Source organism: Camelus dromedarius, chromosome 13 (genome assembly GCF_036321535.1).
Source record: "Camelus dromedarius isolate mCamDro1 chromosome 13, mCamDro1.pat, whole genome shotgun sequence".
NCBI lineage: Eukaryota > Metazoa > Chordata > Mammalia > Artiodactyla > Camelidae > Camelus > Camelus dromedarius.
This window is the reverse complement of record NC_087448.1, coordinates 7,298,919-8,228,025: the sequence shown is the minus strand read 5'-3', so window position 1 is coordinate 8,228,025 and position 929,107 is coordinate 7,298,919. Positions and strand designations below refer to the sequence as shown.

At 39.8% G+C, this 929,107-nt stretch overlaps 6 protein-coding genes across 12 annotated transcripts; 2 read left to right on the top strand and 4 right to left on the bottom strand.

The window, feature by feature from the left end:
• Positions 1-15,609: 15,609 nt before the first annotated feature.
• ITGBL1 (integrin subunit beta like 1) lies at positions 15,610-176,829 on the top strand. 2 transcript variants are annotated; one of them, XM_010986049.3, is made up of 11 exons: positions 15,610-15,942; positions 16,848-17,065; positions 80,907-81,053; positions 85,817-85,939; positions 88,277-88,417; positions 91,480-91,620; positions 99,001-99,147; positions 154,327-154,443; positions 168,018-168,164; positions 174,928-175,041; positions 176,085-176,829. In XM_010986049.3, exons 1-11 carry the CDS (start codon positions 15,845-15,847, stop codon positions 176,174-176,176), a joined length of 1,485 nt encoding a protein of 494 aa, XP_010984351.2. In that variant the 5' UTR covers positions 15,610-15,844; the 3' UTR covers positions 176,177-176,829. The 2 variants fall into 2 exon arrangements, with proteins under 2 accessions (XP_010984351.2, XP_064349062.1); XM_064492992.1 differs by lacking the exons at positions 15,610-15,942; positions 16,848-17,065 and adding an exon at positions 35,294-35,315.
• Positions 176,830-178,969: 2,140 nt separating this feature from the next.
• FGF14 (fibroblast growth factor 14) lies at positions 178,970-713,217 on the bottom strand. Of its 3 annotated transcripts, none has more exons than XM_031466283.2 (5): positions 712,231-713,217; positions 288,204-288,314; positions 282,162-282,265; positions 185,722-185,920; positions 178,970-183,459 (listed from the first exon to the last, which is right to left on the bottom strand). In XM_031466283.2, exons 1-5 carry the CDS (start codon positions 712,436-712,438, stop codon positions 183,323-183,325), a joined length of 759 nt encoding a protein of 252 aa, XP_031322143.1. In that variant the 5' UTR covers positions 712,439-713,217; the 3' UTR covers positions 178,970-183,322. The 3 variants fall into 3 exon arrangements, with proteins under 3 accessions (XP_031322143.1, XP_064349063.1, XP_010984350.3); XM_064492993.1 differs by lacking the exon at positions 712,231-713,217 and adding an exon at positions 566,894-568,239; XM_010986048.3 differs by lacking the exon at positions 712,231-713,217 and adding an exon at positions 329,235-330,468.
• A 77,141-nt stretch (positions 713,218-790,358) lies between these two features.
• Positions 790,359-849,167, top strand: TPP2 (tripeptidyl peptidase 2). 3 transcript variants are annotated; one of them, XM_064492989.1, is made up of 30 exons: positions 790,368-790,608; positions 797,103-797,231; positions 805,723-805,818; positions 807,574-807,678; positions 808,410-808,534; positions 812,568-812,731; positions 814,264-814,418; positions 815,076-815,152; positions 817,071-817,198; positions 819,231-819,330; positions 820,967-821,115; positions 822,838-822,953; positions 823,475-823,643; positions 824,317-824,474; positions 824,777-824,853; positions 824,974-825,080; positions 826,742-826,896; positions 827,502-827,618; positions 827,862-827,962; positions 828,560-828,656; positions 829,491-829,628; positions 830,442-830,686; positions 830,944-831,022; positions 832,848-832,886; positions 837,971-838,122; positions 840,406-840,502; positions 841,485-841,615; positions 843,771-843,978; positions 846,388-846,507; positions 848,213-849,167. In XM_064492989.1, the coding sequence occupies exons 1-30, from the start codon at positions 790,444-790,446 to the stop codon at positions 848,300-848,302; spliced, it is 3,789 nt and encodes a 1,262-aa protein (XP_064349059.1). In that variant the 5' UTR covers positions 790,368-790,443; the 3' UTR covers positions 848,303-849,167. The 3 variants fall into 3 exon arrangements, with proteins under 3 accessions (XP_064349060.1, XP_064349061.1, XP_064349059.1); XM_064492990.1 differs by lacking the exon at positions 832,848-832,886 and having other exon boundaries at positions 790,359-790,608; XM_064492991.1 differs by lacking the exons at positions 846,388-846,507; positions 848,213-849,167 and having other exon boundaries at positions 790,366-790,608; positions 841,485-841,626; positions 843,771-843,950.
• Positions 849,168-851,605: 2,438 nt separating this feature from the next.
• METTL21C (methyltransferase 21C, AARS1 lysine) lies at positions 851,606-859,590 on the bottom strand. The gene is made up of 4 exons (XM_010986046.3): positions 859,464-859,590; positions 856,324-856,475; positions 853,433-853,550; positions 851,606-852,366 (listed from the first exon to the last, which is right to left on the bottom strand). Exons 1-4 carry the CDS (start codon positions 859,588-859,590, stop codon positions 851,972-851,974), a joined length of 792 nt encoding a protein of 263 aa, XP_010984348.3. The 3' UTR covers positions 851,606-851,971.
• Positions 859,591-886,892: 27,302 nt separating this feature from the next.
• On the bottom strand, positions 886,893-915,406 carry CCDC168 (coiled-coil domain containing 168). Its single transcript, XM_064492911.1, has 7 exons — positions 915,056-915,406; positions 914,895-914,928; positions 914,763-914,796; positions 900,428-908,826; positions 892,438-899,512; positions 889,720-892,245; positions 886,893-889,608 (listed from the first exon to the last, which is right to left on the bottom strand). The coding sequence occupies exons 1-7, from the start codon at positions 915,284-915,286 to the stop codon at positions 887,220-887,222; spliced, it is 20,688 nt and encodes a 6,895-aa protein (XP_064348981.1). The 5' UTR covers positions 915,287-915,406; the 3' UTR covers positions 886,893-887,219.
• A 4,336-nt stretch (positions 915,407-919,742) lies between these two features.
• On the bottom strand, positions 919,743-926,495 carry TEX30 (testis expressed 30). Of its 2 annotated transcripts, XM_031466289.2 has the most exons (6): positions 926,383-926,495; positions 923,122-923,195; positions 922,393-922,623; positions 921,558-921,609; positions 920,879-921,084; positions 919,743-920,207 (listed from the first exon to the last, which is right to left on the bottom strand). In XM_031466289.2, the coding sequence occupies exons 2-6, from the start codon at positions 923,134-923,136 to the stop codon at positions 920,034-920,036; spliced, it is 678 nt and encodes a 225-aa protein (XP_031322149.1). In that variant the 5' UTR covers positions 923,137-923,195; positions 926,383-926,495; the 3' UTR covers positions 919,743-920,033. The 2 variants fall into 2 exon arrangements, with proteins under 2 accessions (XP_031322149.1, XP_031322150.1); XM_031466290.2 differs by lacking the exon at positions 923,122-923,195 and having other exon boundaries at positions 926,383-926,481.
• Positions 926,496-929,107: the final 2,612 nt, after the last annotated feature.

Below are 929,107 nucleotides of genomic sequence, written 5' to 3'. Positions count from 1 at the left end.
TTGTTGTTGTTGTTAAATCAGAGTTGGCTTTGCCGCGGGGGCTGGGATGCTGGATGCAGCTGGGGCTGAAGGGAGGAGAAGGCAGAGGAGGCTGCGCTGCGGTGGGTGGGGAGCCGGTGCGAGCAGGTTCCTGCTCTGGCTGCCACCGTCAGCCTCACAGCAACAGCTGGGCTCTCCTCCGCCAGCTCCTCCCGTGGTCTCGCCGGTGCGGCTGTGTGCACCGGAGACGGGCGCACGCGGGGCACACGCGGGGCCACCGCAGAGAGGCCAGCAGGGCCCGCGTGCGTGCGTGTGCATGTGCGTGTGTCTGTGCGGTCTTGTCTTCCCGGCTGCGGTGTCTGAGGATGCGGACCAGTTTCACTCCTAAGTGTGAAATGGCTAGATCAGGAGGGCATCGGTGACGTTTATCATAGCTTCTAAGCATGTTATTTTCCCGTCACATTCAAATATTTTGTTATATGGATGAGGCTGGATGTCCATTCACAGATTGATGGTCACCTCCAGGTGCCATAAGGATACCCGGACAGGAAGCTGAATCTGATGTTTCCTGGGGCTTCTGGCAGAGCAGGTTTGGAGAAATCTTGGAAACTTGAGCGCCCTTGCTCAGGCCCAGGGAACATCTGCCCTCTTAGTCGCACTTCTTATAAAGTTTAATCAGGGGCTGACATCTTGCTTTGTAGTTAGATATTAAACCCACCAAGGAATTCTTGACAGTAATTTAGTCCTCATGTGTGGTCCCCACACACATCATACACGCACAAGCACATAAATACAAGGAGAGAGAAAACTGAAGGAGACTTCCTCTAGAAGAGAAATCAGAACCTCTAAACAAAGAATAATTCCCTATTACAAAATCGTAGTCCAAGGGATGGAAGTAAAGTCACATACACACATTTTAAAAATAAAGTGTCTGGTTCTGTATATTTAATTAACTTATCATCTAAAAAAAACCTTTTGTACAATCCATTCACATTAAGCCAATCTTAACACTTTTGTATTATTTAAAGGAAATTAAAAAGTAATTGGCATTTCATGAAATACAGAACCATGTGGAATTTTTTTCAAATTTCTGAAGATTTCAGAATGATCAACTATATAAAAAGCTAAGTTCTAAACAAATGATGAAATTGTATGGAAATATTCTTCACAACACAAAATGGAAGGTAATTTCAACAAATCTATAAATAATTTGTTTAGAAAAGTCTTTACCAATTTGTCTAGTCATCTTAAGTCACTGCTCTTAATCGTTTGATCTGAATGCTAGTTTATTTCCCTCTGTATATTAAATATATGTAGTGCTATATCTTTGGAATTTGTCAAGTTAGAATTATCAGGTAGAAAATCATAGTAATGAAACAAAGACCAAGATATTTACAAACTTTTGGAATGAGGTGATAAAACCAGCAGTTCTACTAGTCTCAGCACCACTCCTCACTAACCAGGCATTTCAGATCCTTCTCTGTCCATATTTGAACTACTACAATGCAAGTATCTATAATTCATGCTCAGGAGCCAAACAATCCCATGGATGATGAAGAAAGTCTTGGGAAACCCGTGGGCTTCCACAAAACAGTGGGAGAAACTCAGTACTCCTGTCTTGGAGTCTGTAGGAAGTCCCTGTGTATTGGAGACGACAGTCATCCTAAAAGGCAGACACTTTTGTCCCAAATATCACATCACTCCTTCCACCTGCCCATTATCCTTGTAGTTTCTTATAAGTAAAATTAGGGAGGATGGGTGAGCATCTCTTCCAGGTCTAATGGGCCTTGTAACGCTACCCATTGCTATAATATAATGAAAGCAAATTGCTGCCCTATGGGTTCAAAATAATTCACAGGTGTGTTTTGTTTGGCTTACAAAATATTTTTGACAAATTGTAATCAGTTACCAGCATTTGAAAACCATGAGATTTTTAGTTTATTATTTAAAAAAATAAGAAGATCTGGCCGAGTGAGATTTGCATTTCCACAGGGCAAAGGCAGTTGGAATAGTCCTATGCCTCCCAGAGACAAACTTCTCATTTGTCCCTGCCCTCTAGTCCACTCCAATGCCCACCCCTAGAAGGCACTGAGGGTGTGAGTTAAATCTATATTCAAGAGTGCGAGATCAGAGAAGGGGCACTGTCAGACAGAGAAAACAGTCAAATAGAAGGAATTTGACAATACAGAGGATGAAGCTGGGCCAATGTGCAATCAAGACAGTAAACCGTAAATTACAGAAAATTGTGTTCATAGTCCAGCAAGAGCTTTGAAATAGAAGTAACTCTGAAATGCAAGCTAGTAAGAATTTGATTAAATGGGATATTTGTTTCTCATGAACTCATCTGTCCCTACTGTTTATTTCCATCAAAAATTAGTGTTTCATTTGACACCATAGTGAGTAGCCGAGAAAACAACATCCCTGCTAAAAGAGAAATTTAAAACTCCGTGGTGGGTGGGGGAAGTGCCGCCTGCTCTTGGGAATATAGGAACCAATTCAACTGCAGAAGGATTCTGTTAGATCAGATTTATGGGGGGATTACATGGAGGTAACTAGTCCAGATGCTGTAATATTTTTGAGACCCTTTTTAAGACTGACTTTAATCTGTACACATTTTGCTTATATTGTGTGATTTCAGGGCTCACATATGGCCCCCTTGCCACCAAATATGGATATGATTGAATTTCCTCTGTTAGAGACACTTTGGGCAGGGAAAATAAGACTTTAAAAATAGAAACAGGCTAACCAGGAGGCATCTGTTGCTTGCTAACACACTAGCATGGATTAGCAGGTACAGAATTTAGTCTAGGCAGAATAGCAGCATTTTGAGGGTGGAGGGCCTGGAAGAGGTTTAACACTGTTTCCTATACCTCGAACAGGACGTGTGATATTGATGCCTCTGGGGTGTCCTTGTCACTACATGAATCAACTTTCCAGGCAACCACAAAACATTCATTCATCATTTAAATATTACGAGGTTTTGGAAGACACCTCACATCCTTTTCCTTAAAGCATTGTTTCCTAAACTTTCCTGAGAATAAAGATCACCTGGGTGATCTTATATACGTTCATGAAGATTCTCAGTGTCTCTGGAGTGGTACGTGCACCTATGGAGAAACTCTCTTAATAAAGCAGGAATCCCTTTGAGCAACAGAGTTCCCGTAGTTGGCACCGATTCACAAGCATTCTTGCCTGATAGACCAGAATGGACTCGCCTGCTCTCTTCCCTCTCCTGCTGGTCCTGTGCACATCCCTCATTAGTGATCACTGAACCAGTTCTGGAATCCGAGTAGACCCTGCACTTAAGTTGTAGCCTGTTACCTGAAGCACTAAAAACATGTTAAGTGCAACTAGGTGTAAAAGACCATCTGCTGAGTAAGATTTGAGGTCTTTGCAAGGTTGTCACGTGGGTGTTTAATGTGTCATTACTTCCTCTTTGCATTCAAATCAGCCAAAGGTAGGTGATAGGCTTAGTTTATCCTTCAGCAGCAGATAAAAGAAGGAAAGACAATGTTAAAAGTCAAATAGGCAGAAGCTACGATTCTTAAACTGGATGGAAATATACAGGGGCAAGGAATGCAATTAATTTCTCTTATAGAAAAAGAAACTGCCAATGATATGGGAAAGATTCCAGAGGACAAACTGGACTTAGAAAATCATACTGTGTAGACCAAAGTGTGATGCCTACTTTATGGGTTAATTGAAAAAATTCCTAACTCATCATTTTGTTCTACTTTAAGATGGTATTTTCAAGGAAAACTCGATTTTAGAAGGAAAAAAAGAAAGACCATGAAATTAGGAATAAACAATAGTGCCAATTAAACACTCCTGTGGGGAGCAAAACAGAGGTCTCGCTGTCCCTAGCAGCGGCGGAGTCAATCACCGCAAGGAACTGGAGGACTTCTGAAAACAAAGGTCATGTTTCAAGAGAAACAGTAATCAAATGATGCATATTTTGAGTCCTTAGTAATAAAATCTGCTACAAGATAGGAGTAAAGCTTTGAGTTCTGAAAATAACCTTGAATACCTCGTTTACTGTGTAAAATGTCTTAGTAACCAGGGGCACAGACCTCTCAAGGCTGTTGGGGCTGGAGCACTCTGTACGGCAAAGCACCCAAAAGTCCTTCCTGAGGAGGAGGGGGTCTAGGATGCCTGGTGGACAAGAAGGCTGATAAGCACCAGGGATCAGCTTGGGACCAGCTGTAGCCATGCGGCCGTTCTCACCTTGCTAATTCTCCTCTTACAAATTTCGAGAGACTGGGACCAACCAGAATACTAGAGAAACTGTGCCTGGATGGAATAGACGTAATGTGAGAAGCGAGTGGATCTGAGTAGCACTGAGAGGCAAAGGGTGGACAGTGTTGGGTACTATTGATGCCACATCCAAAGCCTCCTTATCCAGGCCAGGACCCCCCCCCCCCCCAGTGCTGTTAGGAATAGTGTTGACTTCTCAAACCTCTCTCCTTCTGCAGAGAATGGCCCTCTTTTAAACGGGAAGATATGACCTCTCCCCGACCCCACGGGCCTTCTGAAGCCAGTGATGAATGAACATTTTTGTACAAAAAGCTGTCCCTCTTGCCTCTGTTGAGATGGACCAATTCTCCCTTTCTCCTGGAAGTACCTCTTGGGTAAATCATGTGCCCCTGAGTCCACGTCTCGGTCCCTGCTTCCGGGTCGCTGATCCGAGACGACGTCCTGTTCTGCGTGCTGCTGGAGTTGGAGGTCGCAAATTTCACTCTCTTCCTCGCTGGTTTTGAGTCCAGAAATCTTGTCGTACTTTAGTCCTGCAAATTCTGAAAATTTAATGTAGCTTCTTTTTAGATTTCCTACATACATAATTATTTTCTTTGCAAAATGACCATTTGTCTTTCCCTTTCCAACTTTATTTTATTTCTCTTCCTGGAATTTCTGTGCTGGCCAACTTGGAAATACTGGACACAGAGGTCATTCCAGATCTCAAAGGAACAGCTTTCCCTAATTAACCTCTATGTGTGATACTTGTTGGAGGTTTTTTGGTTGATAACTTTTTTAGATAAGGTTATTTCTATTCTTAGTTTATTAAAAGTTTTCTCTTTTTATATTGAATAATTTTAATTCTTTTAAAAAAAACCTTTTCCCACATCTATTGAGATAAACATGCTATTTCTCCTTCAATCTGTTAATGCTGTGAATGACAAAATCAAAAGATCTTATAATGTTATCTTAAATGATGGCCTCCAATGAAAGCACAAACAGAGAACTGGAGCAAATTAACAACTAGAAAAAAGAGTTTTATCTACAATTACCAGCTATTTTATATCTGGACCAAAACAAGATATTACAGCTTTTCTCCACAGAATAAACTTTTTTTATTAGATGGTAAATAGTCCTTACCAGGGAGGGTGATTTCTGAAACAAGTCTTAACCTATTCTTGTTTTCATGCTTCCTTTTATGATAATTATTTATAAACACATGTCTACTTATTTAGATTTTAAAGCCCTTAAGGAGAGTAACCTAACCTCACAAGCCTTTGCATCCTTATTTCACTTTGTCTAGTACTTTTTACCCAGTAAGGTGCTCAATCAGCATTTGTTTAATAAATTAGCTAAATACCAATTAGTTCGCAAATTTAATTGTTCAAGATTTAAATGCTTTGTGTGAATAATTTTCCCTTTGATGCAATAGGTATTTTTAGAGAGGCAATCAAATATTTTTATACTAGGAATTGAAAAATTTTCATTCCCTGACCAGAAGTCAATCTCAAAACACAGCTGTGATAGTGTCTAATTACTAAACCACCAGGGACCTGAAGCTTCTTACTTCAGTGTGAAAATAAAATAGAAGATGATATTGAATAAGTTATGTCCTCATTAGTCTGCAACACATTCTCACATTGTAAGACTGGAAAAAGCTTTCAGAGGCCATTGGATCTTGTGTCTACATCTAGACAAGATGATACTTTAAGTTACACAAAAAATATTGTTGCCTCTCTTACATAAGAATCTTTAGTGGAAAAATTTATAAAACTGTTTCATCTATAAGTTTTCACAGCATTGCATAACAAAATAAGAATTATAGACATGATCCGGTTTTTATGTTTATATAACATTAAGCCATTGATGTAATGAATCTTTTTAATTAAAATTGTGGACTCCAGCAATGGTTTTCTTGTTATTAAAAGCATTCCAGTGATCCAAGGGTATATTCATTTTTCTAAAAGTCACCAGAAATCTTCTTTGATTTAAGCCGATTTCCTGCCCTTGTCACATTATAAGTGGGTATAAAATGGTTGCTTATCATGAATTCCATCATGTATTTGCGTGTATGCCTATATGTTATTATGATGATGATTACATTTATATGCATTTTTAAATTCACAAAGGCAGTTTGCTAAGTCTAGCCTAATCTACTTTTTTTCCAGATTAAGTAATTCATTTCCTCTTAATCGTTCAATATTCATCACAACTATTAGGCCGCTAGAAATAACCATCTTTATTGCTCATAAACAGTTGAATAACAGCAACAGTTTATGGCTCAAACTAACATATTCCACATACCATTAGGTGCTACAGATAGTACCCAGGAAATATATGATACTTTATCTTAGTGTCAATTTCCCAGAAGCAGACACTGTGATGAATATGTGTGCAATTAATTCTAAAAAATGCTCCCGGGGGAGAGCCACAAGGATGCAGGACAGGGAGAGGAAAAAGATAAGCCATTTGAGACATGAGACTTACAGAGAGTAGGATTTAACACGATTATGTAGGGAAATGCTGGATTATAACTTATACCATGAAGATGTCTACATCTTGGCAAATTTTCTGGGCTTTCACTCATAATAACAATTGGTTAATGGCTTCAGGAGGGTACGTGTTGCGGTGGGTGGCAAGTGGAGAAGGGGAGGGAATATAAATAAACATCCAGGTACTTCTGACTCTCTACACGTATTGACAATATGGTCATAATAGTCTGATAGCAGTGCCCTGAAGGAGATCAGCCAGTGCTGGCCTTTGAACGTTTACCGGAGGCACACCACCTACACCAACAGAATCTGTGAATGTGAGGGGGCCTGGGCAAGGCACCAGTAACGTCTGCCACCCATGCTGGATGCCTTCAAGGTGCTGAGAAAACACAGCCAACACATAGAAGGCAGTTACTGCACGATGCAAGAATTAGCTAAATAGCTGTCACTATAACTCTGATATGAGTTGAAGCTGTCAAGATTATCTACATGGGCTGGAGAAGACTGAACAGACTTGCGAAGGGCACTGAACTAAAGACAGCCTTTAAAATGTGGAAGATGTAAATTGCATGGAGGGGAAGAGAGGACATTTCAAGTGGATGAAAAACAAAATTTTGCAGATTGGGAAGCAAATGTTGAAAAGGAATTAGGAGTAGAGAAGGTTTCAAGGGGAGTAACACCTGGGGAAGGGAAATGGAGGAAGCAAGTTTGGGGAAGGGGAGCCATCCGACTCCTCTGCCCACCTGACCTTGCTCCATGCCAGCCCCACGGGTGGCTCTTATGCAGTGATTGTCCCTTAGGGATTCCACATGGAGCAGAAATGGCTGGACTCTCACACCACTCCCCTCAGCAACTAGTGGTCAGCCATCCTGAGAAGAGCCATGACCTTGGCTGGAAAGCTGCGGTAAGTCTCTGAAAGGACCAACAGCTGGTGACCTTCAGCCAACTACCCCCCACCCAGATGGTTAAGGAGTCTTTTCTTGAAGGGAGTGCCAAGCAATGTATGTCCATTTCTGCACTCGTGACAAGATGTCAGAAATCATGGAGGCATGTAACACAGTACCCCTGTAGGGACAGAATAGGAATCACTTTTGCAATCGTAAGAAATAGTAGAAACTGTGAGAAATATCCCTTGGATCTGTCCTCCTTGTGGGGATTTTTTTCTTGAATCTCAAACTTGATATCATTCTTTATGGTGATTAATAGATGGACCCTAAATGTTTTTTCATGACTAGCTGAGTGATTTCAGGCAGTAAATGGTGCTAAAGGATGGGTATAGGAATGAGCCAGTGTTCAAGCTGAATCAGAGAGCACTGAGTACCTGCAAACAAGTGGCCAGGAAAGAGAAAGAAAACAACTGAAGTGGAAAATGGAAAGTGTAGGACAAAGTGTACCTTCTTTGTCATTTGTCCTAAGACCAGTTCTGTTCCAAAAGAAGCAACTGTCTTTATGTACAAATGCTGTATCTACAATTTGCTAACGTTTTTATCTTGGTTAATTTGTCTGACTTTTGTGGGCAACACAGTCCCACCTTCTGAAGTTGTTGTCATGATTAAGTAAGATAAAATATCACCTATTGCTGATGCTAAGAGGCAAACATTTTGTTTGCGTTCTTACCAGTCTGAAATCAGATCAATAGCAATTGATGGCATCTTGCAGTCTCTGTTGACCCAGGCAGTCATGATGATGCTCAGACATCGAAGCTCTAAAATGAAACTTGCAAAAGTGGTGTCAGCTTCCTGGGATACAATCCTGGAGCCAGTAGCAGAGCAATCTCGGAACTCAGTGGGTGTGGTGACCAGGTGTGGATCTTGGTGATTCAGATGAGTTTAGCAAAATTCTAGGAGTTGGGACCAAAATTTGGCTAGCTATACAAACATGGAAATAATTCAGCACCGAAGGAGTTTGACTTCTTTTATAGATTGTTTTAAGTAAAATGGCATTGTTGACACTTCATGATACAGAAGATGATGTGATATGAAAAACAGTCATAAAATTCCAAGTTGAATAGTGAATTGTTTTACTGGATAGAATAGTGGATAAAAAGGAATTTTAGGACTATCTCAACCAATTTATTTCACTTGTGTTTTCCTTTTGATTTAAAGAATAGAGATATGATAAACTAAACATAAATAAACTAAAAAGATCTCTCTCAGTAAATATAAAATAAAACATCTGCTTGAAAAACATATCACAGGTTAGTTGGCCATATTTTCTCTTCCTTATTGGTGCATAAAATGATAATGAATCTTACAATGGATGGTGTCATATTTGATGACATATGGCACAGAAAATGACAGACACATCATTGGTTCTCAATGAAAGTGAATGGACTTGATTTTTCAGTTATTTGTAACTTCATCAATCTTAAAGAACTTAGGCATCTAAGCCATTGCAATCATGCTTTGGAAGAGCAGACACAATAAAAAGTAAAAACTGATCATTTAATTAATTAAATTAAATATTAAAGATATTTAGGTTGTCAAGAACTGTTGAGAGTGAGGCGTCACTCGAATCTACACTGCCAAAGCAACTGAGGTAGGGGTAGAATTAACTAAAAGAATGAGTCGTTTGACCATTTCATCCAGAGCTTGAAAGGTAAGACAAGTTTAAGGCGTTGCCACGGTCAAGAGGAAAGCAGAGGGTGAAAGGGGATGCAACTGACTGAGTTCCTCAAAGACAAATGATGCCCTGCTGTCTCTTCAAAGAGTGGCTTCACCATTTTGGTTCTCACTCAGCTACTCAGCAATTCTTCTTTTTGGTTGTTGGCCTCATTTACCCCCTTTCCTTTTTCCTAAAGCAATTTAATTCCTATCCTGTTCACAGGAATTTATCTAGATTGATTACCAGGCTTCTGTCAGATGAGATTGCTATAAGACTGAATTTCTTCATTCATTCATGAAAATAAAAGGTTTTGCTGGCAACTTTCATCACAGTAAGAAAATGTTTATAAGCTACCTAGTCCACATAGTACATCAAAGTCCACATACTGTTTTTTTATACTTATAATTTCAGTTTAAAAGTTGTGTACTATTGTGGGAAAAAGTTCCTCTCTGATATGGGCGTTTATACACTGCTATTAACCATAACACTTGTCAGTGTCTCAGACGACACACTCAGATTCCCTGATTAGTGCCAGCATCCAACCTGCCAAGCATCTCTCTTCTCTTAGATAATCTCTCTTTAGTCTGCTGGGTTTTTTTTTTTTCTTCTGATTTATGTAGAATGGATTCCACTCATGTTGGAATAATACTGAAAATAATGGAAATGGTAGTGTAAATAAAAATTGTAAAATGGAGTAGTGTGCTGTATACACCGCACACAAACCCTGAGCAGTGCTGTGATGAGGAGGAAGCTGAGGGGTGAAGCCACTGAGCAGATTTATTGACCAGCCAGCCGAGTGGGAAAGGCACCAGTGCAAATAAAATATATGCATGAATGAAACATATTTTTAACCTTTGGAAACTTACACTACATAAACTAACTCTATCTAAATGCCCATTACCAGGAAACTAAACACTGGTTTCCATCATTTCCGTCTCTAATATATGTGCATATGTAAGTGAATGTTTACATTTGCTTGCATCTATATATTCCTATCCCTCCTTTATTCCTGGAAGACTTTGGACAAATATACAAAGAAAATAGAATCACAGAAATTTAGAATGGGAGAAAACCAACATTCCCTTCGACCATGTCATTTTGGAAACTGAAATTCAGCAGGTTAAGGAACCTGGCCAAGATCAGGCAGCTAGCGGACGGCGGAGCCAGCATCAGAGACCCTTCTCTGAACAAATAGCTCAGTGTTCTCTGCACTTGTCCGCTCCTGATCGTATCCCCCAGTTGTTATTAATTGACTAACTGCTGAGCATGACTTTAAGACTTGAGACTATTAGTCGGGATAAAATAATATTGAAGTGATAAATCTTTTTGCCCTGAAGTCAATGAAAACAATCTCTCCATTTTTTTTCCTCCTAAAATTTCCCTTCAGCATCAACGGGAACTGCAAAAATACTCAGAAGACTGAGAGATTAGTTCTTATCCCAGAAGCGCCTAATATTTCCAGGTGTTTTTACTACGTGGGAGGAAAAAAAAAAATGCCTCCGGCTCTGCACTGATGTCTGGAAAAGATGTTAAGTAAACACCTTTTTATTCCACAGCCCTGGCCCAGTTGAAAAGTCCTTTTTCTTGGAAATTTAAACTTATTTTTATTGCTGCCCGGGAATATTTAGCCTTCCTGAAAGCTTCGGTGTATACCTTTTACTGTTTGAAAACCTGGGCACCTCCTTTTAGCTGAAAATATTATCCAAGTGGATTTTGAGTGAAATTGAGTTTTTTTTTTAACTGCAAACTTGACCGTAAGTGATTCAACAATTAGTGTGACACATATAAATGGGGAGTTCGGGAAGAGCTGTTGGTTATCTGACTCTACATTAGCTTTCTTGATTTTTTTTCATGACAAATACAATTTTCTTGCTGAATTTTAATATTTTAGTAGCCTAAATTTATCTCCTAACATTGGTGTTAACTCTTTCCTTCTATTAAACCTGAAATACTCTCCTTTAGTTCAAACTGTTGAATCTAATCAAGGTGTATTAAACTTTTAAAAGTCATTCATTCATTCATTCACTTAATCATTCTCTAAGCAAATATCTGTTGACGAAATTTGCAAATGTCATCTGAAAGCTGATCCAAAATCCACTATACCACTTGTATCCTTTGTTGACTCCTAGATCTATTATTCATATTGTATATCATTTCCAATTAATTTATTCATAAGAGAAACGTGTATGGAGTATATAATATGTACTGGGCACTGTTTTAGGCACTGGAAAAAAAGACATAAAAGCCCAAGTTTTACCTGGTAGACTAAGATTAATAAAGCAAAATGGTGGGATCTTTCATAACATTCTTGTGAACAAAATGAAGATACAGGTTGATTCCATAGAACTCAGTACACAGGTAAATGGTTGGGTTTCTTATTCAACATGAGCTTTTGTCTTGAAGGAAGGTCTCAACTAAGATTGGCCCTCAGTCTAATTTTTTCCCACTACTTTATCAATTATTTGGATAAAGATACAGAAAGGCACATCATATTTACTTTAGAAAAGGTGAGAGAAATATGAAACCAGTATCTATAATGATTTTGACTTTCTGGATAAAAGAACTGAGGCTAAACAAAATTTAACAAAGATAAATATCAACTTCTATTTGGGGCACTTCTAAAAGCAGAAGACTGGAGTAATGAGACAGTCAAAAAGTCAATGTGATTTTCAGTTTATTAGCAGAAATACAGTATATGAAATAAGAATGTTGAAAACACCTATCTGTTTCTGTCAGAAGAGATCATGGAGAGGACTTGACCACCGATCGACCCATGAGCTGGTCCTGGACAATGAGAGGCTCCTCCTGTGTCCTTGGAATGTATTTTGTGTCCGGAGTTCCCGCAGTCAGAACTGTTTTCAAGGGCGCAGTCTTGAGAGAGCAATGTGTCATTGAGACCCTCTGGACCATGATGTATGTTCCGGAGCTCTGTTAAGGCCTCTGTACAAACTTTTAAGATTCTGCTGGGCGGGGACAGAGATCTACTCATTTTGCATCACCCAAGACCAGACTTGTATATATGTTCCCTTGCCTAGTACACCTGCCATCTACCAATCTGGAGTGCTCTGCATCTTTCTTTGGTCTCTCCCTGCCCTCCTGTACAGGGCTAGCTTCCAAAGCAACAATTCCACACCCAGTCATCCACATCTGCCTTAAGGTCTCAGTGGTGCCTGCCATGATTTGCAGAAGCATCCACACCAGACAAAGCAAAGCCACTCAGTAAACCAGGCTATTGGGGGCTCAAAGCTGTAATACACAGGGAAGAGGTGATGGAAATGAGGATGTTTATCTTGACAAGGGTAGAATTATTTGGGTGTTATGTGGACAGGTGGTGGGACTGTGGATCATACTCATTATATATCTTAAAATATTTTAAGCAACTCATGGCCAGGACATTATTTTGAAAGACCTTTTAGAGTAGATCTGGAACCAAGGGGTAAAATTTTAGAGCTGCCTTCAGGTAGGGATGTGTTCCCGTAGTTTTCATTTTCTTACTGGGTAGACTCAGTTCCTAATCATTTGGCAGGTGTGTTGTACATTGTCAATAAATTTAATTTTGGACTAGATGAACTTGAAAATATCCCTTGAATCTCAGAATCTATGATTTTGTGACTTGATGATCCAGGACTAGGTTCAAGGACTCAGATGTTTCAATTCCCTTGAGTTTGATTCCAGATACTAAGGAGACCCCCCCCTGACTTGCCCCCAGAGCTGTCACGGGGTCTTCAGTGTAGGTGAGGAACTCAGGGCCTTTCACATAGCAATTGGGTCCTTCCTACGTTTGTCTTCAAGAGACGTGTGTCCTTGAGTTTCCTGCCGTTGGGGAGAGGGAAGAAAGTAGGTCATTCCAAGGCATTTAGTACTTTGGCAGAGGAAAAAAAAATAAAATAAAAGTTTGCTAAAAAGAGAAAATGTTAAGTTATTTTCTTTTATTTTGACAGAGTTTGTGTGGATCCAAGACGTTCTACTGAGTCACCAGGTCAGCCACAATATAACTATTTCATCTTACTGAGAATCTTATTTCTGAGTCACAGTGATATAATGATCTGAATGTTTAAATGCTTTCAGTCACCTAGGACAGACTATCTTTGCTCCACAGCTGCACGCTCCTAATGATAACGTTCCTTTTAATCGGTATGAAAATACCACCAATTAAAAGAAATGTTTTAATTCATGCAAGAAATGTTCAAACATCAGTTCCCTTTTCCATGGCTTTTTTCCCCTCAGAAAATATGCAAAAAGTAATACATGACTCATTTATTAAAAGTTCCATGTTTTCATTGCAAATTCCTAGTGAGGCTTTGGAATTGATGCTTTTCTTGTACGATTCCCATATTCTCTGAGTCACCAAGGTTTTTAGATGTTGGCAAGAGAGCCTGTTCCTACGTCCTCACAGAGTTACACGTGGCCGGGAAGCAGTATGTTGGCAGAATTTGAACTAGGAGTGAGCCTTGGGTCCTGTGCTTTGTAAAACTTCCCAAATATGATGTCCAAATACAGTTTTCAGTAATATTATTAAAATGTAGCTGGTGATTCTGTATGTCTGGGGGTGGGGCCTGAGAACTTGCATTTCTAATGAGTTCCCAGGTGCCACTGATGCTTCTGGTTCACAGATCACACATGGGAACTGACTGGTTTAGTGACCCCCCCCGTCTCTCCTCCAGACACACCCCTCCCCCACAGGATGCGTAGTTCATGTGACGAGGGCACCTGCCAACCCAGAGCCTTCACTGCTCCTTCTAAACCACATTCTGCACATGCAGGACTCCAGAATCCCTGCCCGGACCACTCTGGCCTGTGTACACCTCTCCCCAGTCTCTTCTCCCAGTGCAGATCCCACCACCAGTCAGCACATGCCTGGGCCGAAGGGTTAACAAAGCCTCAGCCTGTGAAGGGGGCTTAGCTGCCTGGGCTGGGAGGTGTCCCAGGCAGAGCCCCTTCTGGTACAGATGAAGTCTGGGGAAGCAAGAGAAGAGAGGTGAGCTCTGTCCAGGGGACCTCCATTCGCCTTCTTGTCCCAGCAGGTAAATGTTGGGGGCGATCTTAGATCTGTTCAGGTAAGTGACAGGGAGAGAGAGCCCATCCTGTTAGAACTTATCTCTGATTTCAAAGGCCCGAGACACAGCTTGGATGGTTCTAATTCACAAGGATCTATTGCATCTAAAGCTCTTCTCAGAGCAAAGGAAGAATCTTGCTTCCCTTCCATAAAGCCCTCCACAGCCCCTTCCCAGTTGACTACACAGCGTAGGGGGCTGTGTGTGGGCTTTGAGGGCTCCCAGCTTCTAGCTGAACTCTAACTTCCCCTGTGAATGTGAGCAAGTCAGTCACTTTCCAGCAAGAGGTCATTTTTTGCCCTCAGTTTCTTAATCTTTATAATGGGATTAAGAATGCTACCCCACTCTCTTCCAACCCTTCCTTTCCACCCTGACTCATTTCTACTTCTCTTTCAGCCTTTAGCTCAAGCACCACATTGATTAGATCAGGTGCCTCTGAACTATTCTGGAAGTAACTTGCAATCTTTCCTCCTTTTGTGTTTGTGGTTTTGTTTTGATGAATATCTACCAGCTCAGTGGATTCCAAGAGCAGAGATCATGTTTCCCTAATCCCCTGCTGTATCTTCTCTATCTGGCACACAGCCTGGTATCCGATGGATGCTGAACCTGTATTTGCTAAATGACTAAATGAATGTGTGGTTAGCGTCACAATCGGAGATAGAACATACTAAGTGACTGGCACATGATGGTTTTTCAGTGCCACTGACACTGTAATCACACATTTTGTTTTCTCATGCTTGATCCCTGGAGGAGAATAGGGTGAATTTGGGACAACTATGGTTTGAACTGTCCAAGGCAAGAAAAATGTGGTGTGATAAACTACTGGCCCGGATGACTAGAAGCATGACACTCTGTTTAAAGGTTTCAGAAATGAGAGACCCATAATTGAAAACAAAGGGTCAAAACTACAAGAAAATAGTCAATTTCGTTTGCCCCTCACAACTCATACCCCCAAATAGTAAAAGAGGGCGTCCTGAGAAGCATGCGGTGAAAGTAATTCCCTCTCCAAGCGTTCCCGCTGACATCACCAGCCGCCCCCGTCCCCCTTCCCACCTCAGGGATTATTTTATCTGTCCCTTTAACGTCAGCCAGCCCAAATATCCTCTTGTCAAAGATTTCTGGGGCCTGTACTTAAAGAAAGAAGCGATTTTCTCAAATCTGTGAACAGGACTTTTTTTTTATGTCAAAATAAACCATCTGCTTGTACAACTGTTTCTAATTACTTCCCTGCCTAGACGCTCCACTTGAGGGGTTTGGTACCAGCACCCCGCCCAGAGCGGTGCCGCTGCCCAAATCCTCGCAGGCGGCTCATCCACGGACTTGCAGCTCGGGGTAGAGCCCGGGACCTGCACGCCGGGGTGTCTGTGGGTCCGTCTGCCCGGCCATCTGCCGGTGGCACCTCTCCCCCCCGCAGCTTGCCCTCCCCGCGCGAGCCCCACCTTGCAGAAGCGCTGCTCGCCTCCGCAGCCCGGGAAGCTCAGCATGCGTCCCGCAGGCTTCAGGAACTTCTTGCTGCTGGCGTCCTCCCTTCTCCTCGCAGGGCTGTCAGCTGTTCCTCAAAGCTTCTCGCCATCTCTGAGGTAAGTCTGGTTTGTTTTTCTTTAAAGACAGACCTACCCAGCCTTGTGTGGCCGGACTCAGGCTTCAGGATGGCTGCCTGAAGCCAAGAGCAGTTAGGAAGTTGGACACGGGATAAACTGTTTTCAACCTGTTCCTATTCCTTTCCTTATATCCACACTGCATGATGCTTTACCTCTGTCCCTTTGCTTTTCCTTCGGAAAAATACAGTCACTGAATAAATATATAATTTCCTCCTATCCCAATACCTATGAGGAAGAACTTTTGCCATCTTCTGTGTTCCTGTACTTTCTCACTGCCTATAAGGCAGAATTATTTCATGGGATCTGCCTTACATTTTGAAAGAGAATTTGGGGCATATCACAATAACTAAACTTCTACATTTTAAAAGTATAGTTCATAAGTATCGCTTATTGCAACCTGAAAAAGCATAATGCTCTATGCTATCAGAACACGTATAGCTCTTTCTACATATTCAGCTCTTCTTTTTCATAAAATAACTATCCTTGGCCACTAGATAGCAATGGGACTTAATAAAGAGAACTGAAATGTCAGCCAAGGGTCAAGGTTTGGATTAATTTGTATTTAATCTAAGTGTGCATGTAAGATTCAGTGGCAAACTGCCCAGAGGCAGGGCTGGATCACCTAGTCTACCTGGAAGACGGTCCTGTTCCTAGGTGGGCAGGTCACCACTTTGGCATTTTGGGTCGTGGTCTTTTCTTAGGTGATGTCCGGTGGGTGGCATCAGCGTGGCACCCAGGGAAATCGGGAGGAGGGCTCAGGATTCCTCCTCATGGGGCTGTACATCTCCGTTTGGGGTGGACACTGGGAGGCAACGTGGGCTCCGAGCAGAAGGGGCAGTGTCTGGGCTTGACCGTGACCCCGCTGTGGTTTGTCTCCCTTGCAGAAGCGGGCCGGGCGCCGCGTGCAGGCTGACCCGGGCGGAGTCGGAGCGCCGGTGCCGCGCGCCCGGGCAGCCCCCAGGGGGCGCTCTGTGCCACGGCCGCGGCCGGTGCGACTGCGGGGTCTGCATCTGTCACGTGAGCGAGCCCGGCGTGTACTTCGGGCCCCTGTGCGAGTGCCACGAGTGGGTGTGCGAGACCTACGACGGGAGCACCTGTGCAGGTAAGGGGGTGGCGCTGTCCCCTCGGCGGGGCCCGGCGCGCCCGCGCCTTCTGCCCCTGCGCCCAGAGAGACGCGCGGGGACCGCCCCTCCGACAGCCCGCGGGGAAGTGACTGCCGCCTGAGAAGGCCGTCCTTCTGCCAGTCAGTTCTCGAACCGTCTATTATAACACTTTCCTCCGCCCTGGGGTCCAAACTTCGGTGAAAATAATATTTGTAACATTCGCTCACTTACTTATAAATCTCACTTAGCCTTTTAGTTCCTTGTTACAGACCAAATCTCCCAACTTCCTCACCAATCGAGTTATTTTGCTGGGCTCTCCTACCCCAGTCGCGAATGTTAATCATAATATTTGCAGAATGTAAGCCTGTATTTTATTTTTACCAAGGAAACACGGGAATGTTATTTTCCTAAATTCCAGGGGAGCAGACTGAGTCTTTGAACTGGTATTTGCCCTCATACTGCGGGTGGAGTTCACGGACAGAAGTGCATATCAGAAAACTGCTAACAAGGAAAATATAAGCAGGCCCATAGTTACTTGGAAGCGATGGCTTCTGTATTGTTTTAGCTACTCGAATTTTTCAGCTGCAGTGGAACTTGGTATTTGGTAAGGGTGGAGTGAAAATTAATTCATTTCCATTGCACATTTTAAAGGAGTGATTCAGGTTCTGATATTGAAAAGGGTCAAGGCTATTTTTTTTTTTTTTCTTAGAGACCATCCCTAGCTTCTACCAGGTTCACATAACCGTGTCGTTTACTTAAGGCCAAGAACCTCAATTAGGTCATTGTGACTGATACGGGCACTCTGTCTGTAAAAGGACAACACAGTGCATTCCCACCAGGGTTTGGCAAATTTGTAGGAAAAAGAAATCACAACTTATTTTACCCACAGTGTGGCTGAGAATGAGAGTCCAACGCTAATTGAGAGATCAAGAATGAGTTTATAGCAAAACTTTTTTTTTCCTTGGCACCTGGGTCCAGAAGTGCGGTGAAGATACTTAATATGCAGACTGTTCAGTAGTTGAAAAAAAAGTCGTATAAGTAATCTGGAGGTGTACAGGTTCTTCTGCGTGTTTGTTCAGCTTTGAAGGCTGTGGCTCGACACTTTAGACAAATGAATGCCACAATTTATTTTAACTTCACCATTTCCACAAAGCTGTGGCATTATTAAGGGCAGCCCTTTGGAATGAAAGCTAAATATTGTCTAATATTTCATTCCAAATTCAGCTGTTACCTGGCTTCTCTGGCTTTTATTGCCTCTGGCAAGACCTCTTCAATATCATGAGTTCTGAGCACATTTTTCAGGGCCTTTTGTATGGTTCTTTCATTGGAAAAGTAAGAAGTCAAATGTGGTCTTCAACCAGTGAGCTGGTTTGGGTTGCCATGAGATGAAACTCCCCTTTTGAAGAAGCTGATCTGTTTCCTTTCTGTAAAGCTCTGCGGCGGGCATGCTCGGGGTATACGATCTCGTTCACTCCCATGGGAAGCAATTTGTTGTCTCCTCCTGACGTCTCAGTCACCGCGTTCCTTCCTCCCTGGTACAAAATGCAGATGGTTTTGCTTGCTTGTGTGAGCCTTCCTGCAGAAGGTGGAATGAAAGCCTTTATTTAAGGCTGGATGAAATAACTGTGTTCTCATCTTTCTGACTGTTGCTGGCCAGGGCCTGGTGCAGAATCTGCCCTCACCAGTGCACCGCTACACTTGCCAGGCCTGGAGGACAGCCTTACACACGGGGTACATGGTGGTCTTGCCAGCTTGCCCTCTTGTTCTGTGCTTCAGTTGTGGCTACTCAATTCTGTTTTCAAGAAATAGTTCCTGTATTATAGCCAGTAAGATAAAAATGTAGCAGGTTGTCTTTTATGTTTTTATGTGCACCTGGGCCTTCACCTCTACAAGAAACCCCGGTAGGTGCTTTCCAGAAATAGAGTAGCTTCCAGAGACTTCCCCCATCTCCATGAAGAAAACAGAATCCTTCTCTGGCAGTGTATTGTAGAGTGGTTAAGACACAGGACTCGGGGGGAAATTTTCCAGGATTTGAATCCCAGCCCCACCTCTCAATGGCTGTGTGAACTTGGGCAGTTACTTAAACTTCCTGAGCCTTGATTTCTTCGTCTGTAAAATGGGAATATTACAGAATGTTGGTGAGGTTTAATGTATGTAAAAGACTCAGAAGAGTGTTTTGCACAAAGTAAGTAGTATGCAGATATGGATATAACGTATTGTTACAGAAATGCACAAAAGGTGAGCGAGGATGGGAAGATGGATGGATAGAAAGATAGAGAGGGATGGGTACAAAGTCGGGCTTTGTATTTGTTGGGCATTGGATGCAGTGAAAGCAGTTTAGTTTTGTTAGTTTTCCAGACCTGTTATTGATCCAAAGCTCAAAAGGTTGAGCAATGATAGCTATCTTGGCCCAGCCTCGGAGCAGCTGTAGTAGATACACTGTGCCCTTTTACAGTTAAGTCCACTGGCATTCTTCTACAGTGAATCATAAGAAACATACTTATTTTAGTTGGAGCTGGTTGAGATGATGACGTTCACACTGTCACAGGTGGTCTGTTTCTCCCTGTCTCCTCTTGCTCTCAGCACATGCATCTTCCTCTGGCTTCTGTGACATAAAAATCTGGCCCGGTGATTATTCCTGAGGGTGTGATGATCTGATGAGGAGTAAACTTATTTTGGTGAAATATTTCTTTGAGAACAGGACAATGTTTGGTTACATAAAAACAAACTTCCAGTTAGTACTTCCAGGCATCCTGGATAATCCCCAGAATACCTGTGATTATAATTAAATAAAATATTGGCTTTTTAAAAATCTTTCTAATCACTTTTGAAATATATCCCTTAGAAGAGTTTGAGGGTTAGGAACTTGGAAGAGCTAATTGATTTCAGTTTAGCAAATTCTATGAAGTGCTGTATATTTGCTGGACTATCCGTTTGCTGTTGAAGATGCTATAAAAGATGAGGAATATGTAACAATTTCTCTTTGAATAGAGGGGTCCAAAGAAATATCATGTACCTATAAGGCAATGCAAAATACAATTTCTACAGATTTCTTTGAGGGTTCCATTAAGGTAGGAATTAAATATTGTGATTAAAAGTTCTCAAGAAAAAGATAGCATTTTACATAAATCTTTTTTAAGTATAAGGAGGTTTTTAATCCCAAAGGTAGACTCCTGGAATTGTGAATGAAGAAAAATTCAAGAACTGTCTTAGAGGCAGAAGAGCATGTGGGTGTGTTTGGAGAACAGTGAGGGATTTTAGCTGGGTCTCAGGGCTACGGAGAAAGTAGCCGAAGATATATTGAGAGTTACAGTTGGGCAGATGGTGGAGAGCTTTGAACCTGAATGTGAAGCTTGTGCTCGATTAAACAACAGGTAGGAGCCGTGAGGCAGTTTGAATATGGGAATGATGGTTAATGCTCTGACTCATGAAAGGTAATATGGTGCCTGCGGGGGCAGGGCAGGTTGAGGTAAACCCCTGATGGAGAGGAACTCAGATTAGATGCTATGCTTTTAAATTGAGTTGATTTACAATGTTGTGTTAGTTTCTGGTGTACAGCATAGTGACTTAATTATCTATCTATCTATCTATCTATCTATCTATCTATCTATCTACCTATCTCTCCTTTTTCAGATTCTTTTCCATTATAATTTATTACAAGATACTGAACATAGTTCCCTGTGCTGTACAGTAGAAGCTTGCTGTTTACCTAGATGTTATTTAAATTACAGTCCAAAGAGAGAGATTAAGGATGGAATTATGATGAATTTTAAAGTCAGTTGCCAGGTAGACCAAGACGGAGTAAAATGGTGTCAGTGACCGGTGTGTGACGGCACTGATGGAATAAAGTCAGAAGAAAGAACCAGATAACTCCTCAACAGAGAAAAGTCCCTATTAAAGAGAAAAAACACTTATTTTTGTTTGGAGTTGCTGTAAAATGAAGAATTATTGCTAGAGGAACGAGTCTGAACTTTGTGGCAGAAGCTCTGGAGTTAGATGGGAACCTTGTCTGAATTGTTATCGCGGGTTATCTTGCTTCTGTCGTTAACCCTGAGGCGGTCATTTGATTTCTCTGCAACTTAGTTTCTTTTTCTGGAACATCTTTATGGATTTCAAGAACTTTACGCCCCGCATGGTATTATTCAGAATAATTTTTAATATTTATGTATAAATATATTAACTATCTTTATGATTTATGCATTTATACATTTATTCCGACTATAAAACGTCATTGTAAGCATTGATTTTATGTAACTAAACACTCTTGGTGTGAAGATAATTAAAATACATGGAAACATCTCTAATACAGAAATGGTAGTAATTTTTTTTTCTTGCAGATATTTCTGCCGTTTACAGTGTTAAAGAAATAGTATGAGAACTGTGCGTGATTATTCATGAGCACTGGACTTTCCGGCTCCTTAGAGTCTGTCCCAGGACTGTTTGACCTCCTATTTCCTCGCAGTTGCATTTTCCTTAGATGAGTAATTGTCTCCAAGCCTATTTCGTGAAATCACTCTTTGGTTTTTCCTTTCTTAGTCATTTGCCATTTTCCACCTTCTCTTCCTTCTTTCAGACCCTACCCTGTCCTGATTGCCCACTCCTTTGTCTCTGTCGGGGGGCCCCCTTGCACTTTACCATTGTTTGTTTCTTTTCTGCGTCTCCTCTGCACCCCTGCTTGGGGCACCAAGCATAGAAGAGCATCCACTGCTCTTTAACGCCCTCCCCAGGAAACAAATGTGTCGAACAGGCCAGTTTCCACGTTGCCTCTCTGCTTGTGTTTTCATCATGGTCTTAGTTAAGTCCTGAAGCTTTGGAGGGCAAGTTCAGGAGCTCCCACCGCCAGCTCCCCCATGTCATGCAAACTTCTTCTCTGAGTTCTGCCCTCTTAAATTCATCCATTTTGGATAAATGCCTTTTGTCTTACCCCAAGGGACGCATAAAAATTAAAGATTTCTCGCTCTCAAAGAAAGTGCCAGGCCTGCACGCCACCTGTACGGCTCTATTGGGACGGTACCCTGCGGCTCTACTGCAAAGACCGAGATACCTTGGCCTTGGACCAGGTCATCCCCACACCGTGAGAATCTGGAAGAGCGTATTTATAACATCACAGTGTTTAAATCAAATCTTGTCAACGCGACAAGTTCAGCAGTTATTTTTTAGGTAAAATTTCCCCGGAAAGAGAAGGGAACCTATGGGAACAAATTTATTTGTGTTACAGATTTTCAATTTGCGGAGCATAAACCTTCTCAAAGACTTTCAGTGTATTTTAAGACATGATGCTAAAGCTGACATCCCGTGTCTCTTGGTGTCCTAACCCGCACCCCGCCCTCCCAAAAGCTGCCCCTGGGCCTCAGACACAGATCATTAAGTCTGACCTCGTGACTTGTGATACTCAGGGCCTAGAGGGGATGATCGGGCTGTAGGAGCAGAGACCCTTGATGTGGTCCTTTGTCTGGTGAATTCCCTATCTGAGGAGCTAGACAGTGAAACGACATTTTCATAGGTTCTGTCTCCTGCCTGCCGTTGTGTTGGTTTTCTGTGACTGCTATAGCAAATTACCGCAAACCTTGCGGCTTCAACAACGCAAATGTATTTTCATGTAGTTTTGTAGGTGAGAAGTCCGACAGGGATCTCCCAGGGCTTAAGGGGTTTGCAAACTCTGTTCTTTTCTGGAGATTCTTGGAGAGAATTCACTGCCTGGTCATTGGATATCAAGACAATTTAGTTCCATGCTGTTATAGGACCAGGCTCCCCGTTTCCTTAGTGGCTGTCAGCTGGGGTGTCCGCTGTCTCCCAGAGGCCTCTCTTGGGTCCCTACACATACCTGTCTACACCTCAGGTGTCACACCTGGTGGGGAGTCAGATCCTTCTCATGATGCTGCCTCTCTGAGCCTCTTCCACTGGCACATCCCTTTCTCACCACAGCCTGGTAAAGTGCTTTACTCTTAAGGAGTCAGGTGATTAGATTGGATTCAATCAGATAATCCAGTGTCATCTTCCCATCTCAAGATCATCATCTTAATCACATTGGCAGAGTCCCTTTTGCCATGTAAGGTAACGTACTTACCTATTTAAAGGAACAAGGGTGTGAACATCTATGGGGTCTTCATTCCTCTAATACTCGCTATCCTTCTGTAAAGTACAGGGCTGCGCCAAGATGTGTGCATGGCGAGGGACAGGGGTCCAACTCCGCTAATCCCTGGCTGTTCTGATGCTCCATCCAGGATGCAAGGACTGGGTCTTTTCCATCTTTCCGAGCTGGTCCACACCATCTAATTTTCCTGGCTCCAGACTGTCCCCTGTCACTGCTGGTGAGGACCACGAGGTTCTGGTCCAGAACATGAAGAGTGATGTACAGCCCAGCAGCTGCTGAGGTTCAGTGCCTGACACTGTCACTTGCCAGCTGTGGCGCTCTAAGCAGGTTACTCAAAGGCTTGCAAATTCTGTTTCCTTTTCTGTGAAATGGGGGCAATAACAGTATCAGATGGGACTCATCATCATGCCAGGCACATGCGACTGATGAGTAAGTCACTCGAGTTACTGTCCTTGGTTATGTCAGATGCCCCACTTCTACCCTATCTTGATACTTGGTCGTAAGATATTTATTCCCCCAAAAGTGATTTTCCTTCCATGTCATGTCTTCCTCTGGGTCTGAACCTCTGTTTCATCTTTCCTCCTTTGACTGTCAGTGAGTGTTTGAACGTGTCTCATCTCAGACATGCCCGCTCTGTTGTGACAGGGCTGGAGAGCTTTCAGGAGAGGACAGACACTCACTGTGTCGCGTTCTGGCTCAGTGGATGTCTGGGTTTCTGACCCTCGTTTCTGTCTTTGTCTTTGGAGCTTGACTTCTGTGTTCCTTTGGAGGACATTAAAGGAACAGCCTGGAAATACAGACGCCTCAGTAGAAGTGAGAGTCAGAAGCAGAAATACATTGAGTGTAAAAAATCTGCAATATAAATTTTATATATATAATGTATTCAATGTATATATACCACATTGTGTGTGTGTGTGTATGTGTATGTATGTGTGTGTACATATATACATATATACCTCATCTCCTTTATCCAGTCATCTGCTGATGGACACTTAGGTTGCTCCCACGTCTTGGCTGCTGTAAATAGTGCTCCAGAAGCCCTTTGGAATCAAGGGCCTCCTGTGAGGTATGTGGCCACCTATGAGCACAGCTCAGCCAGCAGACAGGAATCTGGCTTTTTCTGAGACACTGTGGAGCTGCCATCCCCAGTCCCAGACTGCCTGCCCCTGGAGTGCTTTCGCACATAAGAATTCTAATCTTTGATCTTGCTTGAGCCCCCATCATTTGGGGGGTTTTCTGTCACTGGTAGCTAAATATAACCCTGCCTGAAACAATGACTTTATTAAAAAGTTCAAGTTTATTAAAGTAGAACAAGAGTAGAGCGTACACAGGGGTTGTGAGCTTGAGCCCAGGAGACCAGCGGGGCTGGATTTCACACCCGTTTACGTGCTACGTGGGTTTCAACAGTTTTGGTAAACTCAGTGAGACTCCATTTGCTCATCGCTAAGCTGGGGTATGGTTAACAGTCTGGGGACGGTTACTGCAAAGTTTAAGTGAGGAAATACGCATGAAGTGCCTCATGGAGTAACTGCCTCTAAATGGAAGCCATTATTACTGTTGTTATTAAACCCAGTATCTCTAAGGGGATTGTTCTAAGGGAAAAGGGACTACGTCTTTGCCTTTCTAGTATTTACCAGTATATATTTACTAGTAACCCAGTGACCAAATATAGATGTATGTTCCGTGTACCTGTTTACATAGCCAACATATACTACTTTTTTGCCTAGCAGTTTTTATGAGGTTATTATTCTGTGAGAAGGTATAATTTTTAAATATCTGGTCACCAGAAATTAAATTTGCAGAGAGAATACAAAAATTGTTTATGTATTTTAATATTTAAACATTTTCACTTTATTTACCTGTTTATTAAAATGATTAAAACACAATAATACATGCTTGCTACAAAAAGTTAAAAAAAATACGTATATGGGTGAAGAAAAAGAAATACAGCAGCATTGTGTTTTATGCAGAGAACAAGTTGTACGTCAGCACAAAATTCAGACATTTGACATTTAAATATTACCCTGAGAAGTCTCCGAGGAGGGCTCCAAGTCTGAGTATATTACATGGTCTCTCAGTTAGTGTAGCTCAGTAAACACGAGTAAATGAGGGTTTACTCCAAGGCTAGAAGACAGTTTTTGGTTTTTGGCTGGAAGTTAGATGAGTATTAGCTGAACTGGTCTTTTGGGACCACTCAGCCCGGGAAGATGCTCACGCACGGAGATTCACACCAAGAACCTCAGCCCGTGGAGGCAGTGTCACGTTCACACGCATTTCCTACCCACGTGGGGCCTCCACTCAGGGACTGGGATGACATGATGTTTTCCCATGATTATATAAATATGTGTGTTATAAACACACACGTGTGCACATACACACAAGTAAGTTGTTTCCCTCCCTCTTTCTTGCTTTTTTTTTTTTTCTATAAGAATACATTGTGGCCCTCACTTTAAATGTGTATATGATGAAGAATTCTCATTAGAATCTGATGTTCTGTAGTGTGGGTGTATTACTTCTTTATTTGCCTGTGAGTGAACATTCTGGTTGTTCCCAGCTTTTGTCATTTCTGTGTTTGGTTTTTTTGATAGAGGAGACTTTAAGCAGTATTGGGGGTAAAATTGCTCACACACACTCGCATACACGCACAGGTGCACACACGGCTCTCTAGCATGTGGGCTCCGGCACAGGCATATAAACCTTGCCACCAGAGCGAGCTGCGGTCTAAGACGCACGTGCGGCTGTCACCAGTCACCAGAAGTGTCCATAAATGTGTCCTCCTGCTTGAGAATCTTGGCAAAGGAAACTTCGAATCCAGTGAAACTGGGAGATCTCAGGCTTTTGTCCTTTGGGAAACCTAATTCCAAGGCTGGTCTGGGATTCAAGGTCAAGAGTCCCATCTGAGAAGGGGAGAAGTGTGGGACTGCTGGGACTGAGAGGACCTGGAGGACGTCCCAGGGCACTTTTAGGCCCCCCGCAGGGGTAAATTCTCAAGCTATTTTCCATTAACTCTTAAATCAATACAGCTCCAGAGCTGCAGGAAGGGTGCCAATGTCATTTTCTTTGGAAAAGAGTGCTTTGTCTTTTCAAGGATCACATTTCCTGGCAAATAAGAAACTATATTTTGTAATAGAACTCACTCTTCTGTGTGCTCTAAATCATCTTCCTGCAGGCTGGGGGAGAAGGACGGCTTTGTAAAGGGAAAGGAAAAATAAGACCTTGATAAGAGTGCTCGCCGGCTTGACCTCGTGTCACCGAGCCCTCATTTATGCGGTAAAACGAGTTTTTATGCCAAAGGCCTGTAGTCCTAATTGTACATAGTCACTCGTTCAAACAGCAAATTATTCCAAGTCAATAGTTGCCTGCTCTAGTTTCCTGTTTTATTACTTTATCTGGATATTTCCTAGGAAAAAAAATTTTTTTTAAGAAGTCAGTGAGTTTGGTATTGCTTAGAAACTTCCCTAATAGCAAAGCATCAAGTTAAATTTGTGATTTAGTCAATTGGAGTGAGTCAGGAGCCAAACTCAGAAAATCACAACATGGTGAATGTATTTCCTAATTGGCCATTACTGCTCTTTCAAAGCTGTCATTTTCTGCTGTGCAAAATAGCTAGACAAAACTGGTTATTTTTCTAAACAAAATGACTTGGCCATTTAATTAAACCTTTTCCTCTCCAAAATACAAAAGACAAGTTAGGGACTTTGTTTTTTTAACTTTCTTGGTCAACACCATTAGTTATACAAGCTCAGTACTGATGTGAAAATAACTCATTTGTTTTAAGAAAGAAAATCTTTGATTAGTTAGCTATGTGCTGGTTACACGTCTTTCGATTGCTTGCTTAGATAGATTTGAGTCCTAGAATTAGTGCTGCATTAGTAATACCAAAGAAAATATCTACTTATACTTGGGTACCTTTAGCTGGAAAATCCTTTCATGTGTATGAATTCATTGTCTTCTCACATGACTTTACAGACGTAGTCAAAATTATTCTTCTCCATCTGTCATACTAACTAACCTGAGAAGAAATCTGTCCCACACATCAATAAGAACATATGAACATTGTCCTGAAACCACATATTTAGGGAAAATATTTTCATGAATTTGGAGTCTTGAAATGAGAACATAATTTTCAGGGGCCTCATTCTTAGGTTTAAAGCCTACCTTCTGTTGATTTTTTTTTTCTTGGAGAAGCAGATTTTAACTCTCATTTCTGTCTTATGTCAGAGAGAGTGTACGTTAAAGCTCAAATACTGGGCAGAAGAAAGAACACCTTATTCATTTAACATCACAAGAAGTCCAGGTAACAGAAATCACTGGGACTAAATTACTTGCCATACCAACAATGAGCGTTCCTCTCAGCTGTAACTGAAATTCTTAGAGCGATTGCATTTAGCACCAACTATTATCCGAATAAGAAGGATTCTCTGGAGTCAGCAGTGGGAGAAACTCTTTCACAACCTTTGATTTTCCTTGTCTGTAAAAGGGAAAGAAGAGGTCGGTAAGTAGAGTTGAATATATGTGTTTGTTTCTTTCGTGGACATTAACTAGGGTTATTTTGTGTAATAGCTATTTTGGCTATGTTGAATAAATCACATTAGAGATTATCTTTTCCTCTTATAAAATTAAAGTGTTCATAATATGAAATCTAGAAATTCAGGTACATGCCATTTTTAACGTACATATAGCTTTTTGAGAACAAAGAGGTGTGAATAGACAGGCATGCTCAGTGAGAGGAGCAAAGTGTGTGTAGAAAGCTGAACAACTTTGATTAGATCACCCTGAAGGTTTACTTCACTCCTTGAAGGTGGGTATGTCAACCTTTGGGTCACGACATGAGGCTTCTGGGGACATTCTGCAAATGTCACTCATCAATCTGCCTGGCATTCCTGAAGCTCTGCTCCTTCGATGTCTCAAATATCCCTGCTTATATGCCAGATGTAGGGTTTTAAGTCATGTGAGTGGCAGTACACTGATCTGTTATTAATAGCCTTTATTGAATTTAATCATCTTTCCTTTGGGAAAGCTAAGTGACATGGCTGGGAGAGGGTGGAAATGCAGGGGCAGACTGCCCTCGAAAATGCCTGGGAATTGGAATTAAAAGACAGAACAAGCTGTTCATTCTTTCTCCACTACTGTTATTTACTGTGTGACCTTGGGCAAGTCACCTAACTTCTCGGAGCCGCAGTTAAATTTAAATTAACAAGCATTTATTAAACTTCTCCAAAATGCTGTCTGGAGGAGGACTGGGTATTGGTAGCTGTGCTCTGCCCTCTCCTCTGCTCTGTGAGGTGAGTAGGCAGGAGGCAGATGGGCAGGCAATTAACAAAGATATCTGAATATGGTGGCTCCTTAGTGAAATTAATGGGTTGATGTGACTGTGAGTATCTGATATTTAAATTTAATTTGGGGTAATTATATTTCATTTTTAAGTGTAACCATATTAAACTAATTACATGGAAAATTATATTGGCATCTTGATGAGTTTTATGAGAGGGCAAGAAAATTAACAAGAAAAAAGCAAAAATGCATCCAGAAACTAATATTAAATGAGGGGATTCATATCAACCTCACAAAAGAGAATTACCTAAATATGGATGCAATGTCCTATGAGTCAAAGGGAAGTGTTCTTTTCCACAGTACTTAAATATACCAAATCTGTCATTTTTATGACATCTTCCAACTGGTTTTCTATACGTGCATGCTCCAAATGCCCCAAACTACAACACTTTGATGAAAAGCAAACTATTGGTACATGTCACCCTGTAAGGAGACAGGTTTAGTGGTTGTCTGTTTCCTTTCTTTTTTCTTTCTTTTTTAGATACTGTGCAGTAAACGATTTATCTATTTTTTTGTTAAATTACTCTCTTTAATTTTCACACTTATTTTTCTACCTTAGATTATTTTTTGTGGCATAATGTGTTTGGTTTTTTGAACAAACTATTTTGGGAACCTCTTGTGTTTCCTGAGAACTTCAAAAAAACATTGGCATCAGTAGACATATTTGGTATTATTAGAATTCTGTTTTTCAGATTTTTTTAAACAATAGAATTCAACTGACTTAAGAAAAGAGAATGTAAACAGTTTTAAATTGTCTGAGCTATCAGTACAACCACTGGTTGGTTAGTCAACCATTGTAAACTTATTGACAGCCCTATTGTGTATGTAGTTTCATTAATTTAATGCAGAATATATCTCCTGTTGCTGATGAAGAACATCAGGGACTAATTTTTCCATGAAATTTGATTGATTATGAAATTCGAAATATTTACAGTTTTATTGCAAGTCCATATGAGTATAAATATTTTTGAGAGAAATATGTGTATAATTATTAAAAAGGATTTTGGTATAAATTAGTCACTGTCTTTAAAAGCTGAAACTGAAAATGGACCTCTTTTTCATATATAAAGAGCCAAAATCTTATGGATACATAGATATATGAAATACTGATCTTTGTGTTTTATGTGTATAATTACTATGCCATTTGTTTGTTCTATCACTGCCTATTTATTATACAACTGCTATGGGTAAGACCCTGCACTGGCAGGTATAGGGGCTGTAAAGATTAAAAGATATGATTATTTTCCTTGAGACACGGGGTAGTGGGTTTAAAATACTGTATAATGTAGCGTTAAACAGGTCCAGAGTACCTCGCACATGAAGAGCCTGAGCTGATTTGAAGATGAGTAATTTACTAACTAGTGGGTCTGAGAGGACCGGCACTTCAGCCAGAGGGAGAACGTGAGTAAAATTTGGAAGTAGAACATGATGGATACTGCTGTTGCTTCTTTAAGTCAGTGGATTCTTTCAGAAGGGTTATCGTAGAGAAGCCTGCAGAGATCAGTGGAGACAACACATAGGAAGTCTTTCAATGCCCAAAATTTGACTGGGAGCCCTTGGCAAGTAATGGTGAGCAGAGAATTGGCTTTTCTGCATAGAAATTTTGTGGACATTGCTCTTAGGATGAATGGAAAGGGGAAAGCCTTTAAATGGAGAGAAAATTGAGAAAGTTATTTTAATAGCCTGTGGTGAAAACTAATAATGTTCGGAAGTCTGCTGATGACCATGGAAGGAAAGAGAAAGAATGTTAGGTGCACTGTTAGATGGTGGAACTGACAGGCATTGAGGATGGGGCTGGAGAGGTAGGGGCGGGACTTATTTGGTAAATGTAATGTTACAGTCATAATGGTTTTCAAATATTCCAAGGCTTGCAATGTCTCACCCTCCCCTCTCTGCTCTAGAGACACTTGGATCTCTTCATAATTTGAAGTTAAAGGTTCATTCCTGCATACCTAGAGAACTGCTTTTTTATTCAGCACTGGTTTCTCATTCTTGGTTAAATACTTCAAGTATCTCCCACATGGGAGAGTGAAAAGGGATGTGTTGGGACCACATAGGAAACTGGGCCCTATATATTCCCATATAGGAGGAGGAAATTCCTATTTTCCAGATAGGAAATTGGGAAGAAAGTGCTTTGCGGGCAGAAGGATGAGGAGCAGTTATTCATGAAAAAGCCATCTTAAGATGGCCAGTGGTGACCAAGGAATGCATCAGTTCCCAAAGATTGCTAGTTCGTCTCCTAATGAATGTGTATTAGGAGCCAGAAGACTTTGAACAGTTACCCTCTTGAGCTCAACTCATTTTCTCTAAAATATCACATCCAGATATGTTTTCAGCTATTTAAATGTGTGTTTTTGTTTGTGAGTGTCTAGCACACTTTGACTCTTTAGACATAGGTGACCATTTCACTACAGTCATGAAAGATAAATGATAAATAAAATTACAGGTTGTGTGTTAAATACTAGTTGTAAGTCTTGCGTGTAGCATTATTTTTACGATATCCAAAGTAAAATAAGATGTCTGTCTTGTTCGTTATATTCCTTATGTAAAAATAGATTCAACTTAAGTTTACCAAAATAATATTCCACATGAAAATATCAGAACCTTTTTATTATAAGAAAAAGAAATCTAAGTATTAAATAGTTTTTGTGTGGACCTCAATATTTGATTACAGGATGTGGTGAACTTTAATTGTAGCATAGTACAAAGTGGGAATAAACCCTAAATACACTATGAAATATGTGCTATTTTGTATAATAATTTCCTCACGACTTCCTGTCATATACTTTCAATGTATAAACACTTAAATGAGATGGAATAATTATATGGGGGCAGATGTCTTTCAGATAGTTATAGGTTTATCAGGTAGGACAATTTTCTTGGGTCAAAGTAATAGAGAACCCAATCCAAACATGATTCAGAAAAAAAATTCCAATTCACTAGCCTACTTAATTGAAGTATTTAGGATAGTGGTCCCCAAAGTGTGGTTCTTGAGCTAGCATCCATTGGGGACTTGTTAGAAATGCAGATTCTGCGGCCCCACCCCAGATGACTGCGGGGCTCAGCCATCTGCTTAAACAAGTCCGCCATGTTGTTCAGATACGCGGTAAAATCTGAGAAACACTGGTCTAGGACTGAATCTGTCTTCAGGTGCAGCTCAGTTTCGTGCTCAAAGGATATTACCAGGATCTAAATGTGGGTTCTGCTACCCCCGGGATAGCCCCTTTTCTAGGCTTCACGTGGTAGCCAGTGACAGCTTTATATGCCTGTTCCCACAGCACGTTGTCCAGTGGACAAGAGAAGTGGTCTTACTTCCACAGAGCCTTTAGTACCAGAGAGAAATGAAGAGAACTAGAAATCGTAACCATATGGGTCAATATATATGATACGGTTTTCTTTTACTCAGATTTCTTTAAAAGGGATGGTCAGAGAGAGAAGAATATGACTGCAATAAAGACAAAAAGATGAGCTATTGGAGAAAAACAGGAGATTAGGTGACTAGGGGTATGAAGACTATTTGAAAAATGGGGGAAAATGGTAAACAGGTACAAATCTGCAACATGGGTTTCATATTTTAAAAGTCTAGACCCCTTGCAGCTTTAAAACTTCATAAGCTATTTAACTGCCTTGTTTAATATTGCAAAATAATGATGATTTTAATCATTCATGCTATTGCTGTTCTCTGTGGCTATATTACTATTCATTTATTCAGTCAGTGCATGTTCTGCACTCGAAGGGACATAAGCATACATCCAATATTCCACACTTAGGTTAGTTCTGCACAAATCATTATTTTACTCTGGACTGCAAGTGTCAGCTTTTTTTTTTTTAAATTCTTTTTAAATTGCATCACCCAAATGTGAAAAAAAGTGTAAAAATATGTAAGGAAGTACTAAAATACATTCCTAGGGTCAATATTTTATAGTAAAATTTTCTTTATAGTATTCTTCATAAACCTTGAATTTGTTTTATTCCTTCTAGGCACCCCCAGTGATTTTGATAACTTGTCTTATTTTTTTCTTACTATGTATTAGGTAAAAATGTCCAGATTTAGCATATTACCCAAGCACATTAAACTTCACAAGAGAAATGTGTAGTTATAGCTTGAAGGCAGGTGCTGTGATCCCGTCAAATTGCTCAAGCTAATTTCGAGCCGTGTCAGGGCAGTTGCTGGGAGACGTTCGAAGAGCACAGGAAATTATATAAAGCCTGTTGATAACAGCCTGTCCTTGTACTATGACCTAAAATAATAGCAAACCTGCCACATAACCAGTGCTCTTGTTAAAAGGGAAGGCAAGTCCTATATTGGACTTAAAGCATCACTTAAAAAGAGAAAATTAGGATGATTTAAAAAGATGGTTGTACCTATTGAAAAGTTGGCAGTGGAAATATGGATAAAATAGGCAATTATTAATTTGTATTTGCAAAAAATTATTTTAAAGTAAATATATTTGGTATATAATTAAATTATTTTGGTTGTGTTTTCCAAGCTTGGGTAATCATAAGGATGAGCTGTGATGCTTTTGTGTCATCGGCCTCCTAGGCCCCTCTTCTTAGAGAATTGCATTTCATAGATGCGTCTATTTAACCAGTGTCCCAGGTGAGTGTTGTGCTCAGACGTATTGGCACAGCACTGGCCTGAAGTATGGAATTCACTTACTTTTCAAGGAGTTGAATGTAGGGAGCTCATAGAAATACATCCAATCTCAGCTTATACATTTTATCTCGTTACCGATCATTCAGGTCAGAAAGAAGGGGTTAGCCTTCAATGATGCCTGGGAAGATAGACGGAAAGTTACTGAGGATTATGTCCCATGTGTAGTTGGCACAGAAGGAGGTGCGGAAAGGTTGAGGCCTAGGAGGTGGTGGTAACAGAAATCCTGGGGTCTGAGGAGATGATCAGGTGGGCCTCCACTGTGATGGGAGAGGGGATACAGAGGAGGAAATTGGGGCTCCCAGGAAGCGGAGATTGATACTGCTGTTTCCCAGAGGATGCTTGGATTACATAAGCCAGCCCTTGCGTTGGCATTTGGGGGTGAGTGTAATTCCAGATGAGGCTGGAGGCACATGAGCAATGGCTTTTCGGATTAGAAGACATGGTCTTTTCAGAGCAATCTGCTCATTCTTCATTGTCATGGTAAAGGGAGTATAGCTTGTAGCTTGACGTACACATTCAGCGGACCCTGTATCTTGACTTAAAGGAGTGGATGGCATTTCAGAGTTCATGCCCTTACCTTTAAGTAGGTGGAGGACACACCCCCGCTTAGTTGTCCCATGTCTATTGTAAGATCGAGATGCATCCAGGAATTGACGTGGGAGGAGATTCCAGGTCACAGGCTTTGCAACCGGGAAGACTTGAGCTGACTCTTAAGTCTACCCTGTGAGAGCTGTGTCAGGATGTAAAAACTACTAAACCTGCCCGGCAAGTTTCCTTGCCTATAAACTGAAGAACAGGACAACTTAATAGAAAGTGTTATTTCCCAGCCTATGCTGTGTGGCCAGGCATTGTGCTGGGTACCCTATATATTGTTCATGGAATTCCCACTACAGCTTTTTGAGGTCAGCACTGCTGTGTTCTGGCAACAGTAATAACTATTAATCTTCCTTATAGGATTTTTAGGAGTAATCAATAAGATGTTAAACCAACCAGCAAGTCATGTTCCAAAGGAGGGATCAAATTCTACTTCTTTTGAGATGTAAACTATATACAGCTTTGAAATAATAGATTTTTCCCCCAATTCCCACCCGTTAAATTTTTGTGGAATCCTTCCTCATCTCTTAGAACATGGCAGATAGGAGGTGCCCAGTGTATTTCAGTTTCCCTCCAATGCTTTGGCACGTGACTCGGAAAGACCAGATGATACAGCTGAATATGTATGGGCTTCATAGTTAAAAATTGTGGATAGATAGAATCTTGTCTGTCTTGGATTGGCTGTGCAACACCGAACAAGTTGTTTCACCTCTTTTGAGTCTGTTTCTCATCAGAAGAATGAGAATCATCTCCTAGTGTCCTTATGAAGCTAAAATGAAATAATATAAGGTGACCTATCACAGGGATTGACAAAAACTGGATAATATTTAAAATGAAATGTCAGGCTTACATGACAGTTTGCAGAATTTTTTTTTTTTTTTTTTTTTTGGTAAATGGAAGTCTACATCATCACATCAGGAGCAGAAAGATGTGTTTTCTGAAAAGTGTGAGTGTAATAGTGGCAGAGTAACATTCAGTAAGATCCATTCTGAACAAAGGAAGTTAGTAAACTTTCATTTTATTTGGTTTCACACTAGAAGAAAAAGCCTAAAGGTACTGCTAGGGATGAGGTCAGGGACATCAAAGGACACTGCCATACTGGTGCATGCTGATGAAGTAGCAGTCGGCTTGTCTGACTCACTGGTGAAAAAATAGAAACCATTGAGAGGTGGACTGAAGGTCTCGGTGTGAGGATTGCTAGCTTTTAGCACAAGTGAAAAACAAAATGTTTTCATTTTAGACTTGGCTTCAAGAGCTTACTTGCAGTGATGGGAACATTCACTAAGGGTAAATCGTTTTTCCATTCAGTTTAATTAGAACTTTGTTATGGACTGGAAGTTCCCCACCCGAAATTCACGTGTTGAAGCCCTAAGCCCCCATCTTAGGAAGTGGGACCTTTGGGAGGTAATTAGGTTCAGATGAGGTCACGAGGGTGGATCCGGCGTGATGGGATTAGTGCCCTAACAGGAGGGGGAGGAGACGCCAGAGCTCTCGCCTTCTCTGCCATTTGAGGACACGGTGAAAAGACAGCTGCCTGCAAGCCAGGAGGAGGGCCCTCCCCGAGACCCAGGTATGCCAGCCCCTTGATCTTGAGCCTTCCTAACCTCCAGAACTGTGAGGAACCTCCGTGTCTGTTGTCTAAGCCCCCCAGGCTGTGGTATTTTGTTAGAGCAGCCTGAGCTAAGACACCCTGAGTGGACAGCTATCACGCACAGCGTTTCCTTAAGCAAAAATGAATACTCCAGCCCCCAAGCCAGTGAAACCAAGACTGATTAAATTAATACGGTAAACAGAAGTGTGAGTAATTGGCTGTTCACGCACAGTGTGAGAAGCCATTAGTGCTGCCTGGGATCGCCCTGTGGAGGTATCCTTGGAGCTGGGTCTTGAAGAGTGAGAGGGAGTCATATCCCTGGGATGTGACAGCTTTAGAGGGGCACGAAATTGTCAATGAGCACAGAGAAGGGGCAGGACTACAAATAAACGTATTGACCAAACAGGCCAAGCCTAACAGATGTGGGCCAAGTCAAACGCAGTAGCTCTGGTTCTGTTGACCTTCTGGCTTCAGATTTTACTCTGACAGATTTGCAGAGAAAGGAAGCAGAGTTTCTTGGTCATTAGAGAAATCATCACTGAATAACACACTCCTGTTGATGAGCTGGAAATCCCTTCGTATTCCCAGCATCAGCTTTGCCCCAAAGCCAAAGACACTTACTGACATTCAGTAAAGACCTCAAAAATTTCTCCTTCATCCTGGCTCCATTGTTAATAAGTGGTAGATTATTCTGTTTCTGGGTAAACCATTTGGCTGAAAATTATATAAAATGATTTTTTTAAGGTTCTAATGACTTTTCTGTGCTATAATTTGTAAGTGCTTATATGCCTCCAACTTATAATTATGCAAATCACTGTGAGCTAGATGTGTTTGAATTTTGGTCTGTTTCTCAGTCTCTGACTAAAGATTGTGAATAAAATTCATTGGTCTCCTTTGCAGCCGAATTCTCTTCTTCCAGGTCAGCAGATGGTGGAGCTGGTCAGGGCCAAGTTCTCCTTCTGACTGTTCTCTTAAATCTTTTTACCTTCCCTGTCATGGCAACAACTTCCCTTATAAAGCTGACGGCTTCCAAATGAACCCACTCTTTGGCTTTCTCATCAAGAGAGTGTTTGTATAAACAAGTATAAGCTGTGAAGTTGAATTTGGATTGTTAACGTTGGAAGGGATTTTAAGACAAATTATGGTAGAGGCCCCATGTCTCCACACTAATTCTTTTTTTTTTTTAATTCACATCACAGTTGAAATTTTATTTTATTTATTATTTGTTTCTTTTTACATTAAAATTTTTAATGAAATACAGTTGATTTACAATGTTGCATCAGTTTCTAGTAGACAGCATAGTGATTCAGTTATACATATACATATATTCCTTTTCATATTCTGTTTCATTATGATTATTACGAGATACTGAATATAGTTCCCTGTGCTATACAGTAGGACCTTGTTTATCGATTTTATATATATAGTGGTTAATATCTGCAAATCCAGAACTCCCAGTTTATCCCTCCCAGTTTATCCCACGCTAATTCTAACCTCTCCTCCATCATCCATTGCCGTTCTCTTCTGCCACTCATTCCTTTGAGGGTTTTAAATATTGCACTAGATTTTTAAGCTGCATTATAAGATGGCAAATTCTGAGTCACCCAGATGGACATTCTCTTACAGGAGAATCTGAAATGTAAGCAGTACCTTCTTTTTCAAGTTCAGCTGCTTCAAATATGTGATGATGTCTGTGGTTGTGTTCAACTGTTACTCAGTTGGGAGGTGATTTTGCTATTTTGGGAGAAGAGGGAAATGGATTAACAGGGGTTGTGTTTAGAGTCCAGAAATCCATTTGGCTCAATGGAGCTGACACACTTTATTGCAGTTTTTAGGGCCCCTTTGTAATTTACAGCAGATACTAATTTCCTGTCCAGATTTCCTAAGGCAGCTTCTGCTGGTCAGAAAGGAGGGGGGAGCCTGGCAGGGTTACCTACAAAAACAACCTGAGAGGGGTGGTCAGGACTCCCTCTGGATCTGCCTCCTCTACCCTCTTGTCTTTGGTCCCTTGTTTCTTTGTCTTTCTTTTCCCAGAATTCCTTAGCGCTTGAAAGGATGAGCTTTTCCTTTCTTGCCCCTTCCTGTGCTCCTGGAAACTCCATTTGATAAGACACCAGGATTTAAGTCACTAGTCTCAGCTGTTGATAGATTAAAAGGTAGCCACCAAAGGAATGTAGAAAATCTCTTCACCAAGTATGTTGTCTGGCTGTACAATCCTCTTTTGACTTTGAGAAGCAGAGTATTGAGTATTAATTCTTTCATTGTCTTTGCACTGCTTTTCTAACGATCCTGAAGGTCTCCCACTCCCTTTCACCCTCCAGGTTCAAATGGAGAAGCTTCGAGCTGCCTAAGGGTAAATGCATTTAACAATATTATTTAACAATAATCTCTCTACGGAGGCACTTTCTGAGAGTAAATCCCAAGGTTACTTGCTAAACATACATTAGATGCACAAATAAGTAGATAAGTAAATAGATGAATGGGTGGAAGGGAGGTGGAAATGACAGATTTTGTTGAGTGAGCAGATTTTGCATCATCCTAAGAATTTTCCAAATTTTGCTCATAGGAGTTGCCGTTTAGAGCTAAGAAACCCTCTGGTAGTTCATAACTAAAGGGCTATTTGAATTCTCTAACTTCCTTCCCTAGCAAAAATGGCACTCTTGCCTTTTGACCTTTTACCCTCTCTCTCCCAACAATTTGATGAAGGATGATGAACCTGATGAAAGCTGGGGAAACTTTAAGATACCAAGTTTCACTTACTTTTTGAAAGAAACAAAACAGAACATTAAGCTGTGTCCCATTAAGTCGTGCCTTATGTCACGTGTCCCCTCATGATTCTCAACATTGCAGTAAACTGTGCTCTGAGTGGCTTTGACTGAAACTTACATCGCGCGTGCACTTCAGGGGACTGGAGTGGCCCTGATCTGCGGGTGGGGAAGTGACATCAGCATCCTGGACGCGCTTCGGCCGCACAGCAGCTCTTCTCCCGAGTGATGTGTCAGCTGGGCCTTCATCACCTGTTCGTCCTGCCAATATATTTTCCACATCTGTCCTCCCAGTCACCCCAAGATTTATTTTACATGCCTGATGGCCAAATGTCCTTGCACCTGGGGGCCTGAAGGCCCTGGAACATCAATCTCCTCTTCTGTCTTTGACACAAGTCCATTAGCTTCATCTGTCTTGAGGACACTCCCGGCTGAGAGCCTATCTGATTTTTCCTTCTTCGGGGACCTTTCAGAGTTTCAAGGTTATAGAGAAATTGGCTTTGTGCAAAGCGTGTTGCCATCTGTTGCTGGTTTCTAACCTCAGATCCATTTAAGAGATTTGCCAGGTTAGATTTATATGGCCGCTTTAACTAATTATATTTCCTTCTACTGAACCCAAGAGCACATATTTAGGTTTGTCCTGTCAGTATCATTTATCTAAATACCCGAGGATGCAGCCATCCTGGGGGGACATAGTGTTTACCTGCCATCAGTTGTGAGAAGACATAATATGTAGCACGTGTGTATTTGGTAGTCACACAGTAATACCATGCCTGAGTGCAGAGCCAAAAAGCGAGCAGGGGGTTTAGAGATTTCTGTTTTGTTTTAATTGAGAAAATTGAGGAAGCTAGAATTGAGGCCATTTAAAGTGGTCTTCTAGGCTCTGGAAGTAAATTTGCCCAATAAGCATCATATTCATTATTATAACTAGTATTAATTGACCACTACAAATGTGCAAGTCACTGTGATAAGTACTGCAAGAGGATTTTTTTTTAGTTCCTCACATTATTTCTTTTAGGTTAATGCTTTTTAAATTCCTAAATCATAGGTCAAGGCTCTAAGGTGTAGAGATTTTAGGAAGCTTGGGTTTCGTTCCACGGGTAGGAGGTACCAGAGCCAGCTTTAGGAAATACCTGTTTTAGGCACAAGGAGAAGACATTTTCTTTCCCCTCCTGCTTACCTTTCACCACCTACCCGACCCCCTAAACATGTATCTGCCGTGTCAGTTTTCCCTGTTGCACTGGGCCAGGACACTTAAAACAGGAAGCCATCTAGAGGCTGGAAGTTCCATGTGACTGAGCAAACTAGTCCTAAAGTGAAGAAAGAAATGAAAGAAAAACTTTGATTCCACTTGGCATCTCTTAGTTGAAATTGGCCACATGGAATTCTTAGCAAAGATGCTCTGTGTCCCAAGTGGCCCGGTACTTGTCTTCCTGATCTGGAAGCACATTGTGTCCCTGGTCCCGTGTGGCCACATAGCTCCTCTTAAGGACTGTCCCTTTGGATGATGACCGAGTGGCCTCTAGAGAAATTATCTGGAAATTGATTCTGATGCTGAGGAGTCCTTAAGAGAAGTAGCGTCTGTCACTTTTTTTCAAAGTAATTCAGCTGAGAGATATTTTCCTTTCAGGCAGATACAGAATTCCCTGCTGCTCAAAGATGAGTGTTCCTTATGTAGGGTATAATATTTTGACAGTTCCCGTAGAGGTGGGGGAGATTTAGATGCCAACCTCTGATTGGAATATTTTCCCAATAGTAGCATCTGGTTCCGTGGTAGGATTTCAGTCAGTAAGGTTTTCCATTTAGTCATATGATTTGGTGCTTCTGGTATTTACATCCTAATTTAATATATCTGACCCATCATTTAAAATTTTTGTTGCACCTTCTTCTGTTTTAATTTAGTACTGAAAAAAAAAAAAGTTCTCCACCTAAGACCTCATATGACTTCCACTGGGAGCTGTCTCCACTTTCAACTTACATTGCGTTTGAAATTCCACTGGCTGGCCCTACTTTCCACATGTGCAGACGAGAAGTCTCTTGTATGAAGCCTGCTCATTGCATTTCCTTTGCAGATGTGAGTGCACTTTTTAAAAGTTCTCAAATACGGTGCATAGCCAAGACTGTTAAAATAATCTGTGACTGTGTGTTTTAGGGTGGAAATCTGAGGCATATTTTTCTGTAGAGAAATATATTACAATCATTCTGTTGTAGATCAAATAATACCTGTGACATACCTTTATGAATCAGCATGTTTCCCCAGGTCATTTGGGCAGGGGAGCTATTTGTGTTGGCGTATGTCTAGAAGGCTGTAGTGAAATATTCAGTGAGATTCATTTAGGATTCAAGTAGTTTTGGGACACCAAGGCTTTAGGATTTTACAAAAATAAAAGAATTATGGTGATGGATGGAAAGTAGACTTTTGATAGTGAGCATGCAGTTGTGTACACAGAAGTTAAACTATAATGTTGTATGCTTGAAATTTATCTAGTGTTATAAACAAATGTTACTGCAATTTAAAAAGGAGGTAGTTAAGGAGAAGCTGAATATCTTTCAGTTTAAAAATATACAGGTGGTCTAATAATTTATTCAGATGAATATTTATGTACATGGATATAGTATATATATCAGCTGATTAAACTGCTAATCCTGCCTTCTTGAGCCTAGTAGCGTAAGTGGCCCCATGGTTCCCGAATGTCTTCTTACAAGCACAGTCTTGCTTTGCATTGCCTGTGCCTTTAACTACATAGTCATATCCTGGCTGTCTGCAGAAAAGGGAACTTCAGACTTCAGCATTTACCTCGTATCCTCTTACTGTGGTGTATGAGCCCTACCCCGTGTACTAAAGAAGAGCTGTGGCTGGGTGTTATTTCCTACTTTGGGTCCTACTCCGACCGCAGGTCTTTGCACTTAGAATTAATTACACAGGGGTACTCGACACAAAATTTATTGTATCAACAGCATAGGAGGCTGCAATAGTGATTGCTCTACGGTGGAAGGTTGTACAGGTTTTTATGGTTTAATCTGGAGAAAGAGAGCAGGCTGTTTGCTAGCACTGAAATATTCCTTTCTCTGTGTTCCGTCTGTTCATATTTTCTCTTTGACTTTCACTATAAAATGTCCCAACTCAGTTTTGGAACTAGATCAAAGAGAAGAAGGAAAGTCCTTAAAAGTTGTCATTTCTGGCTTGGGCGATTAATTTCTCGTGTCGTTCCCGTCCCCTTAATGTGAGTCACATGTAAACAAATAGACTTGAGCAATTGATTTTTCTACTTGTAATCAGATGCCCCCATAGAGCTTATTAATGGATGGCATTGAAAAAGGAAAAAGTTTCCATGTGTTTGAAGTTTTCTCATAATGGGAGGAAAGAGAAAGAAGAAACAGGCCATGGCTCAGGACTTGGGTGTCTGTGTCCTGGTTTCCTCCTCAGGTGGAACCGTACCGTGTGCCTGGAACACGTTCCTACCTTCTGCTGTTTCAGCTCCTGCCCTTGGCTCTTGGTCCTCCATCCCCTCATTTTGGCTCTCCTGGTGGCCACTGACTGATCTGGCCCCACTCCTTCCTCTGATGCCACATCCTGCTGCCCCTGGGGGCTACAGGTGTATCCCACTGCACCAGTCCCCTTACCAAAAGTGGCGTCCTAGGCACTTCATTCCCTGTAATCTCTCAGGACACAACCAGAAGGAAGAAGACAAGTGTGTCCAAAATAGCCTTCATTTGATTGATCATGTTTAAAATAGTTTTTGATCATTGCCTGCAAGCTTCAACTCACTGGCAGAAACTCCACTAAAATGTATCATGAAGTGTCTCTTTGTAAAACTGTTTTCTCACAGAGTCTGTTGGATTCCTATTTATAACAGTGAGCTTAATGCAGTGAAATTTCTGCTGACCGATATTGGAAATGAAAGTTTCATTTATAAGGATGCAATTAAAGCACCGCCAAGTTAAAATTGTCATGTCGCTCTTTGCCAGTGAGGGTCATTATGCTGTATGATTATATTTGTATGAATCCTTTCTTCTCAGGAGCTGAATGTTCTCTCTGAACATTAAACAACTGCCACAAAATTCTTGTGAGATTATTCTTCTTCCAAATTACATAAAATTAAAAAATTATTTACTAACTAATCCTTCTGAATTCCTCCAAAGGAGGGAGAACTCAAGATGTCAAGAACCTCCCCCTTTCCAGTGTTGGGTCAGTTACTGCAGGTCCCACGCTCACCTTGCATGTAAACCAGTCCTGGATACGGAAGAGGCATTCTGCTGGGGAACGGCATTTTACAGCCTTCCAACAGCTTTTTCAAAACAAATAATAATCACAATTGGACACATGTGTAAGTCCTCTGGGAACCCTGTGTCTAGCTAAGGGATTTGAATTGACTCCGATATCCAGTCCGGAAGCACCTTGGACTTTTTCAGGACAAAAGCAAAGAAATCTTGGACTCCTACCTAGTTTGTTACCAGTTGAAGTCCCTCATAATTTATCTAACTTAATTGCTCTTCCTGTTTCCTCTTGGCAGTAAAAAGAATAATAATTAAAAGTTATTTTTAAACAGCAAAGTGATATAGATCTCAGTGATTATTATTATGATTATTACCGGGTCCCTCCTGTTGTGTTTTGCGGCCGGGACAGAGTTTGGCTTCACTTGGGTTCACCTCTTGGCTCCTGCTATTTGGCTTGATATCTTTGGTTTGTCCTGCCTGGCCTGTATTGTAGGTTCTGGAATCTATTCTAGGAGGAATTCGGGTAGCCTGGATCTGATTAGTTTTATGGAGGGAAAGAGGGTGAGACCAGGAGGTGGTAGGAAGTCCTTCCACAATTCCAGTGTTTCCATGGCAGCCAGCTTCTGGAGATGTCTGAATTACCCTCCTCTACTGAACTGAATACGCACAGTAATGGTTGGCCCTGGTGTGATGAGGTGAGGTGTCTGGCCCTTCCTGCCACCTGCGGCCAGTGCCTGTCCTCTTATGCTCAGGGTCCTGGTGGGATGTGACCCTCATGACATGCAGTGCCCTGTCACTCTTCTAGGGGTTCAGTTTCCAGACAAAACCGAGGATCAGCTTTCCCATTGAGGGCCCAGCTGTCCGACACTGACATCCTCCATTTAAATACATTGAATTGCAGGAAACCAAAAAGAAATCTTGTGAAAAGGCAAATGACTGTTAGATATTACCCAGCATAGAAACCAGAGTGTTCCAGAGAATCATAATGTCCCACAATAGCCCTTAAAGTTGCTCCCCACTTAACGATTTCTGATCGAAAGACCTGTAAGAGCTGTATGATCTTAAGTTTTACCCTCCAGTGGAGTCAGTGTCTTCCACAAAATAGGTTGTCCTCTTCATTGTTGGGCTCCCATGACGTCAAGATTTTGCCAAGGTCTGCCCTGAATCAACTTTTGGGCCAGTGATGAGCAAACTGTAGTTCAGGGTGCACATCTTGCCTAACCGGCTTCTGGAAGTTACTTATGATCTAATTTTTGGAAATCTCTTATAAAGATGGAGACACTGGGGACCACAACATCAAGTGTAAGCCAGTTACATCCTGCTTCCTCTGCGTGTATCCCTCGCAAAGGCTGCAGTGATCTATCTGACTACCAGGGGAATACTCAAAGAGTAGCCCCATTAGCAGAAGCAAGTGCATGCAGGCAAAATGAAGTGAGGATGTGCTCTGGCCCCCAGGAGGTACCCTCATGTAAGGGTTGAATGGATTTCATAAGCATAAGTACACACTTAAAACAAAACTGATGCTCTTTGACAGATGCTCTTATGTAAGAGAAATACTTTAAGCTCTTAACAGTCTTTAATTTTTATATATGTTGGTATTTTTATTCTCCAATTTTAAAAAAGTGTGTTTTTAAATAAAACACAGAGTAAGATAACCACACAAAACCATATATGGCATAATGAGGTATGAGAATTTTGAACTCTCAGGCCAAGAAACTGAAATATGTAGCCATACCAAAAGCCATCCCAAACTGGACCTCACTCTCTCCTTTTAAAAGTAACCATTAACTTGCTTCCCATTCCTTTAGTCATTTATTCACCACTTGACAAACATTTGTAGAGTACTTGGCATACATCAGCCTTTTCTATTCCATCTGAAACATTTAGAATGGCATTACAGGTATCCAAGACATAGTTCTAAATAGATTTGATTCTCCTGGCCCAGAAATTCATTCTGAAAAACTATTTATGTGGCCGCTCTGATTACTTGGGTGTAGAGAGGCTGGTTCATTTATTGACTAATTAAATACCTTTTTATTGATCATTTTTAATATTCAATAACTTGTGCTGGCAATTATGAGGCAACCATGATTAAATCATAACATTTGTTTCTGTAGTACTTATACTGTAAGGGCAACAGACATAGTGCAAAGGAAATGTTAGTAGTAAATGTCAGGGGCTCTTTTTCCCCTAAATTCTAACATGCCTGATTAGAGCTTTTGAGATGGAAAGAAAAAAGAAAAATGTGTTTGGAATGTTTCTTTTCTCTGCCAGCCTTTTCCTGGGAGAGAAGAGAGAATGAGCAAAATGAATAGGATTGTTCTTCAGTCTTTCCCACTATACCTCCATCTACAGATTCCATCCTCTGACAGTGTCCTTCCTCTGATCTGCACGCAGTGCTCCTGGGAATTTATATTATGTGTACCTAACAACACAGCATTAGTCTGACGGTAGTTTGTTCAAACCGGCACCAAATTTGAAGCCAGCACTATTTTCAACCTGCCAGATGTCATAGTTGGTAAAAGAAACATGGGATACTCTATTTTAAAGTCTCCAGGATCTTACTATCCTGTGAAATTTAGGGAAGTAAAAATCAGGATTCAGGCAGAAGAATCCAGAACATGAGAGGAGATCAAGTTGTATGCTGAGCCATCAGCACTTCTTTTCTAAATACGTGAACCCACTCATTTAAGGCTATTTGTAGTCAAGGTCAGGGATGAGACCCTCGTCCATCGGCACGGCCCCTACAGACACTGGGATATAATAGGAGTTTAGCTGGTGTCTTCTCCCTGGAAGGGGCTGCTGGACCTGTGAAGAAATGGTGGCAGGAATTTGAACTGATAGTCAAGCCTTGGAGAACGGAGCATGTTATTCTGAAATAACGAAGGCAAACACACTATGTTCCTCCCAGTGGAGGCCGGGATCATGGAAGGACCTCCCAGAGAGTCAGGAACTCACTCTTAAGCTGTTCACGGTTAGTGGAGAGCCTGCCTTTGAATGTGACACTGATGGGCAGCTCTGAAATGACCTCCAGTATGGCCCCTGGAGGATGCGCCTCAAACTTCTCAAAAAATGAAGAACCACTAGAAACTGGAGGAAGTGGTTTCATTTGAGGGAGGCTTTAATTCCAAGTGGGGAAAAATCCTCTCTTAGCTTCAACAGGTCATGTTGGGTGGTGATCAGTGACAGTGCTGAGAGGGTCTTCTTTTGCCATTAAAGGTGACAGAATAGAGTCTTTGGGCATCAGAGCGACTGATAACTAAACAGCAGTGCATGCGATACTGTGACGGATGGTGATTGGAAGAGGAAGAGTATTCAAGTCTGGGTATTTGTAAACCCTGAAGTTATTATTCTAATTCTGATGGTCATCTTAGGCTAATGTGACCTGGTAAAGCAAGGATTATGTGAAAAATTCAGAGTGTAGCTGAAATATGGCCACACCCTTCAATCTGTAAAACACAAAAGCCAACTGAGAAAAAAAAAAAAACATCTGATTTTAAAAGAAAACATATTTTTGCTGAATGTTGGAATAATTACTAAAGTATTTTATATTTTATTAAGATTTATTCCCAGGAGAGCTGTCAAAGCACTACGGTTAGGATAGATCCATTTTTTAAAAAACTGAAAATATCTATTTTTGTTATAAACCTGTTTATCCCTTTAGTACTCAATGTCTCCATCAAATACTTGGTCTCCAGGTAGATGCAAAGTAGATGGAAGGGAATCAGTCTTCTTACAGTGTCATGTTCAGTGAGGGATTTAAACGTGACAATGTGACTTCCAAGCCCAGTAACTTAATTACTATTTTATATTACATCTCAGATTGGTTTTGAAGACTAAATAAGATAATGAGAGTCCACTGTCACATGATACACAAGTCAAATACCATCAACTAATAAAGCAAATGCTCTGTGCATTTCTCTGAATATCCACACCTAAGTATTCTTCAAGAACATCGAAGTGCTACTATCCTTCCATTGCCAGCATTTACAATCAACCTTTTGACAAATTCATTTTAGACACACAAATCTAAGCACGACCGTTTTAAATGAGAGGAGACTATTAGTAAAATCAGTACTGAAATCAGAAATGTTACACCTGTTTTGCAGGAAAATAATTTAAAGAAGCCAAAATAGTACATGGCCAGTGATAGCTGGCTGGCTGACTCATTGCTTTGACTTGCTTTGGTAGCTGCTGCTTCTGTCTTGGCTGTGTTTAAGGGGAAACTATACATGGCACATTTCTCTAATGTGCATTACACTCTGCTTGGAGAAAATGACATCTTCCCATAATGTCAAAGGAAAAAACAACATCACTCAGCCTATTTGTACAATTAGGGATAATTCTATGTAAGTGGAAGAAAGTGGGGGCAAAATAGAATGTTCAGCAGGTCATCTCTCCATGCAGTGTTAATACTGAGACATTTTGGGTGTCCATGCTGTGTTTTAAGCTGTTACCAGCTCTCAAGCTTGCCTACTTATTTATTATAAACATTAAAAGCTGAGACCTTCACAAAAGGCCAAAATTAACAGTGAGTGCATTCACACAAAGAAAATGTATTTGAATGAGATGTCTCTACTGTTAGATGGATTGTGTAAAAGGATATTTGTGCTTCTCTCCAAGTCATTTGGCTCTGACAGTCAAGAGCATGTAGATTCCTGTCGTAGGCATGTGCACCTAAATGTTATTTTTGCCAATTTCATGAATACTTTTTGAGCGCCTACTATGTACTAGATGTGTGTGTCTTTGAAGAACTCAGAGTCTAGCAGAAGATATAAATAAGTGAATAAATATAAACACAGTATTTGGTACTGGGAATACACTGATGACAAACATAACAGTGTCAAGAACAGAAAGGGTCTGAGACTTTTGCTGTCCTTGGAAGCTAGCAAGTTAGCCTGGCAGTTTCATAGGTGCTGCCAGGAGACACAGAATTCCCAGGTCAGAGACAAAAGACTTCACTTGTTACTCATGTCGCAGCAGACAGCACAGGTTCCGCGCTCATACCAGTTGCTCTTGCTTTCCAAATCTCACGGAGAATTGCAATAAGGGTCCTCATGGATACTCTGCACACAAGTGTGAATTTAAATTTTCTACTTCTTGAGTAAATCTTACTAATTTATACCTTATCTAAAATTACTTGTTACATTAAATTTTTCAAGTTGTATTAGCATTCATGGTGGTGCGATTATTAGCTTTGTATTATTAGTGAAAAATATCTTAATCTGTATTTACTTTTTATTTGCAACAATAATTTTATTACATCATATGACCTCAGTTTGTTCTTTATAAATATCTGAGTTTTACCTTTCCTTTGGTTAGATTTTAAATAACAACCAATACATTTTAAAGAACTCAATAAATTATTGAATATATTGATCAATTTTATTAATCTTATCAGTTTATTTTCTATATATTTATATTTTCTTCCTCTGCTTTTATTAAGGCTTTGTGTTATTCTTTTTATTACTTTTTAAATTTAGAGCTTAATTGATTTCCATTCTTTTGTTTTTACCTGTTTAACACTGTGGATCTTACTGCACACTGATGTGTTAGCACGGATAACAGGCAATGAGGGATTTGTGGACTATCTGGCAGACACTTATGTACCTAAACAAAGGAGTTTAAACCTTTGAGTACTTACGATGGCATTTTCTATCACCCTTTGCCCTGATGAGTTGGCTTTTATGATCAGGGAAATGACCTGTTTCTTTGCCCTGAAAGGTGATTCTCAATAAAGGATGATTAAAAAGGGTATAATATATTGAAAGAATGAATTGTATAAAATATTTTTATTCTTGTATTTTATTTTAAATACAGCACAAACAGCTCATTCTTATAACATGGAATGCAGTAGTGTATAAAGAAAAAAGGTGGCAGTCTCCCCCGTGTCCCCCGACCCACGGTAGTAAACCCTATTTTTAATTCCCTGTTGCCTCCCATGACCGTCTCTGATGTGCACGGAAGGTCTTCTCTCAGCCTGAAGGACCATCAGGAGCTGACTTTCCCATCCTCCTCCTGCTCGCTAACGCCCACAGAAGCAATTATACCATGCCTCAATCCAAGCACAGAACGGGGGCAATTTGGGGTGGCAGTTTTCCAGTTCTTCAGAAACTATTAAACTGAAAGAAAGAAACTGGACTTGCTGTAACCAGGTCTGTGGATTTGAAAGTTGCTTCGGCTCAGAGCTTGGGCGTCTCTGTTCCCTTTCTTGGCTGCACGTCAGCCCCGGGATGACAGTGCCGTCGTGACATGAGAGGGATCTATTGCTGAGGGGCTCGGCTCCTTCTGAAGAGGTGGGTTTTCCTATCCAGTGGATGTTCTTTTGATGACGGGCCTACTGCAATGTGCTTAACGTGGAACTAACCTGAGGACATTTGAGAAGACTTCAGATGTCCTAAAATGTGAAAATATCCCGCTGAGCTAAACAAGACATTCCTGATGTGTTAAATTTTACTCCTTGGGTTGACTTAGGACAAAATACCAGGAGGCATCACTTGCTACTTTTATGTAGCTTCTGTGACACTGAAGATAGAAGAAATGTTAAATTTTTTGAATGTTAAAGACAAAACTACACTTCAATAAAAAGAAGAAATAAAAAATAAAGTTATTAAAAAAGAACTAAAATTTGTCAACTATAATGCCATATTTTCTTCATTTTGTTTATTTTGGGGTAAATTTCTAGAGTCATGTGTCAGAATGGTAGTAGGATTTTGATTTTGATGGGAGGCATTTTTCATGGAAAAGCATAGCAACTGCAAAGCCCTCACGCAGCAGGATATCAGGATACGTAGAAGACGTGCCAAACGTTCAGGGTGAAGTAGCAGGTGCATAAATGCGCGAGCAGGGCAGGTTCAGGTCAGCGGTCTGGGTATGTAGCTACTTTACCCACCCTCTGCCTGCAGGCTCCGCAAAGCATCTCCAAGCCGGGAGGGTTCCTGACGCAACAGGAAACCCAAGAGACTCACTGACGGAGATAAAATTTGCTTCAGGTTCTGCATCTCCTTTTTTTGGCTTCTGACTTGCATTTGATTTCTGATTTCCTTTGACTGTGTGACATGTAGGATTCTTGTCTCCTGAGATCTCTCTTGACTCTTCACTGATTACCCAGTGTGACATTGAAAAAAAATGAACAGTTTCCAGTTTCTAAGTTTTGTGGATTTTAAAGTGAGTCATTTGTTTGTTCAGTAGAAATCATGATTTGAAGGTATAATTGGGAGAACTAAGGTTTTCTGCAGGAGGAAAGACAGTATAAAGACACTGGGGAAGCTCTGCGAGAGGAGGGGACTGCCGGGGTTGGGGAAGAGGAGATGGAGGAAGCCTGGTTGCTCAAGGGTGGATGTAAAGAACGCTCCCTCCCCACGCGGCAGCAGGCTTCCCACGTGGTGCAGTCAGCCCTCCGTTATCCTCGGGGCCCGAATCTGTGGGTGCAGAGCGGCCACAGGCACAGAGGGCTGGCCGACTCTACTACACCATTTCATATAAGGGACGTGAGCGTTGGTAGATTTTGGTATCTGTAGGGGCTCCTGGAACCCATCCCCCGCGGATACCCAGGGACAACTGTGTACAGAGTAAACCCTTTTCCTACTAATCTCATGAAATCTTTAGGAAGACATTGCTTCCTCATCAGTCTGTTGTGAAGTCAGACATGTTGATTTTCTGCTTCTCCTACCAGAAGTCCCATAAAGGAAGAAGGACAGCTTTTTCTGACCTCTGCTTTAATCCCAACACCAAGGATGGTGCTCGGCACAAAGTGGACACTCAGAAAATACCTGTTGGACAAATGAGTTATTTATTTAGAAGTAGATTGTTTTATTTTATGATTGTATTGACAGATAAACCATTTTTTCTTTATCGTCCCACTTCAAATAAGATCTATTCTAGTACATATGATTTTTAAATTTTTTCTTATGATAAAAAATATAAAAATCCTTCAATATTTTTAAAATGCAGAAACATATAGGGCAGGGAAAGCATAATTTCATCTACCTTAGGAAACCATCAGCCCTTTGACTTACTTTTTTCTAGTTATCTTGTGTGTTTTTATATGGCTGACATTAACTTTATCATCATTCCTATAATGAACTCTAGCTTGTGTTTTAAGGAGGCATGGATATAGCAAGCTCACCATGACAGAGCTGAGCTTTTGGAAATAACCTCCCATTATTCCTATTTCCTTTCCACATCTGCTTCAAAAAACTTAGATCTTGTGAAGGCATTGCTTGCAAGGGATTCTGGGAAATGTAGTTTTAACACCCCAAACTCTTTCCTGTGAATTATTCCTTGTTCTTTTATTTCCTTTGTCTACAATGCTCTTCTTGCTGCAGTTCACAAAACTGACCCGTCGACATGTTGTAAGTCTCAGTTCAAAAGTCACCTCTGTAGAGGGACCTCGCCTGCCCAGTGACTCCCTCGTGGCCTCTCTCAGTGTCTGTCCCACCACCCAGTTCATTTTCTTGGCAGCATTTCTGACAGTCTGTAATGATTGTGTCTCTTGGCTCTCTCCTCCCCTAGAAAGTAAGCTCCAGGAAGGCAGCTGCTTGGTTTCATTTGCTGCTGTATCCACAGTAGCTGGCACTTTGCCAGGGCTTTACTATTTTATCTGCATTTGTTACGTGATGGATTCACTCAAAGTTGTACCTTCTGTTTCTTTCCAACTTACCACTGTAAGAACTTCAGTGATGGGCATCTTTGCATGAAAATCTTTGTCTACATTTCTGATAATTTCCTGGATTGATTAAGAGAAGATGAGCTATTGGATGGTCAGGTCTGGAACATTTTGCATTTGCCTAACTGCTTTAGAAGAACACCACCCAGTTCACTTTCTTAGCATCTAATCACGTCATCATGGAACTGAATGTTTTCATGTTAAAATCTTTGCTAATCTTCTCTCGCTGAAGTTTAGAGGTTTTTTTCCCTTTTTTTATGACAACTGTTTTCAAGTTTTAGTATATTACGGATATTCATTATTGGTCATATTTTTAAAAATAAAATTTACATGGTTTTGTTCTATGCTAAAAGTTTTAAATGTCTATGTAGTCAAACAAGTAATTTCTTTTATTGAAAGAAAGTCTTTATCCAGAGACCACATGAATATCCTATTTTTAATTCTTTGATGTTTTCAGTATTTTAATTCTTTGAGATGCTTCCTTTATCAAATTTATTTTCACGTATTATATTTTAAGGGCTTTTCAAGTTATCTTCTTTATCAAATTTGAAACTGACTTATATTAGTAGGTAACAAAAAACATTGGCTTAGAAACCAAACATAAATCACAGGCGAAGAAAGACTATAAAACTAAAGTGCTTATATCTTATATATTTGTCTATTTTTGTACCAGTATGAAGCAAGTCTGAAAATCATATTCAAACACTCATCTTCCGTTTTAATTGTATTTGCCAACATGAATTAATATTGCGTCCATGTTCTAAATGGAATGATGCCATCAAACCTGGTTTGCTTAGCACAACATTGTGATTGTTTCTATATTAATTTTATTGGGGAGTGTTATTGTTATTGGGTGGTAAGGTTTGTATGTGGACCTCACTGAAGCTTTGAAACTGATCACAGTGACTTCCCACAAGCACGGATGAATGGGGGAAATTTGATTTTAGCAATGCAGGAAGCCAATCATCCTCAGTGTCTGACTCTAGAGTGAATGGAAATAATATACACTCATGTAATTCCTTTAAAGTGCTAACATAGCAACTGAAGCCCTGAGACTAATCTCTTTGCAAAGCATTCCTTTCCAATTTCCTGTTGCAGACTTCAGGCTGGAATTGAAATACCAAGGTTTATAGCTGTGATTAGTTACTATGGTGTTTAGTTCAACTTAACATTGTGCCTGCCTAGGCGTGGATTATGCCGTGACCTTGATAGAACAATTAAATATGGCCAATGCTGATTTCTTACTTTTCCTCACTTACTGGCTTTTTTTTTTTAAAATAGTCATTCTCTTCTACTCTATTTTTGAAAAACTCCAGGAGTAGAATAGACAGTGTTTTTTTAATTTGCAGACACTGTGGGTTTACCTATTTAGTATTATAAATGAGAAATGTGAAAGGAAGTTCAGAAGTGAGTGTATAGGGAGAGTAATTAAGTGCAAGGGGTTTGACAGACACACCCTGAGGTAGCAGCATCCTTGTGTAGTCTGTTCCCCTTGAATGGAACCTGAGCGTTGCCTTTAACTGGTAGAATATGGCAAAAGTAATGGTGTGTCACTCCAGTGATTATGTTAACTTATATGCAAAGGTGATTTTGTTGATGTATTCAGTCCCTGGTCTATTGCCTCTGAGCTAATCAAAAAAGAAGGTTATACTAAGTGGAAGTGACCTAATCAAGTGAGTCCTCAAAAGGAAGGTTCAGGCCTTCCCTGAAGTCAGAGAGTCAAAGCAGCAGAGCCCTCCCCCTGCTTCTCCAGCTTTGAAGAGATAAGCTGCCATAAATCCTACAGCCACCAGGAAATGAACTTCACCAACAACTGGAGGGAGCTTGCAGGTGGACCCTTCCCCATTTGAGCCGCCAGATGAGATCACAGCCAGACGTACACCCTCATGTCAGCCTCCTGAAACTCTGATCAGAGAATTCAGACTGCTGATCTACAGAAACTGTGAGATAATGAGTGGGTGTTGTTTTAAGTCTCTCAGTTTGTGGCAATTTTTTATGCTGTAATAGAAAATTAGAACAAGCCGTCTCCTTGATGGCATCAGCTAAGGGAGGGAGAATTTCATCTCTCAGATGCTGCAAGATGTGCAGTTCCTCTCTTGGTTTGCAGATTAATTTAAATGCTGTTGTTCTAATTTGAAGTTATGTTTATGCCTGAAGAACGGTCTGGTACTCCTTCTACTTCTTTCTCTGTGGACAGTTTTCAATAAGGGATGCTGATAAAAACACCAAAGGAATCCTTCTTGGAATAATACCCCCTCTGACTAACAGATGCACTTATTTCTGTGAGTTTTGAGTTTTTAAAACTTTTTTGGGTCTAATTTTTGTCTGTTCTCATTTAAGCCATTTTACTTCCAAGCTCAAGTGACATGCCCTTTGCACTTGTCATTGTGTTTGATCATCTGCTCTCCTCTTCCCCTGGTTTTTTGTTCCTTGTCTTTACTGGATAATGCTGTGTTTCCTCTTCACATCTCCATGGTCAGTTGCTTATTTCAGTTTGCACCGGCTTCCTTCCCATTCTGGGTCCATTCTTGGTCTTTGCATCTTCCTCGTGCCACTCAGCATTCCAGAAATTTCTGATTCCTTTCCTCCTTAACGTTTATCTTCGCTTAAGAATTTTCATTTCTGCTGGACAAGTTTCACATTTAGAAATGTGGAGCTTAGGCATATTCCTTTGTGAGATTCATGTTTTATGTTTACTTTCCTTGAGAAGAAGTGAACAAATCAATGTGCAACTTTGAGTGAGCCTGGGATTTTTCACCATCATTGGATACAGATCACGTTTGATCATCTCATCCAAGCTCTAGGCTTGTGGACTATTAATTACAGGTTATGAGTGAGCATGAAGACCATTCCCAGTGGATGTATGATGCTTTGGAACCAGAAGCATTGCAGGGAAGGTTGGTTATTCTTTGACTACAGGATATCTGCTATAGATTGAAAGTTTGTGTCCCTCCGCCCAGTTTCATTTGTTGAAATCCTAATCCCCAGTGTGATGGTATTAGGAGATGGGGCCTTTGGGAAGTGATAGGTGATGAGTGTGGAGCCGTCATGAATGGGATTAGTACCCTTATAAAAGAGGTCCCAGAGAGCAACCTTGTTCCTTCCACCACACGAGGACACAGCAAAAGGCAGCCATCTGTGAACCAGGAATTGAGCCCTTACCAGACACCAAATCTGCTGGCATGTTGATCTTGGAATTTTCAACCTCCAGAACTGTGAAAAATAAATTTTTATTGTCTATAAGCAACTCAATCTGTGGTTTTCTGTTGTAGCAGCCTGAACAGACTAAGACAATGTCTTTTCTGCTCTGAATGCTCTGGGGTTTGTGGTTTCTCATCTATGATTACCTTCCCTTCAGTCGATCTGTGTGCCAAGGTCTCCTCCAGTTCTTACATCTGTGCCTCATTCTCTGAAGCTGGGATTCGGAATATATTATAACAGAATACATTATAAAGATTGCTTGGGTGTTTCCTGCACCAGGACATAGCAGTGGCTTGGTGTCCTGCCCATTTGTGTGGCAGGAAATACTTTCATTTGAGCTGGTGAATTCATTTTGTCAAGGACTTCTTCCTTCACTAAAAATCTTACATTCTTTTACTTAACAAACATTTAGTGACTAATTATGAGTTTCCAGGAAAGGTGCAAAGGGCTATGGAGAGGATAAAGATGAAAAAGAGTTTCCTTTCCCTTCCCAGATGTACCAAATGTGAAATATACTGGGAAGGTGACACTGATGTCTGGTGGGTACACATCTGCTATGGCATAAGGTCAGACATAGTGAGGCTTAACGAAATTAGAATTTCTGGGTATGGAGCTTGGGCATCCAAAACGCCTCCCTTGTGATTCTTGTGCACACTACAGAATAATAACATTATCACCTAGTGACAGAATAACATCATGGATGGTGATGATGATGATGATGATGATGATGATGAATATGAAGAAGATGAGACAAAATACCAGAAATTCCCCCAATTTCTTATTATGTCTTTAAAAGAATATTATAATTTTAAAACAGAAATCATATACTCTTTAAAATTATTTTCATTAATCAAAATTAGCACTTGGGTTAGGACTAGAATTCCTGTGATTTTATAATTCTCTTGTACTTGTAAGTCTAAAGTTTTTAATATGATCTTTCATTGTTATACTTCAGATTAATTGAGAACCATTGACCCTGTGAAATCAAGTTCTGAAATTGACCTACAAGTAATGAATTCTTAATAAGGATGTATTATTCACATCTACAGTAATTATTTTAGACTAATAATATTCTAGATTAAAATGATCTTAGAAAATACCTCACATGCAATACTTCGTGATCTCAAAATACAACTTAATAATGAATAATGTATAATAACTTTCATTTTTCTGTAGTAACTAGGAATGAAATACTGCCCTGAGTGTGTATAGATGTACATATATAGCATTCACTGGGCTAATGTTTTAATTTAATCACACGAAATCAATCCCCTAAATGGTAGTGCTTTCTGCAGTATTAATCATTGCTTTGTATTGTGAGATTTTAAACATATCTAATGTTTAATATATGTTCTTTGTTTTCCTGTGATGATATACAAATGAGGACACATTCTGAAATTAGAAGCAAAGTAGCCTATATTTAAATATTCCATCCTAGACATCCTCACCTTTTTGCACTGTGTGAAGTGTGTTGATTGGCTTATGCAAATTTTATAATTAAATATATATTTATTGCTGGATTGAAGATAAAAGGAAATGTGCATCTGAAAGTGGTCAAAGTATTGTCAGCATCTGTTAAAAGCTTGCTAAGTTTCATCATTTGAAATTACCATGACTTAATATTCTCCAATAAATAGAATAAATGTCTCCCTTGGAAATGACTCTTCCAGGTCACCAGGGTACTATTTAATGAATCATAGCCAATTATATTTATTTTTCAGTTAGGAATCATTTTTAGCAGTTAATTTTCCTAAAGTTTCTCATTTCTTCTTTTGATGTCATTTATGTAGTGAGAGATACATATTTATAAGTGATGATAAATATTTAAACAAGTTACTTATATCTATTAATAGTTAATCTGTTAATATTATGAAATTACAACTTTCCCTCCAATTGTTCAAAATCACTTGCATTTAATACCTGAATTTCAGTTCCTCTGACATCCCTTTTATATGAAAGTTTAACCTTGAGTCTAAAACAACCACTAAAAATATTGCCTTCAAAACTTAAAAACTTGAAGACATGTGGAATGTGCACATCCTCATGTATCTGAACTTGGGTGATGAACCTTCCCTCCATCCATTTTTGCTTCTGATGTCCCCAGGCTAGGGGAAGTCTGAGCTGTACTGACATGCACTTTAATATTGGCCGCCAGAGGGCTCTCATATTCCTTCCATCTAAACAGAAATATACAGAGTGTGACAACTCACATAAAATTCACCATCGAACAAAAAGGATTTAGGTGTTTATGATAAAGTTATCTTTCAGGGGAAAATGTTCCAAACCCACTGTGTTCTTAGACAAAAGGAGTTCAATGAACAAACTTGAGAAGCTAAACACTTTCATTAAAACAAAATGATTAAATTGTGTGGTTGATTTTGTTTTTGTTTCTGGAGACTATGGTACAGACCGACAGTGCTTAATACTCGGTAACTCCATTTAAAAAATACTGACCTTGGTTCATTTGTGTATAAAACCATCATATATTTATGAATGATGTAAAAGTTAACTGATTCTAGTCATTGGAGTAGAGTTTTTTGTTTTTGTTTTTGAAATCACAGGCTAGCTGCGTAGATTATCCTGAAATAAAGCCCTACGTATTTTTGTTAGCCCAGCTTTTGGTATTTCATCTTATAAAACAAGATGGTGGGGTTTCTTGGGGTGGTCTTTGGCAGTAAGAGGAATAACGTGATAAGCAGTGGATATTTCCACTGGAGAGGAGGGAAAGAATTGTTTCCTTTGGGGGTCTTTCCACTGGTTATTTTGGAGTTGTCTTAGCTGAAAACCAGTCCCAGGAGCTGAGACTTGTGAGAGTAACTCTAAGGGTTTCTAGAAACAGCAGAGGCATTTGCCATTTTCCTGTTTTCTTTGATTTATGGTCATTTGTCTCCCTTTGACAATGCAGGAGCTGCCCATAGAGTTTATGGTTGCAGACACATTTCTGCCATGAGCTAGAGTGTAAGGTCAGCATTTAATGGAAATGTTATAATTCACAGCAGAACAAACTTCGAAAACAAGCATCTTTAGGAACTCTTTGAATCCAGGTGAAGCACTTCCAGGGAGTTATCAGATTGATCTTCTCTGCGATGTTTTTAAACCACAATCCATTTATCATCAGTCACTGAAAACGCGATTTAACCAATCTACCTCTTTCAGTTACTTTTTTCTAGAATACGTTAGTTATTATTTCTGCACTTAAATGTGCATCACAGAGAATAACAACATGGAGGGCCTGACTGATTCAATTATACACCCACACCTAGATGCCGTCTTTTTGACTGTGAGACTGAAATATTGTGTTACAGAAGAAAATAAAACAACCTGTTCCCCCTTTTATCTATTATGTTCTTCTGGTGTAAGAATTATTTTGCTTTTTCTTTAGAGAAAGAAAATTTTAAAATAGAGCTAATTCTATTTTATCTTGTATTTATTGAAATAGTTTTAAAGCAGGGTTATGAATTCTGTTTTAATCTGTGTTTTTGAAATGCTATTTCTCAATGCAGGCTTTCTCTGAACGCTCCCCTCTTCCAAACATTATTTTCTCTCCCTAAGACGCTGGTGATTAAAAAGCACTGTAATCTTTAGGCTTAGATTACCATGACTAAATGAAAGGTGCTTGTGAAATTATCAGAGTGTAAAATTTATTTTGGAAGTTCAAGTAGAGTTAGTTATATTTACAGCCACACAGAACAAATCTAGTATAGCTCATGCATCCCCATGATTCACTGGGTTTGGATTTGGCTCCAGTTTTGCTCCAGGAAACCCACAGTGTTGCCAGTGATAATTAACTACATTTCAAACCCTTGCTTATCTCTAGTTCAAAATATGCACAAGCAAAAGAAAATATTCTAAAAATTTATAGTAATTGTATATTGCTGTAGCCCATAAGCTAATTATATTATGTTTTATGTTGCTTATAGAGGTCTTTGAATTAAAAATGAAGGACAGTTTTCTCAGTTAGGTAGACTTCACTCAAGAAGGTCCTTGCTAATTGTCATACTTTTTCTAAGTTTCTGTTATTTAGGAATAAAAGGATCTGGAAATATTTAAATTGATATGTCCAGACAATTTTATGTAAGGTGACTGGTTCCTAGGTGTCCTGAATAGATATTTCAATTCTGAAATTCAGTGTGGTTAGATACTGCCCCAGTTATATGTATTTACCGTTTAGAAAGAAAGTTGGTTCCTATCTAGACTCTGTGAAATCAAATTGGCATAAAATGAACTTTGGCTCAGAAGCTTCTCCTGACATTTATTTGCAAAGGTTTCTATGGCCAATATTCCTGCAGCTGAGGTGACATTAAGCCTCGTTGGTCACCAGGGAGAAACGTGGCTTTTCTCCTCACTCATTCTGGGTGTGAGAAGAAAGGAAATACTTGGGGATATGCCAGCCTTGATTTTGATTTGGCTCTTTCCACCCCAAGCAATACTTGATATTTACATTTCAGCAAAAAACCCAAGAAGTCCTGAATTCCCAGCGCAGGGAGAAGGTGATCAGGGAGAGAGCTTGCGCTGTCTGGCTCTTTAAACCTGCATGATTCCCCTTCCTAAAGCCACTAGTGGTGCCGGGAGCCTCCATTACTCAAGCTGTTGAAGCATATCGTTCTTTCCCCAGGATTTTGGAATCTCTTACAAAAAAAAAAAAAAAAAAAAAAAAATATATATATATATATATATATATATATATATATATATATATATATATATAAACATTATCTTAGAATACTGGCGCTCAATCTTGGCTCTACATGACAGCCACCTGGGAGTGCCTTTTAATTCCTAATATTCAGACTGCATCACAGACCAGCTAGCTAATCAGAAAATCTGCCCTTGAAACCAGGCATCCATTTTTTTTAAGCTCCCAGGTGACTATAATATGGAGCCAAGTTCGAGAATCCCTGTCTTATAAGCACAAATCCCCAAATGATACCATAATTATACCTCCTGACATATGTAGTGGATGGAGATCTTCAGCTACAGATCCAGATGGTCCAGAAATACAAGGTATTTTCTTATAACCTAGTTTAATTTTGATTATGAGTGTACACTCAGACTTCTGTAATTCAGCCAGTGCGGGAGAGAGTTGATCTTGGCCAATTTATGATTCTTTTTTCCCCTGGGATGGCAAATGAATTCCAAGGCACTTCCGTGGTACTCACGTGTTTGGGGCTGGGGCCGGAGAGAGCTCTGGTCTAGGTTGCTACTTAACCATCCATGCTGGCCTTGCTGAAGGCACACCAACGCGTCTGTCCTATGATGGGTCTCTGGTCCACTGAGTCCCCACAACTCTGCCCTTCCACTTGTTCTTTCCCTCTTCAAGGGTCCTTTCCTTCTCCCAGGACCGGTCATGGTGTGAGGCATTAAGTGAGCTGGCTGAGTCTGCCTTGAACCGCTGTTAATGTCCCCTGCCCCCATCTTCCCCACACTTGGGAAAACGGCCACGGGTCCCCTGCTTCTCAGAGTGTGATGCTGAATGAAAATGTTAAGAAAGGAACCAAAATTAAATGGGAGCTTCTGGTCAGTAAAACCAGAGTCTCCTCTTCTTTGTAGTTTATAAGGAACTAAACAATTATGCCTCTTGTCTTGAAACCATTTTTTAGCATGGGATTATTTGATTAAAAATTCTAATTAAAGAATATATTAATAGAAATATTCAACTCCAAATTGTTTTGCTGGATAAATCTAATTTGTCTCTGTCTTCCTCAGGGACTTTTGTCATCTGTCTAAACAGTATGAATCACCTTTAAAATGGTCACAACTGGGGCCGCCTCCAGTGGAACAGGGCAGACATGTCTTAATCCTATTAGTGCCACCTCTCTTGTCATTCAGAACCTCTCCTTAATTATTGACTTGGATTAATTACTTCATTTTAGTGATGATTTGAAACTGATCCAGGAAGAGAAGAATGGTTTATCAATTAATACTATCGCTGAGTACATCTTCTCAGCTTGTCTAACTTAGGGAACCTCCAGGCCTGCATAACCTTGGCCTTCAGAAGGTATGAGTCCCCCTTACAAAGTCCAAGTCAAATACTCAGAGCACTTATGTTACTATTATTGTAACAACAGTGTCCATTAATCGTGTGCTCATTATGTGTTGGACACTGCGTTCAGACCTTATAAACAGACCTCTTTAATTTAAAAATCTGTATTTTACAGCTGAGGAAACTGCTCAAATCACTTGTCCGAGTTCGCTCATTATTCATGGTTAGGGCTTGCTTCACACTCTTAACCATTGTAGACATATAGATTGAAGGTGGTTCTTGATGTTTGAAACAGATTATTTTAAACACACACATACACAGACACTAAAATATGCTTTTCCTGGCAAGTACTAAACTTAGAGATAAAATTATGGGCATGCACTAAAAATAAATATGTTCAAATTCATAATGAAATATTAAGAGAAGCTTAGAAATATTTTGGGAATAAACCTTCTGAAGGTTATATGATGGATGCTCCTGAGGCTTCCACAAAAAGTACCTGTGTCTGGTACTGTGCTGCGGGGACCCGGGTCTAACCCGGAGCTGCCTGATAGAACCACATGCTTGATGGAAATGTTCTCTTTTTTACTGTCCAATATGGTAGTCTCTTCCTTCCTTCCTTCCTCCCTCCCTTCTTTCCTTCTTTTCTTTCTCTTTCTCTCTCTCCTTGTTGAGTAAAGCAAATAAATACAAGCTTTGAAGTCAGGCAGACAAAAGTTTAATTCCTAATAATAATAATCTGAGTAAATAACTGAGCTTTTCCTTTCTAAGTGCAAAGAGTAAAGTAGTAGCCCCAACGTAGATGGTTAGCTTTAGGATGAACGCGATGATAGAGGTGAAGCACCCAGCAGAGCTCCTGCTATAAATCATCTGCGGGTGATGATTTGCTTACAATGATGGTCATACTGATGCCGACGGTGTGTCCATTTAGCAAACTGGATGAAAGTGTGTCTTATGTGCTAAGTCATGTATTTCCTCATTAATATAGTAACATCTCACATGGTAATGATGCTGTTTGTATAGTCATTTAAGAGTACAGAGCAGGTTATCATCCATGAGAATGTGCATGTGCTTTTTGAGGTAAAGGTTGAAATATTAGGCTTATTTTATTAGTGGTAACATCAAAACCTAGTAAAAGACAGATTTGCTACAGATCACATAGAACTTGCACTCAAATTCCCATCTTCTGTTTTCATCTACTTTTCTCTCTGCACTGTCATATTGCCTCCTAAAAAGTAATATGAAAGACTCTAAGACCCAATGAACAGTATAAATGTTTGTGGGTGGGACTGTATTAAAAACTTCTGTTATGAAAGAAAACAATAACATAAAGATGGAATCAGTGACTTAGTATGATAAAAATCCCAGATGAAATTATTTTTCAGTAATGTCTTCACTTTTTTCAACAGATTATTAGCAGTGCTTTGTAGAGGGTAACATTTATTTTGTTTAATTGTGCAGTTGGGCAGTGAGAAGGTGTCAGCCCAAGCCCTTGAAGTCCAGTAGTGACAAGCTGTAAGGGGAATCCATTGTTCTTAGGGGATAAACATTAACAAAGTAACCTTTTGTCCAGGAAACATGCCAAGTCATGAATTAGCTTCCACTTTCCACCACTGTCAGAGCTCCATGGAGGAGATGGCATGTCATCGTGTGCTTAAAGGATAATCATTGTTCTGTTCAGGGTGTCCTGCTGACTCCAGGGGGATGCTAGCAGGATGTGAGGGACACCACGAGGCTGACTCACTGTTACTAAAAGGATTTAGCAAATGGCAGGAAAGGAGAGCAAGTTTAAGCTGAGAATGCAAGGGATTTACTGAGATTCCAAAGCAAGAAGAGTGAAACCAGAGAATCACTGGGAGAATCACTGGGTCCCTCACAAATCCATGGGGCACGGGGAGGGTATGCGGGATGTTAGAGGCCAGATGTGCTTCTAATCAAGCACTTGGTGTCTAGGGCTTGAGAAGGAGGTAGAAATGAGGAACACACAGGACGATGAAGTGGTGAACTCAACTGCTATCTGTCTGCTTGGTATAATCTTCCTGTATCTGACTTCTGTCTTAAATAAAAATGCCACTTGAGAGATAGGATTTTGTCAGAAATAAATAAGAGAGGCTTACCAAATGAAGGGATGACAAAAGATACTGGAATGACCTTGGGTAGACTCACACAGAATTTTGCTAATGTGGGAGCTGTGTTTGGTAACATAGAGTTTGGGGTAATGTTGGAAAGTTGTCCCAGATTCATTAGTTACTTTATTCTTTCACTTATTCATTTCCAGGTACTGTTCTAGAAGTGGGAGACACAGCAGCAAATAAAAAGTGATAAAATCTCTGCTCACAGACAACTTTCATTGTAATATGGGAAACAGACCATAAGCTAGAAAAGAAGCCAACACTATAGTAAGTTAGATGGTGATAAATACTACAGAAAAACTAGCTGGGGAAGGGGAATAGGGATTGCTGGGCGGAGGAGAACTGTGGTTTTAAATAGGGTGGCTAGGAAGGACCTGCAAATACAAAGGACCTTCCTTTGTATTCAAGGAGGGGGAACCATTGCAGCTGGAGCTGGGGTGGATGGAGTGAGGAGGGAAGAGCAGGAGTTGAGGGCAGAGGGGTGGTGGGTGGGGCAGACGATATGGTTGAGCCTCAGGGACCCAAACCAGAAGACCTGGGCTCAGGACGACTGGTTGCTCCATCACCCACGGCAGCATCTGGGAGGGCTTTGCTCCTCTGGGACTGCAGGAGAGCTTCCCTGTCCCTTTTCCTGACACATTATCCAGCCACTATGAGCTCAAGTAAAATCATAATCAAAATATTACACTGACTCTGTCTGTCCCTCTGGACTAGTTATTTTTCAACCAGAAAACTACACACGAAAAAATTTTAAAAGATGACACTCTGACTGTTCCATCCAATTTATCTCTGTCGTCCGAGTGCTAGAAGTTATAATCTCTCTGACTCGTCTGCGGCGTATCATGGAGGAACCTGCGTTCAGCTGTGAGATGCCAGTAAAGTGCTCCCAAAAGTGAGAAGAGATAAAGCTTTCCCAGAAGCATGATTTAGGGAGAATAACATGGACCACCCCTTCGTGGGAGGCAGAAAGATTAGGAGCCGAGAGACCAGTCACCCAGCTTTTCGAGTGCTCTAGGAAAAGTGTGATGAGACTCGTAAGTGGGAGGCTGAGGGAGGTTCACCCTGTCAGCAAATTTTTATTGATCATCTACTATGTCCTAGTGTCTGCGGTGTCCCATGTACAGGGTTCTAGGTGCCAGAACAAGTCTGGGTTCCTTGCACTCATGATATTTATATTTAATGAAGATAACGAAAAGTCAGATTTGAAGAGCTTTAAACCCAGACACAGGAAGACACTTTTTTTTTTTTTTTGATCTAGGCAGAAAAGTGGCAAAGAACAAGAGCAAAGAGTAGCAATTGCATAAAGTCTTAGAGTTAGGAAAATGAAGCAGTGTCTTCAAAGGAAAAGAGAGTGATTGGTTATCCAGCTGCAGGCAAAATAGTACTGATGAACAGACACCTCAGTACACATTCACTTCTCACCCAAGAGCTCACCTCCAATCATGCAGGGATTTTTTTTTCCTTTTGTGTAAATTCAAAATGTAAATGAACTAGGAGTACTGTTGCTGTGGGAAAATTCACTGTTCAGCTACCTTTCCTAGAACATATCTGTTCCATCAAACAAAAGTGATTGCCCTTCCTAGCTGAAATAAATATTTGGTCCTAGATTCAAAGTTTCTGGAGAAATAGATGTTATTGCTGGACGTGTTCTAGGAATGTGTGAATGACCCGCTATGACCGCTTCATGGGAAGAGACAGCCAGCGCTGGGTGGCAAACACAGTAGCCTTGCCTTCTCGTGGCTCCCTCTCCTTGGCAAACCCTCCCAGTCCTCCTGGCGGGAGCCCAGCCCTGCGTTTCTGGCCAGCGGAGCTGGCTTAGAACACGTCCTGGAGCGTGGAGCTTACCACCCACTATATTGAAAGTGCAAAGTGTTTTTGCTAACTGAATGTCAAAATAATGAGATTTTACTACCTAGATAGCATATTTCGACAAAAATACTGTCTACCTTTATTGACAGTGAGCCTTCTGCTCTGGACTAATGTTGATGTAAGCCTGCTTGTTTTTCATGTGAGAAAATCATAGCCTTGTAATTAATGTAGGTGACTTCCGAAATGTCAAAAACTGAACACTTTGCTAATTCACCAGAGGAGGAGTGTGTGTTGCTCACGTTCAGGGTCACTTATTTTTAGACTCTTGACAACACTTTGAGCTTAAAATGTGGAAGAGCATCAGGCAGTTTTTGGAGTGTCTGTGGCTGTAAAGAGAAAATCAAGCCACGTGCTCATGTGTGGCTCCTTGTTCCAGAGCCAGGCATTCAGGACCAGCTTGTGGGAGGGACCGCCATTCCACGCTGCCGTGAGCGATGGCGGCGCGGACCGCGATGATTCTCCCGAAAGCTTTACTCCTTGCTCCTCAGACCGAGTCTGTTGTGGTGGAGGTGAAACGTGATGGCTGAGAGTTGTGGATCATGGCCAACTGAGTTGTCTAACGTGGGTGAGAAAGAGAAGGTGACGAAACCATTTTTTTTTACCGCGGTTAAGTGTGATTAATCTTTGTCTTCCTAAGGAGATTAAGGGGGGGAAAACTATTTTCTTTTTTTTTTTTTTCACCACCTCCCGTCTGGGCTGCAAGTGGCATAGCAGGGAACAGCTGCTCCCTCGTTGGAAATTCTCCCAGTTAAAAGCATAACCAATCTTTAAAAGAAAAAAACAACTAATACTGTTGATGATACGCTTCAGAGACTATAATCTGCTCGCGTTGCCTCATGGCGACTTACTTTAGAGAGGGAGTGGTTCAGTTCTTTTACTGGTGAGAGAGAGATAAGTCAGTCCTTCCTTATTCATTCCTTTTGCTATTATTCTTAAATCAAAAAATTTAAAATATGACACTAGAGCATGATATCTAAAATAGGGAATGTCAAAAACCAATGACTCCATCTCCTGTCTGAGGAGGATGTGGATGGTCATTAGGATAACTGATTTATTTAGATAGCCACCATCACTGGTGTAATTGTGCATGTGTTTGTGTAATTACTTGGTTACCAGCGGACTTCTGTACTAGAGTATCGGATGTGTGGAGGCAGGAATCACAGATGTGCGGCCTCACCACTCCTTTCAGAGTACCTGACGCAGCCCTCGGCCCAGAGCTGCCATGCGCGTGAATGTTTGTTGAGTTAAAGACTGAATGAATGAGGGGAGGGTATAGCTCAAGTGGTAGAGTGCATGCTTAGCATGCGTGAGGTCCTGGGTTCAATCCCCAGTACCTCCTCCAAAAATAAGTTAAACGTAATTACCTAATCCTGCCAAAGATGAAATAACTAAATAATAAATAAATAAAACATTTAAAAAGTGAATGAGTGAACTCGCTATTTATAACTGGAGTTTTGTGCAGTTTCTGTTTAAGGAGGTTGTCTAAAAATTTTTGAAGACTTCTGGTGAGGAGGAACCCTTTCGTCACAAGGGTGCGCAATGCATTTTAAACAGTTTTGTTTGTTAGAAAGTATTTTCTCCATTGACCTGAAATACGTTGATGTATAGACTTTTCTGTTCAAAAATAGAATATGGTATTGTGTTAAGAGAATGACTGATAATGCTAATGTCAGAAAATGACTAAGAAAAGTAAAGTTAAATTTTTACATGTGTGAAAGTACCTGGGGCCTTTTTTTTTTTCGGTCAGTATTGGAACTGCTCGAGGTGTTCCCACTCACTCTAGAAGGATATATTACAGGAAAATGCTGGTGATTGTCAAAACCTTTGGCGGTATATGGGATAAACTTTAAATGATGGCTGAGTTCATTAAATTCAACTGCACTATTTAAACTATAAATTTAGCTTTAATTGTTGATTTTTAAAAATCTTTTACTAGTTGGTTCAAATCACAGATCTTCAGTATTACTTCATGTGATTAAAATGTGACTAAAAAGTTGCTAAACAAGAAGCACAAAGAGTTGGTACAAGGTAAGACTGCAGGGGGCTACTTCACCGCCATGGGACTGAATTCCTTCGTGGAGCTTCAAGTTTCAGTTTAATCATTTATAATCATTAAATTTTTGTAATCATTAATATTCCTTTACTCATTCAGTTGCTAAGTGTTTATTCAGATCCTCCTATTTCTTTTGGGTTAGATATTGTGCTGTTGTAAAGCAATGTTCTGAAGGGATAAAAATTAGCCGTTTACAATATCGCGTGAAGTCAAACTCATTGGGCAGGTTTTCACAAAAATTAGAAGGATGTCAGGTACTAGAAAAGATGCCACGCCCACTTGCTTCATAGTTTTGTTGAGACTCTACCTTATCTGTTAAGTAATTTATCTGCTTTCATAGTGATTTGGACTTTTCTTGAAGGTTCCATACTTTTTAATTTGCTCTCAAAAATTCAAGACAAGTGTGTACATCTTAAAATAAAGTGTACACCTCTATTTAAAGAACTAATCTCCCCAAATTATTCCCTAGAAGTAAGCTGTTTATTTGAAGAGATGTTAATTTTTTAAAATGATATGGGTACCATTAAGTGCATTAAAAAAAAAACAAAACAAAAAAGTAAGCACAAGAAATCATTTGCAGTAATTCTCTACTTATCTAAGAAGCAAATTTCTATTTTAAGAACATACAGAGGATAAATATTCAGTACATTATCTGACAAGTGGTGTGTTTATTCATCGCAAATTAAAAATCAAGTTCACGATTGTTCTGCTTAATGGATGCTTAAATATATTTTAGCAGATTCCAAATATATGTTAATGTATATTTTTGGAATTCAGTATCAGTATATTTAGATGCTAATTGCGTATGAATCTATCTTCCTATCAAAATGTAAGCTCCATATATTATAAACAACATCCCTATTGCAAATTTTCTAAATAGTGTATCTCCTGGTAAAGTTCTCTTCACTTCCTGACACTTAAGATTAGATAGAGGAAAGGAAAGTGGTTGAACATATGAAATTCTTCTCTGAACATGAAATTATAAAGTGAGAATGTACAAATGCAAAACAATTTTAAACTGTTACCTTGCAAAATTCTTTGTTTTCCATAACACTATTGTAATAAAGTAAAAAGATTGATCAACATAATGAATCTAAATAATAGCCTTTCACTATCATAAAGATGATTATAGTTATCAGTGGAAGCCTAGAAGTGTCAGGTCCTAACTCCTAACATTAGGTCCAGTTTTTATTGCATGGTTATCTAAAGGCATATAATTAAACTAACCTATGATTATTTGGAATAGAAAAATTTTAAAAACCCTCTGTTTAAGCAATATTAACAATACATAATTGAGGCACCATATTCCTAATGGCTAGGTGTTAATATCAACATTCAGCTGAGTTTAAGCCAATGCTGAATACCATGATCACAGAGCAAACTTCTAGAATTCCAAGAATATATCTGAAGGTTGACTTCTAGTTTAATTCTATGAATTTGATCACTGAAAGTTTTATTGGTCAAATTTCAAAAGACATCCTGATCAAACTAGCTGAGTTAGAACCTTTAGCATGTTTCAAAGTATCTTTGAAACCCTATGAAAATCATGACTGGAGGCATTTTTCTAAACTTCCTTTGACTTCCTGGAAATGTAGGCTGCCTCAGTGTGTTTCTGTGCGAACTTGATCTAAGCTTCAGTTCCAGACTCATTCCTTAAGGGTAAGCTGAGAGTTCCTCTGAGATTGGTCCGGAAGTGAAAACAAGTTGACACTGATTGTCATTATTTTCACAAACAACGACAACAAAACATGTCCCAGGCTGCCCTTTAGCTCTTTGAAGACAATTTGATTCCCCAGAACTTTGGTGGAGGGAATTACAAGAATATTTTCCTTGCAAGATTTCCCAATTCAAAGTCTTTCTTCATAATCATTCTACTAAAAGTTCTAGCTGAATATTTTTCATGTGACCCTGAGGACCTGTACATCAAACGTTGTCAATAGGCTTAATTTTTGTTGTGAAGAAGTTTCTAAAGCATACTTCTCATGGTTACTTCTGTTATTTAGCTTTTAGTCATAAATTTTGCATTTGGTCCTCAGTTTATTCTGTTGTTCTTAAATATGGGTACCTGGGGATGGTTGGTGGCCCTATATTTCAGAGGACCTTTCCTGGCAAGTAATTATGAGACAAGGCTATAGTTATTTCCTCTGAGAACTGTGTTAACTGCCTTCCTATCCCCCAAATCAGGCTTACTACTAAAATAACATTGCATTTTTTTAACATCTAAAAGCATTTAGCTTTCAGAAGACAAAATACATAAAACAAGATCCAGTTTCTCTAGCATAATCAATGTAGATAAGATTATATAACACAATCTCTTAACAGGCATTATTCTAAAATAACCACAAAGGCATGTGCATTCCTGAAAGTTACGTTGGAAAGAGTAACTGTTGGAGCTAAGTGTGGTAGAAAATACAAGGTCAGGGATATTGGGTTTGAATCAGATTTTATGATTTGAGACAAGCCAGTTGGTCTCTCTGAGCCTGTGTGTTGGCTTTCTCATTCTAAGCTCATAAGGTTTTGGTAACTAACCTAATGAACACGGAGTACCTAGCATGGGGCCTGACATATAGTAAGTACTCAATGGAAGTTAATTTCCTCCTTTCTTACCCTCATTTTTACCTTATCTTACGGAAGCTGTTAAGTAAATTGATGCAAGCCGTCTATTCTTTTCCAATGGTCATCTCACTAGCAAATATCGCCTTAATCACAGAGAATGACTCTTGGTCAAATTAGCTTATGTTAATCACATATTAATAATTGTTCCCTGGAAAATACCTGGAAGAATGATATTTGTGCATATTCAAGAAATCAATGGCCTTTAATAAACTTTTAATACATAGCTTTTCTTGGCTGATCTCCATATTGAAGATATGGAGATATATATATATCATAGATACATTTTTCTATGATGAGCATTATCTACATTTTTTCAATAAATTCTTCCCTAAACCCATTCTGGCATCCAATGTTTCTCTCCCTGATTGTGATCACACATTTCAGTAGAATGGTAGGCATACAGAGGTGACAGTGTTCAAGTGATACGTCCTGTCTCATTCCATGATCAGTCCCCGGAGATATGTGAAATTCATAATATTTTAATCAAATTGACTAGTACAGCCCTGACTGTGGAAAAGTTATATCAGCTCTGACTGCCAGAAAGCACCTCTTGGCAGTCAGACTGACTCTCCATGCTCTTCTATCTCTTTTTTTCCAAGAAGAACACCAAGAACTAAAACAAATTTTGGCTGAGTAATTTAGGCAAAATTAAAAATAGAATACATATCTTAAGTGATAGAAATATATTAGATTAAGATGATTTCATGTACAACTTAGTCTTTAGAGCTACATAACATTTCAGAGAAAGGCTTTGAGCTCAACTGTTAGGTCTGACAATATGTAGCAATTTGACGATGCTGTGGCCCATGGTGTGGCTTTGGCAAAAGCTAAGTTGAAATGAAAGGATAAATTTGGACAACTGAGCAACTTATTTCATTCAACATACAGCCTTATAATAATCTCACTGAATTTCCTAGATTCTGGGTTGATTCAGTAATCCTAATTAAACAAAACTATTAATTTAAAAACATACACATTTTTTTCATGTAAAGCAGAAATGTTCCTCTCCTTTCCTAGATAATTAAAGTTGTCATATGGATCACAAACTATTAAATTGCTACAATCAATTCCCAGTCAGTTTACCTTAGAATGGACTGTAAATATTGTCTATATCTTCATTTGGAAAGAGGTGTTCTGTAAGATTGTTTGCATTGGAAGCAACTGAGTTTTAGTCATAATTCCCCTATCTATAGTTGTTTAGTTGCAGCTTAATCAAAAAAAGAATTATGCAATACTTTTATGAGGGTTTATTAATCCTATGTCAAACTTTAGTTACCTAGATAGAAACTATATTTGAACCAAGCTTTAAAATCTCATATGAATTAAAGCTTATTATTAATGTCTATGCAAACCATACACCATAATTTTGCCAGCATTAAAATGACTGAGTAATTTGCAAGTCATTTGAGTGATAATTATAATTTCAAGGATGTAAAACAGGTTTTTGACCTAGACTTGAGTCCCTTAATTTATATTCATATAACTGAGGAAAGTTATAGTGAAAAGATATGATTTGTAGGAATAAAAAACTGGATTTATATTCTACTTTAACTATTTCCCAGTGATGTGTCCTTGGACAGTAATTTTATGCTGCCTTTATCATTTATATATTTATCAAACCTTTTTTTTGGTAAATACTATGTGCCAGAAAATTGGATAGGAACCAAGGATATAAAATTAAGATGACACAGTCATGGTCCTAAAGAAAATAACAGTTTAGTGGGGCAAAGAGCCATGTAAAGAGATAATTATGGGTTAGTGAAGTAATAGATATGTACATAGTGTAATGGGAGCCTGGAAAAGGTTTTTCTTCCAATTGAGGGTTGGGGAGCATTTCAAGCAGAAGAGGAAGCATAAATAATGCAAGTTAAGAAGAAGCAGTGACTTAACAATTGTTGGCTGAAACAAAAGTCATTTACAGCCATTTTAGAAATCATTATGGCCATATCTGTTAAACTTGCATATTCATATACCATTTAATTCACCAAATTTACCTTTAGAGATTGACAATAAAATATTTGCATGTTTGTGCAAAGTAATATTCATAGAGAAGTTCACTCTGATTCCTTTCCACATTATCCTTTCAAAAATAATTATTCTAGGAAAACTCCCTCTCATTCAGTAATGAATAATAATTAAGAAGTTAGCATGACACCTGTGGAAAAAATAATACAAAAAAGAAATATAGAATATGAGTAATAAACAAAACTCAAATAATAAATCAATACCTGAATCATCTTACTATGAAACTGATAAAAATTATGAATAATTTTTCATGTTATAAAATTATAAAGAAAGAATTCTTCATAATGGATATATTGCTTCCAGGCAATGAGCTCAAAGAAAAGATGCAAGTACTCAGGGAGGAAATTGTAGGAAAACAGAGAAAAAATTTTTAAGGATTTTTAATAATTACTTACATAGTGCTTATTATGTGACAGTCATTGTCTTAAGCACTTTACAATTGTCATCTGATTTAATCCTTACAATAACTCTATAATGCAAATAATACTATTGTTCCCATTTTACAAGTAAGAATTCTGAGATATATAGATATCTCAGAAATTATTATGTATATATATATATATATATATATATATATATAATAACTTGCTGAAATTCACACAACAAAGCTTTATAGTGGGGATTGATTCATACACCAGCAGTACAGTTACAGAGTCCATGACTTTAAGCTTTATGCTCTGCTGCCTCAAAGAAGGTAAAATTATCTGACAGTATATGGGGGAGGCTGGGAAGATATATAAATATCACAGAAATGAATATATAGAAAAGAAGAATAGATGCTCCCCAGGCCAGTCAGCAATGAGGAACACAGACTTGAGAATATTAACAATGAAATGAGAAATAACCTAATGTTATATCCAAAATTAGGAAATGGCATATGAAGAAGGATAGAAAAAGGAGATCCAACATAACCATAATTGGTGTACCTATAGCAGAAAATAAAAATGAGGAAAAGAATAATTTTTGAAGATATAATTTAGGATTACTTCACTGAAATATGTGCACTTTATAGAAAGGGGACAACATATTCTAGAAAAAAATGCAGATCAACCAGAAGTAAAGTATGGTGTGGTTAGAATTATTGGACTTGAAAGATAAGAAAATAATTCTACAGGAGAATCAGGCTAGATATAAATGAGGAAACAAAAATCAACTTCAGTTTTACTGAAGGTGCTAGCAAGTGAAGTAAGAAAAAATAGTGTAAGAATTTGAAAGAAAAATATTCTCAAATAATGTTGTAGGGTCAGTAGTTCTCTATAATTTTAAAAATAAAATAATAAACTAGATAAAATAAAACACACAAAAGAGTCTATTGATTATAGGTGTAAAAAATTTCTCTTGAAACTCTTGTAAAACAGGAAAATAAACCAAAACTGTGACCTACTAAGACTTTAAAAATAATCAAAATAATGATTATCAGAATTTTGTATGTGTGTATATAACCTGTCTTTATTTATGTATCTTTTATGTACTTTATTTATTTTTCTCAGAATTTTTCTTTTTCTTTTTAAAATTTATTTTGTAAACATCTTCGTTTCTTTTTTTGTATTATGGTAGCTAATGGCTTTGCCTTTTATTAGCAATTAGATTTATTAGGCCCACATGTTTGTATGACTGTTTTCTAATTTATTAATATCCACTTTCATCTTTAATGGATCCTTCTTCCCTAAAAATTGTCTTTTTATGACTTTGTTATTTTATTTGTTAATTAAAAGCTTAATTTCTTTGTGTTCTTTCTTATTTAGTAATAAAGCTATTCAAGGAGATAAGATTTCCCATTAACACTTCCTTAGAAATAAACAAAAGGATTTGATAGTGTAAACAAAATAATCTTGATGAATATAAATTTTAAAGTCTAGTTGAAATGGATGATTTTCTAACATTTTCTAAAATGAACACAAGAAGAGATAAAACAAGACACTAAATAAGCCTACTAACCATAGTTACAATTTTAAATTTTTAAAATTCTCATTATCCCCAAATGCTTAAAAAAAAAAGCAGCATGTTAAAAGATATTATGCCATTTTCAATGGTGTCTGTACAAGAAAGGCAAGGTTGGTTTAATCTTAGTATCTTTTAACATAGTTTACCATATTGATAGGCTAATCTAGAAAAAAAATCATGTGATCATTTCTAGAGAGGTTGAACAGATATTTGATAAAATTTAACAATCAATTCTGATTTTAAAAGATGAATTAATTAAATAAAATAGATTAGTATTTTCTGTATATGAAAATAATATATATCACAGTTCCTCTTAAAAGTAGCATTAAGTTTAGTGTATTAAGTGAAGAATAGGGAACATGTATCCATTCTTGGTACCATTTTAAACAGTGTTTTATAAGTAAAAGGCAAGATAACTAAACATAGGAAATAAGTAGTTATTTCTAGTAGTTTAATGATCATTAACTTTATGCAGATGTTGAATATCTAAAGGAAAACAAAACAAAATATCCATCTAAAAAAAATGATTCTTGTAAGTAATAAGAGACATGTCATAGTCAATTAATTAAAATTGATAGACTGTTTTACATTATACATTAATGTACATCTGTGAATATACCCTAAATTAATCTTTATACTTAATGTAATTAAATCCTCCCTCCCCAAAGTTGTAAGAAGATTTATTTTTGGAATTAAATCAACTTGAGTCTAAAGATAAATACTGAAAACAAAGACTACAAAAGAGAGACCAAGAACTACCAACATTTTAAAGACACATTATTCCACTTGAGCATTTAAAGTAGTTTGGCATTAACACAAAATTTACAAAGATATCAATATAAGGTTATATAGGGTTGAATGTAGTATTTGATAAAAGTGGTGTTTCAAATCAATGAGAAAGGAATCAACCATTTATTAATAATGTTGGAAAACCTATCTAGCAGCATGGAAAGATAAATATGGACTTTTCTTACCTTACCAAAAAAATTCCAAATTTATGCATAAAATGAAATTTTCAAGAAGAAAACATGAGAGAATTTGATCATATGATTTAGGAGTATGAGAAACTATATATGTCATTAAATATTTGCAAAATAATGACAGACAAAAGACTAAATTCATTAACATGTAAAACCTAATGCTCATAAAAATCATGAAAATATCCAACAACCCAATAGAAAACTAGGCAAAATATTTAAGTAGAAAATTTTAAGAAAATGAGACAAAAATGATTTTGTTTTTAAAATAAAAATTATTTATAAACCAAAAGAAAGATGTTGAATGTCATCCATCATTGGCACATGCCAACAAATATATCCAGTGTAATTTTTAATGCTCAGATCAACACAGGTTACTTGATAATGTTCCATGTTATGTGTTGGCAAGTGTATCCTCACACATTGCTGGTGGGAGTGTATTTAGCATAGTTTTGGAAACAAATCTGTCTTTATCTATTAAAATTTTAATGATATGCATACCCTTTCTTCCATAAACTCCACTTATAATAATTTATCCCACAGATCTGGTCACACTTCTGCATAAAGATGCATGTTTAAGGAAGAATACTTATTACAACATTGTTTGTAGTGGTAAACGATCAAAACTAGTTTTGTGCGCATTAGGAAAGGATGGCTACATTGCTGTGGCTATCTACAGTGGAACATTTTACATCTTAGAAAGAGTGAAATAGATCTCTATGGGCTAAAATGTTGATATGAATAGGTGTTGGGAGATAATTCTCCATTACCTTTTGTGAAGACAGGCACTGATTGCGTCCATTCTGGGATATCTCTTCATGGATGTCTGTACAGAGAGCCTTGGAAGATAGATCTGGTGTTCCCCTTTGGAGCAAAGGGAAGTTTGTTTATAGTCTAGTGTAGTAAAATAATGTACCCTTCCAGGGCATGTTCAGGCATGCTTACTCCCCATGCTGAAAGAATCAGGTTCTCTACCCTGGAAGTGCCTCTCTCATAACACAACCCACTGCATGAGCAAGAATCACCTGCTCCTCACTGTGTTGTCCTGTGTGAACAGGGGCTTAGATAACTGACTCAGATGGATATTTCAGTGGCTGCTATTGATGTGTGTAATAAAGTTCTTTGACCCTGACCCAAGAGACTCATATTTCATGCCAGAGTCCATGAAAATGTAGCAGGATAATTTGTTAGTTTCAAATAAGGGAAAATCAAATCTCAGCTTCTCTCCCCACTTCTTGACAAAGGTTCTCCAAGATATATTTTAGGTGGAAAAAATAAATCAAAGGTCAGAACAAAATAGATGGTATATTTATAATTTCAAGGAAGCTGATACATGTGTATGTGGAAGATTTATCTTTACCTTATTTAACTTAAAACTTGGATATCTGGATAAGCAAAGGAAATATTGCTTTTAATTCCTTTTTTAATTTTCTCTGATAGTCCTCATGAGCTTTCCTTCTAGTTTCCAACTGCTCACTGAATGCCAAGGGGAAAAAACAAAACAAAACAAAACAATTAACCATAACTTAGTTCAAGCCTGCTTAAAACTTAGTGTGATTCAGGAATGTAAAGATTATCTTAGGTTTAATTAACTCTCCTCAGAATAAATGCTCCAGTCTGTTTTATTCCTCTTGTTTTTCTTGTATTGTCTGAGATGCACTGGGGATTATGGGTTTCACTGATGCTCTGTGTTTAGGCATGATGGAGGAGGGCAAGGAGGCAGAGAAGGACAAAGAGGAGGGTGGGAGAAAGAGAGGAAGATGCCAGAGGATTAAGAAGCAAAGAATAAGATAAGGATTTAAATGCCAGTTGAATTCAGAAATAAAAAGCATATTAATTTTTCTTAGTTAGAAAAATGTCAATAGAATGATGGGATTAAAATTGGATTGTAGATAAAAAGTGAGACTGGGAATGAAAACTACCTATTTGGAGATTTGAATAAAGAAGGGAGAATTGACTTGACATAGAGACAAAAGTAGGGACATGTGTTTAATAGAGGGAGTTTTGATTACCTTTTGTAAAGCCCAGGAGACACTTGTTCAGTTTTACAGTATAAGAGGAAGGTGCTAATGATGAAGCTGAGGTTGAAACAGAGGAGAGAGAGGAAGTAGGTCCCCCAAAGTACCAGATGGCAGTGAAATCATGGCTCCTTGAAAGGAATGTGTAACTGAGCAGGACCCTATTGTCATCATTGGTGATCATCTGATATCTGCAATAGTGTTTGTAACTGCTTAACTTGATGATGGTTTAAACTTTTTTTTCTCATGCTCTTGCTGACCAGGGTTGGGCTGGAGAGGAGGGAGACTTGGGTGGTCTGCCCCACCCCCTGGTGTTGCTCTGTGCTGGGACCATGCTCAGTGCCCTGCTTTTGACCCCTTGTGGTTTCCTTGTATCCTGTTATTCGATCTGCAGGTCCCAGCCTGCAGCAGGAGAGCCCAGGCTTCAGCCTGCTTTAAAGTCTAAAAGCATTTATCAACTTGACTTTAAACTGCACAAGTTTTTCTCCAGAGCTCTTTTCCATGGAGCCCCTTCCTATACATCCTTTGTCTTAGGTACAAGAATTTAAAGAGAGTCCCAAAACCAGAGGTGAATTTCATACCCAGCAGAGGAAGGGGACCACTGACTGCATCTACAAAAACAGGAACAACTTTGCAACAATTTGTTACCCTGTACCATCTCTATGGAAATTAGCTCTGCCCTTTGAACTCTTTGTTATAAAACCCCCTGCCTTCTCTCCTCAGCAGGCTTACAGTCTTAGAGGCATTAGCCCACTGTGACTTCCTTTGCCTGGCAAAGAAATAAAGCTGCCTTTTCTGCTTCATCTAAAACTCTGACCTCGAGTCTCAGTTCAGTAAGCGGGGTCCAGAGGCTGTGTTTTGACAACAAGTGGACCTTGACACAGCCTTTGGAGCTGGAAAGAAGGAGGCAGTGTGGATGAAGGTTACCTAAGAGGAAGAAAGGACAGAAAGTTACGGGATTTTATTCTTATTCAAGTTTGTAGGTACCCAAGCTGAGTGGGCAACTTGAGATTTTGGTTAAAAATTTGGAGGGCCCGTTTAAAGACAATCCATTCTTCAAGGACCATGAATTTCCTCTTCTGTAAGTGAGGATGGTAATATTTGTTTTCTATTTTTTCATGCCATCTTGAGAATCAAAAAAGATTATGAGTTAAAGTGATTTGTAACTCAGAAGTTTAATATATATTTGTTATCTTATGCATTATGGTGTAGTTTGGTAAAGCTGTTTTCCAGAGTAAATGTCTGCATACCAATGTAAAAAGAAAGACAAGATAAATTATCTAAAATGGTTAAAAAGTGGGATATTTTTCAATTGAATGATAGGTGAAACTTATCTATTGTGAATTATGATAAGTATAAACTTTCAGAATGGGGAATGACATAACTTGTGAGTCAAGAACGGGGAGGGACAGACCTAGAGGTTATCACCCTAAGTGAAGCAAGTCAGACAGAGAAAGACAAATATCATATAATATGACTTATATGTGGAATCTAAAAATAAATGACACAAATGAACTTATTTACAAAACAGAAAGAAACTCACAGACATAGAAAACAAACTTATGGTTACCCAAAGGGAAAGGTGGGGGGGAGGGATGAATTAGGAGTTTGGGATTAGCAGCTACAAACTATTGTATGTAAAATAGATGAACAGTAAGGTCCTACTGAATAACACGGGGAACTATATTCAATAGCTTGTAATAATATATAATGAAAAAGAATATGTATGTATAACTGAATCGCTATGCTGTACACCGGGAACTAGCATAACATTGTAAACCAACTACTTTTCAATAAAAAGAGAACCAGGAAGCCATCCTGGACAGGGGTCAGCACATTTTGGATTGTTCCTATTTTCACAGGAAGATATTCCTTCTCTTTGGAGCAATGGCTACCACTGTTGTCGTGCTGTTTTCCTATTGTCCAAATATCTTGCCTTCAGCAATTTCGGAACAAGTGAGTGGCTATTATAGTAACTTTCCCTTTCTTTTTGATCATCTCAATGCACACCTCAGTGAAGTTTGCCCCTCCTCTTACCAATACACATTTCTATAAGAGCTACTTGTCAATGAGCTGTGTCCAGTTTTTCTTCCTCCAGAAATGAGGTAGGGATGTCAGAACAGTGTGACAGAGTATTATATCCTAAAATACCTGGCTTGCCCTATAGCCTTATTTCCAGTTCAATTTTTCTGTCTACTGATCTAGAATTTTAATGTTTTAAAAGGGAATCAAGTGATAATCCATTTAAAAAATACTTTGCCTTGTCCATGAGTTACTTTTTAAAATTTTATAAGCTACTTCATGAATTACTAAAAAGTTTTAAAAATGGATAGTAATGAGCTCAGTTTAGTCTCCATGCCAACGCCTGATATGTACTTTTCTTTGTATTGTAGAAAATGTCATGACTTAAAAAGTCCTTTTACCTGCTTGCAAGAGAGTAATTTCATTTTTTTTCCATTCAAGTCAGCCAAACTGTCAACAACTTTTATTGACTGCTCACTTTATAACAGCTTAGAGCAGAGGTACCTAGGGTGTTACTGAATTAATGGAAAAGTCCTTGCAATTACAGGATTTACATTAAAGTTTATTGAACATATACAGGTTTGCTAATTTCCAAACTAAGTGAGAAGGAAATAAAAAAATAGTTACCATCTGCTTCTTTTAGTTGAAGGAGGAGAAAGAACCAAAGAATTGCTTGATTATAACATTTGAAGATCATGAGGTGATCATAAAAAGGCTTTGATTTAGCCAGTGCACAGACTTGTTTAAGGAGAAATGAAAGAATTTTTTTTAAAAAAAAGATTTGTTTTTAAAAGTAGACTTTATTAAAAAGTCTTTTATTAAGTCTACTTCTGGGCGTATTTTGGAAGTTCTGTATAAGGGAGCCTTCCCACAACCCACTGGCGTCTGGGAAAGCAAGAGAGCTGAAGGGAGAGGCATGGTATTCTTTTCAGACAAAGGAAAAGCTGAAAACACATCAGCTGACACAGTGTGTGCCTAAATATTAATATTGGTTATGAGGGAAATAAAAAATATTTGTATATTCTGAGCTAAATGAAGTCATAGTTTTCTCATGAAAGGACATCTATCTGATGGGCTTCCGCGTGTAGGTATGTATCGTGACACACTACGCGAAGAATGTGGGCTCTCCTTCCCATGTTAATTTTCTCGTAGAACCTTTTATGGAAGAAGTTTCTGAAACTGGATCTCCGTGGACTAACTTTGGGGTGTAAACACCTAAAATTTTGCTTCTACTGGTGCTTCCTTGGGTCAGTGTGGGATGAATGGTTCTTTCCCTATCAATTGTCCATTTTCCTTATTTTTCCTTTATTTTTCCAAATTTTCCTCCCTTTAAAAAAATCTGTAAACTTTAACCCACAAACCACTGCTCATCTCTGTTACATACGCCTTAATTTGGAGTCTAAGAGGTTCCATCCAATATGAAAGAAGCATTGAATATTCTTTTATTCTGGATATTTCCTTTTCTTCTAAATCATTTTTGTTTTCTTTGCAGTCAATTTTTTATTGGGAAGAAACATAAGAAATAGCTGATACTTAACTTATAAAAATGGCTATTTCATATGGCTTAACCTAATACACTAATATTATTAAAGTGTCATTACAGTTACCGAGATACTTAATTCACCAAAAGAAGCTTAGCCACTTCAAGAATGTGGCTTAATACTTTTATAAATAGACTGGATGGTTGGCAGGAGAGCTCACTTATGCTTATAAGTGATACCAAGTTGGCTGAGATTGACAGTATCACGCAGGACCAGACAAGAATGCAAAATGATGCAATCAGTTTAACAGAGTAATGTGCACTTGATAAAATGAATTGCAATTAGGGTGCATGCAAGGTTTTGTTTGTAAAATGGAATAATTAATTTGAAAAATATAACAGGAATAGAAGCACTTCATGGACCAGGCCACATGCAGAGGAGTTTTAAAGTCACAGCCAATCACAGATTCAGACACTGCCGAATCTGCCCAAATGGCATCCGTTCTGACTGACCATCTGGACTTCATCATGTAAATTTGGCTGTCACATGGAATGACTGTTGGCCCCAGATCAGTGATTCCACTCCACCCTGGTCTATGAATTTCAGGCATTAAGACGTAGTACTATTATCTTGAATAACATAAGATTATTCTCCCTGCAACCCATTCAAACTCTGCTCATTTTTCAAGTCCCAGTTAAAGGTCAAAGAAGTCCAGAAAATCTGTCTCCTCTTATTTCTATCAGTCATTGACTATATCAGCTTAATACAAGATCAAACAAACATTTCTGGCTGAAGACAACACAATCCTCTTTGCATATTAGCCTTGGCTTTGCAGTTCCTAAGTTCCTTGAGGACAGACTGAGGATTGTATCTGTTTTGCACTTCTGTCTAATATGTAGTCAATGAAAACGTTAGAAGGCTTCTTCCAGCAGGGCTTAATACAGTTAATGACCGCAGTAATAAAAACAGCAAAATGTTGATTGCAGAACATGAAAGATTGAGAAATTTCTGTGGTGGTAGATGAATATGACTCTTACTGATTCTTGAACCAGATTTCGCCATCAAGAAACAGAATGTATATTTACTTTTCATCTCAATCTTATTCCAAGGTGGTATCTAATATATCTATAAAATGTTATTACATATCAAATTCAAATAAGTATAAGGGCAATGTTTAGTGGGATTTCCTGTAAGATTCCTTACTCAGAGTTGGTGGTTTTATGTGTTGTAAAATACAGTTAAATGGAAATTATTTTTATTAGGCTTTTGTGTTTTGAATGTGTAGGTGATTGGTGGATGTTTTTTCATGCTGTTTTTTGATTATGTGGTTTACTAGTCTTCTGTTTTATCTATCTATACTAATGTCTCTATGAGTTAATTTAATATTTTTAGAATGATTTATCAAAGTTGGTTGTTGAAATAAAATTCACGTATGTCATTATCCTGTTTATGAATAGAATAACCCCTCAGCCACAGTCGTATACTTGTGTTTGAATTTATTATTGCTCAGTCCTGAACCAACATCCCTCCTAAGACTCTTGATTACCATCATGGTTTCCTGTGGAAAACAGAGTAACCAGATGTTGTTAAATTCTCAGGCCATGGGAAGTGTGACTGTGGCAAGTGCAAATGTGATGAAGGATGGTCCGGGGATGCTTGTCAGTACCCGACTCACTGTGACCTAACCAGGAAAAAAAGTAACCAGATGTGCAAGAATTCTCAAGATGTCATCTGCTCTAATGCAGGTAAGAGTTCTAGCCTACAAAAGTTTTTAAATGAAATAATCAAATGTGGGTTCTTAGTGGAAATATGGAGGCGTCGAGAGATGTTGAACCTCGGAGCAAGACTACTTTTGAGTGTATTTTTTAGAAATGAAATTCAGATAAATCAACAGGGAAAAAATTGTCTTCTTGCCGAGACTGGCAAGTTTGATACTCTCCAGCTGTTCCAAGTGCCTCCTTCTTCAAGCAGGATGTTCACTGGAAACAATCCGCTAACAACATTTGATATAAATTGTGAGTCATGATTTTGAATGCTGGCATAACTATTTTAAGAGGGATTGATACAAACCAACTTAATTATTTTCGGTTACAGATCAAGAGTGCTTTGAGTTGATACCTTAGCATCAAATAGAACCAAACTTTTCAAATTTGATGAAGGTTTCAATGCCCTGGATGTGAGATCCATTGAAGAATATACTGACTGCAAGATTTTTGACTAAATCATTTTGTTATCTCATAGAAGTCATTTAAAAAGATTTCTTAGAAATTTACAGAGGAGCTGTTAAAATTAATTACCAAAATCATGTAAAACAAAAACAGCTATGGTTTTGGTTTCAATGGTGTTTAGCCAGTGTTACTGTAATTAAATACTCTTGTAACAGTTGGGCCCATGGAGCCTCAAAGTCAGTTTTTTCTCAGTCCTGGTTGAACTTCACAATCCTCCTGCCCCAGAGGCTCTGATTCAGTTGCTTGGGGGTATCATATGGATGTAGTGGGCTTTACAAGTTCTCTGGGGAATTCTTACATAGATCCAAGGGTGTGAGCTATTGCTACGTATGTTGTTTTTCATTTTTCCTGCGCAGAAGGTAGCCATGCTGTATGTGCTCTTTGGAACTCTGTTTTTGCTACTCAACTGCACCTCCTGGGATTCACTTCATATTAGTACATGAAAATGTTTCTCATTCTTTTTTTCAGATACTTCACACTCAGTTCTGGGCAGGTGACATAGTGTATTCTGTCAGTCTCCTATTCTTGGGCATTTAGGCAGTTTCCAATATTTTGGGATTATAAAAAATGCACAGAATGAACTGGTGCATATGTATTTTCATATTTTTGGAGGTGTATCTTTAGGATAAATCATTAGAAGTGAGATTGTGGGGCCAAGAGATAAATTCACACTCAGTGTTACATTTAGTCTTTTTTTTTCTGTCTCTCTTATTCTCCTCTCGATTTCTAAGCCTTTCGCGTTTACTTTGGGCATCTCGTGCTCACATGGCTTTCTTTTAATGCCTACTTCTACCAGCCTAGTTCAGGACCACTGCCCCCAAACTGCATCAGTCTCTGAGTTCTCTGTACCAACTTTCCTCCTCAGACCTCCTCTGTACCAACTTTTCACACCTCAGTGTGGTTTATAGGAAGCAGCTTGGGGCAGAAAGGGAAGCAGAGATGTATGGAGGGGACATAAGACTGAAGGGCAGAGGGAGAATGGAGATGGAGCTGGGGACTGAAGGAGTTTCAAAAGCTGACTCTGTAGGGGTGCAGAAGGGCAAGGCACAGTCTGCAGAGCAAACCGAGGCCCCAGCACCACTGCCTCAGGCATATAGGCTGGTGTTCAAGACAGGGAGTCATCCTAGAAAGAGACAGCTATATTAAGCAGAATGAAAAGTCAGAGCTAAAATAATCTAGCTAAAGTAGAAGACCAATCCTCGAGACTGAGTTAACTGGCAACCAAGAAAGAGCTGCAGGATGACACAGCACGAACACCCAAGTCTGGCACTTTTGCCTGGGTTCCATATGCCATGTCTTGGAGCCTCTGTTGCAAATTCTACTCGATGAGTAAGACAGGAAGTCTCTGAACTGTTGTAAACTTTGCGCCTCACCCAGGAGCGGTTCAGATGGGTGGACTGGAGTGAGCTCGCCTGTGGGGGACATCAGAGAGAAGTTGTCTCATTCAGAGACAGAGGCTGTTCCTGCAAACAGCGGCTGCATGCACAGTCCTGACTGTGCGACCTTCGCTCCCTCGCCGTGATGGGCTCCTGGTTTTCTCACAGACAAAGTCTAAAATCCTCGAGCAGTGTCCTAGGGCCTGGTCTCCAGCATTCCCTTTTCTCCAATCTCAAGCCAGACTCTTCACTGTTCTTGAATTCTCCATCCTTGTTTCTTATCCCAGGCTTTTCCCTCAATATCACAAGTCTTCTCTCCATTTCTACTTGTTGAAATTCTATCTATACATCAAGTGCCAACTCAAGGACCTACTCCTTCACTGTGTATGTCTTCCCTCTCAGAGCCAGACTGAGGTTTATACTTTTCTATACAGCATTTGTCACAAATCTGTTGCAAGTGCCTTTGCGTCATCTGGTTTCATATATACATATAAATTACCCATCATTTAGCTCTTTCTTCCTGGTCTATGACTTAGTTTTAATTTTATTCATCTTATTATCTCCTATAGCACCTAGGACTTTGCCAGTAAAATAATAAGCAACAAGGAAATTGAATGAACAGATACGTGGATGGTTGAAAGACACCATGAATAAATGTGAAAATGAACAAGAAGGGTGATAATTAGAGAAAAAATGAGATGAGGCAATACCACGAATTGTAGCATTAGATTTGAAATGAATTTTTATACATTGAAATAGTTTTCAGGAAAAAAAAAAACCGCAAGAAAACGAAGTTTAATAAAAGCAAAATTGACACAAGTATTCTCAAGGTAGAAAAATAACAAGCTCCAATTCTGCAGAATCACCATCTATACGTGACTGAGAGAGAAAAAAACTCTTACTGATGATAGCAAATCACAAGTGACCTGGGTAACCGAATTGTGCAGAGGGTATGAAAACAGGAAATGGTGGGCTCCATAAATATAAAGTGAATCCAGAGGAAATATTTGGGAATATGACTAATATACTCGATGTCTTAAGGGGAGAAGGCAACCCAACACTTTCTGAAAGCCTACTATGCGCTAGACACGGTAGTGTTGGTAAAAGATGACTGGGTGATGTATTTATCATTTGATCTTCACAGCCACTCTATGGAGTAGACATTATTTGCAAGTAAGGACTTTGAGAGTTGGAGATAAAAGTCATGACCTCAAAAATGTTTATCCCATGGGGATTAAGACCTGAATTTGGCTACAAGTCTACCTTAATCCTAAATGCATGCACTTCCTGGAATCCACATACAGAATTGCCAATAGCCAGTGGCTCATTTCAAATATCAATATTATCTTTGGTTCCACCTCATTCTTTACCCCTCGTAATCAGTCACCAAGTCCTTTTCTTTCTCCTGAAAATATCCCCTTTGCTTTTTTCTAAACTCATGGCCATCACCCTTGTCAGCCTGTATCTTCTTTCCAGCAGACTAATGAGCTGACATTCCCTTCTGTCCTCTTGTGCCTCATTTCAGTTCATTCTTCATATAAAAACCAGAGTCATCTGGTAAAAACGGACACCTGATTACATGGTTCCCTTGCTGAAAATATTTCCATGGTTTCTCATTATTCTTGGGTTAAAGTTGGGAATCTTTAACATGACCTAGGAGATTTCCGCAAACTGCATGTTTAGGTGCCTTATTCCTTTCCTGACGCTTTCCTCATGATTTTCTGTACTCCAGCTGTCTTTTTTCCTGCTCTTATTTCCCTTTTACTGCAGGGCCTTTGCTGTTTTCTCCTGCTGGAAGTGGGCCTCTTCGCCGTCTCAGTTCTCTTAGCTCCTATTTCTGCTTGGCGTTCAGTCTCAGCTTAAGAGCTCTTCCCCAGGGGATCCGTCTTTGGCCACTGGGTCTCAGTTAAATCCCCTTACTACGCGTTCCTGCTACACTATCCACATCTCCACTTATTTTATCGCCCTGGTATTTTCTCATATAAAACTGTAAGAGGAGGATTATGCCTGAATTGATTTCCTGTTGCATTTCCAGAGTCTAGGATGATATCTGGTGGATGGCAGAGTCTCAATTAATATATGGTGACTGCCGTGATGATCAACTAAAATTTTAAAAATAAGTATTAAAAAGGAAGTTCCTCAAATGGACATTCTACTTCTCAATATCCTTTGAATGCTGTTTTAATGTCAGTGAAATGACTCTCAGGGGTTGTAGGCAAATCCTCAAATCTGGCTGAGTTATATGGTGTGTGGTAGACCAGATGACGCTGGTGTGCTTCTGTGTCACTCTGATCTGCCCCGAGGTTTTGGTGAGTTCCTAAGACTCTATGCCTAAGAAAACCCACTGTGGTCCCACTGTCACGAGGACGTGTGTATCAGTTTAACACTGTGGATATAAAATTATTAGGAACCTCTAAGTTTTTCATTTATGCATTTGATAATGACTTCCACAAACATTTATTATATAAATAATATGCTCAAATATTGTGCAAAGCATTGAATAAATAGTGGTGAGGAAGATAAGCAAGGTTACTTCTTTCACAAAGCTTAGAATTTTCTGCTTTAGTTCACTTCAGACCCAGGTGTAATCAGAAGATATTCCTTCATGCGTTGGTTGGATGGGCATGTATAAAGCAGCTCTGCTCTTGGGGAGGTCAGATTTACATTCATGAAACTATGAGCGGTCAGTCATAATAGCCCTATGCTGTAAAATATTAACTGCTGGCCTATCATAATCTCAAGAAAGAGTGTCATTATCTGCCCCATCATACCCATAGTAATACCTAATTTGAATATTAAATCAATGTGAATTGTCTATACCCATGAAAGAGATAGGTTGGAAATTCATTCATTGTAATTTATATGCATTTAACAAATAATTCTTGCTTTGTTTAAATGCTTTAGGTACATGTCACTGTGGCAGGTGTAAGTGTGACGATTCAGATGGAAATGGACTCGTTTATGGTAAATTTTGTGAGTGTGATGATAGAGAATGCATAGATGATGAAACGGAAGAAATATGTGGAGGTAAGACTATTAACTTGGCAGAAATTAATGAAAGTACTTGATGTTTTCATCTGTTTCATTGAACTTTTATCTCATAAATTTCAATTTCTGCACGAAGTTTACTCTTTTAAGTGGTACCTGTGTTTACTTGGAAAACACGTCTTATAAGGAAACCTAGACTAGGGTGTTCAGAGCTGACTCGAATTTTTGAAATGCAAAGTCAGATTGTTCCTTACAGAGAGCCGGGTCCCTGTGGCGCCAGGCCAGCTGCATGGTTCGCAAGTGGTCCTGGTTGGACTCCATCTTCCCTGCTCACCATAGATGCTTGTATTTTGCCTCTTCTCTTCCAATCTCTCCATTGCCACAGCAGAGGGAGGTCAAGATCAGTGAGAACCCCTTCAGTTTAGATAAATTCTTCTCGGCTGCTATTAAACATTTTAGCTTGGTTGCCTCTGGCCTTGCCTCTCTATTCATAAGCAACTACTCCTTTCATTTATCTCTGAAAAGATCCCATCCATGGGATCCTGTTCTTCATGCCAGATGGGTGATTTCAGGAGAGTATTTTCCCTGGAAGGATCAGGAGCAAATGGGGCCAGGAGGAACCAGAGGGTCACAATGTGTCACTAACTACAACAAACTCCTCTTGTTTACAAAAACAGATTATGGGCTTCAATTCCCGTGGTCTTCCACATACTCTTATTTTAGGGCTGCTTGGTTCTTTCTCTCTGATTTCCTTGCTGTCCAACCAACCAGGATAAAATAAACACAAAAACCTTCATTTTTCAAGCCAGTGACCTAAGCTAGACGCTGTGTAGACAGCTCCGCTAAGGGGCTCGTTCCAAAACAATTAGAACAATCAGATAAATCCACCCACAAATATTATGTATTTGTCCTCCTGATATTTTATTTCCAATGATCACAGATCAAAAAAGAGGAAGGGAACATGTGTGGAGCCAGTGTGTTCTAGTGCACACCACCAAAGCAAAGTCTACTTGCATGTGTAAATATCAACATTTAACTGAAATCAGAAGGAAATGTTTAACTCTCAACGTTTCCACTTATTATTTCCATTTGTTTGAGGCTAAAGCAATTTCATGGTGCAAAGTCTCAGACCACAGACACCTACTCCAGTAAACATCCTCTGGGGGTGACATTGACCGGGATTCTAGACTTTTCCGTGTATCATGCACGTGAAACCAGTCTGTTGAGAGGTGCTTCTACAGCCCAACAGTGAAGCAATTCAAAAGGAGATTTTCTTACTCCATCAATTGCCACAAGGCAAAGAACATTGTTTACTGTCTGGAGTGTTTATGTCCTGAGGTTATATTTTATCTCCATTATCCAGATGTGTCTTATTAGAGTACTTTCATCTGAGTTATGAAGATATCTGCTTAATTTTCCACATCTGCATGTGGGTATAGCTTTCCTTGATTTAGCGTAATAATTTTTATTCACCTCCAGCAAAATGATATTTTAGTAAAACTCTAGTTCCATACTAAATTTTATAAATATACAAAGAATTTGAATGTGGGGAATGTAGATTTATGATCATTTGTTAATATCATGGTAAGACTTACATAGGTAGCATCTTAAGTAAATTTCCTGCCATGACAGAGTAGGTAAGTTTCTGAAGATTTGTGAGATTATAGAGGAAATTCTAGTATAAGAAGTTAATCTAGTCTTAAAAAACAAGACGAAACATTGTCTCATAGGAAAAGCTTTTTAGCACACAGTCATCTTGCTTTCTCCCAGTGTAATCCTCAATCTGGTATTTTATTAGTTTAAATGACTACTAAACATTGATTTAGCTGAGAATCTCTTCCACTTTGTGAAACACAACAACTTGTGGGATCCAGTTGACTGAAAAGATAAATATTTCCTCTGGTTTAAGAAATGGTTCAGTCATTAATAACATGCATCCAAGTAAATAGGCACCATTGGCTTCTCAATGGTTGATTTCAAGTGAAATACTTCAAGAAATGCCCTTAGAGTAAATGCTTCTATACATTTGAGTTTGATGCTCATGTTTGAGATTGGAACATAATAGACTCACAATCTTTCATGCCATTTCTTTAAAATTCTGTCATTTTTATCAGCTCCCTGGCTAGGGCAAGTTAGAGGATACCTTGGCTGGCTTTATGTGGCTTTACATAATTAATTATGCAATTATGTAGGTATAGGCACACCTGTGATGTTTTGGGGACAAACTGTATAATTTGATGATGTTAAGCAAGGACCATGGACCAGGTAAATGTTTTCAAAAGGCAAAAATGATCACAAAGAGATAGAAAGTTAATTCTGCTTTGAAAAGTTCCTTTTTTTTTTTCCCTCACGGTATAAAATTCATTTTGGGTAAAGGCCACGGAAAGTGTTACTGTGGAAACTGTTACTGCCAGGCTGGTTGGCATGGAGATAAATGTGAATTCCAGTGCGACATCACCCCCTGGGAGAGCAAGCGAAGATGCACATCTCCAGATGGCAAAGTCTGCAGCAACAGAGGTGTGTCCTTCATCCTTGTTACTACCTAACTGGGGAGAAGCAAAGCTCTTGTTAACCTGCCTTTTCTCTGTGTCCTCTTCCGTGTGGGAGGAAGTCTTCTTTCACAGTGTTTGACTTGGATGTAAATCAACATTTACAATACCAACAAGCTTCTCTTTCTTATTTTTTTTTTTAATTGGGCAGAAGGATAAGAAAGTTGCTGTCATACTTTCAGCTTTGCTGAACCAATAGTTAACACAGGGACTGTGATTTCTCTGGCAGCCATCCAGAAATGGCATAGTGCAGCAAAAAGGCAATTCTTGTAGATACTTCTGTTAAATGTCTCGACTAACAGAACCGTTGACAGCATGAGCATCTGATTATCCAGAGAGAATTCAGAAGACTCTCTTGTCTTAATTATGGGTAAAGTGAAGGCTTGGTTGCAATACAGAGTTGATATGGAGTCATTTAACTTTTACAGGCAATGATAAAAATATGATATTGGACACGATATAGCCATATGAAATTGAGACAGACCCTAGGCATAAATTTCAAAAAATATATTAGTATTGCTAACATATACTTTAAAGTGAGTTAGCTAAGTGTTGACATCAAATCAAATAGTTTGAAACACTTTTCAAAAAATCTTTGAAAATACTTGTTCTTTTTCCCTTTGTCAGCTGTGCTGGTAGATAAAAAGGCCATGCTGGAATTTTCTGACTACTTGATGGTATCAATAAATGGCCATATTTCCTTCTATAAAATCATAAAAATCTAGAAAGCTGGAAAATATTTTTTTATTTCTGTAAATGAATGGTACATTTTAATAGATAATGCTTACATGGAAAGCCTTAACACTCAACCAATTTTATCTTTTTAAAAAATTGCCATAGAAGACTAAAATGTGCCGGATTTTCTGTACATATAGAAAACAAAGCAAAAGGCCTGAAATTGGGGGAAAAATTATAAAGAAAATTCCTCTCTTTAAATTATGCAGAATAGATCTGACTCTACATCACACTAATTCACTTTTATTTTCCTTTGGTAGATAAGGACATGTTTCTGCTAAGTCCTTTTTATTTAATAGGGCCAGTGGTCACCATGATGCTGTCAGGCTATGCAGTGGGAGCTGTTCCTGTGGGAAATAAGCATTCAGGTGTTTACATGAGAGAGGAAAAAGTGAAACTGGGCTGGGGATGGAGCTTGGTTCTGCAGCCCCCAGGGTTACATGGGCTGTGAGAGGCGGATCTCCTTCAGAAATACAGCCTACTTGCCACCTTTCCGAGGTCCCATCCCCTGCCTCCCCTCTTCTTTTCAGTCTATTTTTATTTATTTATTTTTAAAAAATGATCACCTGTCTGCCCCCCTGATGTGTATTTTCTTCTCATTTAATACAAAAATTGAATCATACTAGTCATACTAATTTGTAATTTGGTTTTTTTCATTTAATCATTATTTTGGCTATCTTTCCATGTTCACAGAACAAAAACCTAATGATTACTTCTAAGCTATGCATTATTGCACAAATTCCCCATTAATGGACATTTAGGTCACTAGTGGTTTTCAATAACATGAGTAACACTGTATTTAATATTCCTGTACATGTACTTCTGTGTATGTTTCCTTTCCTTTAGATACGTGAATTGAAGTGAGCTGTTACATTATATACAACCCACATTTAAAAAATACATATTGTGAAATTGTCACCCAGAAAGTTGTGTGTTTTGTATTCCATATCCTCACCCACTATTGATCCTAACAATCTTTTTTTATTTCTGTCAATCTGACATCCAAAATAATTCTAACTCGTGATTGTTAAATTCCAACTCACTATTGTTTATTATCACCTTTAACAATGGTAGGTTGAGTGGTAAATATTTTCATGTTTTCCACTCAACAGTACTTCTCTCTACAAAATTTCCAATTGGTGTTCTTTCCTTTGTCTATTCTGTTGTAGGTGTATTTGCCCTTTGGATATTAATTCATAAGGATTGTTGATATGTTTGTGAAAATAGCTCTTTTTACATACATGAGACTACTTGTTTCAGCTGTTTTAATCTTTTAGTTGGTGTCTTGCCCCCAACCACAATTTTAGATTTTTGTATGGTTAAATCTTTTCTTTTTTTTTTTTCTTTAAATAATTTTCATTGAGGATTTTGAATAAAATAAATTTATTTTATATTTTATGGTTTTACTTTTATCTCCTTAAATCTTTAATCTGGCTGGAATTTACTTTGATGCAAGAGGTAAGAAAGGGATTTAACTTTGTTTTTTTCCCCTCAAATTATTAGCTGGTTGCCCTAAAGATGATTGCTGGTAATTCACACAAAGTTAATATGATTTGCAACTGAGTAATTCTCCTATGCAAATCTCCAACCAACCAAAACTGTATCTCTCTGCCTAATCACCAACATCCTCTGTAACTTGAGCTCATCTGCTCCAGAAAACCTGACTTCTTAGTCTTCCCGACCATGCACCTTCTGCTCCGATGAGTCAGGACTACTCAGGATCCACATCCATCCTCACTCGCCTTTGCCTGTTCTTGCTTTCTTGACTTTTCTAGAGTTGTCCCACCTCCACACCTCCTAGAACATTTCCCCTTCTCTCTGCTGATCCAGACCATCTACCTTAATTACTCCAGCCCACCCTGAGTCCCCCTTTCCTAAACTCTTACAATATGTCCTAGTTTACAAAACCTTAGTATTCATACTTTGTTTGCTGATTTTTCTTTTGTTGGCTTTTATTTTGTTGTTGTTGTTGTTCAAGTAAATTGTAAGCTTTTTGAGAGCAAGGATTATACCTTATGCTAATTGCTTCGGTATTATCTTTTGGTCAACACAGCACAGGGCTAATGACACATCCTTCAATCACAAGGAAGTATAGACATAGATAATAACTTGTGTTTACTAAAGAATCTCTAGTGTGAACTTTAGATGGTGTTTTCCTCAATACAATATTTTTCCTGACTATGTGTATTTGCCAAATATAAAGTAAGCAACAGAAAAAAGAGTAATATTTAAGATGCTTCTTCCCTTCATGATTTTTCTTCATTAAACTCATGTGAAATTATTTTTCCCATCTAGGGATTTGTGTGTGTGGTGAATGTTCCTGCCATGATGTTGACCCGACTGGAGACTGGGGAGATATTCACGGGGACACCTGTGAGTGTGACGAAAGGGACTGCAGGGCTGTCTATGACAGATACTCTGACGACTTCTGTTCTGGTAAGTGCTCTCCAAATTCCTGTTTTTAAATTTAAAAATATTTGTTTCTCTGTTTTCAAGATTCATCTTGATTCTCAGAGAACCCGTAAGAGAACTGAATGTGTGGTCCAAAGCATTTGATATTCACAGGGCTCCTAATAGTGACTTGAGAAACTTTTGGAGACTTCCCACATTGGGCGAAGACTCGAGATGAAAATGCCCCCACGCTTTTAAAAGTAGCCTATTTTCTCACCAAGGAGAACCATTACATTTAGGTATCTAACACTCAGCCGTGAGAATCCAGAGCTAGCAGACCTGACAGTGAACAGGAGAGGTTCCGTTATGACAGCCATATTAATATATTACAGAACTTAGGACAGTATACCCTTTCACATGGATATTTTATTGCATTGATTCTTTGATATAATTTATATACTAAAATGGGTCTGCAATTCAGTTTACAATTGAATATCAATTAATAGATTCAAAAATGCTATTCCATAATTCTTTATGGAGTAGATACTATCGGTCAGGGTCTGGACTGTGTCTGGGCTACGGTTCCAGCAGTGAGGGAGACAAACATGATTCTTGACATTAGAGAGCATGTAATTTAAAAGAAAAGGGGAAAAAAATACATCCTATATCCTTCCAGAATTTCTAATAGTGCAAAGAAAAAAAATTCAGATTTATCCAAGAAAGTGTCATTTAGTAAAAATACAGTAATAGACGTTCAGTCTGGTTGTACTGGACAATCCAGAAGGCAGAGACACGGGCGTGTTCATGTCTTTACACTTGACTGCTTGGTTGGTATAAGCAGATAAGAAACTCCGCTGGTCTCTGGAAAGCTTGCCAGCAAAGAGCCGCCTTATTTACTTATGGTTATGCAACTGCAAAGACATCCCTGGCCCGGCTGCGGGGAGCCTGCTGCTAAAACTTCCCATCGCAGAAGAGTTCCTCTCTTCTGATTATCCCTTGTGCTCCAGAGAATTTCCTAAACATTTTGTGAGCGCTGTTCTCTGGAGGGGATGCCCTGTGCAGGTTTTGCTGCTGTTCGTTCTGTGCGAGTGTTTTTATTATCCCCATTACCAACACCATGGGCATAAAACAGCTCACAACTGCCACACGACTTCCATGTGCTGGCCACTGTGCTCAGCCTTTTCCAGACTTGTATTTGTGCCTCGTGAAAGTCTCCGAGGTAAGGAACATGTTTATTCTCATTTTACATTTGGGGAACTGAGTTTCAGGGAAATTTCATAACCTGCTGAAGACTCCACCACTAAGAGAGAGAATTGGAATGCTAACAAGGTCTCTGAATCTGAAGAAATCTAACAGTTCTTTCTTTACTGAATGAATCTTTGTTTAAACGTCAGTGTAATATAGCATTTATTGAGAGCTAATTATGCTAGAGGCAATGTGTGAGATAGTAGGGCATAAAGTATAAAATGGCTTAGGCTCTGCCCTCAAGAAATTTACTGTTTAGCCAAGAAAACTGCCGGATAAACATATAATTTCAATATACTGTGGGAGAGTGTAGGCTTTTATGGGAGCTTGGCATATTCCGTCATGTGTTTGCTTATACCGGGGACCTAGCAGTGAACACAATAGCCAAAATCCCTCATGGAGTTTACATCCTGGTGGGGGTGGAGAGGCAACCAATGAACCAACAAACAGAATTTGTAGTCGGTAAGTGCTACATATTTTCACAGCCATCGTGCTACAGACTAAAGCCGGCAGGGAGGGGGTTGAGATTGTTGGGGTATCGGCTTGTCTGACATTTTAATTAGGGCGGGAGGCTCTTCCCAGAGATGGTGATGTAAGGCTCATGTGTCATCACAGGATGCTTTTGGATCACTACGCACGGCCAGTTCTGCTCTAAGGGTACCTGGCTTTCAGGTCAAGAGGGGTGAGATGGGCATCCAGGTTCAAAGAAATTAAGTAACTTGACAGCGTTCACACTGCGCTTAAGTGTCACGTGAAAACACAGACTGCCTAAGTACTCATATAATTCAATCTCCAAGTGATGCAAATAAAGTTCTTCAATTTTACCTTATTTTGGTAAGGAGGAACTGTCCTTTGGATGCTCTGAATTCTTATAAAACTCAGCTTCACTGAACATCATTGTGATCTTTGGCAGACATCCATCTCTGGAGGACGTCTTCACTGTTACTAAACCTGTAGAATTCTGTACACTATACTTAGTGAATTATTAGTCTTCACAATTTTCCTAGTTGCCAGTGTAAGGTGCACCATGGGAAGGGAGCCATGCAGGTGATTACTGAGTATGTTAATGCCTTAGTGATAGGAGACGAAAGTCCCCAACTACGTAGATATTCTCTGGTGACTTATGCCAGGCTGCTGTGTAATGAGGCTCAGATGAAATGCAGCTTTATTTTTAGCTCCCACTCTTGTCATGCTGAGTGTTGATCTTATTTAGGTCCAAGGGAAATCTCCCATTGGACTGTAGTTGGATTGTAGTTGGCTTGTTTAATTGACCTTCTCATTTCATTACTTCATTCCCACGCTGTCCGTTCATCTATTCAATAATGAACTTAAATGTAAATATTTTATGCCTACTGCATCATGGGTACAGGGCATGGGATACAAAATTTAAAACATGATCCCTGCTCCCAAATAAGTCAGTTGTATTTATTTATTCTTTCATTCCTGTCAACATTCCAAATGAACAACATTTAGGAATGTTGACTTGTGTGTGCAGGAACTCATCCATACAGAAACACGACTCGTACACCCCCAAAGATACACACACACACACACGCTCAAAGATGATACTGTTGCAAAATTTGTGTGTGACAAAAATGACAAGGACATGACCGGCTATCCTGAAGTGTACCACCTGCTCTGTTACTTCAGTTTTATGAGCTGCTCCTCAGAATCTACTTTCTGATTCTGAAAGAACTCTGTTATTCCTGATGGCTGCTTACCACTCTGGTCTATTTCCCCAAATCCCTTAATTGGAAAAGTAATGCTGCAGTGTGACTTTGAACTCTTTCAGCTTGTTCTTGCCTGTCGAGATGATGAAAAGGTAAGATTAGTCCTGGCTTAGAGTTCCCTTAGTTTGGAAAATGGAATCATTCTATAGAACCATATAATGTCGGGGAATTTGTCATAGTGGATTACCAAAGCATTAAGAAAGGAAACCGAAAGAAATGGTTACGTATATTCAGTTTGCATTGTCTTGAAAGGGAAACTAATATCTCAAATGACATTTTTTAAAAAAATTAGTTAGGTCTAATTTATCCCCCTGAACTTCTTTTCTGTTGATGGTCTTCATGTTACTTTGTAAGAAGCTCATTGTTAAATATCCAGTTCCAAACCAGCACTGAAGCATTACCCTTCTGATCGGTGTAGTGAAATTTGCTTCCTCTGGTTCTCTCATTTTAAAGATAAAGTGAGAAACATGAGTCGGTGGCATGATTAGATAGAGACTCAGATCTTCTAATTTCTTCACTTACGCTTTTTTCACTATTTGTTTATAAAAGACTCTGACATAGTATGCTGTGGCAGTCTAAAGGATTTTCATGCTAAGTAGATCTTATCATTTCTAAACTCTGCTTTATAAATCAAAAGCCAAGCGTTTTCATCTTCATTTTATCCCTATAAAATGATTCCCTTTCTCTCTCTTTGGCATAACTTTTATGCTGGAATTGAGAAGCTAGTACCCCCAGAAGAGAAATTGCAGTTTCATTTTTTGATTTTCTGTCTATTCTGAGAGGCTAAATACTTGCTTCAGAATCTGATGTCAACACCTTGCGTTTCTAACTGATTTCCTAACTCTACCAATGAAATATCATAAAGGATTTTATAGAAAAAGGTACGGTTTCATTTAAAGTGAGATCCATGGCATATTTTTGACAGCATGGGGCTTGGAGTTATTGGAAGATGTAGAATATAATTTTTATGACTGTGAAAGCAGAAGTTATGTTCATGTGTTCATTTGTCAGATTAAGCTTGGGATCAACGCTTAGGTCAGGCAATGCCACCCACTGTCGACGCTATTTTTCATCATGTTAGACTAGAGTTATTTAAACCTTTCTCTATTACTTTTACATTTGCTTCCTCTGTGATCTTCATTGGGGTATTTGATTTAGGTGTTCCACTGTCCCAAAACAATGAAACTTTCGGGAAAAAATCCCGTTCCATATGCCACTATTTCATCATTTAAACTGGTTGCCGTGTCTTCACCGACTCTCAGGAATTTCTTTTGTTATGAATGGCTTACTTAAGTCATTCATACTTTCATAACACTTCTTTTCTTGACTTGAACTTGTGTCACTGAGGTTGGATGGCAAAGTGTGGCAGACACATCTGTGGATGATTTGAGGAGGAGCAGGGGCCATCCTCAACTAGACAACGTTCTCCCACTTTAATACTTTTCCATTGGGAGGCAAAGCCTTTCATCCCAAGCTAATCACAGCAATGAGACTATCCCATCAGTTTATTCCAGTGTCTACACAATCGACTGCAGCTGGGTGACTGAGAGGGCCTTCTGTTGAGACGAGGCAAGACCTGGGGTACAAGGCTGAGGCAGAAGCACAGAAGCTTAGAGATCACCACGCACGTGGCAGGAGGGAGGACATGTTTTATATCTTCTTCCCACCTTTCCCTGGAGTTGGCAGTGTGTGGAGATGATGCATAAATTTATAGAAGTCCTTGAGAACGTTTGTGATACGGCATTAAATGCCCAGGAAATAGAGGCAAAGACCTTATAGGCCCCGTTTTCCCCTGGAGTTTGTGGAAGAGCACAGAAATAGCAAAGGGACAGAGAAATGAGGCTGCATAACATTAGGGAGGAAGCAGAGAGATGAAAGGCTGGGTGAGGAAAACAGAACAGCAAGAAAACAGCCAGTGACTATGAGGGCAGGAAGGTCAAAGACTTTTAGAGATTTCCCGTAGGTCCAGAGCACCTGCACGGTTCTCAAAATTTGTTAAAGCACCCACCATTAATCTGACTTCTTCGGATACTAGCTAAACCAGGTTTTAATTCTAAAAATCTCTATTGGTAGCTTCTGATCATCTTCAAGGATTTGTTTTATGCCGCCACAGTCTTTGTTTTATTGTTGACATACGAGTGAACCTCAGATAGGAAGTAATGACAGCTCTCAGACCAGCTGTCAAACTTGAGGACCTTCTCCCTCTCGTCCCGTCTCCCTCCACACAGGCTCCTGCTTTATTCCCTGTGCCTGGGGATCTGGTCCTCACTGCCTGTGAATCCCAGGCACCTGCAGGAGCAGGTGGCATCCCCCGGGGGAGTTAGGGATTTCCTGGCTTCCTCGCCTACTCAATGTTTTATTTTAACTTTCACAGCTCTTTTCAGCTTTCAAGAGTAAAGCCTTTTCCCCTTCAATGTAACTCTGTTTTTCAGTTTTATTGTTGAAGTGTCACCTTAGTCTTCTGCAAATGGCAGCATGTTCTGTACTTTGTCCGGCATCCTCGTGGCAGATCTGCCTGCCCTTGAACCTCTCGTCCCCAAGAATTTCAAAGCTGCTGCTCCCATAAAACAGCAGGATTGATTGTACTTTAAACGTTAAAGATTTTGCTTTAAAAACTTGTTTAACTATGCATCTGCAATATAGCTCTGTTTGCAAATTTTTCTGTAATTTACATGAGGATTGGGAAGATGGTTAGGAATTTCTTCAGCCAGGATAAATGGCAAAAAGCATGGAACCCAATAATCTCTGAGACAGAATTGCTAGAAAGTTAAAGTATTATAATAAAAATTCTCATATTTGGAGGTCCAAATGATCATAGTCACATGTCATACATATTTATTAGCAATCAACTTTTCCTTTAAAATGATGAGCTCTAAGGCAAAGTATTAATATTAACAGCAATTTGTTGTGTAGACTCTGTTACATAATGATTGCTCACTACATGCTTGTTGAGTTGAATTTGGTGTTAAATGAGAGATTTGGATTCAGTGATCTCTAATGGCTCATTCTACTTTGACCTATGATTTTATGATTTGTTCCACAAAGAGCCAGGTTTATAGCTGGTGAAACACTTCCTGATACGTTATGTGAATCGTCCAATTCTTCACAAACTCAAAAGGTGGACATCTGCCCACGAACCTCACAGAATACTGACAGAACAGGCTGGTCTTCACTGGAGGCCAATTTCCATACTGTGTGATATACATTAACATCAGATCCCAAAGACAGAATTGCATGGATTTTCATCCATTAATATTATATTCGGCTTATTACAGAAAATAGAATTCTACTTCCTTTAAAATCCTTCATACATGTTTTCAGAATTTATAGAAATCTGCTTTATTTTGCATCTGTAACGATGGGAATCTGGATGGTTATTAAGAGTTAGTAAAAGATCAGCTAAGTTATCCTGATTTCATTTCTATTCTTATGTAGTTACATATGTGGGCTCAAATGAATGAAAATAGTGGTAGCTCACTTTTATGCAGCATTTTAAGACATATTATGTACTTTCTGGTAAATATGGATGGATAATATATCTTATCCTGTTTTAAAATGAAGAAACTAAGCCTCAAAGAGGTTGTCATTTGACTAGCCCTACTCTGTAGGGATCAGGGTCAGGATTTGAACCCACTTAGTTAATTGATCGCGGGGTCTATTTTTTTGCTGTAGCACATCACAACTCATCACGGTTCTTTACAAGATTACGTCCACGTGTAAAGAAATTTAATTTCTTCCCTGACCTCCTTTGTGCGTATGAAATAAGTCTTCAAGCATTGTGAACTCCACACAGGTTACTGGTTTTAAGCTAAGGGTCTGTCTGTAGGCTGAACAAGTAGTGTGTGGTAAAAAGGTAATGAAAATGAAGTGCGGGGGACTCTAGAAGCGAACACCCTGTTTCTAAAACAAATTGTTTTCCATTTCCCATGGCTCTCCTCCGCCTAAATTAATTGCCAAATCCATCAAGGCCTCCATTTGGGCCCCAGCAGACCAATACAGTCACATGCACTTGCATTCTGATCGACTCAAATTTCTGGCCCTGTGACCCTGTTTATCCGATCTGGGTTGTTGCTTTTCTTTAACCTTCATGATCAATCAGTGTAGACCAGGTACTGAGGGGAGCGTATAGTTCAGCGGTAAAGCACGTGCTTAGCGTGTACGAGGTCCTACCCCCGGTATCTTCTCTAAAAAAGAATAAATAAACCTAATTACCTCCCCCCTCAAAAAATGACCTATAGAGCTGACATTTAAGAACACTGAGAAAAATGGGCTTTTGCCTTAATGTTTTATGTTGTGTGAATTGAAATCTTGACTCGTTTGTGACATCCATGGTTGAAATGAACACTGATTCTGACCTCCGTATGTTTTTCTCTCACATACATGTATATATATGTGTATATTGCATATATATACGTATAATAACGTGTATATTCTCACTCTCATTGTGAAGGTCACGGGCAGTGTAACTGTGGAAGGTGTGACTGCAGAGCGGGCTGGTCCGGGAAGAAGTGTGAGCACCCGCGTTCCTGCGCGCTGTCGGCCGAGGAGAGCGCCCGGAGGTGCCAGGGGAGCTCCGCGCTGCCTTGCTCGGGGCGGGGTAAGCGAGGGCCTCGGCCCGGCCCCCCCTTCTCACCCTGGGAGTGGGATGAGTTCAGTTCGCCTCTATCTTATTGAAAAGGTAGCTGAGATCCCTGAATAAGGGAAAAATCCGTCTTTTCAGAGCTAACAGTGACTCCAGTATCCATGAGTGAAAGCACGTGGAGAAATACAATCTCTGTCACACACACACACTCGCTCTCTCACACGCACGCTCACCGTATCAGTCTGCATCAGCTTTGAGGTCTGTTCAATTTCCATTCAGCTCAGTTCAGTTCAATGCTACGTTAAAAAAGGGGGGAAAAAAACCAATTTAGATATTTGCTCAAAGCTTTCTGAGTAAGACCATCTAATTGTCCACTGACATTTCTGAAACTCAATAACATTCTGATGAGTTGTATCGTTGGCTTTTGAAAAAGCATCACATATAAGCAGATAGCTCAGAATAAGCTTGTCCTGTTTTAGAAGGCATGTGGCCTCAGGTGTGCGCTTGGTACCAGATCAGTACAAATTGGAGGAGAAGGAAGAATTCATCTAGAGGAAAGCTGGCTTCATTCTTTATGATTTATCGAAAAAAGAAATACAGTTTCACCTCTGACATGAAAATGGCAAAGTTAACGTGAAATATGCCTTCAGAGGAACTAGTAATTAAAGTGATTACAAATTTTGTTCATGAAAGAGGAAAAGGAGAAAGATTTCCTTTACCTAAATGTTAGATCAGAAATTTAATTTTATGTTGCATAGATTTTTTTTTGGAAAAATGAATTTTTAAATTGAAATACAATTCAAATGTTATAAAATTCACTCTTTTAAAGTGTACAGCTTAGTGGGTTTTTGTATATTCACAGAACTACCTGACCATCACCACTACCTCATTATTGTCACCACGGAAAGAAACCCCGTACCCCCTTCACAGGCTCTCTCGTTATCCTCTCCACTCAGTCCCTAGAAACCACGAATCTACTTCCTGTCTCTGTGGATTTGTCTAATCTGGACATTTCACATACATGGAATCATAAAATATGTGTTCTTTTTGTTTCTGGCTTCTTTCACTTAGCTTCATAATTTCAATGTTGTAGCATGTGTCGTTGTAACATATCTTCATTTTATGGCTGGGTGATATTTATTTATATGGATATACCATATTTGTTTATTCATTCAACTGTTGGTAAATATTTGCATTGTTTCTACTTTTGGCCATCATGAATAACATGCTGTGGATACAAGTTTTTGTACGCACGTGTGTTTTCAATTTCTCTTGGATATCTACCTATGAGTGGAATCACTGAGTCAGGTAGTAACTCTGTGTTTACCTTTCTAAGGTACCACCAGGTAGTCTATAGAGTGACTATACATTTCCTCCAGCAGTGGCTGAAGGTTCCAGGTCCTCCACATCCTCATCATTATTTCTTATCACGTGTCTTTTTCATGACTTATAGCTTCCTCTGGGCGGAAACCTCCCAAAGTGTCCAAGATTATTTGTAACAGTGTTTTCCCATACTGTGATATTCATCCCTAATGATTATAGGAGGGAGGACAGGTGATGGGTGGAAGGAATTTTTAATCTCAGAAGCATTTCTGAATTGCCCAATCTTTCGCTAATAATCCCAGACAGGAACCACTGTTCTACCGGCATTCATAAAATGTTGTGATTCTAGTGCTTAAGTAAGCTTATTAAGCTTTTAAATAGCAAAGACTAAAAATCCCTCTGACTACTATTATTTATTTATTGCTAAAAATAACAAATATATAATGGAAAACTAAGAAAAGCATATAAAATATCTATGAAATGTAGAAAGTGACTTTAGGTATATATGTATATATTTGCCAGTGGTTTTTCAGCTGTCCTGAGATTTTTTTATACAATGCTAGTGCAAGAGAATTATTTTTGGACTTTATATGTCAATTTTTAATGGACTCTGACAAACATATATTTGTCTCCTACCTTTCTAGAGGTTCACTGACTTATTAGCTATCATTTTAAAGCAACAGAGTATATTTAAAGTTAATTTTATTAAAAGAGTGTTGACAAGTATAGAATTATATTTTTTATTTTGGTTTTTGTAATTCATTCAAGGCTTTTGAAGCACTTTACAGATAAAATATGAGCTTCTCTGGTTTCCTGCAGGGAAATGAAGGTATTGATGAATAAAGTGATTTTTCCAGGGAACCATTACAAAATATAGGAATTCTGAGAATGAAGGCCGAGGATTAATGACAGGCAGTCCAGTGCTCGGACCAGTGGTCAGACACTCTTCCTTTCTCCTCGGGCTGTGTCTGCAACGCATGGGCATTGCAGGTTTCAAAGCAAATAGCCAATGTGAAAACTGCCAAAGGATTGGTTTAGCAGTTTATGAATGACACCTGCAGCTGTGGTTACATGAGTGAGGAAAGCAATTACAAGGCCCGCTGGTTCTCCAGCCAGAGCCGCAGCAGCTCGCTTGCTGGGGCCGAGGGGGAAGAACAGTTCTCCTGGTGGTACTCGGGCTCCTCGGTGTAGTCCACCTTGGGGGCCAAATGCAGGCATTTTTTCACCAGAAATTAGCTCACTTGCTTCTGCCAGTGATGACTAAGTGTGATCATGATGTCTTAAAGTTAGAGGGATAATTTAGATGCTCTCGTCAATTCCCAGCTTTAACTCCCTCATCTAGTTAAGTAACTCTCATAGAGTCAGGATGGACGTACAGCGATTCATCCTAATTTCTGCTCCTGGGGTTGGGGGGAGGAGGGAACTTTCTCAATTCTCCTGTCAGTGTTCTGCTCTAAAACTTAAAATGGTTTACGATAGTCTACACGTTAGTTTTAAACTCTTTTTGACTTAAAAATACATGTTTGGTATTATTGAGGGTCTCCTGAGTATGTGTCTGGCTTTGGCCAAAAAATGTGAGCAAAGGGATGTGTGGTGTTGGGAGTGGAGGTTTAAGAGGCTGTCAGAGATTGGTCATTCCCTCTTTTTCCCTGGCGAGGGGATTGGTAGTGTTTGAGATGGTGGCCGATGCATTAGCCTGGATCTCTGAATGAGGATGACCACCAGCAACCTTTGTGGACCCACCAAGGACCTGTAACGTGAGTGAGAAATAAACCTTTGTTGTCTTAAGCAGCTGAGATACTGGGGTTGTGTGTTACGGCCGCAGAACTCCTGACCCCTGCTCGCTTCCGCAGCTCAAGCAAAGCAGACAAACAAGCAAAAGCAACAAAAATCACACTGAAATCCAAAGGGATGGGCATAAAAACTTTGAGGTTTATAACCATGTATGTACATCTTATCAGTATCAATACTGAAATCAAAATAAGCATAAGCATCTATATATATGACGGATGATATGCTTATACTATTCTGTCAACAGCATCAACAGGTAAAATGCTAAGGACTTCAAATGTATTATCTTCTTTAATATTCCCCAAACACAATGAGGTAAGAAGGAGCATAATTATTATTCTTTTTACAGAAAAAGAAATTGGAAATTCGAACAGTTTGCCATCTTACATAGTAAGTGCCTGAGGTGCAGGTTTAATACCAACTTTTAATACAGGCCCTCCGACGTCAGAGCTGTCATTTTTGGTAGTTTACTAACATGCCAGTTTGTGAACATGTTCTTTTAGCATGCCAGTTTGCTGGACAACTCATAATGAGTATATTTTCATGTTATAAATATTCTTCTGCAAAATTATTGATTTGGCTGTATAGTATTCCATAACATGATTGTAGCAAAAAAATTTAATGAACCCTCTTTTCTTAGACGTCTAAATTGCCTCTTATTTTATTCAAGTTACAAATGTCATAATTTACATTCGTCTAGCAGAATATTTGCATAAATCCTAAGTATTAATTCTTTGATGTGGATTGCATAGATCTAAATGAATAAAAATATATTAAAACTTTTCAATCAAAAAATTGCCCAAAGAATTTATATTCTCTGTAATAATTGCACCAGTATACCCCCTACCACGAGTGGAAAGAGGGGTTCCTTTAGCCCACCAACAGTGACGATTTAACTAATCAATTTGCTTTCATGATGTATTTCGCTCTTAGCGTTATAAACTTTTACCATTTATCCAACTCATCCATTGACTTCTATAGTCATCAAAACAAATGATTTATCTGCAGGCATTAATATTCAGAGGCTTGTGTTTGCAGTATTTGCCTTCTTTGATCATCATTTGTCCTTGTGTCTAAGTCATCTTTTTGTTTGGTGCCACAGTCCCATGTGCTTCTGTTGTCTGTCCTCTGTGCCCTTCGGTTTTCTCTCATCAGACTTGTTCTAGGAGGTGTTGCATATGTTTTGGTCCTTCAGCACACATAACCATACACCCCCACGAGGGGAGGTGTAGAATGGAAGAAGAATGTTAAATTGAGGCTAATTACTTAATATTGTAGCTTCTAGAAAATAGAAACCATGTCCTCATTTTTATCAATTAGTATGCTTTAATTAATTAATTAAGCAAGTTCATCCAATTCCCTCACCTAGGAACATACTTTCAAAGAATGATGGCATGCCAGATTCCCACCATCTGGAGATTTTTCACTTTAAGCCATAATTTATCTCCCTCTTTTACTGGCAAAGCACACCTTTAAATTCTCTTGCTTTTATTTATCAGAGAAGTTTTCCATGATACCTGTTATTTTTTCAACTTATGAGACTTTTACTCTATGTGATTTTTTTTGACAACTAAATCATTTTTATTCTTATTCACATATACAGAGATACAGTTATTATTTAGAAGAGAAAAAAAATTTAAAAGCTTGAAAGTCCTCTAAATTTCTAAAAAAAAAAAATTGGGGAGGAGGGACTTTTCATTTTTTAATTAAAATTTTTAACAGCTTTATTGAGGTATAATTGATGTACAAAACACTGCGCATGTTTAATGTATACAATGTGATGAATTTGGATATATGCCTACACTTGTGACGCCATCACCACAATCAAAGTGATAAGCAAATTGATTACCTCCAAAAATGCTCTTGGATCCCTTTGCTTTTGTGTGTGTATGTGTGTGTATGTTAAGAATGCGTAATGTGAGAAATATCTAAAATAGTCACACTTACAGAAGCAGAAAAGAGAATGGTGGTTGCCAGGGATGGAGGGACGAGGAAATGCGGAAGTTGGTGTTGTTACTCAGTGGGCGTAAGTTTCAGTTACACGAGATGAGGAAGCCTTAGAGATCTGCTCTACAACCTGGTGCCTATAGTTAACAATTTTAACTTTTTTGTTGTATTGTGGACTTAAAACAATTGTTAAGAAGATAGATCTCCCCTCATTTGACATTAAGTACCACACCACCTATTGTGAATTTGATTGTATTTTAAAAATCCCCAGTGGCCTAATTAGATATCTTATTGTAAGTTAACTAAAGTGGGAAATTATGTATCGAGTTTTCAAGTGGCAAGGAGACCCCGTGTGTCTTCCAGTCGTACCCTGAGAAGGAGAGTAAGTTCGAGTTTTCTCTAAGGGTTTTTTTGATTGATTGATTCACTACTTGTCAGCGCTTGAGAATCCTGGAGGAGTCATGCGCTGAATTATGGCCTTTCAAACATAGTTGTTAAGGACCACTGTCGAAGAAGATGAAGAAATGCCTCTGTAAAAATAACTTCTTTACTCTTCCGTGTCCAGAAGGACTCATCCCGCTTTCAGTGATGCACCAAATGGGGATAATATCAGTGAACTGGTAAACTATACCAGAAGCAGAAGTCTATATTTTGTCATATTATAGACATTAAATGATGAGAAACCAGTCTGTGGCTCCCCAGGGAGTCTTTCATGGCTCTCCGAGCACACCTTAAATTTACAGCGTTCTCTGCTATGGCTTTTAGATGCTCTGTTATCATGGAATGACCCAGAAGAGTAAGACGATGTCTAGGAAAAGAAAAGCCTGTGTATTTTTTGCTTTCTTTGTACCCAGAAGACACTTATTAGAATGTCTTAAACTGTGTATGCATTCTACATTTCACAAAACCTCAGGAATGAAAATGCTATTTATTATGACCTTATTAAAGCTGATATGGAGACAAAGAGATTGGGATCAAGGGAGAACCAAATACGGTGCCTCCAGCGTCCTTCACGTAAACCTCGTGATGTGCTGGGCTTTCTGTGTGTTGGGGCATTTTCTGTCCGCATGAGGAAGCCAAAGGAGCAGGTGGGCAGAACTGGTGTTTTACTGGATGGTCCTGATTCAATCCAGTTCTAAATCTCACAGTCAAAGGAGGAAGCAGAATTTACTAAACTGAAGGCATAATTTGTGTACGTTGAAAGAAATTGCTAAAATAATGGAAAAGAGCCAAGAAATGAAGATTTCATGTAGGGACTCCCCTTTCCAGTGGATAAATAATTATCTGTGTGCCTTATTTCCCCGCCTTTATTTTATCTTGCCTTCCCTCTTTCTATTTTTATATTTAACAGAGCAGAGAGGAAAGGAAGAGATTCAAAGCTGAATTGAATAATTTTGTCTGTCCTTTTAAAAGGTGGTAGAAAATAATTCAATGGAAAATAATAAACACAGTATTTTTTTTTTTTTTTGATAACCTGAGGTGTTTCTAATCCACAGCCCAGGAAACTATATCACTCCCAAGACAGAGTGAATATTTTTTCGTGTTTCAGTCAGCGATCTTGCTTAAATGTTTTATCTACGGCAACAGAACACTGTGTCAAAGATAAGAATCGATCCAAATAAACAGACAATTTTTATTACGTTTTGCATACTTTTATGTGGTAAATTGAAAACCGGTGAAATTTTTGGGCCAAGAAAACTTCCTAGTAAAAGGCTGCAGCAAATATTGTCAAAATCAATTTGAAATGAAAATAGAATATGGGACATGAATCCAATCCCAATTTCTTTAAGTGACCTTAAAATGAAATGTGTGACAACTATGACAATTTTGTTACTATAATTATATATTTATTTCTGTTACAACATTAAGCACATAGCGAAGGATGCAGTGTGGAGCTCCAGTGGCCATTTACTGGATTTTATTCAATATAAACAGGAAGACCAGCTATTTTTAGTGAGAAACAATCTGTTCTGGCTATCAGCCATAATCTTCATAGAATTATGCATTCTACAGACTTTATTTTTAATAGAAAATCAGTGAGGCAGAATGTCATTATCTTGTCTAGGCTTTAGGATCATATAGATGATCAGAACTGTATGATTCCTTTCTTCCACACATAAGATGTTGTTAAAAATTTATAGGGTGGGTCACTGTGTTAAATTTGCATAATGAATATATATGCAAATTTATATTCAGTAACAATTAGTATGTTTAACGTGTAATCACACTAGAGCGTATAGCCATCTTAAGCTTCATATTTTCATGTTTAATGTTGCATATCAAATTTAATAAATCTAATATTTCTTGATCACCCTACCAAGTATTTCCATGCTAAGCTGAGAGTCAGGAAACTGGGACCAAGAGACCCACATTCTGTTTTTGGAAATGAAGTTTTATTGGAACACAGCTATGCTCATCTGTTTACCTATGGCTGCATTTTTGCTATAATGGCAGAGCTGAGTAGTTGCCACAGAAGGCATTTGGCACACAGGTCCTGTAATGTTTACTCCCTGGCCCTGTGCAGAAAAAGTTTGCTGATCCCCATGCTAAGTATTTGTGACAAAAGTGACAAATAGTGGGGAGAGAGGATTGAGTGTCTTGTGGGTCAGAGGAAGAAGATACTGTTTTCTAAATAAATTTAGGTGCAAATATGGCCTGAAGTGAGTGAAGCCAGAATTGGATCTGCAGGGATGAGTAGCATTAGAGATAATGATTTAGAAAAAAAGGGCATTCCAGGTAAAGAACCGGCATGGAGAGAAACATTGAGTTGACAAGGGAATAACCTTTTCCAGGAACAGTAAAGAAATTCACCTCTGATGATCGATGAAGAATGAGGCAGGGGAGGGAGACAGCCTGGGGGCAGATGTCACTTCTCCCATCCCCCTGTACCCCTCCCCAAGCCGTGATAGGTTTGAGATAGACAAAGCAGCTCTTTGCAGGGCTCTTGTTCTCATTAATGTCTTATGAGGTTAGTGTTAGTAAGAAGGACACGTATTGCAAGTACGAATTTTAAATAAGCTAAAATGATGTCATGGAAATGTCAGGTTAACCTTTAGTGCCCACTCCATTGCATCATTGCTAAAATACCAAGTTTAATGTAATTAAAGTGACCGAGATCCAAGCCTTTCCATGAACAAGGCAAATAGGTTAGCATCCACTCAAGTGCTTTTCTTCCCCTTCCTGCACCTCCAGTCATGTTTACTTACCTACTGACAGAATAGGGGAAGACAGACACTCTTCTAGTGTTTTATTGAGTCATTCATATTAACAAAATAGTAAGATGACAACAGTCTAGCAGTTAGATTAGTATTTGCGGGTCACATTGTCTGTACTGGGTATGAGTGCACATACCCGAGTGTTGTAAGTGGCAAAGGGACTCATGTCACAGTGAGGCAAGACAGTGAGTGATTGGTATGGGGGTGAGAGACTCTAGATTTAATCTGGGCTCTGCCACTAGTTCGGTGTGTGAGCCACCAAGTCACAGGCTAAAATGGCAGCACAATCCTAATGGTGACTTTGAGCGTAGCTTCCTCAGGCTCCTTTTTCTCCCCTTCACTTCTCTCTGCAGTAAGTGAACTTGACTCTGTTCTGACTCACTGGGACTCGTAGATTGTATGTTTACTTTCATGGGCTCTGTGCTTTTCATTTACAACTCAACTTCTTAACAGACTTCGCCTCTGGTTTTGCATAGCCAACTAGACAGAGAGCTGACTGCTCTTCACGAGAATCAGGTGACTAGCCAAGCTGTTTTCTAGACTCTGCTTTCTACCATGTGACTGTTTTGGGTACAGACTAATGTAGTCTTCAGTCGTGGCATCCTTTCATTTGGAACATGACAGTTAAGATGGATGAGATTTTGGTTCTCCATAAATATTTATTTCTCATGCGATGCCTTTTATTTCAATAAAGGAGGAAAGACAGCATTCTTTGGCTTCTTATTTAAGTTTCTAAATAATTTTGGCCTCGTTGCTGCTCAAAATATCCATGCCATGTGGATGCTTGTAAATAGTACCAAATGGTCTGGCATGGTACCGTGGTAAGCCCTTTCAGGTCTGAATGGTCCCAAGGATGAAACAGCAAACATTTGAGGTCATATGTAAAATTCTTCACAAGGACATTAAATCATTTGCCAGGATTTCTTTCTCTGGATTTTCTTCCTAAGCCAGCCCCGTATTGCACAATAGCTCACTGAAGGAGCTTAAAGAAATGTGAAAAAAAAAAAAGCAAGCAGAAATAGAGTATTTGGTGACTAGAAAGATCTCTCGCACAGCTTCTTTGATTAATTTGCTGGAATGCTGCATATCATTAATATTACTATTGAATTATACTCACAACAGTGAGACAATCAAGACAATCACAGGACTTAGTGTAGTTTATACAATTTGAGTGTGATTAGAAAAGAGGTGGCAGCAAAACCCAAGTGGTGTAAGTCAGGCTCGATTCTAAGTGCCCTGTTCTGGATGATTCTGCTACACGACGAGGCACATGCGGAGGGATTCTTGAGGATGAGATCCTGGCCGTGTTGGGAGGCCTGAGCGCTTGTGGCTGCACAAAGGCATTATGGGGCTGGGACATGATGTTGTTCAACCCTGTTCCCAGATGTTACCCCCATCGTTCACTTCAGTGATTCCTGGGAGAGCTCTCGACAGGCATCGACCTCCTGTCTGGGGAGAGGGGCTCACACACCCTGCCCCCAGCGTCTGTGGCCTCATCCCATCAGTGAGGGCGTGTGCCTCTCTCTGCAGGGGCAGGAATCACAGAGAGGGCGGTATGGCCTGTGAAAACCTCACAGGGCAGATATGCTCGCCCCACTTAGTGTTTGTGTGGCCCTGGGAAGTTTTATTTTAGCTTATGGACCATCCGTTTTGTTAGCCATAAAAACAGTATTATTATAAAAGCTGTTTCCTCTAGGATGTTGTCAGGGACAATTAAGATGGTGCATGTGAAATTGCTTTGTTAACTTTAAAACAAACGTGCAATTGTGAGAAATTGCAAGGGTTTGAGTAATGACATAGCAGATGAACTCAAGGCCAAAGAATTTGCTAAAGAAAACAACATCAATGTTCATTCAGTCATTCACTTATTCATACATGCAATGCACATTTATTGGGGTCTTACTATGTGCTAAAACCAGTCTAGATGCTGAGTATAGAATAATAAATAAGGCAACCATTGTCAGGGCTCTCAGATAACCTGGGGTAAGTTTGGGCGCAGAAGGATTTAAACAAGAAAATAAATCATTTCAGTTAGTGCCCGGAGAAGAAAATCAAGATAATATGATAGAATGACCAAGGCAGGGTTTGGAGCTGGCTCCAGGAAAGGCAGTTAGGGACCCTCTCTGAGGAGTCCTACTGGGCCAGATCTGCGTATGGAAAGAGGGCCAACTGAAAACTGAGGGAGGATGGTGGGAAAGCAGGAGAAAAATGGTTTATGCAAAATTTTCAGACTCAAGTCGAGTGGGCTTTGTCCTTTACGAATCCATAGAGGAGACTTCGAATTTGTTGAAGGATTTTAGAACTACCCATGTGAGTTCCCACCTGACTTAATTTGTCTGCGGTGTGGCCTGGGCATCGGGGATTTGAAAAGCTCACTGGTGATTCTGCTCTGCAGTGACATTAAGAATCGCTGCTCTGCGGAGTTGTGTAATGGGCAGAGTCCCGCCGCAGAAGGACGGACACTTTCGTTTTTGCCCTACTTCCCACCGAGCAAATGGGGCTTCAGGGAGTGCTTAAGAGTTGCAGAAAAATTCCTGTCGTGTGGGGTCTTTTCCGGATGCTGTGTTGACTAGGTGGAAAAGCAATGAGGCAGGGGTGGGGAGGGGACCACAGAGGGGAAGGGATGCTCTTGGAGAAAGAGATAAATAATATCTAAAACAGGAAGTCACATCAGGAGACACAGAAATGGAAAAGAATATGGTATGTTTATTCAGGGATTTGCTCCATCCCAGTTTTTGTATATCTGAGGTGGGAGTGAGAATCTGTATTTTTAAATAGATCCGAGGTAATTCCAAAGCATTTAGGTGTGAATGCTGGAGGTGTATCTCTTTCACAAAAATACCCTTCGATGGTCCTTAATTGCCCAGAGCCCTTAGACCTGCATTCAACCTTCACAGATCTTTTTCTGAGAACTAACCTGGAATGTGTTTTTTTCAGCCAGAATAATTTGTATTGTAATGAGGGATTCTTGGAATTCTACATCCAAGGATTCTTAACTTAGAATCCATACAACTCTGGAGGTTTGTTTCCGTATCAGGGCAACAAGAACCTCTTTTTTTTAATTGAAATATAGTTGATTTATAATGTGCTAATTTCTGGTGTAAACGAAGTGATTCAGTTGTATATACATACCTATTATTTTTCAGATTCTTTTCCATTATAGGTTATTGTAAAATACTGAATATGGTTCCCTGTGCTATAGAGTAGGACCGTGTTGTTTGTGTGTTTTATATGTAGTGGCGTGTATCTGCTAATCCTGAGCTTCTGCTTGATCCCTCCCCACCCTTTTCCCCTTTGGTGACCATAAGTTTGTTTTCTATGTCTGTGACTCTGTTTCTGCTTTGTAAGTGAGTTCATTTGTATCATTTTTTTATATTCCACGTATAAGTGATATCATATAATATTTGTCTTTGTCTGAGGTTCTATTTATTTTTGCTTTCATTTCTTTTGCCTTGGGAGATTGACCTAAGAAAACATTGGTATGATTTATGTCAGAGAATGTCTTCTTGCCTCTTATAATAGCACAAATATATTGTATGTACCCTTTTATATTTTTATAAAGAGAGGGTCTGTGGCTTCTTTTACCAGATTCTAAAAGGGCTGTATAATACCAGCAAAAGGTGGAAATGATTCAGGAACCAGTGCATAACATCAAAACACTTTTAGAGAGATGTCACAGCAGATTATTAAGGAACTTATTTGAGCTAGATATGCCTTAACTATACATTGTATAGTTTAATAATTAAATTAGTAAATTATCAAATTAGTTACCAGTTATAGAAATACTTTGTGATATCTAGTTGTATATGTAACTTATGATGTGGCTTCTTTTTTCTTTATTGAGGTACAGCTGATGTACAATGCTATTAAGTTTCAGGTGTACAACAGAGATTTACAATTTTCAAAGGTTATGTTCCTTTTATAGTTATACAAATTGGCTATATTCCTTGTGTTGTATCTTATATCCTTGTAGCTTATTTATTTCGTACATAGTAGTTTGTACCTCTTAATCCCTCACTCCTACTTTACCCCTCCCACCTTCCCTCGCCCCACTGGTAACCATTAGTTTGTTCTCCGTATCTGTGAGTGTGTTTCTTTTTTGTTACATTCACTAACTTGTTTTATTTCTTTCATTCCACATATAAATAACACAATATTTTCTCTTTCTCTGTCTGACATTTCACTTAGCATAATACCCTCCACATCCTTCTTTGTTGTTGCAAGCGGCAAAATTTCATTTTTTATGTCTAAGTAGTATTCTACTCTGTGTGTGTGTGTGTGTGTGTGTATAAAACATCTTCTTTGTCTATTCATTTGTTGATGGACACTTAGGTTGCTTCCATATCTTGGCTATTATACATAATGCTGCTAAGAACATTGGGGTTCATGTATCTTTTCAAATTAGTGTTTTTGGTGTTTTGGATAAATACCCAGTAGTAGAATTGCTGGGTCATATGGTAGTTCTCTTTTTAGTTTTTTAAGGAACCTCCATACCGTTTCCCATAGTGGCTGCACCAATTCACATTCCCACCAACAACAGTGTGCAAGGGTTTCTTTTTCTCCATGTCCTAGCTTACATTTGTTATTTATGGTCTTTTTGATGATGGCCATTCTAACAGGTGTGAGGTGGTATCTCATTGCGGTTTTAATTTGAATTTCTCTGATTATTAGCAATGTTGAACAACTTTTTAGCCATCTGTATGTATTTTTTGGAAAATGTCTATTCAGATCTTCTGCCCATTTTTAAATTGGGTTGTTTGGGTTTTTTTTTTAATGTTGACTTGTATGAGCTGTTTATGTATTTGGGATATTATAACCCCTTGTTGATCATATCATTTGCAAATATTTTTTCCCATTTAGTAGATTGTCTTGGCTTCTATTTTTTAAATGTGTTCACATAATTCAAGTTTGGAACAAAAAGATGGACCAAATTCAAAACCATTTTATTCTAAGTCATGAGAATTTGTCACTGAAGTTTATTAGGATAATTGGAAACATTGAGAAAATTTCAAGCAGAGAAAAAAATTCCATTGCTATTTTTCTCCGGGAACAGAATGACATTTCTTCTATAATGCTTTGGGTTTTAGTCTCTATGCCTGACAGGTGTCCATTCTGATTAATGAGGGTTGCAGTACTGAATGCTCATAAGAGCACAATGTGCCATTTTAGAAACAACAGGAGTATAGGAACAAGAACAGAAGGAAAGTTCATTTGTAGGCCAATCAAATTTTATTCAGAATTGTTTTAAGGAGACCCATCTCATTATGTAAAAACAAATTCTTTTATTAACATATGTAAAATTTAATGAAGAAATAGAATTGGTGTTTTGCAATTCCTTCATGGTTCCAAGCTGAGATTTAGCCAGTCTATAAACTGATTTCCAATCAATATTCAGTCTATTATTATTGTTTTCAGTTTGGCTAATTAATATCCTATCCATATGAGTCTTGGAAATCTGAGGGATAGGGCTAAACTAGCAAAGGAAATTTCAAACAGTGTGACAGAGCACGTAACTTGAGGAAGCAGTAGACTAGATTGACACACAGTTTCGTGAAGCGGTAATAACTGATGGTTATTAATACTGAACGATCCAGCCCCTACCCCCTGGGCTCACAACTGTTTGCTCATCATATATCCATCCATGTATTCATTTCTTTATTTAATGCAATTAATTACATTGGCAATATAAAGTGACAAGGAGGATCTCCCTAACACTTCCTCTAATGGAATGACTTGGGTAGCTGATATTTTTAACTTTGATGTTGCTTATAGATTCTGGTTGAGGCCAAGGGCTTAATTTCTATGTTACAAACTGGCTTCACAGACAGAAATGATGTGTAATGAGACTATTGGCTATTATTTGTTCAATGTAGGCAATAAATATGGAAAGTGTTCAGGAGACCATGGTTGACACTTACTATAGATCAAAGACGCTCAGTAACAGAAAGATGTAACATTACTAATGCCAGATCACATTTAAGAACAATCCCCAGTATTGGACATATTAAGACTTATTTGGTTTTTATGTCCTGAAAGAAGTCTAGCTTTCTTGATTATGTTTTTAATTCCTTTGTCATTAATTACAGTGCTGAGGATATAACAAATTTACACAGCATCTATTTTAATTAAGAGTCTTTTGGATGCAAATGGCAGTATCCCAGTTCAACCAGAAACAGACAAATGAGTTATGTGCTTATATAACCAAGAGGGACAGGGGTAAAGATGACCTTTAGGATGAACGGAAAAGGGATTTAGACAACCTCACATCAGTCTCTCTCTCTCTGTCACACAAACATACACGCGTGTGCACACACATCCCCCAGCACACATTTCTGCTCCTGTCAGAATTCTGGTCTCAATCTTACCTCCTGCAGATGAATTTTTCTCCATGTAGGAGGGACATGGATTTTAGTATCATCTAGGATTAGATTTTTACTGTGCCCTGACCAAGGAAGATGTGAGATTTTTCCCTGGCAATTCAAGGAAGAAAAAAATTGGCAGATTGGTTTAACTTGGAACCAGGATCAATTTTGAACCAATTCATAAGTCCCAAGAGAGGGCTGATGGAGTGTTAAACTTGGCTTAGCTTGGGGGCAATGCTGGGGTGGTGAGATGTAAGACTTTAAGACTTCAAAGAGCCCTTCTGAGCAGACGAAACAGTTTTTACTGGCTACAACTGTGTTTCAGGTTGGTATTGATCTTGAGAATCTTTGATTATATGTAAAGCCTTCTTGGTTTAGCAACGATTTTCAGATTCATAACCCTGGGACAGCACCACGAGATTAGGTGCAATTCATTAATGATGGTGGTAGGCAAAATAATGATCCTGCAGACACATTCATGCCCTGATCCCTAGAACCTGTGATTGTGTTAGATTACATGGCAAAGGGGAAAAGTTGGCACATGGAGTTAAAATTGCTAATCAGGAGATTATAGTGAATTACCTGGGTTGGCCCAGTATAATCACAAAGGTCCTTACAAGTAGAAGGGGAGACAGATGTGGAGTCAGAATCAGAGGAATTTGACATGGCAAGGACTTAACCTTCTGTTGTTATCTTTGAAGTTGGAGGAATGAGACCAAGAGCCAATGAATGTGGTTGGTCTCCAGAAATTAGAAAAGGCTAGGAAATATTTCCCCCAAAAGCTCCAGAAGGACACAATTCTGCTGACACCTTTATTTAGCTTAGTGAAATCCATTTAGACTTCTGATCTCCAGAACCATAGGTAATAAATCTTCTGTTTTTTTAGCCACCAAGTTTGTGGTAATTTGTTATGGCAGCTGTAGAAAACGAATACAGTGATCTATGGAAATATTCTTTGGCGCAGTCACTAGAATATACACCAGAATCTCATTCTGGGTGAATAATGTATTCCCGTGACTTTTTAAAGACTTTTTACAGACAATCTGAAAAAGAATAATGTTAAAAAGGTATTTCTTTTACTGCTAGTACTTCATTTACAAGCATAAATGTAAAAAGATTAGCTAATGTGTAATTTCCTGGTTGACTTTCCTCTTGTGTTATTTTAAAGTAATGGAAACCAGTTCTTAAACAGAACTTCATATCCTAATTTTTGCACTTGTTTGAGTTCTTAACATTTTATTTCACATTGTAATATAGTCTGGGTATATTGTCTTTAGTGGCTGTAAACTGTTTTAAGATATTTTGACCAAGCATAATATTCATCTTTATCTCATTATTTAATCCATTAGTCTACTTAAATGACCCATGAACACAGTTATATGATTTTATGAATTACATGATCTGAATTTTTTTCCTGTTGCTACATAATAATTCTACATTGTAATTTGGGTGTGCATCATTAGAGTTAAGTAAGTCGATCCCTACATTTTGGGAGTCTTTTTTAATAAAATGAATTAGTTCAGGTGAAGTTTTATTTAGGATGAAAAGGGAAATCAACATACATTTTTGTGTTTTTCTTTTCCTCTATTGAAGTACAGTTGATTTACGATATTGTGTTAGTTTCAAGTATACAGCAAAATGATTCGGTTATACATATATATGTGTATGTGTATGTCTGTATCCTTTTTTTTTTAAATTCTCTTTCATTACAGTTTATTATCAACATACGCTTTTTAAAGCAGACAAATACCACAAACATCACAAAATCCAGAACAGGATGTTATTATAATTTTATGCATCTGCTGTAAATGGCTCTGTATACTTCAAACTTGTCTCTTCTCAGCTTTCCAAATGTGGAAGTTCTCAAATGCAGGCTGGGCATTAGAAACTGCATGCAATGTCATGACGTGATCTCTGGCCGTACGTTGTTATGACCCGATACTTCCATCAGGAGTAGTCCTAGAAGCCATTCCTACACTGTGAAAAGCTGTGGTGACGACTACACCCCACTAATCCTGAAGCAAATGTGTCCTCAGTCAACTTCCTCTGGCTGAATCCCCAAAGTGCCTGGAGCCATTTCAGTGCCACTTGACAAGAGGGGACATGTGGCTGAGGGGAAGTTGGAAGTACAAAAGAGATCTGGGGATTAGTTGCCATTAGCTCTGTTGTCAACGTGCCTGTGACTCTCTGATGGTTGACACTGAAGTCCTGCATTGGAGGCTGTACCCGAAGCAGCAAACAGTGGGTTTCCACTTCCTGTCATTAACTTTCTGTGTTTTCTTCTCCAAAAGAATAACAAGCAAACCAATTGTAAAGGTGGAACACTTGCTGTGTCTTCAGACTTCTTTAGATCCCAATTAACGGTGAAGTCCATCTGTAACTGTATGACGCTCCCCTGCTCCCCCCAGGCACCGATGACACCTTTGCAGGCTGGCAGCTGTCCGTTGCACGATGTTAATATCATAAACATCCTTCTGAACAATTAACAGGAAGAACAGCTTTGTTCAAGTAGATGTCTCCAGCCCAGGCATCCTCCCACTCCCACTGGGCATGTGTGGAATTAGAAATATTTCTCACATTACCAGCCTCCAAATACATCAAAAAAATTTTTTTCCTTTAAATCGGCCAGTGTAGAGCCCGAAGCCTCAGTATTTCTATTTTTGCTTATCTGTCAGGCAGGATGTCATTTCTTACCAGAACCCCTTGCAGACGTCAGGCTCTCCCAGCAAAATATAATCATGACCTTGGGTCTTGGTTTCAGTCTATAAAAAGCTAGATTTTAGGTGACAGAAATTCAGAGTTAGAGCCCTTCTGACTGTTTTTCCCTCACTTAAAAAGAGCTAAGGAAGCTGGTCCACCCTAGGTTGATGCTGAGCCTGAAAGGAGCTTTGCATACTCATTGAAAAGTGTTCCCACACTCCAGTGTCTTCATTCCTCCTCTTAAAATGTTCCTGTCCATCTCTGCACAAGACTTTGGAGACCAGAGATTTTCAGAGTCTTAAAGCATTGGTAGGAAGATAATAGAAAAAGAAAGCTTTTTCAAAAATTTTTTAACCTCCATGACTTCTCTGGGGAAAAAAAGTAGATCTTTATCTTCGTCAAAAGGGAATAAGACTGTTGGTAACAACAAATTAAGGTTTGAGGGGATAATTGAAATCAGGAAGTGGAAAAGTTTGGCAGATTATCCCCAAAGCTTGGGTCAGACAAGGAAATAAACTGGAGGCGGTGTTGATTTAAGTGAAGATGCGCCACTTCAGCTCAAGAGCCTGGGCTGGTTGGGAGCAAAGAGAGAGAACAGAACAAGAAGAAATGGGAGGAAATGTTTTAATAGACTGAAAACAGTGGCTTTAATAGACAGCGGTTATGTTTTCTATTTCTTTTCTTTCCTTTGCCTGCACAGAACCTAGGAATGTACTAGAAGCTCAAGCACTGATTGAAATAAACTTTCCCTAAATGCAAAAATCTGATTAAACCTTTGTTTTTATGCAGTGCTTCCAATATCAGATTGAAGATTTAGTGAGTAAGAGTAGTTCACATTTAATGACGATTTACTACGTGCTAGGCATTGCACTGAGTGCTTGATATATTTCCTTTAACACTCTCTCGACCTCACAATGGTGGTATTATGTTTATCCCCACATAGCTAATAACAGTGTCTGTCTCTCTTTCTTTGTATAAATTGTCTTATTTCTATTTTCATCAATACTACTCTAGTCCAGTTTCTTCCATGTGTGTATCCTTCTTTCTGCCTAGAATATCCTGACACATTGTCTGTTGGGGTAAATCAGATCTCACATGTAGATGTGATCTACCTTTTCCATGCTACGGCTAACCCTGCGGACACTTTACTAAAATTATTTGTTTATGTTGGTCTCTCTTATTGTTGGCTTCATGAGTAGTGTCATTTTTGTCTCTGTACTTCTAGATTCCAGCATCAAAAAGTACTTGGCTGAGAGTCCAGAGCAATGCTTGACTGTGAAATAAATGACTAAATGAATGCACAGACGAATCCAGTGTTTTCTCCTTTAAATAAATGATCATGTTACGAGTAATTAAAGAATTGGTTCTTATATGTATAACTGAATCATTTTGCTGTACACCTGAAACAATGTAAATCAACTATACTTCAAGTAAAAAATAATCATCTGCAAAACAAAACAAAACAAAACAAAAGAATTGGTTTTAAGCATGGGATCCTAAGTTGTTAGAGAACCATGAATGGAAAATCTTTGTTTCAGTGAACACCAGGCTTCTTCTCATGGATTTAGTTCTGTATTCCCAGCACTGAAAAGGGAAATTGAGCCTAGAATGAGGTTTGTAGGCACATGTGAATGCATTTTCTTATACTTGTGACTTAATTCCAAAATCAGTTAGCAATAATATGAAAATCTTCCATTATTTATGCTTTTTTCTCTAATTGGGAATAGACTACATTTGCATTTTGCAGACAGATGAACAAAATTTTAATTCATTAATACTATGCAATTTCTATAAATCACTGATATTGCTAACATTATTAAGATGGACTTTATTCTCCATTTAAATTTTGTGTTTTAATCTTTGCTATTAAAAATAACTCATCACAAATTTGAATAAAAATTTATCAATTGATAAAACAGTGCAATCTGTTGTTTATCAGTTTAACTTGATCCCTGTGACAGAGTGGTATAATATTTAGTATATAATCAACAATCTGTAAGAAATTTTTAAAGATTACCCTAAGTTATTCTAGGGTTATAACTACCTAATGTTTTCTCTAAAAGTCAAAAAAAAATTATTAAATGAGTCATTTCATGTTTTCTTATACTGAAATGGTTTTCTTATTTCTGTCCGAATATCTAATGCAAAGTTCTGTTTTATTTCTCATTCCACATAGAGAGACATGATGCCATTATTTCTGTAAAAGGCATGTAAAAAAATTTAGCTATTCCTTCATGTATGGTTCTCACAGATTCCTGACAAGATGATGCTATAAACTTATAAAACCTAGGTATCCTGTTGACTTTTCTCTGAGGACAGGTAATGAGTTCACCTGTGAGTCACTGCAATTCCAAAGATGTAAAGAAAATCACTGCAGTCACACTTAACCTTCACATTACACGGATCTAAGAGGAAGGGCAAGATTTAAAAATGGGCAATTAACACAAGAACTTCCTCCTTCATGCTGGATGAGATCAGCAGGGCAGTCTAGGGAATAGTCTGATTGTAGAACATTTTAAAGGAATGAAATAATACATTTTGAACATACACTCTAGCCTGTTGAGTCTATTTTAAATCTCATTTCAAAAATGCCCCATCGCATAAAACAACTAAAGGAACAGATTTTGTAAATATTCCACTGGACTGGTTAAACATGTCCCTCTGCAGTGCGTGGAAAATAGCAGTAAATGCAGGGCCTTGTATTCACTCAGAGCAGACCCCAGGGTTCCTAGAGAGACTCTGGAGATATCCTGGAGGTACTTTGGAAAGAAAAAATCTGGAGTTGATGCTGTTTAACCACACCTCCCCCTTGCTTCTTCCAGGTAAATTTCACTCGCATATGTTTTATTGAGTCCAGATCTATTAATGATTTGATTTGGAATAAAACGTTTCTCCTGGTTCCTAGTTGTTGCTGTTCAAATGTGAAAACCTCTGCTTTAGTGAAAGCAAACACCATTTCTTCCTGAATTCGTCTCCACTCTAGGCAAACGTTTATATTCTGTGCTCCAATGACTACAACTCATTTCATTTTCCCTGCTCTGAGCCTTTAAATGTTCACCTGAAATTATTTAAAAATAGACTGTCACTCCAAAAGGAAATGGAGTGTCTGTGGAAGGAGGGTAGGGAAGGCTCTGGATTACAGCTTCACCTGGGGTTGGTCAGACCAAAAGCCGAGGTAGAAAAAAGCCAAAGGGATGAGAATGAGCGCTGTGCTTTCTCTTTGTCCAGTGCTGACATGCGGCTCAAAGCCTCTGTGCGTTTTATTCCTGTTAAATCAGTGACCCTTCTGAGAATCAGGCAGGAGAGCCCAGCATCAAGGATTTCCTCTCCCTTCAACTCCTGGTCACTGCAACCAGCTGGAGCCGCCCACAGATTCCTTTGTTGTGAAGTGTTTCAGGAAGGTGAGGGGAACCCTCCCCATCAGTAGGCTGCAAATGAACTCCACTGCAGCCCCATTCACGATGTGGCTAACATTTACCCTCATTTTCGTAGCGGGTGGAGAAGGCATTTTTTATAGTAATAAGGCGCAATCTGTGAATCCTGCCATATACCAAATTAAAGGAGCTGCCGGAACATCAGTCCACAGAGAGAAGAAGCAGGTAATTATTCAGAGATAATGCCTCTGGAACAGAATGTTGTCACCACATAATGGTCCCCTGCTGGTAGATAAATGTAGAGGCACAGGCAGTGAGTGTACTTATTTTTTAAAGCCAGAGATGTTTTTTCGGTGACACAATTGCAGCTCTTGTGATTACTTTTCTTGTTTTACCAAATGAAAGGTTGTTGATTTAATCATCAGACCTGATGGAGAACTGGTGTCACAAAGCGACAGAAGTTGACAGTAGCCTTCAGTGTGCAGAAGGACTTAGTCAACAGTCTTGGCGCAGACTTGGAAGAACTACTTCATTATAAATGGGTAGATTCTTGATTATGCACCTTCTCAAATTCTGACTTAGTTATATTCCTACCAGTTAAAACTTAGTATGTCTTTGCTTTGACAATGAAAATTCAGTAACATATGAGATGGCATTTAATTTGATTTCAGGGGTGACACTGTTTCATCTGTAGGTCGTGGGTTATGAGTAGGGCTGGATAGCTCTGTAACTACCCTATACTGCGAGACCTCATCTCTCTCAGCTCTGTATTTATACCCAGTAACAGTAACAGCTAACTTTCAGTGAGCTCTTACAGTATGTTAGACACTGTTCTAAAGACTTCCTGTAAATGTATCAGTTACACTCTAACATTAAAAAATAATCAGTAGATACTGTCAGTCCACCCAGGAAGAAATTAAACTCAGGGGAATGACTTGTGCAAAATGTCATAGCTGATAAATGGCAGGATTTTTTAAAATTGTTTTTTATTTTCCTAATGGAGGTACCAGGGATTGAACCCAGGGCCTCATGCATGCTAAGCACCTGCTCTACCACTGAGCTATACTGCCCCACCCCTGCCATGATGGGATTTTGACTCAATAGTGTTGAAAGCAATACCAGGCCTCAACCATTATACCTTTGCCGTCCAGAGTGTGGTCCTTGGACTAACAGTATCAGCATCACATGATCTAGGGGCTCAGAAACCAGACCCCACCTCAGGCCCACTTAACCAGAATCTGCATTGTAACGCCATCCGCAGGGGACCGGTACTCACCATGAGGACTGATTAGGACTGCATTGTTCCTTTGTTACAGGTCTGCCAGCAGGTTTGGCTTCTGTTTGCCAGAGGAAGGGTTGAGAGGTCTGGGTGGGTGGTAATGACCGCTTTGGAGGCCCTGGGAATTGTGGCAGTGCCTGGAGGTTGAGCCTTCTCTCTTAGCATGTTGGGAACGTGATCCTTCTAGATTCAATGACCAGGGGCCAAAGAGTGCCCTGGGCAGTATTTTTATGAAATCCTAAAAGAAAATAATGATAATAAATTCAGAATGATATTTTGAGGTACCCAAACATATTTTTAAAATAATTTCCTCTCCTGGTACCAAATGGAATCTTTTGATTCTTGATTACTCTCCTTCGTGTCTTGGCTCTATACTCCCTCCCACTAGAAATGCATTTGTAAGGTCATTAGGAGGGCCTGCATTCAGGCCTGATGGAGCCAAATTACTGATTAAGGTATGCTGGTTCCTGCTACGCTAGATGGTAAAGTTGAAGAGGAAATTGAAAACTGGAATTTAAATGCATTAGTAATGTGCCTAACCTTTACATTTCTGAAATGATTCCTCCACGTGCTACAGACTAAGGTTGATATTTAAGCATTTGACAAATTAATGTTTAAAAAGGAAGGTATTTTTCTTTTAATTTTGAAAGATTGCATTAATTATTGGAGAGAACAGCAAATATACTTTAAGCGGTTTTTCATCATGGGGTGATATTTCAATTCAGCATTTGAAGAGACCGTAAAATAACATGACAGTAAATGGATTTAAATATCAGAAACTGAAAGCAGTACGTGCACATCCTGAAAAAATAAGCCTAATTATCTTTATCATGTTGCATCATATTACGTTTGTTGTTAACTTTATTTGAACACTCAGGAGAAATAAAACTGTTATCTCAGGCTCTGTGATGATTAAAGCCTCTGTCAGCTTTAATAGCACCATCCTACTAGAATAAATTTGAGTTGGAGTGTTCAGTGAAATAACCACAAATTGAAACTTCAGAAACAGGAGGAAGTGGATGGATATCAATTTCTTTTCTGATGACAGTTGTCTAGAAAGGAACAGTGCTGGACCAGGAAAAATGCTTACATCCCCAATACACCTAGCATAACCTCTTTCCTAGATTTAAGACATTCAGATAAAGCAGACCAATGGTTGGCAACTATGTAAATAACAGGTTTGGGAGTAGAAATGCTATATTAAATATCCTCATTTAAACAAAATTAAAAATGGCAAATATTTATCAATTTTATTATCAAAAAAACTAAGCCTTCTTCATAGATAGTGCCTGCAAATTCTTTATAACTTTTTTGCTATTTCAAAATATGCATCATTACAACCCATATATTTTTATAGCCTTTTGCATAGTCCTTAATCTATGAAGCATTTTGAAAATGATGCTGTAAATTCATGGTGCAAAAAAAAAAAAATAACAGATTTTTGTGGGCATTTCAGTTTTTTTTAAAAAAGTATTTGTAAGAGAATAACAACTTTTTCCAGGACAAGCAGCTTACCTTAAAAGTCACTGATTGGTGTTAGCACTTGAGTGACGGTCCTTTTGAAGAATCACCCATGTCTCTCTCTCCTAGTTTTAAAAAGTACTCTCTACTCCAGGAAACCTGGCAGTTTCTACTGCCTTGAACTAAATTGATTTTTCACTTTGCTCATGGCAGTTTTTTGCAGGCACAATAGCTTTCTTGTGTTTCAATGCTTTGTAAAGTTTTTTTTTTTTTTTTAAAACAAATGAAGGATTTGGATTTAAATTAAAATCCAGCCGCACACATTCTTATTAAAGTTAATTCAATTGTGGAGAAATCCTAATCAGATATTTTCTATTGATGTTAATTTGCCTACTCGCAGGCAATGAAAGTACATAATTTTTTAGAGAAATTATTTCAAGATTCATCCTAACTTCAAAAACTGAAAAAAAAAAAGTCTTAGAAGCAAGGGATTAGCTCATTAAATGCTTTCCAGTTGTGATCTGAGTTTTCTCAATAGAGAGCCAATGGAGCATCTTGAAAATTTTTCTGGAATAGGAGACAAGATCTGGGTTGAAGTCCTGCTTCAGCCATTTTCAGGCTGTGTGACTTAGCAGAGGTCACTTAACCTTTCTGATTCTCCTTTATCTTATCTACAAGTAAGGATAAATCTCTTGTTAGGATTAAATGAGAATTACTTGTGGAATTTTCTCTTCTATTTCAGTAACTTCTATGATAGGTTTTATGGTTTACTTTCATTTGCACTGCTTCTCACAGTGTAGTCTGAGTTGTAGAATTTCTCTTTCACTTACTTTTTTTTTTTGAGGGGGAGGGTTATTTCTTTCTAGGTTTATGGTATTATGATCACATAATATAGCTTACAGAAACCATGTTTTGGAATATTTCAATGATTTTTATGTGAGCCAGTATGTGATATATATAACCAATTTTGGTACATATTCTATGGATCAAGAAAGCTGACATATTTAATAAATTAGCCCTATTGATGATTTTGTTCTGATCCCATATGATCCTGTTTAGATATAATTTATCTAAGACGGAAAGAAGAGTACTAAATTTCCCATAACGATAATCAATTTCTCATTTTGTTTCTGGTGGTTTTATGTCATATGTATTGATCAGGCATGATATGGGCAAAAAATTCACGACTTCACATATTCATTAATATTCAAATTATAAAAGAAAAAAAATTATATGACCTTCTTGTTTAGTTGCTTTGTATTAAATTCTACTAGGTCTGAAATTTATTACCATCTGTTTTTTCTATATGCTTGATAAATCTTTGCCAACCTTTTACTTTTATTCTTCATTCTTTAGAGTCTAATTTGTCTTTTGGGAGCATGACACATTTGAGTATAGGATTTTGTTTAATTTTTATCTAATCTGTGAATCTTTTCTGTAAGAGTGCAGATTAAACTCTTTTGAGTTTATTATCCTGATATATTTGCTTTTATTCCTGCCAAGTTTTTTTGTCCTTTTTTCATGCCATTTTTTATTTTCTGAGTTTTGTTTCAATTACTACATGAAATACATTTGATAGGTTTGAATCTCCAATGCTCTGCAAATAAATATATCTATTTTTTACATTTCTGAATTGTTACCTTATACTGACAATGTTTTTAAAGTAATATAAATTTTTGCAAGGATCAAGGTCTCCAATTAAGTGGTATCATTTGCCCTTCATCTATTGCAAATGAAATATTTAGCTTCATTTTATTTTCCTTTCATCTTTACTCACTGGAAACTATTATAACTTTGGATTTTAGAACTCATTAAATACACTTAAATTATGACTATTTCTAGTGCTTCTGTTTCAAGCACTATTTTTGACATTTTCATTAAGCTGTGTAACCCTATCTATAATGGTCATTGAATCTAACTACTGTAAGTAATGATTACAGTGCTTATAACCTGTCCCACTGTCCACTTCTCCCAGATTTTTGTTACCTTTGATTCACAGTTCTCTGTTATGCATTTTGAAGTAAATTTTGAAAGAATTTTATTTGGGTAATTTACTTGTCAAAACCTTGAATATCTAAGATTATTTTTCTATTGCCCCTAAACCTGAACATCAAGTTCCCTCTGGAAATCAGTATCTTAAATGATAATATTTTATCTCTAAATGTTCCATCTCCTCCTGATATTTTTAATGATAAAAAAAATCGGATCCTTTGTAGGTGATCTACATTTATTTCCCCTCTGTATATTTAAATTCCATCATTATGTGAATCTCTTTTAATTGCTCTTTCCATGGAGCATGGTAAATTGTGGCTTCAATCTGAGCTCTGATTTTAGGTACCAAATGCATTTGTCAAGGATGTCTTCAGCATCGCTTCTGTACTGTTGTGCTTCATTCTCCCCAGGAAGACCCATGACTTTCAGGTTGGGTAGTCCTACATCCAGCATCATCCTCCAGTAATTTTGTCTTTATTCACTTCCTCTGCATTTTTGGAAATATTGTCGACTTTATATTCCAGATCACTGGTGAGACCATCCCCCCCTCAGGTGCTGCCCTCTGTTGTTTTCACTGGAGGCTTTAATGTCACAAATGTGCTTGACTTTCTGTGTTCCTCTCCCTGTCTCACCCTGTTCCTTTCATTTTAATTAACTCTCCTGTTCGGCTTTTTTTTTTTTTTAATGAAACTATATCTCTTGCTGCAATCAACGAAGAAAAAAGTCTTCTTTTAGAAGCATATGTTTTCCTGAATTTGACTTGTGTTTTGCTTGTTCTGTAGTTTTTCTTATCATCCCTGTGTGGATTTCTCTGGTTTTTTTTTTTTAGAAATACACAATGTCCATCAGTTTGGTAAAGGCAGTGATGCCTCCCACAGTAAGGAAACATCTTAACTCTGTCCAACCTGATAATAATGGATTGAACCTAGAGCATTTCTCCCCTGAAACGTTTCACAGAGCCTGTGTTTCATGAAATTTTATTTGACCATAAATGGCTAAGAAGCTGTCATTTTATAATCTGTAAATATAATGAGAAATCCTTAGATGGCTATAATTATCCACTGGTATTTGTTTTCACTTTAAGGCCAATTTATTATGATTTTATATTTAGTTAGGGTTTCTTTACAAGTGAAAAGAAATAGTGATGCAGAGTTTCCCAATGTTTTCTCTTGTTATGTAAAAATAATGTGTAGATGTTAAGTATATATATAATTCTTTAAATGATGAAAATCACCGAATGAGGTTTTTATAGACACATTTTCAGACACCCACTAGAGAAAGTACAGAAGAAAATTGCAGACATTTATCACACAGGTCATACTCTCATAGATCACGTTGAAATATTGTGAGAGTGGTAAAAGATGTCAAAGTAACAAATGACAGCAAGTGAAGTCATGTTTTGGCCTAAATTTGCCAACCGAAGAACTCTGTGTGTGGTAGGGGGGGCATTGCCATGTCCATGACTCATTTTTTGAGTATCAAAAAAATTATCTCCATTATTTTTAGTGACATAGAATATGAAAAGGCGTGTATACAAAAGTATATAAAAACAAAAGTGAAGAGGATCTCCACACACACAGCTGGTCATCAGGACAAGCCAATGACGAAAGGAAACCTTTCAACAAATGGTGCTGGAACAATGGAATAAATGTAGGAAAAAGTGAATAGACACCGTACATAACCAAGTGTAAAAGTTGAAAAAACCAGTTTCTAGAAGAAAACATAAGATGATATTTTAGTGACCTTGGGTTAGGCTGAGATTTTAATAGGGGATGCCAAAGGCACAAACCATAAAACAAATAGTGATAAATTAAACTGCCTCATAATAAAAACAATAAACTTCCAGTTATCAAAAGACACTATTTATAAAATGAAAAAGAAAGCCACACATAAGATACAATATTCTCAATACATATGTCTGCCAATAACTTCCTTGGACTTCAAATGTAAAAGCAACACTTATTACTCAGTAATAAAAGATAAACAACCCACTTACATAGAAAAAAGACTTGATTAGGCTCCACAGAAGAAGACTTACGCTTGGCACAACCATGTAGAAAAGTGCTCAATATCATTATCAGGGAAGTGTCAATGAAAACCCCGATGATTACCCCTGCACAACCATTGGAATGGATGGAACTCAAGAGGCTAAAAACACCAGATGTTGGTGAGAGTGCAGAGCCCAGAATTCTTGTCCCTTGCTGTTGGGAGTCTAAAATGGAACACCTACTGTGAAAAAAGTATACTCTAGTCTGTGACCCAGCCATGCCGCTTAAGTTAACCCAAGATAAATGTCTACAAAAAATACTTAATGGGTATGGAAATGGTGATAATTCATAAAATGAAATATTACTTGACAATAAAAAATAAGACATATAAATTGGGAGTTCGAGGTTTGCAGATACTAATATATATAAGATAAATAAACAGTAAGTTTATACCGTAGAGCATAGAGAACTATATTCAATATTTTATAGTAACCTATGGTGAAAGAGAATATGAAAACAAATATATGTATGTTTTTGTATGACTGAAGCAGTATGCTATCCACCAGAAATTGACACAATATTGTAAACTGACTATAGTTTTATATATTTATATATACACACCTCAAAGGCATAGAGAAAGTATCAAGTTTTCTCCAATATGCAGTTTTCCAGGCATGCGTGCCTATTATCAGAGGTTTAGAGTTAAAAAAAAAGACGCAATGTACACAATAATATACATCTGTTTATACTGCTTTTATTTTATCTCCATTCAAAAATAATTTGGGGAGGAAAATGTGTTATTTTCTTTCTTGATCTTAGTTTTTCTTAAGACAGACTGTCAGGTTTTCAAGTTTGGAAGTAAAAATGCTGCTCTTCTAACATACTGATTCAGAAAAGGTCAACTTCTGAGTCACAGGCTAAGTTCAGCCTTTGGTTTAATTTCACCTGGTAATAGTGTGTTTAAATCTCTTGCTGTTAATGACAAAGCAGTGGTTCTCAGACCTCACTGTACCTCAGGATCACCTGGAGTTTCAGACGCAGCAGGTCTGGAGTGGACCCTGAACTTTTTACTTCTAACAAGTCCCTGGGTGTTGCAGATTCTGGTGGTTTTGGAACAGAGGAGCACTGCTAGAGAATGGGCTTTCTTGGTACTGAATGAAGAGCTGAAAAGAATAGTTAACTTTCTAATTTGTATTTCAAAGTGTACGTGAATATCCGAGTACAGTGGGAGCGCCTGCTGAGTCTTGAGCTTCAAGGGATATCGCTGATCTGACTGTTTGAGTTCTTGTAAGCCACTTCAGGCACATCCCTAAAGCACAGATCTACCCTTGGGCACAATTTACTATTTTCATATCTACCTGGCCTGAAAAGACGCAATCGTGAAATGTTATTAAGCCATGTCACTGATTTATTGAAGGAGGTGGGATGGTGTGAAAGAGTGATCCTGGGGTGGTACCAGCAAGGGGAATGCCCTAAGGCAGCTGTGATGTTTTCATGTTCCGTAATATCAACAAGGCCAGTGTTCCCTACATTTAATATAAATACATAGATATAGATCCTTTTGAAAATTAGGGTGTGTGTGTGTGTGTGTTTCCAGTCCAAAGAATTTGTTTTATAGGCAAGTAGGTTTAATTTCTATTTTAATTTCTTTTTTTTTTCTTTTCTTTTGTAGCTTCATGGGCATGTCTTCACTGTAATAGCCACATTGGGAGCATGTTAAATTGTGTATTATATGATCAAAAAGAAACTGAGAATGTACAATTATCTGGGAAGTTTCATATCGTTTGTACAAACTTAAAAAAAATAATTTTGGTTGCCTAAATTATCTCTGCTGCCTCTGCAAATAAGACTTTCTCAAGCTTTTGTAGAACAAAGTATTCTATGAAGCAAATGATTTAGTCACTGGGCTATCCCTACCCCTAATCTCCCTCTGAGGGGAAAAAAAAAAGAAAAAACTCAAACCAAAGAAAATAAAACACATGTTAAATATATGGATAAATAAACCAGAGCCAAAAATAACATCTATTTCAATAGATTGAATAAGAATATTATCTCTTTGAAACAAACTCCAAGTTAGTCATAAGCAAATTACTTTTGTTAGTCACAGCATTATTCCATGTCCTATAGTTGTATGAAGTTAAAAAAAATAATCTCAAAGCTTATTAAAGAGAGTATAATTGTGTTATTTGCTTCAAGGGTTAGAAATAGATAAAATGTGGCCCCATTTCAGTTCTTGCTTGTTGTATAAATGCTCGTGCCCACAGTGGGGACAGGAAACACATCCCCGAATCTCAGGTAGAGAAGATTAAATGCACGACTCTTTGTATATTTGGATTAGCGCCAATAGCTACTGGAAACCTGAAATGTATAGAAGTTAGTGATTATTTGTGAATAAAGACAGGCATAGTGAGCCTTTTCAAATACTCTAAACAGTTCCAGCAGTAATTTTCTACTCCCATATGAGGATATGAACTGAAGAAAATCCAGACAATAAAATGCCTCACCATTTATATTCATCATAGCTTGATTTTGGCAGTTCAGCCAGTACCCAAAGAAAACTTATAGAGGAAACAATGACTGTTTATCTAACCATCAGCGCCCAAACCGAGAAACCAGGTTTAAGTGACATATTTTCCAATGAACTATTAGAAAATGCAGAACCTGTAAAACTCTAATTAATAATTTATTCATTCATGAGATTGAATGTTTTTTCCGATGGGTGAGAGACACATTTTGATATTTTTCCTTCCATTGTATTCTCTTATGTAATACATGTAAAATTTCAGAATGCATGTCCTTTTCAGTTTGTTCCTAATGTTAGCCAAGAGATTCCCAATGGCAATTCAGAATAGAAGAACATGTAAAACTAGAAATAAAATCTGGGGAAGCAGAAACCTTTTGCAGATGCTTTTCTTGACAGGGAGAAAGGTGACTTTCTAATTAGCCAGTGGCAAATCCACCTGCGCCTCTCATCGAGCATATATCTCTGTTTAGTGGGAAAGTTACCTTAGTTTATCATCATTTAATTTTATGATTCATTTTCAAGCTGAATGAATCAGAAACTTGTGTGACCTCTTGTTTAATGAAGGGTTACCAGGAGGAACTAGCTCATAAATGCAGATTCTCCATATTTGATTAGAAGATTGTTCAAATGTTTATAGAGTATAGGCTTGTCAATATACTACTTATATTTCCTCAGTAATTTTTATAAAAGGAAACTATTTAAAATTAACTGGAACCTTTTCTTTGACTTTCTTTAGAGACACTGAGTTCTAGTCCTAGGTTAGCAGGGTATTTTTAAGTGCATTGAGCTACTTAAAAATAGCTTCAGCTTGTGCTCTGCAGCGATGGAAAGGAGAAGTAATAGCAGATCATGACTCCTCACTTCCACTGTGTGATAAACTAGTCGTGATGATTTTAATATTTCAGTGTGTTCCAGCATTTCGGACGATATTGCTCTATCTTGTACTGGAAATGTCACGTCATGGTATTTGTTTGGACGTCAAAGATTCAGTCCACTGCCTTGATAAATTTTGTACTAATTCATTACATCAAAAATGCTTTATGAAGAAATTTAATTAGAGTGATTTTACATATGATATAATTAAATAATCACATCCAATTTAATTCTGAAATTAACTCTTCGCTGAGGCAAAGGTTTGAGTCTAAGTCTAGACAATTCCACGGGTACTAATTAGAGAATTCTCTTTTCATAGTCATAAAGAGCTTTATAAATTGATCACCAAAAATAACAAAATGGGAAGATACATCAGAAGTCGTTTACAGCAGGCTTTGCTAAACTTGAATTTCAGGGCACGTTGGCACTTTCGATGACTTACAGGTGATGGTATTTTCAAATGAAATAATTTTCAAATAGAACAAAGTGTGCTGTATATATACATATAGACGTGAGTAAGTGTAAGTGTGTGTGTGTGCGCGTGCGCTGGCGTTGAAACCAAATCAACGATGGGGGACGTGAACTCGGAAGGATTGGAACAGTCATTTTAGGCCCATCATTGTTACATTGGCTGCATCACACAGACAGAAATACTCCCATTACTATAAGCCAAGTACCTCTACTTCGCTTGGTTTTCATGGAAATTCCGTATCTGGCTAGAAGGGAAGTGTACTTCCTAGGAGTGGGTAGGAAACTTTCCCGGTGTCCAACCCTGCTAGCGCTTACATCAAGGTGATGTTGTTCAGCTGCTCATGACTGAGTTGAGTTGATTTTGCATGGTAGGGCTTAGTTCTGGAACAAAAACAAATCCTCTTGTGGAGGGCATAGCTCAAACGGTAAAGCGCATGCTTAGCATGTAGGAGGTGCTGGGTTCAATCCCTGGTACCTCCTCTAAAATAAATAGAATAAATTACCTCCTCCCTCAAAACACACACACAAAACCCCTCCCTTGCATTGCCCCATTTCATTATTACTGAGTAAAAATTCATTAAAATTTTAAAAAAGCCCTTTTTAAGAGGAAAATTCCTAGTACACCGCAAAATATATTACCAAATGTTCGTGTAAGAAGAAGGGAAGGACATGTAATGAAAAAAATATATCAAAAAAGACTCTTACTTGACATTTGCACGATTTCAGGGTGTGCCTTGAGGTTCTGATGAAAGTGTACTGCTCGTCTTGAGAAGCTTAACTTCCCCCTCTTCAAAGAAAGTCAGTGCCATTATTTTATAGACAGTTTGGTAGGAATGAAATGTAACTTAATGCCATGTAAAAGTAAAGCATCATATCTGCACTTGCTTCATAGTGTGTATATTATAAGTTGCTTCTGTCCTTAAGGGACAGCATCTGAAGAACAAAGGGAGGAGAACATGGTGTCTTGTCTTAGCGTGAGCTGAGGACAAAATGAACTAGCATTTGGCTTTCAGTGTCTGTTTATTTTCTTACTCAAAAAAAAAAAAAAAAAAAAAAGATCAGCCACTGCGTTCATGTAACATAATTATGGAATGCAAAAATGAGAGAGAACTGAAAATCTTTCACAGTAATTTCTTTCGGAGTAAAAAAGTAACTTTGTCTTCCAGTAATAAACGTTCATAGTATTGCATGTTTTACTTAACTGTTTGCATTTATTACTAAGTTTTGCAACATTATTCAAAAGTGCCCGACTAGAAAAAAAGAAAAGAGAAGTGAACACAGTACTACATAAAAGTGGATGATCTGGTTTACAGCGTCTGGTTTTCTCTCCGAGGGCCAAGCGCCTGTCTCTCAGCTGCGAACCCACTGTTAGGAGCCCACATCTAAAGCTCAACCCTTTCTATCTGAAATCAAGACTTAAAATAGCAGTTTACATTTAGAAGATAGAAACATAAATGTACTGTTTTAAACACTTCATCTTGAAATGAAAAAAAAACTTTAAAAAATATTTCAGACATCTTATAGAGGGAAAATATGAGTTGAAAATGTATTGTCAACTCATGGCTGATGTTCTTTTGAGGCAGAATTTTCTTTTGTTCTGAGATTCATGGGATGAAATTGCTTGAACAAGTGGTATGTGAAGGTACTGATGAATGTTTCACAAGAAGCAAAAATACACGTATTTCATCGTCACTAGGGTTTGGGTGAGTCATCTTCCAGTTACTTCATGGGAAATATGATCAAGTCAATTATTTAAAGTACAGCCTACAGATATTCCTGAAATGGCTGTTCCTTCAAATATATTTTAAAAGAAATTAAATACTGACATTTAATATTTCATATCTAATAATAGATACAAGATTTCAATTTGGGTTTGTAGGTATAAGGCAGGCTCTCCTTCCTGGCTTTTTGTTTTTAATTTTATTTAAGTTGTCTTTATGCATCCACCATCTTTGCGCATTTCTAATTACATCATTCCATGGGATTCTGTCAGCTTTTTACCACATTCTGTTTTTGTTTTTGAAATATTTTGTGGTTGCCTCCTCTCTAAAATGCATTAACGCGTTTCATTTAAACTTCAGATCATCCAATTATCAGAACAGCACTATGTAGACAACACATGAAGAAATGAGTCATTCACCCATTTCCCGTCTTTTGTCTCCTTTCTTGATTGAAGGGTTCAATACATTGCTTCAGCTCATAATGACGATGAACGTTAAATACTATTTTTATCCATTCAGCTGGGTTTTAAATACAGCATGTTGGACCCATCATTCTGTCATGGGCAGAAGCTCTGGAAATTCTTGACAGCTTATAATCTTCCCTACTCATATTCACAAGTAAAATGATTATACTTCAAAGCAGGAACTTTACACACTAATTTTTGAATCAACTTTCAGAAAGGCAAGAACCCCATGAAAAGACCCCCTCTTGCTTTTGAGAAAGTTCTTATCTCAGGGAACAAAGCATTCAGGGTTTAAGGATTACATTTATTACTTGTCATAATTGAAAGTATAAAATGTGAAATCTAATGGTTTGTGATAACACTTTTGATTTACTTACATGTACGTGTTCTAAGATTAAGGTTGAGAAAAAACATTTGGGAGTCTATATGGTAGAAAAATTGTTTCTCCATTAGGAGAAGAATGTAACATCCTGGTCCACTCCATCCAGTTTTCATCAATCTAAGCCCTCTCCCTGTTCATTCCTTACCCTGATATGTACTTTTTCATAGCACTTTTAGTACCTGAAATCCTATTTTTGTTTACTTCTTGAAGTCTGCTTTACCCATTAGAACAGAAAAGACAAAAGAGGGCACGCTCTCTGAATGAAGGAAAACTGCATTGCTAGGTTTATTTACTAGGAGTGTACGCATTGCTACCAAGTACTTTTCACACCTGGCATCTATGACTAAAGGTTTTGGGATCATCACTGTAGGACTTCACCATCGACCTTTATGTCAGTCAGTACATCTTCTTACGTCTGTTTTCTGAGTGTTATTCTTTTGTGGTTGTTTTTTATAAATCTCAACTAGACTGCAAGCATGCTGAAGGCAGGCAGGAACTTGCCGTATCTTCATCTCATGAGTTCTGTACTGTCTGACACAGAGTAAGAAGATCGTGATGACTGGTGTATGCCTGGGTACATGGTGGATGTCAAATGCTGGTTGTTGAGTAAGTGAATTAGTTCAATAATAACCTGGCAGCCAGTTCATGAATAGGGTGGCACTCTCTCCGTGTGTATATACACGCATATACATCTACATTCATAAAAAGAATATAAATGTATTCCTTCTCATTTCCTTTTTGTATGCATAATAAAGCAGTTAAAACAGATGCTTCCTAAAACCTCTTCAGTTTCTTCCATCATCTATTTATGTAATTCTGGTTTTTATTCTCAGTTCTGCACAGAACTCCTTCATAACTTTATGTGTATTTTTCTATTCTGTTACCATGTTTAAAGTCTAGGGCTTCACTTTCTCACCTGTGAGTCTAAGTCACCAGTGAGAATAATTTCTGCTTTCATTCCCTCCAAACTCTTGGTACAGGGTATTCGTGGCCTGTGGTCTGTGTAGGCACCCTCTTCCCCACACTCAGAAGGGCTGAGATTGGTTTAATGCTCTGCTACCACTGTCCTGAAATTCTTAATACATTTAGAACAATGGGCCTTGCACTTAATTTTGCTTTGGAGCCTGCAAGTTATGCAGCCTGTCCTTGATGTGCAGTGTTATAAAGATTTAATTAAATAATATTACAAAACATTTAGAACTATACTTTGTTAATAATAAATTCTCTCTTCCCATTTATTTCCTTCTTTTCATCCTAAAATGTACAGATCTGTGTATTTCTACAGGCTGTTCAATAATCCAGTGACCAATAGCTGTATAAAATAATAACCCAGGACTGTGTGTAATACAGTCCTCAGTAAATTGGGCCACTCTCAATGTGGGAACACAGCCTGCTTTTATAATTCAGTTTGGTACTTAAGAGTTTTGCAAAGAGCTGTTTGTTTTCCGAGAGTGTATAGTTAAAAAAACTATAAAGAAAAAATATTCAGTTCTTCTCTTAGGGTAATGATTAACCTTTCACACTGGGCCATTTCTTTTGCTTTTCTGTATTTCTGTTTTCATATTATATCATATACTATACATAATTATATAATTGTATATTATATTGTATATTTTAAAGAGAATACATGTAAAACAATTGGCTAAAATAATACTACAAAAAGCAATAGAAGCCACGTCTCTGTTTTCCGTGTTAAAATAGTTTATAAATCAAAACAAAATGGAAAAAATACATATTTATAAAATAAATACTCAGTTTGTAATTAAGCAAAACTTGACAAAATTTTAAAAGGACAAGATTACAAATTGTGATAAATGAATAATTAAATAAAATCAAAAAATGTAATGTCTACACTAAGTATGTAAGAATAAAACTGGCAGAACAAATGTAAGAAAAATGAATCCAAACTGAGAAACATAAAGTGTCAATAACATGAATAAGTAATTCAAATACTGTGAAAATCCCAGGGAGGTGGGCTCTTGCAGGGCGGGGGGGACTGTGCGCGGCAGGAGCTGGGCAAACCCCATGGCTCCGCCAGGTCTGCAGAGGAGCGCTGCGCCCCGGGGCCTCAGCTGTCCCCTGGGCTTTGGGCACTACCGGCCTCGCGTGCCTTCGGGATCTGGTGAAGGGTCCGTGGGGGCTGTGCTCCTCTCTGTCTGGGGCTAGAGGCGTGGGCCAGGGGTGATACTGCAGCTGTCACTCCGGGATTATGTGTTACTTCTTCTGGGTTTGCAGTGAGAAGCACTGTAACTTCTTAGTAAATAGCAGAATGTTTTCTCCTCTTCTTGGGGCTGTAGCTAGTCACCCTCCATGCTGGCCTGCACTGTGTCAGCTCCATTTCAACATTAGGATCAACATCCAGGTTTCTGGAAGCTCTTGAAAAAGAGGAAGATCTGGCCCCATTGTCTAGATCCCTGACTGGCCACATGCACTCAGCAGAGTGACTGTGTGAATGGCCGGTGCCTTCCTCCGGGGCCTGCTTCTTCTTTTTGCTCCCTCATCTGAACCTTAGTAGCTGCCAGCCGTCCTCACACTTGTTTGGTACAGGCAAGAGGAGAAGAAACATTTACTCCATGCCTTCACTCGGTGTCCAGGCTTGGTCAGTGAAGATATTTGAATTTGTCCTTTCTCCACCAGAGTGCAAAAACAGTGGAGTTTTATGTATAAACTGGAGGAAGATGGCTAGGTTTATTTCTGTTCTTTTCATTGCATTTGGAGGCTGAATGATATTCACAGAGAGGACACCCCCAGATCAAATACTAGAAGTAGTGTCTAATACTTACTGCAGATAATGATAGTAGCAAATGGCTGTGATATATACAGATAGATAGTTACTGATGGACCACCAACGGTACCAAGTAGGAGATCCTCAGATTTCTAAGTACTTTGCACCTACAATGAGACTATATTAAGAAAAATAAAATTCACCAAGTCCACATAGTAAAAGGAATTTGAAATAAAATCTGCCAGATAAAGATTTAAATTTCTCTTTTAGGGATTCAGCAGTTACTTAGAAATCAAAGCCCTCTTTGAGTGTAAATTGGTAGTAGTGGGTAAACACAATCTTATAGTTTATAAAAGGCACAATCTTATAGTTTTATAAAAGGTCTATAAAAGTTACTCACAGCTTCTGGAATATCTTCCTGATTATAACACCAATTTTTTTTTTTCATTTCTAAACTAACCATGTCTCTGATTTTCTGTTTAATAAAAATGTGGTAACTCTTTTTCAAATGAGGATTAAGTATTTACTCATTTATGCAGATAAGAGGTTGACAAACAAAGGAATAAATTCATCGATGTGAAACACCCGATGAAAATGAGACTTTATGAGTAAGAAGGACTTCTAAGTCATGTGACACATTAAGCACCAGGTTCTGGGAGGAAATACTGAGTCAATTGCAGAGAAAAGGGTACTAGAGGGAACAAAAACAGAACCAAAATGGAGAAGCGGCCGAGGAAAACAGAGATGAGGTAGCTGAATGGGTATTCAGAGAATCACATCAGTCAGGAGTAACTTTTGGCTCTGATTAGCAGACACCCCTCCTCCCAATCAAAGGGTCACTTCAATAAATGTGGGGGGAGGTCTCCTGTTAAAGGAGTGTAGGCAGTGTAGGGGTGGTATGGCAGCTCTACAGTGTTACGGGGGCCCAGGTGTGCTTTGGTTTTGTGGTTCTTAGGGTGGGACCACCTTTGCCCTCACGCTTTCAGGGTATCTGTTGAGACTCCAGACATCATGCCTGTGTCTCAGGAAGGATGAAGTTGAAATGCCAAGGGCAAAAAAGTGACTTGCCAACTTCAGTTCTTTAAAAGAGTTTTCTCAGGAGCCTCCCCAGTGGGCTCTGTTTGTATCTCATTCTTCTCTGTATCGTTGGCTTGTGTCTTTTTAGACAGGGTGCTTGTCACGCCTAGCTACGAGGGAGCCTTGGAATAGATCTTTCTGTTCAGACACATTGCAAACAGGAATAAAGTAGTTTTGTCATTAAAAATTGAAGGGACCATTATACTGTGTAGACTTCTAGCATCCTGTCACATTTCTCTCATTCCTGAAAATTAATTATAATAGTATCTTAATACATATTTGGCAGGTGTTTTGCTAGAACCTTATCTGGTTTGAGCCTGACAGTAGCCATGCGAGTGAGTCAGAGATTCTGGACACAGATCCTTCAAGAAGAAGACAGAAAGCCCAGGGATGGGTTATAGCACGGCCACCTCAAGACTCAGACCCTGAGACCACCTCATGCAGCGGGGACACATGGTCTTTTCTGACACGTGCCTAAGGACATTGACTTTCCATAAGTGTGTCTTATAAGAGTTTTTCATTTTTTTGTCTTTTATTGGCTGGAATCATTTCTTTTCATTTTTTTTGGAAATTAAATGGGAGGAAGGCCTAGTATTTAGCTTTTAATATTAGAATTTTCTCTCTTCCTCCAACTAAACTTCTCTTCCACCTGACTCAAGAAGCAGTCTCTAATTCTGGTGCAGGGACAATATAATGCTGTTCTCTGCCTAATGAAAGCAGCTAATGATGATTAATGCCAATGAGTGTGTGCTCAGTGGGAGGAACAGAACTACAGATACTAACCGCAACTCTCCATTAGACTGATGTGTTTCCATTGGCTTTAACTCTCGATTTCCTTACACCCACAACTGTCGGGAAAATATCTTGCCTTTCGTTGTACATCACCAACTTAGCATGTCTTCTGCCACTCCACTGAGTTCTCAAAGAATGAAGCACTGTTCTGGTAACAGGTGTAATTACATTCCCTGGATGGAGTTCATCAGGAAAAAAATAATCATTTTTAATATGGAAAAGCCTAAGTATTATATGGAAAATACAAAATTACACAAAAAAGAATGGTTGAAGGACTTAAACAACTTACTCAAAGGAAAAAATAATGAAAAATGTTTATATAAAATTTCCTTTGAAATGCAAATTTAAACTTGTTTACATGTAAATTGGAAAAATATTTCATATGCTATTCAGTGTTGAGATGAGGATTCACTATGAGTAACAGTCTGTGGCTTAAAGTTTCTTAAGGTAATTTGCCAATGTAAGTTATAAGAGCCTTAAAAATTTACAGCCCTGACCCAATAGGTTTATTTCAAAGAATTTACCTAAACAAAAATCCCCAAAATGCAAAGATTTCTATATATAAAGATAGTCTTTGAGATTTTATTCCAATAGTGGAAAAAAAGGAAGATAACTTAAATATAGGAATAAATAGTTAAATGCAATAGAATGAAGATCTGCATCAAAAAAAGTTTTCAAAGGATAAATGAAAGACATGGACAATGATCGTAATATAGTAAGTAAAATAAGCATGATTCAAAGTATATCTTCACATTTGAGAGTGTAAATCTTATATATAATTGGTTTAAAAGAAAGAACAGAAACAAATAGGCCTGAAATGTAAAACTGATAAACTCTGAGTAATGGACATGAAATTATTATTTTTTTATTTTCCAAATTTGTATTCAGTCAGTCATTAAAATAGGATAAAATGTCTTGGTTAACATGGTGTTTATCATTCGCTGAACTAGTACAGAGCGGCTTCCAGGACAGATGAGATAAAAAGCACCACATGATCATGAGAGTCGCTTTCAGACCTCTGTTTGCCAAAATTATATAAATCAGTTGATGTCAAGCAAGTGATTCAGTAGTGTTAGAAGTAGTTATCTAAATTAATATTTTCCATTTTCAAAACCCTCTGTGATGAAAAAAATAACATTTGTTTTTCTTTGTAATGAAATATAAAATTTTGTGTGGCAAAAATTCATGATAAACACCTTTTAAATATGAATCAATTCTTCTGTTTCTCACTATGATTAAATAGTTTTAATAGACCAATGCAGCAGCCAAAGACAACAAGAAAAGCTGCATCAATACAAAAAAAAAAAAAAAATCTATTTGAAGGAATTGGAATGCTGTTGAGACAGCCAGGGCTTGAGAAGCCAAGGTCTCACAGAGAAGAGAATTTAGGTGTGAACCTACTATTCTGTACAGTGCTTTCCCCTGAGGTCATTTGATGATTTTTACCTTGTGCTGGGAAGGAGGGTGAGAAGTCAGAAGAGGCGTTACCTATAAGAAGAAAGGACATTAGAGCTTTCTGGAATCCTAAAGGGATGGAGACAAAATATAGAAGGTTGAAGCTGCCAAGACTGCCAGGACTTGAAGGTCATGATCTTGGAGATATGGGAGGTGCAGAAAAGTGAGCCAAACACTCCACCCTGGCTTTCTCTCCAAGGCATTTGCCAACTCATGAGCAGTGAAAGATCAGAGAATAAGAAGCCAAGAAGAGAGTGACTCACAAGCTGAGTAGAACGCCAGGGAGTCAGGTGGTGCTCGGGAAACAAATACTGAATTTCAGGACCTGCTGAGAGCATGGGTCATAGAAGTCTACAGAAACTTTGGTAAATTAGAGAGATACCAAATCCAGCAAAGGCTGCAGCTTAATCAGCTCAGCTCAGTCCCTTATTGGACTGGGGAGCTCTGCCTCTCGTTTTGATGCCTGCTAGAAAATAAGAGAAGTTATCTCAGGAGAAATATTACACAAGAGCTTCTTCAGTGTCCTGCATTGAATAAAAATATGTCAAAGCAAACAAACAAACAAACAATGACCAATGAGGACCACTGAAATACAGTCACTAGAAACAGACCCATAGATGCTACTGGAATATCAGCTATATATGATCTATGTTTAAGAAAAGACATAGAAAGATGTACAATTTCAACATATATTTAGAATCAACAAAAGAATACAATTGCCAATACTGAGAGCTCAAATAGTGGATTTAAGAGCAGATTGGGTATAACAGAAGATAGTCAAAAAAATAAATAATATATTTAATGGTGAAATGTTGAAAGCCTTTTCCCTGAGATTTGAAACAAGACAAGGATGCCTGACAGTCCCACTTCCATTTAACTTTGTTTTGGTGAATTTAGTGTGTAAAGGCAAGAAAATTATTAAAAGAGGTAGAGAATAAAAAAGGAATAAAACAACCATTATTCACCAATGACATGAATATCTATTAATCTAGATATTAAAAAGAATTTCAGGCCAACCATGAAAAATATTAAATGAATTTGGAAAGTTTCTAGAAAACAAGAAAGAAAAAATCAGCTTTATAACTTTATCCTGGAAAGAATACTAGAAACAAAAGGGTATAGTCTATGTGATTCTGTTTACATTAATTGTTTCAAAAATGGATCTAGCATAGTCGTAATAGAAGCTAGATTAGCAGTGATTTTTGGGGGCTGCTGAGGGGGCAGAAAAGGAACATCTGAAGGTGTAGGTAATGTTATATGTCCTCATTTAGTTACATGGCTCTGTTCACTTTAGGAACACTTTAGGAAAATTCACTGAGTCATATGCTCATGAATTGAGCACTTTCCTGTATCTGTATTATAATTACTTTAAAATTAATATACTACAAATATGAGACAACTACATAAGATCCTAAGATTTTAAAGATTGAAAAGAAGAACCATAATTAAAATTATGATTAATGCATTTCTCCTCTTAATAAAGAGGAGTATACATATGAATCAAGAAATGGCTCATTTTAGTTTTAGAATCTTGTTGGTTTCAAACATCTGTTCACTTTTGTTTCACAGGTTTTTAATTTTTATTGAAATTCAAATGTGAAAACACATCTGTTTCCCTGATTCATATTTTTATGCTGAACTCCGAAATGAGACAATTGTTGAGAACCAAGAAATCATTCAAAACCCAAGGGATGTGTCTTCATATTATTTATGGGGAAGACGTATGAAATAAAGTCCTGAAATCAGCAACTTGTATTGCTGGCTTGTTTACATGAGAACTTATATTAAATATTTACCTTTTTACTCATGTATTTCTGTCTTTCTCAATTAGAGTATAAGACTGAGGTGAGTAGGGTCCCTAAATAAATGATTGAAAAAGAATGAAAGCATGAGTGGCTAGGTTGTCTTTTGAATTAGAAGTAGATTTTTAAAATTATTTTCAGATATTGGCCATATGGATGATAGTATTTCTTATAGAATTGTATATGTCTTTAGATATTCTCCTTTTCAGTCAAACGAAGAAATGTCAGATGCTCGCACATCTGTCGTAACCCTCGCCCAGATCCATCACCTCTCATTGCCCTAAGAACCTCTCACTTGGTGTCTCTATCACGTGTCTTGTGCACTTTGATTAAGTTTTTCTCCATAGTGCGCTGTGAAGGTAATCTTCCCCAAATGTTCTCATTTTCCAGCTTAAAATATATTAAACCTTTAGGAAAAGGTCAGACTCCTATCCTCTCCCACATCCACTTCGGCTAACTTTAGACCTCTGCGCATGTCATCTTTTGTGAGAAGCTACCTGGATCTCTGTGTTCCCCTAGCTACTTTTATCACATGCCGTGCGGGAATGTGTAGGCTTCTTTGTCTGCTCTGCCCAGTCAAGTATAAGATGCCTGAGAAGCAGTGAGAGTGAAAGAGAGACAGACAGACAGACAGACAGACAAACACACAGATTTGACTGTTTTCTTAAAAATCGCTCTCAAGTTCAAGGAGCTGCTGGGTCTTAATTTTCTCATCAAATCTTCAAATACCCAAAAGGTCTTTGAATAAGGTAAATATGATTGATGCCCTATGCCATGGTTTTACATTTTGTCCAACATATACCAATAGCATTAGAAGATACGCCTTATTTTCTTTCCTCTAAGAAGCATTAGGCTTATTTTCAAAAGGAACAAACTGGTTTGCAAGTGTGTTTTATAAAGAGATGATACAAAGCTTCTTCCCCTATACTCGATGTTATTAGATACTTAAATATTTGGGTTAGACATTTCCCCAGTCCCTCCACTTGCATTTAGAGTGATTTTTATATCTATCATGACCCTTATTTCATTTTGAAAAGCAAGAAATACATTTTATGCTGCTACTATTAATTACTTACCTGTGGCATTTGTTTAAAACCAATATGTGAAAAATCCAAATTCACTGTCTGAAGACAGTGAAGATCTCCGTGAATGTCTGTTTCCCTGTAAGTGCTTTGTTACAAATATTTAAATATATCAACCGCTAGATGGAAAAAAGTGGGAGAAGGTTTAGGAAGTGATCACTGAGAAACACAAAGAATGCACAAGGAGGAAATGGATACGCCAAAATTACCTCTTTGATTGACGGCATAGAATAGGTGTTTGGTTTATCATCTCTATTTCCTTATGTGGGAGGAGTGGACATATTTCAAAAAGCAGTTGTTAGACATGCATATTTAAATGTAGTGAAAATGAGGTGGTAGACAAGATAAATTTAGTCAAATTAATGCACTAATAATTTATCCTCAGAAAATGCAAATCCCTGTTGTAATTCTCTTCCTGGTCCTACAAATGTAATTAAAGCTTTCATAATGCAGGGAAACCACAGAACTTGAGTTGAGAGCATCGTGGTGTGTAAGGAAAGAAATGGTGATGATGTTAAGTTTCTTTCTCCTCTGCTTCTTAATATTTCTTTAGCTGTAAAACCAATTTTCCCCTTTCTATGATACAAACCACTTGATCTTATCTCTTTCTCTATATTTAAACAAACATCCATTCATCTCTTGATGGACATAATGGAAAGAATCTGAAAAAGAATATATATATATATGTATGTATAACTGAATCACTGTGCTGTATATCTGAAACTAACACAACATTGTAAATCATCTATACTTTAATTAAAAATTGAAGTAAATTAAATTAAATTTTAAAATCCACTATTTTACCTTTAAATTTTGCATCTCCATTGTTAACTCAGATGCACACAAACTCCCACTGATATGCCATGTTGTGGGGTATGAGCTGGCTGATTGCCAGCAGTTCTGGTCACAGGGACCATGCCTTTCCCCGTGGATTGCTGCAATTGGCAATTGGCAGTGCCCTTAAGATAAGCAATTGGAAGCCTTAATGTCCAGAGAATGTGATGTATATTCATAGAGGAATTGAAGGGTCACCAGTGTAACACCCTACTTTTCAAATGTACTCACAGTTTAATTTGTTTGTAATAGGTAGCAATACTTTGGGGATAACTAACCCACACTCTTATTGAAAAGGTTTTCGGGGAGCAGTCTTACATTTTTTTGCAGCTCCAAGTGTACATAATCTATTTTCTCATCCTCCTTATTTACTTTTTTGTTTTGGTCAATACATTACATCTTAGATATATTTTCAGACACCTCTTTTGCTCAAATAGTGTTGATTACATTGATTAGACTACGTTTCCAGTATTTCCTCTGGTGGAAAACTAGCCCAAATGCAGAAAGGAAAGCGCCTTGACTTTGACTTAAACATAATGAAGTTAATACAGTGTGCATTGGGTTTAAAATTTGAATATGAATATAATTGCTACATTTAGGTTGTATTAAATCAGTGAGCTTTAAAATTAGGCTTAGCCCAGTATGCCTTCAGTTTTTAATTCAAGTTGCATAAAAATCCATTTAGTTTTTTAATAAATTATTTATTGTTAACATTTCATTTAATTCATTGTTTTAAGCCTTTATTAAACATGCTGCCTGTCTGCTGATCTGATGTGATCTTGGTAAAAGGTCTAATGTAACACATATACTAAGTCTATAAACAAATTACACCAAGGGTGTTATGGGCAGATGTAGTCGCTTCCTCCTCACCTGCCCATAACATATTTTAAAAAGCTTTTAAAAAAGCATCTTATGATACATTCTTATTCCCATTCTGCGTGCTACTCTGGGCCCCTTTCTTTCATTTTGATTTTTTTTATTATATATGACTCCCCTTACACATTAGCTATGCCTTCCCAAAGCATAGTAGTGGTTCTCTTTAGAGTTACAAAATATTTTGAGATCAATTTTCATTCTGTGGTAATTGGAATTCATATGGGAGGGTAACTGTCTCTTCCTTGGGGCCATTAATCTTCACAGACTCCTCTGCTTGATTTAGATTTTAGACACTCTCCCTCTGTGCTCTGTCCAGGACCTAGAATGCTGTCCACGTGGTTGAATATTAATGATTGTCTCTGCAGACTATAAAGCAGGGAACAAATGGTTCTCAACTAAATGACCTACATGAGCCCCATCCTGAACGAAGGTAGCAAAGTAGAGTTCCCCTGGCCCTTCCGTCTCTTCTTTCCCTTGGGTGGCACACACAACCGAGAAGCTGATTTGTGAGAGTTCATTGGCAATTTCAAAAGAGTAGTGTAGAAAGATGAATTTCTTCTCCCAGAGATGGCCTACTTACTGGTCTCAGCGGCTAAATCAGCATTCTGTGTCCCCTGGGAGTGAATAGCCAATTAGTCAAGCTTTAAGTAAATTAATTTACACTTGAAATTCTGTCTGCAGGAGGAATTCAGATGTGTGCAGCAGAGGTTTTGGCTGGTACCAGATGTATCTGCTCTTTAAAAAATATAATACCATACTTTGGGATTAAGTCCAAGCACAGTTTAGGTCATGAAAAGGGCTGCTGGAAAAATGATCTCAATTAAAAAGAATCCTTTTCAAAGTGCTTCTAGCTAAAATATTTATGTTACAAGTTTAGATAAAATTATATTGCCTTGTTTACTCACATATGTAAAAATAGGTGTATTTGAAAGACTAAAAGGAAATTCATTACAACGTTAACAGTAGTTGACCCTGGAGCTGAGTTTTTCAGGGGATTTCCTGTATTATGTATATGCATTTTATTTTTATTTACATCAATCCTATATTGATTTATGATTATGTATTGTTTTGATAATAATTACTTAGATAAGTTAAATCATAATTTTAAAAGTAAAAGGCACTTAGTATTTTAGTATATGTATGAGTGTGTGTGTGTGTTGATATTTAAAAATCTTGATTTGAAATTAGGGAAGTGATTTTTTAATAGAGGATAATGGGAGTATCCATTAAAAATACAGTGAGTGGAGTCTTAGGTAAGGGTGTAAAGTTTTAATGACTTGCATAAACACTGAATACAAGATACAAATGAGTAGTTTAGATTTAAAATTATAAAACAGACTTTAACACCATGGAGCACATGTTAGATCAATCCATATCTATTTAGATCACTCAGTATCAATCAGTATCAACCCAGAGTACTGCCAAGGTTCTGTCTTAAACATCATAGTGACACCTAATCAAGCCTTCAGTGGTGACTGCTTATGGGGGCTGAGAAAGTGGCAGACAGTGCTTCTTAGAGGAGGGGACAATGATCAGTCTTAACGGAGGAGGTGTTGACTTAAGTGGGGTAATTTTCACGTGAGCAGGTATATGTACACATGTACGTGGGCACGTGAGCGCAGGTGCCAGTGTGTTGGGACCTCTTGGTAAGGGGAGAGGTAAACAAGGAATAAATGCAGCTCAGCCTCAGGTGAGGTCATCTCCGTTTGGATTAAGGTGATGTGCCCTCCTTATCTTAATAGTTAATCATTAATGATTATTAATATCTTAATAATCTTTCTCAATAGCAGCACTCTTCATATATTGGGCTGGATAATTCTTTGTTGTGGCGGCTGTCCTGTGCTTTGTAGGATGTTTAGCAGCATTCCTGGCCTCTTTTATTAGATGTCAGTAGCACCTCCAACCCATATTACACTCAAAAATATCTCTAGACATTGCCAGATGTGCCCTGGAGGGCAGAATTTCCCCAGGATGAGACACATTGCTCTGTCAGCTTATAAGAAGTGAACTATTTCCAGGGAAAAGACTATCATTCAGAGGCTCTGTAATCTTTTCATATATGATTTCTGACATTTGGTCAGAGAAATAATAAACAGGACCAAGGAAACAACCACAGACAATAGAAACAGATGCGTAAATGACCTGGTTACTGGGATTACCAGATACAGATATTAGAGTAACTGTAACAAGTAGATTCAAGGAAAAAGATGGCAAGACGAGTATCTAGACGATATCCAGTCTGCAGCACAGAGCTAAAAATAATACTGTTTTTGCTGACTTTCACTCATGGTGGTTTGTTTCCTTGTGTGTACATTTGTTGGTCTTCAATTGTGAACTTATATGTGATTTTGCCTAAACTGGAAAATCTTGAAGCCTAAATTCAAGACACCTTTCTTCAGTGAAGATTTGTGTTAGATTCTCACAGGATGTTACTGATCTTTGATCTCTTTAGCCCTCTTGCCGGAGCCCACAGTTTGGAGTCTCAGACTCAGCTTCTCCTCTTTCATTGCTTAAAGTACTGATGTAGGCTTTTACCCCGAGGACCTTTTTCATATGAGCTTATGGTACTTGCTCTCATTCCAACTCATAGGTTTTGAGTTTCTTGAAGAATTACGTTACTTGCCATAAGTCTAACAATGGTACAAACACTTTATTTTAGGTCCAATGTATTTTTATTCTTTGTATTGCTGGAAGCTAGAGCCCACGTACTAGGTACTTCATTGTAATATATATTTTGTAATACTACTTCAAAAAGTGAAAATTAATAAAAGCTCAAATGCAAAATCACATCTCCATACCAAAAAAATTGAAAATTAAGTGGAAGATAAACAACTTAGATTTGGAGAAGAGTAAGTTTGAAATGTTTATTAACTATATTTCCAACAAAGCACTTGTTTGCTAGCTAAAAAAAAAAAGGAATATGTGAATTAAAATTCCCGGTGGAATTAATGCAGTTTCTCATTATATAACACATCATGGGCATGCAGTCAATCTTTTGGACACTCAGGCAATCAGATGTATTTAAGCCAAAGATGTCGGAAGACAAGAGTAATCAGGGCTCCTCTAACACAAATACTGTGTCATTGTTCAGAGCCTTTCTTGGTTTTCTCTTATTGCCTCATTTCATTCCCTGAACAGCTTCTGCAGTAGCGATGTTAACTGTTATTGCTAGGACTGATTGAATAGCCTGTTTCTTTTGATACGGCAGGTGAAACAGGTCATTTCACTGCAGAGCTGACACTGCAATTTCCCGTTACTTCAAAAAAAGACTGCTTTTCAAACAATGGCATAAATGTTTTTGACAATTAGCAATTACGTGCGATTTTTGTTTTGTTCTGTTTTTGTTATTTTGTATTCACTTCTTTGATTTTATTGAAGGTTTGAATAAGAGAGATGCAGAAGCACAATTTAACTCATTATATAAATGGACCCAAAGATCAGGTTTTATTTCAAACAAATGACTGTTTACCCTACATCTTCCTGTAGTCCGGGAGATGCGGAGGCTTGCGTGGAGGACCTGCATTCCGAATACCTTTGTTTTCCATTGCCAGTATAAACAGATAATCACATGTATTCGAGGGTTCTTTCTCTCTTTTTCAAAACCTTCCTTCTCTTCCTGTTTCCTTTAATTGAAAGCCAATTTCTCTTTCTTCCTCCATCTCTACACTACCCTTTGATGTCTTATCAAAATGGAATGTTTCCTCTTGTCTGGCAGCGTCCAGGGAGCATAGAGCGCCCTCATCTATTTGGTCATCATTCAGTTTTTCCAGGTAGCTAAGGTTCGCCTTGGGAGCCCTGACGGTCTCTCCTATGACACAGTACTGAATTACCTTGAAATAGTGAAAAAGAAAGCCAGGCAGTTTTTCTCACATGTCTCCCCACAGTCTCCGAACTGTTTCCACGACTTTTAATTACTCTCTTTTGCCTTTTCCGGCAATATTCATTAGGATATACTTTGAGAATATATCTGTATTCCCACAGATCTGGATTACTTGTGGTCCTAGTAAGTTCCATCACTTGAAATTATGTTTCTATATTTAACTACTTTTACTTTATAGACAGTGGTAGGAAGTGTTGGTCCAGCTTAGTTTCTCTAGAAAATAAATTGATTTGAAGGGAACCACAAGCAATTGGCTATCTGTTTGTGGTGGAAGGCAATAATTTTAATATTTAAATACAAGTTGTATAAACTAGTGTGATTATGTGTTGACACTCTTTATGCGATTTTTAATTTCAGTAACTGTATTTTAAGGTCCATCACTGACGATTCCAGTCTGGTCACCGGTATGATTTTTGGATCTCTCTGTCTTGTGTATTTCTTCTCTTTCATTTTTAGTCATTCTGCCTGTCTCTTGACACACAATATACCTGTTTTTTTTAATTAAGTATCAATATTGTTTAATAAAACTGGTAGAATTTTGTGAATGATGTTATCTTCCTTGAAAAGGTTATTTACTTTTTTTCTGGCAGGCCTGTGTACAAAGGCAGATAATAACCTCAGTCCAATCAGGCATTAAGATGATTTCTAAAGTGAAAACCTGGAATGTTTATGTGATATTTATCAGTGCCCTCTTTCTCAAAGGTCCGTGAGTTCCGTACTGTCTTTCCAGCCAGATGAAAAAAATAAAAGCTCTGTTTAATTGATTCCTCTTTTAGATGCTGCTTCCTGCTTAATGTTTTATCCTCTTGTCCTGAAGAGTTTCAGGCCAACAACTGCATGGAGGGATTATTTGCCCATTGGGTAGAACTCACTACCCTATGGTTTCCTTTCTCTCTAGGACCGTGGCCACTTAGGAGGCCTTGACTTAATTGTATACATTGACTTTTTGCTAGTTAAAAATGATTTCTGAGGCTAGAGACCAAATGGAGATAGGACTTTTAGGTGCAACAGGATTTTGTTGAAAAATAATGTGTCAGAATAAAATACTCTTTAAAAGAAGTAGCATTACTGAAATATGTTACTGGCAAAAAAAAAAATAAAAGGAAGTGGACATTCATATTGAGGGAGAAACATATTAGCTGTGAAAAAAGGGCACACTACTTACATTTATTTAAATTGTGTGTGGGTCTATTTGTGGAAGCCATTTACTCTTTAAGTTATACATTTATTTATTTTTAAAAATGTTTAAACACTGTGCCACAAACAAATATCACAGTGGTACTTAGGAAATCTAAACAGTAATACTTAAAAATATATATTTCTATTTTAGTCTATTTAAAGTTACTTATTAAGTAGGTTTTCCCAATTTTGAAAATTGTTAAATAGGCAGGTTTAGTTATTTCCTAAGATTATAGGACATGTAAGTGGTAGATATTAAATTCTATCCTAGGTCTGTCTGAATCCAGAGCACAACCTCCTAACTCTTATCAGAGACTACTTTCTTATTCTTGTGTATATATACACTTACACATATACACAATGTCCTTTCAAATGTTTTATGATTTGGGGAAATCAATACTAGTAGATTCAGAAACAAAGAATAATAAAAAATGTTACCAGTAGAAAAGATTGCTTTCTGGTGTATTTTTTCTTAATTTTGAAAGACTAGTTTGTTATTGATGGAAATGTATTATTGATTGTTAGATGGATTTCATTGTTCAACTTGTAAAATAAATTTTCTAGTTATCCCTGATGTGGGAAGAAAGTCCATACTTGTTTCAAATCAATTTCATTAGGCCTCCTGAAATGTGTATTAAGGAAGTGATACATTTACTCACACTTTGAATTTTTCAAAGTGACAACACCAAGCAAAAATTTTAAACTGACTGGGGCCTGATTCTACCCTGTCCCTTTGTTGACCAGGTTTGGTTTATCTTCAAGAGATGTTCTATAGAAATGCTTCTCTGATTGTATCAACCACAGCACTCTCTTTCACTGGTGAATAGCATTTGTTGTTTGTGTCTATCTTTTGACATTTATCCCACAGAGTCTTTCGTGATGAATTACATTGCATGTGTTTATTTATGACCTAGAATGGAATCACTAATTCAATATCAAGCATAGAAGCATAGGGCCAGATGTGATAGGATTTTTGTTTGCAGAACCCCAAAACCTTGTATCAGAAGCAAGGTACTGGCCACTGTCCAGTCAATGGGCTTACCCAGTAGGAAGGAGGAGATTCTTTTTCTAATTTATATTGGCCAAATCAGGATGGGCCACATTGATTAATTACTTAAGTTCCACATTTACAACCTCAGTCATTTGCTGACTTTTTAACCTTGGGTCTATGACTTAGTTTCTGAGTTGTATCAGAATGTGTGTAATACAAATGTTATGTGTGTGATGTAAGTGTAAATGCATGTGATATCGCTACCTGGTTTATACATTTTTTGTTAGAAATAAATGAATCTTGAGTAATTTTAGTTGTTGTTATAGAAACGAATCTTAAGTTTGAAGTAATGAGATAATCTCAGTTAGGGGTCTAATAGACCGCCCCTGTGACGTTCTGTTCAATACCTTGGAAAACCTTGAGAGAAAAGTGAAGCCTGGTGCTTCCGCATCCCATTTTCAATCTTAGACCCTCCAGGGTAAACAACAGGAAATTTTATCAGTACAACATGCGCTTAAATGTCTTGCTTCCTCACGAAGGTCTGTGACTGATTACTTTAATCCTTGTATACTGAGAAAACACAAACAGAATGACTGACATTTCTCCATGTTTTAAAAAGTCAAGAGCAGCCCTTCCTGGGCTGGCAAATGTAATGTCAGTGTGGCCTGAATTATAAGAAGCCTCTCTGCTCCTTTTGAAATGGAAGGTGAAAGGTGCGTCTTCACTTTCAAACGTCTGGTGGAAGATTACTTTATTCTCACACGCACAGAAAATATTTGTACTTAGATGAAATGGTACAGAATATTATAGTTCTCCAGTGTTTAATTCTTCCTCCTAGAAATTTCAAGGGAACTTAGGATGCATTTGGCAGGAGCTTTTTCTAGTGCAATGAGGTTGCTATGGTAAACCCATTATTTTAGGCAAAGGAGGACTGTGTTAGCAAAGTGCTAATCTCTTTTCTGTTTTATGTGAGCCTCTAATTACTCTTCAGCTATTGAGCATGTGCTGCGAGTGTGGTTTTTGCTGTTTTAAAAAGTGGAAGAAAACACGATTGCAGAGAGTGAGCCTGCTGTTACCCTGCTGGCAGGTGCATTTGATGAAATGGTTCTTCTTCAGTAATCTCATTCTGGGTCAGGAAATACAGGGTTTTTTTGGGGGGGGGGGGGGGGAGGGGGAAACAGAATGATAAAGGAAAGGAATGGGTTTTATGTGAGTAATTGAAATTCAAACCTCCCAACATGTTTTTATTATAAAAACACGAATAATAATATCTATTATTTCTTGAGCACTTACTATGTGTCAGGTCCTGTCCTGTGTACTTGCCGTGCGCTGTAACATTTAGCCTGTACAATAAACCCTATGTGATCAGTATTATTATTACTCTCATCCTCAACCATGATCAATGGGGTTTAACTTACTTTTCCAAGGACTCACATTTAACAGTGAATGTGCCAAGATTAAAATCCAGATTTATTTAAAGTCAGAGCCCTTCCTTTTCATTGTATCTTTACCGTAATTTATTTTCCTTCCTATTTGCCTGATTAACATTTAATAAACCCTTTGAGACTCATTCCCAGGTCAGCTTTGCCAGGAACCTTCTCTCACCCTATAGGGTGTGTGTTCTTGTGCATTTTACCTATTTTCCCTCTACTATTAAGTTTTTAAATGTCCTTCTTAATGTTATGTCTTCAGTATCTAGCACCATACTTTCCCAATAGTTGATCTTCAAACTGTGTTTGTTAAATGAATGACTGAGGGAGTGAACAAATTAATGCAGATATTGCACAGGTTGCTAAGCCTGGTTGACTCTATTCTTGATCAAGAACACGTGTGTTTTCTCTATGATGTAGTCTGAAGGAGGTTAAGATCGTTCTCCAGCTAAATACCTCCAATGTGCGCATATAGGGTAGAAATGATGTGTGTTTTCAGCTATGGCTTCTGGAGGTGATTTCAGTCTTTAATGGTTGAAGTTCAGGTCCGCAATCTACCATGCAGTGCCTGAAAATTTCAGATTTTTACTTCTTCACAACTGCACCACCCTATTACTGGCAGTGATGGAGAAGACAAGACTGAGTTGGTCATTAGCATCCCGTGGAGCGTGCGTTTACCCCGGACGCTCTCCTGCCTGTTAATCTGCGAGATTAGGGGGTGGTGTTCATCTTGTGTATCTTGGTGGCTCCTTAGCTTGCATGGAGTAACTCGTCACTGTTGATTCGACGGCTGTGCGCCCTGACAAGGAAATCTTAAAAAGATGAGTTTGAAGAGAGTGGGAAAGGAGAAAGCAGAGTCTAACGCCTGAGACAGTTGTCAAGGTTAAGACTGTGCAAAAAGAGGACTCTCAGAAGAAAAGAAAATGAAACCAGTGAGATGTAGGTATTTAAAGACAGTTGCTGGTGGTTAGTTCATCCTTTTCAAATAACTCAATTATACATATTCAGGAAACTTCCTGTACACCTAAAATGTTGATAAAGTGGTCACCACGAAGACACATGCCCTCAAGTTTAAAAACTGATGTTGTCTTGGTAACTGGGAGTGTATTACCTCTCAGGAATGATGTGGTTGACGTTTCCAGCATCTGTCCACCACGGACTATTTAACCATACGCGGCCACACCGCTGACAGTCCTGTAGTTTGCCTCTGTCCACGGTCTGGATCGCTGTTGTCATTCACATGTCTGCCCACGAGAGTGCAGGTGTGTTTCTGCGCACCAGGAGATAACCAGGGCTCAGAAATCTGGGTTCTAGTACCAGCACTGCTCATGTCTGCTTTGCTGGCCTGAGGCAAGTCATTTGGCCTCAGCATCCTTGAGTTTCCTCATCCATTCAATAAATGGTAGAAAGTCATGGATTTTTGACTTTTTTTAAAAAATAAATGCATGGCTGGTATTTTTTTTCGGGAAGAAATCTGGGGTCTACCAGTTAGGGTTCTTGACTGCAAACAGCAGAAACTGACTTCATTAACTGGGAGGCAAAAGTATTTTATTAGAGGGTTTAAAACGGCTCAGAGCGCCAGCTTGGACAATCAACTCATGCAGCGCCCTGGGGAAACAAAGCACTGCCAAGAACCAGCCCCAATGGCCATCACTTTGAAGGCCAGCCTCTGTGCGCCGAGCCCCCTGCCCTGGACAGTCGCTGCTGTGCTGGTGAACTTGCCACTCTGCTGCAGACCCTGGGCCTTGCTTTCAGCCTCAGGAATCCAAGCCCTGGCCAGGAGTGGCTGGGGTGTCCCTGTTCCGTGTGCCCTGCTCCGTAGGAAGAGGGCATGTCACTGGGGGATGAGGGAGGTCCTGCCTCCTGCTGAACTTGGCACTGCCTCCAAGTAGAAGGAGAGACAGGCTGTAGGACAGCCAGGGCCACACCATCTATTGCTGTATCTTTCACCAGATTCTCAGAGGGATCGTGACCCCGCCACTGCTGCCAGTAAAGATTATGAGTCACTGCATTAAATTATCTTTAATTACAGCTCGGAAATTATATGATTCTAAATACCAATTTTTCTTTCTTCCATCAGATACCAGCTCCGAATTTCTTTAACAAGATACAAATGCAGCAACAGAATGACTAACAACATTGCAGGGTCAGCCCTGAAGTATCTTATGATCATTGCAGTGGGTGTGTAATTATGATGGTTGGGATAATGATGGAGAGTAACAGATGTCTCCGAGCAGTCACTCAGCTGAATTTCTGGCAAACCAGTACCAACCCCTCCAAAAACAAGACATTTACTTTCTCATCCAGCCTCATGGTGCTGCATTTTGAGTATATTAAGATACAGTATGGCTTAATGTTTAGATGCACAGACTTTAATGAGAATGGATATACATTTTTAATCTATCCCTTTAAGAGCCGGTTCATCATGGAAAATGTCCTGGCCTCAATATGTCTCCATTTCCTGCTTAGTCGAATGATGGTGACGATGCTGCTCCATGTGTGGTCTTCTGAAAGCACAATGACGGAACTGAGGAAGAAATTATAGTGTTTGAGGCATGGTTCCAGCACGAGAAATGACAATCTATAATGATAATAGTTAAGAAATCCCCAAACTGTGAACTGAACTCATTCCCAGAAATGTTTATCCTCTTCAACTCTAGGTCAAGAACAATAAAGATATTTAGGGCATGCACTCTGACATGTGTTGTGTGTTAAAATCAGTTCTATGAATAATGAAGTTAATGCCAGATAATCACCAAAATATCAGGTTGAAATGAACCTATGAGCATTTTTTTCTTATGTGGCAGACAGACCCAAACTAAAAATATTGTTAAATGATCACATTATGTCCAATTATGTCAAAATATATAAAATCGACTCCATTATGTTAAATGGTCTCATCATAAGTGGAATAATGATTGAATTATTCTTCAAAAATGTGTGAAACAGAAAGTGGAAAGTGGTGGACAGGAACAACTTACGAGCCGGCCACTGTCCCTTCAGCTCCCGCCTGACCTCCTTGGCGTTTGTGCTCGACCTCCAGGGAGGGTCGGGAAGGGATTTGCTGAGCTGTTCTTGGACACAGGCTAGAACTGGTCCAGGACATCTGGGTCCGGCAGGATGCCTGTTTCCTTTAAAAGGGAAGGCAAGTCTCCTGACTGTTACTGAGTCTCCTAATGAGTGTGCGCTCTTCGTGTTTTGCAGGTAAGTGCGAATGTGGCAAATGCACTTGCTACCCGCCGGGGGACAGCAGGGTGTACGGCAAGACGTGCGAGTGTGACAACCGCCGCTGTGAGGACTTGGACGGCGTGGTCTGCGGAGGTGAGCCCTCCTCACAGCCTTGCTCCCGGCCTGCAGCCTGCTTCCCCCGCCTTTCTTATCCCACTGCTCCTTTTCTTACATAAAATTCTGTTACAAAGAGGATAAACACAAGGCAACATACAAGTAGACCTCAGAGCAGTATCTAGGTGGGTTTGGGCATGACCTCAGTATTCTTGGACCATTGATTTAGTCCACGTGTATGTATGTCAAGGGACACAGAACGCTGTTGATAAAGGATTGTTGAGACCAAGTCCTTTGAAGAGAGTGAAAGGCTTTGCTACAACTGAACAGTTTAAAATGACTTTTATTATCTTACTAATGAAAACTGATAGGGGAGGTAAGTATTGCCTGAAACTTGAGGGGAAAAAAAGCACTTCAAGCTTACAAATTACACCATCACAAGAGATGGAATTCCGTTTCCATGATGGCTCTTAGATCCAAACAAGAGTTTACAGAAAGTCATAAATGGTGCAAAGAAAGAATGAGGCAGATAGAAGGCTGTCACAAGGGTAACACAGCAGAAATGAGAGACCCAGAGGTAGAATGGTGACAGTGTCCACCTGAGCTTCGGCCAGGGAAGAAGATGGGGATCACCATGATGCTTGTATTTCAGTCTCGCGAGAGCTCATGCTGTAGAGAGGGTGCATTCCGATTACAGCTCCTCCCAGGTTTCCAGGACAATGGAGGTGAACTAGACATGGAATCATACTAAAAGAATATAACTGTGTCTCTTTAAGATAATCACCATGATGCAACTGGGCACTATTATTTTGGGGGGGGAGCCCTCAAATGCATGTACGGTGGATGGAAGGCTGGCACACCATCTATTTTTATCATCTCTCTGACATCCGTGTGTGTCTATCCAGCTGTTCTCTCTCTAACCAACTATATAACACTTGGAAGGTGACCAAAAATATTTTCTTCTTTCTTTCTCTGTGAGCCAAGGGAAAAAGCCCCTTTTTAATAACTGTTGGGCCGGATGGTTTATCTCTTGCTGTTCCCATGACAGCCATCCTCAGATATTGCTCTTGCTTTATTCATTTCACAGATGGAAAAGTGAGTGAGGTTTGAGGCGTTAATGTCCCGTAACTGAAAAGTGGCAGACCCAGGGTTGGAGCTGTGGAGGTCAGTTCGCAGAGTTCTCTCTAAACCACAGTTTTCCCCAGAGAGACATCAAACTGTTCTGACTTCATGTCAATATTATTTTTAGCTTAGATTCTCCCTTCACTGGTGTTAGTTATCAGAAATATTTAAACAGATAATAATCTTTTTTATTGTTGTTGTTAAGCAGTAACTATTGTATGTTACATCTACATACCCATTAAATTATAAATTCCTCTTCCCACAGTGAATCTCTCTCGCCAACTTTGGGGAGGAAATCAAAGATGCAAACAAATTTCTATTATCTACTTGTTAGATGAGATCAAATGTTTACTAGGTGAGTGAGAAACATCTCACAAAGTGATAATTTTTTAGACTCATCCTTGACTATGCATGTCTACACTCTGTATTTGTCTGTCTACCCAGAGTTGTCTGTGCCCCAGGGGGAACTGACTTCCGTTAGCCAAGCTGGTAAAAGACCAATGTATAAACCAGATCACCAGTTACTTGATATACAATGAGGAATATAATTGCCTCAGAGAGTAGAATTCTTTGTAAAGAAACTCTCTGAGAAGTAGGATTCTGAGATAAGGATTTGGATTCAAGTAATTCATCAGAAAGTGGAAGGAGTTTCTGGTAGGAAAGTGGAAAGTGTAACAAGTAGGGGAGGCAGCCAGTTAAGATGGTGCCGTCCATCCAGTTACTGCTGAGGTCACCTGGGGCTTCACCCCCATACAGGGGATGAAAGTCTAGCAGCTTGAGTAAAATACACAATTCTTACATATCCATTGGTCGTTGGCTCAGGGTTGCTTCTAGGACACATTAACTCCATTGCCATATGCATCCCTCCCAGTACGTGATCAGAGCAGGCTTCCGTGGCTGGAGAAAACCTTGGGGCCGAGAACCCAGAGGGCACCAAGTGGAAGGCATCAAAGCAGTAAGGACAACATTGCTGGGGCATGACCTGCAGAAGGACCACAGCTCCCATGTCGGGCGGTCGACTGTCCTCTCTGGATAGTGCAGAAGACACACCGGCATGTTCTCATTCTGCAACACTAGATGTTGCCAACCATCCAACCCAACCCGACCTCTCGTTGGTTGGATACAGGATGTAGCCCAATAAATTAGGCAATAGCTGAGGATGTGCTCATGCACCTTATCCTCCTGGGGCAGCCTTGATACGATTTGGGCGGTCCTTGCTGCTCACACATTTAGAGATTAATTCTTAGCTGGCTCATCTTACTGAACAGAGATGCTATCGGAACGTAATTATCAGAGGACGAGTGTGTTTTCAGGTTTGGGGAAAACTTTGCTGCTGCTCCTGTGTGTCTGCCGGCAGCCAACAAACAGTAACCAGACAAGCATAGCATCTATCATCCCTGGAATTAGATGGATTCTCTCGGTGCTTTTTCTTAACTTTCAGCAGCCAGCTCTAAGAAAGCACCCGTGCATTTAATTGCACATTTGAAATGGTATTAAAAACATTTTATGGACCAAAAGATCTCGGAACACTTGTCAAGGATATAAAGGAAACACACCTTGGAAATTTTGCTTGAAAATATTTTATGTTATTCTTAAATTTCCCTTTGATATTCAAATAATGTCCTTGAGAGGTTTGGGGTGAGAATAATGCCAGTGAGTTAAATGACTGTCTGGAGGTAATAATGATTTGCTTCACTTACCTTCTCCTACTTCATCTGAGGTGACGGTGTGGAGCCTTAAATTCTGCCCCAGATGCTTCACTAGGGCCTGGGCGCATGTCTGTACACATCCCAGTGAGCAGTTTCTTGCTTTCCTTGTCATTCGCTGGTGAATCTTCACTGTGACAGTCAGTCCTATTGCTTGGAGGGGGACAGTCCCAGGAGGGAGAGATGTCCCTGGCTCATGTGTCTCCTGAGTGGCATCTGGCTAGAAAAGCTGCACATAGTTTCCAGTCCACACCGACGCTCTGTTTAGTGTCCCGCAACAGGACACTGTCTACTCTTGGTGGTAGTGGCGGTCATGGTCCGTAAAGTCCTGGTGAACACGGAGTCAGCGAATACGGACTCACTGCTCCTGAGGGAAGATGGGTCTGGGTCCTGCCCCTGGTGGCAGCGTTCTCATTAACCGATCAATACATAACCTTGTTCTATGTGTGTTTCTATGGAAAGGCACCTTGTGATGTGTGTAGTTGATTCATTAACATTGAACTCACGGCCGACAGCCCCATAACTCGTGCCGCAACAAAGATTGTGTAGTGCACAGATTTTCCCCATAAGGCTTGTGGCAGCCTTTTGCACTTAGGAACCCTGGAGAGCACTTCAGCCCATACTTAGGGGCTGCATAAAACATCAAAATCACCAACGAAAAGCACAAAAATGTGGAAGGTATGGCACCAAGTATACTGGGGAAAGGACATTTGTTTACAGCATAAAAGTGGAAACAAGACGACAGAGCATGACCTTCTTTGACCCCAGCTGGGCAAATGAAGCAACTCTGTTTTTTCACCATTCGGCCTGTGTTCCCCAATGACCTGGAAAGCTTCTTGAAGGTTGATTTTTGGGGACACAAATACATTTTGGTGAGCGGGCAAGTTCTCAAATATGGAATCTTCAAGTAAGAAGGGTCAGCTGTGGTTCATGTTGTCACTGGAAACATCACCTCCCGCGTGAGTTTTGCTCTTGGCCGCAAATGACGACTTCTTTAAGACAGTTAATCAAGGGGCTGTGATTTTAATTCCTCTGTTTTCTGAGCACGGCTTTATGGCGGAAATTATTTGTACCCTGGCTTGTAGTCTTGGATTTAATTTGTGTCTTAAATGTTCTCTGGAAAGAAATGACAGTACGCATACTGAGAATTAACATGCTTGAACCTGTGAAAATTTTAGCACTAACGTCCCCAGCACACTAAGCCAGTTGATCAGGAGATCACAAGTTCCTCTCATGAATGTTCATGTAGATGTCTTTAGTATTTAGACATGTCAGTGGCAACACAGTACAGTAGTCAAGACTGAGACATGAGGCTTTGTTGGTTCCACCCTTGGCCGTAGCACCTACTCCCAGTGTTACCAGAGGTCATGTACATAACCCCCATTTCTCACCATTGAAAGATGGTTATGATATGCCTTTCTCGTAGGGTTATGGTGAGATGAAATGAGTTAATGCGTGTAAAGTGCTCAGGCTTGTTCCCTTGCGTCACCCTCTCTATCTGCGTATAACACTAATTAATGATAATAATACCTAATTACATGTATCTTTTATTTTATTATTTTTATTTAATTTTATTTACATTTTTATAAAATTCAGTAATTTTTATTGAATTAATTATATATCATTTATATTTCTATTTAATTAGATATTATTATTATTAGTGTTCACATGCATACAGAGAGCATGTCAGATACAGCCAGCTCAGGTGGAATTTTGCGCTGTGGTTTACAGTAAATTCTATGGGACATGGAACGGAGCTCCATGTTTGCTAATTAATTCTTCTGTAACAGCAGTTTATTCAGAACAGCGACGTCCGGTCTTCAGTCCGGGGTGGCATGGATGACTTCTCCTGTCTTCCGTTCATAAAGCAGTCTTTCACTCACACTTGATGCTGAGCGACCAAATCAAAGTGGCCACGTGCATCTCAGAAGTATTTTTAGTGGCTCTTTACTTAGCAGCGCACCTTCCTTGGGAAAGCTTCTCATGGATTTGCAAGCACGGAGGAGCACACGTAAGAAGACACTGGCCGTCAGGGTTCAAGCCACAATGTGCACTGCCAAAGTTTCTGTATTTCTCAGTCCATCTACAAATATCCATCAGCAGAAGAACATCTCTTCTTACTTAGTAATATCCTATCGTGCATATGACACATAGTAATAATTAATCAGCAAATGCATATGGCATACTGAGTTCGTGGCACGGCCTGCCCCACCCCTCAGACGCACACCTGCCCTTGAACACTCTGGATCCCTCAAAGCCTTTACCTCTGACCTGTGTGCTCATATTCCTTTTGGTCCCATCTTAAACCCATGGAAACTGGCTGTCTCCCACTCTTCCACATCACTGACTCCTAGGGTTATTCATAATTCCTAGTTGCCCAAGTGTGGGGTGGCATTCAGTTCTCATTCTCTGTGACCACTTTTTAGCCCCAGGTTGTGGTCACTTCACTCTGAAACCCCCCTGACACGGTCTCCTCCCTGGGCCTCAGAAACACCTTCCCTGTTTCTCCTCTCACATCTCATAACCACTTCGTTTTTTTCTTGCCCGTCTCTCAGAGCTCACCAATAAACCTTAGCATTTTTCTAGAAATGGCCTTTGGACATCTTTTCTGCTTCCTGTTTGTGGTCCTCTTGTAATTTCAGCTTCTCCCTCTTTTATCTTTCGATCAGTGTCTGTCAAGATGATTTCTTAGCATCATTCTCCCTGGCTTCACACGCTTCTTTTCAAACTCCAATTGAATACTTCCATATGGAAATTTCTCCAAATTCTGCATGGTTGAAATGGAAATAATCATTTCTCCTTCTTTAATTCAGTAACTATTTTTTGAGCCCCCTCTGTTTGCCAGCACTGGAGACTCAGTGGAGAGTCTCTGGGAGTTTATGATGAAGCTTGAAGGGCAGACCTTGACAAAGGAGAGGCAATGAGGTGAATGGTCTGAAAGGGGAAGCACTAAGTTCAGTGGGAACCAACACAACAGGGGAACTTGACAGAGACTGGCGGCTGTGGAAGGCTTCACTCATGTCGCCATGCCTGGTGATGACTATATGGTGCGTAAAGGGCTTTGGCGTGTATTAATCAGCCGAGCATCCTGACTGCCCTACTGGGTGGTAATCCGGTGCATGGAGTTTAACCAGGTGAGGGGAGGTGAGTGTGACACAGGGGTCACCGAGAGCAGTATGCCGAGGGAGGCACATGGGGAAGAGAGAGGGTGACATGTTCCAGGGATTTTTGAGAACTGGAGAGAAATCCTGTATGATTGGAAATGAGCAAACAAAAAGGAGAAGGGTAGGACAGATTTTGTAAACCACGTTAATGATTTGGGACTTTACTCAAAGGATGGCAGGAAGCCATAGAAAGTATTTAAATGAGGCAACAGTATGATCTCTCTGTTTAAAAAGTACCTCTGGCTGCCTGGTGAAGTATGGATTGCTGGCAGGAGTGTGTGTTTGCGGGGTTAGTGGGTCTGTACGGGTGTTAGGAGATGAGTCTTGGTGAGCAATGAAGGTGGTTAGCTAGATGGAGGGCAGTAAGGATGGAAAAACCTGGGTGTACTGGAGAAAAACTTGGGCACATTGGGTGTATTAGAAACAAGAGAGACAACAGGCTAACAAAACCTTTTACTTTGCTGTTAAACTCCCTGAAAACAGATGAAGATGGTAGATGCCAACGTTACCAGGCAACGTTGCTCATGCTAATAGTGACCCATGATTGATGAATTTCAGCTGGATTTGGAGGGATTAAGAATGAACTATGAGTGTCTTATGGGAATGCCGTGCTTTTCAGCTTCCATGAGTGCTGTGACTCTCATGCCAGCAGGCAGGTCCCTTGCTGGTTTTCTGGAAGCTTTGCTTAAGGAATCGTTAGAAGAGATTTTGGCTCCTATGGGGCATAAGGCTTCTTGCAAGCCAGGGAAGCCTCAACATCTGTGCACACAGAAGTCGTCTCTGTGCATCTGAGCTGCGATACCTGAAGAGAAGGTTTTCCCTAGACCACTGTGTTAAGCCGTCATCCTCAAGAACACCTGTGGACAGGAAAGTTTGATATTGTCGTGCTTCCAGGATGTGGTTCTTAGCCTATCCTGTAGCCTTCTAAGGAGACCAGTGGCAAGTGTCACTCTAAATGTTCAGCTAACTAGGAAGAGTGCCCCGCTCCGCCTCGCCTTGAGAGCAAGAGCGGCATTTATAGACACTCATGATTGAATGCCGTGAGCAAGGGGCCGGGGAGAATGAAGGATGACTCCCAGGTTCCTGGTTTGAGCAGTTGGATGGGTGGGGGAGCCTATGTTTTTGTAGTACTAATTGTCTTGAATGCCATCTTCACAGAGGACAATAGAGATGGAGAAATTTGGCTGTATTACGATTTTGTTTTGTTTTGTTTTTACCTGACCTTCTGTTCCTTTTTCTGAATAACTCATCATTTTTTTCCCATTCTTTCACCATGCTTTCAAATCACCTCTTTTAGGAAGCCTTTCTGAAATTATTTTACACTTCCTCCATACCGCAGTACCTTCCTCCATTACGACGTCATGACATTTTAGTGTCCTGGTGTCTCTTTTCCTCCATTCTGTTCAGTGCTCATGGATCTAATCAAACTCTCTCTCTCTCCCCCAAATTATTTATTGTCTCCTCAAGCTTAGGACAAAGGCTGATGCTTAAAAACTGGTTTTTGAATAAATTATAAATTAAGGAGTCACAAATAAGGGGAGAGAGAGAGAGACCAAGAGAGTTTTAGATCAGAGAATTCTTCAAGTTGACATTGACATTTGACTTGGAAATTCAACAGCTAATATTTAGATGTGTGGAAATTGGATATGAAGAACGTTTTAGGCCTGGGAAGGCTAAGCAAAAGCAGAGTGAAAATATTTGCTATTTCGAAGGAATAGATTTATTTCACTTTCTTACATCAATGCTTTTTCTTACCTGTTCTTGGATCCATCCTTGGGAAGGATTTTTTTCAAACTATTTACTCATTTATCACATAATCTACATTATTTCACTTCCATTTATTTAACTTTTTAAATCTTAAATATCAGGAAAATATTTTTACATTAATAATTTTCAACATTTAAAAAAACTTAAAAATATGAAGAACAAAATAAAAATCACCCTTTGAACATATGGTAAAATTTTGTTGTATTTCTCTCTAGGGTTTTTTTTTTTTTTGATGGGTAAGACTTTTTTTTTTTTGCATCTAGATTTTTTTTAATCTTCTTTGGGTATTTTGATGTTTTGTCTACATTCTGTGATATGTTTGGTTGCTTTTGTGTGTGTGTGTGTGTGGGTGTGAGTGCACACACAAGCACTCTGCTTATTTTTCCAGCAAGATGAGTGAGTAGAAGTAACTTTTTTTTTTAAGCTAAGGGAACAGTGCCCACAGCAGGATGGGCATGAACCTCATATTCAGACAGGTCAGGACTTGGATTCTGGCTCTATTTCCTCCTAGTTGTAGTAAATTGGGCAGATTATTTGCTCTCTTTGCCTTGGCTTACTCATGTGTACAGTAAGGGTAATAATGCTCACCTATTGGCTTTATGGTGAGAACAAGACAGAAAGAATGAAAAGTCCCCGGTGGGCATTCAGTGAATGCCGGATGTGTGTAGAAGTCAGTGTTCACCTCCAAAACAAGACAAAAAACACTACATCTGTGTTACATTTCCTGAAGCACCATCTACAGAATGTTTGGAAAGGAAGTTGGCATCGTACAAATCAGCAGTTCTGTGCCTTGAGGACGGAGTGGCAGCTACTTTGTTCAAAGCCCTTAGTCTCCCCAGCATGTGGCAGCTGGTGGTGCACAAACCTTACTACTAGGAGCGTGTGACATTTACTAACATCATCCCTCTGGTGTAGCTTCCGAGGAGAACAAAAGTGACATCACCCCTTTGGGTAATTTTCTCTGTTCATGGCTATTCGCTGAGCCCCAGTGTCTGTGTTTGTTCACCTGGAGGGATGGACAGAAATCCCAGGTAGATATACTGTGTGGCCAGAGATCAAAATGCGGGTCCCTGACTCCAAGGCAGGGACTCTTGGAGCATTTTAACAAATGAGGAATAAATAAAACCAAAAATATCTGTAAACTTACCTAATCAGTGGGCAGGTGAGAACTAATAGCCAATGATGTTTATCTGCCCTCCTGACAGTAACACCGAAGAGGATCACACCAGTTCTGGTCGGCTGGCACAAATTAGCAACTGTACTGGAAGGTGAATGTAGGCAATTACATGATTTTAAGCAGCTGACTTTTGATTACACCGAAATTACAACCTGAAAGTAAGTCATGGGAATGACCGGCAGAGAGAAAGTCAGTAGGAAGTAAGACTGTTCCTCACTTCGTTACCTTTTTGGTCTGTCGTGTTTGATGATCGCAGACCACGTGTGGACCTTCTCAGAACATCTCTATGAATAATAAAAATTTTATGTGACCTATAAATGCATGGATTTTTTTTTTATCAGATAAGTCACTACTGAAGAAAAAAAAAAACATGTTTTGTCCAGAGTGATAATCCCTAAGATGTAGTCATTTTTCAGTGGTACTTGATTTTAAGGTTTCATAAAGAAAATAGAGGTACATATTGGCTCATGTGTGTTTAATTGTTTTAAACAAATATGCTTAACCAGGGACCTGCCTCCCGTATTCCATCCACCCTGGATGAGAATAAAAAGTGGACTGCTTATTGCTTTTCTTCTTTCCTCTGTGCTCGTGGAATAGCCACCCATGAGTCCAATTTAGGAAACAAGAAGGGATAATGAAGAGCCATCGCTTAATTAGACAATCAGTTCACATTTCTTCGGGGAGTTCTTTGGACTTAAGCCATAATTTGAAGGAGATCAGGCACCTGAGGAGTATGTCTGAGTGTGGTGACCCCCGGATACTGCTGGATTTCCCACAGGGAGGAAGGCACAGACCACTGACTCAGGCCAGGCCTTCTTAGCTGGACAGTAGGGGTGACTGTATGATTGTCTCCAAATTACATCTTAAAATCACAAACCTCTCTCCTGAGTTTGTAAGAGTACCAGTGTTGGGATACACCCTGCAGGCCTGCAAGCCTTGTGGTTGCCCAGCCTGGAGACCAGAAGAAAGAGTCCAGAGACAGTGACAGAGACATCAGTGGTTTATTGGTTGGATGATCTTACAAGTTCACAGCAAAAGGTCCTGAAAAGACAGCCCCACTGGGTAGGGCAGATGGCAGGCAGGACATGGCAGCAGTCTTCGATGCTCATGGGAGAAGGAGACTGCCATTTGTAGGGGGAGTTGATATCAGGTTGGCTCATTAGTTAGCCAACAAGCAGAGATGTTGTTCTCACTGAGGGTGTACATAGATGATTCTCCCACAGTTCTCCCACCCCTGGGTGTCCCACACATGGGCCTAAGAGGCAACAAAATAAAGTTGGTCTAGCAAAAGTTGACTGATTCTGGTCTTACGGTCTTTATGGTCTTTTTTTAACTCCGACTTTCAGGAACATTCTACATTGTGGGCCTTTCTGGAACATTTTCCTTGTCATCTTACAACACAGTCATCTTACTGTTTTCTTTCTTTGCTGGGTGTTCCTACTTGTCTACTTCTCCCCTCTCTCCTAGCCCTATTGGAGTTTCCCAAGCATATTTCTCCCTAGGCGAGCTCAGTCACTTCCAAAGCTTTAAATGCCATCTCCTTTTGGAAGCTCCAGCATGTATAAGTTTAGCCCCAATCTGTCCTCTGAACAGCAGGTTTGTGGCAATTGCATACTTGACCTCTGCTTGGTTGTCTTAAGAGTATCTCAGACACACGAGGTTCAAAACAGAACTGACTTCCTGCTCTCAACCTCTCCCTCCTGCAGCTTCCATGTCTAATAAATAGCATCATTATTCACAGTATTTCTTGAGCCAGAAAACTAGTCCTTTCTCTCGTGTGCCACATACAATCCAACAGCAAGTCCCAGGGCAATCACCACCAAAGTAGATCTCCAAACACTTCTTTCCATTTACACTGTCACCACCCTACTTTAAGCCTCCATCACCTTTCCCTTGGATTTCTGTAACACTGTGTCACTTTTCCTCATAATTGCTTCCTCCTGACACACCTTAATCTCTCCCACCCAGTTACCAAAATGAATTCGCAAACTGTAAATTATTGCACATCACTCTCTTCCATAACACCCTTCTGTGATTTGCCATTCCTCTTACAATGAAATGTAAATGCCTTACCAAGAATAAATAATTTGCTATGTTCTCATTCCTGAATATTTCTCCAAGTTTATTATTTATCCTTTTTTTTTTTTTTTGCTGATTATTCTTCAAATACATCAGACTTTTTTCCACTCCCTGTAACATGCCAAGTTCTTTCTTATTCCAAGACCTTTCCTTAGCTTTTCCAGAACATTGGTTATCTGGCTCTTTCTCAGCCACTGGGAGTCAGAGAGCCCTTCTCTGATGATTCCAGTTAATAGTGTTCTCTCTGTTGAGTATACCAACACCCTCTTTAATTCTTCTACAGCACAAACATATTTGCTTGCTGTCACTTGTTTTCACACCCCCCCACCCCTGATAGACTGTAAACCCTTGAGAATAGAGCTAGTACAATGCCAAGTGCCCAGTAAGTAGTTCTTACATGGATGACTAAATTATTAGAATTTAGAAAGAAGATATTATTGAAAGCTTTAAAATTTTTTAAGTAAAGAGAAGTCATGTAAATGGCAAAGAAAAACATTTGAATTCCAACACATTTTGACCATTGTCTGGGCTAAATGCCAATTTAACTTTGTGGAAGGATGTGATAAATGAGCTAATAAATGAAAAACAATCTCCTATTTCCTTGTGTATAAATTTTATATTAACTTACTTGTGATGAGGAGTCATTTAGTCATTCTCAGTGATGTCCTAAATCATAGGCAGACTGTCTTTCTCTGCAATAGAGATTAAATTATTCCAATTATGTCAGATTAGAGTAATTCTTACTGACACAGGGTTAGTAAGAAACAAACATTTGAAAAGTCCATAGCTTGATGGGATTGGTTGGTACTTGAAGCTCCCTTTCTCTTTCTTTTGCTTCCTCTTCTTTTTTTGTGCCACACTTTATGTGCCTCCATAGGTTGATAACTTTTTTTGAACTTCTAAATTAGACTTCACTTTAAGTGGACTTTTGTTTTATTGGAGGAGTCAAGATATGATCCGTTTAATAGCTATTCATTGAGTATATAGCTCTTACACAGATTTGCTGACCTCATTCCTCTCTACAGGAAGTAGAAATAAAACAGCGACATCTAAGAACTGTCCATTGTCTTTGAATGACAGTTTATTAACCAGATAACCTGTAAACATGTCCTGGATTCAGTATGGTTCTCAAAGGGGATTTGTGGAAAAAAAATAAAAAAGAGATTTTGTTTAAAAAACTGGAGTCGAGTTCTGATCCTGTATGACTGAGTTATGTGATTTGAGGCAAAATTACTTAATCTCTCTGAGCCTTAGTTTCTTGTCTATAAAACGATGACGATGCTTGACTCAAAGTGTTGTGATGAGATTTAGTTCAATAAATCAGCATATGGACAAGAAGAGGCTGGTGAAAATAGGTCTGTTAATCCAGGTCTTTTTTAAGTTTTCCTCCCACTTGCTTTCCATTAACTTCCAGATGATCGTGTGTTGTGGCGAAACATTACGTGGGCTCATGCGTAGTTGGGTTATGTTAATCTTCACAATGAATTGCAAACAAATATTGGTGCTAATCCCTCTTTGTGCATAACTGAGTGTAGGAGGAAGCAGATGGAAGAGGTTTTCTCTTAAAGGTCCTACCAGAGCAAATGGTCAAGAAACAATGGTGTCAAGACAGAGCTGCTGATCAGTCTGAATGAGGATTTTATATGTCCCTGGGATTAGAGCTGGGACCACCATGCTCATCATGCTTGATTTTGTATCCCTTGGTGCCTAGCAAAATACTCTGTTCCTAATAGATAATCAGTAAATTTTGCTGAACAAATAGCTATATTGTTTGTCCCATTTGGAGAGATCTGGCTGTAAGGTAATGCACATGTAGGAAAAGGAACAGACCACTGCTTGGAAAAAAAATGAAATTAACATGGAAGATGATGTAATCTACCGGGGTGTTGGCGGCCAGCTACTAGACAGATGTACGTGCCAGTGTATAACTGTCACAGATCTAATGCTGTGTATACACCAGAAGATAAACATCCCCAGACCAGGAGCCAAAGACAGAAACAAAAGGAAAAACCAGTGAGATAAGAATCTAAGTTTCACGCTGTTTTTAACGTCTACACGATGCTAGAGAGACATCATTCCTTACAATTCCATCTGTTCTTATTAGTAAGCAGAGAAACACAGAGTTAAAGTAATATAATACTGGATGCCATTTGTATGGATGTTAACCTTTGTTTTTATTCATAAACAACAGGAGAGTAATCAATAAATGGTGCAAGCAGTCACGTGACTTGCCTTGCACACTGGTCTGGGTGTCACGGTGTGCCCAAAGCATGAGGACTTCATACTGATAAAAATGCAAATGAGAAAGTGTTGTGTGTCAACAAAGGATGGTCGAATTCCCTTTTAAGTTGTTTCCAGGCTTCTTTCTCTATGCAGTCCATCTCTCATGTGACATTCAAGACTACTGTGTTAAACCAGGACTCTGTTGTCAAGTTCTTTTAAATCATCACATGCCAAAATTCTGCCTAAGAAATAAAGCGTGTTTGCTTGATCAGAAATGAGATTCTATGGTTTACATATTTCTTTCTTAAAAACAGTGATTCAGGTGGATATTTACCCATCTCCTCCTCTCACCCCCACCCTGTGATTGCTTCGCAGGCCACGGCACGTGTTCCTGTGGTCGCTGCGTTTGCGAGAGAGGGTGGTTCGGAAAGCTGTGCCAGCATCCGCGGAAGTGTAACATGACGGAGGAACAGAGCAGGAGCTTGTGTGAATCAGCAGACGGAATACAGTGCTCCGGGAAGGGTGAGTATCTGCGGGAGCTTGGACAGGATCCCTGTCCTGACACGTGGTTTGCACAGCAGCACGTACACCCATCGATTCCAGACTGCACGCTGCCGAATGGAAACCACTCGGTCCTCTGCTCCAACCAGACTTGAAGCTTGAAAGTCACCGCATGCCGGTCAGGATCTCAGAAAAAGCAATATCTGCAAGTCATCGCTGAATGAGATAGAATTAATGATGGTATAAAGAAGAAAGACAACAAGATGTTCTGGGCACTGAATGTACAAAAGAAGGCGAAAAGATAATTATAGGGTTCAGCCGGGAAAGAGCACTGTCCAGAACTGCCGAGGAGCGATCTCAAACATCTCACCTGCAGACGAAGAGGCTCTGGGAATTTCAGAGGCTGAAGTAATGTGGATGTGTGTACGGAGAAGGGGTGGGTTTGGGGTGTGAGAAAGACTATAAAATGAGGCTAAATCTTTTCATTTCATAGAAAAGGAAGGAAAAAGTGCAGGGGTCCCAAAATTCTAATATAATTTTCTTTGATCTGAAAATCAGCAGTTTTCCAGCCAGACCTACATAAGCTCATATTAAAAAAGAAAGTTTAAGCCCCCAAAGTGGTTATAATCTGCAAGCTGATTGAAGAGGAGCCACGAACCCAATGGAACATTTACCAACAAAACAAATTGAAGAGGAAAAGTAACCACCTCCCCAGGGCGTTTCCCCCACCCCCTCAAAAGCAGAACTGGTCTTTTTTGTCTGAGTAAAGCAAGAATGCTAATTAGCAGATTGAATTTTACATATTTTGATGTTGAGCCTTCCATACAAATTCTCCAAGAGCCTTTAAAATCCTGCTCTCACAGTGCCCCTGGGCCCCTCCACGGGGCTCTCAGGTCCCTCATTGCTAGCAGCTGGGAAAACACGAAGGAAGACTCTGGAAGCATGGGATTCTGGCTAAGTGTTCAGGAGCTGCCCTGCGTGGGACTCAGGGTCGTGGGGCCTCCCAGCCTCCTCTTTAGCTCACTAGCCTCCTTGTAGAACAGGCAACCCCCCTCTCAGACAAGGCACAGCTGTAGCTAAAGCTGCAGTCACCCTGAACACCCAACCTGGGGCAGGATGAGCACGTCGGTGTCTTTCGGAAGAAAGGGAATGCTACATAGGGTTGGAGGAGTTCTCAGAAGCAGAATGTGCCTTGGAGATGTGCCCCTGAACGGTGGCTGTTGCTTCAGCTCTCACTCACGGCCAACGCAATCAGCTTAGAGGAAGCTTCTTGACATAATTGCAAAGATAAAAATCAGATGGATGCTGGGACCACATATGGTGCCGGGAGGACGGCTGAGAATTGATACAAACATGATCATTTCAGTAGAAAATCAAGTCTTTGGTTTCCAGGAAGTCCGTGTTTGAGACTTGTGTTTCCCTTGCTCAGGCAAGGAGGCCATGCCCTCAACCTAATGCAGTTACAACAGTCAGGTGGCACTCAAATGAGTTTAAAGCTGTCCCTTTGTACCCTGTTTGTTCTCCCATTAAATTCAATCTAATTCCAAGTTCCAAACAAATATTGTACTGGCTCGCTCCTCAGCTCCTGGAAACACTTTGCTTTGGGTTCAAACTCTGTTGGGAGAACCAAAAAGCAGGAAATAGAGTTAAAAGGAAGACACAAAGGGAAGGAATTGGGGAGGAGGAGGTTAATAAAGAAAACAAGGAAGGAAGTAGGGATGGATTTAACCTGCAAGGAGGAAGCAGGAGAGAAGAAGAAAAAAATGCTATCAGATCAGAATGGAGTGCCCTGTATATGAAAAAGTACTAAATTGGATTTTTTTTTTTTGAGTTTAGGTCTAAACATAGGATCACAAAGTTTAAGTCATTTTAGTTAATTTTCCATAATGGCATTATGTTTGAAATTAAGTTATTAGCTTTTCATATAAACCCTACTGAATGAAGACACCTATTCATATTGAAGCATTAGTGTGCTTGTTTATATTCATTTATTGTTTGTATATAAAACCAGCAATTGAGTGTGTGTATGTGTTTACTAGACACACCGTCAAATCGTCGTGTCCATGAGCAGCCGTTCACTAAGTCATGTCCAGTTGCAGCTACAGGAAGGAAACACAGAGCCACGCTCACTGGAGCAGTGAATAGCAGTTGCCTAAATCGAATTTCATGCAAAAGGAGTCATTCCTTTTCAAGAAATAAACATTCTTATTAAAAGCATTCCATTCTGAGGAGAGGTAATCATTTTTTTTTTGGCGTCATAAATGTAGAAAATGTAAAAAAGAGTAGGTTGACTAGATAGTGGCCCAAAGGCATCTCCTCAAAATGAAACAAGAAAGTGTCTCCAGTTAATGCCTTTTCAAATTGTTGGCTTTGGGTGGTGGAAATAGATCCATGTATCAATGGAGGGTTGAAAGCATATCTGTCTAAACTATCTGTTTATCCTTCAAGGAGTAGAGAGTTTTAAACCCAAAAGGAGACGTAGAAGCGGCCTCCAGGCTGTAGGTTTTGAGGTTGGTGTTAGTGTTGACGCCAGCCATGCCAAGTGCTGGCAGCAGCTGGCTCTGGGCTCCTTTCTTTCTTCTTCTTCTGGAAACTTCCATGCTGGATTATAGAGGCAGAAGGGGCCACCCCTGAGCTCACGGAACTGTGCTACTTCAGGGAAGAGTGGGGACGCAGGGGTTACTCTCATCCCTGTGGAGGGCACCACCTCACCCCACCCCAAGACCCACAGGAAAAGAGCTCATGAAACAGACCAAGGGTCTTCAGCATGGTGGCAGAGAAGAGAAATCTGTTCTGAGCTGTTTAAACCAGGACATGTATTTCTCAATAGATCTCGTGGACTGGCCAGAATCCCATACACTTTTTCTCACATTTGTAAATGAAAACCCCTCACCCTGACGCTCACAAAGGAAATCAGAGTCGTCTTCTTCTCCGATCACGGGGCAGGTGCGGGCAGTGAGCCTGAGCTCACCAGGACACACACTTGGCAGCCCGCACCCGGCTGAGTGACTCCGCCCAAGACAAGCCTGATACGTGCCGCCTCCGCGAGCTGTGAATAAAGCCGTCACGTCAGGAGACGATGAAGAAATAGCGTTTTATTTCTTTACAAATTTATAGCCAAGACAATAAATCACTCCATAGAAAAATTTAAAACAAGATACATTATTGTGACCTTCGTAACAGATGGAGTTGTTAGTACAATAGTGAAAACTGCCTGCTGGGATGTCAGGTTGCAGCATTTTGTCAGGCTCGATGAATGAAAAAGAAAGTCCGACTCTGTTAACGGGGCAGCTAACAAGGGTGCCTCACCCTTACACTCAGGTGTGTGTTTGAGCAACCAGAGAGACATACGCAGAGCCAGGTTCCCCCCCAAGTTGAGCTACCTTTTCGGAATACCTGATATAATCCATAGGCTGTTTGTTTGGGGATTTATTCATTTGGATCCTAGTGTACACAAGAACCTTCTTACCTTGATAACTTCAACCCAGATCTTGGCCATCCCCTCTCAAATCCTTAACGGTGCTGTTGTGTGAGTGGTTGTAATTGCATGTCATTCAATGTCCCCTAAAACTCTCACAATGATGCTTGTTGAGTCCCATATCGTTCAGATTAAGTCCGTGGTACACCCACCACCATCCCTCACCTCCACCCAACCTGGCCCGTTCTCCATCCCTGGAAAAGAGGAAGGGTGAAACCAGCCTCAGCTCAGTGTGCTAGCTGCCTCACCTGATATGACTGTCCACTCAGGTTTGTAGGGGCACACAGCTCATTTTTGAAACTATTTGAACTTTTTTTTTTCCTGTGAAGGGGCATCACAGATAGGTAGATACAAGAGTAGACTGAAGCAGATCGAAATCTTAAGTTAACTGATGTACTTTCACTGTCTTATCTTTGAAGGCAGAATCTTGTTTGTTTTCCCTCCTTAAGTCCTAAGGATGCTCTGAAGACAAATGAGAAAATGTGGCTGATTGCCCAGGAGTGGAAGCCAGCAAGAGGCCCTCTTTAGAGTTCTTATACTAAGAAAGAAAATAAATAGGTTAGTGATGGTGTGGTCATGAACTTACTGCCCTAAAGGTCCTGCCAAGAAGGGCCAGCTGCTCCCTCCGGCTGGACTGGGTCTCGTGGGTGTGAGTGGGCCTGGCCAGCTGAGCTGCACAATTGGTCACCTGTTGGCAGTCACGTGGCCTATGTCTGTTGACAGAATCCTTTGCCTAAGGGTTTCCCTTTCCAGAGGTGGACAGTTTGACCCCCAGTTATTGATGAAAACACCCAGAGAGAACTGTACAGCAAAGGCTCTGCTCTAAGAGGTCCTGATAACTATCACACTGTGTTAGTGTCACATGCTAAGCTAGTCCTAGTTTCACAAGCAGAAGGCTGTCCTACCCCTGAGATGCAGAGAGTTGACAAACAGGAAAGAACAACACAGCTGGGGAAGATGCTGACCGAGAGAAGCTGCTTTTTCACAGCACATACAAAAATCAGTCCCCATTTTTCCCTCCAAGTATTTCAGTGACTAGTAGATTTTCAGAAGTGGAATTGACTTGTCAAATGGTCCATCCATGTACACTGTATTAACTTCAGCTGAGCTTATCAGTTTTCGGAAATTACTTTGCTCTAGTCTGAAGCTAAGCGTTCCAGAAGCAAGAGCTGTGATTAGAATAGTGCCAAGGCCAGGGGTAAGTTTAAAGATGAAATGTGAGATCATTTCATGAATTGTGACAAAATTTACAAAATGATATTCTAGGCATAACAGATGAATATCATGGACGTATCAAGTCATTTACTTCTGTTCCCATGTGGAATAATTTTGGAATGTAAAGGAGATACTATTTCAGAAACAACTGAAAACAAGCAAATTCTTCCAATGGTCACCCATGGAGACAAAGCACGAAATACGGTGCTTTCGGAGGGAGTTTCAAGGAAAAGTCAATGCAGTGTCCCAGGTTTTCTTTGCTTGCAGATACACGGCTAGCCACTTATTAAATGGAAGTTGAACATTGAACATTCCCATGCCTAGACATTTGAAAGAAAGTCTTTAAAATTAGGATAAATACATTTCTAAAAGAAGTTAACACTGTGCCTGGATGAGACCAAGAGGGAGACACTCTCTGTCACAGACTGAGCCAGAAGGCCCAGCTCCCGTTCTGACGTGACCATCAGACCAGCAGGTCATTCATCAGACCTGAACGTTGTCTAGATTTTGCTCAAGAGCATACAAATCAAGCATGACCTTCAGGAAAGTGAGTCCAGACTAAATAGAAATCTTTTCGGTTAACATAAAATAAAACAAAACAAAATTGTAAACCAACTGTACTTCAATTAAAAAAAAAAAAAGACTAAATGAAGTCATGCTGTGGGGCTAAGCAAGGACTTCATGAATGCGAGCACAGCTCTTAGGCCATAATCAGCTCTGACCACTCTCTTACCTTCTTGAGGAGGAAGACAAAGGATGTGGAAAGTTTAACTCGGCCATGGGGCAATTGTTGCAGCTAAAATGCGTATAGCAGTTTCTGTGATATGAAATATCATTTAATGCTTAAGGCTTGAGCTACATTGAAATGGCTCCCTTCCCGATTCCTGTTGTGAGGAAATCTGTCTCTTGAGCCACCAACTCAGATTAACTCTTCTTCAATCACTGTGCTTCGTCGGTAAAGGCACTGATGACTGATTCCCGCCCTTCTTCCGATGTATGCTGAACTTACCACGTCTAGAATTTTGTTTAAAAAGGTCAACATACTTTTCTCTACTTCACAGTCTCTTAAGGTGATTTTTGATCAGAACAGTTTAGTGATAATCATCTTCTAGTGAAAGGAAAACACATTTGGAAATAGAAGGGAAAGTCCTTGGCATGCGTTTTTCTTTCAGTTTTAAAGTTGTCTTTACTGTTGTTGTAGATGCACTTTTGCTACGTGAGGGATTTTTTTTTTAGCCCAACAGGTGAAGACATTTAGATTGAGAGAAATTTCTTCTCTTTGTGACACCATTTAATTCATATAGTTGCTTTTCTTTTAAATATATCATTATAAAATTATTTCTCAGCAAACCAAAATGTCTTTAATAACCAAAAAGGAAAATTTTAATTAGTTAAATTAATTAAGTAATTAATTTAAAAGAAGTGGGTAAAGAAATGGAAACGTGGTTGGACTGAAATCTCATAAAAGATGAACATTTGGGGGGATTAGCGCTATTCTTGATTATGGCAGGAAATCCAGAGCATGAGATCTGACAAATCGAATGTACATCATTTTTACACTTTAAAGAGCTTCCCAATATGCAGTCATGTCTCTATTTTAAGGAAATCATGTCAACAAAAAACCAGAATTATAAGCACAATAACTTAGTAGTTATTTTAATTATCAAATGCAGCCCCACTTAATAGAACTTGCTATTCATTTCCTAAAACAAACACAAAGATCACTTTTAAAGCATGATACAATTCAGAAAAAGGGAAAAAGAAAACATCTATTTTTGAACACCTTTGAGGAAGGCCGTCTACAAGAATCCACCACATTCTGCTTTCGTTGACATTTCAACCCGGTTAGGCTGTGGAACATTTGCTCGGGGCTAATTACAACTGTCTAGATCCGTAATGAAGCCTTTCCTGGATAACCTTTGTGAATTACAGTGAGTAAGGCTTGCCTCTGAGTAACCAGCTGTTCAGTAACCTTTTACCTTTGGAAGCTAGGTTATTAGAAGCCTGTTGTCGCTGCCCTGACGATATTCTGTTCTAGGCGGAAACCGTTAGTGAAGTAGTGACAGCAAGTGTTACCCTTTGTGATTTCAGGTTCTTGTCACTGTGGAAAGTGCATCTGTTCCACCGAAGAATGGTATATTTCGGGAGAATTCTGCGACTGTGATGACAGGGACTGTGACAAACATGACGGCCTCATTTGCACAGGTGCAGTACTGACCTACCCTACTTGCTCTAGGTCACAGTTTGCAACAAAGACAAATGACACCCACCACGTACAGCTGGAGATGGTGGGCAGGAGAGCTTTCTGGTAGTCAAGGGCCAACTATTCATGTGCAGTCCCTAAGGAAGGGGAGGGGGGCACCGGGGTAAACGCGCTCACGGGAGTCCCAGGCACAGAAGAATGCAAAGGAAAGAAGCCAAATTGTATGACTGTCAGGAAACGTCCACAAAGTAACCGCCGCCCTCAACTTATAACATATGCAGTTACAGATTGAAAAGGGAAAATAATTTTCCTGACAGCCGTTTTACTTTGAGCACCATCTAAGGAGTGCTGTGTGATTTTAAACAGGATCCAGGTGCCACTAATTCAAAGACGGTGGATGTGTTGGTTGTTCGCAGGGAGTGGGGTTTGTGTGTGTTGGGCGGTGAAAAAGACTTAGCCGTGTAACAGCTACTGCTGTCCCGAGTTACGGAGTCCTGGTGATCCGTTATGAAATACATCTGCCTGAACAAGTTAAGAGGGGAAAGAGAGACAGCTACGTTTGTTCTCCTCATTTCTAGCTGAAGGTAAAAGATGCCTGTCTGGGTCATTCAGCTCAACATTCACTTCCTGCCCGTCCCTCGTACCCAAGGCTCCCCTTCTAGCTGACCCTTCAGCTCACCTCACTCTGTGTCAAGGAACTTGATTTTTTTTTCTTTTTTTGCATTAATTCCTAAATCAGACATAACTTGCCCTCCCCAGGCAAACAGAATTATGACATGGACGCCTACCTGGAGTGACACAGGATGGTCACTATTAGATGCTGCATTGACGGTGGCATCAAGCAGATGCCATTAACCATGTGAAAAGATCAGATTTCCCAGAACTGCTTACTGAGATAACAATAAGATGGCTACAGAATAAGAAAATCTGCAGAGGATGGATGGATGGGATGGTTTAGATTATGAACAGCTGTGGTTTATAATAACATGTTTTAACTTGGTGCTTTTCGATCACAATAATGACTCCCCTGTGAACTTTATTGCAGGGAATGGAATATGTAGCTGTGGAAACTGTGAATGCTGGGACGGATGGAACGGAAATGCCTGTGAAATCTGGCTTGGCACAGAATATCCCTAACAATTACATGGGGGAGAACTGGATTCTTAATTTTCGAGGCCATTAGAACACATAAATGCGAAGGAAACCATGTATATTCAGCACTAGGACAGCTCAGACAGACTATTGTATGTTTTTCTATTTCTGAATGCCTGAATGAAATCAGGGTACCCATTAAAAATGAGTTAAGCAAATTCTGATGTGAATAACGCCAGAAATAATTTTTCTTCCATAATTTACATCAGTGGTTCTCAACGAGGGCAGCTCTGCCACCCAGAAAACGTTTGGCAATGTCTACAGACAATTTTGATTGTCACACTGGGTGGGGTGGGAGGGTGTGCTATGCACATCTATGTAGTGAGTAGAGGCCAGGATGCCACAAACGTCCTGTGGTGCAAAGGACAGCTCCCCACAACAAAGAAATAGCTGACTTCAGGTGTCACTAGTGCTTGAGTTGAGAAACGCTGAATTAGATGGTTGTTAGAAATACGCATCCCTATACAAAAAAGACCATGTTAGAATCTAAGGAAAAGATACAGCCTCACATAGATTCATTCATCATATTTTGCAGGATTCCACATCTCTCAGCATTTCCATATGGAGACTTGAGGTGTACAAACACACGTGAGGTATAATGGGGGATGGGGCAGAAACTACGTCACCAGTGCTTTGGGGGAAAAAAAACCTGGTCATTTTTAGCCATTAAGTCACTTGTCTAGTCCCACTTTAATTCACAAAGAAAGACTCTCTTAAGATGAAGGTATGAAAAATGTACAATTCAACATTTTTAATAAATAGTGACATAAGTTGTTTTATTCTGTGTCAGTACATATTTACCTCCTGATGATTCACCCCCAAGTGAATTGTTATTCAAGGGTATGGTTTTTCTGTGGCTAGAATATTTTTTAAAACTGGGCTGGGGTTATATGTACAAGAAATCTGATTTTTCACTGTTTAAATTACTCCATGGTAACGTGCCTTTTAAAAAGACAACTTACAGTGAGATTATATGATGAGCCTGAGATATACATTCACTTCCCTTAATCAACTCTTGTTTATTAGGAAACATTACTTACTGGGAAAGAAGGGTCATGCAAAGAAGTCAAGAAGAGATGCTATGTAAAATGGCCCCAGTCTCAAAAGCTCAGAAGATTTAAAATCTCCAGAAATGGCTGAAATAGAAATTACAAATATTCACTCAAGAATAGGAACAAAATGTTTATTTTCTTAATGGTGAAATTCTGCTCTGTATGAAATTCACATTGAATTATGAAAATGTACAATAATTCAGACTTCCCTTACATATTTACAGTTAAATCTACTTAAACACATTAATCTAGGCAACCTTTAATTATTTAGAGCTAATAAAAACCCCACTTTTTTTTTTCTAAACGTGATTTACATTTTGTAAAATCTTAGAATAATGTAACAAAATCATTTCCATATTGTTTAAGATGAAAATTTTTACTTGGAAATTTTATTTGATGATGTAACTATTCTAGAGTCATCGTGGCTTGGACTTTTATAAGTCAAATTGCCAAAATAAGGAAAATTATGCATCAGCTGAATTACTTAAAAATGTAATATTGAAAATCATTTAAAAGAAAATTTAAGTGATGCTGATTTTTATAGTACTAATAGTGTTCTCATACTTTGCAAGAGATTTATAAAATTGTCATCTCTATCCTGAGATTAAGGAGTGCAACCATATTAATTGTAGCTCTATTACTGAGTCTGTCAATTGATGAAAATCTGTCAGTTCTTGTAAAATATAAGCAGTCAATAAATAACACAGATTATAGTCTTTCCTCTTCTCCAAACATCTTAAGCCTCAAGCAAACCTATTATAGTTGTTCAGTTGCAATTTTGATGACTTATTTGGTGATGCGCAGATGTAGGAATTCATCACGTTATCTAGCCATCAAAATACAGGGGACGTTCAGGTTCCCCTGTTGCAGAACTCTGCTTCTTATAAAGGATGAGATAGTAAATATTTAAGACTTCCTGGGTCACATATACATTTCTGTTGAAAATTCTTGTTTGTTCATGTTTAACCGGAAAAAAATAAATACAAACCTCATCTTGAGCTTCTGGGCCGTAAGAAATAGATCGTGAGCTGGGTTTGGCTTGCAGTGGAGCGGTAGCTGGCCAGTCTCTGCACCTGTTGGAACTGCTCTTCGCTCCCTGGCTCGTCACGTAACCCCAGGTGTGTCTTATTTTTCTGATTATTCTCTATATTCATTATCCCTTTTCATTCACAACACTCCAAGAAAAGAGCTGCTCTTTTTATATTTTCACATAAGAAAAATGTCCTCAGCATTTATGTTTTTTTCAGAAAAAGTTTAAATATGGAGAAATTACTATACTATAAAGTTCAAAATGTGACTTGTCCAGATTTTGTGACCAAGCTGAAAATACAGTCAGCTACATTCTGAGGTTTATTTAGCTACAGATTATTGACCCCAAACTGAATTATAGCCTGGCACACCTAAACTCTAATGAATAGTTTTCTTTTAGAACAGTCATATTTTCTTTTTACCTCGTTCTGTCTGCTCTAACGGTTCTTGTGTGTGTTTATGTGTGATTTTGTCTAGCAATGCAAGCATCAATAGCTCTCTGTTAAGAAGTGATTTAATTTACATGTTTAAGTTGGAGAAAAAGAAAACAAATATAGTTATATGTAGACATAAATCCTGCACTTCTTAAATATGATTTTGTACTTGGACTTTTGATTCCATTACTAAGATAGAAACTTTCTCTTTAAAAAAAGGCAGGGCAAGAACAAGTTTGTAATGGGGTGGGGGAATATGCAAATATGTAATAGGCACAGGGATAGTATGGCTTGTTCAAGTTGGTTGGAAGTTACAGTGGGATTGGTGTCAACTGGGAAGGATGCAACAAGTTTGCAGATGGGGTTGACATTAACCCTGCTTGCTTGGCAAACCATCACTGAGGAATTCTTCCATAAGGACTTTTCAGTAAGATGCTACTAACATCGCGAGACCTAAGAGGAGAATCACTGTATTCCATTGTCTCCCTGGACTCTGAGCTAATCTTGAGTCCTACAGCACATCTTAAGGAATGGCCTCCGCCCCGCAGATGCAAACACAACATGGGGAACTGGATCACATAAAAAAACAAAACAAAACAAAACAAAACAAGAAAAAACAAAAGCAAAACATAGCTCAACCTTTATTTGTAGACTCACGATCAAACCTTTGAAACCCTATTCAGTATTCAAGAGAGTCAACAGGCCCTACGTGCCATTGTGTAAGCTAAGGAAGCTTCGCTATGGAATGTATTTTACTCCAAAGTAGCCCAGTTCACACCTGGAGTTTGATGCGCCTACATTTAGTTCAACAGCTTTCCCTGGATATAGTTTTCTTCTGAAACAACATTGAAAATCATCTTTAATTATTGTCAATTCTTTCTAAAATGGCTTTCTTAGTCAATCTGGTCTCTCAAATTTTAATTTTCCCTCTAATATTAGAGAGAAAACTTTAAATGAAGTGATCCATGTCTAACTTAAAAACCATGAATTTTTTTGTCATTTTGTTTTTTTTAAAAAAAGAACAGAATCTGATACTGGTCATCCTGAAAACATCCAACTTGCTTTAGTGCCTTAGGCATTCATTAAGCATCTGGCCAGGTGTGACAAAGAAACTCTTCTTATTTTCCAAGAGGCAAACAATTAGGACGGCCCCAGGAGCCTTGTGGGCCCATCTTGGAGTTCCTGAAGCCAACCCCTACCCCAGAACACTCAGATCAAGAGAATATTTAGAGCAAGAATCTCTAAATTCTCCAAGATCTGCAGTGAAATGATGTCAGTTCCAGTTTACTCTTTATATAGGCTGGACCACTTGCATCTTTTCTATAATTTTTACAAGTAAAGTTGTAGCAAAATATTTTAGAAAGCAAACTTATAAGAAATTAAAATGGTGTCACTAGAAATATCAAAACAATGAGCACTCCGGAGCATGGCTGAGGAACGGGTGAAGAAATTAGCTACCGTAACAAATCACTAGAAATAACCCTCCCACAGCATATACGCATGCAAAAGGAATGTGATATTAGAGAGACTCAGTACAACTGACATATGTACATGGAGGTACAAAACACATGGTGGTCTGTAAATACAAATGAATTCCATCAGGTTGACTGTACAGAACATCAACAGAGACAGATTGCACTTACTTAACAACAGCAATTTTTGAGGGGGACAGTGGGGGAGTCTCATCCCGGAAAAATTAGCAAGAGAGGTATCATCAAAGAGCTAAAATTTTCTTTGGCATGGTAAAGGGGGAAATTGAGTTTACCAACTTATTTACATGACACTTCTCTGTATTTGTGGGTGATGCAATGCCATTTTGTTACATAAAGTTGTTCAATGTTTCTGAATATGCCTTCATATAAATATTTTATTCAGTATGTTGTATTTATGAATACAACAAACGATATCAAACACAGAAACTGTACAACGCAGACACACTCTTTGTATGTAGATTGAGTGATACACACCAACGGGTCTTGATAAACAGGTCTTACAACATGCAGTTCATCAGTGCTGTCCTCGTCCTGCAACAAGTCAGACCACACACAGAGGAAATGATCTAACTAAATTACAAATAACAAGGGACCCTCTTCAGTACGTCTAAACATATATTAGAAGAAAGCATTTTGACATCCATTCATAGGGATAAATGCCCTTAGAGACAACTCATGTAAAAAACAAAACAGAGGTACACATCTACTGAAATCTCAGTCACTTACAAAAATAAATCATGTCATAATTTCAACCAATAAACAAGCTTGCAGGGGAAAAAGAAACCAGCAAGTTGGGCTATTACCAAAAACATATAGGTGGGGTTGTTTGGTTGTGTGTGTGTGTGTGTGTGCGCGTGCACATGCACGCTGGGGTAAGCAGTGTCTGTAAGTCCATTTAATTGGAATTTCAAGTTAAGTTACTCATAGTTTGCCACATGTTATGGAATATAAGTCTTCCCTAAACAATTGCTTAATGCAATGCCTCTAATGTATTTTATCTTATCCTGTTAAGAACAATCGGGTTTAAAAGGTGTAAGGGGAAACTAGGAGTGATCAAAAGAACCCTTTGTTGTATTTGTACGTTAGTAGTATTGACAACAAAGCTACTCAAATGTTACGCTAACTTTTTATTTATTAAAGTAGAATTCTATATGAAAATGAAATAAGCATGAACAGTTAAATTGATACTAAATCTTTAAACAGCTAAGCAGGCCAAAATTTTAAAATGCTGGGCAAGGGCTGTCATGGAGACTCAGAAAAGCGGAGGCAAAATAATTTCCCAGTAGATACAGTGCAGATGGGAGTAAACGGCGACTGGGTCACCCTTCCACGTGGAAATAATGACAAGAGGCCAGTACATGGATCCCGCATAGTTTTCTATAAATTGAGGTTCAGTTTGGTCTCAGTTAACTCTTCTGAGGAGAAAACATTGAAATTTATTAAGTATACACAGAGTTAACAAATATATTTCCAAACAGTTTAGTATGAAACATTTTGAAACTCTTGGTATCCAATACTGCGCATTTTGCAGGGTTTCTTCACTGTGTGGTCAACTATTGCCAGACTGGCCTTCCAGTAGTTAGGGGTCCTCCCTAAGCTCAGCGTTCAGCTATTCAATTCAAAAGGAAGGTAAGAAAGCAAAAGAAAACAACGGCAAAAAACAAAAACAAAACCAAAAACCTTGGATGGACTGAAAACCTGCTGTGTGAACGTGTTGGTTTGCCTTTATTTTTATCGAGAATAATCCAACAGACTGCATTCTGAGATCATGGCAAGGCACCTCTGACTCCGCCTTGGGACCGCGTGGCCCGGGAAGCCGAGTTAGAGGCATGGACCGGTGGAGACAAGTACCTGACTCAGCATGCTGGGCTAAAAAAAATACCTTTTGTTTTCTAATATGTTGAGTTTAAAAACTTGTCGTTAAACACCAAAAATATTAAAGTCTAATTTATAACTACCGTTTGCATTGCTGCTGCAGAAAAGAACACAACAGCGGCCTTGCCCATGCTCTGCTGAGTGAGGGAGGAACGCAGCCACAACCGGGGCGGCATTCAGCGCGGCTCGTTAGAAACGGGAGGGATTCGATCTGAAGTGGATTTAGGTAGCGCAATTCTTGTAGGTTGTAATTACGGATTTTTCTTTTTTTTTTTTTTTTTTCCAAATAATGAGGATTCGTAGATGAAAAATGAACCTTAATCAGGCCTACAAGGCCTACAGAGTTCTTTGGACCCACTTTCCCAAAAACCAGTGGGTCTTGCTCGCTGGGCAAGGCAAATGTTACCATTACCAGTAAGCTTGTGATATGTAGAAAACACACACACACACACACACAAAGAAACTAGAGGGGGATGTCAAACCCAGATCAGAGAGGGCATCCCGTGACTGCGTTTGACCCCGCTTCTCACCCCGGCCGCGCCGGCCACCACAGCACAGTGTCTGCTTGTGGGTAGGGCGTATATGTGTGTTTAATTGATCGTGTGAGCCGGAGTCAACGCTCCTAATCTTTATAGATGCAATTTGTCATTATAGGTTTAGAAGGCCTTCTGATGCCCTGATCGCTCTCCGAACTAAGCCCACGGCAACCGTCACTATTCAGAGGAACACAATCCCTGCCAAAGGTCACGGACAGTGGAGCCAGCAGCCCTGTAAAAACGGGGAGAAGAGAAATCCAGAACAGCACAGGTTTACAGCATCTAACTAGAAATTACTCCAGAGTATCTGTGTGCTACAAAAATTGAACTTAAACACATGGATTTCGCTGAAACAGGACTCGAAAAGGATAATGGGTAGCTGTCAGCAGGCAAGGTATCGAGTGTATTTGTGAAAGTGTGTCATTCACATGAAGTGCCACAGTCACAGAAAAGAGAGTAAAAAGGCATTCCATATCTGGTAGGGCATTCCATGGTCTGAGTTGAGCTGGTTATCCAGGTGTCTTCTGGCTGTGGGGGCGCAACCCGTTGAGATGAGATTTATCTGCTGGCGACCAGGAAGTTCGAGGCAGCGCAGAGCAAGCTTTCGCTTCCCTCCCGCTGCTCCTCGGCCCCGGGAGCAGGAATGTCTGGCCAGGATAAATCGCTCAACGGTGCTCGGGGCGAGTGAGTCACAACACCTGTGGGGATCTGGCTATGTCGTCTTACTTTTGTTGACTGGTTTGCCTCCATTCATGATTGCGGACGCGCTTGTGCTTTTACTCGGCGTCACCCCGGCCTTCGGGACCGTTTCTCCCACGTCATGCAAAGATGGTTCTCGGTACATGGCGACTAGTGATGGGAGGAGGGCAGGGAGGCGGGGGAAAGGAGAGGAGCTGGTTAGGTTCACGCCCAGACCCCAGCGGTTCGCCCAGTCCTGTTTGCCCTGCTGTAACCCCGCTGGGAGGGAATTCCTGTCTGAAAGCAGTAAAATGCAGCCCCCAAACAAGCTGTTCCTTGCTTTGCATTCTCTGCTTTGTGTGACCGAAATACGCACAAAGTTTCGTCCAGGACTGAAGGTGTCACTGGGAGCTGTGGCCTCTGTGTGGGCTAAGATGTAACACACCCACACGCACGCGCCCCCCACAGGAAGGAGGTGAGAATGGGAAGCGTTTAACCTAATTCTCTTTGTTCAGAGAAAAAAACCCCGACTCCCCTTTCATGGCACACTGATGTCAACACTTGGACCCTCATTCCCACTCGCCTTTTCCAGTCTAAGTATTTTCACTCCTAGGTCATTCAATCATTTTTCTCTCAAGCAGTGCAAAAACAACGTAATCAACACGACTGCCATCTCCAAAGCCACACAGAACAGTGAGAGAGGACTCGCTTTCCTTCAGCCAGAGCCTTCAGGAGCTCAGATTTCCACTCTTGCAATCATGCAGAGACCCTTACATAACTGAAGGCAAGTGGGGGGTGTTTTATACTTTATGCCTTATTTTCAGATATAATATTAAAAAATCCGAAATTGATGTCACATAAGGCAGAGGTGCAGATGGCAAGAGGGAAGTGGGAATGACGTCTGAGGGAGTTCTGAGGAGTTGCTTGAGTTGTATCTGGGGACATAATTAATCACCATACTTGATGTGGCTTTTTAGAAAATGATTCTAGGGAACACTGGGGAAGGGCATTTCAGGGGACTGAGGCTAGGGGAAAACTAGCTGCGTTAAAATCATCTGCCATCAGAAATATAAGTGAATTAGAGCTACTCAATCTCCTTTTTAGGCATTTGAAAGCTTATGATATTTTATGAAGACACCTTCTGTTTAGCTAGCAGGAAGCACCATATGCGTTCTGCACGTTCAAGGCGGTAGGATTTTACCATTTGCAAATGCATCACGTGATTTCTCAGCAGCACGCACACTTGAAAGTGCACGTGTACTGGGGCCGACAGTAAGTGACTCGCGAGTAGTGAAAGGGATTCATCCATATCCTTGAGGTTCTTTCCAACCCCTCACTCCCACTAGTCGTTCAGTTAGGAGAAAACAGCCTCACACTGTTACCCCTGAGTGTCTAAGACGTGAAGTTGTGTTAAGAAATACAAATGCCCAGAGCATCAGTAATCAATCAAGAATCAAATTTGCCTTAACACATCCAATGATGGAATTTACATCCTGTATGAGTTTGGAAACTTCAAAATTAATTTTCCTCTACCAATTACACTATGTGATAACCTCTGTCTTTATACTACCCCCTTAACTGTTTTTAGAGTGCTTCTGTCTACTAATTACTTGAAATAACTTTCTCTTCTTCACATATACATAAACACACAGACACACAACAGTTCAGTATATGCTTAAAATAGAGAGTTATATTGTTCCACCACATCTTTAGAGTCTCAGCCTCCTCTCTGGAAATCTGATCAAAGGAAATGTGAAGGCTTCAGTGTTTTTAGGTAAACGTAAAAGAACGAAGAACCACATTTGAATTTACTAAACAATTATGCAGTCTGGAAGGGAGCTATCTAACATCAACAAGTTCTTTAAAGACCAACTATTAACTCTTCATTTCCTGTAATTATGCTAAGTCACAAGCACGTGGTTACTTTCAGCCGGATAACAGCAAAGTGAAAAAATACTTTAAAAATCCGTAATATTCAAAACTTGGTTTTTCTTATACATCTATTGTCACAGTTGCAGATTTGTAATGTCATTACAGAGTCAACATTTTTTAATTAATTAAAATTATTTAGGGGCTAGAGAGGTTGGGGCAGTGAGGAGCTGAACCATTAGAATGAGTAGAGAGGGAGTTTTTCTGGTATTTTTAAATTAATGGAATATATATATCTGTGTGTGTGTGTATATATATAGAGAGAGAGAGAGTGAGAGACAGAGAGAGAGAGAGAGAGAACATACACACATATACATATATACAGTAAAGCGTACAGATCTTAAATGCACAATTTAAGTAGGTACCTGTGGGATCACCAAGCAGATCAAGATAAAGAGCACTTCCACAATCCCATGAAGGTTCTTTGTGGCCATGGTAGAGTCATCAATGTGAAAAATAAATGTGTAAGAGATCTGATAGGAACGATGCACCCATGACACTCACCTTCCAATGGCTTGGGTAGAAAATGGGCTGCTGGTTTGGTTTTCTTTACTCTGTTTCCTTTCATAACTTGCCCTTCCTTATTCAATCCCAAAAACCAGGCTCTACCAGATTCCTGTTGTCTGTACAGCATAGATGAGTAGATTACATAATAGTTTTCAAAAACAGATTCTTTGAACTTGCATTCAGGGGTAAAAAGTTCCTGTGGAGAGAAAAGGAAGAAATGAAAGAGGGAAGAATGTGAGATTCCAGGTGCCTCCTCTTCATTCTTCCAGAAACTTGCCAACCACGGCCGACGAGTCAGCCCTTGGGCAGGGATGACCAGAAGGACCTCTTCCTGCAGGCGCTAATGTCCATTCACTTCTATCAGTGTACAATGAATAGAGAAGACAGGGCTACTTTGGGGAATAGAGATATATATATATGTCCAAATGTATGGATGTCTTTTAATTAGAAAATAGAAGACACGCGCAAACTCAAAATAGTTTCACTTGAACAGAATACAATTCAACCAGGGTATAACCAGAAACAGCACAATAAAGTAGCCTCCTTTGTCCACAATAAACTGAACAAAAATTAAATACACATTTAAGCTATTTGCTAACCTATTTACAGTATTTCCAAAGGAATGATTGTGTGAAACCTTAAGAGTTGCCAGTTGTTCACTGGCTCACTGATATTCCAGGGTGATACATTGTACCTACAAAGAGACCAACTGATACCTCAGACTAGCATCATGACAATCAGCTGGCACACAAACTAGACCCTGGAGCTGAGGCCCAGTGTCATGTTAGCTGCTCAGAGTGACAGGAGCCAAAAATAACGACCGAAGTCCATGGTTTGGGGCCCTCCCTGGAACTCTTGAAGAGAAACATCAACAGCTGGCTTGACTAAAACCCACCCAGCATTTCTGGAAAGAGTACCGTGAGTTAAACACTATGATTCTCGATGCCATGAACTGTACTGATGGATGAATAACACACAGCTTGCTACTTTACGATTATCACTAATAACACAAAAACTGGTGGTTGAGTTTTGCATACTTCTAAAATTTAACTCACAAAGGCATTTCTGATAGAACTCTATTACAAATAATTAAAAAAACCAACCCTCCTAGGTACAGACCATGAAAATCTCTTAACTGGTTTTTGTGGCTATTCTAAATATGCTCAACACAGCTATTCCATATTTAAGAAATACTGACGTCAAACAGAACTTTATTGTCATTGCTTTAAAAAATATCACATACTTAAAAATTTTTTCACCTTAATAGATATTTATGACTGCAGAAAACAGTAACTCTCATTTTTCTTTTAAAAAGTTATTTTCTATATACATTCTGAAAAACACATCCTTTAGGGTCTAAAAAATAAAATTTCTTAAGAGTTAAAGTTATGCTAACCATAATAGAGAATGTGACATTATGGCCTGTGGAAATGTTCTTTCGGTATTTCCCATGAGAGTGTCAATTATCAAATAGTGTCTCTTGCAGGAGACAATTCATTGAGCGTCCCATAACTTTAATTCACTGAAAGCTAATTGTTTTCCAAAGGGAAAAGGTTTTGTTAATCGCAGAATCTTTTCCTGACAAAGATGGTAGCTAGGTGATTAATCTGATGAGATTAACATAGCCAAAAGACAGGGTGAGCCCCCTCCCAAGGGGGTTTATGTAGACCTTCATTTCTTCCAGATGATGCTACCTCAGGTTTGACTAAGATGCCATCCTAATAAATGTTCTGGTCTTCCACTAATTCTGTTTCTCCAAATATCCTCCGATCAGTTCTCTCACTAATAAATGATGGTCTCGGTGAGTCAGTCTCCAGGCCATGCCTCAGAGAAGAGACTGATAAAAGGGTTCATGTTCACACATTTGTGTGGTGAGAAGAAGAAAATGGAAAGCTGTAAATCTGGCTTGTGCTCAAAAGACTAATAAATATAACATATTGGCTGAACAGTACCTTCTAGAACAAACAGATCAGACTTTGGCAGGTCATTCGTCTTTGTATTGAGATAGGCCAAGGCATCCAAGCGTATTATTTACTGGTTAAAACCTGTCCTGGAACCAACTGGGACTGGGTTTGGGAAAAGCTGACCCAGTAGGTCGCTCAGGGCAGAGAAGCTGGTCCTGCCTGCTAGGATTTCTGGTCTCTGCCCAGAGTTTACCTTTACCTTATTAAGAGGATCACAGACCTTACTCTCAAGACAGGAAGGCCTCCAGCTTTGGGAATGCAGGTTCCCAGGGGAGTCAGCCTTTCCTTATGTCCGTCTGATCCCCACGGCGGTAATGCAGGAAACATGGCGGACGCTGCGTGAGTTACCATCAGCAACTGAGAAGTGTGCTGTCTCTGTTCTAAACTGACTGAGTTGAATATGAAAGATGAAGACCCTTGGTGTGGAAGAAGCCATTTATCTCAGAGTATAGCTGAGTATACCTCTAACACAGTCTTTTTAGATAAAATGTTTGCATCTTAGGGCTCTAAGGATGTCAATAACACAGCCCCTTTCTGTGAGCTGTGCCAGTGACTTCACAGATAGGTGGCTCTGTCTTCCACAGTGAGAGCCATTGCCTTCAGGTGATCGTGATGGCAAATGCTGGTTTGTCCTTCTTTAGTCTTGGTTAAATAATTAATTTGCATACACATACTCATATGCACGCACACTACATTCAAAGCTACTTCTGTCTAATGCTTTTTGCTAGACTTCTCTAGACTTCTCAAGAATATACACTGCTCATCAATTATTGGAATCCAAATAACCCTACCATTCCCAGGAGAACTGATAGGACTAAGGAAAGTTGAGACTGGCTACAACTTATCACTGTCATAAGGGACAAAGATACTTTCAATATGCAAATGGGAGGCGGACGAGTAGAGTGACTACAAACACATCTGTGGAATCAGACCTGCTGGGTTCAACCCTGACCCCACTCCTTACTAGCTGTGTGTCCTTGGGAAAATCACTTAATCTCTGGGCTTCAGTTTCCTCATCTCTAAAACTGGTACAAAATTCATAGGATAATAGGGTGGTTGGGAGAATTAAGTGAATTAATACATGCCACATATTTAGAAGAGGACCTGACACATAGTAAAAACTCAGTATTTATTCTAAAAAAATTCCCCATTATTTATAGTCAAAAATAACCCTGTATCAGTTATTCCAAGCCTATCAACATTTCAGCAAACCAAAATTCAGCTAAATGATTAGTCAATGAGCACGAGTTTATATCAGATACCAAGCTTGGCATCAAATCTAGCAACATGAATACATTCAAAACAAACGAGATTCTTCTTGGAAGAATCTTATAAAAGCGCATGTGCTTAGAAAAATAACAGTACAATGCAATATTTGCTGTGGCAAACTTACCTTCCAAATACTAGACCAACTATAGGTGGGGCAAATGGTATTGTGAAGGATGAGAGCTAGCCAATGCCTTGGTACACTGGGGAAACTACAGTTATTCCCTCACTGAGGCTCTGTAGGGGCAGAAGTGCAGAACAATGTGGCAGCTTGGAGAATGGGATAAAAGGTCTCACACACACTGATAAACAGGTTAGACTTATAAGCGAGAGGCAGACATGCAGTTCTCGCATAAGCAAGGGAATAATTGACTGACCAGTGTTTTATAAATCTGTTGTCCATGTGGAGGATGGTTTGAGAAGTTAATAACACTTATATATTGATATATTGAAGCCTAATCTCTTGCAAAATGGACTTGAAATCTGCTTGTAGAACATGGGCAGTTGTGTATTCATGTAAGTAATTAATATTAATTTAATAATCAAGGACACACAAAGTAAGGGGAGAGACACCACCAGAATTATGATGTTATTAAATTGATTTCTGAACTTCTTAGGAGCCAAGGCAAAAAAAGAAAGGCCGTATGTTACAAAAATTACCGAAGAGAGAAAATCTTTCCTTTTTCTTGGCACTAAATTCTAAAAGGTACTTCCTTGCAAGGAAAAAGTGATATTGACCAAATAAACAAAACATAACACACAACATGAGCACAAAACGCTATTGATGGTAACATATGATGGCCACAGTCCCAGTTCTGTACGCTTTAGACGGAGCAATGGAGGGAATAGCCCCATAGGTGGGATTGGAGATGATGGGATTCCCCAGGGATCATGGCCACAGCCGGGACGACAAACTCAAATGCCTAAACTGACCAGGCAGTTACAAGAGTGAAGCAAGCTGGCGCAACCAGAGCACCCAGCACTGCGTGAGGATAGATGCCTCTACCTCAGGCTCAGACTTGAGGAGCCGGAGAGAATGGTAGAAAGGATGATGGTTCTCATGGGAAAAGAGAAAACAGATCTTTAGAAGGTCTGGTTTTTCAAAGGAAGTAAAAAAATCCAGGTTTTTGGAGAAAAATCTCCTTTTTATGGTGGCAACTATTTCTTTGTTCTTGTTTTTGTTTTTCAATACAGCATGGGCCAAGGGTCTGAGATGGACCCTTGGATCACTTTGAGACCTCCGATGCAGAGTGACAAGAGAAGTACTAAAGAAAGAAGGTCCAGGATTAACAGATACAAACTACTGCATATAAAACAGATAGAGAGCAAAGTCCTACTGTATAGCACAGGGAACTACATTCAATAGCTTGTCATAACCTACAATGAAAAAGAATATGAAAAAGAATATATATATGTATAACTGAATCACTAGTCTGTCCAATAGAAACTAACACAACATTGTAAATCAACAATACTTCAATTAAAAAAAAAAAAAAAGAGAGAAAGCGAAGTCCCCGGGTGGCTTATCAGCCCAGCCCTAACTTAATCGCTGGTTTTTATACATTTGAGTAATACCATGATTGTGCCAGTGACATACTCTGAAACTGGCAGGGATAACATGGGAATACTTATTTAAATTTAAGCTCAACTATAAACGCCTCGGAACTGCCAAAATGAAATAGACAAGGAGTTTGATGTGTCTTTTTCTCCTCTTGCCTGCCTATATTTAGAGCCACCAACACCACCACAACTAAATCAACAACAGTTGAGTTCCAGCAGAAGCTTAAATATTAATTTGTAGCCTTGCCAAACGAAATCGTCAAATCACAGAACAGAAAAACGCAACAATTAAACAAAAATTTCATATCTCCTTTTATGTTGTGGTTGTTTTGAAATGAAAGCTCCATCTGCGATGTACTCATTATCTTAACAGTAGCAGCAGGATTCCTCTTGGGAGGGGAACGCCTTTGTTGAGGAAAATACTGCGGTGGGCCATTTGTATGCTCAAGGCTGGGCTTCTGGGTTCAGGATGAAGAGGAGACGGTGGAGGGAAGAGAGGGTCCATGTTTCATAATTTGTAACCAATGAATGAGCCATAAACCCAGATAGCTGAGCAGAATCATAACCTACTAACTAACAGTGACCTTAGAAATCTCACCCAGTGGTCAGCCACCTACAGTCCCCGGCCAAGTTCACGCTACAAAGTCCAGAGGTGAGTTGTTGAGATTGTCCAGCCTGAGAAGCTGCAATGTTTACTGTACGGTCTTTTGATTAAAAATTCTGCCAACCTCGATCTAAAGTAAATTTTGAAGACTTTCCAACCCAGGGGATTGAGGGAGGGCTTGTTAATCTAGTATCAAATGCTCCCAAACTGAACTTGGATTGCACTTATCTTCGTGTATCCAAATGCATACAATTTGAATCAGAATTTTCATCAGAGTTGCATCCCTGGACAAGCCTTTATGATGTGTTACGAGCCCAGGCTTCCTATAAGAGTACGTAAGTGCCAGTCCACAGATTCCACGCTGTTACGGCCTCGCCTTTGTGGTTACCTATGACTACATGAAAATTACATTTGTTTAATAATTACAGGTTTGCCTAGCACCAGTACCACCATTATTTTGAAGGGGGAATATAAAAAGAAACATTGCAGACAAATTTCTAGCATTTATCAGAATACAAGGCAATTCCAAAATAGATTAAAAAGAGAGAATAGAGAAATGATATTAGACACAGGGCAGCAAGTAGCACATAATGAATGCACAGTAAATAATAGCTATTAATATTCTATTATTCTAATCTATATTCTGGAATCAAAAACTCAGTCCCCTCCCATAAACAGCCTAATAATGGCCCTGCCCCTGGACTTCTTGTGATTATTTCCTCCTAGACTTAAACTGAGAGGAGGAGGGAGCTTCAGGTTCAAAGTTCTTACTTGAAAAATAACAAATCAGAAAGGTTTCTTGCACATATCAAATAAGAGGGGTGGGAAATTATTGTAAGCTATAAATTGAATTCTAAACTGTAGCTATTTTTATAATCTATGGCTGAATTTAGAATCTAAAAATTGAATTAAAAAGTACAACTCAAATATTAGTTATTATCATGAACAGGGTAGTAGTTTTTTATTCTTAACGGGTTTCAACTTAATTAGACATAACTTTATATGTAAATCTCAATGACCCATTTAGCCTGTATTCTCAGTTAGTTTTTCCTTCTCTTTCTACTTTGTGGAGATGTAGTCTACAAGAGTTTATCATGAAGTCTGCAGAGATTTATCCTAATCTCTTTCATCTTCTAAAATTTTAAAATAAAAAATATCCTTTAATGCTACTCGTCTGATATCACCCAGTTCTTTAAAAAGAAGTGCAGAACACTCTTAAGATTACATACAAAGGGAAGAATAGTCTGACCTTTTGAAAGATTTTAGTCATGAATTTTGAAATGAAAAAGAATTTGTAGTTAATGCTCAGAAGCAGAAAATTTAGTTGACCTATGCACTGTATTTATCTGAAATTCTACATAATCAAATATATATAATGCTGGGTTGTGACTAATGTCCACAGGGAGAAAAAAATTATTTCAAACTAAAGCATAATTATTTAAATGTTTAAAAGGCAGCTTTTGTTTAATTATAGGACTAGTGATTTTAAATATATTCCCACCAACAAAGCAGTCTCCACAAGTACACATACTTAAAGGGCCAGAAGCTGTTAATAAAGTAGCTTCTGTGGAAACAAAATTGTAAATAAAGGCTTTCTTTTTTCCAGTAAAGATATTATTTGACATTTAGTGATGTCTGACATATATATTTTTTAGATATAGTATTTCATTTACTAAATATTGTATTTTTAAAATATTATTTTATATTTAATATGTATTTTATTTTTATGCCCTATGTTTTTTAAGAAATTGTGGCAAGAACAACTTTTACTTATTATAATGATTCAATATTAAATAATTTAATTATTTTATGTATTTAATACAAGTATGTACTTTATATATTTTAATATACATTATACGTATGTCTAGAATTATATATATGTCTGTCATTGCTACTTAATTTGTGGTAGTCAGGGATCTATAGCAACTTCCTCCACCTGGGAACTTGTTAGAGATGCAGATTTCCAGTCCTGGTAGCTGACCTACAGAATCAGAATTTGCATCTTAACAAGACCCTAGGTTATTTGTAAGTTTAGGATGAGAGCTTAGGATGCATTCGTATATGTTCTTGTTACCACACAGAAAAAATAAATGATCATGAAATTTTAGTAAATATCAATTAAATTGGCCTTATTCATAAGCTTGGTACCATTTCTTAAGATTAGTATAAAATTTATTAAAACAAGAAAATGGAAACAAAATATAAAATATTCACAGTACATCTTTAAATAAGAAACCTTAAGACTAATATTAAAATATGTGCCAACTGGTTCTATAATGTTAAATCTGTTTTCTCTAGAATATAGACATGTATAAATTCTTAAAATAATAATGCTTTAACATGAACAGATGGTATCAGTGCTATAAATATTAGCAAAAAAAATCACAAAATAAATATGCTTAAGAATGTATTAATACGGCCATATAACATTCTCACAATTTGTCAGTGCTTAAGAGTGAATGCCTCAAAATAATAATAGTAATAGTTTAATAGCTACAGCTGAAACTTAAATTATGCATACTTTTGTACCCACCACTGTTTTACGCATTTACATAATCAAAGAATTATTCCTCACGATAATCCATTGAGATTGGTACCATTATTATCCCCATTTTAGAAATGAAGAAACTGAGCCCAGAAGGGTTAAGTAACTTGCCCAAGAACATTAATTATAGTCAAGATAAATAATTTAATTATTCCTATTCAATTTATCATTCAACCGAAGAGATGTACTTTCTGAGATATGTGATCAATTACAAAATGGCCCAAATTCTTCACCCTCCTCAGATCAAAGCTCTTTAGCTATAATTTGACTTGTCTTCTCACTGTGCACTAAGGTGAAGCGCGTAGAGGCTTGATAAGCACTTGGACAATTGGGTTTGCCCTCTCTCTGCCTCCTCCACCGTCAGGAGAGCATGCCTGGGCTAGTCTGCGGGAGGAGACACGTGTGGAATAAAATAGAGCATCTTGCTGGAATAAAAGAGGTCAGCTTCTTATGAGAATCACTGACACTGAAGGGGTGACATGCAGAGGAAGCCCGCGTAGTACGGAAATAAAAACCTGAGGATAGTCTTGCTTTGATGTTGCTTTGGCCATGATTTCCCAGATTCTGGTAGCAACTTGTTCAATAATTTCAAAGGTTAACACAAAAGGACACAAAAGGACCTGTCTGAAAAGGGAGAGGTCCGGAAAGTGAGAAGAGAGGCAGTAGCAACACTTTCCGGGAAGAAGAGCGGCTGGGGAGAGGGAGAGGTCAGCCGGGTGGCTAACTGACTCCAACCAGGTAAAGCTGACACTATAGCTGAAGTTCAGTTCTGCCCTGGATTTAACTGTTTAATTAGCAATGAATTATCGCCATGGTGTATTTTGAAATTTTACAGGCATTCACAAGTTAAAATTGTCTTATTTTCCAGGTTGTCAGTTGAGAAGGTGACACTAAGAAATGGAAAAAATTATATTATTTAAAATTGGTTAAAAAATATATAATTACAAATACTAAACCAGATATTACATAATAAATCTGAAAATTTGAATACTATGAACATATGGAAACCGATTTCCATTATTCTATACTTAATAATGTCTAAAATTCATGCATTTGTTTGTCCAATAAATATTTAGTGAGTTTTTACTACTTGCCAGTCACTGTTCTTGCTCTGGAGATAGAACACTGAGCAAAAATGATATAATCTGTCCTCTCTTGGGGCATATAGTTTAGTGGGGGAGATGGATGTTTACACTATTGATCATGTCATTACAAAACAAGATAAATTCCTATAAGAAAAAGAATAATTTCTATGAGAACATACAACAAACAAGTCTGACCTAGCCTGAGTTGGTAAGGAAAAACATCAAACTCTGAGCTGAGATCTAAAATACCAGTATGAGCTAACTAGCCTTAGAACAGGGTGAAGAATATTCCTGGAGAGGGCAGTACCATGTGCAAAGGCCCTAGGGCAGGAACAGAGACAGACCACTTCAATGACAAAAAGAAAACTGAAATTGGAATGCAGAGTGGGAAGGAGACAGCAGTAGAAGTTGGGATCTGGGTGCTAGGTGGTCATGTTAAGAGTTTTGATCTTTCCCTAGAAACAATGGGAGAACATTACAAGTTTGTATGCAGAAGCAAGTCACAATCAGGTAGGCATTTGGAAAGACCCTTCTGGCTAAAGTGTGAAGAATGGGAAAGACAGCCTTGTATTCCTTAGACACAAAAATTTGTCTACTGCAGTACCAGGCAGGGACATGGGCAGTGGAGATGGAGATAAAAAGGCAGACTGGGGAAGTATTTAGGAGGTCAAATCGTCAGTACCGTGTGAGCGTGCACGGCAGCTAAGGGGGTAAGAGTGCAAGCACCGTGTGCAGGTGTTTTGCTTGTGGAACTGGATGACATTTGGTGTGTGCTCATTGCTGTTTTTGAGAGGTCAAATACTGCAGTTCTGTATCCCTGGGCAAAATAAAGCTTCCGTGTATAACTTAAGTTTAAGTAGTACTTTCTGTCCTTTCATGGAATATTATTTCAAATATCTATAGAGTAGTTTCCCACAATATTTAAATTTTTTCCTTCAGTAGCTTGTGCGTGTGTGTCTGTGCCTGTGTATGTGTGTGTTTTCAAGTTTCAGTTTCATTTTAGTAGAGGGAATCAATATTACATTAGCAGTCACAAAACAGAGCTTTCCGTGCTGTGCTGAGGACATGAGAGTCAGAGTCTAGAGGAAGAAACAGCTATTTCTGCCTCTGAGAAGAGGAAAATCTTTTTACATGTGGTGCCATTTAGCTACATTTTGAAAGGCAAATCGGAGTTTGTCAGGTGAAGAAGAAAGAGAAAAACATTCCATTTAGAAGAAAGAGAGCCTTCTAGAAATTAGAAGCTCTTTGACACATAGGAATCCTAGGAAAGTGTGGTTGGAAGCTAAGGTCTCTGGGGTCCAGTGAAGATGGAATACAGCAAACCACAATGGCCACGCTGTGGAACTGTGACATTCTAACAAGCAGAGATGAGCCCCAGAGATTTTCAAGCAAAAGGAAGATGTGCTGAGATGGAGTTTTAAAAAGATAACTGGTCATATGATCCAGCAGTCATGCTCCAAATGAAGTGAAAATCTTCATCCTCACAGAAACCTGCAGGTGAATGTCTACAGAGACTTCATTCATAATTTCCAAACATTGGGAGCAACCGAGGTGGCTTTCATTAGGTGAATGTATCAACAAACTGCAGTAAATCCATACAATGGAATTCATACAATTCGTGCTAAAAAGAGATGATCAAACCATGGGGTATCTTCAATGTATGTTACTAAGTGAAAGAAGCCAATCTGAAAAGGCTGCATACTGTATGGTTCCAACTCTGTGACATTCTTGAAAAGGCAAGATTATGGAGAGAGTGAAAAGATCAGTGGCTGGCAGGGGCTGTGGGGGGAGGAATAAATAGGTGGAGCACAGAGGACTGTGAGGGCAGTGAAATTGTCTGTGATACTGTAGTGACACCTGTCCTCAGCCGCCATACTCTGTCCATACTATGGAATGTACAACACAAAGAGTGACTGCTGATGCAAACTGTGGACTCTGATTAATAACAGCGTATCAATATCGGTTCATCAACTGCAATATTTGTACCACACTAACGCTAGATGTTAGTAAGGGAAACTTTCTTATGGGGCGAGGGGGTCTATGGGAACTCTTTTTACTTTCTGCTCAATTTTTCTATAAACCTAAAACTACTAAAAAAAAAAAAAGGATAAAGTTTATTCATTTACTAAACTAAAAAAGAAAGATAACTAACTCTGGGTGGAGGAGGATTTTGGTCCAGGGGCAGAGATTTGCAGGCTCTGTGTTGGTTTTTCCATGAATGTCAATAAATTCCACAGAAGGAATCCTCAGCGATTATGCATTAAGGAAGATACCCGTGTTAACAGTTCTCAAGAACAATATTTGAATGCAGGTTGGTGAAGCAAAAATGAAATCTCTAGATCAGTGATGAGCAAACTACAGAGCCCAGGCCAAAGCTGGCCTGCCAACTGTTGATGTAAATAAAGTTTTATTGGAACACAGCCAACCCCGTTAGGTTACATATTGCCCACGGCTGCTTTTGAGCTGCAAGAGCAGTAGGTCAGAAGCTGAGACCATATGACCCACAAGCCTAAGACATTCATCTGGCCCTTTGAGAAAAAGTTTTCACCCCTGCGCTAGACTCTTATTGGGGCTGGCTGAATGTGTACAGCTTTCATGGGATTCCCTTATTTCAGAATAAATCATACTGCGATACAAAAACCTCTAGAGAAAAAAAGAAACAACCGTATCTGTGGACAGATCCCTCTGAGAATATCTTAGGTTTGGAGATATGGTTCTGGAGAAAGCTTTCCAATCTGATCTGTCGAGATAATGCAGCAGTTACGTTGATACATTAAATAGCCCACTTATGGAGAAGACTGAGTTGCATTTGATGTTGTGTATGCTATTCCTATTTAAACTACCACATGAATACACTTTAACTTCTATCTGTAAATGTACAGAGGCACATTTCTAGTGAAATCTGTAGTTAAAGTATCAATCATTAAAGAGAAAAGCAGAAATCTGAAGAAGCATTTGTCTTTGCCTAACCAGGAACATTTGAAAAGCAGGTTTATAGCATGCTTATGTTCTCAGTGGTCTCCTGCCCTGCTGATCAAAGAAGGAAAAACAAAATAGTTAGAATCTGATGTAAATAGATTTTGAAAACATTCAATATAAACTTTAATTGGTTACATAAGGTACCGAAGGAGAGCAGTGATAACACCAAACAAGTCTTATTATAATGAGTGATGATCAAGTGAGCACATCTATGAATAACTGAAACAGTTGATAAAGTCAGTATCATTCCAGAATGCTTGCAGCTGCAAGGAATGGGCTATCTAGATGGTAGTGGCTTATATACTAGAATCTGAACTTCTCTCTCATCTGAAAAGTCTCTAAAGGTATGTGCTTCCAGCTTTGGATCAGTGCACCTGACTTCATCAAGGACTCATATTTCTCTCTCTCTTTCTTTCCTTTCTGTCTTCCTAAGTGTGTTGGTGATTTGCTCTCACAAAATGGTTGTTATAGCTCCAGCCATCCTGTTTTCATAGAACAGAATCCCAATTAACATGGAGAAGGGCAGGGGAAAGGAAAGCTGTCTCCCTTTTTTTGAGGAAGGAAATATTTTCTCAGAAGCTCTTTAATAAAGCATATTATTTACTTGATTGGTCAGAACAAGGGCATATACCCACAACTAGAATAATTGCTGGTTAAGTAAAATGCAACTGCTATGATGGGCCTAAAATTTAAGTCTTAAATCAAGCATTATTAATTTCCTGGATTAGAGGATACGGCCCACTCAAATAAAAGGGGGACTTTGTTAGTGAGGAAGAAGAAGTTACTTTGAAATTGATGTAACATGAAGCTAAACTTCTTTCTCTTGCAATATTTTAAATATATGAGTAATACATGTTTAATGGCATGATTTCATTATGTCCAACCCAATTTTTAACTTCTGATATGCAAATGCAACTCAATAATACCACGTATTGTAAATGTGACAATTCACACATACTATACATTACTTTTTGCACATATATAATATATGGTATTATATGTGGTCTATAATTTAAACTTTGATGAAAGGGGACATTAATTCCATTTTATTTCTCCCTTCTCAGCTTAAAATCTTAAAGAATTTTATTTCTAAATATTGCTTTTATTCCTTTCAATTTTGTGGTTTGCAAATTTTTATTGTTGTTGAAACTTTAATTTAAAAAATTTCTTACTAGTGGTTGGAAGGCTGCTAAGTCCTAAGATATTCCGTACAATTTGACAACATGGGTCACTCTTTCTGGACACTGTGCTTAGTTCTACTCACAAGTTCCTGTGTTGAAATCTAATCCCCAATTTGATGGTGTTTGGAGATGGAGCCTTTCATGGGGGTGGAGCCTTCAGGAGTGGGATTAGTGCCCCTGTAAGAAGAGGCCAGAGAGCTAGTTCACTCTCTTTCTGCCGTTTAAGGACGCAAGGAGAAGACAGCAGCCTGCAACCAGATTAGGGCTCTCACCAGAACCCTACCATGCTGGCACCCTGAACTTGGACTTCCAGTCTCCAGACTGTGAGAAATAAATTTCTGTTGTTTTTCAGCCATCCAGTCTACAGTACTTTGTTATAGCAGCCGGAACTAAGACACTGTTTAAGAAATCTCTCTACATAGGTGAATCTTGATGGCATATGTGATATCAAATATTACATAAATCCGTGGAGAAAAATCTTCTTATCTGTTGCTGACAGTTATAACAGCGTTCTGCCCAGAGGGTATCCTTCCCTGCTGTCCGCTCTCATTTTCTTTTAGTGTTTTCAATGCCTTTATACCTTATGATTAGAGCGCACCTTTATTCTAATGATAAAAAAATAAGTTGTCTTCTTTACAAAAACAATCTGACATTGCCTGTGGCTTCCATTCTGTAAATGGAGAAACTGAAAATCCAAAATGCCACTAATAATTTAGGTGAAGAAGATGATAGTTCTTAAACCTGGAGAAAAATCAGTAACCAGTCCTCCTCATTTCACTATAAACTAGAGTTAAAATGCTAAGTGGAGTACACTTCCCAGGAGAAATGGAAGTTAAAATAAGTATCTTTCTGCTTCAGGAAAGTAGCTAGGCAGGAGATAATATACATTTGCCATATCAACAGCCGGAAGGAAACAGAGAAACAGGCGTCAGAGTACACACATGTGAACCCCTGCAAACACACTACAGGCGCATCACTATTTATAACATAGAAAACATAAAAATGTCTGGAAACGTAAACGGTTGAAATATTTCTGAGTTTTCTTCACAAAGAAGGTAGAGGAGACAGTCTAGTCATATTAGGAAGAGCCAAAGTCATCTACATTTTCTCACAAAGATAAGCAAGATGAGAATAAAATAGGAGACAATTCTCCCTCCACGCTCCCTACCCTCTTAACCCTCCCATATTCCCTTCCAGCTAGCGTTCCTTGCGTCTGTCAATTATCTCTTCAACTTAACCTTAAACAGGAAGAATCAAAACAGTTGGCTAAAAATAAATAAATGAAGCCTTCAGCTTTCAAGGAATTCAGAACAATTGGGGCAATCTAATCTGACACTGGGGAGAGAAGTGAGGACTGTGCCCGATTAGTGATTAGCTGCTCTCTGTATGCACAGGAGCTGTCAAATCTTAACAGGTGATAGACAATTAGGCAAATGAGTCATCTGGTTTAGCCATAGGTTACAGTTGGAAGCAAGTATGAGTGGCGCCATCCCAAAGTAATTAAATTGCACGTTCCTCTCCTAACTCTAATTTGCAAACGAGAGTTCAGGTCCACATCATCCTTAGGCCGGGGTGGTTATACATAACCCCACATCGTTTTCAAGAATGCCTTCTATAGCTTTAAAGTGGGAGTTGTTTAATTAACAGAAAAATACCTAATTTAAAACATAGGAGTAAACTTTTGCAGATAAAAATGATGCACAAACCAGAGAAATGTAAAAGTTATCAAAGTAGGTCTTACCAATTCTACATAAAAACATACGCGATTGCACATAGATACTGTGTTAATATGAAATCACAGAAGGCTTATTTTTCTGAGAAGAAAGATTTCAATTCAGTCTGCAACTTCTTCCAAGAATATAAAAATGATAAAACCACCCATTCTTCAAAGAAAGACTGACTTCTTTCCAAAGGCAATCTTTTCTCATGAACTTAGATGCAAGATAAAAATTGAATCAGACTAATTCGTGTCACAGAAAATCTTTCTTCATGTTTTAATAGATACGCATTTTATAAGACCGTGGGGGTTTTTTGGTTCATAAAGGTATTTAAGAATAAAATCATTTGTATGTAGGAACCCAGCTTTAGTTACTGTAGTCTTCTTTTGCATGAGGTTAATTGATTTCATTGATAGGACAGCTATCCTGTGCTCTGGAAACATTCTTTGCAATAGTTTGAGAAAGCAGCAAATATCAGTACAATCTACATATTTGAATGGAATTGGCACTCTCCTATGCTAATCTTTTCTGTTAAAAATTATCAAAAATCAAAGTAGAAAAAATCAAGTCAGTATATAATGCATGTAGAGAACATAAATATTACTTGAATTCAAAAGTTGAGTTAAGTATAAATGCTACAAAAAGGCATTAACTAAGATGGTTTTTAAAATAACACTGAACTCTGATGTTTAATTGGAAGGTTTTTAGAGGCATTATTATTATAACATTTACAAATATTTTACTTCTTAAATCTAAACTATGAAAGAGAAACCAAATCTGGTGTTCAATATTAATTTCTTAAGGTTTGATCTAAACTGACTCTGATCACATTTGGAACATCTTGATTGTGCTCTTATTCTTTGGTATCTAAAGAAGCTATTTGTCACATCTTTGAATCACCAAGTGGAACTTTACCAATTCCTATAGCCTTTTGCTTTATTTTGATTTTACAAAACAAGGTTCTCTTTCTCATATTTTCAGTTATGTTATTTTATTGGGTGGGGGAGGTGGGCATTTGAGAAGCAGAATTGAAACAGATAAAGAACTTTTAAAATTCAGACTTGTATTTATTAAGAAGGAATTTTACCTTATAAAATACAAACCGAGAATACGCAACAGCTCAGGTTTAAAGGTCCCCAGCAGACTGCGGATTATTTAGAAACAGGCAGTTTTGCAGGTCTGAGTTGGCTTGAATTGGCACCTTCGGCCTCTTGCTACCTTGAATAAACAGCCACACAGTCTAGTCTTGAGATGGCCTCAGAGGGTGCCCTTAGTTTCTCTGCACCCCGACTCAAGGTTAAGGTCACCCTCTAGTGGGGTTGACACGTATTTCAATCTCAAGCCTCACCCTTGGGGAAGCGCCACTCACCATGCATTTAAATCACAAAACGGAAAATCAAATGCAAGTCCAGATTCAGGGATTTTGATCTGGGTGTCAGGGACGAAGTGGTAAAGATTATTGTACTTTGCCTTAAGAAATTGGTCCTCACCTGAGATTAAGAAATTGAAAGCCCCACTAAGCTTATTAACGCCATGTTAAAGTCACCTGTGAGTAAGCCGTAACATGGCTTTAAGTGACAATAGAAAAGTAGATAGCTTTGCCCTTATTGTTTAAATGGGGAATAAAAAAACTCATTTTCCTTAAGGAGGACAATCTTACAACATCAGGATCCCTTCTGTAATCATCATATGGAACTTGTAACTTGATGCTTATATTATAGGCAACCAATGGATTCACTGGGGATTAAGCAATGAGAAAATAGAAGCGGCTTGAAAAAATTAAATACAGACTCAATGCTATTCTTACTATGTACTGAACACCTTCCTCAGGCCAAGCGTTTTTTTGTGCATTAGCTTGGTTTTATAACGACAACAGGAAGTAATACGAAAGACACCTATGAGGTCTAAGTTATTATTATTTCTATATTACAGGCAAGGAGTCTTCACGCAAGAGCCCGCAAACCTCAGCGAGCATCAGAACCATCTAGAAAGCTAGTAAATACGTCAGTCTGGGATGAAGCAGCAGAGAATTGCATTTCTAACACGTTCCCAGGTGATTCTGATGCTTCTTGCCTGGGGACCACACTGAAAATCACTGCACCAAGTTCAAATGCAGATGTGACTTTTGCAATGGAAATTCCTTCAGTGTAGCTATGATCCGTGCCTAGCAGGAGCTGAGTATATTTTAGTTTTCTGCCCTTGCAGAACGGAAAGACACAGTGAATATAAAGATAAAGTAACCATACAGACAGTCACTAAATAATTTCAGGGGCTTTTAACACTTTCTCCCACTTCTGGATCTACCTACAGAACTTTCTAGCTCTCTGTGTGATTGGCAACAAGTCCAGGGAGTTGGTGAAAGAATGTTATGTCCTACAGGAACATTGATGCTGGACCCTGGGCGGAGATCAGCAGTTCTCAGAACGCAGTGTGCATCTGTGTCCAGGCCCCGTGGACTTGGCTCAGCAGTTCTGGGTTGGGACAGGGTATCTGCTTTAAGCACCAGATGATTCTGATGTGGGGAGTAATCCAATCTGCTCTGAGAAACTCGAGTTTACAGGTTTAACAGATGTCTGGTTGCTTCTGACATGAGAAAAATGGTAACAATGACAATAGTCACAAAAGTGCCTTTTCTATCAGGGCTGCAATTTGGAGCCAGATCTTGGTTCAAGCTGCTTTGACCATGCCTTACCCAAGCTGTGTGATGGCTTTAGGAGTCAAGTGCCAAACAGAGCCACATGCAGAAGTGTACAGACCTCTGCTAGATATTGATCGTTGGAATACCCCAAATCTGGGGAGAATATCAGTATAGACAAGAGGAAGGAACCCACGCGCCTCCCCTCACCCCACCTCCCAGCCCCAGCCCCAGCCCCAGCCCCTAGGGCACCACATGGGATCTAAGGCGGCTGGTCAGATGATCCCAGGTGGGAGTCTGAATCTGGAGGGAAGGAAGCACATGGTCAGTTTATTAAGGATCCTGGGTGAAGTAGAGATTGCAGGGGTGAATCAGAGCGTGTGACTGGGGCAGCTAACGACCATAATGACATTGGAGGGCAGTGAACGGTCAGCAGAAATGGCATGAGGTGTACATCATATACAGCCCATCTTCTGTCTGGACTGTGCTCTTGGCTCCCATCAGAGCCTGGTTATGCAACACTCATACAGATTCTCCGAGTGCCCAGCGCACTGCCAGTACGTTTCTGTAACTCTTAACCCCTGAGCTCTAGGATGGAGAGGTAGGTTCACATCGTACAATGAATGGCTGTCTCACCTATTTCAGTTTTACATAGGACCTTCCTACCCGTGTTACTTTTAGGGAAGTAATTGAATCTTTCAGGTCTCAGTTTGCTCAGCTGTAGTTAAGAGAAAGGGCTCAGTGCTCTCGAAGACACTTCCCAGTCCTCGTGCTTTCATCCTATTTAGCCTTAGACTGGATGCCTTTGGGTGGGAGCTGTTACTGTGGAGGGAAGAGGATCAGATTTATTATCGGACTCTCTTCTGCAGAAGTAGAAATGGAATTTAGATAAATGAGAGGATCAGTCTGGAAGCTTTAGAGGCTGCTTCCATTTCTTCTTATAAACTAAACTTAGTGGCAGCTAAATCATGTAATAAACTCCTAAGAGGGAAAAGGATTTCCCAGCTGACAGGGAAAGCTCGCATCTCTTCATCTAATACCACCCCCTGAGCCTACCAAAAATAGGGGTGATTCCAGTGGTTCTTTCTGCACAGACTGCAGCACTAGCAGCTAAAGAGAAAATCGACTTTCTCAGTCAAGGTAAGTTAACAAAGTGTCCTTAGATGAAGCTATTTTTGATGGAGATAAATCTGAGTGAAATATGAACCAGTACCTGAAAATGAAAGGCAAAACTCTTCCAACTAACTTCTTTGGAAGCATTTAGTTCCTGGAGTCTGGGGAATAAAATGGATCTCTCTGGGGCTGACCCTGTGTTTACTGCTTCTCGTCCAGCCTGTATATTGTATTAAAAAGGCCTTTGTTTAAGACCTCAGGTTATTGGGTGATTTAAATATTCACCCTATCGACACCTACTATTAAATGTTGCCTATTCACATAGCTTTCAGAGTCGCAAAGATTGTCACAGGGAGAATTAAAAGGGCAACAAAAATCCGTAAGAGGTAAGCAAAAGTGCTTTTTAAAAATGGCTTTCCAATGATTCAGGTGTTCAAAGCACTCACTTGCTTCCCTTGATCAAAAATTGTCAAGATATGGAAGCAACTTAAGTGCTTATCAACAAACCAATAAAGATATATTTCTATGTGATAGACTATTACTCAGCCATAAAAAATAATGAAATTCTGCCATTTGCAACAACATGGCTGGACCTAGAGTATTTATGCTTAGTGAAATAAGTCAGACAGAGAAAGATACTCTGTTATCACTTATATGTGGAATCCAGAAAATAAAACCAACAAATCTATATAACAAAACAGAAACAGGCTCACAGATATATGAGAACAAACTGGTGGCTACTAGTGGGGAGAGGGGAGTGGGGAGAGGGGAGTGGGCAGAGGGGAGATAGGGGTAGAGGATTAAGAGACACAAATTGCTATGTATAAACTAAATAAGCACAGGCATATTTTGTAGAGCACAGGAGAATATAGGTATTATTTTGTAATAACTCTAAATGGAATATAATCTATAAAATATTGAATTACTATGTTGTACACCTGAAACTAATATCATATTGTATGTCAACTCTACTTCAATAAAAAAAAATACATTAAAAAAGCCATCAGTGGTTCCCCCACAACTCAAAGTGTAAAATTTGAATTGCTTTAACATGTCATATGAAGACACTGCCATAACCAATCATCTCATCGATCCATGTATTCATTTTTATAGCAAGTAGTTATTGAGCATCTATTGTGTGCTAACAGACCAGTAATACTGTTTTCCTTAATTCCTTCTATCCTGCTTTATACCCCAGCACATGGCATTTTCTCATTCCTGTGTTTCCCTCCACCTGAAACAGCCTCTCATTCTTTTTATCTTCAGTATCACAATTCTTCAAGCCTCAGATCATGCCGCCTACACCACAAGTCACTCTACAATACCCAGATGTGAAGAACAATTCTCTGTGCTTCTCCCATGATGGTCTTATAATTGTATTACAACCATCCTGGCCATGTTCTGAATTGTGTCATGTTTACTACTATATATGTTTTATCTATAAATCTGGATTGTAAAGAAAATGTCTAGTACTTGCAAACTGTTACTTGTAAAATTGACTTAATTACTAGGTATCTTGAAAAATTATTCCCACTGTGACTAACTAAGGCAAGAGTTATATAAACTGTCTCCCTATGACCAGTCTTGTAATTTCTCTGTATCTTAATTCCCTTCATGTGCACAATATAGCATTATCTTCTGATTTTTCATCTTCTATTAAAATAGTGGTGGTATTGGAATTATAAACTCAACTCTTAAAAATTAAGAAAAGCTATCACTGCTATCTCTGCAAGTATAGATGACAACCTGAGTACAACATAACACTGAGTACGGTGTTAAAAGGAAACACTAGAAAACGGGGTCACAGAAAACTAAGGCCATACCACTTCAATTTTGTTCAAAACAATCACTCAGACAAACTTTAGGAATTCCCTCAAAAATTCTTATAACAACAAGTAGCAAGAGACAACGTTATGTTAAATTTTACTTAGTACGTTTTAATGATATGATTCCTAGTTTCCAACTGCTAAATTTTGAAGTCTACCTGAGGGAAAAAAAAAATGAAATCCAACAAATACTAGTGTTTGATTGTTAAAAGTTTTCAGGTTTACCAGAAGAACAACTTACACACCATCACTGGTCTTTGCAGATCTGCGGAAATTGGTGGTAGCATTAGAATATCAAGATAGCTGTACCTTGAGAAAAATGAGAAAAAGTAGATCCTTTAACCACATGCCAGTTATCTCAATGTACACTCTGAGCAAGAATCTAGAATTAATTATTAAAGGGAAAGGTTTGTGATAAGTGAAAACAGTCAATATCCTTAAACCTAGGATGTGTACCTTAGAAGAAATCATTTCAGACTCTCACCATCTTTTTCAAAAGGATGACCAGATTGTGGATGAGAATCATGCAGCAGGTACAGTATATGAGACCCCTGACCAGGGAAGGCATCCACTGCAAGGCAACAACTTTTTGGTCTAGAAAGAAGTCACCTTGCATGGTCCTATCTCAAAGATCTTGAATCTGTCAAGCTGAGCAGGGTTGGTGGTGATCTGCCCTAAGCTTCCACATTTGATCCAATCTTCTTCTGTGCTTTTCCTAGTGAATATGAAATGTTTCGCAAAATTGAAGATACCACGAGACTAAGAGGTTCAGTACATATGTTGAGTGATAGAATCTAGATCTCAAAAAATTCTATGAACTTGGAATGGTAGTTTAGATATAATAAAACGAGATTCAAAGAGGATGGAAATGAAGTCCTCCCCTTGGGTCCAAGTTTCCTCTTCACAAGTACCTGATGGGATCTGCATTTAGGAACAGATCTGAAAAACATCAGAAGTTTATAGTTGACAGTAGGCTCAATGACTCAACAGAGGGATACGGCAGCCAAGTCAAGAAAATTCAACCTGAAGTTCTAGCTGGAACAAGCACTGTTAAGACAGCACTTCTCTGAGCACTCCCTGACTAGGTGACCTAATTGGGAAGCAGATTGGCAACTGCTATGTTGGCTGAACTTGTCTGGCTCAGAAATCCTCTTCTTAATAATAACTAAAATCATTCCTAATTTAATTCATGACTTCTTAGCATATGACAAAGTTCAATGAAAAGAATGAAACATATAATTAATGAAATTTGTGTTCTAATGGATTAAAAAGGAGGAACTTTTGTTAGTTACAGCTGTCTGAGATAAAGTCATGGGAGTTCTTTATTAGAAGAGAGAAAACCATATGTCATTAATGTGTTAGAAAAGAAAGGTTAAGCATTTGATGGATGCTGTAGGTGGTGTTATGGGTGAACGTTTGTCCCCCTCCACCCCAAATTCATATATTGAAGTCCTAATCCCTAATGTGCTGGTATTTGGTGGTGCAGCCTTTGGGAAGTCATTAGGTTTAGACGAGGTCATGAGTGTGGGGCCTTCATGATGTGATTAGTGCCCTTATAAAAGAAGGGAGAGACATAAGAGCTCTCTTTCTCTGCATGCACAGACACTGAGGAAAGGCCACGTTAGGACACACTGAGAAGCCAGGAAGGGAGATTTCACCAGAAACCAACCCTGCCAGCACCCTGATCTCAGACTTCTGGCCTCAAGAACTGTAAGAAATAAATGTCCATTGTTTAAGTCACCCAGTCTGTGGTATGTTGTTGTAGCAGCCCAAGCTGACGAGGACACATGGCCTCTGGGCTCTCTTCCGATGACTCTATCTTTTTAATATCAAAAGAAGCAAAATCATGCCTATTTTAACAAATTACCACTTTAATTTGTTTCATTTAAAAATGTTAGTCTTTCATTTGCATTATCATAATCAATCTCCATGAAATACCATTTATAAGCTTGATTTTACTTAAACTGCTAAAAATTTTTCATTAAATTCCATTCACTAGGAATTAATATAAGGTTCTAGATCATCTAGAGCCCTGCTAATTCCCTGACCTGCCCTTGAGCCAAATCCTTCTTACTTAGCCTCCTCCAGCCATGTTGGTCTCCTGAGGCCAAAGGCCTCGTTCTACTTCTCCCTCCATTCCAAGGACTTTCTACCACAGGGCCTTTGCACTTGCTCTTTTTTTCTGCCAGGAATGCTCTTCCCCTCGTATCCACAAGACCCACATTTCTCCCTCACTTTCCTCATGTCTCTGCTCAAATATCCCCTTATTAGAGGAGTTCTCAGAATCACATTTTTTAAGATAGACCCCTCTCCTCACACCTGACAGGCCCCATCTGGCGCACATTGATTTATTTTTCTCTTGCCAATACCCAATGTTTTTTGTTTTTTTGTTTTAATTTGTTTATTAACTGTCTCTTTCCATTAGAATTTAAGTTTCAAAGGAGCAGTGACTTTGATTTATTTGCTGGTATCCTCAGCATTTAGAACAGTCCTTAGCATACAGTAAACATTCAAGGAGGATTTGTTGAATAAATTACAAAGCATTTTTTTGAATTTTAAGTTCAGCATGCTGGATACTTTATATAATTAGTTATTGTCTTGAAGGATAAAAAAAAAAATAGTATTATTTCCCCCAGACCTCTTATTACAAACTTAGGCCTTAGATAAAATTGTAATATAGTAATCTTACTTTTCAGGCTAAAATATAAATTAGGTACATTCCTTTTCCAATACTTTTATTAACAAAGGTTATAAAGCCAAAGGCCTTAAATTAGGGACTTTTGTTATATAAAACAATAAAATAACGCTGTGTTAGTCTGTGCTTAACCTATATAAAAAATAACTTTTGACTCAAATAATACATTTTCTGAATCTCCAAATAAATCAAAGATCATGTAGGGTAAACCATAAATCAAACCCTCCACTCTCATTTACATAATGTTCGAAAATGAGAACAAGCAAGATAATGACACACAGAGAGATTCTCTAGCTGTAAAACTCTAAAGAGAATGTCATACCAGTCTAGGTTGTACTTCGGGATATTTTAAAGTCCCAAGTGCCTAGTGTCTGTCGCTTGGCAGCCAGCAGAGAGGTCAAAGCCGGGAACCCCTCTGACAAGGGGGTCCCTCAATCAAGAGCCCTTTGGCTTTCTGAGCCCTGCAGGAAGGCCAAGGGCAGACGCCCGCTCACTTAGGTTTCTTGGGCAAGTTCACAGCAATGAAAAACCTCTCTCTTCCTCACTGACAGCAAAGGGATGAGCGAATATTCAGTTCACAACCCAAAGGCTTGAAATCACAATTAAAGGCTCCCATCTCTGGGGAAATAAGCCGACAGGAAAGTCACAGAGAGAGAAACACTGGCAAGGAGTTAGACCTAGAGAGAAAGCAGCTAACTCCAGTCCTTTTGATTCTTCTCATTTCAGTCGACGTTATGAAAACACAAACAGGATGTACTGATGGGCTGTGTAGGAAAAAACACCGGGTACCTTACTGTACTGTAGGTTGCAAGACTCAAAGCTGATGAAGCCAAAACCCAAACCATAGGTCTGATCCCTAATTGCACTCTTAAACATGTTTTGAAAGGGCTTGTAGAGATGCGTGCTCACTTGAAAAAGAGTTAAGTTACAGATCGCTGCATTAAATCTCATGCGGTAATGCGATATTTTGAAACAGCATGCCCTAATATGAAATTGGTGGTATCTGCCTTCAGCTGGATAAACTTTTCAGTCAACTCTTCTGACCCCATTGTGAAAAATCCAGACTTTCAGACCGCATTTGATATTCTAACCAATAAACTTACCAGTTTATTATACCAAAGCGGCTTCTGTTGGAGCACTACCCTCAAGTAAAGTAAACGCAGAGTCATCGCCCCCTTTCACTCCGTGTGCTTTAAGCTGTTTATTGAAAGACTAACAAGAAATATAACCCTAAGTAACACACATAAATATAACACCAATTCAGCCAGCTGCTGTTCGTCAGTGTGATTACACAACATGGGGGAAGAAATTAGAAAATGACAAAACCAAACAGCTGGCTCATAAGGCGCTGTCGTAAAGGCACCCCTAGTTCAGTGGAGAGAACCCTGCAGTCAACGTAATTTTGAAACTTTTCTTTACACTTTAATATCTATACAGTTAAATATCTGTTGGGAACCTGAAATGTGCCAGTTTTCATTGAACTGCAAGGTATTAGCAGTTATCACATTTCATTTTCCCAAATCTGTATCATGTCAAATCCCACCTCCCGCCTTGTCATATTTTCCCTCTTGCCCTGAGGAATATTTTCCTGCTAGTCAAGGAGCTGTATTTTGGCAGGCTGCTCCCAGAGCCGCAGGGAGTATCTTTTAGTGCTGCGCCAAACACACCCCCAACTCCAGCCTCTAGCCTTCCGTCCCATCATGAACAGGTCAGGGGCTCTCTTTCAGACTACCAACTGCCAGTTCCCCTCTCATCAAAAAGAAAGTCAAATATAGGGCACTGAGTATGTTGGAAGTTTGTAAGATGAGCAGAAATAAGAGCATGTGGCCTAATGAGTTTGGGGGAAGGGTGTTGGAATTTGAGAGAACAGCACAGGGACCTGTGATTACAGTTATAACGCATTATTTTACCTGTGACAAGAGAAGACTCATAAAATTCCCCAGCTAATTGTCCCCAGGAGTGGTAAGGCCAGCAGAAAGGCAGGAAGAGTCTTCTAGATCATTGATTTGTAGAAAAACGTTAGTTGATTTAGCTGGACTCAGTGTACCACTATGAATACGAAATCTGCCCCAACTATTGAGATTTAACAGTATTTTAAGTGCTTAGTTCTTCTTTACCTGAAAAGGTAATAATGCTTCAGTGATAAGATCTAGACTAGGGTGGTGAAGGAGCTTTGGGTCTAGAGAACTCAGATCCCATTCCTGTGCACTCCTGTCCCCTCTCTAGTTTTAATTTGGGGTAAGGTACTCAGCTTCCCAAAGCAGCGCCAGACCAAGGGGTGGCCGGGCTGGGAGAGGTCTGCCTCATGGGAAAGAGTGTTTCATCACTGACGTGTTTAGAAAGGTAATACAAAGCAGAGTCAGTTTCAGTTGCTTTCATTATTACTATTTCTTAATTCTCTGCAGACAACTACTCTCCTGATGCTTGAACCCAGGGCCTGCTCCCAGTGGCTGTACCCTCTCCCCTTAGTGAGTCTCCAAGCTGTCTCTAAACTTCTATTCTCTAATCTGCATGAGACAATTTTAGGACCTGCCCCCAGTACTTCACAGAACTGTGAAGATCAAATGTGATAATGGGTGAGAAAGAGTGTTTTGTAATTGTCCAGCAAATTGCAGCAGTTAAGCTCTTGATTATCTTGAGGTGTGGAGCAGAGAGAATGTGGCAGGAAATTGAAACTCACGGGTGATCTCCTAACCCCATCTTTGCTGCTGCTGTAGTACAGTCCTCCAACCCGCAAGTGAGGAACAATGCAGTGGGACTGACTAGCCTGAGACCCAGTTTCTTCCTTCTCCCCTTCCCTGATTATTCTAAAGCACTGTTGACATTTCCACTAGACAATTCTTCGCTGTGGGGACTGTCCTCTGTGGGGCAGGGTGTTTAGCAGCATCCCTGGCCTCCCATGAGATGCCATCAGCACCCTCTTCAAACTGTGATAAACAGAAGTATCTCCAAACAGTGCCTGGCGGGCAGAATCGCCCTAGGTTACTAACTGATCTGAAGTTCATGTCACTATTTAGAAATGAAATGGGCAAAAGGTGGAGGTGGTGAAGTAAAGGAATCCAGCCAACTTTCAAAGTACTTAAATTTTTCCCCATAATTTCAAATTTTTTAAGGCAACTGATTCTACATTTTTAAATTGTTTATATGGAGTTTACTTACCTGGAATGAGAATTAGCATTTTAATATACCATTAAGTGACAGTGATGCCACTGCGTTCAGTACAAGACTCACAGACAGTAACTCCCCTCATCTGAATTCTCTACGTATCTGCCATAAAGTGACGCTTCATGCACGCAATATATAATCGGCATTCTGTGAGCCAGCAGCTCTCACGGTTCCATTTTGGATTGGTTCATCCAGTCTACAACCCATATGTGAGAGCTTGGATCAGTGTGATGAAACAGTAGACCACAGGATAGTACCATGCTTCTGGCACATGCACCCCTTCTGCTAAGTCAGTTCTTTTCCCTCCTTGCTTCCTATTTCAGTTGTAGGAAATCTGACTTAATGAAACTGACTTGATTACTAAGATACTCATACAAAAGAAAAAAAAAAGAGAAGTAATTTTCTGAATGTCCGACTATGCCAATTAAGTGCAGAACCTTACTTGGCCAAAGCTGTAAATCCATGAAGCCTCTACATGGCAGGACGCAACAACTGAAAATGTCAGTCAGGGGACCACTGCCATAGACTAGGACAACTGCAGTAAAAAGAAGCTTTGCTGTCAACCCTCAAACTGTGCTGAAAGGCAAGGACAGCTTCCACTAACACCTGCAGGTCGGCTGCCTGATGAGGTGAAAGCTTCGGACTTGGTCTGTGTTAAACATTCCCACACTTCCCCTGATAGAATTTCTGTTTGCTGAGTAAATACTTCACCCTGCACATTCCTCAGTTGTGGAACTGAAGATCACATTGATGGATCAGCATTTAAAATAAAATCCTAATGTGTAAATATAGAAGGCTTTTATTTCTTGAGCAAATCGATGGAGGTTATATTTCCAAAAATCTGAGGCTCTGTAATTGAAAAAAACAGGTCTCGATAGTCATGAATCCTGATCGTTCTTCTTTTTAATAACCAGAAACATACTAGCTGGCATAGTACATTTCAAGTGTAGGACAGTCAATATGGGTAAGAAATGCCAATACTGAAAAAATAATTGCAAGAGGTCCACCAAGTCAAGGTGGTGCATGTACATTTCTGAAACTCTGGGGAGCTTTGGAAAAAACAAAAAGTATAGCATCTTCACATGGCCTTCTCCACTCTGTGTGTATCTGTGTTTTCACGTGTCAATTGTATTTAGGGCTTGCCCGAATCCAGAGTGACCTAAATTTAACTTAAAACTAATTATGTCTGCAAAGAGCCTCCTTCCTAGTCAAATCACACTGACATTCTTATAGGGAAATACTCTGAATAAAAAGGAAACACTTCCGATTATTACATATGACACTTCTTATTTTACTAATGGAAATGCCATCTACCACTTTCCTGGAATTTTTGTCTGTTTGTCCTCAACTTATATCAACGGAAAGTAAAATAAGAGTTCTTCCCAAGTAGCCCAAAAGACCGCAATCCAAAAACTTTCCTAGCACTTCTGTGATGACGAATTAATGAACACTATGATTAAAATGTATAAGGAGGCAACCTGTTGTATGGGATGGAGCCATGGTTTGCCACCATCACTGCATTTGAGAATCACCTGGGGAGCTGTTTTAAATACCGATGCCAGAAGCCTGGCCCCTGGAGATTCTGATTTAATTGGTCAGGAGTGATACTAGGTCATACTTTTTTTTTCAAAGCTCCCCAGAGTTTCAGAAATGCAGCCTAGTTGAAAACCACTGATATAGAGCAAGGCTTTCTTAGAAACACATATGCTGTAGCAAGGGATGTTAAATGACCCCCTGAAGGCACTACATTGAAAATAAAAATAAAATTCAAGAATAAGCTCTAAGTTTGTGTTTAGGTTTTATTAAATCTATATTATAAACTTATGCAATATTTTACCCCAATATGATTTCAGTAGAAACTGGGGAAGGTAGAAACAAACACAAAAGGGAATGTGACCTGAATCAGAGAGACAGCATTATCATTGATTTGGAGACAGGGCTGACCACCAGCTGGAGGCAGGGGGAGTGGTCCTCCCAGAGGAACAGAAATAAAGGGTGGAAATTTAAAAACAATAATAAAACCATTATCACCATGCTGCCCATTTGGGACAAACCTCTCCAGAGTTAGCAATTAAACAGAAGAGAAAAATGGTCACTTTTGTTACCAAATGTGTTTTTCTAGAAATGACTATATTGCCTTTTTTACATCTTTAAGTGTGGATTTAAATTTAAATGTGGAATCCAATAATGATATAGAACTCACTATCAAGGAACTTACTGGGGAAATACACAACAAACAGCAGGAAACAGACACAGATTTAAAACCACCTGAAAATGAAAACCATGCATCGAAAGTATTTTCAAACTGCCAATTTGATAGTTGTTGGGTCTATGGAATTTGTCTCAACATATCTATAGTGAAGAAGTATGTTTTGGTGCAAATCGGCTTGAATCTTCATACTTCACCGTGTTTTAAAAGACTCAAGTGTCTACAGGCTTAACTTCAGCAGGCATTTCATTAGCATACATGGTGCATTAGCATTCTGTCTCTGCATGTGCAAGGCACAATGCACAAAGAGGGTTTAAGAAAGCCTCAGCAAATACTTTGAGGCTAATAAGACATATGATGAAAGGTTAATTTGGCATGTTGCAAGGCTTTAATTATTTAATGTGATAAATGACCCTTTTTTTCAAGTATTGACCTGAAAGAAGAGATTTCTTCTTGTTACAGTTAGGCTAAAAATCAACATAAAAGCATTAGCAGATAATTATCATTTATGTAAACCAATTTTACTAAGTAGGAAGCCTATTCGCCTCACCAAAATAAAAACTTGGCATGACATACAGAGCTTCACTGAAATTATATTTACTTAGAATTTTGGACTCTAGACAAATAAACATCTTGCTTTTTACTCAATCAGGGTTGTTGTAGTACTGAATATTTATTTGGTCCCCAGTATTTAACAGGTAGCCCAAATCTCTGTGCTGTGAATTTAAGCAATGGGCTGACAGTTACCTGTAAACTCTCTAAAGTTTTTCAGTTTGAGTTTTGTGAAACTCTAGGGATTTTACATATTTGGTTTTAACTTCTGTTTTCAAAACATATTTTAATGATTTTCAAAATAAGAATATACATAACTTAAAGGGAATCACCTTTAAAAACTCTTAAATTGCTAAGTACTTGTACCATCTTGCCTTTGCACATACATTTATTAAAAAATAGCGCTATCAAATATTATTTGATGCCTGCCTTTGATACATTTCAATGAAATGCAGTAAATAAGAAGTACTATATTTGAATTCAGCAGCATCCATAGTCCCAAGAAAGAAAAGACGTTATTGGAATAGGGCATGGACTGCTGTGTGGATGAGGACACCGGGGAAGCTCTTAGACCAGAAACGGCTTGGCTATATTATGAGACGTCTTCAAAGAACTGAGTAACTGCCGAGTGCAAGAAGAATTTTTTAGTTGCACAATCTAGCAGCTAATTCATTGTTATTTGTTAATTAGTCCACCACAGTTTCATATAATTATCACAAAGTCATCTTTGAATGGAAAAATAATATTGCTCAACATAGACATGCAGTCTGAATAGTGTCTCTAAACCAGGGTACCAGGACAGAACTCCCCACGTTGCAGATTACTCATCACATTCTGGGGTGGGCGCCGTCTTTATTTTCTCTTCCCTCAGGATAGAAAGCCTTTGGTTTCTGTAATGACTTGCCATTTATCCCTGGCTGAAAGTGGTGACATTTTCTATTAATTAAATTTGAATTCTCTCTAATTAGCAAGTTTAAGATAATGACAGGAAAAGATTGGAGCACATATTGCAACCAAAATAGGGCTAATGTAAAACAGATACATTATGTGACTTAATGAAGCAATGTTAAGAAAAGAGAATCCACAAATTACAAGACATAAATAAATAGTATTAGGTTAGAGTTAGAAACTAAGAATTCCTTTTATTAGGCAGATTTTAAAAAGAAGCCTGTGAGGGGTACCATTTGTAGAATCAAAGATAATTTTCCTATGTAGGGGGAGGGGAAAGGGGACTCACCAAAGACCCCAAATTACAGACTATTCTTAAATAACTAATTTGGTTTAGTTTTTATAATGTTTATTCATTATCGGTTTCTAATTTTTTTTTTTTTAAGACAGTAGAAGAGACTACTGGGGGCTTCACAAAATCATTGTCTTGGATTAAGGCAAGGTTTGGTAACTATTACACTTTGGTCATTTTGTATGTCTTTTAGGCCAGTGTTTGCGAATTTGCTTTCTTTCATTAGTGGAGGGGGAAGCGATGCCCATCAGTTCATATCGGTACATGCTCTGCGTTTCCTTTTTACCACACCAGAAGAGAAAGATTTAAAACTCAGCATAACACTTTAAAACACATTGGATCATAAAACTTTTAATACAGGGAAATCCTTTTCGACATTCCTCAGCCAGGTTTCTTCATTTCACAGGTGAGTAATCAGATGCTCTGCGAGAGGAAGCTATCTGGTCACTTGGCTGATAGGCAATCTAATTTGCAGCTAATGACAAATGTAAGTGCACTCTTTCACACAAGCACTCGTGGACATTTTTTTGCTAATGATATAGGTGAACACAACAATTTCATAAAACTTGCAGATAAACAGAAATGGAGAGAAAGAGCTAATATGCTAGAGATGATTAAACAAGGGTTCGAAAGTTTGTTGGCAAGTTAGGATGACAGGAAAAAAATGGCAAAGGAAAATTTGATAAAAATTGATGTAAAGGTCTCCTCGACGTTGATCAGACCTGAGTAGACACCACCCAACTGTACACTTACAGAATAGAGAGGCTCAGTCTTCAAAAGAGCTCATGCCAAAAAGACCAGTTGCCAGGAAGACTAAGCGGACTTCATTAATACAAATGAATGTCCACTTGAATGAAGGCAATAGTTCCACTGAATTTTTCTGGAGGCAGAAGACTTATGCTCAAGTCCTAACTGTGTCACAACTGTGACTGTTATCTGAGTAACATCTATAGTGATTTTGTAAATGCGTGCCACCCCCACTAGATTATATGAGGTACAGGGGTGGCACCACATTTGTTTTATTCCCTCCAACATCCCAGGATTTTGCACTGTGCCTAGCAGAGATTAGGCACTCAGTAAGTACTTGTTGAATCAATTATCAAGGTATGTGACATCCTTTCTGAGCATTGGTTTCCTCATTTGTAAAATTGGGAACCTACAGTTGTTGCCGCACATGTGAAATAGAAAAGTACTTGGGAGTGCTTTGGAACCTCCAAAGTGCTATAAATAAATAAGTGGTCACTACTGTTCTTGATAAATGCTACCAATGATGCTTAAAGAAACAAACAACTTAGCCTGGAAAATCTAAGGTTAGTGGGATGTTATAGTTGCCTCCAAACAATTGAAGGAGCATTGTATTAAAAAGAGACTGGACCCACTTTTGCATATTGCTCCAGAGGAGAAGACCAGGGGCCAACTGGCCAGGCAGGTGTGTTTTAATGTAAGGACAATGTGTAATGATTAGAATGTATTCCATATTCTTCTATCACTGGAAATCATTCGAGACTTCAGAATTTCTCAATGCAGGGGCAGGATGGGGTAAAGTTGGGTAGGGTTGGAGAGAGCCATCTTGAACAAGCCCAATTTATCACATAGGAAGCTCAGTGTTTACTTAGCTTTTATGTGTATTTATTGTGTCCAAAGGGCCTGAAGAAGATTATGTTGGCTCTGAAGTCCTGCCAACTCCCACCCTCACACCTGCCTCCGTCACACTTTGATACTATCATTGGAGGAAATGTTTAAACAGAGACTAATATGGATGGTAGAACGAATCATGCATTGTGCAAGAGAGTGGACTTTTGAACTTCAAGGTCACACTCCAGCCGCAAGTTTCTGGATATAAGTTGGAGAAACTAAAAACTTAGAATTTGGTGATGAATGAGCTTGAAAAAGGATTGGAAAGAAGGGCTACAAAATCTTCTTTCTGCTTCCCTGTAATGGAGAAAATAGTTTAAGCAACGATTTATATTGGTTGCATCTCCCCTCTTCCTAAAAAAAGTTACTATATAAAACTCTATGTAGGAAATAAATACAATTTTGTATTAATATATTTTGGTACTTATGTGGACTTAGTTATCAAAAGCACTAACCCACAGAAAACTCTTAGAGATCTGAAGAACCTTGAATCCACTTAGAATTTGTCTTCTCTGCTAGAAAAAAAAAAAAAAAAGAGTATGTTTTTAGAAAAACATTTGGCCCAAAGATGATATAAGGAAAAGCTTTTCCCGTTTAAATAGCTGCTATTTTTATAAATGGAACAAAATCAACTTCTCCATAAGGAGAAAACACACTTGTGAAGAGCTAAGAAATTGTGAGTGGCTGGGGGAGGGAAGGAGGAGTCAGAGTTGCCAAGTTGTTTTCTCTTACATTTAAGCAACATATCTTGGGGGAAAAAAAGAGATGCACTGAGACTTATTTCCTTGCCTCTGTGTAGATCAGAAGAGCAAAGAGTGAAGTCTTGAGGGAGGATGAGGATACAAGGGAAACAGAGCAATTATGCCTAAAGGATTTCATGGAAGTCTACAGGTAATGTAAAATGAAATCGCAAAGGCAAAGAGGCCACATTCCCCTTGATGCCAGCGTGTGCTTTCATTTGATATTAATAGTCACCAAGCCAAGGGGAGAAAGTACCTTTGCCTTTTGCAATTATTCATTGCTACCAACTCTGCACGAGAACTGGAATGCTCAGGACACACACACAGACTTCTCGATTCGAAACACTGTATTTCTAAGAGTAATTATATGATACATCACATGGCGATATTTTTTCCCAAATCAAGGCAAGTTCATGAAAGCGTTCTATAATTCCTTAAAATTAAACACCAGCCCAGGCCACGGGGACTCTCTCCTAAACTTCTATTTCCTTCCTCACATGACACATTGGGCAGGTCCACTAACAGAGATGTAAATTACACACAGGTCTCCCGAAAAGATGTCTCGGGCTGTCAGTGCTTTCCATTATTACCAGAGGGGACAGGACATCAGAGGCATCATTTCTCTCTCTGAGTGAAAGCTAGTTGTTTAACTGCATTTGGTGGTTAATCAGTCAGAATGTAAAGATATTAACACTTAGAATGGGGCTCCAGAAAGGGAGTTGCTCTGTGAAACACCAAAATGAAAACTGCCTGGTGTTATTATGGACATCTTAACTTGAAGCCGTAATTACGAGGATGCCTTTCTCAGGGCAGCGTCCAGGGAGCACATAGATAATCATCAGACTTTATTTCTTCCCAGAGCTTGCCATTCAGGGACTCTGTTGCTTTCAGTTCAGGGATATTACAGTAAGTCCCTTCCCAGTTTCTACAGATCAGTGTCGGGTCTTGGCTGGCAAAAGGCAGCTTTCAAGCTGGCCTCATGAAAGTGTAGAAGGCCATCGCTCAGATACAGTCACTGAAAACCGAGAAGAGCTGAAGGAAATTGTAGCCACTGAACAAAACCCACGCTTCTTCAAAGCACATCTGTGTGGAGGTCTGGTCATGTGCAGCATGCTCTAAAGCTGTGCTTCTGGGTCCCCGCCTCGCACCCAGCTCCCGTGCTGTGCGGAGCTTCACAACCCACCCTACTCCTCCCACTTGGAATTAGCGGTCAAAGAGCCAGGCCGGTGAGAAAAGAGCAGGCTCCTCGTTCGGCCCCAGTCAGCTCAGCTCGAGGGCCAGGTCAGTGCACACCTTTCCCAACGTTCCCAACATATGAGTCCGAATGCTGGCCAGAGGAAGTGTCAGAGCGTGCCCCGCCCTTCCCATCTACAGGTTGTCAGAGAGCGTGAGTCAGGCTTGGAGGGAAAAAGTGATCAACAGAATGAAAAAAGTATGCATTGATTCCTGAGTCTCAAACTCCAGTTATTTTAAACCAACAAGCTGGACTGATGATTCTGATGATCTACAGCAGAATAAGGCAAACGGCTTTCCTTCTGAAAGAAGAGCACTGAGAGCAAACTCCATTCATCTCACCCTTAGAGCAACCCAGCACTGCAAACTCTTTTATTTTTTGGTGCTATTTGTCTTATCTCTCTATCTAATTTCTAGCTTCCTGGAGCAGAGTACCACTGTTGGTAGCCTGTCTCCACTGAGATTTCTCTAGATGAGAGTGGGTGGAAACCTGCTTTGTTACAGAAAGGATTTGTTCTGCGCTAGCGAATGAAGGAGGAATGGTCATTAAGAATGGTCATTTGTTAAAATGCCAGTCTTTGTTAGGCAGCCTTTGTAATATCATAATTGGCAAAATTCAGAAATTGATGTGCGACCTAACGTAACCATGTTACACTCCAGGGCTGTCACCAGAGAGCCAGGCTGACATCTGAATTTAACTGACACTGTTTTCTTGCTTTGAGGCTGCCTTTCTATTGTGTCTCTAACTGCAGAGGAGAATGACTCCCTGGGGGAAGCCTTTGGGATCACAAATGCATAAACATCTGGGCTTCAAATCTCTTTCAATTACATTAATGATCTACTATGTGCAGGAGAAAGTTTTGAGTTTAAAATAACATTAATTTCATCTCAAGGTTAGAGAGGGAGATTTCAAACTTCCTCTAAACCCCAAACGCCCTTTAAAACCCCAGAGGGGAAAAATCTATATGCACACTGTAATGAGACTGTGATTAGACATGTTAAGGGAACCATATCCTTGAGCTACTTGGTGAGAGTTGCTGATAAATCAAATGGCTATGATCCTTGCTTCCGTAAATCAGGAACGGAAAGTCCAGGCAGTCAAATTATTAACATAAGAAGTGGTTGTAGTATGTTATTCTGCCCAATAGCAACGGTCTGCCCACACTAGCTTAACGATCGAATATAAATTATATTGGTCCTTCTTTAAAATCTCACTTTGTGTTTTTCCAATCTAATAATCTCCACTGCCATGAGATCAGCCAACCTATTGTCCACTTCTTGCCAATACTAGCCACATCATGTGACTATTAACAGCACCATTTCAGCGTGGTCCTCCTTGTGCAAACAATTCCCCTATCGGAGGAAGCCTGAGCCATCATCAACTGGCCTAAGCTCTTTCTCATCATTCCTGCAGGCAGCCTCTTCCCGCAGGCAGGCAGGCAGGCTGACCGCCTTGCCAACTCCCTGACCTTGACCTACAATATGCTCACTGACTCCTGTTTTTGCCTCTGCCGATGCTATGCTGAGCTCACCTCTCCTTCTCCCCCTCCCCATTATCACATGCTCATCAAGATTCTCAAGGTGCAGTTCAAGTTCTGCTCCTTTTATGAATCCTGGCCCTTTGGGTTCACACAAATCTCCCCTTCTCTATAAAGTGTGTGTAGACTGTACCATGGGTTTTGAATATGGTTGTGTGTCTTTGTATACATATGTGAACATACGCATATTTGTGGATACATAGATAGATAGTAATTTCTTAAAGAAAGTGGCTTCAACTCTTTCTACTGCTTCCAAAAGATCTAAGACCAATGTGTCAGTCCCTCTGTTCTCATAACATATGCCTGACAACAAAGTTATAGCCTACTACCAATTAACAAAAGATGCATGACTGAAAAAGTCATGGAAGATGTCAAAGCATCATTTTCTCTTCCTCCCCTGGCCTCCTAATCCTGGTGCCTTCCTTAGTTATTTCATCCTCTTATCTTTACACGTTATTAAAGGATCCTTTGAAAGGGCCAGAGACTGCAACTGGGGCTAAAAGTCAGGCAGACGAGGATGTCATTTGCACATATTAACAATAATAAAAGTTCCTTCCTAATTCAGAAATCAGAACGTGGTTTCACCACAATCAAAAATAAATAACAGACCCGGTACTCTCAGCCTCAGCTTCAACGATTTTAGTCTATTTTGGGGATTAATAAAACTTCCAAAGAAATAACAGTTGAGGGAAAACTGCCTCAAAGATATTTTTAGATTAAAATAATGTGTTTAAATTACTATTAATTCCATTTGAAATATGTCTCATGTTTCTTATAAATGTAAAATGTAAAAAATGCTGAACAGAAAAGGCACAGAAAGCAACAAATTTGCATGAAGTTATACATATTTGGGGTTTGAACTGTTGATCTGAATATTCCACGGAAAACTCATCCTAACATTATTATGGACTTAATATGTTCATTTAGTGTCCAATGTTAATATGGCTTAATTAATGTGCTCCAGTGGTAATTTGATTTGACTATTACATTTATAAAAAGAAAGAGTGGCACCTTCTTTTTGGTCAAATAACAATGTTACGGAGGAGCAATGAGAAAAATTATATGAGCTATGTGTTTCTCTATATTTTCAGCAAATATAATGCCCTGAATGACCTCTCACTCTGTTGTTCTATGTGAGATATGAAAGCTTTGGAACCCAATGGACCTGAGTTGAAGTCTTGGCACAACTTACTTATTAACTGAGTGGCACTGGGTCCCTTAATGTTCTGGAGCATTGGTTTTTGTATTTGGAATGGACTGAATGGCAGTGGTTCAAAACTTACTTTTCAAAGTTAAGATAAAGTTAAAATAACTCATCACTAATAAGTTGTCCCAGTCGTTTGACAGAATTACCACTACCAGCTAAGAACCAGAAACTGTGTGGCGCTATAAAGGCTCCCTCGGGTTCTTTGTTACCCTTGATCTTTTGGAAGTAGTTGTTGTTACAGTCTCTCGGCAGCCAGAAATACTGCCGCCGATTTTGTGATTTTCCAGCAGGCACTTGTGAAGAAGCATATGTTGTCATTTTTTTTCTAAGAAATTCTTGCAACATTTTAAAAAAAGATTCATTATGTGCATGCCAGTTTACAACTTCAAGTCTTTGCTACTTTTTTACTTGAACATGAAGCCAAAGTCTCCATCACTAACTTGTAACGACTGGTGTCTGTCTAAAGAATGGGACTGTGTATCATGACACATACTGAGACTTTCTTTCCTTTGTCTGTTTGAAGTAGGGTAGGGGACAAGTGTGGTGCCCTGGAAATTTATTTCATCTTTTATTTTCTTTTTTTAAATCAAATCTTCATAAACCATTTAAAATTGTGATTTTTTTTTTTTACCTCCATGCAGACTTGGAGTGATCTTTGCCGCTGTTCACCATGAACAAAACTCAAAGCGCAGCACTGATATACAGGCTAAGGGCTGGAGGGGGAACGAGAGGCTTAGAGCAGCACAATATAGCATTTCTTTAACTGAATTTAGGAACTCTAATTTTCCTCCAAAGCAGATGATGGTACCGCCTTGCTTTAAAATCCCCAGTGGCATCTCATCCCTCACAGAAAAAAAATGCAAACTCCTCATTGTAGCTCAGAGGACCGACATGCTCTTACTGTGGCTGGCAGCCTTGACCTCTGCCCCGTGCCCACGCCACTCCAGCCATGACAGCTGTCTCCTTGCTGTTCCTCGTACGGTCCACTCAGCACCACCGCATGGACCCTGCACAGGCCGTCCACTCCCCATGGCTGGCTCTCTCTCTCTCATTTATTTCATTTTAAGTCTTGTGTCCCTCGAGTGTCACATCTAAAATAGAACTACTCCCACACAGATCTTGTCATTCTCTTATGCTGCTTTATTTTACTTCAAAGAGTTTGTCACTGCCGAAAGTTGTATGTATTTTCAGTTTACTTGTTTATTTTCTCTTTCTTCCACTAGTCTGTGAACCTCAAGAAGACTAGCTTTTGTTCCACCCTCTGATGTATCCTCAGCACCGAAACATGTGTAGTCATGATAGAAACTCCAAGTCTAAATGACTAAATGAGTGAACGCGTGTAATGAATAAATATTGACTAATGGCCTCTTAATGTTGCATTTTCTAAGGAAATAGGGAAGAGTTGGGAGCTAATATTTATTGGGACACAACCTCTTTTTCTGCATCATCACAGTTGCTTTCATATATACATATATGCATAAAAACATTATGAAGTATTTTTCATCCTCATTTTATAGCTGAAGCCTCAGATTTTAGAATTTAAGAAACTTGCCCAAGGGCATCTTCTCAGCAAATGACTGCCAGAATTTGAGACCTGGTTTTTAGATTCCAAACTTGACAGTTTTGCCATGAGACAGAAGTGAAAGAACTTTTAAAGAACTTTAAAGAAATGAACAGACTTTGTTAATTCTTAGGTAAGTGTTTAATATGATAAGGGAACTCTGATTCAGAAACTGGGGTGAGAGAGGAATAATTAAATAAATGTTTGTATAAGCAAAGACTCAAACCCCAAGTGAATGAATAAAATCTAGTATTTCTCATTCTTCTCTGTCTCTCCTTCTTTTGAATTTCCCTTAATTATAGGTATCCCTCTAAAATTCGGCATGTGTTCTTTTCAGTCCATAGTCTTTCCCTTAGACAATTAATCCTTTTTTTTTAATGACTTCACAACCTTAATTCTGCATTTCTATAACTGACCTTCCATTTGAACTCCAGTTCTGTCTCCTAATATCTAGTGAACATTCTCACATTGTATTCTAGCCATTGTGTCCCTAAGCATAGTCAATATTTCTCCGTGTCCCCAACTGGCTCCTTGCCCTGAATGTTCCCCACCACCGGCGTCATCGTTCAGTCACTAAGGATAAGCCATATTTAACACTTAACCAAAAAGTAGTTATATTCTATCAATTCTTACTGAAATGATGGCTATGCCTTGTATTCATCCCAGTTTTACTATTTTCGTGGCCAATCATATTGCAAATCTATGTGGAACCCCCTGGGTTATTAAATCATTTCTTAATTGATCTATTTCCTGTTTCTCCCTGTTAGAATTCATCCGATACCTCAATACAAATTAGTATTCCTTACGGTTTTCTCAAAAAGTTACTGCCTACAGTTCAAAGTTTGCACATTGTAGCTTAAAAGTAGCCACCTACAATGTGGTCCCGTTATATCTTTTCATGCAAACTCTTACTAGTGCTTAGTATCCTCCCACTCAGGGAACTATTCCAGATATGCCCTCCTCATTTTTGTCCTCAGGACTTTTCCCACTGCTTGGAATGCAGTCCCTTCTTCTCTCCATTAATTCAGATCCCTTGGGGCTCAGCTAATGACCTACTGTCAGGAAGCCTTCCCTGGTTGGGTTGCCACACGGCTCAACTGCAGGAGACACCCTTCACATGATCATGCTCCCGGTGCACTTTTTTTTTTTTCCACTGTTGGCCATAAGCCTTTCTTCCTTTTAGGCTTTAATCTCATGTAATGCTTAGTTAATGCCATTCTGAAGACCCTTTAATCATTGTAATGCTTGAATTGTACCAAGTCCTAATGTAATCTTTCCGTTCCGCGTCTGTTTTTTCACTCCTATCTCATCTTTCCCTTCTCCCACTTGTCAACTTCCCCCTTGGCTTTTGGAGGTCAGAATGTGCTTACTAAACACCTGCTGCTCATCTTGGATTGTTTAAGGCAACGAGTATACAGTGTTGAACAAATCAGACCGAACTGTGCATCACTCACATGGTTGCACATCAGTACACGCGACCTACAGGACCAAGTGCTGCGAGGGTGGACTGCCTGGTGCTGGCGGGCTGAGCAGCGGGCTGGTGGGGTCGTGAAAGGCTTAGGCTGGGCCTCAGCCATCTGTGTCACGAACAGCCCTCAGGACCACTTCTAGCTTTATTCATACGGCTCCCCATAAAAAGGGAATGGCAGAGTCCACATCTGCCAAAATATATTCATGTTCCCTCGTCGCCCCTGGGATGCTCTCTCTGTGTGAGCATAATGAAAAGTGTGATCATTATTCCTCGACATAAAAACACACTTCTCCCCAGTGTATGCATGCAGTGTGCACGTGGATGTGACACTGACATATCTCTAGTTCTAATTTTTTAAAATTACATACAGATACATAAACTCCTCAAAGGTAGGGAGCGTAGCTGCCCTTCGCTGTGGATGACTCGTTCATAATGAGGTTCAGCAATTCCAGCCGACAACAGCCTCTACTTACGTATTCAGAGTTTCAAAAATCAGTCTCCCTTACAAGCTAAAAGGAAGATAGGAAAAGCAGGTAAAAATATAACATTAAATGACACTATTTTTGAGTGCTGGGCAATTTGATGTACAGGTTTTTGCAACTTTAATGTCATTTTAAGCCATTCTTGACTTTAGTTTAGTAACTGGGCACTGCAATTAAACATATCTGGATTTAAATTACAATTAAAATGCATTTTATTGCTACTTTCCTCCTTCACCCTATTGCATTATCAAGGTATCTGGCTTGATAGAAATACTGTGTTAAGAAGGCTTCTTCCTTCTTTCATAAATTGTCCCTGGGTCTTTTCTAGGTTACCACCTAGAAAGAACTGACTATGAAGGATTAAGTTAACTTATTGTGAGTGTTTGTTTGTTTGTTTTGGCTCCCAGTACGCTCCTGAAGCTTTAACAGTCACACTGCGAGAGCCCCACTGCCTGGGCTTTGGGAACGTGGACTAATCACTAGCTTTTTCTCAGGTTTCATTGTGACCTGTCGTGGACCTGGACTGGACACTGATCGGTGATCCGAAGCCTCTTCTCCAATATCTGGCTCACTCCCTGGGTCCACGTCCGGGAGCCTGGCTGATACAACCAGCCCCTGGATGTCTCTCTTCCTCTACACCAGCTGGCCCGGACTGGCTGCTAGTAACTCCATCAAAGTGCCCATCACTGGCCTGATGCCACAGACCACGGCATCGGCTCGTGACACCAACCACGCACTTCATCCCATTTCACGGAATTGGAAAAGCACCTTTACTCACTAAAGACCATGACGCGCCTGTTCCTGTTGTCTTACCCACTTTTCTGCCAGCACAGGGATTTTACACCGGCAAAGACGTAACCGTTTGCACATACAGAGCTCCACTGGTTCTCACTATGAAGAGGGAGCGCCTTCTGGGCTCGTTGCTGGGGCTGCCGTAGCAGTACCGCAGACTGGCCGGGTTTACACCAGAGAAACTTGTTTCCTCGTAGTTTCTGGAGGCCTGAATTCTGAAATTAAGATGCTGGCAGGGTCGGTTTCATCTGAAGCCTCTCTCCTTGCTTCACGGATGGCCGTCTTCTCTGGGTCTTCCCCTGGTCTTGCCTTTTGTGTTACTGTGTCCTGCCGCCTCTTTTTATAAGAACACTGATCACATTGGACCAGGGCTCACTCTAAAGAACTTATTTTAACTTAATTGCTTCTTCAAAGAACCCCATCTCCAGATGTAGTCGCATTCTGAGGTAGTGGGGGTTAGAACGTCAGCATGTCAATTTGGATGGGACACAGTTCAGCCCACAACACTTTTCTTTTCCAATTTGTCTGACTTTTTGGGTTTCCTCCCATGGCTGCTGACTGTTAAACCAAATGGCATGTATACAGGCTGCTAGAAGGTTCATGGTGTACCTTTTAAGAAACTTAAAAAAAAAACAACAACCTGTCTCCATGATGGATACGCACTCCAGGGAGGTCCACACCGATACAAGTCACGTTGCTAATTAATCCTGTTCCATCTGCAAATATATAATCTGTTTTGTCTTCCCAATGACACTGCGGTGTGTACTATCTAAAAACCAGAACCCAAGGCTAATTCTGCATTTGGGTCCCCAAGTCATATTCAAAACACAGAATATGCAAGTGTGGAAAATCCACTAGACTAGAATTTAGAAAATGTTACTAATGAATGGTATATTCGTTAATATATATTGGTCAAGACTGTATTGTAAAATGAAGCCAGTAATACTTTCCCTAACTTTTTAATACTGTGCTAACAAAGAAAGTAAGACTCTCTGTGCATGTCCTCTGGAAGCCACACAGCGTTGTCTAACCTACTGGGTAGCTATTACCCATTTTTGTGATCGCTGTTGTAGGAGCGAATGGGAGACCCGCTGTTTGTACACGTCAAGCTCAGTAATCGCCCCTTCCACGTATTCCCATAACTCTCTCCGCTTCCCCTTCTTAGAGGATTCATCGCACTGTATTTTAACTGTGCATTTGCTCATCTGTTTTCTCACTGGATTATAAACCCCTGAAGTAAAGGGTCGTGTCAGCGCTGCCTCTTCCAGGCACAGCCTTGCGTGGTTGCCAGTAGACACTCTCCGGTGACTGACTGCATCTCCCCAGAACACGCTGGCCTGCTTTTCATTCTGGGGAGAACACATCCTGTCCTCTGGCCTCCCTCCTCTCCAGACGGCTCAGCCTCCATCCATCAGCTGTGGTTGTCCAGGCCCACTTCCAAGGCACTCACACGGTCACCCGCCAGTGTGGGGGACTGTCGTTGGTCTGGTGGTGGTTCTCACCCCATTGCTTGCTTCTGCCTACTGAGAAGATTAAATCACACAGAAATACCTGGCTGTTTCCAATTACCTATATTTTTCTCTAAAATCCCCAGGGCGGTTCCGCTGGCAAGCAGAACGTGGGGAGTGCAGGCACGCTAGGGTCGGGTACCTCAGTGACTTGGGAAAGCCACTCAGCTACTCTGAGGATGCTGAAATGTCTGCCTTCCTGATTTCCTGTCCAGGTCGCTGCTGTCAGATTAGAGCAATTAACTGGTAATTAGGACTCTGAATGGGAAAATGGATCTGGGGGACTGTAATCATCGTCCTCCCTCCAGGAAACCTGCAAGTGTACGTAAGCACTAAGGAAAATTCTGAAGTATCTGCAAGTGTAATAAGACGCAGCAGTCCTGAGACGGAGCACTTGGCTAAACTAACCTGCTGAACCCAGAGCTTGGGGCTATCGGGGACCGAATCAGTTCCTTTCACGTGACTTGGCCATTACATGCTTGCCTTCAGCTCTTACTTAGAATGCGATCAAGTTCAAAACCAAATATAAGGGGGAAGAGTTATAGGCATTTATTGAATTTTTCAGACTGCGTTTTCTACATATTTCCCTGTTGTGCCTTTGTGACAGCAACCAGAGGATCGGCTTTAAGCTCTGGAAGTGTCAGCAGCCTCACCTGAGGCTGAGTCTAAGGTTTTGAATATTTCTGTGCTTTTTTTTTCTCCAGGATGGATGCTCCCTGATTTAATTGAAATCCTACTCCTTCGTTGTTCTTTGTGCCTTTCTCTTCCCACCTGGGTGGCCTTCCATGAACACAACATCTCTCAAAACCTGCTTCTCCTGTTAGTGTAACGTGGGCCTGGCACCCACTGCATTCTGCAGGGTTGCTGGGGGGACTACATAAGAATGTGCCCCAAGGTGCTGTGTGCAGGAAACAAACATTCAGCATTAATATATCGGGGTCTGAAGCACAGTGAGGTTTAATATAGTGTATGCGGTCCTCTGGCCTTCAGGAGCTGACAGCTGTACTCTCCTGCCATTTCCACAACCCCCACCCCACCACCTTTGAATTAAAATGTTCGTAAGTTCAGAAATCTCATCTCACTCCCTGGGAACTGCACATTAAGTGGTCTGTAGAGAACACTTGTTCAATAAATATTTCAGGTGAGTGATTTTACAAGCACATCTATCCTTTGGTGAAGCTCTTCTTGCTAATATTTTCAATATTTCCAATACTTCCTATCAGAAAGGAGATTATTATTAGTGTATCTACCACAATCTTCTGCAGTAGCTCAAAGACAGTAGAATAAGAGATTTCTAGAAGCCTGGATCCAGTCAAGAGCCTTGACCTTACTCATTCATCTGTTAGTGTTAAATTTGAAAACTTTCATGGCCAATTTCAAGTCAAGTTTACCTGAGTTTAAATATTTTCCATCAGCACTGCCAAACTTTCACTTCATTTGGCTTCTTGACTGAGCAAAAGAAAAACTAGCACAGGCTTTCAAATGCAAAGAGTTCTTTGGCAAAAATGTCTGTACCAAATCTGCATTATAGTTGGTATAACAAAAACAAGTTTGGTAAATGTTTGCTGAAAACCACACAGATAAAACGCTATCAAAAAATGTAGGATCTGTGAGCATTAAGGCAATGAGGCAGCTGGGTCTAATGTGTCCTTTTGGAAAGTAAAGTTCTCTGGATGTCAAGTGACAAGCTGGATGTGTTTATATATTGGCATTTAAAACCAAAATGAACACAGCATTAACGTTTCCTAGAAAACGAGTGCAATGAATTACAGCACCTAATAAAGGTCACCAGAAATGTTATTAAAGCCTCGTTTGGCCTTTATCTGTGACAAAGGAGAAAAAAGAAAGTGTAAGTCAAAATGATCATGGTAAAAGGGTATGGAATTGTCACAGGGAATAATATTACAACCAGAAGCCATCTTACTAAGAAAAATTTGGGTAGAAAAAATGAAAAGAAAGAAAAACAGAGGGTGAAGGTGATATGAAGATGACCAATTACAGCTGACAACTGTAAGCAATTTTCTTATTGTCAGATGAAATCGTTAGATCGGAGCTAAGAGTCTTGATTCACATCCAGGAACCACCATCACTTTGGATCCCCAAAACAACAGGAAATAAAGTGAAGAAGTTTCTGGTACAAAATGACAGCTTTTCATTTTAGTGTCACTTGGGCTGACAATTGATATACTGGACACATGTCACAACTCATCACTGCCCATCTTGCAGATACGGAACTTGGAAGTTTCCAGCAAAAAAATAAAAACTCTGAACCACACAGTGAAATCTTATTTCATGAGATGAGCTAAGAGCAAGATCATTTTTGGGAAGAAAAAAAATCATAGAAAATAGTTACTGATTTACACCCCGACTGCCATTGCAAGAGGGCTGCCAAAAACTCAGGCTTCTTGTGAGTGGTAAATCCAACATCACAGAACAAAGCTTGTGCACAGATATTTTCTTTGCCCCTTTTACTGTTTTTGTTTTTTTCAGCTAATGGAACCCACATTTAAAAATCAGGAAAACTCACATAAAATTGACATTTCTAGCTTCTCTTAAAAAAATCAGAAGATTTAGCAGCACAAGCCCGACATGCCTTCGACACCCAATCACATGGTGCTGAGTGGCCTCCTCCGCTGCCACCACTGCCCCCTGCTTCTCAGACCCAGGTTGATCCGCTTGTTTACCTGCCCGAACTTATGGACACGAGAGGGAGATGCTTCGCTAAACCAGAAGCAGGGCTGTATTGTGATTCATTGCCTCTACATCTTATTGTGCAAACGATCAGTTCACTGTACAAACTAGGGGGACTCTAATGTCAGAAGCTCTGCTGACGTTAGGTGATAAGACTTCCTGGAAAGATGCAAGGAGATACACGGCACTAGGCAGACACTGAGGGAGAACTGGGATGTTCCCCGTGTCACTCACTCACTCACACACACACACACACTCACACACTTCTCCGATGTCACACTGGCAACTCAAGCAGTCGTCTCCTTGGAAAGAGTGCAGTCTGCATCTGACCACATCTACTTTGTCATTCTTAGGACTCCACTGCTTTCCTTGCATCACTTGTTTCTACTTTATTTGCTCTCTCTCCCTCCTTCCTCCCCCCAGGTCCCCTCTGTACTGCCGTACTTCTGTTTCCGGCTGGCAACTACCAGGTTCTCAGTGAGCCGTGGTATGCTCTTGTTCTCCGTAAGTCTCTAGTCATTCCTACCACTTGGCAGTCTGTCCCCAGGAAGCATCTGCTCTGGGTGGTAGTCAGGTGTGACTCAGTGTGGAATGTTCCTATGGGCAGGGTCCTCCAGGGCTGTCGGGGAGCCTGCACACGGCTGCTATTAGCTCAGCTCCCCGTTCCCGGTCCCAATCAGGGGTGACTAAGATAAATGGCCACATGGTGCAAAACATGGCAATTTATGGACGAGGAACTGCCTGTGGCTCATTTTTCCTGAGCCAAATAGCAAGCATTTTGTCACATGTGCGGTTAATACATGAACTGTGTGTGTTTCTACGTTTAATCAGCAGTTCAAAGCCTGAAATTTCTATTCTGGTGCACATTTTTGTGCACCTTGGGGCAGCAGGGACTCAAAACAACAACAATGACAATAAACAACAACTCATATTATATTCAACTGGATATTCTAGTGTATTTTCTTGTAAATTTCACCTTTATTGAGGTATAATTGACAAAAAATTGTAAGATATATAAAATGTACAGTGAATAATTAGACACACGTATATTGTGAAAGGATCCCCCATCTTGGGAATTAACACACCCATCGCCTCACATGTTTAACTTTGTGTGTGTATGAGAGCATTTAAGTTCTAGTCTCTTCCCAAATTTCAATTATATAATACAGTGTCATCAACTATAGTCACCATATTATATATGAGATCCTCAGACCTTATCCATCTTATAGTGTTTGTACCCTTTTACCAACCTCCCCTTGTTCCCCTTCCCCACCAGCCGCTGGCAACAAGGACCTGTGCTCTGACTTTTTTTTTTTTTTTTTTTTTTTTAAGATTCCACATACAAGTGATGCCATGCAGTCTGTCTTTGTCTGTCTGGCTCCTTTCACTTAGCATAATGCCCTCAGCATCCACCCACACTGTCACAAACGGCAGGATTCCCTTCCTTCTCAGGGCTGAACACTATTTCACCTTCTTTATTCCTTTACGTTGTTGAACATTTTCGTTGTTCCCACCTCTTGGCTATTGTTTGCTTTCCCACTCCCAGCAAATAGTGTGAAAGTACAAACATAAACAAATGGTCAAACTTCTAGAAAATCTCTACAAAATAGACGGCAGGATTGGTGGGTAGCAGGGGGAAGCCACAACAGAAGCTGACCAAATACGTATTGGGAGGTGGTTTATCAAGAAGAAACACATCACATTAGCAGGCAGACCAAGCTTTGATTTCAGCATTTGCTTTTTAGTGTTATGTACTGCTTTGAAATTGGGAGTTTGAGATTTGCAGATACTAACATATATAAAATTGATAAACAAGTTTATACTGTATAGCACAGGGAACTATATTCAATATCTTGTAGTAATTTATGGTGAAAAAGAATATGAAAACAAATATATGTATGTTCATGTATGACTGAAGCATTGTGCTGTACACCAGAAATTGATACAACATTGTACACTGACTATACTTCAATAAAAATATATATATTAAAAAAAGAAAACAAATTGTAATCCATTTCATGTTTAAACTTTATGACCTGACCAAAGAAAATGAAGATTATCAACCTTGAGGATACACTAAAGCAATTGTTATGAATTGCTGTGTGTGTGTGTGTGTGTGTGTGTGTGTGTGTGTGTGTGTGTGTTTGTGTTTAAAATCAATAGAAACATGGATGCTTAAAGTCGGTGAGGAAAGAATATCTTGGAAATTGGGAGTCTTTAAAAGAAAAACAAAATAATGTTTCATTGTCTTGAAGTTGTTTCAAAAAGCAATTTTTTGTTCAGAGACACAAAATTATAAGGAAAGTTTGGATTAAGAAAATGCATATGTTTATCAGAAGATAGTAATGTTTTTAAAAAAAAATTATAAATGCATCTACTAAAGGCATTTCCTGTCCTTAGATAAGCTCTGGTCTGAAATTTCTTCCCTTTTTATCTTCTCTCAGTGCTTTGGAAGGATTGGTTGATTGACTGATTGATTTTCAGATTTGGTTAAGGACCTCTGCATTGTCATGCAAAAAAAAAAAAGAAGAAGAAGAAAAGAAAAACTAAAACAAAACCTGACTTGAATGGCTGTTTTTTTTATCAGAAGAAAACAAACAAATCCCAGTCTCCATGTATCTTTCACCTTTTCCCCTCGAGTAATAATAAAAATAAAACATTTTAAGAGCATGCAGTGGGCTATTTAGTTCCACACTGATGTTCTGCTATGATGCAAATCCAACAAATAAGGAGGTAAAAATTAGTGTTTTAATTAAGGATGCATGCGCTAGAAAAGCTCTGGGAAGTTTTCTGGATTTTTATCTCAACCTGTGATCTGAAAAATTTCCTGTGATAAACTAATTTGACCTTAGAATAATTATTATGTCGATCCATAAACAGCTGACTTTATTGGCAGTTTATTGTAACTCGTGTCAATTTGTCTAGAAAATAATAGGTGAGAAAAAAAATCTAAATTTGAATAACTTTCTACATCTTGATGTCCGACTGGTCTTTGGGGGAGGAAATGGTGGCCACAACTGAATATGCCTTGATTAGTTGATGAGAAATTATGATGCCTTAAATTTTTTAAGACAACCATTTTTCTTTCATCTAGGTCTTCACAACTAAGCTTTCAACAAACTAGAAATGCCAATTACTTTTCACATTCTAATACGGAAAGAATCTTGAAATGAAATAGCAAAAAATGTCACTTAAAGCATTTCTGACTGATGTTTCTTTTAAGAAGTCATGGCGTTCTTAGACCTATTTTTTTCTCTTTAAGCTTTTTAAAAATCGTCATTGATACTGAGATTTAAAACCACTCCTAAAGGTCGTATGTCTATAAATTAAGCTACCATACGAGACACGCAGATCACATAATATAGTTTAATACTCTGATCACTGAAAACTTAGAAAGTTTCATATATTTGGCCTACACAATTAATAGCAAATGCTGTGTTTTTCAATGATATATTATCAAATACAGGTGGGCCAAAACGGAAAATAAATCAAAATATTAAACTATTTATGTCTTAAACATAGGAAACCACACTCGTATGGCGTTATATGTGAATCCCAGAGATTTACAGACTTTAAAGCTCGAAACCCAGCCTTAGGTCATAATCTCCAAGTATCACATCACGTTAATACTCTGATCACTGAAACCTTATTTGCACCCGTCCACTGAATATGGTGTTTTGTCTAAATAGTGGAGAGTAAAATCTTACTCACCACATATGATTGAGCAACGGGATGGAGATCTCTGGGAAAGGGTGAGTTTAAAATCAAGTTTCTTCTCAATCAAATTGCTTAACGTGTAGGTTAGTCTAATTTTATTTTATGATTTATTTACATAAATAAAAGTCATTCTTAAAAACACAACTGAATATGCCTATGGGCCAATGAACAATCTTACAATGAACAGGCTAATAATCCAAATTTTAAATCATATGCACCTTGCAAGCTGCCATTTTAAGTTTTATGTGGGAACATAGGTTGTGTGTTCCTGTGTTTATGGGAGGGCTGTTCAGATAAATAACTGTCCGTGTTAACAACTGAAATATGGGATTAGGTAGAAAGGTGTGTGTGTGTGTGTGTGTTGCCCTTATGACCGTGTGGGTCGAAGTAAAGAGAAAGTCAGCATAACAAATGATCTTGGCACAACAGTTTAAAATCTTGAGCCGACTTCAATTTTGAAGTGTTCCCTAGTTACAGTATTTTATTATTAGGCAGAGGTATAGTTAAGTAGAGCATTAATCACTTGGCAATGAGTTGATCTGAGGCAAAGACTATCTTGTACAGATACGGTAAATACAAAATATTTGCTGCATATGAAAGACGTCCAGTAAATTTTTAACGCAGTTTTTGAGTGTACAGAATTTGTACACATCTAGTTATATCTCGGTGTTCAGCTTTTTCTTTAACTAAAGTCCATTTGGGGATGGAAGGTTTTTTCTTTCCCTGTCTGATCTTTCTCATTTCACATTCAAAGCTGTTCCCTCTGATATCCCTTTTGTCTTTCAAATCTGAAGTTTCTTAGGATATACGAGCCCAAAGGATAGAGAAGTCACATCAGTGCCTTGGTGTGACATTGATGTGATGTCTCGTAAGCCTTCCTTCACTCCTTTCCAAAGTCAGCTGTTGTTTTCTTGATAAGCAGAGGGGTGCCTGCAAGCAGTGAGGGCACGTGCACTGCGGAGGCGATTTGCTCCAGCAAAAATTCTCTTTTCATAGTTTGCTGCTAGAAAAAAAAAGATCTAGAGGAGAGAAACATGGCTTTATGTCAATTTGAATAATGTCTGGCACTGATTAAAACACTGAGCAGTCAAATGTTTTAGGGGAAATGAATAAATATATAGTGTATGTACTTTTCTGCAACAGTCATTACTTTTTCTCATTATCCCAGATTCAGACTTTTGATTCTGTTCTACCTGGAAGACCACTTCCCACTCCTTTCTCAAAGTGACACATTCTTAGGATACCAAGAAGACAACCCAAAGCAAGGAGGGATATGATATAATAAAACACTAGAAAACAAGCCTTTATAAAAATGCTTAAAGAGAGTATTTCAAGGGGAAGAACACACCTAAAAATGGTCTTTGGAATCGTCAATTGTAATCATTTCACAGAAGGTACGACGGGAATTACACGGTAATGGAGAGAGAAGCCTGTGTGTGGGTAATGTCAGCCTTAGGAGTGAGTATAGGCAAGTGCACTGTCTGTTAGGTAAGCTTCAGTAGACCACACGGCTATTTTTTCAGGATGTTCTCTGCCTAGCCCTCCACAGAGACATTGAAACAGTGCCATGATATAATAGGCTTTTATTCTCATGAATTCAGATTTTAGAGTTTGCAGATACAAAGAGTCTCGTGAATTAAAACTCAGTATCACAAAAATCATCATGGGCTGCATGTCAGCTGAAGATTTCTTTGACTTTCCTTTGGGACTACCTTCTCCTTTACTATTAAATGGTTTTAAAAATAGTTTATAATTCAAAGACTATTTCCCATCCTCAAAAATGATTTAGGAACATAAAATATAAAAACTAATGAGACTTGATACCTATTCTTCAAACTTAACTGATGAATATAATAATCATAATTTATGTATGTAACAATGTGATAATGTGTGTGTATAGTAATGATAATGCATATTATAATAATCATAAAATATATCCAAACCTAAAGAGACTTATCCGACTATTGTTTGCATTAGTATAAAAAATCTGGTCCTCAATTATCCCTCAGTTAGGATAGTAACTGATCATAATACTTAATCTTGACTGTAATACAAAAAATGCTTCCATCTGTAAAACAGATATCTACTTCACCAAAATGAAATCAGATTTTTTATCAATGATCTCTATGCTCCGCGTGTTTGTGTACTTCCAACCAACAGTTTTGGTGAAGTAGATGGCAAGACGACTTGACGAAGCGCAGCTCAGCTGTATCGTAAGCGTCCACCTCCTTCTTGAGAGCTTTGGATCTAGAGTTAGCGCCTTATTAGGGCATCTCTTACAACCATAATCAAAAGACAGGGCATTCTGAAGCTTCACAAATGTTTATTTAATGATGAAACTGCTGCTGGAAGAGCCCAGGAATGATTTATGTCTGGTAATCCATTCTGAATGGAGAATGTAAGGTTTAAGGTTGGTGCAGTTAAAAAGCTGCAAATAATGGCTAATGAGCAAGGAATATGCTTTATATTGTTCTCCTTCACAGAGCTTAGTACTGTGCTTCGTATCTTGTAGGTACGATATATGTTTATGGAATGAATGAAATAAATTAAGGAACAAAGATGTACAAAAATAAGTAGTAATTAGCAAGTCACAGCTCAAATGATTTTCAGTATAAGTAATTATATAAAAGAACACCATTTCCTGGGACTTACGCATATCTGTGACTCTACTGACTGTCTGTCTCATCCCTATTCCTCCTCTTTTTTCCTGTTCTTCCACATTTCTCTCTTTGTGTGCTTCTTTACTTATAACGTTTCTCCCTTAATCATTATTTGGAAACCAAGTGATATGTTTTTAATAGAATAAAAAATTTGTAATCTCATGCTTAATTTTATAAAGCTCTTAATTTATTATTTTCTGTATCTTAAAATTACAAGAAATTTAGTTAAGATTCCTTAATAAATTATTTAAAAAATTGTCTCCACCCCAGATGAAGAGTATGACAAATCAGCTTTTGCTAACAGAACTAGTGCGAACTATTAGTAACAAAAATGTGGTTTGAGGCTCTAATTTGCCATCACTCTTTTTTTGTCAGAAGGCATGACCCTGCAATATACCTGTTATTACCTGGAAATACCTACTGTGAGGTTGGTGTCTAAATAGATAAGATATTACGCTAATTTATTCCTTTAGAAATTTTTCCGGGTAAAATTTTTGAGTATATGAGCTGGATGAAGTCGGCAATGTCTGGATATCAAACAGAAGAACCCAAAGCTTATGCTACTTTTTCATAGTTTACTATTAATATAGGGAAAACACATTCATAAAACATAGTAATTTAGTGCACAATGTAATTCACGATTTCTTTTTTTCCCTGTATCACATGAAAATTATGTTTTTGTCCTCGCTACAATTCTTGGATACTCTGCTATTAACTCGTCTTACACTCTCCCACTGTAATTAGTTACCAGAATGCAGACAAAATTTGTGTGCAATTTTAAAGCCCTCTGGAGTTCTTGATTTTTGATCGATTGGAGAATTGATCCCACGCTATTTCGCTCGAGTGTATATGTCCTATATTAAAAGTGTGACAGTGATGCCTATATTTTCACAATTCAGGCAAATCTTTTCACCTATTTTATATGTTTACAGTGAAGTAATATGTCAAACTGAATTGATGAAAATGTACATAGTTAGAAAAAAATACTTCATATAGAAAAAAGAGCTCAGCTTACACTCCAGGTTTTTATTTTTGTTTTCAGAAAACATGATTAAAAATATGTAGCCATGTGCGTCTTTACACTGGCCAATAGCCACCACAGCAGTCATTAGCCTTGTGCCATATCTATAGATGGCATCACACACACACCTGGCTGTCCCAGGTGCAGGATCTGAAGAGCTTATCGTAAAATCTAAAAATAGCAAAACTCACAATAATGAAAAAACCCAGCCTTACCTGTCCTCTCTAATTCACAATTTATCAATTATCCTACCAATGAGTGCAGAGGGTTGACACCAGTCAAGATGACCCAAACTAGCAAAGTCAAACAGATAAAGGGACTTATAAAAAAGCAGCAACTGCTCAAAACAATTTTGCACCCTGGATCTAGGGTAAAAGATCCATTCAAGGTGCATGACAGACTAAAGGATTTTTAATATAACGGAGCATGAAAAGTTCATCGAGAGTCTAGGACTCTTAAACTAAGTGAAATTAACACTTGGCTAAATGGGTCATGGTGTTATCGATCCGACACACAAGGCTGACTATCCAATATACTCATTTAGTCCTCACACTAGTCCTGTATGGTGTTTTCATTATGATTCAAAATTTGTAGAGGAAGAAGCTCCCTAAGGTCACACAACTAGTCAATTAGCTAGTGAATTGGTAGAATTTACATTTGAACAGAGAGTTTGACCTCTCACCTAATTTAGATTTTGTAAGCGTCTTGAAAACAAAATCTACATCTTAATCATTTTTGTATTCCTACAGTATTTACATTGTATAGTAGGCATTTGGTCGTTGTACACAATCAGACATAACTTCAAAGATCCCAACTTAATCATTACCTTCCAAATGTACACGTTATAATAGTCACAACTCTGTCCTACAAATTCATCTCAAGTGAACACACCATAATTCACTCTACGTGCTGCTCACTGTGTGAATGAAAAATACTGCAACCATATCAGTAAACAAAGAATGCTAAAGCCATCAAGTCATCAGCGGCTGCCGCCACCCCTCAGGGAAGACAAGCCTGCAGCCCAGCATCCACAGCCACTCACAATGGTGCACCCTGAGGGGACTCAGAATAAGAAAGGACAGGATACTGGCCCTAGATAGCTAGGTGCTTGTCAAAGGAATGAATTCAATGAGCTCAAATGTTTGCTCCCTCCCATACAAAGAAAAGCATTAAATTCTTTAACTTGAGATGTCTGGTTTTCTTCAGTTAACAAGTAATCTTTTAAGGTTCCAACTACCTGGTCTTTGTTTTAAAGCTCCTTTATGTCCTAGCTCCTCCCCTACCGCTTCGGAGCAGTCCCTCAGAGCCATCTGAGAGGCTATCATCCCAGGCTTGAAGGGATTGAGTCCTCAGAAATGCCCGCCAAATAAAACATAACTCTCAACTTTTAGGCTGTGCATTTATTTCAGTCGACACTTGCATTAGATACAGCGCACTCACTGGGCAGCCTAGCAATGCCGATGCCCACATCATCCCTGCTGTGCCCGGCGGTTTAGCAATCTCCTCCCGTCTCCTTAGCAGGCGTCCGTCCCCATGACTTCGGCCTCTCTCATGCTAGCTCCGTTCACCTCTGTCTCGCAGCCTCCTCTTCGCATGATCCCAAATCTGCTCAGGTGTTTTGGATATCACTAACCAGCCCTCAAGGGGGCTGTTTCTTCAGGCTGGTTCACTGTTCATTCCTACAGACACAGATGCTTATTGTATAGATTCTAAAATGCACTGTTCTCAAATTACTTCTGACTTTCTTGGATTTTCAGAGAAATCTCTGAACCCTGTCCTTTCCATGATGGGGAGCTGATAAGCAAAACTGGAAGAGCCTGGGCCATCTTCTAAAAGTGTGACCTTGGGCCTGACACTTAATTTCTATGAGCCTCACTTTTTCATCCATAAAATGAAAGGACTGGCCTAAATATTTAAGTTTATCTTTTAGTCTGAAGTTTGAAGGTCTCTAACAAGTAATTTTGTTAATGTTCGAATTACACAGTGAAAGATGAGCAAGTAAATTCGTTATTTAATTTCCTAAATTGAAGGATGATAGGAAAAAGGGTCCTGGAGACTGTGAGATCTGGTACCAAAGGATTTATCATTAACCAGTTATATGACTGCTAAACCACTTCAACTTTATCTAAGGTCCCTCATCTACAGTAAAAGAGATTAAAAGACACTCTACTTCCCCAGTAGGGTTGTTCTCTGGAAAAGATGTGATAGTATTCTGAATTATTTAACATTGTTACATGATTGGAAACTATTTTATTACTCAAATCAGCATCAGTTAATTGCTGAATTTCAGATCTTGGAGACATTCTAGGGAACATGTTCTTAGTCTGGGGACCACAGACTCCCAAGCAGTTAGGGAACAGGGCACAGAGGATTTGCAAACTAAAATGGGAAATAATGCATCTTCATTTTCATTAGCCTTTTATTGGACTTTTAACATTTTCTTTCACTACGCACATAAGCAGTGAACCACAGTGGTATTATCAATACCTAACATTTTGTTACCTACAGAAATTATAGGTATTTGTATTTTGTAATTAGTTGCAGGGATCTCAAAATATTTATGCTCATCACTATTCAGATTTGCCACTGTGTCTTATTTAATATGTTAATTTGAAAAATACATACATCACTGTATCATTTTTTATATTTTGAATAATGTATTTCAATATAATTGCTTTCCTTAGCAATCTATGGAACTTTTTTCTGTGCATTTCAAAATGCTTTTCTTAGAAGGGGCCCAAAGTCTTCAATAGACTGCCAAAGGGGAGAGGTCCATGCAAAAACATTTCTAGTTTACAGGTGAAGACAGGTGTGGTACCGTCTTCAGCAGCAGAATCAGTACCCAGATCTCCTGAATGTTAGACCAGCATCCTTTCTCCCATGCCACACCTTCCCTCCAAGTCACCATTACAATGCCCTTGGCATTTGAACCTTAAACACTGTTTGGCCATGAAACAGAAAATTTCCAACTGACTTGGCATAAACTGTTCTAGAAACTGATATATTTAAAATTAAAATAAAGGTTTCAGGTATTTGAGGTACATTACCACTAATGGAAAAGTGTATGTAGGTAAGCTGTTCCTTCAAAACTCTATCCTCAGAGCCACTTGTTCCTAAAACAATCTTAACAACAGGGCTTTGATGAGGAATCAGAGGAACTAAGATGATTGATGATCACTGGGCTTAATTTAAAGGGCCACTGAGAGCATTACAAGCAACAACATATATTTTAAAGGTCAGAGGACCTGAATACTGACACAGCTACAGAATCTAATCATCAAACAAGTTCTTCCTGTATTGTTAGCTGGTGGATGAAATGATGAATGTTTCTGTTATTTATAATGCTGCTAGTCAAGTAATCCTTACAGACCAAGAAAGAGGAGAGACAACTAAAATCTTCCTACAAAAGCATGGTCCCCAGACTCCAGGTCCGATGGGCATCATCTGGGAGCTGGTAAATGCAGAGTCTCAGTTCCCACCCCAGAACGACTGACCCAGAATTTCATTTTAACAAGATCCCCAGGTGAGTTGTGTGCACATTAAGAAACATTGTCCAAAGAACTGGAGCTGAGAAAACAATGTAAAATGGACATATGCAAAAGCATAGTTTTGAGGACTTAAAAAAAAATGTATCTGCACCATTTTTAACATCTTTATTAAAACAGAATTTGTATACCATAAAATTTACCCATTAAGGATGTAGTCCACTGAGTTTTAGTAAATTTAAATAATCATGCCATCATAACTACAATTTAGTTTTAGAACACTTCCATAACCCCTGTAAGTTCCTTGGGTCTCTTTACAATCAACCCTCTCTTCTATTCCTGCCCCTAGAAAACTAGTGATTTGCTTGTGGTGGCTATAATTTTGTCTTTTGTAGAAATCTCATATAAATGGAGTCATATTGAGGGGTGTTTTGCTCTGACTTCTTTCACTTAGCCTGATGTTTCTGAGGTTGACTTAAGGGAATCAGAAATATGTTTCTTTTTATTGTTCAGTGTCATTCGCTGTATGAATAGCTTGCATTTTGCTTATCCATTCACCAGTTGATGGATGTTTGGGTTGTTTCCAGTTTGGCGCTGACTATGAATAATAATACAATTAACTTTTGCATATCAGTCTTTGTGTCTCCAAAATGGCTTTGATGACTATCAGTCAGCAATCTGATTTACAAGTAATGAACAAGTTAAAAAAAAAAAAAACTAAACTAAACAGACTTATGAGTCTCCTTGACAGTTACCTGTTATTTTTACAGTAACAATTTGTACCAACAAAGTGGGGATCTCCTAACATGGAGAGAGAGCGCAGGATGTCAAGTAAAGGAAGGAAGGGGTCAGTGTGTAACCCTACAAGAGGGTTAGAGGAAGGCTGACTTCGCTACTAGGTCTGGATACTGATATTTGGGCTGGTGGAAAGCAGGCAATATAGTGGGAGTTTATATTAAGCAACCACTTTTATGGGAAAGTCCAATAATAGGACTGTGATGAGGAGGTACAAGTGTAGAGTGAATCATGAGTCTCGGAAACAAATGGCAGTAGAGGAAAGGTACTCAGGAGGTCATTTTAAGATGAAAGGTAGGTTTACTAAGTGTGTCCAAGTCTGAGGTCTTTGAAGAATGCTCATTACTTGAAAAATATGGCACCCCAGAGGGCTAATCACAGAGAATCACCATCAGCTCGGAGATTCCCACCTGGAATTCTTTTGTGACACTTCAGCTACTAGGGATGTGACTCAACGTAATTGAGGCTGCCCTTAACCTTGTATTTTAAGAAGCACTGGAGACAAGGGAAGAGCAGATTGGAGACGCAAAAGCAGATGAATGAAGCCAAATGAGGGATATCACATTGCTAATCCTCTCCCCTCATTGACTGACGAAGGATGTGTTTGGCTGCTAGGCAGCTCGCCCAAGATATGAACCAGTTGCAGCTGGAGGAAGAGGACAGTGTAGCCACTGGGGTAACACCCCCTTATGTAGATTTCTCCTAAGCACTTTTCCAAGAAAAAAAGGAGGTGTGAACTAGGTGAGAGCGGGGATGAAGAGTTGCCATGTACCTGAGTATGCAGAATTCAAGGATGGCTTGAGAAGGAAACTAAGGAGTGTCGTGCTGACAGGTGGGTGGTGGGCCATTAAATAGAGCAGGGGAAGCTCTCTTAGCCACAGAGAAGAACAATTGTTCAAACTTAACACAGATGAATTCAAATCCTGATTATTCTGGCATTAGTGTGAGGGCTAGAAAAAGGTTGGCCTACTTTTACCTGAAATCTAAAGGCAGATTTAAGGAGTTTTGTTTAATGTTTACCTCTTTGACTTTTGGAAGTTTTTGCTCTCCCTCCCCTACCTAACATAGCAAAAAAAAAAAAGGGGGGATTAAAAATCCATCAAGAAGTGAAATGATATAATTGTCTAACAAGTAATATAGTATTAATTTATGCCCTAAGTTATAATAACCTGGGTCACCATTTTGATATGTCATTTATGAAAACAAAACTATATACAAAGCCCTACAGCCACAGAGAGTTGAAAAAAAATTACAGAGCATAAACAGTACTTCAGTTTGATTGAATTAGAAAAAATTCAGCTTATCTCAGCATGATTTTTGCATATTTTAATAAAGAAAAATATGCTATCTTTGTACTTCATTAACTTTCTTGTACCCTCACGCATTAAATGTTATTCTATTGTATAGATGTCTCATTACAAAACTCTGAGTTAAAACAGGGAAATCTAATGTATTACTTATAATTATTATTTTTATCAGAAAATAAAAATCCTACATATTCACACACAGAAAGTATATTTTAACATTTTATCTTTATTCCTACAACATGAAGATAAACACTGTTAACAATGGGGAAAATTTCTCTATTGCAATGTTAAGTATAATTGTTACCTTGGCAAGCTCAACTTCTTTATCAGTTCTGACTAAATGAGCAGGTTTTAAAAATTATGCAAAATCATTTTACCTTCTTTCAAAGAAACATGTATAAGGTCGCATCTCACCTGCTTCCTCCTCTCATCTTTAAAGAATTTCGTAAAAGGATGACCAGAGCATTCCTGTTCAATTGTTCTAAGAACTTTAAGTGGCCATTTCCAAATATGCACACGAGTTAATCTCTGGTTATAATTTTCTCTCAGGATCATGGGCCTGGTTTCTCAGTGCGTACCTGGAATACTGGCCATTTTCAGGCCACAATCACTTCATTTAACAATCCAGCTTCCAACCCCCACTCCCTCACCTCATTTTTCTGGCTCCCTCCTTTAATTGATGGAGGTGAAGTTTTTCTTCCAACAAATAAGTTAACAAAAGAAGCTTTGAAGTGTCTGAAATATAAATGAAAGAATATTAAATAAACCTTAAAGATGAACTATTCTCTAAAATGTAAACACTGATTTAATTATTTGGGACTTTTCTACACTTAAAAATATGACACATTATTCAAAAGGGCAAGGCACAGACAAGCTATGCTCTTTCCTTCTGTCCGTTATAGCCTCAGGGACACAATTTCATCATTACTAATGCTATTACTTGGTTTGGCACTTTCTTCTTTGAAGACGCACTTAATCTTTTATTTTTCATTTTAATTCATTTTTTTCTCTCTTACTAGCAAGGAACTAGAGAAATAAGAGGTTAAATTTAGCCTCTGAAGTTCTGAGCAAGGATGCTCTATTAAGTTACACTGCCTGCCTTTCTTCCTGTAAACTTAATCAGCATCCTGGATGCCATCAGGACCCAGCTGCTGCCTGAGCACGAGTTTATATAAAACAGAGAAAAGAGTACAGTTGCCTAGCAAACATAGTATCCTGAGAAACATCTTTACTCTTTGGTCTCATAGATGTCAGCTATGGTCTTGGTGACCAAAAGAATAAAAAAGAGAACCAGAGACTAAAAATTAGTTACTATGCACAAATGTATAGAACACAGATGATCTAAACAACTTGTAGGTCAATCTCCTCATCTTCATTCCCTTACGCATTCAATCACTCAGTCAAGATGCTCTGATTAAGTGCTTACTATACACCAGGAACTGTAGGCAAGGCTCTTGCAAAGTCAAAGTGACGAAGAGATGAACCATGACTTGAAGATGCTCTTATTTTCAGTGTCTAACCAAAGCCTTTGTCTTGGGAAAAATATCTGCTGACACACGAAACCTTCAAAAGTTCAGTGAAGCCTGAATCCACTAAGAATACTGTGTGTCATACTGTCAGGAGTGAAAGATGAGGTTTCACTTCTTTTCTCATTTTCTTAAAACTTCTTTAGTTGGAAATATTCTTGGACCAAACCCAAACTCAGCAATTGTGATAAAGAAATCATGCCCAACCAAACTATTCATTTCTCTGTCAGCTTTGGCTCTTCCAAAGGACTTGAGGTTGGATGTCTGCCAAAGCAGGTCCTCCCTGTGCTATGTAGGGCTTTTTGGATAATATACTCCAACCTAGTTTCTGTTAATCCTCTAGCTTTCTTATAATGGTGAAAGGCCATTGGGAATATATATATATATTCACGTGCTGTGATCAACTCAAGAAAGACTGTCACAATGGGGGGAATCCCTGTTCCAACCATAACACTAATGTGAAATCCTCTTAACTTCTCTCGAGTATCACAACTATACTCTTACGTGTTTGGAGAGTTTTATCAATACTTATTAAGAGGTATCTTAGGCAGAATTGCATTCTACCAGCAATATTCCCATTAAGTTATATTTCTAACCATTCTAGAACAGTTTATAAGCTTTCAAAGAGTAACACAACTAAATCGACTTAAGACGAACAAAGGTCTATTTTACCAAAGGAAGTGCAACATGAACGTTTAAAATTCAATTACCCCTGTGTAGAGCTAAGCCTACCTGATTTGTTTTTACTAATAGGATTTCCACTCTACCTATTTTTCCCAACCTCTGCTTGTCTGGGCATCGTGCACCTGTTGCTCCACATCCAAAGAATGGATCACCTCTTTATCCTTTCTTTAGCTCCCTTCCTGTGAGGCTTACTCCCCAGGGCATCTGGAGTAGTTATCAATTAAAAATAGAACAAAGACATCACAGCAGCCACTTGCGCCCTTGCCTATGCCAAATGCTTTGTACCCATTTATTCCTCATAATAAGCCTTAGGGTAGGGAGACGTATCCAGAATTGAGAGGAAAGGAAAGCAAAGCTCAGAGTTTAAGAAACTCATCTAGTACCCCTGAGTTCTTACATTAACTGAGGTATTAGATTAACTGGTGACAAATTAAATTGTTCAGAGAAAGGCAACAAGACATGGGGTGGGGGTGTGTGGCAGATGACAGAAAAACAGCCAAGATCCCTCCTTTACAGGCAGTTATCTTTCTTAAGAAAAACTAAATAGACTCAACTGATGAACTGAGAAGGTGGCACAAATTAGCCCAGAGGTCCCTTGTGAAAGCCTTGGGTAGCAGTGGGAAGGCTGCCATCAAAATTGGGTCCAAGGACTGGGCGAAGAGGAGAGAAATTTGTGTTCTAGCAAAAAAATAACTATCTTCCTATCATTATATTTAGCTATCAATAACTTAAAAGTTAACCTATATGGCAGACAAACAGGAAAGGAATAATATGTTATATAATTCTAGTATTTAAGAATGTGAAATTGAATCTTTCAAGCAAACTGCAAACCCAATGATCTGCTTAATTTTAAACCAGGCATTAGAAGTGATGCAAGTATCTGCATCTTTTCTGGTACTGTCCACAAACTAGCATAATAATGGATCTTTAGGATTTTCATGAAGATACATGACAGATCAACTACAGTAAGAGAGAAAAGATGCCTTTACATCTTCCATCTGGGGACTTGAGATCCTCACTTTTGTAGACATTCATCCCTCCCTCTAATGTGGAGGGTGCCCCTTGATGTATGTGACTGGCTTCTGCGCCCGGGCACAGGCTGGATAATCAGGGAAAAAAAAAGGGAGTGCTTGAGACCCAGCTGCATCACTTCTGTCATCAAAGATCTACCAACGTTGGCAAATCAGCTTTTCATAGCTAGTTCTTGGCTGACAGCAGGTGAAAAGATTTAAGATGAGAATTAATAACACCGATATAAAGCTACCAAGGGACATACCAATGAGAGCTGCTCATTGGTCCCAAAGGATACAAAATGTCAGAGAAACAGCAGCTGCAATATGCCAATGGATGGATGTTTCTGATGCTTGACAAAACACATTATGTCAATAAAAGACCTATGTCCTGTAATGAAATCGTTCACGAAGAGAAAAAAACCGCACCATCTTTCAGCACACAGGGTATTTAAAATTAGATGGTTTCTTTATACAGAGCTCTGATAGTGAATAGATAAGACCTATAAAGTTTTAATGTTTTTGCTATTAAAGATGAGGGAGAATAGATTAAAATACAGTAAGCATTGACTAATAAGAAAGTTAAAATCATGAAGTAGGACCAAAATTAATACATCCAACGGGAAAGTGAAGACTTCATGTTTAGTTTTTGGTTCGGAGTTGAACTATTACAGCAAAGTCAAAACATTTTAACATTTTAGAAGAGAAGTTAAACTTGAATTTTGGAAAAAAAAAACTATTTCTCATACCAAAACTTATCAAAATGTAGTGAAAAGGAACATGTTTATACACCATTTTTTCTGTTCTATTGAAATAGAACTTACGCTTTATTAAAGCATCCAAATATTAAGGTTTCTCCTACAGCTTCATTATACACACACATATACACAGCCATACGACACTTATACACAGATAGACACATAGACACATGCACCTACACACAGACATACACACACACACACACACATACACACATAGACACAACACACACACACAAACACTGCATCCAGACACAAAAACATACACACCCACAGACACCAGGTCAAGATATAAGGCATTTTTTTTTCACCTCAGTAGACTCACTTGTATCCCTTCTAATCAATAATCTCTCCTCAGCAGTGGCTACCATTCAGACCTCTGTCATCAAAAACCAGATTTGCCTGATTTTCAGTTTCATATATATTGAATCACTCAGGATGTACCCTTTAGTGCCTGGCTTCTTTTGCTTCTTATTATGTCTGTGAGATCTAGCCATATTCTACTGTGTTTAGTCTCACTGTTGTGTGATATTTAATGATCTGATTATATATAATTATACTATAATTTATATAATATAATTTATAATTAATATAATTATTAATTATATTATAATTATAACATTTAGGGTGTTACAGTTTGGGGCTATTATTAATAATATTGCTATTAACATTTTCATACCTGTCTGTTTAGTAGAAATAAACACTCATTTCTCTTGGCTGTGTACTCAAGAATGGAACTGCTATTCTTTAAGATATACGTATGTTTAACATGAGTAGACCTTCTCAAAAAGTTTTCCTAAAGAGTTGTATCAACTGGCATCCCAGTAGCAACATAAGAAAGTGGGTTTTTGTTGTTTTTGTTCTACAGCACTGTCAACACTTGGGGTTCTCAGTTTATTAATGTTAGCCATTCAAGTCAGAGCAGAGGGGCATCACTTTATGGTTTTAACTCACATTGTCCTGGTAAGTAATGATTCTGAGAGTCTGTTCATAAGCTTATTGGCTATTTGGATACTCTCTTTTGTGAAATGCTGTTCACTTCATTTGCCAATTTTTAAGTGAAAGACTCCATCTTCAAAAAACAGCACTAGAAAATGCCCTTCTTTACATTTAAAATGCAGATGACTTGGTACTGTTGACAAAACAGTTACCAGAGGTAATAAAAAACATTAGTAAGTGTGAACTCTTAATTAATTAAGGAGAATAAAATGTTATATCAACCTTCCACTATTTCAGTAATTTGGCATTTCAAATTAAATGTGTCTTCGTATTTCTATGTAAAAATACACTGTGTAATTTGCCAGCTAACACTCGTTTTCTATAAACTCTCTTATAGGTGTTTCTACACTTCTTTTAATCTCCAGAAAGTAGATCTCTTCATAAGATAGATATGAAAATATCTGTGAAAGTATGAACTTACATTCAGTCCAATTATTTCTGTGTAGCTTATTTATAAAGAAAGTTGAACAATAAAAACAGTAGCTTTAACTTAGACGTTATTACAACACAGATTGTCTCTGATCTTAAGACCATTCATGGTAACCTCAATTTTGGAATGTGATAATAATTACTGAGCACTCAGTTGTAGTAAAACCAAGGTACATTTCACTTTAGGTTCATGAGTTAAATGAAGCCAATATAGCTCTTTGCTACTACAAGTCACCCTCCAGTGCTTAGAGACATTAACCTGAGTCATTATAGTTGAATTTAAGCAAGTTATCTGCAAATTTGACTCTTTACTAAAATAAACGTGGCACTCTGGGAATGTCAAAATATGGATTTCAATGTCATGTCTGAATTATTGTGAAATCTACTCCTTTATTCTCCTATCCCAAGTATTACTCATTCAAATAAACCATTTGTATATTACAAATGAAACACATTACGTATATACACACATATATTTCCCATACGTGTATATTATTACAAATACTTTTTAAAAGATAAAAGCCATGATGAGATGATTCGCAACTGTTTTAAAGCCATAGTTGCACCACCTACTCAAGTCAAATTTACAAATCTCAGTGTGTCCAAAATGCCAGGAGTTTTGCTTCTCTGTGGCTGATTCAAACACAGTACCGTACATCATGTCCGTAAGTCTGAACTGGAAGCCTCATACTGAGAACTGAATATCCCTGAAAGATCCTCCAAGCCATTTAAAATGAACAGATTCATCCCTGGTAACTGTTGTCATCACCGTATGACACTCATTAACTGTTGAACAATTCCTACAGCTACTTCAAAGACTAAAAATAAAACAGACTTTTTTTTTTTTTGGCAAGGAGATGAGAGAAAGCATGCCTCGTAACAAGTGCCTCTGAGTTTACTGGGTGATCAATGTCACCACGAAGTTTCCAGACTGAGGACTGAAAGGAGCGCCGGCATCCTCAGTATTCAGCACAGCGCACTGAGCTCTACACGGCCGCACGGCCAACACTGATTTTCGGATTAGATCCATAATAACCATGCTATCCCAAATGGACGGGTTTAATCCATGGATTAATTCAGTTCCTTACATGCTCTAATTTTCTTCCAATTATGCTTGCTGGGTTGAGATAAAAATATCTCTGGCTTAAAAAAAAGAAGAAACACATTTTAAAGAAATCTCTACCGATTTGCTCTTGTTGGTTTTATTTTTCTTTACTTGCTAAGGGGAAGTCAAGGAGTGGAGCCCCACCCAGGTTCTCTCATCCCTTTCCTCTCTTCTCATTAGAAACGCATTACCAGAGTCACACTGGGCAACAGAAATTCCTGATGGCCGCTAAGTCAAGGTCAAGAAAACTCATTTGCGGTCTCTGCCTTTCAGGGTCTGCACTGCTGTGTTCCTGATGCTTCCAAATTCAAACTTTTGCAATTTATCCCTGAGCTGCGGCCTGGATCTAACTGCAAATGGGCACCAACATCACAAAAAGTAAAAGCAGAATTAAGAAATAATATTATTTCCACTCAAAACTCTTTATAGGGAGCACAGATGAAAGAAGTTAAGAACCAACTACTCACAGCCAGCCTGGTTATTACACATCCTCGTGAGGGAAGCACCTTCAAACTACAGATGTCAAAGAGCAGGGAGAGATCAACTTTGAATGACTGTGTGAAATCAGTTCTATGTAGTATCACAAGATGCCTTCATAGGGTTCTCCTGTATTTAATTTATAAAGAAATGCCAACCACAATAAGAGAATAGAAATTATATAATTAAAACCAATGAAAGCCTGAAAACAAGTGTTTTAATAGTGGTTTTATAAGTAGCAAATTACTTTTCTTACACCAATTAAGAATACATTAACCAGTCAATATTGTCAAATACTCTTCAAAGTGTTTATGATTCAACTGTTCTGGAGGTATGGGGAACAAATAAGAGTCTACCCTGGGGGAAGGCAGAGCTCAGCAGAAGAGCGCATACTTAGCATGCACAAGGTCCTGGGTTCAATCTCCAGTCCCTCCATTAAAAAAATAATAATAATAAACCTAGTTTACTGCCCCCTCCCCCTCAAAAAAAGAGTCTACCGTAACTAAACCCCAATCCTGCATCATGAAAAAAAAAATCCATGTTTGTTGGGGAAACTGATGACCCAGAGCTAAAGTAAACACCAGCATCTTTTGAGCTTGGGAGAATTCCAGAAATAACTGACTTGGCTGAACGGCCCTATCACTAACCCAGAGTAGACCCTAGATCCTCTAGAGGATAAGAGTTCAAAAACTACTCACATTCAATTAACTCCTACTAAGAGATAAACGTTTTAGCACATGATCCTATTTCATGCTCATAACAAATATTTGAGGTGGGTCAGTTACCTCCGTTTTGTAGGTACTTTAAATGAGCGTCAACATAGTTAAGTGATGTTTCCATGAGCCTTAAGAATTGTCTTAGAATCAAACCAGGTTTACAGACTTCAAAACCTTTGCCTTTTTCACTGTAGCACAAGGCACTGGATGAGGACAGGTGGTCCTTACTGCCACCTCCTACTCCCCGGGCAAGCTACCGAATCTCCTTGAGCCATAGTTCTCTTCCATGTACAGTTTATATGCCTGCCTATGGCATAGAGTTGTGGTCCCTGAAATAAAACAACGGCCACAGTAGAAACTACTATCAGACTCCGGCCTCCAGAACTGTGAGGGAATAAACGTCTGTTGCCACAAATTTTTGATACTTTGTTATAGCAGCCGCACAAAACTAATACAGGTGGTACTGACCACATGTGGGATTTAGATGTTTACAGAGAAGGGAAGTCATTCCATCTCAGCATAAGAGGGTTGAGTTGGTCATTTCTGAAGAAATTTTAGAGATCAGCTAGTCTTTGTAGAAGAAGAAACAAAACAAGAAGAGAAAGCAGGATGAGCTCCAGGGTGGTTGGCATTTCTTAACCACAAAAATTAATAGAACTGAGGAGCAGAGTGGAAGTAAAACATGTAGACCCAAGGTGGCAGCTGAGACTGGAATCATGCTGCCCTCCATGACTATTGTGCACTCTGGAAATGAGACCATTGTCCCATGATACTGACGTTATAAAGAGGAAAAGTGCACGCCCTTCCAAATAAACAGTACAAGAAGGAGCCACGAGAGTTCCTGAGGGAAGGTTGTTGAAGTCACATGAGATGAGTTTGATCACAAAAGTTTAGATAAAGAAGATTGGAGTTGTTCATAAAATGGTTTGGAGTCTTACAAAGAATTTCTCAGTATTGCTGTTCTCCTGTGCTTTTTCTCACATATTCTGGTCAATTCCGTGTAAGTAAATGAATAATTTCTCTGCCCAATCTCATAGGCACCACTGCCAGAAAGCCGTGGTTCACTGTCCCGGAAGCAGGGGTCTAGCCTGGTAGCTGGCAGCAGAGATTGTTTCCGGTCCTCGCTCTCACTCAGGATGCTGCGTCAGGCCAGCGTGGGGAGGAGGCAGAACCCTTTCACCCAGGATACAGACCCTTTTCTCACTCTTTTCCAAATGGGCATGGCTTTAAAAGCTTATTTGTTTTTAAAATATAAATACAGCCTTGCTTCTAAACTATTTTTAGACAAAAATACTTTTCAGAATGGGAAGCTTTTGTGCGATAAGTGCCCACGAAGACAGATATTTAGCAAATCCATTGCTCTTTTATGTATACTTTTCTTTTTAACTTGTGAGTGAAAGAAGCAGAATTCCCATTTAAGAAACATTTTCAACTGTATTGACTGAATAGTTACTACCAGCAATGATCACTCAGCGCTTGAGGATACAGAGTGAGGAAGTAGGGTTCTTGTTCTCCAGAAAAAAATATGGTATATAAGTTTAGTTGATTTATAACTGGAAGACTAGAAGGCAGTCTCTTGAAAGTTGTTCAATTATCTAAGATACTTGTGTATTTTCAAAGGACTATGTAGCACATATGGTATATAGCATATATAGTGTATATATATATATAGATATATCTATATATATATATACACACATCAATAGAGGAAACCATAGAGTGTTTGCTTTATGTTGGCTAGTCTGCACAGTTTAATTCTGTAAGTAATTCATCATCTCCACTGGTTTAATTACAATTCAGCATCCAGCCAATTGCCATAAAAATTCAAAGGCTGTTATTGTGTCTTGTTGCTTAATTGTAGACTTGGGGAAACCAAACTTACGCTGAATGCAGAAGTGAGCAAACCTCCTAAGCTGATGAATGCACTTTGTTATATCCTGATACAAATCCAAGAAATTTAATGCAATGTTCTACCCAAACAAGATCATAGACCTAATTCATACACAGTGCTATTCAAAAGTGAACACCATAGCTACTTTATTCCTCAAACCAACAACAAATGTCTCTAGTGACCAAACAATTACCTCCCAGTGACAGTATGACACAGATGGAAAGATGTAAATGGGAAAGTGTTCCTAGTAAGTTTTCACCCGTAGGTAGTACATCTTTATTTAGTATACAATCTTTCTTATTTTGCAAAATTCATTCATTCTCTTTTGCAATAACCTGTTATCACATCACAGTGTTGGCTCTCCAGCGACTTTCCACATTTGTATCAGAGCATTGTTCTAATCTAAACATTTGGGACTGCAGTCTCCTGCCACAAACAAAATGAGACATTCCAAATCAACGGCAAGCAGAAAGATGGCAAATATGCAAATCCGTGGTGGTCCACCTCTCTAGATAGGAAATACCATAGACACAGACTTTTCACTAACTCAGTGTTGATTCCTTAAATGAGGTCAAAAGGTTTTTCCAAAGACCCACTTATATGTACTAAGTGGTAAGTAGTATATATTATTATTTTCAATGCTAAAATAAGACTGAGTACCATTCATCATAAAATAGGATTTCAAAGAAAAATCTGTTCAAAGAACTAAGTACTTTCAAATCTCTATTCTCAATAGAACAACCACATAGGATGTAATTCTTCCTTTCCATTATGGACAATTCAAGACAAAACAGGACTGAAAATGTACTATAGAAGGCAGTTAGTCACTCAAAACCTCCTAGACATCAAGGTGACAGGGTACAAATAAATGTGTAAGAATCAGAGTCCATAATTCTACCAGCAGGAGAGTCATATACGAGAAATGAGTTAGGGACCTAAATATACTGGTTAATATATCCTGGAACCACTGCTTTCTTGCTAATTTTGATCAAGCCAAAGTAAATATATAACATTCCTATAAGTAGTACTCATATGCACAAGCCACATATGGTCTACGAAGAAAATGTTTGTTTCTGGTTCCACAGGGAGAATCAAAGTTTAACTATAATGGCATATAGTCATGTGGAAGCAAGAGAAAGAGTTACGTTAATTGTGACAAGGAATTGCACTTTAAATCCCTTAAGATGAATCTATATTCAGCTCCTCTTATTGTCTCAGAATAAGAAAGCTTCAAATTTGCTCTTAGATTGGCAATAAACTTTTCTGAAGATAAAGTGTGGCTTCCACTCAGTCTTCCTGGATGTGTGTTTGTGTGATTCATTTTTTTCTTTTTCAATATCCTCAATATTTAAACAAACTACTTCTAAATTAACCCAGCCAAGATCAATTTAGATAATAAACTTTTGACTCCAAGAGAATCATAAATCATTGCAAAACCAAATATGACTACATAGAGACATATTAAAGTTCCCTAAGCTTATAAAAAAAGGCTAGAACTAAACAAAGACCATGAAAATAGTAGAAGAAATGCACACCATTCTTCCAGCATGTCAGAAATCAGCTTCATTGATGAGAAAACTTACAATTTCAATTCAGATCTTCTCTTTGGGTTGGTACCTACCCCCCTCCCCCAAGCACACATACAACTTTACGCTAGTTCTAAAGTTCACAGGGACAATGACATATGCCTATTTTGGTCACTATTGTATCCTCAACGCCATGAACAGTACCTGATACATGGCAATAACATAAATACATAAAATATAAATAAATATTTGGTGAATGAATGAGGGGGCACATTTCTCTGTATAAAGCTATGAATTTAAAGATGCAAATTGCACGTGTTGATCTTCAGAAATACATGTTTCATTGGCGTTGACTCCACAAAAAAGGCCAGAACTTCTTTTCACTTGCTTAACTTCCCGTAAAACAGAAGATATCTGAAAGGTTTTGTATTTTTTCTTTCTTTTTCTTTTTGGTATCGAGTTAATTAAACTGTTTTTTAAAACTATGTTCAAATGAATGTTGCATGTCTAAGCAGTCATTTAGGGAGACAATGGATTGAGTCTAATCATGCTGCCGCTGATCGAAAATTTTTAAAACCTCTTTCCTTCTCTCCATCTCTCTGTCACTGTCTCTGTCTCTCTCCTTCTCATCTTAATGCAGGCAATTCTCAAAATACTCACCCAGTCCTGTCTTCTGACCAGCCTCCTATTTTACATTCTCATTTGTTAAAGCCAGGACCATGCTATTGCGTTCTAAGTACACACATTGCAAAAATAAAACAATTCTGGAAAACCTGTGAATATTTATGGTTGCCCAAGTGCAGGTCATTCATAAGCTTATCTCAGTCTTAATTATCAACCAAGTTAATATTTCTATACCAGTTAACCAGGTTCCCTCTCTGTTTATTCCATCTTTATCTATCTATCTATCTATCTATCTATCTATCTATCTATCTATCTATCTATCTATCCTGACTGAATAAATCAGACATATCAAATAGCTCTTATATAAAATACTGACAGGGTTGCATTTATGGAAACTGTATGAACTTTCATACATTTTATAACAAAGGAATCGTAAATTTACACAAGAAGAACCCATAAAACGCCAGCAAATCTTACACTGTTGGTTCATCAGTTACTTTAAGCTAAGTTAAAACATCTGAGCTCACACTCTTTATCAGTAAAAAATTACACTGCATATTAAAACCATGCAGTGAAAGTCAATGCCGGCCTCTACGAGTACACTATAAACCACCAAAGTAATTCGAGATCTAAGGAATAGCTTTCAGCTACTGCCAGTGGGACCAATAAAATCTTTAAGGTTTCAAGCCTGCATCAACTTCACATTTCAGAAAAGTTTGCAGCGAAATGTTCAGGTATAGCCTGCCAGTGTTCTTGATGAAAATCAGCAGTATTGCTCTTTACTGTATATTAACAGAAAACCAGAATATGCCGTCCTTACATGCTCCAAAACAAAAATGCCAACAGCAATGCTATATGAAATACACAATCCAAACTACTCCATTAGGTCAACCATTCATTTTTTTCCAGTAATATGTACTTTAATAGCTATTGTTTTAAAGCACTGGGTGCTTCTAATATTTTCCCGACTGTAATACTCAGATGACTGAATTTGCAGAAAAGTGGATGCAGGAAGATTAAAAAAAATTGTCCTCACTACCCTCACCAAAACAAACAAACAAAAAGCAAATTTTGCATAGCACAGATGACACAGTACTAGCATGTATTATTCCTTATCCAAATCACCGCCCTAAGAGAGGGGCGTTAAAAACGACCATTTCACATATGAAGAAAGCTCAGTTGAGAAACCTACCAAAGGCTCCACAGAGAGTAACTGTCAGACTTTAACTGAGACATTCGGAGACAGAGTTGAAGACGTTTACCCTCTACACCTCAGTAACTGATTAAAAACCGCCGAGCTATTTAGCAGCATATGTAAAACTACAAATCACTTCTGCTCTGGCATACCACCTCAATCCCAATGGAGAGTCAGCGGAAAGAAGAATGCCTACTCTATGCCTGAGCCTACACAAAGCAAATAAACACGGATGGCGGTTAAATAAGAAAAAACAGTGCCATAAATATTTATACCTAAAACACAAGTCGTGGAAGCAAGGACAGAATCGTCTAAGAACAGAGCTTAAGTTTCTTGGAAGTAAATGTCACATCGTAAAACCAATGGTTATCAAACTCTAGTGTGTATAAATGTCACCTGAAGTGCTTCTTAAAATGCAAACTACAAGACCCCACACCCATCTGGAGATTCTGATTCAACAGGCTGGGTAAGATTTAAAGCAATGTTTCCCAAATTCTGCTGTATATAAGAATTACCTGGGTTGCTTTTAAAAATCCCAATGAACAGGCTGCATGCAGAACAATTAAATCAGAATGTCAAGGGGTAGAAGTCACATAGTATTTTTTTTCTCATGGATTAACCCAAAATGAGTATTTAAGTGTATTTATTTTGAACAGAGATGAGAAAATTTTATATATAATTATACCTATTTATTCTGAAATATATTATAATTGTCCTTAATAGGAATTTCATCTTAACCCTGTTCATATTCCAAATAAAAGAGGTCGTGCAACTTTTTGCAGCTCCGGGGAGTTCTGTTCGGTGATGTTCTACTTTTCCTAAGAGGCTCCCCGGTGATTCCTGATTTCTCCTGGATGCTCAGCTCCATCCCTGAAAAGATTTTGCTACAGGCACAGTGATTCACCCTGAAACCTGAATCCAAAATGTGCTTGGAAATCACTATTTGCAGCTTAAAATGTATATTTGAAACAGAAATGCTGATAGAACTAATGAGTGTTTATTCAGAGAATTTTGGTTGCTTGGTAATCACATACCCTTCAAAAGAACCCTTGGAAGGTAAATGTACTTTTATGATTTCTGTTCTTATAAGGTTATGAAGTTAATAGCAAGAAGTTGTGGGGCTGTGCAAAGTAGACCAAAAGTCAAGTCCTCATATAAATACCCTTTGGCATAAAATTAGTTTAAACTATGCAAGCAACTCAGTAAAAACAGTTATACAGAAGGAGAAAACTGCAGATAGTACAAATGATTTTTTACCTGATTATCACTCCCCAATAACAAGAAAGTTGATAAGCAAAGAATGTTTAAGTAAAAATTCCAAGGGGCCTGGATGATCAGTGGGGCAAGAATTTATATTTTCCAATTGTTTTCAAATCTTTTTTCTGTTTGTCTTTTGTTTGCTTGTTTGTTTTGACTTGTCTACTATTTAAAGCCACAGGCAGATGAAACCTGAGATAGCCATTCAAAAGGGATCTTTCAAAATGATCAGCCCAAATGTCCATACCCCTTCTAAGACCAATAGCATCATATTCTCAGGTGATGCAGCCAGGAATATTTTAAAAGGTGCCTAATGTGTAGCCAAGTCTGAAATCCACTGCTTTACAATAACATGAAAGATATGATCATACTGATAATGGTGTGTATCTATTAATAAATAGAACCTAAAAAATGTTAACGCCTCTCTATTGCTCTGCACTGTGCAGTGGCTGATGAAATCTACAATTGCTAATTTAGGATTGCAAAGGCTTTTTAATGAACTTTAAATTGAATGCAAAGTTAGGTTCTCTCTGGTTCGTTCTAGCAATAATGGCTCATGAAACACTATGTGAAATTTAACTTGTAGCCCATATAGTATAAATGTGATTCTGAGAGGAGCCTTGGCTTTTGACTTTAAAGAAAATAAAAATTCAATATGTGAAGTGGATATTTAGAAATAAAGAGAAAGATAAAATTATAACTCATAAAAAAGGTAAAATTAAAGTAAAATCAACTCTCAGTGCTTCCAGCTTAATAAAGGCCACAACAAACTGACAGATGAGCTCAGAATCATCTCAAAAAAACATAATTTGAATATAAAGTTTTATCTAGGTTTTGTCTACTGTGTTTTCTCATTTGCTCTCTTTTATTGTTTAACTGGATTACAGTTCATGAAATATTGAAGAAAGCCCCAGGTAAACGGCACATGATTAAAAATGTCGCTCCACATGTACGGACCCAAAATGAAAAGAATGTAATGTTTGTTCTAAGCCTGGAAATCCTAACAGATAGTTCTTCACTCTAGAGATGTTTTTGCCTAAATAAGTAAGACAAGAACCTACCGTCCTAGACAGAACTGGGAGCAAATAGAATCAGTTCTACTCATGAATAATGGCTGATATGTTTGTGTCCCCTTAATGCTGGCAGCCTGTATACACACTTAGGATTCAATGCCCAAGGAAGACGTCATTGAAGGAAAACTGAGACTCAGTCTCTTCTCAGCAAATGAAAACCAATTGTCCTAAAATGTAAATACCAGTTCAATTAACTCCAAGGTAAGGTGGTTTGCCATTCATATTTTGAATCTGATTTCACAAAAGAAATATTGATTCTATTTAATAAGGGTTCTAAATTTGTTTTAAACTATGGAATGATTTGCAGTTTCTCTAGTCTATTTTTTCCATCCACAAAAATTAATACAGTCATTTTATACACATAAAATTTAAAACACATTATAGAGAAGCAATTCCTAATTTCTTATATCTTATTTTATTGCTTGAAGGCAATTTTTCCTTATTTCTCAATTACTTAAAATAGGTATCTTAACTGTCAATTATTTTATTTCCCTCACAATTTAAAAACATTTATGATGTCTTTTCAGTGAGGTGTAACAACTCTCCTAATCCACTAGTGTAATGATACACTTTCTAGTAAGTTGGCCAACTCCATTACGTAAATGAAGATGCACATTTGTAAACTGATGGTAAAAGATGCACAGGATATTATTGAAATAATACTGAAAGAGATCATGCATTTAAGTCAAAGAATCTGCCACCTGTATTTAAGACGTTCACATAAAGTAGCAAATGCTGTGTTTCGTACATGTGTAACAACCAAATAAATATTGGTTGAAAAATACACAGGTAGTAACATATACACAACACACCATTTTTCTCTAAAATGCCTTATACACTTCTGTTGTCATAGTCTTAACTATTTGAACCCATCTATATCCAAAGACAATCAAGGAAATGCGCTTTTAATAAATATTCTAACCATACTTTAGTAGTTTTCAATTTTTTATCTCTAATTAAAATATGGATTGATCCCAATATATTATTAACAGGGCAATTATCATCTAGACTTCCGTGTAATAAAAAGTTCACACTTTCAAGTGTGGGACTGTTTACGATTTCAAGTGTGGATCTCAAGTGGAAAAGTCCTACTGGGTTAAGTATCAGGGATTAATTAAATTTTCCAGTTCTGACACTATGAAATCAGGAAGCCCAAATAACATATAGAAACACTGCACCCCACTGGTATTTGGTACTTCTGCCATCAGAAATAGTTACCCTTTGAGGGGAGGGTATAGCTCAGAGGAAGAGTGCATGCTTAGCATGCACAGGGTCCTGTGTTCAATCTCCAGTACCACCATTAAAAATAAATACATAAAAACCTAATTATCTTCTCCAGAAAAATAAACAAATAAATAAAAATAAAATGTGAAATTGTAAAAAAAAAAAAAGTTACCCTTTGATTTTAGAAACAATCTTATGTGGCATACAGAATTAAAAGGACACTAACATTGCTTATTTTACTGTTTTGTCCCTTTGCACGGTGTTGTCCACTCAGAATACACTGTGGGCATGGCCTAAGTGCCTAGTGCTTTACCAGGAAATACCCGCAAGGGCCACAGATTGAACTCAGATCATCTGTTATACTCTCACAGTAGTTTCAAGAAATCAAAAATACGTATGGAATTTTTTTTCCAGTTTAAGTTAGATTTTAGCGAATGGATTTGTTCTCCAACATAATTTATTATTAAGCACACATACTATTTACCTTTCTGGCATACACAATGCAAAAATCTCATCATGTTAAATTCAAACAAATTGAGCCTCTTCCCATGAAATCATGAAACTCGAGACTAGTAGCAAGACAAGTGTCCAAGAGAGAAAGCAGTGGCCAGCATTTACTGGCATTGGAATGGCAGAGTGTTCCTAGAGTTAGCTGCCAGGAGATCAATGGTGACCCAATGGCAGTTGCACGGTGGCTGTGTTCCCATGACTCCTCTTGTAGAACACACAAGCTGTCACTTTTGTCAACTCTCTGTGAGTCACACCCCAGACCCTGCGTTGGACCAGTGGATATTTTGATTGCCTAGTGCCCCCAAGTCCCAAAAGCAAGAATTTCTGCTTCTTCCAGGTCTCCTCTGAACCTGCCACCTTTTCTACAGCAGACTACGAAAATACTTACTATAGTCATTGGTGGGAACCACCTGATTACTAAGTATGCATACAATTAAATATACATTCATTTTTTAATACATCAAGATTTCTTTGTTAACATTACGGTCTGCTTATGATAACTTGGCTATAGAGTTTATTGCTTTTCTGGTGTAGTTTGAGGATGGTTATCTCCCCTTTTCTGAGGAACCTTGCATGCAAAGTCATTGGAAAAAAGCAGTTAAGCTCTATAGGGTGTCAAATCCTCCTGCCCCTCTTCCAGTGTCCCCTCTGCCCCCAGACAACGTGCAGGGGTGGCTGTTCGGGCACCCTCCTTTCACCCTGGTGTCTCTTCTCTCTCGCTACTCTCTTTGTCTTCATGACGAATCTGGCCCTTTCCTTCCTTCTTTTATCAGCACATTAGCAATTCCTTTTATAAGGTTAAGCTTCCCTTGTCAGTGTTACCACCATGACATGAAATATTACTTTTACAAATGATAAATGGAGCAATAAAGATGCTCCCGGACATGCGACCCCAGCGGGCAGGAATACTGACAACGTCCGTAAGTCAAATCCAGACTCAGAAGAAAGGATGGGTGAAAAACGCCAACACATTTTCAAGAAGCCAAAGGATAAATGCTACTGAATGACTGAAGGAGATGTTTAAAGTGTTCTGCGGAAAGAAAAGGGCTGCAAGAGAGTATTGTTTCATGTGAAAAGTAATGGTGTTCATCTCTGCACCATGTAAGGAGAAGGAGAGAGTTAAGCAGCGAGAGCAGAGGTCAGGTAGGCAGGTGTGGCTTGAAGAGCAATGAGCGCCGTGCGTCAAGCAAGTCTTAGCTCAGTTGCGTCTTTGGGCTGCAGCATTGTTCATTTCCACATCATGCATGCCAACGCTCAAATTAAAAAACACCATTTCAAATATCATTATACTTATGGTGACCATATACTGTATCCTCCAGACTTGGAAAACTTTAAGAATGAAAGAGGGCAGTATTAATGTTGATACCAGCACAACCTGTGTGAACTAAAATTGCCTGGGGCCAAACTCAGACAAATGGTCATCCCAATGACTGTTCTTCCACTAGGAGACACACACAGAATTGAGGCTTTCAACAATAAATACGTGTCATGCACCTGCGACACGCTGGGTGTACAGTAGAGCTGAATCTAGAACTAGGGGTGAAATTAGCAAGCAAGACAGACATTAAATTCGGCTAAATTTATTCTTGAGCACATCTTAGGGCTAGAACACTTTGGGAGATTAATGTATCATTTCAATATGTTCAACAGAGCCAGTTTTTCTCTCCAGCATTAAAACCAGTCATTCTGCCCCCCTCCTCATTGTGTACCAGGAGGCTTGCATTCAGGGGCCAATGTCTATTATAGTCTCATATTGGTACATGTGTTGTACAGTGAATTATAGTCACTGTGTAGATCCTTATGAGAGTTCCTGGAGCTGAATCCAATAGAAGGAAAACAGACCAGTGTCTCTGCCGTATGCTTGCTCTGGGTACATGCTTAACATCACATGTATGGGGGACTTTGCTTAAGTTATGTGTAATGTGATATTTTCACACAGCCGAATAATACACACTTAAGTATTTATATACTTAAGTAGTCCAACTCTAGTTGGAGGAGGAGATGGCACTGTCAACCAAAACTTATGATGAAATATCATAAGGAACAAAAGGATTACTTATCTAGATACAAGGGAGGAGGGAAGAAATAATGACTGAATGAAGGATCAGTGAAGGTGACCCTTGCCCAATCTATGACTCACAAGTGGAAGTTTTCATGAAGGAGCAAATGACCAGTGGCTTGGAGAGTGGGAGGTGGGAAAAGGGGGATATTGAAGAGAGTAAATTTCATGTAAAAAAGAGCTCTCTCAAATTCCATAAGACTTACAGTAACAATATGGGACATAAAAATAAGTGTCAGTTACCTATGTCTATATCTAATTTTAAATTTTTATAAGATGAAAGGACTCTAATATGAGATTTACAAAACTAACCTATACTGTCCTATTGCAAAGGCCTGCTACGGACAAGATAGGAACATAATTTAAATTACATGAGTGTACAGAGACAGAGTGAGTTTCAAAGGTTTAAGCTCTTTCAACCACAAAAATACTTCGGTGTGTCTTCTAAGCCTCACTATTACCACAAACATCAGGGTGCAAATTGAAGCCATTAAAATAAAACATTCTTAAAACTATAACAAATAAGTCACAGAAGGAAGATCCCTGCATTGCTGCCAATTACAGACATTTACTAAAACTAGGAAAGCCAGGTACACAGCGAGACTAGTGATTTTTAACTGATGACTTTTGACATTATGTCACCCATACATAGACTTGCTGTCCCAAAATGCTGTGTTCCCTGCACTCTCATCCTCACTAAAGGACATCATTCTTTGAAATTGGCATGAAGACCATGCATGAGAATGTCACCTTCCACAGACACTATTTTGCTTTGGAGATCTGGTGAATAAAAAGCATACACTTAAAGCTCCTTTATCATTATAACCACATATTTATGGGCTCTAAGCCTTTTATTCAACATATGTCACAGCTCCACACTTACAGTGTGGCTGAGGTACCTGTGATTTTCATTCTTTGCTCTACGGAGGAACAGAAGTGTCCATTTAACAGCACATAGTGCTCTGGGCTTAGCATAGGCTGCACAGTTATGCTTCCCCCCTTTAATAATTCCCAAACATTAAGTGATAAAATTTAATCATTACATCATTCTCAATGTATATCCTTACAGACTTTTGTTTTAGAAAGAAAATACTTCCCCTAAATCATGTGCAACTATTTGCTCGGGAGACGTTCCCCTGGAGGTACACGTGCATTCTTGAACATACCTTGGCAAATTTAACACAATTAACTCAGAGCACAGAGCTATGATGTTGGAAAGCTGAAAGATTGTACTGTAAGTGCCAGAGACCAGCATTCCCACTTCCTCTGACGCTGTAGAAATTTACAGGAATGGATTCAGATCAAGAAAATCTTCGTTTTGAGCTAATGTTCTCTAGTATTTGGTAGAATAATGGAAAATCTCCATGATCTACCTGAAATGTGAACTCTCAGCCTGGAAGGACTTGTCTTACAAGGTCCTTGTCACCACACATCTGCTAGTATTTTGTAAATGTCATGTAATGGCAATAATACAGAAGACAGTCCAGAAAAAGAATTTACAAAGAAATTCCTTACGCAGTAATAAATATAATGTTTTAGGATTTAGTGATATTTTTAAATATATGAGATAAGAAAAATTGCTATGGGAACTGTAGCTAACACAACTTTAACTGGTGAAAGCAAAATTTCTTTAAAAGTTTAATGTCACTGGAAATTTAGACGTGTGTTGGACTTTTCAACAACCATTGCAACAGCTTTCATAAACTGTTGCCTGTTGAAAGCATTTCTAATCCAAAACCTTGAGTGTTTTGCTTAATAAGTCTTTATGTGCACATAACTTACAAAACAACAAATAACAGCTCCGATCTGATAGCAAAACTCGGGGAGCAATTCCTCTAGTTGTTAACAGCTGGACAGGGAGAGGTGCTGCTGGCAAGGGAGGGAACAGACTCCAGAGTGGTCATTTACAGAGTTACATGTACAGGTGAACGATTCACTTGAAAATATCCAGTGGCAGAAATTAATTATGATTTAGGGTTAGGAGTGAAGGTCACAATACAGAGACAGGGAAACAAAGAAACTACAGTGCAGGCATGCTGAGAAAGGCAGAAAAGCAATGAAGGATGAGAAAGAAAAAAAAGTGACTCAAATATCATATGATATCTTATATGCGGGAAATTTAAAGAATGCTACAAATGAACATATTTACAAAACAGAAACAGACTCACAGACACAGAAAACAAACTTATGGTTATCAAAGAGGAAAGGGGGTTGGGGGGGCATAAATTAGGAGTTTGGAATAAGCAGATACAAACTACTATATATAAAATAGATAAACAATGAGGTCCTATTGTACAACACAGGGAATTATATTCATTATATTCAGTATTTTGTAATAACTCATAATAGAAAAGAATCTAAAAAAGAATATATATACACATATATATGTGTATAACTGAATCACTTTGCTGTACACCAGAAACTAACAAAACACTGTAAATTAACTATACTTCAATAAAAAAAGAAATGAGGACAGTGAGCCTGTGAAAAAAATTTAAAAAATAAAAATGTAACTTGAGAACATCTGAGGCTTATAAACAAATGTCTCTAAGCAAAGGAAAATGGCATTAGAGCCATCAAGGAGGTACAAATAACATATTATGGATGTTCAAAGAAGAGAAAAAAAAATCTCTCTTGTTTGGGGATACGGTGTGGGTAGGGGCAATAGATCAGAAAGACTTCATAGTTTTGGTTGGAAGAAAGCTTTGAATTCCAGGGCAAACAGTCCTGACTGTCCCTCACTGGGGTGATGCTGGTGGCAGAGGTCACTGTATAATTATAAAATAGCACGAATAGTGGATGTGTCTGGTCAACGTGCCAACAATCTGGTCAGCGTGCAAGTGTGTGTGTATTTCCAACGTTTCCCTATAGTGTTCAGTGCTGCTCCCTCAAAACTCTGCAGACAGCAGCTTGATCTAGTAGGAGTTGTGTCTCATTTATTTGCTGAGGCACACAATTCGTTAGTAGTGCTATCATGATACCTAAGACCAAATAAAAGATTAAAATAAGAATACAAAAAGTAAACCATATGGTCCAAGAAGAACCAGCTAGACATATATGATCTGAAGTAATGCTTATTTCTCCTGTGAATATTATTATTTTGAAAATTTATCAACACCTGGAGAATCACTAATGAAAGATATAACAGTAGAAATTTGAGTAGAGACCAAGTGTATGATAGCAACCTTATCTGAGTCTTAGCAGGAAGGAGAATGGAAGTGAACTAAAACCTTATTATCTGCCCCATTTTAAGCTTGAAGGGAGCAGAGCTGAACTAAGTATGTGTTTCTCCCCTTAATTTCTTTCAATATCTCTTCCAAAGAAAATACTAACATTTTATTCATCCTGGCAATTTGAATATGCAGAAATTCCCCTTGATTGTTACACACACATTAAATAGGATAAAATAATTATATATTTCTTCATTATGACAGAATTACAAATGTTAAATGGAAAATATACTGAAACCAACCTTACAGCTAAATGTACATGAAATACTTTTCTCTTAATATATACATATCAACAGCTTGAATGCTAGTATTTCCCTTGGAATATTGTTATTTCTCATACACAAATATGAATAGAAATATGGTTAACTTCCAGCAGATGATCACTGCTAGGAGACCCAGAAATGTATCACAATTAAATAAATCATATTTTCAAAATCATCAATGTGATAAAAATAATACATGTATCTTTTCAGGAAAATAAATTTGTCTTTTCCAAATAAGGTGATAGAATGGCGCTCTTAAAGTATGACATAGGATACACATTACTGCAAGTTGAAATAAAAGTTTTACTAAAATAATCGTCAAAATGAAGTTATATTCTGTGTTTAAAACTGTAAAACCCACAGAATGAATAAATTTAGTTTTCAAGTAAATAAATTTCAAAAGCAGTGACAAGTTCCCCTTAGAATCATATGTAAACTGTGTAGTTTAATTATACATTTACTTATATTATATTGACATTTTTATCTAGTTTCAGAACATAAAAAGGTGACATGGAACGTTATTTTACGGGATCCACTTTCTTGAAATTGTTTCTAGGTCATTTCTGCGACACAGTGAAAGCAATTTGACATTAAGAGAAAGATAGTAGCACTGGTTGTAGCCATGAGATAAAGAAACCCTGAGGCCTACCGAGTTACAAATCTTAAAAAGAGAGAGAGAAGAAAAGAGAAAAAGAAAAAAAAGATTTCACCTCAAATCTCCACATTTTGTTTCCTATAAGCTTGTTATTTTCAGAATTGGAAAACTACCCAAGAAAGGTTATTTTATTTCTCTTTAACACTCATTAGACATTATGAGACTTAGAAAACCAGTACATTTGCAGATTGCTTACAAGTATTTAGATTGAACACTATTCTGATGAGCCGTATATTTAAATGTCATCTTTACTTTAAGGGAGATTACAAGGACGTATACCCACTTGTGGATAAATGTAAATGCTCTTTGCAGACATCATAATTTTAGTCTTTTTGAAATTTTGAAGAGAGATCCCAGGCCGGATAAGCAGAGGAGAGGAATTGCACACACACCCCCCCCCCCCCCCCCCCCCCGTTCCCTGCTAACCTAGTGTTTCAGGGACAGGGAGCTGTGGCAAAAGAGTGTCAGAGAGAGAACCCGCTGCTGGCACGGAGCCCACCGGGCCAACAGCACAGCTGGGGAGTGCTGCCTCACTCTCCATGTGTCTGTGATAGGCACGGCGATGTCTGCTGACCTTAGGTAAGTAACTGCCGTCATTCTGCCAGAACATAATCACAGTATCTAAAGATTAAAGAAAACATGATTGAGTGTTCCGTCTACTTCTTGGAAAGTATTTCAAATGTCATCATCATGTTATAAAAAGGCATTCAGAATTCTCAGGGTCACCCGTAGGGCCCCAGTGCTTTAATTAGCGCTGGTGGCATGGCCAGCCATCAATGAGTCTTCTGAGCTGGGTATCTTCATCTCCGGTTATACACGCCCATCTACCAATCCCACTCTGTTATGCATTGAAGAAATGAACTATAGAAGGCATTTGCCTTTGAAGAATTAAAATGAACTGAAGTTGTGAATTATAAATCCTAAGCAAGATCCCTCAAGGTGGATTTTATGCTCATTGTACTTCACAATGAGTATTCAGAAAAATACCTAAATGGTAACTAAGAGAAAATACCGACATTTACATATCAGAATACTAATTTCCATCTGTGTATCCTTTTCATTGTGTGAGAAAAGAGTGTCTTAGTAGTTTATGGTTACAGAACAATTATGCACAAACACACACACACCACATAGTGTCCTCAGTACAAGAATTCTACTTTCCCCAGTGGTAACATACTTTACTATTATGCAGTCACCCCTTCAGGTCATTGAATTACCCTTGAAAACCTCACTTTGAAGTGGAATTAACAAGATTAGTTCATCAATACATTAAAACCGACTCTGGGGCTCTGCCGGGTCTATGGTCACAGAACTAGGGCTTTTGGTTTCTACATCTTTATCTTGCTTCTCACCGTCACCGCCTCAAACGCAAAATCACCTCAAGGACCCGATAATGCAATTCTACCACATTTTTTCAGAGTAAAAAATTATTTTAAAGCACAAATGCTTCTAGGTAGAACACTGACAGAAAATACAATTAAGTACTGAGCAGACTGGTTCAGGTAATTTTAACATGCTACTATCGGATCGATTAGTACACGGTAATTTGCCAGGTAGTCACTGTTTCAACAAACCTCTGGGCAAGTCTCTTGTTAAGCAAATGATTGGAAGACTAGATAATTGAAATTAAGTACCACAATATACACATTTCATAGTTTTCCCTAGTCATATTAGGAACATACTATCTAATGAAGTTATTATTCATTAAAAAACTAAGTAACTGGATATTTTGGTCCTGGTAGTCAATAGTTTAATGAGTCAGAGGAATGTCTAATTGGTCCCAAAGACTATTAATCAGGAATAAAATAAAATCAGGACTAGCTTTGTGGCTCAGAGAACCGAAGTATGACTGAACACCTCGTGCTTTGAAACAATCACATATTGCTGACACGGTTTCTTTTCCCCTTTTTTGGTTATTGTTATTGCATGAATAATGCATAAAAATTAATAAGAACTTTGTCTGCATTCAGATTCCTACAAGGTGTTATTTAATTTTTTTTAAGATAAACACAAGGGAACTATATTGCTCAAGGCAATTCTCCTGTCTACCCATTTCAGTGTGTAAGCCCTCTCTTGCAATGTAATTTTAAATTAAATAAAGGCTCACTGCTATTTCTCCTGGGTACACATTTGGCTTTGCTAAGTCTATATAACAGTCTTTTAAAAGACTCAAACTGCATTAGAAAAACAGTTAACACATTTGTGGCCCCTGTGGAACAATTTCTTAATAATTTCCTCCTTTATTTTAGTATGATATTTCACATTAGATTTTATTTCTCCATGGACATTAAGAGAATGCCTCTTGCCTCATCTCTAGGTAAAAGTTGTCTAGAGGACTTTTGAACAGTTTTATTATTGATTTTTCTGTTACTAATATTGCTAGAAATATAGAATTCTAATCGAAATTGGAATAAAAGCAATAGAGGAGTTAGGCATACTGGCTGCCATTAAATGGTAGGTAGAGTTATCTCAATGGCAAGTTCTTAATACAAAAACAAAAAAAAAACTTCCCATTGCTTCTATTGATGATTATAGGATAGAAAGCAAAATGTTAATGGCAATATTTAAATAATTCATAATGCTGCAGACGCCATTATTTTCTCTGTAGTTCCATAACCCTTCACCATCATTTTCCCATTTAACGCAATAGCAAAAATAATGAGTAGTAAGTGCTGACAGCTGAGCAAGTGCTCGCAAATGAACCTGCATCGCTGCATTGTGAGCATTTAACACGCCTTCTAATAAAAACTGCTGTTTCTCATACCACAATAAATACGCAGCTCTACTCAGAATTTTACCCTTCCTTATTTATAAGCAAGAAAGATATTGACTTCTTCAAAGCTGTTTCTCAAGCACAGCCCAGAAAGCCAACACACTTGAACCATAACAGAGATTCGCTCACTGTGGAAAATACTTTGCCATGACGAGGCTCTGGATCGCTTCTGCCCTCAGTTTAAGGTTTAGAGACCGAAACAGCATTATAAAGGGTTCAGAGCTGAGACACCAGGGAGTTAACTGGAGAAGCTGACATTAATGGGGAGTCATTGAAGATCAACCATTTGTCACTAGGCCCCTGTGAAGGGCATTCACAGCTAACTTCTTACGTGCCATGGGTAAAAGCTCGTCTCCTGACATAAACCAATATCCACCGTGTGTCAGGCTAGTACCTCTAGGTCCTATTTGTACCAGCGTAAGAGTAAAGTAGAGTAATGTTTCCTGTTTGTCCACATAACTATTTCTGCTAAATAGTGGTCTGGATCCAGGGCTAATAGCCAAATAAAGTATCCCCACCGTGTCATAGATGCAGCAATTCTAAAGCCTCACAAAAATATCTTGTTCCCATCCAGTCTCTCTCTCTATCGGGACATCAGATAACAACCAATTATGAAGCCTTTGCATGGGTTGGGATGTACCTATTAACCAGTGACTCATCTCTCTTCATTCTGTATAGTTGTCAGATCTTAAAACCAATATCTAACTCTAAATACTCTCTCAAGAGCTCTACCATGTCCTTATTCAGAAGTACAGTATGTACCTTTCCAGGAACCTGCATTCGAAATTGAATACATTACCTTAAGACAAACAACCAACATTCAGTGTAACCCTAAGTAGCACAAAACACCCTTCCATGATGTAGAGAAATAATTCAAAGTTAAAACGCACTGTATATGGAGTTCATATATACAGAAACTATAAGTTCCATGGGGATAGGGGTCATGTCTGTCTTTTTTTTATCATTATTTCTTTAGGCTCTAGCATGTTTTGGACCAATACTGACTGATGCGTAATATTAAAAAGAAAATGTGACCAACATTTTTAGTCAAATAAATGGTCATTATTCTTTCAATAACACTGCAGTTCTAAAATCACTGGAAACACACGGCATAAAGAGAAGGAAACAAGGAAAATGATCACAAAAGGAATAATTTTGCCAATTTTAGTAAATGATATGAAGAAAAATAGCCAACTTGGTTTTCCAATAATGGTTGTTGTATTAGTTTTTCTGGAAAAGAATAAGAGTCATATTTTTATGAATTATTTTTAAACTTATTTTTCTTGTTTATTCCCAAGTGACTAAGAAATAGAATATAAATTACTAAGAAATGAGCTACACTCAGGAAACTGAGAGAGATACCCAATGTTTACTCAGAGCCCACCATGAACTCATAGCTTACATGCAACTCCATTCCCAGAAATAGGGAGAAGAATTCTCTAAAAGTAAAATGTGTAATCTGAAACAAAATCCATCAGCTCCACTTGGGTGGATGGTGTATATACAATTACAATAATGGGGCCTCCCACATATGCAAACAATTTTTAAGAAAGCATAATTTTGTCCCAAATTTTAGTAGCTATTAATTGTTGCTTTAGTGTTAAAGCTGATTTGTCATTCATTTTAATGGACTATTGGCCTTTTTAGCATTTACGTAGTTTTATATGCATTTTTTTTTCATGGTGTGGAGAATGAAAACAAAGAGACAGTTCATTCTCAAATATTATCTATTTATTTAGGACTCAATTTTTCAGGTAGTCTTTGAAAGTCCTTACATATAAAAATTCCTTTCACCACCTACCATCTACCATTCATCCTCTACAAATATAGATTTGTAAAAAAAAAAAGGAAACATTTAGATCTAACATAAATTTATGTCTGTATTTTACAGTTTTCACTCTAGAGAAAACTAGGATAAAATTTCAAACTGTGGTATTTTTTCTTTGACACTACAACTGTATCATTTAAGAACATATAGAAATAACAGTCCTTTCCTTAATGATCATCATTCATGCTCTTGCTTTAAATTGTTAAAAAGTTCAAGTGGTAGCAACATTGACAAGAAATCGGGGTTTACACTTTTGCCCTGAGATGCTTTTTTAAGGTGAAGACAGCTTACCACTCACCTCGGTAATGCAAACATGACCATGTTAGCATCAAACATTGCAGATCCGAGTTCTGCCTCTCTGAGTTTATCATGCCCTTTCAGGAAAGGAAATGTGCAAATAAGTGCTTTTCTGCAAGTCTAACTTGAGAAATGAACAGACTCGCATCTTCTTTGCTGATGCTTAATGTTTTTCATGGGTAAAAAGGTAAGTGGCATGCATAATGAACATCACGAACAAGGAAGGCTCTCAAGGAATAAATTCATAAATTTTGCTGGTGAAACTGATTCCACCTTAACAATAATCAATCAAGAACTGCAGAATGGCGGGGAGCATTTGGCTCAAGCGGTAGAGCGCAAGCTTAGCATGCATGCGGTCCTGGGTTCAATCCCCGGTACCTCCTCTAAAAATAAATAAATAAACCCAATTACCTTCCCTCTCAACAAAAAATAAAAGGATAATAAATAATAAAAAAAGAACTACAGTTGAAGACTTCCTACATGCCCATCGCCTGTCCAAGGTGTGATAGGAAATGTACAAATATAGTCATAGAATAATAGACGCTGAGAAAAGATAAAAAAACCTTTCTTAGACTCCTTTATCCATATGACTAGTCAGTATTTTCTCTGAATGATTTTCTCGTGTCTATTGGACTTTACGGGGGCTGCATCTTGCACGTATCTTTGAAGCCCCAGCACATACAGCACAATAGCTGTTAATGGAAGGCTACAGAAATGTCGGCTGAATGGAGCGAGTAAGTGAATTCATGATTACACACATCTCCACCGAGTGTTGACTCTTCGGTCTATATTTAAGTGCTGAGTAATTTCATTGAACAGAAATGATCTTCCACTTATTTTTCACACACTCTTTTGTGATCAGTCATATGTGTTTCATTTCTGTGGGGTATAAGGGGTTTTGGTTCAGTTAAGAAATCTGTATAATGATGGGCCTTAATGGGATCAGCCCACTCTCTACACAGGACCTGGAAAAGAAGCCCAAACGTGGGCCCAGCACCAGGGACCTGGCGTTCACCTAGGGCAGAAGCAGGCCTCCTTTGTTCCAGAAATGGGACTTGTGTGGGAAGGCCCTGCTTAGAGGAAAACAAACTTGTCTCGGAAGAAACAGAGGCTTAGGAAAAATAAACAATTTATTAAATATAGATATATTTATTTCATCAGTAACTTTTTAAAAAAATCTAAAAAGAGCTCACTTCTGAAGCAACCCAGATTTGCTGTCATTGGAAACCAGCTCTGTCAGGATGTCTCTGTCCTGAACCAGCCCTTCAGGTCAGCAGGTGCCCGCCGGCCCCAGGCTGGGCGTCTTGGGGAGAATCTCCGAGCTTTCCGTGATGGAGAATGCCTCTTTCTCAGGACTGCAAACGAGCTGTCACTAGCCTGAAAAGTAGTATCTTACTTTGTTTCTATTTCTCTTCTTTTATTTTCTCAAGGCTCACCAAAAATTTCTCTCCCTATATTATCTTGATGCTCAAGGACACATTTCTTGCCCTGTTCTTTCCAGGAATTTCTCGTCCTAGTCTTTCCAGATTGAGTGGCATGATCGCAGCCAGGACTCTTCTCCATTCACTTCCTCAAAGGCCAGCTCATCTGGTCAGTGGGAAAGGTGAACATTACTTAAGGTCATGTCATTCTACTTACTTCCCGGGGGCTTGAACTGGTCCATGAATTTGTAAATACTAACACTAATAATACAAAGAAGAAGAAGGGGGGAGGGGGAGAGGGCAGAGGAGAAGAAGAAGAAAGCAATGGTAAATATAAAATCATGTCATCTCCGGGGACAGTGATGCAGACACAGACCCTTGTTTATCAAGGGATGCTCTTCTAGGCACCTGTGCTAGACATGCTTGGAACACACATTCAAAATTCTGATTTTGAGGCATATGCAACTTACTGAATCAGAACCTTTTAGGTTAATGTTCTGGGATCTGGATATTTACAATGAGTCATATGGATGAATGTTGAGGATTGTGAACCACTATAAGAATATCTGAAGGTCTGATACTTTGTTCCTATATTATAAGCTTTAATTTTTATAAAGGCACAAGTTATGAATTTAACTCAGCTAGTCCTTTGCTCTATTATCCAGTGTTTAAAATTGCCTCTATTGATTCTGTATACTTAGAAATCAAGCAAAATATACTAGAAAGCTTTTTCAAGAAGTCACGCTATTTTATAACGTCTAATATCTATCTTCACCTGTGCAGATGCTGTTGAACTCTTCTCTTCATCTCTGTCTGACAGTCCGGAAGAAAAGGAAAACAATCACCACCCATCACAGAACAATTCTTTCTCTGTCTTCACACTAACACAGCCCTTAGACACGATTCTTTGGGGATAAAAGAGTTTGGTCATCATCCAGCACTCATTTGGTGGGTTGATAACCCACCTCGATATCCTGGGTCCCAAATGGAATGCAGCATCTCCTCCACCCAAGCCCCCTCTTCCTTCCAGGTTTTGTTTTCTCCCTGGAAAGCATCATAGCCCAGGTTCTGATAGTCATACCAGGGTGAACCAGGATTCTGTTACCTCCTACACCCACACAACTGTGGAGTTCTTTCTCTAACTCCTCAAAATACACTTCCAAATTTCTCTCACCCTTTCCAGTCCCTTAATTCAGGGGTTGCCAATGCCAGTGTCTCCAGGTGGGGAAACAAAGTTAACGTGTGTGTAGGAACAAAGTTATCGTGTGTGTAGTGTTTTCCTTTACACAATTAAGCAGTAGTTGTAATTGTTGCCAAACTGTAGACTATAGAGTGCTTGCCCCACCTAAAGGCATTCAGATCACGGTGGTGGGGAGCGGCGGGGGGTGGGGGGTGGGGGGTGAGGCGCTCGCACACACACGCTGTCCAAACAGAACAAATGCTTGTAGTTTACAAGCCCTATTTAATTTCCTCTCTTTTTTTCCTTCTCTTTTTTTTCATTCCCCCATTCTCCTACTTTCCTGCCTGGCAACCACTGCTCAAGACTCCACTTCTATGTATTCAGCTTGTTTAGATTCTACCTGTAAGATCATAGTTTTTTCCTTTATGTGTCTGGCTTATTTTACTTTCTATAACACCCTCTAGGTTCATCCTTGTTGTTGCAAATGGCAGGATTTCCTTCTTTTTTAAGGGTGATAATGCTCCACTGAACACACTCAGCACCCCTCCCCTGGGCTATTGCAGTGGCCCTCATGTTGCCACGTGTCTCTCGCCACCATTCCTACTGCTGCAGGTCTAATCCTTTGGGAGTTATTACAGAAGTCTGGAAAGATGAAGCGGCAGTGCTTCCTCGTTTACAGAATAACGTGACCCAGGCACAGCTGCCGTCCTGGAAGACGAGGCTAGGGGAGGGGAAAGAGGTGAATGTGGTTATGGGGAGACAGGAGGAAAACTACCTCAGGTGTGGTTGGAAACTCCAGCCTGTGCTTCTAGAGGGAGGGTTTTGTTTTCTCCAACCCATAACAGGAGGCTGGAGCCAGGAGTCAGGTGGATTCCGGGAACGTGATGGAGAGAGGGAAGCCATGGCCCGCCCTCTCCCGTCTCCTGTGTTGTGTCTTCCCCGTTTAGTTCCCTTGGCCGTCTCCTCCCCTCAGCCTCTCTTCTTTCTCTTTCTTTTCTCCCCCTCCTCCAGCGCTGCCTAATGCCTCTTCCTACTGCTGACTTATTATCTCCTCTCCATTTCTCTTTTTTCCCTCTTCTTCCTCTTAAGCTGTTGGTGTCTTTTTCATTTCAATTCCAGTTCCTTCCTTCATATTCCATAAAATGGCACTGAAACTTGGACAGCCCAGAAGTCTATTTATTTATTTTTATTGCCTACTATCAACCTAACAATAAACGAATGGGATGTTTCATATTTTCCTTTTGTCCAAAGACTCCTTGAAATTAATTACACATAGTCTACCATTTGCATTTGTTTCCCTTTTTTTTTCCCTTCTGGTGAGTGAATTAAGTAGAATGATGGCTTTCTTGCCTTTGTCATAACCAATCATATTCTGTGCATCAGAATTCAGGGTCATGGGAATTACATGAATACTGGAGGGAAATTAACTGAAGTACCATGTTCACTTCCTTATTACTAGAAATTATCTTAGCCAAAGTACTGAGAAAGGATAAAGCCATTTTTACCTGGATAACATATTCAACTGAGTCATAATACGGTGGTGACCATAGGAAAACTTAATGAAAAATAAATGTGTATTAAGCATAATAAGTAAAGTTTTAGAGTAGGTGTAAATTTTAAAACTATTTGACATTTCATAAAGAGAAATAGGAACACTCTGATCAGAAGTATAATCGTGAATAAATATGTATATAGTTTAGGCATAATGTGTAATTCCAATGATCCACACACAAATTATACACACAAAAATTATATTTACACACACACACATTTTATATATGTTATGTGTGTGTGTGTGTGTGTGTGTGTGTATACACATTCTCAAAATGAGTTAGATACAGTTTGTGCGGAACGACATGCATACAGAGTCATAACAAAGACATTAACAATCATCTCAAATTTAATACGCTTTTTGAATAAAGAAACTGACCCATTCAGAGAGATGAAGGATGAAGGATGAAAGATGGGAGAATTTCCATTCTGAAAGGAGCACGTCTGGTAATCAGATCAATAGCAACCTGCTTGGTTATAGTTTTGCCCCTCTGCTCCCTGGGGTCACATCAGAGAGCAAATGGCCAGTCCCCAGGAGAAGCGTCCTCAGATGCTGCTGAGGCCCTTGGCTCACCTGCAATGGATATTGATGGCCAGTGACAGTCACTATAGCTCAGATTACCTGATTAGTCCCAGGCACTGCCTGGTACCTAAAGAAAAAAAAACACTGGCAGGCATGGCTCACCCTACCAGCACTGAGATGAACAGTGCACAGTTTCCTGAGATTAGATGTCCACAGATGTTATTCAGAGACAGGATGGGTTTCAGGGATGAGCAAAGAACTCCCATAATACTCCCTGGGTGCAAAAATACAGGTGAGTGAGTGTGTGTGCCTTTGGATGAGTAATTTCCAGGGAAGAACAGAAAGAGCCTGAAGGAAAGCAGACACCACACTGTGAAATATCAAAGCAGCTCCATCTCTAGGCCCAAACTTGAGCAATGAACAGAGGAGCAAATGTCAAGAGGAAAACACATTGTTCCGTCCTGTTTTGCTAGAGCTGTGGACTTGAAGAAAGATGTACCACTGATGGTAGGAGGCAGGGAGCTCTGAGACTTTCCCGTCTGGGTGTTCTTGGAAGGTTGAGGACAGGCAGAAACACAAAGACACGTAATTAAGAGATGCTTGCTGGCACAGACGAGGGACAGTGGAACCACCTTTGTAAAAGAGGTTCATGCAAATCTTTCTGAAAGATACGACTATAGTATCAGAAACCTGTCTCATGCAAGGTAGATAAGACTTTGAGGTCCTTGAAAATGCTTTTTGCAGACTATACAGCATTTAGCTTTTCTTTTCCTTAATTAAAGAATATTTCACACACATACACCCCACCCCATACATTCAATGTGCATTGATAGCTGGGTGAAGTGACATTAGGATGAAGGGGTATCAGTGTCCAAGTGTCCCAGAGCCCGAGCTGCTGCTTCAGTAAGGAGGAGTGCAGAACTGCTCCAAATCTCTGCAAAGTTCAACTTAGTAGCAGATGAAGTTAGGAAAACCAAATATTTAATTTTACTCAATGTCGGTTTCTGTGCCCGGGCAGTCTGCCTCCCAATTCTCCCCAACTCTACTCTCACCACTTTCGTCTAAGGCTACCATCACCTCCCCCACCAGCCACTGAAATGATGCTTGTTGGGTGTTTGTTGATTGTTGGGCTACTGGCTTTGGAATGACCTGCCAGTGGGTGAGTGAGGGAGGTAGGGGGTCCTTACTAAACTGTAGATTCCTGGGCCTCCCACCAGACATACTGAAATGAAATATCCAGAGGTTGATCCAAGGAATTTGCATTTTTCCTTTCTTTCCAGGTAATTCTTATGAGCTTTGATATTTGCACAACACAGCACAGTGCACTTTCTTGATTCGTTTTTAAAATCTATAGGAAAGGGGTTTGTCTTCCTCTCCGCTTGTATCACTTGGTTCAGAGGCTCGGACGAAATACCAGTTTTAGGAGAACACCAGAGCTCACCGTCTCTCCAGATGCCCGCATCTGGGTAATAGAAACATTTGCAACCCCATGAAAAATAATATTCCCATAAATGTGATAAGACAGCAAAAAATGAGTCTACACATTTTATGTACATTTTTTAACCCCATCCTTGAGAAAAATCAACCAGATTTAAACCAGAAATTCAAACCCCCAAATTATCTTAAAACATTCAAGAAACATTTTCCTCTTTCTTTCTTTCTTTCTTTCTTTCTTTCTTTCTTTCTTTCTTTCTTTCTTTCTTTCTTTCTTTCTTTCTTCCTCCCTTCCCTCCTTCCTTCCTTCCTTCCTTCCTTCCTTCCCTCCTCTTTCCCTCCCTCCCTTCCTTTTTTTTTTTTTTTTTTTTTTTTTTGGTAGGTGAGCAGGCTGAGAACCAGGCAGCCTGGGACATGATAACGTGATAACACGGGAACTGACCCTCAGACCCAGGTTCCTGGGCCTCACCGGTTGTATCATCATCAGTCCCTTTTTCTTCCACCTCTCCCCTCCCCCACTTTCTTTTCTTACATCAGAAACACATTCTGACTTCAGCTATTCTTTATCTCTGCCCAAATGATGAATGATATTTTTCTTTCAATCGAAATTTTTCCTCAGTATTCAGAATTTACATTCAAACCTTGTCTTTCTACAGAGGATTTCTTAGTCTTTCAAAGTCAGAGTTTGTTGGGAAGAGAAAAAAAGAAACTTGACTGTTCTACAGATAGTTTATAGTTGGTCAAAATACATTTTTTTCCCTAAACATCATTTCAAACTCGTTCTTTAAAAAAGTATTTACTTGTCAGTTTCTGTTTTGTGACCGTGCAGCCTGCGTTCTACCTTCAAGCAAACTGTTTGTATCTGTCATCAGATCTCTCGAGACGCATCTTTAAGTGACATACTACAGTCATTATGACCACAAAAGAAATGACTATTTTCATACTGAAGAAGAGATTCCACAAGGAACAAGTGCCTTCTGCATCGGAAATGTGATTATTTACATCTCAGTCAAGATGGGTTTTTTTGGTCCCCCTGAGGCGGAACTGTCTGACAAATTAAATATCTTTATTTGGATGGCAAGGGATTATGAGAGTTACCTTCTGAAATACAAACAGAGGACTGTACACCTCACGTCAAATCCCTAGCGCGACTTTCATTTAACAGAACTCTCGTTGAATATTTTATTGCCCACATTCTCAATCTATAAAGTATCAAAACTGTTCTCACATTAGACACTAGTTTAAGCTGATGTTTTAAAAGTGGGCATAAGCTTAAAACAGACACATTTCCCTGACTTAAATATTTATTAACCTTTTTCTTTAAATCTGAGCTTGAGTGGCATTTTCCACTTAAAAAAGTTTTTCAATTTAGTTCAAAACTTCTTAGTTGGGTTAACCATGTCAGCTTTAAAAATTTAAGCTCAAATGTTACATGTAATACATTTTAAGATTATTAGACACCCAGTATATAATATCAAACTTTTCCGTTTTTTCCGATCATTCTCTACAATTTTAATTTTTTTATTTAAGAATCTCCAAGGAAAGCAGATTATGTTTCAAATTATAATTCTTAATAACTGAATTAAGTTTCTTCCCTAGGTTACAATTCCCTAAAGATTTTCCTTACATCATCTCGTGTTTATAACCTCTTGTTAGCACAAGTGCCAGACCATATTATGAAAAATGTCTGGCGCATGGAAGTGGTGGAGTGAAGCACATAGTTAATGAGTCAGGCTAACGATGCTCGAACTCTGCCTTCGCTGACTACTACCTGGGTGACTGACCGCACAGATTCGTAAGCTCTCTGTACACTGGTATTATCATTTTAATGGTATTTGCTTAATAAGTTGGGAGAATTAAATGAGCTAAGACTGTAACATGCTTAGAAGAGTACCAGGCAGAGTGGTTCAATACTAACCATTATTATTATTATATGTTATAGCAGTTGTTATACTATTACTTTAGTAGGCTCTCAGTAGCTAATTGTGGAATAAATGACTGAATGTGGGAAAACATTCTTTTTATTGAAATATTTGAATTTCATTACATTGAGATAAACAGAGCACTTTAACTAGAGAATGCTAGTAAAAAGTCGAAATCACATTCGATTTTTATCTAAATCCTCCTCCCACAAGATGCTGAGGATTCTAAGGGCCTGGCCTGGGCAGCGGGACCTCTTAAGGTAGGGCTGAGTACAGAGAGTGCCCCTTACCAGGTCCTGGGTTCAGAGCAGAGAGTCAAAAATGAGAAGAGGAGAAAGCCAGGATCTGCAAATCGGAGATTCAAGGCACCAAAAGGGAGGCTCAGAAGCCAAGTGACTGGACAGTCAGGGAGGTGAGAGAGGAAAACGATGAGTCAGATGGTAAGTCTGATGCTGCTAGTGGGACAAATCCTGGGGCCAGTTCTGTTGCCCACAGATCTGATTCTTGGGCGGAAAGGCCATATTTAAGGTGCAGAGGACAGGACTGGGCAGTCAGTGCCTTCCTCACGTCTACCCCCGCTGCACCGTCTACACCGCACCGAACACAACCAGACACGTACTCACGATGACATTCCCTACCTTTAAAAAAATGGCACATGTGTGCAATTCCATCACAAAAATAGAAAGCATCTCCCTCAGAAGCAAAAAGATGAAACAAACATTTACATTTCCCCTGACATCAACGCACACCCCAGAGCACAACAATGTGATAAAATCATCAGCAGACACAGACCTAGAGGCTATGGCAGAGACCGCATCTAACGATTTTTAGGCATCTCAGAGATTACTTGGGGGAAAGAGAAACAAACAAAAATAATGAAACAAATGTCAAATCAATGAAATTGACTTTTATCTGAAATAAGGCATCTCTAGAAAATGATCTTTATCTGAATCGAGTTTTTCCTAAAGGAGAGATAGGGAATTCTAGCTCCATTTTGCTCCCAATATGTTAAACATTCATCTTGGCCAACAAAATGCAATTTGCACAATGTGGGGCCCAGGTCCACGGGCTGAAACACCCTTCAGGGAACTCAGAGGAAGGTTCCAAAGTGACAGGAGCCTTTCCCAGTTCACCACAAAGGGAATCCACAGCTCACATTTCATGTTCTGTGACAGGATTTCCCAGATTTGCTAAAGAAAACATATCACATTTCATGGGAGGCCCCAGAGAACACTTCGGCTCTGCTTCAGTTTTGGGTGTGTGTGTGTGTGTATGTGTGTGTGTGTGTAAACTGTGTGTGTGTTTACGTGTAGTTTTTTGAGGATGGTATTTAGCAACAACAGTTTTTAAGAATTTATATGAAGATGGCATGCAAACCCAAATAAGATTATTTTCTTTGAGGCTCTATGACTATCATCTGTCAATTTTTGATCAAAGAACAGAGGAAAGAAGTATTTTCATCCAAGTCTCCATTGCTTGGACCTGTGGCAGAAACGAATTCTAACCGCACTGTAACCTATGGCTAATCAGAATGTGGATTATTTGTAAACAGTAAATATTCCAGAAGGGGCTGGAAAAGCGCTCAGCTTCTAATACACATTAACCCAAAACAGAGACTGGCTTTAATTGAAATGCAATATACATTTTGATATCAGAAGTATTTTCCCAGTAAAACATTTATACAATTTGAATTCTTAGTTTTAGAAAAACTACTGTCTCCCAAATTTTCTTTTTCAGGATTCCCATTAATTCTGTTTCTTTGTATAAAATAATCTTTCACAAGAAACTCCCTAAGACAGGAAGTTTCTAAATAGAAATAAAAAAAGATTATAGGAACAGCAACTCTTTCACAATCGCTCAATTTTCTGTGAACTGGGACATTTAAAATATGCAAACACAATTTTTAGAGATAATATGACTCTTCTGCTTGATCGATTGATGTTATCAAACACTGATGAATAATGAATTAACAGCCCCTGCAGCATCGTAGTAAAGGTCAAATACTGCAGCAAAGATGAAGGGGTCACCAGACAGAGAACGTTCTCATCTTTGTGGTGGTTGCTGTTGCTATTTTGCAGACATCGCTCGAATGGCCAACACCTGGGCCTGTTACTTACTGACGGGTAGAGGTAACCTTCTCCATTCATGGCTATGTACAACCCTGTCTTCACGCCCTGGATGGCGACGACGCGCAGGCCCACAGGTATGAGGTTGAACAGTGCTGTAAAGAGAAACGCCGTCTGTCACCAACGGGCAGGACCGAGCAACGGGCAGCACCACTTCCCTTTCTTCCACCTCTTCTATTTAAGAAACATCATGTCTGCTACAACCTTCTGAGAAGTTCCAACTTACTAACTTTGATTTCTCTGTATAATTCAGAAGTTTCTGTTGTGAGTAAAATTAGCACGGGAGCTCAATGTGCAGACCTTAGCAGTCTCCCTACGGCAGCCTGGGGAGCTGGCGGGATGATGAGCAGAATCCAGCCTGTGATCGTGATTCTAGCATCGTAGCCTCTGACACCATTTGATACAAAAAGAAATCAGCGGTGAAGGTTCTAAAAGAGCAGAGTTATAAAAGCCCACGTTAAATGTTTTTTTGTTTATTCTGATCTTTTAGGCAGAAGGTCTGCTTCATCACTGCAATGTAGGACAGGCCAGAAGTCAAACAGGTAATTCCAAAACTAAATTACTCTTGCGGAACCAACATAATATGCCAGCAGAGCCCAGAAAAGATGTGCACCTGCCAATGTGCTAAATTTAGAAAGAACTAATCAAACTGAATGGCATGCAAATTCTAGACAGATCATTTTCCTTATTAAATTTTCATAAAACTATAAGTGAAAACTAAACTAAAGAGGGAACAGTGTTCGATTCCATCCATCTGAGACATCAAAACTCGTGTTTCCATGTTTTGTTTCTTCTTGTATTGACAAAAAAGTATTTTTATGTATATTTCACTTGGTGTAGATAGCAATGTTATAATTAATTTTTTTTTAAGTCTTAACATCCTTAATAATCCGTTTCCATGGGGTTATGTGTGACCATCTCATGGGTGTTCTAGCATGATTCTTGGTGATGATACCTGCTGGATGATTTTAGAGATTTTATCATAGATACATTTATAAGAGAACTGTTAATTATCCACAGTGAGGTTATCTGCTCCCATTCAAATGATTAACTCAAATCTAATTCTAAGTAATAGGACTCATTGCCAGGCCAGAACAGGCAGTGAAAGCATTAAAATGTCAAAGTAAATGTATAAATAAAATATCTTAGGTTTAGGCTCTCAACTGTATTCCACAAAAGATAAATAATTTGAAAAATGTGGGCAATTTTGACTTCAATCTATAGGTCTATTCAGTACATAATTTAAAATGGACTTTCTAAATTGTGTTCTATTTAATTCCGAGGTACATGTTTCTCCGTTTCCCTCCCAATTGTTACGTTACTGATCTCAAGAACTCAAGATGCCTGTGCTACCCAGATGATGAAAGGACAATGGCAGGCCATGGTCCTAGACAACTGTCCCTATGAGAATACTTAGGGGTGTATATAGTGAGATGGATATTAGCTTTCATGATGCAAACTAACATTGGACTATCGTCTGTAGGATGCTAGGGGCTTATGACATACTTATGGAGGAATAAAGCTTATGTTTGCTTATTCCTATAATTTAATATCAAATATGAGTGTGGACGCATCGAGTAATATCAGGTCCTTGAGTCATAGTAACGATCAGTATTCCTTCTTCGTGGGAGAAAGCCATTGGCCATTTTCACTCTTTTCTAGGACACCTAAACTGTCCCATCTCCCCAGTATTTTGAAAGGATGGGCATCATAGGATAATTCCTGATTTATGTGCATAAGTATTATTTTTTTTGAAAACTACAATTGTATGTCTGCCCATGCAAACTAACTTATTCAAACTTCAGTATTCTAACCTTCACAGACTGCTAATGGTATTTGTAGGCACCACATGTTTGATGTAGGCCAGATGGAATAATTCTAGAAGGTAAGTGCATCATGTAGTCACTAAAATAACGTAGTACAGGAAGAGTAAGCTTATAGAAGATAATCTAAAATAATTGCCTTAAAAAATACTGCCCCCCTCCCCAGGATTTTGGTTGGGACCTGAATTATAAAATAATAGTCAGGACCATTTACAGGATGATAACGGAAAGTGAATCCATGTAACCACTGTAACGGCCATTCAGAGCTGACCATGATAGACCCATGGTGTTAATTAGAACCACAGACACCCACATTAATTGAAACATTATGGTTTTCACTCTTTCTGTGTTTAACATAATTACAAAGCAATGCCACAGAGCCTGAGGATGTAAGAATAATGAAGAAGTTCACGCTACTTTGTTTATTCTGTGGAACATGCTAGTCTCTAAATAACAGTGAATTTCAACCCTGGCTGCACTTCAAAACCAGCTGTGTTCATAAAATAGGATAGCCATTCCCCACCCCAGCCTGATGAGATAACATCAGAGTCTCTGCGAGTGGGTTTAGGATGTAAAGAATTTTTTTTAAAAAAGCTTCTCAAGGGACCCTAACCTACAGCCAAAGTGAGAACCGCCTTCTTAAGGCCTGTGGAGTAGTGGGCACTGCCAGGGACTGGTCATTTTACACATCGAGTTATCAGGTTGCGAATGTCTAAGGTGAGAGGGGCTTTAATACTGTGATAGGCACTGCACGTGGCCATTTCCATAGTCCTCTTCTGCGTGCAGTATTTATTAAGTCTGCTAATGGGAACAGTGAAGTTTAAGAGCACAGGAAAACCCACGGCACCCCCAAAAGCAAACTGGGGAAGAAAACCACTCCCCAGTCAAATGCCAGGGCTCGTGGCACCGCTGGCCTTTAGTGGGTTGATGGGGAGCTCTATGAATTTTAAAGGAACCAGCCCTGAACATGAGTGTGGTGATGAAGAGATCCGGGCGCTCACTTCCTTTTGTGAGAGATCTTTCCACGGCACATGGCAGCCAATGGTGAGCAGGTGAGTTGCTTCAGGACGTCTCTGTTAGGACCAATTATTCATCACCCACCATTTTCTTGCCATTTCTCCTCTCAGAGGTTTCTAGATCTCCGGGTGGGAATCCTGGGAGCACATGAGTATCCAGTTCGTCCACTGGGCTTTCTCCCTCTTCTCAACACATCTAAACTTTTTGACAAAGGCAGCTTAGCAGGGTGCTTCTGACTTGACCTGGTTCTGAGTAACCTCATATTTAGTCGTGGGATATGTATGGATCTCAAATCACACAGATTTGAAAGTTCAAGCCTCAATTTTGTTATTTGGTGACTTTTAAGTTATTTCTCTTTGTTTTTCCTATCTTTGGATGACAAATCCTTGCTGTGTATTCAGAGAATTATCAGAAAACGGGAATGTGTTTGTGAATTATTACATCACACCATTCCTCAGGCAGAAAGGGCAGCGTTGTATTAGGACCTGTGTGTCTGTCTGTCAGCTCACCTCCATTTCTAAAGGACATGTTTCAGAGCTCACGATTTCCTGGGGATTTATAAGACTACTCTAATGAAGCAGAGAAAAGAAAATATCTTGAAATGTGTCCTAAAAACCTGTGTTTTTCAATTAAAATCGTGGTAGTACACAAAAGTAGAGTTAATTAGCAATTCCCACTGCATTTATAAAGCTGCTATCATCCTGCCAAGTTTTATTGAATTTTATAGTCTTATAATTTTTATAACCTTTTGAGGAGGGAACACTTATCCAGCCTGTTTTACTCTGTTCTGCTTTGTCTTTGTGAATGTTGAAATGGCGATAAAACTAACCTCACTGGCTTAAAGGGCACATAAAATGTAATGGCAACTGGTAAGAAAAGGAACTCTGGGCCAGATCTTTGCATAGGACTCTAAGTCCCTGCAGAGAGGTCACTATGATTTGATTCTGATTTGCTTGTTCACTGGGGCTCCTGTTCCTGCTTCATTCCCAGAGCTGTTCCTCCCTTGCACTGAGGGAGATTAGAAAGGATTTCATGAGCTACTCAGAGATTCTTGTTCCTCTAGTGCAGATACACAACTGGAAGAAAGAAGCTTCATTCGTGTAGAGAACAGAAGGTCGAGTACCTTTTAGTATCTCAGCTTTCCAGCTGAGCATTTAGTATGATGCAGACAGCCAGAAGTAATCACGCATGTGTCTAATGCCTGCATCTGCACTTTCACAGTTTAGAAAATACTGTGCTGCTTATTCAATTCGGAATCAATATGCTTTTAAAAGAAACAATCTACCCAACGCTTCTTAACTCAATATTGATGCCACCATTAAAAAGAACCAACTTGTCTGGCATTAACAAAAACTGAGGGAGAAGGTAGGAAGAAAACTCATCAAATGTTTGTTTGAAGGAAATTACTTTTCCAACATGTCCAATTAAGCAGCACTTCCACATGGCCAGAATTCATTTCTTTTCCTGAAAACTTTTGTGTTATGACATCAACCTCCAGGCTGAGAAATCAGTGTCATGGCTCTTATCGTGATCAGAGTTATGGAAAACTGGTTCTCATGCTCCCCAAGACTATGGCCAGAGAAAATCAGAGAACACTGAAGACATCAGAACTTATGAATCCCTAAAGGCTGTGGCCCCCCACAACTATAAGACACAAGGGAAAGAGAATGTCTTTTGTCAAAGAATGAGTGAGGAGTTAAATACATATATTGACATAAACCAGAAGAAACTGACATCTTTCATAGGCAAAGATGGTCAATTTTAATGATTTTAAAAGTTTAAATAACTTAATATCAAAATCCCATCAACAAAACAATGTTTGACTTCTGTCTTATAAATAAAAACGTCTTCTCTTTCTTCCCTGTGTCTGAATTGCTTTATCTTCTCTTTTTCTAAATCAAAAGAAGAAATAAAGCAAAAAAAAAAATTCAATGAAGAAATGTGATAGAGGATAACCTAAAGTACAAAAGGACAACATAATAGAAACAAAGAGAGGAAAAGATTAAAAATTGAATTGGAGGAAAATGTAGATAAACAAAGAAAGATGTAAAGCTGAAAGAAAAATAAAAAATAATGTCCAAAGTCTAAAAAAAATAAACACAATGGCTGGGCAAATATTGACATTTCACTTAGCAACACCAAATGCAGAAATAGTCTATATTATAAGCTGTCCTCAGAATCAGGGCTTCTGAACAGTTGATTACTAGAATTTAGAATTTAAAGCAGAAAGTGCCTATAATTTGGTTATGTTTATTCAAAGCCTCCTTCTTTCCATGGAATGATGTTCTGCATGTGAAGGATAAATGATCAGTCAATGAAAAGATTCAGATCTGCTCCTGACCCACTAGTAATATTTCATGAAATAGTTCCAATAAGATCAGGTTTTGCTTTTCACTAAGTCTCCTGAGCAATAAAACGTGTGTCTATCTTAGAACTGATGTGCTACATTAACGGGCATCAGATGCCAGCACGAACAGAAAAGGAGAAAGGAAAACATGCACAGCCGAGTAAGAGGGACCCTAGAATAAAAAAGCAAAGTTATGTATGAAGAAACAGTAAAATGAAGACAGACATTAAAACAATGGAAGGTGGGTGGCTTCTTGATTTTAAAAAGCTAGCACCGACCCAATCCTGTAAGACAGTTAAACAACGTGCACACTGTATTTAAAAGCACACAGGCTTCGTGTTCTCTCTACAAAGAAAGGTATTATCCTTTCTTGTTGAACACAAAGAACCTGAAAAACAACATTTCTATTATTTGAAACAGCTAATCCGTGTAGCTCTTGAATTTCCACAGTTATCATGAAAAGCTACAGGCCTAATAAAGATAAAACTTCCCAAGTAACCATGTAATCAACTTCCATCTGAATGCACTAGTGTTCTTACTTGACTTTGATGATAATGAGATTAAAGTAACATGCTGGATATGACAATTGTTGGAGGAAAAAAAAAAAAAAAACAACTGGAAAGATTAACTTATCATTCTCTGAAAATGACAGGTTTCTTTTGATGCTCTATCAGTATTTCCATCCATGTGGTCCAAGTAAAATTGTAAAAGGCATTCTAGTGTGTGACGTTCATAAAAATGAACGAACATAATCCAGCATTTGCAAGCGTATTTTTAAACGTCATTTAGGCAGCAGCGCATCTTCTACTGATTGTGTGTCAATGGTGGCCTGCGGTGGTCACTTACTAGAATTGGTGCTGTCGTCCTTGGTCCCATCGAGAGCTCCATCCGGGTGCATCTGCAAGTAGTAGCCTTGCCTGCAATATAACCTGGTCACTATACCCTTGAGCTGGGGATCTGAAAGGCAAACAGAGCGGTCGTGAGCCTCACAATGTGTCGCAGCAGAACTTTTTTCTTTTCTGTTTCTTTTCTCTCTTTTTCAGAAGTAAGAGGGTATTTTATAGAAGTAGCACCTTTTATGTTACGTTTCCCAGATTCCTCCGTATTTATCCAACCTGAAATAGGCTAATCACAGAAGGTGGAGAAAACGTAGTCTTAAGCTGGCATTTCTCCACTGCAGACCACAGGTCATTATGTGAAACTAATATGTGTGTATTCAAATTATTAGTTAAAACAATTAAGCTACTTAATCTGTTCCTTTAATTATTAAGTCCTAAACTAACTAGTTTAAGAGTTTAATATTATTCAGGATGGCAGGAGGAGAGTTTAACAAACTTCTGGCTTTAAGAAACCTTATTAAAGGCTTTTTAATGGATTTTTCTTTTTACTTTATTTGACAAGTAATCCCAAAATGTGAAAACTCTATATTAAAAAAAAAAGTCATACTAACATTTGGTACACATCCTTAGAAAAAGCCCCCACACGGAGAACGTTTCCTTGATGTCTAAAGGGCCACCCAAGCTGGGTGGAAGCCCCTGTGGTACTCATGTGTGGTCCACAGGAAGTGGGAAAATCAACTCCTGCACTCAGGGCGAGGCCCAGGAGCAAACCTCCGCTCTCTGGCCATCATCTGGACAAATCAGAGGCATTTAACACATAGCCCTACTGACTTATATAAATTATGTAACTAGAAAAACTGTACAATTATACAATATGGATTTGGATTCTTGGCCAAAATGGCTTGAGGTTGAGGACAGCGGAAGTGTATTAAAACCAAAAGGGATATTATATGGTAACAGACTTCTCATTAGATGACTCATCGAGAAGATAGCCATGCTAGTGATCCAGGGTGTCACAGAGAGCCAGTTGTACCTTTGAAAATAAATATTTGCATGTGGTTTTGAAAGGTTGTTCCCATCTCCTGATCCTATTTGATGGAGGACAACAGAATCCTCCCCATGGCAACCGGCATCTCCCCACAACCCCTGAATGGGACGTGCAAACACGATTATGCTGTCAAAACAGTAGGATGTTACAGAATGATGAAACAGAATGACTTCAAATTAACATAAAAATATGGATTTGCAAACAGGTGAACCCCCTAAAAATGCAAAAACAAACAAAGAAGCTACTCAGAACAGATACCCTTAGCCTTTTGTTTAGTCCTCAAGAAATTAAAAAGAACCACAGCACCTGTTTCTCTGTACATCTGATGTAACTGATCATTTTTAAAATGATTCCATGGCACACAGATTTTCTTCAAAGATATTCTGATGTTGAAGAAAACCTGGAGAGTCACGCATGAACAGCGCAGCATCACAGCCTCAGTACCATCCAGCACCTCAGAATACAGGCGCTTTTGGAAGAGCAGGATTTTAAAAAGAAACATCTAAGTAATTATTTGCATGTTCCTTGATCTGCAGTGTATAACTTTTAAAACCAAGTAATTCTAAGATGCACATTAGTGGAAAAAAAATTACTCTTGTGCCTTACTCTTCCCGTCCCACGGTAAGATTTGACTAGGCTCTTGATGCTTTGAGTAGGACCGAGGACCTCCAGTTTTGCTGCGTCCTATTTATTCCTGTGCTGAAAATAAGTTGTACAGAAAAAGAAGGGAATAAAAGTGAGAAAGGCAGGAGTAGGGGTGGGGCTTCTCAGCTGCCATGAAAACATACAGAGCATTTTAGAGATTGACAATTTTTCTGCAAAGCCTTTATGTTCCAAATCACTTATTTTTAGTATTCCTGTATTTTAGCTACTATAGCGTCTGGACTTGAATTAAGTAGGTCAGGCAAGGCAATAAAAAGACACAAGTCCCTTCACACTTACACAGGGAGAGCCCTTGTCTTTTGGTTTTTTCTACTAACAAAAAAGATAAGAGAGAACAAGCATCAGCCAGGATGTGGAAAAAAGGGAACCTCTGCGCCTTGTTGGCAGGAATGTAAAATTGATGCAGTCACTGTGGGAAATGGGATGGAGGTTCCTCAAAAATGAAAACTAGGAATATGATCCAGCAATCTCCCTTCTGGGCATATCTGCAAAGGAAATGAGTCAGGGTCCCAAAAAGATATCTGCACCCCCATGTCCATCACAGCATCGTTCACAGTAACCAAGGCATGGGAACAACCTCAGTGTTCACCAGTAGATGAAGGGATAAAAAGTGTGGTGTATATACACAATGGAATGTTACCCAGCCATAAAAAATGAGGACATCCTGCCATTTGTGACCCCACGAGTGAATCTGGAGTGCGTGAGGCTGAGAGCCTGAGTTCTGACCGCGCCTCATTTCTGATAAGAAATGCACAAGTAAAATATGAAGTTGTGTTTTTGAGTTCTTATTTAACTTCAAGAAAAGAAAACCAAATTGATTTCTATTTATCCAGTTTCACATTATTATTTTTAGAAACCGTGATAACATTGATTGTGTTCTTTTCAGGGGCCAGGACCAACTCACTGAATTTTCACCACAGCCTACTTAATAGGAAGCCCATTTTGAAGATGAGAAAGTAGAGACACAGAACAAGAGAGTAACTGGACAAAGAGCGTATAACTAATATGTGCAAAGCTGGGCTGACATGATCCTGCCCACATAACTACTAAATTATGTGGCCTGTAAAGATCGAACAATTGAACTAAACCATCTTAAAAATCTAAAATAAAATGCAAACTAATCTTTAAAAAAAAAAACTGGTTTTCAAAGATTATATCTAGCTGTGTCTAACCCCCAATCCTGCATACTTGGAGCTGAATCTATCATACAAAGCAATAACATACAGTTAAAATGACCAAACTTCTTGAAAATCTCTATTAAGATCTCTCCCACTTTGTCATTGGCCACATTTCTAATAAATCTCTACCCATGAAACCCTCATCAAAATTACAAATTTAACACAGTTAAGTTTAAACTTCCTACAGCGTCATTTTCACTTCAATTCCCCCACCTCCACCAATTTCAGAGAAAAGTCAGCTCCCGACTTGACTGCTGATGTTAACAGCACCAGTCCCCTAAGACCAACACCACGCCTGCCTTTTTTATTCCACCTCATGAGTTGCTCAATTCATACAGATGCTGTCTTCACAATCTCCCTCACTCTTTTCGCTTTTTCCATTTTCACTGCCAGCAGCAGTCCAGCCCCTCATGGCCTCTCCTAGGTGGTCTCTCCCCCTGCAGGGTGCCTGCTCTATCAGATCCATTGGGTCAAGAATTAAGCAGCAACTCTCCAACATCCAACATCTGTGGAATGACTCACACCTGCAGCAGTGGGGCCCATCCTCCTGGCCTGACCTTGGTTTGTACTGTTCCTATGCCATTCTCAGCACACAGCTTGCAACCTGGGTCACTGTGGGCGGCCTGCAAACATCCCATAATCTCCCACATTTCTCCTGTTCCCTTAACCTTCCCTGCCTCAAATACACCCACTTGCATAGAGATGTCCTCTTGTACACCTGTGCACACCCCCCCATGTGCACACACCTTTGCCTAGTTAACTCCTTTTTCTCCTTCCCAAGTTTGGTCCCATCAACACTTCCTCTGGGGCACTTTCGTGACACCTCAGACAAGGTCAGATTCCTCCTTTGAATGCTTTTATGGCAGCACTCTTTATAGGTGAAGACTTTTTAAAACATCGAAATTATTTCATTTTGAAATATTCTAACACATTAAAAGATACAGAAAGCCACAGAAACTACATTCAAGTACCCACCACTGAGATAAAACAGATGTTAACATTTTGCTCTGTAATTCATAGTCTTAATTCCACATCTATTTGGGCACTTATATGATTGATGTCTGCCTGCAAACTGGACTGTAAGTTTCACGAGGAAACCTGAAATATATGATATTGCTCCCCACGGCATCTCTCAGGTCTAGATAAAGGAGAGCTATGAAATATACATTTCTTGGATGAGTACTGACAAAGGTGTAGTTTTTCCAGTCATTTCATGTTGCTGGTCAGAGCGAAAACTAGAACAACGTGAAAACCAAGATGGCAATCATAGTAAAGTCTTAAAGATGTCCACAACTTTTGACCAGGTAATTGCACTTTCTGGACTCCTAATTAAAAATAAATCCTTAGTGGTATAAAGTTTTCTGTAACAACATATGTGTATATGACACGAGCATGACTATGTAAAAAATACTGACATAGGGAAAATGAGAGACAGCACACCAAAATGTTAAATATAACTGTACTTTGATGCTATCAGAATATTTATTTTTCAGTATTTTATTACTTGCAAAATTACCTATAATGATGGCATAGTAATTTTATGATACAAGTGCAGAAATTTTAATAAATCTATTAATGCCTTTGAGAAAGAATTAGTAAAAATGGCATTTCAAACCTATTGGCAAATTATACTGCATACATATATTCAAATAAACTGAATATATTACTATTGTAGATTAACTGGTTGCACCAAATTTTCAAGAATCCCACCTAATATTTTCTCTTTGTGCAGAACCACATGTCTATAAAATCTTTACTGTGATCCTTATTTATACAATTGGCCATTGTGCAATGTGGCCATTTAGAGCTTAAAGTCACTCTTTCAAATAATTAAAACAAAAGGAAAAAAACCTCCCCCCTCAGCCAAAAGTATGCAAGCAAATAATCACAGCAAATTCAAAACAAAATAACGATTTTACTGAGAAAAAAACACATCAGTTATGTGCAGTCAGTCAAAGGCATGTCCAATCTTCTAGATCTACTGTGAATAGAAGGCTATAACCCTTAATTTTTTCACTCTACTTCAAGTAAAAAGCTCAATTTCAGTCCAATATGTGCTGGACAGATCATTTACATGTATTACTGCATGAGTCTGTGAAAGAATAGTTGACAAAAATGGACCCAGAAAATGTCACATGACTGCCAGAATGAACAGGACCCAGACTGCACAGCTATTTAAAGCAACAGTATCCAAAGTGGGGGCCTCTCCCCCAAGAGGACTGCCAAACAGTGCACCACAGGGTGTGAAGACCCAGTATTACAACTTCCTGTTTTTTCAATTATCTCCAAAAACGAAAAAGAACTTAAGCTTCGCTAATATTTAACATGAATTGATACCGATGTCTTCAGACTCACAAGTCACATAAGGTCCTTGAAGTACGTGAGGCAGGTGGGCATCTTATAATTATAATGTGAGGGGCTGACACAGGACACTGGCTCTCAGTCACTGCTCCCAGTGAGTGCTTTGCAATAGGCTGAAGCTTGTGCGCTCCTGGTGAAGTGCTTATGAGTTATATTATCTAGTTTAACTAAAGCTAGGATAGTTGGGGGGGGGGGGTGGAATCCCAGAGATAGTATGGATCAAAGGTGATAAAACAAACAAACAAACAAATACACAAAAGTAAAAATCAAGAAAATAGCAAAGATGACATATCTTCTACATGGATTATGTGGTTAAAAATAAGTGTGCAAATAAGGAATAAAAAATCATGACCTATTCAGATCTAACATGAAGTCAGCTAGGAGTTTGAAAATGTTTAGAAGACAATCTGAAATACTTCTACTACAATAAAAACAGAACCTCACCCTAAATGACTATTATGCCTTGAGATATAAAAGAATGAAAATACTGCTTGTGTGAAACAAACTTATACTGAGGCGCATGTTCACTTTTTCATTAAACTGATGAGATAAGAAGGTTTGGGGAAAAAGTACTATAAGAACAAGATTTTGTTTTCAATACTGATATACCCCAAACTCCTACAACTTCAACTTTCAATTAATAACCGAAGGATGAATAAATATCTGAAGTCCTGCACCTATATTGTAGCTAGCCATGTGAAAAATGCAAAATAGTTTTCAATCCATGAAACTGCTACTTCTTTATTCTCTTCTAAAATACTTATGCATTCAGAATATCGACTCTGCTTAAGAAAATATGAAAATTTAGCCTGTCTTAATTATCCTTTTCCTTTTGTTTTGTCTTTTATACTTACTGTGCCTGCACATTTTACTAAAAATATTCTGAGCATACTCCTTGCATGAAACTCTAGACTAACTATGCTCTCTGATATTAATTAAAATAGAAATTATGAAAGCTAATATGCATGTATATCAAGGAAAAAAAGATATTTCGTAATATATTAGCCTCAACTCTTAGAACTGAAAGAAATGCAAATCAGTCCAACTGCCTTCAGGTAAAGGGAAAAAAAATACCCAAGATTTTAAATGAAAACAATCACTTTCTCAGAAGTGGATTCATTTAAATCAATCACTGTCACAAATTATTTTCACAAAATGTTCAGGCTGACAAAAGAGAAATCAGGATGATGCTTGGAATAATGCATACATTTAAAATTATTATTTAAATTAAAAATGTACAATATAGCGTGGATTTTTATACAGCAAATATATGAATGTACATACACACATACTATGTTTATTTACACAAAAATCTAGGTACTAATTATCAGAGTAGGTTCTTAAATGTCACTCCTCTGTTAGCTATGGAAAAGCATATGTTTTTTTAAACAGGGTGAAAAAGCAGCTTTTGGAATATACATTTTTGTGGCAGATCTAATTAGATTTTGGCACTCCTAGTAGCTGAAAATAGTATTGTGAATAATTTACCCAAAGCCATAAATTACTGTATAATCCAATCATAAAAATAAACCATGCTCAGGAACTCTTCCAAAGGGTTAAAAAAAAAGGGGGTGAGGCAAGGGCACTGAGGAAAATGATAAATAAGACTAAAAGTGTGAAAAACCTGCTATGCCTTTCCGTTAGTTCCTGAGGACGACAATCCGTTTCCTCCTGGAACTGACCACATGCCGCCTCAGGAGCCCATCACTCTAAGAACCCCGTTTCAGCCATTTCAGAGTTGTTGCTCAACCCACCACCCCAAACCAATGCATTCTCATGTGTGTTGAATTTTAACTGCTGATTCTAGAGCCTAGAATAGCTTCTCCCCCTCTACCTATAAGAACCCTTTGCCTGTAGGTATTAGGGATACAATCTTGCATAAAAATACAGTTCTTGCTCTCAAAGAGCTTGCCGTCTTTTGAGGGGAGGAAGGGAGAACCCGTAGTATGTTTTTATACCAATTGATCATATGTTAAATTATTGGGTTTACATGTCTACCTGCCCTGAAAATACATTATAAATCTTTTGATAATTTGCATTATATATTATTCAAAATCGTGTATCACTATGCACAGAATAGCAAATCAACAAATATTGATTGAACTGAATTCATTTTCTGTTTTTTTTTAATCTATATATAAGCTCTAAATGGAATTTAAGGCAAAATGCAGCTTTTAATATTATTTAAGAATTAGGAGAGTGGAGTATATTTGAGATAAAGATGAACGTGGGTTTTGAAATGGAAACACCCCAAACTTTAAAATTTTTTTCCAAAACTGATTTTGGCTAGTAAATTTCCTCTAGGTAAAATACATTAATAAAACAATAGTGGGTAAAGCCTTTTCTTGGGGAAATGTTTGAGAATATCACTAAAAGGAAGGCAGGCAGTGAAGATATCCTGCTTAATACTTGACCCTAAGCTCCAAGAAGCAGACAGACCCTGAGCAGATCTAGGTATCTCGGGGTTCCTGGTGTAGCACTGAACTCTCACTAGCTTTTCAAATATTTAGGGTCTATAAGCTCCAGAAAGAAGCAGATCTTTGAAGCTCAGTCAGAAAAGCACCCCATTCCAATACTATTCAAAATCTTAGCAATACAGCTGTAGTAATATATACTAAATATGTTAAATATATATATTTAGTAATACATACTAAATATGTTAAATTATCAGACTATTCGCTGCTTATTCAGCCAGTCTCTAAATGTTTAGTAACAGCCTTCTTTCTATTTCCTTTTTTAATTAAGAAAACCACTGTGGCAAAAAGGGCTGCAGACCTCCTTTGGAGTCACTGATTCTGAAAGCAAACTGTACCATCTTGAAACATTCACAAGTTCTATCTTTAACTTAAGATACTTTGTCACAATAAAGACACACATGCACACACACACGCACACACACCCCAAATGGCATAGAGTGAAGAAAAAGTTTTTACGTTGCCATATATGTGGCCAAAATCACATCCCTTAATTTTAATAGACAGTCCTTTCACTTCTGGCTGCTTAACACAAAAGCCACCTTATATTTACTATAATACAAAATATAATTGCATATTATAAATATTAATCATGCCTCTCACCATGTTCTTCACAAAGTTTGAGGCTAATCAAATGTAACTGAATGACTTAAGGAACAAAGGCCCAAGAGTATTATTAACATTTGCTAATATTTTGTGGTCAAATACCATAATGAGCAAATTTCAATGCTGGAAATACGACTGAAAAAAAATGTGAATGCAATATGAACCATACCCCACAATCTGAATGACCTTCGTGATTATGCAGACTTAATATAAACATCTAAATGACTTCTACTTCTGACCAAGATAGAGTAACAAGGACCAGAAGCACTCTCTCATGTGAAACAAAAAATTGACAAATTGAATTCTGCAAGACACTGGACATCATGAAATGAAGGACAGAGGTCTCTGGGAGATGGGAAAGAAATGAGGTGAGCTCTACTATTACCTGACTTTAAAGCCTTAGGAGATAATCCAGGACATGATGAAGGAAGGGGAGCCCACTTGATTCCCTAAATTGAGATGGAGCTGAGTCCAGGGAGACCAAGGCTGTCAGTGTACAGGGTACTGGAGAGGAGAGAGCTACAGAGAGGGAGAACTTCCAAGATCCGCAGAGGGTCTCCTCAAGTATTCAGCTGAGTGCTAATGAACAATTGTGATGAGGAGACCACTCAAGATTGGGGAAAATCACCCAAGAGGCGCAGAGGTAGCAGCTCTTCAAACACTCACAGGACTTGGAAACAGAGCTTAGTCCCAGTAGTCAGACTGGAAAAAAGTCATCATTCATGGGGCACTGAGCAGAATATAAACAAGGGTCTTGCCTCAGTAAGGAGAGGGGAGAGATTAGCTTAGTTTGAGCAATGCTCCAGTCTTACCCACAAATTCTGAAAGCAAGAGCATACTGTTTCCAAGTAACTTAACCCAACCCAGAATAAGCTCAAGTACTTTATAGGAATGCAAAAATATCTAGCAGCCAAGGAGGTAAAATTCAAAACATTTGGAATCCAGGAAGAAAATTACCAGGCATCAAAGAAGCAGGGAGATAGGACCTATAAAAAGGGAAAGAATCAATAATCAAAACTCACCCAGAGCTTCCCCAGATGTTAAAATATCAAACAAGGATATGCAAATAGCCATTACAACTATATACATTCCATACATTCAAAAAGTGAAGTACAGACATAGACAATATAAAGACAGCCCAAAACAAACTTCTACAGGTGAAAACGACAGTTTATGAAATTTAAAGAAAAAAATACATGGAGTGAGATTAATGGCAGATTAGATTAACTGCAGAGAAAGAGTTGTGAATTTGAAGACACAGTAATCGAAATGACTCCAGATGAAATCCACAGAGAAAAGAGAACTCTGAAAAGAAAATTAACAGAGCCGAAGAGGGCTGTGGGATGACTTTAAGCAACAGGACATAGGTCTAACTGGAGACTCCAGGACAGAGTAGCAAGAAAGAAAAAATATTCAAAAAAATAATGGCAGGAAAATTTCCAAACTGGTGAAAACTATAAAACCAAAGATCCAAACAGTTGGACAAACGCCAAAGACAGCAAACATGAAGAAGACTACACCACAACACACTATATTGAAAGTACTTAAAACCAGTAACAAAGAGATAATCTTTTTTCCCCTCAAGATCTGTGACTGTTTGGAGAGCAGTGAAGGGACAGGGAGGGGCAGGCGGTCAGGAGTACAAAGGAGCATAAGGAAACTTTTGGGGTGAGGGACATATTTAAAATCTTGAGTGTGATGATGGCTTCATATGCTAAAACTTGTAAAATTGTACACTCTAAATACATACAGATTATTTTATGACTATTACACCTTGGCAGAACTATTCAAAATTAAAGTAAAAGGATAGAAAATAATATATCATGCTAGCAACAATCAAACAATATTAATAAAGGACAAAACAGATTTCAGGGCAAAGAATCTTACAATAATATATAGGGAGGGATCATTTTGTAATGATAAATAAGTCAATTTACTAATACTACGTAACGATCCTGGATATTTATGCATCTACAGTCAGAGGTTCAAATATCTGAAGCGAAAACCAATGGAATTTGAGGGAGAAACAGAAAAACCTCTATTCTCAAAAACTTATGTAACAAATTGATAGAAAATCAGTAAGGATATAGGAAAAAAGTCTAAGGCTTAGGGCATTATATGTTAAATTTAACATTCTCAGTTAGCTCACTACAAAGTATGATTCACCTCTTCCAGAAACTAGAAATGAAATTCCCTAAATGTAAGGAATCTGAAAAACTACTATTTGACTCTTTCAAAGACTTTTCACAGCCAGTCAGAGCTATAGCAGGCCATATTAATTCGCTCTCCAGCTGTCATTACATCACCAGAAGCTGAGGATTAGCGTAACAAAAACTATGATATTAAAGACTCAAGGGCATCTGTTGAAATTAAAGTGCACTATTGTTTAATAAACTTCAGCCTCTCAGTGAAAGTTGTATCGTAATCAGAATTCATCCCTGTGGCATTAACCATGAAAACAGGAATTACAGCCGATGCGTAGTTTTATTAGCTTTCTTAAGAGACGATGTAGAGCAGTAAACTGGGAATTTTGCATTAAAAAAATGATGTTTTTCCTTTTTTTTTTTTTTTTAGCACACATTTGCTTTAGAGCCAGGAAGCATTTCTCTAAATGTATTATGCCAAGAAAATAATCAGGACAGTGGGTAAATTAAAAAAATAATTAAACAACCGCAGGTAACAAAATGATCAGTACATTCTCCAGGGCTGAGGCTCATACATATGGATAGTATTTCAGAGGGGTTATTAAAAAGCCATTTTGCCTGTTCACATCTAGGACAACAGGGAGATCTCCACCCAATCAATGGGTAGAGTTGGCTTGTATGAATTGTTGAAAAGGGTACTGGCGAATGCTTCAAGTTTACTTCCATTCAAGGAAGACGCAAATATCTGAGGTCTGCTTCCTTCTAAAGTTTCTGTCTCAGACTTTTGTCTCCAGTTGCTTCTAGGAGGAGATGCTAGACATAAAAACCCTTTTGTTAACAATATCACTCCTTCCAAAAACTCCAGAGCAGCAGGGTAAGAAGCAGGAAGGAGAAGGCATTCAGAGGTACTCATTCATCATAAGTCAACCTTGTTACTTTTGACTAGAGAGGAAAAACATTGAAGCCAGTGGTTATGAAAATAAGTTAAAACACACACACAACCTCCTGAGATCAAGGTGGAGGTTCCACGAAGGGTGATGTAGAATTTGGTCTTGAATTTAGAGTTCAGTTGTGACCAGGTATATATGTATATATATGCATAGAAAACCCAAAACTTCTGCATGTTTTATCACAAGAAATGGTGCCTCTCCACTATTTTAATTAAGGTTTAAAACAAATGGCAGTTCATAACAATTTTTACAAAGAATCCTTAATAGCACATCAATCACTAAAATTCGAGAATATAGCTACAGGAATCTATCATTTCACATTGGAAAATAAGAGAAGAAATTCTTCCCATACTGTGTTTAAGGGTACTTTCAAAAGCCAAGATATTTAACGTGCTCACTTTGCAGGCATTTTCTGAACCTCAACTATGGTCCAGACTCTTTCCTAGGAGCTGAGAGGAATTTATAGCCAAAGCAGATTACTGTCAATTATTCCCAGCCTCAGTAAGCCAGTGTATGACGTGGGTCCTGAAATAATGAGGCTGCGTGAACAGAAAGGTACCATCCAACGCCGGTTATAATGATAGTGAGGATAAGAACTGTCAATTCCTGAGCATATGCTTTGGGCCAAGAACTACTCTAAGTGCTTTATCTGTTTTAGCCTCGTGAATCTCACGTGGGTGGTGTTGTTATGGCCGCTTTACACATGAGGAAACTGAGGCACAGAGTGGCATGTGACTTGGCCAAGATAACAGAATAAGGAAATGATGGAGCTGGTGTTGGAACCACTGGAGTCTGGCCTCCCAGCCTGTCCCTGCACCACTGAGCGCAGCTCTGGCTGAGGACCAAGGTGTATTCAGACCACACAGAGGTCACAATGACTCATTCAAAGTACACAGTGAGGGGACACTGATGGATTAGAGGACAGCGCATGACACAGGAGCCCTGGCAAAACTGGAGTAGAGAAGGTTTAATCTGAAAAAGGTGAAACTCAGTTGTTTCCCAATATTTGCCACAAATACTAGAGTGGAATTATCTGCTTTGGAAGACAGAAATAGGACAAGCAAGTAGAGTGGCGCCAAGACTGAATGCCCTTAAATGAAGGTTGTGATTGTCATCTCTTTGGTCACCACTGTATTCCAGGGGCCTAGAACAGGGCCTGTCATGCAGTGGGCGCTCAACAAATACGTGATTAACATACAGAGAATCGAATTGGTAAGGACAGAGAAGTCCCCAACACTCTCAGCTGCCCGGACTCTCCCACAAAGCAGTGGGCTCCCTGGCTCTGCAAGTGTCAAGAGGCTGGATGGCTCCCTGTTAAGGGAACTGGGACAAGGGAGCTGCTGTTCATGCTCTGATTTCAAGCTTGTTTTAAAAAGTCGTTTATCTGAAGGTACACAACAAACATGAGAAAAAAAAAATTTATTTAAAAAAGTGGAGTCCAGAACCATTTGCAAGGATTGGTTTGGGACCACTGCCCTCCCCGCCCTCCCAGGGAGTAAGGTAAACACTGCCTTTTCCTCTCCCCGGGGGCTGGGCTGGGCAGATCCACAAGAGAGGAGGGGGCGGGCGCTTGTGGGGGCTCCTGAGGAGAAAGGAAATGACTTCTTACTAAGCTGTTAAAGAAAAACAGATAAACCTTTGTATTAGAGCAAAGGGTAAACAGTGCACATCTCTGGAGTTGAAGGATTGAGAATGTTTTCATCCCTCACAAAGCAAACTGGGGGGTGTGGAGCTGTACACGAGACAGCATATTTAAGGGGAGCTTGATCTGCTCAAGGCTGGGAGAAAATTTTCACTGGATTATGTATTCAATTTTCTTTTTTTCTTTTTTTTTTTGCATTTCAATTTTCTTTAAGTTCTACTTTAGCTCTTTGACAAATATAGTTACAGAGTCATAGTGTGCTAATTTAATAAGCAATCTCCCCATTTGGACGTGTTTTCGGGGCGCAGAGTGGGCAGGAGGAAGGGAAGTGGGGGAGCGGGTTGAGAATCAGAGCCTCCTTCCGCCCTCCCCCACCTCTTCCAAATGCACACTTAAGTCTTAAGTCTTGATTTCCTTTGCTTAAATTGGATTTGTGGTTTGTGGCTTTGGCATCAGATCCATACTTTGAATTTCTGGAAAAAAAAAAAAAAGTAAAAGAAAATGCTGGGAAAGGCACGCCTCAGAGAGCACATTTTGACACCCTCCTTTACAAGTGGCACAGAGAAGGACAACTTCCTCACCCCCACGGGTTCTCTATCCTCACATCCACCCTCCTGCTCTCTTCAGGGCATAAAGTTCCTCTTCACCCAAGAGCCTTTCTGACCTGGAACTGACCTGGTACAGGCCCCTGAAAATATCACAGTGTCCTGGAGAAAAAGCAGAGAGGTCGAGTGCCTGCAACCACCAAAGAGGACGAGATCTGGACGGTTTGCAGCCACACCTCAGTGAGCCAGGTTTCAAGTGACAAAGAACAGCACAAACAAAACGAAAAGCTGAGCCTGAGAACACCACACTCAGAAACACCACTTAAGTACGTCAGGCCCCTGCCTGCTCTTCTTTTTCTTTTATAATGTCATTTCGTACCGAATAGAAATTCCAACATTTTTACCAGCTTTGAAAACCTGGCTCGGTCCTTCAGCACACAGGTATGGAAACACATGAAAAATTCTTCATTTAATGCCAACTCTGCATGGAAGACAATGTGAGAACCCAAGTCTACAAGAAAATGTATGAAGTTTTCTTTCTTAAAGAACTTACAGTTTTATGTAGACTTCAAGGTAGATTAAATAGAAAACAGATCAACAATAATAGAAGACTTAGTATTCATTTATAAATGCTACTGCCCAAAGAAAACTGCCCTCCTGGATAATTGGCTGGAAAGTGTGCAGTGGAGACACACATACTGAGGGCTGTCCCTCTAATCCATGAGGTTAATGGAAGGCTTCAGAGAGAAGGGAAGGCGTGAACCAAATCAGAGATGGCCAGGACATGGGTGATGGCATGGAGCCTGGGGTTCCCAGGTCAGGGGGATGTCACTAAGGGAGAAGCAGTTTCTGAAGGCATTGGGACTGACGGGATGGGTTTGGAAGGTGCAGGGATGCTGGTGGACAAGGCTGATGGCAGTCTGCAGGCAGCTCTGGGCGGACATGAGACTCAAGGCGAGCAACGGGCACGTTGGACAGCTGGGAGATAATAAGCATGTTTTGTCTGGTTTTTTTCCTTAACTTAAAAGTGATCTCATGTTGTGACATTTTAGAGAATGCTCTCAACTGCAAACTATTACTCTCCACACAGTGAAAGCTGGGTAAAATAACATGTAAAAATTTAACCTGAGAAATATATTTGGTTGTGTTTCTAAATTTCCAAATCCAAAATTTTAAGCTTTGCTGTAGAGAATGTCAGTGTGTTAGCAGCATGTGTGTGTGTGTGTAATGAAATTTAAAGGCTGGTTTTGGTCTAGTAATGGAAGACTTTGTGAGTGCTGTGATTTTAGTCATTTAAGATCATTCTTATTGACATTTCCAGGGGGGATTAATAAAATAATATTTTAAGCAAGCTTACTCTGTTGCTTCATGAAGAGAGAGAAGGTAACAAGATCATTAATAGAAAAAAAGCTTTAAATGCTTATCAATATTTTTCTGAAATGTGCTCATAGAAACTAAAAATATTAGTGTCTCTCTGATCAACTCAAAGGCAGACAAATTTAAAAGGCCATGTCTTCTTTTGGAGATTACTTTTGGATGAAAAAACAGCAACAAAAAATACGTCTTAAAAGATATATTTCTACTTACTCATGTACAAGAGTAGGCAAGCCTCAAGGGGATTATCAGATAAAAAAGTTTAACTCTCATGACGACTGATTTAGTGCAGAAACAGATGAAAAAACTCTGAGTTGCAGTTCCCACCTCCCTGAGTGGCTGGTGTATTTTTCATGTACTAACATATTTGAAGAAATGAATCTGATGTAAATGATGTGTCTCAGCCTCATTGCTGTAATGTGTTTTCCAAAGCTTAAAGGAATTGCAGAATTATCTTCTGCCCCCAGACTTGATCACAGGATACAGAAGTAAAGAGAAAAGACACAACCGACCGTGTTTACAAACCACTCTTAGGAAGCCCATCCATTTCCATGTTAGGTAACAAACCACTGATCAAAAAGAAAATGTTAAGGTGATGTTTCATCAAAGAAAAGAAGGGGAATAGAGGTTTCTGACATGCTTATTTGACCTAGAAACTTTAATGCACGTTGTCTGTTTCAATCTTTAGCCTAACCTATGCAATACACCAAGGAAACCTGAATTTGAGAACATACAGCATATTTATTAGACACAACTTAATCCAAACTATCTCCTCCTCTTCTACACCTGCCCTACATCATGGCCTTGCCTAGATATCCCCTGTTTTTGAAATGTCTCTTACGTTCCCTGTGGGGAAACAGTCTTTGTTTCCTTGATTTGGGTATTTTACTGAATCATCTTTGTTGAGTTGTAAAACTCAATTTATTTAGAAAACTGAAAGCAAAAGGAAACAAAAACGTAGCTCCTCTCTAGTGAAAAATGTTACAGTTAATCTCTGATAGAAATCTTGACTTATGCCAAGGCCTGAACCCAAGGTCGGACGTGCTGACGGGCAGATTTCAGAGCCTTTCTTGGGAGGAGGTTTGGGACATTCTTGAATGATGGCTTGTATCCAACCTCGTCACCTACATCTGTGGAATACCAATAAGTTCCATTTGCAAAAAGCAAATCCTGGGCTCACCTGAGAAAGCACTGATCTTGTGAAACGAGACCAGGCCAACTTCTCAGGACTCCTTTGTGAAAACTTCACATCTGTGCTGTCCTACCGTGGGCCAGGGACGGCCATTTGGTGACTGCTGTTCATTTAAGTCCCTCTATTAAAATCAGATCCATTGTTCAGAAGGTCATTCCAGAAAGACAAAGCTTTAAATAAAACTGGAACTAAAGAAAGGACCCTCAAATCTCAGAGCGGACAGCAGAAAACGACGGTGCTCTCCTCCCACACAGCCTGCACGCTGGAACAAAAGGTTTCTCAGGCAGAGAAGAGTTTACCCTTCTGACATTCATGAACACAGCCCCTCTGACTGAGCCTGCCCATGACAGCAAACTGCCCAAGCCAGCGGTCCACGTGCTCCCAGCAGCACTCTGCTCAGACATCTGCAGGAATGGCTGGATGGAACGGGATTCGGGGTGAGGGGAAAAAGCTTGGATTTGGGGCAAAGGCGGAGCCAGTCACTCTCTCCAGACTGGTGAGCTGGAGAAGTGCCTAACCTTTTAGAGCTGCTTTCTCGTCTGTAAGAAGACACGTGGAATGATGTCTAACCATCAAGGTAAGACCACCAATGAGATCAGGAATACACTGGGGAGAACTGCATCTGACACTTGGGAGAGGCCGAGCGGAGGTTAAACCGTCCTTCTCTTCTGTCATGTGTTCCCTCTGCTTCTTCTGTAGGAACTGAAACTAGAATCCCCAGTCTTCAAACCTTCAGTGAAATTGGAAACAATAATACAGTGATATGGGTAGTTTGTGTGGGGAAAGGAGCTACCCTTTCTTCTGTTCCTCTTCCTCCACAAGAGCCCCTCGGGTCACACGCTCCCGATGCCCGAACCCTCATAATGCCTTCACCCAGCCCTCTCCCCAGCTGTGTGGAAAATAACCCGATTCCAGATGTTCCCCCTCGAGATGGGCTCCCAGCATTCAGATGGGAGACTCTCAGAGGAAAATTTCATAGCAGCTACTTCCAAAAAGCACCGTCCTGCTTAGAAATACCAGAACACATAATACCATACAAATCAATTATCATTATGCTACTTTTAAAATTTAAATGTTATCATTAGAGACTTAACTAAAGAAGGAATTTGATGATGTTCACACTGTAAACTGTAAATCTAGGCTTTGATCCCCATTTTCAAAGCTGTCGGATGTAGCAGTAAATGATCATAGAGTTCTCATTACCACCAGTCACACAGGGGTCCTTGGAGCCACACCAAGGAGAAGATGCAGGATGAGAGCTTTATGCACAAAGTGCAGGGAGGCAGTGTGCACATCAGAGGTTAAGAGACTGAGACAAAGACAAAGAAAAGTTATCCAATTATGTGATAGAACTTATACTGTCAGGGCTAATAGTACCAATGGCTAATGTTTAATATATCAAGAGTCTGCATAGCAGGGAAAAGAAAATGATAAGGAAATGGGCAACTCTTGGTCAATACAAAGATGCGAAAGAAACATCTTCCTGTTTTACATTTATTTGCTCTTTTTAAAATATGTCCCTTATATTAACTGCTATATATAAAAATAGATTTAAAAGTTTCTTCTGTATAGCACCAGGAACTATGTTCAATGTCTTGTAATAGCCTTTAATGGAAAAGACTATGAAAAACGAATATATGTACGTGTATGCATGACTGGGGCACTGTGCTGTACACCAGAAATTGACACATTGTAACTGACTATAATCCAATTAAAAAAATGTTTTTAAATATGCCCTTTATTCAAACTCATAATTTTCCCTTAAGGAAAATACAGAAAAATAAAGAATTTTAACATGAAGATTTCCCCAAAACTTCTCTTTGTGTATTCTTTAAGAAATGTTTTAGGAACAAAGGAAAATGGTCCTTACTTTAATTGTTTACCATTTAGCCACGTATATTATTTGGGCATCAGAAAAGGCTTAGTAAAAGCTAATTAAGATCAAGACATTCTTAACTTGATAATTCTCTTAACAGCAGAGAGGAAGCGCTTATGCTTTGCAATTATGTGGGCCATTGAACACATAAAGTGAAAGGAATTAAACTTGTTATGACTCACTAACATGCCCCCAAAATACCCTAATCCTGGTGTTATCTGGTTTAAGGGAAAATGAATTTGCAGAAAACAGTGAGGAAGTTTGTTCCTGAATCCCTGAAATCTCCAAGAACCAGTGCTGCAGTTGGACAGTGGACTGGCCTCACTACAGCGCAATGGGAAGCCCACTGGGACGTCAGGCACTTCTCTGCTGTGTGGTTTGAGGAAACATAGCCTCCCAAATCTCCCTCTAAAGTGGACATAAAAATACTTGTCACAGGATGTTCCATGCATCTCATACATCCTTCTAAAGGAGGAGAAATGGTGGGTAAGTGTCCTAATCTTGGGAGGTCTGGTTCATTGTGTCAAAAATGAATTTTATCCTGAGGATATGGTAGGTCACCGAATTAAAGCAGACCAGTGACAAAATCCTGTGGAGATATTTAAGAGAGGTCCTGTGGTTGCTGGACTGTCAGATAAGTATGATGCATGCAGTCAAAATAACATCCCTGTGACCATGCTGTAGGTGACAAGGCCTTTCTCTGAGGTGAAGGCAGAGGGATGGTGACAAATGCATAAAAGCAAGAGCTATTTGGGTGGCAGAAATGATAGGATGAGTTTTAGCAGAGGCTTGCGCTCTGCATTGGCTACCTGCTGTCTACAGCCCGCCTCTGCATCTTTCAAATGGCTATTTCCTCTTCACCCTATTATCACCTGTCCACCCAGTACCACTTTCCCCAGGACCTTCCCAGCCACTGCACCCAGCGCTGCATGAAGTCATCTTGCATATGCCTCACCATACCCCTTGCGGCCAAGTGCTGCTGTTTCTTTGACTGTGTTGGTTGTGACTATCTATTCATAAGATTGACTTATTGTGGTCAACAGAATATGGCTCCCCCAAAATGTCCACATCCTATTCCCTGAAATCTATGAATACGTTGTCTTCTATGGCAAAAAGGGCCTGTACTAGGAGGTTAAGCTAAGGACCATGGTGAGATTATCCGGGATTGTTTGGATGGGTCCAGTGTAATAGCAAGGAGCCTGAAAAACCAAGTAAAAAGGGAGATGTGATTATGGAATAATTATCAGACAGATGCAACGCTTTTGAGTTGGAGGATGTAGGAAGAGCCATGTGCCAAGGAATCCAGATGGCCTCTGGAAGTTGGAAAGGCAAAAAGTGGATTCTCCTCTAGAGCTTCCAGACAGGAATGCAGCCCTAGTGACACCTTGATTTCAGCCAGTGAGATCCACATCAGAATTCTAATCTACAGAACAATAAAATAATAAGTTTGTGTTGTTTTAAGCTACCAGATTTGTGGAAACTTGTTACAGCAGCAATAAGAAATCAATACACTTGCACTGCAGCGTTAGCATCTCAGTGGGAGGGACTGTGCCTTTAGCTCTGCGAGGCAGCACACAAGTCGGCCCTCTGTGTTTGTGAGAGCTCGTTCAGTGAATACCACAGCCTCCCCCTGCCTTTCCTGTCTTGCTTTAACGCACCTTCCCCCTTGCAGACATATGGAAAGATACTTAAGAAAGATTTTGACAGCAGGCTTCCTTCGCCTTGGGAATGGCCCTGTCGAGTTCTAAAGGTGCTTTCACATACCTTACTTACCTCAGACGAGATTTACTAACTCCAGCTAAGACTGGATTGTTTCCACATGATGATTAAAGTAATGTACAAGTAAGGAAGAGAATACAGAAAAGTGAAAACCCTTGCACGAGAGTAGTAAACCTTTAAATTTGCCTTTGTGTGATTACTGTATTGACACTTTGTTTGCTGGCACCACTAACTGAAGAAACACCACCTGTATAAGGCCATTGTCATGGCAGACGGAATCTCAGGGATTACCTGTTAGTGCAGTGAACCCCAAATTTTCAGAGGAACTAACAGACACCCATCCTTGTCTGAAGGGCAAGGAAGCAGGATGAGAAATGAAGTCCCGCCCCCACCCCCAGGGCTGCTGCCTGACGCTGTGAGTGAGAATGCTCCCTCTCAGGTACCACCTGTGCCAAGATGCTCTTCAGTATCACACAAGATGGCTTGCCTTATGCCTGTTGACAGACTGTTATTACATTAGAGTACGTGTCAAATGGGAAATTGAGCTTATCAAATCTCCTATAATGGTTTTGGATATCTAATAAGTTTCTCTTTACTTTAAGATTAAAAAAAGGAAGGAAGGAAGATGAGGAGGAATTCTACTCAGTAATAATGGTGTCAGTAATCCAGACTGTCAAATATGGAGGGGAGGGTATAGCTCAGTGGTAGAGTGCCTGCTTAGCATGCACGAGGTCCTGGGTTCAATCCCGAAGACCTTCATCAAAAATAAATAAATAAACCTATAAATAAAGAAAAAAAAAAGAAAAAAAAAGACTTAAAAAAAACTGTCAAAAATATTTGCACTTTGTTATTCTAATACTAGTCATCTTCTAATTTTGCATTTCCAGCACAGTTTGCATTTGTATTATTGAGCACCCAGTATGGAAAAAGAAAAAATCTTAACACTACTGTAACCTAAGACAACAAAGTCCAGTAGAGGAGAAAACACTTTTTTTTTCCCCCATTTAAGGGCCATGTAAAGAATAATTCATTTATCCAATATGGAAATTTTTTTGAAATCATTAATTTGGGACTCAAAATAAATTCTTTCTTTAATACATTTTTGATAATTTCAACTCTTGAGACTCAGTTAACATTATTATCTATCTCTGAATTTCCTTAAATCAAGGTCTAAGCATGCTTTCCTTTGTCACAGTGTTGGTGTGGGTACGTGACTCAGAGGACTTACACGCCGTTCATCTCCTAATGACTGCTTGGGAAGGATCAGTTTACTTTTCCCAAAGTACATTAGGTAACATTTTTTTAAAAAACAATTGGATTTTCAATAATTTTTGATGTCTGATAATTTAATATTCTTTCAAATTCCTTAAGTCCTTTACAAAGTAATGTCATCAATTTCAGTATATAATCCTACTAGGTGAAGCATTTTATGCATTTCTTCTCCATTTCTTCCTTTATTTCCTCCCCTGTTCATTCATTCAAAGTTGGTTTTACACTGTAAAAATGCTTTGTTCCTATCCTGGATGTGACTATAACATGTTCTTTCATGCTAGGCAAATTTGTGAGACCTTTTATTAAAGCCAGATGAAAAATAATTACTCTCATTAGAAGGGCCAAACACAGCTGTCCAAGAGAAGTAACTTTAGCAAATTAAAATGTAGACAGCAAGAATACATCAGTCTGCAAATAATCAACTTTGGATACTTTGCACTAGGAATTAGAAAGGGCAGCATTTGATATTAGGTATTCAGAAATCCAGAAAGTGAAAGGAGGGACTGGTGAGAACCACGCAGAGTGCCTAGCCGGTCTACAGCACAAATGCGCCAGTGGTTCTCATTTTTTAACTTAAGGACTTTTAATAGTGGAGCAAGTTAAGTTGCCATATTTACCAGTGAGTCTGAGGGACGCAGCTCCAAACAGCACCCAGGAAGCAGGAGTCTCTTTGACTCTTGTTTTCTACTCACAACTTTGAGATTTGTATTCTACTCAATAATCTGGTTTTGTTTGATATAAAATATCTAAAATTTACTTAACTGAAATTGATGCTGCACAAAGATATACCTATGGGCTCGCATACCCTCGCCACATACCACTCGTTCCCCAAGAGTACGTGCACCCCTCTGCAAGCAGGCTCGCCAGCAGAAAGCACTCTGTCCACTACTGAAGCAGCACAATAATGGTCCCCGAGCATTATCATTTTGTGTTCCTGCCACCAAGTCAGTCTCATCTAAACATTTTGCTTTTTATTTCAAAACCAATCCTCCCCACAGCCCGGAGTGCGAAGCTGAGAGCCGTGGGGCTCACACGAAGGTGCTGCGCCTTTTCTCTTTGCTCCGGGCTGCGTTCCCGAGCTTCCTGCTCCGTTTGCACATCCTGTGCGTTTCACTGCTGCTCATCGGGTCTCACTCTGTTCTTCAACAATTTTCTGGATCCTATTCATAGACTTCCAGTTCTAATAGTCAGATCTCCTCATAGTGTGACTCCACAGTAGAGAAGACTATGCCAGCTGAGGGGCAGCAAGAGAGTCCACCAGGAAGATACTGATGCCTGAACACAGGGGTATCTGAGTGCAGAGGACATCCGCTTTGGATGAAGGAAGTAATGAAAAATGAGGTCAGATCCTTCCGTACAACCTGAGTAAAATGTTTTTCTGTATATATACATGTGCACACAGGCAGCCACGTGTGTATGTTTTATCTGAAATAATGCAATGTTGTGTCATACTCATGGTACTTCAATAAGATGAATTAGGAGAATCATTTTTTATCTGGCTCTGACAATGACTCACCATAAGTCCATAAAAGGAAAATTTACCTATTTGGGCTTTATCTATATTTGTGGGTTACCTTAGCTATACAATAAGACTATTGAATTTATTCAAGTTCATGCATGTTTTTTTTTAAAGTCCTTCTAGGAGAGACACAGATATTATAGCACAAATAAAGGTAAGAAATGTGAAGGTAAGTAACCGGTAATCTTCATGCTTTCCCTCCAGCCTAGATTTCCAAACTGATTTATGTTAATATTCCTGGCAATGAAACGAGAGATCTAACGTGCTGGGAGATGCGTTGCTGTCTATGCCTATAGAAGAAGAGAGCCCTGGTCAGTAGACGCAGTGAGAGATTTCACCCAGGTCCAGGGTTTGCCCCTCGTTGTATGTAGATGGAGTTTGGCAATTTACAAAGCACTTTCACAGGCATTATCTCATTTGAGTCTTACTCTTGAGGCAAACAAAAGAGATACCATTATGTTAACTTACTTGACCAATAAAGATACTGAAGGTTAGAGCAACTGAGTCATTTATTCAAAAATACACAGCCCTAATCTGAAAGAGCTCTGTAAGACCAAGGCAGCTGGGGTGGGGCCGAGGCTGGCACCAGCATCAAAGCGTCTCACAGGATTCGAGCAGAAAGACTGACTCCTTGTCAAGGGGACTCTAGTCTTTTCAGGCTGTTTATGAATAAGAATAAAACAGTTTCCCAGCGTTTTAGTTGCCTGGAGCATGGACTCCACCATTTTATCTTTCTTGCAAACTTTAAGTACTAAGTCACGTTTAGAACATACACAAATGTTTATATTATTCTTTGCAAGGTAAACTCACAGTTTTTAACATTCTGGAAGGAGGTTTAATAATCTACAACCTTGTTGCTGTTAACAACTGCCAGGGAATGAATTTGGAAAATGAAAAAATAACCCAATTTTTACAACAGAATGCAAAAGGCTTAAAGTAATTCCAGCAATGCAAGCAATATAATAGCGTGACACATATAATATACAGAAGATTTACATCCAGAAACAATTATTGACAAAAACAATCCATCTTTGCCCCAGATCTTATTAGAAATCAGAACTGAAGTGAATTTAGTCTGTAGGTACTGTTTCAAAAGATGAAATAAAATAAAAAGCTGCTCAAGAATTTTCTTCCAACAAAATCAAATGACTTACAAGAAAATTTGTAACCGAACTGGTGCTCAAACTATGTATTCCAACAACTCTGTCAAATTTTATCAAGATACTGATTTTCTTTCTATATTCAGGAAATAGGGACCAAACCCAAAATATTTCCTAATTGCCAGTTTCTCTGTGAGTTATGATTTAATATTAGGAAACAAATTTCATTGCTAATTGTGACCAACTAACTAGTACAAGACCAACTTGGATGCTTCTAAAAAGTAAAGAGAAGAAATAAATTTGGTTGAAGGTCCTGGAGAGCTTCCTAGGCAACCAGGACTTGAAGGACAACATCCCAAAGACAAGGGAAACACGTGGAGCTGAGCACAGTATTGTACATCACTTGTTCTCCCAGAACTTGCTATTTCAGAGCAGAGGAAGGAAAAAGGCTGAAAACCAGAGCAGGGATTTTGGCAGTCCACAATGCTAAAGAGACAAAAATTGGAGCTTCGGGCTTGCCAATGAGTAGCAGCCTTGGTAAACATCCAGGCTTTCAGTTGTAACCTGTATAAAGCTCTATTTTAGCCAAAATACAATCTAGAAACAGACAACACACACACACACACACACACACACACACTTGAAAACCAGCTTCAAATATATTTCATACTAGAATACATTGGGGTTTTCTGACCCTACTCTAATTATTTGCAAAAAGTAAAAAAAATCCTCTCCAAGGAAGATAAAATCATAGACAGTCTTTATGGTTTTCTACCCAAAACGTTTAACACTCAATAAAAATTGCCAGATTACCAAAGAAAACACAACCAGATCCAAGAGAGAAACAGAAAATAAAAACAGATTCTTAGATGTTCCAGATATTAGAGTTAACAGACTTTATAATAACTGTGATTATTATATTTACAAAAATAGAAGAAATGATGGCACTCTAACCAGAGAACTGAAATAATCATATGAAGTTTCTAAAATGGAAAGAAAAATATAATGGAAAGAAAATTCAACAGATGAGTTTAACAGTAAAAGAAGAGAGAATTAAATAAATGGAAAATAACTCAGTTGAAAGTTTACAGACTAAAAGCACAGAACATAAAAATGTACAAAATCTGGAAAAGGGAGTAAGAACACGTGAGACATAATGAAAAGGACTAACATAAATGTAACTGAAGTCCTAGAAAGACAGAAGTGAGAGAATGGTAATATTTGAATGTAATTAAAAAACATTCTGACGTTGATGTAAAAACCATATATCCCAGGTTCAGAATGTGCTGCAAACCTCATGCAAGAGAAACACTATACCGAGACACATCATTATAAAGTTGCTGAAATAAAGACAAGAGAAAGATCTCTTTAAAAACCAGAGAAAAGTGAATGCATATTCCCTTCAAATGAGTGACAATGAGATGACAGCTGAATTTTCAAGAGGAAGTAATAGAAGCCAGAACACAATAGAATGACATCATGACAATGATGATAGAAAATAACTTCCAATCTAGAATTCTATGACTGGTAAAAATACTATTCAAAAATAAAGACACAATGAAAAAATTTCCACACAAAGAAAACGGACAGAATTCACAGCCACTAGACCAAACTAAGATACTACTACTACTATTGCTACTAAAAAAGGGCAGAAGGAAAAAATTCCCAGGCACAAACACCAACCTGAAGGAAGGAATAAAAAGCAATGAAAAGCACAATGATCTAAGTAAATATTTAGTGCACTAAACAATAAAAAATAATTTCTTATGAATTTCATATATACATAGAAATGAAAGCTTGGCAATAGTAAACAAAAAACTAGAAAGGAAGTGGTAAAGTATACAAAGGTTCTAATATTGTTTCAAAAGTGGAAAGGATTCAAATTTGTATTAGATTCTATTAAGTCCATATTAAAAGAGACAATATCCAGAGCAATCACTAAGATATTTGTAATGGATTTATAAACCTCAAGCTAATAATGGTGGAAAATGGAATAATAAGAAAATATTCTCTTCTCAACACATTAAAAGAATACAAGAAAACAACAACAGCAAAAGGAACATAGAATTGGTTGGACAAAGGGAAAACAAATGTTAGGATGTTGTGATTAAACTCAACTGTATCAGTAATTTCACTACATGTAAATAGACTAAATATTCCCATTAAAAGTCAGGGATTATCAAAGTGTATTTAAAACAAAAGCTAAAACAAAACAAAATAAACCTTTATGTATAAGATGTCCACATTATGAATAAAGATAGAAAAATTAAATGTATGAAAAATCATCACCATGCAAATACTAACACTAAATGGAAGAAGGCTAGCGTAGTTATACTGATAGCAAACAAAATAAACATTAAAGCAGAAAAGCAAGATGCTGTGATAAAAGGGAATATCTGCAAGAGATCTACAGTCATACAGGAGATTCTTAACGTAGCTATTTCAGTAACAGACAAATGTAGAGAATAACTTGTTAAAAAAAGAAAATTTGAACTACGTACTTCACCAACTTGATGTAATTGATACAGATAAAATGTTCCACCTGCCAACTGAAAAAATATAAACCTTTTGTTTTCAATCTGCATATTTCATTTGTACTCTGATTACAGTGGATTTACCCTAGAAATCTAGTGATTCATTTTTATGAAAAGAAAACTAGACAATCCCTAATGTCTGACAATTAAACACTTTTAAATAATCATGAGTAAAAGAAGAAATCACCATTGGAATTAAAAAATAGCTTACTAAGAGGAAAATTAAAATATAACACAGCACAACTTGTGCAATGCAGAGAAAGATAAATGCTTACAGGTGCATGTTTATAGATCAATTTATAATCTTAAATGCATACTAAAATTCCTTAAAGGCTTAAATAACAAACTTACAATTTATACTCTCAAGAAGTTAAAAAATAGCAAATTTAACCTGTAGAAAATAGAGGGAAATAAGGTTAAGAACAGAAATTCATCAAACAAAAAATATATAGTAGAAAAAAGTCAGCTAAGCCTGAAGTGTCTTCTTTGAAAAAGACTAAAATACAATATACGTTAACAAAATGTGTATTTTGTACAAGCAAGTCATATGTTTTCAAGAAAAAAGAAAAGACACAAATTGTCAATATTGGGAAAAAGGGAGATACTGCTACAGATGTTATGAACTACTCCCAGAGATAACATTAATAAATCTCCAAACATAATGGAATGGAAAAGAAGGCAGAAACAAAAAGCACATGCTGCATGATATCATTTTTATAAAGTTCTGAAATAGAGAGAACTAACATATTGTGTTAGAAGTCAAGATAGTGCCCACATTTAGGGTTTACTGATTTTCATATAAATGGGATTTCTGGGGCCCTGTTTATCTGGACCCAAGTGGTCTTTATACAAGAGTATTCATCTCGTGAAAATTCAGTAAGTTGCCTGTGATTAGAGCACTTTTCAACATGTATGTTTCATGTCAATAAAATACTTATTTTAAAATTGAGATGCCACTTCGAATATAAAAACTGCTATAAAATTCAGGAAATAGATGAATATACATACCACCTTCAATCTCAAGGTCATTTAAAAAGCCTCTGGAAGTGCTTCACTCTAGGAATTTTTTACGTCTTCAACTGTAGTCTTACATGAGAAATGATGAGAGAATTTTCTAATCAATAGAAAAACAAATGTCTTTTTAAAAAATCCAAGCTATGATGGACAAAAACAAGAATCATACTTTTTTCCTACAAGTTGGGGAAGGACACTTATTCTGTTGGGTTGTCTCCTAGGTTTTACAGTCTTGAAAAATTTGTGAAGCAATGAGAGTGAAGAAAAGGAATGGAATTGCCTATAATTGAATAGAAGCATATAAGAGAAAGAAGAGATGGGAGAAGATGAACTAAAGCCGTAATTCTTAGCAATTCCCTCCCACTTCTCAATGGGTAATTTGCAACCCTGGTTGGGAACAATGTTCCCTGAACATTTTTCTTGTTCAAGAAACTTCAGGGGAGAAGGTATCATAAAGGAGCAACCCTCACAGAAATCTAAAAACACAGGGTTTTAACCCCGTACTCCTATATGACCCAGGAAAAATGACTAATAGCCATACGTTTCCATTCTTTCACTTAAAAATGGGCATGAGGTTGTCTACTTTGAAGATTTTGTGTGAGTTTCACTGTAGATAATGGGAAAGTTTGATGAGCTAAGATGGTGGTTGCCTTATATTTACTTGCAACAATAGGAGTATCTTAGGTTTATCGGTTTAGAAACACCGTTAGATTATTCAAGTCGACAGACACTTAATGAGCACCAGACACTCTGACAGGAGAATACATAGAAGGGAGTATAAGGTCTCAAACTTAAGAATTCTGCTTGCTGAATGCACCTTCAGCATTTTAGACATCTTCCTCCCTCTTTATGTTATTTTTTCTGTCCTTTTTGTTACGTCCTCGTTTTTTAGCTTCCTGATGGCACATGTTTAAATTTAAGGGTTTCTTTATGGTATTCAGATGTATTTGAATTAACGGGGCTCATATATTTCTTAAGAATAACCCAACAGACAAACATTAAGAATTCCCTTTTGTGTTATGTGGTTTCTTAACTGCAACTTGAAATCCAACAGCAGGATATGCATGAGACAAGATGCTTGCAGCCAATACTGATATAGCAGCCATGAAGCCAGTATGTTTAATCAAACCACTCGCATATAATTTACTCTTCAAATGGAATTACCTTGGATACAGGTGCTAATAACCACAGAATAACCAACCCCCTGAGACACAAGGGAATCCTCTTGACTTAGAATGATTTTCTTCACTAGGAAAATTACTATTTATTGAGATTTTTACCAAAGAATGTTTTTCCTGTTCCAAATCTTGTCATGATGTTTGAGTACCTTAAAGTTTCCCTGGCTGATGCTGATCACAAATGCATTACTCTAGCCTACTTTCAAAACCAGCACTTTTGATACAAATCCAATAGCTTTAGTCCTATGTTTGACTAATTCAACTTCTTAAAATTGAGAACTTGCACTGATTTAGGGTTTCTCTTTCTCCTCCAAAGAGAGCTTGCTGCCACTGTCAATTCCAACTGGTTATCATATAATGGTCTTATTTTTTCTAGTCCATCCAAAGCTGCAATGCCGATTACTTTTTCCATTTTTCTGTTTGTTTTTCTTTTCTTTTTCACTCTCTTTAAACACATTCCAGTTGCTACTTAGGGGCATGGTATGCTGTTCGTCATGAAAGTGATCAATATTACCTAAAGGACTTAAAATTGAAGACTGAATTTCCTATGGGCACCTTAACATCCATTTAAGTTGCAGACTATGTTTGTGCGTGTCTGGGTGAGGGTGGGGGGAGCACTTATTTTAGTTACACCTTTTTTTCCAGGCTTGTCATTGTTTCCATATTTCCTCACTGAAGCTTTAGTCCTTTCAAATGGGTTTTGGCTCAGTAGCTAGTGAGACCGGGTCTTATGCAGTAAAGTTTAAATTAAAAAAAAAGAAAATCTGTTCAGATGTCAACCCCAGGAAAATAGAAAGAGATTTGTTAAGAAAAAACAAATAAAGGCACCTGAAAAACTGCATTCTAGAAGTCCTGGGAGGCATGACATTGACTTTTAGTAGAGATCTAAGTAGGCATGTTTTTTCATTTTCTGTCTCAATATTCACATGTGTGAGCACACCAACTTTAAGTACGCATATATGTATGTGTATATATATATGTATATATATGTGTATATATATGTGTGTGTATATATATATAAGTACTTATTTTGTTTTTATAAAGCTTCATGTGATATCTGCACCACCTAGCATGCTTCACATTAATCTTTTATTCACACACACACACACACACAAAACATACTTTCCCTTTCTCACACTTGAACACAGAGAAGGGGAGAGGAAGAAGGGAGGGGACAATAAAAGCACCCTCAGCTGCAATTGTCTCAAACTTGAACAATAGGTAAGATGGCAATTGTTTGGACGATAAATTATAAGAGGTGAAATAAATGCAATACACAGGGGTAATTAACCAAGTATCTTCAGGCTGTGTTTAGTGACCAGCCAACAGGAAGCCTGGGACCAAAGTCAATGGGACAGCACAGGGTTTGGGGACATGTGAGGGGACAGGATTCTGGGATAGGGGACAGGGAGACAGACACTGCGAACAGAACGTTGAATGGACAGTTCTACTCTGTAGATGCCCTTTTAACGTGAATACAGTCCCTGTGGCAAAGGAACATAGCTCTGTCTTGATTTTCTCCAGCCTAACCCATATATAGGCTTCTAAATGAACGAGCAAAAGAATTCAAAGCTACAAAGTATTCTTCCGAATCATCTTGTCCAGCCTGCTTGTTGCAGAGAGGTCTCCGGGCGTTAACAGACTTGCCGAGGTTTGTTCAGCAAGAGGCAGAGGGAGGCCCCGCGTCCCCAGCGTGGGAGTCTGCCCCCGCGCCATTGCCCAGCCACGCCTGGGCGGGGCTGTCGTGTGTGTGTGTGTGTGTGTGTGTGTGTGTGTGTGTGTGTGTGCGTGTGCGTGTGCGTGTGCGTGTGCGTCTGTGTCTGTGTCTGTGTAGCCACGGTGGAAATAATACTGATAGGAATGCATGAGAGAGGCCTTGCAGGTGAGATTTGGGGTATTTCCTGGCATTCGATTTTTAAGAAAAAAAAAATCAGTGAGCCTACCTCAGAAGATAACAAGTGGCCATTGTGTCGGGTGAAAGAGTAAAATTAAAAAAAAAAAAGGAATGAAGCTAGTCATGAAGCTAGTCAACTATGAAGACATACAGCAAAGTTCTGAGTTTCCTTTTCAAAAAGTAAGTAAACAGGAATATTTGTGTTATACATGGATGAATTTAAGGAGACTGTGCTGAAATAACCCCTTGCTGCTACTACCGTGGGGCAGAAGGAAAACCCACGCAGATAGGAAAATTTTATGCTCAGGCTGAGTTGCTGGTGAAGCTGTTGCAAAAAAGGACCTAATATTGTACTACTTAAGTCTCGGCTTCACTTGACCCGACAACAATAAACCATCCAGAAAGTAAAACCGTAACGGTCAGGGGAGCATTGGGATACCAGGGACATTTCTAATGACATAATTTGCATCAGCTCAGCAGCAGTAACAGGGGAAGAGGAAACCTTTGCTTATTAACTGCGTATTCTCAACACTTCTGCAATTTTTATTACACATATAGCTTTCAAAATACAAAGGCCTTGGGATGCAGAATATAAAAGTCTGGCAAACATAAGATACTCTAGACCCTAGAGGAAAACTTCAGCATTGCTATACCACCGGGGGTGGGTTACCCCAAAAGGGAAGTCTCCGAGATTACGGAATGGACCTGCGTGGGCCCTGCCATTCTGTCCAGCTCACTGCCCTGGTGGCCCAAGCATTGGACAGAAATGGAAAATTGGAGACAGAGCTGGAGACACACTTCTGGGTGAGGCAGTTATCCTGCGTGCAGCATCGCTGGTCACAGTGGCTGCTGTGGGAGAACACAGAGACTGAGCAGAGGCAAACCTTGTGGTTCACATTCTAGCCCATCCCAGGGGTGAATCCAGAAAGCTACTGGAATATAATGCTGAATTCTATTATTATTTAAGATCCACTGAGTTAATTCTAAAAATGTACACCTTGTATCAGTCAGATCAGCATTCAAATACTTCTACCAAGGATGAGTCCTTGGAAAAATTACTTCACTTTCTCTCATCCGTGAAAATGAAAATAATTCCACCTGTTTCCTGCTGTGGGGATGTAAGGAAGAGATGTGATCTACAACGCCCCTAGTCCTCTCAGGTTCAGTGAAGATGTTTGGTTACTTTCCCTACATTATCCTTGAATGTGTCAGGCATGAAGCCAAGACAAACACTTCTGTCTTTCATACGTGTGGTCCAGTCTCTTCATCCCTCCATTCAAGCCAGACCTCACCCCGCAGAGAGAAGGCAGACAGCAGATGCCTTCAGTCTTCTCTGCGGCAAGGTTGGCCTCAGCATGAAATTCTCTTCGTGAAATCAGCAGTGATCTCATTTGCTGAAATGAGGGTGAGGTAATGATTGAACAATCTAAGCCACAGAAATGATTAAGGTGCTGGTGGCATTTACTTATGCAGAAAGATTAATAGAGTTAAACAATTGTAAGTTGGCCAAATGGTAAGGAGGATAAAAAGCCATGAACAAATATTTAAAGGGCATAATGTAGCCCAGGCTAGGCAGGAATTATTTACAGAAATTTAAAGAGCTACAAGGATGCATGTGGTGGAATAAAAAGACATTAAGTAATGAGATTCCATTTTCAAGACCCCTTCAAAAGGGAAAAAAAATGATTGGATTCTGAAGAAAACCACTGCCCATCAAACATTCAAGAGTTTCCTGAGCAAAGATACCATATTCTTACAGGAGCTACTGAACACAATGGTGACATATCACCCTAGAGAAACTAACAAGAAGAGATAATAGAACTCTGTCTATAAATTTATTCCTAAACTCTAATTGCTAGAACTTCACCATTCCCCAAACTTCAGAAGTCCTATGTCATTCTAACAGGATATTTTAAAAAGTCAAAAACAAATGTAGAATAGTTACCTTTAACTTTGTCACCAGAGCTAATAATCATGTATCTATTTCCAATAGATACATAAGAGAACATATTAGCATTATTTGAAGTCAAATATTATCACTGAAAACATTCCACACACAGAAAATAAATTATGCTAAACGGCCCTCTTACATTTATTACTTCCTTCTATATAATGCTTGAATTTGAGTGATATTTATCATTAAGCAAATTAACCAAATATTTAATTTTGCCAATTATTATTGGCTACAGTAGCAATTAAAAAGTCTGAAAAACAGTGATCTCTTAGCTGTAAATCTATATTTGACTATAAAGCCAAAAAATTTAAAAACTAACTCGTAGACAATTCAAATTCTTCTATTTTGTGGAGGCAAGTCACTTGGGCCCAAAGCAAATACATGGGATGGAAAGAATATTCTCCAAGTAAGAAAACACCATTGCCTTCTCATGGTACCTGAATACCAACTGAGAACTAAAAGTGTTTGGCAGGGCATCACGTGGCATGATGACAATCGTTAACACATTAACATCATTAGAAATCCAAATACGTTATCACTATGAAAAGACGACGATCCCGTGAATGGTTTCAGTGGTATAAATGACACATTAAAAGTATTTTGATGCTAACTTTATCCACATTATAGTGAAAAAATACAACCTTAATGCAAAAGTTGAATCCCAAATGCTGTACAAGTGGGGTGAGGACTGAGCATAAACAACTTGGGTTTGACTACTTGCAGGTGGTTCTTTGGTGACCTTGACAAGAGCAGCCTGTTGGTGGGGGTGGGGCTGGGGTGGCAAAAACCTGATTAGAAAGGGTTCAAGAGCGATTGAGAGGAGGGAGATTGGAGATGTCTCTTTCAAGAAGTTTTGCCAACAAAAGATAATTGGTTTAGATAGTGAGAGAGGAATGCACGATCAAGAGGAGCTTAACTTTCAAGCTGAGATGTATCACAGCATATTTATATGCTGGTGAGACTAATCCAGTGGGATACAGAAATGATATGATGCAGAAGAGAGAGGGAAATATTATTGGACTGATGTCTCTAAGCAGATGAAAAGGATCTGTTCCTCAATTTGTGGAGGTCTTGACCTTAAATAGGAGCATTAGGAGTTCATTCCCAAGTTCAGTAGGAAAAAGGGGAAAAATGGATAGATCTGCAGATGGGTTTGTAAAAGCAGTTGTGGAGTATATGCAAATTTATTTTTGATTATTTCTATTTTCTCAGGAAAGACAGAAGTAAGAACATAGTTGATGGTAGCAATGCGGGAGGATGTATAAGATGTTTGAAGAGAAAGAAGGTAAGAAATATAACGTATTTAAGTGGAAATATATATATATATATATTTAATGTACCAAAGGCACACTTGATGTTATTGACTACGTACTTAAAGTCGAACCAATCTATGCTTATGTGTGTTTCTCTTCAGCCAAAACCAGCTGTGTAGGTACAGGCACAAAGCAGGTGGGCAATTGGATTAACCAATTAGTTTTATTATGTAAGCAAGGTAACAAGAAAGGAAAAACCAGAAAATACAAGTTAATAAAATATCTAAATAACATACAACTAGATTTTTAAGGCTGTCTCAGAGTTAAATATTCATCTGTGTGCAACTTCTATAAAGTGTGTAATACAGTTTACAAACAACTTGGCCTTGACTACATTACATTCTTCTGGTATTGGTATTAAGAATAAGATCTAAGAACTCATTAGAAAAGGACTGTGAACCAATGTGTTAATTTAAAAGCAGCAGAAAACACACAGTATTGAGACTTCTAACAGCCTGCAATGTTCATGATTAACTTAAAACTTTAGTGGTTTGCTTCAGTTTATCAAGTACAATAAAGCCAATAAGGGATGTCACCAATAAGACTTATTAGAAATAAGAATGTGGAAAATATATAACCTAAGAAAATTAATTAAAAATTGGTGAAAGGCATAACATGAAAGTCATTACATGCTTATGAAAGCACTCTAATCCTTCAGAATATCAGATCAAAGCTGCAATTCATTGAGAAGATAACATCAAATGTGTGTCACTTCCAAACACTTGTTGGAAAACCAAAGCTACATTCCTATGTCAAAAATGGCTTGGTAAAATATGGCTTTTTTTTTTTTTTTTTATCTCTTCCCCCAAATCCCACAAATAAGTTTCTACTTTCAGGCAAACCTTCTTACACCCTCAGTATTAAAAAGTAAATAACATTATTACATGCATCCAATCAACAGATACCTATGTTGAGTATCTACCATGTGCCTTGAAATAATGTGTCTTCCATTAATGTCAACGTCACAAAGAACTGAGAGTGCAGCGTAGTGGGGAGAACAGAGGACTTAAGGACAGACTGGCTTTTGAATTCCACTGTATCACTCGTAAGTGTAAGTCTTTTGGTGAAACACAAACTCTTTGAGCCTCAGTTTCCTCTGCTATGAAACGGTGATGAATCTCAATTAATTGAAGTAATGAAATAAAATATGTGGCAATTGAGAACTGGCACTGGGTAAGAGCGGGGACTCTGAAGGCAGCCTGGCAACATGAGTTTTAATCCCAGCTCCGTTCTTTAACTTCATGTGAACTTGGACAATTTACTCAATCTTCTTTGGCTTCAGATGCCTTACATATAAAATGGATGGATAACATTAGTGTATCATCAATGAATGGATAGTGTAGCATACCTACTACCAGGCTTGTTGTGAGGAGGAACTAGTACTCAAAGGCACAGTGCCTGACACAGAGTGTCATGTAGGTAGTTGTTAACACATTAATAAGTATCCAGTCAACTACAGTTGTTGCTATGTGCACACTGATCTCAACTGCCGGTCTTTGCCACTGTTCCATGGCAATCCTGAGAAATACAGGATTTTTCATTCATTCAACAGATGCTATGGAGTGTTAAGGTGCTATGGAGTGTTATATGCCAGGCACTGGTGAGACACTGACTTTTTAGTGGCTGTCCCTCATCGTCATCCCATATGGGCCCCTATTAAACCTGATATTAAAGAACTATAAAAGCATAGGGTGAAACACATATTCCACAAAAAAATATTTCACACAATATAGCTTTATGAAAAGAATCTTCCTGAATGACAAAGCAGTAACTATTATAAAATGGTTTTTATAAAAGGTGTCCAGATTCCTACTACCATCATGACCTACTGCCAGCCTCTCACCCCCAGCAAAGAGTGAATGGTGACATATTCATGTAATCGGAGTTTCTTAAAAAGAACGTTGGACTCACTATAGATAAAATCACTAAAGTAGTTGTTTTTCAGTCATGCCAACATAGTGCAGTTGACTTTAAATTCCATCAACCTCCCTAAAATGATCTGTTGTATGTTTGAGTTCACCATTATGCTTTTGTTTTTGTTTTGTTTTTAGCCCTTAAGTGCTAAAATGACAATATTCAAAACATCATATACAATTTGTACTACTTAGATATTATAGTCCTTTTTGGCTAAAATTTATCACCATTTGGAGAAAAATTAATATAAAGTATACCTAGAATGAAACCTAGATTTTAGAACTAAATGGAAAAATTAGATTGAAAAACACTTCATCTACCTTTTCCTTTAAATTTCTGCCATTATTTTTGAATTAAGTAAATGAAATTTAGGAGATAGCACTTTGCACCGAAGAGGGGATGCCCATGTCTATTTGAATATGATTTTCTTATGATGACATAATGGAGAATAAAATTAACAGTGAAACAGGATTCGGGAGCTAAATGTAGAAGGGCTATACTAATAATTCTACTAATTTGAAATACAAAGTAAAACCTGTAACTATTAATGGTAACCTAGTGGGGGGTTTGAGGGAAGTTGGTGCTTCTGGAATCTTACAGTGGGAAATGCAAAGGATTTCTTCACCAATTAATAGCACTATCTGCTCAATGTATATAAACTCAACTCAATCTACGAATCTAACTTAACCCAAAGCAAACCATCTTACTTCATCTTACTTACCTCTCTCCTGACCTACCATGCTATCTCATATTTTACATGCTGGACCACTTAATTTATGGCACCAGAGTGTTATTAACCTTTTTCAGAAGCCTCTAGTAAATGTGGAATGTTTGAAATCATAAAAATTAAGCCACAGAAAAAAACATAAGCAAGTAAGGTCAACTGCTTTTTTAATCTTTAACATTCTTTTATGTATCAATTCAGTAATCTCCCCATAATATCTCTCACTCAGAAACCCTGCATTTGACAAAATGTTCCTTGTTAAAAAATGAGACCTTTCAAGTCAGGAAAACAATAATTTTGTCTTGCCTTAATACAACTAAAATAATAAAACTCTGATTATCAAAAAATCAGCAACAGGTATTATCAAAAGCTATGTAGGAGGACTCCCACAGACATCGCCCTAAAAAAGTAAAAAAAAAAAAAAAAAAAAACCAAAAACACTTCCAAAAGAAAAGGATGACCCCTTGAGGGAAAAACACTCTCTTGTTTTATTTTGCCCTAAAGAGTCCAAATAAATAGGTGGTCTTTGTATTTTCAATGGTAATGGCTCAGAAGCAGTAGCACCAAAAAATGGACTTTTGATTACCCTTTGCTGTTGATTATTTTTTGAGTGGGCAGGCATGGCTTTCCTTATCTCATAATAAGGAAGACTACTTCTCTTTCATTAAGATAGCTGATGGGTTTCATGATCACAGTGGAGCAAAGCTTTAAAATATATATATATTTCTGATTTTATATGACAGAGTAACTTCAAAACAAATTTTAGGTGGCTTATTTTCCATTCTTTGTTTCTTAGGACATCCTATAATTTATTTTAGGTAAAACGTGTTCATAAGATACCCACGCAACTACTGATTAAACATACATGACACATGACACCATGGCTCCTATGACAGGAGCCAAAAAAAAAAAAAAGTTTCAGAATACAGTTGCACTAGCTATACCAAAGGCTCTGAAAGGTTGTTATCCCACAACAAAGAAAGTTCTTATTTGGTTTAAAAACTAATAACAAAAATGTAACACTTCTAGGATAAAACGTTCATCATTGCAAATAGGTTCTATTTTAATTCTCCTTTTTGTTGTTTAGAGTCCAAATAATAAAACTCTTTGCAAATTGTTGGTTTCCTTGTGCCTTCTTCTTTCTTTACTAAATTTACAGATATTCTAAGTATCTATTTTCATAATTTAATTAAGCATTAAAGTGTGGTTCGTTATATTCTTGTATTCTTGAGAATAACTCACAAATATGTAATCACACTCCAATCTCTTAAAAAAGGTTTACTAGGGAAATTAAAAAAGATATTAAAAATTTGAGAAGTATATTTACTTCTAAAATGGTCTAGTTAGATCACTGTGGTTCAAAGACACTTTTCTAGCTTTGGACATGTTGACCTTCCTTATTTCACTTCAATTCGAAGGCAGTGACAGGTATCCAGCCATGGCAGACACTCTGTCAAGATTTGAGAGCCTACAAAATGCAGAAAACAGACTTTACTCCTAACTACAACCTACTGAATATGTGTGCCCACTAATTATTATCAAGCATGAACAACAATAGTGAGGACTGTTGCCAGGGCAGGGTTATTTTGACTTTCTGCAATGAAGGAAGACTTCTCCGAGGAGATGGCATTGTTTTCAAGCTTTAAGAAATGGGGATAATTTCAACAGGTGAAGAGAGAAGAGTCTGCGCTCAGAGTAAAGCACAAACAGAAGCACAGGAATCTGAGGAACTCTGAATGTGTCTGAAGTCTGAGGAATCAGAGGAAGATGAATCTGGAAAGGTGGGATACAGTTGTAGTGCCCACCATGCCCTCTAAAAAGCCATGTTGCAAATTTCCATCCTTTACAGGGCATCTCAACTGGTATAAAAACCATCCTGCTATGGGGGCAGGAGGTGGTCAGCATCAGGGGTAAGGCCTGACCCAAAGGGATAAATAAATATGTCATACTCTTTATATTAAATAAATTACTAATTAAAGGAGGACTGAAAAGGAAAAAAAAAAACACCCTACATTTAAGAAATGTATATTTCTCTTCCCGACAGGCTAAGATTGTTCCCATCTCAGAGGCCTCACACACACATGACTCTTCAAACCTCCGCATCCTTCTCAGATGTCAGCCTTCAACCTGTAGCTCTGGGTGTGGCCCATCCTGTCTGCCTGATCTAATGAGGCCCCTCTCCACATCACCTGCCCTCTCCCTCAGCCCTCTCTGTGCTTTTCAGGACTTTGAGTTTTGTAATTTCTAATTAACTTGTTCCTTTCCGTATGCAGTGACTTTCTAGTCCATGTTTGTAAGCCCCATGATGGAAGGAGATTCATCTCTCAACACTCCACATATAATACCTGGAACAGGAGATTCCGTAACTGCTTGTCAAATTAATCATTTTTGAATATAAAGATATATAAAACTGTCACACTTAAAGTTACACCTTTAAATGAACAAAGCAGAATTCTAAAATTTCCTGGAGTCAATTCCTATGCAAAGAGTAAGCATAGGAGATAAAGGTAAATATGCTTAAAAATATTTCCTAAAAGAATATTTAATTAAATAATAAAATAATTATTTGTAGTTATATATAAAAATAAAACCATATAATTATATATCAATGTGCAATTTACATAACATAGTTTTAATATTTCTTTTGCTTAAATTAATAATAATTTCTTTTTGACGCTCAAGGGATATATCTATTTTTCTTCACTAAAACATATGTTTCTTTATATATAAGATCTCCAAGAAAGATAAAAGATTCTGATGAAATTTCCTTTTAGCTTATCTTCTTTTCCATTTTTCCACCAAAAATAAGGTAGCAAAAGCGATCTCAGATATATTTTTCTTACTGATCATTGAGGCATGGACATCATTTCAAACTCATGAATACCAAAAGAGCAGTCAGGGTTGCAGATGGTGAAATAGACTATTAGAGAGCCCAGGTAGCTTTCTATCCCTGGTCAAAAGTTTACCCCATCTTAAAATTCACAACTATAAAGGAAAGCCTCCTTCATCACCCAATATGATGCAGAACACTTATTGTTCATGCTTATAAACTAATCTACTGGTTCTATATTTAAAGAATACACACAGTAAGTTTTAATCACCTTTTATATTAAAATAATCCTATCTAGAAGAAAATATATTTATTTACTTCAAATAGATGGTAAAACTGGAGCTCTCCCTGGTGAAAACTATGATCTAAAAGATAATCAGATGAAATGAGAGGAGAAGCCAACACTTTAAGTCATAATAATGTGACCCTCCATGGATCAACAGTGTTTAAAACAATCAAATTGGTCTTATAATATCAAGGTTTGGATGGATCAGGCTCTAGGCTGAAGTGGAAAATTAAAGTCCATTTTTCTTAATAGCTTCTACACTGGTCTGAAAATGTCACTGTCCCCAAATACTTCCTCAAGAAGTTCCTTCTATGATAGCTATATAATGTACCTACTTTAGGACTTTCATTCTGATTTTTCTCAGATGTTTGCCTTCTAAGCTTGACTCCAAGAGCAGGTAGCTTCAATTTATAATTGTGACAATGAGAGACTTAAATATATGTATTTAAACATATGTATATATCTATCTAGCCTTTGTTTAAAGAAGCATTAAAACTTTGGAACATAAATCTTCAAATGTGTAGGATGCACACACACATTCACATAGATACACACGTACAGCATATGCTCCTCTCATTTGTCTTTGGAACAACAGGGCATTTAAAATAAATACAGCTGGGCACCGAGGATATAATGTGCCGGGCAAACATATACTCCTATTAACGTGAATATATTCTTCAGTGTTTCCTGCTGAGCCCACTCAGGAATGAAAAGCAAGCAATCCCCATCTCTCCCACAAAACACCCCACATGCCCTCCAAACAACCACCCCTAGCAACTGGATGTGGAGACAAGCGGAGATGAACAAAAGCCGCCGGGCTGCGGCTCCAGAGTGAGTTGCCTTCTCAGGCTCTGACATTTTAAAGGCAGCAACTGAAGGTCATGCTGGGCACTGGTTGTTTTTCAAAAGAGATGTATGGTAAGGCAACTATTCTAGTCATCTGCATGTAGTGTCTGCTTGTTTTGCCTCCTGCAATTCTTGAGTCCTTGAATTACAACTACCACGCTTTAGGGATATATGGCAAACCCCTAAATCGATTCGTTCTCCCTACTCTGCGCGCCCCCTCCTCTTCCCAAGATGTGACCCAGGGGCTTCACACTGACCGACGCTGCCCGCTAAGCAGCTTTCCGGGAAATCTCAACTGAACTAGCTCTCAGTTCACACACACCCTCCGCTCACTTCTCATACACCAGCCCCTGCTGAGCGCCAAGGCGGTAATCGCCACGTTTCGCCAAGGTCTGGGAGCCTAGGAGGTTTCCAGGAGACCTGGGAGGCCAAGTGAGGCCAGACCCAGAAATTCCTGACATCTCCAATCAGGCTGGAAGCAGCCAGCGAGACCCCAAGGTGCTGGGGGAGGCAGATTCCCCCCCCCCCAGCATTCTGGAGTCAGACTCTACGCCCCGGGGAAGCCAAGACCCTCAGAGTAGAAAGGAATTTTCTCTGGGAGTCAGCCTGCATGAGACTCGGGGAGCAAGAGGCAGCAGCGGGAGCCGGCCAACTTGCCGGCTCCTGGCGGGGTTGAGTTTTCAGTGGCTACAGGTTGCCTGAGAGCAGGTTCCCAGCTCCCGAGGGCGGAAGGCGCTCCGAGCGCTCAGAAGGGAGATTTGGGAAGGAGTGGGTGGAGGATTAGGACAGACGAGACGGAGAGAGGGAGGGGAGCCCGAAACGGCCCCAAGCAGCCGGGGAGACGGGAGAGATCCGAGGGCGCACCTCCCAACAGTGACCCACACAGACCTTGGCGCCGCAACCTGCGCTTCTTGAGGCCGAAGATGCGCACTTTGGAGAAGATATCCACCAGGTTGCCGTTGCAGAGCCCGCGGTTCTTGCTGGGGCTGCTCCGCCTCCTGCTGGCAGACGGCCGGTCCCAGTGCTGCTCCCGCGCCTGCCGCTTCTGGCGGATCAAGCCGCTGGCGATGGCCGCGGCCATGGTGGCCCCGGGACTGGGTCCGGAGGAGGGAGGGGACAGAGGGCAGGGAGCTGGGGGCACAGGAGAGGGAAGGGGCGGCGCAGGCGGCGGCTCGCCCTTGGGGAGGCGCAGTGGGGAGGCCCGAGGAGTTAGGCAGGGGGTTAGGGGGCCTCAGTCCCAACTAGGACCCATCGCCCTCCCTGCGGAGCGCAGGTCCAGGCGCGCAAATGCGCCCGGGTCGCGGCTGGGCGAGCGAGGGGAGCCCGAGGTCGTGTCCGCCGCCGCCGCCGCAGCCGCGTCGGGGCCGGGAGTGGGGCCGGAGCTGCGGGCGCCGCCGGTCACCGCGCGCCGCCGGAACCCTCTCGGGAGCCGCCACCGCCAGTCGCGCTGCCTTCCTGCCCTGCCCGCCTCCCGGACGGGAGGTAGAGCCGACTGCCTTCTTCCAGTGCACAGGATGGAGGGCAGGTCCCGGCCGGGTCTCGCGCGTCGGTCCGTCCAGGACGCGCTGGGCAGGACTCAGCGTCTGACTCGAGCTGCCCCCCGGCCAGTGCCACCGCCGCCGCCCACTCTTGGATTCTGCCGGTGATTGTCAAGTGCTTTGGAAATCAGCATCTGGAGAGAGCAATCTTCTCCCTGGAGATCTCTAATCAAAGCGCTTCGTTCCCACCCCACTACACTCCGCTCCTGTCCACCTCCTATGCCAGTCTTCAGAAAGAAAGGAAAATGTATATATAACAACGACTTTTAAAAATATTAATAATATAAAAGAAAGCTCAAATGCATGGCAGGGGGTGGGGTGCTAAGTGGCTGAGCCAAAGCAGGTGGATCTGAAGGAATTATCAGTGCGCTTTTTCTTGGATGAAACTAGCAGTTTTCCGAGGCTTCCGAGGCTTAGCTAGGGCTTCTGGATCTTAACGTGCCTCCTGGTCCACAGAAACTCTCAGCTGCGGTTGGAACACGAGGTGGTTTCCGCCCTCCCCTCTAATCCCTTCAGCACTCGAGCCTCTCCACCCCGGGAAGGAGGAGGGGAAAGGAGGGAGGCTGGGAGGGAGGAGAGTGTGTCCTGAGGAGGGAGGCGCCTCCGCTCCTTACCTAGTCCACCCAAACTTGCCGGACTCTCCTTTCTGCCGTCAGGAAGGGTAGGCTTGTCATTTGGAAACCGCAGCAGAGCAAGAAAGAAGCAGGGAGGAGGGGAAGGTGAGGAGAAGCGGTAAGGTGGTGCGGAAAGACCCCCTTCCCAAATTTGCTCGCTAGCACTTGGAGGAAGAGATGGCAGCGGCTGTAGCTGCTACAGAACAGCAGCAGGAACGGAATACTGAAGAAGTCAGCACAGAATACTAAGGGCGGGGAGGGTGTCACAGTATTCCAGTGACAACAGAAAGCAGCCAGACTGAGGGACATTTCAATTTGAGCTGCCGTCTGTGGCGTCCCCTGGTAGAGAGTCAGGGGGAAAATCCTATGAACTGTCTGAAAGGCATATCAACAGCTGCTGCCTCCTCTCCTCGATTTCCTGTCTGTGTCCTGACAGCGGTCTGTCTTGGATAACTGAAAACATGAAGGTCCAGGAGGAGGGGGGCAAGTGGAGGACGCCCAGGAAAGGAGATTGGGAGAGAAACACTTTATGCTTGGATGAACACAGATCCATGGTTTCTAGGATACACTCGGAGTGACAAAACCAAGTGTAGCTTTTGCTCCTGTGGCTTCTTATCTTTTCCTCTTCCCTTTAAGCTGTTTTGCTTATCATTCCAGAAAGGTCAAGAAAAGAAATGCAAAAACTAGACTCCTCACAATCCAGTGTGAAGAACAGAGGAAAGAAAACTCATTAGGTAATCAAGACTTGTACCCATCACTTCCCTGATGACTGCTGGAAAGAGGGGAGGCACATTTCCGAAAGCAGCGCTGGAAGCAGTTCTGAACCAACACACACTTTCTCTTTGTCTCAGGAATAGGCGGTAAAGTACTACACAGACTTGCAACCAGTGAAGTGGGAGAAGTTCAGCCAAGGGCTGATTACAGGGAGGCTAGACACCTTCTGCTCTACAGAACTCATCCACAATCTCTCCATGGAAGCAATTACTGCTCAGTTGTTATTCATCGTATTTACTCAATATTTACTAACAAGTGTCTTTTGGGGAAAAGGATTTAATCTAAAGGGAGTGTGTAGTTTTGGTTCCAATGCAGATATCATTGGCTTTAATATACTATTTAACATTAAAGAACATACTCGGTTATTTAAGCTTATTTTCCCCGCCTTACTATGTTATACCTACATTACCGACAATGAAATCTGTTATCTACATATAAGTTAACCATGATTACTAAAAGGGATATGCATGAGTAATTTTTTCCAGAAACTTGTAATCCTTAATCACCCATGAGATTACAAAAGGTGAAGAAAAGGGGCATGCTAACTATTTTTCTCCATGTCTACCTTTTTTTTCTGTTTCACAGGCCTTTGTTTTTACAGTTTTACTAGGTGTGCATGTATTTTGTGTTGCCAAGCCCCTGCTTAAAAAGGGAAGGCCATCTGCAGAGATGGCTGCATTTAATAAAAGGCTATTAAAGTGTGTCTTTTTTCAAAAATTCACTGAAATAAGTCATACTGAACAGAACGAGTAGCTACTTCTGCCTTCCATTATTGAAGCGAGGTCATCTAGACATTTCAGACGTTATAGACTTGGAATTTTAAAATGACTTTACAATTAAAGCAAACATATTTACCTAAAGCTAGTAATGGGTTTTACAAAGAAGCAAAATGTTAAGTATAGTGACCTCTTAAATCTAGTACAACTGCCCCAAACAACATAACCTTGTTTGCTTTGAAGATTTTTTTTAATCTTTATGATATATGTGTATAGTATAATAATTTGAAAATAATGAGATTAAGCTTCTTGTTATTATAGCTGTGTTAATTATTTTCCTTCCAGGCATTTTCGCATAATTCAGTCTTCCCCCCAGTTCCTTGGATTCTGTAACCCAAGGGGAGGTCGGGTTTTGGGCTCCTTCAGGCCCCTCCCCTCAACGCTCAGCAACCTCTAGACGCGGCTGAGATTCAGCACCGCGGACAGGGATCCTGCCCCAGCCTTCGCGCTCAGAGAGGAAGCAAGTTCCCCAGAGCGTGCGAGCGCTGGCTGAGGGGCTCTAACAGTCTCCTCCGTTAAAAAGCAGCTTTCCACATTTTCTCCCCGCAAGGCGGGAAGGAAATTAATCTCCACAGCTTCCACTGGCATTAATAGCACACCTTGGAGCACAAAGCCTTTTCAGCTTTCTGATAATCGAGAAATACTCTTTCTTTCCTGATGCATTCCGACCCCGGGCGCGGAGCCTGGAACAGCGGACTCCTCGGTCTTAGGGCGTCTGCTCCGACCGTGAATTTCACAAGCTTTAAACGGTTGTTCCTATTTTATGAGGTTTTCTGTTTAAGGAAGTGTGGGGTGGGGGCAGCATCGGGACAATCAGGGTCTTTTTGCTTAATCCCTGCGTTTTCCTTTTACCTCCCCAAAACGCTGTTTAGTTGTTTACAGATAGAGGTAAGCGAAAGAAAACGCAAGAGAGCCATCTGCTGTCTTAAGCTGTGATAAAAGGGTGTTCAAAATCAGGGTGAAAACCTGTTCAGAGCGGGTGAACACAAATTCATACCTTACTATAATTCAGAAAATAATTTCACACTTATGAGAACCTCCTCGGTGTTGTTAATTTCACCTTCGACTTTATAAAAACAAACAATAAAGTACTGCCCAGGTAGAGAGGCCCCTGACCGACCTGTCAGCTCTGATCTCAGGCAGCCTCCGTTCAGTCTTGACTCTGCTACTTCCTGGCTGTATAATGACCTCCAGGGAGTTGCTTTAGTCTCCCTCAGCCTCAATTTCCTCTTCCCTAAAATTGGGATGATAATAGAATCTCCTTTTCAATTCTTGTGAGATTTAATTTTGTAAATTAATCTAAAGATCCTTGCACGGTGTCTATCACATCCTCAGTGCTCAAAAATGACTCCTATTATTATCATTATCTTCCAGATCACTCATTCGATTCCAATTTCTATGTTTTTTCAATATCAAAATACATGTATTCCCATCCATATTTCCTCACTGCCTAAGTAGGTACATGAAAAGATTTAAGATAATCGGACATGTAAAAATTATTTTAAGTCTTGGCAAAAGAAGTCCAAGATCAAACCGTTGTTCACAATTGACTACATTTGTGAACTTAGCTCTGTAAGCCTATTCCTTGACTCACTGAATAGCGATAATAAAAAAAAATCTCTCTCCCTTACAGAGATTAATATGTGTGCCTATGAGAAAACAGTTCTAAAACTGTAAAGTGCCACACAAGTTCATTGGAAGCTGATTATTCGACTACTTCCCTGTGCTTGCACGTCTCCAGAGGAAGCCATGCCCCCTGTGGCCCCTCTACTTTCCAAATACTGTTCTTTCCGCCTAGAACATTTTTATTGCCTCTTGCCTACACTCTCCTTGGTAATATAAAACAGTGGCTAAAATCATAGTTGGAGTAAAGCAAACAGGCTTGACTGTGTGTCCTTGAGCAATTCATCTAAACCTGTCTAAATTTCAATTTCCTCTTCTGTAAAATGGTCATAAGAAATCAGTAAGGTTATTATGAGGATTAAATGAGAACATGTATATAAGACACTTAGAGCAGTGCCTTCGAGATAGTGCAAATTCAATAAATGATGACTACTGGTAATCACTTAACTCACCACTCAGGTCTTCATTTTTTCAATAAACAAGTCCTACACTGACATTTATGTGAAGATATCTAATAGGCATCTCAGGCTTAACAGGGCCAAGATTAAATCCTCATTCTCCTTTCTCAAACTTGTTTTCTAATCTCCCCCATCTCTGGAATGACATCTTCATTCTTCTTGTTCCTCAGGCCCAAAACTTTGGCATTGTATCAACCTCATTTCTTTTTTTAATACCTCGTATGTTATCCCTCAGCAAAACACATTCACTCTATCTTCAAAATGCACAAAAAATATGATCACTTCCCACTATCTACACTGCTACCTACCGTCATTATCTTTTGGGTTATTATAACAGCAACCTGGCTGTTCCCTTGGGATCCACCATTACTTTTCTTTGAAATGCCCTCAATACTGTGACTAAAGTGCTATCATATATAAAGAGTTTATATAAAGAGTTATCTTATGCCCCTATTCAAAATCCTACACGTCACTAGAAACCAAAGTCCTCATGGTGCCTACAATGTCCCATATAATTTATATCCCGCATCTACCTTCATTTGTTATCTGACACCATCTTCTCTCTCTTCATTCGCCAGTTTCTGTTCTTCAAACCACCTAGGATGCTGCGATGGTAGGATTTTCTTTTATGCTTGCTCTTCCATCTAACTCTCTCACCTCCTTGAAAACCTTTTCTCACTAGTTATCATCTCAGCTGAGATCTTTTCTTTTAAATCTAATTAAAATATTAAAGCCTCTAAACACAGTCAATCCCTTCTTCTTTGCTTGCTTTCTGGTTCTACACAGCTTTTTTACAACCTTAAAAATTCTATGTATTTTTATATGCATATTGTAATGTGTTTCATCTAAGAGGGAATCTATTTTGTCTCATTTGTCTGCTGCTACATATCCAGTGCTTAAAGTGGGACAAGAGTAGGTACTTAATAAACATTTGTTTATTGAAAGGATTAAGAGGTCAAATATATACACAGTCAAACAGTTAATAGAGAATAAGAGGAACAGAAAATTTTGCTTAGCCCAGTCTCTCAAGGATGAATTACCCCATGGTGCTTGATCTCTTTAAGCACCAAGAAATCTATAATTCTATTTGGAATACACACAATCTCAACCCCACAAATAGGATATACAAAGAGGTTTTTAGACTTTACTTGATGACTTCGGCTTACACAACATGACAGTTCTGAGTTCTGAATTCCAACAGTGACACTTGGGGCTTACTGAAGGATCCGAGATTGATTCCATGTGGATTAGACAGGACTATACTACTGATCTTTGTGATTCACCCCAACGCCACACAGACACCCTGTTTTCTCCCTCACTTCCAGGTTGCCAATTGACAATATGCCCCTTTTCAAATTTGTTACATCGAATCAATCACTGGAAACTAGATAAGCATGTTTTTTAGAATCATCTATAAATATGAAAGTAAATGAAGTCTAAGGGAGGACAGGGTGTAATCAAGAAACAGCCTCACTGATACTGCTTTCATTATTAAAAGAGACTTTTCCCCTTTGCCTTCTGAGTTTTTGTTATATTCTAGGTTATTTTGTTGAATAAGTTGCTTAAGTTCCAAATAGATAAGTTTTAATACGGTTTACTAAAAACAAGTACATTATTACAACTTCAAACTAACAAAAAAAATCTAAAGAACACATTTTGTGACATTGGTGTCTATGTTAAATGCTAACACTTCTTATTTTCACAACGTAACAATCTGCCCCTTTTTACTTATGCCATTGCCACAGCCATTATTTCAATGTAACCAAATTCATCATATCTAAGAAACGGTTTACTTTAAGATGCATGATTTAGGCACAAAAGGAAAGACAGCATTTCATTAAATTGCGCCATATCATAGGTAACAAGATCTATACCAATATTAGAGATGCTTATACCAAAAAAATCATTTGCATCTTAGAATCAATGAAATATGGTATAATGGGACTATGTATGTCTGTAAATGGGAGTTGTGCCCTTAATAACCCTGTCATGCTCTGTATTTTGCTAGACATCATACAACTTTTGGTTATAACAGATTTTAAGTGCTTCAGTGAACCTATGCTCTGAAACGTCTTTAGTTTCATTGTTACTGTTGTTGTTGTTTTAATTCTATTATCTCTGGTCGGTCTGAACTGGAAGGATAAATAGGAAACAAATATTCCTCAAATGTTTCCTGCATACTTATTTGATCATCTCTACACAATTAGCCACTTACTCTATTTTGTCACATGGTCCTCCTTTGTGAGTCAATCACCTTTGAACAGTTAAACAATTAAGGACAAAATATGAGGGCCCCAAATTTTTCATAAATAAATTACCATTTATCAATTTGGGGCGAGCTTGAGTAGGGTTAAAAAGGACATATTAGCATTTATGTTTTTACTCTTTGTTCTGGATTAAATGGGTTCTATTTGTAAATGTGTGTGATAATTCTGGGAATTTAGTCAATATTGATGACCCTTTTCACTTTTTACTTATTTGGAAGAACATCAAAAGTAATGTTAAGATGCATGTGGGGCAAATTTTCAAGTAGTTAATTAAGATTGAAAGCCTATCCACTCATTACAATCCAAATTCAAAATCTTATTTTATTTTTTTCTGTGATAGTATGACTGACCTTTATTTTAGATTCAAAGGATAATTTAAATGAATGTTTAAGTGTTTGAAATTAGATTTTTAAGAAGTAATTGATTGGATTAATGTTATAATAATCTTGTTGATTAATTTTGCTGGATATATTTATTTCTAGTAGGCAACAAATTTCCATCTATTAAAAAAAACCTGGAAGGAATTTTATTGTTGCTTAATATTTTCATTCAATAAAGAAAAATTGGAAACTATTGGTACCAAAAACTTGTGAACATTCTTCCCTATAGAAACAATACCAGATTGATAGGAGCAGATGGCTTAGCTTTACAAATCTAGTGTATTTTTAAAATTTGCCTAATATGTTGGAAAAATACTCTCAGTGACTTCCAACCTTCTATATTAAAATTAACCCCAAATGTGCATAGAATTCATTTCAGAGCTGTGAGAATTGACTTACTTTCCTTACTCTATGTGAGTAGTGGGAGATGATAATAACATCAATTTAATGACATATCAGTGAATTGGGTTTTTTAAAAGACTATTGAATAATTTAACAGAAAAAATATTATTCAATTTCCCCCCAAAATGAGAAATTAGCTTTTATTTATACTCTCAGTGCAAAGATTCTGTCTGCACATATGATACAATCTTTTCTGTATTTAACACTGTAACCAATGTGTTTTCAATGATTGTTAGAACGGTCACTTCCATAACAGTTAAAGGTTCTAGGTTAATTATACGTTTTGTATTTAGTGTTTATGGGCTAATCACACATAGAAACATATGCGCCTGTTACACACGTGCACACACATACACACGTGCATTGCCGAAACACACAACTGAATTCCTAACTCTAGTGAAGATAATTGTGAAGCATTAGTGATTTCCAAAGAAAAGTGATTTGCAAACTCCCAATTCAAGAACCTTAGAAAACTATTCTCATTACAGCCTTAGGATTGTAGGCATTATCTACCTAAATTCACTTTTGAAATTTTTCTCAGTAACAGTTAAGTGGAAATTAGGAATAAATTAGAGGATAAATTTTAGTCATAAGTCTTTCAACATAAACTGAGACTATGCGCCTCTCAATTTATAAAATCCTGAAATAGTATCAAGCGGACCACAAAGCCCTTTTACACATACTGGAGTGGGTGTCATGATCTCCATTTAAGAGAAACGTTAAGCACTAGAGATGTTACGTGATTCCTATGTTTACATTGCTAAACGGTGGAAAAAACAGATCTTAAGCACACCTTTCTTCTACCCAACTGTGAGGGAGGGGAGGGAAGCAATGTGTTTCATGTGAAAGTAATTTCCAAAGTGCAATGCACTTAAGAAATGTTATTCTTATAAATCAAAGCCATATTCCTTAACCCAGTCTTACTTTGTATATGAGAGCTGAAAAATTATACCCTAAAATTAATCCCTGAGTCCTCAGTAACCTGCAATGTAAGTTTCCTATTGCTTATGTGACATTTTATCACACACTTAGTTGCTTAAAACAGCACATTTATTCTCTCACAGTTCTGGAGGCAAGACATCCCAAGCCAGTCTCATCGGGTTTTAGTCAAGATACCAGCAGAGCTGGTTCCTTGTGCAAATGCTGGGGAAGGTATCTGCTTGTTTTCTCTCTTCTAGAGGCCAGCTTCATGTCGTGGCTCATGGTCCTTTCCTTGTATCATTCCAGCCTCTTGCTTTTCTTGTCACATTGACCACTACCGATTCTGACTGCCCACCCTCCTCTTCTAAGGGCGCTAGTAATTATACTGATCTCACCCAGATAATCCAGGGTAATCTCCCCAGCTCAAGATCTTTAATCACATCTGCCCAGTCTCTTCCACCGTGTAAACATATTCACCACTGCAGGACTAGGGATTCGGACTTGGGCATCTTTGCGGGGGATGTTGTTCATTCTACCATACCTACCCTATAGCTAAAGGACAGGGAAACAGAGCCCTGCCTCGCACCTGATAGCCATGCACCCAACTCCATGACCATGGACAGGATAACTGCTCCAGATTGCCAGTTTTTAAATTAAAGTACTGTTTCCTGCAAATACAGTTTTTATTAACCCCAGCTGTTTACTTGATTGACTCTACCTACTGCCTACTTCTGCACCCCTGTTGCTTTACTCCCTGCTCAGAATGATGTCTTATTATTGGCTGGGCCTCTCTGATAGCACCTGCTTACCTGAATTTCTTATGACTTTAATTATTTCATCTGTCAGGAAAAAAAAAATGTACAGCAATTCTCAGAAGTTGTGGAAACAGAGCCATTTTGTTCCCCTGTGGGTTTGTGAGGATGCATTTTCTGAGTCTCGCATAAATCCATAAAGAATTTAATTTCTTGAGTTTATGGCATGACTTTCATGAGATTTAGAGCCATAGAATCAAGCTGAATAAAACTAAAGCTCGACATGTGATGTTCTACAAGATGAGATTTAGGGCCTGAGGCGATCACCAAATGAAGGAAATAGATTCAGAAAGTCTTTTTCCCCATTCCACTTTCATTTTTGTGTAGCTGTAGGGGAAGTAGATAATTGCTGTTTCCTTTTAGAAATTTAGACTAGCTCCTTAGGTAAGAATTCACCTTCCCTGTAGATTTGACACTGACTACAAATGAAAGATATCATCCAAGCCAAAGATTTTTATTTATTTATTCATTTATATTTTTTTAAGGAATCAGAAATATTTTTCACTGAATTTTATGTGGTTAGAGGAGGAGGAATCTCAGAAAAAGTATAATTTCAGACAGAATGTCATGGAGCATTTTAAATAAACAAATTCTGTTGTCCTGGTCTCTAAATGTCTCTTTGCTCACTCCATCGCCCTATTTTCCCTTTTTATGTTGTCACTCACTGTATCTTCCTCTGAGTCCCTACAGAGATTTGAAACTGATTTCCAGAGATGAGAGTACCCAACAGTTGCAAGAAGTCTCTGGCTATGAGTCAAGAAGAGCAGCTATTCTGCGTTGCAGGCAAATATCTATAATTTGAAACACTGAGCTGTATCAGTAAATGGACCTCTTGTAACTGGTGCCGTCACCTAGGCTAAGGGGGAGACAGCTCTGGCCATGCTCACAGACCTGTGTGCATCTCCCCATAAAATGGGCTTACTGATCCTTTCCAGAGATTTGGTTCTAGCACGACAAATCTCAGATTAGTTTATGTCAGGGATTTTTGACTACAAACAGGAGACAGCAATTTAACATGTCTTTAGACTGTGAAGTTTCGATTTTAGCCTTTGGTGCCCTGCTACAAGGGTCAGAGCAGGTACTCAAGTGCTGCTTTCTACTTTTCAGGTCACTTAGGCAGAGGTAAACCAGGTGTCCTAATTCCCAGACCTTTGTTGTAGCTTCTTTATGCGCCCTGTGAACAGGTATTGTACCCTCCATCTCAGTAAATTCGGGCCCAGAGACTCCCAGCTTCTCAAGCTGTCAGAGAGGCGAGGATCTCTTTGCCCCCCAGACACTCCCAGCCACCTAAGTGCAGTGCTCCAGACCTCAGGGGCTCGACCTCCCAGGGCCTGGCTCATGGCAACACTTCCTAGGTACTCAATCAGTGGTTGCGGAAGGAAGGAAGAGAATAAGAAAGGAAGACCCTTGAGTTCCGGACTTCCATCCAGTCTCTTTAATTCTCCACCCAACAGTAGAACCTACCTGCTCTTGCATCCCATTCTCCAGCCCCACCCCTTTCCCATCCCAGATAACACTGTAACTCTTCACAGAACTTGAAAAAACAAAACAAAACAAAACAAAACAATACCTTATCTGAAAGAAGCTATTCTTACTCTTGAAGCATCAAAAGAGGTCCAAGGGGCAGAGGTTTGTGGAGGTCTCTGGATGCCCCGTTTTTTGCTAATCTCAATAAATGGGGAAAATCACTAATACTTATACTAGTGATTAATACTCTGATGTGCATCAGAATCATATTTTATTGCTCAATTCCCATCATTTATGGATTTAAACTGAAATCTTAATTTGTTGTATTATATCATTATTCCCTATCTTTAGAAGTTCGAACAAGAAGTAATCTTAGAAATGATCTAATCTAATAAAGTGCATTTTGCTGATCAATAAATTCAACCCCAAGGAGGTTAATTAATTTACTTAAGTTAATTAGTTAGTTAGTTAATAAGCTACTGGAGGCAGTTCCAGGGCTGGATTTCAAGTCTCCTGATGCGATGTGCAAGGACTTCTGCATCACACTTCTCTACCTCTTAGAAGAGCTTGGCTACGCTGGACAGGAATACCCATTATACTGTCCCCAGACAATTCTGGAACACAACTATTCTCTCTCTTTTCTTGTTAAGTGCAGCCCATTATTTTGTTCTATGTAGATATACATATTACTCTCAAATAACCTGTAACTGTTTCAATAAGATCATTCTAAAAAACAAACAAGCAAAAACACCAAACAAAACAGGAATGTCTTTTTCCCTGAAGAATCAAGGTTACAATCTTTAAGACAACCTTCAATATAGCTTTCTAGGATATCAGTAACATAACTCAGGGTTGAGAGTATTTACAAGGTCTGGTGTCATAAAGAACAAAGTTAATTTCCTGCAATAAAGTATCACTCTTTTTATGGCCATTGTATCCCCATATACTGGTATTAATGCTGTACTGGTAAACACAGAAATGCATCTCTGTCACTGGGATACCTGTTCTCATGATGCCTTCTCTGTGTGGTTACACAATCATTCAGTCATTTCTTTTTACCTTACGGGTCTCAGTCACTTGCTAAGTTTTTGCCATCAACCGTCCTGCCTAGTTGGTATCAACAATCCAGTTTCATCTTCACAGAGGTAAATTATTTTATACTGCAACAGTCCTTGCTAATTCAGTCTAGATTAAAACACACACACACAAACACACACACAAGCAGAGTTAAATAAATATTGCTAAACCCTCTGGGTCTGTCAAGGAAATAAAAATAACTTCTCTACTCAGAGTTCCGGAGACTGGTTGCTCACCTGCCTCCTCCTCAGAAAACAAAGTGCTTTAATGGAAGACAGGCTGGCCCTTGCCCTTATTTTGAGCCCATTAGAAAAGAAACACATTGTCATTTTTATCATTTTAAAAAGGAAGTCATAAATACATAAAATAGGCAATATCCTCACAGAATTTCATGGGGACGGTTCTGGGGAAACTTTGGTTCCTGAGTATCCTGTAGCTACCAGCTGAGCTGAAGCAGGCTACAGGCAACTTTTCTAAAATGAAGGGTTTTCTTGTTTGTTTTTAAATAAATAATGAAGTTATTTGTCAATCAATTTCTAGGAATAAAAAGAACTCAACTCAGCTTTTAAAATGATGATAAAAAATATATAAAATATCACCAATGTTATTAATGGTAATTTATTCATTTCCATGGTATGATCAATTAGGAGAGATGGAGATGGATAGAGTGAAAATTAAGTCTAAAAAAGATTTTTTTTAAAAAAAGGAAGAAGAAATACAAGTGAGAAAACAGAGCTTCAGAGTGTTACTGTAGCTGGCTGGCTGTTCCATCTTTCCCTCTGCTTCTATGGTCCACCTCCCCTAAACTGACCTCAAAATCATTTGACTGGAGTTTTCTCTTCCCTCTAAATTTGGCCCCTATGATAAACACTGAGGAAAAAATGTTTTGACTAAAATTTTACAGCCTGATTCTAGGGAATTCTTAAATGCCTTCTTTTTTTTTATTAATTTACTATAATTAAAAAAAAAAGAAGCATAGCAAATGTGGGTAAGGGCAACCCCCCACTGGTCATAGAGCAAGTGCTTTAATAGCAATAAATAAGAAATTGACTAATATAAGATTTTCAGATTGTTTTTGTGAATATGTTTGTTGGATTAGATTGAATTAATGTTACTAATTATATTGGCTTCTTCATCTAATTAGTTTGTGATTCTAATTTCACATATTATTCTAATTTTCAATTTAAATAACTGAATATTAGTCTATGTATTATTATTGCTTTTATGTACATGAATATGCATGCTAGCATATTACACACATAACACTTTTTCAGCTTTTACCACTATGACTCAGCATAGAGAATGCATTTTAATTTCACAAGTAATTTACCTTGGATTGTAACTGTTGGCAGAGCATGAAACTATAAACTTCCATATCCGACTTGCTTAATATGCTCAAGTGATGACTTTTCTAGTAGCAAAGGGAACGTAAGACATTTTCAGGACTTGCTAGTTTCAACATTTTAATTTGCTTCATCACCAAGGTAAGGAAGTAGGCCTTGAATAAATCAGTGATTCACAAGACAGGAGCCTTGATTTGATAAATAAATGTGGTTGATGCAACATTGGAAAGCAGTCTCCAAGCTGCAGTGGTACGTGATGGCAGGTGGTTCTTCAAAACACAACATAAGTAAACAACCTACGTGTCCATCAGTAGGAGAATGGAAACAAACTGGAATAGAACAAACAACAACAGCAAATCACTGACACAAGTGACCCGAGCCGCAGCCCTGTGCAACTGCGGCTGATGGAGGTCGTCTGGAAGGCCACCGCGCCCCACTGTCTGCACCATCGTCTCCATTAAAGACGCTCTGACAGTGGTAAGATTGGGGAGATATCATGTCCTCCTGTGGCTGGCTGTAGGGTGGTTGGGTGGCCCCACAGTCCAGACTGCGACAAGGGAGACTCAGTTCTAGGTTTTGTTTTAGAATCAGGGAGATACCAAAGGACATTATGGAGCTATAGGTACATTGAAGTCAAAGAGAAGAAAGAGAAAGAAAAGAAAAGGCAATTATTCCCAAGAGCCCATTTCAATACAACATTTCCTGCCAAAGTTGAAATGATAACGGAAGTTCATCACTTTCTACAATTAGTCTTGAGCAAATTGCACCTGAGTTGATAGGAGACCAGTATCTTCCTTTCAGCCCCTTCAGAGCACATCTAGCAGCTAGTTGATCCCCTGACACCCACTGCTGAGTGCTCACTAATGAGGCAACAACCCTACCAGCAGAACTGCCCAGTGCTTCTTGGTCCTGATACCCAAGTTGCCCCCAACCTCAACCGCAACACACACGTGCACACAAAACCCAAAAGACATACAGATGTCTCTCCAGCAAACTGTCTCTTCCCCAACAGGGCTTCTAAATTGTCATTTATCCACTGTGACTAGTTAATCTGAAAAGGCATTATATGTATTCCCTTTTCCTGCTCAGGTAAGATGTTTTAATTCTTAATAAAAGATTTTTAAACAGCGTGTAATCTCAAAAAATAAGATTTTGGTAGCATGCAGCAGGTCAATAAAAGGGGAGATTTTGGAAGCTGGATGGTGATGGTGGAAAGGGCATTCCATGGCCTTGAACATCTGGCATAAACTAACATGTACTGAGTGCCAGGCTCAGCAGCAGACCCTGAACGTGCGCTATCTGTCTTCACCTTGGAGACAGCCTTACAAAGGAGAGAGCGCCACTCCCTGGTTGGGGAAGCAGGTGTGCTGCAGGGTCACGGCATCTGAGTCTCCTGAGACCAGATCAAAGTTGCTCCTTGGTGCCCGACCATGAAGGTTATGATCATATACGTAGTAAAGGAATGGAAAGAACTTCAAGGTGCTTGCAAGGTCACTTCTAGGAGCAATCGACCGACGAGAGCTGGGTTTTGAGGGACGCACTAACCTGCCACTTGCCCCGAGAGGCCCTGAAGGGGATGGTTCAGGCCCCGTCCCGTTCCCAGACACAGTGCTGAGTAGGACAGTCACCACAATTCCCAGAACCCAAGTCAGGGACACAGTCCCCGGGATCATCTTTCTCAATGTGAGAGGCAGACCGTGTGGATGGCACTGTTGGCATTTCAGCTGGTTGTGGAAATCACAGGATCAAACGTTTTAATTAGTGTCTGACCCAAAAGATCCAGACTCTAGCACCGCCATGTCAGAGCGGCATGAGAAGCCTGTCCTCAGGGAGCTCAGCTGCTCTCTTCCTAGAGTTCTCCTGTCTTCTAGTCCCTGCTTTCCAGAGCAAAGTGAGTCATGCTGTTTGTTCACCACGTCTCCCGAGTACGTAGGATGTGCAGGAGACTGCTGATGATATTTGTTGGAAGAATAAGTTAAATGAGTGATTGAAAGAATAAGAGAATACTCCCAGAACACTTAATTGACATAGTTGCTACAAAGCCTTAATTTGCTTTCCCTGAGATGTTTGCAAATGCGTGCTCTTTTTCTAGACAGGAACATTAGTGAGTGTGTGTGAGTAAACAGGCCCAGAAAGGGCAGTTAAAGTAGGGGGATGGGGGTCCCTGGAACACCAGCAGAGCGAAGACTGTCTTACACAACTGGAAATACACACGAACTCCCCTTGCGTGAAAGGATGGCACTTAAATTTGTCACAGCACCTCCAAGCTTTCCTCCACCCGAAATGACATTTGAGAAGATTTGAGACCCACTGTCACTGTGGGCAAAGTTCTCCGTTTGTATCTATCTCCTGGCACAAATTAGTGGAACCAACTGAAGATACAGAATATGTTAGAATAGTTCCTCACTCACATGACATTAACGTGCAGGCTCTTCGCTATGGGCTGAATTGTACTCCCCCAAATTCGTAAGCTGAAGCCCCAACAACCAGTATCTCAGGACATGAATGATTTGGAGACAGAGCCTTTTCAGAGGTGATTAAGTTAAAATGAGGCCCTTAGTTGGGCCCTAATCCCATGTGGCTGCTGTCCTTATAAAAATAGAAAATTTGGACACACAGAGAGACCCCAGGGTTGTGTGCACAGAGGAAAGGCCAGGTGAGGACACAGCTAGAAGGTGGTCATTTCCAAGCCAAGGAGAGAGGCCTCAGAAGACGCCAAGCCTGACACCGTCCTGATGTTGGATTCCCGGCCCCTAGAGCTGTGAGAAGACACATTTCTTTAGTTTAAGCCACCTGGCCTGTGGTACTTTGCTGTGGAAGACCTGGGAAATGAACACACTATATGAAAATAAACTCACTCTTCTCTTAAAAGGAAAAGCTCTGAAGTCAAGCAGGCCTGGCCCTCACACATGTGACACTCTCTAGACCAGCCATTCCTCTATTAGGCTTTCCAACAAGTCCCTCTGGGGCCAGGCCAGTCACCTGTTCCGCCAGCAAAGGTACTGCTTGTTGACTTCCGTGGGGGTAAGAACAGACAATTCGCCAAGTTTTCATTTGTGACTTCACAGTCTGGCCTTGGAAACGCAATCCATTTGTGCATACAAAGCACCATCTCCAGGCAGCTAGGGACCACTTTTAGCCATTGGCTGAGCGCACAGCAGTGACATTCACCGGCATAGAGAGATGCCCATCACGTCTGTTCACCAGGAACGGCTTTTCTTAATCAAGCAGTGTTAAAATTAATTATGATGAACATCTGGCGAAGAACGTCTTCATGAAATTCATGTTTACAATGACTCCCTCTGCTCTTATCTCCTGGGTTCACATTGGATGTGAACATGGGAAGAATATTCATTTAGTTCCTAATAAAAATGGCTTCTGAAATAACATCATGCTATTCCCCCAATAAAATCCAGGCCAGAAAGAAGAAAATCTCATTCAAATAAAGCTGGTATTTATTTTTTCATTTTATCTGTTAATAAGAATTAGGTAACTGATTTTCCTTTTCAATTTGTCCCCTTGGAATCTCAAAGCTAAATGTTTTCTTTAAACATAATTGCTGTCCTCAGCCTAGATTTCTGGTAGGTCTTCCTCTCTCATCACTGTATTTTATTTGATATTCAGTCGTTAAACTAACAAATATGCCAAACTATGTTTTATTTTTGGCCATAAACTTCTTCAAATCCTTTTCTAGAATTGGATGGGACAGAAATAATAAATAAGAATTGTCCTTCTGAGAAAAAGGAATACCTTTCCAGGAGCCAGTGGCTCTCCACGGGGAAGATTTTGCCCCCCTAGGGCATGTGTGGCAAAGTCTGGAGACACTTTTAGCTGTCACAAATCAGAATGATGGTGCTTTGAGCATCTAATGGGTAGAGGCCAGGAGTGCTGCTAAACATCGTACATTACGTCCCACAACAAGAAGTTACCCACCAAAAATGTCAACAGAGCCAAGGCTGAGCAAGCTTGCCTTAGAGCTGGCACGTGTACAGCATTAGAACAGCTTGACAAGGCCACGGTTGAACTCTGAATGTTTGATGAATGAATAGTCTGATGAGTTTCAGATTCTATGTCGATCGCTAAATTTTTCCCAAGTTATACTTCCTAGCTCCAGAGAAATAATTGTTCAATACAATTCTGTGCACTTCATAGACGTTCTGGCCTTGGCCTCTTTTTCCCTTTGGTGGCAGGGCTTCTCCATCCCTCTTGGAAATAGCTTTAGAGTTATTAACAGCAGCAGTACACAGGCTCACTGAATGATAATTAGAAAATATTTGAAGCTGAAGCCAGCTTCTAAATACTCTGAGTTCATCCTCTCCTTTATTTTTATCTGACTTTCTATGACCCCAAGACTGAAAGCGAATCCTTTCTGCACATTATCTCAGACTATGAGCCCAACTCTGACCTTTATAAAGGTTGAGTGGAGAAGTTAGAATTAGGCCAGGAGGGCCCCTGGGAGTTAACTCAGGACGCTTAAACACACCACTGGTCGTGGCTGGACTTGCATCTTGAGTAACAAAGCTTTGTAAAAATATCCTCTCCAGGCACTGATGGAACAGCCTTCCATCTCCTTCCTTAGTCTGGATTCGTAGACTGCAAATGCCAGTCGGTTTTATACAACTGCACTCTTCACCTGAAATGGTCTCGGTGTGAGGAGAATTCAGTGGATGTGTAGCCTTTCTGCTTGTATTTAAGCTAGTTTATGAGGGGGAAAAGCCCCCTTATTGAGTCCAAAGACCACCAAATGCTCCTATTAAACGAAAATGGGGCAAAGAACTGGCATGCTTTGGATGGAAATAGTATGAAGGGAAGGGTCATAAAGCCAAAGAACCACATGAGATCCAAAGGGGGAGGGGGGAAGGTGGTGGGAGGGAGTCTGAGATTTGCAAATACTAACTACTATCTCTAAAATAGATAAGCAACAATTTCTATTGTATAGACCAGGGAACTATATTCAGTATCTTACAGTAACCTATATTGAAAAAGAATATGAAAAGGAATAAACGTAGGTACATGTATGACTGAAACATTATGCTGTGTATCAGAAATTGACATAACATTGCAAACTGACTATACTTTAATTAAAAAAAGAACTCTGCAGAGGGTGTATCATAGCACACAGAACAAGACAGTGCAAAGTGGGATGCATAATTCCCGGGTTCTTTTCCTCTCTAAATTGGCAAAACGGCCTTGTCCAAGTCTCTTGACCTCTCTGAACCTACAAAATAGAGGGCTTACTTTGAATGATCCTGATTAATGTTCTTCTAGGCAGTAAATTCTAGCTCTGTCTGTGCCTTGGGTTGGCTAGTAAGACACTCAACCATCAGTGTGCCTAGGGAAGCAGGCTTTCATACATAAGGTGCAGAAAAGTAATGTAAAAGGGTGATTGGGAGGGTGAAACGAGGTCTCCTGTTCCTCTGGAAGTATGTAGAGTGGCGGTGATTAAGGAGGCAGGAGTGCAGGCCCAGGCATTCAAGGGAGACACAACTCTCCAGTGGGAGGGGAATGAAAAAGGTATTCCCTGTGCTCACCTGTCCTTTCCAAGGTGAACAGGAAAGCAGCACGGGGAGATTGAGTGGCCTATTTTCTATTCTTCCAAAGCACAAAGTGTGAGGCTACAGCACAAACTGCCTTTTTCTGCCTGAAGTATTTGTAGGGCCTGCCCTTTCCTGTCATCCAGGTTTCCAGCCCAGCATCGCCAGCTCGGGCTCTTCGGGCCCAGTCAGTCTACAGTGACGGCCAATCTCAGCCGACTCCCTGCACTCTTCACGTCTCATCCAGCCTTGTCTGCTGAGATCTTCCTCAGTGTGATAGCTCGTCTTGACTTCTGTCTTTACACACTTCAGCTCTTTCTCCCTCCCTGGGAGTGGAGGCCTCATACGTCTTGTTCTTTGCTCTGTTCCCAGCACCTGACACAGAGTAAAAGTCAGAAAATGTTTCCTGAATGAATAAACACATAGAGAATATTGCAAATTAAAATTTGCATGTGGGAGATTTTGGAAAACAGAATGTGGAAACAGAATATGGTAAGAACAGATAAAGTCCTTGGGGGAGGTACGGCCCCCAGGAGAAGGCACTCGAGAGACTCAGAAGGGAACCCGGCTTGATCCTGCAGGCCAAGAGAGACACTAGGAGTCCCGAGAGGACGACCTGGTGAACTGAAAGCTGTAACGTGGTGGAGATTGACGTTACCAGCCTGCCTGGTGCCTGGAGGCCTACAGTTTCAAATGCAAAAAACTGGGATTCATCACAAAGCAGGAGACAGGGCTGCAGCATTTGCATATAATGTAACAATCTTCATCACTATGCATGGTTGTCTTGAAGGACTTGGCTGCCTGGGAGAGCTACAGCTCTCCAGTCGCAAAGCTGATAAATACTGCAGTTCCATGCTAGCTCTTAACTGTCCAAGCTAGACTTCCAGCTCTACGATAAATTGCTATTTGTTGATTTCTGTAAATTATACCAACATAAGATCATTTTATGCACACATCTTAATGTTTTTTCCCCTGTAGCAAAAGCAAATAAATCAGTAATACCTCCAGCTTTTACCACATCCAAAAACAAATTTGAAGGAGAAACAGAAAAGAGGAACAAAAAAATCTGCCCTTGGTTTCAACACATCTTCTCTCAGTTACAAGGTGCTGGGCCCTCTGCTGCCTGATTTTGGCACTGAAGCCCAAGAAGCCTTTCTAAAGCACACAGAAATCTTGGAAAAGAAGCCATTTCTGGCGAGGCTTTTATCCAACTGGTCAGTTAAATCTATTAAATTCTTAGACTACATATTGTGTTTCAAAGGTTTAACAAACTGAGTTGTCCTTAATTATTTTTAATAAATTTTTTAAAATCCCATTTCAATAGTCTCCTACTTTTCTTCTTCCAAACCTGTGATGAAATGTCCTGAAAGATAATCAACCCAGGTAAATTTCTGGTGAATTATTGCTTGAAACGATCAAAAAAAAAAAAAAAATTCAGTTGCATCACCATAAAATGAGAATTGACTTTCCTCATTTGAGACTGAATACCACCGTGTTTGTGAAAACTATATTCTCTACTCTTTGAATATCTGAAACTTCACCTATCTTCAAACAGGCGCTGCTGCTATTGGAACAGCTGTATCCTTCGATTTATAGAGGCAAATCAGTAACTAATTATTGGCCTAATGGGAAACCAACATGTCTTTAAAAACAGCAGTGGTATCTATTCAGGATATATACCTTAAATCCCTGACCTGAAAATGCATCCTGGTGAAGGTAAAATGTTATTCCTCCCGTAGAGCAAACTCTGTGTAAAAGTGCGGTGCAATTATCGGATTTGCCAGCAGTGGACACTGTTACTCTAAGTATCATCACAGAGTGACTGGGGAAAAGGCAGCTCTTTATTTCCTTACACTGTAACATTGGTGACTATTCTGGAACAATAATGAAATAAATTTTAGCAAAAGTATCAGTCTTACTCTCAGACACCCGAAAATGATTAATAAATAAATATTTATGTTTTAAAATATGGTTCTCATTTGATTTCATTTGTTAATTTACAGAACATATCTATTAGCTGCAGAATAACCATCATTACTCTCAAGTGAATATTAGGCATCTACAAAAGATCTGTCCCCAAGAAAATGTTGACGACTGGTATGAGAAACACAATAAACTGACAAGCAGTGGCCCCAAGTCACAGCCGTGGGTTCCCAAGAACCAGCTCTGCAGCCCTAGTAAGATCATTAGTCCTCCCCAAACTGGTCACCTCCCGTCTATAAAGGAAGTAACTAAACTTGCAAATCACCAAAATCTCCTGCACTGATGTCTGTGTCTCTGTGACTCTCTCAGGGCAAACTTGAGCTAAAAACAAAGCCTTTGCTACACTTCAATAATAAGGTAAGGTGTTTATTTAATATCCATCCAAAAAACTGCCCTTATAAAACAGCTATTCCTTCTGTAAGGAGACCAGAAACATAAGCTCCAGCCCTCAGGGCAAGCATAATGGAAATCAGCCTGCAAAGCTAATGGAAATCAGGCAGTGGGCTCAAAATAGAAAGCCTCTCAGCCTCTATTTCCTTCCCTGCACAGCCGAGGCGTGCAACTTGCATAATCAGTGTATTTACTCTGTGACAAGTGGGTATTATTATTATTCCCATTTTGTAGATGGGGAAACTGAGGCACAGAAAATTAATAGATAGTCTATGGATAACAGCTAATAAACATTGGCTCTGAATCCTGAATCTAGGCAGTCTAACTGGAAACTCTACGCTCTTAAAACCACTAAATTCTGCTCTTCTGGGTTCCACCTGACCTTCAAAACAATACTCTACATATTTTTGTCACAACGAAGGGAGAGGTGCAAGTGGCATCTAGTGGGCAGGGGTCGGGGATGGGCATTCTGTAATGCCTAGGACATCCCTCCACAATGGAGCACTGACCAGCTCAAAATGTCAGTGGTCCCAAGACTAGGAAATACCGCTCTGGAGTCAAAGACTGGGTCTGAATGCAAGCTCTGCCACTTACCAGCTGTGTAAACTTGAGCGTTTGCTTAAGGCCCCCGAATCTCTCAGTAAAAAATAAAAACGGTAAAAAATAATCTCTACCTGACAGTTATGATTATGGGAAAGACTGAATGCTTTTCAGCTGTGAAGTTATTCGTACATTTTGAAAGATGGTGCCAAGCGTAGAATGAGCAGAGGTTTTGGAGTCCAAGGGACATGAGTTTTTAAACATTTCATGCCCCAGTTTTTGTCATTTACTTAAAAAAAGAGGGAGGATTTCTACCCCACAGTTTTCCTCAAGGTTACATGAGGAAATGCAAAGATGCCCTTGTACTGTCCGACACACAACACAGCCCTAAAAATAACCCCACTCTCCTATCATTTCTGGTCTACCTCGTGTGCAAACCCCACTCTCCACAAACGACATTTCTTCCTTCCCAAACCGAATTCAGTTTTGTTCAGATGTCTACCTTAACCAGGCAGCCAAGTGCCTCAGGAAATGACCCCCCTCTCACATTCAAAAATGAGACGCCATTAAACTGATTCAAGGTCAATCCAACACACGGCACAAGCGATCAGTTTAGCATCAGCCATGTGACTTCGTTCGGGCCAATAAGCTCAGGGGACTCTGGAGAAAGAGGTTTTCATTCCTAAGAAGTTGTCCCTGGAAGAGACAATTTCGTATTTCCCCAGGAGTATTTTTGGCTATGTTGCCAGAACCTGCTGTAGTCACTTTGCTACCAGCCTGGGGAGGAGACCAACTCCACGGATGGCGGTATAGGAAAAGGGGCAGTTCTGAAGGATGTAATTTGAGGTCATATTGAACTGAGTCAGTCATGTAAGTTGCATTCCCTTTGGACTTACTGCAGTATTAAAGAACAAATTTCTGTATTGCTAAATCAGTTTGATTCAGAGTTTCTGTTACCCGCAGTCAAAAGACCTCAAAACTGTTATAAACAGAGCCCGAGGCCCCGCCTCTGGGTCACGGTCTCCTGACACCTTCACCATGCTGTAGGTTTCACTCAAGCGCCTGCAATAATTGTATGTGGGCCACTAGTTTAACAGCCACTATAAAGCAGAATTGGAATAGAGCAAGAGTGACTGGCTTTTTGCTCTTTTATTCAATCATTTATTGTTTTAAAGTTGTGGTAAAATACACATAACCTAACATTTACCATTTAAATCATTTTAAAGTATACAGTTCAGTGGCATTCATTGCATTTACACTGTTATCCAAACATCACCCTCATCCATTTCTAGAACTCATTCACCTTATAAAACTGAAACTCTGTACCCATTAAGCAATAACTCCCATTTCCCTCTCCTCCCAGACCCCGGCAACCTCCATTCTACTTTCTGTCTCTAAGAATCTGACTACCCTAGGTATCTCAAATAAGTGGACTCATATAGTATTTGTTCTTTTGTGACTGGCTTATTTCGCTTAGCATAATGTCCTCAAGGTCCATCCATGATGTAGCATGTGTCACAGTTTCCCTCCTTTTTACGACTGAATAATATTCCATTGTACATATCCACCATATTTTGCTTATCCATTCATCCATCAATGGACACTTGTTGCTGCTACTTTTTGGCAAGTGTGAAAAACACTGCTATAAACATGGTTGTAAATAGCAAGTTTTAATATGGCCATCAATTCTTTTCTAGTTTAAGTACAGTCAGTTACAATGTGTCAATTTCTGGTGTACAGCACAATGTCCCAGTCATGCATATACATGCATATATTCGTTTTCATATTCTTTTTCATTAAAGGTTATTTTACAAGATATTGATTATAGTTCCCTGTGCTATGTAGAGAAACTTTTAAAATCTATTTTTATATATAGTGACTATCCATTTTAATCTTTAATGCATATTTGATAGTCTAAATCAGGGATTGGCAAACTATGACCCTTAGACCAAATCAAGCCTGGTGTCTGTTTTTATAAATCAAGTTTTACTGGGACATAGCCAGGCCCATTTGTTTATAAGTTGCCTAAGGTTGCGTTCCCATTACAGCACAGAGTGGGGCGTTTATGATGGGACCATAGGGACCACAAAGCCTAACGTATTTACTGCCTGGCATTTTACACAAAAATTTTGCTGACTTCTGATCTAAACGGTGTTTGATGAACGAGACTTCTAGCTGATCTCCTGCCTTCCTTATTGTCCACCTATCCTTCCTGCCCCAGTTCCTCATCTACAAGTTTAAATGAGTCAGTTTTCTAAAATGCAAAATCTACTCCATCGATCGGCTTTAAGAACTTCAGTTGTTCCCAATCACTAGCACAGATGGAGCCACAGGTCCCTGGAAGGCCAGCCAGAACATCCACGATCCCTGTGCCACCCTCCCCCTCTGCCTCTGCAAGCGCCAGGGGATCTCTACTCAGTCTCAGGTGCATCGCTCCCTCTAAGAAAGCCTTCCTTAATCCTCAAGAAACTTCCTTAATCCTCAATAAACTAGCAGTGGAGTCAACATTAATTGAATGAATGAAGGAATGAAGTTTTCACCACATCACAGCTACCACTTGAGGAGGTTTGGATTCTGTTTTTCCCTTTTTGTTACTTGGCTGTTTGGATGATGGTCTCAGCCTCATGAAAGTGCCAAAAAGGGCATGAAAAAGACAGGGAACTGCTGATGGATTCTGTCTCCCTCAGGGTCCCTAAAATTCAGGATGGTCACTTACACTGACTCTTTTAGAGATGGTTTTGACAATTAGCTTACATTTTAACTTTTATGTTTTAAAATTATATATTTTCAACACAAGTAATAAGTATCAAACAGAATGTTTGTTCTATTTTGAGTTCCATTCATTGCCCTAAAAAGCAAACTGCTACACAACGTTAGAAATAGGAATTAGTAGCCTAATCTGTCAACATAGCTCCACTCATGAAATACAGATCTGATTAAAAAAAACTACATATCACTTTCCTTAATCAGCATAATATTGTGATTTATGATCAATGAAATACTATCATATTATCTAGAAAGCTTGCTTTTATAGACATTTTTCTATATTGAACCTAGAGAGATTACTATATATTATATCTAGAAGAAAAACTCTTAATTTCCCAGAGTTTTTAATCACTTAACACCGAGATTCTCTAATAAAGTAATCCTAGAAATAAATCTTTCTTTAAAATGAGTTGTCGCCAAACATAAAAGTATTATGTAAAAGGCAATAATCTGGCAATTTAATGGTAGAAAAAAAGACCTTTTGAAATAGGACAATTCTTCCAGGGCAGTTAATGGATATTAATTCAGATATAACTTTCAAGCGTCACTTTTAAAGAGAGGGAAACTTTGTTGAGAAGCAACGATGTCCAAGCAGGCCATGAGCATGCATTTCCAATACAGTTTAAATCTTCTGTCAGCTTTAGGAGTTGTATTCAAGTGGTCTTTTAAATGTGCTAAACCTTACCAATGATGCATCGTAACAGTCAAATGAAGGAGTGACACACCTTTGGAGGGGCATATTATATGTTACTACTGAAGTTTATTTTTATTATCAGCACTTAATTTATTAGCCGTCACAATGAGTTTATAAGTATGTCATGTTTCATTGCCCAAAATATAGCATGCCAAGTACACACTGAAAATTAGTGTCGCTAAACAATTCTGTAGGAATGACTGAGAAAGAGAAGTATATGTGTGTTTGTGTGTGTGAGAGACAGACAGACAGAGGAAACTGATATGGTTGATACGGCTGCATAACATTTTCACTATCAAAGGGGCAGACTTCTAGACTTCTCTAATACACAAATACAGCTTAATCGCAAATACGGATATAAAATGAGCTCATTAGTAATGATATTAAATGAGCGTTCCCAATTCACAAGCCTCATTAATGACAAAGAAGCGAAAGTTAGAGGTTTTTCTCTTTTGAAAAAAGGGAGACATAAAAGAGAAGTTTGACACAGACTTCTCACATTTGCAAAAGTTTTTATAATTAATGCAATCACCAAACATTTCTAGAATAGGACACATATAGCTCTAATGTGCCCTGAATGTTTTGAAGTACAAACATAACGACACATGAAGAGGGAAGACTGATATCCTTTTCCTTTTGTGTGTGTGCTGGGGCAGGGCAGGGGTAGGGGATGCTGCTACAGCAATTATATGAAGGACACAAGGTCACGGCTGTTCCTACCTCTCAGTGGTTTCACTAGCTTCATTTAGATTAACATTTCTGTGCCTCAGTTTTCCCCTCTGTGAAATGGCCCATGGATCTTGTACTGAGATTGAATTCTGGCCATAATTTGAGAAACTTACTCAACAATTTTCTCTTCCAGGAAACTTCACTAGTAATAACGCAGAAGTCTGTCCCAGTCTTTCATGTAATCACCGCCCGACGTGGACGTCCGTGATGACACAGTCTGATGAATACTAGTTGACAGTCCGGTCTGTCTACAAAGTTTCTTTAATATCCTTTCCCCTTGCCTAGCACAGCTGCTCAATTGCAGCCCAGCAGGAACCTGAGGGACTGTGTGCACTAGTAGCTCTTTGGGACCACGTGGGTACTATTTAGCAGATGAATGCCAGGTTCAGATACTGTTAATTTGGTAAGTGCTGAAAAGTAAACAGAAAAGAAATTCCGTAAAGGTACACTGGTGCTTGAAAATGCATGCCCTTTAGTTATTGTATCATGGGGATTTTCAAAAGCTCACGCACTTCCCCACATGCCTGAATTCTCCCCCAGGACGATGTTTACGCATCGAAAAGGACCTAGAGAAGAATTAGCAAGAGATTTTTAATTGCTCGGTGTGGGAGACACTAACTTTTCACCAAACAGCATCCCATTCATTTTTGTCAAGGGAATCCTGATTCTGTTCACTGTGGCAACATGCTCCACCCCAAGGAGTGAAACACAGTTGCTCTAGCCCACGATGGCTGGCCCACTTCCTTTTTATAGAGACTCATTTCCGCAGCTTTCCTCAGAGGAGGGAGCAGCTGTGGGACCCAGCTCCCGGCCAATGAGCTGTAAAGGGCAGAGTTTTGCTGGGGACGAAGAGGGTACGAGGGGAGCGGGGGCGGGTAAGACGCTTGTGCTTCCCCTCCTTGATAAGGGGCCACCCATTTTGCCTGGCCCCTTCTTTTCTGTCTGGGGTACCAGTGCAAGAAAGACACGCCTGCAGCTCTGGCAGTCACCGTGCGGCTATGACGTGCCCAATAAGGAGAGGAAGAGCTGAGTTTCTAAGTCATCAACGAAGCCACTGAACAAGCTGATAATGTTCTCCCTTCAGACACTTCAATTAAAAAAAAATCACCTACTAAAGATTAAGTTACTAGCAGTTAGATACTCCCTTACTTGTAGCTGAATGCATCCTGACCAATACACGTAAGTATTTTCCAGGTGTAAACAATGTTTATTACCATTATACATAACATTATAATACTATATAATAATTGTAATTATTATATCATCTAGCTAACTGTAGATGTAGCTAACAGTACTTTTCAAAAACTTAGGATCACTGGACCCAGCCTCTTAGCAACAGCTTTTTATTCAGTCACAACTTCAAACTACCTTGTACGTCAAAAGGAGAAGCTAGTTAAGCAATGTCTTTGCTCTCAGCAGGTTTTATTTTCGAATGCCCAATTCAATACTAAAAACATGTTCGATTAGGAGGTTAAACAGACAAGAGTTCTTGCTGTAAGGACTTTTCAAGCTAATGGGAGACCAGATCTGGTGACTTAAAATGACATGTAGCAGAACGAGAAAGGGATGATTCCTGACTGGAATGTTCATGAACTCCCAACAAGAGGGAAAAGTTGAGCTCTGCTTTGAAAGTTAAGTAGGTTTTCAATACATAAAACCGATCTATCCAGTTAAAGTCAGAGTGAAGAATGAGGATTCTAACCAAAGAGAACTGCTGGAGCAACAGCATAGATTTTTGACCAAAAAACGTGACACAAAGGGAGTATCGTAGGGAGTATAGATTTAAGATCGTATCACGGAAGACTTTATAGTTCAGGCTAAGAACATGGCTCTTCATTAAGAAAAAAATGCAAAACTGCCCAAGGTTTGTGACCAAATAATTATGTTAATATAATCAGATGCATGTTGTAGAACATAGTTAGGCTAGTAAAGAGGAATTATTAGCAATATGGAGTGCAGCTTAAGAGGATTTATCAGTTTGAGAAGTGAGTGATGAAAATCCAAGCATAGATCATGGCAGTGGAAATAGGAAGAGAAAGAATTTAACTCCATTTCCTCAGTTTTCCCAGTACCCAATTACAATCTGTAAATTGAACAATTTCAGAAATTATATTGATAAACACATGCCTGGCTGTACATACTAAATGGGGTCTAGGAAACTGGAAACTTTAAGGAATGGAGGAGAAGGAGTAGGCTCAGCTTGTATTTCCCAAGAAGATGAAGAGCACTGTTTCTTTAAGAGAGATAAATTTCAACATCTAATCATTTTTTTCATGAAAGCTCAAACTTGTTGATTTTCAAACTAGTCAATTTTAAGCCTCCAGATTTCACCAATACATGATTTGACATCAACTCCAAATAATTACGAGGATTTTATTAAGAATTCTGGTTCAGAATTCTGCTGGTGAGTATGTTACCTGTCCTCACAGCAGTGTGGTGTACAGTCATCACAATTCATTTACCATTACTGCTGCAGTAATGATGACAAAAATCCAGGCTATTCTAATCCTTTTTGGCTCTTCTTTAAATTTCTTTATACCTGAAGGAGGACAACATGCCATATTAAATTTCTCTGAATCACCTATTAAATACTTGACATCAGGCAACATATCAAATCTACTACTTACATCATACAGTTTTATTATATTAATAAAACTGCTCCACTATGTTTGATAACTTGTGCTTCATAAATTTGATACAATTTCTTTAATTAAATCCAGTCAACATTTATGAGGTGCCTACTACGTTAAACATTGGATGATATTTTGTGGACTTAAAAATTTTACCTTTAAAACAAACATGCAAACTATGTATTATTATCCCACTTCATAGATAAGAACATGAAGAATGAGAAGATAACTTCTCCGTAATATCATAATAGTAAGTGGCATCAGGTTTCCAAGGCTTTTCACTGCACATGCACTGTTTGTTTGCCATACAACACGATCACCAGATATTTCCCCTTGTTTTACACCAGAAAGTTAGGATTTCAGGGCAGGGTTTCTCCAGCTTATTCTTTAATACATTATCCTCCTGTCTTCATCACTTCTCCCCTAACCCTTTTGTTACGCTCCTTTCTTTTCTCCCCCCATTGTCTGAAAGAAAAAAAAAAATCAAGCAAAAAATAAATTTTGTTCTAGGTTGGACACTCTATGGCATAAGAATAATCAATTTGAATGACGAAATGCCATAATTGGCAAAAGTATCTTCCAGGGTTGTTTGCATAGACAGTTGCAGGTATTACGTCCAAGACCAACCTCCATGTTCCTGTGTTCCCTGTCTCTTATGTCCTGTCATGTCAAGGAGCACCCAGGCTTCTTGGAACAGGCAGAAGTCACACAGTCTCTGCCAGATGTTCAGCCCCTGAGATGCGTGCAGTGCAGCCAAAGATAAGGTTCTCAGTGGAGCAGGTAGAAGAGCCCATGCAGAAGACTCATGGCAAAGGCATTTGCTTGATCATAGGTTAGAATTCACCCAAACGGCCTCCATGTTTATCTCATTATTTTTATTTTTTATAACACTGACTCTTTAGAATGTCATTATTTTGAAATATATACCTTTTAAAATAAATAGGTAACCAGTTCTGCTTTTATTTTAAAGAAGAACAACGCATCGTTCTACAGACCACCCATACCTGGGTGTGGGCGTGGCTATTTTCCCCTCAGCTGTCCAGGCTGGAGCAGAGACCAAGCAGTGGGCATCCCCAGCTCTGCTGGAGACCAGGGCTCCCCAGGGAACAGCCCCTGCATCACTGTCCTCAGAGAGAATAAGCCCTTCCGCATGAATCCGGTCTCATCAAACGATGGCAAATGGTGCTTGCCAAGGACACTTGGCACTAAAATAAATTTCACCTAAATTATTCCTAAACGAGTTCTAATGAATAGGGCAAAATAAAATAAGAAAATGTATCTTGGGGAGTTTTGTAGACTATCTACTCTGCAGTCGTCCTGCATGACTTGACCAGAGTTGTCTTTTTATTCACAGTCTGCTAAGTGTCAGCAGTGTTCTGTACCATTATGAGTTCCTCATCCTCTCAGATTTCCTTTCCTATCTTTACCTGTTATGTTTCCATAGATTGAAAGCTATCCTTTCTTCAGATTCATCTGGGCACAGTTTTATATTCTCCTGACTTTTCTCCTGTTTACTTTTTCCTTTTTGATTCATTCTACCACCTACACATATCTGTCAGTTCTCTCTCCTCAAGCAGAATGATCAACTGAGCATCCTGAGTGTCCCTTTAACCTGGCAGGGAATCTGGGTGCCCTCCTGGTCCAGCAGAGATGAGTGAACTTGACAGTGCAGTGACAGATGAGTTGACTTTTGAACTCCAACTAGGTGACGTCACATTCACTCCTGGGTACCCCCTTGTCTAGAGGCTCCATTCATTGCTCTACATGCGATGAGATGCTGCTTGGCCCATTGCCAGCTTGAAGGATTTTTACTCACCTACTGCTATGAATTTTAGATCAAGACATCCATCACCCTCAGTCTATGTTTCAACAAGAAGAGACTATTGCATGAATAGTGGGAGATTGCTCTGTTAATGTCTGTGGTCTGAAGTTATTTCCATTGTGGCATTGTGGGCTTGTGAAAAGGCAGGCCTCTTCTAACTTCTCAAAGAAGCAGGTAAAAGCCAGATTGGACTGGGTTTTACTGCTCTGTGTCCAGTGTTACGCACATTCCTCTAGAACGGAAAGAGTTATCTAATTATTAGGGAGGCAGAGGATATCAGAGCCAAGCTCTACACCATGGAAAAGCCTGACCAGGCCTGACCTTGAGCTGCTCGGCCCAGGAAAATTGGTCAGTCAGCAAATATTTATGGAGCATGGGATGTATGAGGCACTGGGGAGGGGTGGGCAGTTGAAACAATTTTAAGCTATAATTTATGCTCGCAAGAAACTGAAAATGAAGATATGAAACGCATTAACATTTTCATACTTCTCTTAGCTGTAGACCACTTCCCCCAGTAAAAGGTTCAGGGGGAGTCCAGTGTGTAAAACAGAGATGGACTAAGCTATGCCCCCACGGCCCGAGGGGACTCGTAAGTCTATAAATCACTGAAAGTGTGTGTGCATGTGCACAGTTGTGTTTGCACACGCATAGTCCATAAGACAAGCAAATATTTAGATGTAACAAAACTGTGCTACAGACTAAAAGCTGTGAAAGTTCAGAGGTCGGAGGAAATCAGTACTGGAAATGGCTGCACATAGGCTTCTCAGCTACGCGACATTTGACCTTGTTAGGTAGTTAGATAGCTGGGGGTGCCGGGCAGATAAGGTGGCTTCTTGTGAAACTGCCAAGGGATACAATTCTTGGGGCAAGATAACAAACTCATTAGGACACAAAAATGAGGTTTCAAAAGGATCCCTTCTATTGCTTCAAGCCAATAAAATGGGGAAATGGCTTAAAATACTGTAAAATGCATACATATTTAGATGTCGAAGTTATCCCTGCTTTAATGATGGATAGCGTTGGCTGTGTATTACACACCAACCTCACATTCAAGACTCTTGAGGAAAAGGATGAGACATGAGTGCCCCATACTGAGCAGAAACTATGTGGACAACTCATTTCATGGCGTTTTCTATGGTAAAAATTACTTCAACGGTATATGCATTTCTGCAACCATTTCTTCAGAATCAAGACCTTTTGCTCCAAAATAACAGGAAAGACACATCTGATTTAGAAACACTTGCATGGATATCTGATAGAGCTCTTCACCATAAAAATTAACTTTTATTCATTAACTGCATTTTTACATAAAATTAAACCTCAAATTGGCATTTAAACCAAAGGAAGCTACTGCCTAACACCACTCACACAAAACAGAGGAAAGAAGCCAGTCTCATATTTAGTTGTTATTCTTCATTCAAGTATTTGGCAAATAGATCTGTTGGTGAAGACTCAGCAGGAAACATAAGAAAGAAATTAAATATAGTCTTATATTTAATTATAATATTGTAATTTCATCATCTCAAACCACTTCATCTTGCCTTTGCAACCTCTGCAGCTCTTTAAGGGAAACACATCAATTCCACCAGTTTCCCAGATTTGAAGGGAAACACTGCAGGAAAAAATTCCACGCAGGTAAACAAGTGGCCCACTGGTTGACAAATTCTTATGATGAACTGTATTGTTAATATGAATATTGAATCTCAGACAGATATAGATCTTAACATCTCTATATATACATACACATCCCTGTAGTATTTCATAATATTATATAACTCCTCTCCAATTTTAGATTAGAGTATTATATGATAGTAGTAAATATCTTTTTTTGGTAATATAGATCTGGATTTATTTATTCTGCTCTAGGAGTTGGGGGGATTTGACTATTAGTGCTTGGTTGAATACAAATAGAGTATAAAAATTTCACTCTTACAGATGATACTGCAAAACAAATCATACACATAAGTTCAGTTTCAAAAAGCTCTACAGTGGCCCAATTATTTCTGGTTAAAAAAATTAAGTGTAGCAAAATGCAATAGAATAAAACGTCCAACAGTCCCTTGGAATTTGTTTTAATGAAGTTTGAACTCCATCCAAACCCTTGTGTTTCAGGGTACGTCCCCCAAATTCCAGTTCTTTGAAGGAGGCACTGGGTTACTTTCCTGTTGTGGTTTTTAAGGAATGAGAGTGAGGGATGTGAGGAGGTCTCTCCCCATGTTATTCCCTATGTCCTTGAAGTGGTCTGACTGCTTATCCACCCACCATGCACCCACCCACCCCTCCATCCATCCATCCATCCATCTGTCCTCTTCCTATGTTAGAAGGGATTCAGAATGGCTTAGGGAGCCAAGGAACAGAAGATGCCAACTCAGCTTTCCCAGCAGTGAATACTTTTCAGAGACGATCTGAATTTACCCAGTAGCTATTTCCGAAGCAATCACCTCATAGGCGGGATGCACAGGCCCGGGATTTACCGGGAGACTGGCGGTTTGCTGCTGGCTCCCCTCCTCAACAGCTAGATTCTCTTGAGAAACTCACGCTAGTTGTGAGTCTCAGTTCTCTACAAAATGCAGATGACAATGAGGCCCAAACTGTATATACGCTAGAGCTCATGACATAAAAAAACATAATAGGTGCACTCTGTTGAAAAGGTAAAACTTCACAGAATAACTGTTGTAACTGTTGTTTGATTTGCAAAAGGAGCCACAGTTGATGGTCATTAAATGCAGATTCATGATGTACTTCACGTATGATTCAGTTTATCAGGAGAAAAAGAAAAATTATTTTTAACACCAGTCTTCGAGGCTATAAAGAAAGAGGCTGCTGAGATGCTCCCAGAAAAGGAAAAAAAGGAGAAAAAAAGATAACACATTCTTCCTCTGTTCTTGTTCTCCTTTCTTCTTCTCTTCCTCTCCCCTCCCTTCCCTCCCTCTCTCTCTCTCTGTTACACATCTCATTACTTCACTTTAGGTATAGAAAATTAAACTCTTGCTAAAGTGACACATTTAATTGTGAGACTATTGAGACCATAGCTAAATGTAATCAATATATTCAAGATAATCACGATAAGATGTAGGAATACAATCAAGAATCTGTTTCATGAGTGCAGATGGCTTCCAAGCTATAAAGGAGATACTGAACCCCCTGAGGAAGGCCTGCATTGCCCAGTGGTTCCTTCCAGGTACTCACATTTGCATTTAGAAACAAGAATTATAATGCAAAACAAAATATAAACAGAAGAGATATGAGTCAGTATCCCCTGAATGCTGTATCTAGCTTGTCTAATTTCAAAACTTAGTTTTGCTTTTTAAATGAAGTACAGAAGTAAATGGATTTACTAAGATTATCCTTTTGGGGCAAAGAAAGCAGAGGTGAGGGCGGAGGAAAAGAACAAAGAGAAACCATACATCTTAGACACAGGCAGAGGAAATGAGAGAAGAAAATGCAGAACCATAGGAGAAATTGAATGAGCTCCTAGAGTATCAAATGGTCAAAAAACTAAGTGCACATAGACTGAGCCCTGCTACTCGAACTGTGGTCCCCAGACCAGCAGCATTGGCATCACTTGGTGACTTGTTAGAAACACACCAGCCTGACCTTATCCAACCTTTCAAATCTGAATGCATGCATAAACAATCTCACAGGACTCCCACCCCAGAGGGAGGGTTAGTCTGAAACCATAATGCAATGAAATAGAGCAACGATACCTCATAAATTTGCCTAAGCACTAAGACCAGGTCACTGTGCCACCCCCAAAATACCAAACAGTCCCTCCCGTGGACAAAATGAGCATCCGCTACTGCTTTACAACTGCAGCTCTGTCCTCACTCTAGTCTCCCCTCTCTATATATGAGACGTTGTGATACCCAGCCACAGATGGCCCCCACGTTCTGACAGCACCCAATCCAGAGCACACCCCGCGTTGCTCAGACCCTCCCCCAAGTCACCCAACCAAAGCCCAAACTCTGTATTAGGTTCCTGATAGCGAGCCCCCAGCAAGACACCTACTGTTTCCCACTGTGTGTGTTCTCTCTTGGTACCAAGTGTAATAACACAACTGACTTATCTACAAGTGTGTCTGTCCCTGGGGAGCTTTGCTGGACGGCATGGGCGGTTTCAGTGTGATGCTGCGTGCTCGCTCTTCCTGACTCGGCTCCACATTCTTTTCCAGGCTCATATCCATCTCATTAGATTACTCGTATGTCCCTCGGTGCACAATGTATTTGCACATCTCTGTATGTGCTAAGATGGTATTTCAGCTCAGAGTTTCCTTCCTCTAACTCCCACCGATTGAAACCTTGTTTATCTTTCAAGGCTCAGGTCAAATTCTATGAGCAAGTTCCTCTGATTTCTCCAGACAAAACCTATCACTTTCCCCACGGTGTTTTGTTTATATTTCATTTTGACATTTACTCTGTCTTGCACTATAGTTGTTCATATTCTTCTTTTCTTCTTCACTAGACTTGGAAGCTCCTTGAGGAGTCTAATCTTGCTTTATCCATCTTTTTCTTCCCTAATTTCTTCCCAGCTCTCTGCTTGATGTATATAATACAATTCAATAAATACTCAGTGACTAGGATTTTTAATGGAAGCTCCAAATATCTAAGTTAAAGTTGAAAATTCTGAGAGGTCTATATAAGTTCATTTAAGAATCTCAGGTGGCATCCTTATATAAAGGAGAAATTTGGACACGGAGACAGGCATGCATGCAAGCAGAATGTCATGTGAAGATGGAGGCAGAGATTGGGGATTTCAAGACAAGGGACGCCAATGGTCAACAGGCCCCTCCAGGAACTGTCCTCAGAAGAAACAAGGAAAGAGTGTCCCCTCCGGAGAGAGAATAACCCTGCCAACGCCTTGCTTTTGGATTTCTAGCCTCTAGAACAGAGATAATAAATGTTGTTGAAGCCATGCAGACCGTGGTACTTTGTTAGACCATCCTAGAAAATGAATACAGAAGGATTATGAGACAGATGGTTATTTGCAAATTACATCAGGAATCTTGATCAGATAAGGGGCTGAAGAACTCAGAGAAATGAAGAGTAGCATGATGGTTGCCAGGGGCTGGGGGGTGGGGGAAATGGAGAGATGCTCGCCAAAGGGCACAGACTTCTAGCTATAAGGTGAATGCATTCTGGGGTCTAATGTACAGCATGGTGACGATAATGAACAATTATTTTACACTAGAAAGTTGTTAAGAGAGTATATCTTTTCTTTCCCCCAGCTTTATTGAGGTCTGGTTGATAGTTAAAAATGTAAGATAAAGTCCACAACATGATGATTTGATTGATAAATGCATATGTTGTGGAAGGATTTCACCCCCCTCCCTTGCTGAGTTAACTAACACAATCATCACCTCACATATTTGCCTTTTTTTGGTGAGAAGATTTAAATTTTATTCCCTTAGCAAATTCTAATTATATAATACTGTATTATCAACTCTAGTCACCATGTTATACATTAGATCCTCAGACCTTTTTTTTTGGCCATTGGAAATTTGCACCCTTTTATCAAACCTCTGTTTAACCCCCTAATGACAGACCCTGGCAACCAGAATTCTACTCTCTGTTTCTATGAGTTTGACTTCGTTTTTTGTTTTCATGTTTTTTTCACATTCCACATACAAATGATACCATGCGATATTTGTCTTTCTATATTTGGCTTTTTCACTTAGCAGAATTCCCTCCAGGTCCATCCATGTTGTCACAAATGGCAGGGGTTCCTTCTTTTTAAGGCTGAATAATATTCCATTGTGTATATATACCACATTTTCTTTACCTGTTTATTGATCAACAGCTCTTAATTTCTTTTTGGGTAGTGTGAGTAATGCTGCAATGAATACAGATATCTCTTTAAGATAATGGTTTCATTTCCATTAGGTATATACCCAGAAATGGGATTGCTGGATCAAGAGAGTAGATCTTAAAAGTTACCACTGCCCCACAACACTCACACACAATGGCAATCATGTGAGGCGATGACGATGTTAACTAACCCTGTTGTAGTAATCATTTGCAATACATATGTGTACCAAATCATCATGTTGTGCGTCTTAAATCTACATATGTTATATGTCTGTAGTAAAGCTGAAGAAATAAAATTTAAATTTATTTAATAATAATTTTAAAATAAAATTGTAAATAATAGAAAATAAATAAAATTTAAAAATTAAAAACAACGAAAAGAAGCTTAAAAGAATGCCTGAGAAAATTATTGATTCTAGAAGTGTAAGAGTTTAGTTAGTTGGTTGAAAGTCACACCAATAGCTAACTAACCCAATCTTTGAATAATAACACCAAGCATCAGCACAACGCTATAAAGTTTAGTTCTTTGAAAAACAGTACTAGCCTAGCACTTCTGTGTCACACATTACGTTTTTCTATAGCAGAACATCTCAGTGTGTGGCCTTGGGTTTCCCGAATCAAAGTCACATAGAATGAACTTTAAAATTCATATTTTCAGTGTTCATCACAGACCTGCTGAAACACACAGACTATCTGAGGGTGGAGTAGCCTCTTCTATTGAATTAGAACATCCAAAGATATTTTTAATTATGCTCAGATAATTCTCGTACACATTAAGTTTGAGAACCACTGTTCTATATTTTCCTTGACTGTTTTCCTAATGTTTCCTCTCTGACTGTGCTAAAGTGAAACTGTGTGCCAGTATCAGTTTCTGCATTAAGGCAAAGCATGATCATTTCAAGGTCATACAGTGGGAACTTTTATGTTGTGTGGGAGGAACCTCTTATTCCTTCTCGTCAATAACTCAAACAAACTACAAAAACGATGGAAAAGCTGAAAGTCGTAAGTAAGCAAATCTATTCTTTAAGTGCTTTCCTTTCATAGCTTCTTCTAAATTAAGGTTGTTTCTGTAAAGACCCTGCACATGGAATTGCTCATGCACCTGTGTTTCATCTTCTTTTGATACTGTCTTTTGGGGGCGGGACCACGTCTTGCTTGTGATGTCTGTATCACTTTTGAATCCTCTACAAAATCAACTGCATGTCTTAGACACATAGGGGCCCAGTAGGTACCTACTGCCTAATTAGAAGGAGAGGAATCTGATAAATTAATACTCTTGGGATAAGATGGGGTGAAGCTTTGGGTGGACTGGTGACAGAAGAGAAAAACTTTCTTCTGACTTTGAAGCTCACCTACGATTGTACTGAAGATGAGTCACTGGGTCAATGATCAGACTGTGAGTCTGTAACTCTGCCAACATTTGAAGATAATTTTTAAATGATTGTCTGCATTTTATTAGCTAAGATTGATGACTTGGAGGGGAAACCTTAATGCATTACACACGACAACCAATTTCTGTTACTCAAACAAGTGAAAGGGCAGCAATAAGTAGATAGATATTGTCTCAGAAATGAAGATAAATGAATATAAATGGATAAAGGTGAAATTGTGATGTCGTGGCTATGCCTAATTTACTAGAAGTGTTGTCATACACCTGACAAGCAGTCTGAAAAATATGTCTTTGAATATTTTTTCCAACCTACCAAACTGTAACATAACATTTTAACTGTTGGATGTACAAAATCCTGTTTTCTTAGAACAGCTATTCTACACATTTCTTAAGATCAAAAGACCCCACAGCTTAAGATTTCTAGTATTTTATATTTAAGAATAACCCAATGGCAAAAGAGTCAGAGCACACAGCTGCTAAATTAAGTTTCCTCCCTGCTCCTTTCTCTCTCTTCTCATTCATTCCTTAATCATTCATTCATTCATTCATTCATTCCATTAGCAGACGTTTTATGATCTGGCATTGTCTGAGCTGAACAGAGCTCATTTGAAAATGGGCATTTCAAAATGGCGCTGGGGAGGTACTTTTGGGAAATGGATGTCTAAAGCCAGGTTGCTTTCCATCCACACTTTCGACTGAGGATCCCCTTGGTCTGGATAGAAGAGAAGGACATAACTAGCATGAAGTTATCACCATCTGACTGGCAAAAGAACTGATGATGGAAGAGAGGATGGGGGATATTTGACCAATGGGCTCCATGTTTAGAGACCAACAGAGGGACTGCCAAGGGTTTCCTAACTACCTTTACCCAGTAGTTAGCTTATAGCTGGCACTTATAAAGTATTGGTAAATTAGTAAATAACTGAACAAACTTATCTGGTCCTGTGCCTCTGGCTGGAGGATAAGAAGCGGTAATAGCTTAATGGTTGCCCTCATTTGGACAGTCATCATTAAACCCACTGCCTTTGAAGTTCTCTGGTGCCTTGTAAGTATTATTTTCCAAGGCAACGGAGGAATCGGGGTTTAAATCAGTCATTTGTGGAACCCTAGGCAATTGGCTTTTGGTATCCCCCCCCTTCATTCCTTATGCCACTACACACACTAAGTCCACGTGATTGGTTTTATGACTGTTTTCACCCTAAATTAAGCTCAAAACTGGCATATTTCCACCTATTTTGAATTTCAGCTCCTGTTAGTTTTTATATGAAAGATTTTATGCCTAGAGTGGAAAAGCAGCATCTAACTGGGTATGTAGGAGAAAAAGGCACTGAACTGTGATGACTGGGAATGAAAGTAGGGGTTGGGCAGAAGGTTGTTCCTTTGCTCTAGTGCACAAAACACTCCACATCCTGACAAAGAGTGACCTGAAAGAGCCAAAACAGAGTGTTCTTTTTTTTTTCTTCATTATGTGTCATATCACAAACAGTCATTGTTTATGGATCAGGACATTTTAGATGCTTTTTCTTCTGGTCTTACTGTTATTTGCCTCATAACAATCTCTTACACTCTCTTGACTGTCTTTTGTGCTAGTCAAAATAAACACGGCCTCATAGCTTTTTTAAATTGGCTCCACTGGCTGTCAGCTCTAGGGGACCACATCTGGGGTCTCATATTTTGAAGATGAGGGCACTGAGGCTCACAGAAGCTACATGTTTGTCCGCTCTTACAGCGACACTGAGTGGGAGATCTTGACCTTGAACCCAAATTCTTTCTTTTCTATTTCTATCATCAGCACATCCAGAAAGTATTTCTTCCATACGTGTTCCAAGTACATTTCTGAAAGTAATTCCCTCCGTACACCATATATTTTACACTTTGCATATGGCCCTTCGTGCAAGAACATTTTTTAGATTCTCTTGTGATTTTTTCCTGCTTAGTGACATTTAAGGACTTGGGATCAATCAAATATGCGGAAACTGGAATCCTAGATGGGAAAATAACAAAACAGTGATTTTATAATTTTCCGTAGTGATGTCCCCAGCTACCTAATGGGGCATACAGAAAATCTCCATGCAAAATTAAATTTTGATTCAGTTAAGTGTTTTTAAATTTACATAGCATTTTTAGGTTGAGAGGAGTGATGTTTTGTCAAGAGGATCTAACACAAAAGTTATTTTCCATTATAAAGTGGCTTCTTTCAAGAAATCAGGTCAGTGATAATATAATGCAGCAAGTACATTAACATTTGAAATTGTTTAGTGCATCAGATACATAAACGTGTACCTTCTACATAGCAGGGCATGGCCACATTTTCTACCCTCCCATTTTTCATGGAGACAGGGATCCAAAGTGGGGATTTAATGCTGAGGAACACAAGGAATGGGGAAACGAGAGCCACTCCTCTAGCAATGTTATTTTGAGCTTCAAGTATAAATCCCTGATGAATCAGAGTCAGTATGATAACAGGTGAATATAAGATTATATGCTTCAAATAAAAACAAGCGTGCTTTCCATGGGGCTGTTTGTTCTTCTGTGAGCACAGCACGTACATTTCTTCCATCTTGTCTCACCTGCACTCTCAGCGTCAAAGGAAGTCGTTAGCACAACAGTAGATACTGAAAAGGCCCCGTGAACATCCATATGACTCAGACTGTTTCAAAGCAACTGGAACTATTAGAACAACTGGAAACATTAAGACAAATTCAGAGGTCTGTTGAGTTACGTGAGGATTGGCACCCGATTTCCCAGTTATTTTTGCCTGAGGCTGCAATCTTTTGGCATAAGGAAGGCAGAACTCAGAAGCCACAGTGTAACTGCCTCATCTACAGCATTGACTGTCTTAAATTTTCTCTAATTTTAAAATGTTCAGGAGTAAAAGTGCCCCGAGAGGTCACTGAATCCGGCTTTCTCTTTTCATACTTCCAGAAAAAAAAAAAAAAAAAGAAAGAAATTCTCCCTTCACCCTCATTACTCATTGCAATCTTATTGATAAAATTTTTCAAAGATTTTGGGGTTTTTTTCCTTGGGGGTGGGTAAGCCAAGCCCAAGAATAATGGCATTCTTTTGCTGGGGGAAATTGTTCAGTTGTACTGAGAAACCGCGGATTTGATGGATAAGCTCTGGCAAAGAAAACTGTAGACTGGAGACCTGATGTTTATTTTCAGAAATACTGTTGACTTGCTAGGTGGCTGGACACATGACCCTTTAGCACCATAGTTTCTCTCCCTTTAAAATAGGATACATACTTGTATACATACTCTCTCTAGCTGATGGGATACATGAAAAATTGCACTTAGTTTTACTTTCTTTGTTTCTGTTTTTAAAGTTCTTGAGAAAGCATTTGACCAGCTGGTTTGGTACATAATGTGAACTGAATAATACACACGCATGTTTAAAAAAAGTTATCCCCTTCCTCCAGAGGTCGTTGTCATGGAAACCGTCTAATACCTTTAAATAAAATATAGCCATTCTTTCAAAGGAAAACTTTAACATCATTTACAAAGACAAACACTTCATGAAATAATGCAGGTTGGCTGGGAGACCGTCTCCTTTGCCACAGTAATTATTTTGCTCTCTCTTTCATGCTTGATACGGAAGTCCCACCTTGGTGGTGGCTGTTGTTAGATTCACTTGCTAATTACTATTATGCTTGCTTCTTTAGCTATCCCTTTAAAGGTCTGAATTTTTATTTTTACTTACCAGTATAAAAACTCTCATCCAGTATCCTTTATAACAATCACTGAATGCTACTGACAACCTTAAAGTCTAGTTAATAAATTGTGTCTTATTAATCCATTTTGATTTGTTGTAGATCTACTATTTAGTCGAAAGACAAAATTTGACAATGTGCCTGTCCTTAGACATGGGGAGCAGAAATAAATAAGTTAGTCCCTGTCAAGTTCTCAAAGTAGTAGAAGTTACCACTTGACGATTCATCTTCCAGGAGGCTCTTTCAGGACTTATATATAGTTCATATTTATCTTCACAGGGACTTTCAGAGTTCCGTGTTCTTTTCTCTGTTTTACAGATGAGGATGCTGAGGCTTAGAAGGGTTACGTAACTTGTTCAAGATCACACAGCTAATAAATGGCAAGCCAGAACTCCCCAAGAATGTCTGACTCTAAAATGTACTATGCAGCATGCCTCTCCCATGAGACTGCAATCAGATACTCCAAGCATTTAAAGCTCATTAATATAAAATAGCTTTAATGACTGGGGAGTCCACATCCGACACTGCAATGCTGCGTAACAATACTTTAAAATATCAGTCACCCTAGGACAATATACCTCAGCTATCTGAAACAGAGCTGCAACACTGCACAACTCCAGAGGGCGTTACTCCCATAAGATTATTCCATAAGAATAATCCCCCTTGGAGTAATGCATTCCAGACCCAGAGCAGCCATCCTGGCAGCCCTGACGATAAAGTCTTCCTACCTCACAGGTTAAAGAACAGTCCCTGGGCAATGAAAAGAAAACAAAAGAAGATGTGCAGCAAATAACACCACAAAACAATTTGTTTTTGATAATTTTCAACCCAAAAACCCCAAAACGGACTGTATGATAGTCAACATATTCCTGTTGAATGAATGTCTGCCCAGATGAGGAATAAGAGGTTTCTCACTGAGTGCTGAAGGACGCAAAGGCCACACTTCCTGAGGTAAGAGCAGAGACACGTGAAAGAGGTGTGAGGACACAGGCCAGAACATAGAGGAAGAGAAGGTCAAAGACTAGAGTGGGAGCCTGAGAGAGCCAGGGGGCCCTCCCGGGCTCTGCTTGGAATCCCCAGCTACAGAACTAAAGCCAGCCTCCAGGAGGCAATGGTTAGTGTCCACCCCATCTTGGGCCAACTGTGTCCTCAGCCTCATTTCAAGTTACTCTCCTCTGCCCTCCTGCAGCTCTCCACACCCGCTGCTCCAGCCCAGGGGGTCCAGCCTGCTGTTCACCCCAGCTCTCCTTCAGCCCCTACCCGAGTTCCCCGCTTCCCTCCACGTAGGTGGATCAATTCCACCTTCACCTGGTGGAATCCACTCATGCCTCAAACCCCACCAGGGGTATCTTCCTTCTCCTCCAATGAGTGTTCTCCATTCTGAAGTCATCCTCTCTTCCTCTCTGTCCTGACTGTACTTAGAGCCTCCATTCCACCACCTTCCACTTCCTGCCTTAATTATTGAAACACACCCTCGCCACCTTTATTACCTGTTTTGGCATCTGAAAGACAGAGTCAGGTCTTAATCATGGTTTTAGCTTCCACAGGATTGAGCACAGGGCAGACACATCATAGCTGTATTACCAATATTTTACACTGATGGCATCTTAAATACCCACCATGTGCCAGGTTTCATGCAAAGTCTTTCACTGTGAAACACAGGCCTACCTGGCTTTCTTTTACAGCAAGGACGCTGTGCTTCAGGAAGGTAACTCACTAAAATCAAAAGGCTAGTGTCAGAACCAGAATCCTAGCACAGGCCCATCAAAAGCCCATGACCCTTCCAACCCTCTATCCTTTTCTTCTGACAGGCGGAAATAAAGGCCAGTTAGATGAAGTGGAGAACTGCTAATATTAGCCTAAAATGTATACATGTCAATAGCTCCCCAAAGCCATATTTGGGCCCCAAGGCCTACCACATACAGCCTGGTTCTGTGGGAAAGCACCCGAAATCTCTGTTAAAGTTCAGAGTAACGTTTGGTGCTTAGAACAATGAACCTCGGTTGTTACCGAAATGTTTAATCTATTAAATATGCTCTGCTTTAGAGGGCAGCAACTTACACAACACATCACTGATTTTTCATAGCTCGTTAATTTGCTGACCTGACTATACAGAAGTCAAACAGTGCAGGCCAAACAGCCAGTCCCAAAACAGCAAAATCCAATGATTCCCCAGTTTTCTCAGTTCACAGCACTCTTGTCTCAGTAGTTTCTTCACTATATTCTAGGCCAAAGGGGTGCACTACAGTCACATTTATTAAGTAATTAAGTCCAAACAACTTAATAAGCATTGATGTCCTAAAATTTTGTAGCCAACTACAAAAAATACAATCACATTTAAATTTGATTCTTCGGTGGCCACAATGACCAACATGTTGAGTGCTTCTGTTGGGCTCTGGACTACCTCTTAAACCTTAGAATCAGACTGGACACAGTGTCACCCTCATTTCCTATTTCTCATTGATTTTTCATGCAATACTAGCTTTTAATCCAAGCAACTGCCAACAAACCAGGTTTTCAAAGATAGGACATTACTGAAAGGAAGACAGCATGATCTAATACAGAAGCTATAACCTACCCCAAGCTAGTAGTTTGTAGTGTTCAATAGATGTTGCATTTTGTTATGTTTTGTTCAAATTTTTAAACAGCACATGTCATCACTATGAGTTTGCAATGGTACCCAAGGGTGCCTCAGTCATACTTTGGGAAGCTTGTGTATAATCATTATATTTCATGTAAGGTATTTTACATAAGTAACTTTATAATCTTTTCTGTTTCTAGTTAAGGTTTATATTTAATCTATTTATAGAAACATAGTACAGAGAGGTATATAAATCATGAATATACAGATAGAAAGTGAACAGACCCATGTAACCTCCACTGGATCAAGGAACAGAACAGTAGCAACACCCCATGAGAATCCCTCAGGCTCCATTTCCAGTCCCTGTCCCCCTTGTCCCCAGAATTGATCACTATCCTCGCTTCTAACACCATAGGTGAAATTTGCCTGCTTATGAATATACAGTGCTTTTTTGAAACATAGCCATTTTTGAGTTTCAGTGAACTATGTTCATGGTTTCTTCTCAATCATCTTTCCCACCTCTCCCTCACTGAGAAGTTGCTCTGAAGATGATCCCAAGTTGGTCTAAAGGCTCAAAAATGGACTTCTTATCTGAACCAAAACCAATCACTCCATCCAGTTCCCTGGCCAAGGGAAGCAAGTACCTAAGACAACCCAATCAGGAAAAGTCTCAGAATTTTCTTCCATCCTTCTCTTCTTTTATTCTTCCTTTCTTTTTTTCATCACCTTTCCTTTCCTTTTTTTTTTTTTTTTTGTTTTTAATTTGACACTTTCTCTGTTTAAGCTGGACAAGACGATAGGTGATCCCAGGTGTTTTGACAGTAATCCTGCAAATGTATATTGAACTAGCCTTGGGACAGAGCTGACATCACAGAAGGCAGATTGGAGAAAAGACAAACGCACACACACCAAAACAAAACACGTTCCCTGTATATCTTGGGGCTCCTGAGTCATGACTGGACTTTTTGTAAGGAAATAAATTCTGATTTTGTATAGGTGAATTTGAGTTTTCTTTGCCTTATATACTTATCCAATCATATGATCAGCTAAATATCAGCTACCTGGAAACTTCACTGATGTAAAACAACCCAGTTCCCAATGTGGAGGAAAAACTAGAATATAATTTTCCCAGCAGGAAAAGAAAATGCTAGTGAACTAAAATTTCCATTTGAAAGAGAAATCAGCTAAGCCAGTTTCTGCTATAATTACTTCATATTTCTGGGGCTCAATCATTAACCCTGCACTCATCCCTCTTGCAAAAGAAGGAGATTTAAACATGTTAACCAAAGTGGGGTGCTTTCTGATGGGTTTAAATTATTCTGTTCAGTGAAATCTTCCATCTGCATAGACAAATCTCCTTTAACGGAGTTGCATTTTCAAAGCAAAACCCCCTTGGTATCCTTATCTTGCTAATGAAGTTCCCACTTACCTACAATCTGTGTAGCATGGGGATATTTGATGTGGCATTTTCTTGACATTTCTATCCTACTATAATCGCACTTTAATTGTCTCTGCCTCATCTGCACAGTAGAACCAACGGCCCATCCTAGTTTCTGATTTCAATCATAATTCCACAGAGCCAGAAGTGTCACTAAATGGCATTCAGAAGACACTGTTATCATAGACATTTTCCTAATGCTTTAAAAGGCCAAAGCAAATAATATTTTTCTTTTAAAAAAGTAAGGTAATTTGCATATGTGGCAAAAAATAGATAAATAAAGGGATGACTTTTAAATTAAATACCAAATGGGCTTTCTAAGCCTTAAAATAGGATAAGTGCAAAACCAGACTGGGATGTAGCTCTTAAGTTACTGGGCTGGTAACATCATCTGAATTCATTAGGTATTTGTGGAAAACAATGATAATTCTAGTGGAGGGCCAGATCTACCTGCAGAGGGTCTATGTTGAATCAGCTACCTCTGTCAGGCCACTGCGGGGTACTGTGGTTTCGGAAGCAAGACAGTGGCTCTAGTGGATGAGTCCTCCCCGGGGGAGGATGATTCATCCCCCTCACTCTCCAAAGGCCAGCTCTTGCTATATATCACATTACACCTGCCACCAAGCGATGTGGAGACTTTCCTGGAGAAATGGCCAATGTGTGTCGGGATGCTAAACAGAAGAACAGAGCCGAGCGGTGAAGGGCAGGGCTAGTAGCCAAGGTAGCAGCCAAGGGCAAACCCCATATAAGAAAACCTGTCACCTGAAACCTTGTTTTCTTGAGAAAAGACTAGAGAAAAGGCATGACCAGCAAGGAGGGGTGGTGGCATGGTTAGGGCCATCACCTTCCCAGCCAGACCTCCTGGCCCAGGTCCTGCTGGGACACTCGCTAGCTGTATGGCCTTCAACAAGACACTTAACTGCTCTGTGGTTCAGTTTTCACAAGTATAAAAATGGATAAAATAACAGGACCTATTTCTTGGGGTAGTTATGAGAATTAAATTCATGTTTGTAAAGTGCTTATAACACTTACTAAGCATCACATGTGTTTGGTAAAGAAATGACAGTGCTGATTACTGTAGTTTTACTCTTTTCTTGTTCCCACAAATGGGAAAGGAATGAAAATATGTTGAATTTATTTAGTAAAATAGATATTTTAGTTCATCTATCTCACTAAATTCCTCTTTGAAATTTTCAAAATAGGCATCCTTATCCCTAATTTACAGAAGAGAAATAAAAAGGCAGAGAGTGTAAGTAACTCTCCCCAGGGCACTGTAACTGGCGTCCAGGTCTCCACGGCTCCGAAGCCTGTTGCTTGTTTGTCTGCTTCCATTACCCAACCTTACATCTAAAAGGTTGGAGAAGGATGGCGAAGGCCTGAAGCTGAAATGGAAAGAGGATAAACAAAATGAAGCAGATAAAGACAAATACTAACTAGATTGAAGGCAAAAGGGATGGCTTTTCATATTTATTGTCACAATCGAAGTCAGCACATCTCATGGAATAACAAAGAAAATAGCTCCACACAGAACTGGTTAATGATGAAAAGGAGATGCCAGAAAAGAAAGAGAGAGGAGAACAACACGGAAACTCACACCGATGACGATGCAGAGCCATTCACCACAAGCGAGGGGCAAAGTGCAACCACGAAAAGCATCAGAAGTGCAGAGACGTCCAGATTCTCATCTAAACTGTCAGTCAACATTTAATTGTTGGCTGCAGAGAAAGCAGCCGCCCACCATTGATAGTAAGTCAACCATCGCCATTTTAAAGGACTTTTTACTACCACAAGATGCCAAGACTCATGGTGTTATTGCTACTATTTATAAAGAATGAAAGGACTAATTATCTACAAGTAATGCCAGCTCATTGCTTCTGGCATTCTCTAGGGGAAAAAAACACCCTGTTGTTCCGTGAACAGATAAATGTGCAATAAAGTCTGATTTAATTAGGTACAATTGCAAAAATGACAAAGTAGCTATTTCTAATCATTTAAATTACCTTAAGAAAAATCATAGTGAGAACAAAGGTTAGTATATATATTTTGACTTCCATGGATTTAAGGGTTAGTTTTATATTACTCATTAGAACAAAAATGACAGAAAACAGAGCTCAAAGACATTCTAAGGTTTTCTGTTATAGGAGTGCTTTTGAAAATCTCTGTTTGTATGAGAATATAAAAGGAGTCTATTAAAAATGGAAAATGATAAAATTTAATCTAGAGCATTAAAATGATTTTTAATAAACTTGCTATTGGGAAGCAGTGGATACGGGAATAATTTCCACATGTGGATTCCCACTTGATTTGTCAAGAAATTTCAGAGCCTTAGAAGAAATTACTGTCTTCTCAAAAATATCTCTTATGGACTCCAAAATATCCAAATACATTTGCGGCAATGGATCAAGTCATCATGTGTGAAAAATACCCAATCAGTGCCAGCATGCCCTCAGGGGTAAACACATAAATGTGTAAATTCTAATGTTATATCTAAGTTTCACAGCACAGGGTAGGACTCAGAAGGAAAGGGGTAAAGTTAAAAATGTTTTTTGGAAGGAACCTATTCAGGACACATGACAGGGATGGAGAATTCAGGCAGGGCCCAACCAACACCCTAGTAAAGCAAGCACTGCAAGGAATGGAGGTTTGAGAAAGAGCAGAGCATGAAAACCGTAAGAGAGGACATTGTGACAATCAAAAAGAGAAACTCAAAATTATACTAGGGTGGGGAAAGAGAATATAAACCATTGATTCTTGAGCTTACTTCAAGGTAGGGTGATTAGGGATCCATTAAAAATTAGGAAGCCTCCTTAAAAGAATAACAAAGTCCTCCAAGTCTTGGCCAAATGGGCCAAGAAGGACAGAGATGGACAAATTAGCCCCTCTATTAGTACCAGTAGCAAGAGGAAGGCTGGTGAAAAGCATTAGGCCAAGTTAGCAATGCCAACCTTTGAAGGAACCCACCTTGAGTTTCGTAGACTTAGCTACCATGGTCAATTCTGCCTCCTACTTGGGGAATCTCAGGGAAGAAAACGTGGTTGGGAAGGAGACAGAGTGGCTTCGGGTACAGGCAAGCCTCCTGAAGGTCCGGTGTAGTCACTGGATGAATGATGGGTGGCAATCACCACATTTCTCTAATTTTACCAGTTAGTAGGGTAACCATAAAGTTTAGTATTCAGAGAGCACCCTTCTGAGAGGTGCTGCCAGTAATATGGTAGAACAATAGATATAAACAAACTAACTCTAACTCTTCTAATTCCAGTGCTTATTTGATACAACCTTGCTCTATCATAGTTCCAAAACACATCAAAGATCTATTTCTAATTAACACATAGTTTTCAAATTGTCTTTCCATTTTACACAATAGGTTTTCATGTAAAAGTATTTGTTTTCAAAATTAAATTCATCCTCAAAATATTTAGGCTTGGCACTATAAAATCTTTAAAAGTGTGCTACAGTGTTAGATAGAATTACAAAGGAGAATTTCCAAGGAGGCTTTGAATACTGCAATATGCTAGAGTAAGAGTGCACACAGTCTGCCATCCTGCAAGCGATGAATTCAAAGGCAGCATCTTTTATCTGGATGTCTAACTTGTAGAATATTCTCTAAAAAGTAGATCACAACAACTCATACATTATCTAAAAGTGCAAATTTGCATTTTAAACATGTTTGGGAGGTAACATGCTAGATCTCAGAGAAACCTAAGGAGAGCTTTTATTATAGAGACAAAAAGCCCTATTACTCATGCTACTTGAGATATACTGTGAATATAGTTGTCCTGCTCTGTCCTGGAGAACAGAAAGAAAAAGTAGAAAAATAAAACCTTACTTACAATCTGATCTAAATATCCTGTCTTGTATATGCACCCCAATGTTCACAGCAGCACTATTTACAACAGCCAAGACAGGGAAGCAACCTAAATGTCCATCAACAGATGACTGGATAAAGAAGATGTGGTATATTTATACAATGGAATACTACTCAGTCATAAAAACTGACAACATAAATGCCATTTGCAGCAACATGGATGCTCCTGGAGAATGTCATTCTAAGTGAAGTAAGCCAGAAAGAGAAAGAAAAATACCATATGAGATCACTCATATGTGGAATCTAAAAAAAATCCCAAACAAACGAAGCATAAATACAAAACAGAAATAGACTCATAGATATAGAATACAAACTTGTGCTTGCCAAGGGGTTGGGGGGTGGGAAGAGATAGACTGGGATTTCAAAATTGTAGAATAGATAAACAAGATTATACTGTATAGCACAGGGAAATATATACAAGATCCTATGGTAGCTCACAGAGAAAAAAATGTGACAATGAATATATATATATGTTCACGTATAACTGAAAAATTGTGTTCTACACTGGAATTTGACACAACATTGTAAAATGATTATAAATCAATAAAAAAAAGTTAAAAAAATTTTAAAAAACCAAACAGATGACTGGATAAAGAAGATGTGGTATATATATACAACAGAATACTACTCAGCCATAAAAAGAATAAAATAATTCCATTTGTGGCAACATGGATGGAACTGGAGATCATCATTCTAAGTGAAGTAAGCCAGAAAGAGAAAAATATCATGTGACATCACTTATGTGTGGAAACTTAAAAAATGACACAAATGAACTTATTTATAAAACAGAAACAGGCTCACAGACATAGAGAACAAACTTATGGTTACCAGGAGGTTGAAGGGATGGAGGGATAAATTGGGAGTTCAGGATCTGCAGGTACTAACCACCATATATAAAATAGGCAAAACAACACGATCCTACTGGATAGCACAGGAAACTGTATTCAATATCTTATAACAGTCTATAATGAAAAAGAATATGAAAAGGAATATATATATATAACTGAATCACTAATCTGTACACTAGAAATTAACACAACATTGTAAACTGACTATACTTCAATTAGCCAACGAACTAACTATATAAATAATTAATCCTACCTTGGCTAAATCTTCAGAAGGCTCTATTACGTTATTTTACCCAAGTCAATCTTTTAGCAGACAGATGGAAAAATCAGAAAGATTGTTTCCCTGTACAAACCATTATTACTACGCAGTGATATACCTGCTCAGCTGCAATAATGTTCTGTAGCACCGCCTTTCTGCATGAACTTCCCACCTAAAAATTATGGATACAATCAACCCAGATGCCCACGTGGAAGTACGTCTCGTGATGACTGCCAACAGTGGATATGCGTGGTTGTTGTATAGAGTCTCTTTGGACTTACACATAGAAGAGCTGATAAAGAGCCTCTCAGGACTAACGTGTTAGAATGTAGATAAACTTTTCTGCAGCTGCTTATCACCCAAATTATTTGTATTCCTAAATCCCTGCAAACCAGCACCATCATTCAGCATTCCTGATAAAAGAATTAACCTATGCACAAGGGTTAGTTCTTCATCTTAATACCAAAGTTGTAAAGGATTCCACTAAATATTGAGCTGTCTTTGGAATATTGTTTTACAATTGAAATAGTTCTAATCCTGTGTCATTGTAATTCATGCTTTTGGCCAGTTCTCAAATACTAGTTGGAAACTAATTTTAAATACTTAAAAGTAAATATGGTTCTTAGGAGGAATGAGATAATACAATCAGTAGTGAATTCAAACCAAAAAAAAGTAAGAAAATATTTTCATGTCTTTGATTATTAGCCTTGACTCCACCCAATAAAGTAGAAATAGCAGGACCAGTTAACCACACTTTTTGGGGGGCAGTTCATCGTTTCCCTGCCCTTCAATTTCTTTGTGGTGGGAATATATTATCTCTATGATCCAAGGAGCTGACCCTCATGTTGTCTGCAGGTGGCCCTGAGGCAGCAGCACTGACAGGACAGATGAGTCAAAAGACTCAAACCCACAGCTGTGCTACACCATTTCTGGGCAGACATCAGCCACCTGAAAAAATAAGACAAAGACGTGTTTTGGATAAAGACTGAGCTCTTCTATAGTGCACCTGTCCCAGGTCCGCGTGGGAAGGCCTCTCCAGCTGGGTTCTCTGTAAGGCGAGAGCTTGATGGCAGGGGGCCCACAGGTGAAGGCATTTGCGGGGAATCTGGGTTCACTGCTTGGTCACAGGTGGTTATCTACACTTTAAAGTCGGAGACATCTAAATTCACCTATTATTGCCACTTCTTATTCCTATGAACTCAGATAAATTACTTGGCTTCTCTTTTAGCCTGACTATCCATCCATATAATGGAGATAATACAGCCTCCTCACGGCACTGTTGTGGGAATTAAATGAGATAATGAGTGTAAAATAACAGGCCCTCAGAAGTACGACTGCCTTTTGTATTGATTTCATAAAAGGCGGGTAAATAAATCCCAAGCCTGGCATTACGATGCTTCTCAGCTTTGTGTCTTTCCCATAAGTATTTCACATGTAACACGTGGAAAAAATAATTGCATCTAGAAACCACTTAAGGAGTCACAAATTTTCTAGGAATCAAGCTGAATTCAATCTATTGTCTATTGTCACCATGAACATTGAAAAATACAGATAAACCAAGTTAAAATAAAAACTTTAAAAAATCTATCTAGTTCATAATTTCCACTCTCTTCCAGGAGATGGGGAAATCCCATGGAATTACTATTCTTTAAAAGTCATTCAGATAAAGATGAATAAAATGGATTTTACTAAAACTCATTTCTAACTGCAAGTTTTAAGAATACTTGAAGAAGAAGGGGTCCATCCCATTCTACATTATTTCATTACTATTTAACTAACGCTAATCAACATTATATTTTAAGTCTATCAGAATCACCAGTTCCTATAAAATGTAGCGCTCTTGTGGAAGGGAGCCTATACAGGCAATCAGGATCCGTATTCCCCATGCACACATGCATATATGAGCTGGAAAAAAAGACAATGACAACTAAACTGCACTGAACACATGGTCACAAAAATTTAAGAAAGCAACATAGAATCTGGATAATCTGTAACAAGAAAAGCACAAAAGTATTCTTTAAAATACAAATTTCTATAAAATTCTGATTTTATAGATTAGGAAAGACATACTTAAAAGTGAATTAAAAAATAACTGCATCAATAAGCCATTTTGTTGGTCACGAGTGTATAGGAATTGATCACAAATATAAGGTTTTCAGCACAACAATACAATTATCTCAGAAATTTGCTTTAGAAAAGAGTTGTTCTAGTTACTATATAAGCAGGTCATCGGGTTACTTCTGTTCTCTCGAATGGATGCTTAAGGTATGGAGGGAGTTCCTAAAACACTAACAATTTTTAAGCTAGCCTAGTTAAGTAAATTGATCAAATTCCCATGTATGTATGTGATTTCTGTTTAGAAAAAGAAGAGTTACATTTATGTGCATATTTAATTTTTTTTCATAGAACTCATTCTCACGTTAAATAACTTCTAGAAATAAAAAAAAAATTAACACACTCATAAAAATATCCCATGGACCATGTGTTAAGATGACTGCATTTCTAAAATGCAGAAAAATCCTATTATTTCAGTGTCTTGCTGAGTTTCACTGAATCATCAGCATTAATCATAGATGACATATTGCTAATGCATTAGTGCCGTCCTTCATGGTGAGAGAACATCTACCAGGGAAAGAGCTTTTTCTTTGTTGAGAAAAAAAAAAATCCATGGTTCAGATAATGAAACCTGAAAATCCGTGTTTTTCATCTTTATCTCTGGCTCTTCTTGCAGAGCCATCCTCCAGATGACATCCTGCAGAATGCTCGTCATTACTATTCAGCTCGTAATCAAAAATTACTCAAAATATGAGCTGAATAAGCACGGGGACTTCGATGCAGCTTAAATACTTAAAAGTAGAATAAAATGGTTTGCCAGGCTCCCGTTTCCTCCAGTTCTGTCAGAATAGCTACGTATGAGGTGCTGCCATTTTCACCATTCCTGCCAAGTCTGCAAGGATTCCGAAGACACTCAACTCCTCCCCAAGCCCAGGGTTGCAGCCATGATGCTTAATGACTGAGCTATGTGCACACAGAAGGCAGACAAGGCAGAGAAAATTCCAATTTCAAGGTTAAGAAATTAATTCCCTTTCCCGGCCCCTGACTCCAATCTGTTAGGAAATTCTGTCAGCTCTACCTTCATACCATATTTAGGACTTAATCACTTCCCACCACTTTAGCTGCTACAGCCTTAGTCCAAGCCATTATCTCCTCTGGCTTAGATTATTGTAAAACATCCCTAACTCCAGACCTCAATTCCACTCTTGTCATCTACAGGCTACAGTCTGACCTCCACATACTATCTTCTTCCCTTGAAAACATAATGCAGATTGTCACTCCTCTCTTAAAAATCCTCCAATAATTTCTCATCCCACTCAGGGTAAGAATTCCACATTCTTGCCCTGACTACCCCTGTGACCTCTTCTCCTGACAGTCTTCTAGTCCCAACTCTGCTCCCAGCCCACCTGGCTCCTTGCTGTTCCTCAAACACACCCAGCAGGCTCTTGCTTCAGGGTGCCTGCCCCTTCCTGAAACTCCTTTTCCCAAGATATCCGCGTCCCGTGCTCCTTGGCTCCTTTCAGATATTTAGCCACACATCACCTATTGGAAACACTATTTCTGACCACCATCTATTTAAAGTCTTTGACTTACCACTCTATTCTCTCTTCCCTGCTTTAACTCTTTTTCATTGCAACTTTCAGTGCTTAATTGTATAGATTTATCTTTTTATTTATTATTTGCATTTTCCCTCTACTAGAATCTCAGCTCCGTGAGAGCATGATTTCATCTGCTATTTTTTTCACAGTTATTCTCAGCCCCTAGAACAGTGCTTTGCACATGGGTAGTCATAAATATTTGCTGACCAAGGTGAATACAGTACTTAATATATTTTTCTAAAAAAAAAAAATCTAAGAAGCCTTTAAATCTATTTCCATTAGTATATTTAAGGCAAATTCACCATAGACATTGCCCGAGTCACTGGTAAAGTAATCAGCTCTCTGCCTTAGAGGACAGGAATGGATTTCATCCTGGTTGCTGACAGGACGCCAGTGCCTGCAACTGGTCCTGGGACACTGGTTATATGTTCAGTGAACAGCTGTGATTTATTTTCAGTCCCACTCTAGAACCATAAATGAAATTCATACAAGACAGTATTTCTTGAATAAGAAGCCATAAGTAAATTTCTTAGAGACACTTAAATTTAGATGGAAAAACATACAGCAAATCAGATTTTGGAAGGTGAGAAGGATCCGGAGTCATTAGCACAGACGGATGATGTATCAGGGTCTTAGGCGGTCACAGCAGACATGGAAACAAACGGTGATCAAATCAGCAGAAGTTTGCCCTAGGGTGATGAACACCGTCAGGCAGGCACATGGAGAAGTCAGTAAGCCGGACACAAACTAGTGGCGGGTCAGTCAAAATAGTAAGCAAAAAGAAATGAAGACAGGGTAACTAACGCACGCCATGGATAGCACTAAAGAAACTGACATTTTCCAGTAAGTTCAACCTAACCCAAATCAGTGCTTTTTATCCGCAGAGAGACAACTTCTACCTTCGGACTTCATCCCCTGAGATAGAAATTCATTGCTGATTAAAGAACTGAATGTATCACGCTGAATCTGACTCTGCCGTGTCAGGCAAACCTTGAATTTTACTGACTGGGGGAGAACCGCTTCTTAGATGACTCTTAACCAGTCTTCTCAGGCCCTCTGATCCCTCTGATACCACAGTGATTTAAAAAGAATCTTTAGATAATCACTTCACTTCACACAAACTTCTCCAAGGAGCTGTATCTGCTTAAGAGAGTTAGTAGGCTTTAAAATAATCAACTTAATTTACTGCCCTGTCCGGAATATACTGTTATTGTAAATTTCAGTGTATGAAATGTATAAAAAGTTGAAAATTTTAATTTGTAACCATTAAAAGCTCCAATTTACAAAACAGACAAGTGGATTTTTATATCTTCCACCTTCATCTTCTGCCCACAAAACAATTATCCATTAGTTTTCATTTTTCTGAAAGATTATAGGGAATTCTGTGTAGATTATAAAGAAGGGTGATGTATCTTTGATTCCTACATCAAAACATATTTTCTTCTACTTCATAAATACTGGACTATAATTATCAATTTCACAGTGACTGTTTCCTAAATCCATTTCACAGGGGTAATTAACAGATTGATGAAATTCTATAGCTGTTCCATTAATAAATAAAGCTTTCATATACCATACCATATACACATGCATATGTATTTGTGTGTGTACACACACACACACACACACAAAACTGATCCTGGCACATTTGTTAAATATTGAGTGATTAACTGGTTTTATATATATATATACACACAAACACATACACACACACACACACATATAAACACATACATAAAGTTGTTTATTTGAAGTTTACAAAATATCAGTTTGGTTTATTTTTCATAGGTTCAGTGATTTTTTTAATAAATTAATAAATATGTTTAATTAATTAATAAATATATTTCAGTCTTAAATTGCTTGGTAAATAGGTAAGCAAGCCTTAGAATGTTCCTCAGGATAACATTTATCAGCTTTAACTGGGCTTTCTAGCATGGAGGCTCCTGTAAGTGTTAATTAGATATCTCACTGCACCTATTATTTTTTATCCTTTTGGACATCATTCTGGTTATTTCACAGAGAACTTCTAACTATAATTCTTGCCAAGTTCTCTCTATTACTCATCCTGAACACAAGCCAGATTTATTATAAGATTAATAAATTATCCCTTAAGAAAGCTCTGCCTTACAGTTTCTTCCAAATATTTTTTGTCTACTTTTAATCTGAGAATAACTTTTCAAAATCACAACTCATAAAATCGTATGTCAAAACTCAGAGCACAAACAAGGAACACTCAGTTGATTCCTACTTGCTGTCCCTGAGCGAGCTCCTTGATTCAGAGCTTAGTGGTGCTGACCTAAGAAAGGGCATGGTTTTCAACAATAATTTAGGCTGGAGGGCATCAAAGTTCCTTTAAATGTTTACTCCAGTTTCTGTTTTAATTAAATGTTCATTCATATCTATGTCCAATTCTGTATTTACAACTCTGTTTACTGTCCACTTCAAAGTCATTTGACTTCTCAGAGTGATGGTCACTTCACGGGTGATGTGACCATGAGAACAAAAGGCCAGTGGATACAGAGAATCATGTCTTATCAGGAGCAGAAATGAGGAGCCAGGAGCCCACAGATGGAGCCAGTGCTGTAGAAACTTAAACCGTAATGGATGAACCTCTGGAGGCTCAGTGTGGATTAGCTTAAATGTTAAACATGCTGGGAGGGGTGTGGGCATGCTTCACACTTCCTTGAGTTCTTATGGAAAAATCCCCTTGTGTTTCAAACGATGGAGAGGGGAAATGTAACCATTTTGAAACAGATCCAGAACTTTCTGTTCTCCTTAACAATGACTGCTCTCAAAACAAACTATTTTACCAAACTATTTGGTAAAACTGATTTGGGTTTTACCAAATAATAAGTCATGTGTAGAAAGAGAAACACTCAAATCCAGCCCACTATACCCTCCCCATGCCACTTACAGAAGGGGAGTCGAGAAGTAAATGTCACAGGCCAGGTGCATAGGCTTACTAACCACCAAGTCCTAGACACAAGATCATGGAGTGCTCCTCCTCCCTCCACAACTTAGCATCATATTAACTTTCAGGGCTTCTATATAAAAAGAGGGGTTTATAGCTGAAAGAACCACAATCTACTTAAGAAGTCCAATAACATGAGGGGAGACAAAAACAAGAGTAGGAGAAATCTTATCCCCTGACACCATAGCTACAGCAAACGATAAACACAGCCTAAATTCTAGGCCGATAAACATAAAACCTCAGGTTAAAGAGCTATCTACCTCAGCTCCTTTTACCTGACACATCGTGCCTGCTTTCAGTAAAAGTCACAGGCAGGCTAAAGGGCAGTCTGAAAAGACAAAACAAGCATCAGACTGAGACTCCGAGATGACAGAGAATTAGAAGTTATCAGACCAGGAATTGAAAATAACTGCTTAATGTGTTAAGAACTTTAATGAAAAAACTGGACAACATGCAAGCACAGATAGCCAATGAAAGCAGAGATATGGAAACTCTTAAGAAAGAATCAAAAGGAAATTGCTAGAAATTTTAAAAAGAAACTGGAGCAAATGAAGAAAGCCTTTGATGGGCTCAGAATCAAACTGAACATGGCCTAGGAAAAAAATCAGTGAGCTTGAAAATAAGTCAACAGAAAAGTCCCAAACTGTAAAATAAAGAGGAAAAAAAAAAAAGAATGAAAAAAGTGGAATGGAATATTTAAGAACTGTGAGGTAGTTACAAAAGATGTAGTATATAAATTTTTGAAAAGCCAAAAGGAGAAGAAAAAGAGAAAATAAGAGAAGAAATATTTGAAGTAGTTTTCCAAAATTAATGATGGACATAAAACCACAGATTCTGGAATCTCAGAGAATACCAAGCAGGATAAATACCAAAAAAGAAAAAACTACACTTAGGCATATCATACTCAAACTAAAGAAAACCAAAGCCAAAGAGTCTTCTCTTGAAAATCCTGAAAGTAGCAAGAGGGTGAGAAAAACCTTACTTAGAGGGAAACAAGGATAATTGCATTGGATGTTTCTCTAGAAACCATGCAAATAAGAAGAGTGTAGTGAACTATTTAGGTGTTGAAAGTAAAGACAAAAACAAAAACAAAAACTACCAACCTAGAAATCTGTATCCTGCAAAATTATGCTTCAAAAGTGAAGGAGAAATAAGCCTTTTAGACAAACAAAAACTGAGGCAATTTGCTGCCAGTAGACCTGCCTTGTGAGCCATGTTAAAAGAACTTCAGAGACAAGAAAAATAACATAGGTGAGAAACTCAGATCTATATAAAGGAAGAGAATTGAAAAAGGAATAAGTGAAGGTAAAATAAAATCTTTGCTATTTCTGTATCTAAACTGGTCTAATAGATAAAAGTTTGTTCAAAATATTATTAGCAAGAATATATCAGGTTATTGCAGCTTCTGGATTAAAATGAGTGACAGCTGTCATAAGGGATGGGAGGGAGAGACTGGGGCTACTCTAAGTTACTTGCACTACCCACAAAGTGAATTTACATTAATTGTAAATGTACATCACAAACTCCTGGGCAAACACAAATATTAAAAAAAAACCAGAAGTATAATTGATAAAGAGAGGAGAGAAAATGGGAACACATAAAATGCTCAACTTAAAAACGGAGAAGGCAGCAATGTAAGTAAAAAGAGGAAAAAATCTATAAAAGATACTTTTGTGTAGCTGGGGAAATATAAATACAAGCTGAAATTAGATGATGTTAAGGAATTACTAAATTTCTTACCAGTGAGAATAGCACTGTGGTCACATGGGAATAAGGCCTTATTTGAAGAAGACCAATGGTGATGGATTTAGGAATATGTCATGATGTCTGAAACTCACTCTCAAACGGTTCAGCAAGTGTGTGTATGTACAAAGAAAGAGATAAAGAAAATAGAAGAATATTCCAATAATTGTTGGAATAATCTAGGTAGTGGTTACAGTATCTACTGTATAGTTTCTTTAATTTTCCTGTATGTTCAAGAATGATTAAAAATCTTTTAATGAGTGGAAAAGTGAATGAATGAATTAATTAATGTCAATATTTACCTATTGTCTGTGTTCTAGAGTAGGCTTTACAGCAAAGGTCTTGATAAAAGTCCTCATTTTAACTTTTAAGGTATCTTTGAAGAATCTCAAGACAGTACTGTCAATGAGCTTGGTGAGTTCTGTTCTTTAAATTTACAAATAACAAAATCTTTCGTGTATGATGCTGTTTATTTTTACTCTGATTTCCAGAGAAATGGGTTTTGGCCACAAGAGGTTACTGAGTCATTTGCCACTTGTTACTTACACCCATAAATCACAAATTGGGAAATTTTAATTTTACTTCCCAAGTAATATAATAAAATTGTGTAATGAGAAATAATCTGAGGTTTATAAGAATGTCAGGAAGTAAAATTAGTAGCACATGAAATTAAAAATGAACTAATAAACACATTTTGCTGGATTTACAATGCTATCTCATGCTCCTTATTGAAAATCGTATTTCCCCCTTAGTCAATTTCCCAGTTATTTGAAATATGCCATGCATTCTATATTATATTCTCACCATGATTAAAAGATCCGTTACAGCACTATAGTGACTTGTGTTCTATAATTATGCATGATACATTAATATATGGCTCTTCAAACTGCAAGGCCATTATAAATTCCTATCTTTCTACTTTAAATTCTTTGTACTGTATCTTAACCACAAGATAAAAAATACTTATAGCAATTTGAAAAGAACATCTGCTAGTTAAAGTAAGGATCCATAATGTCTGTTATCAACTTTCACACGTAAATGGTCATAAAAGTACCTGAAGGGTGGTAATTTTCTAAAAATTCATTGAAAGCTTCATTTAACTCTTTGTTTTTCTGTCATCTTTTGAAAGAAATGCATTCGCATGTTGGTGTTTTCTGTGTGTGCTATTTGATATAAGTTGGATATATGAGGAATTTCTCTAAACAGAATGGCCCTATACCAAAAAATATCATATTTTAAGGGAAAGAAAAAAGTTGTCAGAAAGTAGAAATTCAGAAATATGACTGTAATGTGGTTTAGGAAAAAGAAAATTATTGTTTGATGGAACAGGAGCGTGGCAGAAGGCCAAATATTCTGCTTAAGGAAGAGCTAAATCATATTTTTTGTTTTATAACATATACCATGCCAACTTCCAAAAGTTAACTGAATTCAATTTAGCGAGTAATTACATGTATCGCATTGTCCTAAGAATTGAAATGATAGAAAATGACTAAAGTCTCACTCTAAAATATCTCACAATCTAATGAGAGACAACAGACAGGTCAACACATAACTGTAACACAGGACAAACTACTAAACAGAAATAAAACGAACTTGCCACAGAATAGAGAAGGGCAAACCTTCTTTAGTGGGGAAATCAGGGAATCCTGCTTGGAGGAGCTGGCATTTGAGCCATGTCTCAAAGTGTGAAAGGGATTTTGAAAACTGGATTAGAAAGTGCCAGCTTCTTTGGGTTTTGAACGGGGTGTAAAATGTATAAAAGGTTCCCCTGATGCTCCAGGTGATCCTCTCTTAGGTTTCCTCTCTTTTTCTTTCCAAACTTACAAGTGACCAAAAGGAAGCCGGTTTATAAAATTACTATTACATGGAAAAATTTCTTCTACCTCCTAAATACAAACCAACAGAACCCACCAGATCCTAATAATAAACCACGGAGTGAGAGTGTTGTCTGATGCCTGGCACATTCTGGCCTCCAGAGATTTGCATTTGCAGTTCCCTTAGCCTCCGCCAGGTACCTGCAGGGCTCTCCCCGTCTCTCCATTTAAAGTCTTCTGATCTAAGGGCGTTGCAGGCAGCTGAATCAGCGGTGCTCCCCAGCCCAGAGCACTCTCCATCCTTTTAATCAGCCTTGCAGCCCTTCATAGCTGCTCTCACCACCACTGTGTACTACTCAACGTGGATGTCTTTCATCATTGTTTATTGCCTATCTTTCCCCAGTGGGGGAAAAAAAATATGTTCCATGAGAGCAGGGCCTTTGTTTGCCCGCAACTGTATCCTCAGCTTCTAGAAAAGTGCCCATTAGGCAGTGGGTCCTAAATAAAAATCAACTGAATGATGGTTGCTTTTATTTTCATTTGGAATGATCAGACAGCCTAGCTCCAAGTGATATCGCTTATACGTGGAATCTAAAAAAACAAAACCTTAGACACAAATGAACTTATATACAAAACAGAAACAGACTCACAGACATAGAGAACAGACTCATGGTTACCAGGGGTTAAAAGGAGTGGGAAGACATGAATTGGGAGCTCGAAGTTTGCACCTCTAAGGGAGCGATGGAAATGTTAGGTATCTTGATTGTGTGGTGGTTTCATAGGTGTATACATCTATCAAAATTCATCAAAGTGTATACCTGAAATGTGTGTAGTTTGCTGTACAGAAATGATACCACAATAAGGTTGTTTAAAAATAAAGAAAACAATTCTCAAGATGATTAGTTATTACATGTGAAATTCTCAATCGGCTGCACATATCACATGGCAACTATGCCCCTTCTTACTTACTAAATTTAATTGAAATCATTTTACATGTGTAACCTTAGTATTTTACTCACAGTTAACTTGACAGTTGCTTGGCGTCCCAGCAGTGGTTCTCAGACCTGAGTGTGCCTCTGAATCACTTGTTGAAGTGGACTGTGGGCCCCAGTTCTAGAGATTCTGATTCAGCGGGTCTGGGTGGGCCCAGGAAGCTCCCAAGTGATGCTGAGGTTGCTTTCAGGGACGACGCTTTGAGAACCACTGTGTTACCAGCTATCACATAGTTGCAACAGAAATACGCTGCACAGTCAGGGAATTGAGATGCTTTGATGTTTGGGTGGCAGAGGAGTGGGTCCCAAGGGGAACAGATCCTGGCTCCTCTACGAGACTTACACCTTTCTAACTTACTTTTAAAATACCTAGAAAACTGCTTTGCTTTCTTAATTGGATTAACATTTTGCACTCCGTTTCATTCAGTGGCACTACACGGCTCAAAAGAACTAAATCCACATTAAAAGAGCATTGAAGACTAGGTAACAATGAGATCCTTAGAAGGAGAGAGCACCACATGACTTCTAGCTCCTGTCAAGACAAGAAGAAGACACCACCACAGACTCTCAGAGGACTTCTTGATGCAAAAATGCACTGTAAGGCCCTGGGGACTCCCTCTTGAAAGTGATCTCTTGGGCTCCTATTGACTCCTGACCTAAGGGCATATAGATTTTAATGATTCAAGAGAAATATAAAAAGAAGGATCACATTACTCATTACACAAGCCAGGACACTTCTGAGAAGATGGCGCACTATTCATTTCACTGGGTGTGGCCATGGGGCAACAGACAAACTGCGGAGCTGGGCAAACGTAGTTTGCACACCACCTCTGCTGTGTGGTCTTGGCTCTCTCTGCACTTTTGTTTCCTTGGGGAGAAGTGATGCAGAGTAACACCCACTCCATAGAATGACCTACAGAGACAGCATGAACCACTGGAGAGGGCCCACGCTGCAGTCCATGCTGCGTAAACCTTCTTTTCTTTTTCCAAAATGTGCATAAGGCAAGATCTTCACCTTACTATTCTAAGAGATTCATATCCTCCAGTAAGTGATTTCAACTGTGCTCAGAATATCTGAGTACGTGATGTGGGCGTGGGGAAAGGTAGACGGGAGGTAATTTAGAAAGCAACCGATGAGAAAACCTCCTTTGTTATCTAAACAGCTGCAGCATTTTTTACAATCTGACATTTTATTAAAGGAGAATGTAACTTTAAAATCTTCATCAAAGGTGACATGCATTTACAAGCGATGAGAAACACTAACAGAAATTAGTATATAATTAGTTGAATTTCTGGATAGGTTTCCAAGAAAATGAAAAAAAAATGGCAATGTGTAGAGTCATTTAGAGGTCAGAGAGCCACAGGGTGGTAAGTTGGTCGCCGAGTGTCACCTAACACAAGCTACGTGCTTCTTATAGCTTCTGCTTTTTATAGCTTCTTTATTTTATTCTTCTCTTGACACACAGATTCTCTAAAAGTGCCAAACTAATTCTCAAAGTGGTGCTTCTTAGTGGAGGCACCTGCTTGCTAACGACAGCAGTGAGGGGTTGGGGGCACAGCAGGGTTCACCAGTGGGTGGTGCTTTGCAAAGAGGACAATCTTTATTCTCATTTGCCCTGAGTTCCATGCTTCTGGGCTTCCATCAGAATCCCATGCTATGCAGTCAATTATTCTTCATTCATTATTCTCAGTCATGCAAAATTTTCAAGTGTCAGAGCTGAAAGAAACTGAGAGGTAAACTAACCCAAGACCCTAATTATATAAATGAAGAAAAGCATCCCAAAGATGTGCAGTAACTTCCCTGGAGTCATAGAGACGGTAAGTCATACAGATGGTGGATGGCAATGGCCTGGAAACCCACTCCCTCTCCTCCACCTGAGCTGTTAAAGATCAACTCAAAGGGGGTTTCTCCATGGGTCACTCAAATGTGTCCTTGGAGTTTTTAAAAGTCACTCGTAAATGACCTAGACATCCAATAATAGGGGATTTGCTAAATAGAGTATGTAAAACCTGTATGCTGAACAACAGTTTATCCATAAAATTCATACTCTAGGATATTCTACAGCATGTGAAGATGTTTATGATACATTGTTTAAAAAGTGGGTTATAAAAGGTGGTTTTTTTCTTTTTTGCTGTCATAGGACTGTCCTTTATTTTTTTACTGGTTTATTTTTATTGAAGTATATTATTATTGAAGTCAGTTACACTGGTGTACAGCCCAATGTCCCAGTCATGCATATACATACACATATTCATTTTCATCAAAGGTTATTACAAGATAATGAATATAGTTCCCTGTGCTACACAGAAGAAATTTTGAGTTTTTTAGATCTATTTTTATATATAGTGGCTAACATTTGCAAATCTCAAGGTGATTATATTATGATTCATGAGTATTTGTAAAGGTAAGAGGAAGGGTGTGGAAGGTTATCCACCAAAATATTAACCACCACTAACTCTAGGTGTTGATATTGCAGGTGAATGCATAGTTTGCTATAATTTCCGCACGTCCTTCAAAAGAGTTATTTTTGTGACTATAAAAGAAAGAAAAATGGCTGAATAGCAAGTACGTATTTCTCTAAGTAAATATTCTGAGTCTTTTTTGATCCTCTGCTCTAGGCTTTCTCCCTTTTCCCCTGACTCCACTTTTCCCCCGGGATTCACCGAAGTCTCCCTGTAAGAGCCTATGTCTCTGAATAGAAACGCTTGTACTGCTTTTCAGCTCACCGCCAAGGCACACCTCTAGTCTCGGAGGAGCACAGGACTCCACTGTGCTCACTTATGAGCACACTGCACTAGAACATTCCAATGGGAATATCTTGGAACCAATGAAACTATAAGTGAGGAGGAGGGCTGGAGATGAAGGTTGCGGGGCATCTGCTTACAAAGCAGAGCAGAAGCCAAGGCATCCAAAGAGGGTGGAGAGACGAGAACAGACCTTTGAGGCTGAACTTTAGGGAGAGCGCCATCATGTGGGGTTGGGATGAAGAAGGGCGTCAGGAAACAGAAAAATCAGCAAAAAGAGACATCATGGAAACTAAGAAGAAAAATGAATAGTATTGAATGCTGCTTATTTACGTGTATAGTAGAGTCGGGACAATGAAAGACTAGGTTGAAAGCATTTAAAGTGAATGATCGCCAAAACATTATTTTGATCATTTAAGAACACCAAAGAGCGATTCTGGGAAAAGCACACACTGAAAATTTTCCATATGTTCTTTTATAATTAGGAATGAGGAAAATCATCGTTAGCATAATACCTGGTCTCAGAGGAAAGATAAAATCCAGGAAAGAAATTTGTCTGTGATGGTTGCTCATCAAGGAAACCCGATGACAGAAAAACCAGTGAGCGTGAGGCTCAGAGAGACATTTGGAAGCCATATGCCAGACGATGGAGATGTTAATGTTAGACACTTCACTGTAAAGAACAGTCTTGGGGGTAACGGAAGACCGTCCTGCCTCCTCTCTCTGAGCCCCCAGGGAAGGGCTCCAAGCTGTTGAAACTGTTACTAGCAAAACAGCACTGAGCTGTCACTGTTTATGGCGAACCGTGATCTCCCAGTCTTTGGACCAGCTGAGGACACAGTGAATCCTTTTTCTTTTTCTGTGTGTGCCTTTCCCCCCTTTTTTCACCTTTTGTATCTGCCCTTGGCAGTGAAAGAGTAGTGAATTACAGAAGGCAGTCAAAGCATTTTTTTTTTTCCTGTTAAGGTTAAGATGATTTTTTTGAAATTAGAAATTTAAATGATTCAGGAATTTATTACTGCAAATAGATTCTTTTTCTTTTGTAACTTGGTGTATGACGAAGGGGCGTGTCATTAAGACGTGCCTGCAAAGATGACTCTTTGGCCAGTGTTACTATAAATCTAAGTTCCCAAAGAAAATGCCTGGAGCCCAGGTGCATTAAAGGCAGCCTTCCCGTTACAATCACAACAATAGTCACCCTGACATGTGATGAGTGTCACTTGCTATTTCAAACACCTCTCATACACTGACTCATTCAATGCTCACACAACATTATGAAGTAGGTGCTACTATTGTCCTCATCTGTAAAAACGGAGGGAAGAACGTTTCAACAACACACTCAGTGTCACAGAGCCAGTAACATAAGAGACAGAAGTGTTTTTTTTTTTTTTTCACATAGTCAGGCTTCAAAGCGTCACCCGAATGGCTGTCTCCGGACAACAGCTGTTCATTTCCATTGTTCACACACAAGTAGATTGAAACTATGAATTCATTTTTATTCATGAATTAAAGTCAGGAAAAATATTCCCAGAATATCAACTGCTAGTTACATTTTTATTATTATTTATTTATCGTCTCTTCAACTTTCTGTTTTCCTACTCACAGCTTATGACAGACTTGTGATGGCTGTGTGCCAGAAAAGACTCAATCTCTCCAGAATGATCTTTTTTTTTTTTCATTTAGTATTTATCAGGTTTCTGTTATGTGTCTGTCAGGCACTGCACTTGGGTCTGGGGGACACTGATAAACTGACATGGACCCAACCCTCAGGGAGCTTACCATCTATTACTATGGTGATTTCCAAATGTTTTCACATCTGGACACAGAGGAATAATGACAAATGGAGTAAAGTGATGAGGCTGCATGTAGCAGCAGATGAAACTTTCTGCTACTGCAAGCTCTGCCAGGTGCCCCGGAGATAAGGGAGCAACGGGCCCACAATCTGCTACCCTTCTAAGCACACGGGCGTACCCCACATTCCCAAGAGTACAGATCTACTGTGACGTCACGGGGACCTGAGTCCTATGCTAGGGACAGCACGAGGGCTTATAGAACCACTCATAAGAGAAACCTAATTCAGTCTAGGGTAGGTCAGGGAATGATTCCTAAGGAAATAACATCCAAGTTAAATAAGATTTAAGTTGAAAACCCAATGAACAGGTTTGCCAAGTGAAGAAAGAAGAAAGGGAAGGATGCTCCAGGAAAACAAGAGAGTAGGGGGAACAATCCGACTCCCTTTGAGTGGCTAAAATAAATTTGATGTGTGAACTAGCATGCTTAATGAGGGCAGGGGATAGAGAGCCGAGCTGGCTCAGGAACCACGTGCCTGTATCTTCGGAAATACGAGGCTTAGCTGGGAACGCTCACGTTTTGAGACCGTGGGCCATCACATAAGCTTAATCAGTTACATCATGGATGACGTAACCAGGTGTCTGTCTTTTGTTGCAAAGAGCTCTCTTCTGTTAGTGTGGGCCTGGGAGCAATTCACACAGGAAACGCTTGACGAAGCAATTCATGCCTTTCCTTTGCCAGCTCTCTTCTGGTTTCAAAAGTGGCAGCCTTTAGCAGGGACTAATGGATTTGTTAAATGTTTCTAATGCCCATGTGAAGAGCCAAAATAGACCTTAAACTCAACAAGGAAACTGAAGTCAAAAGCCTGTTAGTGATCAAGCGGAGAACAGAGCTCAGCCTTTTAACTCACTGTCTGGTGCTTTTGCTCTTGTCCCAAGTGTCCGCTCTGCTCTCTCATTCCTCTCCCTAGAGAGTTCACTGTGTGTCATCCCTGCGATGAAAAAGCTGCCAAGTTGAAGCGAGGGCTGTTGAGCCTCAGAATTCATCGGGGAATTTGCAGCCCTTGCTTCTGCACTGACTGGCGTTATTCAAACAGTATTTGCTTGTCAAGTGGGAAGATAAAGCCTCCAGCGCCTTCAGCAGAGAGGAAGGGAATTTCTAATAGGCTTCTACTTGAAAAGGGACTAGATAATTCCAGACATTTCCTATCAGCCTGGCTATGCTTGGGGAGAGAAAAGAGATGAGTCACTTTAGAATGCTGTGTTTATGTGATTCAGCACAGGATCAGAAAGCGGATGTCCCATCAGATCAGAAGTGAGCTAGGTGCTGGCATAAGCAGGAGTTTGACCTGCAGCCCCCTTCTGGGGCCAGTGACCGTTCGGCCAAAGTATTCTTTAATCTCTGCCTGAACACTTGCATGACAAGGTATATCTCTAGAGCCACGGCCCCTCCCCACCCTGCTGAGTCTGACCAGCTCCCGGACTTGAGGTTATCACACCATCAGTAATGATCTTGGCTGATCTGCCTTTGAGAAACAAGCATTCATATAGTGGCATTAATTCCTTTCCAAAGAAGAGCTTGCCAATGTCAGGCAATGAATGGCGTTTTGGCATTTTGGCCGTTTGATTTAATGTATTCCTGGGATTTATTTGAAGGAAGCAATCCAAAATTTAACACAAATTGTGCAGGTTTTGCTTTACTATCTAATTTCCATAAAGGGCTTCTTTCTAGTTCTTCCGTCCATTTAGTGATGCTGTTATAAAAACCCCCACATGGACACACAATGAAATGCAAATAAACCCAAGAAATGTTGATCTTGCACTTGAATCACAGCATTCTCTGTGCAAATAGTAGCTTTTAAGCTTGCACAGCGCTTTCTCTGCTCAATGCCACCACCAGACAAAATATCTTAATGTGGCCTCAGCTTCAAGATTTTATTGCTTTTCATTTTTTTCTTTACACACAGAAACAATATCAGTCTGCAGATCTTTCCAATATGCTATGTGTGTTTTTCTGATTAGTTTTTGAAGGGCAGGGTACTTCAGGACGTGCCCGATCTAGCTGACTTGGTTAAGGACAACATTTACAAAGATGACCAGTAACTAAGAATCCCAAAGCCAGCTGGACAAGCACAATAGGTAACACACCTTTTTGAAGTTGGCTTCTTATCACTAATCAAATGAAACAGTCTGGTGATGTGAATTAATCTTGTAAAACTAGCCTGTAAAATACATTATTCAGATACAATTACATTTTGAAATAAATGTTAATCTTTTCTAAAATATTATTCCTGTTGTAACTTGTAATCAATTTGGAGAACTGGATCAACTCTTACCTCTCTCAAAGTTCCAGGTAAAACCTTTGTACAATGAAAGCCACCATTATAATCCTCTAGAAAGGACAGAAATTTTAAAATAAAAGACAGCTTGTTCCCCAAACTGCAAGGATATTGGATGTTTATATCATATTTTTAGTAATTACTAAAATTACTACAACTACTACAACTACTCTTAATTATCTATAAAATATAAATCAGCCAAAATGTGCTTCTCCAACTGTCCATCTACCCTTGATTTATTAGAACCCAATGGGTAAATACTAGGTACAAGGTAAGTTCTTAGTGCTGTGAAGGGCTGTGGAGACAAATGGGACATGCTCTTTGTCAACAAGAAGTTTAAACTCTTACTGGGGACAATGTGGGGAGCTGAGGAAGGCATGGACAGGACCTCTCTGTACTTTCTTTGCAGATTTTCTTTAAACTTGAACATCTTCCAAAATAAAAAGGCTATTAAAAATTGTGCTGGGGAAATAATGTATGTTATATGCAATTATAAAGAGATAGGACATAAAGACAGCTGAGGAAGGTTAACAGAAGGGGATTATACTTCATTGTTGCATCAATTATATTAATAGTAGGTCCTGGAGAAGCTCAGGGCAGTCTAGCCAGCTAATTACGTGATAGATTCTTGTTTTGGAATAATAATTTCTTATTTTGGAGTGATTTCAGATTTACAGTGAAGTTTTGAAACTTCACCATGTGAGGCCACCTATTTCCAATCCATTATAATTATGTAAGTGAGACTCTGAAAGAAAACAGATTTTACAACCACCACAAGTTATCACAGAAATTCAGAGACAGTCCCATCTTTTATGAAAGGTGGCTCCCCTTTATTCTGCCTAAACACAGATTCCAACTAGGTAAAGTAGCCAGACTGAACTTTTTAATACACAGGCCTTTTAATATCTGAAATAAGCCCAAATAACCAATCAGAAGCCTTAGAATACACCACAGGCTGAAATGTGAGTCATAAAATCTTACTTCCGAGAGGCGGACAAACACCAACAAGTGAAAAAGAAATCAATTTCCTTGAAGTTGAACAATAAAAGGGACACATAAACCAAAAGTTTTTAACTGCAATTCCCAGTGTAGTTATTTTGGGAAGCTCGATCATTTGAATATGTTTTAGAGAAAACAAAAAGAAAGAAAAGAATGTACGGTTCTCATGCATAATGATGATCTCAGGTGTTACTCCGTCCGAATCACTAGACCGTCTAAACTGGGTGCATCGCACAGTGGACAGTGTGTGTTCAAGTAAATCTGAAGCATTAGTAACAGGTTTCATCGTGAGGCAAACATGTCCAATAATCAGAGTGCCACGTGTGCTTTGATAATCTACTGCTGATGTGAGACACAGGATAAAAGTAAAAGTGGGCAAGCTGTGAAACTATGAGCATGTTTCTGAACTAACAATGAGTGAACAATACAACACTTGTCGAGATTGGACGGGGAGACTTGAACTCATCACTGCTCTGATACATCCAGCAGGTCCTGACATTCAGTGACTCTATTTCTTTGTCTTCCAAACAGCGTTAATCAAACTCTTTCTATCAATCAAATTGTGCTGGAGTGAAAAGGCCAAAGAGCTCATCTCCGTGAGAGTGCACGCTGAAGAGGAAGACCCGTGAAAAGGCCTGTGATTTTGTGATGCTTCTCATAATAACGACCGGTCATTATTGATCTGCCCTCTAAATCGTTAAGTTCCAAGGACACGATCCTCCCATGATGCATTTGAGTTCATATAATAATGAAGAGACTATAATGAGGTCCTACTGTACTTCCAAGACATTTCATTATCTGTTAGAATAAATGGAAGCAGAAGAAGAAAGAAATCAAGAAATTGGGGTAGAAAATAATGAGCTTCAGACCCCACCAAGAACCAAGGTAGGGCAGCATCTAGACTGCAGGTCACAGGTGAGTTAGCCTACCTGACAGCACCTGTACACGTAACTTACAGAGAAATAACCACAGAATAAAGAAAATCAATTTTCTAGAAGTTTAGACATCCTCCAATTCCACATTATTAGACAACACTTTAAGGACTACCAAGTGAAAAATTAAAAGCAAATCAAATTACCACTTGCCATCTAATTGGTTTGTATGTGTGGTGTAGGCACCAGCTGCCGGGGACCCTGGCACAAATCTTTCATACCTGGAAGCTGTGGGATAGTCTTCAGATCCATCTGCCTTGAAAACATATTGTCCATCCTTCATTGCCCACAGTTACTAAATTCCTTATTGTTTCCCAGTGTGCAGGAGAGCCTCTCCAAATCCTGCCATAGTGATTATTTCTGCTGAATGTCCACTTGAGGAACAGATCTCGGTACTGAATGGCACTATTCTGCACTTCTTGAGGTGTTTTTGTACCTTGGGGTTAGCTAAGTCTTGCCGTTTCAAACTGTGTGTCTTACAGGCAGGCACTAGAACGGCCTGCCATCTTACACTGGGAAATACAGCAAGTGCTGATGCTTGAGCACGACATGTGCCACCACCCTTAGGTCACAAACTAGGAATGCAGACTGCACACTAGGACAATAAACAGCAAGATGATTGATATACTTCTCAGTCCTCTCCGTGTGATGATTTGATTGCTCTGCTGAACAAAGAAACTTATCAAAGTGGACGTAAATGTTACTGTTTTGTAGACTGTGAGAAGATGGTCTCTTAAAATCAAACAATTTTGCAATAGGGACACCTAAGACCAGTGAAACTGATAAGTAATTACAACCAAATTGTGTGGAGAAGATTGAGTCATTTCTCCATTATCTCTGCTCTAGGATTTAATTTTCCAAATTCCATATCTATATTATATCATCAATTAGAATCAAATATATCCACCCTGAATTAGCAAAAATCTCATTGAAAATTTAGGCCAATTTGAATATTTGTCAACTGTGATGAGGAAATTACAAAAAAAAGTTCCTTCTTAATATAAAAGCCATTATCTTTTCTTAAAATAAAAATATAAAGAATAGATTAATGAGAAAAAAGCCATAGTTCTATATATATTACATTTTAACACCTTGTATACTCTTTGATACCTTTACCATATATATTTGTGTGTTTGGATACAATCACACTGAACATATTTTGTACCCCCCTTTTAAAATAATGATATATTGTAAGCATCTTTCCATGTAAACAGATTTGATAGATAGATAGATAATAAATATTTACAACTTCATTTTTGTTGGCTAAATAGTATTTTATTCTATTGGTAACTTTTCTAACAAATTTCCTATTGTCATTTAGTTGAAATGTATTCTTTTATGAATTTGGTGTTCACGGGTTTGTGGTTTCACTGGGCCTTGCAATAAACATATTTGTAGTTATGTCTGTATGCATGTTCTAAATTATTTCTTTAGGATATAATTTTAGAAATAGAAAACTTGAGTCAAAATAGATATTTTTTAAGGTATTTTTATAGAAGTTTCAAAATTGCCCTTCAGAAAATCTCCACCAAATTACACACTGACCATCAGTATAACAAGCCTGAAAAACTAGTTACATCTTGCTTTAACATTCTAATACATTAATAACTTTAATAAAAGATTCAGCTGGTTTATAATGAGGTGTACTAGAGACCGATTACCAGATTCCTGAGGGGAATAATCTAAAGAAATAAGTATCCTCTTTTGCCTTTTTCTCTTCTTCCCCAATACATATGCTTATAGTAAGAGAATGCGTGTTAATCAAGTTTCCCAAAACCAGACAGAGGTCATACAAAGAACACTGACCCTTTTCAGTTTTTTATAGAAACTGACAAATTGACCACGAAATTTCATAATCCAAAAGTCCCTGAATTTTGAATAATGAAAAAAATATACCCAAGACTAAAATGGAGGAAAGAGTCAAGTCGTTCTAAAATTACGCAGTAGAGGAAAAGAGGATGGGATGGCTGCTACCTCAGGGCCCTATTTAGTTACTTTCACACTTAAAATGAACCATCTCTTTTCACTAAGTACATGGTTGAAATAGCATAACTCCTCACTTCAGTTTAGAAACAGAACATTCTCTCACAGTGGGTTTATATTATATAACAGGTTTGAAATGCAAAATAAAATTGATGTGAAGCGATTATAACAAACAGTTAAAATGGCAGCAGATGGCATCAGCCACGAAGGCAGGGGCCATTTCTACAAAAAGCGGGAGCCCTGAGGACAACTTCAGCCTGGTTTGGTCGACAATTCAAAGTACAGAGATGTGGGTTTTCCGCAGAGATACCCACCAGACCTAATCAGCAAGCGCTCTGCCCAGAATCCACCTCCTGCTCTTAGGTGAAAATACAAAGAAGGAAAGGAAAATGTGTTTATCTTTTAAAAAGACAGAGTTTCATTCTTTTATTTATTTACACAATATGCATTTATTAGACATTTTTATGTCACCACTGCAGACCCTGAGAAGACAGTTACAACTCAGTGTCTGGAAAAAGCTATGTTTTAAAATCAAGGAGACCTAAATCCAAACTTGGCTCTACCATTTGCTAATCATAATACTTGCATATGTTGACCTCTCTCAATTTCAGCTCTCTCTTCTGCCAAATAAAGATGATAATAACAGTGCTCTCTTTGCAGGATTACTGTATTATAAGTAACACGTCTGCCACAGGGTAGAATGGCCAAAAGAAAGACGTAATGAGAGGCGTATCTGAGGGACAACCACTTGTTCCATTTCATTCATCAGTGGGCAGAGATGAAGGATAGAGAATGTGGAGAAAAGGACACTTCAGAAAATCCCAGTGGGCTTTTGCTCTCTTAACATTGCATAAATAAATCAGAATATGCTAAATTTAAGAAGTGAATATACTTACACTAGGCTTTCTATTTTTAATAATGCCATTATTCATTTTAGTGCATTACTTTAGTGATGTGCCCTTTACAAGAAGCTGAGAGTCCCATCTCCATGGGAACATGGTTGAAAAACTTGAAAACTTGTCCTTCTTATAGGGCATTCATTTGGGAATTATTTAGAATGGCATTATTATAAAAACAATTTATTAATTGCTTAATCATTCACTATATTCTCCTAAATGCTATATGGGGAGAAGTACTATGGTGACACACCTTGATCTTTGTCTCAAAGAGTTTCCAACAAAATTCATCTAACACATTAAAACACCTTCACCTGTGATTCACACTCCTTCCCTCTTCTTAGCTTCTCGATACCCAAGAGGAAGACAAGGCTTAGGTGTAGTTTCCTTTTGCTGCAGGAGTATTTAGCTGAGCCACAGAGCTTAAAGAGTAGCCCAAACAAGCATCAGCAACATGACTTCAGGATGCTTTTTGAAAGATGTTTTGCCATCCAGATAGTGGCGATCCATAAAACAGTGTTTCTGGAAAGACCAAGGAAGGGTAATAAAGTCTTTGGTTTCCCAGATTACAAGCATCCTCTGTGGTGATGTGACTGAGCACCCTGATTCTATAAATACCCGTCTCCAGCTCACTCATCTCCAAGGAAATACTTTTCCTGCACCTGAGTTAAATAGAGAACTGTCTCACTAAAAAACGGTTGAAGAAAATCATCTATTTTGAGCTGTCACTCACCATTTTATTCATGAATGAATTTGTGGCAATGTATTTATTTTTTCTTGCTACCAAGAATAAATATTGTTTACTGAGATTTTTTTCTAGGTTTAGCTTAAAAACCAAACCAGGAACAGGGGTAAAATAGGCATGATGTCTTATGCTGCCACTAGGAGAGGTATCACATCCAGCCTTGAATACTCTCTAACTCCATCATGTAACTTAATTCATCCGTTTGCCTGTCTGGTGACCTGACAATGTCCTGCGGAACTAGATAGGAGACAAGGGTCAGAGGATAAAGAAAAGCCTGTGGCCTTAGTCACACAGTGCCATGAATATTATAAAAACTAAAATTTGGCTATAATCATCACATTTCTCACTTCTTGCACTTGGCTTTGGAAAGAAAAATTGAGGTCTTTGATGCTAATGTGACAAGTAGTTACTCTCATAATAATTTAGGAGCATTCACAGGGCCTTCTTATTTCAAGGCCTCTGGGGGACTTTTCTCTTGATCATTTTGTCTGCACATGGAGGGTTCATACACATCCTCCTGCGAAAGTTAGTGACCTGGAGGAGTTGTAGTTGGAGGCAGGATACTGTGAGACAAACATGAAGCAGGCAACAAGACAGGCAGGACATGACCTCAGGGTGCTTCACAGTGGGTTGATTTTTTGGTGAAATAAAATTGTCTTGAGAGCAAATGAAATTAAACAAGTTAAATAAATTAAAAATAAAGTCATATGGTAACATAATAGGCTGGGTTTTTTTAACTTGACCAAGTAAAGATGGTAGGAGAAGCAAGAGGAGCCATTCTCCAGCTGGGGTTTGTGAGGATGAAAAGAAGCTACGTGCAGTACCACCTCCCTTCCTATTTCCAGCCTCTCCATCCAGGGATCTGGCTCCGGCTCCTGTATGAAATCTGCCTCTTCTGGGTGCCCCATCCCCCTTATTAACATTCTCTGCTTGTTCTTTCAAAGTAATGTCAAGTAAACAACTATTGATTTCATATATAAATTGAGAGATGATGAATGATAATGGTGTGATGAATCACTGTTTCCAAATGTTGTATCATTCCTTTCAGAGGAAGAATACAAATATTAAAACAGAATCATTTGAAAACATATCCACACAAAAACCTGCATGTGGATACATAGCAACTTTATTCATAACTGCCAAAACCTGAAAGCAACTAAGATGTCCTTCAGGGGGCTAATGGATAAATAAACTATGGTTCATCCAAACAATGGAATATTACTCAGAGCTAAAAAGAAACAAGCTATCAAGCCATGAAAAGACATGGAAAAACCTTAAATACATATTAGTAAGTAAGAGAAGCCAATCTGAAAAGGCTACATACTATATGATTCCAATTATATGACATTCTGGAAAAGACAAAATTACACAGACAGTAAGAAGATCAATGGTTTCCAGGGACTGGGGAAGAAGGGATGACTAAACAGAACGCAAAGGATTTTTAGGGCAATGAAAGTGCTCTGTATCACACCATAATGATGGATACATGTCATTATACATTTGTCCAACCCACAGAAGGTACAACACCAAGAGTGAACCCCAATGTAAACTATGGACTTTGGGTGATAATGATGTGTCAATGTGGGTTCAACTGTAACGGATGTACCACTGTGATGGGGAATGTTAATAACGGGGGAGGCTATTCATGTGTGCAGGCAGGGGAGCTAAGGGAAATCTCTGTACCTTCTGCTCAATTTTGCTTGAACTGATTTTTTTGCTCTAAAAAGATAAATTCTGAATAAAAACTTAAAAAAATTGTAAAGAGGAAGAAGGAGAAGAGGAAGAAAGAGAACAAGAAGATAAAAATATTAAAAGCACTATCAGCCTTTCATACTTAGAATTTCCTACTTAGGTGGGCTAAATTTTAATATTTAAAAAAATTAACTAACCATAAGCTTTTCTGAGAAAACCATCGGAAGAAATGTCAGAAATAAAGAGAGTTCAAGAAATATTACTGATTGCACGTATAACCGTTTTTCTAAGGATCATTTTCTTAGAAAGAAACACTCTCAAATGGTATTTTAAGTTTCTGTCACACATTTTGAGATGCTCACAAACTGTCCGCTGTCTTGCTAAGGGGTCATCTGAAATTTTCCACTTAAACATTAATTTATAAATAAACAGGTTCTTAAACCAAAAGGAACTATGCAATTCTTGAATTATAGATTCCATCAAACATACAATATGCCAATTTAAATACAATAAGCAATTTTTGAGATTTATCCATCTCCCCTCCTAGTGCCACTGCTGAGACATAAGGTTGCTTGGAAGGACTTATTTTCATGATCTTTTTTTCACAGCCGCCTGCTACATACCAGGCACTGTCATTGATACCACTTTATTTTGTCCTTAGGACAACTGTGTCAGGACAAGATGTGACACAACCTGTTTAGAGCCTAATAGCTTAATCAGGTTCAGAGAAGAGGTCTCCCAACTAAAAGGGCATAAAGTGAGGTCAATAGCTAATATTTATTGAGTGCTTTTTATATGTCAGGTACTTTTAATGTATTAATGAATTTAATTTTCACAACCATTTTATTCAGCATCTATAAAAATTCCATTGTAAATGTGAAGAAAACATGGTACAGAAGAGACCGTATCTAAGGTCCAAGAGCTGGATGGTGGAGCCAGGATTTGAATCCCCGCAGTCTGACTCCATAGCCTGAGCTTTGAATCACTGCACGTACTACCTGAACACATGTGTGCGAAGAGGGAAACACAAGTCAGTAGTGACAATTTAAATACACTGTGCTGATCTCAAAACTCTTTCCTATCTCTTCTCTGACTTTTATTTTTTTTTTGACTGACAGGTAAAATGCAAAAAGCAACTTTCAGTTAATTTTTTAAATGAAGCATTTCTTCTCACCAGTTTAACAACTCTGTATCATTTAGTGTAATCGAAATTATGTGTAGATTGATCAGAACCAGGCATAATCCCAACAGCATATGTAAAAAATCTGAAGGTCTTAGGAGAGAGTCCTTTGAAGCAAAACAATGGGGTCAGGAGTGAGTGGAGCTATCGGATTCCGTGGCAAGATGTGCTCTTTGTATATCTTGTGGGAATCTCTGGGCTGGAACGGGCCGTGTTCTAGTACAAGAGCTCAAGAGCTGTGCGCCCTGGCTAATACCAACTGCTCTGAGAACGCATGTTACAGTCTATAAAGTGGGAATCACTGTGTCACAGGGCTATTCAAAGAACAAAATGAGATCATATGTTCAAATGCACTTTGAAAACCATAGTACACAATAAAAATATAAAACATTGTTCTAAATATTAAGCTGGTCTCTTCTAATGTCGTCAGCGCTTTCATCAATACAGGCAATAACAAGCAGCCCTAACAGAGGAGCTGCAGATGTAGCCAATCTCCCCAGTAAAGTTGTTCCTTGAGATTAGAAATTCAGATCAGAAGTTGTAACTACAATTACACTGTCTATTCTAGTATTAAAAATGTAAGTACTCCTAATCACTGAAAATGTGGCAATGGTTTAAACAAAAATAAGTCAACTTTCAAGAATTTCAGGAACTTTGAAATTCTTTAATTTGTTAATATGTGTTGTGAATCAGAGAGAGAGAATAAGAAGGAGAAGAGGGAGGAGGGGGAGGGGGAGGAACAGAGGAGAGAGAGAGAGAGAGAGGGAGCCAAGATAAGAGAGAAAGATACGGTGGACAGAATTTCCCAAACGTAACATCATACTCCCTCAGGGAACCATGTCCCTTCATTAACAGTGAATGTTCTGATAGACTCACGGACATAGGAAACAAACTGTGGTTACCAGACAGGAAGTGGAGGAGAGGGACAGATTAGGAGTTTGGGATTAATAGGTACACACTACTGTTTGCAGAATAGGTTAAAAAAACAGGGACCTAATGTAAAGCACAGGGGATTATATTCAATTTCTTGTAATGAGCTGTAATGGAAAAGAATTTGAATATATATATATATATATACATACACACACACATATAGTATGCAAAAAATAAATAAAGTGTTAAAAAACAATGAATATTCTGAAAGAGAACATAAGTAGGTAAGTAGGTGAGTATGGAAACTAGCCAAGAAGTCATCACAAATGCATTGATTTGGATTCCAGGTCAACTAATGCAAACAAAAACAAGCAATGCAGAGGGACTAATCGTCAAAAAGTAATTTATATTTAATTAGACCCAGAGCTACATTCTTCATCTCTTTTCTCAGTTCATGAGTTGGTAATTTGAATTTTAAAACTACATAAAATGGCTGTTGAGGATACCAAAATGTAAGTCCTTCATTTTCTCTTGTATGATCATTTTTTTAAACAAGTTAAGGATTCTATCACATGAAATGGCTAAAGAACACAATAAATAAAATATCGCAACCTTCCTTTTAAAAAAATTTGCAATTGCCATGATTTCTTTGTAGCAAAAAAATGGAAAAAAAGGATTCAGAATTTAAAAAGTCAATATGTGTAAAATATCACTGAACTCCAGATCCATTCAAAAAGAAGTTTCTTTCTGCTTAAATTCCTAACAAGGAATACCAGAAAAACATAGACTTGGTTTATGTTGCCAACCAATTTTATTCAGCAAATATTTACTCATTTCCCTCCTCTGTGCTAAACAGTAAAGATCTCTTCTTTGGTGTCACCTTAAGAGTATTCTTTTAAATCCATTAACTTAAGTCACATCATTACATGTCCAATAACTGCCAACACTTAGATTCCAGAAGACTCGTAGTGGAAGAGTAAGTTAAAAAAACAATTAACTTTAAGACTAGCAATAAAAATATGTATTACCAATTATACATTAATTGGTCTTCTCTGTCATTGTTCTTCTGCACAGAAGGCCTTTAAAATAATTTATTTTGAAGGGAATTCATGATAGGCTCTCTCTAAGTGTTTTGTCCCCGGATATGGGATGCAGACTGATTGTCACAGATTTCTGTGTACACATCAATTGTGGAGGCAATGTATGTCCAGATGTAAACTTCCTTTGGGGCCAAGGCCTGGAGGATGGTGCGATGAGAACGCCACCACCTACTTCTGTGCTATTTCCCAAAGAACCTGAAGCAGCATTCTTAATAAAATTAAAAAGCTCAAGATGTGCTGTTTCCTGAATGCAAACAAATTTGACTAAGAAACACAATTTGCTTTTCCTCCCCAGAAGACTCTGAAAATGATCTTAGTTCAAGTTTATTTTTCCAGCTTCAGCAGCAACCTCAGTAAGCAGTGTCCTATCTTTTCCAAAAACAATTCACCAAAACAAATGGAAATATTCTCTCACATTTGCTACCTTGTTAGTCCTCAAAACTGAGCTGTTAGAATATATAGAACTAGTAGCCCCTCCTCCTAAAGCTCCCTTTGGAAGACAGTTATATGGATTTGGGCATAAATAATATGTCTTCTCAATAAACAAAAATGAAATCCATTATTGCTATAAATAACAACCAGCATTTGAGTGGCCAATAAAAGTCAAAGCATCATTTTAAGTACTTTAAGTGAATTAGTTAATTTAATCATGAAAATTACCCTATGAGGTCATTCAATTTTAATCTATATAGTTCCCATTTTGCAGTTGAGAAAATTGAAGTTTAGGGAGACATGGAAAACTCTGTATTTTCCCCACATCATGATGTGTACGACTATTTCTAAAACTTAGAAGATTTAACTAACCTGCTATTAGGATAATTTTAAAAGGTTTTGAAATTTTAAACATCATGCAAAATAAACATTTTAAAATTAAAAAATTGAACAAGGCCGCCTAGAAAAAGCAGGGAGCAATGTGAGAAAACTGAGATTAGTTCATTGCCACACCTTATTTTGCTAGGAGTTTTCATTGTTGGACCAAAACTTACACAAATCCATAGATCCAAATATAGCACGACCTGTATTGCACAGGTTTTAAAATCAGATAACACAGTGGATAACATTTTCAAATATGGTAGCTCTTTTAAAATGTGGTACATCTGAATCAACTGGGGAATTTATATAACTATGCTTCCAGGTGACATTCCAGATTTGCTAAATCAAAATCTTCACATATGAGGATGGAACATGTACATTTCACAAGTATCCAGAACGAGTTTTACACTCAAAGAGGAGGCAATATGTCATTGTAAGGTACCACATTCAGAATGCTTCCTTACAGACCAATACACTATAAACGCAAGATGCTTATAAAATGCCACTAAGTGCTGGCTCAGTGAAGACGTTTTACCAGGCACTATAACAATAAGCTTAGCTTTGGGATGAGCCCATCTGACACAGTCAGGGCAATCTGGAGAACGTGTTTAGTTGGTCAAGCCCTCTCCTCACAGCCTAACCCCTCTTAAGCCTTCATGTTGAGTGCCAAGTGCATTAGAGGCCGTCCAACCTTCCCCAGAAGACATCAGTAACTCCCGACCTACTCCTCCACGGGGTTTATGAATCATTTCTGCTTCTCTGTGAACCTGGAGACTCTGGTTCTGCTGACCCTCCTTCCAGGCAGGACCACAACATCCCATGTACCTAATCACCTGCCTTCCTCTGCTGGTCAAGACTTTTGGAACAGAGTTGTGTTCCACAGAGTCTTCCAGGCCATCCTGCGCATGTCTTTCCTGATTCCCATGAGAGATAAAGATTCCACTTCCTCCTGATGGTCCCGCATCTCCTGTGGAGAAGTTATAACTTGCTTAAATTGTCATAAGTTACAGTAAGGGATGGAGCAGGTATTCGAATTCAGGTCTATGATCCTAAAGGTCATACTCTTTCTACTTTTATGGCATACTGATTAAGTATTTCTCTCAAGAATGAGATATTTTAAGCAAGCCTGTGGCAGGTGCCAAATCCTAGGACGTTCATAAATAAATTTTCTCTATGTTGTACTTTTACTGAAGATATGCTCGTTTGTTTGTTTACCTAAGAACTGAAACACTTTAAATGTCAAGAGCTGGGAGAGGCGGAATTGTCCTTCTGTTATAAAAGGATAAGAGCTAGTCTCGTATTCTTACCCAGAAAGAGGGTCATCCCATTTCAGCACAGGTGTGAACATTGCAAAAACCTTCAGTAAGCAATGGCGTTTAGTTCAGTCAAATAGAATAATTTTATTTTTGTCAGGTACTTGCCTACAGCAAAACAAAAAAAGCAAGAAAGATTGTATTATATCAAATCTTTAGGAAAAACCTACACACTTAATCTTCTCATTAATTTATAGACAGTGTCATCTTAAGATCACGATGTTCACGATGATGAGTAGTGTAAGCATGGTAGCGGAGGTGCTTTGAGAAAGGGATGGGTCAGGAGGAAGCATGGAGAGGATGGCCTTATTGGAGGGAGGGATGTGAGGACAGGTTCAGATATGGCTGGATGTGTAGATTTCGCAGTAAAAAGCTGAGGGCATTAATTTTTCAAATGTCCTGGGAAGTAGGAGAGTGTAAGAGAGAAGAGCAGGAAGATGGGGTATTTGAAGAGTAGAAATGTAAGAAGATTTGAGAAATGGAGTGGGATTTTGGGTGGTGCTGAGGGCACAATTGAGACTGGTCATAAGGAATTTATATTTCCCCAGTGTTTGTGAATTTCTCGAGTAGAATTCAGCAACTGGAGGGCAGGAAGACTGAAATAGGACATTTGGGGAGCTCCACAGTTGGAGTGTTGCCTGACAAGAACAACAGATGCTCCGAGTGGAGTGAATTTAAGTCATTGGCGTAAGGACCAGTGAAATGGCGTACGGGAAGAGAATGGGAAAGTGAGGCGTCGATGAACATAGGCAGTCAAATGAGGTTGACGAATGATCCCAGAGGGAGAAGATAAACTAAAGCTGGAGGTAGAATATTATGATCAGAACACATGATATTTGAATGAGTGTTTTTGGAAATGAGTAGTTTTTAATGATCACAATGCTTAGCGTATGACCACTGGGTGTGTGTGGCTTGAGTGGAGAAGGACATTGGAAATGAAGGAATCAAACAACTGAAGGTCCGGGGAGGATGGATTACACATCATTAAAGGTAAAGCAGGATTTAGAGTTGAGAAGACAGCTAGTTTGGTGCCAAAGTCTTGGATAATTGAAGGGCAGAAAATAGATGGTCTGTATGTCTGCGAATAGGAAGAAAACGATACACTTAAACAGAAACACCCTTGAAGGAGCAGAGTTTTTTAAAAGAGTGCAGAATAGTAATGGTCTGACGGTGGGGGAGTTCTAGGTGGACATCGGCTCATCTTGGGATTCTGAGGAAATGTGATGGGAAGAGAAGGAGCCCCTTGAGAGAACTGCAGGGCAGCTCAGCTTTTCTAAACCTCCGTCCTTTCGCAGTTAGCTCTACTCTGTTTCTCACTCAGCAGCAGCCCTGAGTCACAAAACAGAGATGCCAGATATCCTGGCACAGCTGAAGCTAAGAGAAGGACCATCGACAGAGGAGATGCAGAGTTGGCTTGCCCTGGACCATGCAGGGGAAATTGTTGATCAGTTAAATTCAGCAGTTATTTATCAAGAAATTACCTTACCAAGAATCCACAGATGAGACAATTCCTATCAACTGCTGGAAATGCCAAACTGTTTCCCTGGGCCCGTCATCCTCAGAGTCTCATGCATTCATCTGATACACGAGGCAGTGTGTTTTCTTTAGATTCTGCAAAGGGAGGATCCAGGAGCTGAACCTGTGACTCCTCATCTGCCAAATGACCAATAATCAACTGGATAATAACTAATGACCTTTTCAGTTCCCAGGACCAATGACACCATCCATTTGGAATCCTGAGAGAGCCCATAATGTCTATTTGACTTCTACCTCAGCACCTACCCTGGCTGAATCCTATCCCTCTTCATGGGTCCTCTCCCACAAACAGAGTCCCACTGGGTGGGGGCTTCCTCAGTTAGTGGTCCTACAGACCCTGCTCTGTATTGTGGGCAAGGGAAACCCCCCTATTAGTTAAATGACATCTAGAGTAACTCTGAAAAATGACAGACGAGCATCACATGCTTCTAATGTCAGAAATCATCTCTTTAAAAGCCCACAAAGATAGGTGGTCTCTTCAGATCATAAGAGCAAGGATTCCCACCAAACTGAGATGAGGAACTAAGCTCTCAAACAGACGGTAACATCAACCTCTCCTTGTTATTGCTGCTTTATCCCCTGATTCCATCTGCTCAGAGGAACCAAATCTTCTTCCTGGATTGGAATGAAGACTGTTGGAGAATTAAAAATTAACAGGAGGAAACTTAGAAAAGGTAAGTGGATAGATGACGTAGTCTCAGATAGCCAATAATTTTGCCTTTACTCAGTTTATTAGCCAAATGAAGGGCAAACAAGTCCTTCATTTAACATATTTTAAAACGCCACAAAACACTAAGAAGGATATAATAGTAAAAATAATATTCATATAAAATATATGTTAAGTTCCATTTTAAATATAGAAAAAAAGAAGAAATCTTTGGATAAAGATTTGTATATTAATTTTGGATGCTATAGTAAGGCTTTATATATTACTTTTCAAAATCACCTGTTTCCATCATCACAGGATTTTAAGCAAATGTCTCATCTATTAACAAAACAGAACCACCTTCCTGTGTGAAGCCCTGTGCTGTGCTCCCCAGGGAACAGGAAAGAACACAGGCAGGGCGTCTGATCTGAAGTAATTGACAGTCTAGGAGGGAAACTATGCACACGCAGTGCAATGCTTTCCAACACACACACATACGTGCAACTGCACAAAATAAGTTACAGATCAATATTGCCAGGTAGTGCTTAACTGATTGCCAGACAGCTAGTAAAGAAAGCAAGGATGATATTTCAGAGGCAGAATAGATCACATTGGTGGGAAAAGATTTTAAAGAAAGATTTAAAATAATTATACCATGTACCTAGTAGTCACTATGTGAAGAAGGATAAATATATAGACAGACAGACAGATAGATAGATAGATAGATAGACAGACAGACAGACAGACAGATAATATACTTTCTAATCTAACCTTAATATCAGCCTTCAAAAACTCATCTGTTTTGTAAGCAAATTAAGTCTCTGTGTCATATACTAGTAAGAAGCAAGTCAATATTTGGACTTAAAGTTAATTTCCTCCTTTAACTGCACTGTGCTAGTGACCTAACTTTAAATAATGGGAAGGACAAACTCATCAATTAACCATCAATGTGTTTAATGTTCAGAACAGGAGTTACCTTTGCTCCACATCCCTCATCAATTATCAAGTCAAGATCGGATCTAAAGTCAGTCTTTCAAATAAGAGTAACAAGTAAACCAACTTCCTAATTAAGAAGAATTCACTGAACTTGAGAAATAAAAAGAGTAATACACATACAACAAACATTCTTATAAAATAGCCTAAGTGTGACGCACATTTATTCTAGTTTGGCAGGGAAATCGTTTTTCCTTTTTAAGCTTTAAATCACAAATATTCTTCTTTCAGAAAAAAATAAAGATTTAATGAGGAGAAAAGGGAATATTTAAGCAAATTTCCTCTATTATTGTCTTTGTTAATAGCCTATATAACTAGCAGGAAAGATTAATTCTAATGCTACTTTAAACACTCACCATTTTCTAAAGGTTGCAACTATACTGAATCCTTCAAATTTTCCCATTCTACACCAAAAAAAAAAAAAAAAAAAAAAAGAAAAGCCAAAAAATGTGGCAGGTGTATTTTCCTAGATCTGTGAAAAATGCCAAAACTTCTATTAGAAGTTTAGAAACATTTTAGCCTATGGCTAGCTCATTTATTAAACTACCCATCCTTTGCTGGACTTAGTATAATCTGATTTGCCAACTATAGCCCTTACGATCAAAAAGGAGTTTAGATGTAGATGGAATTCAGGGGTGTGTGTGTGTGTGTGTGTGTGTGTGTGTGTGTGTGTGTGTGTGTGTGTGTGTGTGTGTGTGTGTATTTGACTTATGTTACTGGGTCATCACTCTCAAAACTGACATGGATTAATAATAGACCAGGCTATTGTGATTTCTATAGCAACATCTCACAACAGTTTGGATTTTTGTGTCACTAACGGAGGGAACAATCTTAGGCATGCTTTTTCTTTCAACAGTAATGTTCTTTGATTATTCATCACCCTTTGTTTGGAGAATAACACCCCAGGTTTCGACTTGGTGTCACCTAACCCCGAGCACTTGCAGATTTCACTCCCACCTGTTCTCTAAGGTACCAACACGACTCTGCCAACTGTCACTATCAGGTCAACCTCAAGAGAGGTAGGAAGATAAAGGAAAAGGGAGAAAGAAAGTAAAGTGTGTCTTTTAAAAGGCAGCTGTGCCAGTGCCTTTTCTCTCTTCCTTCCTTCCTTCCCCAAGCATTCATCAACCACTTACTACGTAAAATAAACGCTCCATGCATTAAGGAACTCCCTGGGGAAATTAGCCATTGCCCTAGCCCTTGAGTCTCCACGGCAGGGGATTTCTCTTTTCCTTTTTAAACCTTTGAGTAACAGATGCCCTTCTGCTTTCAGAATAAATGAAGATAAAATGAGGAGAAATTCAGAGGTGTAAACAAATTTCATCCAATGAGTCATGTTACCTAAACCTCTCCCTGACTGTTAATCCATGCACAGCAGCCAAGTGTCCTGGGCTTTGTGAGTCTCCCACTTTGCTTTGCTGGCTCTAGGTTTTATGAAACAGGAAGGAGCCTTCTCAGCCTGGTGGGGAAGGAGCGCGCAGCTGGAGACGGGGCTCAGCAGAACACTCTCTGTGCAGCTAGAAATCCCCTGCTCAGCAGTGCAGAAATCAAACATGCCTGATTTATATACAAACAATGGTGACATGATTGTCACAGCACACATGGTGGCTTCACTGGCTTGGGAAATGATCCAAAAATCAACTAACAAGCACTTCAAAGAGGAGGGCAAAATAGGACTCTTGTGTTGCCGGCCATGTGTGTCTTTCTGCAAAGTCAAGTTGCCAGATCTATTTGGAACAGATGTTCTTACGTCTAGAAAAGGCTGATTCTGTGAATTCACTGTTATTATACATAATATCAGATATCTTTTTTCTTATAAAACTTAGAATGCAAAAAATTCCTCCATGTCATCCTCATTAACTAAATCCTCTACCTGCAAACTACCCCTCTTACAATTTCCCTCTGAACATGTTCAGTCCTTTGTAAAATAAATTGGTAAAGTGATATGAGCATTCAATCTGAGGTCTTGTAGAGCTCAGTTGATTCCAGAAATATTTAGTTCCAGCAGATGAAGAGCTTTGTTACTAGGCTGTAAAAAGCTCTGGGGAGGAGGAAGAAGGCAGTGAGTTTAAAGCATGCATTCCTTATCCAACCTTAAGATCATTATGAATTTCTGGAAACAACAACAACAACAAAAATCTCTATCTTACTCTTCATTCTGCAAAAATAAAGAAGAAACAACACAGAAAGCAGAAGATTTCGTTTACTGATCGAACAGTTACATCATAAATATTTCAACTTACACTAGATTTAATCAAATGAACAAAGTGTTCTGCAGTAAATGCATTTGAGAAATGAAATAACTTGAGCCTCTGTAACACTGTGTGTAGACTGAGCCAAGTTTAGTCGTTACAGATCACTCAAAGCTTCAGCAACATTAAACTAGATTGCTGAGTCCTACTGTAGCTCTTCAGTTTATGATTTTAAAGAACCTAACCTAACTGACTTTGAGATTTTAGAGGAGAAAAAAAATTGGAAATCTTTGGAATGGTATGATTTATGAAACAAAATTATTTTTTTCTCTCCACTCCCATCATTTATCCGTAAGGGATGATGACAAAATGGAAACAGAACAAATATGTTCCTTGGGAGTCAGGACAACTCTTTGATAATAATGATGGGAAAAGGCTCTGGATTGTTCCATTCACTACATTATTTACCATCTATTAAGCCTCTGCTGTGTCTTAGGCTCAATGATAATTGCTGGGAGTAAGCAGAAGAGACATGATTTTTTTTTTTGTCTTCATAGAACTTAGGATCTTGTGCAGGACAATAAATGAGTTAACAAGCAAATACATTATGAACTCTTCTTGTTAGAAGGTGAGACAGTGGTATTATGTGTCAAGCACACAGTATAATTTTCAGCAATACTAGGTTAACTATATGAGAGATTTCCATTCATACCGCCATTATTTATTAAACCCCCAAATCCCTGAGAAAAATATGCTTTAATAAAAACAATAAATCTTTGTCTGTGGATAATTTGTTTACAGACAAACTTATTGGAAGCCAAGAAAAAAAAAACCTTGACTTTGTAAAATCTACTGGATGGTAAAAATTATAATAATCTAATTACTCTACCCAGGGGTGGCAGACATCAGTGTTCTGGGGAGGACATGCCACCACGTGCCTTGGCCACCGTGTGCCTTCCCAGATGAAGCAGAACCACCAAGGACGTAGTTCATGTAGAACGGCCTGAGCATAATCACTGTGAAGTCAATAGCTGCAGCCAGTCAACAAACCTTCAAGCAGGAGATGCCCGGGCACAGGGAGAGCAGTCAGCGAGGGACGGTGACGGGGCAATGAGCGAGCGCTGAAAGGGAAGTATTCCAGGAAAAGATCAACCTAAATGTTGTAGTTTGAGACCAGAAAGGGTCCTCAGCGTAGTTTCTGATCCTTTGCAAAATATTGAAGAGTAAGAGTCTATTTCAAGGAGAGCTCAGGAGGCCAACTTCACTGATGTCTTCGGTTGATTCCTATCTTGCCACCATCATGGGTCAGTCTGAGTCCTGGACAGGACCTCTGGGGAAGCCTAGGGGACAGGTGACTATGGCGGAAGCAGAGACAAAATTCACTCCAGCTCCCTCTCCTGCCCACTTCCCTTCCCTCACAGTAACTGTCTTGCCTTGGCAACCATAACCATCCAGGTTCCTGTGGTTACTCTCAATTGAAAATATCTTGTAAGTGAACACTCAGTGTGAATTTCAATGGGCTCACACTGCAATTCTGCTATCACAGGGGAAAATTAAGACCCACGTTATACAGAAATGACTAGACATTACTATCTCCACGTGAAGCATGACTTAAGCACAGGGTGTTTGGCAACAGCTTTATAACATAAGTCAAAATAAAACTGGTTTCCATGCCTCCCATATAGTTACATAAAAATCACAAGTAGCAAAAATGTTCATGCTTTACATTTACGGCTTACCGAGCGCGTGTGCACTGTCGTATTATGTAACCACCCACAAGGAATATGTAAACTGGTCAATTTTCTTTCCTTCTACATAGTCATTTACATCTTTTATAACTGGGAGCTTGGGTGTAAGAAAAAGATCCGAGCATAGAATGGCTTCGGTAGTGAAAAGTAAGATTTAAATTGTGCTATAATAGAATGAGGTAGATATGGCTTGCCCTTAGCAATGCACTGCACATCACCTATTCCTCACAATGAGATAGGAATCCTTATGCACTGATGATACCTGAGGCTCAGAAATGATAAGTAATTGGCCCACATGTGTGTAGCCTATTCTGGGATTAGAACCCAGATCTGAGTTACCGGGAAGCCCACGTTCTCTTCAGTAAAAATTCTTCAAATTCCTAATTTATTAACAGTTTGCTAAATTTTGGCACATTCACCTCTTGTTATGAAATTAGACATGTAAACATCCCTCCGGATGAGAGACTGAAAAGTCTATATTTTCTTATTTGACTGAATTTTGGCTAAAATCCCAATAAAGATACAATGAAAGCATAATGCAGCTAAAAAAAAAAGTATAGCACTACCATCACTCTTCATCTTGGACCTTTCTTGGAGTCCAAAAATGAGTCTCAAATGACCTTTAGAAATTTATTTCCTTAAGACTAAAGAAGTATATAGATACAGCCCATGAAAAATAGCTATAGCTGAATCTATTCATGTGCACGTTTTGTAAAAGAATGAAACGTAATTTAAGGAGTCATGATGATGAGGTTTCTGTTCACTTATTCATCAGGTTTTTAAAGGGTAGCAATGAAATTAACACAGTTAGATGTACATTTCTAAAATTACAAATCTGTTCATTAGCATCCTGCACACAGAATCATGAACGTGATGGGGGTGGGGCTTGAATTCATAACATCAATGTAAAGGCTGTAAACCTGCTACCCTTGATATTCTAAATCAAGACGATGAATGCTTGACTCCAGAACTTGTGCTGGTCCACAGCACCACGCTCCCTTCACACCAGCAGCTGGCAGCTTCTATTTGTGATGGAATGAAAATTACTGAAATGCACTGTGCTCAGCTTTCCCTCTCTCCTGCCCACTAGATATAACTTGTTTGACTTTATTCAGCCTCTTTCCTCTTTTCCCTTCCAAGGAGGATCCTGCTTGGTCTCCCTAGTTGCTGTGCTCTGTGATTAGGAATCAGAAAGAAATAGGAGGAAAAAGAGGGTAAGACAGACAAAAGGATGAGGACTGATGGAATTTTACAGGAAAAAAAAAAAAAAAAAAAGAAAGGAGAGAGAGCAGCCACAGTGCATGAAGGCAGTGGATGGGAGAGAAAATTATTAAGACCTTAAGATATTTTGAGAAAATGTACATATATATATTCCCTTCATGTTGTTAAGAGATCCCAAGATAGATCTTGAGTTATTTTAAAATATGGTTTGACCTGCTGTGTTCCTTTATACTTGTACCTTTCAGGGCTGCACCATGCTGGTTGCTAGAGTATAAGTGTTGCACAGGTGGGGGAAGGGGGACCAGGCATGGGGACAGACGTAGACTGACATTCTGCTTTTCTCCAGGTACAGCACTGTCCCTTGGAGCTGCACTGTCACAGACCTATCACGGAGACATCATACTGGGGCAGAGACCCATGAGGAAAAGTCCGAAGAGAAGACATCAGTAATCCCAGACGTGTCCTATTCATCCCCTCCTGAACGTTTAGCTCTTACCAGCCAAGGCTGTATCCCCTGGACTGTCCTTTATGAAATCTACCTAAGAAGGAATAGTAACTAGTTGCTTGGAGGCCAACTTTGGTCCAAGACTCTTCAGAAGAATAAAACTGGTGAGGTTTTATTCAACATTCAAGACCTTACTTGATCTAAAGTATGTATTTGCTTTCTGGAATTTCCTCAGACCCTAGAAAAATGTCTTGAAATTAAAAAAAAATCCTTCAGTACTCTACATGTAGACTTTAGAAGTTGGAACTTCTTCCCATGAAAACAGAGGCGAGTGTTCATAGTATCTTCATGATCTTTGTTACTTTTTCATTGCATTTCAAGCATACTCTGCTTTACAGAACATTTTGAGTCACATCTGACTGTTACGAACCATGTAAATCACAAAATGTGCCAAATAGTAATAAGGTCACAAGCAGAGCACAAATGAGACAAAATATCTCTATAATAGGACTGTCATAAGGAAATGACTGTTAGTGGGGCACTTAACTAGAAAAGGTTTGGTTGGACCAAATCCTGGGAGAAAAAAAGAGTGTTCTATATTTCAACAGAATACTCAGTTTAATAGATCCATCCAAATCAATGTTTCAGCCTATAGACACACACACACACACACACACACACACAATTAAAGGGCTTATATACTTAGGCTTGCCACCTCCGTGTCACCTTATCTTGATTTTTAAAGCCCATTTGAAGACAAGATCTGAACTACTTGTGCTTAAATATACGCTCAAGAAAGGGAAGGAGGGGAGGAGGGCCAGGCACCTGGGCTGTGTTAGGATGCAGTGGTTATTCAGCAAGAACTCTCACTGGTTCTAAGGCATTTCTGTCCATTTTAAAGCTTATATGCCAAGAATAGTTTCGTTTTAGCAAAACACAGACACAGAAACAATTTTGCAGTTGTGAGTCAGTGCCCTTGAACCAACGCTGCCTACCGGCTCTGCTCCCCCTGCTTTGTGGAACGTACTTTACGGGGCACCTGTATGTTGCAGGGTGCTGGCGAGAGTGGTCTGCCTGAAAAGCAAAGTGCTGCGTCTCAGGAAGAACCTAGAACAGAGAGGCTCTTACACCGGAGGAAAATGCAAGCTTTGTTTTCGCTGTGATTTCAACAGATGGGCCTCCCTTCTCTCTGAGAACGATGTACTCTCTTATCTAACAGCAGGAAAGGAGATGATTGGGTAATGGGGCAGCAGATATAAAAGCAAAGAATGTTAATGCAGAGGCTACAACTCAATGTCCCTTGACTGCACCCCCATGAGCCCAGGACTCTGGGATCCGACAGGATGAGATGGAGCTGGCTCAGTGGAGCCTGACAAGTCATCACGTTAGGAGTCAGCTGGAACCTCAGATGGAGTCACAGCGTGTTCTGGTCGCTGGGGAGAGAACAATGGATGAGAAGGCTCTTGAAGAGTCAGAAGTGCAGTCAGGAGGCACGTGATTTGTACAGATGACTCCTTAATAAGGCTGGTTGTTCAGGCCAGCGGAGGAAGGTAGCAGCAGCATTAGTCACTGCATCTAGACTTTCCATCTACGAAATAAGGAAAGCATCGTCCTTCTGTCTACCCTCCTGACCGGAATGAGGAGGCAGTAAGTGGGGCACCAGCCTTGAGCACGGAGTTAAGGGAGGGCTAAAACACTCCGACTCAAGATAGTATTCCAATAAAATATTTTTAAATAAAGATGAATGAAATATCCATGCTGAACAAAATCTCACATTTTTATTTAAAAGCACATATGACCTGCTTTTGTACCACCCAACTCACCTACCTCACCATAGCCCTAGTCCTGCTCTTCAGAAAGCTGCTGAGATCATGACATGACGGACAGGACAGGAAGCTGGACAAAGCAAGAACGCTATTACCCCGAGCACCCACTGAGGTCCACGCACGGACTCACTAGGCTTTTCATGCAGTCCCGCATTTAATCCTTGCCATCTTCTGAGGTGACCATTATCGTGGCATTGTCCAGAGGACACAACTGAGGTTCTCATAAGTATCTAGGCCAGGATTTGAACCCTGGTTTAGAAACCCCGTCAGAACTCCACCCCCTGTGCCCTTTCCACTGCATCATGTCATTGTCTTCCCAAACTGCAGCTTGCACTGAGGCTTGTTTGATGCATTCTAGAGACCCGAAGTAACAGAGAGGCCAGGCAGGGCCCTCTGCCGCCCAGGTTGAGGGTTAAACACCTGGGTTGTCCTCACAGCCCTGTGTCCCTGTGTCAGAAAAATCTAGGTCAGAATTAAGGCTCTAGGGAGACTCGAGAGTGAACTCTGATCTGGACGCGGGAAGAGAAGTCAGAGGAGAACGTATGGTATGGCCCCCTTTCTGTGATTTTTTTCTCCATCTATATTTTTCTTTTGCTGCAATGCATCTGGATGAAGACTGCTTCAAAGAAACCAGGGCACTTTATTTAAATGTGAAACTTTCAGAAAAAGTCTCTCATCCCTGCCCCATATGCCCTGTCCTGAAATCCTTTCTAACAATGATTGGCCATTGCCCACCTAGACTAGTCTTGGGCTCCAGACTGTATGTGGCTGAAGAGGCCCCCGTGGCCCCGTGACAGGTGTGAGCCCCGCTACCCCACGGGCGGCCGACTCCACAGCCCGTGTTCTGACAGCCTCTGCGCCGGGCCCACCGGCTGGCCGCGGTCGGCCAGGAAGCCCAGCCGCTGCCCCCGCCCCTGCCCCTGCACCTAGCGTTCGCACACTTCCACTTCTCACTGCCAGAACTATTCTTAACTTCTCTGTTTCTTGGAGAAAGAAGCTAGATTTTTGCAATTATATCTTAACATTTTTTAGCACTTGATAATTATTTCGGTCCTTTTACTCCAGTACCTTTCTCTTGAGTCAGAGAACGAATATTCCACTCCTCACCTGTGCCTTTGGTGTCAAGGCAGTTGCTCTACACGTGGGAATGTGTGACACCTGGCCTGAGAGTCACCAGCAGTCCTTCCAGCTCTGAAGTCCTGTGTCTGTATTTCTAGGCAGATACACTAAAGACAAAGATGGGAGAAGCAAACACTGGAGCACATCAAAGAAAGATGCATCAGAAAGAACGGCCTGGGGCAGAGGAGATCAGGTTCAGAGGAAACACTTCATATGATACACACTGAGGGCAGAAAGATTCATTTTTAACGGGAGCAGAAGAGAAACAGCTGCCAGGCTGTAACCGGGTCAGGCGGGTAGGGGTGGGGGTAAACGGAGGGAGAGACACTATTCTAGATATTATAGACACAAGAAGTGTGCTTAAACAAGCCTTTCAGATGATTCTGTTGCTCACTAGTTTGAAAATCACTGGGCAAAGCACAATGCCAATGCCTTCTTAAAAGATATTTCCATTAAATTACCTGTGTCAACACCAGAACGGCTGGTGGGGAAGTCAGGGAGCCCTGGGAGAAGGTAAGAACGTGGTACGAGCTCTTGGGAAACAGGGACATGACAGTCAGTCTGCACACTCGGTTTCACAGATACCCTGGGAATGTGGTGGCATGTTCTCCTCCTGCTCTCATGATGATGGATGCAGAGTGACGGATCTGCCCCCGGACTGTGCCTCTAACCAAAAGGAGGGACACAGTTCACCTCTAGCCGCTTGAGGGCCCCCTGAAGATGGAGGAAGGGAAGCAGCTCAGGCTCAGGACGGGCTCATCGTGGTGAGAAGAAGCAAGTTTGAAAACACAACACTAGCATCCTACGATGCTACCGGTGGGCGTTGTCTGATGCTGGATTAGAACTTATGGAATTTATCACAAATTCTCAGGGAGATAAGGAGACAATAAGAAGTAAAACATTTGGATCAAAGAGAAGGAAAAAAAGGGAGAAGAAAACTACATTCTTGTGATTCCACACTGGGCAAAAACAAGTATAAAAACACATGGTCTCTTGGGTCAAAGTAATGGACTTCCACATTCAGGTTTTGAGAAATGCAGAATTCTGTGTCATAAACACGTTTGAGAGCAATGAAGAACATTAACTTGGAAAGAGAAAAAGGGATGAGGCTTGTGTTTATATTTCAATAATCTTGGACAGGTGAGACTGAGCAAGAAAAGGAGACATCCTTCCATCTCACCAATCACAAAATCTGTGTGTGGACACAGCAAAACACACAGAAGAGCATATGTCACGTCCAGAAGGGTCCACAGTCTGAATCCTACACACTCTTCACTCTGCTAGGTGACTATGCTGATCAGGCAGCAGTTCTCTTGGGTCCTTAAGAGCGTGTTGGTGATTGATTATTATTGTGGATCAAAACAAAGACTCTGTAACTCTTGCCTAGTGTTCATTATCGAAGCACGTCCTGCTCTAGTCTTCCTCTATTGTGTTAATTTCCTGTTTCTGCTGTAACAAATTACCACAAACTTAGTGGCTTAAAGCAACATGAATTTATCATCGCACAGTTCTGTACGTCTGGAGTCTGCTGCGGGTCTCACTGGGCTGACGCCTCGGTGTCGGCAGTGCTGTGCTGCTATCTGAAGTCAGTGTGCTCCTTGCCCTTTCCGCCCCTTGTGGCCACCCGCATTCTTCGGCGCAAGCCTTCCTCCTCCATCTTCAAAACCAGAAACACTGCATCTCACTGAGCCCTTCCTTCTAAGTCACACTTTCTTCTCTGACCACAGGCAGGAAGGTTGCCCACTGGTAAGGACCCACATGATTAGACTCAGCCACCAGGATAATCCAGGATAATTTCTCTGTCTCAAAGCCCTGCACTTAATTACCTCTGCAAAATCCCTTTAGTCGTGGGAGGTAACATATTCACAGGTCTGCAGGTCCCAGGGACTAGGATGTGGATATCTTTGCAGGTGAAGGGGGCACGTTATCCAGCTGACCACACAGATCTGCTTTTAATCATAACAGATGAAATATTTTGTTAAGCATCATTTGTAATGTGAGTAACATGCTTTGAAATGTCACCCTCAAATATTCAAAATTATAACTTCTTAAATAATTCTATCCTGAAATTAAAAGTGGGAAGAGTGAAGGTAAAGAGAGAGCATCCATCCAGGAATAGGAGAAAATAAGAGAATAGGGAAAACATGACAGAAAGACAACTTCTAACACCGAGTAAGTGCCTAGTGTCTCACAGAGTCTCTGCTGGTCAAAAGCCAGTCGTTTGGTAAATTGATTTAGAATAAAGACTTGTTCCAAAAGGGCTACATAAAATTAAAGAAATAAATACTCACTAAAGCAAATCAGTTGCAGCCCAACCACATTACAAACCAACACCCAGTGAATCGAGCTTAGCGATGCTTCCACGTCCTCGGTGTTGGACTCACTCCCCTGCTCACCCACAGAAGAGCAGGTAACTCCCTGACTACTGTACCGAGCAAGAAAAGGAGACATCCAAACACTTACTGTTCCTCCATGGAACACTTGCCGTATGAACAAGCAAATAAGCAATAAAAAAAGATAATGCGAACGATGCAGAAACATGAGTAAAACCGATTTTCTGCACCAGTCTAAGAAGAGTGGGACAAGGACATAATCTAGAGTTAGAGAGACAACTGAGAAGCCAATGGAAGCTTCCAGGCTGTGGGTCCACAGTACAGTGCATTATTTTACATGAAATATAGTAATATTTGAGTTCAGAAATGCCCACATTGAGCTGTATGATCATAAATTCATTCTAAAACCCAATACTAATGGCTTCAGGTCAACACCATTGAAAGTTTCCTAACTTCTTTTATTCCAAAATGGAAAAGAAATAATATTACTCAGGGTGGCATTTTGTTTCAGACCATATGTCTTAGTAAGCATAGCCATTTGAGTAAACCATTATTTTCTCCACTAGAATTACACATACAAAAGAAGAGGCAATTGACTGAAGCTCTGCTCCTAACTCATGCAAAACTGGAAAAAATCACTAGGAGGGGCACTTGCCAGTGGGCAGCTGAGAACAGTTATATTAGCCATTTTCCCAACTCTAATTTCCTGATGTTTTAAGTTCTTGATTATTACGATGTGAACCATAAATTTCCATTTCATTCATCACAAATAACTTGTATTCAACAAATTTACTGAGTAGGGACTTGGAGTGTTCCCAGCATACAAGTGGTTTTACTTGTTTTGATTTATTCTTCGTCCTATTAATAGTTGACTATATTTTTGGTACATGCACTGGTTTTATACCCTTGAATGGGAGTGACTGAAAGACAGGCAGATTCATAGACCTTCTTATGTCATTTATAAAACAAAAGCAACATATTTTAACCCAGTGTGAAATTTTTAATATTATATCTCCAAATGATTAAGTGAAATGTATATTTATTTTACCTATTTATTAATACTTATTCTGTGCGTGGGTGGCATAGAAATAACACTGGAACAGGAAAGTCTGAACAAGGCTGAGTGGCCCTAGCCAGCTGTGCTAATCGCCCTTGAGACCCGTTTGCACCGGGGGTACCTCGGAAACAATTGTGCCTCCCCCACTGACTCCCTCTGGGGGCGGGATCGGGATGGCCCACTGATACCCCTCGTGCCTCCACGGGGAGCTGCAACTGAGGGCACTTGCTAATGGATTCTCCACTGTCACAGAGCCTCTCCTCTCCTGACAGACTCTGCCTTAATTGCTAATTATCCTAGAGAAGAATCCCCTCTTTGCGCTCCTCCCCGCACCTGTAAAACATAGAAACCGTGAGAGCTACTTTTGCTAAGTAAGTCATATGAATGCTCTATCTGAGGGAAGAAGGGAATGTGTCAATAAATTAACAATAGTACATGAAAACCTGGGCTACACGTTCATTGTCAAGTGGCAATTGTTTTTCAGGCCATTGATCCCGTTAAGAAAGGAGTGAAAGCAAAGACGACTCCTCCTTTAAAAAAAATGCATATGCACCAAATTTTGTGTTGCTTTCAGGGGACAAAGGAACAGTCTGAAGCCTTGGGTTAAGCCCAGCTGAAGAAGCGCCGCCTTAAGGTGACTGCAACACCGCTCATTTCCACACCCACGATCCCTCAAAGCTACTTCAGTGTTGCACAGGCACTTTTGGGAGGAGACTGTAGTAACCTCAGATGACTCGCCATTATCCCAGAAGAGGCAAGAAACACACTGTTAGTCCCAACAGCTCTCCCAAAGCCCACACTAAATCCCAAACACATCTGACCAGATACATGAGGACCACTTACAGTCTGATGAAGATATTGATGAACTCTGTCAACCAGAATACTCCACATCTATTGGAGAAATGCCATGGACGAGCTCTGAGTCCCCACCTTGACCTGCAGACAGGACTGTCTTCTTGTCGTCATGCTTGCACAAGAACAGAACAGCAGCAGAGCCAAAAATCTGTGGCTGTAACCTGGCTGACTTTCCATACCCATGTCAGTTAAGCTGTCCTCAGAGTCTGAGGTTATCCATTGCTCATCTGATCACTCTGATGCCCAGTATGAGAGGTTACAACGTACACTGGGGGATGAAGTTCCAAGAATCATCTCAGATGTTTCCATTCAACACCTGAGTGAGCACACAGGTAGACTGACACTGTCACAGCAGCTAAGTATGCATCCGTTAGGAATGATTCAAGGGAAAGCTGCCCTACAGACAAAAGGAAGGCTGTAACACAGACCTAAATATAAGTAAATACACACAGAAGTTTCAGTTCTCACAGGATGCCAGAAACAGGAATGCTTGATCTCTTCCATAAACATTAAGTTTTTAGAATTCCATAAAGAGCAATGAAAATATGCAAAATGGCACAAAAGGCTGAGATAGGAGGACTCTGCTGAGATACAAAGAAACCATCAGCACAACTCATTTTCCTGATGTTGATGGCTATTCAGAGCTGTGATATCTGTCATGAAATTCTCTTAACAGTCTAGAAAAGAATCGAAAGGAGGATGTCGGGGCAGGGTAATGGGGATTAGAACATGTCACATTGTTCACAGAGACTCCCTAAAAGGAAGAACCACAGAGTCTGTGTGTATCCCAGATACAAGTTTAGATAGGGGCAATGTGTCCGTCTCTTTCCTCTTGATTCTGGTTGTATGTTTTAAATTGACCAAATAAATTGCATGAGTCAAGCATCTTAATTTTGTCTGTAAAGGTTTCCCCCTTGAACTCTAAGACAGTCTGCCTGAAGCTATGTAGACGCTACTACAGCATGAAGACAGTCATTCCTGCAGAAGGGTCCAGAGTCTAAAAATCATATTGAGTAAGGGCGAGAAGAACACCTAGGCTCCTCTCCAGTGTGTCCTCACAAAAGTGATCACCAAGTAGTCACTAAGTACCCACAGTCTTTTCCCCTCCCAGCAAGGGTCTCTACTGACGTCACCTCTCTAACCCCAACTCCACCCATAAGAAAAAAGAGATGCCTTTCATCCTTGCCCCAGTCAAGACACTCTAGTTTCCCACTTACCCAACTGCCTCCTTCCAAAGCCCCTCTTTGGTCTCTAGCTGATTTGCAGAAAGATATTCAGAATAAAATTATTAATGGGAACAAAGAAACTTCAATATAAGAGAAATATAAATATAAATGAATGGTGTTTAGATGTACCCATGAACAAACATTTACTACTGGGAAAAAATTCATGCATGTTGCCAGGGAAAGATTTTTGAATTTTATTAATATAAAGAACACTAGTATAACAGCTCTCACAAGTTATTACTATTTTATGGGAACATGAATTAAATATGAAGAATCACAAAGAGCAGGAGTATGATAATGCAGCACAGATGACAAGTGAGCAACGATGCTCAGGCTTGCATCTGGAGTCTCAGTCACCAAGCTTGACTTGACAATTTAACTCACTGTTGTGTGAAACTACCATATTGCTTTCCTTGGTCCTCCCTCAAAGGGCACAATTAACAAATTTCAAGTGCTGTCTTTCATACTCAATAGAAGGTGGAATTTCTTATTTATTAAAATTATTTTATCTCATCTTCAGATACTTGTTGAAAAGCATAAGAGTGTCTCGATAGATTGAAAGCCTTGATTTCTTTTCTACTATCAGCAGGTGGAAATGTAACATAAGTGCATGGATTTGCTGGACTGACTTAAAGCATGATTTGCACATCCATAAATTAGTTCAGAATAAATGTCGCTACCTCACTGGTTCAGGTCTCTCTGTGGCCACCACTGTCATATTTAATTCAAAAAAAAGTAATTGAGCCACAAAACCATATTATCATCTGTATCTTTTCAAGATGTGTCTGGTTAGCGTCACATTTTAACATAAAACTATTAAGAAGGTGTTACTTTTTAGACTTCAAAGAGCCAAACACATGCAATTCTGGATTTGAATTAAGTAACTATACTTAGAATTCAAAACTCACATATCAAAACAAGTAATTATTATATAGTCTTCTTGTTTATAGCCTCGAGAAGAAGAAATGACAAGGCATTTAAATCAGAAATTTTAGAAATAAAATGCATCTAGACATCATGAAAGATCATTCAAAGGTTATTTTGCTTTATTGACAAAAGTAACCAGTTCATATCCTCCCCCTCCTTCTCCCTCTTTCACCCCCTCACACAGGCATATATCTTGGCAGTTTCAAACTTTTGGTTCATTTTAGGAATAATTCAGATGATAAAGCAAGCCTGAGAGATTCTTCCTGCAATCATTTCATCCCTTGAGAGATATTTAGATAATCATTTTTTTAATTTCTTGGTCTATTAAGCATAGGCTAAGGATTGAAATATGTTAAATAGCTTTGTCTTTACATGTATTTTGTCAGCAAAAATATATAGTTCATTAAAAAGAGACTGAGTCTTTTTAGTTGGTCCAGAGCACATTCCTTTGAAGTGAAACTTTCTTAAGCCTGGTTTATCACCTTGGCTGTTTAAAAAAATAGCAACAATTGATACAAAGGTTTTCTTTTTAACCAAAGTTTACTTGGAAGAGGTTGAGAGAGTTTCTAGTCCATGAAGTGACTTACTCAAGGCTCATATAATCAGATTTTTTTTCTTTTTTCCTCAGAATGGTCCAGTCCAAGGTGATTAGTGGTGCGGAAGAATGTGGAAGAGTGAAGCTCTTATCAGACTCTGGCTCTGCTACTTAACAAGCTGTTATTTTCTTAGGAAAAACATTCGGTCTCATTTTTGTCTTCTGATAAAAGAGGGTAGTAACAAATACCTACACTGAATGGCTGCTCTGAAAATCTTATGGGATAATGGATGTGTGCAAAACAATTAGCAGAGTCCTGGACCCACTGTAGATGAGTGTATGGTCACTACCATTGTTTTGTGGTATCTTCCATCACATGGTGTCCCATGTTTGACGCTCACAATAGCACTCAGGGATAGTTTATAGCCTCCATGAGTCATTTAAAGCTTAGAGTTCCGTGACTTGTGAGGCTTCTAATTCCAAATCCAGAACTGCTTTCCCTGATTTGTCCTGCCCGGGCTGTACCTTGCACCAAGTAGGGGTCAGCCAGGGAATGCTGTGTCCTGGGCATTTGTGTGAAAAGAGGCTGGTGCCCATGTTATTTGGCAACTAATCCAGTGAGAAGAGGCTGCCAGGGAGGAGTGGCATTGGCCACGGGAAGCCCGTAGTAGCCAGACCTAAAGTCCAACTCCAGAACTGAAGTCATCGGCACTAAGGTGCATTTGTAATATTAATCAGTCTTTGCTTTACTGGCCATGGGGGAAAAGCAGGTTTTTCCTGTTCATTACTCAGGATTCCAACTCTAATTCCTCAGATAATGTCATAGTAATTATTTAAATCTGAATAACTTTCTGCCCTAGAACAGCAGTCTTTGACGTTGCTGCCTTTTTGATGATAATTGAAGAAAAATGTTGGATTCAAAGAAAAGGCAAGAAAAATTATGATACAAAATTAAAAAAACAAAACAAAAACCTGTGTCTCTTCTAAAAAACAACTCAACAAATCAATAGTCAAAGTAACCCTAGTCAACCATATGGAAGGAAAATTTTTGAAGAAAAATGCTATCCATACAAATTTGAGAAGATAATCTTGAACATGCCAGAAAACCCTACAGACTGTATATAATTTATAATAAAAGGCACAAACTTTGCCTTGCACAACCCTTTCCTTTCCCTCCATATCCTGGAGTTTAATGAATCAATAAATGTGCTCCTTCTCCACCTAAATGAATCAGAAAACCCAATTTCTTATTGACTCTAAAATCACTGTTCCAGGACAGAGCACCCAGACTAGACACATTGTCATAAAACCTCACTGTCACTGCAAACCCTTATTTCTCTTTTGGATGGGTTTAATAATTTTGAGTCTTCTAATAATTTGCTTAGTTCTAAAAAAAAAATGTTATTAGAAGATGTACTTTTTTTTAAATTTTTCAAATCATCAAAAATATCCATTATTTGCCAGCCTGAGTGTTATGGTTTGAATTGTTCCCCCCACCCCACCACCTCCAAGATTCATATGCTGTAGTCCTAACCGCCAATACTTTGGAATGTGACCTTTGCTGGAAATTAGGTTGTTGTAGATGTAATTACTTAAGATGACGTCATCCTGGAGGAGGGTGGGCCCCTAATCCAGTACAACTGATGTCCTTATAGAAAGTAGAAATTTCAATGCTGATACACATGTAGGAAGAATGCCACATGAAGAGGAAGGGAGAGATGGCGAGAGGTGCCTACAAGTCAGGGAACACTGGAGATTGACAGAAAGCCACTGGGAACTTGGCAAGAGGCATAGAGCATATTCTCCCTCACAGGCTCAGGAAGAATCAACCCAGCTGACACAGTGATCTTGAACTTCCAGCCTCCAGAACTGGGAGACAATGGATTTCAGTTGTTTAGTTGGCGGTATGTGGTTACAACGGCCCTCCTAGCAAACTAATACACTGAGGTTATCTCAGCAACATTCTACTGGGACTTGGTGTTCCAGTTTAAAAATCTGTAAAAACATGTGGAAATATCAAGGCAAAGTCTAAGGGAGTTTATTTCCTTTCAAGGCTAAGTGTGGATGATTTAAACATGTTAGGAAGAAAATGTCTAACATGTACCTATTCTTCCTTCTGCTTCAGGAGCCAGTTTAAGTCAATAGATAAATACATTCATAAAACTAAAGCCTTTCTAGATTGTATATGTCAAACCACCTTGGGAGTTGAGGGAAGTTCTCATAAGCAAAGAAATAAAACCATGTAGTTTTGGAACCACATGTCATGGTCTTCATATCCTCCATCACCACAACCACTGACGTTGACAGATCACGGCAGAACTTGCACAAGGTGCACCTACATCTGGCACAGGGTAGACATTCAATAGTTGATGGCCATCAACACAACTAACCATACCGACTTAGAAATAAATTAATGCTCTGGCTCATCATGGGGATTGGGGAGTCAAATCAGTTGATAAATCCATCTATTCTTTATTTTGAGTCAATGCAGTACACACTGGGGAATTAAATGAAAATGAATTAATTTGTAACCAACATGCCATTATGACATCTTTTCCAAAGTGTATTATACTAAATGCTCCTCTTAAAGGTTCATTACAGAGTAATTTGAAAATTTTCTAATCAAATCCTTGTTCAAATTTTTTATCAATAGATATCTGGTTCCCTTAAAAGTGAATGATTATTTAAAACCCAAATTTAGTTAGTAGCAAACGAAGCCACATATTGTAGTCTCTGCAGTGATATTTCAGATGATGACAGATCATCCCACAACCTGTGAGATTAAGCATTTTCAAGCAACTCTTATTTTGATTGACAACACTTTAAAGAAATTCTAGCATTCTGATGCTTCCTTTTTTACTTTCTATTAAACTATTTCGATGGAAAAAACTCCAGTCTCATACTATAAATCTTAACCTCTGTTTGTTTTATGCAACAGAAAACTAAGCAAACAAAAATAGTTTTCAAAACACTCATTTACAGAAAGTTAATGTGCTACATACTTACATAAATGCCAGAAATACTTGCCAGGACCATCCAATATCTTTCCAAAAGGTTCACAATCCCGTATCTACCACCAAATCCTAAAATGTCTGAAAACCAAGTTTATTTTTTTAACACATTTGGTGGCAGAAATGGACCTGAACAGATGCGGGTTGCTCTTTATAGCTCTAAATTATCCCATTTAATATGAACAATCAGTTTTCCTCCAGATATTGCTGGGGTGCTGTCCAGATTCCGCCAGACAATCCCCCTTGGCACGCAAGAAGAAACTACCTGCCACCCGTAGACAAATGAACTGAGAAATTAAGGTCATCAGTTCAAAACACAATAAATGTATTAGGTTGAACTAAGTCTAACCAAGACCCATAAAGAACCCCTAGTCCTTAGTGTAAGCTTCCCCACCCTCCCTTCTCTCCCACCATGAGCCAATATTGAGCACTTTCTAAGTGTCAGATACTTGCTCAGTGCTTTATAAAAGTTGTATCATTTTAATCTTCACACAAGCCCAGGAGTAGATATAAATCATATTCCTTCCCCAGAGGAAAAACTTGAGAGAAGTCAAGCAACACATACAAATGGCCTAGACCCTGTAACTTGCAGAGGGGCTTTGGAAACAGATTGGTATAGCTGATATAAAAGTTTATACTCTTTCTCCCAACTTTCCTCATAGGTGGAAGTCAGAGTGTACAGGGAAAGAGACCAAAAGGGTCCACTTTAAAAAATTATACATGGGAATCCAGCTCCTTGTTACCCCACTTTACAGACTCTCTCCTACCACGACTTTGCTCGGTGATTCTATCACTACATACAAAAGTAAACAGAATTTCAGTTCTATTTTCTTTCTATTTCATCTCCTTTGTTTTTGCTAGATTGCAAGCCCCACGAGAGTAGAGGCTCACCCTCCCTGCCCACAGCACTTAACACAGAAGTGGCACATAGAATTCACTCAACAAGGTTTACATGAACGAGTGCAGGTGTCACCGCTCGAATTCCTTTAGACAGCAGGCGTGTGGGCAACAGCTACCTAAAGGCTGATACAAATGCCTCCACGGTGATGGACACTTGCTCGTGGTTTTTACGGCATCCTTGGGAACAGGGCAAGACAGAATGGACTAAATTTATAGAAGGAAAAACCAATCTGTTGTCACTTATGCAAGAGAATACTGAGTTCCTTTTAGAAATGAAGCTTCAAGAGTAAGATGACATTTTGAGAAATCAAAGTTAACCACGATATAAAAAGGCTGAAACGTTTGACCATAACTTTTTGGTAGAATACATCATACTAATAATTTCCTTACAAAAATAAATTTAAAAATCAGTGTATTTAGAGATTTTCTTTCCTGGGGGATCAACATCCCTTTTAGAATGCACATCATTTATAGACTATACATTTAAATTATGCTTGACTTGACACAAGCCATTTTGTGTTGTGAGGGAGAGGTTCATACGCCTCCGCTTGGCCATCTACTCCCGTAAAATAATGGACGAAGCATCTGAGCTGTAGAATTACTCATATGATTAGAAGGTGTCCATTTCCTTAATTCCCTGCTCTCAGACCATCCCTCATCAGTCAGTGTCAATCAGAGAGCCATCCTTTGTCCTCTTCTTGGTCTTCAGACTTCCCCTGGGTTTTCTCTGCCTCTTTGATGACATCAGCTGCTACCACTCTCTGCTGATTCCCAAATATGGCTACATCCCTTATCTTCAGCAGCCTGCTAGACTTTGCACCTGAATGCCCATCTCGGGTTCAACTTCTGTGTCCAAACCTTAAGTCACTGTTTGTCCCCTCCTTTCCTATTCCTTCTCACCCTGCACAGCAAGGTGTCTCTCCTTCTAGATTTCCCAGGTCATTATCAGAGTCATCCCTCCTTGTAACTTATCCCCAATATAAAGCCAATCACTGAATCTCATCAGAGCTACTTCCAAAGTATCTTCTGCAACTAGCTTCCCTCCCTGTTTCCGCAGTCTAGCCTTCATTTTCAGTTCTCTTCACCTCCTACTTGGACTACTGTACAAGCAGGTAACAGTGTCTCCCACTCAAGTCCACACAATAGTCCCAGTTTTCTAACTAAAAATAAAATCTGACCTTACTCACTTATGACTTTGCCAGTTTCATATCTGTTTCTCACAGCTCAATACCCCATTTGCAGCAGACAAGGATCCAACCTAGTTTCTCAGTCCCATCTCCTGCCTCATGCACATGTTTTTCTAGTCACTTGGGTTTTTTTCATCATCTTCAATATATGCTGAGTCCTTTTTGATTCTCTGCTTTTGCACACACTTTGCCTGTGCCTGACATGCTCCCTGCTTCAATGTCTGGGCAAATCCAACTTATCCTTTGTGACCCAGGTCAAATGGCGTCTGCTCTGTAAAACATGTATTGCTTTCCCCTGGAAGGACTAATCTCTATCTTTTCTTCTCTCTGTGTTTTCACAGTACATCATTCATTCTCCAAACAGCAGTCAGTGGGATTGTTCTGAAACATAACCAAGATGATAACAAATCCCTGTTGACCGCGTGCAATGAATCTTCACCCCACCTAGAATAAAATCTACACTCCTCACCCCGTCCTACTGGAGAGCCTGCCTTAGAAGTAGGCAGTGGGGCCGCTGCCCTGGGCCCCACCATTCAGCCCATCAAAAACACACCCGTAATTCATTTATTAATGAACACATGGCACCTCTGTCACTTGGATCTGGAGTCCAGTGATGGCATGACACTTCACCAGGGGCAGCAAACCACAGTTCAACGGCCCGATCCAGCCTGTCCGTGTTTGTAAATGAAGTTTTATTGGAGCACAGACACATCTGTTCATTTACATGTTGTCTACAGCTGCTTCGGCATGCAACCACAGTGCTGGGTACCTGTTACAAACTGGACGGCTTGGAAAGCCAAAAATATTTGGCCCTTGACAGAAAAATTTGCCAGCCCCCAGCACAGTCTGGAACCCTGAGCATCCACTCTTGTGACCATCAACACTCAGGCCCAAAGAAATACTTCTCAACATCTCTTCCTTTGTTCCCAAAACAAAGGCTACTTTTCGTCTAAGCGATACAAAGGCCAGCAGGTTGTGCCACCAACATCAGACACTGACGTTTCTTTGGGAACCAGAGAGGATGTGAGTGCTTTAGCTATAAGAAGACACAGTAATTGTCCTGCCAAATCCTTCCTCTAAGAGAATGTAAATGCAGGAGATACTATGTAACAAAACATTATTTCCCCGAAGCGCCAAGTGTCCATTTTCCTTTCTCTTCATGTTCTTATTTGTGGTCCCAGAGGCACTCACAAATTATCACATTATACACAATGGTCATTGTGGCAGCCAAGAAATATTTTGTAATATTAAAACGTTCATTTTTGTCTTCAATTTATATATAAGTTAGTCTTGATGTAAAACACATGAAGCATGACCCTAACTCTCCCCTCACAAATGTCAGCACTGAGTACTGGCATTGAATTACATTTCTAAGATGTAATATAGACATACATAAAACTAAAATAAACATAATTTTATAATTATATAAAATATAAAAATTTAAAATAAATAATGATATGTATGTACTATAATTAGTATTTCCCATTTATTATGATAAATAATTTTGACTATTTTAGAAAAACAACTATTTTTGAAAATATATATAAACATTTTCCAACTTTTTGGATTTGCCTTAACTCACATTTTTGGACATATTTAAATTTTGCATACTTAGAATACAGTCACATTTTATTTTTTAATCCTTTAGATCATTGTTGCCAATAAAATATGTTATGGACTGCTGTTTATTTAAGCTTAACTAGTGATTTTGCTAAAATAAAGGCAAGAAAAATAAAATCTAAGGAGGAATGATATAGTTGTTTCTATAAATTATGAATGTTTTTCTTATTTTATGAATACAAGATCACTGACCCATTTACAGAACATCCCAAAATAAGCAATAATAACAAAATTCAGTCATTTTGAATCTTTTGCTAACATTTAGTCATGCAGATCTGATGGTCTGATGCGTATTTTAGAATCTTGTCTTGGTGAAGGCATGTTTGTCAAGGCAGAAGAGAGAGAACAGAGTCCAGCTGACCCCTGCGAGTTTGATCTGTAACGTTGGCTCTTCAGATCTCCAGCACACGGTCTCCACCTGCACTCCAGCCTGGGCCCCACAGTTGGAAGGGGCAGGCCTGTTTATGGGGCTCAGTGCCTGGCCCCTCCTTTCTGTCACACCCCTAGCTGCTTCCTCCTGGGAGCATTTGCACTGACGTTCTCTCTACAGGAGGTACAAAGATTCTTAAGAGTCAGCTCAGCTCTCTGGATCAACGACCTAACAGTGTTCCCCAGATTCCTTCTCACATCAGCCATCTTGTTTTCCACATAGCACCCATGGCAACCTGATATCTCTTTATTAATTCGTTAACTTGATGTCTGACCCATCCAGACAGAATATAATCAATATGAGAACAGGAATCTTATCTTTTGACACTGTATTCACAGTAACCAAAACAGTATTTGAAACACAGGAGACATGCAATACGTATTCGTTGAGTGAATATCTATTTACAGCATGAGTGATGCACTGTAATTCTCCGTGGCCATGAATTTCTCTTGGTTGATAACAAGTTCTTAATGCATAATTCAGTGTGGACTCAAAAATACTTCTTGAATGATTGAGGGGGGAAATAAATGGATGAATGATTGAACGAATTCATCAATTGCAAGGAGGATAGTCCCAATTAAATTAACAGAGTATTTTAGATCTTGGGTTAATTCTTTCAGTGCCTTAGTTTTCCATGTGCTGAATTTTGGAATCACTGTCTTCTATCAACAAACGTACTTTTGTGTTAATTTGTGTAAGCCCATGAAACTCCTCCACTGACAACCATACAGTGTTATTACTGCTGTACCTCAGCCATAGCTCAGAGCATGTCATTTGTCAAGAACATGTTCAAAGCAGATGGACATGAAATCTGTGAAGCTTGTATTATTTTTATTATCACTTGTTATAAAGGACATGAGCCTCTATATTCAAACATTGCTGCAGAGAAGCTGTGGTCCCCTGACACCACAGTCACCGCCATGCACACCTGCTTAGGTGGGTCTGGTTGCTACTAACACAGCAGAGATCTACTCAAGGGCAGGAAAAAACGAGACTATTTTATTAACAATTTCCTGGCGACCTAAGAACTTCCTTGACACATATATAAAAACTGAATAACATAATAAAATCCAGACACAGTCCCCTCACTCAGAAGACATCTGTATTGATTTTTTCAGCAACTCCAACTCATTTTTTCAATCGGATAACAGACCCAAAGTTTGTCTGCACATCCTTCTTCCTTCTTAAAGGAAAATTAGCTGCTTAACTTTTCATCAAGGGATTTTTACATTGGCCCATGAAATAAAGAAAGTGTATAATTTTCTCTTTTTAAAAATAAAATTGGTCTCTTATTATGTAAAAAGTGTGCATTGTAGAAAGTGATACATACAGCAAATGTAGAAAATAAAACTATCACCTTCTCTCCATTCGGAGGTTGCCACCACTACCTCTTAGGGAATCACTCTCAATAAACACACACAAGCATATGCATTTTTTCAAAGTAAGATAATACAGTACATAGGTTTTGTAATTTTTTTCAGTTCAGGATGTCTCTATCTCCTTTTTAATAAATTCTCACATCATCTACTACCCAGTCCTATTCAAGTTTTCAGTTAGTCCTCAAATTCCTATTATTGCTGATTTTTTTGAATTGAGATCCAAGGCAGGACCACACATTGTTTCCAGTTGCCATGCCTTTTAAGTGCTTGTTAATCTAGAACAGTCACATTTCCTATGATACTGAATTGCCAAGGAGACCAGAAATTTCTTATTTCCTAACTCAGAAGCAAACAGAGGTTTATGAAGATAGATAACTTTGTGACCACAAATATAACACCATCCCATCAAATTCCTAATGGAATAACCAACAGGATTCCCCAGAATGGGGGTGAGGGCTCTCTATGTTCCAGAAACTTCACGATGCATGCTACTTTACATGCCAGAACCAACAAAGAATGTCTCTCTAGACACAGGGCAGATTGAATGGGATTCAAAGAAGGCAATTCCCTCTGAAGGAATGTCTGGGAGGTAAAAGGAAGGTACTGTCGTCCCATAACTCATGGGAGCCACACATGGGGACAGTCCTCAGCACAGTAGTGGCACCCAGTTTGGCATTTCTTTTGCCTCTGTAGACCAGTAGACTTTAGAGTGCACCAATCACTCTGGAGGACAGAGGACTTCTGCCATGAGTCCCACACCAAGCAGAGGGCTAGGCATGTATCTCTAAAGGGAAAAAAATGGGGCTCAAATGCTACACAAAAGCCAAGCTGGTGTCTGGGAGTGTGAAAAACTACAAACATTCAAGGATGTGCAAGGACTTAGAAAATGCACTGCCTACAAATGCCTCCTAAATAATCCAATTGATGATTGATGATCTATGGCAGAATAATAGAAAATGAAGCCAAGTCAATAAAAGAAGAATGAAGAAATCAAGTTATCAAGGACTAGTAGGGAGCAGGCAACCAGCTTAATACAGAGAAATAAATCCTAACCAATGTTCTAAACCGTGTTACAAAATTAATCCCTCACAACATTTTGATAGAGATTATCTAATCCTTAAAAAAAGTCATCACTTTAAATGAATAAGAAAAAAGAAATGAGAAAGAAAAATCAGCAAAAACCCCTGATTCCAAAAAGAAGACAAAAAATTAGTATGCTTTGAATGTCTCTGAAGATCTTTGTAACCATTAGGAATAATCTAATGCCTATTATGTTTGATTGCATTTTACAAAATGGTCAAAATATTTCCTACTCCACATGCTGATCTAGAACCTGGTGCGCTTTTGTGGTAACCTCAGCTAAGAGAATAAAATGGAGGTGACACTACATACCTTCCAATGCTAGGTCACAAAAGGCAAGACTCAGGGGAGGGCATAGCTTAGCAGTAGAATGCATGCTCAGCACGCACGAGGTCCTGGGTTCAATCTCCAGGACCTTGTTATAAACAAACCAACCAACCAACCTAAAAACCCCAAAGGCAATACTGCATGGTTCTGCCTGTCCGTCTCCCGTGCACTTGTTCTCGGAACCATCCCAGGCCACGTAGACAGGTCACACGCAGGTGTTCCGGCTGAAAGTCCTGATGTGGACCAGCTAACATCCAGTATCAACTGCCAGACATATGGGGGGAGAAGCAAGTGAGAAACCTCTAGCCTCAGCCATGATCTGACTGCGGCCTCCTGAATATTCAGAGCAAGAACAGCCTTGCTGAGACTAGTCAACCTTGAGGACTGTGGGACATAATGAAAATCAACAATTACTGTTGTCTCACTCCAGAGTTTGTGGTGCTTTGTTATGCAGCAATAGATAACTGGATAGCAGCTAACAAAGAGTCTGTGCATAGAATAGAATGGGTGCAAAGCAGCAGAGAAATGAAACTACAGAAAGCATAAAATCCATAAGTCAAAAGCTGAATAGTAAAGTTTTTACAATAAATATAAATGGTTTAAACATTCCTGGAAAAGACACTTAGGTTAAGTTAAAACAGGAAATCCACTTACCAATTACTGATACATCTCCCTCCCCACAAATTGCAAAAAAGGTCATTTTTTTAAAAAAAATTGAATACTAAAATCTGCATTAAGCTCAAGAATAATAATTTGGAAATTTTGCTTTAAAGATTTCTGTTGTTGTTATTGAACTGAAGAACTTCTGAATCTATAATAAAATAGTGTGCATCCTGAATCTCTAGGAGAAGTCAGTGTTTTCCAAATTATCCTTACTATAAAATGCTTTTATTTACAAAATACTATTAATGTGCTAATAAAACAGTGACATGAATGAATATAGGACACAGTTTAGGAAACGCTGCTATAAACCAATTTTACTTTGAACGTAGATGCAAAATATGTCAAACTTAAGAACTCCAACATATGCCTATTCGTAACATCTAAAACAACATACTGGGAATAGATACTTCTGTTATAAATTGGCACCATCACTCGTAGTGCTGAAACATTATGCATAATACTGTTAAAGTCGTAAACAAAATAAGAATGATATTATCACTAATATTTTATTTTGATCCAAAGATCAAGGCAACGTAATAAGAGATATGGATAAAATGAACAGATTCTTAGAAAAGGGGGATAAACTGACACAAATCTGCAGATGATATGCCTACATATTTCCCCAAAAGCAAAGGAAACGACTAAAACTAGAACTAACATATCCCGTCTGAAGGTGAATGAAGCTGGCACACACATGTGATGCACTCCTTAGCATCTGCTAGAAATAATGTTTTTGAAGAATTTTCAGCCTTTCTCATTCAAGTAAAGAAAAAGATGAGAAAACTATAATTGCTGTAATTAATGTATGTCCAAATGGAAATCATTCTTCCTCTACAAGCCACACGTCTGTTCTAGAGTTAACCGTTTCATTAAAGACAGTTAATCTACCCAGTTGCCCAGACTAGTAGGAGAATGCTGAAGAATCATAGTATTTGTACGAATGATGGTTTTAGAGAAGAAATTGTATTTGAGAAGGGTCTCAAAAAATTACTAGACGCTGCTAGGTGTAAAACTGGAACATGTTTGCTCATGAAAAATCACTATGTCTTATCAGGGGTCAGAGTGAAAACTGAAGGCATGAAAATAAAGTATTTTTAACTTGAGATACCCAAAGACAGAGATGATTGGCTATAGAGCATAAAAAGAAAATGGAATGGCAGTTTCTGTCATATATATCAGATGAGTGATATTATGTCGCTCCCTTTTCAAAACTAAAATGTTTTCATGAAAAACAATTTCAAAAGTTTAAACACTGTCCTTTGCTCCAAATACCATTCTTATTGAAACTCTTAATCAGTTTCAGCTCAGTTTCCAGATTCATCATCATTTATTAGATCTAGATGGACATCACTCAAAGAAGAAAGGAAATTGGACTTGCAGAAGTTTCCAGCACAGAAATACCCCTTTCTTTGGGGATTTATACAATCACTGCAAAAGTTTACAGTGTCTAACTTGTGGCCCCAGGTAAATCATTCATCCATGATCTACTGTGCTCAGTCACTGGCAACTGAGGTCAAATGGAGCCCAGCACCCTTGGCTCCTCCGCTCATAACTTACTTCAACTGACAGCAAAGCTCGGGAGCCTCTGGATACGAACCAACATAGCTTAAAACGTACCTTCAAAACACTTCTCCTAAATTAGCTTTTCTACCATTACGAAAAAGTATTCCAGAAGTATTAGAAAGATAACATTACTTATTTTAAAAATACATGAAAGAGCAATAAAGAACACGTGCTTGGGAAAAAAACACACATATAATAAAAAGACCACTATGATGTGTCATCAAGTAACTTGATGACAAATAAACTCTCCATCATTTTTAATCATTATGATAGCTAATCTAATAAAACAATATGCAGGCAATTTCCTTTTCAACATATTAAAAGCCATTTCCATAATATAGATTTGGAGTAGAGGAAAGTAGCCCTTGGCTATTTAAGAATATTTCAGATGTAACTAGTTAAGGATGTCAGTGCACAAGAGTATACTTAAGTAATACATTAATAATAACATTTGGCTTAAAATAGACACTGATGTTAAGCAGGGGATTATTAATGTATTACAAATTATCATGGTAGAATGCCCAGAATTTTAAATGGGAAACTAATTCATAATAGTGACTTCTATTTAAAAAAATTAAGCTTGGCTCAATGTCTAATAAGTGCTTTATCATTTGCCTAAAGTTCTTTATCGTTGTTACCGTAGCATCTGATTTGAGAACATGTTAGAAAAGCTGTTACTTTTTCTGACATCTAATTTGCATCAGGTTCCTAATTCTCAACTGAAAACCAATTAGGCACTCAAAAATAGAAGAACCTGTGGAATTACCTTATCAATAACAGTGCTATTTTACCAAAGACAGTGATCAGTAAAGACACCGACAGGCCTGAGTTTTTCTTTTAAGTCCACGTTGACAAAGCTCCCAACAAAAAGGTTTATGGAGCCAAATAAATAACACAATGCTTGGTCCCTCCAGTTTGCTTCGGAATTTCCAGATGGTACCTTCAGTGTTTCCAAAGTTTCTAGAAGGAAGTATTCCTCTTCACACACATTTCTCCCTTTATTCTTATGAATCCTAAGTCCCAGTCTTTCTTTAATTATGGTCTAATTATTACTGAATCTGTTAGGACTCCATTAAAACCTCTCTTGCATCTGCAGAATACCTGCCTCCTCCTGGTCCAGTGTTTATCACTTTGTATCCAGACTATTACAGGAAATTCCAGGCCGCTGCTCCCCATCTACACCATTCCTAGGTTCACGCTTGAATCATGAAATAGGCATGCTTAAAAGCTGCATGGGTCCCCCGTGGCTTGTAGAATACACACACACACACACACACACACACACACACAGCTCTCCACAGTCTGACATTAACCACGGTGATATGCTCACCGTATCTCCTACCATTTCCCAGCAAAAGCTCTTGTCCCTACTTCACTCCTTGAAACTATGCCCTCAGAGCACACCTTGGCCTACTCTGAAGTCCCATGTTTCTTCAGGTCTCCAACAGAAACTTGAACAAAACAAGCGATACATATGTAAAGCTCGGTTTTCTTTCAAGTCATGGGATCATCACATTTTCATGCCGAAAAGGTCACTTGAAATCATCTGGTTCAATTCTCTCATTTCATAAATATGAATACTGAGTTGCAGTGTAAGATAATTAAGTAACTTATACATGGCCACCCAGCTAGATGTTGATAAATCAGAACCAGAATTCTGCCTCCCAGAGAACTACGATTTTTGGTTATTTCATATCATGCAAATAATTTAGAAACATTGCTAATAGTGATGAATGAGATGAAATGACATGATTTCACTGCCTGCTGAAAACTGTCGAGACGCTGTTCTCTCAAACCCCAATCCCTGTATTTGAGCTATGACATAGAAAAGGTTTCCATTTACACTGTAAGAGCAGTATTTTGACAAAGGAATTGAATTATACCAGTGTTTTCATGGACTATAAGACAACCATGAGATATCTATTTAAATAAAACATGGTTTTTAAACAAGACAATTTTCCCCTGTGGACCACAACATAAAGACCTATTTTTATATATTGTGTTCATGAATAATGCCATTAAGTCAAACCACATACAAATGTCAACTCCAATTGGTAACTGGTTCTCCAAGGTTCTGCATTGTTATTGGGCAGAAAAGAAAAAATCAATAAAAACTTTTCTAAGCAAACCTGAGGGGGAAAGCATATATAATCAAGTAACTCACAACTTTAAGTAAGAGCTTACACCAGGAATGAAATCTGTAAGCCTCGGTCCTCTCTAAATCACAGGCAAATATCACAGGAGGAGAAAAAGAAGTCAAACCCAAGAGTTATTTCCTGCCCTTGGAAGCTCTTGTGCGTAGACAGGAGGTAACAAGATAACAGCAAAACAACAGGGCGGGAACCCGACCAAGACTGTAGCGGAAGGTTAAAAATAATGTCTTTGCAGATAAGCAAAAAGAAAACTACCAAAGCAATTTTCCCATTATCCACATAAATCACAGTAAAATGTGTTTCAGGGGAGTTTGAGGTCGATGATCTGACACTCCCAGCTACCTTCAGGGGACATTCAGTTTTAAATTAATGACAGTAATCTAGCTGATACATGACTTGCCTTCTTTTCACTTTCTCCTGGTCTCCCTCTGTTTACCACTTGTTCCACTTTTCCTTCATCTGCTTGATATTTTTTTTATAATCATCATGTCAAGACTCACTAACAAAACCCTCCTCCTAAATGCAACAGTAACTGGGCTTCATGACTGTCCTTCTTGTGTAGATGCGCACGAGCAATTTCCTCACATGTAACAGAAAGTGACTGATTTATTTCCCCCCTTTCTACATCCCATCTTTGTACACCAATGGTAGATAACTAGATACAGATACATCCAATCTTTCTCTAGTCTTCATTCCTCCTTAGAAGATACCTACTAGGTAATAATGTAGCGCCAACAGTTTCCACTTTCCATCACTGATGTGAAACTTGAATGTGAGAGGTCTCGGTGATAAGGACAGGAGAAAGTCCTAGTTTCAGCCCTGAAAAGTAACAACAGGTCAACGCCTGCTGTGTTGGGGCGGGGCTGGGGCTGGGGGGTGGGGAACTGCATGCTTGTAAATGGACTTGCTACTGGAAAACGTAAATTGGGCTAGAATCACTTCCCCAACACACAGCATGGAAATGGCAAATATAAATACTAGGGTCTCCATGCAAACTACTGCAAAATAAGAGAAAATTATGAAAATTGAGGGGCAGAGCTCACTGCTGTGATAAAGCTGTCTCATAAGGATGCAAATAGATAGAGTCTCTACGAAAGCAGACCAGAAAGCCATACAGCAAGGAAGGTGGAGAAAAAAGGTAAAATAACCAGAAGGCGGTGGGAAGGTTGAATTTCAGGAAACAGAACTGCTCTCCTTATTGAAGGCAGCAAAGGGTGGCTGGGGACAAAATGAATCACTGATGTAAGGACAACCAACAGAACCATTCCCACAAGTTTTAGGAAAAAGAAATCCATTTGTAGGCAATAAAATAGAAGAGGCTAAAAAAATAAATGATGGAAAGCAAAATATCTTTCTCAGAATTAATGGATTACTGAGGAATCATAAAGAATAGAAGCCATATTAAAAGCCTGATGAAAGAAATGTGTCCTAACCAATAAAAGTCATTTGTATACAGGGCCCTATGAGTTTTAAACAAAATTAATAACAGTCCCCTCCCCTAATCCTGCCAGCATTGTCAACCAACCAACATAGAGCAACGGAGAGACACTGGACAGAATTTTGAGGCAAAGCTCTCATGACTTGTTAATTTTATTCACAGTTGAGTTGCTTTACTGAGTGAGGAAATAGAAAAGACATTTTTATTTTATTTTTTATATTGCTTTGATTGTTTTATTTTGTGTTTGGGGGGGCAATTAGGTTTTTAAAAATTATTTGTCTTTTTTTTTAAATAGAGGTAGTGGGGATTGAGCCCAGGACCTCATTCATGCATGCTAGGCACGCACTCTACCATTGAGCTATACCTTCCCTCCAGAAAGACATTTTTAGATAAGCAAGAGCTGGACAACATATCACTCATTCACACTTATGGAAGAAATTGCTTGAAACCTCGCTCAAATGATAGAAAAATATAAATAAAAAACTTGAGGAAGAGGGAAGCAAAGTTGGAAATTAAGGTCTCAAAAGCAAATAAATGCCTTACTGGAGGAGACCCAGTAATATAAATGTGCAAATTGGCTGACACAAAGCCACAGGAGTAGTGGTATTTGTGGCAAACTGGAAATTTCACGCCCTACTGCTGAAATGCAAATGCTGAAAATACACCCAGGGCCTCTGTCCAGCCAGAGGGGCACCCGTTTTGATCTCTGATGTGAAAACACACTTGAGTTTTCCCTTCATGGGTTCACATCCCATCGCAGCAACCACTTGGCTATCATGTGGATTTTAAGGCCATGAGCAACCCTTGGGCCTGCAGGGTTTCCCGAGTCGCCCCGTTCCCCACCCACTCCTATCTACCCCACACTCGGCATGCATCACGCCACATCCTGTACCTCATAGTTCCTGAAGAATTTAGTACCGCCTTCAGTGATGGTTAAAATATTCAGGGGTTTTGCTCTATTCCAGTACTAGCTAATAAAGCCTAACATTTATACATGATTGAAATACTGTGCCCAGAAACCTAAATTTACCCCGCAAAACGTATTTCCCCTTTTAAAAAAAGTTGCAGAGAGAAGCATTATTGCCAATTTCATTGCAAGATATTTTTGCAATAATGTAAAATCAGTGTTTAACTTGTTCCTTAAATTTTACATTAATTGGCTCAGTCTGTTACGCTAATTGGAAAGAAGCAATAACTACCAAGTAGAAGGTATCTCTTGTTGCACAATATTTTATTTCAAAGGCCTGATTATACCTGAGTTAATTATGTTAAAAAATTCATATTAACAGTTGAACTTAAACTATGTAAAAAGTAACAGAAAAAGAGAGACTAATAAAATACAGCAAAGTGTCTATTTTATAAAATTCTAGATTATTTTCTATATTAATATTTCTGTATTCAAACTTTTCTATATATATGGTTTTTATGTATAAAACAAATTAACAATTTTAAGTACTGTTTACAATCTGGACAATGAATACAAATTATCTTCAGATGAGAAATTGTCTTTTAATAATTTATAACATTTCACTATAAAATATAATAAAAGAAATAAAGTCCTAATCTGGTCATTCAACGTGCAGACACACCATTTTCTCAGAACAGGCCTATTTGAGTTAATAGTATAATTGTTCATACATTCTGAATATTCCAAACCGTAATTACCAGTCAATGGGTAAAACACATTTTGTTCAAGATTATATTCTGAAAAGACACCAGTGAAAAAAAGAAAGTTAAAGTGAGGCCTTCCCTGAAGTCTTTCGCAAAAATAAATTCTAAATTGTTAAAAAGGTAAATGTTAAAACAAATGAATATAGATAAGAAATAAGAAAAGGTGTATTGGTAAATATATGTGTGACTGTATTTACACATTCTGAGTGTAAACCAAAGGAAAAGCATAGAGTGAAAGTATTAGTAGAAGAAATTACAAATATGGAAAGTTTTGCTATCACTGTTAGGTAAGGCTTTAAAGACCAATGAGATACATATTACGATAGAAAAACATGCAAAGGACACAAACACAAATTCAGATATGCACCAATTCAAACTTCAGACTGAACAGGAATACAATGCCCCTCCCCTTTTTATTTTTATTTTTTTGCCTAGGAAATTGGCAAGAGATTTAAAAAATCTTAATATTTTATTCTGGTACATATGCAGGGAGTTTGATCAGTGTCTAGCGATACAGAGTAAATTGTTATTTTATTTTTATGATTTTTTTCATAGCTTTGGTTTATTATTTCCACACCAAGGAGCTCCCACTAAGGATGTAATCAGGTCAATATCTACGTCAATATGTCTAAAAGCATATTCACTGTAGTCTTAACATGGTTTACAGAACTAAAAATCACTTATTAACAGAATAATTAAATTCATTTTAGTAGATCATGTGTTAAAATAGTATACAGCCATCAAAAGGTTTTCAAAAGTAGTTGAATGGGAAAATCTTCATAATAAAATGTTAAGAGGAAAAAAGTATATGTACAGTATGATTTTAATTTTATAAGCAAATACTTCAAGATCTCCATCATGGTTGCCTCTCAATTATGGTCTGCTGGGAAGCTTTTATTCTACATTTTCTTAAATGTAGAATATTCTCAAATATTCTATGATGAACATACCCAACTTCCATAATTATAGGCTATTTTTCTTTTGTAGGGTAGATCTTTTCATTCATTTGTTCATTCATTCATTCATTCATTCATCCACTTAATAAATATTCACTGAGTACCTAACATGGATAGAATTTAACACCAAGCTCTAGGTAATAAAGCTCATTATTCTGTGTCTCTAAATTAAATATCACCATCACCAGATCAGTGGTCTTAGTTATGCCATAATTAGTCCAAATTAAAAAAAATCAAACCTCTGTTATGATGATATATTCATACCATCAAAAACCACTCAGCAATAAAAGGGACAGCACAAACCATGGACACATGCAACAACATGGATGAATCTAGCTCTGAGTAGTTTTAATATTTACCTCAATCAAAATTATCCTATTGACAGTAACATCAACACCACGAAAAAAAATACTGTCTGGCAGTAGTTGATTTTTTTCAAAAAATAATGGATTGCCAGAACTCTAATTTTAAGTAGTTTCACACATTTTAAAATTCGTCCTTGGCCATGAATGATGCTTACTAACAGAACCTCCAGGGCCCAAAAAAAAAAAAAAAAAGACCAAAAAAAAACCACTTTCAAGGTATCTGAAAAGAGATGAATCACACAGCTTGGAATACTGCAGAGAGGCGAGAACATCCTTGCCAGATGCAATTTTGCTGGCTTTGCCTTAGTGAACTCTCAGGAGATGGGGCAGGAGCTCCTCTGGCACCTGCTCTGCTCTTGGTACAGGTGTGTTGGCTCAGATCAGGGCTTAGAAAGTAAACAGACAGTGGGAAGCCAGCAGATAAACTTTGGGGCCACTTCCCAGGGTGTGAATTTTCCTGAGACATAAATAATTTAAGATATTTTAGAGTCATACCAAAATGGATTTATTATAAAGTATAATTCGAAATCCATGCATATTCTTAGAGCAGAATGTAAATTTTCAGATACTTACTTGGACTCACTATCCCCGTCCCTGAAACGGGTTTTCTTTCGTTTTCATCAACCACTGGAGAATCTTTGCAGAGAAGAAGATGTGGATCACCCTCTCCGCTAGAGGGACCCCAAAGTCCAAACCACATGTGATGTTCTGAATGGGGTATAGGACCACTCTGGGGAAGCTTCACGGGGCTGGTGCAGGTGCCCAAGCCAGCTTGGGGTAGCTTGGACCACTCTGGGGTAGCTTCAGGTGTGGGGGTGTGTGCGTGTGTGTGTTTTTGCATCTGCGTGTGTGTGTGTTTGCCTGTGCTTAACTGTGTCAAACAGAAGCATCACAATGAAGACCCTCTAATAGTGGTAGTTTAGAGGTTGCCAAGCCCTAGGTTGGATCAATTTCCAGGCACAAACAACTTTTCTGCTCCTGGTACTTAGCTTTCTGGTGGTTGGGGTAGGGGGGGATCTGCTGGGGTTTGATGAGATATGGCACATGAATGCCACTAAAATTGCTTTTGGGGTTGGTCACCAATGTAGTAGACATGGCAGCACTCACAGTTTTCCCAGTGGTTTTACTGTATCCCTTGAGGACAAATTGCAATTTTTTCATCCTATTAAAGAACACATATAATTATAACTTATGTTTCAAAATGTATGCAGCTGATTTCATGTAATTTTGACAATTCAGTCACAAATCTGACAATTACAAACTTCTTGCTGCAAGTTGCATATTAGGAGGTTCTGGTAAGTTTCAGTGATGGGGAAGGAGGAAGACTCAGAGCCCTCCCTGTACACCCTGACTCCTGCTGGGCGTGTGGCCTGGCATGTGAGGGATAGAAATTTTGAAGCACTACAAAGTGTTACCCCCAAGGGGCCTGAATGACTTCATCTCTTGGTTCTCTCTTGGCTGCTCCAGGCCAGGAAGACCTAAGTGCACTGACGTTGTATGCTGTGTCCTCTCAAGTGCGGGGGCCAGAGAAAATGAAGGACACCCAGTAACATTTGGATTTTAGGTAAACAATGATTAATTTTTAGTGTAAGTTTGCCCCCAATTATACCCTGGCATCCCCATCAAGATGGCATCTCCAGGACTTGAAGAGGATCTTGATGGTGACAAAAATCACTGGTTCTTAGATCTCCAGAAAAAGCTCAGGTGTGAGTTCCACTGAGTATACTCAGCTCCCCTGTACGTGGAGCTCTTGGTGTTGGAGGAAGCAGCAGTAAGTAGTGATCTAGGACTACATCAACTCCTCGGTCATCTCCAGCCCCTGCAAAAATACTGAATGGCCTAGAGGGTAGGGTGAAGGTCCAGCCTCTCTGAGAATGATCCCTGGTCAGCAAGGCACAAGACCAGCCTCCTTGCATGTCAATCACCTGTACTTGCCAGTTGAGCTGGACCATGACACACTGGAAAAAATGGGACTGTGCTTAAGTCACACCTCTTAACAAAGATGGGGTTTTGGGAGATCCTGAAGGCAGGGAGCAGGGAAAGGCAAAAAGCCTCTGGGAACTGGAAACTCAAAAAATGATGCTCAAGCTGTTCTCTTAGACTACTTGGAGTGTGGCATGCCTGATGACACCTGAGACTCTCCCCTGTGGACTGCTGAGCACAGAGCTAAGAATATAAAGCCAAGGGATCGTCCATACCATTCCTCCGTTTGCCCGCCCTCATCACCTTTGCTCTTTCTGCTCCTCTCCACGTGAGGTGATAGCCATATGGGTTGTAGAACCCATGCTTCCTTGCCCCCTGGCTGCCAGCTGGGTTTGGCCAGTGTTAGACAGTCGAAGGAGACTAGAGTACAGTGCGCAGTGAGACGGGGGTAATTCTTCCCCTGCTCTCTCTTGGCCACGGATTCAGCAGGGGCTACTTTCCTCCAAGACTCCTCATCCTACAAGGTCGACCCTCTGCACAGCTCCAGCTGTCTCCGGCCTCTGGGAATGCCACTGCTCAGGCCTACAGGCAGAGAATCTTACTCTGTGGTCCCAGCGCATTTCCCATAAGGATTTTGGCTCTTCCTCTTATTGACCTGAGAAGCCATTGGAGGTTTCTGAGCAGAGGCATGGTGCCCACTGAGCTAGGTTTTAACAGGCTCCATCTGGTTTCTGGACAGAGAATAGATTGTGGAAGGACAAGAGTGGAGGCAGAAAGACCAGTCAGAGGGCTTTTTGTACTAATCCAGGACAGCAGGTGGCTTGGGCTGGAGTTCTCACAATGGAGGTGGTAAAAAGTTGTAGCACTGGGGGTATGTTCCGAAGAAGTGTCCACAGAATTCACTGAAAGAACCAAGAACCGACCAAGGTGAGCGTGAGGAGTCAAGGCTGACTCCCAGTTCGGGTGCTGCAGCAGTTGCCAGAGGCCAGCCTTCTAGAGAAGTCTACCGGGGTCTTCCTCAGTTCCTCCGAATGTGCTTTCTCACCCGTTGACTGCTGGTTCTGCTGCTGGTCATCTTCTTCTCTTTCAAGAGTGGCAAATTTAAACATCACTCTCTCAGTTCTCTACCTCATCTCCTTCCAAAAATCAACCATCTACATTCCAAATGCGTACAATGTTTGGAAAGACTAAGCTATTTTTAAAAGTGTTAGAAGTGATTAAGACCTAAAAGGATAAATGCTGGTGTTTTGTCTACATAGACTCTTCCTCCCTCTGGAGCTGGTGCTCAATGCAGAGACAGCAGAATGGGGAATTAGCTTGGTTCCAGAAGAGTTCATCATGCTCTATAGGTAATGATCTAATTTACCCACATTTTTTAAAAGTTCATTTACTAGCTATATCATACTGTGCCATCAAACTGAAGACCAAATAAAACTTGCCTCTCAACAGAAAGCTAAGAAAGCAGAGGGCATCAGGAGACCACCCTGGGGAGTCACCAGGCCACCAGGTCACAGAGAACCCGACCGTCCTTCCAGCTCCGAGGCGATGACCCATTCCTTTGGGTGAGGATGCTCTAATGAATTTATTCTGACTGAAACGTTCTCCCCATTTTCCAGGACTATTAAAAACATTTTAAAGAGAAGATTGAACAGCAGCAGAGAAAATGGCAACTCTTGTTAAAGAAACAAACAATTTAAAAAACTGAATTAATGTACATGAGGATGAGAAACACTCCTCATGCTATTTGGCTAAAGTCAAGTTGTTGCTTCTCTTTCCCTCGTTCAGCCAAAGCATAACCCTTAAGCCAGGCAAAAGAGAGAATTATTCACCTTGCTCTTTGGCACCTTTAGAGGTCCGCAGATTCTTTGAAGCTCTCAGTAGAGGCCTGGCATGTTTAACTATGTACCAAACATTTTAGGAAAAGCAATAAAACTCTGATGACAGAGTTTAGGGATCAGTCGATGAAGGAGAATTTTGGGGGACACCAAGGAATCCCCAAGACTTTTCACATTTTACTTTGCCTTCACTCAGGATGTGATGCTTTGCTCATTACAATTCAACATTTTCAGCTCTGTGTGACTGCTCATCCCAAGAACCTCACTGACATTGTTTGAAATATTCTCAGCAAGATTTTCTGCCATCTTGTACCACCTTTAACCAAGTGTAACTTTTCATCCTTTGGCTCCTTCATTATGACCTAATTATTATTTTGAATAGATACACATGTTCCAATTTTTATGATTGTAACGTTGTCATATAGATGTCATATATCATATAGTTATCATATCTTACAGATTGTTACTAACTTACGTTACTGTGAATACGTGCATTTGCCTTCCATATGAAACTACAAACTCTTTATATCTAAGGACATAACTGATTGCTAAAATGTGCCAAAACTCTGAGGTAGTATTACACACATCTAGGTATTAATTGTGAACATAAATGGTAAAATTTGTAACAGCAAAACTAAAATGAGTTTCCAAGTGTAAAATTATGTGTCAGATTTAGTATCTATAAATGGAATCATATACATACAGCAGTATATCATTTCAAATGAAATCTCAAAAATAACCATTGTTTTTTAAATTGGCTATAACTGTTTAAGCAGCTGAAACAGAGAACTCAAAAATTCCATATCAAGATATTTAATTTACCCATTCTGCTATTTCTCTACAGGGACTATATTTAAAATTACCACCAAGAAACTTACGGTGCAAATCCAAAATGGAAAAGGAAAAAAACCAAATTAAGACAAAATAACATTTTGTCAACAGCACTCTAAAGATATCACAATACCAATATATGTGAAAGATTATTGTGAAATGCCTTTATCTCACAGAATGGACTTAAAAGGAAAAACCTATAGAATATAGTTCACTTCAGTTGGAATTTAGTAAGCCCTCCTACAAAGAAATTCCTTAGCCTTATTTAAAAAAAACAAAACTGAAACCGTGTCTTCTCTTGTTAACCTGTGCTCATTGTAAAAGAGAAAGCTGTGCTAAGAGACAAAATGGAACTGGCATTTGCCAAATGACTCTAATCCATCTTCCCAAAGACTAGTTCTCATTAATTTCAGGAACTAGAGTCACAACCAGAAAACTAACAACAGCAAGAAAAATGGCTAAATGGCTTCTTAAATAAGGGGCTTGGAACCTTGCTCAATCCAAAACTGACAGAGATGGGAAAACATTTAAACGAGGTCAATGTTAAACATGAAAATAGATGTATAAAATCTTGTGCCTTGAATGATAAGGAACATATTCTAAGCTAACGTCCTGGTTAATCCCTTAGAATATACATCAGCAATTTATGTCATAATTTAAATGAACCCATTCTCCTGTAAAATCACTTGACTTGGTTTCTTTATCCAGTTTCAATAACCTTCCATCTATTGAAGAAATTGGATTCATCCTTGATGCTTTTCTGTCTCTCAATGCCACACCTAATTCATCAGCAAATATTGTCTGCTCTACTTTCAAATATATCAGGGCTACTTGCCATCACCCCCATAGCCATCCCTCTGGTCCAAGCTTCCATCACCTTTCATCCGGATTACTAAAAAAGCTTCTTATTTCCAACTTGTTCTCCGTTAGTCTACTCTCAACCCTGCAGCCTTTTAACAGCTAAGGAGATTGCCATTCCTTTGTTCAAAACCATGAAATGGATGAAATAGTTTTCCATTTCAGTCAGGGTAAAAGCCAGTTCCTCTAACGGCCTTAAAGGTCCTCTGAGATTAGTTTCTGTCACCTCTCAGAGCTCATCTCCTATCTCTCTCTCTCTACTACAGTAAATGGCCTCATTTTTCATATAACTCATGCTCCAACTTAAAACCTTTGCTCATTCTCCTGCCCACAAAGCAAACTCCCTCATGACCTCCAAATGTTTACTCAGATATCATCCTCCCAATGAGGTTCATCCTGTCAAAAATGGCCATATCTCTACACATACCCCAACTCCTTGCTCTGCTACACTTTTTTCCTTTGCATTCATCATCTTTAACATACTCTATACTTTTCTTATTTATTGTGATTATTCTTGTTCCACTAGAATATAAACTCCACGTAGATAGGATGTTCTGGTGGGTTTTGATTTACTGATATATCCCCAGCATCATGAATTAGTTGTCATTAAGTGTTTGTTGAAGAAAAAAATCAATGAATGAACATTTTTTTCTTTCTTCCATTTGACTTTCCTATTAACAAGGCATTTTTAGTTACATATTTTCTTTTCATTTTCTAAAAGATATTCAGGGAGAAAAAAATGTATAGACTAGTAATTAAAGTGACTTGTATTACTTGCTGATCATTTCAAGATAGTGCATAAAATTAAGGCTGGCTCTGATACGTACTTAGAGGCAAAAATTAGTATAACAATACGAGTTATACATAGTCAAAGGAAGCAGGAAGCTCCGAGGCAATCACATAAAAAATGGCAACAGGAAGGGCTTTGAAGATGCATTTCCTTGACAACCTACAATCAGAATTAGCACAAGAGAAATGCATTTTGAAGAAGAGGCCCCTCGCCCAGGTGTGAATTTTCTCATTAACAAGCCAGATGAAGTGCTGTTTAAGTGAAATGATTATGACAGTCCTCACCACAAAGGGTCAAATTGTCAGCAGTGGCTCCCCAAAACACTCATTAATATTGACCCCCAATGCCCTCTACTATCACAATTTCTGGTCTTTATGCTTCCAGTGGAAAGTTCCCACAAAACTCTCAACATTTACCCTTTTACGGTACTTGAAATTCTTGTAGGAAATACCACTGATCAAACATGAAACAAAGCAAAATTAAACAGAGGGAGTTAGAAAGCAGTATAATTGGCCTTAACCCTTCCCATCTTCCCTCTTTTGCACGCTCTGTGTCACGTACTCTCTACGTATTTTTTTATCAATTCAATGCAACTATATTTTCATTAAACTAAGTTTCTATCTCTTTTTCTTTTCTTCCACTCCCCATGTGTGTATATGTATGGGCGTGTGTGTGTGTGTGTGTGTGTGTGTGTGTGTGTGTGTGGTGTGGTGTGTATGTTCTGGTGAGGGAGAACAACTTATTAACCTCCCTGTATGTGCCAAGCACTGTACTTAATCCAAGTTCACTTAATCTGAAAATAACCCTTAAATGAAAGTTCACCTGCCCATGATCCTTCAACAGGTAAGTGTTGGAGAAACCATCTGATCAAAGTTTTGCAACTTACAAATTTATGTAATTTTTCTAAACTACTTTACTGTTTCTGTTGGAAACAGTGAGGGTGATGTCACTCCATTTTCTGATTAATTATTAAGAGAAGAACTTTGATGGAATAGACAGTGATTATGACAATATTTAGGAGTGGAAGACATAGGCAATTTCCTGATTTGATATCCAGAACAATAAAACTGAGTTCACAAGTTTCTCTGACAATATGCAATCTTGGGGAGTTAGCAGTTTATTTTGATTAAGGTGAGAATGAATGTCCTCTGGTAGGATGAGAAGCTTGAGTATCCAGAGACATATGCAGTAAAATCAATCACCCTATTTTTTCTTTGGTATTGAAAGGTCAGGTGTGCTAAAACAGAATTTCCTCAACTGATCCTGAAGGTAGATATAAGTTGAAAATACTGGAGGAAAATCACTCTACCTCATGTACAAAGGAAAAGCTGAAGACAAGGTGAAAAAGAGATAAGAAAGCATCTTGAATTTCTACTCCTGCAATTTTGTTTTAGTAGCTGCCTTGAAAGTCAAGCCTCTAATATTGTCCCAGCTCCACTAAATTGCAGCTAAACATAAATTGTTGCTCAGTATATGTTTACTACCCAAGGTCCCTGAAGCAGGCAAAAGGACAAGCTACTGTTTTGAAAACCCATGTAGGGATTAATCAGTAGTTAGAAGGGCTCTGAATATGGAGTTGTGCTAAATGACGAGTCTCGGGTAAAAAGCCAAGGCAATGCTTTCTTAAACCTGATTTTCATGGGCTGTGCTTGATCTCAACTCTAAATGCAATATGCTAGTTAATTTCAATTCAAATTAAATACAGACTCAGAGTTGAGAGGTACCTCAGACCTTATTTCATCAGTTCTCTTCATTTTACACACGAGAATGTGACTTTCTCAAGAAAATTAAAAACCAACAACAATAAAAAAACAAGGATGTGTATATTTAATCTCAAGGTTCACATATGCTAAGACTGCTGTATGTGAGAAAATAAATTGGTTATTTTCTCTCCTCCTATTCCGTTTCCAAGCCCAAATAATCTACCTAATTTGATTGAAATGTAACGTATGCAACTGTCGCTACCTTTGAAGGTGGGTTAACATACGTGCATGTTAATCATTTGAAACTCTGCAGAGTTATACAGGGTTAAGTAAAGGCAGCTTAGACAAGAGGTGGTCTGATGATGTGGGGGTGAACTGGGAACCATCACTGACCTTCTGTGTTATCTGGAAGTCCCCCTATGACCTGAGGAGAAGGAATCAGTCTTTAAGAGGAAAGTGTGTCATTTGTTGGGAGGAGCACAGGGATCCAAAAAAAAGCCTTGCCATAATTCAGTTCATCATATTAGTTGGCTCATGAAATAAGACACAGGACTGGTTCAAGTTGATGGGACTGGAGTTGCAAAGGGTCACTGTGCATTTCTAGAAATGATACAGCAGAGGGCTCTGAAGTGTGAAAATCTGTGCAATTGGAAATAGCATGCGGCCTTGAGTAGGTGAAACATCAGAAGGATGAAAGGAGAGAAGGGAAGAACTAATGCAATTTAAGGGCCTCTCAGCAGTGTGGCCTGAGGTCAGTTTTCTCAGGACTACCTTGCTTGGACATAGTGAGAATCAGAGACTGTAACTCTGAACACGGGGTCTGGCACAAAGTAGGTGGTATGCAAAAATGGTATTAGAAGTTGTCATTTTTGACCTGCTCTGCAGCAGACACCACACACACTAAGCATTTTGCACAGAACTCATTTAATACTCACGACAACGTTCTTACAGATAGAAATGTAAATTTCAGAAACAAGCATAGAAGGTGATATTTATACAGATGTGTGATTCCAAAGCCCATGGCTTTTCTACTTTCCCATATGTGTATAAACATAAAATGGAGAAATAACTTACACTGTGGACTTACTTTGTATTAGATTGCTCGTTAATACTCACGTCTAACTTAGAAATCTGAAACTATTATTCTCATTTTACATACAAAGGAACTAAGGCACAGAGGGAATGGCTCATGTACCCAAAGTCATATTTTAGTAAGTGGGTTAGTTTTCCAGTCTTGCCTGGGGTCATTTCTCCAAAACACACAGCTAACATAAGTTATATAATTTATATATGTAATAACAGCTTGACTCAACTATCAGCCTGAAATGAGCTAGAGACTAAGTTTCTCCTGATACTTTGACGAGTTCTAGAAAAACTAAATTTTGATAAAGGCTCCAATTACTGCCAAGTTAAAAGAAACAACAAAATGGTAAATTCGATCATCAGAGAAGAAAGAGAGAATTCTTTATTTCATATTAATTAAAACAGATCTCACAGTGTGGCATATAGATGTACCATGGACTCAAAAAACAAAGTTCTGTTACAATGTACAACTTGCATAACTTAGAAATTTGATGAAATTAAATACATCAAATGAAGTGTTCTTTTATATCTCAAAGTATGAAGTAATATTTAGGTCATAATTGTTGCATATTTTCAAGCTTTGGTAAACATACTTTACTATAGTATTTCCTTCTTAAGAAATCAGTCAGCCCATAAGGTATTTGATACACATAATTAGAAGACATAAATACAATTTCATTGGAGAATGTATAGATTTGAAATTCTAACATCTAATATTTAGAAATACATATCTTAATTAAATTTTTTTTCAAATTTGGACAATTTATATTAAAAGAGTACTTGTTTATGCCATAAAACTCTTATCATAGCAGATACTGTAGAAAATACAAAGGTCAGGATCATGCATAAGTCCATTTAATTTTCACAATTACCAAATAAAGTAAACATATTTTTTGATTTATAGTTTCATCTTAAGAAACTGAAGCTCTAACCAGAATTTGGACCCAACTTAGAATAATGTCAAAGACTGTCCCCTCATAAAAGGCTAATGGTCAAACCTCTTCTGTTTCAACTATTGAAAATGTTTGTAAAATCTGTTTATCTACCTAATAGATACAGAATTCAGAATACAATCTTAATTTTAGAGTGACGTTTTCAAGACTGCAGGGAAAGCTAATTAAGTACCAAGGTAATATATTTTAAATCTTTGTTCACATTAATTTGACTACAGTGAGTATAGTGTATCCTTTATGCTCACAACAAAACCAAATTGTATTCTACTATAAATTGTTTCCCTTCTCAAAGCTAAAGGAAACACTGTTTAGCCCATTGTTTAAAAAAAAAAAAAAGTGGATAACTTCTGTAAATGTATTATATTTTATCCAGAAGAGGGCACTGGCAGACATTCAACCTAATATCTGATATTTTGGACAGAGGAAAGCAAATCTCATTATTTGCTCATGTATTTATTAAGAGCATATTTCAGCAAGATGTGCTTCCTTTCATGCCCTGCAATGTGACTGTAAGGAACGCTAATACTCCAGGATAAAATGTTTCAAACACTGACTCTAGTATTTTTAGCAGCTAGCTAATTTTAACAGCCAGCAGAAGTGTGTGATTCCGGTCAGTGTTACTGCCTAAGAGTTCCAGATTTTCCCCAAGCTTTACTTTCAAGAAAGTTTGCATTTAGTATTCAGTTACAGAAGTCCTCTCTCTCTATAACAACACAGTATTAGGTGAGGTGGCTATGAACAAAATGTTCACCATGATATCAAGTCTTCAAGAATGATTCTGCTTCATCAAAGCTTAAAAGACATAGAAATAGAAAATGATGGTAATTTTGATCAATCTGATTTCCTGAGTGGCTGAAATAGTGATTTACCAATCACATAATTGCTTCAGTTCATTTTAATGAATGGCTTTGTCTTCTAGGTAATTCTTTTCTTTTCTGCATTGCATAGATACAAAAGTACATTTTATTCTCTTTATTTTGTGACCAAGATTTTATACTTGGAGCCTCTCTGGGAATAGCTGTCATTCTTAGGACCTTGTCTCCTTCCCTCTTGTGCTGTGAAACTCCATTTGCCTGAAGCTTAAATGACAGGAGACCCTGTTAAAAAATCATTTTCTAATGCTCAGTAATTAGCTTTACTCTGCACATCTGGCCTTTATAAAAACTGGAGAGATGATGCACTCAAGATCAAAATGGACCACCTTGAATATTAGCATTGCAAGAAATATTTTTAATCAATATACTCAACAGATATTCGCTGAGACTGCAATATGTATCAGGCACTTCTGTTACGAATTTATGGAATCTTTCAGCTAATTGCTGTCAAGTAATCTGTCAAGTAATTGTACTGTTTGCAAAAAATCACTCCTCACAAATAACACATTTGTGTCCTGCGTTTATACAGGGAAGCAGAGTGGAAGGAAGTTATAAGTTGCCGAAACCAGACAAGAATGGAGCCAGTTGTCTTAGGCAAGTCCTAAAGTCCCTGCAGTCAATCACCACATCTATAAAATAGGGACAATATTCACTACTGAGAAAGTGTAAATACACTTTGTAACTCCTACCAGGGTCCCCAGTTGCTGTGGATGATCAACAGCTGGTAACCACTGGTTTTGAATATAATTTGCATTAGAAGCCCAGGCCCTGACTGAGTGGGCACTCAGATTTCTCCCACTGGCAGAGACAGCAGCAGGGGAGGATGCCACTCCCCACGTGTGTCTTCATAAAGTACTTCATACTTTAGAAGTAGCCCTAAGGAGCTGGGGACAACCAGAATGACGGCTGAGAGTCACAATGCCATTAATGCACGCCCATTCTGAAAAAAAAGATCAAGAGATGCCCACTATGAGACGGTGTCTGCAGTGCAGTCAGAACCTAAAAGCACATGAGGTCCTTTTCATGCACAAGCCTTGTGGCTGAGATCAGATGGCCCTGCCGCTCTGCGCGGGTGAGAAGCTGACAGTCTAAAGTCCAAATAGATATTATACCATCTGAACCAAGACAAGGGGTCTTAATACTATGAGACTCAATGCCCACTTTTTATAACAAAGATGTCTCCTTTGCTAAAATGAAATGATTAATTCCCTCTAAACATAATTTAAATCAGTGTAAAATATTGATTGTAATAGAAAAGAATAATGGGAAACAAATACATCAATTATATATACTTCTATTTATGTGTATTACAATATGTGTATATGTATTTATATTTCAGTATATTCAAAGTATTATCATATGCAAATGCCTATATACAACCACACTAGATGACATGGTTACAATGAGTCAGTTTGGCGTCAGGAGATGTGAGACAATAGCCAAGTGTACCAGTTGTTAATTTACTGCCTCTCGGCTCCAAACTTTCTCTCTCCCAAGTTCTGCTTGGTGATCCTGAGCCTGGGACCCCAAACCCCGTTTCTGCTTTGCCAAGTTTCTCCCTGTTAGGATCTGCCACGAGAGGCACTCAAGACTCCCAAGTCGGAGGAGGAAGAAGAAAGTTGCTCCTTCCATCTACCGCCTGGGAGGGAGCCTCATGGCTGCTGATGGCTCCCGCTAGCCTCACCCACCATGATTCATCACTACAGATCCCGTCCTTGGTGGCACCTGAATACAGTTTGTGGTTCTGTCCACACTTGGGGACGCAGCTGCATGGCCCCACTTCCCTCAGACACCAACCAGCCATCATTCCTTCATCAGAGGTCTGGATCCCAGCTTCTCCGCCCCTGCTCTGAGCTCAGAGACGCTGGCACCAGCCGAGCTGCCCTCCCCCCAGAGGTCTGAGTTTGAGCTTCACAGGTTCCTGCCTCTAGTAAAGTTTCTACATTTTCCCCTCTCTTCCTTCAACCCTAGTGGTGGTAGCCTCTTCCTGCAAGTAGCTTCTTGCTACTTCCAGGGTAACTTAGCCATTTCTTTTTAACCTTTTAAGGTACCAGCTGACAGCTTTTTAGTAAGAATTCTTAAAAGTCTCTCTGTTCAAATGACTGTGGTCATTTCTCTCTCCTGACCGGACTCTGCTACATCTACTGAAGATTGGGAAAATGATCTCTTTTTTTATTTGAAATAAGGACTAATAGCAGGTTCATACATACACGTAAAATGATCAAAAATACAACAGCCACGGATACTGATGGACACGAGGGTGACGCGCTGGTGATCAAAAAGCCACCGGCAGCATCACCTTTGATGATGCCCCTTTCAAAGATGGTGAGCAACTCCTTACAATGGGCTGAGCAAAACAAACTTCAATCTCCCCTGATTCATAGTTTCATTCCTGGGAAATTCAGCACATTTCTTAAAATAGTGAAAAAACACTGCATTTATATGCAAACTATAGTCACGTGAGACATAGAAAACCCGTGCAGGGCAGTCACACACACTGCACATCTAGAGACTCTGACTCTGCACATGAGGAGCGTGTGTGCTTCTCCTGGCCACGGGCAACCACAGCTGCCACGGCCTCTGCGACAGCTCTGAGTGCAGCCACACCGCGGACCCGAGAGAGACAACACAGCCTCTCCTCGTTTTATTGCCCTTCACTTAATCGTGCTTTGTAGATACTGAGTTTGTTTTTTTGTTTGTTTTGTTTTGTTTTGTTTTACAAATTGATGGTTCGTGGCCACCCTGCATTAAGCAAGTCTGTCAGCGCCATTTTTCCAACGGCATTAGTTTTTAATGAAGGTGTGTACAGTGTTTCTTTAGACATGAGGCTGTTGGACACACAACAGACTATAGCACAGTGTAAACATAACCTTCATACACACTGGGAGACCATAACATTCATGTGATATTTACTTTATTGCGCTGGTCTGTACCCAAACCCGCAACATCCCTGAGGTCTGCCGGTAACAGGCAGGTGAGGCAATTTCCTTTATGAAGTGAACTGGGGGACAACTCACCCGCCTTGGTCTTCCCCATGGACAGAACCCCCGCCATGTGTCTTTACACGTGACCAAAGCCTGAAAGCTTGAGTTGGAATGAAGAGTTTTTCTTGGTGGGATAAGACACTAAAATAAATGATTAACTACCTATGGACATGTTTTTAAATTGATATATGTCAATTTAATAGGCAATAAATAATATCAGTATAGTAATAAGTAATAATAATGATGATGCATAAAATATCACAATATGCAAATGCCCGGCATAACTGCATTAGATCCTGACAATGAATGAGCATCAGTCTAGTCGCCCTGAGGGGCCCTAAGCCGGGACACCAGAAAGGTGTTTGAGAAGAAAAAGGGAAAAGAACGATAACAGTACTTCAAAATCTTAGCAAAGATGTTATATATCAAAAGTGTTATGAGTAACGGGGCAGCATGAAAGCACCAAGCGAGGAGCCCTAAAACTGCAGGCTGATTTGAGGGAGACCACACATGTGTATATATACATGGTCAGTACACATGCGTGTATTCACTCTGGAAATCTATTAGTGTGGACACTGTTGCATACATACTGAGTACAAACTGCATACATATCTACTTCTTTGGCATAAATTGGGTATTGTCTTTTTTTTAATCTTATTCAGAATTGTTAGAGTTGGGATATTTCTTTGTATAAGCAGCATGTCAAACATATCAAAGGGTAAAGTAGAAATAATGATGTATTTCGGCAAAGGTTAGCTCAAGAAATATCTGTAAAACCAGGAATGAATGACAGTTAAAGAGGAGGGATAGTCAAGTGAAAAAAAACCAAAATTATAAGTGTTGATGGTCAGGTTAAATGTCGTCCAGGTGGTTAGCAAAGATAACTAATGGTGAAGCTCTCACTTCATGTAGACATTCGAACTGGAAATTAGTCCTCCTTGAAAAATGGTGATGAATGTTCTGGCATGCAAAGGATGGTCCTGATTTCTGCCTGTCATCCTGTTGTCTATTAATTTTCATTCAAAAACAAACAAACAAAACCCAAATTGAAGAATGATCACAGTCTCTTAAAAACCTGTTTCCAGCTGTGATTTTATTGACTCCTAGAACAACAAAGCAAGGAGGTGATTTGCCCTGGTTTACATCTCAGGACTCTGAGGGACTCAGAGAAAGTACCTGACTTTTGCAAGGACATGAGGTTTCCAGCTGTCAGTGGCAGGATTCCAACCCACAGCTACTGGACTTCAAGCTGCCACTTACCAAGCCTGAACTATTCTTCCTGAGTAGAGGATGAGTGCAAAAGACAACTAACCAGGAAATGAAGACTTCGTAGGCAGCCAGGAAGGGAGGAAACCAGGCAAAGCATAAGCCAGGACTTTGTTTGAATAATAAGAAAAATTAAGAAATCATCAACAAGATGCATGCTAAACTGGACTAATTTCTGTCCACTGCCCATGCCTATACTTGCCTGTTTTCATAGGTAATTACATGTGATTACATGGAGTCTGTTCTTATATCAACCCTGGTCTAGAAGCAAAATGATTGTTTGTATAATCTTTTCATTGACTATGGGATTGGGTCATAAGAACAAGAAAGCTGTGCTCTTCAAAAGGTGCATCCCAGGTGGAACTTCAAAATCCTGGAGAGTTGCTGCTAAATGCCTAAGACAAACATTTGCTGCTTTGCAATTCTGACTGTGTAAAATCTGTAGATGGCTGGCATGTTCCTTTTAAAATACAGCCATGTGCTGCCTGTTCTAAAATGGCTAAGGCTTTTAGAGCAGAAAGATTCCACATAGAGCAATTTCCCTAGATGGTCAGAGCCAAGATCAGAAATCTACGATCTCTTGACGAGTCTATCTAGGATGAATAGTTTTCCAATGTGCATCTAGATGAACTTATGGTGGACTTAATGAATTCCTTTGTCCACTGATCATAGTGAAAACTCAGATAGATTCATCGTGTCCCTGGCTAGTGAGCAGCAAAACAGAGTGAGCTGACACTTGGCTGTATTCTTTATGATGCACATTGTTAAGAACCTGCCATCTCAGACCAACCCATCAGTACTCAGAGGTACAAAAGTAACTTTGGAGCTGAAGGCCAAACTGTTGACAACAAAAATGCCCTGTGGGATACAAAATGATTGAAAGGCTTTGCCATCTTCCCCTTGCCCAATTACCCACCTGGCCTCCTTCACAGGAGAACTGCTTTGTCCTAGAGCCCATCTGTCAAATAAAACTCTCAGGAGCGCTGGAAGCCACGCAGTGTGAACAGAGCAGAGGCACTGGGGGAATAACAACTGCCTTGTGTGTACAGCTCACTGCTGACTGAAGTCTGTGTCCCAGCCGAGAGCCCAGGGCCCTGCTTCTGCTCATTACAACGAGCAGTCAAGCAAAAGAAAACTGCGGAACTGGAGCCCGAGCCCGGGAGAGCGGCCACTTACTGGAATGCACTGCAGCTCCCAGCGCAGCCCAAAATGCACATTTAGAGTCATGTGTTCCCTTCTCTTCGGGGTGAGGAGTGACTCCCATCTCCAGTGTTACCTGTGCTTCTGCAAGCAAACCTGCCCTAATTCTGCACATTCGCTGCAACTGCCTTAGCCCTCCACCCGCCTAGCTCCGTGTACCATAACCAGTAACAAAGAAGAGCTCCTTTCCGCCTCGTGCACCCTGAGTCTCTATGCAGAAAACAAGCAGACAGTCTGTCACCGATTTGCTGTCTCTGTTTAATAACCCACTTCTAGAAAGGCATGTCCCAGCATGTTCACACTTGGGATGATAATGTGGCTGATGTACCCAGATGTAACACCAAGACAATCTTCCAAGATTTGTTTCTTACAAGGAAAGGATCTCTTGTTTTTTCCTGAGCAAATGCTGCAGAATTCTGTGTGGATTTTTTTCAGTAGCTTACAGATGCCTTTCATGCTTTTGTGCTAAGGCAGTAGGTGACAGTTCAGAAATAGGCTGCACTTCCAGCAATTAATGATTTACTCTTGCCACATTCTATTGAAATATTTCTACAGATACACTGTGCTTGGTAATTAGCTTAATTAGATTTTGATACTGAACCATGAGACAAGCAAGAATTTGCCCAGAAAGTGGGAGATGTTAAAAATGTTGCTGTTAATAAAAATGACTAAAACAAGAGGAGGTCGGACACAGGATGTGAGCTGGATCCTGAGGTCTGTGTGCTCAGGGATTGCCCCTTGCCCCTTTAAGATATACAGTCTATGTCTTAAAGATGAGTGAGCTGCAGCTTAGAAGGTAGTCACTTCCCCAAGTCACTCTGCCCAGCCTTCTTATTTCTGTAGCAAGTGACCTTCTATGTCCCTTCTACTTAGCCTCTGGCCTTCTAGCAATGACCTTTATCCAGAAAAGGGTTATTTGGGGACATGATAAAATAGATAAAGTGGTAAATGGGACTATATTTGGTCCTTTCCCTATAATCATATAATATGATAGAGTCAACATTTTCCTTTGAATGCAGAGAAACCTGAAGGTAAAAATAAGCAAAAAGACACATCACAGACACACCTGACGAAAATGAATGTAGCCCAGATTCACAATTTAAGTCGTTTTCAGTTGTCTGCCACACATAAGAATTATGGACAGTTTTTAAAAGGCAATAGAGCACGCCCATTCTTAATCTCAAACACACTTTGTGTTTCTTTTAAAGCAAAGTGCATTTTCAGAGAGTACAAAAAATTTGTAGATGAATACAGATCAGGCTGACCACATACACCTCCTAGAAGTAGTAAATGTCGGCGTTCTACCAATGTTTCCTTTGTGACAGACAACCTGCCACAGAAGGAAGTCACTGCCAAATTCTTATTGGTACAGACTCTCCTTTCAAGGGACAAAAGACAAACCTTACTGAAAATTGATCTAACAAACTGGGCATGAGTGATTTACTTTGCACAAATAATAAGAATTCGCTGTTTCCTAAATGCTCCCAGTTAAACCATTTTAAAGGAACTCTAAACCAGTAGTAGCCAGAACAAAATGAAAGAAGAAATAGCAGTGAAAGGTGTTTTCTTGCCAAAAGCCACGAAGACATTTCACGGAGACAGAAGTAGGTTCCTTATCATTCTGGATGGCTGCTGGGTTGAGGCCTGACAAAATACTCGTGATAGTCCAACAAGCAATGGTAATGAGCGTGCTCTTTGTTGAGAACTATTGTTATCTTGATACCAAAAGTGGGAAAACCTTGTGCTGATCTGTTGTAAGGCAGCAAAGTCGGGGGATTAGAGCTATCGCCCAGCTTTCTCACCAGGGAAAACCTTGAGGGGCAGAAGACCACTGCTTTGCCACTGACTCTACCATCCTTGATGATCAGTTAAGATCACAAGGAACTCTGCTAGGCCGCTGAACAGTAAACTACTTCAGATACGACAGTGAGTGATGGAATCTCTGATGTAACACAAATATTAATAATAATAAGTTTGAATACCTTCCAGTAACAAACTTTCATCATTTCTCATGTTATCTGTCTAACCTTCCACGTAAGTAAAACAGGCGCTACGACCCCATATCACAGATGAGGTAACTGACATTTAGAGAGCCACACAGTAGCCGAGAAGTAACTCTTATCCAGGTCTCCTCCCACTTCCCCACCTCCACCTAGTGCTCTTCCCAGAAGCTGTCTCTGTGAAATCTCTAAGAGCGCAGACTTCCCCCCTGCAGCATCCTCAGGGGTTGGAGACACGGGTCAGCTCCCAAGCCTGCAGGTCCTTCCTCGAGCGCCCTGCCAAAGCAGAGAGAGGGGAAAGGCTGCCGAGAAAGATCTAAATCACAGGGGAATCGCTGTGAAATCTGCCTGGCAAAATATTATTTCTCCAAAAAGTCAATTTTTCTGAGATGACATTGAAGGTCTATTTGCCATCCCTAAAAATCTGATGAAATTTGCTGAGTGGGAGAGGGTGAAAGCAAGAGATCGACAGGAAGAAAAGGTAAAGATCCCTGACTAAACTCTCTAAAGCAACCACACGAGAGAATAAATACTGATGGTAAATCATGGGCTCCCAGCTCAGGAGCTGAAAAATCTCTCTGCTCTGGAAGAAAACGATAGGTCCGGAAGCAGAGAAGCATCACCGTCCTCACAGGGTAAGACACCCACGTGGCTTTAGATCCCAAGCCTTACAGAGCAGCAGCAGAAGGCTCACCTTAAGGTGGACTCAGGCAGTTTGACCGACTTCACATGCCCAGCATGCTGGTACTTCCATTCTCCGTGGGCTCATTACTAAGGTTTTGTTTCTTATTAACTGAATCCAAGCTCTTTGCCTAAAGGCTCAAAAAGCCTCAGGTTATGCGTAAAAACATTTTTGCATCTCCTTCCAGACTTGATTGGCTTCTTTTAACAAAAAAAATCAATGTTTTGAGGCATGGCCACTCGAAGTGTGGTCCTCACATCGGCGGCATCAGCATCGCTTGGGAACTTGCTGGAGATGTACACGAGCGACCCCACTCAGACCTGCTCAGGTAAAGCCTGTGTTCTAACAAGGCCTCCAGGGGCTACACGAACGGCAAGTCAGAGGAGAACTGTCTCAGAGGTCCTTTACCTGAGTAGGCAGCACTTTAGGGCCTTACCCCCCTGTTGTGCCCTCTTTCTCCCCTTCTCATCCATAGGATAATGCAGAAGTCACTGACCATCTTGGAAGCAGGATGATGAGCTCCACAAAGGTTGTTCTGCATCATCTGGGTCCAGGGACATCTACTCCGGCTGTTCAGCAAACTGGGGACAGAGGCTGAGGTTCATTCTCTCTTCTCCAACTCCCTGCTTCAGGGATCCTCCCATGTACCACTCTGTTGTTTGCCACCCCTGTGATGCCCCTCCTCTCACTGCCCTGCCCCCAAAATAATATGCCATCAAGCAGGGACGACCAGTCCACCCTGTAAAACAGTACGTTTATCTTCAGTAGACCCAAGGATAGAGTCAGGATCCTTCTGGTTCCATCCTTCCCCGCAGCCAGTCATCAGCACCACTATCAAAGTTACACTTACCCAAAACACCATCATACCATGAGCTAAGCTCAGACTTCTACAGAAATTGCAAAGAAGTTTCAGTAAGAATGAAATTGATAACAACCAACTTCCATTGAACATCCAGTACCTGCAAGCATGGAGCTAAGCCCTTAACTCATTTCATCCTCATAATATTTCCATTAATAACAATTCACAATAATAGCAAATTCTGTCCTTGCTACATTTAACAGGTAGGAAAACTTCAGGTAGAACAGTGTAGTAACTTGCCCTAGAACACAGAATTGATGGCCTTTATTCACTTATCCCTGGTTTGAAGAGACAGGTAATTTAAGAGCTCTCTTTCCCAAAGGCATCTGCATTCTAGCAACATTAAAAACCTTAAGAGAAAGGGTGAAATTTCAGCAGCCACCAGCCTGAGAGCCTTCTTCTGTCCCTGAAGTCACAAGCCCTGCAACAGTGCCCTATTTACAAACATGAAGGGACATTTAGGGATTAAATCAAAAGTAAAACACATTTCCAGAATTCAAATTAGGTTACAGCAAGGATTGTATCCAAAACCTAAGCGCAGGGTGTGTAGCAAGACACAACTCACACAAAGGAAGTGCCAATTTTCTAATGTAAGGAGGCTCTGCTCCACCAAACAGTTGCCATGCTATTTTGATGGAGAGGACATTTGCTAAAGAACTTAGAAAAATGAGACTAGTTGGCTCGCTTCATAATGTCAGTAAACATTACGAAAGGCAGTGTGTTACGATCTGCGGCTGGAGGTTAGAATTCCACATTTTGACTGAACGTGAAGTATTTTTCCATTGTTTCAGGCAAAGTCTTTGTTGTTTTTTTTTTTTCTCCAAGAGAAAGAAGAAAATTGCTGCTTGTATTAAGTAGGTCTAGAGGAATAATTAGGTATTTTCCCCTGATCATTGAATTGACCATGGTTGACCTCTATTGGAGCCAATTAAATTTTTTTCATGAGGAACCACTGACCTATTTTATTCCAACTTTGTGCTTTCAAATATTTGACAAGGTGGTGGAAAAAAATCTAGTTTGACTGTAAATGTTTTTGAATACCTAATTGCTCGAAATCCTAAAATATCTCCAAGCACTTTTATCACTGATAATCACTAGCTTTGATGGAGAGTTTTCTGCATTATTGGAGAGTAGATTTCCCAAAGCATGAAATATTACAATGTTAAATATAGCTAACTGGGGCATGAGTCCTGCTTCTTTTATTTGGTTTTTCCAACAGGGTTTGGCTGACACTCTGGTTCTTGCAATACATTCAATCATCCAGAACCAGTAGTTTTTTAAGTGGAAGAAATTAAATGGGAACTGCCTGTCATTTCATAAACTCAATTTTCATAGTATTTCAGTGCACTCAACCAGATGAGTTAGGTAGTCAGAACATCACAGATATTGGATTCAATACAGAAAGCATTTAATTTTAAATGGCCAATGTCACCATCTATTAATAATTGTAAATGCCAACATATATTGCTGCATCTTAGAATCAGTATTTTGCATATTCAATGAACATTCATTGAAGATGGAGACAGATTTTTGACTGTAGTAGAAACACTGATTAGAGTGTCTCTGTCAAATAGCATTTTATATTCAAGCAGATCAACAGATTTTTACATTGGATCACAGGATTACTATAGAGAAGCAGCTCAAAAATGGTTGAGCTTCAAAAAATTTTTTAAGCAAAATATAACTTCCTTTATTATAAAATATTTAGTTTGAATATTTTTATGTTCAGTAAGCCGAAGTAGTACACAGTGATGTATGCCAAGATACACAAACCAATTTGCATTACTGCTAAGAATATAAATGCTCTAAAGATAAATCACTCTTAATAACCGAAGAAGCTTTACTCCTAAAGAACATGATCACGAGGTAAACAGTTGTATTGCAGACATTTCTATTTATGTCTGTAGTAGCTTCCAACATTTCCAACAGGGCTGGTATAAGGGAAGTATGCTTAAATGCTTTTTTTGAGTACAAAGGGGAAATGCATTATGACTTTCAGTTAGTAGTTAACCCCATATTCATTTCCTCTTTATTTATGCTAAAATCATATTCCATTAAACACTAGCTGTGAGTGAGGAAAATGAATGAGGTGGTCCACAGCTGTGCTGAGGATAACCTGAAAAGCTCACAGAACCATTTTAAGAAATTCATCGATGGTGTGGGCTGTTTCAGAATGTAAGCACACACATTAACGCCCTGTTGATTTTCTCTCTTGATGAGGCTCTAACACACCTTGTAACACATTGTTTTGGAACTTCAGCAGGTTTTACCCACTTCTGAACTTCAATTTGATGAGTACTCACATTTTATAAGAGATATAGTTTAGGGACAACTCCCATAAAAATGAGCCTGAAACAGAGGTGGGTGCAGAACTTTGGCAAACCGATCGTTTCAAATCTGGTTCCACAGTACTGTTAGCAAGTTGCCATGGAATTTAAATGAGCGGCACAATATTTAAAGCTCAGGTCAGAATTGATTAAAAAAAACATCTTGAGGTGGCAGGCTTGAACTCTAAGGAAAGACACTGGCAAACTTGGCAATCTTTTTTGGTTTGATTTGCCCAGTTGCATCTTGACACTTTTTATAGTGAGTCAAAATCAACTAAATTCAGACACTATGGGGTATGCAAAGATGAGGAAAACAAGGTAACTGGCCGCTGAGGAAGAGAATAAAAAGATGAAGAAAGGGCTGTATTTATTGAGCACTTACTATGCCCTGGACACTTCCAGCACTCATATGATTCAATGCATAGAGAGGTATAGAGCTGTTATGTATAGTTGGTGCAAGAGACGGAAGCAGTAACGTCTTAATGAAGCAGCTGGCATTTAACCTTGCTTTGAAGATGGGGTTTAATTTCAGAGGTAGAAGAAAAGATGGCATTCCAGGAAGATGGAACTTCATAAGTAAAGGCACATATGCAGGAAAAATTATAGAACACATTCAGGAAACAACCTTAAGGTTTGGCTGCATCACAGGAATGCTGGAGCAAAGGGGGAATTTTTGCCTTTCTTAGAACTAGAGTTCCCTCGTGTGTTATCAAAAAGACAACTAATCTCATTTGGGAATTCAGTACATATAAAATATTGTTAATGATGTTAATAGAGTATATAAACATATTTTATAGCATTTATTCAGGACATTTATAAATTATTTAGACTAAATAATGACATTAAATTGAATTACATTAAACAGTAATTCATTAAATATTCATTAAATATGAATTCATTAAATGTGAATTACATAGTTTACATGATGTTTTTCATCTTTGAAAATGATCAAACATATGTTTGTGTTCTAGATAGATTTTGAACTTTCATCTTTTGCATCCATTTTGGGGAAAATCAGTACAATTTTCCTCATTTTCTTTCCATGCCATAAATATGCGTTACATGTGTAACTTTCTTCTTTATGAACCATCCAAAATTTCCTACTTATCCAACAGGAGATGTGGTTAGCCCCTTACTTCAGTTATCATCTGTTTACTTCTCAGTGGTTTGCGTAAGTAAACTGTGTCTTACACAAATTTGTACTTCTCACGCCGTATCTGGGAGACACAGAAACAAATAGTAGTAGACAGTGGCCAAACAAGAAAAGGATTAGAAATGTTTGCTGGATTGGAAATATTTGCTAAGAGGAGATTTGTGTTCAAAAAGTCAAAACTGGGATCAAGTTGGATACTCCAAAACATTTTGTCAGCTCTTCGTAAAGATTATTTAGCCCCTGAAGACAGGCTCTATGTTTTAATCTTCCCCATGATTAGGTATAGATTTAAACCTGTTTGTACATACAGATGAAAATGTATAGGTGAATAGTGGGGTATGTGTGTGTAAGTTTATACACATAAATTTCACATTCAATTGCACAGCCCTTGTTTACAGATGTGAAGTCTTCCATTCTCAGAGGGATGATTTCATTTTTACTATGATGTGCCTGGTGGTATATCAAGAAACAATGGGACCAGAGGGTTTTAAAGAAAAGCTCCTCGTTGACTTTCAACAATACTTGTCTGACCTAGAACACATAACACAATAAGGTTTTTCAATCTAACACAATATTGTTTCACTTTATGTACAATGTCAAAGACCTTTCAGTACGACTCATCTCTGAAATCACTGACAGGGGAAAAAAGTTAAAATAGAGGCTTTTCAGCCTGACTCCATGGATGGCTGTGAATCATCAGAAACTGTCTGTATGGACACATGTATGAATATGCATGTATGTAAAGTTACACGTGTTCATGTAAGTGCACATTTTTTCCTAGGGAGTTCTTTCATCATATTTGCAAAAATGTCAGTCTCTAGAAGATTAGCCATTGTGTAACTCCAAATAGCTTTCATTCAGAGTCAATTATAATTAAAGCTCAAATCATAAGACTTTTTGGTAAATTTTTTAAGCAAGAACTTTAAGAATGCTTGATAAATATTCTCCTGAAAATGTAAGGCACTGCATTGCTAATTAGTGCAACAGAAAGATAAATAAAGATTTAAATGCTGGAATCCATAATCTTTTAACTTCAATTCTTGGTTATTTTGCATTCTGCTATCATAAAGTTGAAGTTTTCTCTGAAATCCATTTATTAAGAGAGGCAAAGGCATTTCCTATTAGTATTAATTTGTAATAGCACCAAAGGACTCTTGTCTTGTATTATTAAAGTGATGATATTTGTTATAAAAAGTGAGTTTGATAAGGCGTTTTTGGTAGAAAGTTATGTTTACATAAAGTTGTGCATGGTGTTTGCCATTGGAGGTTTCTCTTCCTCAAAACATTTGGAATAATTAATCCAATGATAATAGCCTAATTAATCTAGTTATAATAAACCCCCAACCACTACAAAAATGATGCAGGGCTACACTTACAATGAGGAACATGTTTACAATATCTTCAGGGGTTGGCAACCACAGCCCACAGGCCAAATATGACCACAGCCCGCTTTTGTAAAGAATGTTTCATTGGAACACAGCCATCCTGTCTCCGTTAGGTATTATCTGTGGATGCTTTATGCTACGACAGCAGAGCTGAGTAGTTCCATTTGAACCATATGGCCCTTACGCTGAAAATATTCACCATGTGGCATTTACAGAACACGTTTACCAATTTCGGACCCAGACATTCACTGACTTCTCCATGTCTGCCTTTGAGACGTGTCACCGTGATTGACAGTTGCCACCTGTGTCCCCCAGTCCCCGCAGTCTTCCGGGGGAGAGCTCCGTGCTTGTCTCTGTCTTCACTGCACTGCCAGTCTGCTTCCTCTTCACCCCGGGTTCGAGTTACTTCAACAGCTGCCCTTTTTTGCCTTCCCTCTCCCACCCCATTTCTTCCTGCATTAAAATAATAATTTACCTTTCCTGAAATACCATTGCCTGATACCCTACCCCAACGCCTCATTATAAACTGACAAAGCTTCTGTTTGCCTCAAGAAAAAATTTAGAATCTTTACTCTGACATGGAAGGTTTGAAACATGCCCAAATGATCGGTTTACAGATTCCTCTTACAGACAGCCGCCTGCCACACATTTCTTCTCCGCTTCACTCCTAAGTCCCACCTACCCTTGCTTCACGCCCCTCATTGAGCCCCCACCTTTAATAAGGCCTTTCACGACCTTCTTACTCTCCCACAGTCGCTGCTTTCTCCACAGCCCTCAGCCGCTACCACGGCCTGGCATGTGCGTGGAACTGGACACGCACGCCCACTGGCGGAGCTGCGTCGGACGTTCCTCATCTCTCCTCTGCTGATTCGCGTCCATCACGGCGGGAGCTGCGCCTTGTGCCCCTTGTATCCTCAAAACTTAGCACAGAGCTCTGGCAGAGTCAGATGTAAAACATGCTCTTACTGAATAATAAAATAGTAGCAATCATTGAATGCTTACTATATACCAAACTGTATCATGTATAGAGGATTTCACTGGCCCAACAAAATATAATTAAAGCAAAAGAAGAACAAGAAACAAAAATTCTCCAGGATCTTATAGCCAGTCAATATAGTACATAAAAATAACCACAAGTTAAAATGAACTAGTCAAAGAAATATATCACCAAATCCAAAACGCTTAGGGCTTTATGTGTTAAGTAGTAGGAATGTGTAATCAGCGTGAGATGAATTTAGTCAGCAAAGGGTTCGATGGAGAAAATGCAATGAGTGATGATCATGGATTTGGGAGAAATGAGGTGAAAGAAAGTATCCTCAGTGGAAAGTGGAGAGGGAGGTGGTTTAAATAAATTCCAAAATTGGGGAAGGTTATTCAGTAGCTAACTAAGTATATTAGTTGGGATGCCTTTACCAAAATGTTAACTCTACATATACCAAAACTCTTGAAATGATAATGCATTAAACAGATAAAGTACTTAACTGTAGTATAAACTTGGGTCCAATCTTAGGGATGCTTCTATAGTTAAGATAAGTGATAAACTTTCTGGTGGGAATATAATGTATTAGAATATTATATATATGATGTATATAAGTTCTTCATTCTTCATCATTTTAGATACTTGTTATGGTATAACGAGGATTTTTATAAAATTGAAAACTAATTCTAAATGTATCCACATTAAACATATTAAAACACAAATCTATCCTACTTTGGTGTACTCTAAAATTTCGTACATTGAGTAAGGCTGAAATTTGAGAGGAAGCCCCACATAATTTTATGCAAATAAGGAACCTTTATGAGGTGTTTCAGGCTCAAACAAATGTTGGGGGGAAGGGTGGAGGCAGATCCCCCAGAGTAGAACTTTTGCTTGACTTCAAGCTACACAACCAATTCAGGGACTTCAATAACTTCGTTGAAGAAGCATTGTTTCATGTCTGGCAAAGAGTTTTAAAATATGACAGCAGATTTCTTTGAAAATCTTTATTGCAAATTGGATTATTTTTCTAATGAAAGTCCTTTCTCCTCAAATTTTTGCTCTCTGAAGCCTTAATGGCTTGTAGTCAGCAAGTAACCACTGAATATCTTACCATAACTCCAAATTTTCTAGCAGAAATTCTTCTTTGTACAGCAGTAACTGTTTCCCTGCCTTGCTCTACTAATAGCATGTTAGTTTCTGCTCTTATCTTTAAGATGGGTAATCAGTTCCTAACACACTTCCATCCAGTTTAGTATCAAACAAATGAGTAACATCTTTCTTCCAGATCGTTATTATAAACTGAACCAAAGCAGAGGTATGATTGTTTCCACAATTTGTGCCTGGGAGGCTGAAGAATTCTAGGTGCAGTTAACCCACATAATTATTGCTGTAAATACACTATATTCAAAAATCCTGTACATATATAAAGTACAGAATCATTTTGAAAAAAAATGTGTCTGTTCAATTGTAAGAACCTTGGCCGTTTTCAGTGTGTTGATAGTTTTTCAAGATACTGAGAGTAAATATTCTCTCTCTGTTTCCCCAAATGGCTGAGCATTTTCTCCAAATACTGATCTCCCCGAGCTGAACAGAGACAGTTCAGAAAGAAGACAGTACATTTCAGGAATTTACATTTGGATTTATGAAAAAAGTTTTCAAGTAAAATACAAATGATTTTAGATCGTGCATTTTTCAAACTAGGATAAATGTGGTATAGGAAAAGCAGTACAATCTTCAAAGTTTTGAAAATTGTCATTTACTAACACTGTGCTCTTGAAAAAGATGTTCAACCTCTCCGAAGGTTGAGGAGATGACATTTTATGGCATAAAATTATTTTGATTTACTTTCACCTGCAAATTCAATTAGCAGCATGAATAGATCAAAAGATAAATATTTTTTATTTACTTACGGCAAGAATCTAAGTTACAGTAACAAGCCTTGCCTCTCCCCTGAGGGCTGGATGATGCGTTGTAAAAATTGGATTTGCTGGTGTAACGATGGAAAAGATCAGAACTGGTCTGAGAGAAGACCTTTCTGTTTGGTCTGGGGACTGTGTTCATTAGGGCTCTAGACCAGGGCTTCTCTTCATCCCCTTCTCTACCCCCTAAGCTGCCTTCTATGGCATGTGCACATCCTTCCGGATGGGGCAGTGGCAAACCCAGCTTTGTCCTGGGAGGGGCACAGAAGAATAGGAACCCCTCCTCAGATCACAAAGATCCCTGGAGATCATTTACTGCCTAACATAGCAGCTCCCAGATTATCATAATTACAATTCACTTGTGGCTATATCACTTGTCTACACTGCATCTACGTAGAGCTTTGAGTCAGAGTCACCTGTGGAGCTTTTTCAAAATACACACATCCAGATCCATCCCCAGATGGATCAACTCATTTACAACCACAAGATACAATTGTTACACAGCCTTTCTCTGAACACTGGCAGTCAAAGGAAGATAATTAAACCTTTACCCCGGCTTTTTTTTGGAATAAGTATAGCTCATTCTCAGCTAATGGATGTAGAAGAATCACAGAATTAGAACTCAAATTCTACAACCTTTAATGAAATCAATGAAACAGTTGATTCCGGCAAAGACCATGACTGGATACAGAGATCAATATTAAAGGAAGATCTGACAATCATCACCGTAAGCATCAATAGTGGTGACCTGATGGGCCTCTGGTGGGCTGCAATATGAAGTCCACAGCATTGTCAACGAGGAATCCTTGACAAAAATCTGAATCTATAATCTGGATCTAATCAAGCATTGGACTTAACTTCCTGGTTATAGAGAACAGAAGGATAGAGAAACAAACTAGCTAACACTGTAAGAATGCACTCAGATCAGTCTTGAATGTGTGTCCAAGACGACCGGAGGGTTCTTTGACACAGACAATACAGGGGGTGGGGAGGAGTTAGAGAGACTGTTCTAGCTTGGGAGACACAATAACCAAATGCAATGCATGAACATTGATTGGATCCTGGATTAAAATAGCTAGGGCAAACAAGACAGAAAATCTAAGCGTAGACAGAGTACTGGACGACAGTAAATACATTAGGAAGACTAATGATCTATGACTGCACTACATAAAGATATGTATCTTCTATATAAATCTATATATATCAGGTATTTATATATTAATATATACATATTGGTAAGTTTATATATTGATAGGTGTACAGATTTATAAATGATAAATGTTACATGTTTAATGTGCGTGTGCACACACAGATGAGTTCTCATGCATGCATGGACTCATCCCAAATATAACAAAATGTGAACAATTATTGAAGCTGAATAGTGAATAAAGACACTTATTTTCCAGTCTGTAAACTTTGCTTTATGTTTGGAATTTTTCATCATAAGCCAGAAAAAAGGACAGACATGAGGCCCCACTCACAAAGATTCAAATCAGCTGGGATGAGACTCAGGCATTAGTGCTTTTAGTAAACTTCCATGTGATGTCACACAGTCAGCACCGTGCCTGGCCCTCTCCCTCCACACCCAACTTCTCTGCCACCCAACCTTGTTTCATTTGGCATCTCCAAGCCCAAAGGATACCTTTACAGACCTCCTGGTGCCTTGCCTGAGTCAAATCTTCAGGCTGCCTTTCTGGAGAAGCCATTTCTTCAACTCACCATAAAGCAGATTTGGGTATAGCCAAACAAAATCCTGGCAGGAGGTGATTCATCAAGAAAAGAGGTGCCATGGAAAATTGCAAATGCACTTAACTATAAAATGCAGGGGGAGAGATGGGCTAGACATGGAAAGCAGCAACACTTAGCAACTGAATTAAACTTGAGAAAACAGCAAAGAAACTAGAAATCTAGTACAGTGAGAGTCCCAAATGTACGGCTCAGCTGTGAGGTCGTGATTCTGATGATTATGACTTAAACATGTCAGTACAGTGTGTACTTTTACAAGAGACAGATCTGTCCGAGAGAGCTCTGCCTGCCTGAGGGATTCAGAAGCTGGGATCCAGCAGAATGGGGGGAAGAAGTAGACACAGTCGGTCCTACTGGACAGTACTTTCACCAGAAGAGAAAATAATTTTGGAAGTAGTACAGGTGTGAGTTCCCAGATGATCTTCTGCTTCACCCACTTCCCACAAAGACTCCTTCCAGAACCCTGGCTGAAATGAGCCTTTTTGAAAAATTGGTAAATAGTCCAAAACCGGTAAGAGATTTGCCAGTACAACATGGCGCTGCCTTGTGGCTCACGTACCATCTTTAAATCAGGGAATGTGTACCCCAGGGCATACGCAAACTTTCCGGGGTACTCAGGCAATGGTGGGTTAAGGGAATCAGATTGCAAATCCACAGCCTCACAGAAACTCTTTTCTAAGATTCTTCTGCCTCAGACAGCACACAGCAAATGCATTGGCGGTCTCAGCGCGCTCCAATCTGCTTGCCCGCCGCCCCCTCCCACAAATGGGCTTCCCTCACTTCACAAAGGAAAAGCATACTTTTCACTGACCAGGGACAATACTGTAGTGCATTTTCTACCAATGGAAAATCTGAGCAAGGGACAACTCAAAATACTGGTGTTGGCAAAAATCTCCTTTTGCCCAAGGGACCATATCGTCACCATTCTCACCCCATCCATCCCAGGAAGATACGAATACCCAAAAAATGCAGTTTCTCTATTTATCAAAAAATTCTATTTACCACTAACCACCAAAAAAACATTTTAAGGGTCCTATTTTAATTCATTGTTTACTACTAGGAATTGTAATGCTAATTTAGCCCAGAAGAAAATTTTAATCCTCAGATTAAAATTTTAATCCTTATTTCCCAAGACAATTTTTTAGTTTTCATTTGTAATCATATTTTGTTGCTGAAAATTATATGTTATAGACTATTGAGTAGTCAGGTGGAAACATTTGCTTATGTTAATTTATACACCCTTATATTTTGCTCTGAAAATATTCTTAAATGTGTACATTGTACAGACATACCCCAATACTCCTATTAGAAGACTGGAGAGGATGTCTTTGAATTTAGAATGAGAATGTAATGGAACCACTTTTGCTTTAAAGTTAGGTTCAGAGCACAGCTAACAGAATGTGAATATCATCAAACGCTAATCAAAATCTGTCTCTTTGGGCTTCAAGGCAACTCAACATCAAAGTCTCGACGTCTCACATGAACAAAACTATCAGTACAGCTGTCTTAGGGGGGTCTAAGAGAACTGTTTTCTGCCAAGGGAATCTTATTTTGGCATTTAAAAATTATATTTCAACTGAAAGCAATCAAATGTAAATTGACCAAGACAAAATAAGAAGCCATTAATGACTGAAATATTGTTTGCAATTGCAACAGATCCACAGCCTGTGTTACAGTCATGAGTTTCATTCTCCTGGGATGTTTTTTGCATTTAAAAGCAACAGATTAAAAAGCAACTTAATTTATTCACAAGCTCACCCAAGCAAAATGTCATCCAACACACTGATGACTTCTGTGTATTTTGGAATTTTCTAGTTTCCTAGTAGTATATCAGGCTGTTATTTTTATACTCAGTCCACATGTTGGTAGGAGGATTTCTGATCTTAGTTGCCATTCTTTCTTGTTATCTATTATAGCTCTTCAAACTTCCTTCATTCTCTTAAAACTCTTACCACATCTGTCCCCACCCCAACCCTCACTCAGATTTTCAGCTGATCCCTTAACCTTTCATCTTATAGCTTCCTGACAGCAAGCTCTAAATCTCGTTTGCCTACATTCATTCTTTCCTCTTTTACAGATATGATATCAGGAGCATCTCACTGTATATGGTGAATCTTTCCATATGTTCACTGGGGAAATCTCACTGTACCCTTTAAGAGACCTCCCTCCAAGATTTCCAATTATCACCTTACTGTTAAATTTAATGGACATTTTTCAGTCCTTTTGGACCATGATTATTTGGTAGCATTTTACACTGCTGAAAATCAAAACACAACTTTTTAAAAGCAATTTGATCATAATAGACAGATTTAGTTATAGCCCCTAGATTGCATTTGCTCTGGTAGGAAAGCGAACCTTTTGGTTTTAGAAAGATTATTAAAATTTCTTCTCAAATAAATATTTTCAATAATAATAATGGCAAATATTGATTAAAGACTTAAATGTTCCAAGTCCTCTTTTAAATGTTTCATATTTATAAATGCATTTGGCCATCCCCCAAATAACTCTGAGATAGAGTTATTTCCACTGTACAGAAGAGAATGTTTAATTAAATTGCTCAAGCCCATAGAGGTAGCATATGTTTGAACTCAGGCTGCCTGATTCTAAAGCCAGCCCTCCTACTCATCAAATGATGCTGAGTCACCTGTAAAGTTCACTTAACCAGAAGTCTCATGCCCCAAGTAATCAGATTAATTGTGACTTGGTTCTAAGGTATGTCACAGTTACAAAAAATTTTACGTAGAGGCGATGATGAAGAAACGTTGATAAAGAAGGAGAATGAGGAGGAAGAGGAGGAAAAGATGAGAGATAGCTGGATAGATACAGACAAACAGATCCTGGCAAGACTGAAATAATTAAGAAGACACCTCTATTTCAAGTAGCTTACCAGTAAGAATGCTAAAACCAAAACACAGAAAGACTAAAGAATTTGTTGAAGGTCATAAAATCAAGTTCTGCAGCAGAATTTTCTAGGTCATATGCAGCCAAGCATGTCTGCTACTAGATTGAAAAGAAGCTACATTTTCTCTTAAGCATTTTGCTAAGTAAAATTACAAATGGTGAGAGGAAGAATGCAAGGCTAATCAATAATTGAATGAAGTGAGAAAATGAACTTTTGCTTAAGAATAAGATACTAGAGAAGAGCGTTAGGGCAAATAATTAAAATGCATATAATGCTGCAGATATAGAAATTTAGCTCAGAGAGGAAGATTAAGCAAAAATTGATTTTTCTTGAGGGACACTATCATTCAGAACACCAAGCGGTGGACAAAACAGAAATGGTAATAAACACAATTTTTAAAACCCAGATGATCAAAGCTTTGCTCCATTTTCCAAATTTAAACAATACGAAACTTTCAAAGTCCCCAGATATGACCCATGATCCTCATTACTTTTCTACTTTATTATTCTACATCTTGAAAGGAGCTTTTGAAATATATGTTGCTGATGTCATCAATAATTTTCAAGGTAAATGATTTTTGATAAGTCTCAGTCCCCCACCCCAATCCAAACTAGATTTTAAGTTCTTCTATGCCGAAACTCACAGTGTTTGATTTATTTTTTAAAAACTCCTGCAAGGCTATATACATAATAAGCATGAAACAAGAACAACAGTTATTTGTGTGAATTAAATATTTTAAAGTGGAAGTGTTTTGGACACAGAAATACACATCCAAGTGACCTTAGTTAATGAAAATACTGCCACACTTCAGACCATGCAACACTTCTTGAGAATGCAAAGTACCTATGGAGTTAGATGCAGATTTACATGTTGATAAAAGATACTCTCCAGCTTTCTTCTCCAAAACCCAGGGAGTAGCAGTGGGGCAGGAATAAGAAAGAATGGCAACACGAAAATGGCAAGAAATAGAACTGTTCATCCTCAGGTACATTCTAGGGAACAAGGTATGTGTTACAAAAGGAGGGACGAATAGAAAGTAGTATTAATCAACAACCACTAACCATTAAAAAGCTGTCCCATTTGAAAGTATTAACTAGGTTAGTAAAAGAAACCTGGAAAAATTATTGCAGACTGTGAAGTGTGGATCTGGGACAAAAGACAGTATAGGAAAATGTAATTTATAGAATAGAAAATTAGGTGGATTTTTAAAAAAGAACATTAATTTTGACCACCAAGATGGAAATAATTACACTCTCAAGAAGAGAGAAATGCTGAGGGGTAGCCATATTGGGGTTCTGTTACAGAAAAAGAAGAAGACGATGAAAATCTAGCTATTAAATTAGGGAGAAAAAGGCTAGTTTTCTATACTAATAGATTTTTTGACATTGCTTCAAATAGACTTAAAACAAAAGGGAAAGCAGACTCCTCTTACACTTAGAATACTCCAGCATGGAATCAGATCCAGAAACATTCTGCAGCGGTCATCTGTTCGGTCTTCTGATACCCTGGACACATTTTCTTTCTCTTTTCTTCCGGGAGCTGGAGGGCTAACACATTCCTTGCTTTTACCAATTTGAGGTTTCAGATATTTCCCTTTTGTCTTTTTCTACCATCTCTAGCTTTCCCTTGAGACCATTTGGTTTTGCTCCATTTTGTGTGTTTATAACATATTTATAGAAAAGTCCTTCGGCATCCATTTTAGGTGTAAGAAGCTTATAATGGTAAATAATAATGTTATTTTAGCCTCTTTTTCCTCTATATTTAAAAATAATAATTCCTTTACCCTTTGCTCTTAGAAATACTATATTACTATATTCAGAACATGTCTCAGTTTCTCCAGGTTAGGTTTATGAAGTTCATCAAACTACAGGAAATCTCCATAATTCAAAGTGGAATATAATAACCATATATTTCCATAAGATATTGCTATTATTTTTAGTTTATCTCTTTTTAAAAATTTTAAACTATTGACTCCTTCTTATGGTAAACTAAACTCTCAGATATTATTGTTAATATGTAAACTTGATCAAACTATCTCCACACTGTATTCCTAATGATAACTTATTTTACTAAGGTTGTCAAGCTAGTTCTCTGATTCATTAGCCAAATTAGACTTTTGTGTGTGTGTGTGTCAAACTGGAAAGTGTTATTGGCTTTTTCTTATTATTAGGTATTCACATTATAAAAATAATGAATACTTATATTAAAAATGCTAGAAAACATAAAAAAGTATATGAAAGTCATTCATCATTTCTCAACCTATAGATAGCCATTATTACCATTCTGCAATTATTATCATTTAGAATCACAGCACTACTTCTCAAAGAGTAACAGACCAAACATTTCACTTTCTGATGTGTGAAAACTAGCCTTCAAAATCCTCGACAAAATATTGGCAAACAGAAACCAACAATATATGAAAAGGCTCATACATCATGATCAAATGAGATTTATTCCAGGGATGTAAGGATGGTTCAGTATTCACAATCAATCAATATGATACATCACATTATCAAAAGGAAGGCTAAAAACCACATGATCATCTCAATAGATGCAGGAAAAGCACTTGACAAAATTCAACATCCATTCATGATAAAAGCTCTCATCAAAGTTGGTATGTAGCGAATATATCTCAACATAATAATAGACCATTTATGACAAACCCATAGCTAACTGGAATCATACTTCACTATGAAAAGCTGAGCATTTCCTTCAAATTCGGGGAAAAGACAAGGATGCCCACTCTTACCACTTCTATTTAATATAGTATTGAATATCCCAGCCACAGCAATCAAACAAACAAGCAAGCAAAAAAAGAAATAAAAGGCATCCAAAGTGGAAGGAAGAGGTAAAACTGTCTCTATTTGCAGACGACATGATAATGCATATAGAAAACCCTAAACTCTCCATGAAAAGACTACTAGAATTAATAAATGAATCCAGTAAATTTGCAGGATACAAAATAAATATACAGATATCTTTGCTTTTATGCACACTAATAAGGAATTATCAGAAAGAGAAAGCAAAAAAATCCTATAAAAATAGCATCAAAAACCTAGGAATAAACTTAGCCAAGAAGGTGAAAGATTTGTACTCTGAAAACTAAAAAACATTGATGAAAAATTGAAGATGATACAAAGAAATGGAAAGACATCCTACGCTCCTGAACTGGAAGAATTAATATTGTTATAAAGGCCATACTACCCAAAGGAATCTATAGATTTAATGAAATCCCCATCAAAATACCCATGACATATTTCACAAAACTAGAACAAATAATCCTAAAATTTATATAGAACTACACACACACAAACAAAACAAAACAAACTACCAAAGCAATCTTGAGAAGAAAGAACAAAGCTGGAGGTATAACACTCCCTGACTTCAGATTACACTATAAATCTACAGTAATCAAAACAACATGGTCTTGGCACAAAAACAGACATATAATAGATTAGTGAAAAGAAAAGAGAGTCCAGAAATAAACCTGCACACCTATGGCCAATTAATCTATGACAAAGGAGGCAAGAATATACAATGGAGAAAAGACAGTCTTCAATAAACAGTGCTGGGAAAATTACAGTTACATGTAGAAGAATGAGATTAGAAAATTTCCTCACACTGTATAAAAAATAAGCTCAAAATAAGTTAAAGACCTAAATGTAAGACCTGAAACCATACCTAGAAGAGAAACCAAACCTGAAACCAAACCTAGAAGAGAACACAGGCAGAACACTCTTTGATATAAATTGTATCAATATTTTTGGATCTATCTCCTAAGGCAAAATAAATAAAAGCCAAAATAGACAAATAGGATTTAATTAAATTTTAAAGCTTTTTGCATAGCAAAGGAAACAATCAACAAAATGAAAAGACAACCTACAGAATGGGAGAAAATACTTGCAAATGAAAATGATATGATCAACAGTCAGTTAATATCCAAAATATATAAACAGCTCATACTACACAATATCAAAAACAAACTACCCAGTCTAAAAATGGACCTGAATTGACATGTTTCCCAAGAAGACATACGGATGGATAACAGGCACATGAAAAGTTGCTCAGCATCACTAATTATAAGAGAAATGCAAATCAAACGAAAGAGCTATCACTTCACACCTGTCAGAATGGGTATCATCAAAAAATCTACAAATAACAGATGTTAGAGAGGATGTGGAGAAAAGGGAAGCCTTGTACACTACTGGGGAGAATGTAAATTGGTGCAGCCACTATGGAAAACAATACGGAGTTTCCTTTAAAAGGTAAGAATAGAACTATGACATGATCCAGCAATTCCAATCCTGGGTATACAGCTGAAGAAAATGAAAACACTAATTCAAAAAGATACATGCACCCACCCCCATGTTCACAGCAGCACTGTTTACAATTGGCAAGATATGGAAGCAACCCAAGTGCTCATTAACGAATGGATAAAGAAGATACTGTATATGCTGAATATTACTCAACCATAAAAAAGAATGAAATTCTGCCATTTGCAGCAACGTGGATAGACCTAGAGAATATTATGCTTAGTGAAATATGCCATACACAAAGAGACAAATATTGTATGATATAATTTATTTCTAGAATCTAAAACATAAAACAAACAAATGTATATATAGAAAAACAGAAATAGACTCAGATATAGAATACGAACTAGTGGCTATTAGTGAGGAGAGGAAAGAGGGGAGGGGCAAGATAGGTATATGGGGTTAAGAGATACAACCTATTAGGTATAAAAAGCTTGCTACAAGTGTCAGTCCCTGAAACCAGGCTCTTACTCATGCTGTTTCTTCTGCCTTGAGCACTTTCTCCTTCCTCATGTCCCCTCTCTCCATGTCCTGCATTGTTTGCTAATTCTGTATCATGCTTGAGATCTGTATTTAGACATCACTTCCTCTGGGAAGGCTGATCTGACCCCTACTGCCTGGGGATCTGCGCTCTTGCCCCCCGATTCTATCCCTACTACCGTTTACCTGACCAGCTCTTCCCAAGACTTGAGGCTCCTTGAGAACATGGACTGAGTTTTTGTTCCACTGGGTCCTTTCACCCACACAGTGTTGTGATTATAATAAAAGCTTAATAAATATAAAAAATAAGTAAATTTAAAGTGTTGCATTTCTTCCCAATACAACTTTCATTATTAATCAGGATCACAATCCCTAATTAATCAAAAAGAGGCATTTCAGCAGAATGCAAGAGACACGTCATCATTGCTCTCCCTAGTCTGGCCAACTCACCTTCCCAGACATAAGCTCAACTCATTCTCACCTTCATGATCTGGCTCACATTATCTGGCCTGTAATTACTTCCTTTTCTCAAAACTATCACAATATCCAGATCCCATTTTCTATATGAAGCCTCAGTCAAACAATACAACATAGATTAATCTCATACTCCAAAATCGCATAGTATTTAAGACCATAGATTGCTAATTTGTTTTCTGTATTTTTTTTCTGATCTTCAAACATGTTCTAAGCTCAGTTACATTATATCTCCGATCTTGTTTTGTATTTCTCCCAGTACTTAAGATAGAACTAAGTGCTCAAGCTTACTACTAATCATAGAAACACAAATAACAACAATGAAAAATAATGAAATAACACATTAGATCCATCAAAATGGTAGAATTCAGGGAAGTCAATATTATCAACTGTTGGTAAAGCTATCAGGAGACAAGAACTCTTAAGTATGTGTAGATATAACATTGTGTAGCCATTCTGGAAATCAAACTGGCTAGATTTATAAATTAAGAATTTGTTTGCCTTAAGATACAGCAATCTCACTTCTGGGTATATACCCCAGAGACATTCTTACAAATTTCATTAGGGACATAGGTGAAAATGTTTGCCATGGCCTTTTATGTGGCTCTGGGAAGTTAGGGGTAGCCCCAGGGTCCTTTTCTCAAAACTATCACAATAGTAGGGAGTCGAATAGTAGAATATACTGGAAGCCCACTTTAAATTCAGCAGAGAGATGCAACATGGCAAGATATAAAACACATAATATTGAAATAAAACAAAGACAAAAATCTATAGCAATATAAATAACAATAGTTTTGTAAACTTAACAGATACACACAAAACATTACATATTGGTGTATTTAAGGACATTTAATGTGTTTATTAGGAGAAAATGACAATAAGTAAGTAGGTAGATGATAGATTAGATAAATTAGATAGATGATTGATAGACAGATGAAGGACCTTGCAAACAGTTTTTCATATAGAGCTATTAAAATCAAGGCATGATTATTTCAATCTGAGGTCTAAATTAAAGAAGTAGATGACAGACAGACAGATACAGGAATTTTTTGTTTAAAAGTCATTAGCATTTTTCTGTCTCCTAAGAGGGTTTATTTTGGGCTACAGATCACATTACTTACCCTTTAGTTAAATCTAAAAGTGACCAATGAAACATTTGGTTGAACTATTAAAAAAAGACTTTCAGGTGTTTTGTTGACCTAAATACACTTCCATTTGAGCAGTTGCATTTATCTCTAAAAACACAGCCAGCAGGGAGCTTTGAAACATCTGCTATCAAAACCATCAAAACAGAAGGCCTTTCTATTCTATCTCCTGCAATTACATTGAAATGAATCACTGACCATTATTTTCTACCCGCAACACATTAATTTTTCATCCACGATTCCCCACAAGTGCAGCACTGTAATATTTTAATGAAAGTGTTATTTTAAAATAATTATTTTTATTTGTGACCTTATGTCTGTACTGCTTTTAATTTGACAAACTATTCCAAATAGCTCTTTGTTCATTGTTATTATATAAAATGTAGAATAGTATGACCAGGTTGTAATTGCTTCTCCTAATTAAACAAATCTGTATAGAAAAGGCATTTATATGTATATACACATATATATGGTTGTTTACACTTTAAGGAATAAAAGAGAATCAGACTTACAAAAATCTTATTAGAATGGACTATAATTTAGGCCATGCCAAATCAGTGTTCTATAATATTTGGATATATGTGTCTACATGTGCAAATGTATTATAGAAATATATATATATATGTCCCCACATATACTATACAAGACTATATATATGAAAAAATACTTCCACAGGAAATAATAAAGTAAGACATTTATATAAAAATGGAAAGTGAGAAGGCAGCATTTCCCAAAGAGAAGAAAATTAATTCCAATCTATCAATTATGATTACCTAAATTGAAAATCTAGCTTAAAAAAGTCCCAACATTTTAATCAATTAAGCATTAACTGACAATTGACTTAAGGCAGGATTAATTAGGTAACAGTTTCATTTGGGTTTATTAAAAGCATGCTTTTAGCTTCTGTTTGTCCCACAGCAGGATCAGCCAGGAAAGCCTCATTTAGAAGTCCCTGGTTTCAGCAGGTGGAGGTTAACACCCGAGTCGCGAGCACAGGACAGGCTGGCCTGCGTACGTGGGGAATGGACTGCGGACATGTGTCCTTACTAACTACTATGGGAAAACTGATGCACGGCGCTCTCCTTGATCTCCTTCTGAAATACGCACATATTAAGCAAATGTCTGAAGCATCAAAAAAACAAATGCCATGAAGGTGAGCCATTTACTTTGTCATCTTCTTCTCCCAAGGCAGTGTTTATTACATTTGAAAGAGTATGTTGTCTGTAGGCCTTGAACAAAGCACTGAGCTAGACCTTGAGTATCAAACACAGACCAGTAAGACATAGTGCTGCCTGCATGAAGACAAAAATCTCATCAGAACAATGCAAGTGCCTTGCATTTCAAAGAGGCCCATGCAGAGCAGAGGCTGTGAGCGGGTATGGTGTTTAGTCAGGCTCCGGGTTGTTTCAGTGTTGTCTTTCATGCCTTTTTAATTTTTCCAATACTTCGGAAAGAAGATGACCAGCCAGCATCCCCTGACCAGATCTGTGAGCTTTTCCTGAACGTGCTCAGAGAATGAATGACAAAGGCATATATCTGCCACCTCGAGATAATTGAGTCCAGTCTAGATGGAAAAGCAGGGCCTATGACTGGCATCTTCACATAGGCAGAAACACGTACTCCCATGGAACTCAGCAAAGTAATTAAGGGCATCACATATTATTTAGCCTGTCTTAGGACTTATGCCTTTGCACATGACAGAGTTAATCATCTTAATCACCTTTGTGCAGAAATTGTGAGAACAAACGCACAGCATAACCTGGCAAAGAGGTTCCCCCTCAAGTGACAAGTTGGGCTAATTGATAGTGGCCGTTTGGGACACCATGCTGAAACTCAGCAGTATAAACGTCATGAATGTTCCTTAATAATGATTGAAACAGCATCTTACATGGAGGAACTCAAAATCAATGGCTTGTGATTATCTTTTTACAAAGTTGCTTAAATTAAGACTGTTAACACTAAATGAACAAAAAACTCCCTGTTGGCACAAATGTTTCCTGGACATATCTAAATTCTTCAACTCAAACCTCTTCAATGCATCCTTAGGCCAAGTGTCTCTGAACTAACAAATCACAGAAGGAAAGTCCTAAAAACTGTTTCCACACATGCCAGAAAAATGTGACAATTGTCTTCTCCTAGAATCTTTGCTCCCCTCTGACCCAACTGAGATCTGGTATCAAGTCACTCATCTAAAACGAAGTCTACTCACAGAAAAAGGAACCTACATACACTGTTGGTGGGAATGTAAATTCGTGCAGCCACTACGGAGGACAGTATGAAGGTTCCTTAAAAAAGTAAAAATGGACTTACCATATGATTCAGCAATCCCACTCCTGGGCATATATCTGGAGAAAAATATAATTCAAAAAGACACATGTACCCCTAATACAATAGCAGCACTGTTTACAATAGCCAAGATGTGGAAATGATCCAAATGTCCATCAACAGACTGAATAAAGAAGAGCTGGTATATATAGCACAATGGAATACTACCCAGCCATAAAAAAGAATAAAATAATGCCATTTGCAGCAATTTGGATGGACCTGGAGATAGTTATTCTAAGTGAAGTAAGCCAGAAAGAGAAAGAAAAATGCCATATGATATCACTTATATGTGGAATCTTAAAAAAAGGATACAAATGAACTATTTATTATTTATAACTTAGATGATGGATTTCTTGAATATGTGTAAGCATATCTGACTGTCCTTCATGAATGGATTACTGCATTCTGTTGATTCTTCTTTTGTGGTTGGCTTTATTACTTTGATAACTACGAAAGTTTAAAAAGCTACAGCTCTAAACTGTTCTTACAAACAATGAACAGTATATATATGTATATTTTAAAAAATAAAGTGCACAGTTGTTAAGTAAAATAATAGATTAATTAAAAAAATAAAATGAGATCCATTCACATTATAAAAAAGCACAAGGGCATTTAGTTTCTACATGACATACGGATAAACACCACATTAGCAGGAAAGCAATTACAAGAAAACTGTATCTGAACTATATTCTGAATTTTCATTAGAAATCCCTTTAACTGGTTGTTCTTATTACAAGTGGCATGAAGAGAGTTAAATACGAATAAGGTACTGGGACTTTGGATGACAGCTCTATAATGGAATCTATGATATTTGGAAAACGGCCTGTAAACAGTACTTCTCTACGTGTGGGATTTGAAGCTCATTTCCAGGGAAATTTTAAATAAGCCTTTGGCTGTAATTCTTTTCTCTTATTTCACACATGTCAATGCATTTGCTTTGCTGAGCTGTGCTCTCTGAAAGAACTCCAAAAGTGACATATAGCATCGTACGACCCTGAACTCTTTATCCAACAACAGGTTTTAAAACTGAACACTCCATAGCACTTTACATCTCAACAATAAAAATGTCACTCATATCTAGAATGTAAATACTGATAGCTGGTATTTATCAGACTACAAATACTGTGTTAACCACTGTATCTTTTAGATCATGCAATACAGCGACCCCATGAAGTAGATACCATTATTATCATTATTATCCCTATTTTATAGATGAGAAAACTGAGGCACAGAAAGTTCAAGTAGCATGTCCAAGGCCACACTGAGAGCTGAAGGCTGAACTCATGACAAAATTAAGCCCATGACTGTTACACTCAGCTGCCTGCATGTTAACAACAGCAACAACAACAAAAAATCCATAGAAAACAATCAGCTCGGTCCACCCACAGCATTGCTTTGAAATGGGCCCTCTTATTCAAAAAGCTCGAATTGCAAAAAGCACTATAGCAACGAGAATGGTCCTGCTACAACAATTTGGTTTCCTCGGATCGACATAGGCAGCCAGCCTAACTATAAAGCAGCCCATAGATTAAATAAATCAATTCTAAGGAAAAAAAAAGCTCAGATTGACAAAATACACAGGCTTGAACACATGAAATAATCCAAAGTAGGAATGACTGATATTAATAAGAAAATGCACTGTGTCCAGTGAGTACAAAACACAAACACAAAAAACCAAGAAAGTAACATACCCTCCTCCATGATTGTTATTTTAACTAGCTCATCTATGTTTGACTTATTCCCTATAAAAACAAATTAATGCTCCAGAGCCATTCCTTTCTGCCTGCCATCCTTGGCTAATAGACCAGCCTGGAGACTATCAAGGCTGCGATAAACGCTGGGACATTAAATTCCTCAGGCAAACAACATTTACAAAATTTGCCACAATGATAAAAATCTGAGACTAGGCCACTCTGCCCATTCTATTTTAGAAACAGCAATGAGGTCACTTCTAAACTCTGCTAAGGTCTTGGATGCTAATGTGGTGCGCTGGTTCACTGTGCAGTTTTTCAGCTGTACGATCACTCCTCCAGCACCCGCTGTCTCTCTGTCACTCTTTACTAAACTTGATCTTTTAAATCGTTTTTCCAGTGGTCACGATGTATTTATGTTGAAGCAACCTCACCTCAGACACCTGTCTCTCTTGGCAGCCAAATCAAGATAATTGACAAAGGATAAAAATCAAAAGTTATGACCAAATAGTGTTTGCTGATTTTACAAATCAACCGAAAATGTATCCTCTGGAGACATACTCGGGATAAACAGAAGAAAATTATTTGTAGAGGCTGCGAATAGTTACCAAATTGTGAATTGTTCCATCATAATAAAATAATGTGCAACAAAGGTATTTGTTCATATGGTTGATGTGCCTGGATAAGACAGGACCCCGATATTTTTAAACACTCAATGAGGAGGAATGGGCTAGCGCTCTGCGCAATCCCATTCGCTCTGGACTGTCAACAGGCCAAATTTGTGGGGGTGATGCATACATCCTATTTTTGTTTATTGTCCCAGAATAGTTAATAATAGCCCTCATTTCACTCTCAAAATGTTTTGATTTGGGGAATAAATGGTATAGTCACCACACATCCTTACCCTTCTTATCAGATAACACAAATCTTGAAAATTGTACAGATGTTGTACCATTGTGTTATTGTCTTATCAAGGCCGTAGGTCAGGTGTCAGTTCGGGTGAGGCTTTGTCTGAAAGGACAATGGTGTCATTGTTAATCAGTGAGAGTTGTCAGGTCAGGGACAAGATACGGTGACACAACTGGGGGCCTTAGGCTAGGTAAAGAGAGAGAAAAATACTTGGCCTGGGGTTGGGACTTCAGGTGGACCCAGACACTGAAGTATGGAGACTCCTACAGTAGAAAGCAGACTGCCCCTTACCACACGGAGCAGGTCTCCCAGGGAGAAAGGTAGAAGATAAGACAGAAGCTCTAAGTTGTTCCTTCTGTCCCCATTACCATGAAACAGTTCCATAATTCCTCATTGTTCGTTGCAAAGCAGAAATTAAGGAAAAGATCTTACATGTTCACAAGGAAAAACAGTGGAGAGCTGGGTGCCTGCTGCCCAAGCCAGAGTGGCAACTGGAGTGGCTGCCAGTGGAGAGCAGGGTACATGAGGAGGCACCAGTCCCTCCAGCCTCTCATTAAGTGAGGCGGGCCTCCGGGGTAGGATGAAGGACACTGGCTCCTGAAGAGAGTGCTGGGGCGCACTTCAAAGGCAGCCAATGTCTAGCGGCAAACCCAAGGACGGCTCGTGCATAGTTTCTGTGCAACGTGGGAACTATTCACAAAAGGCAAGCAGCTTACATGACTGTAATTGATATTGTTTTTATACAGTTGAATCACTTTTTAGTTTTTCAATCCTTACTTTATAATTGTTCAGGATCTATGATCAAACTGAAAACATACCATCTTTCCAAGTGCCATGTACTTCTGAATCATTCATCACTATTTACCTTGTAAGACAAAGGTCACGGTTCTTATTCCCCAATATACAGAATTTGCTTTGACAGCCTGGCTGTGAGCTCCATCCCTGCAGTGCACTCACATGTATCCTACTGCCCTTTGGAAGGCAGACGTGGTTACCATTGTCAAGAGGGCACATTCCCTGTGATCGACAGACCTGAGTGTGAGTCTCGGTTCTTCCACATTGGAAACTGGAGGAGTTTGAGAGCTCGTAACTCATCTGAGTCTCAGTTCCCTCATCTATTAAATGGGAAGAGCACCTACCTTGTAGAGTTGATGTGAAGATTAGAGAATAAGTATGTTAAATGCTTCATAAAGTGATTAGCAAATGGTAAGGTTATTATTGCTAATCCGGAGAAGTTGTCCCTGTCATCACCTGGTGTGTTCCAGGAGCTATGCTCCAGGGGTGATGGCTTGATTATTGTTAAGGGATGCTGGGGGTGGGGAGGGGGATTTGAGTGAAGGATGGGAGGAGAGAAGCTCAGAATAGGCTTCCAATTACCAGAGTCACAGGGTACGTGGCAGAGGAGTGAGACCACCAAAGAGTCGTTAGCTATGGGAGGGCATAAGGAAAGACTGGGAAGTTTCTGCCCCATAAAGCTTTTTACAGAGGGCTGGTGCTCAGGGCTGGCCCCTACTGAAACTAATTCATCCTTTCAACCTGATAGCCTGCTATGAACCAAGCCACCAGGAAGCATGGCTTACCTTCCAAGAGTATCTAATATGCATAATAGTCTCATTCTTTTGTAACTGTCTTGTATTAAACTTAGTGGAGTGACATTTTCACAGAAATTTTCTTATACACATCTTAAAGCAACCTCAACTTTATGGTGGCAGCTTTAGGTCAGACTCCTCAGGACCCCTCTAAACTGATCACTCAACCACATTTAGTGCTTTAGGGGAAAACTATGACAGAGCAGAAATATTTGGAGACAGGGCTGGGCAAACTCTCCAACTTTGCTCATTTATAATTGGAATAATAATTGAAGCCTTGAAAGGTTGTTGTAAAAATTAAGAATTAATACAAATAAAATGATTACCCAGCATCTGGCATATAATACACAAAAAATGTTGCTCTATATTTCACCAAAACTTATCAGTGTTCTATGTGCTGGACACAAAGCTGGATGTTGGATCATTTCAGAGGCAAAAGAAGTGTGCCCCCAACCCACCCAAAGGTTTCCATACTTTGCACCCTCTACTTACTCCAAGAGAAGACAAAGTATCATCCCACAATTTTAAAAATAAAAGGCTGAAAAATTACCTGGAAGAAATAACTTATTGCTATGAATGGATTCCAGTGTGTTTATAACTTAGTATTATGTAATCTTGGTAAGGGAGAGCGAAAAAGTAGGAATACCCTAGGTATTTAAAGAAGAGATTGAGTGCTTCTAATTAAGGGTGAAGGAGTAGAAATTAGAGTTGATAAACCCCCATAATGAACATGCAAGAGGTTACAATTTTCTGCCACTTCCACAGAAACTCTGCCTCTAATTTCTCTCTCAGTAAGCTGGGTTATGAGAAAATTTGAGAAGAAAAACTGACAGCATACCCTGCAGTATTATATTAGTTTCTTGAAAAGTAATAGAAACTAAACTTAAACTCAAATTTACCTCAGCAAAACTAAGAATTTACTGGATTACAAAATCCAAGGATGGATTAAACAACATTAAAAAAAAACAACAACAGAAAAATAAAACCACACGCAGGCATATGGAAAGGGCAGACAGTTGGATCTCCGTAAAGTAGAAACCAGGAGCATAAAAGTCACCAACCCCCCCCCCCCATTTTTGACTCATCATCTCTTACTAAAATCTAGCAGTAAACATGGCCATCAACATTTCCCCTATGTTGTAGGGCCTCCAATACGAGAAACAGACTTCCTCTCTTTCTCAGTTCTAGCTTCAAAAACCCCAGGAGAGAATTCCAGTTGGTTTGGATAAGGAGTCCATTTCTGGACCAATCCAGCTGGGTCATGTAAGAAAATGGATGTTTCAAAGGGAGGCAGCGGTTTCAGGAGGAGGAAGAAGAACTGGGCTTCATTCCAGTAGAAGTCCAGTAGAGCCACGAGGCCAGGACCTACTTCTACGTCAGTATTTACTACCAGGGTCAATTCTTGCCATATTGAAAAAGACAGTTCCTTTCACAAGCAGTTCTTTACTCATCAATACAAAAATAAGAAACGTGCTACGGATTAACGCAGCAGTTTAGACGCGTTTTCACACAGTGGATTCTAAAAAGGGAAAATGCATTAGTGGAAAGTGTGCTTACTTTTCCTCAAAGAATCACAGCTTTTGCTGGACAAATGGACCATAAAAATCATGAGGAAATATACTTTTGTGATTTAAGAACTTTCTCTAGTTAGTTAAGTGATGGATTTATTCTGCTGGTACATAATTTTGATGCATTTTGAAGATCTATCAAGTTCAACCACATGAGCTATTTCTCTGCGTGTGGGGCTGCATCATTACTTGGTTATTTAGGTGCTGAATCATTATGCACTGAAAGAAAAAAAGCCAGCTTTCTCTACCTTATTGCAAAATGTACGCATCTACCACTAGAGGGCACAAACAAGGCTTTCTGGGGGGAAAAAAAAAAGTCTTGAAAATGACAAAATTCCACATTTGGAACAGTGACTGAATGTAGATATTGCGTGTTTTCTTTAAATCTGAGAAGAGATATCAAAACACTGAACCATGGGCCATTTTGCAGTGTTCTCTCCCCTTTCTCTTCCTCTCTCTCCAGAAAAGTATTCATATGTGAGAATAAAAAATATCAACAGTTCATAAAAATTTAGACATACACAAAATTACAGAAGTTAAATGGCTATCAAAGAATAGGGTAACATAAAAATACTACCCCAGCAACACGGTAAAAATGCCACAGGTTGGCAAAACTATTCATATTTGCCTAAACCACACTTCGAATCTTGGGAATAAGTCTCTCCTGAAACCATCAAGCACAATACACTTCTCAAAACTGATTCTAACATCTTGTAAATATCAGGTATACATTGCATCTCTTCTTAGCAAACATAGCACTGGGGTAAAAATAGGATATGATTTGGTTGCTGTCTTCACACAATAATGTGCTTAAGTCATGCCTGCAGAATACCTCCATCTTCCACAGCTGTTTTACTCCCTAAAAAAAAGAAAGAAAGAAAGAAAGAAAGAAAAAAAATTCTCCAGAAAAAAGCAAACACTCTTGTCGCCCTGGATGTTTGACAAATACTAATAACGATGGTTAGATGTGGTGTCTCCCTTGATTTGTGTTCGGGTATTTTATAAGGAAGGGGGCCTTTCTAGAACCAATGATTCTCCTGGAAATAAAAATGAAACAAACTGAGAACAAAGTTTGCTGTTACGGTTTTAAGGTAGAGAAGGGGTACTGAGGCGATCGCGTGATGACCTGCCTGCGTGATAAGAGTGGAAGCGCCACCGCGAACTGGATAAAAGGAACAAGTCAGCAGTTTCCATGCCTTTCACATCTTAATTTCCCCCGATAGATTTCAAGGTAATTCACAGGTAGCATCAAGAATATATCCAAATACATATCGGTTGCCTTCATTTTACTGAAATTTCTCTACAACACAAGCTTTAAAAGTTATAAACAAGGAGTTAAAGATTTTCATAGAATTGCTCAGCTTAGTCCCTTCCAATGTTACCCTTTGAAAAATGATATTTTTATTGTTTTTTAATGTTCCAGTCCACAAGCAACAAATCTGACACCTGAAAATGTTTACTTGTACTCAAGTCCTGTTTCCTTCCTTGCTTCAGACTTTTGTCACTTTCCTCCTGATGCCAACTTAAGATTCCACATGGTTCATCCCCATAACCTGGACAGGCCCACAGGAAGTGGCAGTTATGACACAGGGGCCCACTTATCCTCACATTGATGGGCATCCACGTGGCACTAAGTAAATACCCATTTTTAGAAACAGCTTGTCTCCAATCTGAGCCACCGGGTGGAGTTTCCTCCACCAAATGCTTTCAAACGCTTTGTCCTATAGGGTTTCTTTCATATAATGATTTTCAGAGGTATAGGGGGTGGGGCACAAAATACTTTCATGTGACAAAAGAACTATTACCTCTCCTACATAGCCTTTCTCACTTACATATATATATATATAGATATGCAACCTATATCCTACAGGGTCTATGTGTGTGTGTGTGTGTGTATAGTTAATAATGTGTTATATATAAATATAATGTGTTAATATATATTAGTAAGCTATATGTATGTGTATATATATATATATATACACACACACACACACACACATATGTATATATATATATACCCACATATATTTATATTTAATGTCAAAAAACCTTCAAGAGAAACAGGGATATGGCAAACACTTTCAAACTAATCATGACCATCCACTAAAATCTTACCAATTCACCCTCCTGCAGGAAAAAACACTCTTGTTTTTCATTTTACACATGCATATTATAAGAAACCAACCAACTGAAGAGACCAAAAGAAGTTTATACACGCCCAGTAGTGCCTGGACTTGAGAATCAACTTTAAATAGTCAAGCTTTAACCCAGGCTTCTATTTAACTTGATATAGTCATACTGACTTCAAAACTATTTTTGAACCCCAAAGACACCGTGTTTAAGATCTCTGCCCTAAAAAGGCAAGACAAAAACTAGTTCTATTTTGAGCAGAATGGATCTCACGTGGTGGTAGAGTCCAGAGATCCACGCCTTGGTGGGGTTTAGCGTGGTTCTAGAAAAACAAGAGGAGGGAGGACTTGGTATCTAATTTCCCTAACAAATGTCATAGCAAGGAGAAGAATGCGATGGGAGGACTTCCGGTAGAGAGCAGAAATGCCCAAGGAGAGGGCAGCCAACAGGGGCAGCACCGTTCCTTCCAGAGCATTCAGTACCTAGCCTGGAGGGTATTTGTACCTCCTCCGCCTGGAGCATCTGAGTTAACAGACACCATAGTATCACCTAGGTCCTGTAAAATATCAGTGTTTGTTATCAAATAGTTTTCTACAAAATAGAGTGGTTCAGATTTACCATGAGAAATCCCTCAAATCCTAAAACCAAAACAGTATATACCATGCATTTTATGAATTAGGAACAAAATAATCCACACTGATCTTGTGTTACAGTTTAGTCTCTGGTGAGTTCTACTATAGTCATCATTCTCCATGATTTTCTTGCCAAAACACTTGATTAGATCAAGATATATATTGTTCTACATTAAACTGTTTATTCAAAAGAAATCATAAGTAAAAGTCCAGCATATAAATAAAAATAAAGTTGTTAAAATATTCTGTTAATATAAATTTATTATGTGCATATACATACTTATAATAGCTATTTCTGAAGTAAACGAGAATAAGGTCAACATTTATAAGAAAATTTAAAATAAACTATAGTCTTCCTTCTTTCTAGTCCTGAAGTTTGTGCTTATATTGTATCAGTTGTGGAGAATTGGAAAACTCCTGAACAATTCAAGTAAGTAGTTGTAAACTGTAGTTGTTTTTTAACAGTTTTGCCCTGTGAATAGAATACTCTCCTATTACGGTGATCTAGGAGTCTCTGAGAAGATTGATAGGAAAAATTTTCTCTAAAAATTGAATCATTACAATATCTATCATCTAGTATAATTCTTTATCATCTGCTGTGGATTAAATGTTTGTGTCACCCCAAAATTCATATGCTGAAGCCCTAACCTCCAATGTTATGAAATCCCAGGGCCTTTTGGAGGCAATCAGGGTTAGGTGACGTTATAAGGATGAGATTCTCAGGATGAGATTAGTGCCCTTATAAGAAGAAACACCAGAGAGCTCTCCCTCTCTTTCTCTCTCAACCCACTACGTGAGCTTACAGTGAGAAGTCGGTCAGAAGCAAGCCAGAAAAAGGGTCCTCACCAAAACCCAACCATGTTGATACCCTGATCTCGACTTCTAGCTTCCAGAACTATAGGAAATAAATTGTTGTTCATGCAGCTTAGTCTACGTTGTTTTGTTATAAAAGCCCCAGCAAACTAACACAGCATCATAAACACAAAAAAACAAGCACCCAAAACTTAAATGGGCACATAGCCATCTACATTACGGGAATTTAGTGGCATGTGCACAGGCTATGGCATAAATTGCCTAAGCTTGACTGGCATTCAATTAAGCAAGGCATATATATACTGTACTAGCAGTTGTACCATTTTATACACATGGCATGCCCAAGCCTAAATTAAGAAGCGTGAGCTACTGTAGAGTCATATGTGTAATGAATCACAGTTTATAAAAAAATCAATTATATGCAGTTACATCTGGAGTCATTTATTAAGAAGGTTGCTCCCCAAAATAATTCAACCGGCAGCATAAGTTGATGGTCTGCAACATGTTAAAACTGCATATATTACACGGTAGTGTGATAGTTACTATGGTTTTAGATACATTTTAAAGATATGCTTTGAAATAAGTTCAAAAACAGTGATAGCAGACTCTCTGAAGCATTTCCTTAGAACTGTATTATTTCTTGAAGCAGAAATTGAAAACCCCTGGGTGAGATTATAAATATTGCCTTTTATGGTCATTGATGGTCAACATGAAATGATACCAACTTCCCTTTCCACTATTCTCTGCCCAGCTAAGCACCCTAGCTAAGCCACGCGTATTCATAAGCACATCATGCATCATTAAAAAGCCCACAAATGATAAATGCTGCAAAGGGTGTGGAGAAAAGGGAACCCTCCTACACTGTTGGTGGGAATGTAGTTTTGTGCAGCCATTATGGAAAATAGTATAAAGATTCCTCAAAAAAAACCCAAAATAGACTTACCATATGATTCAGCAATCTCATTCCTGGGCATATATCCAGAGGGAAGTCTAATTTAAAAAGATACATGCACCCCAATGTCCATAACAGCACTATATACAATAGCTAAGACATGGAAGCAACATAAATGTCCATCGACAGATGACTGGATGAAGAAGTTGTGGTATATTTATACAATGGAATACCACTCAGCCACAAAAAAGAATAAGATAGTGCCATTTGCAGCAACATGGATGGACCTGGAGTTCGTCATACTAAGTGAAGTAAGTCAGAAAGAGAAAGAAAAATACCATATGATATCACTCATATAAAATACAAATGAACTTGTTTACAAACCAAAAACAGACTCACAGACATAGAAAACAAAGAAAACAAACTTATGGTTACCAAGGGGGAAAAGTGGTGGGAAGGATAAATTGGGAGTTTGAGATTTGCAGATACTAACTAACTACCATATATAAAATAAATAAACAAAAAGTTTTTTCTGTATAGCACAGGGAACTATATTCAATATCTTGTAGTAACCTATAATGGAAAACAATATGAAAACGAATATATGTAAGTATATGCGTGACTGAAACATGCTATACACCAGAAATTAACACAACATTGCAAACTGACTATACTTCAATTTTAAAAGTTCAGAAAAAAAATAAGTGCAGCATTCATCAGTAAGTCAGTGCAATACTCAACCCGTCACATTTTGTTCTCTACTCTTGATATTATGCAACTCAAAGCATAAGTAACCAACATCAAAAGTGCATATACTTCAAACAATTTTCATCTGAATGAGCATCCCACAAACATAAAAGGAAAAAGAATTCTAAAAATATGATCTAAATCAGAAACGTCAAGTCATTTTAACAATGAACCTCTATCATCTATCTTCTATTTTCAAGTAGAATAAATATGTGACTACCAAGTTATTCCCCAATCATATATGAGCCTAAAATTCCAAAATAAACCTTCCTGGATTTTGCTATGCTATTTGACAAGCATGACAGATGATCTTGTCACCAACACCGATGATCTACCTTTTTTCAATTCTAAAAGAACCTCAATTTTGTTCAAGATATTGTGGGTAGGAGGATGAATTGTGCCGCTGGAGGAGATTAAGCCCTCCCTAGTGCTACTATGTGAATACTGATTAAGTTAAAACAATGATGATAATTGCTTGTGCTTGCTAATGAGACTGATTTAGGAATGGGCAAGAGACCCAGTGCTGGCCCTCGAGCTATGTGAAAAGGAAGGGTGTGCTTCTGGACATTGTTAGGTGACATCTGAATCTGCTGCAACCATCCTGCCATTACGAGGACAGAAGTCAGTCCACCTGTGGTGGCAGAGCAGAAAGATGAAAAGGTAGATCCTAGATGAGTGTCACTGAACCGTTGGCTTAACCGACTCTACAACTTCCCTGCCTTCAGCCTTCTTAATTACACTTAAGACAATCTTAGTTGGCTATTCTGATTTTTCGTTTTGAAAATATGTTAAATCATATGACCCATGTCTATCCTAAATATGAAATTTCCTTCAATGGATCAATTATAATTGCTAATGTCTTTATGCTCCAAAGTTACTGTAGTTTTCATGGTATTCACGAACAGCCGAAGTAATGTATCTTCTCCCTAGAGCTACATAAGGCCCCAGACCACCTCAGGAATTACCGATACATTAATAGAATTATTCGGTTACCCTCATACATTTTTGGAACAGGAAATGCTGCCAAAATGGAGAGTGTTTGGAGAAAGGTATTAACATTATTTTATTTGAGTGCAAGAGATATGAAATCCATTTAGAGTGAAAGAAACAAATCAGAAAACATGCTTGCAAAATCATTCCTATTTTTTTTCAATATTGTTCTACTTAGACGCCAAAGGAAAAAACAGTGAGTATGGCAGAAAAGAGCAACCAGCCTAGCACTTTGATAAGCAAAGCACATGGCTGAATTCAATTACTCAGGAACTTCTCTATCCTGGTTGCTCGTCCAAAGTCACTTCATGCTGACTGTCACTGCCGATGGGGGAAAAAAGAGTTTTGTTCTGGTTTATTCTCCCATTTACAGTGTAGTGTGCAATTTACATGCATGCAGCACATGGCAGTTTAGATCGATTCTAGGAGCTCTTAGTAGGGCCTTGAAGCATTAACTAGCTAATGAAGGTGAGTACTGACTTTTGTGGCTCCTAAGGCATTTTGTGTGACAGGCACCCAAGTCATATTAGTTCTAACATAATCCTAAGCCTGGCATGATAACAGCATTTGATCGTTAACGCATTAAGAAAGATGGTCCCTCTTCTACATTTGACGTGTGCTGGAGAACCCAGATTCAGCAATATTTCACTAATTCCCTAATTCATTCAACAGGTACTTTGGAGACCACCTCTGTAACAGGATTATAGAGGAATGAGTACTGCAGCTAGAAAATACTCCTTTCCAAGCTCTTCATAAGTGAGAAAATGGAGCCCAACAAGGTGACGTAATCTACATCGGCAGGACTAAGCAGTGACAGCGTCAGAACCCAATTCTAAATCCCACACCCTCCAGGCCACTGCTCTGTCAACCACATCCTGCTTAGACAGCCAGAGTCCTCCAAATGACTCCTATGTTCATCGCCACCAAGCAAAAGCATGAGCTTCAAATAAAAAGAATGAAATATTATTTTTTCAAAGCAGTCCTAATGATCTGACTCATTCATGAAGAATATTAATGAAAATGCATTGTACAAAATGCAGAGAAGACTATCGCATAAAGTTAACAGCGGCCAGGAGGGAAATGAACAAAGTCAAAGCACTGATGGAAACTTAATGATCAATCCTGGGTTCCATTTTAGCTTCTGTCAGTGGGTTGTGGTTTAAACTCCAACACGAAAAGAGTTACCAGTGATGCTGACCAAATCTGAGTTGATAAATAAATAGTGCCCACTAGCAAACCTCTGGAACGAATTACGGTGTGATGTAGTGGCTGTGAAGTATTTTGTTGAATTATTTTAGATCATGCTTAGACAAATACTTACTGAAAATACTTAGATAAATATGTATTGAAAAGTATCTTATCTAGTCAAGACCCTTTACTAGCAGACGGGGAAAAGAGACTCAAAGTGAAGCAGTTAACTGACCCAAAATGAGCCAGGAAGTAACTGACAGGAGTCAAATTTGGGTCTTCTGAACTCCAGGTCACATTTTTTTCCACCCTGTGTTCGACCAGGTAAGATTCACAGACTTGTGGGGCAGGCGGGCCAGGCCTTACGAATACGCAGGTGTGTATGCTCGTAGTGCAGGTCAGTTACTCAGCGGGTCTGTGTGCCAGACACCGTTTAGGGGATGTGACACGCAGATGAACAGGCAGGGCCTACTCTCAAGGAACTTACGTGGCACAAAGGGAGACAGACTCACACACAGACGATTGTTTAGCAGGCGGCAAATACCACTACCGTGGACTTAGGTGAAAGATTACCAAAAAGATAACTTTTAAAACCCACCTCTCCTGTACATGTCAAAAATATTATCATTCAAAGTGTCATTGTTTTGCACTAATCATTGGCCTACCCATCTAAACTTCTGAAAATGCAAATATTTCAGCAGAGGGGCCCAGAGTCTATGGGGCCCAGGGTGGCTGGTCTGCCTGGTTCCCTGAAAGAGGAGGGGTTAGAAGGAGGCTGAAAAGGAGTAAAGAAGTCAAACTTCACTTAATTAGCCTTTCTCTCGTCAGTCTGGTACTTGCCCTACTGAAAAGCTTTCAGAAGCCAAAGATTACTCTCTTGCTAATTCTCAGAAAAAAAAGCATGCAGGCTTTAGTTCATCCTGTTTGCTAGGCTATTATTTTCTTGTTAATTTTAAGGGAAAAAAGCATTCAGGCTTTAGTCCATCCTGTTTGCTCGGCCGTGTTTTTAGAGAGCTGCCGTGCACACACACAGTATAATTAGTCTTCAGAATTTGGCAAATGCCCAAAATGCAGCAATTCATCCATACCGGGGATGTATGTGATTTTTAGCAAAATCTTTATTTAATAAATCTGAATTTAAACATTTTCCCAAGCATAGTGCCTCCAAGGCTATAATTGATAATGTGTCAACAATTCTTACATTGAACATGAAAGTTTTACCATTTATCTCCTGTCCAGTCACTTTCTAAAGTCTTATACTCAAGTGTGCTGCAGTGTCATTGCCCCCCCCCACTCTTATGTGTATTGGGATGTGGAAGATTGATCATGGAGATACTGAAGACTGTAGCTTTTTCTTAAGAATAGCTCACATTTATTGAGAACCTACTATGTGTCAGGCTATGCGCTAGGTGCTGTACTTGGATTATCTTACCACTTAAAAGAATGTAATTTAGTCAAAATAGAAATGTCTAAGGCAGCATGACATTAATTAAAATAATTAATTCCCAGATAAATGTTTGAAACATTCATTGATGTTAAATGACGTCTCCTATGGTGGATTCTAAGAAACACTAGTTCTTTAACAACTAATAGATATTATGTTAAAAAAAATTGTGATTGTTAATTTTATGTGTGAACTTGACTGGGCTAAGAAATGCCCAGAGAGCAGATAAAGCATCCTCTCTCGGTGAGCCCCTCTCGGTGTGATCCTGGAAGAGACTAGCATTTGAGTTGGCAGACTGAGTAAAGCCTTCCGCCGCACCAGTGTGGGCATCACCCAATCCACTGGAGGCCTTGAACAGAACAGAAAGGCAGAGAAAGGGACAATTCTCTCTTCTTGAACTGGGACATCCTTCTTCTCCTGGACATCAGAGTTGCTGATTCTCAGGCCTTACAGACTCCAGGACTTACACCAAGAGCGACCCCAATCACCCTCCCTGTCCCACATCATTGGCTTCCCTGGTTCTCAGATCTTTGGACTCAGACTGAAGTATACCACCAGCTTTCCTAGTTCTCCAGCTTAGGGCGGGATTTCTTAGCCTCCATATTCACCTAAGCCAACTCCCATAATGTCTCCTCATGTATCTATAGATAGACAGATAGCTAGCTAGCTAGCTAAATGATTCTATCCCTATGGAGACTGGACTAACATAGATGGCAGCTAAGTTTGAGAGGATTAGATAAAGCAAGTCAAAGACAGCTCTGCACCATAGCACTTATTAAAGCTTTTACTACACAACTATAGATGGAACTCTGTGAAAGAGAGACTGCAGACAGATATGCACACTCACGCCAAGGTACACACTACATCAGAGAGCATCTCTCCATCCTGAGGTTCCGCAGAGCACACTCTGGGAAACGCTAAGGCAGAAACTCAAGATGCAGCATCATGTGGGTGTCAGGAGGGCACGACATGCTCCAGGAGGAGATTAGATTTGAAATGTGTTTGAAGGGAGCCTCTCATCTGATTGACGGAGGGAGCAGGGATATGGGATTGGGTGTAATGACAAGGACAAAGGCACACTGGCCAGGCAGGGCCAGGTAGACAGACGGAGATAAGACCCTAATAGCAGACTTGGTCAGGACTGGGGAGGCCTTGTAAACCCAGGTGAGGAGTGGAGTAACAAAGGGAACCGTACTCTGATCCGCTGGTTCCCCTTTCCTTCACTGAGGATAACAACATCCCAGACCCCTGTTCTACAGCCTCCACTTAGTCATGATAAAAAGTGTAGGACTTTTCATTGAGGAGTTTGTAAACCAGCTCAGATACAAAACTCATCAGATGTATACATGTAAAGGAACCAGTCTCATTAAGACATATTCACTGGCATATCTCACAACGTGAATTGATGGGAAAATGCTACCCTGGTTTAAGCAGCAGAAGATGTTGGCAAGAGCACTGTCCAGGGCAAGGAGAATTTTGTTCTGGTCCTGGGTCAACCGTCTGGGTGGCTACAAGCAAGTCCCTTAGCTTCACGGAACCTCCCAGGGCTCCTCAGTGGAGGCAGAGGTGTGGCTGGATGGTCTACTGTCTTATGGTGTCCTAATTGTCTCTTCTCTCTCGAGCACATTTGTTTTTCAAACAGCAGCAGTAAAGACTGCGACATGAAGTGGGGAAGGTAGTACCTACCTGGAAGAAGTGCTACAAGGATTTAATGGAAAGACTCATGATGTAACGGAAATTGTTCCATCACTTAGCGCTAAGGCACTGGGTTCTCCCTGGGCCCACCCTTCTCATGTATATTCTTCCACATCACAAGTCTCCCTCCACACTCTGTCAGACTTGCTCCCTCATCCTCCATTCCTCTTGCCACCCTTAAATGTGACAAGTCAAGGAGCAAGGCAGTCAGGAAGAGTGACAGCACTGAGTGGGGAGGAGGACTGAAAGGCAGAGTTTCTTCTCTTCTAGGCATTAGCCTGCTCATCTCATTCTCACATTCTTTTCTGAGAATGTCCAAGCATCATTCTAAACCAGTGGTCCTCAGTTACAGGCAATTTTCCCCCGCAAAGGACATGGGGCAATGTCTGAAGACATTTCTGGCTATCACAACAAGGGGAGGGGCCTTGCCACTGTGGCACCGTGTAGGTAGAGACCAGGGATGCTGCTAAACATCCTGCAAAGCACAGGAGAGACCCCACCACAAATAGTTATACAGCTGCCAATGTCAGTCGCGTCGAGGCTGAGAAACTGCCTAATTGAAGTTTTCAGTTTAACGAAGGGAAGACTTTGTTGAGAATGTAAGGGGGAAGGGTACATCTGCAGCAGTAGGTAACAGGATTGAGGGCCTTATATTTTTTTATTAGCTGAGTGCTTTTGCATTTTATAAACTCATATCATTTAAAATTTTTTCCCTACTATGTGGATGCAGAGAAAGAGACGCTTTGAGGTTGGTGACTTTTGAGGTTTCATTATGATAGAGCACCAAGCGACAGGTCATCCTGAGGTTAACTGCCAAGCTCTTTGATTCTTTGCCACCGTAGTGAGCTGTAAGTCATGAGTCAGTCTCTAAACCCAAATGAAAGCGGCAGCTCTGGACATGTTGATTATGTGATGGGGGGGCAGCTCATCCAGGGCAAGGCTGTGAACCCCATGTTCTCTGACCTTTCCTGGGACCCTTCTGCCATCTTCTTAAGCCTCATTTGAAAAGTCAAAGACAAGATGAAGGAATTTAACATCCGTGCTCATGTTAATCACATGCTGAAGATGAGCTGAGCTTAAAATGCCTGCAGTTTTACTTTTTCCTTCAACTAAAGGGTCCACGTGAAATAATGACTCACTTTATTATATAACAGTTATATAACATTTACATTTATATAACTATCATTTACACGGTGCAGATTTTCATAGCCACTATTGGCTCACTTATTTCTCACAACAATCTTACAATACATTAATCAGCCCATTTCACTAATGAGAAAACTTCAAGAAGATTAAGTCCACGCTGCCCACAGGGTCTTTAAGCAAATTCTGATTCCCCAGTGGCTACTTCTGCACACTGCCCAACACAAAGCACTACAGTGTGGACATTTACAACGTACTGTTTATTACACTCCACGCTCAAGGACACAAACGCTGGTTTTCTAACCCCAGAAAACAAAAATGGTTGGTTTTTCATCAAAGCTAGGTTGACGTTACTGCTGACAACCTCTCATCATCATTTCATGGGAAATTTCAGACGTGGCAGAACTCCTAAGCCCTGCTCACTAGTTGTCCTGGTTTGCCACAATAAAGTACCACAGGTTTAAATGACAGAAATTTATTTTCTCAAAATCAAGAGGCTAGAAATCTGAGATCAAGGCGTCAGCAGGGTTGGTTTCTTCTGAGGCCTCTCTCCTGACTTGAAGACGACCGTCTTCTCCTTGTGTCTTCACAACATCTCCCTTCTGTGTGTCGGTTCCTTTATCTCCTCGTCTTAATAAGGACAACATTCATATTGGTTTAGGATCCTCCGCAATGGCCTTATTTTACCCTAATTTCCTCTCTAAAGAAATTTCTTCCAAATACAATCACATTCTGAGGCCCTGGGATTTAGGAATTCAACATAAGAATTGTGGGACAACACAATTCAGCCCATAACACTGATGTCAGGACATTTTTTAGAGTTCAGATCTGAGTTCCCATGAATAGCTAAAACTCCATTCCAAAATAGAAAGATCTTTTTAGAGTTATGATGTTCTGCTTTTACCTATAATTTTTTTAATCTGTTAAAATATACCTAAACAGTGCATTTTATTCTTAGAGCTTAGCTTTGTGCGGTGATGTGGAAAATGTATTGACATGCTAATCTACTAATGTTTCAAGTTCTGCTGAACATTTCATTTTAAAAGATGTGAGGGGGTTGTTCAAGAGGTCTGTTTTTGGCTGCTTGGGAAACCACTTTTTGACTTTCTGCGTGACTTCACCCTCCTCCCACACCCACCCCGCGGCGGCCCCAGGTCCTTGCGAACGTCAGGCGGTACACAGCTTCCGTGGGAGCTGCTGTGAGCAGAGGGCTCCCTGCTCGCTTTGTTTCCAGGTACATTAACCTGAGGTTCTCTGAAATAATGAAGTGATTAGCTGAATTCAGAAATATCTCAAATAAGACAAAGCCTTTCTAAACATACCTGACATTTTCTCAAATTTTGAGAGAGGCGGGAAGAGAGAGAAAGAGCATCACAGAAAAGGGCACTGCCGAGGTGAGTGCTGCTCTGTTGATGGAGAATGAAAAGAGCTAGAATTTCATATGTAGCTCCCCCCAGATAGACATGTACATTTTCTCTGAGAAAGGATGATCATGATTGATCTACACAATGACAGCACATTCTAGAAACAGAAGAAACCGTATTCGTGGGTCATAAAGTCTGGATTATATCCCCAGATCTGTCATTTGCTTCTTGCACGCCCTTGGGCAAATTGCCAGCCTCTTCGAGGGGGACTTTCCCTGGGGTCAACAGGTGGTGAACCATCTCAGTTCTGCCGATTTTACAGGTTTTGTACGGAACAAGTGAGGCACAGTATGTGAAATGCTAATATAAACTGTCATCATCTTGAGAAGAATTTTGGCTAGTTAAATATTTCTGGAGAAAAGTAAATAACGTTTCCTACAGCTTGCTACTCGTTTTCTTGAAGACAAATTCCGTCTTAAGGAGTTAAGCTCATACTGCTAGATTTCAAGCTTTAGCCAGCCCCAAATGTAGGCTAAACTCTGAATGAGGCTCACGATTTCAAAATAGAACCCCAGGAGTATTTGGTACTCCTCTAAGGAACCCAGCTACCACTCTGGGAATGAGGGTTTTCAATCCTGGAATGGCTTCCATTTTCTTATTCCACTGAGGGAGCTGGGAGGTGGGGAAAGGGACGTGAACACAAGCTTGCAAACCAAGCACATCTGGGAAACTAGTTCTCCGTTCTTTAGTTGGAAAGCCATCTAATCTCAGAAAATGAGCAAGCAGGAGGAATCATCAACAGCCTTAAAAGGAATGGTAAAACCTACTACTTGGTAACTTCTCACAACGCCCAGGCGCTGTGCTAAGAGTCCATAAGCACCGCCTCACCCAGTCCTCCCAGCTGCTGTGTGAGGTGGGCACTGTCTTGTCCCTGCTCCAGTTCTGAGGAAACGAAACCGGCATTTAAAGAGGTAACAGGCACGGCAGGGTGTTATAAAGTCTCGCCCCCCGGCCTTTAGCTCCTGTGCGGGCTGGCAGCCGCCAAGGACGCCAAGAAGACAAAGAGAGCGAAATCCCTGAGATCAAACAGTGGCTCCACTGCCAGGATCCCCAGCTGGATTTGGGGATTTACAGATTGATTTAGAACTTGTATACTGTGAGTCAGAGTAAGCCATTTAATATCAATCAAAATCATAATATTTCCCATTATGAGCAAAAGGAAAGAAGTTCGCAAATGTATTTTCACATGTACGTACAAAAAAGTAGCTTTAATAGAATATGACAAATGTAATAATTAGTGATCTGAACAAGTACTCCAAAGGCAAAAGAGAAGATATTAATTGAATCTGACATCATCAAAGAACACTTCATGGTTTGGGCATCTTAGCTGGGCCTCAGAGGAGAAATAGGTTTTCTCCAAATGGGGAGAAGGGGAGGCAGGAAGAACTGAACATCAGTACAGAGTACAGAATTGAGGGGTGGGTGGTATAATTCCTTATTAGTTGTAGCTTAAACCGTTCCCAAATGAAAATTATAACTCTTCTCCATTATTTTTAAATTGGTTTGCAGAAAACCATGCCTACAATGGAATTTTAGAGCTTTATGTTCAGAAGATGTATCGGCAGTAAAATCAGAGATGTGGCTATCTGTTCACTTCTCTGTTATTGCACGCATCAAATTGTAGCATGATTATTGTAGCTTATTGCTTTATGAGGTCTTGCTTTTGTACACCAGACACCCCACATGGCACCTGACCCACAAGAGAATTTAATATGCATTTGATTGATTAAGTACCAATTGCAATATGCAGTCAATATTGACTGAATGTCTACTAAGGCTTTGTTTTCTCTTTTAAATTTCACAATTAAAATTTTTCTCTGTCAGATACTAAGAAAGTTATAACCCATTTACTTATAAGCGGTTTACTGAAGTGTCTTATCTCAATGAGATCTACCCTTGAAGCAGTTTAACGTTTTCCTAATCATTATTACTAAATGTGCTATGTCAAATCCTCCTTGCCTACATCTGGTCGTTAAAGTTTAGTCCAGGCCAATTTAAAACTTCTGTTGCATCTCTGATCAAAGCTTTTCCTCCCCCTGCACAGGATGCTCTGCTCTTGGCACGCCCTTGTCCTCCTCACTGTTTCAGGCTCCGGTACCAGGGCTCTGAGAAGGGAAGGAGGGATGAGGGCACGTTTGGTCCCTCCCTTGTCAGCTCTTGCAGGCAACTGAAGGCAGCACACATGCAAGCTCTTTTGGGAGACTCCGTGCGCGGCTCCCTGAGCAAGGAGACCTGACGCCTCCCCGCACCCTTCACTCTTCGCAGATCCTGCCATGCATGGTCCACCCACTGTTCTTGATGCTGTGGTCTCTTCTCCCAGGGACAGCGCCTTACATATTGTCACAGCAAGACGGCTCACACCTGGCCACCCCCTGCAGCATCCAGTTCAGCTCCTGGAAAAGCAGGAGGCTGCTCTCCTTCCCCACTGCACATCTCAGGGAGATCTAGAATTATGTGAGGAAGTCTCCACTTTCACTGATGTCCAGCTAGAGAAGGCAATATCCTCTCTCCTTTTTGGCAGATGTCCTATACTTCACAAGGGCTCCCCTTGGAACCCCTCTCTTCTGGCTTTGGGAAGATGTAAACATACCCCATGGAGAAGGGAGTTTCCTTTCATTAGAAACACTGCAATCCCCTCAAGATCAACAACCCCCAAGTCGCTAGAATAGGAGAGAGGAGAACTTCAGGGATGGCGAGGCTTGGAGAAGAAGCCTGAAGGCTGAAAGGCAGAGAAGACGCCACGAACGTTCCCTGTTGGGCACAGGTGTGATTTGCGGGGTGTGAACACTACAGTGTGTATCTACTTTTGGTGGCAAAAAAAAACCCAGTAGCTGTAAGGTAGTAAAACAACTGGTAAAGATCCTCTTCCAACATTTATACCCAGATTTAGCCCAAAGGATGTTGAATTATGACTCAAAAGAGGCACTCAAAACTAAACTTCCATGCTTCAATTGGACAGTCTTCAAAACCACATCAAATCATGCACGCATTTCTGCTTGGAAGATGTTAAAAGCAATACTGATAGTTAAAATCAATACAGAGAAAAACAGGGGAGGAAAATAGACAAAGGATATTCCCAGGAGAAAGAAGAGGATGGAGGAAGGTAGAAAGTAGTAAAAACTATTCCTTGTAAAATTCACCTGGATAACTAAGGCAAAAATATCTTTGACAACTTATTAGACATTAAATAAATGTTTTGCAAGAATGAATAAATGAGTAAAGGAAAAAATAAAAATAAATTAAGAGGGCGGAAAGGAGGAAAGGTAGGGCACCTACCAGAACTCCACGTCTGTGTTTTGTGGCAGGTTTTCCTCACCCGACACCATTCTCGAAGGAAAATTAAGCCTGCTGTTCCAGCTACCACTCATGTAACTGTGCCTTTCAGGTCACCACTGTATCCCTGGTGTCCCTCTGGCTAAAGAGATGGGAAAGCAGCAAACACGCCCTTCCAGGGAGCAAAGGCTTACTCAGGACAGACAACAGCTAAACAGTCGATATAATCTTGTCTTCACAAGTAAAGGAAAACTATTGTGGGGAGCTCCTTGGGAAGTCTTGTTTATTTAATGATATTTTAATTGTAAATATCAAGATTTTATGCAACCAACTTTCCATTAATCATATCATCCCCCCAAAAGAAATTTAAGAATCCCTCAGTCAGATTGCACGCTCTACTAGGGCTTTAGTTAATCACTGTACCCCCAGCAAGGTGCTCCTGGAAGATACTAAAGAAATGTTCTGAGCATGAATGAATGAGTGGACACTATCGCTCACTCTGGACATTTATTTTAATCTCTTTATCAAGAAAAATAATAATAATATTGCCTTTTCCCTTCATCCTGAAGATAATGTGTAGTGGTTCAAGAATATCTGCATAAGTAATTTCTGATTTATTAATCTTACATTATAACTTAGAATCTAAATGTAAAAGCTACATGGAACAATGAAAATCTGACACATGCAAGACATCTTAGTTACAAGCATTCTTAGATGTGTACCTCTTGGCTTTTAAGAGATACTGACAGGAGGGATTAGAGTCAGTTGCAGGTTTCCTAATTTGGAGCCAAGAGAAAGCTAGTTAGTAGCACATTTCAGCTTTTTCAAACAGTGCTGTTCTAAATGGCAACTGAAGTTTCAGCAAACGCAGACTCTCTTGGTCAGGGGCTGAACAAAGCTTGCTATTTTAGGCATTTTTGTGATAAATTATAAGAATGGATCACAGGAATGCATTTACTGGAAAGCAATTGAAAAAAGGCTTTTAGAAAAACAGATTTTTGGCTAAAGCACCCATGAGCTATTCTGGTCTTTGGCATTATGAAGCCCATGGAGCAAATTTCCAAAGCAATTATTATAAATGAACATTACATAAAAAAAATCCATTCTTTTATATAAAATGCAAAGAGATAAAGGCTAATATCTAGTCTTGCAAATGAGTACTTTGCATCATTAAAAGTATCCCAAAGCCTGGAACCAAAAGAGTTTATCAAGTTTATAGTATTAGTAATACCACACACATTACTGGGCAGGTGCCCTGATCTTCAGATATAATCCATAAAGTTGCTAGCATCTTCCAATATAACATGAGACTTTGTTATCTGTTAATTGAGGGTGAACTTGGATTGAAAAATGGAAATAACAGAGACATTCAATCACCAGGGAAGTCATAGTATGGTTCCTTGGGTTTCTCTTGTGGGTGAAAAGCTGCCAAAAGTGTGCCCCTACATGAACCGTGTTTGTGCCCCAGCCTTGTGTGGGAGGAGGTGCCCAACTTGTCTCTATTGTGTGTTCAGTAAAGACTTTGCTGGGATGATGCTGCGAGGCTGGGTACTTCTCCTCCGGTCAGCAGCAGAGGTTAGCAGTGTCTCTTTCATTTGTATGTAGGTTAGTGGTACAGACAATAAGGACAAAATAAATGATATTTCTAATTTTTAGAGAAGCATATGTGCTTTGAAAATGCCTCTAAATAAACATCTATGCTGTTAATGCACATCCACATATTTCATGTAAAGGGATTCATAAACGTTTCCCCAAATATGTGAAACATTTGATTTTCTTTAAAAAAAAAAAAGCTGATCAAGTGCCAAACACACAGATACAACTCCCAACAAATGTAAACACTTTTAAATGTTTTCTGCCCAATTCCACGAAATGATTTTTCACAGATAAATTATATCTGTGATGACAAATACGAGCATCTGGAGAGTTTATGGGTATTAAACTCATTCTACCTGAAGTTTATAAATTATCCTCTAAGAAGGAGATACTATACACCAAGTGCGAAATCTTGTGTAATATGCCATGTTTTAGCAGATAAGGAATTTTGCTGTCCTCTCCCACAGAGGAAGGACATTTAAATTAGGCTCCTGCTGTGATAGACCCCATCGTAGGCACCAAGCTTATAAATATGAGTAAAGTAGTGTCAAAATTCTGCGATGAAGGGGCTTTTAAAGCAAATGGAAGAACAGCTAGTAAACCCATGAATACTTTCAGTTTAAGAAGTGCTATCTAAGGAGCATGGGAGGTATAGTCATAGAGCATGTGCTTGGCAACCCTGAGATCCTGGGTTCAATCCCCAGTGCCTACGTTAGGGGAAAAATAAAAATAATTTGAAAAAACGAAAAGCTATATAAAATAATGCTATTTGCAGCAGCATGGATGGACCTAGAGATCATCATACTAAGTGAGGTAAGTCAGAAAGAGAAAGAAAAATACCATATATCACTCATGTATGGAATCTTCTCAAAAAAAAAAAAAGGACACAAATGAACTTATTTATAAAACAGAGATAAACACAGACATAGAAAACAAGCTTATGGCTACTAGTGGGGAAAGAGGGTGGGGAGGGATAAATGGAAAGTTCAGAATTTGCAGATACTAACTACTATATGTAAAATAGATAAATAACAAGGTCCTACTGTATAACACAAGGAACTATATTCAATATCTTGTAGTAACTTATAATGAGAAAGAATATGAAAAGGAATATATATATATAAATGAATAACTATGCTGTATACCAGAAATGAACACAACACTGTAAATCGACTATACTTCAATTAAAAAAAATAAAGAAATGCTCTCTAACCAGAGGTGTGCATCGTGTCTTACAGAAGCACCAGTGAGGGTGCGAATCTCCCGGCGGGGTTGCTGTCAATCATTCTCAGAGGTCATTTTGGGCTGGCTCTCTGCAGGATGGTTATCAGGGACAAGTACTCTAGGAGTTAATCTGGCTGGTTCTAAAGATATTCAAGGGCACGAAAGCATAGGGTATATAGTGGGAATGTGACCAAGAAGAGGCTGGATTATAAAGATTTGCATGCTTAGGCATTTAGGATTTTCATATACAAAACGGGGACCATTCAAAGGCTTTCGTGCAGGAAGATGCAATGACATTTTCAGCCCTGGAAAACATTCTGGATGCTACCTAAAGGACAGTGTGAAGCCAGGAGAGATACAGAGAGATGGGTTAGTGAAGCTATTCGAGAAACAGAGGGAAAACAGTGAAAGTCTAACTTAGACATCTGATTCCTGCTGTAGATTTCACTATTTTTCACCAACTATTCTGACGTCCTCCAAGCAGGAGGGTCACCCATTCCCACCCTATTGACCCTGGCAGTGGCCAGGTGATCTGCTTTGGCCAATAAAATGTCATGCGTCACCTACTGGCAGAAGTTGGTGCTGACCAATTAGCAGAGACCTTGGATAGAGCCACAGTCAGGTCACAAGAGGTACAGCGAGTGAGCGAGAAATAATCTGTCTGTGTGTGCTGATGAGGTCGGGCGGTCTTTTTGTTTCTAGCCTCTCCTGACTTCTACAATCCCCAAATAGCATACGTTTTATTTATCTCATTTTCCTGTGCTACAAAGCACTACTGACAATCAATCAGTAAGTATATATCTGCTTGAATATTAGACACTATGTTTATGCCGACCAGTTTGCACCTGTAGAGATTTTGCAATCATGGTAGGAAGAGATGACATTAAACAAAACAGTATCTTTGGGAATTCAGAAAACACAGACATCCCTTCCCGCTGGATGGGGTGGGTCATGCATGGTTTCCCTCAGGGTGGAATGTGAAAAGGGAAAAATGCAGAGGGTAGGAAATAAAGACCAGGTTGGGGAACAGGAAGAGGGAGAAGCTATACAGGCAAAGGCAGGAAAGTGGAAATCTATAAATAACCTTTGGGATGTAGGGAGCAGAGGCAGTTGATGTCTGTGCTGTCCAATACATGGCTGGAGCCTGAGTCCAACTAGACATAACACTCGAGCAGTTCCTCAGTCACACTAGCTATGGTCTGGACATTCAACGGTCTCAGCTCATGTGCTAATTCAGAGCAGATATAGTATATTTCCATCACTGAAGAAAGTGCTATTGAACAATGCTGCCTAGGAGAAGTGGGATATAAAATGAGAGAAAATATAGAACCAGAGAGTCCTTGAATGCCAGGATTTTTGGTTTCATTTGAAAAGTTTAAAATTTGAGAAAGGTGGTGACAATGTAAAAGAAATTGGAAAGATTAACCTAGTGGTAGCGAGAAGGAAGAATAAATGAGACAAGGCTGGAGAGACAGAATAACAAGGCGTTTTGCAGTAACCCAGGAGTCACTGACCGGGACCGAGAGCAGAATGGTGATGGTAAGAGCAGAACAAAAGGAATCCAGCTGACTCTCCTCATTTGCAGAGTCTGTAGCTGCAAACTTATCCACTCTGTAAGACGTATCTGTAACCCCCAGATGAACACTTGCTATGCCCACACAGTCACCCACAGCATGTGAAGCGTGGAGAGGCATCTAAGTCACCGACGGCTGTGCTCGCTCCCAGCTGAGGTTGGGTTGAGGTTTCAGCTGATACTGTAAACAGGTGTCCTCGCCACAGTGGGTTGAGTGCCATGTTTTCCACATTTTTGTGCTTTTTGTTGGTCATTTCCCTGTTTAAATGGTCCCCGAGTGTAGTGCTGGAGTGCTGTCTGGTGTTTCTGAGCACAAGAAGGCTGTGATGTGCTTTATGGAGGAAATACGGGTTAGATACGCTCTGCTCGGGCATGAGTTTAGTGCTGTTGGCTGTGAGTTCAGTGTTAATTAATACACATTAAATAAGGTGTCTTTAAACAGGAACATACATAAAACGGTTATACATTGATCAGTTGATGGAAATGTGACCGGAGGCTCACAGGAACCTAGCCCCATGTTTCTCCTAGGCACAGCGGTGCTGTGGTCTCTAATTCAGTGTTGGAAGCCGCTACACAGACCATAAATACTGTGAATACGGAGAGTCAACTGTATAGAAGAGGCTTTGCCAACAAGATATGACAGAAGCTGGGTGCTAAGAGGCTGACAAAGAGCAAATTAACGGATACTTCAACCTATACCTATTGAAACAATATGGTACCAAGTCCCAGACCAGAATTTTCCTTTAATTAAAACATAAGATTTGCTCACAGTCACTGGAAAGAAGCCACCTGTGACAGATTTTTGGCATACATACTCAGGCTTTTTTCCTTAAATCTACTACCACTGAAAAACCAAGCAATACCTTCCATAGTTTACCTTTTAAACTTAAAAAAAAAAAAAAGAACACTGGGTTGGAGAGTAATAATTTCTATGTATCTATGTGACTCATTCAACCTGGATTAATTTTTACTGTATTTATCTGAAGAGTAAATAAATAAGAAGTCTGAAAAGTAAATGATATATTGAACCCATTGATTTAACAACTATAAACAGGTGGAACTTTAGTTCCAAAAAACCTTGAACTTTGAAAAAAAATCTGTCGGAGAACTCCCGTTAAAATACTAGAAACTGAAATGCTGTATCTTGTTGGTTTTTTTTTTTTTTTTCCAAAATATGGTTTGGAAGATGCTGAACATATTTAAAGAGAAATCAATTTGTAAGAGAATAAAAGGTCATGAATTGTAATCCTTCAGATAATGGATCAATAAAATTAAAAAAATAAAAGAGCCAGGTTATTATGTACCGAAAATCATGTTTTTTAGCTTTCTTGCCTTTTTATTGTGGCTTTCAGTGTATGTAGCCATTGAATTTCTTTCAATAAAATTATAGCTTCAAAAACCTTGAACCAAAAAGTTCAATTTTTTCAAGGAGGCCACAGGTAAAAATATGCAGCAACTCACTGATAGTCTGTCCTTAAAACCCTCACTGCTTTTCATTAAACATGATACTTTACGTTTGCACAGTGTTGCTGATTCTAGTATCAGTGGAAAATGTGCATTCCTACAATGTCAACAATTCCTGGAGAATGAAGAAAAATGTAGTTTGGGGACACGGGGGAAAGATTTTCAAACCCCTAGTGTCTCAAGGTGCACTCATTCTTCGATATCGGGGTCCAATCCCAACACCACGTTGAGTGGCCTGTCACCATGTCATTCATAGCTTCTTGGGATCACCTTTCAAGGTTCTCACTACTGTGAAATTCAACAGTCGTGCACCTACTCACTCAACAGCTCTATCCCCGGTGGCTGTAAGTTTCCCTCCAGGAGACCTGCCTGTTCATCACTGCATTCTCAGCGCCTGGAGCGGTGTTCGCATACAGTAGGCGCATGCTCGAGGAGACAGTTGTTAAATGAGTGGATGAGTCAGTGAAGCCCTGAATCTCTATACTTTTCTAAAGCTGAAGGTCTGCACCTATCACCTAGGCACTCACGCAGGGAACAGAACAGCACACAAGGATTGCTCACGCCTCTTACGACCAGACTTACAATGTACTAAAATCAGGGATTGAACCTGGTACTTCCCTTGTGTGGCCCCTTCGCCCTCCTCACTGCTAAATGCACAGGTCTCAGGAAAGTGTGTGGACATTCATATTTCCCACAGCTGTCTCCTGGGAACTTGGTTGTACACCCACATCAAAAAAACCCTAACTTTCTGAGCTTGGCTTCCATCCCTGGCACCCAATAGTAGGCTTCCTAGCTGAAGCTTGCTTTTTCACTCCCCTGAAAAAAAAAATTTGGTTTTTATTTACTGGGGAGGCTGAAGCAAACGAGTGCAGCAAACCAGCAGAGCACGACGGAGGGGCTGATGTCCAGTAGTCCCGCTGAGCTAGAGCCTGGGTCTCGGGTACCAGGCCACAAGAACTCGGGATGCAGGTTCAGGTCCCCACAAAGATCCAAGTTACCATAGATCATGGGACTCTGAGGCCACACTCAGAATCCACGGCAGTCAGTCCCACATTCAGTTCCTCAGGGCCAAGGGTCTTCTATACATCATACTCAAAAGGAAACTTATCTGTCCCTTGTTCTATGAGTGGTTTGATTTTAATGACATATATCACATTTTCAAGTGCACGACACCTGATAATTGATGATAAAAATAACACTGACCTCTAACTCAGCTGCTAACACTCACAGTGAAGATTACGCTGGTCCTCTTCTTCCTCAGTCGTGATTCTCAGGAAACTGCCATTCGTGGGTCCTTACCTTTGACACTACTGCTAATTCTGACACCGTTTGGATATGCTGTGAGCAGAGATAAGGTTTTTTTTTTTCCTTTTTTTTTACATGACCCAATTTTCCACAGCATACTATTTTTCCTTTTGTGGAAACCATTCCTTTCAATGTTGAATTAGAGGCTTTGGCTCTAATAATCAATGTTGTTCTCTCCCAGGAGAACTGGGCTGCTGAAGAAGGATTTGCACCCAGGGGAACTTGTACAAAATATATTCTGAAAATCTGAGAGTTTAATCTGGCAGCAGAAACATTCATAACTGAAAATCAGCCCGAATAATAAACAGTTATCACCCTACTGTTGAACAAAGACAGGCCGGATGAGTGACAGAAAAAAAAGAAAATGAGATACATTTGCTTTCATGCAAAAAAAAGCATCTGCCTTCACTATCACACCAAAATAAAAGAAAGAACAAAAGAAAGAAGAGAAAAAGGAAAACTATAAAAGGGAACCAGAAACTGCTTTCATTTATCATTTTTAGAAGCAATGAGCACATTTTTGGTAAGCCCTCCAAAGTGTGGGGGGAAATGTGGTGCCAATGCAAGTACTTCTCTCTCTGGGGCGGCACTGGGGCAGCCCACAGCGTCTGAACACTGAGTCCTGGAGCTGCCCGTTGATTAGTGCGGTAAAACAGCCTGAGGAACTACAAAATACTTTCAGAAAGTCTTGCGTGAATCCAATGCACACAGCATGATAATAGCTAAATTTCTTATTTTTGACCTCTTTATAAACCATGGGCACAAATGCCATTTCTTTAAAATAAATTAATATTTTATTGCTGGGAAAATCTGCCTTCAAATTGATGTAGGCAAGATCTTACCACTTGGGTTTATTTTTCTTAGACTACAACAAGGTTCTTCAGAGGGAGAGTCAGTCTAGCAATTTTTTTTAAAGAACCCAGATAAGAGGGGATGGATTCTCTTGAGCACTTGTTCCCTTGGGCCCATGGGTCTTGGGATCCCCGCTCTTGACGTCTGATGCCAGCCGAGGACATCAGCGAGATCACACTTTGCTGAAGGCAGGCTCCTGCTACCCACAGCTGCGTCAGCACAAGGGAGCTTCTAAATGAGCAAAGGAAACCAACCAAACCCAGTGGATACGGTGCAAAGAGTCCTGGAAAAGAAACACAGGAGATTCCCAGGACAGAATAACCTTCAGACAAAGGTCTATTCCCTTCCTAACTGTTTCAGTCAACAGACACACACTGAAGATCTACTCCGCGCTAAGGAAGATCCAGAACAGGGTAAGTGGCTGCTGATCCCTGGGTTCAGAAGACTGTGATGTAGCTGGGAAAGAGACACAGGGAATTAAAGACAGTTAGAGACTCAGCTGTATCTGGAACAACATAGAGAGAGGGAAGAAAAAAGACAGATTCACAGTTTACTTTCTTTCCTCTCTGGGAGACTGCACATTCTGCCCTGTCATTCATCCCAAGTCCTATCTTTGGACTTTAAAAAAGTAATAATCTTTAGACAACTTGATGAGGCTGAAGGGTCTACACCTTTAAGCCAGGAAGCCTGCTCTCATTCATAGGCTTGGCTCTTTCACAGCCTCTCTCGTGGAGCTATTCTGCCTTCAGTTTTGCTTCCCCACATTTTCCTAATATTCTCAGCCCAAGAGCTCTCCCTTCCTACTCTGTTTCCAGTCTCCCACTTGTCCCTCCCACCCAACACCTGGTCACCCCTCCCAGCCTCTCTGAGACATCTGTCCTTGGTTTGGCAGCCAGTTACACTCAGGCCCCTGAGGACAGGACTTAGACCAGATCATCAGACCAAATTTTACATGTTTCTTAACTGAACCAAGTGCAAAGGAAATCATAAGCCCCCAAACAGGAGGTTACAAAAGGAGAGGCAATCACCACTAAGCACCATCCCAGAGACGTTCCAGGAAGCAAAAGTAACAGCAAAAGCCCCACTGTCGAGAAAAGAAATAATTCTTTCGAGTTATATGACCAAATGTGCAAATTCACACTGCTGCTCAAAGATGTGCAAATACACCAACTGGTGAGAATGGACATCATCAAAAAGTCTATAAATAATAAATGCTGGGGAGGGTGTGGAGAAAAGGGAACCCTCTTACACTGTTGGTGGGAATGTAAATTGGTGCAGTCATTATGGAAAACAGTATGGAGTTTCCTTAAAAACCTAAAAATGGAGTTGCCACATGATCCAGCAATCCCACTTCTGGGCATATATCCAGAAAAGACAAAAACTCTATTTTGAAAAGATACATGCACCCAATGTTCATAGCGGAACTATTTACAACAGCCAAGACATGAAAACAACCTAAATGTCCATCAACAAATGAATGGATAAAGAAGATGTGGTATAAACATGCAGTGGAATATTACTCAGCCATAAGAAAGAATGAAATAATGCCATTTGCAACAACATGGACAAACCTGGAGATTATCATACTAAGTGAAGTAAATCAGACAGAGAAAGACAAATATCATATGATATTACTTATATGTGGAATCTTTAAAAATGATACAAATGAACTTATTTACAAAACAGGAACAGATTCACAGACATAGAAAACAAACTTATGGTTTCCATAGAAGAAAGAGGGAGAGCGACAAATTAGGAGTCTGGGACTAGCAAATACAAACTTCTATATGTAAAATAGGTAAACAACAAGGTCTTACTGTATAGCACAGGGAGCTATACTCAAAGTCTTGTAATAACCTATAATTGAAAAGAATCTGGAAAAGAATATATATATATATCAATATATATGTATAACAGAATCACTGCTGTACAGCAGAAACTAACACAACATTGTAAATCAACTACATTTCCGTTTAAAAAAGGATGTGCAAATAGAAAAAATAGTTTCTTTGTTTCCTAGTAACTGATTTAATGCTGCTTAAAAGCCCCAATCAAAAGTAATACATTTGTAATAATATAACCTTTATCCTAGCCAATAGAAGGAAGTTCTTTCAGGAATTCAACTTCCCTGAGAAGAACAGCACTGCCCAGTAGAACTCTCCCCGATGATGGAAATGTTCTAGAGCCACACCATCCAACACAGTAACCACTGGCCGCATGTGGCTCTGGAGCACTTGAAGTCTGACTAGTGAGACTGAGGAGCTGAATGTTTAAAATTAATTTAAATTTAAATTTATATAGCCACAAGTGGTTAGCGACTGCCAAACTGAACAGCCACTAACTAATTCAGAACTAACTTGTTCTAGGCTGTAGAATGTAAATGCGGCTGGGGCTGTGTGGCTGACACGGTGTCATGGGTGGGCGGGGAGTCCTCGTCCCCATTCATCCTGCATCAGCGGCTGAGCAGGAAGCAGGCGGCTAGGACTGTCCATCCCTCCTTCGGCACAGCCTCCTCCATCACTGAGCAGTCACTAAAACGCTATGACACAATTGGCGCCTGGCAGGTTACAGGACGTACGGGTATTAAGATCACGGTCTTCTTTTTGATGAATTATGTATTTTGTGTCTATTATCTTGATGACGACACAAAATTAGGTAGGAAATATCGGCTTTCCTTTTCCTCTTTTTTTCCTTCTCCCTGTTGTTGTCATCTTCCCCCTCCCGCTCCTGCTCCTCCTTCCCCTCTCTCTGCTCCTTCTCCTTTTGGAGCAATGCTACGACTTCTACCCCTCACCCAAGCAGATGGCTGTCCTGGTCTAACTGCAGAGAAAGCCATTTACAGACGAACGCAGCAGAAGCAGCACAGTATGATATTTCTAAACACATATTCCATCACGAAAGCATTTCTTTTACAATCAGTTCGGCACTGTAGTTCAGTGAAAGATTCACAGTGACCAAGAACATAGGGCATCTTTTGTTACCATAAAACTGTGGGGGGCGGGGCAGGGGGCCGGGGAGATGTTCCTCTGTAATTATTCAAAAAAAACCCCAAAAACATAAACATAAAACCCTTCAGTGAAATTTAGCTACCTAGAGTTATACTCTTCCAGACCATGCAAACCAAAGGTAAGCCTTTGTGATGGCAGAAAGGATGGACTGCTTTTCCTCTGTCAGAACTAACCCCTTCCTGCATCTTCCGTTTGCTCTAATTTCCAGATTCTTTGCATCTACATTTTCTACCACTTCCCTTGCAAAAGGCTTCATGTGAATAACTCACAAAACATAGTTAATTACAAAAAAAATAGATTGTTTTAAGATTGTTAACAATGGCAGCTTTTTTTTTAATGCAAACAAGAATTTTAAAATGTGATTGATTTTATTAGAGTTATTTTAACGAAAATGAAACTACAGGATGATAGCAATTTAAATCATCCTATAGCTCAAAAATTACCATAAGCCAGGGATATAAATATATACTATCTGAGGTAATGTGGACATAGGCACTTTAAATAATACCTGCACAAAGATGTAATGTATTAACAGAGCCCTCATTTTCAGACCAGTGTTTGCTTGTACTGTTCTTATGTCAGTCTTTTAACGAGGAAGAATCAGCTGTGAGCATGACACTCACTACTCCCAAGAACACCAATGGAACTGCGCCTGAGGTGATGGATGGATGATTGTGCAGTGAAGCATCCAAGAGAGATTTGCTAATAGTGTCTTCAAGAAATCCAGACACGGAAACACTTAAACTCATCAGAAATGACAAATGATAAGGGAGCTCTTAACAACAGACCCTTCATCTAGGTATAAAAGGAAGTTTCTTCCTTTGCATTAATTTTCCTTTATTTAGAAAGTCTTTCCAGGAAGAGACTAAAAGTCTAACTTTCTAGTATATGAATAAACAAAAGAAAATAAAACAGAAAGCCTTAATGTCTTTCATTTCTCATTTTAATCTTGCTGGAAAATATTTAATTATTTGTACAAAAAAATGAATAAAATCATTGCAAGCAACAAGTAGTTTTTCAAAAGAAAGTTTCTTCATTTATTCTAAAAATAATTATATGCACTGCTGAATAAAAAATATCCATACTGGAAAAGATTTATGTTGCCAGTGAATAAAACATTTTTAATGCCAGTTTTTGATAAAAATTGGTATCCTCTTAAGAAGCACCACAAGGCACCCCCGTATATTGGTGACTAGACATCGCCTACCCTCCAACTCTTCTTCAGTAAATGAAAAAACAAAATCTTTCATCAGCTTTCTGCTTTGTGACTGCACTATATATTTTTAATGAGATTTCAAAACAAAGTCTGCAAAAAAATTAAGTGTAACTATATATTTATTTTTTAAACAAACATATGTTTCTAAGACAGTATCATAAAATACTTACATCAAATTTCAGGAAGAAAAAATGTAAATATTAAATCAATTCTTACCAATGGTTTAAAACAAATCTGTTCTACTCAGATAACCCAGCATCTCCCCGGTCCAGCGTGGAGTGATCTTCCTTCAGTGCTGTTTCATTAGGCCCATGATTACAGACCCTTAGGAGGTCGCTGGGTGGAAGGTGACAGGCGCAAGAACAAAAAGGCAGGACTCGAGAGATTTAAGGTGGCATTTTGATGGAGAAAGGCAGGAGAACTGAGGGTAGCTTAGCATGTAGTCCAGTAGCACAGGGATGCACGTATACACTCCCCCGGCTCCTGAATCTGAACCTGCCGGAGGACTCTGGCCAGTCATTCTGGAAGTATGTTCCAAAGCTCCTGGGCGGCCTTTGCTTAGTCTTTGGACACTCTCCCCTTGAGTCACCGCATGTCTTAAGGACGCCCTGTGGCTGCCGCCCTGCCAGCTTGGCTTCTCCGCACACCATGTGTTTACCCACCGCTGAAGAACATCAGTCTGAAAGGCCCTTTTTGTTCACACAAGATAGACATTTTCTCCTTCAACACACTTAGACTTTTTGCCTAGAACTGGAGGGCATTTTGCCAACATGGGGCAAAATTAGAGAGGTCGGCAGCCCAAGCGCACAGCTGGGTAACCGAGCACACAATCTGGAGGTATCATCAGGCAAATTCTTAGCCTTCGTTAGGCCAGTCACCAGGCATGGATGGTACTCAACATGTTTCATAACAGTAGACACAAAACAGTCAGCTCTTCTGCTGGCTGTGAAGGACCAGGATAGTCAAACCAGGGCACATCAGCTGGATTGCAGCGTTAGACAAAATTTATCTGCTTGGACCTATTTAATTCAAAGCATCCAGAAGGTCAAAAATAAGCAAAAACTTGGAATGAAACATATATTATTTGAAGCATTGTATATGTGAATATTTGTTAGCCACTTGCACAAATCTATAATGTATTAATTGTCCTTCATTTTAGTACTTGCCATGTGCTGTTTGTGTCAGTCTTAAAAAAAAGGTCATCTGTGAGCAAAGCATTTACTGCATCATAAGAACAGCAATGGAACAATGACTGAGCTGATGAATTCCCGACCACATGGTGAAGTGCACAAGGCCCCGGGATATACCTAACTCAAATCCAAAGAGGACCCGCTGATTCTAACCAAGAGACTGATCGAGTGGGAAATACGTCTTTATGGAGCTTAGAGTTTAATAACACACTAACTTGAAAGATTCAAATTTTCTAGCAAATAGATGTTTTTCCATTCATTCATAGCATGCAGAAGATAACCAGACCTTGAGTCTAGGCAGTGGATCCCTCAGGAAACCACACCATGTCTGACAGGAACCAAGCTAAATTCAAACAATGTCAATGGTTTCAGTCTGAGAGTCGATCCCCCTGGATCCTGGTGTATCTGCCATTCTCTACACTGCAGGCTCCTCCTTTGACAGGAAGAGGACTGCAGTGACGCTTTCTTTTTCTCAGAAAATCACCTGTTTTTTCAATTAACATGTGTCACAGTGACTACTACTTTTCAGACATCCCATTCCTTTTCGGTGCTGCCTCTTCTTTCTGATTCGGCATCTGCCAATGTCTGAGCACCAACTCTATCCTAAACTGTTTTGTCAGCAAGTTCTTCACAGAGAAAAGTACAAAACACTCACAGTCTGCTTGACTGGCGTCTCGGAGACCTTAGGGCTCATTGAAATCCTGCATTCACTCAAAGGGGAGTCTATCACTGAGAGCTATTCAAGGCTCGTGTGACACAAGAAATTATAAAGAAAAAAATCCCATCTCAGAAAAAAAGGAGGCCTTCATTTCATAGTTTCCACATAAAAGTTGGTGTCACTATACCCCTTTAAATCTGTTACTAAAGAAAATAGACAACATTTAACCACATCCCAAGAAGCATGTGTGAAGATAACACAAGCCATGACAGCGGTACATCTCTTTCCACACACGCACGTGCTCTCTCAGCTCACGCCCCAGGCCTCCCCAGTCACAGCGCACCTTGCACCTCAGGTGGACAGTCTCGGTCAGCAATCCCCCCACCACACCCTCGTCTCCAGCATAAATCTAGGGCCAACACCTCCTTGATCAGCTTCACTGGTATCTTGACAGGTCGATCTGCTTCCCTAGTCCAGAGTCCTGACTTTGAGAACGCCCAGAGCCCGGGGCCCCTGCTCTGCTTCAGCAGCTCGACGAGAGGGTAAGGTGAGGACTGCGGAAAGGAAAGCAACTGCCAGTGGGGATTGCAGAAACACCGTGATGGCTCAGGAGGTTGGAAAACCAAAACTGTACAAACTGAATCATAATCCTCCCATTGTATAAAACACCCGCGCAAGGGCTACTAAAAACTGACTTTGGTGATTTAAGTCACCAATTTCACTCAAACTCCCCCCAGCTCCCTAACTATTTAATAGTAACCCATTAGCTATTCTAACTTTAATTCTAAATTGCATTTACCATGATAATTTAAACCCAAATGTAAAGATTTTGTCTAATTCACTTTTTGTAACCAGGGAGCTATACATCCCTTGGAGACTTGATATTGTGGAAACAGTAAGTAGTGATGAGGAAGAGATACTGAGGGAATCATGTTAGGAAAGGATATTTTAGAAAAGGAAAAAAGAAATGAAGGCTAAAAGAAATCCCACGCGTAGGCTGCAGAATGGAATTTAGTAATGTGGCGAACGGCAACATTGCAGCCACATAACAGATACAGCAGAAGTGGGTTTGTAACATGAACTCCCCACTCTCTCTTGAGATTCCTACAGCGAGTGATAAAGAAACAGGGACACCATTGAGAAATACCCAGTTTTCTCCAAGAAGCAGTGCTAGCCCCGTAACTGCGGAGAATGGCCCGATTTCTGCCTCCACCACCCAGGATGCTTCCTGGTTCCTATGATGGCCCCAGTGATGGTCTGACCTCCTTCTCCAGCAGACTTCTTTCAGTCCTGGTTCAAGTGTTTCCATGATAAGTCAGGGTTTCGCAGGCTACCTAATTGTAGGCCTACTGGTTTGGGGACTACATAATCTTATACCAGCCCTAGGCCTCCACATTTCCTAACAGATACGTTCATTAATAAAGGGTGTCTTACCACTACCACCAACACCAAAACCCCTACTACTGCTATTAATAATAATAATAATTATAATAATAATAAACAAATAGCACTAATATAATGTTTATTAATGCTAGATACTCTCCCGGACATGTTATACTTAGGTACTGTTTTATACCCATTTAACAGAGAAGTAAATCAAGACTTAAAGAAGTTAAGTGATGTCGGTTTTTATGGCTATAACTCAATAAAAAAAATGTTTAAAAAATTACACTTTAAAATGTTCAGAAAAACTTGGAAGGTATACATCACAGAAGAAGTATAAACAGTAAGTAAGAAAATGAAAAAAAAAGAAGTTAAGTGAGCTTCTAGGACATGGTAGATCTGCAATTTAATTTAATTTAATTTAATTTAATTTAATTTAATTTAAATCCACATAGTATGGCTCAAAGATCATGTTGTTTATAATTATTCTGTGATAACTCTCAGGAGTGAAACTTACTAATAAATTTGAAACAGACATTACTCCAATGAAGACATACAGATGGCCAACAGGCACATGGAAAGATGCTCAATATCATTAACTATCAGAGAAATGCAAATCAAAACTACCATGAGGTACCACTGGTCAGAAAGGCCATCATTAAAAAAATCTACAAACAATAAATGCTAGAGGATTTGGAGAAAAGGGGACCCTCCTACACTATTGGCGGAAATGTAATTTGGTGAAGCCACCATGGAGAACAGTACACAGAGTCCTTTAAAAAACTAAAATAAAGTTACCACATAATCCAGCAATCCCACTCCTGGGGCTACATCCAGAGAAAACTCCAACTTGAAGAGACACATGCACCCCAAGGTTCACAGCAGCTGACCATAAATGTGATCACATTTCCCATCCCAACTACTTGCTTAACTTCACGTTTTATTACTAATGTAAAGGCAAAAAGGTTATGGGCTTCCTTCGGAAATCTATTGAGAGAGAGATTATTTAATGTTGACCTCTAAGGCAGGACCATGGGCTAGCCAGTTAAATGTCAACAGATAGAATTTCCTTATTTGAAAGATGAATTATTTGAAATTGATGATGCTTTTCTGTTGACAGTATGCATGTCAATCATTAGGATTGTTTACGATCATTTCCATGCCATAATGCTGCTCAAATACTGATGTCTGCCAATATAAATTAAGATGGGCCATTTTATATAGAAGAAATATGCTCTTACCGATTAGGTAGTGTTTTTCCTAAGTGAGAAGCCTGATCATATTGTCCTGCTTACTAGTAACTGCCTGGGAAGAAGGTAAGTAATATATGAAATTCTTTGCCAGGTTTTATACATGTGTGTGCATACGTGAGCCTAGAGAAATGGGCACAGGGAATAGCACACTAGCATTCCTTTGAAATGAATCAATGATACATAGTCAGTGTCCTAAATCTGGAAACTTTGTTCAGACTACCCAAAAGGGTCCATTTCGCCACGGGGGTCACTACCACATATGTATTCCTTCCTGACTAGGACTATAAATCTTCATATGTTTTCCAAATCATGTTTATTATTACAGAAAATGGTATTTTTAGTAACAGTCCAGTAGGTTTTGGCCTAAATAATATTTTGTTTAAAGAAAAAGACAGGAAACTGACACTTGCAGCCAAACCCAACCCTCGACCTGTTTCTGTATGGCTTCCAGCTCGGATGGATTTTTCCAGACTTGCAATCAATTTGATGATAGGGAGCACTAAATTTGAATCCCAATTAAACCAAATGTTATTTCAAAAAATATACACATGATGTTCTTATTAGTGAGTGTGGTTAACAAAATAATGGTCCCCAAAGATGTCCACACCTTAATCCCCAGAATCTGAGGAAATGTTCCCCTACATGGTGGAAGAGCTTTGGCAGAATTTCCTTATTTGAAAGATAAATTATTTGAAATTGATGATGCTTTTCTGTTGACAGTATGCATGTCAATCATTAGGATTGTTTACCATCATTTCCATGCCATAATGCTGCGATATGCATTCAGTAGAAACTGTACTTTGAATTCTGAATTTTGATCTTTCCCTGGGCTAGTGATATTCAGTACAATCCTCTTCCATGATGCTGGGCAGAGGCAGTGAGCCACAGATCGCACCATCACGATGTTCGACCACCTATACACATACAGCCATTCTGTATCCAGACAACCATTCTGCTTTTCACCTTCAGTATACTGATCAATAAATTACATGAGAAATTCAACACTTTATCATAAAATAGGCTTTAAGTTAGATGATTTGCCCAACTGTAGGCTGACCGAAGTATTCTGAGCATGTCTAAGGTCGTCCAGGCTAAGCTGTGATGTTCGGTAGGTTAGATGGATTAGATACATTTCTGCCTTAGGATTTTCAGCTTCGTATGGGCTGAATCAAGACATAACCCCATCGTAAGTCGAGAAAGGTCTGTACTTAAAGTGTAGGTCTTTGATTTCTCAATATTTCTTGCTGGATATTTATTGAGCTTCAGGTTAAAGAAGCAGATACACTGTAAAGAGTTGTATAAAGAATTGTAGGTCTCAAACAGAATTAAAGGAAACATACTCACTCTTCCTATTACTATATTTATTCATTTTTAACATTCATTTAGGCAGCCTGTGATGTGCCAACATTGTGCAGTTGGGACAGCAAACATATGAGTCAAGAGTCAGGAGACATTAGACAACCTGAGACGAAGGCAAGTACTGTTTCCAGAGACACATGCAAGCCCACTCATCCCGGAGAGATGGATAACACATCATTCCTGCCTGCCGGTGGCTTGTGGCACTGGCACCATGCTAGCATTAAATAAAAGTCACCTGTTTGACGGGAATGTCCCAAAGTGGGAATGAGTATGTTCCTATTTGGAAAATGACACTCACCTGTCATGTGTTCGGAATTAATTGCCCAAGGATTTCCTCAGAATTCAGAAATTCCAAATTGGATCATCAGTAAAGTTAAATAAAACACTGTTCTTCCTTATTAATCATCTGTTCAAAGAGTTCAAAACTTACTCATCTTAATCACACGATTTGGAGCTTGGTAGCCTCGTTTTGGAGAACTGGCAGTTAGGAAGGCATAAATGTATTCCTGAGGACAGGCCAAGTCATTAAGAAGGGGGTAAGCATTACCAGATTGTCTTTGCCCTACGGACTAGTGAACCCTGCTACTGTTTGAGAGAAGATGGTAACATAAAGAAAAGCATCCTTCATTCAATAATCACCCAGAGCTGTTTAGTGTCTACTATGTGCTGGGGATGGAAAGCCCAGACTTGCTTCTGCTCCTCAATGAACTCAATCGTTTGCTGTCAGAACAGAAGGTGCACCTGCCATTTGCTTCCCTCACTCCTCGCGCACCCCACCCCACTCAATCCCACCCTACATGAGTTGGTTTGTGTGCCTCTCTAGCAGAGAGCAGACACAAGCAGAGATGTCTTCCCCCACTGCCAGAAAGGCCAAGAAATACAGCAGGGAAGCCGCACATGGATCAGTCAGACTTAGGTTCAGATCCACTCTCCTCGTTAGCTGTGCGACAGTGGGAAACATCTAGCAGAGGTGGGCTGCAGCTTTCTGGAGCTCAGATACAAAATAAGGGGCAGGGCATGCCCTTCGCGGTGTCGCTGGGCGGACTGGTTGAGGAAGCACACCAACACTCAGCCTCCCTCGCTCGGCTCTGCAGGCCTCGTGTTCACCAGCGAGGGTCTGTCTCACAGGTGACCCCTTAAAGGAGCCCATGCTAACGCGGAGGCACCTTGCAGGAACACACAGCGGCTGTGCCACAGGATGGGGGAAACAGGTGAAGGAAGGGCAGAATGACATATTAGACGACCAGGAGCAAAGACAAAGTACTGACTTCTATTTCCAGAGACACACACAGACTTACTAGTCTCAGTTTGCTACAAGCATGTCAACAATTTTAAATCGAGGGGAGAACAAAATGGTGAGGAAATGCATGGAGGAAAAGGGGGGAGTGGTAGAAGCTGGGGAGAGGGGGCAATAAAGACCGGCAGGAGGCATAGAGGTACTAATTAGTCAAAGCTTGTGGTCGAGTTCCTGAATCCACCTAGACTCACATGTATGGGGAGCTGTTGGACCGGGCTCATTCTGGCTCTGACACTCTGTGATTGAAATGATTCTGTTTTTGAGGTAGAGTGGTGATAAAGTGATAAACGAGGTAAGAAGGTGATTTAGACAGTTTTCCAAAGAAGAAGATAAATGCCTAGTAAATATGAGCAAAACAAACGACCCATCTTTTTTTAATAACACAAATTAAATCAATGTGATGCAACATTTGCCTATCAAAGGAACAGAGAATTAAGACAGATTATCAGGGCAGATGAGGGCAGAGTGAACAGATACAACCAGACGTGGGTAAGGAAGTGTAACTCCATATACGAGTTTGAAAGTAATAGGGTGATATTTATAAAAGTAACTCAGAATGTTCATCTTCTGACTTATTAATCACTTTCAGAAACTATCATAAGGCAGTTACAAGGAGATGTGCTAAAACGTCCACAAAAAGTTATGTACAGACGTGCAGCACAGCAGTGAGAAACTGGAAGCCCCCAAGTGTTTAATATTAACAGGATGTTTTAAGAAGCCGGAGCATATCCATATGGTGGAATCCTTTGTAGCCATTAAAAATGAAGGTTTTCCAGTAACATGGGGAAATTTAATAACATTAAAAATGTCAAGAAAGCACATGTTCTCTCACACGCTGAAGATGTATTGAGAAAAATACACTAAGAGATTATTATTGCTGAAATTATAAACACTTCTTTCCTGATTCTTCACAGTTTTTCAAATTTTCTAAAAGAACATGCATTATCTTTAAGCTCAGAAGGGACGTAAAGCTAATAATTTCCACAATAAGAAAAACAAAGGATAAAAGGGAACAGTTTTTGTGTGTTTTCTTTCCTAGTTCTCAAGCCTTGTGTCCATGAGAAGGTAAGAAAATGTTCAGTGGAAAAATAATTCTATTAATTGATTTCAGAAAGGCCATGAGACAGTGAGAAGAGATGTTAAGAGGTGGTAACATAAATTCTTGAAGAGGGAGATATTTCTAGGAGAAAAAAACTTTCTAAACCTCTCTTCAAACTACATGGTACATAATGTAGCATTTTTCATTTTCACTTTTCTGACTTATTTTAATTGAATAGTTATGTAACAGAACTACAGCTTTAGAATGTACCCAGGCTGTGCTTCCTCCAAGATGCTTCTTAAAGTCACTTCACCAGTAATAAATATCTTAGAAGTTAGGGAAAGAAGCAGTTTTCTCTCTGTAAAAGTCTTCAGAGTTTCATTGCATTTGACTATAAAAAGTTTCCTCTTAACTTCCAGGAGGTTAAGAACAAAATTTTATGCTGTGGTCCTTTAACTTTTTCAGCAGAGATCTTTTAAAAATTTTATTTTTTCTTTATCTTCTTCCCCTGTTATTTGACTTTCGTATTTTAATCTGAGCTAATCTCTTGTAGAATACTGTGTGTTATCTAAATCCTTTTTGGTAGTCACCAGGAATGCATATTTTTAAATGAAATAATAGAAACAGTATGCTAACTATAACAAAAATAATGATGTTAATTAGACATTTTGTGATGATCATTTCATAATATATACATATATCAAATCACTATGTTGTACACCTGAAACTAATGACATGTCAATTATGTCTCAGTAAAAATATGTATGTAGTAAAAATAATAATAATAAACCATACCCAATGTAGAAAAAGACTTTATCTTTCAAGATTCCCATATGAGTTAATATTACATCTTCTCTAGATAACTTCTGGATAGAAATTAGTTTAAATTTTACTTAGAGAAACCACATAATATAATGAAAGGAACCTGAGGTTTAAGGCAGAACATGTACATTCACAGCTAGATCCCCCAGGCTTATGAAAGGGCAAGGCACTCTGGTCCTTGACCCACACATTTATCATCTATTGAGTGGAAATGATACGGTCCTCACCGCATTGCTCTGACAACATGATGATACACATGTAGAAGTGAGGCTAGGTTGCAAAGTTATTATTTTAATTCCTTCCCAACAAAGGGGAGAAAAGGCTTTGACAGGACTTCTTTACTTGATGAACATCCTATATTTATTCAAATGAAGGAAAGATTTAAAAGTAAACTTTGTGGACCCACTCTGGAAAATTTTTTTTAGCCTGGACACATTACCTTGAACACAGCATCAAGAATTTACCAGTATTAACATGGTATAATTTTTTTCTAGGTAAAAGAAAATATGATTCAATTAGTAAAGCTGATATCTTACAAAACAGAGAGATCACAGCTACTGTAAGAATAAATGGAATATTGCCATTAATAAGCTTAATACATCCTTGGCTAACATACACATTATTTTATCTAGAGTAACTCATTGGGGGCAACAGATCAGGACTTACATGCATTTGAGTATAGAATGGTATACTGTTGTGCAAACTTAAGTAATGTGAAGAGCCTCTTTGAAGAAAAAGATCCTCTCATGAACTGCAAATGTTGACAAATTATTTTTACAACAATATTAATACATAAAGCTGTGTACAATCTGCCTGCCCTATCCTTACAGTTTTGTTTACAACTATAAAATTAGTTTATAAGTTTAAAACAGAGACAACTGCAAAAACAGTATGAAAAACATTAACATTAATGTGAAGGACTACACTGCTGAAACGAAGCAACTAATCTCAGTGTGAACACGACAGAACACAGGCACAAGGTTTGCCATGTCTAGAAACACAATTCTCTCCACATTTTACTTGATTCAAACGTCTATGCAATCTCCACTGGTACAGCCCACGCCTGTCGTACGTGCACTGCACACCCTGAGCACGGGCAGATACAGGCCTGACTTACACGTGGAGGACAACTCCAGTGTTTCCCATTAACTTAGGATCCTCATGCACTGCCTCATGCTAATCATGGCATCAACCCAATTGAAAACACTGGAATTGCATCACCAAACTCCATCAGGAGCCCTAGATGATCTGAAACATGCTTCTGTTACTTTTTCTGGATTAGGCACACTGGGAAAATGTTTATAAAATCCTATTTGAGGAACTCTGGCATCCATATCATGAATTAAGCATAAATATTTTGTAAAGTTTTCTATAAAATAGAATCCTAGACTCCCTGATTTGAACAGAACCACTGGGGCGCCCGAGCTCAGCCGCACTGACTAGCTGATGCGTGTGCTGACCCAGGCCAATGGCGTCAGTGACAGCAGCCCTGGGCTGGGAGCTCTGGCATCTGATTCAGTCTAGTCTCCATTCCTGCCCATTACCTTCCTCTCTTCCCTCTTCAGTGCCCTGCCCTTGATCTTCTATAGTACCACACTCATTAGGGGACAGGTAAAGCAGAAATACCATTGAAACAGATTTTTCATCCAGAAAGCCCATCAAACAGCTCCTTTGTGGAAGGAAAGCCACAGCTACAGTTGTTCACATGGCAGAAGTTCCAAACTTCCCTGCAAATATCTAAGACGGAGGCCCTTTCCCTTTGTTAACTGCAAAACTTGTAGACCACCAGGTCTATTCACCTGCACAAGTTAACACAGAAAGCAACAGACATCCCACATATATTTGGTGGCTGCCTCAAGAGCTTGCTCCCATATACATAGCTAAAGTCTGCATACGGGAAGCACAAAGAGAGAGAGACACCCAAAAGGCTGGTATCTATTCAATTTTCAGCAATTCATTCAACTTAACAGTTATTTAGTGCCTATTATCTGGAAAGTACTGCACACTTTTGATTTTTCTCTTTACATCAATAATGAAATGAAAGAACAACATACTGACGTTTCAAGTTTTATTTATCCATCTTCTTTATTTAAAATACATCCTGGCCATCTATCGTGATGTACTAGGCACTGTGCTGGGTTCAGCAAGAGATTAAATAGGGGAAAGACTGTGTTTCGATTGCAAGACTGGGACATGAACTTTCACATAAATTTAGACTAGAAAACATCAGAATTGGAACAGAGAGAAAGAGAGGGAGAGTAAAGAGGACTCCAAATATAAAACAACAGAGTTTTGTGGTTAAGAACAAGAATATGGTCAACTGGAAAGGCCCAAGTTAAAGTGGCAGTTTTTTCAATTAATCTTTGTGACCTTGGGAAACTATTTAACCTCCCCAAGCTATCATTTCTTTCTATGTGCTTAGAAGGCTAACCAGAAGTAGTAACTTTGTTTTCATTTTTTGTTTCAGAGAGGTACAAGATGAAGTACACAGGGTTTGTGCTCAATAAAAGCAACAAAGGCTATATATTTTCATTATAATGATTACTATTCATATTCTAGAGTCAAACATAGCATAAGAAAATTCAAAGAGACAGAAAATATAGACCTTTCTCTGAAAATGGTGAGCATTCTGATCTGATTACACTTTCGACCTTAGGGAAAAAGTAGAGGCTGATAGGTTTGAAAAGTTAATTCTAGTCAAACTGAAAAACAAGCTGAGATATTGGGTTTAATATGTAGATAGTAAGGAAAACTTGCAACTTTTTCAGCAGGGCAGTGATAGAATCAGAGGTGTGCTTTCAAAAGATAACTGAGGATGGTAGGATGAGCTGAGCAGAGAGATGTAAGAGAGCATTTCAGGAGAAGTGTTTCAGTTAACCAATTAAGACTTAAGAGACAGAATGGGAAGTGGAGAGTTGAAAGGCAATGCAAAGCAGGGACTGGGTCTGAGAGAGAGATTACAGTGGTACAATCCCTTAGGACTTTCAGTAACACCCTTAAGTTCAGAACGTTTAGCTTAAATGGTTCTTACGTGAAAAGCACAGGTCGTGGCATAGGCCTAATTTGTGTTTCAATAATAACTCTAAATATCTACTACGTGCAAGACACACATTATGTACCATTTCATTTTCATTATGTACCAGCTTCATTTTAAGGCTGAAGACCTAGTGGGTTTTACATCATCACATGACCCAATCTAGAAGGAGAAAGAAGGAAATCTTTCCTCCAGCTGTTTCCAGCAACCTTCTCTAATATCTTCTTTCCTTGAATTGGTTACATTCTTAAACCACTAATTGTGACCATGGAATTTCCAGGTGCTTGAAGTCTTAAGCCTTGTTTACCTGAATAAACTTTTTTATCTAAAACAAGGCCATATATTAATATGGTTAGAACCGTGGTTCTCGACCAGGGGTAATTTTTCCCTGCAGGGAAGATTTGGCAATGTCTGAACAACTCAGTGGTTGTCAGAACTGGGACAGTGTAACTGGCACCTAGTGGGTAGAGTACAGAGATGTTAAATATCCTACAAAGCACAGGACATCCCCCCACAGCTCAATTACTGAACCCAAAGTAGTGAAGTTGGACCCCTATCTCAGACCACATACAAAAATAACTCAAAATGCATCTAAGACCTAAAACACCAGAGCTAAAACTATAAATCTCTTAAAAGAAACACAGAGGTAATTCTTCATGACCTTAGACTGGGCAATGAACCAGATACGCCACCAGAGCACTAGCAACAAGAGAAACAAAATTGGTAAGTTGAACTTCATCAAACTTAGAAATCTTTGTGCTTCAAAGGACACCATAATAAAGTAAAAAGACATTTCTCCCATGGAGTAGAAGAAAACATTTGCAAATTACACGTCTAATGGTCTTGTATCAAGAACATAAAGAGGACTCTCACAACTCAATAATAAAAACACAAATAAGCTAAGTTTAAAAAAAGTCAAATGATTTAAATAGGCATTTGTCTAAGAAAGATGCAGAAATGATCAACAAGCACATGAAAACATGCTCAAAATTATTAGGCATTAGGGAATTGCAAACCAACAAAACAAAACAAAACAAAACAAAACACCAACCACTTCACACCGCTAGAGTATCTAAAATCAAATAAAACAAACAGTAACAACTCCTGGCAAGGACGTGGGAAAACGGAAACCCTCATACACCACTGGTGTGAAAATAAAATGGGCAGCTACTTTGGAAAACAGTTGGCAATTCCTCTACAATTTTAACATAGAGTTTAAGACTCTATGATTCAGCAGTCCCACTCCAAGTTTATACCCAAGATAAAAAATATATATAGTCTGCACAAAAACTTGTGAATAAATGTCCACAGCAGCATTATTCATAATAGACAAAATGTGGGGGAAACTCAAATGTCCATCAATTGATGAATGGCTAAGTAAAACGTAGTATATCCATTTGATGGAATACTATTCATCCATAAAAAGGAACAAAATATTTAAACACACTGCAATAGGATGAACCGTGACAACACGTTTAGTGAAAGTCACAAAGAAAAGACCACATATTGCATGATTTCATTACATGCAGGCAAATTCAGACATAAAGCAGACCTAAGTTGCTAGAGACTGGGGGAATGAATGGGGGAATAAAGAGTGACTGCTAACTGGGGAAGCATTTTTTCTTTTAATTTTCTAAGATTAGGATGTTTGCATAACATTGTGAATACAGTATATGCCACTGAACTGTACACTTTTGAAAGGGTAAATTTTACAGTATGTAAATTATATCCCAGTTAAAGAAACCATTGAGAGGAACTGCAAGGATAATTGATAGGAACATTAAAGTAATTTCCTGTTTCTAGTAGAAACAGAAAAATAAAGAAATAATAGTCATCAAATAAAAGAAGTTTGTAATGGAAAGAGCCGTGTGCAAGGTGCTCTGGTAAAGAAGAGGAAACAACACAAAAGATGAGTAGGAACATTGTCACTGTTAGTGCCTAAAAAAATCACGATCCCCAGGAAGAAAGGACGAGAACATTCTTTGCAGATAACTAGAGGAACTGAAGTCCCGCGAGCAGGATTTCTGACATTTTCTTGAGGCCTTTTGGTATCTGCTCTCCCTCCCGGCTACCTTAACTCTCACACACACAAGAAGGGTATAGGCGATTTAGATGCTAACTGAGCTTACAACTGCACAATTAGCCGACCCATATATTCTAAGGTGAATGGGTTTCTTATTCACATTGGTTTAAAGGCTGTGCTTACATACTTTGTAGACAAGACTTTAGGGACAGAGACCTTCCTCCTGAACACTTTGAACTCTTTCAAGTTCTTGTTTGAAAAGAGTTCATTTAAACTCATTTTTTTGCATACTTATTAGTAGTCCATTCAATGAACCCTACCCTGAACAAAATATATGTAAACAGCTGTCACTCACATAAGAGGAAATGCACCTAGAAGCTACAGAGGAAACAGCCACTGTCTCAGACATGGAAAGAAGAACATTACTTTGGATAATGATTTTTCTGATTAAATTTGTTGCAGACAGACAGAAGACAGAATTAGATCAGTAGTGAGTTTACACAGCAGCATTAGTGACGAGAAAGGAATTGAATCCACAAATGTCACTTTGGAGAGAGGAAGCAGGATGTATATGTTGTCTCCTAATAGATTAATTAGAATGAACTAAACAGCATGTTCAAAAAGCTTATAGGATTGGCAGTAATGTTTTGGCAAGGTCATTATAAACCATTCAATGGCCATTTTGATGGTAATTTACAGCCGTGACAATTGTCTAGACAAGAGAATTAAGACATTACTGGTTCCAATTTTAATTTGAAACAAAGCTAGCCGTATCATATTAAGTTAAGTGTCCTGGTCTTGTGGCCTCCAGCCACTGGCTGCAAATGTTAAACTCATTTGCTGTTTCTCCCTGAACAGCTAACAGGAATGGGCAGGGGCAGGCGAGAGAAATGAGTCGGTTGTGAGGAAATATGGATTCAAGCAAAAAGACACAGGGAAGAAAGAACATCCTTCCTGCATAGCAGTGTTAACCAAGCAGCAGGGTTCTCAGACTGCCTGGCAGTGGAGGACAAAACAGCTCCAGTAGAGGGAGGAACAGGGCTTCATCTCTGAAAAGAGTCCACAGCTGAGCGCAGACTCTGTTCCTCCCGCCCTTACGACATAAGCTTAAAGCAGGGCAGGGGCTAGTGGTCTCAGTGACTAGGAGAGTCAGTAGAAGGGAAAGACCCTCCTGTCCCCGTGAGTGGGATCCGCTAGGTTGGTCCTCAGAAACAGTTCTGGCTGTACGATTGTAAGACCATGAATTCTATTGCATTTGATAGCAAATTAACCTTGCGTGGTTTTCCTACTGAAGTTTTATCATACTCTCTAAGCCAATGACTTCTTAACATGTCTCTACTTGGTCCTTCTACAGTGGATACCAAGTCAGAGTTAGAGGTGGGACACTTCAGAAACACCCTTAGGGTACACTGTCTAGACCCCGGCCTCACCCCTCCACCAACACCAGGAAGCACAGCTGTAGACTCAGGGGTGTGCTGGAGGGCGTCCTGGCCTGGAGAGAACAACACGAGTTTTAGTTAGGGTTCTGCCTTTGCCTGTGACCTTGGCCAAGGCACTCTGCTCTTCCGGTCCTGTTTCTTTACCTGTAAAAGGAAAAAAGTGAACTTGTACCTTTAAAATTCTATGATTTTTAGATGCCTATCCCATATGAAATAAATCCATCACTTCCTTTAGAATAAATAAATCCATCACTTCCTTTAGAATAAATAAATAAAATATAAATATATACTTACTGATAAATATATGTTACAGATAATAAAACAATATATGTTTATATGTCATAAATAATATCCATTTATATGTAATTATACATACATAGCATAACCCCGGCATAGATATACATATACGACATAAAGAAAATATATTATCATAAGTGTGTTTTCAAACCGTCTCCAAACAGCCCATCCAAAGTAGTTTTAGGCCAGTACAAATATTTTAGGTCTCTCAGAATCAGAAGACAGAAAAGCCTCAGGGCACAGAGCAGCCACTCCTGATTCAGGGTGGCATTTATCAATGGGAAACTTCTAAATGGATAGGAGCCAGCATTTTGAAACACCTGCCTTAAGAGAAATGGCCTGAGACATCATGGTGAAGGCAACGATTATCACTTCCCGTATTCTCCACCGTAGTCCTTCCTTTCCTGGGCACCAGCTCTCTCCTCCTTTCCCAGCTTTCTCCTCCACTCGCACACCCTGACTCACAGACGTCATCGTCTTATTTTCAATCATGCTCCCTTCCTCTTAGGTTTTTCTCAAACTCACCCATTTCAAAGTAGACTGTGGGGGCGGCAGCAGACCACCAAGCTTTCTTTAGGCAGCAAGGAGGGCCAGGGCTCAGTGCCACACAAGAATCGAAGGGACAAACACACTCTTCCCCAGTGTCATCCCACCTGGAAGAGGAAGCTAGACTACAGTGGCATCTCACAAGTATGTAATTCTAGGACAAACCATCCCCACCGATGTAAAAGGTAACACACGGATGCCTTCTAGAGAGGATGACCCAGCCACTGGTAACAACTCAAAGAGTGGATTTTCAGGAACGTGGGCCTTTCTGCTTCCACCGACATTACATATTCTATTGGCAGCAGCCTACTCCTCAAATTGCTTTTAGGAAGCCAGAGGAGACTGAATGCAAAACGTAGCCGGGCTATTCATGCTGAAATTGAACAGAACATCCTTCCGAGTGGAGAAGTGGGGGTGTGGTCACTTTACTTCCTCCTTCTGAAGACCAGAAAAGATTTCTGCTCCGCCTGACAAATTCCACTTCCTTTTGGACTTTTTAAATAGTGCTCCTGGAATTGACTGTCATTTAAATATTGAGAGGAAAGTCTGCCAAAGTGATTTGATTATCCAAATGCTTTAAAGAACCATTAAAATGCAGACTCTGTGGGATGAGAGGAGCTGGCCCACCCTTCCTGGACGCCTTCCTCATCTGTCTCTGCCACAGCTGACAGACACCTCAGCCTCTCAATGGGGCTTCAGCGTTTAAGCTCACTGAGCAAGTGGAAACCACTTAGTTCTCACTCTTTGCCAGACTCTAAACCTAAAGTCACCTCAGTGAAGCCCCAAATTATCCTCTATGTCTAAATGTCGCAACAGTGACAAAGGTCCTGAAATATACAAAGAACGGGCTGAAGAACATGAAACGTTATTATTCCACGACTACGTATCTCTGAAGATTCGTAAGCTACGTAGGTGATTCTCAGTTTTAAGAAACTGTCCATCAAAATTAAAATAAATCTGGTCCACAGAGAAGTTGCTTATTAGTGAAAACAGTCCACTGCTTTGGTTTCCTAGAGCATTATTCCTTCAAGGAATTAAAACATTTTCAGTATGTCACCCTTTTAAATCTCACCTCTTGCAACTTTACCTCTAATAATGGTTACAGACACATCTAATGCATGTTTAAGAAGTGTTTTCTAAATGCTAGACACTAGGTTAAGATTAGCTTTATATGGATTATTTCATTTATCTTCAAAACAACCAGATGAAGGAGGAACCGTTATGACTTGTTCAGGCCACAAGAGCTAGTTAGCAGCGGAGCTAGAATCCCAGTCCTTAACACTAAACTAGCTTATGGATGACCAAATCCTTCAAAGGTGTTCTTATTATCCAGTCTTACTTATTTTTCACCTTTTCCCCATCGCTGCAAAAGTCCTATAACTCACCTCTCTGACACCAGGCTGTAAGCTATGGCAGAGTTCCCCCGAGTCTCCCTAAGGTGCTGTCCATCCTGCACTGTGTTTAGTCACTCCAATCCTTAAAAAAAAAGTCCAGCCTCACACCCTGCCCCATTCAGACCCCAACTACTGAATCAAAAGGTCTTACTATTTCCATTTAAAAACACTGAGTAAGCTTCTTTCTCCTTCTTCCGTAATCGGTCGCATTCCAAACTTTAGCGCATGCTCCTCTCCCTGTCCGAGATCCCCTTTGCCTCTGCATGTCCAAGGTTCTCCTCAAGCCCCACCTCCTCCAAGCAAGCCTTCCACAGCGTTTACCAGTCACACTGCACACTGGGGACTCATCCTTACGCCAATTTAAGAAAAGAATTTACCCTTCCGAAGGTGGCTGGGCCTGTGAGTGTGTTTTGCACACGTGGGTGGGTGTGTGAATCTGTGCCTACACAGGTAGGTGTACATGATGTTGTGTGACAGACGTGTTCTTGAAAAACTCTGAATGAACCCTTTTACTTTTAAAAATGGAATATGAAATTTTAAATGCCCTGAGGGTGGGAAGATGACTTGTTATTTAAAGGAAAATTGTAGAGCAATCCTTACGTGAAATGATGGCTTCTTTTTTCCCTTTTTCAAAAACTGGTTCATTGAGGAATCATTTACATGCCAAAAACATGCACCTATTTTCAATGTGCAGCTTGATGTGGTTTGATAAATGTATACATTCATGTAACCACCACCCAATCTACATGCAGCAAACTCTCTCACCAAAAGTTCTCCTGTGCCTCTTCGGTTTTTGTTTTTGTTTTTTTAATTGAATATATACTTTAATATTGTAAAATACAATCCTCATAAAATTTTTTAAAAAAGAATTTATCCTTCAGTAGAAAGACCACAAGGCTTAGAATCCACAGACTTGTGCTGAAATCCTCATTTTACTTATGACATTCCTAAATGTCAGGTAGCCTCAGGGTTTTCACTTATGATGTGGAGCCATTAGTCTCTGTCTTACAGGGTTGCTATAAGGACTAAATGAAATTATAAATATACACTTATATGTGTAAATACAAATAAATATATGTAGACGCCTATAAACAGCATTTCATAATGCATATTTGATTTACTCCTTATGTATTTATAAATGAATATATATATATATATATATATATAAAATTTGTACACACATATAATAGCTTGGAAAACTATAAAATGCTCTAAAGAGGTGAAAATCATTACTGTGTCTTAACTGGTAGACAGACAAATAGACCCAAGGATGCAGATGCAGATACAGATAGATACTGGATTCTTAGAGGGTTCTAGCATAATGTACACAATAAATCATGCTCAGCAAATACGTGAATATGAATTTTTCCAAGACCCCTAAGAAAAAATCATTATTCCCATATTATACACTGGAAAACACAAAGGCTAGAGAGACACATCAGTGACCAACCAGTTAGTCCAGGGCAAGTGCAGATCTCTGAAATCTCATTTGAGATTTTTTTCAACCAAGCTGTTCCGTCAGCTTTTTCCTTGATGAATTGGACTTCAGTTTTACTAATGACATTCAGAGAATGTACTCGCTGTTTGTGGAGAGTGCCAAGTGGGCGGAGTGTCAACTACATTTGGAGGGTGTCACTGCAATTCAAAACATTCCTGACAACTTGAAGATGTGGGCAGATATAAACAACAGCACTGAGAAGACCACATGCTTAAAGAAAAAAAAAGACTAATCTCTTCTTTATTTAGAGTTTTCTCCTCAGAATAAAATGCAAATGCTGAAACTTAAGATCTCCATCACAGTAAATATAACAGGTACCTTTAAATCTACCTCCACTTTAAGATTCCCAAACTGAACAAGCATAGAGAATATGGGGAGGGCGGGAACCTGAGGGGTTAATAAACTATATTAGTGAACATACACAGCTCGCGGGAAAAGAGGGGAAAATGCCTAATCGTACACTAAAGAACAAATCAAAAAAAACTGCCACCATCTTTTTCACATCCCTCCAAAAGACTTACAAATACCTTAAGAATAGGGTTTGGCTGAAAAAAATTCTCTGAGGTGTAACACCATGATCTTAATTCTTGCTTCTGTTGTATCACTGAACATCCTCTCCAGGGCAGATATTGAAATCTCTTCTGAACTCACGGATCTGAGTCTTTAGCAAGAGTTTAGAGGATGCTAAATCTTGGATAGTCCGGAGTTCAAATAATGAGCGACTAAGCAAGAGTCTCAGCATAAAGGGGAGAAGACAATGGGGAAAAGTATTGGAAAAAAATTTTAAGCTGGCACAGTTGTGATCCTGAAGCTGAAGAAAATAGTGAGGGACAAAGAGAGAAGAGATAGGATTGAAAACTAAAGAATAACACTTCCCTCTTTCTGTCGCTGGGACTGTGCCTCCTCTAAGCCAATGCACCAGGAAAATTACCATGGTCCCTGGCAAAATTACTCAGTAAAAGAGCCTGCAAGACACTGACTAGCGGGGGCAGTGCGGGAGTTGATGGCATTTGTTCTCATTCACCTACAAGGAAAGGAATCTCATCAGCAAGAGGCAAGGTTATGATACTTCACGTAGGGGTCTAGGGACATGATGAATGAGGGTGGTGGCCAGAGGGCTGAAGGAGAAATTCCGAGACTTCTTGCACCACCACTAGCCTTTCGTTAATATTACATGAAAAATACTTTTTATGCCAGACTATATTCTGCTGCATTGGAAAAAAATTCTTTTTAGCTGTTTCCCGGAATTAAACTTTATCATCCTAGCAGTATGGCTGTTGCTGACTCTACAAGCTTCCTAGTGAGGGCAAACTCATCTTAGAAAAGGTCTGACCTCGGTGTTTTTAGAATTATTGTTTTTCACCTGTAATTCCAGACCTTCAAAACATTAGCAGAGAAGTGCTATCCTTAAGCAGCAGACAATTTGCGAAATCCCTGTTTTTAACCTCGTGGCACTCCTCTGACCACCAGCAACGAAAGGGCTCAGAGTCAGAATGCTGCAGTGCTGATGCTTTCCCATACTTTTCCCAAGACTATCCGAGAGGTGGAAAATGGGGAAGGGAGCTAATGGGCCTCTTCAGCAGAGCTCTGGGGGCAGTCAGATGGAAACATTACCACGGGCCTCCCTAAAACATCTTCAGTCCCACCCCTGATAACAGAGAACCAGATAACGATTTTGCCAAGTGTGCCCAAGACTGAGAAAGAGCAGGTGAGACAGCAGCCCCCATCCCGGCCTGGTTATGAAGACCTGCAACTGAAATAATCCCAAGGACAGGCTACACAGTGTTTCAGTTTGACACTGAAAGGCATGCGTTTTCCTTTGTTCTGTTAACAGTATGTTTGCTTACTGAATTGTGTTTTGCTTAAGCAAATGCCATAACAAATCAGTTGGCATTTCCCAAGTACATATCAACCACCAATATGAAGTGAGACAGCCCCCCAAAGGGCTGAGTGGTGAAGAAAGAGAATCTGCTTTTTTACATATATATTTACAAATCTCAAAATGGATAATATATGCAAACTTTGGTATAATTTTCAGAAGAAAAAATAAAATCCCGAATAACTCTAGGAAAATAACAAAGCAACCATTAGAGCATTGCGTCTGAAAAAGTGGCTCTCTCTTCCCATATGCTTGAGTTAAAATTTTGTAATATGTATCTATTGCCTCTTTGAAAATATATGACATAATTTATTGATTTTAATAAAGAATGAGACCAATGAGAGAACATTAGTGGAATTAAATTTTATTTATTATAATTGAAATCTAGAAGTCTCAAATCTGGGATGCTTATTTTTTTTAAAAAAACCTATTGAAACAGTTAATTTTACACACGTTTCTGCTCTGCTTTTAAGTGTATTTCACAGAGTCTAATTTTTCTTGAGGAACTAGATTGCAATTCCTTATTTTTTTTCCTCCCAGTTAACACAAGTTTTGACACCAATGCACATTTAAGTCAGTGAGACCATTTGTCCGTTCTCCTATTAAAGTTTGATTGTACAATTGGAAACAACTGCTAATTAAGGCTTAATTGTTACCTACTGTGCATGTGTCACTTGATTAGATAAATGGCTTCTGTCAGAACAACTAGCGTAACCATGCTCAGTGGAAAAGACGAGATAGGCAGGTACTGTGTAGATGGGTAAGGTCTCTGGTCTTGCAGAATGCAGACTTCAACTGTGTGCTCCAATTACAGCTTTCAATTAGAACAGGGAAAATTGAATCCATAGCAACAATTATCAAAAGAGTGATTTGACTTACAAATTCAGTCAGGCTCCATAGGACACAGGAAAAACTGGGAGGAGGGTAGCCTGACTCGCTTCGCCAAGCTTGTCACACTACCTTAAAGTCGCACGGCAATCGCTTTTTCTTAACTTACTGAGTTCCATTTTCCCAGGAGGCATGCACCCTCCCCTCCTCACTCCTCTCCCCTCATCCCAAGTATCTCAGATGAGATTTGGGCTGGATGAACCAAACACCCTCGCCTCCCACCACCTCTGTGTCACACCTCACTTCAGTGGTCAGGAGAGCATAGGAATATACTAGGTTGCTTTTGTTCTTCAGGGAAAAATGGAAGCAAATCAGACTGGAAGTATTCACCTTCTCTGCAGACACTCCAGCCCCACTGGGAAGGTGGTACCAGATTGGATTCCTGCCCTCCTGCCTATGGAGACAGCAGACGCTGAGGGAAGGGCTGTCATGCGGCATTTGTGTGGTGTATGTGTGTGTGTGCATACAAGTGCACAGGTGTCAGCCCACGTGTGTTATTTAATCTCCATGAGCCTTGGGTTTTCCATCTATAAAATGGGGGTTATTTCTAATAGCAACCTTACAGAACGGATGGGAGGACTAAATGAGATGATGCAAGTGACGTGCTTAACAGAAAACAAGGCACAGAAAATAAAAACCCTCAATAGTAACTGTTACTATTATCATAGTTCATGGAAATTACTAAGGGTTTTGCACATAGACTTCAGACATTATATATCTAACATGCAGTGGACTGTGGAAGATACAAAGTATAATATATGCTCTCTGATCTCAATTTGCCTTCCAAGGTCAGAGGGGAAGGAATTTACGTCATAGGAAGAAATTAGACTTCATTTTCCACAGGGAACTAGTCTCCCAGAATAGGGGAGAGTGGATTAGAAAGGGCACAAACAGTCTTCAGGAAGGAGGAGGAACACAAGAGCATACTGCCATCTCTCCCCCAAGGGGAGAGACAGAAGGAAATCTTCAGGAACAAACTGCCTAAATTCTTATTGTATTTCAGCAATAGAGTTTCTATTGTGTCTTCAAAAGACAGAAGGAGCACACTGTCCAAAATGGGAAGTGGGAAGTGGGTATCTAGCAAGCAGTGACTAGGACACTCTTGTTGGAGGCTGTGAGGGTTGTCACCCATCCGACTGGCCCCCTGGAGATACATGGACCTCTCCCTCAGACTCTGCTTTCCCCAGAAAGTGATTCAAGAACTTCCCTGTGGCTGCTATGAGGAAGGGTAACAGTATCAACTCATTTAGATGTTGGAATGAAACTAAAGCATTTAACTAACTCAGGCCAATAAAACTTCAAAATACACACACACACAGACACACACACACACACTCTTACACACGACTATATGGTGCTTAATTTTTCAGAGGATGTTGCTAGACCTAAAGAATTAGTACCTGCTGTGATTTGGCGGAATGTGGAAGGAGTACTTGGGGCGTTGTCTTGTCTTAAATCACACCATCGACGACCTAAATGTCAGTAATTCATGACAAGCTGTATTTGATAAAATCCTCGGAAATAAATCTTTCCCTCCAACACCTTGGATTTCACATTTTCTCAGTTCAGTTCATGCGAGTACTTCTAAGAAGCCCTCTTATGTCTCCAAGTCTCTAAACTCTGGGAAACTGTCAGAAGACTCGTCAAGGGAAGCCAGATTTGGAAATAAGCAATCGACCTCTTTCCAGAGCACTAGGTTTATCCCCAAAACGGAGGGCAGGGGAGAAACAGGCTCTAAATTATTTTAACAATCCCCCCAACGGAAGCGGGGTGGTGACAGAAAGAGAGGGAGTGAGGGAATCAAAATGTCTGAAAAAGCATTTAGGCTGGGAAAAATAACAAAGCATTTTAACAATTTTTTGCAGTATTTCTCCTTAAGAAAAGAGAGTCAGTTTTTATAGAAATTAGATAGTGTTCATGGACCTAGAGACCATAATGAATGTTTCAAAGGTGAAAAATCAGGTGTATGTAAGATTCTTTAAAATGTCTGTGCTGAAAGAATGTTTGAAATCACCAAGTTCAGATCTTGCATTTTTCTAATTACAATGGTGAAGTTCAAAGAGGTTAAACAGCCTGCTTGTAGCCACACAGTGAACTGGTGATACTGTTTTTACTCAATGATAGAGCTGGTTCTTCTGTCGGGTTTACTTTCCATTAAACTGTGGTAACTTAGAAAATCTAGAGATTATAAATTTAATAAAATTTTCTGTGGTGGGATTGTGCCTTTGGTTTATGGAGAAGAAAATGTGTTTTTCTGTTGTTTTCTCTCAGAACTCTCACTTCATTAAAACTTGGATTTTCCAAGATAAGTTCCAAGGCTGAAATGGCATTTGAAAAAACACAGAAGTAGTCCCTCCTCATTCAGCTGAGTCGCCACGGCCATTGCGAAGCAGCACTAGGGGACAGTGGGCAGGGAGAGATGGAGGCACAGCCCTCCCACCCATTCTCCTTCTGAGCCATCGCACGTGCAACCAGAAACCAGTGTTGGAAGCACTCTGAGACCCTGGAATGGGATAAGACACAAATCAAGTCTTGCTCATTAAAAATAAAATGCCTGGACGTTCAAAAGTGTCTGTGTTGCTATTTTATTTCCTAATCCTCCTATCCCTGGAGTCAGAGTACGTGACATCATTCAGCCATAAAAAGAGTAATTAAAGCTTTTTAAAATATACATATTAGCAGATCGCACACGCCTATCAGTTTATCTTGTGAATATCATAAATATCATGCATACAACAGATGGAAATGGCATAAACAGCAAAGTTTTGCATTATTCATAAGCTGTAGTTAGCTTTTCCCTAGGCTCCATGCTACTGAAGAGTATCTGTATGTGTTTATATGTTCTCTGTTAAAATCCAAGTCTTTAACAACAACATAGTTTTTATTGAAGCATTTTAAATTGGGAGATTTTTCAATTATTAAATTTGAGTTTACTGCACACTCGAGTTTATCCTACCTCTCACACCAGAATGAAAACAGATAATCCAAAAAGCATAACTAAAATATTTTCGGCTCATTAGAAGAATATCAAGGAGAGTATTTATTAAGGATGGGTCATATTTTCAACAGCTGCCTTCCTGTTGAATATAGACATTTCATACCACAAACACCACAAAAAAGATGCTGCCAAAAATAACCACAATAAGTGAAACAAGCCCAATGTCATTTCCACCCAAAATAGAGCATTCTTAACTCCCCTCTGCAGAATCACACTCTTGAAGTGCAAGTTAATGAACGGGTGTTTTACAATGAGTTTCCTGGGAACAGATTCAGAGATGGAGAATCAAGTGGAGCTTGAGAGGTTCTCTCAGAAATACAGCTACCAGGATGTGAGGAACAGGACTGTGCAGAACAAGAAGTCAGCCCCCAATACAGTCAGTCCTACAGGGAGCGCTGCGGCTGGGATGACCCCTGCTGAACGCAGGCTTTGCACCTCTGCACCAGCCAGTCATTGGCCGCAGTTCTGCAGGTAGTCCCCCCTGAGCTGAGAGCCATCAGTGGCCATGTTGCCAGCATCTGGGGATGGTACTCCTGACCCAAAGGAAGGGTCTAGAAAGAACAGTACAGCATTGCCTACAAAAGGGAGTTTTCACTGTAGTAAGCACCACCAAATCCGATTTCAAACCATAAAAATCTTGATTCAAATTTTAAGATCTCAGATACTCTTTAAGGGTGCCTAGTCAATGAAAAAGAAGCATACACTAAGCAAAAAAGCATAATTTTTTAAATTAAATACAGGGACAAGAAGAAGGATAGAGAAATCCTTAATTTTTTTTATCAATTCTCTTATACGAGTAAGTGTTCTCAGCACTTAAAACTATAAACATTAAAACAGAATTGATGCTAAAGCTTTTTTTATTCTAACAATATGTAATAGTCACCACAGATAAAAGGCTAATTGATATAAAAACTAATTTTTAATGCCCTGTCCATTTCATTGACATACGTTTTAATATAATTTTAGTTTTTATGTTTATTAACCATAAAAATTTATAAATTATGTCATTCTGAACAATGATTCTACTGAGAACCCAATTTAGAAAAAAAGTCTTCTTAAGTTGTAGAAATATTTTTATTACAGAGAAATATGAAAGAGTGATCAACAGAAGACTTTCAGGAATGGATCTATTACTTTCAATTTCTGTGAGGCAAGTTAAGTGAAAAATACAAGTTCACAGAGAAAAGGAAATAATTGGAAAATTTCCAAATGTCAAAGAAGAGCTTGTTCATGTGCTTTTTAAACAGAAAATAGTGATTAACAAATCACCATGGTTTCCAGATGTGACCCTTACTCTGAAAAGAGAGATGTCATCCTTTGATCTTAAAAATATTGAAAAGACATTAAAAATTATATACTTTACAACCATGCTGTAAAATTTAGGCTTCATTATAAAATGTGCCAGGAACAGATACATTTTCAAAACTTTTTTGGGGTGAGAGCATAAAGACAAAAGAGTGTAGAGAGCATTAAATTCTCTCATATTTTAACGTCTCTCCCAACACGTAGCTACTCATAATTATAAACTGTGAGCCTGAAACTGTTGCCTACATAGCATCTCAGAACTACCAACAGAAACATGCTGGTAGTCATGAGTCAAAACAAACTGGAAGCCCAGCTCGGGGTTTTTTATTGCAATAGGTAATTCTTGCCTCAGGAAGTGGAGATCATCTCGGGACAGAGGCAAGACCCCCGAGTGATGTCACCAGAAGGAAACGCAGCTGAACTTCAGCTTTGATCTTTGTTTATTGATTTTTTCTTACTGTCTTCATTTTATCTTCCTTCTCCTTCTTCTATCTCCTCGTCCTCCTCTTCCTCCCTTCCTCTCTCTCTGTCAAGAATCCTAAGCAACATAAAATCATTCATCATTTTGCCAAGATGAGAGACAGATTGGTCAAAATAGCTTTACAGGAAGAAAGGGTAAATTAACCACACACCCCAGTAAGTTCCAAGAACCTTATAACTACCTATTCCTTAAAAAACTAATTACATATCAACAATCTGTGTATGATTCACCCCAGACTCATTCTAATCAGAATTTACATGCTAATATGACTCTACTGAAATATTTTCTGAGATTATTTTGGTGTCTGCCATTTTGGCTTGAAACTAATCACATTTTTGGTTCAATTACTTCTGAAATTTTTTGAAGTTAGGAATAGAAACACACACACACACACACCATGTAGGCAAACTTGCTGTTTAGTACCTCTCTTGCCACTTGGACTCAGCAAACCCATGCTGGACCCCTGTGTGCCAGGCACCTGCTAGGCCCAGGAAGTATGGCTTACAAGCCTCCTTTAAAATTTAATTTTGCTTAATAAATTTTCAATGAAATGTGGTTTCTCTTTAAATCTCTAATACCAAGAATTCAAGATTGGTGATGTTCCACAGGACTCCGTTCAGTCCCCAGATCAATTTGCCAGGCAGAGCCCAAGGCACTGGAAGGAAGCATCTCAGGTGGCCAGCAGCTGAGGGAGTATTTTGGACTGATTTTCATTAAAAAATGACTTAAATTTTGAGACTTGCTTTTGTCACTAATGCTTCTTAGTTCAGTCTGATGTGCATGTAATTTTGCCCTATTTTCTACATTTCAATCCTAAACTCCTGTTCTATTAAGTCGAACATTCTGATTTTGCTTAAATTTCCCTTTCACAATTGCTTGGATGTCTTCTCAGAGAATATTTCGGGTCCTTCATTGACAGGGTTCCTCATTAGAGGATGTCAGGGGGTGAGCAGATGGGCCCAATTCCAGTTCCCTAACTGGTTCCACAAGGCGCATTTCCAGTCAGCCCCTGTGCATTGCATTCCACACCAGTTCCCACTGACTTTCTTCTCAGCAGTTTCAGGCCTCCTCCAAACCTTTTGTTGTTGCTGTTCATTTAATATCACGTGTTTTTCTTTAACCACTAAGGTAGGTCAGCGGTCTACCAAGCCAGAAGCAAACAGAGGGAGAGTGTCCAGAACAAGACATAAACTCATTGCACAATCAAGTCTAAGTGCAACAGCCCAGAAATTTACAAGGGGAACTCAAAGCATCCCTGTGCCTGGGTCCCCTCAGAGCTATGACGGCACTGCCTTCACTCTCTCTGCACTTGACAGCTGAGGGGGTTATTTCATCGTGTGCCTTCTCTACCATCAGACCTTTAAGCTTCTTGAGCTTACAGGCTATACATCATCCTTCTCTCTCTTTCGACTACTTCATGGCTACATACTCTGGGCACAGCTTTGAGAACATGCACTGAACAAAGAAAACAAGGAATTATGATTCTGACATTACTATCAGATTAACAAGAGCTCATTACAACACTGACCATTAGGGGGAAAAAGAAAAACTATCTTTGTCTCCAAAATGAACAGTACAGACATACTGGTGTAGTTGAAGCCAGGTGGGCTGGCACCCATACTGCCAAGCAAGACTTGCAGAAAGCTTTGCTCAGGTAAGAGTCTTTATTCTAACCAGGCAGTACGCTCCCACAAAATCCAAATAAAATCTGCAACTCCACTACCTCCTGCAGTGCAGAACACTCTGAGCTTTCCACGAAAAGAACAGAAAAGTAAGCTGAATGCTGCCAGCTGTCAACTTTTTTTTTACATATTGTTGCAACTGCCACTTTTAAAATTATTCAACACCTTGAAGAAAATAGTGACAAAGATGGAAATTTCTTAGAAAGGAGCTTTAAAGCAGCCCACTAAGCAGGCAGTTCGTGCCTGCAGCCAGCATTTCCCCAGCCTGCTTTGCAATTTAAGGACCAGTATACATTAAATAAAAAGAACTGCCTGGGGAATTCTACCATTATCATTTCTTTTTCTTTTTCTTTTAACAAATAGCATAAACATTAACAGAGCTTTACTTTGTTTCCATTAAGGGGTACTATGTGCTAATACAGTAATTCACACTGGGGAAAAACACGCAGGAGAGCATTTAGAAACCTGTGCTTACAAAACAACATCACCCTCCCAGAACGTGCCTTTCACTGTAGATCACAAAGCCCTTTGCCTTCCCCGGCTAGTGGCAGGGCTAGGAACAGGTTCAAACCATTATCTAAACGGTAGGTGAAAGAAATGTCGTTCGTGGAAGACATATGTCAAGTCGATTGTTAGGGGTTCATGAATAGATTCACCAAGTGACTTCAAGAATCGGCTGAAGTAACTACCAATCAATCAAGGACCAAAGGAGGAAGTTCTTTGGAAACCCTGAAATACTGTACATACTTAATAATTATTGTTGTTGTCAATGTTAATGAAAAAAGCAATAAATCTGAAGGATGGTGTTGAAGAGTGAGAAGAAATAGACTCAACAATTTAAATGGAATCATTCTTCATTCTCCTTCCCCAACAAGCAACCTCAGCAGCACTTGCTTCTCCCTGACTGACAGCCAAGCCAACTGAGACAACACCCCCCTCTCTCTACTCCAGGCAACAAACGTGTGCAGGTAGCCAAGCTCCTCGCATACCGATGAAGAACGGCCCACAGTCTCCCATCTCCTTTAGTCAGAAGGCATTACCTTATGGCCTAAGGCAACCGCAGTCTGTTTTTAGAATGCCTCAGTCTCCAAACGTTGAAAAGACTGATGCTGTCTTTCACCTAAGAAAACCTGCAGGTGAAAAGTCAGGTCATTACTTGAGAGCCAGGTCCTGTAGATAAAATGCCCCTCTCCTGAAATGACAAACTAGGAAACAAGCATTGAGTCCCCAATGCTGGAACGGTCTTTAGCCTTGACCTAACCTGACTTCACAGTTTTGAGTTGCACTGCATAACCTCTAAATGTTGACTCAGTTGCACTCAGCAAGATTAACAATATTGCCTGATCATTGTCTCCTGGTTAAGACCCTTCCACTTTCTCCACTTGTTGACTAATTCCTTTCTTTCGCCATTAATTATTTACAACCAAATGATAAAGTATTGTCATCAGAAAAGGCTCCATTTATGTTAAAGCCGTGATTGAGAGTCATTTCATCATCTCTTTTAATTCTTGAGTACCTGACCCATAATTTAAGACAAATACTGTACGAAAGCACTTGATGTGAAATCTAAAAAATACAACAATCTAGTGAGTGAAACAAAAAAGCAGCAGACTCACAGATACAGAGGACAAACTGGTGGTTACCAGTGGGGAGATGGAAGGAGGGAGGGGCAATATAGGGGATTAAAAACAGGGTTATTATGGGATTTTATGAAATCATGTATGTGAAACTTTTGAAAACTGTAAAGCACTATAGAATTTGAAGAATCTTTCATTCAATTAACAAAATTTTAAGATGCATAAGCTTTAAAAAAAATGGTAGGTTTTCTTCCCTAGGGGTAAGTCATTGGGTAGCCCCAAGTCAGGTCCACAATCTTCTGTGAAATTATGGGTGCAAACTGGTCATCACATAGATGTGACAAAAACATCCATTATGCTAAGTTCATCCTTCACACTCTCTAATGTCATCTAGTTCAGGTCCACAGCACTCCTCATGGAAGTCAGGTGAGCATCAGGAATGGTCTCCTCCCACTAAGCTGTTACTAAGCTCATTATTTATAACGTATATTTCTAGATCAGGGGTTCTCAACTGGGAGTGTTTTCGTCCTCTTCTCCCCAGGGAATATCTGGCTATTGCTAAGGACACTCTTGATTGTCACAACTTGGAGATTGCTACTGTCATCTAGAGGGTAGAGGCCAGTGATGCTGCTCAAAATCTTACAATGCACGTGACAGCCCCAAACAAAGAATTATCCAGCCCAAAATGTCAACGCTGTCAAGGCTGAAAACCCCTTGCCTGCCTTGTTCATATTTGGTGTGGAAAGACTACTGTACTCATCAGCCTGAAGAGCTCCCATAAATCCTGAAAGACTGAGTCACCTATAAATAAAGGAGTGGGGAACAGATACACTCTTTCGGTGGGAAGTGAACGTCACCACCCACATTCTGTGAAGGGGAGGCATATCACTATTCACTCTTCGAGGAAAAGTAAGTTGAAATTTTCACAATTTACTTCTTTTTGGTTCACATGCAAATTATAATGCACTAAAAATGGGAGACACTGACAGGTTAATTGCCCCCACTCCTCTGGTCCAGCTGCACAGAACTGGTGCTGAGGGATCACAGAGCAGGACAGGGGCATCAGAGAGGGACAGCCCGCTCCGCCGTGAGCCTGGGTGCCTCAGCACCCCCTGAATGTTGAGTTACAGTGACTGATCATATAAGATGTACTTAACATTTGCTGATTTGATTCCAGCTTTTTAAGATAGTCTTTTAAGAAGAAGTTGGCACTGCTTTTACTCCTTTATTTTTTCCCTTGTACTCCTTAAAAATAAAATATAAATGTAACATATGTTTCAGGCAAATTGGCTCAGAACTCCCAAAAGGTAAAAAGAACTCTCCTAGGCAGCCAGTGCTCGCAAGGAAGAATCAACCCCGGTCCCCAGGCCTTTCTAGTTACACAACAACCAGAGTAACCCACACGCTTATCTTTGTCCTGAGTCCCTTTCCCATGGCCAGCAGCATATTTATCATCCATCCTACCATTTGTGTATGTGTGTGTATGTTTAGGTTATTTATATAATTCTGATTAGAACATTCTGTATCCTTCTTGAGAGGATGAGCTTCTCAAAAGAAAACTGTGAGTTTCTGAATCATCTCAAACTGCTTTTTCAAGCACAGGGTTATATATACAATACTCAACACATGTTAGTTGATCATTTTTATTTCTGAGTGGAAAGGGAATAGAGATGCTCTGTACATTATTTTAGCCATATGCCTCCTCTTCTTAAAGCACTGTTCTTATTCATGATTGAATCTGAGTTGATATTGTAACATTCAAGTGCTGAGAGCAGTCAGAAAGAGAAAAGGAAGAGTCAGAGCTGGAGGTCCGGGTTCTAGATAGATCCAGACATATGAACTGAAGGCACCAGAGAAGATGTGCTGAGCAGAAGAGTATTTACAGAAAGGAGCCAGGAGACCAAACAGAGCATAAGATAAGTGGCAAGAAGAAGAGAAACCACAAGACTTACGCAAGTGTGGCAGGAGAGAAAGGAGAACTCGCGTGGCTTGGAGACGTGTGATATTCTCAGGTGCCAGGGTCACCTTCTCAGTATGGAGCCCAAATGCATGACGTGCCTCATTTGAGGGCTTTCAGTATAGCTTGGGGGGAAAGCAGGATGGAGTTGAGGAAACCAATAGCCATTGAACCAGACAGAACAGACGTCAGTGACTGCACCACCTGCTAGTCGGATGACCTCAAACAAGTCACTTACATTTCCCAAAACCCCATTTTCTCATCTTTAAAATGGGGACAATCATGATTACATAACAGAGTTGAGATGACGTGTAACGAATTGGGAGCAGCAGCAAATGTTACGTCGAGTGCTTTATCGCCACATCACACAGCACTCCAAGTACTGGAGACAAGCCAAATCAATAACAGCAAAAGCAAAACTGGATTATGAACATCCTTAAGCCACTGGCAACTTAAAGCTTCCTGGGCTAACCACTAATTCCCAGAGGAGAAAACCTCTCGTTCTCCTAGAAGACTTAAAAGCACTGAAATTACACACATAACTGGGAAAAAAAAAAAAAAAAACTAAAAAATGTTTTCCTGCTATTTCCTTCCAGAGGAGAAAAACAAGGTGTTCTTAAAACCTGTATAGCAGGACATTTCTGTTGTAAAGGAAACAGGAGTCCTTTACAGAAATTTCCAGGCCCAACCTCAGTGTTACATCCATCGTGCAGAGAAGTCCTCAATTTTTTACTAGCCAAAAAATCATTTGTATGTCTTAATAAATTATTAGCTAAGAATGAGATAAGTAGAAATTTCATTTCAATACTCATGAAATAACATTTCATTCTATCAATGGGTATCAAATAAAAGCCTACTCTGTATGTTGAAATTAGAATTTTAAGTTCTCCGAATAGTGGCAAACATGAAACTCAGGGAAAGAAAATATCAACTCAGAAAAATAAAGGTAATTCATAAATAAGTCAAATGTCACCCCCTTCTCTTACACAGAGAAAGCTACATGCAGTCAGCGCCAGCAAGTTCAAGGTCCTACTGGCAGAGCCTTGCAAGTCGCAATGGCCTCAGATAAAGGATGCAATTAGGGGCCTGTGGTTGGTGAGGATGGAAAGCCACACTCATTAGAGGAAGCTGTGAGGCCAGAAGGACTGAAGACAGGGTTCAGGGCCAGCTCAATCCAATCACAATTACAGAGCACAAATCAATATTGCAGAGTAAAAAATAACGTTTAAAAATTAGCATTTAAAATGGTTAGGAAAACTCACCTCAAAAGCAAAATTCTGATCCTGTTTCGAGACAGAGCCCTCTCTAACATTCATGTGTCCCATTTTTCAGTAGCACAATCTGCTTTTGGACCCTCATCAGCCCCAGCATTGCCCGACTCTGCAAATGCAGTATCGATTCCTGGAGGAAATCAATCCCAGCTGAAGTAAGATCTTTCATCAAATCCCCATTTTTCTCCTCAATGCCAGAACTCTGCACGAATAAAAAAACATAGCCCACAAAGCAAGGATTTCTTTCCATCTGATTTGTCCAGCAAATCTGACTGAGAGCTAGAGCTCTGACCACATCAGGATGGCCCTTGACTAAGGTTACAAGAGGGCCAGCAGCCCCGCCCCTGACCTGCGATGCCTGGTAGAGAACATCTGGGCATGTGAAATTGGGAATAGAGATGAGAGTGGAATTTTTGGTTTGGAAATTGTAACTGGAATATGTAGAATCCCTAGCTGAATTTTCAAGAGCTCAGAATCTTCTTGGAAGTGCAAAGAAATGTAAAGGGAAGGAAATATTATATATTAAGGGAAAAATCAAACCATTCAGAGCTTAGGTTTCTTTTGTGTTAAAGGCATAAGGTTACACTTGAGTGCTAATGGCCCTCACTCTTTTCATCTTTCCTTTTCCTCTGCACCCTTGGCATCCTCTGCTCCCTCTCCTCCCATCAAAAATTACTATCTTGATGGGTTTTCATTTACACCTTTATACTTGCTTATACGATAATCTGCCGACATATGAGTGTGTACATCAGTATGTAGAAATACAAACATGTAAACTGCCTTTTCTCCAGAGATTATAAACTGATAATTTCAATTAAGAGCAAATTCATGGTTAACTCATCATGTTTCATGCCTGCACAATATTCTCATTGCTCTTCTCGTTCAAATTTTCCCCTGTTCAAAGGAGCCATACTGGATAAAGACCATTTTTCTCTACTGTGCTTGTTTTCCAGACTGACCGTTCCCAGCACCTCCAGAACATTCCAGTTGCTTACTCACACGGAGGCATATCCCTCATAGTAACTGCACAGGGCCGCTCCCTCCATGCAATGGGAACCCCAGAGACAGAAGAAGGAACTCTGAACTTAGGACCTGATGCCAGTCATGCTCTCCGGGGTTTCTACCGTCAAGCAAGGTTGTTGCATTTCAAATCTTATTAAAACTGGTTGTAGAGTTGAACCTTCTGAACTTGTAAAGATTGATTTAGAACTTGGATGCACTATGTTCTCAGTCATGAAAGAAAAAGTAATATGCTTCAGGTAAGAAGCCATAATGTTCACTTTTTGACTTCCTCCTGGAATTGAAAGGCTGGATTACCATTTTGGGGGGTGGGGTTCAGCTGCTGAAATTGATATTAAAATACCCTCAATTTCTATATCTCAAACCCCAAGTCACAACTCATAGTTCTGGACTCTATAAAATATCTCCAATACAATGATCACAATAGTCAATACAGCAATTAAAAAGCAAACTACTTGCTTTTAGTTAAACTTGAGCCACGTACCGAGCTTCTCAAGAAATATTTATTCACCAAACCTAGCCCTGGGACATTACTTGAACTTTATAGCTTTGATATAGCTTAATTTTATCTTGTTAACAACATTATTAATATAAATAATCATATGAAAACTATAAATGGCAAGTGATCTTATATTTCTGGCTTTTTATTTTCAACTGTATAGAATCAAATTTCTAAATTTTCTTCCTATGTGGTCTTTTTGAATTCTAAACTCCTAAGACTGTATGACCCTGCACTGCATAGAGAAAGATGTTTTTACCTGGGGAGCAATTTTAGTAATTCTCCTAACAAAAATATGTGGCTACATTTGTCATTTTTAGAAAGCAAATAAAAGTCATATACAAGCAATTCAGAATCCAGATTGATTCTGAAAGAAAGGAAATTTTTAAATATATGTTACCTTCAGTCATTAGCAGGAAAAATTGTAGATCTACACATAAAGTTCAAATTTTGACATTTTATGTAGTCATTACTAAAAACAGATGCAGAAATTTAAGGAAGAGAGCTAAATATTTAAAAGTTTCAAGATGTTAAATACATTTTTACTTATGGTATTTGGAAAATACAAATGAGGTCACTAGAGATGGTTAATACATTGCTGTACACCTCCGTTTAGCCTTTCCTGCCTGGCACACAGGAGTAAAACATTTGATCATGTTTTTGTTCTATAGCAGCAGAAGTTCTCAAGCTGGTATATACATTTTTCAAAAGCACATTGTGTAGAATGTGTAGATTGCTGCAACGCGGCACTAAGAGGCACTTCACACCACGTTCACGGCTGCCGTTTACTGACGTGTGTCTCCCTACTGGACTCACGGCACGCGGACGCTCCAGACCATAAGAATACACGTGCTAACATCATGATTTATGCATGGAGTAAGAGAGAGGCCAGAGCTGAAACTTGCATGCTGGTCTCAGCTCAGCCCTCCTTTAAGCTCTTAATCTCAGACAAATCTGTTATTCTCCCTTCTGTAAAATAAGGAAATGCGCTGCACATGGGTGTTGGGAGCACAGCTGTAAAGGTGAAGACAGTTCACTCTATCAATGGCTTACGATAGTATTAACATTCATCACCGTAGGAGAGTAGGAGAGCAAATATTCAGTGGAATCTGTGAAAGAATTTTTCTTTTGAGTCTCTAGTCTTCAATGTCCAATGAACTCTAGATAACCCAGCAGTGCAAAAAATTAAAGGACAGAATTTTTACAAACACATCCATGTGATTTTTAATCAAACTATATTACAGAGGCAATTACTCTCAGAAGAGAACTAGATTTGGAGATAAAATTATTCTTTTCAGATGGAAATTTTATGAAATAAACTAGAACTCCCAACCACTTAATGAACCCAAACCCACCAATAACAAAGAAAGAATGTTAAACCCATAAAAATGTAGTTCTTTCAAGATTACTAAGTAAAAGAACAAGTTTAAGATGCTAACTCTAAACCTATTGCCTGTCACTGCTCTGAGCACTGAAGGGATCCCAGAGAAAAACACTCGACCCCTGTCCTCAAGGAGCTGAGAATCTGAAAGGGCGGGCACAGAATCCAATCAATGAACCAAAAGACTGTACATCACAGAAACTCACGCACGACCATTTCAGCCTTTTAGAATATATACTTGAGTCCTGGGTTGATGATGACGGTATCTCACAGAGAAAATGGATTATAAATGAAAATGTGACCTCACATTCTTTAAATTAACAGATAATTTCCAAAGAGGTGGGATGAAAGTCATGGCTGAACTTCAACTGCAAAGATAGAATTATCAAGTAACAAAGAATTGTTAAATTTTAAAATTATTACTTATCTCATATCATTGTTGACTTTCCCAACTAGACGACACATTTCTTGAAGGGAGAATGTTTCCCCTTTGTTTTCATACCCCTCACTACTAACTGGAAGATACTTGGCATCTAGTAACTGTTGGTTGATTGTCTATCCTAATCACGTAACTGTGTGGGCAGTAGGAAGTTTTACCACTGATTCAGAGGTGATTAGGAGCCAGAAATGGTTTTTCTTTATCTTTAGCAATCCACCTTTTTGTACTCAACAAGTGGTACAATTGTAGAGTTTACCATAGATTTCCAAAGCCTCCTTAGCCCACAGCAACAGTCTTCAGAGTTACAGCAGGCCTCAGACTTACACTCCGAGCATGGAACACAGTAAAACAGGGGTCACTGATGTGGCAGGTGAATAATAAATATTTGTTGACTTCATTAACTGCTATTCCCTGGGCCCCCCCTAGGACTTTGTTTACTCTGTCATTACGCCATTCATACCATATTATACTTAGTCTTACACGGGTCATTTCCTCTGATTAGACTGCGAGACGTCTTGGCAGGCTCCATGCTATAGTCAGCCCTGCATTTCCCAGCACCAGGACAGGGTGGAGCACACACGTGGTCCACAAATACTTGTTCAGCAGAGCATACAGTTTTGAAGGTGGAAAGCTTTTTTTAAAAGACATGCTTTTAGGGGAGAGGGTATAGCTGAGAGGCAGAGTGCGTGCTTATAATGTGCAAGGTCCTGGTCCTGGGTTCAATCCTTAGTACCTCCATTAGGAAAAAAAAAAAGAAAAATCTAATTACCTCCCCCCAAAATAATAACATTTTAAATCAAAATATAAATATATAACAAATAAAAAAAAGAAAAGAAAAGGAAAGAAAAGACATGCTTTGCCTCCATGTACCCAGCCAAGAAATTCTGACCAGTGGTTGGCCCGCCCCAGCTCGAGTACATCCAGCAGTCACCACCTCCCAAGACAGCCCCGGTTGTTACAGAGGGAGGTGCCTTCCTGTTAGAGAATTCTCTTCCAAGCTAAAATCAGTCTCCTTGTGCCTCCTGCCCACTGGTTCTAACCCTTTATTAAGAGAAAGGCTGAATAGCTTGTTCTACTATGTCTACAGGATGTTCTTTTGAAATATAGGTCAGCAGTCTTGTCTCATGCAGGACATTTCTTCCTCAGGGTCAGCGTCCCGTTTTCCTTGAGTAGTCTTTGCAGTATGTGGTTTCTGCATCAATGACCATCCTAGCCATGCTCTCCAAATACTCCTTCAACCTCTGCCCTTCTTGAAATACAGCATCAGAAAGCAACACAGTTCTCTTTAGGGTACTGATTACATACTAAAATCCAGGCACAATTTCTCCACAAAGGCTGCCCAAGACCATACGAGAAAATGGAGGAAATAGATTTAAATCATATTTGAGGGGGCTATTTAGAACCCAGCTTTCATTAGACTTCTTTCTTCATCTATTGGGATGCTATCTGGGTCAATTAAATCATCCTAGAAACTGCTAGTTTTCACTGTTTAAAACCTCATTTCCTGCAGTTCCAAATATAGGTTTCAAATTATCTAGAGAAAAAAACCACCCTAGAAAAATGGTAAAACCATTTCATATTCACACATTTAACGAAATTTGGTATGAGCGGGAATAAGGGTGTATATCAGACCCTTTGCTAGAAGACGTGGTTGGCAACAGTGCAACCAGCATCAGTGAGTAGATGCAGAGACAAGGAGTTGGCTGGGGGCAGAGGGCAACGCATAGAGATAGGAGCTTGTAGACGTGAGAGTGACAATCGTCATAACTACCGGAGAGCCGGAAAGGGACCAGAATTATTCGTAGTTTTTATATCTTTGATGTGATAACTTTTCTCTGTTTTTTCCTCTGCAACAATGACAGTCATCTATTGTGGCTCATCACTTTCAAAGGAATTTTAACCTAATTTTTAAACATTTTTAAATCATCAGTGTCTTGCTATATCTTTTTAATCTACTGTCATAAGCCACGTGTATCCTCTTTCAATCTCCATCAACATGTAGCCTACATTTTGCTTCTACAGTTCACCAGCATAATGTATACAATGTTCTACTTCGGGATATATTATATTAACTTTTTTGTTTTTCATTCTGTTGTAAATGTTAGGATAACATAGTGATAATGAGAACGTGCACGGAGCTGCAGCTGTCAGAACACGGGAGGTCCCACAGCCTCCGCAAGGGCACCTCGATTTCCCCATCTGGCTTTTCTCTTTTCATATATAAATGCACTGAAACTCATAAAATGTATTGAAACTACTAAAAATATTTGGTTGCAAAATTTTATCAAAATTACTTTTGCCTGCCATTATTAACAGATTAATAAAAAACTCTGGAAGTTAGAAAATATCTCTCTAAATTGTTCACATTCATTAGTGTGCATTCAGATAGTCCTTGGATCAAAAGACACTCTCTCCTGTATCATATTGACAGGATCTAGATAGCGTGCAAGGAAACTCCAGATTAGAGGCTTTTAGTATTACAGAAATATTATTGAAGATATACCTCTGTGGTGATATCTCTACAGGAAAGCTCTTTTTCTAAATAAGAAATTATCTGAATTATTCTGTGTTTAGGGTTATTGGGGCATTAACTCTTTCGTGCATCATTGTATGATACTTGATCGTTTGCTTTGGTAAATTGAGGGATTCCATTTACCATTTCCTAGGACAAACAGAAGGCAAGAATTAGGGTCCTTCCCAACTGAAACTGAGACAAAAATAATTTTTTAAAGCACCAAGAACTGCTGGAGGCAGTATTTCTAGATGGCAGCCTGTGCTCTGTACGCCAGGTAGAGTGTAAACCATTAGGTAAGCCGCTTCAAGTGCCCTCACACCTCCACGTCTAACCAAACTGTACTATGCAATGTATCTATCAAATATAAGACATGATTCAACTAGTCAAACACTAGTTATAGTTTTCTCCCTTTGAGTAAGTACCTTGAAGATCAATGATTATGGCTAGCTCAAAAGATGCCTTGAAGAGGAAATGTTTTAGCTCAATTTTGGCATGTTCTCCATCTCCTAGTGACTAGTTTTTATGCTATTCTACGTCTTCAGTGACTAGTAACTGATCACTTACAGCTTCCATTGTTTCCTACTCTCCCAGCATCCATAAGAAAAGTAAAAGTCTTTTTAACATGTTCTCACCGAAGTTGGTGCTTTAGACTTGCAACTTGGTCCTTTATGCTGAGCAACGAACGTTTTACTATAATTTATTCCCTCTCCTCACAGAAATGGTCCAAATCTCTTCCCGCTTCCAAGTCCAAATTCAGCCCCCAACTCCCAGCAGAAAAGCTAACTCTTACCTTCATGTGGAGAGAGAAGCCCTTCTATCTCCCGCTGCAGTAGCACACTTACCACTGTCTCAACCTGCCTTTCCTCTCGACTCAGAAAGCCCACCTCAGCCCATGGACGAGCCTTCAACCCCCAAGAATCTTCCTGCAACCCTGCCTTCCCCCGAAGTCCCCAGCACATACATCCCTTCAGTGTTACATTTCTAAGCTCAGTTAACTATCACTTCCATTTTTAACTATACGTCATCCAGTGCTGGACCAGATGTGTGGGCACCCTGGACCAGCTAATAATTTCAAGCCCTTTATGATCTCCAGAGGAGACAGTTTTCTATTAATGCAAACTGCATGCCTGTCTGTCAGCTCAAAATAAGAGATTTATTTCATGCACTAAACCTATGCTATTGTTAACCAATTTAGAATTGCCTTTCCTTTGGCACTTTTTCAATCACCTCTAATAGATGATATTAGTCTCTCTGAGTACACACTAAGGATGGGAGTAAATTACAGACTAGAAGATTGAATCAAAGAAGCTTATAATTTTTTTTTTTTTTACTTTAAGGTCAGTAAAATATGTCTTCCTTTGGGGTGTCTCTTGCTGTTGTACAAACCACATTACTTCTTGGAGGCACATTAAGGAAATGAACATTTAGGTAATAAAGTAAATCATGGTTTCCTTGGAAATAACATTCTGTAACCAAACACAATGCATTTGTCTAGTTACAGAATTTACAAACTGTGACCAGCAACTTGAGGCAGATGTCACTGAGCCAATCCATGAGTTGGGCTGTAGTCACATATTCGCACCTTCAACCTGAGCTAGCAGCCTTGGTAGACTGTTTTTATTTATCAACTTTTAGTCCCTGTACACTTTTACAGAGTCTGTCTAATTGACAGAGTCAATCATGCAAAATCTCATGTATGCTTTAATCTCCCCAAAGTAAGGGTACATCAGGAAGCCACCTGGCTGACCCACCCCGTGCAGCACACTTGCACACACTGCATCCAACCTCTCATCCTACGTCACTACAATTAGTGGCGAGACAGTTGAGCTCTGCAGCCAAGTGGCCTGGGTTTTAATCATAACTTGGTCCTCTATTAGGTATATGACTTGACAAGGTGGTTTAATTTTCCATGCCTCAGTTTCCTCATCTGAAAAATGGGCTATTAATGAATCCTATCTCATTGAGCTGTTATTAGGATTGGATTTAATACACCAGGCATCAAGAAAGGGCTCAAAGAATAGTAAGTATTTATGCTCATTTTCAATTTATTATCCTGTTTATCTGCTGAAACGACTCTTCCTATTGTCTGTATAATGTCCATTCCAATATTCCCTAATTTCTTATCCTATTTAATTTTTCTACAATATGTAATCTTTTGGAGTGTGATATTTTTGAAATGTTCTTCAACATTTCAGCTTCAATACTTCAGCCATAATACTTCCTTCTGGCTTTCCCCCTTTTATAAGTTCTATCCTCATCCCTGAAACACACTTATTCCCTAAGGTTTTGTTCTTGACCTTTTTCTTCTCATTGTATCTGATCTTCTTAGACAAAATCATCTACTCTCAGGCTTACAATTACTGCTGTAGTTCAGATAATTCTCAAATCTCTGTTTGCCAGCCCACTTAAACCTAATCTTCATTTCTAACATTTTGAGAAAATTTTTCTCACAAATAGCCACAGAATTAAATTTATAATTTTGACCACACCTCTTACCCTCATTCCTCCACTCCCTTTTCAAACCTCTCCCCATTTTCTGCAACCCAATCTTGGTTAATGGCACTTTCATCCTTGATACCCAAGCCAGAGTCCTATTTAACTCCATCCTGTCACTCACATTTGCTCTCCCAATACACATGTAGGAGCCAATTCCCTGACATTCCTGTGTCCTACCATTTCACATTCCGGGGCATCTTTCCCAGCCTGACATCCCATGTCTCCCGAAAGTTCAGCTCTGGTTATTTTCTACCCATCTCCACCCAGTTTAATAACATTCAACAGCTCCCCATTTTTCTCAATATAAAGTCTACATTATTAGAATACCATTCAAGGTCTGCCACTATCTTGTTCTATCTCCCATTCCGTCCACCAGGAAGCCCACATTAGGGTCCCTCCAGGCTGCTCCTCCAGGGGTGTCATACACCCTCTTGCCTCATGGAATTTTCCTTGTTCTCAGCTTGGCATACCCTGCTCTATCTATCTGCAAGGGGAGAGCTACCCATTCACTCCTCAATGCACTGCTCAGATGTCTAGTTTTCAGTAAACCTCTCATCCAGACAAAATTAATCACACAGGTTCTGGGTGTTTGCCACTTCTTACACTGTCTCCCTATACTACCTTGCAATCTCATTGAGTGCAGAAGTAATATCTATATGTTTTTGGCTCCTCTGTCCCCCCATCCCAATATCTATCACCGTGTCTAACAAACACAGTCATAAATCAATGCCACCATGAATACTGGTCTACATCACACAAACCTACCTGATAGGGTCATAGATCTGCTTCTGACTCAAATGTTTTACTAATCCTTGTCTATTTATAAAATTATATTATTTATACTCTGCCTTCCCAAAAGGACTTACTACAACCTAGAATAATAGATACAAGTTACAGAGAGATATTAAGTATTAAAGAAAAAAAAGTATTTCATCAATGAAAAGGTTGTGAAAATCCAGGATTCTGCCCATTGTGTTCTCAGAGTAACAGGTGGGTGCTGTCTTGTCTTGGGTGCCATTCAATCAAGCACACACACCATCTGGTGTCTTATTGCTGAGCTACGTAAACCACCCGCCTTTGTTTTACATCATATATTGCATGCACCACATCTTTGACTCACAGACATTTCCAGATTTCTTTATTTGAAATACGCTCACAAAGGGAAGCTGCACATATGACACCCTCCATCGCTGACTGAGTAACAGCCAACCTTCCTCACTGAGACTTTATGTTGATCAACATTCTCGTTCATGCTTACTAACCGTAAAATGACAAAATGGACACAGACATTTTTGTGGCTTCCTCATGGCAGGCTTTCCTAGGTCAAAGATTTGTTTTCATCAAAAATGAATGATGTTACCTTTCTCCTGCAATATTTATCCTCAAGAATGCTGGACAGTTTTACCTCTTTCCCAACACAAATGTATTTTCTACTTGTTCAATAAGAGCTTACAAAATTAAGATTCATTACCATGGCCACTTAAAAACTGGTGAAGATGAAATATAAAGAATTCTAAGCCACTCAAAGTCTCAACATCTTCCTTTCTACTCTGCCATTAATGATGGTTTGGCTTACTCAGAGGTATTAATTGAATGATTTATGTGATTAAGGGAAGTTAAGATTAGAATTGCCTAATTAATACTTAACATCCATTTTCCTGGAATTGAACAGTGTCTGTCTAGCTATCTAAATGTCCATCAGTCCTATTCTGTCATCCTACAGTATCTATACTGATTGACCCTTTCCTTTGCTCCAGGCCTGCTGCAAAGTTTTTTTGCTAATATTATCCAATTTCATCCTTAAATTAGCCCAGGGAGTTAGCTACTATAGCTCCCATTTTACAGACTAGAAAACCGAGGTTTAGCCAAGTTAAGAAAGCTCCCATGCTCACACAGTAAATATGTCCTAGCACTGGGATCTCATCTTGGGTTTTACCGGCTCTGAAAGGGTGCTCTTAATAGCTCTACTCTACTGCCTTCTAAACATAGCACATATCTGCTTTATGCAAGCTGAATATTAAAATATAAAACCTCCTCCTCTGTCATTAAGTGTATTTTTAAGAACAGTCTCAAATACATTTTGGGTGATTTAAAAAGACTACTGGCTTTAGACTTCGCTCCTTCACTGACTCCCTTCTCCTACCCCTTCATTTTACTCTTACCTCTCTCGGTTCCACCTTGAGTGGTTCTGCATCCCAGGTGAGAGCTGTCAGAGTCCGACTAGTCGTGAAGCCTCAAAGACCCAGGAATGGGTACTGCTTGTGTGTTCACACCATCAGGAGGTTCTCTTGTTTGCTAGAGACAAACATCTTACACAATGATATCTAGTTATATTTTGCTAATTGCACTTGGATCACACAACCAACAATACTGTTAGTAACTAATGTTTATTCAGCACTGAGAGGTGTAGGGCTCTGTGCGGGAATTCCACCTGATTGTTACAAATTCATCCGCAGGACAAGCTAATGGCTTAGGAATGACTACTGCCCCCATTTGACAGATGGAGTGAGAGCGATGTGATAAAAGAGGACACGAACTGGTATTTTGTGGTCCCTGCCCTGTATTCCCTCCTTCCGCTCTCTCTTGCCACTGGGAATGGTAGGTGTAAAAGATAATACAGTTGAGACTAAGCAGGATTTACTGATTGGTGACTGTCTCTCCCTGAAAACACGCTGCTCTCTTGGCCTAGGGGACAGCACTACTTTCCTCCTCTCTCTCCAGTCATTCCTCCTGAGCCTCCTCTTCTGGCATCTCCTTTTATGCAACCTCAGGGTGTCTCAGGACGTGGTCACAGTGTGATGAAACAGGCCGTGCACTTCCCACACCTACATGTGTGGTGGCTAATGGCCCTCACAGGAGACTGACGGCTAAATAAAGAAAAAGAGCTTGAATTCCTAATTTGGCAGATGAATTTCGGGTTTAGACAGTGGACAGATCAAAGGTAAACTTGGGGTGAATTGTTTGAGTGTGCTGTGAAAGGCTTTATCACAGAAGAAAAATGCTGAATAGCCCTTTATTCAACAAGCATTTATCGATTCCAGGCATTGTTCTAATCACTGATAAACTAAGATTATTGGGCATAACTTGTCTTAAAAACACTCACGGTCTAACAGAAACAAGTAAACACACAATCACAAATCAAAATAGAAAAAAAGAAGTCCTATAATGGAGTTCTAAAAAAGGCATAAAGGAGCACAAAGGAAAGAGTGGTTAATTTACAGAGACTCCCAGGTCCCAGCCAGCCCAACCCACTGCTGGGGAGTAGATGTTGGAAGGCTTCATGGAGGAGGTGACTCAAGGGGCTCTTGTAGGCAGTGGCAGGTGGAAGGGATGAAGAGCGTTCAAGAAGGAGCGTGCATGCGCTTTGTTAATATTTCTATTATTGTGATAGTTCATCAAGAAAGAACTTGCATTGGTTATTCCTTCTCTTAAGTTCTGCATGAGCAAGTGGGAACAGAGCATTTATCTGCAGTCCACCAACATACCTGAAGAGAACATTAAAAATACATGCAATAATATAAGCTAAAGCTTATTAAATAATTGTATAGTTAGAGATGGCTAAAGCCAGATTTTAGAACTATCTCACTAATATTCAAACCAAACAGGGGGAAAAAGGTATCCTTATTCATCTCGTAAAGAAACAGACTTTAAGAGTTAAAGTGACTTACTCAAGATCTTAGAGGAATTAAGTAGTTAGAATCTGACGTTGGGTATATTGATTCAAAATATATTCTTTCCCCTAAATTATCTTCCTTCTTCTTTTCTTCTGTAATATCACATTTTGATGTCTGCCAATCTGGTGAACCAAGTTGCCACTAAATGTATTTGTTGTTCTCCCTTTCTCAGATACCAGGTTAATATGTTGTGGGCTATCTGAATCATTCTTTAAAAGTCTTGAATTTTAAATTGATGGGGAAAAAATGGCAGATTGAAAATCAACAGCTCATCAAGGTCACATAAAATAAGTACCCTACTTTGCATTCTTACCTATTTATTTCTTTTAAAGGTAATCTCTGCCTTTCTGGCATGCTGTGAACCTAGAAAAATACCCTTCATGAACAGTAGTGACAAGAGGTGAGCTGGCTATAAGAATGAGCTAGAAATGTTTAGAAATGAGAAAAAAGAATTTAAAGCCAGAGCAGAAGGCATAGCTGGGGTTGGTGGGGGAGGCATCTCTACAGAGAGGGGTAAAAAACTCTAAGACATAATGCTTGCAATTTATAAGACAGATCTCCTAATTAGTCTGCTTTAGAATTATGTTGCTTCTTAGGTATTCAATAACTGACAATCCTGCCAAAGACATGCCCTTCTCCGTGCCATGATCAGTCCAACAGCTATTTCATGACTCAGGAGAACCTATTAGACAATGAGCATGCAGTAAGATCTCCTCAATCCAGTGAGGTTAAGAAGACAGACTGAATACCCAACCACATCTCTTTCTGGCTATAAGTCACCGGGTAAATTACCTAAGCTCTACCTAACTCTGTTTCTCCATCTGCAAGGTGGTAAGTATGACAGTAATTCCTCTCCTGAAAACACCAAACCCATTCTGGGTATCAACTGTCTGTCCCCATCGCCACCTGGACATCTAACAGGCTTATCAATTTCACAAACTCTGGGTCCTCCCTCTCACACCAGCCCTTCTGCAGTCTTCCCCACCTTAGTGAGTGACAGCTCCATCCTTCCAGCTGCTCAGGCCAAAAACTACAGACTCAGCTTTCTAATCTTTAGGAAAATCCTGGTACCTTCAAACCATGGTTAACCACCTCTACTGCTACCATCTTGCTCCAAGCCACTGAATATAGATCAACTGAATTTCCACAGCAGTCTCCTAACCGTCACTCTTACTTCTGCTCTCGCCTCCTTCAGCAGCCAGAGTGACTCTTCCAAAATATGTCAGATCAAGTCACTACTCTGCTAAAAGCCCTTCAGAGGCTCCAGTCTCATTTCAAGGATCAGTCCAAGTCTGTATAACCGACTACCCATCTGCTCTGGTCTTCTGTTATCTCTCCAATCTCATCGCCTCCCACTCTCCCCCTCACTCCCAACTCTGGCCACAGTATTGTCCTTGCTGCTCCCGGAGTGTGCCAGGCAACCCCCTCTTGGGGTTTTTACACGTCCTGTTCTATCTGTAGGATCCACACAGCCCCTGCCCCCCTCTCCCTGAGGTTGAACTCCTCTCCTTCCCTGGTACCTCACAGCATCCCTTTTCCCCTTCCCTGCTTCACTTTTTACCAAAGCATTCCTCACCATCCAATATATGATATCATTGTTTTATTTAGCTTACTTTTTGTCTAGCTGGGAAGTTCCATGAGGGCAGGGATTTTTACCTATTCTTCCCACAGCTATACCCCCAGCACCTAGGACAGAGCTTGGCAAAATGAAGAGCTTAAATTCCTGAACAAATGAATGACTTGGAAGGTCATTCCTGGTTCAACCCCCTAATTTTGTAGATGAAATATACCTGAGCTCCTCTTAGCAGAAAGGAGAGTCAGATATGAGTCTTCTGTGACATCATTCTGTCTCCATGATTCAGCAGAAAGTCCAGCAACCCTGTGCTTAATGGTGCTGACACACAAAAGGAGGAAGTCCACAAGACAGTGGCTTCTCGCAACCTCGCATTTGCATCATACTGACTTTTAATGTGTTTCTAATTGATTTCCTGTTACATTTTTAAACATCTTCAACCAGTAAACTGTGCGCTTCCATATTTGACTACAAAATAGTAGACGATTATCCACTTTATACTAGGTACCTAGAATAATCAAATTCATAGAGACAGAAGGTAGAATGGTGGTTACCAGGGGCTGAGGAAGGGGGAGCTGTTGTTTAAGGGGTACAGAGTTTCAGTTTGCAAGATGAAAAGAGTTCTGGAAATGGATGGTGGTGATGGTTGCACACAATGTGACTATACTTAATCCTATGACACTGTACACATAAAAATAGTTAAGATAGTATATTTTATGTTATGTATATTTTACCACAATTAAAAATAAAAATTAAAAATTAGTAGGCAATTTTCAACCTTTTTTCCTGAAATGACTAGATACTATATTACTATCTTCCAAGGGTTCAGACTTATTTTCTCAAGTTATGTAAATATTTTATTGATATACAGATACACACATATATACGTCAGACACATAAAATGCATACTATTTATAAGTTATATCTGAGCTTATAAAAGTTAAAGATTTTATATCTCCCCAGGGGTGTACATTGGAATTTAGAATCACATTTACTTTCTGCAGATAGTCAAATGGTGTGTAGAAAAAACTTTAAGAGTTAGCAAAGCTTTAAAACACTGAGTGGGAGAAGTCAAATCTTTCGATTCTCAAAGGAGCATGAGTTCTGTTTAATACGTATCTGTGGTTAAGAGTACACACACGAGATATTGCCCACATTCGTACTGAAAGAGCTTCAAAGAGTAAGGTCTCTCTTGCCTGGTCAAACCACTGTATCATTTGATAATTATCTGATTCATAAATCTCGTTTACGGACAAATTCTATTGCATATATGCCCAGTGAATTTCTGAAACAGAAATCAAAAAATCATTTGGCAGCACTTGGTCCTTTGGAAATTATATTTGGGGACTTATTTATATTTTTCTATAATGTTTAATCATGCCAAATAATAAGATTTATTAATCATGTAGAATAATATTAAAATTCCAGCCTGTCATTAAAGTTTTACAAATGAAAAAATTAAAAACCATGAATAATTCAAAAATCTAATCTCCACTGCACTAGCGATGTAACCAATTAAAATTACTCACTGAAAATTCTCTATATCATTGTTACTCAAAGTTTGGTCTGTGGGCCACCAGCATCCACATGACCTGGGAGCTTGTTAGATGTGGAGAATCTCATACTCCCCCAAACCCACTTAACAAGAGCTCCTTGAGGAGGACTGCCCTGGCAATATATAGAGATATAAAATAAATTTTAATTTGTTTAAAGTGGTCTCCTTTCCAAATTTATGGTCATAGGGAATCTGAAACCACTGAATCAAGGAAGAACATTTGTTTATTTTTCTGATATCTTAAGCCCTTCTTTCTTAGCTGGTTAAACACTTTCTAGAGAAAATTGTGTCTCTTCAGAACAACTGGACTTTCTGACACAGGGTACCTGTCTTTAATCTCTGGGGTCACCAGGTCAGGGATGAGAACAGGGAAAAGGAATTAGGACTGGCCTAAAACTACAGACTTCTCCAGAAAGGAAATGCTTCAAGAGCCTCAGGAAGTATTGTGCATGCAGTAAACAGCCCATGGGTGCTGGCCCACAACTCACCAGTTAGAGGGAGAGCCCTCCCAAAGTCCCCTGCTTGTGGTGAGCATAGAAAAGGCCTGACTCTATCAGTTATGAGAGTAATGATTTGTGGCAAGAACAGAACAAAGCTAAACAGTACTCCCAGAACTTTAAAGAAATCGGAGCTACCCTGGGAGGTGGGAAGAACAGCCTCATTTCTGGACCGGACCTGTCCTCCCCAGCATGTGCCCCGCAACCACGTCGCCTGCTCACCCCTGGGCTGTTCACCCTCTAAGAAAACAGGGCGGTGAATGAGAGCTCGAAGCGTGCCTGGGTTCCCAGGATGTCCGCTGAGCAAAGAGTTGAAAGGTAGAGTCTGAGCCTTCTCCTTCAGTCTGCTGATAGCAATGGGCGTGCGTACAGGGGGAGGAGCACAGGCGCACAAGGCTGGGGGCGCACCAGAGCCTGAAGCGGGGGCTGCGGCCTGGGCGCCGGCTCCCGTGATTGGGATTCTCGCGTCCAAGCTCGCCTGGCGTGGCGCTGGCTGCAGGACACTCTTCACTCCCTGTTGTTGGCTCATGGAAGACTTTCTCTTCCAGCTGCGTCTTATACTCAGTCGCTCACCTGAGACCTTCTTACATGCGTTCACCCACAATTAGGGATCCTAGAGAGACACACTGTTCTTTCTCTGAACACATCAGGAAAAAACAGGTGGCTCCCAGACCACTAAGACTCGGGCAGACAAAGGCTCCCTGTGAGGGGATGGGACCCCAAGTGCCTTTCTCCAGCGCCAGGAAAAGTCCTGCAGAGGCCATGCAAGAGAATCAATCCGAGGGGATAGTGACCATCCCTCATCCACATGAGCAGGTGTCCTGCCCTGCCATCCCTTTGAGAAGTAGTGAATGTCACACATAACTTAGGTTAGAAAGGAGAGCCAACCAGCTGGTGCAGGCTGTACTTCAGCAGAACCAGAATTTGCACCTAGCTTCTTAACCATCTGGGATTTTTCTCCCCCTTAGAAAGAAAGGTTTCCAAACCCAACTCAAATGAAAACAATGTTCAACTCTTCTAAACCATAAATTAAATATATTTTAAAACTGTCTTCAGGCTTTCAAGGTAAAAAATTCACAGTGCAGAACTAACACCCCAAAACTCTAATATTTTACAGATTAACAATTACAAATTTAAAATAACAAATCTACAACATCTCTTAAAGGTAAAATGTTGAATTCAGTAGCAAAGGGATTTAATTTATGATTATAGATTCATATGCAAATTTGGGTACCACATATATAAAGAAATCAGTGTGTTAGCATCCACTCTAGTATTAGAGACACATATTACCTGAAAAATCATATTTTTAAAATCTACTTAAATTTTAAATATGCAGCTATTTATGCTCCCCCCAATCTAGTTAATTACCATTTACATACCCAACTTGTACATAATGGGCAACATTTGCTTTATCATCATGAAATTTGTCTCTTGACTACATTGACATGCTTAAATGAAATAACTGGGACACAAGAAATTCATATTGTAAAAGCTGCACTGAGTCAAAATACCCTGAAATATATTGAAGAGATTAACAAAAAGTAAAAGGTGACAATTTAAAGAGAATGAGATAAAGGCTAATCCAATGATTAACAAATGCCATAATTCAAGATAAAACAGGTTGTGAGCACTTTTCTAGAGATGATTAAAAATATATAGAATACAAAAATTGTTTCTATCTTCTGTACTATCTTGTATGTCCTGTTTTTCTACCTCCTAAGTCACAAAGATATTTCCTTTCTAGGCTGCTATTCTAAAATTACAAAAGATACACATTTCATCAGCATGCCTGGCACTATATCTTTTTCAATGAAAATTCATTTACATATCTCATATCTAAATCAGACAGTATTTCAGAGAGAAGCTTAAATTCCTTTTGCCATTCTTTAAGATATATTTGTGGACATAGTTCATACTAATGTAAACATTTTGAATTTGTCAGTGAGTCAGAGCATCATATCTTCACCAGAAATTTCCCCACATATTAGAGCCAGGAAGTCAGGTTACAAAGAGACAAGTGTGGGAGAGCCAGGGTCATAGATTCATTTTTAGAGAAAATTGGCAGAATACTTAGTTGGAAACTAAGTAATGTAATTTAAACTATTAAAATAACCTAATAGTGCTTAAACACAGATTTCCCCATACCCCTCACTCATTTATATGCCTATGGGTCTGGTTTATGTCTCTGTCCTTAGAAAGGCAGTATATAGAGAATAGAATGTAAATTACTGAAAAGATTAGCCCAACTGAATATAATTCTGGACACCCATGAACTATTTTGTTTATAAGCCTGACATAGTGGAAAGCATCATGGAGTCAAAAGACAAAGGAACTGAGAGTCAGAATGCTTCATTTCAGCTGAGGTTAGACAAGACATTAAATGATTTACTGGTCATGAAACTGGCAAATCACAAAAACAGGATTCCAGCCCTGGTCTGCCAGACTGCAAGCCCTTAGGTAGCTACTGAACTGAATAAATTTCCACTTCCTGGTTACTATAGATTTTTCCTTTTCATCATACTCTGGCCAAGCTGGTTTTTTTTTTTTTTTTTCCTGTTCAAAGAAATACCTGATGTACTATTCTTCAAAGAAGCTAAAGATAATAGAAAGTAAGATTCAAATGATGTTTGGTCTATTAGTGCTGCAGAACAGTGTTTCTCGAACATTAATCCAGTTTTTTAAAAAAAAAAAATACAGATTCTGATTCACTAGGTCTGGGGTGGGGCAGTCCTAGCCAGCCCCCAGGTGATGCTGATGCCGCTGGTCCAAGGCCACACAGAGCAGCAAGGCTTCAAGAAGCCTGCGATCAATTTTTGGGATTTTAATGAAGTTGCTAAATTGAGTGTATACATTTATAGCATTAGCTGCACATCTAACATAGTGATCACGTGCAAGCTGAAAAAAAATAGAGGAAGATGTGAAATAAAGTACTTAACCAAAAGAGGTTTCTTTGGTTTCTGGTACTACTCCAAACAAATGGAGCCACTGAATGACCAAGAAAATCTGGACACAGTTTTACTGGGTTCCATAACTTACTACTTACTTTCTTACTGCAATCCCTCCAACATTTCTCAATTTTTTTTGATTCTTCACCCACTCAGCTTAGGATATCTTCCAAAAGGAGGAAAAGAAACTCCTTTCCTCCAACACAAAGTTTAAGAAAATACACCTTTTTTAAAAATGTCAGTGGAAAGGAGGAGGGTATAGCTCAGTGGTAGAGTGCATGCATAGTATGCACAAGTCCTGGGTTCAATTCCCAGTACCTCCATTAAAAATAAATAAATACATTAAATTACCTCCCTCCTCAAAAAAAAATTTGTTAAAGACTTTTTAAAAATGTCAATGGAAGCAAGAAATTCTTACAAAAGCACACCATTAGGATTGAAAAGCCTAGAATATAATTTCACAAGGAAAACACAAAAGATATATTAATATTTCGATCTAATTAGGAAAAGACTCTTTCTTTTAAAGAAATACTCCCCACATGTGCTATTTTACAATGGAAATTTAACACAATGCATTTACCACTTCACAGCGCAGCCTATCTCAGGGATATTACCAGACATGCTGGCCATCTCCTTGCACCTGCATTACTGTTTCTTTTATCAGCATCATAAGGAAGAAAATCCCTCTTACAGATAACATACCTAGCTCTCAGCAAGATTTTAAACCAGCACTCAAGGTTACAGATAAAGTATCTCTAAGTATAGCGATCTTAATTCCAGACAGAATAGAAAGCATATGGCCAACCAAATGCAGCCGTTCTGGTATCCCCGCTACTCCCTGCTCCACAAAATCCTGCTTTCCCCAGCTCACTCGTTACATAAGAAGGGCTCGTCTTCACTTGAAAAGCATACTTTCCCTCCCTACCTGGCCTGTAACGTTACCCAGCTAAAATCAATCTTTCAGCACAGTTGAGGGTGGATATTGGCCTCTTTTAGAAATAACAGCCCAGTTTTCTCTGGTTCCTCATCTCCCTTCTTACACAGAGTGGCGTCATGGAAAACACACAACTTTCACATCCGGCAGCTGCAGCCCCAGTTCTCCCCACCTAGGGACCACCCTGTAAGTGTTGCTACGGGGGAGGCAGAAGCAGAAGGAAGATAAACCCCTACCCCAGAATAACGTATGTAAATTCCAAAAGGATTGAAGAATCAAAAATCAATGGGGAAAAAATGTAATTTGAGAAACAATACATAAGAATAATTCTTACCCTCTTATTGGGGAAATATTATCAAAATATGTAGTAGTGAAATGTCCAAGGTCTGTAACAGGGAAAACATGTCTACAAATCATTAATAGAAGGGTGAGCAACATATAAAAATGGACAACAGTTCTGAAAAGACAATTCCTAGGATGAAAAGAAATGCAAAGGCCCAGTGAACATGACAAAAGATTTCTATTCTCACCAGTAATCAGGAAAATACAAATTAAAAGAATTAGAGTCTATGTTTTCCACCAGATTGGTAATAGGCTACAGTTGGAGGGTTGCAGAGAAAAGGAGGCTCTTACACAGAAAACAAATTTACAGCTACCAAAGGGGAAATGCAGAAGAGGGATAAATTAGGAGTTTGGGGTTAGCAGATACAAACTACTCCATATAAAATAGATAAACAACAAGGTCCTACTGTAGAGCGCAGGGAACTATATTCAATATCTCGTAATAACGTATAATGGAAAAAATATGAAAAAGAATTTCTATACGTGCAACTGAATCATTATGCTGTGCACCAGAAACTAACACAACATTGTAAGTCAACTATATTTCAATAAAAAAAAATAAAAATAAAAAAGAAAGGGATGCCCTTACACATCCTGGCCAGAAGACTATACCTCTCAGGCAATCCAATGACTGTTTTTTCCTTCACATAGAAAGGACGGACTACATACATGTGTGAGCCTTCCTGCAAAAAGGAAGCACAATTCCAAATTCCATATGCCTTTACCCTAGTACGTACGGAATCACAGGAGTCACCTGATAGCCTCACTTTCCCAGAGTTCTCCTGGGACTGCACCCTATACAATCCATGCAGCCAAACACGGCAGCCCTGTTCTTTCCCCACCATAAAAAGAGACTCTTTAGAAGAAACAACAATCAGGTTAAAAGATGCAGATTTCTTTGTTGAGAATCAGTCAAAAGGAACTGGGACAAGTAACAAAGACAGTTCAGAATCCCGCTGGAGTCAGGCTGTGGAGGAAATATCACCTGTCTATCTGCCTTGCTAATTTGAGCTCAAGAACTTCAACATGGAGATAGTCTATTTTTTTCCATTATTCAAAAAAAAAAAATCCTTTCCATGAGTAGCAGTCAAACTATCCTCCCATTACCTACAGAACAATCCACTTAATGAAGAAGGAAAGTGTTTGTCTGGAGTTCAATGAGAATAGACAAACCACTGGAGACAAGGTTCTGCCAATGAGAAGCCCTAAAGCTCTGATCCAGCAAATAGCTCCTGCCAGGAAGTCTTATTTTTAGTTAGGAAATAATTTTCTACAAGCCATGCAACTTTTGCTTGCTTTATATTTAAGGTTTAAAGCATCTTTGCTCCAGGCAACTTGAAAATGGAAAATAAACTAAATGCTCTCTTCAGGCTCTAAGACCCCAAAGTGGGGTAATGAGAGATACAGTGGCTTTTGTGATGGGAAACCAAACCTCTGCCCCCTCCACGGATAGGCCTGAATTTCAAATCTAAAGCATTTAGATAACAAGCATGATCAGAATAACCTAGTTTGGGAGGCTAAAATAAAATGAGATACATGTAGAAGATTTGTAAACTGCATTGGTAAGTTTTGAGCCCACAGATGTCCTAGCCAATCCTGCCCCTACCTCTTCTTTCTCTAGTATTCCTCAGTAAATAGAAAACAATACTAAATGTAATATTTAAGTTTTTCTTTATATGTTAAATATATTTAATATTTAAATACACCAAAATTAGTAATTTTGAAAAAAGGATCTGGCAGGCAGAGCCAAGCCCTGGCCATAGCATGAAATGACATGGTAGCATCTCCTCTGGGCATTAGCCTCTTCGCATATTTAACCTTCATCCTTTTCCCAGTGTTGTGCTTGGAAACCTATTTGTTCAATCTATCCCATCTTTTTAGCGTACTAGTCCTTCCAGTATATGGCGAACTGCTGGCGCTCCCTCCTGGTCACTTCTCTGCTCTCGCCCTGGGCACACGGCTGCACAACTGGAAACTACATTTCCCAGCCTCCTTTGCTCTTAGGCATGTTGTGACTAAGTCCATGTCAGTGGAAGTAAGTAGAAATACATGCCATTTCTATATCTTGGCCATTAAAGCTTGGTCATGCACTCCATCGTTCTTTCTCCCATTTCTCACAAACCAGAACAGGGCTATGCCAGTGACTCAGCTACCACCATAAGTTAAGGACAAAACCCAGAGGAGACACAGTAACAACACGGAAAGAACCCGGGTCTCTGAATGACCTCACAAAGCAGAACTAAGCTGTCAAAATAAATTGGTTCGACTATTACATAAGAAAAAATAAATTTTTATCTTCTTTAAGTTACAGTCACCTGGGGTCTCTGTCATAGCAGCTGAATCATTACCTTAATAAATGCAAAAGAAGTCAGTTTGTTCAACCAAAGTCTGCTCTTTAGAATTGCTACGTACCTTTTTCAACAGCAACTATATTTGAATATGGATTTCTGGCAATGCAAATGAGTTTTAAAGTCCAAAATAGATTATCTAAGTCTTACAAACCCAAGTCACTGGTGAAAAATAAGTGTCTGGGCCTGACATTCATAATTACAATTGATTGAATTGTTTAACTAAAGCTAATTAAGGAGGGAAAAGGACCAATTTTTAATTATTGCTATAAAATAAGTTGGAGGTATCAGTGTGGTAAAATGGAAAAAAGGCAGGCAGACTGTGGTTTAAAGACCACACAAATATTAGGCATGTTAGTTAATTTCTCTGAGTCTTAATGTCATGTCATGTCATGCATGTAGAACAGCAACAAGACAATCCAGCAGATGATGTTAAAAGAAACGTTTAGCCTGGAAATGGTAAATAGCAGGTTGTCAGCAAGAGTGTAGCTACTGGGGTACTTGTTTAATTAATACACATATTTATATACAACAGTTGTAAAGAACAGCCTTTCTCACTGAAACAAGACTTCTTCAACAACTAGGTTGATGAGAATTCTTTCATTTCAAGTCTCATTCTGGTTTATCGTTTTGGATTGTCTGGACTCAGCTGATGAATCTATATGAATTATCTTGAGTCCTTTAGATTTTTCATGCTGTGGCATGCAGCAAGCTGAATCTTTTAACCATGTACAAATTAGGGTGTCATGTGATAGATAACTCATTGATTATTTTGGCACAACTAGTTTTGTAAAGTAAATATATTTTCCTCTCAAATAAAGGCAGCGAAGGGGACTATTCCCCAGTCCCGACAGAGGCCAAGTGTACTTGTCCATCATTGTAAATATCCTAGGAGTCCTTTCTAAGGAAGAAACATATGTTTCTGTGAGCACACATAAATAAGTGCACAAGGAAAAAAAAATTTAATGAGTTTGAACCAGGGAATGAAATAACTGCAGAATGAGAGCCCTTCAAAAATGCAGCAGAAAAACCACCAATTTGTTCTCATTATATAAAATGTAGAAACTACCAACTACCCCTAATCAATGTCAAAGGAAAGAAAAGAAAAACTATTGCCCCCTGCTTAGGGAATGGCACCACGGATACTTATTTCATCTTCCCTTCAGAAATCCCAACCAGTAGAGAAATCAGACTTGCACATGTGCCCCTTCTCTAAACGATCCCACATGCCTTCCCCTGCCTGCCTGAGCTTGGAGGTGGTGAGTTATTGAATCACGCCTGAAAAATAGACAGGATGCTACTGGCGCCACCTCTCAAAGGTTACTGTGAGAATTGCTCCAGAAGAGTGATGTAGGCATGTCTTGCCAATCTTACAGTAATATGTAAATACAAGCACTTCAGTTAGAATCTGTTAGAACATAGTCATCTTGCTCAGCCGCAGCGCTCTGCCCGTTAATTCACAAGAGGAATAAGCCCGAGAGGCCTGCTGTGCAACACAGTGCGTATCGTCAACAGCATGTATTTTACACTTAAAATGTGTTGAGAGGGGAGCGCTCATGTTTAGAGTTCTAACCACAACAAAATAAAATTTCAGAAAAGAATTGGTTAGAAGACATAGAGAACAATTATTAGAACTTTCTTAAAAGTATTTCTGGTGAGTCTTTACAAAATCTAGACTAAGTTTCACCAAAGAAGGGACCATGTTGGTTTTATCCACATTTGCATGGCAAGGGCAGCAAAATGGCATATGGCAGGCATTCAACAGAATGGTTACTAAATGAAGAAATGAATTAATTAAATAAGTAACAGCATCTTGGAATTAGAAAAAAATTACCCATAATCTCTAACTCAGCTACCATTAATATTTTGATATAGTTTCTTCTAGTTTTTCCTCCTACAGAACCCTCATGAAAAAATAATTTGTACAGTATGATAATGTATGCTAAGGTTTACTGAAAACACATTATCCATTAGAGTAAATGGACATCTGACAGCATTATAGCACTTAATAAGCACAACTGCATGTGTTAGGGGCTTCTTTTATCCTTACAAAACAAATATGGGACTTGAGATCAGGACTTAAAGGATCATTTTATGTCCAAAATTTGGTTTTTGTTCAACAGTCAGGGACAAACCCAAGTGCAAGAGAGATCCACTTTATCCAATTTAAAAGTGAAGTAATCAAAACATTAATTACAACTTACAATCAGTTAAAGCTGTATGCCATCATTTTCCCTACTTACTTCTTGAAAAACTGCCTGTGATTGAACATAGTGCACACAACATTGTTAATATTGTGCTTTATTCCTTTCTTTTTAAAACAGATTGTGTAACAGGTGGATGTTATCATTTCCCTTTGTCTTAGAAAAGAACTGAAGCACAGAAAGGTCAAGTAATTGCTTGGCCAAGATATCTAGCAGGCTAAAGAGAGGTTTATTCCCAGAATTCATCTCTCCTTGTTTCTAAGCTACAAGCCCTCTCAAAAAAAAGTTAATAATGAGCACACTAAACGTGAGAATTGAAAAAGCAAAGGCCCATCCACGTTGAAACTGTTCCACTACCTTGCCATCATGGTAATATTGTTAAGATTTTCAAATATCAATTAGTCCTCAAATATTGAATGAACAAAGGAAAGCAAACAATGCTACACAAATGTAATTGTGTCAACTTTTTAGAATCAGGATGAGCAGGCACACACTCCCATCAATCCACACACGTGCAAAGACACTTACTTGAAAGAGATGGAGTTGGCGCTGGTGGAGAAGGCAAAGCAAATGTGGATACAGAAAAACACAAAGTGAGGAAATGTCATTTCCAAGTTTGTTAGACAATTTATGACTGACTCTGTTTCAATCAGTGAATATTAAATTAGTATGCACTCCACTTGCAGGGCACTGTGTTCAGCACGAAGGGACACATAAAGAAGCAGAAAACACTCTCCCTGTCTTTTAGACTCAGAAATTATTAACGTGTACTTCTTTACCAACTAAAGCAAAACGAGGGAACAGATAAAATGAGGAAATGTTACAGATGCACGTTGTTACTGAAGTTTAGGGAACATACACCTTCTTTAAGATTTTCAAGACTCAAATTAAAAGGAGGGGGCTGGGAAATATCCTTACTAAATTCAGCATGAAAACATGGACGCCAGTGTGACTCAAGCCCAGCACTCGTGTAAAGGAGTTAAGTGGAGGATAGGTTGGGGGAGGAAAGTTGGGGCAGATTACACAGAGTTTGGGGTTCCAAGTTAGATTTGGACTTAATTTGTCAGGAAATTGTGAGATATCTATTTCGAACCAAGAAGTAATAGAATCAAGCTATGTTTCAGGATGATTTCAGGTGAAATGTGCGAAACATATTGTGTGCAGAAAGAAATACTACGAGCAAAGAAAAATGTGCAGACCAGTCTCTTGCAGAAAAGGACTGAAGAAGATGAGAAGTGGGAAGGAAAGGAGAACGAAGCACTAGAGGAAAGAACCACTGAGACTTACTGACTGATCACATATAAAGCAAAAGAGCAGGTGGAGTCCTAATATCAAAATTTCAAGCCTGGATCAGGAGGACTGCAGTGCTACTGTTACAACACTGATAGACAGGGGAGCCCAGGAAGCCATGTCCTGGGAAAGAGGTGATTTAGTTCTGGGTAAGCGTTCTAGGAACAGCAGCTCATCCATATAGAAACACGTACTGGGCACAGATGGTTGGAGCCAAGTAAATGGTGGCTGGAAGGGAAGTCAAAGCCTGAAGGTGAAGAGTTAAGAGCTTCTATTGCCATGCATGAGATTTCCATGGAAAAATTTCTTCCTTGGGAGCAAGGGGAAAAGAGACAGTGAAGAAGAAATGTTTAGAAAAATAAAGAGAACCCTGAGAGTATACTGTTGTTACCATGGAATAGGAAAGTTCTGAAATGGTCAGAGCCCGAGTACTGGATAAAAGATAAATGAATTACACAATCAGAAAGAAACTGGTGATTTTGCAGATAGCAGTTTTACAGAATAATGGTAGCAGTAGCTGAAAATCAAGGATGCAATAGACAGTGAAGAACGGAGGCTAAGTGTGAAACAGTCACCAACGACTCAGAAAGTTACAGTTCGGTACTGAGAAGTGTGTGTGTGTGTGTGTGTGTGTGTGTGCTGGGGTATCTTCTGTGGTAAAATAAATGACACTAGGTGTTAGAACAAGACTTCACCTGTGTCCATTTCAAGCAAGTTGCTGACCTGGAGGTGCTCACATAAGCAGGTGAGGATAAAGGGGCTAGCGCCCCTCCCTGTCCTCCAATCCCTGAGCAGAGTTAGGAAGAGAATGGTCCTGGGAAGTCTTCCACATCGCTGAAACTCCATGGTGAGAGTAAAGATACAGAAAGGATTTCTTCCGAGTTAGAATGCAGTAGAGTTTCCTTCCTCCTCCTCATGGGAAACCTGAAAGGGATTTCAGAACCAATGACTCTGGATGGGCTGGGAGAAGGGCTGACCAGCCTCTCTGAAGGCAGACGCAGGGTGACCTGAGCCCAGACTCATGGGGACAGGGATGCATGAGTGCTCCCCCCAGACCAGACAGGAGCCAAGCAGGAGGGAGAATGGGCTTGGGCTCCTTCTCTGTAAGACTCCTGGCAGAGGAAGATACCTCTGCAGAACAAGGTGGGAGGCACCGGGCCCAGGCTTTGGGAAGAGGTCACCTCCAGGTAGAAAAAAGCACGTGTTCTGTGTCACTATACCAGTGAGAGAGGAAGCCTATGAAAGCACCATCAGGGGAGAAGGGTGAGCTTGAACAGAGGCCAAGATAAGAGAAAACAGCAGAGCTGGGCCACACTTGTCTTTCTTACCCTCTTACCTACCAGGGAGTTGAGTGGCAGCTGCCAAAGGGAGGAGGGAAGTAAGGAGGTCGCCACCATTTCCTGGGACACAGGTGTCCAGTTGAACTACACCTGACCTGGGAGAAGTCCAAGACTGAGTTAATGCACCTGTTTAGAGTTTTAATTGTTCACAGTATGTTGTACATATGCTTTTGGAACTATCTGTTTTTATAGCAAGAGTTTTATCACCTGAGGGTGATCAAATGCCATGGCCCCAGCCAGTTCTCCTGCAGGCTAGGAGGAGTTTGCCCCTACCCAGGATGGAAAGGGACGGGCAGGCAGAGTGGAGTGGAGTTTAGTCATGAGTTTATATAGTTTATATACAAGTGTGGCATGCGTTACCTGTTATGTTCCAAAATGCATTTTAAGCGTTACCTGCTATGTTCCAAAATGCATTTTAACATGTTAGAACTCCTGAAAAGCCCTGTGACAGTGGGTTTACATCATTAATCCTAATATCTCCCAAATTCATTTATCCAAGGAATATTTTTTTCAAAGAACTCCAATTAACATCCTCAAAATCTATTACTTCATTGAACAGAGTTTAAAAACATCATTCAAGACATTTAGCATATTATAAAATCTCTAGCTCCAAAATATTTTTGGAACATTTAATTATTTAATGGTTCATTCTAAAGAATGAGGTATACAATGTTATTCCTTTATTTACAAATGTTATGACAAAATAATAGCTATATATATAGTACTTTGCAATTCTCGGTTTAACTAAACTTCATCAAGAAATTAAACATCCTACATAAGTGAATTTTCATGATAACTAGAGCTCACTTCTATGCATATCAACAATTAAAATGTCAGCTATTAAAAATAAAACCTCTGAAAATAATTCAGTGATTTTATTACTCACTGGAGTCATTATAAACATGAATGTTACATACAGTCATTACTCACTGGTGTAACATCTGTGCCCTTGGAGACCGTGGGGATGCGGGACCTAGCTTCCCTCCAGGCTGCTGACTTTTGATGGCTTGGGTGTCTGCTGTAATCGTCTTCTGTTGCCTCTCCTGCATTCAATCTGTCAGCTGTCAATTGTAGTCAGCAGGCTCTGTGTGAGGGCTGTAACAGTCTGGCCTTTGGGAAAGCTTTGTTGGTCACCCAAGAGCCTTCTCAGTTAGCTTGTTGGTTTTTGTTTTACTCATTTCCAGATTCAATCTTTTAAAATGTCAGGAAGTGGGATTTCATGATGAAACAGTATTTTCTTAGTCCTCAGGGCTGCTGCATACTGTAAATAGTTTGTGCACTGCACAGCGGACTGAGGCCAGGAGCTGAGTGGGGCTAAAATCCAGTGGGGGTGCCAGTCATCCAGTCCTGATCCTGTGCACTACATGGTCCAAATCACCCAGGAGCACCCTGGAGGCAGGTGCACAGGTTACGGGGTGGTAACCCCAATAGCATGGGTGCTTCAGTCCATATCAGGTGCCACTCCCTTTACATGTTCTAGCATCCTCCAAATAATTTAGCCAGTTCTGTCCATTTACCAAGCCTCTTTTAATCACCAAACAATATTCCCTTTATTGGCAAAAGTGCACCATCATCTAAACATCACATAAATGAGAACTGAAATTTACCCTCCCACAAAACTCACTTTCCTTATTCTGCAGCTCAGCCTACACAAGCCATAACCCACAAATGGACAAAACTAAGTCAACATAATGCTAGACCAGCCTGGTCACAATTTATTACTGACCCCAGACATCTAAATGTCTACGAGGCTAATCCTATCTGTCTGGACCATGTTAGGAAAGAAGGAAACTGGAAAAAGCATTATGCACATTTGGAATCAGATAGGAAAAAAATAAACCACTTGACAAATGTAAGTGGCACTGAGAAGAGTTAAAGCAGGTATGCGATAATATAATACATATGTATAGATAGCTCCCTGCCCCAGTTCCTTGCACAGAGCTCCTAAAATCCTTGTAAATTCCAAGTGATAAGAGCACCAGGAGCATCTTTTTTCTGTTGAGGCAACTCTGGATGGGCTCCTAGATGGTCCCCAGAAAAACTAAGCCATGATTAGAAGCTTGGAATTTTCAGCCTAACCCCCCCCCCCAACTCCCTCCAGAGAAGGGAGAGGGGCTAGAAACAGAGTTAATCATGGACCATACCTAAGTGAGGAAGTCACCATAAAACCCAGAAGTGGGGGGTTCAGAGGGCTTCCAGGTTGGTGAACATGGGGTGTGGGGAGAGTGTTGAGGTCAGAGAGGGCAGGGAGCTCCAGGCCCCTTCCCACAGAGCCTTGCCTACAAATCTCTTCCATCTGGATGTTCATCTGTATCCTTTACCATGTTCTGTAATAAACTGGTAAACGTGTTTCACTGAGTTCTGTGAGCCACTCTAGCAAAGTAATCAAACTCAAGGAAGGGGTCATTGGAACTCCCATCTACAACCGGTTGGTCAGATGCCCTGGGCAACTGGCATCTATAGTGGGGGCACTGGGGGGGCAGTCTTGTGGGACTGAGCCCTTAGCCTGTGGGATCTGACACTGTCTCTGGGTAGACAGTATCAGAATGCTGGTGAAATTGTAGGCCATCCAGCTGGTGTTGCAGAGAATTGCTTGTTGTTGGGAAAAACCTCCACACATTTGGTGACCAGAAGTGTGGTGAGTGTAGTGCTCTCTGTGAAGGTAAAGGGGACACATAGGAGACAGATTGTGCTGTGTTCTTCTGTCACAACAGGACACATCCTAAGGGTTAACATATACTTATGTGGCAGAGGCCACCATGGGGAGGCCTACCTCTGCTACAGAAGGAGAGTCACTAGTTTCTGGGGGAAAAACAGCATTTAGGTTCTGATTCTGCCACTGAGCTACTGCATAACTTTGCTGAGCTTCAGTTTCCTCATCAACAAAACGGGGATGAAAATAATTATACCTGCTTCGCAGGCTGAGGGTTACTTAAAATGACAGAGATGAAAGCTTTGTTAACCATATAAATTAAAAAAGAGTAAGAATCATGTAAGCTTCTTGAATCTAGAATCTGGTGATTAGAAGTAACCTGGAACAGAAAAGCTTCCACTCACTGAGACATCTTATAAATAAGATGCAGATTCTTTTCTTCACCTCAAGTTGTTTTGAGATATTGAAGGTCAGGCAAAGGTAGACTATAAAAGACTACACATGTTAATACCACTGCAGAGCAGTAAGGATTTCCACCCCCAGCAATAGAGAGCAAGGGTGACCATGAAAATGCTGATTAAATTAAATTAATGATCTCCCCCAAACAAATATGTAATAGGTAGCTGTCTTCATAAAGTTAATCTAGTTAATATTGCTCTTAATTAATCGGATGGTAAGTGCCTATTACACATACCCAGAATCCAGAGTGCTTGGGAGGGTTCCAGAATTTTCTCCTAAAATGCAGGAGAAAGGCAAAGTCATCAGAAGGGATCTTCCAGAGCTCTGGACCAGTCCCGAGGGGACGGTTGAACATCGGTTACAGGGAGGTCCCAGGAACTGAACCAGGATCCTAAAACCCCTCAGCACGGGGTTTATAGGAGCTGCCAGGAGAGCCCAGGGACCCCAGATAAGAAATCACTCCAGATAACCCCAAGCCCCAGAAGCAGTTTTATACTTTATTGAGATTCCTAAGGAGCAGTGATGCCACAAGTCTCCAGAAGACCTCTATGTGAGCCTGGTAGTAAGTGACACCCAACATCTGGTCGTAGCTATTGGTAAAGCTCAGGGTGTCTCGACAGCAGCACTACTGAGGTTCAGGGCCAGATAATTCTCTGTGGTAAGGGCTGACCTGTGTACAATAGGATGTTTATCAGCATCCCTGGCCCCTACCCACTAGATAGATGCCTGTAGCATTATCCCTCAGTCATGACAGCTGAAAATGTCTCGGACACTGCCAAACGTCCCTAGGGAGCAAAATGACTCCCAGCTGAGAACCACCAGTGTGGCTGAAGTCCCAGAGAAAATACAGTAGAGACTGCATGCTGCTGGCCAACTTGCATTCTTTTTCAATTCATAGTTAATAGGCCATTTCAACAAATAGTTGTGTGACACCTCTAAATCATTGATCATCTCAGATAGTTCCATTTAAATTTACCCGATGATTCTTGCTTTGGAACAAGAGCTCAGATTCTAACCCCTTTTATTCTGCTCATTGTTCTCAGTGCTCTGTTTCCATCAATTAAAACTGAATCATTTTGTCCCTGTCAAGCAGAAACACAGCGTAGGCCACCTCGGAATTTCTCTTTCACTGCCGTCTTTCTGAGAAAGCAAATGTTTCCCTTATAATCTACAATGCGTTTGGCCATTTATTCTGATCAAAGTTCAACCAAATTTGAGCTTGAAAGGGACTGAATAAAAAACCAGGACCAAGAGCAAATACAAATGTCCAACCATCTTTGGATATTAAATACAGTGATAGGAAAATTTTACTGAGCTACATTCAGTCCATTATACACAAACACACTCATACAATAAAGAACAGGAAACAAAGCAGTGCTGGAAGGGAGGCAACTCATTTAAGGAAGTAAATTAGGATTCTAAAACAAGAACGAAAACAGAGTGTTATGTACAGCCAGGTGTCTTACTAACCCATAGGTAGAGATGCCATCAGAAAGCACTGCCATAGAAGATTTACCCTTGCTTGTAAATGAGGCAAGATTACAAAGTAATGTAATTTCCTGGGTAAGTTGTGGGTAAGTAATTACCTCATCAAGAAATTCTGCTTCTGATGGGCAATTAGAAGAGAAAAAAAAAAAAAAAAGTCACAGCGTTTCATCTGTCTCAGAGACTTGCGCTGGGGTACCAGAGACCACTACTGCTTGGTTTAGTAAGTGTCTCCTTGGGTTAAAGTCATGTCTGCATTGAGAGAAGCAGCACCCATCATCACCCAGTTTCTAAAAGGCCAATCTTGTGACTGTGTTAAACTCACCTAGGATTCTCTTGGTACATCAATGCACACGTCCTCTAAACTGTCCCACGTCAGGGCACCTTTACAAGGCATACTTGATGTGGGACAGACTCCAGAAGAGAAGGTAGCTTTTAGAAGATAAAATTGGAATTTAACAATTATAATAAAATATATTCATTGATTAGAGAAGTATCCAAGACCACTCAGTTACCACCTGGGAGCTCAGGTTGGGTGCAGTACCCACCAAACTCCAGATTATTACTGAGCAGTGTTTTGATTTGAGAACATGAGGGGATGGTATGAGTTGATGGAAGAGAGGGAAAAAATGAAAAGATCGAGAACCCAGATCACACACATCCAAGGGGTCTTTTAAGAATAACAAAAGAAGAAGCATATATCTGGAGAAAACTCCAATTTGAAAAGATAAATGCACCCCAATGTTCATAGCAGCACAATTTACAATAGCCAAGACATGCAAGCAAACTAAATGTCCATTCACAGATGACTGGATAAATAAGATGTGGTGTGTGCGTATGTATAAATACACATATATATACACACACACACATATACAATGGAATACTACTCAGCCATAAAAAAGAATGAAATAATGCCATTTGCAGCAACATGGATGGACCTGGAGATTATCACACTAAGTGAAGTGAGTCAGACAGAGAGAGACAAATATCACATGATATCACTTATATATGGAATCTAAAAAAATTGTAAGACATCAGCTGAAGCCTAATTACCTTGTGTATGTATAACTGACACTCAAATCCTCAGTGATTTATATCATAAATAAAAACTGAATCTCAAGTTATCTCAAATACAAAATACATTCGGTCACCAATGATTATGGTAACCCGAGCTCACTTTCTGGAAAGCAGGAAGTTTGTTTCAGGATCCAATGAAGACGGAGCAAGTGCAGAGCAAGGTGATAACTTGCAGCACAGTGGTGGCCACGTGCCAGTCCGCTGGGCTGTCCTGAGCTACTTTGCACTTTCTGGATGGCTCCAGGGGGAGTATCACCAGCACTGCTATGTTTTCATTCCCTCCACAAGCCTTCGGTTGCTTCTCTTCTCCAATTCACCACAACATACTGAAGATAAGAACGTTTCCCCCATCACATATTTAGTTCATGCCACTAAAAGCACCAAGAAGTAGAATGGGCACCAGGATTGAGAGGAAAAGCACTTTCCATATTCTAAGCTGTTCTGTAAATAGGCTGAACTCTACCCAGCCACTTGCGGTGTCCCCAGGGCAGCCTGTCCTTCCTCGCTTCCTTGTGGCCAGATGTGCGGACCCCTCTGCTTACGGCGCTCTTCCTCGCCCCAGGTCCCTTCTCTGAATGGCACCTCTTTCACCTCCTGTCTCAGCAGAGAGGTGGCCTCCCTGGTAAGCCCTTCCTAACTCTGGAAGAGAAGTGAGCGGCCCCTCCTGGGTGCAAGCATCATGCCCACTGGTGTAGCCATCTCTTTCCCTGTCTCTTTCCAATACACTGTCAGCCACTGAGGGGCAGAGACTGTGTTCACAGGAGACACTCAAAAATATCTGAAAAATGGAAAATATAGACTGTTCTACAAATAAAATTCATGCAATTTTAATTTAGATCAGTATCTGGGGAAAATGGCATCACCCCGCAGGGAAAGGGCCGAGGGCGCCGGGTAAGATCCACAAGGGCTGTCATGTTAGGGCACAACTGAGCACCAAAAACAAAGCCGAAGTTCTGTAAGAGGCAATTAGAGGATTCTGGGGAACATTTAAGGAGCTTTATCCTTAGCTTCTTGGCTGGGATAACAAGTTTTAATTCAACTTGGCTGCAGGTTATCGAGAAAAATCTTTGAGATATTTAAACCAATAGCTATGCTCCCAGTTATAAAGAAATGAGAAAAAAAAAAGTAAATGAAAACCGATGAATGTAGCATCTTTAAAGAATAATAAGTTAGCTAGAACCAGCATCCAAATAGCAGTTCCCAAGATGTTACTATGTAATTATAGCTCATCAGAGTATGTCTTGCATATTCCAAAATAACCCGTCGCACTACCCTCTTTTTTCCCCAAACTGGGGAAGATGACAGCAACCTCAGAAATAATAACTAAATCATTCCTTACTAACGAGGGTGGCTATCAGCTTCGAATGTCCAGTATTTTCTATTAATACATCCCACAAAAGGAAATCTGAAGGTGTGTTCCTAGAATTCAAATTACCCGTAGTCAATTTTCAAGGGTTTTCAGAACACTTTAGAGACAAAATGATTTCTTCTGTTGAATTTCAAATAAAGAGAAGATCATCGTCCTACAAACAGAGGGTAACCAACAGTTCCTGTGGAGGTGGGGCTGTGGAGGAGTCTCTCTGCCCACGGCCTCTTTGGTGTGACCATCCAAAATGATTCACAGATGAGATGAATGACTATGAGCGAGTGGTGCCAGGAGTCATGGAGGGTTGGTGGTCACTCCAGACCCCTGGGGTTCGGCCGCCTAGAGGCAGGGGGCTCGTGCATTCACTCAGTATCAGCCGTGGCTGAGGCCTGGGTAAATTCCACGGGGCAAACAGATTTGAACGTTATAAGGCCGAGTCTGATCACCAGTGTGACAGAATTGGGGAAACTGCTCTTCATGGAGTGTGCAAGAAATATTTGCACAGTTTTTAATATTTTAAATGCTTAAAGATAAAAACACTTTACGGTTTTTACATTAAAAATAAACATTAAATGCTTAAGATGAATTATTTAGGTTAAACAATCTCAAACTTTTCAGAAGCAATAATTTACCATCTCAAATGGAAACAAAATTCAAAATTGTTATTTTCTACCTATTATCGCTTGGACCTCCCTTGCCAGTTGTGGAATTCAAATAGTTTGACTTTTTATTCCATGTTCCTTCTGTCCCTGTGAGGAGCTGTAATACAGGAAAATGGTGCTACAACCCCTATTGCTGAGAATCTTTCAGTATTACTATTTCTAAGTAGGCAGTTGTTTATTTTGGATGGTCCTTCCAAAATTCCTATCAGAGCTGATTACGTGTGACAATTTTTATGCAAATGTAGCTCTAAGGAAACTTCATGACTTCTTTTATTAAATCATGTAATAATGATCCAATATAGTCAATTATAGACAAAATATATCACCTACTAAAGGGTAGTCATATGTTAGGTAGCTGACATGCAGAAGTAACACATTTTCATTGGTAGTTGGACTTTTTATGAGGACTTCAACACTCATAAACATAACATAACAAAAATAGTTCATTTTTACCTCCGTTTTATTAATGTTTTCGTTTCATATAATCTTAGGAATCAGTGATTTTTTTTAAAAAAAAAAAGGAGATTTGATAAATATCCCTTTGATGTTAAGTAAGGGGGAATTTCATTTTAAAGATAGGAAAACGGAGCATGGGCAGTGAAAAATCACATGTTATTATGACTTAAGAACATAAAACTTCAGTCCCAAGAGCAAAGGGTTTATATAATATGTTTTCTTCACTCTGCAAAAAACATGAGAGGCACTCACATCTGTTGTGCATGAAGATTAAAGAGAGCGATTATGAGATTAATAAATGTCAATATTCTCATTTTATGCCACCTTTTATTAAAACATATACCTAACAGCTTATTTTTTACTGTATCAGTATTGATAGTTTAAACGTAGTGTATTTTCATAAAACCTGAAATAATATTCTGTTTTTAGACAATAAATATTAGTAAAGATAAAAATATTTCTAGTACAGTGCTTCAGGACATAAAATTGCTTTTATTTCATAAAAAATAATTAAAATTCAGAATTATTTTTTAAAGTAGCCTAGAGAGAAGATCACAATAAACACTCTTACACAGTGAAATTATTTACTCTCGTATATGGTTCTGTTTAGGTAATAGCAAAAAGTTCAAGTTCAAGAACCAGAAATGTTTATTGTCATATAAGAGCAGAACCAATCAGAAGCTTTAGCTCAGACTTTACAAATCTGGCTGAGATCAGAATCACCCAGGTGGGGGTGGGTGGGGCTTATAAAAAAAGATACCCACAAGCTGCACCCCAGAGGGCTTCTCTTCAGCAGCTTTGGGTAGCCCTGGCAATCTGGGTTCTCAGAAGAGCTCCCAATGTACTTCTGAGGTACAGCCAGTTTGGGGAACCAACTTTGGAGGATTAAGACTGAGTTTGAATCATAGCTCTGCCATTTACCGTTTCTGAGACACTGGCAAGTAACTTAAGACGGTCTAACCTCTGTGACAGTCATCTATAAAAGGAAGGAAAAATACCTTTCTTAGGAGAGTCTCACTTGAATTACAGAGGATAATGAAATACTGAGCACTGATATCAACACAAAATCGATGCTCAAAAAAGTTTGCGTCCTTTCCTCTCTTTTCCCCAAATTAGCATCTACTGTTGACACTGAGGCACACCTCCAGTTCTCCAGCTTGGTGAAGTAATCTTATGTAGGCTCCCATTCAGAGCATGAAAGTTGGCCAAAAATAAATGTCCTGCCCATTTCAGCTGACAGCTAGATGGCCATCAGGCCATCTGTGTTTGTTCTAGGGGAATTCCAGACACTGTAAAAATACTTATATAAACCAAGTAGGCCCATGGGCCTCTTGTGGCATCATTCAGGTCTCCAGCAGAAAACAACCCACTTCAACTGGGTAATTTGAGAAGGAGGTTACAGAGGAATTGTTTACAAGAGTCTGGGCAGGGCAGATAGAAACCACAAGGGATAGCAATAGTACCCTGGAACTGAAGATGGGGGTCAGGGGGTTCCTACCACACCTAAGCCAAAGGGGCAAGGCAGCAAGTGCTTATTCTAACCTGGAGTCAGAGGACCCCTCCTTACAGAAGCTGTGACCTTTGGTCAGGGGACACAGCTGGCTCGCAGTGACCCTTCAGGACGTCAGTATGAGGAATGAGTCTCCAACCCCACTTCCTGCTAGTTGCTTCCTAATGGCCCCCACTGGTCAGCCCTCCAGGGCAGGACAGAGAAGAGCTGAGAGGAGACTGGAACGGAAAAGAGAAGGCCTCCCACATAAGTTCCGTGTTGTTCATTTAGTATCACAAGGAAACATGATCCTTTACCCTAAATTAATTAAAAATAGTTCTAATATTTACCTGTATCTTTCAAAAACATTGAAAGAAATCCAATTCATAACCAAAAACACAATTTAAAATGCCTTTTCTCTCTTCCTCTCCCATTCACATCCTCCATCCAAATCTCCCTCCAAAATGAAGTCCTCACCACCCATTATTTCTTTATTTTTTCCTGTAAGTTAATATTGGTCCTTCCTGGTAGAAACTCCCCAAGCCCATTCCAGTTCACTCCATCCCCGTCTCTGCTTTGCAAGTGCTCAGACACAGAACTGGCAGGCTCATCGTCTCCTCCAGCAAACACACAGGAAGGTAAGTTTACAGGTGGGACAACTGCTAGCACTGACACACTGGTAGGAACTTTAGCTTCTCTCCATCGTACTTAGTGAAAAAACAGGAGCTTATCTGGAGACAAGTCAAGCAAAAAGCAAATCTATTATGGTCCTCTGCAAGCCATGACTTGGGTTTTTTCCATATGTAAATTGGAAAAGGTCTCCATATGCAATGTAAATATTAGGGAGGGAGAGAGAGAACATAAAACATAAACAGAGAGAGAGGAGTTATCAAATATCACGTAAATACTACATTTCAGAAAAGAATTGCCCCAATAAGCAGATGTAAATCAAATGATACTCTTAAAGAATGTGGGTTCTGGTCAAAGAATTTAAGAAAGATATAAAAGAGAGAAAAGAGGATCAAAGGTAACAGACACAGGTAAAAAGAGAGCTGATTGATTACAGGAAAGAAATTGGAAACATTAGTACAGCCATTTTACATACGAAATCTACATTTGAAACAGCAAAGAATAGAATATATACTGTTGAAACCAGTAAGAAACATAATAAAGGACAAACTTGACAAGCAAATCACATAAAACAAAAATAAAAGAACAAATATATAAACTCGGAGAAAAAAATAAGTCATAGAAGATAAAAAACATTCAAATGTGGAAAACTGATACTTTTGAAGGAAACAAAAAAAATTAGATTTAACAAAAGAAATATTTCTTAAAATAAATGACTTGAAATTAGACAATCATGCTTAATTTACAAAGAGACTATTCAGAAATATAAAGATTGAATATTCTGGTGAAGTTAGTGGACCTCAAGGAAAAAGATGAAATTTCCATTCAGAACTGCCGGGTTAGAATGATGCCCATGAGCCAGAGAACTGATTTGGAACTTGACCACACCATAGTCCGGGAGCTTTGCAATGAAAGAGTCAGAGGATTCTCCATCCTTGTGTCTCTAGCACCTGACATTGTCCTTGGCCGACTGCATTGGTGGAAAAGCAAATTCAGGAGCACTTCAGAGAGACCTTAGACATGTCCACATCCATTTTCATTTTCCACATCCATCCAACACAGTGGAGAGATGAAAAAAATACATGACTCTCAAATTTCATACTTAGCCAGGATTTTGAGTCAAGTATATAGACAAGAGAAATGAATTTTTAAACATTCAATGACATAAGAAATCTACTGGTAAGACTTTAAAAAAATTATATAGCATACATATAAATATTATATGTATTTACATATTACACACATACATGTATTCAACCAAATGATAAATCATAATGTGTGCTAGCTATATGAAGGGTTAGCGATGTATCAATATAAACGAAAAACTAGATCTCAATAAATACAGGAATTATGGTTACAGAACAGAAAGCAAATGTTATAATCTTTGATGAAGTAAAAATAATAATTTAAAACATTAAAAGTATGAAGCAAAGGAAAATGTAAACATAGCAGTTGTCTCATTTCTCAAGGCAGGCAGAAATTGTATAAATAATCTAGAAATGATTACCCAAATTTATTATCTAAGAATATTTTAAAAAGCACTAAAAGAAACCAGTTAGTTCAGCTGACATTTTTCAATGCCCCACAAAGCACAAAAAAGAATACAGTCTACTTAACTAAAAATAGATCAGAAGGGAAGCGATAAATCATGAAATACAGCATTCTAAGACATTCAAATATACTTACGAAATCAATAAATGTAAATGAAATAAAATCAATTCCTAAAAGAGAAAAATGCTGCAATGGTGAAAAACTGAAAGCAATATAAATGTCCATCCTTGCGGGCACAAACTGTGTGCACTCTGAGGACAGAGAGCTGGTCTATGCTGGTTGCTACTGCACTCCTAGCAGCCAGCATAGGCCAGGACATTGCAGGAACACAACACTGCTGACTGGCCCTTTAAGGGTTAGTGGAATAATTCATAATAATCCATACAAAAGAATAATGTGAAGCTCTGAAAAACAATAAGATCTAAAAATGACAAATACGGAAGATTTCACATGATATAATTAAGTGAAAAGAAAACACTGCAGAATAATGATCTCATTTGTGTATAAACAAGGTAAGTAGATATTATATAAAAGTTATATAAGTAATACCACAATATACACATATAATATTACTTATATAGGGAGATGTCTAAAATTATATATTCAACTATATGTGAAAATCTCAATAGAAGTTCTAATGAAGGAAATAAGAAATGATGGGAGGAGGAGGAAAATCTGACTCTTCATTTCTGACCTGTCGTGTTTCAATGTTTTATAATGAACATGTTAATTTTATAATTTAAATCATTTAGATTAAAAACAAATAAAGACTACCAACGCCATCTGCAAATTTCTAGCACTAATCCTTAGGTCATTAAAATATATAGGGAAAAACACACTATGTTATTCAAACAGAGACAAATAAAGAAAAATATTTACATCAAAAATACTTACATCTGACTAATCTTATGATAAGCCTAATGATAAAGTCACCAATTTCATCACTTCAATAACAAGATGGTTCAGTGAATCTCCAAGAAGACAGAGATGTCACTTACTCTGGAGAGAGAAGCTTTAGATTTTCTACTCTTACCACCTAATAATTAACAATCTGGAGAGACAGAACCTTCTCATTAAGTGTTCAAATAACATTCAACTGAGGAAAATATAATTCAAGCCTAATGTTTGGTTCATACAGAAAATGTGATCTGAAACAGGCAGTAGAAGGTCAGGCACAAATACGCATAAAAATGAAAACCAATTCATCAGGAAAAGCAAAAGCCTTGAAGTGCTAAGTAGAGTCCAACTGGATATATGTGAATTGGGCAGTTAAGTCAGTTTCCATGAATACATCACAAACTGCATGAATCAGCCAATAGGCGACAAGTGTAAAACAAAGTCCTTTTTATTAGCTCTGAAAATGTCTCTCCACATGGATACCGTGGGCAGCTCATTTTGGGAAGATAACAGAGAATGTGATTCTACTTTTCATATTAGGTGCGTTATTATATGAAGAATGTAATCAACTTTTCAACATCTCTTATGAAGACAGTATTAGGAAAAATGAGTTTAAACTATAGGATGGAGAATTCTGTTCAGATATAGGTAGGAGGGTGCTGAGTTTCTAGGGTAAATCAAATGAACACCCTAGAAATCTTTTTTTTTTTTTTAATGGATAGATAGCATGTGTTTAGAACCCTGAGGTTATAATGATGTCCGCGCACTAGAGGCCCGACCAGGGATTTGCACTGGACCACACCTGAGTCTGGGAGCTTCTCTAGAACCAGGACCAGATTTTCACTGTCTTTGGCCACTGGCACCTAGAACTGTGTCCGATCAAGTGAAAAAAAATCTCTGATGTCAAATTTGTACAAATTTAAAACAGAATTAATCTCTCATCTGACTAGAGAAGTATAAAATTTCAAATAAAACATGTTATAAAATTAATGGCTACTTCAAGAGAATATGGAATATTCAAGGAAAAAAAATGACCCATATCCCTTCACCTAACAACAACCACATACCAAATGTCCTTTATTTTACTCTCTCTCTCTACCTAAGATATTTCATATATTTTAAGCTTAAACGTAATATTACTTTGATTTTTTTACTGTATTTTATATCAGAAGCTTTCCCCATATTATTGCATATTTTTAAATCTCTATCTTATCACATGAAGTGACTTTACCATTGATGCCCAAAACATTTCCCTATAGTTGGAAATTTAAGCTGTTTTCAATTCTTTATGGTTGCAAACTACTTACTACACATAAATATTTTCTAGTTAGGTTCATTTCCTTAGGATAGAGTCCCAGAAACAGAGTAACTTAGCAAATGAATATACAATTTTTTGTCTTAATTCTTTTTTTTACTTTTTTTATTGAGTTATAGTCATTTTACAATGTTGTGTCAAATTCCTGTGTATAGCACAATTTTTAAGTTATACATGAACATATATACATTCATTGTCACATTCTCTTTCGTTGTGAGCCGCCACAAGATCTGTATATATTTCCTTGTGCTACACAGTACAATCCTGTTTATCTATTCTACATTTTGAAATCCCAGTCGCTTCCCACCCCCTGTCCCCCTGGCAACCACAAGTTTGTATTCTATGTCTATGAGTCTGGTTTTGTTTTGTATTTTTTTTTTTTAGATTCTGCATATGAGCGATCTCATATGGTATTTTTCTTTCTCTTTCTGGCTTACTTCACTTAGAATGACATTGTCCAGGAGCATCCACGTTGCTGCAAATGGCGTTATGTTGTCGGTTTTTTATGGCTGAATAGTATTTCATTGTATAAATATACTACCTCTTCTTTATCCAGTCATCTGTTGATGGACATTTAGGCTGTCTCCATGTCTTGGCTATTGTAAATAGTGCTGCTATGAACATTGGGATGCAGGTGTCATTTTGAAGTAGGATTCCTTCTGGATATATGCCCAGGAACGAGATTCCTGGGTCATATGGTAAGTCTATTCCTAGTCTTTTGAGGAATCTCCATACTGTTTTCCACAGTGGCTACACCAAACTGCATTCCCACCAGCAGTGTAGGAGGGTTCCCCTTTCTCCACAGCCTCTCCAGCATCTGTCATTTGTGGACTTTTGAATGATGGCCATTCTGACTGTTGTGAGTTGATACCTCATCATAGTTTTGATTTGCATTTCTCTGATAATTAGTGATACTGAGCATTTTTTCATGTGCCTATTGATCATTTGTATTTCTTCCTTGGAGAATTGCTTGTTTAGGTCTTCTGCCCATTTTTGGATTGGGTTGTTTGTTTTTTTCTTATTAAATCGTGTGAGCTGCTTATATATTCTGGAGATCAAGCCTTTGTCAGTTTCATTTGTAAAAATTTTCTCCCATTCCGTAGGTTGTCGTTTTGTTTTACTTATGGTTTCCTTTGCTGTGCTGAAGCTTGTAATTTTCATTAGGTCCCATTTGTTTATTCTTGCTTTTATTTCTATTGCTTGGGTAGACTGTTCTAGGAGAATATTTTTGAGATGTATGTCAGATAATGTTTTGCCTATATTTTCTTCTAGGAAGTTTATTGTATCTTGTCTATGTTTAAGTCTTTGACCCATCTTGAGTTGATTTTTGTGTATGGTGTAAGGGAGTGTTCTAGCTTTATTGATTTACATGCTGCTGTCCAGTTTTCCCAACACTGTTTGCTGAAGAGACTGTCTTTATTCCTTCGTACACTCTTGCCTCCTTTGTTGAGGATTAATTGACCAAAAGTTTGTGGGTTCATTTCTGGGCTCTCTATTCTGTTTCACTGGTCCATATGTCTGTTTTTGTACCAACACCATGCTGTCTTGATGACTGTAGCTCTATAGTAGTGTCTGAAGTCTGGGAGAGTTATTCCTCCAGCCTCTTTCTTTCTCTTCAGTAATGCTTTGGCAATTCTAGGTCTTTTGTGGTTCCATATAAATTTTATTATGATTTGTTCTAGTTCTGTGAAATACGTCCTGGGTAATTTGATAGGGATTGCATTAAATCTGTAGATTGCCTTGGGCAGTATGACCATTTTAACAATATTGATTCTTCCAATCCAGAAGCATGGGATATCTTTCCATTTTTTAAAGTCTTCTTTAATTTCCTTCATCAGTGTTTTATAGTTTTCCATGTATAAGTCTTTCATCTCCTTGATTAGATTTATTACTAGGTACTTTATTACTTTGGGTGCTATTTTAAAGGGGATTGTTTCTTTACTTTCTTTTTCTGTTGATTCATCATTAGTGTAAAGAAATGCAACTGATTCTTGAACATTAATCTTGTAACCTGCTACCTTGCTGAATTCTTCGATCAGCTCTAGTAGTTTTTGTGTGGACCTTTTAGGGTTTTCTATATATAGTAACATGTCGTCGGCATATAGTGACACTTTCACCTCTTCTTTTCCAATTTGAATCCCTTTTACTTCTGTCTCTTGCCTGATTGCTGTGGCTAGGACTTCCAAGACTATGTTGAATAGGAGTGGTGAGAGTAGGCATCCTTGTCTTGTCCCAGATTTTAGTGGGAAGCTTTTGAGTTTTTCACCATTGAGTACTATGCTGGCTGTAGGTTTGTCATATATAGCTTTTATGATGTTTAGATATGTTCCCTCTATACCCACTTCAGTGAGAGTTTTTATCATAAATGGGTGTTGAATTTTATCAAAAGCTTTTTCAGCATCTATTGAGACGATCGTGTGGTTTTTGTCCTATCTCTTGTTGATGTGATGTATTACATTGATTGATTTGTGTATGTTGAACCATCCTTGTGTCCCTGGGATGAACCCCACTTGATCATGATGTATAATCTTTTCTATGTGCTGTTGGATTCTATTTAGCAAATGAATATACAGTTTTAAGATTCTTTACAAATATTGTCAAATTGTTTCTAAGAGTTTACTTGATAAACAATGTAAGTTACATTTAACATACATCCTTTCAACTAAAAGTTAAATACATAGACATATATAAAATATATGCATATCTTATATATGTTATACATCACATTGCATTCTATGCCCTAGCCACTTATTTTTCCTTCTTTCTGAATTGTCTGCTCAAGCTCTGTGATCATTTATTTGGGTCTTAATATTTTTATTATTTGTTGTTTTAAATTCATGATGTAGTAAATGTATTAGTCCTTTGTCATTTTTCAGCAACTAATGTTTGGGTATACATTTTTTGTAAAGTTCTTTCAAAATCTTTTTGTCTTGGATAAATTTCATTTAATGCCAGCATTGTTGTTGTTACTACTGAATAAATACACGGAAGTATTACTTCCACACTTGTGCTGTATGTTAAAAGAAACGAGTGAGTACCCTTTTACAAAAAGTAGTCAACATGATTCATAATGGACAGATTTTATGTATTCATATTAATTAATTAACTCCACGTGCCCTGCAGATATTATTTTTATCTTGTCTATAGAAAATGATTTGATCAGTTGCCCTTGGTTATATGGAATATCCTTATCAGAATTAAAATTAAGATATAAAATTATTGATTCATTTGGTATCTGGTATTTACTTTCTTCTCAGATTAAATTCTGAATCTTTGTAAATCTGTTAATATCTCATATTTGCCAGTCTCCCAGTAATCTCTCTTTCCTGCGGAACAAAACTATCATATGCCTCCTTCTCTTCGTAATTCTCATTCTTGCCCATTTGCTACATTCCAGTCACACCAGTTCATAATTCCCCTCCTCCATTCCCTGCCCAGAGTGCATCTCTGCCCATTTCTAAATATGGCAAACTCTAACCTCTCATTTGAAGCTGCAATTAAATACCATTTCCTCAGTGAATTTCTGTGAGTTCCTGTGAGCACCGGTACCGTTTACTCATATGCACTGAAATCATTACCACATTGTATCATATTCATTGTTATGTGTCCATTTTCCCTCCAGATTAAAAGTTTAAATCCTCAATAACTAGTAGAGTGTCCGGTTGTCCAATATGTGATGAGTTATGACTGCCTTCATCAAGTGCTTCTGGATGTCTGTCTGACAGGTGACCAAGAGGGATGGTGTAAAAGCAATTCCAAAAGTTCAATCAGATCTTTCCTCTTCTTTCCATCTCAACTCGCACCTCCTCAGACCAGGACGCCATCGCTTCTCACTCGGCCCACACCGAGAGTCTCCTGCTTAGACCCTGCTTCCTCATTTGCCCCAGCCCAAGAATCTATTTTCCACTCAGAACTGAGCAGAATCATTTTAAAACATAAATGCGATCAGTCTCTCCTCTACAATGGCTTTCAGCCGCAGAGAAAGCAAAATCCAGATTCCTTATCCTGACCTAATTGCTCTCCATGTGCTAACCTGGGCCAAACGTTTAGACTCTCTCCCCTTTACCAGCTCCCCCAAGCCATTCCTTCCTCCACCTCTACCATCACCACCAATGGCATCCCTCTGACACTTTCTTGGCTTGATTTTTATTATTTTAAAATTTTGGGTTTAAGTGTCACAGATTCAGAGACCAAAGTATCCCCCATCTGTCAATCAGATTGTGCCATGTTAATTCATGTATTTTTTATTGTTTGCTCACTTGATTTGGGGGGCTTATCAAATTCTTATTTATTATTTGTATCCCACCAGTAGAATATAAGATCTATAATTTTTTTCATCATTGTAAACCCAGTGCTTGACACAAACGAGGTACATAGTAAACATTCCTAAATGAGTGCACAGTAACAGCAGTGGCAGCTGTGATACTAGGTAACATTTACTGGATGGCTACTGCACACAACGTACTATCCTAAATACTTCATATGGACTAACCCATTTACTTCACACACAAACACACGTACACACAAAACTATGCAGTAGAAAACAGAGACACTGTCATTACCCCATTTTACAGATGTGAAAACTGAGAAACAGAAATGTTAAAGAACTATCCCAGAGGCACACAGATACTGAGTGATGCAGCCAGAATTTGTGTTATGTCACACCAACACCCTCCAACTCTCAACCATTGCATTATATGCATCTCACTTGAAAACAAAGTGGCAAATTCATCAGAAAGATTTTTATCTCCTAGTTTGAAATCTATTTTGATTTAATTTAAAAATATCTGCTGAGTTCAAAGAACATTTTTAAAATAAAGCAGATTTGGTTAAAATCACATCTTACGACCTGTTGTGAGATAAACAAACAAACAAACAAACAAAAAATGGTGACATGAGAGCTAAATTCAATGTTTTTCCTTAGAAAAAGGTAAAGATTTTCTTTCCTTTTAGCTGAGGGAAATACACGGAACTCTGCTGCACTGCATTATCCTGACAAAAAGGTAGCAACACTGGACATATGGTGTGGTTCAAACCCGTGCTGAGTAACTTTTGGACAGGGACACTAAAAAATATACCTAACCTGGTTAATAATAGCAAACCACTGATCCGTCAACTAATGGTGTTTATAGGAAATAGAATTCATGAGAACAAGACGTAGCAGCATGAGACAGAATTAATCCACAACAGGTCATTTCCTTCTCTGTGCACAGCCTTCACCCAGAGGAAATCTGAAGACTCACCACCTGTTCAGATGTGCCTTTCATAAGATTTAGAATGGCCTACACCACAACAACCAAAGGCATTTACTTACACCACATGATAAAAGTAGCCATCGCATTTGCTGGAACGTGAATTTTGTGATCTAAAGAAGAATGGAGTAAAAAATAGTTACATTCTTAATTCTCAATCTCTTAATTTTAGTAACATATTTTGTGTGTACTAATTTAAAACACCTGAAATGTAATATGCAAAAAGGAGTGATTTTTAATGCTTGCATATGATCAAGCTGTATTCCCAGTTCATAAAAAATGCCTTCATCATCTTAAAAATCTTCAACTCTCTTGTCTTTTTGTACAGACCAAGTTTTAATACCTCTATCAATACACACACACACACCACACACACACATCCCAAAAGGAGCTCTGGGTGGAGGAAATGTTGAAAACCACTGCTTGAACCCATATTCTGGTTATGTCTGACTTGGTGTATTACATCTTTGATGCTTGACTACAGAGTGCAGGAAACATGCCTGTATACTTTAGGCCCAAAGCAGAGATTTTGTTTTGTTTGTTTGTCATCATTATTTAGGAAATTATTTACATGTTGGTAATGATAACATTCAACTTATAAATATGTTTGAAATCCACACTAACTAATTAAATATATGTTGACTTGACAAGAACACATCGAGGTTTTTCCATTGCCTATAGCAGAATCTTGGCATATATTTGAAGCATTTTCTCCCAAGTGCTTTCAGGTAAGTCCTTCTGTCTTCACATTAAATGACAAAGGTTGACTATTTTCTCTGTGATGTGACTTCATAGATAATACTTTCTGTAATACTGTGCAGAAGCCATTTGTCTGCCTCTTGACACATCTCTCTTTTTTCACTCAAATTATAAATGGTTCATCCTTGGTATTTTTTTTATTAATTAAAAATGCACTGTCTAATGAAGAATTTAAATCATGATGCCTGGACTAGGAGCTTTTATGTCTTCTTTTTTTTCATAATCTCTGAAAATTTTGCATTTAACACTGGAGGGATTCCTCTCATAATCCTCAAATTAACAGTAACTTTGGAATATTCAAAAAGCAAAGGTAAAATTGAACTGAAGACTAATGAGCTAAGCTTTCAGACAGGAAGGCACTCCACTGGGAAACAACTTGCCAATAATCCCAGTGGCTTACAGAGATCCTTGCAAAGAACATCAGGTATAGAATTTGGGTCTCAGACTTTTGTGACTGATGAACTCCTAGATTTTAGAACAGAAATGGTATCTCTAACGTCCTGTTTTGTGACATGAGTCCAAATTCTGGGTCCTCCAAGGAGATTTCCCTTCCCAGTGTCCACCTCTGCTTAGCCCAAAAAACTACTGTGCCTCCAGTTTAACTTCCTTAATAATCTTCCAAGACTAGGAAAAAAGGAAATTTATTTAAGGTGATTTTTGCATATTAACTTTCAAGTGATCTAAATTCATTTTTCAAAGTGAATTGAACAGATATGATCTCAGCCACGTATCATTTGCAATCTAGCACATATTCTGTGATGAACTTGACTGAGATAGGAAGGATGACAGAATAAGACAACTGATTGGTCAAGAATAAAACCTTTTTTAGATGATTTATTGCTAATAAATAGTGAAAAAAAAAGAAGAAAAATAAACAAAACCTACATCACACACACTTCTTGAACTACTATCTTACTACTGCGCAAATATGAAAGTGGAATTCATTACTATTATTCAGAAGCACCGTGCGGCATGAAATGACTGTGAACTTTGGAGTCAGACTCAATGGAATGGTTTTCTGCAAATTACTCAATCTGAGATTTTGTCCCCTTAGTAACGTGGAGACTCGGGCGTCCTGAGGATTGCGTGGGATGCCATAAATCAACACCGTTGCAGAGATGAAGTCTCAGAAATTGTGCTTTTACCTTAACTACTGACTTCCACGAATTAGAGCTTTCTGGAAATTTCTATCTGCCTACCGTGAAAAAAATATGTACACATAATTATCATTTATCATTTTATATATATAATTATCATGTATAGTTTATCATTGCTATATCAGAAGCACTTCGGCAAAGATCTCCTAGAATCTTCTCCAAACTACTGACATATTTAGACTACAGAGGCTTTCTTATAGTTTATTTCATTTGCTGCCATCAAACAAAAATTCTGCAGCTCTGAAAATACTGTTCACTGTCAGTTCAAAGAATCCTTTAGCCTTTTAAGAAGAGTTGTAAAGCCTTTAGTGCATTATTCAAGTTGCCTAAAAAACACATAACTGTCACAGCATACATAGTCTTCTTTCTGAAACACTGCAAAGGGATGTGTGTGTCTGGCCTTTAATGTTTTTAGGAAATATTTTATTTGAGCAATATCTTACATAAGCAACTAGAAACACATGAATGATGTGTTTAGTTACGAACATGACATTTTAAAGTTGACAGTAAACGATGCAAAGAATTAGAGGTTGCAAGGTCTTAGAGTTGCCGTTAATAATAGAAGAAGGTGGCTTTGACTAATTTGGTGGCATTTTTATGGGTCTCTGTGCTGATGGTCACCCTTATAAAATTAGAGGAGGTCAAAAAGCATAGATTATGAAGCTGGGATGCTTGCTAAAGGATTATCAACCTAGAAAGACAATGCCAGGGTTAATACTTTGCCTGACTTTTTTCATTTTTCATTTCAATTCTTTTATCTGTTCAGGTATTTTTGTAGATTTTAATTTTATCAACTGCTACATTACCAGAATATGGCCAATTTTACCAACCTTATTTTTAAACAGATGCTAGACAACAGAGTTGGTAGTTGATGAGATTCTATTTTAGAAAGACTATCGAGAAAATCTATTTTAGAAATCATTATTGACTTTATATTCCTACTTTAAACAACCTCAACGTCCCTTTGCCTTAAATTTATACATTCCTGTTTAATTTGAAAGTTGTATTTAAGCTGAAAGTTATTCAAACCTTGGAAAAGCCACCACTTGTTGACCTGTAGGAGAGACCCCCCCCCCCCACTATCAATTTCCCCCCATCCTTTGGGAACGTCCAGTGGCCTGGATGCCCTCCGTCAAGTGCGGGGGCAGCATGCTGGCTCCAGGCCGTGCCCAGCGGGGTTCTTTAGAAGATTCCTCATTACCTTAACTCACCAGTCCAACCCACAGCCTGCAGACTCACTCTTCCATTCCCCAGGGAGGGGGACCGGGAAGCGCTCCAGGCCGGATCAGGAGGCCAGCCCCAGGCTCTGCTCTGTCGCCTTCCATTATCCCGCTGGAAAGCATCCCATGCAGGGGAGGATCCCAGGACAGGGAAGACCTTTCATATCTGCAGTCATTTACTGGATCTCACCAAGGAAAGGGGAAAAAAGTTGAAACCCCTTTTCCACTAATTTTATAGCTGTTCAAACTCCTGGCTGACATGTATTTGCATCTGTGAAAGTGAACCCACAGAGGTGCTCTGGCACCTGGTGACTTCTTAGGCTACTTACGTAACTCATCCGATTGAATGCATGTGTCTTTTTAAATTCACATCCTCACTGTCCCTGGCCAAGTCATTATTAACTGTATTAGACTGCAAATGATACACAGCTGGGATTATTATCTGTTCAATTCACTCAAAAAGTGACTGGCTCAAAACCAAATGCAACCCTTAGAGTAAATGCTTCTCTTGGGCTGACAGTCTTTGAAGAGCCCCTTTAAGAACTGTAGTCAAGGTGGGAGTCCAGCAATCATTTCGCTTAAATGGCTCTGCTACCAGTTTCTATGACTGAATTCTAGTGAAATAACACAAGTTTAGATTTAAGTCCCTTTGACATCCAACTAATGTCTGCAGCCCATTAAAAGAGGCTTCCTGGTCACAGGCTAAGGGTCTGAAGAGTCTCTTTTTTCACAGATGAAGAAACAGGCTTGGGAGGTAAAACGGTTTTCAAAGAATGATAGAGCTAATTGGCAGCTGTCTCCTGAGGCTCAAAGTTTTGCCCATCAGAGAATGAGCAGTAGACAACCTAAAAATTCTGGAAGGGTAGCTTCTAAGATAAGAGTGAACAAAACAGTGATATATATTGACATCAGCTCCTAGCCATTCCTAAAGCTATTTCTGTAAAAGCTAATGCATTTCATCAGCAGGCTGGGCAGATTAAACAGGAGGTGGCTGAGCATAGGTTCAAATGCATCATTCTTTCAGAAGATAAAAGCAAGATCCTCTAAAATGCAGGATTTTAGACATGTGACCCCAAAAGTAAACTGCACTCTACATATACTTTGTGTACAAAAAAGAAATTCATTAAACTCCAAGATATGTATGACTCTGCAAAACTCTTCTCTGCTCCTATCATAATGTTCATTTGTTAATTTTTAAGCTAAGTGGTTGAAAGAAAACAACAATTGTGAAAGAGGGAATCACCTTCGGCCAAATACAGGTGTAGCATCACCTCTAAGGTGTAATGACGCATGCGCTGTGACCCCACACGGAAACACAGCGTGTCTGAACCCCCTCCAACAGCGCCTTTGCACAGAGTGTCTAGGAAGGAAAGATGATGTAATGATATACAGTATATAATTTGTGGCTTATATATCATCTGGGTTAATTTTTATTTTATTTTATTTCAATGGTATTTTAGGACTATAAAAATATTGAGAACTTGTGGAAGAAAAATGGTGGGGGGCAGGGGAAATTACCTGTAATCACTTATTGAAAGACTACTATTATTAACATATAGCTGTATTTCTTTGCAGTCCTTTATATGTATATGTATAGAGATAAATATACATACATACATACATAAAGATTAGTTAAATATAATGTTTTAATCTTTTTTCCATGAAACACATTTATTTGGAAAACATGATATTTTGGTAGCTACCATCATATATAAACTTAACTGTTTAACTGTTTCTGTATTGTTGGAGGTTCAGGTTATTTCCACCTTTTGGCTATAAAAATAACACTACAATTAGCAATATTTTAACAAAATCTACATGTTATATTTAATTAGTTCAGTTGCCAGACTTTTCTTCTTAATGGTCCAACTGTGAGTTATGTCTTAATATGAATGTCTTTATTACTATTGTGTATTGTTCCTCATCAACTTACAATACTCACAAGCTTATTTATCCCTTACTATACATCAAACTCTTCTCAGCACTTTCCAAATATTTGCACATTTTAATCTTCACCATAACTATAAGATAGTATTATTCTTATCTTTTATCATCTTTCAGGGGAAAAGGAAACAAAACCACAGAGAGAAGCCTCTAATTTTCCTAAGGCCACACAGCTAGCATGGGATGGATCAAGCATTCAAGCCCAGAGCCCCTGGGCCTTGCTCTGAATCATGTAAGTACAACCATCTCCCTAATGCACAAGATTATGTGTTTATTAAGCATGCTATTTTAATATATTTCCCATTTTTAAAAACAGCACTTTAAAACAAGAGTACTGATGTATTCAGAAAATGAACAGTTTAAGGGAAAAAAAAACATACAAAGGAAAACAGTCCTAGTGACTCAACTCCTTCACTGAAACAGCTTTATTCTCCCTACAAAAGACATCTGTCTTACTCCTCCTCCTGAAGAACCACACGGTGCTGTGCTCATAAACTTTCTGAGAGAAAGAACAGGAATACAAAGTCTTAAGTTCAAGAAGTGAGTAATGGAGAATTGTGATTTCCATATTCTGAACTGTCACGGTGAGACGCACTGGAGTTGAAGCCTAACTTTACCCTTCTCTCCATGCAACCTCTCTAAGAGCCCCACTTCTAATCTGCAAACAGGGATGTTAAACTCCCTCTCAGAATGATCGTGAGGATGAAATCAAATACCAGTAGAAAGTAACTGGCACCGTGACCACTGTGTATTAAGTAATCGCTTCTCTCCTTTGTCTTGCTCACCGCAAAAAAGCAAATCAATAAAAATAAAGCCCTTCTCAGAGACAACACAGTTTAAAGTCTAAGCTTTTCTAATATAACTATAAACATCTTGTTCAGAATAAAATCCATTAGGAATTCCATTTGAAATGTACCTAGGCTCCTCTGGAACACATCCAGCCATCCCCTTCTCCTGCTGAATGCACAGGATGCCTTCAGAGTCTGCTCCCAAATGTTACCCTGACTGTTTGCAAAGTTATATCTTCCTGGAAAAGAGACACACTGCTCAGGGACTAGGCTTAAAGAGGTACCATGTGCATGATTTAATGTATCAGGGAGGAAGCTCTCCACACAGTAAGTAACAATTACAAGCATCATTTGAGTATATTCTGGATGCAGGTCTGTACGTATTAAGTGATAATTATTATTTCTTTTATTCAATATGTTCAAATAACAGTCTCTACTTAGACCACATGCTGCTGGGAAAATAGGCAATTATTTCTGCAGTATCCAGACATGTCAGCCACTGAAGAATAAATAACATACTTATCTTTTAAAAATTATGTAGCAGGTTGAAAAAAATGTCATTTTAACAGCTGGCACCAGAGTTTCCCTAAGGGAGAGAACTGCCTTTATTTAGGGAAATACCTGAAAAGACTGCTTTAGGCAGAGAAATGTGGCCCAAGGGGAATGCCTTATGTGAAAACAACAAAAGCAAGTGATAGCTGGACTGCTCCATGAAATGCTAACAGAATCTGGAGGGTGGAGGAGGCATCTAGAAAGGAGAGAAGGCAAGTCCTCAGTGAGAGTGGATGGGGCAGCAGACAGTAACTTAACAGAAGGTTTGATCATGCAGAAAAGGGTCAGTTAAAAAAACAAACAAACAAACAAAAAACCTCCAAGTGGCAGGGAAGTCAGGGCATTCAGTTATTAAGCAAGTCAGAGTTGGTCTTTGAGGTGAACTGCCTTCATCACTGCAAACCTTCATTAAAGCCATTATAAGCCAACACCTTGTTTGAATGGTGGTTTGGGGAGTATGCAGGGACAGAGAAATAAGAATAGCTCCAGGAACTGAGATAAAAATGAGATCCAGAGTCAGCAGGAATATGAAAACAGCTCTAGGGTAAAAATGAGAACATGAGCCCCTGGGAAATAACAGAAAGTCTGGGGAGGATGTTGAGCTTCCTACAGAAAATGGAGTTGGGAGTTTGAGTCAACTCTATGTAAATTTCAAAGGGACCTAACACCAGGGTTACAGGAATGAATGGAAGGAATCTTCAGTCAACAAGCATAAAAGGAACAGAACAAAGAGGCACTTTCCAAGTGCCTGGGGAACTGAATTTGGATTTCATCTATTTCTGCTATGGATTTCTATTTTTTCCCAAATGCTTGAGCTTTCAAGAGTGATATTTTCAACAAAGGTAAATAAAAATCATTTTAAATGAAATAAAGCCATTGTTTTGATACAAAGGAAGACATTCCTTTTATTGGTTATAAATAGAGTAGCATCAAAACTCAGAGTCCGGATGGAGGCTCAGAGTGTACTCAGAAGGCAGGAAATGTGGCCCAATGGCCTGTGCTGCCATTGTTCCTTGAAGCTTCTGTGGATTTAGAACGTCCAGTGAAGAGGAAGCAAGAGCGACCCTCTCCATGAAAATTCTATTCAGCAGCCCAGCCAAGTAGCCTGTGTCCTGCCTACATTCTAGCACGTGTGGCCCCATCTCATCTCCCTCCTCACAGTCATTCATTCTGCAAAGTAGAGCAACTGGATCCCTGCCTCCACTGCTCCTCTGATGTGATCGACTCCATCATGGTCGCCAATAATTTCCTAATTTTCCAAACTGACAACCTTCCCTTGTTGGAATCCTTGATTCTGCGTTTCCTATTCATTCCATTTTTGCTCTGATCCTAACCTCTCAGTCATTCTACAGCTCTTCTTCCTCCACCAGCACCTTAAATGGTTTGTTTCCCAAATCCTATCCTGTGTTTCGTCTTTTTATTCCACATCCATTCCATGCTTCAGCTGTCACAGAAAATGACTCCCAAATCCACTTCTCCAGATTTCTCATCTCTCCAAGCTTCAAACCTCTACTCCCAAAAGCATGCTCCACACGTCCATCTAGATATCTCACCAATTATGTCAATTGAATGGCTCTCTAGACCAAAACTACTTCATGCCCACATCTACCCTCAATGGACCACTCTCAACATTTATCTTAAGCTCAGTCACTAAGAGCTTCCTGAAGTTGGGTATCCGAAAGTTGCTGCTCTCAAAATGCAATCCACATACTTAAGTCCAAGGATGCCCCATTTTAAAAATGATTTTCATCATTAAAAAATTAGAAGTGCTGCATACCTCCTCTTGGAGACTCACCCCAACACTCATATAATAAAAGCTCTGAAAAGTCCTGCAATTAAAAAAAAAACTTTCTAGCTTTGTTTAGGTAAATGTTTTGTCTACAGATCCCTGTTCTCAAGTCATACTTAGTAATATCTGAAAATGTTAGGACACGGCTTGTCAGTGTAAAAATGTACAGTGGCTTGAACAAGGAAGAAGCAGCTGATCTCTCTGAGGCAGACAAGCAGTCCAAAACAAACACGGCGGCTCCACAATGTGGGGGACCAGGCTCCTTCTGCTTTGTTGCTCTGCAGTCCTCAGCAGGCAATACTTCACATCCTACGATGACTGCTCCAGCTCCTACCCTCAGCATTCACATTCCATTCAGTAGAGAAAAGTGGACAAGCTACATCTTCTATTTTAAGCAAATTTCCTGGAAATTTTTCACACTATTTTCACTCATATCCTATGGAGTATGGCTAGATCACATGACCACAATATTGGCAAGGGCAGCTGGGAATACAATCTTTAGGGACATGGTCATGGGCTTGGCTAGAATATCTTTTGCTATGAAAGAAGGGGACACTAGAGAGTGGAGAAGAACTAGTAATCTCTGTTACAATATCTGCAGAACCCATGTGGGGACATGCTGAATATGGATGTGAGACCTGATAGATATGAATGAAATTATAGGGGACACGTATCAAGCAAACTAGAAGAAAATGCTCTACTGACATTATCCAAAAATTTGCACTGAAAAACAATGCTTTGCCCTAGGTTTTATTTTTCTATATCCTTCACATTCAGTATAGATTCCAATCGTTCTTAGGAAATATAAGTATTTTCAAAGATTTACATTAGAATATTTCTCTGAATTTATTATCCACTTGAACGATTCTTCATTGAAAAGATGTGATCAAAATTACTTTTCTCTAATGTATATGCTCATAAGGGAGTCATTCAGTGGTATTAAGTCATTTATTTTATTCCCTAATCCTTAAATTCAAGAATGCCACTCACTGGCAACGTAACCTTGAGTGGGTCAGTAAATGTTTTCAAATTTCAATTTTCCACTGTAAACTGAAGATCACATATGCACACTGCAGTATTACTTAAATGTAATAATAATGCATATAAAACACCAGAATGCAGTAGTCAATAATTGTTGACACTTACTTGCTAAAAGTGGGTGTAACTATATAACCTTTAATAGTTTGTTTCTATAACTAAAAAATGTGAAGGGTAAAAAGGTGTTACAGAAACAGTCCTGGCCCTGGAGCTGCAGGAAACACTGTAGTCAATTTGTGCTTTTTCCTTTTCCAGTGACAGAGCAGCACTCTGCCACAAGCTGATACCCCGGTATCATCTCGAACTCAAGGAAACAGCTCTTGCACACACAAAAATATATTTCAGGTAGCACACCCAAGAGTCTCCAAATCTTAGCTCTTTTACAAAGAACGATCATAAAACTTCCTAAGCTTGTCTTGATCTACTCATTACCCACTGAAGGAGTCTACAGAAAGTAAATCCTCAATAGAATTGTTGACTAAGGTAATGATTGAGGGTTGCTGGATAAATGAGGAACCTGATGAGGATAAACACAGCAAAGTCCTAAGGGGAAAAAACTCTTTAGTAAACTATACTTTGGCTAAAGTTTAATCTTTGTATAATATGAACAACAGGAGAATAACAGAAGAAGAAGCAATTCCTCTAAATACAATTCCTCATTTTAAAAACAATGGAATAAGACTAGATGCTCTATGAGATATTTTCTGCTCTAAAATTTTAAGAAGTTAAGTTACTATGTTAATTTTAACGTACATTTTTCAGATTAAATACAAATCTATGCATTGATTTTAAGTACAGCACCCTGTGTTTGTGCATAAGCTATAAAATAATAGAAACATAAAATTAAAGCATTTCAATGGCAATTTCAAACACAAATGCTTATTCATGGTTTAAATGCAAACAATCCTACTTAAAAAATTTGTAACTGATATTTCTTGCTGACTGATGAGTATGGAAAACCCCAAATAATTAATAAAATCATCGTTTATATTGCAAACAATGTTTACAAGTCTTTAGCTATCTATGTGTGTCACCACTTTGTTTGCAAAATATCACATATTTTTGCAAAACAGCAGGGAGGAGTCACCAAATGCATGAAAGAAAGAAAATAAATCTTGGAGGGCCTTAAAATTAAACACGTTTATTCATTTAGAAATTACTACAAACTTGTAGTCTCCTGATGTCAGAGGAAATTATTCACAGAGCAAAGGATATTTATAATTCCATAATAATCCCGTTGGTGATTTGATGAATGTTCTTAGTACCCAGATTAAAACTATTCTTTTAGTTATGAATGCTGTTTCAAGGGCTATTTCACGACTTCAATAAGAAGAACTTTCACTGTGCGTGTGTGTGTGCGTGCGCATGCACTATATTAAATTTATTCTTGGTAGCTGTTTTCTGAAGATAATAAAAAGTCTAGAAAAGTAACTTCCTTGGAATGATTTACATATGTGCATTTCTAGAAACAGGATGAACTAAATGATTGGTGGGATAAATGCTAGTTGGCATTTTTATCTCATCAGTAATAAGCCTGCTTCCTGAATAACCTGGAAATCTCCCCTGCCTTTTTGCAAAATATGTGATACACACAGTTAGTATATATCACACTAAGAATTAACACCACACAATCTTTGCCTGGAGTTTTCCTCTACTTTGTTATTAGACTGTTGAGAGTATACTACATTCTACTACTTCTAATGATTCCCTTCACAAACTCTCCACTCTTTCAGATCTCTGCTTAGGGAATAGATAAGCCAAATCTTTGTAAACCAGCCAAAATAATACTTTGGTGCTTTTTTGTACTTTTATAGTGCTTAGTAAGTTCCAGGTACCATTGTTCTAAATGTTCTTAACACTTATAACTTCCAATGAGGTAGAAACTATTTTCATTCCAATTTACAAATGATAAAATGGAGGGAAAGAGAGGGTAAGTAATTTGCCCAGTGTTGCGACAGCCAGTTACACAGGACATGAAGCCAAGGCAGATATCTCAAGGCAAACAGAGGTGTAGTTGCAAAACCGTGATACAAGGCAGGTGGTTGGTAACGAGGACCAAGAGGAGAGTACTCTTCCTGGAATAGGGTTTAACAGCAACACAGCTGCAGAAGGAAGGAAAACCAACCAGAACCGTTCATTGGTTCTTAGAACATACTCTGACTGAGGGCAAAATTTGGCTCATTGTTTAGGGCAGGCTTCAACCTTATAGACGGAATTAAGTAATCTCACTAGTGGATGTTTTAATTTAAGGGACCCAGCATCCTAGACAACTATTGACCATTCTTACAAGATATGTCTACATCCTGTGTCCTGAATGCATTATGAGCTTTTACTCGCACCACCTTTACTTGTTCCATTTTCCCCACCACCGCTCATCTGCCCTCCTTTGAAGGAAACGTCCTACCTCTCGAAGCTTCCCTGTCACACAGCTTTTCAAGTTCCACCTCTTCCATAAAACCCCCCTTTTCCTTTTAAAGGCTTAAATAGCCACAGTATCTATTATCTGAATGTCGCACTCAGCATCTATTTCATTGAAAAGTTTTAATTTCCTGCATGGCACCTTACCTCTGTGGCCAAAGACCACTCAGGGCAATTTCACTCCTATCACTCATAATGCTCACTGGTGGGGTTTGTTCATACAAAATGCCTACTGGCCATTTCTTAAACGAAGGTACCAATGAATATCATAATTTCCGCTTTATCCTACTTTTCCCACTAACCCATTCATTTGTGGTGCACGAAAAGTACTCAGTAAATCTATATTGATTAATTACATCGCTGCTGAGTCAGAAATCGTTTGCAGTACTATGAAAAACAATTATGAGCATAATCAAGTATTCATTTTTTTAAATAAATAATATTTAATAACATGCCCTGAAGGTTCTTTGTATAATCCCCTAAAAGCCACACTACGAACACAACCCCTGGGATTCATTTTGAGAGAAGGCAAACCCTTCCTTCAAGTGAGGATGCATGGCCTACCTTTTGATCCTGGTGAGTCCTCCCTCTTTTTGACACACAGCTGATGACGTTTGAGAAGTCTGAGCTTTAATGGTGATGGCAGTCAGGAAGAGGGCTTGTAACTCAGGGCTACCAAATCCCTCGCATAAACATGTTTTGGTGTTTGGTTTTGCTTGGACCTTTCTGAAGATGTTGTGTATGTACACAGCATGTGTGCAAGTGCTCTGTCTGGCGTCAGACTGAGGGTGTGATGTGAAATATGACTGGAGCCTAAATATCCACACCACCTTAGTTTAGAACATTATTTGGGATATAATAACTATTAGCACATCTATTTTATAGGAACTGTTTAAAGGGCAGACATGCAAATGTTTTGGTAATTCTTTATGAAAACATCTCTACTGACATACAGGAAGCCGTATCTTTTTTGTAATTCTCTTCCCTCCAATGTTTCCTTACTTGTATTTATTTAAATTTCAAACCAGAACTGTAGAGCAGATCACATAATTTATATCTCTGCAATGAGACAGTATCTCAGCTGATGAAATGTCTAATACTGAATGTTTAATTTTTGAAATCTTCTGGCCTTTAACATAAATAGCCCAGGTTGACATATGAAAATCCATCAAATGGAATTTTAAAAATAAAGGATGTGTAAAATTATTGTTAGTATGCAGAAAATATTACTCCCTTTACTTCTCCCATTAAACCACTCACTCCATTACAAAAACTTGTCTTTGGAAGGATAATTCTTTGGCCACTGGAGTTCTACTTTGGCCCTTTGTCTTTGCACCACTGGAGCCCGACAGAAACTCCCTTCAATTGTTTTGTCATTCCGAGCACCGGGCACAATGCCTGGCATGCTATAGGCGCTCAATAATTGTCTGATCAGTGAATAAATGAGAATCTCTTGAAGTCACACAAATGAACTAAAATCTTTTGAAGATGAATGATAAAAAACATTTGCTTCGGAGAATAAAGTAGTCTTTGAAGTTGAATCTGTCTGAGAATCTAACATTTCAAAGGCTCTTCTACGTCACCCTGGCATTTTATTTTCTATTAATACCACTTTGAAACAATGATTTTACTTTATCGAGCTTTTTTATTTCTCTCAGTTGTGATCAGGAAAGACTGATAAGGCGTTTTGTGTTTATATAAGCCAGCAAACTAAAGCTGATTGCAAACTTCCAAAAACCATCTGCCAAAATTGGGAAAAAAAAATTGGGGAAACAGCCTATTCTCATATATTCCTGAATTCTCAGTAATTAACAGGAAAACTCAAAGTTCAAAGCCGAATTCAAACTGATTCAGCCTTGTATTAATTTTAAATGCAGGCTAAGATACTCACTTACCTTTTGTTGTTTACTATTCCATAATGATATTCAAACAATTTTTTTTTAAGTTCTTTGATGGGAGAGGGCCTAGCTCAGTGGTAGAGCACATGCTTAGCATGCACAAGGTCCCGGGTTCAATCACCAGTACCTCCATTTAAAAAAATTTTTTAATAAATAAGTAAATTAATTAAATAATAATAGAAAGTACTTTGAATCCCTCAGAAGAAAAGTATTATTCTTATAAATTTTAAATAACCATTTCATAACACAAAAATGAGCACCTTTTGCTCATTTATGGAGTACAATATATTTCTATCATTTCATGTCCTGAACAGGTGCTATCTGTTCTCATTTTTCTTAAAAACACTACGAACTTGTCAGTTTTCTTTTTCAATCGCAGCACTGGTAAGTGCCAAGATTAGCCAATGAAGGCCTGAGAATTATAAGCTGTCATTCAACTCATTTCTGGTCCTTTTGCCTGACAAGACTGCAACACCAGATCACCAGATTAGAAGGGATTCGGTCAGAAATCCCTAAACATTTAGTATTACTAGAATTATGCTACCAATTTTAATTTGTTTATCACTCCTTGAGTGCAGTCTCTTGTGAGGCCTGCAAAGAATTAAACAAACAGTGACGAGGGTATTCAGGCCACCATGGGGTCTACATTACCATCATTAATTCCTAGGTCCCATTAGACAAGTTCATATGTTTGCGCACCCCTCCTGCCCAGCACCTCCACATGCATATACTACGGTGTGATAATCTGATTAATGTCTTTCTACCCCACTAGAAAGAAAACCCATTGACAATTTTTTTGGTAAAGAGTCAGATAGTAAATATTTTAGGCTTCATGGACCAAACACTCTCTAATCACTCAGGTTGGCCTTTATAATACAAAAGAGCTGCAGGCAATACGTAATCAAATGAGTGTGATTCATTATGTTTCAAGAGAACTTTATTTCACTATCTGTACACTTAAATTTAAATTTCATATAATTTTTCATGTACCACAAAATATGAGTCTTCTTTTGATTTTTTTTCAGTCTTAGCTAGTGCTCCCTACAGAAGCCGTTGGTGGTGGGTTTGGCCCGTAGGCTGTGTTTGCTAACCCCTCATTAGACCACAGGATCCTCAAGAACAGACTCTACATCACCGTTCATTTGCCAACACAGCTTCAGGCCTTGCATAGTTCTCTGGACATGGTAGGCGCTCAACACGTTTATTAAATTATTCATTGCTGATAATTTATGATTCTCATGACTTCCGGAGAACAAATTTGTCGACACCCTTTTTTTCCTCTCTTTCTCTAGTGAGTCCAAAATATGCTAACCTTAAAGGGTTAAGTCATTTCCATTAAATGCAGGATATTTAGAAAGTGACTTAGTTGTCAAAGGAAAGCACGGTTAAATATGTAGAATGATATTAGGCCACAGGGCACACTATTGAAACTGTCACAGCTGCTCCCTTTCTAGGCCAGCCTCTGGCAGCAGTAGTCACCAACCCCTAAGGTTCAGAGGAACCACTCATCTTTGGCTGTCTGGACCTGATCTACTTTGTACTGGTGCCAACAACCAATTTTTCCATTAGATGCTAGTGCTGTGCCTGAACCCAGCCTCTATGTAGCATCCTGTCCCTCTGCATATGCAAGACATGGCTGTAGCCTTGAACTCATGTCTAGAGTGAGTGGTAGTGGACAACCCGGAGCCAAGTCTAAGGCCACTGTCACCCTTGCCTAGCAGTTCTGCTGCCTAATCCCTCCACATCCTACCTTTAAGTCCCATAGTCATTTTCAGCCTATGCAGTTGTCATGAGCTCTTGCCAGAGTGACTGTGCCCCAGAGATGACATATCAGCAGCAGAGAACCACCACCTTGTCTTGGAGAGACCTGCTCTATGGACTGTGTGAACCTACATAGTTTGCAATTTCCTTCAGTGGAACATACAATGCTGCTGAAATCAAATATAAGTTATATAACCAATAACATTTTGGAAAATAACATTCTTTTTTCACTTTATATCACTTTCACTGAAAATATTTTTAAATCAAAACGAAGAGAGCATTAAAATTGAGCAATAGTATTTTTTAGTAAGTAGCATGTTTTCCTGTTCTTGACTCTAAAAGCATTCAAAAGATGCTTTTGCTAAAAAAAAAAAAAAGTAATTGATGCAGATTCTCTAACTTTTTAGCTAAAAACTGTTGAAATTATTTGACTACCAAATAACTCAAATAACCCTGTGGATTATCTTCATTCCTATGTAAACTATCATGTAAATGTTAAAACTAAGCATTTTCTTCTTTGGAAATTTACAACTTTCAAATACCACTCTGGGCAATTTATACATGGGCTTGATCCTTACTTTCGGAGCAGAGAAACTATATTTAGAGATCTCAGTGGAACCCAGAGAGAGGAACTTGCTAGTGTGTTCAGAATGTTCGGGAGAAAAAAAGTGTGGAAGATTTCACTGAGACGCCTAATGGAGCTTATTTCTTCCCTGTCTCAAGAATTTGTTATCTATTCACTCAAGTAAATAAATACACAAACATAAATTAAAATGGATGGACTCATAAATAAAACTTCTTAGAACCAGGTAATTAACATCCACTGAGACGAGGGTCCTACAGGCTATCAAGCTACACTGGGGAACCTGAGTAAGAATTTCAAGGACTTAATCTTAATAAAATGGGAGCCTAAGAATGAGGCTGGCAAAAAAGACAGAGCTCAGAAACCAGCAGCTACAGTGCCGCTGGATGGGTCCAACAGGTCTCCTCCCCTGCTCTGCTCTGGACCACCACAAATGGGACTGGAAGAGCCCCAGCTGCTCCTCCTATTTGCCTGTAGGATGCCCATTCAGCCTTCTCTCTGTGCACATCGTGGAAGCGCTTAAAAGAGAAGAAAAATGCCTCAGAGTCACTGCGGTGACTCAGCACATTAATGCTGACTCCACAGTTACCTGATTTAGAGCCAGCCTGGCTTGTGACCGGGGAGCCCCTTTTGCCCAGTCCCACTGCTGCAGAATGGCCAGCCGAGCAGAGCCAGTGCAAATTCGTTCTTCTGGCTTGTGTTTAATTATTTAACATGAAGCAGTGGTTAATGCTAAAGTAGCCTTCCATTCTTAAGTCTTTCATCACACCAGAAATGTACTGATAGATTTCTGAAAATGGCTTGATCATATTCCACTGAAGAAAAACCCAAATTTTCTGGGGCTTTGTTGTTGTTGATGAAAGGACTGCTTTTATGAATTTAAATGCATTTGCAAAAACTCATGGAGTTTAAAAGAAGTCAACTCTCACCTGCCAGACATTTCATAATATACACTCCAGAGCAAAATAAACGTGGAAAATTCTACGCATTTTCAAAGCAGGAGATTTAAATGTATTATTCTTCTTGAGGGTAAATCTTTCATGTTATTATCTTCCAGAAATTCAAATGTAACAGGAAAATGTGAGATCAGATCCTAAACCATTTCCACAGATAGAGGAGATTATTATTTTTCAAAAGACATGCATATCAGCCTGTTCTGAGCTTTCATATATGGAGTATTTACTATAATGTCAGACACTTACTAAGTATTCAATAAACATGGATTCTTAGTGTTTCCTTTAAGGCTTTGGTGAGACTTTGTGATTTCCAAGTCAGAAGTTAACAAAACATTATATGCCAGACAAAAGAAATCACTTCACCTAAAACAGTGAGCTTGAAACACAGCAGGATAAGAAACATCTCTGTATGAATACATTTTTTAAAATATGGAGTCAACCCATATAAAGAACAGCAGGACAGGCAAAGCAGAGGACAGCAATGAGAGCCGAGGGGTGGTTTGGGCATCTCCTCTGAATGCACTGACCAGAGCAATGGCCCTGATTTCCTTCCATGGACACGTGTGACATGTGGCCCCCCCTGCTAGACGCTGTGCAGGAACCAGAGATCCAGGGAGCGCATGACACGTATTCATCGAGCGGAAATGAAAACGACCTTTGCCCTCCTCCACAGCCCTTTGCTCACAGTCTCTCTGGGGTCAGTGAAGAAGGGAGGTGAGATTATTAACCCACAGTTTCTCAGGCAGGAGAAAAAGAATCAACAAATTGCAGTCTCCTCGCCAGCCCCACTTTGCTATCCCTGGTAACCCCCTCTCCTCCCTCCCCGCCTCCCCGCAAACAACAGGCTCGGTGTTTCTTCCCCCAGAAGACGGCAACACATGGGGGTCAGGTATTTGAAAATGCCACTGACAGCCCTCTCTTCTCTGCCATGACACTTTCTGGCATCTTGTCAGTTGGCTACCAAGTCTCAGCATTCACTTTGTGAAATGAATTAATTTATAAAATATTTGCTGACAGTTGCAGGCTCAGCACTGTCAATATTAGAAAATGACAAACCTTCCTTACTGAATTTGCTTTTTAATTGTCCTTCGTTAGAGAAGAAAGCCCTCCCTGCCTCCCATCTGCTGGTTCCATCCCGAGCACCACATCTGTCCTGCCCGGCATGTTCACACAAAGGGGCCGCTTCCGAGGCCCGTGGCGGCTCCACGGCTCCTCTCCTGATCCTCTGCTGAGGGTATTGTTTACTTGCAGATGTGTAAACAGTTAGCACTTTGATGCGATCAAAGACTGAAAAAACATGCCACTTGAAAACCATTTGGGAAAAGAGCAAGGAAGAGGAGCTGGCCTCTGAGACGGGATCTCTAAAGCGGTGCTGAATCCCACGACCTTCACAGTGACTCGTGTGTTTTACAACATTTTACCAAGGCATTATTTTCTAATAAATCTCCCTCTGTTTTGCATTCTTTTTGCTGTATAATATGCAAAAAAGAAAAGAACAATGACTGGAAACTCTGTCTCTGTGATTTGAAGTGCTCTCACTTGCAGGCTGAGAAGTGTTATAATGAATATTTTTGGCATCGGCTGCTGATAGCGGCTTGGTACTAGCAGCAGCTGATTTAAAATGTCATCTGATACAATAATACACAAATTGAGCACACAGAGGGGGAAAAAAGTCGCACAACCTGTCATAGGTACAGCAATTTTTCAAGCGTATTCAGGGAGGGAAATGCAGAAGTAGAAAGCTAAAATATGAAAGAAAGAAATAAACCCTCAACATCCACAATACCAGGAAAAAGAATTATTAACAAATGGAACATAGCAATTTTTATGTCATCATAACACAAGTGGTTTCTTTAGCAGAAACCTTATGGCACAAAGTTATGAATGATCTGGTCTAACGAAAGCACTGAAGTCAGTAAGAAAGCATATTTACTCAATATGATCATGTGTTTTTCCTATTAGCATTTAACAATTAATTTTCTTAAAATAATAGCCCCTTTCTCCACTACTTAATCTTTGTGGTCCATTGGCCTTTTTAAGAAACAGATTTAAAAACAAACAAAAAAAAGAACTACATATCCTGAATACGATTAAGATAGAAAATCAGGGACATAAAAAACAAACTATAGTTACCAAAGGGGAAACAGGGGGAGGAATAAATCAGGCATTTGGGTTTAACAGACACACACTACTATATATAAAGTAGATAAAGAACAGGGACCTACTGTGTAGCACAAGGAATTATATTCAATTTCTTATATTAAACTATAATGGAAAAGAATCTGAAAATACATGTGTATATGTATTTGTGTGTGTATGTGTGTGTGTGTGTGTGTACGTATAACTGAATCAGTCTGCTGTACAGCTGGAACTAACATTGTAAATCAACTACACTTCAATAAAAAAAATTTTTAACTACATATCCTGAATATGACTAGCATAGCTATTAGAATTGCCTTGTCTAAAAAATGTTTAAATATTAGCCATGAATTATCTTATATTAACTTTAAAAATAAATACATTCCAAATGTTAATTGCAAGGATGTTCCCCACACACCACGGCATTCCCTTGGCTTGTGCTGTCATCTGTGCTTGAACACTGGAGTAGCTGCTGGTTCTGGGCTGTTCGTTTGTTACCCATCCTCCTTTTCTATTGCCACTATTTTTCCAATTGCCCAAACGGCTGTTTTATTCCCTGAGTCTATTAGTAACGTCTTCCCAATTTCATTTTTGTTTAATATTTATAGTTAGATGGCCTGTTCCAAGTCCTGGTTCCCCAAAGCCAGCTGCATGACCTCAGTCAAGTCACTTCTGCTCTTTGCTTCTCAGCTTCCTTATCTGCCTCATCAGGTTGCTGTGAGGGCTGACGGGTCAGGGTAGCACAGAGAACAACGTCTGGCACCCAGTGAGCTCTCCGTTAATGTTCTCTTCTTGAAAGCTGAAGTTATTTAAATGTGATGCATATTATCCGAAATATTTTAAAATATCTGTTCTTATTGGTTTTTCCCCTACTGGTCTGTAGATTACTTCCGTTTAAGTCATTGGTTTGATTAAGTTGGCCAGACATAGCATTTCAAAACCAGGAAGCACCCTAAAAACCCTGTTGTCCAACTTCCAATTTCTATAGTGGATTCTTAATTGTCATGAGTACTGTCATTAGGCTTTTGTTAAACAACTAACTGTACTTCTCATAATTCTGATGCCATGGAAGTACATTTGAGTACATCTAAGCTTAAGGCAAGGAGACATTCTCAACAGGATGGATAAATCCACTCTCTCCTCTGTCTCTCAGGTCCACTTTTTCTCAACAGCACAGATCTTCACCACACTCAGCACTGTGATACCTAACAGTGGTGTAGGTAGAAAGGGTTCCTGCAGACTTTCCCTTGCCCTTTAGCAGACCCCCGTTCTTTCTTTTCCTTTGACTTTCCAGCACTGCATGCTTTATAATGCACTTGCACTACCATGCACTAGATCTTAAAACCACCTTCCTAAAGATAAGCTAGGCAGTTATAATTGTCCCCTCAACCTCCCCCAGGCAACCACGAGTCAAAGTTAGGATCTTTAGATCCTAGAATTAGAAGTGCCAGAGAGAACTGTAAAATCCAGGTCTTAGGACCTCCCTTCCAAAGGTGTTTTCACAGCTCAATGCTGCTTCTTTCCAAAACGTTTCATTTCATACTATGGTATCAGTGCAAGCAAATACCCTGGCAACGTGCAAAGTACCAAGACACCAAAACAGGACAGTAAGATAGCACCTGCCTGGGCAGTAAGCTATTCACATCAGTCGTCTGCTGGAGGCTGAGTCCACACGGAAGCTGTCTACGCGATGCAGACATTGAGGAAACAGATGCATGAATTCTACATTCAGCCAAGAGGGAGTTGAAAAATAAAGTCCTTTGGGGCAATGGGAGAGGAAACCTACCTTGAGAAGAACTGGCCTCAGCCTTAGTTTCCTTTCATACTGATATTGTAGGACTGAGTTTAAACTGCCAGGACCACTGTTTCCATTCTTTTCTGAGATTTAGGAAACTATTATTTTTTAAGTAAGGTAAATGAATTTCAATTCCAAAATGAAAGATTTTCATTCTCATCACAGAACTTTGGGTAAAAGAAGTTTGTGTAACATCCTCACGATGTCTCCAGGCCCACAAAAGGCAACAGATGGTCTCTGAGTTTTAGAGATCTCTTTGTGTTAAAATGTTTCCAATAAATTGACATAGTGTAGGTGTATGAGTCTTTATTAAAAGATTTTCTTCTCAGGTTTTGTGCAGCTCTTCTGTAAAGTATGAGAAATGAGTGGTTGTGATTTGCAGCTTGGGTCAATGGCACAGAACTTTTCTCTACACCATATTGGATTTACTTGCCACCTTATGGATGGTTTACAATTGGGCAAAGAACTTAACAATGTTTACTTGGCCTTGATCATCCACTTATAGGCTGCACGGTGATTACCAAGTACATTTCTGCTAGATGCACTTGAGAGTAGTAAGAAAATTGTGACGCTGCCATAAAATGCTAACCACAGATTCAAATAAAACTGAACCAAGGAATGGCACATTTAGTCTTGAGCTTGAAATCCTGAATCATGCAACTGCAGAAGCATGATTGTCCCACCACAGTGTTCCATTTTCCTTCCAAACCACTGCCAAAAAATCATCTCTGGAGCCTGTGTTTCCTTCTGTTAGATACTAAAGCTCAAGAAACATGAAACAAGACAGAAACTAGAATTCAGTAGGAGTGCTAAGATGACATTAAGTGCATTTCTTTCAGCTACTCACAAAATCCTCCTACGGAGGCCGAACTAGCTAATTCTATCATGAAGAGAACACAGTTGAAAGAAGTTACCTATCTGCACGCATTCCCATTTCAGCGTAGCAAACCATCCGAGCATAAAAATCACAAAATGCAGCGGAGGAGAAACCTGACTGCACTACCTCATCCAGGGGATCAAGGTCAACATCAACAGCGACCAGTTATATCAAGAGTACTGACCGGTGTGCCTCATGTGATGTGACAGAATGGCACTTGACCTCTGGGATCTTCCCCACAAAAGCCCATAATCCCAGGCTAAACGGGAGGAAAATGTCTGACAAATCTAAACCGAGAAACATTCTACGAAACACTTGACCAGTGCTCCTTAAAACCGCCAAGGCCATCAAAACCCAGGAATGTCTGCAAAACTATCACAATCTAGAGAAGCCAAAGGAGACACGACGACTCAGTGTCATGAGGTCTCCTTCGTGGAAACCCAGGGCAGAAAAAGAACATTAAGTGAAAATGAATGGCATCCTAATAAAGCATAGACTTGGATTAATAACAGGGCATCAGTATTAGTTCATTAATTGTAACAAATGCACCACACTAACGCAAGCTGCTAAGTAAGGGAAAACTGGGTGTGGGGTACACAGGAACTCTGCATACTGTCTTTGCAGCACTTTTGTAAGTCTTAAACTCCTGAAATAAAAGTTTTCTTAAAAAGGTAAAAAGTCATTCCTTTTATTTTACTGATATCTTTGAATAATTGAATTAACTCACTTTTTAAAATTTCTTGTTTTTTTTAAACAGTTTTTATTGAGTTATAGTCATTTTACATAGTGTCAATTTCCAGTGTAGAGCACAATTTTTCAGTTATACACGAACATACGTATATTCATTGTCACATTTTTTTTCGCTGTGAGCTACCACAAGATCTTGTATATATTTCCCTGTGCTATATAGTATAATCTTGTTTATCTATTCTACATATGCCTGTCAGTATCTACAAATTATTTTGGATTCCCAGTCTATCCCTTCCCACTCTCCTCCCCCTTGGCAACTACAAGTTTGTATTCTATGTCTATGAATCTGTTTCTGTTTTGTATTTATGTTTTTGTTTTGTTTTGTTTTGTTTTTAGATTCCATATATGAGCGATCTCCTATGGAATAGACTTACCATATGACCCAGTAATCCCACTCCTGGGCATATATCCACAAGGAACCCTACTTCAGAAAGACACCTGCACCCCAGTGTTCATAGCAACACTACTTACAATAGCCAAGACATGGAAACAGACTAAATTTCCATCAACAGATGACAGGATAAAGAAGATGTGGTATATTTATACAATGGAATACTATTCAGCCATAAACAATGACAACGTAACACCTTTTGCAGCAACATGGATGTCCCTGGAGAATGTCATTCTAAGTAAAATTTCTTCTGTTCTACAGAGGAATGTGATGGATGCCCACAGGAAGCTGACCACTTGGCTGGGATGTCCTCACAGACCATCCATGCAGTGGAGTTCTGTTCTTACTAACACATGCCCCCAATCTTGTTTACACAAATTGTACTTGTTATTTTAATTGTGTAATTTAATTATTTCTGAAGTTACAAGTATAACTGCAAAAGAGAGAGTCATTATTTCTATGAAAAAATAGATTGAATGATTTGAAAAAACTGGATAAAGGCAAATGGCTAAAAATACTCCTTTGAAGATGTATGTTCTTGTACAAGAAAATACTGGAAGAAAATGTCAGGAAAATCAAGAAGAATACTGCACTCAGATTGCTTACATCCTTCAAGTCCTGCTCCACTTAAAGACACCAAAATTAGAAATCATAGATCGTGGGTGTGATTTCTGCAGGAATTCAAATCAGTTCAAACATAATCAAAGAAAACACCATGGGGCTATCTCAAAGGACTGTTGAATGAGCATTTATATATTTAATATAAAATAAAATGCTTAAGGCACATGTGTATCATCTTTAATAATTGCCCTGTTTACTGCCTTTTATTAACTTATCTTTTCAATTAACTAATTACCACTGATCCCAATTGACTAACCAAGGCATTCTATTGAAGATGATTTTTACTTTCATCTTTCCTGCATGAATAATTTACAGTACATTTTTGGCTGTCTCTTGTTTAACTGGTAAGTTCAGGTTTTTATTTTGCACTGTTTTATAATGAACCCATTGTGCAATTCTGTTACCTTTATCCCCAGTGGACTCTAGACACAAGGGCAATTGCCTAATTATACTGCGCTGCTCATAAGAAGCAAATTCGTCTAAGTTCCTTCTTAGACGAACAGTGAACTCATCCTGTGAAAACAGGAAATAAAAATCCCCAAGAACAAAGGAGACTGAAAATGTTTGTTTTAAATTCAGTGTCTGGGAAAACAGTTATCATTTCCTCAAAATGAAGTGAGTCTATTTCCAAAGAACTCTAAGTAGGAGTGAAGATGAGAACGGAATAAATGAGAGATACTTTGCCCTTGGCCTCTAGCTAATAAATTCTGCACCAGACGATTACCCCGCATGTGAGTCTGTTTCTTCTGTCGTGCTAAAAGCAAGATCACTAAGATATACTTTACCCTTCCCAAGAGAATCCATCTTTCTCAGTGATGGTGACAAAGCTGTTTCTTTCTACATCGGTAGAAAACTCATTCTAATCAAAGTTGAATAGTACCAAACTGTTAGAATTTTCTAAGTGAAATGAACAGCAAAATGCTGTAAGGATACAACGAATGGAATTAAATGGTTATTTACAAATTCAGCTATTCACTGCCCCCTCAGAAAAAATGTCCTTTAAAAGTTAGTGTGGTTTTGTCTGAAATATGATTTGGAGGAATAATTTTTTTAAATAGGGCACTTATAAAAATACACTTGAGAAACAAGTCGAGAGAGCAGGAATGGATGCTAACTATCCCTCTGGAATATGAAGCAGTACAGAGGATCCAAAACCGGTGCTTCCTCGGATGTAGCAACGTGCAAGTCTAAAGGTTATGATTTTCAGTGTGCCCGTAGGTTTGGCTGGACTTCTTATGTTTCCATTATTGAGCATACTATTGCCAGAAATACCGGCTGGCAAGTAGGCAGGAGACCAAGAGGAAAATCAAACAGGAAAAGAACTGCTGGGGCTGCTGGGTTTCTACCCCCGACCCCGTGCTCCCCAGGCATCCTCACCTCTTCCAGCTCAGGGGAGGTGAGGAGAGAAAGAAAGGTGCTAAGGCGCTGAGTGAGTGAGTGAAGGGGGGTAGTGTCCAGGAAGCAAAGTCTCAGGAAGGCAAAGGTTCCTCCTTTCTTTCCTCCCTGCGCTGCCCACGAGATGTAACCTTGAGACTAGAAGTACCACATAAAAAAGAAAGCAGCAAACAAGGTGAGTTGGGCAACACAGCAAAAATTCCCGGGTCCAAGGAAGGGCAGATTTTGGGAGTACATCTACTTGGGTAGCATGAAATACAAGTATCCCCCAGGAATATTTTAGGAACATCAGGGAGAAAACTAAATACAGAAACCAAATACAGAAATGCAATTAAACTTTAAAAGCTGGCTGATCTTATCCCCAGACAAACTTCTGTTTGTATATGTATTTCATCTTTCAAGTGTTTGGAATGAAATTTTATTTAACAAGCTCTTTTAAAGCTAGCTAATCTACCTTTAAAACATACTTCTATTTCCTGGTACGTTCCTGTATAATTTCAAATCTGCTGTGTGAAGGAAATACAAACGTCATATTCAAAAACTAAAATTACATAAAGCATTCTAGCACTGATTATTTTATGAATGCAGCGATAACAAGCATCCTTCTCATTAAAGCCCGGCTCATAACTCATCACTCCCACCAACCTTCCTGATGCCTCTTCACATCTTTCCTCCCCTCCACCTACAAACTGAGCCACCCCATGTGTACATTTTTCCTTCACACCTAATTCCCATGGACATTTCCATACAAATGTCTTTATGGAACTTTCAACTAATCACTCATCATCTAAATCAGCATCTTTCCTCTTGCATCCCTTACATAAGTTAAGCAAACATCTTCTCAGGATCGAACTTCTGTGTGATTGTCTCAACCCTCTCCTCCTGAAGCCCCACATTTAGTCAGTTATCCAAATCTGCCCATTCTGTCTCCACAAGGATTTTCATGTACGGCCCTATTGGATTTTGAACCTCATGACAGTAAGAATCTTATCTTTCTGTTTCTCTGTTTTAATTTCTGTAGTCCCAGCACCTAGCATAGCACCAAGCACAAGAAAGCATGCAAGACATCTTTGTTGATGAAAGGTACATATTACAAGACCTCAGGGCAACACTCTCAGCTGTTAGTCTTTAATGTTAGGCACAGTCACACAAAAGAGGATATTTTAGAGATCCTTTGCCAATCACTGACCTCTGACCTAAATATTTTTATTCCATGTTCTCTTCCTGACCCCATGAACTCCCTACCAATACAGACACACACACACACACACACACACCTAGGTTTAAAAAAATTTCAAATTGATAACCATTATAGAAATATTAGTTTGAAAAGAAAAAGGTGATTGCCTTTTTTTCATCTTCTAGGCTTTCCTCAAAATAAAATGGACAAATTGGCAAGCATTAGGTCAATTCGATTAAATGTACACAGGTCAAATCAAAGCATTTAGGCCAAACACCTTATTGAAATATTCTGTTTCATCCATCTACTTAATTGACAAAATTGGCCATACTGTCAAAAGTTTAATTTACCTCAGCTGTGCTGACACATTTATAATCAAAAGCAGCATTTTGGAGCAGAATAGTTCCTTACACATATTTATGTGGAGCTGACTTTTTATAAAGAGTTTTCAATAAAATTTCACATAATATAACTGATGTATAATGACTAAGAAAAATACGAAAACATAATCCAATTGACAGTTATGGATTTCCTACTTTGGAGGAAAAAATGCTACAGAGTACATTGGAAACATCAAAGAATGAGACATGGGCTTATAAGCTATCGGGTGACACAGAGATAAATAAAAATTATTAGAGGAGATAGACTATAACCAATGGCAAAATGGGAAACAAAAGGCTCTGGTTTCTAAGCTTCCCTCCTCCTCTGCTGCCCTGGCCCTACCCACTTAGGTTCCAGGGGCATCACCACAGTCCGCCCTCCTCACCGCACCCCACCGGCTGTTAACTCGTGTCCCAGCCCCGGATGTCTACCTGACACGGGTTCTCAGCCTAAGTAAATGTAAATTATATTTTTAAGTGGGCAAAATCAGCAGTGACACAGGCAGACAGACTTAAGGAATAAGAAAGAGGAACAGGTGTGTGATACCTGGCCTTCAAGAAATCTCCTGTGATTCTCACCTGCCCATATTCATGATTTTTATAGTCCCCTCCCATACTGAAGAGGGCAGACCTAGGTGGCTAAGGTTAGGGCCTAAAGACAGCGTGGGGTCTTCCTTGCACTCTTAGACCACTCTCTCTGGAGGAAGCCAGTGACCACGGCATGAGGACACTAAAGCAGCCCCAGGAAGAAGTACAGGTGGGAAGGAACTGAGGCCTCCAGCCAACAGGCAGCACCAAATTGCTATCCATGTGTATGAGTCAACTAAGAAGAGGATTCTCCAGCCCCAGCCAGGCTTCAGAAAACTGCGTCCTCAGCCAACACTTTAGCTGCAACCTCATGAAAGGCCTTGAGCTCGAACCACCCAGCTAGGACACTCCCGAATTCCTGTCCCACAGAAACTGTGTGAAAGATAAATGCTTACTCTGCTTGGAAACCACTGAGTTTTAGGGTTCTTATGTTGCAAAAGATAGTTAAGAAAATGTGCATATAAAATCCATTCATAAGGAAAGTAAGCCTAAAGTCATGAGCCCTGTAGCAAGAACTGTACATAAATACAACCCAACATTCAAAATAAGTGTGGAATAAGACAGATAAAATAAGGAGTGTCCTTTTACAAAGCTTAGACTTTTGATTACAGGTTTTAAGAAAAGGCTATTAGCTGACTTTTTCTGACCTTCAGCAGCGCCCTAAATGTCAACAATTCAATAAATGTGTGTAACAGCACAAATAGCTTAAACTTAGGGAAAACAGACTCCAAAGACTTTGAACTTTAAACTCTAAACTCAGAAATGTTAAGAAACATAATTTTCTGCTGTTAATGAAATAACCCTGAGTTAAAATATAACAACCAGTTGTACGCAGATTATCTAGGACAGAAACAGAAGCTGAAAGACACCAGGCCACGACTATGAAAAAAAATATCAAGATCAAGAATAAGACAGAAACATTCACCTTAACGTTGAAAGCCTGGCGTTAATTTGAGAATGGCATTGTAATTGCATCTGTATACTTACTGTACTTTCTTTTATAAATATGTTTGCTTTGGGTAACTAACTAGAAATCTGAATGTAAGTCATTCCACACGTGATGTTTTTCATTCTCATCTAATCTTTCTGTTGCCCGAGTTGCCTTGGACTGATGTTAAACAGAGTGACCTGAACCAGGTGAACTCAAATTGCCAACTGCAGACAATATGAGCTATTCAAGTAAACAGATGAAATGATGTGCACCCAACTTACAGAAGCAAGTAATATCACCAATGTTTACTGTGATCTCGGTGTATTACACAGTACAGGAAATACATGCTATAAATCTAAAACTGAAGACATGAGACCTGAAATAATCTTTGGCTTCTGTTTTGAAGCTTCAGGAGACCATTTAATAGATAAAAGTTAATCATTTCAATGGCCTCTCTTGCCCTCAAATAAGGCACTTTGCATTTGTCTCTTCATGAGGAATGCACAACTCATTTTGTCAGAGACACATCACTTTGATGCCTCCCTAGAAATTAGGCTGCAAGCCCCTAGGGTGCCTGAACTATGTCTATTTATGGCTCTGCCTCTAGTCCCAAGTTTTTCACCCTGTGTTAGGTCAATAGACGACTGACCTGAGTGACGATTAGACAGACACGCATCTTCCAGCCAGCGTGCTGGGATGTAACCACCACACTCTGCATGCTCGTCTTCCAACAGGCACTGCAGTAGACACCAAGGACACACAGTGCTGTAAGGAACAGTCGTAGCTGTGAAGGAGCAGGGGACCCAGGCCTGTGCACCGCCAACTGCTGGGGCAGGGAAAACATGCCACAGCTGAGGGAAGACAGATGATGGAAGGAAAAAGAGAAGAAACCTAAAGTGCGGAGAGAAGTAGAGGACAGACAGGCCAGACAGAGCACTGCAGAAAAGGAGTGATGAAAACAACGACCTTTGAGCTTGATCTTTAAGTAGAAGGTCTCCTGATGAACAGCTGGCTTTTGACAAAGCATGAGTTGACAGTATGCCACAAATCTGAAGCATCCATGAAGTAAGACTGCTCTGTAAACATTGCTAAAAGAGTAATCAAATAAACGTGCCTCTAAGGGCCCAGAAGACCAAAAAGAATGAAGAGAGATAGATATCGGCATGTCTTCTAGCCAGGTGTTCTGCCTTTTTTATCTTCTAAACAATGAAATTTGGAGCTCCTGGCATACCTACCTTGAATTATTCATAATTAATCAGGTTCATAGGCCAGAGTCACTTTCTGTATTCTAACTGTGGTATGCAGAACTGTGCCTCCCTGCAAAATGTCTACATCCTAATCCTCAGAACCTGGACATATGCTACCATAGAAAAAGAACTTTACAGATGTGATCAAGGGTAAGGGACGTGAGGTGGGGGAACAGCCAGACTAATCCAGGTGGTCCCATCTAATCACATGTGTCCTTAAAGGTGGGGAACATCCCTGGCTGTGGTCAGAGAAATGGCAGCACTGGATGGATTTGGTACCCTGTTGCTGGTTCTCAGATGTAGGGGGCTACATGCAAGAGCTCAGGAGAGGCCTCTCAATGCTAAGGAAGGCCCCTGAATCCCAAGTCCACCCAAAAAATCCCACATAAGCTGCCGAGCCTGCTGAGCTATTTGACAGCAACACCTACTAAATCTCCAGCGTCATAAACAGCCAGCAAGGAAATGGAGACCTGGGGCCTATAAACACATGGAACTGAGTTCTACCAACACCTGAATGAGCCCCCAGAAAGGAACAGAGCTTGCTGACACCTTGATTTTAGCCAGAAGAGACCCATGTGAGACTTCCAACCTGCTGAACTGTAAAATAGTGCACTTAGGCTGTTTCATATGACTAAATTTGTGGTGATATGTTACAGAAGTAATAGAAAACTAATACACCAACACATTCTGTTTTAACTTAAAGATGGAGTTACAAATACAGGCTTATAATGTGATCTTATAAAAATAAACACTGTCAAGATCCAGAAATGTTAAAGTGATACTACTTATTTTTATGGACTAGTTCTTCTAAAGAGGGGGGAGGAGTGAATAAGAAGAGCTACCATTTAATGAGTGAATACCACACACTAGTTATTGCACCAACCGTCTCCGTGGCAATAGTAACTGCTGATGTTTTGGGCATATGTGTGTGTATATTAGTAGGTGACAGACATTGTCCTGAGCACTTTACGTGTATTGATTCATTTAAACCTTACAACTCAGCTTCTATTATCTTCCCCATATTACAGATGAGGGAATTGAGATACAAAGAATGTAAGTAATGTACTGAGGTCACACGTATAGTACCACTTAACCCCACAGCAGCTCTCTAACAGAAGCAAGCACTTGTTAAGAGCATGCAGTGTTCCAGGGACAAGATCAAACTCTTCCACCCACCTGCACACCACGGCCCACTAGCACTGTTCTGCAATGAGGAACCTGGGACTTAACAAAGGCCTGGTAACTCAGTGTCTCACAACAAACAAACAGCTAAGGTTGGAACTGACCCCAGAACAGACCCTCATAACCCTCTTCACAACTGTTCTAGAGAAGCCCAATAAGGCTAGGCCACCAGCACAAATGTCCAGCTACATGAGGATGTCTTTTCCTGGACAATCTTCAGAGGAGCATTTTAGTTAAAAGCTTTCCAAACACTTGAATCATGCCAGATCTCTCCCAAAGGACATTTGAGATCCTTTCTGTTGGCAGAGGGTGGGCCTCACGTGTGCCAAGTCGACAACTGGGGATTATTTGTATTTAACAACCACCACAAGAAGCTTGAGTCACCATCCCACTTTTCATTCAATCCTGATTACAAAACTGATTCAACATTTATTGAGAACCTACTACGTGCAAAGCAATACGATGAGCATTAAGGGACACCAATCAGATACAGTTCATCTGAGTGTAGTGATTTCAAACTTATAACTTTCAAGAGAAGTTAAAAGAGCTTCAGTGATCTTTTGGGGAACAGCCATGGCACCAAAGAAACTCATAGGACATACTGGGGGAAACTCAGTCTTCTCATAATCCTCTGGAAAACGTCAATGCACTTATGTCAGAAAAAATAAACTGGACTGAAGGTCAGTAAAGCCGGGTTCTACCTGAGTGACCTTGAACCAGGCATTTCCATTTGTCCACCTCCACGTCCTCACTTGTAAAATAAAAGGATTGGTCCACAAAATATCAAATATCTTCCTAGTTCTGATTTTTGTCCTTGCACAATTAGAACATCTAGATTCAGATGATGTACTGGACAGTGGGGCAGGAGTGGGGCCTGGACCTGGAATAGTGGCACCAGGGGCAGAAGGTGGTAAATATCCCAACCCCAGAGCCATTCATAAATGAGTTAGGAGGGTTTCATATACATACGTGTGTGTGTGTGTGTCTGTATATATATATACATATATATATTTATAGACCCTGGGAAAAGAGCACTCCTAAGTATCAGCAAAAATGTAGTGAATTTTCCAAGACCTGAATAAAAATGGGACACCAGAAATAGTAACCTTGCTAAGTAATCGCAGATGTACTTGACACTTGGTTAATGGGATTTAAAGACAAGTAAACATGCGCCCACACAAATGCATACATGCATAGAATACACACACAGCCCCCCACAGCAGTGAGGGAGCGCTTCCCACTCTTTCAAGTGGAGCACGGAGCCGATTCAGGCGTCAACAGGCAGCTCTTACACAAGCTTGCTGCACTGCACCAAACTCTCTGAATACACAGGGCGCCTGCAAACGCTACCACGTTCTCCTCCGAGCACAGAGGAGGCCCTGGACCTCTTCCAAACCCTAGTGCTTTTATCAGCTAGGTAAAGGCGTGCATTTAACCAGGTGGGGTGACAGGACGACCAGCCTGTCCTCGGCAGCCCGCTCTGCAGTACTGGAGAGGGACTGGGATTCTGCCTGGACCCTGCCAGGAACGAATTGAAGGATGAAAAAAGTTGCATTTTAGTGCCCACGAGTGTTTCTTTATTGCGCAGAAGAATCATGCACTTTGGGCACAAAATAGAACTGTGAGAAAGTAAATTCAAGAGTAAACAGCAGAACGAGGGAGAGCACCGCGTGTTCAGTAAACGAAACGCCAGAACGAGTGTCTCCTGCAGAACTGCCAGAGGTGCTCCGCCTGCACGTTCTCCCATCAAAGGGATGATGCCAACGAAAACGCTAGAGTTAAACAGGAACAGTCTTCTCGTTCCCCGCTCTACTCCGTATCAGATATCAAGTACCTCTTTGAATCTTGATCATGCATTTGGTTTAGTCTTTGAATCTCAGCTACTCTTAAACCAGTCCAGTTTGAATTTCGTATTCAGTGGAAACCACTCATAAAGGTCTCTGTGACCTTTCATTTTTCACCCACGCATAGATCTCTCTCGCAGCGCAGACAAGGTGCGCACTGCCCACAGCATCTCTGTGTGACCCGCAGTCGTCACTTCACTGTCAATTAGAAAATGAGTCAATTTAGGATTTATTTTCTTACCCGTAAAATGAGAATTTTGCTTCCTTCTAGCTCCATGATTCTGGCATCAGCTTTTAATTGGGAAAAACCTAGAAAGGCTTTAACTCTAACAAGTCCAGAAGATGAAAAGAAAGGGAAATGAGAGAACGGTTTTCTTTGTGTGCAATTTAATCTTCTTAAGGTCACACACACATTCACACATACATATCCCTCCCCCTCCCCCTTTCGTGACTTACCAGTTTTGGGGGGCTTTTTTCTATTCTTTATTTGGATTTTAACTATTTAAAGTAAGGAATCCTAACAAATAGAATCCAAGAATTTGAAAAATAGAAGTGACCTTGAGGAACATAACGAATGAACAGGGCTGATGAATATGAAAAGAGAAGGGAATTTATTTTAATAGAATGGGGTCTTTCCTCTTGGAGTATGAGCTCGCTTCCATATGCATCTCTGATGCTTCTGTCCTCAGAATCCATGCACACAGGGGACAGAGAAGTGTCTTTTCGGGCCAGGAGATTATGGAAAGTAAGAAATAAAACCTCCTTTCTTCCTTTCTTCTTCCTTTCTTTCTTTCTTTATTAAGCTGCCTTGAAATGCCCCCTTCTTCTATCGGTGAAGTAACAGCCCTAAGCTCCAGGTGAAGGAAGATTGGCCTCCCCAGGGCCTGAGGATCCTTCTCTCAGGAGTTAACCAATCATTTGGGGCCAGATGCCAGACCAGATTGTTCCCCCTTGGGGGCAGGAAGTGACTGCCAGGGTCTCATCTTCAAGAGCTGAGAACTGCATCCAGGGCATGACCTAATTCAAGCCTGTGTCCTTCTACTGTGCCAGCACTACCTCTGTTGATATCACCAGCTGTGTCCCATATGGCCCACGTCCGTTCACTTACACACCACACACACAAACACACACGGTTCGGAACTTCGGAGAGGTTTGGCCGGCCATTTCAGTCAGCTAGCTGCTCTGACTGCATCTTCACTCGGTGTTCCTCCACTCACTGCGTCCGGCGTGGTCCCAGGGAAGACATAATTTCTTAAGGGTATGAGGAAGGATGCATTTGAAAGCGCAGTCCTCGGGGAAGACTGAGCTGTTCTTTTCTAAGAAGGTAATGAACAGATCCCACTGCATCAGGCGTTTCTCTTGCCCTGGTTTCCGGGCCCTGGAGAGCTGAGCTTTATGATCTACGAGGGACAATCATCTGACTGGCGCTGAAGAAAACACCTTTTCTATGTGAGCTCTTTAAAGCAAAACTAAGTTTTGTCACTGATTCTCCCCAAAAAAGAAGGGTGTCTAACTTGAGTTGCAACGCCTCTGCTGGCAAGCATCCACACTTTCCCATAGCTGAATCGGGCCGATTTAAGTCACCTCATGAATTTGGGACAGGTTGGAGGTGTGGAAAAACACTGCCATCACAATTCAGAAGTACTGTCATACTACCAATAACCAAAAATAAAGCTGTAGCAAGGAGAGTGGAGGGGAAAGCAGAAGAGATGAAGGGACAGGCAAAGCAAAGCATTAAAACAAAAAGGTACGTAACACAGGATAATGAAAATGAACAAAGAACTGAGCCATTCTAAAGCACAGCTACAAATGCTGTTCTCAAATATTGGTGACCGCATTCTAGAGCAAAATAAGTTGTCCCCTCCTTGTTTCTTAGAAATATAGAAGACATACCACAACATTCAACAAATAAATCTTAAGAATAAGTAGAAAACTTACTGATGCATTAAAAAGTTTCTTTCATATCCAAACCAAACAGAAACAAGTATCTGAATCTTATTAGGAACTCACAGTTTCCAACACTTGTTTAACACAGCTCACACAGGGGAGCTTTCATGGATAAAAGTGGTGAGGGAGATGAGCACTCCCATTTTTTTCCAAAGTATTAACTGCATTTTACTACTTCATCTTTCTGGGTTAGTAAAATTTGAATTTAGGAACCAAGTAACCTGAGTTTTAGTTTAGCTATGCTGCTAAGGACTGTTTGGCTTAAGGGACAAAGACTGTAAGTTTCAGTTCCCCACGTGCTAAACAAAGGACTCTGTTCTCTTGGAGGCTGCCTCTGACTTCCCGAACCACTACTGTCCTCTTCAGTGCTCCCCACGCTTCTGCTGTGTTACATGATGAACAACATGTAAGACCTACAAGAAAGGTGAACCTGGCTTGTTCATTTCCATGAAAGTAAGGGAAAAAGTATCTTAAGTAGGAGGGAGCTTATGATAACACCTACATCTGGATAATACTAAGACTCTGTTTCCAAAGAGGTTTCGTTGGCATAGTGTCATTTGAGTCTTAGAACAAACTTTGGAGGCTAATGTTTATCAGTGTTTTACCAATGGGGAAATTCAATGACTATCCAAGGTCACCAAAAAAAAAAAAACTTTTAAAAAAACTAAATAGGACTGAAACTTGGGCCAGAGGACTGAAATGTCTGTATATTCCATAACAAATCAAATCCACCAGCATTATGTCATTTCACTGCTAATCCCAGTACTGTTTAGGTATTCCAACCATCTCCTAGACAGTTTAAACCAATAAAGATACTCAGCATTAGCCCTAGGAAAACTTTAACGTGGTTATTTATACTTGAAGGAGGTTTATTTTCCTTTTCGGAGCACAGGTTTGAAAGCTTCCTACAGCAACAAGCTATTGCGTATTATTTGGGTACCAGCAATGTCCTCAGAAACAGAGAAAGAAGAAAGAAACTAGCCTTGATGTCAAAACACTGATTCCATCTCTGTCCACAGCTCCCCTGGGCTGTGTGAAAAGAAGGCAAGTGGAGAGAGAGGATGAAACCTGAGAAAGACAAGGGAGCCCTTCTACTCCGTGGAACACATGCTTCTATGACATAGGCACGTACGCCCTGAACAGTGGCGTGCAGACCAGCCTGTCCCTTCCTGGGCTACAGCTGCAGAAGCAAATTTAAATTTAGTCCAAGGACACTGGGGCACCCTCAGAACATTGATAGCCTTACAGTTCTGTAGGGGTAAAGAAAGTACAAAGCAAGGCTCCATAACAAGGTTCCCAGTGATCCAGCCAACAGGACGTTTAACAACGTATTAAACCTCGACTGTAAACACAGAACTATGGCTTGAAGGTTCAAGTCAGCATAAAACACAGTCTTGAACCTGAACTCACAGGCAGTGAAGGTCAGTGGATAAACTGTAAGTATGTGCTTGGTCTCTTTATAAACTACAATAGAATTGTAGAACTCAAAAACTGAGACCTAGAAGATAACATTTGAGCTTAGTCTTGAAAGATGAGTGATGGTCTATCATCAGAGCTGGGGGAAGGGCATTCCACTCACAGGTGAAAGCATTTAGGAAAAAGCTTAGCTTCTACAGGAAATGATGAGAAGTTTATTGTGGAAACTGTAGTGGTCCAAACAAGATTATTCGGGAGTTCTCTCAGAAATGTAAGTGGGAGGAGGAGTTAAAACACTTTGATTTCTTGGCTTTAATTTATTTTTAGATTAGGAACATAATGACTTTTAAAAGGTCTATTTCCATCTTCAACCCAAAGAGAAATATATATATTTTTTTAATTAAAGAAGATAGTCACTAAAACCTTTCAGATTAAATCCTATGGAAAATCATCTCTAGTCATCAATCCTTATGATTTCAATAGTCCAAGTGGAATAGTAACAATATAGCCCAAATCCTTCCCAAATCCCTCCACAAAATAACACATGGCTGTTTAAGACAGAGAAATAAAATAAGCTTAAAAGTCAATAATTAAACAACAAGGACTTATTGGATAGCAATTCTTTACTTCAAAATCACCAAACCTGGTTTCCATCATCACTCAGAGGAAATGCAGAAAATTAGGTAACAGCTCTGCCAGACTGAGGTAGAAAAACACAAATACCAAGATGTTTACTGCATTTAATCGAAGGCTCCTTGTGCCATGCTCATGAAGCATTACATATTGAAGGGAAATGGCTCATAACCTGAAAAGTCCATTGGGAAAAGACAGTGAAATTTCTTTCTGCTGCTTGTACAAGAGAAAATCTGTGGTCTCCCTGACATGGTGATCCTACAAAATGAAATTATCAATAAAGTTGCCAGCATCTCCATTTGTGTATCAACAGGTTTTACTTAAGTGGAACCATGCTTCTTCCTGGAGATTTTCTGAAACATCTGGTATATGCAAAATCAGGCAGCACTGATCCTCAACTGATCACTTACTAGTTCCTTATGAGTATGTCCTCAGTTTGCCAAGCCCACTTCCAGAAGTGAAGGAGCTGTGTCCATATGTCTTCACAGTACAGGTCACTTCCACCAACCAAATATATCTTGAATGTTTTCCAGACACAGTACCCTTTCCAGATATGATACTAAGTACACAGATCCAACAATTAATAAGAAATCATCCCTGCCCTGTGAGAGCTGGCAGCCTCATGTTATCAGCACAGTAACTCACAAAGCAATTATTCAGAGTAAGCACTCGAGAAATACTGGGTAAATAAAAGGTGGATGGACAAGCAAGTAAATAAATGCCAGCCACTATTTCAAAAATGTTTAGACAACAGAGTTGCTGTTTTTATTCTGAAAGTTTATTATACTCTCAGAGAAAAACTGTCTCGTGTATTGACTGTTAGGCATTTCCCATTAGGCCTCAAACCAAGCACCTGGTCACACCTGCCAGGAGAGTTTGTGGACAAGGGAGCAGGTATAATGTTTTATGGATTTCATTTCTATCAGCTTTAGCTTCAAAATTATTCATATATATGTATATATTAATATAATACATAGTATCCAAACAATATACATATATGCATACACATACAAACACACATATACATACTCACATGTACCTTCCCAAATAAATAGGTCAAAGAAATCAGTGGTAAAGAGAAAATACCATAAAACCTGCTATTCCCCCTTTTTACAAAATTTCATTATCTTTTCAAAAACAAACACACATTGCTCTAACAGTCACCTTTACGTGGACATAAGAGACCACTTCCTAAGTGCCTCCCAGCCTGCATCCTGATTGAGCAGAGGCGACTAGCACTAGCCTCTGAAGTCTAGTTCAAAGACTACCACTTCCATGACCCTCTCCCGTAAGCAGTACCTGTAATATTTCACTGCATTCTTTGCAGGTCTGTTTTACCTGACTAAGCTCCCTGAGGGCTGCCACTGTGAACCTTTCTTCTTGAAATGCCAGGTTCTCAGCACAGTTCACGTCCAACCCCACAGCTTCAGGAAATGGGACTCAAAGGCATGTATTAGTTTATTAAATTAAAGTAAAACTGAAATGCATTTTCTTTTGAGATAGTTTACAATCCCCCTTGAAATCACCAAGGATCCCCTATTATATCACAAAACCAGAGTTGGAAATTTCTGCCCCAAATATCATGCCTCTAAACTATATTAACTTGAGTCCTGCATACCTTAGGGAGAAATTTAGGCCTGAAATAAACTAGGTAAGATCTCAAACACAGCAAGGCAGTGAGCCTAACACAGATTTACCAAAGCCTTAATTCCCTCTTCTTACATTTCTAGCCAATTACTCCCTTTTACAATATCCCAGGATATTAAAAAAAACTGTTGTATATTACATTACACCCTTTCATGAGTATACCAGCACTGTGAAAGAGCAGAAACTAGGACATAACTACTTTGATGCATGGTAAGTACTGTGCAATCCCATAGCTACATTGTTCAGGGAAGAATAAAGCATTTGGCCAGTGCAATCTAAATCGGGGGAAGTATGACCTGCCGGGACATGATAGTCTAATCGAGAAGACACCATAAAGTCGCATATTAAATCCAGGAGGGTGCAACACACCAGAAATTGACAGAAGGCTGAGCTTTGTGCCTGGAGAATACGTTAACATTCTTAAATCTTAAATCCTGACTCTTTAGCCATGGTACTCAACCAAGTTGTCATGACATGCTATGATATTAAAAGTCAGTTGTGAGTCTGTCAAAAGTAATGCTGCCAATAGTAATAAAATATTAAAATTTGAAAAGAATGTATTCTTAATAAGTTAAAGCAGATTCAAAATTAGCTCTCCAACATCATTACTGTCACCTGCGTGTCCAATAGGTTTTCCTGACTGCAAAAGAAGAGAGACATCCACAAGCACATCAAGGACTGAGCATTCAAAAGAGAATGCCATGTGTTGTGCAAGTTCACCATGAAACTCAACAATAAAACCTAGAGGAAGTCTAAGGTAAACTTAAACAAAATATATTTACAGATTGCATGAAGTAGCTCTCTTGGACTATCAGTGTGTGTGTGTGTGTGTGTGTGTGTGTGTGCGTGCGCGCGTCTGTGTATAAAATGTTATGAAAGTTGACACCTTGTTTTTCAGCCATAATATTACAGAACACCCTCCACCTGGGTGGCATCTAGACTCCAAATTCCAGTTTGAGCAAGTGGAAAACCTTGCTTAGTTCCTTCCAGTAAATCGCTCTATTTACAGTATCTTTTCTCAATTCAGATAAACCCTCCCCTGCTCCAATTTAGCCTCCTACAAAAATTGCAAGATCATAAACCCCTGCAATGTGAAAATCTAATGCCATGATGGGCACTGGCCTCTGCTCTGGATTCTTGAAAATCAAAACTGACCCCAATCATACTTTATTTTCCATTTTTGGTTGCTTAGACTAGAGTTTATCCATTATTTTACCATCATGCCACATACAAAAATTGATAACAGCATTCGGCATTCTCAGTAAATGGAGGAGGCTGGAGGCTCCAGCAACCCTGTGCCCCTCCCAATCACCTTGAGGACTGAGAGGATAAACACAGCAGCAGTCCTACAGGACATTCTTTAAACCACTAGAAGGAGCCAGGATTCGGTTTGGACTCTATCCACAGAAGAAGCTCCCTGGACGCTGTGTAAGCTGACAGCAACAGAGGGTCCTGATTGTCGACCTTGAGGCTTAGAGAGTGGGACACAACCCGAAGTGGTTACATAGCTGTGTTAGTCTACTTGGGCTACCATAACAAAGTACCATCCACTGGAAATGTAGTCACAGTTCTGGAGGCCAGAAGTCCAAGATCAAGGTGTCAGCAGGGTTGGTTTCTTCTGTGGGTAGGAGGGAAAATCTGTTCCATGTCTCTCCTAGCTTCTGGTGATTTGCTGGCCGTCTTTGGCTTTCCTTGGCTTGAAGAAGCATTGCCCGGATCTCAGCCTTCATCTCCACGTGGCGTCCTGCCTGTGTGTATGTCTTGTCCAGAAGTCCCCTTTGTATAATAAGGACATCAGTCGTGTCGGATTTAGAGCCCACCCTACTGCATTATGACCTCATCTTAACTAATTACAGCTGCAGTGACCCTATTTCCACATAATTTCAAACTCTGGGCTACTGAAGGCTTAAATGTCAACATACGGACTTGGGGGAATAGGATTCTACCCATAACACCAGGGATTGTATTTACCACCACCTGTGGATCACCTGAGACAGGGCGTGGCCACAGCAGGCTGGTATTCAGTACTCGTGTGCTAAATAAATGAACATATGAAGGCACAATCCTTGTTGAGTGCAAGGACTCACTCAGCAAGGATTATTCACCTGCTCTGGGGTGATGAAGATGTATCTGGTTTGCAGTAATGTGGTTTTCATGATCATACTGAATACTGAATACTACTGAAGAGAAAAGCTGCAACTGTGAAAAAGTTTCTGAGGCTGTTTCCTGAGAAAGTGAGACACTCTAAGCTTTCTGATCACAGCAGAAGGCTCTGAATTTGAAGTTAGAGTGCTATAAATAGCAGTTAATCTTATCCTTCAAAATGTCATATGTACTTATAAAAAAGAGTTTAGTGTCAGATGAGAGTCTCTGAGTAATTCGATTTACAGGAAAAGGAGACCAGAGAGAACTAAGTATATTATAATTAATTACATATGCAAATGGTAGACTAAATTTAGATGCACAATTACATGTCTAATCATAGCTGGCAAAGGTGGGAAATCGCATGCGTGGACCGAGGGAGCATGCCTCCTGCTCTGCTCAGGTGCTCAGACAGCATCGGTCACCTCACTCAGGACCACTCAGGACCACTCAGGCTCTGAATACAAAGAGAAAACCGGGAACGTGGTCCTGGAAGTGCCCAGCCTCCTGCCTCAGGAGCCTTGGTGATGTCACTCAGTCTCTGTGGGACTTTCTCCCCAGCACAGTGCAGAAATTACACAGTGTGGCTGTTCTGTGCTGAGGGCTCCCCCGAGATTGCGGCTGACATGAAGTGAGGGAAGAGAACTTGGTGTCACTGCTACCAGCTGATCAGCTGTGACATGTGCACGTGCTACTTAAATGGGAGCAACGTCAGGAAAGTCCTTCCGGATCTATTGGAGCTTTCCATGCACACAAGTCTGTGTCCTCCCATCAACTCTGAACAGTTAGCACCATAGGACTATGTTGATGGTCATGTGCATTTAAATGGGAGACATTAGGATAGACATAGGACTGTGATTGATATATAGATACAAGTATACGTGTGCTAAGCAGTGTGTGTGTGTGTGTGTGTGTGTGTGTGTGTGTGTGTAGAGAGAGAGAGCGTGATGAAAGCTACTTTGCTGACATCCCCAAATTGCCATGGAGCTATAGCTTGCAAGTTTATGAAGCATACTGTAGGTGTTTTCTCTGAGAGTACATACAAAAATGTATCGTGGACAGGTACACACCTGTATGGTTTCCATATTCAAATGGTTTCCATATTCAAAATGTGTGCATGTGCCTCTGTGTGTGTCCTCTGAAAGCAGCTGTAGGTATTGCAAAGAATCATAGTTTGGGAGTGAATCAGGAGTCCTGTGTTTGAGTCCCAGTCTTGGCACTGGTAAAAAATGGAAACAATGATTTCTACTACTGTGATCACGAAATGAAAGACATTATGTGAAAGCATCTTATAAACTATAAAAAGTAAAACAACACTCATGAGTCTCACAGGTCAGCGAAGATAAGAACCATGTGGTGAATATATAAAATAGATAAATGACACTGATTTACTGAATAGCACAAGGAACTATATTCAACATCTTGTAATAAACTATAATGGAAAAGAATAGAAGAATATAGATATATACCTTTATATATGTATAGCCAAATCACTTTGCTGTACACTTGAACCTAACACAGTATTGTAAATCAATTATACCTCAATTAAAAGATTTAAAAAATAAAAAGATATCATTAAAGAAAAGAAGCATATGGTGTAAGTTACACCTGACCTTGTGATCCAGAAGGAGACATGACTGGCCCTTTTCATATCCATCTTCTCTTTTCTAGAGACTAATTCTCTCATGCAATCTGAGTGAAAAGGGATCAGGTTTACTGGTTCGTAATAAAAGGCTGGAGTCAAGGAGGTGCCCCTACTTGGAGCATGTACTCTTTGAAAGGGGACCTCCGAGGACAAGTCTGGGAGCACAAGCAGATGCACTGACTAGCATCTATCTACACACCCACGTGCCCCCCACCTGCATAACCATGTCCCCTTGAAATCTGGTCTGAAGTCTGGAAGACAGCAATGCAAGATATGATGAAACCATGGTGCATGTTTATTACGAGCCTGTTAGGGAGTGAGACCTCATTTCTCTTTGCTCCTTTCACTAAATTCTCGGCCACCTCCACATAAAAGAGACTCCCTGTGGAACCAGTATGGCTATACTCTGAATAGCCTTTCTCTAATACAGGCTCAATTCATAACCTGGGTAGCTGGTAAAGTTCAAACACAGAAAATCTTCAGGCTGTTCAAAAGTGTTAGATGTTCTGATTTCTGCCTGACATTCTATAGAGAAATGGGCACCAATCTGCAAGTTACAAGGCCAGAGTTCAATCTCTTCTTGACTGCCAAACAGCTATACAATCTTGAAAAAAACTCCATTCCTATGAATTGCATTTTGTTCATGAATAAAGTAACTAAATACATATATGTGTGTGTATACATATATATACAACTAGAAATTGAAATATATGGACTATTTTAATTTCTACTGTATAGATAATTTCTGTTGTATGGATAACATGGTATTTTGGTTAACCTGGATTTACCATGTAACAATTATCAATTTTTAAGTAATCAAATATTAAACACTCTATTTAGCAATGTAACTAGACAGAATATAATTTTTAAATGAATTTGAAATATAATACTTCCCAGGGTCATTATAATCACATATTTTTATTTACTAGTAAATGTTGAAGTGCTAGTTAATGGAAAATTTTGATAATTTCTTTTTATTAGACTTCTCTATACTTTATTTTTTAAAGTGTACATATGTGTTTATTGTAAGTAAAAGTAACTGAACATTTGGACTATGGCCAAAGAGTGCTTATATTTCACTAATTTCACTCAATGTGTTTTCTAGATTTGGGCAGGGCATACTAAATATAGCAAAATTAGACTCCACATCTGGTTCATAACCAATAGCATTCCAGTAGTTTTTGATTCTTTATCTAATAATAAATCATAGTTTGTCCTTATTAATTGATTTGGATTAATTTACACCCCCTCCCTACCTTACCTTTTAATTGTCTTCAAACCCAAAGATGACTTCTTAATTTCTAAAAATTTTTTCAACCCAAACTACACCAGGAACAGACCAAACTTCCTAAGGCAGCCGCAAGCCAGAGTGGTCTAATCCAGCCAGGGTTAGACTGAGCCCAGGAGCGGCAGGATCCAAGGGGCACACAACACTAGACCACCCGGCGGCTCACCAAGCACTTTCCCTTCCAGCAGTCACTGCCACGAAAAGCTAATGGGCTGGAGATACGCCTTCCAGGAAGAGCTTAAGCATTACTTTTCTAAACACACCTACATACTGCTTTCTAAATGTCATGCCGAGATGCACAGGGTATTGCCATGAACTCCTTGAGCAGTTAACTCAGTGGCTTAATATAGGCAGCTTAGCAACTTTAAATTGCAATTTCCTGAAACAAGTTTTACCACCAAGATTGAGGCCTCACCATGGTAATGGAGGAAATCAATAAAATATACCCTGGCATGGAGAACAGGAACACATTTATTACAAATGGGGAAGACCCATCAGGCCTGTACGTCACAGTGCCATACATAATGCATCCCTGCCACCTCAGGGATCCCACAACTGCCGCGATTTAATGATGGTGAGTCATGGGCGTTCATGGAGATGGAGGACTTCAGTAACTAGAGATGCACTGGAAGAGATGCACTGGAAGATGCACATACTCTTAAAAATATTATCTAAAACTTTGCCAAAAATGTTAAGTTTTCTCATATTTATAAATAAAAGTTTGGTTCAACCTCTCCTTCCCTGCCCTTTACATGATTTCCTTTAGGGAAAATTATCATAATTAACTTTGCAAAATAGCATAAAACAGAAGCCCACATGGAATTTTTATAATCTCAGAAGATTAATATGTTTGTTGTTTCATCCTAAAATGTGTATAAACCATGCCTAAAACTGACAACTTAACATGTGTTCTAATGCTCGCATACTGTTTAAGAAATAAATATACATCTGTTTCCTTTCTGTCCAACCTCTCTCTACCTGTTCCCAGTTTACCTATGAACTAAAAAAAAAAAAGAAAGAAAGAAAAAAAAAAAGGAAAGAAAATTCACCATGTGATTCTAAAAACATAGCAAAATAAAAACTAGAGAAACGTTCTATTTCGACATCTTCAGTCCTTGTGCTTATTACAAATTGATTCTTCTGCCAGCATGTCTTAAACTGGCAAATAGCACAAAGGTGAACAGAAGGCCTGTGGTTTCTGCCTATAACATAAATTTGGTTAGCATTGACTCCAGTGATTTTTTCTCCTTTTTCTGCCCAAATGTAAGGTTAAAAAAGTTGCAGCAATGTCAATTTATAAATTATTGTTAATACTGCATCAGCATTTGACACATTCCAGTATATAAGAAATATTGAGAAAAACTGCTACCTGTCAGTTTGAGACCTCCTAAGCTGCATTAGTCACAGACTTCCCCAAGAATACCTGGAATTCTGAGTCGTCAAATGTAGGCAGGATCACATGGAGTTGTGGATTTATGAGACCATGTTTTCTATAGTTCATTAACCTGCTTATTCTCATTTTGTTTCCTGTCTTTATAATTGATGAAGTAAGCTAATTGAGTGCCTTTAAGAAGTCTGATTCATCATTTTCTTATGCGTTATCTAACAAAAAATACATAAAAAGCTGATATTCCAAAGGTATTGATATGACATGGATAAGGACAAAACCTTATCTCAGAGTCAAATTGAAATCATATTATTTGTATAATAATCCAGATTAAATTTAGCAAAAATGTTTTCTTTAAAAAAAATTCACTGACTGCTTTGTGAATATAAGCAGTAAGGTCTTACCACACTTCCCTCGATTTTTTTTAACCTTTGAGAACGTAAAAAGATAATGTGACCTACAATAACCAATATCCTATCAATCTGTAGGAAAAAAAAAAACAGATTGGGATAAAATTAACTTCCTAGTAGCAACAAAATGTCTTACCTAGGGGGGATTTAAATTCAGGTTCTGAGTCTCCTTTGCTGCTCTCCAATTTGTTATACCCAAATAAAGGAAGTAAATTTAGTCCAGATCGGAGATTATGTCATTGAGACTACACTACTGCTTAAGGGAACTTAAGAGACTTATGCAGCCCAGAACTCCTCAAAGGATGCCATGTGCAGCCGTGTGTGTATGTTCTGCGTGTGTGTTGTATGTGAGCACGTGCACGTGTCTGGAGGCACCACCATATTTACCCTTGGCTGGTGTTAACGGGGAAAGGAAAGGTATGATAGAGACACATGAGAATGTTTTTACACCCAAGAACAATAATCAGAGCTGTTAAACTCAGGGTACCTAATACTACGTTACCTCATTCTGAGATAAAAGTGGGAAGGAGGTGCTGCGGACTTAAAGGAATGGGAGGAGACCCCTCTCTCTGTTGCCCTACATACACACTTCTACAGCCTGCTGGTGTCATCATTAAGAGCTGGGGCTGTGCCCAGGTTCAAAGCGCCTCCGCCATTTACAACACTGAACCCTACGGATGAGATTTCTTCCCTTCTGGAGCCTTCATGCCGGTGGTCCTTGTGCGGGTGAGATCGGACCCTGCGTGCAAAGCCTTTACACACTGACTGGAACAGGCCCTCAGTGACTGTCAGCTAGCAGGGTTTTACTACCACTGGGGCCAGACACCACATGAGGCACTTATGAGCTTTATCGCTGATCTTCAAACCAACTGGGAGAAACAGTTACGAACCCTGTTTTACTTGTGAGGAAACTGAGGCTAAACGAAGTGAAGTTTCTTGCCCATTCACAGTTCTTTTTTCCCTTTATGAAAGAAAAACATTACACTTTTATATGAGAAACTGTGTTCTGAGCACATTACAAATACTTACACATTTAAATAATCCATTAAAATCCACCGTTTTTTTCATTCTAACATATTTTCTGCTAACCATTAATTGATATGTGTTGTATTTCTGTTGATAATTTTATAAATGTTAAAGGTGAATTTTTTTTAACTTTACCGTGACTCTCAATTCTACATTATAAGCACACAGAGCACAGTCATAAGATTTTTTTTTTAAAAAAAAGGAAGGTATTTTTGAAGTCATAGTACAGCAAAGAGAAAATGCTCAAAGGAAATAGAAGGAACCTAAAGAGATGGGGCCAGACTTCCACAAACAGCTCTCACATATCACCTACAGAAATAAGGAGTAAAGGATGCCAAGAGAAAGATGATAAGATTATACCGGTTTTTAACCATACCTGTAATTATTTTTTTACAAAGAATTTTGGAAAGAAGCAGAGAGTATCCAATCAGATCAAGGTTATCAACAAAAGAAAAAAACTCTTAGAAAAAATATTACTATGAAATTATCTCTTGTTATTGACAAGAAAGAATATCAACAGTCCTTACAAAACCACTTCTGGCCATCCACAGACAGACCACTCCCTGTGATGGGCATTTCCTTTCCCATCTTGTCCCCCTCACATCCCCTCTTGTTCACGTCACCCAGCCATTCTGGCCACCCTCGTATTATTTCAACGTGCAACAGACACCCTCAGTCTGTTCCCTCTGCCAGGAACTCTGTTTTCCAGATAGCGTCATGGTTAATGCCCTCAATTCCTTGAAGAGACCTACCCTAACCTCACTATTTAAAATTTAAATGTGCAATCTTACCCTCACCCCAGCATTCCTAACCCTACCTACCCTGCTTTATGTTTTTCATAACACTACCATCCTCTATCACATCACATACTACACGTAGCTCCACGTTTGCTTTTTATTTTGTCTATCCCTGCCCCCACCTATTATAAATAGAAAATAAGTTCAGTGAAGGCACAAATTTTTTTGTTTTTATCCATCTGTTCATTGATGCACCCTGAGTATGTATAAACAGTACCTGGTATAAACAAAGTGTTCAATCAATTTAAAATGCCAATTATTTTTTTTCACACTTGCTTCAGTGGACACAGGTGACGCTTAAAAGCAAAACAAAACAAACACATCATCCTTGTGCACCTGGTTGGGCATTCTTGCGAGAAAGTGAAAACTTACAGTTGCTATTATTTAGGGGATTGAAATGTGAGGTGAGTCACAATCATTCTGATATTGTTTAATTCAAGTTTTAAATCATAATCTCAAATAAAAACTAAATGCAAATTGTAAAGAATAAGCCCCAAAGCCCAAGAACCCTCATCAAAATGTCAAATGCAAATAACTGCAGAAAAGAAATTTCTCCACTGAAAATATGGCAGCCAAATTTTTTTTCAAAAATGTCTTTTAATATGCGAAAGCCCCAAACTGCAGAATGCCAAATAAAACTATTTGTATAATCAGTCCAAACTCAGTGGAGAGTTGTTCCATAGTCTAAGTTCAACTTAAATGAATCAAAACCAAAAGAAGAATGTTGACCCCTTCTTATGATTTCCTTAGCCTTACGAATTATTTTCTTGGGACAATAATGATTAGTAAATAGTGAATAGCACATTTAGCACCATTTCCTCATCACTGGCAGGAGGAAAAAGTGCTTGTCTATTCTCATGTCGGTTATGAGACAGGCTGGGGTTACAGGAGGAACAGGAACACACAAAAACAGCTCAAAATGATTACAAAGCATTTTAAAATCTTATATGCTACTTAAGTCTTATGTTTTAAAATACACAAAAAAGGAAAAGGAGAAAAAGACCCCAAAAATGCATGTCAGGAAATGAATGTTCCAGTGTCCCAGAGATCGTGACTGAAAATGCAGGTCCATAAAAGACCAAAATAGGTAAACTATAGAGTATGAATGGAGCACAAAGTCAGGATGATAATCCCAATGATTCCGCCACAGAAGGCAGACTTAAAGGGAAGGTCCTGTTCAGCTCACATGTTAAACCGGAATAATAGTCCAACCTAGTATAGGATAAACCCAGCAAAAATCCAAAAGCTTCCAATTGAGAAAAAGCTAAGTGGATAGTTTCCAGCAACTGTGCTCATATTTCCAAGTGTCATCATCAAAAGAAAGATGAAGAATGTCAGGGAGTCGCATGCCACCGAGGAATGGCTCCCCGGGCTCCAAAATTGCATGAACTGTTTCAGTACCTATTTCTTTGCTTTCAGTAACATTAATTTTTTAAAAATCAGACATACAATCCATCGTTTGGCTGCCTCATAACACATCAATTAGGATCCAAAGGTTCAGACAACTTGAGAGGAGAAGAGAAGGGGGAGCTAGCACAGAACAACATAAAAGCACTTAAAACCAACACTAGTAATTACAGTTATCTCATAAGCGCTTGAGTCAACCTACGATGCAGAGCAAGGTAGCCATTAAATTACTGGAAGATGCCTACAACTCCAGATAATTGTCTTAATTCAAATAAATATGTCCAGGTGGCCAAATCACTTCTGTAAATCTCTTTTATCTGATAGAAGACAACAGTACTAATATCCTGAAAACAGAAGAGATCAAGAATGGACTCATTTCCAAAAAAAACCTTCATAGGCAAAAGGCAGCATTAAGGGAATTGGATGGATCAACAAAAAGACTTAGAACAAATACTAGAATGTGACGTAAGAATCTATAGCCCAGAGGACTCCTCTTCCCCACCATGTGGGGAAACAAAAAAAAAAACTGAAGAGGACTAAATTTCATGAGTCTCCTCCCTATTATCTCAAATCACAGCACAAATGTTCTCTCCTCCATCCTCCCTTCTGGAGTTAAAGGCAACGAAGTCCAAGTGTTTCATTTTGTACTGGAATTTTAACATAAGCAAGAAATGTTTACAACTAATTCAAGTTAATCATCTTGTAGGTTGAAGCCCTTCATAAGTGTATTTATTATTTATTCACCCATCCATTCATTTATTGATCACAAATATCCAAGTACATATTATATATAAACATTATGCTTAAGTACTATGTAACTTTCCAGAAATCAAATTTTTTGCAGGCGGCTGTAAAATTCTGTTAATATCTGATAAAAATGGGTGAAATTTGTCCTTTAGCAAGGATGTTCTGTCTTCCATGTTTTTAGGAAAAAGCTGACATCTAAACATGTCCCTATCTCCTCTATCTCCCCATATATGACAGTTTTCTCTAGTTATTTGTTAGTATACTTGTCTGCCCTCTGGACCATAAACTCCTCAAAGGAAGGACTCTATCCATCCATGGACCTCCCACCTACTCCCTCACTGAAAGCACAAGTGCAGTGCCTGGTGCGTTGTAGATGCTTCGACTGGCCGGATGGCATGATCACTATGGAGGAGCTGTGGCATACAGAGATGGCTAAGGGGGCGGGGGGGACCTGTAGTTCCACAGCTGAGTATCCTCACAAATGAAGAAAATGTGTTCCTTAGCATAAGCATCTAGTATAAAATAAGCATGTGCCCTAACACTGCTCGCGTTCTAGGAATTAGAGAGCATTCCAGTGAAACTTACTCTCTCCAAGTCTCGACACCATCATGTGCAGGAATAGGAGAACCCCCAAGCCCCATGTGCTCTTGACAAACCTCCCTTCCTCCTCTCCGCTCATCACACCGGCCTCATCACCACCCTCTGCCTAGCAACCACTGGGGCTCACCTGATTTTCCATTTTTAAGTAGCCCAGGAGTTTCAGTTCATCCCTACTCTCTCAGACTGCCTTCCTGTCCAGCCCTTTACGTCCTCTTCTCTGGCTCTATCCACCGCACACCAACTCTTACAAGTTCTTCCTCTGTGTCCGCCAAAGCTCATCACCATCGGTACAACCCACCTCTGCCCAGTCCCTCTCTGACTGCCACCTTTAGCTTCTTGCTCCAAGCCGGGACCTGGTCTGCTCTGAGGACTCAGCTTCTTCTCAGCCCTGTGAGTAAAGGCTGCTTTTTTTTCCACACCACCAGGATGACACGAAGGTGCCAAAATGAGGTTGGTGTCCTCCTCCTCCTCTTCTCCAGGTGATCCTCCTTTCTCTCCCTTCCTCCTCCCGAAAGACCCACAGCTCCTAGCACCACTGGTGAGCAATACTCATCGTGAGCAGGTTGCTCTCCCTTAAAACCCGTCAGCAACTTGCTCCTTCCCGCAGTCATTGCTGACCCCTGGCCATGACCACTCCCTCGTAGTAGTGCTTTACTTTTTAGCTCATCGTCAATCTCTAGAAGAATCCTGGAACAATCCTTGGCTTCCTTTTCCAGTTAATGGTGATCTTTCAGGTCCTAGCACCTTCCCTCCAATGACCTAGCCCTCTGCCCCACCTCAGCTGCTCAGACCTATGGTTACAGCCAAGAAGGCTTAATCCCCCCAGAGTAACCCCACAGTCAAGCATCCTGCTCCCAGAGTTCCTGTTTTCCACCTCAGTCCCTCACTCTCGGACCCTCCAGGGCTTACAATCCATTGGTCCCATCATCTCTCCATGTTCCTCACCCTGCCCCATCCTCACTTCCCACCTTCCCAGCTTAAATTTCCTAATTACTATCTCCTTATTTCACTCTTCTGGCAAAACCCTTTCCACCTACTCTGCACATCCTGACCTGGTTTGGGAAGCATGTTCACTCCTCAGAAATTGAGCCCACAATCACACCCACTGTTTTCACTCTGGGCACATACCACTAACCCCAAGTGGACCCTTACTGCTGGCCGACAATGAAATTGTAGAAGTATGTTCCAGCCACTCTGTCTGCACTGTTTCCTCCTCAGATTTCCAACACAGCCTCCCCCAACCACATCCTCAGCCCAAGATCTGATCTGGCTTTTCCAGGGGAAAATAGGAACAGTCGGAAGAGAAGGCACTCAACTCCCACAAGTTCATCTCTTCACCTGCAAGCACAGTGTGGCTGTCCTCTGCCTTCCCTCCTACCTTTATGAACCATTTTCTATGCTCCTGAGATCAAGCCCTCCACTTCTGCACTGGGTCCCCTCAATCTCACCTACTCTGGAACACTGAGGTAGCAATTCTTAGTGCTCTCTCCTGCATCATCAATTTTCCTTCTCTACTGGACCATTAGTATCTAGCACTTAGACATGCAATGAAATCTCAAAACTTAAAAAAAAAAAAAAAAGATGCCATACTCTTCTGATGCAGGACCAACTTTTGACACATGACTACAAAGAGCTGTCTTTGCTCTTGCTCTCTCCAATTCCTCTCTCCTCCCAGTTTCCCCTGAGCCCTCTCCAGTGTGTTTCAGTCCCACCCACTCCCACTTCAACTATGCTTTCACTCACGCTTTTGTTCCAGAGGGACTTCCTCAGCAAGGCCTCCCTGACCACCTCACTCAAAACTGCAAGCCTCTTGTTCACATTCCCTATTCCCTTCTCTGCTTTATTGTTCTCCAAAGTGCTCATCACATTTTATTCATTTCTTCACTTACTATCTTGCCTATAAGAATGATAGTTTCATGAGATCAGGATTGTCTATTTTATTCACTGTTTCCCTGACATTCAAAAGAGCAATGGGCCAATAGAAATGTGGTCAATGAATGAATGGGTCCGGAAGAATCAGAGCATGGTGATCGAGAGTAAGGCTCTGGAATTGGACATCCCTGAATCTGAATAGCAGCTTGAGTGTTTCAGCATTTCTTTTAACCTTTCTGTGACTCAGTTTCTATTTCTACAAAATGCAGATAGTAAACTATGCCACAGAATTATTATAATAATTAAACAAAATGCTCTATGTAAAGCAGTCTGCAAACTCCTTAAAACACAGAAAATAAACAGCTAACAAATGAAAGACCACTTTTACATTATCTCAGGTCAAAAGGTACAAAGCCGTTTTAATGTTTATATTCTGAACTGCTCCATTTTCTAGTGTTTTAATATCCCAAAAGATACAGTTCCAACTCAACACAATTTAACTTGGATATTGATCTAATCCCAATACCTTGGGCCCAAAATGGAAATTATGTTGCGCATCATCAGTTCGGATTTATTAGCTAAACTTCTGCCTCACGTTCTGCTAGGCCTTGAGGACGACAGTTCACAATGCTGCTAATGGGCGTCTGTACCCACCCCTCGAAAATGCACAGAAAATCACAGTGGTGATACAAAGCCCAGCGTGTTCACAACATAAGACCTCAAGCAAAATGTAACCAACTGTTTAAAATAACTGAAACTTGTGTTTTAGCCCAAGGGGCACTGCAGCATTCTCTCTCATGCCTTCTCTAAGACAAGGTGAAATAGAAATAAGTAAAACACCATGTGATGGACAGAAGCTGTGTGAAATGCACAGTGAAGGATTTTCAGGGTTCAACGGCATTTTTCATGTATAATTGATAAAGGATGATAGAATCCAGAAAGTCTGAAGTTGGTAGCACAGCGTCCTCATTTCATAAATGAGGAAACTGGGGAGGCCCACTGAGATTATGTGAAGAGAATGGGCACTAAGAAAGCGCTTCCCTGGGGGAAGCAAAGTAACTTCCTCAGAGCACGCTCCCCTCCCAGCAGAGGCCGGCGGGCAGCATAATGGAGCAGGAAGGGCACAGAAATAGCACCCAGCACAGCACCCAGCAAGGTAAGTATTTCTGCAAGCACTGAACTAAGAGTAAGATGACCTGAATTCTGGTCACGGCTCTGCCCAAAACCTCCTCAAATAAGCTACTTCACCTCTTAGGTCTCGTTTTTCTCATCTTTGTACTCATATCACAGTCAATGGTCCACCAACTAAGGGCATGTTAGGTGGCTGGTTAGAAGTTGTAAGGGTAGGAAAAAGACACCTTTTTAAAAGGTTTTTTTTTTGTGCTAAGACTCACAGGGCTTTCCTGAGACATGGGGGTCTAAAGGTCACATTCTATTTCAATAAATAGAAAGTATACATTTGAACAAAAGGGTGAGAATGAACAAGTAGTTGACTGCCCATTTCCCAAAAGAAAATATATAAATGAAACAATTGAAGTAAAATAGTCATTATTATGAGATGTCGTTATATGTTAATATTTTTAAATACATCTTAAATCCAAGATAGCATTTTTAATTATCACAGATTTTACTGACTCTGTGTGTGTGTGAAACATTAATGAGAACCCAAAAGTGCAAAATAGTGAGGATCCCTTCTGCCACATTTGTAAAGCTGAGGGAAAATTCCCTTTTCCCAGAATTTAAGGCTTCCCAGAATTTAATCCATGACTTCTCAAAAAAGAGCCTTACCAACATCTTTTTTATAAATTCAACTGCTGTGCATCATGTCCTCAAATGCATCACCCGCAGATGATGACTAACTCACAGCAGACCTGTCTCCTCTCGAGGGCTGGTTGAAACGTTGCCATCCTACCTGACAGTTTAAAGTATTTCAGTCATTAATAATTTTTACATAATTGTGTCTTAGCATTTATAAAGAACCCCCTCCCCAAGACCCTGAAAAGCCCTGCAAGTTAGACGGCTTTATTTTGCATATATATATATATTTTTTAAAGCATCAGTGAAGAGACATGATAAGTGATATTTCTCAAGAAATAGCTCAGTTATAAACCAAATCAGAAATAAGATCAGAAGTCCCACTTACAATCTCTGACCTGACTGTCCCATAATGCTTCTAGCTAACTAGTGAGACTACTTAAAGCAGATCACAATGTAAAGGTCTTATGAAGATATTTCTATTTATGGTATTTCTAGAAACATTACCAGTTCTATGTGTGAAGCTATGTAAAATTTGGGAACTAGATTATCATACTGCACTAAGTAAGTCTTGGGGTATCCAACATGCCACCCACAGGCCATATGAAGCTTTCAAAATTGAAAAGCCTTATATATACACATATATATGTGTGTATTTTATATATATATATATATATATATCAGATTCATTCCAAAAAGTAAACTTCCCATTTACCTTAACCCAGCATAGCTCTCATATATATGCATATGTGAAATGTTTACTCTTCGAAAACACATCAACGTCCATGGCTTACAATTAGAAAATCAGTTTGCATCTGTGAGACTATGACTCAGATTTGTAAGCGAGGTAGGGGGTCTTCATCCCAAATAAAGGGAAACTGGGCCAGAAAACAGTCTAGTTCAAGGTCAACTTGTTAATATATTAATGATTAGCAATTAATCATGCAATGATATTTGAAATGTTAAAAAAAAAAAAAAAAAAAAAAAGATCCCACACTCTCCTGATCCAGGACCAATTTTTTTGACATGTGACTCCAAAAAGTTGCCTAGCTCAGGGTCAGCTTGTTAACACTGAAGATTACACAAGAGTTAAAGCTTGTGTTATTGGTCTTACTTAAACTGAGTCTCTTGCCATACAGTTTCCCTTGGAATCAATGAAGTGTCAAAAACACGGAGGTTACACAAGAAGAGGCCCTTCAGCTTTCAGTACAGTAGGAAAACAAAGGCACTGCCAGAGATATCGAGCATGATTTCTGTTTGTGATTTCCTGTGTTCTGATGATGGGAGATATAAACAGTTAGAAACCAATTACCAAAAATACTGAGCCCAGTCACAAAGGACGCAAAGCGTCTGGGAGTGAATAAACAGTAATCCCTCCAAACTTGCCACTGTCCGTTCAGTGCCAACATCTGGTCCTGACAAAAAAGTGTCCTTTCTCAGGCACTGCCTGGCCATTTGTTATGTCAGTCTCCAGTGTGTGAAGGGTTCTTCCTATCAGAGAAATCACCCCACAGCCACCACAGGATGTTTCTTATTTTGATGACTGAAAGGTACATACTGGGTCTGGAGGAGGGAGCCATTGATTTATTTTCGCCACTTTTCCCTGGCTGACAGCAATTTAAAAGAGAAGGAACAAGCCAGATCACTCATCTGCCTGCTTGGCATGCGTGGTAGTCATGGGAGCCCAGATCGAGGCCATCTGTTCGGGTCCCAGCCTCTCCAAACACACACAGAAAGATGATGTCAAAAGGGGCATGCTCAAGCCCTGCTAACGAGGCACCTGAGGTAAACCAGAAGACCCAGCTTGAGCAGCCTACCCACTCAGCTGGATTTGGGCTGGCACAATTATTTTTAAGTTGATTTGCCTAAACAAATGTTGATTTGAACATCCCTGTATTAGTCCTACTCACAGACATGGAGGTAGGCAGATCCTCTGAATCCACAGAAATGTGCATTGCACACAACCTACAAAATGAAACCCGCCTCAGAGGATGTGGTCAGCACTTGCCTGATGGTGCGTTAGTGCACCTTCAAACTCAGCTCTTGGACGCCCCTAAGTTACTGCAGCCAGAAAGGCTGTCTGATGCAAAGCATACAAACGATGGCCACTCTTTGGAAACAGCAGTGTCATGTAGCTCTACTCAGTAAAATAAAACCAAACAAGATGTCGTTTCTTGCCTCAACATCACCATGTTACCCAAAGATTCGTGATCTATTACAAAAACTGCCAATCACTAAGATGAGGCTGGGATAAAAGAATGCACTCGAATAAGGTTTTTGTGATCAGACTTCTAGCTTCATGTTTCACACATGTTATAAACTCTCCTGGAAATAATTTGGCCTTCTAAGATATTTTGAATTTTGCTTTTTGTACTCTAAAATGTGTCTGCTTTTTAGTTATCTTTGAGATCATTGTGAAAGATATCCTAGATTTTTCAAAATAACCCACTATGATAACAAGGGAAGTTCTGGGATCTAGGGCCATTTTGGCAATGGTGTTGGTGACAGCCCCCACCCCCAAGAAGGCACCTGTTTTCAACCCACACTGACACCTAAAGCTACCAGGCAGCACCCTGTGTGACTAGAAGCCACAGTGTTAGAACCATCTCGTTTTTCTCTCTCTGCAACCCTTCTACCTAAACCTACTTTCCCATCAATACACATCCAGATCCCAGTCTTTCAGGGGCCTTCCTGATCTCAACGCAAGAGAAGTAATTCATGAAGACGGGCTAACACTTTAGGTCTCTCAGTTTATATATAGATCAGCATTTTCAATTAGACTCCACGTTTTATGTAGCCCAATCTTGGAAGTTACTAGAGAGAGAGAGAAACATCATCATGGAAACACTAAGTGCCATACAGTAGCCTTCATTTCATTATTCTTTGATAATTTCCATATAGACAGTTTTGTCTGATTCCTCCTGATGAAATTTCTTTTGGTTAGATTTTAGACCTTGTGGACTTTCTAAAGTACTGCTAATTGAGTTGTCTATATATATATTCCATACATAACGGAAGTCTTCTCAATAAAGTCAGCCTTTTTTAAGATTTAGTAAAATCAGCAGACGTACTCCAAACCCAATTCCCATCAAGAAATGACATACAGCCAAAATTTTTAGTAGAGATAAGATAGGTGCCTACCGAAGGATGACAGCAGTGAGATGCACTTCAATTTACCCTTCAGAACCTAGAAAAAGTTCAGAGGTTGGAAGTACAGGTACAGTGTAAAGGAAGAGTATATTGGACTAAGAAGTTTGAAAGCAAGAGAATATTTTGAAAGTCTCTATAAAGAGCATTTCTTTTCCTGCATCCTCACCTCCAAAGCACTTATTACATGATTGTTCATCCTTTATTCCCACAGGACACTGAGAAATATTCTATAGAGAAAACTGAGCCCAAGGACACGAAGACTCAAGAAAGTCAGGGGCAGGGGAGGGGAGGGATGAGAAAACACTGAGACAGCCATCCCTTCCTCTCGCCTGGCTCTAGGATGTCAACAGCCAGGTCTATGCTCCTCAAAAGGAGATTGGAGGATCCTGCTCTAGACAAACCGGGAAAAAATGTAGCCATACTGACTTTTGCGGGTTCCCAACCAAGAATGATCTGGCTGATCACAGAGAAGCTGATGAATGAACAAACCCAACTTCTCAAAGCTTTTCATTGGTGTTTAAGCATGAACATGAGTAGAAGAGCAAGAATTACCAAACATTTGAGAAGAGCCTCCAACTGGACAATAGAGAATAAAATAGGGGAAAAAAGGAAAGAAACAAAACTGAAAATTTCAAATAACTGACAAAGATAGCATCATAGATAAAAGACACTGTATCCATGAATTAAAACCAAAATGGCATATAAAGGAATAATAACAATAAAAAAAAAAAAACTCTTTGAAAGTAAAAGTTTGAAAGTAAAAAATGTTTAAATCCAGTAAGGGAATTAGAAGATGAAAGTAAGGAAATATGTCCCCAAGAGGAACAAAATGACAAAGAAAGGGCTTATAAACAACAACAAAAGAGGGCTAGTTTAGAAAATCCATGTGGTCTAAAATCTAAGAAAAGACCAAACAGTCTATATAGAAATTATCAAATAAGTAATAAAAAGAACATTTCTCAGAACTGACTGATGTCTCTAAATTGAAAAGTCCTTGAAAATGTCTACAAAAAAATCAATAAAGGTCCACACCATATGCTTTAAAATTCTAGAGGGTAGAGAGAGGAGGTCAAATACAAAGAATTAGGAAAAAGTGGCATCAGAGTCTCAACATTCACATTGGATACTAGAAGACAATAGAGTGAGGCCTTCAAAATTCTAAGGGAAAATCATTTTTCATCTGAAAGTCTGTATCTGGCAAAATTGTCAGCCCAGCATGAGGATAAAATAAAGACATTTTTTAGACATGCAAAATGTCACACATTTTCCCTTTCTCAAGGAATCGCCATGGCTAGGAGTGATAATGAGAGACTGGAGATAGAAGGTCCTGCGTACAAAGAGGTTAAGGAGATTTCCAAAATGACAGTGTGGACAAAGTAACTCCTAGTAAACAGGAATACAAAGGAACACACCATAAGAAGGGTGCTGCGCATCCATCACAAGTCATTTTTCATTGTTACTTGTTTGTAGACGGCAACGGAGGTAAAAGTGGAGGTTAATGACACACTGAATAAGGAAGCTGTCTACTTGGGTTTGGATAAAAGGTTAATAGGCTTTCAAAGGTACTTCGAGCCGTTCAGTTTACTTTAAAAAATAACAATAAAATAAAGCAATATTTAGTACCTTCAGATTTTTGGCAGACTTACAAAAATTCAACCAAATTCAGTTCGATTGCAATTCTGTCCAGTGAAGCATGGCTCTGAATTTCTTTTCAGTTGTATTGTTTTTATATTCAAAATATCCCTGCCCGCCACCACCCCCCTACCTTTTTTGGCAAATCACTTAGAGGGGAGTCATGTGTTCTGGATTTGGAAGCAATTGTATTTCACATCAAAAAGTATTTTCCTTTGAGAGAAACTGAAAGAGTAAAGCATAACACTAATAGATAGTTATAAAGCTGATTCTCTCTCTAACATCTAGGATCATTAGCAATCCTTTGTCCTCTCATCCTTGCCCTAGAGCAAAACACACACACACACACACACACACACACACACACACACACACACACACGCACGCATACCCCTAAGGAGAGTGTTAATTATTCCTAGGAAGTCCACAAAATATGTAAGTCTTTCACCCTGAATTCTTGTTATGCATCCCAAAATATCTTTAGTTTACAATCAGAGAGATACTCTATTACCTAGTCAGTCCTTTTGTCTACCAATCATGTTTCCTGATTCTAAAATAATAATTCACAACTATGATGGAGAGGAAAACAGTGAAGTGTCCAACAAATGAAACTTAAAATCAATATATGGATCAAGAAGACAGTAGTAAAGATACAAAGGGCTTCTTATCGTAACAGCTAAAGTTCCTGCAAGAAGAAGAGGTAATCAATTAAATTACGTGACGAATGTACTTTTGTGGGCATTCAGAGTCCTTAATAAAATGGCAATCAGGTTTACTCAAAAGAATTATGCCCCCATACATCTGTAACAGTTTAGTCAACTGAGAAGTATTTACTAATTACCTACTGAATTAGATACTGAGATTTTAAGTAAAATGTGTGCTATTACTTGCCTTGTGTAATTATCGTAAGAAAACTAAATAAGCAAATAAACATCAAGTAGAAACAGGAGTAAAGTCGAATAACCCATGAGAAGCGTCTTGGAGGAGGTGCTGCTCCAGCTCTGCCTTGGAGGCAGAAATACAAAAAATAAAGGGGGAAAGAAAGGCTCTCCAAATCTGGGGAGAAAGAAGACTTTTGTTTGTGAGAATTGTCAACCAATATCATCATAATTAGAGAAGCCAGTTATCTATTATGCCCAGACAGTAAGTAAATACTAGAAACCACCTTTCCAGGAGTATTTTGGCTTCCATCTTAAATGTGAGGATATTCACCTTCAAAGAGTTTGAGCCAAGCTGCAGAGAATTAAGAAGTAACTGGGAGGGGAAGCAGTAAATACTTACCACTCCTTCAAAGAGCCGAGTGTCCAACAAGGAGAGGCGGTACAGCAGAGTCGGGCCTTTTGAAGGCGCAGATGTTAGGGAAGCTAGAAAGGGCAAGGGGTTGGGCCCCAGAGAAGCAGGATGGGAAGGAATCCAGAAAAAAGGTGCATAGCTTTACAAAGAAGGCTTTTCTTTTTTTTTTTTCATATGAAACTAGGGAAGAATGAGAGGGTAATTCTTCTATTTATGCAAATAAAAAAGGAAGACAAAGTGTTCCATTATGAGGAGACAAATTTATTTTAGAGATCCCATGTCATTCAAAATGACACAAAGTAGATGCAGAATATCCATTTCCACTTACCCACCCATCATCCACGCAACATGCTCACTCACTCACTCACTCAGCAACCACCTTAAGGTGCAGACTGTGCGGTTAGCGCTATTGTAGTCTGTAAAGGGTACAGAAATGTAGCACTCCTTCCCTTAAAGTGTTCCTAATGTATAATTAAAGGTTGTTCTTCCCCACCCCCACCCCCACCCCAACCCACCTCCTGTCTCTATTATCAGCTCAAAGCAAGAAGGCTGACAAAGCTGCTATTTGAAATATTTTTACAATTGAAAGGGCTACTTTCCTGCAAGGCTTCCAAGACAGGGCATTTTTCTAACTTTTTATGTTCTCTTAGTATGAATAAAAGGCAGAAAGCTGACACAAAGCTATGGTATTACTTTTTTTTTTTTTTTTACTTGAAATTGCAAAATGATTAAAGCCACCTAGCAACAATAGTCGAGGAAGAATGCCAGTCTGGTGCCAGGCAGAGATCAGCATGGAGATATGCTTATAAAGGACTCCCAAGACTATCTGCATTTTTCTCTGGGGCTGTTTTCTCTCCCTTGCCTCTGTTATTAGCTTATCCCTAGCTCTATGTGGCCACCCAAGCTGACACCGCTCAACATGGAGTCTCAAGTCATAGGGAAGTCAGGGAAGTAACAGGCACACTCGTTAACGGAAGTAATTATAATTTGAGATCTTCACTCACTGGTCAAAGTCTCTGCTAATTAGAAAATCAGCTTTTTGGATACTTCTAGGGCATCACCTAACAGTGTATAGCCACTTTGGTAAAGCCAGTGCTTCAATCTTTTAGTTCACTGAGGACTAATTATTCATGGCACCTTTCTACCAGGGGACAATTTTTAAAAATCACTGGACAGCATGCTATAGTGTAACTCCCAGCTCCAAGCCTGGGACCTCCTGCATAGTCTACATTACAGTGCCATTGGAATGGTTTTGAAATTCAAAAGACAAGGTGGTGGGGGAGCATTTTGGAAATACTTTGCACAAGCTTCTCTGAATTTGCCATGAAATCCTAGATAACCAGTTACAATTCTAGACTTCAGCTTTCCCAGCATTAAAATTAAAAGGAAGATGGACAAGATTAACTCAACGCTCAGTATTCTACCTAGGCCCCCGTGATGGTGTCTACTTCAGAACTTACTTTTAAGCCTGCAGACAACAGCAACGACTAATTCTATAACTATGTTAATACCTAACATTATTATACCTTATCTAATTAAGCTAACTCAGACATAACAACAATCCAGTAACCAAGATTAGTGACAGCTCAAGGAACAAAATGACAGAGAATCGCTCTAAATGGCTAGGAATCTAGCTAAAAGTGGCGATGCCTTTCCCATGTTTGCTCCCCACAAAATGCCAAGCACACCCCAAAATACCAGTGGAGGGCAAAATGGATCAATGAGCACATTTTGGAAAAATACATTTCCACGTCGTAAAAAAGGTCATAATTGAGCATTTTGCTCACTATCCTGATTTTCCTTACTATTTTCTTCTGTAGGAACGTAAGTACTTGAATAACAGGTAAAATTATAAACCAAAGCTACTGATCTCCAATGTGTAAAACTACAACATGAAAACAAAATCAGCAAGTGTAATAATAACAGCTCAGCTCAGGAAAATATCCTAACCAGAGACCGTTTATTTTTACCTGCTGGCAAAACTCCCATGAAGGATACTGTTTTCAAACAAGAGCAAGCACATTCAATATGTCTCCTAGGTATGGGTGAATCCATTCATAAATCTATTCAAGCAAGTACCATGCAGAGATAATAAAAGCTTAGAGTCTAACAGAGAAGGGTAATTGCATAGACAAAATGTTAAGAGTGGCTTGAAAAAAGAGTGGTGTAGAGGGATATTATGGGTGCAAAGGAGAGAGTGATCAATTCCCCTGGGGGAGTAGACAGAGAGCATCCATTCCAGACTGACAGAGATGGATGCATAATAATAAACAGTCAGTGGTTGAGGTGTTCTGGGCACTGGGAGTTGATCCTTACACTTCAAGCATAGATTTCAAGGGCAGTTATTGCAACAACCTGCTTAGGGAGGACCTAGTCTGACAAGCTAACATGTCTAGATTCCACCACTGACCATGTCTAGACTCATCAACAGATGAAACACATAATCAGATTTGCCTTTAGAAAGATAACTGTACCAGCTGTGAGAAGAATGGATTGGAGGGGTGTGACATTAGAGAGTCACATGCAAGAGAGTTGGCTTTCAAACTAAATTTAAGTGACCCCTTTCTAAAAATTTCATGGGTCAAATCTTCTATTAAACATAGCTCTCATATTCTCATATTGCCTCTTTAGAAGCATAGCAGAATCTAAGCATATCTTGAAGGTTAATATGTTTTTTAATATCCTGTTAGATTTATTTAGCTGGAAAAAGAAAAGCCACTTACGGCTGACATTAAGATACATTCCTTGAGTGGCTATTTGATCATTCAAACTCAATCTTTCTCTGACTAGACTATTGAACACAATGTCAGTAAGCTTTTGCAGGGAAAAAATTCTAATAACCATATTTTTTGCCTTGCGTTTTTCATACACTGTCACAGAATGAATATGAAGTGCTTTTTAAGCTGATTATATAATTCACAGCAAGATCTGTTTCATTCTTAGTTATCAGTAAAATTATTAAGTTAGCAGCTGCAATCCACTTTTTTCTATTTCTACCAGAAAAGAAGAAATGAGATTCATCACTTATAAAATGATCCTCCATGAATAAATTATCCTGTGGGTATAATATTTCTAAATTCCCTCATACCTATTAAAAACTAAATTAATCAAATCACTTGGATGTCAGAATGCTTTAAAAAGATAGATATTGTCAAAATGCTACAATTTCTGGTAAAGATTCCTCCAACCTCTTAGGGAACATGAATGAAAACAGAACTGCTCCCTTAAAGAACCTTCCCAAACCCACAGCCACTGAGATGTAACACATGTTGCTTCTGGATAAAAAATACTCCTGTTTTGCCCACTTGCAAAAAAACACTACTTAGATGTGTAACAACACAAATAATGGATATTTAGAGCAGTCATTTGAAAATTGTATTTTTAAAAATCAAATTAAATTTCTTTCTAAAAAGAATGTGGTCTAAGCGTATTAATTCACTCGTTGATTCAGAATTACTCTCACACCCAACTGGGTGGAGACAAACTGCCAGTTTAGCCATTTTAACAATATTTGAGCACTCACTGATTTGAGCATGTCAGGTTCTGGACGCACAAAGAATTTACAGCAAAGTAGAGAAGAGGCACATAAAGAGATAATTGCAACATCAAGTCCTGTACGATGTCAAGTGCCAGGAGAGCCACACAAGAGCCTCGCTGGAGGTTCAAAGAAGGCGACGAGAAAGAGGAGTTAAAGTTTCATACAGGCGTAGGAATCCTCCAGGTGTAGGAAGGGAGGAAAGGCTCTGTGCTCAGAGGGACCTACACTGCCTGAGGCACAGAGGCGTGCAGCAGCACTGGCCTCGGGGAAAAGCCACGGGCAGCTTAGTGTTCCTGGAACGTGAGATGCAGAGAGAGGAGCTATGGGACGTGAGGCCATGGAAGTAGGTGAGGGCTGGGTCCTGGATGTGCTTCTAGAACCAACTACTTGAAGCCTGACTCACTCTCCCAGAACAGAATGAGAGGAAATCTTACTGAATTCCAGGGGAGGATCCTGCTAATATAAGCTTTGGTTTATGGTTTTAATTTCACTAATAACTTGATGTGAACCTCTGGCGAAAGTCATTTGGTCTTTGCCTCTTTTGCCTTTTGAGAGATAGCCTACCAACCTAACGAGGTAAATTGAAGGACTCAAAAAGATAATGAAAGAGTGCTTTTGAGGGTATAACCACAGTATTATTTTAAATTATTATGTTATTTTAATAATAATCATTATTACGCATAGAGTGAAACACCCCAAGTGAGTAAGAAACAATAAATATATATACTTTATTATATGTTTGGGCAGCATTTATCCAAATGTATCTAGTGCTATGGTGACTTTACTAAGCATGGCACTCCTTTGGCATGTCCGTTCCTTCTTATTTTAACATGAAGTGCTATGCCAAAAAAAGCAAATAAGCAAATAAAAATTATCTCCATTCCCCAACTTTTTTTTTCCATTCTTTCCATTCTCCCTCTAAAGCATGCCTTTCTCCCCATTTCTTTCTAAAGTGCAAAGCTGGACTGGATCTAATATTTTTCTGTTGGTATGGATTTGTCGCCATAGATTTTCCATTTCCAGAGGTATTAATGTTTTAAAGCATATGTCCATAGCTCCTATATTATTACTAAAAATTTTAAAATTTCCAGGAGCCACTATGAGTTCACTAAAAATTCATCAGACTAATCTAACCTTATTTACTTTTATGAAACTCTTACTGGAGAGGTAGATTGTGAGAATCCCACAAAGATAATAAAATTCCTATTCATGCAAAGATAATATATTCTTATTTAGTCAGGGCTTCTGGCAGGATTTCTCTCACCCTTCCTTGTGACCCCAGAGAGAAATCAATCAGGAATATACCAATCAGTTGGATTGATTCAACACTCAATGACCTTAGCCAAAGTATCTTGATTAGTGGATTAACAGCCCTAGGACAATGGGGGGTGTGGAGGTGGCTACTGTACTGTTGACAATGATGGAACACAGTCCTCTACTACATTTACCATGTTTAACACTTTTATCTGTAAATTGGATTAAATACTTGATTATCAAATATATATATGACATACAGATCCATGATATAAGGATTGAAAAGTACTTCTAAATTATTCCAAAGCCTGAAATATTGGGTTGAAATCAACAAGATAAAGTTTAACAAGTACAAAAATATAAAATCCAACTTTAGGATTCAAAAATCAAATTGTAGGATGGGGGGGAACCTAATCTAAAGATGCTGTAAATCACTATTATCCATAAAATAGACTCTGTCTAGCTATGTGAACTATGTAATTATTGAGAACAGAATGTTGTATGACTGTATAACTGAAATTTAGAAAGGACAAGTAATCTACCCAAGGCAATACAGTAAGTAAGTGGTAATGGGATGCAGAGCCCAGGTCCCTGAACTCAAAGCCTGGATTTAGCTACTATACACACTGCTTCCCAAGACAGAACCAAAATATATTCAGTGACATGAAGAGACATCATAGTATATGACAGAGTACAGAGCCACATAAATACATATAGGATGAACACATGAGTTCATTTATTCACACATACACACATATAATATGTACTTATGTCAATATAAATAGCTCATGGGAAAAGTCTTTAAGGTTATAAAATTTTAACACAGGATGTTTCTGGGTGATAGCATTATTTGGTGATTTTAAATTATTATTCTTTTCCACCTGAACTTTCTAATTTTTTACAGTCGCTTGTATTGCTTGTATTATTTAAACACATCGTGTGAATAGCTGTGGCACTGAAGTGATCAGAATTTTAGCATTTGTCAGCAGTGTGACTCAAGTGCTACAATCACTAGAGCGGTCCTGATGTGTATTAAGAGAAGGACCATGCTTGAACAGAGGAAAGGAACACTTCCATGTGTTTTGTGGTGATACCCAGAACATCCTAAAGTGGGTAGCCAGGACGGTAGGAGGTCTGAAGACCACATTCAGTGAGCAAAAGCTAAGGAATTGGAGCTCTCTGAGCAGCGCTTACAGAATAAAAACAAAGCGGGGGAAACGAAGTGGAGCCATGTGATCATGGACAGTCAAATGGGAAAGTTTAGATGCAGGGTTCTTTTTTGTTCTTTTTTTTTTTTTTAACGCTATTCTAGGGAGTAGACAGGATGAAGGAACCATTAGTCATTAAATATGGAGGTCCTTCTAGGCACCAGGCCCTTAGAGAACTCACAGATGAGTGGGTTATACATTGTATTATTACAAACAATTATACAATTATACTGTGCAAAGTGTCCTGAAGGAGAGCAGATTCTCCAGGGCAGCTTGGCCTGGGTGTCATGGAAAGGAGGTGACGTGTAAGCTGACATCAGAAGGATGAGCAGGAGTTGGCTTGGCAAGGAAGGGGCTGAGCTGCACAAGAGTGGAAGGTGGCTGCAGAGTATGTGCAGGGCCTGTTGCAGAAATCACGGACGTCCTCTCTCACTGCTGCTTAAGGAGCATAGTTTCTGGTGATGCTAGAATCCAAACTGCCCCCCCGGCCTTGAAACACACCTAAAACCAGCACGTGGTGAGATCCAGAGTGACAGGACGGTCAAATTACAATGATTCACTGGGGTCAGCTACTTAAGTAGAATCAGGTCCAGGAAACCAGGCGGCACTACGGGGAACAGTCTACTTTTGACCCCAAATTGGAGTAACATTGAAGGGCAGTAGAATATGCCACCCCAAAATATCCCACTTCAGTTTATTATTTTGAGCTGTAGGCACTTGAAAAACAACAAATGCAAAGAGCATTTTTCGCTGAAGTCCCTTATCTGCTTAAAGACAGATTTTCCGAAAGGAACTCAATGGTTATAAAACCCCTCCTCTGGAATTTCACCAACCAGAGAGGACTGATTCTTGTCACAGGAGAGGAGACTAAAAGTCTACACTCCACCCAGCCAAACTTTGTCACAAAGTATCACACCCCCAACCTATTCTTCTGAGGACCCATTCATCTTCCCTAAAAATCATTCAGTCTTCCCTAAAAGGCCTACATCCCTTCTCCCCTTTACCTGTTAAGATGGTATTTAAGTCTGAGTTCTGATCCGCCTCTGGGAGTTACTCACTTCTCCCTGGGTGTCTCCCATGTATATTCGAGGCATACATGTTAATAGACTTGATTGTCATTCTCCTGTTAATCAGTCTTCTCTTACAGGGGTCTCAGCTAAGAACTCAGAAGGGTAGAGGAAAAGAATTTGCCTCTCATACAGGATCGTGTGATTCCTTCTCATGGACAGGGAATTTGTTATCAACATGCAGCAAAGGGAATGCAGCTATAAAATATAAACAGTGATGGTCTTCTGAAGGCCAATCTATATCTATTTAAAAATACAAAACATCCTAGTGACTAAAAAAGGACAGGTTACAGTGATATCTCGAAGAATGCCTGTGACCCTAAGTAATCTTTACTGGGTAATAAAATGCAATCTGATAGGAGCATCTCATGAATATGTGTGAGTGGGCAGGAAATTCACAGATAAGCTTTGATGTGGGCAAGTGTAAAATTATACATTTATGCAAAATAATTCAAAAGCCCCTTGTAGAAAGATGAGTTCCAGGAAATCACTTACAGCCTAGAGAAGGATCTAAAAGTCAGATATTTCCTAAAAATGTGTTACTATAGTCAAAATAGCATATCAAATGCTGAGTGATCCCAGTTTTTGACAACTGTGGTGTATGTTCATAACCCATCCTTAAGGCACGGATGTCTTGAAAGATGGGCAACCCTGGGAGATGGTACAGAACGTAGCATGAGGGAAACTGAGTCTCACAGGTTGGAAGAAAAGAAAAAAAAAACAGGCCCAGTGAGAGAAGTAAAGGGAAAAGGAAGCATTTTCCCTTCATCCCTCCGTGCAGAATGTGAATTAAGGAAGACAATTAAGAACCACAGGAAGGAAACAATGCAAAGATTAAATAGAAATAGCAAATTATGAACAAGATCATCTAAAGGTAGCAAGTCTGAGCATAAAGAAAGTGACAAAGGTAATCAAGAAAGATCTAACACCAGATAATGCTAAGCACAGTTTATTCTAGAAAATTTGTTTCCAAAATCTGGTCTCTTCGTGATGCAGCAGCATCTGGGAACTTGTTAGAAATGTAAAAGGCCCTCGACCTACTGAATTAGTAACTCTGGGGGCCCAGTAATCTGTGATTTAATAAACCCTCCAGGTGATTCTGAGGCACACTCAAATTTGGGAACCACTACCCAGGAAGCTAGCAGCCATAAAGATACCATGAAACTTAAGGAGAGGCCCTCTACCCGCCAAGTCAGGGTAGTTACCTGGGAAGTTGGGTTTGTAGGTGGCCTCAGAGGTCAAATTTTCATTCCACAAAGATAATACAAAATGCATATCTCTACAGAAACAGTTTTATTTTTTTCTTTTTATGAACAGAAATTTCAAAGCCAGGAAAATGAGAGTTGATTTTTCTAGGAGTAAAGTTAAAAAACCTGAACATGTTTGATTCCTTAGTTTTACCTAAATATAGCACGTTATGAACCCATGGGTTTAGGTTAAAGTAGGATAAATTCTAAGTACCCCACGGGAAATGTTGGTGCAATAAACCTATAAAGTATTTTAAAAATAGTACTTCCACTAATCATCAGTCCCATAGAAGTAATAGACTGTACTTTCCTCCTTCACAGTGAATACTAAGTGATACTGAGGAGATATATACATATACATATACACACATATACATATACATACACATATACATACAGATATACATATACATATATAACTGTGACCTGCTGTTTTCAGATACAAACCTGAGAAGAGAATGGAGACAAGAATGAATACGGAATATGGAACATTAAAAACACACGCTTGAGAAAATATTCATTAGCAATGAGTTTATACCACATTCACCAAAGCCCTATGTGACAGCATGCAGCAGAAGATTTAAGCTGTCAGCAATCCTTTTCATCTGAACACAAAGTCTTCCCCCAAATGCTACCAGAAGCAACCACAAAAATTCACTTCTCCAAAGGCTTAAAGAAAAAAGCTATAGGCATTACAGAAATTATCCTGAGCCCACATGGTGCAAGACAGATTCATCTCTCTGCACTCCTAGCCCGGGGAAGAAATTCTGACATCTCTCATTTTTAATCAGCTCTGTTTCTCTATATCATATAGTTAACTTACACTGCTGTCTTGGTAGATTGCAGAACTTATTGGGAAAGAAAGTCCTCTTGGAATGTGGCAAAAATCATGCTGGTCTTTATACAGAACACACGAAGGGAGCGATCAGCCAGTTGACAGGCATATACTGACAACAATCGAGGTATTCAGGCATAAAATAATGATGTAGGTATTTACAGGAAGATAGGTAGGAATAACACAGTCTACACTGAAGTACGGAGAGGTGTGAGATCCAGCCAAACTTCGTAAGCAAGTTTTTCTGTACATAAATGCTCAGTCGCCACTGCCTCCCTCTCATCACCTGAAACTCAAGGTCATTTCAACCTAACTTGCTTCAGGGAGCAAGGATTCTCCTCTTATTAGAGTGGAAGCATCTGCATCAGCACCACCTTGTCCTTCCTCAAATGGGCCTGTATCCTGTGTTCTCCATCCTTCCACTTCTCATCACTAACTGCCACTGGGGTTCTACTTCTGTCTCACTCTTCCCTTCCACCCCCTTCTTCCTTCCCCCGTCTCTGCCAACTCTCGCCTCAAGAAGACCATTCCTCCTCTCGCTTCTCAGTCTCTCGTTATAATTCTTCAATATGTGACTCAAGACACCCACAATTTTAGTAAAATTTTGTGAAAGTACAGGCATAAATACAATAAAATTACACCCAATTGAAAAGCTGAAAGCACTACTGAAAGCCCCAGAACTCCCCTCGAAAAACAAAAAACCCAAAATGTCCCATCTCCTTCCTCATCTTTCTCTAATAAGATCTGTTTTTTCCTCTCAAAAATGTACTCAAATTTTACTTTTTACACAATTCTCCTATGTCTATTTTGCTTAAAATTATATTTTTAAATAGTGTTTCATTGGAAATCTTCAGAGTATTTCAGCTGTTTAAAAAAGTTTTGATGCATATATTAGTTATGGGTAACAAATTACTAGAAAATTTAGTGGCTTAAAACAACAAACATTCAGTATCTGACAATTTCTGTGGGTCAGGAGTCTAGGGATGGCTTAGCTGGGTGGGTCTGGCTCAGGGTCCTCATGAGGTTATCAAAAAGGACTGTGTCTTCTCACGGCTTGACAAGAACTGGAAGTCCCACCTCCAAGATGGCACACTCAGAGGCTGTTGGCAGGAAACCTCCATTCCTCACCACGTGAGCCTGTCCATAGGCCGCCTGAGTGTCCACAGGCAGCTGGCTTCCCTCAATGCAAGTAATCCAGGAGAAAATGAGCTGGATTGCCTTTTATAACCGAGTCTCTGAAGTCGCAGTCACTTCTGCTTTTTTTTTTTTCTATCCCTTAGAAGTCAAGTCACTAAATCCAGCTCACACTAAAGGGAAGGGGCTTAGGTTCCACCATTTGAAGGAAGCATCAAAGAATTTTTGGACATATTTCAAACCACTACAGTGGGCAAGGCTTGAATCCAAGTCCCACTTATCCATGGGGGAAATATGTGCTGGAATCCACCTGCAAGCTTATGTTTAAAACACAGCTTTTGTGTGAGGGGGAAACACCTCGTATTGTGTGAATATGGTGAGGATGTTGCCAAATATTATAATGTGTTATTGGGACTTTTAAACTTAATAAAGCTACACGTTTATAGTTTTTGCCCTTATAAAATACTCAAAAGGATCAGAATATCTGTATCTATATACAGTTGACCCTTGAAGAACACAGGTTTCAACTGCACAGGTCCACTTAAACAGGCATTTTCTTCAACAGTAAACACTACTGCACTGTGGTTGGCTGAGTGTGTCGATGCAGAATCTGGACTATGGAGGAACCTGGGGTACAGAGGGCCAACTAGAAGGTACACCCTGATTTTCAACTGTAGGGAGGGTCACCACCTCTAACCCCTGTGTTGTTCAAGGGTCAAACTGTATACACACATATCCAATACTTTAATCCAGTAATTTAATTTGCAAATTTAAATAACTATGGAATACCAATAGGATTCTACAGAAAATTACAGGATTAGATGACTTACAGATGAAAACATGGGGAAATTTTAACTACTAAGGAGACAAGTTGTTATAATAGCTCAGAAACATTATCTACATTTCCTCATAATTAGGACAAATCCATCATTAGTTGTCAGTGATCATATAATCTAGGTCTTCTTTTAAGATATAGTTAAGTAAAACAACATGCATCTTTAGGAGGTAAAAGTTTTCCTCTCAAAACATTCTCTCTTATAATTGATTGCTCTAATCCCCACCTCCTTCCCACTACCTTTCTCTGTCTCTCCTGTCCTGGAAGAAAGGTGTCCTGAACCAGAAGAGTTTAGATTTACTTTCTTCCTCCTCCACATGAAAGTATGGTCCAAATTCTAAAGTGTCTTGCCTAAAACAGTTGTAGTTCCATGTCCAGCTCACAAGGAATCAAAAAACATTATATCTAAAAAGAAAAGCAGTATACCTGGTATATTTAACTGATATGAAAAAATATCACACAGCCCATGAAAGCAAGAGCAATAATACACTTAGGTTGCTAGTGAACTTCTTCCTTTTCTGTCTTTCTGTGTATTCTCTCTCAAACTCTTTTGCTGGCTCTCCTTCACAATCCAGGTGTTCACTATGGGTGTTATTTAGGGTTCTATGTATAGCCCCCCTTCTCTTCTCATCTAAAGTGCTTTCCTTAGTGGTCTTGTCAATTCCCAAGGCTTCAAAAACCATCTGAATGCCAGGACCACTCCCAATGCTGAACCCTCAGCCTAGGAATCAACCAACCATGGATCCGGTAGTACTTCAGTATTCACTATTTAAAAAATCCGAATATAAGTGGACCCACACAGTTCAAACCCACGTTATTCAAGGGTCAACTGTATACACCACTGGCTGGAAGTTGAGAGTTTCCATACAGTGGAAATACATGCTTAAAGCCAGTTTAAAAGCCCCTTCTCGTGTGAGACAGAATGTATGAAGTCCCACTACCTGAATTAACACAATTTGCACTTCCTCCCAAATTTAGACAAACCTGAGTGTTCTACAGAAGGAACAAAATTTTAAGTAGCTCTACTCTCTGATGTTACAAAAGTATTATTATTGATAGCAGATCTTCCACTGTCATTTATGTCTTCAGCATCTGAACACCTTGTACAACACACTTTAAATAAAATGTATGTGAATATATTTATAACTCTTCCTTAAAATTAATTTTTATAAAAATCACAAAAAAATGTTCATACTAATTCAACAAAATGCAATAATAAATTATCTTAAGACTAATTCCCTAGAGTTAGATATCTTTAGGCATAAATTAAATATACCAGCAATTACATGCCAAAAAATTGTATGAGCAGAGATATCAGAATTGAAAGATTTTTCACCAACAGCAACCAGACCGTTTCTATTTTGATAGAATATGTCACATCAGGAAGATCTTCTTTCTAATGGACAAAACTCGAACTTTATACAAAGGAAAATTAGAGAGTTGTTTGTCTTTGCAAATGATAATTTAATTTTTAAAACCTTTGGTTTCTTCTAATAGTGATTTCTCATAAACAGTTGAAATATGAATCAACAAAAATATATTCACTGATGTATGTTTCATGTATACACATCAATTATATGAACAATTATATGAAACAATCTTTCCACCATGACTGTCTATGATCTTCACTGAGGCTTGTTTTCAATTAGCTTTTGATACTTAGGTAGACATTGACACCACCATAATTGGAAGGATTTTCCAACATCAGGGGGATATCCTGGTAAACTTACAGGATTTCCTTACTTCCAGAATTTTAACCATATCCTTTTTTGTTGCAAGGCCAGACTATACATAGTCTGATGTTATCAAAGGCCCCAGGGGTGCGGTGGAGAGAATGCATGAGCTCCCAGGGCCCAGTCCAGCTTCCAATTTGAGCATCTACATGTTAATATGCTGTGTATGTGTGCGTGTGTGTTCTTACTGCTCTACTTGAAAACACAGGTGTATTTTGGTTCATGTTTGTTTTTACTTCCATAACACAAAACCATTCTCTTCATAGGCCACAAAAATACATTTACTTACACAAATTGGAACTCCTTAATGAAGGCATGGAAAAGAAGGACTCAGATGACAAAATTTCCTCTCTCAAATGTTGTAAATGCTTGAGGTACAACTCTACAATGAATACCAGTTAAACTCTAGAAAAATTTTCATTAGTCAATGAAGATAAGATTTATAACCACCTAATATGTGGCAGCCATAATGCAAAACTGTGCTCTCACATGCAGCAGAAGAGCATATAAACTATTATTGCACCTTAATGTTCCTCTCCATATTCTCATCATTTTTAAGACATCGAGTTCTTTCCACATTTTGATCATTTCAAAATACCATGGAATTCTGCATTCCTATACATCTTGCTGTTTTCACTTTTACATTCTTTCTAATGCCAGCTAAAAGGCAGCTCTTCCACTACTCAGATTCCCTAAGGCAAAAAGATATGATGAATTGTGAAGTTAGTGACATGCCTCTGAAAATGCACAGTGGTTTAGGTAAAGTTACAAATGACTGTTCCTAATAATGTTTCATTTTTAGCCTTTCACACCTCAGTGAAATTCTCCTCTTATATTAGACTTTTGAATTAGAGAGAGTAAAAAAAGAAAAACAATCCTCTCCCTTTATGGGTTAACTTGCTGAAATTCTAAACAGAATTCCATTGGGAAACTGCTGTAGCTGTTTAAAACAGAAATTAACCAAAATTAACTTTATGTTAAAAAATAAGCAGTCTTCAGGGAGAATAATTAACTTTTCCACATTCATAATTTTTCTGGTCCCTAAAATACAATGAAAGAACATGTCATAGTATATAAAATACATATAGAGTAAATAGATTGGATTTTAATTAAAAATGTCATTTCAACCCAAAACATGATGATGTCTTTTAAAACAAAGCTGAAGAGCTATAAAGATTAGAAACAGCTATAAAACTTTCAAATAATGGATTGATTTTCCATTTGCACCTTCAGCCATCCTAGCTTCACTTTTACTCAGCTATAATTAACACCACATACAGTAAAATCTTAACAAAAAACAAAAGGGTGCACTGTGTGTAAAAACCTGCTTTGAAGGGGGATCAGGATCATGTCTTTTGTCAGCTCGTGACAAGTTTAAAAACGGGGCACATCGTGTTCTTCATATCAAATTTACAAACTACACGTGAATACAATTACCAGAGGACTTTATTAGGAACATTCTACGGATTTGAAAACTAACCTGTAAAATAATTAAACTACTTGACCCAAAATATACATTGCTTGTAATTCTCCAGAGCAAATAAACCCACGCATTTTAGCTTAGATGGAAGTATCTCAGGTCAAAATATTTCATGCACAGAGATGGAGCAGGTTAAAAAGGAATGATAGAGCTTGTCCACATCCTTAACAAATTAGGGAGACAATTTTAAGACAAAATGACGTTCCGTGCAGTGCTAGTTACTTAGTGCACTTATTACCTCAAGAAGTAGTACAAGATGAAAATGGAAGTGCTCACTGCAAGTTTATATAAATTGTAGGTAATATACGCATAGCAAGTTGAGGAAAAGTGGATACGGTAAGAGTCCAGTCATCTCTGGAAGTCGATGTCAAGGAGGAAGATGACTACGCCCCCTAGCTAAGCATCCACACCTGTCTGAGAAGATTCCTGAGATGAACTCTGTTCTCCCTTGAAACACTATTCTTCATGTTCTCATGCCCCAGCCAAACCAGTTCCCACTGTATACTGTGCTTTAAATGTCGCACAGTACACACACACATGCGCGCACGCACACACAATCGCATCATCATCAGATACATTCATTCTGTTAGTGCACAGAGCCCGTCTGTTGAGTAAGTGACGCAGAAAATAGGCCATGAACACCAGGAGGTAACTTACGGTCTCCGCACCCAGGGCATAAGCTGCAAAGCAAAGGAGATAGCGGACTGCTGCTTCATTTGAAGGTAATTCTAAAACATATCCTATTGTATCAAATTATATCATTGCCTGATTTATAGAATTTATGATGAAAAAAAAAAAGAGGGCAAGTTAAGATATCTATGCCAAAATTATGGAACAAACATCTGTGTCTTAAAAATAAATTAAGGAGTGCACTATAAAACACTGCACTATTAACGGACGTGCTCTTTTCAGGGCACCCCATTTCAAGACAGACGGTCAAATCAGAGCAGTCCCAAGTAAAACACAAGTGTCCTCATCCACAGTGTGTCAAATGTCCAGCACTCTCATCCTGCAATTACCCGTGGTCCAGGAGGAGCATTAGCTTAAACATGAGGGTTTTTTTTTATTTCTCAAATAACGGTAAAATATTTAGCAGATGAAATGGAAACTTTACTCATTCTAATAAAACATTATCAAAAGGACAACTGCAATATGAACAGAATGATACAGGGGCACTTGGCTGCAGGCAAAAATCAATGGTTCTATCTCCATGTACACTACTACTGTCTTAACTCAGTCTTTGTATGTTCAATAAACATGTTTACCTCTCTTCCTTGCCACACTATGAGTTTGCTGACAACAGAAACCATGCAACTATCGGGGCCTAGGGCAAGCCACCCTAAAATATGCCTCAATGGAACACTGATTTTTTTTTTTAATTAAAGTTACTTAAGAAACAACCAGTGCAAGAGGGACACTTTGACCCTTCTCTCTGTCTTCTGAAGGCAGGAAATAAAGCTCCCGTGTGAAAGCTGCATCCCTGCGTCTGGAGGTAGAAGGACACCCTCACCTCCAGAGACAGGGAACTCGGGGCCTGAGAAGCCTATGAAAACAAACCTTGTTACTTCTTCACTAATTTACTACCCAAACTTCACTTAAACTCCTTACTAATTAAGCACCCAGCCTAGGTTTCTTTTTCCTGTCAATTCCTCTCAAATTTATTGTTTCTTTGTCTTAAAATAATAATAGTTGCCTGCTTTAGCCACTTCCTAGGTCCCATTTCTAAGAGACCCCCATGCTAACTAATTAAACTGTTTCTTTTTCTCCCGTTAATCTGTCTTGTGTCAGTTTCAGCCACAAGAACTCAAGAGGAATAGATGGGGAAATTTCCCCCTCCCCAGCACTACCCACACCACTATTTTATTCATTGCCAAACAAATAAAAAGGATTTCATTTTGATATTTATTTGTAAAGTCCATATAAGCAAAAGAAAAAGAATTTAAACTTTAAATCACTATATTGCAATACAAAACTTTAAAAACCTGATTAAAATAATACTGAGTTATCTTTAGCCATATTATGAAGAAAAAAATTACAGATTAAATCCAAGTGGAATAAATTATTTGTTTGAGATATTGAAAAATAAAGATTTACCTTCCACAGGGAAAAATTAATTAAAAATAATGATAATGTTAAGAAAATTAAACCATTAAGACATATGATTTTTATTCTACTATAGATTGACTTAATTTTATCATCATGTGAAATATTAAAAAAATGGTTACTTTAAGAGATACATACACATGAAAGAAAAACACTGAAATATCAGAGATGTAATTCTACACCAAGCTCTTATAACCATATGTAAAATTAATGCACTCCAAAACTCAAATTAAGTAGTTAACTTGACTTAACATTTAGAGCAGTTGATTGTGACCTTCAGTCATTGTGGTTGCTAATTTATTTATAGAGAAAATATACTCTTGTTAATCTATGCTGAAAAACCCACTCATTTAGGATAGCATTAATTTCCTCATTCTACAAGAAAAAGAGAGTTTATGAAAGGTTTAACAATTTTCTACATTTCATATGGTAGGTCAGCTGGGAAATCAGAAATAGGACTCCAGCCTATTCAATGAGATAATAGATGTTCAAAGAGCTTTGTAAACTCTAAAGAGCTATAAAATGTATATTCTGTACAACCTGGATTAGAACACTATGCATTCAAATACACTTCAACTAAATTCTGTTACAAAAGACTCCTTTTCCCATGGCATGAGACTGCCATTGAGATGAATGTTTATTGTTACTATGAAACGAAAAACAAAAGGTATTTCCTCAGACTGAAGGAAATATGAAATATTTTTAATATGATGTTTCTATCAACTGTTTATGACAGCTGTTGGGAGCTCTTTGTCTTGTTGCCATTTTGAACAGTTTGGTTGATTGATTTCCTCTCTACCCACCCCAACAAATTTATAACCAAGATTCTTTACCCTCATATTTAACATTCAACAGAGAGATATTTAAATTTTTCAGAGGAACGGAACTCAGTGCCCTGCAGCATTCTGTCAAGAATCTCTCAGCAGATCTTCTCTTATAAAAAGGTCTAGACTATGATTTAAGCGCATTTGACTACTTTAGCTCCAAAACACACTTTCAACTTTCCTATCTCCACCTGAGATAGGTGCAGAGTGGAACAGTTTTGGATTATTCGGATACCCTGGTTCATGGTAGTGGATCTAAAGGAAACTGTTATTGTTACTTTTTTATTATAGAGAATATACTGTAAGTGCCACTGGGTTTTGCTCTAATGAGTTGCCAACAGCACAAATATTGATACTGCGTCGTGTGATAGCACAACACATTGATAGCACATACTGACGTGACTGAACCAATTCCCTTAGTAAACACTCAGATGATCAAGAACAGTTGTTCTGTACAACCAGTTTCCGGGGCCATGTTTGAGGTTATAGGCAATGAGGGACGCTTTACCCTGACACCACTTCCATGCCAATTTGTTCTTACAGTTTCAAAATTTTTAGAAGAGGCCAAAACCTCAAGGTGGACTCAATTCAACATCAGAAAGTTGCTAGCATATTCACAGTAACTCCAACCAACGTATTCCTCTGTAGGCTAAATTTGTTCATGCAGCATCAGACTCCAGCCTCACCACTTTACTGCTTCAGTGTTTCCTGCTTAAGAATGTTTCCTGGTTACTATGGCTGAGGGAGAAGAAGAAGAATTGTGGCAACTGAAAAACTTCTTAACAGACATTTTTATATACTGTCACTGAAGCCTAACAGTATTTCACTTCTGGTGTGTAAACAGATCTATTAGATTATAAAATGGCAGGGAAAGGCCTTTGATAACAAAATCTAAGCTTGTTTTTAACAAACGGCACCTCCCCACACTGGAACCATCCACAGCACCACACTGACAGTGGTCAGAAACCACGGTCTCCCCAGACTTTCCCGTTCAGCTCCCCTACAGTTGGTCCTCAGTTCGCAGTGGCATGCAAAATCCACTCTTTGTGGAAGAAATGCCAGAAGGGACTAGAAACTCTACGTATATTTGGGTGAGCTGCAAGTCCTTTGCTTAATCACAAAATCTATGAAACCTAAGCTCTTAAGTCTGACCTCTTTTCCTAACTGGGATCCAGAGCTAGCACAGTCCCAGGAAAGCTTTCCCTCAAAAATTCACTGAATTCCAACACTCTTGCTCTTTTCTCTTCATTCCACACTCAGGATTCTTCACTCAGGAACATACTTTTCCGTGACCTAATTATCAAGGAGGGCTACCCCTCCCACCCCAGCACCCTTTTAGTCCCGAGGGCCAGGCAGGAACCAAGGAGAAACAAAGTTCTCAAGTTCTGCTTGAGTCATGACCAATTTGAGAATTTCGAAGTCTTAGTCCTCCCACCAGGAAAATTCAGACATACACTCAAGTATATGGGACATTTTAGCACTTTATGGATCCTCAGAGAACCATCCATGGACCCTGGATTGAGGAATCTCTGGAAATGGAAAGATCTAAGTATATCTGAAGACAAAACTGCCAGATTCAACTTCCAGTTTTGTTCCTAACTCACTGTAAGACTCTAAGCAAGTCAATTAAAATTCTTTGAGCTGTTGTATTCTTGTTTACAAAATGGTGATAGTAATTCCTACTGTAGCCACCTCTACGGGTTCTATTGATAAAAGTTTTTCTGTATGTCAAAACGTTATTATATATTCCTATATAAAGTATGTCTTTTTCTTAGAAACCTTGGAATTATCTCTGAGTCTTTGTTTTTGTTTGTCTCCTAACATCTGTCATATGTGCCTTCAATGTATCTCTCATTGACTCACTCACCTTGGTCAGGTCCTTATTTCTGAACCCCAGTCTTACAAATGCATTGCTATATATAAATAAATAAACATAAACATATATATATAATGTCTGTATCTTTGTGTATGTAAACATACAAAATTTTATATGTGAATGTAATACATATTCATTTAACTCTCTGCCTTCACTATGTTGCAATGAGATAACCACATTTCCAACAAAAATGCATTGTTTCATCTAAATGATGTTCTCTCTCTAATCATTTCTGCACTGGCACAAAGTACGCCAAGATAGAAAATTTAGAGCACACAGCGAGAGCATTTGCTGATGACGGGTGGAAAGAAATGGGCATGAAGAGTCAATGAAGAGGCTTTCATTAAGAAAATTCCATCTCATCCAATAGAGCAAAGATTTTGAAACAGATATTAGGAAAATGTTAAATAGGACAGTACAGCATCTTGTTGCCTTACTGGGCTTCACAGATTACTGACTCTGGCAACCTTCCCTCTCCTGCTACCTGGGAAGCACTGGGATCCCCATCTTACAGCCCATTTCTGAAAGACTGTACAACATTTAAAAGTATGAGGGATTAAAAAATGAAAAGGCACAAGATACTCATACACATCATACTGGTGTTCAGGATTGTTCTTCTGAAAATCATTATACATGTAAGTATCACATGTTCCTTTATTAATAATCTACCAAAAATGCACAATCATATGAAAATGATGAGGCAGGGCACCCAGGACATAATTAAATCTGTGATCCCCGTGTGCATTTTGTGAACATTTTGGTTCGTCAGTGGAGCCAGTGATAAGAAGGCTCACATGCAGCTGTCTGCCCTCCACTGCAGGGTTCTGCTTTTTATAAATTCTTTCCTCCCTCTGCCCAGGCAGTACAGCACCGACTGAAACACTGAAAACACTCCTCCCTGCCAAGAAGCCAGCAGTTACTTCTATATTCTGTCTTCTTCCCTGCAATAAACTGTTCATAAAAACATCCTTGCGTGTTCTTTCTTAAAACTTCACAATGTGATTTAAAACATAAAATAATCTCAAACAGGTAATATCTTAAAGCAGAAAAATACACATTTGCTGGAAAAAAGATTGTAAAAATTCTCTTCTAAACTAGCATAGTATATCATTTTTTAGTACAGATCTTTATACCAAATTTGCTTAGAACTACTAGATTGAATAATAAGAGTTACTCAACTACAATTTCCTTACATGCAATTGTATGACAGTCACTGTGAAATGTACTACTTTATAATTCAGCTAGTTTTAAAACTCACTGTCATAAGCAGGGAGAATCCCAGAATCGAGGGAAAACACAATGAAAGGAAGTAATTCAAAAGGTCTGTATTGTTACCTATTGCTGCATAACAAATCACCCCAAAACTTATCAACTTAAAACAGCAGTAAATGTTTATTATCTCACAGTTTCTGTGGGCCAAGAATTCTCTGGAAGCATCTTAGCTGAGTGGTTCCCGCTCAAGGTCTCCCATGGTGTTGCTGTCAGGGTGTTGGTCTGGGCTCGCTCATCAGACGGCTGACCTGTTGATGCCTCCACTCTCAAGATGGGTCCCTCTCCTGGTTGCCAGTTGGTTCTGGGTGTTGGCAAGAGGTCTCAGCTCCTGGCCAAATGGGAGCCCCATGGAGCTGCTTTAGTGTCCTCATATGATGGCAGTTGGCTCTTCCCAGAGCAAGTGACCAAGAGAGAGCAAGGAGGAAGCCACTGTCTTTTATGACCTAGTCTCATGTCATTTCTGAATACTGTATTCATTACACAAGTCAGCCCTATTCACCAAGGGAGGAAACCACACAAGGGCATGAAGACCAGGAGTCAAGGTTCACCAGGGCCACCTTGGAGGTTGATCACCACAGATCCGCACCTAACTTTAAATCACTAAAATATTCAGAGTGTGTGAGAGGGTGGAGGTAGAGGACATAGAAAGGTTCCTGGGACTAAGGGAAACCTAGTTTCAAGAACTTAGTCTCCCAGTTACTAAATTGGGGAACATGATCTAACTTTTTTGAACTTCACAGTCTTCTCATTCTTAAAAAAGGGTTACATTACTGGGGCAGACCCATAATGTTCACCACCACCCACCTGTTTCCTTACATTTCCCATCCTCCTTGCAGGGAGGTGAGGCCACGTGACTAGCTCCGGCCAACGGGCTACAAGGGAAAGTAATGTGGGAAACTTCCAGGCTGAGGTCTTAAAAACCCATGCGTGTGCTTTCTGTTTCTTTTTCCCTGCCACAGCAAACAGGCAGGCCCTTGCTCTGGGCGGTGTAACTGCAGGGTGACGGTGCTTTCTTTGGCCTCAAATGCCAAGTGACTACAGGAGGAATTACCCTGGAAAGTCACCTGGCACCATAATGATTTTGGTGTGAGCAAAAGGTAAACTTTTACATTATTAGGCCACTGATATTTGGGATCTGTTTGATGCCACAGCGTAATCTAGCCTAACCTAATTCACATACCTAAAAGAATGAAATTGATTTTGAAAATTAAATGAGGGAATACATGTTAAACTCCAAACACAGTATCTACATGACAGGCATTTTAACATGTTAGCTCTTCACCACCTTCTCAACTCAGCCTGTTTCCTCATTAGCTAAATAAATAAACAAACAAACTCACAGAATTGCTTTCAGAATTAAAAGAAAGAAACAGGGTGAAAAAGTTTACCACATACAAATGAAGTAACACATTAGGTAATAAATACAGTTTTTCCTCTTTTTTCCTCTGAATTGTGATCAGAAATGGTTCAGAAGATCTTTTTCCTCTCACCAGAACTCCTCTCCTCTGCATTCAAAGCTTCAGAGTCCCTGGGAAGCTAACATACTGAGTTTATTTGATAGTTTCAACAAAAATATCATGCTTTCTACTTAAGACAAAATGCAAGACAGAAATGATAACACTTTAAAAGAAATACCAGCTCTGACAATAATGCAATGACTTCATTTCAGAATTACTCTAAATTGGTCATTATTTCCTTACATGTAAAGAAAATGCAATTTACCTTCTTTTTAATTTGGGTATTAAAGGCCCACAAATGCCACCTCTCAGGGCTTTTGTCCCACCAAGAGAACTATGTAAGAAGTGACTTGACTTGCCTCCTGTCTAAACTCAATAACATAGAAAGCTAAAATATAATTGGATCCTCCAGACCTAAATAAGTATGAGTAAGAGCCAACAAGGAGAATTATTTTCTTTAAAGAATCCAACCATTTTTGTGACAACAGTCATTACACCATTTCACAGGAGTTTTTCCAGAGAGATTTCATCTCGAATGTATTGTGAGCTCTCAATCAACAGACTAGTACAATTCATCTATTTCCTCACTGAAAAAATAATCATGTATGTCTTGTGACATCAGCCGTGGGGTTGCTGGTGCCTGTGTTACACACCCAGGTCACACCACCTGACACTGGAGTGCTGGTGTCAGTGGCCGTGACTCTTCTGCCACATGGAGGCTCTGGACACGTTGCTGTTCTTCTGTCATCGTCCTTCACCGAAAGGCCCCCAGCAATGACCACCATGCCCTCTGCAGCCCAGTAAAAGTAGAACAGCATGCATTCTGTAGCTCTCCCTCTCCTCAGCAGCAGTGAGAAAGCAAATTCTGCTTTCTCATGATGTAGTCTGAGATGCAGGAACATGAGTGACGCACCGTTGAGAATGCAGGTCCGGTGTCTCAAGCTAATTGCCATCAGACAGATTGGCTTTGCTCTTGTGTGTGTTCCCTGTGCCGGGAGTCAGTGTGTGAGTGGTGCTGAGTCATGGTGACACAGGAGCTTGCTGCAGACGTTCTCAAATGGGCTGTTACAAGGTCACACTCTCTCCCTACTCTGTGGCCAGGTGGCTCTACCTGTTCAAGGTTAAGCATTGTTACCTTAGGGTGTTTGAGAACCTCACACAGGACCTCCTCAACTGACATGCTTACCTGAATGCACCCACGTGAAATATACTTACAGCCAAATAGCATTAGATGCCAGTAAAGTAAAAAAACAATACACAGAAAAATTAAGAATTCATATATAATATTTAGATAGCACACTAATTGTTTTGAGTTTAATGTAATACATTTCTTGGAACATGAAAGCCCTCCTTCTATTATTGTCACTGCTTGTTGCTTCTTTGTCTCAGGATTTATGATTTAAGCTTTGAGCTACAAAATGAATTCAAAGTTCCATGCTTTGGTCTGTCTCAGACTTCCCTAGCAGAATTCTTTAACTGTAAAATGGGAAGAACAATTCTTTTGGCACATCAAAAATAAAAGTAGTGCAGACAAGTGCACTTTAAAGCAAATGGCAACAATTATAAGACAGAAGACATTATTAAATACAAAGATTAATTTTAATGAGATAATTATGCTATAAGATACCTGGATTAATTTATTTAACCAAAGGGGGTAAAGAAGGAATTTTCCACTATGCATCCAGGTTTATTCCTGTAATACCCAACAGATTTATCAAAATAATAATAAAATAGAGATATACAAATATGCCCGATCTTGCCTTACACATTTTGTGTTTCTTGTTCAACGTAACAAGACTTTATTAGCATTGTTTGATGTGCCGTGAGGAACCAAACAGAAGTGTTAGGAGAAGGCCCTCACCTCTAATGACCTTAAGGCCTTAGGGAAATCACACACACACACACACACACACACACACACACACACACACAACATAACCCTATCTTTTATACTCAAAACTTCCGCCTCATATTAAAAAAAAAAAAACAGAAAAATTGTTCAAATCCTAGTAATTCTTAGAAATGTTTCCCGCCCAAGATCTCTCCACCCCTACCACAACCACTCTGTTCCTATGTCATCGCATTATGACCCATACACTGTTGTAACAGTAACTGGTCACCTGTCTTTCTATATTCCAGGTACATTTCAGAAGCACAAACAATTAGGTCTCACAGACTTGAAACTTTGGGTAACTCCCTGTTGACTAGACAATAAAATCAAAACTCATAACCCAAACATAACTCGTAACCCAAACATAACTCACCCTTCATGGGCTTATCCTACCCGTCGTTAGACTAACCACCAGCTCCACATGCTCTGCGTTTCCAGAGCGCGCCCTCCCCTGCATCTTCTTGCAATCAACAAGTCATGCCAGGTTCTTTCACAGGCTGGGTGGTTGGAGGGTTTTTCATTCTCTCTCTCTCCCCCTAAAATGGCCTTAACTCTCCTCTTCTCCAACAAACTTTTATTCAGCCTTGGAACCCCAGTTTCAGTGCAAACCATTTGGTAAAGCTCCACCAAGCCAGTTTTCATAGATCTAGAAGCAGTTCATTTCACTGTTGTAACTCTTGTCACACTGCATTATGATATCAGTATTACTGCTTTCGTTCCAGAGCTATGCTGTGAGCTCCACATGGGCAGTCATTCTGTCTTATTTATTTTTATATCCTCAGCACCATCACATTCTTGGCACACAGAAGATGCTTAGTCATGTTAAAAGAATGAACGAATGAACATCAAAGAAAGCACTTTAAAAGTTTACAGAAGGGAGAATTCAGTATGTTCTGGGGTGAACAGGAATCGCTACATTAAAATATATGTAAATAAAATGTTTGTACATAACATGTTCTAAATGCACTAATAAAGTAAGGAATTATTCATAAGTATGAAAAATCATACTTAAAACTTTTTTAACTTCAGACGTTCTTAAAATAGGATACACCCAGACTATCATACAAGCTCTTTAATATGCTATAAGTATCTAGTCCGAAGAGGTTTAGGTTCGGAATTAATTTAAATTCTTGGGATTAGAGAAATAGACATTCTTCTACTTACATCATCATTGTCTAATTTTATTTATTAATATCAATCTGTAGCAATTATATTTAACATTTAAATATTTAAATTTACACTTAACATTTAACAATTAATATTTAAATTATATTTCAACAAATGAAGCCATTTTAATGCTATAATCTAGGCTTTTCTCTTACATAAGCAGCACTTCCCTCCACTTTATTCCAAAATATTACCATTTTACTTCAGGATAAAACCTGACAAACAACTAATCCAAAACATTCTTCCATGGCACCAGATTTAGAAAAAATAAAAATAGGAAACCTATAGTATGCCCAGTTAAATTTGAATTTCAGATAAATAATGATTGCTTTATTTTATTTTTAGTTTAAATCTGTCTTGTGCAATATTTGAGGCATACTTACACTAATACTTATTTATTTATTTATCTGAAATTCAAATTTAAATGGGTGTCTTTCATTTTATTTGGCAACCCTGCATGTAGCAAACAAGAAGACTAGCAATTAATAGATGTTAGGAAGTCTCAGATGGCCAAAGAGTACCATCTTTAAAGACTAGATTTCCTGGTAACCCAGAGGAAACCTCAGGACCTCAACCATCTCCTACACCATATATGTGGCCTTAAAGAGACCCATCCTTACCTATGTGCTGCAGCATTAGGGCTCTCCATAGCAAACTCGGTTTGGTAAAGGCACAATCCAAGATCATGTCTGAGGGTGGTTTTTTATAAAGGAGAGAAAAGATGATCGTCACAGAACTAGCCTCAGGAGTCTGTCCTGCTACTGTCTTAACGGATCTTATTTTACAACTATTGTAATCTGCCCAGTAAAACGATATACAAAAGGCCAACAGGTACATGAAAAGGTGCTCAACATCACTAACCATCAAGAAAATGTAAACCAAAACCACAATGAAGTATCACCTCACACCTGTTAGGATGGCAATTGTGAAAAAAAAGGATAACAAATGTTGCTCAGAATAGGAAGAAAAGGGAGCCTTGGTAACATGGTCGGTGGGAATGTAAATTGATACAACCATTATGGAAAACAGTATGGAGTTTCCTCAAAAAATTAAAAATGGAACTATCACATGCTCCAGCAATCCTACTTCTGGGTATTTATCCAAAGGAACTGAAATCAGTATTTCAAAGAAATACCTGTACTCCCATTGCTACTATTGCAGCATTATTCACAATAGCCAAGATACGGAAACAATCTAAAAGTCCACTGGTGGATGTGTGGATAAAGAAAATATGGTATATGCATACAACGGAATATCACTCAGCCGTTAGAAAGTGGGAAATCCTGCCATTTGTGACAACATGCATGACCTGAAGGACCTTATGCTAAATGAAATAAGCCAGACATAGAAAGATAAATACTGTGTGATCACACTTATATGTGGAATCTGAAAAAGTCAAACCCATAGAAGCAGAGAACAGAATGGTGATGGCCCGGGGCTGAGGGTGGGGAGGTGTAAATAGGGAGGTAAAGGTCAAACAGCACAAAGTTTCAGTTATGCAACAGAAATGAGCTTTGGAGATCGACTGTACAGCTAGCAGGACTCTATTCTATACTTAAAATTTTCTAAGAAGATGGATTTTACGTTAAATGTTCTTCTCAATACTAATAACAATAATAATAGAGGTGAGAGGAAACTTTGGGAAGTGATGGATATGTCTATGGTATTAATAGTGATAGCAGCTGCCTAACTATCCCCAAATTCAGTGGTACACATTAAATATGCACAGCTTTTACATGTCTATCATACCTCAATGAAGTGGTATAAAGAATGCAAGTTAATAAGCACTTCCTATAACCCAGGGGCTCCTGTGAGACTTTAGATGCATTATTATTAAACCTCCCAACACCCCTACAAGATATGTGTCATTACGTCTACTTTACAAATAGAGAGACTGAGACTCAGACAAAATAACAATTTTTGCCCTAGGCCGAACAGTGAGGAGGGGTGGGGATGAGACTGAGACCCAGATTTGTCTGACTCCAGAACTACCGGAGAATTTAATAATGATGTTATGTACCAGCTTTTATACCTGCATTCTTCTAAAAGACTAAAGGAAATGCAAAAGTGCTCAAATGAGTTCACGTATAAGTAAATGATCTCAAGATAGACAGGTAAGTTCCTAAGCAGGAATGCAGGTGTGCGTGTAACTGTGCGTGGTCACATACGACTTTCTCTAAACGCTCTTCTCTAAAACCAAAGAGCTTTACAAAACCAAACCCTCACCAGTCTGCCTTCAGTATATTTGAAGTTTCCTAGATGGTACATTACTATCCTAAGAAGTTAGCACATTTCCAAAAGGATCTACCTAACTTTTAACTATAAATACTGTGTATTAAATCAGTCAGGTATAGGCAGGTAAATACAAAAATAATCTGTCCATTTCTTCTCTGTTTCCCCAGGTACAAGAAATTGATCATAATACTCTAAGAGCAGAATGTTCATCTGAGTCACACTAAGTAATTTGATTACTGCTAAAGTAAAATTTGAAAATGATTGAAGTGATTTTTATGATCAGCTTTTGGAAGTCATTCAAAAGTGCTGCAATACTACTTCAAAGAAGATAATTCAAATTTAAATGTCACTCTCTCTTCAGTGTTGTTTATCAACAGTCGAGTATTAAATTGGTAAGCTTGATTTATGTTATGTAATTTAACTAGTATATAACTTAAACATTCTTAAAATTAAGTCACTATTTGGATAAATGCAATAAACACAAGATTAAGTTTGATGGTGAGGTGCTCATCTCCAGAGGAGTTCAATCAGACTGGGAAAACATTTGGTAGAGATTTTATAGAACGGCTCTGAACCTTGACTACACACTAGAATCACCCAAGGAGCTTTAAAAAAGACTGATGCCTCGGGCCCACAATGGAGGTTCTGATAAAGTTGGACCAAGGTGAAGCCTAACACTGGATTTTAAAGCTCCTCAAGTCGTTCAAATAGGTGGGCACGCTTGACAACCACTGCTCCAGAAGGAACCCAAGCACTGGACAAAAGGTTGAGACAGGTGACACTTCAGGACTCTTCCAACCCTGAGCATCTAAGTTTGACTGTTGATCTGACCCAGGCTATAACACGGTACTAGATTAGACCTGACGTTTCTTTGGATGTGCAAATTAGGAATAAATTGCTGCAATGATGCTGTCTCCTGGGTAGAGTTTCCAAATACAAAGAGGATGCCACTGTTATTTACACCTCTTCCTTATAGTTTCCTCGCTTCTCCAGATTACACACTGAAGAGATACTAAAACTGAATAGTTCAATCAATGCAATTATTAAATATCTACTGAGGATCTATTATCTGCAAGACACTCCTCTAGGTCCTGAACATTTAGTAATGCATCAGACTGAGTCTCAGATCTCACTGGAACTTACACTTTAATGGGCACAAATGGCTGTAATACAAAAATAAGGTATGTATGTTTGAATTGTAAGTTCAATACAATAGTTCATTTAAGAGATTACATCCAGTTGTGAAGGAAGGGTAATGCAGGCAGAAGTATTTTCTTATCAGTGCAAAACCCATACCTTATGTATTTTATAAAAATGAAATAATTATCAAAGTAAAACTTAAAAGTTGTAGGTCAGACTTTAGGTAGCATCAATAAGCAGATGTGTCAGACTCTTTGACCTCCCTAAACATTTACTGAAAGGAATTCTGTTATGCAAAACCTTCTAGAGTTTTTTTTAATCAAGGGCTAAAGTGAAATTTTCTAAAGTGACGTAAATATATTGGCAGTTTATGCAGTTTAGCCAAATTCCCAATAACTTGAAGCAATTTCATAAAAATAACAAGCTTGCTGGTGAATTATGCTGATTCCACAGTATAAAGAATACTTGAGATATGACAGAATGTCGATTAGCAGAAATTTGCTAAATTCTATCTCAGAGAACTAAACTTACACAAATGAGAATTTAGAAAAACAGAGCAATGTGTCAGAGCTAAATTTAAAGGAAGACTTTGACTAAATATATCATAACATCTGGCCAGTCATTTCAGCTGACCAGACCCAAGCAGAACTGGAAATACAGAGAACGATAGGAAAGGTCACTTGCTCTGATAAACAGTAACACCTCTGCAGCCACAGTTACACCCAGTTACACAGATGAAACCCACATCTATATGCAGTCTTAGTTAATCTTCACTACTAGATGCAGGATCAATCTATAGGCAGACACTCAGCAGGAGCCAGGAGTAAGTTGGGTTCCGTATCCCCTAATTCCAGCACAGGGTACAAATCACAGGTATGATCAAATCAGAGACAGCAGCTAGTGTGATACAGATAATAAAATGTTTTAGCTAAAGGTATAAGACCTTGGAGTACACTAATGCCTGGAAAGTCAGCACTTTGACACAAATTAGAATTCTTTAACGATGACGTAGAAGACTTTGATGATGATATAGAAGACTAAGCAAAAAAAATCAACTTAAATCTGTCATATAAAACCTATCTTCTAAATGACATAAATTAAAGACCTGATGTTCGGATGATAAGACTGTTTATATGGGAAGCTGTATTTGGAAGTACAAACTTAAGTTTCTATCTTAAGATGAGATCCTCCAAATTCTAGTAATGAAAAATATTACTGGGTTCCTTTCCACATAAGATAATCACTTCTTAATTTAAGAAAACTGAACCTCAACTCAGCAAAATAAGTGTCAATAAAAGTCCTCTGCTTCCTTTTTTTCAATTTTTCAATCCTGCTCCTTAAAAAGATTAACAACAGATTTAACCTATACACAAAAAACAAAAATTCATAACCAAAAGAACAGGGTATCCTAATGTATCTTCTTTCTTTATTGAGTTCAAACCTGATTGAAATGAGAAAAAAAAATCAATTCAGTCCATTTCTCACACTGATATTCAAATTCTAAGGAATAAGTCAGCTGGTTTTGCTGTCAATAAAAATGCCTGACTGGCTTATTATTTTATTAAACACTGGAGTCTATAAGGGCCCTTCTCTAGGCTGTCCTTCGCGTTCACTCCTCCTTTTGTCTGGGCCTTCCTTCACTCCTAAGCTTGCAGTCACTGGCCACACACTGATGATGCCAGCATGTCCTTCCCCAGCCCAGGCCCCTCTTCTGAGGAGCAGACGTGACTGCCTATGGTCTACAGTGCTCGCAGAGATGTATTTTCCTCACACACAGCCTCTTCTGGAAGGAACTACCACTACTATATAATTCTAAATAAATTAAGTAAATGTCAAAATAAGTACAAAGTAACTTTAAATGAAACGTCATTCTCCTGGTATCATATTTTTAAGTATTCAATAGGAAATCAGTTAAATAATTAGCTGATTGACATTCCAAATCAGGGCATCTTCACTTGCTAGGTTCTCTAAACTACATTTTCCCAGCACATTGAAATTTCGTGCTTTCCAGTGATGCTCCCAAGAATGAGTAAAGTCTGCTATTCATTGTCACTCCCAAGGAATAAGTAGCCATCACAAGCCCAGTGGTGCCGGTGTTAGAAAAGGCCCGGTCACCTGAATCCTGGAGTAGGGAGTGTGTTCGCTGGGTCCAAGCTCTCTCCCAGTCAAGACAGGATTCTCATTTATAAACAGTTTCCTGCAAGGCCCTTGAAAGAGGCAAATTCAAGCTAGACTTTAAATATCTAGGTTATTTTTTTTTCCTAAAGAAAATAAATGAATGACAGAGCCTAAAGTAGTCAGGTAGGAACAAAGAAAAATGCTACAATTTTCGCGAATAATACAAAATTGGCAGGATAGGGTATTTACAGTTTTCAGGGGGTAAGCAGCACCGCCAATAGCAAAACTAAGGCTTAAACGCACAGTGGGGGAGGTGGGGAGGAACAGTGAGAAGAAATAAAAGCCCAGAAGCAAAATAAAGAGTGCAAAGCTGCAAATGAGATTTTTATATCCAAAGAAGAAGGAAAAAAAAAAGTTGAGCAGTGGATCTACAGCAGGAAAAAAAAAGTTGAGCAGAACTATGGCTGGAAAAGGTAAAAAGCATCAGAGAATGGGAACAACCTATAAAATTTTGAGGTAATTATGATTAGATGTAAGCAATTAAGGAAGATAATAAGAAAGACAAAATAAAATATACACATTAGAAAAGCCTATAAGATATTTTAAAATTTGGTACATATAGATGACTAAGACTCATCTCTAAAAGACACACAGGAAAAGCAGATACTGTAATATCCTAGCACAGATATTTGCCCATTCTGGGCAGAACACAGAATGTTCCAGGCTCCCTTAGGCCCTGAAGGCTTCCGAGTAAAGAACTGTTCAGGCTCATAAAGAACAAAAGGGGGCTCAGCAGGAACATGGCTTCTACCAGGTCTCAGGTCTGTCTTCTTTCAACCTTTACCTCTTTCAATTTTTAAAAATTCATTTGTGTATCCTATAGCATTAGCTATAAATAAAGCTTTAAAATATTATATTAATTATTAAAAAAAATAATAATGTTTAGCATAGGGCATCCATTGGAAAATGTAGGAAAGAAAATAAGCTTGTTTCTGAAAAGGAAATAGGGAGGAAGGGACTGATGCATAAATGTCCCTGCGCTAGGTATTTTGTCAGGTGCTTTACTTACAGATTCTCCTTCGTCACTACAAATATACAAGGGAGGTAGGCTCCTCTACTACCAAACACAAAACAAGCAAATAAATAAAAACAACTCCAAGGTACAGAGAAATTACAGCCAGGATTCCAATCTTTATCTCATTCCAAAGTTTGCACACTTACACTGCTGTCCTTGTCAGTGAAAAAAAAAAAAAAGTAAATAGCAGCAGCCAGTTATTTTTTAAATACACAACTTATCTAACAGTCTTGTCCAAGGAAGACAACAAGAACACAGAGGCACTGAGAGGCTTTTAGACAGGGTTCACAAAACTAGCCGTCTCCATCAACAGTACTGGGGACATCTTAGCCAGCACAACCCAACAGAAGACAAAATCGTCTAGCTTAGACACGTACCGGCAGGTCCTTCTGTCATATGGAGGAGGACATAAAAGACTGAGATTTTTCTATGCGTCCTATTAAAGAGAAATACCTAGGCAAATCAACATCCAGATTTTTAAACGCTTCACTTTTTAACATTATAATAATATCAAAAACCTCTATTAAAGTCATTATTTGTACTCAGAGATCTACTCCCCAGTTTAGATTAGAGATATCTGAATTAAGGACATTAAGAAAAATATTATTTTCACGTAAATCAAACTTATTCTAAATGCATTCATTCAATAAACCCTCTAAGCAATCAGAAGTATCTTTCACACTGGAGATAAGGAAATAGCAAGAAGTGTCTCTATGTTTGATTCATTTGTGTATCACACGTACACCTAGGTGATGAAGAGATACATACACACATATACGTATAGACACACTCACATATGCACAGAGAACTCAATGGGCACATATTCACTATATGTTTCTGGGTGTTAAAGGTGCGTATAGATTAAGGCAAAAGAACACCAGCATGCTAACATGCTGTTGCTTTAAAGTGTGGGGGCCCAAATAAACAAGGCAGAAAGGGGAAGTAAAAATCATCTCACATAACTGCACTCTTCCCTGGCAATGTATTTAAAAATAAAATATTTTTTGATATCATAAAACAAAATCATGTACCTTTGAAAGAAAAAATTATTATATGCTTTAACAAAACAAAACCAAGATCTTTCAAGTTTGCAAGCCAGGCCTTTTAAAGCCGTAGTCATGTCTCCTAAAGTGCAACTTCCCTTTGGGTATCTCAATAACCATGGCTACAGGGGAGACAATATTGGCACTGCTCTGAATTTAATACTCTGGTTCAAGCAAAGGTAAATGGCCCTTCTCTCAATTCCCTGGTGCACAGCCAAAGTAAGGCTGCAATACTTAAAAATAAGGTAATTAAGTATTTGGATATAACACAAAGCAAATCAACATAGGATGTCACGGAACTAGATAATCTAGCATATGGTTTACCTGCTTTCAGCTTAGAGTTCAGTACATGGTTGCAACCCTCCCTACTCAGCTTCCGAGCTGCCAATACTGCCTAATTATCTATCAACCTAATATCCAAACCCAAGCTAAGAATCAAGGACAACATGAAGTTTCTTTTCCTGTGTAGTTAACGCCCACGTTCAGGGTTCAAGTTCATGTCTGAACCTCTGCAGATGACTGGCCCTGAGAATGTCCATCCACCTGCCGTAGGAGAGCCTCTAAACATTCACAACAACAGGGCTTTACTGGGAAATAGGTTGATTTTTGTTTTAAACAAAGCACAGTAAGGTGTAACAGGAGGGGTTGTTTTCCTACAACTTTAGGTGACATTCATAGCAAGGAATGTTTAAGTTTTGCATGAGATATATAAGAAGCGAACAGAATAAATTTAAATAAAAGTATAATTTATATCTCATGGTGAATTCTGAGCTTCGCTGCATTAACATTAAAGCTAAATAGACAAATTAAATGTAAATATAGTATCATGTTGTCAATATATTAATGAGATGCCCATGCTTTGAACACAGACATAGTTTAGAGTCAGAGCAATATTTTAATCAGAGATAAATACATAAAAATTGCTTACTCCATACATCTATAAATAGTCTGTTTTATTTTCACAATGGCATTAATTTTCCTAAAGTACTTATGAGATTTACAAGGGTATTAACTTTTTTTAAGTGCTTATAAGCTAAACCACAGTAAAAGCAGGCATTACTCATTAGGTAAGTATGTCTATTGACACCCAAAGAAACAAATTTAAAAGTAGAAAAAAATGCACAAAGACCCCAAGGTCACTTGTCAGTCCATTCTGTAGGGCAATAAACCAATCTCCAGCCATAACCTACTTTACAGTTATTGCTACCTTCACGATATTTTTTAACTTAAAAATGCACCCAATTTATCATGAAATGCTATCTAAGGACAGCTTTAAGTTCATTTTGTTTGGAAGACTCCAGCCTAAATCTATCCCTCATTTGGTCCAACAAGCAGAATCTCATGACATAATTGGCAAAGGAGGAGGGATCATTTCATTCCTCCGTCTCTGTCAATATTGCTTCTTTAGCTCCAGGACTGACCATCCCAGGCAGGTGGAGTACTGCTCCAAAAGAAGTGACACACTAAGTGGCCGTCTCAGAAGCAGATGCCATCACTTACACACTAAACCTCACATCGTTGGTTAGCGCTCATTACAGCCCATGAGCCTGCAGCTGGGCTGGGCCGGGCCATGACCTTTAAAATAAAGACGTATTCGTGACAGGTTTCCTTGTTCTAATTTACTATTATTTCATTATTTTGGTATAAAAAATGATGCTGGTGATAACTTACACACATGTACCCCAGGATGTTTTGAATGACCCTTATTTCCTTTCCCAGAGGCTCTCACAAATATATCTTAGTGGGCACCAAAGAGACTGGGCAAGAAAGTGTATGCAGAGCTGTGCCCATTCATGCGACACAACTTGGACTCGGGCATGTTTATATGTATAGGTGTACATTTTAAATTTTTATTCAAAGCTATATTAATTCAACAACAACCAGACCCTTTACTTCACTCTGTAGTATTCAGACCTTTCGCATTGTGCAGCTGTCGAGCGGCTAATTGGCGAGAAAAAAAAGTTTATTAAATCATTCACTCACTACCCACTGAAATGACAGAATTCAGATTTTTGCTGCCAGTTTGCTCCCACCACAGTGTGTCTACAACTGTTATTGTCACCTAAAACGAATTCCTTCCCCTTCTTGTATGAATTATGCTTGTGGCCCTATAAATATCAATCCTATAAACTTATTAACTAGGATCTCCAATAAGGATCCTAGCTCTAAAATCAAAGAAATTAAAACTGCTGCTTATAAGGCATTACTAGTTACCTATCTGTAAGGTTTGAATGGCCATTAGTAATTTAATTAATGCTCTTATTTTAATAAAAGTTACCTTCCTTAAAATGTCATTTTATAAATTTTGTGGGATTCTTAAGCATTAAGATAACCAAGAAATAGATACTGACCCCTAAAACACAATTCAAATTTTAGAACAGAAAGGAGTAGAAAATAAAAATCTGTTTTCAAAAGTTGTGCTTTTAGCAAACTGTTCCTTAATGCATCTCTCCACTAAGCAGTGGTCATCAAGGGTTACTAAAACACGTCCACTACCACAGCCAGAAGAGCGGATCAGGATTCTTGTACAAGAAACTGTGGTTCAAGTTGCTGAAAAGTTCCTTGTAGGCAAAGAGCCTGTAACATTTTCAGTTTAGTGGTGTTTCACTAGAAGACACCATCTTTCTGGGAAGTAAGCCGATGCCCCAAGTACCTTAAGTACTACAAACGAAATGTCAGTCTTCCCATTCCAGAAATGTCCTCTGGTTCTCTAATGTTTACCACACCCAGCCTAACTCTTCAGCCAGGCTTTTGGACTTCAAATTATGATTCCTCTAGTGCTCCAAAATAATATTTCATTAACATCCCCACAAATCCCCAACATGAACTTCCACACAGCCTTTGACTTTCATTCACATTACTCCCCTTGCCAAGAATACCTCTCCTGCCAAAGGAAGCACACGTTCAAAAGTCAGCTCAGGTCACACCTCTCAGCAACATGCCCTTTCTCCCAGGTTCATCGTCCATGGATGCTACAGCCTCCAGCAGGCCTCCGTCCTTCAGGGCTCCCTCGTTACTAGTGTTCTCTGTACACTGAGCTTTAGTACTTTGGGCCAAAGACCAAATCCTTATAGAATGTTTTAAATCTCTCCCAGCAACTAACATGGAACTTTCCATATACAATTATTTAATAAATGCTGGTAGGTTTATTGAATAGGATTGTCTATTGTCTATCTTCTCAAAACCTCAGGATCATTTTTTAGATAATTTCCAAGTAAGAGTACTCTATACATTACGTGCATCTTTGGAACAACAAGAACGGCAGTCCTGGAAAACCCAGAGAGTGAAGAAAAGGTTGCTGGGCAGAAACAGATTTAAAGGACAACTTCTCCACGGCATTTCTGCCTGTCTTGTGAGAGCTTTTGACTCAGACTACTGCAAGAATATTTGTATTGCCAACAACCTTGGAATCTAAAGACAGTGCTACCAGGTGAGAGGGCAGATTTGTTTCCCACCCAGGGTAATGAAGACAATGCCTCCCTGGGCAAAGGTTGGCAGCTTTGCAAGAAGCTCCTTAAAAAGAAGGGCGATTTCCTAAACTCAGAGTTCCTCAGCTGGGACACAGATCCACTGTGTGTAAGCAGCCACCTAGCCACTCAGCATTGCTCTGGGAGATTTGGGGACAAGGGAAATGAGAACGTGAAGCCTGCTGTGCCCTGAGTAATAAAGCCCTGTATCTCTGACCCAGGAACCTCCGTCTTCAGCCAGCGTCTCTTAACTGGGCCAGGCCACTTGTCAGCCTGCACGTGGGGTCAGCTCTCCAACCCTTTATAGTTCTGGACAACTTTTGGCTGTCACCTGCAAGCGAGTCTGTACCATTAGGAGTTCCTGGTTTACAAAAGAAAACAGAAGTTATCACATCAAATTCTACACATCTAACATGTAGTCACATAGATGAATCTTGAAAACAACACGTTGAGTGAAAGAAGCAAACTCAACAGCACGAGGCCTCCGTGATTTAACGGTACGAGGTTCCAGGACTGGCTGAGCTAAAGTGAGAAACCAGAATGGTGGCTGCTCCTTGCAGGAGACACAGACAGCAACTGGATGGAACTGAGAATGAGTCTTCTGCGGTGATAAGACTGTTCTATGTCTTAATTGGGGTGGTTGTCACAAGGATACACACAGTAGCCAAGACATCAAACTCTGCAGTTAAGAGCTGTGCATTTTAATGTATGTAAATTATGCTCAATAAAAAAAGGATTACAAATTCTAAATATCTAAACACTGCACATGCTGCATTCCCTTTTAGCTTCGGGATGTAATGATTTGCAGAAAGACTAAGACGATACTGGCCACTTTCACGTCCATTCTACGAACACCGTCTTCAGGGCGGCAGCTGCAATGCAGGGATTTAAGAGGAGACACTCTGCAGTAAGACTGCTTGGGTTTCAATTACCGGCTGGGTGCTGTCAGGCAAATCCCTTTACCTCTTCCTACCTGGGCTTCATCCTCTTTCAGATAAATATAAGAAAAGTTCATATCTAAGGTTTTGAGGACTAAATTAGGTAATATGAGTAAAGCACCTAGAAAGTATTCTATAAAGCTTAGTTTTTATTATTACCTAGAGCATAGTCAATAATACAGGATTCAAAATAATTCAGGATATTTCTATTAAAGTAGAAGAGCAATATGCTTTTAAAAATTGACTAAGTTTAACATTCATTCATTAGTGGGACTATTAGGTAGAAAAATTATAATAATACCCCCAAATTATTTAATTATATAATCTATTAAAGCACTAGATAGACATATAGTTTTTACATGTTATTTGAAGCACAGAAAGAAAAAACTTAGATTGAATAAATGCTATTTTGGGTAAATGTCTCAAATTCAGGCAAATGTGTCTCATTTACGTTCTGACAACGATATTGTTAGCATTTTTTGCCTTTTTCCCTAATGTAGTACATGTGAACTTTGAAAATCCAACTGAATACTAATCCCAACCTTGCCTGAAGAGTTAAATTGATGACAAAACTTTTGAAAGACACAACTACAGGAAATATGTACAAGGACAAAATCTCGAGTAGGACAGTACAAATATGGGGAGAGTGAAGTCTCAGAGATGGAAAGCAGATTCCTAAGGCAAACAGAACAGAGTGAACTGGACTCCAAGGCTCTGCAGATCAGGCCACACACCTTTAGCAGGTCCGCCGCTGGTTAACTGCCCCATGAAAAGGCTCCTGTGCCATGGTGCACCAGAATCACGTCAGCACTATGTTCTTTACAGTTCTTTACAATTATTCCCAAGATTTTAAAAGGGAATATAATTAGGAAAGACAAAATAAATAAAAATGATCCAAAATTTTTATCTTTTTAAAATTTATTTTTTGTTATGGTATCATTAAAATATTTCTAACATTTAGTATCCACTCTATTAAAAATATTTCCAATATTTTATATGTATTACTATATGGCTGACATATGAGGAATTTTATGTGATGTCACTGGCATATGAGTGGAAAATTTAAATGTAAAAGAAAAAATAATTAAGATAATGAAAAATGTAAATTCCCAGGAAACAAGTCAAGTCATTGGAAAATAAAGGAGGAAAGAGCATATTAGGTCACGGTTCTCAATCTGCCCCACCAGTAAATGTCGAGGCAGAATGATGGTAACTACTGTGTGTTTAATTAGGAAACTGACTCAGGCCTCCTAGCAAACAAGAGTCCTTTCTTTGCTTAAGAATTATAACACTTGGTGTGCAACAGGAGCACAATCAGAGAAGATGAGTTTCAGACTTTGAAATAAGTGGCTATTTAAAAAAAAAAACCTACAATTCTTTCTTAAAGTACAACAATAGCGTATCATGTGCTCCACACAGGAAGTGTAAAGAATAGAGATTACGATCCCTCCCAAACTACACTTGATCTAAGTGAGACGCAGCACTACAGAGGGGGTTACCACACACTTCCGTGATCCACTGTAATTGGACAGACAAGAAAATGTTACAGGGAGAGAATGGCATTTTAATTACAACTACATTCATTTCTATCCAAGAAGCAGGTGCACACACTTACACATGTAAATTCAAAGAAGTTCACACTTCCTTCTCTTTTCTTGCCAGACCTGAATAATCTGAAAACTTTGCCTTTAATTGTACTATTTGACTCCTCAAACCGAGCAAAGTATTGTGCACAAAAACATCTACTATCAACAAAGAATTGTAAGTAACCATTGGGGAAAAAAACAGCTTTTGACTTATCTTTATTGTAAAGCATTTTTTCCATCCCTAAGGACTTTCCAGTTTGGAGTCAAGATGATGAACTCTATCCCTAAGCAACTCTCCTAGAATTGCCTATTTAAATTACGATTATGAGAAGGAGAAATGTGTCAAAGTTTTCTGCTCACTATTAAAAGCTCCCACAGCCCCTCGAATATAAACAGTCAAGTTTTTTCACCATGTCTCAAGGAGACGAGGGTGTTCTACTAGCAAATGGTCAGTGGCTCAGGATCAAAAGGACTTGTCCACATCACAGAGTGTGCTCAGAACATCCTGGGCTCCCCACCTTCTCCCTCCCCAAATTCAAAGTGGCTACTGAGATAGACAGACTCCTCCACTCCAGCCCCATCGGGGCCTCATTTCTGACCTCACCTCTTCTACTTGAGTTGCTTCCTCTGAGGCGTTTCTACCCTCAATCCTGCCCCATGCAAGGCTATTCTGCACACTGCTGCCATGATTGTCTAACGGGCAAAGCTGACCATGTCACAGAACAGGACACATGGTCTGTTCTTGACGACTGGTAAAAAGGAGGGAGGGTATAGCTCAGTGGTAGAGTGTGTGCCTAGCATGAGGTCTTGGGTTCAATCCCCAGTACCTCCATTAAATAAATAAATAAATAAATAAATAAATAAATAAATAAATAAATAAACAAACAAACAAACAAACAAACAAGCAAGCAAGCAAACCTAATTACCCCCCTCCAAAAAACAAACAAACAAACAAAAACACAAAGACCTGACATTGACTACTGGTAAAGTTCATTCGTGTAACAGGACCCACAATGGAGGCCCCAGTGGCCCAGCCCAGGTCACACATCTAAACCTAAGGCAGCCTGCACTTACAGAAAAACATCGGTCAAGGAATCCTAACACTCACCAATCACAACCCTCCACCTCAGCTTTAGCTGGCTTCCCTCACCCTAGAAAACAGGACCTGCTAGCCTTATAAAGAAACCCCTGTCCTCTTAGCCCATCATGCCCTGTTTCCGTGGTGCTGCTTCTGTGTTCTACAAAACTCACTCTTGCCCCACGTCCCTCGGGACGAGTGCTCCACTGCTTGTGAGGCACTGTACTCCCCCAATCCAAGGATTTTTTCCCCCTTAATAAAGGACACCATACTCATTGCTCAATTGTTTTAGTTTTATCAATTTCACCATACTCATTGCTCAATTGTTTTAGTTTTATCAATTTACAGTTTTGGCAACAAGATAGGATGCGGAGACACAGTAGCTGGAGATTCAGAGGAAGTCTCCTAGATGCAGGTGAAGGCACCCACTGAGCCCTTCTGTTTGCTGCCTCTCCACCCGCTCCCTGGGCTCTCTGGTAAGCTCCTCTCAGATAAATCTCATCTTCTTTTGCCTTCTGAGCTCTAAAGAGTTAGTTTGTCTCGTGCTTCCAGGTGGAAACTTAGGGTGTAAGAAACCCCATATTTCCACAGTGAGACTTAGTGGGCCACATCTGGGTTTGTGGCCAACCTCATCTACAAGGTAAGCACCTCCATGATGTCCTTGCAAGTCTCAAGAACTGTGCGGAGGCAGCCAGAAACCGAAGTCTGGTTGAATTAGGGAGGATTATTTCAAGGGAGACTACTGAGTACCCCTCAATCTAAAGAAAGCAAGATGGCAGCCTTAGGGCATTCACAAAGCCCAGAGGTAAGTTCACACGATAAACCACAGAGGGATTTGGGGATATAAATTAAGGTAAGAAATTCCAACTTTTCTGAATAACGGCACATCAAAATCTAAGTAGTCACAAGTTGAACTCTTGAAAGTCATTAAGCTGTCTGCCACTATAAAGAAATCTTCTCCTGAAAGGACTAACAGATCAACTGCTAACAGGACTGTTGAAAGCCAAAGCCACAATATTGGTGGGCATAGGTCAAGCACTTAAAAAGCTGTAGGAGCAACTGCCACCTGTACTAGGATAAGTTAATCACAGAATAGGTTAGTAGACACTAGGTCACCTACCAAACTCAAGAAAATTCCATACAATGAGGTATATTGCAAAACACCACAAAATCTCCAGCCCAACAGTACATCCCTCTTAGGTATTAATTTGGCTCCAAGAGACTGAAAGTTTAAAGAAACAGGATCCTCAAGTTTCAAGGAATTAAGCACATCACCTGCTTCCTTTATATCCCAGAAGCTGTAAATATCTACAAAAATGGCAAATCTTACTAAGACAGCTTGGAATTACAACAGCCATTATGGGGAATGTTCCAATTAAACAAGATTGCTCACTTAAGAAGTGCACTTAAAAATAAGGGTTCCCAAATCAAACAGAATGGGATACCCATTTTAATTGGCATGCAAAGCCTCCAAAAGTCTTTAAGATTCCAAAATAGCTTCATTGAAAGATTCATTTCAGAAGGCTAATGAAAAATTAAGGACACAAGAGTTACCTAAACTGAAGACTATAAGACTATCAATAGTGACTTTTATTGTCCTTTACCTCAGTACTCACAGCTGACTAATCCTCTATCTGAATTGCTTTTCCACTCTGAAGAAACTACACGACCATAAATAAATCAAATTGCTTATCTTACAAATGCCCCCATATCTACCCTTGAAGGGTGGCCCCCAAATGGGCCCCTCTCAGGGTTAACGGGACTCCAAGGGATTCTCCAGTAAACCACCACCAGTTATTCCCTTAAGCAGCAAACAGGAAGCTAAAGTTAAAATTATAAAAACCCTTGCCAAGTTCTTGCAGATACCAGAGTCACACTCTGTTTTAAATCCCACTTGCTCTGGAGCCGGTGGATGGGATTTTGAGAAAACTGGCAGATGCCAGAGAATTCTTACCAGAATCAGCTACTCGATCTGTCTGCAGTGCCCCGCTGAGACAGGAAGGGAAAAATCTCACGTTGTTCCTTCCTTTCCAGGACCCATTGGCTTCCCTTTGATCCTTTCTCTCCCAGGAACAGTTATTGCCTTCTGGTTTGTCTCATTTTGAGTTCTAAGAACTTGGCTTAGCAACCATCAGGCTGAAGGCCCTCAAAATATGGCCAGATGGAAATGTGAGTTGCACTCCATTTGCAGATAGTGACCGACCCATGGTTACCAGTGCTCAAGGGAAATGTCTAAGCCTTTCTTTTTTTGTCTATCCTTGGATGTGGCTCTGGATCTTGGGAGGGTAGTATCCTTTGCACATTCATTGGGGAAAACCTCTTGAGTCCAACAGGTTGTTCAATACTGCCAGGAACACGTACTGTTTGTCTCGGCTGAAACCTGACAAGCTGATTTGATAAAAAATTGTTTTTAAGTTGCTCTGCTGTGAGAAATTGGCCAGGTTAGAAGCTGACATTCAGAGCCTGATAGGAACTTTCTTTTTAGGTCTCCTCCTGTAAACTAAGTGAAACTGTGTATCCAGAAGGAAAGAAAAACCTTCTAAAACGAACAGCTCTAAATCTAGAACACATAAATCTTTTTTATTTTCATCTTAGTTGAAGATCTTCTCTATAATCTAAAGAAACAAATTCAAAATGTAGTTGGATGGGTGGTCAAACCTTTGATGTCACACAGGTTGCAACCCAATACTCTGAGGAATTAAAAACTACTATCCTTGGCTCAGAACTTGAGTCTTTACAAGAACAGAAATGCAGCTGTAGAAACAATTCAAAGCCCATCCACTGTTTTTACTAATCCCCAAACCTCCCCTATGCCGGAAGATATTGTAAAATTCTGGATTTGGGAAACAAAAGTCCCTCTTGGAGGAATTAGCGTTCTTTCCCTGAGCCTTGAGATGTAAATATTCTACCCAGTCTTGTTTAGGAACTAATGTCCAGTTCTTTGAGAAGCAAATTTCAGCAGGGTAATTCTTACCATAAGGAGAAAAAAAAGTAAAAAGACTCTGGAAACTAGGCCAACAAAAAGATCTTTATAAAAACTTTAAAGCCATCTGAGCAGGTAACCTTAACTTACTCCATCTGCCAGAAACACAATTTGGTTCTGGCTGTTCTTTTATAAACTACTGAGTTTGTGTATTATACTCTCAAAATAGTCTCCTTCAATTTCCAAATTTACAGTGAAGCCTTCTTTTTAAAGATTTGAAAATGCTTGTGATTCTTCCCAAAATTCCAAGATAACAGAAGGAAAAAACAAGCCAATGTAGGCAGACTCCCCTCTAAAAGAAAATGTTTAGGGACTGCAGGAAAATACATCCGGGGAATATAAAGGCTATGAAGGATGCCATGTTTCAGCACCAACCACACAACTCTGAAAGACGCATGAAGAGATCTTGGTAGTCTCACCAGTAAAACACAACATGCTTCTTCAAGGCTCAAAGTCATAAACTGTGCTTTGTCTACAATTCTAAACCGGCTCATGGAACAGTCACTTCTCCACCGTGAAGGAGTTGCCACACCTCTAAAAGGTCGGTCATGATCCCTAAGGTGGCCCTCCATCTCAGACAGTCTCGGATTTTACACTACAACTTAAATATACTCAACATAGTCCGGGAGAGATACAGGGAGGAAGGGGAAAGTTTACTCAGAGTCCGGGTTGGATGGAGAGTTACAGATCCTCGGAACAGGACCTAGGGCTGACGTGGCATTATGCTACTCAATGTCCTTGTGTTGCCGGCGAGGAAACTGAGGCCCAGAGAACTTCAGGAGGCCGCCAAAGGCCTTCCAGTAGCTAGTGCGGAAACTGAAGCCAAGCTGGGCTTGGGCGCATTCACCAGCAAGCTGGCTCCTTCCTCCTGACCAGAGCTTTTTCCTCTAAACTCGGGAGGACGACGGGTGGAAGAGGCCACCTGTGGGCTTGGACCAAACTCCCTCGCAGCCCTTCCGCCGTGGAACGCACGAGGGCACCCGCGTGGCCACCGACCGGACTGGGGCCCGCAAACGCGCGCCGCGTCAGAAGCCGGCCGGCACGCGCGCCTAGTCGCGCGGGCACCCCGGCTTCCGGCCACGTGGTTTCCATAGCAACGGCTGCGCAGGCTGCCGGGCCCCAGCGATGCCCCGGGGTCAGAGGTCATCTCTGTGGCAACGGAAACGTCCCGCGCTACGGCGGCCCGGACGGACCGCTTCCGTCGCAATGCGTAGCTACCCCCAGACGCTTCCAGGAAGGGCGCGCGCTGCGGTGGTCCCGGGGGCTCTGGCCGGGGGTCGCCTGCGTGCCCTCTCTCTTCAGGGCTGCATCAGGCAGACTCCGAGCCCGGCTCCGGCCAGACTCCCGAGGGACCCGACTCCGGGAGGCAGATCCGAGCCGCAGAGGTGTCCGGCTCGGGGTGGGCAGAAAACAGTTCACGACCCGCTCGCTGCCCCGGAAAGCGGGGGCGCTGCCCCAGTCGTGCCACCTGCCGGACTTGTCCCTGACTCTGACTCCGCGGCCCCAGCGGCCCGGCCCCTTCGTCTTTGACAGTGGCTCCCGAGGGAGGATGCTGAGTAGCTGAGTGTGGCTGTGGGAAGTGCAGGGAGCCACCAAGTTTGCAGATGACTGCTTTAACACGGAAAAGAGCAGAATAGTTAGCGAGAGGGCACCTCCTTTCCAAGCAAGTGGGACTCCAGGCTGTTCAGGTGCTGTCTCCTCAAGAACAAAACGTACCACTCAGGAGGGTCCCAGTGACCATCCTCAGAGAAAGGAGTTCAAAAATGAAAAGAGGAACAATTCACATTCACTAAACTGTTTTGCGAAAGGCTTTCCTTTTTAAGGAGAAGAACGTTAAAGATGAGAAAAGAAAATGAAAGGGGCTCCTGCAGAGAGAATTAAATGGGGCCCTGACACTTGCTTTTTCAAGGCCAAGAGGGCCAGAAAGGGTGAATGCGATTGGCTCTTAGTCTTGTGTGTTTGAGGAAGGCCTCAAATTTTGCGGTTTAGCATGAGGGCATGATAAAATGTGGGCCTAGGGAAAGTTTGCAAACCAAGTTTCAGGATGCCCTGCTATGGCAGATAAAGAGTGAAAAAACCACTAACAGCTTTTTTCCTCCTTTGTTTTATCATTTAGAAGCCACATTATTGGTTGGCACTGTTGGAAAGTATTCAGTGAACTTAACCAAGTAAATTGTATGATACTGGCAGTTAGAGTCCCACAGTTAACTTTCTCAGAGAACCCTGTTTTTCACTATGAATTCATTTAATAAACTGTCCTGAAAACCTGCCATTTGTCATAACCCAAGTTTTTGTCAGGGGACAATGGTAAAGGCAATTGTTAGGCGACTTTGTTGAATGGTGTTAATAGATTTGATAAACAAAAACTTCGCTGTTCCCTGTGAAACAGGTCTGCAGTATGCCTCGTTTTTGCTTTCGTGTTTAGGAAGGCCCTAAGAATTCCTCCTTTCAACTTCCCTTCATCATCCTACCTTTTACTTATGGCCAAAGCAGAAAATTAGTTTGTACCAACTAGAGAAATAAACAGGGAAAACATCAAGTCATACTTGGTCCTTGGCTCTTAAAAACAGAATAGCAAAAAAGTTAGTGTATCTCTGGAGGCATATGGAGAAACTGAGAAGTCTCCCTCAGACAATTCCCTGCCCTTCTCAGTTCAACTCTTATAATTAAATCTGGTACATGGTACACAAACCAAAACCCAAGAAACACCACGCAGACTATGGCACTGTTCCTCCTGGAGGTGGTACTAAGTTGGGCTTAAAGGTTTTACTAAGAATATAGACACAATGCAATGTCTCATTTAAAACTTAATAGAGGAGCTTCAAATAGACTGTTCAAACATCCCAACTGTTTCGCCTTAAGGCATAAGAAACTATTTTGAATAAATGCTTCCATTTTGAGAAATCCACATGATATTTATAGAAAGCTTATGAGTCAATTGAGTGAGTTATGATGCCAAGATGTGCAAAGGAGCAAAAACCTTGGTTGTTGTCCTTGTTACCACATGTATAAAAACACTTCACAAAAGCCCTCAGTGTTTGTGTTACGAAAATATGGAAGACTGAGTTTGAACATTTTGAAAGGCATGGTTCCGTGTGGGAAATGTGAAATATAGAATTAGCTTTAGCACCTTCTGAAAGCAACGCATCGTTTGAACGACTGTTCCCAGTTACAGATGCTGCCTAAGATGAGAACAGACTGGATATGGGTGCAACAAAGGGGATCTCCGTTATTAAAACCAAGTTTAGATTATCACGCATTGGGCTTCCCACTTGTTAGCTTGGCTATAAATTCAAACAAACATAACAAACATGACACAAAAACCTCCACACTCCCAACAAGTCAGCACTGGGAAGCCTACTAAAATTCCATCCTTTGGTTCATGAAGTGCTACTGCCTGCATAACTCATTTTGCTGCTTCAGTAGCTGAAGCTTCCTGGATGGAGTCCAAGGCCAACTCATATTACATGGGCTCCCACTCTGAAGGCAAGCACATTAGAAGCAGAAGGACCTTACACCTGTCTGGTGATCCAGCCTTGCAGTCTGAATTTGGCATCTCCATTTTATATATGTTCAGTGTTTAGAGTACAGCCCATTGGTGCCCAGCCGCAGCTCTTCAGGAACCCCTGATAAGTCAGCAGGTGGATGAGAAGGAGTGAGGAATGCTTACTCTTTTTTTTCTCCCTTTTCCTATTTTCTCATGGCTTTCTCAAAGCTATGACCACCCTAGATGTAAAGCAAGTAGCTTTAAAAGAGTAACATATATTTAAATGAGTAACAGTGGCATACCAGATGTTTTTGGAGCCTAAACCAGCTTAGTCAAAGGCAAAAGCAGAGCTGAAAGACACCTCCCCCCCAAAAAAGTAGGAACTAGAAAGTGACAATGAGTTCTACCAAGCCCTGTTTGTGTTATCTCAGTTACATGGCAAAGAGGGAGACTGAGTTCAGAAAAGGAAACTCTCCGGGCCACAAGTTTGTGGGATTTTCAAAATGAGCGCTGCAGAACTAGGTCTAGGGCATCCACCTCATACCCTCCTGGCCGCTAATACTGGTACTCAGTAAAATTGCATCAGATTACAATTTATCTTAAATCTCTGCTTTCCAAAATCCATCAAGCCATGGAAGTTTGTGTTGAGCAGCAGTACATATCTGAGGGTCTGTGACTTCCTTTGTTCATTGGCATGATATGACTAAAGAGACACCCATGAATTGACCTTAGTATTTATCTTTATCATGGACTTTTTTCCAACCATACTTATTTCCTTAGCAGCTGTCACTCAAAGTTCAGTGGCCTAGATTATTTCCCAAACTGGCCTGTGATATAGGTGGGTCAGTCCAGACTACCAGTACTGGTTTAAAGAAACAGATCAGGCCCTCCTCCAGGCAAAAGAAGTGCCTTGGACTCAGTAGTGCCTGTTTAATGATATTCCTAAAATACAGCCACCTTGCATGACTCATGCAGTGAAAGTTGAAGCAGGTAACATTTATTCTAAACATACAGCTATTGCTCTACTAGGAACATAGGGGGAAGAAGGACATTTAACTGTGTGTGTGTGTTCTCTGATAATAAATGCACTGTGAGACACTGGATGTTTTTATGAAGACAGTAAATTTACTTTCTAAGCTATTGCAATTTATTTTTAAAAGCATATATTGTGCAAATATATTCTTCATGCTCTTTCCCAGTTAAGTTTTACATAAAAACAACTGCCAAAAACAGCTATTTAATCAACACTTATTTAAACACTAAATAATAACTTTTGGGTAGATGAATAACTTTGCCCTTAAGTTCATGACTCTGTTATTTGCTTATTTCCACATCAACCTGATTATATAGCAGTGCTCTGAAATCCCTCTCAGGAACCCCTGACCAAATTGGCTGTACTTGTCGACAATTTAAAGAACTGGGAATGATTAGTAAATTATTTTATATCTTGCAAAGATTGGGAAGAAAAAAATAATCTAATAAGACGTATTTACACCAAATTCATGATCCTAGTACTGGTACTTGGATGTATTCTGCCAAGCTTCTTAGTTTGAAACCAGTTAATTGTCCTCATTTTAGATTTAAGATAACATGAAAAGTGGTAGTCAATCTGTTCTTTTTGGTTTTAACAGTTAAGAAGATTTTAGTCTTTGTTTTATTTTAATTACCCAACTAACTTCTTAGTTGTACTGCTATCTTGGGATCAGAAACATGCAAAGGATTTCAGGCTTCATGTTAACAGCAGAAGGAGAATGGAATTTACCCACTACAATCCTGAAAGGGAATGGCTAAGTCTAGGTTTGATTAAAGCTTGGAAAGCAACACTTTTAGAAGGTGAGATAAACAGTGTGACATATTAATGTCCCATTTTTAAAATAATTTACAAAATGCTCCAACTCCCAGGTTGGAACTCTAACCCTGGCAATCCAAGATTTAAACTACCCTCTTAGAATAGTTGAAGATGTTGTTAGACACGGTTTGAGTTAACCCATCGATTCACACCCAAGTACTTTAGCATTCATAAGCTGCAAAATAAATTGCTCTAAAAATAAGTTGTCATTTGTTTGACACCTTCCAAAATGCCTCTGAAAGGAAAAAAATCTACTTTATTCCAGAGAGATTAAAGTGGGTGGGGTGGGGGAGTTGTAATAAAAGATCTTGAATCGTGTATGGGTGACAATTAGTGTTTCCAGTAAAACTGTTTACAAAAAAATTTATAAAAAGCAGTAAGGAAACTTACTGTTCCCTGCTGAATTATTTCCCAGTCTCAAGTACTATGGAGCGACTGACTTCAAGGTCCCTAAACGGCCAAGTCTCAAGAAATGCTTTTAGGGTATTCCCTTCTCAGAGGAAGCTAAATCTTTTCACAGGTAGGCACAAGGTTTCAAAACCCACTAAGTTTACTGTGTGAGAGAGCAACCCCTCCTTTCCCAACAGCAGCCCTTGGCCTGCCCCACTTTGGGAAGTCTTGCAAAAAGGGCCTTCAGGCCAACTTGTGGGATAGTCGTGTCGCAGATCTAGGTATGACCGAGACATCAGCAAGTGTTGGCTTTGATGAAGGGTTGGGGTACACCTCACAGACGAATTGGAAATGTGGTTGGTAAGGCGACAACACTGCTTTCTCCTTGGGTAATTCTCAGGATGGTGGTATCATTTCAGAGTTGCTAAACGCTAAGGAGTTAAGATAGAGAACGGTAAAAAGGCCAGGGGACGGGGTTGGGGACGGGGATGGGGCCGGGGGCGGGGCGGGGGCCAGCAGAGGGGGACACGGAGAAAGCGGGTAGAGCTGGAGCACAGGGGTGAGAACTCCGGGACGGAGGCACAGAGCCCACTGCAGCAGCGCGCCCGCGGGGAACCAGAGGCTACTCCCAGAGCCTCAACAGCCAGCCAGACGTCCCAGCTGAAGGCAAGTGCCCAGGCGGCCGCCAGCACGCGAGCATCTACCCTTTTGGACGGTCTAACAACTCGCAGTTTCCTTCTGCCGCAGCAGCGGGGACCGCACAGGGTGCTCAGCCTCCACACCCACCGCCTCCATCCCCGCCCACCCACTCCTCCTCCTCCTCCTCTTCCTCCTCCTCTTCTCGCCCCCCTGCACCCGCAGGCGGCAGCTCCCCAGGAGCGCGCCGCCCAACTACGCTGCGTTAGCAAGCTTCGGAGGCAGGGAGGCAGCAGCCACTTGCTGCCCGGCCTCTGGGGCTCCGGGTGCCAGCGCGGCCCCCGGCGGCGCTTGGGGTGTCAGGGCGCCCGCGGGGAGCCATGATCTACTACACCGCAGTGCCAGCGTCAGGAGCCTCCGGCGCCCGGGCAGCCACTGCAGGACGGCCAGGGCCCCGCCCCCGCCCTCAACACGGCTCCAGACACAAACACCCGGCCCGGGGCCCTCCCCGGCCTGAACCGAAATGGGGGACACCACACACCCCCGCTGCCAGCACGCGTGGCTCCAGGACCCGCCGCGCCCAGCCTCCTCGCTGGCGCGCCGCCGCCACCACGCAGCCCTCCGGCCTGGCCTGCCGGGGTTGTTCTGCCACAGCTCCGCGGCCGCCCCCAAACGCCTCAGACCGGGATACCGGGAAGTGAACCTCGGGGACCCGACTCCCCGAAATACCTGCATTTGCATTTCTTATGTAATGTACTGCAAGTTTCCCGGTTGGAGCCTTTGGGAATGGGGGCGCATGATCACCTGGAGGCTGAAGCACGGACCCAGGGCCAGGCTCATCCCACCCGTGGGACCCAGACGCCGCACTAGGACACTGCTTTTTGAAAGGAAGGTTTAAATTACATATATTAGAGAGACCGGGCTCGTCTTCTCGGTCTGGGGTTCTCTCCCGGCATGAGCCCTGCTCAAGTATTCCCAGTGGCAGGAGGTGTCGGAGGCAGACGGGGGAAGGAGTTAATACTCCGGCACCGAGAGCTAGACGGGGGCGGGAGGCGGGGGCTGACGGAGGAGCGGGGCCGCGAGGGAGGGGGCCTCTTTTACTTTGGCAAAGGTGGCAAATATTGTGCAAGCTAATCAAAAAGTCTAGAGCGGGTTCCCGGCACCGAGCCGCGTCCCCGAACCTGCAGCAGAAGTCAGGAGAGCTCGCGGTTCTTTCTCCTGGCAACTACCGAAGCTTCAGCTGCCTCGGGCCAAATCTTAAGACATAGCCCTTCAATATTCCACCAAACATCGGCAACCAAACACATTTTAAAAAAGAAAGAAAGAAAGAAAGTTTCCTCCTCCCTCCTAGTGATGGATTGTGTCACAGCCAAAAGCTGCCGATAATGATTTTCGGGCTCACGGACACGGATCCAGCTGTTACTTGTTTATCCATGCAACACCTCCATACATAACACCGTCCTGGGCCTTTTCTGCTTCCCCTGCCTTCCTGCATAGCAGAACTGCAGATCTAGCTCAGTGAGCAACAGACAGGTTATTATGAGGAAAAACATAACATGATGCTTGTTTCGCTTACCAGTTGGGTTCTTGTTTTTCTTAAGACTCTTGCCACAAAGACACTGCAGCATATGCGTTCCTTTGCTGAAAATGTTCCAAAGAAACCACATTGATTTGGGCGAAAAGCAATCCAGCAGCTTAGACACCCTGAGAAAAAAGAGATCCTTGTGGTTGCATAATAATAATTTGAAATCAGTTCTCCTGAAGAGGGGCACCGGTTTTACCATAGGAAAAACGATAATATTCCGGATCTTCTCCCAGTGTTTTCCCCTCACGTGGTATATTTCTTTGAGACTTCTCAGTGATTGTTTTTTTTCGGCCAGGGTGAATGATTTATCCCCTCGATCACCACTGGATTATTACCAAATGGTTGGCAAAAAAATCCTTTTTCAGCATGAAGCCAAACAAAAAAGCAAAGAAATCCCAACTGAGACCAGAACTAATCAGGGAGAGCAGTAATGCACAAAAGATCCCCAAAGAGAAAATCATAGCCTTTTACTTGCTGGCTATGAGGATGGGTGGGTCTGCAGAAGGCAAAGCAGGATTCATCTCACTGAGAGAGGACTGCCATTGTGTAGTCCCTAGGAGAGAAGGAGAAAAAAAAAGGGGGGGGGGGGGGGAGAAAGAAAGAAAGAAAAAAAGAAAGAAAAGAAAAGAAAAGAAAAAATCCACCAGCACACACACTCACACACCAATGCCACCTCCGAGTCTGACAGCCGAAGACAGAGCCTCCCTTCTCCCAGTGTCGATTTAAAAAAAAAAAAAATCAATCGCCAGTGCTCAGTGGGATCAGATTGAACCTGCAGTTCTCAATCACCACGAAGAAAAGATGCAAATCTAGGTGCCCCCTCCCCTGGTCAGGCCGGTAGTAGGTAGAGAGCGCCACAGATCCCCTGCCTCCTTCCTCTCACTCTCCCAGTTTCCAACAACGGTGAGCATGAGGAAAATCTCCCCTCCGGATTCCTCGCCCAGCCTCGGATGTGAGTTACAGGCATTAGAGGGAGGAGGAGGAGGAGTTGAAGTTTGCATTGAAAAGACTGGCTTTCCATGACGTAGCCACGTGCTTTCAGACCCGTCACCAGTGAGATGCTTCAACCCGCCCGGGGAGGGCAGTGTCACTGCAGTCTCTCCGCTAGTTCCCCTCTCGAAGTCGTCCAACCGCCTGCACCCAGCCCCAGCCCCAACATGCGACCCTCTCCCTCCTCTGCCCATCTTGAGTACGCTTGCTACTTGCTCTTGGAGCCAGCTAACGGAGCCTTCTCCTAAAAGTGAATTGTGAAAAGGAAAATTAACTGTAATTAGTAAACCTCAGGAAATACATGGGGGTGGGGGGAAGGCAGGGCTTAAATAGAAACAGTTTAGTACCACTCCTCAGCCAAAATTAGCTCTGCCTTACATTTTCAAAAGCAGTATCTAAAGCATCTAAAATATTAAGGAAAACTCAAGTTCCTTTAGTTCCTATAATTTGACTCCTACTTAAAGGCTGTTTGAAAAATATAAACTAGGCATATGACAAATATGTACTTACAAAAACCGCCTGTGAAAAAGGCAACCACTAAAATCAGGGTGACAAACTGTCTTTTGCTCAGGAGGGGCATATGTAAATAACAAAATTTATGCCTTTTCTAGGCAGACAACCCATTATCTTCAAAATTTTTTTGGTACTGAAAGCTCTCTGCTTGAATCACACATTATTTCATCGCTTGTTTCTGCACCCATTAATTGAACTAACATTAAATTCACCGTCGTTCACTGATCTACGTTAATATACTACCTTGTCACCTGCCACCACGCTCTAACCTAACAAAATGAGCAAATTTTCTCTTTCATCAAGATATAACCCAGCTTCCAAATTTCCCAGAAAATCAAAAGATTTAGGACAGAGCTTTTGATTTCTTTTATCTTATTTAGGAAAAAAATACCAGGTCCAGAATAGTACAAACTATTACAAACAATAATATAACAAGCTCCAGTGTACACACTAGCCAAAATTAATAAATGTTAGCATTTCATATTTGTGAGCTGAGCATTTTAGAAAGTTAAAATTGACCACTCTCACTGTTGTTAGGCAAATGAATTAAAGTTATGCCAGCTTATTTCCACTTTTATAGGAAAACTGACATAAAACTTTAAATTTTAGAAAATATATTTAGAAGCTCTGTCTTAATTTCAAAAACTTAAAACTACACCTCCATTGCATGGGCTATCAAACTATCTTCTAAACAAATAGATGTAGATTTCTGTTGAGGATTGATAGAAGAAACTGATTTTTAAAGAAAATTAACTCCTTGATTATCAGTCATCAAAAATGATAATGTAATAGACAATTTTCTCTCTGCTAGTGTTTTCTAATATTTAGGGGGATTTTTGATGCCAAAATTTGTATCCAATATCCTGAACCCTTTTGGGAAATGTTAGTTGATTTTAGGCAAGATAAGAAAGGAATTTCAAACAAGTAAATTTTTTTGAAGTTAAGAAAATTGAAAGTTAAGTAGTGGTGTCCTTGATGTGCCTAAGGAACCAATCACATGATACAGCTTAAAGAGATTACTAAGATTAATAGCAGTCTAAATAAAGTTTGGGAAGCAAGGAAAGAGAAAATTCTAAGTCCATGAATTTCACGCCAAATAACTCAGAATCAGGCTGGAAAAAACTTGAAAAACAGAATTATTTTTTGAAAGAGGGAATATGGAATAGCATCGCCAAATAATTAGGGAAGAATTTGTGATCTCAATTAATCAGGGACACATACTACATGCTGCTTCTATGAAATTCTGGTGTCCTGTCAAGGGTTCCAGAATATCCTGATATATTACCACTGGACACATTCCAGAGAAACAGTTGTGTAAAAAATATTTTCCATCAAGGTCTTCTGAACTCACACCGCTCTTAGATTCTGTAAAAGCTTGCTGAGTTCCCTGGGGTATTTCACAAGTAGAGTAAAATTTGGGGAGATGTTCTGGAATTACTGGCTCTTTTCGTGCGCTGAGTGTGTGTAGAGAGAGTATTTCTCAAACCAGCTCCTCTTGCATTTCCAAATTAGACTTCTCTACATTGTGACAGTGAATTTAATCCCTATTAAAGTAAAGAATGACTGCCAGAAGCCTACGGTTTGTTTTGTTATGTATTGATGGAAAACTTACTACTTCTTTGTCCTGTGACCTTAGGAACAACATAAAAGGTAATTAACTGTGACTGCTATTTATTGCGAATCTATTATACCAGGCACTGTGTTAGTCACTTCTTTTCTTTTATGCTATTAAAAGAAAGGAAAAATCTTTCGTCACAATGAATGAAATTTCTACAGTTTTTTCTATATTTATCAACACATTATTTGCATTATGTAGGCTATTGGTCACATTATTAAACAAACAAACAAAAACCAAATACTTTTATCTGAAAAAGATGACCCAACACTGATTCAAGTCACTTTTGGTCCAAGGGACTTGCAATTTCTAATGAGCTCTAAGGGACCCAATTTAATTTTTCAACCAATTATTTATTCAGCATTTACCCTGGGAAACTAACTGTACAAGACACCATGTTGCATGCTAATTCATAAAATTAAGCCAGATTTCCAGTTACACAATAAAGAAGACCAAGGGTGGTCTGCCTAGTTTAGGGACGATGCAAAGATACGTACACTGACCTGAGTTCAGACCCTTATTTAAATTTTGTTTTGGAAGACATAAAAATCTTTACTTACCCTTTGCCATGCTACATTTAAATCAATATTAGATGACAAAAAAGGAAATTATTAGAAAGTAAATGCAAGCTTTAGAATGAAAGAAAATAAAGAAAACCTCATGGTAACTGTAAGACAGTAAAATCTGTAGTATATATCTTAAGAAAAAATCTTAAGATGATGTTGTTATGAGTAAAATAAACCCAGTACTCATAATCAAGCTCATTTAGAAATTAAATTTACCTTCAGCATATTATAGTAAGCAAATCTAAAAGTAAGTGTAAAGACCAGAACACAAAAATATACATTTTCTTTTAATATAGGACATACAAACCTTCATGAGATTAGTCATCAAAAATCTTTGTGACTATCTTAACATGATTTTTCTAATTGTTCCCAGATTACTCTTCTATTTCATTCTTTCTTTTAGCAATAAGGCCCCACCCCAACACATTTTTGGAAGGGCACAAGGGTATCCAGATAGAGAATATAATATATAATAACTACGGTCATGTGACTAGACTCTGACCAAAGAAATGTGAGCAGAAGTGCTTTGTTCAACTTCCTGGTCACATTCTCCAAAGGAAGCTGCTTGCCCTCCATTTCTCTCATTTTTCCTTCCTGTGAGCTGAAAGTAATTGCGTGAGCAGTTTTGACAGCATGGATAGGAATGCACTCCAGGAATGGAGCGCCAAGATAAAGGCAACCTATGACCTTGGACAGAGCAGCCAACCCATCCCCAGCTGCCCACCTGCCTCTGTACTGTTGGATAACAGAAAAGGAATTTTTATTTTGTTTGATTTACTGTATTTTTGTGTGAATTTGTTACAGCAGCTTATCCTCTCTACTATCTTATAGAATGGTCTGGTGTTAATAACAACACACTTATATATTTGGGTCATTTACTTATGTTAAAAGGGTAAAGAACATACGTACATCACATATAACCTATGGATTTATTTGCAGTCTGCCGCTCTCCTTTCCAAGCACTGTAGCAGCTACTTACCTCTTTGCTGCCTCTTACAAGCCACTCTTGCTCACCCTCACCACCAGCGCAAACATCTCATTGTCAGATCTTTGTCTCCTCTGCCCTGCCTCTGCCCATCAGATGTAACCAATGACAGTATGGAGCTTATGACCATGACCATAAAGGAAAAGAAAGTTAGAGGATAAAGTGATTAGAAGAAAGAGTTGGTCAAAAAGAGAAAAAGCAGCCCAATGTATATGCAAAGATCTCAGTGTCTGTATTGACCTTGAAAATGTTTTTCGAAAAGATGGTGCCTTTTGTGGTTTGCACACGGATTCTTTCTCTATTGTTGGTGTTAACAATTATTACCACTTTTTAGGGAATAATTCTCAATGTCACATCACTGAACTACTCAGTAGTTCCACTTTCCTCCTCTCCCTGTGTTCCTCCATTGGCTCATGGCATAGAAAACCTCTGCTCCTCCCTCCTGTAGGGAATGGTCTGGAAAGGTAACTCCCGTCCTTCTCCCTGCCACCTCTCAATTTCTCAGTGGTGATGGAACGACTTAAGTGGCCCAGACTTCTCTGTCTCTGGATCTGCCTGCCTGCAAAACGTTTTCAGAGTCCTCTACTTCAGCTTCCCTCTGCAGGAAACATTAGGTCAACTTCGAAGCCCACAGCCTGTCTCCTGGGAGCAGGTCTGGAGACTAATCTGTCTCTGAACTCTATTTGGAGGCTTGTAACAGACATCCTCAGTGCCCCTCAAATAATCGTTTCATCCTACGTATCAGGGTTCTCTGGTTGACTTCCACCTTCTGGTATCTCGATCTCTGAACCTGAGGAATTTTTTCCAAACCAAGAAGTCCCCTCTGCCCAGGCACTCACAGAAACATCTCAGAATTAGCCGTCCCTAGGAGAATTCTCTGTGCCTAAATACCCAGCGCCCGTGACCACTGGGAGGGTTAATGCTGTGCTTTACTTTTTTTTCCAGACTCTTCCTATGGGATTAAGACAGTCTCCCACAGGGATAGTTGGCTTAGCAGGCTATTGGCCCTCTCTCCTTCCTTACATCATCCATCCCTTGCTTATCTGTTTCTAGAATCTTCATACTCCGTGGAAACTCAAACCAAGACAGGGTTGAAGAGGGAAGACAGTGGTCCTGGGTAAATGCACTCACTGTCCAGATCCAAACTCTTCCTTGAGTGGTCACTGCAATATTCAGACGTGGGGGAAGGAGTTAGAGAAACCAATTCTTGTCCACAGGTTAAACTTCATTCCCTGAAACAACCTTATCAGTAATAAGACTAGTATTTTTTTATTTCCATCTTTCTAACTTGATGGCCAAGTTTCTTAACTGAACCCAAACTCAGATGTGGAGGGAAGAAGAAGAATTAATTATCACCTCTTAAGACCTCCAAATACTAAATGTTCCTGTTATGTTGGAGAATAATAATAAGACAGTGAGGAACCTGCCAAGAAATACAGGCAAAAATCCTCTGAGTTCTCAGAAATGTGAGTTTCTCTTGGCAAAATGCCATGAGCCTTCATTTCTCACCTAAAGGAACTTTATCTCAGCCTGTATAGATATGCCTGACAGTAAAGCCCCGATTTCCCGTACAGCCCAGTAAGAGCCCAGAGGACCCTCCTTTGCGTCCCCTGAGGAAGGTGGGAGTTAATCTTATATAAACAGGATTGGCCTTAAACAATTTGAGGACCTGTGCAGCTTGGTCCATTGTATCAAAGTTTCTGGACTTTTATAACCCATGCTTTCCATTATTACAAGTATTAAACCTTCTCTAATATGATTTAAATTCAGCATGAATAAAAACATCTATACTAAAACCAAATCAAAGCAATGGTAACTTTTTACAACTCGTAACAACACTCTACTCTCTCCCCACTGACCCAAAATTGTCTTATGCCTTCTTCTAAGGAAGTATGCTCTCCATTGAAAACCATTGTCATCTATAATTTGAAGTGTTCTAAGAGGAGACTACATCTTCTATACCTGGAATCTGGTCCTTAATTTCTATAACTATTGAATACGATGACTGTGACTACATCATTCTAAATTTACAGGAGAAATGTTTCCCCTAAACTTTCTCAGTTTGGGGAAAGATTTGTATATTTCAAAATTCAGAATATTATTCGCCCTGGACAATAGTTCACTTTATAAAACTTGGATAACAGTGGAACAAGAATAACAGTACTGAATTCATGGCTGAAAAGAAAAGGTAAATCCCTGTATGATGAATTCCGGGCAACTCTGCAGCACCAGTGACCCAAGCTGTTCCAAGCTTGCCTGGAAAAGTGAGGAATGCATTCTCCAAAATATCCTTTCTGTGTGGCTCCAGGTTAGTTCCCTCCAATTAGAGGTCCTCAAATGGGATTTGGAAAGCGGAAGAGAAGAGTTTTTTTTTTTTTTCTCTGAAGGCATTTGCCAGTCAATGTGAGATTCACTATGGTGCATCCTTGAGAATCATAGCTTTCCTAAGAATCATGGCAGCATCCCAATCAACTCTTAAGGGCGCTCACTTTCAGTGTTTCTAGCTGAGATCACAGATGATAGTTGACCTGACTTTCATTCCCAGCTTTTCCAGTAGTTTTAAGTCCCCAGTTTCCATATTAAAACACTTTTAGTTTTCCTGACTGATCTTGGGTAGATATACTGTTTTCTCTGCCTAGATTCCAAGCCATTAGAGGTACCCAGGTCCCAGGTACCTCACTGATAAAGAATTCCTTTTGAGTTTGTGATGGCGAACTTGACACCTAAACATCTGACATTACAATGAGATCTTCAATCCAGTATCCACATGTTTCATCCCCCATTCTTAAACATGTGAACAGTATTTCCTCCTATAAATGATTGTTGACCATCCCACTCAAATGGACTTCCAACAGGCCACTTTTAGAGAAAATCAAGTTGAAATTGCAGGACTTTTTACTTTGAATTGAATAAAAATGACTTGGTTGGGCTTGTTTCTTATATTTCCTCAAAATCAAATTTTACAAACTCAAATCCAATTCTCACATAAGCAAGTATATGGAATTGTTTTACTTGTAAACCCAAATTTCCTGACATTAAGTTAAAATGTGTCATTCATAAAGCAATTCATCAAAATTAATGTGAAATTTGCAACTCAAAAAACTGTGTCACATATTCTAACATTTAGGTTACAAAGTAAATGAAGGAAAATGCCAACTCAGAGAGAATTTACATTCCGAAAAATAAATGGCACAAGTCTGCTGTTCCATAAATTTCCAGAGGTCAAAAAGTAAGGCTCTTGAACTCAAGACAGCACCTTAATAATAATCTCAGATGTATACTTGTCTAATAATTCATGTCCTGAACCCATAATTTCCACATAAACTTAGATTCTGAAAGTTATATTGAAAAAAGTCCCATTTCTTTGTTCACATCAACAGATAATCTCATGAACATTTACAATACTGTAGATTTATGTGCACATAATTGAATTGCTGTCCATGCACGTGTGAAAATGTTTAAAACAATTTGTTTGAACACTGATTTTATTTAATATAATATTGCTTTCTGGACAATAATGCATTTCACTTTATTACTTGCTTGAATGAGATAAATACTAGAATACACACATATGTATAACAGCTCAAGATAATTACTATGTAACATTACTTTGTTTTTTAAAAATAAACATGGCAATAAACAATACGTAAGTAATCAGTCAAACAGATCAAGGCCAATATTTTGGGCTATATTTAAGGATTTTATAATTTGGATAAAAATGGAATAGAAATATACAAAAATTACCTTGTAACTTCAATATCAACCTCCTCTTAATCAGCAGATGTTTTTCAAGCTCTGATACATATTGGGATGTTTTTGTTTGTTTGTTTTTAACTTCTCAAATAAGCACATGTTTTTTCTAGGCATTCCCAATATTTTTGTTTTAAAATTCCATTAGCAAATTGAGCCTGATATTATTCCATTAAGACAATATTTTTAAGTAAGATTTTCAAATATGTTCAGGTAGTGGAAGGCAGAAAGTCATGATACTCAACTCAGAGCCATATGAAATATTGTTGTAGTAAATGTCAAGTTACTAAATATACTTTTCTGGTAATATGTATACCATCTTTATTAGATTACACTGTGAACAATAGCAGTGGGCACTGAAATCTCAAGTCGAATCTGGGAGAAAGAATAAAATTGAAAAACAAAATCCATCAACAATGTTTCTGTTTTATTTCCTACACTACCAGAAAAAAGACCACTGCTTTGCAGCAAAACACGGTTGTTTTATCCCTGAACAGTGGAAGTTCCAAGGCAGCTAACCATGGGGGTGTGAGTCAGGACTAAAGAACAACGGCCCATTCAATAGCCAGAGAACTATATTCAATGGTTTCTAGCAACCTGTAATGAAAAAGAATAATAAAAAGAAAAAAAAAGTCTCAGGCCACATCTGGAAAAAAATTTTAAAGATAAAAAGTAAAATAAAATGCATGCTGCACTCCATTTGTCAAGCCAGTACCCTAGGAGTCAGTCTAGACCAGGAAGGGCATATTCTAATGGGTTCACCCCAAAGAGCTGCCTTTATCTCATTTGCCCTCCAGAGATAATGCCTTTTTCTGATTGGTCAGGACAGAGGGCACACTTTTTCGGATTGGTCAGCCTAGAAGGGGTCCCTTTTTCTGATTGGTCCATGTAGAGGAGACTTTTTGTCTTAATTTTCTCCGAGCACTGAATGCATGGCTTTCCTGCCTGTGTACCTACAAGACTGAGGAGACCCATAACAAGTGCCCGTGAGACCAAGGAGATCCATCTCTAGAAAAGAGAGTATAAAGACAGATAAGATTGATTAAAGATAATAGGGGAGGGTATAGCTCAAGTGGAAGAGCACATGCTTAGCATACACTAGGTCCTGGGTTCAATCCCCAGTACCTCCAGTAAAAAATAATTTATATAGATAAACTTAATTATCTCCCCCTGCAAAAAAATTTTTTTAGAAAGATAGACTCACATTCAAAAGGAATTATAAGTTTTGAACACAGTACAAAGTTTGACATTTACATTATGGCTTATATTCCACTTGTATCTAATTGGTTAGCCCAGAGGAAAAGGTGTCCAATGATACTCTAAATAAATAATCTGTCCTTCCTTAAAACCTGAGTGCTCATCACTAAACAGATTTCTTCCTCCCAGAATCCATTCTCAAGCACCACGTCTCTCCAACCTATTAAATGTCCATCTCTGCATATGAAGAATATTTATCATAAACATGCAAAAGTCAGCACTGAATGGCATTCAACCCAAAGCAGAGTAGACCACTGGTCTGAATCTAATGTATTTGAGGATTAATAGTTCTGTTTATTTGAAAAATATTTGCAAATCTATATCATGCACGCCTGCTGGATTTTTACTCTGGCATGTAGCCAGCCAATTCATTAGAAATTTGGCCAGCCTCTAGAAGTGTTAGAAAAATTTGAGTCTCTAGTGGATTTCAGCTTTGTCTACGTGAGACCAACTAATGGTAGTTTAAAAATTCAGACCATCTACATTATTAATTCTCTCTCTTGCTCACCTCTCTTATTCCTCTCTCATCCTCTCCCTCTAACATGTAACTTGCATGAACATATACAAAACACAAATCTGCGAACTTAATTTTTCCAAAATTGACCATTCATTTTTGTTATATTCAAAAAAGAATGAAGAGACATGGTGCTGCCTGCCAAAAGGGCTTTTGTGGGTGTTTCTTTAAAAACACTGGCTTTGGGAACCTAAGCACATGGTACAGGTTTGGACTACTTCCAGAAAACGGGGCTGAGTGAAATCCTATGAGGTTTTGCTTTTAAATAGTTTTTCAAGGCCAGCACCTCCTCTTCCTCTCCACCACCTCCATCCACATTGGAATCACAGAAAACGGGCAAGTTAACCAGCGAGCCATGAGCAAAAGATTTCCTTAACCCTTTGCACTGTCCAATGTCGTATTTGTATACCTAAAATTAGACGGATTTGTGGGAAAACATCAAGTGTATTTTCATTTTAAGCTATTCTTCACAATAACTTACAAGCACTATCTTTTAATTATCCATCTATCATCATTTTAATTATTTTTCTGTCTTTAATTCTTGTATTATTTTCTTTTATAATTACTCTCATTTGAAAGTGTTGTGCACTGAGAATATCTGCAGAGACTTCCATAGGGTCTGACACATGATCAGTTTTTACTCTGGATTTTTCCCTTTCTCTTTGGTGATCTGCACTCTCTCCAAGACTTCCTTATGAGTGGATTTATCTTAACTGAACCTATATTCTAAGCAGTGGAGGCTCTTTTTCAATTGCAAAATGCTCATTTATTCTCTCTTCAGATATTTATTCTTTGTTGCTCTCTTCATTCTCTTTTCCTGGAAATTCTAATACAGAAATACTGATTCCTTATTATGTTACGTCTTGGGTCCATGACTTCTTGCTCACGCTTGATACAAGCTGTGCTTTTGTTTCTCTGCTTAAGCAATTATGCATACTCACATGAAAGTCTCTGTCAGATTGTTCTAGGAAGTAAGTGCAGTTCTTGGATTGAATTCACATTCTCATTGTTGATTTTCTTAGTGCTGTTTCTTAGCATGATTCAAATTCATGTTGGAATTTTGGCTTTTAGAAGGTGAGCAGGAAGATTTCTGTTTGGATTTTTGTTTCTCTCTCTTTCCTGTTCTCCCTCACTCTGCTCTAATGGTTGCCTCCATCCAGCAGTTTCCAGGACCACAGTCCAGACCAGAACTGGTGGCAACGTTGGTACTCACAGCTTCAATGATACTCAGGATACTGTACATTTAATCCCCAAGGCAATACTTGACTATGCCATACCTGATTTCATCATCTTTCCCTAATCTCACGTCCCACGTCCCAGGGGATAACAAGAACCATTGAGTTTCAGAGTCTATTGACAGACAGAGGGTTCCATCCCAGCTCCTGGCCTCCAGACCACATTACTTCTTAAGAATGAATCTCCCTGCTACTTCCTCCCTGACAGCCTCGCTGTGGCTTCAGCTTCCACCTCTGCTGAAGGTTTCTCTTCTATTTCTGGTCTGTGAAAATATTCGCCTTGATTTTTTGACCCTAGATATGTAATTTTGGTTTCTGGTTTTGATATTATATTCATCACTTCCATGTGATTGGAGTAGAGAAGGTAAGTTAAGATGCGAGTTAACTGTGCCGTAGGTATTAACCACGTCAATAGCACACACTTTAATCATAAGTGTTTATCAACAGAGATTAAAGGGAAGAAGCAGCAAGGGATATGCATTATCTTTTTCTCATTACCATGGAAAATACCAGTTCTCACTTCTCTATTGCCCCCCTTTTAGTAATCTCTGTGACTTTATAAACTCCTTTTCCTGACACTTTAGCATCAATATTGGCCAACTACAGACTAATCATTGCCACTGAGCAGTCTCCCGCGGTCTGAATTATTTTTCTCACATTAAAGACTTTTTGGGTTGCAAGTGACAGAAACACAACTCTAACTATTGACTCTGTTAAGTATGAGAAGAACAAAATTTTCACTGATTCTCAAGGCTGAAAGGAAAGTAGGTTTACTGTGTATCATCTCTGTTCCTCCCAGTGTATCAGCTTTATTCCACCATAGCAGATTTGTCTACAAGTTTGGGGGAAAAAATAATGCCTGGAAGCCCCAAGGCTTCAGCAACAGAGAAGGTTTGAAACTTGTTCTCCGGATCCAAGTTTAGAAATTCCAGAGAAATGCCCTGATTGGATCAGCTTAGGTCAGTTGGCCACCTATGGGCAAATTAAAAGCGGCCATGTGTGTAGAGTATATAATAACACAGTAGCACTCATTCAAACCACATGGATACGATGGCAGAGAGAACAGATTTCCATTATGGCTTTTAAGTAAACACAAAGTAAAGATGATGCTTGAACTCACCGGAAACAAAGATCATTGCAGTTAGTGCTTGATTCAAGAAAACGAAATGACTCTGTTATGTCAAGAATGTAGCAGAGGTGTATAGCACATTGAGAAAAGAGACAAGAAGGTAAAAATCAAAAGATCAGAAGGAGGAATAAAATGAAATGGAGGAGGTAGTGTTATTTGCCTAAAGGATCTGAAAATCGGAAACCAAGTCCAAAGTAAATCCAGACAGGACCCATCTTCAAGTCTCAGCTCCAAGGGAGGCAGAGTTCAAGCCAAAGGGAATATGGACTGAGCAACTCTGTATTGTACTGGACAAGGACAGTGAGACTGTCCAAGGGTTGTGTTACAACATAAGAGAGTGAAACATAAATAGGGACGGGACCAGAGAAGTTTTTTTGGTCGGTCTACTGCAGGCATGAGATCCATGAGGGGTAAAGAGATACTCCTCCAGGTGCCCAGAGGAAGCAGAAAAGAAATATTAATACGAATTTGGGAAGGAAGAGTGGATGAGAGCAGTCACCAGTTGAGAGCATAGGAAAGTGCCTGGCATTTCCTCTTGAGCACAGACTAGAGACTATTTGCGAATGATTTCTGGGACAAATGCTTTTAATAGTCTACCAGTGGTTCAAGGAAAACTTATTGAGTAGAGCCTCAGGGATGGGCTCATACCACCATGACCTGAGTACAATGAATACCTATAGTAAAACTTTGATATATCTTGAATAATATACATTACCAGGTATCTATTTCTTCTGAACAAATTATCTCTGGCAATAGAAAGTGAAGCTAATCTGAGAGAAGAAAGGGCTTCTTCCATCCTTGAGACTCAGAGATGCTGAGATTGAAAAGATGAGACTCTGGTTCCCTGAGATGGTGAAACTGATCAGGCGGGGGACGCTTGAACCAGGATGGGTAGTTGTCAGCACGTGGGTAGTTCTATTGCGACTACTCTGCACTAGGATGTAGTCTCACATGGCTTGAACGTCTCCAGATTAAATTTAATCTGGTTTGGCATCCAAACGCCAGATTGACATGAAGTCCATTCTTAAACTCTTGCGGGTTCTCCCACTCTCCCTTGGATGGTCAAAGAAGCTGAATGTTCTGTGTGTCTGAGAGGATTTCCCCCAAACGTCCACTTCTAAGAAAGGAAGTGAGCTTTTCCTGCTCACTCTGGTCTCCCAACTTGCCCTCCCCATGTCAACAGGGCAGAGCAGTCACCAGCTGCAGGTTCAGGCCAGTCAGGTCCTCTGAAAGCTGTGTCTCCACCTCCTCTGCTTCAGGTGCCATGGCCCAGGTGACCAGCTGCAGCACCAGGTTTGCGCACCAGCAATTTCCGGAGCCCGGGGCCACAGCAGTGTTGTGCTGCCCACGTGCGTGTCGCCTGCCCACAAGAAAACCCGCAGCCACCATCCCCTTTCCTCCTGAATTTGGAGCTACCCACAGAGTTGGGCTGTTTTTCTTTTCCATCCCTGAAATACCAGCTCCTTTTCTCTAAAAGAGAAAATGATTACTCAAAAAAGGCCCTGGACTGTTGAGATACAAAAAAATTTTCCCCCCAAAAAATCTTCTTCCCCTTTAGGTGAGAAAGACAGTCTTGGACCTTAAAAATATAAAGGATTTTTGCCCATTCTAAGAGCAGGGTTGGAGGAAATAATCTCCATCCTCTATTCCTTCCCATTGAGTAAACTGACTCCCTCACACATCCAACAGCAAAAGCATATATATGTATACTTTACGTATATTTTATATTATAAATATTTACAAACATATATATGTGTATATATATATATATATGGTTGAAAGCGGGGGAAATGGGTAGAGCTAGATGTATCAGATCACCCCCACCGCACGTCAGAACTCAAGGACCCACGTTACTGATGAGTGAAGTTGAACCCGATGGCTGGTATGTAAGGTCCAAGAGTCTGGGGGCTCCGTTTGCACACCTGAAACAGGTAACTCAAGTACCTGTGTGTCACATAGGAATGTGTAATCCATGATGTGGCCTCTACCCCATGGAAAGAAGGGTCTGAGTGGAGGCACAAAGCCAAAGAGCCAGCAGGGATTGCATCAAATTCCAGGTCACCAGGTCCTTTAGCGAGGGGAGATCGAGGTTTGGAGGCCCATGCCCAGTTCTGGGGACAAAGGAGACAGCACTGGGGCAGCTGGTCGGCCTGTGTTTCAACAGTGACACCATGTGGCAGCAACGGCTCCAGGGACAGCAGAGGACCATTAGACTTGTGGTTTCCTCTCTGACATTATGACTAGTGACTATCTGAGACTATCAACACGTCCACCGGGAAAGCCCCTCAGATTCCTGCACCTGTCAGGTGTGCGGGTGTGGGAGTTGATGGGAAGGCCAGGGAAGGGAGATTTTGTTGTTGGGTGTATGAAGGAGTCGATTTACACAATGAGAAGGAATACATCTTCTAAGATTGGCAGGGGAGGGCCAGACTCATTGACCTTGAGCCTCATGGCACACCCACAGTCCCCATGACCGTTCCCAGGCTGACCATAAAAGACCAAAAATGGGCAGAGGAAGGTGTTTCCTGGAAATCCTGGCCCTTTCTCCAGAGCAGTTGGAATAACCCTCCTTCTCATTAGCATATGAAATTACTGAGCCCATAAAACCTAACAACTTTGCACCTCGTGGTCGCTCTCTCTTGCCTTCTGAGACGGCCGCACTCTGTCTATGGGGTGTGCATCTATTTTTACTTGAAACTAAACAGCCCACACCTCTCGGCTACTCTCTCTCTCACCTTTCTGAGATGGCCCCCATTCTGTCTACGGAGAGTGTGTCTCCTTAGACGGTTTCCCTTCTGAGTAAGACAGACCCCACTCTCTGTGAAGAGTGTCTCTCTCTAGATAAACTTGCTTTCACTTTACTTTAAACTTGCTTTCACGACTTGCTTTTGAATTCTTCCCTGCGTGAGGCAAGAACCTATTCACACACAACACCTCCCCTCGCCCTACCCCACTGGACAATCTTTCAAAATACACTTCCTTCACAAAAACACGTCTTATCTTTTGAGCACCAGGTCTATTGTTTGGGAGCAGATTATGCTCAAAGACTGAGATTGTCTCTGCCAATATTTTATCACAGATTCCCTGAGGGAATTGTAATAACTTCACAAACCAATAGGATACAGAATAATGTCTCTTAATAAGCCAATAAAGAAATAACACACACCAGACCAACGATAGATCAATAACACACTGTTGTTCGAGGCAAGAGGGAAATGGAAAGAATAAAGTCCAAATTTAGCTGAGATGTAACTTTCTACTGGTTGGTTTTTGGAGGAGACAGCTTAGCCAACCAAGAGCTAAAAGTCCCTTGATGAAGGTGCACGTTGCTAGGGAACAAAGGCGCTGCTGTTGGTGGCAAGATGATCTCTTCGTGGGGCACTGCACAATTTTCACTCCTGCCCAGTGGAGAGTTGCCTTACCCAGGAAGAAACTAATGGTCCAAGGTCTTCTGAGAGGTATTTAGATCAGCAAAGAGTCATCTTGCCCAGGCTGAACACTCTCAGATGGTCTTCACAAACTGAGTTTTCCAGTCTAAATGTCCCCTCGCCATAACAGCTTTTTTATATGTTCTTATTAATAAGCCCCAGTGGAGCTTCTGAGCCGCTGAGCCACAGAGTATTCCCCGGCAACCACAGATGTCAATGATGACATCCTTTCATATCAAAACAACTTTACTTACAAAAGCAACTTCATTTTTGTCATAAACAAGTGGATTTGAAACCATATCAAAACCACTACACATCAACAAACTGAAGTAATCCAGGTGAGCAAATTGAGAAAAATTTTGGTGACTGCACACAAAGATACCATCTTTCTCTTGAGGCTGTCAGCATCTTATATTCTAAAGCAGCTATCCGCAAGTGCTGCGAAAATTCACACAAGCATTTGGACATTGCTAGTGTCTTGATATGAAGACTATAACCTGACATGTCCAGAAAACGACAATGTTCATAAATTCTAATGCAATCTCTCTGTCTCTTTCTCACCCCACCCCAATCATTTAGTCCTCAGAAATCCATTTCTTCTCTTTCCAAGTCCAGTCCCCAATAAATCTTCTCTCAGTCTTTTATTGCTGTCTAGCCAACAGAAGTTTAAAACCAGTTGATCACATCACATCAACAAAAGAAAGGACAAAAACCACATGATCATCTCAATAGATGCAGAAAAAGCATTTGATAAAATTCAACACCCATTTATAGTAAAAACTGTCACCAAAATGGGTACAGAGGGAACATATCTCAACATAATAAAAGCTATATATGATAAACCTACAGCCAGCATAGTACTCAATAGTGAAAAACTCTAAAGCTTCCCACTAAAATCTGGGACAAGAGAAGGCTGCCCACTATCACCACTCCTATTCAACATAGCCTTGGAAGTCCTAGCCACAGCAATTAGGCAAGAGACAGAAGTAAAAGGGATTCAAATTGGAAAAGAAGAGGTGAAAGTGTCACTATATGCCGACGACATGTTACTATATATAGAAAACCCTAAAAGGTCCACACAAAAACTACTAGAGCTGATCGAAGAATTCAGCAAGGTAGCAGGTTACAAGATTAATGTTCAAGAATCAGTTGCATTTCTTTACACTAATGATGAATCAACAGAAAAAGAAAGTAAAGAAACAATCCCCTTTAAAATAGCACCCAAAGTAATAAAATACCTAGTAATAAATCTAATCAAGGAGGTGAAAGACTTATACACAGAAAACTATAAACCATTGATGAAGGAAATTAAAGAAGACTTTAAAAAATGGAAAGATATCCCATGCTTCTGGATTGGAAGAATCAATATTGTTAAAATGGTAATACTGCCCAAGGCAATCTACAGATTTAATGCAATCTGAATCAAGTTACCCAGGATGTATTTCACAGAACTAGAACAAATCACCAAAGACCTAGAATTGCCAAAGCATTACTGAAGAAAAAGAAAGAGGCTGGAGGAATAACTCTCCCAGACTTCAGACAATACTACAGAGCTACAGTCATCAAGACAGCGTGGTATTGGTACAAAAACAGACATATGGACCAATGAAACAGAATAGAGCCCAGAAATTAACCCACAAATTTTGGTCAACTAATCCTCGACAAAGGAGTCAAGAATATACGATGGAATAAAGACAGTCTCTTCAGCAAACAGTGTTGGGAAAACTGGACAGCAGCATGTAAATCAATGAAGCTAGAACACTCCCTTACACCATACACAAAAATCAACTCAAGATGGGTCAAAGACTTAAACATAGACAAGATACAATAAACTTCCTAGAAGAAAATATAGGCAAAACATTATCTGACATACATCTCAAAAATGTTCTCCTAGAACAGTCTACTCAAGCAATAGAAATAAAAGCAAGAATAAACAAATGGGACCTAATGAAAATTACAAGCTTCTGCACAGCAAAGGAAACCATAAGTAAAATAAAAAGACAACCTATGGAATGGGAAAAAATTTTTGCAAAAGAAACCAATAAAGACTTGATCTCCAGAATATATAAGCAGCTCATATGACTTAATAAGAAACAACCAAACAACCCAATCGAAAGATGGGCAGAAGACCTAAACAAGCAATTCCCCAAGAAAGAAATACAAATGATCAATAGGCACATGAAAAAATGCTCAGTATCACTAATTATCCAAGAAATGCAAATCAAAACTACAATGGGGTATCACCTCACACCAGTCAGAATGGCCATCATTCAAAAATCCACAAATGACACACACTGGAGAGGCTGTGGAGAAAGGGAACCCTCCTACACTGCTGGTGGGAATGCAGTTTGGTGCAGCCACTGTGGAAAACAGTATGGAGATTCCTCAAAAGACTAGGAATAGACTTACCATATGACCCAGGAATCCCGCTCCTGGGCATATATCCAGAAGGAATCCTACTTCAGGATGACACCTACACCCCAGTGTTCATAGCAGCACTATTTACAATAGCTGAGACAAGGAGACAGCCTAAATGTCCATCAACAGATGACTGGATAAAGAAGAGGTGGTATATTTATACAATGGAATACTACTCAGCCATAAAAACCGACAACATAACGCCATTTGCAGCAACATGGATGCTCCTGGAGAATGTCATTCTAAGTGAAATAAGCCAGAAAGAGAAAGAAAAATACCATGAGATCGCTCATATGTGGAATCTAAAAAAAAAAAAAAAAAAACAGAAACAAACAAAGCATAAATACAAAACAGAAATAGACTCATAGACATAGAATACAAACTTGTGGTTGCCAAGGGGGCGGAGGGTGGGAAGAGATAGACTGGAATTTCAAAATTGTAGAATAGATAAACAAAATTATACTGTATAGCACAGGGAAATACACACGATCTTATGGTAGCTCACAGAGAAAAAAATGTGACAATGAATATATATATGTTCATGTATAAATGAAAAATTGTGCTCTACACTGGAATTTGACACAACATTGTAAAATGATTATAAATCAATAAGAAAATGTTAAAAAAAAATAAAGCGATTAAATCATCAAAAAAAAAAAAACAGTTGACCTATAATAATCAGCTCTCAAAATGCCCTCCTGACCACCTTTTCTATTACCATGCAAAATATCTTTATCCCAAATTCTTTATTCTACACTAGGCTTTCGATATTATTTTGTGTAACAAAAATTCTAATAAAGTATTTGCCATGAACCCCACCCCTCCTAAATGGGAGCTTCCCCCACTCTTGGAATGAGAGGAGCAGTGCAATTTTAAAAGCAGTACCCTATTATTTTTTATACACCAAGTGCCTGTTCCCCAGGCTAAGTTCTCTGCCTACAGTTCATTCAAAGGAGAGAGTAGCTCACCGAGGACACAAATGTGTTCCCTTTCCCCCGGTCAGATGTCATCTGGAACTCAGCTCATTCATCATCAGAAAAGACCCCGAGGTACAGGAAAGGTAAAGGGTGTATCAAAGGTTTGTCTCACCCAGGTGACAGCAGCTTGTGGAACAAAAGCACAAAAGACTTGGACTTCTTTCTAAATTCCAACAGGAGGATACTTTGCTGTAGGAGGAGTTGCAAACAACAGGACAGAATGTGTGTGAGTCCAGTCACCAACATCTTGAAATCTGGTCTTCAAATCTAACAGATGGCCTCAGCCAGGAGCCCTGGAGTGTGTTTGAAGCACACATTGTGAGGAGCTTGGCAGATCAAATGTTGCCTGAGCACTGACACTTTATATATGGCAACCGGTGCGTTTCACAGTACTTGTGGAAAAGAAAGTTAGCCAAAGTAGTGAAACACTTTGTAACTCTCAGAATTTCATGGCAGAAAGAGGAAGATAAGCAGAAAGGAACTTGACTGTCTAGATTCAAATAAAGGATGTACTTTAGTTTTGGAAATCAAAGAATGTCATGGTCAAAAGGATGCTTACATTTTTAATTGTACCCTCTTACATCCAGGAAAAACTGCGGTTTTTTTGTTTGTTTATCTGTGGGTTTTTTTTTTTTTAATTTACATTTGGGATTTTCCAGAGAAGACTCATCCATTTCTCTGTAAATGTGTCATAGCTCCTCTCAAATTCTACCAGTCACCTGGGGGCTCTGAAGTTTTATCTTTCTTTGTATACCCATTTGCATACATTTCTACATCGAAAGAGATTTTTCTTTTTGCCCCAAGTATAAACTCAGCTACTGAAGCACACTCAGGAGATCACTGTAAATGTAAACCAGAATTGTTGATGATATAAACAATAACCCAAGGCTTTAAAAAAAATCTTAGTAGAAATAGCATATGTTGTGTGATAGGAAATTCTTCACCATGATCTAAACACAGGATTCCATTACTCTAAGGCTAATACAACATATTCAATTATCTTCTTCCCTTATGCAGTTTTGACGCCTGTGGAAGTCACTGGGCTCTCTGAGATTTTGACCACTTCACCCATCCAGGGGTCACGTTCTCACAGTCACTTCTGCTGCTCTTGCTGGAGTTCCGTCTTACCTGGAACTTGCCTCCAGTGCTCTCCCCACCCTGTGCTGACACACATAGGAAAGAGTCCCCTTTTCTTTTACTTTCCCCCAAACAGTCCACCCAATGCTTTGTGTGTGGAGTAGAGCTTGCCAAAGAGAAGAGGGCAAAAGAAGGGCTTACGACGTGGGAGTGCAATAAACTTAACGTGGGGAATTAAACATCCATGTGGGTCACGTGGCCTTCCTGTTCCAGGGATGACTCACCAGCTACTTCCCCTGTAGGCCCCGCCTCCAACCGGGCTGTGGCTTCCTGCCCCTCCCTCACCACTTCCGTTCCCACGCTTCTCCCTTTGGTCTCCATCTGCTCTGCTCAGGAGCTCCCTAAATTTTCAACTATCTGCTCATCTTCCTAGAAATTCCAATGAAGCCGTTCTTCACTCACTATGAACTCTGGGTCTACTTTTGTTTATCCTAAATGTTCTTACTATTTTTGCTTAAAGGATGGACTTTCTAACCTGGGTCTCATCCAATAACAATACAGAGGAATTGACCAAAGCTTTGAAATTTTAGTCCTTTATTTCTATCTTTTCTCTCCCACCTTAACAAAAGGCAAAGAGCAGTAGAGAAATACATTTTTTTCCTGCGAAATGCATTATTCCTCCTCCTCCTACTTATCTCCAATAGCAGTTAAAGCAAGAGTCAATCTTAGTTTAGAATAACATTTTTCTTTCAATACATTAAAACCAAAACTGAAACAAAACAAAACAAACAAAAGACAAAGTGAGGGGCTGCAGGTAAGTTTACCCAGTTTAGGCTATTTTCAGGTATACCTCATATGGTTGTCTACCAACTCTCATTTTTCTGAAGATGTGATAGGCTATGCTGTTAAGTTGCCCAGTAGACACTACCTGCATGTGGCTATTTAAGTTTAAATTTTCACTAATTAAAATTAAATAAAATCGAAAATTTAGTTTCTCAGCCACACCAGCTACATTTCAAGTGTTCAATAGCCACATACAGCCAGTGTCTACTCTATGAGGGCAGAATTATAGAACATTTCCATCAGTGCAGAAATTTCTATTGGATGGAAATTCTAGGTAGAAAAAACATGTTGTGATCTCCTTTGGTAACCTATTCCACAACTTAATGACACGTATTTAACCTGTGGTTAATCTGGTGGGAAAAGTATTAAATAAACCATGATTAAGGATATTCAGATTTTAAACCATGAGGCTAGAATGTTCCCCAAGATAGAGTAAACAAAGTACCTTTGAATTTTGGAATGCCCACTAGAAAAATTTGATTTCTACATAATGCTTCTGGAACTTTCAAAGGCATGCCCACTGATGACTTGTTAACTGACATAAATATGCTTATTAAAGATGGGAGAGGAGCATGTAAACTCCATCATCATGATCAAGGACCTTCATAATAATGGAGATCCAGGCATTTACTGCTTAACTCACCTCTTTATTTGAGCCCAGATGGAATATGGCAATCTCAGTCAACTTTTACTCCCGTTGATGAAATATAAATTAAAAAGTAGCACATCCATGCTAGATTTTTATCCTTTGATCAAAACAATTCGAATGAAGTAATTGAAAGAAAATATTAATGAGTCTCCAAAGAAATCCTAGGAGTTTTTCCTGTAATTTATTCATAGATTTTAATGCCAAGATCTCCCCATCAATTGAAAAAAAAAAAGCCACACATTAAAGGAAAAAATATAATTAATTAAAGTAGATTTACAATAATAATGTCTATATACACAGGCATTGCACTTTACCTACATTATCTCATCTAAATTCTTGACGATCTTCTGGAGTAGGTATCATAATCCCATTTTACACATGAAGGCATTGGAGACATGAGCTCACTCTTAAAGATCACATACCCAGTAGGTACAGAGCTATGTTCCCCAAAGCTTCTTCACTCTACTGTGCTGCCTCTCTAAAATGTAAGGCAGCTGGACGTTCAGGGAATACACAGAATGTCAGCTCTTTACTAGGCACTAATGGTCAAGATTAACTGATGACAACCAACAAGGAGAGGAGTCATCCACCTCCAACCTGCAGCTAAAGAGTAACAGAGGGTCCCATGAGCCCCAGCCTGGTCAATAATTACACATTTGACACTGGTATCCACCAAGCACCCCACATCGTTCATTTCCAAGCTCATTCTCAATAAAAACACACCCTTCACTCATTCAACAAATATGCCATGATCTCTCTCTCTCCCATGTTCAAGACCTCTGCTAAGCACTGTGCTAGGCATGTGCCAGGGTGTGGTCCCTGTTCTCACAGACTGGTGGCCACTAAGACTTGGTATTCTGTATGTGATGTTTAGAAAAGATATTTAATTTAAAAGTCAATCAAAGTTTAATATTGGCTGAGGTCTCTTGAATTTTACATGTTTAAAAATATACCTAAATAATCACCTCAAACCCATTAGAATGGCTGCCATCAAAAACACAGAAAACGGCAAACGTCAAGAATGAGGAGAAATTGGAATCCTTGCACACTGTAGGTGGGAATGTAAATTGGTGCAAACACATGGCAAAAAATATGGCAGTTCCTCAAAAAACAGTAATAGAACTACCACATGAGCCAGTAATCTCATCTCTGGATATTTGCCCCCCAAAAGTTAGAACTAATAGACAGATTCAGTAAAGTGCCAGGATGCTAAATCAACATACAAAAATCAGTTGTGTTTCTGTACACTAGCAATGAGCTATCTGAAAAAGAAATAGAGAAAAAAAGTTAATTTACACAGCATCAGAAATAACAAAATACTTAATAAATTTAAACAAGGAAGTGAATGGATTAGAGAGGGATGGGAGTGAGAAAGAATACTGTAAGGAAGCCAATGAAATGAGGAGAAAATGAAGAAGACTATACCTATACGAGAGCATAGATAAAAGAGAAGGAAAGACAGATACAGAGATAATTTGAAAGTAGAATCAACAGTGTTAAGTGACAAATTGATATGAAAAAGAAAAGGAAATAGAATATGGTAAATGAATTATTTTCTGGTGCTCTTTTTTATTTCATAAGTTGGATCTTATTAATTTTTATCCTTCTTTATGTATATAAGAATTTAAGGATATACCTTTCCTATTAAATATAGAATTAAATGCATCACACAAATTTTTATGTGTAGTGTAGTTATCAGTTCTAAGAGATTTCTAATTTCCATTAAAATGTCTTTTTTGGAATGTATTTAACACTGCATATTTATATTTTCAACTACATAGTGCTTTTTAGTTATTTTATTACTTTTTTTTTTACTGAATTGCATTGGAGTAAAAGGACACAATCTGTATAATAATTCTTGGGTTATATTGACACTTCGTCTATGGTATAGTACACAGTTCATTTTTATAAATCTGCTGTGTGTATTTGAAAAAAAATGTGCATTCTCTAGTTGTTGAACACAAAGTTCCATATACATCCATTGGATTAAGATTGTTCATTGATTACACTGTTTAAATATTCGATATCTCTCCTCATTTTTTTCTTTCATCTATCAATCGTTATGAGAAGTATTTAAAATATTCCACTAAAACGAGTGTTTTGTGAACTTCTTGGTTCTGCTAATATTCGCTCTGTGTTTTATGAGGCTACAGTATGATATCGTCTGGGATTGCTGTATCTTCTTGGTGAACTGACAATGTTATTATTATATTTGGCACTTCTTTATTCCTTAAAGTCTGTTTCATTTGATAGTCTAGTCTGCTTTTGTCTAATTAGTGTGTGTGCCTGACACATCTTTTTTTATGTTTTTACTTTTCAAACTTTCAGAAATACAACTTCTAAAAAGAACACATAGATGAATTTATTTTTAAATTTTGTGTGATATTCCTTGTGTCTTCAACAGATTTTAAATAAATTTAAAATATTTTCACCAAAATAAATTGCTCTAAAATTTGAGTACTGAGAGAGAACTGTATGGATTCCCTAAACCTTTGTCATTCTTTGCTCTAGATCCACACTGTCCAATGTGGTAGCCACTAGCTACATGGGGTTTCTGAGCACTTGAAATGTGACTAGTTCAAATTAAGATGTACTATAAGTATAAAATGCACTCTAGATTTCAAAGACTTAGTACCAAAAAAAAAAAAAAGAATATAAAGTATCTCATTAATATTCCCATGCTGATTAGAAATTAAAATTACATTTTTCATATATTTGGGTAAATAAAATATATTATTAAAATTAAATTCATCTATTTCTTTTTACTTTTTTAATGTGACTATTGGAAAGGTTAAAGTTACTGATGTGTCCTACATTGGTAGTTCACATTATTTTTCTGTTGGACAGCACCTTTCTAGATGTGCCCAACACTGGCTGTACTCTTGTCCTTGGATTCTAGATAATTTTATTGTTATTGTAAGAAATTCCTCCTCTTTTCTTTGCTGTAGCTCAAGCTGATTTTTAGTACTTGCTATCAAAAGATTCATAACTAATAGACTTATTAAAAAGACTTTTTCAGCATATCATTTGTTAGGGACTGAATTATTTCTCCCCAAATTCACAAACCAGGAAGAGTGTTCACCAGGAAAGGGACTCAGCCAAGTCCTTGATCTTGGACTTCCCAGCCTCTAGAACAATGAGAAATGAAATGTCTGTTGTTTAAACCACCCAGTCTATGGCATTTTTTATAGCAGCCCAAACAAACTAAGACATCATTTCATTACCTATGGATATCAAATTCTTACTATACTGATCCTGAGATGTGAGTTTTCAAGAAACAACTGTATCTTACAGATAAAAAATAAACCAAATTAAATAGTCAAAGAACATCTTTGCTAGAACACGGGGGACAACATTTTTGAAGTGGATCCCTCTGCACATGGTTACTAACTTAATTTCCTCTCCTCCTAAGTGTTCCACAGAAAGGGGGTTGAGAAATGTAGTCTGTGATCCTGGAATTGATACTTGAAAGATTCTAGCCCAAATCCACTTTGCTGGAGATTCGTGCTGGGCATTATCACATCATAGGTTTTAAACTGTACTGAAGAAAAAAACCAGATTACCTTGGTTGAATTCCTGAAGTTTCTGAAACTCATTTGACCATAGAAACCTCTTATTTTCTAGTGATACTGATCAAAATCTCAGATAAATTTGGAAAATGCTGCCTTAGCATTTTAAAATATTTTTAAATGTCAGTGATAAAGCTACAAAGAAAGATTTTTTAAGACTTTCTTAATTTTCGTTTCAATAAGTTATGTCAGATTTTTGAACAACAAATAATTCAGTGCTGACATATGCTCTCATTATTTTGTTGGCCCGAATTGTCAGTAAGTCACTTAATCATATCAATGGTTGTTGAGAAGGTTTGTAGCTGAACTAATGAAGAAATTGAAGCGTTATCCTTCATGTAAGGAAATAAGGATAAATAACTCACTAGCAGGACAGGGCAAGGGTGATTTTTCACCAGCAGTGATAGATACAAGCAAGTCCATCTCTCCTCACTTTCCTCATATGGTAAGTGATAGACTTTTCTCTAACAGATGGCAAAGTTTGGGGAAGGGGAACTGCCACAGAAGCAGGATATAAATAAAACCATCAATTTTTAAATTTTAGCAACTGAAGGTTTTTTAAGATATCCCTATATTTGTTGTGAAGAGTGGGGCTCCAGTTTACCTATTTACATCTTAATTTATAATGCATCGATGTAGGACCTTTCAAAAATCTTAATTATAATGAAACCTAAATTCACATTTATATGATCAACTGCTAACGCTTCTCTTTAATTTTTCTTCTGTTCCCTTTTTAAAATATTTGTTGCTGTTTATAGAATATTTGACTGCCTGGATATTTGAGGAATGTTCCTAATTTGACACTAAATCCAGGATATAGGGTTAAATTGAGACTGCTTATATTCATCTTTATTCAAAAGGAAAATGTTCTACTTCAAAAAATTATTTTAGGATGCTAGCAAATTTAATGTTTTTAATTAAAATTACTATTTTTAATTTTTTAAAAATCTTGTTAGGTTAACTTAGTGAACGCTAAATTCTTTAAGACAGATTGGTGTATTTATAAAATAATAAAAGATATACACCAAATTACATCCAATGACCCGACTCAGGGTTTTATCAGCCCGTCCTCACTGCTTTCTTCCCTAACATAGCATTTAGGAGTGACAGTTGCCACTTACAAAGAGCTTTACTCACTTTATCCCCATTAAGCTACAAAACCACATTATGTGGTAGTTAAAATCATTTCCGTTCAGGTAACAAGACTGGCACAACTGACAACTTGTCAATGAAACATAGTAGTGGCAAAGTCAGGACTGACTGCAAGTCTGTCTGCTCTAACTTTCTCACTTATTGCTCTAACTTGTGTGCTTTCCGTCTGGCCTTGTACTTTGTGCTCTACTTGACTCAGCCAAACCCTATGCGGCCTACATCCTACATAGCAACATTTCTCTATTACAGAAATGTGTACCTGTGAGGCCAATGTCCGGGAGACGAGGGGAGTCTGAAGTGCTGAGATCAGCACTAGGACCACTTCTCCTTTAGAGGCATCTGGCAATCCTGGAGGTTGTAGATGAAAGTCTCAAAGTGGAACAGAGCCCTTAAGAGACTCAAAAAGCCAAAGGGATCATCCACAATCAACCATACAAAAAGAAAATGAAGAAAACAATTCCAAAAACAATAGTATCCAACAGAATAAGATACCTAGGTATAAGTTTAACCAAGAAGGCGGACGACTTATACGCTGAAAATTACAGCTGGAGAGAAGAGCATACACTGACACGAGCTCTTTGGAAAACTCTGACAAAATCTACTACTGAAGCTGTTGGATGCATACTCTTCTGACTCAACAATGGCGCACCTTGGTGTATACCCAACAGGAACAAATGTAGATGCACTACAAGAGGTGTACAAGATGTTTATAGTAGCATTTTTTGTCTTAGTCCCCAAACTGGAAAGACTCCTAAAGTCCACCAACAGTAGGAAAGTGCAAATTGCTATAAAATCATATGATAAAAAATTTTGCATCAGTGAAAAAGAATGAAATCCCACTAAATCCAGTAACAGGATAGGAACTATAATGTTGGGCAAAAGAAGCCAGACATAAAAGAATACATACTTTATGTTTCCACTTATTTACATGAAAACCAGGTGAATATGGGAAGTGTGGGCAGGAGAAAGCTGGTGGTGACTGAGCGGGGTTGCAGGGTGGTGGCAAAGGGGGTGCTTCCAAACTGCTGGTAACGTTCTGTTGTCTGACTTGCTCATGGTTACACAGTAACTCATGTTATGATTTCTGTGCTCTTCTCTATGTATGTTCTATTTCAATTAGAAGTTAAAAAAAAATTAAGAATGAAGTGAAGTAAAAAAATAGAAACCTCTGCACCTGGATCCTAATCATAGCCCCACGTATAGATCCCTGCCTTCTTCCTGGCATGTTGCTCACGCCCCAGCATATTCCAGCATTTGCCAGCCAGCCACTGATTTTCCCTCCCATATGGAGGTTTGCTTTCGCCTCTGACTGCAGCCACTTCATCAGCCCTCAGCCGTTCTCCTAATCGACTTCCAGCGGCCCCAGTAGGCCCAGATCCCTCAACAATCCGGGACACCAGGGCTGGCCCTTTCCTCAAGACGCACTTACAAGGTTGGTCTTCTACAACTTGTGCATGTCTGTGTCACTCAGGAGATCATACACTCTCCATCAAAACAAAAAACAAAAAAGTCCTCGTGTTTGCATTCAGCGGAATAGCTGGCATGGGACCTGGCATGCAACAGACATTCAGTAGATGAGGAATGGTGCTGCCTTGGCAATGCATTTGGTGAGACCTATGCCAGTGTCAAAAGAATGGAAGGGGTGGAAGAGACCAGGCGGGGGGAGGGGGATACTTTCATGCTTCTTGTTCCTAACAAAATGGACTTCATTGCACGTATCTGAGAGAGTTTAATGGCTTGTTTTGTTTCCTTTGATTTTGCCCTACACTTGACTTCAAATATTCCTCTGCTAAGTTCTAACTAAGCTCCTCTTCGCTATAATTATCTGATTACCAAGGAGATTAATAAGCCTTTCAGCTTGACTCATAAATCACAAATTTCCATAAGGAGGAGATTTCCAAATAAGAGGCAAAATCCCACTGCTTAGTCACTCTATTGTCTACTTGAATCAGGTTTAGAGCCTGACAGCACTGTGTTCACAGGCATACAAAAGTATTGACTTTCTTTGAGATGAACATTATGTTCTAATGACCAAAAGTGATAAATATTGTATTGCATGAAAGTAAGACAAGTCCGATATTTCAAAAGACTATAAATCTTTATGTTCTCCCAAACGAAAATACATTCTTATTTTATTACTAGAGAACAGTTTGAAAGATTTAAACTACTGAAGAGACTAAGTAATGTTATGCCTGGGAGAAGAACTTGAATCTCATTGAGCCTCAGAGAAGTTGACATTAAAGAAACAGTGAGTGGGCACCAGATTCACTTTATGAACAAAGGGGAGAGACTATCAGGGGATTCCTGAGTTGGGAAGTTCTAGGGAGGCTTCTAAGGATAGTAACCAAAGATTGTTTACCTGAGAAAGCAGGTGTGTTTGGAACACAGGAAGCAGTGGCTGGTATTATTCAAATAATTCTACTGTGTGAATCCTTTTTCAATAGTCCAGGCCAAATGACATCTTACTACCTACTTACTACCACTTAGAGAGTTAAATCTACCTAGGAACCCCCCATCCTAGCTCACCCCCCAATTTCCTTCCCTCCTCTTACACCTTTGGCGCTACTAAAGAAAAGCCTATAAGAAAACTCATTGGGGCCTTTGAACTAATCCTTTGTCATTTCCGTTGGTGCCAACACAGGACCAATGGAGGGCTTAGTCAATTCCCTCTACGATATCCTTCAGAGACCTCTTGAAATTCACAGCTAATTTTGCAGAAACATGGCTAATCATCATCTTCAACTTTTATGAAATAGAGAGAAAATATAAAATACGTCAGAATGGCATCAGAGGACAGGCTCACTTTCATTAGTATCAGTTCAAAACAATCCCTGAGCAGAGCCTTGGCTTGGGCCACACACCCACCTTTGAGGACAGAAAGGCTGAACATGACATGATTGGCAGTTTCTCCCATAGAGCAAAGTGTTCAAGTAGGGAGAGGGATAGCTTCTCCTCCCCACCCCCACTGGGAAAAAAGCACGTTATTCCCAGAAAAGACCAAAAGTAGATTTGTTCCATAGGCACATGTTACAGGGTTTGGAGGAGATAATCAATATGCCTCGTAAATTATCTACAGGTTTGGTTTGAAACTGACTGAGAGAAAAGTGGAGACATCAGATGGACAGAGACTGAAGTGAGTGAGTTGCTGCTAGAGATGAACTGAAGGGAAGAGCTCAGATCTACAGCAAGTATCCACCTACCTTATCCTTGACCCCACCTTTAGATCTTGGGATTACACACCCAACAGAGTATGTATCTTCAAAGCAGGTAAACTTACCCCAAATAGCTGCCTCCCACCAAGTGAGGACCGAGATGAATGTCTTATGTAGTAATGTTGTCACTGTCAAAGCAATGTGCAGCTGTAAAGAGGGATACTTACAAATAAACATGATTCATTCATTAAATAAACATCTAATCACATCTTCTGTGGGCACTGTTCCCGGTGCTTGATAAACACTGGCGAGCCAATCAACAGCACCACCCTCCTCCACCCTGTGGAACTTACTTTCTAGAGGTTAAACAGAAATTGATGGATGTGAAAGCGAGAGAGAAAGAACATGCAAGTGCCAGGGATTTCTAGGGAGTGAAGGATAAGAAAATAGGTTAAAATAAACTTTTTTAAAAAATCAGATTTTGAGGTTTTTGAGTTAACAGTATAAAATGATGAATAAATCCTAGACAAAGAAAAGTTGGAGAATCTGACACCTACTAGACAACTAGTAAAGGGAAAATTTCCATGAGAGGGTACCAAGGAGCACACTTACAAAAATGAATGTAAGAATCTTTGTTGGGTATTGTGTTAAGTCAGGGTTCAGCCAGTGAAGAAGACTCAGTAGGAGATTAATATTAAGAGATTTTTTTTTTTGGAAGGAATCGGTTTCTGTGCTTGTGGAAGCTGGCTAGGCAAGTTCAAAATCCGTGAGGCAGGCTGTCAGGAAGGACACTGGCGGAAGCTCCAGAGACAGAGTTTCTTCTTTTCCAGGAACTCTTGATTCTACTTTTAAGGCCTTTCAACTGGTTGGATGAGGCCCATGCAGATTATGTAGGATGATGTCCCTGACTTAAAGTCAACCGGTCATGGACTTTACAAAATACCTTCACAGCAACACCTAGATAATGTTTCTTCCCGCCTCCTCCTCCCTCTCCCCCCTCCTCCTTTTCCTCCTCTTCCTCCTCTTCCTCTTCCTCCTCCTCCTCCTTCTTCTTCTGTTGAAGTATAGTTGATTTACGATGCTGTGTTAGTTTCAGGTGTACGGCGTAGTGCACTATAGTGATTCAGTTACACATATATGTATAGATATTCTTTTTCATTATTGGTTATTACAAGCTATTGAATATAGTTCCCTGTGCTATACAGTAGGTCCTTGTTTATCTATTTTATATATAGTAGTATGTATCTGTTAATCCCAAACTGCTAATTTATATCCTCCCCAACCCTTTCCCCTTTGGTAACCATAAGTTTGTTTTCTATGTCTATGAGTCTTTCTGTTTTGTAAATAAGTTCATTTGCATCATTTTTTTTGAGTCCACATATAAGTGATGTCACATGATATTTGTCTTTCTCTGTCTGCCTTACTTTACTTAGTATGATAATGTTTGATTGAGTAACTGATAGCCTAGCCAAGAAGACAGGTAAAACTGACCCTCACAGGTGTGAAGACCAGAAAAAGAGGACCCTGCTTCGTCAGTGACTGAGAGAGAGTGACGTGAGTTCATGAATGAGTTCGTGAAGCTCAGTCCCCAACAAAGTGAAACACTGCCTTATTCATCTGTGTCCACTATGTCACACAGAAACCTACTTGTCTCCCACAATGGGTCCGAGGTAATTTTAGAACAGGAACCACAACACCCACAGACCCACTTTCTAGAAACCATGGTGGTGAGAGGCCAATGGCAATTTTTCTGTCTAAGCTGTAGCCTCTACTCGCTGTTCTCACATAAACCTTGGGTTCTTGCCTTCCTTTTCTCACCATGTGCTTCTTTCCTTCAGGAATGACCTTACTATCTCTTCCCCCACAACACTCACTCTGCTACCACCACTTAAGTCCACTTACTGGACTTACCACTTTCTAATTCTTACAATATTTCTCATCTGTGCCTTATGTTGTCTACTAGACTGTAACCTCTCTGCAGACAAGCACCAATTCTTACTTACCAAGGAATAAATTGCATGTAGCAGAGACCCAAAGCAAGTGTAATGAATAAATAGTGAATGAGTAACTGAAATAATTACTATAAATGATAGATCTTAAGCAATGACTAAGATCTCAATACAAAAACTCAGAAAGCCTCTAAATAATTAATAGTAAGTCTCCTGCCAACTCGAGAGTTACATTTAAACTATTCTTAGGTTTGCAAGATGCCTTCCCTTCTTCTGCAATATTAATGCTCCAACTGAATGATACAATTAATTTTTGACCAACTTAAAAATGAAGAAAAGAAAGAAAAGGCTATAAGTAAAAGTTCTGAAAAATCAATTCAAAATAATGACTTGCTTGTATACTTAGAGACAAATACACCATAACTTTCAAGGAAAATTTGGCAGCTTTTCGCCACATTATTGGTACACTACTAATTTCTGTAGTAAATAACACAGTTGCTTACTAAAGTTATCATTAAATCTATATTGAATTCATTTTTTATTGTCAGTTATGCCCTCAAAACTGACTTCAGTGGACAACATCATTTCAAATAAAGCAAATCTGATTTATTTTTCAAGAGCAAAAGTGCTTGTATATCTAGTGTACTTAGAGAAGATGGAAAATTAGAACAAGAGGATTAGGAGATGCCCTTATGAAATAACTTCCCTGTGGGAGTCCCTATGACCTGAAACTCCCACTCTGCGTCTCATGATTGGGACAGACATCTATAGAGTCGCTGTATATTTTATTGTTTTCTTGATTATAAAAGTACTTCATACCCATTGTAGAACATTTTGAACACATAACAAAGATAAGAGTCCATTTATCTCTCATGACCAACTTTCTCTTCTGTTCCATCCCAGTCACAAAGAGCTCCTTTTTTCCAAACACTGTTCCATTCCTTAAACCATGAAAATGCGTCTAAGTTGTAACCATGGAGTTAAACTCTTCCCTGAAGGCTTTAGAGATGCCAAGAGTAGCTAATACTCCTACCAGTAGTGGCCATGCTTAGAACAGCCAAGGCCCTAAACCCAGCACACTGTTTCTCTGTCTTCCTCCTGCAGGCTCCCCCACCTGGTGGGAAGCAGCCCAGCACCACCCTAGAGACATTTCTGGGTTTCAGTCTAGTTTACATTCATTCGTTGTATATTAAATGTAATTTATATTTACAGGTAAATCTTGATTAAGGATAGGGAGTTCAAAAACAGTAGAATGTCAATGGCAAGCATAGAAGTCTGGTTGGTTCGGAGAGTGGGGTTGTCTGAAATGGGCTGGTGGAGGGGAAAAAGTGGCAGACGGGGAAGCCTTACTGGGAGGGGGTGTGGCAGGGAAGTGCCAAAATTCTGTTGCTGGGCACTGTGGGGTGTAAGATGCTCCGTTACCTCGCCTGCCTGGGAATGGCCTGAAATGCCTTCCTGCCTGGACCTAACGGCCCTATATTTTAGAACGCAGAAATGGAAACCTTAAAAAAAAAAAAAAAAAAAGCGCACCTGGACAGATGGCCTTTTGTAACTTGTCTCCTAGGGGAGACTCTTACTCAGTCAGCAAACTGAGTCAGCCCTGGACAAGCTGGCCATCGGAAGTGAACACCAGATTGAGATTAATTGCTCCCCTGGGGCCTCACAGTTTTTCAAAACGGCTGGGAGTCTGCAGACCTCTAACTGGGAGAAACAAGCATAGCAGACAGAAAAACTAAACACTGAAATTTCCCATTAAGGACACTGATAAGGATTGGCTTCGCTTAAAAAATTTTTGTTTTTTTTAAGTTTGAAACAATCTGAAACTTAAAGAAAAATTGCAGATACGGTTTTTTTCCTGAAGTAGTTGAGAGTGGGTTGCTGACCGGATATTCTACTATTGCTGTACACTTTAGGGTGTATTTCCTATCATAAGGACATTCTCTCATATAACCACAATGTGATCAGGAAATTAACATCGCTGTGGAATACTGCTTTATTTTTTAGAGCACTTTTAGGTGCACAGCAAAATTGAGTGGAAGGTACAGAGAGTTCCCATAGCCCTCTTGTTCGCACACATGCACAGCCTCCCCTACCAACAATATTCCCCACCAGAGCAGCTCAGGTACTATACTCCATAAACCCACACTGACACCTCATTAGCACCTTAAGTCCATAGTTTACTGTGGGCTTCATTCTTGGTGTTGTACAGTCTATGGGTTTTGACAACGTGTAATGATTTGTACCCACCATTACAGTACTGCGCAGAATCCTTTCACTTCCCTAAAAATCCTCCATGTTCTGCCTCTTCATTCCTCCCACCGACCCCTGGAGACCACTGATCTTGTTACTCTTTCCATAGTTTTGCCCTTCTACCTCCGTGAATATCTTTATGATATTAAGTCTTTTACTCCACGAGTGTGAATTATCTTTCCATTTATTTAGATCATCTCTAGTGCCTCCCAATACAGGTTAATAAATTTGTCCATCTAGCTCATGCACTCATGGTGCTTGATTTATGCCAATGTACTTTACTTTTTTGCTGCTTTAAAAATGGCATCTATATTTGCTTTGTTTGTCTTTAAACTTTTAATTTGGAGGTAATTGTAGATTCACATGCACTTCGAAGAAATAAGACAGAGAAATACTGGCTGTGCTTCATCTAGTTTCCTCCATGGTAACATCTGGCACAGCTACTGTACAAGAACACAACCAGGAAATTGATGTTGATAAAATCCACATGTCTTATTCAAATTTTACAAGTTTTACAGGTGTGTGTATTTAGTTCTAAGCAGTTTTATCACATGTGTAGTTTCATGTGACCACTAGCACATTCAAGATACAGAAAAATTCCATCACCATAAGAATCCATCATGCTAGCCTTTTACAGCTGCGACAGCCCCCTTCCTCCCTACTCTCCATCCCCTCTCTGGAGCCTGACAACTCATCCGTTCTCTATAATGTTGTCGTGTCAAAAGTGTTATCTGGAGGTGTACACTATGCAAGCTTTAGGGACTGTTTACTTGACTCAGCATAATTTCTTCGAGCTCCATCCAAGTCATTGCACATATCAAAAGATTCTTCCTTTGTATTGCTGAGAAGTGTTCCATGGTATGAACATACAAATGTTTAACCACTCACCCACCAAAGGACATTTTGGTTGTTTCCAGTGTAGGGCTATTATGAATAAAGCCACTATAAACATTCATGAACATGTTTTTGTGTAAACAGACATTTTCATTTCTCTGGCATAATGCCCAAGAGTGCAATTGTTAGGCTGTATTGTACACACGTGTTCCCAAGGAAGGAAGAGTGGAACTTGGGGCTTTGACATGGTACCAGCAAAAGAGGTAGACCCAGGTGGGGTCCCCCCAGTGCACACTGAGCCCTGCATTGGAAGAGGCAGAATAAGAAAACAAGTAGGAGGGTTCGGTGTGGGAAGGGCTCTAAGAGACCCAGCTGCGGGGGGGGGGGGGGGGGTGAAAGCTTTCCAGAGGCAAACGGGTAACTTCTTTCAAATTTTACCTAAGACTACACCTGGAGAAAGCTCTTTCTGGCAGCTTTCAGGCCTTTGAAAGTCTCCTTTCCAATCTCACCAACAGTATTAAAATAATAAGACCTTGTCTTGCTAGAATCGCAGCCAATCTATCCTGAGTCATGTCAGTTAGTCATCTGTTTGACACAGTGAAGGCTGTAAGTAACGTCCCCCAAGACCAACAGGAGCTAGAAAACTCTCCATTTGTGGGGTTCGTAGCCCAAATTTTGCATGAGGTCACATCTGCTTATCCTGACTATGGAATATTTTCCCACACATACAGTAAGCCAAACCCGGATACTATATTAAGTGGCCTATTTCCATGTCTGTAATGATGTTTTTGTTGCATAAGGATACTGAAACACGGGCAAGAATGCAAATGCTTGGTTATATATGTCTCACCAAGTGGAAAGAGGCCGAGTCTACCAGTGTTTAAATATTTCTATTTTGAATATTTTCAAACAAACAGAAAAGCAGAAAGAAGAGCATAATAAACTTCCACAGACCCACCACTCAGAGCTAAAAATTTATCAAGATTTTTGTCAAACTTAGTTTGCCCCTTTTGAGATTTTCTTGTTTGTTGTATCTTGTTTTTTTTTTTTTTCGAAATGGAATGTTTTTGTTTTAGCTAAAAAATTTTAAAGTCACGGATAGGATGTCAGTGCTACATAGTTCAATATTTATTACTAATATTAGGAGATAATATAATGATCTCCCATGAACAATGCCAACATTGTACCTGAAAATTTTAGCACAAGGCAGGGTTCACAGTAAGGATTTTTTTTTCAACCAGCCCACTATTGAGAATCACTTGGTTATTTCTAGTCTTTTGCTTTTGTAAGTAATTATCAGACCTTTCATAAGTAAATAGTTCCTAAACGCACAGAGCAAACTCAGCCTCTGGTCACCCTGAGAGAAAATGTAACTTGGATTGCCTCCAACTGAGTTTTGAAAGAGCAAATCTTGGAGGCGGGGGGGGGGGGGGGGGGAGGAATTTTCTTAATTTCCTTATAATCTAACATTTATTGGCCTCCATTTCCATGAGTTCTTTTTAATCAAATGGAGCTTTTGAATATCTGAGTCAGTGTTAGGTCAAGTGACAGATTTTTATAGTCACCACATCAGTTCAGTGAAATGGAACTTATAAAAGACAGTCAGTAAATCACTCTGTCATTGGAGAAGTGAGCTAGAAGAAAGATAATAGGAGTGGTAAGAAAAATTATAAAATGCCAAATATATTCATTGCCATTCATTCATAAAACAGAAGAGCACTGATTTCAATCTTTGAAGCATAATTCCAACATAACCTTTCTTTTTTCTCAGTCAAGGAGCTCAGAGAACCAACCTCACCTTGAGTGCCTCTAAATATAGAAAATCAGTTTAACTTAGGAATATGGGGCTGTAAAATGTTAGCAGCCTATTTTTTTTTAAGCTGCCAAAGTCCCAGTTTTCACATGCACTCTCCGTTTCTAGTATAGACGATGAATAATGAATAACAAAACCCTACCGTCAGCTCTCACTTACCCAGGGCAGGTCCTCCTTCCTCTCCCTGCATCTGTCCCACCAACATCCCCCATCAGAGAGCAGGTGAGCCTGTAGAAAAGCCTTTCTCATCCCCAGAGGCGGGCAGAGCTGCATTCTAGCCCTTGCTTTGACACTTACTTGCTGCATGCCTTTGGGTGATTTATTTACCTTCTGAATCTTACTTGTGCCACTCAATACGTTTGTTCTGTAACACCTGCCTTCTGAGGTGGCGGGGAGAATTAGATTGAGTGGTTCTCAAATTTGTTTGTACTTTAGCTTCACCTGGGAAGCTTTTAAAACTCCAAATGCTCAAGACTCACCCTAAAGCAAAAAAATCAGAATCTCTCGGGGAGGACCCAGGGATCAGTCTTCTTTGTTAAGCTTCCCAGGTGATTTCGTTGTGCAGTCAAGTTTAAGAACCCCGATACTTTAGTACATGCAAATATCTAGGACACTACTTGTCCATCCAGACTTTCCATCAGTGGTGGCTATGACTTCTGTGTGCTCTCAGATTCCAAAATTTCTTTCAGGGAGTGGAGAGCATGGCTCAGTGATAAAGCACATGCTTAGCATGCATGAGGTCCTGGGTTCAATCCTCAGCACTTCCATTAATAAACAAACAAACAAACAAACAAACAAACAAACCTAATTACCTCCCCACTCAAAGTGCCTTCTTTCTTTCCGTTCTCTCACCTGGGGTGTCTCCGGGCTGTTAAAGTGAGTAAATTTGACTTTAGGGCTTTCTTGCTCTCATCATCATCCTATTTTCCCCTTTGAGAGTCCCCTTTTCCTTTCTTACCTCCCCATCCACTCCCTCAATAACCCCCAAATTAAAGATGCCAGGAGACAGTAGAAAACTACCCTCTCCAAGTAGAATTTCATACTCTCTGGACTCAAAAAGCGAGGCAGAGATCAAGGGGTCATGTTGGTTATCTCTCAATGATAAGCTTTCTCGCTATTTAACTGTATTATGATAACAATGGGGTTAAAACATACGATTCTCTATTTCCAACTCTATTCAGTGACACAAGATGGCAGTTCTGGTTCCTTTTTCATACAATCCCATTATTTTTATTCCCACTCTTCTTTGTGCAAGATACATAAAAATTGTCCTGGTTAATTTCAGATCACCATTGTCATGGGTGCCGTGGCTCGTGGCCAAACATAACATGCATCTGATTTGAAGCACATCTCTTCTCAGGGTGGCCAGGTTGCGATTTGTTTACTTTTAGCTGAAATGAAAATGTAAGTTCATTAGGATGAGATGATAAGTGATGAGTCTGTCCTTAGTCAGAGAATTACTGCTTCCAGAAAACGAGTGGCAGTGTGGCCACACACACAAGCTACCTCGTTTTTATGCTGATGTACATTATCCATGTGTGTCAACCATTCTCAGCAGAGAATAATTTTCTGCAAGACCTAGTCAGTCAAGGCAAGGACTGAAAATTGACAGATGAAAACTTGAACCTCCCGAGTAAGCCAAACACTGGAACCAAACAATATGAAATTTCCATCTCTGCCTCTTTAACATCTCCAAATTCTTCTTGCAGTTTATAGCTCAGACTAGTAACACTAATCGACAAAGAAAAGTTTCATTATGGTCGCGCCATTTCCGAGTCCATGAGGATGAGGTTTTGTGAGAAGGTGTACAGCCACATTGTGTCCCTCATTCTGTTTGCTGTTCAACTACTTCCGAGAGTTGTCAACATTCATATCAACCATTTCTCTGCTCAGCTCCCTGAGGTAAGTGGATATAATAAGAAACATTTTAAGTCAATGTCTAAAGTACCTTTGTTTTGGTTGCCTCCTCTCAACTCCATGGGTGAGGGAGGGATTGTCACCCTAGGATTTCAGCCCAACACACAACACCCAACCCTGGACAGATGTGACCAACAGGAGTTTATTGGTCACACAGACTCACAGCCCAGTAGAGAACGGCAACCTGCCACACAGGTGCGCTCTGGGACAGGGTGATGGACTAGAGGCTGCGGGAGGCAGGTTTTGTGGTTACAAGCGGGTGGGGGACGCCTGGTTCCTGGGGAAGGGTGTGACTGGCTTGTCTGAATAATTCTGAGGGCTGTCAGGGAACCATATGAAACCCACTCCTCAGGGATCGACAGGCACTGTGCCTGGTTCCGTGATGAGCGAAGTTGTTTGGCTGGGGGACCCCATCCTCAGGAACAGAGTAGGGAAACTTGCAATTACACCCCTGAAGGTCCTCCCAGTTTTCCCCAGATGTCAAGGCACGGATGACACTGGACTTTAACTTAAGGTTGTGCTCCTCAGCCTTTGCATTGAGGGTGTCCAGTCACTTGATGGGATAATGAGAGGGCAAGAACCAGTGGTTGGCACAGGAAACAGGCATTTTCTTGTTTAACTGTGTATCTTCCCCATTAAGCTGGAAACTTCATGTGGATAAGGCTGTATCTCTCTCGTTCCCAGCTGTGGTCCTGGCTCCACACAGAGCACAGAACATCAGTTAATTAGTTAATTAATGTCTTCATCAGCTCTCTAAGAGCCTCTGCACTTGACCATCCTTTAAATCTGATTCAGGGGGACTAGTTCCACATCACATAAACAGAGAAAAAACATCACCTTGTCGTCTTCAGTTTTGTGGCATCGCCTAATCCTGTCCCACCTCCTAGAGCTCTGAGGAAAACAAATACCAAGTTTCAATTTTTTAATATTGCTTCTCGACATGCTCATTGAGAGTTTGTGGGCTATTAAAGCATAACCTCGGCAGAAACCGAGAACCAGAGAGCCAGCCTCTAGCCAGTGAAAGAAGGTGATCGCATTGGCCAGGATGCACCACCAAGAATCTTTTTCTTCAGTGCTTGCTGCAGATGTCAGAAGCAGGACACTCAATTATGCCGCTCTCCGCAACGTGTATAATTCTGGAAAATGAGTCAGCCTGTTTGCTTCTTCCTTACTCCCTCTTTAAAATTCAAAGCCAAAGCCCAGTCTCAAACAGTGTTTCTTAAACGTTGACTTAAGAACAAAATATAGTGAGAGACAATTGTTTAAAGTCAGCTTAGCCATAACTGCCCAAAGAAGCACTAAAATCACAAATACCAATATCCTGATGGCCTCGTATGATGATTGGATTAAATCATGTCTACAATCCATGAGCTTCCTTCTCACGTATTGCAATTTTTCATTATTTTGGTTGATTACAATTTCAGTTAATAAAGTCGGCACAGCACAGCAGTCGCTGGAAAGTGATTTCAGAAGAAAACCGTCATGAATTATTTCAACTGAGATTAGAAAATATTTCATTCTTTGATAACTGTGCCAAAAAAAGAAAAGAAAATATTTCATTCTTCACAATTTTTCCCCTAGCAATGCTTAGTAAAAAAAAAAAAGTCTGAAGACCTGAATCTCCATTTTATAAGCTGTTTGGGCTTGGAGATCACTTAATCTCTCCAAGCTTCAATTTCCTCATCTGTGAACTGGGAACAATAATATTTGTCTTGCCAAGTCGTTTTGCAAAATAAATGAGCTAGTACTCATGAAAACGCTTTGAAAAGTACAAACTGTTAGGTACAAATGTAAGATACCATCAGGCCAAAAGTTCTTTGGTATTTTCAGTTCATGCTTTTTCTTTTTTTTTCCTGAATCATTCAGTTATTTTTCTGTCCATAAGTGGAATAGAAACTGAAATGATGCTATTGTGACTGAAGCTGATCTCTGGAACTTCACCATTCACACATGGGCAGCCCAAACGCAATCTCAGCCTCCAAACCCAGGCTCCAGACAGAACACATCTATGGCATAATGATGAGACCAAGTGCCTGGATTAGGTTTTCATTCTACCCACCCCTTGCTGTGTAGCCTAGAACATGTCCTTTAATCTCTCTGAGCCTCAGTTTCCTCGCATGAAATTGGAATAAGAATGGCATCTTGCTCACAGTTACGAGGAGTTCTCAGGGGTTTCATACGTGTTACGTATCTAGACAGTGCCAGACACACAGTGAGCGCTCTGCAGACCTGGTTGTTAGTAGTGGCATTCCCTCCAGCCACCTGCCACCTTCCAGCCTGCCTCTCCCCACGTGGTGCCCCGCTACCCAGCAAGTTACCTGCTTCTGTGGGGATCTGAAGGCTGGAGCCCCCACTCTGCCATTTTCTGGTGTTATTCCTCCATTCCTTGATTCCTAATAGCTTTTCACTTCCTTCTCCTTTTTCTTGTTCTCTTTCCTTTTGCTTTTCTTTTTTTTTTATTGGTCCCCTCTTCTCTAATCACTTGACCCCATATACTTTTCAATATAACAGTGCTTTGTGAAGATATTCAGATACTTTGGACAGACAAAACTATTGCTAATCAAGGGTAAATAGTACATGTAGTTGATATGAAGATTAACTTAAAAATATATGTTTAAACTCTTCCAGGGTTGTCTCTTAGTACTAGGAATCAATATCTAGCCAAACAGCATCTATTCCTGAATGCTTAGCTAGATTTGGAAAGCACGTGTTTTAATACTCTTAGTTTCTTTATGTCTCTCTACAACCAGCATTACCAGTAAGTAATACACTGATAATGACACTAAAACCAGGGCAAGCTACATAATGAGACAGGCCCAGTGCACATTGAAAACACAGAGTCCCAGCTGGATGGGGGAGTCAATATGCTCCTCCCACCAGGTCCCCTGCCCCGCCCCACTGTGGATCACCGACCCCCAGGGATTTCAGCCTCCTCCCAGCACACACTCAGTACCTGCACTGGAGTGGACAGTGCCTGGAAAGGGATGGACAAGAGCACCCAGTGCTTCTGCTCATCACCCCCCACCCCAGACTCCCCAGGAACGTGCCAGACATGGCCATCCAGACCCCCAGCCAGAGAGAGGGCGAGCCAGTCAGATGTTGCCTAGACTGACAGTGGGCAGGGGCAGCCCAGGCACCATTTAGCCAAGAACTCATCCCAGGAAGGGGGAAGGAGGTGGAGGGACATGCTCCTCTCAGACTCCCTTAAGAACACAAATTAAAAGATAAACATATTAAGAGTCTCAGGGTAGCAATTACAGAGCATCACACCCCAAGCACAGAGCTCTTCTGAGCCAGGGGTTCAGCACAGCTGTGCTAGTCACTTACCCGTGAAGCCCACCCTGTTAGCTCAGCTGAGGCCAGGTAGTTAAATGTCAACTGCAAAGGAGAATAGGCATATTACCCATTAAACTTAAGGATCTGTCTCTGTTTTTATCAGCCATGTACTGGTGATGACCCAATGCCTACTGAGCCTCGCATTGGAATTAACCAAGACTGCTGTATTTTAGAAAGATGGAATCCAGGGACATATTTAATTGCATGAAACAATTTTTCTGGAATGATATTGGATTATTAGGGTACTGATGATGAGAAACAGCGGGGAAGTGGAAGGAGGAGGGCGGGAGAAGGAAAGAGGAAGAAAGAGGAAGGGAAGGATGAGGAAGGAGAGGGAAAAAGGAGAGAGGGGAGAGAAGAAAAGAAGGTTGATTGATAAAACAGAGCTCGTGTTTTCAGTAAATCCAACAATTCCTACTAATTTCTTCCTGCTGATTGAAAAAGTCAGAGAGCATGTCAGGTACGATTAGATAGAATCCAGACAGAAAAATGTCGCTTGTTTATGTCATTAGTCACATAACTAATTTAACTTGCTATGACTTTTCCTGTTATAAAGCAAATATAACACAATTTACTGAAAGCATTTTCTAGGCTTTAAAAGCACCACGAGCTACTACTTTTGTTTTCTAGGCCTATATTTATGCAATTTTCCTTCTGTGGTGTATAGAGCTTGTTTTTTTGAAATACTTACAATGATGTTGCTGCAAATGTTTTTATTTACTGGTGGAACTATAGTTATAAAAACTCATTTTGCTTGCATCTGACTCTCAAAATTTGTAGAATGACATTTATATTCATTACCTCTCCCAAAAAGAGTTTTGTTTTACTACCACTATTACAATGATTAGTTCTAAGCAAGACGGAAAAGCGAAGTTAACTAAGGAAGCTACCAACATATGATTTTAATGATGCCCGATCTACTTGTTACTTATAATCTTCTTAAGTACTCTTCAAGTACCAGTCCAGTAGTCTGCTCTGCCTTTCCATTTGTGATTTTAATTTACGACATATAGACACGTTTTTAAAATACTTCTCGCCCTTATCCTAGGAAAAACCCTGACTGTGGGGTGAATGGGCACTCCCAAGAGACATCTGATGTAGCTACTGCTCATTCCCACGTTGTCTTGTTTAACAGATGAAGACGCTGAGGTTCAGGCAGACAAAGCAACACGACTGAGGACAAAACAATCCATAGGTGAACTCAGTTCATTCCTGAACATCTCTATAGCTGTTGCTGTTTCCCATCAGAAATGCTGCCCTCCCGTCTCACGGTGGATAACTTTATATTTTATCTTGGGAGACAGTTGTCTTAAATTTCCAGTTTGAAAAGAGGTGAGGTTCATATTTATTAATTCTCAGTGTTTTCCAAAATGAGCTTCCTAACATCTCTACTTACATGTGAACCAGTTTTGACATCCTGTCATCAGTCTTGAATTTAGGACTCAGTCCTCTCAACTCAAAAACAACAGTATTTTAAGCCTTGACGTGTTCTACTTTGGTTTTCCCTGATTCATTGTTGGGGTCGGGTGGAGGAGGTGTTGGTCTAAGTCCATCGTAGCCCAGCGAGGAGCTAAGACCCTCCAGAAGGAAAGATTGCATGGCAAACGAGAGTGTCCTGCCTTATGACAAAGGATCAGAGAATATGGGATGGTGTGGGCAGTGCCACTCCCACTCTCATCCACCAACAGAATGTTTGTGCCTTTCTCCTTGTTCCATAAGTGCCTGGGAATAAGCCTTCAGATCTACCGGAGCCTGGGAGCAGGTTAAACAGAACCACACTAGGTGGTTTCTGATCCCCTTGGCTAACATAGGAGCCTTCCAGAAAAGTCGCAGTTTCTTCACGTGGAAAATGAGTAATTGGGACCACCATGCCTCTAATTTTCACTAGTCTAGCATACAGTGCCTGACACAGGGCCCGGCAATACACTAGGAACTCGACTTTTGAACAACTTACTATCTGAGACTCAATATTTTGAAATGAAGGAAGTTTACTTCCTTTAGACTGTTTTTAAATGTCAAAACTGGTCAATATATTCTCCACATGTCTATTCCACAAAGGAACTCTCTTAGGGAAAAAAAAATGCTTTTCAGAAAAATCACTTATATAGTTTATGCATTGAGAAAATCTGTTTTGAAGAAAACATTGCCAATCTTGTATTCCTGGCAATGTTAAAGATGGAACCAGATAAACTGCATATACACTGTGACAAATTTCTCAGTGGTCTATCACATAGTTTTTAACACAGTTAAATAAAAAGGAATCTACCAGGAAATTGTGGATTCAAAGACATGAAGTGTGTGGAAGCGAACCCAGCCTGCTTTAGATTAACTCTTGGGCTATGAAACTCCAAGTTCTGATCTATAAAACGGCAGTAACACATCCTGAGTACACGGAGGTACCAGAACTGAACTGCATCCTCATAAAGGATGAAACTGATCAACAAGATTTTTCATTGTATAAATGCTTATTAAAACACAGACTTTAGGGAAAGGTACTCTTATTTTATTAGCAGTAAAAACACGTTTTTCTTAATTATGATAATTCCTATTGGCATAGTCTGGTAGTTCTCAAGTCATTTAAATACGATCTGTCAATATATAAGCCATGTGAGTTGTATTATTTATTTAAAACAGTAATTCATATTCTTGTTAGAATTACAGATCTTTAGAGGGAGATGATGAAAACTCTGGGTCCAATTTTCAAATAAATACAAGTTCACACAAAGTTGTGCCCCAAACTGCAGGTGGCTCATGGACTCAGGTTAACAGTCATGTACCTGTGAATATCTAGGAGCTACTCAGATCTTTAAATCTCAGGGTATTCATCACATATTATTTAACACTATATTGTAGATATTTATCTTCTGCAACAGAACAGTTTGAGGCTATTTTGCAAAAGGAGTCACCTTCTTATATTATCATTTATTATTGGAGAAATGCAAATCAAAACTATAATGAGGTATCACCTCATGCCAGTCAGAATGGCCAACATTAAAAATTCCACAAATGATAAATGCTGGAGAGGCTGTGGAGAAAAGGGAACCCTCCTACACTGCTGGTGGGAATGCAGTTTGGTGCAGCCACTGTGGAAAACAGTATGGAGATTCCTCAAAAGTCTAGGCATAGACTTACCATCTGACCCTGTCATCTCACTCCTGGACATACATCTGAAGGGAACTCTATATCATTTATTATAAAATTAAACTTACAAGAAATAAAAATGCAAGCATTATCTAAGTCATAGGGTTTCAGTGATCTCTGGTGGACAGGGTGATAATATAAGAAAACCAAGTAAACCAAGAGAAGAACATTTCTGTAACGAGCAAACTTAGACTATGTTAGGATTTGAGGAAACTTATTTTCATTGAGTGTAATATATCAAATTACCATAAAACAAGAGAATAGAAAAACTTTTTAAAGATTCAGTTTGCTTATTTCAGCAAAAATGATTCAAGATGATCACGAGTTTTCCACCCTTTGCTTGTCTGTGACGTTTGTCTAGTTTAAGGGCAAGGAACCATTTTTCTCATTCCATTTTTTCACTTTGTCAAAAACATCCCCTTATCTCCCGTGAAAACATGGACCGTTCAGGCTCAAAAGCTCTCTTCAAAATTTTCTAGACTGATCTTAGTGCCAAGTGCTGCTATAGATCAGCAAGAACTCCTTCCAAGAAAGAGAAGCTGTGAGAAAGGAGGATCACTGTATCTGGCCTATTTGTGGGTGGAAATACAGGTTTTTAAAGGAGCTAGTTTATCTGATTCATCTATCTGTCTTTGCCCCATGACAAATCCATGGTGACTCATTCAGCAAGGAGGCTGATTGAAGACGCACACACGCACACACACAAATTATAAGGTTCCAGAATTTCATCCTTGTACATCATGCACACTGTGTATAAGGGTCTACAGAAGCCAATGCTCTTCCCGCAAAGAGCAGCTGCTTTGTGTTTTTGCAGGGAAATGAAATGCTTTTCTTGTTGCTTTTTTCCCCTGTAAGTTAGAAGCAAACACTTGCCACCTGGACTCTTTCTGATCTTCAGCTTCTGTTTGATGCTAAAGCAAGCCAGAGACGCTAGTGGAGAAAAATATGCCGCTAAGACCCAGACGAGAAATAAGAGTGAGACTTGTTCGTGGTTTACGCCTCTTACTGAAACAAAGCCTGAATTTATGATTTCAGTATCAACCAGAAAAAATCAGTGAGGACAGCCAGTCAAATTACCTAATCCCGTGCGCATATTTTTTTCTTTGAATTCTCCCAATAATTGTACCTACAGCACTTTGAGGTGCCCTCAAGCATTAATGTGTTTGCGATTGTGTAATTTCATGAACCAGATTATAGAACACCTTTATGGTCCTTATACACACCCTTCTTTCCTACTTCATCCATCCTAGGTCCTCAGGGATGTGTCTGTCCTTTTGTGGAAGTGGAAGTCCAGTGATGTGATTTGCTTTTTAAATCTGTTTACAAGCAGCGTGTAGATCACGGAATCTTTCATGTCCCAGGTAGATTGGGAAGAACTAAAAACAGACCATTCCTTATGACAAGTAAATGAACACACACATCAGACGCCCAGCTCAGTGCATGCAGGTACACAGTTGGGCCTGATCAGTTGCTATGTTTCTATCTATCTCAGCAATTTGTAAGTTACAGGATTTCAATAAATATTTGGCTGGATAGATGAGGCAATGGTTGAAGAGAGACTTACCTCAGCCTCACAAATAGATTTTTTGAAAATAACTGCCTGGCATAAATAAATGTATTAATGACCAATAAGGTTTATTCGAGAGTTTTCCATACACACTGATATTACAACAGAGAAAGAGGTTATGAACATATACTTTACTCCAGCAAGGCTGAAAGGCTCACACTATTCCTGAGAGCCACGTGTCCTTTACTGACACAGACCAAGGCCTACTTTGTATAATCACTGATTAATATTGATAGGAGGCTCCGTAGGAAATGTGATCAATGAAAACTTCACATGGCTCAGGATTCTCAAGGGATCCTCATTCCCTTGGGAGGACATTCAAAACTTAATTGCTGTTGCAAATAAACATTGTTAGTTTCATACCTCATTTGAGAAGGGGCAAACTTTTACCTCACCAAAGGTATTAAAACAACACTGAGTGGGCCTTGCTGCCTAGAGGAAAATACATTTTCGTGTTCCTGCCATGTGAAATTACAGGGTATTTCCCTTTATGCCCTGATATATTTATTCAGCTGATAGTTACTGAGCACCTACCGGTCAACGGAAGGGTAGCTTGTAACTGGCCCCTCGCGTGTGGTGTGTGGTCCTCATGTGCTGTGATTAGGGAATTGGCAGGTTCTTGCTATACTGAGGAAGGGCAGGAATGTGGGCAGAAAGATGATCAGTACGTAAAAGGTAAAATTTCACAGGAAACAGGAAGTCATTCATTTTGTCACTAACCTGAGAAAGGGATCTTTCTGAGGCCAGACATCAGAATGGAACAGGAGGCTTCAGTTGGGCTGAATTCAGTAAAATACAGTGCCCAGAAGACTAGAAGGGTCCCTGGACTTGAATATTCTACAAATCAATACAAAGGGAGAATCTACTTTCTTTGGGTACATTTGTTGGTCCTTTCAAATTCTTAGACGAATGATTCAAAATAAATGTTGTGTTTCTGTATTTGCAGATCTGTCTCCTTCAAGACCTCAATGTAACCAGCAATACCAGTGAATTTGCTGTGAGAGGAGAAAGTCTCTCAGGCAACTTGACAAGTTCTGTTTGGAATGTGGCCGGAACTCAGAGGAAAAGTTAAGGAACACTTTGGGTCAGGACGTCATGACTGAGCTGGGATTTGAAGGCTGAGTGGGAGAAAGGAAGGCCATTCTGGGATGCAGGAACAGTATCAGCAAAGGTACGAGGTGTGCAAATACTTGTCTTATCTGGGGACTGGGAGTGAGCCGTCTGCTGGGGCTAGAAAACAAGGAGAAGAGGTAACAGATGAACAAAGCAACTGTTAATGCCTCTCATGGTGGGAAGAAACACCTCTCTTGAAATGGAAGTTCTAGATGTGGGACCTTGAGCAAGCATCCTGTCCATTTTGGACCTCAGCGCCTTCAATTGCCACAAAAACAAGGGAAGGTAAATAATCTCCAAGACTTGGTTCAATGTTAAAACCTCAGTGATTTAAGAGACATTAAGTGGAAAAAGTACGAGTGTAGATATTAATTCAAGTTTGTGTTATGTCGTATCTACATGGCACAGTGGGGACAAAAGAATAAAACTAACTCAGGGGGACTCTAAGGTGGTGAAAATGCTCTGTATGGTCCTCTGATGATGGATACGTGTCATCACACCCTTGTCCAAACTCACAGAAGTTACAACACTAACAGTGAGCCGACTGCGTGCCAATGCAGGTTCTCAGTGTTCTCTGAGGGGCCGGCGGTGGGACGCTCCAGCTCTGCCACTCTGAGGACATCATTCTGTCCAGAGCCTGGCGTGGCCCCTTCTCAGAGTCCTTCTACCGCCACTCACATCTGAGTGCCCTCACTTCTGGAATGGGGCCAGTGAAACTGCCTTTTAAGCAAATATCCCAATTTACTCTGAGGAAAATAATCTGTGAGCCACACTGTGGAAACCATTTCAAACACAAAGACTACTGGTCAGACCTGTTTCTCCCTTTTCGTGTTTTTGCTTTGTTGGTATTACAATCATTCCTGAATTAAAGACAAACACTGAGTAACAGAACTATTCCTCATTAGAGGTACAGAAGAGCCTCCTGTCTTTAGGCTGTCTGCAATTCTCTGTCATGAACCGTGATGGGTAAAATACAGCCTCCATCCACTGAGGACAAGCCAAAGCTGTGACCGGTCCTAGACTGCTAAAAGTGTTAACATTGTTGAAAAGAGGAAAGAGAAATAAATGGGCCTTTTCAGGCAAGGAATTAATAAGGGAGATGGCTTCATTTGCCAGGAAAATAAAAGCTATTCTCTATGTCCAGAGAGGCTTGGCAAAGAGCCACTGAAGCCAAAGCTTGCCAGCGACAATTTGAAATCAGCAGTTCTCACCGCTGTCTCCTGTCCTTGCTTAGCGATGGGACGTAGAGTGGTTCTCAAAAATGGGCCGTAGGCCAATAGCATCGCCACCACCTGGGACCCTGCTGGAAAACGTAACTTCTTGGACCCATCTGAGCCCTACTGAGTGAGAACCTCTGGGGTGTGAGCCCAGCAGTCAGCACTTTAACAGGTCTAAACAAGAATCTCCCAGTAAAGACAATGAGTGTTGGTGAGGATGTGGATAAATTGGAATTGTTGTAGGATTCCAATGGGAGGAATATAAAATGGTGCAGCCACTTTGGAAAATAGAATGGGGGTCACTCAAAAAATTAAAAGTACAGCTAACATATGATCCAGCAATCCTACTTCTTGGATATATATTAAAAAAATTAGAATCAAGATCTCGAAAAGTTATCTGTCGTCCCATGTTCATTGCAGTATTATTCATAACAGCCGAGATGTGGGAACAACCTAAATGTCCATGGACAGATGAATGGATAAAGAAAATGTGGCATACACATACAGCTGAATACTATTTAGTCTCTAAAAAGAAGGAAATTTTGCAACATACAACACCATGAATGAACCTCGACATTATGCTAAGTGAAATAAGGCAGGCACAGAAGGACAAACACTGAATGATTCCACTTACACGAGGGATCTAAAGTAACCGAAGTCATAGAGGCAGAGAAGAGAAGGTGGTTTCCAGGGGCTGGGGGAGGGGAAATGGAGAGTTGCTACTCAATGGGCATAAGGTTTTAGTTAAGCAAAGCGGATAAGTGCTAGAGATCTACTGTGCAACATTGTATAATCTATAGTCAACAATGTACTGAATTGTATACTTAAAACTATTGAGTAGATCTGACGTTAGGTGTTTTTACTAATATAAAATAAAAATCTCCTGGTGATTCTGATGCAGGCTAAGCTTTGAGAACCCCTAGTGTAGAGAGAAGTCAGGAGCTGGCTACTTCTGTATCATGCAATGACTGACAGTGGGAAAAAAAGCTAAACTGAAGTAGTTACAGGAAAGGGTGTAACGGCACTAAAGGAAAAATCTCCAACACAAACCAGATTTACATTAAGGAATCGGGTTATTTTCAGACAGCTGAATCAGATGCTTTAACCTTTTATAACACCCTACTCCCATCTCTGGTCTGAATCTTTCTCCCACTGGAAAAATCCTTCAGTTCAATTTAATTAGCATTACAGTTCACAAAGTGGGCTCGTACACATTATCTCATTTGATCCTCGTAGTAACCCATGCCATAGGCAAGGATTGTTCCCTCTTTTATAAATGAGACAAGTGAAGCAGACAGACCGAGAGATTCACATGAAATCACACCACTCTTCATTAGCAAAGCCAGAACCTGATTTCTAGACTTTTGCTCATTCCCTAATCTGTGCTGCCTTTCTGTTGACTCAGTTTACCTCTGCTCAGGAAATCCCTCCTAAGGGGTTTAGTGCAGAATTTCTCAACCTCCACATCGTTGACATTTGGGGCGCGTCAGTTCTGTTGTGGGGGCTGTCCTTTGTGTTAAGGTGTTGAGCAGCAGCCCTGACTTCTAACCACTAGATGGCAGTAGCACTCTTCTCCCAAATTGCAACAACCAAAAAATGTCTCCAGATGTTGCTACCTGTCTCTGGGAGGAGGTGGAGGGTAAAATCACTCCTGTTGAGAACACCTGATTTAGCTTCACTGCACCTCCATCAGAATCAGTTGGGCAGCTTCTGAAACTTCAGATGGGTGGACCGCTGGGTGGGTCCCACACCCTGAGTTTCTAATCCAGTAGGTCTGGTGTGAGACCTGAGTATTTGCAGCTCTCACAAGTTCCCAGGTGATGTTGTTGATGCTGGTTCAGGGACCGCCCTTTGAAAACCACCTGTCTAAGCCATTTTTGAAGTCAAAAAGTATATCCCCTAAAATGATGTTTGCTTTTTAAAATATTTCGTTACAAAACAAGCAAAGATTGCCTTGATCCACTGCCTGCTCTGTACACATCTTCCCACTCACCCAAGGCGAGATGAAGCTCAGACGAAGTTTCCATTATCAATATATGGCCCTTGAATATTATTTAAGCAAAAAGTACTCTTATGCTGTTGAGTGGGAAATCTCTCATACTTCTTCCTGCGTCTCTAAATAAATTTTAAAATTTATTAGACCTTCAAATCTCTTTTGTAACATAGGAAAGAAGACACTGCAGTTCTTTTTTCTTAGAGTTAGCAGGCCAGATCAAGAGACAAAATGCATAATACTTCCCTTTTCAGAATTATGGAAAGGATCATATTTATAATGAATTTAAAGTGCCTTCTCTGTTGGGCAGAGAGAAAAAGAGAGAGAGAAATTCTGAAGACCTGGGTATAGAACTTTTTTTTAAAGAGCAATCTTTTCTTTTTCTTTTTTATTTGGAGGAAGGGAGATAATTAGTTTTATTTACTTTTTTAACTTATTTTTTAATGGAGGTCCTGGGGATTGAACCTGGGACCCTGTGCATGCTAAGCATGCACTTTACTGCGGAGCTGTACCAACTCCCACCTAGAACTTTTGATAGATGCTGTTATTCAGAGTTGATGAAGCAACTCTGTTTCTGGGGCTAAAGGATTCTTTTTTGTTACTTTCTGAGTTTTAAGGAACTATTAATATGTTTCATTCAATATGTCTAATTCTTCCTTCTCAGTTTCTTTTTAAAGTAGATTACTAAATGCTCTTAAAGAGTTTTTATAACTCAGATTTATTTTTAGAATTTTGAGTTTTAATGTTAGATTTTCTTTTAAGGAAGAGTGTTTCTCTTTAAGAGAATAAGTTGGCTTTTATTCAAAAATTTTGAAGTTTCTCATATAAGGAAATTGCCTATCGTAAATACTCTCGAAGCACTAGGAAGGCCAGGGAAGGGGAACTGTCCCCTGTAATGTGCATTTCGTGGCCAGTCTACACAGGCAGACCTCAGCTCTGCCCAGCAAGTTGGTTTTCAAGGAGTCCTGAGACCACTAAAGTTTTGAAAGTAAGACATTTCTCTAAAAGTCCTTGATGCTTAAAGTATAGTCCACGGACAAACAGCATCAGCATCACCCGGGAACCTGTTAGAAAGAGACTCAGGTCCCACCCCAGACCTACTGAGTCAGAATCTGCATTTTTAACAAGACTCCCAGGGTATTCACATGCATTAAAATCTGAGAAGCTCTGCCTAGATAAAGCTGGCAATTCTTCAAAATAAAGTTATTAAATAGGAAGAAAAAAAAAAAAACCAAGGAGAACAGAAACAGCCAGAATCCATTCCTTTTATCGAGAAAACCAGACCTATTCCTGAAGCTCACACATGTTTAGCTTTAAGCTATATTAGAACTGTCTCATTGAAGATACATTGTGTTTACAAAACTTCTCTGAATTTTTAGAAATCAAATAATCCAGGGGGGTGTATCTGTAAATAAAAGAATGTTACTTTTTTTTTTATACGTTCTCTTTTTAATTAAAAAATATAAAGATTCATGGAGAATAGCATAGCTATGAGAATTTTTTTAATTGAAGGATAGTTGACTTATAATATTATATTAGTTTTAGGTATACAGCATGATTCTATATTTTTACAGATAATATTCCATATAAAATTACTGTAAAATATTGGCTATCTTCCCTGTGTGGTACCATATATCCTTATCTCTTCTTTACTTTATATCTGGTAGTTTGTACCTCTTAATCTCCTTCCCCTATCTTGCCCCTCCCCTCATCCTCTCTTCACTGGTAATCACGAGTTTGTTCTCTGTATCTGTGAGTCTATTTCTGTTTTGTCATATTCATTCTTTTTTTTTTTTATTTTTTAGATTCCACATGTAAGTGAAAACATACAGTATGTGCTTTTCTCTATCTGACTTATTTCACTAAGCATAATACCCTCCAGGTCCACCCATGTTGTTGCAAATGGCAAAATTTCATTTTTGTGGCTGAGTAATATTCCATTGTATGTATACACCACATCTTCTTAGTCCGTTCATCTGCTGATGGACAGCTAGGTTGCTTCCATATCTTGTTATTGTAAATAATGCTGCAGTGAACATTGGGGTGCATGTATCTTCTTGAATTAGTGTTTTCATTTTCTACAGATGTATATCTAAGCACAATTGCTGGATCACATGGTAGTTTTACTTTTAATTTTCTGAGGAACCTCCATACTGTTTTCTGCAGTGGCTGTACCAATTTACTTTCCCACTAACAGTATATGAGGCTTCCTTTTTCTCCACATCTGTGTCAACACTTGTTGTTCGTTGTCTTTTTGACAATAACCATTTTGACAGGTGAGAGGTGACGCCTCATTGTGGTTGTGATTTGCGTTTCCCTGATGATGAGTAATGTTGGGCATCTTTTCATGTGCTGTTGGCCATCTGTTTGTCTTCTTTGGAAAAATGCTTATTCAGGTCCTCTGTCCATTTTTAATGGGGTTTTTAAAAAATACTGAGTTGTGTGAGTTCTTTACATATTTTGGATATTAACCCTTTATCAGACATATCTTTGCAAATGTCTTCTCCCATTCAGTAGATTGTCTTTTTGTTTTGCTGATGGCTTTGTTCACTGTGCAAACTTTTAAGTTGGACTAGGTCCCATTTGGGTTGCTTTTATTTTCCTTGCCGAAGGGTATCTTGCCTAAGATCCAAAAAATATTGTTAAAACCTATGTCAAAGAGTGAACCGTCTATGTTTTCTTATAGGAGATTTATGGTGTCCAGTCTTACATTTACATGTTTGTTAACTGAATTCTTTTTTTAACATTTTTTTTATTAGGTTATAGTCATTTTACAATGTTGTGTAAAATTCCAGTGTATAGCACAATTTTTCAGTTATACATGAACATACATATATTCATTGTCATTTTTGTTTTCGCTGTGAGCTACCACAAGATCTTGGATATATTTTCCTGTGCTATACAGTATAAACTTGTTTATCTATTCGACATATGTCTGTCTGTTAACTGAATTCTTAAGATCTGATTATGCTGAACAAAATTTGCTTTAGAATTTGAGCCTTGGTGATTTTCTGGTTAAATTTGTTTGAACCGAATGGCTGATTGACTGGATTCATTCAAATAGGCACACTGGCAATCTAGTTTTTATTTTATTTCCTAGTTAAAATATTGTTTCTTAGCTTTCTTTTCTTCCTCTATATTTTTAAAGTGATACTCGGTAGGTCAATCACATATACATAGATTTGGAAGCATTTTGAAATTATCGTGAGACTAACTGATGAAGAAATAGTGGCTTATTTCCTCCACCTTAAGAGAGAAAAAATGGTGATGCTGTGTAAGGTGACTAGAAATTAGTTTACTTTGGTGGTGCTGATTGAAATATACAACAAATACATTTCTGTTGCATCTCTTCCTTTTGAGATCTAATTTAACTTAAAAACTAAGCATTCACATTTTCACAACCAATAATTATGTAATTACAGCCTGTATATTTTTAAGTGACTGAAAGGGTGATGACACAGGACAAATGTCTTATAATTAATTGAATGTTTTATGTGAAAATTAGCAAAATGACTCAAGGCTAAAGCAGGGGAAATTTGCAAAATTATTTCTTTTAAATAAACTCACTGTATATTCCATGTAACTAGGATATAAATGCAAAATGGTTAATTCAATCAAATGCTAGTTTTCTAAAATAAGAAGTGCATTTTCAAAGCATCATCGATGGTCTGCGCTAATGGAAGTGCTTCTAGCCCCGGCCTGCCTGGTTCTTCCCATGAGTAGCCCTCCAGCCACTCTGGAAGCTGACCTGAACCTCAAACCACTTTGAAGAGCCAAACAGATTCCTGAACCCCCACTGCTAGGAGGCTCCCAATAACAGCATGAAGACCAGGCTTACAACCATCATTTCTACTAAATAGTTGAACTCTTCTTTCTCCCGAAATGTCTCTTGTGGGTTCTCCCCTTATACCTTGCCAATTGGCCAATTGGTTTCATCATGACTATTACCTAGTCATAGAAAATGAATTGAATCCCCTGTAACTTATCGATCAGCAAAGGGGACCTAAAGACAATTATCTGGGTGACTCAAACAAAAAACAAATGCATCAGCTGTATCTGCCTAAGAGAAAAGAAAAATAAAAACAGACCGGACAATTATTTGATAACAAGATAAAGTAAAAAATTGGGGCATTGCAATACCTAAGGTGGATTTTATCTTAAATTAACCATTTGTGCTGTCTTCAACCTCAATTAAACAATGATGTTTAATCTACATCTTCCCAAAATAGCTTGAATATACTCAGACTCCTGTGAATGAAAAATGTTGCCTGCCACATCAGTAAACAAAGGATGTTGCAACCCTCAAGTCACTATAGCCACCCACCCCCACCCCTGCCTCCATGGCGAGCCCCGAGGGAACTCAGGATGGAGACAAATAGGCTGCCCACTGCCAAGCCCTCAACCACCGCAGCCACCCCCACTGGTGCACCCTGAAGGGACTCAGGATGGGAAAGAACAGAATATGACCCTAAATGGCTATGGTGCTCATCAAAGGAATGATTTCAAGTAGCCCAGACTCTTGCATCTTCCCATAAATAGAAAAGTACTAATTTCTTAACTAGAGATGTCTGGCTTTCTTTAATTAACGACAATTTTTTGATGTTCTGACTGCCTGGTCTTTGATGCAAAATTCCTACATATCCTGGCTCCTCCCTTCCCTCTTCCGAGCAGTCCCTCAGAGCGGTGAGAGGCTGCCTCCCAGGCTTGAAGTCTTCAGAACGTCCACCATGTAAAACATAATTCTCACCTTTTAGGTTGAGTACTTTTTTTTTCAGTCGACACTTCATTGTCTGAATATTTGAGAGAAATTTGTTTCTGTCTTCAACCGTCCACGCAGTTCCCTGGGCTGTCTACTTCCCACAGGGGTTGTGGACCACCTGAGAGAGGCGTTGCGTGACCTGGGTCTCCTGTCCGACACAGTAGGCCAGCAAGAAGGAGCCAGCCACATCATTAGCACTAAAGTGACAAGGACATCCTGGTACTATTTGACAGGTAATTATTCCAGAGACAAGTATGGAAATTTTTAGAAGGAAAACTGAGTTGGGAAAGGTATATAATGTGTTCCTGTATTTTGTTTCCTCAATACAAGTATTGAACACCAGGTGTCCCAAACTGGGTTCATGATGACAGACTCAGGAATAGCTTTTGTCTTCAAATATTCATGCTCCAGTAGGAGAGACAGACGTGAAAATCGCCAATCCTTAAAATCCCATAAAAATGCCCGGATAGCTTTAAGAGTAGAGTTAGACACCTGTAAAATGCTCTGGGAAGGGGGTGGTTGAGGGGAGTTAGATTTAAGGAAAGAAATGGGGAAAGACCCGGCAAATCAGTGGTGTGAGATAGAAACTATACAGTTAGCCTTGAGGCTTTCACAAAGGAGCGCCGTCTGTGTACTGACACAGCTAATTCATATTTTAAGAAGGGGAAGTAAACGCAATGTGATTTAAAGACAGCCTGAAACCTGAGGGGTGTTTAAACATGTTAATTATACCCTTTCATCTTTAAAGCCCGGGTCCGCCTTGTTACATGTTAAGCTTTTGTGTTTACGGATCTCCCACGGCTGTTTATATGAAACGCCTTATTTCTGAAATAGCTGATACTCCCCTATGTTTATGTCTCTCAGCCTCTAAAGGGCTGGCTCCCTTTACATGTGGTTTCTCTACATTTCTCTGCTCCCTGAGGTTTAATAATAATGAGTCAATGTGAAACCTTCACAAAACACTTTAAATTGCCCTAGAAATGAAAATCACAATCATGGTGATTATAAAAGCCCTCTATGGAAAAATGGAGAATAATTTGGGGCTGCTAACAAATTTAAGCAAAACAATGTCCCCGAACATGGTTTCCTTCACATCTGTTCACTTCCCATTAATACTGCCTGGCACTTTGACGTTAATTTTCTGAGTGAGATGTAGCCACCTCCTTTGCCTCTTTTTATAATAAACAGGGCAACAGAGACCATAACAGCCTTAGGATACAGTCCAAAGGGAGCCAGCCATGGGGTAGAGGCAATTCAGACCAGAAGCAACAGAGGGAACAATTCCAGAAACAGTCACAAAGTGGAAATCTAAAACTTGCCATGAGAGCTTTGTAAGAGAATAAACACTATTTTATCGACATGAGAACATAAGAGTCCTGTTCACATTCTAATGGAACTATATAGATATAGACATACATAAACAAATACATACTCTCTATATAAATACATACAAACTGTATACACATTTATATACATACATACATAATATGCATTTACATGCTGTATGATCAGGCCACTCGAAATGGTCTCTTGCTCTCTGTACATCCCCTGCTCGACCAGTCCCTGCTTCACGCACATGACCACCCAGTTCTCTTAATTATAAGGTTTAATTAGTCCCTGGAAACTGATGAGCCCACGTGCTGTCAACTCGCCCTATAAATGGTAGCCTCCTTCTCCCCTGAGTAGTGAGCACTGCTGCCACGCCCGGCCCACTGTCTGCCACACATGCAAGGTGTCACTCAGGACCCTTTGTGTAAGATCCCCCATCCAGTAGACCGCTGATGTCTCTGTCACTGTCCAGGCTGTTTCTTCAGTCTCAAGGCTGGGCAACTAGAAGACTTGCAGGTGGGCAGGGTGCAGTGCAACATGTATAGAATAGAAAACAATACAATACATGTATGTATGGATACCTACTTGTCCATGTGTACAAAGTATATGTGTATTATGTATCTTACATAATACATATAACGTATACCTATATGCACACATAATATATAATATATGCATATATATAGTATATGTATGTGTGTATAATATATACATATTTATTATTTAGTATATGTATGTGTACACATTATAGCATATATGTGTGTACATGCATATATGTTTATTATATATGAATGAACATGTCACCAGTCACACAGAGCACATTTTAAGGACTTGTAAATGAAACAGTGAGGTTCTTTTATGCAATGGCTATCAAAGTTTCATGACTACAGCAATAAGACGCAAGCTCTAGGTATTTTTAAATTGCCTTCTCATGTGAAACTTGCTCCAGCATATCTCAGCCCAAAGAATTTATTTAAACTTTTGGAAAATATGGCACTTTTTTCATTAAGGAAACTTAGATTAAAAATTTGACGTCAGAAGTTGTAGGCTTAGCCATTTGTAAATGTCTAGGTAGAATGTTTCCTTTTTGACATGTGGATGAGAACCTGAGAAAAGCCTGAAGCAGTTCCCAGAGACCTTCAATCTGAAGAAACAGTAAGGACCCGTGCAGTGATCCCTGCCGCCCAGCCAGCAGTCCTGCCGAGGCTTCCTCCCTGTTGGGTCCCAGAGTGACTCCCTGGGCAGCCAGGAGCCAGGTACCCTTTGTCAGGCCATTACTCGGCACACCACAAAAGGAGAATCCAAATGAAGAAAAGAGATCACAAACCATAGAAAATGAAAGAAGAGAGATGTAAGAGGAATGTGGGTAGGAAGCTTACAACAAATAAACATGCATATATTGGTGACTTGGTGGGAGTCCAGGCCTGAAGACAATATGATATATGATGTTCGTGGTAACAACACGCCAAGAAGCTCAACAACTGCAGACGCAGAATTAACGTGCTTGTTTTCAGTTGCCGTATTCAGCAGCCCCACCTCCATTAAAGGTGAGTCTGGGAGCTGTGGACACTGAATTCCCATCCACTGCAGCAAGCCAGGCAGGCCTCTGCCCAGAAGGGCCCACAAACCGGCCACCCTGGTGCTTCCAGGCCTGTGTGACTGAGGCAGAGAGCGGAGAGAAGCCCGTGGAGGAAGAAAAGCCAGGCCTCTGTGCCCCTGCTTCCTGGAAAGCCTCAGTTTCCCCCGAGGATCACGGAGGGCCTGGTGGGTCACTCTAATTGGGTTTTTACTCAGAATGCACTGGGAGCCACTGGAGGTGTAAACAGAGACATATTGTGAACTGACTGATGGTTAACCCTAGGCTGGAGAGGGAGAGAGATCTGAGCGACCTCCGCCTCATGGACTCTGCCCTCTGCTCCTCCTCTGCGCCTGCGCCCCACCTCCCCGTCTCTCCCTGGACCACGCGAGCAGTCTTCAAGGTCCAGGCTGCAGGTCCCTTCCGACTCCGGTGAGCCTCCCCTGTGCCCCAGCTTGGTCTCACCCATAGCCCAAGCTCCATCCCCTCCCCACTCTCCTGCTAACAAATGCCCTGAGCTCCACGTCCTGTTTCGTAAAACCCTAATCTTCCTCTTTGTCATAGAAGACAGTTTCCATCTATGCTCCAGCCCCCCCGCCCACAGCCCTCTCTGAGCGCCACACCTCTGCCCCGCTGAACCTCCAGATGTACCAGGCCTGTTCATGGCTCTTTAGGTTTTGTTATGTGTTCATTTGTTACGCAGGAATAATCACCAGCTCACACGTTGTTGGAGGGACTCCAAGATGGCAAGACCCTGCTGGGGGGAGATGTTTCAATATGTCCAAATTTACAGAGGTTCTTCCACTTGAAATCAGCAATCTCATGGGTGGAAATTTGTATCTGGCATGTAGACAAAATAACACGTGCAAGATTACTCACCGCTGCATAAAAAAATCAGAAGCAACCCAAGTGTTCCTCATTAGGGGATCGTTTAACCCACAAGTCCTCAGCCAGGGGTGATTTAGTTTCGGCTGTCACAACTGGGGAGGGCTCCTATCACCCAGTGGTAAAAGTCAAGGGGGCTGCCGAGCATTCTACCCCTCAAAGGATAACCTCTACCCCCTGAAATTACCCTACCCTTAGGGTGGGTGCAGCTCAGTGGTAGAGGGCATGCTTAGCATGCACGAGGTCCTGGGTTCAATCCCCAGTACCTCCACTAAAATAAGTAAATAAATAAACAAAAAGCCTAACCCTCTCCCAAACAAAAAAATCACCCTACCCCACGGTCAATAGGGCCAGGGGCGAGAAATCCTGGGTTACACAATCATACACGTAGTGATTATGCAGCCATTTAAACAAAAATAGGATAAAAACACTCCCAGCATACAGATCTAAAAAGATCTTTAGAGTACGTGAAGTGGAAATGGCAAGGTCAGGACGATATGGAACTTTTGCACAAGGAAAGAAAGAAAATGAGCAAATACGTATGTGTGTGTATTTATGCTGCTTGTATCTGCATAAAGGAGCACCGAAAGGACACAGGGGATTAATTGATGCAGATGATTACCAGCTGGGGGCTGAGTGGCCTTGGAGGGGGGATTTTTGGAGGCTAAGTAGGAGCAGCAATTCTCAATGTAAATCTCAATATATTCTTTTAATTGGGAACCGTGTGTCTCTATTACCTACTCCAAATAAAACACAAAGATTCGGGGCACAAAGATTAAAAAAAAAAAAGTCACGTGAGTTCCTTGAGAATGAATGGATTATGTCTTATTTATCTTTGTGTTCTAATTACCTAGCATTCCTCCTTTTCTAAAATGGACACAAATGCTCATTAAAACAATTTAATTCAGTTCAAGCCAATAGCTTTCACACTATCAAGTACCTACATAAATACATTCGTAAGTACTAGGCTAGTTAAAAAATAAGTGGAATTGTAACTTGTAGCCTTTGACCTCATGGAAGTCGGATCAGCCTTGGAAACACACACATAAAACGGTTAAAGAACAGAAATATAACTTGGGGGATTAACTAATGGGGGAAAATCAGTTTTTCACTATAAATTTTCGGGAAAGTGAAAATGAGCTAAATTAAGCTAGAAGCCAATGTATCAACTGCTTCTTTCATTGAACGTGCAAATTTGTCCTTCGTCAATTTACAAAGACATCTGACTTTGGTTCATAGGTTTACTATTTTAATGGAATGAGGCAGACATTAAAACAGTGACATAATAACAAACTCCAATGGCAAAAACAAAACAAATAAGCTGATGTTGATTCACTTGAAATTTAACATCCGCTGGAGTCTAGGAAAATGTCATAAAGAACTGAGAGGTTGCTGCCCCCAAGAGGTTAATCAGAAAACTCCAAAAGAAACAGGATGACATTTAATTTCAAGAGCCAAGCAACCGAGAAGGGAAGAAAACGGTGGAGCCTCGTTTTATATGGAAATGAGACCCAAGCCTACAGATTCTGGAAGGAAAAGGGAAGAGAAAGTTGTCTGGAGCTTCTAAGGTGGGGAAAGGTTTGTGGCAAAGGAAGGGCAAGAGAGTGCTTGCTTACAGCATCCAGTGAACGTCAGGGGCGACTTGTTTGGGGAGATTTATTAACTTGTACATTTTTTCTTTTTTGCTACTTCTGTCCAAATTTCTCCATAGATACCAGTGGTTAATAAGCATTAAACATACCTAAAGGGCTCTGTGATTTTCCGTTATTCAAGAAAAGTGGTGAGGTTTTGTCCTGCTCAGCAGTAGGCCAGAGGAGGGTAACCCCCATCAGGATTAACTCTTAAATGCAATGGAAATGAAAGTCTGCAGATAAAATCTCTGCACTATGAGACTCTTCTCAAAGCAACAGGCAGAAGTAAGGGAGCTCAGGCTCCAGAGGTGTCCACTGGGTATCTGATTTAGCAAAAGACCATGATATGCCCTTCAAAGCATTTCCCCCCACCGCCCCCAAATCCTTTGGATCTCTTTCATGACCTTGAGTCTTTACCCAGCCAAGGAGAACTTGGTTGGTTTCCAATAATCTGGAGTTCTAAGTTCCCAAATTATGTTGCCTCTTCTGGGAAGGATATATTCAAAGTTAATCAAATTGGAACTCATATGTCAACATTTCCCTCTTGCTGTACATATTGCTGTCCAGGTACATTGTAGGGTAAATAAACACTGCTAAGTTCTGTTTCTTTGAAAAAATTTTTTTTTATTTCAAATTACCAACTTAGAGAAATTTCTGAAAAAGCAGAATAACCCAGAAGAAAAGCTTTGGACTTTGAACTCAGAGACAGTAAATTTCAATTATGACTTTGTGCCATATTACCTGTCACTTCACCTCTCTGAACCTCAGCTTCCTCATCTATAAAATACGGAATTTTGCTGAAGGGTTGAGAAATAACATGTATTATTCGCACACAAATACTGTGCCCTCAGTAAATGGTTGTTATGATTACACAATCGTGATTAACCTGTACTATGTTACATAAATGTAAGATCGAATTTAATTGATGTGTCAAAATATGTACTGCAGACACTGAAGGGCTGAAAGCCGTTAGGAAAGGGAAATCAATGTTGGCAGGAAATTTAAGCAGATTTAATGAATAAGTAAGATGAAATCTGACCAAAGCTGTGTAGTGCATTTGAAAAAATGCCATGACCACCTTGAAATATTAGCAGAGATCAAAGATATAAAATGTATCATATGCACTGAGGCTTGGTTAAATATTAGATTCCTAGGAGAGATTTTTTAACTGTATCCAGAAAATCACTTTAGTCATGAGATTACACCTTTAAACACTGTATCGCCATGACAATGACAAGTCTATATGATTCTGAAAACAGTGCTCTATTTTAAAGAGACATATGATCATGGATAAGAGTTTCCCTGCTTGATTAATTTAACATAAAATTTACATATGGGTTGTATATATTTTACATATAAATTGTACGTTTTATGTTTTGCATAGTTTATTTTATGTTTTCCATGTAAATTTATATTATTTATATACTTTTTTTCCCCCTGGGGCTGCTGTAACACATGACTACAAACTTGGTGGCTTAAAATCACAGAAATGTATTTTCTCACCATTCTCAAGGCCAGAGACCTAAAATCAAAGTTCAGCAGGCCATACGCCCTCTGAAGACTCGAGAGGGAAGGCGCTCCTTGCATCCTCTCGTTTCTAGTGGTTGCCACCTTCTTTGGCGTCCCTTTGCTTGTAGCTGCGGAACTCCAGTCTCTTTCTGTGTCTTAACATGGTGTTCCCCCTGGGTCTCAGTGCCAGATCTTTTTCTCTTTGCTCTTATAAAAACACCTGTCATTGGAATTAGCCTCCCTGCCCCAATCCAAGATGGCCTCATCCTGAGACCCTTAATTCAGTGTTACATCGGCAAAGACCCTTTTCCAAATTAGTTCAAATTCACAGGTCCCAGAGGTTAATATTTGGGCATATCTTTTAGGGGACACTATTCAATCCACCACAGGCCATTTCTCATGAGCCTTGGCATGTTGCTTTCATTTACAAAATACCATCTTAAAACATAAGTAGTTTGACTTGTAGAAGTCTCTAAATAATTGCAAACTATTATCTGAGTAGGATTCAGGAATTTCTAGTATTCACTAGCACTTCTGATATTCAGAAAAGCATGCGTAAACACAGGTGGGCAGGAAGACGGCACAACAGAGGCGCTGGGTGCTGGAGATCACCTTCATCTCCATCATCAAATGTAGTTGGAGGTTATGCCTAGAGATTCATATGCCCACCAACTGGAGAGCTTTGTTACAAGTGGTTTTGCCCCAGAGATGGTTTACTAACAGGCCTCTGTGCCTGTCCTGGCACCCCACCCCGTGACACCACACCGCGGGCACTGGTCATGTGGAATCCGCTGCCAACTTACAAACAGACCAAAGCGCTTTCAGCTCACGCTCCTCCGACCAAACTACGTGCCGTCCAAGCTCAGGACTGTACCCAGTTTGCACCAAGACAGCATCCACCGGCCAAGCCCAGTGTCAGGGAAACTGCATCTACCCCTACGAGGTACCTGCTTTCATTCAAGAGCTGGTCAAGGAGGGGCTGGGCAAACTGGCTGTGATGTGAGACCTGAAATATCCGGGTTGTGAAAGCAAAGCAGAGCCAAGGAAGGGAGAGGGGATGGGATTAGCAAACAGATGGGCGCTTCTGGTGAAAAGACGAAGGCGGGATCCAGCAAGTCTGGAAGCCAAGGTAAGTCGATTTTAAGACAGATGCATGGGTGATAGGATGGAGCCAAGATAGAAGCAACAGCTGAGGACTCTCTGGGGAAAGAGCTCAAAAGCGCTCAAAATGAGTTTAAGGAGAAAACTAGCATTTTTAAAGGGGTAGCTTAGAACTCACTGGTTCTAATGTTACTTGGCCCTACTTTCATCCTCCTCTGATGGGCAGTACCAACAGAGAATACAGCCTCGGGTAGGTTCTTATGTTTAATTAGTGAATTATCTTTGCCTTGTTGCACAAAGGATTTAGGAATCACGGCACAGTGGTTATGATGTCAGCCACCAAGCCACACAGATATGATGGCTGAAGCTCTGTCTTTCTGAGCCTCCTAAACAGATTCGTAATCTATCTTACACAGTTGTTTACAGAAATGTCTACCATAGTGTTAGATTTATAGTTGGCCTTCAGTAAATGTTCATTGTTTTTTTGGTTTACCTAAGTTCAGAGTATGCAGAAAAAGTTAAAACCAGAATGAAAAAATTTTAATTTGGAAAAGACTTTGAAGACCAGGGGAAGGTTGAATACAGACGTTGAAGCCATAAGTGTTGTAGTGGACGCGATGATACACCACCAAGATCCCATTCCAGCGGAGACCTGGGGCCCAGCTGCCGGCAGCGACGTCACAGGCAGCCTCCACGTTTCAGCCCCTTCAGGAGCCGTCCTCACTGTTGGGGAGGGGGCAAGGTCAGGGAGGACGTACTGGAGACCAGAAAGAATAGCTCTAGAGGAAGAGTAACCACCAACAAATAGCTGTAGCCAGTGACCACAGCTAGTTCAGACAAGGAGACGTTTATGAGCTAATGGGGTCCAATGGGACTTCCCTGGGATTTTTGACTGTCTGGTCTAGACACCCAAATTGCCCACCCCCTTCAGACATTAAAATCCCAAAGACTTGCACCTGATACTGGAGAGAACTAAAGGGCATTCTTTCTCTAGCGGCTGAAACCATGAGATGTAAAACTCAAGAAGTCAGTGGCTGTGTGTCCCATCAAGTGCAGGAAGTTATGAAGCCAGAGACTGAAGCCAACAGACTGAGTAAAGCAGAGTCGGAACTGGAAAAAGGCCCCTGGTGGCATGTGTGTCCCTGGTTGCAGTCAGTCCTCGGGCTCTGCTGCATCTTTTTAAAAAACTTTTTTACTGAAGTGTAGTTGATTTACAATGTTAGTTTCAGGTGTACCGCAAAACAATTCAGGCATACATATACATACATATACACATATTTTTGTCAGATTCTTTTCCAGTATATGCTATTACAAGAAATTGAAGATAGTTCCCTGTGCTACACAGTAGGTCCTTGTTATTTGTCTGTTTTTTATATAGTAATGTGTATCTGTTAATCCCAAACTCCTAATTTATTCCCCCCCACCTTTCCCCTTTGTTAACCATAGTTGTTTTTTCCTATGTCCATGAGTCTATTTCTGGTTTGTAAATAAAATTTGTATCTCTTTTTTTAGATTCCACATATAAGTGATATCATATGGTATTCATCTTTCTCTGACTTACTTCACTTAATATGATAATCTCTAGGTCCATCCATGTTGCTGCAAATGGCATTATTTCACTCTTTTTTATGGCTGAGTGGTATTCCTTTATATATACCATGTCTTCTTTATCCATTTATCTGTCAATGGACATTTAGGTTGTTCCTATGTCTTGGCTATTGTGAATAGTGCTGCTATGAACATTGGGGTGCATATGTCTTTTTGAATTACAGTTTTCTCTGGCTATGTGCCCAGAAGTGGGATTGCTGGATCACATGGTAAGTCTATTTTTAGTTTTTTAAGGCATCTTTTCTCTTCCAGAGTTGTGTGTGGACCACACTTCCCTCAACTTGGTTGGGGCCTGCAGCTCTCAACTAGCCAATAGAAAGCCATTGTATCTTTAACCTAATAGATTTCCCAAGTATCTCAGGGTCCTGTTGTGCATCCCTCATTAAGCAGAGTCATGTCCCCAGGGTGTCTCCCATCGTTGTAACACTCTCAGAGTGGCTGCGGAAACCAGGAATGGTTGCAAATATTGCCACTGCTCAATGCAACAACGGTCGTTTGTGCTCTAGTGCAGGTATACCAGCCAACGTAACCTGGCTTTGCCGGCTTCTTCCCACAAACCCCAGACACCCCTTCCCCTCATCCTGACACAGTATCCCTCCCCGACTGATAACGTCTGCTTCTGGCCCTCATTACTGCGCAAATGGTCCCCACATCTCAACTCTAGTAAATGTGACACTCATCCCAATATTGAGGGAACTTAGCAGCCCAAAAGGGGAAATCATAACTGCCCCAAATCTGGAAGAAACACCAAAAGTGCAGGAAACCACCTTCCATAACATGAAATGTAAGTCACAGTTCAGTGTCAATGATAATTTTCTCATGATAGCAAACAAACAGAAGCAGAGGACTATCAGTGCTGTCTTGGAGACAGACCTTCCACTGCCAAGATATTCACTATTCTAACACTTTTACTTCAGCCACCATTTACACCTGTGATGTCACCAGTTACCAGCTCATGGACACAGAATAGCTCTCATCCAGCATTAAACTCCAGGATTATTATTACAGATACCAATTAGGAGTAAATTCTCGTCTGTCACTAAGGCATCAGAATGTGACCTGTTGATAGCGGTGTTGTATATGCTAACTAAATGAGTAAATTAGTTACTTTATGAAGATATGAAGAGCTTGAATCACTCTCCATTGTTTAGAAGTAAATTTTCAGCTTATTGTCAAAAACCAACTATGAAAACCCTCCTTTGGGAGTCGACTTTGTTGGCATATTTTTAGCTGAGGGTGGAAGGTGATTTTTCTGCTAAACTAAATTATACATGTGTTCTCATGATTATTATCTCAGGCGTCAATTTTTTCACATATTTAGTTAAGAAACTCTCCTCTCTGATCACTTCCAATTATAATTAAAACAATTACTATTTTTAGCTAGCCAAAACACATCCTTACCTTCAAATTTCAAGTCCCTGGATTCCCCCAGAAATAGATTGTAAATGTGAAATAACTTTAAAAAAGAAAAGCAGGAAGTGTCTGGTTTGGAGTGTACACATTCCAATAACCTAACTTAACAGCAAAGTGAAGGCGTTTTTAGCGTGCTTTCCCAGTTGAGACCTAACAGATGCCTTCCCATTTGAGGGGGTGTCATGGGGAATCATCAGAGCAGTTGTCACGCACGCATGCTCAGCAGAATTCAGCATAAACAACGGGAACTTGCACTCTGGTAGGAAATGTATTGATATTAGATTGTTTCCTTAGGTAGATTCATACTCAGAAACACGGGAGTGGCTTATTTTCTCAAAATAGCCTTTTCTCCAGCCAAAATGGTGGGTTGACAAGATGGCATCTATAATGTGCATCCTCGAAACCATTAATCCTAAATATTTAAGAGGTAGCTATCACGTACAAGACATCTTGCTCAGAAAACTGGAGAGGCTATTGTATCAAAGACTTTTTGCAACTGCACGCAGGTCTTACCGCAGTGCCTGGCTCTGCCTAGCAGCAAGGAAGAGCCTTTACCATGTGTGACATCTGCCTATTAATTCGTTTCTACTAGCCACGTGAATTCAGGCCATTGAAAATGGTTAAAGGAGGGCAAATCAGGATCTCACTTTTCTTTTTTTTAATGGACATATAACATTGTGTCACTTCCAGGTGTACAACATGTTGATTTGATACATTTATATCTGGCCAAATGATTATTGCCCAGCTTTGGCTAACAACTTTATTGCATCACATAATTATTATTTCTTTTTTGTGGTGAGAACATTTAAGGTCTACTCTCTCAGCAACTTTCAAGTATATAATGCGGTCATTCTCAACAATCAATTATTAACTATAATCAATATTATAAACTATATAATTCATTAACTATAATCAATTTCCTTTTCTTGTATAAAAACATCTTGGCCAACCTGAGCATCTGGAATGCTATAAATTGAGGGTAATAAAGATTGATTAACCCTAACTGGGGAAAACTCCCACTAATTCTGAAATATTTTAGTGTAGGAGATAAATAACACAGCTAACTAATGAGCCCCCAAGTCCAAATACAGCAGGTAAAGCAGACATGTCTGCAGGATTCTCCTTATTGAGAATGTGGCTCAACTCCTGGTTCCTGGGGGAAAATTGATACTTACGAGCCACTAGGTCTAATCTGTCAAATCGACTTTTAGTATTTGTAGTGGACTGACATCCAGACAACATGAACAGTTTTTACAAGTGAACATATAAATACGTGTGTGAAATTTAAGGGCTTTGCTTGCCATCAGATGTAGAGAAGGAATAAAAGGAAACCATCATATCAGTTTCTTAATATTCACTCATCAATTCAAGACTAAGTTTTGGGTTGTTTGCTACAAATGAGATCAACAGGCATTTTGTCCACTTTATTTTGTGTTGAGAAGTTTGACAACTTTAGACACCAAAAAAAAAAAAAAAAAAAAAAAGAAGAAGAAGAAAAATGCCAATTAACTTTTTTAGGTACCCATTTTTATCCTAGAAAAGACTCGTATTATTTTCCATGATTGAAAATTAGTATATGTTTTTTGCTTAAGAGTATCACTGTATGTCAAGAATTTCATGCATCCGGATATTCACTGAGTAAGCTGTTAGTGGCCTTGGCTGTAGGAAGGTTTTATATTAAGTACGTTTTGAAAGGTTGCATGGGAAGCTCATGGCAAAAAAGAATGCGACAATGAATATATGTATGTTCATGTACAACTGAAAAATTGTGCTCTACACTGGAAATTGACACAACATTGTAAGCTGACTATAACAAAAAAAGTTAAAAAAAAAGAAAGGTTGAATGAATAAATGAGAATAAATTGTGTACCTACAGTCATTCAATTTGGGACATTTAAGGTGGGAGATTCTCAACCTGAGAGTCTTAATACAAGTTGTCCTGATCATTCAATGTGGTTTGTCTCAAGTAAATTGTTGCTATTAGTAAAGTAACCCTTTTGTGTTAACCAGTTTGAAAGGTGAAGCTTTTCTTACCCTTGTCCTGAGACTGGATCCAGGAAGCTGCGTAGTGAGAAAGTCCTGAGCTTTATCCCTGGGAGGGAATTCAAGGGTTTTCCTTTAACAAAGAGACTCACTCATGTCTACAAGCTTCTCAGAGTGAGAAAGTGAACGGGACATCTGGGGAACTCTGCATATCCTGGGTCCTAATATAGCAGTAGGTAATCATTTTTACCACCGAAGCTGAAAAGTTGTGTTGAATACAAATTGCTGAAATGCATTATTTCTACCAAAATAAAAGAGAGAACAGCTTTTGTGAGAATCTGGGTATGCCTACGGCAGTTGTCTCAAATTGTAGCTTCATACTTAGAAGGGAAAAAGGTGAGGGGACGTGGTTTAAGAGCTGTGACCTAAGATGAACCCAGATGGCTACATTCAAAGTCTCGTAGGAAAGACAAACAGAAGCCTTAGTGACTCAGAGACCCACCTGGGTAGCTCGTGACCTATGTCTCCCTCTGAGAGAGGGAGTCTTTTGAACACAATTTTTCCTTTGACTTTCCTGCAACTTATTCAGTTCCTTTGTAACCTTCTGAAGGAGAATTGGTCAACTAGAAGCAGAGAAGCACTTCTAGTTTAGACACACCATTGATTGACTTGTTTATGTGCTTGGCATAACTTCTTAGTCCTCATTTCCTTGTATTTCCTTCCTTCTCTCTGTTTCTTTGTCCTCTAGTACCTTTCAGACCAGCATCTTTAATGTGTTGTCTGCTGAGATTGATTTGTCACAGCTCATTCAATTTTCCTCTGGAACAAAAATCACGTAGGACTGAGCAGAGTGGGATGAGTCTAAAGACATCAGCCTGTAAAGGCAAACTCTAACCAGAAGGTGTCACTATTGCAAAGCCAATGCTGAGTTTAAAAAAAAAACAAAACTTAATGAATTACTTTTGATAAATGACATCTTCCAGGATTTACACTCACACACATTGAATTAAAGTATATGTGGGTAAAAGAATTGAGAAATTTTTACTCCTGTTAAGAATAATTATAATGGAATTATAATTGTAAAACTGGACACCTATTTTAAGCTTGTGACCGCAGCAGCATGCTTTCCTGCAATGTGTAGATTTGCAGTTTACTTTCTTCTGTAGCCAATTTTCAGTTGTAAATATTACAACCGTTTAAGCAAAGCAGTGAGCATGTTTCTTTCCCTCACCACATGCCAGGGATAGTTCTAGGCATCTTACACAAAGTCAGTCTTTAGGATGGACCTCTGCTGAGAGCGGTCTTCTTTCAGAGACCATGACTAAGGACCCTCTCTGCTCCACTCCATCTGCTGAGCTATATTCTAGTACCTGAAAATGCCCTTTGTCCTTTTGGCTTGAAATTCTCTCAAAAAGCTGCCCACCAAGGTAGTTTGGGGAAAGTTGCCTAATTAGAACCCATCTGCTTCCATATTTATTTTTTGTCTGTTCATGAATATTGATTTCCAACAAGTTCAGGTTTTTGGAATTTGATTCTGAAATCTTATTCATGTATTTTGACCTTGAAAAATGTTCATATACTTTGAGAAAATCCAAAATTCTGGGAATTTTTCTAAGGAAAAGAATCAGAGATGCAATCAATATCTTGGTTTTGTAAGGACATTTGTTTCAGCATTACTTATAGAAGCAAAACCTTAGAAACAACTTACATATTTAAACATTGGGAATGTTTCAAAAATTCAATATATCCACTGAACTGTACACAAATCACGTTTATGAACAAGTTTTTAAATTCTGAAAATGAGAGTAATATAATGCTACATGAAATGTTTGTATATGAAATTCTAATATACAGAAAAAGTCTAATTTTGGCTATTGGTCTCTATTTCAGTGCAGTGGAATTACAATGCCTTTAATTATAATCAAAGGCACAATGAGGTATCACCTCACACCTGTTAGGATGGCTATTATTAAAAAAAGATAAGTGTTGGCAAGGATGTGGAGAAATTGGAACCCTTGTACACTCTTGATGGGAATGTTAAATGATGCAGCTGCTAGGGAGCATAGTATGGAGGTCACTCAAAAAATTAAAAATAGAATTACCATATGCTCCAGCCATCCCACTTCTGGGTATACATCCAAAGATCCTGAAGAGATGTCTGCACCCCATGTTCATTTCGGCATTATTCATAGTAGCCAGGATATGGAAACAACCCAAATGTTCATCAACAGATGAATGGATGTAGAAAATGTAGTATATACATGCAAGAGAATATTATTCAGCTTTTTTTAAAAAAAGGGGGATTTTCAACAACTTGGATGGAATTTGGAAGGGATGCTAAGTGAAGTAAGACAGTCAGAAGGACACATAGCGCGTGAGCTCACTTAGAGGAGGCGTCTAAAATAGTCAAGGGTATAGAAGTGGACAGTAGAACGGTGGGGGGAGGGGTGGAGAGACAGTGAGTTGTTGTTCAGTGGATATAAAGTTACAGTTACACAAGATGAGGAAGCCCCCCAGGTCTGCTGTGCGACCCTGTGCTTATAGTTAATAATAAGGTATTGTGTAGCGTGTAAGTTTACGTGGGTAGGCCTTCTGTTAAGTGTTCTTACCCCACACACATACATAAAGTGATTTTTATAACCAGTCCTCCATTTATCATCCTTCTATTAAAGGAAAAAAGAATCGTTCCGTGAGATCGGAGATATATTTAGTTTAAAAAAATCATGAAGTTCTAGAAACGATAAAAAGGTGTCTGTCTGAGTTAGGTTTCACCAATGACGGAATCAGCTGTTTGGTCTATTTACCTCAAGGAAACAGGCTTACAAGGTCTCTTTAGTACATGCCTAAACTGATTTTTAAAAACCATTTCTTGCAAACTAATTAATCCTTAAAAAAAAAAATCCATTTGCCTACTCTATGCAAGTCTCAACTTTAAGTAGCAGGATGCCAGATGACGTGACCAGCCTCGGTGCTTTGAGTCTCCCCTGCATCCCAGCCACAGGACAATATTAGAAATTATTTATGGTCACTGTGAAAGGTACTTTTTCTCACTGAACTCTGATAAAACCCTCAGATGTGTAGATGAGGACACTGAGGCTTTGTAAGGTTATGAAGCTAATTAACAACAGGGGTCCTCAAAGACAAGACCCCTGAACTTCTAAGTGCTTTTCCTTGCATATTCCCTGCCTCTCTCATTCAAGTCAGGATATTCAAGATCATCATTAGGGTTAGTCTTTAACTGGAATCCGAAGCCTGATACGTTTTTCTGGCACTCCAAGTTTGGACAGATGGATGGGACTTGTGAAATCCCATGCAGGTGCTGCAAATAACAACAATCACATTTGTTGGGCAGATCCAGGCCTGTGCCCGTCCCATGCAGAGACCCACAGCTCAGAGATGCTTCCTGCAGCGAGGCCACAGAGGTAACAACTCCTGCATTGCACAATTTAATTCTTGTCTGTCCACGTAAGTGTGATTTACCGTCGTAGAATCCAAAGGGTGTATTTTTGTGCTAACTAATATACATCGGGAATTAGGGTGACCCGAAGTAAGTACCATATGCTCTGTTCTAGCTAAAGCTCTTTTGACTCACTATGAGCAAATGTGAAAAATATCAAGTAAGAGTGTTTAATAAAAGGACCTGGAGGAATCAAGAATGAAACCATAAGCAGCAGCTCAATTGGCCGGGTTATTGTTCCCTGGGACATATAATAGAACTGCATTTCTCTGCCCCCTTGAACGTGGCCGTGCCCAGGGACTTGCGGCAGCTGGTGCAGTTGGAGCAGAAGTGATGGAAGCTTTAAGAGCCAGTCCATGCTTCCTTATGTTCCTTTATCTTGCCATGGGGGACCAGCAACATTCCAGAGAGTGCTGGCTCCTTCAGCCCGGATCCAAGAGTGACAAAAACTTGGAGGGGACCCCCCCGTCAACCTGAAGTGGAGGTGTAGCACAGGTGAAAGTGTCTTTATGCCACTGAAATTTGCGCTCTCGTGTTGCCACAGCACAGCGGAACAATCCTGACTGACAATCAGGTGTTTGACAATGAGCGTTTCACTGAAGAGTGCAGTGGACGTCGTGGAGAAGGCTACAGTGAGGGGCACAGAATTGTGCCCATCCACGGCTCAGCTTGCTCCTCTGGGGGCTTCACTGCGTAAGCCCTCCCCACACTTCTCCCAGACACACCACCCCAACCTGCACAAATAATCAAACCACATATTGTCCGTGTGTCTGTAAGTCTACTGGCTCCAATGTCCTCTGGAAGTCAATGGATTTACTGTTCTGCCCAGTTTCTGCTGGTTCTGCAGAAGGAAAGGGTGGTTCTGCCTCTGGTTCCAAGGACAGCTGGTCAGAGCTGTCAGGAAGGAGAAAGGGCATCTCTGTTCCCACAGATGAGAGGAGAATGGGAGAGACTCACTGAGGCTTGTGGCTTGCTTCTGCAATGAAACATATCTCATCATTCCAAGTATTAATTTCCTTCCAAAGGCACCTGTCTTTCCTACGTAAAAAATTCACACTTCTCCCATTTGTGTAAGATTGACTCTGTTTCAAGTTTACTGATAACCCCAGGCTTATTATGCTTGGAGCACATGACCCCTCTCTGCCCAGGGGGAAATTTTAAAACTTTCTTTTATTAACTGACAATAAAATGCACTGTTTGGAAATTGATTCAAATTGTTCCCCCTATAACTACAAAGGAAGGGGGCTCAGTTAATTAACTCTTTCCCACGCAAAGGAAGAAGCTGCGGTCCAGAGACATTCATTGTCTTGTCTAAAATAGCAAACAAAGACAGAGCTAGGACTAATGTTCAGATCTCTAGAGTCCTAAAGTCAGCTCTCATCCACTTCCCAACACCAGCTTCCGCATGGGTTAGAATGGCCATCTGACATGGCCTCAGCCTGCTGGCTCATGGCCTTTTGCAATTTTAATTTTCCAGGATTTTCTCCCCACTTCCCTTTGCCCTGAAAGGCAAAGCTGTCCCAGATATTAGGCTCAAGTCTCGGCATTTACACCTGCTCCAAAAATTCTTCACATGCCCTTAGCTCTCTGATGCCTACCAGCAGATATTTTTCATATATTGTCCAGCATTTCTCATTATTCTCAGGAGGAGTCTTGGGCCAAACTGCCTAGTTTATCATTTTATTATTGAAGGTTCAAGGACCTGGAACTGTGTTATCTCAATTTAGTTTGGAGGCAGAAAGAATAGACAGAGCGGATAGCAACCATAATTTACAGTATTTAGAATCAGGGGTGCAGGTACAGCTTAATGGTAAAGCGCATGCTTAGCATGCACGAGGCTTTGGGTTCAATCCTCAGTACCTCCATCAAAAAAAGTATTTATAATCATATAAGTCTTAAGGCTAAATGGATATATATTACGTGTGTGTGTGTGTTGGCATAGTGGATATTTGTTATAATTAACAAAACTTTTGAATTAACAGGCATCTTTTGAAAGGCCTTCCTATGTTTATAGAACTTCCCACATTATCAGTGCCGCCTTCCCATTCAAGAAGTCAGAGCTTAACCTCCTAGCCTCCTTTACAGCTAAGCACTGGCATGTGACTTGAGCTTTGCCAAACACCATCGCGCATCAGGCTTTGTAGTGGAGAATGCCTAGGAAGCTGGCGGATTTGGTAGGAATGATAATGACGAACTTTGCCTCCAGGGGGCAGCAGTGGTGAAGTTTGAAGCACCTGAATCTCCGTTTCTTTGAGGTGAGCTATCTTAGTCTCCGTCCTAAGAGAAGCAGAGGCCAAGACTGTCTTAAAAGAGCAAGGATTCCATCGGGGAAATGCCTGTGCAAGCTAAAATAGACGGGTCCACAAGAGGCTGGGAGAGCCATCGGGCCGCCGATGCGAGTCTGACCTTGAGTAAAGACAAGAAAAGCCCACGCAGTCCCGTAGGGAAGGCTCGGCAAAGCCGTGCGGAGTTCTCCAGCCCAAACCTGCGGTCACCTCACCTCCCAGGAATGGCTCGGCCCCGGTGTTCCCACTTCACTCCGTCAGGGCCGGGGAGCCGCCCGCGGGAGGAGTGGTCCCGCCGCAAACGCCGCTCAGGATTTCAAAGCCCAGCAGCTGGGACGTGTTGCTGCTTTCACAATCTCTACGCAGTTTTGGATACCTGATTAAAAAATATTCTCTAAATGATAGGGTGCCGCAGTCGTTACGAAGACGGTGACGCACGGGAAGCTATTGCCTTCCATCGCACCTCCGCATTGGCTTGCAGCCTCAAACCGGGCAGGTGATGGGAAAGCCATGTGGGCATCAGGAACACCTGGCTCACCACCTCCCGCTCCGAACAACGCTGTGTGGGAGGTGTTCGTGCATCCAGCCTATTATTACTTTGCCCCAGGTAGGATGACGGACGCCGTGGTCTACTGACCCTGTTGTAACCTGTCCTCCCCTTCTCCCTCCTCCCCATTCCTAAGCCCCAGTTTTGTTTATCTCTAGCTTCATTGTTTCCCCAAGTATCCTCCATTTGTTTCCTTGTAGATAGCCGATGAACTGTCAGATTGTTTGTCAAGTTGCACAAGTGGACCTGGCATTGGAGGAGTTCCCTTAGCTGGCAACTTCATTAAATCAAGAGAGGAGGAGGTGTAAATACATAAGGTGGAGAGAACCGTGGCTTGAAGACAGAGTAAATGAATTTGTGTTGGGTTAAAGTAACTTCAGAGGTTATATAAAATGGTGGTCTTCAAACTGTGGTACAAAGTCTTGGATAATTTCAATGTAGTCAATTTACAGAGGCTTAAATGTCATATCTGTTCTTTCCCAAACCTATCTGCCTGAAGCTGTGCCCATGGTGGAAGGACATAGGGCCTCCCCTTTGCACCTGTCTCACAGCTGGGTCTCCTGGTTCTTAGAAAAAAGTGTTTTACTAGTCTTACTATCCTGCACCAGCCTGCAGGTGAAAAATAGCTTCTTGGGCATCAAATAAAGGGACAATTTGAAAAACTGTCAGTCAAACCTTTAATCAAAGCCCCAAAGCATACATCTTATGCACCTTGTTAAGAGCTGCATTTTCAATAAAAATTTTCTTTTTGTTCTGTAATTTTTAATTGTAATCATATCTGTAATCAAAGCTTAAGATTTATTTATGTTGTCTTGATCAACTTGCCAATAATTGAAAGATAATCCAAAAGAAAAATGTTAATACTTTGATCCTAGGAAAATTTTTAAAATTAAATATTGACATACATATTTTTGCTTCAGGTAATAAATGATCAATAGGACTTTCTATTATAAATGTAAATTACATTAGGATAAAATTCTGTGTAGAATGGAAATAAAATTTCAAGAAGAAATAGTGATGTAAAATGTCTGACTGATTTTTAAATGGAATATGTTCAGATACATAAATAGACAATGGTAGATATCAAAGAGTAACATTCAACTGGTTGTATTTAAATCAATGATGTAGAAGTTTCACTAAGGAATGCCAATGTTTATAACATGCCAAATATCACATCCTTTACAATTTCTTGAACTTATGATGACAAATTTCAAAAGCTATCTTAAAACTATACAAGAGGGTACATCACTTTTCTAAAACATTTTTATGGGATCTGTAAGCAGAAATAAAAAGAAATTTTTAAGGAATGCTGCTATGGGAGTCTAATAAAAAGCCTGCCACTTTGGTTTCATGCTGAACAATTCGTTCCCCATCCAGTCATTGGGCGGTACTCTGGCAGGAGAGCACCACTGGGGCGGTATAAAGTGCTGGGGGCAAACTGACAACAGAAATTCAGCTTTCTAGCTGGTTTTGTAACCTGAGGCAGTTAACATGCCTAGCTTTGTTACTCATCTATAAAATGAAGTGATTGGACTATGGTTCCTTTGAAACTGGAAGCTATTTCATTCTGTTACTATATTCTTTCTTTGAATATCTTCTGAGTTTCTTCCTCTTCTCTTTACTGTTAATTTTAAATTCTTTTCTAGAGGTAATGTAAACACAGTTGGGAGTAGGAAGGAATCAATTCAAACCATTGCACAGTCATTACAGTAATTTTTGAGGCTTCATGCAGCATCTTCCAAACCTGTGGGTTGGAAATTGCTGTATATAGGATTTCCCTTCACACCAGGCATTCTTGACCTGGAGTCCATGATAGAATATGAGGGTTCAAAAACTTGAGTAGGAAAAAAAATACATCCTTATTTTCACTAACCTTTTGTTTAGTTCCATTACAGATGTGGGCAGTAACAGAGTAGTATTAGCAGTTACTGTGTCACCAATAAAAATCAGTTTCTTACCACAGTACAGTTGTTACAGGTGTCTCAAAATATCACTTATGCCCTTCACTGTTTTGAAATTATAAAAATTGCTATATAAGAAAGTTGCTTTTAAATTTTTGATAACTATGTCAACATAATTTCCTTTATAATCCTACATATTTCATTTTAAGAGTTTAAAATTGCTCTGAGGAAGGGGTCTGTAAACCTCACCACATTGCCAAAGGAGTCTCTGGCATGAGCGCGCACACGCAAGACTAAGATTATCCTGGCGTGAACACAGACAGAAACGTCATTAAAGGGTCACTAGTGCAGCATGGAGCAATTGATAGCCGCCCCTGTTAATCTGAAAAAGTGCAAATTATGGCTCGATAATTGAGTGGAGAACCTTGAGGACCAAGTAGGAACTTGAATTGAAAGTGAAAATAAAAGGGAATGTTTTTTAGAAATCCCAGAAGCCCAGGGTAGGCAATGAGGATAGGAGGGGCCCACTTCAGTCTGGCACTTTGTCATTGGCTACAAAACCAACAGAATGGCCAACAACCCACTTCCTGTTGACTGAAGCTCGGGCTCATCCCCACCCTATTCCTCCCCCACCTCGATCAAAGGGACGCACTCGAGAAGGCAGGGGAACACCAGCCCTACATCACTGAATCAGAGAACTTCCTCTCAAAACCTTGTATTTGGGCATTTAGCCAATATCCGACACTCCTGGGGTGTTGGCGCGCGTGAGTTGGCCCCCTTTTCCCGGGTCAACTGGGGATCCTGCAGCAGCGACCGAAAAGTTTCGTCTACAAACACAAGTTCTGAAACCATCGCTTGCCAGCGAGGGGTCCCCGCTACTCCAGACTGGTCCATTTCCTTCCTGGGCCCCCGGGGAGGGCTTCAGCCCGGGACACGTGGACCCTTTGCTTGGTAGCCGGCCCTCCCCTAAAAACGCCAAACGCGCGTCTCCTTAAGACCCCGGGTTTGAGACGCGAACCCTCCAGCAATGCCTCAGACTCCGCCTTCTTCTCTGCGGCCCGGGTAACACTCCGGCCCGGCTCCGGAGAGCGGCGCCGTTGGCTTACGTAGCAGCGCGTGATTGGCCGCCTCTCCATGGCGGGCCGGGATTGGCGGGCGGCCGGCCCCGCCCCTCGCCCCCGCCCAGGCCCGCGGCCGCCCGGGTGTCCTCGCGCCGCCCGTCCGCGCGCAGCCTGGCAGTTTGCCTCTTCTCCGTCCTCCAGCCTGCGTCCATGGCCACCGCCGCGACCGAGGAGCCCTTCCCCTTCCACGGCCTCCTCCCGAAGAAAGAGACCGGGGCCGCGTCCTTCCTCTGCCGCTACCCGGAGTATGACGGGCGAGGGGTGCTCATCGCCGTCCTGGACACCGGGGTCGACCCCGGCGCTCCGGGCATGCAGGTGCGGCGGCCGCCGAGGGCCCGGGCGCGGGGGCGCGGGGGGCCGGCCGGCCGGCGGGCCCGGGACGCGGCGTCGGAGCCCGGCAGGCCGAAGCCCGCTCTGCGGCCGAGCGGGAGCGGGGCACCGGGAGGAGGCGGAGGGCAGCAGGCGCGCGGGGGACAAGGGCCGGGGCCCGGACGCCCCGGCTGGGCCGTGATCCCGGCCCAGACAAAAGCAGCGCGGCTGGCCGGGGCGCCCGGGTCCGCCTTTCGCCCAGGAAGCCCCTTCCTGCCCAGGCGCTGCCAGGCCCGGGCCCTCGGGCTGCCGCCACCACACCGCCTTCCTCCGCAGGTCCCTCGTGTCTCTGGCGCCTACCGGCCCGTGCCTCTTATTTACAAACGGGGATTTTACAGTTTTATTATTTATGGGAGGGTGGGGGTGGGGAGGAAATAGAGAAGGGGCAAATGACCCATCAGAACTTCATTTTTTATTGCTGTCGTTCGGGCGGTTTCGTTTGGGGGAGAAATGGTTTGTCTTGAAACCTGAAAGCCGGCTTTCAAGGAGATAACTCAGTCAACTTCCGGAATTGTTTCCTCTGGTAGTTCTGTGTATTCTATTTTTAAACCCTCTTCTGCAGTGGACTTGTAAATTTAGGGTTATTGAAACGCATGGCTTAGTCTTTGACAGAAGAAGAGCCCACTTTAGTTTGTTTTTGGCGAACTCGTCAGATGCATTAAAATATGCTTCTGTATTTTTTTTTCAACCTCAAAACATTAAACAACATACCTTATGATTTTTTAAAATTATTTTGTTTTGCCTGAGGCACCTTTGAAATCGTTAGGTCAAGGTACCATACCGAAAGGTGTTTTTTAAACACGTGTCTCTCGATTGAAAGCATTCTAATTACAGCCTTAAAAGCCTAACTTTTGTAAATTTAGCCTTAGCCTTTCACTGAAACCCACTAAGGAACAATTTCACCGTTGTTCAAGATCCATCTCCCAAAAGTCTAACCTAGCTCATCCTGTATGCTGCTCTCTTCCTTGTATCAGTCCTTCCTCTGTATTTCTTAACACGCTGAAGTTTAATAATTCTCTTCCTTGCCAGTGCCTCTCCCACCTCTGGATCCTTGATTATGCCAATAATTGAGGTAGCATTTTGAAAGTTAGGATGTAATGCAGAGGAACAAGGAAAGTAGTCTGGCGGACTCTAGAGAATCCCTCTGGGAATCTCTCTTCCTCCTGTTAATTCCTCAGCAGCGCTGAGGAGTACATCACACCTGGTGGCCCTGGTGCATCAGCAGAGGAGCAGGTGACATATGCCCTCCTGGTAACTCTGGTGGTACAGTTGTATTAATAACTCTGAAGACTTACAACAGTGACATCTATCACCTCATTGAGGCTTTATTACAGGATAGTAATGGTTTCCATTCTGTTGTAGTGTATGTTTACTTTTTATAGGGATAAGTGGGGGGAGAACAGCTGGGGTGAGTGGTTCACTGGCTCTTTTGTCAGGATAATAAGAGGGTCACAAGAGTTTGGAGGAGTACGGTCTCAGGAAAAAGGCTTTTGTAGAACTCCCCATACCTGCTTATCAATAATCCTGTTACTCTCTCTATAAAGTAACAGTAACTCTCATCCCTCAGTGTTGCTATGAAAACCGAGATAATTACATGTGACTTTTTGAAGTGCTCAAAAAAGTCTTAAACACTTTTTTTTTTAAAGCAAGGATATTTAGTAGAAGGAGTTTATGCTGGATCTTAAATCACCAACTCTCTGAAGGATAAGCATACACTAGATATTTGCATGTCATACCAGATGTTGGAGCAGTTAACATTTGAAGTAAAATGAAAACACGTATCTTCTAACAACCTTAACTCTGAGAGACTGACCTAAACATGGCCATTTGAAAGAAATTCAGTAAGGTGGCTGGGAAACATAAGTGAATTCTTTAAGGGTTTTTTTTTCCCCTTACCTTTAACTTAAAAATGTATTTTGTAGATCTGTGTATACATCATAAAGATAAGGTGGGTATGAAAAGGAAGGAAAGAATGAAACAGGAAGAGGAGTTTGAACTGGACATTTGGGAAGGCAGATGGGGTCTGAGTAGCGGACTAGTAGCACAAGACAGAACTTTCAGGAACACAGTGGGGAGTCCCATTCTTTGGTGCCAGCCTTGGGCCCAGTTCTCGTTAGTGACAGCTGTGGAGCCTTGTTAAATGTAGAGGGTGGATTGCATGACTAATAATTAAATAAGTGATTAAGTCTTTCCTCAGTAACTGTTCAGGCACCTCCCAGGCACCTAACATTTTGCATTAAGAGATGGTGTAATCCTGCAGACTGAAACTGTTAGCAGAGATTGATCAGGGGACCCTTGAGAACTGGACCCGTCAAGCTTCATAGTCAAGAGATGGGGCTTGGACTGGGCCTGGAAATAAACAGGTGGTGACCAGCGGGTCTTCCAGCCACCAGTCCTGCTTTACATTGATCGTTCTTCACTTTGCCAAAGTTAACTTTCCTTGGAAAAAAACCCCTCCCATCACACCCTTGCTTAATATAAAACAAAACTATTTGGGCATCGTGGTTGCCTTTGCATAAAAACCCCCAAATCTGAGCTTTGCATGGCCCTTCCCCATCCAAGGACAGCTCCTCGCGTCACCTCGGGTCTCATCTCACCACTGCTTCTGCCCGCATCCGCTCCCAGCCCCGCCATCTACGCTGTGCTTCCGCCAAGAACATATCACACCTTTCCACTCACCCAGATGTTCCAGGGTTTTCCCCAACACCTGCCTTTGCACATGGGGTTTAATCTGCCTGCAAGCCTTCTATGATCACCTGTAAACTCCTCCTTAACCCCTAGATGCCCAGCTGGGCCTTCACCCTGTTACTTTGGGGATATCTGCTAATTTAACTCAGCCCCCTACTGTGTATTTATGTCTGTGCCCGCTGCTGTGTTAGGACCTGGGGTTCAGAGAGGAATAAGGCCCAGTCCCTGGTGACAGTTTCTTTTCCCTGTTTGCTCTCATAGCAGCTTGTTCATATCCTCCTGTAGCACTGAAAATGTTTCATTTTAGTATTTCGGTTTACAGGTTACTACCCGTTTCCTGGCTAAGTTGAAGTTCTTCAAAAGCATATATCTAAATTAATTTCATATGAAGTGTGCTTGTAACAGTTTGTGCTGAATGGGGAAAAAATGTATATATGTGATAATGTATATAATGTCCTCATGGAGAAAAAATGGCTTGTGGGGGGAGGTTACAAGTGGTCCTAGAAAGCCTGTTTTTACATTCACTAAACTGCCATGGGTGCAGTAAGTAAATTACTGCAGATGGGGACTTGGTCCCTAACACCGGGTGCTGTCGATCAGTTTCAAGTTGTATTACCTCCCTTTCTGTCAGCCCTTCCCGACTTCCCGGGCGGGTTTTGTGCTCTTCCTTGTTCTCATAGATGCCCCCCTGCCTTTACTACTTACTGTCCTGTGTTGCTGTCCCTCTTTTCTCACTTGTCTTCCTAACTGGACTGTAAGCAAAGCCCGTCATTCATTCAGCATAATATTCTTGGAATAATAATCATTAAATATAGTGTTTGTTTATGAAATACCTTTTTTTGCTTAAAAGAGTATTCTCAGTGTCTTCCCTGAAACTTCAAGTAAATACTTATCATACATTCATTTTGTTTCGTGCAAAATAATTTGAGGCCTTCACTCCTTTTGTTCTGATCCTCTGCAAACCCTCCCCAACTCCTCCACCGTAACAGTTTCAGTGGAGAAACAAAGTTAACTTAGATTCTTGACATTTTAGGGAGAAGCTGTAGGCCGATTCTGTTCTGTTCAGCCAGCATTGCCCAGTAAGCGTCTCTCAGTCTCCCACCCCAGTTCCCAGGGCTTATCTCCTTAGCTCGCCTCATAACTGCACCTCCAGTCCCTCTTTCCCCTGTGACCTCCCCTCTCCGCTACCGAAAGATAAAGGCTGCAGGCCTGATGTTAGCAGTTCGGTCTCCTCTCCTCTCCTCTCAGAGCTCTGCTGCACAATTCTCAGCTGATTTGTCTTTTCAAAACCTCTCCTTCCCGACCCTAAATTCCCTCTTGTGTCTTATGATCTCCAGTGGAGTGGCTCTCCTTACCTAATGGTGAAGGAACAAGCACATCAATAGACGACTGCATTTATAAGAATTTTTAGTGGGGGAGAGAGGTCCTAGTGGGTAAAGCTCATGGCGATAGTGAATGGTAAATAAGCCTCTAAATCCCGTTAGGCATTCTTCCTTTGCTCACGTGCTGATAAGGAGGTTTCTAATGAAGGGATCTGTGCCTGACTTGTTAGTGATCTCTTGTGATTCTTGATCTCAAGTCACTGAAGCTGTTTGCTCATTGAGAAAATGAAGACAAATGATTTGTGTTCTTAGTGCTATGGTGTAGCTTTCAAATTATGTACTTATTTGAAATACATTTTAAAACAAGATTCTTCGCTTATGTTCTTGGTATGTGATCTAGCTAGTTTTAACTTTATAGGAGAGTATTAACTTCCTCTTAGTGGCTTCTGTTTTTGTTAGATTTTCTTTCATTTTCCTTCATGACTTTATTTTCATTTTGTTGTATTTTTAAAGATGTTTAGCCAGTCCCTTCAAAATCAGTATCTGATTTAAGTTTTACCATAACTTTATAACCGTGGTATGATTTCCACAGCGATGTTTTGTTTTACATTGTGGCTTTGAGCCTTCTGAGCAAATTAGAACGCTTGTTACTAGCGTAGTCAGCCCCGGAGAAGTGAACATGCAGCTTCGGAACGACTGAACATGAAGATAACAGCTCTGCAGCCCTGGCAGTGGTCGCCCCCGGGTGGTTGCCAATTGGAGTGAAATTTGGAACCCACCAGCCCACCCCCTTGTTTTGCCTTGTAAATTAAAAACTGTTTCTTAGTTTCTCCTCATAGTGAATTCCCTGTCCTCCTTCTGGGTGCAGCTTAGCTACGAAGCTTTGAGGACCCTGCGGTTGGTGTTGGGAGTGGGGCGCGTGACCTGGTCTCCCAGATGCAGACACTGAGCTTCATCTGAAAGACGGTGGATTCTCCGGGTGGAGAAGGAGTCGGAAGGCTGTGGTCTGGTCACACGGTTGACATTTATTTTTGCATTTCTGTTTCTCTGTTGAGGTTGTGGGGGGGGTAGGTCTTCTTTTTTCAGTCTTTTCTGTGTTCCTGTGCCTAATTCCCGTTGTTAACTCAGTGTTGGCATCGTGAATGCTGCAAGTTTCCTCTGCAAAACTAGCTCCGAAAGAGCCCAGGTTTGGTTTTTCCGACAAAAGCAGTATGGAAATTCAGTATTACTGTTAGCTGTAGCAGTCAGTATGGCCCAAACGAAGGTCTGGGGCTGGCCGGGAAACACACCTGAGGAAAGTCAGTCTTAGTGCTAAGAGATCAGCGTCAGGTCGTCCAGCAACCAAATATGTATTGAGTACCTACCAGGCACTGCTGAGTGTATGAAAGGCTCTGAGGCAGGAAGGAGGAGGGCAGTTCCCAGGAGTTGACAGGAGGCCCTGGGGCCCTGGGCAGGGCTGGGCCCGCCGGCAGAGGCAGAGGCTTTCCGGAGTGAGCTCTCTGAGGGCCCTGCGGGGTGCAGGGGAGGACGGGATCCAGCTTGTTTCACTGTTAATGTGGCGGGACCCCCGGGAGTGGCAGCCAGGTGGTGGTGGGGGGGTTGGGGGGGACGCCGGTAGTGGACATTAGGAAAAGGTGGATTTGAACTGCACTTTAGAGGTAGAACTACGAGGACTTCCTGGCAGATTTGCTGTGAGGAGTAAACTGAAGAGTCAGAGGAGGACTTTTAAGTTTCTGGCTTGAGCAGCTGGGTAGGTGTTGATTTCCTGAGATGGCAAAGCCTGGAGATAAACAAGTTTGAGTAGTAGGTTTGAACTTGACTTAAGAAGTTTGAGCATTAGTATGGCCTCTGACCATGAAATGTTATCGAACATTTTTCCCTTAAAGTTTTGGCCTTGTCCAGTCCAAAACGCACCTTCTTCAGATCTTTCTCAAATGTTACCTTCTCAGTTAGACCCTTCTTGACCAGCCTAGTTGATGTTGAAAGCCCCATACCACATCTCCTTTCCCTTAATTTTTCTTTGTGGTAATGATCACCATCTGACATGTTATATATGTGATTCATTTGTTTATTGAGTCCACATGACACAAAGTGTGTCAGGTCAAGGACTTTGTGTATTGATCATTGCTGTGTCCCCAGCAGCACCCACAGAATGTGGCCTCTGGTAAAGCCTCAGTAAGTATTTGTTACCTGAACTTACAAAACCATTTGAAGGATTCTGTGGTGTTTTCCATGACTGAATTTTCTCATTAGTGTTTGTCAGGCTTTTGGCTTAAAATAATTTAGTTATTTTTTCCAAATGAATGCAGATTTTACAGGATATTTTATATACGTGTACATATACATGCACATACATGTGGGGGTTGGCGTTGCTTTAAGGATAAAAACTACAATCTATGATTCATGTTTTAATTGTCTCTTAATTTTCAGGTTACAACTGATGGAAAACCAAAAATCATTGACATCATTGACACAACAGGAAGTGGTGATGTGAATACTGCTACAGTGGTAGAGCCAAAAGATGGGGAAGTTACTGGTCTTTCAGGAAGAGTGCTTAAGGTTGGAGCTTTTATCTTTTTATTGAATTTCTTTCTTTTTCTGTGTGCTGTCACCTTAGAGCATCTTAACGTTTTTCGCTTACCTTTCATGGTGTGGTGAGTATTAGTTACCCTATTGCTGTATAACAAATCACCCCAAAACTTCATGGTTTAAAACAACAGACATTTATTCTTTTACAGTTTCTGTGATTCAAGAATCTGGGTATGGCTTAGCCGAGTGCCTCTGTTCAGGATCTCTGCTGAGCTTGCTAACTGTTGGCCAGCGCTGTGGTTTCATCTGAAGGCTCAACGTGGCTGGGGGAGGGGAGTCTGTGGTCATTGGCAGGCTGGGTTCCTCAGCACATGGGGGAATACATGTTGCTTCACAACATGCATCTGTCTTCCCAGGCTGAGCAGTCTGAACATGCCCAGATGAAGGCGTGGTCTTTTTATAAGACCATGTTGAAAGTGACATCCCATCACCTCTGCCATGTTCTTTTCATTAGAAGTGAGTCAGTAGGTCCGGTGTACACGTACAGAGAGAGGGTTTTACAGGGGCATGGGTACCAGGAAGTGTGGACCCCTAGGGTCCATCTCCGTGGAAGCCATTGTTTTTGCTGTTTGATAGTGGGCTTAAAATTGGGATCTGTTTTTCAATATGGTGGTTGAATTCTAAAAATTTTAAGTTTTAAAAGGAAAAGTGGGGAAAGTGATGAGAATGTCATTTTGCCTTCCTCTTTTCCCTTCTGGGAACTCAAACGTGAAATATTTAGGCTTTTATATTTATGGACTTGAATGTCTGGCTTTATCTTACTCTGCATACTTGACAGAAAGGCTGGGGTAAGCTCACGTGAAAGATGATTAGGAAGCAAACCTAAAGCAGTTCATGAGATACTAGCTAATGACCTTGTTAGATGACAGGGATTTTGATTGTGATTCAGTACTCCTATCTTTTCAAACAATATGCAGAATTAGTTTGGAAAATAAATTTATGATTATTAAGATATTTAAAGAACTATATTTAACTCTTGATCTTTTGCCATCTATCTGAATTATGTTTAGACCTGATCTTTTGGAGAAGGTTGTTATGGCAAGATGTTAGTTTCTGTGCTGCATAACAAATTAACACAAAATAGCAGTGTGCCGTGTACATTCCTGCATTTACTGTCTCACTGGTTCTTTGGGTCAGGAGTCTGGGCACAACTTGTGATTCTCTGCACAGAGTCTCACAAGACCTCAGTCAGGTGTTGGTTGGGGCTTTGGTCTGAGGCTCAGAGTGGTCTTCCCAGTTCACATAGCTGTTGGGTGAACTCATTCCTTGCAGCTGTGGCATGCATGACTGTGTTTCTTCAAGGCCAGCAGGAGCATCTCTGACGACCTTGGGGATGGCCCCAGTCTCTCTTTTGAAGAGCTCACTTGATTAGGTCAGGCCCCCAGGAGACACTTCTTTTTTATTAACTCAGTCACCTGAATAGGGACATTGGGCTGCATCTGCAAAATCTCTCCACCTTTGCCATTTTACTTACTGTAACGTCATCACAGGATGACACCTCACTGTATTCAGTTCTGCCTTCTATAAGGAGAGAAGACTGTGGGTCATCTTAGAGTCTACCTGTCACAGGCAGGTGGCAGGCATTCATGTCCAAATTTTGCTGCTTTTTCCATGTGTTGTGGACTGAATGTGTGACCCCTGAATTCATACTTTGAAGTTCTAACACCCAGTGTGATGGTATGAGAAGGCAGGACCTGTGAGAAGTGACAGTGTTAGGTGAGGTCATGAGGATGGGGCCCGTGGTGGGATTACAAGGGCCAGCTTGCTTTCTCTGCTGTCTGAGGACGCAGTGAGAAGGCTTTGCCTGCGGGCTGGGGAGGCCCCAGAATCAGACCACGCTAGCACCCTGACCTTGTGCTCCTTAGAACTGCGAGAAAGTCAATTTCTGTTGTTTGAACCACCCAGTCTGTGTCACCCAAGCTGACAAAGACACCATATGCTTCAAAAAGAAAGACTGCTGGGAAATGAGTTTCTGCACATCTGAATTACTGTAGTTTTGCCTGTCTTTCCCGAGTCAACCTTGTTATTTATAGTATGTTTCAAAGAAACCTGGGATTCCTGTGAGTTAGTTACATTACTCTGGGAAACTAGAGGGCCCTCCTGGTAAGTCAGGCAGATTTAGAATCATATAAAGTCTTATCCTCAGTATGTATTTTTCAATAGCTGTACCAGCCCGCGCTCTAGACGGACCGTGCGCACGGACGGCGTTGCTCGTGCTTACAGGTAGAGGAGTGTATCGTTTATGTGGCTGTGAAATAAGATCAGAAAATTGACAGATTGGTATTTATGTCCTTTCTCAACTTGGTGACATATTTCTTTAGCTGTATTATGAGCTGTTCTTAGCCCATCAGTATAGTGGGGTTTTTTTGTTGAAACTTTAATTGTATTCAATATGTCTACATAGTTTTAAGAACCTTACACAAGTCTTGTAACAAGAAAAGTTCAGTCCCCTTTCCGCGTTTCCCCACCAATTCCTGCTCAGCCAGGGTTAAGTCTTTGGTACGTGATCTTCAGAGTCTTAAAAGATATGCTAATACTTTTTATTTTTGAATTTTTTCCGTCTAGTTTTAGATTTATTTGTAGAATTCAAACTGTGGGAAAAGAGGGTTTAAATGTCAGGTCCTTCACTTCTGAGAAATTTTCTTGCGTTGTCTCTTAGGTTATTACTTCCTCCCACTATTTTGCTGTTCTTTTATCTGCTACTCCTGGTGATCGGATACTAGAACTCTTGAGTTGATCCTCCAGTTTTCTTATGTTTTCCACCTTTTCTTCATTGCTTTTGTTAGTTTTTCTCCTTCCTGAGAGTTCCCAAATTTTCTCAACTTTTTCTTCGGACCATGTATTGAATTTTGTTAAATTTTGCCTATTTTTAATTGCAGAAGTCTGTTCATGTTCACTCAGAGCATATTTTTGTTTCATGTATGCAACATTTTATCTGAAAATATCATTGTCCTGACGTTTTATCCAGTGATTTCTTCTCTTCCTTTTCTTTTTACCCCCTGCCTCGAGTTCTCCCTCCTCCTCCTCTTCTTCCTCTTGCACCCCCTCCTCCCTCCCTGCCGCCTCTTCTTCCTTGTGCTCTGCTTTTTCCTTGAGAGCTTTTCCTCGGGCGTCTACCCACCCCCGCTGTCTCTGATTGAACAAAGCACACGCAAAGGTGATTGGAAGTGCTCTCTGTGGAGAGTCTGATGTGAGTCTCCCTCTGGGGTAATGATACTGTCGTGGGAGACCCCGGGATCTCAGTAGATAGTATATTTTTCCCATTGAAGTGCCCAATTACTTCAAAAAGGGCCTTAGCATGTTTGGCCTGGGACTTGGTGTGAGGAGTGAGAGATAAGCCTGGCCGCCAGGGTTCAGGGACTCCCTCCCTGACAGGTGCCGGGGAGATCGCTTACAGACTCTTCATTGTGTCTCTTCTCTTGCCTCTGCTGGGTAAGCCTGTCCAGAAAGTTGACATCCCAGCTCTTCTTGGTTCAAATAGGGACAGTTGCCTGGCTGGTCAGCTTCATGCAGGATGCCGGATGGACAGCGAGAGTCTGATTGTTCCTCCTACAGACTTTCCACCAACTTCTTGGTTACAGTTGCCTTCTCCATCTATACACAGGACACACCTGCACACACAGTCAGTCGGTTTTTTTGAGGATGTGCAGGTATTCAGATATTTTGCAGTAGTCATTAAAAAGGATAATGTTATTAGTCACTAGGATTCTAGCTAATAGGGTCTCAAAACTCTTTAGTACACAATTTTCAGGAAGCAACACAGTAAAGTCTTCAAGTGTCTGTGATTTAACTGTGCTTTGAAATTAATTAAATACCTGTATTCTAATTCTGCTTCTTCCAAAGCCCATAAATTGCTGACAGTAACGTCTCATTCTTCTCGCAGTTTAAGATCAAGCACTAGTTAGATGCTGTGAACATTCATCATCTCATTCTCTAGAATGCTGTTTCTACATCTTCTTGAGAAGCTGGTGGTCAGTTACTTAAGGCCATTGGTGCTCTTAGGAGCAAGTAGAAGCAGAAAAGTGATAGAAATGTAAAACCTTTCATGGTAAAATGTACAGGCATAAAAAAAGTGCATGAAACTCTTGTGTACAGTTTAATGAATAATTAAAGCGAACACCGTTTTATCCACCACCAGATAAGATAAGACGGAGTATTGCCATGCCTCAGAGCTTCCTGTGTTGTCCAGAGCACAGTGCATTTTGACTTTCGTGATAATCATTTCTCTGTTTTCCTTTGTGGTTTTACCATCTGTACGTGGAATATATTGTCCTATTTGTAAGCTTTACACGAATGGCCTCACTTAATGTGTCATTTCACATCGTATTTTCCTGTGTTTGCAGAGTCATGAGAGTCAGCCATGGCTCGCATGGAGTGAGAATTTGTTCCATGTCGTTGCTGTGCTTACCGCACGGTTTGTAGACATTTGGCTCTGTCCATTCTGCTGCTGAACGGTGGAGTTGTTTCCAGTTTGGGGCTGTTACGAGCAGTTCTTCAGAGAGCACTCTTGTAAACACATCCTGTGTACACGGGTTCAGATGCCTCCAGGATGTGTACTTAGGGGCAGAATTGCTGTGTCATCAAGATACACCTTTACTAGGTGATGCCAAAAGGCTTTTCCAAGTCTTTGTGCTAAAATACATTTCCACTAACAGTATATGGGAGCTTTAATAGTTGCACTGCTAACACTTGGTGTTTTTAGGCTTTTTAATTTTTGCAGATAGGCTGGGAATCTTGGTGTATCACATGGTTTTAATTTGCAGTTCTCTAATTGCTAATAAGACTGGGCACCTTTTTACACGTTGCTTAGACGTTTGGGATTCCTCTTTTGTAAAGTGCCAGTTTGAGTTCATTTGCCCTTTGTTTTTAACACTGATTTGCCGTTTCCTTACTGATTTGTGGGATTTCCTTGTATGTTTTCCATATACTTGCCCTTGGGTTGCATGTTTTTGAAGTGTCTTCTCCCACTCTGTACTCGTATTTTCACTTTCCAAATGATGTCTTCTGATGATTAGAATTTTAAAATTTGATGTAGTTGATTGTCAATCTTTGGCCTTTTTGATTAGGGCTTTTTTTAAGTCTTAAGAAATCCTTACTCTGACTGACAACCAGTGAGAATCAGTGGCCCTCAGTCTTACAGACAGAGGGAAGGAACCTCTAACAGCCTGGGCGAGCTTGGATGCAAACCCATCACCAGTCAAGCTCCAGGTGAGAGTAGAGCCCTGGCCAGCACCTGGGTTGAAGCCAAGTCGAGGATCCAGCTAAGCTTTTCCAGCTTCTGATGGACACAATGTGTGAAACAGTAAATGTGTGTTCTTTAAGTCACAGGGTTTGTGGTGATTTGTTACACAGCAATAACTGATACTCTCAACAGAGGGGAAGAAGCTGTTAAGAAAAAAAAACACTCAAATAGAAATTTTAGAACTGAAGTTTACAATGACTGAGATTTTAAGGAAACCTCACTGGACCGATGCAGTAGAATGGAGATGACAGGAGTCTGTCTGAGTCAGTGAACTTGAAGGTCAGTCAGTGGAAAACAGCTGTTCTGAATAATGAAGAGAAAAAACTGAAAAATAACTAACATAGCTTTAGGGACTTGTGGCTCAATACAAATGGTCAAATATTTGTACATCCGACCCCAAGAAAGAAGAGACGGAGTGTGCTGCTGAAAAAAATATATTTGGAAAAATAGTGACTGAGAGTCTCCCAAGTTTGGCAGAGACACCAGTTCAAGAAGCTGAGCGAACCTCAAATAAGATAGATGAAAAGAAATTCATGCCCAGAAACATCCTAATCACGTTGTTAAAAGTGAAAGACAAAGAAAAAAAGTCTTGAAAATGACCAGAGAAAAGTGACTCATTTTATATATATATAAGTCAGATGTGTATGTGTATGTATGTGTATATGTGTGTGTGTGTGTGTGTGTGTGTGTGTGTGTGTGTGTGTGTGTGTGTGTATATATATATAAAAGAGTCAGATGACTTTAGCCTTCCCATCAGAACGACGGGGGCCAGAAAGATGGGCACATCTCTCCAGTGCAGAAAGAAAAGATCTGTCAGTTCCAGATTCTGTGTCCAGTGAAAATACGTATTGTTCAGGGGAGAGGGGTGAAATAAAGGCGTTCCCAGATGAAGTAAATAAAGCATGTAGCCAGCAGATAAGCTTTAAAAGAGCAGTGGAAAAGAGGCTTTTCAGACAGGAAGAAAACGTGAAACAGCAGACACGGAGAGCAAAAGAAGCAGTAGATACCTGAGTAAATATGATCGACCGCACTGAGTTTCTTAGAATTATATTTGATAGGAAAAAAAGAAATCCTTCCTGACCCTAAATTGTGAATAGCTATCACATTATTAAAACTCTTTTAAAGAGAGCAGCTTAAAATGGTCAAAATAAAACACTTTGATTTTAAAAGAGACCAAAAATAACTATACTCAAATATGTAGAATGACGCATTCGATAATTGCCTCAGAGCGGTTAGCTGTACTCTTAACTGGTTAAGGTTAGCTAGCAGAACCATGACTATGAATAATTTTTGTTTTTTAATGGAGGTACTGGCAATTGAACCAGGACCTCATGCATGCTAAGCATGCACTCTACCACTGAGCTATTTCCTGCCTAAATAATTTTTATTTTCTGATTTTATTTTAGTTTAGTTTAGTTCTTATAAGTAACTAGTCTGCCTCTACTGTGAGTGATTTCAGAAGTATCTGGTTTCATGGGCCTGCAGAATTTGGTCTATTTTTAATTAATACAGATTATGTCTATTGGATTATTTTTATTCTATTATATATTTTAAGTAATTGTGATTATATCTTAACACCTGATTATTTTGCAGTTATTTTAATCAGTTATTCTGTTGAATCCTTTGACATTTCACAGGTTTTTGTAGTCTGTTTGCACAAAGAAGTTGTCACTAGCATGCGGTTACAAAGCCACCTGTGTAGTGAGACACCTGTGATTAAACAGTCTTTGAATTTGCCAGCTAGTGACGACTTGCCTTTTTGTTGTTGCAACATTTTGTTATTATTGTTGTTGTGTCACTGTTGGGCTGTTGTGAGAGCATTAGAGTTAGCCCTGTTCTCTAAAGAAGGCTGGTAAGTTTTTAATGAACAGTGCTAGTTTGTTTACCAACGTATGGGAAATTTCACATACTCCAGACATCCAGTCGATTCAGAAATGGCTACTGATGTGCAGGCTTTGTAAAGTCAGTAGACCGCTGAAGTTCTGTGCGTGAATGTTTCCTTCTGTTTCGTTGTGAGAAAATTGCTTCCAGAGCCTTCCTACCTGGGAAATGGTTTGACGAAGGGGCCGTTGGGGATGGGTCAGTTAACAGTGCTGCACAACTGAGCATCGTGAGTCAGCCAGCTCTGCGGGCTGGATAGTGCAACCTCATAACCTGTGCACATTTACAAGCTGTTTTTAGCGGGGAGGGTGTAGCTCAGTGGTAGAGGTCCTGGGTTCAATCCCCAGTACCTCCATTAAAAATAAACAAATAAACCTAATTCTCCCTCCCCCCTAAAAAACAAAAACACAACATAAAAACTTTTTAAATGACGGGTCCTGTGATTACAAGGAAAATGGACATTCCACATTTCCTTGATTGACATTTCAGGTGGCTGATGTTCAGTGCACTTTATTATTCATGGGAATCGTAAGGTAAGGATTATTCCTTTTGCATGTAAGAAAGCAGAAGCCTGGGGGTTCTTCCTGGTTCGTGGTAGAGTTTGGACTCACCGCCAGGTTTATCTGACCACATCCTTTATACCGAATTCTTGTCTCCTTGATGGAACTAGATTTCAATTTCCTTGTCAACTTTCCTGTGGTTTGGACCAGCAATTTGATTTCTTTTTACGTCTTTGCTTTCTCCATTTGTAAACTGGGCATACTCTTTGCATCAGTCTGTTAACTAAAAGCTTGAAGTGTAATTTTTAAATACTTCGAGATAGTTGGAAAGACTACTGTAAGATGTTACATGTAATTAACATGATTTTATAGACCTTTCTTCTTAAGAACTCAAAGAGCTCTTTTTGTGGTATCTGGGCCTATCCCTGTGGTGTTGTGGGGAAGAGTGAAGGACTTTTTCTCAACAGGAAACCTCAGCATGGAGAGGTTCTGTAAATTGCTTCCCCTCCCCTCGTTGATGGGCAGTAGGATGGAGTGGTGCAAGGAGGTGAGGTGTCACTGATGGCTGGGGACTGAAGATCTTAGTGGTGTAGTGTGATGTTGAAAGCACTTTATAAACTATATAGCATTGTATAAATGAAAGGTATTCTGGTTAAACCATCCTATTGATGAGAGGTATGAAGTGACAACTTAGAATATTTAAAATACTGCTCTAATACGTAAGCCTGCTCATCAAATTTGAGCCATTAGGATCGGAGTAAAATACCTTTTTCCCCAGTGCTGCATCATTGGAATTGGGAAGCATTTAGTGAGTGAAAAACTTACTTTTTTTCTGTAGATTCCTGCGAACTGGACAAATCCCTCAGGCAGATATCACATTGGCATAAAAAATGGCTATGATTTCTATCCAAAGGCTCTCAAGGAAAGGATACAGGTAATGTACAATCTAGTGTCAATGACCTCTTCTCAAGTTTTATTCTTATGGAGGGAAAAATTTCATAAAATCCCGGTAACTCTTAATTATTTGGGGGTCTGGAAGTGATGGCTGTTTCAAGGAAGATTCTGGTCCACAGAATGTTACCCGTTCGTGGTTCTTAATCTTGGATGCATGGATGAGCTTAGGGAACCTGTGAAGATGCTGTGGATATTCAGATGCTTTGTATTTGCATTCTTCCAGGAGATGGGATTTGCTTTCTTCGGGGCTTTGAAGGGCTTTGTGACTTGAGGAAGGTGGAACACCATCGACTTGAAGATGGGCTGCCTTGTCTATTCCTGTTCATGTCAGTTCCGTGGTGGTTTATTCCATTTTCCTACCATTTAACTCACTTTCTTGATGCCAGTTAGTCATCCTTCAGTATTAGGGGAAGGATTACTCAGACCTAAAGCAGCCAAAGTATAGGAAACAGTCTGTCATTAGAGAGATAAGAATGGTAACTTGTGTGATAGGGGCCTGCTTTAAAACAGCACAGTCGACTTTCCGTGATGCTGGACGTGCTTGAAATGTTCGTCATCTGTCCATTACAGTAGCCATGAGCCACCCGTAGCTCTTGAGAACTCAAAATGGGGCAAGTATTACAAAGAAAATGAAAGTTTATGCAATATTTTCATATTTAAGTTTTGATAGCAACATGTGGCCGGTGGCGGTCACATTTGGCAGTGCTGCTTTAGCAGACTGCTAACACCAGGTGCTGATAAAGATCAGGGTTTCAGCTGTAAAACAAGATGTAGTCCTTGCAAAGGAGCCTGCTGGCCAAGACCTGTGGGCCCTCTTACCTGGTCACAGTACTGTGACTTGCTTCTCCAGGGGCCTGTGAACCCTTAAGAAGTTATTCAGCATTTTATGTATATAACCTTATTTTGTCAGATTCTAATCATTGTGAAAGAGAATTACAAAAAGTAAATGCACGTAACTGAACTCTTACTGGATACTATTTTATTTTAAAATTTCAGGCTGAAATGCACCTAGATAGCACAGTATCTTTATACACTATATAAAATTTAATCAACTATGTTAAGGTACAAATTAACATGCAAATAGAGTGGTTAAGTTAAGGCAGATCCCCTTCCTTAGCTCTGTTGAGTTGATTATTTTTTTCGAAAGGATTTCTTTAACTAGCAGACTTCCACTGGGAGGCACTATGGGTTAAAGACTCCAGAGGTGAAGGTAAGACCACTTTCAGTAGCAAAGAACCCTATCAAGTCAAAGAGGGTAGGAAAAAAGTAAGGTGGAGAGGGAGGCGCTTGAGAAGGCCTGCGTATCCATGAAAATGCAGCCGCAGTCTTACTCCGTCCCCTGCTTGCACTTGGCTGAAGGCATTTCCCAGTTCTGTAAGGGCCCAGAATACGGTACTTTCTTTTTCTTCAAATGACTGAGAATTCAGTCAGTAATCTGACATGGTATTACCTACTCGTGGAGAATGGAAGGATTTAAATTAGGGCGTATGTTGTATGAAAATACGCTGGGTGTGCCTTGGTAAACTTGTTCTCTTAAAACCTAGGTATGGTGAATTAACTACTCCATTTTTAATAAACTGATCCATTGCTTTATCAACTTGATTATAAACAATTGTTTTTAAACCTCTGTGAGAGTTGTATAGCATCGCAGCTGATAACTAGGTTCCTGTATAAGTGACTTCTAGATTTACCTGAATGTCAGCCTCATTGTAAGATAATTTTTCTATCTTTGCAGAAAGAACGGAAGGAAAAAATCTGGGACCCTGCTCACAGAGTGGCCCTTGCAGAAGCCTGTAGAAAGCAGGAGGAATTCGATGTCGCCAACAGCTGCCCTTCTCAAGTCGGTGCTAGTCGCTTTCATTTAAACATAATCACGTTCTTAAAGAATTAAGAGTTCTTAGAATATATTGAATAAATAAAAATGAAGCACAACTTAGGATTTGGGGAGCATGTGAAAATTAAAGTTTTATTCACTTGAGTCCTACATTCAGGTGAATGTAGAGCATTCTAATATAACATGTCATTGAAAAATACTTGGGTTGAAGCATATGAATTTCTCATTTTTATAGCTCAGAATGGTTGAATAGCAGCTTGTATGTACTCATGAATATAGTATGTATTTAACTTAGCAAATTCTAAAAGAGATAAGATGATTCATGGTTCCTGTTATTTATTTGGGTTCTTAAGAAACAAATTTGAAGTGGAAACGGTCCTGATACAAAAATCTAAAAGTCAGTGGATAAACTGTTTTACAGAAATTTTAGTGTTACTTTTGGAAATGGATTATCCAGGTTACATACAGGTATGCGACCAACACCCTTGGCCAAATGACAGCACCAGCGTGTGGCACGGTGTCTTTCCCAAAGCAGAGGTAGTGAGTGACTGAATGTAGTGAGTACAAGAAGTACTTTCTTACTGTTTAATATTTTAATTGATATAAAAAGATTTTCTTAACATTTTTTCAGGGTGAAAAGAGTTTACTCTTGGTAACACCATGTCTTTGGTTGTAAGTAATTCCACTTTTCAGGAGCGCAGAATGTACTAATACTAATGTATGTTCAAATTGATTAGGCAAATAAACTAATCAAGGAGGAGCTTCAGAGTCAAGTGGAATTGCTAAACTCTTTTGAGAAAAAATACAGTGATCCTGGCCCTGTATATGACTGCTTGGTGTGGCATGATGGTGAAACCTGGAGGTAAGCAGTATGTACTTTATAGATCGTCATTTAAAAATGTGTTTATCTACTCTGAAGGACAGTAAACCCTGAGAACTGTCCAGAGATTTGATTTATGTGACATTAATATCACTAAGCAAAGCTATTTGAGAGCCAAATTGGCTTTTGTGTAGTTTTGGATAAGACTTTTGAACCTCTTAGTATTTTACACACTAAAGCTGACCCGTATCTGTTTTAAAGAAGCTATTTCATTAACCAGATAGTAGTCATCAAACGGATTAGCAGACTGATCACTGGGTATATGTAGAAACGTTCCTGATTGAAACTGGGTGGTCTGGAGAGTAAGCACAAGAGAAAGTTGCAAAGCGTCTGTTATAAAGGTTTCAAGGACAGAGAGGAGGGTGGATAAAGGTTTACCGGTGGAGACAGGGCAGTGTGTACAGCAGGGAAGAGCTCGGTTCTGAGAGGGAATCCTAGCTGAGTGACCTGGAATGCTTTATCTGCACCCCTCTAGGCCTATTTCCTCATCTGTTAGTTGGGATAACAATAGTACCGACTCAGAGGGTTTTGTGAAAATTAAATTTGCTGTTTCTAGACATGGTAGGTACTAGATAAGTGTAAGCTGTCACTGCTGCTTCTGCTGCTGCTAATGATGATGATTTATGCTGAGTCACCTGTCATGTATTTTCCACTTTCTTAGTGACTTGTACACTGCAGGTGTGTTTCTTGGCATTGGCTAGCGTGTCTCCTTGAACTACCATGTGTAGAAGCAGGAATATGTTGTTAATACAGATATTTAGGGTCCCTGCAATAAACCAGGGACCCTTCCTTGAAACTTGACATCAGGAACTCTTCTGTAGTTTTGAGTGCCTGCTCACATGCGAAGAATTGTTCCCCGAGATATGGGAAATAGAGAGCAAGATATGGCAACTTGATTACTGTCTCCAGCTGTTTAGTTTACAATGCACCGACTTAAAAGAGGGCTTTCCTCCCGCGGATGTGGGCACTAACTCATCTTTCATAATGGGAATATAAAGTTTTCAATTGAATAAGAAACCCCTGCTCCATTTGGGATTAAAGTGGTGACAAAACACTTGCATAGAACAATATTTCTGTCCAGATGATAGTAAATATTCTCGCAGTTTGTGTGTTCTGGTGTGTTTTGATGTGTGTACATATGCAGGTGTGTACTCATTGTAAACAGTTTTTTCCAAAGCTTTCCAGAAACTTTGATCAAGTGTTTGTAATGTTAAAATTCGATCAAACATACGGTCAATTTTGGTACAGCCACCGTGTGGTCTAACAGGAAACAGTCATTCCAAGTGATAAACCTTTGGTCAGATTTATTGTGGGAGAGGAGGCAAGGTCAACTGTGAGGGAAATACCAGGTACAAAATTCAGTACATGTGGAAAATTTACTGCAAAGGATGCAAAGGGACGTAAAGGAATACTTTAATATTAGCAGGGGTTGGGTAGTGGAACAATGGGTGGTTTCAGTTAAAGTGTTTCCTACAGCTGCTGAAGACACCGCAGACTACTTTGTCCCAGGGGAAGGGGGTTGGGGATGAGGCTGTCCAGGGTGCCAGTGTGTTTCCAGAAATTTCCCTTGGTTTCTAAGGCAGTTGACGGAACAAGGGATACAGTGTAATAATAGTTTCTGGACAGTATTCTAAGACATCTTGTAGAATTTTTTGTGTTGGAAATGAAATTTAATCAAACGTCAAGTGAGATGAAATCTGAGAGCTAGAAAACATTTTAGAAAATGTCAGTATAATAAATGAAAAATACAGCAGAATCATACTTTCAACTGCTACTGGAAATAACCTAGCCTTTTTTTTTTTTTTTTGCACAATATTGTATATTGTGTAGAGCCTCAGTTCCCCTGCCCCATCTCAGAGTTAGGTCCAGACTTTTTTGAAGCAAATCTTAAAAGATCTCAAATTACCTAAGGCAAATTTAGACTCTCTCTCCAAGTGTTCTCATTTCTGAAATGCCAGCCATTTCTGAGGGGAGGTAAAGTGACCTTAAGTGCCTGCTTTTTTTGTTTGTTTGTTTTGCTTTTAGCAAGAATGTCCAGTCTGCCCCCCGCCCGCCGCCCCAGTTCTGCTAATTGATAAATCCCTGTCTCTGCACTTACTAGGTGACCTAGCGTAACTGTACTCAAGTATTTGTCAGGATGTGTAGTGTCAAACATGTCACTCAATATGGAGCAAAAACTGGTTAGAGAAACTATTTTTGGAGGATTACGCAAAGGAAAGACCATTGATTGGTTGCTTTTCAGTGGTGTTTGACCTTGTTACTTCAGGTTTCCTTTGAGAGTTTAATGAAAAGTGTGGATTCTTTCCATAAAAAAACTGGACAAAGAAATGTATGAAAAATGTTCGTGAACTTGTAACCCAAAACCTCTCCCTCCCCAGCCCCCACACGTAACCTAACCCTGCCCGCGGACCTCATGTTCACACTCCCTTTCTCAATTCCAACAACTGTCCCTTGAGCTAAACCAACCAGACCTTCAGAAACGTGCAGCCTTGCGCCATGTCCTACTTAGAGAAGGCACTAAATTGTGTAGTTGTGTTTTGATACGGTGCTTGAACTGTTGAGTCACTCCATGTTGATGGTGGCTGTAAGATACGCTCTGTGAGATGTGTCACAGTATTTGCTGTGACAGTGTTGTTAAAGATGTTGATTCATTCATTCATCATTTGGCAGATTCCTTCTTTGTACCAAGTAGACTCTAGAATCTACTCCACGGACTCCAGACTCTGGAAGCAAGTGTCAGGAACATCTGAACCCTGCTAGGAAGCGTCAAGAAAGATTTCATTGAAGGCTCAGCACACGTTGGCTGAGCGGAGGGTAGGAGAGGGGTTGAAGGTAGAAAGGAGAGATCAGAGGATGACGGAGGAGCTGCTAGAAATGCGGAGTGTGTGGTGGGCTGTGTGAGAGAGGGGGCCCTGAGAGCGAGTTCCAGCCTGGATGCTGACCACTTACTTATGTTTTGGAATCAGAAGTGCTGTTGGCTGGCAGATGCAGAAGACTTGGTGGCCTGCACGTCACCTGTTAGGCTCCGTTCTGACTCGCTGTGGTACACTGCTTGTTTTCTCGTTGCCTCGCTTTGCCTTTAAGTGTTCGGTTTCCTATGTCTTGCTGTATTCTGTGTCTTTATTTTGAGATACCATAAATCATCTTAGACACACATAGAAGTATACATAAAAACAAACCAGTGGTTCAGAGATTCTTCTTTCCAAACTGTTGCAGTTTGTTAATGAAAGACCCCCAGGACGTGTAATTGGCGCCCTCTGTACTGCGCTGGTGCTTCCGCTCGTTCGTTGCAGCAGCTGTGATTGGCTTCCGTGGCTTTTAAAGCCCAGGTCTTATTTAGAAAATGAGCAAAAAGGTCTGAACACTTAATACTGACCCTTAAATGATACGCATTTCATTTATGACTTTTTAATTTTAGATGTATTTAGTTTTAATCAGACTGTCTTCTAAGTGTTTGGAATATATATTTTAAAAATGGAAAAGTTAGTAAAATGAGGAGAGAGCAGACAGGAGGACAACCATACTAGGTAGCTTTCTGTGAAAAATAAACATTTACCTGAGGCTGTAAACATGAGACCAGGGCTCTGTGTGGCTCATCTAGCTGCAAGGGCCTGCGTACACTGTGGGTTCATGAAGTCAGTTCTAAAAGCAGCAGCAGGAAGCAGGGCCCAAACTGTGCGTCACAATTGTCCTAAACTGGTCTAAAGGCCTGGGCGTGGCTTTGGTCTGATTTCTTAAGCAGGTGGATGGTTTTCTGCCTGGAGTCCGTGAAGGACGGTTCCTAAAGCTCTTTGTGCCTGGTTTCATTTAAGGGCTGGTTCCTGTCCGCTGTCTTACCTCATCTCTGCTGATGGCTCTCTGAGCCAGCGGGACCTAAACCAGACGCCACCATGTGTGTTGTGCTGAAAGTAGACAGGGCAGTCGGAAGATGCCCGAGAAATTGTTTCACGTGGTTTTTAGGAAGGTAAGAAAATAAGATAAATTTCATTACCTATTCTTTATTCTCAATTTACAGAGCCTGCATTGATTCAAATGAAGACGGAGATTTGAGTAAATCTACTGTTTTGAGAAACTACAAAGAGGCCCAGGAATATGGCTCCTTTGGCACAGCTGAGATGTTGAATTACTCCGTCAACATTTACGATGATGGAAACCTGCTCTCCATTGTGACCAGTGGAGGTATGCTGTCTCACGTCTGCTAGCTAGAGAAAATTCACCCGGGAGTGCAGAGTCAGGGGAAGGGGTCCTCAGTGCAGCGTTCTGTGCAATTTCAAAAAAGTTGTACACTTTCTAAATACCCATCAACAAAATAATAGGTTTTTTAAAAAAAATTTTGTGGATTATAGTATATAGTAATCAAAATGAATACATCTACATGTACTTAGATGCATAAATCTCAAATACACAAATTTTTACTGAAAAATGGGTAGGTGATTAAACATTTGTGTAAAATTTTTGAAAATGCCAAATAATACTATGTTCATAAGTGTGTGTTAAATATATAAAACTATAGGTGGGGAGAATTTGCCAGCAGCTCCAGGATAGTGGTGACTTCTGGGGAGGGGCAAGGATAGTGAGGTGGGACTGCCAGCTCTTCCCTACCCATCTCCCAGCCCCACTGAGATGTAGCTGGAGTACAAAGACTGCACACAGACACACGCAGTTTGATTAAGTTCTGATATACGTGTACACCCAGGACACCCTCACCACCATCAAGGTAGTGGACGTATCCATCACCCCCAGAAGGTTGCTTGTCCGCCTTTATAATCCAGCCCTCTCCCCACCCACATCCTCAGGGAGCTGCCGAGCTGCTTCCTGTCACTCTAGATTACTGTCCCTTTTATATAAATGGACTAAAAAATGCAGGGTTTTTATTTCCCCCTGCCTTATTTCGGCATAATGGTTTGAATCCACATCATGATTGTAAATAGCTTGTTCCTTATTGCTGAAAAGGATTTCACCCTGTGGGTGCACCATGGTTGGTTTATCCATTGCCCTGTTGATGGACATTGGGTGTATTTGAACATTTATGTACGGGCCTGTGTGGAAATATGCTTTTGTTTAATTTGGACCAGTATGCAGGAGAGCTGGTTCGGTGTGGTAGGTACATATTTAACTTTCAAGACAAACTTCTGAGCTCTTCTCCACAGAAGAAGACTGCTCCCTTTTACCATCCCCCTCTCCTCCAAGCAGGGCGTGAGCGCGCATCTGCAGCCATAGCCTCAGAATTTTAATAAGAGATGTCTCATTGTGGCTTTCACTTGCATTTTCCTGATGATTAATGAAGTTAAACATCTTTTCTTATATTTATTAGCCATCTGGTTATCCCCTTTTGTGAAATGCTTTTTCAGATGTTTTACCCATTTTTCTTTGGGGTTCTCTTCTCTTTGGGATTTGAAAAATTATGTTCTGGATTAAGCTCTTTGTCAGTGACATGTATTGCAAATCCTTCCTCACCTTTGTGACCTGCATTTTCTTCCTCAGGGAACAAGATAGAATCCAGGGTGGCAGAAGAGTGTATGTAACTCAGTCATTTTTGTGACTTATTGTTAAGAGATTTAAGATTATTACCTTAAATCACTAGATGTTAAGATGAGATTATATTTTTATTTGATTATTTTTATCATGCTTATTATATGCAAATTGAACCTAATGGTCAGAACTTGGAGTCTCTGAGGGTGCTTTGTCATTTTCTCGCCTGTTTCTCCCAGGAGCCCATGGAACACACGTAGCGAGTATAGCTGCTGGGCATTTTCCAGAAGAGCCTGAACGGAATGGCGTAGCTCCTGGCGCCCAGGTTCTCTCCATCAAGATTGGTGACACAAGACTCAGCACAATGGAAACAGGCACAGGCCTCATAAGAGCTGTGAGTGTTTGTGAGCTGTTGACTTTGAAGACCAGTGCTTAATGATCTTGGATATTTTCAGGTTTATAAACTGCTCTTGCATTTCCAGAAACATGTGGAATGGTATTTGGTGTGCAGGACTCTTTTAAAAAGCAAAAACACTTAATTCATTTTAAAATTTTTACTGAAAATTATTAGGATAAGTTTTTTTAGAAAATATGAAAATACTTATATTATACTTCTCACTTTTAGTAAATCTCCTGGCAAGCTACTTTGAGATACTTTAAAAAGCAAAAAAAACCAAACAAACAAACAAACAAAAAAACCCTTGAGCCACCTTGTTCCATCAGTGTTAGAAGAATTTATTTTCTACATTTCAACATATGAATTAATTTTACTTTAACTTTCGTGAATTTAATAATAACTTTACTAAAACCATTCCATCCCTGTTTATTTCCCCCACTCCATTCTGCAAATGCTGACTTTTTTTTTTATTGGCTACTTCCTGTACTCTGGGTAACCCCTCTACCTTTTTTTAAGTGTATCAACCATATTCCTGGGAGCAACTGATAAATTTGGATTGGTTAAGAAACTACAGGATTTCATGCCTTTATTTTACTGGCTAATCTGTTTCTATAAATTGCTGTCTAAACTAGACTCTCTTCGTCTTTTTAATAGATGATAGAAGTTATAAATCATAAATGTGACCTTGTCAACTACAGCTATGGAGAAGCAACTCACTGGCCAAATTCTGGGTGAGTGTCCTTTGACGCTTGTTAGCCATAGAAGCTTAGCTGATGAAGAGTATTCAGTGTTTTTGTGACTGGATTGAGTAGCACATCGGAAGAGAGCAGTCGCAAGGGGGAGGTGGTCACTATGTCTCCGGGACCCCTGGCCCCCGTTCCCGGGGTCTGGTCTTTGACGTAGTTGTGCCCTCCTGGCCCGGTAGACGTCAGCCCATCCGGCTCTGAAATTCCTCATCCACACACAGCCTGAGCTCCTCAAGGTGTGCTTCCCGGACAGAGTCTAGACTTGTGGGAGCCCTGGAATCACTTCAGTGACCCCACAACTCATGGACCAGGATCTGCTGGAGGTCACACTGACGTCGGGCTTTTAAGTTTGTGACCACGAATGGCAGGTGTTCCCTCAGCGTTGTCTTTGGTCACACAGCACGTCCCTTCCACTCTGAGATGGGCCTCTCCCCCCTTCTTCTCTCCAGTAACCCTCCCCTTCATTCCTCAGCTGGCGTCCCCGCCTCTGTCTTCCCCAGAGGAAATAAAAGCACTCGGGGACCCCGTGCCCCTCCTGTGACCTGTCTGACCACACCGCCTGCCTTCCCCTTCTCTGATGAAAGAAGTGCCTGGGGTCAGAAGTCACTCCTCTTTCTTTAAAGACTGCGGTCACCCTCCCCTTTCCTGGATGGGTGGCACTACACAGACGTGTCCTAGTGTCTGCTCGCTGTAACTCTGGCTCAGAAGCCTCTCCGTTCCGCGCTGCCTGCGCCGACTTTTCCAGCAAAGCTTGCTGTTAGTTCCCCGGGTTCACGGCCGTTGCCACGGCGGTAACTGAGCTCGCGCTAGCGAGCGGACGCCCTGACGGACCGCCGGCCAGCCTCCGCGCCGCCCTCCCACCCGTTCCCTGAAGCTCTCTCACAGAGCCCTGCCGGGCCCCGCTCTGACCAAGCCAGACCCCGCCACGCGCCGTCATCAGTAACTCAGTTTCCTCAGACAGCTGGTACGAGGTGCCTTGTGAGGCATTCCTCTCCTGCCCTTGGGACAAGCTCCCTGTCACCTTCAGGCGTTTCATTCATGGCCGTAATCCTGCCCCTTCTTCTCTTGCTTTGGGATTTTTATTTACCTCAAAGTGTTTCTTTCTCCCCTTTGACGTTGGTTCCTTTAAAGTCTTCTTTCCCTAATGTTCTTTCCTTCACATTTATGACTTTGGAGCATCCTTGGCCCTTTACCTTTTTTTATATTGACCCTGTTTCCTTCCTCATAGTCTACCCTCATCTCCTTTCATTAATATTGGTACTTTTTAAATTTGCTATCAAGCTTTAACTAGATTTCTTAAATCTTACTCTTAAGTTCATCCTAGTACCTTATTTTCCCCGTTCACCTTTGCTGCTAATCACAGCTGTACAGGATCCCCTGAGGAGCCGTTGCTGGCACTTTAAGTGGGGGTGGAGGTGGAACCCCCTGTTGCCCCACCTCCTAGTCACCGCTTATGTTTCAGTCTTTGCGTTTGGTCCTTTTGTAGTTTATTTTCCACATATATATTCAGTTTTGTGTTTAGCTTTTCCCCATGTTTAACCTGACCCCGTGACTCCTTGCCTACACTAAAACCCAACCAAAGGGGAACTCTTGGAGTGGCTGTATCATCTTCCACCAGTAGTGGATGTGCCAGATTTGCTCAACCCTGCATCTGAACATATTTTGGTAGTATAAACACTTCGGACATAGACGCTCGGCACTTGTAGTCTGAGACTGTCCCTGAGTGAGTCTGAAGCTCACCCTCTTACCTATGGGCGCCATTTTACTTCTATGACTTGGAACCCATGTTTTGGTTTATTTTTTCATATAAACCATATTTGAAAATATTTTCGTATTTTAATAATGTATTTCTTGAAGAATGGGACAATTTTATATGTTTAAAGGCCTTCTCTCTCTCTTCCAGGAGGATTTGTGAAGTAATCAGTGAAGCCGTGTGGAAGCATAATATAATTTATGTTTCAAGTGCTGGGAATAACGGTCCATGCCTTTCTACAGTCGGGTGTCCGGGTGGAACCACGTCGAGTGTGATAGGTTAGTTCCCTGTTTTAGGAGACTTGTTTAAAAACAAGCAACCAGAAACTCAGTTGGTCCAATGTTGAACTGTGTCTCTGCTACACACAAGACACCGTGACCCTTACGTAGATCCTCAGGAGACTGAAGCCTAGTAGGGACCTGCAGACTGGAGCAAGCGGTTCAGTGAAGTACAGATCCGTGCTGTGGGGTTCCAAAGGTGCGGCTCCCTCTGACTTGAGAATTTAGGCAAGGCTTTCTGGAAGAAGTGTGGGAATGAGGATTTCAGTAGGTGGAAACAAGCAAGGGAAGGGCTTCCCAGACTAAGTGAGCAGCACAAATAAAGACACTTGCTTCACTTTTTATTTATAGTGCGTTCCTGCTTATTTATAGTAGAGCTTCCTCCTTTAATTTCTCCTGGAACATGCAGAGTGATTTGGTTGTAGAGGAAGGGAGCTTCATTACTGAGAAAAGCCGTTGAAACACATTTGTTTTCCCTCTCTTTGGTCTCTAGGATCCGATGCAATGTTGTCTGTTTTCACTGGAATCTAATGGGCAAAGTGCCTGTCAACAAGAGTTGTAGGGCATCAAAATTAGCTGCAGTCATAATGTGAAGATAATAAAATTAGCTTACATTATGGTACAGTAGCTGTCACCGTGTGCATAAAACCCCCACAAAACATGAAACCCACCTCATTTTTTTTTAATACGAGGCATGAAAGAGGAAGATGAATTGAGAGTAATGTAGTAAATGACACGTACATTTTTTTTGTTTATTTTTAAATTTGAGATCAAAATAAGGCTTATACCTCTTAACATTTGTGATTGGATGCATAACTATAAAAACTGGTGCCAAATAGTTTTCCTGGTGTATGCGTCCGTAATTGCACAGATGTGCACACATCACAGGGGTTACCACAGCTGTATAGGTAGTATACAAGTGGTGTAGATACATAACATTTCAGCATCAAAGTTTAGAAACTGGTCCTTTTTAAAAGGCTTATTTTAAAATAACAGCGATCTTAGATTTATAGAACATGCTTTTATTCATAGCTTGTAAATTTTAAGCGAGGTGTGGCTTGCTTTATGTAATTTGAAACCTCTTGATTAAGTAATTCTTAATTACATCACAACAGTGCCTGCCAGTGAAATATCCACTGTGTATTCCAGACCTTTAAATACTTTAAGTACACAAATTAAAATGAAGCAAAATAGATCTGAAAGGTCCCTAATGATTAAAATACACTCCTCTGCTAGAGTACTCCGTATTTTGTCATTTTCTTTTCCTCAGAGTCACTGAAAATTTTAAACTAAATTTTTCAAAATGAGTGTAGTTTTGTGTGGCAGCATTGTTAACCTAAGCCCTCAACTCACTTGTTTTAGCTGGTCTCCTACTCCGAACATGTGAGTGTTGTAAAGAGTAGGGGGTGGGCTTGGGTTCTAAGACTTGTCTCTGCTGTTCCTTGTGTTTAGTCAATTTTTCAGCCTCTCCAGGTCCTGTTCCCAAATTTCTGGAATGCAGGAACTGAGTTTGAGCTCTGTGCTCTGTGATTGCAGAGTCTCTCTGCCTAGTTTGCATTTGCACATTTATCTAGAAGGTCTAGCATGTTATCTTGTTATTTGTTTATTGCAGCCATTTTGGGGGGAGGACTGCTGCCAGCTTTATGAGTAGAATTTTGGATACAGTGGTCATTTTAAAATGAAGACCAATCAACTAATTCCTTTCTTTTTCTAAAGTTCTATTTTTATAGTTTAAAGCACATTTCTTTTTCTCTTTTGTACATATAGACACTTTTAGGTACATCGTTACATTTAATCCACGTACTAATCCTGGTAGATATTTTTATATACAAAGGCATAGCACCGAGTGTAATGTCTGGTACATAGAGAACTTCCCCTGATTATTAAATTTTCTTATCTTTCCACTTTATGGGAGAGAACTGTGGTATAGGGAGAGCAAGGGATTTATGGTCGCACAGCCGAGTCTGTAGTGGGTTTAGAGTTAGGGTCCATATTTTGTGTCCTTTTGTTAATGACCAAACCCACCCCACAGGTGTTGGTGCGTACGTTTCTCCCGACATGATGGTTGCTGAGTATTCTCTGAGAGAGAAATTACCCGCAAACCAGTACACATGGTCTTCAAGAGGCCCCAGGTAGGTTGAGAGTCATACGTGGACTATTACAGATATTTTGTTAGACTAGATGGGGGACGCGGCAAAGTTTTGGTAATTTTACCGAGTTTTTTTTTTTCTGTTGGTTTTTACTTTCTCAGCATTTTCATTTTGATAAGCAATCTCATTTCAGGGAAATAGATAATTCAAGAAATAGATTACAGTTATTTCATTGTTAGATTATGACATAAGTATTCTGAGTTATAAATTCTTACCCCCTTATCTATGATCCCTCATTAAGAATATGTAGGGTTTATGTAAAGTTTTATTTTTTATTTTAAGAAAATTTGTATCTACATTTTATGGAACCTATTTTTAGAACACTGATTTAAACACATGAAATGCTTTATGTTGAGATATTTTAACAGACTAGTGGAAGATTAATAGAGAGCGAGGAAGTAGTTCGAATTCATGACTTTCCCCAGTTATTTTTCCCAGTTGTAAGATACCAAATGCTCAGTGCGAACATTCGTAGACGGTGTAGATGATGCAAAGAAGAAAGGGAAAGTCACCCTAGATCTCATCACATTTTGGTGAGCATCGCTTTAGTCACTGCCGGGTGCATTGATGGGAGCGCACGCCACTCAGGCACCTCTGTCGCCTAACGTGGCCCCCGGGGTGCAGTGGGTGTCTTCACGGGTCAGCAGGTGCTGTTTGCTTGAAGACACTCACAGACGGGATGCCACCGCCCGTTACGGGAGGCAGGTGCTGTCTGCACTGCGCTCAGGGCTCTGTTAGAATAGGAAACCAAACTGCCCTAATATTCCCAGCCAGGAATGGCAGCAGTTGAGTCTGTTGGTGGGGAACGGTGGCAGGAGGCAGCCAGTCTTCAGAGAGGAGGAAGGAGTGTGCGCCACGTTGCTCCTTGACTTGGGGCCAAGGGCAGAGCTGGTATGCGGTGACGACGCGATGATGAGCTCCACGGGCTTTAAATCCACTGGCCCTACTCGGCCAGAGCCTAGGCGGGCAGCCGTGTGGCTGGAGTCCGGCATGGCAGCCACCGGTCACATGAGTTAGTCTAAACTAAGATGTGCTGCAGATGTAAAGTGAGCACCAGCTCTTCAAGACTTGGTACAAAAAAAGAGAGTGAATGAACTCATTTTTTCTTGCTGATTTCATGTTGAAATTATATTTTGGATATGTTGGGTTAAAATAGGTTGCTAAAGTTAATGTCACTGTCTTCTTGTTAGCTTTTTTTATGTGGCTTTTAGAAAATTTAAAATGTCATGTGTCCCACGTATGTTCTACTGGACAATGTGGTTTTAAACATTATAGACAAAGGGGAAACTACCGCTGATTACAGACAAGAGAAAAATAATTCTTCAAGGAGCCTGAGCAGTGACATTGATTTATTGTCCTCTACAAATACACCTGGCACTTCCGGCCTGCCACGTGGAAGCCCAGATGCACCCATGCACAAATTTTGTTGATTTGTAAGAGAGAAAAATTGCTGCATAATAGGGAGACAGTTGTGCTGGGTCGTTTTCCCCGTTGATTCCAGTGACTGTAGAGCGTTCGTGTGTCCCACTGTAAAATATTTGACCAGTGGCCTGTTTGTAAATGCCCCTGCTTATCAAATATTCACCATCATAAGCAGACTTTAATTGCTTTTGTTCAGCGCTGACGGGGCCCTTGGAGTGAGCATCAGTGCCCCAGGAGGAGCCATCGCTTCTGTCCCTAACTGGACGCTGAGAGGGACTCAGCTCATGAACGGGACGTCCATGTCCTCTCCCAACGCGTGTGGGGGCATCGCCCTGATCCTGTCAGGTGAGGCCGCTGACGAGTGCGCTCCATGCCTGGACTTAACTGCTGTACCTAAATTTCCTGCACAGTGAATTTTTGGCTACTCTGCATGTATTTCAGTCACAGTTTATTACTGAATGAGATAAAAGTGAGATGATAAAATGGATTTTTAAAGTTACCTGTGTATACTTCACCTTAGTCCTGGTTCTGAGATGCATCATTTATTTATAAGCTTATCTAAGTGGGTGTGAAGTATCTAGACAATTTCATGCTTATAGCATAAAATAACATCTGATTGTGGCCATAAAAAACAAGTGAATACATTTCTCTTATTGCAGACAGATATTTTTGTTTTCTGAAGTTCTCAGGGTGAGAAGATGTGGAGAATTGGTAGGGTCCTGGCTCAAAGTAAAGTTCAAGGTGGAGAATAATTTGTGTGATAATCATGATTTGAATGTGTATTCATTCACTCAGCAAATACATTTATTGGCTCTTACTGACTGTGAAGCATTATTTTAGCTCTAGGGCTAAATTAGTGAACAAAACATCAAAAATACTTGCCCATGCAGAGTTTATATTAAAGCTGGAGGAGAAACAGACTATGAACAAAATTAAAAAGTCGTTTATATTCCGTGTTAGAGGGTAAGGAATATTGCTGTGGAGCAAATGAAGTGGACAGGGAGCTGGGACTCCCGGGGGTGTGCGGAGGCTGCACGTTACACGGGGAGGCGTCCACATTGACTCAGGCTCACACTTGGGGCAGCCAGGCTGTTGCGAGGATTCAGCCACCGAGGTGTCCCTCTGGTCGCGTCCCGGGACCCTCCACCCTCATGTGGAGTCCTGTTCACGCTCACCAGGTCTTTCCGGGTCGCTCGTGCTCCCACCTTTGTCACGCTGCTCTCTGCCTGGAGTTCTTGTGTGCTGTTTTGGCCTCGCAGACACCTGTGTATCCCCCGACCTGACTTAGGTGTCTGTTCGCCCAACGGAGCTTCACCTCTTCTCAGACTCTCCCTGACGGGATTGGTCACTTTCTCGATTTGCTCTTGCAGCACCATAGTGTTTCCACGTTGGTCTTGTCATTTCTCACACTGTCGTAAGTGCTGACCTGTGCAGTGAGCTCTGCGGGGACGGGAGTGCCTCATTGCTCGTCTTCTGTCCCTCACAGCGGTCACGGCAGCAGGTGTGCGGATGGGCGGCCCGCCCGTCCCTCCCGTGGAGCAGTCACTCCCAGCCCCACTGCTCCCTGGCGTTGCCTGGGAAGCTCCTAGTTGGTGCCAGTGCCCGGGATCCAGTCCCGAAGGTGCTGGTTTCATTGTGCCGGGCCTCAGCATCCTTTTGGCTGGTGTCAGCTCCCTCGGTGTTTATGATGCACGGCTGGGTGGAGAACTTCTGCCAGTGCCCATATGGTTTGACCAGCAGTATTTTAAGGAAAATGTCATTCGAGTGCCTTTTGGTACTTGCTTCATCCACTGACATTCCCTCTGCAGAGTCTGCATTCGTGCCACTGCCTGTGGACGCGCGGTAGTTTCTGTTGAATGGAGTCTTTGTTATGCAGGCAGTCTGAATCTGACTGTTTAGGTCAGTTCTTTTAATTAAAAAAAAAAAGGTTTAAAAATGAGTTGTTGAAACACAAGATGTTAAAACCAGAGAACGTACCCGTTACCTATACTGGTGAGGAGGGAAAGGTTTCAAGTAGCAGGCTACACTAAACTGCTTTCTTGTTTTCGTTTTTTTTTTTTATTTTAGGTCTGAAAGCTAATAATGTTAACTACACAGTTCATTCAGTCAGAAGAGCGCTAGAAAACACTGCGGTGAAGGCTGACAACATAGAAGTATTTGCCCAGGGACATGGTATTATTCAGGTATTATTGTTTCTATGAAAAACAGGTTGTAAATCAGGAAGACGACATTTCATCTGTTACCGGAAGATATTCCTGCTGTTCTGATGATTGAGTTTATCTAATTGTAGATTACATGGCCACGGTCGTCTCTGAACTGTAAGCAAAGAGGATATAAAGAGATTTTGCAGTTAAGACAGATTTGTGGCACGAAGAGAAATGTAATAGAAAGAGGACGGGTAGAGGGTGGAATTTCAAGGCAAAGCAGCGGAGGGCAAAAAAATGGCCCGTGGTTGAGTTCCTAGCTTTGGTCACGTGGAAGTAAAGAGAGTGGCGTGGAAGGTGAGTCCAGTGGCTAGACCAGTATTTTGTCTAGAAAGGTAGAATTGCCCTCTTAATTGGGCTTGCCCTGTGGTTCAGAGGTGAATGTGGAAACTAACTTTTTGCTTATACTTTGCTATGATGGAAATGAAATTGGTAATTTGCAATAAACTATTCTCTTGACCCAACCATTTATCTCTTACTCCCTGTATTCTTTCACCTAGGTTGATAAAGCTTATGACTACCTCGTTCAGAATACATCATTTGCTAATAAATTAGGTTTCACTGTCACTGTTGGAAATAACCGTGGCATCTACCTCCGAGATCCTGTTCAGGTGGCTGCACCTTCAGATCATGGCGTTGGCATTGAACCTGTATTTCCAGAAGACACGGGTAAGTGAGCAGCAGACAGTAAGCAGAAGTGCTCACATTTATGGCTCTAATCAGTGGTACCGCTGTAGGGAAACGCTGCTCAGGCTCATGTTCTAAAGAGAAGACGTGACTCGCCAGTGTTGTTGTCAGTTGTGTAGGCTTTAGCGGAAGTTGACAGCGGGAGGGTCCTGACACAAGGGCGCGTGGTTAGCAGCGGGGCTACCGGTAAACGGGGAGAATGGGCCTTCATGACCTGGAGGTTTTGCTAAATTGTGGATGATAAAATAAAACATCACATTCCTTTTCTTTCCCACTACTTAGATGTAGGACAGAGTTTGGGGTTGTAGAGTGGGAATCGGAGGCAGCCAGGGAGGACCCCAGCTCCGGAAGTGTGAACCAGAGGGTCGTCGCTGTATTTTTAGTCAGATCCTGCTAACTGCTGTAGCGATGAGACTTGCCCACCGAAACGCGTTGTTTTAAGGTGGTCGCCCTGTTGGGTGAAAGCATGAGGGGATGGCAGGCACGCTGAAATAAGCAAGGGAGGGTCTGTGGCCGGTGTATTTAAGCTGGGTTTTGGGAGCCCTCACTGACTGCAAATTCATCTGCTGAGTTTTCTTGAGAGAAAATAGAACATTTTAAAATGGAAGAAAAGGAAAAAATACTAATCTTTTCTTTTTGGTCTTTTTAATGCCAGAAAACTCTGAGAAAATATCCCTTCAGCTTCACTTAGCTTTAACTTCCAATTCATCTTGGGTTCAGTGTCCCAGCCATTTGGAACTCATGAATCAGTGCAGACACATAAACATACGTGTGGACCCCAGGGGCTTAAGAGAAGGACTGCATTACACAGAGGTATCTATCGGTGTATCTTCATTTTGACTTTTGTTACTCTGTAAAATGTGTGGAAGTGCTTTGTGTGGCAGTCCACTCCCCACTAGTCTGAATAAGTCAGGGTTGTCCTGCATGTGTTTGCTTATTAGTCTGTTTGCCGTTAATTATGTGTCCTGACGTCAGAAAGTTGATGCCAGCTTGTGCTTAGGACCTTTCAATTTTAATATTAGATTAATTCTGTGAATAGATTCACCTTTTCTTCTTTTATTTTCTCTTTTTAAAAAAGTTTATTTGTGGATGCTAAAGCTTTTTCTCTTTTCAAGGTATGTGGCTATGATATAGCATCACCTAATGCAGGTCCTCTGTTCAGAGTTCCAATCACCGCAGTCATAGCAGCAAAGTAAGTACCAAGCTACCAACAGCTTGCTGTTCCCTGTGATTATTTCATGGCTGTTCATGGAGATGGAACTTTTTTTAATGAGAGTATCACATTTAATCATTTATTTTTATTAATTTTCAGAGTAAATGAATCATCACATTATGATCTAGCCTTTACAGATGTACATTTTAAACCTGGTCAAATACGAAGGCATTTTATTGAGGTTCCTGAGGGTGCAACGTGGGCTGGTAAGTACAGTTAAGGTCTGTCTTGACCACTTACCTGTATATGTGCTCATCCATACGCTGGTTGTTACCACATAGTTTATATACCTGGGATACACTTTTCTCTCAACAATAACGTAGTATCTGGCACCCTGGATTTGCTGTGAGGTTCAAAACTTTCTAAAAGATCTAGTACTGTTTTGCATTGGCTCATATGTCAGTCATCTAGGCTGTCTTCAGATGTTGTAATAGTCATGGTTTTAATTCAGTTTGGAGTAACGCCTACTCTGTTCCTGATCAGAGTCCGAGTTGCATCGTTGTACGACTCTGGGCTTCCATTCACAGAGGCTCCGTGGCTGTCCAGGGTCGGGCTCTGATAAAATGTGCACTAATCGTACTGACGAATAAAGAGCTCTAGTCAGTTCGTATGGAATATGATACCTGTTTAATGGTAAATGTCAGGAATTATAATGCCCTGTTTGTTTAGACTGCTTTTGAAAGTAATTGGTTTTTTCATGTAAGAATTTATAAGATCCAGACTAGAAGTAGCTCAGAGCATTTAGTGGACTTAGATTAGAAATATACTGTGGGAGATGGAGGAAATTGGGCAGATGTTGGTCAAAGGCACAGACTTTCAGTTATAAAATGAGCAAGTTCGAGGGCTCTAATGTCTAGCGTCGTGACTGTAGCTAGTGATACTGGGTCGGGTACTTGAAATTGGCTGACACAGTGTATCTTAAATGTTCTCGCCACCAAAAGAAATTGCTCCCTGTGTGAAGGGATGGATGTGTTAACCTTACTGTGATAATTGTTTCATACTATATATATACTCATCGAATCATCATGTATGCCTTGAACTTGACAATGTTACTTGTCAGTTGTTTCTCAGTAAGGCTGGGGAAAATAGAGTCAAAGCAGGAGAAAATGAACTACAGATGATTCCTATTTCAAATAACTAGACATATTGCATATTGTCATAACACAAGGTTTTGTATCCTTAGCAATGGATAAGGTTCACGGAGCCCTGTGCCTGCTTGACCTTGGGAGCCAGAGGATGAAGCCTTGCTTTAGTTCTTTGTATTCATTAGATAAGCTGTTGCTCTTTCTTCACAGGGATCCTGGCTTACCTCCAGCTCTGCCTCAGAGCACAGCTAAGCGTGTGTAGTTCTGATAAACACACTTTCTAGAAGGAAACAGGACACAAGTCAACCAAGGGGGAGAGATTAGGAAAAGTTATCACTGAAGTTGAATAAATGAATCCTAGTGGAATTTAGGCCTGATAGCAAATACAGATTTCTAAAATTAAAATCCTCTTTATCAGGAATTGATTGGTTTTTAGCTAAAGCAGGGGGAGAGGTTGAACTTAGTAACAACAGAGAAGGAGGGGATTTTAGAGACCACCTGATTCGGATAACTGCGTGGCCATCTGCGGACGGCTTGCTGACTCGTGCTGTTCGCCCTTTAATTCTGATTTATTCACTTATTTTCCACAGCTAAATTTTCTCCTCTCACATCTTTGTTAACATTCTGTTGATTCATTGTTTTTAAGGAAATATGCAGATTATATTTGAATACATTATTTTATTCTTGATATATTATCTCCCAAAGTAGGCATTATTAAAACCATTTTGGGTCCATTTTAAATCTGATGGGGTGACATGTTGCTTCTCGCCTTCCCTCTGCAGAAGTCACAGTGTGCTCCTGTTCTTCTGAGGTGTCCGCCAAGTTTGTTCTTCACGCCGTACAGCTTGTGAAGCAGAGAGCATATCGAAGTCATGAATTCTATAAGTTTTGTTCCCTTCCAGAAAAAGGAACTCTGACTGAAGCTTTTCCTGTCTTAGTAAGTTTTAAGGGACAGTCTGAAATCCTAAAAGCGTTTCCTTTCGTTTTTGGTGTGGGCTCAGACTAAGTATTTGAATTTGATTTTATGGTTTGTATTCAGAGCACCTTGGGACGATTTTGTTAGAGCCAATGATGTAGGAAGGCGGCTGCTCATTAGGATACTAGAGACCAGGTCGGAGGTGAATAGTAATCTCTTTTTAACGCTTGAATGATTAGTCAAAGAAAAGTGTTGGTCTGCTGGCTTCTGACGCCTCTCAGGGTGAGGGGTTTCCTCATCGAACAGTAGATTATTTCCATATGGAAGTCTTTTCTATGTTTTGTACTTAAGTTATTCTATTAATGCCCTGCTGGTAAGCACCTGAGGTGAATTTGCTTGATGGTGAAACCGCCGCCCCTTTCTGCCAGGTTACCGCGGACGCGCCAGGTCTCCATGCCTGTCTGTAGTGCTAGAAACGGAGACTAGGCCTGCCTTCTAGAAGGTGAACGTCCTGACGTTCTTTCTTAAACTTCCCACCTAGTGTTTTCAGTTAGATACATGGTCTTATAATTTGAAGGAGAATGAAAAAAGGAATTTTCACATTTATAAGTTATTTTTCTTTGCAGGGTGGGAAAGCTATTGAGTTTTGCATTGCCCGTTGGTGGGCAAGTCTTAGTGATGTCAACATTGATTACACCATTTCCTTCCATGGGATAGTATGCACTGCTCCTCAGTTAAACATTGTAAGTTGCACATCTCCCTCATTTTTAATGTCAATTATTTGTGTTATTGTGAAATAATTTCAATATTGGATTTAAATTTTAATGGGGAAATTACCTGTGCTTCTGAAAATAACAATAGTCTTTGTCCATGGGTGTTTATAAACTTTACATTTGACACATTTATTTTAGGTTCAGGTATAGTTTTAAAATGCAGTTTATTTTCAATAAAGTTTGAGAAATTAATTTGATAAATGTCCTTTGTAGCATGCATCAGAGGGAATCAACCGTTTTGATGTTCAGTCCTCCTTGAAGTATGAGGACCTGGCCCCCTGCATAACTCTGAAGAGCTGGGTCCAGACACTACGGTATTGTTAAATGTTTCAGGGCTGCAAACGTTGGATATTGATGTGGTTGGGGGCACGGGGGGGGGGTCTCTTATTTCAGTCATGTGAATACTGGAGATGAAAGTTCAGTCTGTGACCCTCCAGCCCAGCAAAGGGTCTGGCAGGTTATGGCAGGTCTCTGAGAGGCAGCCCGGCAGCAGCTTCCAGCCTTAAAAGACACGTATGGAGAGCCCGTGGTGCGGCCCCTGGCGGGACCCATCCTGTGACGAGTGCAGGGACGTCTGCCGTCAAAACCTGTCCTTCAGCACTGTTAGGCATTGTCGCCCAGTGCTGGGATCTGATTATGTTCAGAACTGTTAGTTAACAATTGAAAATGTTTTCATCATGAAAAGATTACCTTTGTAATACTACAGAATTTTAATTATTGCTGAGGTTCAGTCAATAAAGAGTTATGTAAGTTAGTGATTAAACTATTATAAGATACACTGAAAAGGACAGTGTTTAGGAATGCTCATTTGTCTCTTGTCATGAAATGTTACAGCTTTTGTTGCTTATGGTTTTGTCTCATTTAAATCAGCTCTTGAATCAACTCAGTTTTGTGCAATTGTCTGATTACAGCCCACTGAGTGCAAAAACAAAACCTTTAGGATCAAGAGATGTTTTGCCAAATAATCGTCAACTTTATGAGATGATCCTGACCTATAACTTTCACCAAGTGAGTGTTTGTATAATGAAGTATACCCTTACAGTGAACTTGTGTGTTTCATGGATCATAAAATTAAAGCCAGAAGGACAGTGTATATTCAGTGTGTGTATACTCACTTACACCTGACATAGAATCAAGTAGCTAACGCTGGTTGGCTTAGCAGTATTCTTTGGAAGATTGTGTTTTACGACGATCTAAGCACCTTTCAGGTCTGAAGTCACAGATTTTAATTTAGTGGTGACCTGGCCTGTGAGCCTTTTGTAGTCACTGATAGCTGTTCTCAGACACCCATCCAATACTACCTGTCCGCTGGTTCCATGTCTCGTCAAAGCCAGATTACAGCAGGGGACCGACCCGATTGCTCTCCATGAAGCAGATGTTGGCTCAGTGAGACGTCAGAGTAGCTCCTGGGTCAAATGAGTGGTGGAGACAGTTGAGAGGAACATAAATGTCTGATGGAAGAGTGTACGTAGGATCTGTGGGAGTTAGCAAGGCTCTTACTGAAGCGTAACACGAACCTGGTTTTAATGTTGGGGAGATGATTGATTTCAGTGAATTGTCAGATTTCAATTTTATAAAGAAATTTCAATTAATTAGATGTCCTGATTTATCGCCTTATTAACGAATACAAATAGCCAGGTTTGTGTCTCTTAAACCTTGTAAAAGAGAAGTGCCTTTTTGTTAGTCCCCGAATCCTGGATGTTCTGCATTAATTAAAATTGGTTACCACAAGAAAATATTTTTAATACTTTTAATGTAAAAGTCTCAGCAGTAACAATGTTACAGATCTATATTAGAAAACATACAAACCATGTGCAGTAATTTATCCTTATTTTTTTATAGCCCAAGAGTGGGGAAGTAACTCCAAGCTGCCCACTGCTTTGTGAACTGTTATATGAGTCAGAATTTGACAGCCAGCTGTGGATTATATTTGACCAGAACAAAAGACAGATGGGCTCCGGTGATGCCTATCCTCATCAGGTACGAGGTCGGCAGGGATTTTTAGAATTCACAGAAGCTGCTTCCTGAACCGATGAGTCCCGGACCCTCATTAGGGAAGCATTTGTGGTCTTTCAGCCCCGCTGTGGCCTTGCATCTAGTGCTTTGCCACACAGCTGGCAGCTCAGCTGTCTGGCAGAGCAGACTGACAACTTCTCAGCCATGCAATCCGCCTGAATCAGGCTTTGGGGTAGAGGGGGGCCCGGGGGACACTCGCTCGCAGACGCTGGCCCACAGGGCTTTTTATTTTTAGAATTTCTCCTTCCTGGCCCATGCTTGCCCCCATCTGAAGGTTGAACGCAAATCATCTGGGATATGTGAGCACCTTGAAATGATCCCAGGACTGAGTTGGGTAAAGTGCCAAGTGCCTTCAGTTTATTAGAACTTTGAAATACATGTCCTCTTGGACTGTTGGGTAGTGAGCACTTCATTACCAAGCAGTGTGCCTGGCACTGTTGTGTTGAAGTGAAACTAGAAGATCGTGGCCTTTCTCAGTCTTGAGCAGATACTGATTTAGCTGAGAGTCTCGGAGGAGCCTGTGGGTGGGCAGACGAGGGCCTGGGAGCCAGAGCTGTCTTCCGCTCCCTTGTCCTCTTCTCTGTATGTGACCTGGGACAGGTTGCTTGACGTCCCTGGTCCTGCTTGCTCGCCTGCACAGTCGGGGCTTTGTGTATCTGTGAGTGGCCCTATTCCTCGCGTACTGTAAGTGGTATTTCTTACTGTTTATCCCCGTACTGCCATCTTCATTTACATGGCTAAACTTTACTTTTCCCAAATGTTGTTTTTCTTTTTCAGTATTCTTTGAAACTGGAGAAAGGAGATTATACAATTCGGCTACAGATTCGTCATGAGCAAATCAGTGATTTGGAACGTCTTAAAGATCTTCCATTTATTGTTTCTCATAGGTTGTCTAATACCTTGAGCTTAGACATTCATGAAAACCATAGCCTTGCACTTCTAGGAAAGAAGAAATCCAGTAACTTGACGTTACCACCCAAATACAACCAGCCGTTCTTTGTTACTTCCTTACCCGATGACAAGTAAGTGGGAACATCGTTTACACTCAGTGTCTGTCCTGGACTCTGTCCTCTTGAAGTGCTGGTTTATTATATTAGGCTAAGTTTATGGTATGTTGTCATTTACCATCTTAGATTAAGGTTGTTTCTCCCTTTGATTTTTGAAATCTTGGCTGTGGGAATTATTTCAGAATGCGGTTGTTTTGTTGTTCTTCCCCATAATTATCCTTGTGAAACTTTCTCGTTTGTTCCTTTTCTCCTCTGTTGAATCTTCTTATTAGAATACCTAAAGGGGCAGGACCTGGATGCTACCTTGCAGGATCCTTAACGTTGTCAAAGACTGAACTTGGAAAGAAAGCTGTAAGTATTTGCTTTTTTACACTGAAATTACCTATTCCAAAATTTTCATTTCTTTAGAAATGGAAATTAACTCCACATGTCACAATGGGTGAAAGAGATCTCCCTGGGAAAAAAAAATTAATGGCTTTTTCCCAAGTTACTAATGAAGGTCAGCTAATATTTGGTTGTATTTTTATATATTTTGTATTCCTTTTCCCAAGCCTAAATACTTGGGCCTTGAAACTGTGCTAACTTACACAGCTAATATACTTGAACTTCCTGTGAAACCTGTAGATCCAAATCAAACTTGGCTTAAGTGAAAGGGATGTTTAAAATTAAAGAATTCATAGAATTTTAACCAATGTAATAGTGTGGGCATAGGAATAAATCAGATCTTCTTAGGTTACGTCTAAAAATTACTGGAAAACAGTATTTTTCACTTGTGCAGATCTTTTTCTTATTGGAATTTTGTGTGATCGTGTAGTTAATTGTAAGGTACTTCTGGTGTTGTGTTTTACAGTTTCAAAATTGTGCTTTTTGTTAAAAACATGTTTCTGGTTGTTATATTTTAGCAATAAATGTTATAATTTGATAGTACCTGTTTTAGTTTTTTCATCTGTTTTTATTACAAATTTACTGTGAGAAGAGTATATAGATCTGTCACCCTTTGTCATAGTGTCATTTTAGCTCAATGCCAGTAAAAGTTGTTGTTCTTACAGTTTTGCATTTCTCTTTAGCATTAGTTCTTAGAAAGCAGACTGCCACCTAGTTCTGGAATCTGTAAATGCTATTATCAAAATGAATAGGTCTCAGCCATCTTAACAAGGATACGCATTTCTTACCACTACTGAACCGAGGATTGTTTATTCGCTCTCATAGAAGCATCATCATTTAGGACTTTTACGCTGAAGAAGTTGTTTGCCGTGACATTTCTTGAGTCTCATTTTAGTCCATACAATTTATCTAAATGACTTCAGTATAATTTACAATTACTTAAGTGTAATGTGAAGTGAATCAGTAGTTACTGACGTTGGAATTGATAGATGCATGGATCTCAGAAGTCCTAGTGGTCCTTTTAAGTAGATTGCATTTTCCGCTGTGGGAAGTATCACTGGGGCTTCAGCAATGAGGCTTCTCATCCAGGTAACTCTTCCCAAGTGTCCACGGCCTTGTGATGAATGAGACGGAAGAGCGTTGTTCTCAGAAGTATGCTTTTAGCATTTCAGAGACACTTACTACTTTCCAGCTGCATTCTTTCAGAGGCAGGTGTAAAATTACATTATAATCTTGGAATTAACCATAGTTATTACTTGGCAGAGTAGGTTTCCTTGAGAGAGAGTGAAAACTAAAGCTGTAGGATTAACTATAATTCCCAGCACATTGTTCATTTAACCTTACCTCAGTGGTTTTGTGTTTCTCACGGTTTTGGCAGTCGGGAAGGTGACTTTCCATTTTACTTAGTTACCCAGGGCGTTTTCTAAGAGTGCACGGGCATGTGATTGTTGTGACGTCCTTGAAAATCTGACTCTGTGGACCATCAGCTAAATTTAATGTTTTCAAAACTGTTCTGATAACTAATAAATTTTGCTCTACAAATTTTTGAAATAAAAAGTTGAGAAACATTTACCCTTAGGAATTAGGTATTTGAGTGCATTTTTGTTAAGAAAATGAAAGTGGCAGTATGGCTTTCTTTAGAAGCCTGCCATTTTGATCATTGACCTGACCCTTCTAAGTACTGTGACACATGCAGGTGAAACGGAAACTGGAAGAGAATTAGACAGAGGTGGTAACTCCATCCTGTGTAGATTACGCACCTTTTCTTACAGAATGTCGTTCTAACTCCCAGGGGCAGTCTGCAGCAAAACGACAAGGAAAATTTAAAAAGGTACTGATTGTCAGTTCTTTAAAAAGATGTTTTAAAGCCTTCTTTGCTTATTAGTTAAACTTCTTTTTCTCTCACTATTATAAACCTTTTTTAAAAAAATACCTATCCCTTAGTTTCCTTTCTTTCAGTTTTGCAGTGTAGTGCTTTTAGCTTATTGGTGTTGACATAACTGCTTTCTTAAAGTATTTTTATTCTACCATGAACTGCTTGAAGACCTCTGGTGTATGTGTGTATAGAGAAAATTTTAATGCTATTCATTTTTTACTATAGACATGACCAAGTAATTATATTTGAAATTTTGCTTATCTAAAATCCTATAGAGAGATGAATGTGATTTTTTTTTCAGCTATGTAGGACAAAAGAGTTATTTTAAAATTAAAAATTTCTGAAATCAGATGATTTGATTAATAAAATATTATTAAAATATTTACAGTGAAGTTTATTTCCTGCTCTTGCAGCTTCTTAGTTCTGGAAGGGCAGGGACAAACAGAGCCATGGACATAGCCACAGCACAAGTGAGGACTGTTGACCAAGGTTAAGCTTACACCAAGAGCATGAGCAGATTTTAAGACCATAACTAGTAAGTGATCTGCTCAACTTCCCTGCAGCTTATCAGACAATCTCTGATTGACTGCTAGAGCTGAATTTAATTTGAAAAATTCTCCTTCAAGTCTACTGTAGAGAAAGGGATACATATTCATTGAGCCTCCTGGTGAGGACCCGCTGACACTCAGCATCGAAGTGATGTCTCTCGCTCAGTCAGGAAGCACTGCAGGTGTTCCTGTGTGAACTATTAGTGTTTTAAGATATAAACAAAAGATAACTGTTTCTTAATTCATCATGGTGTGAAACGGGATCACCATTTTGTCATAGATATAATGTCTTTATTAAAATTACTTCTGAAATTCTATATTATTATGTAATGGTAAACACTGTTCAAACAAAATACACCGCTGGGAATTGTCTTCCCAGATACAGAAATAGCTGCTTCTGTGTAGACCAGTATTTCTCAACTGAGCATCTTGACTCATTTGAAGGTCATGTATATTTAATGAAACATAACCAGCGTTAAAACAAAAACAGAATAAAACAAAATGTTAGTTCATCAAACTCATAAAACTAATTTCATTTTCTGTATAGATTGTCTTTGAGTCATTGTAAAAGTAGCTTGAAAGCCACTGCTGTAGAGTGAGGAGCAGGCATCCCAGGAGCCCACGGGAAGGGAGGTGCATGTCACAACGGCAAAGCCGGGGTGTTCCTTCCTGCCATAGATGGCGGTTGATGTGTCGGGAGTTTCGGTGAATTTTGTTTGGATGAGGTTTTGTAAGATAGGAGACTCTCGCATGAATAGGAACGTTATTCTAGATGGTTACGAAGCTTTGTGTTAGAGAGCTGGGCTTCTCCAGTCTTCTCTTCCCAATTCTCCCGTGTCTTCAGTGCAAGTGCACGTGAAGCTCTTACTTAAAAATAATCATTATTATAATCTTATAGTCACACTGATGTATACATACTTACACACACACACATCCATATATAATTCATTGCCTGAACAAAATAACTAGCTTTCGCACATAATCCTCAGTGGATTTATCCTCTGGGTTTCAGTAACTTTTGACTTGAAAATACATTGTTACCCTTTTTTAAGTTCATTGTCATATGAAAGAATCTAGTTATTTTAGCATCATAAATAGCATTCAAATATGGTTAACTTTTAAAATAGCTATTTTAGTTTGTGTAGAGGTATTAACATTTTGAATTTACAGTCTTCAATAATTTAAGTGCTAAAGGTATTATAATTTTTGAACCAAAACTTAATTGATGGTATGTTATATTGCTCAAAGAATAATTATTGGTTTGGCAGGTAGGTTTGCTTTTTCTAAATAATATCGTTCAGTTCAAACACTGTTGAAATTTGAATAGCTGGCATAATTTTTCTCTTAAATATGCTTACTGTTAAAGTATGCTATAGAGAATTTATATATAATATTTATGCTTTGAATATTCTTGACTGTTTTTTAAAATCATAATCAAGATCATTTCTATTAAACTGACCCTATGCTAAGCTGTTGAGAAGTGAGTTGTAAAAATACTAACAAAAAGAACAGATGACCATGATGAAATAAAATAAATGAAAAAAAGCTCCATTTTTCTTTTGGTTGGGGATTAAAACAACCACGTTCATAATTTTTAGTAATAAAAAACTGTACTTGTCCTGAAATGCTTTGTAGGATTATAATATTTATAATTACTGATTTACTATATTTAGTATGTAAAATGCTGACTATAAAACCTTGGGTTTTTTCCTCCTGAGGTGATTCCTCATAAACTCCCTGTCTCTTCTGTTCTTTTGTTGACAGTTTACGGTTGCTATTGTATGTGGTTTCTCTCTGTAGATCTTTGTGAGAGTTCTGATTTAGGTTTAATGGATCGTTCATTTTAAATTCTATTTGCTCTTTTTACTAAAACGTCTTAGCAAACACCTTACCCCTGAGCGTCAGAGGAGGAATTGCCTCACAACAGAGACTTCCCCCCCTGAAGTTTGTCCCCCTCCCTAATCAGGCGAGGAGGAGGGGAAACCAGGGTAGACGCACATTAGGTTAGGCTGCACAGAGACTGCCCAGTGTCCTCCTCCGTGGCACCTGCCCTTGAGCATCCCAGCATGCAGGGTGGGAAAGAGGCATGGTCACAAAGGGAGTAGGACTCTATTAACAGAGAGTCAACACTGGAGCCTTTTTATACCTTTAATTCTTAGGTATGTTGTCTCTGCCAAACAGGTGACACTGAAGTGATCTTTTTCCCTAAGAACTTGGTGGTAAATGATCAACCCAGATGTTGCAGACACTTTAAGTGGCTTATGCCCAGGGCGGTGCCCACCTTGGGGAGTGAAGCTCAAGGAGAGAAGGGTGGGTGGCAGGGACCTGAAGGAGCTGCCCAGCAAAGCCTGCTTCCTTTTCCCAGGCTCACGCTTCATAGAAGACGTTCGCTTGCAGGCTGTAGCTCCCCGACCTCTGAGGGAGCGGCGCCAAAATGGCCAAAAATGGATTTCTGTGCTTCTTACCCACCAGTGCTATTCTCTGCTTGAAATGAGTCGTACTGAAATAATAGTTACTGTTTTATATTAGAACTCATTTTACTATTATAGTTATATCCCCAAATAAGGTTTGATTTTGAAAATTGTTAACATGGACATACTTATGTAGTAATTACACCTCGAAATCCTATTTTGGGGAAGGTGGGGTCATACTCTTTTTTTGACTCTTGAAAAGTTTTTTCAGAAATTACTGTGAGTAGAGCCTTAAAAATCTTAGTAGCGTAATTTGTCCCAGTTTTAGAAACTGTAAATTAAAATAAATAAAATAATTTAGCAGCATTTTTAATATAAACCTAAAGACAAAATTTGAGAAATCAACTTAATAATAATTAAATTAAGGACACCCAGTTATTGTGTCGGAAACGATCTAGCAAGTATAACAAGTGAGTTCTTTTCCCAGATAGTGCATTACTTTTCGTACATAGAGACTTACTGCTAATAAAATAGATGCCATTGCACTTGCTCTCTTCAAAGCAAAACTGCTCGGAAGAGCCATCTATACTCGGTTCCTTCCGATTCTCTCGGCGTCCCCTCTTGCTGGCCTTCACCCCGCCCCCCATGCAGCCGGTGACCGGCCGCCCTGCGCAGTCAGCTTGGACGCTCACTCCCCTCTCCACGGACACCACCTGCGGCCGCTCTGCCTGCCCCCGCTGCCTTTCCCCCCCCGGGGCTGCTGCCGCCGGGGCCTCCCGCGCGCGGCAGGCCCTGGACCATCCCCGGGCTGGCTCTCCCCTCCCCCACCCTTGGAGTCCTTCCCCTCCTCGTCTTAAACACTGTCAGCAAGCACGGCTGCTCCTACCGTCCCGGGCCGCCTCAGGTGCATTTCTTCCTTCCCTTCTTCCTGCGGTCTGGTCGGCAGCTGCCGGCAGAGCCCGGGCGCCGAGGCTGGCTTCCTGACCCTTCCTGACGCGTCTGGCTCTTTTCCCACTTGGCCCTCCATCATCCATTCTCCAAATAGTATCAAGAGTCATTAAAAACAACCCAAAATCTGTAACCATACAGGGTCCAGAGTTACTAAGCAAAAAGCAGAAATCTTTAACCCAGTCACTGCCTGGCATACAGCTCTTTCCGTTGCGCTTAGGATACAATCTGGTCGGTCGGTCGGTCGGTCGGTCGGTCGGTCGGTTGGTACCGCGCTCGGCCAGCCGCGCTTGCCCCGCTGCCGCTGCGGGTTTCCCCGCACGAACACCTCTGCCTGCCGCGCAGCGGCTCAGGTTCTGCACTGCTCCCCTCGGCCCTTCAGATCCTTCCGCTCCTCGTTTTGGTCCTTCGGGTTCATTGCACGCAGTTCATTCGTTTAGGTCCTTGAGGCCCCGTTAGACCGGACGTCCCCTTCTTAAGAGTGTTTACGTGACCCCTTTGTCTGCACGGGGTCCCCCACCTAACCCACCAGTCACACTCCACCCCGTTTTCTGTTTTCTTCATATCACTTGTCGTTACCTGAAGTCATTTATGTCCTTACCTGCTTGCTGGCTCTCTTCCCCTGCCAGCATGCATCACCCCGGAGGGCGAAGGGCTCGTCTGCCTTGTCCCTCACCTCTTAGGAGCGATCACCTTGCGCATCGCAAGGGCTCAGTAAGTCCTGATTGTTGAATGAGGAAAGAAAATGCTCCTTAAATTTACTTGGAAAAGAGGATCTTCTCTTTTTTTAATTCTAACTTATTTCCTCTCCTCGCAAATAGAAAGCTCAATATACTTTTGTAGTCTGTCAAGTAAAACTATGAATACCAAATACACTCAAGCGGAGAAAAGTTTATTCTTATTTCCTTATATTTTAAAGGAGATATTTAGAGGCATTAGTTTTAAAGTTTGGGGGGAAATTACTTTGCAGTTTACTGGAGTTTCAACTGTGTCGTGGCCCTTAGAATCTGAGATTCAGTGTAGTACAATTCAAGTGTGGCCCATGTCAGGTGATATTCGACTGTTGAAGATTTTGAAGCAAGTAAAATTAAACATGTTAATTTAAGACTCTCTCCACATTCATTTTTCACAGGATGTAATCCCCGTTCATTACTACCTAATCTCTCCACCAACAAAAACTAAGAATGGTAGCAAAGACAAAGAAAAAGATTCAGAAAAAGAGAAAGATTTAAAAGAAGAGTTTACTGAAGCATTACGAGATCTTAAAATTCAATGGATGACAAAGTAAGTTTTTAATGGATTTTAATCCTGTTTACTTTTATTTTCCCAGTTATAACAGTATTGTGCGTATATGCGCTGGCTGTGTCAGAAATGTTAACAGTGGCTAGTAGGATTACAAGTGCTTTTAAATTTTCTTGTAATTGTATTTATTTCTTCATTCCCTTTTGTGATAAGAATTTTTTGAATTTTATTTTAATCCTTATTCTGATTTGCTTTTGGAAGAGAATTTTATTGGAAGATACAAAGAAGAAATTAAAAATCACTTTTTGCCCCCTCTCCAAAGATAATCATTGTCCTATTATTGTTTGTCTATATATTTGTACGTGTAGCGAGTGAGTGATACTGTGTCCTGGTTTTCCAGTTACTATTTGATTATGAGCATTTCCTGTGTCATTTGCTAGTCCTTTAACACACCATTTTTAATGACTATGTGGTGATTCTATGGATGAAATATAACCTATTTAAATACTCCATTTGACACATACATTTTTAGCATTTCTCTCTAATGCTGTGATGGGCATTTTGATACATACAGTATTTTTTTTAACTTTTCCATCAGATAGCATCTTAAAGATGTAATTATTGAATCAAAAATACTAATTTAAAAAATCATCTTGATATATTTTGCCAGATTGCTTTCTAGAGCAAATGAGCAATTTACAGTCCATCCAGTGGAACACAACAGAGCCTTTCACTCCCTGTACCTTTGCCAACAGTGAGCCATGTAATTAAAAATAAAGTCTTGCTACCATAGGGTGCAAGAAGAAAAGGCCATTGTTGCAGTCTTAAATTGCATTTCTTTGGTTATTATTAAATTTGAGCTTTTTTTTTTTTAATATTTTCATTTCATTCTTTGGCTTCTATCAACTGAATATGTTCTTACCTATTTTTCTATTGAGACATCAGATTTCTCTTTTAACTTTTTAACATAAAAGATACTAATGCTTTTGTAAAATCTTATTTTAATCTTTATTCTGTACGTGTCACAGATTCTTCCCCCAGCTTATTCTTTGACTTTAGCCTGCTTTTTGCATAGTGGAAATTTATTCTATGCAGGCAGTTCGATTGCTTTTTCCGTTTGTGTTTTGCAGTATTTTTTTAGCACAGATTTTCTTTGGGAGTCCTCATTCACTGGATGTGTACCCGTCCTTACAGTCAGGTCTTGAAGAGAAGAGACATCATCATATTGTGAAAATAACTCCCAGGGACTAAACCCTCATAGCATCAGTCACATTTAGACCTACCTTTCTTTCCACTTAAAACTAGGCTGTCTTCCTGGCTGATTGTAGAGCATCATCAACATTTGCAGATACAGTGTAAACTTTAAAAGTGAAATGTGGACATTGCTTCTGTCATGAAATGCGAGGAGTCCCATGAACCTGCTGCCCAGAAAACTGGTGAAAACCCTTTTGAAAAAAAACCTTTTTAAACCTCTGGAAATGATCCTAAGGGCATACAGCAGATGAAGAAACATCTATTAGGAATGTCTGCAGACATTTCCTTAAGAAAATGAAGCCTCTGGTGTTTGAGGCAAGGTCACAGTCTTCTGCCCACTCCCACTCAGTTTGCAGACCTCCCCCTCCTCTGGACAGGCTGCTGCCAGGACCACAGGTGCCCCCTCCCAAGGCTCCCACCTTCCTGGGCAGAATTGGCCAAGAGGTGGGGGCTCTCCCCTGCTCAGCCCCTGCTAGGGCAGAGGGTCTGCTGGGGTGGGCACTGCTGGGGACACGAGGCCCGACCCCCATCCCTATGTGGTCTCTTGCCAGGCAGGGCAAACCAAGGCCGCCTGGAGCTGCCGCTCCGCCCTCCTCATGACCAGGAAGAGCTCACGGTGCACGCAGCTTCCCTAGCTGGGAATGTGGAACATCCGTCTCTGCACTCATTCAAAACTTCAGATTTTTCAAAAAAGTGTAACTGTTCCTTCTTTGTAGATCTGAGACATTTCTAGGTCTTTTCATCTTTCTGTCTTCAAATGTTTTTCTCCACTTTTTATAAATCTAGTTATAACTGGTACGTAGCAAAGCTGCTGATACGGATTTTTATCTGACTATCTTGTTGGACTCATAATTGAAATAATTTTCAGTTTGATTTTTTTCTGTTTTCTAGGTAAGCAGATTTATACTACCTGTAAATAAATGCAATCTTTGTCAATAATTATATTTCAGATTAATGCCTTAGGTTATTGACTGGAACTTTGAAACAATGCTAAATAATAGGAGAGACAGAAATTATTTTCTTTCTAAAAGAAATGAAATAATGAATGTTTCTCTCTTCTCATATACCTAGGCTGGATTCTAGTGACATTTATAATGAACTGAAAGAAACATATCCTAATTATCTTCCTCTGTATGTTGCACGACTTCATCAGTTGGATGCTGAAAAGGTTAGGCCTGTTCGTTTTTCATGAGTGTCTTATTTTGTTTGCAGTATTAGATAAGGTTTGCATTTTGACTAAAGGTGCAACCTTACATGTCTTCTCTTCTTGCCGACTAAAAACATATTTCCTCAAATCTAATGTTCTGTTGAGCACTTTTCATTATGCTGACTGCAGGACTTGGCCATTACTATGAGTTGAGTTGAGGATTCTCGCTTACACGTTTGGCTGGTGGGAGGAGGAGTAGATACGACACCCTAAGGATTATTTTTCTGACCTTAACCTAAAGAGCCAGGAGCGGAAGGCAGTGGTACTGGCCTGCTGGAAATCTAAGCACCTTTGCGTTAACTTTGTTAACTTTGTTTCTGATTTTTAAGAGTTGGCTGTGATTCCCAGCTGTCTTCACATGGACCAGCTCTCACTGATAATCATGGCAGTAGAAACCATAATCAGTTAAAAGTTATCGAGGGTCGAGAGTGAACTCGAAGGCATTGAGAGAAACACCACGAACACCCTGGTGTCTGGACAGACTCTTGGTTTTATTCCTGTGTATGCTCATCTTTGTGATTTCAGTAACACATTAGAAAGAATCTATTTGATCAGCTCTGCTTTTTTTTACTTCTGTTTTCATGTGTGGGACTGAGGTCACGTGGCTGATCATGTCTCAAAACTCTTTTCTTAAGATACTCAGAAAAAGAGCTGCCTTTGTGGAGAACACTTGATGTTTCTGTGAAGCTTGTATTTGTTTACTCTATTTAGCGCCAGTGGGGAACGTCGGGTATTTTCCCATCTGAGCTCAGGTTTTCCAGAGACGCTGATGATCACAGTGATCGCGGTGGGAGACTGGCGCAGAGCCCCGGGGCTCGCAGACCACCTGCCCTCCCCGCTGCGGGGGCGGTAGTTCCCCTGGTCCAGACGGCCTAAGTGAAATGCGTTAGGGTTCTCATTGATATGTCCAGTTTTTTCTTAGGTCTTTTTTTTTCCTCCCCAGGAACGAATGAAAAGACTTAATGAAATCGTTGAAGCTGCAAATGCTGTTATTTCTCATATAGATCAGACGGCCCTAGCAGTTTATATTGCAATGAAGACCGACCCCAGACCTGATGCAGCTACTATAAAAAAGTACCTAACCAGTAAATAATCTTTCTTGCATCTCATTTCTTAGTTACTTTTTTTAATTATTGAAAATACCCTTCTTTTCTGGTATTTGTTATATCCTTATAATTGGAGTTACCAATTTTTGGTTACTCCATCCTTAGGTATTTTGTAGTCATTTTCTCCAGTCATTTAAGACTAAGCAAAAGAAAAGTCATTTGCTGTCTCTACCATGTGGTGGAGAATGTGGTCGTGGTGGAGAGATTTGAGTGACCTTGATCAGGACCAATGAAATTTGATTTGGGGGTGTTTGAGAAAAACTATATGGAGCTTTACTGAGAATGATGTTAAAAAAAAATGGACAAGACACTCTCAACTCTTAGAAAACATATATTCTAATGCAGAAGGTGAGATTTCTAGGTAGAATGTGATTAAGAGTTCTAACAAGGATTTTAAATTGTGGAAGCCTATGGAAAGGAGAGCAGACTTTCCTTTAAGAGGAGAAAGCCTCATGGATTAACTGGTATCTAACCTGAGCAGATCGATTCTAAGGTAGAAGAGGGTAGGGCAGGAATATTCCAGATATGTGGGATTTAGGTCATCGGAGCGGAGAATGGTGAAATAGGAGTCTCACAGGCAATTTAATCTAGGACTGGTGGTCCAGCACACTTGTCCCCCCCCAGTGCGGCCTCTGGATTCTGCATCCTTCGGCCCTTCCCTGGGACCAGTCAGTCAGGACGGCCACGGATGATGGAATGTGCCAGGCTCACCTTGCCTGTTCAGTTCTGTTCCAGGGCCCCAGTTCTCCCTCACAAAATGGGGACAGAGATTTGTCTGGCTCCTGGGGTCACTGTGAAGCATAAATGAAGTACTGCCAAGACCTTCCAGGTGCTGCCGGGCATCTAAGAGGTGGGGGGTGACGGGGGCCTCAGTCAGTGAAAAGCTGTAGAGCAGCCCCAGACCCATCCATCCGTCTGTGCGTAAGTCCAAAGCGATGGAGCAGCCCCAGAAACATTTCCACCAAAACAGAATGGAAGTTGGCTCTTTTAAGCTTCAAAACTCTGCGGATAAACTCTTAGGCGTCTTTTAGGCCTAATCTCATCTACGTTGCAGGTGTGTTAAGGTGGGTAATTTAGGTCATAGCAAGTTGTTGGGTTGTTTTGGTTGTTTTTTATTTTTTTTTCTCATTTTAATTGCCTTTTGGCGTCAGTGTCTAATTGGTGTTGACTGTAGAGTCCCAGCGGATTTTACACGTGGCACGTGTCACTCAGGGTCCTTCAGAGTCATTGTTAGTGCGAGACAATTTGTTCTTCCCGTGTCTGAGGGCCTCATGGTCATTTTCTCAGCACTTTTAATCCTCATCCTCATGCATATCTGACAGAGGTTGGACATGATGCCTCAAGTAAGCAAGCATTCTAGACAACACTGTTCCTGGAGTGTAGGTTGTTACTGTATTTCACTCAGCAGTGATTTATTGAGTGTGTTCTGTGCCAGGCATATTTCTGAGCACTTGGAATACATCAGAAAACAAAGATGCCTGCCCTGGAGCAAGGCTGGGGACCAAGGCGATTAAGACCAGAGATTCTGGGGCCAGCGCTGAGCCTAGAATCCTGGATGTACTGCTGTCTAACTATAGGACCTTGAACAAACTGCCTTATCTCTTTGTGCCTCAGTTTCCTCCTTTGCAAAATAGGGGTAATTGATGGTCTCTTACTCATAGAGTTATTTTGTGTATAAGTGAGTTAATATGTTAAAATGCTAAAACAGTTGCTGACATTTTCAGAATAAGCATTGTATTTGTTGGCTGATTTTATTTATCATGTATTTATACATGAAAGTTTGTGACTCCACAGAGACAAATATGTAATGATTGGTATTCATAAGAGATCTAAACACTTAGAAGGTACTGTTCTGAGAATGACTTAGCCGACAGGATTTAGAATGGAACAGCCTTTCCTGTGTGGTTTATGGCAGGCTGTTTAACCAAGTACAGCAACCCTGGCTCATTCGGTCTGTGTGTCACCACGGCTCATTTGATGTGCCGCACAGATGCCCGTACACGGCTACACGGAGTCTCTGCGTTGTGAATCTCAGGCGAAGAATGCATGAGTTTAATTTCGGATAAGCTGTGCTCTTAAAGAAATGTAACTCACTGTGGACTGTGCTTTGGTTTGGTGTACAGTGACATGGACAAACAGAAGTCGACGCTCGTAGACGCCCTTTGTAGGAAGGGCTGCGCCCTGGCCGACCATCTTCTCCAGGCCCAGGAGCTGGACGGGGCCGTGTCCAGTGATGCAGAGGGAAGAGAGGACGAGGGAGAAAGTGCTCTGGATTCTCTGGCAGAGACTTTTTGGGAAACGACAAAATGGACTGACCTTTATGACAATAAGGTACCGTTTGTGCGTCTTGTTCTGGCCCAGTTCTGGGGGGGAGTCCTTCGCAGGCCTCTCTTGTGGCCGCTGCCTGCTGTTGGCTATTCTGGCTGATGGGCAGAGGGGAAGGGGGTAAACAGAGAGGCTGAGCTGGGCCCTGGGGAAGACGCTGTGTTTATTAGCTCTGTCTTCCTGGCTTGAAAACCACTTCACTGTTGTGTTATCTGTCTGTAGGGTGGCCGCTTAGCCACGCTAGCTTGGCTAAGTAGAGTCTATGTAGTGGTCTCCTGTTAAGCCATTTACGTATAAGCTGAAATTAAGAAGCGTCTAGAAGCTGTCTTTTTGCCTGCCCACATCTGGCTGTGGGCTGGTTTGTCGGGGGTGGAGGTGGGGCACTGCAGGTAGTTTAGATGTTAATTTTCTCAAAACTCTTCAGCTTCTAAATAATTATCATCTTGATTTGCAACTGATAGTTTTTAAAACCCAGTTTATAGAAAAAGTAACATTAATGTGATGAACTTTTTGAATGTTGATTATAAAAACATTTTAAGTCCCCTTTAGCTCCCTCCTGTGATTCTTACAGTAGAGATTATGTAAGCACAGGCTTTGGCAGTCTTCCTTTCTTCTGGACACACGGGAAAATATGAAATCAGTGCAATTCTGCTCACCCAGCTCAAACTGTTGGTTTTTTTTTTTTAGTAGACAGATGCTTGTTTTCAGGGTAAACTATGGTAATTCTTAGTAAAAACCCCTGAAAGTAGGAGGAGATTCTTCCTGTCAGCTTGAGAGTTTTCCACCACAGTGCAATAGTGCTTTTGTAGAAGGAACTCAGTTATGCTCCAGAAACTGAAGGGACCTGCACCAGAGGTTAAGGATTTGGATCTGAAATCAGACCCCTGGGGCTTCAGTCCTGCCTCAGCCACGTTTATCCGTGTGACCTTAGGCTGGGGACTGGATTCTGGTGCGGGCTAGTGACACTACCTGCCACAGGCTTTTATGACAGTGTATTGAGCACGTGAATGGACATCAGCAGTATTGGCTGTTGGTACTAACAGCTATCGCATGTCCGCCACGTGCCACACACGGTGCCTGCTGCTTTGCTGCTGGAGGAGGCTGAGTCAGAACCCGGTCCAACAGCGAGGCAATAAGCATTTGATGAGCATCACAGTAAAGTTGCTATAAATAATTTTATTCTTGCCACAGTTCTGCTGTATTAGAGGGCATGCAGTTCATCACCTGCTGTTTACCACGTCTGTAGTGTTAGAGCAGGCAGATGTGAGGGGAGAGAGAGGGGCACGGAAACCACACATCTTGTGAACAACGGGGGTCCTTGGGCAGGCGGAGAAAAGCAGGAACCTCCCGGCTGATAGGAAATCACATATTTGGGGGTGACAGATGTCCTGGAGGCAAAGAAAGGTCAGAAAAGGTGGGAATCTCCAGCGTCCGAATATGAACTTTTGCTCATTATGCCCTCATTACAATAAAATTAGCCTTGCAGATTAGAAGTGCCCATCATGCACCGACGCTGTGACACTTCCAATCAAGACTAAATCAGGACAAATATCCCTCTGCCCCTCGGGAAGGTGGAGCTGGGGTGGAAATCAGGGAATACGACCCCAAACCCTCCCCTCTCCAATGAATATTCCGCGCATTCATTTTTTACACCCTGTCTAGCGGGCTTGCCAAGGAAACTCAGGGCAGCACTCGCCTGAGTCTGCCCGCTCTCCCCTTGAAAACATCCTTAATAAATCCTCACTTTCCTTTCCTGTCCTCTGTGTCTCATCTCTGAATTCTTTCTGCCACAAGACAAGAAGCTGCTCTCCAGTAACAGTAGCAACAACTGTTAAACACTGTGCTTGGCTCTAGAACACAAACAAATGTGACAGGATTCCTTTCTCTGAGGATGTTCTCCACGTCCTAAAGTGCAGACTAAAAATACAAATAAATGATTATAAGTGTACCTGACAGATCAATAATTAAAGGACCCAGACTCATACAAAAGGAAGCAGATGAAAGTAATAACATGTGTATATAATTTGATACTTTATTTTTTTATTTCTGTCCTCTTTTGCAACTTTGGTAATTTATGGTGGCTCTCTAGTTTTGTATTTCTATCCTAGTTTGCATTTTTATAATCAGTTACGTTGGCTTTCTTTTACATAAAGAGGTGTTTTGGTGTGGATTCCAGCAGCTAGTGATTTATCATCATAATCTTCTTGCCCTGAATAAATTATTTGTTCTGTGGAACACCCAGCTTTTTTAAAGACATTAATTGTTCTTTTTTCAAGTTTTTAAAATTTACTTGCTGTAACATGTTTATTTGAAAAGTTACACTTCTGTTAAAACCTTGATTCTTTCATTATGAATGCAATATGCCTTAAAAGGTAAATATTTTGTAGGTAAGCTGTATCTTGTTTTACATTGTAGGTTTTGACATTTGCATACAAGCATGCATTAGTAAATAAAATGTATGGGAGAGGCCTTAAATTTGCAACTAAACTGGTGGAAGAAAAACCAACAAAAGAAAACTGGAAAAATTGTATTCAAGTAAGTGATATTTAAATCGTCACTGTTGAGTGTCATTTCAATATCGTATAGTGACAGGACAGCCAGAGAGCCTTAGGGTAGTGATACAGCAGTACCAACTTCAGCATGACTGGTTATTGGTCTAATTAACGTAATGTGAATAAATCCGTGAGAGATAGTCAATAAGCTATTTATAAATTTTTGAAACATTTTTTACACCTGTCCAGAAAACCTATATTTAGCCTCACGTGTTTTCAACATAGGCAAAATGCATTACAAGTTTTGTAGAGTTAGAAGACAGATTTCCCTTATGAAGGAAATGAATAATTCCTTCTAAACACATGTTGGCTCAGTTCTAAAAATGGGTGAACTTTTAAGAGTTTATATTTGATTTTATTCTTCATTTGAAATGATAGGTCATTTGTTATTTTACCACGTATAGTGTTATATGCAAGGAAGTTCTATGGTTGAGCTCTGCACAAATTAAATGTCAAGTGTAAAAATTTACTGAATTCCGCAGAAATTGTCTTAGCCTGGCCTTTGTACGTGCATAATTGATTTTACCTGAAAGACGTATAGAGGTTGGGGTAGGCTACAGGTAATCTTTATTCTTAGACCTTTCCTGTGTATCTTCCCCAGTCAGTTCAAATTGTAAGATGTTTTATATTAGCTTCTTCAGGTCTTTGAGAGAGCTCTTTCTGGAACTGGTTGTTAATGTCTTCTCGTCACATAGACCATAAACCGTGAGCTCTTCTGTTTGTGAAGCCAGTGGTCCACCCAGATGCTCACATCAGGGGTGCTTCATGCCGTATCTTCCCACCACTCTGCTCCCCTGAGGTCTGTTCCCACACAGCAGCCCAAAAAAAAATGGCTTTAGGCTCCTGCTGGTGAAGCTCCGTCACATTCGAGCCACATCCAGATCCCTCCCCGTGGCCTAGAAGGTGTGATCTGGCTCCTACCTCAGCCACGTTCACGTCCCACTTGCACACACGCACCCTGCCGCTGCCACGCCAGCCTCCTCTCCGCTTGGCGCACGGCCAACGCCCCTGCCCCCGGAGGACCCCCTACTCCAGCCACTGGGGAAGCCCCTGCCCAGATTTCTGCAGAGTAGGCTGCTTGTCATCCGGATTCCAGCTTCACTGTCCCCTCCTCAGAGAGCCCTTTCTTGACCATCTCTCTTCCCAGTCTGTGTCACAGCAAGTTTCATTTTTACTCTGTCCCTGATATATTTCTTAATTATTTACTTATTTATTCATCTCTGCATTAGCTTATTTACTATTTGGCTTTCCTGACTAGAGTGTGAGTTTCCTGAAAATGGGAAGTGAGCGTGTTCAGTGCTGTTTTCCTAGTGCTGAGAACAGAGTTTGCCTACAGTAGGCGCTCAGGAAACATGAATGAAAGGAAACTAGGTTGGCAGGAAGGGAAGGAGCAGGTTAAGTCAAGTCGGTAGGAACAAAGGGAGACGGAGAGGAAGGAAAGCAGGCGAAGTGGGCAGGGGCGATGATAATCTCCAGGGTAGGCTGGTTGGTAGGAGAGTTGGTTAGTCAGTGGTCAGGAAGATTGGTTGGCAGGAAGGAAGGTCGGTGGGTGGGTTGATGTTGGGTTGGATGGAAGGAAAGTTCTATGTGCAACTACTTCTTTATTACTAAATATTTAATACAGAACTTACCCTAAATACTGAGCTTGAAAAACCTGTTCTTTCATATTTGTGTGTGTTTTATTATAGCTGATGAAGCTACTTGGATGGACTCACTGTGCATCTTTTACTGAAAACTGGCTCCCCATCATGTATCCTCCTGATTATTGTGTATTCTAAAATCGGAACCAAGACTTCAGATTTTAAAAAAGGAAGTTTTATAGTGAATGGATATAAAACCAAATTTGTGGCATTTTTAGTCTAATGCATGTTTTCATCTGCTATCAAATATTGATTATTAAAATGATGTGTATTTATCAGAGAATTTGCTGGCGTGTGGCTTGGTACATGTAAACCTAGACCTCTGACATCATGGTGTTTTCGCAACGCCTCACCGTACTGGTGGCGAGCTGTGCCCTGACTGCCAGCACCAAGGGCTTCCAGTTGGGTTGCAGCTGTTATATGCATGAGATTTTGAACAGTAACTTTTAACTGCAGACCTATAAAATTCTATTTTTTATTTTATAAATGAACAGGGTTTTAACATGCTCGACTTTAATTTTTTTCAATTGTATGAAGGCCTTAAAAAAAGCTACATTAAGCGTAGCTAAAATTATTTATTGGACTAAAAAGTAACAGAACTTCATTTCCAGGTTTTTTGGGGTTTTTTTGTTTTTTGGTTTTTTTTGGCAAATGGTTCACATTCAATTAAGGGAAAGAAATAAACCCGGCACAAATAAACGCGTGGCAAATGCTGGAGCTTATGCTTCAATCAGTCTTCATCTTGGAGTCATTTCAGGCCAATCATTTTTTAACATCCTCGTGACGTACAGAGCATCAAAATGAACTAACAGTACATGTATAAGTGCCAGACAGCTTGAATCTGGATCAGGTATTGTAAAGATACACATACGGTATGTTTATTAAAGTTGAAATAATGTAAACACGTGAATAAATGTGCAAAACCAAGATTGCAGGACACCATATGCACTCTGAACTTTAATTTTTTTATAAATAATAAAAGTGAATATTGAAGCTTCTTAAAGTTGGTCTTAATTTTTCATAAATGATTTGGGGTTGGAACAGAAATAATATATTAAATCCATAGACAAAAAATTCAACATGAAGTAATTTATAATGTTTCTTACAGGCTTGTGATTATTTGACTATATTTCCAATTCTTATGTGCTTTAGTGTATGTTTGACTTTTTATCTTTCTGGCTGCTGCACCTTCCCTCATCCTTCCTCCATCAAATAAACAGACGTACATAGACGGTATTAAAAGGCCTCTACTCACAGCCAATGTGTTTGTGTGTGTGTGGTTTTTAAATCTTGTTCCTTTAGAAGTTCCTACTGGAAAAGGCCTCCCAGTGATCTGGTCTTAGTCATTCATAATTGTGTTTGAATAATTGACTCCATCTGATGAAAACATTAGATCCTCTATGAAAAAAGATGCAAATATGCATGCAGACATTTTGCACAGTTCCTGAGCTGCCCAGAGTCCATCTATGAACAACTACATGCATGTTCTCTTGCCTACACGTATCCAGGTCCACATACATACAGGTTCAATCCATCAGGAAACAGGTGCTCAGAAGGGGTCAAGTGACTCCCCAAGGTCATGCTGACGGACTGACTATAAATTAGAGAACGCATTTTACAACCAGGTTCGTCATTTCTATAAGCACCACCTGCTGCAGAGCCTCAAGGCCCGCCGGGGGTGAGCACTTGGGTCCTCCTCGGGCCTCTCCTGAGGACGTGTTCAGCTCTGCCACGAGCGGGGCTGATACCCAGGAAAATGGCAGCTCCCAGCGCCCCTCCGAGCATCTCATTTCCCAGCATCTCCTTAAGCTTCTTAACTAGTCCCAAGTGTATCCACCATCTCAGGTGGCCACAGAATTATACAATTGCCTGTAATTACCTAGACAAATACCCCTGGGAACAGGCTGAGCGAGAGCTGAGTCCAAAGACGGCCTCGCACGTGGTGTTTTCTGGGGAACAATCTCCAGTGATGGCCAGGCTGCTGGTTTTCAAGGCTGTGCGGGAGCTGGAGATGGGATGGGGACGGGGAGATTGAAAACATCACAAGGACACTGTTCATACTGAGATTCAGCCGTTTAACTGGAGTGAACACACCTCAAGCTGCTACGTGCATTTGGTTAATTCCCAGAAATCTGAAAATGTTGCTTCCGAGAATTTCCGTCAGTTTTCTCATGACTTTAATGGAGGAGAGATGTTTAGAGGTGCTTTTTCACTGACAAAAAGTTATACCATTTTCAATGACAATCACGGATACCTTTTTTGGGGGGAACGTGAATTCAGTATCGAACTTTAAGTTTCAGAACTTCCTGGCAATAGATTTATTTTGAAGTACACCCTTCTGAGCTATGTTGAGATATAATAATTTCTAGGATCCTTCAATATGACTTACTGATTTACATAAAATCACCATTGTTGCAGAGTTTCCTTCTCACTTTATTCCTCAGGTTTTGTTCTTTTTGCTATATTTTCTAACATGGGAGAAGAAAAGCCCATGGTGGATTTGGACACACTCTCTGAAGCGAGGTGCGGAGCTCCAGGTGCAGTAAGCGGCCGGGCCGCCCCGAAAGCCGGGTCAGCAGCAGCCTGACCGTCTGATGTTTCCACAGTCCTCGCTGGGGGTGAGAAGCAGACAAGTGAGGAGCTGGCCGGGGGAGGTGGTAAGTAACAGCGCCTTTTAACAGTATGTTTAGTACAGCATGAAAGTTGACAGGCAAATTTTTTCTTCTTTTTCAAATCTATGAGCCGCGTCCAGGGCTCTGTTGTAATGAGGACTCCTCTGTAATTACTACTTCTCTCTTTCAATGGGGTGTAAGTCTTTCTCAGATAATGAAATTTTAGAATGAAGTTTATTAAGTTTGCTGTGGAAACTAGAGATATATCCACAGCCTGGCAAACTCTGCTTTGAACCGTGATTCCCAGGAGGACCATCAGTGGTGCCCATGGTGAGTGATGCTGGGATCTGGGGGCGGTGACACAAAGCTGCCTTGTCAGCCTTGCTTTCTGTCTAAGTCACTCTACCTCCACGCTGACAGCTGGACCCAAATTCATTGCAGAAGAAGGCGTCCTCGGCAAAAATGTCACATTACTGCGTGATTAACACAGGAAGCAAAATGGTGCTAAATTTTAAAAGTCAGGATGGCTTTCCAGTTTCAGGTAATGGTGGCCAGTGTCTGCACCACATCACTGAAAAAAACAGAAAGAGGTCAGTCCCAATAAAGAACTTCTGAAGGAGGCGTTCGAGATGGTGCAGAGCGGATGCTCAGCGCTAGTCCTGCGGCCCCTAAGACAACACCCACTCTCTCATTCCAGCACTGTCTCCGTAGCTTTCAGTGTTAATTTAAGCCTATAACTTTTTCTTATTAACTAGCACCCTCTCCCTTTGCTGCAGGGAGCAAAAAAATCTGTATGAAGTAGATCCTTCAAATTAAGATATCCAGACCCTCTCAAGCTCAGTTTCAAAAAGCATGTGACAGAAATATATCAACAAGTTTAAAACCAGCAGAAATGAGGGGAAACCCATGTGTTTGTTAACTTAGTCATGTAAAATTTATTAAACGCGTAGCTGAGACTCTTGGAAGCCAACAAAGCTACTTTTACGTTTTTCACGTTATTCTTTGTGTATGTTTAGGTTAGTCAGATAATCCTGAATAGATTATTTTAGAAAGTCACTGTAGTGTGATGTTTATTCTAGGTATGCAAGTTGTTTCTACGCACTACCTTCGCGTTTTTAGAAAAGAAATCTTTTCTTGAAATGCGATGTCTAACACTGTTCAAAAGGACACTCTCTTGTTTCGAAAGGCATTTTGTTTAGTCCCATTTTAGCATTCCTTTAAAAAGTTTGATGGATGACTCTGGAAATTCAGCCAAGAGTGTTGTATCAAAAACTTGCTTGAATTTATCCAAAAACTCATAGTCGGTGCTGAACCTGAACTTGTTTGCCCAGAGCAGCACGGTCCCCGGCTGGCAGAGGTACACCATGGTGGCCAGCAGCTTGTCCAGGAAGTAGTGGTGGTAGACCACGTCGGAGGCCAGCACATAGTCGTAATAGAAAGTCGACTTGGGGAAGTTTTGTTCCAGGCTCTCTCCCCAGACCAGCTCCTTCACTTCAGGCAGGTGTGCTGTTCGTCCCAGCGTGTTCTTTAAAAGGTTGTATTGCAGGTTCCCGAGCACGTCAGGCATATCTGTTGCTGTGACTTGAGCTCCTAAGAGAGGAAGAGAGAACTTGGAATAATTACCAGGAAATGTTTGGGCACATTCTCTCAGCGAAGAATAGAACCAGGTTCCTCACCTGGGCTCTGTGGACACACAGGCTGGAAAATTCTTTCTTGTGAGGACCCCACCCTGAGCCCTGTAAGATGTTTAGAACATCCCTGGGCTCCACCCACGAGATTCTGGTCACACCTCCCCTCCCAACCCCCAAGTCGTGACAATCAATGATGTCCCTAGATGTTGACAAACATCCTTTGTGAAGCAAAGATCACCTTGGGTTGAGAATCACTGAAATAGACTAATGTTCCTGTCTTTTAACAAACTAAGTTAAACAGCGCGGTTTGGGGAGATTTCAGCATAATTAACAAAAGATGCCAAGGTTCTTAGCATTTGCTTAGTGTAATAATTCATGTTTTTCCTTCTAAAATTGTTTTTATCTGAAGATTTCGGTTTTCTCTTACCTGAGGTATCAACACCCAGTTTTCTTTCCCCAAGGGATGGTCTATTTTGTGTAATTCTGCCCCCTACTAAATGCATTAAATTAATTTTTAGGCCTTTGAAAGCTAGTGATAAGGGTTCACAAAATCACCCCATTTCCAGATGGGTTTTGATAGAAAAAGATCTGTAACAGTGTCGGCAGAGGTTCCTGCCTCTTGCCCAAGGCCCAGGACTTAACCAGCATTTGGGGTATAAATCTGTCTTCACCTTGGATTAACTCACTTATTTTTTTCAAAATGTTGGTTATAATAGTTGCAATGGAAAGCAGGAGACAGTGTAACATAGTTGTTTACAACAGGGATTCAAGAGTCACACCTTCAGAATTTCAGCTTTGTCACACGGTCATCAATGGATTGGACAGGTTACTTAACCCCTCGAAGGCGCGATTATCTTTTCTAGGGTAACAGTAGTAATTCTTGCTCTTGATCAATTTTGGGGAGATTCGGTGAGTGAGATCACAACCAAGCACCTAAACCACAGCCTGTCTGTCGTGCAGTGAGCACACAGTATCACTGTTGTCACAGTAAATGTCTTTCGAAACAAGGTCGCGAATAGACAAACCTAGAATACTGGCCACGATGGAGACAAGGCCTGGCCCAGCACCAATTTCAAGTATTTTAGCATCTTGGAGATTCAGTTCCTCTGTATGTTCCTCCAAATACTGGCACAAAGCCGTGGCCTGAAAAACATCCACAGTTGTCACCTGGACACTGGAGCAGTGGAAACCGGTGACCCCGTTCCCCACCGAAAGTTAAATACTGAAAGACATGTCATAGCTTCAGTTTGTTGAGGGGTTCATAAGAATCAAAGCACCCATGCACTGCTGTGTTTGGACCTCTGGAATATGGCAGCTCCAACACCCACCCAAGGAACTAGAGGAACGGACGTGTTAAATCGCCTGCATCAGAAGCCTCTTGACCCAACCCCAGGGAGAGGAAGACGAGACCAGCGCTGACAGAACCAGGAGGGGAGGGCCCAGGGCAGCAGCTCTGGCCAAGTCACATCAGGCCTCCACCCGCTTTACGGCTGTTTTGCATAAACTCCCACAGCACTTCCCTCCCGACTCGGTCAGCACTCAGGTTGGTTCGGACTTTGCCTGCTACACTGGACAACCGTGCAGTCATTTTTTCAAGTATTTCATCTGAGCCACACTTGACTGGCAGGACAGTGCTTCCCAAACTTGAGTGCGCTGTGCAGGTCACCTGGGGCCTGGGGCAGGAGGTCTGGCGGGGCTCAGGACCGCATTTCTCACAAGCCCCCGGGCGATGCTACTGCGGCTGGTCCAGGGCCCACGCTCTGAGTGGTAGCAAGGAGGTTACATCCTTTACACAGTAAAAAAAAAATCATGAATAAATTAAGGGAGATTTTTGTACAGAAAATCAACGTCCCTTTCCTTGCTCCTCCATTCTCCTCTGCCTCCGCCTCCTGACCTGCCTATGAAAGATGGAAGGTATCTGATCTGCGTGGGGGTGTCAGGGGTGGGCCAGTGGGCGCCAGGTAGCAATGCCGCGGCTTCGAGTCTGGGCCGAGTGAGGCATGAGAGTGTTATGAGCTGGGAATGTGAATACTGAGGTGAAAAAGCCAAATGGACTCTCTAGTTTGCATGTTTCCAGCCTTGTCTTCCCCCTGGATGCTCTAGACTCCTTACTTCCTATTTAGGGCGAGACCAGAGCAGGGGCGGTGTGGACCATCTGAGCTCTCCCCACGGCCTGAGGCCACTTCCCTTCCTCCTTGTCTGTTCCTACTGAGCAGTCATCTCCTCTCGGGGACCGGAGGAGCAGGGGGCGGGACACGGAAACCGATTCCAGACAGCACCACCGGGAGCTAAGGGGCATACGGAGGCCCCGGAGAGATGGCCTGGGTGCTGAAGGATGGGCTGGGTGGGGGTGACGGCAGGAGAGGCGATGCCGCAGGGCAGGGCGGCGGGCTGAGCGACACGGTGCAAAGCAGCACCAGCCGTAGCGGGACCTCTGGAGCTGGGAGCTGAAGTTTGGAGGGAGGAGTTCTTTGGTTCTTGAGGAGAAAGGGTAATTATTCACCGAGTGGGGAGTGTTCAGTGAGGAAGCATGTCACCCAGAGCCACCCAGACCTGTGCATTGAGAGGCTTTTGAAGGGATGGCTGTAGGCTTCCTTCCGGAAGTGCCCTGGGCCCGTCGGGTGCCACCTGGAGGAGGATCCCCCCTCCCCAGGAACAGCTGCATCTTTTGGCGTTGCCACCACCACCCCCTCCCTTTCTAGTCCTATTAGCAAACTCCAAAAAGCACCCTCTGTCAGCTGCTCCTGAAGTCACACACTCTAGAAACCCTTCTGCAGCTCTTAGGAAACCAAGGTCCCAAGAGGGGCCAGGGTTTGGTGCATGAAAGGCTGAGGCCTTATTAAAACAGTCCAGTGGACAAATACTCTCTCCATTGCTGATCTCTGAGGCGCTGCTGAAGGTGTCTGTCAGACCCTGCTAGTGGGGAGCCGTGCAGCAGCTTGCTAGTTTCTGACCTGTGACGCCAAAGAAAAACCCTTATCTGGAGGAAATCCTACTTCTGTTAAGCAAAGGGGTAAAAATTGAGCTTCCTTGGGTGGGAACGGGATGGGTGGAGCTGTAAGAGCCTGGGGCCCGAGGCTGGCCCTCCACTTCTCTGCCCTTCGTCTCCCCTCCCTGGCCACCTAGGAGAGAGCTCCTGATCACGGCCACCCGATGGACCAGCAGGTCTGCGTCCCCCGGGAGGATGTAAGAAATGCTGCCCAGACCACCCTCCCCCATCCACAACCTCCTGAATCAAAATCTGCATTTAACAAGAACCCAGAAGGAGCCAAGTCCCTCCGTGCTAACAGCTGAGCAGTTCTGGTCTGAAGCCTCTCCGAGCACCAGCATGAGAACCTCCGTGGTGACAAGAACGAGGGTGCTGGCCCCAAGGGCCACTGTCCCAGCCTGATCCTGCACCACGCCCCCAGTGGAAACAGCACACACAGCCTGAACATAACAGGTTTTCTGGCTCTAAACTCAGGGTTTCCACCCATCGCAGGGCCGTGCTCGTAGGACCATTGCAGGCGGAACATGAGCTGAAGCACCGCTTCCTGAGCACTTCCACTGGGACCTGCACACCATGCAGCGGGAGTGGCCCAAAGGTGCAGGCTGCAAAAGCTAAACTCTCAACACTTTTTTCTGATTTTTTTCTTAATTCATATGAATTTTTCATCCTACTTCCTGATATATTCAAGGTTATTTTAAAGTAAAAAATAATGTTTCAAGAAACATAGCATAGAGGGAAGTCATTGCTTCTAGGAGAGATGCCGTGTGTCTGCAGAGTCTAAGCACACCAGCAGCCCCCCCCCGGGGGGCCATCAGTTGACCCTCAACTTGAGAAGCGCGGATGTTAAGGCACTTGGTGACACAGGTGTATGAGAGTGCTGTTATTGTCCCCAGAAATCCTGACACCCCGACATGGCGGTTCCCTCACCCCTGGCCACACCACTGCTCCGTAACTCTCTATCGACTCCTGAATGACGATCTTCTTGCCTGCAAACAGGTAGTACTCCTGAGTGTAGCTGGCATAATTTGCAGGAACAAATTTCAGGAGGCTTTGAAGTGATGGTTCTATCTTGTTAGAATCTGTGGGACAGAAAACAGGTTTCATGATTTGTTGACTGACCACAAATACACGCTTGGTACAGTGAGTAAAAGGGGAACAGGTGGAGCAGTCTTCACGGAGAGGGGGGTGTCCCCAGGACAGTGGCTGCACACTAGTGGGGTGACAGGGACATAAAATTCCAAGGGGACATTTTTATCATATGATGGAATGCCAAAGGTTGCCCTGGACCCTTCCCTCAATTCGGGAGAAGACAGACATGCGGTGGGCCCATCCCTCCCTCTGTCTGGATGAGGAGGAAGCTAGCCGCCCGCAGAATGGCACAGAGGAACCATCGGCATAAGGAAGACCGAGGCTGGCATGGACCTGACTATTTTTAGGTCTTGAAGTAACCTTCCCACATGTTGGCTGGAACGTGTTCCTTAAATCCTTCCTACGGCTCCTCAAAAGGTACAGGTCACCCAAAGACAGCCAGCTCCACAGTCGTGGGGGAGGTTGTCAGATGAGCTCCAGCTATTAAGTTACGACTCCCTTAAATACTCCTTTACATGCCTGACCCACTCAAGCCGCTCTCGAATATCATATAAAATGAGAGGAAAAGGGCACCTGATCGGGGCTGACCTCATGGGAGCACAGAACATCACGGGGTTGTGCAGAAGGTTTCAGAGTAAAACGAACAGTGAGTCAAAAGGTCAGAGTGAGGATGCTGAGAATACGAAGGGGCTGAGGCAGGAAGGGGCGCTGCTGGTACCTGTGGTGGGAGGGCAGCAGCTGCGAGGAGTCTGGGGGAACCTGCCTGAGACCTGCCTTTGCTGCCCGAGCGATGCCTGGGAAACAGCCAGCCAGGGATGGAATACGGGAGGAGCTCGGATCAGAAACACACACTCGAGGTGGAAGAGGGGGTGAATTCAAGCTGAGGGGAGCTTCGGAGAGGCCTAACCAGGACCCACCCTCAGCTTTCGGGGATCACTGATTTCCACCCACACTAGACAGTTCTCCGCCATGGCTCTGCACACCGTTTGTAATGGGGTCCCAGTAAGAAGAGGACAGAAACGTGGAGAAAGCACTTCAGAATCTTGACAACAATTTGACCACGTCTACTGAATCTAATTATGAGAAACCAAAGCTCATATCATGTACGTATTTGCATTTTCATTTTGTTTTTCTAGAAATTCATTTTTGTTCTGTTTTACCAAAGAAAAGTGTCAAAATGGTCTCTGACCACAGTGTGAGCAAAGTGGCTGCCGGTGATGCTGGCAGCTCTCGGCCCTGGGTTCTGACCTGGTGTGTTCCAGCCCCAGAAGGAGAATTCTCTGTCCTGACCAAAAAGGCGAGCTTCCAGGGACCTGGAACTTCACCAAACTTTCCAGAACCTGCTGGCGAACAGTGGCCGATTCAGTCCTGAGACATTGTCCTATCCTGTCATGGGCCCCGGTGGAGGCTGTGGGGAGGCCGTTGGGGGTTGGGGGTAGAGGCCTGTGGTCCTCACCTGCCTCCTGTAAGGGAAGCTACTGACATCTGACAATGTCAGCCCAACAGAGAGGACCCCGCTCCTCCTGTAGGCTCAGAGGTTGACTGTGCATTCCGTTTCAGAGACAATGAGAAGGCAGAGGAACAGACCACGACGTGCCGGTGAGCATTTAACAGCCAGGTTGGGGCGGGCGGTAAGGAAGCCCTGACATGCAGGGTTCAGCCGTGACCACCGTGTAAACGCCATCACCTCTGTGATTTCAAAGGAGCAGCGACCACCCCAGAAGAGGCGCAGTGGCCGCCGGCAGGTAGCATTGCTACCACGGACTCCAGGCCTGTCGGCTGCTTAAGAGCACAGATCATCGTCAAATGTAGGGAAATCATTCATGATGAGACGTGAGTATTTGTTACCTAAGTTTTTACATATACCTTTGCCCTTTACATAACCCATTTCATTGTACATTTCTATAACTTAAATTTTACCAAAGGCCATGTTTAACAACCAGCTCGAGAAATTCCTGAAATCCACCAGCTGGTGCAGGCCCTCTGGTGCCCGGAGCCCGTGGAGGGCCCTCCTTTCCCCAAGCTGCTCATCGCCGGACCCCCTACTCCAGCAGCCAGACCATCAGGGACTCAGGCTCCTGCCGGCTTCCCGTCCCTTCCTCTCGCCCAAGCCTTTCCTCCTTCCCCGCCTCCTCCCATGTGTCACTAACTGGAGGCTATCTTTTCTCTCAAGACTGTAGGAAAAGCCAACGGGCTGATTTTAAGTGGCTCATTCTTCCACAGGATGACAAATAATAACTTTCCGGGTCAACATTATAAAGAAACTTGGGCACATAAATTTCCTCCCATAAGACCTGTTTCTGTGCCGCAGAGATACAGAAATGTATGCTTACTGCACATTACTTTCACTTATTGTATCTATGCTAGCCTGATAGTTCTGGAGAGATCAGACTTTAGAGATAAGTAGAGTTGAATTTTTATGTAAACAATTTAGTAAAAATGAACAACACCCTGGTTTAGCAGAGTTGGGACAGAATTCTCCCCGTTCAATGATTATAAATGCTCTGAATGTGGTATCTTGGCTTTTATGACATCATGTGTTATGGCTGTTATTTATATACCGCTGAGCCCCTGCCCAGAAACGCAGTCTTCAATGTTTGCCTTGTCAGAATGGGAAAATGCACTTGGCTTTACAAGGAGCCACTGGATGACCCAGCTGCCAGGGGTACATTTTGGCCAAAAGCAGAAAGGAATCTAGCTTTTGTTTCTTTTTAAAAGTTCTGGCGACAAAAATCTATCTTAGATTTATACCCAGAGTGAAACAAAGTTGTGGACTTTGATAGGTAAATAATGAAAACATAGGGATGGCTCTGGGTGCTATGCATATAATAGCCTAAAGGCATTTTTCTACCAAGATTCACTAGAGGGAAAAATCTAGAGTTACCAGGAAACAGACATGCTCGGCCCCCTAGGTTCCCTGGAAAATGACATCACCAGGAAAAGAACTGAGGTGCTATGGAGGTGAGGAAGGATGTTACCTCCGGGGGGTCCGCTGCTGCCATCTGTGTGCAGAGCCTCCTCGTCCACCTCTATCTGGCTGTCTGGGGGGCTTGGTCCCTCCTGCAGGTGCGCGGGCTGCTGCTCGGAGCGCAGACACACGTCCATGACAGGAGCCGCTGGAGAGGAGAGAAGTGGCCAGGAGCGAGCACTCAGCCAGGCTGTCTGCATCGCCCAGAGCCTCTGCAAGGTGCAGCTTATCGCCTTAGCATCTGCTGAGCCGGAAGGAACACTTGCTTTTCAGCTTAGCTCCCGGGCAAAGAAAGCAGCCCCCCCCAGAGCTGCCATCCTGGTGTTGCAGAGCGGAGTGGAGGAAGACCATGAGCCATTACCCCACCTGCTCTGTGTGTGCAGAAAGGCAAAATCAGAGCCACCAGAGCCCGAGACCAGCACTGCGTCGCGGCGATCTAAAATGTACTTCCAAGAGCTCTTGGAACTGAATCTTGATAAAGAAGGTCTGATCCAGCCATGCATACCCCTGGAGGTACCTTGCGGACCGCAGATTAATGACATCATGGGTTTGGCCCCAACGCAGGGCTGCTCCCTTTCCGTCTGAGGCTTAGAGCAAGATAGTAGAAAGTGCCGAGGGCTGAGAGCCAAGAGGCTGGTTTGGCTTCCCGCTCTGACTCTTGGCAACTCACTTAATCCCCTCCATGCCATTTCCTCATCAGCAAAAGGGGCGGATCATTTCTGCCTACCTCCTAGGGCTGTGGCGAGCAGCAAGAGTGCAGAAGTGGTTCGTGCAGCACAGGAAAACTCTGCTGATTCAGAAGAGAGGACCTGGCTCTTGGGCTCATTGATCAGCATCAGACTCATGGCCCCTGACCTGGCTGCAGGGCTCCTCGCGTTGTTGCCAAGCCCCATTCTCGTGATTTGAGTGCATCGATTCATCTGATCCTCACAGCAAACCCTCTGAAGCAGAAGCTATTATTATGCCTCTTCTCAGATGAGAGACATTCGGGCACAGAGAGATTCAGAAGCAGCCCAGGAGCTCGCAGTTGGCCAGCAGCAGGGCCAGGAGTCCAATCCAGGAGGTCCAGATGCAGGATCTGCATTCTTGACCACCAGGCGGGACACGGCTTGGTTTCCTGGCTTGGTTTGCCCTGAAATTACTCGTAATGCTTAGTTGTCACAGTTGTTTTCTAGTCTTTTTTTACAAAATGTAAATAGTTTTCCTGATTTGTTTTTACACCCCAGAGTTGCCCCATCATATTGCTTCAGCCAGCTGGGAGCGCCACCAGCCACACCGGCAACACCATTACGAATTCGTTGACTCTAGTGAGCAGACAGACAGAACACCAGAAAGAGCGCGCGGGTCTTCAGCGAGCGTAATTCCACTCCACGCCTGGAGCGGTTGCGTGTCCCTCGCGTTCACGTGCAGCAGATTGCACACAAATGTTTGCTCCTCTTCTCCAGCTCACCAAGGCAGCCAGCAGAGCTCTTCCAGCCTGTGCTCTCTCCTCCCGCAGATACTTGCTCCTTCTTTTCAACTTCCTCCCAACTCCAGGAAGTTAGTTGTTCCCCTCAAAGATAGCTGACTGGTTGTTTGTGGGTACCCAGAGCATCTTCAGGGCAGAAGTCTCAGTGCTGGGCTGAGGGGCCTGCCCTGGAATCTTGGCCGTGCGATGTACAATCTTTGTTGAAAATGTGGATAATGGTGATGCCGACATCACATGACGGTTGTAGGAATTAAGCAAGGTAATTTATGCAAATCCTCTCCCACGTCCAGTATCAATTGCTAATCTAATCTCCAAAGCTCTCTCCAAAGACATAGTCAGGCAATACAGCACTGGATGCGGGACACCCACCCGGCACCATTGGAGTCTGCACATTGAATTTAAGACATTTCTCCATTTTGCACTCAAAAACTAGTACTATTTTTGTCCAAATAACAGGTGATATTTTCCTTGTGAAGTGAAATGACCCTCTCCCCATCATTATAGCTGGCATGAGAGATTGTTTCCCCAAAAAGCAACCTAGAAAATAACTACAGAAATCTACCGAGTGTTCATTATTTATTAGTTCAATACATCATATGATCTATAGCATATGTTAGTATTTAAGAGTTAGGAAGTTCAGAGAATGGCTCCTTGTTAGAACTCTCAAAATAAGTTTGAACTGTTAATTTAAACATATCTTTACCTTGTGCAGCAGACGAGATTTGAGATTTCTGTGCACCCTTTAACCCCCAATGTTTTATATAGATCTGCACCTAAAAGGATTAGCATTTTATGAACAAAAGCCAGCCAGTGGACGTCCAAGTTATTTAGGGTAGCATTATCCACCAGTACTCAGACACATTACTTTGCTAGAATTTCTTTTCTCTCTCTCTCTCTGTGCCATTCTCAGTTCTCATTTTTCTGCCTTACACACACACACACACACACACACACACACAATTCTTGCAACATGAAATGGAATCGCTCTCAAAAGATCCGGAAAATCACTCCAGCCGGACAGAGGTTGGTATCCAGTTGCTGTGATGTGATTTGAAATATAAACATATGTTTCACTTTAAAAAGGAGCGGGGCAGGGGTGAGGGGGACAGTCGGGGTTTCATGCGGACCTGCAGACTGTGTTCATCAGTCCAGCTCCTGTGGCTGAAGGAAAGGGCGTGCCTGCTGTGGGCTCTGTCCTGGACCCTGATTCCAGCAGCCAGAAATAATACAAGACTCTCCAGAGAGGAGGGCTGGAGAACGTCTATCCATCAGATGGGACGTGAGTCAAAGGCTTTAAGTCGCATAAGTGGTAGTTAGTTGGGGCAGCTATCAACGGGAAATCAGAAAACCCTCCCCAGAAAAAGCAAACCACTGTAATTGAATTGGAATAAGAGGCAGTTAAAAAGGAAGGAGGAAAACCATGTGCTCATTTAGGAAGCCTGGAAATCCTTGAAATAGAATAAGGGCGCATGGGAATTAAATAGTCCCTTGGGTTTGTGAGGGGCCAGGCTGCTCCAGCGAGCGGACGGAGGGATACAGCTCAAGTAGATGCGAGAGCCTTTTTTTTTTTAACCAAACTTTGGAGCTCTCTTCTCTGCTGTCATTTTTTTTTTTTTTTCCTTTAGTCTACTTCTTTTAACTCTGGCTCTTCATCCAGATGTGCTGGGGTCTCATGACTACCTCTGTCCCACCCCCTGAGATGAAGGGAGGGGCCTGGAACCTTCCAAACCTGTCATTCCAATGCTTTCTTATTCCCCACGTGGTCAGGCTGTGACCCAGGTGTCATCACCCCTGTGAGAGACAGCAAAAAATGCTGCTCGTTACAATTCTGTGAGTGACTTTTACAACCTGATTGCCATTTATATGAACATATATATGTATATTTACAAACACACACATTTATTCTCAAGCTTTCAAATGAAAAGGATAAAGAAGAAAAATATTTTGAATCTCTTTTAATCTCACTACCTGGGCAAGGAAGCCTGACCAACATTTTTTGGTGTCAACTTCTAGGTTTTCTTGTATAAACCTTATCAAAGCCATCTGACCGACAATGAAACTGCATAGGAATACATACCTCTTTGACCTAGTATGGAATATTCTATTATTTTTTAAGAGTTTCTTTTTAATATTTTCTTTAAAAACCATCTTTTCAGCAGCTGCTTTAAGAAACGAAACAGGGTTCTAGTCCTTGGACCTGGAATAAATTAGTCCAAGCCTCCTGAACGCTGGACTGTAGGCAGGGATGTGTCAGAATTACCTGGAAGCTTTAAAGTACTCTGGGCCCCTGGAAATTCTTGTTCAACGGTCTAAGAAAGAGCCTCGAAGTTTGAACTCCCCGTCTGACTGTTCCCCTGTCCAGCTACGGGGCAGGGGACACGTGAGATGCTTTCACACAGTTGAAGTACGGCCCCGCGAGGAGAGATTAGCTTCTGCCTGGCTCTGCGGGGACCGCCGATGAAGTAAGTTCCCGGGAGGCAGGTTTGGGCGCACTAGGAAAGATCTTTGTCACAGGCAAGGCAGTGGAACAACTGGCCTCAGGGAGCCTGCCATGGTGGCATGTGGGCCAGATTCGGATTAGAAGATGCAGGGTTGGATGAAAGATTTACACAGGGTCAGTGAGAGGGCTACATCTGTGCACCACCGCCTTTCTCCATCAGCGTGGGCTCCGAGGTGTCACGGGGCTTTCTTCCCATTGAGCCCAGCCGTCTCGGCCAACGGTCCTCAGCATGGAGGGGTCCTCTCCTCCTCCCAGGGATATTGGGCAATTTGCAGACTTCTTGCTTGTCACAACTCGGGGAGGCGCTATTGGCATCTGGCGCTGCCAGACGTTGTATGTTACGCAGGACCCCCCCCCCCGCCCCCACCGCAGCAGAGACCCGCCCAGCCCAGAATGTCAGCAGGGCCCAGGCTGAGAACCCTGGTCTAGGCGATGGACTGGAGTTGCCACGCAGGTAAATTCTAGTTGTCCTCCCGTGTATACCACCTCCCAGCAAGTGGTCCCTGCCTCCTCTGCCTCAGGGACCTCACGTATGAGACGGGTGGTTCGCACTAACGCATGTCAGGTTCAGAGCTAGGGCCTCACACGCCCCGACGCCACAGCCCCTGGCTTTGTCTGGCTTCTCCCAGGGGCAGACCCAGTGACAAGCATTTCCAAGAGTGTATTTTATTTCAGCAAGTGAGTTAGAGAGGATGATCCAGGGAAAGGGCAGCCGCCAGCAAAGGGTGTTAAATGAAGTCAGGGGGTGATTAAAAACTTAAACCTGTGGGGGAGGGCTGGGAAACGAGGCGAAATACTCAGCTCGGAATTATTCCACTGCAGGTGCACAGGGCTTCCGGCGTGTCTGCACGTCAGCACGCCAGCACAGACGCAGAGACCAGCAACGGGCGCGCTCGGGGGTGTCCGAGAGGCGAGTGAGACGGTGCCCTTCCTTTCCACAAGGGTAAGGGGTAAGTGTTATGTATCTGGAAGGATTTGGCACAGCGTCTGGTGTCTAGGAGGGCACTCGTAAGTCCACGTGTTGTGTTCAATTGTATGCCGTTCAAGCAGTGGGTAGACTCGGTAGGGCTCCTGGGAGGGGTGCTGGGTCGTTCACCAAATCAAATGGAAAAGCTAGGCATCGGGGCTTGAGAAATAAAGGGCCCAGGGCTGCTCTGGTCCCCGATGGTCAGCCGCAGGAGTTCACGGGCCTTCTCTTTGAGCAGAGCTGTGGGGAGCCCCCACCACAGCCACCTTCCGCCTTGTGTACCTGTGCTCCAGTGTCAGGATCTGGGGGAAATGGTTCTCATGGGTCTCACTTGGTCATTTGCTCTGCCTGGTAGTCAGCTGGTCGGTGTGAGAGAAGCACCCCTCCCACTCATGAGGGGTGGGGCCCACAAGCAAGACTGGTGTGTGGTCCTCCTCCCCTCTCTGGCCACCCTGTGCGTACACACTTTCTTATTTTCATAAATGCAACTTCAAAACGGGGGCTCATCCTCTCTGCAATAAAAGACAATCTAAGTCTTGTTGGTTATTCCCTCTGGAGGGAGTGGCGCCATTCCTCTCCAAGCTGAAGCCTCTAGACAGTGGCCATTTCTTCCTTCGTTCCATGCTTCTCCCTCAACAGGCAGGCGTTCCCGGGAGACCACAGACAATAACCTGATGCGCTGTGTCATCACTGCCTACTGTGGGCTGCCACTCCCATCTCCGAATATGAACCAGAGGCTCCCTGATCTTCACATGAACTTCCCCAAACGCTCTGCCGAGGAAGGGGTGCTGATCAGACTGTGGTAGGAATTCACTTCTGGGAAAGTGGGGGTTTCAGTGGTGAGCTAGTTGTTCTCTAAAACCCCTGGTAGCCACTAACATTCAAAAAAGGGTGTGATTTCCCGTGTGTCACGCAGAAAAACTTTGATCACAGTGAAATGCAACGCCAGAATTTCTGGTCCCTCAATTAGCCGGTAACACAGTGGTTCAAAGTTCATGATCCTCTCTGTCAAATGATTCAAGGCTGCTACCAGCAACACCCGCCCCTTAGTTGCCAGACTTCTGGGGACACCCGGACAGTGCTGGGGAAGGGGGCTGGTGATACTGCCGTGGGGGTGTATGGATTTAGACCACCTGGCCCTGAGGAGGGTCAGACACGGTGAACCTGCACAGAAAGATCTTAAAATGGGACCCTTCTTGTCTTGCTTTTGGCTGGAACATGAAGACGACAGATTCCTTGCCACGGTAAAGGAAGACTGCCATCAGAAATGCTAAAGTAGGGATTCAAAAACATCCAGGCAACACTTAAATTTTGTCAAGCTTGTGGACATACCTAGAAGAATTTCCTTGTTTCATCTTAAATGCCCCTGAGATAACGACAAACATGACCAGTGAGGAAGGAAGGAAGAATATGAGTGAAATAACCCAGTATGTTTGGAAAGAGCAAGTGAAGTTAGAGTCATTTCATTTTAAAAATAGCACATGCCTGTTCCTAAGCATTTGAGTTGGCGCTTAACCACACAGAAAGGAATGGCTCCCCATAAATTATCTGCCTTATAAAGTGGCTCTGACGGGGGACCATGAGTAGCCTTAGATGCATTTTGGAGAAGAGTTTGCTTCATTATTTGCTTCTATTTTTAACGTTTTCTCAAGCCAGTTCTTAAAACAGATTTCCACACCCCCTCAAAGAAATTTCATTGTTATTTTAGAAGAATCTTCGACTGCAACCATGTATAAATCACAATTGGTGATTGCCAGGGTTCATGTCATCAAAATAGCCAAGAATTCTTTGGAGCTGAACTAAAAGCCTGTGATACTGTGGAGGAATGTCATGCTTGGGAAATGGGGTTAGATAAGAAATTCTGATATCAAAATATCTACAACATAAGGGTTCATTGGCTGATAACATTCCTCTTAATTTAATATTTAATAAATGATAGTTTTCTGATGCTCATCTTATAGGGATAGGTGGAACCAAATGAATCTATCATATGGGAAAAAAAATCCCTTTACAGTAATTCAATTTTGAAAGTGAGGATGGGAGAGGATCCTCAGTTCCAGCCTCACTGTCAGACCCGGGACAACAAAGCAGAAATGACCACGCGAGCCTTACAACTGTCCAGATGCCTCCGATGCCATCTGTTCTTTCCATTTTGCCATCAGCTGCTTGGAAATGGCACTTTTTAGAGGGGCTTAGTGGGTAAGCAATCATGCTCCGATTTTAGCAACAGCAGTTGACCTGTGTTGAACAGAAAGACAATAATTTGTTCCCAACAGATTTCTATTAGGAAAGAATGTTTACCTGATGGGACTATTCTGGGATGTGCCACAATGGAGAATTCCTGTCATTCTTTCCCCTCATTCTAGGGCAGACTCGATTTGGGAAGCACGTGTTCTCATCGAGGGCTGTGCTGTCATGGATTTGGGGAAATACGCCAAATGATTTCAGTATCAATCCAGGCGAGGAGAAGCGAGAGAGGCATGGCAGAGCAGAGGCACAGGCCGTGTCCGTGGGGCCCAGCCGTCCCACCCTCCCACCGTGGGATCTCAGAGAAGTCCCAGCTCCGGGCTCCGTTCCCTTCATCTCCTGGGGATGGGACCACCTCTCACATACCGACTCCACAGGTCCACTGGGGGCTCAAGTGAGACAAAGTATATGAAGAGACAGGGCCTACGTAGGCATCATCGCTGGTGCACTCAAGAGGAGTTTGGATCCTATGTTGTGTGTGCATCAATAAAGTCACAAAAGAAAGGAAGCGTTCACTTCTGGCCACGGAGCTGATGAACCTGGCGCCTGTGTCCCTCCCATCCCCAACACAGAAAACACCAGCTGACGTCTTTTCAAAGATGCTTTAGAAATGCATATCCAGGCCCGAAAGAGAAACCCCTAGATGCCCTAAAAGACGAAGGAAATCAAAGCCTCAGGAGGAAGTGAATGAGTTCGTGCCACCACAGCCCGGGGTGTGCTAGCTGGGTGCTGGCCTGGAAACCAGAGGCTTTGGGGTCTTGATGCATTCAGAGGACAGAAGATATGTCCTTGGGAAGACAGGATGTGAGATCTGGGACCAAGGTTTGGGGGGGCCTGATATTTATACAACCTGGGGGGAGTGTCCTCCTTAAGGAAAAAAACTTTTAATTACAAATACAAAATTGATTAGAAAAGTAACATTGACTTAGAAATTACCAAAATTAACAAAAGATGAAAAATAGAGTAATTTTAAAATAACACGTTAATAATCACAATTTGCTGTATAATAAATATTATTATAACTATGTAATATATTGTATTATATAATTATAACCTTAATAATTATTCTAATAGTATATTAAATATTATATCAATTAACTTCCTGGAACACTTTAAAAATATTTCCCAAGTTTTTGCCTGCCTGCTTTTTGATTAGTTTATAAGACAACAATATAATATATTTCTTAGAGAAGATAAGGTAGAATGATTAGAAAGAAAGAAATTTATTTCATGCAGTAGGATTTTCCATATGGAATATTCAATCAATCCTATCAACAAACCATTAGAACTAATGGAAGAATTCATTTGCACAAACAATATCATACACTAGCAACATTTTAGAAAGGGTGATTCTGAAAGTACACAATTTGCAATATAAACAAAATGATAAGGAACCAAGGAATGAATCTGTTAAAGTTGTTACAGGAAATTGTCTTTTTCATCTTTCCCTTCAGTTAGTGGAAACACAGCTCCATAAATACCCCCATTACCGTGGGATGGAGGTGACATGAGCTGTCATAACCCACCCGCTAGGACATTCGCCAATAATGACGCCTTTCTCCCTACAGTTGTTGACTAGAATTTCAGCAAGAAGACTCAGACACTTTTAGAGCTTCACATAGTGCCTCTCTCTTTCTTTCTCTCTGTTTTTCTTTTTCTTGTCTTTAGTTATTCAGTTCAAGCGTACTGCACTTTTATTTAGTTATATCAAAATCAATGGAGAGAAAATCCTGAAGCAGGGAGATGAACGTAAACTGGAGAAATCTTGCAGAATCACAGAATAATTCTCAGTGCTTCCAGAGACAGAAGAAGCCACTGAGATGGACCCACACTCCTCCTAAGAGAGTGAAAGTTCACAGCCTCTGGAATTAAAGGTGACATTTGCCGCATCCTATCTCTTTGATTCCAAACGGTATTGTCAACTGTAATGAGAACTTGATGTCTTTTTAATTGGTATCGTGAACACATCCATTGGCCAAAGAGGAAAGAAAGGTGTGTGTGTGTGCTTGTACGAGTGTGCTATCAAGAGACTGGTAATGCTGCCTGATGTGTGTACATGTGCTTTTCAGTTTTCAAAACCTATTTATATCCGGGGGAGAGGAGGTGGGAAGGGATAAATTGAGAGTTTGAGATTTGCAAATACTAATAACTATATATATAAAATAGATAAAAAACAAATTTGTTCTGTATAGCACAGGGAACTATATTCAAAATCTTGCAGTAACATAATGAAAAAGAATATGAAAACGAATATATGTTATGTCTATGTCAACAATATGCTGTACACCAGAAATTGACACATTGTAACTGACTATACTTTAATTTTTAAGAACACCTATTCATAAACTTTGTCTCATTTGATGCTCACAGCAATTTTGTAGGATCCACAGAAACAGCATCCATACCAGGGGACAGAGTAGGAGGAAAGTTTCAATCAGTCATCTCCACAAGGTGGCTTAGAGGACAGCAATCTTTACCAGAGGGAAAGGAAACTAATGGGTCAAATAAAAACAAACTTTGTCCATGAAAGAAATAATTGATAAGCCGGACTTCATTCAAATTAAAACCCTCTGCTCTCCAAAGGATAAATACACGGCAAAGGAACAAGACAGGCCACAGATTGAGAGAAAATGTTTGCAAAAGACATATCTGATAAAGGACTGTTATCCAAAATATACAAAGAACCCTTAACATTCAATAATAAGAAGGCAAACAACCCGATTTTAAAAATGAGCCAAAGACCTTAACAGACACCTCACCAAAGAAAATATATAGATGGCTAATAATCATATGGAAAGATGTACTACATCATATGCCATCGGGGAAAGGCTACTGGAACAACAATGAGATACCCCTATCCACCAGCACAAGGGCCAAATTCCAGAGCACTGACAACAGCAGATGCAGGTGAGAATGTGGGGCCGCAGGAACTCTCATTCATCGCTAGTGGGAACACAAAATGGTGCAGCCACTTTGGAAGACAGTTTGGTGCCTTCTTACAAAACTAAACATACTCTTACCATATGACCCAACAACCTTGCTCCTTGGTTTACCCAAAGCAGTTGAAAACTTACGTCCACACGAAAACCTACTCATGGATGTTACTAGCAGCTTTACTCATAGACTCACAATTGCCAAAACTTGGAAGCAACCAGGATGGCCTTCAGTAGATGAATGGATAAACAAATTGTAGTTTGTCCAGAAAATGGAATAGTATTCAGAGCTAAAAAGAAATGAGCCATCAATTCAGCCAAGAAAAGACATGGAGGAATCTTATATGCATATCTAAGTGAAAAAAGCCAATCTGAAAAGACTACATACTGTATGATTCCAACTATATGAGTTTATGGAAAAGGCAAAACTATAGTGACAGTAAAAGGTCAGTGGTTGTCAGGGGTTAGGGGAGAGGCAGGGAGGAAAAGGGGAATTAAGCACATGGGATTTTTAGGGCAGTGAACCTATTCTGTGTGATTCTGTAATGGTACATGCCATCCTACATTTGTCAAAATTTATAGGATGTACAACACTAAGAATGAACCTTAATGTAAACTATGGACTTTAGGTGATAATGACATCTTAGGTTATAAGAGAGGTACCACTCTGGGGGGACTGCCGAGGAGGTTGCTCATGTGAGGGACGGAGTGGAGGGATGGGTATATGGGAACTCTCTGTACTTGCCCCTGAAGTTTACTGTTAACCTAAAGCTGCTCTAAAAAATAAAATTATTAAGTAAAAAGGTAAACAACAACAAAACACCTCAAGATTGAACATTTTAGTTAAGAGATTTTAACTGCAATAATGAGGGTGGTTTCCATTTTAGTTTTCTGTGGAAAAAAAAATTTGACAAGTTGCTTTTTTACTGATCCCTTCTCACAATGTTAATAGAAAACCCTGAGCAGAAATCAGAATTCAATCGTCAAGTTGGTGCAAGTTGAAACTCTGAATTGCAGGGCAGCTTAAGTGCTTTACACGTGTGTCAAAGGATCAGCTGATTCAGTTACAGTCTTGGTTCTCTGCCTAGCACAGCAATAACGGTGGCATTATCAGTGGAACCGATACGGGATCATCTTTTCATTCCAGACATATGAATCACTCTAGGTATTGGAATAACAACATAGTGACTTCTCCCGAAGGAGAAAGATTGCAGCATGCCTCAACACATAGACAACAAGATTGGAAATACTCCATTACATATACATGGAAAACAGCTATCTGATCTTGCAGTATCTTTTTGAGAAGCCCAGGAGAGACAGGAGAGGGCATGCAAACATGAAGATGAATGTGATAAAATGCACAGTTCATGAAAGATATAGGTGTTACCCGTCCCAGAATGGGTTGATTCTAGTCTGAAATGCATGCTGAGTTATCCCAACCATCTCAAACCTTTAGCACTGAAGAGAGTCAGAAAACTGATTGTGACCCAAATACAGTCTCTCTCTGTCTCTGTCTCTCTCTAGGTCTTCTGGCACATGAGAATCTGTAGGATCACAGATCATTTATAAATGTTTCAACTCCTTCAAACTTATTACTCATCTTACTTAGAATATATCTCTTTTTTATATTTTACAGACGTTTCTTATTTAGAGTATGCCTTTTTCCATTCTCTTAGTTTAATTAGTTTATGGATGAAAATTTGAGCTAGACTTTTAATTTTGCCAAACGGTTGTTTTTCTCTCTAAAATATTCTCTCCCAGATAATTCTTATTATTTCCTTCAGCACAAGTCAGGCATCACCATACAGGAGGACTTCCAAATCTCCTTCTGAGTATATACCTCTGTTACATTCTCTTCAGTTATGGTCCAGGGTAACTGTCCAAAGTTTTGTCTCTTGCCCTCTGGACTGTGAAGAACTTGAGGGTTGGGAGCTAATATGGTTATCGGCATGGAAAAGATGCTCTTAAATGTTTAATGAATAAGTGATGGGAACTTCTTATTTCTTCAACAGAATTCAGATCATACATGTTTAAATAAATGGATGTAGTTCAGTTTCTTGAGATGTGGAGGGTTTCATCTACCAGCTCGAGAGTTCTTCAGCATAAGTAATATATCATTCACTTTTTCTCACTAGGACTTTCCTTTCCTAAATTTAAAATATCTTGAAAGTTACAAAATGACTACAATAAACACCAAAATTCCCACCAACCTTTTATTGTACTTGCTTCTGAGTTTTTTCAAGATACCGATACAAGCAAAGGTCCTTTTCAACAGGTATATGGTGCCAATCATGGACTTCCTGCCTTTTGACTCCATGTTAACCCCTTTCTGCCTGCTCTGTGAAAATAGATGTGGGTCCTTTAAATAGTTTTCCTTTGCCAACTGGGACATGCTAAACCTTATCAGTAGAGGGCGCCAGAGGACAGGGTTTGCCCCCTAGGTCAGGTGCGCTCCCTCAGCCCAGCAGGCTTCCCCAGGTGAGGCTCCTTTAAAGCAGGTGGCTTCCCCAGGGCCCAGCACCCGCAGAGCTCACAGCTTCTCCAGGGCTCTGTGTGCAGGGCCTGGCAGCCAGCCCCAGCATGGCAGCAGTGTACCCCGTCTCCCCCAGGCCTTGGACAGTTTTGTAGCTCAGTCCTTCCCCATAACACCTTTCCCTGGCACCTTCTAGGACAGATTTCCAATAAATAGGCCCAGCACAACACCACGGCAACTTCTCTCCCATCCAGGAAGCTGTGGCCAAGCCTTCTCAGCAAGATGTGGATGTCAGCCCTCTTGGTGGGGTAAGTGGTAAGAGGGGAGTACCATCTGAGCCCTAAGCGTGGTGGCTGCTCCTCATATTTGCTGTTTCCACGTTCTTTAGGTCTCTTCCTGATAGCCTCATCATTCCAATCTTCTGTTATTGATTCTTTCCGTTCAACTTTCCCTGTTAAATTAATGTGTGGTTTCTTTCTTCTGAGTGGACCCAAGCAGAGAGGTACCGGCAAGGGTTCCCTTTCAGCAAGTATATTAAACTCCTATTTCTCTAATAAGATATGATGTTAAGTAATATTGCTGGTGTAGCTGCTTTTACATGTGGCTATATGGCAGGAAAGGATGTGTTACCTGCTTGTACTTCCCGTCCCATTAAGCACCAGAGAGAATGATTCTGATCACATAGAGAAGTGCTAACTAACCCTTGGATACTCACCCTCCTGACTCCCCTGAGCCGTAAGTCGCTGTGACTGATGACTGGAGTCTGGGGCCTCCACTCAGATGGACCCTGACAGGTTTTGGACTTGCCACTCCCTGATGTGACCACCAGGTCCCCCCGCCCCCATGCTTTAGAATGGCAGCTAGTGGCTGGCTCTTAGGCTCTGGTTGGAACTGCACACCTGACTCATGGAAGCCATGTGGCTCTCCAGCCTCATATTCCCATCTCAGGTGGGTAAACTCAAACTCAGTAACTAACAAGATGGGAAAACCCAAAAAGGCTTGCTTGTAAAATGGGATTCAGCCCATCTGGCCCCAGCAGGGTTATAGCTTTTCCATGAAAAATGGCTGCCAACTCTCCGAGGGAAATTTCATCCCCCAAGTCACCCCTGGCTGCTGGTTCTAGGGCATCCTCAACTCACAAAGGGGCACAATTGGAAAATTAATAAGAAACACGTATTCATTCCACTAATTTAAGCAACTGAATATATGTAAGAGAGATAATGAGAGGAGACAGGGAGGGAAAGACAGAGATTCCAGCTCATTGGGCTTCACTGGAAGTACCATGGCACCAATTTCTTACTCTGAAAATTGACAATTAGAAGGAAAGAATTATACATTTATCTTGACTTTCAAGATAATCAAATAGCCCTAATTGAAGACTGACAGTTTTTATTTACAGGGGAATTCCAGCTAATACATATATAATAAATGATTGAAAAGTATCACTTTGCCACCTCTAATGAAATAATTGAGTTATGCAACAGTCATCAAAGGATAATACCACTTGACCAATGACTGGTGGGGAGTTATAATGGAGAGATCAGGCTGTCACCACCCGAACCCTTTGATCAATCTTAGCATCACTAAAAATAGGAAGCAGACATTAGGTGCCTCCAGATGTAATGCAATATGAAGAACACAGCACCAACTGTAACATAGTCTTACCAAAAAAAAAAAAAAAAAAGTTAAACCTGAATCTAATTAACTCTCTAGGGTGAAGTGAAAGACATTCAGGGGATAGAAAAGAAGTTAAATAAAACCACAGAGATACACAGAAACAAATCAGAATGTGGTGCATTCTAGAGGACAGCTGGTCGGGCTTATTGCACAAGCCAATGGCAGGGAAAAGGGAGAAGAGGAAGGACTCAGTTTGATAAAAGAGTCTTAAAAAGCATAACCACAAAATGTAAGGCATGGCATGGGCCCTGATTTGAATTTGAATAAACAATGTGTACAAATATTTTGAGATAATCAGGAGAACTTGGTCATGGTCTGATTATAAAATGGTTCTGAAGAATTATTGTTAATTTCATTAAGGTATAATAACAATATTGTAGTTAAGGAAGAAAACATTTTTATAATTTGAGGGAGGGAAATGACATGTTGTCTAGGATTTTCTTGAAAATATTTTAACAAAGGAAAAGAAAACAAATGAAGAGATGAAATAAGTGTGGAAAAAATTTGATAACTGTTGAATCTGGGGAAATTGTATATAGGGATTCATTGTACTGTTGTCTGAAAATTAGGGCACATTTTATAATAAAATTATTTAAAGTCTTTTGGACAACAGATTAAATAATATAATAAAGTGGAAATTAGAAACCATTAAAAGTGAGCAGCAAAGGAACTAAATATCAGACATTTGGGGCTATGTAAAAAAATGTTCACTGGAAAATCTGTAGCCTTAAATGTATTCATTATGTTTTTTTAAAGAGTAACAAAAATCAAGAAGGATTTAAATTTGAAACTTAGGAAAAGGGACACTTCTGCATCTAGCCAAGATGTGTAATGGGGACTAGATTGACCCACTTGCCTGAAACAACAGAAAACTGGACAACATGTAGGAAACAGTAGTTCCCAATATACTGAACATGAGACAACAAAAGAAAGTGATCCCAGAGAAACAGAAAACAAAAGAGGTGGGCCCTATGCTTAACTGTCCTTCTTGCACCAAGTTTGCAGGACCCAGAGAAAGGAGACGGAACCCAAGGCAAGCCCAGCAGAACTCCATGATTGGAAGAGATGGATCTAGGAGTCCTGGGAGGAGACAAGGCAGCTAGAGTTCAAAGGACAGAGTAACAGAAAAGAAGGTTCTTCACAGAGAGAGATCTTGAGGATCTATAAAAGTTCTTTGAGTGTTCAACTGAGTAGTGATCAGCGCGTGTATGTGAGGAAACCATCCACGACCAGAAAAAGAGCCACCTCCCCAAATTAGGACAATCTAGATCCCATATACTTATTCCCACCAGCCAGAGTGAAAACTTAACTTACTGGTTATTGGTAACAACACCAAAGGGTCTTCTAAACAATTAGAACATTTAAAAATTTTATATATAGTTTATTATAACATCAACAATGTAAAATATTTAGAGATACATCTTAGGAAAGATGTGGAAGAACTGAACTCTGAAAACTATAAAACATCACTAAGAGACATTAAAGACAACCTAAATAAATAATGAGATGTACCATGTTCATGGATTAGAAGACTCAATATTGTTAAGATGTCATTTCTTACCCAGTCTATAGTTCAACCCAATCCCAATAATAATCCCAGCAGGTTTCCTTGTAGAAATTGATAAGCTTATTCTAAATTTTGTACTGAACCTAAAAACCATAGAATAGTCAAAATAACTTTGGAAAAGAGAACAAAGAAGATTTACACTACCTGATGTCAATACTTCTTATAATCTACAGTAATGTAGACTGTATGGTGGTGGTTGGCATCAAGATAGACAAACAGATCAATGGAACAAAATGAGAGTCCAGAAATAGACCTATATGTATATTTGGCCCATTAATCTTTGACATAGATATAAAGGAAAATCAGTGGAGAAAAGACAATCTTTCCAACAAATGGTGCTAGAATTATTTATCCATATGTATAACAATAAAATCGGATCCATACCTCTCACTGTATACAAAAGTTAAATCAAAATGCATCACAGACCTAAATGTAAAACCTAAACCTACAAAATTTTTAGAAGAAAATATGAGAAAATATTTTTCTTACATATAACACCAAAAGCACAATAGATATAAAAAAGAATATTAATCCATTAGATTTTATCAAAATGTAACATTTCTGTTCTTTGAAAAGACACTCTTAGAATAATTAAATATAAGCCATGGGACAAAAGAACATATTTGCAAAGCAAAATACCAGATAAAGAACTTATATCCAATTATACAAAATGCAACTCTCAAAACTCAATAATAAGAAAGCAACAACATAAAAAATGCACAAAAGATTTGAACAGTTCACCAAAGAATATACATGAATTGCAAATAAGCACATAAAAATTTGCTCAAAATCGTTAGCCATTAATTAAATGTAAATTCAAACCACAAAATAGCACTAAGCCTTATTATAATGGCTAAAATTTAAGACTGACACTACCAAGTGTTGCAGAGGATGTAGAGAAACTGGAATTTTCAATCACTGCTGGTAGGAATGTAAAATAATACGGTTACTTCAGAAAATAATTTAGTAAAAAGTAAAATATAGGTTGACATAAAATCCATCCACTCACTTTGGTGTTTTCATAAGTGAAATGAAGGAATATTTCTATACAAAGATTTGTACATGGATACTCATAGCAATTTTCAAATGTTCATAGTAGCCGAAAACTAAACATCGAAGTCTAACAATAGGTGGATAAATAAACTGTGGGATATTCATACAATGGAGTACTACTTAGCAGTAAGAAGGAACGAGCAACTGATACAGCAACGTCATGGATGAATCACAGTATGATTATACCATTTATATAAAACTCTACAAAATGCAAACTAATCTATAGTGTCAGAAAGCAGGTCAGCGGTTTGCTGCAGCATGGGGGTGGAGTGGGTGAGAAAAGGCAGGCTGAAGAGATTTTTTTTTTTCTTTTAAATCACAAGAACACTTTTGGGAGTGATGTATATGTTCATTATTTTGCTTGTGGTGATGGTTTCATGGGTGTATGAATACGTTAGACTTAAAAAACTGTACAATTTAACAATACGTAGTTTATTGTGTTCAACTGTATCTCAATAAAGCTATTTAAACAACAACAATGAAATACTATTTAACATTCATCAAGAGGAAAAATTTTAAAGATTAACAGTATCTGATACTTGTGAGGTATAAAAGAAAAAACACTATCATATATTGTTTATGGTATATGAATAGGGAATGGCATCTTGGAGGGTGATTTGTCAGAGTCCTTCAAGGTTTAACAGGTGCATTAAAGTGCTGGAAAGGTAGAGGGCTCTCTGGGAAGATGGCGACCTAAATCCATCTGTGCCACCTTCCTCTTCCAACCACTTATTTTGAGCGAAACAGTGGCTGGGCTTCCAGACTTCCATATGGTGCCTGGGGATCTGCCAGGGCTCAGATACAAAAGGACCCTGCTAGCTGCCCACTCACCCTCTACTGGGCTCACCCCCTACAAACCTGAAAAGCTTCTGAACTGAAAACTAAAAAACTTACTGAAGAAAAAGATTTGGAGCAGTGTTGAATGTCTCACTTGTCATCACTTGAGGCTGGGAGGCGGTTAGACAGTATTTATGAACTGCTGCTAGAAAAGGCTGTAATCCAAGAATCCAAATGGTTGATGATAGGCTGATAGAATCTGTATAAATGTTAAATAAGGAATCTTGCAATAGAAAGGCATTCTGAGTAGGAAAACCTGTCAAAAGGCTGAAAGTAAAACATCCAATTATCTTACCTATACCTGGTATTGGGGAAAGGCTGGGACACACAGGAAGCAAAACTGTCTAAAGATCTTATCTGACAAGAGGAAAAGAAGGGGAGATAAAAGTAAGAAAGCGTGAAAGGAATGCCACAGGTTAGTACCGCCTTCAGTCCCCAGCAAGAGGGTCCCCTGCTCTGCCTGCATGTCTTACAGGGTCTGGCTTTCTTCCATCCAGAGCGCACCTTCCAGGGAGGCAGTGTGGCAGGGGAAGTGACCATCCACCTTCTTCTGGACCATGCCAGGGGTTCTCGTGATTCTAGAATACCCCATCCCAACAGTCCTGAGCCAACTGTTAGGGGCTGAATGTGTTTTTTTCCCAAGTCTGTTCTCCAGGGAATGAACACACACTGCAGGAGCCAACGGTGGGCAAAGGACAGCTGTGTGTGGCGGGGGTGGGTGTGGGTGTTGGGGAAGGTTGATGGAGCTCGCGTGTGTGTGCTGGTGGTGTGTCCACTCCTATAAGCACGAAGATGTCCTTCCTTGTAGGAACAAAGCCAGGCTGGGGAGGAAAGAGGGGGGAGCTGTGGACCAGAGTCCTGAACCCAGAGTGGCCTTCTCTGTCACTTCCCCGAGCAGATCTTTAAGAAGACAGGGGGTGGGAAGGGACAGACTGGGGTTTCAAAATTTGTAGATACCGACAGGTATATGCAGAATAGACAAACAAGATTATACTGTATAGCACAGGGAAATACATACAAGGTCTTGTGGTAGCTCACAGCGAAAAAAAAAGTGACAATAATATATGTATGTTCATGTATAATTGAAAAATTGTGCTCTGCACTGGAATTTGACACAACATTGTAAAATGACTATCACTCAATAGAAAAATGTTAGAAAAAAAAAAAGTCAGGATTCTAAATTTGAGCCTGAGCTCCCAGGGCATTTTGAAGTTTTGTCACCAGAGAAGGATAGAACATGTTTTATATAACAGTTTGTTAGTTTGATTTATAACTTTTACATATTTAGACAAATGGTATGTGGGTCTTCATTTGCATTCTTGCCCTGGGCCCTGTAAATGTCAGGGCAGCATTTTCTTTTGCAAATGATGAGCCATGAATTCAGAGAAGAGACCACTGTGGGCTGGTGTGAGCTGTTAAGAAAGGCTTCATGAGAATTCATTGCAAATCATGGTGTTTTAGGCTAGGAGGAGACAGCTGAGATTGCGCTAGCTAAAAAGTCAGGTATCTTTCATTTAGGATCTTGGATACACACAGGGGAAACTACTAATCTAGTACAATGCTCTTATCTCATGATAGGAAACCCATGGAGGTCCAGCAGATAGTAACAGAGCTGGGTCTGACCCCACGGCTCCTGGTGGTCACACCCATGTCTCTCCACTTCCCCAACTGCTTCTACTGTCCTGGGAGGAGCTGCAGCTTTGGAGAAGTTCAAGGAGAGGCTGAGAGGAGACCTAAGCTCCTGCCCGAAATGGGGAGGTAGGTAGCAAATGAATGCCTCCCCTCTGTGTCTGGAAACCCAGCCTTAAGCAGCTGCTGTTGAAATCTCATATCTGATCTTCAAAGGTAATGTGTATTCTGTATACAACAGAATTGTATATTCTGTTCTCTGATAAGGCTTTGGAGTTATATTGGGAGTGGAGCTCAGTTGCTGCCCCTTAATTGGTGACTTTGCACACATTACCGAAACTTTGAACCTCAGTTTTGGCAACTGTAAACGTGAAGAGTAAATGATATAATGTATATCAAGCGTGCCTGGAGCTGACTCAGTGTTGGCTGCTGAGCTCTCCCTGGCACTTGTGGGAACAGAAATGCCCCAAAGAAATGGTCACTCGTGGTACGGTCACATGGTTCTGCGCTGTCCATCGGGATGGTGTGATTTGGTGTTTAGGATGTATGTTGCAACTTATTTACTCCCTTTGGAAAATGATATGCCAGCCAACAGCTGAGTTTTGAAGAACTGATGCCATGTTAACTCAGAATGAACACAGAGTAATGCTGAGTCCTGGTAAATTTCCCGTGCGGCTGCTCACAATCAGTTGAGATTCTTGGATGAAGGGCAAGCTTTCCTTTCCAGAGTTCCAGTCTATTTTTGTCAGCAAGGAGAGGTGATATGGCTTATTTTGTAATAATTCTTGTAATCCTATGATGATAAGCGTGTTCTAAGTCTACTAATGAATTGTCTGAGATGTAGTAGGATGCTCTTCTGCATATTTAGGGGGAATATCTATCTGAGTTGCTGGAAAAGCCATGGAATTGTTTATGTGTCGTGTAGAAGGGATCAGGAATAGATCTTTGATGGTTTTTTTTTAAACTACCAAATATCTTAAATATGAAATTTATGAGTCTTAAAATAAAAGTAGAAAAAATGTAGGAACTTGGTGGTGAGCTCTCCCTGCAGGGGACTATGAATTTTAGGAGAAATGAAATGTTATATTGTGCCAAACTATCACTGAGAGTAAACTGCTTTCCCCACATTTCTCCCTCCCTCTTTGGATTCTTTTATTCCCTTCACCCATTTCGCCCAACAACCCACCCCATACCTCAGACAAGCACCAGTCTGTTCTCTAGATCCATGAGCTTGTTTTTTTTGGGGGGGTTGGTTTGTTTGTTTTTATATTCCACACATAAGTGAGATCATATGATCAAATGATCATAGCTTTTTCTGTCTGACTTATGTCACTTAGTATAATGCCCTCAAGTCCATCCATGTTGTCACAACTGGCAAGAATTCATTCTTTTTTTATGGCTGAGATTTATATATCTCACATCTTCTCTATTCATTTATCCATCAGTGGACATTTAGGCTGTTTCCATGTCTTGGCTATTGTGAATAATGGTGCAACGACCATAGAGGTACACATATCTTTTCGAATTAGTGTTTTCATTTTCTTTGGATAAATACTCAGAAATGGAATTGTTGGATCACATGGTGGTTCTATTTTTATGTCTTTGAGGAAATATACCGTTTTCCACAGTGGCTGCACCGACTTACATTCCCACCAATAACTCACAAGGAATTCCCTTTTCTCCAAATCCTCACTGGCACTTATTTCCTGTATTTTTGATCATAGCCATTCTAATAGGTGTGAGGTGATATCTCATTGTGGTTTTGATTTGCATTTCCTTGATGATTATGATGTTGAGCACCTTTACATATACCTGTTGGCCATCTATGTGTCTTCTTTGGAAAAATGCAGAAATGTTTAAGTGTTCTCAGGATGTAAAGTTGGAGCTGAAATGTGGTATCAAACCAGTTGCAAAAAGTGTACAGCAGCCATCCCTTGAGGTCAAACCTGGTACCCAGTTATGCAAAAAAGCTTCGGGACACATAGCTTTTTGGTCTAGTTCCATCTTGTCTCATAATCTGATCATGTGAGTTTGACACACACACAGAATTATAGAACTATTCAAATGACCCATTTCATCTTGGGTAAGTTTTGGTAATTTTTGGTTTCTGAGGAATTGTTCCATTTCATCTAACCTGTCAAGTTTTTGAGCAGAGTTGTTTGTAGCATAGCCTTATTGTGTCTGTTAATGTCTGGGGTCTGTAATGATATCCCTTTTCCTCTCTGATATAATTTGTGCCTTGTCTTTTGTATTTGTCAGTCTAGCTAGAAATTTATCAATTTTATTGAACTTTAAAAATAACTTCCTTTTGGTTTCATACTTTCAATTTCATTGATCTCTGCTCTTACACTGTTTTCTTCCTTGTGCTTGCTTTGGGTTTATTTTGCTCTTCTTTTTCTTATTTCTTGAGATGAAAACTTAAGTTATGACTTGAGAATTTTTTCTTTCCTAATATAAGGATTTAATATAAATTTCTCTCTAAGCACAACTTTAGTTCACAGATTTTTTTATGTGTTATATTTTCATTTTCATTCAGTTAAGTGTATTTTTTTAAAATTTCTCTTGAGACTTTCTCTTTGACCCATGGAGTATTTAGAAGTGGATTGTTTAATTTCCAAATGCTTGGAGATTTTTCCTGTTACTTTTTAAAAAAATTGATTTCTAGGGTTTTTTTTTTTTCCCCAGAAATATCAGGGATATTATCAGAAAACATACTCTGTATGATTTTAATTCTTTAAAATTTGCTGAAGTTTGTTTTATGTCCTAGTATATTGTCTATCTTGGTAAATGTTCGATGTACACTTGACAATATGTATATTTTGCCATTGTCGGATAGAGGTTACTATAAATGTCAGCTGGATCTCACCAGTTAATGGTGTGGTTCAGTCATTCTACATCCCTGCTGATTTTCTGCCAATTACTGAGAGGGGTTTTGAAGTCCCCAGATAGAACTGTGGATTTGTCTATTTCTCCTTTTAGTTGTCAGTTTTTGCTTAACATGCTTTGAAGCTCTGTCGTTTGGCATATACACGGTTTAGAGCTGTTTTCTTTTCTGAGTAAACTGACCCTTTGTCATTTAGTCCTGCTCTGTCCCTGGTAATTTTCTTTGATCTATATATAATCTACTTTATCTGATATTAAGATAGCCAGTCCAGCTTCCTTTTGATTAGAGTTTGAATGGTAAATCTCTTCCCATCCTTTTAACCTACTTATATCATTGTATTTGAATTGAGTTTCTTACAGTCAAGCATAATTTTTATACACTCAGCTAACATGGCTTTTAATTGATATATTTAGATCATTTGCATTTAAAGTAATTACTAACATGTTAAGACCTAAATCTACCATTTTATTATATTTTTAAGTTGTTCCCTCTGGGTTTTGTTCCTGTTTCCCTTTTCCTACCTTCCTCTGGGGTGTTACTTGAAAGATTTTTGGAAATCCATCTTGATTTCTATAAAGATTATTTTGAGTATATCACCTATATATCCATGTGTATATATATGTATGTGTGACATGTATTATAATATGTGTATGTAACTAAATATATTCCATTAGTATAAATATTTTACTTCTTTCCTACAGATTGAGATCCTGAATCTGGATGGAATTCCTCATTGCAGTCCACTTCTAAAACCTTCTGTTGTGTTCATTCTGGTTGGTTTCATGCATTGGTCAGTTTGGAGTCTTCCTGGAACTTCATAAAACTTATTTAAATAGTAGTAAATAGTGGAATATAGAAACCTTACCACTTAGGTTCCCTTACAAATATCCCTTTTAAAATATACTTGTCCTAAATATTTTCTCTACCTACATTGAGAATCACATTTTGCTTTCAACCATCAACGGCGAAGGATAGTCTGTTACATTTCTCGTATACTCATCTCTTCCATAGTCCTTTCTTCATTCCTCGTGTTCCAAGTTTCATTCTCTTATCACTTCATTTTAGTCTGAAGAACTTCCTTTGGCAATTATTTTAGGGACAGTTTACTGGTGAAAAATCACTTCAGTTTTCCTTCATCTGAAAATGTATTTTACCTACATTTCTAAAGAGCATCATTGAATGTAGAATTCTGAATATAGAAAGTTCTTTTCTTTCAGTACTTAGGAAATACGGTGTCACTCCCTTCAGGCTCCATGTTGTCTGATAAGAAATACACCAGCATTCTAATTGTTTTTCCCCATAAGTAATGTATCATTTGAGTGCTTCCCATATTTTTCTTTTTTGTTGTTCAAAAATTTTATGAGGATGTATTTTGGCTTGAATTTCTTTGGGTTTATCCTGTTTGGGATTTCCCTCAGATTCTTGATCTATTTTCAAGTTCACTGATTCTTTCCTTTGTCATTTCCAATCTCCTATCAAGCTCACTCAAATAAGCTTTTAAATTTTATTTTTCAGCTTAAAATGTTTCAGTTGATTGTTCTTTCATCCAGTGCTTCTTTCCTGTGACTTTATTTTTTTCATTTGTTTCAAGAGTATTCACAATTGCTTACTGGAGCATTTTTATGATGACTGCTTTTAAAATCCTTCACAGATTCTTGTCTTTTCTCACTGAAGTGAAATGAGATGTTCCTGTATGTTGGTGTGATAAGTAATATTTGATTATACTCTGGGTTTTGGGGTTTTTATGAGAATCTAGTTCCTCTTTAAGTCTTCCAATTTGGCAGCTAGTTACCCTATTTGGTCAAAGTCTGAGCACCACCCACAGCCTCTGTGGACACTTTGCCTCTGGGCTGGTAGGAAGGGGAGATGTGTCAGCTCCTTGCTAGAAGACAGGGATGGAGGTTTAGAGCTCTGTCCACACTGCTGGGCGTCGTACCCAGCGGCGAGAGGAACGTGTGATTCATTTGTGATTATTTGGAATAGGGCAGGTATTGTCAAAAGGATTCTGTTCTGCTCAGATTCCCCTTTCCTGTTCCTTTGGGTACAGACAGCAGTCTTTTCTCGGGGCTTTTATTTTGTCTGCTTCTTTTGTTAGTATTTCGGGGCAGTTCCAAACCTGTGCCCTTCCGCCACCTGGAACCAGTTTAAACTGTGAGGGAAACACAGCGACATCTGTTGGACACAGAGTGAATTACTAGCTAAAGGTTGTGCACGGTTTCATTATTAGATAGATGGTGCTACATTCTTTTCCATTATGCAATTTCTTTGTAAAGCTGAGCGTTTTAGCTGCTGTGGAAGAAAAGTAAATACTGCACAAAAATCAGTTTGGAGTGTCCAATCTGATTCCCAAAGCTTAAAAATTTATTCAGTGCCCAACAGGTACACACATCCCACTAGTAACTAAGTGTGGTTATTTTAGAATGAAATAAAAATATTTTTTTCTGTCGATCTATATTTTTTTTTCAAGGAACTCCTAAGCTGTTAAGATATAAATCATAATTTAAATTGTCTGGACCTATGCTACTTAATATGCAGAATTGTTGGCTTTTTTCTTTTGCCTAGGGGTGCAATGAATCAATGAGTGGCACTGAAGGCACTGAGAAAGTCTGGGAACCTCTGACTAAAGGATGAATTCCTGCTGCTTTCTCTATTTCTTCTAAGTAATGGGCCAAGGCCCTGGAGGGGTGTAGTTGTGTGCAGTAGAACCAGGAAATTCTCAGACCTAAGTCTACATCTTACAGGGGATAGCTCATGACCCCCTCTCCACCCTGTCCTCCCCAATTTGCTCATCTTACCGTATTCGATGCATCCTGTCCTGATGAGGTCTGGCAGTTCCCGAGGAAAGGTATGCTAAATGGCCACTGTGTTAGCAAAGGTGCCTGAACTTTCTAAATAGTCAATAATAAACAGCAAGTTTTGATCAACCCCTAGAAGACTGGTTTACTTTTAATCTCTATATGGAAAATTATATTACAAAATTGTTTTATGAAGAGATGATCAGAGAGTGTGCAGCCAAAAAAAAAAAAATAATGTAGGAAAAAAGTATATTAAGCAGGTAGTAAAAAGTGTAAAAAGCAGTTATTTTGGGAACTATCAATGATGGTTTTAGTTTGATCAGCTTTATAAAATTTGAAATTTGTATTGATTTTTCAGTCTAAATAAATATTCCTTCTCATATCTAATTTTGTATTCAAAATTTGTAATATTTTTCTATTGACAAATAGACATTTGATTTTTTAGGGCAAGTTCTTCATGATACAAGAACTAGTCACTTAATCCCCCCCCTCATTTATGGTAAGGAATTTTGCTATTTCAGCCACAACAGCTCTAAGTATCTAATAGCTCTATCTAACCTGTAACTGTGTGACAGCTTGATATAACATATGTAGCAGCCCTGTAGCTGTAGCACCTCTAATCTGCATTGCCAGAAGTCACAATCTTCTGAAACAATACATTTTATTCTAAATACTGCACACTGTGTAATCTATTTGAAGACCTTTTAAGGAACAAGTAGGAATTCAAAGTTAAATAATTTCAATCTGAAATGGAGACACTTTCAGCAAAATGCAGGATGTGGGAAACTCTGCAAACCACCTGGTTTCTTCAATTCGAAAAAAAAATTTTGTAAGAAAAAAAAAAGCAATGTGGGGAGGGTACAGCTCAAGTGGCAGAGTGCATGCTGACCATGCACGAGGTTCTGGGTTCAATCCCCAGTAACCCCTCTAAAAAATAATAATAAATAAACCTAATTACCCCCCTAGAAAAAGCAATGGAATGAGAACTATTAAAAAATGACATTCATGAGGTAGTTGGAAATCATTTGATTATATATTTGATATTAAGTCATTACTGTTACTTCTTAGCTATGAGACGGTTGTTAATAGTAGTTATCCTGTAGAGATATGTAAATTATTTATAAAATTATATATCTCTGATTTGCTTCAAAATACAAATGGAGAAGTGGATAAGGCAGGCATGACTATAGTTAAAGTTTGAGGGCTGAGCCAGGGACACATAGAGTTCATCACACTATTGTCCTCTTTATGAGTGTAAGCTCACAATTCTGTACAATAAAAAGTATTAAAATACTCAATCTGATTGTCAAACCCGACAGACACAACTCATATAAGATGCCAAGACCATCATACTGACGGAAGATTCTAATACGTGGTTGTAGTTCATGTCTTGGGGAAATTAAAGTCTTGTTAAGTAACAAGAAGTAAAATCATTTCATTGTTTCTACTACTAAAATGAAAAGTTGTATGTAAATTGTATAAAATTAGATACTTTGCCTGGTTAAAAAAAATGGAATGTTTTATAATTTTATATTTTGTTAAGCATGCCTAAGTATTTCACTCATCGTAAATATGTGTTTTAAAGAGATCAAGTAGCATTCATAATAGAGGAAGCATTGTTATTGCCAGTATGAATATAAAGATGATATGAAAAACTATCATCTGTCTTGTCATTATAATAAGAAAATAATTAACATTACGGAATTTTTATAGGGCAAATAAAGTTTTTTTTTCCAAATGAGACCAATACTCTACTTACATATTAGAAATAAGCCAGTACAAAATACATTCTAACAAATTCACGTGATGCTAAAAATCCCGCCACCCACACCCCACCCCCAATCTTACCCATCTGTATTCTCTCCCGGCAGCCCCTGGGTCGATTCAGCTTTTCTGGGCCTCCCGAGAGAGCCTGGGGGCAAGGGTCACCAGCCCTGAGGGCAAAGGTGAAGGTGACTGCTGGTACTGCCCCAGACCACCCTCCAGTTCTCAGTCTCCTCTGCCCACAGGTGAGCCTGCTCCAGCCCCTACCGGGGGCCTTGACGCCCAGGGCAGGAGGTGTAGGTGCATTGAGAGGCATCTCCCTTCACCTGGCAGAGCTGTGGGCTGCCCCCTGCCCCTCCCGGGACCGCTCCTGTGCAGTGGTAGGTACTACAGGGTGAGGTCCCCAAGCGACCTGATGTCCTGTCATGGCAGGTGGCGAGCAGGTACAGGTCATGGAGCTGCTTTGGGTGTCACTCGTGGTTAGGGATGGGGACAAAGCCATCAGAGGAATCTGGGTTTTCGCAACGAGTCCTTACCCCTTCATCTTGTGATGTTTGAAATTGTTGAATCCCTGCTGCTACTTGAATCTGTCTCCCTCTAGTTTCTGTGTTCTCCTGCCTTTCGTGTCATTCTCTCTCAATCACATTTATGGGCTACAATTCCTCCGACTCACCCTTTAGTCATCTGTGTGCGATCGGGAAGGGGTTCAGAGCCTGCAGGCTTCTCCTCTTGGGATTATAAAGAGGCAGCAGAAACTGAAAGGAGATCTCACGCATGGTTGGCCCAAACCCAAAGTCATCAACTTTCCCATCCACTCCTTCCAGAACTATGCAAATCTACTGCAGAAATAAAAGGCATCAGTTTAGAAGACACTTCACAAGGAAATCATTTGACTTTATATGATTTTATTTTTCCCAGAATATCACGACAGTAACCACCTTTCCCCTCGAGATGAACCTTAATGTGGTAAAATCATTTTTGACGAACCAGGCTGAAGGACTCTAACAGTGACCCCAATAACTTTTTGGATGAACTCCATAGGTTGTAAGAACTTGAAATCTTGGCCACCACAGGGACTCTGAAGTCTTTCTTCCTTAAAGTTTTGGGAGGAATAGTCCAGCGAATGGTTTTGGGTACAATCTCCAGTGAGTCTGCCGGTATACAGGCATAAAAAAATGGCTGGCTTGGTTTTCCTTCAGAAAGGAAGTCGCTCTCCTCTGGATGAGGTTCTGATGCTGACTTACGTTCACTTGGGAAATAATCCGATCTTTCTGACTCAAAATCACGCTCTTTCTTCTTTCTTGTGCGTTTCTCTTTACTCTGTGTATAACTGTAGTCACATTCCCAAGGAATGTTGTTCTTTCTAAATGAATCGCATTTGGCCTTCTTTCTTTCTTTGCTTTCTGAATGCCTGTGAGGTTTGCCTTGGCTTTTTGAAAGATGTAATTTAATATTTGATTCCGTTAAGGGAACTAAGGAGTAATTTTTTCTGCTCTTAGTAGTCTGTGAAAGCTTCTCATCACTGAATGGAATGAAAGATGATGTAGACAGATCTACAGTAGTTAAGGAACTGTTACACGAGTCACGAGATTGCATTTTGGAGGATGACCTATATTTCCTGCTTTTGTGGGAGTCACAAGAAGGTGGTGTCACAACTGAGGAATGTTTTCTACAGCCTCTAATATGATGGGAACCTGTATCTTCAGTGTAAAATGGTTTCAGATCAGTTTTGATTTTTTTCTTCCTGTAGAGATTTGCCAAAGGCATGCCTTTCTGTAATTCAAATAGAATACTTTGTGATTCTTGACTTAAACAAGAGTTGGCTTCTAAAAATACACATTCTTCACTGTCATGTGCATCAAGAGCTGAGCATCCCCCCCAGGTTTCTGAACTCTCAGTATTTGTGTGACTATCAGTAGAATCTTCAAAATTCTGAATTGAATGGGAATCAACCAAATCATGAGCATTTTCCCGAGTCTTTAAATCAACAGATTCACATGTATTTGTATCTTGAAACCATACGTGACATTGTTTATCTTTCCCTGGAGTCACGTGAGATTTTAAATTTGAAAGAGCCGTAGTGTCTTCCTGCACTGTGCTGTGTTGATCAGGGTCAGAAGAACACACCTGCTGGGGCTCCAAGAATGTATTGATCAGTGATGAATTTTCACGGGGACTTTGCTTTTTGAAAGAGAGATGTTGTTCTAACGGTCCGGTATCAATGGGAAGACCACCACTTTCTCCACTACTGTCCACTTTTTTACATATTGCAACTGTGTGTAACTTAAGAATATGTTTGGGAAGTGTGTTTGGCTTAGGGAACATACTTTTGACTGGAAGCCCCAGGAGAAAACGAGTGTATTTGTATCGTAAATCAAGATCTATTTGATGAAGAGATTTTTCCTCAACAAGTAACAAAATTCTGTTTTCTCGTTTTGGTACTTTGACATCAGAATGAATACATTTTGATAAAAGTTTCCTTCTATCCTGAGCACTGGCCATTGTGTAAGATTCTCTTACAATTCTGGGGAAGGTTTTCATTTGAACCTCCAGTGTTTTCATAGAAAAGTGTAGGAGAAGTTTGTCTTTTTCTTTTACTGAGTAGTTTTGGAGAATACGAGGCAATGGCATTTGTCCAGCAGAAATTAATGAAGGTGTTCTACTCTCTAGCTCATTTATTCTCTTTAACTTTGTAATAATCTCCTCACTGCCACTCGAAACATTAACAGTCAGTGTTTTCATACAGCTGACAAGTGGTGAGTCTTTTTGGTATTTGTGTTTTAGGTTAAATTTTACAGTATCAATCCCTCTGAGAGACAAAAAGCACATTTTTTTATGTCTTTGGTTGAGCCTCCAGGTGTTATGTTTTGAAATAGCCTGTTTTGGATAACAACTGAGCTTTTGGAAGGATTGTTTTATCATCTCTGGTGTCAAATTCAGATTTATTTCAGGTGCTTTTGACTCTAAATGATTCGTGAGCTTGTTTTTTCCTTCGCAAGTAAAACTTTCTACAATAGGCTTTGGCTGCACTTTGGGATGTGTTATTGTGGATGTTGTATCTGCACTCCCTGCAGAAGGTGGTGCCTCCCAATTACCAGGTTTATCGTCTTTCACTTTTTCCAGTAAATCAGCATAAATTTTGTCTTGGATCATATTTTTCACCTGGGCTTCGAAGACATTTTTAATTGCTTCGTAAAGAGGAAGTAAACTTTCTGCCCTTGGACTATCTGCCGCTATTTTTATTTCATTACTTTTAACTTGGGGTGCTTTGGGCTCAGTTCCTGGAGGAGTTTTCTGTTGCTGAAGGGTTTGTGTGGCTGTGTCCTGCACAGGTTCACTCTGATCTCCATGCTCAGGTGGTGGGGCATGCTCCGCGCTACCAAACAGCTGAGTTTCACACTGTGGTTCTTCTACCCCCAGCGGGGGAATATTCGTACTGAGGGCACTTTTCATGTGGGTTTCCACATTTTCGTTTGGATCTTCAGGCATGAATGGACAATCTGTAGGTGTTTGAATGGATTTTGGTGCCTTTTCTTGCTCGATTGTAAGCAAGTCAGGCTCTTTTACGATGCTTGAGATATCATGGCCTGGAACAACACATTCTTTTGTTTGTGGAGTTAAACTTTGATTTGCTTCACTGCTGAGGTTTGCTTCTGACTTGGCACTAGGAAGCTTGTTCATTTGTTGCTCATCCACCACGAAGGGCTGAGAATCCTGAGGAACTGTGCTTGTAGAATTCTGGTCACCTTCTTTTACAGTGCTTGAGCTGTCCCTCTTGACAGTTTTACTAGTGTTTGGTGATTTATGCGGAAATTTTGAAAGACAAGTTCTCTTTGCACTTTCTAAGTTTGTCTCAGGTACTACTGTTTCTTTAGTCTGAGATGGACTCATCATGGAAATAGAAAGACTTCTGATAAATATTCCTGAGGCTTCTTCTCGCCACAAAGATATTTTCTTTGATCTATTAAAATTATACTCCAATTTCTTTCTGTTGCTTGGAGTACCACGTCCCGTGTTGCCTAGAATCTGTAGAATAGGATGCTTTGGGATTTTCATACTTAAGTATTTGGGGCTCAATTCTCTTTTCACATCTGCTATTGTCAATCTGCCTTTCTGACCTCCAAAATTGGAAGAAAGTGGAATATAGGCATAAAATGAGTCCAGAATATGTTTTTGAAACATATTTTGTAGCTGAATGTTTTGTTTTGCGCAAGACACTTCTCGTTCCTTTTTATGTTTTTGTTTCCTTGGGCCGCGGTTTTCCATGTGAGAGACGACCTGAGCCTTGATTTGAGGTTCCTCTGCCTTTAGAGACGCCATGCTCAGGTTTACTGTGTTGCTTGTGTCCATTTCTATTTTCTCCTCCTCCAGATTGACGGTGGTGTGTTTGTGCATTTCTATTTTGTCCTCTTCCAGGTGGACGGCTATATTTGTGTCTATTTTTAATATACCTTCTTTCCTGTCTAATTTTTTTTGCTCCAGATTTATAGTTGTGCTTGTGGCAGTTTCATTTTTTTCCTCCAGATCACCAAATTGAGGTGGAAAGTTCCAGAAGGAAGAAAGAGACTTCTGAAGCGACTCTGGGTTGTGTTCCTTTTGTTCTGGAACAAACAATGCCTGCCTTTTTTGCCCTTTTTGGGCATCAAACTCTGTAATATCCATGTGCATTCTTTGCAGTACTTGTGCTCCAGGGTAGACTGTAGTTTGCTTGTGCACATCTATTTCTAGCGGTGTCCTCTGCTTTCCATTTTGAAGTGGAATCTTCAGAGAAAGGCTAGAATCCACCCTGGTCTGCCGCCCACTCCCAGACCGCAGCACCATTTGCTTTTCCGTGACAATTTCTTGTTCTATATTCGGGGAGGCATTTGACTCTGTGATACTCATTTTCTCAACTGATTCCTTTGCCAGCACTTTGGGAGGGGACATTTTGCTTATTTTTTCATTATTTTGTCCATCTTCCTCTGGTTTATCAAATTTACATGAATCTGCAGATCCTGGAGACGCTTTTGATAAAGTCTCTTGTTGGTGGGCATCTTGCTCTGAAGCAGAAAATCCTTCTGAACTGACAGGGGTGCCACGCGTGGCACAAATTTCCTTGGATATTTTCCTCGGCAGCGAAACTAAGTCCTGAGGACTTATTTTATGGCTCAGGTTATTCATTATTTCCGTATCTTTCTTCAGACTTTCAATGTTAGTTAGATCTATCGCGGGGAAGGAAAGAAACGTAGTAAAATGTGCTGTTCTGTATTTTTCTCGCTGAGCCTCTTGCCCTGTGAAGAAATATTCCAGCCTTTTCCCACCTCTTATGGTACCAAGTCCTGTAAAATAGAAGCCCTCATGCCGTGAATTTAACTCACTCAGATCTCCTTCAGATTTGACTCGTGGAGGCTCTTTCCTTTGCTGGATGCTGATCATGAAGTTGGAGGTCCACTGTCGCTTGGCCTCTTCTGGAACCAAGTGTTCAGCGTTCTTAACCGGTTTACTGTCACCACTAACTGACTCTCTGATTGCTATTTTCTGGGTGTCTGATGATTCTTGGAGATGTTGCTGTGGATAAGAGGATCCTGTGATTCCTGGCACATCTTTGTCCATTTTGCTCCCTGAATCTAGATAAAGAGGTGCTGACGGGATAGAAAGAAAAGTCCTTGTCAGAACCACACCTGGTTTATCTTTACCTTTGTGTACACTCCTCCCTGGCTCTTTAATAACATTCAACACAAATTCCTTTGTACCAAGGACATGTGAAATTGGGGAAATTCTTCCCTCTTTGTGATGCATCCTGATCCTCATGTCTACTTTCTTCATGTCATACTTTTTTTCTTTCTCTGACGTGTGTTGTTTTCCAGTTCCCTTTGAATCTGCTCTCTTCTCTGCATCTGATAATGCTGAAAGCATCAGTGGAAGCAGGGAAGGTCTTTTAATTCCAAGCCTTTCTTCATCTACTTGTGTGCCTTTATCCAGTTTCAGCTTAATTAGAGGTCTGGAAACAAGTATTTTTCTTTGCAAAGAGGATCTTTTAATTCCAAGCCCTCCTTCATCTACCTGTGTGCCTTTATCCAATTTCAGCTTAATTCGTGGTCTGGAAACAAGTATTTTTCTTTGCAAAGAGGATCTTTTCATTCCAGGCCCTTCTTCATCTACTTGTGTCCCTTGATCCAATTTCAGCTCAGTAGGAGGTATGGAAACATACATTTTTCTTAGCATCATACTGGGCGGGTTACCTTGACCTTCCTGTTTCTTTGGCTCTATCCCTCTGATGTTCAGATGCAATTCTGTCCTATGGAGCATATATGAAGGAGGTATTCTCTTGGACTTCAAAGTTATCTCTGTGGTGTGTGTTGGACCTCTCGTATCTACCGTTCTTTCCCTGACCCTCTCTTCTTTCTCAGGCATAGGTTGTTCCTCGTTTTGAACGTCTTTCGTGATATCACCACCAATTGACTGTGTACGCACTATTTCCCCTGCATTTGATATTCTTGGCAAAACAGACCTTTCAAGTGCTAACATTTTATCATGTACTTGTACTTCTTTATCCAAGCTGAGGGCGGGGAGAGATGGTAACGAAGTAGAAGATGTGGTGGGAACCATACCCAGTTCAGCTTTACTTTCTTGCATCTCCTTTTCTTGATGTTTGGGGAACACGAGGTTTCCTCTTTCTGCTCCACCCTCTCCCTTGTTCTGGGATGTACATCGTTCTTCATTTTGTGGACTGATCGCAGTATCACTAGCAATTGGCTCTACATGTACCACTTCCTCAGAACCTGATGACTTCTGGAAGTTTACTGGGGGAAAAGAGGATCTTGGTAACATCGGCACGCTCTCTTCCTTGATGCTGGTATTTTCATGAGGGTGAAGGTGGGCAGGTCTAGAAGTACAAGTCTCAGGCTGCGTTAGGTCACCTGGCTCCCGTTTAGCTCCCTGAACCTCTCCCTCTTGCTCTTTAGTTTTCCACTGAAGGTCACTTGGATTGCATGTAAGCAAAACAAACGATTCCTTTGCTTTCAAACCCGTATTATTGGGGTCCACGATAATATTCATATGCACACTTTCCTCTCTGTCATCCTCCTCTTTCTGTAGCATGTGCTCTCTTACTTCTCTTACATCTTTTGCAAGTTCTCTATCAGTTGTTTCAGCATATTCTATTTTCATTGTGTGTGCTGATTCCTTGGACTGTGATTGTGGGAGTGGCAGTTTTGTAACTCTTATCACGTACCCCTCTCCTTCCGCTGCATCGGATTTAAGACATGGCAGAGTAAGTGAAGAAATATAAATGTTCTTCAGGTTTGTAACTAGTTCAGTGTCCTTTCTCTGCACCCTTTGCTCTTGCTTTTTAGTTTCCCACCACGGTTTTTTGGTGTCAAGTAGATGTGAAAGCGGTGGCTCCTTTGCCTTCTGATCCAGAGAGAGAGAGACTGGGAGCACTCTGTCTTCAGTATCTGTTTTGAGTCTATCTTCCTCTTTCAACATAAGTGACCTCGTATCTGCTTTTTGGCTTGGAATGAATGGATCGTAAATCTCCAGTGGTGGAAAACAGGACTGTGTTATTCCTTCTGCGCCTTCCTTCTGGTTTGTGCTGGGGCCCCGCTGCAGGTCAGATAGAGAAGGTAAGGAAGCCCGCGTTTCCCTCAGAACCACCTCCTCCCCTGGCTCCTTGACATCCAGAGGCAGCCTGTTTCCACTGAGTAGATGGGTAAGTGCAGACGAGTGGGCTTCCAAAGTTATTACTTGGGGGGATCGTCTGTCTCTCCCGCCTTTTGTTGTGACTCTGTCCTTTGCCTCTTTACATGGCTCGTGTCTGTTAGCTTTTATTATGACATTACATGAGTTGATACCCTGACTGGGATCTGCGTATCTGACTCCCCCTGCACCTGATGACTCACGGAGCTGTAACTGGGAAGGAGTGGATCCTGCGTCTGCTTTGGTTCCTGCATCCAGTCTATGGTGAGATGGACAACGCAAGGAAGGAGGAGCTTTTGCTGGAGCCACGTGCGGGTCCCCGCTTCTTCCCTGCTCCTGTTCCACTCTCTCCTTAGTACTCGACTGTGGTTCCTTTCTCCTGCTCCAGGCACCGAGCTCAGCAACGCTGAATGCGTGAGGAGGCGATGCTGTCCCTGCCTTGACGTCTGTGCCGTTGGGGCGCGCGGTCAGGGCTGCTGCTGGCACTCCGGCCTTTTCTTTCGGTGGTGGATGCTGTCTTCCTCCTTTTCTCCGGCTGTCAGCTGACTTTGTAGGTGCCGTCTGCACTGAAGACAATGAGTCTTGGAGCTCGAGAGGTGACACGTAATTCCTTATTATTCCTGGTTCCCCTTTCTCTTCTTTTATTGTGTCAAACTTCAGATGAGCTGAAGAAGTGACAAAAGGACAAATTTTGCTCAGAAGCACAACTGTGTGCTTGCTACCGTCCTGCCCCCTTCTCACTTGTTCTTTAATGTTCACTTGCAGTTTCTTCGCTCTGAGTATATGGAAAAGGGGTGATTTATTTGCCTTCAAAGCTAAGCCTTTGGGATGCATTAGGTCTCTCTCAAAAATATTTGATTTTTTCTCTTCTCTCTGTGCCGTGTATTTTGTTCCCTTTGAATCTCTTGAGATATCATTGACAGGTGACGTCGTATATTTTAATCTCTTTGTGTCTGATGCTTCCTTGGGCCATGAGGATGGAAGGCAGGGTCTCACTACTCCTTGGCTCCCTTCCTTGCCTTCTGCAACTCTGTTTAATTTAAATTGAGGTAAACAAGGTCCTGCCAGAACGTCATCTCGTTCACTTGTTCTGTCCTGTACGTGTCTCAGGTTCCCTCTTATGTTTGTCTGTATGTCTCTAATTTGGGGGCCACACCCCGCGGGGGAACTGGGAACATGTGGAAATGGTAGTAATATCTTTGCCTTGGGAGTGGTGCCTTTGGGGTATATTTTATATTTCATGTTTGCTATTTCCCCTCTGTCCTCCCCTCTCTGGGGCTTGTACTCTTGTACCATTTTCACATCATCTGAGACATCATCTCCAGTTGAAGGAGCAGGTAGGGACGTACAGGTCAAAACCACACCTGGTTCACCTTTAATTCTCTGTATATTTTTCTTTTGCTCTTTGATGTCCAACTGGATTTCCTGTGAAATTGGTGATTTATTTTTCTTCAAAGGTACGACTTCTGCCATTTTTACTCTCTCTTCTTCTTCCGTATCACCACAGGTAGACTCTTTATATGCTATTTTCCCTGTATCTGATGAGTCCTGGAGCACTGGTTGTGGAAAGGGGGATCTTGTTTTTCTTAGCACGACTGCTTCTCGTTTCCCTCCTGTGTCCACCTCAGAGTAAGGTGGAGAAGACACAGAGAGGCACGGTCTTCTCCGAATCCCAGCTTGTTCACCCGAATCTTCCTGCATCTTTTCCTCTTTTCCTTTGATGTTCAAGTGCAACTCCTGTGGAGTCGGAGACTGATTCGCCTTCAAAGCTATTCTTTTGCGAAGCCTTATTTCTTCTTCCATTTCCACTTTATCTTCGGTTTTCTGTGGCATATATTTTGCTCTTTTTATGCTGCTTAAAATGTCATCCATTGGCTCCTCACACGTTATCATTGCATCTGATAATTCCTGGAGGGTCAGTGATGGAAAGCAGAGCCCTGCTACTCCTCGCATGTGTGCCTCTTCTTTTAATCCAGGACCCCATTCCAGGAGGGATGAAGAAGGAATGGAAACATGGGGCTTGTTCGGAACTACATCTAGACCACCTTTATCTCCCTGCATCATTTCCTCTTGTTCTTTGTTGTTCCACTGTGGTTCTTGTCCACGCGGTGTAAGCTTAAAAAGCTTTTTCTTCCTTCTAAAAGTGGCACATTTGCGGTGCACCGTATCTTTCAGATACACAGTATCTTCTCCATCTTCCTTCTTTTTCTGTGGTAAATGTTGCTTTGATTCTATTGTATCGCTTAAACTATCCCTACTAATTGACTCTGGAAATGATGTTTTTCTGATATTTAAGGATGCCTGGAACTTCAGTGGCGGAAGGCAGCTCCTTGGTATTCCTGACTTACCTTTTCCTACTTTTATTCTTGAATTCAAATTAGGATGTGACAGAGATGGTAAGGAAATCAGCAAGTCTGCCAGTTTCATACCTGACTTACCTTTACCTATTTGCACCTTGCTTTCTATTTTTACAATGTTCAGCGGCACTGGCCATTCCTCTCCCTCGCGTGTGTGTGACAGTGATGATTTCTTTGCCTTCAAAATAACGTTGGGATCCATTATCCATTTCATATTGACTCTTTTTATTCTATCCTTCTTTTTCTGAGATATATGGTGTTTTATTCCCTTTACGTCACTTGAGATAATCTCATCAATTATCTTTTTATTCAATTTGAGGTAAGGTGAAAAAGGGATGAACTCATACGTATTTGTCACAACCAAATCAGGTCTGACCTTTCTACATTTCATATTTACCATCTTCTCTTTTAGTTTCCACTGCAGTTCTGGCCTGTTGCCTGGGGTTCTGTAGTTCGCAGTATTAAACGTATCTGAAGAGACTGATTTCTTAAACATCAAAGTTCTTTCGGGGCATATTACGTCTTTCTTAAGTCCTTGTTTTACGTCACTCTTCTTTCTTTTACTTTCAGGCAAAAGAGGCAAATGGACAGAAAAAGAATGTAAAAACAATCCAGGCAGGCACACCTCTTTTTGTGCCTTTTTTTGATATGCTTTGCATAATTGTGCCTTCTCTCTTCGCTTGGAGCTACCATGTGATACTGAATCAATTACCTGTGCCCCGTCTGATGCTTTCTTTCCTTTTGGAAATGAGACATCCTGATATTTTATATTTTCACTGAATGATTCTGAAGGCAGCATTGTATTTTGTCTTTTTGTTTGCCTTGGAGGACTCAAGGGCCCAGCCCATTCCAGGCCATACTCACTTCCAGTGTTCAGATGAGCTTTAGAAATCACGTCTGATCCTTTTGTCCTGCTCAACACGTTACCTGCTTCTGATAATGCTTCCTTGGCCGGAGGCACTAACTGTGGCAGGAACCAGGGATCATTCTGAGGGTAGGACCTATGCATCAGAAAATTCTGAGAGGGAACCAACAGGTGCTGCTGTGTTTGTTCTGCACTGGGTAAGTGTCTCTTTTCACTTGTTTGGGTATATCCAACAGTAACATCCATTCCTTTTAATGCTTCCTTAGCCTGTGGAGTTGAATGTTCACCATGCATCATATTGGTGTCATCCAGTTTTACTCGCTGCAGTGAGGTGCTAATGTGCAGTCGACCTGCTGGCGAGTGAGACGCAGGCTTTAGAAGAGCCTCGTTTGTATGTTTTTGTTGCTGTTCTCCCTTTCCTGTAATTAGCAAACCAGCTCCTTCTGCACTTGGGGTGTCATGCATAGTGCTAGCTACTTCTTCCGAAGCTTTCTTTTTACACGGCATCTTACTTTGAAATATATCTCTCAAAGAGGGAGAAGCAAGATTTGGGCGAATATGTTGTATATATTCTGGTTGCTTTTCTTCTCTTCCTGAAAAAAGCAAGCCAATTCCTTCTGTATCTGAAGCGTGGTACTTTGCACTCTCTGCCTCCTTTAATGCTTTCTTTACCCTTGGCAATTTAACCTGGAGTCTATCCATCAAAGAATGAGAAGCAGATGGTGGAAGAGCCTTGCGTGTACTTTCTTGTCGATGTTCTTTTCTTCCTCTGGTATGCAGATCGGTTCCTGCCGAGCCTGGAGTTGGAGCCACTGGAAAATATGCTTTGTTTGATGCTTTCTCTACCATTGGGCTCAAAACTGTTGGACTCAGTCCTTTGGCTGAGACTTCTTTCTTTAGCTTTTCAGTGTGGAGCTGATGCACGATGCAAGAAGACATCGACTCCAGAATATTTTCTTTACTTTGTTTAGAACTGTTTTGTTGCTCTGCCTTCTGTGTTTTGGAAAAGTTGTTTTTCTGTCCATTTGATTCTAATAGAATATCAGTTCCCTCTGATTTCTCTTTTCTCCATGGATTTACAGTCAAATCTACAGGGATGCTAACATGTTCTTTCCCTGTTGCATTGGCTGCCTCTTTTACCTGAAGAGGTTCCCCACCGGGGCAAGATACAGAATCCAGGATGCTTGCAGAAATGCAGTCTGGTTTCATCTCTCCTTTCTGCACTGCAGACATATTTTGCCGGACCTCTGCATGTGTACAAAGAAATGTATATCTTTTTGAACCTTGTAAGATAGCAGTTTCTTTTACTCCTTCTCTTCCAAATAGATGTGAAGCATGTCTTCTGTCAAGGTACGCATCTTCCTCAGCAACGTTTCCTGTGTTTTCTGAATGAGGAGTTTCCACAGTGGGGTAGGCGACAGGTTCCAGATGCGTCACCGAAATACTTCCTCGTTCCTGCCGTTCTTGCTCCTTGTGTGTCTTCTGTGGAGAAGCAGCCAACTCCGTAAGAAACAAAACGTGTCCTTTTGGACTTAAGGAGATGTCCATTTTCTCTGATACTTCTCTCCCTACTGGAGCTGAAGCTGAACGTCGGACCACATCTGCGTCACCTTCCTTTACTCTCCGTTCAATGAGGAGTTCATGCTTTGTATGTGGTCTAATTCTTGAGATGTCAAACGCAGTGCAACTGAGTTCCCTCTTCTGTGAAGGGAGATGGCGGTATACGTCTCTTTTCAAATTGACTGTGAACTTGACACAGTCGGGCTCCTTCTTCACCTGCTGGCTAATCACCAGCTGGTACCTACGTTGTGGGGGAAGGTCCAGTAAAGCAGTTCGGTAGTTTTCCTCTTGCTCTCTAATGTACTGTTTCAGGGTTTTAATATTTCTTGACGTAGCACTCTTAACAAGGGACTGTGTTTGTCTTCTGTTTGGTGATTTCTCCAGCTTCAGCTGCGGAGGCATGTGTATCAACTTTTGCGGCCTGCCTTTCTCCCTTCTTACTTCCATAAACTCTTTCATTTGCGATGGAACAGATCCAGAGTCACAGAGAGTATTCAGAACTAACTCTGCCTCGGCTCTGCCTTGCTGGAACTCCTTCTTCTGTTTCTCGATGTTAAATCTCATCTCCTTTTTCTCCAACTCTGCCTTTTCCTCTGTGATATGACCATTCAGATTTCTGTGAGGTGTTCTGTTGTTAAACATAGTATCCCTTACTGTTGTATTGAATGAGAGCTTATCAATCACTAGCTTGGATGGTGAAATGTTAGCTCCCTCCGTGGCATGAAATAATGTCTGTCTCACTCTCCCGTTCCATTGCCTCTCATTTGTCTTGTACTTAAATCTGTGCCTTTTCTTTCTATGGTTTCCTGTAAGACACCTTGCGGTATTCAGCAACTGTGAAACGAGTAGTCTCTTCGCCTCCAAAGTTACATGCTTGGGACTCGTTGTACTTTTCTTTTCTACAAACTCTAATGCGTAACTCTGGCTTTGGGGTTCAGGTAAATAAAGGCTGGAGAAATCTAAAGGCTTTAAGATGTTTCTTACTAAGTCACTTTGATTCCATGTCTTTTTCTGAGAAATAGGACTATCCCATTTCTTCCTAGGATTTCCATTCCAGAGACCATCACATTGTATGGAGCCAGTCTCTGATTTCCTAGCTTCTGGAAATGGAGTCTTTAGACCTACCATATATTTTATTCTCTCTTGAGCATGAAGACTTTTCTTCAGTGTTTGTACTTGAATAAAATTCATCACATTCCTAGAAACAGGCTCCAAAATAGTTTCTCTAACATGTTTTTCTTGTCTCATATTTTGTACTGCACAAGACAAATTCCAAGTGCTTCTGCCTTCTGAACTATTCAGTTTAGATTCTGATTTGCAGGAGCCAAGATTTTTCAGATGGTAGGAAGTGAAATGGAAGTGTTGGCTCCAGTGTGGAACTGATTCTGCTAACATTTCTAGGATATTTTTCTCTTCCTTTGCACATTGCACATTCATTTTCACTGTGTTGCTGGATTGGTTTTGTGTATCATTCAGATTGGCCTCCCATGCCTCTCGGTCACACGGTGATTTCTCTGGCTCTGGGTGGGTACGAGCGTGTATTTTAACTCTTGGTTGATCCGTCTCTGTTTTTGGTGTGCCATCCATTTCAATATCTAATTTGTTATACGTTGAAACCGGTGTGGGAGATGAAAATGCATCAGCTATACTTTGATTTTGTTGCATGTTGTTTATCACAGATTTTAAATTGCATCCCTGTTCCTTTCTACAGGATAGATTACCGTGCTCCGTGATATTAAGCACCTGTGAACAAAGAGGTTTCGTTGCCTTCATGGTTACACATCTGGGACCCAAAAGATCTTTCCTTTCCAGATATTTTAATTCCCTTTTATGCCTTTTAGACTCAGCTAAGACAGACATCATGGATATTATTAGCAAATCTCCTTGCAACTCTTTGTGTTTCTTGGCAACACGACCACCCGCTTTCCTTCTGGCACTTTTATCACATGGATCTCCAAGCACTGACATTCCCGACTTGGGAGGTGGGATGTTTTGATCAGCTGTGTATTTTATTCCTTTTTGAGTTTTTATGTCTCCCTCTTCTCCTTCACACGGTAGGGAAACTGCACTGGAAACATCTGGCTTCCTTGTGGGGCTCCCAGCAGATGGACTACAATACTCTGCCTCCCCAGTGAAAAGACCATCAAATCTTGCTCGCCTGCTTTTCCGACATGCAGCCTTCTCACTCAGTCTATGGAGTATGTCTTTTTGTGGTGGGACAGTCTTCGTCAGCTTCTCAGTTGGAAATGGAATTATCAGGGGAGAACAGAGAGACTCCAATATATTTTCTGAAGCCAGTATTTTTTGCTGCCCATCTTGCTCTGTGATAAGCATAATTTGATCTTTTCTACTTCCTGTCCTATTCAGGAATCGAAGACCTGCTTCGAATAAAACTTCGTTGCCCTCTTTTTCTTTGTCCTGCTGCCATCTTGATTCTGGTGTGTTGCTTGAGGTGCTCCATTTATTAGAGGAATATTTACACAGTCTTTTCCCTTCCTCTTGCTTTAGCTGTAAAAACGTGCTTTCTTCCCTTACTGGGCCTTTCTCTGCTTTCAGCTTTTCATGTGTTTTGATGGCAGGTGAAACAGGTGTAAGTGAAAACAAGGCATTCATAAATGTATCGGACATCCTTTGAGGTATTTCTTTGGCCACGTCATCCAAGGTGTGGACCTGTTCCTTTCCATGGCTCAGGGCACCAGACCTAGTGATGTTAACTGTCTTTAAAACCGATGCCATCTGTGCTTTCTCAGTCCCAGACTCAGGGATTTGTGCTGCGTTTCTCCACCCTTTGATTTTAGATGAAGCTGGCCGGGAGCGACCAAAAGACTGTAGGCTTCTCACTTGTGAGCCCATCTGTAACCTCATCTTTCCCTCTTGCACAGAACTAGCAAGTTCCTTCCGAGGGCCTCTTCCAGATGGGAAGCCACTCTGTGCTATAACAATTAAAGATTCACTAAGTGATTTCTCTGTCACTGGGGATGAAATCTTTGGACTCCCTGTATCTTTTAAGCCTCTCTGGGTTTTTGTTCTTTTTGGTAGCTTCTGAAATGGCAGTGAATTCAAAACAGAGCAGGAAACAGAATGCGACACATTTTGCATGAAACGCGCGTGTTGCTGCAGCTCCTGAGCTATGGTAAGTGACTCTGGGGTTATTTTCCTTGCTGAATTCTTCCGTTCTAGGTCTGATTTCACAAAGCGAGGCTCCTCCTTTTTATAAGCATGAACAGTGAAGTGTTGAGAATTCCGTGGGGCTGCTTCTCCGCCATAGTCTTTGACTTCCTCCCCGACCTTTGCAGCCCAGCCCCTCTTCTCCCTGGAATGGGCCCCCCAGGCTTCCTCTCCACCTGGTGACTGCCCTCGCTGTTGCAGCTCATGACTGAATTTCCTCTTCCATGGCCTCCCCGTCTCTATTTTTATTCTATTATGCACTCCCACGTCAAGTGAAACAGGCATGGAGGAGGAAATGGCACTGAGGATGACATCTGCCACAGACTGACCCTGTCTTCTCATGGTTTTGAAGTTGCATTCCCATTGCCTCCTGTGGCTCGGGGCACCCCCTTTGCTGGAGTTAAAGGTCTGGGAAATCGGTGCCTTCTTTGCCTTCAAAGTGACACGTTTGGGACTCATTTTATTTCTCTTGCCTGTAAGTTTTACGTTGTTTTGCTTTCTTTTCGACACAGCTGAAACAAGTGTGGATATATCCAAAAACTCCAGAGTTGTTGCTGGTAATTCTTGGGCTAGTCCTTCCTTTTCCTCTGCGGTGAGGTCTTCCAGGATCCCAGAGTATTTTATGTGAATTAAAAGGTCAATAATCTGTGATTTCAGGGTTGTTGGATGTAGGGTTTTTAGACCACCATTCCGTGGGATATTAAATACCTGTGAAATTGGCACCTTCCTTGCCTTCATAGTAACACATCTGGGATGCATTTTACTTTTTAAGGCTCTACGTGGAAACGTCTTTCTCTGCCTCTTAGATTCAGGTGCAGTGGGTGTGAAGATATCCAAAGACTCCAGCACAGCTGCTTGCAAAGCTCTGTGGGACTCTGCCTTCTCCTCTTTAACCTGGTTGTGCAGGTCCCTGCCGTGGCTCCCGTCACTTGGGAGACCACATTTCACCGTATCAATTAAAACTTGACCAACGAGTGGTTCCTTTGACTTGAGAAGAGGAAGGTTTGAGTCCACTGTACACAGGGCACCACTTTGCGTCTGGTGACTTCTCTTTGGCTCCTCTACCTGCGCCGGATCTGTAGGTGGCACTTGCGGTGCGAGGTCTTGTTCTGTACAAAACAGAATTTTCCCACTTCCCTTACTTTCTGGTTTGTGAAGGTTAAGCTCCTTCCTGTGGCCTGAGCAGAATACGAAATGTTGGCTGTGCTGTGGAAGTACTTTTAGGAACATCTCTTGTTCACTTTCTTCTTCCTCTTCATCGTGAAAATTGGTTTCTTCGGTGTCATCTAGAGTCAGAGTCCCTTCTTGTGGTGCTGTCTCTTGCTTTACTTGTTTGGAACCGAGTCTTTTCTCTCCTAACATGTCTTTTTCTCTTTCTCTCTTGCGATGCCTGTTAACGTCAGGTATAATGGTCATGAGGGAGTACATGTTACCTGCCGTTTTTTGATCCACCTCCTTCATTTTGGTTGTCAAGTTACATCCCAGTGCTTTTCTACGGTTTGGGCTCTCCCCACCCTTGATATTGAACATGTATGAAATGGATGGTTTCTTTGCTTTAAATATTTCACATTTGGGATTCACTAGGGTTTTCACACGTGAAGACTGTTTGAAGTTTCTCTTGCTTTTGGATACAGGTACAGCAGCCACCCAGAAATCTAAAGCTGCTGTCTGTTTCTTTTCAATTCCACCTGCTTGTTCCTTTTGATGGTTTGCATCAGATGGGACACCACATTCCCTTGCAGAGAACATTCTTTCATCAGTCTTTGCTTCTCCTGACTTGGGAGGTGAAAACCTGGTAGAACTCCCTAGCTTTCCAAATTGAAATTGACCCAGCGTAGGGCCTGAAGTAGAACTCAAAATAGTCTGTGCAAAGTGCGTTTGTGGTGGTCCCTGAACACTTACACTTCCTGGTTGTTTCAGTTCCTCATCCGACTTGACAAGGTCATGGTCCCTCTCCTGATATATATTGAATACAAAGCCTTGGCTATTCCCTGGGGCTGGGAAATCTTTGTGTTCCCCTGCTTCCTCCTTCCCATCTTTCACACTATTAGATAAACCACTCACATCAACAGAATCTGGGCAACATACTTCTCTTCCATTTGGGGATTTCTCTTGTGTTAGCTGTATCTGACTAAGTCTTGTTACCCTTTGCATATCTGTCTCCATATTTAATCTGATACTCGTTTTGATGTTGGGCAAAATAGGCACCTTGAAGTGAATGAACTCCAAAAACGCACCTGCTATATTTTTATTTTGCTGTGGATTTTTCATCTTTGTTTTAAGACTGTATTGCAGTTTCTTGTTCTGCCTGCTGTTAAGCATATGCAAAATTGATGGCTTTTCTTCCCTCATAGTTCTATATCTACGACTCACTGTTTTTGGCTTCCTTGCTAATTTCAATGTGTTCTTTCTTTTAGATTTAGAAACAAAGTGTTCAACAGAATCAGAAGACTGCAGGAATGTCACTTGCAAATTTTCTGGTAACTCTGAATTTTTTTCCACAAAATAAGAATCTAGTTCCCTTTTAGGGTTTCCACCAGATGGCAAGTCACACTCTGTTGCAGTGTTCAAAGGTTTATCAACTGATGACTTTCCTGTCTCGGGAGGCAGACTCGCCGGACCCGTAGGGGCTGTTTTCTCATCTTCTGGTTTGTTGGTCTTCTGGAGTCCCTTGGTTTCTCTAGAACTCATCTGGAGGTCAGTCTGCAAAGCAGTTCGTGTAAAGCATGTTTGATGCTGCATATCTTGCTCATTAATGGGCAGCTTCTGGGCTAAACAGTCCAGTGTTGGGTCTGGTTCGGCAAGATGGGTCTTCTTCCCCTGATGTGCATGGAGCCAGAGGTGCTGGGTATGCTGTGGAGCTGTTATTAGCAAACATTTTTGCTCTTCTTCCTCTCCATCTTCCACTTTTTCTCCTCTGTCATGGAAGGTGTGACTCTTAAGAAAGAAATCAACGTACTGTGGTCTCCCTTCATGTGCCAGTTCCTGGAAATTCACCTGAGCATGACAGAAGCTGTTTGTTTCTCCTTGTAACCCGCTACGCACAGGTGAGTAAAGGGTATTTAGAAATTCATATACCAGTCCGTTAGCTTGGTTGATCTTTTCAAACTTGGCCTTAAAGTCAGATTCTAGCTTCCTTCTATGACCTGTGATACTACATATTTTTGAAATTGAGGGCTTCAGTGCCTTCATATGTACAGACTTGGGCTTCACTGTACATTCTATATGCGAGAATCTCACTCCATTTTTCTTCACCTTAGAATGAGACAAAGCAGGCATGTGGCAATTAAAAGTCTCTGGGGAAACTGCTGGTAAATCTTTGGGTAATGCTGACCTTGTTCCTGCAAAAAAGTAACCCCTTTCTCTTGTATCATTGCCATCATCTGGGACATCTCTTCCTCCTGTCTGGTTTAAAGGGTCTCCCGTTGGTGAGTTTTCTGATGCTGGAGGAGGCGTCTCAGAATCTGCAATGTATCTTAAATCTGTTTGTGTTGGTAGGCTTTTCTCCACATTCTCAGCGTGAAATGGATCTGTTATGGTGGAATAAATAGGCTCCATCATGATTTCTGCAAAGGTGACTGGTTGATGCATTTCCTTCTTTGTTTTAAGCTCCTTCTCTGGATAAGCATCCGGTCTGAGGCCCCAGCTATCCTGAAGGGCTGTTTCCAGTGACACTTCTTTATCCCTTCTCACTTCATCTTGCAAGTTAGCATCTTCCTTTGTGTTTCCAGAGTCACTTCCCTTATTAATGGTATCTGAACATGTTTCTTCTCTTTCAACTTCTGATTTCTCTTGTTTTAGCTGGGTATGACTGGGATTCTCTGCATTTAATCTGCTGTACATTCTCATATGAGGCAAAATAGATGTGTGAAGGTAAATGACATTCAGAAGCTTATCTGCCACAGTTTTATCTTGCAGTATTTGTTTAATTATGATTTTAAAATCACCTCTTGGTCTTCTTGGATGACATATTGGTGGCTTCTTTACTTGTATAATTACACGTTTGGGACTGAGTGCACCTTTCATCCCTGATAATTTTTTTCTGATTTTCTGCCTTTTAAAATATGATGAAGGAAGCACATGCATATTACAAGATGCCAGGGCAACTTCAGATAAAACTCTTCTGAAGTCTTCCTTTTCTTCTGCCATCTGATGGCCTGGTGTCTTTCTGGGGCTTCCACCAAATGGGACGCCACATTCTGTGGTTTCAGTTAAAACTTCGCCAGCTGGTAAGCTCTCTGACGCAGTAAGAGGACACACTGGATCAGCAGTCTCCCTGCCGGGAGGTCTGTCTGTGCTATGCTTCACCTTCTCAGCTTGAAATGGGTCCATGGTGGGGCATGGAGTAGTCCCCAAAATCATTTCTGGGGAAAGAGTTTGTGACTGTGCCTCTCGCTCTTTATTTTGAGTTGTTCTGCTTTGTGAACTGCTCTGCCCTGCTTCAAATTTGACATCCTTGGCCTCCCGCTCTAGCTGTAGGCTGAACCTGAAACCTCCTGGCAGCTGTGGAACTGCTTCTCGGGAGGCCTGTTGCTCTTCCTCTCCGTCATGGTCTTGTGGCTTTTTAAACACACATCTCACAACAATGACTTTTGCATTCCGCAGTTTCTTGTCATCTGGTAATTTGTCTTGCTTTGCCGCTGAAGGACTAAGTCTCATTCTTGATGTATCTGTTTTGGGTTTGAATCTGCTCTGCATCTCCATGGGCGGTGGTTCAGAGATGGTGGTGTGAGTAGCATTGTGAAACGCATCAGATATTCTTTGATCTTGCATATTTTTTGTGTTGCTTCCAGGGGTGCATTCCAGGTCACCACTTTCACGCAGGTCGCCGTCTTCTGTAAATTTAAGTATTAATGGTTTCTTTTCCTTCTCAATTACATCTTCTGTACTCTCTTGAATTTTTACACCTGCTAATTGTTCACTGCTTTTATGCTTTCTGGTTCTTAGTGAAATGAGCAAGTTGACGTCTGAAGACTCCAGAACAATTTCAAGAAAATCTTTTTGTCTTTGTGCATTTCCCTTTGGAGAGCTCCTTTGCATTTCTGAGGTACTAGCTGGTAACTGCTCGTCACTTGAGAGTGGAAATTGTGCATTCTCTGCACTTTTTAGGTCCTCCCATGTTTTTGTTTTTCTGTCCAACTCCATTTTGGGAGAGAAAACAAATTTCTGCAAATGTTCTGATATAGCTTCTTCTAAAGGTGTCTCATGCTTTGCAGTATTTGGGTCAGATGTTTTTTCACTGCCTGGGACACAAAACTCTGCAATATCCATTTCCTTTGCTTGTATAATTGGGTCTTTAAGAGACCCTTTATTCCTCCAGTTTGTTTCTATTAATGATGCTTTTTGTTGATAAGTATCGTCCCTGAAAGACTGTTCTAGCTGAGGTGGAATTTTAGGTGAAATGCTTTTTAGTCCAGTACTGTCTCTGCCATGCTGCTGCCCATTTTTAGGGCTGCTTGAGGTTTCTCTTTTCTCAAGAGACCCTGTGTTGTTGACCTTCTCTGCATATCCTGACTTATTTTGCTTCAGCAGAAAATGTCCACACCCTGTTAAACCTGGCATGAACTTCACTAGTTTTTTCCTGGAATACTTCCTAATATAAGGAAGAACAAGCTTGAAAACATAAATAAGATGCAAGGCTGTACCTGCTTTACCTTTTCTGTGATGAAATTCTTTCTTCTGAGTGTCACGCTTGTGTCTTAACTTGCGACGTTCTGGAGTGTGACCTACTGTGATTTGAAGTACCCGTGACCGTGGTGTTTTCTTTGACCTTTGAGGTGGAACTTTGAGACTAAATTTACTTTTACTGTGTAATATTTTTCTTCTGTTTTTCTGCCTGTTCGTGGTAGGTGAAGGAGGCACTGAGCCGTATGCAGGACACTGGTTTACTTTTGAGGAAGCAGTTTGTTTCTGGCCCTTCGTCTTTGCCCTCTTTTGTTGTGTTAACCCTTTAGCAACTGAATCTGGGCTTAGAGTTAAAACTAGAAATCTGGCATTCTTAAAAATAGCATTTTGCCCTTGGATTGAATATTCATTCTTATTTGGATCTTCAAACCAGATAGGATATTGGGCCTCATCTAAGGGTTTTTTATCAGACTCTAGGCCCTTGATTGAATCTTGAGTCTCAACAGGATATGGGACTTTGACCAAATGTTGGCTCCTGTCCATATCTTGGGCCTGGAAGGAGTCTTGTGTGCTGCTGGAAGGTGGTTTCCTCATCAAATCTTGAGGCAGAGCAAAGTATTTGGCCTCGATATCAGGCTGGCTGTTCATAGATACCTGGTTGTTAACAAATTGTTGGGCTTGACTAGTAAATTGGGCTTCAAAAAAACCTTGATCCTGAACAGCCTTTTGTCCTGGAAAAGAATCTTGTGTTTGGGCAGAAATGTCCACTCTAACAGACTGCTGATTCTGAATCAAGGGCTCTTGAGATCTTGAGTACACACAGGTAGCTTTACTGTCTAATGTAGCTCTGGATTTTAGAGGAATTTGGTTTCTCACATTTTCTTCTAGAAGTCTGACTTGGTCTCTAGAAAGAAGTAAGTGGGCAGAAGGACACGGAACCACATCTAGATCTTCACTTTCTATAATGATTCTAGAAGTTCTTGAAAAGTTGAAGTCTGAAGAAAACATTACATTTTCATTTTTGTTGTTTTTCATTATGGAAAATAATTTCTTTGATGAAAGCTGTATTGTTTCCTGTTCATCTTCAGGATACCCGCTACGCCTTAGAAAAGCTTCCTTTACTTCTGAATGGAACAGTGACAGAAACGAGCTAGTCCCACTTGAAGATGGCATGTGACTTTCACTAAAGTGACTTACTTGATATTTACTTTCACTGGTACTTGCTTGTATTGTTTCATCTGCTGGTGAAACGCTGCCTTCAAAGTTACCTTCATTCTCTTCAGATGCAAGTGATGAAGCGATTGTTCTTTCTGAAAAGTCATCAGCTCTGAAATATAAGAAAACAGTGTGTAAACGAGTTGTCACTTAGGACATATTTCATACAAGAACTCTCGCCCAGATTTAAGGAAACCCAATATAGTATATGAAAACACAGCTCAACACAGACAGCAACTGGAAAGTCATTATACATATTACAAAACAATTCATTACCTAGTTCCATTCATTTAATAAATCAATCCACTGACAAAGTGAAGCAAATTATTTTTATATCTAGGAGAATGAGGAGTTCTTCCTCAAAAAGCTGTCCAAAAGTCTATTTTGACAGTCAAAGTTGCAGGTTAAGATTATATTCTTTCACAAGGAATACCAGTTTGTTTCTGTTCTTTGCATGAAAGTTTTGACAAGAATAAAAGTATTCTTACAGAAATTTAGGAGGCACAACAGAAGAATGTCCAATACCATTAACTATAGCTTTCTATAAATAAGTCCAGATTATTTTAACAGCTGTTTGTTTTTGATTAAGAGAAAAGCCTATACTTTAGGGCAGTGCTTCTCAGCATAATCTGGAGCTGAAGTCATGATCATGGAAGTGGACTCTTCAACATTCTTTCTCTCTCAAACGATCAGGCTCAGTCTAACAATGCTCAGACCAACAGCCTCAGCACCACTTGAATTATTAGAAATACAGACTCTCAGGGCCTGCCCTAGACCTACTGCATGAGACACACTGAGGCTGGGGCCCAGGAATCTGAATTTTAACAAGCCCACCAGGTGATTCTGATGCACTGTAAGCTTTGTTTTATGGAAAGGCAGCCTAAAACCATAAACTGAAACTCATATAAATTCTGGTAATTTAGGTCAGATAATTCTGGTAGCTGTTTGTTCAGGGAACACAGATTATCTTGTACTTTACTGGAAGAATGACGCTACTTTTAAATAATGCTTTATCATAAACAAATTCATGAAGTAACGTATAGAATCGTCACAATAATCATTTTTTCTAAAAGTTCACTTATACTGCAAAATCTCATTGATTTGGATTCTGCTAATTAGAATTTGGAGTATTTTAGACTAAACTGTTGATTACCTTTTTTCATGGATAACACAAAATTATTGAGTGTGAATATTTAAAATACGTTAAATGCTTTCCAAGTTCCATCAACTGTTAGTGTATTTATTAACATCTAATATACAGGCTGTATACACATCTTTATTACCTATGTGACAGGTTAATTTTATGCATCAACTTGACTGGCTGAGGAATGCCCAGATAGCTGGTAAAACACTATTTTTAGGTACCTGTGAGGATGATCCAAGAAGAGATTAGCATTTGAGTCGGCAGAATGAGTAAAGAAGATCTGCCCTCACCAGTGTGGGTGGGCGAGATCCAATCCATTGTGGGCCTATTCAGCACAAAAAGGCAGAGAAACAGCAAATTCTCCCTCTCTTCTTGAGCTGGATGTCCATCTTCTCATGCCCTCAGACATCAGAACTCCTGGTTCTTAGGCCTTTGGACTCTGACACTGGTACCAGCACTGGAAACCCCACTCTCACCCAGGACTTCTGCCTTGGACTCAATTATACCACTTGCTTTCTTGGTTCTCCAGCTTGCAGAGGGCAGATAATGGGACATCCTCGCCTCCATAACCAAGTGAGTCAATTCCTATAATTTCTCTTTCTTTTCTTTCTTTCTTTTCTTTCTTTCTTTTCTTTCTTTCTTTCTTTCTTTCTTTCTTTCTTTCTTTCTTTCTTTCTTTCTTTCTTTCTTTCCTTTCTTTCTCTTTTTCTTTCTTTCTTTTTCTTTCTTCCTTTCTCCCTTCCTTCCTTCCTTTCTTCCTTCCTTTCTATCTATCTATCTATCTATCTATCTATCTATCTATCTATCTATCTATCTTTCTATCTATCTTCCGCTAGTTCTGTTTCTCTGGAGAACCCTGACTAATACACCTGCTCATTATCTTTAGTTTCACGTCACCTTTGATAACACTGTCCGTCCTTAATACTAAAGCAAAATTTGGGGTTGGAGTAATGATCATGAATGTGGCCTCGTCAACATCCATTCTACCTCAAATGATTAGGCTAAATCTAACATGGTAACCTCATTCCCAAGTGAGTAGATTAGGAATGGGCATGATCTAATCCCAGCAGAAGACAAAAATTCTTAAGGACTTCTAGCAAATGTTCACATGCTCCTAAGAAAGACACAGAAACAGCCTCTTCCTTCTGGACATTGCTGGTCTGATTTTGAAACGCTTATACCCACATTTCTATTTACCTCAAGATGAAACCAACACCAAAAAAGACAGCAGGAGAGATACAGGACCTTAATGAAGTTGTTGAGACACTATATCAACCAATTCTGAAGTCTTGGGATTTCCTATTATATGCTATCATAAATTCGTTTCTTAGTATGCCAGTTTGAATCATGATTTTCTGTTACTTGAGAATTAAAGTATCCTAACTGATACAGTAAGGATGCATAAGCATTCTGGGGAATCAAGGTGACCCTACCAAGTTATTAGCAATTTCCAAACATAATTAGGATAAAATTTCATCAAGACAATAGTATTATTATTCACTTAGGAAAGTCAACAAATAGTGAAAATGTAAGACATAAAAAGAATTAATTTTGTACATTTCAGGAAAAAGAGGAAAGCTGAAATGCAAGATGGATATTTCAACAATTTAATACTATAATTTTAAAGATAATAAAACAATGCTAGATAATTTTCCTATGTTGAACCAACTTTGCATTCTTGGGGAAAAAAAATCCCACTTGGTCCATTGTATATAATCCTTTTAATATGCTGCTGAATTTGGTTTGCTAGTGTTGAGGGTTCTACATCTATATTCATAAGAGATACTGGTCTGATACCTGACTTGTGCACCTTGTATATCTATTTGTCTTTCCCACTCTATAAACTCTTTACTAAGTGAGATTCCAGGCCACCATCTTCTCCTGGTCTTCCTTCTAACTCACTGTTAGCACCTTCTCAGTCTTCTCTGCTGGTTCCTCCTCTTCTTCCTGACCTCTTTGAAGGGCCCTAGGACTCAGTCCTTGCTCCTCTTCTCTTCTCATGGTCCCTTTGTAATCTCATCCTCTCTGTGTCTTTTAATACTGCCTATATGCCAACAACTCCCAAACTCATGATCTCTACTGGACATCTTTCCCCGGCTACTTGCTATCTCTATAGGATGCCTAATCAGCATCTCAAATTCAACAACTGCAAAACAAAATTCCTCATCTCCCCATCAAAACCCGCTCCACCCATAGCTTTCCTTCTTCATTTCAGTTAATGACAACTGCATCTTTCTATTTGCTCGGGCAAAAATCCTGGAGTCATCTTTGCCTCCTCTTTCTCACATCCACACCCTGTTGGTTCTACTTTTCTAAGTATATCCTGAAACTAACCACTTCTCACCAACTCCACTGCTACCACCCTGGTTTAAGTGAATTTTATCTCTTGCTTGGATCACTCTCGATAGCCTGCCACCAGCTTAGACCCTTGATCCAATAAAGTCTACCCTCAAAACAGCTGGCAGAAAAATCCTTTAGAAACGTAAGACAAAATGTATCATTCTCCTGTGCAAAACTCTACAGTGATCCCCTATTGTTACTCAGAGTAAAAGCCACTGTCCTTAACATGACCTGCAAGGCATAACCAGGACCTGGTCACGTGTTCTCTAACCTCATCCCTATTTGTCAGCCCCTTGCGTACCCTGCATCACCACACTGGCCTTCTCACTGTTCCTCAAACATTAGGCACACTCTCCCAGAGGACTTTTACTCTAGTTGTTCCTCTGTCTGGAATACTCTTCCACCTATCTGTTTGGTTAAGTCCCCCATGCCTTCAAGGCTTTGGTTAAATCCCACCATATATATTGCAACCTAGCTCTCCTCCTCTACTTCTGGGATCCTGGTTCCTCTTACACTAGTGTATCTTTTGTTTTACCATAAAACTTATCACCTTGTGACATATGATTTATTTATCATATCATTGTTTATCAGATTCCCTCTGACTAAAATGTAAGGTAGGAAGTATTGTCTATTTTGTTCATCAATGTCTCTCAAGAGCCTCCAGCAATGCCTGGCATATGGTAGGCCCTCAGGAATACCTGCTGAGTGACTATCTTCACCTCTAGTGTCTGGCTGCTAACTCTTGACAAGCTGTCCCATTCATATGACCCAACTCTTCTTCAAGTTAAATGAGGGGGGAAATACAAACCACTTGTAAGTGTGGCTGACTTTAACGAAAAGTTGGAGGCAGATGTAGAAGGAAGTTAATTATAGCAATACAGACAACTCTCACTTAACCATTAGGCATGTCTCTCCATTTTTAAAATGTCCTTTGGTCTCTTCCCCATCAGGCGATCTCAAATGGCCTTTGAAAATGTAAAAAGAACTCCCCACACTCCTTGGGAAAGACTGACAATTCTATAGCCATGGCAACAAGTAAGTACCAGAAGTTGTTGTAAATCAATTAAATCAATCAATGGCATATAGTCATAGTATAATCCTATAGTCATAGTAACAGATAAACACCAAATCTCCTTTTCCTTTTAAACAATTTTATCTATCAATGATAACCCGCTTCGGGAAATAGGGTTCTGAAACCAACCAGTCAGTGACAGCCTTAATCTTTGAAAATCAGGTAATGGACGACAGACTTCCCCAGGAACACATTTCTAAGGCTGAAGTCAATCCCGAAAGCCCACGGATGTAAGATCAGCACCTTGCTTTGCTCCCTGAGACTATGCCTGGCCAGCATGGTTCTCCCTGACTGCAGATGCTGAGCGGTGGTCTCATCCTTTGACGTCCTTTATGACATTCAGTCCTGAGCCTCACACCATTGTGCCTCCTTCCCCCTTCTCTCTGCCCACCCCTCCACATTTCTCTTCTCTCCTATCTCATTAGCAAGACATAACCCACTCAGTCTCTGATGCAATGCGACCTTAACCATTTTTATGCTTGAGCTTCTACCAATATTCAAGCCCTTTTATATCAAAATTATAACAGGGCATAGAAAGTCCTCCATGATCTGACTCCTGCCTGTTCCTTCACATTCATCTCCCACTTCTCCCTGACCCATCCTTAGTATTCCAGCAACTCTGAAATAGTCACAGTGCCTCTTCTCATGTCCTGTAGTGCCTGTCTCATCCTTCTAATTCACTGTCTTTTTCTGATTAATTTTCACTTATCCTTCAAAATTCAGCTCCAGTATAACTTTCTTCATGAAGCCATCCCCAACACCCCCATACTAGCTTCGGTATCTCCTAAATGTTCTCATATTATCTCTATCACTGTTAGCGTACTGCAAGCCATCATCCTTTATGTCTGTGTCTCCTCCGCAAGAATTTAAGCTTCTTGAGAACAGAAACTGTCTTATTATTCGTATCCCAGTATCCAACACAATGTCCATTGTATAATGATATCTAATGATTGCTGAATGGATTTTGATGAAAACAATGAAAATACTGATAGCAACAAGAGTAGTGAGGTCAGTATTTAATCTGAAGCACTCACATGTCCTTAAGATGTTGATGAATTCTGACTGCATAAACTCCTTTCACATCACTCGTGCAGCACAAGCACCTAGCTCAGGGTTTGCTTGGTTCACAGCAGGTGCTAAATGAATATGTTTTCACTGAATTATCAGAACTGGTGATTATTCTTTGTATGTATTGGAGAGAGAGGACTGGACTAGGGAAGAAAGCCACCTAACCTCTCTTAGCTTTATTTTCCTCATTTATGAAAACAGCAGTGATACTACCTGGAAGGATAATTTCAATAATATATTAACAAACAGTAACACATTTTGGAACGAGCAACCATTTAAAATCAAAGTTAGATTGAATTATGATGTTGAACGCTATAGTCCTCTATACAGATGGAAAAACCCTTTTCTGTACTTCAGATGTAAATGTAATTTTGAATAGAACAAAACCAACCTGTTTCATCTAAGTTCAAAATATATCACTTACTTTTCTTCTGAAGATGAATGCATCGACCAATTATCTAGAGATAAATGGGAATAAAAAAATGTCAGAGCACCAATGGGAGAAGCTCAGGCTGAACAAGTTGTATGTTAACATATGAAATTGTAGGATATTTACCAGGTTTCATGCTTTTCAGGCAGCTGTCTTCTTTCTATTTCAAAGGAGACAAGAAAATGTTAGAGGAATAATACAAGTATCAAAGTTTCACAATTTTATTAGTTATTCTTACATATTATTTTGAAAAATGGGGGAAAGGGAAATCTATCATTTGTTCTTACCTCCTGGGCATCTGAATGATCTTTTTCTGGAAGTGCAGGCTTCTTTTGAAAGGATGTACAAATCTTTATGAGCACGATCTCAAAAATAATTACGAGGAAAATTATAAAGAAGATTGCCATCCAGTCATTTTGAGAAGTCCAGGTCTCTAGAAGGTCCCATAATGTCAAAAGTATATCATCTTCCAATTCACCCTGTACCACTTTTTTAAAGAAATAAAATTGCTTTGACATTTTTACGTAACATGCAACATAGATTGATATCTCATTCCGAAGTCCTTGATTGTGAATGCCCCAAAACACAAAAAGGTGATATGCCCATCTCATCAACACTCTGCCAGAGAAAAATTTCCAGTGCTGCTCAGTGTCTTACCAAGTACATCAGTGATTGCTCTGGGCCTAAGTAAAGTGAGGTACGTGTCATAGTGGGTATTAACTGAGCTCATATCAACCTACTTTAGTAATAATGAAAGTTCATTGGTGAGACATGTATGATGCTATCAGTATATTTTTTTTTATTTTTAAAAATACTCCTCTATTAATTTCACACAGAAACACAATTCTATAAACAATCCCTTAGCACAGTTCAATTATCACTATCCTGTCATTCAAAAAATGTGGAACAAATTTGAATTGGACATAACCATTTTCTATTACCACCAGAAACGGTGTATTTTATGCTTCTTTGTGATCAGAAAGAGATAAATGCAGGATTGCCAGATATAGGGTGGGGGGGGGATCACAAAAACTAGATGCCCTAGTTTAATTTGAATTTCAGGTAAATACCAAATAAGTTTTTACTGTGTCTCATTGTGACTTTGTGGGACATGACAGCTTGTTTTTGTGGGCCTGCCTTATTTTTTTCTTAAAATAGAACACCTCGTTTTATATTTCTTTTTGTTAGAGGGATCTGTCAGCAATATTCCTCTTCAACAATCTACTGTTATGCTGAAAAACAAAGTTAGATTTTGGAATGGTCTCTTGGTGAATTTCCTCTTCACCCTGTTTCGGGTGATTCCAAGGAGCAGTTATTTGTGACACTTGATGTCAGACTTAGGGAGGGGCAGAGCCAGATCTGAGTACTGCTCACTTCCCCTCAAAGTCTAGGCAGTAGTTTAGTCACAAGTATACAAAAATACCTGGACTATTAATGAAAATATTAACACTACCATGGATTTCCTTTGAAGATGTAATTAATGTTTCCTTTGTTTTCACTTATTCAAGGTGGGTTGAGGAAAGAAGTATAATTCTTCACACCCGAGTACACTGTTCTGGCTCTTCTGTCACGTAAGTTTAACTGAGTGCAAGAAAGATTTATTGAGCTTGTAGTATCCCCAGTATTGGAGATAATGAGATCAATGACACATCCTAAGAGTGTACAGTCTTCCAGTCTACTACACCATAGCCTACAGGTATTTGTGATCTTAACTGAAGTTTAACTATGATCATAGTGTTTGTCTTTGCAAAGTATACCTCTCCAGAATGCATGGTAGGCATTCCTTAGTTCTAGGAGTAACTTCAGCAATTCCTCTGGATTTTTCTAGGGTAAAGTACACCCTCCTCTCTGATTCCACATCCACATACACAATCAGGGTGATTTTATTCTGCTGGGTTTTTCTATAATATTTAATGCTGCTGGCAGAATACTCAATTTCCCTTGCCTGATGGCATTCTCTAATTCATTTAATATTAACTACCTTAAAGGGGATTCAGTGTTTTAACCCTAAGGCACTCTCTGAATCCCTAATTAGCAGACTATGAATGGCTCTTATAAGAACTGAAAAGTGCCTTCTGCGACTACTGCTGATGCTTAAGTTTGCACAGAGATAGAGTACCCGCCTCCAGGGCTTTGTCATGTTTGTTGCTTAAGTACTTGCCTAGTAATAAAAGTACAATTACCTATTTTTCAGCATAGGCACTTCTGTCCTTTGCACTAGAAATCTCTTCTTGTATCAATCTCAAGTGAGCAGCATAAAAAGTAAATGCTAGATTTATTTTTAAGTCAAAAAGACAATAAAAAGTGAGCAGCAGAGAAATCCCATTACTAACATATTTAGTGTAATATAGACATTAAAAAAAAACTTAGAAAAAAATTCTATTAAAGTTTTAAAAAATTCTGTCGTATCTACCAATGTCACATTCTTTGAACTATTTGGACATTGGGAACTAGGTTTTTGTGCTTTATGTCTAAGGGGAAAGTCCCAATAATAGGTGTATAAAATAGCAATATAAAGCCAGGGGTTGCTAGTAATGGTTAGAAATTCTCCTTCTGTAAGTATCTTAATTCAAGTGTTTATTGAATAATGAACACATAAGATGCTAAGCAAGTAACACAAGCGTTTTATGGATACAAAGATGAATAAAAAACCATTCCCTGACTTGAAGGAGCATGTAATAAAAGTGGTATGAAGCAAATACGTCAATCTACGGAGAAGGCAGTGTGTTAGCAACAAAGGGAGAAGGAAGGTGTTATGTGGCTTTGAAGGAGAGACACGTGGCTGGGGTAATCCAAGAAAAGCTGTGAAGTGGGAAAGAGAATTTGAGGACCTTAAAGGATGAGTAATACTTGGTAGCAGACAAAAACTAATAAAACAAAATTCAGGAAGAGAACTTTGTGAGTCCAGGTTAGCTAGAGTACTATGAAGAGGCTGAATATGGGGGAAATGGTTTAAATGTTGATACAGCCTAATGTGGAGAGCCTTGAACTGAAGCCTTTAACCTTAAGAGTCACCTTTGGAGACCCACCAATAGTTTTGTGTCAATGTATTGAGCAAGGAGACAATGAAATAGTGAAATGAATTAGGCTACTGCAGCCATACAGATGAGCACTGACGACGGTCTGGCTTAGAGTGGTGGTCATGTGAACAAAAAGGGGCACAATCAGTAGTACTTTTGAGACTGAGAACCCAGGATTTGGCAAAAGAAAGCAAATGGATTCAGAAGGGGTACAGAAAAGCTAATGCTGGAGGAGAAAGGATTTAAAGATAATCCCAGAGCTGGTTTGTCCGGGACAAGGTTTCTCCACCTGAGCACTACTGACATTGTAGACCAGACCATAGCAGGATGGTAGCAGCCCCTCTCTCCCACCTCCGAGATGCCAGTAGCACCTCCACCCCAAGCCAAAAGTTTCCAGATGTTGCCAAATATCCTCTGGAAGGCAAAATCACCCCTACTGAGAGCCACTGGTCTAAGTGAATGGTTGAGCCATTAATCAGGGCCTCCAGAGGCCAGCACCTGGATGGATCTTTGGCCGTATCTCAGACTTGGCATTGCACATTTCCCCTTGCAAGACGTGTCAATTCTGTGCAGAAGAGGAGATGGGCCCTTTTCACAAGTGTCTATTTCGACCTTAGACATATCACTCATACCTTATTTTAGGAATTAAATGTTCCCCACTCATGGCTAAGTATACAGTTCTCAAATAAGCTATTTCATCAATCAGGAACAGTTTCTTGATAACTGAGGGAAAAATCAACTTTAAATGACCTTCCATTTATCCCTATACTTGTAGTAGTATCTTTGGTCATCCACATCACAAACAGCTTAATTTGCAAACTTGAATATTACAGCTATATAGCCTGGTTACTAAGCTTTCAGATCTATTTCCTCACTGTACTTTTACATTATAGTCTGCTTTATAGTAAGTCTTCCCCTGTATTTTCCTTTTTCCCATTGGTTTCACTTCTGGTTTACAATATTAATATTTCTCAACTGATTTACACTTAATAGATCAGGACTCTATTTGTCAGTTCTGGATTTTTTTATGTTTTTAATATTTTGATCAGTCTTGTTTTAAAATTTCAAATGGTAAGTATTGATTAATTATATACTATTTTTTAAAATTTAGGCCTTGTTCAAGAAATGTAGTCAAAAAGTAGTTTACACTGCGTGATATGGAAGTTTTGATTATGTAGTTGTACATGCTTTCATTCTATAATATACATGGTTTAGATTTGCTACCTAGGTTTTTGTTCTTTATGCATTATTTAGAAATATTAACAAAAACACCGTGGCTTCACCAGGGCAGGAGGAACGAGGGACCTCAAAAATCTGTCAGCCTCCCAGGCCACCTTGACTGTCTGAGGGGCCTAACATTAGGGCAGTAGAGGAGCCAGAAAAAGGAGTTACTTTCTTAGTATAGAAATCCTCTGCTCCTACAAACTTAGAAATACAGCATCAGCCTCATCTCATTTTTGTGTCCTTAATAGGGAATACAGAAACATAGTTTAATATATAACTCATTACCATTCTAGTCCCGTACAAGTGACATCTGAACTTCTCAAGGCAAAATTAAGTGCCCTCGCTCTGCCAAGATACAGCATAGATGTTAGTCCCACCACTTAGTCCTTATTTTTCATTCTCTCCTTAATCAGAGGTAATTAATCAAGTTCCCGCACATTATGAAACTCCAATTATTTACTAGTGAGGCTTTTGCCTGTAACAGGCCTTCAGTAAATATTTCTTGAATGAAAGTTACTTCATTCTAAAAACAATGTTCAGGGTTCCCATGTATGAAAATGTTATCCTATCCCTTAGTTGAGATTTATTAAAAGATTAGGTGAGTAGATGTGTACATTCTATAAAACTGACTAAACTTACTATATAGTAAGTGCTGTTTTCCTTTTATAAAGATGACACTGCTCTGAACAATTAAGAGTACTTTCTCAGGTGCACAGGAGCAAGACAAAAGTTCTGTTGTAACAAAATTCAAAGTTTAATTTTTCAAACATTAACTATATTAATGAAAATAAATTATATTTAGACCACCTTCAATATTTGTACATCATCTCTATACAACTATAACAGTGCTTTCAAAAGACACTTTGTAAAGGACATTACTTTCACAATTAAAATATGTTTTAAAAACAGGAACATTAAAGAACATTAGTCTGAAATATATCTCATAATGCTGAGAGACATGCTATTCTTGAACAAATTAACTATATGTATTAAAAATAATATGGCTTTTAACTAAAGACAATTATTTCTTGTCCCTTTCAGTGATTTCCTGGATCCAAAACAAAATCTGTGTATTTATTTCTCTGAAAACATCATTTGTTGACCGTCCTTTCACTGCCATGGAATGATTTGCCTTCTCAATCCAGTGGATTTTATTAGGAGCTTGCATTTTCTGTGCCACTTTCTCCAACAAGTTCTAAAGGAAAAAAAGAAGAGGATACTAGACTAAGGCTCTATTGGTGTTTAATAAAGATCTCTCTCCCACCCCGCCTATACTGGTATCCAAGCACTAAACACCTATGCTACAGATAATTTTTGAGGCAATGGAATATGCAAGGAAATGTCCACAGAAGTGACAGTCCATATCTCTCAGATACAATAATGCCACAGAATAGATCAAGCATTCATTATTTATGATAAAAAGTTATTAATTGGAGCAAAAAAATTCTTCTAAAAATATTCCCCCCCCAAAATTACATGATCTGAGAAATACACTAATATTTAGTAATATGTACAAGTTATTTTTCTCAAGTCAATTTAATAACAAATTGAAGAATCTGCTTAGATGTTGAAAAGATAAACCAAATGTACAGTCTACTAATCCCAAATTCACAAGATTCAGGTATTAATCCATTTTCTAAATAAGAGTTAATCCATTTACCGACTCTATAAGGAGATGAATTTTGTCAGTATGCTTACATTTTCAGGTTCTCCAAAGCAACAGTGTAACTAAAGCACAAAACTAGCATTAGTAAAATCAGCATCTTTTTAAAGAGACTAAACACTGAAGGTAATATCTGGGTCCTGAGATGTTCCTCTCTTTCATTCTTTCTCTCTCATTCACAGAAACACGAAGTTATAATTCACCTTTTCACACATTTCATCTGCTGAGCCTGACACAAACAGTACAGGATCTTTTATACGAAAGAGATCTTCATCTCTAAGTTTATGCTGCTGCTTTGGGTGGTGCAGTGGATAGGAAATACAAATGAGACCTCGAACAAAATCATCAGCATCATCTGGCTCAATATGACACATCACAGAAGCAGCTGCTCTTGACCCCATTGAACGACCTAAAATCAATTAAAATTAAATTCAGTTTGAAATATAAACATTCACATAAAGTAGTGGTGATAATGATGTGGCAAATCAGATTTCATTTACTATTTCATAACATGTTGCATATCAACAAATACTTAACTACAAAAGGTGGCAATTAACAAGCTGCAATACCCATAATGGACACTGATAGCCGTGTGAAGAGGTAAAACCTGATCCTAAGCCAAATTTTTAAAAATTACTTTTCTGAAAAATACTTCAACAGGTGAAGACAATCCTTGTGAAGGAATCATTTGAAAGAAGGTGATTCAGGGATATAAATAAATGGAAACATCTTTGGGTTACAGTATATATGAGATTTAAATTTACTTTAAATATTAAAGAGCCTTGATGTTATACATGGGAGTGACTTACCAAAACAAAAAAATCCTTAAGTCATTTCCTGTCATTAATTTTGAAACAAGTTTTCACAAGTGTTGCAACTTACCTCCAAGGAAAACACCTGCAAGTTTGTATTCTCCTGAGGTCTTTAGGTAATTCTAGAAAAATTGACCAAAAAATTATCAATTCTCTTACAAAATGTTCCACTGGAAAACCAACACATTATTTGTCATCATTACTGAAATGAAAATCTTTGCAAAGCCAACCATGAAATCTTAAGGAATTCTGGAAAGAGGTAACCAATTCTGTGCTCTCCTGGTCATATCTTCACTATCAAATCATGTATTAGGTAATACAGGCAAATACATACCAAAAACACACAGCCTAAAAAAATTCAAGTACTAAAATAGTTAAAAAATATTAAAAAATTATGGGGAAAAAGCCAGTAAAAGCTTCCAACTAACATAAAAGTTGATAATACTACTGACATCTAACTTAAGGCTCTGAAAAACTTAGCAAGCTTAAAACAATTTGGATTAAAAGATATATCAGACTTGTTTTATCCGGAGATTTTACACTTTCTAAATAACATACAAAAAAGCCATGCTATTTGTACATTCATTGTATAGGAGCAAAATAATCCAGAACTATATCCTAAAGTTGTATAATTTCAGTAAGAAAATTACAACATAAATAGATTCCTTGGCAATATCATGGAGGACCATTTATGATGTGAGAGCCTATCTCCATAGAAACTAACTGATGGCAAAAAAGAGAAATCTGACCACTACACAGCCTTCATACACTGGTGAGTTTCTAAGAAAACTCATTAAAAGATTTTTAAATTAAACCAAGTGACTGCTAATAAAATATGTCTTATATTTATTAAGAATTTTAAAAACAGAATTCTTTCATAAGTAAATATAAAGAAATTTTCTTACCAAAACTGATTTATATGCCTTAATTCTATGTACAATATTAAGGCCTTTACAGGTAAATCTCAGGCAAAAAAACCCATGAGATGCAAGATGGGATGCCAGTGACATCAAATGAGGAAGATTCATATCTCCTGATGCTCCATGTGTAAGAATTATTCCATATGTTAAGCTCTTGTTAGGTACCAAACAAACAGCATCTAGTAATCTATTTCCAAAAGGTATTTTTAGTTTAACCTGAAATTCAAGAGAATAAAGGGATAAAAAATTACTTCCTTGCCTATTCAGACAAATGAATATATATATTTGTTCTGTGAGACCCATGATTCAATTCATAGCCTCCGAATAAAAAGCAATGATATTAACAGTAGCTAATATTTAAGAAGTACTTATTGTGTGTCAGGTACTATTATAACTGCTTTATATGTATTAATTAATTTAACCTTCCTAATACACCTGCAAGTACTGTTATTATCTCCACTTTATAAATGAGAACACTGAAAAGCACAGTATGTTACATAATGTGCCCAAGGTTATATATCCACTAACTAGGATCTATTCTCAGACAGTCTACTCCAAAGTCCTTACTCTTAACCACTAATGCTATACTGTCCCTCACAGTACAAGTTGAAAACAAATTACTATGGAGCCATATGACTTCAAAAAAAAAAAAAAAAAAAGAAGAAGAAGAAGAAGGAACCCTGAAGATGCGGAACAGATGAAAATATGTATTACCTCCGTATGACTCATTTTCACTGTTGAATAACAAACTTAAAGTGCATTACATCTGAGAAGCAAAGGACATCTCCCTGAAAAGAAGATTCTGTTGTGAAAGGTGGGTAGGCAGACATAGATATTTTAAAAGAACTATGAATGAACACATTCAGTAGCTAAAGCAAACACATTTAGAACTAATCCTCTAAGAACTGGTGTCTTTACATGTCCATTACTTAATTATTTTCATTCCTATGGTCATTCAGAATTGGTTATACGGCCAGGTGTGGGGCTGGCAGATGTTATTTAAGGGAAAGCCAATGTGATACTTTAACGTGGATGCCTTAAGAAAATTAGTGTCAAAGTAGAATGCTGTATCTTGACATATATTTTATTTCCTAAGCATTTTTATTCTCAAACAACTACCTTCAACTTAATTTCACAGCATCTTTCTATTAACCCATGTCCTTTGTCATTCCCAACTCTTCTTCCCGCCCTACAATGGAAGTTTACATCCACACCCTTTGTCATGTGACTTTGCAGAACATTCCACAGCAGGCAGTGTACATCTCCACCCTAATGCCTTTGGGCTTGGCTACATGACTTGCTTTAACCAAAAGAATTTAAGTTTCAGTGTGCCACTTCTGAGCTGAGGCATGGCAAATTTCCAGAAGCACTTTTGAACTCTCGCCCTCAGCCATGAAAAAGACAGGCTCCAGGTATTTTTGCTTTTTCAGGCTGGGTCCCTGAATGGAACACATGGAACAGATCTGAACCCAACACTAAAGTCTGGAGTCCAGCCTAGTCCAGCCAACATCTAAACCACTGAAGAATTATGAAATGTTGACCTAAAGAACCGAGAGGATGAAATGTTGTGAGCCACTGAGACTTCAGGGTTGTTATGCAGCATTTCTTTATACTCTAAGAGACCTTTTACTGTTCAGCATATTATCAACATCAAGATCTCCATTATTCATCTCTTTTCCCATTACATTTACTAATTCAGTCACTGAATAGATAACAGGTACCAACAATAACAGTAGAAAAGTCTCTCCCTCATTCCACTTAAGCCTTACCACCCAGATCCCCTCTCCAAAGTCAACCAATATTACCCAATTCTGCCTCTCTCAGATATTTTATTTACATATATATACACACCTTTCTCTTTCTATAAACTGGTGATGTATTTTTCTGAACCTTATCTGCCCCCACATCCAATATATATTTTGGTAATTACTCTTTTCTTTATACAATGAGCTTCTTTCATTGTTTTTTATGGCTGCAGAATATGCCAAAGAAGGGTTGTACATAACTTATTTCACCAGCCATCTATTAGTGAACATAGAGATTTCTAATCTTTTGCTAAAACAATATTGCAATGAGTGGCACTATACTTAGTATTATTTTCACATGTGTGTAGACATATCTCTAAGATAAATTCCTGGGGAAGGAACTGATTTGTCAAGGGAAGAAACTGATGTGTCAAGGGTGTATTCATTTGCAATTATTTTTTGTGGAATACATTTCATTTTTGAATAGGTAATATATGCACATGGTACAATTTTAAAAGAAAAAAAGTGTATAGTTAAATCTTACATTCTTTTCCCCAGCCACAAAGTTCCTTTCCCTTCCCAGAAGCAACCACTGTGACCAACTTACTGTGTATATCTTTCCTTTAAGTATATGTGTATGTAGAACTCTCCTTCTTTGAGCCTGTAGGGTATTAGACTGGCTGCAAAAGTTCTGGGGTTTGAGTTAGAGGAGCATGATGGACTTCAGACTTCCATTGTCCTTGTTTACCTAAATGTAGCCCCGTAATTAACTGTGCCTGGGGGTCCCCTGCTTCAAAAATCCTGTTTCATGTTCTCAAGAGAATAGCCTCCAATCTTCTAATGGGAAAGAAGCAGTAACACAAAAGTGTGAAATGGCGAATGAGATCTAGATACCTAATTACTTCTCAAACAGATTTCACCTAAAAGTAGTTTTTTGAGTCCTCTACATCCACCCTTAACACCATTAATTTCATCACCAGTTCCCAAAGTGTCTGGTGCTCCTGGTTTCTGCATTCTTAAGATTCTGTGGTTTATATAAAATTGTTCCACAGTATTCCCTGCTGCTGGTTTAAAATTAAGCTTTCTGGGGCCCCATATTTTAGTGCTATTGTTTCCTTTCCAATTTTCCCCATTTTTGTGGGTCTGTGTCTTTTTAAAAAGCCCGATTGTAATTTTAGTGAGGTTTCAGAAGGGAAAAAATTAGATACATGTATTCAATCCACTATCTTACTAGACTACTCTACTGTTCCTCAGCAACTTGTGATTTTTTTTCCCCAAGAAAACTCTACTCCCTTCCAGATTTCACGATGAACAGTCTGTCCTTCACAATCGGTGAAAACGTTCTGGACTACTTGGTAACAGTGAAACAGTCCCAGGGTATAATCCCACCGCAACCTGATCTGGACAGTCTAGGTCATAATCTTTGGATTCAGAAAGGGCACGGCTGGAAGCGCGGCTCAGCCTCAATGTGTTCAACGGCGAAGGCAGCAAATGCCACCAACCTCAGAGAGGCTGAGATGATGAATCAATACTCTCTGGATCGTAGTGAGTTGTGTGCCCACACGCGAGCGTTTACAAGAGCGCTGTATGTGCCTACTGCTCATACTCAGAATGCAACAGCGATCATAACTGATGCTGAAGGATCAGGTGCCGCCGCCGCCGCCGCCACCTCCAACTGGAAAAACGCTTGTACGTTATCCGCCACGTCTGGGCAGAACGTTGGAAATCGCGGCGCAAAGGCAAACGGTTAAGAGTTCAAGTCTCTCGGGGGTCGGTAATCTGGCCGAGTCAACAAACGCCCAGGGGGACAAGAGTAGGAACTGGAGGCGTTTCCCGGAGTTTGGGACCCAAAGGCACCTGAGGGTCGTCCTATTCGGCCCGCCCCGCGCTGTGCGGTGGCCGTCGCCAGGGCCCGGGAGACCCTCAGAGCTCGGAGGCTGCTCCGAACTGGCCGCCGCTGCCGGGCTCGCGGGACCCAGGCCAGCCCCGCTCTTCTCTCCCCACCCACGCCGTCCCCTCACTCCGCCTCCCGACCGGCTGGGAAGACGAAGCCCCAGCGGCCGCCGCCCGCGGGCACCGAACGGACGCCAAACGCCTCACGGAGCCGCCCAAAAGCCCCTGAGGGGCGACGGCCGCGAGCCCGAAACGTCTCCGGTGGGGCCACGGGAAGCCCTCCGGGGTCCTCGGAAGCCGTCCCCAATCTGGCGGCGCCGACCGCCAACGCACTTACCGGGGAAGGGAAAGTGGCCCGAAGAACCTAACTGCCCTCACTCCCTTCAGGGAGCGAACTACCACACTCGAAGGGACCGCCTCGCCGCACCCGCCAGCGCGTTCCGCTACGGCGCTTGCGCGCGCAGGCCCCGCCCCCAGGCGCGCGGGCGGCGCGCGGGGCACGCTGGGGGCGGGAGTTTTCCCGCCGCTGCTGGCGGTGAAGCGGCCGTGACTCTCTGGTCCCCAACGGCCAGCGGCCGGGTGGTTACCTCGTCCACATTTTCTCCACTCAGGACTCTTCCCCGTCCCAGCCACGCCATCCCAACAGTTGCTCAGGCCGAAGAATGTGGGGCCAACTCTGTTCTCTTTTTCACACACCCCACTATCAGTCCAGCCATCCGATTGCAAATACATACAGAATCCAACCGCTTCTTACACTTAGACTTCACCCTCCCGAGCCTCACCACAGTGTTTGCCTGAGTTATTGAAGCAGTCGGCTGAATGGTCTCTTGCTCCAACCCTTACCCCCACACCTCTTCGCTATTTATCGGCGCAGCGGCCAGATGTTTGCAGTCCTCATGCCCAAACCGGCCAGACTAGCCCTCACTGTTGCCTAACCCAAGTTCCTGTGCCCCAAGTCACAGCGAGGGAAAAAATATATATAGAAGTGTCAAGAGTTTAGAGCAGAAAAAGGTTTACTGCTGGGCGAGGAAGAAGAACCGGTGGCTTATGCCTAACCCCCCACCCCCAACTCCCTGAAGGGTTTCAGCTGAGCATCCTTAAAGGCCACCTGAGGGAAGGGCTGTGATATGTGAGCCCAGGATATGTGACCAGCTGTGCACAATTCTCTGGTTGATGGTGATCAATCCGTAGGCACCAGAAGGTCTGGGGGCTATGTGCACATGATCGTCAAATAGTTAACTTCTTCCATTTGATGGTGTTTTTTAGCATCTGAAAAACCCAGGAAATACTACCGGAGTACTTCAGAGAGGAGCTCCAGCGCAGGATATGGGGAGGGGTCTGTCCCGGGAAGGCCCCCTAGGGTCCTACTGGGTTACATCACTATAGGGCTTTTGCCTGGTTGTTCCGTCTTCTAGGAAAGATCCCAGTGGCCAGCGGTGCATAAATTTGGGGTCTTCACCCACCTGTCATTTTCTCAGTGAGGCCTTCCCTAATCACCTCACCCACACTTTCTGTCCTACCCTGGTTACTTAACATACATGAACTTGTCTATCTGCTTCCTGGACTGTAAACTCCCCATGAAGACTGGAGTCTTTATTGTCATTATTTTATCTTGATTCTCCCGTGTCTGGAATCATTCCTGGCAAATCAATACATCTTGAATGAATGACTCTTCCCCAAGCCCGGCCCAGTTGGTAACGACCCTCTTTTCTGTCACAGCACTTGGGAGAAAATAAAAATAAAATCCACAAAACCACTCATCGTCATTTATCTCAAAAATCACTTTCCTTAACTGCAAAGTCTCAATTAACATTTCTTTACTTTACTCCTAATTTTCTGGCTATGTTTGTTTATCCTTTGATGGCGGGACTGGGGATTGGGAGAAAATAAAAATAAAATCCACAAAACCACTCATCGTCATTTATCTCAAAAATCACTTTCCTTAACTGCAAAGTCTCAATTAACATTTCTTTACTTTACTCTTAATTTTCTGGCTATGTTTGTTTATCCTTTGACGGCGGGACTGGGGATTGAACCCAGGACCTCACATATGCTGAGCAGGTGCTCTACCACTGAGCTATATCCTCACCACCCTGTGCTTTTAAAAATAACTTTATTTACATGCTGTAAAATCCATTCACTTTAAGAGTACAATCCAATGGTTTTCAGTAAGTTTATAACGATTTGCAACTATCACCATGATTTAAGAACATTTCCATCACCCCAAAAAGAAACCTGTACACATTTCCTTCTACCCTTAACCCCAGGCAACCACTACTTTCTGTCTATAGATTTGCCTTTTCTAGGCATTTCATACAATATGTTGTCTTTTATATCTGACTTCTTTCACTTAGAATAATATTTTCAAGATTTATCCATTTTGTAGCATGTAATAGTACTTTGTTCCTTCTTATAACTGATTTCTTTTTGTTGCTGACTTTGTTTTAGTATTGAACTTTATGGATTAAAACAACCACCAGTTGATGGGTATTTGGATTGTTTCCACTGTTTGACTACTATGAATAACACTGCTGTAACATTCAGAGAGACAAAACACAGAGTGATGACAGAAACAGTGAGAGATTTGAAGATGCTAAGTTGCTGCCTGTGAACATGAAGCAAGGAACCACAAAACAAAAATGTAAGAAATGCTTCTCTAGAAACCAGAAAAGGCGTTGTGCCCTCAGAGCCTCAGCAAGGAGCCGGCCCTACCAACCAAAACCTTAACAGTATCTCCAAAACACTGATTTTAGGCTCTAACCCCCGTAACTCTACAGGAATCAATCTCTGTTGTTTTAAAGCACTAAATTTGTGGCAATTTGTCACAACAGCAATAGGAAACTAATACAAAAGTATTTTTGGACACCCAAATTTGAATTTCATATTGAAACATGTAATAAAATATTGTTCTTTTGATTTTTTTAACCCTTTAAAAATGTTAAAATTATTCTTAGCTTGCAGGCTGTACCAAAACAAGCGGTGGGCCAGATCTGGCCCAATACTAGCACAAGTAATCCATCCCTAGATTAAAGTAATAATACACAATAATACATAGTGTTTAT

Bases quoted from the DNA above. Each gene is read 5' to 3' on its own strand.
- ITGBL1 (XM_010986049.3), top strand. From the start codon at position 15,845: ATGCGTCCCGCAGGCTTCAGGAACTTCTTGCTGCTGGCGTCCTCCCTT. The intron at 17,066-80,906 runs GTAAGGGGGTGG...TTAAATTCTCAG, and splicing joins CGACGGGAGCACCTGTGCAG to GCCATGGGAAGTGTGACTGT. The intron at 154,444-168,017 runs GTGAGCCCTCCT...ATTGCTTCGCAG, and splicing joins GGACGGCGTGGTCTGCGGAG to GCCACGGCACGTGTTCCTGT.
- FGF14 (XM_031466283.2), bottom strand. From the start codon at position 712,438: ATGGTAAAACCGGTGCCCCTCTTCAGGAGAACTGATTTCAAATTATTA. The intron at 282,266-288,203 runs GTAAGTGACCAC...TTCTCTTTACAG, and splicing joins GGACGACAGCACCAATTCTA to CACTGTTCAACCTCATACCT. The intron at 183,460-185,721 runs GTGAGTGTCATG...TCCCATCACTAG, and splicing joins TCTACCCAAGCCATTGGAAG to TCGCCATGTACCGAGAACCA.
- TPP2 (XM_064492989.1), top strand. From the start codon at position 790,444: ATGGCCACCGCCGCGACCGAGGAGCCCTTCCCCTTCCACGGCCTCCTC. The intron at 830,687-830,943 runs GTAAGTGGGAAC...TCTTCTTATTAG, and splicing joins ACTTCCTTACCCGATGACAA to AATACCTAAAGGGGCAGGAC. The intron at 840,503-841,484 runs GTTAGGCCTGTT...TTTCCTCCCCAG, and splicing joins ATCAGTTGGATGCTGAAAAG to GAACGAATGAAAAGACTTAA.
- METTL21C (XM_010986046.3), bottom strand. From the start codon at position 859,590: ATGGACGTGTGTCTGCGCTCCGAGCAGCAGCCCGCGCACCTGCAGGAG. The intron at 856,476-859,463 runs GTAACATCCTTC...TCTGTCCCACAG, and splicing joins CAGCAGCGGACCCCCCGGAG to ATTCTAACAAGATAGAACCA. The intron at 852,367-853,432 runs GTTTGTCTATTC...TTCCTCTCTTAG, and splicing joins CATCGTGGCCAGTATTCTAG to GAGCTCAAGTCACAGCAACA.
- CCDC168 (XM_064492911.1), bottom strand. From the start codon at position 915,286: ATGTCAAAGCAATTTTATTTCTTTAAAAAAGTGGTACAGGGTGAATTG. The intron at 892,246-892,437 runs GTATGTTTCCAT...CTCTTTGCAAAG, and splicing joins AGTATGATGCTAAGAAAAAT to AAAAATACTTGTTTCCAGAC. The intron at 889,609-889,719 runs CGAAAATGTGGA...GGAGCATGCCCC, and splicing joins TTCATGCCTGAAGATCCAAA to ACCACCTGAGCATGGAGATC.
- TEX30 (XM_031466289.2), bottom strand. The intron at 921,085-921,557 runs GTAAGTTGCAAC...AATTGATTTTAG, and splicing joins TGCAGGTGTTTTCCTTGGAG to GTCGTTCAATGGGGTCAAGA. The intron at 920,208-920,878 runs GTGAATTATAAC...TTTTTCCTTTAG, and splicing joins CAGATGAAATGTGTGAAAAG to AACTTGTTGGAGAAAGTGGC.